At 42.6% G+C, this 996659-nt stretch overlaps 8 protein-coding genes across 28 annotated transcripts; 4 read left to right on the top strand and 4 right to left on the bottom strand.

Moving 5' to 3' along the window:
• Positions 1–22898: 22898 nt before the first annotated feature.
• On the bottom strand, positions 22899–61043 carry DRAM1 (DNA damage regulated autophagy modulator 1). 2 transcript variants are annotated; one of them, XM_073323189.1, is made up of 7 exons: positions 60334–61043; positions 50420–50487; positions 44603–44745; positions 34087–34264; positions 28608–28666; positions 25947–26039; positions 22899–24660 (listed from the first exon to the last, which is right to left on the bottom strand). In XM_073323189.1, exons 1-7 carry the CDS (start codon positions 60462–60464, stop codon positions 24616–24618), a joined length of 717 nt encoding a protein of 238 aa, XP_073179290.1. In that variant the 5' UTR covers positions 60465–61043; the 3' UTR covers positions 22899–24615. The 2 variants fall into 2 exon arrangements, with proteins under 2 accessions (XP_073179290.1, XP_073179300.1); XM_073323199.1 differs by lacking the exon at positions 60334–61043 and adding an exon at positions 60236–60283.
• Positions 61044–77010: 15967 nt separating this feature from the next.
• GNPTAB (N-acetylglucosamine-1-phosphate transferase subunits alpha and beta) lies at positions 77011–144686 on the top strand. 6 transcript variants are annotated; one of them, XM_073323090.1, is made up of 22 exons: positions 77011–77212; positions 80784–80850; positions 88721–88806; positions 100422–100541; positions 103328–103369; positions 104664–104869; positions 106974–107038; positions 107344–107478; positions 112772–112933; positions 114954–115133; positions 116022–116192; positions 120547–120670; positions 125518–125721; positions 127252–128378; positions 129447–129646; positions 130135–130354; positions 131521–131634; positions 133789–133874; positions 137065–137163; positions 140027–140194; positions 140799–140889; positions 142320–144686. In XM_073323090.1, exons 1-22 carry the CDS (start codon positions 77163–77165, stop codon positions 142395–142397), a joined length of 3795 nt encoding a protein of 1264 aa, XP_073179191.1. In that variant the 5' UTR covers positions 77011–77162; the 3' UTR covers positions 142398–144686. The 6 variants fall into 6 exon arrangements, with proteins under 6 accessions (XP_073179191.1, XP_073179172.1, XP_073179208.1 ...); XM_073323071.1 differs by having other exon boundaries at positions 77011–77279; XM_073323107.1 differs by lacking the exon at positions 80784–80850.
• Positions 144687–147208: 2522 nt separating this feature from the next.
• SYCP3 (synaptonemal complex protein 3) lies at positions 147209–167672 on the top strand. Of its 4 annotated transcripts, none has more exons than XM_073323145.1 (9): positions 147210–147433; positions 153078–153230; positions 156319–156397; positions 157618–157652; positions 159209–159326; positions 161305–161404; positions 162300–162398; positions 165916–166020; positions 166192–167671. In XM_073323145.1, exons 1-9 carry the CDS (start codon positions 147418–147420, stop codon positions 166243–166245), a joined length of 759 nt encoding a protein of 252 aa, XP_073179246.1. In that variant the 5' UTR covers positions 147210–147417; the 3' UTR covers positions 166246–167671. The 4 variants fall into 4 exon arrangements, with proteins under 4 accessions (XP_073179275.1, XP_073179246.1, XP_073179257.1 ...); XM_073323156.1 differs by lacking the exon at positions 147210–147433 and adding an exon at positions 148426–148591 and having other exon boundaries at positions 166192–167670; XM_073323164.1 differs by lacking the exon at positions 147210–147433 and adding an exon at positions 148678–148728.
• CHPT1 (choline phosphotransferase 1) lies at positions 163177–194362 on the bottom strand. 2 transcript variants are annotated; one of them, XM_073323121.1, is made up of 9 exons: positions 193978–194323; positions 179713–179860; positions 177475–177616; positions 175362–175446; positions 173424–173555; positions 172734–172892; positions 171072–171197; positions 170389–170499; positions 163177–166271 (listed from the first exon to the last, which is right to left on the bottom strand). In XM_073323121.1, the coding sequence occupies exons 1-9, from the start codon at positions 194218–194220 to the stop codon at positions 166227–166229; spliced, it is 1191 nt and encodes a 396-aa protein (XP_073179222.1). In that variant the 5' UTR covers positions 194221–194323; the 3' UTR covers positions 163177–166226. The 2 variants fall into 2 exon arrangements, with proteins under 2 accessions (XP_073179222.1, XP_073179229.1); XM_073323128.1 differs by lacking the exon at positions 173424–173555 and having other exon boundaries at positions 193978–194362.
• Positions 194363–210971: 16609 nt separating this feature from the next.
• MYBPC1 (myosin binding protein C1) lies at positions 210972–403414 on the bottom strand. The gene is made up of 32 exons (XM_073335999.1): positions 403403–403414; positions 393591–393617; positions 392851–392944; positions 289505–289558; positions 287910–287951; positions 280429–280467; positions 279044–279079; positions 276558–276662; positions 275736–275884; positions 275203–275320; positions 273580–273631; positions 270786–270842; positions 259439–259602; positions 255743–255875; positions 254155–254279; positions 252863–252968; positions 250491–250657; positions 248688–248850; positions 247176–247282; positions 246023–246156; positions 244507–244666; positions 243455–243559; positions 242597–242785; positions 240498–240632; positions 234558–234725; positions 233170–233258; positions 231845–232040; positions 230701–230840; positions 227786–227945; positions 225357–225493; positions 224172–224358; positions 210972–211072 (listed from the first exon to the last, which is right to left on the bottom strand). Exons 1-32 carry the CDS (start codon positions 403412–403414, stop codon positions 210972–210974), a joined length of 3651 nt encoding a protein of 1216 aa, XP_073192100.1.
• Positions 403415–425168: 21754 nt separating this feature from the next.
• Positions 425169–456427, top strand: PARP12 (poly(ADP-ribose) polymerase family member 12). Its single transcript, XM_073323012.1, has 12 exons — positions 425169–425689; positions 428742–428877; positions 430228–430492; positions 432644–432745; positions 437713–437836; positions 439515–439692; positions 440220–440340; positions 443985–444081; positions 448416–448491; positions 450701–450831; positions 452398–452549; positions 453840–456427. The coding sequence occupies exons 1-12, from the start codon at positions 425355–425357 to the stop codon at positions 454148–454150; spliced, it is 2028 nt and encodes a 675-aa protein (XP_073179113.1). The 5' UTR covers positions 425169–425354; the 3' UTR covers positions 454151–456427.
• Positions 456428–460051: 3624 nt separating this feature from the next.
• TBXAS1 (thromboxane A synthase 1) lies at positions 460052–776456 on the bottom strand. 5 transcript variants are annotated; one of them, XM_073323035.1, is made up of 14 exons: positions 776307–776456; positions 762702–762864; positions 699568–699661; positions 663385–663437; positions 629717–629813; positions 597625–597741; positions 586368–586456; positions 582191–582339; positions 580382–580512; positions 556239–556553; positions 473438–473526; positions 466966–467103; positions 463422–463584; positions 460052–462803 (listed from the first exon to the last, which is right to left on the bottom strand). In XM_073323035.1, the coding sequence occupies exons 2-14, from the start codon at positions 762797–762799 to the stop codon at positions 462729–462731; spliced, it is 1608 nt and encodes a 535-aa protein (XP_073179136.1). In that variant the 5' UTR covers positions 762800–762864; positions 776307–776456; the 3' UTR covers positions 460052–462728. The 5 variants fall into 5 exon arrangements, with proteins under 5 accessions (XP_073179136.1, XP_073179143.1, XP_073179151.1 ...); XM_073323042.1 differs by lacking the exon at positions 776307–776456 and adding an exon at positions 763677–763699; XM_073323050.1 differs by lacking the exons at positions 762702–762864; positions 776307–776456 and adding an exon at positions 773567–773602.
• Positions 776457–814497: 38041 nt separating this feature from the next.
• HIPK2 (homeodomain interacting protein kinase 2) lies at positions 814498–996227 on the top strand. Of its 7 annotated transcripts, XM_073322967.1 has the most exons (16): positions 814498–815017; positions 817201–817558; positions 879769–880864; positions 948728–948851; positions 950953–951072; positions 952339–952425; positions 953446–953630; positions 957456–957618; positions 959769–959988; positions 961347–961468; positions 968760–968902; positions 971164–971343; positions 977830–978111; positions 990665–990912; positions 991943–992103; positions 995232–996227. In XM_073322967.1, the coding sequence occupies exons 3-16, from the start codon at positions 879771–879773 to the stop codon at positions 995697–995699; spliced, it is 3597 nt and encodes a 1198-aa protein (XP_073179068.1). In that variant the 5' UTR covers positions 814498–815017; positions 817201–817558; positions 879769–879770; the 3' UTR covers positions 995700–996227. The 7 variants fall into 7 exon arrangements, with proteins under 7 accessions (XP_073179068.1, XP_073179062.1, XP_073179086.1 ...); XM_073322961.1 differs by lacking the exon at positions 817201–817558; XM_073322985.1 differs by lacking the exons at positions 814498–815017; positions 817201–817558 and adding an exon at positions 856794–856813.
• Positions 996228–996659: the final 432 nt, after the last annotated feature.

Genomic DNA, 996659 nt, shown 5'->3' with positions numbered 1-996659 from the left:
ACAGCAAAGTAGGATGATAGTTCTTCACAGTACTTTGTGCTAAGTTCTGTTATGACCTGTAGGCTTTCAGGGTTAAAGAAGTGGTTTGCCATCCTGCGTAGCTCCTTACGGTGGGGTTTGGCATCTGTAATGGAGGCTAAAAGGAGGCTTCCCTTGGCCTATAATATAGCTTCAGCATAGGCTTGGAGAAATTCTTTGTTTTAACTTGTCTGTTTCAGACTTCGTTTTCTGCTATTGCTGCTCAGGTTTCTGTCCCACTCTCTTCATCTGGCAAAGCGTGTTTGAAAACCAAGATCAGTGTTGGCAATAGGAAGGAAGGGACTATTTGGGGGCCAGTTTGTCAATGTTTGAGGCTAAAGCACAGTGATTGTGATTCACAAGATCCTTGGCACAATGTCCTGTGGGTGAAGAGATGCTGGCTTTTAGCAGGTTTTGGAATTTGGGCTCCAAGAGTCTTCATGGTTGAATCGGGATCAGCGGTCTTTCTTGTTGGCTCGGAGAGTTGATGATGATCATCTCTCCAAGACAATGGCTGGGATATTGACATCTAATCAAAAGACCAGGTCTGGAGCATGACCAGCTGTGTGGGTTGGACTGGAGATGATCTGGGAAAAAGCCTAGGGAGGCAAGTGAGGAAGTGACTTCTTGGGTTTTTCATCAGTGGTCTTATCAACAATAATATTGCAATCTCCCATGTTGGCAAATCTGTCTGGTATTTCACCACTATTGCCAACAAGGTATCAGGGAGCTTCTATCTAACCCTGTAGCTTTTGGTGGTCTGTAAATGAGCACAAAACTCATGTCAGCTTCGACGCTGATTTCTATTGTTAGATGAATGGATTCAACTGATCTTCTCTTACCAGAGGCACCTGTTTTAGATTTGAAGTTTGAAGAGACGATTAATGCAATGCCACATGCCTTCTGAGTCTGTGATGAGCCAAGTAGTCTCGAGGGACAGGATGGGCTAGCATGGGGCTCACAGTGTCATCCAGATGTCTCTGTGATGCTTACAAAGCTATGCCCATTGTATGGTGCAGTTGGTAGTCTCTGTTCAGGAAAAGACCATTTTTTAAAATTTTGTTTTATAGTAGTACCCAGATACTCAATCAGGGTCCATTTTGCATGTGTTCTGCAAACCTATACCAAAAGACAGTCACAGCCTCAAAAATTAGTTTAATGCCCCCATCCTACAAATGCAGGTGCTCTACTTCAGTCTCATAAGTTTTTTCAGAATAGACAAAACATGCAAGTGGGAGTAAGGAAGAGAGGCAGTTGGAGAGGAGGATAGCAGTGTCAGGAACATGCAGTTACACAGACTAACTACAAGAACAATTCACAGGGTTTAAGTAGCTAAAATACACTAGATATTAATGGTATCAGAGATCACTGCTGCAAAAAACTATATTTACCACCTAGCCTGGTTTACTCCTGGGGGAATTCTGCGCTACTACATGTGTGCATAATGAGCTGTGCATAGTTTTAATTTTTTGTGAAGAAAAAAGCTTCTGCAAATGTTGCTGCAGTTCCTCCTTTTGCCCACCAGAGGGAGCTGTGGTGATTGAACACTGCAGTAGCTCCCTGCCAGTGAGGGAAGAGAAAGAGCCTGCCCTCTTCACAGCGCCTGTCCGGCCAGGTCAGGAGACAGGGACTATGGGAGACAGACTGTGTTGGGTGCTGGGGAGTTCAGACAGTGACTCAGAAGGGTTAGTGTGGGAGGACAGACTAGGGCAGAGGTTGAATGGAAGTGGAGGCACAGGGCTACGTGGTGAGGGGAAGGGGGTACAGAGCTACATAGGGACAGGGGAGTGGCTGGGTGGGGGCACAGAGACACATGGGGACAGGGGCAGATGTGCCTGACTGAATGGGAGAGGTTAGGGGTCAGCCAGGGTCTGCACTGGGGAAGCTCTCTAACAATTCCTCCCCACCCCCCAAAGCAACCTTTTCCATACTTTTCCCACCCATACCCAACAACCCTCCAAGTTCACACTCAGGCTCCTTCTCAGCAATTTACTCCCCTCTCCCACAGTTCCTCCATTACCCCTGACTCCCTCAAGCCTTTGCACTGCTTCTGAGGGGTGCGGGAAATACAATTCTCCATTGTAGTTTAAATTAATTATTATTCAGAGTTCTGTATTAATATGCCTAATAAGGAATTTTTTGTCAAAAAACAGTTGCTGAATCTTTTGACAGATATTTTTAAATAAATGACCAAAAATAATTGAAACTGGTGTGATTGTATTGTGTTATTTTGACAAATAAAATATGCAACATTTTGCAAAATTTTAAAATACTGTGCACAGAATTTTTAATTTTTTGTTGCAGAATTTTTAATTTTTTGGTGCAGAATTCCCCCATGAGTACTGATTGTGAGAACTTGTCTTATTGTTGATGCTAAATTTTAAGCACTCTGTTGTGTCTTCTATTCCTTCTCCATAACAAAAAATCAATTTTAACAGAGTGATTGTGTTAAAAGTGCACAGTTCTTTCTGGTTCTTCATCCCCTCTCACAGCTATGGCATTATCATCCATAAGGAACTCATTAATTTGGAAGAGACTTTAAAGCTACAAGCTGTCTTTTCAGAATCCGTCTACTGATTTAGGAATGTTTTACGGTATATGCCAACTCAATAATCAAAATAATTTGGTATTGGGGATCAAACCACAGCCTCTGAAGAACAATGGAATTTACTGCTTGCTCCAACTTATTAAATAACAGCACCAGCTTTTTGAATAAAGAGGAGCCTGGTAAGACTTGATGTAATGGCAGAGTAACTAATTTTGTTCTTAAAACAATACTTGTTCTTTGAGCCCTTTAAACTTAACACAAGCAATTTCTCACTTCATAACTTTCCTTCCCATGACCTTGTTTTGGAATACAATACATGCAGATGGCCTACTTAACAGAAGAGACCAATCATATTCTGCCAATTTCCAGCTACATTTAAGTATTTATGGATGACTCAGAAACATTTCAGCCTATGGAAACAAATCTTCTCTTTCTGTGTGGAAAGACAGATGTGTTAGTGGCTGTACATTCCGCATTAAAAAAGAAATCCAACATATGGCACCTGGCCAATAGCATATGCGTGGTATTTGACTCGTGGCTTCAAATAGGGACAAAGAAATCACAAATTTTTGCACATATCTAAACAGTGTGCTTAGTATAGCATTCAGTAGCAGAGTAGTATTTTACAGTATCCTTCCAGAAAAATGACTAGACAAGTATGAATGTGAACAATAATTAAGAAGAATTAAAAGAAGCAGCAAACATGAAATAGTGACAAGGATTGAGCATTGCAAACTGTAATGGAAAGTGCAATCCAACTCAAGGGGGTTATTTACAGAAAACTCTAGTTCCCATCACCACAAGATTATAATTTAGGACAAATAGAAGTAACCAGCTAGTTCTGAAACAGCAAGAGCATAAGATAAGAGCAGATCAATCCAGCTTATTTAAGGATCTTGGTTTTCAGTTTAAATCAGAACCATCCAATAAAATTACACCAATTGCAACATTCTTTTTCTTAAGAAATAGTTTTAAAAACAAAACAAAAAACCCTACTGGAAAAAGTGACCAAAAATAGCAAGGTTCTTTTAAAGGAATTTTCATTGGAATTTTTGTTGTTCACGATGTCCCCTGTAAATTGCACCCTGTACCACTTCCTGTTTATCGTCTCCGCAGTTCATATGTAATTGTAAATAGCAGCAGCAAAGTAAGCTTTGTGTGTGTGTTTGTGTACTGTGTTGGAATGCAGGTGGTAAACAGTAAATGAGATTGAAAACAGTTTTTGTATTTATATTTTCATTACTAATGCAACAGCTTGTTTCTGCATACATTTAATATTCAGATAAAGAAAGCCCACCCAGTTTTTTGAGGAAGTTGCATGACAAAAAAGGAGCCAAAAAATAAACACTGAAAATGAGTATAACTAGATGCTGAAAAACAGACACCCCCACATGTTGGGGAAGATCCTGTATAAATCTTAAAAATAGAATTTTCAAAACATTATGAAACTTTACAACAACTTCCCCATAGGAGGTCATACATGTATACACTGAGCGCTCTGGTATCTGCAAGTATGTGGGCTACTGCCTTCTAAAGAAACTGAATCTTTGTGATCAAAAACTCCTGAGAACAAATCACAATAATCTAGCAATGACTTGAACATGAGCATTAATGAACATTCAAAACCACATACCGATCAGGAGGTCATTTTTGCAACATTTTATATGCAATGACAGGTTGTCAATATTCTAATACAGCCACTACCTGCACGCTGCACCTAGGAAATGATGATACATTCCATAGATTTGTGTGAGTGTGTTCTTGCCATGTATTCCGTTCATTCTAACACAGCCTGGTACTGCTTGGTCTGAAAAGCTGCTGCCACTTGTGCAGCCTCTGCTGTTGGAAGTTCTCCATCCTTTGGGTAACTGTGTCAAAGGGTCATCCTAGGGCCTTGTTATTCATTATCTGGCCCAGGGCCAAGTGCCTTGTGGCTCTTCCTGCCACTTGGTATTAGCAGTGGCAATTTTTGAAAACACTGAGCAGATTCTCTGTTGATCTAAATTGGTGTAAGTCCACTGAATTCAGCAGAAGTTTGTAGTTTAACCCCAGCTGAGGGTTTGGCCCATTATTGCCTTTTTTAAATTGCCAGTGAAGAATATCTGGAGTTTCTGCTTCCCTTCTAGTGGTGTCCTGTGTGAGAGACTTGCATGCACTGCTGAATCTCATCCAGGAGAGAGAATTCACTGCCTGCGAATGGAGCATCTATCACAAAACAAGACACCACTCACTATGCAGACATTGCCACCCTTTTTAGACTCTCATCCCAGGGCATGGGGAGAAAGGAGAGAGTCACTAAGAACACACGCTTCCTTCAGTGGCTCATTTGAAGGGTCCTCCATTCTCCCACTTTTTGGGGGGTGTCCCACAGGGTTCTGTCCTGGGCCCCTTTCTGTCATTTTGCGGGGAGAAAAAAACTTGAGTGGCCATATGGAATTAGACCAATGCCCTCTCTCCAACAATGGCCAGTAGTGGATGCTTAGGGGAAGGTGCAAAACCTCCATAGTGCATCAAATTGTGCAGTACTATACCACTGATGGGAGGGTTCTTCCTAACTCCAGAGGGTGAGCTCTCACTTCTATATAGCATCTGCCGTCTCATGTCTTAGGGACTGATACAAAGCTTGTTGAAGTCAGTAAAAAGACTCATTTATTTCAATAGGTTTTGGATCAAGCCCTTGTTCTCTTAAGTCATTCCTTCCCATCGTTCCTCTCTTCCCACTTGTCATCCCTACCGCTGAGCATTTTCATTGACTTTCCTTGAACCTGTTCTAGATCTATGGTTTTTGAGATGAGGTGACAAAAATAAGAATGTACCATTGATTTGTATAACTGCATCATAATGTATCTGTATTATTCTCTATGGGCCCAATCTAAATTCTCTTTGAAGTCATAGGATGGGGCACAAACCCCATTTTACCTGATCATTTAACTGCTGTAGTACATCAAGCAGACTCTTTTATGGAGCTGCCCACAGTGATTCTTAGGTTTTGAATTAACAGTAACATCTTTAAAAAAATCAATCTGTGTTCACATGGGAAAATTCAGCTCAGTTTAGGAAGTTAGTGTCAGGCCCATGCACCATTGAAGAGCTGTGTAAGCTCTCAAAACAGGCCAAAATGGGTCTTCAGCTGTGTATAAATCTTGTGCTAGCCCTCTGCGTGGGGATGGATTTAATCCAGATGGTTTAGGAACCAATCCCCTGAGGTGCTGAGAGTTTTCGTCCCTCAGGGATTCTCGGCAATCTGCAGAGCTAGGCTCTTTGTTTTGTGCATCACTTTCTATTTGGAAATATTGAATTTTATCTGCCATTGCAATGGCCAGTTTCCTAGGTTGTCTTTCTAGTGTATCCTCACAATCCTTTTTGGTATTTAACTTTGTTAAATAATTGTGTAACCAGAAAATATTTCTGGAGTGTTTAGATTGCCACGACATACTATTTTCTCTAGCAACAATGACTTCTGGCTTCCTTGGGTAAGCCGAAGATGCCGGGTAAAGTTGCAAGTTAATTTTTAAAAATCTGATTGTTACCATTCCTTTTTTGTCTAAATTCCAGGAAAGTAGCAATAGGGATTTTGTATTGCCTACGGCAAACAATAGGCATTTTTTAAATTCAGCACAAGGGGGGCGGGGGCGATGACTCTGTGATTGTAATATTAATATTCAGATTTTAAAGCCATTTGGTGAGGGGTAGTATTGAAAGAACCAGCTTCACCCTTTGAAAACATTGGCAATCTCACTTTTAATTGCTGTATGGTAAATTTTATGATTGCCCAAAATATTCAGTGTAGCCTTTGTTAAATTAAGCAGTGCTGCTGGCTGTAGCGAGGATCTCAGTTCATTGTTGTTTTGGGGAGGCAGTCAGGTCTGAGAGTGCCTGTGATTTAAAATACCTGAACTGATTTAAATCTCCCAGGCACTGGAATAAGAAGACTACAAAATGGAGGAAAGTAAGACTAATTTGCTGACTGTCATAATGAAAGATGACTCTGGAACAGGAGAATAAAAACCACATACTAATACTAACATGCTATAAGAGTTTACTTTGCCAATGCAATCTGTGTGAACTGAACATTATGTAACACAGAATGACGACAGTAGACAAAAGGAGGACTTAAAAATGGTGCCATCTGTTTATCCCCCAAACCAAAAAGAGCAAATGCCAAGGAAAGCTTGCATATTCACAAGAGAACGAAAGCTTTCTGAACCCTGGCTCTCACGTCTCCAGCTGTTTCAAAACTTCTCCTGCAGCTACTTGGGTGTCTCTCCGATCTTACTACTTTATGACAGTCTTTACACATATACATTTTATGCTGAGATGCAAACTAAATTAAGTTAGAGACCCAATAGAAATCATATTTCTTGAATCTGTGGCATTGTTATGATGCCATGTGTTTATACACTTCAGCTTTTAAGAGGACAGTCCATTTTCATGTCTTCAGGGAGAAAAGCAGTTTCATAATCAAAAGTACAACTACAGAGGCTTAGAGCTTGACCTTCCCTTACCATCTTTTCTACCCTGCTTACAAAACCATAATGTATATTTACCATTATTAATCCCTCTGAGCCAGATTCGTTTCTGGTGGAATTCCATTGACTCCAGTGCATTTCTAGGAAAGCAGGGATTTTTTCAACTTTGTGAATGTGTACATTTGGTAAGCAAAACAATTACATTAAAAATTAAAGTTGATATCCATATACAGGGCTTGTGAACTGAATTTTTGTTTGCTCAGGCTAAAATTCATCCATTTACATGAGAAAACCTTCTGTACTCTTTGAGTTTTATTTTGAGGGTGTGAGTGGTGCTGGTCCTCTGCACAAGAGGGATTTTTTTTTTTCACTTGAGAGATTAACTGAAATAATCATTTCACTTAAAATCAAAAGGTACTGTCAAAATCCATTCAAAGGAGTACAGTCAGGTGTGTTATGTACAGACCTAGTTCAGGTAACACAGGTAACAATACTATTTTCCATATTTATTTGTCTAATTATAATGAAAACAAGATTTTTTTTGACTAAACAGGGTGAAATTATTATATAATGGAAGACTACCTTTGAGAGGGACAATAGCAACCACGAAAAGGAACACTCATGCCACACTCTAAAATGTCAGTGTTTGACTTTGCCAAGGTCACCTGCATGAATGAAACCCAGTACAAAACAACAATAATAAGCAATCCTAGGTTTGCAGGATCCCGTGGTATTTTCCAGTCTTGAAATCCCAGCACTGTGACACTGAGAGACCTGGCTGCAAAACCCCATGTTTCAGGTCTTCAGATTGGAGTATGGTGAAGATTTTGAATAGCAGCAGCTTTGAGCTATTTGTGCACTGAGCCATTTTAGGGAGCAGTTTGACTTGATCCCAGAATATTTGAGATTGCAAAATTGTGCTAGAATTGCATTCTCCAGTCACCAGCAGACAAAAGGAAAATAAGAAGTGGCTCCAACTATGCACTAAAGTCTTGTCTTCACTACTGTGCTACACTTGTGCTACTGCACCAATATAGTGCGTATGGGGAAGACATGCTATGTTGACGAGAGAGCGCTCTCCCATCAATGTAATTACTCCACCTCAATGAGAGGCAGAAGCTATGTTGGCAGGAGAGCATCTCCTGCCAACATAGTGTGGTTTAAGTCGATGTAACTTACGTTGTTCAGGGGGTGGTTTTTTCACATCCTTGAGTGATGTAAATTACATTGACTTAAGCGGTAGTGTAGACAAGCCCTGAGATGTACAAATGCCACAGACAGTGTATATGCCTTATAATCAAGAGCTCAGGACCTTTTTGATCTTGCGAGTCATATTAAAATGTTTCCGCACTTTTTTGCTGCATATTGGTTTCCTAACCCTGCAGGATATCAGTAGAATAAAGTTCCATTTCTCCTTAATTGATATTAGCATCAGAATACTTACTATACACTGGTGGTCTTTCTACAGAAATCATTTGAATTCTGCCTCTAAAAACACAGGCAAGCAATGATGTTGCACACCTCCGTGGCTCCTCTTGTACTTTCTGAATGGGATAAATTCACCCTGGGAGTAATTCCATTGACATCAATGGAATTACTTAACTCTATTGATGTCAGTGGAGTTACTCCAGGGATGAATCTTGCCTTGTACTTGCAAGTAATTTTTATTTGGAAGGTAAAACATTATTAGTCAAAGTTTTTGACAACACTGTCCTTCCTTAGGGCTTTAACAAACAAATGTTCCACTTCCTGATTCTGAGGAAGAGAAGTACAGGTTTGAGGTTTTTGCTATTGTGGATAATTCTGGCACACACAGATTGCATTCTGGAATAATGTGTTGGCAGGAATAAAAATTAAAAGGGAGTGCCAAAATATTATATTTGATGATTAATGGTGCTGAGAGGCTATTGAGTAAAGGTAACTTGAACAGTGCTTTGAGGCCCTGTTCAGGTTCCCATTGATATCTGTGGAGAAACTCCTATTAACTTCAGTGGTGCAAGATCATCCATTAAGTGTTGGACTCCAAAGAGGAGGATCACCTCCCTCACTCCTCTGCCCGAGTTCTGTGGTGTTTAGCTGTTGCTTGTAATTATTAGAACTGGGAGCACTGGCTGTTGGGAGTCTGAAAGCACAGGAAACAGGAAGGATGGGGGAGGAGTTGAGAGGCTGGGAGAGAGCTACGGAGGGCGCAGCAGTAGCTTGGTAAACAGGTTTCCACTTTGAAAATAAAGTCCTGTTGAAGCTTGTTAGTACCTTGTCTGGTTGCTACAACGTTTTGGCAATGAGGATGGATCTTCTGCCTCTGAACCCACCTGTACCCTTTCTGCAAAGCCCAGGTGAGCCTCCAGTTGCTTTTACTACCTGGATTCATATGCTTGAGACTTATCTGCTTGCAATCAGTAATACAGAGATTTCTGAAGTAAGAAAACGTGATCTACTAATCCACTGCCTTGGAGCAGAAGGGTAGCATATATTTTACACTTTTCCCCTTGCAGATGATAAATATGAGACTGCACTCACTGCATTAAAGAATTTTTTTTGTGCCAAAAGTGAATGTAGTAGCTAATCGCTACAGATTTCGCCAGCATGAGCAGAAACCAGGGGGAACTATTATGCAGTATATTGCTTCCCTGAGGAGTCTGATTGTAAGTTGTGACTTTGGGAATATGGCAGATGAGATGATTAGAGACCAGCTCATTGAGAAAACAACCATGCTTCATGTAAGAGAACGCTTACTTCTAGAACTACAACTTACACTAGAAAAAGCAATAACCATTGCTACTCAGATTGAGTCAGCTACAGCTGAAGCCAAAATAATGAGCATGGGTACAGGAGGCACTGTCCAGGCTGTGACTCCTTTGCAGAAAAGTTCTCTACCACTACAGACACACAATTGCAAGAGGAAAACTAATGAAAAACCACCAAATCAGCAAATTCAAAATACAGTAAAAGCATGCTTTTGCTGTGGATCCCCACAACACCTTGCAAGCTACACAGGATGTCCGGCAAAAGTAGCTCAGTGCAATCATTGCAAAAAGATTAGACATTTTTTTAAAGTATGTCACCGTAGCCAGTTCAATCAACAGGTGTATGCAGTTACAATACCAGATGTTACTGTGCTGAGCATGGACAAAATCACTACTGCACATATTCCAGAACAGATAAAGTGCACTGTAAATGTTTCCGCCATACCCTCAGGCAAACCATACTCTAGTCAGCTAATGTTGGACACTGGCTCAGCAGTATCTATACTACCTGATTCCATCTATCTGCATTACTTTAAAGATGCGCCTCTTATTGAACCCAAACTTCGCTTGGTGTGCTATTTGAAAAACCATATTCCAGTACATGGCTGCCTGCCAGTAATAGTTACTTTTGGTGATTGCTGTGTAACTTCAGAGTTCTACATTGTCCACAAAGGCACTCCTATCCTTGGCAGAGATTTATTGGCTGCTTTAAATCTCATGGTAGTTAGTGGACGAATTGATCTTCCTCAGCAAAGCACTCTTGCGGTACACACACCAATTTCAGCTGGGACCCAACACCAGGTTGAGGAGAAACTCAGCTGTGCTTATGGGTTTCTGCATAAAGGTAAAATGCGGAATAATGTGGTGCCTATACGACAGAAGTTATGGCGCTTACCATTTTCAGAGGAAGTTAGAAAACTTGTTCAAAAGGACATTATTGAAGAGATCGACTCCTCAGAATGGATTTCACCTATAGTAGTGACTCAGAAGAAGGGTGGAGGCATTCGCCTTTGTGTGGACTTAAGGGAGCCAAATAAAGCTATTGTGATTGACAGCCATCCTCTTCCTCACATAGAAGAAGTATTTGCAGAACTCCTTGGAGCAAAGATGTTTTCTACTCTTGATTTGCAGAGCGCATGCCACCAGGTTATGTTGCATGAAGGTAGCAGAGACCTCACAGCATTTATTACACATGAGGGACTATTTTGTTTTAAACGTGTTCCATACGGTCTCAAATCTGCCCCAAGTGCCTTTCAAAAAATTGGCATTGATTCTGAAGAATCAACATGGTGTTCAGTGCTATCTGGATGATATTATCATGTTTGGAAATACTTCTGAGGAGCAGGACAATAACCTGCAGTCTGTACTAAACTGCATCAGCACAGCAGGCCTCCAGCTCAATAGGTCCAAATGCAAATTTGGGCAAACTGAACTCTCCTTTCTGGGGCATACAATTTCACAGGATGGATTAAAACCTGATCCAGATCATATCTTGGCAATTTCAAATGCTCCTCCTCCAACAGATTTGCAAAATTACAAATTCCTTCTTACATTCCTTCTTGGGTCTTACCTCCTGGTATGCAAAATTCATTCCCAGTTATGCTTCTGTCATTGAACAGTTATGGGAATTACTATGGAGAAGTTCAACCTTAGTGTGGACAACAGATGCACAAGCTAGTTTCGAAACGGTGAAAGACTTGATTGTACATAGTCCAGTACTTGCACTATTCAGTCCTGTATTGCCCACAGTTGTAACTACTGTTGCTTCTGATTATGGACTTGGGGCTGTTCTCACACAACTGCATGAGGACAACACAGAGAGGACTGTTGCATTTGCTTCAAGGACACTAAGTAATGCTGAGAGAAAATATTCTACAGTCGAAAAAGAAGCACTTGCTTGTGTCTGGGCTACTGAAAAATGGAGAACTTACCTGTGGGGCCACATGTTCAAGTTGCACACAGACCATAGCCCTTTGATGACATTGCTCACCACGAAAGGACTGGGAAGAGCAGCATACTGTATTGCTCGATGGTCTGCAAGACTACTCTCTTTCAATGAAGAACTGGAATATAAGCCTGGAAATCAAAATGTGGTCGCTGATTGCCTTTCTCGCCTGCCTTTACCTTCACCAGATGGTCCACCGGAGGATGAGGATGTAGTAGTTGTGCTTATTACAAGCACTCTCACTGCAGTTACAAGAGAATAATTTCAAGCTGCTTGTTCAGCGTGTCCAATTCAACAAAAACTATGGGAATTTCTGACAAAGAGATGGCCCAGTCACCCTAAAAACTTTGACCCAGTTTTGCTGCCTTATTTTAGAGTTCGGGATGAACTTTCTTTGTTTGATGGCTGTGTTCTGACACCGTTCCTTGTGCCAGAAGAATTAGTCAAAACTCATACACCTGGCACACGATACTCATCAAGGAATTGTCCGAACCAAACAACGACTATGGGATCTGTATTGGTGGCCAGGGATGGACTCTCAAACTGAAGCACTCATAAAATCCTATGTCACTTGCCAAATGCACGATAAGACAGCAGTGACATGTACCTCTCCATTACAGCCTGTTCCTCTTCCTGAATTTGCATGGGAAAAAGTGGAAATTGACATTTTAGGACTCTTTGATACTGCTCCTATTGACTGCCATTATGCCATCACTTTAATAGACTATTTCAGTAAATGGCCTGAGGTAGCGTTTACATCGCAAATCTCTTCTGCTACAGTAATTAAGTTCCTCTCTTCAGTTTTTAGCAGGGAAGGTAACCCCAAAGAACTGGTTTCAGATAATGGTAGTCAATTTACTTCCCTGGAGTTTGAAACTTTTCTATCACAGAAGAACATTTTACACAGAAGGTCATCCCTATATTACCCTCAAGCCAATGGGGAAATTGAATGGTTTAACAGAAGTTTGAAAGAGTTTGCAAACGGCTAAACTGGAAGGGCGATTGTGGATACCCTTCACTACTGATTTCTTGCAAGCATACCGGGATACAGGACATGCCACAATGCAAAGATCACCCGCAGAGTTACTGCATGGGAAACAAATGAATACTAAACTGAACATTGCTGGATTGTTAAAGGCACAACCTGATGCCCCAAATGAGGATGATGTGAGAAAAACAGTAGAACAGAACACAGCAAAGTCTAAGGCTTTCACAGACAAGCAGCGGGGTGCTAAGGAACCAAAGTTTGAGTGTGGTTCCTTCGTTAGAATACGAAAACCTGGCATTTTACGCAAAGGGGACCATAAATTCACAGCTCCTCTTAAAATCATAGAGAAGAAGGGACCTTACACCTATCGACTTTCTGATGGGCGGGTATGGAATGCTTCTTATCTTGCACCTGCCTATGCACCAACAGGAGATTATGCCAACACCCAGTCTTCACTGGATGACTTCACCGTAGTACCAACACAACAAGACATTGCACTGGAACCGGGGCTTGAGAGATGGCCTGTCAGATCCATATGACCACCTGTCTGGACTAGAGACTGTTATGTAGTATCTACAGTGTATTCAATGTAATATTTCTGCCAATAGTATAGTGTCTTGTTTCATATTTGTTCCTTTGGTTAGAACAATAATATTTATTTTAATTGGGAGAGTTTCTTAAGAGAGGAGGGAATGTGGTGTTTAGATGTTGCTTGTAATTATTAGGAGTGGGAGCACTGGCTGTTGGGAGTTTGAAAGGACAGGAAACAGGAAGGAGGGGGGAGGAGTTCAGAGGCTGGGTGAGAACTACAGAGGGTGCCGCAGCAGCTTGGTAAACAGGTTTCCACTTTGAAAATAAAGTCCTGTTGAAGGTTGTTAGTACCTTGCCTGGTTGATACAACAAGTTCAGAAGGGAAATTGCCACTGTTGAGTGAGTCAAGAAGTAAAGGGAAATCCCGGCTCCTAGTATTGGTTTGCTGCTTCTGCTGGCTTCAGGGAGCAAAGTTGGTGGTGTTGCTACAGCTCCCCTCTACTGGGCGGAGAACTGGATGAATGATGGTGGGGAAAATATGTCTGGTAATTTATTTGAAGATATCATGAAATTCATCAAGCTTAATTCAAATGTTTGATGTTCTGTAAGTGGAAGTGAAGATACAATCTTGCAGCAAGATCTGCCAGCTGCTAAAGTCCCCTACAAATTTAGGGCTAGAGAGAGTTGCCTGCCACCACTTCCAGAATGAAGAGGAGCGATGTTTCACTGGGTAGACCTCCTTTGATAGTTCACTCCACTTACAATGAACTTTGGGCTGATGGGGGGAGAAGTAGTACATGTATTTCACTGTAGGAAGTTCCCACTCTATTGGATATACGCTGTAGTAATAATGATATTTGTACTTAGTTTTTTACCTTGTTAAAGCACTCTGTGTAAATTCACCAATTAATCCTTACAACACCATTTTACAGATTGGAAACCAAGACCCAAAGAGGGTTAAGGCCAAAATTTTCAGAAGCATCCTCTCAATACACAAGAGTATCCATGATTCCCAATCAAAGTCAGTAACAGTCTTGGATGCTGAGCATCTCTGAATATCTGCCTATCAATCCCCCAAATTAAGCATCCAAAATTAATGGACATTTGGAAATTTTGTCCGACACAACTTGTCCAAACCACACAGTGAGTCATGCATGCCAAGTTCCTAGTACCATGCTCAGCCTAAAAGGCTATGCGGCCTCATGTGCAGTGTGGTAGAGTTAATTTTGCTGAATATAACTTTTGCATTTCTTGCTCTTTTTTTGTTCAAATTTTAAACCATAAAATATTGCTGTAACTTTCCCCTATTTAACTTCCTTGTTTGAAAGAAAGGCAAGAAGAAAAAATTAATTAGATATGATTACTATATATGACTGTAAATGACTATATCTGAAACCATTGGACTTTGAGTTCCATATTTTTAGATTTTTCTGTTAACTGAGAAAGGGCAGGGACTTAGCCAAGCACTAGGTCATGTAAGATGATAGACTACCATGATGCTGGAAGGAATGAAGGGAGAGTGAAACTGAATGACCCTGCAGCATGATTCCTGGACACAGGGAGGCGCTCTAGATACAAGGGCATGCTCCTACATACTTGTAAAAACAAGTTGGAGTGTTTTTAAATGCAAAAAAATGTGTTATTCTCAGATGCCTAATTTGAAAATGCTAAAAAGATTTTGTTCAAACTTTTAAACAAAATTCATCTTTGTGGGGAGACTAAGTATGGAAAACTCCCCAAGAGCAGGTGGTTCATAATGCAAATTGGATTGCAAGTTGAATTGCAACGTTAGGTGCATGTTTTTGCTACTGGTAAAACTATCATATGGCAAGCAGCTTCTCTGTTGCAGATAACGGAAATCAATTTAAATATTAATGTCATTTTAAAACCAGCCTTTGCAATTGTAAAGTGCACGAACTCAGATTAAAACAAAAAAGGGAAAATAAAGCAATTTAAAGTAAAGTGACACAATGAAAAGTAATACTTTTTTCTCTAGAGGTATAGGAAAAGAAACTAACTGGCCCAGTGTCCATTAAATTGAAATGGAAACTACCTACAAAAGTATTCGGGTTACAAGGATAGCTAATAATTTCTTCTTCTTGAGTGTGGGAAATGCACAGTGAGAACATGGTCTATTGGTGCCATCTATTGTGTATTTTTTGAAACCATAAATATATCAACCCTAAATGTTGTAGGATTTGACCATATTCCCCACTAAAAAGTAGAAGGGACCTTTGCACATTCCAGCACTACTTCCAAATTTTGATTGAACTTTACAGATAGACCTCTACCTCTTCCATTCCTTAGAAAACGTACATCATAGTTACTTTAATAACACCTAGCAGCAAAGGCCTTCTCATGCTAAGTGTGCGCACCTTGTGAAAGATCCTGCCCAGTAGAGTTTACAAGCTAACAGAAGCAGAGACACATAGGAAATTATATAGGCAAAGAAAGCCACATATTACAGCTAGGCTAGGCTAGGCTGTGTTCAAGTAGCAGTTGTACTCAACAGAATGTTTTTTTTTTGTTATTTGGTCACCTCATTTTTATTACAATTTACTCTTCAACTACTTTTGCTGCCTTCAGTGGTCTGTTCTGTATATTACCTATTTTATAACTTAATCTTTTTACAGAATAATATCACTAAATACTAGTGTTTACTAAGTGATTCAAAGATTCCCAAGCTTTCCAGGCAACTGTTTCAGTTCACCAATCCAAGAACTCTGCTGTACTAAATGTACCTGCTGCCTCCCATTCAGAAAGTTAAAGTACATATGTAACTGAACGTGGTGAATGGGTAAGAGACTTGTTTAGTACAGCCCCTGGTCCTCTCCTCTTTCACATCTGTTCTTAAAACACATTTCTTCCATGAAGCCTAACAGGGATAATTTGCTAAAGGAGTTTGCCAGAAGCTGGGACTGGGTGACAGGCCATGGATCACTTGGTGATAACCTGTCTGTTCATTCCCTTTGGGGCTTGCCATTGGCCACCGTCAGAGGACAGGATACTGAGCTTGATGGACCTTTGGTCTGACCCAGTATGGCCGTTCTTATGAGTGTTGATACTTTCAAAAGTAAAATAAATTAATAAATAAATTACACACCCTTTACAATCAGTAAGATATTTGGAAGCACAGATCAGAGAATAACTATAAGAGATTGTATAGGGAATACACAAAGGAAACATGCCTGCAGTTCTATAGGGGGCTACTTAAGAGTGCTAAAACTGACAGGAGTGAAATTTATATGGGTTGCCGCTTAACGTTGTGAGTGGGACTTGCAAAAGTGCTCAGCATTGGCTTAAATCTTCTTCCATTGAGGTCAATGTTAAGTCTTCCATTCAGAGTTAAACCAATGCAGTGAGTTTTTGCAAATCCCCTCCTACAGGACCCCATTGTGCTAGGTGCTGTACAAACACAGACCAAAAAAATGGTCCCTGCTCGGAAGAGTTTACAATTCAAGTAGATTACAGATCTGTGTAAGCTTTTCTATGTATTAGAACCCTTGTTTCTGGTCTCCTCAGCAGATATTATTTAGCTGCTCCCATGTCCCATAGCACTGAGCCAACAGAGTAGATTTTTATGTGGTACCATATCAAATTTTTTTTGAGGTCTAGGTAAACTATGTCCACTGTAGCGTCATCACTATTGATTCTTACTCATTTTTCTCCAAAAGATGCATTAGAGTCATGGGCATGGATCTTCTTTTGTTACTTCTTGCCACTGATGCTGATTAAATTCTCTCTCTTGTTCTATGGTCAGTGCTTCCAATGTCCTACCCACTTTCAGGACCAGATTCTCAGCACTGGCTTCAGTGGAACTGCACGTAATTGCACCAACTGAAGATCAGGCTCACGAGGTCAAGTTTGTGCGTGTGTATTTTCCAGATCATCCCTGAGTCCTCTTTTTAAATATAGTTTGTATCAGCGGTTTCTTTTGCTATTTCCCATGTTGAAATGAGCTTTTAAATATTTTGTTAGAACTTTCTTTATCAGAGTTGCGAAGTGCAGAAAAGGTCAAAGAATCCTTTGCCCCTGAGTGCCCAAGGAAGGAGGAAAGGTCCAATTCTATGAAAGGAAATATATTGCCCAAAGAATCTGGAAAAAATCCTCTCAGGATCACACCACCGTAGTTGATAAAGAAATTAGAGTTACTAGAGACTGAGACTACCAGGGCTAACTGGACTCCATCCTTGACTTTTGAAGGAGGCAAAAGACTTCTTGGGGTGAAATTCACCCCTATGCAGAAGGCCTATGTGCCATGTAACCCTAAGTGGTGCATAAACTTTGTGTCTTCCTGCATAGGGGTGAATTTCATATTTGTTACTTCTGAGGCTGTACTCTATCAGTATAGGAATACCAGCATACTATACCAGCAAAGCGCTCCTAGTGTGGACACATCTTATACTGGCAAAACTGCATTTTCATCGGTATGGTTTATTCCAGCCCCACTCCCCCCCACCGCCTGGCCAGTTAAAAAAGCTGTACTGGTAAAAGTGCAACTTTTGCCAGTATAACTTCATCTATAGTAGGGGCTTTTGCCACCACAGCTATGTGGAACTGGATCACATCTCCACATCCCAACCCACATAGCTATGCTGGCTGACATCTGTAATGTAGACATAGCCTCAGACAGCATACCAGCCCCTTCATTGATCTCTTCTGCCTCCTATTAAAAAAAAGAGAGCAAGAAAACTAAGAGAATGCATGTTGTATGTTTGTCCATCTTTCTTTCTTTACACTCTCAAAGCTTCATTCTGTAAACTTGCCAGTTCTCCCCTTTGCCTGGGTTTTTTGTGCGGCTGTTTTTATTACTGTTTGCATTTCTTTGTTTATTTAGCCTTCTTTTTAACTTATGTATTTATTGTTATATGGCCCTCATTACCTTCTTAGGTATATTTCAATTTCTTTGTGGAATCAACAGCATCTTGGAAGAGATTGTTTTAATTAGGTATTGTCCAGGATTCTATCTTTGACAGTGGCAAGTACCAACTGCTTCAGGGGAAGGTGAAAGAAACCCTAAATTTGGCAGATATGGGATAATCTGCCTCTTTTGAAAGCCATGTTCTAAACCCTAGTAATTAGAGATTTACCTGATGCATGAAGCATGCATATCTCCCAGTCTTTTTGTATTAACTTTTTTATAAATCTCTATATTTGTTATCCATATAAATGTCTTTACCATCTATAATTCTTGCTAAATTCTTGTCCTCGATGACATCCTGTGGCACTGAATTCCTACAATTGTGCATTGCATGAAAAAGTATCTCCTTTGTATAACTATTTAGGAAGTTTTAACAGATTTACAAAACACTGCCATGTAAATATTAAAAACAAAACAATCATTATAACTGTAAGTTGTTGGTTTTTTTGGTTAGACAAATATTTTGCAGTAATATAATAATCAAATCTATTTAATTGGGTGTTGTCATATTACAGAGGGATCCTTTTTCTACCATCCAGGACATGTTGTTTGTGATTAATTTTATCAAATGGAGTGAAACTACTGACTCTACTCCTAGTCATCAAATTGGCATATCTATAACATGTTAATATTCAAAAATATTGGACGGGTGGTGCTTATTTTTTTAAGATGAATGTACTTTGAGTACTGAATAAATCATAACCAAACATCATCTAAGTATTTATTTTGCCTCTATTTTGATGCATAAGTAATTGATGCATTGATTTTTTTTTTTATAAAAACAGTCTCCCCTATTTTCTAGAACTATTCCTTTAGTTTTGGACTATTTTTCTTTTGCCAGTGAGTGGCTATCAGTGTCTAGCAGTTACTAGCTAATAAGAGATTAACTTTTCATTTCTTTGAGTGTGAGCATTTCCATTTGGGAGCCCCAGGAGGACTACCAGTGGATTATTTGGTAATACATAACCAACAGTTTGTAATATTTGGCTACAAATCATACCCCAATACTTTCTAATGACTGGATATGTCCATCTATGTGTATACAATCTCCTCTTTCAAAGCAATTTCACCAATATTTATCCCCAATTATTGTTTTTTGATGACTTTCAAGAAGTCCCTTCTGGTTAATTTTCAAGTTAATCCTCAGATATCTGACCCTCCGCTTCACTTTGCTGTTGCCAGTATGTTCTCTGTCTTTTCTTTTCCTGCTCTCCTTTTCCTGGGTTTCACCATCTGCCATGATTTTTCTAGCAGTTTATCATTAGTTTCTACCTCTAGAGTATCTGCTTGTGTGTCTGAGATTTGGATTTCTATCCCAAATAACTGGAGTGTAGTTTTCCCTCGTTTTAAGTGTCTTACTGTATAATAGTTATTTGGAAGTGAATGGGAGCTTAAATGGGAATCCACATCTGTAATGGATATCTGCCTTCCTGAGTGCTGCTGTAATTTCCCCATCTCTCTTCTTTTTTTTTAAAGTTAGAGTAGAAAGCTCTTGGAAAAATTGTAGCTGAAGGTATTTGAATATGAGATCTAAATAACCTCTAGCTTCTTTCAATATTAAATCATTCTTCTGATAATCAGATCTTTGAGTCTGTTATGTTTCAGAGTAACAGCCGTGTTAGTCTGTATTCGCAAAAAGAAAAGGAGTACTTGTGGCACCTTAGAGACTAACCAATTTATTAGAGCATAAGCTTTCGTGAGCTACAGCTCACTTCCTCAGATGCATATCGTGGAAACTGCAGCAGGCTTTATATATACACAGAGAATATGAAACAATACCTATTCCCACCCCACTGTCCTGCTGGTAATTCCTCAGATGCATATCGTGGAAACTGCAGCAGGCTTTATATATACACAGAGAATATGAAACAATACCTACTCCCACCCCACTGTCCTGCTGGTAATTCCTCAGATGCATATCGTGGAAACTGCAGCAGGCTTTATATATACACAGAGAATATGAAACAATACCTACTCCCACCCCACTGTCCTGCTGGTAATAGCTATTACCAGCAGGACAGTGGGGTGGGAGTAGGTATTGTTTCATATTCTCTGTGTATATATAAAGCCTGCTGCAGTTTCCACGATATGCATCTGAGGAAATGAGCTGTAGCTCACGAAAGCTTATGCTCTAATAAATTGGTTAGTCTCTAAGGTGTCACAAGTACTCCTTTTCTTTTTGAGTCTGTTATGAAGCCCAATAGAGAGAATAGTGCCGTATGTGCTCTGGCCACTTTCACCTTTACCAGACAGTTCAGCTTTAGCAACTCCGCTATCAGAGTTTTTACGTACAAGACTGGATTTCCTTCTTCAGCATTTTCAGGCAACCCCTTAATTCTAATGTTGTTTCTACTTGCTCTAGTTTCTATTTCATCTAATTTAAGCTGCATCGCTCTTTCTCTGCTCCAGCGGTGCTCACATGCAGCTCTGCATCTGTCTCTCTCACTTGTTTCTCCTAGGCCAGGTTATAGCACAGTTACTTGAACCTCTATATCAGTAACTTCCATCTTTGCTGCTATACTTATGGACATCATGGTCTTAAGTGCAGAGATCAATTCCCTGAGGTTCATTTTGGTGGCCAGTTAATTTTCTTTAGCCTTGTCATTCCTGCCTGTTTTGGCTGCCATGTTTTCACTTAGAATCAAAAGGGCCTCTCCAGTGTGAGCCTGAAACACTCTTCTTAGTGAGGTAGATTTTTAAAACTTTGGGATTTTTTTGGAGGGTCCATTCTCTGCTACCATGTGCTTTGCTTTCTTGGAGTATTTAGTAGGTTTAAGGAGTCAATGGAGGCAGATTACTTCACTATTCCTGAATAGCGTAGGCTTCAGGCAGCCATCTTTGTTCAGCTTCCTGCTGGTCCCCAGTATTTCCTTTTATCAGATTTCAGTTGGTCTCCTTTCAATTTAATCAAATGTCCCCTTAACACTGATGCATGTCAGAAAGCATACAAGATTGTTATGGAGTGTATCAAGTGTGTGTTTTACTTATTAGGTTGTTTGCAGTGTTGTCGTAGCTGTTTCTGTTGGTGAAAGAGGCCAGCTTTTGAGGATTCACAAGCTATTACCTCATCCACCTTGTCTTACTTTATGGGCAGCTTTGTGGCCTGTCTTCATGACAGGGTGCAAGTTCCCCTTTACTCTCCTGTACAGGCTACCCACATCATGGGTCACTGTACAGGGGTGTAGAAGGGAACAGCCTTTCGGGGGCTGCTATTTTGCTACTTTCCCCTCCACCCCACACAGGTGGGCAGCACAGCTGAGCAGTATAATTCATTGGTATAAACTCGCAGTAGATTACTTTCCCTGGAGCAAAGGGGAAAACAGGGCAGGAATTGTGACTCAGTCAGTTTCCCTTCTTGGTTTGCCCTTGTGTTGTCACCGCTATGGTTTGTCCCTCACATAGGGCAGATTGTAAACTTACAATCAAGCCCTGTGTTAATTACCTGCATGTTTGTTCTCTGCTTGATTAGGAATACTTTCCAAAGAGATCCCTTGAAATGAAATTGCTTTGTTGATTAAGAAGGGCCATTGAAAATGGAATGTATTTTTACCACCATTTCAGTGGACTTAACACCCAACTAGTCAGTCCCAGAGTTGACACACCAAATACCGTCCAAGACAGTGTTGGAGAAAACTGTGTGTTAGTTGTTCCAGGGCAAGATTCTTTCACTTAAAGGATTTCAGTTCCTACATTTCATGTCTTTATGTCTCTGTCTTAGCTGTATAAGAACTGCATATTGTCAGCTGAAATTATATCCAGTCCATCACGCTAATGAATCTAGTGAGATTCCCAAGTGTAAATCTTATTTTATTGGGAATAATTATTTTGTTATACAAAGTAAAACTTTGCAATAGTTATCAGATACAGTAGGGTGTGCCATCAAGCATATCAAGGGGGAAAACATATCAATGGAATGTGTTGCCTGGGACTGTGCAGAGGACTGAGTATGTGTAACCCACACACCTTCTGGGTGTGGTGGTGCCCCCCATCTAGTGGCATGGAGACCACTTAGAGAGATAAAATGAGTCTGCTCTACAGCCTTAGCTAACAGCCAGCTGGCTTTTAGCTCATGCACTTAGCTCAGGAGGTCATCTAGTCTAACCCCCTGCTCAAAGCAGGGCCAATCACCCTCCCGCCCCCCCCGCTTGATCCTGCCCGCTGAGGACCGGAGTCTGTTGGCGTTACATATGCAGCACTCTTCTTGTTGGATGCAGCTCCTTAAGCAAGGGGAAAATTCTGGCTCAGATGTAAAAATGGGCTGGCAGAGTGGACTCTCAGGGAGACAGGGAATGTGTCTTTCGCTAGTTGCTGTTCAGCTTTCTTCTTATTTAATTTACCACATTTTTGGTTTAATGTATTATTTGTGCTGAATTTCTGTTATTTGGCCAGAATAAACTTGTGTGCATTGCCATTTAATCATGCAAGTGGTGTTTCCTCCTTATGGTTCTGTATCTTGGCTTGGCATGTGTTTGGTGCCAAGATTCTATGACTGAAAATACAGGATAAGCATCCCACATGTGGCTAACATTACTTCTGTCATGCTAATGAAATATTCTTCATTGTGCTTCATACTGAGTCTATGAATGCAAATTTCCTAACTTTTCCCAGGTTTCTAAATCCTGTTTTTCCTTTCTTTTGAAGTTCCCCTTTCCTTGAAGTTATTGTGAGTCCTACATCCTTGTGAGGTATCAAAATAAATGCTATATAACATTGTGTCTTCTTTCCCCATAGGACACACATTCTTTAATCAGCCAGGCACATCTCTTGCATTTATTGTCTGGATTAGGTTTTCAGCAGGAGGCGTCATGGTTACACTTTCAAATTTAAGGCAAACAGAACACTACAGATAGCAAAGCCGCCAGTGCTGTCAAGCAGAAAAAAGTCACACTATTTTGGCTGTGGGGAATCTTAAAAGGAAACTTTCAGGTTTTTTTCCAAGTTAATAAAAAATGGAGACTCAGCTGAATTTGGCTTTAAGTTTAATATACATATCAAAGGGTGCATTAGCAGCTGGCAAGTCTTAGACATCACTCTTCACTGATAGTGTACATGATATTTAATATAAAATTAACCCCTAATGACAATTACCAGTATTTCTGAAAATGATTGTGATATGCCCTGGAAAGTACAATTTTTGCTGAACTAGCCTGATAGCTCAGTGGTTAGTACCCTGTATGGAGTTAATGAAATTTTGTCTTTTCTCTGTAGTGCATGAAGAATATTTCTGCCTCCAGCTACTAGCAAATGCTAGGTCCTGGTTAGTTGTAATATGGCAGACTCTTCAATTATTATAGCAAACTTCCACCCCAGACTCTTCAAATGCAGTAATAGTTTCTTTAAAAAAAAAAAAGTATAAAAAGATTTATAGTAAAAAATATTTAGCAGCATGTCCCATGGCCTATCTCAATCTTAGATGCCCTCCAGTAAGGATATTCAGTTCCTTTATATAACTATAAGTGGCTCCCCTCCTCCCTCTGCAGTTCTCTTTTTGATGACTCAAGGGTAGGCTTGCATTCTGCTGTCATTGGTTAGAAAGGTATGCTGGAAGACCTTTGCCCATGCTAGTCAAACAGCATTAAGGTCTCAAAGCATCCAACTTCCCTCTGACTGTTTCTGAAAAGTAATATTTTATTATCCCTTTCCTTCCCATTACATTCTTCAGCTTTAAGCTACCTTGTAGCCACCATTAAAATAAGCTTTTAGCCTTCTACAGGGAAGAAGAAACTGATGAGCAGAAAACATTTTTTCAAGCAATATTAACAGTCCAGACTTCCATCTAGGATATTTATAATGTACCCATTAGCTTGACACTATAAGTACTGAAATCCAGTAAACCATAAAACTGTAGGCCTTGGAACAAAGTTACCCATGTCTGCTCACAACACCATCTTCCTCCCACCCAGTGTCTTGCAACTTAACAGGACATAGATCTTGACAAAAAAATATTCGGAATGTGGGAGAAAAGCACAATCTAACGTGCTAATTAAAATTAAACTGATTTAATTTTGTTCAGTTTCTTGACACTTCGCAAATAATATGCAAACCGTATTTTCCTTTTTAGTTTAAGACTACTGCCATTAATCAGACTACTATTAATGGAAAAACCATTTCTCTAAAGTGAAAAGTTGAGGAGCTTCTGTTTTACACTGTAACAGAATTTGAAAGTGCTTTTACAGGTCACCTTTTGGTACCTTTTTAAAATTATCAAACAGTATTAAAAATTATAAAATATTGCAAGGATGCAGAGTAAAGAGCCCATTCAGGGGGAAAATGCATTTAAAAATGTTAGTATTAAAAAGGTCTCCTTGGATAGGATTTTGCAGATTGCAGAGTTGATGCAGTGGCTTCATGTCATATCAGCACTGAAATCCCTTGTTTCACTGCAACATTTTCTTTAATTAAAAAAAACCCTACAATGTTCATTGATAAAAATATAATTTCTGTATTTTCAGAAGTCTTCATGCATTTCTGTTGATATCCTTAAGGTAACTCCCTATAGGAAAAATAAGATCACTTTAACATAAATTAATTACATAGTATTGTGCTGTGCAATACTAGGGACCACAGCGACTGCATTGGGATGTTTTGGCAAAAGGTAGAACATGATGAGAGCGTTTGGAATTTTGGAAGGGAAAAGATTTTTGTTTCGAGTTTGGTGTTTGAATTGTAATATACAGGTTGGTTTTCTGTCTGTGCTGGTTAAGAAGTGTCAGAGATTGGAGTCTGAAACTGCAGTGTGTGAACTGTGTGCAGTGCTGAAAGACTTACCCTTTCTCTGAGTGCCTAAATCTGACAGTTTTCATATTTTGTTCATATTCTATTGTAGGATGTAAATTAGGATAAGATATTTGCATTTTCTGTTTATTTTAATAAAACCATGTGCATATATGTTTGGTTAATTCTTTAATGCCGTAACATTTTGAGTTGTGTGTAATTTGAAGCTTGCACACAACTCAAAATGTATTACCCAGCCCTGTGTTTATTTGACTGTTCCATTGTCTGGCCATGATATGAGAGTCCTGCTGGTGGCAGAGAGAGCAAGTAGTGTGCTGTGTCTAGGAATGCATTATGCACATATGCTATTTTCAGAGAACAGATATACAGTTGGTGGTCTGGCAATAAGTATGCAAGAGGCTCAATACTAAACCATCAGCTCAGTTCTATCAATGTGCAATCTCTCCACACTAGACGGTTTTCACTTAATATTTGTAAAAGTATTTTATGTTAAAAAGGGGAAAAGAATGACAAGTACATCCTTCCACAAATTATTGGACAGTATAAATCAAAGTGAACAACTTTAAAAAAAAAGGGGGAGTCTGATTGAAATGAAGTGAATTTTTACATAAAATCCCTCTTAAAAACAAAGAATGTTTTAAAAAATAAACAAAACCCAAGTCAAAGTGAGTTACTTCACTTATTTTGGTGCCATGTTATACACGTACACCGTACTATTTACAGGGTCTGATCCTGCAAACACTTAAGCACATGAGTAAAGTTATCAATTTAGCTAATCAATTTACCAGATAATTGATAAATTTATCAATTTACCAGATCCTGGGCTCAGGATCTGGCACCAGCACTGGATTTTGAATAATTATATAATTAAAGTAAAAATGTTCCTGGTGGAAACCAGAAATGAGCTCTGTGTGTTATAAAATCTGTATGTTTGAATACCTTTAACCTTTCTAGCTTAGGTTAAAAATTATTAATTTCTATAGTACCTATCACTATATCATTGATAGTCCTTTTAAACTACTGCTTAGGCTTATAAATACCAACCTGAAAATCTCTAATGAAGGTTAAGAAGAAGATGATAAAACTAAAGGCCACTGTCCATTCGCAGATTGCACTCACAAAATGGTAAGTATAATCCTGATGGAAATGAGAAACAAAACACACTTCCATATAAAACACTAAAACAAAATTAACACGGAATGGTAGACAGAAATGGCAAATCAAACAAAAATAGAAATTCTCATTAATGTACATGTAGAGAAATATCAAACCTGTAAATGGCTGGTCTTGCTTAAGTTTTTGGAATTGCCCTTTCCTTTATGTTTGGGTAGAGAAAAACATTTAGCGTAATATTCATACATTCCACGTCTTTCCAAGGTGGATAACAGCTGCTTGGGTAAAACGTCCCTTCTACTCTTATTTGTCTAGTTGTGGTATGTAACTAGTTCTGTTTGAAAACTCTGAGGATGTCACCCGCAGCAAAAACAAACTCCTGTATTCAATGCTCAAATGTTTTTATTCTAGGATGTTTATTATTTGGACTAGGGTGCTGAATGCTTCCTGTAAGATGCTGAGAGCCCACGACACCAGTCAACTTCAGCAGGAGTTGAGGACTCTCAGAAATTTGCAGGACTAGCTCCTTTAAAAGTACTGTAAGAGTGAAGAAAGGAAAACGTATCCAATATTCTATATATCGCATGTATACATCACTTGTACCATTATGAAATAGTGAAAAGCATAACAAAACTAGTGACTTCATATGTAACACACAGCCAGTAAAAATAAACACATTTAATTGACAGTATTAAGTTTATAAATTGTGCAATAAATTATATGTTTCCAGAACATTTTAAGTTATTGCACCTTCATGAAGTGAACTTTTTTTATATAATAAAGTCACTCCATTTCCAGTGAGATCAATATCTCTCTATTTATTTAAAAACCAAAATTTAAAAATTAGCAAAGAAAAAAAATTTCTCTTCCTTCCCCGTTCCCAAACACCTATATTTCAGCAAATATCTGATCCAGACTGATTCTCAGAAGATCTGCCCAGTGCTTTGTTTCCTGAAAGCTAATACAGGTTTAAGCTTTCGCAGAGTACTAAATATCCTATACGCCAGGAGTGGCCAAACCGTGGCTTGCGAGCTGCATGCGGCTCTTTTACAGTTAAAGTGCAGCTCTTAGAGCCCCCTTTTTGCCCCCACCCCAACCCCCTGTATTCTCTATCTACCAGAGTGGGGAAGAGGGAGCTCAGGTCTCCTGTCCTGCAGGGAGGTGGGTCTTCGGGCTTCAGCCTCACAGGAGACGCCTGCCAAACTCGGGGCTTCCGCAGGACTGGGACTGAAGCCCCAAGTCCCGGCAGGCATGCCGTGCAGGGCTGAAGCCCTGAGCCCCAGCAGGCGTATTCTACAGGGCTGAAGCCACAAGCTGAATGAGGCATGCCTGGCTGTCAAACGTCTGAAGATTATCATATTTGGCTCAGAAAGTCAGTAAGTTTGGCCACCCCTGCTACAGGCTTTGCATACTCTACCATTAAATAATATGTATTGCATAATAAAGTTAATAAACTGTAGGGAAAAAATACCTCAGTAGAAGGATATAAAAATAAGTTCACTTTGGCCATAATCATTCCTGTTAAATATGATGGAGACAATGGCCCAAATTCAAGTCATTCATTCAAAGCCACAGAAGTCAGTAGAGCTAGGCCTCAAGCAAAAGCATGACATTTTAGTGATGGCCATCCTTATCACATGCACTGTGCCTGCATCCAGAGTGTTTTGTAAAAGAGGTGTGCTAGAAGCTGTCTTGTAATGGGGCACAAATAGAATGAAAGGGTTTTTTTCTGAAATATGCCAAATGTTTCAATAAAAGGACCCCATTCCATAACACAATAAACACAGGAGCTTGACATTATTAAAAATATCTAACTTGTGAAGATTCATCTTCTCAGCTGCTTTTCCACTGTTTTGTCTAAGCATGTTGCCCAGCTTACCCTTATAAACTTTAGTAACAAGATGCAGGCACTGCATTCTTTTACTTCATTTGTAGAGAAAGTACTCCCTCCTGTGGTATAGCTTGTCCACAAATCCAACTTTGAGATCCTTCCCAATCATCACCACAAGTGCTCTAAGATCCTGATCCACAAGCCATTTAAGTTAATGGAAAGACTGCTATTGACTGCAACAGGCTTTGGATCTGACCCTAAATGCTTAATCAGTGGCAAGGATTTAATTAGAGATGCTGAAAAAGTACAGTAAAATAAAGACTGGAGCTAAACAGTCATCCATAATTCAAACCAAGATATTCCTGAGGGTTGAAGATCAGATTGATTATTTTATTTATTTCATTTTTTGAGGATGTGGTTGCATAAGGAAGTAAAAGTGCTGAACAACTCACTTCTAGGGAGGTTTTATCACAAGATTTCTCACTCAATTTTGCATAATCAGATTGTCTGGAACTTTGGGCGCTTACTTAAAATGAAAATCCAACTCTTTTGAGGTTTCCCAATCACTAATTTTAGGAAGCTCAGCTGTTAACTGTTTTTTCCCTAAATAGGGAAATGCCAGAGGCTTGACAGCTTGTTTATCGTCATACACTATTTAAATTCCTTGTGCTCTTGTCCTTACATGTGCCTAAAAGTACATAGCATCGCATACCCAAGCTAATAGACTGCAGGATTAAATTGGTTACCTACTAAGGGTTTACCTTTTCACCTGGAATCCAGTCAATTTTTGTTATGGAAATTAATGATGCACATGCAATCACTGGGAAAAATGTAAAGGAAATCATAAAAATTGCTTAATGAATAATAGTGAAAATATTTCTATTTATAATGCATCCCCTGTTCCCATTCTCTAAGACTGAAGACACCAAACAACAAGTTACACTGCAGTATAAAAACAGAATATTAAAAAGCCAAGCAAACATAGTATATTCCCACAAAGCGTCTTATAGTGATCAACACAGAAGATACTCTGAATAAATAAGATTAGGGGTCTTTGCAAAGGAGGAGGGTGAGATGAGGCATTCTTATGGACAGGAGAAGAAACCAAGAGTAGACCCTGGCTGTATGGCTAAGATGTGTAATCATTTGTGTGAACGCTGCTTGTCATTTATGGTCCAATCCAAAGCCAATTGAAGTCAATAGAATGATTCTCATTGACTTCAGTGGGGTTTGGTGCAGGCCCCTAATCTGTGCAGTGACACTCTGGTTAGCCTCTAAGAAGGAAGTTCACCAAGTCTCGCAGCCGAAGAATGACCACCGAGGCCATCTAGTTCAGTATAAAAGGGAAATTGTGGGTGCCAAAATGAAGGGCTAGAGTAGGATCCTCATGACCAACCTTTGATCAACTTTTGGTTTCTAGGGCTATATGTGGCAAGAGGGAACCTAGTCCTGTGATAAGGGTGGTGTTAGCATTGTAATGAAAAAAAAATCCCCCCAAACATTTTCTAGCCTGAAGTTTAATGGTTTCACTCAGTGCTAATGAGGCCAATTCAATTAAGGTGGAAGTGGCCTATTCTCAACAGTTAACAAGAAGGCGTGAGCTTGTCACTATTGAGAATAGGCCACTGTTGAAAATAGGCCATTTCCACCTTAATTGAATTGGCCTCGTTAGCACTGACCCCCCACTTGGTAAGGCAACTCCCATCTTTTCATGTGCTGTAATATATATACTGCTTTCTGTACTTTTCACTCCATGCCTCTGAAGAAGTGGGTTTTAGCCCACGAAAGCTTATGTCCAAATAAATGTTAGTCTATAAGGTGCCACAAGGACTCCTAATTGTTTTTGCTGATACAGAGTAACATGGCTACCACTCTGAAACCTGTCAATGAGTAGTAGTCCTGTTCATTAGTTTACTCATCTGAACCAGAAGGCATCACAAAATGGGGAAGAGATGGCCAGCCCTCTGTGGAGATAGAGGTGGTTAGGGACTATTTAGAAAAGCTGGACATGCACAAGTCCATGGGGCCGGATGAGTTGCATCCGAGAGTGCTGAAGGAATTGGCGGCTGTGATTGCAGAGCCATTGGCCATTATCTTTGAAAACTCGTGGCGAACCGGGGAAGTCCCGGATGACTGGAAAAAGGCTAATGTAGTGCCAATCTTTAAAAAAGGGAAGAAGGAGGATCCTGGGAACTACAGGCCAGTCAGCCTCACCTCAGTCCCTGGAAAAATCATGGAGCAGGTCCTCAAAGAATCAATCCTGAAGCACTTGCATGAGAGGAAAGTGATCAGGAACAGCCAGCATGGATTCACCAAGGGAAGGTCATGCCTGACTAATCTAATCGCCTTTTATGATGAGATTACTGGTTCTGTGGATGAAGGGAAAGCAGTGGATGTATTGTTTCTTGACTTTAGCAAAGCTTTTGACACGGTCTCCCACAGTATTCTTGTCAGCAAGTTAAGGAAGTATGGGCTGGATGAATGCACTATAAGGTGGGTAGAAAGCTGGCTAGATTGTCGGGCTCAACGGGTAGTGATCAATGGCTCCATGTCTAGTTGGCAGCCGGTATCAATTGGAGTGCCCCAAGGGTCGGTCCTGGGGCCGGTTTTGTTCAATATCTTCATAAATGATCTGGAGGATGGTGTGGATTGCACTCTCAGCAAATTTGTGGATGATACTAAACTGGGAGGAGTGGTAGATACGCTGGAGGGGAGGGATAGGATACAGAAGGACCTAGACAAATTGGAGGATTGGGCCAAAAGAAATCTGATGAGGTTCAATAAGGATAAGTGCAGGGTCCTGCACTTAGGATGGAAGAATCTAATGCACCGCTACGGACTAGGGACCGAATGGCTAGGCAGCAGTTCTGCGGAAAAGGACCTAGGGGTGACAGTGGACGAGAAGCTGGATATGAGTCAGCAGTGTGCCCGTGTTGCCAAGAAGGCCAATGGCCTTTTGGGATGTATAAGTAGGGGCATAGCGAGCAGATCGAGGGACATGATCGTTCCCCTCTATTCGACATTGGTGAGGCCTTATCTGGAGTACTGTGTCCAGTTTTGGGCCCCACACTACAAGAAGGATGTGGATAAATTGGAGAGAGTCCAGCGAAGGGCAACAAAAATGATTAGGGATCTAGAACACATGACTGATGAGGAGAGGCTGAGGGAGCTGGGATTGTTTAGCCTGCAGAAGAGAAGAATGAGGGGGGATTTGATAGCTGCTTTCAACTACCTGAAAGGGGGTTCCAAAGAGGATGGCTCTAGACTGTTCTCAATGGTAGCAGATGACAGAACGAGGAGTAATGGTCTCAAGTTGCAGTGGGGGAGGTTTAGATTGGATATTAGGAAAAACTTTTTCACTAAGAGGGTGGTGAAACACTGGAATGCGTTACCTAGGGAGGTGGTAGAATCTCCTTCCTTAGAGGTTTTTAAGGTCAGGCTTGACAAAGCCCTGGCTGGGATGATTTAACTGGGAATTGGTCCTGCTTCGAGCAGGGGGTTGGACTAGATGACCTTCTGGGGTCCCTTCCAACCCTGATATTCTATGATTCTATGATTAAAACAATGATCAACAGAGGTGATTTCTCTTCTAGAGGCTTGGATGCTGTGACTCATATCTAGCAGCTCATAGTAACAAGTTTATACAAGAACACTGTCCTGTCAATTAGGTTGAATGCACCAATAGAGTAGTTGGCGCACAAGTGATCATAACTTTTCTTTAAGTAAAATGTAATTTGTTTTATATGTATAAAATATATATTTTATATACAAGAAAAACGTTTTTTCAACAGGAACTTCACAGCAGAGTTCCTTCTCTCACTAACACTGCAGCTGTCACAAGCCCAGCAGGATCACAAAACAGTCAGCAATTATACAGATTATGAAATAAGTGAATATTATTTGTCATCTTTGGTCTGTTTTTAGTTTCCATGTTACATGGCCAGGCAGCATAATAAAATAAACTTCCGTTTTCCCAGAGCAGGATTTCTTACCAGATTTACAAACTAGTATTTCTGACCTCTTCACATACACAAAGCTATTACAAATATTTAAAATATAAAACAGTTGAAAGAAACAGGTTGAAGCAAGAAGACAAGTACATACATATACTTGGTATTATCCAGCATAGTGATGTGGGTCAGTCATGAATTGCATTATGAACATTCACCACCATGAGTGAGAGAAGCTGCAAATTTAAGAAGTATGCTTGACAACAACCATCATATTCCTGTGTTGAGCTAACAATATTCACCATTGTGAGCTGGAGAAGCTGTGAATGTGAGCACCTTAGGTCATAGTCTGCCTTCTGAAACATTTGTATAACTTCAATTACTGCATGCTGTTGCTACTCCTGGGGGAATTCTGTGCCTCTGGGCAATGCAGAATTTTGCAGAAATTAATGTTGTGCTCACAGAATTTCCTTTCCCCCATAGAAATTGTCTGCAATGCTGCTGGCTGCTACTGGGAGCCGCTGGACCCACCAGAGCCCAGCTAGCACATAGAAGACACTGCCAGGGGGTGGGGAAGGGAACTAGAGGGTTCCCAGCAGCTGCAGTTCCCCACATGCCTTGAGGGAAGGAGACAGTGGTGTGCAGGAAACTCCACACAAGCCTGTGACCCAGCATCAGGCTGTTTCTCTCTCTGGGCTCCGAGGGTAGTGGGGGTGGGTGTCTGGGCTGGGGGAGGGGTAGAAGGATGGGTGTCTGGGCTGCGGGGGGGGGGGGGATGGCTGGGCTTTGGTGTGGTGGTGTTTGAGTATCTGGGCAAGGGGGGGCATGGCTGGGCTCTGGGGGATATCTGGGCTGGGGGGCTCCCACAGGTGGGCTCTGGGGGTAGAGTGGTTGTGGGTGTCTAGCCCCCCCAGCTAGGCTCTGGGAGGAGGAAGAGAAACAGGAACTGGGTTGTCATAGGGAGTTCTTTAACTCTCTACTCCTGGGGGAATTTTTTGTGCGTCTCTGTACTGTTACAGACATATTTGCTAACAGGTATTTTGAAATAAATTACCAAACTAATTGAAACTGGTGTGATTAGGTAGTGTTATTTTGACAAATAAAATTTGCAGAATTTTAAAGTATTCTGCACAGAATTTTTAATTTTTTGGCACATAAATTCCTCCAGGAGTAAATTATTGCACATACTCTGATGGCAAGGTGGTCTGCCTATTTCAGGGCCAGGAGGCCTGAGGCTAGCCAACCCTGTTCAATCACACCTCTGTATGCTAATTAACTATATCCTAGCCACAGGGGGCAGGATTGATTGGGGGCAGATGAAACATGTGAGCCTCATAAAGGGCAGAGAACTGTTTGGCAAAAGGGAACCAGAGGGAGTAAGTTGGCTTACTGTGGCAGGCTCTGAAGAAAGGTCTAAACAGAAGCTGAGGGCTCCAGAGAAGCAGCCTGGGAGTAAGACCCTGAGAAAGCAAGGTAGGGCCAGGACAGTAGCAGAGGGAGGTTGCATGCTGATTTCTTGGAGTCACAGAGTTGGACAAGGAAGACAGAGGTCTGTGGAAGGACTCTAGCTAAAGAGAGCTGGGAGCCCTTTATGTTGGAACTTCAAGTTGAGGATTGTTTTGTTAATAAAGGCAGATTCCAAGCAGGGAAGTTAGTGGACAGAAAGACTGTGTGGATTATTTTTGGGAACTCAATGAGTAAATTGAGACAGAAAGTGCCTACGTAATGGGAACTTATGCATTTCAGTATTTAGTTCCTCTAGCTAACACTCCAAAGATGGCTAGATAGTTTATCTAGGAGGAGACAGTACAGGCTAGAAGGATGGCTGCTTGCCTCTTCAGTCAGAGGGCCAAATATAGATAGGCTCCCACCTGCCCTCTTTGTTTCTTACAGGGTAGTTTGGCCTGTATGTAGTGTGTTGGTGGCTGGTTATTATAGGGTTAACTCTTGTACATGAGTGGTGCAGTGTGTGTTGTATTTACATTCACTAGCTGTCTCTTAGAATAGAATCCCCTTTGCTTTCTTCCCTACCGCCCAACCAAAAAAAAAAAAAAAAAAGTAGGAAACAAGGGCATAAGGCTTAAGTACGCTACTGACAACTGAGGTGTAGCTTCTAGAAATATCCAGTAATTGCCATTCATGCTTCTTACAATGCCAACTTGCTGAACATGGTGCTCCATCTGCAATATAAGCAGTAGCCTGGCATTTATCTTACTTTAGAAGTGGTTTAATGTCAGAGGAAGAACATTTGCATGTAAAGATACAACAATGTGATACACAAAAAGGATACTGGGAATGACAGCTATGCATGACACGATAGAGATGGCTATCCTTATATAACATGTACAGTGACTGTTCCATTGTGGACATGACTTGAAAGAGATGACAGACTGAATTGTAATGTAAACAACACCAGAGCCAAAAGCCACAAGAGCTCCTCCATCATGGACGCTGGGAACAGATAACTCCTGGAAAAAGAATCAGCAGAGGGATTATCTGTTATTATTCATATTACAGTAGTGCCTAGAAACTGGCTGTAAAAATTGGGCCTACAGATCTGTCCTAATTGCGAGCTCTACTGTGGTAGGTGAGGGAAAGGTTAAGGAATGTGTCAATAACCTATAAACAACAGTTGTTGAAGGGAAAAGGAGCAAAAGCGAGACAGACTGAATTTGTATGAACAAAAGATTGACTGATATAACTCAAGGACCATGTTAAAATGTTAAATAGTAAACAAGAGGAATAGAGGACCAGAAATCAATTAACCAAAACTGGTGTGTTGGAAATTAGGCCTAATTGGTGGAGAAAAAAATGAGGAGACTAGCTATTCCATCCATCACTCCCTTTTTGGGTCCTTAAAGAGACTTTGGGGAGGGAAATTTGGGTACTGAGATGAGCTTCACCATCTTGGCTGCTGCCTCACCACTTCCTGGGACATTAGGCCTTCATCATCCTGAGAAATATCTGACCTGAACCAGGCCAGAGAAAAGAACTCAGACAACACTGCCATCTCCACCAGTTCCAGCTAAATCCCAAATACCACCTGAACAATTTAGTGATTGTGAAAGATGCCAGCTTGAAGGCACTGGCAAACTGAGTGCTTTTCCCAGAAAAGAGGTACCACACAGATGATGCAAGATTGCCTATGCTATCTGCCAACATGTCTTCATTTTATATTTGAGGGACTGGTTTGAGGAGTGATAAGTTCATATTCTCTATACCTAGCCAGTCCTTAGTTTTTCTGCTGCAACTGTCAATGAAATGTTTTGGTGGTGTTTTTCCTCACTGCTGGTAAGAGACTAGAACTGGCAGGTCACTTCAAATACCCCACTCTCAGATGGTCAGTCAGACAGTGTGCAATATAAAAGCTGGGGGGAGGGTGGTGTGCAGCAGTCCAAACCAGTGACTTTGAAGTGTAAATCTCCATATCCCTCTATCAACCCCCTGAGCTCCTTCCCCTTTCCATGTCATCAGCCATCTTTATTTATGTTGTGATATCCAGGTTATTGAAGATTCTTTCACTCTGAAATATATCTGGAAGTGAAACCTACAGTAAAATAAAGTATATGGCCAGTCAAAAGAACTTCCTGGATTGTCTAAATGTATAAACCGCATATGTTAAACTATGCCAGGTCTATATCACCTCTGTGCCAGAGAAATCTTCTCATAGCTAGTTAAACCAGCTTTTAAGCTGGTTTCTGCCACCAGAGCAATGCAGCATTAATAGAACATGTCTTCCTTGCTTTTGTTATATCTTCTTTCCCTTCCTGGCATGAAGCCATCTTTCTCTCCTTTTCCTTTCCTATGATGGTGTAATTTTACTTTGTTGTTGTCTTCAACATCTGCTTCCCCCCTTTTACTTCACCCCTTCTCCCCGCCCCCCTATTGTGTTTTTTTCTGTTTAGATTTTTATACTATGTTCAGTACTGTGGTATCTAAATTTTCCTTTTCCCCACCATGCTTTCTATATATGAAAACAGAGTCTCAAAATTGAAAGTTTTGAATTGAAAAGCAAGCTTAACTACGAGTGTTGTTACCAGCACCACTGTTCTCTTCTTTTCTAACTTATTTCTTGGACCGTCTCTGCCTTTCATCGTCACCTCCATACATGCTAAAAAGGGCTCAGAAAATTTGCCTAACTCATCACGTTCTGAGGAGTTTCTCCTTTAATAGTCAGTCGCTTCTTAACACGATCCCACCAATTGTATTTCACTTCTGTATTTTAAAATAATGTATGATTAAAAATAGAGAACAAAACACCTGAATCACCTCTGTTCACCTTCACAGAAGTTCTTTTGCTTTTAGGAGACATTTCTAGTTATCTTCCGCCCACACTTTCTGGCTGTTTTGCTGAGCATTCAGGAGCAATACCATTAAAATTATAAAAAGAAAAGGAGTTCTTGTGGCACCTTAGGGACTAACAAATTTATTTATTTAAGCACACAAGAGATCCAGTTCCTGGACACTACAGTGCTAATAAGCGATGGTCACATAAACACCACCCTATACCGGAAACCTACTGACTGCTATACTTACCTACATGCCTCCAGCTTTCATCCAGACCACACCACACGATCCATTGTCTACAGCCAAGCTCTACAATACAAACGCATTTGCTCCAACCCCTCAGACAGAGACAAACATCTACAAGATCTCTATCAAGCATTCTTACAAACTACAGTACCCACCTGCTGAAGAGAAGAAACAGATTGACAGAGCCAGAAGAGTACCGAGAAGTTACCTACTACAGGACAGGCCCAACAAAGAAAATAACAGAACGCCACCAGCCATCACCTTCAGCCCCCAACTAAAACCTCTCCAACGCATCATCAAGGATCTACAACCTATCCTGAAGGACGACCCATCACTCTCACAGATCTTGGGAGACAGGCCAGTCCTTGCCTACAGACAACCCCCCAACCTGAAGCAAATACTCACCAGCAACCACACAACAAAAACACTAACCCAGGAACCTATCCTTGCAACAAAGCCTGTTGCCAACTGTGTCCACATATCTATTCAGGGGACACCATCATAGGGCCTAATCACATCAGCCACACTATCAGAGGCTCGTTCACCTGCACATCTACCAATGTGATATATGCCAACATGTGCCAGAATGCCCCTCTGCCATGTACATTGGCTAAACCAGACAGTCTCTACATAAAAGAATAAATGGACACAAATCAGACGTCAAGAATTATAACATTCAAAAACCAGTCGGAGAACATGTCAATCTCTCTGGTCACTCGATTACAGACCTAAAAGTGGCAATTCTTCAACAAAAAAAACTTCAGAAACAGACTCCAACGAGAGACTGCTGAATTGGAATTAATTTGCAAATTGGACATCATTACATTAGGCTTGAATAAAGACTGGGAGTGGATGTGTCATTACACAAAGTAAAACTATTTCCCCATGTTTATTTCCCCCCCACCCCCGACACTGTTCCTCACACATTCTTGTCAACTGCTGGAAATGGCCCACCTTGATTATCACTACAAAAGGGTTTTTTTCTCTCCTGCTGGTAATAGCTCACCTTACCTGATCACTCTCATTACAGTGTGTATGGTAACACCCATTGTTTCATGTTCTCTGTGTATATAAAATCTCCCCACTGTATTTTCCACTGCATGAATCCAATGAAGTGAGCTGTAGCTCACGAAAGCTTATGCTCAAATAAATTTGTTAGTCTCTAAGGTGCCACAAGTACTCCTTTTCTTTTTGCGGATACAGACTAACACAGCTGCTACTCTGAAACCATTAAAATTATACTTTCCACCCTGCCTTCCCCAGTACCAAAATGACCAAAAAACTTTCCTTACAACTAATTTTACTGATTAAAAATTTACAACCGAGCTCACAAGATTTGTATAGATAAAAGCAAATTATAAAATTCACAGCATGTGTGAAATTGAAGTGTTTTCACAAAACATGTAGCAACTTGTTTTGGAGAGAGAAAGAATGAAGTCCCCGCCTCCCGCCAGTCTCATTCAGCCCTACTATAGCATTTTACATGTTGCTTATTTCTCTAACTAGGGAAAAATGAGGGTTTAGAGAAAAACAAACCACCACCATACGTGAACTTTCTAAGTGAGTTAATGGTACAGTATGATCTACTGGTTAGGGAACTGCACTGGGTAGTCAAGAGAGCTGGGTTCTAATTCCAGCTTTGCGGCTGATTTTCTGACTTTAAGGAAATCACATAACCGCTCTGTGCCTCGGTTTCCCCATTAGTAAAATGGGGATGATACATATTTTCATAAAGCTTTATTAGATCTACAGATAAGTGCTATGTAAGAGCCAAGTACTATTGTTAATAATAAAAATAACTGTTCAGTTCACTTACTATACCATACAACTGTAGGACCCAAGGTATTGAGAACCCCAGTTCCCATCACCATCTATGACAGTTCAGGGTACTCAGAAATTTGAAGGATTGGGTCCTTATTTTGTCATGTCTTTCATGCAGGCTGTACCCAAAATACAATATAAATAAACAAAAGAGATAAGAAATTAAGAGTAGGACTGTCGATTAATTACAGTTAATGCATGCTATTAACGCAAAACAATTTAACTAGATCTAAAAAACAGTCGTGATTAATTGAAGTTTTAATCACAGTGTTAATAATAGAATACCAATTTAAGTTTATTATAAATATTTTTGGATGTTTTTCTACATTTTCAAATATATTGATTTCAGTTACAACTCAGAATACAAAGTTTACAGTGCTTACTTTGTATTATTTTTTATTACAAAAATTTGCACTGTAAAAAAGATAAAATAAATAGTATTTTTCAATTTACCTCATGTAAGTCCACTCAGTCCTTCTTCTTGTTCAGCCAATCACTAAGACAAACAAGTTTGTTTAATTTGCAGGAGATAATGCTGCCTGTTTCTGATTTACAAAGTCGCCTGATACTGTTACAGCCAACATTGCCAGATAGTTACATGCCAGATATGCTAAATGTTCATATGCTCCCTCATGCTTTGACTAATAGGCTCTAAAGTTTTACATTGTTTTGTTTTTGAGTGCAGTTATGTTAAAAAAAAAAATCCTACGTTTGTAAGTTGCACTTTCACAATAAAGAGATTGCACTACAGTACTTGTATCAGGTGAATTGAAAAAATACTATTTCTTTGTTTATCTTTTTCACAGTGCAAATATTTGCAATAAAAAATAATATAAAGTGAGCACTGTGCACTTTGTATTCTGTGTTGTAACTGAAATCAGTATATTTGAAAATGTAGGAAACATCCAAAAATATTTATAATATATTTAAATTGGTATTCCATTATTATTTAACAGTGCAAGTGAAACTGCAATTAATTGTGACTAATTTTTTTAATGGTTTGACAGCCCTCATTAAGAGATGAGAAGGTAAAACAGGCAAGATCAAATGAGAATCAAAATTAATGATGTGACTGGGCTCCCTCTCTGAGTTTTATGCCAAAATTGTTTTTTGTTTGCTACCGATAGAACAAATCAATAACAGGGATTATTTTTAAGATCCAAAGCATGATTTATATGATTTCATTTCTATAGCGTGTAAATCTTTTGTTACAAAATATTGCCTGAAGGTAATACTAACAGAGCTGGACACTGCACTGGAGACTTTTTAGCCTGAAACATCCAACGTTTAATACTTGCAAAACTGTATTCCTCAGTTTTTGAAACCATCCATGGATTTGCTAACTCACAGGCCTTATCTCTCTTCTCTCCTCAGCTCTCTCTGGTTGCCTATTACTGTTCTTCTCTGTTCCTTCCCTATACACAATTGTACATTGTTAGGTTACTATACACGCACAATACTGTGTACAAAACAAAATGTGCCTATATTGTGGCCTAACAATATATGACTGAGTTTGTTATCAGAAAGTCGCATAACAAACATGGCAGAACAAAAAGATGGGACTATAGCCTCTCCATTCCAACAAAAAACATGTTTCTCTCTTGGTGCCTCATTAAAATGGTTTCCTCCACTCCAAATGCGAAATCTTCTACTCTCAGTATATAAAAACCTACAGTATATGTAATCACATTAAGTAACAGGAGGAAACTGGCAAACAATGAATTATTAATGTATTCTATACACAGTAAATGGCTTGAAACAGATTAATTCTACTAAGAATGAACTTTACTATACGAGGATAGTCATAATAATAAATGAAAGTTCAAATATCCAGATTTCAGAGGTGAAATCAAAGCTGGTAACAAACTTTGCAAAATGCTGTAAATTATTTAAACATACTGTTTGGCTCTGGCTTTTGGTAAATTATTGATAAAGTACAGCAGGCTACATGACATCCCAGGGAAGATTAAAGAAATACTTCATAACATCCCACAGTTTTTTCCCCTCAAGGGACATAATCAACTGATTTTCTACTAGGTTTGCAGAAGCAGTAACACAGGAACTTTGCAATAATTGCAAAACACTTGGTTTGGATGGCCTTTTGCAACTCTAGCAGGAGTTTATACTGTGGTGTAGAATGCTTCTCTCAAGCTAGAAAGGAATTGGGAAAAATGGTGGAATATAGATGTTTTTTACGTCAGTTACTTTCAGAAGAGTTCCCATGCAATTCTGTGTATTCCTTTCCTCATCCAGCACAGAGAATGAGAGTGAGGCAATAATGAGACTTGCTCATTTGTCTCATTTTCATCTAATTAAGAAGTAACTCTCAGAGAGGTAACACAGTCTTGTGATTAAGATAGTGGCATGGGTCCCAGAAGATCAGGGTTCAATTCCCAGCACTCCAACAGATTTCCTGTGAGACCTTTGATAAAACCACTTAATATCTCTTTTCTCTTGTCTGCAAAATGGGGATGATACTTCCTTTGCCTGTCTCTTCAGACTGTAAGCTGTTTGAGGCAGGGACCTGTACCTTATTATGTGTTTGTACAGCATGAAGCACAATGGGGCCCTGACTTTAGTTGGTTTGTATTGCAGTCCAAATAGTAAAATAAGGAATGTCAGAATCAGTGAGAACTCATCTTATGCTTTCTGACAAGATCCCAAAACCTTATTAAGAATCTTTTAAAGAAAGAACAAAAAAGAGTTGGAGAGAGAAAGTTAAAATAAAAAAAGGAGATAATGGGCAGAGATCAAAATTTTTCTTTCTGATCTCTGGTCAAGGACCAGGGCTAGGAGAAGTTTATTATTGTATTTTTTTAAATAAAATATTTCTAGACCTTCTGTTTTGCAAGATTTCCAACTGCACATTCATGTCATTCTGCTTCCTATCTTACTTTTTTCTCTTCATTGCAGTATTGGGAGCTCTTGATGTTACACTGATATTGCCTATTCTGCTCCCGTAACACTTCTTTTGTCTGGTCTGGTGGTTCTTGCTCTCTGCTCTGTCTCCACAGCATGTACTGAGAGAAAGAGAAGGAGGGGACCACCAGGAGCAGACCTGGCATCTTAGGAGCATGAAGAGTGCTACCAGCAAGTGGGCAGTAGCAAAGGGAGGGACTATTTCTGGTTCAAGATACCTCAAAAATATTTGTAGTTAAAATGTTTGAGGAGTAATGGTATTGAGAGAGGTGAAGCAGGACAATACAGAAAGCAAGCATGGGATGCATATAAGGAGGTAAGAGATATTAGAACCTCAAAGTGTCCATTGGGCCCAAAATATTGCTCAGGCATGCAGGAGTGAAAATCACACTTGGAGTTGCAGCTAGCAAGGGATGTTAAGAGTAACAAGAAGGGTTTCTTCAGGTATCTTAGTAACAAGAAGGTGGTCAAGGAAAGCGTGGGCCCCTTACTGAATGAGGGAGGCAACCTAGTGACAGAGGATGTGGAAAAAGCTAATGTACTCAATGCTTTTTGTCGTCTCTGTCTTCACTAACAAGGTCAGCTCCCAGACTACTGCACTGGGTAGCACAGCATGGGGAGGAGGTGACCAGCCCTCTGTGGAGAAAGAAGTGGTTCAGGGCTATTTAGAAAAGCTGGACGAGCACAAGTCCATGGAACTGGATGCACTGCATCCGAGGGTGCTAAAGGAGTTGGCTGATGTGATAGCAGAGCCATTGGCCATTATCTTTGAAAACTCATGGCGATCGGGGGAGGTCACGGATGACTGGGAAAAGTGCCCATCTTTAAAAAAGGGAAGGAGGAGGATCTTGGGAACTATAGGCCAGTGAGCTTCACCTCAGTCCCTGGAAAAATCATGGAGCAGGTCCTCAGGTAATCAGTTCTGAAGCACTTAGAGGAGAGGAAAGTGATCAGGAACAGTCAGCATGGATTCACCAAGGGCAAGTCATGCCTGACTAACCTAATTGCCTTCTATGATGAGATAACTGGCTCTGTGGATGAGGGGAAAGCAGTGGATGTGTTATTCCTTGACTTTAGCAAAGCTTTTGATACGGTCTCCCACAGTATTCTTACCAGTAGTTAAAGAAGTATGGGCGGGATGAATGGACTATAAGGTGGATAGAAAGCTGGCTAGATCATCAGGCTCAACAGGTTGTGATCAATGGCTCCATGTCAAGCAGAGTGCCCCAAGGGTCAGTCCTGGGGCTGGTTTTATTCAATATCTTCATTACCTATCTGGAGGATGGCATGGATTGCACCCTCAGCAAATTTGCAGATGACACTAAACTGGAAGGAGTGGTAGATATGGTGGAAGGTAGGGATAGGATACAGAGGGACCTAGACAAATTAGAGGATTGGGTCAAAAGAGTTCTGATGAGGTCCAACAAGGACAAGTGCAGAGTCCTGCACTTAGGATGGAAGAATCCCATGCACTGCTACAGACTAGGGACCAAGTGGCTAGGCAGCAGTTCTGCAGAAAAGGACCTAGGGGTTACAGTGGACGAGAAGCTGGATATGAGTCAACAGTGTGCCCTTGTTGCCAAGAAGGCTAATGGCATTTTGGGCTGTATAAGTAGGAGCATTGTCAGCAGATCGAGGGACATGATCATTCCCCTCTATTCGGCATTGGTGAGGCCTCATCTAGAGTACTGTGTCCAGTTTTGGGCCCCACACTACAAGAAGGATGTGGAAAAATTGGAAAGAGTCCAGTGAAGGGCAACAAAAATTATTAGGGGGCTGGAACACATGACTTATGAGGAGAGGCTGAGGGAAGTGGGATTATTTAGTCTGCAGAAGAGAAGAATGAGGAGGGATTTGATAGCTGCTTTCAACTACCTGAAAGGGGGTTCCAAAGAGGATGGATCTAGACTGTTCTCAGTGGTACCAGATGACAGAATGAGGAGTAATGGTCTCAAGTTGCAGTGGGGGGCGGGGCAGTTTAGGTTGGATAGTAGGAAAAACTTTTTCACTAGGAGGGTGGTGAAGCCCTGGAATGGGTTATCTAGGGAGGTGGTGGAATTCTTAGAGGATTTTAAGGGCAGGCTTGACAAAGCCCTGGCTGGGATGATTTAGTTGGGGATTGGTCCTGCTTTGAGCAGGGGGTTGGACTAGATGACCTCCTGAGGTCCCTTCCAACCCTGATATTCTATGATTCCAAGTTCTCTTCGTAGAACAGCCAGTCTTCCTCCCTGCTAGTCAGCACTCCAAAAATAGGTACAGACTTTGCCCTCACCTCTACAACGTCCCCACTGTCTACCAGCCTGGAGAGCATAATAAAACCTGAGTTTGTAGCCCAAATTGGAGTCTGCTGCATCCTGCATGACATCAGTTGATGGGTAAAAAGCTGACTAGCTGAACAAAATATACTTTTACTTGGTCTCTAAATGGATGGTGTGTGTTCTGTTGCTCTATGAGAACACTAATTACCTAATGTGGTCAAGTATCTTTAAGCTCAGGAAGTGTGCTGTTTTCTTTTTAAAAGAAAGAGAAGTGGACAAAGACATAGGATTAGTAAATTATCTTAGTCATTTGCTTACAATTTTTACAGTATAAACTATAATGGCTTGGGACATAAAAACAAAATATTTCCACTCAAGTGTTCTTAGAATAAGACTTACTTTCTCAGGCAGCAGGAAGATGCAAGTTGCACGTACACACAAACACACACAAATTTCAGCCTAGCTCACAACCCACTACTTCTTACAGTTGCAAAATTTCTGTGCTCTAGGTCACATCTACCTTCACATATCCTTCTAAACTGCATGGTCTTCTATGTTCCTATGCATCCTGACTCAGCAAAGCATGTAAACACATGCTTAAGTCCATCCTCATTCAAAAAAGGAAGGTACTATCACCTGTGCTTAACTTTAAGCATATAAGGAGTCCCAGCTTTTATTGGTATATGCTGAACCTACAATAGGAGGGTTTGCCAATAAAGCTAGGGTAGAGAAGACCTAATTTGTTTTGCCCTCCACTCTAAACCTGAAAGGCTTAACAGATCACTTGTTTCACTAGAGTGATAACTTGCAGACTGGTGCTATTTACACCCTGTCTTTACCTGTGAATAAGGCCTATCCTGTACTCAAGAAGGTTTTGCCAGTATATCTAGACCAGCAAACCTACCTGGTGTAACTTATATCAGCAAAGCAGTCCTGATATTAGAATAGTAGAATAAGCTAAACAGGTAAAAGCACTTTTATGCCAGTATAACTATGTCTACACTAGAGCTTTTGAAGGAATAGAAATGTCACCAAAAAAATCACACCCTTAACCGATACTGCTACACAGGCAAAAGTTTCTAGTGTAGACGTGGCCTTAAGAGAGTTAGGAACCAAATATTTCCTTTGAAAGACTAGTGGAATGAGATGGAAGTAAAACATTGTTTTTCATGTTGTTAATTTACTGATCCATAAATACAGCATTAACCATTTAAATCTATAATTTTTATGGTTAAAACTTTTAAAATTAGATTTGTGATTAAAATTGGACCATACCTGAAAATTTGCAACAATGCCCATTCCAATACAGCCCAGCAATCCAATACATAATGTAATTAAGTTACATGAAGGATTCATAAAATGTGATGATTCGTTTTGCTTCTCTATTATTAAATATCTGATGTACATTGTAGCTGCACCTAAAAACAGAAAGAAAAAAAACACCCCAAAACATTTATTTTCATTTACCATGCAATTATATTATCCTTTTTCATTTTCTTTGGTGAAATTACACATACATTTACAAAATTCACTTAAAACCACTATGCACTGAATTACATCTTCTCTAATTCTACTGTGATGGGAGTGGGAATGGGGACTAAAAAGTAGTAAGTTCTACATGTATTATTTTCAGATGCTATTCTGAAGGGGTCGCCTCAATACTATCTTCCCCAGTTGCCCCCATAAATTACTTTGGGACAATTTAGGAAACAGGGTCATTTCAGTCCCATTACAATTTGGATTTTAGAGAGCAGAGAATGTTGACAACCATGCAGCCAGCATCAAGATTTTAGTCATGAAGAGGGGATGGAAGAGGATAAAGTATGGGCCAGATCAGACGAGGAACATTCACATAAAGAATCTGACACATCAGAAAAGGGCAGACAAATAAACAGTGACACGTTTTTAAAGTGCTTGTACACAAATGTTAGAAGTCTAAATAATAAGATGGGTGAACTAGAGTGCCTCATGTTAAAGGAGGATATAATAGGCATCACAGAAACCTGGTGGAGTGAGGACAATCAACGGGACACAATCACTCCGGGGCACAAAATATATCGGAAGGACAGAACAGGTTGTGAAGTGGGGGAGGGGGGGTGGCACTATATGTGAAAGAAAATGTAGAATCAAATGAAATAAAAATCTTAAATGAATCCACATGTTCCATAGAATCTCTATGGATAGTAATTCCATGCTCTAATAAGAATATAACAGTAGGGATCTATTATCGATCACCTGACCAGGACAGTGATAGTGACGATAAATGCTAAAGGGAGATTAGAGAGGCTATCAAAATGAAAAACTCAATAATAGTGGGGGATTTCAATTATCCCCATATTGACTGGGTACATGTCACCTCAGGACGAAATGCAGAGACAAAATTTCTCAATGCTTTAAATGACTGCTTCTTGAAGGAGCTGGTACAGGAACCCACAAGGGGAGAGAGAACCCACAACTCTCGATCTAGTCCTGAGTGCAGCGCAGGATCTGGTCCAAGAGGTAACTATAACAGGACCGCTTCGAAATAGTGACCATAATATAATAACATTTAACATTCCTGTGGTGGGAAGAACACCCCAACACTGTGGCATTTAATTTCAGAAAGGGGAACAATGCAAAAATGAGGAGGTTAGTTAAACAGAAATTAAAAGGTACAGTGACTAGAGTGAAATCCCTGCAAGCTGCATGGACACTTTTCAAAGACACCATAATAGAGGCTAAACTTAAATGTATACCCCAAATTAAAAAATACAGTAAAAGAACTAAAAAAGAGCCACCATGGCTTAACAACCATGTAAAAGAAGCAATGAGAGATAAAAAGGCATCTTTTAAAAAGTGGAAGTCAAATCCTAGTGAGGTAAATAGAAAGGAGCATAAACACTGCCAAATTAAATGTAAAAACGTAATAAGAAAAGCCAAAAAGGAGTTTGAAGAATAGCTAGCCAAAAACTCAAAAGGTAATAATAAAATGTTTTCTAAGTACATCAGAAGCAGGAAGCCTGCTAAACAACCAGTGGGGCCCCTGGATGATCGAGATACAAAAGAAGCACTTAAAGACGATAAAGTCATTGCAGAGAAACTAAATGAATTCTTTGCTTCAGTCTTCATGGCTGAGGATGTTAGGGAGATTCCCAAACCTGAGCCGTCTTTTGTAGATGACAAATCTGAGGAATTGTCCCAGATTGAAGTGTCACTAGAGGAGGTTTTGGAGTTAATTGAAAAACTTAACAGTAACAAGTCACCGGAACCAGATGGCATTCACCCAAGAGTTCTGAAAGAACTCAAATGTGAAATTGCGGAACTATTAACTATGGTTTGTAACCTGTCCTTTAAATCAGCTTCTGTACCCTATGACTGGAAGATAGCTAATGTAACGCCAGTATTTAAGAAGGGCTCTAGAGGTGATCCTGGCAATTACAGACCAGTAAGTTTAACGTCAGTACCGGGCAAATTAGTTGAAACAATAGTAAAGAATAAAATTGTCAGACACATAGAAGAACATAAATTGTTGCGCAAAAGTCAACATGGTTTCTGTAAAGGGAGATCATGTCTTACTAATCTAATAGAGTTCTTTGAAGGGGTCAACAAACATGTGGACAAGGGGGATCCAGTGGACATAGTGTACTTAGATTTCCAGAAAGCCTTTGACAAGGTCCCTCACCAAAGGCTCTTATGTAAATTAAGTTGTCATGGGATAAGAGGGAAGAGCCTTTCATGGATTGAGAACTGGTTAAAAGACAGGGAACAAAGGGTAGAAATAACTGATAAATTTTCAGAATGGAGAGGGGTAACTAGTGGTGTTCCCAAGGGTCAGTCTTAGGACCAATCCTATTCAACCTATTCATAAATGATCTGGAGAAAGGGGTAAACAGTGAGGTAGCAAAGTTTGCAGACAATACTAAACTGCTCAAGATCGTTAAGAGCAAAGCAGACTGTGAAGAACTTCAAAAAGATCTCACAAAACTAAGTGATTGGGCAACAAAACGGCAAAAGAAATGTAATGTGGATAAATGTAAAGTAATGCACATTGGAAAAAATAACCCCAACTATACATACAATATGATGGGGGCTAATTTAGCTACAACTAATCAGGAGAAAGATCTTGGAGTCATCATGGATAGTTCTCTGAAGATGTCCACGCAGTGTGCAGCGGCAGTCAAAAAAGCAAATGGGATGTTAGGAATCATTAAAAAAGGGATAGAGAATAAGATGGAGAATATCTTATTGCCCTTATATAAAGCCATGGTATGCCCACATCTTGAATACTGCATACAGATGTGGTCCCCTCACCTAAAAAAAGATATACTGGCATTAGAAAAGATTCAGAAAAGGGCAACTAAAATGATTAGGGGTTTGGAACGGGTACCATATGAGAAGAGATTAAAGAGGCTAGGACTTTTCAGCTTGGAAAAGAGGACACTAAGAGGGGATATGATAGAGGTATATAAAATCATGAGTGGTGTGGAGAAAGTGAATAAGAAGAAGTTATTTACTCGTTCCCATAATATAAGAATTAGGGGCCATTGAATGAAATTAATGGGTAGCAGGTTTAAAACAAATAAAAGGAAGTTCTTCTTCACTCAGCGCACAGTCAACCTGTGGAACTCCTTGCCTGAGGAGGTTGTGAAGGCTAGGACTATAACAGGGTTTAAAAGAGAACTGGATAAATTCATAGAGGTTAAGTCCATTAACCGCTATTAGCCAGGATGGGTAAGGAATAGTGTCCCTACCTTCTGTTTGTCAGAGGGTGGAGATGGATGGCAGGAGAGAGATCACTAGATCATTACCTGTTAAGTTCACTCCCTCTGGGGCATCTGGCATTGGCCACTGTCAGTAGACAGGATACTGGGCTGGATGGACCTTAGGTCTGACCCAGTATGGCCATTCTTATGTTCTTAAGAAAGGTTATGACAGGGAGATGAGCACTAAGTTGGAAGATGGACAGTTTATTAGACTTTAGTCTGCCCTGATAGATATCTATATTCGGGAACCACGTCTGTTAATGACCAGCATATAGTTTCTTTGTTGGATGTAACAGGAAAAAAAGTGCACCCAACTATGTCATCAGAAATTGTTCTTAACTCTTGGGGCCCAATTCTGACTAGCCCTTGCCATAAGATCCCTCCAAACTAGTGTATACAGATATTTTTTGCCAAAATATCACTATCTTTAGGCTCTTATACTCAATCTATAGGCCCTAATACTCAATTAATTCCTATCAGAGATCTATTTACATATGAAAATTGACTGCATCAGAGAATTGCATTATAACAGGAGTGGGTCAATATGTTGTAAATCGGGCTCTGAAAAGAACAGTATAACAACACAGTTCATAACTCAGGTCTTGTCTACATAGGGAAGAACAAATCATACAGTGTTATACACAATTTCCCCAACACAGTAGACTTGCCTATGCAGATAGGCACTTAGAGGTGATATAATTGGAGAAGGAGGTTGTGTATAGACACCATTTTGGGGTTGGGGAACATATATGCTTAAATATACAGGCCTAGATTCTCCACTCCATCAGATGAGAGGAGGGTGCGCAGTCAGTTGCAGTTCCTTGATTCAGGACCGCCTGGCCCCGCTGCAAGATTCCTGACGGATCGGACAGGGTGGATTGATTTAAATCAAAGCAATTTAAATCACTGATTTTGATCATGATTTTAATTAGCAAGCAGGAAACCTGGATTCAAATAATCAAATGTGTTTTGCATTTGTACTTTTTAGTTAATTTCATAAGACAGATTGATTCAAATTGGTGGTAACCACTGAAACATGTCAATTTACAACTAAATATAGCCTTTATACTAAATTGGTTCTTCTTTTTGTGCACCAGGAGGATACATTATATCTATACACGTTTAAGTAATTACATAGCTTAAACTTACATTTATTCAGATTCTTATTTTTTACATTTTTATTATGTTAGAAAATAGTTATTTACTAGATGATAACTAATTTTTACTTGTGATCTGTGTCAATCTATTTGAATGGATATTCAAATTCAATTCAAAGTACACAAAACCGGCATTTTTTAAATGTGTTGGATACATTTAAAAAGTTGATCAAAATGTTTATCAAAACATGTTTTACATTTAAAACTAACTTATTTATTAAAGGAAGTATTGCCTGCAGTTCGTGAATTGAATGTTTCTGTTCACCATGTCCTTCAAGATTTTAGAACTAGTAGAGCTCATTCTCTCACACCTGTTTTTATTCATAAATTGGAAGAGGATAAAAAGCTCTCCTGCTTTTTCAACTCCCTTTTGAATGAACTAGTCATTGAACTGAACTAGTTGAATACACTGAAATGATGAAAATATTTTCTCTGCACCTGCAGAAGAGGCTACTGCTATCAAAAGCTGGTATAGCGTATCAACAAATTCTGGTTCCAGGTGCTTAGCCAGTGACTTCAACCATTTCAGTTATTTCACTTTCTTTGAAACAGCAAATATGCAGCTTAATTTCCTTTTTGTATTTAATTTAAATTATTTTAATAGATTATAGTAAGTTTAGGCCTCAACATAGGTTGTCAATTTCAAATGTTATTTTGAATAGATTTATTTTTTTTAACTAAACCTATATTTAATTTAAATTTTTAAAAATCAGATATTTTAAAAAAAATCAAAATCACTGATTTTTATCCAACCTGTTAAGGAACCTTATGCCAGTGGAAGACCAGGCATAGCTGAGCCCACACCACTGTTCTACCACACCTCTCCTGGTTCCACACCCACCCTGGCCCCTCCTTTCCCTTATACTATGGGTTGTGGTGGGGAGCAACTGGTGCAACCAGATTTATATCAGCCGACAGTTTTCTTCCACTGGTCATTTCTAGCTGCTTTAAGGCCACTTTGCACTGATTAAGTGGTCTTAGTAGACCAGAGAATTGATCCATACCATACACTCACTGACCCCAAAGTGGCACTCTGCAGTTCCCTCTATAGTGTTCTGGAGTAGGCTCTCTGCAGTATTTTGTGGGGACTGGAATAGGGACAACCAGCACTCATCCTACTTCTAGATCCAAATTCTCTGATATTCAGACAGAATTTGGCCCTTAATATGCTCAGACCAAATACCCATACATACCTAAAAATGCTGAAATATTAATCATAAACCCAAATATGCCACTTTCTGGAGGTTTTGTTCCTGTGTCACTAAAACAAGAAGAACAAAAAAGTTAGTTCATGAAGCTTGTAAGATTCAAGTCCTCAATTATACAATTCCCTAAAAGAAATGTCATTTGTATGTAGTTTTATTTTAAGAAGACAGACATTTAAACAAGGAAATATAATGTCCTCTGTTGCCTGTCTAAGGCTTTACTGGTCGAACTGAAATCTTACAATAGAACACAGTCTCTGGGCTATATCCCTCCCGCAATTCATCACTCATACAGACCTGTGATGACCTGGAGTTACACAAAAGGTATCTATGAACAGCTAATTAGAAGCTAATTAGAAGGACATTGGTGAACTTTACGGAGGATGGCACTGTCAATGCCATTTTATATGTCAATTGCCAGCTAAGCTAGTACTGTAAATCGACAGTATGCAGGCTTGTGGGAACATATGGTTCTGTGTTGGACTGTTGGATCCTACAGATGGTTCTGCTATCAAAGGGCAGAGTTGTACTCTGATTCACACCCCAGTCCTCAGTATCCTGCTCTCCCTACATGTGTGGCTCTGCCTTTGACGATAAAAGGACGGAGCAGCTACATTAAAATGATAGAACTGAAGGGCCCCAATTCTCCTTTCATTTACATAGTAAAAATCAGGACTAACTCCACTGAAATCAGTGATATTATATGAATGTAAAACTGCTGTAAAGTGAAAGGAGAATCAAGACTACAGCACACTGTTAACATTCAAACCTGCAACTGGTTCAAAACATAAGCTCTGCAATTTTCCCTCCTTAGCTTGCTATTGTGTTTAGTAAAACAATTTTATTAGAGGCACTTTAGTAAGGTAGTTTCTGCTATATCCACACAAGTCTTCTCTTCAGGAATACATGGGTGCTGGAACTAGGCGTGTGTGCCACACTCCCTGGCTTGAAGTGGTTTCCATCATACACATGGTTCACAGTTTGGTTCAATGGCTCTCAGAACCCCGACTATAAAAATTGTTCCAGCACCCCTGCAGCAATATGGTTGTCATTTAATGGCAAAAATGTCAAGGTTCTTGCTAAAATTCCAGGAATAAATAAATGTAGATTTTACAGTATACATATAATTATAGTACACTAAACAATATACACCGTAATGATCCTTGCTGATATTGCACATTGAACAATTATCATGCACATTGTGAAGAGAGTTGTCACTTTGGATGGGCTATTACCAGCAGGAGAGTGAGTTTGTGTGTGTGTGGGGGGGGAGGGTGAGAAAACCTGGATTTGTGCTGGAAATGGCCCAACTTGATGATCACTTTAGATAAGCTATTACCAGCAGGACAGTGGGGTGGGAGGAGGCATTGAACAAGCAGTTCACTTAAGTGATGTGTACTCCCTGCTCTCCTTCCACTTTTCTTACTGGTTATCTTCTTGAAAGGAGCCACCAATTCACCTACTCAGTAATTTTGAGAAGCCTTCATTCTTGTAACCACTGATGTGACAAACAATTCCTTATTTTATTGTGATAGAAAGAAAAGGTGTCAAACGCCCAGAAAACTAATATAGAATATTGAATTGTACTTAGATTCCCTCTATTCTGCCACTTCCATTTATTTACAACCAAATTTTCAAAAATGGCCACTGACTTGGCTGCTTCAAGTTTTTGACTGCCCAACTTGGTTTAATTTTCATAAGTACTGAGCATCTGAAGTTCCCATTGACTTCAACTGAAATTGTGGGTGCTCAACACCACTCCCTCAAATCAGGCATCCTAAAAAGCCAAGGCACCCCAAGTCAGTGGCCGTTTTTAAAAAAAGTTTGGCCATCTTGTTTACTTCAAGTAGGAAGACTGGAAATAGACCTTCAAAATTAAATCGGAGAATCACAATCTCCCTCTGCCCCCAAATGATTGATGTGCATAGTCTGTCTATCACTTCCTTGAAAATTAGGCTAGCTGGTCAAGAATGGCAAGAAACTAGATGGATACATTGAAGATAGTGATGTGAGTCCTTTTCTTTGTGAAGTTGTTGTAATGAATACTGAAAACATCCATACTGACTCCCAGCACATATGGATAAAAATTCTAATAGGGTTCAGAGAGCAATAGCTTGGGAGACTTCAGCATTTAATCAGTATCTTAGAGTTTGTACAGCCTCTCAGGACAATGTTAAGATTTTCTATTCATCTTATCTTCTAGTTATTATGCTCGTTCAAGTCAAAGACTTGCTACAGCACATACTTTTTAATAATCACACATTCCTTACCTGACAGTGAACCTGGTAAAAACAATAAAGTTGCCTTAATTTCACATTTAATAGTGTAGGTGTATTTGCAATCTTTGCTTTAATTATCAAGGCCTTTTTAACCTTGAATTTTTGATATTTTCCTCATGAGCCTGGAGTAGTTTTATAAAAACGGCAGAAAACTTACTTCCAAAGTGAGCCACTTCAGACAATTCTGAAGTACTTCTGCAAATTAGAAACTGCTCTATGCAAGCCAAGTACTGAACCGTGGTTACTTCAAAGCCTTTGAAGAGCTTCAGGTGAGAAAGGAATGGAATCTGCACACGTGAAGTACGCAGTAATTTGAAATTCTGGGAACACTTCACATTTTAAGAGCAGTCCAAATAATTTTAGATTGTACTGAGCTCCACTCATTATTGAATTAAAGCTGTCTTAAATTAAATTTTATAGAGTTCTACAGTTTCAAGCAAACTCAGTGCTGTATATACTCAAATATGTACAGTATTTAAAAAGGATTGTTTTTTCATACCACAATATCATAGGCACATCTACAATGTAACCATAAGGTACAGTACTGGATTTTCAGGGACAAAATCATGTTAAATTCTATACTTTTCACCATACAGAATAAAACTAACATGAAATGAAACCTTAAAATGCATAACTGATGTTTTCAGGATCACTATTGTAGATATTTTACACAAATAATTTGCTTTAGCCTATAGTTGAGAAAGATTTAAAATGAAATTACATTCATCATATAGAAATTTTTAAATGGAAAAAAGTATATAGCGCAGATGAAACAAAACCTGCTATTAATTTAATTTACAATAACGTACAGGTAAAGGTAACCCACTGTGGATAAAATGAGGGAATTAGCGAGAAATTATAATATTAATGTTTAAGATTTCCACTCAGAACTCTGCTGAATCAAATATTATTTTGAAGTGTATGGAGGTGAAAGGGAACGAATATTTAAGATCCAAAATATTTACACTCACTGTCAGAAAATACCTTATATGCCTACTATAAAGTCAAATTCTTCTGCTTCAAAATGAAATCCCAACATTTATCATCACAAGGAATTGGCATGATATACTTCCATACTATGACATTCATTGATCCAAAAAGTACCATCTTGCAGAAAATATCCTTAGGAGTCTGACTGAGTATTTAAGCCACCAAGTTAAAAATGAGCCAGAAAATTCAACCCAGTACATCCTACTGAATGACTTCAAGCTTTTTTGTAAAGATCAGTTTAGATTCTGAGCAGCATAAAGAAAAGGACTCACCACCCATCCTACATCCACTCCCCATTTTAGGTTCTATATATGATAGACTGTGAAGTCCTGTTAGCAGTTTCCTACCGACTGTGTTTAAGCAGTTTGCTAGAAAGATATTAACATAGGTGTCCTGGCCAGTGTAGACAAGGCCTATGTCTTAACATATCTGTTACATCATAAAGAAATACAACTGAAATAGCTATGAGTGGACATATATTGGGTATTTATGAAATAAAAATGATTATAACTGAAAACTTGAATCAAACCTGTTAATATCTTGCTTTGTCTAACTGGAACTCCCCTTTCAAGAGAACTAGTTCATTTTTTAATATCCAGTAAATAAGCCAAGACTGGCATATTGCACAATTGAAATATCTTGCAACATTCTTCCCCTTTCACTTTAATTATGCTAACTTATGGCTAAATCCCCTGATTAAGCTAGTTATTAAACTAAAGGAATGAAGCAAGTACTAAACAGTGTAACAATGTGTTACAGCTGTTTAGCAAGAATCACAATATCATCCTGAAGAGCACAGAACGCTGAATCAGTCATCTATCAAAATCAGTTGAGTTCATAACTATTAAAAGATTGTATGCCAAATTTTGCTGCATGTCCTGTTCCACCAATGCAATTCTATGATGCTCTGAACTGACAGGGCAAATTTTCTGAAGGGGTTTCCTGAGTATGTATTTATTCAAAATCTTAGACATATCAAGATTATAAAGTCCTGTCTTTCCTAGTTTTATTGAAGGATCTCCTGGAAGATAGAAGGATATTTAATGTGAGACCTTAACACCTTCACTGAAGGGTAAAGGCGTTGAATCTATAACTTAGGCCTAATCTCCATACACTTCTTGTACTGATATAACTATGTCAGTTAGGAGTGTGATTTTTTTTTTAAAAACCAAAAGTTATACCAGCACAATGCCCATTGTGGATACAGTTATACCACTGTAAAAGTGGTTTAAGTTTAAATTGGTGTATCTTATTTCCCTTCCATTGGGGGGAGGGGGAAGAGCTATACTAGAATAAACACCTTTACACCAGTAATACTGTGTCCACACTAGGGGGATTGTACTGCTTTAGCTCTACTGGTATAGTTTACTCCTGGGGGAATTCTGCACCACTCTGCAATGTAGAATTTTGCAGAAATTAATGTTGTGCATGCAGAATTTCCTTTCCCCCCACAGAAATGGGCTGCAGTGCTGCTAGCCGCCACTAGGGACAACTGGATGCGGCAGAGCTGGGTTATTTGCAGCTGGGCTCTGGGGGCAAAGAGGGTGTGGGATCTGGGTTGAGGTCACCCCATGGTTGAACTCTGGGGAGCAGGGTTTTGGGTGTATTGGCTGGGGGGCCCCACAGGTGGGCTCTGGGGAGGAGGGGTTGTGGGTGTCTGCCCCCCGGATGGGCTCGGAGGGCGGGGGGAAAGGGGGCAGAGAAACAGGAACTAGGTTGTCAAAGGGGTTTCTTTAACACTCTACTCCGGGGGGGAATGTGTGTGTGTGTCTGTATTGTTACAGACATACTTGCTGACAGGTATTTTGAAATAAATTACCAAAATAATTGAAACTGTCATGATTATGTAGTGTTATTTTAACAAATAAAATTTGCAGAATTTTTAACTTCTTGGCACAGAACTTTTATTTTTTTGGTGCAGAATGGCCCCAGGAGTATATAGTTACAGCAGTACAATTTTTGCGTTTGCAAGGCCAAAGGCTTCCTGGACTCAGAATGCCATTGAAGTTAAATAGGTGTAAATAAATACACAATGTTGTTTTAAATGGAATAAATATCTCTTCCCCTCTTAATTAGTATTATGTATTATTTGAATTGCAGTTGCCTCTAGAGCAGGGGTCGGCAGGCGAGCCCGTTTTTAATGGCACGCTGCTGCCTGCCAGGTCCCAGTCGCTGGCCCCACTCAGCCCGCTGCTGAACCCAGGCTGGTACCCCGGCAGGCAGCAGCATGCCATTAAAAATCCTGCCCGCCCCGCTCTTCTCCCGCCCCGCAGGATGAAGAAGCTTGGTCCTGCCGGCTGCTGCTGCAGGGCAGGCAAGCTCCCCCCTCCCCCGCTTCTTCCCCCAGCATGCTGCGTTCCTGCCCCTCCTCCTCTCCCTCCCTGCCACCGATCAGCTGATGGCCCTTGTGTGGGAGGGGGAGAAGAGGAGCTGTTCTGGGGAGGAGGCGGAGAAGAGGTGGGGACGAGGCCTTGGGGAAGGGGGGTGGAATCAGGGCATATCCCCTCCAGCCCCCTGCCATGAGCCACTCTGGGCAGGGGGCTAGGAGCACCCCCATGACCCCAGCCCACACTCCCAGCCCCCTGCCCTGAGCCCTGCACCCCCTCATACACACCCATTCCTCTGCCCTGATCCCTGCACCCCCTCACACACACCCAGCCCCCTGCCCTGATCCCTGCACCCCCTCACACACACCCCAGCCCTCCACCCTGATCCCTGCACCCCGCTCACACATCCCCCAGCCCCCTGCCCTGATCCCTGCACCCCCTCACACACACCCCAGCCCTCCACCCTGATCCCTGCACCCCGCTCACACACACCCCAGCCCTCCGCCCTGATCCCTGCACCCCGCTCACACACACCCCAGCCCTCCGCCCTGATCCCTGCACCCTGCTCACACACACCCCAGCCCCCTGCCCTGATCCCTGCACCCCGCTCACACACACCCCAGCTCCCTGCCCTGATCCCTGCACCCCGCTCACACACACCCCAGCCCCCTGCCCTGAGCCCTGCACCCTGCTCACACACACCCCAGCCCTCATCCCTGCACCCCACACACACCCAGCCCTCTGCCCTGAGCCCTGCAACCCCCTCACACACACCTAGCCCTCTCCCCTGACTCCTGCACCCCCCACACATACCCAGCCCCCTCACACCCCCCACACATACCCAGCCCCCTCACACCCCATGTCCTAACTCTTGCATGCCCCACATTCCCATCCCCACCCCTCGCACGAAATGGGAGCTGCCCAGGTAAGCACTCCACACCCAAACCTCTTGCCCCAACCCTGAGCCCACTCCCTCATTCTAGCTCCTGGCCAGACCCTGCACTCCAACCCTTAGCTTGCTCCTTCACCCCCAGCCCTGTGCTCAGTGCACTCCCACCCTCAGCTCAGTGCAGAGAGAGGACGAGAATGGGCTAGAACCAGGAAGAAGGTAAGTAACCACTCTATGTGAGCAGGGTCAGGATCCCAGACCGGCAGTGGGCTGAGCAGGGCTGGCAGCCAGGACCCTGGCTGGCAGGACCCAGCAGACGGAACCCCAGACGGGCAGCGGGCTGAGCGGCAGCGGGCTGAGCAGCTCAGCCTGCTGCCAGTCTGGGGTCCCAGCCGCCAGCTCCGCTCAGCCTGCTGCCGGTCTGGGGTTCTGGCTGCCGGCCCCTTGCCAGCCAGGGTCCCGGCCGCAGGCCCCACTCAGCATGCTGCCAGCCTAGGTGAACGGAACCCCAGGCTGGCAATGGGCTGAGCGGGCCAGCAGCATAAGATCAGCATTTTAATTTAATTTTAAATGACGCTTCTTAAACATTTCGAAAACCTTGTTTACTTTATATTATATAACTATTGTCGTATGTATAGACTTATAGAGAGAGACCTTCTAAAAAACATTAAAATGTATTACTGGCATGCAAAACCGTAAATTAAAGTGAATAAATGAAGATTTGGCACACCACTTCTGAAAGGTTGCTGACCCCTGCTCTAGAGGCTCCGATCAGGGCCCCAATTGTGCTATGCAGGGTACATACATACATGTAATTTAAAATACCCAAGTCTCTGTCCCAAAGAGTTTACACTCTTAGAGCCTAATCCTACAAACATTTAAGCACAGAAACAATTAAAGATAAGCATGCAAATATTTACAGGAGCAGGGCCCATATATTAAGACAATAAATGGAGAAAAACTGATGAATCAGGGAGAAGAGTGGGAAGAACAAGGTAAACAGTTACATGATTGTGTTTGTTATAAGAAGCAACAGTCACTTAGCTCTGGTCTACGCTTAAAAGTTTTACTGGTATAACTATTTTAGTTAGTGATGTGGGGTTTCTTTTACCCAAACAGTTATGCCTGTAAAAGCCCTAGTGTGAACACAGTTATATTTGTAAAAAGGTGATTTAGACCTGGATAATTATTCTTCTTCCCATATGGGAATAGCTATACCATTGTAAACACCTTTATACCAACATAAGTGTGTCCACACCTCGGTGTTGTACCACTTTAACAATACAGGTATAGGTAAAGCGATACAACTTTCTCATGAACATAAGCCAATGGGACCTGATCTAAAGACCACTGAAATCCAAGTCCATGAGAAGCTCTCTATTGACTTCAGTGGGCTTTGGATGGGGGGCAAGACTTTTAAAGGTATACTGTATAGGCATCTAAAGATGCAGATAGGTATGCAGTGGCATTTTCAAAAATACCTAGACACCTAACTCCCATGAGGTTAGGAGCCTTGGAAAATCCTGCTAGGTGCCGATCTGCATCTTTAGGCACCTAAATATCTTTTAAGTTCAAGCCCAAGGCCCTTAATGAGTCATCTTTCTTGTATCAGAGGGGTAACAGTGTTAGTCTGTATCCACCAAAACAACGAGGAGTCCAATGGCACCTTAAAGACTAATAGATTTATTTGGGCATACACTTTCGTGGGTAGCTTATGCCCAAATAAATCACCTGTATCTGTAATTTTCACTCCATGCATCTGAAGAAGTGGGCTTTTTACCCACAAAAGCTTATGCCCAAATAAATCTGTTAGTCTTTAAGGTGCCACCGGATGCCTCCTTTTTCATCTTTCTTGTGTCTTTTGATGTCATCATTTATACCAACCACTTCTCCAGTTTTCACCATGGCCCCAAACTAGCAAACTCTTACACATGTGAGTAACTTTATGTGTTTACAGTAGTCTCATGAAACTACTCATGTCCACAAAGGTACATAAGTATTTTCAGGATTGGGGCCATAGTCTTCCAGCCTAAACAGGATTTGAAATATATATAAAAAAAACACAAGCAGGGGAGGGGGAAAAACTATACAACCCCTACTGCCCCACACTGCCTTTTAGATTCTATTTACACACCATAAAGGAAAAAAAGGGAACAAATGCATTTCTCCCCTTTGCCAGTCACTTTTAACCTTCTAGGAACTAAATCAAAATAATTATTCTCCAAAATATTCAGATATTAAATATGAATAAAGTCAAAACTATGAGTAATTGTATTTTACTTAACTGTACTTGAATACTGAAAGTAGAAAATAAAATATAATATTTTAAGGCATTTCACACACATGCCCTCCCATCCCTTTCTGATGTACAGTAATGACTTTTATTCCCCATCTAGTTTAATTATAAGAATGCTAAGTTATCAGGAAAAGAGAGAAACAAACATTGCCATAAAAATTGCTTCAGTCTTGGTTCAGTAACCCAACACATAAACAAAGATGACATTTAAAAGACATCCTCTAAAAGACCCAGCCATGAAAATATCAGATTCTGGGCTCTCTACACAGACTATAAATACTGCAGGACACCAGCTCTTAAATAAGGTCAGACTCTCTCTAGATCCTTGAACCACGTTGTTGCTCTTTGGGTCCAAATAGTGCTATCATGGCACAGGCAAAACTCCCAATACCCGAAAGAGTTTTACCAGGATAAGTAGGACACTGCAGGGGCTTGGGCCTAGGGGAGGCTTGTTTAACCCCTGTACTCTGCAGTCATGAAGGAAGCAGGACTCGCGAGAAGCATGACTGGTATAAGGAGAGCGGTCCTGCCTCCCCCGCGTCCAGAGGGCTCTACTCTATGCTATGGAGAACTGCCAGGTGGGGCCCTGCTGCAATACGTGGTTCCTTCCTCCCGCTGGGGGCAAGCAGCCACCCCGGGGACCAGCCTCTGCTCTAGGACGAGACCAACTTCCCTGCCTCTCTCTCCTCGGCAGGAAGAGCAGGATTCTTCTCCTTTCCGTTGAGGTGTCAGCGCAGTGGCCTTCCCTGCCCCCACCCCGCCAGCTTCTAAAACCTCAGCCCCTTCCCCCCGCTGCACCCTCCCCCTTTCCCCAGCCACCTGGGCTGCGGGCTCAACTGCTTCTCCCCACTCCAGCCCTCCGCCCACCTGGCTGCAGCCTGCTCTCCCCAGCCACCTGGGCTGCAGCCTCCACCGGTTTCCCCCCACTCCAGCCCTCCGGTCTCCTGGCAGCCTCCAATATTACGCCCCAGCTCCCAGCTCCTGATCCCCCAGATCCCAGCCCCCATTTTCGCTGCCCCTTACCCGAGGGCTGCTACCTCGGAGCCCTGCGGCTCTGCAACCCGGGGGCAAGCCCCGGCCTCTGCCCCGCCCCTCCAGCGAGCAGGGCAGGGGGCTCCCACCTGATGTAGGGGACAAGCGGCTCCACGTGCCCGCCTAGCACGGCGATCATATAGGAGATGATGAAGGCGGCCGAGGACCAGCAGACGAGCAGCGCGGGGATGAAGGCCACGCCCGGCATGAAGCACAGCATCCTGCCCCGGGGGCCCGCGGCCGCAGCCCACCCCGGCCGGGCACTGGAGGCGCCGGGCAGCGGGAGCGGCCGGGCGGGGTGGAGGAGCGGGCTTTGTTACGGAGCCAGTGAAGTCACAAAGCGGATGGGACAAGGCTCAGCGGAGGAGCCACGACCGGCTGCCAGCTCCCCGCTCTCCAGAGACACCCCGAGAGAGGGTCTCCCTGCCCCGCCAGAACTGCACGGTCTGTCCCCGCCACACACACACACCCTGGGCTGTTCCCCTTCTCTCGCTCTCGGGGCTTCTTCGCTCTTCCTCCCCACGCAGGGCTGGCCCCGTCCCCTTACACGCACACGGGGCTAGTCCCTTCTCTCCCGCGCACAGGTCTTCCCCTCCACGGGGCTAGTTCTCTTCACAGGCGCGACACACACAGGGCTGCCTCCCCCCACGGACACCCCGCGTCTCTCCCCGCACTGTCCCCTCTCACACGCAGGCACACGGGTCTAGTCAGTCTCACAGCCAGGCTTAGCTGTCTAGTCCCCCTTTGGCCCCTGGCACATTCGAAAAGTAAGCCCATTCAAGGAATTGTCTCTCTCCACCCCCTCCTGACGTGGGTCTTTCTCTCTCTCTCTCTCTCTCTTATGATTTATTGGGTAATAGTGTAAAGCAGCTAGTGCTTGCGTCCCCCGCCCCCAAGTTCACACAGAGACTTCTCCCGTGGAGTTGTTCGCAGCGCTTCACCGTGACCGCGCGCGAGGGGAAGGTCCCCTTTCGCTTTCGTTTCTGCCCTTCACGTGGATATTGCTGCTCCTCGCTTCCCCTTTTTGTTTCCTGCACGGAGGAATTCAGGGTTGGCTGGCGTGAACGCCCCAGCAAGCCCTGACTCTCCGACTGGCTGCCGCAAAGTTAGTTTTAGCATTTTTGAAGCAGACTTGCTAACTGCCCCTATCTCTAACCACCGTTATCGCCCCACTGAGAACAGAGCTGGTATAAGGAGATGAGGAGAGTAGCGAGATGATTCTTTGGGACACATCCAAATGGTAACATTTATTTTACATAAAAAGAGAGGGGAAGAGAGAGAAACACCTTAGATGTCTTCCCTCCCATCTGCCTTTCAGCTTTATGGTACAATCTTGTTATAGAATTAACTTGAGTGATCTAGTCTCCAGTTATTTCCCTTCTGTTAGCCTGTCATGATGGAGAGTAGCCACACCATCTAACAACAGGCCAGTTGCTGTAGCACCCTGGCTGGGTTAAGTAAGCGTTCCCTCAGCTGAGCCTAAGGCTAGCTAGCTCAGGCTGGGTAATGAGCCAGCTGGGCTGCAGCAGAATCACCTGTTTGGCCAGCTGCCCAACTGGCTGCAGGGAGCCAACAGGTCTCTATTTAAGAGTTGTTTCAGAGTAAGCGGTGTTCATCTGTATCTGTAAAAAGAAAAGGAGGACTTGTGGCACTTTAGAGACTAACAAATTTATTTGAGCCTAAGCTTTCGTGAGCTACAGCTCACTTCATCGGATGCATTCAGTGGAAAATACAGTGGGGAGATTTATATACATAGAGAACATGAAACAATGGGTGTTACCATACACACTGTAATGAGAGTGATCACTTAAGGTGAGCTAGTAGCAGTGGGGGGACGGGACCTTTTGTAGTGATAATCAAGGTGGGCCATTTCCAGCAGTTGACAAGAACGTCTGAGGAACGGTGGGTGGGGGAATAAACATGGGGAAATAGTTTTACTTTGTGTAATGACCCATCCACTCCCTGTCTCTATTCAAGCCTAAATTAATTGTATCCAGTTTGCAAATTAATTCCAGTTCAGCAGTCTCTCCTTGGAGTCTGTTTATGAAGTTTTTTTGTTGAAGAATTGCAACTTTTAGGCCTGTAATCGAGTGACCAAAAAGATTGAAGTGTTCTCCAGGTTTGTGGCACTGCAGTGAGCTGCACTGCCCTGAGAATGCTTTTACAAAGTATTTTGATCTGTGACCAGCTTATGTTGATTTATTTAAAAAAATATGTTTTCCAGGTTATCTTTGCAAAGAAAAGGGCTGGATATTTTGTCTAAAAATATTAAAGTTCAGATTTGTATTCTCCTTTCTAGTTCCCTACAAGAGGGAGGCCCATGTCCACAGGCTTTGTGTATTCATCCTCACCAGGAACAAAAGCTAGCTCATGTTAGCTAACACACAGTAAATTCTTAGTGAAGACAAGGCAATGTGTCATTTTAACACAAGTTTGCAGGACATGAATTCAGAACACAAATTTTTGCTGAGTGAAAACAAGGCATAAGAGGTCCAAAAGCCAGTTCTAGACACAAGGGGTATTTACATTGCAATGTAAACTCCACGTTAGTGGGACTTGAGTCATCTGACCCTGGGTTAGAGAACCCAGGGTTTAAGCATCTACACTGGTTGTTAACTCTAGGTTAAAACATTTCTAATCCAGGCTTGAATGTAGGGCTCTGGCATCCACACTGCTGCATGCAGACCCAAGTCAAACCAACCATATCCCAGACTCCCTAGTGCCATCCTGAGATGTGGCTGGAGTAGCCCTTTGACCATGGTGCAGTGTGGGAAAACTTGACCTTCCATCCTGCATGCTACAGGAAGTTTGAATAGCTGCCAACACATCCTGCCAAGCTGTCATTTTGGTTTGTGTGTTCCCAGCTACCAGCACCAGCAACATGAAAGAGGCGGCTTATAATTAACTTATTTTGCGTGTGCTTTCACTCCTGTGTCAAGAAAAAGGCAGAGCTTCCATGAGATGCTGGTTGACCTTTCCGCCGTGTATTCTGAACTATCAAAAGCACCTGACAGAGCTAATGATGGAGCAAGAGGAGGAAGACGCAGATGTGACAGACTCAAACTGGCTGATACGGCTTATGACGCTTGCTTGGTACAGCTGCTGATGCCCCCCAAGTAGACTTGTGCTTCTGGAGCAGGGCCACGAGCACAGACCTGGTGGGACCAGTTAACATTATCGTGCAAACCTGAGATGACCAGCAGTGGGTCCAGAACTTTTGCATGAAAAAAGCTACATCTCTGGAGCTCTGTGAGTAGCTTGCCGCAAGCCTCCAGCGTAAACAAAAGTGTGAGAGTGACCATTGTGATCCAGAAGCAGGTTGCTATACTGTCTGGGAGCTGGCTACCCCAGACTGCTGCAGGTACATTGCCAACCAGTTTGGTGTTGGAAATTTGACTATGGGTAAAGTAGTGGTGGAAATTTCTGAGGCAATAAGGGGTGTTGTTTACCCCAAGGTGGCGGGCATAAAAGACCAACGATACAGTGGTTTTCAAACTTGTTTTCTGGCAACCCAGTTGAAGAAAATTGTTAATGCCCGCGACCCAATGGAGCTAGGAATGAGGGGTTTGGGGTGTGGGAGGGACTCAGGGCTGGGGAAGAGGGTTTAGGTGCAGGGGTGAAAGCTGCAGGGTGGGGCTGGGAATGAGGGGTTCAGGGTGTGGGAGGGGGCTGTGGGGGGGTCAGGGCTCTGGGCTGGGGGTGCAGGCTCTGAGGTGGGGCCAGGGATGAGGGGTTTGGGGTGCAGGAAGGGGCTATGTGTTTGTGGGGGCTCAGGGCTGGGGCAGGGGATTGGGGCACAGGTTTGGGCCACTGGCTTACCTCAGGCAACTCCAGGTCAGCGGCACAGCATGGGTGCTAAGGCAGGCTTCCTGCCAGTCCTGGCACCGCGGACCTCACTGGGCCCCGGAAGCAGCCAGCAGCAAGTCCGCCTCCTAGGTGGAGGCGCACAAATGGCTCAGTGCGACTCTCGCCTGCAGGCACTGCCCAGCTCCCATTGGCCAGTTCCCAGCCAATGGGAGTGTGGAGCCGGTGCTCGGGGCAAGGGCAGAGCCCCATGGCCCCCCCACCTAGGAGCTGGACCTGCTATTGGCCGCTTCTGGGGCACAGTGTGGTGTCGGAACAGGTAGGGACTAGCCTGCCCTAGCCGGAAAGTACCGCCAATAGGATTTTTATTGGCCCAGTCGGCGGTGCTGACCAGATCCGCCGTGACCAAGTGTCTTACATTCCACAACCCAGTACTGGGTTGCGACTTGCAGTTTGAAAACCACTGCTGTAGTAATTGCTGGTTTTGAGAGAATGGAGTTTTCTAACTGTGCCATTGATGGGACTCATGTACCCATAGTTTTTCCTTCTTAAGGAGCACATGAGTACTTAAACTGCAAAGGGGACTACTCCATTGTTATGCAGGCCCTTGTGGACCACAGAGGGAAATTTATGAATGACAACATGGGTTGCACTGGGGAATTTCATGATGGCAGAGTGTTTTGCCCACCACAGTCTATATTCATGGACAGGCTCAGACTCTATTCCCACCAAATGACACGGTCATAAATCTTGGTTTTTGAAACTGTACCCTGATTTAAGAGGCCCTGGCAAAAGAAAGTTTAATTACACTCTCAGCAGATGTAGAATAGTTGTTGAATGTGCTTTTGGCAGTTTGAAATCCTGTTGGAGATGTCTACAGACCCATTTGGATTCCAGTGTCATCAATGCTGTCCGCCTTACTGTGGCTTGCTGTACTCTTCACAATCTTTGTGAAGCCAGAGGTGAGCCCCTTTCTGCTGAATGGACCCATGACCACGAGGGGCCACTGAATTGGTACATTCAGTCAGAAAGTCCACCTATCACAGCTGGAGCTAGATGCACCTGGGCTATAGAAGTCAGGGATGCTTTGTGCTCCCACATTATGGACTTGCATGGCCTAATAGAAGTGTGGGAAATAGTATCTTTATGAATGTGTTTGTGTGAGATGGAGATGGGCTTATTGATTGTAGTGGGTTTCAATACTTGGGGAGGTGGGTGTTGATTGTTATGCAATGTACTTATAAATGATATGACCACTTCTGAAAAAGGTGGATGGTGTGAATCATAGTATAGATTGATGTAGATCAGCAGTTCTCAAACTATGGGGCGGGCCTGCCAAGGGAGATGTGGGAATTTGACAAATATCACTTTCCACATTGCCAACTTTCCTTCTGTGCTTCTGCTGGCACGGTGCTGCCTTCAGAGCTGGGCGCTCAGCTGGCAGCCACTACTCTCCACTTTGCCTTTGCAGCTGGGTGGCCGTATATGTACTTGGGGAGCGTGTAAATGATTACAGATACAAAGAAGGGGGGCCTGATCAAATAAGTTTGAGAACCACTGATGTAGATAAACATATTGAGAAAGTGTTTACATACTAATTCCTAATTGTCCCTGACCATGTGTTCACTTTTATTATTTTAAATACAGATTGTATGACTTGATACAATGATAAACTTTCTTGATTAATTAAAAAAAAGTTTATTTATAAATATGTATTAGAAAAATACAACATTCAACCACTGCCAGGCAAGCCAGCTGACATTACCACACTAAAAACACCAGTAACAGTACCTTAAAAAAAACAAAACAGAAAAACAAAGTGCACGAATAAATGCAAACAGTGAAAACAGGTACAAGACAGAAACACCCTACCATTGCATGTCCCCTGCCCCCATTCTTTTTTCCTTTCTTTCCCCATTTGCTGTGCCCTTGGTGCCCAGGTTGGGATGGAGGCATCCCTAGGAGAGTGGGTCAATATGGAGGGTGGCATGGGGTAAAGTTGCTCTGCCCAGCCACTCCTGGGGTTTGATTGCATGGGCAACCCAGCCATGGAGTTTTCCAAGCTGTTTCTGGACTGCATCACATCCTACCACACGGGACTTGGATGATGCAGCAGGAGCCGACGCTCTTGCAGCCATTAGAGATATCACCCGCTCAAACAGCTCTTTCTGCTGAGCGCTGAGCTCCTCCTTTAACTGCCATTCCTGTTCCAGGAGCTGTGAATCGAGTGCCTGCTCCCGCGCTGAAACCCCATCCTCAAGGTGTGCAGCCAGCCTGAGTCTTTCCTCTTGTCTCTCCTCTAGCCGCAAGTATCTTTCTCTTTGGTACTGGACCAGCTTGTGGGCCCTGTCCAGAACTTCAACTATAAGTTCATCATGGAAATGCTTCCTCTTGGAATGGTCCATGAAGGTAAGTTGGGCCAGGCTTCCGCTGCAGTGTGGGTGAGCTGTGGAAGTACTGCAGCCAGTAGAGGTCGAGGGGCCTGGAACAGGACAAGACACAGGGGGCTACTATCTCAATTAGCTCAGTGCAGGAGCATAGAGAAAATCCGTGTGGAATGTCAAGGACAAAATGTTACTTTTCCAAATTGAACTTCAGTATATTGTGAGAAAATAACATTTGCTTTATAGTTTGTGGCTAGTAGGGAGAAGGCTCCAACCAGCAAGTAAAAGAAAGCCCTTAGAATAATAAGTCTTATTATAAGTATAAGTATTATAAGTAGTGGGGAAGGACATATGTAGGATGTAACTAATAAAATAAAGAGATGCAGTAACAAGACAAAGAAAAACTGCCTTAAAAGAAACCGGTCCAAACCTTTCCACTTGTTCTGCTGCTAAGCGGTGGGGGCTGGGGTGGGGGGGAGAAGAGAAGATCAGAGAGGAAGGAAAGTAGCAAGAATAAACTGCTTCAAACTGGGTTTTTGCTAAAGTTAGATGAAGGATAGAAAGAGAGCCATAAATCTGAATGTTCTTCATCAGACCCTTCCTGATCATGCTGGAGTACACCAGAATGAGACGGTCAGCCTAGGTCTAGCCCATTTGTACATATATTGATCGCATGCTTATGAATACTTTGTTACTGTATTGTCTGTAGTGACTGCTTATTTTTAGGCTGTTAGACATGCTTAGAGTTATTGCCTAATGTACCATTTGGCCTTTGGATTGAATAAAGGAATTTATGGTTAAACTGGTGTTGTGTGATTTCCCATATTAATAATTTTCAGTATTAGTTCCAACATGTGTTATAGATACTAATGGGTTGAGGGACCTGTTACAACACAGGAATACTCTGGTATAGTTAAATCACAGTTGCTTTCCCCAGCATTTTAAAAACTGCCATTCAGTGTTGTAAAGCTGGCATCCTCAGTCCTACAATGATATGGCAATGGTGGTGTCATCACCATGGTAACTCTACATTGCATTTTGTACATCATTGTTTGGAGGAAGGCTGGTAATAGGGCTAAACTGTTAAAAGTTTATTCAGAGGTTGTTGGCTTGAGGCCACAAATGTTGAGTTTGGCTATGAACTCCGAGGCTGGATATTCAGAGGAGAAGTAATGGATATTGCCGTTACTCACAACTGTGGAAACTCAGTCAGGTGAAAGCACTTTGTACAAGGCCTGGTTTGAAAGCCCAAGGACTGACTAATGGCTAAAAAATCCAAAATACTGAAAACACAAACATCTCTAAGTGTTGATGGACTGAAGAGAGTTTCTATTAAATCTAGACAGACTGTTTAGATAAGGTTTGCATATTTTGCTTATCTGAAATTTGTATCTATCAAATCTAGACCTTTTCTATTATGCCTATGATAGTATTTAAGCACTGGCTGGGTGAGGGGAATTTGGACCGTGTATATTGCACTAGATTTTTCAGCTGCTCCCTGCTTTCTGAGTGCAGTTGAGACAAAGTACAAAGGAACCAGTTACAGCTGCATGGATCCTGGGGCTGGCTTGATGCCAATCTTGGCCCTTTTTAAAATTAGAGCAACATAGGAACTGCTCTAAAGTACTCAAAATGGTAGCAACCCCAAGAGGCTGTCCACCATCTGGGGACTGCTAGACTACAGTGTGCTGAAGCCAAGGCCTCCTTTGCCTCTAGACTGGGGCTGGGAAAGTGGTGTATATGAACCATATATGGCTACCAGCATGATCCCCAGCTAAGGAGATCTGGTGGCTTCCATTCAGGCTCTGCCCAGGGGTTAGGTGGCAGTCAGAATCTGTCCTGTTATTTGTTTTTGGTATTGTTTATAAATACTGATGTAAAAAAATCTATTATGATTGCTGTTATTCACAAAAAGAATTGCTCATAAATAAAGGAATACAAAGGTCTTTGTTTTGCTTGTATGATATGCAAAGAAGTTCTGTAAGGGTATTTACATTAGATATATATTAACTTCTATGATTTTTGCTAGAGGCTCCCTGGAAGACTGAAGAACTAGTAGGATTATATCAGCACAGGAAATGAGAGATGGAGACCAAAACTGTTGATTGAGGATGGGAGGGATTTTAGTCAAACAGTTCATAACCTTGTGTTCTATTAATATCATTTTAAACCAAACACATGATGATGAACACCTGGAGGAAGAGCTCTTTGTTAATGATTCAGCATACCTGTCCTTTAAACGGAGGGAACGGTCTCACTCCAGTTCTCCAATCCTCTGAGTCTAAGGAGACCTCCAGCACAAACAGGGAAGTGAGGGGTTTTTTTCATTTAAAAGGCAAAAAGAAAACACCTGCTTTGGACACCTCACAGAAGTGGGGGGGGGAGACACTGTTTTTTCCTTTGCGTGTTACCTTTAAGACCCCTTCATTTTACCATGACTCTACCACCTTTAACATTCCTTTAATCAGCAATATTTTTCTAATTTAAAAAACAAGCCATGTCACCCTTAACGATTGAACGCATAAGCAGTGGAGCTTTTGCACTCAGATGTATCCTTAGTGGGTTTGTGCAGCATGTATCTTTTTGAAAACCTGTAGATCTGAGCAGTTCTATGGAAACAATGAAGTACTGAGAAGACTCTGCATCAAGTGACTTGGATCATTGTAGCCATCACCAGGTATACAATGTAGCTTTAACCATTAGCAGAAGAGGTTTTTTTAAGTTGTGTTAGGGCCAAACCTGTGAAACTGGTTATGGATCAAATGCCTCTGGCCAAAGATCCACACCCCAACCTGAGCAGAATTTCACATAGAAGCAGGATTTCATCCACATCCTCCTCTCTTCTTATCAGGTGGGAGCTGTGAGTGGAGTCTGGCAGCTGTGCCAACAAAGGGCAAGATGCCTTTCCCATTTGCTGATGTGATGAGGAGAGGGAGGTCAGTAAGGCCCCAATATAAAGACTTAAGCAATGCTTAACTTTATTAAAGCACATAACCAGTCACTATCACATTAACTTTAATGGGACTACTCCACGTTTGAAGTTGAACACATACATTAGTCTTATGTCGGATGTGGAATGAGGGCTGTCATCTATCCCTCTTCCACTCAGTTTTTAATCCTCCAGCTCTCCAACATTAGATAGGATCTAAACATCTGTAACGGAATGTCCTTTGCATTTTCTCTTAACACCATTTTAGTGTATATTATATTCTATAAGCTTCATGTACACTGAATTCCTTTTAAAATAGTTTTTGGGTCCGAATAAACTCTAATCATATACTGTTTTTCCCCTCTTTTGTTTTGAGGTATGTAGCCCATCTGAGATGTAAGGCTTTATTTCTTAAGCAGTACTTATGTTATTCTATGGACTGTAATTTCTTTTTCCTGTCAAACCATGACTGATTAATTCCAAGTTTCATGCGTAGTGATGTTTACAAAGAAACTATAGTTTTATCCTTGCAAGGATGTCAAATGCAATGATATTGTATAATCACTTACTAGCTCAAGCATGTGAATTTGTGCATTTAGGTCTAAGTCTTGTATGATGCACACCCAGCTGTTACAAAAATTTTTTATGATAGACAAGAAATTATTTCTCCAAACTACATCCTGACACTCACTTAGTTTATACGTGGTAGCTAGAAGTCATGTTGTGTTATTGATGTCAATAACTTCTCCCTGTCTAGGACGTCTCTTCCCCGCTCCCCACAACAAGAAAAACAAAAAAAAACTGGCATCTGTCACTCCTCTGTTTTTGTTGTTACCTCCCTGATTCTGTTCAGGATCTTGACTTCACTATCATGGTTTTCATAAAAAACCTTGTTAGCACATTCCCATTAGTATATTTTTATGACCTGTGATTTATAGGTATGTTTATGGTCTTCTCCACCTAGATGTTTTATTTCAGTAGAATCAGTGTAATCTCTATGTATTTTTTCTCCACCATGTTTAACTTCTTTAGATAAATATAGTATATGATGATCATATTATCCCATCATGTATCAGAATTTTCAGTTTTGTCTAGTTCCTCTCCCAGTGCCAGGCACCCAGCTCAACTGATTTTGCTTACTCAGTGCTCTTCTTCTTCAGGTCTGGGAAATGTACTCAAAGGCATGGTCGGCGGGTGGACCCACCCCTTCGGGGAGGCTAGCCTCACAGCCCGCCCCCTTCTGCACAAGGCCCTGCCCCTGGGACCACCCCCTCCGGCTGGAGAAGCCCTGGGCCAGCAGAACCCCGAGCCACACCCCCGTCCCTCACCTCCAGAGGAGCCCTGGGCCTTCCCCAGCCAGCCGACCAACCTGAGCCCCAGCCAGAGCAGTCCTGGCCACCCCAGCTGGCCCAGGGTGGCAGCCGCTTCAGCCCAGTGTCCCATGGCAGTGGCTGCAGCCCAAGAAGGCAGAGCCTTTCCTGGCCTGTTATACCTGCCGCCCATGCTTAAAGGGTATGTTTATACTGCAAATAAACACCTGTGGCTGGCATATGTCAGATGACTCTGGCTCTCTGTAAAATATCAGTGTAGATGTTCTGGCTCAGGCTGGAGCCAGGTGTCTGGGACCATCGTGCCTCTGGGACTCCGTGAGCTTGGGCACCAGCCTGTGCCTAAACATCTACAGCACAATTTTACAGCCCCACTAGCCTGAGTGTGACAGGGTTGCTCTACTCACTGCTCAGCAACACCTCCTTGTGGCTCATCTGGGGAATTAGCTCTGCTACTTAATCTGATGCTCCTTCATGTGGTTACTCAGTCTGTCAGGATGGCATAGGTCAGATATAGAGTGATCGTTTTGTGAAAAGTGTTCACCTGCAGGTGATGGGGTGTTTTTGTCTTATTTTTCTGTGTGAGTTCATTTGAGAGTGCAGTGATTCTGTCTCATCTCACCCACATAGCTGCTTTTTGGGGCATTTAATGCATGGATGAGGTATGCCACATTCTGTGATAGGCATATGTGTGACCTCCCAGTCCTCAACCTCAAATGAAACCTGCACAACACCTTCAAAAGGTGAGCCTGGGAACTTAAATTCATAACTTTGCTAGATACTAGAAATCCTGGAGTGAATAGAGACACTGGAATTATGGCTTAATACTGAAATCTATAACCCACTTAACTCCCCTTCAAGCTTTCTTCCTTTCCTTCTTATGACTGGAGAGGTGTTACGGGGCCACTTCCCCTTGAATGGTCCCTTGAAACAGAGCTCCATGTCAGCTCAAAAGTTTGTATCTCAACAACAGAAGTTGGTATGATAAAAGATATTATCTCAGCCACACTGTTTTATGTAACAGTTCCTTGTCTCTCATCTGACTCTTGGGCCAACCATTATTAAGGCTACAAATCTTTCATGGAGGTCACAGAAGTCACAGATTACATGACTTTCCGGGACCTCCATGACTTCCGCAGCGGCTGGTGCGGCTGACCACAGGGCTGCCTGAGCAGCTGGGGTGGCTCTGGGGCCAGCCGCACTGGATGCTGCTCTGGCGGGGCTAGGCAACTGGTTCCGGGTGCTGCCCTGGAACAGTGGTCCAGGAGCAGCAGCGGTGCCACAGACCTCCCTCGCCTGCAGGAGCAGCTTCAACAGTGATGGGGCCACAGGCTGTCCCCCACTCCCAAGAACAGCAGCCTCCACTGGAGCACCGCCTCCCCACCCTCAGCAGGTAAGATTTAGTAAGGGTATTTTTAGTAAAAGTCTGGCTGTGACTTTTTGGTTACTACCCATGACCGTCCATGATTTTTACTAAATACTCCACCCCAAAAATCTTCCTTAGATGCTCATTACCAGAAACATAGTTTCATTTTGAAAAAGTTGCAACCACTTCTCTGTATAATCCATTCCACAAATGCTTCATAGTAGCTAATATATCAAACTCCTCTTCTCTGTGCCATCTTCTTCATTGCATTAGGATTCTTTAATTCTATCCAATTAGCTGGCCATATGGAGCATGGTAATATTTAAAAGAAAGCAAATAAATATGGATTAGCTCTGGAAAGAGTAGTAACTCAGACAAGATTATGGTGTGGCATTGAAAAATTAGGCTAAAGCATTATGTATATCAACTTGTCTTTAAAAAAACTTTAATTTTAGTAAGACTTGTTAACTTTATATTTAATATATTTGGCAGCTAGGCAAAATGCTTTCCTTTTTTGAGACTTTCAATAAACAAAGGACACTAAAAGCAATGGATCTACTGCTGCTTTTCATAGGGCAAAGCCTTTGCTTGTGAGTCTGGCTCAGAAGGCAGGGTTCATTCTAGATTGCTCTCAGCATGGAAGCTCATTTTGCAATAATATTCTAGAATGGCTATTGCCATTTTGGGGTTCTCTGGAACATCTGTTGTCTGCTCTCTAACAGAGACATTGTTATGGTCATTCACATGTGTGCGTTTTAACTATTGTAATTTGTTCCAAATGGGGCTTCTCTAGAAACTGATTAATATGATACAACAGTTGCATAATGTGGCTGCCATTTTCTCCTTGGTATAGGAACAATGGAATCTGTGAATATCTGCCATCTACACTGGTTTCCAATAAGGAAACAGATCTAATTGAAGGTTTCGCTGACTTGTATGTAAAGCCTTTGATAATCTAGGTTTCAGGTGTTTGAGTGCTTGCCCCTCCTTCTATGCTTCTCGAAAGCATTTGGGATAGGCTGGATTTTTGCCCTATAGACTTCTTGCTGAATGAACTCTCAGTGAAACTCCATCCCTGAAGGTGTCTGCTGGAGTCATAGAATCACAGAAGATTAGGGTTGCAACGGACCTCAGGAGGTCATCTAGTCCAACCCCCTGCTCAAAGCAGGATCAACCCCAACTAAATCATCCCAGCCAGGGCTTTGTCAAGCCAGGCCTTAAAAACCTCTAAGGATGGAGATACCACCACCTCCGTAGGTAACCTATTCCAGTGCTTCACCACCCTCGTAGGGAAATAGTTTTTCCTAATATCCAACCTAGACCTCCCCCACTGCAACCTGAGACCATTGCTCCTTGTTCTGTCATCTGCCACCATTGAGAACAGCAGAGATCCATCCTCTTTGGAACGCCCCTTCAGGTAGTTGAAGGCTGCTATCAAATCCCCCCCTCAGTCTTCTGCACACTAAATAAGCCTAGTTTCCTCAACCTCTCCTCATAAGTCATGTGCCCCAACCCCCTAATCATTTTTCCACTGGACTCTCTCCAATTTGTCCATACCTTTCTATAGTAGGGGCCCCAAAACTGGATGCAATACTCCAGATGTGGCCTCACCAGTGCAGAATAGAGGGGAATAATCACTTCTGGGTAGGGATTTTCTTTGAAAATTTGCTTTCAGTATTGAATGCTCAAGCTGACTTGGTGTTCAGGCCTCCTCTGGATGCTCCACAAGTGAGATTTTCAAATCTTTATTGCTATGATCTTATGGTTTCCAGTCACAACTTTTGTTTGTTTCTAAATGCCACTGTCTTCTCCCTCTCATTTAGAGCCACAGAACACTTTTCAGCAATCCTCTGTGGCTTACTGTGTCCTCTCCAGCACCTGAATTGATACAAAAATCTCAAAAATAGGGAGAGGGAAGAATTGGTTACTGTTTATGTTATATTGAAGTAGCTTTTCTCATTCTGTGCTTAGATATTGGAGCACTGGGATATTAATCAGATAAGGTTAGTTTCTATGCACTATTACCAACATTTTCAAAACCATGAGAAGGCATAAATATCTATTAAATACCCATCTAGGGACTCAAGAGTTTTTAAAAGTTATTTAAATTTAAATTAGATTTAAAAGTTAGCGTTTGACAGCACCTAAGGGCCCAACAGGATTTTCAAAAGCACCCATGCAATTTTCCTCCATGCTCAGCTTGATTTGAAATTCCCCACTAGCTTCACATTAGCATATGTACATTAACAATTTATATTCACAGGAGACTGTAAATACCACTTGTGGATTTATAGGTACTTCATTACACCGAATATCTCTGCAGTCCAGTACCATCTAGCATAAAACTGCCATTATTTCTTTTTATTTAAGAGATAAGGTCAGTGGAATTGTTTTATCAAAAGCTAAGGTCTCAATAAATCATGAAGCAAAGATGAGTATGTATTTTCAAAGCAGGGAATGCTGGTCTTGTAACAGCGGCTTTAAATCTGCTCTATACCAAATAACTAATGTAGACTTAATTATTATATCTGATAGATTATGGTGCTATCAAATGACAAATCACTGTGTTACTACTGAATCTGACATGGTTTTGGGCCCAAGCGTACAAAGTGCTAGGTACTTCCTGTGAGAGGCTGAAGACTCCCACTGGTTTCTGAGAGCTATTAGCACCCTCCTCGCTCAGGAGACACCCAACACGTCATAGTATGAAACCCTTAGGAGCAAATCTTGAGGAGTTGACCCACTATTAATAGAACTGTTTTCATTTTTTCTTAAATGTTACTGAAAATAGGTTATTTGTATTTAATCATGACCCTGCACTGTCTACAGCTCAAATTTTGCCACATTGTGCTAATGCATGAGAACCAGAAAATGACACATTAAAAACAAAAATGAAAACTACTAATTTATTTTCAACTGAGTAAATTTAGGGTTCATCCTGCAAACCTTTATTCACATAAGTAGCTCTTACAGTAGACTCCTTATATAGCTGTATGAATAAGGATTTTCAGGATCTTAGTTTGTGAGGTATTAAACAGTCAAGGAAATGCATGATCTCATAGGATTGGAGCTATTATCAGTCCTGAAAAAAAATCAATGTAAAAACTAAATATCACTAATGATTAAGTTTAGCTTTTTGAATTTTCCATTTGAACAATCAAAGGTGCTGTTAGTAGCACAAATAATTTAAGTAGTTTAAAAGCTTAATTTCTATAATTAAAAAATGTAATATTTACCTAATTGCCTAAAACATTTGGGCCAGATCTGTAGGACTAGTCCTTCTGCCCTTTGCTCAGCTCAGGAGAGGGCATAGGTAGTTTTAAAGCCACTCTAAAACTTCCCCAGGCCTGTGGTACAAATTATAGCTGCCTTAGAACTGCTATAAATTGTGCCAGATGCTGATGGCTTCCAAGGGCCATTATGACAGCCAGCAATTAGCTGGATTTGATGGCTCCCTGGCCATGTGAGGAGAAAATGTTTTTAAAGAGTCTAATAATCAGTTTCTTCTAATCTGGGACCCTGACCATGCATTCATCCATTCATAATTGTATGGCTATTGCATGGTGTCAATACAGGGAAGAGTTAAGGCTATCTGGATGCCTTAATTGTGCACTTCTTACCTTAATATGTTTGGATTTCTTTTAAGTGCAACCTCCACTCTGGATTTATGGGATAATACTTGACCAGATACTTAGCACAATTAATATTAAACAATGGGGAAGAAACACAAGACAAAACAAGGAAAGAACAGGTTAAAGACTATTTAGATAAATTAGATGTGCAGTATTCAAGTCCATAGGGCCTGATGAAATTCCTCCTAGGGTATTTGGTTCAGCTACTTCCTTGATCTTGAAACTGTTAGCCATTTTCTTTGAGAATTTATAGAGGACAAATGAGGTCTTAGGGTGCTGGAGAAAGGTACTATGTTTTCCAATATTTTAAAAGGGGAATAAAGAGGAATTACAGGCTAGGAGAGGGCAACATGAGTTAAGGGGGGAGGAGGAGGGATAGTAAAGAGGGCACCACTTTCTCCCCATAACAATGAGTGATGAAATGTCACTACTATGGTTCTTTTAGTAGATGCACGGGTGAGATCTATGTTACATAATTTATCTCTCAGACACTGAAGTATATGAGGAAAGTGCTGTCATCACAATACTGCAGACACAGTGAGCTCAAGGTGTCTTTCCTGGCATTGTATTTTACTGTGCCCATAACCAGGCTGCTTGCCTCAGGATCTACTTTTTGTTTGACTACAGTGACACCCCCCCCCCGCCCCTGTCACAGGGGCTGGAACTAGGGGTGCTGTGGCCCCCCCCTCCCGGCTTGAAGTGGTTTCCATTATATCCAGGGTTTACAGTTAGGTTCAATGACTCTCAGCACCCCCACTATACAAATTGTTCCAGCGTCCCTGCTTCCTGTGGCAAAGGTGCTATCGGTATCACCGGGACTGACTCAATATTGACAACCCTCTGCCTTTGAAAATCACAAATCACCCCCCCCCAAAAAAAAAAACAAAACAAAACAAAAAACAACAACCATCCACCCAGGATAATTTTACAAATGACACGGGGGGTGTCCTTTTTATTGGCCTTGGAGCGGGGGGAGAGAAGAGGCGCGGGGGAGACAGGCAGGACACTCACAAGGCCGAAGAACGTCGCTGGAAGGGAAGCGGAGTCTCGTGACTCCCGGAGCTGGGGCTCGAGGAGACAACGGGCTGGGGGGGGGGGTGGGATTGCAGGACACGCGAGCGCTGTGTCTGTGGGGGCCCTGGCCCGTCGCCCGTGGGACCCCGCCTCAGTGGGAGAGGGCGGGGGTGGCCCCCGGGTGGCGGCGCCGTAGCCGGGGGCTGCCAAGCCCGGAGCCAGGCCCGGCCAGGCCGCGTGGCTGCGCGCCGGCTCCCCTAGGTGGCGCCGCCGAGTCTCGCATCGCCGCCGCGCCCTGCCCCCGCGCCCGGAAGCGGCGGCGGGGATGAGCCGGGCTGGAGGCGGAGGCAGTGGGCGGCGGCGGTGGCGGCGGCCAGTTGCTGGGACCCGGCCCCCCTCCCCGCCCCGGCGCATGGCAGCGCGGTGAGCGGGCGGCGCAGGGTGATGGTGGTCGGCGGGTCATGCTGCTGAAGCTCCTGCAGAGACAGACCTACACCTGCCTGTCCCACAGGTATGGGCCCTGCCTCTGCCTCGGGGGCCTGGTCCTCGTCCTCGTCTCCGCCCTGCAGTTCGGAGAGGTCAGTAACGGCCGGGCCGGGCCGGGCCGCTCCCCCTCCCCCACTCCGCGCGCGCGCGCGCGCTTCCTGCTCGCCTCCCCGCGCAGCGCCCACCCGGCGCGCGCGCCCTGATCCCCCCCATCGCCCACTCTGCCCGCGTGCCATGGTCCCCCCCGCCCTGCTCCCCCCTCTCCCCGCAGCACCCAGTCCGCGCCCGCGGGCCCTGCTCCCCCGTCTCCCCCGTCTCCCCGCAGCACCCAGTCCGCGAATGTGCCATGCTCCCCTGGTCCCCCCCCTCTGCTCCACAGCACCCCCCCACGCATCTTATCCCTTCCCGGCCCTCCCTCCTCCTGCAGCACCCACTCCACACGTGTGCCATGCTCCCCCTTCCCCCGCAGCACCCACTCCGTGTGCGTGCCATGTTCCCACTCCCCGCACAGCACCCACTCCGTGTGCCATGCTCCCCTGGCCCCTTCCCCTCCACAGCAACTCCCCCGCACATCTTAGCTGTTCACCCCGCCCCCTTGCTTCCCCTCCCCCGCCCCGTACGCATTTGCCCAGCCAGCCCCATCTGCGGTGCTCCTGCCTGATGCACCCACCTTGTGCATGTGCCTTGGAGCACAGCTCCCCTGAGTCCCTGCCTCCTTCCCCCTGCAGCACCATGTGCCCCTGTAGCAGCCCCCACTTCCCTTCTGAGCACCCTTGCAGCACCCACCCTGTGCATATGCCCTGAAGCACAACTGTGCCCCTCGCCTCCCCAACCTTCCCTCCTTCTTCTGCCTTTAAACACTTGCCTTAAGTATGTGAATTACTTCCCCCCACAGTACCCTCTTTCCCCCTTACTATCAAGCTCTGATGCTCCTGCAGAGCTCCCAACCCCCACCTTCTGACATTTACCATAACACAATGCCCTGTCTCCACTGTCATGCCCTGTGCTTCCTCAGCACCTACCCCAGTATGCTGGCTTCCCCATTCAGGACCCTGTGCCTACGCAGAAGCACCCACACATCCCCTCCTGTAACTTGTGTTTCCAAAATACCCATCTCCAGTGCTTCCCCTGCCCTCTGAGTACTACCACCCCATGCTCTTGCCTTTCCTCCCTATATTCCCCCATGCCCAGTGCACTGGCTACTCCACGGTATGCAGCACTTGCTCCAATGTCTCTGCGGCACCATCACAGAACCCTGTTCAGTATCCCCATGCAGTACCCATCTACAGCACTTGACCCACGGTGCTACTGCCTCCATACAACCTTGCCTTCTGCAGAAGTTTACAGCATACCAGTTCAGTGCCCCTAAGTGCCCTTGCTCCTAGGCCTTTCCTTAGCCCATCATCAACCACTACTTCTCCTGTGCCACTCCTATCCAGTGTCCCTGCTTCACACCTTGTAGCACTTCCACCCATGGATGCTCTGTTTTGATGTCTTGAATTTATCACTCTCCCAAGTGCTGTTCTTCCCTTAAGCAACTCCCACTCTCTTCTCGTGCAACATTCTTGCCTTCCTATTGCTCTCCACTGAGACAGCTGTATTTGCTGTGGGGAACTGAATGTGGAATTTTGATGTATTTGGTATATTCAGAATACAGGGATTTGTGTATAATACAAATTGGATCCTCTTCAGCTAATCACAATGCAGGGTTTTGTGGAATTGCCAATTAAACATTCAGTTCTGGGGCACTACTCAATATGGTCATATTTACCCTTATTTTTAATATCTTACTGAGCTCTTTATCAGGCCAAATTATGTTACATCTGTGCAACCTATTAAGATCACTTCACTGAAAGTGTAAGTTAAGGCCAAATTTCGTCATATATATAAAACCCCTCAAGTCAGTTAGCTGACTTCTGTTTTGGAAAGTGGATTTAGGCAACTTGATTTAAATTCTTTACTCAGCTACTAGTTTGTATGTAAGGCTATATGTTTTTAATATGCTAAGCAGAAAACTTATATCCAAGCATAACCACAGTAATTTTTGTTGTGTGTATATCAGTACTGCCTACTGGTAGCTGAGATCCTTGCACTGTTGTTGTACTAAGCACTCTACAAACACATACACCTTGTGTTCACTAGAGAGTTTTTTTTTAATGTTAGTTAACACGTGTGTAGGAGCCTAGTGTAAATAAGTCTCAGGTAAGGTTCACCTTGATCAGGTAATGTGTTAAAACTACAATATTCTAGTCTATACACAGATCTTAACGCATCTCAAAACAGCTAATATGTAAAAATACACCTCTTTTCCAGTATAGCCAGGGACATCCTTGCTCTAAGAGTTTATTTACAGTGTAAGTAGACAAGAAAGAGGAAGGGAGGGAAAGGTGACAGAGGTATAAAGGAATGAAGTATCTTGACCAAGGTGAAACAGCAGGTCAGTGAAAGGTTAGGGAATAGAACCCTGGTCTCAGAACCTTGTTAGACACTGCCTGTTTTGTAAGTAGTTTTACTTTGCTCTGAAATTACTGTTCTGATGCCAAGATAACACAAAGGAAAAGATGTATGATGATACTTTGATATTGCTGACAGTATGAAATGAATCCTCTATCTGGGTGGGGTGTGATTCTTGTTGACTCTTGAGCTTGTGAAAGGATCACAGTTTAAAAAACCCAACCCAACACATGCCAGGATTTAGATTTTCAATGTGATCAGCATTTGTTGACTCTAGCCCCAATTTGATTAGCACTCCTACATCATGAAAGCAGTTTGTATTGCAATTTAATATTTTAAGATAAAATACTCGAGATTTTTGAAAATTGAAGCAGTTTTACAATCAAGTAGCATGTACAATTTTGTTTTGCAGGAGAACACAGGGAACTAATATACTATATGTCTTTACTGAAAAATGCCATTCTTCTTTTGGTCCATTTCAGAAATATTGTATGAATTTTAAATGTCAAGAAAAGGGCCTTTCAATCTTGAATGGTCTCAGCAGGCCTGGGCAGTGAGAGACTGGGTACAATCTTCACTTTCTCAGAGGCCTTGGTTTCTTTGTTTGTATAACCTCCATCCCTCCCTCTTCAGATGATTTATCGTTATCACTTTTTTTTATCAGGGCAGGCTGATTGGAGTTCTCTTTAGAGCTATGTTAATGCCACTTGTGAATGGCCGGTTGTTACCACAGTAGGGGAACTGAGTTCTTCTTCTCCCCTGCAGCCTGGAGAGCTGAACTTGGTATTTCCAACCTCCTGCTGCTCAGCAATATCATCAGTATTTTGACTGGCCTGCTTTTATTGTTTTTAATATTTTTGTTCTGTAAATAATATGCAACTTAATTTTTTCCTAATAAATGGGCTGAACTGCCTGGAATGATTTGCATATGCACAGATACAGTAAACACTCTTAACTATATATCAGGTCAACACAATCAGAAAAGAAATAAACACAAGCTTTTGAAAATGACAACTGCAAATTTGGGGGATTGTCAAAATCAAATAGAATCAGAGGGAACACTGGCCTGCAAATGCAACATAAAAATACCCTTCAGATCTTAAAGATCCCAGTCCTCTAGCTGTTTCTCTATTTCTACCTAGATATCTATTGGGAGGATTTCTTAGGGAATTTATCCAGATTTTATCAAACAGAGAATGTTTGTGGAGGGTAAGTATGCCTTTTTGTAAAATGGATGCTAAGAGGCTGGAAGCCCATGTTTGGGGCACTGTTATTTCATTGTGCATTTAGAGCAGTATCTTACCACTAATTTTCCTGTGTTTTGAAACTGACTGGTGATTGTGCAATGTATATGTTACATTGTCCTTTGCAACTCCTGGTGATAAAATCATATCTAAAAATAAACTAAAACATATACTTGTTTGCATTGATGTGCAGATAGAAACCCCAAATCCAATGTGCACATCTGATAACGGATGAGAAATCTCCCACAAATGGTGGTCACATACCAGAGTTTTATAAGCTTGCATATGTCAATAATTATCAGTTTATAAGATGAACAGAATTAATTCTTCTGTTTAATGGAGGAATTCATCTTAGATAAAATTCCATTAGAATAAACTACATTTAGGAATGTTAAAGTTGAACAGCAATGAAAATCAGGAAATGCCAAAGACCTGGTTGGACAGGCAACTTTAACTCCACCCCCTTTGATTATGCTAAACACCGTGGGAATGAATTCACTGTGCAATGCATTTAGCCACCTATTTATGCATGACTAAGAATTTGTCTACACTGCCCCTGTGTTTGGACTATAGAGGTGTGGATAGTGGTGGGCACTGAAGTGTTGAGCTGTAATTCCCTTGCGTGGATACTGCAGGCATGAACTAAAAGGTTCCTAGTTTGCATTAATGTAATCCTGTTTGAAGAGGATTATGTTAATACGAACTAGGTACCTTTTAAATGTAGTCCTCTTCAAACAGGAGTACATCAATGTGAACTAGGAATCGCTTAGTTTGCGGCTGCAATATTCACACAGGGGAACACTTTGGTGTCCCCGCTGTTCAGATCCCCATAGTCCAGAAGGCGGGGCTCTGTAGAGAGGTCTTGAGTTTTCTTTCATTTAGAACTAGAGCCAGGGCCAGTGCAAGGATGTTTTGCGCCCTAGGCGAAACTTTCACCTTGTGCTCCCCCTTCCCTCCCCCCCGGACTCTCACACAGTTGACACAAAGTATTAGTGAAATGATGCAGCAGCAATTGCCAGAGTCTTAGATCTGAAACAACTTAAGAAAAATAGTTAGCTTCAGTCGACAACCTCCGAAAACTAGTAAACTTAGCATGATAAACAGTCTGTCAGAATGGGTAATGGCTGTGTGCGATATCATTGCCACTTTGTACCATAGTGAAGCAGTACGCTTGTCCCACCCACCCCCGACACTGTCCCTGGAACACAGCCCTCCCCAGCGCCCCTCGGCACACAACCCCTCTGCCTCCCCTCGGAGCCTGGCAAGGCATACAGTGTCGTCCCCCGGTCCCTCCCCAAACCCTGACCAGCGCACTCTGCCTCGCTCCACAGCCCCCTCCCTGGCCGGCTTGGCCCGCTGGTCCCCCACAAAGCCTAGCCCAGCACACAAAGAGTCCCCCCTTTACAGCGCCCAGCCAGACACACAGCCCCCTTCGACCTCCCTCCACCTTCTCCCCCAGCACATAGCACCTCCCCTCCGCCTTCTTCCCCCCCCAGGCCTGCTCGGCACACAGCACCCTCCCCCCGCTTTCTCTCCCTCCCCCCCCCGGCACACAGCATGCCCCCTCCCCCCCAGCCCTGCCCAGCACACGACTGAGTCCTGCTCCTGTCTCCAGAGTGTGGCACGCAGCCCCCTCCGGCCCAGCTTGCCCGTACCTCAGCCTGGCCGGCCCACGGAACCCTGCCCCCGGCTCCAGAGCTTGGCATACAGCCTCCTCCCACCCCCTCCTCCCCAGCCAGCCACGCCACGCCGTCCCTCCCCCCAGAACCTGGCACACAAGGTCCCCGGCACCAGCAAGCCCCTGCCTCCCCCCCACGGAGCAGAGCCCCCCGGGCAGCACATGGAGCCCCCTCCCCGGCAGCTCTAGCCTTCCCCCTCGCTCCGCCCCCACAGCCCGGGCGTCCAGTGCTCCCTCCCTGCCGCCTGCCTCACCTCCTGGGGTCCAGGGGAGCAGGGGTGGGGCACGGGGTTGGCACCTGCAGGGGGAAAGGCGGGGGGAGAACGATCAGTGCGGGGGGGGGCAACCCCAAGTCCGCCCCCCCTTCTGCCCGGCCGCCTCCCATCTGCGAGCCCATCGCCGCTCATACCGCCAGAGCCCTTTTTGGTGCCCCCAAATCTTGGTGCCTTAGGCGGCCACCTAGTTTGCCTAGTGGGTATACCAGCCCTGACTAGAGCTGATTGAAAAACAGAGACAAAGTGGGGGAAGTTTGAGTAAACTTTTTGCGTTTTTCATTGATATTTCGATTTGATGGCTATTGTTGGATTCTATTTAGAATACTGGTAAAACTGGCTAAATATTAGTGCAAAATATACTTCACCTGCCTGAAATGTACTTTTCACTCACTATTTGTTCAAGTCACAACAGATCTTCACAAAATCACTCAAAGGTACTGCTTATCAGTGAGGGCTGTCTCCTTGCACATTTCAGCTTGCTACCCTTCAGCCATTTAAGCACAAGAGCTGTTCAGAAACAGTCACATATATTTTAATGGTAAGAGTGTATTTTTGTCACTCTTCTCATGCTTAAAAATGACTGAATTGTGTTTGAATAAAGTTTCTAGAATAATTTGCCCATGGGCAGACACCAAGCATAAGAAGATGTTGAAAATTATGAGCTATCAGAACTGGGGTGATAGTGCTTTAGTTATAGTTATTGCTTGTGATCCAATTATAAAACAGAGAGAGACTGCTATCCTGTTGCAGAACTTAATACTGATGCCAGAGTGGCACTTGCAATTAAGCAAAATTGGGTTTGCCTGCTGTAAATCCACCGCAGTAGGCATTAGTGCTGCCAGTAAAATGGGTAGATAAGGCAAATCGTTCAAAACTGATAACATACTGGTAGCTCAATATGTGAAAGTTGGCTTGTTGGCATCAAGCCCCATCTATGAATTGAAGCTCAGTGCTATTTAAGTACAGTTCGAACTTTTTTGTATCCAGTAAGTGTTATAACCAGATTTAAATATTGCATCCCACAGTTAGGTTGGAACATGGTTGTTGAACTTCATTATGGCAGAGTTTGGTTATAGACAATTTTTGACTGAGCTTCTCTTGGTGGTTCAGCTTTGTTCAAAGCCCTGTGTAGATGGAACATGAGTGAAACGCATATTTGGATTACTAATACAATAGTTTCAGGGTAGAGACTTAGTACAGTGGGGCCCTAATCTTAGATTCCTTAGGCATTACTGTAATACAAATAACAGAATGTGGCTGCCTTCTTCATAGAAAAAGGGGTACGTCAGGAGTGACAAACATGACATTTATCTTAAAATGTGGTATTGCTGCAGTCGTTTAGTACTGTGACTAGTTCTTTAATTATAGAATATAATCCAGAATGCACAGGATGTGATTTAATGCATCTTAAATTACTGCATATATAGGCTTGGAGTGGTGATGCTCCTATTTAGCTGGTTGAATAATACATTTTGTCATTCTCTTTTATTGAGGCACGTATTATACTTATTCGTACCACCATTATGCAAGGAAACAGAAAAGAAAAAGTCCCCAAAACTTGTCCCAGTGCCTAGTCTTGCATCTTCATTGCTTTTAGCAGGTCAAAGCAGCTAGTGAAGTGGGATTCATAAATCTTTGTTTTTGTAAGGTGACACTTACGTAGGTCCTTATGGTTTAACTGATATACGTGACAAGGTATTTGCACAGTTAACCCTCTTCTTTCTCAAAAATTGTATTCATAATATGAATTGAGATTTTATTATCTCAGAATTCTAAAGTGTAGATTATGCTTGGATTCATCATTTTTAGTAATAACATCTACATTAAAAAGTACTGTTTGCCAGCTTAGTTCTGTGTTAAACTAGTTTCTGAGACTGTGAGGAGACCAGCATGTCTGCTAGAGAGAGGGGGAAGAGACTTAGATGAAAAACAGATTTTTTGCATTGTATTATTTTGAGATAAGCATTTATTTACCTTCACATTGAAATAGCAATGAGCAAGTTATGCTTATTTTGTAAATTCTGTCTCCGTGTGTGAGAAGGACGAGAATTGACAGGCATGGTTTTGGTTTCAAAGAGCCTTTTTTTGGAGACTTGGAAGGAGGTTTATATGTGCTTGTGGTAGCTCCAAATAAGTTGACACTAGACCTGATCCTGTACCCATGTAAGTCAATGTAGGAGGCTTGTTGTTGACTTCGGTGATGAATGATTCAGCTCATTGTGGAGGTGGCTTTAGAAATGTTGTATTCTGTGAATGCTAGCTTGGAGAAATGACTTATCTTGTCGTTTGATGTTCTTTTTTAATGCAAGGAAGAAGCAACCATATAAATGGCACCCAGCCTGGTGAATAATTGGTATGAAGTATTAAGAATTATTTTTAAAAAGAAGTATCATGTTGAGGGGGAGAGGAAATAATTTCCTTTTGTGGTAATTATTTAGTAAACTCTGAGAACTGGTAGGTAAAGTCCCATAGGAAGAAAATCTAAGGGAAAAAAGAGCTCAGGAGAGCTTGCAGTTTCTCAGAGAAACTATATTAAAGGCTCAACAGCAAACTGGCCTGATACGAAGGAAAGATAGGAAGACTAGAAAGAGACCAATATGGTTCTATCAGGAACTCTTGAGTGTCCTGAAAATAAAAAAAGAAACCTACAAAAAGTGGAGACATGGACAGATTGCTAAGGAGAAATACAAAAGACTATCCCAAGCCATCAGGGACAATATCAGAAAAGTGAAGGCACAAAATGAATTATACCTAGCAAGGGACAGAAAAATCAGTTAGGAGCAAAAGAAAGACAAAGTCCTCTGCTTAGTGGGTAAGGAGAGTTAATAACTGATGATAACAATAAGGCCGCTGTATTTAATGCCCATTTTGCTTCAGTCTTCCCTAAAAAGGTAAGTTGTCGCCAGATACTCAACACAGTTAATATTAACAACAAAGACGGAAGGAACACAAGCCAGACTAGCGGAAAGAATACGTTAAGGAATATTTAGATAAGTTAGGTGTATTCAGGTCGGCAGGGCCTGATGAAATTCACACTGGAGTATTTAAGGAACTAGCTGAAGCAATCTCAAAACCGTTAGCGATTGTTTTCAAGAATTCATGAAGGATGTGTTGTACCAATAAAATAAAAAACAGCAGGATCTTATTAAAAGGGAAAAAGGCAAAATACCACATTTATTGTGAATACAGGAAGAATCATAGTAAGCAGTTAGTTATAGCTATAACATTCTATTCAATCTCATATTTATTCACACATTCAGTCACATACACACACATGAGGAGGGAGCAGGGTCTTGTCAGAGGCTCATCGATATGGTCCTGGAAGTTGGTCTGCAGAATCACACCCCAAAGGTCTCACTTTCTAGAGTCTATTTTTATAGGAATTTCTTCCTATGCCAGTCTATGGGAATTGCTTCATCATGCTGTTGCTGAATCAATCAGCAGATAGCACATTCCTGACGGCTCTGTGCTGCTAGATGTTATCTTGTTCTTTGGTTCTCCCATTCTTGAGGCTGTTGGGTGGATTCCAGCCTGCCCTCCACGGGTCCTCTGGTTATTTCCACTTGATGCCTTCTTCAGCCGATGGACACTGGATTCTTAGGCTGGCACCTCCCTGATCATTCAGTTATTATCCACACCAAGCATCCATCCACATACTTCCTCTATCTCTATTTTAATCACGATTGTTAATACAACAAAGGGGCAGGGAGTCTCTGGGTGCTGTTTCTGTTGTTACAGAGTATTGCTTTGAGTCTCTCTCTCTGTGAATTGCTTTGAGAACAGACTCTGTCTCAGAATGTACTAACGCAATTAGCAGCTTGCAAGTTTCGCACATAGAGGGAGAGAAACAGTACCAAAAACCAAGAGACCTCTTAATTAGTAATACCCTGGAATTTAAACTATGGGGAATCAAACTCATTTGTGATTTTAATACAGAACTTCTTTAATATGATCCAACAATGGGTGAAGTCCCAGAGGGCTGGAGAAGGCCAAACATAGTACCTAAAGGGGAACAAAGAGGACCTGGGGAATTATAAACTAGTCAGCCTAACTTGGATACTTCAGAATACTATTAAACAATAAATTTGTAAGCACCAAGAGCAGGGGTGGGCAAACTTTTTGGCCCGAGGGCCACATCTGGGTGTGGAAATTGTATGGCGGGCCATGAACACTCATGAAATTGGGGGTTGGGGTGCGGGAGGGGGTGAGGGCTCTGGCTGGGGGTGTGGACTCTGGGGTGGGGGTGGGGATGGGGATGAGGGGATGCAGAAGGGTGCTCCAGGCTGGGATGGAGTGGTTCGGAGGGTGGGAGGGGGTTCAGGGGTGGGGCAGGGGGTTGGGGCGCTGGAGGCAGTCCAGGGTGCAGGGTCCAGACGGTGCTTACCTCAAGCAGCTCCCAGAAGCCATGGCATGTCCCGCCTCCGTCTCCTACACGGAGGCGTGGCCATGCAGCTCTACGCATTGTTCCATCTGCAGGCACCGCCCCTGTAGCTCCCATTCGTCGCGGTTCCTGGCCAATGGGATTTGCGGGGACGGCACCCTGGGAGGGGGCAGTGTGCAGAGCCCCCTGGCTGCCCCTACGTGTAGGAGCCGGAAGGGGGACATGCCGCTGCTTCCAGGAGCCATGCAGAGCGGGGCAAGCTCTGGACCCCGCTTCCGGGTGGGAGCTCAAGGGCTGGATTAAAACATCTGGAGGGCTGGATGCGGCCCCTGGGCAGTAGTTTGCCCACCCCTGACCGAGAGGATAATAAGGTTGTAAGTAATAGCCAGTGTGGATTTGTCAAGAACAAATCATGCCAAATCAACCTAATTTCCTTCTTTGACAGGGTAGTAGGTTAGTGGATGGGGGAAGCTGTAGATGTGATATATCTTGATTTTAGTAAGGCTTTTGGCACAGTCTCGCAAGACGTTCTCATAAGCAAACTAGGAAAATGTGGTGTATATGAAATTACTATAAGGTGGGTGCACAACTGGTCAAAAGACTGTGCTCAGAGGAATTGTTGATGATTCACTGTCAAACTGGGAGCACATGTCTAGTGGAGTACTATTCTATATTGTCATTAATGACTTGGATAATGGAGTGGAGAGTATGCTTATAAAATTTGCAGATGACAAACTGGGAAGGATTGAAAACACTTTGGAGGATAGGATTAGAATTCAAAACTACCTTGATAAACTGGAGAATTGGCCTGAAATCAGCAAGATGAAATTCAATAAAAGACAAGTGCTGAGTACTATACTTAGTAAGCCAGAATCAAACGCACAATTACAAAATGGGGGATAACTGGTTAGGTGGTGGTAGTGCAGAAAAGGATCTGAGGGTTATACTGGATCACAAATTGAATACAAGTCAACAATGTGATGCAGTTGTGAAAAAGGCTCATACCATTCTGGAGTGTATCAACAGGAGTGTCATATGTAAGACATGGGAGGTAATCGTCCCACTCTAGTTGGCACTGGTGAGGCCTTGTCTGGAGTACTGTGTCCAGTTCTGGGTGCCACACTTCAGGAATGATGTGGGCAAACTGGAGAGTAACAAAAATAACACTCTCAGAGCTAGGATAATGGACTAGATGGACCATTGGTCTGATCTGTTATGGCAATCCTTATGTCTCCCAGCTGAACTACAGTCTATGGGCATTCTCTTTGTGTCATTACTTAGTGTGTCCTGGGTTTCAGGTTTGATCTGTGCTTGGAGATTAAATGTGACATTTTTTCTTTGGTTAATTTCCAGTTTGTGTGTACTAACGTGCACATCAGACCTGAATTTTATTTTTATATTTATATAAAAATAAAATAGTAAAGGTTTTGAAGAGAAAGAAGTAAATTATCATTAATTCTAATTTAAAAAGAATGTGACTCCAAGTTTTCTTTCTTTATAGGTTGTCCTGGAGTGGAGTCGAGACCAGTATCATGTTTTGTTTGATTCTTATAGAGACAACATTGCTGGCAAATCATTTCAGAATCGGTAAGCTCTGGTGTAACTCTTGGGGTTGTAGTGTTGCATATTTAGCTATTTGGTGTGTTTGCCAGATGTTTAAGATGCAGTAACATACTGTATAAGTGGATGTTTTTCCTCCTACAAATTTTAAGTCTGTACTAAAGTTGTATTTGATTTTACACTTTATGTATTAAATCAGAAAATGTAAATTGGAACCAATAGTGATATGAGAACTCAGATTTTAAACTTGTTTAATAGCAATTTTTACACTACATTAGCACTTCAGTCTGGACTGAACAAAATGGTTCTTTTTAGCACTGCAGAAGGGAAAAGTGACTAATTTCGCATATTAAAGTGTGTACATTATAAATACACAAGTAAAGTTCCAACTTGGTTTATTTTTACGTATCAGGAAGCGTTGTTTTCCATATGTTGTAAGTTTTCCTTCATCTTGTATGGAGGTTGTTATTAAGTGGAAAATGTCACAAGGCATGGAGAAAGAGGCCCTTTTAAACAGAATAATTTTAAATCAGAGAAACTGGTCACATCAGAGTGAAGCCTGAGTCATATGAATAGTTATTCTTCAGTTGTGACAACTCTTGGGAGGCTTCTTAGAATCTTTTAGTTCACGTTTTGAATAATCATGGGGTCTACTGTTCAGGAAGTCAGTATGCCTGTGGGCTATAATGTGGGAGAAGCTACTTAGGGTAAGTCGTTTGGTTTCTTTTAGCCTCAGTAAACTCAGCTGGAAACTTGTCTAAAAAAGAGAACCTCACTGAAAACCAGATGCTGAATCAGAGTTAAAATGTTTTGGGTCATAGGACCATATAAATTAATTGGGTGGGGGTAAGTGGTTAGATCATGTAGTCCATCCCCCTGCTAGTACAGGATTGCTCTCTACTGTACATTTTGTTGTTGTGCGTTAGACCTCCCACTGCTTCCGCTCACCTCCCCACCCCCAAAAAGATCAGTAGATAAAGGAAAGTGGGCACTTTTGGAGCTCTTTTAGATGATAATCATTAGTTTAGAGCTGAAATGTTTCTGCAGAACTATGCAGTGGAGCTTTTTGGTCTGTCTGTCCCTATCCATATCCTTTTCTAAAATGCCTGTCACTATGGTAAACTGGGTACAGGGATTTAGATAAAACAGTGGGGTTTGTCCAAAAAGGGCATGAAAATCTCAGCACTGTTATATGGATATAGTCAGTTTTCCGTTTTGCAATGTGCAGTCTAATTCTTTTCTGCTTTGGTTCTTCAGGGAATGCTTCCTTTTAGAGGAGACTTTTGCCACTCTTGAGCTGAAGGATCAGTGAATGAGTGTAACTGGTGACTGGGCAAGTCCTAAAGTTTTCACAGTAGGCACCAGAGCTGCTGAATATTTGGAGTTCATTAGCTTGTCTTTACACTTGCTCTGTCAGGTGTGATAGGAAGGGGTCCGCAGTATTGGGAGGTTTGTCAGGAGATTTGTATACAATTAGCTATTCCATATTGCAGTTTTCCTGGAATTGGCATACCAAAAATGACTTTGGTTTAGGGGTGTATTTTTCTTGCATCTGTCAGCTACAGTAGTACAAGTCTTCCTTGTTACCTAATCCTGGGAATATGATTAACTGGATATCCTTAGCACATGAGCTGAATCAGTGTGGGGCTGGTGGAATCTTTTGGTGAGGTTTTACAGACGTGATGTTACTTTTGCTTTTTGTATAACCTGTAGATAGAGGACTTCTGATTTTGATACTTTCAATCCTGTCTGTGTTTATGCTCTGAAATGAAACTGAATGAAAAGGAGGGACCCACAACAAATTGGGCTTCAGAGAATTGTTCCCATGAAAGTAAACAAATATTTAAATGGACGGAAAGTAAAACACACCTCTTTCAGATATCAAGTGATCAAGCAGTTTACAGCAGAGAGCAGTACAGTTTTTGGGAAAATGCTAGTACAGTTTCTACTTTGTTTAGATCTCTGGTGTAGTGCCTTTTAAAAACAATAAAAGAACATCTCTGAGGGAGAGGAATTATTTACTCTCAGGACCAATGTGGACACAAGAACAAATAGATATAAACTGGTCATTGGGAAGTTTAGACTTGAAATTAAATGAAGGTTTCTAACCATCAGAGGAGTGAACTTTTGGAATAGCCTTCCAAGGGAAGCAGCGGGGGCAAAAGACCTGTCTGGCTTTAAGATTAAACTCGATAAGTTTATGGAGGAGATAGTATGATGGAATAACATGATTTTGGTAATTAATTGATCTTTAACTATTCATGGTAAATAGGCCCAATGGCCTGTGATGGGCTGTTAGATGGGGTGGGATCTGAGTTACTACAGAGACTTCTTTCCTGGGTATCTGGCTGGTGAATCTTGCCCATATGCTCAGGGTTTAGCTGATCGCCATATTTGGAGTCGGGAAGGAATTTTCCTCCAGGGCAGATTGGAAGAGGCCCTGGAGGTTTTTCGCCTTCCTCTGTAGCATGGGGCACGGGTCATTTGCTGGAGGATTCTCTGCTCTCTAAAGTCTTTAAACCACGATTTGAGGACTTCAATAGCTCAGACATAGGGGAGAGGTTTTTCGCAGGAGTGGGTGGGTGAGATTCAGTGGCCTGCATTGTGCAGGAGGTCAGACTAGATGATCATAATGGTCCCTTCTGACCTTAGTATCTATAAATTCCTCGACAAACTATTATACATTATGATGTGACTTTCTTCAATAACATCATAAAGTTAAAATTTGACTTATGTACATAGGAACACATACTTACGCTTAAAAAGAGTACAAATTTTTATTTTGTGAGTGATTTAAAAAAACTGGTGATTTTATTATTAATAATTATAAGAAATTGTACTAAGTAGTTGTAAGGACAAGGAAAATTTCTTGTTCTTGCCTTTAAGGCTCAACATTGCAGCTTTTCTTTCATCTCCAGCCTGGTCTTTTTCAGCATTCCCATGAGACACATTAGCCTCAATACCTCCTCCTTGCCTTCTCTTTGTTTTCCTTTCATGCTGTCTGTGGTATGTATATTGCTTACCCCAAAACTGTTCACCAGATCACTTTCCTCCTCTTATTAATAATCTTAAAAACTTGCTGATTCAGTCTTGCATGTGAGAATCTACATGTTAACTGTATGATTGTATGATTTTCAGCTCTGTCCTTCCTCCCCCATCTATTAACAACCCTTGCTTGTTGTGGCGTGTTGAATTTATATGTATGCCGTTCTGGGACATGACCAAATAATATTTGAGTGTTCCAAAAAGCGCTAGATACCAAACAAAGCAAGTGACGAGATAGTCCCTGCCCAGTACCATAGAGCAAACAATTAAAATCGAATGTGACACAACAAGTGAAGGCCACAAATAGGTGGGAAGGAGGGGAAGAAGATGAGTGAGGCTGGGGAGGGAAAAAGATGCAGGGGATATGGAGCCAAGAAGGAACAGAGTGGGGCTCCAGGCATCGGGAATGGAGTAGCAGAGTTGTAATCTGGGCCAAGGGAGATGGGAAGAAATTGGAAAGCTGAGGTGGGGAGGGGAAAGAGCTAGGGCTTGTAGTAGGACTGTGCCAGCAGGTGAAGGTGGTTAAGAGAGTTCTTATCTACTCTGAGCCTTACCACACAAATATAGAACCAGCTGTAGGAGGTGAGCCTGGCAGGCTCTGGATCTCCAATGGTAGAAGCAACAAATTCCTATAGCTGCAACTAAATGCCCTCTTCAGAGCTATGCGCTCCCAATTCCTGGTCAAACAAGATCTGACACCCCCAACTTCCTTGGCTGGCAACTGGGAAGTGGGGCCTTGTGAGGGAGTAGAGGAAGTATGGTAAACGTAACACTTTTTAAAAAAATAAGAGAATTGTTTTATTGACTGGAAACCTCCCAAATTTCAAAGTTTCATTTAATAGTAAATTCCACGTCAGATATGTAAAGGGATCCGCTTTATGCAGAACACCTCGTGTAGAGACTTTATACTGAGCAATTGAGGAGGAAGATGCTGAAGTAGCCTTTTTTATTCCCTTTTAAATTTAAAGCACAATAATACGATAACATGCCTTTTGAGATTTAAAAGTCTGTAAGGTTTCAGAGTAACAGCCGTGTTAGTCTGTATTCGCAAAAAGAAAAGGAGTACTTGTGGCACCTTAGAGACTAACCAATTTATTAGAGCATAAGCTTTCGTGAGCTACAGCTCACTTCCTCAGATGCATATCGTGGAAACTGCAGCAGGCTTTATATATACACAGAGTCTGTAAGTTATTTTTTGAAGAGGCAATGCAAAATTTACTAAAAACTTGAAAAAAGATTCACTAAAGAACTACAATTTTCTCCCTTAATGCTACTGAATAATCCTAGTGATAGTTAATCACTGTACTCTATTAGGTGTAACCTTTGTAAAATACTTATTTTTTATTAGTGTTTATTAGTAACCATTAATCCCACAACAATGTTAGGTTTATATGGAATCATTTTAAGAAAAAAAATATGTATAGATGAGAGTTTGGAAACAGTTTTAAAAGCAGCCTTCAGATTATGCACATACAAACAGTTAAGTGAAATTATGATGATATTTTTTCTAATCTTGTAGACACTGGTTGTTTTATATTCCCTGCTAATGGAGAACAGACTTGTCAAACCAGTATTATAACTGAGACATAATATTTTTATAACCAAATACATATAACCATAAAATGTTTCTTTCCTTAATTTTATTTACAAATTATGTGGCTGAATAGGGCAGTACTGTAATAGGCACATTTTAAATATAGTGGCTTATATTGTACTTCTAATTGATATGATATATCCATATTTAGTGTTAGTGACAGTTTAAAAATAATACATTTTAACAGTCAAAACTAGCACTAAAAATCTCCCATTATTTAAGAAAGAATTGGAATTGAGATTATTTTTCAATTCAGCTCCTCAAAATTAGAGTGAGTTAATAGGCCTTGCACTATACCCAGAAAGTCAACATACTTAGGCTTTGTTGGACTAAGGAGGGAAGCAAATTCCAGAGTCAATGCTCTTCCACTTAAAACTCGCAGGATCTAGACATACAAATCTAGAGATTGTCTGCCTGAATAATCCATCCAGTCACAACCCATAAAAAGAGCTCTTGTTACTCAGATTCTAAGCCATGATGGGTCTGATGGGTGAAAAACACCTTAAATTACACCTATTAATATATCAGAAGCCAGTGCAATCCCGTGAAGCAGAGGTGAAATAAACTCCATGTGACACACTGCAGAGTGACAGGTTTCAGAGTGGCAGCCGTGTTAATCTGTATCAGCAGAAAGAACGAGGAGGACTTGTGGCACTTTAGAGACTAACCAATGTATTTGAGCATAAGCTTTCGTGGGCTAAAGCCCACTTCATCAGTTGCATGTAGTGGAAAATACAGTAGGAAGATAGATATACAGAGAACATGAAAAAAATGGGGGTTGCCATACCAGCTCTAACGAGACCAATCGATTAAGGTGGGGTATTATCAGCAGGAGGAAAAAAAACTTTTGAAGTGATAATCAGAATGGCCCAGTTCAAACAGTTGACAAGAAGGTGTGAGTAGCAGTAGAGGGAAAATTAGCATGGGGAAATAGTTTTTAGTTAGTGTAATGACTCATCCACTCCCAGTCTTTATTCAAGCATAATTTAATGGTGTCCAGTTTGCAAATTAATTCCAGTTCTGCTGTTTCTTGTTGGAGTCTGTTTTTGAAGTTTTTTTTTGTTGAATAATTGTGACTTTTAGGTATGTAATTGAGTGTCCAGGGAGGCTGAAGTGTTCTCCAACTGGTTTTTGAATGTTCTAATTCTTGACATCTGATTTGTGTCCATTTTTTCTTTTGCGTAGAGACTGTCCGGTTTGGCCAGTGTACATGGCAGAGGGGCATTGCTGGCACATGATGGCATATATCACATTGGTAGATGTGCAGGTGAATGAGCCTCTAATAGTGTGGCTGATGTTATTAGGTCCTATGATGGTGTCCCTTGAATACATATGTGGACAGAGTTGGCAATGAGCTTTGTTGCAAGGATAGGTTCCTGGGTTAGTGTTTTTGTTGTGTGGTGTGGTTTGGTTGCTGGTGAGTGTTTGCTTCAGGTTGCAATTATTCAACAAAAAAACTTCAAAAACAGACTCCAACAAGAAACAGCAGAACTGGAATTAATCTGCAAAGGGGACACCATTAAATTAGGCTTGAATAAAGACTGGGAGTGGATGAGTTATTACAATAACTCAGAACTATTTCCCCATGCTAATTTTCCCCCTACTGTTACTCACACCTTCTTGTCAACTGTTTGAAATGGGCCATCCTGATTATCACTTCAAAAGTTTTTTTTCTCTTGCTGATAATAGCCTACCTTAATTGATTGGTCTCTTTAGAGCTGGTATGATAACCCTCATTATTTCATGTTCTCTGCGTATCTATCTACCTGTGTATCTATCTATCTCTTCCTACTGTATTTTCCACTGTATGCATCTGATGAAGTGGGCTTTAGCCACGAAAGCTTAAATTTGTTAGTCTCTAAGGTGCCTCCTTAGAACAAGTACTCCTCGTTCTTTCTACTGCAGAATGAATATCTGTAGTCCCCAGAAATAGAGCTTTCTGTGTGTTTCAGGAGTCGTCTCATGCAGAATGCATTATAGTAATCCATTCCAGAGGTGACAAAAGCACAGATAGCTGTGGTGGAATAGGAATAAAAAAGGAAACATTGCAACTTCCAAGCCAAGTGAAGATAGAAAACATTGTTGACCATCACTGCTATATTGAACACCCAGAAGTAGCTGATGATCCAAAAGGCACCTTTAGGTTGTGAACAATTGCAGAAACAGTTATTTTCTGTGATCGATTTTTTCCAGCATAACCTTTGTCTTATCTGAGTTTCAGCTAACTGAGTTTCACACCTGACCAGACGCTAGGAAAACCAATTAACTAAACTTTTATCTCCAGGTCTGGTAAAGCTGAGCTGTAGACCTGAGTTTTTCTCACATACTGCTGGGACTGCAATCCAGACAGTTTCTCAGTCTCTTCTAGCAACCTCACGTGCACGTTAAACAGGAATGACAGACTAAGGCTCTGCAGTACTGCTATGTGAGAGAGCTCTTGAGACAATGGAGCAATTATCTGCTACTGTCTGTCCTGTTGAGCAGTTCTGTTCTTTCCCCTTCAAATACCATCTATCCTTGCCAACACCACCTTGTGGTCAACAATATTAAAAGCAGTTGATAGATCAAGAGGAAATTGAGTTTGTTTTCTCAGGGCATGAGTGTCGTGTCATTCATGTGAGAACACAAATCTACCAATCTCACTAAGAAATTTATTCAAGCCTTACTGATTAAAAGTAATACAATGCTCTGAGATCATAAATAGCCTAACATTGAGTGTCAGCATTTCAAGACTTTGAATAGACATCATAAATTTGCTTAGCTAAAACTAAATTTTGTAGAGGCACTGAACCTAACACAAACTAGTCAAACCTGTTGAATCCAGATCAGTATTTGAAGTTCATTTTTATTTGGCTGGAACAAACCCTATATTTATTTAGCTAGTACTTTTTGGTGTTTGAATGTTTAACAAAAGTCTGTTATAAATTCAGACCTTGCTGACTTCTTTTTTGGCTGAAAGACTATTATGCAGGGGGGTGTTAATTTTTAAAAAAAGTTCAATCAAATTCTGAATTTTTGTACGTTCAAAAAACTCAAGTTTAGATGGAGACAGTGAAAGATAAGGACTAAATTCTGCTTCAGTGGAGTTGATTTCTGATTTCAGGGGGAATTCCATTGGGTTGTAAGTACAGGTTTTGGCTCAAGTGTATGCATATTATTAAATTATTTTATGCAGTTGACTTGGATAGAACAGGATGACTGAAAACCATTATTCTGAATCAGGTAGTTTTTTGATTAAGCCAAAGTTAAAAGCTATCATGGTGAAGACTATGGACAGTAGAAGTGTGGGGCATTTGTTTTCTCTCACAATGATGTGTGTTAGGAGAAAATTTGTGATGTTAATTGGTCATACAGTAACTCCTCACTTAATGTCCTCCTGCTTAACGTTGTTTCAAAGTTACATTGCTACTCAGTTAGGGAACATGCTCATTTAAAGTTGTGCAGTGCTCCCTTAGAATGTCGTCTGGCTGCCTGCTCTGTACACTGCATGTAAGATTTTGTGGAAGAGCAGCGACTTTACAAGGGAGCATTGCACAAGTTCCTCCTCCCGCTCCCTCCCAGCGCTTAGGACTTTCTGGGGGTGGGGAAAGAGCGGCAATGCGGGGTGCTCCGGAGAGGAGGTGGGAAAAGGTGGGCCTGGAGCGAAGCAGGGACGGGAAGAGGCGTGCCTGGAGCATCCCCCAGCAAAGTTGGCGCTTGTTCTTCTCCGGGTAAGCTGCCACTGCTGCTGCGAAGTTGCTTCCTAGCGTCCTTGCCTGCAGCGGGCTGTGCCTGTGTGGGGTAAGCCAGGGGCACTTCCCAACCACAGTACAGTACTGTACAGTATATAATGCCTTTTGTCTGCCCCCCAAAATTTCCTTGGAACCTAACCCCCCCCGCATTTACGTTAAATCTTATGGGAAAATTGGATTCGTTTAACATCGTTTCACTTAAAGTTGCATTTTTCAGGAACATAACTACAACGTTAAGTGAGGAGTTACTGTACTATAACAGGGCTGTCCAATCTTAGGGTTACAGTCTGTCACCCTGAATGTGTTTAGTAGCCTATCCATAGGACAACTACTCCACATGAGTAATGGTAACAGAATGTAGTCCTTAAAATGCAAAACCCCAAAAGGATAGTTTAAAATACTTGTTCTTCATACTAAAGTACACAGATCAACTACAGTGGGTACATCAGCCTGTTGGTAGCTTGGGGGCAGAATCAGCCCTGCCAGTCACTGACAGCAGGGGAAAGTCTTGCCTCCTGAAATTCCGTCCAGTTTGCTCTTCCCCCATGGTGACAGGCAGCTCTGCCATACCCTCATGCTGCATAGATTTTTGGAGTGAAATTCCAAAATTTATTTCAAATTTGTTGCTAAAATTCATCTTAAATAATTTTTCTGGCTAATTTCCAGCCATGTCCCAGAGCTGCATTTTTGGGAGATTTGTCCCCTCAGCTCCAACTCCTCGTCTGAGGCGTTTGCAGTGGCTGGCACCCTTGCAGATTTCAAGGGGAGAAAGCTCAGAAAACCAGAGGCTACAGTTAAGGGGTTGTCTCTCGCTCCCCCCTTTAATACTTGTCTCACTGGGGAGCTCTGCTGAGTATGTGGGGATGCAGTTTCCCTCTCAGCAGGTTAGGCAGGGTTACCTCCCTGGGTGGGAAAGGAGTTCTGATGGACAAGATGCATCCCAGGCTGGATGTGGTCACCACAGCTCCCTCCCCTGGCAGGAAGGGAAGCATGCAAGACCAGAAAAGAACTGGTTCTGGGGCAGGCAGCCCCGCCTCTCCCATCTTAACTCAGAGGAGTGAAGCCAGAAGGGGGGCACGCCAGATGGAAGATCTTGCCTATGTCCCCATAATCTACACCAGCAACCTCATCTCTGATTGTGGACCTCAGACACCTTCTTCACCTCCACTTCCCTGCAGGCCATGGGTGGAGGGCATCACACACAGCACAGACACTGCCAACACCAGAGTGTACAGTAAAGGGTCTCTGGGTTCAGCTTCATCCCCCTCCTGCCATCCCTATAGCAGCCTGGTCAAGTCTTTATCGTATAATGTTCTCAGCGTGTTCAAAAAAAGGAAGTTTTGGACAAATCCCAACATTAAATGCTTACGGCATCAACCTTATTCCCACCCTGCATAGCCATAGAGCACAACCTTGGAATTATTCTGCTCCTTACAGCACTACCCAAATCGAACCCCTGTAAGAGGTGCCATTATATTTCCTAGCCAATAGAATAGGCCTTCTGATGGCTGTTATCTTTAATCAGGTGAGCTTTTATTTGAAGTTGGGAGTTTCTTTAATAAGACCCACTGTTGTACTTTTATATCAGAATGGTAGTCCTCACAACTGTAATTTGTTCCCTAAGTAAATTCAAGAAACATTCCTTCTTTGGTTAAGTATCAGAGTCCAGTCATTAGAAGCACTGATAATCTCAGGGCATGTCTTTTGTACTGAGATCTGCTAGATGGGCATTAGCAGGAATGCTGGACAATTGGTTCAATGGCTCTAAGCACCCCCACTATACAAAACTGTAAACCCTGGATATAATGGAAACTACTTCAAGCAGCACCCCTAGTTCTAGCACCTATGATATTAGTTCACTAAATTCTACATATTGGGCATCTAGTTTTAGCTAATACCATTTCTTTTCTTTTGGCAGAGGTCTTCTCCATGCCTTAGTACCCAGGGGAAGATGGAGGTCTTATATATATATATATATAGTCTACCTCATTTTGGATGTCCATATTTAAAGCATGACCCTGCTTCCCACCCTAAAGGCACACTGCTATAAAAATCCCAGTGTAAAAGATCTGTGGACTTTGGCATGAAGAAAAATAGGGAAGTTTATCTGTGCTCATCTGAAAAATTCCTTTCTTCAAGTAATAAGCTTCACAGACCCAGTCAACCCTGGAAACAAATGGATCATCCAGAATAGAAATGAAAATTGACATCCAAGAGTTTGGATTTGTTATTAGGTTGAATTTATTATGCTCTGCAGCAGCAAAAATAATTGTAATTTTCCTGAAAGTATGTTTAGCGCAAGATGTAATTTAAGAAAGTAGATTTGAATTATCCTGGCTGTGGAAGTTATATCAATTGGAGGGCACTTCAATAGGTGGGGCATTTCCCTGTTGCCAGTATCTGTCAGTTCTGGTTCTTCCCCCAAGCTACAAGTAGGCTGAAGTACCCATTGTAACAGGTCTGAGGACCTTATTACTTGAAGAAAGGAAATTTTCAGGTAAATTTTCTTACTAATTTATTCTAAACTGCTATTGCTGCTTCTGAACCAAGTTTGCTAGAAGACCTGTAATCTCTCCAGATGCCTTATGGGAGTGCAACTCAAGATACTTGAGTTGGATCAGGGATGAATTTGTCCGCTGTTGTCTAGAGTCTATATTATAGACCCTGCTTTAGCTGTTGGTTAATTAAACTCAATGCTATTACCCAAGAGAGACTCCTGGAGTGAAATTCTGGTCTCGTTTAAGTCAATGGGACCAGAATTTCATCCCTTGTCTTGTCTTTTTTCTCTTGTTCTGTATAATTTACCAACAATAAAGGTGTGATTCAAAATAGTCTCTGTACTTCAGACTGTTTTGTCCTCATCTGAGTAGTCCATGTACTAAGAGTGTGCCTGGATCTTTACGTGGAGGATTTGAAAGACGATTATTTTAATAGGAGGTTATTCAAAGTCATTGGATAAAAAATTGGAGTGAAAGAGGAACGTGTTAAAGCATTCTCTCATTGAGTATAACTAACATTTTGACCACTAGTTAAGTTTGATGCAGATGATCACTTTGTCTATCACCTTCTCTTAGTTTTACTTCTGCAGAGTTGTGTTAAAAGCTTTTGTATAATTGGGAGGATAATACACAGACAGAGAGCAGTGTTTTACTTTGTTCAGTTTTTAACACAGAGTCCATGAGTTTCAACTGTCTTTTGTATTACAATGTAATCCATGCTACTGTCATACACTTGTAAATAGGTTATACTGCTCTTTCTTGTGGTTTATGTAGACTCTGTTTGCCCATGCCAATTGATGTGGTGTACACCTGGGTGAATGGCACAGATGTTGAGCTGATCAAAGAATTGCAACAGGTTAGAGAACAGATGGAGGAAGAACAGAAAACAATGAGGTAAGAATCTGTTCAATGGAGACATAATACAGTTGTTTCTAGCTGGCTGCAGTAATGCTTAAGGGATACTCTCCATTTTCTTTTTGCCATGTTACTCTGCATGTACAGCCAAACTAAGACTTGTCAGTTTTATTTCCTTGTTCTTATACACTTGGCCTTCATCAAAATGAACTTCTTTCAAAACTCCTTCCAGCAAGGAAGAGCTGACTATTCGGGCAACCTTTCAAATACAAAGAAAATATTAATTTATTGTGACCTTGTCATTATCTCAGCATGGATTCACCAAGGGAAGGTCATCCCTGACTAATCTAATCGCCTTCTATGATGAGATTACTGGTTCTGTGGATGAAGGGAAAGCAGTGGATGTATTGTTTCTTGACTTTAGCAAAGCTTTTGACATGGTCTCCCACAGTATTCTTGTCAGCAAGTTAAAGAAGTATGGGCTGGATGAATGCACTATAAGTGAGTAGAAAGTTGGCTAGATTGTTGGGCTCAACGGGTAGTGATCAGTGGCTCCTTGTCTAGTTGGCAGCCGGTGTCAAGTGGAGTGCTCCAGGGGTCGGTCCTGGGGCCGGTTTTGTTCAATATCTTCATAAATGATCTGGAGGATGGTGTGGCTTGCACTCTCAGCAAATTTGCGGATGATACTAAACTGGGAGGAGTGGTAGATACGCTGGAGGGCAGGGATAGGATACAGAGGGACCTAGACAAATTGGAGGATTGGGCCAAAAGAAATCTGATGAGGTTCAATAAGGATAAGTGCAGGGTCCTGCACTTAGGACGGAAGAACCCAATGCACAGCTACAGACTAGGGACCGAATGGCTAGGCAGCAGTTCTGCGGAAAAGGACCTAGGGGTGACAGTGGACGAGAAGCTGGATATGAGTCAGCAGTGTGCCCTTGTTGCCAAGAAGGCCAATGGCCTTTTGGGATGTATAAGTAGGGGCATAGCGAGCAGATCGAGGGACGTGATCGTTCCCCTCTATTCGATGTTGGTGAGGCCTCATCTGGAGTACTATGTCCAGTTTTGGGCCCCATACTACAAGAAGGATGTGGATAAATTGGAGAAAGTCCAGCGAAGGGCAACAAAAATGATTAGGGGTCTGGAACACATGACTTATGAGGAGAGGCTGAGGGAACTGGGATTGTTTAGTCTGCAGAAGAGAAGAATGAGGGGGGATTTGATAGCTGCTTTCAACTACCTGAGAGGTGGTTCCAAAGAGGATGGTTCTAGACTATTCTCAGTGGTAGAAGAGGACAGGGCAAGGAGTAATGGTCTCAAGTTGCAGTGGGGGAAGTTTAGGTTGGATATTAGGAAAACCTTCTTCACTAGGAGGGTGGTGAAACACTGAAATGCATTATCTAGGGAGGTGGTAGAATCTCCTTCCTTAGAAGTTTTTAAGGTCTGGCTTGACAAAGCCCTGGCTGGGATGATTTAATTGGGGATTGGTCCTGCTTTGAGCAGGGGGTTGGACTAGATGACCTCCTGAGGTCCCTTCCAACCCTGATATTCTATGATTCTTGTTTTTTAAGTGCCGTGCACAAAAGTGGCTCTTTGCAAATAATAACTAAATTTGGTTTGGTTTCAGAACTCTGCAAGAGAGAGTTTTTTTTTAAATAGGAGAAAAACCTTATTTATGCCAACTTTTTGAAAGCACAATGAAACATTTCTTTGTATTTGGGCTTTGTTAAAAACTTCTATTAAAACCTGTGCTCGAGTGCTCCTTTTAAAGTTCAATTTTGAGTATCATAAAAACTAAGACTGTGCAGAGAAGGATATACATCATTTGAAGATATAAAACAGATTAGTTAGCTCTACAGGGCAAGGGAACTGCGAAAATCATGCATTGCAACATTCAAGGCTTCAGTTTTTTAGGTATTAACTTGTTCTGGACACACCTATTTAAACTTGGTTGTATTATAAAATTATCCACCAAAAACTTCAAACCCTAGGCAGCCCACTATTCAGAAAACAAATGCTGCTGCTGCTGCTGCTGCAGGTTATGTTGTCCAGGAACACTTGATTCAGTTCTTGGTCAGCAACTCTTCAGGCTTTTTACCTAATCTATTCACCACCTAGAAAATCATCTCATTCTGTTACTCAAGCTGTTATAGTGTTCAGTTGTAATTAAAAACAACAACAACAAAAGTAAATAAAAGGTAATACATTCATCCATTTTTCATATGTTACGGTCTGTAGCTAGGTTGTTAACATTAATTGTCTAACTGAAAAGTGAAATTCAGTGTTCATGTGGCATTTTATTAATATTTTATTATTATTGTTTACATAGCAATACCTGTCAGAATGTGCTAGCTGCTTTCCAATATGGGCATAATCCTGGCTCTGATAACCTTACAATTTTTGCATCTCTAATCTAATCTAATCTAATCTAATCTAATCTAATCTTTCCTCGTGTTTTACAAATATTAATAAATTTAGCCTCATAATACCAATGTGAGGTAAGGAAATATTATCATCTCCATTTTATAGATGGAGAAACTGAGACACATAAATTGAATGCCTTACCAAAGCTCTCACAGGAAGGCTGGAGCAGAGTCAGATAGGTCACCTGAGTCCCTGTCGTATGCCTTATTCACAAGATCATGTGTTTCCTTCCTCTGCAAATACATTTTCCTTCATGTCCTCTGGAGTAATTATAGAAGAGTGTTCTGTTATGGAAATCATTCAGTTTCACAAGACATTCTATGCCCAGGTGTCTGAATATTCAGCCCAAATTCTTTATAATTGACTCTGTGTAATTTAATGTAACTTTATTTTTTGTTTAGGGAAATGCTTGGGAAAAATACAACAGAACCACCTAAGAAAAGGTAAACTTTTTTAGCCCTAAATAATGAAGTCAAAGAAAGCAAGAGATGGCTTACGTTTTTGTTTGAAATTAATTTCAGTTTATATGGTATGTTTGCTCTCTGGTGACCAGTGCATTCTTATCTTTTGTATCATTTCAAACAATTTAAAATCACAAATATTTGCACTGAACAAAGATAATGGGTAAATTGTGAAAATGGGTGTGCTTCTCCACAAGTGAAAGTTTGTAATGTTTAGAAATTGTGGACTTGTTGTCTCTGTTCTCACATAATTTACACTTTAAAGGTTGGCCCAATGTATATTAAACAGAGTCCTGTATAACCCAAAAGCATTAAAGATTCTCTCCTTTATACTGTGTTCACCTTTCCTTCCACCTGCATAGTGTTACAAGTAACTGCATATAATATAGAGGTGCCATGTCAGTATGTATTGCATTCTAGATATTACATTACAGCTTTTCTGTTCTAGTTGATCATAGGTCTCAGGAGCTATGTAAAGATTTCCACAATATTTCCCTGAAATGGACAAAGGGAATAAAATCTGAAATTTAATTGTACGAGCTGTTTAGAGCTTTATTCCAAATGCTTCATAATATGCTTGTGTGAAGATTTTTAGTCACTGTCTGGGCTTTCCCCAACAAGAATGGCCTTTCTGATATGAACTTGACTCAATGTTTTAAAAATATATTTAAAAATATGGGGATGGAAAGTTGTGGTACACTCTGAACAAATGATGCTTACGAAGGTCACCACTCTGGCACTCCTTCTTTCAGGATGGCAAATCTGGTTATTATAGTCCATACTGTGGGCCAGATTTCTCATAGGCTGTTTGGAAAACCTGCCTTTTTACGGTTAGCTGGTGGATGAAGGGCTATTAATGGCGCAGGGATAGTATAGATCCCCACCCCCCATTCTGCACGGCACTTTGCTTGGTTTGCTGTAGTTTGAAGATCATTTGGGTTAAACCACAGTTTTTACAAATGTTAACACAGTAAACAGGAACTTTTAAAAAATTGTTTCTGGTTTTCTTTGGAGTGGTGAGGAGATAAAGTCAGCGATAATGTGGATGAGTTAAGGTTATAGCAATAGGATTTTTTTTTTAGCAAAACAACCCTCTTTCCTTCTTCCAGAATAGTAAGCCACTTACAAATATAACAGGGGTCAGATTTTACAGAACAATGGTCAGAAGTATTCAAAGAAATGCTGCTAGCAGACTTCTATATATTGTGTCTCCCAAATGTTAACGATATGTTAATTTTCTGTTGGCATTAAATATACTTTTGATATTTTGTTCTAGTGAGAAGCACCTGGAGTGTTTACTGACACACTGCATTAAAGTGCCAATGCTTGTCCTAGACCCTGCCGTGCCTGCCAACATCACTCTGAAGGACCTGCAATCTGTTCATCCTTCTTTACAAGCTGCTAACAATATATTCTTTATAGCAAAACCAAAAAATCCTTCTACCAATGTGACAGTAGTTGTTTTTGACAGTCCTAAGGAAGGTAAGAACTGGTTTGTTGTGTTTTCAATCATCAGAGGGAAAACCAATATTTTTCTTGGTACTAGCGTTGCAAGGTGAACTTGGCCTTTATCCAAACAACTTCCTACCCCAGACCAGTCTCTAGCTTTTTTCACAGGGCCTTTCCTACACAGCCATGCCTGGGGTCCTTGTCCAGCTCTTTTGGTGAATACCCCGACGCCTGATTTTGCTTCATTACCTGCTCTTTTTAGACTGACCAAGAAGCTTGCATGGTTTGGCAGTATTCCTTCCTATCCCAGCCGCCATTCTTAGCTGAAATCAACAGCAGGCTGTGCTTGGGTCTTTGGCCTTCTTTAAAGGGTCAGCCCTTTGTTTCGTAGCATCATCTGTCTGTCCTGGTGGACTGTTCCTTTTTGTCTCTCTGGAAACCACTTACCATGTAGCGGGTGCTACAGTAAACAAATAATAGACTGCATTTAATAAAGCTAAAGAAAAAAAGGCCATGCTGACAAAGCTGACGTAACTGTATGTTTGTTGTTAACGGAGTATTTTCCTGTTGAAGTGCACATGGAATTCTTAAAAACATGCACTTTAAGGCTACTGTGACAGAAGGAGTGTACTCTCATCAATCTGTACTTCAAGGTGCTGATTTTTTTGAGTCCTGTAAGCTTTTAAGTGGAATCTTGAAGTTTTGCCCACCTGTATGTTGTTGAACGTCCATTATGCTTCCTTTGTAGGTACTCCAGTTTTCCATACCTCTTCAGACATTTATACAAATAGTTGGTTATTAAGTACACCAGTGGTTCTCAACCAGGGGTACGCATAACCCTGGGGATATGCAGAGGTCTTCCAAGGGGTACATCAATTCATATACATATTTGCTTAATTTTACAACAGGCTACATAAAAAGGACTAACAAAGTCACTACAAACTAAAATTTCATACGGACAATGACTTGTTTATACTGTTCTTTGTACTATACACTGAAATGTAAGTACAATATATATATTCCAGTTGATTTATTGTGTATGGTAAAAATGAGAAAGTAAACAATTTTTCAGTAATAGTGTGTTATGACACTTTTTTTCTATTTTTAATGTCTGATTTTGTAAGCAACTGGTTTTTAAGTGAAGTGAAACTTGGGGGTACGCAAGACCAATCAGACTCCTAAAAGGGGTACAGTATTCTGGAAAGGTAGAGAGCCACTGGTGTACACCACGCTGACCCTTACTCTGAGAAAATAAACTGTCTCCTGTAAAATATAGTCCTCTTCCTACTCCAGACGCTTGTGGATGCTTAGGAGCAGGGAAAGTTGGACCACTACATTAGAAGCATCTCCTTTATTGGCCTGCCTACCGAATACAAGGCACTAACATGGTAGAACATTATGTTAAACCTTAAATTCAAATTTATTTTTTTTAAAATAATTGTCAGACTCCAACCATTTGTTCAGGTGATGTTGTCTTGTACAGTACTGTGAATGCAGTCTCCTGTGCTCTATTTCTGTCTCTGCCATTGAATTGCTGCTTGACCTTGGCAAATCATTTTAACTCCTTTTCCTCAGTCTATCTGTCTGTAAAATGGTATTACCTCCCAGAGTTAGTTATAAAGCTTTTTGGGATTCTTTGCTGAAAAGGATTATATCACTGCTAAGATTAGTTATTATATGAATTTGACATCACAGGTAAATTGCTGTATTCGATAACATTTTCAGTATTGTACTGATAATCTTAGAAAGTTGATCTTTTAGACAGAGGAGAATAAACCCTAGAAAACCTTTTTGAATGTATTGTACTAAATACTAGATCTAATACTGTACAACAGGAAATTATATACTTGCCAAAAATTAATATTCTTTACCTTAGAACAAACAGCAGTGTCTAGGTATTTAGCATTTGTATAAAAGATTCTCAAAGCAGGTACAACTTCTTCATTTATCTTAATGTATAGCGTCAAGCAAGTTGTCACCACCTAACCAATAATTCATAAGTAATGCAAACAACTTGTGGCTCTGTAACCCATTCACATTCTTTTTTGTAAAATTTTAAGCTTTAATTTGCAAGAGATGAATTTAATTAATAGAGTGTACTAAAATGGTGACCTCTGGAACCATTTATTTATTTCAGCTGAAGATGCCCATTCTGGAATGTTAAAAGAAAGCAGCAGACAGACAGTATGGAGAGGTTATTTGGTATGTTTATTTAAGAGTTAAGTTAATTACTTAAATTTTTTAACTAAACTGTCAGATGTTGTATAAATTTAATTTTCTTTTCCTACATTTTTAAAAAGTATTTCTTTCACTGTTTGCCTAAACCTGTGTGTAATAGTGTGAGAGTGTTTTTAAAATAAAATAAAATATTCTAGTTTTGAGGTTTGGGTTAGGTGTCAAAATTAGCGCTCTTATCTGGAGAAAGGTTTGAGAGATGTGAGAGTGAATTACTGTGGGTTTTAAAAAAACAAAACAAGAACTAACTAGAAATTCTATTTTTCTTGTAGACCACAGACAAAGAAGTACCGGGTTTAGTGTTAATGCAAGATTTGGCTTTCCTTCATGGATTTTCAGCTACATTCAAAGAGACAAATCAGCTAAGAGCAAAACTACCAGAGAACTTGGCCTCTAAAATAAAACTGGTAAGAACTTGCAGGGGAGAGTAGTTTGATTACATTGTTTTGGAATTCTTTTTACAGAGAGATCCTGGCCAGTCAGATGCCAAAACTTCAGTGCATGACCTTCAAGCTTATACTATGGCTTTTGCTGATAGTCATCATCTTTCTCTCCCGTGCCCTTAAGTTTATTTTCGTCCATCTATGTTCTTGCGTCATGAAGTACATCAGGATAGTGCCTCAAGTAATTGCTTTCAAAATTGCTTCCACAATTGTGTATCTAATGGCTGTCCAAGCTGTGGAGGTTAGGTTGCTACCTTTCAGTTGTTCAAAAACTGAAGTACTGGCTGTGTCAATTTTTCCAAGACACATTCACAGCAGTCTCATCTCTGGCAGAACAGTCCCTTGGTACCTGCCTATCTAAATTTGATTGGAAGACTTGTATTGTTCATGTAAGGTCCTGGCTAGACTTCTTTTCTCTTTGCATTTGGAAGAGTTTGTACTGGTTAGAACACTAAAGTAGGAGTCAGGACTATGGTTCTGTTACTGACTCTGCCACTTACTCTTTATATGACCATCGGCAAGTTGCACAGTCTGTGCCTCAGTTTATCCATCTGTAAAATAGGGCCATGTTTTTTGGACATAGCAAAAATGAGAGGAATCATGGCAAGAGATGGCACAGACTGCCGGGGGACTACTGGTCATGAGGACCCTTTCTTCTTCCCTTCCCAGGAGTCCTGCCCCCACATTTTGAACTGTGACTAAAATGCAGTCTTCTGATTAGCTCTACCCCCCCCCTTTTTTTTTTTTTGCCTTTCTCACACTCAATCCTAAAAATCCTAAATCTCTGGTGTGGGGTGGACAGCATGGAAGGAGGAATTACAGTATGGAGTAGGGAGTAGCAAGGGGTGGGAGTGGACAGGTTGGGCCTCCAGGGCTCCTGATAAGAGGAACAGGGACAAGGGGGATGGTTGACATATAATGGAGCTAACAGGATACATACCTAATGTCACACAGTTTTCTTATATATCTAACCACCTCCTATCACCGCTCCCCTGGAGAGCTGGGTGGCTGGATCCCAATCCCAGCTGGGAGCTAGGGCGAGGAGCCCCGGGTGGCTTGAGGCCCAATGCCAGCTGGGAGCTGGGGCAAAAAGCCTGGGGCAGCTTTGGATCCTGATCCCATTTGGGAGCTGGGGCAAGAAGTCTGGGCAGCTTTGGACCTTGATCCCAGCTTGGGAGCCGACACGAGAAGGCTGGGTGGCTTTGGACCCTGATCTCTGGTGGGAGCCGGGGCAAAAAGCCAAGGAGCCCCCTGCCTGCTCCCTGCCAGGAGTGGGGCAGTCTTGTCAATTTCACAGCTCAGTGAGCCATGAAATTGACAAGCCTGCCCAGCTTCCCCCTTCACCCTGCAAATGGGGGGCCAAGAAGCCCCAGGTGACTTCCCCCCACGCCTGGTGGCGAAATGGGGGAGGAGGAGAAGCCCTGCGTGGCTTCCTCTTTCTCTTGGTAGTGAATGGGTTCAGGAGAAGCTCAGAGAGGCTTCTTCCACACCTTGCGGGGCAGGGAAGGGGGTGGGGGGGAAGCCTGCCAGGAACTCAGGAGCCTCCTGGCAGGAGCCCAGTCTTCCCCTCTTAGGTCGGTGGAAGCGCTCCTGGTGAGGACACACACCACTCACCCAAGGAGGGTAGTGTAGACATGCGGTGGCTGTAAGTCGACCTAATATAGGCCGGCTTAGTTTTGTAGTGTAGACACACCCTTCTTTGTATTGTGGAAGTGCCTAGTCAAGAGCTGGGCCTCATTGCGCTAGGCACTGCGCGCGCACACACACACACACACACACACACACACTCTAATATATAAAAACAAAAGGATGGTCTCTGACTCAAAGACCTTATGAGAGATGAGAGATGACAGGTTCATACTACAGACAGTGAAGGAGGACCTTTTACAGTGTGTATTTAAATTTGAAACAATTCTGCTATATTAACTTTTATTTTTTTATTTATATCATTTGTAAAATGCTTGGAGATATTCTGATGGAAGAAGTTAAAAGTATGTTAATAGTCACAGAATTATCGTTCCCTGGCCCTTCTGACTCTCATGCAGTTTCCCAGTCACACCCTTGCGGTGGTTATTTTACAGTGCAGTGCTGCAAGTAAGGGACTGTAAACAAATTTTGAAATCACTTCCATTAGCAAAGGTGGCTATGTATGAGGGGGGAAGGAAAGAGGGGAAGGGCATTAGAAACCAAAAAGTGAAGCTGGTGATACATTTACATACAGTGCTAATGACTCTAGTCTAATAGAATCTGTTCTTTTCTTGAGTCAACACATTTCTGCATCCGGAGACCTATAAAAATAGTTCTACCATCTGGACTGTAAAAGTCTTTTCTTGAGAGCTGTCACAAGTTTTCTGTATAGCTCGTAATAGGTGAGCTCAAACTGGAGTTGAGAAAAAGTGATGTTTACAAAGCAGTGATTGAGTAAGGGACATCTTGAAATTAAAAAGTAAATAAATAAAAAACACTGCAGAAATATGTTTGATCATTCTGTCTATAATCAGATCAGCTTGAGGGACAATGTAGGCTAGAGGACTGAGCATGATTAGGAGCCAGGAGCTTCATGAGTTCTGACCTCGCTCTGCTATCGACGCACTGTGTGGCATCAGGCAGCTTGCTTAAATTCCTTGTCGGCTTCCCTCTCTGTAAAATGGGGATAATGGTCATTTACATATCTCACAGCAACATTGTGAGGATTAATGTTCATAAAATGCTGTGAAGTTTTAAAGAGTGTTAATACAAGATGTGAATTTGCAGGGTGAAAGCACATAGATAATTACCTATGAATTTATGTATTAGTAATGTAATGAGCTTGAAGTTTATTGGTCCGCTGTTAGCTGTTAATGTGCTTACTAATCATATTTGTTTTGTGGGCTGAACACGTTCGGGTAGGTGTGCTTTAATATTTAGTCCACTGTTTGAACTCTTATTTCCACTTACAATTGAAACTGCCGTATTTAACACGAGATGGCGCTCCTGCTCTTTATCATTCAGTCTGCAGCTTTTACTCAATAACAGGGTTTCTTAATGGTGACTTGCAAAGGAAATATATTGGGCTTGGTGTTGTCTAGCCTAGAACAGACTATGGTGACGTAGGAACTAATCAAATGGACAGGAGAGTAGAGAGACTGAATTGAGTGATGGCGAGTGGGAGGGATTTTTGGTCAGACTTTAAAACTCTGGGGGGTGTTTTGCTTTGTTAGAAAACCTATCTCTGCTACCTTGTTTGCAAGAGATTGTTTTGCCATATATACTATGTAGGTATATAAATACACACTACTGTTTTTCAGCAGTGTTTTGTCTTTTCTTCAAAAGCTTTTCAGAATCTCTACATTTAAGAGAAAAATCTTAAGCTAACCTAGGTGGGCACGTACCCAAACTGAACTGCTGCCTTATCATATAGCTGTATTCCTCATCCCTTCCAACCCTGTTTGTCATCCTCATTTGGATTGTCACATGTGGAGCAGCTAGAGCGCACAAAATAATAGTGATGAAGAAAGGAAAACTATTGGTAGCAAATCCAGTCAGGAAGCCATTCCTAATACCTGACCCTGTTTTGTCGAGGTGGTAAGGTCAAGTCAAATAGAAATTAAATATTTTTAAAAACCGTTTTGGGGTGGGTGGAATGGGAATCTCAGCCGTTCATGTCATATGCAAGATATCTGATTCTCCGGGGCTGCATGACGTTGTTGTATTCCTAAAAAAAGCGCATGTCTACTAATGGCAGCTTTGCAATCTGTAGCATTTCCATATCAGTATTTTTGGAGATTGCTTGCTGAGCAGACCGTAACTATTCCTCAGCCATACAACTACAGAAGCCATCCTTTCATCAGTATGTTCAAATGATTCCCTGGAAGGTCTGCAATTTATTAGATTTTTCTAATGGCAAACCTCATAAGTCAGATTGAAAGTGATCAAATAGCATATGAGTCAAACCATTGACAGCTTTAAAATGTCACAGGCATGACAGCTGTGCTTGTTTGATTGCTAAGGGATGGGGTGCTAACACTGTGACAAGTGCTGTCTTTAAAGGGGCGGAAAAGGTCAGATTTAATCGAAAATAAAAATTAGTCCTAGGGAGTTAATAGTTACATAAAAATCTGGTGGGATGGTTCAATTGTTTTTTAACTTGATACAGTATTACTGTAAAGTACTAAATTAGTTTTACAAATCTCAGCCAACTAAAAATATATGCATTAATCGACAACTGTTTTTATTAGCGCTAACATTTTTTTTGCATAGCACCAAGGAACTGATGACATATTTGCCACTGTTAAATTTTCAGTCCAGCTTTTAAATATATACACTGTGCTTCTAGAGAACTGGAACACAATTGTGCATTTTAAACTTGTTTGAATCTTGCACACTACAATGTACAAATAAATCCTTATAACATTTAACTTGGGTGGTTTTACTTTTAGCAAAACATACCAGTCTCCTGCCCTTTGCAAGCCACATTTGCTGTCAGATATAGCATCCAGTGTAAGCCCCTTCTCATCCTGCACATTATGAAATCTGATAGCCAGAATAACTAGTGGCAAGAGATAAAAACAGCTAACAGATCAAACAGTTCCCCAGTAACGAATGACCTTAGCAGCAGATTGGCAATCATGTTTGAGGACTCCGAGAACCACCAATGGATTAGTTCTGAAGCCTTTTGTGTATCAAATTTCGAGATCATAAGTTGATCCTTCAGCCGTTCTAAAAATTTGATGTTACAGGCATAACTGAATTGCCTTTCTGTCCCCAGAAAGGTGTTACTTTAGAAAAAGGTATAGTTCCTTTAATGAAAAACTAAACTGAGGTTTCAGAAAAATATGAATTTCATTGTGGGGAGACTAAAATGCATGATTTAATGTAATAATGAAGCATTTCTAACACAAGCACAGATTTATGGCTGCTGGATTGCAGTGTAATAAGAGAAACTTGGTTGGAAACAGTAATATCAGGCACACAATGAAGTTTTATGAGTATTGTTCTATTAAAAAAAAAGAGAAAATTTCAGTTTCCCAGCATTAGGTTCTTCTTCCTGAAACATGCCATGCATTTGAGGATGTCAGTTTTCATTTACCATGTTGGTGCTCTTCATTGTTAGGTTGCTTTACAATATAGTTGATATTTTATAAGTTTTCATCATTCAGTCTTTTCTTAGTACGATCACGAGAGAAATACAACAAAAAAATGAATGAGCTTGCAAGGGAAAGATCTCTCTTGTGTGGATACATGCCAGAAATGAAAGATTGTTTCTCTGCTTGTATAGTTACAGCTTTATTCAGAAGCCAGCGTTGCCCTCTTGCAACTGAATAACCCCAAGGGTTTCCAAGAACTGAGCAAGCAAGCTAAGAAGAACATGACTATAGATGGAAAAGAATTGACACTTAATCCTGCTTATTTACTGTGGGATCTCAGTGCCATCAGTCAGGTAGGTAAATTTCACCAAGGAATGTATAGTGTCATAAGTTTCAAGGAGTATGATTAAATAAATACAGTTAAGGAACAAGTATTTCTTCCAAAATTATAGGATTGTTAGGAATCGGCTATTCCTGCCATATAAAAATAACTCTCTGATCTTGAAACCTGGAAAGAAGAGTTTGGAGGGAGAGGAGCTTAATCAAATGGTCTTTTAGGACCACTGAGTCAAAAATATTTGGCCTTCCATACACACTTTGGTAAAATTGTCTGCAAACTTGTCAGATTATTTTAATTTGACAAAAGTGTCATGTCTCAGTAGATACTTAATTTCACATATGCATTTTATTTTTCATGATGGGAAAAAGACTTAGTTAAAATAGCACATTTTGTTTGCTCCTGATGGCATTTCTTTTCCTCCCACCCCCTTTTTTTATAATAATATACATACTGTTAGTAGTGCCAAAATATTAATGGTGTCTCATCTAAAAGCTTTCAAAACAACTTTTTTGGCTCTTTTTATTTAACTAGAAGACTTCAGTAAAAGAGAACTGTCTTCTTCTGTGGAACAAATGACAAAGCCCATTTTTATCAAAAATATATTAAATGAAGTGAGGAACTTCTATTTTCAAAGAGAGATTTTTTTTTAAAAAAAAATCTTGTCAATTGCTTTCTTTCAAGGCCTTTTTATATTATAGTAAATCACATATGTATAGACAGACAAAGCAAATGCATATATTTTATTATAAAGTCTTGTCATATGCTGTAACCAATCAACAACTTAATCCTATAATTAAAATTGAATACTTCTGTGAACTTTTGCTTGGCTTATGGGAACTGTTCATATTTTCTCACTATAATGCAGAACCTTAACTCAGACTTCACTTCCTCACGGAAAAATAATGCATTATTCCATTCGCTGATGTGCGGATGTCTCAGAGGCATGTATATCTGTGTTCCTGAGGTGGGAGTTAAGATTTTGAGCTATAGTATGATTAAGGAGTATGAGGTATATATTGTGTTATTGGAGATGTATAGGACTTATTTATGTGGTTAGAGTCTGCCTTGAAAGTGGTACTCATTCAAATTAAGATCCATTAAAGAGGGGTACCTTAACTGGACATTCCTTATAAGGGTGACGTAGATGCGGATTTCCCTTAGGGAGTGTTATCTGTCTTCTAACAAAGGATTTTTTGTTTGTTTTTTAGGGGGATTAAATGTGTTGCGATAGTGACTTCACAATGTGACTTACCTAACAAATTTTAAAATGAAGTTTCAGTCTGAGAATAGTCTTTTTAACAAGAAAATACTGAAATATTTGAGTTTATTTGATAGTTGATGAGACCTGTGTGCCTCTTCTGTTCAATAAACTATTTTTGTTGGGAGTTTTTAACATAGAAGAACCCAGGATTTTTAAAGAGTAGGTTTTTATAAAATGTGTATTGCACAAGGCAATTCCAGCAAATCATTAGGATGACAAATATTTATAAATAGTATATAATACAACAGAACCAAGAGGCACAACTATTAAAAATGCCTTTTATACATTAATGTCGTGAAACATAAAATAATTGAAATATAATGTGGCTTTGAGTCAGTCCACCACATGAGGGAGTGTGAGATCAGGAAAATTATATCTAATCATAAGCCAGGAAGATAGGGTAATATCTCTCTGGGACCTTGAAGAAAGAGGAGCCAGATTACTCAAATAACTGCCTGCCCCCATTATGATCCATGGACATACTGGTGATACGTAGTAGTCAACAGTGTAAAGACAGCTGATGTCAATGTATTTTAGTGAAACCAGACAGTTTGTAAAGGAATAATGGTATTTTTTCATTATACTTACCCTTTAAGAGCCACAGCCCTCGTCCTGCATAACACTGACGTATGCATGTGCTTACTGTAAGTTATCCCATTGACTTCACTGAGACTACGTGCACTGCCTCATTTAAGCATGTATATAAACCTTTGTAGGAATGGGACCGTAACTCTCTAATTAAGTGTAAATATAGGTCTAATTCTTTTCATAGTCTAAACAGGATGAAGATATTTCAGCCAGCCGTTTTGAAGATAATGAAGAGCTGAGATATTCCCTCCGATCAATAGAGAGGCACGCCCCTTGGGTTCGACACATTTTCATCATCACTAATGGGCAGATTCCATCCTGGCTTAATCTGGATAACCCTCGGATAACTATAGTAACACATCAGGTAAAACTCTCTAAAGGATTCTATAGTGATTTTAAGATGCACCTTTTTTTCTCAGTAAACCTTGAATTTTATTGCAAAGGTAGAAGGAACCATGTTAATTTCACCTCGTTTTATTAAAACATATTGCATTTTATATTTCACTTTGTTGCTTCACAAGACAACTGAAGGTATATCAAACTTTCAACTTACTCTTTGTTTTCAAAGAGCCAGAGGCTTCAGCTAAATTGTCTGTCTCTAATACCCTTATGAAGTCTGTTTATAAAAAAAAAAGTGAGGGAAAGTAAATGCTGTTTGAATCTCAATCCGTAAAGAATTTCTTAGGGCCAGTGGAAAGCCAATAAACTTGTATTAAGACAGGATAGACTAGCATTATTGTTACTGGAAATAAGAAATACCTGAAAAGCTATATTAGTTGTCTTTTAAAACTGGCTTTAAAAAATTCCTTCAAATCTACTAAACAAATAAACAGCAACAGAAAAAATCACTGGCTTTTGGTTAAATAATTCTGGAGTTTTGGGTATCTTGGCATGCTCAAACTCTGAGCAGTATGGGAGTCTTTCCATGGGCATCAGTTGGCTTTGGATCAGGTACAAATAATGCTGGTCTGCCAGTTATGACAGAGCGAAAAGAAAACAGTTTAAGCTTGAAATTTGTATTTTTGTTAGCTATATGGAGAGACGATGGTAAAACTTACTTCTTCTCTACCATCTCCCTATTTATTTTCTCTATCCTTGTGTCTCTTTCTCCATCTCTTTGCTATTCTTGTCTAAATTCATTTTTACATTGAATAGATAAAAAGCATTGTCTGATGTACCTGATAGTTTACACGTGTGTTGAAAAAACACCTACATGATTTGTTTTTGTTTTTGTTTTTGTTTTTTTGGATAGGACATATTTCAGAATTTGAGTCACTTGCCTACCTTTAGTTCCCCAGCCATTGAAAGTCACATTCATCGTATTGCTGGCCTTTCCCAGAAGTTCATTTACCTGAATGATGATGTTATGTTTGGGAAGGATGTATGGCCTGATGATTTTTACAGTCACTCTAAGGGTCAGAAGGTAAGTCACCATGAAACAAGATTAATCAGAAATAGTGCAGAAACTTTTTCTGCACTAATGTGATATAAATTGAAGACATTCTAATATGAAAGAAAAGGCGGACTAAAAATATTTATTCTTAAAAATTAAACATTTGGTAGCAGAGATATGAAAAAAAGTGTTTTCCATACCTTAGAATGCTTGTATAATGTAGGTGTCATGCTAACAGTGCTAGCGGCACCCCTGTCCCCTTTTGGGTCTCTGAGTGCACTCCCTCAGCTATCGGATGTCATATCTTTACCTCTCCTGGGCTGGAATTCTGTAAACTCCCACTCTTAGACAGGGACCTGGGTAAAGTACCCTGTATATCAGTCGTGCTTACCCAGCAGGTCTGTCTGGGAGTCTGATACTAGTGGCATTCAGTGACATAACAGCTTCCCTAAAACCAAAGTAGTGTTTTAACAGTAGGAACAAAACATTTACAGAAAAAGGATTAAAACATCCAATGACTGCCATCCTCTGCTGATAATCAAGGCAGGACTAACTTCTTCAGACACCTCCAGCAGGTGCTTCTATCACAATCTTGTTTCCCCCAGACAACTCTCCCTCTTACTCCCCTCTAAGAGAATTCCTTTTAAAAAGCCCTGGTGTACCCTTAGAACGTCTGTGTTTAGGGGTTATCATCAAAACTAATAATTCTGGTATTTTCCTTTAATAATTCTGCATTGTTTGCTGAAGGTTGGCTTATCCAGAGCCATTTTTTCCCTTTCTGCTTGTCTTTCTTTTCAGCCCTCTATTAAACTAAACCAATATATTCATGCAGTAAGCATCCCAATAACCAGGTCAACATATAGTATTAAAATGCTGCAGAGCAGCTCCATTTCCATCACAGTAGGTACTTCTAGTATGGATTGTGAGAGGGTATCATGAATGAATTGATTCACTTCGTTAGTCCTGCTTATCCAAATAGCTGCAACCTATTTTATTTCTCTGGAATAACATGTGAGGTTGTAAAGACACCCGTCTCCCTTGTGGAAATAACGGATCACAAACAAAAGCTTTGTAACAAAGCTGATGTCAGCTACATAGGTTATTAAAGCTCAAAACTTGGAGAGGAATCTTCTGCAGTAATCATGTCACTGGGTGAAGGTGCACTGTGTGTACCTCAAGTATGGCAGTAAGGGATAATTTTTTTTCTATTGCCACTGCCATTTAACTTGCTTCCATGTTGTTTTGCCCTCTTTCACAGAAGTAAACTTTGAAAGGGGTTTTGCGGCTAACATTTTTTGCTTATTAATTCCTTATGTTTCCTGGGGAACAGTCTATTTAAGAGACAGTAGATTTAGTGGTCCCCCGATAACACTGACGCAGATGACTCCTGAATCTCCATGTTTAGGTTTGCTGCTAACCAGTTCCTCTCCAAACACCCATAACACTCTCAGTGCCTCTATGTCCAGTTACTACCCACATCATATACTACTGCTCATGAATTTATCATATTTATAGCCTGACGACATCTTAGCAACATCCATGTTTAAACATAATAGTAGCTAGAATGATTTCATCCATGGGGTACACCTACAGTAAACTTCTTGTGGGGGGAAAACTTAGTGACATTTGTTATTTATGTTTTATAGTGTTACAGTAGCATCTCGAGACCCCAACTGTGATTGGGGGTCCCATAGTGCTAGATGCTGTACAAAAACATTACAAGAGACAGCCCTGCATTGAGGACTTTGCAGTCCAAATAAGACAAAGGGTGAGCGGGAAACAGAGAAAGGTGAAATGTCTTGCCTTCACTGACACAGTAATTTAGTGGCAAAACATGATTAGAACTTGGGTCTTCTGACTTCCATCCCAGTGCTCTAGCGGTTAGACTATGATATTGCTTAGGGCTTGTCCACATGGAGGCATAGTGCATGGCAAGCCAGGGGGTGACTGTACAGCTCACTAGCTTGCTGCGCACTAACTGTCTGTCTGGATCCTGCTACCATGCACTAAAAGTTCCGTGGTGCACTTTGATCTACTGCTTGAAACAGCAATAGGTCAGAGTGCTCTATGGAACTTTTAGTGCGTGGTTACAGGCAGTGGTGAGCTGGAGCCGGTTTGCTAGAACCGGTTGTTAAATTTAGAAGCCCTTTTAGAACTGGTTCTAAAAGGGCTTCTGAATTTAACAGGCCAAAAGTGGCGCCTTAGGTGCCAACTCCATGGGTGCTCCAGCCCTGGAGCACCCAAGGGGAAAATTCGGTGGGTGCAGAGCACCCACCGGCAGCTCCCCTCCCCGCCCCACCCCTGGCCCCAGCTCACGTCCACTCTGCCTCTGCCTCCTCCCCTGAATGCGCTGTCCGGACCTGCTTCTCCGCCCCCCCCCAGGCTTCTCGCGAATCAGCTGTTTGCGCAGGAAGCTGGGGCAGGCTGAGAAGCAGGCCGCGGCTTCCCGCTCAGGCCCAGGGAGGCGGAGGTGAGCTGGGGCGGGGGGTGTGAGGAGGGCCATCCACACCGCAGCAGGCAACCCGGGGAGGGGCCGCAGGGGAACTGCTCCCCGCCCCAGCTCACCTCCGCCACCCTCAGTCTGAGCAGGAAGCCCCCGTGTGCTTCTCAGTCCTCCCAGGCTTCCTGCCTAACAGCTAATTCGCGGGAAGCTGGGACAGGGGGCGGAGAAGCAGAGCGGGGCAGCGCGTTCAGCAGAGGAGGCGGAGCGGAGGTGAGGTGATCTGGGGCCGGGCGCGGGGTGGGGAGCTGCCGGTGGGTGCTCTGCACCCATCAAATTTTCCTCGTGGGTGCTCCAGCCCCAGAGCACCCAGGGAGTCGGTGCCTAAGGCGCCATCTTCGATGTGATCGGGGGGGAGCAGTCGCTCCCCCTGCTCCCCCCCAGCTATGCTCCCCCGCCCCTAGGAGCGAGCGGGACCTTCCGGATGCTTCCTGGGAGCTGCCCCAGGTAAGCACCTCCGGGACTCCCCACCTCACCCCCCAGCAGGTGCCTCTGGCTCTTAGGGTTGGGCACCCACTATGGTAGCCCATGAGACCCTCCTGCCCAGTTCTGGGGGCAGTCAGCGGACAGGGGAGGAGGGTAGATGGGGCAGGGGTTCTGGGGGGGGTCATCAAGGAACGCGGGGGGGTTGGATGGGGCAGGAGTCCCCGGGGGGCAGGGGTGGGCAATGACCCCCTCGTGGGGTGAGGAGGGAACCCGTTAAGATTTTGGCAGCTCATCACTGGTTGCAGGGTATCTGTGGTAGGCTAGTGAGCTGTATATTCACACCATGGCTTGTCGTGCACTAAGTGTCCGTGTGGTCAAGCCCTTACACTATCATTGATGCAGCTGATAGCAATAGTAGAAGTGTTACTGTAAAGAGGGCACATGAGATATTTTTCCATTGTATATCTAATCCTGGTCAGAGCAGGTCTTTGTGAGATTGTGGTTAAAAAACACTGATGACTATTTAAATCCTGCCTTTGCTAGTGTTCCCACCATTGTACCACTGGTAGTGCTGCACCAGTAGGAGTGCTTTCTCAAAGTCTAGTGTGGATGGGCCTTACACCACCATAAAATCATAAACCTGGGCATATTTTGTGGTTAGTAAACTGGCATCAAGATATAGTGGGAATTACAGGAATTTGGGGTGATTAAAAACTGTTGCTGTTGACTAGCAGAAAATTTCAACTGCTTCAGTAGGCTTTAATAAAGGTAAATAGTCACATATTCAGCTAAGTCCTCTAATGAGAGCTGTCATCCAATTCTTCATTTTATTACTGTTTTGTCAGGTCTCATGATAACCTGGAGTCAAGTGAAGTTTTCTATCATGAAATCTGATCAGTAGTTACAACTGGGTTTAAATAGGGGGTGGGAAGGTCTGAAGAAAAAGTGCTTCATTTTTAATGCTTGTAAACTAAGCATATTTTGTTCTACATTGTGTTATGTCAGAAATTCTTGGAAACACTTAACTCATAGATTATCAGATGCTTAATGATTAGTATGTTAGTTCTACATCTGTTTGTCACATGCATGACTAATAGGCAGCCCCAGGAAACTTTTGGGTCAGCTGACAAATGAACTGAAGTCAGTTATTTTAGACTTTTTTTAATCTTTTAAACACTGTTTAACCTTTATATAAATATTGTCTGTGGGCATGAATCCAGGGCCGAGAGTCAGGCGGTCCTGTGTTCTTCTCTTGGCTCTTTAATCGATTTACTGTGTGGACCTCTGAGCCTTAATTTTGCAGACCTGTAAAAGGGGATAATACTTACCAACCTCACAGGTGTTAAGAATTAATTATTGTTCATAAAGGTCTTTGAACATGTAAAGCACTATGCATAGATAACTGCTAAGTCTGCTTATTTGACTGAAAAACTGAGATTGTAATATTATTCCTTCTAGGTTTACTTGACTTGGCCTGTGCCAAACTGTGCTGAAGGATGTCCTGGCTCATGGATTAAAGATGGTTACTGTGATAAGGCCTGTAATAATTCAGCATGTGATTGGGATGGAGGGGATTGCATTGGTAAGAGAATTCAGAAACTAATTAATTAATCTACTTTCTTACAAAAATTCTGTAACTGGTAAATTATCCTGTATATATGAACAATTCCCCTTTTAATAGAAAAAAATAAATTGGTCTTTCTTACAGATATAAAGATACATTTCATTATGTGGGAAATAACATGCTTCAAATTACAGTATTTGAGCAGTACACAGGGAAATCTTGCTCTGTGTATCGGATCTAACTAGATGAGATGGAGGGTTCTTTGAGCCTTAATGTCTATTAGCTCTGCAGCTCTGATGGTAGTAAAATGTTGGTTTTACTCATGAACAAAGCACACATCACTCAGAAGATATATAGGGAGAAGAAGTATAGCAGTAATAAGATATCAATTTCAGAATCATTCTTCTGACCAGAATCCCTCTTTAAGGGGAGATTGAGGATTAATAATGGCATTTTACATACTTTTGACAGCTGTGTATATCAGCTGTGACAGCTCTCTCATATCACGGATTCAGTATTATATAGTTTTAAATTAAAATTGGACTTTAGGTATGAATGTTTTGCCAGAGTATTTAATACAAAGTTTACTTTGTGAGATTAGTAAATTTTTAAATTTTACATGCTCTGTCATTCATTCCTTTTGCTAAGGAGATTATCCACACTCATTTCTCTGTCAGATTTTTCCTGATGTTTTAAAAACCTGTTACAGAGCATGCTCTGGCTAGAGTCTAGACCACCTCCTCAAGCCTGGTCCTTATGAATATTTGTGTTCAACACACATCCATATTTTGGGTACTTACTGTCCAGTGTGAAGCTAGCAGATGGTCATGTCTTTGACATGGTGCACCTGAGGGTCTAACTAGAACATGCTCTGTCTTGACATCCATTTCTCCACCTTTAAACACCCTAACTTTCTCCAGATGTGAACACACTGAAGAACATTATTTCCCCTTCCATTTCTCTTCCTGTCAGATACTTAGTTTTATGAGGGTGACTTTTTGTTTTTCATAGATTTATATAAGGCTAGAAAGGACCACTGTGCTCATCTAGTCTGACTTCCTGAATAAAATATAGGGTACAGAATATCACTTGTAAGTCTTGCTATGGAGGGAATTGTTCTTCTCTGCTATATAAGTGAGTACTATTAAGCACAAGAGCTTTTGGTGCATTTTCTTAAAAGGGAAATCTTGTTTTTAAGCTTTGGGATGTAAATGTATGCACAGGATTAGAATGCAGATGAATGTTTTCCCCTCTGTATTTTGAAATAATTCTAGATGCTCTTGTTGCAGAGTTTCTCAAAAGTCCTGTCAGTGTTTTTGTCTTTTAAAGTTAAATATTATTCTAAAAAATTATTCTATAAAATGGCATCTTTTCATTCTACTGACTATTTCCTGTGAATGTTCAGAGTTCTTCTTTGAGTGCTGGTCCCTATGTATATTTCCCATGTGGGTATGTGCGAGCGCCATGCTCCTGAGTCTGAAGATTCTTAATAAGCATTGTCTGTTGACTCACACATGCACAATAGCCTTCCTTGTGCTCCAGAGTGAGGATGTAAAAGGCAGTGCAGGCCCATGCCTTTCTTGATCCTTCTTACCACTACATGGCCTGAGTCGGAACCCTCTGTGTGCAGATTTCTCCAGCTTCTTTCTTATAAGCCTGTAAATAGATATTGTAGATAGTTTTTATGTTTAATAGAGTTAGAGTTTTATATAGTATAGTTAGAATAGCTTTAGGGGAATCCCTTCCCTCAGTCTGGAACTATGCCCAGAGTACCAGTGTTTAAAAATTGTCTCTCTTGCTCTCGCTCCTTCTCTGTGAGCAACAACCACCAACACTGCCTCTGCTTTTTGGGTGAGATGCATCTCTGCAAAGTGCAGCATTTGCCGCTTGTTTCCCCTGTGAACTTGTGAAGCTCATGAGCTTATGGAGAAGGTCATGAGACCTCATGCTGATCTGGGCTAGGGAGACTGACTCTCTCTCTCCTCCCCCAGAACATTGGCCCCGACTGACAAGCAGCCCAGTGAGTGTGAACTTGGGAGTGGAGCCTGGAGCTGCCAAGCGCAAGGAAACATCAGTCAGGGCTTTGCATGAGAGTAAAGGGCACTCATGGATACAAGGACAGATCCCCATGCATGTCTCTGTCTGGGTCGTGTGAGCCTCTGCACACAGATTCTAACGCTCAGGATCACTTAAGATTCCCAGGCAGGAGGGTATAGCACAGAAGAAAAAGGATTAGTCAGTCCCATTGTTGGCTCCAACTCCTAAACATAAAGACTGGCATTCTCCAGCTCCATCTCAGAATGTTGAACCTGACCCTTTGGCAGTACCTGCCCACCGTCGGGAGGACAATCCACCCTCAACATTTCGGGACATATCGGAACTGTTGTTCCCGACTGCAGGAGTGCCCTGAACATTGGGATGTGGGGACCCTTAAGTCTTTCTAGAGGATATCTTCTTCTCTTATCCTTAGCCCCCTCTCCTCTCAGGCCTGATTCTGTGAGAGACATTGCCACAGCAGAGGATGAAACTACTTTAGTAACACAGGAACCCTCTCTGCTCCAACCCTCAGGCAAGCGTGTTCATCCTCCGGTACCGACAGCCCTACCAGTAGAACAAGAACAGGTCTCTGACTTGGATGAGTCAGATGCTCTGGCCTGTTCTTCATCTCCTTGCAAAGAGATGAGTGCTGAGAGGGAGTGGAGAACATCCAAATGCCCTACTCCCAGATATGACTTTCCCAGGGACTACTGGTACCTGATGCTGTGGGGTCCTCTCAAACTGTTGATCCCTCATATTGGCCCTACTGGGGCCTGCATGGTAAATGTCCCAGGAACTGTCCATGGGCCCTACAGCACCTCTCCCACATGGCATCTGCCGGATCTGTTAGAGTAGTAGTATAGGAAACTGAGCCAGATTTACGCTACCAACAGGGATCTCATTCTCGTCTCTGGACTAAGTGATCACTCCATTTTCACTGGACAACCCTAAGGAATACCAGGAGCTACTGCAGAGGATAGCAGATGACTTTTAGATCCCACTGGAGGAGGTCCAAGTTTCCAACACTGTCTCCTTGACGTTCTGTAACCAACAGGTCCAAGCAAAGTGGCGCTCCTGGTAAATGAGGTTATCATGGAGCCAGCCACCGTGGTCTGGGATACCCTAGTCTCCTGCGCCTCCACACATAAAAGAGCTGAGAGGCACTATTTTTTCCCAGCCAAAGGAGCTGAATTTCTTTTCATGCAACCGGTGCCCAACTTGCTGGTGGTTCAGGCAGCCATGTAAAGAGCAAAGTTGCAACACCCTTTGGCTGACAAGGGCTCAAAGAGGTTGGACCTTTTGGGAAGTAAGGTATTCTCTTCTATGAGCCAGCAATTCCATATCGCTAACTATCAGTCTTTGTTAACAAAATACGATTTTAACAACTGATCTAGGCTGGTAGACTTTAAGGACAGAATTCCCCTCAAGGACAGAGCCCAGTTTCAATCCTTCATCAGAGAAGTCAAGCTAGTAGCAAAAACATCCTTACAAGCTGCAGTGGATGTGGTGGATGCAGCATTTACAGGGCTTGCTACTGGTATAGTTATGAGGTGTGAGTCTTGGCTTCACTTTTCGGGGTTCTCCAGAGAGGATTTACTGTTTGCGTCAAACTTGTTCAGCAAGAAAACTGATGAGTCTCTGCACTCACTGAAAGACTCTAGATTGACCTTCCACTTCCTGAGAATTTATACCCTGGTGCCAAAAAGAAAAAACTACAGCCAGGTGTATAGGCAGAGACCATCCTCTCAATAAACATTCTACCACAGGTGCCCAGCTGAGCCTCTCTGCAAGCAACAGGGTTCAGAGACCTCAATTTTCAGGACCCTCTACTACCACGACCTCCACCCAGTCCCACTCACCTGCTAAAGGAGGTACTTTTGATGCCTCGGTCAATAATTGCCTACTTTTATTGACGCCAACCACTTCTATTTCCCCTCCTCCCCACAAATCTTTGGGGGAAGTCTTTCACTTTTTGCCCACAATTGGGGCTCTGTCTTGACAGATAGGTGGGTTCTAGAAATTACTAACATGGTTACTCCATCGAATTTCTCTCTCTCACATGCTGTCCCCACCACCACCACAAACACCTTCCCAATCCCTCATGAAGAGATTCTTCGCCAGGACGCAGACACTTTTCCATCGCAGGGCAATAGAACGAGAACCACCTCAGTGTCAAGCGAGAGAGTTCTATTCCCCATACTTCATAGTTTACAAAAGATGTTACTAGTGATGTGTGAGAAGGAAAGAGTCTAGCTTGACTCTCAGTTCCCAGGCTGTTTGTGCAGTACTGATACTTACAAGAATTAAAAAAGTGATTACTTGTGAATTGAAGAAACTGTATCTGGAAATCCGTAATACAAAAAACATGGAACACCATAATAGCAAGCCACTTTGCAGCACAGAACTGTACTTTACTTTAAGAATATTTAGTAAATAAATTTGCTCCTGTAGAATGTACAGTGAAAACTGATCTCAAGCAACCAGCAAGGGAGTAGCAAAAATCAGTTGCCTACCACAAATTTGTCTTTAATTAAAATTTGGACAAATATATATTGGTAACCTTAGCAATATTTAAATTGGTCTTCTTAAGACCAGGGGTTTCCTATTCAAGATAGGGTTAACATAGGGTAGATTTCACAGTAGTTTATAGGGGAAGAGTTAGCAATCCGCTAATGTTAAGATTTGATGTTAGTATGTAAGAGTCTTCTTTTTTTTTTTTTTTCAAACTAATTTTAACAAATGAGGTTTAAAATAGTAGCGGAGAGTAATCCGTGTCAGAAGGAAGGGTTTTAATGGATGTTTCCCCCCACATCTCTACCCTCCTTTAGGGAACAGTGGAGGTAGTCGTTACATTGCTGGTGGTGCTGGAGGTGGTGGAGCAGGGAATGGCCCACCCTGGCAGTTTGCTGCTGGAATCAGTGGAGTTTCTTATTGTAACCAGGGCTGTGCCAATTCCTGGCTGGCAGATAAATTCTGTGACCAGGCATGCAATGTCCTCTCTTGTGGATTTGATGCTGGTGACTGTGGGCAAGGTATGTAAAATACATAATTGACAGTCTTCATGTGAGAATTCTTCAGAACTGTATGCTACTGTTTTGTAGTTATTGCTTGTGGAGTCCTGCGTTAGGACACATTGCAGAGTTGAGGGAAAAGAGCTGTGAGTGTATTGCCAGCTTGGGAAAATGCGTATGGGTGGTTGTTTCATGAACAAATTCACTCAAAAGAGTGTTTGGTGCTGATTTCATTTTTTCTTGAGCAGTTATTTATTAAGTATGGACAGTGAGTTTGGTGCTGTACAGAACACAGAGAGAGTATCAAGGTCCTTGCCTCAAGAAACTTAAGTTTTAAATTAGAAAATTCAACACAGACACACAAGCACCTAATCTCAGTGACACATTTATAGATACTTACCTCTGAACTAGTATTGAAAGGCTTCACATGATATTTCAAGGAATCATTTGGATATTTCAAGGAATCATTCGGATCTAACTAGATGAGATGGAGGGTTCTTTGAGCCTTAATGTCTATTAGCTCTGCAGCTCTGATGGTAGTAAAATGTTGGTTTTACTCATGAACAAAGCACACATCACTCAGAAGATATATAGGGAGATATATATATTTGAAGGAAGAGAAAATGTCAGGGATGCTAGGAGAGGGAGGGAGTTACAAATATAAGGGATGGCATGGAAAAGAATATGAAGATGAGAATGGGAGCAAGATACAAAAAGGCTTGGGAGGAGTGCAGGCAGTATAAAGAAATGAGAGCACAGAGATGTCGGTAGTGTGAAGTTACGCAGAGTCTTAAACGTTCATGTAAGAAATTAGAATTTGATATTGAAGACCAGAGGAAGTTAATGGACCAGTTCAAAGAGGCGAGTGACGTGGTCATAGTAGTTAAGTGGAAGATGTTAGCAGCTTTTTATGTAGGTGGGAGGGGCTGAGCTGAGATGCAAGAAGGCCAAAAAGGTTTTTGTTGTAGGAATAGAGTGGAAAGGACAAAAGCATGAGAGGTTGATGAGAGCTTGAATGTGGGGCGTGGAGAAAGTGAGAGGAGTACAGTAAGACGCCAACATAGCGTCCTAGGAGGATGACGAACTTGTCAGCAGTGGTGGAGATGATTAGGGCGGAAGGAAAAAGTTCATTTTGGCCATGTTGATTTTTGAGGTCTCTAGCCAAGATATGCTGATGTAGTATAGTTCATCTAAAGAAACATAAAAGTATCTATTAGAATGTGGTGAAAGCAAAATTTGGGGGTTTCAGTTATGATCTGTAGTTTAAAATAAATGAGGGACAGTGGTAACATGCCATAAAAATGCTGAAGCTGGAAATTGAAAGTCTGATGATCACAGCTTTAGAATCACCACTGGAATGAATGGCAAGTTTATAAATCTTAATATGTTATAAAATGGTGATCCATTATTTGGATAAATGAATGAGAAAAATTGGCAGTTACTGTAGTTACCATTTTTGAGCTCACACTCTGTTGATATTTTGATTACTGCTTAAAACGGGATTGAAGAAAAGTGACAGGGTGATAAATTATTGATTCTTTGTTTTTCCAGATCACTTTGACGAGTTGTACAAGGTGACTCTCCAGCAGAATCAAACCCAGTACATTATTCCAAAAGGTGAATATCTGCCCTATTTCAGCTTTGCTGAAATAGCCAAGAAAGGAATTGAGGGTGCCTATAGCGATAATCCAATTATACGTCATGCTTCTGTTGCCAACAAGTGGAAGACTATCCACCTGGTAATGCACAGTGGAATGAACGCAACTGTGATCTATTTTAATCTTACATTTCAAGATAAAAATGATGAAGAGTTTAAAATGCAGATAGCTGTTGAGGTTGATACCAGAGAGGAACCAAAATTGAACACATCTTCCACCCAGAAATCGGACACTTTCATTAAAATTACACCTTCAGTATCAGAAGCTGAAATGATTTTTGAGGATATTCCTGAAGAAGAACGTTTTCCAAGAGTCAGGAAACGTCCAAATAACACAAAGGAGAGTTTTCTTGAAGATGTGGTAATGCCAGCAGTAAATGTGTCTTTCCTCCCTGAAGATGTTCGGTTGGCTCTGTGGAACCTGGATTTAAAGCTAGAAAATGGTGATATCACTCATAAAGGTTATAATCTATCAAAGGCTGCTCTTCTGAGATCTTTCCAAATGTTACCTACAATGACAAAAACAAAGGAGATGCCAGGCATGGAAAGGAAAGGTATCTATGATGATGTAAAAGAACAAAAGAACCTTACCATTTGGCACAAGCCTGATAAAGATTTAATCAGTGGCAAAAGAGAAGCTGTAACAAAAAAACATGAAGCAGTTCCTTCAAAGTCAGTAGCTACAAAGAATACTGTTGTGACAATGAAGGTAAACAGGCAGTTTCCTCTAAAATCAATTTCTGAATCCATGCCTGTAATCCAGAACATGGGAAATAAAAATGGATCTCGAGAGAAAATACTGAATGCACTCATACCAAAAGAAACCCATAAGTCGAAAGATATTGGAAATGTGGAGACTGTGGAAGAGAAAAAAAAGGAAATGGAAATAAACAAGCCGCATGCCAACGTAGATACAGCAGGCAGCAAAGTGTTGCCAGGAAGGAAACTTCAATATTACACTGGAAGTGATCAAGGCTTTTTGCCATGGGAAAAAAATAAGTATTTCCAAGATCTTCTTGATGTGAGTATCCTAATGCATAACACAAAATATATCACTTCAGAAAATTTGACATCTTTGCTTTATGCATAATTTAGTGGAATACAGTTAAGGTGAAAATCACAGTGAAACATTCTTTGCTTATGTGGCAAATTCTGAAATTCTGAAAACCCCAGAGATATTTTTAAAATCTGTTTTACTTTTAGTTATTTTCACTGTTCATTTACTTTCTGCGCTTCTCCATGGGTGATGAAAGAACTGTCCAAGTTCACTTTTTCTCTCTAGTTGGGTTTTAGTCAATTTTGCAGTCTAGTTTTCATGCACTGGCACAATGCAGTTGTTAAGGTTTACAGCACTGCAAAGGAAGGTTTAAATTAGTTCTCATGTAGATTTGTATATACATACAAAATTTTATTTTTTTGTATAAATCCAGTCTTTAGAAAATTCCATCTATATTTTTGGGTCTAAAAGGTAAGTTAAGTGTCTGTTTTATTATGCCAACAAAAACTTATAGGAACCGATCAAGTGAATACAGGAGGAAATCCTTCCCAGATGTCTAGCCCAAAAAATTTGTTCTGGGAATCTCTAGAATGGAAGAAGGTAGAACACACAGAGTCATTTGACAGAGGTTGCTCCTAATTGCTTTCAACTACTAGAGGTGCTCCATTTAAAATGTAAGATATTTTAACTCCTTTAAATTTAATCTTTGATTGAAGGTTCCTTCTACATAGAATCCATACTCCAGAGACATGATTTTGTTAATTGTAGGTGCGTAGCCATCAAAGGGAATGCAATATTACATACATGTCCTGCAACAAATAGTGGCTTTTCTATTAAAATTTAATAAATTAAATGAGGTTCCATATGTCATTTCCTGTCGGTGCATGAGAGTTTTAAGGAAGGTCACATTTCAGGCCTAAACTGTCACTGTAAAAAAAAAAGAGAACTCAACTGTTTGAGCAAAAACATTTGACACGTCTTACAGTTTTACAAATATAGAAAAGCGCTTAGTACTTCATTGGAATTATCAACATACGTGTGCGTTAGGATCTCTAATAATGTAACCCTGGGTTATGCCTATCATTTTATTAGGAAGAAGAGGCATTAATTAAGGAAATGTCTTACTTTACTGATGGTAAACGAATTGGCAGGCAGTTGAAAGATACATTTGCTGATTCCCTCCGATATGTAAATAAACTTCTAAACAGCAAATTTGGATTTACATCTCGGAAAGTCCCTGCTCACATGCCTCATATGATTGACCGCATTGTTATGCAAGAACTACAAGATATGTGAGTATGCCTTTGTTTGAAATAAGGTGAAACTCCAGAGCTGTTGTAATTCTATCTTCTGTGTCTGCTCCCTTGAATTTATAGCTTTGTGTTGATGATTGACTGTCTATGGGTTAAAAGAAAAGGAGTACTTGTGGCACCTTAGAGACTAACAAATTTATTTGAGCATAAGCTTTCGTGAGCTGTAATAATGCTCAAATAAATTGGTTAGTCTCTAAGGTGCCACAAGTACTCCTTTTCTTTTTGCGAATACAGACTAACACGGCTGCTACTCTGAAACCTGTCTGTGGGTTGAGCCTGACTGCTCCTTAAACTTGTATTTGGGGCGGGGTGGGGAGAGAGAATTATTCCCTCATTAGGACAACAGTGTTAAAATAAGTAGTCTTTGGAGAACTTTTTGAACTTCAGATGAGGTACTTTTCTTCAGTAAGGAATGTTTCACTTTAAGGTGGCAAAGTAGTGAATTGATTTGTATTGTATCTGGGCAGGTTTCCTGAGGAATTTGACAAGACCTCATTTCACAAAGTGAGACACTCGGAAGATATGCAGTTTGCTTTTTCATATTTCTATTACCTCATGAGTGCAGTTCAGCCACTGAATATTTCCCAGGTTTTTGATGAAGTTGATACAGATCAGTCAGGCATTTTGTCTGACAGAGAGATTCGCACATTGGCTACAAGAATTCATGAACTGCCCTTAAGTTTGCAGGTACATTTTCTTCAGAAACCATTTTTGTTGTTACTTCAGCTGTAAAATTCAATATGATCATTATCGCAAGAGAAAACAAACACACACAGCAACATAAGGCAATTCTTAAATCTTAAACATACAATGGAAGTTTTAATATGTGCTACTTTTTTTTTTTTTTTTTAAATAACATTCAGGCAAACTATCACTAATGTTTTAGCTGTAGTAGAAGAGCAATCTGTTTTCTTCTGAGTTCAGTAAGGCATTTGGTTTGAACATAATATAAAATAAAATGTTAAATGACTTAGTATTTGTTTATATTATGGTAGTGCCTAAAGGTCCTAACCAGGATTGTGGCCCCATTGTCCTAGGCTCAGTGCATATGCATAGTAGGAGCGAGTCCCTGCCCTGAAGAACTTACAACTAAATAGACAAGGCAGGTGGAGTGGTGAGAGAAAGGAAGTAGTGTAATAGTATATATTTATAAGAAGATAGCACCCTAAGACCCCATTGTGCTGGCCACTGTACAAACAAAAAAAGACAGTCTCTGCCCTGAAGGGCTTGCATTCTAAAGACACAAACAGACAAGGTGTATTATCTCCACTGTACAGATAGGGAGCTGAGGCTCAACGCAGATAAGTGACTTGCCCCAAAGATCATGCAGGAAGTCAGTGACAGAGCTAGAGCTAGAGCCAGATCTCCTGTGTTCCAGGCCAGTGCTTTAATGAGAAGACCTTTTTCCCCTCTCTCCAATTCTTTCCTCCTCTCCTCCCCATTGTTAAATAACTTAATAAGTTATTTCAAATTTTGAAATTTACATGAAATCATCAATAGTGCAATTTTATTGATGTTCAAATGGAAAGGGCAATTCCTTTGCTTTGGTTGTGCCTCTGTGGCCCTGATTCAGCCAAGTATTTAAGTATATGCCTGACCTTACATAGGTGAGCAGCTCCAGTGACTTTAATGAGACTCGTACTTAATACCTTGCTGAATAATAGCCTATATGGGGTATATATTTGGGGTATAGCCTGTATTTGATTTTGTGCAAAAATAGTCCAATACATTTTGTAGCTAATATTTTAAAGGTACTTTTAGACATTCTGATTACAGAAGGAATATAGTATAATTATAGAACCATGTTAGTGAGAAAATATGTAATGGATTTATTTCTTTCCTCCTTCTGGCAGGATTTGACAAGTCTGGAGCAAATGCTGATAAATTGCTCTAAAGCACTTCCTTCCAACATCACTCAGATTAATGTCATTCCTCCAACTCAGGAATCTTATTATGATCCCAATCTGGTAAGAAAATATTTAGCCTAAAAGATGTACATTTTGTCTCATTTCCTGAGCTTGTATCTACTGAATTCATTGTTTTCCCTGCGCAATTTTAAGAATAATTCACAAAAAATATAGCATGTATGCAGATTTCTTATGTTAGGTATAAAACTGTTATAAACCACACTTCTAGTTGTTAAGGTCAAGAAATATTCTCCACAAAAGTAAAGAATGCAAATTTTCACATACGTGACATTTATAAGGTTGTCCTTTTTTCAAAACGTGAAATGTAGTTCAGCATGTTGAACCAGAGAGGCAATATGCACTGTCCTCATTTATCTGAGGGTTTTGATGGCACTAGGCAAGTGTTGATCTGGAATTTCTCCAATTTGGTGAAGAGATTAGCTCTGTGTGTACCTAGTCTTGAGATGCTTTCCTCATAATTCTGATACTTTTGAGTAACTCCAATTGACTTTTAATGTGGTTTAGGCTTCCAGTGCCTAAATCACTTTTGAAAATGGGACTTGGGCCATGTCTACTTGCTTTGCTGGTTAGGTGTACTAGTGTACTATAATGGCAAAGTGCTTCTAGTGTGAATTCATCTTTTGCTGGTGTTTATTCCATACCCCTTTGTTAAATGACGTATGCCAATAAAATTGTAGTTTGCCCATATAAGCTGATCTATACTAGAGGCTTTTTTTGGCACAGCTATGTAGGACAGTGATCACACCTCTTCACACCCTTGACTGACATAATGATGCTGGCAGAAGTTTTGTAGTGTAGATATGCCATTAGGTTATGAAGTCATTAGGTTGCTTTTGAAAAATGTACTCTAGTGCTTTGCTAAATTGGGCTTTATAGGTTCAAACCAATACTTTGTGGTACATTGTACTCAGAAATGAACTTGTTAGGCAGAGAAAATCATGGAGCACAGAATAATTACTTCCAATGACAGTCCTTTAAAATACATGAATTTATGTACCAAGGGGACCAGGCTGTCCTAAAGGAGCTGGTTCTTGGCAGTTGTTTCTTCAGCAAGAATCGGAATACTGATCAACCGCATCAACCTGGTCTGATGAAATGTAAATGTGTATTTGGGAAAACTCCAGATATTCAACACGTTGCAGTCCAGATTACCTCATTGTCTTTTGTGGTATTCACACCTTTGTGATCATCTGAGTGAAGTTTGCAAAACTATGCAATGGTTCAGTCTAGGTTTGTCAGTAAAGTGAAACTTTGAGGAGAGGCAATAAACTTTACTTGGGATAGAGTTAAAAGTAAGTCTGAATAGTTAGGAACAATTTTAAATTATTTTAATCTCTTTGGAGTGCTAATAAACTGTCACTAATCTAAGCACTAATCATGAGTACTAACATTATCATTTCTAAGTCCACTTCAAATAGTGACATAACAGTGTTTGTTTTTAGCACAGAGGCAGAATTTATTTTTACTTTTCTGGGTTGCAAGGGCTAAATTTGTAGGAATCAATGTAGCACTGTAGAAAACTTCCCTTGGGAATAGAGATTTGGTTCCCAGAATTGTTGTTTCCACATAGTTCAGACTAGGAATAATAAGCTTAATACCCATCAGCTGTTCTTTAGCGCTTGCCTGACCAATTTTACTAGTTGGCATTGACTGGCTTGCATCAGGAATGCCAAAATCAGCTGTCCAACCTGCTTCAACTAGTGAATATTGTATTAGAGATGGAATGCAGAAGCTAAATAGAAAGTTTTCAGAGTAGCAGCCGTGTTAGTCTGTATTCGCAAAAAGAAAAGGAGTACTTGTGGCACCTTAGAGACTAACCAATTTATTTGAGCATAAGCTTTCGTGAGCTACAGCTCACTTCATCGGATGCAACCGATGAAGCGAGCTGTAGCTCATGAAACCTTATGCTCAGATAAATTGGTTAGTCTCTAAGGTGCCACAAGTACTCCTTTTCTTTTTGTAAAAAGAAAGTATAACAAATACTAATATTAGAATGCACCAATGTCCCTTCTTTTTCTAACCAAACTGATTGTTTCTCATTTTCATCCTAGGAGCGAAGTTTTGTATAGTTCTCTGGAGATTGTAGAACTCTGTTCTTTTTATAATGCATTTCTTTCCAGGAGACTTTTAATAATATAGTTTATAGAGCAGTTATGCAAGGATGTTGTTTACCCCAGTTGTATTTTCTTACAGCCTCCAGTGACTAAAAATCTGGTAACTAACTGTAAACCTGTGACTGACAGAATTCGTAAGGCATACAAGGACAAAAACAAATATAGGTATGTTATATTATTTTTATTTTTTATAATTGTTTGTATAATATTTGTAAACACATAGTAATAAGATGAGAGGTGAAAATGCATAATTGATCATAGACTGCACTGTACATGTTAAAATAAATTTAATCCAAAGCTTCCTATTAGTGGTACTTGAACAGAAATAAAAACAGAATTAATAACTACTTATTTTTTTTCTGTTAGCTTTTTATTAAATTTTATTTCTTTATTTTTATACATACACAAATGAAACATAACAAATTATACATAAACTTCTAATAATGTGTTAACCATTTGCTACCTAACCTTTACCATACTGGAGACATTTAATTATATGTAAAAGGAATGTTTAAAATAACTAATTTATATTTGTATTACACAGTTTACAAACAGACAAAAATTGTTTATACAAATCCAAATAGTTTTAAATCTTATTTGGCCTTATCCTTATTTTATGTACAGAGAAATTGAAGAAGAAAATTTATTAGAATAAGATAAAGAACTGAAGCAAACTTCAGAGGAGGGGGAAAGAAAAGAAGAGGGAAGGAAGTGGGCAGAGGGGGAGATGGCTGGAGGGGGAGTCCGATGCATTTAATAGTATCATTTAGATACTTCCAGGAAAGCATCTGAGAATTTTTCTTGGGTATTTCTGTTACAGCATTCAACTCTTTTCCTGGTGGCCAAGGCTCCAATCTTCAAATGTTGGTTGCTTTTTAGATTTCAGTTTTTGTGGCACTAGGCTTTTAGGAATTATTAATGCGATGCTGAGATAACTACTTATGTTTTATGTTTCACCACCAAAAAGGATATGTTATTTTTTAATTTCAGTGATAATATACTTTTGGTAGCCTAAACGTTTTTCATATTGCATGTATTTCAGAGAATGATCACTATTATTTCGCCTCAATTCCTTTCCTTGGGCCAAATCCTGACCCTAGTTTATGTAACTGTAAGGAGTACAATAGCTCCAGATGGCTATGTAAATTAACTGCATGCAGCACAGACTGATACTAAGGACTGCTGGCATAAAAAGGTGCAGAAGGAATCTTCCTCTGCTTTGCCTGTGGTATATGTTAATCTGCTTGAGAGGGGATCCCAGTCTCATATTTCCTCATTCTGCTGGGGAAAGGAAAGCTACTGTAGCCCTAGCTGCCTTGTGCATTTCTTGCAAGGAAATAGGTGTGTTGAGAATGGGATTCTTCTGTTGGTTTAGGGAGGGGTCATTGTTGTCCTGCCCTGTGTGTGCTGGGAATCTGTCTAAGCTCTTGAGCTCAGAGCTCTGTCAGATCTAATAGCCAGGGAAAATGACTAGCCGCACAGCCTGTTTAGTTTCTTTGGTGGCCCTTCAGCCGAGATGGAACTCATGATCTCATTTCCACAATGCCACATATGCCAGATGGGCTCGACAATCAGACTCCTCTTCCAAGGTGGGAGAGCTGTTTGGGAGGCCACTGAAACTTGTCTCCCATTGCCTAAGTGGCTACAGAATCTAGCAGTACTGTAGAATCTAAAAGTTATGAACTGACCAGTCAACCACACACCTCATTTGGAATTGGAGGTATGCAATCAGGCAGCAGCTGAGCCACACAAAAAACAAATACAATACAGTACTGTGTTAAATTTAAACTACTAAAAAATAAAGGGAAAGTTTAAAAAGAAAATTTGACAAGGTAAGGAAACTGTTTCTGTGCTTGTTTCATTTAAATTAAGATGCTTAAAAGCAGCATTTTTCTTAGCATAGTACAGCTGTATTAAGTCAATTTTCAGTTGTAAACTTTTGAAAGAACAACCATAACGTTTTGTTCAGAGGTGTGAACATTTCAGAGTTAAGAACAACCTCCGTTCCCGAGGTGTTCATAATGCTGAGGTTCTACTGTATTATAGAACTGCTGAAGGCTTTGGGTCACAGATGCTGCTTGATCCAGGACTTGGCCATTTATTTATTTAATGACATCTCAAAGTGCCCTAAATGCTTGGCAGAGATCATAAACAGGCCACTGCCCCAAAGAGCTTACAGTCTGATTTTAGACACGGCACAACAGATGAGGTGACAAACACAATAGGGAGGGAATGAGGCAAGGAAAGATGAGGCACAATATAATTAATTATAGGTTTCAGAGTAGCAGCTGTGTTAGTCTGTATTCGCAAAAAGAAAAGGAGTACTTGTGGCACCTTAGAGACTAACAAATTTATTTGAGCATAAGCTTTTGTGAGCTACAGCTCACTTCATCGGATGCATTCAGGGGATAATACAGTGGAGAGATTTCACTTAAATTATGTTACTCAGTTTAAGGCTCATCTTGGTGGTTTTATTAATTTTTAATATAAGATACAGTGATTGTAATTGGCTTACTTGGTGTTGTGGACATTGTTAAAAGGAGGGATTTAAATGAGGAGGTGGTAGTGGCCAGGCCTGACAAAATAAGAAAAATGTTCCATACATATGGGGCAGCTTGAAAAAAGGAATGGCAACTTTTGTGGGACAGTTAAACATGGCATCAAAGGTACTTTTAGCCTATAGATTTCTTTCCGAGACTTTACACTTCATACATCTACTGCTTTGTCAATATTTGTAATTTATTGCATTTAATTGTAAGGCCCACATCTCGCAAAGACTTATGCACCTTTGTCAAGTTAAACAGATGTGTGAATCTTTTCAGGAATTGGTCGTAAGATTAGAGTTTTATCCTAATCCTAATTATAGTCCTCTCTAATTAAAATACTTCTTTTTTTTCTCTTCAGACTTTCAGAGTGGGGAGTGAAGGGGCAGGGGAGGGATTGAGAGAGATTGGTTTTAAGAATATGTGATACAAACATAATGAAGCATACTTTGTAAATAGTAGAGGCTTACATAGTTTACAGGAAGTCTCATTAACATTCTTCCTTTGAGATCACTAGTTAACCAATGTGAGTATGAGAATTCAGGTCTTAATTTTCCAACAGGTTAATAACAATTTTTTTTTAAAATGTACAGAAAAGAGATTTTGTGTAAGAGCACCAGTTGTAGTGAGTTAGCTTCGTTGAGTAAATATATTGAGAGATGAACCAAATTTTAAACAACTCTGGGCGGGGGGAAAGGATAATCAGATGTAGAGCAGTGCAGTGATAAGACATTTAATTTGTAGAATGTCATGTTCATAATGCCTGACTCATGCTGTTATGCTAATCTAAAAATTGTTTTAATAATACTAAGGTTTGAAATCATGGGAGAAGAAGAAATTGCTTTCAAAATGATCCGCACCAACGTTTCTCATGTAGTTGGCCAGCTAGATGATATAAGAAAAAATCCCAGGTACACATTAATTGTTTTCTATGTTTTGAGATTGCTTTATTTTCCCTTGAGACAGCTTCAAACATCTCATTTTATAGGGTGCTTTTACTAATATTTATTAGGTGTAAGGCAATTGTGAGTAAAAATTACTTTTTAAACATCAGGTTGCAGTCTTAATCATAAATAAACACTATTCTGTCACTAGCACTGCAACTTATTTTCACTCCCTACTTTTTCTGCCACATAATTTTCATATTTGTAATGAACTAGAAGTGTTGAATATTCTAAAAAACATGATGAAAATTGTGAAGAACTTTCATGCGGTCATGCAGAATAACTTGTGTATCTGACTTTTTCATTAACCACTGCTAAATTTTTATATTTATAAAACCAATGGAAATTTGCAGAAAACTTCAGCAGCTGCTGCTGAGAGTTTAATCTTGAATAGGATTCTACAGATCACAAACATCATATCACAGGCTTTAAAGAATTGGCCACTTTGTGATCTGTTTTGTACATATAATATTTAAATGATATATGAAACATTTGAACATTGAACATTACAGTATGTAGGCATTTGTCTAAACATTTTTGAAAGATCCTTTGTTACCAAATCAGCGTGCTGATTTACTTTGTATACAGTGTCAAATGTTCTGCCCCACCTACCTACCGTCTCAGGATATTTCTACACAGCCTGTGGCAGCGAGTCTCTGAGCCCTGGTTGACAGACTCAGGCTTGCACTATGGCGATACAAATAGCTATGTAGATGCTCCAGCTCTGGCTGGAGCTTGGACTCTGAAGCCTAGAGAGGAAGATGGGCTTCAAAGCCCAAACTCCAGCCGGAGCCGCAACGTCTACTCAGCTATTTGTAGCACCATAGCATGAGCCTTGTGAGCCAGCGCTCTGAGAGTCCCTGTTACGGGTTGCTGCTCGCTGTGTAGACGTACCTTCAATTATAGTTAACTCTGCAAGGAGTGGAAAGAAAATAGAAATGCTGAATCTTAACCTAGAGTTCCCCCTTTGCTCTTACAGTTCTGGAGTATCTTGCAGACGGCATTCTATATTAGAGTAGGATATGCAGAGTCAAAAGAATTGAGTTGTAGTCGCAGCTTGTCCACTGATTCAGTGTGGGAGCTTGGGCAACTCACTTAACTTCTCCTTGTCCTTCTTTCCTCAGGTGTAAAATGTGATAATGCTTTCCCAACTTTGTAAAGCCTTATCCAGTGCTTTTCATCTGATGACTTCAGAGTATTATTTTTTGCTTATTTACTGATCCATGTAAAAGGTTTTTACTAAGTGCTCCAAGCAAGGGAGAGCTTTGTGGTCTAGGCATCAGTTTTGGAATACCCAGAACTATTGGACCTGCCCTTTCAAATCCTGAAAGAATTGAACTAGTCTTTCCATCTTGTGAAGAAAATGAATAAAATTCCATTGTTTCCTGTCCGACAGTCTGTTGGACAAAACCTTGAAAACTGAGGTGCTTTCTGTTCTTTTTGGATATTAAAAATCCATTTGATTTACTTAATTCTACTAAGACAAAATATCTCTTCTGCACACTGTTGTGTAGAGCAATGTGTGCCAGTTGTCCTGGTTGCCACACAGATTCTAAGGTAATGGGCAGAATATAAAGATCTAGGTAGACTGTGTCCGTCACCCCAGAGAGAGTAGCATGGTGACAGTTAAGCTTTACATAGGTAGCTGGTGAACCATTTTTAGATCTTTTGGAAGGCCAGGTGCTAAATACATGCAAAATATTATTTTCTCCGCTATTTGAAAGGACACATTATACTGTACAGCAGCTGACTGAGCCCATTTCTTCACAAAGGTTAGCAGTTACCAGGCATATGTTACCAGATATGATTTCTTTCTCTGGGGAAAAAGTAAGGCTCTCTTGTCTTGCAATATAAATAGGGCACAAAACCTTGCCCATATGTAGGAAAGGACATTTTGCTGCCAAACACCACCTCAGAGTGGCCAAGGATACACAGCTGTCAGGCAGACTATATGCTGCTTCAGTTACAACAAATAGCACTACCTAGATCTCAATGTCTTTCTATTTGGACTCTATACAAGAGGCATTGTGGGGATCCTGGTTTATTGGTGATTTTCATATACATTCTAGAGACAAGGTGTGTGAGGTAATATCTTTTACTGGACCAACTTCTGTTGGTGAGAGAGATGAGATTTTGAGCTACACAGTTTACCAGTAAAAGTGTGGGAGTTTTTTCTGACTACCAAACCTTTAAGCTCAGCCTGGGGTCTGTAAGTCAAGTTATGTTCTGTCTGGCTTATGTGTCGTCATTACCAGTAAAGGTTATTCGGGCCAAATTTTGCCCTCAGTAAAACTATTACCTTCCATTGCTTCACATGAGAGCCTCTGAAAAATGCAATATAAATGGTTTAACTATTAGTATTGTGCTGCAGCACCTAATACAATGCAAATCAATCTATCATTTATAATATTGAGAAAATAACATGAATTATAAGTGACCCATGAAACTATCTTGCTAGTGTTGTAATTTGGGGCTTCTGTTCTCTGTGATCTTTATAATCAACAGAGGGCTGTGAGATGACTCACTCTTAAACATCTGCTATTAATTCCATTAGAGGGCAGTGGTGCACACAGACACATGGTACAGGACAGATGCAAATGTAATATGTGTTAGGTACAACAGATATTGGGACTTCTTGCCACCCTACGTGCTCAGTGGATGAGGAAGGCCTTGACTCCTAACACCTGGAAAATTAATCAGATAAATGCAAAGATAAGGAGTGCTGTTACCTGTATTCGAGTATATCTATGTCCACCAAAAATACAGTTTGCAAATAGCTTTGTTATCATACTAAAAGAAATATCCTAATATTGACTCTTCGTTTTTCTAGAAAATTTGTTTGCCTAAATGACAACATTGATCACAATCATAAGGATGCTCAGACAGTGAAGGCAGTGCTTCGGGATTTTTATGAATCAATGTTTCCCATACCGTCTCAGTTTGAGCTGCCAAGAGAATATCGGAACCGCTTCCTTCATATGCATGAGCTTCAGGAATGGTAAATTTTACAGATTCTCTTCCACATTCTGTGTGAGCTATTGTGTTGTATCAGCATCTAACTCAATGTATAGAGCAGCTGCTGAGGGGTGAGTGCTGGACAGGCTCTGCAGCTGCCTCCCCAGGGCCTTCCACATTGCTTCTCTCTCCCGAATTTCCCCCTCCGCAGGCCTCACATGTGACCCTTTAGCACATTCTGAGAACCCAGTGTTGAAAAACACTTGGTTTAGAGCATGATGAAATGCTGTTAGAAATCCAGTTTTAGCTACAATTGAGTTTAAACCATGTTTAAACACAGTGGCCTTACATTTGAAACTATATACTGTGGAGTGGGCCCAAGAGCTGTTCCAGCATGCTACTAAAACAGTTCACTGGAACTGAAAAGATTTGTTATGATAAATATGTGCAGACCTTATGATGTACCTTACAAATAACCATTTTGCTTTTTAAACCAAGTTATATAGGGGTAAATTGTTACACAATAGTGCATATTTTTTTCTCTTTATCTGGATATTTTTACTCAATGGAATGTTAGGAACTTTATGATATGTCAGTGCAAAGGAACAAACATTAATATATAAAACTCTGTTTCCATTTTTGTACAGGAGAGCATACAGAGACAAGCTAAAATTTTGGACTCATTGTGTGTTAGTGACATTGATTGTGTTTACAGTCATCTCATTTTTTGCTGAACAGGTAAAAGTTACAATTTCATCCAAATACACAACTTTAGTAGTATACAGTGTCGTCTCTATAAAATGAATTAATTTTTTTAGGGGTTTTGAGCAATAGCTGAAGTACTGTTTCGTGGCATATAAAACACATGTAGTAAAGAAGTTTTGGAACAATAAAGGAAGGAAGACACCTTGACCAAAATTTTCAGAAGTGATTCGTGATTATGGGGTGTCTCATTTTTCAGGTGACTTACTTGCGAGTCCTTAAAGGATCCTGACTTTCAAAGGGTGGGTGCTGAGCACCTTTTGAAAATCAGGTCCATTTAGGGTGTGTCAGTTTGGGTCCTCAAAATCACCAGTCACTTTTGAAAATCCTAGCCTGTAAATATTTCTATCAATCAAAAGCAAAGTAAGATAACACTAGGAAAAATTGATTAAATACTGATCAGCTGGTCCAGACAGTATCCAACTTAGGGCAGAAAGCATCTGATCCAAAGCCCACTGAAGAAGTCATTAGAAAGACTCCTGTTGACTTCAATGGACTTTGGACTAGGTCCCAAAAGAAAATGTCTCCAGTTCGCCAAACCCTTAGGCATGAGAATTATTTTATGCACATGGGTAGTCCCTTTGAACTCAAACATAGTCAGTGGAACTAATCACATATTTTTGTTTGCAGGATCAGGGCCTTAGATAACAAACTTATCACTGAAAATTATGTTTGCCTGTTATGTTTCCTGTTGATAAACCTTATTTCTATTGTAGTGTTTGTATTTGATGGAAAAAAATAAATGAACCATGCTGTTGTCCAATTTCTTTTCCTGTGTATCTGTTCTATGCTGCTATGTTAATCTTGTTCACTCTTTCCATGATCTGATGAGGAAAGTGTGATTTTTGAAAACTTGCCCATTATATTTTTATTTAGTCCTATTAAAAAAAAGTCACCTACAGCTCTTGTGTGTGCTGCCCCTCCCCAACTCTCCCAGTTTGCAGCTTTTTTAGCTACTGGAAACTCCTGCTGTATAAAAACTTGGCTTCGAAGGTATAATTAATTTAGTGAAAGGACTAAAGCTCTAAATTTTATATTTAAGTACAGACAGATTTGTGGTAATCCTCTTGTAATTAATTGTGCCCAGTTATTTTATTAAGCTAGTTAAAATATGCACTTTCAGATTTAGTATATTAGAAGTCTTGGAAATAATCACTCACTATTGTTCGAGTGTTCTTGACCCAGACATTGACAAATCTAATAGAGACACCTAAGCCTAATAGAAGAGAGTTTGAGTAATTGCTCCCTTCCTCTTGTGTAGTGAAAAAATTGAGGGTATAGTCTTTTATACTTGATTGCTATGAAATGGTCAAGGTTTTATGGGGTTTGTGGGAAGAAAATTTGATGACCTGTTCCCCTTTGATGTTTGGGAAAACTAAATATTAATTATTTTTTTAACCTTTCAGCTAATTGCACTTAAACGAAAGCTTTTTCCGAGGAGGAGGGTCCAAAAGGAAGTCGGTCATGAGCGAATCAAGGTGTAGAAGAGCTTTGCTTCGAAATCAGTCTACCTCAAGCTGTAATAAGCATTTAAAATTGTTACTGGAGAAGTGTCTTTATGATGTAACATTTAGCTAGTTTGACATGAAGAAAAAAAGTCAAATATCCATAATTTACAGCCTTCATGGCGCTGCATGTAACACCCAAGCTCCTGAAGTTATGAGATGGGGGGAAGTTAGAAGGAGTGGGCATTGGCAGTTCTCAACTGGTTTTACTCTATAAGCATTAGCTCACGGATACGTTATCCTTTTTATAAAAAGGGTTACTGAAACAAACCTAACTGCATTTAAAGCAGTGGACTTTGCCAACTAAGTAAAATGTTGGAAAGTTTAACTGTTCAGGATTAACTAGAAAGATATCCCTGACCTTGCATTCCAAAGCATTTTGCAAATTGCTGAATTAATCAATACATTGTGTTGATGCTGCTTTTCCAGTTTTAGAAGTAAAACAGAGGATAATTGCTTAATTTCCCAATTAGATATAGTCTACATTAGATGACATTTACATTGTTTAAATATAGCAACAATGCAACCTCAAATTGGTGGTCTCTAATGAGGAATTGGATGATACATATCCTAATGATATCATCAAGAATCAAACTACTATTATTTTAAAGATTTTATTTATCACCTAATTCATCAAACTGCCAGGAATACTGTGGTATTGTTTGTAGGCCTAATTACAAAGAGAGAGCTACAGTCAAGTAAAAGTGACTAGGATGTTATTATTTTACAAGCGTTGTAAATATACGAGCAAAAGTGCCTCACCATATGAATGAGTAATATATTGTTTTAATGTTGCATTGTATTAGAGCAATGTTTCATTTCTGAATTTGGTAATTATATTCTCATATGAAGCATTAATGTTTTAAAATTTGGACAAGCACGGGCAATCCTGTCATACTTTCAGACCAGTGTCAGGATAGCAAGATTTTTAAGGGGGAGACAATACTGAGACACTTTTTTCAAGCAGATATTTTTGACAGAGTACTTGCAATCATAGTTATTAACAGTAGTCTTCTAAAATCACTTCACTAATTATTTTATAATTGGAGCATGAAGTATACAATACATTGTGTGCTGTAAGATATTCAGTTTGTTTTAAAAGTAACTAAAGTCTTGTGATAAACAATGAAGTTATTTTGGTTTATTCTGTTTTTGCTCTAGAGGAAAAGAAAATACATCCAATTTAGTAAATTACTCGCACCTATTATTCCGGTAGACTTTGCTTGTCATTAGAAATATTCAAAGGTAACTCTAATTTGTTTTCATATTATCCAGGGCATATGCCGATTGTTAAACCAAATAGAATCTAATTTTTAAACATTTTAAAATATGAGCATTTATATTTTTCTTTTTAGAATTTCATACTAGAAGATCTCAGATGTATTTAATATGCTGTGACATACTAAAGTAAACACACAGCATATAAAATGAGCAGTTTGTATCTGCCCTACTTTCAGTTGTCAAAGTCTTCTATTTTGGCAGAAGTGTCAAGGATGGTAGAATACTTCCACAAATGAAATTACAGGAAAGCCAGGATGAAATAAAGTTTTATATTTTTAAAACTTTTTATTTCAAAAAGACACTCACTAAAAAGTAGATTAAGTCCAAAATTTGATCTACCTTAAAATTGTTTTAGTATTCTGCACTGTATTTTTTTTTAAAAGTACTTGAGTACAAGAAATGATTAAAGAAAAATAACTACAGGGCCAGTTTTTCAAAACTTTTGGCTAAGTTACATGTGCAAATCATGAATTTCCATATACAGATGGCATGTCAGTGCACGGATGTCCATTCATTTCTGCAGTTTAAGCAAACACTTTTGAAAACTAGGTTCATATTATTTTGTTTTATTGCTCCAATAGCCAGCCAGCAGACAGAGCATAAATTAACTGACAAAATTTATTTCCAGATCTGTGTCAATGTCTGTGACAGTGATATCAAAAAGAAGGAAAGGAAGCAGAGCTGAAAAAAACTGGGTGTAGGAGGAAAATATTACCCCAATATTTCATAAATTGGAAAGGACAAAACTAGTGAAGTCAAATATTTCTAATCTTCTATGAGGTTAAAGAGCAGAGAGTAGAAATCAAATGATAAATAAGTTCTTGACAATATATTTTATCTTTTTGCTCACTTTTCAGAATTTTTACGTAACTGTAATATACTTAGATAAAATAATTGGGAGAGGGGAAAACTTCATTGAGATCATATTCAGATGATGAAGCATATAGATTCATTACATGATTTGAGAGAAATAAAATCTTAAATTACTTTCTGGAATTTTCTGTTCAATATGGTTGTTACAAGCAATACGATTGTTCTGAGCCATATGATGATCGCCACTTCATAAATTAGGATATCAGAAATATGCTACCACTATAATATCTGCCAGCAGCTGATAGCTTACTCATATCATTTTTGCCCCAAAGGTCATATCTTGTCATCTTATTTAAAAAACATTTACTTTTGAAGTGACCTGTTTCAAATACAATAGATCTTAAAATCAAAGGAAAATTTTATGCTGAAATTAGCATGTGAAACAATATTAAAGTCCAGAGAGAAAGGACTTTCAAAACTTTGCTACATTTAAAGCTTTCGATCCTCTTAATTGCATCACTTTCTTCAGCAGTAAAATTAGTGAATATCACCTGTTGAGGATTACTTTTACTGTAACAAAAAAGATGGTCTCTAGCATTTGGTCCATAAGTAGTAAAATGCATGTCATAACCTTCTAGCTGAGGGGTTTTTTGGCTGTCGTCCATAACTTTGTCAGCAAGGAGTCACTTGAGGCAAAAAATAAATCTTCAGATATGAGACGTCAAACAATTTGACCATGAATATTAATGTAACATTTGCTAGTATAAAGCTAAAAAATGACTGTATAATAGGCTATTAAGGCCTCAGTCCAGCAAGGAGCTCTGTGTGGGTGAACCCTTGCATCTGTACAAATGTCCTCACAGACCTAGGATAGATACTATTTCAATATACTGAGATAGACCGTCTTTGTGAGTGCCTTTGGAACAGAGCAAGTAAATTATTAGTAAAATTGAAAAATTATCTATAAATAAATCACATTTTAAAAATATTGTTTACATTTAAAATATTTTGATGTCAGCTTTTTTCCTTATTCACCCTTAGCAAAGTATTAATACATTTAACGTTTTATTACCTAGTGTCTCAAGGGGCCCTTTTTTAGGGCCTGTTTCAAAGCCCAGTAAGTTACTGGAAGTCTTTGAATTGTCTTGTGAGCTTTGGATCAGGCTCTAAGGCCCTGATTCAGCAAGACATTTGAGCACAGGAATAATCATATTGAAGTCAAAGCGAGGGCTCATATGGTAGGCAGGTGTTTAAGTACCTTCCTAAATTGGGTCCTGTGTGTTTCCTTTAGAAACCACATTTAAGGAAGTGAGATGTTAAATAAAGTATTAAATAAGGAAGAAATATTAAATAGGTTCAGGTAGATTTTCAAATACCTTTGTAAAATCATTGTTAAATTGATTATTCTGGTTTTGAATCAGTTTGAAAACTATAGAAATACCGCTTTACAGATATCTTTTTTCCTAAGTGTTAATCCAAAAATGTGTTTTTTGCAAAGAATGCTGCTGACACTTGAGCTCTAGAAACAAGATAATCTCATTTTCTTCTTTCTTTCATGGGTTTTTAGATATTTAACATAGTCATTGTTTTAGAACCGTTAACTTGAAGATCCTGTCAGGCTTTCTAAAATATAACGTCCTTATTAGCTGTAACACCTAGTAGGACCCTAAAAGGAACTAAATTTGTGCAAGAGTACTCTCTTATTTGATGTCACCAGTAAAAAGAGTGACACTGGAACCAGGAAAATTCTTATTATTTAGTACAGGGGGTGGCCAACCTGAGCCGGAGAAGGAGCCAGAATTTACCAATGTACATTGCCAGAGAGCCACAGTAATACGTCAGCAGCCTCCCATCATCCCCCGCCCCCAGCTCCCAGTGCCTCCTGCCCACCGGCAGGCCCCCTGATCAGCGCCTCCCCACACCTCCTGATCAGCTGTTTTGTGGCATGCAGGAGGCTGGGGTGAGTGGGTGAGGGCATGGCAGGCTCAGGGGAGGGGGTGGGAAGGGGTGGAGTGGGGGCAGGGCCTGTGGCAGAGCCAGGGGTTGAGCAGTGAGCACCCCCCAGCACATTGGAAAGTTGGTGCTTGTAGCTCTAGCCCTGGAGTTGGTGCCTATACAAGGAGCCGCATGTGGTTTTGGAGCCACAGGTTGGCCACCCGATTTAGTAAATTGCAGAGCGTGTTAGAGGATGTGAACCTGTCTTGAAGAATGCATGGACTGCTGAAAGGACTGAATCTTCAGGATTTTATACACTGTGAACTTGATGGGCATAGCTATTGCACAGAATACTCTGCAGTAGCTATTCCAAAATAACTCCCAGTGTAGACAAGGTCTTAATCTTCCAAAGAATATGCATCTGTAAAAGAAAAAAATGTGAGCAGCGTTTTTGGACTTAGAGAAACTTGTGCCATGCAGCGTCCTCCACAAATGTCTGTTTTTGACAGTTCCCTTTGTAAAAATTACATCATCCTTCTTCCTGTTATTTTTACTGTGATTTCCGACTTCTCAGTTGTCTGAATAACTAAAATCCCATTTTTGCACTTGGTTGATCTTCAACTACTTACATCACATACTTATTTTTATTCATTTCTAATTCAAGCTATTACAAAATCAATTATGCATGGTTGCATTGTACAATAAAACATTTCTGGATGTTGATTAGTGTCTACTAGTGTATCGTCTTGTTCTGTATTTGCTTGGTGTGTCTTTTCTAGACCTTCAAGGAAAGGAGTCTATCTTTTCTATTAATTTACATTTACCGTTTACATTATATTTACCACTTCTGAAATTCAGGCACCTCTTAGATTGATGGTGGCAAACATCTATTGCCCAGCACAATGTACAGCAGTGGCAGAAGGCAAGTATTGGTCAGAACTTTGTTGAACACAGAAAGCAGAAACACGCCATGGAGGATAATGAAGGTGGGTTTGGTCCCCGTGTGTGAAATGTATGTGGATACATGAGAGGGTGGGTGAATACGTATGAGAGGAGAAGTGGATGAATAGGTGCCTGGAGATGAGAGCTTGTGGTGAGTGAAAGGGTCTGTGGTGTTGGGGTGGGTGGATGTAGATACCCCTGGGGAGACACACGTATTGACCAGGAGCTGGTGTACATGAATCAGACAGGATTTGGGGGCTATTCAGTCCCTTTACCCAGGTTCTTTGAGTGAGTCAATGTGCTGGAGCACACAGGGCACAGGTGGGGGGAAAAGGCCTTTTGGGGGAAGAGGGAGGAGTGACTGGCTACGGGAGACAAAACTATATTGTGCCCAGTGGGGGCTGAGGGAGACCAGGTTTCTGTGCTAGGGCAGGGAAGGCACTTACTGTTGTTTTTGTCCTGCTCCAACAGGTTTAGAGCTGAGGACTGTAGAGATGTGTGGTAAAAGAGGGAGGGGTTCAGTACTGCTTATCTGGGTGGTGGTGTGGGGAGAGGAGAAGCTGGGTTTTGAGGGGACCTGGGTGTGTGGTGGGGATTGAGAAACTGGACTGTGGGGGGATGGACAGGCTGGGCTCTGAAGGGGTCGGTGGATGGGGATGGAGAGGTTGGGCTCTGAGGGGATTAAGGTGGATGTGGGGGCGATGGAGAGACTGGGCTGTGGGGATCATGGGGGCTGGACAGGCTGGGCTCTTGAGTGGATCAGGGTGGATGTGGAGGGAGGGTGGAGAGGCTGGGCTGTGGGGGATCTGAGCGTGGGGCACATGATGAGACTGGGCTGTGATGGGATCGGGGTGGATGTGGGTGGAGGAATCGGGGGGTTGAACAGTGTGGATGTGGAGAGGCTGGGCTGTGGGAGGAGCAGGGTGGATGTGGGTGGAGAGGCTGGGCTGTGAAGGGCTCTGGCGGGGGGCTTTTCTCGCAGGGGCTCCTCCCCCTGGCGGCGGCGGCGGCGGGGGGCGGGGCTCGCTCGGGCGCAGCCGCGCGGGGCCTCGGGCTGGCTCTGTGCAGCCCGGGCGCGTTGGGGCGGGAGGCGGCGACGGCGGCGGCTGCTTTGGGTCCGTGCGGTGAAGGGCGCCGGGGAGACGCGGTCTCCGAGGCGGAGACCCCCGGGCGAAGCCGCTGAGCGGGCTGGCGAGGAGCAGGTGCCCCCACCGGAACCATTTCTGTCTTCCGGCTTCCTCCTTTGCCCCTCAGGAGCCGCCCCCCCCCCACCCGCCGACCGCCCCTGGCTGGGGCTGCTGCGGGCGGGGCCCCGCCAGGCGCTGGGTGCGGCGCTGAGGTGGAAGTGGGCGACTCCCTCGGGGGGTGGGGATCCCACACGCGGGCTTGCAAGTCTGATCTGGGCGGGGAGAGAAATATTCGCAAGAAATAAAGACCCAACTTCCCCCCCACACACACACCTTTTGGGGGGAACGTGAGACACAGGTGCCTGGATCAGTGACTGTGTGACAGGGGAGGCGGGAGGGCTGTATAAGGGGAGCGGGGTCGCTTTAGCTCAGGGATAGTCGATTATTTTTTGTCAAGGTCCAGATTTCTCATCAAGGCAAAGTCAAGATCCGCACGCCTGAGAAAATAAAATAATAATGATAATAAGTAGACAAAAAGATTTTGAGGTCTGTTCAAAAGCATATGGTGGTCCGTATTCGGCCTGCTGTCTGGCTGTGAACTACCACTGCTTTAGCTGGAGGGAGTGAGACGTTCCTGCCCCACAGAGGGGCCTTGAGCACAAAGCATTACATATCAGGGGTATGAAGCAGTTAAAAAAAATGTATGGTGATTAATGGCATGGTTAAAAGAATTAATCGCACTGTTAAACAATAATAGAATACCATTTAATTAAATATTTTGGATGTTTTCTACATTTTCAAATATATTAGTTTCAAATACAACAGGGAATACAAAGTGTACAGTGCTCACTTTATATTTATTTTTGATTACAAAATATTTGCACTGTAAAAAACAAAAGAAACAGTATATTTCAATTCACTTATAGAAAGTACTGTAGTGCAATCCATTTATAATGACAGTTGAACGTACAAATGTAGAATTATGTACAAAATGTAACTGCATTCAAAAATAAAACCATGTAAAACTTTAGAACCTACAAGTCCAGTCAGTCCTACTTCAGCCAATCATTCAGACAAACAAGTTTGGTTACAATTTGCAGGAGATAATGTTGCCCGCTTCTTGTTTACAGTGTCAACTGAAAGTGAGAACAGGCATTCGCAGGGTACTGTTGTGGCCAGCATTGCAAGATATTTGTACCAGATGTGCTAAAGATTCATATGTCCCTTCATGCTTCAACTACCATTCCAGAGGACATGCGTCCATGCTGATGACGGGTTCTGCTCGATAACAGTCCAAAGCAGAGTGGACTGACGCATGTTCATTTTCATCATCTGAGCTGGTTCCACCAGCAGAAGGTTGATTTTCTTTTTTGGTGATTTGGGTTCTGTAGTTTCCGCATCGGAGTGTTGATCTTTTAAGACACTTGAAAGTATTCTTCACACCTTGTCCCTCTCAGATTTTGGAAGGCACTTCAGATTTTTAAACCTTGGGTCAAGTGCTGTATCTATCCTTAGAAATCTCACATTAGTACCTTTTTTGTGTTTTGTCAAATCTGCTGTGAAAGTGTTCTTAAAACGAACATGTGCTGGGTCATCATCTGAGACTGCTATAACATGAAATATATAGCAGAATGTGGATAAAACAGAACAGGAGACAGACAGTTCTCCCCCAAGGAGTTCAGTCATATAAATTTAATTAATGCATTATTTTTTTTAATGAATGTCATCAGCATGGAAGCATGTCCTCTGGAATGGTGGCCGATGCATGAAGGGACGTATGAATGTTTAGCATATTTGGCACCTAAATACCTTGTAATGCCGGTATCATAAATATAAAGAGAAGGGTAAACACCTTTAAAATCTCTCCTGGCCAGAGGAAAAACCCTTTCAACTGTAAAAGGTTAAGAAGCTAGGATAACCTCGCTGGCACCTGACCAAAAGGACCAATGAGGAGACAAGATACTTTCAAAAGCTGGAGGGGGGGGGGACAAAGGCTCTCTCTGTGAGATGCTTTTGTTGGGGACAGAACAGGAATGGAGTCTTAGAACATAGTAAGTAATCTAGCTAGATATGTGTTAGATTATGATTCCTTTAAATGGCTGAGAAAATAAGCTGTGCTGAATGGGATGTAGATTCCTGTTTTTGTGTCTTTTTGTAACTTAAGGTTTTGCCTAGAGGGATTCTCTATGTTGTGAATCTGATTACCCTGTAAGGTATTTACCATCCTGATTTTACAGAGGTGATTGTTTTTACTTTTTCTTCTGTTAAAATTCTTCTTTTAAGAATCTGAATGCTTTTTCATTGTTCTTAAGCTCCAAAGGTTTGGGTCCATGTTCACCTATGCAAATTGGTGAGGATTTTTATCAAACCTTCCCCAGGAAAGGGGGTGTAAGGTTTGGGAGGATTTTGGGGGGAAAGATGTTTCCAAACGGGTCTTTCCCAATTATGTACCTGTTAGACATTTAGTAGTGGTAGCGATAAAGTCCAAGGGCAAAAGGTAAAATAGTTTGTACCTTGGGGAAGTTTAAACCTAAGCTGGTAAAAGTAAGCTTAGGAGGTTTTCATGCAGGTCCCCACATCTGTACCCTAGAGTTCAGAGTGGGGAAGGAATCTTGACAGCCGGCTACAAAAGTGCCACACGAATGCCTGATCTCACTTACAGGTAACTTTGTAAATAAGAAGTAGTCAGCAGTATCTCCTGTAAATGTAACCAAACTTGTTTGTCTTAGCAATTGGCTGAACAAGAAGTAGACTGAGTGGACTTGTAGACTCTAAAGTTTTACATTGTTTTGTTTTTGAGTGCAGTTATGTAACAAAACAAAAATCTGCATTTGTGAGTTACACTTTCACAAGAGATTGCACTACAGTACTTGTATGAGGTGAATTGAAAAATACTATTTATCATTTTTACAGTGCAAATATTTGTAATAAAAATAATAATGTAAAGTGAGCACTGTACACTTAGTATTCTGTGTTGTAATAGAAATCAATATATTTGAAAATGTAGAAAAACATCCAAAATATTTAATAAATTTCAATTGGTATTCTATCATTTAACAGTGTAATTAAGATTAATTTTTTTAATCGCAGTTAATTTTTTGAGTTAATTGCATGAGTTAACTGCAATTAATCGACAGCCCTAGTAAATATAAATCCTGATTTAGGAACCCCCACAACATCCACTGTTGCAGTCTATAAGCTGACCAGGTTTTTGGCACCAGACCCACACATCGAGAAGCCTCATTACTTGATCTGTCTGATTTTTCTTACCCGTGTCAACTTGGGCACCTGAAAGCCAAAAGACAAGTTGAGAATTTCAGATTTGTCCCAAAGTTTTCTCTCGTGTTTTAAGATGATTTCTTGGGGTCTCTTATCATGGGATAGGGCTGCCAACCCACCAGGATTGTCCTGGAATCTCCAGGCATTAAAGATTATGTCACATTCAACCAAAACGCAACCCTATCATGGGAAGTTTTAAAAAAAAATTCATACACAATATACTTTTTAAAAAAACCCATAAAACATTTTACAATATAGAAATTGAGTCATAGCACAGAAAGTTTGATCTTCAAACTTTTAAGATTCCTATAGCAGTATAATTTGGCCATGTTGCACATAGTGTCTATTTGTTTTATTGTAAAACATATTTTCAACAGGAAGTATAACAGAAGATATAAAATTAACAGCCAAAACAGAAGTAGGAAGTTCTACATGTGTGAGATATTGCTGTGGCAACCTTAACTTTTGAATCCTCAACCTTAATGTGCATGAACATATGTTTTTGAATTTAATTTCCCTTTATTTAAAAAAAGGTAATTTTCAAGGGATTTAATATATGCATTTTATTAGTATTACACTTCTGTTTCTTGCAGAACCTGTAAGTGTTGATCTTATGGGATATGCACTTGAAGCTCAAACAAACCTCTTTTGAAATCAGTGGGCGTTTGAAGTCAGCTTGATTTTTTTTTGAAGGAATTTTTAAAAGTATAGATCACCGTAACACATTTATGTATAGAAGAACCCCAAATGGTGGCTTGAAAATAATTTCTTGTGGGCTAAAATACCTCCACAGCCAGATGCTGCTCATGTAATTTAGTACAGCCATGCACTCTAACACATTTTACTATATGTGTATGTTATTTTCTTGAACAGAAAGCATTAAAAAAGATTTTTAGTGTCATTTTAGCATACACATACTTTTAACGATATTTAATAACTTTTCTTCAAAATAAGTAATTTTAAACATTCATTTTAACTATTGTACAAAGGCGCACATAAGAACTCTAATGCTTTGAGTAACTAAATGCATGTCATATATTTACAGGGGCACTATCAATATTTTAAATATATAATTGTATTACTTTATGCAAACTACACTATAAACCAAGTCTACAAAGTGTAGCTAAAAATTAAAGTAATTCAGATTATGAATATGTATGGGCTTGAGAGGTTTTTGGGTTTTTTTGTTTTTTTTCATATTTCCAGTAGGAATCACTGGAATTTTACTCTTTAAAAAAATCATGGGAAGAGGTGGTTAACAAATATAGTATATTTGTTACAGTAGAGAGAGAGCCTCTGATTATGGCACCATCTGGAAGAAAGCATGCAGGGAAAGCTGGTAAACCAATACAGGAAGATCAAGCCTTATGTGCCTATGACTTTCAGGAAGAGGAAAAGAAAAACTTGAGTGGATCAGAGGAAGATATTAGGGAAGGTGCAGTATGTTCCCTGAAATCATTTTCATCAAGTTTTATGAAGTGTGTGCATGTATATCTATAGATATATTGAGATATATATTTAAAATTACTGAAAGGTTAGTGATACAGTATAATGCTGTTTCTTGTTGACATTTATGATGGTGAATAAAAACAAGGTAGTTTCTATGTCAGAGTGATTACCTATTTAATAAGGTTTCATAATTTTGCTACTGATAGCTTGTCTTCTGAGTTAAAGATTGACTGACCATCACCTGGAGAGAACTTTTTAAAACAATGGAACAACTCCATGTAGTATGCAATTATATGTCTGAGGTTTATTGGTGCCTGTAATAGAGTAAGATTTTTTTAAACTCTCTCTTGTCCTTCAGTCTCCAAGATGGTGCTCTTGTTTTGTGGTTCACAATAGGCCATTGATGACATGGAAGCACTGCTCAGGCAAGAGCAGCATGCTCTTGTCCTCTGGTTAAGCATGACATTGTTCTCCATCTGCTCTGTCTGAGCCACATGGACAAAGAGGTGTAAGGAATGATGCACAGATCAGCTACCTGTTTACCAGGTGCCGATTGATGTACCTAGCTGTGCAAGGAAAGTGTTCTGATGTCAAAGGGTGGGATTTGGATTGTGGTGCTGGCAGTGGGAAGAAGGGAGGGACAGAGAGTGAAAAACAGTAAGAAAAATGGGCAGAAGTCTTGAGGAAGAAGGGTGAGAGGGCAAGAGGGGAGCCTGAAGAGAAGATAGATAACAAGGGAGGAAAGGGGAAAGAGAAGGAAGGAGAGATCAGCCAGCCAGTAAAGGAGTTCTTGCTTCTGTCTTGGGAAAGTGTAGTTTGTCATGAGGGACATACTTTGTTAGAAAAATACAGTGGTGGGACTTAATTTAGAATTGACCAACCAAATGATGGCAGCCCTTCAGAGTGAAATGAAAGGCTTTTGCACAGAATTAGTTTGCACAAACAGCAGATGATGTAGTTCTCTAGTCACTGGGTGGCATGCCACAAATGCTGCAATCCTCTCATGGTTTATATGCATAATTACCATTTAGCTATGGTCCCTCGCACATTTATATATCAAAACAATTATTTTGTGTAAATATATTTTTACAGAATTTTCATCAGATGCCAACAAAACTGATTTCAAAAGAGAAGTTTTGTACAGATACTGGAAATGCTCCTCTTACACAGTTGTGGTTCTACTTCTGTGTAATGTCATGTCAGAAAATGAATTGATGATAACTATATTGTAAGAAGTACTTACTCTCCTTCAGCTAGCTTTGTTAGCAGGTTAGTTGATGTCCAAAAGAGCTAACAGCAGAGTAATCTTTAAAGGTATCACACCAGGATTCCCATACTTTGATCTCAGCTTCCTACTGTGGGAGAGCTTGAAGCTCCATCGTTCAGTGATTTTCAACCTTTTTTAATTTGCAAACCCGTAAAATATTTGGAATGGAGTTGTGGACCCCTTTGGAAATTCAACCTGTGGTCCACGGACCCCTATCATAGAAGTCTTAGACTGACAGCTGACTTAAAGAATTCAACTGTAAATGTTGTGCGTGCTTGGCATAGCATTTGACACAGTAGGAGGAAGGGTGCTAAACAGTGGGCTTCTATGGTAATGACAGTGCTTCCAGATTTTCACCTGAGGTGGGAGTATTCACATACTTTTGATTTATCAGAAAAACAGAATGCCTTTTCTGGGATCAGAAACTTAATTTTCGTAATCACCTTTCGTGGACCCCTTAGACATAGTATAGGGTCCCCCAAGGAATCTGTGAACCACAGGTTGAAAACCATTGCCCAAGATTTTTTTATTTTATTTTTATTTTATTTGCCCTGAGCGTCACTGGCACTTAGGCATGAGTCCCTCCCCAATGTTTCATCCCCTCACCATGGCTCAGTTCCCTCCAGTATCATTCAGTTACTTTCTGAATACGGTCAACAAAGATTTTTTCTCCAAGAACTCTAAGCTGATTTTGTCACCTATTTTGGATGCAGTCTTTCAACAGGCACATTCTGTCCTTTATTGGTTTTTCCCTCTTCCATTGTGTCAATTAAATCTTTTAAAGTATTTGCCTGAGATAGTAAAATCTGAGGCTGCTGTCTCATACTCAGGATGGTGGGTTGCCTATGAAGGCTTTGTTTGGCTGATAACTCGGAAGACTTTCTCACATCACTCAATGGTGGACTAAACCTAAAGAAGGCATGATCACATCTGGTTTATTTTGAATACAGCACAGATCATGCTTTTAAAGAAGTGACCCTTTGTTGTTACACTTCTCAAACAATCAGAGTTCTTCTGCATATATGTACTTGAGGTGCTGCAGCTAGTGCTTGGTTTTGGCATCAAGAGAAGAGTCTCCTTTTTGTGTTTTGTGAGTCTGTTAGCAATATTTCTGAGAGGGATGCTCAAGCTCTCCCACTCCCTAGAGTTTGTTGTTCTTTGGAATGTGTAGTGACGCTTTGGACTTTGGCTCATGTTGTTTTTTAAGAAATGTGAAAACATTCATAAATACATTTTTGGCAATATATATTTCTGGTTCCAGTGTGAGATAGCCCTCAGGTTTCTTGCTATCCAGTAGTGGAAGTCCTGTGTGTTTGGAATCTTTTTAAAGAAGGGATAGTTACTGTGAAATTTGATAGTTGAAGTATTACCATTCACTCACCTCTTTTCCCCTCCAAATTTAGGTTTCCAATTTAAGGTGATTTGTTATTTTTAAGGTTTAGATTATTTCCATTTTTGAGATGATTGTCATGAGTTTTGGAAAATGTTCAGCTTTGTGAGCCATTGTTGCCTGAGCATTCAGGAACTGACTGAGGAGGTTATGGGGGAGCTAAGGCAGTGCCAGTTCAACACTGGGGTAGGATTTGTGTCCAAGATTCCAGTGCATAAGATAGCCAAAGTTCTAAGAGCTAGAGGAGTTCCAACTTGTTTCATGCTAGAGAGCTAAGACCCAAGACTGGAAATCCTATATGATGAGATCTTGTAAGAAAGTAGGATTATGCATAAGTAATTATCCCTTTAAATAAAATAATTTTCAGCAAAATATTTTGTAAGTGGTGTCTGTTTTTGTTGTTTTTAATATATAAAGGTGACACTCCAGTAATTGATAAACATGGAAAAAAAAGACCTTCAGTGACTCCTCATGCTGTAGTTGAAGAAGATGTGGGGTAATTTGCTTAAAAAACTTATTTTTATTAAGAAAAAATTTCCACATAGGTATTAATTACTGAAATTTAATATGCCTATTTTTCTCCTAGTAGATTCTAGTCAGATTTTTTTAAAGACAGTAAAATCTATTAGTAATATTTTAGTAAAGTAGACTACAGTTATGTTTAAAAAAGGGAAAACTTCTATGTTTTATATAGCAATGCCAACTTTTGAATAGCTGTAACTATCAGCTAAAAAAATTATTAATATTTGTTTTCTGGCTTCTCAAAATTCTTGCTTTCTCCCAAAGGTAGTTTGAGTTCCACCCTAGACAGTTTTATCATTTTGCTGAACCTCTTCCCCAATTCTTACTTTTCTTGAGAATGACAGTAATGCTTCAAAAATTAAATGTGTCCATTATTACCTGAAAAGATCCAATTATTTTTATAAGTAAAGTCAGCTTTTTGAGGCTTATGTTTGAAAATATACAGAGTTGGAATAAGTGTTAGTGACAGTAGATTCCAGTCTGTGAAGACTGGGGTGATTGAGATAGAGACCAGTTCTTATATGGTACAAAGAAAATTGTACCCTACAAAAAAAAAAATGCATGTAAACGAGAGATCTTCCTTTCCTGTTGCCCAGAATGTCTTGCCCTTATTTAATCTCTCTGCAATTTCCCCACTGCCACACATATCCGGTTAATCTTCTTGGTTTTTCCTTAAAAGTGCTGTGCAAATCCATCCCAGTCTACATCTTGCACCTTGTCTTGTATCATCATCCTCTGCTCTTCCAGTGATGCCAACCATGATGGCACATTTATCTCTTCTCATGTCCCTCATCATCCTTATATATAGAATTCTCCTCCCAATTTTGGTTTACCAGTTCACTCTCTTTTCCTCAAACAGATTCCCCTTACAGACTGAATTCTCCCTTGTTGTCCCCAGGAAGTTAGTTAATAGAAAACTATAACTGAAAAATCATGCAAGTCTCTCTCTGGACTTCCTGCTCCATCCTATCGTGTGCATATTTCTCTTAGCTTGTAAATTCCTCAGGACATGTACTGCTGTCATTTTCTGTCTTGTACAACAGTGACAATTTTATCAGCAGTTACAAATAATAATATAATAGATAGATGTTAAAACTAGACAGTTAAACTTTGAGGTATATACAATGGTTCTAATTCTATTGTCATTTATACAAAAATAGTCATATCAAGTTTTTGAAACACAATATTTTGTAGGGGTGAAGTACAGACTATGTTGGAACGATTTGGAGGTACGTATATTTTAAGATATTATTCATATAGTATTGAATTAAGAAATATTAATGTTTCAGTAAGAACACTGGAAGTATATAGTCTAACTCTTTTTTATAATAACAACTTTAATTAAAGTATCAAAGGTTTAATGTGAGACGCAGAGTAAAATGATCACTCTTTATAGCATTGGATACAGCCATTTTCCAGCAGAAAGTGTCAATGGACATGCATAAATGGAACAATATAAGATAAGTGCTAAAATGCAAACATAGTGAAGATGCAAGTATTCTTATAGGCTAATTATCAAAGAAGAGAGAATGGAAGGATACATGAGTAGAATTTAATACCAATCACAGTCTAAAGCAGAAAGGAAAATTTTAAAGATGAAGTATGACAAGAACTTATGTAGTTATTTGGGTGAGAGTCTTCCAGAGTGGCAGGGCAGTATGAGTGAAAAAAGCTATCCCTCTCACCTTCCCCTTTTTGTCACAGTGAAGGAGCAAACTGAAGATCAGGAATGTAGGAGGGGTGTGAGAAAACAGGGACATAAATGTATTCTATAAATTAACATATTATGTAACAAAGGGGCAAAAAGAAGTGGGAAGGAAGAGGACAGGAAAGACAGGTCATGACAATAAGATGACTCATCTACTCAACAATTGGTTGAGTAATAATTTTATTTTTATCTCATATATAAACAGATGTCTTATAGAATAAATATATTTTGTATGTGGGCCTCAAAGTAGGAGTGGATCTTATGGACCTCCCTTGTGCATTAATTAACAATTTAAAAATGCCAAAGATTTCTTGCTTTGGAGGTAAATATAAGAATGTTCTGCTAGTCAGAGCAATCTGACAGGAAGATTACTTCAGTTTTTGAATAATTAAATAATCGGAAGTTAATGCAGCCTAATGTAGGCCAAAGATAGGTAAAAGGATGAGATATGGAGTAATCAGAAAATGTGTTGAGAGAAAGAGATAATGCCATCTGCACAGAAATAATAGTTAAGAATGGAGCTAGCAATGAGACATCAGCTGAGACAAAATAGAGGGACAATAAGAGATCAGTTGATATAGTCTTGAAGTAATATATAACAGAAGGATCAAAGTGGTTGTTACAGGCATGAAATTGGGTATACCTGTAATTTGCTTAATACCCTTCCAAACAAATTTATATATGTAATAATAAAACAGCGATGTTTACTCAAACCATCCTTTTTTAGAGCTATTTAATGTGCTTGAAGAATGAGAAATTATTTACCACTTATATTCATTTAAAAGATTTTGACAGCGTTGGTGGGCCCACAGTTTTGCTACTTAAATCCAAGTAACTTTAATAAATATTTTTCCAAAACAATTTTAGTCAGTGCTTTTTGAATAAATAACATTTTAAGTGTCAGCAGCCCAAGTCATATGAGTAATTTTTCAATGATAAAACTTTGTGTGTGCTTCACTAACGCACAAGTTATATAAAAATGGTAATAGTAAAATATTTTGAAATTCCGAATAAAATGCATAGTAGGTCTGTTGTAATACATAATACAATTCCTGATTATTATTTGTCTAAATACAGCTGACATTAACAAGGCTCTCTTGGCTAAGAGGAAAAGATTAGAAATGTATACTAAGGCTTCTCTTAAAACCAGTAACCAGAAAATTGAACATGTTTGGAAAACACAGCAAGAACAGAGGTAAGAGTTACAGTTATTGCTGGAAAAAATGTGTTCAAATTTGTTTTTCTGGACGACAGAATCTGTTGTCATAGCATCAGGAATTGTGTCATATCTACTCAGACCACAAGGGACATTCTGCCCAAACATCTGGTTATGTGCATCTGCTTTGTTTAAATAAGCGTAATAGAGTAACACATCTCATTCATTTTATGAAAGAGAAATTTGACATGAAAGTTTCTGAGCAAACACAAAATTTTTATTTTTGGTCAAAATGTTGTTCCACTTTAAAACTGAAAAATTTTCAGTAGTTTTCAGTAAGATTTTATGGTTTGGTTTATAAAAAAGTCAAATGCTTTTTAAAAACTAAAAAGTATTACTCATAAGTTTTATTATGTACTGAAAACTAATCTTAGGTAACTTTTGCATTTTTTAAACTATTAATTCATTATTTTTCTTTCTCTCTGAGGCATGTTTAATTACTCAGAGAGACAGGCATTAAAGGCAAAGGGAGGTGAAAAACGGTGCTAGTAAAATATTTAAAATTCAGACACCTATAAAATATGTACCATATTCAAAATATTTAACAATATGATACGAAGGTTTTATTGGTACTCATTTGGAAGGACTAGTATAACTCACTCCTGGGGCTGGTCTACACTACTATTTAAGTCAATGTAACTTACGTCGCTCAGGGGTGTGAAAAAGATGTAAGTTACATCGACTTAAGTGCTGTACACACCGCGCGCGATGTTGGCAGGAGACACTCTCCCCCCCTGACATAGCTTCCACCTCTTTTTGAAGTGGAGAAATTATGCCGATAGGAAAGCACTCTCCTGTCAGCATAGCACATCTTCACCAGATGTGCCACAGAGGTACAGCTGCATCGATGCAGTTGCGCCGAAGTAACGTGGTAGTGTAGACTTGGCCCTGGTTTATCATCCCTGAGTAATGTAAGCATTTTAAACCTGCATTGATAAAATATTTTACATGCGCACACAATGTATTAATTTCTAATTTATTTAAATTCCTGTGAATCAGTATAAACCTACCTTCTTGTTTTTATGCCAAAGATTCCACTGTGGGAGTGGCCAATGTAATTAAGACCCTATGTGGAATAGCAGGGCAGCTTTCCTAGTGTCCATCCTCCCCTTCTCCATGTGTGGGGGTGGTTCCTGCGGACCCAGTACTCCTACCCCCTTAACAATAGACAGGACGGGAAGGAGAGGTCCCGGTTTTTGTGGGGAGATGGAGAGAGAGGTCCCAGTTTCTGTGAGGGCGGGGAGGGAGACAGAAGGATCTCGGTAATTGTAACATGCACAGAAGTACATCTAAAATGCATGGCAAGTATTCAAGGCTCTACGCCAGCCCCCTTACCTGTATTTGGCTTTGCACCTCTGGTACTTGTCGCTGGTCCAAATAACCTCCCTAATTTTTTTCATAAACATCCCTAAAAAACTCAGAACAAGTTGGATATTTCTGATAGTGTTTGCTCTGATTTGGATATTGGCCTGGTAGTTGTATTTAAATGCTCTCTGCCCAATATATAATTTTAAATGACATTAGTTTACCCATAAACATATGTCTATGTTCTCAATTTTTCAAATTGATGCATAGAATCCTTTTAGGGTTATATTTCACCATTTTAATGAGAAAAAGTAGCTTAGGTCTTTATTTTGTGCCATTCCCTACATATTGGTAGAAAAATTCTGCAAGCCCCAGGTCTTCAACTTCAAGAAAATAGAACTTCCTCTTCCCACTTCCAAACCCTCCACCCAGAGAAACTGACATTTGGTCAATTTGTCTTTTAATCCTATGTAAACACTATTATTTATAAACAGAATGTTTTAAAGTATTTCTTCTGGCATTAGTGGCTCTACAATTATAATGGCCATGCCAACTGAGACATGTTTTGCCACCTGTAAAATGGGGATGATAATATATAGCACTTTTCGTAAGTGATCAGTTAACGCTAGAAGTTATTGTGATGTATTTATAGGCAGAAGCTCAACCAGGAGTATTCCCAGCAGTTCTTGACTTTATTTCAACAATGGGATATGGACATGCAGAAAGCAGAGGAACAGGAGGAAAAACTAGCGGTTTGTTTCTAGTCTGGCAACTGTTTGATACATTTGTTTTATAATACATTCACAAGTGCTAATTATTCTTGTTAGACACCAACCTCCCACAGGCATAAACACACTTTTTAGGTGAATTTCAGACAAAACGTGGTGTGCGGGACTGACAGTGTCTTAAAAGTTTTCTTTCGTTTTTTAGGACTTCCCAAGTGTAAAATGTTTATAAATTATCAGCTGTATTGCAAACTGAAGAGGTGATAAAGAATATCTGATGTTGTAGTGTCTCTCCCTTGGCTTATCAATATAGAGGTAAATGCTCCTCATGTGCAGGAGCCATATGCTGACCCACTGCAGAGATGCAAGGTTCCCATGGAAGATCAGAGCAGATCCTAAAAGTCCTGCTATATATGGGCAAGTTTCCACCCAAATCACTAGAGACTGTGGGGTAGGGTAAGAGAGACTGGGACATTATACTTGGGATGGAAGTAGAGAAGCGATGCCAAATCTGTGTAGGGTAGGATGACATTGGGGAATTATAGCATTTACACATGATCCTGTTCGCTGGGAACAGAGAGCAAGAGCAGTTACCCTAATAATGGGGGAAGGAAGCTATATAATGGCAGAGGGGTACAATTACTCTGGGAGCACATTGCACCAGTTTAGATTACTTGGAAGAAATTGTGTTCCTCTTCAGTTTGCAAGTTGTGCTGTCCCCTGACAGCAACATAGGTCTAGAGAATGGATTTGGACAGCATTTCCCCTTTCCTTGCCATCCCCACTATCTATCAAAGATCCATGTTGTAGATTCTAGAACGTGGATTACCAGTGAAGGGGGAACTTATACTTTTGAATTTTGACAGCATCGACTTGTCTAACTACTGCTTGTCAATTAACATGATTCTTCTTTGTGTTTTAGAATATGTTTCGCCAGCAACAGAAGGTTTTTCAACAAGCAAGAATAGTTCAGAGTCAGAGACTGAAAACAATTAAACAGCTGTATGAGCAGTTCTTAAAGGTTCAGTATATATACCTTTTTTAAAGCTAGACCATGATTCTGTTAGAGGGATTCTTAATGACTCCATAGGTAAGGCTGCATTGAAATTTACAGTTAAAATAGGATTAAAATTCCCTATATTTTACAATAATTATTGAATTAAAATCCATTTAAGGATGATACTGGTAAGAGAGCCTTACACATGGTTCCTTTAATTAACCAAGAATGTTTGTGTAGTGGTATTTTGGAGCCTGCAAGGACAGTTCCATTTTCCATGAAGGTCTTGTCTAAACACCCAAGTTGTACTCCCATAACTAAAATCTGTTTTAAAAAGTGATGTAATTAAGCCAGTCAAACTCCTGTGGGGGCACACACACATCTGATTAAAACTGTTTATATCTGTTTACCTTGCATTTGTACATTTACCAGGGTAAACTAATCAGACTGAAATCAAATTAAGAGTAACCAGAACTTTAGTTCACAATGTGTCTGTGTGAAGATTAGGCCTTAGATTAATGTTATGAAAACTACTTCTTTGAAATAAAATAGTGAAATATTTCACACTATTTGAAAATAAAGCATAAGCCAAAATTTAGCATTTGTTATGCTTGTGTTATATGTAGCAGTCTCACTAAAAGTGAATGGCTACCATAGAATAGTGACCCATTGTCAGTAATCTTTTTACAAATAGCTATTTGTAGAAAGATAAAGGCGCATATTAAGTAAATTAAAATATAATTTAAATAGTTTTTATGACAAGAAGTTATGCTTCATTGGGCGAGTTTTCCAAACACAGGACAATAGGTATTACGTTTAATAAACCAATATTAAAACTGAATATGCACTCTGATGCCAGCAACAAAAGTCAGTCCAAAATAGGGGTCTTCTGTGAAAGTGGGCTCAACTGGGGCAGTTAATATTCACTTCAGTTTAACTGACTTTCTGGGGTTTTGTTGGTTCACTATGTATTTTGGTATTATATTGAAAGTGAGGTACACATTTTATAAACATACCCTTAACATAAATGGTTAATAAATGATTAACAGAAGTTAAATACATTACAGACATAAGTAATATGTATAATAGATTATGGACTCTTAACAATAGTTTATCTAAGTTATTAAAACATCACTTGTTAACCCTTCATATACAATTTATAGATGTACTCTTACTGTAAAGTGGTCACTACTTATTTTAAAATAAGATAGATCTGCTAACTTTTGAATGAAGAAGAGTCTATTTTGTATCTTTACCTTCTCCCCCATCTCAGAAGCTACATGAATATAGGTGAGATGAATAATATAAATAGTATCTCTCTAGTTTAAACCAAGTATGTGGTTTTTTAATCAAAGCTGGTTTAAGACCCCAAAATAGGTCCATCTATTTCCAAGATACTACTGTTCTACATTTCCCTGAGCTCTGGTACAGAAAACAGTTTAACTGCTACCATAGACAGAATTAAAAAAACAGTTTTCAGCAGTACTTGAGTCTTTGTTCTTGCATTTTCTGTGGTCAGCAATAGGTTAGTTTCATAGTTAGCTGGACCTGAAGAATCTGGTTATGTTAAAAAGTTACTATATAATGTATTAGTTTGAAATTAGTGTAAAAGTTAATAACCATTCTGAAAAAATTGGACATAGCTACCAAAAAAGAGAGAGAAAAAATGAAATTTAATTTGGAGTAGACCTACTCAAAGAAATAAACCAAGTTTAATTAAACTTTTTAAATTTGAAAGGTGTGGTTTTTTTGTGGGGGGTTTGTTTCATTTTTTGTTTGTTTGTAGAAAAACAAATTTCATAATGTTTTCCCCCTCTGAGTGCAGTAAAATGAATGATGTCCAGAATTCTCACCCCCCATCCCCTTTGACTTAAGTGTTAGAGTAGAAAAGGGAGTCAGGGAAAAATCCAGAAATGTTTTTTTAAAAACTAAACTGAAGTGGAAATTTGTTTTGTTAAATGACATTTTTCCCACAAAACCTCATTTTTTGGCAGGAAAACTTTTCTGTCAGTTTCAACCAAGTCTAGTTTAGAGTAGGTTTCAAATCTCAGTTAGTATGAAAACAAAACAGGTGCTCTCATACCCTATTGCTAAAACAAAAACCAAAACTAAAACCTAGTTATCTATCATCTTAATATTAGACAAACACATCTGAAATAAGAAAAGAAGTACTTGTGGCACCTTAGAGACTAACCAATTTATTTAAGCATGAGCTTTCGTGAGCTATGCTCAAATAAATTGGTTAGTCTCTAAGGTGCCACAAGTCCTCCTTTTCTTTTTGCGAATACAGACTAACACGGCTGTTACTCTGACATCTGAAATAAGCCTATTTAACCATATCTTAGTACTTTCAAACTTTCAGTTAATGTGTCATATAAAAGCAATATTAAAATTAGAAAGACAAATTACAGCTACTACTTAAGATGCAAAGTGAATGGAATAAAAGATGACTTTAGTGCTTGAACTTCCAAATAAAATCAAAACTCAAATCCTGCACACATTTACACACAAGCTTAACTTCATGCTTTTGAGTGGCCCCACTTATCTTGATGGGACAAGTGATATTTAAAGTTATGGACAATCTTAAGCATTTGCAGAATTACAGGTCCCAAATCGTATGTGAAAGGGGTGCAGTGCAGGGCATTTAAATTATGAATACAGGAGGGGGAAAAGAGGAATATACTCAGGCCTGATTATCAGAGGCACTTTACACCTGTAGCTCTCATTGGCTTCTGTTAGAATTGTTAGTGTTCAGCATGTAGTTGTTTTCTTAAAACACTACTGCTACAAGATACCCTTTTCAGCTGTTACTCAGTTTTATGCTCTACTCTCAGCAAGTCAACTTTATGCAATACCCTTGTAACCCACTACCAGACAGGTAAGATACTTTGCATGGTGTTGGCAGTCTAATCAATATTCAGTATATTGTTGTAAACTGGAAAAGTATTTCCAGTATTGCTGCATGTTTTCCAGTTGTGGGATAACTCTGGAACATGAAATTAAGATCCCTTTTCTAACTTGCTAATTATGATACAGTAGAACCTCAGAGTTACAAACACGTCAGGAATGGAGATTGTAACTCTGAAATGTTCGTAAAAACAAAACGTTATGGCTGTTCTTTCAAAAGTTTATAACTGAACATTGACTTAATACAGCTTTTTGAAAGTTTACTATGTAGAAGAAAATACTGCTTTTAACCATCTTAATTTAAGTGAAACAAGCACAGAAGCAGTTTCCTTACCTTGTCAAAAATATTTTAAACTTTCCCTTTATTTTTTTAGTAGTTTACATTTAACACAGTACGGTACTGTATTTGCCTTTTTGTGTGTGTCTGCTGCCTGATTGCATACTTTGGGCTCTAAATGAGGTGTGTGGCTGATGGGTCAGTTTGGAACTCTGTAATGACTGTGGTGTATGGTGCTCAGCGAGTTTTGTTTACTTCTGGTTTGTGAACAGGATTTGTTTGGAAATCTAGGTGGTGGTGGGGCTTAGTATAAAACTGCTAATATTTGTCAGTTTTAGTATAATTTCTATCATTTAGAGTATGGAAGAACTAGAGAAAAATCATGAAAACCTTCTAGCAGGTGCACAAAATGAACTTCGCAAAGAAATGGCTATGTTGCAAAAGAAAATCATGATGGACACTGTAAGTATTAGCATTGATTTATGGGGAAAAACAGTTAAAAATGTAAAGACAGAACTTTAAGTAGAAAAACCATTTAACATGCACTTTTAATTCTTTCAATATATCAGACTGATGTGGTATTTTTTTCCTAAATGTTGCATTTGTTCAGTGTTATCTCCTTTCTTGTAACAGCAACAGCAAGAGATGGCAACTGTTCGCAAATCTCTTCAGTCCATGTTATTCTGATGGCTCAGTGAAGAAACAACTTGCACCTAAGTAACATGATACAATTATAGCCATTAGCCATGGAAAAATAAGTCTGTTCCTTTAAAATTCCAATTTAAGAGTTCCTATTAATCAAACTGTTACATGTATTATTTCAATAATGTTACTAGTGAAATTGATAGTCATATTTTTTCATGTTCTTAATGGAAGAGATTGCAAACTGGATTCTTTCCTCAGAAACTACTACTATGTCTTTAAAATGTCTGCTCGAATCCTCCTTAATCTCTTTGCAGTGAGAGTTGCTTTTCTAACTCTAAGGCAGTGTTATAAAATGCAAGACTATAGCAGTATGGAGGTTAATAGAGGTTTACCTCTTGAAACAGGTGAATATGAATCTGTGTACGATAGGCAGCAGTAATGCAAAATGGATCACAAAATTCCACCAATAATGAACATCACAGGATTAAAAGGACACATTAAAAACTTGATGCTGTTATGCAAAAATGTACCTTTGCAACTTTATAATTGTGAACTAAAGAAACCACCAAAATAATCCTAGGTTGTGTGTGTACATCTTGCATATTTAGCAAGATAACATTCTGGAAAGTTTAGGAATTAAAAGTATGGTACACACGAATTACATTTCTTTGGTACTTTAGGTTATTAGACTACATCTTGTTGTTTACTCTTTTTCTGTTCTAGGCACTGTAATGGTTGAGGGTTTTTTTAAAGTATCATTAGTAGCCTTATTATAAGCTGTACATTGTACTTTACTGCACTAACAAGAACATATGTTTGCCAAGACTTGTTAGTCATGTTAAACCAGATATTTTGGCTTTACAGCATAGCGTGCCTAATTGGTTTAAATGAGTCACATTAAACAACAATTTACAACACAGTCTGCAGTGATTATTGATAACACTACACATCTATATACTATCAGTTCCTGTGGACCATTTTGGAAGAGATACTAAAGTAGATGCCCATCTCCAGAGCTGTAGTTAGAAGGGTAGTTCTTGCTGCTTTTTGAAAGAATTAGCAGTTTAGTGAAGATTAAGTTTTTAAAGTAAATTGTTTATATTTTGTATATCACAGTACAGTGAATTCTGATTTACTTTACAGCCAGGTTGGAGTTTTCATGCATTTGTTTTACAGAAAACCACTGTATACACATTCATTTCTTACAACTTAGGAAAGCCCTGAACTATTTTCAACATTTGGATTTAATACCAAACAAAAAAAAAAAATTTGGTCATTAGCTGCTTGACATCACTAACAAATATAACTTGGAGGAACTTACACTCAATTGTAATGACAGTTTTAGCTTTTATTCTATAAAAGAATGTATAATAAAATGCCCATAAGAAGAGGAGAGAGATTTTTCCCAGTCTTTTCTAGAATTGCCCTAAAAATGTAGTTTTCCAAAGGGTTCCAAAACCAGACTGTAGAGATTCTGTATAAAATACTTGTCCATTACTTAATATTTACATTTTGGAATTGGGTCCCCCCAGTTTTCTGACTGCTTCCCAAATACTGGAGCCTGTGTCATTTTTTAGGGAGTTATTGTTGCACTATTTTCTGGACAGGGAAGTCTGGGCCAGCTGTTCATGGTGCCAGGGCAGTTTTTCAGTCCCTGTTTAAAACTGGGATAGAGGAGGGGGAACAGTGTCCTAGAGGGGGAATTTGTGATGGCCTACTTCTCTGAGATTGAAATGTTGCATTAGTAACCACCATGCAGCTATGCTCTTCCACAACAGTTATTAGGACTCAGAGCAGATAAACACTCATTCAGTGCTAATTAGCACATGTTGGGAAGACATGTTAATGTGTGTGAATCTTTGGTGGCTACCAAGTCATGGAACTCCACTTATATTAGCTCTAAGTTGTCATTTAAATATAATCAGATAATGGTGTAAGATCTTTTCTGGTGTGATATAGTCAAACAAATGTTTTTCAGTCCAATAGAAAGTATTACCTACAACATTAATACCCACAGGCACAACTCTACCCTACATTGCAACTTGTTTTGAGAGTACAACACAAGCGTCTTAGGCCTACTGGTTACTGAAAATAAGGCTGAGCTTGTGGATGAGAAACTACCGAGTCACTGAAAATTCTTTCATTAAGCAGTTCTCGTTTACAGTATTTTTGAGCAACTGATGCATCTCACTGAGAACTGTTAAAGTTGTCATTGCTACTTTTCACTCTGTATCTTATGAACAACATACATGAAAATGAATGTTAAAAGTTCATTTGTGCATGATGCTTTTCTCCCAGTTTATTGAACAGGGTGAGGAGGATGAACTCTTAAGCCTTATCTAGATGGTCGGGGGAGTCATGTGATTCACATAAGTGCAGCACCACTGATGGCAAGCAGTAATATAATCTCAGTGATCAATGATCCTCTAATAATAAATAAGAGGTAGAGAACCTCATGCCCAGAAAGTATAACCTTTATTCAGAATGCTTGGTAAACAATGTTTTTCAAGTTTATTAGAAGCAGTAAGAAACACCACCACAGGAGTCCAGATATATCACAGGTGCATGAAGGTGAGAGCTTTCACCCACTTGAAATCTAACAGGATATTATTGCAGTAATAATGTTGGTGGGTTTCTTCACAAAAGTGAAAGTCTTTAGTATATTCCAAGCTTTGGGAATGTTGTGAACTGCATTCTTCATTGCTTAAACTGCAAGCCAGAAATTGATAAGGGGTACTTTCACATTGAAGGGCTTTTGTAACTAGTCTATTGAAACAGCTTGGAGGGGTGAAAAGTTAGGGTTGACATCTATGTTATGTTTGCTACCTAAAAATTCAATTTGGTGGAAATGTCACTAGCCCTTAGCTAAAGTAAGTCAGATCTCTTCTGCTGATTCTCATTTATTTAAACACTGGGTTTTAGATTACCGTTATTTTTGGCCAGTATTTTCAAATAGACAAATGTATCAACCCATGTATTCACATGGGATATTGCTTTATAATAATCCATGATGAAATACAGTGAAGTGTCTGATACACTGTTTTGTACTTAATCTTTTGAGATCTTTTTCTAGACAGATTTTCATACTTAATTCCTTAGAGTCTGTGTTTAAAAAAAAAGTCTTACATACAGCTTGTTATTACCATAACAAAGTAAAACTACACAGAACACATTTTGATGGCAGTTAGTCTGATGGGTTGCACAGTTGTGTTCAAAGGATCCTTGCTGATCAGATCTCTAAATATATAGGCCAAATATTTAGTCCTGCAGATTTGCACTTTCAGTTTTACTGGTGCAAATAACTAGGGCTAAAATGTATGCCATTTAGATCCATCTGATGTTGCTTGTAAATTAGATACTTGATGGAAATTCAGTATTACTTACAAATTATAATGGGTGCAAAACTAGAAGCCAGGCCTTAGAAGGAAACTCAAGCAATATATATTTTCAGTAACTGCTGAAATGGAGGCTTCACCCCTGAACCTGTTCTCAGAGATAATTGAAATTGGTAGGCAGAGTTTGGTATAAAAGATGAAGCAGGAAGAGAAAATCCAGTAGTTTTGTTTTTTTTAAACAAAAAAGCTTGGATTTGTCAGGCACTGAGCTCCATTGACTTCTCTTCACAGTGTCAAACACCATGTATTATAGTAACAGCAGTGAGTTGCTGGATGGTTAATTTTTAATCAGTCTTGATTTGAAATTTATTTTAGGCGCAGACTGGAAACCTGATTAATTTCATAGCAATTCTCAGCAGTTTGAGATTTTAGAAAAGTTTTTGTGTGAAACGAAACAGCTCTAGAATTCTAGTATTGAGTACTTTAGATTTGTAGTCAGTCTATGTACCAGAATAAAAAGTTATCTTTTCTCAGTCAAGGAGAATCTAGTGCATGGCAGAAAATCAGTTTCAGACTGATGAATCCATGATCAAAAGTAATGATTGCAATGTCTAGAATACAATGGAGGAATTTTATGCTTCATGATACAAGCATAAATCACAATAGACTCTGCACAACTTCATATTTAAGTAATCGTATTGGTTATCTGAGCAAATTACTGAGCTTTTCACTGTCTTTTCTTGAAAAGCTTTGTCTGTATTCCTGAAAAGGGGATCTACTTCATTCATTATTCCCCTAACTGCTTCTCCTCTTCTGCTTGAACTACTAGTCAGTCAGTATGGTTTTGAACCTGTTCAGGAGCTTGAAGTGATGAAATTCTGAAGACATGTATGCGAAGGTGAGCAGCAATCTGCATGCATATACCAGTGGAGTATCTCAGCAAATCAAACAAGGATATAACCTAAAAATAAACAAACAAATTAATGTTACCAAAAAAAAGCTTTGAAACCAAAAGGTCTACCCTATAGCTCAGCCCTCATGTTCATTTATTTTAAGAATATCTTTGTTAATCCCATCTATTGTTGGGTCAGTAGTTTTAAAAAGGTATTTAAGTGATTAATTTATACTCCACCATGTTAATTTATAAGTTTTTAACTTCAATTTGACTTTTTAAAACCATTATTGCAAATTAACCATGTATTTGTATTTCCACTGCTAACAAAGCTTTCAATCTGAATGAATGATTAACTTACTCTGCTAAATTAAGATTAACATCAGAGCAAAAGCCTGAATTCATGGCATGAGTGTCTAGGATTTTCTTTTGTCCTAAACTTCAGCCCCAAACCATGAATTGTAGAGAATAGCTACCACTGTATTGGGTGCCAAGAAAGGAGAAACAACTAGTTTAACTGATGGCATGGGATAAGAGGGACTGAGTTTTCAACCTGCCCCTTATATACACCTCCGTATGAACATAAGTGTTTAACACTGTTTCAGTGGATTTGTAAATTAAAGTTTAAAATAAATGCTTACCAATGCTATCCATAGAACAATATATTCGTCGATAAAACTGTTGAAGTACTGGTCCAAAAATAGAAGACCTGGCCCAATAAATGCAGTATCTTGAAGATAGATCTCGCTTTTTGTCATGTGGGCCACCTACATAAAACAAGATTTGATAAAGCTACAAAGCTTGACATTTGGCATCAATGAAAAATTTACTTTCATAACAAAGAAAGTGACATCACCATGAAGCTCATGTGACTACTAGACAACAAAACAGTGACACTGGTCAAATGTGTTAGTGCTGTCAACATGTTAGCTATAACGAAGACTTCCATTAAGTAAAACAAGCTACCTTTGGATCCAAAAGGTATGTAACAACTGCACATAGAGCTCTGTAACAACTGCACAAAGAGCTCTTCCTTCCCAAAGGCCTTCTCTCCTTCTGACTGGTAACTAGCTGTGTTTACAAGTTCTTGTACGCCTTCAAACAGTCTTACTGAGCCTTCTGGATCGAGTCCTTCCTTGTTACTCTGCTCTGTATGCACTTGTGAAGTCTAAGCAGCGAGTCTGTGCCATTCTTGCTGTAAGCCAAGTAGTTGCTTCTCAACTCAAACCTAATACTTTTCTATTTAGCTTTACAGTGAAGGTTTGTTAGACACTTGGAATAGTCAAAGCATGTACCCATACAAAACAAAGAGTCACAAGAAAAAGGTCCTCCAATATTTATATCCAGAATAATGCTAACGAGCTTGTTGATTTTGTGGTTTCCTGTCTGGGTAAGGCAGATCTCAGTCTGGTGAGTCCTGCCCTCTTACGAATGAAAAAGAAAAATAATGTAGATAAACATAACATTGTACTTTCAGTTGTCTAGAAGAACTCTGTGTATGCCTTAGTCTAAAGATTAAGAAGTTAAGGCAGGAATGCCGTAACCACTTGGCTATAGGGTATTCTTGGATGGATCTTGATGTCTCCTGTTGAAGCTGTTCCACTTTGTACAAAATATTTGACTATTGGCCTTGAATTTGAGTCTCCTGCATAACAGGTTAGTGCCCTAACCAGTGGGTTATGAAGTTGCACTCCCCCTCTTTGGCCCAATGAATAATTATTTTATAAAAGTGAAAGTTTCAACAGGCAAGACAGACACCCCCATAGCCCAGTAATTAAGGCACTCATCTGGGACACGGGAGAACCAAGTTTTGAATCAGGCAGAGTCATCATGACCTGCTCCTCAGGCTGTTTTGTGCAGACCCCAATCCAGCTGCTATGCTCTAAGGAGGGCTCTGAGCACATCTATTGGATTGGATCCCACAGCAGAGATAGTGGGTAAATATCTAGTTTGTGAACCGCACTGAAGCACGGGTGAAAGTTAGTTGCTAAGCTGCATGCTGCTGGTAGTCTCCATTTCCCCCCAGTAGAAGATCAGGAGCCTAGGGAGTTTAGGCACCTAGGATTTTGAGGATTAAATTTTGACAGTGGCCACCTCAAGTGGCAGTTAGGTCCCCTTGGTGAATTCCAGCCAGTCTCTGACAGGCCCAGGTTAGTTGTTGTAATAATAGAGGTTCTGCAATAGCCAACAGGGTATATTAGCAGAGTTGAGTAGGAGAGCTTACACAATGCCCACCTACAGCACTACTCTCAAAAGTACCAAATACACACATCCAATAAATAAAAACAAACAAGATTCCTTACCACCAATTTTTGTGTGATCTTAGCACTCACAAATCCAAATGTTAAGACATAGAGGCAAGGATGCTTTTCAAACAGCTGAGTTGTAGATTTTTTATAGATCATTATTGCCAAAGTGATAATTAGCCCTATATGGAGGCCTGGTGAAAGAACACTAGTGCCCTGAAACACACAAAGCAGAAAACATTTCTCATCATAACTTGAATCATACCATAAATTTTTGGACCCAATTTTCAGGACTGCTGACCAACCACAACTTCCACTAAAAGCCAAATGAAGTCACATGTACTCAACATGTCTGGAAGAAAAAAAAAATCAGGTCCTGAGTTGCTGTGCAGCAGGGGCACTCGCATTGACTTTTCTTTCCCATTCTATTTTATAAACTCAAACCTCATGGCAGTTTCTCTGACAATACAAGACCCCTAATCAAGGGTATACAGAAAATGTGACTTGGATTACCACTGCAGTTGAGTTATTAGCTGTCTCATTCATATATATTTAATGGCTTTACAGACAGCATTAAGGTATATCAAACAGTAGAATCAATGTATTAGATTGCTTAAATAGTCAGTAAGATGATCAGAAGTACTAAGTTTTTTGTAATGTAAGAATTTAACATACAAGCCAAACACAGTAAACCGCTTCTTCCCCACCCCAGTATTAGAATACAGTTTAAATTCTAAAACAGCTTACTGCGATTGTAGATCCATTTTTGCCAACTCCACCACCAAAGATGACATGGAAATAGTTGGAACAGGAAAATAATGCTCCACCCACTATTCCAAGAACAGGAAAAGTCTTCAATTTTAGGTCTATCAAAGGGATCTTGCAAGAAAAATGTTTTTTTAAAAAATTAAAGGACATCATTCCTTGGAAAAAGTTAAACTGCTGCTGAAATCTCCAAAAACAATTTGTATTGCTTTATTTTAACTATCCCTTTTCCTTGAAACTTATACTCAAATCAACAATTTCAGAGTACAGTCCTGTCCTTAAGATGATAGGATACCTTTTTCTGGTGGGTGGGAGGCGGGGGGGGGGGGTAGGGGAGTGGGAGAAATGTTTAAATCCTGGAGAAGTAGGTGGTTAAATTCTGCCCTTGAAATTCAGCTGTATTTTATGGTGCTTTAGAATTTGCAACACCCTTAAGCTCTTTTTATACTTTGCTAAGTATTTCAAATTCGATTGAACAGAAATCTGTGTCAGAGGAAAAAGGATAGTTCTTTCTAAATTCATTGGTCAGCACAATGGAGCACCACAGGAAATGCAAACTCCATCTGCCTGCTTTGTGATCACATTACATAGTATGCTATATGATGTATCTTTGCATTATGTATATTATCCAGATATAGATTTAACAAAATATTTACCTTTTAGAGTCAAATGCAGTTTCAAGAAAACTTCCAAGGCAGCAAAGGGTTAAAAAAGAGGAGCAATAAATTTTCTGAAACCACGGACTACATATTTTTGGAGACAGACTTGTTTTTTCTTTAACATTAAAATGTAAGGCAGAGATCTCTGCATCTCAAAACAATCCACCAATTAACACAAAAAGAATATATAGTCAATTAGCCAAGTTTGTGAAGTCTGAAGATCCCACTTATGGTTTGCATTTCAATCTTAATAGTTTCAGAAACAGAACAAAAACGATTTGGGGAGAAGAAAACCGAACTGTTTAAGAGAACATTTTCCTCTAAAAATAATTTGCCATTTCATAATTGCCAGATTGATGAATGAGTCAGATACAATAAAACATTACCAAAATAATTTAGACTGCAAAATTAACTTGATGGTATTGATATCTATTCCAATCAACTAGTACGGTGTATTATACAGATGAAACCAACACCAGGAACAGGAACTACAGTCCAATATACAGCAGGCTTCAAATTGTTTTCAATTTTTAAAAATATTTGCATTTAATCCTATATGGTCCTATTCTACATGAAACATATGAGCTGTTCCCCCTTCCCTCAAATAGGCTGGAAATATTTTTTAATATACTGATGCCAGAAGACTGCTGGGTAGACATTTTAAAGTTACAGGGCCAGATCAGCTCTTACGCCAGTGTAAATCCAGTGCAGCTCCATTAACTTTAACAGTTACTCCATATTTACATCAGCATAAAGCAAAATTTAGCCCATTGGATTTGTAGATTTTAATGGACAGTTTGTTTTACAATTGAGACAGTCTACTTTAAAAATTATAATTTTGAGCAGAAATTTATGGTACAGGAATAATTAAATATAAAAATTGGATGTAACAGAAACTTACATCTGAAAAATAGACTGTGGGTAAGATTCCTTTGAACTATAATCAAAATGTATTTTCCAGGCCTAAAGTTTATATATGGCAGATGGGGTCTTTTTCCTCTGTGTAGCTCTAAATTCATGCATAGGAAACCACACAATCACATCCATGAGATACAGTACTGAACTACATGGAAACAGGCACCCTATAGTAAATATATAAAGCAACATTTATATGTATTAAAATTAAATAAAAAAATAAGATTTAACAAATATAACATAAGCTGAATACAGAAGATTTGAAAAGCAATTACTAAACATCAATACACCTGCACATGACAGCTTCAGATACAACTGTGAAAGTCTGAATGCTTGATACACTTACCTTATAGTCCCACATAGTAGTTCCACCAAATGCAGACATCAAGAAGAGGATTATTATGGCTATCTGAACTTCAGTTACATCAACCCTAGAAAGAAAAGAGGCAGCAGGCTTAGTTCATACATCTGTTTGTTGGGGGGAGGGAATGGGAATAAATGATTAGGTAATTAAAATGTATACATTCAGGACATGCCATGTATATAAAATACCTGATTTCTGTGACCACAGAATTCTACATACCAACTAAAGCAAAAACATACTTTGCTAAATACCTGTATCATTTATAGTTATGCTCAGAAAACTTGGGAGGTTTTTTTTTTTTTTTTTAATACTGTATAGCTATTTTGGAAATTTTAACAAGCTTACAAATCACTGTTATATAAATATTAAGCAAAACGATAATTACAACAGTGAGCTTTTAACAAAAAACAAACAGTAGTATCATCATCAGATCTATCTATTTAACAAGGTTCTATTTGTTTTGTAGAGTGAGTCTTTTTATACCATCCAGGGCCTGTTTTATTAAATTGAGTGAAACTGACCATTTATCAAACAATGTGATTATCAAACATCAATATTCACTAAAATTAGACAGGTGTGGTCGGTATTTTTGCAGGCAAATGTACTTTGAGTGTTGAATAAATGGCAGCCAAATATCGAACATTTGTTTGTCACGCGCATTTTGTTAGATAGGAAATTGATGCATTGATTTTTCCATAACCTCCCTTTTTTTAAAAAACAAAACCATTCCTCTAGTTTTGAACTATTTTTCCTTTTTCTAGTGAGAGGTTAAAAAGAACATTTATAGGAGGTAATGCTGCCCACTTCTTAATTATAATGTCACCTGAAAGTTAGAACAGGCATTCCCATGCCACTGTTGTAGCCAGCGTAACAAGATATTTATGTGCCAGATGCGCTAAAGATTCGTATGCTTCTTCATGCTTCAACCACCATTCCAGGGGACATGCATCCATGGTGATGATGCTTGTTAAAAAAAATAACGTGTTAATTAAATTTGTAACTAAACTCCTTGGGGGAGAATTGTATGTCTCCTGCTCTTTTACCTGCATTCTGTCATATTTTTCATATTATAGTAGTCTCAGATGATAACCCAGCACATGTTGTTCGTTTTAAGAATACTTTCACCACAAATTTGACAAAAAGCAAAAAAGATACCAATATGGAATTTCTAAAGATAGCTACAGCACTCGACCCAAGGTTTAAGAATCTGAAGTGCCTTCCAAAATCCGAGAGGGACGAGGTGTGGAGCATCCTTTCAGAAATCTGAAAAGAGCAACAATGCAATGCGGAAACTACAGAATCCAAACCACCAAAAAAGAAAATCAACCTTCTGCTGGTGGGATCTGACTCAGATGATGAAAATGACACATGGATGCATGTCCCCTGGAATGGTGGTTGAAGCATGAAGGGACATATGGATCTTTAGTGTATCTTGCATGTAAATATCTTGGGACACTAGCTACAACAATGCCATGCAAACGTCTGTTCTCACTTTCAAGTGACATTGGAAACAAGAAGCAGGCAGCATTATCATCTGCAAACCTAAACAAACTTCTTTGTCTGAGCTGAACAAGGAGGAGGACTGAGTGGACATAGCGTGGTCCTTGTACTCTCGACTGTAAGGAATATACAAGGTTAACATCACTTCCAGGACTAGCCTCCCCAAAGTAGAAGAGCACAGGCCACGTACCCCTGGATAGGCTCAACAAAGCATAAATGCTGCACCCTCCTCAAACAGTGGAGAAGTGAGGTGAAGTGTCCACTGTGCTCTTGGAGCTCTGGGAAGTACTGTGCACCCCAATGACTAACAGTGACTTTACGAAGCCATTACTGTAAATAGAGTTTAATGTATTGCAAATCAATAGCAATTTTACAGAGGTCTCAGGGACATCTGTAAAAAGGAATGTCAGTTTTGATATGAATTTCAGGTCCCGGACCAGATATGAATTTCAGATAAAACAAGAGATTGAGGTTTTTGGGTTTTTTTGGCTGGGGGGAGAGGGAAGGATGGGTGGAAGGTAAAATGAGGTGTCAAAATTTGATGGGTCAAATGCAAAGATCAAATATGTACAATTCTGAAAAGAGTTCTACTTACTTTCCAAATTTTAACATGCCTGATACATATGTCTGCCAGTGAGCACAATAAAACATGAACATTCCCACAAAAGAACAGAAAAACAGCCAGTCAGGGTTCGTTCCCAGTCGAACAGCTATGCAGGCTCCAATGGAAACAAAAACTGAAAGGCAGAGATAAGCATGGTTAGTCATAAATAATTATACTACCTGCAATTTTAAAGACAAACACTAGACAAAGTTTGATTGCAATAGCATCAACAGTATAGTGACTTGTTGGACAGCATTTCCCAAACTTGAAGCTGAGCCCCCTTCAGGAAAGTGAAACATATGGTGCCCTTTACAGCCCCATAATGTGTTGTTAGAGGCTCAGCCATCTTAATTTATACCTTTTCAGCCCTCCCACCCCACAACCAGGGAGACATACCCACATGTTGTGTAACACGGTTATAGGGTAGTGATAGTGAGTTACAGATTACTGTAAAAAGAGGTTTTACATTTTAGAATAAACTTTTTTTTCTGAAATCTGTTTAAAAACAAAAACACATCACACCATCATCAAGTGCAGATCAAATATAGGGAATCTCATCACAAAAATCTTTAGAGAATTGGAATATTGTGAAAATGGCAAGAAAATGAACTCTTGGGTAACCTTAACTACATCACGCACAGCTAAGCACTCACTGTAGTGTTCCTTGTTTCATTAGGTTTAGGTCAGGGTTTCTCAACCTGTGGGTTGTGACCTAAAACTGGGTAACTGGAATGTTTCAAAGGATCACATGACAGTTCCAGTCCCACGAGACTGTTGTGGCCTGGTGCATGGGGTCACAGTGCCACTCAGGTTTGGCTCAGCTACTCCTCCGTCACGATGATGCGAAGGTAGCCAGCTCAAATATGAGTGAGCGGCACTGTGATGCCTGTGTGCTAGGTCATGCCACTCACACAAATCTGGCCCAGCTGGTTCCCCCCAGAGTGGGAGGAGCCAAACCTGAGTGGTGGTGTGATCCTGGAGGTGACAATGCCCAGAGTAGGGAGCTGAGCTGAGCCAGCCCCATGTAACCAGAGCTGCAGGAGCTGTCACTGCAGGGGAGGTTCTGCAAAGCCCCATCCCCTCAACACCCTATCCCCTCAGGAACAGGACCCAGTCCCTAGACTTGGGGCCATCACACATACCAAAGCCTATTTACTGGGTTAATCAAACATCTGTCATAACTTACTCGACAGAAAAACTGAAGGCTGGCCTCACTACTTATGTGGCTCGAACACAGTGATGAGGGCTGTATAAGTATCTAAGATGCTAGATACAGTATAAATACCTGCAGTTCAATTTTAATTTGATGCTAAATTGCCAAGATAAATTAAGGTTTATAGTACAAACAACAACAAAAGTGGGCTATTAATTTCAGATATTAAGCAGTAGCCAATTAAAAATTGTGACTTGGACAGCAATTCAGAAAAGCATCACTTCATGAGAGAGCAATACAAGAACTTGCATGTTTTAGTTTGTTTTGTTTTTTTGAAGCAATCTAGCCCATCATTTTGATTTCTTCCTTAAAAGGAAATGAAACCTTTTCTAATTAGAAAGATTGAGTCACGTCAACATAATCAGGAACTATGAAAGTGAAATGAGGAAAAGTGAACACACTTAAAAATTGTTAGAACTACAGTACCAGGTCAGGAGAGATTTAATTCCTTATTGTTACTTGTATTAGTCATCTTGGATCTAGCGGAAATATATACTGTAGACGCTAATGTTAAAAAAAGTCTGCAGGATGGTGTGCCTACTGCCTGGCGATACTGCACTTCTCTCCAAGGAAATCTTTGAATGTACTGCATTGCTTAGAAAAATTGGTAAGATTCAATAGAGGGAACACACTCACTTCATACTCTCAATGTACGCCTGCAAGAACTAGGTAACATGCATTATACATGTCTCAGGGCCACTTCTAAAATATTTTCCCACTCCCTAGGTTAGTAAGTAATAACCAGCTAGCTGTCATACAGAGCTTTTCATCACCAGTTCTCAAAGAGCTTTACAAATGAGGTCAGTAGACTTATTCCCATTTTACAGATGGAAAACAGAGGCACCAACAGGCAAAGTGACTTGTTCATAGTCACCCAGCAGGCCAGGAAGAGAATCCAGGACTCCAGAGTCCCAATCTAGTTTTATCCATTAGGCCAGACTGTACCTTACTCGGATTTAGTTTCTTCCAGTTACCGTGCCCCCCGCCCCCAGTTTTAAAAATGAAGAAATAGTTACCTGTGGAAATACTGTCACAGCCATGGTCAAAAAGTTCCCCTAAGGGGGAACTACTATTTGTTCTTCTGGCTTGTTTCCCATCAATAGCATCCAGGGACTGGTAAACAAAGAGTCCTAATGCACACAAGAGGAATACCCAAAACGGTGCCTGAAACAGATGCATAAATATCAATACTGTCAGTTCCAGATTACTTACTATTAGCCAAAATCTATTATACTACAGATTTTCTCTGCATGAAAATCTTTCAGAGCAGTAACGTGCTAAGAGACTACCATGGACAGGCCAAAGTCTTCTTTCAGTTTTAGCAGTGTAAATTGCAGTAAATCTGAAATGAATTACTCAGTTTACATCACTGAAACAGAATCTATGCAGCCTCACACTTGTGCTTTCATTTACAAAACTAAAAGTTTAGGTAGATACAGCTATCTAAAGTGGCATCAAGATTAATAAACTTCAGTTTTCTCACCTGAAAATTGAGACAGGTGCACATAATTAGTAGGAGTGGTTCTATCCAGGTTTATGGACACAGAACCCAACCCAAAAAGAGCTTCTTAAAAAAAAAAAAAAAAAAAGTTCAGCATTTCATTCAAATTCTCTGAAGTCAATTAGATGATTAACTTTGAATTTTATTTTCTTCCTTGGTATTTAGAGAACTGGTTATATTTGTATATCAAATTTCAGTTAATATGCAATTAAAAGTAGAAAATGCATTACGTAATTTTGTTAACAGAAGTTTTAGTTTTTAAATAGACAAAGTTGGAGATTTTCAAGGCTCAAAGGGCAGACACCTAACTTCCATTTGTGCCTTGCAGAATCTTTCCCAAGTAAATAAATGGTTCTCTCTTAAGAATGAAGAGCAACTGTCTATTGAATGTAGACTTTGATCATTTATTTAGTTCTTGTTTTAAATTGATTGTGGGTTGTTTTTGATCATTCATTACTGGGTTTTAGTTTAGCAGGACTTGCCATGGTAGTGGTCCCATCTCGGAGGGGAGATTTAGCTTTCAGAAATCAGTACGATTTTGAAACTAATTAGTACTTACTGATTACTTTTTCTCATATACCCCCAAATCTAGTTTCAGTCCAGGTCACATTTTTGCCCCCTAGTTGTTACCAATCACACTTTACACAAAAAATTATTCGGGAAGAAACAAAGTCAAAGGTTACATGCAAGATGTTTATATCAAATAGATAAAAAACCATCGGAAATCATGACAATTAATTCTCTTCTACCCCTACATAGGAACTCTGTTACATCCTGCCCTCAGTTACTCTTCTACAATCCCTCCTCACTGGGAGCTCACTGGTGTAACAGGGCAGAATTTGGCTGTACCACATACATCGTAATCAAGATAGATAATATTTCTTTTCAAAGTCTGTTTATTAAAGGTGAGTGAGTGTATCTGGATAACAAATTATACATTGTATGGATATACTGAATATTAATGAGTAGATGTGGGGCTGAAAGCCAGGAAATAACCCACTTTAAATAAATCCTCACACAACAGGTACGCATCTACATAAACCAGCCAGCGGTCTCAGTCAAACCAGAAAAGAGAAGAACTTTGACAACTGAAAATAATAAACCTTTTTTTAACTAAGTTAGGACAGGAGGTTTTCATGGAAGGGAATGTAGAAGGGGGAAAAAATGAAACCCTCTTCATTATATCCCATCATAGCACTTGTGAACCAGTTTGTTTAGAACAAATCACGCATCAGATTTAGACCCATCCCAGGAACCCACAAGACAAGACCTTCCAACGAAGACCATATTTAAGGAAGATTCCATTTTGAGCTTAAAAGCCTTGCTCATAAAGCCAGAAAAGAACAATACTTAAAGCCATGAATTTTTAAACTTAAAAAACAAAACTTAGATAACTTTCAGAAAGAAAAGATTGTCAGTCTCTCTCTACTTGGGACCCTTCCTAATCCACTTAACCCTGATACAAACTTCTAAAGAGAATCTAGTATACTTCTGACTTGGAGGCAATAGTAGCATCATCCTAGTTAAGAGCAGGCTGAGTAATCCTTATCTGGACCATTGCTAAATCTATTTTAAAATTTGTCTAGCATCATGACGGAAGAAATATAAAGTAATGAAAACTTGAGGGAAAATAAAGGATCTGAATGTCATGAGTACAGAATCAGATTAATTTCCAGAGTATGTCACACAAAGGAATCAAATAAGAAGTAAAAACAGGACCTAAAATAAACCTTAAGGAGCCCTGAGAATTCATTATATTCTAGCTAAGTTTGTAAACGGATCTCAACCTGACCCCTAAATTGCACTTGCAATGCTGCAAGTATAGGAGTTTAGTTAGATACTCATCTGATTGTAGGACTAGTGTTGGTAGTTACTGTAGGTGTCTAATTTCTACTTGTACCTGCAAACAGTTGGCACAATTTTAGAAGCTTTCTTAGAAAATACGGGCTTTCAAGATTTTTAAACACGTCCACTGTCTTTGGGTTTAAACTTCTCCAATGTGGGAGTACCTACTTATGTAGTCATAATATAAAATCTGTTATGCTCTTTAATGTTGGTATTACTTCAATTTAAAATAAGACTACCATTCTAATTCTAGTCAAATGTTTTTTTCCTATTGGTAAGTGCTCTCCTATTCCAGCTGGGTTATCTTAACTCTTCTCACTCCTTAGACAAGATTACACTTGCAATCTCTGCGATATATTTAAATATACGTTCATGATTGTTGCTACTGATTATTTGTAACAATTCGGTCAAATATATATATTCCCTTATTCAAAGAGTAGTCTCTCTCTTGGACCAGGTATGAAACCAGTGACTTTTGGACTTTCACTGTAGTTTACACAGTATTAGGGACTCTGAATACCCACCAATCTTTAGGTCAAAAATCTAGACTCACATTTTTACAAAGGCCTAAACCTAATGATTTATGAAGCAAGAGGCTCCAACAGTTCCTCCCCTCCTCCCAAATAGCATTAAGTGAGGAGAAAATTAAAAGTCTAGCATCTTAAGACTTTCAGCATTATCTTTAAATTAGATATGAAAAAGATTTAAATTCCAACTGACATGAGCATTTTGGTGGCAGGCAGAAAACAAAATAGCATTATGGTAACCCAATGGAAGATTATAAACTAGTTTCCATCCTGCTCCAATACAGGTTTAACATTAAATTTTTAAATAATTAAGTTATGTTTTTTTCTCCCATTAATCTAGTTATTAAATAGGAGGCAAAATGGTTTTATCATCTTTATAGGCAAAACACGTAAAGGGACAAAGACTTTCAAAACATGTGTAAGCTAGGAACCGGGGAAAATCCAAGCTCATCATCCATCAGGAAGACAGGCAAGTGACCATGTAGAAAGAACAGGGCCTTTTGACAAGTAGCCTCAGAATCCAGGAGTGCCCTCAACTCTGGATTAACCCTAGCACTTTTAAATCCCCTAAATTAATCTAAATTCCCATTTAAACAAAATCTCTGTTCTAGCCCTTATCCTTGCAAAGATAAAATGTAAAATAATCATTAGGATTATGTGTCAATAGTTTTTCATAAAGATCAAGTATTAGTCAATGTTCTCCCCACAGCCCTCCCCACACACATACCCTCCCTCAGATGCCCAAGACTAGCCTTTGAGGTCTATGAAATCCACGACCCTAGGCCCCTCAATTTTGGGAAGGACTTAGGACAGATTCTTGGCTGTGTTGCCCAGCCCTCTGCTACTTGAGTTGCAATAAATTCCCCTTTTCAGGCATTTGCCTACAGTGTAAAATATAGTTTTATAGTCCAGATTACCCAAAAAAGCAATTATGCATATCATACACAGAATTAAAACGGTAGGCTGTGCTAATTCTGTTAATAAGATCCTCTCAACCACTCTATTTTCCCACACTCCTCCCTTCTTCTAAAGCCACTGGATATATACAACTGCTAAACAGATTACTATTGTTAAACATCTCACTCGCAGTTGGCATTTTATTTGTTTCTGAATACATAATCTCCATATTCAATGGTCAATCATGAAGAAAACGCTATCATGTCACATTCTTCAACAGTCGCAATGCTATTTAATTCTAGTTCATTCTATGTGGTATGTTTGCTATTTATCTTGTTTAATCTTTTAAATAATTATTTCATAAAATACGATGAAGAAAGCCAGAACAATGGCTTGATACAGTAAGTAAAGACAACTGTACTTTGTCACGAAAGACAATGCTGTGACTTTCTCCCTGTACATAGACATTTTTAGTATTTCCAAATTTGGGATAATCAATCAGTCAAGCCTTTCCCGCCCCCCACTCTTTTTTTAAGGTTGCCTTTTTTCAAAGCATTGCTGGATTTGCAACCTGTATCAAGGATCTTACTTTAGAGCTTCTTTATATGAAAAGGTAACAAGCTTCAAATCACAATTCCTCAATTTGTACAGATTAAAAAAAGCTTGCACATTGTTACTGTATTCATTGTTAGCTAATGACAGCTTCAACAACCCCACCGTTATTCAGTAGAATAAACATGACAATGAAACAGTCTGATTTCGTAAATCAAACTTTGAAACAAGGATTCTTGAATTAAAGAGAACATGCTAATGTTTGCAGTCATAACTTGAGATCATATTGTCAGAAGAGAGTTTATTTAATGGAAAACAGTTCTGCTACACTCAACTTCAAACCGATGTTTGATAAAATAAATATCTTTCTCCCCCGATTAGAACGTGTACACACATGCTAGAATTCAAGTTAAAAATTTCCCCCGCCTTCTCAGTATGGGCTTTCCATTTCCTTATAAATTCCTACCATGACAGGATCCATGGAGAGTAAGGAACAAAGGGTTTTCATTCTCATCTTCCCCATAACTAGCTCCTCCATATCAGTTAACGCTACAGAACACCTGCTGAGAGGGGAAGCAGATTGCACTGAAAATGTAGCAACAGGTGTCGGCATGAATGGCTTGGGGGAATTGGAAACGGGATATGGAGCCTTTCACCTCAAGGTCACCACTTCAAAGCTAACCCAGGATGGTAGTGACCTGCATGTTGTTGGGCAGCTGACATGAAATGAGTTGCTGATCTCAATTTAACTGGTAGTAAACCGGTGTCCAAATCACAAAACCCCCCACCATACTTAGGCCTAGTTGACAGTCTCAAGTCTGCTAAAGCTATATCTATTTCATAGACATTAAGGTCAGAAGGGACCATTATGATCATCTAGTCTGACCTCCTGCACAATGCAGGCCACAGAAACTCATCCACCCACTCCTGCAATAAACCTCTCACCTATGTCTGAGGTGCTGAAGTCCTCAAATCATGGTTTAAAGACTTCAAGGTGCAGAGAATCCTCCTGCCAGCAACCCGTGCCCCATGCTACAGAGGAAGGCGAAAACCCCCAGGGCCTCTGCCAACCTGCCCTGGAGAAAAATTCCTTCCCAACCTCAAATATGGCGATCAGCTGAACCCTGAGCATGTAGGCAAGATTCACCAGCCAGATACCCAGGAAAGAATTCTCTGTAGTAACTCAGATCCCACCCCATCTAACATCCCATCACAGGCTGTTGGGCCTATTTACCATGAATTATTAAAGATCAATAAATTGCCAAAATCACGTTATCCCATCATACCATCTCCTCCATAAACTTATCGAGTTTAATCTTGAAGCCAGATAGGTTTTTTGCCCACACTGCTTCCCTTGGAAGGCTATTCCAGAACGTCATGCCTCTGATGGTTAGAAACCTTCGTCTAATTTCAAGTCTAAACTTCCCAATGGCTAGTTTATATCCATTTGTTCTTGTGTCCACATTGGTATTGAGCTTAAATAATTCCTCTCCCTCTCCAGTATTTCTCTCTCTGATATATTTATAGAGAGCAAACCATATCTCCCCTCAACCTTCTTTTGGTTAGGTTAACAAGCCAAGTTCCTTGAGTCTCTTTTCATAAGACAGGTTTTCCATTCCTCGGATCATCCTAGTAGTCCGTCTCTGTACCTGTTCAAGTTTGAATTCTTCCTTCTTAAACATGGGAGACCAGAACTGCACACAGTATTCCAGATGAGGTCTCACCAGTGCCTTGTATAATGGTACTAACACCTCCTTATCTCTACTGGAAATACCTCGCCTGATGCATCCCAAGACCGCATTAGCTTTTTTCACGGCCATATCACATTGGCGGCTCATAGTCATCCTGTGGTCAACCAATACTCCAAGGTCCTCCTCTTCCTCCGTTACTTCTAACTGATGCGTCCTCAGCTTATAACTAAGATTCTTGTTATTAATCCCTAAATGCATGACCTTATACTTCTCACTATTAAATTTCATCCTATTACTATTACTCCAGTTTACAAGGTCATCCAGATCCGGTATGATATCCCGGTCCTTCTCTAAATTGGTAATACCTTCCAGCTTTTTATTATCCGCAAACTTTATTATCACACTCCCACTTTTTGTGCCGAGGTCAGTAATAAAAAGATTAAATAAGATTGGTCCGAAAACCGATCCCTCAGGAACTCCACTGGTAACCTCCCTCCAGTCTGACAGTTCACCTTTCAGTATGACCCGCTGTAATCTCCCTTTTAACCAATTCCTTATCCACTTTTCAATTTTCATATTGATCCCCATCTTTTCCAATTTAATAATTCCCCATGTGGCACCGTATCAAATGCCATACTGAATTCTAGGTAAATTAGATCCACTGTGTTTCCTTTGTCTAAAAAAATCTGTTACTTTCTCAAAGAAGGAGTTCAGGTTGGTTTGGCACGATCTACCTTTTGTAAAACCATGTTGTATTGTGTCCCATTTACCATTGACCTCAATGTCCTTAACTACTTTCTCCTTCAAAATTTTTTTCAAGACCTTGCATACTACAGATGTCAAACTAACAGGCCTGTAGCTACCCGGATCACCTTTTTCCCCCCTTTCTTAAAAATAGGAACTATGTTAGGAATTCTCCAGTCATAGGGTACAACCTCTGAGTTTACAGATTCATTAAAAATTCTTGCTAATGGGATTGCAATTTCATGTGCCATTTCCTTTAATATTCTTGGATGAAGATTATCTGGGCCCCCCGATTTAGTCCCATTAAGCTGTTCAAGTTTCGCTTCTACCTCAGATATGGTAATATCTACCTCCATATCCTCATTCCCATTTGTCATGCTACCATTATCCCCAAGATCCTCATTAGCCTTATTAAAGACTGAGGCAAAGTATTTGTTTAGATACTGGGCCATGCCTAGATTATCCTTGACCTCCACTCCATCCTCAGTGTTTAGCGGTCCCACTTCTTTCTTTGTTTTCTTCTTATTTATATGGCTATCAAACCTTTTACTATTGGTTTTAATTCCCTTTGCAAGGTCCAACTCTATGTGACTTTTAGCCTCTCTCACTTTATCCCTACATATTCTGGCCTCAATAAGGTAGCTTTCCTTGCTGATCCCTCCCATCTCCCACTCCCTGTATGCTTTCTGCTTTTTCTTAATCACCTCTCTGAGATGCTTGCTCATCCAGCTTGGTCTACAACTCCTGCCTGTGAATTTTTTACCTTTTCTTGGGATGCAGGCTTCTGGAAGCCAAAATAGCTCAGGAGACCAGATTCTTGACCCACTCTGAAGACAAATAATTCTGCTATTTGCATCAATCCAACATTCAAATTCTGAAAATAAAGCTATGTAATGTCATGAACACAGAGGTTCCAGTGGCCTGGAAAATTAACCTAAAATAATTAAAAATTTTAAAATTAAAATTTAATGTTACTGTCTTTCTGTCCCATTGAGCAGCTTTAAATTGGCAAGCCTGAAGTAGCTTTGTTTTTTAATGAAACCTTAAGGAGTTATTTATAAACACCAGTAAAATGTTTACAAACTGAGGGATATTTTGGAAGTTCAGAGAGAGTAAATAAAGGACTCTGTTAAAATTACTGCATGCTAAATGGTAAAAAGGATCAAGATATGGTGAAAGAAAGAGATAGTGACAGAATAGCGAAAGAGTAGAAGTGTTGGACCCAGTAATTAAGTTCGCAATTATTCTTAATAATTAGATTATTCAGGAGAGTGCAGCTAAATCACATCAACTTTCTCATCGATTCACAGACGATCGCCATCTCTCATTTTGCCATCTCCCTGTAACATGAACACGTCCCATTCCCCCACTCTTAAAAAGACCCTTTTATAGATGTACATTTAAGTCCTATATTACTTTTCTTTATAGGCTGAACACATAAAGCTCTGAGATTTTTTTCCTCACAGGATAGAGCCAATTCCTTGATAAACCTTATAGGCTTCCCAAGCACTCTTTCAAGAGTTTGATGATATACTTGTTAACTCTGTGCCAAATATTTGGCACAATATTTTTTAAGGTGGTTTAAGAGCTCTCTTGACGTACAACTAAGTGACACTTGTTAGCCTTTTTGTGGCCACTGCACAACATATTCTTACCTTCAAGTCATCCTGTACTATCACATTTCCTTCCCCACATGCCCAGTTACAAAAAAAGGGCCTATTTTGAGTTGATTTTTGGAGATACACCTACAAACAAAATTTCATTATCTGCTTTTCTTCCCATTTCCTCCCATACTGCTTATACCCTCTGGAGTCTGACAATAGTCTCCTGAATATCAAAAACTATGTTTATACTTATGATAGATTTCATCACTGTGTCCCCATGACCTAGGAATCTCGTGATGCCAGGCAGAGGGCACAGGAGGTACACAGGTTTTTCAGAGCTCCCCTGTGTCAGACATATGCATTATAATTCACTAGACCGTGGCATGAGAGATTTCTACCGAGACCTGGTAGCCCACTGGTCATTGTAATCACTATGAAAAGTATGGATGGATAATATTCACAGAGTTGTGTCTCTCTACTGGAAATTATGTTCTTAAGGCAGGTAACCAGGAGCTAAGAGACTCACACTAAGGCCAGAAGGGACCATCATGATCATCTAGTCTGAATTCCTGCACGTTGCAGGCTACAGAACCTCACCCACCCACTCCTGTAATAGAGTCATAACCTCTGTCTGAGTTACTGAAGTCCTGAAATCATGATTTAAGGCTTCAAGTTATAGAGAATCCACCATTTGCTCTAGTTTAAACCTGCAGGTGACCTGTGCCCCATGCTGCAGAAGAAGGTGAAAAACCCTAAGAGTCTCTGCCAATCTGACCTGGGGTGAAATTTCTATCAAACTGTCAAAATCAATTAAAAGGCAAACATCAGTCAATGTGTTACAACAGATGACTGTTGTAGCAGCTGTTCTGAAGATGTTTATCAAGATACTGAGGTTGCATCACTGTCATGTCCTACCCATCAGAAGGAACCAGGGGTTGCATCACTTCCTTTAGTGTATGCATAGTGTTCACACATTTACTATCTCACAGTGTCTTTGTAAAGCTCCAGGATTAGGCAGGCGTATTTCCTCCACACCATCCCCATTTGGCAGTGAACAATTAACTTTGTTCTGCTGGGAAGAAAACACCTCAAAATGCTACAGTACTCTTGGTGAGAGATTGGGAGTAAGAATGGAGAGTTGTGACCTGTCACGGAGTCACAGTCTTGGTGCATCTTTCCCCTGTGCCTTTAAAACTCATATCAAGGCTTGAGGGCTCTCAATCCAGGACTTTCACAGGCACTAAATTACCGACACTTTTAAAATATATTATGAAATGTGTACTTACACTTACCTACGCTTTTTAAAAAAAGTGTTAAAATTCAGTTTCAGTAATTTAAGGTACTACTAGCAGGGGACTTTAATTATATAGAATCTTTTGTCTCTTTAATAGTCACAATTTTATAGAGGGAAATGCAGTGTTGTACTACTCCTCACAATTAAATAGTCAAGACTCTCACTCTATTATAATGGGAAAGGTTGCTTCTTGTGGCCAATTATGTAGAGTTGAGAAGTTGAAGTATACTACTGTGCTGTCAGGTTGGCCAATGATTTAATAATTCATGAAGTGTTTCATTACCACATCCACCTTGTCTCTCTAGTATCTTGGGACTGACACGGTACAACTACACTGCATAAACACAATTTGGGTATTAAGAATTAAAAAACAAATTTGCATGCTTCTCCCAGTTTGCCCAACTAAAACTTTTTTTTTTTTAATTAAAGAAACATAAGTTTGCAGGCCTTTAATCTACAGCTAGAATGCAAAAGTTTAGGGTAATTAAAAAAACAACAACACGTAGACAAGCCAAGATGCTCAAGTGTTACAATATCAAAAGATCTGTAATACACTAATCCTAACAGCTATGTTCCAATTTGTTGTGGCTAGCACAGTTTCAACCTTGGTATGGGTAAAGTTATGAACAAGCCAGATCTCTGAACAACTGCACTCCCATAAACCCTGAGGAATTTTTGTCTGTTACCACATACCAAGCTGCAACTAACTACAAGTTTGTAATTCCATCTCACTACATTATTACAATCCCAATAATGTAAATTCTTTTCTGTATGATCCACATGTATTTTTCCTGAAGTGAAAATATCTGAGGGTGATATTTAAAACAGCAGGTTAACCCATTAGTCTTTAACCTGTGAAGGCAAGAGTTCTCCTACATTTTGGGTCACAAGTGAAAACAAGTTTGGAGGTTTAATTTTAGCTCCTAACACAGGTTTCTCCACATCCCAAAAGCACAGCAGAAGTCAGATCCAGATCATGCAAGTGGATCTGCGCAGATGGGCCTTTGCAAAGCCCCATTTACATCAATGAGGTGCTGCAAGAGTCTGACTGTGTGAGTGCACTTGCAGGGCTAAGGCCATCGTTTCCACCTTGTGATAGAAAAGTCTAGGCCCTCTTCACCCCTGCCACACGTGCGGTAGTTCAGAACTGCAAGAGGGCTCCCACACTGCTCATGCTCTCTTTCTTGGAATGAAAAGATGACAGAATTTGTTTGGACAAACAGGAGTTGGATAACAGGGTGAGTTTGTGTTGTAAGGAGATGCATACATTGGTGAGAGAGAATGTTGTGATGGGAGGCATAAAACGACCCCCTAAATTAAAACAAGAACAAGAACACAGAATAAAAGGAGGCTCCTGCTTCATATTACATGTTTACAATGGATGTTGTGATGGTTGAAAGAGATTTTTAATTTAGACTGCCAGGTAAAATCTGACCCAGCATTTAGGTTTTACAAAACTCATCTTTTATAAAATTAACACCACAGAAAAAAGTGGGAAAATATCTCATTGGGCTAGTGCACTATAGTGCTATACACTAAAAACAGAAGTGCAGTCATGGCAGCATGAGGGCCTAGTCACCCCAACTATGATCCTATTCAAGGCCCCAACTATGTACTTGGAGCGGTTACCCCCTTCCTGCGCTTGCACTACCATGACTACAATTTTATTTTTAGCATGCTAGCTGAGTCAGAGCTAGTACAGGTATGTCTACCCAAGCTGGAAATTACAGCCCCAGCTCCAGTACAGACGCTATATAGCCTAAGTCTGTGGTTATCAAACTTTTTTTTTTGCAGACCACTTGAAAATTGCTGAGGGTCTCAGACTACTTAATGATTTTTCCAAACCTTGTTTGTACAGTTAGCTAACTATTGTAAAGTGCTTTAGATAAAAGCGCTATAGAAAAAAAATTATTAACTTTTTTTTGTTCTATAAATAAAAGCACAACTCATTTTAGTAACAGTAGTCTTACCTTTCTAATGTGTTGGACATGCCCTCTCTCCCCCGCTGGGGCTGGGAAGGGTTGTGTGTGGGGGGTCTCTCCCCCACCCACAGCAGCCACAGAACTGAGGCTGGGAAGGAGGGCCATCTCTCCCTGGCAGCCGCAGCCCTGGAGCTGGGAAAAGTAGCCTCTTTCTCTGGCTACTGCAAACTTACACATCCCAAATTCCCCCCACTCCCCCCTCTCACCTACCTCTATTCCCCCAAGGCTACCACCTCACCGTACATGTGCATCTTCTCCAGGGTCCAAGCACTTAATTAGTGGAACCATGCCAGCGTGGCTCCACTAATTAGGTGGGTGGCCCTTCATTTTCTTGTGTGCGGCCATCCAGGCGCGCACCTTAGAGGGAACTATCTGCGGACCACCTGAATGGAGCTTGCGGACCACTGGTGGTCCATGGATCACAGTTTGAGAACCTCTGGCTTAAGTTAACAGAGTAGCATTAGGCACTTTAAATGCCAGCAACTTCAGTCTACACTAGTGCTCCCATCTTTGGAGCCGAACTGTAGATGGGATTGGTTGGATATTGTGAGGAAAAAGAACCATTTAGTATTGCAGAAAGCCAAGATTTTCATGTAATGTCATGACTCCAGGAGCTTGGACTTAAGGACACCAATATTGTGTCTCTCATGATAAAATCATGAGTGCTGGCAATACACAAGACAAATCTTCTCTCTAGAAATGTCAAAAACAGGCTTGAAATTCATCCCCCCAAAGGCAGTTTCCTTTCCCATCCAACGATGGAGGTTTGGAGTAAGTCAAAGTATTAGAAACTATTTAGCATCAGAAGCAACCTCCCCACAGATCAGGCCGCACCAACTCAAAGTGGCACCAGACCATTCCAGAACAACCAATGCAAAACCTGCAGACACATCTCTACTGCGTCAATGATCAACACCCGCCCCCCACAACACACCTTTCAAGATCCATGGGTTCTACACATTCCTATCACAACATGTGAGCTCTCTCATCCAGTGCACTAGATGCCCCAATAAAAACTATGTGGGTGAAACCAATCACTACGATATTGAATGAACTCACACAGAAAAATGATAAAAGACAAAAACACCCTATCACTTGCGGGTGAACACTTCACAAAGCCATCACTCTGTATCTAACCTATCAGTCCTCAACCTCAAAGGAAACCTCCACAGCACTTTCAAAATATGAGCCCAGGGGGCTCAAATTCATTACTCTGTAGATATTAAAGTCATGACTGGACAGAAACACTGGATTTATGGTTTACTACAACAGCATATAACCCACTAACCCCTCTTTTTGTCCTACGACTGCAGAAGCATTATCGGGCCACTCTACCTTGCATGACCCCTTACAATATGTGCTCATTATTTATGCTAAACAATCTGTTCCACCTTGTTATGATGCTGGGAGTACTTTTCCCAGACCTGAAGAAGAGCTCTGGCGGCTTGAAAGCTTGTCTGTCTTGCCAACAGAAGTTGGTCCAATAAAAGATATTACCTCACTCACCTGGTCTCTAATATCCTGGGACCTATACCGCTAGAACTAAGCTGCATAGTGCAGACCCTGTTGGTTGGCATTATAACAGTTTGGTCTTTCCTTCGTAGACATGGTTTAGTCCCTTCTAGAAAGAGAAGGCCAAACATAGTTATAACACAGGTGGGGCACTATTGATGCAACACAGTAGGATTTACTATGTGCATAGGCTCGAAACACTATCTGAAGATATAGTGCTACAGTTGTGTGTTTTTTACAGCATCCTGGGGTTTACAGTAGGAAGGGATTAAAATGGGAGCAGGTTCTCAGTTTGTGTAGGAATTTGTTTTGCAGTGAGTGCTGTGTGTTAACACCTGGAGATTACTGTGTTTGTGTGGCTGTTATTTACACTAGAGAGAAGGTTATAAGCCCTCACACAATGAGTATATACAATGTGCACAAAAGGTGTTACAGGGAAAAATGAGGGCTGAATGCTAGAGTTGCTGGGGGAAGTTTCAGTCAGAGCAGGGACCGTGGGGGCAGAAGGTCAGTTACAACATAGGTGGATTTAGTGATTACAATGCAGGAGAGAGAGAAGTTGTTTACAGTGGAGCATATATGCAGGGAGGAGGAGAAGATGTTTGAGTGGGGGACAGGGACACGATGCAGGGGGTGAGAGCTGGCTAGAGAGGGTTATAACTGGGATTACTATGGAGCGTGCTGGGCATGGGAGGGTGGTTACTGTGGGGGAAAGGGTGGGGTAGTTTGGGGGGATGACAGTGGGTGGTTGGGGTAGAGTAGGGTGACCAATTTTGTAGGGACAGTCCCAATATTTGGGACTTTATCTTATATAGGTGCCTATTACCCCCTACTCCCATCCCAATTTTTCACACTCGCTGTCTGGTCGCTCTCGGGTAGAGGGAAGATTAGCTTGGGGGTGGGGCAGTATGGGGCAAGGGGGGGTGATTTGAGAGGGGTGGCTGGGGAAAGAGGCAGAGGTTGGGGGTTACTGCAGGCGAAGGGGACAGGCTACTGCAGGGTGAGGGGAGCAGCGACACGGCCTGGGTTAGTCTGGGCCGGGAGACTGGGGGAAGCAGAAGCTACTTGGGTCTCTGGGAGGCTGAGGGGGCCGCTGAGCGGGGCGGCAGAGGGACCCTCTGGCCGGCGGTACCTGCTCGGTGGCGCTGGGGCAGTAGGCGATGAGCAGCAGCGTGGTGAGCAGGTTGAGCAGGAGGCCGCTCAGGGTGATGGTGTTGGGGGCCAGCCAGGCCGGGATCTGCTCCACCAGCCAGGCCCAGTAGAGCTGCAGCGGCGGCTCCAGCAGCGAGCGCCCGGACGCGCTGTAGCGATGCTGCTCCAGCCGCCTCAGCTGCGCCGCGCTCAGGGGCTCGGGCGGCGCCCACAGCCCGGCCATGGCAGCTCCTCGCGGGGGGGGGCGGGCTCGCTCGGCGCCGGCGCCTGGGCCCGGGCCTGGGCCTGGCTGCTCCCGGGGCTCGGCGGGGGCGGGCGCGGCGCAAGGAGGGAGGGACGGAGGCCAGAGCGCAGCTGCCGCCCGGAGCCGATAGTTAACCCGCCGCCCCCGGGCCCTGAAGTGCGCCCGCCCCCAGCACTCCCCGCTGGGCTACGGGGAGCCAGGCAGCCCCAATCCCCGCCAGTCCCCTCGGGGGCCGGGCAGCTCCTCCCCCCACCTCCCTGTGCTCACTCCCCCCTGCCCCCCAGGGAGCCAAGCAGCTCCTCCTCCCTCCCCCATAGGGGATCTGGCAGTGGCAACCCCCCATCCCACCCTACCACACCTTTGCCCCACAGGCTGAGCCCAGCAAGCCCACACACGCCCCATGGACCCTTCTGTACTCTGTATGTAATGACTGCGAGCTAGTGGTCTCTTAGGCACTGTGATGCCTCTAAGGCAATGGGGTGCCCACCCCCTCAGCGATAACTAAATTAGGGTGACCAGATGTCCCGATTTTACAGGGACAGTCCCAATATTTTGGGTTTTTTTTAATATGGGCTCCTATTACCCTACCCCCCCCCCCCACCCCCTGTCCCGATTTTTCACACTTTCTGTCTGGTTGCATCCGATGAAGTGAGCTGTAGCTCACGAAAGCTTATGCTCAAATAAATTGGTTAGTCTCTAAGGTGCCACAAGTCCTCCTTTTCTTTTTGTCTGGTCACCCTAAACTAGATGGAGACAGGTCACCTGTGATAATCAGATCAGGTGCTACACCTGTCACATCATCCCTTGCTAAGGCCTGGTCTCCACAGATCACGCTTTCCACTAGGGTGACAACTTGCCCTGTGTTTTAAGTGACATCCCTCTCTTCCGTGCTTAATATCCTGCAACCTATATATATGTTTAGGCACTACCACTTCTTAGCCCTTATGCTACCTAAGCACAGATCTGAAAGCACTTTACAAAGGAATGTAGGTATCATTATCCCCATTTTACAGATGGGGACTGAGGCACAAAGAGGTGAAGGGTCTTGTCAATAGTCATGCAGCAGTTAAGTGGCAGAACCAGGAACAGAACCAGGTCTCTTGACTCCAAGTCAAGTGCCCGACTGCATGAAAGAAACAGTTGATCAACTAACAGTGAAAAGGATCATACTGTGGTATAAAGGTATGATTCTGTGCTGTGTGAGATTTTTGTGTCTTGTCATGTTTTATCTGACTTGGAGGTTCTCAGACTATGGTATCTGAACAATTGATGGTCCATGAAGCAGTTGCTTGTTGTCTGCTGAGAGCTAGCTGTTCACAAAGTATAGGTTTCTTCTCCTTATTTCCAGTAACTAAATTGCATTAAGAGACAGATACAAATACATTCAGTATCTTCCTAATATTTTTTCATGTAAACAATTGCCTTGCTTGCCAGAGGGCTGTTATACAATTGCAAATAGGAGGAAGTTGTCTGTTTAATTGCAAATGGGAGGGGATTCGCATTGTCATGAATAAGAGGGGAGGAGTGTCACAAGATAACCGCTGTATTAAACTGTGGTACACTGTGAAAAAGTTTGAGGCTCCCTATATTGTAAGTTCCTCAGGGCAAAGGTCTACCTTTTTTATTTGAATTCACAGTGCCATTCAGAGGGACATTGTTGTATGAATAATAATATTGTTGGGTCACCAATGTATAGAAAGGATGTAGAGAAATCGGAAAGGATCCAGAGGTGAGCAACGAAGATGATCAAAGGAATGGAATGCAAGCCATATGAGCAAAGGCTGAAGGAACTGGGTATGTTTAGTTTGGAAAAGAGGAGATTATGATAGTGATTTTCAGATACTTGAAAGGCTGCCATAAAATAAGATTGAGAAAAGTTGTTCTCTTTTGCCACAGAGGCCAGGACAAGAAACAATGGGTTCAAATTACAGCATAGATAGCAGATTTAGATAAAATCTCAGGAAAAACTTCCTAACTGTAAGAACAGTAGGACAATGGAACAGATTGCCTTGGGAGGTTGTGGAAGCTTCTTCACTGGAGGTTTTCAAAAGGAGGCTGGATAGCCATCTGTCTTGGGTGGTTTTAGACACAACAAATCTTGCATCTTGGCAGGGGGTTAGACTAGTTTCTGAGTTTCTTTTAACCCTATGATTCTATGATATTGAAAGTAACCATGGGCCCCGTGTTGCAAAACTATGTAGGCTGTGCTTGAGTCACATTACTGTAGGTAATGTAGGTTGAATCCCTGCTGTAAATTATCCTGGTCATTTTCTCACAAACTTTATTTTATCTTAATATGATTTTCCTTGTGTACATTTCCTTCTGTATAATCCCTTTGAGAGCCATAGCTGAAGCCCAGGTGATTGGCTAAGTCACTGCTTACTATGCCGTGTCAAACTTTGAGCAAATATGAAATCACACAGTACGCATACAAGTGATGCTGACTATGAAGTGTCTGGAGGAAATAGTAGTTAAGTAATGGGTGTTTCTATTGGAAAATAGCCAAGATTATGGCATCATCAGATCCTCAGTGCAGTTGGTAAATAAGAATATTTTTCAGAGTGTCTGGACATATTTTCTTACTCAGAATGGAACTTGCATGGTGTGTCCTGTAATACTTCAAAATTTTAATTATTAGAGCTGTCAAGGGATTAAAAAAATTAATTGCAATTAATCACTTGATTGATCGCACTGTTAAACAATAATAGAATATCATTTATTTAAATATTTTTGGCTGCTTTCTACATTTTCAAATATATTGATTCAATTCCAACACAGAATACAAAGTGTACAGTGCTCACTTTTGATTACAAATATTTGCACTGTAAAAAAACAAAAGAAATAGTATTTTTCAATTCACCTAATACAAGTAATGTAGTGCAATCTCTTTATCATGAATATTGAACTGACAAATGTAGAATTATGTACAAAAAAACCCCTGCATTCAAAAATAAAACAATGTAAAACTTTAAAGCCTACAAGTCCGCTTAGTCCTACTACAGCCAATCACTCAGACAAACAAGTTTGGTTACAATTTGCAGGAGATAATGTTGCCCGCTTCTTGTTTACAGTGTCACCTGAAAGTGAGAACAGGCATTCACATGGGACTGTTGTAGCCAGCATTGCAAGATATTTATGCCAGATGTGCTAAAGATTCATATGTCCCTTCATGCTTCAACTACCATTCCAGAGGACGTGTGTCCATGCTGGTGACAGGTTCTGCTCAATAACAATCCAAAGTAGTGCGGGCTGACACATGTTCATTTTCATCATCTGAGTCAGATGCCACCAGCAGAAGGTTGATTTTCTTTTTTGGTGGTTCAGGTTCTATAATTTCCGCATCTGAGTGCTACTCTTTTAAGACTTCTGAAAGCAAGCTCCACACCTCGTCCCTCTCAGATTTTGGACGGCACTTCAGATTCTTAAACCTTGGGTCCAGTGCTGTAGCTATTTTTAGAACTCTCACATTGGTACCTTCTTTGCGTTTTCTCAGATCTGCAGGGAAAGTGTTCTTAAAATGACCAACATGTGTTGGGTCATCATTCAAGACTGCTATGACATGAAATATATGGCAGAATGCGGGTAAAACAGAACAGGAGACATACAATTCTCCCCCAAGGAGTTCAGTCACAAATTTAATTAACACATTTTTTTTAACAAGCATCATCAGTATGGAAGCATGTTCTCTGGAATGGTGGCCGAAGCAAGAAGGGGCATACGAATATTTAGTATATCTGGCACGTAAATACCTTGCAACGCCGGCTACAAAAGTGCCATGCGAACACCCATTCTCACTTTCAGGTGACATTGTAAGTAAGAAGCAGGCAGCAGTATCTCCCATAAATGTATACACACTTGTTTGTCTCAATGGTTGACTGAACAAGAACTAGGACTGAGTGGACTTGTAGACGCTAAAGTTTTACATTGGTTTTGTTTTTGAGTGCAGTTATGTCACAAAAAATCTACATTTGTAAGTTACAGTTTCACGATAAAGAGATTGCACTTCAGGACTTGTATGAGGTGAATTGAAAAATACTATTTCTTTTGTTTATCATTTTTACAGTGCAAATATTTATAATCAATAATAATATAAAGTGAGCACTGTACACTTTGTATTCTGTGTTGTAATAGAAATCAATATATTTGAAAATGTAGAAAAACATCCAGAAATATTTAATAAATTTCAATGGGTATTCTATTGTTTAACAGTGCAATTAATTGCAATTAATTTTTTTGAGTTTATCGTGTGAGTTAACTGCAATTAATCAACAGCCCTACTAATTATTAATATCTTTTAGCTCTCTAAACATTTAGAATCTGAGCTTTGAAATGTGTTGTCTTTACTGAAAAATAAAGAGAAAATATTTTTCCACTAACTTCTTTGTTATATTATTAATCTTTGGTGTTAGTTGTAACTACTGTAGGTACATTTTCAGACAAAAATGTGATTGTCAAGTTCACAGTTTTCTTTTAAATGAAGTAATTTGACTAAGATCACAGAATGGCAGTGTTGGGATACAACCCATCAGTGTGGCACTCTGACCAGAAGGCCATATTTCCACAGTGTGATATTTTGGGGATCACCCAGACCAGTATGGGGTCCTGTCCCCACCTGCCCCATACCCAGGGAGTGCTTTAAAGTTGTGCTGCTCTGGCTCAGATCTCTGCCCACAAACACAAAGTCTCGCCCTGTCTTCCACCAACCTAGTTACTCCTTTCAGGGTAACGCCAACAGCCACTCCGATCCCAAGTAACCCCAAATCCATCCTTCCTAAATTTTTAACTACCAGACATTCAAACATTTCCCCTCTGGTTCATCATCCCCCAATGATGTGAAACCAGCCTTTAGTTATCAGCCCACTTTGGCGCACACACTGAATGCAGTTTGCACAACAGAGACCTATTTAGGGTAAAAATAAACAAAATACTTATTTACTAGTAAAACCACACAGATTCAAAGATGACATAGAAAGGGAAAGCAAACATATACAAGTTACACAGGAAATAAAGATGAAGACATAGTTTCAGGCTTTACACTTCTATAGTAGATAAGATCTCTTTTCTAATATAAGTTACTCATTACCTTTGAAGAATTTCCCAGTGTATCACAGGCCATGGGGGATCTAACGTTCACAGACAGCTCCTGCCTTTGAGACTGTCCCTCAAGTTCTGAATGAAAACTTCAGATTCAAACCTCCTTTTTAAAAGGCTTTTTTTCCTACTTCTTGTTCAGCCAATCGCTAAGACATATACATTTGTTTACATTTACAGGAGATACTGCTGCCTGCTTCTTATTTACAATGTCACCTGAAAGTGAGAACAGGTGTTCGCATGGCACTTTTGTAGCCGGCACTGCAAGGTATTTACGTCCCAGGTATGCAAAACATTCATGTGCCCCTCCATGCTTTGGCCACCATTCCAAAGGACATGGTTCCATGCTGATGATGATCGTTAAAAAAATAATGCATTAATTAAAATTGAGACTGAACTCCTTGGGGGAGAACTGTATGTCTCCTGTTCTGTTTTACCCGCATTCTGCCATATATTTCATATTATAGCAGTCTTGAATGATGACCCAACACATGTTGTTCATTTTAAGAACACTTTCACAGCAGATTTGACAAAACGCAAAGAAGGTTCTAATGTGAGAGTTCTAAAAATAGCTACAGCACTGGACCCAAGGTTTAAGAATCTGAAGTGCCGTCCAAAATCTGAGAGGGACGAGGTGTGGAGCTTGCTTTCAGAAGTCTTAAAAGAGCAACACTTAGATGTGGAAACTACAGAATCCAAACCACCAAAAAAAGAAAATCAACCTTCTGCTCGTGGTATCTGACTCAGATATTGAAAATGAACATGGTTCAGCCCATTCTGCTTTGGATCATTATCGAGCAGAACCCGTCATCAGCATGGACACATGTCCTCTGGAATGGTGGTTGAAGCATGAAGAGACATATGAATCTTTAGCATATCTGGCACGTAAATGTCTTGCGAAGCCAGCTACAACAGTGCCATGCAAACTCCTATTCTCACTTTCACCAACCTATGAGAAGCAGCGAGAAACTCTTCTGTTTCTTCAAAACTAATCTAGAATCATTGCTCTCATATCCTGAGCTGTATTCATATGGGCCTAGTTCCACCTCTTAATTAACAATCTCTTCCCTCATAGAATGAGGAGGAACTCATTCTATGAATGTCCGGGTCACCATTTTGGATTTCTTTCAGACATCGCTACCATTGCAGAGGGCACTCAGAAGCTGTTGAGTTTTTGATTTAAGAAAGAAAAGGAGTACTTGTGGCACCTTAGAGACTAACAAATTTATTTGAGCATAAGCATTCGTGAGCTACAGCTCACGGATGAAGTGAGCTGTAGCTCACGAAAGCTTATGCTCAAATAAATTTGTTAGTCTCTAAGGTGCCACAAGTACTCCTTTTTGCGAATACAGACTAACACGGCTGCTACTCTGAAACCTGATTAAAGAAAGAAATCAGAGAAAGAATAGGAGAGTGGTTTATTACTGGGACAAAGTAATGAATCATGTGTGGGGTTTGTTCGCTCTCACGTTTGGAAGGAAACAAAACATTTACTTTTTGGAGTTCAGTGGGATACTGGGCATTTCAGATTTGTTGCATGTTCTTCTCAGAATGTCCATTCCACCAAGTGCCCACAATTTAATGTAATACTTCATTCAGGTATGCATTAAATCAGTTTTGCCAACTCTTGTGGTTTTAGGTGTTTTTTTGTGAAGCCCGAGCTCTTGGAGTAATATGATTCTGTGAGAATCTCAACTTTCTAGGTTTTCTTTTAGAATTTATAGAATATCAGGGTTGGAAGGGACCTCAGGAGGTCATCTAGTCCAACCCCCTGCTCAAAGCAGGATCAATCCCCAATTTTTGCCCCCGATCCCTAAATGGCCCCCTCAAGGATTGAACTCACAACCCTGGGTTTAGCAGGCCAATGCTCAAACCACTGAGCTATCTCTCCCTGCCTCCCTGTTTTTTAAAGTAAATTTCTAGCCTTTATGGTTGTGAAGAAAGCTTGAAAACATGAATCCTGAAGGTTAAAAAAGCAGAAGGTAAATAAATAGAACCCTAAATTTATTATTATTTTTTAAAATCCTATTACCTTAAAGTCAGTTGTATTTGTTTGAGGCCTGGCTTACGGTTACCTAGGGTTGGCAAATCTGCCATATCCATAGAGATAGATACAGTTGCCTCTATGCTTCATAGTGCAATGTCCCTGTGGTGCGGTTTACAATTGCATTGGCTTTTTTCCCCCCTGCTGTATTGCATTACTCACTTGGTTCTGATTTGCTGTCCACTGTCACGTCTAGGTCTCTTTCAACTGTACTGCTTTTCCAGTCTTTCCGTTTGAATATCTGTTCTGGAATATTTCCATGCTAGATGTATTAGATTGCATTTTTTTCCAAGTTGGATCTCCTCCTGATTCTACTTTCCAAGTTTCTTTGTATAATTTCTTTGTCATCATTAGTATTTGCAGCTAGTATTAATTACAAATATCATTAGCATTCTGTTTACTCCCTGTTATAAAATCATTAATTAAGGCTGTTAAATTAGGCTGAGCTGAACACTAGTCCTTGCAGCATCTGACCAGATAACTGCTCCTAAATTAAAATGGTGGTGTTTATCTTTCATTACCCTTTGTTTGTGGTCCTCCAGCCAGTTTTTAATCCACTTGAAATTCCTTTCCTATCTAGTTCAATCTTATAATTCCTCTTCAAGTCAATTTCAATTAATTTTGAGACTAAAATATGAGGCCCCTGTATACATTCGCTATTCTATTACATATCTGCATAGGTAAGTACAATTAAATATAAAGCAGTAAATCTAAGCTTTTTTTCACTATTGCTGTTCCAATATTCTACTTTTCCCTTTTGAACTTTATGCACACCAGTATTCGCATTCACTTCAATGGGGTCTATTGTGTGTATAGTTAAGTACATGCTTAAGTCTTTGCAGGATCAGGGCTTGTATTGCCTGATCAATCCATGAAGGGCTGCCTATTTGGTATTGTCTACACTTGGGTTATTGGGAGTAAAAAATGTGTACTGGTCCTAACATCATGTTGGCTCTACTCCTGGTAAACAAGGCACCTGAGGCCTTCAGGTTTTTTTTGGTACCATGATGTTTATTAGATGTGCTTTGAGTATGGTCATGTTTTTATGACTGTTAATCTTCAGTGGTGCACTCTAAAATACTTGAGACGCTTCTCTGTGTTGTCTTGAGAGCCATGCTAATTTCTGTAGATGGAATCAAATGACTATTAGCTGTACGGACTATGGAGTTCCTTTATAGGGAGAGTAGGAGTCACTGTCTCCATGGACACTGGGTGAAATTTCTCTTAGCAAGATTCCTTAATGTAAGAAGATGCATCTTGTATTTTTAACTTTATTTGAGAAAATGTTAACCAGCAGGGAGACTTGTGTGAGTTGGAGAAATAGGTTTAGTTAAACAGAAATGTGGTTTGGAGTAACAGATTTTTTAAAAGAAACTAACAATAACTTTGAAGCAGCATAGGTGTGGCTAGGTCATACAAATTAAACTAGGTGCTAATATGAGCCCCAGTCATAGAATCATAGAATCATAGAATGTCAGGGTTGGAAGGGACCTCAGGAGGTCATCTAGTCCAACCCCCTGCTCAAAGCAGGACCAGTCCCCAATTAAATCATCCCAGCCAGGGCTTTGTCAAGCCTGACCTTAAAAACTTCTAGGGAAGGAGATACTACCACCTCCTTAGGTAACGCATTCCAGTGTTTTACCACCCTCCTAGTGAAAAAGTTTTTCCTAATATCCAAACTAAATCTCCCCCACTGCAACTTGAGACCATTACTCCTTGCCCTGTCCTCTTCTACCACTGAGAATAGTCTAGAACCATCCTCTTTGGAACCACCTCTCAGGTAGTTGAAAGCAGCTATCAAATCCCCCCTCATTCTTCTCTTCTGCAGACTAAACAATCCCAGTTCCCTCAGCCCCTCCTCATAAGTCATGTGTTCCAGACCGCTAATAATTTTTTTTGCCCTTCGCTGGACTCTCTCCAATTTATCCACATTCTTTTTGTAGTGTGGGGCCCAAAACTGGACACAGTACTCCAGATGAGGCCTCACCAATGTTGAATAGAAGGGAATGATCACATCCCTCGATCTGCTGGCTATGCCCCTACTTATACAACCCAAAATGCCATTGGCTTTCTTGGCAACAAGGGCACACTGCTGACTCATATCCAGCTTCTCGTCCACTGTCACCCCTAGGTCCTTTTCCGCAGAACTGCTGCCTAGCCATTCGGTTCCTAGTCTGTAACGGTGCATTGGGTTCTTCCGTCCTAAGTGCAGGACCCTGCACTTATCCGTGTTGAACCTCATCAGATTTCTTTTGGCCCAATCCTCCAATTTGTCTAGGTCCCTCTGTATCCTATCCCTGCCCTCCAGCATATCTACCACTCCTCCTAGTTTAGTATCATCCGCAAATTTGCTGAGAGTGCAATCCATACCATCCTCCAGATCATTTATGAAAATATTGAACAAAACCGGCCCCAGGACTGACCCCTGGGGCACTCCACTTGATACCGGCCGCCAACTAGACATGGAGCCATTGATCACTACCCGTTGAGCCCGACAATCTAGCCAACTTTCAACCCACCTTATAGTGCATTCATCCAGCCCATACTTCTTTAACTTGCTGACAAGAATACTGTGGGAGACCGTGTCAAAAGCTTTGCTAAAGTCAAGAAACAATACATCCACTGCTTTCCCTTCATCCACAGAACCAGTAATCTCATCATAGAAGGCGATTAGATTAGTCAGGCATGACCTTCCCTTGGTGAATCCATGCTGACTGTTCCTGATCACTTTCCTCTCGTGTAAGTGCTTCAGAATTGATTCCTTGAGGACCTGCTCCATGATTTTTCCGGGGACTGAGGTGAGGCTGACTGGCCTGTAGTTCCCAGGATCCCCCTTCTTCCCTTTTTTAAAGACTGGCACTACATTAGCCTTTTTCCAGTCATCCAGGACTTCCCCCGTTCGCCACGAGTTTTCAAAGATAATGGCCAATGGCTCTGCAATCACAGCCGCCAATTCCTTTAGCACTCTCGGATGCAACGCGTCCGGCCCCATGGACTTGTGCACGTCCAGCTTTTCTAAATAGTCCCTAACCACCTCTTTCTCCACAGAGGGCTGGCCACCTACTCCCCATGCTGTGATGCCCAGCGCAGCAGTCTGGGAGCTGACCTTGTTCGTGAAGACAGAGGCAAAAAAAGCATTGAGTACATTAGCTTTTTCCACATCCTCTGTCACTAGGTTGCCTCCCTCATTCAGTAAGGGGCCCACACTTTCCTTGGCTTTCTTCTTGTTGCCAACATACCTGAAGAAACCCTTCTTGTTACTCTTAATATCTCTTGCTATCTGCAACTCCAGGTGTGATTTGGCCTTCCTGATTTCATTCCTACATGCCCGAGAAATAATATTATACTCTTCCCTGGTCAGTTGTCCTATCTTCCACTTCTTGTAAGCTTCTTTTTTATGTTTAAGATCCACAAGGATTTCACCGTTAAGCCAAGCTGGTCACCTGACATATTTACTATTCTTTCGACACATCGGGATGGTTCGTCCCTGTAACCTCAATAGGGATTCCTTGAAATACAACCAGCTCTCCTGGACTCCTTTCCCCTTCATGTTAATCCCCCAGGGGATCCTACCCATCAATTCCCTGAGGGAGTTGAAGTCTGCTTTCCTGAAGTCCAGGGTCCGTATCCTGCTGCTTACCTTTCTTCCCTTTGTCAGGATCCTGAACTCAACCAACTCATGGTCACTGCCTCCCAAATTCCCATCCACTTTTGCTTCCCCCACTAATTCTTCCCGGTTTGTGAGCAGCAGGCCAAGAAAAGCTCCCCCCCTAGTTGGTTCCTCTAGCACTTGCACCAGGAAATTGTCCCCTACATCATCCAAAAACTTCCTGGATTGTCTATGCACCGCTGTAGTGCTCTCCCAGCAGATATCAGGAAGATTAAAGTCGCCCATGAGAACCAGGGCATGCGATCTAGTAGCTTCTGCGAGTTGCCGGTAGAAAGCCTCATCCACCTCATCCCCCTGGTCCGGTGGTCTATAGCAGACTCCCACCACTACATCACTCTTGTTGCTCACACTTCTAAACTTAATCCAGAGACACTCAGCTTTTTCTGCAGTTTCATACTGGAGCTCTGAACTCCTGCAATGAGTGCCATGTGGGTGGACGCCTCTGCCCACATGGAGCCCAATGGCTTCAAAGAGGACCATTTATGACTGTACCTCATTGATACAAATGTCAAGATTACCCAATTTACCCCTTATTTTCCATTCTTATTTCCTCCCTTCTCTTTTGCACATCTTGGTCTGTCATTGTTATGTTCTCCACTTTATTTAGGCCCCAACCCTGCAATTTATAATGCATGGGCAGATTGCTACACCCATGTGGAGTCCCACTGAAGTCAATGGGGCTTGGGGTGATCACCCATCCCTTATTTTAAGGATTGTCCCTTGACCATTCTAGACATTAAATTGAAGCTTATGCTAATTGCATTGTATACTTAAGGGCAGGAGAAATGTACACTTGAGAGAAAAATACACGATGTGCTAAGGAACATGGTGTTTCCCTAAAATGTCCCTTAAAATACAGTACTGTCCCTTATTTTTCATGTGGTTTTCTCTTTTTTCCATCCAACAAAAGGGGTCTTCCTAGTGGGGCTCCTTGGTGGGTACATTATTCCGTCCACAAGTTGTCAATTGCTGGACTAGGGCCTTGGGTTGTAAGTTCCCCAGGCCAAGGTCTCACTTGTCTGTAAAGTGTCATGTACACCAGTGGCACACTATAAATTATCTGTTTAACTGGTTCAATTTGAGCTTTATATTTAACATACTCAAGTTGGCTGGGCCTAATTCGGGGCTTCAAAGAAAGTAAAAGGTGCATCTGCATTTATCAGAAGGAACAACTGTGGTAAGAGTCTGTGGGGCTGAAGCTCAGATTCCTGAAACATGAAGAAGCAGCTCTGTGCCTCTTTGGATCTGCAAAACTGCCCTCAAGCAAGTGGATCTAGTCACCAGAGGATCCTGGTACCGTACACATTGTGTGATGGTACACATTGGTGATGTAGAGCTGGTACCTGGTACCTGGTACACATTGTGTGATGTAGAGCTGATGTAGTAGCTCCGATGCTATCTCCACGCAGTTACCAATGCAAAGAGCATAACTGGGATTTCTTTACACCCCAGCAATTTCCAGCTGCTGGAATGACTCTTTGTTGACACTTGGCATAAACAAGAGCAGGCTTCAGGAGCAGAGGGCCTAAGGCACCTCAAATTTATGCTAGTCAGTAGATTGACAAATGCATGGTCCTAGAGAAAGCATAAAGTGGGCATAAAGCTGTGCACATAAACACATGCACATCACATAGGAGGCTATGCACACAAATTCTCCCTGCCACCGAAGAGCACTGAACACTTCTAGCCACAGCTCAGAGTCTGGTCCTAATAACCAATCTATTGTTGTGTATTATATAAATGAAGACAAAGTGCTTGGTGCTGCATTAGACACAAAGATCAAGAAAGCCCCTGCCTCAAAGGCCTTAGTCTAGAAGATATAGAAAGACAAGATTAATTGGGGGAATGCAGAGGAACGAGCTATCTTTAGTGTTTTATTCCATTTCCCCCTCATTTGAATTTGATATTTTACATGGTTTTATTTGTTGAGCTCCAAGCAGAGGTGGGTCTTTTAGTGAGATCTGAAATGCAAGGTTGGTGCCTGGAGCACTAGTAGTGGGAGTGCCTGTCATGCACAGAAAGCATGAAAACGGGGGGTGGGAGGAGAAGGAAATGAAAAGGGTATCAAGACTGGGAAGCTTAGCAGAGCAAAGGGCATGAGGATATTCAAGTTGCCACAGTGAAGGAGGAAGTGGTAACTAGATGCTTAAAAAGTAGTGCAGAAACACTAGCTCAGCAGTGACTTGCCAGTGACAATAAAAATGCCTGCGGCAAAGAATGTCTTAATTATAATAGCCCATTTAGTTTCATAATTTTTATCTAATGGTTATTTTCATGTTAATGCTTCTTTCAACATCAGACAGCTGCTGTGTTGCAATTTCTGTATGTTTTCTCTATTATTGCATCAACCAGTTATTCCAACTACATGATAAACCTTTGAACAAGACTGCACTTCATAACCTAGCCTATGTATGGCGTTGGAGTAACGATCGGTAAATAAATGACAGGACAGAACATAACTGAGAACCCAGCCAAATTATTTGTTACCCCATGTTTTGTGTGTTTCACAGAGTTCAATGGAGAGCTAAAGAAAAATACCACATTCATTAAATGCCACCACCTGCTTCTCTTGGAGGTTAATGTTCTTAGTACTAAGAAATTAGTGTAACTGTTTTACCTAATCTAAAAATTTCTATACAAGTCTTATCCTTAATTTTCATCTTTCATGATGAGGAAAGAAACTCAATAGCAGTACGGTTAAGAATTACACATCTGCTGTGGTGTGTATAACAGATCAGTGAATTAGGGACAGGTTGGTGAAAAGATAAGGAGAGTTGTCACTATTCCTAGTATAATTAAAAACACTGAAAATATAAAATAGTATACATGTTCCCCCACTTTTGTATGCCCCTTGTCCTAGACTGTAAGCTCTTTGGGTCAAAGATCATGTTTTCATATGTACTTGTGCGACACCTAGCACAATGGCATCCTGGTTACCACTGGCATGTCTGCAATGTGGAAATTAAATGCTAAAAGAAAGCAAAAGAAGCAGTGAGAGACAAAAAGGCATCCTTTAAAAAGTGGAAGTTAAATCTTAGTGAGGAAAATAGAAAGAAGCATAAACCCTGGCAAATGAAGTGTAAAAATATAATTAGGAAGGCCAAAAAAAGAATTTGAAGAACAGCCTAGCCAAAGACTCAAAAAGTAATAGCAAACATTTTTTTAAGTACATCAGAAGCAGGAAACCTGCTAAACAACCAGTGGGACCATTGGATGATAAAGCTGCTAAAGGACGCACTCAAGGACGATAAGGCCATTGAAGAGAAACTAAATTAATTCTTTGCAGTAGGCTTCACGGCTGAGGATGTGAGGGAGATTCCCAAACCTAAGCCATTCGTTTTAGGTGACAAATCTGAGGAACTGTCTCAGATTGAGGTGTCATTAGAGGAGGTTTTGGAACAAATGGATAAATTAAACAGTAATAAGTCACCAGGACCAGATGGTATTCACCCAAGAATTCTGAAGGAACTCAAATGTGAAATTGCAGACCTACTAACTGTAGTTTGTGACCTATCATTTAAATCCGCTCCTGTACCAAATGACTGGAGGATAGATAATGTGATGCCAATTTTTAAAAAGGGCTCCAGAGGTGACCCCGACAATTACAGGCCGGTAAACCTGACTTCAGTACTGGGCAAACTGGTTGAAACTATAGTAAAGAACAAAATTGTCAGACACATAGATGAACATAATTTGTTGGGGAAGAGTCAACATGTTTTTTTGTAAATGGAAATCAAGCCTCACCAATCTATTAGAATTCTTTGAGGGGGTAAACAAGCATGTGGACAAGGGGGATCCAGTGGATATAGTTTACTTAGATTTCCAGAAAGCCTTTGACAAGGTCCCTCACCAAAGGCTCTGAAGCAAAATAAGCAGTCATGGGGTAAGAGGGAAAGTCCTCTCATGGTTTGGTAACTGGTTAAAAGATAAGAAACAAAAGCTAGGAATAAATGCTCAGTTTTCAGAATGGAGAAAGGTAAGTAGTGGTGTCCCCCAGGGGTCTGTACTGGGACCAGTCCTATTCAACATATTCATAAATGATCTGGAAAAAGGGGTAAATAGCGAGGTGGCAAAATTTGCAGATGATACAAAACTACGCAAGATAGTTAAGTCCCAAGCAGACTGCGAAGAGCTACAAAAGGATCTCCCAAAACTGGGTGACTGAGCAACAAAATGGCAAATTAAATTTAATGTTGATAAATGCAAAGTAATGCACACTGGAAAACATAATCCCAATATACATATAAAATGATGGGTCTAAATTAGCTGTTACCACGCAAGAAAGAGATCTTGGAGTCATTGTGGATAGTTCTCTGAAAACATCCACTCAATGTACAGCGGGAGTCAAAAAAGCTAACAGAATGTTGGGAATCATTAAGAAAGGGATAGATAATATCATATTGCCTCTATATAAATCCAAGGTATGCCCATATCTTGAGTACTGTGTGCAGATGTGGTTGCCCCATCTCAAAAAAGATATATTGGAATTGGAAAAGGTTCAGAAAAGGGCAACAAAAATGATTAGGGGTATGGAACAGCTTCCATATGAGGAGAGATTAATAAGACTGGGACTTTTCAACTTGGAAAAGAGATGACTAAGGGGGGATATGATAGAGGTGTATAAAATCATGACTGGTGTGGAGAAAGTAAATAAGGAAGTGTTATTTACTCCTTCTCATAACATAAGAACTAGGTTTCAGAGTAGCAGCCGCATTAGTCTGTATTCGCAAAAAGAAATGGAGGACTTGTGGCACCTTAGAGACTAACAAATTTATTTGAGCATAAGCTTTCGTGAGCTACAGCTCACTTCATCGAATGCATCCGATGAAGTGAGCTGTAGCTCACGAAAGCTTATGCTCAAATAAATTTGTTAGTCTCTAAGGTGCCACAAGTCCTCCTTTTCTTTATAAGAACTAGGGGTTACCAAATGAAATTAATAGGCGGCAGGTTTAAAACAAACAAAAGGAAGTATTTTTTCACACAGCACACAGTCAACCTGTGGAATTCTTTGCCAGAGGATGCTGTGAAGGCCAAGACTATAACAGGGTTCAAAAATGAACTAGATAAGTTCATGGAGGATAGATCCATCAATGGCTGTTGGCCAGGATGGGCAGGGATGGTGTCCCTAGCCTCTGTTTTCCAGAATCTGAGAATGGGTGACTTGATGATTACCTGTTCTGTTCATTCCCTCTGGGGCACCTGGCATTGGCCACTGTCAGAAGATAGGATACTGGGCAAGGTGGACCTTTGGTCTGACCCAGTATGGCCGTTCTTATGTTCTTAAATAATCACATGGTGAGATAATGTAAAATAACAATCAAACAGTATTTTGGTAGGTCTTAAACACTTCATGTTTATTGTACATTAAATAAAACACTTTAATTTCAGTTGAAAGAAACTTGATTTGTGGGTGAGTCATAAGAAATATAAATCTTCTAGATGAAGAAATATTCAACTGAAATGACCATTAAATGCACGTGTATTAAATAGTCAGTTTATAGCAAAACCGTATTCTTTTGAACTGCTGTTAGATTAATAAGATCCATTATCAAAAGAGGTATGTATGTCAAGGCCCTACTGGATTGCAACTGGTTGATCAGTCTACTTTCACTCTGACAAAAATATGCCTAACCCTACAAAGTACAAAGAAGAAGATTGTCTTCTCATGCTTATTACACAGCTTCTTCTTCTTTCTCATTAAAAAACAAACAAAACACATTATCAAACAGAAAACAATGCTGAACGTTACAAAATGTGTCTTGGCTTAAATTTCAACCCCAAAACAATCCATGCGTAACTTTTATTTTCAGCAGCAGGAAGGGGGGAAAAAAGCAGGGAGGCACACTGTTGTGATGCTATTGCAAGAATTAAAACGCTGGCTATCAGTTTCCAGTGCAGTGGCGGGAAAGCACTGTGGATGAGCTCTCACTTTCCCTCAGGGTTGCCTGCTTGCATTTCTTGCATATATGAATGAATGATATGTGGAGGCACCCCTTGCATTAAGAGTCTGAAGAATGAAAGTCCACCTATGGACAAGAAACAAGACAATCGAATGGTTAAAATTACCAAGAGAAGCAGATTTTTAAAAATATTTTTCTGGCTCTCTGTGAAAAATATTGACCCAGTTAAGTGACAGAGATCTAGTCAGTCCCTATGTTATATTTTCTCTTGACACACAGTGAAATTTACCCCTGTGCAACGGGCCAGCACAAAGGTTACTCATAATTTAAGTCCTATGTTGGCATTTTAAGTGGTGCATAGAACTTGTGCTGGCCCCTTGCAAAGGGGCGTATTTCACCTGTAATGGGCCAGAGTCGGTCATCAGTTGCACCCAGTGCAACCCCACCGATATACAATGCATAGCTTCATCCCAAACAACCCTGTTCATTTCAATGGAGTTGCACGAAGTGTATCTAAGAGTAGAATTTGACTAAGAAAGTCCAGTGCAGAGAACACTTGACAGGCAGAAAAAAGACAAGAAGTACAGATTCACATTATTAGTGCTGGATTTTATAATAAACATTTAGCAAAATATTTACTATACCTCTTGGAATTTGACTGAAGTATGTGTAACTTATTTATGTGTATGAAAGAATTGCACAAAAAGACCAGGATTCTCAAAAATAGATGCCTGAATTTAGGCTCTGAAGCCCATATTTAGGCTTGATAAGTAGCCTGATTTTCAAAAAGTTCTTTGAAAATTTGACCATAAATTCTCAAATAAATGAAGTAGAATTGGCATGAGTATTATTCCTGTTTCTATAGTAAAAAATCTCCTCTCCTAAGATTCAGCAGTGAGCTTTCATTTTAGTTTCAACACCTTCAAATGGCACTGGCCCTTATTATAGTTTGAGCACAGGAGTGGGGGCCAACAAGTCCTGAAAGAGACATCTTTTTCTGATACCGTGACCTTAAGGAAATCACTAAGGCCAGATGCTCCTCTTCTGCATTGTGTGGAGGGGAGTTAATGTGCGTGGAAAGACTGCAGGGCCAATATTTGGAGGGGAGCCATGGGTACACTGCATATGCTCCTTCCAAACTGGCAATAGGCACGCCACACAATGAATACTGTCAAATACTGCTGTCAGAGCTCATCTTTGAGAGCTGTGAAGCCTGAGGATGTGCTTCCCCCATTTCCTCACTTCCTTGATTCTGAGGAAAAACAGAATTGTCAAGACATATCTCGGTAGTTGTGGGTTGTTTTTTTAAGGTGATACATTTTGCTTTCTTGCAGAAGTTGTTCCTGACGTTATGTGGGAAGAAATTGAATATGCAGTTTGTAACATAAAGAAAGGGAGAAGTCCGGGAGTGGATGATGTTTGGCTGGGAATATCTCAAAGTAGGGGAAGATACCCTCTTCAAAGTGTTAGCGCAGCAGTTCACCATCTACATCAATAGCAAGCGTGTTCCAGATGCATGGAAAAAATCAAAAACAATACTATTGATGAAAAAACGTGATCCAGAAGAACTGAGCAACTACTGTCTGATCAAACTCCTCTCACAAGTGTATAAAGTCTTCATATGCGTCATACTCAATCAGATTAAGAAGGATCTTGAAATGCACAAAAACAAAGAACAAGCTGGTTTCTGCTTAGGGTATTTGACAATTGATCACATTCACTCAGTTCGGCAGCTCATCGAAAAATGCAAGGAATACAAAGAACCATTGTGTCTTGCATTTGTCCATGACAAAAAGGCATTCGACTCGGTAGAGGTCAATGCTGTACTCAACACACTTGGAATTGACCGGAAATACATTGACCTGCTGGAAGAAATTAACCGCAATTGCTCAACAGAGATAACATTATTCAATGTCCCCTGCATTATTACTATATGCAGAGGATTCAGACAAGGTGACACAATCTCACTGAAGCTGTTTGCAGCAGTACCGGAGTCGCTGTTCAAGAAACTGAACGGGGAAGAAGGAATCAGAATTGACGGAGAACAGTTAACGCATCTTCTCTTCGCTGATGACTGTGTAATACTGGCAAAGGACATGGCAAAACTGGAGAACAAATTGCAGAAACTGCAAACGCTTTCGCATGATATCGCATTGGAAGTGAACATGTCAAAGATGAAGTGGATATGGAACGAGCATTGTGCAGAAGAAATCGTCACTGTAAATGGGAAAGAAATCGAGGAGGTTGACAAATATATTTACCTGGGTCAGCAGCTGAGCAGAGACAACTCATTCGAAGGGGAATGCAGTAGGAGGCAAAAGGCAGGGTGGGCAAGTTTCAACAAAATAAAGACATGTCTAATGGATGATGAACTGCCCATAAAGAAAAGGAAAGAACTGTTTAACTCCACTGTTCTGCCAGCAATGATATACGGAATGGAAAGCTGGTCAATGATGAAAGCAGAGGAAGAAAAATTCGCTGTCACTCAGAGAGCAATGGAAAGGCAAATGTGTAAGATATCATTCCGTGATCACATACCGAATGAGAAAATCAGAAGGCGTACAGAGGTGACCGATGTAGTGCAAGCGATGTATGATGCAAAGCAAAGATGGGTGGGTCATGTAGTCTGCAGACAAGACAATAGGTGGACAATCCTCATCAGTGACTGGATCACCAGAGACCACAAGCGACCGCTGGCAGACCGAAAACGCGTTGGGCCAATCCCATGACAAAACTCTTTGGCCAGAAATGGAAAGAACGTGCTTGCAACAAAATAGAATGGTGTGGCATTGACTTGCATTCATGGAGGGATGGACGAGGACAAGCTGGACAAAGATGACAGGTCCCAATAAGAGCTGGGGGGGTCTCACCATGCTGTGTGTTGCTTTGTCCCTTCCAATCCTCTGGAAAGCTCTGTTTCTTGTCTCTGGGGAGTTGGGCTTGCTTTGGAACTTTGACAGGCCGTGGTGTCTACTAAATAAGCATCCTACAGCACAGTCAACAGCCACAGCCTCTCAGGCCTTCCAGGGTTTGGAAAGCATATTGCTTTGGATCTGGCACCATATGGGTAAAGAGATAGGGCCAAACCTGTTTTTAGTTACACTGGCACAATGTAAACCTGGGGCTATCATGAAGACAATGGAGTTATTCAGAATTTAGCCTGGTGTGATGGAGGGCACAGGTCGGCCTGAGACCTTTAAAATAGATTTTAATATATTTAGAAACATGAGAAAATTTTACTTTTTTCACTGTGTGCAGGACAATACCAGGTCTGTTTTAGACCCAGCTTTGCATTTTATGATTTTGTTTTGTATTGTACCACTACTCTCTCTTGTTTTTAGTTAATTCTCCTTTTTTAAATAAACCAAATCTTGTTTTGTTGTAAGTGCTCACACATACTGCGTGATTTTACAGGAGCAGTGGTTTAAGGTAAAACTAGTCAACTGGGGTACACTGCTCCTCTAAGAGCAGAGGACCTGGGATTTCTGTGAGTAGCCAATGTCAGGAGCTGGATATCACAGGAGAATGATTCAAAGGGACTTGGGGACGAGGGTGCACCTAATGATAACCTACAAGATGATGACAGCACTGGATTAGCCCAGAGGAGAGTGCCTGAGTGGCTAACAGGCTGGTGATGTTAGAGAGCTAACACTGAACCACCAGAGACAAGGCTACCTCTCATTAGAGGCAGGGGGTAAAAAGGTGTATCTCAGTCTTGGGTACCCCATGAACCGGCAGAGAGGGACAGTGGGAAAATGGCAAATATTTTGCTAAAAATATTAAAGCTCACCCCTCCTCGATAGGGAAGGTAGGTATGTGTGATAAGGAAACTGCATTACTACTGTACCTTTTATAAGTCTGCATGGATGTTCACTTCTGCAAGATGCAAACACAACCAACCCCAATAACACTTACCTTCTGAGGCATTTCTGTAGCACACCAAAAGTTTTAAAGCAAAAGTACATTTTCAAGATGAACACATCATTCTCTTTACCCGAGCAAACTGTATATTTCAGCTAGATTAAACGGACTGATCCAATATGGATATAATTTTATTCTACTTACACAATTTAGAACAAGCCAATATATCCATTAACAACATTCTCCTACTAAAGAGACATTATTTAATTGTAACTCTAAGTAAGTGAGCTACATCATTTAACCTTTTCACTCTTTCGGAGTTGTGCTTTCCCAGTCTTAGGTAAATGTTTAATACAGACAAAAAATGGCATGCTTTATAGCATTCTTTAAAACTTGTGTAATGCAAATTTTCATAAGAATCATTCATTTTTAAATAAAATTAACTGATGTAAAAATGGTCTCATTTATTTAGAAGTCTATCCTTAGATGCAAATAATTGACTGGAGATGAAAAATGCTCTTATGTTACTTGTATTTTCTCTATGGTAAGTAATTAACCTAACTCATGCTCTGTTAAATTCAGTTGAAGCATTTTCACTAGCAGAAAGTAAGTGGATGTACCACTAAAGGGAGTTACTATAACAAGCAATTATTGGAAAGATTAAGAGTTAATTGTTAGTTTAAGGATAGTGTAATATAAATTCAAATGATTAAATTATTGATTTTAAAACATTTTCATTAAATGACATAATGAAAATCATGCCATACTTGGCAGGCTTTGTATGACGTGAAAACAGACATAAGCTTCATATGCAAGAATCATATGAAAGCTTACCTTAGATGGCAATATACATTCAAAAATCCTTACTGTGCAACTAAGGGAGAGAGAGAAAGAGAAGTAAGCACTTAATTGCTAACACCAAAGTAGAGAACTTGTTGGGTGAAATTATGTTCATAATGATGACAAGATGATGTTTTAATCCTTAGTCATGTAAAATATGTAAGAAATAGAAGCACATGGAAAGTAAATGGCAGGGATCCAGTACCACTTCAAAATTATAATTAATGTGTGATGTTAATATGCACAAACAAATATGACTGGCTTCTGTCATTAGTCTAGGGTACATAGTGGAGCTAGTCAAATTGTGCAATTGACTTTTAGAATAAAAGTTTCCAAACTTAGCTTCAGAAGAAGCTAAAACATATATATATATATTTGTGTTTTTCAACACAGGGAAAAACCCACCCACATAGCATTATATATATATACATATGTTGAAACTCTAAAAGGCAAAATTATCAAGTATAGACTAGTTACGCACCAGTGCCTTATTATGTTTTATTATGTATTATTACGCACCAGTGCCTTTACACAAATACCTATTGACATTAGCTAAGGCATGCCATTTACTCTATAGGAACCATTAGTTTTAATAAAGTATTTTACGTATGTAGTGCTATGTCTGGGCACTAAACTGTAGCAGCCATTTAAAAAAAGTATTCAAAAATATCTAAAATGGTTGCAGTACATTCTAGCTTAATTGCATCACAAGAGTAAGTTTTTAAATTGCGCATCTGAAAGCCTCCAGTACTGGAAATATCAGTGTTTGGGAATTTCTGCAATTTAAAAATGGCCACCTTTATATTTTTGAATTTTGGTAATGTTAAAAACGTCATTTCTATTTAAAGGGGTAAATTCTCTGCTGGTGTAACTCAGCTGAAGCTGAATTTAAAGTCAACAGGGTTATGCTCATAGATAATTTATTTGGTTCTAAGGGTGAAATCCTGGCCCCACTGCGTGGGTATGTCTACACTGAAATTAAACAACTGCAGCTGGCCTGTGCCAGCTGACTTGGGCTTGCAGGACTGTTCAATTGCGGTGTAGACATTCGGACTTGGACTGGAGTCTGGGCTGTAGGACCCTGTGCGGTAGAAGGGTCCCAGAGCTCGAACTGCAGCTTGAGCCTGGGAGTCTACATGGCAATTAAACAGTCCCTTAGCCCAAGCCCTGCAAGCCCGAGTCAACTGCATGGGCCAGCTGTAGGTGTTTAATTGCATGTAGACATACCCACTGACATCAATGGAAAGGTCCCATTGACTTCAACAGAGTTAGTATTTCCCCCTTAGACTTTGCATGCCAAGTGTCAGCCTGTATTGAAGTTCTAAGTACCAATTCAGAATAGAAATCTAGTTTACAATAAGGTATACATTTTAAAATAAAATGGATAACACGGTGATACCTCTGTTCTTTCAATAAGTCTCCAGGTTATATCAAACTAACCTAAACCTGATCCTCTGAGATGCAGATCACCTCTTGAGAGGAATTGAGTCACCTTGACAAAGGGAGTTGCATACATTTAAGGTTTTATTTATTTATTTATTTATTTTACACATATATGCATGGTTTTATGTCTAATGAGAAAGTTTTAATTCTTGCCTCGACTTTGCATAACTCTGATGTTAGCTCCTACATTCTTGATTAATTTGGCCTTCTTTGCTCATGTGACATAGCCAATGTATGTCATGAGACACTAGCTAGTACAATCTAAAAGCAACTAAGGAATACACACTTTACATGCAAATACATTTTAATGTAAAAAGAGAGGAATGGAGTGGAAGGTAATGTCCAGTGGAATATGCTTTTTATAAACCTGTTTCTTCCCCGCCAAGAAGAATGGTTCTCCTGGGGTAATTATTCCATGATACAACACTGCAGAATTGGAATATTCGTACTGGTATTTATTCTTGTTTGAAATTGTTCCCAATTAATTTATTTAACAACTTATTTTTTTTAATATGATTAATACCAATTGCAACTTTTCTCAGAATGCATTACTATCATTGTGTTATTGAAGTGATAAGTAACCTTGGCTTCACTCTTAAGGCTGATCACTCTCTCCAAAGTAGTCAATTATTTCATGACAACAGGATTATGATTATAAAAACGTGTTGTGGACCATGAAATCTGGTCTCCCTCTGTGAAATCTGGCCTTTTGTGTGCTTTTACATTATACTATATAGATTTCACAGGGGAGACCAGCACTTGTTAAATTGGGAGTCCTGACCCAAAAGGGAGTTGCAGGGGGGGGGTCACAAGGTTATTTTAGGTGGGGGGGTCACAGTATTGCCACCCTTACTGCTGCGCTGCTGCCTTCAGAGCTGGGCAGCTGCTGACTGGGCCCAGCTCTGCAGGCAGGAGCACAAAAGTAAGGGTGGCAATACCACACCAGGCTATCCTTACTTCTGTGCTGCTGTTGGCAGTGGCTCTCTCTGCCTTCAGAGCTGGGCTCCCGGCCAGCAGCCCCCAATCTCCAGCTGCTCAGCTCTGAAGGCAGGCTGTTGCCAGCAGGTGACCTGTGGGGGAGAGGGTGAAGGGTCACATGACCCTCCCCAAACCACTGAGGGGGGCAACACCAGCAGGTGGGGAGATGAAGGGGCAGGGCCAGAGCCGGAAGGGAAAAGGCAGGGCCAGAGCCTCTCCTCTTCCGGCCTCCTCTTCTGGCCACGCTGCCTGGTGCAGCTCGCAGCTCTCTCAAGCAGGCTCCAGCAGGCAGCGTGGCCAGAGGCTGCCTGGGACAGTGCATTAGTGGCTCCACACATTCCAGGGGGACTGGAGCAGAGCCCTCACCCCCGGCCAGATAACGTGGGATGGGGAGGGGACGGGGAGAGCGCAGGGTCCCTAGGCTGGAGGCGGGGACGAGTCACATGGGGGGGTCATGTGGGGAGCAGGGCAGGGAGGAGTCGTGTGAGGGGGTCACGTTGGGGGTGGTGTCACATGCCTCCCTTTAGCTGGTGCCTCCTTTTTGTCCCTCCCACTAGTTACCAACCCCCCTCACAACTCCTCTATGGGGCAGGACCCCTAAAATTACAACACCGTGACATTTCAGATCTAAATAGCTGAAATAATGAAATTTACATTTTTAAAAAGTCTATGACTGTGAAATTGAACAAAATGGACCGTGAATTTGGTAGGGCCCTATTCATCATGAATTCTCTTAGGGCCTGATCCAAAGTCAACTGAAGTCAAAGGGAGTCTTTCTATTGATATCAATGGGTTTTGGAACAGGTTCTATCTACAAAACAAGACAATGTTTACGAATTCTTATGACAAACCAGCCACGATTAGGAATCTAGCCCAAGGAACTGTAAAAAATATTTTAAAATTTTTCTTTGGGGGAGCGGGTGTGTGAAAAATACAATAATAGTTTTAATGGCATTCTGTGTTTATATAGTTTGTCATCTTCCAAAACATAGTTCAGATAGAACTTTTTTTCTTAACTAAGATCTTTTACAAAGTGCAGCTTGAACTTTTTCAGCACCCTTGTAGACAAATAAACTTGTCATGCTATTGTAGTAAATAGCTCAACTGTTTGCCATTTTAAGTACATCTAATAGACCTGAAAAAGATTAAGCAAATGCTGTGGTTTATCAGAAATAAATAACATTTATGAACAGAAAACATTTCACTGATGGTAAAATGAAATACTTGTTATTCTATTTGTCTATTATAGTCAATAAAATGTTTAAAGAAATGAGGTAAAATTTGTAACTCCTGATAGTCTAGATTTGAAGCCTAAGGTGATATATGCAAAGTGATAAACGAATAAAATTGTAATGCACTACCGGTATACCGTGCTATTACCATAACTTTTCATTTATTTAGATACCATATAAAATATGAGTAGTACACTGTATCCATGATATTTTTGTGACATTCCTAGGAATAGGTCTACGTGTTAAAACAGAGATGACTAACAGCTCAGAAACAGATGAAAGAAATTCTGGACTATTTAGAAAGCCGAGAGTTAGTGCAACATATAGCCTAGTATAGTGTATATCTGTCTCACCTGATGTGCTACCCAGAAAGAAAAGTAGAGACACTACTGTAGCTGTTACACTCACCAACCATGTAACATCCCTTAAATTACAACTCTGACCCTGCAGTCCTTGCCCAGGGAAAATTCACTTTGAAATCAATAATGTTTTGCCTGAAAAATGACTGTAGACTCAGGCCCTAATGTTTTACTTCCTGGAGTAAAGCAGAAGTTACATTTTAAAAAAATATACACACGAAGGTCTGTTTCCATTGACTTAGAACGCCTTTCCTCCAGAGATCACTTTTCTTTGTGTGGTTGTGCTGCGCAAGCATCTGATGGCTCTTGCTGAGGTAGCAGACGGGCTGGGAAGGGTAACAGAGCGCACAACCATCATATAAGCGGATGGATGGGGGAACACTGGTAAAGTTACATTTTTACAGTCTGGCTATGTGTGATACCCACTGCGTTTGTCTCTCTTTCACATAGCAAACCCAGACTGTTTACTAATGCACAGATGCCAGAAGCTGGGACTGGACAACAAGGGATGATGGATCATTGAAAATATTGCACTGTCCTGTTCATTCCCTCTGAAGTATCCAGCCCTGGCCATGGTTGGAAGAGAGGATACTGGACTAGATGGGCCACTGGTCTGACCCAGTCTGGCCGTTCTTATGTTCAGTACAATTGCTGATTATGGGCTTGATCCTACTCCTGTTGAATGCCGTGGTTAAACTCTCCCTGACTTTAATAGCAGCAGACTGAAACCTCACAACAGATGTACTGTATTTGAGTCTAACAACATGCTTCTTTTGAAAGGTGATGAAATTAATGGCAAAATATGCTACCTGAAAGGAAGGAATATAAACAAGAGAGATGATTCGTGGTCCCTAATTGGGGATTAGGAAGGGGAAAAGGATTTGCATGCCTCATGAGTTGGGGAGGGGGGGTGCGCTGGACTGCCCAACGGTTAATATGAGTTTGGATTTAAAAAACATAACCATTTAAAACCATTTAAAAACCTGTCAATCAACAAGAGAGGTGTGACGTGGAATAACAAAAAGAGAGTGAGAACCTACAGCCCAGGATGGGACACTGACAAAACACACTATTTCTAGGACTCTTTCCAGATCTGATGCAGAAAATGGATACGTGCTTTGAACATTAAGACTTTCAGCTTTTGCATAGTCTCTAGGGTCTGTCAAGATCATTCACTTTACTTTTTTAAAGTAAATATTGAGTTCTTTAAGAAAAAAAGGAGGCATGGAAGCTATAAATAAGGATCCAACAATGATCATGCTTTAAAGCTCTTGAGGACAAAGGCAGGGGTGGGGGGGGGGAAGGTTTTGTTTAAAAGTGGGGAAGGATGGACTGAGGCACCACCATGGGGAGTGAGTTTCACACCCTTCTTCCCATCACAGCACATGCATGATTGTTTGCTAATCTAGGATGTGATACCATAGCAACTGAGGTCATTTGAGGCACTTGAGCTAGCTGTCCCCTGGCAGTATGAATAGGACAGGGCTGCTAGTTTGACATTCTTGCTGAATGATTCTTTGGCTTTGGAACTTACTTCCTGAGTTGGTCTGCTGAAAACTTGATAGTGTGACCTTCAGGACGTGCTGCAAGACCTGCTTGTTTACTGAGGATTCTCCTTGGGATGGATGATTGGGGGATGAAGAGATCTAACTGAGGGGCTGGGGCATGGGCAATGTTAGGAGCTGAGTTGTGAAGAATTTTTTCCCTTTGATATAACAAGCTGTTGAAGTAGACAGTCATGGATGGGGGTAGGTCAGTGGCAGTATTTTGGATTGTTTGCAATTTTTTGTGCAATGTCCAGCGCACCGGACTAGAGTCTTATAAATTCATTTTTTAAAAAACTAGTAAGAGGTGGGTTGTGTCAGATCAAATTCCCATCAGGGAAAGGCTCAAAGAGGTCATCTCAAATGTAGCTGGTAATTACTTTTTGCATCATAGACATTAAACTTCTACCTAGCTACATTACTGAGCATAACAGACCCATTGAAAAATGATCTAAGCCTTTTTACACTTCAAACATCAGTTTGTAAATGCCAAATGTAAAGAAACGAAAAGTAACCTGTGGCTTAGATACCAGGGAAAGCCTGAATAAAGAGGTGGGTCTTGCATCATATACTAAAAGTGGCAAGACTATAATTCATCCTGATGTCCAGTAGCAAAGAATTCCAGAGTATAGGGTTTCACACTCAACAAAAGCACCATACTGGATCTTTTCCCTTGTACAGTTATTATCAACACTCTTGTTGGGTTTACTGAAGAATGCTACACAGTCTTCGGCAACAGTAACATCTATGGATGCTTAAGACTCCTAAATTTGACAAATATTAACCAACATTGTTTCTTCTGTTTGAACATGTTTGATATGATCTATTTTAATTTAATTAAAAGCTATTCTATAGGGAAAAAGTGCCCTGTTAAGTCATTGGACACACAGAGAGACAGAGAGATCTTACAGAGAGATCCGATGAAGTGAGCTGTAGCTCACGAAAGCTTATGCTCAAATAAATTGGTTAGTCTCTAAGGTGCCACAAGTCCTCCTTTTCTTTTTGCGAATACAGACTAACACGGCTGTTGCTCTGAAAAGAGATCTTACTGTGATCATAGAATTGTGTTATTTTGACCATTTTATTATGAGCAGAACATTAAAGATTCAAAAGTTGAAGGTAACTACTGGTAAGGTATTTAGGGTTTGGGGGCTTATGAGTTATAATGAAAGATTAGTCTAACTTGGCCTCTAGATTTTAGTGATCAATGGCTGTCTTTGTTAGGCCGTATAATCTTCTGCTGTGCTGTGAAACAGGGAGCCTTGCTTGGTATTAAGAAACAGACTGTATACATCTAGAATGGAGGACATCACTTTCACCTGCCAGAATATAGTAAAAAGGTAGCAGGACAGTCAAGAAATGTGGCTTTACTACCACTCTCATTAGATGAACACACCACTTTATGAACAGACCAGTTATGTCATTACTTCCTTGCTACCATATTGGAGCTGTGTGACAAGATATATCAGAAATGAGAGACAATGTTAATCATAATCCAAAAGAAACAGAAAGCAAACAATATAGAAAAGCTAAATATATTGGCTTTCACTGCATACAAAATAATGGCTACAGAGTAAGTCTTTTATGAACTGGTAATCCTATGAAAATATGCTTTTTAGACCATTTACTGCATGTCTGATCCAAATCCCATTGACTTCAGGTGTTGGATTGGGCCTTAGGACCATTCACAATACCTGCAGTCAATACTAAAACATCTTGAATTCATAAAATATATTCATTTAATGGATTTAAAGGGATATTCTCAAGGTTGCAGAAATCTGACCAACTTTTTCCCCTTCATATCTGTTTGCAAAATCAGTATGATTCTCTATATGTATTTTACCTAAAAACAAATACAATAATAAGATCTATAAGCCAGTGAAAGATTCTCCTTAGGAAACTAGTGGACGTGCCATTACGTGAGGCATTTAAAAGTACATTGGGCAAAACACTAGGAAAATATACTGTAGGGAATAACCCTGCACTGGACAGTGGAAGAACTATCTAGATCAGTGGTGTAACAAAGCTTCAAAGTACCCTGGGGCAAGAATAGGTTAGGGATCCCTTTTCTGATTTTGAAATCTGCCCTTCTCCAGGTCCCCCACAGACCCAATCCAGCCCCCATCCCCTACCTCCTTTCCAGCCCTCCTGTCCCTCCAGACCACTAGCTCCCTCACAGCCCCAGTCGAGCCATCCCACCCCCCAGCTCCTGAAAGATTCCCTCCAGCTCCCTCGAGGCCCGCTACATGTCCTGAGTACCTGCCACAGTTCCCCCCCCCCGCCTGCGCACCCTGCTCCATTTCTGATCTGGCCCCAGCCCAGCTCTTCCTCAACCATCCTCCAGAGTCCTTCAGTTCAGCCCCCAGCTCCCCCAGTCCCTATGCAGTCACCCCCGCAGGCTCTTTTAGTTCCCCTCCTGCCTCCTATTTTCCTGATCCCACTCCAGCCCCATTTCAGGCCTGTACAAGCCCTCCCCCAGCTCTGCTCCAACCCCCTGTAACCCCCATTCTCCCATCTGTGATCCACACCCTCTGAGCTCCACCCCAAGCCCCTTCCCCCACCTTCAACAGCTCTGATCCAGCCCCCCAGTTCTACCCAGTTCTGCTCCAACCTCCTCTTCCACCTCCTTTTATTTTCTTTTGTTTAAGGCTGACAAACTTTATTGCCGTGTTTAGTTTGCCTCCTTTTGGCATCCTTTACAGATTCTCCTCCCATCCAAAACTGTTCCTTGCCTAATGCTTGTGACATGTGCTGTACATCGGAGAGTCGTGCTAAAGTTTGTCACATAAGCAGTACACCTGGTCCCTAAGGGTCATGTCCACTCACGAAACAACCCGTGAAGTCAATGGATATTTGAATAAAAATGGTGGTAGGATATACCCCCTGGCATTTGCTTACTGCACTCTTGACTCTAATATATACTGTATCTAAACAAAGAGTGGATTAGCTCTGATCTTCGAAACCTTACCTTTCACTTCCAGTTTGCATTCAACCGCTGCCTCGCCAAGCTCATTGACTGCTTTGCAGGTGTAAGTACCTCCGTCATAAGGGCTGGGTTTGCGGATCTCCAAGGTACAGACACCTTGGTTACCAAACATCCTGTATCTTGGGTCATTTAATATAGTCACTTTGTTTTTCATCCAGCTTATTTTGGGCTGTGATAAAAAGTGCACACAAATATAGGGAATTCAATGTTAATCTCTTTCTGTGGCCTTGTATCAAAGTTGAATGATAGATTAGTGGTATGCAATGAAAAAAATATTGACAAAAGGGAAGTTGTAGTCCATCCATAAAAATAAGTTTGGGCTATATCATGCCATTGTTTTTTTAAGCACAGCTCCCTGTGGCCCTTATAATTTAGCTGAATTCAATCAAGGTAATATTTTTGGGTGGGCAAAAATGTAGATCAGTTACATTACAAAGGGTGTACCGTATAATATTAAACGACTAATAATTTTCAAGATCTAAATATTCTAGGTTGGTCAATAAAGCTGTTTTTTTTTACTAGTAACCAATGCGTAGACCTTAATCAAAAACCTTGGAAGTGAATGGTGGATCAGAGAATGCTTTTAAATAAAAATTCTGAATTCTGGTTTTACTGGGTCAGTTCAATTTTCTACTCTGGAAAAATTCGTCAAAGAGAGAGATAAACTCAGTTGGACCATGTGTTTGTACAGTGCCTAGCACAATGTGACTCAGATCCTGACTGGGCCTTTGGGTGGTACTATAATATAAATATGAATATTTATAATTATAAAGAGTATTTTGTTTTAAACCAAAATCCTTATTGATGTATTGACCATGCAGCTCTTGTGAGTTACTGAAGTAGCAACCCTACATTTGCCTTATCAGTTTGGAAAAATCCACATTTTCATTAGGATAATCTGTGGATTTAGTAAATCTCATAATACTCACGCTGTAGAGGGGTAAACTGAGACAGAAGGAGATGTGATTTGTCCATTGCGGTACAACAAATCAATGGCAGAACGGAGAAGAGTACTTAGGAATCCTGACTCTTGCTCTATTCTTTAGCCCACTGATTCTCCTTAGAGCATGTGTGTGAATTATAAGAACAGGAACAGTACTAGAAAATATCAGTGTCTGATTAAACTCTCCTTTCCCTTCACTGATGTTATTAAGTGGTATGCCATACCTTTGGATTTCCTCGAACACTGCAGTTCAAAGTAGCATTGTAACCAGCTACAGCATATGTGTTAATTAAAGGTTGAGTAAACATTGGTGCTTCGGTGAAATTAAAGTCTTCATAAATTGGATTTTTGTAGATTTTACCTGTGAAATAAATACAAGACGTTCAGAGCTGTTAGAACAAAGTTAAGCATTTCATACTGTTTTCAACAGTATTCAACTGTAAAGAGTGAGTCTGCTCTAGTTTGCACTGTTTTATATACCAATGTAACTCCATTTATTGCACTCATTCTCACTAGCAGCAGTGAGCAGATTTGAGCCTGGAAAGTTACTGTAGTCCAGGGGTGGGCAAACTTTTTGGCCCGAGGGCCACATTGGGGTTGCGAAACTGTATGGAGGGCCGGGTAGGAAAGGCTGTGCCTCCCCAAACAGCCTGGCCCCCACCCCTATCTGCCCACTCCCACTTCCCGCCCCCTGACAACCTCCTTCAGAACTCCCGACCCATCCAACGCCCCCTGCTCCTTGTCCCCTGACCGTCCCCTCCTGGGATCCCCCCGCCCCTAACCACACACCCCCGGGACCCCACCCCCTATCCAACGCCCCCTGCTCCCTGTCCCCTGACTGTCCCGACCCCATCCACATCCCAGCCCCCTGACAGCCCCCCCGGAATTCCCATGCCTATCCAACTACCCCCTGCTCCCTGTCCCCTGACTGCCCTGCCCCAGAAGCTCTGCCCCATCCAACCGCCCCCTGCTCCCTGTCCCCTGACTGCCCCCCGGGATCCTCCTGCCCCTTATCCAACCCCTCCCCCACTCCCTGCCCCCTTACCATGCTGCCTAGAGCAACAGGAGCTCGCAGCCCTGCCGCAGCCAGCCACGCTGCCCGTGCAGCCCGGCAGGAGCGGTGGGCTAGAGCGCTGGTGAAACGGCACACTGAGGCTGCGGTAGAGGGGGGACAACAGGGGAGGGGCTGGGGGCTAGCCTCCCCAGCCAGGAGCTTAAAGGCCAGGCAGAACGGTCCCGCAGGCTGGATGTGGCCCACGGGCCGTAGTTTACCCATCTCTGCTGTAGTCTCTGATCATACTGTACAGAGGATTTAAAATCTTCCCTTGTTGTATAAATACATGGTATATTAAGTATAATGTATATACTCTGTGTGCACGCCTGCAATTACACACACACACTTTGTACAACGATATGAATGCTGATTAGCGGGCTGGTAAGAATGATCAGAGCAGTGACTATAAAATGTCACTTAATGCGGGCTGGTAAGAATGATCAGAGCAGTGACTATAAAATGTCACTTAATGTTCCACATTTATTCTTGTCATTGATTTCTTTTCCTAATTTGTTCCATCTACAACTAGTATTTCCTAACTGCCAGTACAGTAAACTTGGGCTGGCCCAGTCTCTGAAAAGCCAGACGTAATTCTGCTTTATACTGCACAAGCACCATCAATAAAGACAGCAGAAAATGTGTTGATTCTGTATCAAACAAAATCTAGTCGAGCTGGCTTTCTCACTGATAATGTATCTGCCCTTGTGGTGCTGACAGTAGTAAATACATTATTTTTCTCTGTTAATTACGCTGATGCATAGAATGGACATATGGGGTGAAATTCACCCAGTACCAAGGGCCAGCACCAAGGGCTACGCACCACTTACACCTTACTTAGGCTCTCCAACAGGTGTTCATAGGTGCATCGGCCTTGTGCTGGCCCTTGGCACAGGGGTGAATTTTCAGTGACAAGAAACAATTTCTACAGCCCCCTCTTCTGACCACCACCACCCCACTTTTAAATAGAAAACTATTTCAGCTCTGAGCGATCTCACGGAGAAATGCCAGCTTTGTGAACTCACTGTTTTTAGTTTTCTTAGGCAGTCCCCATTTTTGATGGGCAGAATGGAGACGCTTTTCTTTCGAGTGAGAGAACAAAGTTCTGCGTTGCCAGCAGGAATGCCATTAGCACTGGCTCATACAGCAAGCGACTGTTGTCACTCATCTCTCTAAACTTAAGCCAACTGCCTTCACTGTACGTACTGTATGGAAGAGACTGAGCATTCCTGAACTCAGGTCATGCTCACTGCCATTCTACTTTATAACAGTTAATGTACAGATTACAACAACACCTTCGTTTCTACTTTAAACTGTTTGAAAGCTCAGATACATAATTCAGAATTGAGAGGGGAACTGATGTTACCCTTTAAAATCAAGCGTCATCCTCCCCTGGTTTGTTGCTTGTCCCATAATTTGTAGTTGTGCGCAGTGAATGCCATACACTACCAAACTGGAATGGCAGCAATTTACACTCACTTTGCACTGGTGTAAGTGGCTACACCAGGTACAAACAGTGGAGACTCAAATCTTTTTGTCTCTTACTCTCTTCCCCACTCTGAAACCCACCCTTCCCCCTTCAGAACATAATGGACAGCTAACCATCCTTTGCGATCACAGCACTCTCCGTGGTCATTGTCGCGTCCTCACTGAGGCCACACATGTTTTCAGCGAAGATCCGGAAGTAATACTCATTTCCTATGATGAGTTCAGTAATGGTGGCACTGGTTCGGTGGTAGTGCTCAATTACAGTGAACCATTCCTGCAAGACACAAACACAGACTGAGTTTGCCTGCAACACACTTCATTTATCAACAGCTAGGGTTTAGAATAGCCACGGTGCATATGAAAGCATGAGAACAAATTTTAAGGAATTTATATAACCAGTAAGGCATAACACAATAACTGAGTTAATGGCAATGAATTCTAAGCCAATCACTACAGAATAACTTGGTGATGATGGAAGAGTCACAAGCAATTCACCACTGTGCTATGAAGGGTGAATGGAAAGTGAACCCTATTAAATTGTCACATACTGATGGTTAGTCAGGTGGGATAATTATAGGAAGTGCAATATTACAAAGGTCCTATTGTGCAAGAGAAGAAAGGCAGGCTCTGCCACTCAGATTTCATATTGCTGACAGAGAAAGTACTGCTGCAGATAAGAAAGCAAGTGACTGCAAAACAACAACAAAACTAACAACTAGAAGTTCTAATGTGTCAACCTCCAAGAGCCCAGTACGTCCCAGTACGAATCTGCCTCCTCTGGCACTAGGCTAAATGAACAATATGATTATGGGAAGTATGATTCCATTCCGGTGATTTCTCGTGATTTAAGAAGAGTTGATAGGGTAGGAGGAGCAGTGCATACTGCCCAAACTACAGACACTCGATCAGCACGGTGACTGGATCTTAGAGGCTCTTTTCTTTAGCAGTAGCAACAGTACAGTCTAAGGAGAGCAGTGTGTAAAGCTCACCCAGCCAGACTCATGCGACTGGAAGAGGCCAGGTCTCCCATGGCAGTAGCCACGAGGTAATTTATTTGATAAAAATATGACTTCCTATTCATTCTTGATTTAATTTTGAGAAATCATGTGTAAATAAGGGACACTGACACAGTGCAACAAACAGCTAAAAAACCCTGTTTGTTAAATTAGTTTTTGAGGCAGTTCCTGGGACAAAGTTACAGGACAGAAATAAGCATTCAATGTATGGCATGTGGGTTGTTGTTTTTTCTGTAACAAAGTCCTGTGGATGTGATTTCATCAGCTCCGAATTCCTGTGATTTCTGGCACAACACTCATCTCTTGGGCAGTATTATATACTCCAGTGCATACTGCTTCAGGCATCTATCTGCATAGCTCTCAAGAGACCCATGTTTAGATGAAAGGCATCTCTTTAAATACCAAATTTAAATTTGATCTTGGTACACAATATCCACCTAGTGAGATCAGCAAGTCTAATGCTAAAAATATTATTCACGTACAGCAGAATCTGACCATGAAAATGCTCTCTCTTTTATTTATGCCACCCCTTCCAGATGTCTTCCTTTCTCACAGTATATATTTGTGTAAGTATCTTGTGCCAGAGTTTGTACTGATATGTATTAAACCTGCAGAGCCACATTATTTTAGACTTCCCAGTAATATAGCTCATAGCGCTCAGAAAGGGTCATCCACTTGAAAGAACTTGGGACTCCCTTTCTTCAGAGGCAACTGTTTTCAGAAAATATCCCTTTGGAAACAATCATTAACTAAAATCCCACTTGGTACTATTACAGGAAAATTCTTGTCACAGACAGCGTGGAGATAACATGGAATCACTGCCCTATGAGCAAAGAGTACACTTTGGACACTAGTTATTATTTTATTTTTTATTGCAGTAGCACCTAGAAGTCTGAACTAAGATGGGCCCCCATTGTGCTGGGCACTGTGTATGGATATAATCAGAGACAGGTCCTGGCCTGAACAGCTTATGATCTAAAGAAAGATGAAGGGTGGGAGGGGGAATAAAGTCACAGGGAGGTGAACTGACTGGTAAAAGGTCACACAGCAGGTCAGGATATTAGTATTCTTCTAATGCAAACTGGTTCATATCTCTTAGATTCACAATGTCCAAACTTGCAGTATCTATTAAATGTAGAAATCCAACCACTGTCTCTTACAGAGCTATAAAACAGGGGCTTGGTTGTGATATAATTACAATAATTAGCTCTCATATAGCACTTTTCATCTGTAAATCTTAAAGCACTTTACATATTGGGTAAGTATCAGTATCCCAATCTGTAAAATAGGGTTAATGATACTTACCTAATTTGTGAAGTGTAGTACAGAGAAGTGAAGGGATTTGCCCCAGGTCACCAAGCAGGCCAGTGACAGCTGGGAATAGAACTCAGATCTCCTAACCATCTAGTGGACTACCTGCGGGGCCACACTGCCTCCAAAATGAGCATTTGGGATTTTGATTCTCTATTTCCAGAGGGAACAAAACAGAATTATTATTTCTCTGAGCTCCCTGCAAACTCTGAGGGGTTTAGACAAATGAGATTCCGAGCTACTCCCACCCGTCCCCCTCACTTGCACCATCTCTAATCTGTGCTTTGCATCATGACAGGTTTCAGAGTAGCAGCTGTGTTAGTTTGTATTCGCAAAAAGAAAAGGAGGACTTGTGGCACCTTAGAGACTAACCAATTTATTTGAGCATAAGCTGCTGTAGCTCACAGAAGCTTATGCTCAAATAAATTTGTTAGTGCCTAAGGTGCCACAAGTCCTCCTTTTCTTATCTCTAATCTGAACACAGATTTGTAAATACACGTTTTCATTTATAAACTTCGAGTACTGTGGACACTGGGATTTTCTGATGAACTTTTGAGATTTTCTGAGTAGTGGTGTGGTTCTGTAATGATCCAATGCCTCAATCATTGACATTTGTCCATGTAAATAGGGCTTTCTATATTTAAAAGAAAGAACGTGGTGACTGTTGGATTTAAACTGAGTCAAGCATATTTTATAACTTACCATGCTCTTCTTGTCCGCTTTTTGAATCGTGTACCCAGTAATGGCAGCGTTACCATCATCCTTTGGTGGCTGCCAGGCTAAAGCAACATTCTCTCCCCAAACATCCTCAATCTTTACAACATGTGGTGGGCCAGGGCGATCTGTAATGATGATATGGCACGGTCATCTTTCCATTATGCCTGCTCTCTGTTTCTCTCTCTCTCAGATATGATATATCTCTATCTCTATCTATATCTAGATAGCTGTAGATATATATCTTACACATACAAAACAATGCTAAAAGAAGACTACAAAGTCAAGCACCCAAAATTTAGGAAATGCCAGAATTTAAGTTGCCTGTGCAACCTTTAATTTGACTCCACTGTGCACATGTGTTATGATACAGTTTTCAGTTACACAATCACCTACTATTTTTGCAAAGATATAAGCAAATGAAAACTTGATCTTATAATGGGAAGTCTCAGGCAAGCTTAAGTATAGACTGTGTTACCAGCTTCACCTAAAAGATATAGATAGATAGTGTATGAGATTTCCCAGGTGTCTCTCTTTTTTCCATCATAAGGCTTTTTTGGGGGGAGAGATAGCTCAGTGGTTTGAGCATTGGCCTGCTAAACCCAGGGTTGTGAGTTCAATCCTTGAGGGGGCCATTTAGGGATCTGGGGCAAAAATTGGGGATCAGTCCTGCTTTGAGCAGGAGGTTGGACTAGATGACCTCCTGAGGTCCCTTCCAACCCTGATATTCTATGATTCTAACACTGATGGTCTCTTCCAAGTCATGTTTGTGAGAAACTAACTCTTGCTGCAACAGAGCTGTATCAGATCTGACTGAGTGCCATCTTAACAGTAAAAAGCTTCAGTTTTTCTGACAAATATGGAACATAAAAATCCATTACAAACAGTGAAGTAGTGTAGGATTCTAGGGTGGGACTGGAATGTTCAGGCTGGTACGGACGTTTTGTACAGAGGTCCCCAATTACACTATCTGAGGACCTCATTCAGAATCTCTGGCCAAGTGAGCTGAAGTAGAGATGTACCATGGTACAGAGGAGGCTGTAACTGGAAATCTCATGTTTTCCAGCACACTGGTAACAAGTTTTTGGAGTCTGCTTTGCCAAAATACATTTTCTTATTTTTTTAAACATACCAACTACTTGAATATCTATTGTAGCTTTGTCCACCAGGTTTTCTACTTTCACTTTCAGGTCGTATTTTCCAGAGTGGCTCCTCTCTGCCTTTCGGATAAAGATGATGGTATCATTTTCACTGTTGCGGATGTTAATTTGATTCTTGTCTACGGAAGCGCCATTTTTCTTCCAAGATACCTTTGGCCTTGGTCTTCCCTGTAAAAAGCCATGGAACAACTGAAGTATGCTTCTGGGAGGAGAAAGAGGTGTTAGGCTGTCGCAAAGACAAAATAAAAGTCTTCTTGAACCAGAATGGTGGAAACTCTTTAAAGAAAAAGCAGATAACTCTAAACACAAGGCAATTCAGAGGCAGTCACATGTTCATATACTTGTTTTTTTCTGAACTTAATGGGCAATATTATTTTGTTTTCAGTGGTTCTCAGAAGCAGATGCCCTAAGAGAATCACAGTGTGATATCAATAGACACTAACTTGTTGATCATGCAATGTCACTACTGGGAGTTTGCTCTTCTAGAAACGAGAATTTCAGGAGTGCTGTCCAAATATGTTAACTTCAGTCCTTTCAGAGTATTTTGGCTGAGTGTATACACCACACAGTCGTACTTTTATTTACCAGGAGTAGCATTTCCTGTAGCATATATTGTGCCCGGCATCTGTCTATGTGCACAAAGGAAGGAGAAAGCATAAGGTCTGGACACAGTAGGGGTCCTTGCACTCAGCAGAACAAAGACTCTGCAGACAAGTGTTACTGGAACAGCTAGCCTCTGCAGAGGGTGTCAGATAAGGTCAGGCTATGGCCCTGCCTCCAGCCAGCAGAGCTAACCGGCTGGAGTAGAAAGTGCATGTTGCATCCTTGAAAGTTCTGGTTCAACAACTGTGCTTCCTAGGGGCTCTATGAGGCATTGTTGCACAAAGATTCTGCTGGGTTAGTGAAACTTCACATCACCCCCAAAGCAAGACAGAGAATAAATGTCACATTTCAGCTCTAGGCACCATATCTTATAATTGTCCGCCTATTGCAACTGCTCTGTGCTGTGCTAGTGATTATCTTGTGTGTAATGGCAGGTCTACATTGGAGATTATGGGTATTCTGTGGATAACAGACAACAGATCAGCACTGTTTGCTAGTTACAAAATTCAGTTTTCAGCTGAGCACAATCTGATTTCAGAAGGCACAGAAAGAGCCATCTGGCAGGTGTCCTGGCTGTCCAGGATTTAATTCTGCTTAAATTAGCTTCATGCCCCACCACAGTTGTATAACATGCAGTTCTAACAATCACAATATAAGAAAAATAAGCATTAATAACTGTGTCTTTGTTTCTTACCTGGAAAGGAACAACAAGATTCACAGCTTCTCCAACCCTTCGAATGTAGGTTTGTTTTAAGTGTCTTGGTAGACGAATCTTTGGAGGTTCTAAAAAAAAAAAAAAAAAAGGCGTGTTTTTGTTTTTAACTGTGATATTGAATTTAACAATGTTGGTGAGCACCAACATTAGTAACATTAAAACCTATGGCCTACATTCCTCTGAAGTGAGATGTGAACTGGATGCCTCCACTTTTGGGTTCCCAACTTAAGACACCTTAAAGGGGCCCTATTTTTTAGAAAGTGCTGAGCGCACTGATAGGCTAATGGGTCGGTAGTGATGGACACCGTTAAAAATGATCAAACTATAAAAAAAGACGAAGGGCCAGACACAGCTCCTGCTAAAGCCCTTCTGTGCTACTCCAGTGGTTCAGAAGGTCTTTAAAACTGCACTACCTGGCCAGCTGAGGAGTCTCCCACCACAGGAAAGGGCCGTGGGAGTGTGTCAAATGTTCAGAGTGCTGCTACACTTTCATGATCCCTGCTTGATATATTGGCCCCATGCTAAACTGCTCTGATTTATGCTAAGACAAACCAGCCTCTGGCAGCCCCCTGGATTGGACACTTGCAAAGGCAATGTACAACTAACTACCTTTGGTCCCAGCTGGCTACAAAGATATTGGGGGGTAAATCACTTCACATGGTGCCAGGGCAGTTGTACAGATCCAATAGTGGACAACAAAGTGTGTATGAACGGACGGTCAAATTCAGCTTTATTAATAGCTCTCAAATTTCAAATCTTGCCCATGTGATCACTGGTCAGCAGCACAAGAAGGGAATGAGACTGAATGTAAGTGTAACCATGTCTTTCTGCATTACTGTTCTTTCCACTTTTTGAGGTGATGAAAAAGCAAATTGAAGTGATAGATGTGGCCTACTTTCACTACTGAGCCTGCAGCTTGTTCTATCCAGCATCAGTGTTGCCAATTCTTGCAATTTTATCAAGAGTCTCATCAGATTTGGTGTGCTATTTATTATTTTTTAAGCCCCAGCTCCTGGAGTCCTGTGAGTACATGAGAATCTCAACTTTCATTAAAAGAAAAAAGCAAACTTCTAGCCTTCTTGGCTGTAGAAAGAAGCTTAAAAACATGAAGCCTAAAGCTTCAAAAAAACGCAAACAAACCAGAAGGCAAAGAAAAACAACCCAAAATGTATTATTTCTAAGGCAATCTCATGATTTTTGAATGCTTGGAGTTTGCAGTATTGCATTGGCATGGTTTCAGCATGTGACTGTATGGCAGTGTTTCTGCAGTTTCCAACTGCAGGTGCTAGTCACAAGAAAGAGGAAGCATGAACGCTGAAAGTGTGTGTGTATTGGGGAGAGAAGAGAGAAACAGTGGTGTAGCTCACCTATCACTTCCTTGACTAGAATAGGTTGTGGGTGCAATCTAGGTTCACTGGGACCAGCAGCATTCACAGCTTTTACTCTCACGAAAATTCTGGAACCAGCTGGCAGGTCAGTGATGGTGTACCTTGTTTTGTCTGTCAGTTCGGGGTTAGCCACTAGCCATTCTTCCGCTGGGTTAGGAAAAAGAAAAAAGAGGGGGCAAAATTACAGAATTATACACATAATCACTTCTCCATCAAGAAAACTTATAGTATAGCCAAAAACTGCACAGAGACTGTTGCTGAGTAACGATTTTATTCTCTAATAATGCTATTATATGACATTGATTTGGATTAATACAGAGATAATAAGGAGGGAAATGTTTCTAAGGATACTCAGCATTATCTTTTTTAAAAAGTAAATACATGTGAACAGTAATTACAGGATGTAATTAAAGAAATCCATTAAAAGTCTGTTGATAAAAAACAAGGGCCTATAGAGTGTGGTTTTCAAAAGCACTCAGCATTGGCCTAACTCTGCTTCTGTTGAAGTCAATGAAGAATTTACCATTGACTTCAGTGGGAGCACAGTTAGACCAGCACTGAGTACTTTTTAAAATCACACCGGTCGTGTATAGAGGATAGTAGCACATAATTAGCTATTTATGAAATGTCAGTTTTCCTATGGCTATTGCTTCATTTGGGAGACAGCATGGTTCATGGACAGGGCCTAGGATTAGCAATCTGAGTTCTATCCCCCAGCTCTGCCACTGACTGGCCATAGGTAGGACACCAAAGCTCTCTGTACCTCAGTCGTCCCATTTGTAAGATGAAGTTAGTGATATTTACTTACAATTGTAGAGTGTTCTGAGGTCTAAGTATGGACAGAAATGTTTTATATGATCTAACTGCATTCTATTGTTCGCTCTAATGCTAATTAATGAAGTATTTGTTATTTAGCTGCTTTAGAATTTTAACAAATAGGGCTGCCATGAAAAACAGACTCTCTGCTTATCACTTTACGAAATAAGGACAAGACTGATCAGAGTTCTTCAAATGATTCCAGTGTTCTCAGTTTTTTCATCTTGCTGTAATACGGTCACATATAATTCGTGGATCCATTGCAAAATTACATATTTTTAGAAAAGCCCAGGTTACATATGACACAGTTTCCCTCATCCCTCCCCTCCTGCCCTCCAAATTTGGATCACTTTAAGATCCCTAGCATTTTGACTAACAAGTCAGGAGTTTAACTTTGCTTATAAAGAAAAAAACACACCACTGTGGTATTGGCCGTCAAGACAAGTAAGTGCACTATTATAAGCTTTAGTGCACTGGACAATAACTGAAGAATATTGGATACATTTTTATAAGGATGGGACCCGCTCTTAGGAAGAGATTAAACACAGTTCTGTTTAAAAGAATTTCTTCCAACTAAACACAAGAGGGTTGGAGTTAGGGATTCAGTTTCCTGATCCTTTCCCCATCATCTGAATGCTCCTAGATATTTCTGTTGGTAAGTAAAGCTGCAGGTTCTGGAGGTTCATGGCCCCCAAAGTCAGTTAGGCTCTCAGAAATCTGTCTTGGTATGCGTAAGAAAGTTTTATAACCTTCATTGAATACTGTACCTTCCAGGTCATGAGTTGCCTCCACCAATTCATCACACAGATCTGCCGATATACCTTGTGAGAGTCCATCATTAAAATTAATCAGACACCCACTTTCACACAGGAGTATTGTCAGTGGTTAGCATTCCCTGTTAGTAGTTATGCATAGAGCTGTACTGCTCCCTGAAGATTCAGAGGAGGAACCTGTAGGGTGATCAGGGAGTTTGCAGGCAAAGTGCATGTGGGGTGAGGGACAGTCACCAGAATAAAGCTTGTATAAGTAGTACTCTTCCAGGTAAGCAGAGTAGTTTAATTGGTTTTGTCCATGGTTTACTAAGGCCAAGGCTCAATCCATAATGTGAGGTTGAAGAAGAACGAACCACACCTGACCCAAATAGGATAACTCAAGGAAGTTTTCGTTGTACTATCTTCTCTCTGCATCAGGTCCCCATTCTTCTTCATACCACTGCTTTGCTGTCTTCAGCCCTATCCCCTGGCCTGGGTGCTTTGTGCCTGAATCTCTCAATGAACTGGGAAGTGCATCCAGGTATTTAAACCCATGAGCATCAGGGCATTTGCCTCACTCCATTTGAGCATCCCTACAGTAAAACCTCTAGTGGCTCCAGAATGCGTTTTGGTCCCAGTTTGTGCTCAGGTGGGAACAGAAATGAGGCCCAATCATATCTGGATAAACAACTTGTCCCTCAAACTACATGTGGCACAACAGGACCTCTTCTTTGGGCCAGTTTTAACTTTGAAGGTGCGTGGGAGCTACTATTCAGGGTGATTATGGCCCTAGAGATGGCTAATGGGGAAGAAGAGATGCTCTTGAGGTGAGACAGAAGCAATTTTTTTTTGGATTGATCAGTCATGAAAAGGGGAAAGGAAAGAGAAAAAAGGAGAGTTTGAGGAGAGAAATGCAGAAAAAAGAGAGAAGGAAATATAGTACAAAAGGAGGGAATGGCAAGAAAGAGTATTGAGAGAGGGAGGACAAAGAAAAAGGGAAGGAATGAAAAAGACGTTTGAGAGAGGACAAATTTAACTAATGGGAAGGAAAGAAAGAAGAATAGCAGAGTGCAGGAATAAAAGTTAATTTAAAGTAACCCCTAAGGTTACAGCTGTCATGGCCATAGAATCATGGGCTCTGTAATTTCCACAATTTTAAAAAATCCATTATTTTGGTTCTGGTGCATGCTGGTGGGTGGATGTGATGGCAAGAATCTGAGCCAATTCCACTGAAAACCTTGTAAGCTGCCAAATTGCTAGCTTTCAAAATAGACCCAGGTCTAAGTGGTTGTACAGGTCCTGGGCAGGCCCTTTGTACAGGGATGAATTTCACCTGTAGTCAGCAAAAGCTCATTAACTAACCCTGAGATGACACAAAGAACTAGGTCAGTCCCTATATTACTGAGGTTTAATTCCTCCAGGAATTCCTCCCCACCAAGGAATAAAGGGGGAAAAAAGACCTTCCACCCCCTTTTTAAAGAAGAATCAAGTTGGATATTAAAGACTGGCTCTGGGGTAGGATCTCCTGGATTGAAACGTATTCCCTGTTATCACAGTGCAAGCCCAGTTCTAGATATTCATCCCAATGCTCCAATTCTGCAATAGATAGATGTGGATGCAACCTTACAGCTACATGGGACCCACTGAAGCCAGTGAGTCTCTGAATGGCTACAGAGATCCATCTGTGTGGATCCAATTGCAGGATCAGGCCCTACACTTGGGAAATAAAGGTTTCTAGGGTACAAACCAATGCCTGTGACACCTGACACTTGTAATCTATATATTTCTATGATTTTCCCCCTTCTCCCTATTACCACCCTATGATTTTTTGTAAAAAATTTGATGATTAAAAATACTCTAATAATCACACATTCAAGGGCAAGAAAGAGACAACATACTATTGAAGGGATAAAGAAGCGGGCTAGAAAGGCAGAATCAGACAGATGAAAGATACAGTCATAAAGGACCCTGACATTCAAAAGAATTATTAAACATTATAGAAAAATTAGTCCGAGGGACAACAGACGCTGGAAAAGACTGAAGAGAACAGTGTAAGAAAGAAAAAGGGATACACAGTAAGTTAAATATCTATTTATTTGTATTTTCTATAAAGCTTGCTTCCTAAATGTTATGATAAAATATATACATACATAATTTTGATTGTGTATATATAAATGTATATGTATATATGTGAGGCATATATAGATATATACAAACACACACAAAAATCTATGTAAAATACATTGTAATCATTGTATTTTATCTGAGGTGGGTAACACCAAAATGACAGATTCAACAGTCATTTTGTTGTATCTTCTTATGTTTTAAACCTATCTGAAAGAAAAAAAGTAAAGAATTTGCTCTGTTCGACAGGTATACAAGGATCTTTGGTCTCCTACCACTTTAAATGTATATTTGGAAAATCCCTCTCAATACTATCCCTGGTATTATCATAAATAGTATATTTAGCCTCTTATCTGATTAGAGAAAATTCCTCGTGCTGTTCTGCAATGAGCTACATAGTACTGAGACCTTATGGCCATATTATATCCCTGATTTTTCTCTTTTTGCCCAACACTTCTATTGACTTCAGTGGGAACTATGTGTGCAGAACAAGGGCATAATGTACGGCAGCTCTTAGATTCATTAAGTCGTCAGTTGCCTTCTTAGTACAGTGTTTTCTACAGGGTTTATTAATAACATCCATGCCTGTGCATTTGAAATATCATAGGAAAATATGAATGTATCATGTATGTGCTTCATTTGGATCTAGTACTTCATGTTTCCTCTTTCCAGACCTTCTCCCATCTCCCTCCCTCCATACATGAAGGAAAACCCTTCCTACCGTTCCAGTTGTGTTTACCTTTATGTCAACTGCTCAGTACCTCTGAGCTTCTTCAATTTTCTTTCCTGCTCCTTAAGGATTTTCAGCCCACTCCTACAAGGTGCTGAGGGCTTCCTCAGAGATGCTGACAACCCTTTGCTCCCATTGACTTGACTGAGATTTAAAGGCACTCAGTACCATGCAGGATCTGGCTGATTTTCTGCTCTATTTTTTCCACTGGGGTGTTTAAATCCCAAAAAGCTTTCCTGTTGTGGGTCATATGTTCTATCCTGTACAGCTCTTGCCTTCAGGCTGAATCCTACAGACTTTCCCCATGAAAAACTCCTGTTGATTTAAATGCACAAACTGGCGTTCATTTGTAGAGAATTGTGTAATATGGTTATACTAGTCCTTAGATGTACAGCATAGATAACATCGCAAGTGGTTAAAATGAACTAAACTGCACCACTGTTCATCAAAATTTGCATTTCTCTGGCAGACTCATTCCCCTGGATGCCCCAGAAATAGTCATCTTGGACGCCCACAATGACTGGAGTTTGCTTATTCCACTGTGTCAAGTTTTGCTTACCCATTCCAGATGTCACCAGCCTTCGTTGCTTTCTGCCCCCAGATTCCATTTCTATGTCCACTCAGAAGAAAGTTTCTGCTAAGTATGTAACTGGGAAACACTGAGGTTTTGCTATTTGATCACTTTACACAGTGAAACTGCCGGTTGTATGATATATATTGTTTGCACTTCTCTGTCTCCCTTTATTTTCCTCCGCTCATTTAATTTTCTCTCCCCCTTTTCCACCTTTACATTCCTCCTATCCTCCTATATGCCTCTAAATCGGAATGAAAAATCCTGTACGTGAACTCTCCCAAATACAAGGGGCATTCAAATCCAAATCTGAATTTTGTGGCTTGGACCACTTCTATTTGATATCATACCACAGCCACAGGGCTGTCTGTCCTCTGTATGTGAAACTGGTACTCGAGGAAGCCACTATTGATTCCAAACACAGAGAAAGCCTTTTGTTAGTATTTTGAACAGATTTAAGATACCAGATGTAGACTCTCCAAGCTCCTATGTGACTGGACTTTAATCCAAAACACGTCAAAATGTGGTTCTCCAGTTTTCTCCAACTGCCAATTAGGAAGTTCATTTGTCCTGCTTTTCCTTTTCCCCCATCCATCCAAATATTTAATCTCTCTGATATAGCCAGATTTCATGTCCTCAGGGAGCAAGCTGTGGAAGCCCCTGAACAATGAACTCTTGCACATCAGCACAGTGCACTGCCCCCCAAGTCACTAGACTAACCGGATGTTGTTTTGCAATGCCAGATCAAATGTAGGAACGGATAGGTGTGCAGTAGCTAGAAAGGAGCCTGGATGAAACCCCATAGCTTGAGAATTCTGGCTGGCTAACTTTTACCTCAAAGCAACAGTCAGCTCTCATGGAGAAAACGTGGGGCAAGTCTCACCTAGTTTAAGCACTAGGAGCATGCTATAGTTGTTGTCACTTACTTCCTTCAAAGCAGTACTCTATAACATAGCCGTCTAAACCTGCTGCTCCAATGTGATCTGGTGGCCGCCATTTCATTGTAACAGTGCTATCAGTTACTCCATCAACTGCCAGGAGAGTTGGTGGACTGGTGACAGCTAAAAATAAAGAAAACATTTGTATTAGCATTAAAGTGTGCACTTATGATATACAGCAAGCGGGAATCTTCTAATTGCTGCCCAAAGTGGCAAAACAGATTCTAGGGCATAGATACTGGAGAATTTAAGGCTTTATTTCTCACCTTTATGAAAGGTGTATGTTTTATTCTGTCCCATTAGAAATTAAGAAACACCTGCTCAGTAAATAAAATACTGGCCCTCCAGTAACTGCTCCCAGAACTTCCATTTACCAGGCTCTTCAGCACTGATGTATATTTGGATAGATGAGAAGATCCTCAGACCACAGTATTGTTACTCTCAGAAGAGGAGAGGTCACTCTTTCCCTATGCTCCCTAGGACTATGAGTGTCCTCTGTAAAAGGCAGCAAAACCCTACTGACTGAGGCGGATTAAGATTTATTGGGATCCTGGGCACAAAGAACATTTGGGCCCCCCACACCCTGGGGGCCTAGGGGTGCTGGAACTGGGGAAGGGGGTCAAGGCCTTCCACTTTTAACAGTGGGAGGGCTATGCCTGCCCACCTTTTAACATGGGCATAGTAGCATTGGGCAGGCACGAAGCAGTGCTGGAAGGGGCTGTGCTTCAAGGCAGGGGAGCTGATAAGTTGATAAGTGCTCCTGCTATGATGCGCAGACCCTTCTAGTGGAGCTAGACTCTTCCCAGTGCAAGGCTGAGGTGGGCCTTAGCCCCCCCCCCCCCCTCCATAGGGCCTCCTCTTCCCCCTGGGCAGGGACAGGGACATGGACAGGGTCTGCTCTTGCCACGCTGGCCCTCACCCAGGGCAGGTGGAGGGTCTGAGGCTCCCCACTGTGTCCTGGCTCCCTGGGCAGTTCTTACCATGGCCCAGCTCTGGCTCTGGCCTGGCCAGGGGGTGGGCCCTTGGGGGGAAGTGAGGGAGCAGGGAGGAGCCACAGTTCCAGTGCCACTGGCCCCCCCATTTCTACAGAGGTTCCAGCATTCCTGCAAGGGCCCTCAAATTGGCTGGAGCCCCTGGGAATGGGCCCTGAGGGGGCCACCACTGCCTACTGACCTAGAGAATAAGGTACTGTGTGTACTACAGGGAAACTGTGTTTATCAGAATCATTTAAAAACATGTGTGTTTTCACAAAGGTGCCAGCATGGCTTTCTGGGACACTGTCCATCAGGTTTAACCAGGTTGGGGCTTACTAGGGTCGTGGTCCATGAATAGGGCTCTTAGGTGCTACAACATTACAGATAATACATAGTCGGGTATGCAAAACTATTTACAATGTGGTTAGTTTACCCTGGCTAAGAAAAGGTGTTGAAACCACGTTAGCTGTTCTGGGGAAAAGAAATGTGATTTCACTAACATGGTATGGTCAATGGAGCACAGGGCTGGAACCCAGGACCCCCTTAAGTCTGAATCCTAGCTCTGCTACCTAACTTACTGGATGATTTTGGCCAACTTAACTACTTTTCCCCAATTTTGCCATCTGTATAATGGAGTTGATACCAGTCAACTTACAATAGGTTGAGAGGATAATTTACTGTTTGCACAGGCTTTGGAAATGGCAAAGCACTACGCAAGTGCTAAGCATTATTACTAAAGGAGTAAGTGTGAAAGAAACTCAGATCTCCATATGGAGTTCATAGCACATGACACTGAGCCACTCAACGTGAAAATATTGACGTTTGATTTTTGGCCAATTTTAAAGATTAATTTCCAGGGCTTGGTTGCTTCCAGAATGGGAGATTCTTATAAGGAATACACAGAGGGACCAAGACTGTCACTGATCCTATTCTCTCATGAATTCTGTCTACTGTATGCCACTCGTGTGCTCTTCTGCGTAAAACATCCCCTTGCTTCACAAAAAGAAGACATTATAAGCAGAAAGTTAGGACTGTTGGATGTGGCTCTTTAAAATTTTATACACAAGCCAATGTTTTAAATGTGCAGATACTTCTATATTCTGGTTTACTCACCCAAGGGAACAAAAGCCTTTGAGGGCATACTTGGTTTGGAAATTCCTACTGCATTAACAGCAAATACACGGACCTCATAAGCAACACCTTCAATCATCTTCTTTGGTTCAAATGTTGTTTCTTTACACAGGTCAAAATTCAGTCTCATCCACCTGGAACTTTGTTTCTTTTTCCTTTCAATGAAATATCCTATTGAATAAACATAATTATGTAAACTTAAATAAAGGACCAGCATTTGTACAATCAGATACAAAGCCAAAATGAATGCCATCTTTTTGGCTGGCCAGTACCCTTTTCTGGCTACCACTCTACATTCCTTTCTGATCCTTGGGGTTTTGCTAACAGTTGCAAGTTAGGCTTTCTCCTCCAATTGCAACCATTTTTAAACGTAATATTATAACATCACAGTATTTAGCCCACGGTGATTAAGAGCCCAGGTCTACCAGCTTCTGAGCACCCCTGATGTCCATTTATTGTTGTATATTGGAAGCTGCTCAGCTAGACATGGATCTGTTCCCTAAGTCTGCTAACTCACAAAAAGAACAAAGTTTCAGAGTTTGGTGGTTTATGATAATACGCAAATTACTCACCCAACTCAGCCCTGTCAAAATAGTGATAATTTAATAACATTACAAGATGGTGAGGATAGTCTTCATGTCTCCAAGGATCTGTAACCCAGATATCCAAGAGAACACCTCTTATAGAGATTAACAGCCATATGATGCTTTTCCTGTGGATTTCCAAGAATTGAACTTTCCAGGACCAGAGGCTGAGCCATTTCAATTCAGGGTCCATTTCTTTGGAGTTCACTTCCCTTGACCGTACTCTGATATCACCAAACAAAAGAAAGGCACTTACCTAAAAGAGGAGACCCGCCATCAGAGGCTGGAGGTTCCCAGTTCATAAAACACCAGTCTTCACCCACCTCAGTCACGTTTGGTGCAAGAGGAGGGTCAGGAACATCTGTTGCAAACACAATAAACATATCTTAATTAGAAGAAAATGAACCTTAAAAAGTTTTTCTAAAATGAAGTAAAGGAGGACACAGAATACTGTAAAATAAACAAAATAAAAATAAAAATTCTTAAAGTGGAATCAGGCTTTTCCATGAGAGCGAGACTAAGAGCAGCTTTCAAAGACAGAATACATATGTCACAATAACCAAGTCTGGAGGTCAAGAAGGTGTAGTTACTGTGACTAGATACATGGCGGGAAGAAAACGTCAGAATATGCTGGAAATGAAATCCTGTCCTGAGCACTATAGGAATGTGGGCTTCAATGTTTAGCTCAGGCGGTCAAAAAGAGCTCCCACTTTGTGAACCCTTTTGACTAATTTGGAGCAAACCTCTTCATAGAGAGGAAGGATGATCTGGTGGCTAGGGTACTATGCTGTGGCTTCTGAGACCCCAGTTCAGTTCCCTCCTCTGCCACAGGCTTTGTGTGTGAACTTGGGTGAGTCACTTATTTCTCTGTGCCTCAGTTCCCTCTCTGTAAAATGGTGATAAAACCTCACAGGGGAGTTGTGAAGATAAATACAGCAAAGGTAGTGAGGTGTGTGCCAAAACGCTATGGAAATGGGAGCCACATAAGTACCTTAAACAGATCATGAGGGTAGACAGCCACTGGACATAAGGTACTTCAGATGTTTCTTTCACCCTACAGCTGATAAGTCTATCTATAAGGCTCCAAAAAGGGTCCCTCTAGAAGGATGGGATCTGGAATGCCAAACACTGGAGTGGGTCACAAAACAGAGGAGCCCTAGGGCACCATAAGAGATATGAAAAACTCATATGGGAAAAAGAAACTGATTCTAGGGGGGGATTTCTTTAACAAGTATTTATTGAAAGTGAAGTAGATATGATAAAATCTGCCAGTTTGGTGTTGTGGCCTAGTGCATGAGAATGACTTACCAACCACCTTGATGTTGATATTAGCTGTGTCTTCTCCAGCCTCATTCTTTAGCATTATTTTGTAGACACCTGAGTCATCCCTCTCAGCTATATCAATTACCAAACAGCTGCTATCCGGATAAGTTTCTGCCCGTATTCTGCCACCAGTCTCTGTGATCCACTAGGAATCAAAATAAGGGGAGGGGAAACGTAGCATTTTCTGACTTGAGAACCAGAATGAACAAAAATCAAAACTAAAGTACACTACAGTACATTTAAAGGAAAGAAATCTGCAAAACAACTACAGGAACCATCTTGAGCTTTAAATGTAAAGCTCAAAGTTTCAACCACTTACTATAAATAAAATGACAACACAAATAAGGGATGGGTCAATCATGACTGGATCCTTTCAGAGACTCTTAGCTTTGACAGTACCATTAAAATTTACTAAGGAATACATAAGGATTTGACCATGTGGTTCTTACAGAAGTCAATGAGAACCATAGGTCCCTACCTCTGCATGCTGCATTGAAAATATGGAGGTGATAAATTTGGCTTCTTGGAACTATGTGGCCAGAGACAGATCTATGTGAAGTTTTGCATTGCATCACCATAAGGAGTTTGCCTGGCTCGTTGTTTCACTACAAACTTGAAACTCCAATAGTTGTCAAGAGGGTCATTAACATTTGCAAACATGGGCTAAGTTATGGCTTTTTGTCAAAACCTTGCAGTTTTACATAAATTATGCAAAAACCAGGTAAAGCATTGGTGGTTTGGACTGTTATGTTTAAATTTTCCGACTGCGTGAACCCCTGTGAAGCGGATGGCTTGAATCTGTGAACCAAAACCCATCAAAATAGAAACTGAAAGCATCAGAAGAGTAGGTTAATAAGGCAACTCACTTTAGAAATGCAATTCAAGTGCTATTTAAAATGTACTGAGTAGCTGCAGTTCAGCTAGTTTACAGGAAGAACAATTTCCTCAACTGCAGGAATTTGTAGGCCTGTGTTATGCAAACTAGACAATCATAATGGTTCCTTTTAGCCTTTTCCAGGAATCTATGAGAAGAGCAGTCTACATTCCAATAATAGCACATCTGATATGTTTGGCTCAGTTCTCCAAAGGAGCATGGAGATTGGGTTTTTCTGTCCAACAGAAACATGCACTTCAGCAGAGGAGAGGATTGCGCAGGCTACTCTACGCTGTGTCCGATTCATCCCTGCCCTTTATATTGTATGTACAGCAAGACCATTTCATCCAGCTGCATGATTTTAGCTATCCAACCCTTGTTTCAAAATAACACCAAATGGAAAACAACAACAATCCATAAATATATATAAAGCTTACTCTTCTCCTTGGAATCAGAATTATGGAGATACAATGTAGTTGAGCAAGTGTCTCCTCATTATCTTTTGCCAGGGTAAGGGCCATACAACTATTAAAACAGATTGACTCACTATGCTGAAAACTATTTTTGGTGAAAAAGGCCCTTCCCCAGATTACAGAAATACGCATATAGTAGCACCAGCTGTTATACCTTATCCCCTTTACTCCACATAACTTTTGGAGTCGGCTCTCCAGAGATTGGGATCTCCAGTCGTAGTTTGTTTCCTGCTACTACTGTCACCGTGTTATTGTCACCAAGACCTTCCAGGTGGAGCCTAGGAGGATCTGAAAATTCAGACATTGCCAAATTCATTATAGTCCTGCCACATTGAGAAGCACATTTGGGTAAGTACAATGACCTGGGCATAATTGTGCAATATAATGCAGAGAAACGTGGTCCAAAACACTCTAAGTTGGGTGCTTCCCTGATATTTTTAATATAGTTGAACCATCTTTTTTTTTTGGGGGGGGGGAAGACAACCAATCCTATTACCTTTCTTACACCACCCACCTCCAAACATTCTCCAAAGGCCCACAGCAAAGCCATTGATAGGTCACTGCCATTCTCTGTTGTTCTTAGCCTGTCTCCTCTCTCTCTGATACCTGTATTTTGTTATATATGGCTCTTGTAACATAACATTATATTAAAGATGTACAGTTTGACAAAGCCACCCCTAATATTCAATGGTTACTATTAATATTAGGATTCATAACCCAGCTAATAGGGCATTATTGAGGGGACAGTCACTGTGATGTTTTACTTTTCTTTGAAAAATTGGGTTCATTAACAAACCACGTATTTAACTGATTTAACATATCTTGGTGAATAAAATTAACCATAGATTGCTTAATGCACTTGGTATGTGGGGCAAAGTGCACCTGTACCACTATTCCTGTATCAAATCAGTTGACAAAACGTGTCAGAATTCAAATGGGATTGAAAGTCAAAACTTTGAAGAACATAACGCTGCATTCTGCTGTTGTAACGCACGCTACCTAGAGGCCCAGCAGCTAGTGTTTGAAGAAAACTCTTAAAACTTGCTTATTTTTAGGCTTAGAAATTCAGCAGGGGAATCTTTCTTGTGGCTTCAATGGTCTTTGGATCAGGCCCTCAAATCATAACCAGATCATGATTTCTAACTATTTCCCTTGTATTTTGCCTAAGTAAAAACTCAGGTTTGCTAATGGGAGATTGCATTTGTGTTCTGAAGAATTTCTGACCAAAATCTTGGATCTCTCACACAGCACTCACTTTCCACAGGTCAAAGAAAACTTTATAAACTATAGATGCGTCATGCACTTACCTATGACATGTACTCTGCATGGTATGTTAATTTTATAGGCATCTGGTACAAACATGTAATCACCTTCATCATCAACAATGGAGCTTCCTATAACCAACCTGTGGATTCTGTGAAAAATTAAAAAAGAAACCCATTTAAGTTATATTTTGTAGACTTTATGCAGATAAAAGGAAGAATTATTGTTACATCTCAAGTTATAAGTTCACCAGGTCTGCTCATTTGTGTCAGATTGCTGACTCTAAAAAAATCTTTGCTACTGTATGCTAAATAGTGTTTTAGCTGATTAAACTGTTGGTGATTAGAATTTGATTTTCTTGAGAAGGGCATCAAGGAAAGTAGGAATAGTTAGGGCTCTTAATGTTTTCCGTTTGATCATGGAAATGGAAAACTACAGGGAGTGTAATCTGTTTTACTCAGGTGTGTTGAGCCACTGCCTATAGGTTGCAATTAGATCTCTATGAAAAAATTTGATGCCCCTTTCCCAGGAACTAGGCCTTATTTTTGTTGGTCCTTCCTTGTGACTCTACTGTTTCTGTCCCTGGAACAGAGTGGCAGGGGAGTAAGCAAGGCACGCTGCTCTCTATCCTATGCCTGGGTGAACTCTCCAGAAATACACAGATTTTTTTGGGCTCCTGTCTTCTGGTTCGGCTAAGCTATGCTCAGGGCAGGACCCAACTTGAGAGGTGCAGGAAAAGTGGCTTTATACCACCTTTATGGCTCCCGTACCCGAGCCCAGGGTGCCAGGGGCCACAGGTTAGAGCAACGGCAAGGCTATTCTACTGTATGCCAACATAAGGGTCTATTATGCAGCTGGGATTTGTCCCAAGGTGCTCCTTACATTGGGGTGGTGGAAGAATGAGTAGAGCCAACATGGTAGCATTATACCACCCAAGAATTCTCCTACACATGTGGAATTCCCAGATACCCGGTTTAGTATGTTGGTGCAGGGCAAAGGAAAAGTATTGTGGTCGAGGATCTGGCTCTTAGTTTTTTTTAAAATGGAGAAAATAGTAAATGAATTCCATTCTGAACATTTGACTAATTCTCCAGAGATTTTAAATGCAAAGGAACCTGATAAATGCACATAACTTGTATTGGCAGAGATGTGAATTCTGTGCGCAATACATGGAAATGGAATAGAAACAGACAGTAAAACAGAAATCTTAAAATGGAATTTCTCTATCATTTCTAATAATTGTTTTAATAATTGTTTTAATCTTGCTACTTAATGTCCCACAAGGAGTGCAATACAGAAACTTCAGGCAAAATGCATCCCTTGAATGTAGGTACATCATGAAATATTCCATTATGGCTAATCAACAGTCTGAGTAAACTGACTGAAACAGAGAAGCAGCAGTGAAGATGGTAGCTGACAAATATTGCTCTTATTGTGAGGTCAAATATCTCTGAGGGGGTTGAATGGGAGGGGTGGAAAAATATCAATGGGGCAATTCACACTCTGGCATCGCCTGAGGTCAGTCACTATTACAATTCATGTTTCAGGATGCCTACCTTCCTTTGTGATATAACTTTACATGGTCACTAGCTGAAAGAAGTTGCCCATTTTTGTACCACTTCCCTTCTATGTTCTCAGATATCTCACACTTCAGGGTGATTTCTTTCCCAAGCCTCACCGTCTGGTCTGCTAGTGGCTGCATTATCTTCAGTGGTCTCACTTCAGAAAAGAGAACCATGGAAATTAGTGCTGATATTGTATAACCATTCATGATTTTATTTGGGAGCTGCTACTAGCAGCCATAATCTGAAAATCAGATAAGCGCCCCTATGATTATTAACCAAAAAACCCTCTCATGGCTAAATACTAGTAATATATACAAATCCGATATGCATTCTTTACTTAAGCTGTGAAACATTTAGCTTTTGATTGTTTCATGTAACAGTGACTGAAGTTCTTTAATTGTGTGTATTCTTGAAAAGTGCCATATTGACTGGGTGACGGTACAAGAGACATAATTCCTTCTCTGGTCCACAAAACAGGCAAGGAATGGGCAAACACTGTGCATGCTTTCCTTAACAACGTGTCAATGAGGGACCACCTTCATAGGACAGATGGTACATCTCTTCCACTAGTAATTGTAGTGAGACCACAAATTTAAATTTATATATACCAGTGATCACTTATAAGATGGTAGTGGCTTTCTCTCACTTGCAACATGGACCAGATTCAGACTGGTGAACCAGAGATGAAAATTTGTGTATATTAATAATTTTCACAGCCAGCCATACTCCTGATAGCTATTATCTTGACCTATTGAAATAGATTAACCAAAAATGGGACATGTTCGCAAACATTGCAGGACTTAATAGGTCTAGAAGAAAGAGAATGAACTCTGCTAAATTATATTCTGTCATAAACACACACACACTTACAAAATGATTAAAAGTATGTTACAATAATTTCCAACACTTGCCCTAAAGTAAAAAAGCAGTAAACTGCAAATGTGCATATGCTTGGCTAGAAAACGTATATTCTAGCCACTTTTAAAGATATATTGCCAAAACTCCAGTGTGGGAGGTTAATTGCATGTATTTCTACGTCGTATTTTCAATATTGTTTCTATTCTTTTTTCTGATGACAAGTCTAAGGGTTGGGGATTAGGGAACTAGTTCCTAGTAGCACTACTCATACTTACAGAGCTAGTTGGAAAAGGTTTATTCTCCCCATGGAAAATGTTGACCCTTCATAAAAAAACGCTGGTTTTTTTTCTGGTTTTGGGTGAAAAAAATTGCCTTTTGGTTTTCTAATGAAAAAGTTAAAAATGTTGAGAAAAGCAGACACTTTCTGTGAAAAATTTAAGTTTGTCAAAAACCCAATTTTTCATCAAAAATGCTTTGACTGAAATTTTTCAACCAGCCCTACTTAATTGTCTGTTAACCCCCATAATAGCCAAAGGAAAAGAATGCAATGCACTGATCCTGGAGATTAGCACTAGAAAAATCACTATGAGAAAAATCAGTTGGAATCACTATCTATCATGATGAGCAATACTCATTGTATCGTTATGCTCCTCCTTGTGCCTGTTTTCAACTGTTGTCCGGTGTCTTATAATTAGATTGTAAGCACCTTGGGACAAGGACTGTCTTTTTGTTCGGTGTTTCTAAAACACACAGCACAATGGGGTCTTGGTCAAGGACTAGGACTCCTACGCACTACGGTAATACAAATAATAAATAAATAAATATGTTGGTCAGGTTTCCCAGTAGACTCGTAGAAATAGGCTAATTGCAATAGTGTACTAGTTCTGTTACAGGAGTAAAATTTCAAGCACAAATAGAAAGATGTACAGTACTTACAATCAACTGCAAGCTTAGCAGCTGACTGCCCTCCCGTTGTCATCACTGAATAGGTTGCATTGTCTGCTTTTGTAGCTTCATCTATGATCAGAATGTGTTTTTTACCATCAACCTTAAGTCGGTATCGAGATCTAGGTTCATTGGTCAGCTCCACACCATTCTTAAACCTGATAGAGGATAATAAATATTACTTCCTTAATGAAATTTACCATTGCTAATACTATATCAAGCAAGTTCTGCATGAATAAGTATCCTGAAGAGATTAAGAGAAGCTTTTGTAGAACATAGGGCAAGAGAAAAGATTTAAATGAACTAATTCATTAAAAAGAAAAGGAGTACTTGTGCACCTTAGAGACTAACAAATTTATTTGAGCATAAGCTTTCGTGGGTTACCGCCCACTTCATCGGATGCATGCAATGGAAAATACACTAGGATGATTTTATATACACAGAGAACATGAAACAGCAGATCGAGGGACGTGATCATTCCCCTCTATTCGACATTAGTGAGGCCTCATCTGGAGTACTGTGTCCAGTTTTGAGCCCCACACTACAAGAAGGATGTGGAAAAATTGGAGAGAGTCCAGCGAAGGGCAACAAAAATGATTAGGGGTCTGGAACACATGACTTATGAGGAGAGGCTGAGGGAACTGGGATTGTTTGTTCTACAGAAGAGAAGAATGAGGGGGGATTTGTTAGCTGCTTTTAACTACCTGAAAGGTGGATCCAAAGAGGATGGATCTAGACTATTCTCAGTGATAGCAGATGACAGGACAAGGAGTAATGGTCTCAAGTTGCAGTGGGGGAGATTTAGGTTGGATATTAGGAAAAACTTTTTCACTAGGAGGGTGGTGAAACACTGGAATGTGTTACCTAGGGAGGTGGTGGAATCCCCTTCCTTAGAAGTTTTTAAGGTCAGGCTTGACAAAGCCCTGGCTGGGATGATTTAGTTGGGGATTAGTCCTGCTCTGGGCAGGGGGTTGGACTAGATGACCTCCAGAGGTCCCTTCCAACCCTGATATTCTATGATTCTATGAAACAATGGGTGTTAGCATACATGCTATAATGAGAGTAATCAGTTAAGGTGAGCTATTACCAGCAGGAGAGAGGGGGAAAAAAACCCAAAAAACCTTTTGTAGTGATAATCAAGATGGGCCATTTCCAGCAGTTGATAAGAACGTGTCTTTGTTGGGCCTGTCCTGTAGTAGGTGACTTCTGGGTACTCTTCTGGCTCTGTCAATCTGTTTCTTCACTTCAGCAGGTGGGTATTGTAGTTGTAAGAATGCTTGACAGAGATCTTGTAGGTGTTTGTCTCTGTCTGAGGGGTTGGAGCAAATGCGGTTGTATCATAGAGCTTGGCTGTAGACAATGGATCGTGTGGTGTGGTCTGGATGAAAGCTGGAGGCATGTAGGTAAGTATAGCGGTCAGTAGGTTTCTGGTATAGGGTGGTGTTTATGTGACCATCACTTATTAGCACCATAGTGTCCAGGAAGTGGATCTCTTGTGTGGACTGGTCCAGGCTGAGGTTGATGGAGGGAGGGAAGTTGTTGAAATCATGGTGGAATTCCTCAATGGCTTCTTTTCCATGGGTCCAGATAATGAAGATGTCATCAGTGTAGCGCAAGTAGAGTAGGGGCATTAGGGGACGAGAGCTGAGGAAGCGTTGTTCTAAGTCAGTCATAAAAATGTTGGCATACTGTGGGGCCACGCGGGTACCCATAGCAGTGCCGCTGATTTGTCCCCAAATGTGAAATAGTTATGGGTGAGGAAAAAGTCACAAAGTTCAGCCACCAGGTTTGCCATGACATTATCGGGGATACTGTTCCTGACGGCTTGTAGTCCATCTTTGTGTGGAACGTTAGTGTAGAGGGCTTCTATATCCATAGTGGCTAGGATGGTGTTTTCAGGAAGATCACCGATGGACTGTAGTTTCCTCAGGATGTCAGTGGTGTCTAAAGATAGCGGGGAGTGCTGGTAGCGTAGGGCCTGAGGAGGGAGTCTACATAGCCAGACAATCCTGCTGTCAGGGTGCCAATGCCTGAGATGATGGGGCGTCCAGGATTTCCAGGTTTATGGATCTTGGGTAGCAGATAGAATACCCCTGTTTGGGGTTCTAGGGGTGTGTCTGTGTGGATTTGCTCTTGTGCTTTTTCAGGGAGTTTAATTCTTATTATTAGTTTAATTCATTAAGGAATTCATTAAACTAAAAACATACTATTGCTGTCACAGTATTTTTAAAAACAATATTTTCTGATCTTTTCTAGTCACATTTCACATTATATACACAGAAGATTAAATGGTCCTTAAGACACTGCACTTTCCATTCTTGGAGAAAACAGCATCTACTCTGAGGTGGATGAAAGTGGTTTACCATTTCACATTTGCATCCTCTTCAGATACTTCACAGGATAATTCTACTCTTTCACCAACATAGGTATTCAGGTCTTCCAGGGCCTTGGTCACCACCACTGGGGGCTCTATGATGAGAAAAAAATATGGTTTTATGTTTCGGAAACAGAACTAACCAAAATAGAAAAAATGTATTGTAACAGTACAGAAAATAATTATATTTTAAAAATTCTAATGTCAATCATCTTCTTAAGATATTGGCTAAGACTTCAGCTTTTTTCTACTTGAAATCAGTAAGAAGATGGCCCATGTACAAATAGCAGGTATAGTTATTGCAAGATCTGGAGTCAGTTAAAAGAAAAACCTACCTCTTAATCCATTTTACAAACAGTGTGTTAACCTAAATGGATTAAGTGCAGATCCACATTCCTACTTTCCTAGAAGCCCTCCATCCCCCAGAGTACAATGTTCTCATCATACGCTGCGATGGAAATGGCATAGTATTGAATCTTCATAGGCTAGATGCATCCCTGCTTGTTAAAACTCAAGTCAACTTAATAAGCAAGAAAGAATACATCCCTTGTACTACATTAATTTAAAAGGACACAGACAACTATTTGATAGGGTTTTTAGTCACTTTTGTTTTAAATAACTTTTTGATATATATGAAATGGCTTTTCTTTTCCTGTAATTTTTCTTCCTACAAACAGGAGTTTCCCTTCAATTTTCTAATGCAGCTTTAACCAAAAGGCTTGCCTTTTATTCAGTTCCCTGCTTGTGCACCATTAGCACCATCAGTGATTCCAATAAGAATTTTAACAGCACAAATGCAGGGAGACTTGGAGAGCCAGCCACCAATCCATGCTCTTGAGAGAAAGTAGAGTTTTCTCTGAAGGTCAGTGGCCTAAATCTACAGCTGGAAAGATTGGTTTGTGATGATTTTCAAAAGTTCAGTTGGCTTGAGTCTATTGAGTATCATCAAATCTCTGTGCTGCTAGGAAGGCTAACACTGTAGTCAGTGGATCCCCAAAATAGGTTGCAATCTACAGAGGATCACAGCTTCACAAAACTTCTATGCGCTGAAGTTACCACTAAAACACTAAGAGGTGGAGGAAAGAAGAATCAGTAAGGTTGTCAAAGAGATAGAGAGAGATCGTAGGGGATGGGGAGGATAGGACATACCGACACACCCTGGGCCAGAGCCTCACCTGATGTAAATCACCATTGTTCCAATAGATTGAGCCATGCTGATTTACAACAGTTAAGGATCTGGCCTGCTGTATTAAAACTAAAAAGCAAGATGATGTACGCTACCTCTTACAAACAGTTCTGTGGAGCATTTCTCATCACCAGTCGTCACATGATAGCGGGCGTCATCTGCCATTGTGCAGTTATTGATGAACAAAATTCGCTGGTTACCTTTGTGCTCAAAAATGTACCTGTTTGAATTTGCACAGAGCAACCCAGAGTTAGAAAAACTTGGTCTCTTTTGTTCTCCTTTTAACTACAAAACGTTCAAGGGATTATTGTGGGGGGAAAGCCTGTTTTGTGCATGGCTTTGGAGTGGGTGGCCTGACAGGTCTTCTCCAGCCTTAACAAGGATGGAGATGTGGTAGTAAATATCCAGTAGCAAGAAAAGCTATAGGTTTGTTTGGCACCTAACTCCTTTGGCTCATTTGAAAATCCCAGCCACAATTATTTGGAAAAATAATTGTAAACTGGCTCTTGAAGATAGCAGAACAAAGTGGGTATCTGAAGTCCTAGACCAGTAAAAGTAAAAATAACCAGTAACAGGAGCCTAGGCTTCATTCTGACACTCTTAACAGGTTTTTGAGGTACAATAACAGCTGAGGTGAAGAAGTTACCATTATCGGTAGGCCAGATGGCTCAGGGGAGTTGTAACAGGATATGGAGCATTTCACCTTTATGTCACTGGTTCAGATTTGCTTCACCTCAGTAATGACCAAAACTTATTAGCATTTGACAGAGGTTCTGCAGCCTGTGTGAAATGAGTTGGTGGTTTCAGTTCAGCATCTGCAGGATGGGTGTCCACAAATCAGCCTGTGGTGGAACCCTGAATTGGTCAAGGCAGATTAAGGGATTAAAGAAAAAACGCCTAGACTTTCTGCATGATGGCGGTCATTTAATACTGGGCCAAATCCTGCACCGGCTAATACTGAGAAGGGAAAGCTACTCACTGAGTCCTCTGTACAGGGGCCTTGCTGGTAAGGATGTTCTTGGCAGGCTAATGCAAGCAGTGTACTGGGATTTTGAGTGGAGTACATTTTGCTGTTCCTGGGAGCAGGGTCACCTTGACCTTATCCATTGATAGATAATAAGTGGTGCTGACCTTAGCATAAGCGATAATTGATTCAAGGAGCATTGGCCATACCTGCTCCCTCCCCTATCTTCCCAACCACCACTCCCCTAATTTATAGACTCCTCTCCACCCTCCCGGTGACATGACGCATGGTCTGGTATATAAAGCCAGCCATCTCTCCTTCAAGTCACGCTGCAGAACCGCTATAGAGTAATTCTGACCATACCATTTCCCAATCCCTTACAGATTAGAGGGCAGAGTATAGTTCAGTATGTTTTGTTGTGGGAATATATTTTACATTCCTCTCTATTCCTGGGGATGCAGAGAACACTCTATATTAATACTGAAGCATACTGTGGATTGTTCTTTGAACTGTAGTTCACTGGCACCTTTACAGCGTGCATATAACTTATATGTAGTTTGATTATGATAAACAGTCTGCAAAAGAAGTTGGTGTGAGCTTGGTCACCAAGAGGGGTAAATCTACACAAAACAAATCCAGCATTAAGGGAAGATGCAATGTGTTAGTTCAGCAAGAAAGTGTGTGGAATTTATTTAACGTGTTTAGTAAAAATCACTTACTTTGTACTTGGTCGTATTTCTTGGCCATTTTTATACCACTTGAGCTCTACCGTTGGATCTGCCAACTCCACCACAAACCTTACTTTACCTCCTTTATCCACCTGATATGCAGGATCCAGAATTTTGGAAAAAGCTGTTGCAGGGTGTATGAAAAGAAGAGGAGAAACAAATGAAAATTTGCATGTTATAAGGACATTGCATAATGCAAAACCCAACTGGGACTGATACAGTACATAACATGGAACCATTTATAATGAACTTAACTACAATGGAACTCTCTGTTGTTGTTGTTATTGCTACTTAGGCCAACCCTGAAGTCCTTACTTAGGTAAAATTCCCACTGAATTTCGTGTTGTCAGAGTGAGCACTTTGTGGTTTGCCTAAGAGTGAATGAAAGTCCCAAATTGTTTCAACGGATTGGAATATGCAAACTGCAGTTCCTTTTATAGTGGAACTGTGCAAAGCATTATAAAAATACCTGAAACCAGGCAAAAGTAGTCCAGTTTCAAATTTCATTACAAGCTCAAAACTCTAATGAGGTTTGCCAAAGGATTCATTCAGGTTTGCAAATCTGCTTAAGCAAAACCTGGTCTGAGTTATAATTTTGGGCCAATTTGTGGCTTTGTATAAAAATCATATAAAATGTATGGTTTCACTTCATTTAAACATAAGGCTAGGTAAAGCCTAGAGGTTTCAAGAGAATTTCACTTTGGGTTTTTATTTATATTCAGGCGCAGAAGTGAGACTCAGAGGAACATGTCCCCAGTGGATTGAAAGTGAAGAAAATGTTCCCACAGATAAATTGTTCATAACTAATTTCAGTGTAGTCAGTCTCGGTGTGACAGCAATTGCAACCTCATGCAGTATCTTTGGGGGGAGCAGATTGTATTAAATTTATGTATCACTGTGGGTCAGGGATTATATGTATGATTGTGTTTCTACTCCAGGAGGGAGGGTTACCACAGCTCCTTCAGGAACTAGAACTGTGTATGTATGCGGGAGGGGGTGAGTAAGGTAAATCACTCATGTTGTAAACACCTCCAGAAAGGTATCTTCCCTTGGGGAGGTTTACATATTCCAGTTCAAACTGAGTTTCTAGAGACTATGAAAACAAAGAAAACAAACATTTTGGCTTAAAAGCGGTGTGTTTAAGCTGACTCAGGACCTTCTTTTTAAGGGGGAAAGGGTGGCTTCTCCCTTGCAAAAGGATTGGAGAGACTTTGGCTTACTAGGGCCTCATAAAACTGATGGGTAACCTCTGATAAGCTTTTAGCATACGCATAGGAACTTCCATTGTTTTTTATGTTTTCTCTGTAATGCTTTTACCTTAAGAATAAATGTGCTTGCTTAGCAAGAGCTGTGTGGTAACTTGTAATTGTTTTCTATACATTGTTCATAGCCCACAGAGAGAAAAAACAATGCACAGGCACTGACTGTAAGGCAAACTGGCTTGCTGGGAATATCACAGAGTAAGGCAGGAAGTTGTGCAGCCTTAAAACCCCCTCTCAGAAGGGAGTGGCAGCAGGGTTCCTTCCCAGAGACAGGTGGCAGCTGAACACCTGAAACTTGACTGGGATCTCCTGGAGTGGACCATGGAGGTGGGGATACAGGTGCAGTTACCCTGAAACTGATACTCAGTTTATAGTGCAATTAGTGGGGGGTGAGAAGAAAGGTCTCTACAGATCTGCCAAAGCTAAAGATTTTCCCCAAGGTCTATAGGTTTTCAGACTCTCCTACAGGTCTGCAAGGAAAACCCCAGCAGCAGAAAAAACCTCATTGGTTAGGCAGCCTCTCCCCAGAGAGTGGGAGAATAGAAAAGGCAGCTAATCAGAGTTGCTGCAGGTGCTGAGGGACATCCTGGTCCTTCACCCCTTGGAGCAGTTTGTATTCCTTTCCCATTCTTCCTGCTAAAAGATTCAAATGTCCTTATGTGTAGCTGGGGTGAAGCTGTTCCTGCCAACTCTGCAGTTCCTGCTTTGATTCCCAGCACTGCTCCTGCACCAGGACTGGGAGGGGAGCTGAAGATTCTCCCTGCATGGCTCCCCCTGCCTCTCCCCCTTTAGATAGAGTTCCACCGAACAGAGGAACTGCCATAGTGGTACAGATCAAAGGCCCATTTAGTCCAATACTCTCTCCTTCAACACTGGCCAGTGCCAGATGCTTCATCAGATGAGAAACAGTACCCATAAAAGTCAATTGTGCAATAACATGGCTATGGTGATGGAGATGGGTAACTTCTCCCTGACCTCAGGAATTTGGTGGCTGACTTCTATCCAGAAGCAGAGATTTGATGTTGTATGTAAATTTTTGTGCCAGTTTAGAGCAAGTTTATTCAGACATATGCTTAATCCCTTTTTGAATCACACTAAGTTCATCACTTCAATAATATCTTTTGGCAATAAATTCTACAAATTAATTAAATGCTATTTTTAAAAAAATACCATAAGTATTTCTTTTTATTAACTGTAAATATGTTGCTCTTCATTTACATGGACTGTCCCCTTGTTTATGTTGTATGAAAAGGTAAATAGGAGTGAGAGAATGACCTTTTCTATTACATTCATTATGAGTTTGTATGTTAGAAGAGTTGAACCATATTATAGTACGAAGGGACAGTTTAAATCCAATTGCTTTTAACAGTCAAGGAAAAAAAATGGATCTCTGATTGTGTAAATGACAGTAGATAATTTTAAATTTCCAAGCAAGACTGAAGCAGCAGAACCATTTATTTTACTTCTGGTAGTACTCGACATAGTTAAATAAATGTACATTATTTCTGGATTTATTGGCCTAGAATATCTGGTGTGGCCAAACTGTGCTCAATGCAGAACCAGAGAGATTGAGCAAAGGTGGCCCTTATATCATCTTTATGGTCCCTCAATACTGTTACTGGCCAGGGGTTTCTCCAGTCTCTGGCATAAGTTAGAGCACTTTAAAGACTGCTCTAACTTACATCCATCTGCCAGTGGCCCCAGTGGACTGATCCAATAGATAGGGATCACTGGGATACAATAAGGCCTTGGCCATGCTCCCTTTTCTCTGGGAATGCTTCCTGACCTGTGTTCTGGGAGAGAGACATCTTTGACACAAGGGGAATTCTCTGAGGAACCAATGGAGCAACACAAGTATCTGGAATTAACCTGAGAAGTGCCCCGGTATACAAGCACCTGCCAGACAGTTACCTTGGACAGAATTGTGTGAATGTACATATGTTGCACTATTTGCATTACTAAGCATCTTGGGTGGGGAAGGACAGTCCTGAATCAGCCTACCCCTGCACCCAAAGGAATGTTTGCGCACTAGCCAGGATCTCAGTGAAGCTGAGCGAAGTTTCAAAATTAAGTACAAAAATAAATGACGAAGAGCAAATAAGATGTTTAGATTATTAAAGTTGAGGAATACTAAAGTGTTACTCCTAACATAGAGTCTAAATTACGCAGTCCTTAACCAAGCAAAACTCCCTTGCAAGTCAATGGGAGTTGTGCTCAATTAAGAACCGCAATTTGGCACACAGGACATTAGTGATAAATACCGAATGGTATGTGGCTTTTATGTTAAGCACTGTGAACCAAAACCTGCCTCTGGTTTACTCCCTGTACAACTTGAGTGGGGTTTCACTGTGTGTAAATCAGGTTAGAGCTTTGTCCCCATATATTTCACAGACTTTGCCTCACCCTCTCTCGCAAGAAGTCATACCTGCACTCTTCTTCTCTTCTCTGCGCATGCGTTTCAGACGTTTTAACATGCCTCTCAGATCAGTGATACCATACTGAAATGCAATCTTCTCATATTCATTGGGATTAGCATTCTTCAGGAGCTCCCACACATCTATATCTGGCTCTTCCTCTTGTTTAATCTCCCTAACAGTAGTAAAAAAATAATTTTTTTATGTAGTATAGTTAATGAGACTTCAGTGCACTAGAAAAGAAAGGGACAAGTGGGTATTAAATCTATGGTGAGATTAGAAAAGTTTTGGTTAAGATTTGAAGATTTAAATCAAAGTTTTGATTCACTTAAGGATGGACCGGAGCTGGGTTCTGGATTCAAACCTAACCTGAGGTTAGTTCTGGATTCAAACTTTTTCACAGAACATGAGGTAACTAAATCAAGGGTTCTGGTTTTGTCTCTTATAGACGGATGGCTAACTATGAAATTCAGATCCTGATCCAAACTTCTCCTGTATTTTGGAGAAGTTTGAATCCAAGGTTCTTTTTTGGGATGTCCAATATCATCAATCTGTGGGAAATTTTACATCCTAAGGAAAAAATATTTGAAAATACAGTAGTATAATAAGGCTTGATTCTGATCTCACATAAACCAGTTTCTCATACTGCTGTAACTTCATTGACTTCAGTGAAGTCACTTGTGATTTACACCTACATAACTGAGATCACAGTGTAGTGTATAAATTCTATAGTTATAAAAGAGGCCTTTATTCTTTGGATGTAGACCACAATTCTGCAATTGTTTCTGGTAGCAGGGACACACACAGAACCTCACTGAAGTCATCGGCATAAGGGCACACCTGTTGTCAGGAATTAGTGCTTGCAGCTGAGCCTGGGACAGACTAGCTTCACCTCCCTAGTGAGCAACAGAGGACTTGTAGCTGAATCACACTTGGCTTGCAAGAGAATTACCTGATTGGCCAGACTGCCTGAAGGAACCAACGGTGTGCTCTTAAACATAGGAGCAGCATTAGGCCAATGGCTGCTCAACGCATTCGCCCACAGCTGCATTAGTTCCTGCTCCTGGCTTGGCCCCAGCCCTGCTTCTGCCTTGCCTCAATTCAGGTAAGCCAGCTCTGGCCCTCAGCTCCAATTCCTGACTTTTGACTCTAGGTTCCTATTCCAGACTACTGACTCCAGGTCCTTCACTAGGCTGGACTCCTGCTCTAATTACTAGGTATGACCACCCACATTCTGGTCTCTGACAGTTTGCACAGCCCAAAACCAAAATTGGGGTAGCTTCCTCTTCCAGGATGGATGCCACAGAAACTAACATCCCTTTGTTGGTGTTGGTCGCTGCCTTGCAGAATTTACAAACCCAGATTAGCACTATGCAGGAGCAGACACTGCCTTTACATACTCAAGCCTGGCACAAGGACCTTAAAAAATTGAAGATTCATTTACCAGGCAAGTTTGATGGACACCATGGAAAGTTCTGTGACTTCCTGAACCATTGTCGGCTCCTGTTTCTATTATGCCTGCGAATTTACCCCATGGATTGGTCCAGAGTGGGGCTCATCATCAGTTTGCTGACCAGGGAGGTGCAGGTCTGGGCCTCTCCACTATGGGAAAAATACAGCCCTTTTTTGGGCCAATTCAAGAATTCTGTCTACGTCATGGAAATAATTTTGATGACTCAAATTGAACATTCATGGCACAAGCTATGCTCCAGACCCTGAGACTGGGATGCCAACCAATCAGCTACGGAGTTTCAGCACCTGGTGACGGACACCAAGTGGTACAAAGCTGCACAGTGCTACCATTTCTGGCTCCATCTGAACAACAAGATCAAAGGCAAGCTTGTGTGCGCGGAAGCTCCGACCAACTTGGATGCCTTTTTCGCATTAAGATAGACAACTGCCTGTGGGCATGCCAACAAGAAAAGAAGTGGCTCCTTGGCATCGGTCAGAAAACCTTCCATACCCACCCACAGCCTGAGTCCATGCAACTGGACACAGCCTGACTCCATCTCTCTGATGCAGAGAAAGATCAACATGGGACATCAGGGCTATGCCTCTACTGCAGAGGACCAAGACACTTTGCCTTGAGTTGTATGGCAAAGGGATGGTAGAGAAAATGCCAGGTTCCAGCACCAGTAGAGGGATCTGGGTGAGGCTAGCACTTCCCCTTTGCTCCCATTCATGGCTCCTACAGTGGTCCTCAGGCACCTTGATGGCATCTAATCAATGCTCAACACACCTTCAGCTCCTGCTCTGTCTATGACATCCCCAATGACAGAGCTCAGCCTGGAATCACTGGTGCCTCCAGGAATTTTATGGACCTAGAATTTTCCCTAAAACACAAGATTCTGACACTGCATAAGGCCATGACTGCATGGAGACCATCAACAGTTCTCCCCTACGTTTAGGCCCAGTCACACAGGAGGTCACCCTTGGAGGTCACCACCCATCAGGGTCATCATAAGTCCTTTCAGTTTGGTTTGGTACATTTCCCACACTTTCCAATCATTCTTAGCATCACATGGCTTGTGACACACAATCCCCACATCATTTGGGGATCAAGCATGGTGCATTTTAATTCCCTGTACTTCCAGCAGTCCTGCTTTCCTGAGCCCAGTTGTAGATTAGAGTTTCTCCCTCTGAGTGAGTCCAGCCCCACCCTAAAGACTTTGGAACAGGGGGACCCAGCTTGAAGGTGTCCCTGCTGGCCCCAACAGCAAGAAGGCTGATGTCCTGCCTTCTCGTTGGTGCTATGATTGTCCTATAAACCTTCAGCCCAGAGCCGAGGCTCCCTTTGGGTGTGTCTACTCTCTTGCTGAACCAGAACTACAGACACTCAGAGTCTATCTCTGAGGGAACCTGGAAAAGGGGATCATCTGTCCTTCTATGTCCCATCTTTTTTTTGTGGCCAAGAAAGATGACTCTCTGTGGTACTGTGCGGACAACTGGGAGTTGAATAAAATAACCATTCAGAATCAGTACTCCCTGTTGCTTATCAACAAATACTTTGAGCAACTTCGCTCTGCCAGGGTTTTTACCAAACTAGACCTCCATGGAGACTAAAACCTGGTTCTGGTTTTGGAAGGGGATGAGTGGAATGCTGCCTTTCACACCCAGTATGGACACTGGAATATCTGGTGATGCCCTTCATACTGTGCAATGCCCCAGTGACCTTCCAACATTTTATCAATGATATAAATATAGAGGTGCTGTATCAGTTTCTTGTTGTATAACTCAATGATAGCCTCATGTTTTCTGAAGACCAGACTCTTCATGATCAACATGCGTGCCACGTCATGGAGAGGCTTCATCTGAATCATCTCTATGAAAAATTAGAAAAGCGTGAATTTGATCAGAATATGATCGAGTTCCTAGGTAATATTATTTCCCATGGGGAACTAACCATGGCCCTGCAAGGTATCCACTATCTCTAACTGGACAGACCAAGGGACACATGGTGGGGTGCAGCAGTTCTGAGGCTTTGCCAGCCTTCACTAGAAGTACATTTGAAACTTTTCTGATAGCTCCACTGATGGCACTCTTCTGGAAAGGAGCTCAGTCCTTCTGGTCCCCAAAGGCTCAACTCATCTTTGACCACTTGAAGAGGGCTTTTACATCAGCACCCATCCTGGTCCACTCCAACTCCACCTGGTCCATTTATAGTAGAAACCAGCGCATCCAACTTTGCCATTGGAGACAAACTATCTGAGCAAAGGGGCATGTATAATCAACTTCATCCTCATGTTTTCTACTCCTGTAAACTAACCCCAGAAGAAAAGAACCACAATATCTGGGGTAGAGAACTACTAGCAATCAAGACAGCCTTTAAGGAATGGCACCATCTCCTGTAAGAAGCTGAGTTTCTGGTGTAGGTTCTTACAGACCACAAGAACTTGGAATTCCTCTGCCATGGCCAGGTGCCTTAACCAACACTAGATTTGCTGATTCCTATTCTTTTCCAGGTTCAACTTCATGGTGTTCTACTGCTCAAGGGTAAGAAATGGGAAGGTGTATGCCCTATCCTGCGAAGATGAATACCTCGTAACGGACTCAGAACCCCCTTCCATGGTCCTTAAATCATCTAATTTTATTAGTGGTATTGTGGACAGTAGCCTGATGTCCTCCATCCAATCTCTCTTGTCTCATGACCTGTTTGGCACCCACCTCTGTCAGATCTTAAATACCACTGTTTCCCCACCAACTCAGAATTTCAACTGAGGGACGGGACAGTCGGTTACAAGGAACAGGTCTATGTTCCAGAAGGACACTTTATCCTCTTAATTCTAAAATTATGTCACGATACACCACTCACCAGCTACTTTGACCAAGCTAAAACCCTGAACCTTATTTCATGAAGCTTCTTGTGGCCAGGCCTATGCATTGATGTCCAGAATTACATAAACTCCTGAACTCTTTACTCCTGGACCAAGAAGCCATGCTCCAAGCCACTCAAACTCTTCCAGCTCTTGCCCATTCTGCCACAACCCTGGTCCACTGTATCACTGAACTTTATACTAGAATTACTATGGGTGCAAGGTGATATTGGTTGTGGTTGATCTTCTAACCAAGATGGAGCATTTCATTCCTTCTCGCCCTAGCTTCTTCTTGGAAACTGTTTTCTGATTTCATGGTTTGCCCTCTGGTGTCGTGTAAGTCCAAGCTCCACAATTTTTTCCTGGTTTTCTTCAAGATCCTTGGTGTGGAGTCCCTTATATCACCCTCACCCCAATGGGCAGACAGAACATGTTAACCAGATCTTGGAAAAATGATTCCACTGATGCTTAAATTACCAACACTACGATTGTCTTCCCTTGTTACCATACACAGAGTTCGTTTATAACATTTCCACCCATGCCTCCACTCAGCAAAACCTGTTTTATGCTAGTTACAGATTCCATCCTCGCTTCCATGCCCACAGTCTCCCTGGTATCCACAGCAGTGGACCTGGTCACCCATCTGCATCAGATACAACAAGAGCTCCAAGAGCACCTAAGCACCTCTAAGGAAGCCTATAAATGCCATGCCAATGAGGGCCATCCAGACGTTCCCAACCTTGCAATAGGAGACAAGATCTGGGTGTCCATTCCAGAACCTTAAATCCATCCACCCCTCAGCTAAACTGGATCACTGATGCATAGGGCTCTTCATGATCATAGAACAGAACAACTTGGTCTCTTTCAAGCTACAGCTTACCAAGTCACTGGAAATTAATCCATGTTCCATACCTCCCTTCTCAAGCCACGCACAGAGAACCTGTTCCCTGCCTGTCCAATCCCCTGCCCACACCCATATCCATTAAGGGGCAAGATGAGTATGTAGTTCAAAAAATCCCTGACTCCAGGTGAGTTTGAGGGAAAGTCTAATACTTGGTTATTGGGAAGGTTATGGTCTGGAAGACCCATCCTGGGAACCAGAAGAGAATATCCATATGGTAGATATACTAGGAACTTTTCACTGGTCCCAGGCGAGCTGTCAGGAATTAGGGTTCGCAGCTGAACCTGGGACCAGCGAGCTACACCTCCCTACTGAGCAACAGAGGATTTGTAAATGAATCAGTTAGCTGAAGGAACCAACAGGTATGCTCTTAAGCACAGCAGCAGCATTTGTCCAATGGCTGCTCAAAGTATTTGCCCACAGCTGCATTAGCTCCTGTACCTGCTTGTTTTCAGCCCTGCTCCTGCCTTGGCCCCAGCCTTGCCCCTGCAATGCCTCACTCCAGGTCACCTGGCTCTGACCCTCTACTCCGATTCCTGACTTTGGCTCTGACCCTTGACTCTGGTTTTCTGGTCTCTGAGTCCAGCTCTGATCCTGGGCTCCTATTCCTGGCTACTGACTCCTGTTCTAACCACTAGGTTGACTCCTGCTCCAGCCAGTAGGCATGACCACCCATGTCCCCATCGCTGACATCTGTATTTATCAGACTGCAGGACTGGGGTTAAATTTGGTACAAGGCTGGTATTATGCGTCCACTGACATCTGTACTCATGACACAAATATGTTGACCTCTGTACCTACCGTGATTTTTAGTAATGGGAAGCATTTTCTTAGATCTCTAGAGTTAGTTCTGTTTGTTCAAGCTTATCAGATTTCATATTAAACAAGCTAGAGTATCATATTTATTGTAGTTAGCTTCAAAGTCTGTATTTGAGTCAACAGAGTCAGCTGATAAAAAAACTAGTTAACCATTTTGAAACTGGCAAGCATTAAATGCAGGAATAATGGGGCAGTCTGGATAAGATTATAATTTTGATGAGATCCACTGATTATCTCAGAAAAAGAAAGCTGCTAGTATAATTTAGGGGCATAGGAAAGAGAGAGCAAAGGTCTTGACCCTTCTTTTCCAGAAGCACATCCTGGCTGAGACCAATCCTGGCTGATAAAATTTGACAGGTTCTGGTGGAATCAGCACTTTTGGCAACAGAGCAAGAACACAAATGTATGGAAAAATAAAAGAAACTTCAGCTTTTATTGCCTTATGGTATAGAGAAATCATGGGATCTCTGAGAAGTCTAGCAGGGTTGGGCCAGTGACTAGGGAACAGTACTATACCGTTATATAATCCAGAAAGTTTACAAGCTTTTATAGGTTTCAGAGTAGCAGCCGTGTTAGTCTGTATTCGCAAAAAGAAAAGGAGTACTTGTGGCACCTTAGAGACTAACAAATTTATTTGAGCATAAGCTTTCGTGAGCTACAGCTCACTTCATCAGATGCATCCAATGAAGTGAGCTTTAGTTCACGAAAGCTTATGGTCAAATAAATTTGTTAGTTTCTAAAGCTTTTATAGTAGTTCAGTGGTATTTTTAAGAAATAACTAAAGATGGTTCAAAATGTTCATGGTGGGTAGTATTACTCATAAGATAATATAAAGACTGGCATTGCACGGTATTTTATATCTTAAATTTTAGTTTTGTGCTTATGATTTATGGAGGCTGACTACTTACTGAAAACAGTCGTGTTTCAATGAGATTCCTCCTGCATGAGGTCAGGTCAAACCCAGCTTGCAAACATATGTAAAAGCTGACACGCGCTAAGGGATAGAATTCTCATCTCATTGCGCTGGCCATTAGCTGTGCAACTCCTATCAATGCTAATGAGAGTTACACACACACATCCACATGAACTGAGATGATAATGTGCCCCGTTAAAATCAGGCAGTGGTTGACAATTAGGATGAGCATGTCCAGATTTTCAAATAATTAAACAATTATTCCAGCCTCTCTATTCATAACTAAGAACATAACTTGCATAACTAAGAACAAATTTTGACACTTTGAACAACCACACTCTGTTCTGAGACTATAATATTTGTACCTGTGGATAGTGGGCAAACAACATTTATTACTTTCCAGGCAGATCCATTGTAAATTATCTAGACCACAATCTCATCCAATTTCCCCCACCCGAGAGATGTGCATTTCGTTGAAAAATGTATTATAAAAAAGTATAAATGTTTGAATCTCTTTGAGATCTGGCACCTTTTGGAATTTCGTGGCATTATTGACCCATTGCTATGATGAGACATACCACCTCACACAGTATGTCAATAAGATGGCTTCCTGGTTTGACTTCCTATGAGAGTGTCACAAAATAATTTTTAAAAGCAGCATTAAGACTCTATGCATTTAGACTTTTGTTAAAATATATATTGAATTTCAGAAGCTTAAATGTGGAGGCAAAATACTGGTCTTATCAATATAAAATTTATTCTGTTTAAAAACAGGTTGGTTTGGTTTCCCCATTAACCACACAAGAGTTATACTGTTTCTATTAATATATATTTTTATCATATAAAACAATGAATTATTTATGTTAGTGACGTGATAGTCACAATTTCACATTACCACAAAAACAATGAAGCCTCCCCATATGCAATCCATATATTAGTACCCCAAGACAGTCAATCAGAATGGTCATGTTACGTGTTGTTTCAGTAGGATAGTTAAATGAACACACATCAAATTGAAGTTCCTAGTTAGGAATGAAGAGAGGATAAAAAATGGAGACCTGGTGGATATGAATCAATTCAAACAATTCTTCCACATCCTGCTTCTACTATACACTGAAAGTTGGTCCCATGGAAGCTCTGCCACTGGTTAAGCTGGAAACTGCTCTTGGTTTTATTGTGTATTTTTATTTTTCTTGTAGGACAAAGTTTAGCTATTCAGATATCTAAGTTATTTATATGGCCCCTGTTATCATACTATCTAAGACCGTCACAATCTTTAATGTATTTAATGGCATGTGTTTTTTTCTTAGTCAGAGGTGAGTGCTAGCAGAGATTAAAGAAAATTCTCCCTTCAATTATGCATGTGTAGGAAATTATGCATCCCACAGTGTAGGAAAGATGGGAAGTATGGCTTAACCAGGATATCTTCAATGATCTAAAAATCAAAAGAGTCCTACAAAAAGTGGAAACTAGGTCAAATTACAAAGGATGAATACAAACAAATAACACAAGTATGTAGGGACAAAATTAGAAAGGCCAAGGCACAAAACAAGGCACAAAACAACTAGCTAGGGAAATAAAGGGTAACAAGAAAACATTCTACAAATACATTAGATGCAAGAGGAAGACCAAGGACAGGGTAGGCCCATTACTCAATGTGGAGATGGGAATAATAACAGAAAATGTGGAAATGGCAGAGGTGCTTAATGACTTCTTTGTTTCAGTTTTCACCAAGAAGGTTGGTTGTGACTGGACATCTAATAGAGTGAATGTCAGTGAAAATGAGGTAGGATCAGAGACTGAAATAGGAAAAGAACAAGTTTAAAATGACTTAGACAAATTAGATGTCTTTAAGTCATCATAGGATGAAATGCATCCTATAATACTCAAGGAGCTGACTGAGGAGATATCTGAGCCATTAGTGATTATCTTTGAAAATTCATGGAAGATGGGAGAGATTCCAGAAGACTGGAAAAGGGCAAATATAGTGCCAATCTATAAAGAAGAAAATAAGGACAACCCAGGGAATTACAGATCAGTCAGCTTAACTTCTGTACCGGTAAAAATAATGGAGCAAATAATAAAGCAATCAATTTGCAAAGATCTAGAAGATAATAAGGTGATAAGTAACAGTCAGCATGGATTTGTCAAGAACAAATCATGTCAAACCAACCTGATAGCTTTCTTGGACAGGGTAACAAGTCTTGTGAGGAAGTGGTAGACGTGGTATATCTGGTCTTCAGTAAAGCTTTTGATACTGTCTTGCATGACCTTCTCATAAACAAACTAGGGAAATGCAACCTACATGGAGCTACTATAAGGTGGGTGCATAACTGGTTGGAAAACCGTTCCCAAAGAGTATTTATCAGTGGTTTACAGACATGCTGGAAGGGCATAATGAATGGGGTCCCGCAGGGATCAGTTCTGGGTCTGGTTCTGTTCAATATCTTCATCAATTATTTAGATAATGGTGTAGAGAGTACACTTATAAAGTTTGCGGATGATACCAAGTTGGGAGGGTTGCAAGTGCTTTGGAGGATAGGATTAAAATTCAAAATAATCTGGACAAACTGGAGAAATGGTCCGAGATAAATAGGATGAAATTCAATAAGGACAAATGCAAAGTACTCCATTTAGGAAGGAACAATCAGTTGCACACGTACAAAATGAGAAAGGAGTACTGTGGGAAGGGATCTGGGGTCATAGTGGATCACAAGCTAAATATGAGTCAACAGTGTAATGCTGTTGCAAAAAAAAAAAAGCAAACATAATTCTGGGATGTATTAGCAGGAGTGTTGTAAGCAAGACACAAGAAGTTATTCTTCCACTCTATTCTGTGCTGATTACACCTCAACTGGAGGTGTCCAGTTCTGGGCACCACATTTCGGAAAAGATGTGGACAAATTGGAGAAAGTCCACAGAAGAGCAACAAAAGATTATTAAAGGTCTAGAAAACATGACCTAAGAGCGAAGATTGAAAAAATTGATTTTGTTTAGTCTGGAGAAGAGAAGACTAAGAGGGACATAATGACAGTTTTCAAGTATGTAAATGTTACAAGGAGGAAGGAGATAAATTGTTCTTCTTAACCTCTGAGGATAGGACAAGAAGCAATGGGCTTAAATTGCAGCAAGGCAGTTTTAGGTTGGAAATTAGGAAAAACTTCCTATCTGTCAGGGTGGTTAAGCACTGGAATAAATTGCCTAGAGAGGTTGTGGAATCTCCATCATTGGAGATTTTAAGAGCAGGTTAGACAAACACCTGTCAGGGACGGTCTAGATAATACTTAGTCCTGCCATGAGTGCAAGGGACTGGACTAGATGACCTCTTGAGGTCCCTTCCAGTCCTATGATTCTATGCTCTCCTCTCATTTACATCTCTCATTGACATCAATGGAAGTTGCACTATACTATATCCAAGGGCAAAACTGGGTCCAAGGTCTAGAAACCTGGAGGGATGGGACTGTCCTATTAGCATCCAAACTTTAAATGGGGTCTTGAGGAGCAGATGCCTAATATTTTTAGCTGCCATCTCGTGAAGGAAAATCAAATTAACATTGAACACTTGTTGTTCATATACCTAAAGGTTTGGTGTGCATGTACGAACAGTTTGATGTTAGCTCCTTTTTGGGTATTAGAACTGCAAAGTCATGCTGCATATCATCTGAAAGCTAATTTTCCCTCATTTTTGTAAGAGGCTATCAAGTTTTCCTTAGGACCTCACTGTCTCAATAACATACCTGCCTGTTCTTTGAACAACCTGCTTGTTGCTCTTTGGTCAGATGATGAAAGAGCACATAATTCTGAATAAATAATAAGTTTACAGCATTCTCTAGCTGGGGCATGGAGAAGGAAAGAGCAGAAGAGTCAGTGATCATCTAAAAAAAAAATCCTTCTTCCCTGATTTGCACATCTTGAACTAGAAAACCCCTTGGAAATAACAGAAATGCCTACATTTTGAAAGTATTGTATGTAATTTCCAGTCTGAGGATATTTGCTAAAGTTAATTTAAAGTGTGCCCAAAAGGGCCAGCTTAACCCCTATAGTTTCTTACTTTCCCACCAGACTCAATTTTCCAACCTGCTCATCCCTGCATAGGAAAAAAACTCCATGCAAACACAAAGAAATAGCATGTAGACTTAATACTATTGATTTGTTCCATTAAGAAAGTGCACCACAACCTAAAATCTTTGACACCACTCATATCTGAGGCTTCTTTCCTGCCTACTATGTTTACATGATATGATTAGTTGAACTTTTGCATTTCAGACTCAAATAATAAAAGGTTAGGAATATCAGAAGAAAGTAAGATAATAAAATTCTTGAGAAATGATTAATGCTAAACCTGACTCTTTCTGTGTATGAACCTAATGGTTTCCAATCCACACCTGCTCACTTCATCACTTGGTTCTCACCTACGTTTCAGGAGACCACTAAAGTCAAGTTCTCCTGCATCCTCTTGTCCTTCACCGCTGTTGTTAATAAAAAAAAGATCAAATCTTTGTTTAATACAGAGGGACTTGGACAACACACATTGCAAACACTCTAGATGTCCTGTATATGCAATACTGTCTAGGCACACAAATAATGGTATAAAATCAACACAAACTTGTATTCGTTTCCACACAAGTTATGGTTCCATAACGAGCACTTGTGAAAAATAAACACAAAGGTTTGTATTGCTTGCTGTTATACTTTTAAGGCAAATTTTTGTAGATTGCATACATTAATTTGCTAAGATTTGTGTTATATTTTAGAACACAAATTCACTTAAGCCAATCAACACAAAGGGCTTTGTTTTTGGGTTTGAGTAATATGTATGTGTAAAAAACAAAGGGCTTGTGCTGATCTCTGTTATAAATATAAAACAAAGATTTGCATTGTTGAGTGTGCTGCATTTAACAATGCATAGCTGTGTCAGATACCAGCTAGCAAAGCATTACACTTAAGTTTAACCTCTGTGTGTCAGCAAAGGGAGAAGTCAGACAGAAAAAAAGAAAAAATACTTTGTACACTTTTAAAATGTGATTGTAGCCTTTTTAAAGATGCAGTCCCTTCTAGAAGGTCTTCTTAACACAAGAAAATTTTATTACAATATACAGTACATAGAAGAAAATGCTCTATTGTTGGGGTGATGACAGTAAACATTAGGGGCGAAATCCTGGCACTATTGAAGTCAATGGCAGTTAATTCAATGACACTTGGATTTCACCTTAGAATTTGCATACACTTTACCCTTAAAAGTTTTCAGAAGTATTTTTTTTTCTGTTCGCATTGTGGTTGCTGTTGAGTCATAGTACAATGTGCAAAAATGCACCCCTAGGAAAGAATTAACCTTGAAATTAATATCCTTCTGAGAGTGAATTTATCTCAATAGCGCATCATTTAATAAAAGTTACTACTTAAGCACAATTATAAAGGTTGTTTGCTTATTTCTTTAAGTTAACAAATGACACTGGTTTTCTGTCCACAGACTGTGTTCCCAATATTTTTATTTCTGTTCTGGTAAGAAAAATGTGTGCAGATTTAGAAAGTGTAAAGACTATATCATAACAGTGGTTTTAATGGCTAGTTTATCTCAAAATTCCAATAATCTGAGAGAAGGTTTAGGATATAATGCTGTATACTAAGACTTCTGGAATGCATATATTTCAATGTTATTATCAAGATAAATTTGGCATGCATTTTTCTTTTTATTAGAAAATAATCCTATCACATTGAAGTCAACTGGAATTTTGCCATTGATTTCAATGAGTGCAGGACTGGGGCCACAGTAACTTTCACATCATAGATGATTACTATCAGGGAGCATATAGTAGGATATTTTAATGAATCACAAAATAAAATTTTAAAAATTATTGTAAAGAAATAGATAATATTTAATGGCATCTTACAAATAAGATGGAAAATGTATTGGGAAACACACATAAAAGAGTTTAAAACACAAATTTTGTCTTATGAAGTAATGATCTTAAGTGTCAATATCAATTTTTAAAAGTTGGGATGTTTTCTGTCTCTGATGTTATCTATCCGCTGTCTGCTAAAACCTTCTTTTGCAATGTGCTGGCTAAATCCCACTTGTGTAATTATTTTCTGCCTATTTAAAGTTCCTGTCTATTTTTAAATGAATGAGAGAAACAAGGTGGGTGGGTAATACACATTTTTCATTTTCTGCCCTGAACTACTGTGTAGTGTTAGTATATGATGTTTAAAGGCACTGCTTGCAAAAAGACAGAGTCTTTGGAATCTTCACAAACTAATTGCTACATAAATGTTAGTAATTGGTGTGGTTATTTAACTCTAGAGTAGAGCTAGGTGAAATTTTCAGATGAATAGTTTATTCACCTAAAAATACCGTTCTGGTCAACCTGAAACAATTTGTGAATGTGACATGAATTCACTGAATAGTTTCAGCCAGAAAATTTTTTGGCTAGATTCACAAAATGGCTGAGGGTAGAGAAGATGATGTGGTACTCACCTGGGATGTGGGAGACACAAGTTCAAAGCCCTGCTCTACATCTGACAGAGGAGGAAACTGAATCCATGTCTCCCACATCCCAAGTACCTGTAAATCACTGGGCTAATTAGTAAAAGGGGCGCCTCCATCTCCTCCTCCTTCATCTGGTTATTATGTGACTCTAGCTCTTTTGAAATGCCTAGAAACAAAACATTTCAGGTTGAATGGCATATTTTGTTTGAACCAAAACAGACTTCTTTAATTCACCTAAATTTGGGGGAATGTTTTGATTTAGTTTGACCCGGACCAAAATTTTTTTTTCTTTTTGTTTTTAATCTGCCAGTGAACCAAAATCAATTATTTTCCCAGCTCTACTCTGGAGTTACTTAAAGGAAATGATATATAAGCTTTTATCTCTTAAAAATGGAATTTCATAAATGCAATCCTATAACTTTATTTAGCCTTTGCTGTGCTTGCTGTATGATTATCTGACTCCATCAACACTTCCCGTTATAGCAATTACACTCAACTCTCATTTTAAAGTCTATTATACTGTATATGCAGTTTCTGATGTAAGGCTACTTCATCCCACCCACTTTCAATTATCTTACATCCTACTTTTTTCATCCTTATTTGCAACACCACCTTTTTATAACACTTGATATGCTTGGCTAGGAGAGATGATATGAGGTGATTGTATGCTATATGTGTCCATTATTGAGTAACTTCACAGGATCACCAGTCAAAGTTACCTTCTTTTGAAAGCAGATCGGATGTCAATAGATGGAGCAGCCTGAGAAGATTCTATGAAAGAAAAAAAAGTTAAAGAAATATTTTTACCTTGGTGCTTTAAACTACTTCAGTTTCATTGCTAAGTGACCACCATGTATATGCCCTTCTGGCATCAAGATCTGCCAAGTGCAAGTCTCATCAGTGCAGAGGTAATCTTTCTTAGTACATTTCTCTAAACTACATTATACATTTCTGTATACAAGATTAAACGGTGTGATGTTTCTCTCACATTCCCTCCTGACCCCACACATCCTGCGTCTCTCTCACTTTTTTTCTCTCTCACGGACATCTTCCAGTTTTCAAAGTAAATTCCCTCCTGCCCAACACTTTACAGGAAAAAAGAAGTCCTGCATAATCTTATTGGGGGCCCAAATCATCATCAGTTGTTTTTTGCCACCCAGAATAGACTTTGTCTTTCTCCCGCTGTGTGGTCAGCAAGAAAGATACAAGAGCTTGGTCTGATGGAGAGTGGAAGATTCTGGGGGAAATTCATCCCTGTATCAAGGGCCAGCACAGGATCTCTGCACCACATAAACCCTATTTGGAGAGTATATGTGCGATATAACTGATGGATAGACCTCTGTACTGGGCCTTGGCACAAGGATGAATTTCCCCCTGCATGAATTAGACATCTGAATAGATGAAACAACTCTGTCCTATAGAAAGTTTATAGATGCGGATAGATGAGTCCTTCACCTAGCAGCCTAATGAATACATACAGATTCCTAGCAATCCCTGGCTGATGACCAAGCTGATGACCTTGGTAATTTGGTAGGCTTGTTTTGCTAGGATGAACAAATACTCGACTAGGCTGCTTGGAATGTTGCTGCCCTCTGGGTATTTGGAAAGCTAGACTGGATCTGCCTACCAGCTGAAATTACAGAATCAGGTGAACGTTTGCAGGTTTTAAGATTTGAACAGTAGCCTTTATGCAGCAGACAAGATTGTTCGCTCTTGTTTGCTCATTGCTTCCTATCTCTCTTTAGCTCTGCAAATATGCATGTGCTAAACTTTGTTCATGTGAGAAGTCCCATGAGTAAAGTTAAGCATGTGTGTAAGAGGGTCTTTATCATGCATAAGTTGACAAATAATTTGGCCCTGAGTCTCCACTACATTATGCAGTCATTTATACCTGGGCAAAGTAGATGTATAATGCTATCACTGACTGGGTACCATTTTACACTCTCTCTGCACAGTTGGGGATTCAGAAGCATTCCATATCAGAACCTCTCTTGGATGTAACTGCATACATAATCTCTCTCATGTGGTATCTCTTGACAGATTTATGACAGGCATTCTTTTTGTTTAGGAGAGGCCTGATCTAAATTCAATAGAAGTCTTTCTATTGACCTCCGTGGGCTCTGGCTCAAACCCATGCTTGCCAGCCACCCCCCTCTATCATATATTTCATTCCAAAAAGAAATCACAGTTGCTCAGGAGGCATTGTGTTCAAAAAGTTAACATTAAAACTTCCTTCACTGTGGCCTTGAGAATACAGTTATACCATATTTGTTGTAAAGGGGGGAAAATCTATAAATGGACTTTATTTATAAATTTATAAATCTATAAAAGGCAAATCTTACCGTGGACTTCAAGATCGAAAGAACAGCTATCGAACTTATCCTTATATGTTACTTCACAGCGGTAGTTCCCTCCGTAGTTTTCCTTAGCTTTAATGATTTGCATCTCAAATGTATAAACCTGAAATTCAAATGCAAAGTATAATAATTTTAATTTAGGATACATTTGTACAAAGAGGAAGTTAAAAGCTATGGCCTAGATGGAGAGTTTACTCTCTCCGCCTGTGTCAGGAGTGATGCAGAGCTGTGCTGCCCAGGAGAAACTCTGGACAGGAACTGTGACTCGGAGACCCCCTTTCAAAGTTATTACTCATAGGAGCTCCTGTTTTATGCCAGTGGACATGATGCATCAGATCCTTACCAGACACAACATCCTAGGGAAATGTGTGGTGCAGCCAGAAATTGAACCCAGTTCTCCTGAGTCTCTATCCAATGCCTGAACCACAATGCCCTCCATCCTTAGATGAATGACTGGTTAAGAATGGTTTTTAAGGCTTCAAGTTTTGTCTCTTTAAAAAAGAAAAATATAAGTGTACCTTGCTATGACGCTCAAATGTCTCCTTCAGCTGAAGGTGTTTGCCTGCTTTACTGGCCAGGTCCATCCATTTACCTTTGAACCACTTTACAGTTGGCTTTCGAAGAAGATCTTTGGCTTCTACTTTGGCTATAAATGTAATATTTCCTCCTTTAAAAAAGAAAAAAAATTCAGTCATTACTGAAAATGTGGTTGCCTGTCACATTTATACAAGTTTCTTTTATAGAAAGATTTGTGTGGATGGTAGAGGGGTTTGGACTCAAATCTGAGTCTGAACCGAGGTTTACAATGCAGTGTAGCTATGCTGTTAGAAGGAGACTTGACAGGGAGGTTGTATAGCAACCCCAAATGGCTGTCTGAAAGAGCAGTATTGATGGGCTTCAGAGAGGGACATGTCTAGTTCCTATTTCTCCAGTCCGTAAGTTTTGTTTATGCTCTACAGACTCCCACAAAATCCTTTCTTCTAGTTAAATACTGAGAAAGTGTAAGAGCATACGAACAACAATCTCTGAAACTCTCCCACTGTGTCAGCTGTTGTACGGCTAACAGCAGTACAGGCAATCACCTGTCCTATCCAAGTGACCAGCTTTCACCCTGACTAAATTATTAGATCTAAATTTGGTCTTGATATTAACCAGTTGAATAGTCTCTTCACAGACAGGCCAAATTCGTTCTTCAAAGAGGAGTGTGTGATTCCCATTGAAGTTAATGGGAGTTGCATGTGCCTGAGGGCAGAATTTAAATCTTATGTGAAATGCACCTCTTGTCAGACTTGATCTGTATCGTATGACCCCTCATACTTAATGTGTTTCTAGCTACTTACCAACATTCACTGAACCACCCTGTGGTTTTTCAATAAATAAAGTGGATCGCTGGGAATTGTCAAGCTTCTCTGGTTCTTCTGGCGCTCCATCTCCAAGAGACCATACTAATATGCAGAGAGAGGGAGAAATATCATTTGTCTGAGCATGGTTCACTCCCACCAAAGTTCACTTACCTGAGTTCGTTAATTTCGCTAACCCATTAGGCATCGTCAGTGGTATGCAAGTCTTCTGTTCCCTTACTCCCAGTGACACCCACTGTCAGGGATGGGGCTGTCACATGCTCTACAGTTCCTATTGAAATATCATCTTTGTGATGATGGAAAACGGAACTACTCAGGAAAGGAATTTGGGCAGATGGACGGTATAAGTGTCTTTTGTAACTTGGACTGCAATAATGTTCAGCCATGAGTGCTTTATAGGTATAGTCCATGAAAGTGCTTTGTAGAAACAGAAACCACAGATCAAAGGTCCAAAGGCACAGCCAGTCTTAGGCACAAGCAAGATAAGTGTGACCACTTGGTGCATGATTTTTGTGGATCTACCTCAATCCTGCACTCGCTCAGCAACTTATACAAACTAATCTTTCCCCTTTGCCAGTGAGACAATGATGGGAAGAGGTTCACTGTTCAATCCCAATCTCTCCCTTCCATGATAGAACCAGTGAGATAGCAACTTGCAGCCTGATTTCCAACCCCCGCCACCACTGCCACCAGCCTCTCCCTACATGTACCCTCTTGAGAGTTTGGGTCCAGCAAATCCCCAGGCCAGCCCTGTGCATAGATTGATGTTTATAGGTGAATAACTAGCCAGACACAAATGATTAAGTCACACACTCAGGTACAGATACTTCTCCTGTTGAAGTCAATGGGCATTCTGAGCCAAAAGTGGGCCGCAATGGTGAGAAAGGATGTATATACTGAGTCTCCAGACTATCTGCTCTCTGACAACTCCTTCAGAGCCCTGGCAGGAATCAAAGTTGACTCCCAGTGGAAAACCCCATGGAGAGCAATAAAGAAAACATTTGTGGGCCACAGCCTCTCCTCCTACAGACACGGTACAACGTGTCCCATATTCTGAGTTAGAATGTGTGCAGTAAAAATGATATATACTTTTCTTTAGACTGAGGAGTGTGGACTAGCACAGAGTGGGGGAAATGAATGTAGCTAGTAAACTAGGGCCACCCAGCAATATATGTCAGAAAGTACAATCTGTTCAGAAGAACATGAATACTGGTCTATCCCCACAAAAGGCCATTTCTTTGCTCTCTTTGGGTCAGAAATGCCTCCTTATTGTTCTTGAATGGAAAAAAACCATGACACTGTGATTTGGATCAGTGTGTTCAAAGGCTGTCGGTCTCTGATCTTACGATTAACAAACAGGCAAAACAAATTGCAATATAATTGATATCTTGTTATGCCTCGTTGCTAATATAAAAAGGTTCTTTTCATGTACAGTACCTGTTTTATTATTCAGTAACAGGTTTATTACAGAATGAAGACTTTTCAAATAATATGATTTAAGTTAGGGGTTTCTGCTTCCTATCTCATTAACCTAATAGAGACATAGACCCTTTTGGAACTGTTGTAAAAGTTCACACCAGATGTCAGCAGGGTTTTTACACTGTATAAAGGATTATTACAGAAGGAATCATGCTGGCTGGTGAAAGTTAACATTGCACAGATATGTAATATTAACTACATTGGCCACCGCTCATTAGCCAACTGTGGAAAAAGGTAACCAAATGTTTTTGTTTTATTAAAGGCTATAACACATTTCAGGAGGTACAGAAATACTAAATAACTCCACTTCTAGGATGGTTAAAAGAACTAGGCTTTTAGCCTTGTCTCTTAATGCACTCCATGTATGCAGTATCCAGTTCTACTGCACATGTAATTGTGTTATTGCTCACATGTAAACACACATATACACATGCACATAGCCACACAAATGTATAGGGAGAGATGTATCTATCAATATGCTGTATATATAGTATACTGGTACACATACAAAAACACAACATAAATACAAGTGGGAAAGGGTCACTAGTGAAAATTCTTCAAATGGCAGTGTCTGGTACTGGAATTTTTAGTGTGAAACCAGCTACAATCCTAATAAACCACAACGTGATCCTGAAAAAAAGTTATAAAAAATTTCTTTATGCAAGAAGATCACATAAAGTCATCATGTGTTTGGTTTTTATTAAAAAGATTCACAGATTTCGGCTATTCCAGGTAACTAACTGGGGTTGAAGTCCCATCTGCACATTTCATTTAAGAGAGATGTCTATTTCTAAATTTCCAAGTAGATTTTCCCAAGTAACCCCTTTTCTTTTACATTTAAAACCAACTGAAAAGTTAAGATTTAATGGCATATGAATGACTGTAATATAAAATAAAGGTAAATTAGAGCCAAGAAATAATTAATTAATAATAATTGCACTATGTTAGAGTTGGAATGTTTCTATTTTTTTTTCAGGAGGTCTCACCTGAATCTTTTCTCTCCACTGACCGAGTACTCCCATCTGAAAGGAAAGAGTAACCTGGATGATCCCAGTTTAGAGATCACAGGGTAATTGACCTTAGAGTTTACTGGTTTTTTAAAAAAATTGACTGTACACAAGTAGAAGAGGTAGAACAGAAAGTTAGGAGCATAATCATGTGGAGATATCTCAATACAGGAATATGAAGAGTGTATAACTGAGTCTAAACTTCAATTGTCTTTCTTCTGTTTCTGTGTTTAACACAGGAAGACGCATCTCTGTGCAAGGCTTCCTTTCCAAAGGCTCACGTTTTAGCAGGACGCCACAAGGCCAATACTTCCCTCAAAATTCAGGGTAGTTCAAGATAACAGAAGACATTTCAGTCCATTATTCATCCCAAAGGACCGTATCTCCAAGTTTAACAATATAATGACTCAGATTGAAAAAAAAATCCAGAGAAATAATGGAAAAGAAATTTTGAGGGTTCTTTTTAGAAGTGGTTAAAATAATAGTTTTCTTTTTAGAATTAAGGGCCAGATCCTCAGCTGGTACAAATCAGTGTAACTCCACTGATTTCAGCTGAGGATCTGGCCCCCGTAATATTTCATTTTCAGGGGGTTTGTGTAAGAGTTGATAATTTCTTAAGGGAATTAAAATAATTCACAGCATTTCTTACTTTAACAAGTTGACGTGCATCATTAGGCATTCCATTATTGTGTTTCATTAAGGGTTTGCACGCCTTTTAAAACAAATTAACATAAAACATGGTTGGAAAGCATGTGTGTGGGCAGGATGAGGTTTCAGCAACACCCCAAAGTTGGTGGCACTAGGACCTTATGCAGCATCTGTTACTGCTGCTTTTCATTCAGTGGTTGTGGTTTGAAGGCCTTTTATTTGTCAGCTGACTGGTGGTCAGCACTGAAAAATTCAAGCCACCTAACTTCTGATTGACTGGTAGAGCAGTGGCATCAGTAAACAGCCCAAGTAAGGTGACATCCAACCAGGTGGAGATAATTAGTTTTAAATCATAAGGATTTAGTTTAATTATAATTCTGAAATTTGGGTTCAGCTTTAACCTTAAAAATGCAGTCTGTATTCATCCAGATGAATGCATACAGAGCCTGACTTTCAGAGCAGCTGAGCATTTCACCTGCTCTGAAATAGTGACATCTCACTTAAGTCCTTAAAAGAAGATACAAGTGGGATTTCAGTGCTGTAAAAGCCTTGTACTGGCCCACTGCATGGGGAGGTGAATTTTACCTAAAGTATCTAAAGAAGTTTCTGTGTTGATGGAAATTATGCTTAAGTGCAAACTGCAGAATCAGGACCTACTTTTTTCTAGTCTAGCTTTTTCTAAGAAGGAAGAGGAAAAGCACTGTAATAATCCTAACCTGCTTGTGAAGTATTAACTGAAGCGGTGTCATCTTCATCTGTAAAAAGAAATATGAATAAAAAAAACATACAAGGAAAAAGAGTGCACTGTAGATTATCCTTTTTAGTACAAACAAACGAAAATGTGAAACCTGCAAAAAAAAAAGGGGGGAGGGGAGAGGGAAATCATGATAGTTGGAAACACTCGTAATGGAAACTTCAAACTGATGAATAAAGCGTTGAGTAATTCAGTAGCTGAAATGGTAAACCTTAATGCTCCAGGCAAGTAAAATAAATAAATAAATAAAATAATGGGATGTGAACTGTGATCTATTATTAAAATATGGATTTATATGAGAGTTTTTTAAGTGGTTCTGTTTGTTAGAGATGTAATCCACAGTGAATACAAAAGAACAAAAAATGAAATCAAGGTCAACCACATATCTGACCTTCTGAAGAGGATGTCGATTCGCTGACGTTCATGTCTGCAAGTAAAATGCGTACCACATATACATTCAACATAACTAAACCATTTCAGACACGCAAGACATACCACAGTTTAATAAACCACCACTATACACACACTCCTGCATTAGAAGATTAATCCAAAATGAAGGGATTAAGCAACTCAGGTTTTTTCCATATACAGGTAACACTTCAAGTACTGAATCATTATCAGTTCACTTGGTTTTCATTTGATAAACCCTAAATAACGGCCCCACTCTTTGGTATTAATACTTCATTTCCTAAGAATTATAATCTATTTTAGCAATTGCACTGTTATTTTAAAATGTTAATTTATATACTATGCCATGAATAAATAAATAATAATAATAAAACCTGGAAAAGTATGAAAGTGCCATTAAAATATTGATATTAAGGGCTAGTGACAATATTCATGATTGTGAGGAGACCCTAGTGGCAAGATAAAAGGCACTTTCTACAACAGTACAGTATTTTTCGTTAGCTAATAACTGTATTTGAATTTTAGTTGTTGAATAGAAGACACACAGAGCTCAGTCTCTGGTGAAAATAGACCATACGTATTAGTGTTTTAAATGGGTTTTAGTAGAAAAATATAATTTTTACCTGTGTACTTGTTGAGAGGCTATAACAAACTAGATATAATTATGGCTTCAAGATATACAGACATACAGTAGACCCTCAGAGTTATAAGCACCAGAGTTACGAACTGACCAGTCAACCACACACCTCATTTGGAACTGTAAGTACACAATCAGGCAGCAGGAGAGACCAAAAAAAAAAGACAAATACAGTACAGTACTATTTTAAATAAACTACTAAAAAAAAGAAAGCAGCATTTTTCATCTGTACAGTAAAGTTTCAAAGCTGTATTAAGTCAATATTCATTTGTAAACTTTTGAAAGAACCACTATAATGTTTTGTTCAGAGTTAACGAACATTTGAGAGTTACAAACAACCTCCATTCCCGAAGGGTTTATAACTGAGGTTCTACTGTACCCTATACATGTTAAATAAAATGTGCATCTTTAACTTTATAAAATTTTATTTAACTTTATAAAGTTAAATACAATTTGCATCTTTTTCTAAATTGGCCCAAAATAACAACCTGTTTCCTCCTCTTCAGGAACTATTATAAATGGTTTTATGGTAACTAACAGCTCATTTAACTATATAGCATGGCACTTTAATGAAGGTAGATAGATGTGACTTCTCTGTTATCGGGAAATATTGAAACTGGCTCATTTGATTTTGTAAAGAAATTCACTAAGCTAACAGAGCTACAGAAAGCAAATGATGCAATATATTTCCCAATAAAACACTAATAACTTGGATGAAAGGTTGCTGAAGTCATTAATATAATTCTTCCACAAAACAGATAATACAGGATCAACAGCAGAACAACTTCAAACATTACAAAGTGGGGGAATGAACATGAAAGGTAATAAATATTGCCTTCAGATTCAGTTTCTGACAGTATTCACATGTGAAAATGTGACCACCTTAACTTTGGCCTACAAGTCATATTCATGCATACATACTCTTTCAATGGTACACATACATTAGCAATGCCTATTTAAATATATAATCCTTGATCTTCTACAGCTAGACTGTACCTTTATGCAGAGTCCTGTGTAATGAGGTGGTCTGTAGCTGTGCAGCTCCCGGAGGAGCCCCAGAGGGCTTAGAATTGGTTCTGGGGTAAATAATTTGTTACAAGATGCATGGAGGTTGCTCAGAGGTGGGTGGATGTGGTCTTACTCTTTCCTCCTTACATCCTGTGCACACAAGAGAGGGTCTTCCACAATCTGCCCCTTAATTCTTAAGGTTTTTTTTAAAATGGTAACATTGCAGTTCTGTATTTTACTGAAAAATTATAATTATTACTTTAGCAACCTTAATGTTAAGTTAATAAAGGTTTCTGTGTTGGTATTTTCTTCTTTTTTAAAAGAAGAAATACCACATAGGGAGCTCTGAAAGTTTTAGAATTGGATAGGCACGGATAATTTTATGTGCCATATGTATTACATTTTCTATGATGCTGGGTTCCACATGGCTTCCACAGTATGCCGATGGGATAGCAGAAAAGCTGTGCAGCTCCCAAGATGTACAGGAGGGGAGTCTCATTACAGATCTCAGAACCCCCATTCTGTACACCTTAGGAGGTGTGCTTCTGGAGAAGGTGTATCCACTGAGCTATATTGGAGCACCTACCCTGCTTCTGCGGCACCTGGACCTCTACTAGGGAGCCACATCCTCTCTAACAACCTACTTTCACCTGTGCCTATCTGAAACTAGGAGTGTTTTCTTGTGTAAAATTTGTACATTAGCTCTTGACATCTAATCTTTTCTATATTAATTTTCATGACAAATAAATATATATCTCATAAAGTAGACCTATATTATTTAGAGATAAAGATAGCTATTAGCCGATTTGAGATTTTGTTTCGATCTACATCTCTAGAAAGTTTGAACTGTTACAATTTAATAATTTCTAAACAAGAATGCTTCACAAAAACAACTCTAAACTGATTTTTTAAAAGTCATTCAGTCTCCTAACTACTGAAGGAATTCATATCAGACTTCCTCCAAAATTCAACCTACACATATAGTGATTTTAGTTCTGTTCAATATAGTCTCATGTCTAACAAACAAATGTACGCTCTACTTTAACTGAAAACTGAACGCTATTTTAAATCTGGAGTCACTATTGTCACTTTTGTAAAACAGCAGAAAAGGTTAATTGAATAGAGAGCAGATACAAAACAGCACAGTTAAAATACATGATACTTTTGTTAATTGTGGGCATGGAAACATTTGACTTCTGAGTTGTGCAGGAAGTTTGGTAATGTAAGCAAATGATTTGGATATTTGCTGCTACAGATTAAGCAAGCGAAGAATAGGAATTGGAATTTGAGAAAGCTAAAGACCCATACACACAGCAGGCCTAATTTTCCTCTCAGTCATACCCATGCAACCTCAGGTACTTTTGCTTAGGTTAATGGAGAGCTATATTTTACCCAGTCTGTGATATGGAAGAAACTTTTTGACCTTACCATGATTTAAGAATAATAATATGAACAGAACTATATTTAAAGATGCTAGCTTTTACAAAAAGGGAGGGAGTAAAGCAAGATGAAATAGATGAGAATGTGCATTCTTATACTAACACAATACATGAAAATCATAAAGCATTTGGTCAATTATATATATATATATATATATATATATATATATATATATATATATATATATTGTATGTACTGATTATCTGTAACATTTAGTGGGGATAAAATAAATTATAGATCTATTCATAAATTAGAGATTATGAGGGAGTTGAGGCTATCCTTACAATTTTAGGTATCCAAATTAATGTACATAAATTAACATAAATTTACTATAAAGTCACAATGAAACTGGGCTAAATTCTCTTCTCACTTTGACCAGGATAAACCTAGAGTAACTCCAATTAAACTCACTGAATCAATCTAGATTTACACTGCTATAACTGAAAGCACAATTTAGTCCTAACAATGACCAAGGTTTTCAAAATTCTGTACCTAAAATTAAGCTTATTAAATAGATTGTTTAGCTTTTCAAAGTGCTGAGAACTCAGCAGCTCCCATTAAACTGTACAGGAACTGTTGGCTGCTCAGCACCGTGAGTACCTAAGTGAAAGAACTGAAGTTTTAGTAGACAGATGAAAGGCTTAGTGAAACCTAAAGAAAATACAGAGATGAAACATGCAGACATTTTAGTAGATGGCTGGATAGAGCCTAGAGAAAGCACATCAGTGAAATACGCAGAAGTTTATTAGTAGACACCTGAATGGCTGGATGGTACCTAAAGAAAGGTGGTACCTAAAGAAAGGAATAAGCAAACTGTTTTTAGATTGAGAAAACCGTGATAACAATACTTTGTATACAAGATGATGCTAAATTTAAAAAGAAAAAAAATGGAAAATGGGATCAGTATAAGATGACATGGCTATAAAATTGGTGGAACTTCTGCTGATTCACTTCTTGTTCTGCAAATAAAATGAATACTTAGTAGCTATATCTGAGTTCTGAATTTTCCAGTTACACAACTCAGATGTCTATGAAAGTGGCAAAATTACACAGAAGCAGGCAAATTTTCTTTTCACGGCCCTGAACTAATCATTTCCAGTGAAAAACCTAGAAAGAGAACAAAGAATTTTTCACATACTGTGACCCATTTTCTCAACTCTACTAGGCCTACTAATAACATAATAGGTAGACAAATGTTTTACCATGGACAGACAGTAACTACTAACAAGTAACAGAATAGTAGAGCAGACACACAGCTGGGTATACGTCTTCTGCCTAACTGCTGGCTCTGTGCCACAAAAATCATCTGGAATTTGTGAAGAACATGGCCTAGGTTTTCTTGCACGGCTGTAGGATTCATGCATAACCTGACCTCTCAGCAGACAGACAACTTCCTATGTACCCAGGTGGGTGGCTCATATGAATTATCATAGATATCTTAGAATTTGTTTGATCTGTCAAGCACCCATTCATTATGCTATCTAGATGTGAAACCCTTCATCATCCCACATAATTCAGAGAAGACCCAAAAACTGGCACCTGCAAAGTTATGGATGCAGTTTTTAGCTCCATACTGAACTAAGTAGTACAAAAGCCAGTTGTTGGCTGGATCCGTCCTTGTTGGTAAACAACCCTTTAAAATATATTTTTTCTAATATAACATGACTTTCAGCAAATGGGGAAGAGAGAGGCCTTTTCTTCTGATATTCAGAAACTATGCTCGTTATTATAAAGAATACCATATACAAAATTCTTCGTAACAGATGAGCATAAGAGTCTTAAAGACTCTCTTCCCTTATGCACAATGGACTCCTAGCCCTGGACTGGGGTTCACAGGAGCTGGGGTTCAGACTGCAATGTAAATAATAATAAATTTAATTAATAATATCAGCTAACTCATTCCGCATGCTCAGAGTCTTACTGACAATGATGTCTGTGCTGCTATGTAAAGGAACAGATCCACTAGACCATGAAGAATGAAAAGAGAATCTTTTCTACTTATCAGTACCACAATCCTTCTGACATTTCACTATTCAGTTTCTTATTGGAATTCTTACTTCAGCAGTCATTGCCAGTTGAAATATGATTAAAAATGGAAACAATTCAACTTTTACTTTGTGTAGTAGGATCTCAAACAGTTTTTTAAAATTTAAAAACCATTCCAAGCACTAGAAGTAAATGGCTCTTTATTCTTTATCCGCAAATCTCTTTATTCTTTGCTAGTGTGAAGCTTCAAAAACCACAAGACAGATTGTATATAAAAAAAAGAACAGTAGTGTTTGATGAGATACTTACCAAGGTGTCTTTTTAATTCAGCAAAATGTCAGCTTGTAGAGTTAGAGGGAAAGATATTATAGATGTTCAATTCAGGAGCAAAATGTTTTTCCCAGATCAAAATTCAAGCAGTCATAACAAACAACTGCTAGACTATTATGAGGCAAAAATCTTCACTTCTGTTTCTACCGATTTGGAGTGCAAAATGCTCCTGAATAGAACTGTTGCCAAGAATGACAGATTTAAGTCCTTCCCAAAATATTTTTGTGACAAAAGAGAAGCACTATTGGAAGACAGTTAGCATCATGCACTGACACTAAGTTCAGCATGTTTATTCTGCCAGTGAAGTTTGGTTCATTCATTCTCAATATTGGCATTCTGATTTTCTTGACACAAATGGCCACCCACTGCTCCATATCTTTTTCAAATTAAACTGTAAACAAGTCTTAGATGCCACATCATATCTATTCTTTAAAAAAGGCAAATCTATAAACTCCCAGCTAGGTGAGATCAAAGTCAGAGTAGATATTCAAGGCCTATTCCAAATAATGAAAAAATGTTGGATTAACTATAAACAGGTCTTAGTCTGATTGTGATTCTTTTTTTATCAGAATCAGAAACCTCATACTTGAATCAATAAACTATTCAAAGTGAACTCATGAGCTGTTCTAATTCTACTCAGGTAGAGAGTACAGAATAATGCGCAGTATGTGCCATATTTGATCTTTCTTTTCATACAAAAGGGTAGAATTTGACCCAATCCCACCAAATGTGTGTTCCTAAATGGAAGAATTGCCAGTTGAGGGCCAGATTCTAATTTCAGCTAAGTAGCAGGAATAGCTATGTATCTTGAAAATGTAGCTGTTTGTTGGATGCATATATAATATGTGTATGTTTGTGTGTGTTCACAGCAGATGATTTTTCCAGTAAGGCAGTAACACAGAACATGTATTGAGGTTTACCATTGGGCCCAAAATGAAGAAAAATTAATGAAGTGAGAAGATTCCTTTACAGAAGAACATGTGGAAGTTAGATGTCTTGGTTGATCAGATGTCTGCTGAAAATGTAAAATGTGAAATACCAAGCTTCTGAGGTAGAATAGAAACAGCCTTGGATGATAAAATGAGATTGCCCACCTCATGCAAGAGCTACTGGTATTAGGGTGACCAGACAGCAACTGTGAAAAATTGGGACAGGGAGGGTGGGGTAATAGGAGGCTATATAAGACAAAGCCCCAAATATCTGGACTGTCCCTATAAAATTGGGATATTTGGTCATGTAAGTGGCGTGCACTGATCTGAGTTTCGTTGAATTCTCTCAATGTTACCATTCATGCTCATTTGAAGAAGGCTGTTTGCTCATGCAAATAATTTGAAATCTGATCCAGGAAGATGGACCATTTTATCTAACTAATCATGGTTACTACACAGTATAGCTCAACAAAGGCTAGTGAGCTTCATACTTGTTTTATGGAACTTTTGAAGGAAACACAAACAGCATAATTTCCTTCTGCTCAATGAGTCATGCAAAAAAAAAAAAATCCAGGAAGCTTCAAACCACATTACTGTAATATAATGCACCAAAATTCTGAAAAAAGCTCAAACAATCTAGCATCAGTACAACATTTATGGATGCTCTGCCTGCTTCCAGCTTCTGGGATATGACTGTCCACTCACCTTTAGCTTGTTCGGTTCCATCCTCTTTTGGTTTCTTTTGTTCTGTGTAGGAAGTAAAAGTGCATTTTTGAGAGAATCTTAAAGTAAAAAGAAAAACTTACACAGCATTATAAAGAATATAACAAAGCTTTAGGTCATGTAAATATGTAAACCCCACTCCACCCCCGCAAAAAGGCTATTTCTTATTGGTAATTGTATAATGTGTAGCTATAATTCACCACACCAAATGTTACATATTAGAATAATATACATGCATTTTGTGTTTGATATGTTACCGGATTATGTACTATTGAAGAGGATTGTTGCGGCTTCCCTCACAGGAAGCAAAGTGACACCTTCTTTGAAAGCAACAATTGTTAGACCCTTGTTCTCTTGGGAACTGTTCTGAAGCCCATTGTAGCCAATTGAAAGACTCCAATTGATGTCAATGGGCTTTGGATCAGACATTTGATCCTGTCATATTCTGATAGTACTTAAATGCCTCAGATCTCCTGGGCTCCAGTCAATTTGTTTTTAGGTCTGTGTACAGTACAGACAGATTGTGCTGGAGATATGGTCTGACATCTCTTCCTGGGGAGGGTTTAAGATCCAATAGCCTAAAAGAATCAGTATGGCTATCTGCTTTCATTACTGTTGGCAATGAGGTTCTATTGTAGATCATAGCAGGCATAGATAGGGTCACTCCTGAGTGACTCATCTTTTCTGTCTGAGACAACCCAGAGGTTAGTTTTTGTAAATTCTTAATTGCCAAAAGGGTTCTCTATTCCAGGGTTTTACTGGATTCTATTTTGTTAACTATCTTGCTCAATTTGTTTATAGAGCCATTTGGAGGTGTTGCAAGGATGTATGGATTGTAGTGTCTTCAATAGACAGAGGACACAACTCTATTTCCCATCAAATCTGACCTCCTCACTGTGGTTGAATGATTTACGTAGTGCCCAACAGGGTATGGTGGTTGGATGAGAGTTAACTAGCTGAAGTGCAGTCCAAGATGGGACTAGAAACTAGAATTGATCCAATAATAAACCAAACAAATATATGGGGTATATAGTTATACCACTGTATGAGTGTTAATGTAGATCAGGTGAGCATGCAGATCAAACTATAAGGGCTTGGGCTTCTACGTTTCACTTTCTCACAAGAGAAAAGGGGCCAGCTATGTTCAAAGCTTCATATTTACCTGAAGCCTTATTCACTAAGGGTTTGATTCTGACAACTTTATCCACACTGAGTAGTACCTTCAATGGAAATGAATGGGACGGTTTGTTTAGAAACAATGTGAATGTGGGCAACATAATCAAGTCTCCAATTTTACTATGACTGTGTCCAGAAAGATATTTTCAGTGTCATATTTACCAGCTCTCTTCTAAACAACACCAAGCTTGAGAAATTAGCAATTCTTAGGCAAACCTATATGAATGGTAAGTGAAGACAGCACCTTACTAAATCAAGCTCACTTCCTGTTGTTCAGCAGCTGTTTATTTACAGTCAGACAATGAAAATAGACACCACAGTATTGTAGCACAGTCCAGACTCACGCAATTCTGTTCATGCTACAGACCAAATCAGGAAATGAAGGCAATTCCTTTACTAACCTGCAGGGGGCGTGGTTCCTGCAGGTGGCAAAATTTCTGCTTCAGTTTCATTCTCTGAAAATAAAGAAAGAAAAAAGATGAATTTGAAGTAAAAAAAAACCTTATTTTTCATACATTTAATTGTACAATTGTTGAAACCAGAAACATTCAGGGTTAGTTTAAGGCTTCAAACCAAACCTCAAAAATCAGCTTATATTTTGATACATAGAGCAAAACATCTTTCCTATTCCCTATGTCATTCATAATTTCTCTATACTGTGTCTTCATAATGACACCAGTTATTCTAGAGAGACTTATATTTAAATGGGTTTTATTTTTTCCAAAAAGGACAGAAATTATAACAGGGCCCATTTGCTACTACACAGAATCTCATTAGCAGTTCTATACACTTTTTCTACAACTAATACCACCAGCAGCCTTAAGAACATAAGAATGATCATGCTGGGTCAAACCAATGGTCCATCTAGCGCTGTATCCTGTCTTGTGACAATGGCCAACGTCAGGTGCTTCAGACCGAATGAACAGAACAGGCAATCACGGAGTGATCCATTGCCTGTCATCCACTTCCAGCTTCTGGCAGTCAGAGGCTAGGAACACTCAGAGCATGGGGTTACATCCCTGGCCATTTTAGCTAAAAGCCATTGATGGACCTATCTTTCATGAACTTACCTAATTCTGATAGTTTTGGCCTTCAGAACATTGCCTGGCAAAGAGTTCCACAGATTGACTGTGAGTTGTGTGAAATACTTCCCTTTGTTTTACACCTGCTGCCTATTAATTTCATTGGGTGACCCCTGGCTCTTGTGCTATGTGAAGGAGTAAATAACATTTCTTTATTCACTTTCTCTACACCATTCATAATTTTAATAGACCTCTATCATATCCTCCCATAGTTGCCTCTTTTCCAAGCTGGAAACTCCTTGTCTTTTTAATCTCTCCTTATACAGAAGCTGTTCCATACCCCTAATCATTTTTGTTGCCCTTCTCTGTACCTTTCCAATTCCAATATATCTTTTTTGAGATGTGGTGACCAGAACTGCACCCAGTAATCAAGGTGTGGGCATACCATAGTGGCATTATGAAACTTTCTGTCTTATTATTAAGGCTGCGAGTCTTTCATGGAGGTCATGGAAGTCACGGATTCTGTGACTTTCTGGGACCTCCGTGACTTCTGCAGCTGCAGCAACTGGTGCGGCTGACCCCAGGGCTGCCCAAGAAGCTGGGATGGCCTTGGGGTCAGCAGTGGTCCAGGAGCAGCAGCGGCACCCCAGGCTGCCCCTGCCTGGAGTGGAGGCGGCGGGGCCCCGGGCTTCCCCCTCCCCAGCACCTAAGATTTAGTTAAGGGTATTTATTTTTAGTAAAAGTCACAGACAAGTCACTGGCCATGATTTTTTGGTTATTGCCCATGACCTGTCTGTGACTTTTACCAAAAATACTCATGACTAAATCATAGCCTTACTGATTAACTATCCCTTTCCTAATGGTACCTAACATTCTGTTAGCTTTTTTGACTGCCTCTGCACATAGAGTGGATATTTTCAAAGAACAAGCCACAATGACTCCAAGATCTCTTTCTTGAGTGGTAACAGCTAATTTAGATCCCATAATTTTGTATATATAGCTGGGATTATGTTTTCCAATGTGCATTACTTTGCATTTATCAGCATTGAATTTCATCTGCCATTTTTTTGCTCAGTCATCTAGTTTAGTGAGATCCCTTTGTAACTCTTCACAGTCTGCTTTGGACTTAACAATCTTGAGTAATTTTGTATCGTCTGCCACCTCACTGTTTACCCCTTTTTCCAGATCATTTATGAATATGTCGAATGGCATTGGTCCCACTACAGATCCCTGGGGGATACCACTATTTACTTCTCTTCATTCTGAAAACTGACCATTTATTCTTTGTTTCCTGTCTTTTAACCAGCTACTGATCCATGAGAGGACTTTCCCTCTTATCCCATGACAGCTTACTTTGCTTAAGAACCTTTAGTGAGGGACCTCTTCAAAGGCTTTCTGAAAGTCCAGACACACTATATCCACTGGATCACCCTTGTCCACATGTTTGTTGACCTTCTCAAAGAATTCTAGTAGATTGGTGAGGCATGATTTCCCTTTACAAAAACCATATTGACTCTTCCTCCACAAATCATGTCAATCTATGTGTCTGATAATTCTGTCCTTTACTAGCCTTAAATAAATAGATTTGACCTACCGCTTTTTTAAATTCTGGATCAAAGTACACTAGTTTTTGTGGTTCGACTTCCTATCTGCATAACTCAGCATGGTAAATAAATGGTTACCACGTGCTATACTAATATTTATAACCCATTTTTTTTCAAACTAGATTTTAACTGCTTTGGGACAGGGATCATACCTACTTGTGTGTTTGTATAACACCTTGTCCAGTGGGACCCTGACTGAGGAATTTGGGCAGTACTGCAATAGAAGGGCCTTATTCAGGAAAGCAAGCCATTTCAGAACAGCAATTAAGCATGCCCCCTAGATGTCCCACTGAAGTAAAAATGCATTCTGAGGTTTGGTGTGAGTTCTTCAAGTCAATGGGACTTAAGCACACACAGTCCTGAATATGGATGCTTTCCTGAATCAGGGCCTAAACCACCACCTTCATCATGATGCTTTTGTCAGGTGCTTCCCCCCTTTTTTAATATAGCAAAGATATCTCATGTTCCAGCAAAATTTCCTTCAACTGGAGGAATACGGAGTATGAGCTTTGATAGTGAGCTGCGATCAGTATGCTAGCTGAAATACCAGAAGCACTTTAAACTGACTTAGTGGAGGAACACTCCTGGCAGCACTAGTGCCACAGTTAGTGTTATTGTTTTAGGGTGAAATTCTTCTCTCAGAGCCATGTAGTGGATCTTGATTCTGTTATGCCGTTCTCCCAACACGATCAGATTTTCCATTAGTGCTTGTGGAAGTTCTGTGCAAGTAGAACGCACAAAATATCAGAATAAAGATCCACCATCTGGATCTTAGGGGAGAAATTTGCCCTTATTCCTTTCCTGCATTGCCTAAAATAATTTTATCTTAAAGTATCCCTGTCACATATGCTGAAAACACACCTATTTCCCAACACCTTTCTGTGCCATGTGCCCACTTTGTTACACTGTTGGATGTAATGTAAGACTGCTAACTAGGCTTGACAGAATTTGACATTTAAAAAAAATAATTTTGACAGATAATATAGATGTTCATTTTAAAGCATTTTTTAAATTTATCGATTTAAACTTTCACCATTGTGGGAAATTAAGGGAGGGGGTCAGACAACAGCAGAGGTCAGACAATAATTATTTAATGACAGTAGATGTTGAGATTCAAAAAGTTAAAGCTTTATAACTATTAAAAGACAAATTATACAAACTTCACATACAAAATATACAAAGGGGAATATCCTTAAATAAAAGGCTAATAAGCTTCCAGGCATCTTTTCTTTTTCTCTTTTTAACTTTGCTTGTCTGTACATTTCTATTGTCAATGGAAATATTTTTTGTTCGTTTGTGTGTAAAAACACAAATCTAATCCTTCTACGCCTACCTATAAAATAGCTCATGTTGAGCACACAGGTGATGCTATCCCTGGTTCTTTTCCATAGTGTCTCTCCCACTACAACTCTTTCGGGTTAAAAACTGAGAGATCATTTCTACATTTTCTCCATGTTATTTAATGTTAAATCTACAGAATAAATTTTGCCCTTACCATATTTATGAGATAGCATCAAATTTTCTAACTCAATTAAGACCGATTTCGGGGATCATATATTGTCCAACCTGAACGTATTATGATGAAAGAACTTCAGGTTTGGGGTACTTTTTATTTGTTCCCTTGTCATTAGAAAACCTTTAAAGAGCTTATTATTAAAGCAGAATAAGATAACTTGTTTCCAGGCTATAATGATATTAGGATTGTATACTGGATCAAAAAGCAAAAATACTTATTGTACCTATTGTATCAAATTCTAGTTTGAATCTTTTTAACAAGAGTAAATTTAAAAGGCTGAACTCTTCTAACTGTAAAAGTAGACACTGAAGTCAATGGATATTGACCCCTGTCATGTGACAGGATATTAACCTATTAACCTTTGGAACCATGACCCTGGTGGTATCCAGGGAATAAAGTTTCAGTTTCTGACATATAGGAATGCTAGTAAGACTACTCCCCTGCCCTTAGATATAAATATAACTAGATTCATACTTACCATTCTTAATAAATTCATTTAATGTTTAAAAGAGAAAAATACTTTTAGTACACAGAAGATTTGGGATGATTCAGGAATTTTCAATCACAGAAGTGGTTTGAAGTCAGATATTAAGCTACACACTACAGTGAATCAGTGTAATGAATACATACAGATATTATGGCCACTAGTTATAGGGACAGAGTCCAGGATCATAAGCTCCCAAGTCACAGACCTCTACCATCTAACATGTCAGTACATATGCAGTATGATTACCATGATGCATGGGTTCATATCAACCTTTTTATCTGGACTTGGGTCTCACTACTTGGCTTTGCTTTGAGTTTTGGCTTTAAAAATATCCCTCAGCTGAAAGCAAAGCTTCCAAATTTTCCTGCATTTGGGTTCAAAACCACACAGTGTCGGATGGTTTTTACCTAAAGCTGTAAACTTGCCTGGGTCAGGGTTTCTCAAATATTTTCATAATGTGGATCACATCTTAATAGAGAAATTATCTCCTGGAACATCTCCCTTCCCATTCATGCAGATTCTCTCCCCTATCACTGACAATCAAATAACATCTCGGTGACAATTACAACCACAGCAATTCCTTACCCAGAAAAGTAGCATTAGGAAATTATTAAATGTATGTTTAACAGTTTAAAATATGATTTAGCAACTGGAAACAAGGAAGAGTGCCAGCTCTATGTGACCAGTCAGCTCTCCATGGGTCTTTACCAAGAACCAAACACTGATAAGCTATGGACCACAATTTGTATGTCTAGGCTAATCTTTCTAAACTCAGTCCAGGCTCAGCTGAAAGGCTCACCTTTCAATGAGCTCTGGGGTTTGCGTTTTGGATTTTGTTTGGAAAGTTCTGAATGGCTCTACCGATTAGGTGCACCTCATATTGGACTGTATTGGTTAACTGATTTTTACTCCCATTGTTTCACTTCTTGAATGTTAATGTAAAATACTTCATATTTGTGCTATTACTAATTATTAGCAAATAACTTTTTTAACCATGGCCTCTTTCAGTACAAACCCTGGAATATCTCAGGTCCTTGTTAGTGCAGAAATGGTACTGTGTCATCAGAAAAGGCCTGATGTAGAAGGCCATTACACTGAAAAATAAGTTGCAAATCCACCAGAGAAAGTTTATATGCATTATCTCACTATGGTTGAATTTTACATAAGAACGGCCAGACTGGTTCAGACCAAAGATCCATCTAGCCCAGAATCCTGTCTTCTGACAGTGGCTAATGCCAGGTGCCCCAGAGGGAATGAACAGAACAGGAAATCATCAAGTGATCCATCCCGTCACCCATTCCCAGCTTCTGGCAAAAATTTCCCCCCACCCCTTAAAGAAGGCTCTTGTCTGAAGTACAGCTCTTGTCTCCTATATAACTGTCACTCAAGGGTAATGGGCCAATGGCCTATATTCATATGGGAAACAGTTTTGATTAGTATTAATGGTTTCTTAAATGCCAGCAGTCTGCCTGATGCTGTGTAGATCTCAGAAGCAGACATAGTCCCTGCCTCAAGAAGCTTATATTATAAATAAGACATTGTCAGTCCAAACAAAATCTCCTACATTCAAATATACAAGAGATGCTGGTTGACGCCTGAATCTCTATTCAGTCAGTTTTGGTTTTTTTTTTCTTAAATACTTGTTCAAAGCTCCAAAGGTTGTTGCTGAGAGAAGTTCACAGAACTGTTCACAGAAGAAGTGAGCTTGATTAAATTAAATATAGGAGGGATTAAATATATAGAGAGGAAGGAATAGGGAGAAAGGAAGCTCCAGGCATAAGTGGTGGCAAAGAAGATGCGATTTTAAGAAAATATTTTGGCTATGTGTGACAACTTGGGAACCTATCTGTATTAATTCTGGTGATATTATGAAGTTGTTATGAAATGTTACTACGAAAACTGCTGTATCATGAATGCCTCTCTGTATATATTTTTATAAAGCTGCAAGCTCCATTTTGAATGTATGGCCATACAGTCTCTATTATTGTTTTGCTTCCATATTGGGCTAAAATTCCAAAGACTGGTGAAAAAAGAGTAACAAAAATGAGTTGTTGATGATAAGTGCTCTTCCATGAAAAGGTAGGAGCTCTAAACAACAGATTGGCTCCCATGCAGGAGAACTGATTTAGCAGGGGAGAGGTCGCCTTGGCAACGAAGTCACGTGGCAGAGGTTTCTGGTCACCTAGGGGAGGCCAAGTGGGATGTCACCTGACGAAGGGGGTGAAAAGTTACAAAAAGGGAGGAGCTGATCTATCTGGGGTCTTTGCCCATTTTGCCTCCAACTCAGAAGGAGAAAGAAGCATCCCAGCAGGGAGGGGCCCTGCCCTGCCTCCCTCCCTAAACCCAGATGGCCCTCCAAGGACTCCCACGGGAAGGGTGAGCTCATAAAGGCAATTGCGGTTAGGATATTTGTTATGTTTTATATCTTCTGTACTCTCTTGTGCTTTATAGGATTAAGTAAATGAGCAAATGTGTTAGACTTCTATGCAAAGTGTCTCTGTGTAGTATCTGCTTCACAATTACCACATGCCTCCTGGGAGCGTTCAACCATTAACGAGAAGGCTCAGTGTCTTTCGGTGGGATTTTGGGATAGGGCGTGTTTAAGTACAGAGGAGTCTGAAGGGTCAGCACTGTTCTCAGGAGAGCTAGGCAACTGGACTGATGGTTCCAATTGTCAGGATGGGATGCTCAAAGTGTCTGTGTCTCCTGCATGGGCCTAGGGACCCCAAGACTGGGGCAGTGATGAACTCTGTTCAGGCTATAGAAGCTTAAAACCCTCTGTGGGTCCAGGGACCTAAAGGCTTGGATTCCCCTCACAGCAGTCTGGTGGGTGGCCTGAAATGGGCATCTACCTGGATCTGCGACTCCATGTGTGGCCCCTTTAATGATCATACTTGACTGACAGCTTCATTCCTGAGGCCAGCCAGGAAAAAAACCATTAACAGGAGGACTCAGTAGCTTCCACTTCTCTTTCCCGGCTGATCTCAGAAACGGACTTGTTAGCTAGGAAAGAACCCAGCAAATTCAGCCAACAGCTACCATTGTGTTCTTTTCTTCATGTTCACTGGAATCCCCAAATGCCATTCTTAAGAGCCCAATTGACTTATACATCCCTCTAGGCAGGTGTTGTCAGAGACTTTACTATGGAGAAAGTGTTGGTACCAAAATGCCCAATGAGGCATTCTACAGCTACTGGAGAGAAGAAATTTTCCATTGAATCATCATGAACCTCCTGGGCTGCAGAGCACAGAAGACTGGTGAAGCTTCAGCTGAGCAGGAGTGAAGAAAGCTAATTCCAGCTGGATGGCTATGCTAAGATTTTAGTAGAAAAATACTTAATAGTAAATAAAATAATAGAAAGGTCTGTCCTGTACTTAATATAATGCCAATAAATTGCAATATAATATAATGCCAATACTTAATATAATGCCAATTAAACTACTTAATATAATGCCAATAAATTGCAATGGAGTTGTACGATGGCTACAATAGATTTGACAATCTGTCTCCTGCTAGGGCAGCTAAAGTGAGTTTTGCCTTGCTGGAGTATATGGGGCAAAACTAATGCACTGAAACTGAGAATTGAATCCCCTTTTCTGAAGCTATTTCAGCAAAGCAATTCTTACGCATCTGTAGCAGCACAGTACATGGTTGATGCGTTTCATTTGTTAATTTTGTGCTCCATAAAGAGCCTACTTTATCAGATGTGAAACACCAAGAGAAGTTGGTCCAATAAAAGATATTACCTCACCAAACTTGTCTCTCTAGTGAAACTTCTAAGACAGCTGATTGTAAATAACTATACAGGAAGAAATGGAATTAACCTAGCATTGGCTTACATAAGGCTACAAGGAAAGGATAGTATGTCAAGAAGTATAATTAGCAAATACAGTGAAAGCACAACTGTCACTTAGGCCTGGTCTACAGTACGCGGTTATTTTGGAATTAGCCAAGTTACTTCTAAAACTGATTCCGTCCACACGACCAAACCAGTTTTTTCAATTTAAAGGGCTCTTTAATCAGATTTCTGTACTCCACCTCGGCAAGTGGAATAGCGCTAAAATTGAGATTGCAGTTCCGGGTTACAGGTCCTGTGGATGCAATTCAACATTTTTGGCCTCCGGGAGCTATCCCAGAATGCTCCCTTGTGACCGCTCTGGACAACACTCTCAACTCCGATGCACTAGCCAGGTAGGCAGTAAAAGCCCCGGGAACTTTTGAATTTCCTGTTTGGTCACCATCAGCACAGGTGACCATCAGCACAGTCCACCATCACAGGCGACCATGCAGAGTCCACCATCACAAGAGACCATGCAGTCCCGGATTCGCAGATGAGCTCCAGCCTGGTCTGAATGGAAAGTACTGGATCTCATTGCATGTTGAGGAGACAAATCTGTTATGGCAGAACTACGTTCCAAAAAAAGAAATGCAAATACATACGCTAAAGTCTCCAGGGCCATGATGGAAAGAGGCTATTCTAGGGACACAGAGCAGTGTTGTACAAAAATCAAGGAGCTCAGGCAAGCATACCAAAAAGCCAGGGAGGCAAACGGGCACTCTGGGTCACAGCCCCACACATGCCGCTTCTACCGTGAGCTGCATGAAATTATGGGGGGTGATGCCACGACTACCCCACCACTGTCCGTGGACACCTGCAAGGGGGTAGTAGCACTGTCATAAATATAAAGGGAAGGGTAAACACCTTTAAATCCCTCCTGGCCAGAGGAAAAACCCTTTCACCTGTAAAGGGTTAAGAAGCTAAGATAACCTCGCTGGCACCTGACCCAAATGACCAATGAGGAGACAAGATACTTTCAAAGCTGGAGGGGGGGAGGGGAGAAACAAAGGATCCTCTCTGTCTGTGTGATGCTTTTGCCAGAACCAGAGCAGGAATGCAGGTCAGAACTCCTGTAAAGGGTTAATAAGCAATTGAGTTAGATATGCGTTAGATTCGGTTTTGTTTAAATGGCTGACAAAATAAGCTGTGCTGAATGGAATGTATATTCCTGTTTTTGTGTCTTTTTGTAACTTAAGGTTTTGCCTAGAGGGATTCTCTATGTTTTGAATCTGAATACCCTGTAAGGTATTTACCATCCTGATTTTACAGAGGTGATTCTTTTACTTTTTCTTTAATTAAAATTCTTCTTTTAAGAACCTAATTGCTTTTTCATTGTTCTTAAGATCCAAGGGTTTGGGTCTGTGTTCAGCTATGCAAATTGGTGAGGATTTTTATCAAGCCTTCCCCAGGAAAGGGGGTGTAGTGCTTGGGGGGATATTTGGGGGGGGGGGGAAGACGTTTCCAAGTGGGCACTTCCTCTGTTATTTTTGTTAGACACTTTGGTGGTGGCAGCATAAAGGTTCAAGGACAAAAGGTAAAAGTTTGTACCTTGGGGAAGTTTTAACCTAAGCTGGTAAGAATAAGCTTAGGGGGTCTTTCATGCAGGTCCCCACCTCTGTACCCTAGAGTTCAGAGTGGGGAAGGAACCTCGACAAGCACGGAGCGAGGAGGATGAGTTTTTGGAGGACGAAGAGGAGAAGGAGGAGGAGGACTGTGCAAAGGCGGAAAGTGAGGAATCCGTTTTCCCCCTAGCCAGGAACTATTCTTAACGCTAGAGCCAATAGCCTCCCCACACTCCCAAGGCATGCTCCCGGACCATGACCCTGGAGAAGGCACTTCTGGTGAGTGAGAGCTTGATCAGAGTTATGCGGTGGGGTGTGGGAGGAAAACCCAGCTGCGCTGGGCTGTTCATGTTTAGTTTAAAGGGCTCATCCCTGCTCAGAGCCTCATCAGAGCCACGTGTTGGGGGGGGGAGGGTGTTGTGTGAAGTGATCATCCCAGAGAGCCCGCAGGCCCTCCTTTTATATGGCAAACCCACCAGGCATTGCTTGCTATAGAAAAGGGGGCCCGGCAGTTTGAAAGCATTGAAATGAATGCAGAAGAAGCAGAACCCCGCGTGCCCCTGGGGCTTACCATGGCTGCCTGCAAGCTGAATGCTGTTGCCCGGCCGCACGTGATGGCTTACTCACACCAAAACGGCAGGCACTTCAGTATAAGGTATTTGTGATAAGATTATGACTGTCAACAGATGGCTTAGGCAGTGGTGCTATAAGGAGGGCTTTGGGATGTATGGCCACTGGGAGGCATTCATGGACAGAGGACAGTTCTCTCGGGATGGACTTCATCTGAGTAGGGAAGGAAATAAACTTCTAGGATAGAGGCTGACACAACTGATTAAGAGAGCTTTACACTAGGAATTTGGGGGAGATGGTTGGGAGATGTCCAGGTAATCTCCACGCCGGATTTTAGCATTGAGAGGAAAGAAAACAAAGTAAGAGAGAATACAGCTATGGGTAGGAGGAAGGGCAGTGTAGATACCAGTCTAATAGGTCATACTGGCTGTAGAATGACCGCGCCTAATAGGGTACAGAATGTGAGTGAGGCCAAACAGCAAAAATTAAGATGTTTGTACACCAATGCGAGGAGCCTAGGTAACAAAATGGAGGAACTAGAGCTACTGGTGCAGGAAGTGAAACCAGATATTATAGGGATAACAGAAACATGGTGGAATAGTAGTCATGACTGGACTACAGGTATTGAAGGGTATGTGCTGTTTAGGAAAGACCGAAATAAAGGTAAAGGTGGTGGAGTAGCACTGTATATCAATGATGAGGTAGAATGTAAAGAAATAAGAAGCGATGGAATGGAGAAGACAGAGTCTGTCTGGGTAAAAATTACATTGGGGAAGAAAACTACTAGAGCCTCCCCTGGGATAGTGCTTGGGGTGAGCTATAGACCGCCGGGATCCAATTTGGATATGGATAGAGCCCTCTTTAATGTTTTTAATGAAGTAAATACTAATGGAAATTGCGTGATCATGGGAGACTTTAACTTCCCAGATATACACTGGAGGACGAGTGCTAGTAATAATAATAGGGCTCAGATTTTCCTAGATGCGATAGCTGATGGATTCCTTCATCAAGTAGTTGCTGAACCAACTAGAGGGGATGCCATTTTAGATTTGGTTTTGGTGAGTAGTGAGGATCTCATAGAATAAATGGTTGTAGGGGACAATCTTGGTTCAAGTGATCATGAGCTAATTCAGTTCAAACTGAACGGAAGGATTAACAAAAATAAATCTGCGACTAGGGTTTTTGATTTCAAAAGAGCTGACTTTCAAAAATTAAGGAAATTAGTTAGGGAAGTGGATTGGACTGAAGAATTTATGGATCTAAAGGCAGAGGAGGCCTGGGATTACTTTAAATCAAAGCTGCAGAAGCTATTGGAAACCTGCATCCCAAGAAAGGGGGAAAAATTCATAGGCAGGAGTTGTAGACCAAGCTGGATGAGCAAGCATCTCAGAGAGGTGATTAAGAAAAAGCAGAAAGCATACAGGGAGTGGAAGAAGGGAGGGATCAGCAAGGAAAGCTACCTTATTGAGGTCAGAACATGTAGGGACAAAGTGAGACAGGCTAAAAGTCAAGTAGAGTTGGACCTTGCAAAGGGAATTAAAACCAATAGCAAAAAGGTTCGATAGCCATATAAATAAGAAGAAAACAAAGAAAGAAGAAGTGGGACCACTAAACACTGAGAATGGAGTGGAGGTCAAGGATAATCTAGGCATGGCCCAATATCTAAACAAATACTTTACCTCAGTCTTTAATAATGCTAAAGAGGATCTTAGGGATAATGGTAGCATGACCAACGGGAATGAGGATACGGAAGTAGATATTACCATATCTGAGGTAGAAGCGAAACTCGAACAGCTTAATGGGACTAAATCGGGGGGCCCAAATAATCTTCATCCAAGAATATTAAAGAAATTGGCACATGAAATTGCAAGCCCATTAGCAAGAATTTTTAGTGAATCTGTAAACTCAGGGGTTGTACCGTATGATTGGAGAATTGCTAACATAGTTCCTATTTTTAAGAAAGGGAAAAAAAGTGATCCAGGTAACTATAGGCCTGTTAGTTTGACATCTGTAGTATGCAAGGACTTGGAAAAAATTTTGAAGGAGAAAGTAGTTAAGGACATTGAGGTCAGTGGTAAATGGGACAAAATACAACATGGTTTTACAAAAGGTAGATCGTGCCAAACCAACCTGATCTCCTTCTTTGAGAAAGTAACAGATTTTTTAGACAAAGGAAATGCAGTGGATCTAATTTACCTAGATTTCAGTAAGGCGTTTGATACTGTGCCACATAGGGAATTATTAGTTAAATTGGAAAAGATGGGAATCAGTATGAAAATTGAAAGGTGGATAAAGAATTGGTTAACAGAGAGACTACAGTGGGTCCTACTGAAAGGTGAATTGTCAGGCTGGAGGGAGGTTACCAGTGGAGTTCCTCAGGGATCAGTTTTAGGACCAATCTTATTTAATCTTTTTATTACTGACCTCGGCACAAAATGTGGGAGTGTGCGGATGATAAAAAGCTGGGAGGTATTGCCAATTTAGAGAAGGACCGGGAAATCATACAGGAAGATTTGGATGACCTTGTAAACTGGAGTAATAGTAATAGGATGAAATTTAATAGTAGGAAGTGTAAGGTTATGCATTTAGGGATTAATAACAAGAATTTTAGTTATAAGCTGGGGATGCATCAATTAGAAGTAACGGAGGAGGAGAAGGACCTTGGAGTATTGGTTGATCATAGGATGACTATGAGCCGCCAATGTGATATGGCTGTGAAAAAAGCTAATGCGGTCTTGGGATGCATCAGGCGAGGTATTTCCTGTAGAGATAAGGAGGTGTTAGTACCGTTATACAAGGCACTGGTGAGACCTCACCTGGAATACTGTGTGCAGTTATGGTCTCCCATGTTTAAGAAGGATGAATTCAAACTGGAACAGGTATAGAGAAGGGCTACTAGGATGATCTGAGAAATGGAAAACCTGTCTTATGAAAGGAGACTCAAGTTGTTTAGCCTAACTAAAAGAAGGTTGAGGGGAGATATGATTGCTCTCTATAAAAATATATCAGAGGGATAAATACCGGAGAGGGAGAGGAATTATTTAAAGCTCAGTACCAATGTGGACACAAGAACAAATGAATATAAACTGGTCATTGGGAAGTTTAGACTTGAAATTAGATGAAGATTTCTAACCATCAGAGGAGTGAAGTTCTGGAATAGCCTTCCAAGGGAAGCAGTGGGGGCAAAAGACCTATCTGGCTTTAAGATTAAACTCGATAAGTTTATGGAGGAGATAGTATGATGGAATAACATGATTTTGGTAATTAATTGATCTTTAAGTATTCATGGTAAATAGGCCCAATGGCCGTGATGGAATGTTAGATGGGGTGGGATCTGAGTTAGTACAGAGAATTCTTTCCTGGGTATCTGGCTGGTGAATCTTGCCCATAAGCTCAGGATTTAGCTGATCGCCATATTTGGGGTCAGGAAGGAATTTTCCTCCAGGGCAGATTGGAAGAGACCCTGGAGGTTTTTCGCCTTCCTCTGTAACATGGGGCACGGGTCACTTGCTGGAGGATTCTCTGTTCCTTGAAGTCTTTAAACCACGATTTGAGGACTTCAATAGCTCAGACATAGGTGAGAGGTTTCTCGCAGGAGTGGGTGGGTGAGATTCAGTGGCCTGCATTGTGCAGGAGGTCAGACTAGATGATCATAATGGTCCCTTCTGACCTTAGTATCTATAAGAGGCAAAATGCGACCTTGTACAGAAAGAACATGTGCTGTGTACTATGAATTGCCTGTTTCACTGAGAAAGAGTGTCCTCTTTGTTCTCTAAAATGTATCTTTTAAAATACTACCCTCCCTTTTTCTCCTCCCGCAGGTGCAAATGTTTCAATGTGGCCCCTATCTACTCTCTCCCAGAGGCTGGTCCAGATTAGAAGGTGGAAAAAACGAACTCGGGACAACATGTTTGCCGACCTCCTCCCACACTGATATGGCCCAGCTGAATGCGTGGAGGCAAACAATTGCGGAGTCGCATAAAGTGTTACATGAATACGAAGAGAGGAGGGACGCACGCGATGAGAGCAGGCAGGATGCTATGGTCAAGCTCATGGGGGAGCAAACTGACATTCTCCACTGTATGGTGGATCTAATGCAGGAAAGGCAGCAAGACCACAGACTGCCACTGCAGTCCCTGTATAACCGCCCTCCCTCCTCCCCAAGTTCCATAGCCTCCTCACCCAGACGCCCAAGAACATGGGGGGAGAGGCTATGGGGACCCACACAGTCAACCCCAGAGGATTGTACAAGCTGCAGAAAGCTGGCATATCTGAAATTTTGATTTGGTTTCTGGACTTGTCCTTCCCTCCTCCTCCACCCCTCTAACCCAATACCCACCCCCTCCCCCCCATCTAGCTTCTGATTTCTCTCATTGTTTTGTGCAACAAATAATAAAGAACAGTTTTTAAACAATTGTGACTTTATTTCCTTTCATATATATATCTAATCTATATCTATATCTATATATATCTCTAGGGGGTGGGTAACTTTAAGAGAAACAAACACAACAATCACACCATACCCTGGCCAGTCATGAAACTGGCTTTCAAAGATTCTCTGATGTGTAGCGCCCCCTGCTGCGCTCTTCTAATCGCCCTGTTGTCTGGCTGTATGAAACTGGCTGCAAGGCGAGTTGCCTCAACCTCCCACCCTGCCATAAACGTCTTCACACTTACTCTCACAGATATTGTGGAGCACACAACAAGCAGCAATTACAATTGGAATATTGCTTGTTCTGAGATCTAATCAAGTCAGTAAACTGCACCAGCATGCTTTCAAACGTCCAAAAGTACATTCTACCACCATTCTGCATTTGCTCAGCCTATAGTTGAACTGCTCCTTACTTCTGTCCAGGGTGCCTGTGTACAGCTTCATGAGCCATGCCATTAAGGGGTAGGCTGGGTCCCCGAGGATAACTATATGCATTTCAACATCCCCAACAGTAATTTTCTGGTCTGGGAAATAAGTCCCTTCCTGCAGCTATTCAAACAGATCAGAGTTCCTGAAGGTGCAAGTATCATGCACCTTTCCTGGCCATCCCACGTGATGTCAATGAAATGTTCCTTGTGATCCACCAGTGCTTGCAGCACCATGGAAAAGTATCTCTTGCGGTTTATGTACTGGCCGCCCCGGTGTTCCAGGGCCAAGATAGGGATATGCGTTCTGTCTATCATCCCGCCGCAGTTAGGGAACCCCAGTGCATTAAAGCCATCCACAATGGTCTGCACATTTCCCAAAGTCACTACCCTTGAGAGCAGCTGGTCAATGATTGCGTTGGCTACTTGCAGCACAGCAGCCCCCACAGTAGATGTGCCCACTCCAAATTGATTCCCGACTGACCGGTAGCTGTCTGGCGTTGCAAGCTTCCACAGGGCTATGGCTGCTCGCTTCTCAACTGTGAGGGCTGCTCTCATTTTGGTGTCTTTGCGCTTCAGGGCAGGGGAAAGCAAATCACAAAGTTCCATTAAAGTGGACCTACGCATACGAAAGTTTCGCAGCCACTGGGAATCATCCCAGACCTGCAACACTATGCGGTCCCACCAGTCTGTGCTTGTTTCCCGGGCCCAGAATCGGCGTTCCACAGCATGAACCTGGCCCAACACCACCATGATCTCCCAATCGCCACATGCCGTGCTTCTAGGAACATCTGTGTCCATGTCCTCATCAGTATACTAATCGTGCTGTCATCACTTCCTCGGCTGGTTTTGCAGGTACTGCACATACTGCTGGATAATGCGCGAGGTATTTACAATGGTCAAAACTGCAGCGGAGATCTGAGCGGGCTCCATGGCTATGGCGCCTGCACGGGTAATCCTGGAAAAAGGGCGCGAAACGTAGGAGAGCAGAGTGGCAGCAGAAGAGGTGCTCTTTGGTTCACGATAGCTGAAAAAAGGTGGGAAATGGTTGTCTTCTGTAGCTTTCACAGAGGTGGGAGCCCAGGACAGACAACATGGAGAAGCTTGGTAGCGTGGCAAGAGCGGGAGAGCAGAGTTGGCTGTGGAAGCTGTGCTGCTCGGTTCACGATGGCCGAGCAGAGTTGGCAGTGGAAGCGTTCGATGAGGACGAGAAACAATAGATACTAGAGATTACATAGGAAGACGAGAGGAAATGCGAGGTGGATTCATAGTAGCAGGAGAGCAGCGGTGCACCGTCTGCTGAAAGCAGTATTGTCTGCCGTAGCTTTCACGAAGGGAGGAGCAACTGACGACACACGCCCAGAAACACCTGTGAGAATGTTTTTGCCCCATCATGCACTGGGAGCTTAACCCAGAATTCCAGTGGGTGGCGGGGACTGCAGGAACTGTGGGATAGCTACCCACAGTGCACCACTCTATATTCAATGCTAACCTCGGTACTGTGGACGCACTCTGCTGAATTCACGCGCATTAGTGGGGACACAGAAGACCGAATGTAAAAAATCGCTTCCGAAAATTCGAATAGAATAATTTTGAAATAATTTCGTACTGTAGACGTACCCTTAGATATCATCTCCGCAAATGCTTTTCATGTCTCAGTCATGTCATGAGGAGGATTACGGATCCAGTTTGGTACAAAGGCTAAGTACTGAGAGCCAAGACATTTTGATTTTCTGATTTATAATTATACACACACACCCAGCCTTGTAAAAACAGCAGGCATTGCCATTTGATTCATCACCAATGATTTTTCAATCAGCTAGCCATAATTTTTCAGTTAAAATGGGATTTTAAATCCCTTGCTCTGCATGTGATAAGTTGAAATAAATCCTATGATACTGCTCATGCTAAAGTTAGGGATGTGCTTAATAACCTTGCTAAATCCAGGCCTTCATAATTTAAAATTTCAATTTCACCTTAGGCCCTGTCTGCACTGGGATCAGAAGTGCATTATTTACAACCACTTTAAGCACTGTTGTGGCCAGAGGCTTAAATATGGTGACCAGGATTTTAAACAACGGATGCCTACAATTTGGCTCCTAAGTACATACAAAAGTACTACATAAGTGGCCTTATTTTCAAAAGGTCTTACATACATACATACAGCTTCCACTGATATCAACACCAGAGGCAGGTATAGAAGGCCCCCACAACAGTCTCATATACTTTATCCTATAATTTATATTTCATATCCCTTACCAGACTCCACAGGAGTGTACAGTAAATGTAATGAGATGTACTAGCCCCTTTAAAACAGGCCTCTGGTCCTGAACTACCCTGATCTTGGCAGCAAAGCATCCTGAGACTTGCAGTTTAAATGGATGCTTGGGAGTTGTTGGCCACCACAAGGCATGAGGGGAAAGAGGACTTGCCATGATTAATTTTTCTCTTGCTGATTCCATAGAGAGATTAGTACTTCAGGGTAGGTCTCTCCTGGCCAAAACCCCCTAAAAGGAGACTACAGGTGTCTTTAAAAGTATGGTTTTGTTTACAAAGTGTCCCCCCCCCATTGATGAAGGAAGTGACCTTGTACATTGAAACAGAACTTGCACAAAGGCATTTTCATGCTTTCAGGGATCTAGAGTTGCAATATTGAGTAGAAGGAGGAGGAGGAAAATCCCTTACACTCATTTCTCACTGCCATTAGGTGGGAGTTTGCTGGACCAGCTGGTCAAGAATTGAGCCATGTTTTGGACTTGTTACTCCAAAAGGAGATGAACTCAATTTGTTGAGAGCATTAAGCCACCTTTATCCAAAAGGGAAACCAAGGCAGTGGCTGCATCAGCACGGAATCAGGTAAGAGATGTTTGGGATGTAGCAACATATTAAAGTGAATTAATTACACATGTTAAAGAAGAAGGGAGAGGATAATGACCCTATACGCTTCCATTATTCAGTCCTGCCAAGCTGCCTCAACCTTGAAAGAATGAATTAAGCTTGTGTTTATAGCCTCTATAGGTCAGACAAATATAACTATCACATAGGCATTCCTAAAATGTTAACTTCATTAGTGAGATGAAAATAAATAATTCATTCAGGGAGAGACTGTGGCTCCTCAAACCTTATGTGGCTGTGCTGTGTAAGAATCCTCCACCCACCCCCAGAAAGAATACATTGCTCATACAAGAGGTCAGAATTGCAGCCTCTTCCCTCAAGGATGTGCAAGGTCTACTCTTGGGAGTAGCTCAACGGAGAAGGAAAAAAGGAGGAGCCAGGGCTCCACAAGCCCCTTCCACTGGCCAGCTTCAGAGGAAAGGAGTATGCTGCGTGACCTCTTTAAAGAGGTGTTGCATACTTCCCCTTGCTCCCAAGCACCCAGGAAGCATTCTAAATGCCTCCAGTGTTTCCCTTGGGACAGTGCAGGGCCATAACAGACAATGCAGTCCAGCCCTTCGCAAGCCATCAACCATAGTTTGCTTAACAGAACCATAAAGGTTACCGGAGTATACTGGACAGAAGTCACAACTGGTTTTAAATTAAATGAACTCAGAGACAGGGCTTGATCCAGAGTCCTTTGCAGTCAATAGAAACACAATCATTACCTTCAATGGGACTTAATATACAAGTTAAACGTGTTTAAGTGTTTTGCGGAATTCTGCTTCCATGTCTCAGATTTAACTTGAGTAAACTGCCAAAGCATTCAGGGTTTCCTTCCTGATGATTCTCATCTCACAGCTGTGGAGAGAAGTTGTTTTTTTTTTTTTAAATGAAAGTACAGCTCTTGTATGTAATGTCAGCAATACACTCTTGCTCCAACAACCAGCCACATAATTACCCCAATTAATTTTTTTATGTAGGTGCATAGGAATTAGAGATTAAAAAATATGAGATCAAATCACCAGGTATACCACATATATATGGTCCCCTGACTTCAGAAGCATCAGATATTAAACCAATACTGCAAATGATCTTGGCCAAAACTCCACAATTAGTGACTTCTGTGCAGTATGGACCAAAGAAACCGGACATACATTTCCATTTCCACTAAGTTTACTTCATTATCCTGGGACACTCGCTTGTTTTCTTCTCCAGTCTCACTTACTCTATTCCATAGAGGATTCCCACAGTGCCTCCTGTTCATTAGTCTTACTTCCAGCAACCTGTTGTCTCAGCTGTGAGCAATGTATCAATTAACTGCAGGTTTCCATGGGGTCCCCAGCAGTTTCCTCTTTTCTCATAAGTATTGGGCTTCCTTCTGGGAGTTAATAATCAACATATTTACTTTGATCATCAAAGATAACCTACTCAGCCCACAAAGTACCAGAATGAGTTAACTAAATTCCTCTTTCCTTCCCTTCCCCCACCCACTTTTTTTTTTTTTAAAAAAATTAGTCCATAAAGAGAGATCAGCTTGTGGGCATCAGTACTACCAGGAGAAAAAGTTATGTTCACTTTTGAACCTAGCAGATTAGAGTGGAAGTAGAGTTCTATTTGAAGTCTATAGCTGGTTGAAATTTTTCCACTGAAATCTTCCCACTGGGGGGTCTTTTATACTTTCTCCTTCCAAACTGGCTCCAGCTGGGACAAAAATAGGAGAGAGAGGGGTGGAAAACCCCGAAGTGGGAAAATGAATATTTTTGGTTTCCAAAACCAAACACAAAGTAAAAATTAAAAAATTGTTTTGAGATTTTGAAACAAAAAACTTCCGTTTTCAAACATCATTACAAAACAACTGTTTAAAATTTCCTGTGCAAAATTTGAGATTTCAATGGAAAAAGTTCAAAAGGGTATTTTTCCTACAAAATGTTCTGTAGGGAAAAATATGGGTTTTCCACCTGCTCTAGCTTCAGCTGACTGGGAACAGTAGTACAGGGAATATTGCTCTAAGACTGAGGCTTTCAAACATTTCTCTATTATGAGTCCCTCTTCACTGGCCATATACTTATGACCTGTTCTCGCATTTAATTGTAACTATAAACTACAGTGTAAATTCTTGTGTTCCCCACCTACCCATTCCCATCTCCCTGTGCTCTGAGTGGTTCTAACGAAACGCTAAGAGCTTTCGGCTACTGTTAAAACAAAACATGTGATTGGGAGAAGAGATGGGTCATGGTTAGGTAAATCCAATGATCTAGCCTTTTGCTCATCTTCCAGGCCATAAGAGTGTCTATGTTCAACTAGGTGCTCTGTTTCTATATTGTAAAAATAGAAGGTGTCCCTTAATTTTAATCTGAATTTCTAAACCCTTACCAACCCACCACAAACCACACTTTATTTTCCTTCTTAAAGGACATGATTCCTAATATAGACTTTGTCTGACACTATGAAAAAAGAATCCTCAAGATGCCTAATCTATTTGTGGTGGTTGCTCCATAAAAATCACCTGCTATATAACAGCACAGGTATGCGATCAGTGACACAGCTGCATGGCATGTAAGTGAAATGGATGGAATTCTAGCTGATGCACTCCCTGGAGCTGTAAAATAGATGATACTGTACATGATCTTCCAAGTGCAAAAGTCTAAAGACAGAACCTTCACTTAGGTTCTGTGGTTCTGTGTCAGATACACATGGATCTCTCTTGCTGTTTTCACGGGGCAAAGCTATCAAAACAAAATCCACAAACTTTCTGTAGGGAGTTACCCATATGCAGGTTTATTTTTTAAGGATTATCACAGGACTGTATCAATTCTTTTCCCTACTCCATTCTAGTCTTTTTTTTCTCCAGTGCACTAAAGTAGTGAAATTAATGAAGTCAATCATGTCTATGCTTTATGATGACTACTTTCTTCAGAGCTAGTCAATTGCTTTTAACCAGCGACAGGGAGAATTCCCACTTAAAGCTCTGCTATACTTTCTTAATGAAATTTACAATCTGTTCAACATGTTTAGGTACAAACTTCGGATAGAATTTTTTTTTGCTAAAAGGATGAGATCCAGAGCATGTTTTGAGTGAACCTGGTTCAATTTATGTTTTCAAGGAGAACTATATAAAATATCAATGGTTTGGCCGACTTACACTTTTGAGTTTGAGTTCAAACCTGCAATCCAAAGGGATTGTGAACCACATGTAAAGGTTTGCATGAACCCCAGGAAGCAAAACTGCTGAAATTCACACAGCATTGGTCCTACCCTGCTCCTTCACACAAATTAAACCTACCTCAACCTGATTCCCTTTTCTGAGCAGGTACAAACTTAATATAACTTGGATGCATAAGAATCTTATTGTAACATGAATTGCACCTACAAATAATTTCAGGTAAAATCCTGCTCAAACAGTAACTTTCACCCTCAATCTGCAGATACCAAAAGGAAGTCAAGTTTTTTAAGTTCTGGATAAATGTGTTTTTTCTTCAGCTATTCTAGCCAAGGAAGCAGGATGCCAGGACCACTGTTAGCTGGTTTCTAGTCTAGCCCAATCAAATACTATTTTAAAATAAAATGGACCTAATTCGTCTCTGGTGTTCATCTACTAATATTAATGGAGGTACCCATGACAAAAATGTGACCCACTGTCAAATGGTCGGCATGTAATGTATTTTGATCTCAGTTTACTACCTTTCCATACTATTAGCTAGTCTGTTAGAGAAATAATTTCTCTCCAAGTAAATATTTTCTTTTCAAAATTAATGGCTATTTATTGAGAAATTCATTGGAGCTGAGTGATAGCAGAAGACAGCATGTTGTACTTGTCATGTATATTGCTATATAACTTATGAAATACAAAATAAAGTAAACTTGTCCAAAAGCTGTTGGAAAGAAATCATTAGCAAGTAAAGTACTGATGTTCGGGAGCTACAGAAATTTCTTCCCCTTTCTCATATTTAACCATATATTTTCCCTTAAAACATCTTTAGTACTGATTATAAGATAAAAGAACTGCAATAAAAGTTGAACAGTTATTTATTTTAGAAAACTCTAACCAGTGAATGGACTTATCCAAACTATCACACTGGTATATCAATGCTACATGGGTATGCCCTAGTGTAGTGGTTCCCAGACTTTACTGATCCATGCATCACCTTCTTTAAAAACTGATGTTTGAAGTGCTACATGCAAATGTCTCCTTTTCCTGCACATTTATTTTACGCTTAACGTAAGTATTTCTGGACTCTATAGTAAAATAAATGCCTAAAATGTTCACTTATAGCATCCTATTAAAATATCTGATTTTTAGACAATGCATCAAAGAAGAACACTGTGAAGCAGCCATTATTATGCTATCTTTTGTGTTACTATAATGGCAAGAAGCAGATAGAGCACAGCTGAACTGCATTCAGATTTGACTTTAACTTGTCTTTTAAGTTGGAAGCTCAACAATGATCTGGATATGAACTAGCAGGAACTTCCAACTTAAAAGACAAGTTAAAGTCAAATCTGAATGCAGTTCAGCTGTGCTCAGTCTGCTTTTTGCCACTGCTAGGGGTTCTCTGCTTGGTGTCCCCCAATGGATCCCTGATTCTTCACCTCTGACCTCATCCCCGCTTCTGTTTTTTTCATTTGTTGCCTCAAGAAATCAACTGAAGCCTGGACTTAGTGGTTCCTCCCTGTGGCAGGGCAGGGGTAAACCCCTTTAAGGCCCTGCCAAAATGCTGGCTGCAGCCTGTTCTCTGGCAAAGGATAGAGACACAGGTATTCAGCAGGGAGCCCAGCTGCAAGTCCTAATGAGGGTTGGCTCAGAGGAACATGCTGAGCTAAGTGCTGACAGCTGGGCAGAGGCATGAGAGGGCGATAAAAGCCCTGGGCAAACCTCAGTTGGGAGGCTAGCCTGGGAGGAGATAGAAGGTGGTATTGCTGTCTCCTTACCAAAGAAGGAAGCCTCAAGAGCTAGGAGACTCTGGGGAGAGTCTGTGGGGTACTAGCTGTTGGGGGATCTGGGAACTACATGAACACTGTAAATAAAGACACTTGGGTGATCCAGCAAAAGAAGGTGTGGGAGAGTCTTTATTATACTAGCCTAAACACAGGGTGCAGGCTCAAGAGGGAGAATGTCACAGGGTCTCTGCAGGCTCTCCCCCTTAGCTGAGGGGAAGGGCCTTTAGTTTTGGGCAGGCCTAGACCTGTCTGTACCAGTACTTCAAATAGTATAGCTGAGCAGCCATGCCAGGAAGGGAGTGGGGCATCATGTGGGGAGGGCCAAGCTTGTGTGTGGGTTTCCTGGCAGAGGGAGCTAGATTCCTCAGTTTCAGCATAGGGTGCTGGCACTTGGCTCTGAGCAGCACCTTCTGTGAAGGCTGAAGTTAGAAAAAGGCTGGTTGTAAGAGGCTCTGCCAGGCAGGAAGGCTTGAGAACCACAACTGGGGAAGAGGAGCTGTGGCACCCAGCAGGTGAGCGGCAGAGGTGTATCCAAGTGTGGATCTTGGGGGTTCCCAAGAGGAGGAGATGCGGATGGCATGGAATAGAGAGTAGAGACCCTGCACTGGGGATCTGGATGAGGCTCGCTGGGACAGGGTGAGAGGACCAGGGGACTCCAGAAAGGATTGGGGGGGAAGGATTGTCCAGGGAAAGGGGAGGGGGGAATCCTGAGGCCCTATGTCTCGTGGTACCAGGGCCTGGAAGAAGACAAGGTGGGGTGTTGCAGGGGAGAGCCTCACCTGCATGTGGACATGTGCCTCTAGTTGGCTCATCTGAATCTGGGAGCAGGGAGAGCGAACCAGCTGGAGCAGGGAGCCAGCGCAGGAGCCACTGGTGCAGGGGGGTCAGGCTCCCTTGCTCCCCAAAAGAAGTATTTGCACCACCCGCCTGTGCCAAAAGCTAATTTTTGTCCACTGAACCTGACTACCACCCACACTTGGCAACTTCTCTGAGGAGACCAGAGGGAGTTCCCCAGGCCTCCTGCCTCTGCAGTGACCAGGCTACACCCTCTGCAGGGAAAGGAGTGCAGAGAGAGCACCTGGTCTGCAGCAGCTTCCTGTGGCATGGGGCCCTTTGATTTTGGGGCCTCCTGCAGCTGCAGATTTTGCAGCTACCCTGAACCTGCACTGTATGCATATGTCTTTTCAGACAAGAGGAGCTCTGGCAGTGTGATATGGAACGTCACAAATTCACTCCAGTAGCCTGAGCTCTGCAGCTCAGCACAAGCTGAAAGCTGGGCCTAGTAGAAAGCCAGCCAGCTATGCGCCAGATGAGGACAGCACCCATCTGCTCCGCCATAGTACGCTATGCACCATTAAATAAAACTGATACCCCTGCAAAGTTGGTGACTATTACTCATTGTTATGGCTGAAAGTGGCCAGATGATTGCAGCCAGTCCTAATTGTGGATTTTCATCAAGTTTATAAAGTTCATTTGGGCAAATGCTCTCCACTATTCAAATGTAGCTCATTTTTCTGTCTCTTCCCAAGACCAAAAGGCAGGTTTCAGTCAGCAATAGACGACTCCTTTATAGATTGAAGCAAGAATGTCGGTGAGCTGTGAAACTTAAAATCTGGCCTCTTGCGAGTAGCAGCACTCCAACAAATTCAGAACAAAGGTAATTTGGAGGAGAAGGAATTGTTCTATAATTCATTTCAGAGACATGACTTACCACTGGGAAAACTGCAGAGATTATTGTCCTAGATGGACAGCCATGTTGCTTCTACTAACTGTTGTAACTGATGCACAGCTCACTGACATTCTTGCTTCAGCCCCAAATATTCAAAAATCAGGAGACTGCCTTATATCATGAGACTTTTTTTTAAAAAAAATACATTTTGGGTTCTCCGTCCTCTGGGTTCCTTGTGTCACATATTCAAGCTTTTTCTCTGCAGTCAGGAGGGTTAGAAACTTGCTAATTATGAGAATCTCAGCCTTTTAAAAAATGTAAAGTTAATTTAAAAGAATCACTTGTGATTTTCTTTAAAGCCCATCATGAGACTTGCGATAAAATTGTAAGAGCAGGCAAAACTGAGTGAGTAAAGTGATATGTGCATTAGAAATGTATATTCTGGATACTCATAGGCTTGCCAGGGAAAGGTATTTGAAAAGCTTTTGCAAATCACAATATTAGCTAAATTTACCTGCTGTTCAGCTGAAAATAATTTGTCAGATGAGTGAAATTCTCTTTGCAAGATATGGAAATGGAAAACAAGGGCAAAGGAGAAAGGACAGAGGTCAGATTTCCTCTTTAAAAATAGGGCAAAGGAAAGCTTAGACAGAAGCTTAGTAAGACTGGAGGGAATGCCATGGAAAAAATGTCATCAGGCATCCCTGGAGTCTGCACCTGTGCAGGAATAGCAGCCACAGCCCCTATTAGTGTTCAGATTCTTGTTTGGGTCTAGTCTTGTACATTTTTTTTCCCCTGCATGCTAGGTTCTTAGAAAAATAGGGGAAAGACGCCGTAAGCCAGGTGTGCTACAGTGAGTATGTGTGTATATATAAATTACACAGAAGCCATCAATCAACAGACACCTTCTATTTACATACCACTCCTTATGTGACTATCCCTAGATCTTCCTGGTTCTAGGCATTTCCCACATCTGCAGAGCAAAACTGGATTCTGGAGTTTCCACTAGAAACAGTGAATCTTCAGTTCTAGTGGAAACATTACTGGAACTCTTGAACGAAAAACAGAAGTATGGTGCTGTATCTATTCAGTAAATGCAAAGATCTGGACTGATTCGTTCCATGTGAGGAAAAAGGTTAAAAGTTTCACCACTTTGGCACAGCCACCTCAGAAATTGCTTGTAATGACTAATGTTGGTATGGGAGCACTGATAAAACTTGTGCGGAACAGTTGGAATTGTTAGTGGGAGCTGTAATATAGTCATTCTTTCTGGGATAGAAAAATCTCCTGGGAAAAGGAGATGATGAGAACTAACCTGGAAATGTTAAATACTGATACAGGTGTAGATGACTGTAAGGTCAGAGCTCATAATGTGGGGCTCTGTGGGGCTGCCCTGAGAGTATTCCAGGGAAGGAATTGTAGCCTCTCCCAGCCTGCCCTTGCCCAAGGGCATAATAATTTAGAACTTTCTTTTGGCGTAGGCCAACAGTAAATGACTAACACTCCCTTCCAACAGCACAAACTAAGGCTTTGTCTGTGCCCCACCTATCTGGTCAAGGAGCAGGGGGTAGAGTAAGTAAGCGCCTGTGCAATATCCTTTATGTCTGTGACCACAGACCCATGTTCCAGGTAGCTGACAGAAGGGCATAAGTGTGGAGGAAGAGAGAGGAGAATCTTTCTTCCCCTTACGCCCCTGCAAGAGAGCACAGCTTGAGCTACAATCTAATCCTCGTCACTCCTGGTTTAAATGGGGAACATTTTCTGGATTCTGCCAGTGTCCTGAAGGGGTTGTGTTTTTTACAACAGCACCTCTTCCGAATGCATCATAACATTATTGAATGGCCAGACCTCCTAAAGGGATACTTTCCACCTCCATGAATTACATTAGAACAAATACAGCTTTTTGTAGCAATCACGTGATCATAACTTTTACAATTATGTGTCACACATGAGGGGGACAGCAGCTTCAATTGACCACAGACTATCCTCTACTACACAGTGCAGACAGAAGGTAGCAAACTGCACAGGACACATCTCCAAACCCACAGTGAGGATAGAGCAGTGGTTCTTTTACAGACTCCCCGAGACACTGCAGGAGATCCTCGGTGTTGCAGGTGCTCCATAATTCTGAGAAGGCAGAGTTGAGGCAGACAGGGAGAGGAGCCAGGAAGCAGCCACTCTATGCAGCATGCTGGGCTCCTCGGGTCCAGGCAGGCCTCTGAGCAGAAATCCATCTGGAAGTTACTATAACTGGAATTAACAGTAACACCTCTTCCATGTCCGCAACATGGGGAGTGGACAGGTGTGTGGGGGGGGTCTGTTTCATTGCAGCCCCTGAGAGAACTGCTTGCTCGAATGGCTTCCTTGGGCGCTATGCTGCTAAATGTGGGTTTCTGCTAGAGAAAACCTCAGAGAAGAGAGCACGGATCAAAAGAAATCTGGGGTACAGTGGAGGCCTGGGCAGAGATGTAGTTTATTCAGTCAGGTGCCCAGAGATGAGGAAAGGATTTTAAAATGGCAAAAGGAAGTGAAGCTACACTAGGGATGAATTTGGACCACTATGTGTTAAATGTTCACAGGCTGCAAGAGGGTGATCAGTTGCAGATTGACACTGAATGAAAACTAAAACCACCAGCTCAGTGTCTGGTAAGCAAATGGAATACATCATTATAGAACTAATCAAACAGCATCATAATGGTACTCTTCCAAAAGTTAAATGGGCCAAATTCATCACTGGTGGAATTCCACTGACTTTACAGAAATTTAGAACTGAGCAAAATTTTTTGATTAATTGGTTTTTAATTGAAAAATGCATTTTAAAGGCCCCAAACTATTCACTGAATTCAGGTTGAATATGATGAATAGTTTTGCTTTGAATTTTTTTCCAAAAGCGTAAAAACATTTTGTTTCAACTTTTTTGTTTAGAAATGCTTTATTTCAACTTTTCAATTCAAAAGGGCCTTTCAATTTCAACTTTGGTCAATTAAAAACGAAACAAAACACAAAAAAAGTGAAAATACCCAAAATGACCAAATAGAAATGAAAAATGTAAAAAAAAAAATTATTTTCCAGGCAATTAAAAATGTTTTGGTTTGACACAAAACAAATTGAAAATCTGGGGGAAACCCCCCCCCCCATGTTTTGCATCAATTTGAAATGTTCCAGTTGATTTAAAATGGCAATTTTTTTATTTGATGAAAAATTAAAAATCTTTTAAAATATTTCATTTTAGTTTGAAGATTTTTGTTTAATGGTGTGGCCCCCCCACATTGAAAATCACGTTATTTGGTCAGCTCAGTTAGAATTACTCCAGGCATAAATTGAGCCTGATAAGACCACTCATCATTTTGGAGACCACATTACTGGAGACTAATTGTTAAAGAACTGGTACAGAAAGTGGGTAACAATGTTGATATGGAAAAGTTGGGTGGGGAAAATGGATTTTATATTGATTAGAAAAGAAGTGAGTAAGATGGGACATAATGGAAGGGCATGGGAAGGAAAGTAGGTATATCCCAAAGCTTGGTTAAGAAGATCAAAAATAAGAGAGCACAAATTCAAGCAAAGAAAGGAACCAGCAGAAAAGATGCTGAGGAGGAAGGGAGGAGGCAGTCACACTATGGAGCTGAAACTATGCAATATTAAAAAAAACTGGAGGTGCCTAGTAGGGAAGTAAAACCGAGAATAATGCTGCTATACAGGATGGACAGGGTTATGGTACATGGACTGCAAGATGAATGATCTTCTTTCGCAGAGTTACTACACCGCCACAGTTTGCTCAGAAACTAATAGTGCAGTCACTGTAATATTCCTGTGGTTGCTAACCTGACAGAATTAATAGTGAACAAACATGGGAATTCCCATCCTTTCTTCCCCTACGCTTCAATTGAAAGAGTTGCTTAAAAAATGAGAGCTTTTGCAAAACCAATAAGAACTTCTTGGATTTAACATTAAAGTGCAACATGTTCCTATTATGATGCAGAAATAATTATTAATAACAGAAAATTAGCCTTGACTGTTACCATCTGTGGTTGCCTAACAGCAGTAACCACCCCTCTGCCCAAGAAAGCCCCTTTTCTGGACCTCTAGATGTTGATACTTCAGTGGTGCCTTGGAGTAAGGGTTGGGGTGGGAGGAGAACAATGAAAATGCTGCACGTTTCTCAGGAGCTCAACTCAATACCTTCAAGAGACTGAGGAAGTGGAGAAGTCATATAATAGGAGTTGGTGCTGCCGAAACTGGGAAAACTTTCAGATCACAGCAAAAATGGATAATCTTTCCCTCTTGCTCCTCCGCTCCATCGAACGTTCATAGGTGCAATGTAAATGCTTAGTGGTGTATAATAAATAATGCCTCTTAAGAATGCTACATAAATGTCATAGCATCGCTGACGACAGGTGAAGAGGCAGGTCTATTACTGTTCGCAGCATGGTTGAGAAACACTCTTCTGCCATCACTAAATTGTTCATTCATTTTACATTGGGATCACTACTAGGCTGGTGAAATCTGTGGAAGTTTTTCCTGAGTGAGGACCTCAAGATTTGGCCTATTCTGAGGGTACTTTCTCCATGCTCAGAATAGCTCTCTGTTCCAAGCTATATTTTGTTCTTTCAGTTCAAACAGTACTCTGGATGCCTCTCATACAACGGAATCCTTTGCATTGTACCATACACAGTTCTCTGTGGACCACTAGTTTATGCAGGGTGACTGCTACCAGTGCCTTACCAGATAGCTGTGCCATCTTGTTGCTGTTTGACCTAAGCCCCTGCCCTTCTTGTTAGGCTGGAGGCTTGAAAATAAAGGCAGTTACTTCATCCAGTTTGCTAGGGAAAGGGAGAAGGATAGTGTAGCATGTTTTTAAAAAGCTTTCTTTATGTGATATATTTAGGACTTATGAGGGGAAGGAATTGGACTGTCCTTTATTTATCTTCACAACAGGTGCAGCATGGAGAGGCATAAAGGCAGCATTTTGCAAATGACAATTCTGCCAAGTACAAAGCACCCTCTAGTGCACCAAAAAGAGAATTCCCTTTCATATGTTCCTTTCAGTTTTAGGGTTTGTTTGTTTGTTTATTTAGTGTACACCTGGTAAACGTGTCCTGTACATTGTTTTATGAGTAAGGCAGGTTGACTTTTGGACTGAAATAAGAACAGTGTCAGCCAAGGCTGATTTTGCTGTGTCAATTTATTGTTGTATCAATCGAGTTTAAAAAAAAATATTGACTGAAAATTAAAAATTGACAAATTTCAGCTTTTCAGTGGAGAGGCAACAGCTTGTGCAACTTCTCCAGTTTTCACCATAATCAAGTTTGATGTGTTTTTGTTTTCTTGCCAATGAAAACTGCTTTTCAAACAGGTTAAGGAGATTAAGATTATAAAAGCAAACATCAGAGAGATGGAGGCTGAAGGTCAAAATATAAATTCAAGAGACAGACGGATATCTTGCGAGGAAGTGTGGGAGCAACACTTGGAAATAAATTATGAGGTGGCAAAGACAGCTCAAGAGTAATTCACGCCCCAGCCTGCAACTGAATCTATGCGGGCGGACCCCTGCTCAACAGAGCTCAGCAAGGGCACAGGGGCCCACCCATGAGGCTCCAGTTACACGTTCGAGGCCTTGCTTGGAAGCCTTCCCTTTACAAAATTGTACTTAGAAGTGATGAAAAAAGAACTTATGAAGAATTGACAGGGAAAGTAAAATAGGGTTCCCCCCTTCATTCCCCACATCCATACTGTAAAGATGCAGAAAATGCTAATGCCAGTGAAAATGTGCTAGCAAAGTTCATGTATCTACAGTGTTATTTGAGTATTTGTGAATGACCTGTATGCGACTAGATTTTACATGAATCTTGCCATCGGGACTGGTACTCAAACAAATAGAACTAAAAGGTGTGCGGGGCAGAGGGAGAGACAAGTGTTAATGCCAAGTACTGCAGAAGCAAAATGGTGATGGCAGCAGCAAAATATTTGCATGTTTGCCCCATGCTTTACTGGAGCATGTGTCTACACAGAAAGAACAGCAGCAGCTGCACCTCCCATTTGGGGGCTATATTAGGATGAGTGCCCAGGCTCAGCCTTAGGGTTTGAAGAGGGACTGAAACTGAGGTCTGCTTATTAGTAAAAGTATAACTGACGAAACAGTGAAGCATCATTCTTCAGAGGCAAGACTCTGCAGTAGTTTCCCGAAGGACTAGATCTGAGTGAAATGAAAAGTAGCAGTGGTAGTAAATGATACTTGGACTCTATATTGGGTAGAGATGGTCAACATTTTTCAAATTACGATTTTTCTAATAAATTTTCTTGTCAAAAACTTGAATTTCAACCAAGCAACCCTGAACATTTGAGTAAAATGTTCATTTATTTTTGTTTTGATGTTTGAAAAATTAGGAATTGAAGAATATTCATAATTTTTAGTGTTCTTTCAATCATCTCCAATATCGAAACTAAGGTTCAAGATACTACTGAGAAGTGCAATAAGAAATCTTACAAAAGGGATTCTTAAATCTGGCTAAAATGTTGCAAAGAGTTTTTAAATGGTTTATTTGACTGTATCTGTTATCAGAACAATTCTCAGTCTGGATGTAACTAAATCTGTGTTACTAAATAATTTGACCATTCTAACTAGTGTCAAGACTTTTGAAATAGCTCATTTGATTTTACTTTTAACTATAAAACGATCAAGTGAAGAAGTAAAATCACAGGTGGGGAAACACCAACAACAGAGGAACACTCCGTTCGGACTGGGCTGAGAACCAGATCTTCACTTCTCCAAAGAAGCCTGCTGTGCAGCTCCTTTTTCCCTTCTCTCTTCCGGCAGCCGTGGTTTGCATACTGCTTTCTCCAAACATGTACATTCCTGTGCTGCTTACAGTAGCTAAATGGGGTCAGTAAAAAGCCACATAAGGCAAAACATTCTGCTTCTGTAGAGTATTTCCATTCCTTGCCAGTATGGAGGAAAAATGGAAATATTCTACATGGCCAGACCTCTGATGGTCTTTGGAGAATCTTAGAAAATAAAGCTGGCAGACAACTGACAAATGCTTTTGATTGGGACTGCGAATGATCATCTACACCAACGTTTCCCAACCTTTTTGATACCAGAGACCCGCTTGCTGCTTTCCTAACCTGTGCCAGGGTGATCCCAGGGACAAATGCTGGTCCATGGACCGGTCATTGAGAAACACTGATCTATGCCGTGACCATGGCTTATTTCTTAGATTAGGAAGAATAAACAAACACAAGTTTATGGAGCTCTTTGCCACATACTTGTTGCACCTGTCCCATAGAATGGTGTCCATAGATAGTTTGAAATAGTCTGAGAGTTGGCAGTTTTACAAAAGCATGGCCAAGTATTTGTCCATGACAGTTTTTAAGAGGGTAGCTAATTAATGACCAGACGTGTCTAACATTGGTAAAAGGAAGTCATGATGGAAAGGCAAAGGTGGGGCAGAGTGAATGTTTGTTATATTTTCTTCAGATTTATTACATGAGTTAGACTTATTTTTGTTAGGGCAGGTCTACACTACCTGTTAAGTCGACCTAACTTATGTCGCTCAGGGGTAAGAAGCTTTTCCACCGACATAGCTCACACGTCTCGCTGACGTAATTATGCCGGTGGGAGAGTGCTCTCGCATCAGCACAGCGCCTCTTCACCCGATGAGGTACAGTGGCGTTGCTGCACCAATGCAGCTGCACCACTGTAGTGCGTCTGGTGAAGATGCAGCACTGTAGTGTAGACTTGCCGTTAGTCACCAGGAAAAGTGTAAAGGACCCTAAAATCAACTGTATCACTAAAAAGTTCTTTGGGATTGCCAATCCTAATAAGATCACCTCTTGACATAAATTGGCAGGATACCCACTGATGTTCTTCTCTTGTTAATCTAATGGGTGTGAAATTTTAAACAGGCCAAAACAACTAAATTAAAATAACAGCAATAGGTCTGATCCTGCAGACCTTACTCAGGTGAAACTATAGTTGTTGTAGGGTCTGATCCAACTCCCACTGAAGTCTATGAGATTCTTTTTCTTGATTTCATCAGAGCTGGATAAAGGCCTTAATTAATTAGTTAACTATGACTTCTCTGTGCCAGAAGCCTGTCTGTACTGTGACAGATTCCACTAAATGGGTATGCTCCTACAACCTTTATTCTATCAAGTAGTCATATAAATCAGTGGGACTATTTATAGAAGTATGTACTGCAGGATTGGGCCCTAAGAAAGATCTAGTCAGGAAACTTCCCACTTTAGGGAACTAGTGACCTCAATATGGTGTATTTTAGTGGGAGTTTTCTCTACATACGATCTGGGAACCACTGCAGAACTGCCTTAAAAAAAAACAACCTAACTATACTTACAAATGATGCCTTTGAGCTGTTTATATCAATGGTATCAAAAATTCACTGCTCAGATCTTTGTAATAAGATATAGATTAAAATGTTAAATTAGTTTCTGATTCCACAAATCCTTATACATGTGAGTACTCTCATTGGCTTCACTGGGACTACTCATGTGAATAAGGAGGTGCACGATCAGCATCATCCTAGACTGATTCTTTTGGAAATATCAGGGGAAACCTATTGTTGAGATGCTACTGTGATTGCTCTCCTATTGGCCAAACGCAATGCAAAGTCCTGTGCCTGAAGCCTCTCTTTGTTCTTCCTTTTTCACTGTATTCAGCCCATTAGTTCCCGAAAGCAGAGTGTTTCCTTTCCTGAATGTGTCCTTTCAGAGGTGCCTGACAGTGTGTAGTGAGTCTTGCTAGAACAAGGGCAATCATAATTAATGAATTAATTTCAGTCGTTCACACTCTGAAAATTCCTTTGAGAACAGACATTTGCTGAACACATGGAGATCTAGAAGTACAGCTGAAGCTCTTGACCTACCAAGAAGCTTGAAGAATCAACCAAAGTCTCTTAAGGACTATGAGCTCCTTGAGGTAGATGAGTTGGGTGAGCTGATGATGTACACGATGTATGCATATTTTTTTCCAGAATTAAATAAACTCTGAACTAGAGTTCCACTTTCTTTCAAGATCCAAAAGTTCTATATTATTGCTGTCTTATGTCCCGGAACATAGGCTCATCCAAAATGCCTTGTTTGTTCCATCTCCATTACATTTTTTGTTCAAAGTCTACTGAAATTATTTTGCAGTATAACCACAGAATTCTGTTAAATTGTCTGTGCTCTAGCTTTTTCATTTAACCTGATTTAGTCTTAAAAAAAGAACACCCTCTCCACAAAAAACAAAACAAAACACCATACTCCACTCAAATGTTTTTGCCTAAACATTACATAAATGTTTCCAGTTCTGTTTCTGTCAGTAGTCTCAGAATGCATTTTGATTAAGCTGTGTTATATCTAGTCAAAAAGGACACTTAATACACACATAAATCATTCACATTACATGTAAGATACTTTAGAAGGGGCTTGGCTCTTATAAAGGATTAGGCTCTCGTATCAGTGCATGCATTTGGTGTAGCTATTTTCAGTGGGATACTTCAGCCATTATTGTCCATGGGCTCTAAGGAAAGCCAGCAAGTAAACTGATCATCACAGCCTGTCAACACTACTTGTTTAGAGGTCAATCCTGCAGAGTGCATAGCTTCACCTGTGAGGTGCTGAAACCCTTAAATCTCACAGAAAGTTGTTCAGCTCCTTGCTCTTAATGACACCAGAAAAAAAATTCAGAAAGGCTATCAAAATAATATAATTTGTACTGATATGTCAGTGTTAAAACAAACGTATAAATGGGGTTTTTCTGAGATTATTAAAGATTGATGCTAAATTCAGTTTTGTTCATATGGATGGGTGTTATAAGCAAGTGAAAAATAAAATGAAGTTCCAGTCCTGTAAGGTGCTGAGCACTTCCTACAAAGCACTGAGTGCCCATAACTCATTGGAAGTCATTGAGAATTGAAGGCTCTGGCCCTTAGGAAAAGGAAGTACATTGGGGACAAAATTCTGATCTCAGTTAAACCATTGTAAGATAAGGACTTCATCTGGGTACTCTTGGTTTACACTGATATAACTGAAATCAGAATCTAACTCTACATGTATAAAGACTTCCCTTGATTAGGTAGGCTCCATTATGAATATTACAGCTTCTGAAATTATTAGTGATTGAAAAACTATTCACCCCACATTGGGTGAGATAAACTCAGGGTCTGATCCTGCAAACCCTTACTCATGTGAGTAAGGACTCATATGAGTAAGGCTTGTAGGGTAAGCCCCTAAACTTCGCAAGAAAAGTTTTGTGTTTCATTCAGTTAATCTGAAAACTTTCTGTGGCTTACATATTGTTAGTAATTTGTCTTCAGAATCTTTCTTAATCACTGCCCAAAGAGTTTACAATCTATCTTTATTTTTGTCTCATACAACACTAAGTACACTGTCAATGCTAAGCAAATAATAAGAATAAGAATGAAAACTGTTACCTAAGAACCCCCCATTCTTCTATCCATAATTTTTTTTTAATTATGAAAGATAAGTGACGATGATGGAGTCTCACATCACTGTTGAAGTGCAAGGATTCAGCAAACACTATATAAGCAATGTACATCTGATATATGTAATACACTAGTTTTGGTTTTACTCATTGAAAGAGTTCCAAAACAGTAATAGATGCATTTTTAACAAAATCATAAGACAATAGTTATTAAACTTCTTAATCCATTCCAAAACCTCTCTCACATACAAATATGTATCTGGTTAACAAGCTATGTAACTAGGGACTTCAATGTGAGTTTTGCCTCTGAAGGGACTGCAGGAAAAATGGCATCGTTTTTCTGTCCTAAACTGTCCTCCTGAAACCAACCATAATAATGTCTCCAGTCCCGGAAAATATAATATCCTAGTTCAATTTTTATAGAATGTATTTTCTTAAGCATCACACATTCAGAATACATGTGTATCAAATTATTTAAACTGATTTATGATCATATCCTTTAACAGTCTAATATAGACCTGAGCTTTATTTTCAAGAAATGAACTCTTAAAAATCATAGCTATATACTGAATTTTGAAAACACAAATAAATCCTCATGTCCTGTTTTTCTGGTTCAAGATAATTTTATTGCCAGAAATAAATAAATCAGAAATTACACTTCAAAAATCTTACATACTTTTAAAGGAGAATGCAATACTTGCTCCACTGAGTAGCTCCTTAATGCTCTCTGATAAACTGTTTTTTTAAAATAGTTGTAGGTCAATTCAATTTTGTACTGGAGTCCTACTTTAATGTAGTCCTATTGCTTAAGTTGATATAACTATGCAATAATGTAATGCTGGTATATTGGTTAGGGCTGCTCTCAGATGTCATTAATTATTCCAATGCAAGATGGTTTAAAGGGTATCTTTTTGTGATTTGTTAAGATACATTATTTTTTTTAAAAAGGCTCTGGGGTTATGCTTACCAGCTTTCTGGGTGGGTTCCGGCATTGTTACACTGTTTATTCCCAATGAGTTTCAGTCCTTCAGATTCAACAACTAGTAGCCCCAAGTCCAGTTGAGAATATGCAGATCAGTATGACAAGCAGAGGGGGAGAAGAATTCCTCTGCTTTATATAGTGCATTGAAATATCAATCAAAATAGCACCTCCTCTCTTTTCAATGCAAACACTTTGAAAATTGGCTGTTATGGGAGCCCCTCTTACATCTGTTGTCTGCAGCCTCTGCTCTCTTGGCTTTTGGAAGGAATCTCTGTTGCATTTCATGTGGCTGATGAGAACATCTATAACTTTCTATATTCAGCACCACCACACACACACTCTCTCTCACACACACAGTCCCACACACAGAGGAATAAAAAGGCATTGCCAGGCTATCAAAGGGCTCTCCAGCATGCAGAACTGATATGAACTGTTTGTATACAATTACCTTTTTTCCATGGCATAAGAGGATCACAAATAGATACATGACTATATGCACACGGTAATCTTTAACTTTAACTTTTTTTAACTCCTCCTTTGTAAGGAAATTTGCTCAAAGTCAAGACAAAAGAACTGTGAGTTGAATACTTTGTGTTCCTATTATCTAAGGGAAGAGGATTCTTCTGTGTTCCTGTTGGAGCTATGAAACTTCATTCCCCCTCTCCCTTTTTTGGTATCTGCTACACCTGTGTGGATCTTTTCATTGCAGCCACAATCATTTTAGCATAGGTGTACAGTTTAGGGTTCCTTTCAGCACTGCTCCTTTGTCAATCAGAGAGGTCATTGCTGAGAGATGTGGTGCTTTCCCTTGCTCCCAGAGGTGAATGTGCGGCTTCTGCAGCACTCCTAGCTTCTTCCAGCCCAGGAAGCAAGACAGCAAGAATGGAAAGCCAATGCATATCATTTGTAATGACAATTCTTAGTTCTACCGCTAAACGAAGCCACTGGGCTGCCCCTTTTGTATAACTTCTACATAAAATAGGACCATTTTCTTATACAGTATAACATAACAAAAATGTTCCTCCTGTTATATTAGCTTCACTGTTTTATTTGCTACTTGGCTTTCTGAGATTTAAAGACAAATTTGCAGTAATTAGCAGAATAACTATAGGCCTGTAAGGGTTTTATATAATTAACCCTTAGGCATCTAGCTAATCAATGGCTGCCAGCTGGGAACTTGCAAATTTCCTAATGACGTGGACTTCCACCTGGCGATGCTGTGCCAAGTAGGAGGGAGGATTTCTGGCCGCTGGGAAGTGGAGCCAGGTAGGAACTCTTGCCTGGAGTTATTCTCAACTGGCTTTGCCATAACCATGCATTCTTTCTATCCTCACAATATAACATCTTTCCCCTTGCTACCAGGTCCTGATAATTTTCTTGGTCTAGGCACTGGAAGGGAAGGTGGATCATATCCATCAGACGGTCCAGATACAAGGAAAAACTGGTGCAGAACCAACACTGGGACCTGCAGGGAGGTGATACCAGCAACGCTGGTAGAGAGGTGGGAAGTGTGATGGAGCTGTGGTCTTGGCAGCGCTCAGTGGGGAGTTGTGAAAGTGGAACGTGTGATGGAATGCTAAACTGTATTCTACTGTTCAGCCATGAGGTGGCACTGTGTGTAAAATACCTTATTTAAATGAACCTCAACCATACCTAGCAGAGCATTAAAGAATTTTATGATGAACACAGCTGGTGTGTATAAGCAAGCTCTGTGACCAGTCCATATCTGACACAGAAGAACATGACATGGTATCAGGATTAAACAAAGAACAGAAACAGAAGGAATAAAGCAACAAAGATTGCAAATAGAAGAAACAGTAACAGAGGTTGCAGGAACTCATCAACATGCCACTCTTCAGTGCCCCAGAGAACTTCAGCATTGACAAAACTTCACAATGGACAGACTGGAAGCAGTATTTGAACTCAATGGAATATTTGGTGATATTGGACTCTTGAAAGTAGATTCCATACAAATAACCTTAAGAGACAATGCAGAACCATATAGTGTACATACACCTCACTGGATTCCTATCCAATTACTTCATAAAGTAAAAATTGAGTTAAAGAGAAAGGAGAAGACTGATATAATTGAGAAATTTCTGAGCTAACAGCCTGGTGTGCCCCAATCATACCAGTTATGGGGGATTCAATCATTAGAAACATAGATAGCTGGGTTTGCAATGGCCAGGAGAACTACATGGTGACTTGCCTGCCTGGTGCGAAGGTTGCAGATTTCTTGAGACAACTAGATAGACTTATGTGTAATGCTGGGGAAGAACTGGTGGTCGTGGTACATGTAGGTACCAATGGCATAGGCAAGGATAGGAGAGAGGTCCTGGAGACCAAATTTAGGCTGCTAGGTAAGAGATTGAAGTCCAGGACCTCTATGGTAGCATTCTCTGAAATTCTTCCAGTTCCATGCACAGGGTCAGTTAGACAGGCAGAACTGCAGGGTATCAATCCGTGGATGAGATGATGGTGTAGGGAGGAGGGGTTTAAATTTATGAGGAACTGGGGAAACTTTTTGGAAAGAGGGAGCCTATACAGGAAGGATGGGCTCCACTTAAACCAAAATGGAATTAGATTGCTGGCACTTAAAATTAAAAAGGTCAGAGAGCAGTTTTTAAACTAAGGGCTGGGGGAAGCCGACACGTGTGGAGGAGCACATGGGTTGGACAGAGACAACCCTTAGGGGAGGATCTATTAATGGAGATTCTCTATGTCCTAGTAAGGAGGTGAGGATGGAAGACGATAAAATACAAGTAGGATCTGATGAGAAACAGTCAAATAAAAAAGCCCATTCAATTACATCATGTAATGGCAGACAGGTAAAAAGTGACAATTTTTAAGTGCTTATATACAAATGCTAAAAGTCTAAATAATAAGATTGATGAACTAGAGTGCCTTGCATTAAATGAGGATATTGATATAACAGCCGTCACAGAAACTTGGTGGAATGAGGATAATTAAGGCTATGATTTAGTCACAGAGGTCAAGGCAGTCATGGATTCTGTGACTTTACTGGATCTCCATGACTTCTAGGACTTCAGGAGAGGAGGAGGACTGTGTGCCCCTGCCCTGCAACTGGGACTCGCTGGAACTGGGACCCTGCAGCCCCAAACCTGCGGCTTCCTCCGGGGGCTACAGCCAGGACCGTGCACCCCTGCCTGGCGGCATCCCATCCCTTCTGATATCTAAATTGATCCTCCTTCCCTAATTGAGCTTGTGACCTTGTATTTTACCTTTCTATAACAGGTTCATACCCACATTCTCCCCTATCCCCTTTAGGTTCCTCTATACCATCATAAAATCCATTCCTAGCCACCTCATTGACTAAACATGTTAAGATCCCTAAGTCTTTCCTCATCTATCCCCAAACCAATTAATCTCATTGCCCTCTTCTGGCCTCTTTCCAAAACATGGGGTATCCTTTTATAACTGTATATGGTGCCTTTGGCAATAAAGCACAATGTTTCCAGATGGGGACTAACCAGGGCTTTAGATAGTTAAATAATGATTTCATTTGCTTTTTAATTAATTCCCATGCATATATATTTGCTCTTGCAGCTGCTATGCCTGAATCCACGTCCATCATATTCACTGCTGTTCCTAGGACAGCACTCACTGGTTTACCTCATGCTCCATTCTATTAAGCTGGTGTCTAAATTTGTTACTGGAGAGAAATCCTTATCTTATCATCCAGCCAGAGAGACTGGACTCAGCTCTGGGGTTGCCTACAAAGGAATCCTCATCCCTTGAGTAGCCTCCACACACATCTACCCTTGGGAAGTCAAAAGACGGTGAGTATAAAACGTGGTGGATCCACTGCTTCCACCTTCTCCTGCCAGAAAGAACCAATGAACATGCCTGGGTAGGGAGACTGCGGAGCTAGACTCTCTGGTGCACTAGTCTCCACCCCGCACCCACAACAAGGCACATTTCTCTTACTCCCCTGCACAGAGACATGAAATCCTGTCCTCTCCTACCATGCAGCAGACCCACAGTAGTATCACTGTCTTCATGTGAGAGTACTGCCTTTGCCATTTGGGGTACATCTACACTTCGAGCTGGAGGTATAATTTCCAGTTTGAGGAGACATTTCCGCATGAGCCATGATCGATCTAGCATGCTAAAAATAGAATGTAGCCACAGTGACTCGAGCAGAGGGAGGGGCTAGCTGCCCTGACTATGTGTCTCATGTCTCAGACAGGATTGTACTTGGGGTGGCTAGCTCCTCCCACCACTCACAACTACTAATTTTAATGCCTTAGCTCAATCAGAGCTAGCACAGAGATGTCTCCTTGAGCAGGAAATTACACTCCCAGCTCAAAGTGTGGACACACCTTAATGTCCCTGTGTCAAAAAAAAAAAAAAAGACCATCAACACTTCTAAAGGTTGAATTTCTGAAATGAGCATTTTTTCAGACTTACCAATAACAAGAATAAATCTCTTGTCTAGGATACTGGTTGTCATAGTCCCTGAATAGGCTGCCCCTTCCGATTCCCCTTTTCGAATTCCCTGACTGTACCCCTTTCAAGTGACAGACTTATGCCTTTACTTCTCTTTGGGATGGGGCCCTGAGGCCCAACCACCCCCTGCCTGGGTCTCCAGATTTTACCTTCCTGGTAGGTGATGCCTAACGTGCCCTATAGACTTGGCACCTGCAAGAGTTCTCCTTTGAGAGCTTGTGGACAGTGCTAGTACGCAGTGACACAAAAACAGCTTTTCCACAACACAGTATGATATATTGTGTCCCAAAGGTACAGAGCATTTAGAGAAGCTGATTTAAAGTAACAAAGAGCACAAGCACATTGTTTTACCTACACTTGGTATTCCCTGAAGCCCCCAGGTAGATGTGACTTTGTCTTGGTGTCACGCATTCTCTTGGGGACCAAGTTGCTGCCTGCTTGCTGCAGATCCTGGTTCTCAGTGTCTGAGTAAGCCTGCAGCATGCTTTCTCTTTGTCTCTCTGGGTTAGTCTCATGCTATGCTGACACTTCCCTCGTCCCTTTCTGCCAGGGGCACCTTTAACAGATCTGTGTTTTTTGACCTCCAGATTTTCAGCCTTGGCTAACAGCTCTGTTGCCAGAGTTGGGGCTGAGGAATCCCTCTTCATGGCTATAAATGTGGCTATTGTTTGAGGAGATGGCCTTATCTGACTAGGCCATAGTTTTTCCTTTTCTGCTTGGTTCCTTGAACAACCCCTTTTGATCTAACCGTGCATTCAGGTGAGGAACATGCAGATGCACTGAGGAACATATGTTATTTATAAAAAATAATACAAGTATTTCCCAGTTCTCCTCATTGGCCAATGATAGACTAAAGTGCATTACTGAAAATCCATATATTTCTTATTTTTTGCAAGAAAGCAATCACGACACCTGACCATGGGAAAATGCTATATCACAAGATCTTGTCTATCTTTAGGTCTTGATCCTGCAATCTGATCTGTATAGACCAGTGGTCCCTAAACTGTGGGGCATGCCCCCCCAGGGGGGCACAGAGGAATGTTTGGGGGGGGCATGCGCCAGGGCCCAGTCCAGCCCCCATGGGGGGTGGGAAGGTAGTGCCACCTAGCCCAGCTCTGGCCCCAGCTGCAGCTCCACTCTGCCCCCAGCCCAGCTCTACCCTTATTCCCTCTCTGGCACCAAGCCCAGCTCCGCCTCTATCCCCAGGTTCTCCCCCATTCTCACTTCCGCCCTCAGCTCCACCTTCAGCCCAAGCTCCCCTGCTGAGCCAACTGTGCAGTAATGGAGGGGAGGCCTAGACAGATTCCATCACTGGCAAGGGGGGTGCAGCAGGAAAAGTTTGGGCACCAGTGATATAGACAGACCTTTATGCCTTACACCTGTGCTGAGTTTTATTGAAGTCAGTGGGGTGCATGAGTCTACCTGCACAGATCAGATTGCAGGATCAGAACCTTAAACTGTAAACTCCTCAGAGCAAAGGTTGTCTTTACATGTTACATCTGTCTTGTACAATACTGAGCACATTATTGAACACAGGCCCTGATGCAGCAACGCACTTAGGTGCTTTGCTGGATCAGGGCCTTAATGAATAATAGGTAATAACAGTATTTATGGTGCAGCGTCCAGGACATTTTCATTTGAAATATATTCAGCAGTTTGTATTAAGCACAAATATGTTAATGATTAGTGATGCATAAATTTTCCAAGATGTGTAGTTTCGGTTGTGAGGAACAGCCCAAACTGGATCCTTTCGGTGTCTAAAACTGTGCTGCAATACCACTGAATCAGGATCTCTCACTGTATTTCTCATACATTTTGCTTCCAGCCCCGGCCAGACCAGCAAGGACCGAAGTGCAAGAAAATGAAAAATAACGGATGAGAAAAAACAGTTACTTGAATTTTTCCAAGCCTCAAAAAAGTACTGGGACCAGATTAGCAACTTGCGTAACTCACCATACCTCATTTAAGTCACATTTGTACCAGCTGGAGATATGATCCTTGGTTTGAAAGCCAGGCAAAGGTTCAGGTCCATTCTTATTTTATCACAACCAATTTGGATAGAACGCAGTGTAACATTGGTTATGTGAGTGGTATGAGGGTGTGAAAGAAATTCTGGATTTGGGTACGTGGGGAAGTTTGTAATGTACATGAGATGTGACATTGGATAAGAGGGTTTTCTTCAAGATGAGGCCAGGTTAAACTTCGGAAGCCAGGTTGATTTTTGTTTTGTTTATTCCCCCAAGATAAATAAGCTTGGAGGCACTTCAAGGCATCTGGCTGATAGATAAACACCACTCAGCAGCTTCACCTTCTGCCTGACAGTGACACAAAGAATGACGTTACTGTATAAGCAACACATGTCCTGGAGTGTTATAGCAGTCACAGTGTTGCATTTCCAACAGTAAATTCCTGCGCTGTGAAGCGTTCAGCAGCGGTTAACAGACAGGCGTGCTACAAAGAGCACCAGGCAAAAAATAATAGGAGAAATAAACAGTGCAGTTCTCTTCTTTTTGACTGTTTTGTTAAATTAGCCATAAAAGATGAGAACAGAGATCCTGAGAAGGGAAAGGCCGAGGGAAGAGTTGGAGTGAAATCCTGGCCCCACTGAAGTCAATGGAAGTTTTGCCATTGACTTCAGTGGAGCCAGTATTTCACTCTTTATTTTTATTATGTAAGTTAGCTCAATGAAAGTTGAAAAGAGAAAGGGGAATAGTCAACTGGGAGAGGAAGAAAGAAAAATAAAAGGTTTGATTTTTGCTGTCAGGTACACCGGTGTCCATTAGGAGCAACTCCATTGGAATCAACTGAGTTATACCAGTGTAAAAGAAATCAGAATTGAGTTCATGTTTCATTACATTATAAAAGGTTGAATTTCAAATGTGCAACATAAATATAACAATAAATAAGAAGTGTTTCTTTGGCCATAATTTGATTTGCTCATAAAGCATTTGCTATTTAGTTTTACAGCTTTGCTGCATCAGATCATGCTATGGGTCCATGTAGCCTGGTATACTGACTCCAGCATGGCCAAAGATGCTTTAGATGAGGAAAACACTCCTACCACCCTTAACGCACTAAGCCAAATGTGCAACACTATGATACATCAGAAGAAATTCCTTTCTTATCCTAATAGGCGATCACTTTACATGAGCATGAGATTTATCACATGGTCATTAGATTATTGCTTTTTAAATGGAGTATCTCCGCTCCCATTATCCTTTAGATAAACATCCTGTGACCATCTCATTGCATTAAGAGAAAAAGGAACTTTAAGTAAAATTGCTACTCTTCCCACTCAATACACTTAAACGGTGAGTGAGTTTCAGAGGCTGTGATAATATAAGGTGGAATTAAAAGATCAGCCCTCTGTCTGAATGGGAAAAGTTGCAGACAACTGTTTTATCTTGTCATCACAACATAGTTTTCTCATAAACAATCATGTCTCCTAGTATCACTCGAATACATTAAAAACATTCACTTTAGTCAATTTTCTGCATTAGTCACTTTCCAAATTTCATTGTCTTTGTGAAAAATAAGATAAATTTCTGATTTTTATAGTAAACTGTGAATTCAAAACTGGCCAAATGGACTTAAAAACAAACACCCTCCAAATTTTTAAAAAATATTTATATTACTTTGTTATGTAATCATAAGTACCAACTGTGACATTCTATACCTTGGGGGAACGTACAGTAATCCCCATATTCCTCATTTTCATATAATCGTGATCTAACATATAAAGCATGCCTTGTAAGGTATCAGGGGAAAGATTATGATCTGTTGAAAGTCATTTCTCTATCCACATATGTGTATCATTAATGCATATGAAGTTATGAGAATTGTGTTGTATTGTGGTCACTAAAACATGCTATAAGTTGGGGAATCAGCCAGATATTAACTGCCCAGAGGCAACAGCAAGGAAAGTAACCAACGTCTGGGCGGGGTGTCAAACAACCATCAACAGCCCTTGTCCAGCAAGGGAACTATAATGCAATGACTCACCTGCATGAGGCCACACCAGGGGAATTGCTCAACCTTGCTTGGCTAGACTCAGCAATGCCCTCCAGACATGCCTGGACTTGTGCTCCCCAAGTACATGTACTGAGGGTATAAAACAGACAGAATGGACACATACTGGGCCCTTCTCCTGTCCCCATCTTCGCTGCGAGCAACTAAGACACTGACAAGAAGACAACAGAGGAGATTGGCCCAGGTTTAAGGAACAAGCCTGTATATTAAGGACTGCAGTATCTAGTGGGGTGAGAAAAACTGCTTAATCTAGTTGCTGCCTAGTTTAATAGGGTTGAGAGTTTAGACTGCGTACTTATATTTTATTTCTTTTGGTAACTAACTCCTGTTGTGCTTTCACTTATAATCTTATATCTTTGTAGTTAATAAATCTGTTTGTTTATTCTACCTGAAGCAGTGTGTTTGGTTTGAAGTGTGTCAGAGACTCCCCTTGGGATAACAAGCCTGGTACATATCAAGTTCCTTGTTAAACTGATGAACTCATATAAGCTTGCAGAGTCCAGCGGGCATAACTGGACACTGCAAGATGGAGGTTCCTAGTGTTGTGTCTGGGACCGGAGATATTGGCTATTGTCATTCGGTTGCACAATCCAAGGAGAAGCTTACATGCTAGAGACTGTGCGTGAACAGCCCAGGAGTGGGGGTTCTCACAGCAGAGCAGGGTAAGGCTGGCTCCCAGACTCAAGGATTGGAGTGACCTAAAAGATCACCAGTCCGGATAACACCAGGGGAATATCACACCAACATATTAAATATGTGGGAAAGTACATATTTAATATGTTGTTACTTATGATTACAGGGGGGCATGGTGGGGCCTGGGCCAGCCTGCACCAGGGGAGAGTGGGGAGGGAGCACCATCCAGCCCCACTCCGCTCCCAGCTCCTGCCACCTCTCCCCCAGCTTCCAGCCCCTGACCGTGACCCAGCTGAGGCTCTGCATCTGGCCCCAACCCCAGCCCCAGCCTTGGCCCCTGGCCACGGCCCTGCTCCCAGACCCGCTCCCGCCCCCAGACCCGCCCCCAGCTGTGGTCCCAGCTTTGACCCCCTTATTCCTGTCCGCATTCTCCCCCACCCCAAGCCACGGTCCTGCTCCTGGCCCCAGCTCCAGGGAAGCGGGGAGGTGTGGACAGGAGTAAGGGGAGCACAACCCTGAAAAGTTTGGGGACCACTCCTTTAAATCAAGATTGGATGGCTTTCTAAAAGATATACTCTAGCTCAACCAAAAGTTATGGCTTGTGTGATGCAGGAGGTCAGACTAAACCAGGGATCTCGAAGTCCCGGCCCGCGGGCCATCTGCGGCCCAAGAACCTCCCCACTGCGGCCCGCAGAGGAGAGATGCAGGTAGACACGCTGCCGGCAATGTCTGCTGGAGGCGCCGCCCCCCACAGCTCCCATTGGCTGGGGGAGGGGGACAGAGATACCATCACTGGTCACCAGGCAGAGTCAGCCATGGAGGCAACATCACTTTTTTCCACAGTGAATATAAACAAGTCAAAATACCAAACACAACTATCTGATGCCCACCTTGCTGCAATCCTGAAGGTTTCAACTGCTCAGTCACTGAGGCCAAACATCAACAAGCTGACAGAACTGAAGTGTTGCCAGGTAACTGGCAAACATTAAAAACTCTCTGGCAGGTGAAGAATAGTACAAAGTTTTATGACAGTTTTATTATTTCTAAGAAATTCCAAATAAAAAATACAATATAAACATTTTCTTTTCTGAACGCCATCTTCAGTGACATTATTGGCCCGCTGGGAGGATTTGAGGACTGGCCCTGGCCCTAAGGTAAATTGAGTTTGTGACCCCTGGACACTATGGTCCTTTCTGATCTTAAAATCTATGAATCTATAATACAAAATGACCTGCTGATATTAACTAAGCCACACAAACAACTCTGTGAAGGTAGACAATTATGATCATTTTACAGATAGGTCAAATGATTTGCCCGGTTCCACATAATAGATCAACTATAAGAAGAGAACTCAGGCGACCTGGCTCCTAGTGCTGCTCTTTGACTACCAGACCATACTTCAACTTCTCTGTGACTCCATGAACTCTGGATGAGAAATCCCACCCGAGTATGATTTTTTTCTCTTGGCTTTCAGATGCAAAACACAAAATAGACCATCCTATCCATGTATTCTGAGCTATTATGTTTGTCGGAGAGATTTATCTTTATACGCTTGTAAACATATTTGACTGGAAGTCTTTCAATCTTGTATCACCACACCTCCCAGATATACCATTTCCAGTCTATAGGTCTTAATACATGGGCTTCAAGGGCTTGATTCCAGAAAGCTTTCTTTCTCAACAGGACAGCGCTGTGCTATGCTGAGTCTTGTTAGTTTAGTCTGAGCTTTAGTGAACAGTATATCTGTTTTTAAATAAGAAAAAAATAGGCTTTTGTTGGAATCACGAGCACTATGGGAAAGATTCTTCTTCCAAAAATAAACCCTTCCTGCTCAAGTTAGAGCCTGGGGCTTAAGGTATTAGCAGTCTGGAACCATAACAATACAAATATATGATAAGCCCAAATGAGGCTGAGCAGCATTTGTGCATGATGTGGTCACTGCTTTGTTATTACAAAGTTTAACAGCCCACTTGGGATTGTGTCTGTAGGATTATTTTGAGTATTAGCTGGACAGAGAGACTGTGTGCCATCTGCTGGCAACTAAACAAGTATGTAGGACTTTTTTGAAATTTATCCACTAAACGTTCTTTAAAAATATTTCCTGGCTTGTTCCCACAAAACAAGCATTCCTGGGATTGAAAGAATCATTCATGTGATCTAAAATACCCTTTCACAGAAAACAGTTAGGGCAGACTGTGGCTGGCCCTGTGTGGGTAGACAAGGTGGGGAGAAGAGACAAGGGGCCTTCTCCCATCTTGCACTCCCCTGCAGGGACCAGCCACAATCCCAGTCATAAAGTTTCCTCCTTTCACACCAGTCAGTGAAGCACTCCTGGAAGCATTTTGGCTGAGTCAGTCAGACCGCAGCCAGCAACACCCGCCACTATTGAGCCCTCCATGCCTTCAGGGATTCTCCCTGCTACCAGCCCCCTCCACACACATCCATATGTGCTCTGACTTAACAGCCAAGACATAGCCCTTCATTGCTAAACAGACTCATTTCTGTGGTTACCATTTAGGGCCTACTTCAGTTTACATTTTTAAAAAAACATGCTTAATTTTCAGTGTCTTCAGGTATGTCTACACAGCCCAGGGCAGCGAGCCTCCCAGTTGACAGACTTGGCTAGCCGGGCTCTTGCTAGCACTCTAAAAATAGCTGTGTAGACAACGCTTTGCAGTTGTGGTTCAGGCTGGAGCTCAGATTCTGAAGCCTGGGGTGGGGAATAGGTTTTATTGTGGGGATTCTCTGAGGATGTTTGAACCTTTTTTGTTATGAAGGACTCTGCGAATTATTTGAATCTTTTCTGTTTTCAAACCAGCCCTGGATGCCGGTGCTGTTAGCCACAAGACTGAGTGTGTGGCATTCTTGAGGGGCTCGCAAGAGGGGGTTAATGAGGGGAGGGTGCCTGCAAAGCAACCCCTGGCCACAAAGGGGTGCTCAGTAAGCAGCCATTCCATGACAATGTCCTAGGCTAAGGTTATTGTGTGGTGTGTGCTTTTGCCAAGACTAGTTCAAAGAACTACAGAAATAGAATGACACACACACACAAAATATCCAAAGGAACACTCAGTAAGTTCTGTGTGTCACTATCACTTTTCCTCGTTACTAACTTGACATTTAAATATTACAAAGTATGAAGAATAATTTTTGCAAATGTCACAAGATTGGCCAAGATTTTAAAAATAGGAACCTAAAATAAGGCTCCTAAAACCATAGTTAGGCACCTGCCTCATTTTCAAAAGTGCACCTAATAGCTCCCACTGACACTTGATTGCATAGAACTTTTGAAAACAGGCATAATTGTTGCCTAAATGTAGAACTTTAGCTCTTTTATTTAAAATACGACAACTTCAGCGCCAACATTTAGGCAGGCAGTGGGAGCAGGAGACTGAGAGTCACAAATTCCAATCCCACTGCTTCCACTAGCACATGGGGCTTAAGCAAGCCACTGTGTTTCAGCCTTCCTACCTATCAAATGGGAATATTATATTATGCAGGTTCCTAGGTGTTGCTCTGAAGACTGCAGCCACCATCTGGCACTTCACTGGAACCTGTGGAGAAGAGGGCTAGTGAAGCTCCGATCCACAAAGCTCCTGACTGTGGGAGACATCCAGCCCCACCGATTGGCTGGGACACACTACTTAAGCCAGAAAGAAAAACACCAAGTTGTCTCCCAAGCTGTGTGATTGGCATGTGGTACAATGATAACAACACCAGTGTGCATGCTGCAAATAGCCACTTGAGAAGCATCTATAAATCTAAGGATGAAACTATTAGATCTAACCTTTTGAGTAAAGGTAAAAGGGAATCATGAAAATAGAAATACACAACAGATTTATGAGCATTGCTGGGAGCTTAGTAACCAAAATGATATGGATTGCCTCAGACTTCCACATACTATCAGGGTTAAAAAATGGGTAAAAGAAGAAATGTAAAAAAGAAAAATATAGAGAACTAACAATTTTTAGTCATGGGAAGTCAAATCACAGCTCGACAGTTTTTCCCCCATTTGTGGATTTTGGAATTGCATGAAAAAAAAGAAGGAAAGAAAAAAAAATTTGTAACCAATGAAATTTCTGAATTTATTTATGAAAAACAGGGCCAGCTTTGCCAAGGCTATACAGATAGCTCAAACGGTGACAGCACAGGTAGAGTGGGAACAGCCTTCTGTGTTCGTACTCTTGGAATCCAGATAACTAAAAGGCTATTGAATTATATGACTGTTGTGATGGCTGGACTAATGGGAATAATGTCGGCACTAACCTGGATAGGAGGTGTGCGACTGGCTGCAGCTGTAATTTTATCTGACTCCTTGTCAGGAATAATGACAATCAGAACAGGGACTTTGGAAAGCAAAAATGACATGAGTGAAATAATATTCAGAAATAATGCAAGCATGTATCTGTATGACAATAGCATGTATTTGTATAACAATAGCATAGATTCTGGTGCATATCAGTATACCTGGAAGTGAGATGGCTGAAAATGCAGCAAAACATGCTCAAAGAAATGAGGTGGATATTAAGAGACCCTTAAGTAGACAAGAATTCAAAAGTGTGGTCACATAGGAACTTGCGAAGGAATAGCAAGAAATATGGACTAAGGAAACAAAACGATGAAGGTTTTATGACGTATGCTCAAAAATATAAGATAATACTATAATCTGCAGTCATGATGGAAAATGTGAAGTAGTCATTTTTAGAGTGTTAACAGGTCATTGTGCCTTAACTGATGTTAAACTTATTAAAAAGAAATAAAGACGTGTGCAAAACCAAAGAAATTGTTAATCATGTTCTGTGGAATTGTGGGCAATATTCTATGGAATGAAGGTTTCTTTATGAAAAATTGAGTTATCTTGGAATTAAAGGTTTTGCCTAAAGAGACTAGTGAGACTATCAGGGAAATTGAATAAACAACAAGGTCATAGCCTTGTATGATGAGGCTGCTGCACCAAAAACAAAGACAAAGGAAGTTGTCTGAGCAACTAGATCAGAGGTTTTCAAACTGTGGGGTGCGCCCCCCAGGAATATTTGCGGAGCTGAGTGGTGACGCTTGATTTACTTCATCAGATCCCCTAGGTGAGTCAGGAGGTGGAGATAGTGCTCCCTCCCCAAGACCCGCTGTGCGGAACTGGCTTGAGCTGCCTGGCACCACCGCTTGCCCCCCCAAATGTTGCTCTGTGTCCCCCTAGGCGGGGTGCACCCCAGAGTTTGAAAACTGTTGCTAAATGGAAGGCAGAATTCCGGGGGCGGCACATGACCCCATGTGCCCCCCACCCCATCCCATGTGTTGCCTCTGCCTATCTCAGATGCTGGTATGCAGCCTAAAAGGTTTGAAAACCTCTGAAATAGGAGAATTTCTGGCTGTCTTTACTATGGACTCTGCCTACTTGCCTGACTCCTGAGCAATGTTCCCTCTAATTTTTCCCACGCATGTGCAGAATGAATTTTGTTATGGGCACCAATATGGAGATGATGTGTGACAGGTGCCCATAACAAAATTCATGTGGTGGGGGTGGGACTGAGGGGTTCAGAGTGTGGGAGCGGGGCTCAGGGCTGGGGCAGAGGATTGGGGTGCTGTATAAATCACAGATAGAGACAGTCTCTGTCCTTGTGGCCTTGCACTCTGAAGAGAGACATGTATAAGACCACATGCAATGGGGGAGGGTTCTGGGGTGGGGGGTACTGGGGCTGAGGGACTCAGGGCTGGGGCAGAGGGTTGAGGTGTGGGAGGGTGAGGGCTCCAGCTGGGGGAGCGGGCTCTGGGGTGGGGCCGGGAATGAGGGGTTTGGGGTGCAGGCTGCCTGGGGCCTATGGCAGGGAGAGAGGACTCCCCCCAGCTCTCTCTCCCTGCAGCAGTACCTGGGCTGAGGGGGGGAGAGGCATCTCTCCCTGGGCCACGGCAGGTCCATGCAGGAGCTGGGTTGGGGCCGGCGGGGAGAGGCACCTCTCCCTGCTGCAGCCCTCAGCCCCTGCACGGAGCTTAATAGGCAGCTGTGCGGCCACTCAGCCTATAGGAAACTTAGCTCCTGAGCCATGCCTTCCTGTCTGCTCCTGGTTCCTGCTTTTCTGCCTTGCTCTGAGTCCCTGCTCCTCTGCCCTGCCCATGCCCCTGATTCCAGCTTTGTCTCCTGACTCTGGCTTCAGCCCTGACACATGGCATGGCACCTGGCTCTGTCTTCAGCTCCAAACATTGGCTTGGCACCTGACTCTGACCCCAGCTCCAGTTCCAGGCTCCTGACTCCAACCCTTAGGCCTGACCACCCACATCCTGCTCCTTACAAAAGGAATGAAGGGTGTGGGTAGCTGTGGTCTCCATGGCAGCCCATATGTGGAATACTGAAGTGTAATTTACCCCTTCACATAACAAAAGAACTAGGAGTCACCCCATTAAATTAATAGGCAGCATGTTTAAAACAAACATAGGGAAGTAGTTCTGCACAAAACACAAAGTCAATATGTGGAACTTGTTGCCATAGGATGTTGTGAAGGGCAAAAGTATAACTGCGTTCAAAAAAATATTAGATAAATTCATCGAGGATAGGTCCATCATTGGCTATTATCTAAGATAATCAGAGACACAACCCTTTGCTCCTGTTGTTCCTAAATCTCCAACTGCCAGAAGCTGGGACTGGATCACAGGCAATGGATCACTCAAACCTGACCTCGTCTGTTCATTCCCTCTGAAGCCCTCTGGCACTGCCCACTGGAAGAGACAGAATATTGGGCTAGATGGACCATTGGTCTGACCCAGTATGGCCATTCTTTTGTTCTTAAAAAGAGAGGGAGTACTTGTGGCACCTTAGAGACTAACCAATTTATTTGAGCATAAGCTTTCGTGAGCTACAGCTCACTTAATGGCAGAAACACAGCCTGCTTGAAGCTGGGTGGATTTCACCCCACCACAATCATCTACAGCACGTCCTACACGCCACCCAATTAAGAGACTGTGTAGGAGGTGAGGAGTGTTTTATCTGAAATATTTGAGGAACACTTTGAAGTTGTAAAGTAGTGTGCATAGGTACTAAGTATTAACACAGGAAGAGCAATATGGCTTTATTCAGTTAAAAGGGCAACAAAGCTGATTAGAGGGATTTGTGGAGAGATTAACAATATTGTTTCAGTGCAGATTGTGTGTGTTTGAAGCTGTATAAATCACAGATAGAGACAGTCTCTGTCCTTGTGGCCTTGCACTCTGAAGAGAGACATGTATAAGACCACATGCAATGGGGTGTGGTATGGAGGTAGAATATTACCATTTTTTACCACAGTTCATGTGGCCAAGAAACCTAGAGGAAGAATTTCAATGAGAAGGTGAAAGTCTGATGCAGTGGGATTAGGAGGTAATTTTAAGCATGGGGGCGAAGGGAGTTAATGGGAGAAGATACAAAACTGGGAGTCAGAAAAGTAAATGGTGGGTGGTATCATTGGCAGAGTGATGGAAAACACATGAGAAGCAAGATTTGATAAGTAGATTAGGGCAGAGCTGTGTATGGCTGTGAAGGCATGAATAAGAAGTATACTTTGATATATAGTAGGCTAGGAGAAACCAGTGGAGGAATTAGAAATGAATTGACATGGTCAAAGAGAGGAGTGACCGTCAAAGATAATGTTAGCCACTGAATTTGGGTGGCTCTATCAGACTGAGGTGGGGATCAGGCAACCAAAATACTTAGTTTGGAGAGGAGATAAATAACTGACCCATGGAATAACTCTGGTCTGAGTAACACTGATGCAATGCAATGTCTTTGCATTAGCTATGCTGTTTCATGTAGTTTTCATAGATTTCACAACTCTATTTGCACAGTAGCTCTGCCCTTTGGGTATCTATCCCATAGTTCTCAGCACAGCTCCCCGAAGTAATGGCTTGTGGAAAATTTTGAAGGGACTTGTGGGAGATTGGGAACTGTGAGAGGAAAAGACAAAATCCCACAATTCCCTGGGGAAACTCCTTTAAGCCCCCAGATACCATTGCCATTTCCTAATTCTCTCAAAATGGCGACTAGGATGAATGCCCAGCTCTTAATCTTGCTCAGTAAGAAAGGTTTGTGTTGGAACAAATTCAGCTGGCCCTAGATCTCCCCACTTTACGAGATGTACACTAGTGCCTGAGCAGTCTCCTTATGCCTAAAGAAAGCTGCTTCCTGTGGCACCCTAGCCGCTGAAATAGAACGACGTCAATAAGGAAGTTGATCCCTGGGTCAAATAGCATGGAACTCCGCTCCACAGCATGTGCAGTGGCTTCAGGCAAACTTAAAATCTGCATAGTGGAGGACAGAAAACAGAGGGGAAGGATCACTTAAGTAGTTATCAGTGTATTGTGGGATAGCAGTGAGAAAACTATTAGTAACACTGGGGCAATAACAGTAGCAGTCTCAAGCCACATTGACACGATAGTAGTGAGACTGGTGTGGTGGTTATTAGCTTTTCTTGAAGCAAGTCGAATCCAAATGGTGCCGTGCTGCACCACTAGGAGCCTTTTTTGTGTGGACCTGTGCTACAGGTACGCTAGGGGAACGAAAAAGGGGCTAGCATGAGAAATGCCTATTGTGTTGACAAGATCTAAAAGTTGAGAAAATAGATGTCTATAAAAATGAATGAGCTAGAGTAGATCAGTTAGCCAAGTCTATGCACTTCCTTGCAATACAAAAAGAAAGGGGCCAGGAAATCAAATGGCAACAAATTTGGCATTTGATTAAAAAAATTATACAACACAGAATTTATTGTTGCAAGATAACATGCAGACAGTTTAGCAGTTTGTACACATTTTTTTTATTTCCTAGGGTCAGGAAGAAATTGTCTCCAACTGTCCATTATGAGGGTTATACACCTTCATCTGAAGCATCTCAGACTAGCAGGGTACCAAACTAAATAGACCATTGGGCTGATCTGCTATGGCAGTTTCTATGTTCCTTTAAAAAGTGTTTCTATTCCTTCCCCAGATGTATCTCCTCTTCATGCTTATGTTTTGCATGGAAAAGCTGACTGGTGGATCACCTAGTATGTTTGCTGACCTATAAATGTCAGTTGTAAATAATACTCGGTGATTTTGTTGCTCTTTATTAAACAGTGCTACTAAAAGTCAGCCCTCTAACGGTGTTATGCAATTCTTGTAGCTCAGCAATTGAGGGGAAGCAGAGAGTTTGTCTACAGTCCACTACATTTTGATACCCACTGCTGGCCCGTGCCAACTGACTCAGGCTCAAGGGCTTGGGCTCTGGGGCTGTTTAATTGTGGTGCAGAGATGTTCAGGCTCCGGCTGCAGTCTGAGGTCTGGGACCTTCCCACTCTCAGGGTCCTAGAGGCTGGGCTGCAGGCTGAGCTCAGTCATCTACACTGCAGTTAAACAGCCCTTTAGCATGAGCCCCGCGAGCCCGAGTCTGCTGGCACAGGCCAGCCACAGGGTTTTAACTGCAGTGTAGCCATACCCAGATTGTGCATGGTGGAAGTGCTACTCTTTGAGTTTAGTTTCCAAATTTTCATGGCTCTCTCTCTGGTAATATTACAGTGTGTGCTTCTGGAACAGTTATATAAATAATCTCAGATTACCACATCTATGTAGTAGGCTGTTAAGAGCTATTTATGAGTTACTAAAAGCTTACACTGTTGATAGCTAGCCAATGACTTTTCAGAAGCTAACCATTTTCTAATAAGCTCTAGCTAGCTAATGTTTTAACTTCTAGTTTTTGCTCCTTACATGCAGTTTTATTATAGTTTGAACCCATAATTTCTCCTTTCTTCATCTCCTTCCCTCTCTTTTTTCTTCATTTAAAACATTTCTTCACATTTTAATCATAATGCAGCCTTGTATTTGACCTACTACTTCAACAACCTTCATTTGTTTCTCTTTTTAGTTCATTCACAATTGTTTTTTAAAAAAGGTAATAGATACTGGGATGAAAATGCTGGAAGACACCTCTAGAGGTTGAGAAAGTGCTCCAGGCTCCCTGCACATGTAAATCTTGGCTGATACTGACAACAAAGGTGTAGAGTCAGGGCACTTTTCCAGGATGGGATTCAGGTACCTTTCTTAACATATATGTTTCCATAATAATCATTGACGAGAAACAGGTGATAGTGTTAGGGCCTAACATATGCACTGTGCCTATTAACAGGAGTTGTTCAGTGAAAGACTACTGAGATCCTGCTGGTTATAGCCACAGATAAAAAGGTTTAACTCTAGTAACTTCTCTCTAGAGCTCTAGCTCCCTTCTTGCAAGCTGGCTCTGGGGCAGATTTGGGCTCAACCTTTATGGGTACTTCCTCTTCACTCACATTTGACTTCCTCAGTGGAGGTATCACAGAGGTTATAATGTACTATCAGCATCCTCTGGCACAAAATGAGTCAGAGTCATTGCCTCGTTTCATTACAAGGCCTGCAACAGCTGCAGCTGTTGTATATTTGTGAGCTACTCTGAAATGTTATGATAAAGATATTCCTATTACTTTAATTAAAGTGCATCCTATATCCTACCAAAATACCTACAAAATTAATTTATCTAATGATATATTAAGGCCTTGATCCTGCAAAGGGTATGCACATACTTAACCTTTACTATTCTGAGTAGTCCCATAGTAGTCAATGCATTACTCACAGTGGTAAAGGTTAAATACATGTGTGTTAGCAGGATCAGGGCCTAAACAAGGAAGACAGATATAGAAATTACTACTGTACAAATGTGCAATGTAGCCCAGTTTACAACCTTAGCTTTCGCTATTTCCTGATTTAATATTATTTTAACTATGTGACCTGAATGTTGTATGAGTATAGTATTTTTGCCTTTACTTATTTCTTTCTTTTAAAGAGAATACGCAAACAAAAAAAATCATCCCCTGTGCACACTAGGAGGCACTTGTATGTTTCTTGTAAGTACCATGGGCAACATGTTCAAATGTGCCGATGTTCAATTGTCTTTCAATGAAAATTAGGCTCCTAAGTCACTTTTGCCCCATACCTGTGCCTCGAAGAAGTGCATAATCCATTCACTGCACCATTAATTAGCATTCACTTAATAGTGGGATCACTGCTGTGGTGCTGGAACAATTTTTATAGTGGGAGTGCTGAGGGCAGAAACCCTGTATTTGCGTTGTTATTACTGCTTCAAGCCAGGGGGTGTGGCAATACCCCCAGCATCTCTAGCTCCAGCACCCATGGATCACTGTGATGAAGTGAGCTGTAGCTCACGAAAGCTCATGCTCAAATAAACTGGTTAGTCTCTAAGGTGCCACAAGTCCTCCTTTTCTTTTTGTGAATACAGACTAACACGGCTGTTACTCTGAAACGAAAACAAAGTGTCCCATTCTGCAAACACATACACATGTGAGTAATTCTGCTCATATGAACAGTTCCATTGCCTTAAATGGAACAACTTACATATGTGTTTGCTGGGCCAAGGTTTAAACAACTGCCTCTGAAAAGACTTGGAAAAAGGGTGCTAGGATTTGTTTCTGACTCCACACCCAGGAATAAAAAACAAAGGGAAGGGTCTTCATTCAGAGAAAGGCTTTGTCTGCTTGAAAATCCATTTGGAAAAGTGGACACTCCCAGACCTGCACACACATGCACTGTGTCTCTTCCAAAGTGCACTCCTTCAGACTAATAAGATTATCTGCTATGCTTGCTCATGCAGTTTTCAAACTAAAATAAATTCCTGGATCATGCCCGCTTTTTCCCAAAGCCAACTCAGATTTTTCCCAAAACAATCAAAACAATCAAATTCACTATTCCTCATTGAGGAATAGTAACCAGCATATACAAAGTTTCAAATTTAATTTCAGGCACTTTTACATAACCCAGTCAAAATCGTGGTCTGGTTTTTTGAAAATAGGAATTTTTTCATCATTCTTTCATAACTCAAATCTGGATTTATTTTCGTCAAACTCCACCCCCACAACCTCCCAAATCCACCTCTGGAAAGAGAACTAGCATGGAAATTTTCATTCCCAAAGTGAAGTTTTAAGAAATTTATTGGCATGTGAAGATGGGGGTTAAAATAGAAAATGGCTTACAACAGAACTGGTTGGAAAATTCACTCCCTATAAAATGTTGACAAAAATAAAAAAGCGATTTATTGAAATTTTTAAAGGAAAATTTTGACTTTGTCAAAATACCAGAACCAAAAGTTTTCAGGTAAGAAATGCATTGGTTGAAAATTTCAAGGAAAGCAGACACTTCAGTGAAAATTTCAGTTTTTTCAAAAACTCCATTTTCTGTCAAAATATTTTGGATGGAAAATATTTGACAAGCTCCACTTACAAACTTATCCTACCCTATCTTATGACCTTATTCCTACCTTAATGACTTACCTAAAACTGAAATCAGCTAGAATTCTTGCCATTTGAATTTTGGCATTCTTTCCAAAGACAGCAGGATTGTGCCTGTATAATATCTGCTACTAAGTAAACATTATATTATAGCTTTGACTTTTTATCTGAAATTTCATTAGATGTAGTCTCAGAATTCAAGAATTTGTATTGATTTTACAATTATTTAATTATCATTTTTATCTTTTTGTATTTTGTAAATGGAAACAGGTTTTTTATTTTTCAAAGACTTAAATGTTCCATACAGTGTTTACAACCCAAATTTTACAACACTGTGTTATGCATGAAGACCTGGAAGTGAAACTGACTGGAAACAGAAAAGGAGACTGACTAGACTACTTTCATTGTCCTAGCAGTGAAATGCCAATGGTAAACAAATAGCATAAATAATTAAAAGTAAATTAGATTTTAACAGTTCTTTCAGTTCTAATACCCAAAGGTGGTATTAGTGACACCAGTAAATAAATTTAATTTTTTTAATATATGAATTTTAACCTGAAAGTGTTTCCTTCCACCAATATTGTTTTATTTCTGTGGGATATGTGCAGCCAGCCAGCTGACATTTACGTTGTGTCAAAGTAGTACATCATGAAGAAAAATGAGCATTTGTTCTTCTTGCTGATCTAAAGGTGATTGCATGATGAAATTCCTCAGACCAGCTCCAGGATCACAAGACAGGAGACTACTCACTGTCTAACAATCCTGCGTAAGGACAGCACCAAAAATAGTAACCATCGTGTTCATGCTTAAGGGTAAAGGGTGGATGGGCCAGTTCAGATAAAATGACTTGTACTGTTGCCTAAAACAAACAATATCTCTAGGGTTTTAGTAAGTTCATGTAAATGTTTGGGGTTTTTTAACTGTATTTCTTGTTCACACATCTCTGTGCTCCCCAGTTGTGACCACTGTTGGAATATTGTGGGAAGGGGTGGCCTTTGCTATTTTTCAGTCCAACTAGCAGCAAGATAGATCAGCAATCTTGTGAGAGATCTCACAAGATTTCCAGTCCAGTTTTGCAGCCTCAAGAGGCTCTGATAAGATTTGAATAAGTTTTAAAACATTGGGTACTTATTTGAACTGGACACTTTGAGATTCATTCATCATTACTTGCACTGGCTAGACTGACTCAGACTAATGTCCATGCAAGGGAGAGTACGAAACCCCTTACATCCCTATGTGGGCTGTCTGAACTGTGGATCCAGACAGATAGGAGTAAGTGGGGCCGTCTCAGAGCAAGGTGGCAGGGAGTGGAAAGGAGGCTCTCCCTCCTTCCCCAGCCACTATTTGCTGGCCAGAGTAGCTGAGCTAGCATGAGGGAGGAAAATAGTAACTTACTGTGGGTATGGGCCTGTCAAGGTTCCTCCCCCACTCTGAACTCTAGGGTACAGATGTGGGGACCTGCATGAAAAACCTCCTAAGCTTATCTTTACCAGCTTAGGTCAAAACTTCCCCAAGGTACAAAATATTACACCTTGGACAGGCCGCTACCACCACCAAACTAATACTGGTTACTGGGGAAGAGCTGTTTGGACGCGTCCTTCCCCCCAAAATACTTCCCAAAACCTTGCACCCCACTTCCTGGACAAGGTTTGGTAAAAAGCCTCACCAATTTGCATAGGTGACCACAAACCCAAACCCTTGGATCTGAGAACAATGAAAAAGCATTCAGTGTTTTACAAGAAGACTTTTAATAAAAAATAGAAGTAAATAGAAATAAAGAAATCCCCCCTGTAAAATCAGGATGGTATATATCTTACAGGGTAATTAGATTCAAAAACATAGAGAACCCCTCTAGGCAAAACCTTAAGTTACAAAAAAGATACACAGACAGAAATAGTTATTCTATTCAGCACAATTCTTTTCTCAGCCATTTAAAGAAATCATAATCTAACACATACCTAGCTAGATTACTTACTAAAAGTTCTAAGACTCCATTCCTGTTCTGTCCCCGGCCAAGACGACTACAGACAGACACACAAACCCTTTGTTTCTCTCCCTCCTCCCAGCTTTTGAAAGTATCTTGTCTCCTCATTGGTCATTTTGGTCAGGTGCCAGCGAGGTTACCTTTAGCTTCTTAACCCTTTACAGGTGAGAGGAGCTTTCCCCTGGCCAGGAGGGATTTCAAAGGGGTTTACCCTTCCCTTTATATTTATGACACGCCCCCCAAATCTCAGCTAGGGTGAAACACTGGCTGGGATTTCTTCCTGGAGCTCTAGGAAAACAGAGTTAATAAGACACATGCATCTCTAAATATACTACCAAGTACATAAAGACTAACAATATTTTCCACATCTCAAGGACGATTTTAACCAGTTGATTCTGGGAAACTTTCACGGGAGAGTGCATCAGCCACTTTGTTAGAAGCTCCTGAGATGTGTTGGATGTCGAAATCAAAATCTTGGAGAGCTAAACTCCACCGAAGAAGTTTTCTGTTAGTTTCTTTGACGGTGTGAAGCCACTTTAGTGCAGCATGGTCGGTTTGCAGGTGGAAACGCCGTCCCCAAACATATGGGCGTAGCTTTTCCAGAGCGTAGACAATGGCATAACATTCTTTTTCAGTGACTGACCAGTTGCTTTCCCTCTCAGACAGTTTTTTGCTGAGAAACACTACAGGGTGGAATTCTTGATCAGGTCCTTTCTGCATTAAAACTGCTCCCACACCACGCTCGGATGCATCTGTGGTTACTAGGAACGGTTTGTCAAAGTCTGGGGCCCTTAGTACAGGGTCAGACATGAGTGTCGCTTTAAGCTTGTTAAAGGCCTTCTGACACCTTCCGGTCCACTGAACAGCATTTGGCTGTTTCTTTTTGGTTAGGTCTGTCAGTGGGGCAGCGATTTGGCTGTAGTGCGGTACAAATCGTCTGTAATAACCGGCCAAGCCTAAGAAGGATTGAACCTGTTTCTTTGACTTTGGGACAGGCCACTTTTGGATAGCATCCACTTTGGCCTGTAGGGGGCTGATAGTTCCTTGACCCACCTGGTGTCCAAGGTAAGTCACTCTGTTTAGGCCTATTTGACACTTCTTAGCCTTAACAGTTAGTCCTGCCTCCCTTATGCGCTCAAGGACTTTTTGTAGATGTTCCAGGTGGTCTGCCCAGGAATCCGAAAATATGGCCACATCGTCAAGGTAGGCGACTGCATATTCTCCTAATCCCGCTAGGAGACCATCTACAAGTCTTTGGAAAGTGGCGGGTGCATTTCGCAGCCCGAAAGGGAGTACATTAAATTCATACAGCCCGAGATGTGTGATGAAGGCTGACCTTTCCTTGGCAGATTCATCTAGCGGTACCTGCCAGTACCCCTTGGTTAAGTCCAAGGTAGAGATGAACTGGGCCCTTCCCAGTTTCTCTAATAGTTCATCTGTGCGTGGCATGGGATAGTTGTCTGGGCGAGTTACAGCATTTAGCTTACGGTAGTCCACGCAAAAACGTATTTCCCCATCTGGTTTGGGAACTAGAACCACTGGAGATGCCCATGCACTTTCAGAGGGGCGGATTACACCCATCTGTAACATATCCTGGATCTCCCGTTCTATAGCAGTTTTAGCTTGAGGAGACACCCGGTAAGGTTGGACCCTAATTGGGTGAGCATTACCTGTGTCAATGGAGTGGTATGCCCGTTCAGTCAGTCCTGGGGTGGCTGAGAACGTTGGCGCGTAGCTAGTGCACAGCTCCTGGATCTGCTGTCGCTGCATACGCCCAAGGGTCATGGAGAGGTTCACCTCTTCCACACCACCAGCACATTTCCCTTCATAATAGACACCTTCAGGCCACTCAGCGTCGTCTCCTCCCTGGGCTGTAAACTGACAAACCTTTAATTCTCTGGAATAAAAGGGCTTTAGAGAATTAATATGATACACCTTAGGCTTTCGGTTGGAGGTGGGGAATGCTATGAGATAATTAACAGCTCCCAGGCGCTCCTGGACCACGAATGGCCCTTCCCACGATGCTTCCATTTTATGGGCCTGGAGCGCCTTTAAGACCATGACCTGGTCTCCTACTTTGAAGGAACGCTCTCTGGCATGTTTATCATACCAGGCTTTTTGCTCTTTTTGAGCATCCTGTAAGTTTTCTCTAGCAAGGGCTAAAGAGGTTCGGAGGGTGTTTTGTAGGTTGGTTACAAAGTCCAGAATGTTAGTTCCTGGAGAAGGTGTAAATCCCTCCCATTGCTGCTTCACCAACTGCAATGGCCCCTTAACCTCACGGCCATATACAAGTTCAAATGGGGAAAACCCTAAACTGGGATGTGGTACAGCTCTGTAGGCAAAGAGCAACTGCTGCAATACTAGGTCCCAATCATTGGAGTGCTCATTTACGAATTTACGTATCATGGCCCCCAAAGTTCCATTAAACTTCTCCACCATGCCATTTGTTTGATGATGGTAAGGAGTGGCAACCAAGTGATTTACCCCATGAGCTTCCCAAAGGTTTTTCATAGTTCCTGCCAGGAAATTAGTCCCTGCATCTGTGAGGATGTCGGAGGGCCAACCTACCCTGGCAAAAATGTCTGCTAGTGCCTGGCACACCCTTTTAGCCCTGGTGTTGCTTAGAGCTACTGCTTCCGGCCATCGGGTGGCAAAATCCATGAAAGTCAGTATGTACTGCTTTCCTCTGGGTGTCTTTTTCGGAAAAGGACCCAGAATATCCACAGCTACTCGCTGAAATGGAACTTCAATGATGGGGAGTGGCTGGAGAGGAGCTTTGACCTGGTCTTGGGGTTTTCCCACTCTTTGGCACACCTCACAAGACTGGACATAGGTAGAAACATCCTTGCCCATTCCCTCCCAGTGGAATGACCCCCCCAAACGGTCTTTGGTCCTGTTCACCCCAGCATGGCCACTAGGGTGATCATGGGCTAAGCTCAAGAGCTTGGCCCGGTATTTAGTTGGAACTACCAACTGTCTCTGAGGATGCCAGTCTTCCTGGTGTCCCCCAGAAAGAGTTTCCTTGTATAAAAGTCCTCTTTCTACAACAAACCTGGATCGATTAGAAGAGCTGAGAGGCGGTGGGTTGCTCCGTGCCGCCGTCCAAGCTCTCTGGAGGCTTTCATCTGCTTCTTGTTCGGTCTGGAACTGTTCCCTTGATGCTGGAGACATCAGTTCCTCATGGGATTGTGGACCTAGGCTTGGTCCCTCTGGAAGCGATATAGGGGATGGAGCTGTTTCTGTTGACTGTGAACCGCTCTCCGCTGGTGTACTATGTTGGGATTCAGGCTCCGGCTGAGCCTCTTGTGTAGGGTTATCGGCTGCTGCCAGTTCAGGTTCGGTGGGGCCCTCTGGTGTTGAGGTTGCAAGTACTGGATTCAGTGCTGACACGGGGTCTGGTGTTGGTTGTTCGGCTGGTTCCGGTTCTGGGACTGGTTCCGTCTGGGTTTCTGGGACTGGATCCACTACTGCTGTTGCAGACATTGGCCTGGGGTCCAGGTCCATCACCTCTGACTGGGTCCTGATAGAAGTTTCCGGAACAGAGCTAGGCCTCACGGCTTGTTTAGCCTGGTTGCGGGTGACCATTCCCACCCTCTTGGCCTGCTTCACATGATTGGCCAAGTCTTCCCCCAACAGCATGGGGATGGGATAATCATCATAGACTGCAAAAGTCCACATTCCTGACCAGCCCTTGTACTGGACAGGCAACTTGGCTGTAGGCAAATTGAAAGAGTTGGACTTGAAGGGTTGAATCGTCACTTGGATCTCTGGGTTGATTAAATTGGGGTCCACTAAGGAAGCATGGATAGCTGACACTTGTGCTCCGGTGTCCCTCCACGCGGTGACCTTCTTCCCGCCCACACTCACAGTTTCCCTCCGCTCCAAGGGTATCTGGGAGGTATCTGGGCCTGTGGACCTCTGGTGTGATTCCGGTGCAATGAACTGTAATCTGTTGGGGTTCTTGGGGCAGTTGGCCTTTACATGCCCCAGCTCGTTACACTTAAAACATCGTCCAGCTGACGGGTCACTGGGACGAGGAGGGTTGCTGGAGAACGGGGTGGTGGGACGATAAGGGGTCTGGAGGGTTCTTTGGGAGGTAGGTGGGGCTTTGGGCGGCCCCCGGTAATAGGGTGTGGTCTGGGGTGGTCCCTTCTGGTCTCCGCTCCAACTGCGACCAGTTTTCTTCTTCTCTGCCACCTCCACCCATCTGGCTCCAATCTCTCCTGCCTCAATTACAGTTTTGGGTTTCCCATCTAGGATGTATCTTTCTATTTCCTCAGGAACACCCTCTAAGAATTGTTTCATTTGCATTAGGAAGGGCAAATTTACTGGAGATTCAACACTTGCTCCTGATATCCAGGCATCCCAATGTTTTACAATGTGGTAGGCATGTCGGGTAAATGACATGTCTGGTTTCCACCTTAGGGCTCTGAACCTCCGACGAGACTGCTCGGGTGTTATCCCCATTCTGACTCTCGCCTTGGATTTAAACAGTTCATACTTGTTCATGTGTTCTTTAGGCATTTCAGCTGCCACCTCAGCTAAGGGTCCACTGAGCTGCGGCCTCAGCTCTACCATGTATTGGTCAGTAGAGATGTTGTACCCAAGGCAGGCCCTTTCGAAGTTTTCTAAGAAGGCCTCAGTATCATCACCTGCCTTGTAGGTGGGGAACTTTCTGGGATGGGAAGTGGTACCTGGAGAAGGATTGCTAGGGTTTGTTGGTATATTCTGCTGGGCCTTTATCCTCTCCATCTCCTCCACATGCTTCCTTGCCTCCATTTCCCTCTTGTGGGCAGCCTCCTGTACCTCCTTCTCCAGCCGCATGAGTTCTATCTGTCTTTCATGTTCCCTTTGTTTTTCCTCAGCCTGAAATTTGGCTAATTCCAGCTGTAGTCGAGCTGAGGATTTGGTCATTCTAACCTCTCTGTTTTTAACTAACTTTACACCTGAGGTTTAGAAATAAACAAACAAAACTTGGCTGTAAAATTTTGCTGTGCTGGAATAGAATACCTATTCTCTGATAGTGATTGTCAGCCTACAGAAAAAGACAATTCCCTTGTCTCTGCTCTGGGCCCAAATTAAAGCAAAAAACCTCCAACTACTTGGAAACCTGCTTACCCAGCCCAACGAAGAAAAAAAAAAAATTTCTTTTCAAACCTGTGCTCCTTGTAAAACAAAAAAAAAAAATCAAAATCCTAAAAAAAACCCTGCCACTTTTGTCTCCAGGCAAATGGGTAGAGCACACACCCCCTATTTACTTTTAGGAAGAAAAGAAAAAAAAAACAAACCTCTGGGTTGGAAGACTGTGAATTTCCCTGCAGGAGTTAAGTACCCTGCCTCCAGGCAAATGAAACCTGCAATTCACAAGAGAATCCCCTTTTGTCTCTGCTTGGCCACAAAGCAGAGAGAAACCAAGCTGCTTTCAGTTTCAAAGCTGCCTTCTGGACTTCCTAAAAATTCCTTTTTAAAATCTGTATTTCTAGTTCAAAAAATCTCAACTGGATCTCAAAATGATTTCAGGTTAATCCCACCACTGTGCCACCATGTCAAGGTTCCTCCCCCACTCTGAACTCTAGGGTACAGATGTGGGGACCTGCATGAAAAACCTCCTAAGCTTATCTTTACCAGCTTAGGTCAAAACTTCCCCAAGGTACAAAATATTACACCTTGGACAGGCCGCTACCACCACCAAACTAATACTGGTTACTGGGGAAGAGCTGTTTGGACGCGTCCTTCCCCCCAAAATACTTCCCAAAACCTTGCACCCCACTTCCTGGACAAGGTTTGGTAAAAAGCCTCACCAATTTGCATAGGTGACCACAAACCCAAACCCTTGGATCTGAGAACAATGAAAAAGCATTCAGTGTTTTACAAGAAGACTTTTAATAAAAAATAGAAGTAAATAGAAATAAAGAAATCCCCCCTGTAAAATCAGGATGGTATATATCTTACAGGGTAATTAGATTCAAAAACATAGAGAACCCCTCTAGGCAAAACCTTAAGTTACAAAAAAGATACACAGACAGAAATAGTTATTCTATTCAGCACAATTCTTTTCTCAGCCATTTAAAGAAATCATAATCTAACACATACCTAGCTAGATTACTTACTAAAAGTTCTAAGACTCCATTCCTGTTCTGTCCCCGGCCAAGACGACTACAGACAGACACACAAACCCTTTGTTTCTCTCCCTCCTCCCAGCTTTTGAAAGTATCTTGTCTCCTCATTGGTCATTTTGGTCAGGTGCCAGCGAGGTTACCTTTAGCTTCTTAACCCTTTACAGGTGAGAGGAGCTTTCCCCTGGCCAGGAGGGATTTCAAAGGGGTTTACCCTTCCCTTTATATTTATGACAGGGCCAACAACAAATTACTATCCTCTGGGAGCAAGACTGATGCAAGTAGGAACTGTGGCTCAGAGGTGTCTCTCTGACTCTGAGTCACAATGCCCTCCAAGATTACTCCAGAATTAATACAGTTTATGCACCATTCCTTCCTCAGGGCTCTACCCCAAAATCACAGTCTATCTCAGTTGGAGTAGAAAAATGGGAGGAGAAGTGATTAAATCATGTTAACTTAAAGTAGGGCTGGGAAATAGGAAAAGTTTTATGCCTATATCCAGGGCAATACAGCAAAAACAAGATAGGACAGCTGCTAAAAAGGAAACAATAATAGAGAGTTAGGAATTTCTTAACAACTAATCCTCCTAGGTATACAATAAGGATAATAAAGGCAAAAATGGTACCTAAGTCAATAAACAATTAGGGAAATAAAAAACTACTACCAATTAAACAGGTTGTAATAAATAATTATTTAAGCACACTTGACACATCTAAATCTACAGGCCTAGACCCAATGCACCTTGGAGTTCTGTGAACATTAATTCTCGGAAAATAGATGAGGCACCCCAGAACTGAAGGAAAGAATAATGAAGTTGTGATCTTTACAAAGAACCAGAAGGCATAACCTGGAAAATTCTAGCCCTGGGAGCCTAACTTCAATTCCAAGTAAAATATTAGAAAACCTAATAAGAGAATCTATTTTTAGACATATAGAGCAGAGGAACCTATTGACTTAAAGCCAAGAGAGATTTGTGAAACCGAGACAGTGCCAAAGTAATCTGAGAACTTTTTTTAATATTGTATCTGAGGGGTAGATAAGGGAAGTGCAATAGATATAAATCATCTAGATTTTAAATAAGATCTTTGCCACATGGAATTATTGAATTTTTACCCAGACATTCCTGAAGCTAAAGTGGCCAGCCAACTCTCTGCATACAAACTTTTGATTAACAGAGGATGTGAAATCATTTTGGACTGTTGAGGTTGTACCATAGTTAAGAATGGTGTGTGCATATGTTAAGTGGTCTCCCAGAGGGATAGAGTTAGAGTAAAATATTATTCATTATAGGCTTGAGCCTACTCCCATTGAAGTCAATAGTAAGGCTCCCCTTGGCTTCAGTGGAGCATGATAACCACCTGGGGGAGAATGTAAATTATAAATTGATCAAAATTTCTGATGAGGCAAAGCCAAAAAGGTAATTAGATTCATAGAAATGACCCAAAGCCAAGACAGAATAAGACCATAGTCATTACACTCTGTACAGGATGGAATTTGCTGGGAAATTTGACATGACTCTTTGTCAGAACTGAGCATTAGAACTTTTTTGTGAGTGGGAAGGGAGTGTTTACATGGACACAGTTCTTGGTTTCCTTTTCCTTATGTATAGGCTTATAATTCAAGATGAGAACCAGACATGATCCTTCTTGTGTTAGATCAGAGGATACGTGTGTTTGATTCTGTAAGCTTTATAATCCAGTAGAATGGCATGGTAGCTCTCCATCTTCTTTTTCCTTGGAAGATATTAAACCATTTTGATTTTTCTTCAGATTCTCTGAGGAGACTGTTATAAGGTGCACTATGCCAGGAAAACTAAATCTAAACAGGAAGGCTCTATCGCCAGCTGCCATCATAGTTCATCCATTGGACTGAAAATTCCTTTCCCGCTCATCAAGTGTAGCCTTAATTATTATTTGCTAAGGAATGACTTAACAACTGGTGCACAAAACAATGCAGATGCAGAGAGATCAGCAGAAGTTTATATAGCTATGACGTTTTTAAAAATACTTCTAATTCTAGATGAGTTCTCACTGGCAGAGGAAATGAAAGCAAGCTGTTTTTAAGGTAGGATTTGATTTGTATAAAGTATAGGAGGTAATTCCAGGCAGGAGAAAGCACAGACAAGTGAGGGAAGGATAATAGGAGTGGTGAGGTAAGAAGCATTCGTTCATTAGACTGTCCGGTGAATTCAGGCAATGTTAGGGTAGATAGAAGGATAGAGTGATAGTTGGATGCAACTTATGGGCCCAGGCTGGGGTGAGGGTTTGGAGCCAGGTGCAGGGAAGGTCGCAGAGCAGGAAATTGAAATGACCATTCTGTGGGAAATTCCAAAATTAAAAAAAAATCTCATTCTGAAAAGAAATGGAAAATTTGAAATTTCCCACAAAATGGAAACTTTAACTTTTTTGGGGGAAAAAGTTGAAACAGCATTTTAATTTAAATGTTTATGAAACATTTCGAAGGCTCTCCAGGCTGCCCAGAGCCTGCCAAGAGGAGACCTAAGCAGCTCGGATTGCTTGGGGTCTGGGGCTCCCAGGGCTTCCAAGCAGCTGAGGAGATGGGAGCCTGAAAGTCCTGGGAGCCCCAGCTCCAGGGAAATCTGCCTGGCAGGACTGCCCTGGAACCTGGGAGTCTGTGCTACCAAGCACTTGGGAGCCTGGAAGCCCAAGATGCCAAAGAATCAGGCAGGTGAGCAGGCAGAAAACCAGTCAGGTTTCCAGCTGCTCCAACCCTTGCCTGCTAGTGGTCAACTGGAAACCAATTTAATCAAAATTGACACATTCCCATGGAACATTTTGATTTTGTGGAATCAACATTTTCGATTGAAAAACCTTCTGTTGGAAAACATCCAACCAGTTCTAGAGGGTAGGTTGAAGTTAGGTCAGAGAAGTAGATGGGTGGAGTGGTGTAGGGTGTTGAAGGTTAAGAAGAATTATTAAGGTTCCAGGAACTCCACCTAAAATCTAGCATATAAAAGAGATATTCCTTATATTCAGCATTAACTGTGTTTCCTTATAACTGCTATGGAAAGGTTACTGGAACTGTTAGAAAATCCTAGAAGAAAATCCAACTGCTGCTGATGATTTTGTTTGTTTATAATTAGGTAATTTTATAAATATTGGCCAACCCTTTCAGTCTCTTCCACTGCCCAATATTATAATCCTCTTTGTTAAAAAAATATTAAGAATACATTTTTCAAAGGAAAAAGATATGGGTCCAAACCTGCTGCCCTTGGACAAAACTCCCAGTGATGGCAGTGTGAGTTTTGGCACCTTAAGGACGGCAAGATTAAGTCCAATATCTTCTGACACTTCTGCATTAAGTTTTAGGCTGAGTTTCAGAATGAATTATCTGGGAATGTTTTACATTTAGCGCCCTGTGTTCCAGTTCCTTCTGCATGGATACTTATTCCTTGTGCAGAATCTCATTAACATCAGTTGACTCTGCGTGGAATAAGCATGATGGCCGGAGTAATTGACGTAATTGTTTGTGGGATGATGCTCTTTAATGCAGAACAACAGGTGTGACAGGCTGTCACAGGGCTAGGGTGAAATGATATGAGAGGGAAAGTTCTCGCTAGAGGCTCTGGTGTTAACACACAATCATCCTCTCCAGGCAGGGGCTTTATTGCAGGGGGTTTGCAGTAAATTCAAATTGACACCAATCTGGCAAAAGACTCTGGCTTCTTTCCTTCCAGGCACTCTTATAAGCAGTAGACTAAAAAAATGCAAACCACACAGGTATGTGTCGTTCCCCCTGCTGAGATCTCTGTCATGGTTTCTGGTCAGCAATACTCCACACAAGTACTGAATTAGCTCCCAGCTGACAGTGCCTCCTTAAAATGCCACTGAATCCCAGCTGGGGAATCAATCCCTCCCCTCAAAACCAGGCCCTTGTCTGATTTAGCAGAGCCTCATCTTAGAGGCCCCACCCAGGTGAGGGAAGCAGGGTTTTGGTGTCCTCTAAAGGCAGCACCAATAATATCTGTACATTCGTCACACAAACCTATGATCCAAGGGCCAAATTGTTCCTTCAGTTGTACCCATTCAACCTCCCTAAAGTCCTATTTATATATTCACACAATATACCAGACCTTATATCCAACCCAAATAACTATATATATCAATAAGAAAAGGAGGACTTGTGGCACCTTAGAGACTAACCAATTTTTAGTCTCTAAGGTGCCACAAGTCCTCCTTTTCTTTTTGCGAATACAGACTAACACGGCTGCTACTCTGAAACCTATATATATCAATGAGATTGTTCAGAGGTCAGTGAGAGCAGAACTTGGCCCCTAATGTTATCCTCAGATCTTTCATTTCACTTCCCTTGGGCTGTTTTGCCACTATTGCTCCCCTCCCTACAAAAGCCAGCATTTACCTACAGCTACCACCCTGTTGGCAGCTGGGGTACCCTTTTGATTCTTGATACAGTACTCAGAATAGGAAACACTAGAGGATCTCAGTGGTGGTAGTTACTGACTTTTCAATAGCAAACATGATAACGCCAAGGAAAACATGCGGGGAAATATGAGGAAAAATAACATTCAACGTGATTTTACTTTTTCTCAATCTTTTTATGGGATGCCTTTTTTTACACAAGCAGTTTTTTTGTTTTTGTTCATGGGAGAAACTAGCTCAAAGGTTTCATAGAGGTTTAGTTTCTTTAAAGTTAATAATGGCATTGCAGATAGGTAATGATGAGTTTGGAAAAACCTTAATGAGACATGACACATAAGGAAAGCAAAAAGAACCTCCATAGTTCTTAAGTATGAGCCATGATTTGTTTTATTCATATGGAATTTTCAGCAGGGATTGTTATTACAAGGGAGACCTTGGCATGCCTAATAACAGCAAACGTTATTTTGGGCATCCATTTCACATAATACTTTAGAATGGAAGAACTGTGGCAAGTCACCATTGGGATGTGATTTGATATGAGTTACTTATCAGGCACTGACTTCAGTGCTTCTATTTTTATTACTAAAAATTGCAACACAAAGCTGTAAAAAATTCATCTTTAGCAAAAGGAAACAGATGATGTAAACATGTGGTAAAATTACTGGAAAAAGGAGCAAAATGCTATACTACAAAACACAGAACTGCACTGCTATGCTGGACAATGTTACTATACTGACCATTTATTTGTCCTGGGCAAGTGGTATGACTCATCTTTGTCTAGTCCAGTGTCTAGCATAATCTATGACCATGGAAGACTGGGAGTCAGTCAGACTGAGACCATCTGGGAGAAATACTAGAGAGGGGTTGGGCAAGCATTGGAGAAAAGGAGCTATGAAAGCACTGGAAAAGGGCAGACCACTGGAGATGATCAGAGTGTTTCAGAGAGAGGGAGAGCTGTCAAGTGTAACATTACTGATACACTGAAGACAGGGGCGGGGCGGGAAGTCTGTGGTTCCATCTACAGTACAAGTATAACTGAGTCAGGAGACCCAGTTATAACACAGTTGTCCTCTGACCCGGTTACAACACAGCACCAATTTACAGTGATGACAAGACCTTTACCATATGCATGGTTTAGAATCTCTAAACTAAGGCTTTCACCAGGCTTGAGAGCACTGTTAGTGTCCTTTCTGCCTAAAAACTGGAAGCATGTTTTTCATCAGGTCACAGGGAAACTGTATTGTAATTGAGTCCTCTGAATCAGTTGTAATTGTAGTGTAGATGGGGGGGGAGGGGTGTCTACAACTCTTTTCCTAAACAGAAAAGCAGAACAAATCTGGTATCTGGTTTAGTAAGACAATCCTTTAAAATGGTTGCTAAAGGTTGCACATAAAATATATCAGAGAAAAGCTATTGATTTCAACTTGCTCCAATCCTCAGATGTTTGTTAACCTTTCAAAAATGAAGCTTCAGCAAAAAGGATTGAAAGGGGTTTAGTGTGGAGACCTAATCGTAGCGAACTCGCCAAAATGTAATCTGAGGTCATACATTTTTTGTTCCCATCCTCAGCATGCAGAAGTTTGGATCATAAAAGTAACACATCAGTGTTGGCTGTGGGTCAAGAACAACTAAAGTCATCTGTATGTAGAGTGGTGAAGGTGACATTAGTGCTAATACCTGGCTCAGGAAAAAGTAAAAGTCTCCACAATCAGGCTGAAGAATTTAGCTTTATACGTTTCTGACGAAGACCCTGTGACTCAGACTTTATACTTTTGGCATGTGGAAATTCTCTTATATACCCATAATAAGCAATTGCTAGAGACGAATGTGTATACATTCAACACTGAGAACTGATACATACAGTGCTGTGCTCTTTGATCTCATGACTGACATTGGCAAGAGTCTGCATTGTTTCTCTCTTACCTAGTGGATATATTTGTGAGGTACTGGTATCATTACAGCACGTGGCAGTACAGGGCAAGGGAGAAAAAGACCAAACAGCAACAAAAGTCAGGAAAAATGAATTTTCAGAAATAGGCCCAAAACAAAATTCCAGATCTGAATACTCCCAAAACTTTGGGGAGGAGGGAGCTGGGAATTCAAGCGTGGTGTTTGATTCAAATTACACAGCGTGCTCCTTTCTCTACTACCAGATTTGAGCAACCTTGAGCTTTCAACATTTGAAATGGGGATCTGGATTTTGTGTCCCATGCCTTAAACTGGTAATAGCAATGGGACTAATTAAGGATATTTTGCTCTTAAATATATGGCATTTGACATGATCAAAGCACTGCATAAAGGACCTGAATGTATCCACTGAATGGCCCCAGGCTCTCACTAATGAGGGCCAGGAAGAAACTCTCACTATAGGCGGGTTATCCCCATAATTGACCATTGCAGGATTTCTTACACCTTTCTCTGAAACAGCTGGTTTTGGTCACTGTTGGAATCAAGAGACTGGATTAGATGGACCACTGGTCTAATCCAGTGTTGCAATTCCTATGTTTCTATGACCTCCATCATAAGTGCTTGTTGCAAGGCTGCATAGGAAAAAATGAATGCATACCAGTATTAATAACTCTGGGCTATGTGGCATTAATAAATAATGTACACTAAAACATACTGTAATGCCACTGAGTTCCCCTATTTATGGCACAACTCCCGAGTATTCTAGTTTTCATGTTTCAGCATGTATACATATAGCACTTATAAAAGGAAGCTACAAACATAACTAATTATGTTTTTTATGATTCCTGACATCATGCAAGACAGTTGACAGTACATGTATACTAGTAAACGGTAGTAGTTCCCAGCCAATGGGAGCTGCAGAGCCGGCGCTCGTGGCAGAGGCAGCATACAGAGTACCCCTGGCCGTCCCTGTGCCTAGGAGCCAGAGGGAGTTGTCGCTGCTTCCAGGGAGTTGCGCTGAGCGAGGCAGGGAGCCTGCCAGCCCTGCACCAACCAGATGCCTGACAACCCTACAATATCAGCACAAATGGCGTCCCGATTGTACATCGGTCAGGATATGGGACAAAGTGTTAAATATCAGGACAACCCCGATTTTATCAGGAAATCTGGTCATCCTAGTACTAGCATACTTGTTCCAAGGGTCAAAGCTTAGTGGTAAAGTGGATCCCTTGTCTTCAGTCATCTAGCTTAATATATAGACACCACAGTGTCTAGTTCCTCTGTAAAAGAACAGGTCAGGAGTGGATGTTCTTACAGCAAAGCAGTGTAAGAAGCATCACAGGTTGGAGAACTATTTAGCAGTCCAGATTGTGCCCTAGGTAATGTCACACCCTTCTCAAATCTACCAACTAAGTGCCAAGCTGCACTTGTGTTTGTCACAGCATACCTCCTCAGCCAACTTCTGACCCCATGCCGACCTCTGGAGCTGCCTCAGCCAACTTCTGTCCCCATTGTGACCCCTGGAGATTCCTCAGCCAACTTCTGTCCTCATAGTGACGCCTGGAGCGGATCATCTTTATGTAGCTCCATGTGCAATATTTGTCAATGGAGGGAAAAAGTCACTGATTTCCCCTCAGGATCCCCCAATCTGCAGGAGCTGGTGTAGGGAAGGTGGGGACCTATTCCCTGATCTGAGAGGACTAGGAGGGAACCAGGGGCAGCTGGGAAATCAGTGGTTGTTAGCATAGATGACTCATGCCTCCTGATACTGTGGGGAGAGGGGCACAATGTAAAATGGAGAACCCGTGATTGCCCCACATGTCTCCACTGGGAGATACTTCCAGCCCCACCTCCCTGGGCCAGGGCAGCCAGTCCTGCTGGCTCCTGCGGGGGCTGGGGCCACAGGAGTGGGGAGCAGATGCCTCTGGGCCCAGGCTCCTGGCGCATTCCACAGCAACCCCCACCCTGCACCCAGCCTGGGACTGCTGCGTTCTCCCCACCCCACCAGAGTTTTACCTGTGGGGGGAGCCTCTGTCCTTCTGCTCCACCTCCCCCCAGCACGTTCAGCCCCATCCCTGGCAGCTGGGCCCAGGTGTGGAGTGGGACAGACCCACTTCTCACGTGACTGAAGGTGGCTGCTCAGGGTTGCTGCTCTGTGCAGCAGGGTAACTTCCTGAGAGAACCTGGCTGGGGAGGTGGTGGCAGTGGCCCACCCTCTCCGCTTCCCACCCGGGCCTGCCTGCCAGGAACAGGGGACAAGCGTGCTGCAGGTAAGTGCAGCGGGAGAAGGACAAAGCCCCTCTCCCTCTTCCCCCAGCAGGCCAAGAAGAAATCTGGGGGGCACTTGACCCCGCATGGCCCCCCCACGATCCCCTATGGTTGTTGGGGAGGTGTTGGTGTGGGAGTGTCTAGAAGAGGGATTGTTGGTGTGAGGCAGTGGGAAGAACTTGGGTAGGGGGTTTCCAGGAGTCTGGGACCTGTAGTCTTGGGGAGCACTCTTCCTCTTGCATCCCTTCTTCTGACCCATCCTCCCATGCCACTGATCTTTTTACCTTCCTACCAGCTGCTGCTGCTGCCTCCTTCCCTTCCTTGCTGGGCCTACGCTGGCCTTCAGCCAGCAGGGGGGCAGAGAGGGAGTATGCACAGACATACCATCTGGTTTCTTGCAGCCAGACTCTGCAGAGGTCCCCAGGGGACAATGGAGCTACTGCCACTGCCGACTCCCAGCCCAAATGTGATACCAAATTGCATCTCAGGAGTGCTGTTTCAGATTGTGGGAAGGGGGTGTGTGTGTGTAATTTATAGTGTGGGCCCAGGGTCCTAAGTGGCCCCTGGACTCTCTTACATCTTATCCTTCAAAAACTCCAAAAGTCAATCTATTCCAGGAGCATTTGTTGTGATTATTTTCTATATTTTTAATATTAATTCATATACATTTACTACAACAAAATTACCAACACAAGACAAATAGGCAACTTCTAAAGTTAAGCAACCTGCACCTGTGACATGCAGAGCCAGAATCAAATAACACCTAATTTTCAAGCTTATAAAAAACAGAGCTCAGAACCCATGGGAGACAAATACAGTAAAATATTATTGATCTCCCAGCTTTGATGTATCAGTCTTTTATCCTTTACATAGGGTAGCAGTGCAGTCATACAGTATGATACATTGCTACTATTTTTAGTAGAGAAAAATCAAATAATTTACTTTTAAAAAAATCTATTGATACCCATATATGTAGCCCCCCGTTATCATGCCTGAAGGACATTTACTGCATCTGTTGTGGTCCCTATTGTTTCAAATACAAAAAATAATTCCAGCTGGTTTTCTGGTTTTCCTCATTCTAATGTAAAACATGAACTACTGATATGGTCCCACTAAATTGTTTATAAATGGAAGTTTTAGCAGCTAGTTACTCATGTTGCAAATTGAGGAGGGGGAGACTGAAACAATTCATTTATCACAGGCATAAGATTAAGATGGACAAGCTGAGAAGCTGAGGTATTTATTTTAGATGTTGGGGCTGGAACATTTTGACACAGGAAACAACTAAGTTGAAACATTTTTTGAAGTGAGGGAGCTCATGGAAGCAAAAGCTATTAGATATCAGCTATCATTAGATATCAGCTATTAGAGTGGATAACATCTTGGTCTTTCATCTTAGCAAAATAATCAATGGCCTTGTTGGCATGCAGGTGTTTTGCAGCTTTGCACTCAGAGGCTAAAGCAGCAATTTTTGTGATGCAATGTGCACCTTGGCAGCTTCAATTTCTTTACAAGACTGTGAAAATGGGTGCCTTTTGATACCTAATGAGCTGCTATTATCTTTAGCTTGTTATAATGGTAACCCATGCCTGTTTAGTGTGGCACTCTGTCCCTCTGTAGGGGCAGCTAGACCAGCTAGCTGAGCCTGCCACAAGCCTTGGGTAAAAAAACATGTATCTTGCAGTTCATGTATTTAGTTCCAGAGGTCCCAAGTTTGGTCCTGGCCACTGCCTGGGGTCGGTCAGTGGTACATAATTAAGAAAATTGTCACTCTTTGGATTATAAGCATTTAGTGCAGAAAGTGAGTTAGAGGTGATTCATCTGTCAAGCTCAGCAATAATTCTATACAGCACAGGATGGTAGAAATCAGTTTTTATATATTCTTGACCTGTCTTGGGAACATCATGTGTGGATGGCTGACCCAGAGTGCCAGAAACAAAGAACTGTGGCAGCTTGGAGGAAATTTTGTTTGCTGTTCGTGATCTTGTTGTTTTTGCATTATTGAGGTCAACTACTGGCTGACTGGGAATGGCAATCTCAAGTTCCTTGGTCATGTTTTCAGCTTCATCACAGAGCTCCTTCCATTTGCTTTCAGATGATCTCATTTGCTGAAGAGCAGCAATATTGCTTGCTGCTAATTCTAGGGCACTACATAAATTTAGGTTTTCATTTTGCAGTTCTTCTGAAGAATTGTTCAAATTCTTGAATATTTTTTTCCAAACTAAGATCCTCAGCATAAAGAAGGTCTCTCCAACAGGCCCGTTTCAGTGCTAGCTAATATTCCACCAGCTGGCTGAACTGAAATAGCTTCCAGTGTTTCCACTACAGTGCCATATCTTGCATGAAGTTCTTAGATAGAATCATATTGCCAAGACCGAGTTTCACATTACTCACCAAGCTCAAGGACTTTCAGGCCTAGCACTTGTTGAATTTTAAGAAACAGCTTATGGTGATTGTAACTACTGTTGAGGAACATGTAGAGCTTCCTGGCACTGGATGATGCTAAAACATGTCTGCAATAACGAGATTAACCCTGTGAGAATGACAGTAATTGATATCAAGCTTCAAAGCTATAGCTCTTGAATAGATCAGGTTAGAAAACAATTCAGCATTTAGGTTTTCCATGTGGAATTACCCTAGAGCTCTTTCCTGAATGATTACTTTTCAATGATAGTTCACTAGGAGACACAACTGTTCTTTTTTTGATACATCTTTAGTTTCATCAACGACAGAAAAATACTTGGCTTGTCTTCTTCAACTCTTCAACAGTGCTTTCTCCTAGGAGTTATGCAGCAAAATATATACTATATTACATATATATAATATATTATATATATTATATATATTTATTCATTCTGGTACTGGTGAGATGTATAACATCCACACAAGCTTGCTAGTCAATTGTAAAGGGAGGGTTGAACCCAGAGTTCAGCGGTGCATCTGCAGAGTTCACCTCCCACCCTGGGTGGAGCGGGGGTAAAGAGGCACTTTACTCGCTCTGCTGCTCTGGCACTTGCTTGCAACCACTCTCTGCAGGTCTCTGCTCTGGCCCTTTCCGCCAGCCCTTCTGGCTGCTTGCCGCACCTCTCCACCAGCTACCCTGCTGGCCACTCACTGCGCCTCTCCAACCACTCATTTGCCAGCTGACTGTCCGTCACCTTCTGCTGCCACCTACCTCTCTGCTCTGATCTCTTCATATCAGTCTCATAGGGCTTGTATACACTGGCATTTTACAGTGCTGCAACTTTCTCTCTCAGGGGTGTGAAAAAACACTCCCCTGAGCACAGCAAGTTTCAGCGCTGTAAAGTGCCAGTGTAGACAGTCACCAGCACTGGGAGCTGCACCCCTTGTGGAGTTGCTTTTTTAGAGCGCTGGGAGAGCTGTCTCCCAGCACTCTGCCGTGACTACATAAGCCATGTTAAAGCACTGCCATGGCAGCACTTTAACATTGCCAGTGTAGACTAATTTTCAGCTCTTTGCAGGCTGGGCAGAAACACTGCCCCATCTCAAGTGATTTCAGCTTTTACCGATTTTTAGCTCTTAGCAGGCAGGGCAGAAATACAGTCCTACCGTAACTGATTTCAGCTCTGATTGAGCATTTAAAATAACAAAGAGACTCCTGATGAAGCCTATCTAGCTCTTTCTTTGAACCGGGGAGAGGGGAACAGGTTAAACCAGTCCAGGACCCTTGGTGGAGAGGCCACACCTACTGGCTAGGATACCTGTCCCCACCCCTGTTACTTTTACAGGCTTCTGGCATTCGAGCCCCTGGCTTAACAAGGTCCTTTCAGCTGAGGGTGATCCCCCCATTTGGGACAGGTGAAGCACAGCCCTGCCTCCCTGCACCCACACAACAAAGCCCACAACATCGGCAACAGCACCCCACCACCCCTGCACTCAGCACCAAAGTGACTTGTAATCCAACACCAGCCAAAGTTGATTATTTTGAGCAGTCCTGCTCTATCTGCTGGATATCTAAGAAGAGTTGGTGTGTTCATGTAAATCAGTTTGCTCCGGAAGTCTCTCCCTCTCCTAGCTAGATGTCAGGGGAGAATTCATTCAGTTCATTTAGATCCTTACAGAAGAAAGTAATTTCTATGTGTTTCCTGTCCCCAAAAAGCAGTAGCCTGTCTTGTACAGAGGATGGATATCTTTAAATATTACCTCACCCACCTTGTCTATCTAATATCCTGGCTACAACTATACAGCATTTCAACATTCTGTAAATTTTCAGTTTTGGTAACATGACAACTGGCCATGAACATGTCTGCAACACATACTGAATTATTAGTTTCAATTTTCTCATGCTCTTGCCACTGATGCCTGGAACTGACTGCATGCTGTTTTAACACACACTGAAAACCTTTCCATTTCTTAAAGCCACACTCAGTGAATGGTCTGTTGCCAAACTATTTTCCTGGTTTAACTGTGCTTTGAGTAGCTAAGTGACAGCATGGAAAACAAAAAACCAGAATCCATTACAGCTGAGTATTCAGTGAACGGGTACATTGAAAACCAACTGTAGTTGTAACATTGACCATTAGTAAAAGGATATTAATTCTGTTTAGATTGCACAATGAAACATCTACAACTGGGAAGGTGCTATCGTTAGTCCCAGTGTGAACAGGTAACAAACTCTGCTTGCTACAACCTTTTGCTCCTGATATCAGGGCATACAGGGCTTCCTAAGGTATGCAGGTGTTGACCATTGATGTATCATCCTGTATATTTTTCCCTGTTGATGGCAGGATACGGCTACCTGCAGAAGCATTTCCACAATTCTTTTTCAAGGATGTCTCTTCACTTCCACAAATTTTCATTTTCAGAGTCCTTTTGTTTAAGAAAATGATAAAATATTTGAACCTGCAATGGCAATAAGAAGCTTTGGTGGGTGGAGAGTAACGTATCAGCCATCTTGGGGACAAATGCAGATTTCTAGCTATAGTCCCTCTAATCTCATTCTGAACCAGCTGCAATGCCAGTGCTGCCCTTTAGCCTGTACTAGGGCTATGCCACAGGACATAGTGCAAGCTATGCAACCAGACCCCACTCCACCCAAACTTTGTTTTAATAGAAGGGTTGCTCCTCCACTCCCAAAATAAATACAATATTGAATACAAAACCATCATTATTGTCTACCCACTCAATAAATTGTAGACTAAGGGCTTGTCTACACAGGAAAGTTATATTGGTGTAAGCTAAAGTGTGAATTAAAACAGATATAGTTATACTGATATAATTCCCCATGTGAACACTCTTATTCTCGTATGAGTGCCTTTTTTTTCTCTTCAGTTTACCTTACTCTTCTTGGGAAGATGGTTAAGCTAAACAGAAAAAAAATCCACCCCTACAACTGAACATGTACATAAGGGGTTAAACAGATATAACTAGTATGTTGCATATTCATTACTGCTGATGAATATACAACATATATCTTGGGGCAGAGACTGTCTTTTTATCCTGGGTTCATATGGCACCTAGCACAATGAGGTCCTGATCCATGACTGTATCTACAATACACATTATTATTATTTATTTATTATCCCAATGAGCCATTGATATTCATGGATATTCCATTAAGAATATCTGCAGAATCAGGGATGGAGGTTCAATATTGTAGAGATGTGTATTTGAATATAAATATTGCAGCCAAAGCTCCAAGTGAACATCATTTGGAACACCATGCTACTGTAGTTCTCAGTGAGGGTGAAATTGATCCTTGTGCACCTATGTTTCACTTAAGGCCCACTTAGGCTTTGTCTACACTGGCAAGTGAACGACAAAACTTTTGTCATTCAGAGGTGTTAAAAAAGCACACACACCCCCACCCCTCGAAAGATAAAAGTTTTGTTGAGGAAAAGCACTGGTGTGAACAGTGCTGCCAACAAAACTACCGCCACTCCTGGAGGGGTGGAAGATTTTGTCGTTGGCAGGAGAGCTCTCTCCTGCTGACAGACAGTGGCTACACTGCACGCCTTTTAGCACCACGGTGATAGCGGAACAGTCATGTTGCTGAAAGCTGCGTAGTGTAGACATAGCCTTAATCCCTGTTTTGAGGGTTGAAGCGGTGCATTGGCTTTCTGTAAGCTTCTTTATGAGGTGAATTTTGCCTTGCAGAATAGGATACTTCACAGTCAAGTGCCTGAAACAGAGTAACTTCCACCAGGTAGAAATCTGAGCAATTGTATAATGTAATACTGTCTCTTGAGTTTTAGTCAGGTTGCCTTGTGAATTATAGTAATTAATCCTGCATACTTTGTGCTGAAAATTTATCCCACATGCTCAACGTTATTTATAGGGACTAGCCAGAAGACAGGAATGAGCAATCTGCCAGCATACTCTAAGGTGCTACATATCAATGTACAAATTGGAATGATCTGGTTAGTAAAGTGACAAGAAATACCTCCATTCCTTATTTTTCAAAGACATATATACTTAAAACAGATTGTCTCTGTCTCTCTCAACTGGAAAGGATCCAGCAATGTGTGAGGTTGTTTGTAGTCAGAGTGAACTCTCTGAATTGTTCTTTCTTCACCTGGAGATTTAATGCTCTGAGTCAGGTTACATTGGTGTTTGATTTCTAGCACTGCCCTAGGTGGCAAAATCTTAATCTCAGCTAAATGGGAGATTGATGTGGTTTCCTATGAATCAGAAACATCTGCTAAAGCTATTAATGGTTTGGTGTCCTATCCCGCTCCCGCAGAAGTCAATATGAACTCTGCTATTGACTTCAATGGAAACTGGATCAGGCCTTCAATGACCAGGATTAACAGGAGGAAGTCTGCCATTGATGTTTCTATGTTTTGCACAACTTGTAGTAGTTCAGTGCATGTTTGCTTCCGCAGAAGTGCACATCCTGAAGCACTTACACATACAAAACTCTCATATGCCTTCGAGCTTGTCTAAATGGGAAAGTTTTACCAATTGTACAGGTTATCCTTATACTGTTATAACCCCATGTACGGCCATTCGTATTCCTGTAAGTTTAGTTTAAACCCCTTCCCAAGTGCCATAAGGTAAACTGAAAAAAGGTGTTTCTATTCTGGAATAAGTGTGTGTCCACATGGGGAGTTATACTGGCGTAACTATATTGGTTTAAACTCACACCTCATGTTATAGTGAAATAAACTTTCCCAGGCAGACAAAGCTTCAGTAAGAGCTGCAGTATTTGCCCATGAACCACAGTGGGAGTTATATGCCTATTAAATGCAAAGCAACAGCGGTAAGATGAGACGTGTCCAAGTTATAGTTGAACATGCCACCTTAACTCTTCTGTCTCATGTGTATGCATTATGATTCAGGGCTATATTGTGACATTTATGCAAGGAGTGGTGTGGAGTTCATCATAAGAAGAACACCAGACAGATTGTTCCTCTGGCAGGAGGAACAGTCTCTAGCAGACTTAGTCAGTGTGCACAGGGGTGGGGAGCTACGCTTTGTGATAATCTATAAGGCTGTAGGGGACCAGAACCCAAGCCTGCAGAGCCTTAGACAGCTGACATCCCACATTGCCACCAGGAGGGCAGGCTAAGCTATAGCCTATTAATACTGTGGACAGTGGAGGATTAGGCTTTGGGCCAATGGGGCCCATGCCCGGTGGCCCCAGAAAAATGGGTGCCCCCGCGCCTCGACCCACTCAGCCCGCCCGGCGCTCCTGCTGGGAGAGTGGAGTCGGGGCGCTGGGGCTTGCCCCGCTTTGCCTGCCCAGCGCTGCTGCTGGGGAGCAGAGTTGGGGTGCTGGGGCTTGTTTCGCTCCACCCACCCGGCGCTCCTGCCAGGGAGTGGAGTTGGGGCATGGGGGCTTGTCCCACTCTGCCAGCCGCTCCTGCACCTGGACCCCACTCCCCCCCGGCAGAAGTGCTGGGTGGGCCATGGAGGAGGGGACTGCAGGCGGAAGGGGTAGGAAGGGGCCCCACATGCTGTGGCCCAGGGGCCCACAAAACTGTAATCCACCTCTGATTGTGGAGAGTACAGGCCACAGGAAGTACTGGCCAAAATGTCCAGAGTGACAAAATCTGCAGCCCTCTGATTGGCCATGCACACTATTTAACCCTGGAAGGTTGCCCCAGGAAGTTGTCTGGGCAACCATATAGACTTCCGGCCTCCTGTGACACTCGAACACATCTTGATTTCTGATCTTCAGTCTCCAACCCCAGCCTCTCTGATCTCTGACCCTGGCCTAAATTGGACCCTGACTCTTGCTTATCAATTATGGTTCTAGTGATTACTCCAGTCCCTGCTCACTGAGTACTACTTCCTGGCTCTCCTTGACTTATGGGCACAAGCCCCAGCCATGACTGCTAGGGAAGACTGCTGTGCCCTGGTCCCTTACACCACCATTTGGCTGGTGCAGGTTGCTCCCATACAGTGTCCTGCTTTGATCCTTCTACCATTGTGGTGCGGGAGTGGAGTTTGCACTATGGTCCAACATCTTCCCTCTCCATGTTTGGGGAAATTACTGTCTGAGGGGGGAGAGAGCAAGTGGTCTCTGCACTCTACTACTAGTACTGTAGGAGGTCTTTGTTTTGCCATTCAAGTTAGGGAGGCTTCTTGGATAGCCCCATCACCCTGGAGCCATGCAAGGGCCATGCCAGTTTTTCCCGCTGTCTCCGAATGCTTTTTCTCAAGTAATACAGTATAAGGTCAGACAACTTTTTTTTTCTACAGCTTGCCCTGAATGATTGTTTCATTTATTCTTTAGAACTGCAAGTCATAAATTCTGCCTCTGAACTCTTTTTAACCAGCACATTTTCTGTTCCTAGCAAGCTCTTTACCTAAGATTGGATGGCATCAGGCAGCTGACTGGTCAGCACTCCAGTCTTTCTGCCGGGCTTTTAAAACAGGTCTTGCTATTATTTTTAAGACTCTTGAGCCTGATCCTCAGCTGGTGTAAATAACAAACTCCATTTAGTCCACTAGCCGAGGGTCAGGACTTTTGTTTCTTCAGATGATGGCTTCACTGGTCAGGCTGAGGATACCTAGCATCTTGCAGGTACCCCTTATAAGTTTGTCTAAGTGACAAAATGTTGCCATTTGAACATGACTGTGAAGAATCAGATTTAGCTGACAAGATGCTGACTGCAACTCATTGTTGACTATGGTTAGTGTTGCCAATATGCCCGATTTTACTGCAAGTCACACCATGATGTTTGAATCCTTGGGGCTGGCAGTACTGCTAGGCCACATTCATATCAGCTAATTGGGATTAAATCCTGATCCCGCAGGGGAGAATTGCTGGCCAAATCCTTATTGGGTGTAAACTGGTATAGTACAGATTACTAGTATTCCAATAGGGTTTGTTGTGTTTTCATTTCACATGCAGGGAAAAATGTTGGCATGGTTAGATTTCCGACTGGAGATATTACAGTACAAGTATTTATTAGTTATATTCAGCTGTTAAGCGCTCATTAATATTACTGTAATTAAATTGGTTCCTGTAATACTGGAAAAAGGCATTATGACTAGCTGCCAGTTGTCTTTTCTCTTATTCCATCATTATTCTTGAGCCCGTGGCTCAGGTTATGTGACTCTGGAATGTCAAGTAAAGGATTTATTTTTCCATCCGTCAGCTTATACTCTGTGTGCACTTGGATGGCATTCTGCTCATATAGCCTGGTTGCACAGTAATTCACCTTATAATCCATTTTATCAACATAGACTGTCCAATGTCCAAGCTCGTAGTAAGATGGCTGATACTTTATGTAGTGTACTGTCCTGAAAGCACACTCTTCTAAAATGCCGCCCTAGGGGCCAAGCTCTCTGGACTCAGAGCTCCTTACAATTTCAACAAGGTATTTTGCAATATCTTCTCGACCTTGAGAGAGGGAAAAAATATTCAGAAACAGTGCCTACTGCCCTCTAGCCTGCCCATATGTTCCCGAAATGCAGCACTGAGGCATGTTGCCGGGCAGAGTGAAAAAGTTTGTATTGTCTCTGCTTGTACAGGAGGATTGCATTCTCCTGAGCACCTTCAACAAACGCACTAGAATGTTTATTTATTTTGTGAAGGTGATGCACATGGAAGGGAGACTGTAGCGGAGTGGTTACCCTGCTCCGGCCCTGAAGGGGTTAAAGCAGTCCTGGAGAGGGCTGCAGCTGGGAAAAAAAGCTAGGCTGATTGGGGGATGCAGCCACAGCTGGGGCCATGCCCCAATCAGGCCACAGCTGGCCCTATAAGAGGGCTGAGGGCCAGAAGCTGGAGGAGTCTCTCTCTGGCAGTGGAGAGAGAAGGACCTGGCTGCCTGAGAGAGAAGGGTACCTGGAGTGGAACAGGGCTGGGGAAGGGCTAGAGGAGCTGGGGAGCTCCACCCTGGAAAATCCCCAGGCTGCAGGCCTTGCTAAAGGCCAGGAAAGGTACTGGGGCTACAGAGGTGTAGCCTGGGAATAGGCAGAGGCAGCTGGTCCAACCCTCTTGCTGATGATGAATGGTTTACAGACTGCAGTCTGCCCCAGTGAGCGGGGGCTAGATGCTGCCTGGCAGTAGCTACTGAGGCAAAAGCCACTGGGGATAGAGGGTTGGGGGGTTCCCCTGGGTGGGGAGATGCAGATTGTGGGCTACTGCTGGGGGCAGAACCCTGATGTAGAGAGCTACCGGGGGTCCAGGAAGGAAGAGCTAATTCCCAAGACAACCAGCAGGAGACACCGCACCGGTGAGTCGTCGCTTCGCTACAGAGACCAAGCATGTTTCTTATGCAAGGCAGTATGGCCTGGCAGATAGAGCACTGGACTGGAACTCAGGAAGCCTCTATACTATTCCCAGCTTGACCACTGGCTTGCTGGGTAATGTTGGGCAACTCACCTTACTTCCCTTTGCCCTAGTTTTCCCCTGGTATATAGTGGGGAGAATAACATCTCCTTTATAAAGCACTCCAAGCTCTACCGACTGAAAAGTGATAAGACTTATATTATAAGATTATTTATATACCTCTGCCAAATCATCTCATGGGTGACCTCCTATACTCCATTATTACAGGTATCGACCTGTCCTGAATAAACCTACCAATCCTGGGCTTGAATCATGTAGCATGAAATTCACCCTTGCACAGAGAGCCAGCACAAGCCTAAGCAGCTCTAAGGCTGTAGGTGCACAGGCCTTCTGCCCTGGGGAGTGACTGTATCTTCACCAGTCCTTAGTCAGCTACATGCCAATGGGGAATTTTGCCAGAAGAAAGATTGTTATGAGCTGCATGTAAAGAGTTTGACACAAGAAGCTATTTGTAGTGCACAAGTTTTATTGGTCCTACAAAACTCAGGAATAATGCTGCATATTCTTGAGCACCATCTACTGGCAATTTATGCATTACCCAGTTATTTACATATATACAGACAATTCTGTTTGATAGAGAACTCCTCAATAAGGATTTCTTGATTTGAGCTATGTTGAATAGGCCTAAATCATATGGCTGTCTTTACTATATGGACAACTGTCCAACTGTGGATAAGACTGAGCTCCTGTACATTTAATTTAAGTAGGGTCACCATATTTCCCTATGCTGAATATGGGACACCTGGTAAAATTACTCGTACTCAAGTGAGTTCAATGGCAATCAGTCAGAACTATGCAGTACAAACGTTCAAATTAACATCAAGTTGACTGAGCTCCTGTTAAAAAGAAATACCGTGTAGTTGGATTCTTTTTATTTACCTTCTTATCTTTAAGGCTTCAGGGTTCACACAGGGAGGGGTGACACACACACCCCTACCCCCACCCACCCACCCACAGGGAGAGGTGAGACATACACACACTCCCGTACACACCTCTCACACAGTAGGGGTGACTGACCGACCTGACTCTCCCTGACCAGTGCTCGCCACCCTCCATGCCTGGCTGGGCCCCCGGGACGGACCTGCCTCTCCTGGTACCCGGCACCATGTCTTCCTGAGGCAACATGTGTGCGGGGAACACTCAGGGTCACGTTCCCTCCATCCCAGATTTCTGCCAGGGTTCACACCAGAATGTGGCCAGCAGCAGCCTTTTGGCACTGTGCAGAAGGAAAGGGACAGGAGCTGCTTCCAGCCGCAGGGGAGGAGGAGAGGGGGAAGGGATGACCTGGTCCATGCATTTGCAGAGCTCATCTCGTCTTCTTCCCCGCCCCCCCCCTGCGCCCCCACCATGGATGGAAGCAGCTTGTTCCTTCCTGCCCACATAGTGTCGAAAGGCAGCTAACACCTCCAGGCTGCTGCTGGCCATAACCCAGCCACCTCCTGTCCCGTCCTCCACCCCCTGGCTACAGCACAGGCAGGAAGGAGTTAAGCCCAAAGGATGCATTGTGCACCAAGGCCCAGGGAACCTGACTGCAGGGGCTTCAGCGAACCCAACCAGAGAGGTAGCTCAGCAGGGGAGGATGCCTAGGGGATGGAGCAGCCTTGCAGGGCGGGGAAGGGTGTGGGGATGAAGATGGTTCTAAGCTCCTGCCCCAGGGGCTGCTGTGGAGCCTCCAGGTTTGGGGTGTGAACAGGCTGGAAATCACTCCAGGCTGGAATTCCCTCCCTCTGCCGCCCCAAGAGCTTAGCTGAGGGGCAAGAGGCTTCTCTGTGCCCATGGTGTGTGGGGCTTTGGCACATGCGGGACTCAGCTCCTCCTGCCAATGCCCGGGGCTGGAGGGTCTTGGGTTTTCCCGGGGTGCCGGCCCAGCCAGGGGCAGTGGGGAAAGGAAGGAGCCTGACAGCCAGGCTGTAGGTGAGCGGAGTGCTTCGACCAGGGGCTGGTTCTCCGCACAGCACTGGGAGAGGGATGCACCCCACCGTGGGGATATGGAGGAGCAGTGGGGCTCGGGGGCTGAAGGGGCAAAGCAGGGAGAGAACAGCGAGAGGGGGTACACGTAAAGGGCCGATGGGTGGGTAGCAGAGGTGACATGTAACTGGCTGCTGCCTGGCACCTGCCCGCACTCACTGTCTGCCACAACTCACAGCCAGTGCCACCCGGAAACCGGACAGGGGGCGGGGCCCTGCTGGCCAAGAGCCAGGATGCAGGGTGGGCTGCGCTGACGGGCCAGCAGGAGGAGCGGCCGTCCCTGTGTGCTGCAGCTTTGCCCCGCCACCAGCCTTTCACACCCACCTGCATCGTCAGCCACTGGACCCCACCACTCACCACCTGGCAAGCAGGGATCCAGCCAGCAACAGGACTCGCCAGTACCGATGGGGAGGAGACAGAAAATATGGGACAATTTGCCCATTTTTAAGAAAAAGTTGGGAAACCTGCAGGAGGGCTTAAATATGGGACTGTCCCTTTCAAAACGGAGAATCTGGTCACTCTAAATTTAAGGCAGATTTGAACTCCAGTCTCCAGTGATGAAAGGCTAATATATTAACTCATTGTATCACTTACTCACTCAAGCCTCAATCCTGCAACTGGATCCATGCATGCAGACCACTGCACTCTGCAAGAGCCTTCAGTGGGGCTCTGTATGGATGGAAGGGTCTTGCAAATCCTGTTGCAGGATTGGGGTCAAGAACTTTTTTGTCCCCTTCAAAAGCAAGTTTGTATACCAGGAACTTCCAAGCACTGACCAAACCTTGTCTTGAAACAAGCTGCCTTCAGTTCTGTGAAGATCCCAATAAATACAGGACTGAATGTACCACTGAGGCAGAGTGCTGAACTGACAATTGGTCACTCCTGTGACAATTGGTTATTTAGCTGTGGTTGTCCAGATGTTGCCAAGACTGCAGATGAAGTGCTGATTAACCCCCAATCAGTTGATACCCAGGACATATATAGGAAATGATCCAAATTTTATGGGTGGCAAGGGAGAGTGTGTGAAACTTACACTATGCAGCTAAATGTAGGGTTTTTTTGTGTATAATTATACTGGGGTGGAGACATTCCTCAGCTGCTCTAATTCACAGCAGTGATGCCAAAGCCAGGAGTTACAACAGTTTTAGGATGTTCCATAGTTGAAGCTGCTCTGATAGCAACTTCAAGAGAAGATGCTGTGGGTTCAGTCGCGGCTGCAGTCTTAAGAGTGAAGGAGAAGTTAAGTGAAAAACGAAGAGGTGCAAAAAGCAACGCTCCAAAACAATTCAGATCCATGCTCAATCAAACTGAAATACACGGTTAGATTGCCATCTAGTGGTTCCTGGAGATAGCACAACTCAAAGAAGAAGGAGGACTTGTGGCACCTCAGAGACTAACCAATTTATTTGAGCATAAGCTTTCGTGGGCTACAGCTCACTTCATCGGATGCATTCAGTGGAAAATACCACTGAATGCATCTGATGAAGTGAGCTGTAGCCCACGAAAGCTTATGCTTAAATAAATTGGTTAGTCGCTAAGGTGCCACAAGTACGCCTGTTCTTTTTGCGAGTACAGACTAACACATCTGCTACTCTGAAACAACTCAAAAGAGTTACGGTTCTCAGAACCGCAGCATAACCTTGCAGATCGCTACCAGTTTATTCTCTCTGTAATATATTACACCCTTAAATTTACAGACATAATATTTTTGGCTGAAACAGGCTCAGATGAGAATGTTTTTCACTATTGCTATCGTCCTCTTGCTACTGCTCAGTTTATTAACTAGTGGAGACACTGGCTAGGGCACAGTGACATGACCTTGTAACATACGATAAGCAAGCCTCACTACCCAAGAACTCTCATGCAGCAGCATTATTAATCAGAATATTTTACCCTCTTTTTTCAGATATTTAAACTTATTCCACACACAGTACACTATTTGGGGTACATTTCCTTACTCTTCTGATGCTTTTAGGCCCTTCAACATACTGTAGAGCACATAAATTGGGTGTGGGGGGCCAAGGAGAGAAGGGAGCTGGGACAAAAGCAAATATTTAAAACACACCTAGGGACACTTAGATTTGTCTCCAGTGATCTGAATAAAAAATATGTTTTAAAGAGAATGTGAGGTATAGACAGTAACATTGCGACCATTCTCTGTTACACTTACCCAGCAGGGTTTCTGTAGTTCCTACTAGATTGCTAATACTTTAATTTTCCTGATATCTGCTGGGAGAGCAATACAGCGGTGCATAGACAATCCAGGAAGTTTTTGGATAATGTAGGGGACAATTTCCTGGTGCAAGTGCTAGAGGAGCCAACTAGGGGGGGGGAGCTTTTCTTGACCTGCTGCTCACAAACCGGGAAGAATTAGTACGGGAAGCAAAAGTGGATGGGAATCTGGGAGGCAGTGACCATGAGTTGGTTGAGTTCAGGATCCTGACACAGGGAAGAAAGGTAAGCAGCAGGATACGGACCCTGGACTTCAGGAAAGCAGACTTTGACTCCCTCAGGGAACGGATGGGTAGGATCCCCTGGGGGACTAACATGAAGGGGAAAGGAGTCCAGGAGAGCTGGCTGTATTTCAAGGAATCCCTGTTGAGGTTACAGGGACAAACCATCCCGATGTGTCGAAAGAATAGTAAATATGGCAGGCGACCAGCTTGGCTTAACGGTGAAATCCTAGCAGATCTTAAACATAAAAAAGAAACTTACAAGAAGTAGAAGGTTGGACATATGACCAGGGAAGAGTATAAAAATATTGCTCGGGCATGTAGGAATGAAATCAGGAGGGCCAAATCACACCTGGAGCTGCAGCTAGCGAGAGATGTCAAGAAAAACAAGAAGGGCTTCTTCAGGTATGTTGGCAACAAGAAGAAAGCCAAGGAAAGTGTGGGCCCCTTACTGAATGAGGGAGGCAACCTAGTGACAGAGGATGTGGAAAAAGCTAATGTACTCAATACTTTTTTTGCCTTTGTCTTCACGAACAAGGTCAGCTCCCAGACTGCTGCGCTGGGCATCACAACATGGGGAATAGATGGCCAGCCCTCTGTGGAGAAAGAGGAGGTTAGGCACTATTTAGAAAAGCTGGACGTGCACAAATCCATGGGGCTGGACGAGTTGCATCCGAGAGTGTTAAAGGAATTGGCGGCTGTGATTGCAGAGCCATTGGCCATTATCTTTGAAAACTCGTGGCGAACGGGGGAAGTCCCGGATGACTGGAAAAAGGCTAATGTAGTGCCAATCTTTAAAAAAGGGAAGAAGGAGGATCCTGGGAATTACAGGCCAGTCAGCCTCACCTCAGTCCATGGAAAAATCATGGAGCAGGTCCTCAAAGAATCAATCCTGAAGCACTTACACGAGAGGAAAGTGATCAGGAACAGTCAGCATGGATTCACCAAGGGAAGGTCATGCCTGACTAATCTAATCGCCTTCTATGATGAGATTACTGGTTCTGTGGATGAAGGGAAAGCAGTGGATGTATTGTTTCTTGACTTTAGCAAAGCTTTTGACACGGTCTCCCACAGTATTCTTGTCAGCAAGTTAAAGAAGTATGGGCTGGATGGATGCACTATAAGGTGGGTAGAAAGTTGGCTAGATTGTTGGGCTCAACGGGTAGTGATCAATGGCTCCATGTTTAGTTGGCAGCCGGTGTCAAGCGGAGTGTCCCAGGGGTCGGTCCTGGGGCCGGTTTTGTTCAATATCTTCATAAATGATCTGGAGGATGGTGTGGTTTGCACTCTCAGCAAATTTGCGGATGATACTAAACTGGGAGGAGTGGTAGATACGCTGGAGGGCAGGGATAGGATACAGAGGGACCTAGACAAATTGGAGGATTGGGCCAAAAGAAATCTGATGAGGTTCAATAAGGATAAGTGCAGGGTCCTGCACTTAGGACGGAAGAACCCAATGCACAGCTACAGACTAGGGACCGAATGGCTAGGCAGCAGTTCTGCGGAAAAGGACCTAGGGGTGACAGTGGACGAGAAGCTGGATATGAGTCAGCAGTGTGCCCTTGTTGCCAAGAAGGCCAATGGCATTTTGGGATGTATAAGTAGGGGCATAGGAAGCAGATCAAGGGACGTGATCGTCCCCCTCTATTCGACGTTGGTGAGGCCTCATCTGGAGTACTGTGTCCAGTTTTGGGCCCCACACTACAAGAAGGGTGTGGATAAATTGGAGAGAGTCCAGTGAAGGGCAACAAAAATGATTAGGGGTCTGGAACACAGGATTTATGAGGAGAGGCTGAGGGAACTGGGATTGTTTAGTCTGCAGAAGAGAAGAATGAGGGGGGATTTGATAGCTGCTTTCAACTACCTGAGAGGTGGTTCCAGAGAGGATGGTTCTAGACTATTCTCAGTGATAGAAGAGGACAGGACAAGGAGTAATGGTCTCAAGTTGCAGTGGGGGAGGTTTAGGTTGGATATTAGGAAAAACTTTTTCACTAGGAGGGTGGTGAAACACTGGAATGTGTTACCTAGGGAGGTGGTAGAAGCTCCTTCCTTAGAAGTTTTTAAGGTCAAGCTTGACAAAGCCCTGGCTGGAATGATTTAATTGGGGATTGGTCCTGCTTTGAGCAGGGGATTAGACTAGATGACTTCCTGAGGTCCCTTCCAACCCTGATATTCTATGATTCTATGATTCTACTGGTTGTGAGGGTCATATTATATAATCAGAGAGTAACTGAAGCTACACATAGCATTGTATTGGTTACATATGACTACTTAATTCTGTGCAAATCTTTTGTCGCAGCCCTGCAGCTCTTCTCATGTACTTCCATGATACAATCATATAGATTAATAAATGTTAAGACCAGAAGGGACTATTACAATAGTCTAATTTGTTCTGTATAACACAAGCTGTAGAATTACACACAGCAATTTCTGCATCAAGCCACAACTTTTGGTTGAGCTACAACATATATTATAGGGAGTTATTCAGTTTTAACTTAAAGACTTCAAGTGTTCGAGAATCTACCATCCTTTGGTAAATTGATCCTCATTCTTAAAAATTTGCACCTTATTTCTAGTTTGAATTTGTCTAGCTTCATCTTCCAGCCATTGGATCTTTTTATGCTTCTTTTCTGCTAAAGTAAAAGACATCTATAGTCAGAAACCTTTTCAGCATACATGTACAACCTAGGGTCATCATACATATTTAGGGACACTAAATATGTAGCTACATAAATATAGTAAAAGTATCTGTTCCTAAAATCTATCCAGCTCCCTCTAGTTGTTTTGGAAGTGTTAACAGCTTTTAAAGTGACCTCTTATTCCTCTTTATCAATGTTAATTGATCCATGTAAGTACATTTGTAGTTGTAATCCAGTCATCCTTTTAAATTCACACACAATATACCCTGGCCTCACTCCATTGCCTGATCCAGTCATGAATATCCCCCGTTCCCCACCCACCCATATTCTCCCACTGAAAAAAATGAGATCTTAACTTTCTAATTGTTTGCCCTTCTTTCTAGTTCTCCTGACCTCCCTCCCCAGTCCCCACTAATTCTTCTTAAGAGCATGTGCTCTTCCCCCTTTGCCTCTACAAATTCTCTTTACACCCTCATTTCTTCTCGGTCTGAATTCCCTCCAATTCTTCTACCCCTCATAAAGTGCTTTTCTAGCAGTTCCCTACAATTCTCCTTCATCCCCATTTCTCTCCATCTACAGATATATACTCTCACCAATTAGACTAGGGCCAGTTAGACAGGCAGAACTGCAGGGTCACAATGCATGGATGAGATGATGGTATTTGGAGGAAGGATTTAGGTTTATTAGGAACTGGGGAACCTTTTGGAAAAGTAGGAGCCTATACAGGAAGGATAGGCTCCACCTAAACCAAAACAGAACCAGGCTGCTGGCATATTAAATTAGAAAGGAGGAGTTTTTAAACTAAGGGCTGTGGGAAAGCTGACAGGTGCAGAGGAGCACATGGTTTGGACAGAGACACCCCTTTGGGAAGGATTTATTAAAGAGGATACTCTATATCTTAGTAAAGAGGAGAATACAAGTTGATAAAGTACAGGTAGGAACTGAAGAGAAACAATCAAATGAAAAAGAGTCCCTGTCAATTACATCACATGAAGGCAGACAACTAAATATTGACAGATTTTATAGGTGTTTATATACAAATGCTAGAAGTCTAAATAATAAGGTGGGGGAACTTGAGCGCTTGGTATTAAATGAGGATATGATTATAACAGGCAAATTGGTTGAAACTATAGTAAAGAATAGAATTATCAGACACATGGGTGAATATGATATGTTGGAGAAGAGCCAACATGGCTTTTGTAAAGGGAAATCATGCCTCACCAATCTATTATAATTCTTTGAGGGTGTCAACAAGCTTGTGGGCAAGGGAAATCCAATGGCTATAGTGTACTTGGACTTTCAGAAAGCCTATGACAAGGTCCATCACCAAAGGGTCTTAAGCAAAGTAAGCAGTCATGGGGTAAGAGGGAAGGTCCTCTCATGGATCAGTAACTGATTAAAAGCTAGGAAACAAAGGGTATGAATAAATAGTCAGTTTTCACAGTGGAGAAAGGTCCCTCAAGGATCTGTACTGGGATCAGTGCTTTCAACATATTCATAAATGTTCTCGAAAAAGGGGTAAACAGTGAAGTGGCAAAGTTTTCAGATGGTACAAAATGACACAAGATAGTTAAGTCCAAAGCTGGCTGCAAAGAGTTACAAAGGGATCTCACTAAACTGGGTTACTGGGCAAGAAAATGGCAGATGAAATTCAGAGGTTGATAAATGCAAAGTAATGCACGTTAGAAAACATAATCCCAACTATGCATACAAAATGATGGGGTCTAATTTAGCTGTTACCATTCAAGAAAGAGATCCTGGAATCATCATGGATAGTTCTCTGATAACATCTGCTCAGTGTGCAGCAGCAGTCAAAAAAGCCAACAGAATGTTAGGAACCATTAGGAAAGGGATAGAAAATACCATAGTACCTCTCTACAAATCTATTGGATGCCCACGCTTTGAATAGTGTGTGCAGTTCTGGGTGCCCCATCTCAAAAAAGATATATTAGAATTGGAAAAGATACAGAGAAGGGCAACAAAAATGATTAGGGATATGGAACAGTTTCCATATGAGACAAGATTAAAAAGATGGGGACTGTTCATTTTAGAAAAGAGGTGACTAGGGAGGGAAGGGTGGAATATGACTGAGGTCTATAAAATCATGAATGGCGTGGAAAAAGGGCATAAGGAAGTGTTATTTACTCCCTTCACATAACACAAGAACCAGAGGTCACCCAATGAAATTAATAGGCAGCAGGTTTATAACAAACATAAGGAAGTACTCCTGCATACAATGCACAGTCAACTCATTGCCACAGGATGTTGTGAAGGTCAAAAGTATAAGTGGGTTCACAGAAGAATTTCATAAGTTCATTGACGATAGGTCCATCAATGGCTATTAGCCCACATGGTCAGGGACACAACCCCATGCTCTGGGTGTCCCCAAATCTCTGTTTGCCAGAAGCTGGGACTGAATGACAGGGGATTGGTTACTCATCAATTACCCTGTTCTGTTCTTTCCCTTTGAAGCATGGGGGCACTGGTCACTGTTGGAAGACAGGATACTGGGCTAGATGGCCCATGGGTCTGGCCCAGTATGGCTGTTCTTATGTTCACCACTGCTGTTAACTCTCCATGCTTTGTTCAGAAGATTATCAAACCAACATGCCAAAGCCTAATGTTTATATCAAAATTTTAAAAAAATAATTGTATCAATCTCAATAAGTATTTATTTTCTTGGCAAACAGCTGAGGTCAAAAGAGGCAAATCTGAACATACAATGACTGAACTAATCATGTTAGACAAAGTAGACATTTAATATGATACATGCTGTTGTAAGATTCAAGCGAATATAAAAAAAAAAGCGTGGAAGGGGAGACATAGACATAATAACTAAACTCACTCAGCTTCCTAAATAGTTTGCACACATTCAGAAAGTTCAAGTTAGTTACATTTTGTACTTGCATGTTTATTTACACAGAGAAGGAATGACAAATTAAAGAGCTTCATCTCACACTCTAACCTCGGGTAATGTTCCTGGTATGGTAGGATTGGACCCAAATGTGTAGTACCAGAGACAGTCTGCTGTCTTTTCTATTATATTAAAGTCTGTATGTTACAAGAAATGTCAACAAAAACAAAACACTGATAAACTGAATCCTGCACCCCTTAGCCAGGCAAACTCCCACTGACTTCAATAATTGGACCCATTATTGGTATAATGTTATGGCTTCACTCAAGTTTCTTGTAATACAACCTTTCTATCATTAAAAATTAACTTCAGTTAGAGTTTTGCTTGCTAGGGAATGTAGTATTGGAGCCACTATCAAAAGTGATAGCCTTACCACCCCCAATATTACTAAACAATATATAGGGCCTGATTTTGATCTTACCTACATTGGTGTAAATCAGGATTAACTATCAAAGTCAATTGATTTACTCTGGGGTAAAAATCAGTGTGAGATCAGAATCAAGCCTGTTCTTTTCATGGCCATCTAGATTATTCTAGCCTGGAGCTACTTCCTCATGATTTCATGTTAATGTCAGACAGGTCAGGTCAACATTGTTAATGCCCTTTACAAACCAGTTTTTTCTCCATACATATTTGTGTTTATAGTTACCAGGGGCAAATCAAGGCCTTGTGGGACTGGGTACAGATCCCATGGATCTGTCTGGGACAAAACCTGCAGTGACATAAATGATGGTGTAAGTTGGTCAGTGAACAGGTGTAAATGATAAAGCAATGCGACTTGCATTAACTTTGTACTGAGTGCACGTATTCTGTATCTAAATTTAATTTCCTCTACACTAATAAAGCGTGAGGCTGCTGAGTGGAGACAGAGAGTGGTATTTTAAACATGTAAATTATAACTACTTAAGAGAACGTAAAAAATACATTTGTTATTTACAACTGAATATGAAATTGCTGCCCCTTTAAAAATGCAGCTTCTAGACTTATGAGGAAAAGAACTGTAAATAAATTTTAAAAAGTTTAATCCCTGATGAACCCCTTCCTGGTATGGTAGCTCTCCCAGTGAGTGTCACTGCCAGCAATGAAATGGGTACCTGAAAATCCTGACTCTGTATATCAAGGAGTTAATTTAAATGCTTAAGGATTAGTACCTTCACTAGCATTCACAGGTCCCAGCTTCCATGTCATGTGGGCGTACAAATCCAGTATGATATTTACTTATAAAATATCACTAATGAGAAGTATTGGTTAATAAAACTAGCTCTAGCGGCAGGCGGTTGAACACCCTCCAACTTGTATTTCATGTACATCCATCTGAAAGCAAGTCTGAGTAGTGGAGTATAGGTACATATGAGCTCTGTGATTTGAAAACTCAGAGCCAAACCCTTCCATTTTTCCATGCACAGACATGCCAGTGAAGTCAATGAGAGTCACACGAGGATCAATGCCAGGATATGGCCTGTGATGTCAAACAAGCAACAGGCCAGATTCTGATCTTGGTTACAGAGGTGTGAATCTGAAGTAACTCCTGTAATTGATATAATGGAGATCAGAATCTGACCTAACAATTGCTGCTTGTACGGTCAATGAAAGTTTCTCATTCACCACAATGGGCACAAAATTAGGCCAGCACTGAACCTCTCTTTTCTGATAATCACACCCTTGGGGTGTGTGTGTGTGTATGTGTGTGTGTATTACATTTGAAAAGAAAAATATATATTGAGAGAAGAGTTGTGAGCTTTAAGATATTTCTAACTATTAAAAAGACAAATTAATGTGATACATGTCTAGCCGTTAGCATGCTGCAGCTCAGGGTCATTGTTATACATGTAATTATTATAAGTGATCCAGTCATCGGAACACTGGTATTCTTGATTGTACTGAAGATACTGACAATAAACTGTTTCTTTTCCCAGGAAGTAACATGGGGAGAGTCTTTGTAAAACAGCTGCACTGAACTGATATGTCAGCTTCCTTCGGATTTTAATGATTTCCCCTGTTCTTCCATAGTTCCTCAATGCTCTGGCCATTTTCTGGTATGTCATGACCTTGCGGTTTCCCTTTCTTTCCCCCCACAGCTCTGCAAGTTTCTCCTTATTTTTGGAAACAAACTGGAAGACACCATGGGGTTTATCCACCCACTGGATGCAGTTTGCCATATCTGGGTCACACAGAGACTCATGAAGATATTCAAACAGGCGAAGCTTTTTTCTCCCTATCAAAAAATAAAATGCAAATGGTCAGAGCATAACTCAGATCCATTTTGAAAGGTGGGCAGCTGCCCTTTCCCTGGAAGGAGACTTAAAGGTAAAGTCTAGGTCAAGGTAGTACCCAGTCACATATTAAAAGGCCAGTATAACTGGAGCAGTAGAAGACCAGCAACAGATTTAATGGGGCTATGGTTGTGAGATATAGACAGACTGTGGCAATAGGGATTTGATCATTACTAGATTGATAGTGGGGTATATGGTGACTATAAGAAACATTTGGCACTTTGGTAGCTGGCCTCAAAAGTGGCAAATCTAACAAGATATTTAGACAGTCTTCTAATGAATGCTTGGGGGAGCCCATAGTCAAGGTAATATTGGAACCAATGCCATGGAGCAATGCAGGAAAGAGGTTCTGAATGGAACCGGTCAGAATATTAGGCAAAAGGGGTTGTTGTTGTTGTTGAAATATGGTGTTTTGTCAAAGCCAAAACAATTTGGATTCCACAAATCGATTCTGACCAACTGGGAAAGTTTCTGAGGTCCAGGGTGGACTTGCTGGTCAATTCGAGAGAAAGATCTGATTCAAAACCCTGACCTTTTTGATCACAAAATGGGCATTTGACACAATTCCATTTCACAAAAATGTTTGAAAGCTTTTGTTTTCATTCCAAGGTGGAACTAAAACAAATTTTAATGCCTCAAAAGTTGTCATGAAACAGAATTGTCATCCTCCAGCCACCTCTAGTTCTGGAGACTTACGGTAGATTACTAGGAAACAGGCATAAATCCAGGGCTTTAAAGTTGCTTTTCTCTGAAGTGTTTCTAGTTCCATGCTCAGAGTCAGCTAGACAGGGGATGAGAAGCCAGTGTAAAGAAGTGGGACTTAGGGCAGGTCTACAATAAAAGCGCTACGTTGATTCAGCTGTAGCGCGTCTGGTGAAGATGCTCTCTGCTGACGGGGGAGTGCTCTCCTTCAGAGGCAGGAGCTATGTTGTTGGGAGAGTGTCTACAGCCAACATAGCACCAGCGTGGACAGCACTTAGGTTGCTGTCACTTGAGTCGCTCGGGGGTGGTGGTGTCTTTTTCACACCCCTGAGCGACATATCGACTAAAGTGGTAATGTAGATCTGGCCTTAATTTTATTGAACGCAGGGGAACAATCTGGGGAAGGGAGAGTCCTTGCAGAAGTTCCACTTTAACCAAAGTGGAAGCAGACTGCTGGCACCTAAAGCTAATATGATTTAGGGGGATTGTTTTAAACTAGGAGGGGGGAAGCTGACAATTGCCCAGAAGCACTTATTCCAGACCAAGACATCTGCTAGGGATGACAGTAACCCTGCATCTGGTAAAAAAGAATAGGACAGCTGAACTGGAGGAGGAACCACTTGAGCTCAGAGGTACTTTCCAGAAAAGTAACAGGATGTCAGACTAAGGAGTTAAATAAAAATAGGCATACAGCTATGTAGCCTATAGGACCCATATTATCTAAACAATATTATTAACCTCCCTAAAATCAGGCCACAGTGAGAAATAAATACTCTGCTACTATGATGAAAAGTTTAAAAGCAAAAATAAGTGAACTAGAATGCCTGGCAATGGAAGAGGGCCCGGGACATAATAGGCATTTCTGAAACTTGGTAGAATGACAAAAGTCAAGGGGCCCCGGCTAGAAATTATACAGGAAGTTGTAGCAGTAGCACTATAATTAACAGATTCCATATAATAAAGTTAAAAGTTCGGAGTGGAAAATCTGTATGGCTACAAATCCCAAGTCAGAAGAATACAAATATACTAGTAGGGTGTATAGTTCTGGACTCTTGAACAGCAGAAGGCCATTGAGTTCACAGGGTTGAAAGAGATCAAACAGGCAACTAAGTCTAATAAAAGAATAATAACTAAATGTATCTTCAACTAACAACATGTAAAATGGTCAAGTATTGCATTAGGATAAGTTTTAGAGAGGCAATATTTTCATATTTTTAATGTTTGCTTCTTGGAATAGTGAGCTCTAGTGCACGCAGGAGGGGAGAGGCTATTATTGACTTAGTCCCAAAGAGTTTATTCAAGAAGTAACTATAGTTGAACCCCTAGTCATAGTGACCAACGTATAATCAAGTTTAACATCAGTCAGCAAGGGAGTATAACAAAAGCTAGCACTCTGAGACTAAATATTAGAAAGGGAGATTTCAAACACAACAGAAAAGGGAAACTACTCAAGAAGACCCTCAAGTCAAAAAATGAGCATTTCATCTCAGCATGAAGGCTGCTTAAGTCTACCATAACAGAGTCACAGAAGGCATGCTTACCCCGAAACAAAAACAAGCAGAAAGGCAAGTAAAACAGAGTGGTTAAATTGCAAGATGCATGAGGTAATTCGAGCCAAACCAGATGTCCTTCAGAAAATGGAAATCCAACTCTAGTAAAGTCAATAGAATAGAATAGAAGCATAAACTATGGTAGGTAAAATTCACAATGGAATTTAGGAAAGCTAAAAGGGAATTTGAAGAGCAAAGAGACAAAGACACAAAATAAATTAAAATTTTATTTAGGTATATCAAAAGCTTACCAGGGAATTGATGAGTCTGCTGGACCACAGGGAATAAAAGAAGCAAAGAAAGCAGATAAGTGGACATTTGCAGAGAGCTAAATGATTTCTTTGCACTGGTCTTCACCACAGATGATTTACCTTTTTTCAGGTAAGGAGGGGATATTATCAGAGACTGAGACATCAAAAGATGTATCTATTCTTGGAAAATGACAATATTCTGGTGGAGTAACATTTTGATGTAGAGCATTCTATAAATCACTCAGATGGCTAGATTATTCCAGTCTTTTTGCTATCTGTCTGCAGACCTCAGATCAGAATTAAGCCCTCTGGGAGTTGTATTCCAGTAAATATTACATCAAAAGATTAATTACATTTCTCCTGATAATCGTATAGGAAAGAACTGAGGAAATAATAAAAGAAGCATGATTCACCACTTCTAAAAGAAGGATTTGGATATAACACAATGTTCACAGATAGCAGAGTTCTTTCTACACACCTTTCCCTCCTTTTTGCTGGCTAGCAGTAGTATGCATCACTTGGTTTTCTGGAATATTCGACAGACTGTGGTAAACAGTTCCTTCAGAATATAAATCTGTTGCACTATTCTTCAAGAAATTAAGACAACAAAGCGTTACTACCAGAAAACACCATGTGAGAAAAAGAAAACTTGAAAAGAACTGGCTCACTGGATAGCCTAAGGAATCCTACCATTCATCACATGACACACAGGAGATTTCCGCCCACCACTACTGTGTGTAGTACATAGTGTTAATAAAGAGAACTGTCAAACTAGGGGTTGATTACCATCCCATGGGGAAACAAGGTAAGTGAGGTAATATATTTTATTGGACCAACTTCTGTTGGTGAGAGAGACAAGCTTTCAAACCACACAGAGCTCTTTTTCAAGTCCAGGAAAGATATTCCTAGCATCATGTCTAAATAACATATTTTTATAGCAAAAGTAGTTAGCACATATTCTAAGGGACATTGAAGCTAGAGTGATCTGTTAACACCCTCTGCAGTCATAGGACAAAAAGGGTAGTTAGTGGGTTACAGATTGTTGTAATAAGCCATAAATCCAGTGTCTCTGTTCAGTCCATGATTTTTAGGCTATGTCTACACTACAGGTTATATCGGTGTAACTTACGTCACTCAGGGGGATGAATAAATCACTCCCACCCCCCACTGCACCTCATAAATTACACCAACATAGGAACTGGTGTGGGCAGCGCTAAGTCCCGCGGGCTGGAGTAGTTAAGCCAACAGGAGAGCTTAGAGTGGCTACATTAGAGAGATTTAATTACCTCTTACTGCACTGATGCAGCTGCGCTGCTGTAAACTCTCTTGTGTAGCCATGCCCTTAGTGTCTAGCAAAGTTATGAATTTAAGCTCCCAGGCTCATCGTTTGAAAGTGTTGGACAGGTTCCCTTTGAGGATGAGCTACACGTGACTCTCACCAGGGCTTCCCACTGTGGAGGGGACTTTGTGGGGAAGGCAATGCAGCCTAGGGCCTAGCAGCATGCTAAGAAGCAGACCATGGAGTAAGGGAGATGTTTTCTCTCAGTACTTGGAAGACCACTCATTAAAAAAATGGAGAATGGGTAGAGTTGTACCAAGAGCCCCCACCCTGCCCTCTGCCACCTTCCCCACTCTAAAATTAGGCTGGTGGTGAGGCAACCACATGCACAGTACTTGGCAATCTTGCTTTCCTTCTTACAAGTCAAGTCAAGAGTATAAGTCAGTCACAAGAATCATTTAAAAACATCCTAAAATGGGGAGAGACTGGACACTGGAGTTTGTTCTTCTCAGCCTGCTGTCCAAATACTATAAAGGTGACCTGTCTCCACCTTACTGGTAGTTTTGTCTGTTAGTTTGCAGAGCTCCAGTGATTCACATTAATCGATGAACCACTGTGCAAAAGACTAAGAATTACATCTCCATCAGTACCCTTTGATCTCCTCTAGCCAATGGTGTCAAATAGTTAATCTTGGTGCTAAAGTGAAACACACTGTGCAAAGATTTTCCCATGCAGCTTAATCTGAATTACTCCTGACCAGGCAGGCGCAGAGTTTCTAATCTGCCAGGGGGGTTTCCCCCAGCTCTGCCCAGGGCCCATCCTCACTCCACCCCTTCCCCCAATGCCCCATCCTCACCCTGCTTCTTCCCACCCCTACTCCGCCCCCTCCTCGCCTCTTCCCTGCCTCTTCACGCCCCTGCCTTGCCTCTTCCCGCCCAGTTCCATCCCCTCCCCCAAGCGTGCTGCGCCCTCACTCCTCCCCCGCCCTCCCAGAGCCTCCTGACACCGCGAAACATCTGATCCGTGGCAGGCAGTAGGTGCTGGAAGGGAGGGGGAGGTGCTGATTGGTGGGGCCCTCCGACAGACTGGAGGAGCTGGGGGGAGGGAGAGGCATTAATAGGAGGGATGCCGATGGGTGCTAAGCACCCACCATTTTTTTCCTGTGGGTGCTCCAGGGCTGGAGCACCCATGGAATCGGCGCCTCTGAGGCTGGATTTTTGGCAGAATGTGAAATATGAACAGCCAGCTTTCATTCTTATGGCTGCTTGCTACACTATGTGATTTACTTACTATTACATTTCTCCAATTGTATACTGGTTCCTCTGTAGGTGGTGCTGCAGAGTAGTTTGGACTTGCTCGGAGATGAGGATGGTGGTTGATTAGCGCCAGGCAATTTTTATAATCTACTTGAAAATTTGGAAAAAAGAATGAGTGATAAAAGGGAAGAAAAGGAAATAATTTTTTTTTAAATCACCTAAATCTTCCTTCCGGGTCTACCATTTTACCTTGTCCTTCTTTGTCTGCCTTCTAGGTTATAAATTCTCCAGAGCAGGGACTCTCTTCATATGGGTGGCTTATCCAGCACCAAGCATATAGTACTCATATACTAACATTAATAATAATAATAATTAATAATAATAATGTCACTAGGTTGTCGGGTTATTTAGTTTGATGGAAAACAGAATTCATGAAAAGAGGCTCATTGATCAATATAAAATAGTTTGGATAATAAAGAAAAGGCCCATGCTCACCAAATATAATGATGAAAGCAGGGAACATCATAGAAAACTAAAACAAATATTAGAATTGTTAGAAAGGAAAAGAATACTTTGTACACTTTCTATGCAGATGTCCATCAGTACAAGCAAGTGGAATGAAATAATAAATAGAATTCTGTAAGCATGATTTTAGGCAGTTCCATCCTGTTGATCTGAAAATCTTCATAATGAGGGACCTACAGAATGTTACGAATCTAAATGAAATACAGGGAAAATATTCCTGTGGTGTGAGCACCTGCAATGCCAAAAAGAATTTACACTGAAATAACTCAATTTCTCAGGATGTTTAAAGATAGCATAAGGCGGGGTGGCCAACCTGAGCCTGAGAAGGAGCCAGAATTTACCAATGTCATTGCCAGATAGCCACTGTAATATGTCAGCAGCCCCGCATTAGCTCCCCCTGCCCACCGGCCTCCTGCCCACCGGCAGCCCTGTCGATTAGCGCCTCCCCCTCCTTCCCCGCACCTCCCTATCAGCTGTTTCATGGTGTGCAGGAGGCTCTGGGATGGAGGGGGGAGGAGCGAGGGCTTGGCAGGCTCAGAGGAGGGGGCGGGAAGGGGTGGAGTGGAGTGGGGGCGGGCCTGTGGCAGAGCCAGGGGTTGAGCAGTGAGCACCCCCTGGCCAATTGGAAAGTTGGAGCCCGTAGCTAGAAACTATTGTCCAAACAAAGCAGTTTCAGATTTTTTGTGTGTAAAAAATTAAAAATGATTAAGTATAATGGAAAATAATTCTTTTTACCTGGTGAATACTGAATCTCACCATCAGAATGTTGCTGTAACACCTCCAAGGCATCTTCAAAGGCTTGACCCAATATGTCTTGGTCAGAATAATTCTGTAAGAACAATAGGTATTTTCTGCTTGAAATCAACAAAGAACAGCTTTGATCCTTCAAATTCCAGTTACTTGGAAAATCCCAAATAAATAGAACAACAGAATAGATTTTGCATAGAATAAACCATCCTGGAAGAATATACATTTTGCAGATACTGACAGCCTGATCCTGTAACCCTTATACATATGACTAGTTTCTGGTCCTTTGAGAAGTTTCTTTGAGATCAATAGGACTATTAATGTGAGTATAAAATTACTCATGAGTGCAAATGTTTCCAGTGTCTTTAATTTGCAGCAAAAGTTTACAAAATTGTTGGATTGTTTTATAGTCTTTAATAGGAAGATTTATATATGTAATATAATATGACTTATTAAAACTAAAGTTATGAAACAATAACATAGATGTGGCTTAACATGTGACACACAAGTTAGGAACTGCAGTCTACAATATTGTAAAGAAGCATATAGGAAACCACACTGTGGAATTTTACAAAACCACTTTTTGCCATTGTATGGCAGTTCGGTATTTTATTCAAAGTAGGGATAACAATAATTTTGCAAACTATGCAAACTCCTAAGTGTTTTCTATTTGTAAATTGGAAGCTGTTCTTAAATGAAAAATAAGAATAAAGGGACTGCTGACTTACCATTATTTCGATACCAAAGTTGCAATCCTGTTTAAAAGGAAACAATATTATTTTCAGGTATTTCAACATCACTAAAATTACTTCAGTAGAATTACTCCAGATTATTAACAGTGCAACTCAGAACAGAATGTGGTTAAATATTTATGTAATTTACATCATTATTGATAAAAACCTATCTATATTTAGAAAGTGCACTTTGATTGAAATTTTTAATATAATTAATATTAAATTAGTTACAACATTGATTTTAGAGATTTGTCTTGGATTTTGTATTAAAAATTCCACACAATTTCTCAATATTAAGATTTCATGGAAGCACCACGTTACTTTCATTAAAACTATTAGTTCTGACATTATTACCTCACATATCGAACCTCTATATATGAACATTTTAGAGAAATTTTAAAGTGAATATATATTGCTATTGGCATTAAATCTTGATTACCTTAACCGCTTAATTTCCCAAAGATTATTGCCCTGACTCAACTGCAGGTATTTAAGTCTTTCTGGTTTTCAGACGTCACTGAAAACAAGAATAGTTCCCCCCCCTCCATAATTTATCATATAAATATGTATGCATATACATAGCCCTCCAGAGTAATTGTCAGTCCCTCAAGCAAATTAGGTTGTTTTATAAACAGTGGTGATAGATTAATTTTTAATCAGCCGAACACAGAATATATGTGATGTGCAGTATTATGTACAGATGGTTCCTTAGCATTTCTTTTGGCACATATATGCAGTTTTATATAATTAGTTTTTGCTACCTCTCTGAAATATGCCCTGTAATTTTTTTCAGTTTTAAGTGTAATATTAAAATTATCTTAAAAATTTAATCAAGCTATATTTTACCTCATTAAAGGTTTGATCCTGCACCATTGAAAACAGTGGAAGTTTTGGCACTGACTTCAATGGAAGTAGAATTAAGCTCGATAAGAGAATCTGGATGAGGTATTTAAATATAAACAAGAAACAAATACTTTGTTCCTAACTGACCATAAAGATTTGACATGTTAAATACACTCCTGTAAACAAGTAGCAGTATATTTTAAAATATATATCAAGGTACTATCTAATTTTATAAATGTCTTTTAAACCCTTCCTGACTAAATTGTTTGTTACCATACATGTGGTTCTGAAAGTCTAAACAAAAAGAGTGAAATCCCAGCCCAACAACGTCAATGGTTGTTTTGCCATTGACTTCAGTGAGATCAGGATTTCTCCTCAATGTAACAGACACAGGACTGACCAAGTTGCTCTTTGGTATAAAGCTATTGATTTTGATTTCAGAGGTAACTGAAGACAGATTTTGGCCCAGGTATTTGTTGCATTCTGAGCTTTAGAATTTCATTTAAAGGCTTGATTCTGCATTGCTGAAATCCATCGGAGTTCATATTTAAAACCAGCATTCCTGGCATTTCAATTAACATACATTTCTTAAAATGGAGCTGTTTTATCCCACCAGAACTCCAGACTAGTAAGTGGTAAAGTTGATTACACAGCTACAGTAATTGATGGCTTACATAGCCTAACAAGGTAAAATATTGGTAACCACTGAAAGACTGTACCATTTGCAGAGCTGAAAACAGAGAAAGAGAGAAAAATAATCTGAACACTTACCTAGGATAGAAACTTCACGTACAACACAAAGAACCAGTTTATAAATAATGAAGGACTGAATTATTACAGCAATAGGCTGGCAGAAAGGTTCCATTAAATAGCTGAATTTGGGGAAGTGCTTCAACTAGGGGTTTTTGTTTTGTTTTTGAGCAAAGGTGCAGCACAGTGCCATCATAGTTTATAATTTTGTGTAGGTCAGTAGATAGAATGACTATGTGCTGCATAATGTTTTTTCCAAAATAGTAGCAATTTATTCTGGAATAAAGTGTTTAAACTATTGCTTAAAATATGCAAAATTATAAGCAAATAAAATTGATTCTGTGTGACTGTGGAACAGCCTGTAAAATTGTCATGAAAATTTCAGAGTAACAGTCGTGTTAGTCTGTATTCGCAAAAAGAAAAGGAGTACTTGTGGCACCTTAGAGACTAACCAATTTATTAGAGCATAAGCTTTCGTGAGCTACAGCCCACTTCATCAGATGCATATCGTGGAAACTGCAGCAGACTTTATAATTTATTAGAGCATAAGCTTTCGTGAGCTACAGCCCACTTCATCAGATGCATATCGTGGAAACTGCAGCAGGCTTTATATATGTATGTATATATAAAGTCTGCTGCAGTTTCCACGATATGCATCTGATGAAGTGGGCTGTAGCTCACAAAAGCTTATGCTCTAATAAATTGGTTAGTCTCTAAGGTGCCACAAGTACTCCTTTTCTTGTCATGAAAATGTTACAGCCCAAATACAAAATTTGCTTACCTTCCTTTTGCCATGATGATTGGGGTGGGGTGTTGGAGTGGAGAGAGAAGTGAATAGTGTCCCAGCCATACTGGAAGAAAGACAGGAGGCAATGGATGTGGTTTAATTAGCCCACAACCTTATTCACTTAAAATACCTGATAATAAATTATACAGCGCTGGTCATAATTTCCTTAATTGGTTCCCCCAATTTGGGATGGCTGCTCTCAGACCTCCCCCTTCCCAACCTGGTCCCAGCCAGCCCGTTGCTGGGACCTTGCTGCCATCCCCTTGTATGAGGTTTGAGGGGTCTGGAAAAGGAGGGGGGGTTGGCTCCCTGTTGTACCAGATGTTAAGAGAACTGAACCCCCTTTCCCCAGCTTCCTTAAGGGAGGCTTTTCTCTAAATCCTCATCCAATCTATTTTGTCTGATAACCTTCCGTAACTTGTACCTGTACTCGACACCTGTCACAGCAATATGCCAACAATTAGCTTGGCTGTCTCCCCCACTGTCCACCAGATTCACCAATATTTATAGATTCCTTCCCTACTATCAGACAAAAATACATCTGCTCCCCAGTCAGATGGGTTTATCCCCATCCATCCTGAATAACTGGTGCCCAAAAAGATATGTGCAAATGAGTAATTACGAGTTCCTTTGGATCACACATGAATTTATACATCTCCCAATTTATGTGCCTCCTGGCCTTATCATGAAGGCTTTGTGGCTCCATGCCATACCCTCCTCTGCCACATTTCAGACCAAATAACTGTCATAATAACCCAGAAAAAAATCCTGGATCTGCCCTGAATCCCTCTTAACTTTGATTATCAAATCAACCTGCTGACATGCTCCTAAATCATTTGTGAGGTGAAATATAATCATGCCTGGGCCCAGATCCACAAAGGTATTTAGGCTCCTAACTTCCACGGATTTCAATGGAAGTTAGGAGCCTAAATACATTTGTGGATCTAGGCCCTGGTGTCTGCAGTCATGGTAACACATTTTACTCATCCATCAATCTTCCCTGAGAGGGTGACCTTCTAGGATTTTGCTAGTAGAATTTTGGAAGGCTGTTATAGAATCAATAAACCACAGTTAATACAGGCTTCTAATATATTCTTGATTTTTCTTATTTCAGAGTACATTCATATCTAACAATTGTGCCCAACTACCTTTCCCCAACAATGGGCCAGATCCTCAGCTGGTATACATCATCATAGTTACATTGCTTTCAATGCAGTTATGCCAATTTACACCAGCTGATGATCTGGCCCAATGTATAAATTAGGAAGAAGCTTCTAAGATATAGAAAGAGCTAAATCAAAATTCTTGCTCTGTACAGTCCAGAGCTCCTTATTTTGGGGAAAGTTCCTCTTCTCACCAGGATCTAGGTAACTAACTTTTCAAAAGCAGCCCCATCTATTTTGGCATGTTTTCCAAAATGACCTCAATTGCATGCCATGCAGTGCTGTAAAATAGTATTCACACAGATGAGCCAAGCACCATCTTTAACAAGTTCAATATAAAGCTCACATAAATAGAATGACTGTCAATTAGTAATACTACACATGACTCTGAACTGTGAGTATAACTGATTTGCGGACAAAAGTACCTGTGGCTGCCAAATACAAGGGCAATTTTGCAAAACTAGGCCCTAAACCTTCAGGATATCTGACATTTTTTCCTAGAAAAATACAGTACAGTAAAAGTTCAGTGTTGGTGTTTTAAACCTAGAGTTTCATTTTACAAATGATTCTGATCTGACATGTATTTTCAAAGGAAAATGAACTGCAAGAAATGTTTGTAAAATTGTGAATCATAACTCAGGGTGTGATGCGGGACTAAAGCTGATTAAGCAACTAGTTTCCTGTTCATCTGCTCAACTTTACGAAGTAGTTACACTTACAGTTTTGCTCTGTAATGTGAGACTAAAAAAGTTCTATAGTTTACCCCTTTCTTGCAACAGAGACATAGTGACAAATCTTTTCAATTGTATCAGATTTTTAAAATAAGAATGGGCTCCAAAATATGGAGAAGAAATTTGCCATGTTTGTACGTGTTTATATAGCATTAATCCAAAATACTACAAGCAGATTCTGACCTCAGTTATAGCAGAGTAAACTCAGAAAAAATGTTTAAGTTAATGAGATTAGACTGGTGTAACTGACGTCAGAATCTGGCCCCGTGGGTGCTGGAACAATTTGTATAGTGGGGGTGCTGAGAGCCATTGAATCAAACTGTAAACCCTGGATATGATGGAAACCACTTCAAATGGGGGGGGGGTGCGGCAGAACCCCCAGCACCTCTAGTTCCAGCACTGATGCCCCAAGTTCTTGCTGTGTTCTTATCAGCTAGAAGTGCTTGTTGACAGATAGGTGATGCATTATTGCCCGAAATATCATGGCCTGCACTTGTGTCTAAGTCTGCATTCAGGTTGCCACCGGCTAGGTGGCAGGACATTGCACACAAGGACATGACCAAGCTGGGCTTAATAGAGGAACAAGCTATGGACAGGAATGAAAGGCGATGCTGTAGTGCTCTCTATATCTGTAAAGATGCTTTGGGATGAACAGATTATTGACAAAGAGCCAGCATTTCTGTGCTTCTATAACTGTCATTGTATTAGGTATAAATGCTCATGTGAATATGGTAATTGTTGTTATCCTATAATATATCTATATCTCCATTTTACATGTGCCTTCACATAGAACTTGCCTGGAGTGCACATCAGATAACTGAATGTGCTTTCAATCTTTGCAAGTCTAAGATAAGACCCTTTGAAAACAAAAACTTCTAAAATACAGGACTGGTGGGAAAATTGTAAATTCGAAGGATGACTTCTTTCTTTTGCATCACTGAGAAAATGATACTAGAACAGCCTTAGGTTTTCTAAAGTCTCTTGTTCTATGGAGGTAAATATTTAAGGCCATTATTTCAAATATAAGTGCTCAAGTTGCACTTGAAAAATATGCTTGTGTGAATACTGAGAGGTGACTAGGTGTGCAAAATATATAGTTGCACATGGAAAACAGGTACTTGCATGCACAAGATGGGAATTGCCTGCACAATGTCCTGAGTGGCAATTGAAGCGGCATATTTTGCGTGTGAAATTATCTGTTTGCACCCAGGCACGTACCCATTGTATAAACAACTTAGATGCCTATTTTTTTAAAATTAGGCCCTTAAAGCTCTCCTCAGGTTTGCTAATAACAATTAATAATAATGCTTAGCACTTGCCTAGTGCTTTTTATTACTATATCTCAATATGGTTTACAAAGGTGGGTAAATAACATTATTCCCATTTTACAGATGAGGTAAATGAGTTATATAGAGAGAAAATTAACTGCCCAAGGAAGAGCTGGGCACAGCATTCAATTATCCTGACTTCCAGTTCTAGATCCTGTCTACTGGATCACAGTGCCTCACTCTGTGCCAAATTCTCTCTCCCCTTGGTTTCTGATGGTAAAACTATCACACTGGTTATACACTGCAAAAAAAATCCATGTCAGCAAGTCTCAGAGCCTGGATCAACTGACTCAGGCTTGGGGGGCTTGCGCTACATGGTTAAAAATAGCAGTGAAGATGTTTCCACTCTGGTTGGGCTCTGAGACCTACCCCCCTCGCAGGGTTTCAGAACCTGGGCTCCAGCCTGAGCAGGAACATCTACACTGTTATGTTTAACCCTGTAGCATGAGCCCTGCAAGCCTGAGTCAGTTGATCCTGGCTTTGAGACTCGATACCACAGAGTTTCTTTGTAGACGTACCCTTTGTCTCCTAATGTTGATGGAGTTCTCCTCAGAGTGAATTGAGGGGATATGTGCAGAACTAGCTGTCTTTGTGGAGAAACAAGTATTGTTCTTTTTAGAGTTGGGATCTTGTTGTCCCCACCTCTGGCTGAGGAGATCTGGCTACCATCAGCCTCCCCAACAAATCTCTGCTATGGCTGAACCTGGCAGTACATGTCAACCACCTCGTGTATTTTGTGTACAAAGGAACTGAATGTGTCAGTTACGGTTTTTGCATCAGATGGGAAGAGTGGATTCCACTAATGAGTCTGAAAATGAGAACATGCTATTCAAATCTTAGTGTCTCAAATGACTTATGAGCCTGATATATTGCTTCAAAATTTGAATGTCAATTAGAAATAGAGACACCATAAACCTCTAGTCTTCTATTTCCTCTTTATTTTAAAAACATACTTCCAACAATAGATTCATTGTTTAGGTTTCTGAAGCCACTGTAGCCTTTGCTTGGCTGTAAAACTTAATTCATACAGGTAGTGTATAAAAAGTGTTCTTCCCCGCAATCTTTCCAAATGCTGCCTCTAACATACGTTAAATATATTATTAAATTTTTTTTGTATGACGATAGCTCTTAGAAGCTCCAGTGGAAAGGGGGCCTGACTGTGGAAATTGTTCTGTCATGGGGTGGTGGTTTGCCCCCTGTGGAATGCCCACAAACCTAGTGGCTCTTCAGGGACCTTTGAGTGGCTGAGGCCACTCACACAGAGGCCCTGTGTCTCTATCCCTGCTCTGGCCCTCAGCAGGCTCCACTATGCCAGTTTCCTGGCCATGTAGCTCCACTGAAGCTTTGCTACCAGAAATCCCATTGGTTGTAGCTGCCCTCAGGGCTCCACAGTAAAGGCAATACAATGCCTGCCTCTAGGCGGGTGAGGGATGATATGCATTTAATCTTCCTGGCCTGTTCCCAGCTTTCCAGTCTCCACCTGCTTCCACTGTGTAGAATAGATCCTGTTGCACCCTTTTCCAGGTCCAGAAGGGGCTGAGGACTTTGGAACAAGGTGTCAAATCCCTTCTCTCTATGCAAGAGGAGGGATATACACATACCCTCCTCTATATGAAGAATAGGGAATGATCTGGGCATGATTACTTAATACCAAATCAGTTTGTTATTCGAACTTTAAATTAGCAAACCCAGGAGCTCTCTCCTGTTGTCATAGTGCGGCTACACAGGAGACCTTACAGGGACACAGCTGCACCAGAACAGCTGTTCCACTGTAAAGTCTCGAGTGTAGACGGAGCCTAAAAAATGTCCAGCCTCATTGTAATCAATAAAAAAAAATAGGACCAGATTCTGAGCTGGTGTAAATAGCTTCATTGAAGCCAGTGAAGCTCTGCTGTTTTACACCAGTTGAAGTTCTGGCCCATATAATTTATGATCTAACATTACTTACAATGGGGCAAGGGAAAAAATTGCTGTACTGGCATACATTTTTGCAGATTCTTTCTTGACTTCCTGGCTTGTGTTTCTTTGGCTATACTAGAAAATATTAAAATTTTGTGATCATGGTAAAAGGTATTTTTGGTTTTAATCCTTCTCAGAACTCTATCCCAATTACTTATAGGTCAAATATTTGTTTTAAAAGGTCAGACAAACCATTTTGTTTAAATAAGGGAAAGTGAAAAGTATTTTCCATTGTTAAAGAAGGTTCAAATTTCACATCGAAATCTCTTCTAATAAGGTACATAGAGGATTAGCTCCATCAGACTCCTCATTTAAACCTTGTATATGAAAGATGGAGGCCCCAGATTTATTTTCTAGACCAGACCTTCCAATATATAGCAATGTTATTTTGGATTATAGTTCTGGAGAGGGTCCTATAAATCTGCACATTAGTTTTCATTTTTATATTGCTCTTTAAAGACAGTTAGCAATCCTTCTCTGTTTGCTTTACAAATTCTTGTAATTTCTAAATCTAAGGTAAAATGTCATCGACTTTTTGATCCATTGTTTTGATCAAGTTATGCAGTTTATTTGTATCCTGCCAAGATGTACGTAACTTTAATTGACTCATGTGTTTGAAGTTATGCATATGCTTTAGTGCTTTCATGGTTTGTGGTTTTAGAGCCCAATCCTGCAAAGATTTAACCACTTGCTTAATTTTACACGTATGAATAGTCCTATTGAAATCAATAGAACTAATCACATGCATAAAGTTAAGCATGTGCCTAAATCCTTGCAAGATATAGCCCTTAATCTGTAATTACTTCTCCTACAGAACTCATTAAACTACATCTAGCAGGTGAGGAAGAGGATAAGATCTTAGAGGGGGAACCTACATTGACTTTCTCTCCAATTCCCCTCATTGAGGTCGAACAAACTGGTCTAGTTGCCCGTGCTAGTGGGCCTTCTTGGGAGGCTTCTCCCTTGGCCCCATATAACCCAAGGGAGTGTCTTCTACTGGGAAGTCCCCACAAACCGGAAAAACAGAAACCACAGCAACAGCACAAGGAACAGCTTTAATCAAGGCAAGTGTATAGAAAAAAAATTGAGTTACACATTTTCTTTTTCTTAAAAAATGCTGACTACATGGATTAATAAATAGATTTAATAAGTGCCAGTTCTTCAAATCAACATGGGATTAGTAAATCAATTAATTAATATCTCAATTAAAAATACACCTCCCTACACAAATTTTCTCAATTCCTAAAGGGATCATGATTGACCTCTACACGAGGTGAAATTTACCTTTGTGCAGAAGACTAGCATAAGGCCTAGGCACAATTTATGTTTGACTTGAACTCTCAGAAGAGGGTTGAAGTGGTGCAGAGAGTTGCGGCTGGCCCTCTGCACATGGGTGAATTTCACCCGTATGAAGAACAAAAGGGAAATAGAACAAAGTGAATTCTGTACTTATGGGCTACTGCTAGTTAAAAATTTTCCATTGAAAAAAAATGTAATGGAAAATTGGGTTGTTCACTAACTTAAAATTTACATGAAAAGTGTACTTGAAAATTTGTCATCACAAAACCAGAAAATCAAAAATGTTTAGCCAACGCCCCAAAAATATTTAGGTTTTGGCCAATTTTCTTTCCAATTTTTGGTGGCTAAAAATCAAAATAATTTTAGTTTTTAAGCTTTCAAAACAGAGCTGAAATGTTCCACAGGGAGAAATTTTCCAAATGGCTTAGTATAAGCCCGATGTTGATCAAGGCTTGGTTCCCTGTAGACTAGGGAAAGGTTACTACAGGTCAATTGGAGCACCTGCAGTCAATTAAGGCCCAGTCAGACAAGGGAAAAAGGAGAGATGACTAGAATTTGGAGAAGTATTGCTGTGAACTGAAATTTCCAGCTGGCTCTGTTAAAGAGATTTAAGTCTTAAGTAAGTAAAAAAGTACCACCATAAACGCTATGGCTCTAATCCTGCAATTTACAGTATTCAGGCAGACTGCTGTTCCCAGTGAAGTCCAGTTGAAATGAAGACTTCCTAGCTTTTCTGAATGAGTTTTCAACACAGGGACAGATTCTGATATCCTTGCTCAAGTTGCTTAATTCCTTAGTCCAGTGGTTTTCAAACTGCAGGTCGCGACCCAGTACTGTGTCTCAGAATGTAAGGCACTGGGTCGCAGCGGCTTTGGTCAGCACCGCTGACCAGGCCATTAAAAGCCCCATTGGTAGTGCTGCCTGGTTAAGGCAGACTAGTCCTTACCTGTTCGGACATCGTGCTGTGTCCCAGAAGCAGCCAGCAGGCAGGTCCGGCTCCTAGGCGGGGGGGCCATGGGGCTCTGCATGCTGCCCCCGCCCCGAGCACCAGCTCCGCACTCCCATTGGTCACGAACTGGCAGAGCCGCTTGTGCACCTCCGTGTAGGAGCCAGATCTGCTGCTGGCCACTTCCAGGGCGCAGCTTGGTCCGTGGTGCCAGGACAGGCAGGAAGCCTGCCTTAGCACCCCCGCTGCGCCACTGACCAGGAGCTGCCCAAGGTAAGCCTGTGCCTCAACCCCACGCCCCAGCCCTGATCCCCTCAAACCTGGAGCCCCTTCCTGCACCCCAAACCCCTCATCCCTGGCCCCAGCCCAGAGCCTGCACCCCCAGCCCAGAGCTCTGATCCCCTCCCGCACCCCAACCCTCTGCCGCAGCCCAGAGCCCCTTCCCACAAGCTGAATCCCTCATTCCTGGCCCCACCCCACAGCCCTCACCCCTGGAGCCCAAACCTCTGCCCCAGCGCTGAGCCCCTCCCACATCCCAAACCCCTCATCCCCAGCTCTGTTGGATCACAGGCATCAACAATTTTCTTCAACTGCGTCACCAGAAAAAAAAGTTTGAAAACCACTGCCTTAGTCCATGAGTGGACTCATTGAAGTCAAGGAGACCATGCATAGAGTAAGTTGCTACTAAATGTGAATAAGGGTGTCATAATTTGGACCATAGAGAGAGAGGCTATTTAGTATTGTAAAAATTGGAATCTTCTAGGTTAAAAACGATTAGGAGTTTCCCAGGCCTAGTTCTTTTTAAAGAAAAGATGTATCTTCATTTTGAGTTGGGAATCATTTTAGTGTTATAGTAGTGTCTGCACATCAAAATGGAGCTGTGAGGGGGGAAAATAAATAGACGCAGTAAAATATGACAATCAAATGCTCTGTGTTAAGATAATTAAAAGAACTGAAACTACCTAAATTCAAATATCATTAGATCATATTGGACCGTTAGTTGTCTTCTTTACTTAAAAAAGAGATGCCTGTCATTACTGGGAATAGGGTGGCCACAGCAATGAGAAGTGTATGAGTGGAGGTTAGTGACAGAACTGTAGCCAAGAGTTCTGAATTTTGAGGAGGCACTGAAAAGTGCAGGAGGAGCAAAGGTAATAAAAAATATGGAGTAGGTCTATTTTACCTATCACAGGAAATACTGGGATTTAAAAAAATCTGGCACAAATAATGGGGTTTTATGCTTTGATGATACAAACATTTGTGTGGTGTGATACAGCAGGGCCAGAGTGGAGTGGGAGAGTGGTCCCGTATTTTGCCAAAGCAGGTGCCAATCCCTGATCAGTTTAACATAAGGCAAGTCGTATCAGATTCTCTAGGGTTGCTTTCAAGGTCTCCAGAAACATTGGAAGCCAGTTTGTCATCCACCATCCGATGGTCGCTTGACGATGTCATTATCATAAGCAGATGCTGCTGAAGTTTCTCCAGGGGAGGTATATAAGCTCTAGGTTGATCAAGGCTTGGTTCCCTCTAAACTAGGGAAAGGTTACTACAGGTCAATTGGAGCACCTGTAGCCAATTAAGGCCCAGTCAGACAAGGGAAAAAAGAGAGATGACTAGAGTTTGGAGGAGTATTGCTGTGAACTGAAAGACCAGAGGACTAGAGAAAGGGAGACCTTGCCCAAGCAGAGCAGGGAGACTCCCCCTAGCATTGAGGACAAAGGGTAACCCTACCCAAGGGGGAAGAGGGTAAGAAGCCTGCGGACCTGAAGAGACTGGGACTGAGTAGGGAGTGGACCCTTACCCGCTACCCTCCTCTCCTGCCTTCCCGGGGCACTAGCGGAGCTCTTGGCACCCAAGAACAGGGGCATTGGGTGGTGCCCCAACCTACCCCACCAAGGAAAAGCATGGGACCCACCACAGTAGCATCAGCTGTTTGCCACAATGGACATAAACTGCTTATGTTTTGCAAATGTTTCCCTTATCATCAGGGAAGTGCTGAGGAAGCATTTAGAGTTGGGGAATTTTTATAAACTGGTGTTAAAGAATGTTCAATTCCATATCTCAATAGTGAAGTAGGAGATGTGTCAGTAATCTCTATACTGATTTCATGTTATTCAACTATATATTTATAGTTATTTGATGGACAACTTTGATTTATGTTTTTTTTTTAATTTTATGTGAAATTATTTTCCTGGTTTGGCTTTTGCCTGGCCTCACTCACCTCAACTTCATTTTAAGGTGCAAAAAACGCCATAATCAGAAGTTCCCTCATGTAATGGTTGACTGAGAAAAAAGGAATCAGGACAAAAAACTAGGAAGTTTGGGGTGGATGAATTGCCCCCATCTCTTCACTCACCATCCACACAAGATGACATAGTCAAATATACTTTTAAAAAGTCTAATATTTCCTTAAAGAGAGGGACATAAAATTGTGTTTTTTTTTCACTGAATTAAGCTGTAATGCAAGAAAACTGGCAGTTATGCCACACCTTAGGGTTTATACAATGCAAACATTATGGAATTCCCCAACCCCCATCTAAAAACCGATCTCATAATTTCTCCTTTCACATTCCCAAGGTGGATTTGATAATGCTAGGATTTAATGCTAGGAAATAAATTTTTGACAGTAATGATGAATCAGACAAAAACAAAATAACAACTCATTAGTGAATAATATTTTTGATGTGACCACTTTAAAAGTGTACATTATTGAATATTTTAGTTTTTGTAAGAAAACAGGGAGAGAAGGAAAAATTGTTTAAAATAGGCATTTAGTCATTGTCCGTGGCTGCCCTACAAGATCTTACCAACTGTGCTATTAATCATTAACCAATTCAACTATTTCACTTTATGAAATACAAAAATCTACAGTAAAATCATGAAGTCTAAAGTGACAAAACATGGAATGCCCCAGTGATGTAAAGCCATTAAGCATGTTCATAAGCCCCTTCCTATCCAGGAAAGCACTCTTAACTTTAAATATGTGCTGAAAGTTAAGCTTATGCTTAAGTGCTTTTCTGAATCAGGACCTAATATTGCCATTCTGTAATGAATCATCCCCTTGTACAGCATTATGTATTTAATCACGTACTGTGGTGGCTAATTAGAATTATTTTTTTCAATATTCAAACACCCAAAAGGGTGCCAGGCATCTCACAGAAACAAATATAAATGAGGTCCTTGTGCCAGAGAGCTTGCAATGTAAATTTTACGTGACACAACAAGGAGAGTCATGAATAACAGGCCTGGCAGTCTCCAAACCAGACTGTATGTTTCCTTACTTTTCTCAGTTTAAACCAGACAATTCACATAATTTTGTGCAAGGTCTGTTCTGGGGCTGATCCTGAATCTCTTGTGTTGTGTGTGCAGGAGGAATGCAGGGCCCACCAAGTTAAGTGAAGCAGAACAGAACCACTAGTTTTTTTCCCAGTGCCTCTGATATGGCATTAGATATCAGTCTCCTTTTACACCGCCGCCCCATGCTTTGTCAGTGGATTATAAAATAATTAATTAACAGGCTGATGACCTGTATTTCTTGTTCCATCTCAAAAGTCAGTTTTAATAGCTGCATTATACGGATGTTAAAAAGGCTTTCCAGTGGAAATGCCAAAAGACTCTGAAATAATTGTTTGGGCAGAAATTTTCCACACTAAATGATTGTTTCAGGCTGAATAATTTTAGAAAGCTTCAGCCAAAATGGTTCAAACATTTGTAAGAATGAGATTAGGGAAAAATATGTTTTTTTGCCCATGTTAAAACAAAACAAAACGGTAGGACCATTTCATTGATTTGTCCCTTGTGTGTAGGTATTATGACACAATCTTTAATTATATGACTACATACTATATTTTCTGCAGGACCCCTGCTTTATTTGATGTACCTGCTCTGAGGATGAATCAGGATGAAGCCTGTTGTCCATAGGACCTTCTAACTCATTGGAAGGTGTGTAGTGAATGAGGCAGGTGACTGCAGATTGAGAAAGGATGGTCTCATGGGTAAGGCAGTTGAATGGAGAAATGGATTCTATCCCTGCCTCTGCCATAGAGTTTCTGTGTGATCCTGGGCAAGTCCCTGTAACCAAATTTTTCACAGGTGGCCACTGACTGTATGTTCCTCATTTTTCTGCTCAACTTGCAACCGTGGAATCTGATTTGCAGAAGTGCATAGCACTCACAGCTGCAACTGAAATCAATGGAGCTGTGCTTTGAACATGTAAAGCGTATACAATGTTGCATAGTCTGAAAAATCAGGTCAAATTAGGCACTCAAAATTAGTGGATACTCTTTACCTTAATCTCTCTGTATCTCAATTCTCCATCTGTAAAATGGGGATAATACCAGCCCTCATCTCATAAGGATGTTGCAAAGAAAAATCAATTGTGAAATTAACTAAATAAATTAAATGTTTGTGAAGCACTGAGATATTGTAGCAAAACACATAGGAAAGCCCAGGAGGAGATTAATAATTCTGCATTCAAAGCAGGGTTTGAGTAACATGCGGTAAATAAGGCTTGGGCCACACATTAAACTGGGGATAAAATAAAACATCGAAGAGCTGCTCAGTAAAATGAGCACTGTCCATCCTGTGCACTGAATGAGGTGGAGTCCTGTGGAACAAATAGTATGTGATGTAATTAAAGATAGTATCATAATACATAAGCACAAGGAGCCAAGTTAAGATTGCGTAGGCAACCTTACTTTTGGCATGTCCTATCTTTTGATTGATTCACTTTGCAAACTTAATGTTCTTTTAGCCTCATTTTTCATGTTTAAATTATGTGTAAAGAAGGCATGAAAGGTTGATGTTTTGGGGGGAGAGTTGATAGAGGGAAGATGGAGTTGTTTTGTTTTAAAGGTTCCTTTCCACTTGTTTTTGACCTTAGAAATACATTGTGATTAAAGAAAAGGAGTACTTGTGGCACTTTAGAGACGTAACAAAAAGAACTTTTCTCTCTCATGTTTGTTAAGAATAATACGTGTATTAATCAAAACAAACATTAACAAAAATGTCAATAGTTTAATTAAAAATTCCTTCACCTCTCAATTTCTCAGTTTCCCAACTCTTGTCTCTCTTAATTTCATAATTTCACACATTCTCTAATTTCACACATAAAGGGAAAATAAATTAAAAGGGAAATTAAATAGATTAAAAGGGAAAATAAATTAAAAATAAATTTCACTCATTCTCTAGTTTTACTCATGCTCTAGTTTCACACATAAAAGCATAAAGAAAAAATAAATTAAAACAAATGTCATCAACTTTGAGTGAAAATCACCCTTATTGCAACATGCATTTCCCATGAGAATGCTAGAAAACCATTGTAAATATACTTTTGGACGACCTATTTGACTCAGCAAAGTGTTTATTAATAAAGCAAGTTCTTCTTTTTCAATAGGACTTGAAACTTGCTAACATGTAGTACTACTATTTTCACATGCCAAAAGCACCATTGTCACGCCCCACATTTTACAAGGCTGGTCCTCTTTTTATTTTTATTTAAAGATTGTTTTAGAGCAAAAATAAATAAAACCAATTGTACAAAAATATATAATGAATCCTGGACTAAAGATTAGCTCCTGGAAAGAATTCTGAGCCTAGATTGTCCAGTGATTTGTTCCAAATAAACAATCATATATGGGACTAGCAAGCACACCTACCTAGTTGTACTGGGGACAAGGCCACTTCCCTCCCCTTGCCTGAGAACTCATCTTTAGCAACAGGTTGTATGAAACAACATGCTGTTCCCTTTTGCACTGATAGCAGGGTGCATTATACAGTGTGCTCCCTCTGATCCACATACAACATTCTGCCTTAGTACTACTCCCACTACACGAAGATTGTCTGTAAGCGTATCTCCGCTTGGCTGCTACTACTCCAGTCATAGATGAATTAAACTACACATTCAAATATTATTATTCCTATTTATTATAATATCTATACTGTTTGACCTTTAGTTAAGGCCTCCTTTTCTAGGCAACTATTTTTGCTTGGTCCCATAGGTAGCTGTTTGAGATACCATGTGTGCAGGGGCGGCTTTAGGGGCAGGAGATCCATGTGACATCCTTGGGTACTGGGCTTGTGGGGCGCTGGGCTCAGGGTGCTATTTTTGTTAGTGACAAAAAGGAAAATAGAATGTTTGAAGTAAAATATTTCAGGTATTCCATATGTGGATTCATTTTTCACTAACCTCCTAGAATGTTCTGGACCTTTGTAGAATCTCATGGAATCTTCCAGACTTTGTGAGAATTAAATTTTCCTTGAACCTCCTAAAATGTTGTCAACCATGCACTCGTGGGCATATAAGAGGCGGGGCATCACCAGTCAGTCGGTGAGATATAGGAATGAAGTGAAGTGAGAGCCCAGCTGCAATATTGTGCATCATGTTTTATTGTGTAATTGTGAAAGTGTACTTGTGTTTTAAGATTTGAAGAGTGCAAGTAGCAACAATAAAGGACATTTTTAATGAGATGCCAGAGATATTTATCAAACCCCTGTCTACGCAACAATATAAAAGAAATACCATTACTTTTTTGCCGTGCTTAGCACTTAAATGTTTGATGACTTTCTAAGACTGCGGAACACAAGACTTTTGCTCTGCCTAATACTTTCTGTTTTCCCCCATAGAAAATAAAAGATACCCCTGAAGAAGCCTTCAGAAGCTTATTATAGGAAGTGAAAAGCTCATTTCCAATCTAGTTTGCAGCAAGGGGCAAATCTGATGGGAAAATATCTGAAACAGAACAACATAGACCTGGCCTTAGGCAGTAGCAAGCGTCCCAGTGCAGAAGAAATTGAGGAACAAGGCATAAATGATGGAAGTTCAATTACTAAGGAATTAGCAGATTTACCTGAAGATAAGGAATGGGAAATGTGAGGAAAGTGATGGAGAATTATCTAGTTTTCCTGGTGGTGTAAAGGAGAGTGATGATAAAGAAGAATGTAGCTCACATGAAAAGGAGAATAAAGACAAAAAAATCTGGTTTATGTTAAAAGGAGAGAAATGAAAAGAAGAATTAACCTCTCATGAGGACAGAAACAGCACTGAGAAAAACTGCACACCACAAATTGCTACGTCAGATCCTGCCTTATGGCCGGTGGTCCTAAACTCTGACAATATTTATCATACAATTTTGAACAGGCCAGGCAAAACTGAGGATCTGACATTTCCAGTAAATGAGCAGAAACAACACTTCTCAAAGTCACACCATGAAAGGGTGCTCGAGAACGGTGAGAAACTGAATCGGCATTAGCTAGTTTACTCAAAATTAACTGACAAAGTGATCTGTTTTTGTTGCAAAATATTTGAAAAGAATGCAAAGTCGTTGCTTGTGCTTTCCAGGTACAATTACTGGCATAATTTAGCTGATGCTCTGAAGCAACATGAAAAATCACCTGGCCATTTTACGGCCTACTTCAAATGGATGGCGCTTGAGTCCAGGCTCAAGTTGAATAAATGCATAGATGCAGAAAGCCAGTGCATTACTAATGTAGAAACCAAGCATTGGAGGGACATGCCTGAGCTTTTGATCTCAATCTCCCTCTTCCTTGCAAAGAATAATTTGGCTTTCCAGAGCTTGTTGGATAAGTTTTTCACTGAATATAATGGTAATTTCCTCAGTTTGGTAGAACTCCTTGGGAAATACGACAATGTCATGTGTGAGCACCTACCTTGAGTAGTTCGTAAAAAAGCTATGGACCATTACTGCAGCAAAACAATTCAAAATGAATTGATTGACCTTACAACAAGGAAGGTGCTTGATAACATATTGATGCAGCTCGGCAAAGCAAGTACTACATGGTAATAATGGACTGCACTCTCGACATTAGTCACAGTGAAAAGATGTCATTTACTGTAAGATTTGTTGACGACGAGGATGGCAGTATCCAAGTGGCACATCATCAGGGTGTTTTTTCTTTTTTTAACATTTTATTAGAAGAGCTATTTGAAAGCAAACCAAGGTCTTTTGTTTCTGAAGAGTTCATTTGCCCCTGCTGCTTATTTGCCTGAAGCCATAAGCTGTTGTTTATGATCTCAAAATCATTTCCACAGCAACCACTTTTGATACTCCAAATGGAGAATTATGACTTCAAGTGAGGAACAAACAGCAGGAGTAAATTAATTCTTGGAAACCAAGGGCCTATGTCCTGCACTGAAATACAGTTACTGACACCAGTGGGAGTTACTTGAATCCTGTGGCTGGAGAATAAGGCCCCAAACTTCTGTTTTCATGCTGATGAAGCTCTTCAGGTTTGTCTGGCATTTCAAATGTACAATTAGCTGATATCTCCAAGTGCATTTGGATAAAAACACTGCAAAATCTACCAATTTCATATGAAATCAGAGGCTTTTGCTATTCCCTCCCCACAACAAACATGTTTGATGAGATTCCCTTATCCGTTATGATGATGTTATGTCTTGGTGGTGGGTCAGGAGGCAAGGTATTAGTGTCTGGTGGCAACTTCTATACTGTGCAAAATGTCACCACGCCATGAAACAAAAGTGATTCAAATGTCTCGCAAGCACTGCTTGTCAGATATGAGACTGTCCTGTTAAAATCAGGATGATTGTAGAAAATCCAACTCTGTCCTTTGATATCTTCAGTAGCCAGCATGGTAGGCCAGTTCCCCAAAGGCCCATTCCTACCTTCCCATCATTCAGAATGTGATTAATGTTGCCTGCTTTCTTTGTTACTTCAGGAGCTGCAGGCAGCCCCTCTCCCCGCCATAATGAGATAAAAAATATCTCCTGCTCTCCTTGTGTCCTTTAAGATATCCATTTCTCCCCCACTGAGTGATAGACTCCAAGAGCTCAATTTATTTAGCTTAATAAAGAGAATGTTAAGGGGTAACTTGATTATAGTCTATAAGTATGTACATGGGGAACAAACATTTAATAATGGGCTCTTCTATCTAGCAGAAAAAGGTCTAACATGATACAGTGGCTGGAAATTGAAGCTAGACAAATTCAGACTGAAAATAAGGTGTAAATATTTGGCAGTAAGGGTGATTAACGATTGGAAGAATTTACCAACAGGTGTCCATCATTGACAATTTTAAAAACAAGATTGGATGTTTTTTAGAAAATCTTCTCTAGGAATTATTTTTGGGAAGCTCTACGGCCTGAGTTATATGGAGGTCAGACTAGACCAGTGGTTCTCAAACTTCATTGCACTGCGACAATAAAAATTACTATATGACCCCAGGAGTGGGGACTGAAGCCTGAGCCTGCCCAAGCCCCACTGCCTTGTGGGAGGGGGGGCAAAGCCCGAGCCCCATCACCCCAGGTGGAGTGGGGCAAAGCCCAAGCTCAAGAGCTTCTGCCCCAGGCTTAGTCTAAACCAGCCCTGGTGACACCATTAAAATGGGGTTGCAACCTACTTTGGGGTCCCGACCCACAGTTTGAGAATCGCTGGACTAGATGATCACAATGGTCCCGTCTGGCCTTGGAATCTATGAGTCAATTCATCTGAAGACAAGAGAATATAGCATGAAATGGATTTCCTTCCTGTATTGTGGCACTTACCATTTTGATTCTTTGTCAGAGGTATAACAGTTTTTCTCATGTTATTCACACTCTTTTGGATTCAGTCCTGACTGGGAACCAGAAGTGAAATAAAAGGTATATGAAAATTACAAAACCTCAGAAAAGGTTTGGGTTGAATTTGGCACTAACAAGAGTTGAAGCCGTGAGTATGGGTGGCAGTGGATTTTTTACAGTATCTAAGTCAGTTCGCTGATCCCTGATTAGCACAGCTATTGTTCGTGATGTAGAGTTTACATAACATACAAATAAAAAGGCACAGTTTTCTGGAACTGACGTGTCTAAACACAATTGGTTATTAATGAGGATAGCAGGATCTTTCTTCCCCTTCTCATAAATATACCCGTTCACACTGTCATCGGGGAAGTTGGAAGGAAATACTATTTAGATGGAAATTTGTATTTTGTTTGACACAGGATAAAACATAATGTGATCAGACCAACTTCTTGATTATTGTAGACAGTGGAACAAAATTAAAATGAACTTTTAGAATTCAATTACTGTATTTATATATTTGACAAAACTCATCTTTTGGTCTTAAGTAGTTCTGCAAGTTGATAAACTTTGCAAAAATAATACAAAAGTTAAAGCTGCTATATAAGCTCCTTACTACTTGAATTGTGTTAATTGACCATTTAAGGGTGTGTAAGGCAAATGGTGCTATATGAAAGATGGTTCTCTGGTAATTTGTGTGTTAAAGAAAACAGAACTGTCATTGACAAATTATCAGCAGGGAGGCAGATGCCATCAGAAGATGGAGGCTTAGCCAATTCATGAAAATGTATATTCTGGGTCAACATACATGCGAGCAGTTGAGTGATTTGGTGATAAATGAAAACAGGGTTGAATAGAACTGTCTTGAGCCGGCAGAGCTGTTCAAAACTTGGGATCTTGATTTGCAGTTGTTTCAACAAACTTGTTATTCCAATTTGCTTCCTATTGTTTTGCATCCCGTCCTCCCAAATGTCACCGTGAATTTTGACTTCAAATGAAGAGATACCGAAGTGGTAGAGAAGCTCAGCTGAGACTGCTGTATTTTGTTTGGTTTTTCACCACAATCATGAATTCCTCCTATGGGGAAGGAGGACTGGCTCAGTCCAGGTCTGCTCAAAAAGTTTGTGAACCTCAGTAAACTTGGACTGAGCTGTAATGAAATTGTTTGCTGGGAAAATTTTGTGTTGTTGTAGCAACACATGCTACCAGCCAGGTAAGCTTTTCATGAGTTGACTTAAAACCCTTTTGGGACCAATTCCTGCTTCTCTGTGGACACGTCCACACTTAAAAATTAGATTGACCTAGCTGTGAAAAAGTTCATGCCCTGTGTGATGTAGTTAGGTCGGCCTAACCCCCTATGTAGACGCAGCTAGGTTGAAGGAAGAATTCTTCTGTTGACCTACCTACTGCATCTCAGAGAGGTGGTTTAAGTACATCAGTGGAAAAAACCCTTTTGTCAGCGTAGACTACTGCCCTACAGTTGCACGGCTGCAGAGCCCTAGCTGTGTTATTGTAGCAACTGTAAACTAGACATACCCTGAGGGTCAGTGTATCCATCATCCTGTAGTCATTAGTTCCATGAGCCTCTGGGACAGAGACATGGCCAGAGATATGCCTCAAAATAGAGCTGCGTGAATAACTGATTTTTTTGGTTTGGTGGCCAAACCAAAAACATTTTTAAAAAAATTGTTTCAGGTCAACCTGAAACAACATTTTTTTGAATTGCTCAGCAAAATGAAAAAGTCAGAAATGTTTTGTGTCTGGGTGAACAAAATGTTTTGACTCAAAATGTTTCATTTTGGTTTTGAGATTTTTTTTAACCTTTTTAAAAATAAAATAAAATGGATGTAAAATTCAAAAGGAAATGACGGTTTGAAAATGACAAAATGAAGCATTTTGACTTTTTGGGAATTTTTTTCTTTTTTCTTTCAGCAAAACAATTCAGCAAATTCAACATAAATTTGCAAAATGTTCAATTCAACCTGAATATGCATTTTTCAATGCAAAAAAAGTTTTGTCGGACAGATTTTGCCCAGCTTTACCCTAGAGTCCATATGTTCAGCAAATGCACATAAGGGTTTCTGGGGAATGTCTTCTTGTCATCACAATAACAGAACTGGCGGAGATAGCTCTGTGTTGCTCATTTAATGTATAAGGTGTGACTCCTCAGGCATAGGCTTGAGGGAGCAGCCATGCAAGATGCTCCTAGAAAACATTAAGAGTGGGAGCCTGATCCAAAGCCCATGGAAGTCAATGGAAAGACTCCCATTGATGCTAATGGATTTTGGATCATGCCACAGGAGAGAAGTGAAGGGAGCTGTCCCTATGAAAGACATCCAAAGTAAGTGAAGCAAGTTGGGATGGAAAGAATCTACTCTTGAGGGGATTGTAGGCCCGGAATGGTGCTTGTTTTTGAGGATGGGAGAGTCCGGGGGACAAGTGTCATGGGTCTGTATGGGAAGAAGACCTCTATGTGGATATGAGGATGAGTAGGGGGAAGAGAGAAGGCCTGATTGTCTCCTCCCATGCACCTTGTGTGGTTATTTACATCTGTGCAAAATGACTGTAACAATTCTCCAAAATCAGAATGGAACTATATTGATGACAGTTTAAATTACATTAGTAACTACATTATGAGCCACTTACTTCTGAAATTTTTTTTTAGTAGCAAACCCAGTTGTGATTTATGCCAGTGATCAGTGCAAACTGCAGGTATTGATTTTTTTGCATATATGTTGAGTTCATACAGAATCATTATTGCAAAATAAATAATTTTTGAAAGAACGTTCTGGCCTATGTTCTGACACAGTTTATGCTCTGAATTTCTGAAAATGAGTTAAATACGGATGCAGCCTTAGCTAATGTAGCGAACATACTATTATCAAGGTATAAGAGGCTGCAAGACCACTGGAAAAGCCAACAGCCCCACAGTCTGGCTCCTCTCAAGTACTGCATCTAATCTCAGGCTGATGCTCTTAACTTCCTCTTTCAGACTGTGTGCTTTAAAAACAATAAAGGTGTACCACTGTGAAATTCTTTTAAAATGGTAGGTGGCCTTTTTATATATGGAGGTGCATCTACTAGAGTACACAGAGCTCTGTGTAGCTCAAAAGCTTGTCTCTTTTACCAATAGAAGTTGGTCCAGTAAAAGATATTATTACCTCACCCATCTTGTTTCTCTCATATCCTTTGCAAAAATCTTCAACATCGATACTCATAAGAATCCATTCTATATCTGTTACTAATTATAGATATTCTGTTTAGGGGAACTTCAAACTTCCATCTAGAAGTAGGGCTAAAAATGTGGGGGAGGGGATGTTGGCACCTTTATTATACTACAATGATGGATGCTTTAAAGATGCATATAAATACTTCAGCTGAAAAAACATTTAGTTGTCACACTTTTAAGGTGGATAAACTCAAGTGAAGATTAAATAGATTAAGTAATAAAGTTTCTGCAATTAAAATTAATGTCACTATTCATAAGTTTATTATTTGTAATGCATAAATATGAATATAGTGATTCAGACCCAAAAATATGTTAAAGATCATTTTTATGGTGCCACATTTCAGTTCTGGAATAAGATGTTAGCAAAGAGTTGCTGATTGAAACTGCTGTAACTAAGGCCCTGATCCTGTTATAAATTCCACGTGGATTGACCACTGCCATCTATACAGAAATCCATGGGGGCTAGTTGAATGGACCTCACTGCAGGGTCAGCTCACAAAGTGGTAATTTATCATGGGTGTAATAAATAAAATGTAATTATGTCACAATTAACTTTAATGAAACATGTATGTATCCTTATTTTTAATTGGGAGATTTAATTGGGGAGAAGGAGTTAGCTGCTTTTTTTCCTCCTTCAACTGGCATATATGCTGAAGAGATTTGATTTTGTAAACAAAAAGAAATTTACTTTCCCTTTCATACAAAATACTCCTAAAGAAGAGAAAAATATAATTTTGTTTATAGATAATTCATAGCTGGGGAAGTTGTATCAAATCTGTCTTCCTGAGGAACGTGATGCTAAACAAACAAATAAAACTTCACGTGACCAATTTTATTATAACAGGAACATACTCCGGTTTACTTTTCGTATGAGTATACGGGGAGAAAAAAAAGGCTGCTTCCATTTAAGTGCAACTCTGAAAACTAGAAATCTTCTCTATGCAAAGCTGTATCAATGTTGGTTTATTTTGTGATTTAATTTTAGTGCCTGTGAAGAGTGCCAGATTGACAGCGCTGCTCCTAGAGATGCCCGAGAGCTGGGTCAGCACCCACAGCTGCAGTACAAACTTTCCTCAGCTGCAGTACAAACATGCTCCTGGGACCACCTGTTGTGGTAAGATGACAATTCAGTTTCAGTATTCATTCAAATCCTGATTTTTATGCTGAGTTTTCTGACAAGGGTGCCAGTTTTAATCAAAAATGGCAGTGTTTTGGTGTTGTGGAGATCTGTCCACCAGCACTTTCTCACAGCACAACGAGACAAGGTGCTTGTCCAGATTAGGGAAATTTGCACTGATTTAACTACATTGATTTAATTACACCAGTGAAATGCCCTAAACTAGACACATTACACTGGTACAATGAACGTTGGCAATTTACTAAAGTAAGTCGCAACGGTACAAATCTCATCTGATGCCTGGACCGTGCATCTGCACCTGACATTTGCACTGGTGTAGCTACATCTGGAAAACCTGGGGATGAAAAAAGCATATGTGTGCAAAATGTGTGTTTTGTGGGGGGAAGATGCATACTGAGTGCTTCCTTTGTAACCTTAATAGTGTTCTTTTAACATCATTTTTGTGTGTGTAAGTATTATAGCAGAGCAAGAGCTCTGCTACAGTTAAGGTTAAGACCAGCTTTCTGTTTAAAGCTCTAATATTCTGTGTGTTCTAAAATCTACATGGTTTCTTGGATTGCCTTGAAATTTGGTGTGTCTCACTGGGGCATAGGTTTCTGTTGGAGAGCCAATTTGGGGGCTATTAGACCAGAGGGTTCCCAAGATACAGCCCTCAAAATAAATCCAGCTTTTCTAGAAGTTGAGAGATTTTGGCACCCTTTCTTTGCTCACAGATAGAGGTCAACTCAGGGCTCAGACCATCGCACCAGGGTCTCCAATACTTGAGGGTTATCCTCACAGAGTGCATGTCACCCATCAATCAGCCCTTTGGGGGAAATCAAATTAAAACTTTTTTTAAAAAATTGCTTCTCCAGTTAGGTTCCTTACGTGCCTCATGCTTATTTGTGCATCTAATGGATTATACTGAGCATATGTAAACAGAAGAGTTAACATGATTGTTAGCCTTCAAAGTTTTACAGCAGCTGTAGCTCCAGGGGATTAAATAATAGCCTTTGAACCTGACCCAGCCAGCCAACCTCAGTCTGAGTCTTATCATGGGCAGAGATCTGGGGAAGGTTGGATGGCATGTTGCTTAAAAATCTGTCTTTGTCATGGCTTTGCTTTTTTAAAATTTTTGGGTGAATGTAATCAAAGTATTTTTGTTAAAAAAAATATGTGAATACTTGCTGGCAGGGGAGAGGCATTTTTGGGAGTGGAGGAGGGGAGGATAGGGATAAGAGGGGTTTGGGGCTGTATTGAGGGGAAGAAGGATAAATAGGGATGGGTGGTAGAGGAGGTAAGATGGGTTGTGGGGCTCAGGTGAGGGACGCATGGGGGTGAGTGGCAGCAGAGGTGCTCGGGGAGAGTAGGGGCAGGAGCACCTTTCAGCTTCACGTTCTCCCCTTCTGAGTGTGCCAAGAGCTGGGGTGGTCTGAGCCCCACTCCTTACCTCCCTACTTTTGAGCTGGAATGTGGGGGTCCCTGAGTGTGCCTGAGCCCTGCTCCTGGGCTTACTGTGTATATATGCCAGGATCTGGGGCCCTCCGCCCCTTGAGGGGAGTCTGATCCCTCTCCATGTGCCTTCTTAGATGAGCCAGGATCTGGGGGCTTGGGGTGGAGGGAAGCCTGGACAAAATAGCATGGTAGGGGTTGGCCGGCTGGCCTGGAATGAACAGGACTGGTTGGTGGGGCTGAGTGGAGGAAGGGAGAAAGCTATAGAAACATAGAATAGAATAATAGAATATCAGGGTTGGAAGGGACCTCAGGAGGTCATCTAGTCCAACCCCCTGCTCAAAGCAGGACCTAATATAGGGCCAGGATGACTAGTTCACTTGGCTCACAACTGCACCAATGACCACTAATTCTTACCAAGCCTTCTTTCTGTTAAAAATAACTAGAAAATTAGATGGATCCCCCCCCCCCAAAGTTAACACAGAATTAAGGTTCCTTAGTGACTGCTCTTGTCTGTCCACAATGGTGAGTTCAGCAAACCTCAGACTTCAGAAAACCAGGAGGAGCAAGGGTGCAGCAGACTCAGGGGAAGGGGCAGGGGCCTTGGGGGAAGGAGTGGAGTGGGACTGGGGCCTGGGGCAGAACCAGAGGTTGAGCAGTGAGCACCCTTTAGCACATTGGAAAGTTGGCGCTCATAGCTCCAGCCCCAGAGTTGGCACCTATGCAAGGAGCCACATATTTACCTCTGAAGAGCTGCATGTGGCTCCGAAGCCACAGATTGGCCATCCCTGCTATTGTCCCTCTGCAAATTTGTGTACACAGTCAATCCCTTTCCTCTCTCTAAAAGTGCAAAGTTTCAAAAAGTTCGATTAATAGAAGATTATTGGGAGTGGAATAGATCTGGACAAGGAGAAGAAGTCTGGACATAAATGTGAGAAGGGAGGGACGGCAGTGGAAACCAAAGTGAAACTGTTTGAGCAACAAATTCCAGAAGTCTTGAGGTCTTTCTGAGTGTAGCCTTCATTGATTTGACATCTACCATACCATTCTCTCACTAGAAGGGAAAACCTATAATGGCAGCAGGCCGTAAATGGAACCCAGTTTGGGAATATTTTAATGAAGTTCCCCTACCTGTGGGTAAGACAGGCATGTGTGCAAAATGCAAACAGTGCAACAAAGAAATGCAAGGCATGGTTGCCTGAATGAAACAACATCATGAGAAGTGTTCCTTCTCAGGAGGAAGCTGCATTGAAGATGATGAAAGAAACATGTCTGAACATGCAGGATCTTCAGGTTGGTAAACTTTTTTATTTCATACTTCTTCCTTAAGAACTGCCTGTCTTCCTTCTAGACTATTCCTGAATTCTCATGTTTGAGCAAAATATATAGTTGTTACTCTATGGTACTATCATTTTAGATGCAATTGTGATAAAAAATGAATAGCTGAAATAGGCAGATCTTCCTTTTACAATTTCACCTTTAAAGTAGTACTGATTGTCAGTGAATGCAATGAGTAATACTAAATAAGCAGTATGGTAATAATAATTAAATAACTGCATTGATTTATTTTGTTTAGGAGAATCCATCCTCAATATACAGGATTCTGAAGACTATCCACCCTCAAGAACACCATCATTTTCTATAGTTTCAGAGTTATCTGCCAATGATAGTATTTCAGTCACATCATATATGTCACATAGCCACAGTATATCACCTGTAGCAAAAAGAAAAAAAAATCTCCATCATCCAGAAACAACCATAGATAAGTTTGTGATAAGAACCAGCAGATTACAAAAAGAGGTAATTGATGAAAAAATTGCCCAGTTTGTTTATGCAGCAAACTCTGCTTTCCGTATAATTGAGAACCCACACTTCATTAACATGGTTCAGTCTTAAGACCAGGATACAGTCCACCCAACAGAGCAGATGTCGCAGGCAAACTGCTGGATAAAGCGTATGAAAGAGAAATTGAGCAGTGTGCAAAAGGTCTAGAGGGTAAAATTGTTAACCTGAGTTTTGATGTGTGGAACAATGTCCACAATGATCCTGTTGTATGTGCTTGTGCGACAACAGAAGAAGGGATTGCTTTTCTTACAGAAACAATAGATAAATCAGGAAATGCACACACCGCAGAATACTTACAAGAAGTAGCAGTAAAAGCTATAACAAACTGTGAAAAAAAATTCAAATGTCTAGTATGCAGCTTGGTCACAGACAATGTTGCAAATGTATCCAAGATGAGAAGAAATTATTTAGAAGAGAGTCCCAAGCTAACAACATATGGTTGCGGTGCTCATTTGACGCACCTCCTAGCCAAAGACTTCAGTGTCCAGAAATAAAGGCTAATGTTGTTGAAATTGCAAAATACTTCTGTAACAACAACTTTGCAGCAGCTGCTCTGAAAAAAGTGGGAGGAACCAAGCTAACTCTCCCACACGACATGCGATGGAACTCAGTAGTGGACTGTTTTGAGCACTATATCAAGAACTGGCCTAATCTGGTGAAAGTTTGTGAACAAACTTGTGAAAAAATAGATGGCATTGTCACAGCCAAAGTTCTCAACACTGGGCTTAAGAGAAATGTTGAACACATGCTGAGTACCCTGAAGCCTATTTCTGTAGCCTTGAACAAAATGCAGGGAAATAGCTGTTTTATTGCTGATGCTGTTGAAATTTGGAAGTTAAAACTGAGTGAGATCTTAAAAAGAGAAATATGCAATGACAGAATTAAATTAGAAACATTAAAAAATGAGTGGGACAAGCACTGACTCCAGCTCATTTTCTTGCAAATATTCTCAATATTTGGTACCAGGGTCAAACCTTAATTGCTGAAGAAAAGGAGTTGGCTATGACATGGCTATGACATCCAGCAATCATCCCTCCATAATGCCAGCTATAATAAACTTCAGAGCTAAGGGTGAACCATTCAAGAAATATATGTTTGCTGATGATGCTTTAAAGCAGGGGTCTCAAACTCAATTTACCTTAGGTCCAGTGCCTCAAATCCTCCCAGCGGGCCAATAATGTCACTGACGATGGCGTTCAGAAAAGAAAATGTTTATATTGTATTTTTTATTTGGAATTTCTTAGAAATAATAAAACTGTCATAAAACTTTGTACAATTCTTCACCTGCCAGAGAGTTTTTAATGTTTGCCAGTTACCTGGCAACACTTCAGTTCTGTCAGCTTGTTGATGTTTGGCCTCAGTGACTGAGCAGTTGAAACCTTCAGGATTGCAGCAAGGTGGGCATCAGATAGTTGTGTTCGGTATTTTGACTTGTTTATATTCACTGTGGAAAAAAGTGATGTTGCCTCCATGGCTGACTCTGCCTGGTGACCAGTGATGGTATCTCTGTCCCCCTCCCCCAGCCAATGGGAGCTGTGGGGGGGCGGCGCCTCCAGCAGACATTGCCGGCAGCGTGTCTACCTGCATCTCTCCTCTGCGGGCCGCAGTGGGGAGGTTCTTGGGCCGCAGATGGCCTGCGGGCCGGGACTTCGAGATCCCTGCTTTAAAGAAAGTCACACCAGTGAACTGGTGGAAGTCACTTAAGCACTTGGATAATCTCACTTTTAACAGCAGTAGCTTCTTCCGCCGGTGTAGAAAGAATATTTTCTGCCTTTGAACTAATTCATTCCAAATTGAGAAATCGTTTGGGACCTGAAAAAGCAGGAAAGCTTATTTTTCTTTTCCAGATTATGAACAAACAGGAAATTGAAGGTGAAGACGACCGAGTTAGCTGCTGAAGCCAATATTTTAAGTTTCTCATGTTGACCTGGCTGACACAGTCAATTTAATTTTTTTTTTAAAATATTTCATTAACTATTTTAGTTAAAACATTTTTAATAAAAACAAACTTGATTTTAAAAGTCTTGAATGTTTAACTAAATTCAAAAATTCATATGCTTGTTTTGTTAAAATATTATACGTTTGCTGTTGAAGAAAAAAAATTCAGAATACATAACGTTGTTTTAGTTGAATAAAACAATTTAAATGTCTGTTTGGTGATGTTCTCCTCCTAATACAGCATGACAAGAAAATCCTCCAAATATTAATGGTTAACCTGTTGAATTGGAGATAGTTCACCTCCCAATGACTTCATAAATATCTGCTTCAATTACCTGTGGTAAATGAAATAACCAAACAATCATTAATTTTCTGATATAGCTGTAAAACTAATCTGAAAAGTTTTCAAAATAAATCACTTAAAAATGTATAGTGTGTACCTTCTAAAAATGAAACCTACATCTATCTCTGAGTTGTGAAGAATATGTATTAAGGTTTATAACAACCGACAAGAATGCACTTTTATGTAGAAATCCATGATTAAACTGAGTCTTCCTGGCTAGTGATTTAAATCATGATTTGATTTAAATCATATCCACCTTGACCCTAACTCCGCATTTCCTGGTTTTCTGAAATTTTGTTGAACTCTACATTCTGGAAGGACATGAGCAGTCACTGGGAAACCCTAATTTTTCATAAACAAAGATTTTTTTTTGCCATGCATTTATATTATTTGTATTGCAGTAGTGCTAGAACAGTGTTTCTCAAACTTTTACACTGGTGACCCCTTTCACATGGCAACCCTGCTTATAAATTAAAACAACTTTTTAATATATTTAACACTATTATAAATGCTGGAGGCAGAGCAGGGTTTGGGATGGAGGCTGACAGCTCGTGACCCCTCATGTAATAACCTCGCAACTGCCTGAGGGGTCCCGACCCCCAGTTTGAGAACTCCTGGCCTAGAAGCCCCCATTAAAGACCAGAGACCCATTGTACTACACACTGTGTACGCACATAATAAAAAGGTGATCTCTGCCCCAATAAGAGTTTACAAGCCATGTGTGTCACAATGTTGTGCCATGCTTTCATTGCAGTGCAATGAAATGGCATTGACCAACACAGGGGTGAGCAAACTATGGCCCATGGGCCGTATCCAGTCCCTCAGAACTTTGGATCCAGCCCTCCCATTGGCCAGGAATGGGAAACTGCGGCCAATGGGAGCTTTGGGGAATACCTGGAGGCGCAGCAAGGGCAGCGAGCAGAACCCTCTGCCCCCTCTCTCCCAGCGACCGCAGGAACATGGTGCCAGCCACTTCCGGGAGCAGCGTGGGGACAGGGCAGGTTCCCTGCCTGCTTGCCCTGGGCTTGGTGCGCGCCGCTGCCACCCCAGAGCTGCTCCAGGTAAGTGGCACTGGGCTGGAGCCCGAACCCCTCCTGCACCCCGCACCCCAACTCTCTGCTCAGAGCCCCCTGCCACACCCTGCACCCCAACCCTCTGAGCTCCCTGCCGCACCCCTCCTGCACCCCAACTCCTTGCCCTGAGCCCCAGTCGCAACCCCCCTGCACCCCAACCCCCTGCCCTGAGCCCCTGCCACACCCCGCAGCCCTCCTGCACCCCAACCCCCTGCCCTGAGCTCCCTGCTGCACCTTGCACCCCTCCTGCACACCAACCCCCTGCCCTGAGCCCCCTCCCGCATTCCACACCCCTCCCTGAACCCCTACCCTGAGCCCCCTCCTGTACACCACACCCCTCCTCTGCCCCAACCCCTTGCCCTGAGCCCCTTCCTGCACACCACACTCCCTCCTGCACCCCAACCCCCTGCCCTGGCCCTGCATGCAATTTCCCCATCCAGATGTGGCCCTCCAGCCAAAAAGTTTGCCCACCCCTGGACTAACAAGTAATAAATCTTAGCTCTTATATAGCAGTTTTCATCAGTAGATCATAAGGAGCTGTATAAAGGAGGGAAGTGTCCCCCTTTACAGATAGGGGAAACTGAGGGACAGAGAGGGGCTGTGATGTAAAAAACTTGATATCACACACGGAAGCCCGTCCTGTGGGTGGGGCAATCATGTAATTTAGGTGACCTGGATTTCAACCTCACCACCAGGAAAAACCGGACAAACTCTTTGCACCTGGGTACATGCTAAGGACACGACTTATTCCATTTAGAGGTGGCTAATCTTTGAGAGCTGCTGTAAACGTCTTGAAGAAGAGCTAAACATCGAGGGCTGTGTGCACGACATGGCTGCAGTCAGCATCTCTGCTGGGTTTGTAGGCACGCCCCAGCTTGGGGGGGCGGAAAGGGAGCCAGGCCGCGAGGGATGGGTGAGGCTGGAGAAGCAGCATCAGGAGAGCTGGTGTGATACCCGTGTGGAGGGCAAAGTCAGTGGCAGCCGCGGACTTAGCGCGGGCCGCTGAGGGAGCCTGAGGCCAAGGCGTCAAGATGCTGTTTACGGCGCAGCGTGCTCGCCACCCCCCGGCTGCAGCGGCCCGGGAGGGCAGGCAGGTCCGTGCATTGGCCACCGGGCTGATCTGCAGCGGAACTTCCTGGAGGGGCGACTCCGCCTCCCCGACCCGCGGCGGCAGCTAATACAGCGGTGCCGGGTCACGGGTGCTACATGGGGACGCCCTCAGGCCGGGGGCGGCTCGGGCTCCCGCGGGGGGGCGGGTAGGGTAGGGTAGCTGCGCGAAGATCCGCTTTCAGTTTCGTTTCTCTGCGGGAGGCTCACAACAATAAAGAGGCTGCAGGGAGCGCCGGGGCGGAGCTGCACTAAGTGGTCGGGGAGAGGGCACCCGGCGGCGGCGGCGGCGGGGGGTTCGGAGCTGCCCGGGATGGCCCGGCCCGCGCTGCCCAGCCAGGCGCTGCGGGCGCTCTGCTCCGCCGGCGGCTCCCTGGAGCAGGGCGAGCTGTCGCGGCGGCTCCCGGCCCTGAGTCCCAGCCTGGACAACCTGTTGCTGGCGGAGCCGGAGCGGTTCACGCTGGTGACCCGGCCGGGGCCCGGCTCGCCCGGCGGCCCGCCCCAGGAGCAGCAGGTGGTGGTGGCCACGAGCGCGGTGCGGCTGTGCCCGGAGCACGGCGGGCCGGGACCCGGCTGCGGGGGCCAGTGCGGCCAGCTCCACATCTGCCGGTACTTCCTGTACGGCAACTGCCGCTACCAGCGCACCAGGTGAGCCGGGGTCACCCCCGGGGTTCTGGGGACCCCCCCCGGCCATTCCCCTCCCCTGGGGGAGCCTGGATCCACCCCCTCTGGCCATTCCCCCACACCCCTCCCGTGGGGGATGGGCCCCCTGCCTAGGCTGGGCCCACTACATCCACTTCCATTGTCAGTGAGTGCCACCCAAACTGTTCAAGGGGGCGCCCCCTCTTTTGTGGGACAGACCCTCAGGGCTGCTGGGTCAGGACCACACACCCAGTGTCTGCTCAGGAGTTGGTGTTCATTTCCTCTCCCCTTCCCACTTGATATATTTCAGTGCAAGATGTGGATGGGGGGGGGGGAGGGGGGTTTACACCTCAAAGGGAAGAGTGCAAGGGGGTGTGCAACTGGTTTTGTTTTTCTGATTATGGGCCTTGACTTTCAAAAGTTTAGAAAACCAGGAATTGATCATTGTTACTCACCGGGGGATAGATTGTTCCATGGTATGAGGAAATCTTTGCTATTTTTCTTCTGGGATATATGTTTTTTTCTTCCATGTGAAAGACATGCCATTAGTTGTTAGAGCATTTAGTGCACTGGATGAGGTACACCATATATTGTGATAGGCATGTGTAGAACCCATGCATCTTGAAAGGTGTGTCGTGGGGGGCACTGATCATCATAGTAGTGTGTCTGTCTGCAGGGTTTGCATCTGTTGTTCTGAAGAGAGAAAGTGGATTTATGGCTTATTACAACAATCTGTAACCCGCTAAACCCCTCATCCCCAGCTGCCATTTTCCCTCCTTCTGTCCTTGTCCTTCCTATAACTGGAGGGATGTTAATGGGCCACTTCACCTTGAATGGTGCCTTGAAATATCTGTTAACTACTTATGCTAAAAACAATCTCTTCCACGTTGTATTTAGCTGTGATGCTCTGAGGAGATTCTCAGACTTAAGCCCTGTGTACACCAGCAAGTTTCTGTGCAGTAAAGCAGCTTTCTGTGCTGTAACTCCCGAGGTGTACACGCTGCCAAGCCACCTAGTGCACAGAAACTGTGCAGTTGTATTGCTCTAAAAAAACCAGAGATGTACAGCTTTGTGTGTTGTGGTGCCAGTGTAGACACGGTGGCGATTACAGCGCTGCAATTGGCCTCCAGGAGGTGTCCCACAATGCCTGTTCCCACCTCTCTCTCGGGTCATCAGTTTGAACTCTACTGCCCTGCCCTCAGGTGACCAACCGTGAGCCCCACCCTGTACATTCCTTCCTGTTTGCTCGGTGATGCATGTAGTGGTCTCAGCGCATCTGTCATAAATATAAAGGGAAGGGTAAACCCCTTTGAAATCCCTGCTGGCCAGGGGAAAGCTCCTCTCACCTGCTCCAGTTTTTAAAATAAGCATGTTTCCTCCTCTACATGTGTGTTCTTGCAGAGACCTGATGTCTTATACCCCTTTGAAGAGGTGTGCCTCTCTCGCCCCTTTCCGTCTCTTCTTCTCAGTTGTGTTCAGCCTAAATTGTTGCCCATTTTCCTACATGTTGAAGAGAGCGAAGAAGTGATGTAGGACTCTAGGTAGGGCCCTAGAGAGAGTAAGGTTATAAGGGGACAAGATGTGTGGGAAGGGCATGAGCGTTGATTAAGTTTGGGGGGAGAAGACCTCCTCTCAGTCATATACACCCATCCTTAAATTTGTCTCTGATGAGTTAGACTGTGGTCAGAATGGCACCCCCATTTGCAAATGGCTTATGGCTAAGGAAGCTGTGGAGCTGGAAACTCTGCTCATTATACTTCCCCTATGGCAATTGCAGTGCTAGTTGTACTTCTGGCCCCTCTGTGTCTGTGAGTGCATCTACCTCAGGTGTCCAGCCTCATGCCTTTACCGCTCGTGGGGTGGAATTTTGCAGTTCTCTCACTCCTAGTCTGGTCCCTGGCTACAGTATCCTGTGTATCAGTGGTGCTGGGTTTAGCCCCTGTCAGGGCCGTCCCTAGCAATTCTGGGGCCCTATGCATGAGCAGAGGGGGCTGGCCCCAGGCCTCCGCAGGGGTGGGGGGCTGGCTAGGGGGGCAGAGAGGAACCACCCACCAGCGGCGCGGCTGGGGGCGGGGTCACTGCACTTCCCGCCGCCAGTGAGTGCAGGCCTAGCCCTGCTGAACTCCTCAGGGGAGTGGGGGCAGGGCGGGGGCAGGAAGAGCTAGAGCAGGGGCGGGAGCAGCACGCAGCTGCCCAGGGCACCAGGAAATTTGGTGCCCCAAATTTCCTGGTGCTCTACGCAGCTGCGTACGGGTGAGGACGGCCCTGGCCCCTGTGCGTCGTCTTTCTTTTTTTTATCATGAGCCATTGTGTCCTTCCTGCTTGTTTTTCCATATTGCTTAGTATAAAAGGGAGGCTCTATGTTCATACAGTAAACATCCCAATAACCCAGGTCAACATACAGTATTACAGAGCAGTTCCATTTTTTCCCACACACCCTTCTGGTAGGAGGTCACTTTTAAAGGCTTGTGCTTACAGCTCCTAGATACTAGCTCACAAATAATTTACCCCAGAGTGATTCAGGCTGACTTTTTGTTTAACCCTGAGAATTCGAGATCTGTCTGCAACCTTACCTAAAGACCCTGATGGTTGCAGCATATGTGTGTGTATGCAGAATGCATTTCAGTCTATTAAGGAAGAACAAATGTTACTAACACAGTAAAATTGTCTACTACAGACAAGACCTCTGTTCAAATTTGAAGACTTTCTTTGCGACCACGAGGATTAGAGGGTTGATTTAAATGGGGGAAAAGTGGGGGACACAAGCACAAACATGCAGGAATTTAAAAGTAATCTTCAATTATGTGATTACATAGTTCACAAGATCCCTTATAGGCAGACTACTTAGAATCATGGAGATCCACAAAGACTAATGCATCATACAAATAATCACTTATATACTGATTGTGAATATTTTATGCTGCTCAAGTTTAGTAGTGTACTTGTGATAGGAGAGCTAGAAATATAAACCCTTATTCCTGCTTTTTCATCCTGGAGTGTAACTACCATGTAATCTGGTTACGTATCCTCCTTTATGTCTGGTTTTCTTAACCTGTAGGAAAGAGTGCAAGTTTGTTCATAACTTTCAGTCAGAGCATAACCTCCGTGTCCTAAAAATACATGGGCTTCAAAACTTAAATGATGATGAGTTGCGCCAGCTCTTGCTTCAAAATGATTCTTCGCTCTTGCCTGAGGTGAGTGCAATATATTATGCCCTTTGCAACTAGTATCATGAAAAGAAAGAATAATGGCACTGGCACACACTGTGATGGTGAGGTGTGTAGGCCCTGATCCTGCAACATTTGTAATTGTAGTTAACTTTATTACTGAGAGTAATTTTACTGAAGTAAAATCAACCATGTGCGGAAGCATTTGCAGGATCAGTGTCTTGTTTTTTACATATTTCCTTCATGGCTCAGGCGCGGTACCTCATTACTGACCTGCAACACCCCTGCTGTTCTAATTTTTTTTTTTAATGGATATTGCAGATCAGATTGAAGTGTATTGACCGAGCTTTATCAGAAATTGAGTCTGGAATATCAGAAGTGTTATGATTTAAGACTGAAGTGCATTAGCAGAGCTAGATGGTAGAAACTAGCTTTTCATGAGACCCAGGTTCATTCAGAATAAAAAATAAATCCCAAACACACAGGACTAATGGCTTTCAAGAAACTAGACATGCTAATTTAATAGCTCTTTTATCTTTTAAAAATGTTCTAATGTAATTTATACAATGATTTTTTGTATTGACTTTCTATAAATCTTTCTGTTCTTTAGTATTTAATCATCCATAATATAAATCTGTAGTACTGGGTGTTACCTGTTCAGAAAGGATTAACAAAAGAGAAACTCAAATGGTCTCAACTTGCATGACTAGAATTTACAAGGAAATTTAAATTCAAAACCTATCTTCTTAAAACACTAAAGATGAGAAATCAAACACAGCAAAATTAGCAACCTAAAGAGTTGACGTTCTTACAGAAAGAGCAACTCAACCATGCCAAATGTGTACGAGTTAGAGTAAAATTCAATTTGCCATCATCGAAGTGGGCCTAAATGAGTTTGTTGCAGATGTTTGAGTCTGCCCAAAAGCCCATTCTAAACCAGGGGTACCCAACCAGAGCATTTCATAAGGCCTGTGGCCTGCTTCAACACAATATACTAATAGCCAATTCATTAGTATTTTGTCATCATGTTTACATCATTTTAGTTTACACAAGGGTGTAGAATGTATCTATGTACAGTATTGTCTATTTATCTAAATACATACAAAACAAGCTGAATTTAAAATATAAATCAATACAGGCGACTTTAAATCTTATTAAAATATGTAGAATCTGTTTGGCCCACACAAGGTTATACTTAGTTTACGTGGCCCTCCTGTGTAATAAGTTGGGCCCCACTGTTCTAAACAGTAGCCGTGGTGCAGAAAAACCCTTATACATTTCTTCATGGCTTTTTGTTTTTGTTTTGAGTGTGTATGAGCAAGAAAGTGGCCAAAATCTACTACTTGCCCTCGAGTTGTTGTTTTTTCTCTTTCCCAGGTATGCATGCATTATAACAAAGGTGATGGACTCTATGGGTCTTGTACCTTCAAGAAGATCTGCACCAAACTCCATATATGCCAGTACTACTTGCAAGGAGAGTGCAGATTTGGCAGTAGTTGCAAGCGATCACATGACATTTTAAATCTGGAGTGTTATGAAAAACTGGAGAGGCGGGGAATGAGCCCGAACCTGATTGCCAAACTGCCTTCTATCTTCAGGAACATGTATGACATCAAAAATGGCGCTTCTTCACCATGCAAAGGTAAAACACTTAATTCTTTTTAAAACATAAGGGAAGGAGATGACAGTGAGCCTAGCATTAGCACAGATCTCTGCTAGATAGGGGAAACTGAAATTGAGACTTAGCTCTAGTTCTTATTAGGGGTTGCCAATTTGGTTGGACGTATTCCTGGAGGTTTCATCACATGACATAACCTTGAATTCCTGGAGACTCCAGGACAATCCTGGAGGGTTGGCAACCCTGCTACCAGGTGAGGGACCTTCTCTCTCTTTATAAACATCCCCCTTGTCAAATTCTTCTCTAGGAAGTAAGGACCATCACAAACCTCACCACTTTCCACTCCAAGTACAAGGTGAAGTTCTTTGACCTTTCCTTCTCTAACATAAACACAGAGTAACAGGTATATGTATATATTAAACAAAAAAGAAAACGTCACACAGTGCCAAAACAAGAAACTCCATTGCATGTGCTTCTCTCTTTGGGGAGAGGATGAGAGGACAAACATGTGACAGAAGTGTAGTCACATTGCTTTATGGTCAGCGTTCAGATACTGTGGTGATGAGTGTGGTATTAAAAACTTCTATAGAACAGAAGAGTAGGACTGGAAATGGGAAGAAAGGGATTCTTTATTATAGTTCTGGTGGAAGTGGGTTAAGCAGAGAGAGAACGCATTAAAGGAAGGGCAGGCTTTTTGTGTGTGTGTGTGTGAGATTTTATATACTTCTCCACCTTTCTCTTATCTAGGTTGTCTAGCATGAGAAGCCATGGAAAGCAGTGTCCTAATTGCTTCTAATAGCTTTAATGTTTTCTATTCCTTTTCCGCTTACATTTTTAAACTATGCTAAATTAATTAAAGGACTGCACAGTAGAAAAACAGAATGTGTAACTGCCATCTGATCACTCAGCTCTCTTGTGTACCTTTGGAACCACGGCAGTTCTAAATTGTAGACTCTGTGTTAAAAGGTGGCAAGGTGAATAGGTGTCTGGGATACCTACATAACTTGTGTGTTTTGAAACAATAAGGCTGTTACTCCACTGGTTGGGGTGATGTAGATATCTTTCTTAGTAAGCCAAGCAAGTCTGATTCATGATATTCTGTAACTGATCTGACTAAGTCTGGAGAAGGGGACTAGGAGGCAAGCTTTCTGGGTTCTGTTTCCAGATGTGCCATTGACTGTCTGTGTAACCTTGGTCAAGTCATTTAACATCTCTCTGCCTTCATTTCACTGTCTGTTTGATTCTGTTCTTGTATTGTATTGTTACAATACACCTAAAAACTGAATTCAAGAAACTAAATAGAGACCCAGAAGTCAAATTCAGAGGTGATGGGAAGGCTAAGTTATAGGCAATAAATAAAAATTCATAGTCCGTGACCTGTTCATGACTTTTACCAAAAATACCCCTGACTAAATCTCTACTTCTGAGGCCCTGCTGCTCCGGGCTCTCCCCTGGACTACTGCTTCGGCAGTCTGTGGGACCAGCTGCACCGGCAGTCCCTGGGGCCTCCCGAGCAGTGGCTGGCCCCAGGGACTGTTGGAGCAGGTGGCCCTGGGTCACTCCAGCAGCAGCTGGTGCGGCTGGCCCTGGGGACCACCGGAACAGGTGGCCCCAGGGCCAGCTGCTTGGGTGGCCCTGAAGTCAGCTGCACCAGCTGTTGCAGAAGTCCCGGGGGTCGTGGAAAGTCACGGAATCCGTGACCTCCATGAAAGAATTGCAGCCTTAGTGATGAGTAAAGGTATCTAAGTTACATCTGTAAGGGAATCTAAGTTAGGTATCATTTACATGCTCAGGATCTAAAAATGTAAGTTGGACCAAATTAGGGACTGTCTATATTACAAAACAAAGAACAGGCTTATGTAATTGGACTAATGGCTTGGACAAAATGACAAAGGCTTTAGTTTTGTTATGGAACATAGTTAAACCCCATCTATGCTGTAAAATGTAAGTATGTTATGACTTTTTGTTATATGTAGTAACTATGTGCCTGAATCTATTTTTGTTGTGGGGAGGCTTCACCTTCAGTCTTCTTGGAATTGGATCAGAGTCGTGTAGTTACAAAGTCTCTTCATGTGTGTCTTCTCTAAACATAAGTGCATTTTTTTGGGAGAACTTGTTGAAACTAAGCATACAAGAGCTATTTATAAATGACACCTCTTGTTTCTTCCTTTGTAGCAAGAAGAGACAGTCTTAGTCAGGTATCCCTGAATACAAAGAGTAATGAAGAATTAGACGAGATCTGCTTGTACTACATAAGGAAAAGTTGTAGCTTTCAAGGTAAGTCGTCATGATACTAGCAAGTCGCATTAATTTTTCCTTTATCTTAGAATGTGTGTGGGTCGGTTTTTTGTTTTGTTTTTAATTAGTTACCAAATAGTCCTATGGTATAGCCTGTATAATGATTTTACTCAGTAAAAATGACTGGAAGCTGGTCTTCACTTCCAAATAAGACCTTTTTCCTTTCTCCCCACCGTCCCTAGGCTGTACACTTTGCCACAAGGCCATTGTTGCTAGTCTCTTCCTCCATCTACGAAGGCTGAAACAGCACTGCTCCATGAAGTCGTGACCCTTCTTCCTTTACCATCTATGCAGCCCTCATTTTGTTTCTAGTATTGGTCTTTTTTTCCCCCTTTACTTCTGCTTGACACAGAAAGAATCTCTTGAGAACATCAGTTTGGGGCAAACCCACGCGGATTCTCTTTCCAGATCCCTAAGGTTGCCCTTGATTCTGTTGACTCTCCCTTCATTTACGTCACTGTTACAACAATGTGGAGTCTCTGTGACAGTTCCACCACCTGCTGCCATGTATCCTTTCTCTTGTCGTATTGCGTGTTCTGGTAACCAGAAAACACCAGACAGTACTTCTTATCACAGATGGTGTTGGCAACAGGCTTAACATAGTAGATTTTAGATTTAGTAGTAATCAGACCTGTCTAGTATGTACCCAAGAGTTCTGAAGGCCCTTAAGTATGAAGTATAGTCTCATTTTCTAAAAAGCTACTGTTCCAGAGGACTGAAAGGTAGCAAATGTTGTATCTGTATTTCAGAGAAGATGCTAGGGGTGATATGTGGAATTCCAGGCCAATAAATCTTACATCTGTACCCAGCTAACTGGTTGAAATGATAATTTTAAAACAGGTGACTCAAACACCTGGAGGATCATTACATGATGATCTGTTTTCTGCAAAGGAAAATGGTATCTCACTAATCTAATAGAATTCTTTGAATGTGTCAAACTACACCTATATCCAGTAGCTGGCAATTTTTTTAGCTGTTCAAAAGGCCTTTGACAAGGTCCCTCACAAAACACTACTAAAGAAGCAAAATCGTCATGGGGTGAGAGGCAAAGTATTGCCATGGATCAAAAACTAGCTAGGAGTTAGAAAACCGAGTATGATTAAATAGTCAGCTTTCATCCTGGCAAAAGGTTAACACTGAGATACCTCAAGGCTATGTACCGGGTACAGAATTTAATATATTTATGAATGCTCTGGAAAAGGGAGCAAAGTAGCAGAATTTGCATATGACACAAGTTGTTTAGGCCTGGTCTACACTACATGGTTAGGTCAATGTAAGCTGCCATGCGTCAACCTAAGGGTGGAAGTGTCTACACTTAAATTTGGCTCCCGCTGATATAAGTGCCTCTCTACGCCGATTTAGTAACACCTCCACAATGGCGTAGAACCACGGTTAGTGTAATTAGGTCGACGCAGTGTCAGTTTAGACACTGTTGCTTATGTTGACTGTTGTTGGCTTTCAGAAGCCGTCCCACAATGCCCCACACTGACAGTACAATCAATACAAGCGCTCCTAGTGTGGACACGTACCACCAATACAAGGAGCCACGTGCACGTGAACACAAGCAATATAATAACTGGTGGCTGTATGCTGGCATAAGTTAGGTCAAAATAATTGTGTAGTGTTAGACATGGCCTTAGATTAGTCAAGACCAGGAGGGATTGAGGAACTTCGGAAAGACCTAACTAAGCTAGGTCAATGGACGATGAGGTGGCAATTAAAGTTGAGTGTCAATAAATGAAAGTTAACGCACATTGGAGGGAAAACTTTTAAACTACTAGCATACTTTTCAAGGTTCTGAATTAACTGTATTAGCTCCGGGTAGGAACCTGGGTCTCACTGTAGACAGCTCACTGTAGATCTCTGATTGATGCACAGCTGCCATCAGAAAACAAACACTGTTAGGATGGAATGGAGAATAACACGGGAACATTATAATGCCTCATATCAATTGTGTGGCCTCATCTGGAATACTGGGTATGGTACTGGCCATCCCATCTTAAAAAAAGATACGGGAAAGTCAAAGGGAGTTCTGAAAAAGGCAACAAGAATGATCAAGGGCATGGGAAAACTTTCATGAAGAGTAACTGAAAAGATTGAATTGCCTTTTCTTAAAGAGGTGACATGATAAAATTAGCAAACAGTATAGACTAGGGTTAGTATGGTCTAGAGAAGGTAGATTGGGAGCTTGTGTTCTCCTGTTGCATAACACAAGAACAAAGAGATTTTTAATTAAATTAAAAAGTGGCAAAACTGATAAAAGAAATATTTTTCCACAGTGTGTACTTTACACTGTGAAACCTGTTGCTACAGAAAGTCATTGAGACTAGGAGCTTAGCAAGATTCAAAAAGGGATTGGACATTTATACGGATAACAAGAGTATCAAGAGTTGTCATGATTATTGCTAATACATTTTGGAAGGGATATTAAACCTCAAGTTTCAGGGCTTATGCAGTCTCTAATTATATCTCATTCCTATATCTAATGTGGTGACGTGGGGATGAAGCATATTATCCCATATCTGCCTACAGCAGGGTTCTTACACCTTCCTCTGAAGCAGTGGCACTGTCAGAGGCTGGATACTAGATTAGATGGAATGTAGGAATTGCTGTACTGATCAGATCTAGTGTCTTAGGGACACAGGATAGTCTTGCTCCCTTTCAGTACTTGAGCTTGTCTACACACTGGCACTTTACAGCGCTGCAACTTTCTTGCTCAGGGGGTGTGAATTCCCCCCCCCCCCCCACAGTGCTGTAAAGTGCCAGTGTAGACAGTGCACCAGCATTGGGAGCTACGCCTCTCATGGAGGTGTTTGTTGTTTTTTTAATAGTGCAGGGAGAGCTCTCTCCCAGGGCTGGTGCTGCAACTACACAGCCACGTTAAAGTGCTGCCAGTGAAGACATGCCCCTTGTCTCTTTAAGGCTGTTTGAACTGTTATCTGACCTCAGCCTCCTCTCATTCCGAGCATCCTCCAACTTGTCAGGGTGAAGTAGCTGTTGCTGCTGTCTGTGTGTGGTTGCATGTCTCCTTCTCTGTTTCTATTCCTCGTTGCCATGTTCACCTTTCATCCTTTTCCCTGCTCATGGTCTCAGCCTGCTGCCTCTCTGCTGATGGTGCCTCTTTTTTCATAATTTTGTGCAGTGTGGTTTCTTTGACTTCAGCTGCTGTTCAAGGTCCTCTGCCTGTTGCTCTAGAATGAAAAACAGCTTGAACTTCGTGCATACAAACTTTTTTTTGGTCTTTACTCTTCCTGGTGAGGAGTTTTATGTTAACTCAGTAGCTGTGCATATCTACACTTCTTAGTATGAGCCCTGTCTCAGTCACAAAATGCCTATATTGTCAAGAGGGACAGTGGTAGCTGTCCTGCAGTGGCTTGAATGTGAGTGCAGTCTGGGGCAGACTGTGCAGAAGCAGGGCACAAACCACAAACTAGTTGTGAGTTCTATACTTAGATTTCACCAACCAATTATCAAGTGTGAACTCCTCAGGCACTAAAACAGCGTTAACATAGAGTCGCAGACTGTCTCCTTGGGTACTCCAATCTGTCTTGCCACCCAGGTGAGTTTATCTTTGTGATAGCTCGTCCCTTTGAGGATACAGACTAACACGGCTGCTACTCTGAAACAATATTCAGGTTACTCCCAGTCCAAAAGGACTAGTCACTTACTCCAGGGTCAGTTTCATTAGAGAACTCAAACCAGTGACGCTTGTAGCTAATCTATAATAATTTATCTAAAGACTTATTAACTAGGAAGAGGAAATAAGAGAGTAATTTACAAGGTTAAAGCAGGTAAATGTAAGTACACAAATGGATTACAATCTTAGGTTCCAAAAGATGATAGAAGCTGTTTCTAATATTCAAGCTCTGTATGTCATTTAGTGCTTCCCCAAGCTAAGCAGCTGGGGATCCCTTGCTTATGCTTAGAAATCTTGCCCTCCTAAAATCCAAATAACATAGTTACTGTTTCTTCTTGTTAGGGACTTCCTCCCCCCCAGAGTTCAAACTGATGGGATGAGTACACACTTGGATCTCCTCTTCATTTGGTGGGGGGAGGAATGCAATTAACAGAGTCTTTGATGTTTCACAATGGCTCATTTGGTTTCAGTGGGCCTTCTTGACAGCAGGTTCTAATACCTTCTGTAGAAAGCCAGAATTTTACATTAATTAATGTTTCTTTTCTGTTTGATAACTGACTGACTTACACAATTAAGTATTTGCATCGCAATCCTCTGTAATATCACCTTATAACATGGGGTGCAGATGTTGTCAGTGACATTAATACATACAAGCATTTCATAAAGTCTAAACACTAAACACATTTTTATAAATCTAATACCTATTTTAAGAATATTAACACACAGGTTCCAGCATGGTATTTGTTGGTGTTCAGTTGAGAGTTAGTGGTTTTGGCAGGAGCTGGCACCTGGTCTGCCAGCATCACAGTGGAAAGAGGACTGGACTGTTCGAACAGCATCAGCTTGGGGAGCGACAGATATTAACTCCGGGAATCTAACTGGGTCTCCCACTCTCATTGTCAACAAGGTCACCAGTGTAATCTATTTGGTTGGAAAAAATATTTATTTAATCCATTGAGGGGATTTTAGTTCATAGTAACATATGACCTTATAGATTTAAAGCAAACACACACCCATCACCGCCACCGCAATTCCATCCTTAATAGTATTTTTTCAACACAAGCAAAGAATGCGGTGGGACTACAGCAGGGGGTCCCTCCTGGTCACAACTGAATCACTTTTGTTGGCCAGTGTATGGAAGCTTGCATTGAGATGTCTGTGCTGTACCTATTCAGTAGGTGGACGCTTTCTAGTGCTGTGTACCTGGAACCTTCACAAGCATTAGATTCCAATACACAGACCCAGAAAAATCATCTTGTGTTAGGCCATAGAACTAATACAGCTTCATTTCATTTTTACCTTTTTTTAGATAAGTGTATCAGAGTTCATTTTCATTTGCCATATAGATGGCAGATCTTGGAAGGTGCCCTGTGGAAGGACTTGAAGGATATGGAGAAAATTGAAAAGGCATATTGTGACCCCAGTAATAACAGGTATAAACTGTTAGTAATTTACTAATGTTTATGGTTTTCCTTCTAAAAGTGAAATACTGATCTAGATCCTTAGCTGGCATAAATTGACACAGCTCCATTAAAGCTGATACCTAAACTGCTTCATTTTATTTAGTGAATCAATGGGATTTAGCTGATTTACACCAGCTGACAGATCTAACTCCCTGGTTGTTTGTTGTAGCCTGGGATCCATCTTGGGCGTTTATGGGTTATGCTATAGATCTGAGTGGCTAGCTCACTTGTTTGTTGTTCTGCACTATTGCAAAAAGGGATTATTTACAATGGAGATTATGGGAAAACTTTTGAAGAAAATAATTTAGACTAAAATATTCTTGAAAATTTGTCCTGTTTTGACTAGCTGTTGTCCTGATTCATCCCTGCCTTTATGACAGAGTGCTTCTCCTTTACCATTGTAGTATCATATTGAGGTAGTGCATGACTCTTCTCTCATTCCAGCAAGGAGTCCTTGCAGGTAGGAGATGTGGGAGGATTAGAGCTGAGAGAGAGAGACAGCTGAGGGGCATAAGTAGCAATTGCAAAGGTGGGAATAACTTCAGAAAGCTTTAGAATTGCTATGGTAGTGCAAAGAAGATATTGGAGGAGACTCATACTAGGGATGTAAATATCATTTAAAAAGCTAAATGGTTAACCAAGGTCCCTCCGGCCGGCGCGGGGCGGCCGGGGCTGGGGTCCCTCCAGTTGGCGCGGGGCGGCCGGGGCTGAGGTCGCTCCGGCTGGCATGGGGCGGCCAGGGCTGGGAGTTAATGGTTGCGGTCAGTTAACAGTAAGCCTAATGCTAACCGGTTAACCTTTTACATCCCCAACTCATGCCAATATATGGTATAATGTACTGGAATATGTATATGGGCCACTTACTTAAAAAGGTCTCACATTCTACCTGGTCTCGGCTTCTAATGTCTCATGGCCTGAAAAAAGAACAGCACTACTGCTGCTACTAACAGCCAAGAGAGTCTCTGGCGTCTGTAGTGATGATGAGCTTTTGGAAGAAACTGTTGAAGTTCTGTTTCCCAAGTTGCATGTCTGTGGCTAGTGGCCACTATGCACTGGAAATAATAACGAGAGGATTGGAGCAGCTGATGAACATATCTGTTGATTAGCCCATGCTTATGTTGGATCAAAGCCTATTCAAAGCCTGACTTAAGCTATAAGTGAAATTGAGTTTTGAGGGTCTTATCCATTAATTCATATCACAAAATCACTGCAATATCCGCAGTCTTCTGTTCCTGCTTTAGGGGGATCAAAAGACAAGAGGTGTTCCAGGTCAGAATATAAGGAATTAGCAGAAGTGTGTGTGACGTTTACACATGCACATTTTATGTCTGACTCAAGAACCACTATATCATGACTCTGATCTCTATAAGATATGATTTCATATAGATTTACAATATTGTGTCTTAAACTTTGGCACCATATACAATACAAAATAATACGCATGTATGGGCGGTGTAAGGGGTGAATAGTGATTGTTGTAGGAATCATAACTTTACACTTCACCCTGGGGGGCACTTACATTACTTTGACACTGGGCATAATATTTTGCATTATGTTTATGGATCTATGACTCAGAAGTTACAAGTAGGCTCAACTGACTGATGCTAACTTTTTCTTTCTTTTTAAACCCTTTGGCCCTCTCACACAGGTTTTCATACAGTGGCTTGCAGTATATATATTTTCAGAATATGACCTGTGGCTCTGCCAAAGTTAGGCGCCTCTCCACAGCATCATCCGTGACCAAACCCCCTCACTTCATTCTTACAACAGATTGGCTCTGGTACTGGAAGGATGAATATGGTGTGTGGCGTGAATATGGAACAGAAGTAAGTGTGTAGATGAAAGGCAGCTCCCCAACCTGATTGCATTAAATCTGTGGAAACTATCGGAAGCTCTATGGGCTGTCTTTTTTATTTTAATAGTCTTTTGATCAAATTTGGGCTCAGAGGATTAATAATGGGATATGGAGACTTTAACTTTTAGGTTCAATGGCCCAGATACAGAGCAGTCAGAAGCGACGAAGTCATGACTGACTGACGTCTGTTCAGTGCGTTGTCTGAAATAGGTGCCAGGTATTTCCACCTGTTTTCATTGCTTGAAATGTAACCTTCTCTTTCCTTCAGTGTTTCTTGACATTCCAGATTAAGCAGCACACTCTCCCGCTCCCCATTCCCATCTCCATCTTGGGAGTTGGGGAAGGTTTCTCTGTCTACCTGTTGGTGGATGGCCCTTATTTTAAAGGGCAGTAGCACACAGGCCTGTAAGACCACAGCCGCCACAGAACAGATACTTATACTTTCTCATTTTGAGAAGATTAAGAAAAATCTTTCTTCTTTTGGTTCTGACCTGACAGGATGATGATCATGATGCTTCCACAGTATACAGCAGTGACCTGGAGCACGCTTATCTAGCAAAAGAACTTCCAACATTGCAGTTCAAAGCTGGGAGACATGAATATGAACTCAACTTTAAAGGTACGTTGTGGTTTTTTTTCTTTTTCTTCCTTTCAGATATGTTGTGTAAACTATGTTAATAGAGGAGAAGTTAAGATATTAATCTTACTTTGTGGTGGTCAAAGGAAAAGGGAATCCATTAAAGCTCTCAATACAAGAGCTAGGTTTCAGAGTAGCAGCCGTGTTAGTCTGTATTCGCAAAAAGAAAAGGTGTACTTGTGGCACCTTAGAGACTAACACATTTATTTGAGCATAAGCTTTCGTGAGCTACAGCTCATTTAATCGAATGCATTCAAGAGCTAGACACCCTGAATAAACTGATGTGCCTATTTGGACTGAATTTTTTTTTTAAATTAAAAAGCCTCCACTGCAAGATTCAGCTGATTTGTGAAAAGTTGCATTGTTTTTTGACACTAAGAGTGTGAAAGAATCATAGAAGAATCTGTAAACCAGCTTCCAACTTCCTTTTAAAAACAGGTTAACAGCTAGAAGAGGAATACTTAAGCAAAGCTTACTTTTCTTTAGCCACGAGTAAAGAAGCCTGAAAACTAGCTTAGTCTTTTCTCATGGATTTCTCATTCTGGTTATGGAAAGTAATGAGCCCTAAGGAATAGACTGCAAACCAGTTTCCAGGTTCTCTCACTACTGGTTTAAGGAGAAGAAAGCCTTTGCTTTTTTTAGTTTATAAATCTTAAACGTTATTTACATATTGCTCCCACCGCTGTTAAATCACTATTAGGCAGGCTGGGCACTTCTTAATCTCTTCCATGTGGCTCTTTCTCTGTTAATGCCACAAATGTCCTTTTAGAGCCAGCCAGCCACCCCCCAGAACTGGGCTTAAAATAAGATGAATGTTTTTTTGTCTTTGTTTTAAATCATGCATCCATTTCCTAGTTGAAGATAGGTTTGGCATAGAGTCCAGACAGTCGTTACTTAGTGTTTTACCAGGAGGTTATTGTGGAACCATTGCCACAAATAATAAACTTCCCCCTCTGCTGCTTTCTCCAGGAATCTAGTTTCAGGTGTGAAGTTTTATACACCTGAATCTCTCTTGCAGGGCAAAGGACAGAAGCCCTGACTTCATGCTGATTCTGGCCTGTTCCAGAGGCTAGCATGACATCCAGTATAAATTAGAGCAGTCTTAAGGCCTACCCTAACTTAAAGTAGCTTTCCCACAGCCACCAACGGGCTGCTCTGTAATCCCGAAGAGCTGGAGTGTAGGTTGCTAGCAAGCAGAGTGGCCAGACTATGGCTCTGTCTGCCTGGGAAAGATGAAGTAGCGGGTTAACCATGTCAGAACTTAAAGCAGTGCTTCAAAGGTGACCAGATACTCAAACTTGAAGCTAAGACCACTAATTATCCCCTCTTATGAGAATTTACTCCCCTTCTCACCTCTTCCCCAGACCTGCTATCCATACCCTTGGAGAAGCACAAACCACCTGGACTGGTCATCTGGCTCCACTCAGACTCGCTAGTACTAGTGTATGCTTGACTCTCTGCTACTGTTGCCTTCTACCCAGAAAAAGAGGCAAAAGGGAAACATGAACTTCCTACTGGAAGTTATGCTGGAACTCAGTCTATACACCTGTAAGTAGCATGGAGTTCCCATCCTGCTCTGAAGAGAGTATAAAACTCCTACCTAAACTACTTTCTGGTAACTTAATACAATGTAAACTTCACTCTGAGCTTACTCCCCAAGCTTAGCAATTCTAGGGGTTTTCCCTGCGGAGCCTCTTTTTCTCTCTCTCTCTCTCTCTTTCCCTGAAAGAGAGACCCCATCCTTTTTTAAAATCTGGTTGGGGATGATAGTATCCATTTGGTGGTATGACTTGACAACAGTTGCAGTACATGGTCAGGTAGCGTACAAGCCCTGGATAAGAGGATGACTCTGAAAAACCATGTATCCTTATGCAGGCACCAGAAGGAAAGTTTATCACTGTGCTGGCCCTGGACCAGCATGTGGACAAAGGGGAGGTGACTTACAGCTCCCTGTATTAGGGACAGCCAGGGCTTGGTTTGGCCCCAGGCATGGTCTAGGGTAGACCTCTGGCCTGTTCTAATTTGTGTCCCTCTGCTAATGTGGTGAGCAGAATTGCTGGATTAAAAATTCCACAGCCGCATTACCTCTTCCCTGACGTACCTCCTTTCTCTTCCTGGATTGTCTCCTGCACTCCAAAGGTGTGGGGAGGGAATTTGCGGTGTTGTCATAAAGCTTTGGTAGTTCTGGGTCTTGCATCATTAGACACTTCTTCATTCAGGAAGTGGAGGCTGAGAACTGAAAGCCAAAAAATAAAAGTTTGATCAGGATGGGAAACGCAACTGAAACTTTCTACTTTAAAGAAAGAAATAGAGAGAGAAAGAAAGAAATAGAATAAAAAATTGGGAACTATGACCACCCTTTTAAAAAGTCACTTTATTGTTCGTAAGCATGATGCAGAATGGGTGCAGTTTTCCTTTAAGACCATTTATTAGAAAGCATCCTCATTCTTCCAAGTATCATGAGCAAGTTACTTAGCTTGTAGAGGCCATATCTGTGTATTTTTAGTGTGCTAAGAGCATCAGATGAAAGCCAGTTACCTCTGCAAGAAATTAAGCTATTGTAGGTCAGTTCCTTAGAAATACTCGAGTAACCAGTGGGGATTGTTCCTTCAATCCAGCTCTTTATTTTTGTGAACAAATACAGACATCTTTGCCTGGACAGCCCAAATGGTATAACATTCTGGCTTGTTTTCCAAAAATAAGGTTTCTGTTTTTATTTATATTTAAAAATCTAGGAGCCTGGATTTTTTTGGGTTTTGTTTAGGGACAGTAAATGCGATACAAAGGCCTTGTAGACACACACACAGTTTAGGTCAATGCAGCTGCATTGCTCAGGGTCTGAAAAATCCACATACCTGAGAGTCATAACTGTGCTGACTTAACCCCAAGTGTAGATGCAGCTAGATTGACAGAAGAATGTTACTGTCACTCAAGGAGGTTAAGTTCCTGCAGCAATGGGGGAAAAGCCCCTTCCATCTGAGCTGTGGGGTTATGCCAGCATAACTGTGCTGTTAGAGTCCCTGTAGTGAAGTCTTTCATTCCTGGGTCATTGGTTCAAATCCAGGCTACCATGTGTTGCCAGTCAATGAAAGTTGGTGGCCTGTGACGGCTGTTTGGTACCCTATTTGAAGAGTTAATGGTCCAAGTATAGCTGTAAGGGGAGAGAGGTGTCCACACACATTGTGGCCTTTGTTGACAGCGTTTAGGGAGAGGCTGAAACCTGAGTGTGAAGAATGCAGCTACCCATTCTATAGAGGTGGTTCTTCCAGGTGAAGGTTGAAGCACACGATCAGAACAGTGTGGGGACACTTCCACAACTGCTACCTATGATACATCCATTCTCTCCATAGCCCTAGAAAGTGAAGTGAAGTATCTGTCATTTCCTCTAGATTTCAGAGCAAACCTATTTTAAAAAAAAAAATTTGAGTCAGAATTCTCCTATTTGATCTACATAGTAGACCTTGGCTCCTGTAGTCTGTGACGCAAATGGGAGTTTGCTGCATGTAGTAAGAGTGGGACATTGGCATCGTTAGGTGGCAGTCTTGGCAGAGTGTCTTAATGGAGAATTTTGCCCCAAACGTGAAGATTGTTGAAAGAGAAATTTGCTGTCTGTGCTGTGTTTTCAGCCATGAATCAGAGAAACCTTCGCTATAAGACACAGAGAGAGGTTTGCAGGAGACCCAAATTCATCTCCCCGCAAGATGTGGAAAAACGGAGAACCAGGTAAACTACAGCTACTCTACTCTGAGGTGGTGGCTACATTTGTATTCATGCAGTACTATGCAGTGTCTTGCAGAGAGAGTGTGAGTACTAAGCAAAAGTAAAAAGAGTGTTTTTAAGACAATTTGTAAGAGGAATTGATACTCTTGGAGGGAAAGCGAGGAGTGTATGTGAAGTGGAAAGAGTTTTAGATATGGCTGTACCTATGGGTCCCGAACACCCTACCTGACTGAGAAGAGGCTGGATCAAGATGAAAAAGGTTGCATAAGCAGATGGGAGAGAGGTCAGTTCTTTGGGGGCAGGGTCTTTTGTTGAATATGGCTGTAAAGGAGCTGGCACAATGGGGCCGTGAAATGTCTGAGACATCTAGGCACTACTGCACTATAAATGTTAATTATAATAATAGTGAGGTAGGATGGAATGTGTCTGAAAACTGAGAGCAATTTCAGATAGAATTCAACAAATGTGAAGGTAAGCAAGGATTAATTTCTGTATGTAATAGCCCACATGAGTTGGTTGAGTTCAGGATACTGACACAGGGAAGAAAGGTAAGCAGCAGGATATGGACCCTGGACTTCAGGAAAGCAGACTTCGACTCCCTCAGGGAATGGATGGGTAGGATCCCCTGGGGGACTAACATGAAGGGGAAAGGAGTCCAGGAGAGCTGGCTGTATTTCAAGGAATCCCTGTTGAGGTTACAGGGACAAACCATCCCGATGAGTTGAAAGAATAGTAAATATGGCAGGCGACCAGCTTGGCTTAACGGTGAAATCCTAGCGGATCTTAAACATAAAAAAAAACTTACAAGAAGTGGAAGGTTGGACATATGACCAGGGAAGAGTATAAAAATATTGCTTGGGCATGTAGGAATGAAATCAGGAGGGCCAAATTGCACCTGGAGCTGCAGCTAGCAAGAGATGTCAAGAGTAACAAGAAGGGTTTCTTCAGGTATGTTGGCAACAAGAAGAAAGCCAAGGAAAGTGTGGGCCCCTTACTGAATGAGGGAGGCAACCTAGTGACAGAGGATGTGGAAAAAGCTAATGTGCTCAATGCTTTTTTTGCCTCTGTCTTCACTAACAAGGACAGCTCCCAGACTGCTGCGCTGGGCATCACAACATGGGGAGTAGATGGCCAGCCCTCTGTGGAGAAAGAGGTGGTTAGGGACTATTTAGAAAAGCTGGACGTGCACAAGTCCATGGGGCCGGACGAGTTGCATCCGAGAGTGCTGAAGGAATTGGCGGCTGTGATTGCAGAGCCATTGGCCATTATCTTTGAAAACTCGTGGCGAACGGGGGAAGTCCCGGATGACTGGAAAAAGGCTAATGTAGTGCCAATCTTTAAAAAGGGGAAGAAGGAGGATCCTGGGAACTACAGGCCAGTCAGCCTCACCTCAGTCCCCGGAAAAATCATGGAGCAGGTCCTCAAAGAATCAATCCTGAAGCACTTACACGAGAGGAAAGTGATCAGGAACAGTCAGCATGGATTCACCAAGGGAAGGTCATGCCTGACTAATCTAATCGCCTTCTATGATGAGATTACTGGTTCTGTGGATGAAGGGAAAGCAGTGGATGTATTGTTTCTTGACTTTAGCAAAGCTTTTGACACGGTCTCCCACAGTATTCTTGTCAGCAAGTTAAAGAAGTATGGGCTGGATGAATGCACTATAAGGTGGGTAGAAAGTTGGCTAGATTGTCGGGCTCAACGGGTAGTGATCAATGGCTCCATGTCTAGATGGCAGCCGGTGTCAAGTGGAGTGTCCCAGGGGTCGGTCCTGGGGCCGGTTTTGTTCAATATCTTCATAAATGATCTGGAGGATGGTGTGGATTGCACTCTCAGCAAATTTGCGGATGATACTAAACTGGGAGGAGTGGTAGATACGCTGGAGGACAGGGATAGGATACAGAGGGACCTAGACAAATTGGAGGTTTGGGCCAAAAGAAATCTGATGAGGTTCAATAAGGATAAGTGCAGGGTCCTGCACTTAGGACGGAAGAACCCAATGCACAGCTACAGACTAGGGACCGAATGGCTAGGCAGCAGTTCTGCGGAAAAGGACCTAGGGGTGACAGTGGACGAGAAGCTGGATATGAGTCAGCAGTGTGCCCTTGTTGCCAAGAAGGCCAATGGCATTTTGGGATGTATAAGTAGGGGCATAGCGAGCAGATCGAGGGACATGATCGTTCCCCTCTATTCGACATTGGTGAGGCCTCATCTGGAGTACTGTGTCCAGTTTTGGGCCCCACACCACAAGAAGGATGTGGATAAATTGGAGAGAGTCCAGCGAAGGGCAACAAAAATGATTAGGGGTCTGGAACACATGACTTATGAGGAGAGGCTGAGGGAACTGGGATTGTTTAGTCTGCAGAAGAGAAGAATGAGGGGGGATTTGATAGCTGCTTTCAGCTACCTGAGAGGTGGTTCCAGAGAGGATGGTTCTAGACTATTCTCAGTGATAGAAGAGGACAGGACAAGGAGTAATGGTCTCAAGTTGCAGTGGGGGAGGTTTAGGTTGGATATTAGGAAAAACTTTTTCACTAGGAGGGTGGTGAAACACTGGAATGCGTTACCTAGGGAGGTGGTAGAATCTCTTTCCTTAGAAGTTTTTAAGGTCAGGCTTGACAAAGCCCTGGCTGGAATGATTTAATTGGGGATTGGTCCTGCTTTGAGCAGGGGGTTGGATTAGATGACCTCCTGAGGTCCCTTCCAACCCTGATATTCTATGATTCTATGATTTCTTTAGATCTCTCTCTCTCTCTCTATATATATAGTACTTGGTGCCTATAAAACACACAAAATAAACCTTTGAGTCGTTGGTAACAGAAACAGCCTTTCTCACTGTTACTTAAGTATCTGTGTCCAGTCCCAACTAAAACTAGTATGGCAGTGTTTTAAAGCTACAGCTATGGGGGGGAAATAATTATCCAGTTGAGTGGGTGGTTTTTTGTTCACACCTTCTAGTTAGACTCTAAATGGAGTCATTCATTGCTGGAGTCAATTGATAATCTGGCAAGCATAGGCCACAAGGAGCTGGTAGGAAGGGGCAGAGCCCATCAGCAGGATTCAGGTCAGTGACTTGATGGGAAGTAATAATGGAGTATAGTATTTGGGAGGATTAGGAAATGGTGCAAAAATGATGATGGGCATTTGTACCTCCTAAGGTAAAATAGTGTAGTAACTTAGCTAAACATGTTCTTTTGGGTAAATGAGTTTATGATGGTGATATATGGTTTAGTTTTTTGTAAATGAGAACTAAAGCACAATGCATTTGTGATGCTGAAATGTTTCCTAACCACTGTGATGCATACATAATAGGTGCCCCAATCATGCTTTTGTTGCTATCGGCTTCAAGCAGGATTTGAAGACAAACTTGATATTGTGGCTGTTAGGGACTAGAAAATAACGTTTTGGTATTCTGAAGCAGTACAGGAGTTCATGTCGGGGGAAGCTTATATGCTCATTATTTCAGTCTTTTCACATAATGCTCTGATATCAGTATGAAACCCCTATCTCTAACCTGTTATGTTTGGCATTCTATATATGATATTTCCAGAGTTGGAAGGGACCTCAGGAGGTCATCTAGTCCAACCCCCTGCTCAAAGCAGGACCAATCCCCAATTTTTGCCCCAGATCCCAAGTGGCCCCCTCAAGGATGGAACTCACAACCCTGGGTTTAGCAGGCCAATGCTCAAACCACTGAGCTATCCCTCCCCCAAATGGTTGAGTCCTGATTAGGCAGGTGGAATTGGATGTGTAATGGCAGATTGTTTATACTCAGTAGGAGGGAAACCATAAAAGCTCACCTAGTGGAGACTGGGACTCAAAACTGCAGAAGGCCCAAGCAAAGTGAGCTTAATGGTAACAAAAGAGACTTAACCCCTAAATATTGGCTTTGTGTGAGAACTGATGACCTACACCAGAACTATTGGTAGTTTGAGCTCAGTTTGGAGATGCAACTCATACCAACAATTGACACTGAGTGCTTTTCTGTCATTTTATGTGCTCAGGTCCCAGTTCAGCAAAGCACTTAGGCGCATACCCAACTCTAAGCATGGAAATAGTTCCCATTGAAATCAATAGGGCTCCTCTCATGCTTAAAGTCAGATATGTACCAAAGTGCTTTGATGACTTGGGGCCTCCATTCCTAATTAACTGACATGAGGTTTGGAACACTTTTTTGACAGGATATGTTACGCATGCTGAACTGAAGATAGTTTTGAAATGTTTAGATATATTGCGTTACCTTTTATTTATTCTAAATTAGGCAAAACTCTTTCTAATGTAATACCCTTAAATATGATTTTAAAAAACAACAACTCCTCCTCTCTTGTAATATACAGTGATGCTGAGCATTCGCAGGAAGAATCCATTCCAGCTCACTGGGACAAATCAGCTTTACCAGAATTGGGATACCAGGTACGGAGCTCTTAAGTTTTTCTGTCTGACCACATACAGCTTTCTTAAAAGGTAGGCTCTTCTTCGAGAGACTCGGCATATTCCCGCTTATGGGATATCGCATCACTGTATGGTGATTTCTGATAGAACTTCTTCTACCGGTATCAGCTAGAGTGTTCTCATGCCCCTCCCCTCGGCGTTGTCACATTCTGAGGGTGAGGCTTTATAAGGGGCAGAGTGCCCTCACCACCTCATTTCCTTCCAACTGCGGGCCTGGACAATGTGAACCTCTTTAGAACCGAAGCTTCTGTTGTGTTAGTGTTAGTGGCCAGTTTAGTGCGTGATCTTATTTGATTCTGTGTTATGGTGGAATTGAGGAAACAAAAGAAGCTGTGATTTAAGAGGTGCGCTTCCTGCTTGGCTGTCTTCATGGCATCTGATGACTGCGTGTGGTGCCTAGAAGAAGAACATTCACCTTTTGGGTGGATCTTAACTCCCAGAGCATGTGAGGATAGGGCGATTCACCTGCATCTCCTTGTCCTGAAAGAAGCCCTCAAGGCCAGACCCTCTGGATCCAATCCCTCCAATCTGAGATCCATAAGGCTAGTCTTGGCACCCGTGGTTCCCAGCAGCAAAAGACTGAAGGGTTCCAAGAAGCCGCATCCTCTGTCGGGGCCGTATCTGGTCCCTGCAGCTCCTGTAAGGCTGTATAGGGCTGGACCGAGGGTCGCATGGTCGGATACCACTGCCCCAGTTCTCATGGAAAGAATGAGCGACAGTTCGGTTACTCTTCCCAGTTCCGTACCTTGTGCCATACTGCTTTCCAGCTGTTTCAGAACTCTGCAACTGCAGGAATGGAGTTGGCTTCAATGTCCACTACCGGTTCCAGGAAGATGAATTTCATCAGTGTGTCATAACTGGAGTCGTCAGTGCCTTCAATTACAGCCGTTGTGACACCAAAGGAAATGAGGCACAAGAGCAAAGCAGCCACTGTTAGCAGTGCTGATTTCTATGCATCAGAGCTGTCTGAATCTGATGGATCAGTCAAAGGTTCTGTGTCCGTGATACTGATAGGGGGGTGCTGTAAAAGTGCTCTAGCTGACGCTGCTAGAAGAAGGTTCTACTGCAAGGCACCATGTGGTGGTGCATTATTTCATGTGTGTGAATATGCAGAGCCATCTTGAGCTCCTGTTACAGGTAACCAACCTTCATTTCAGTGTTGCATGTTCCCTTGTAGATGACCATCCCTTACATGATGTACTTACTATATTAGTAATTGCAATCTTGTGCCTGCTATCACACTGACATGGGGAAAGTGGATCTTTGTACCTGCAAGAGCTTTGCTGAAGACAGCGGGGCTTGATAGGCGTGCAAGGGCTCACTTGTACGTCCCTTATTGCTCAGGGCTTTGGCCTAATCAAGAAGCAGTGACTATATTAACCTAGAGACAACAGCTGGTTAACGTCCCGCAATCAAAGAGGGGAGGCAGACCCACAAGGCTTTTCAGTGCCTTTATTTTATTTTGGTTCTGCTGTCTTCTTTTTCCGTTTGGTTGTGGTCCAAGGGCTCATGCATTCTTGGGCACTAGCACTAAATTCAGCAATACAAGATAGCTTTGGGTGGTGAGGCAAACTTATTTTACTTCTGTTCTCGGGTGGAGCAGGTGAGAGTGCAGCATTTTGTTTTCACCGTAGGGTGTACTGGCAGGCGGTGATAGGCACGTTGTTCCTAAGGCAGGACATTAAAGATGATCTAAAGAGGGGGGGAAGGTTGGGCTTTTTGTTCCTGATTATGAAGCCAAGCAATGGAGAGGAGGAGGTAGTTTCTTAAATTGTGTAGGGGTTTTTGTCTTGCTTTTTAAACATCTATTTAGTAGAGGGAAATTTTTCACATTTCAAAAATTTGAAATAAAAAAGGAAAAATGTTGACAAATGTTTTGTGACTTCCTCCTCCCCCAGCTCTATTTGGCTACTGTGATTGACATATTGGAGAAAGAAAGTTTTTTGTTGAATCTTCAACTCACAATATTCCCCCACTCAACAAACCCTCAACAAATCTTCCAATAAAAGTAGGAAGGCTCAAGCTGATTTCATGGTGTTTCTAAGGTAAAATACAAGCAGGAACCACTCTCCCCCTGACCCACATTCAGGACTTGAGCAGTAATAATGTGGTGGTTTATGATGGCTCTGTAAAAGATAGGAGATTGGTTTATATATATTTTCTTTTACAGCTGATCAAACTTCTCAGCTCGTCTGACGAATACAAGAAGGTCCAGGCTGACTTTCAGCGCACAATGCCCAAAACAGTCATTCAAGAGATTCAGAGAATTCAGAACCCGACTCTTTGGAAAGTGTATCAGTGGTACGTGTAAAATGTTGCTCTGGTATATTTTCATGGTGTTAGTACGTGCTGCTATTGATTATGTTCAGAATCCTGTGTGAGAAGCCAGTATGCAGCCATGTAAACTGCTGCACAGCTGCTTTTTAGAACTTGCTTGACCACTGCTTAGCTGAGATCTGCAGCTGGCTGAGGCAGAACTCAGGCAAGATGGCGGTTACTCGGCTATTCAGAGCCCTCTGTGGGAGTAGCCCATCTCCCTGAGATACTGCTTGCAGATGGGGAGAGGCATTATCTCCCATGAGTAGCATTTCACAAGAACTGAGGTTTGGCAGCCAGTGAAGGAGATCTGCAAGTGCAAATGACAAGAGTGTGACGGGAGGCACTATTTGTCGAGCTGGGCCACCCCTTTGGCCCAGGGCAGGGCTGGTACACCCCATCACCCAGTTGTCGAGTTTCCCTGTTAGATAAGGTAATTGCAGTGTGGTGGGCTCTGGACCCTGGGCAGGGCTGAGCGAGCAAACAGTCAGTAGCCCGTGAGACTCCTGGCTGGGGTAGGCAGTTGCAGGTGGGATTCTGACCCTCTGGGCAGGGCAGAACAGCAATCAGCCTGCAGCCCCTGGGCGGGACAGGACAGAGTCGTAGTCCCTGAGCCTCTGGACTGGGACCGAGAGCAAACAGCAGCCACGCCTACTGGTCTGTGGGGTGTGGTAGGGGACCTCAGTCCCTCCCACTCCACCAGGTTCTGACCCAGGGCCCTATGAAGCTGGGGACTTCCCCGCTAAGGGTTTTGGCATCAGCTTCTACTACATCCCCTGGGTCACTTCCTACCACAAATTGCATCCCAGGCATCTCCTCAGCTGGTGGCGGCTTGGCATCCCCATCAACCTCCACAGTTGGCAAGTTGCCCGCAGCATAATCTGGGTCCATGGGCTCTGCAGCTTGGACCGTCACTGGCCCCTCTGGAGGAGCCTGCAGTACACATCCCTCTTCCTCCACAGCCAGCGCTGACTGAGCTGGGCTGCCTCCTGTTATCTGGCTCTTCCACTTGCAGCATGTGCAGCAGGGGAAAGAGGGCGTGGCCTCCTGGGCCCACAGTGATTGGTCCGTCCCAGTTGGCCCAGTGCAGGGTTGGTACACCCCGTCATACAGAACTTCCACAGTTCTAGTTTAGGGAATTTCTGCAAGTGTTCAGAATGACTTCAAACTCCCCTCTGACTAGGCTTTCCGTCAGTAAGGTGTACATGGGATATTCCACCTCCAACCCCCCCCACAAGATATTTATCCAACTAGCTGGGAAGGAAGACTAATGTTTCTATTCTTGGCTACAGTTAGAGCCTTATAAATTCTTACACAGGTATATTTGAGTACATGGTGCATCTCGCTTCTGTTTCTGTTTAAAGCAGGCCTTTTTAAAAGCATACTTTTGTGCAATTACTCAAATTTAAAAAAGTATTAAAATATTTTGCAAAATCTGAGCACTCTGTAACACTCATCACAAATAATCTGAGTGCCTACCTCATTGGAACCTGTTTGGCTAAAATAATCTGGCTCTGCACTGTGGAATTTTGACGATGCTTTTTATTACAGGCAGAAAGAGCAAATGCTGAAGACTAATGGAGGAAAAGATGTGTGTGAAAGACTCTTATTTCATGGGACCAGTAAAAAGCATATCGATGCCATCTGCCAGCAGAACTTTGACTGGAGAATCTGTGGTCTTCATGGGACAGCTTATGGCAAAGGTAGTTCTCGAGCTTGTGCTCTGCTAACCTTGATTTAGAGAGAACTTTCTCTAGCCCAGCAGTAGTTGGAACTGGAGAATGGCAGAGGGAAGAGGCATTCACCTGAGCTAGGTATTACCTGTATGCTTAAGTGGGTAGTGTTAATGTTAACCACTTCATGTGGCAATGTAACAAACACACTCAGCTGGAGCTCAGGCACTTCTGCAGACCTTGGCCTATGTGCTCCACACAGCCGTGTAAACCCACTTGTTTGTGTGGAAAGAAGAGGGGACAGGAATGCTTCCAGTCAACACGTCACCCACCCAAATTTAAGGTATGAATTTTTAACAGTGAGCGTCATTAATTATTGGAACAACTTCCCTAGGGGTTTGATGGAGTCTCCATCACTGGCAATGTTTAAATCAAGATTGGATGTGTTTTTTCTAAAAGATCTGCTTTAGGAATTATTGTGGGGAAGTTCTATGCCCTATGTCATACGTGAGGTCAGACTAGACCAGAGGTCTGCAAACTGTGGTGGGGGGGGGAGGGGCGCCCCACAAGGGCGGGTGCAGAGTAATGTTTGGGGGGGTGCGTCTGGGTGTGGGCCAGCCCCCACAGGGGGAAGGGGGTGCCAGCCAGCTCTATTCCTGGCTCTGGCAGCCAGCCCCAGCTGGGGTGCCACTCTTGGCCCCCTTACGCCTGTCTGTGTTCCTCCCCCCTGGAGCTGCGGCTTGTCTTCTCTGAACCCCAAGAGGAAGTGGTATTTAGTTGGTCTCTGATGCCATGCAAGTAAACTACACTCTGCTTCAGTATTCCTTCCATCCCTGGAAAATGATACAGTCCCTGCCACTGCCCTGCTTACAGCAAAGGATCCACATATCAAGTGAAACAGAATGGGCTTTAATTTTTTAAACATTTAATCTATCGTTCCAGAGTTTATTCACCCAGTGGTTGCTTATGATGATTAGAACATTTTGGAAGGAAAGATACTTCAATTTCAAGCTTCCAAAAACTTACTATAAGCTTTGTGTGTATGTATGGTGGGATGGGTTTGGGGGCAAATAGCATACTCTCAGAAAGAGAAATTAGAAAATAAAAAAACACTAGTAATATCTAACATGTTTTGTGAAAAATCAAATTGTGGTAATACCTAACGATAAATTATGCTGGAAAGGATGCCTAACACGCATGAAATTATTTACAAATCTCTCACCAGCTTCTGATTGATTCTCTCAGTAAAGATTAGGGTTGTTTTCTCGATGTATTCCAGGAAGCCAGCAATCTTACCAACTTTATCTTTGTCTACTGCAGGAAGCTACTTTGCAAGGGATGCCTCGTACTCTGATAACTATAGCAAGACGGCCTCAAACATCAAGACCATGTTTCTGGCTCGGGTCTTGGTGGGGGACTTTACCCTTGGTAGCTCTTCCTATCTTCGTCCTCCCGCCAAGGACAGCGGAAACAATTTCTATGACAGCTGCGTGAATAGCCTTTCGAATCCGTCTATCTTCGTCATCTTTGAGAAACATCAGATTTATCCTGAGTATCTGATCGAATACATGGACCAGGCGGTGGCAGCTGCTCTGTCAAGGGCTTCACATGCTGCTTATTTTCGGAATTGACTTAACTGAGGAGAGTTTTTTGTGTACATTTTCTACACATGTAGACTCTCTACCCTCTCCTTGTAACAGTAAGCAGGGCTGAGTATCTTAAGAAATTTTAGAAAAGACATAGTATTTTTATGAGTTTCTAAAATCCAGTCTTTATTCCTAAGTTTCTCTAGTACGGCTAACTTGTTTTTCCCATTGTTAGTCTGTTCTGGGGGATTTAATAAATCCAGTAGATGTTCATATCATTCTTGCACTGTGAGATGAAGTAATAGAAAAGCAGGTGGTTGCGATGTCATATGAAATGCTTAAAAAAGGAATTATGTCTTCATTAGTTCTCCCCTAGTGAAGTTAGCTGTGAAACTAGTTTGCCAGGACAGAATCTGCACAAGGCTTCTTGTGGGCAAGCAATTTTTGTAATAGTTCCCTGGGGACTGTTGCACACATGGCCCTCCTGTGGATCACTGCTACCACATCAGGGTGACCTACATCCCTCTGCTTGCCAAGGGTTTCTCCTCCTCATACCTCAGGCCTGCTAAGCCCCAAATGTGGGTTACAAAAAAAATAACGCAGGAAGCTTTAAATCTGTGAAGTTACATGAGTTTGACTCAGGCTTTGTGGTGATTTGGTTGGAACAGCGGCAAGCTTAGGTGTGTAAGATGGGACACCGGAGCAGTTGCTGTGTGTTCTTTCTCCTCTCCAGCAGAACTGCTTCAGGCAAAAGATCTAAGAACTTCTCTTTTTCTTACGCTTTTCTCTTTTAGACTTGCCTGTAGGATTGATGTTTTTCTGACATGGTGTGAGAGATGTGGCAGCTACAGCTTTCTGTTCTTATCTGTTCCTAGTTGTCAGAGGTGGTATATAGATACACATTTGCATTTTTTTTAAAAGCATGATTCTTCTTTAAGAATCAGTGTGGGGATCATGTTTATTGTCTCTGTAGCTCCAGGTTAAAAGAGTTTTTACAAGGCTGTTTTTCCTTGTTGTCAGCCCTGCAAACTCAGCTTGGGGATCTAAGCATTGAGTGAGGTTCTTTCCTCCTCCTCCTCCATCAATGCCAGTAATGAAGGTTCCATAGGTCATGTCGTTTGCCTTCAGTGACATCTGTGCAAACCCACTATATTCTGTGGGGGCTATACAGGTTTAAGTGATTGGTCCTGTAATTGGAATATAGAAAACAATTCTGTTGATGTATCCGAAAGGATAGAATCTAGTTCGCTATTTATCTTGGCTCTGTTCATTCCTGTATGTTAACAAGAGTCAAAAGCAATCAAAACTCTGACACTGAAATCAGCTTTCTAGTTCTTATAGATGCAAGGAACAGATAGACTGAGTAAATGTGCCATTTCACGTACAGTAGTTGCATTTCAGAATAGAACTGCACTTCTGAGCTTTCCTCGCTTCTGGGAAGCTTTCCCCTTCCACCTGTTAACTAACGTGTGAATGAAAAGTTAAGCCTAGATTTTTAATACGTTCCCTTCCAGGGTGTATTTCTGGGCAGGGTAAAGCTCTGTCCAAAAGCCTGCTGCAATATGGGAGAGCAGAAGAAACTTCAAAATCCTAATAATGCCTCTGATTATCACTAGTTACTTACACTGCCTGGATCTCTTCTGACTTCTCTACCTATCTTCTGGTAAAGATTGGAAGCAAGTGCTAAAGCTGGAAGCATAGCAAGGACTGATTTAAAGGTTGCCCATCCTTGAACGTCAATAAGACTGTCCATATGTACACAAAATAAACTATAGTGCCTAATGCCCTGCTGTGAACAGCTGAGCTACTTAGTTATGTAATGACGCTGCTGCAACTAACACATGAATGCTTTAACTAGAGAGCTGTGACAATTCTGGATGAACCACTAAAGCTTTCACTGTCCGTACATGTTTGTCCTGGTAGGGGAGGGTATAATATGACTTTTATTGGTACCTTGAAACATAAGCAGCTGTATATTTCTCATTTACAATCATGATATTGGTGACTGAAGCTTAACATTTGCGTTGCTTGGAGAGAGGAGACTACTACTCAGGATCCTCGCTCTCCTTTGTAATGGCTGGGAATGGTGGGCTTACAGCAGCTGTCTTTCAGTTACAGTGAACGTATTGGCTAGTCATATATTCTAAGTGCCTATGAGGAACAAATGTCTAACTGGAAGCAATCGGTAGCCCTATTTCTCGATGTTTTTAATGTTTGAAATTGAATCTTCTTCTTCCCAGCTGTATGTATGCTACCTTCTGTGGCAATATGCATGGCTCCTCTTTTTTAATACAAATTAAAATATTTTGAACCGAAAACTGATTAAGGTTTGAGTCAAATAGTGGCCTCTTTGTATCCTCTAACCCTCTTTAATGTTTCTACCTAGGTGGATCCTTGTTTCTTACTGTGGTAAGTAGCAACAAAAGATTCACACTGAATGTCTTTCATGCAAAGCAGAGCAGTTTTTATTGTAAGTTTTCAAAGGCTGAGGAAGCTTCTCCCTCCACCCTGGGGAAAAACAGGCTTTGTTGCTTTTTTCATCTTGGGTACTGCAAATAGCAGCATGAATTGCACTTTTGGGTTCTAGTGAACTTTCATGTTCAAGTTCTTACAAACTAAGGGAGTCTGTAGTGTTCTCTGTTTACAGTGCAGTTGGAAATCATTGGCTTTTAAAAAAAGGTACCTCGTATGAAACCTAAATTATATGCAAACTTATGTTGACTGTCTCAAGCGATAGCCATAGCTCTTGAGTGTCTGGAACATGCGTGAGTGGTGTTCTAGAGTGGGATAATAGAGAGGTTGGGTTACATGGATTTCTGCCACCAGCCCTGTCCTGTGAAGGCATATGGAGGGTGGGCTGAAAGGAAAACTGGCTTGACAGTAATGCAGTCTGCAGCACAGTAGGGTACCTCAGCATTTTATGACCAACCTGTTGTCTATACTATGGAAACTGAGTCTACCAGTTGACTTAGTATTTCAGGCTTGCAGTGATATTCAGCTTCTGCCTTGATTTATAGGGCTTTGATAACAGCCATATCTTAGCAGTAAGCGAAGAATCATGTGGGGAGTGACAGGAGAGGCGTGAGCATTTTATCTTATGTTATTGCCAAGTCTGATACCTGCAGCCAGGGCCTGATCTGAGGGCTGAGTGGAGGCCAGGTCTGTTTATACATGAGAGGGAGGCAGCTCTGTCTGTGTGGTGTAGAGTTTTGTGAATATTTGGATTAGAAGGGGGGACTTTTAAGAAAAGATTTCCAGAGGAGGCGGTCAAACTCTCACGCAAGGCAGGACCTAGAAGCATGGACACATGGCCACCTTAAGGAGAGGACATCAGCAATCGTGAAAGTGGAGGTAACGGGAGACCTCTGTGGCTCAAGTTAAAGTACTTTATTTTGGGAGGAAGGTCAGGGAAATTTGGAGGTTAGTCAGCTGTTAGGGGGTAGTTAATTAACCATTGGATCAGTGCATGTCATAGAAAATGAACAGTAAATAGGTCAGGCCTCTTGTTCAAAAGTGCCTTGAATGATTTCCAGATGCCTTCTCCACTTTTAAGTGAGTATTGCTGTGGGAGTCAGCTCAGTTTTAAAGATAACTAACAATTGAGGAAATCCTGCGAACTGCTTGAATAGAGGTGGCAAACTGCAGCTAGGCAGAGAGCAAGCATCTCTGAGATCCAACTTGATGTCTGTCTAAAAAAAATTAGCTTGTTTCCTGTTGCCTGCTGCATAACTTTCCTCAATAACAAGGGATGAGAGATTCAGCTTTATGAGTTGACCTCTAACCCTTCCAATACAGGTGCTATTATTAAGGCCCAGGGAACAATAAATATATGCTAAACAAATCAGCATCTATGGTAAAGTTCAGGTGGAAATTCCATTTTACTCATAGAATAGAAAGCAGAAAATGTATATAAAATATTTATTTTGTGAAGTGACTTTCTACTATGCTGCAGAATTTTCCTTAAAATTTCACATGTAATCCAGAGTAAGAGTAATTCCCCCTCCTAAAAAGTGCTTTGTGAACTACTACGTTGGCAAGGTTCTCTATCCCAATACAGTTATATAAAAATACACTTTTAAAGTGACAGCTTTTAGCATTGATTGCAAAATGTGAATTCCCTGAAGATGTTTCATTGTTAGTCTTTGCTTTCTGTCATCTGTCTGCAAGTGACTAGGACCTGTTCTAAAGTAGTCTCATGTAATTTTAAAACAAACCTGCAGCCTATCAGATGTGTTAATCTAGTCCTCGAGCTTCAACCGGAGACCGGGGTCGAGGTCTTGCCCCGCTCCATGCATGATGTGGCTCCACGCGGCTCCTGGAAGCAGTGGTATGTCCCCACTCTGGCTCCTACCTGTAGGGGCAGCCAGGGGGCTCCACACGCTGCTCCTGTCCCAAGTGCTGCCCCCACAGCTCCTATTGGCCAGGAACCACTGCCAAGGGAAGCTGTGGGTGTGGTGCCTGCGGACAGGGCAGCACGCAGAGCCGCCTGGCTGCGCCTCCCTGTTGGAGCCAGAGCGGTGGACATGCCGCTGCTTCCTGAAGCTGCTTGAGGTAAGCGCTGCTCGGAGCCTGCTCCCTGACCACCTCCTGCACTCCAGCCCTGATTCCCCCTCCCACCCTCCAAGCTCCTCATCCCCAGCCAGAACCCGCACCCCAACTTCATGAGCATTCATGGGCCACCGTCCAAAACGTTTGCCTACCCCTGCTCTAGCAGCATGGGAAGCCCCTGCCTCCTGAAGTTCTATCTGCTTCCACAGCAGCAGCTGGGGGGCTTCTCTGTTGTGGCACCGTGAGGAAAAGTTCCAAACTACTTCAAATTTCTAACAAATCAGCTCAACAACATGTCCAATTCCAGTTATGTCCCAGCAACGGGTGCACCTGCAGGCTTTGGCAGCCAAGAAGCTGTTTCTCTGCTTCTCCTCCTCTTATCGTGTGTCTTGATAGGAAGCTCAGCTTTAGGGGCAGGCTGCTGTTTTCCCCTCATCCCCTTTTCCAGAAAAGTGGCAGACGGGATTGGAAAAGCTGCCTTGAGGGAATGACAGCTTCCTGTATCTCATCTCTGTGAGGAGAGGGAGCAACATCAGAAGGGCAGCTTGCAGTGTCGTTTATTATCCCTTTTCAGACCCTCAGGGCATAGTTTGATGGCAAAGATGAGTTCATCTCCCCACCCTGTTTCATCAGTTATGATGCAGAACTCTACAAGGACAGCGGTGGAGTGAGGCTCATTAAGTGCTGTTGTATAACGAAGTTAGGGGTTGGCAGGCCAGCAACTACCATTTAAAAGGAAGCAGTGGGGTGCAGGACTCTTCATTTGTCCTGAGGCATCCTCTCTTCCTCTTAACCTTCTGGTTGCCATACTAGTCCAAAGCCACTGACTGCCTCCAAGCAGAATTAACAAAACGGTGGCTAACTTTCAGATTCAGAATTCTGGCTTAACCTGCACCTGTGGGGAAAACTGGCTACCTCAAAATGGACAAGTCACTACAGTTGGCACTTACTTCCTTTGCAATCAGCCCTGTATTCAGGGATGGGCAAGCTGGTATTAACATAGTAGCTGAAAAGTCTTGCAAGACAGTCACTGTATTGTTAGTTAAGCCACGAACCTGCATTGGAGTGGCAATATACATGTCAGTTATAAGTTTCTGACTACTCAAGTCCCTTCAGTGATGCCTGTTTCCATGCCTTAGAACCCCATGCACCATATCAGTTATGCTGATCTGTTTTCTTACAATAATTTTTAAATTCCAGTGGACATGTTGTGGTAGCTCCAATTCCTTGGATAAATAGGGCAATAAATAGACTTTGAGGGTTTAGGCTCTAAAGTGTGTGTTTTAAAATGAAGAAAGGGAGGACCTGCAGGTTGGGGGGAGGAGGGGAAGCAGGAGAACACTGTTGGAAGAGAACTGGGAGGCTGACTTTCTGATGGAGATCGCCAGAACACAGTAAAGGACAAACACTTTTTTTCTTTAAGACAAATGGATGGGAAAAACCTTTAATGAGACTACCCTATACTATTCCAGTTTACAGGTATAATTTAGAATCACAACCACAAATAATATACTATTGAAAAAATTGAGGCAAAATTGTGTATAGCGGTGCATGCTGCACCTTTTTAGATTACACCATTAATTCAACAGCTCATTTCATAGGCACATTGAGTCATTTAAACTCCAGCATGGCAAGGCCGGAGTATGGATGGAGCATTAACTCTCAGGCCTATAATCCACAGTTACTATGCTAGAACTCAAGCGAGAAGAAAATCTCATCACAGAACTAAACACAAGCCTTGGTAAGGAAGATGAGAGCATGACTTTTAAAAGTGTGGTCACAATGACCAGCAAGAGGTGAAAGCAGCATGCGCCAATCCCACCACTCTCAACGTGCCACATGCAAGCAAGAAACTGTAGATGGGAATCATGGAGCAGCAGCAGTCTTCTAATCGAGCGCCTTTACTCGATATGATTTGTACCGCAGCTGCAAAGAAATATATTGCAGCTGGTTTTGTGTGTGCCATGCACAAGTGCTGGTGTTTCCTGTAGCATAGCTTTAGGAAAGAAGTGTGACTGGTTGGGCTGAGGCCCACAGAGCACCAGGCTGGCTCTCCCGCCCTCCCTCCCAACTAGCAACCGATGTTCTTTTTTTTAAAGGGTAGTCTGAAGTTACGTTTTATCAAAAGCTCACTGGGCTTTTTTAAAGTACTCATGAGTGCTCAGCTGGCTGGAACGTCAGGAAAATTTAATTTCACAGTGGAGGAAATAACCTATTTTTGGCAAAATGAATAAACTTCACCAACCTCCTCCTTTCTTCTTGTTCATGATCTCAGCCTGCAGTGGAAACTAAAGTAGGGCCCTATGTTTAAAAAAAATAATATACATCTCCCCTGAACACTTGGAAGGCTGCCTCTTACCACCCCACTCTCCAACTGAGACCTACCTTCTTCAGTGGATAGAACTTCCTCTAGTGATCCGTAATGTCCTCGGTGCTGCTACTCTGCCTGGGAAGGGACCAGTGCCCACATCCTCAAAGGTGTTTAGGCTCGTTGACTTCCATTGAAATCAGTGGCATATCTCTGAGGATCTGGGCCACAGTTCCTTGAGGCTTAAGAAGCAGTAGAGGCTGCTGGGAATTCTAAACATGCTGCAGCTGTAATGGTCAGTGTCTTAGTGTGAAGGATGCTCAGTGACACTCCACTAGCCCACATAGGACCCAGGGGCCTGCAACAGGGACACACACAAAAACTTGGGCCTATGACAACTTTCTTCCTTTTTCTTAATTTTCCACCTAGGGTTGGGTATGGAGTAAACTCTCTGCTTCTATCTAGGTATCATGCAGCCCCCAAAACTGTACTTTGAGCCACTGCTGGGGTGGGCCAGGATGCAGCAGAAGAGACCGTTTGCTCCATGTGTGCAAATATGGAAAAATTCCAAACATGGAAAAATTTGCTTTTAGCTACTGCAGATGCTGTGGGCAAACGGTCCTGAAGAATCAAATAAGTGCTGTTGTGACTGTGAAGACATGCAGGCAGCCGCTGGGCCTAGCATTCACCCACATTCTTTCCCTATGTGGGTTGAGTGAGGCACAAGTTGGTGAAGTGACTTGCTGCTCGGTCGCCTAATGAGTTAGTGTAGCTATTGGAACTGATTTTCCTGGCTCCCAATCCTTGACTTTAAGCACTAGTGCATGCAGCCTCCTTCATTTCCTCTGCTAAAGTATAGTGCCAACTGAAATGCATAGAAAGGAAAAGTGTCATGCCATGCTGGGAAAACTCCTGCTGTGCCACCATCTTCAGGTCAACCCTAAAATTCCCCGAGTTCTCCTAAACACTTCAAACTTGTATATTCCAAGGTTCTCTAAATACTATTCGGTAACAGACAAAACTTAATAGCAGTCTACAACATTTTTTGGTCTGGTCCTGTTTATAGGATCTTAAGTGCTGTACAGACATTTACCATTATTTTAAAATCCATTGTAACAAAAGTTAGAGGATAATACGAGCACATTTCATCCAAATGTCTCAGAGTGCTTTACAAAAGGTGAGTAAGCATTATCTTCATTTGACATGAGGTTAGGCTGTCTGCTCAAGATCAGTCAACTGCAGGGTTTGGAGTAGGATCCAGGTGTCCTGATTCCTAGTCCTTGCTGTTACCACCACACATGTTGGCTTTCAGAGTTTGAGACTCAGATTTAAAGGTCTGTTAAAACGTGTTAGCTAACAAGTGATTGTTCAACATCTTATAAAAATCTACCGAAGGTGAGGAGTGCAGACTGCTAAGATTGGAGCCTGGACAAACTCCCATGTAGATAAGTAAAATGAAGTGGGCCCTGTTACGACCACTAAGGCTGATGAAAAGTGGTAGGCTTTTTCAGAGACTATTCATAGTCATGGGCTTGGGTAAAACCTTCCAAAGTACTTAAGTCCCATTTTCAAAAGTGACTTAAGAGCCTGAGTCTCATTGAAAATCAGCAGGATTTTGGCCCACCCATTTAAAGTCCAATTGACTTTCAATGAGATTTAGGCTCCCAAGTCACTTAAGTACTTTTGAAAATGGTACCCCCCAATCTATCAGCGAGCCACTGAACAATGGATCACCTCCTTGGAGGCTTTCAGAATGGGGTTTTTGCTCTATCGAGGTACTATCTTAACATAGACTCCGTTTTTTGGTGCTAATGACGATACAGATGTCAACTGCAAAGGAATCTGAAAAAGAGAAAATAAATTACATATTTTATACGCTTACTCTCTTTCACACAGTGTATGGCGCGGTGCATACGTGTAAAAGCTTCACAAGTACAAACTGATGTTTTCAGTTTCCTTTATGAGATTAACTCATACAGACGTCATGGAAGTTGTAAAGTGTCCATTTTATAGCCAGTTGTTGGCAGTATAATGGTAAAAATAATTAATTTTTTTTTTTAGGTTAGGCAGTGGATGCTCAGGTATCTTACAAATCTAAATAAAATAAACTGCCATAAGCTCTGGAGCTGCTAAATATACAGTAGGTACAAAAACAGAAGTACCAACGTACTCTGATAAACACACTGGTGTAAATTGACATAGACTATTTACGCCAGCAGAGGATCTGGGCTGTAGGCTCTATGGCTTATAGAAGTTTGTTTTATTTACTAAATGACAAATCCAGTTATATTTTGATTAAAGTAATGTGATTCAGCACTGCTGCCACTTTTATTATACGCATATGCCTGTTAGTTTTTTTGCATGACTGTACTATGACACATCACCGGCCACCTATAGAACAGTCTGTCAGTTCCCAAGAGAGTTGACAGGTGTCGTCCATAAGTTTCCACATATACAAACCTGGGTCTCGGGACTGGTTTCAAATTTGAACTTCTGCAAGATCCGCAGCAGGGTCATCTTTATCTCCAGCAAAGCCATCCTCATGCCAATGCAGCTGCGAGGTCCTGCTCCAAATGGGAGGTATGTGAAGGGATGCTGCTGTAGTTTGGCCTCTGCTGTGAACCTGCAAGGTGGGCAAATTGGAAACCAGCTCAAGAAACGGTTTTCATACTGATGTGATTTTTCTGCTCACATCTTGAGAAAGCTGGATTTAAATTGGTCTCAGTAAACCATTCTCAAGGGGACCGTTAGCAAATTCTGCTCTAAACTAAAACGTCCTTTGTCAATGAGTAGTTCTCCCGGCAGGACAAACAGACTTTTTGTCATTTTAAAAAGGATGTCTTTAATGAACTGCCCTCACTAAACACTCATTATCTGAGGAAACTACGGAACACTAATTCGGGCGTTATAGCAACCCAGACCCTATGCATAAACTAACGGCGAAATTACTGCCTGCATATGCCAAGAGCAAACTAATGAACTCTGATCTAGAATGAGCAAGAATGCTGCCCCTGCATTGCAAAAGCAATGTAAATTGGTAGAGCCTGCCTGGGATTCTCTTCAGGATGGACGATGAGAAAAACAGGAATATGAAAGCAGGGATCTGATTGGCTGGGGAAGAAGGCTCTTATTGCACAGATGTATCCCACTGTTTTATGTGTGCTCCATCCATAGAGGAAGTAGGGGATTTAGGTTTTTAGCTCAAACTGAAGGCATGCATGCTCTTAATTCTGGAGGTGCCCAGCTCAATTACTAGTGAGGACTAAGGTGGCAGTCATCCAGAAGAGGCCAGGGTAGCTAATTCTTTCAAAATACCTAATAAAAACATTAGAAATACACATTAGAAAAAAGGCACAATTTTTTAACAGCAAGGCAGAGTAACCTTTGGAACAAACTACCAAGGGATGTGGTGGAAACTCTATCCCTTGCAGCCTTACCTTCCAGAAAAGCAGCCAGTCTGGATTTGGAGTTTTAGCCAGACCAGGGATTGGGCTCAGTGCACCCAGCAATCCATCTGAAATCTAGGGCCTTCTGCCCTTCAAAGCTATGAACACTCTAGAAAAGCAACAACATGTCAAGAGGTGCCATTGTACTAGATATCTGCTCTTACTGGGCTAGGCCCTCCCTTACCGTAGGGAGCCAAGGGCTGATGCGCCAGTACAGAACTGCCCTAATGCCAGCTGAGCCATCCACATACCTTTAAGGGCACTTGTGCTGGGAGGGGGGCAATGAGCCTCCCCTCCACGTGCACCTCGCGAGTGCAAGGACCAGCCAGAGTTGCAGCTCCTGCCCTGGGGTCTGGAAAGGCCCCAGAGAGAGGCAATGAACACAGCAGGACTTAAATACGATGAGAGCTTTTGAAGGCTATTTCAAGACTGAGATTACCTCGCCTGGAAAGGAAAAAATCATCATGTGCGGGTTGTATTAATGGTAGCACCTAAAGGCCTCAAAGAGAGAGTGGGACCCCAGAGAGTGTCTTAAGAACTGTACAAACATATAGTGAGAGACACCTCCTGCCTCAGGACTTGGTCGAGGTATTCAGCATTATGGCATGCGTAGTGAAAAAATGTGTCTCCCCATTTTGGTATGTCCCAAAATACAAGAACAATGGGACTAAAGGTCAGTAAACTTACAGATAACCAATTCTTCTTCATGCAACATAATCAATCTGAGGATGGTTCACCAACAGAAGGCCAGAGAGAAAAATACCGGGGATGATTTTTTTTTTTTTTTTTAAAGAGAAAGATGCCTAATCTTATGACCGCTAACAATACTGGCAAACTATGCAAGCTAAGGTGAGTCTATGGGTAATTGTACCTCCTGCTTCAGGAAGAGGTGAAGAAAGACATTTGCCTCGGCTTCACCACGCACAGCACTGCACATCTGGTCAAGTGCATTATAGTTCCCATCCCCCAAACACTTTCCTTTAAAGCACTGCTTACTGAACACTTCCAGAAGCTGGAGTAGATGATGAGGTCCAGTGGTCAACAGAAGACCCAGACATGACATCTGTCACTAGAAAGATCATTGCCAGACCTCTCATCTGAACCTGAGAATACAATACAAATGCTCCTTTCTCCTAAAAAGAGGTTTAATGGGCAGCAGGTTTAAAACAAAAGAAAGTATTTCTTCACACAATCCACAGTCAACCTGTGGAACTCTTTGCCAGAGGATGCTGTGAAGGCCAAAACTATAACAGGGTTCAAAAAAGAACTAAATAAATTCATGGAAGATAGGTCCATCAATGGCTATTAGTCAGCAAAGGCATGGGATGGTGTCCCTAGCCTCTTTTTGCCAGAAGCTGGGAATGGGTGACAAGGGATGGATCACTTGATGATCACCTGTTCTGTTCATTCCATCTGGAACACCTGGCATTGGCCAGTGTCGGAAGACAGGATACTGGGCTGGATGGACCTTTGGTGTGACCCAGTATGGCCATTCTTATGTTCTGACCCTGGTGCTGCCCCTCTTTATGGGCTAAGACAGAGAAAACAGACAACTAGTATACAGGATGGACTGTTCCAAGAGGATTCCTCTTTACAAACCCACTTACATGTGTAGTTACATTAGTCCTTCAGAGCTATTCTTAGAAAGTCTGCATCACACCCAGTGTGTTTGAGAGGCTAGCATTTTGTACTAGAACTTTCACAAGATGGCAACTTGAGATGCAGGTCTTATCAGCAGTGTCCACTAAGCAAACCTGTGCTTCTACATAGTATTGGATCTGCAATAATTCCAAGAACACTTTTTGTCTGCTAACCTCTGCAGCTGCAGGATAGTCTCTTCTCCATGCAGTTGTTATACAAACAGAACTCCGTTAAGACCCAGTTTGAAAGTGAGAAAAGCTTTACATGAAAGTCTGTCCTGCAAGCAGAATGAAGAACTTGGACCCTATCCTGCTCCCACTGAAGACAAAACTCCCACTGGCTTCAGGTACAGGAGTAAGCCCCTAGCAGCACACCCAGACTGTTCCAGGATCTCAGACAGAAAGGCTGCTCTGAAACAGCCATGCACTGGAGGAGAATTCTGGGTAATTACATGCAAATGAATACAATGGGTAGCCTATTTTTATTCCGAATTTCTATATCCAGGAGTGGCCAAAGTAGCAGCATTTGACCAGGGACAGGTTATACCCATGCCAGGTGAGCAACCACAGACATGGCATTGGTTCCTATTTAAGACTCATCTACCAGTAGCCAACTACTTTGGTGGAGGTGATGCTGGATACGGTGTCTACCTGCTCCACGTTAACAGCTGATTGCTGGGGCTGTGTTGGGTTCAGGAATTATGCAGCAAAGGGGGTTGCCTGGTGTATTCATTTGAATATCCATATACTGAATGCATTTCTAGTGCATGGGATTGGCATCCTGGGAACAAACTGCTTACACACAGAGCACTCTTTTTTTATTAGCCACACAGGAAACAGCAGTTAAGGCAGGACTTTGTTCTAAATGGTCTAAATAAGGACAATGGTACAAGAGATGTTGAGCAGTATCCCACATACCTCTCAGGGACGAATTTCTCAGGTTCTGGCCAGAGCTCAGGGTTATAATGTAGAGGTCCAACTGCAATTTCTATTATGGCGCCAGCTGGAATACGCTGTCCCATCACTACGCAGTCCTTTGATGTCTCCCGAGTGAACCTGCAATAGTTAAATGTCACCGACCCCAGATGAGTAAGTAGAAAAGTACAAAGGCAGGGTGTTGAAAGCAGCCATTGAATAAGTCATCTGTGTTGGTTTTACAATGATTGGGGAAGCAAGATGGTGATCACTGGTAGATAAGCAGAACAGCAGTTGCTTGCCGCACAAAGGGCATCTTCACCATAAAAATAGAGAGCATGGACTTTTCAGGGAACCGCAAATGAAATATGGATCCTTGCAGCACGAGACTAGGAGTTAGAATTCATCCCAAATTGGTAACTGTTGCTGCTAGATGAGGCTCTGGTAGCGCTATTATTAAGGTTGCCTGACATGTCCCATTATTAGACCGTTTTCCTTTGCTTATAACTTTGTCAAACCTTCCATTTGGACTCTGATTTCCCATGCCAGGCGTCTGCCTCAAGCTGAAATGTTTGAAAATTTCAGCCAAAATAGTTCCGTTGTTTCTGAGAACGAGGCTAAGGGGAAAATGTATCGTTTTGCCCATATTAAAAAATTCTGGAGACATTTTCTTTGGGAAGTGCTAGCATCTCCATGCTCTTGAGCAGGGACTGACATTTGGGAGAGGTTGTCCTTTGTATCAGGGATGTACTGTTGCTGTCTTTGTGAAAATTTGGCCAAGTTATAAGCCTCTGAAAAATTGCAGTTTGCATATGCTCAGTAGAGACTTGCTAGAGTTTAAGAGCTAAAGATCTCCAAAGATTGTCTGCACTGGGCATGCTACAGCCCAGGCCTGAGCAGGACTTTTTCTGCAATTGTAGCTCTGCGCTGCTGCAGGCTAGCTCCAGACACTGTAATTGAGAACAGGGAGCACGTCTCTCTGGTGCTTTCAATGCCCCCCTGTTGTACTCAGGCAATGAGGGGGAGGAAGCATCCTGATTTGAAAGCAGAGGGGATAAAAACTAGACCAGGGGAAGGGATGCAAAGGTGAGGGGAGCAAATTGAGACAAGGAGCCTGGAGGGGTGGGGATGACTGGTACTGGAGGTTGGTGGACAGGAAAGAGGGCGATGGAAACTTGAACTAGGGGTAGAGAGATAGGGACTGGGAACTGGCTGGGAAAGCAGACTGGTACTGGCAGCAAAATGGGGAAGACAGATCAAATGAAGATTTAGGGACAGAGCTTGGGACTGGCTGTGCAAGGAGCCTGGGAATCAGTGGGTTGAAGGGGACAGATCTGATGAGGAGCCAAGATGTGGGGGAAAGAGACTGGGATAAGGAGCTGGTGATGGGACAATGGGACTGGACAAGGATCCTGAGAACACAGACTGAGAACCAGTGGGGATGGCAAATGTGGTTGAAGGGAGAGGGTAGGAATTGGAGGCCAAGGGGGGGCGGTCAGAGACCGAGCAGATGAGGAGGTAGTGAACTGGTACTGGCTGGGCAAGAAGACTGGGGACTAGGAGATGGGAAGCATGGGGGGAAGTGGGAATGACTGGGCAAGGAGACTGGAAGGGTGGGGTGGTGGGCGAGTGGGATCGGGACTCTCCAGGGGAAAACTATGATTGGTCGGGCAAGGAGAGTGGGATTTGGATAAGAAACCTGAACTGGCTAGGTAAGGAGAATGGAATTGGGATGAGGAGTCAGGAATGGGGAAGAGAGAGGACTGGGGAGGGAACAGGGCAGAAGGGATCAAGTTTTGGGGGAAATGGGCAGAATAGTCTGTCCCCACGAGAACACACTGCCCTCCAGAGCTTGGGATGGAGCCGAAGATTCCCATTCTGAGCCTCACCATTTCTCTGTTGTCAGCAAAAATCTATGAAACCAACCGGCAAAGTGTCTCACTCTGATCCACAGACAGAATGGCAACCTACTACTGCTATCAACCATTTACTCAGCTCAGGAGGCAGAGGTCTGAGCAGCGGATAGGGTTGCCAACCCTCCCGGTTTTGCCAGGAGTCTCCTGGAATCAGGCCCTATCTCCCAGAGGCTACTGAAGCCAAACCAGGAGATTTTAGGTGCTAAAAGTCCAGTGGCGCAGCAGGGCTAAGGCAGGTTCCCTGCCTACCCTAGCCCCACGCTGCTCCCAGTGGGGGCAGGGGCCTCTGTGCACCCCGAGCACCGACTTCACAGCTCCCAGGGGCCCCAGGGACTTGTTAGCCACTTCTGGGAGCAGTGCAGGGCCAGGGCAGGCAGCCACCCTTAGCCCTGCTGCACCGCTGACCACGAGCCATCCCAGGTAAGCGCCTCCCAGCTGGAGCCTGCACCCCGCACCCTCTCCTGCACCCCAACCCCCTGCCCCAGGCTTAGGCCAGAGCCCCCTCCCACACTCCGAACCCCTTGGGCCCCATCCCAGAGCCTGCACCCCCTCCCGCACCCCAACCCCCTGCCCTAGCCCGGTGAAAGTGAGGGGGTGGGGGAAGGTGAGCAACAGAGGGAGGGGGGATAGAATGAGTGGGGTGGGGCCTCAGAGAAGGGGTGGGGCAGGGGGGTAAGGGTGTTTGGGTTTGTGTGATTAGACAGTTGGCAACCCTAGCAGGGGATCCAAAGGTTCCAGCAATGCTGATGGCCCATGTGGGTATCAGTATGATGCTACATTATGGAATGTCTAGGTTTTCTTTTTCAGTTTGCTTTTTTATAAACATAGGAAATTACTCACAGAAAAAATTAATGGTGCAAAATCAGAAGTCAGGAAATCCAGCATTAAGGTGCCTGTGCAACCTTAATTCTGCCTCCTTATGCATATGAATTATGATATAGCCTATAGGGGCTGGGACTAGGGGTGTGGAGGGTGCTGCTGCACCCCCTGACTTCAAGTGGTTTCCATCATATTCAGGGTTTACAGTTTGGTTCAATGGCTCTTAGCACCCCCACTATACAAATTGTTCCAACGCCCATGATACAGCCTTACATTAATGACGCCATAGTACTTTTGTCACAGGTCCCTCGCCCTCATTCACTGCACAGGATGGACCTTCTCTGGAAATGAATTGGGGTTGTGTGAAGGAGGCTGTTCTCTGTAGGATGCCTCCTTCATTTGTTGCAGTAGCTAGAAGATGTGTAGTGAATGAGACAAAGGATTGCAGGAAGAGAAAGGATGATCTTATGGGTAAGGCAGTTGAATGATGCTCTGGAGAACTGGCTTCTCTCCCTGCCTCTGCCACAGAGTTCCTTCCTGATTCCGGACAAGTCCCGTATACCAAACTTTTCAGAGTTGGTCACTAATTGCTGTGTTCCTTATTTTCTGGGTCCCCAACCTGATACCCTGGGGTCTGATGTCCAGAAGTGCTGAGCGCTCAGCTGTGATGGCAGTCAATAGGAGCTGGGCTTGGACACAAAGTGCTGTGTAATTCTAAGCATGCTGAAAAATCACGTGCTAGGCCCTTTCACTCAGGCATCCCAAATTAATGGACACTTTTGAGCTTAATCTATTTATGTTTCAGCTCCCCATCTGGAAAATGGAGACAGTACCACTCCCTCACCTCACAGGGGTGTGCGAACATAAATTAATTAATGTCTGTGACTCTCTCAGCTCTGTAGTGATGAGCTCACAGAAAAACCCACGAGGGAATTAATAATTCTGTTTTCAGAGCACAGTTTGAATAGTGTGCAGTAAATGAGACCTGGGGCCACACACTGAACAATGCAGATGAAAGAAAAGATTGAATAGCTGCTCACTAAGTGAGCACTGTCCATCCTGTGCACCAAATGAGGCGGGGTCCTGTGGAAAAAATAGCCATGTGGTCATGTCAGTAGAGACTATCATAATGCATACACGTAAGGGGGCCAGATTAAAGGTTAGCTTTATTCTGTCATTTCCTAACTTCTGAGAGCTTGACTTTGCAACCCTTCATAATGTTCTTTTAAGGGAGGTTTTTATGAGTAATTTCATGTTTCTATTACCATAGCAACTAGAGGCCCCAGCTCCTATTGTGCATTGTTATCTCCTGATGGCTGTTTGGTATCCTACATGTTAAATTAGTTTGATGGTCTCCTCTCATTAGCCACTGAAAATCACAGAAACTGCTACCAGAACTGGCTCCCTTCTTAGAGAGAAAGGATGGTCTTTTAGTTAAAGCGCTAGCCTAGCACTAGAGATCTGGGTTTAATTCCCGGTTTTGTTACAAACTTCTTGCATGACCTTGCACAAGACACTTAGGTGCTTTAGAAATTTTTACCCTAAGTGACTTAGATGCCTAAATCCAATTGAATTTCAAGCAATAAAAGATGAAGGGTAAAAAATTCAAAAGCACCTAGGTGCCTAAATCACGTGTGAAAATGAGACTTAGGTGCTTTTGAAAAATTTATCCTTCATCTTTCAGTGCCTCAATTTCCCAACTGTAAAATGGGGATAATACTTCTTTTCTCTCATCCTTCGTCTGTTTTGTCCACTTAGTGTGTAGGCTTTTCAAATTAAAGACTCTTTCTTACTATATGTGTGAATGGTTTCAAGCAAAATAGGGCCCTGATCTTGATTGGGGCCTGTAAGTGGTACAGTAATACAAATAATAATATATGAACAGTCTCAGCAGAAACCAAAGACTGCATGAACCCTGGAGGCCAAACTGTTATCTCATCCCTAAAAAGTGCTTCCTCCAGATCTGCAGTGACCTCATGACTGGGGTACTATGTATGATTACTGGTGCCTGCCCTGTACCTATTTAGTGAATAAATAGAAGATTTCAGTCTCTAGGACTGCCACTTTGGCACTATTCACAGCATAATGTTCTCACTCACACAAAATTAAATAAAAATAGATAACTATGAACCAAAGCCTGGAGAAAAATATTGACAAGTCCTCCCTTTTGCTGAAAAGTGAATAGGATGTTGGTGAAAGGTACTGGACCACCAGCTCTGCAGAGTGAAGTTCTCTATTTATTCAGATTGTTTTTAAATATCTCTCACTCATGGTAGTAAAATTATTTTGTTTGCTATTGAATTTTCACTATTTCTTTAAAAAGGAAAGGAGGACTTGTGGCACCTTAGAGACTAACAAATTTATTTGAGCATAAGCTTTCGTGAGCTGCAGCTCACTTCATCGGATGGATTCAGAAGTGAGCTGTAGCTCACGAAAGCTTATGTTCAAATACATTTGTTAGTCGCTAAGGTGCCACAAGTACTCCTTTTCTTTTTGCGGATACAGACTAACATGGCTGCTACTCTGAAACCTGTCACTATTTCTTTGTATTCTGGAATACAGCACTATTCTTGTCTTATGTATCTGGCATCTTTGCAATGCACTGGGCCTTAGATAGAGATCAGGAACAACCACAAATGACATCAATGGAAGCTTCAAAATAACTTCCTTCTCTTCTAATTCTGTTTCCCATCTGACAAACATTGATTGTTTCCCAGTGTTTCAGACAGAGTTGAAATTCAAATGTCCCTGATGCTTAACAGGCACAGGAACTTCCATTTATATACCATGGATTTCAGAGTAAAATGTTGTCGTTTATGAGCAAGCATAATTAACCCTTATAACCCTGTGCAACTCCACAGAAAATCTTGGAAGATCCTGCCCTCAGGTCTTGGGGGTAAGTAAAAGAGGGGTTAATTTTCAGCTATTTTATTTTAAGGTACTTGTTACCATAGAGTGGGATTTTCCAAAGTGCTCAGCATTGGCCTAACTCTACTCCTACTGAAATCAAGGGGAGCTCTACCATTGACTTTAATAGAAACAGAGTTAGGTTAATGCTGGTTTGCTTTTGGAAATCCCACCCCGAGACCTGAGATTTGTGTTCTGTTACAGTTTTGTGATCTTACACGGTTTGCTAATTTCCCCTCCACTTTTTTGAAATAAACACTTCTAAGCTCCCTGGGAAATTATTTTAATATCAGTTAAGGAAAATTTCGAATAACCACTGGATGGAGGCACTAGAGTTAGCTATAATGGTATAGTACAGTATTAGGGCAGAATGTTATACTACAGAATGAGCTATATCTAGCACATAGTACAATTCATGGTTTTGAATACAGCAAGGGACATGCACAAACTTCAGAAGATCAGGGGTTTAATGGGGTGACTGGCCTACTCAGCCAGTAGGCTACGTAAATTCTATACTCTGATCTCTGAAGTGGAGCAAAGAAGAACCATCTGACTTCCTAAGGCTAGTCTGCTAAAAAAGATACTGCTTCCCCTGGGCTTGGGGGACCCGAAGAACAGTGAAAAGAGACTCCTGACCAGCTGGCTTTGAAAAGGGTGCATTAAGCAGAGCTGCCTTAGCCAGTCTTCTTCATTCATTTGGCCCCACTGTATCTCTCAAGTGCACGAGCAGTACTGATAGCTACATGGAGGCCAAGAGCATGGGGCTTCCAAACAGATTGCCACTGTATTTATCTAATGATGTACTCTCTAGGCGCTAGAGGGAAAAGGTATACCTGAATGCAGGTGGGTACATGCGCAATGTCTCTGCAATCACCATATCCAGGTAAGGGAGCTCTTGAACATTTTGGTAGTCAGGAACATCCTGGGAGAAAGGAAGAAAGAGATAATTAAGTGCAGGAAACTGCTGGAGCTGCAGGCTGTGGAGGAGCTACCTTGGAGACTACTGACCAATGCACCCTGGAATGGTGTGCTGTGGTGAGTTTCTCCATGGCAAGGTCATGGCATTTGAGGGTGGGCCCACAGTGTGCCCAGTGGGACCTTTATTACAAAATTCCTCACAGTGGCAACAACTTGTGCTATTCCAATGGACCACAGTAGTGGATAGGGGAGGGGATAATTCTGTTTCCTCCCATGGTGATCTCTTGTCCAAACCCAGTTTATTTGCTCTTTGTGTAGCAGATCTTGATTTGGGCCTAATTTACATAACCCTGAAAGTATACATGCAATTGATAGAAAGCATCATATAAACAAACACAACTCTGGCTCCAATGAATTTACATTCTAAAAAGGAGCCAACAGGGACAATAACAGAACAAACAAATAACAAAGCTCCAGCCCTACAACAGAGAGAGAGAGAACATTTCTCTCACCGTTTCTTGTCTTGGAAAACTCACAGAGATCGTACATGTCATTATTCAGTTCTGTCAGCAGAGGGCAGAGAAAGTACATCTGAAAAGATCCCCAGTAAAGCTGAGTACGGTTTAAATTAAAGGATCTTGTCTCTTCTAAAATCTGACATGGAGCATATTAGGAAGAGACACTTACGCCAGGCTAGACTAAAACTGTGAAGATTTGGGGCCTCTGAGGTTCACACAACAGGGACTGGATTCTGTCCATTCTTCATTTACTACATCAGCTTTCATACATAATGCATATTTTATTGAATTTTCATGTGAAAATGTATGTTACATACTAAAAATACTAAGCAGAGAACAATTCCAGATGGTATGCAGACAATACGTACAATAAAATGAGAATGCCTGGCCAGGTTAGAACATCCCCTTTATTCAGAGCTAAGACAGCATGTGCCACTTCAGATTTTCCAAGGGCTGTACAAACTCTGACAGATCCTTCTATAAGGTAGATAAGTTCTATTACACTCATTTTTAAGAAGGAAAATATAGGCAGAGAGGCTACGTCAGTTATTCAAATCCACACCGGGCCCAAATAGGGCTACCACTCTTCTCTTATGTTAAAGGATGTCTCATCTCTAGTCAACACAATATGCATTTTGTCCCTTACTTCAGCAATAATCATTTATTGTTGTTATTTCTATTACTATAGTGCCTACAGCCTCGAAACAAGACTGGGGCCCCATTGTGCTAGGTGCTGTGCGAACAGACAGTAAGGCCTTGTCTACACTACGAAATGAGGTCGAATTTATAGAAGTCAGTTTTGTAGAAAGCATTTTTATACAGTCGATTGTGTGTGTCCCCATGCAAATGCTCTAAGTGCATGTAGTCGGCGGAGTGTGTCCACAGTACCGAGGCAACCGTCGACTTCCGGAGCATTGCACTGTGGGTAGCTATCCCACAGTTTCTGCAGTCTCCGCTGCCCATTTGAATTCTGGGTAGAAATCTCAGTGCCTGATGGGGCTAAAACATTGTCAAGGGTGGTTCTGGGTACATATCGTCAGGTCCCCCTTCCCTCCCTCCATCCGTGAAAGCAAGGGCAGACAATCGTTTTGCGCCTTTTTTCTTGAGTTACCTGTGCAGATGCCATACCACGGCAAGCATGGAGCCCGCTCAGCTAACCGTCACCATATGTCTCCTGGGTGCTGGCAGACGTGGTACTGCATTGCTGCACAGCAACAGTTTATTGCCTTTTGGCAGCAGACCAGGCAGTATGACTGGTATCTGTCATCGACATAGTCCTGGGTGCTTTTTTAACTAAACTCGATGAGGTCAGGGGCACCTGGGCAAACATGGGAGTGACTCAGCCAGGTCATTTCCCTTTTAAGTTTCGTCTCATGGCGATTCAGTCCTACTGGCAGTGCACTGTCTTTTAATCAGCAGCCAGGAGAAGACGATGGCCAGCAGTCATACTGCACCGTCTTCTGCCGAGCACCCAGGAGATGACGATGGCTAGCAGTTGTACTGCACAGTCTGCTGCCAGCAACATGTATAAAGATAGATGAAGTGGATCAAAACAAGAAATAGACCAGATTTGTTTTGTATTCATTTTCTACTCCCTCCCTCTGTGAAATCAACGGCCTGCTAAACCCAGTCAGAGCAACGGCAAACCATCGTTTCGCGCTCTTTTCCCTGGATTGCCCGACCAGGAGCAGACGCCATAGCACAGCAAGCATGGAGTCCGTTCAGCTCACCACAGCAGTTATGACCATTGTAAACACCTCACGCATTATCGTGCAGTTTATGGAGAACCAGCACCTGAAAAACCAGGCAAGGAGGCGACGGAATCACGATGATGAGGACATGAACACACTTTTCTCTAAAACCGCATTCCCCCCCAATTTGGATATCACAATGTTAATGGGGCAGACTCATGCAGTGGAATGCCGATTCTGGGCCCAGGAAACAAGCACAGAGTGGTGGGACCGCATAGTGTTGCAGGTCTGGGATGATTCCCAGTGGCTGCGAAACTTTCGCATGCGTAAGGGCACTTTCATGGAACTTTGTGACTTGCTTTCCCCTGCCCTGAAGCGCAAGAATACCAAGATGAGAGCAGCCCTCACAGTTCACAAGTGAGTGGCAATAGCCCTGTGGAAGCTTGCAACGCCAGACAGCTACTGGTCAGTCAGTAATCAATTTGGAGTGGGCAAATCTACTGTGGGGGTTGCTGTGATGCAAATAGCCAACGCAATCATTGAGCTGCTGCTATCAAAGGTAGTGACTCTGGGAAATGTGCAGGTCATACTAGATGGCTTTGTTGCAATTGGATTCCCTAACTGTGGGGCTATAGACGGAATGCATATCCCTAACTTGGGACCGGACCACCAGGGCAGCCAGTACATAAACCGCAAGGGGTACTTTTCAATGGTGCTGCAAGCACTGGTGGATCACAAGGGAAGTTTCAGGAACATCAACATGGGATGGCCGGGAAAGGTTCATGACACTCACATCTTCAGGAACTCTAGTCTGTTTAAATGGCTGCAGGAAGGGATCTACTTCCCAGACCAGAAAATAACTGTTGGGGATGTTGAAATGCCTATAGTTATCCTTGGGGACCCAGCCTACCCCTTAATGCCCTGGCTCATGAAGCCGTACACAGGCACCCTGGACAGTAGTCAGGAGCTGTTCAACTATCGGCTGAGCAAGTGCAGAATGGTGGTAGAATGTGCATTTGGATGTTTAAAGGGTTGCTGGTGCAGTTTGCTGACTCGCTCAGACCTCAGCGAAACCAATATTCCCATGGTTATTGCTGCTTGCTGTGTGCTCCACAATCTCTGTGAGAGTAAGGGGGAGATGTTTATGGTGGGGTGGGAGGTTGATACAAATTGCCTGGCTGCTGAATACGCGCAGCCAGACACCAGGGTGGTTAGAAGAGCACAGCAGGAAGCACTGAGCATCAGAGAAGCTTTGAAAACCAGTTTCATGACTGGCCAGGGTACTGTGTGACACTTCTGTTTGTTTCTCCTTGATGAAAACCCTCCCTCTTGGTTGCCTCTAAATTCCCTGTATGCCACCTGCCCTCCCACCTTCGATCACAGCTTGCTTGCAAAGGAAATAAAGTCACTGTCATTTAAAAAACATGTATTCTTTATTAAGTGATTATAAAAATAGTGAGATAAGTCACAAGATAGTCCGGGTGGGGTGTGGGAGGAGGGTAGGAGGGAAGGAAAAGGCCACTTTAAAACTTCTTGAATGCCAGCCTTCTGTTGCTTGGGCTGTCCACTGGGGTGGAGTGATTGGGTGCTCATAGCCTCCCCTTCCGCGTTCTTGGGCATCTGGGTGAGGAGTCTATGGAACTTGGGGAGGAGGGAAGGCGGTTAAACATGGGCTGCAGCGGCAGTCTGTAATCCTGCTGCCATTCATGAACCTCCACCAGATGCCGGAGCATGTCCATTTGATCCTGCAGTAGCCCCAGCGTTTCCTCATGCCTCCTCTGATCTTCCTGCCGCCACCTCTCCTCACGTTCATCAGCCACCGTCCTGTACTCTGCTATTGTGTCCCTCCACACAGCTCTGTCAGTGCCGGACGACTGCATGAGCTCAGAGAACATGTCATCACGCGTGCGTTTTTTTCGCCGTCTTATCTGATATAGCCTTTGGGATGGAGGAGGGAGGCTTGAAACATTTGCAGCTGCTGGAGGAAAAAAAGGGAGTGAAGTATTTAAAAAGATACATTTTACAGAACAATGGCTATACTCTTTCACGGTGAACAACGCTATTCACATTACATAGCACATGTGATTTTGGTACAAGGTCGCATTTTGCATCTTATATTGAGTGCCTGTGGCTTTGGTGTTAGAGATCACACAAGCAGGGCCGGGCAACAGAATTCAGTTTGCAGGCGGCCATGGTAAGCCATAGTCTTTCGGCTTCTGCAAACTTCATAACAGCAGCCCCCTCCTTTCTCATACCAAGCAAAGCCCGTTGAGTTGGCCATTTAGTGCTGCAGTTTTCTTGTTAATGTGCAGCAGCAGAAACCATACTAACCCCCTCCCCCAATCCAATTCTCTGGGATGATCGCTTTTCCCCTCCCCGCACCGCCTGGCTGATAACAGGGAAGATCCCTGCTAGCCAAAACAGCTCAGCGCCAATGCCCTCCACCCCCCACCACGTGGCTAACTGCAGGGAGGATTTCTTTTCAGGTGCAGGCAAACAGCCAAGTAGGCACGGCCACCTCTGAATGTCCCCTTAATTAAATTCCCCTATTTCACCCAGGTTACCATGAACGATATCACTCTCCTGAGGATAACACAGAGAGATAAAGAACGGATGTTGCTTGAATGCCAGCAAACACCAGAACCATACGCTGCCAGGCTTTGTCGTGCAATGATACCAGATTACTTGCTACTAGCATGGCGTGGTAAAGTGTCCTACCATGGAGGATGGAATAAGGCTGCTCTCCCCAGAAACCTTCTGCAAAGGCTTTTAGAGTACCTCCAGGAGAGCTTCATGGAGATGTCCCTGGAAGATTTCCGCTCCATCCCCAGATACGTTAACAGACTTTTCCAGTAGCAGTACTGGCCACGAATGCATCCCAAGTCCTCAGGGCTACTTAATCATTAAAAAACACTTGCTTTTATAACATGTATTATATTTTAAAAGGTACACTCACCAGAGGCCCCTTCTCCAGCTTCGTTGGGTTAGGAGGGTATTTCAGTCAGGGTGATAAAAAGATCCTCGCTGTCGGGGAGAACAGTTTGCTGTGTGCTCTCCCTAAGCTCATTCTCCTCCTCCTCATCTTCCCCATCTGCAAAATCCTCAGGCATGGTGGAGAGAACCCCATCAGCGGAGTCCACGGATAGGGGTGCGGTACTGGTGGCGGCCCCCCCTAGAATTGCATGTAGCTCAGCGTAGAAGCGGCATGTCTGGGGCTCTGTCCCGGAGCGTCCGTTTGATTCTTTGGTTTTCTGGTACGCTTGTCTGAGCTCCTTAAGTTTCATGCGGCACTGTGTTGCGTCCCTGATGTAGCCTCTGTCCCTCATGGCCTCTGAGATTTTTTGAAACGCTTTGGATTTCATCTTTTGGAACATAGTTCTGATAGCACAGATTCCTCTTCCCATACAGCGATCAGATCCAATACCTCCCGTTTGGTCCATGCTGGAGCTCTTTTTCGATTCTGGGACTGCATGGTCACCTGTGCTGATGAGCTCACCTGGCCAAACAGGAAATGAGATTCAAAAGTTCCCAGGGCTTTTCCTGTACACCTGGCCAGTGCATCCGAGTTCAGAGTGCTGTCCAGAGCGGTCACAATGGTGCACTGTGGGATAGCTCCCGGAGGCCAATACCTTCGAATTGTGTCCACACTAACCGTAATTCGAAACGGCGATGTCGATTTCAGCGCTAATCCCCTCATTGGGGAGGAGTACAGAAATCAGTTTTAAGAGCTCTTTATGTCAAAAAAATGGCTTCGTTGTGTGGACGGGTACAGGGTTAATTCGGATTTAACGCTGCTAAATCCGACATAAACTCGTAGTGTAGACCAGGCCTAAGTGCTGACAGTTTAAATGGACAAGAGAAACAAAGGATGGGCAGGAAGGAATATTATTAGCCCCATTTTGCAGACAAATAATTGAGGCACAAAGAGATTAAGTGATTTGCCCAAGGTCACACAGGAAGTCTGTGGCAGAGCCTGGAAATGAACTCAGATCTCCTGAGTCCAAATTCAGTGCCTTCCCCGTAATAGCATCCTTCCTCTCTGTGACTATTCAAATAATTCTACACTTTGATACACATATATTTAAGGCCCTTTGTTTTTATTTTTTTTAACCAATTTTTACTGAGAAATTCCCAGGTTTTACAAAAGCTAATATTTGGTTTTTACAGATTATTTCCCGAATTTTGGATGTGGCTCAGTAACCTGGACAGACCCTGGGCTCCCCACTGCAGAAGGAGAGATGGTGGCTTGATAACCTGAGCGACCCAGGTAACCAAGCTGTCGTCTCTCCTTCTGGAGTGGGCCCAGAAGGATAAGCGGTGGAGGAGGCAGCATGAGTAGATGGTGTCTTCATAGCATTAAACCACAGCATTAAACTGCTTTTACTTTCAATACTCTTTTCTCTATTTGTTGTTTTTTTCCCACTGTCCTCCTGTTCCCTGATATTGACCCTGCTATTGACCCAAAAACTGTAAAGTTAATTTCAGCTGTTTTTTAATTTTTGTAATAAACTCTGATAAATTCCAGGGAATTTTTAAACAAAATAAAAACCAAAAACAAAGGGTATTGAATATATTACGTAATGTGTACGATTTTGTGTCTCTGCCCCTTAAAACTAACCTTTCCCCTGTATTTTCCACATAATTCTCTTTTTTTTTTTAATTGTAGGTAAGCACACTGGCCCTTTTCCTGTGTTGCTTGTGCACTTAAATTTCCCATTGATTTCAATAGATGTTTTGGGTGAGCAAGGAATTTAGGATCAGGCCCAAAGTGAATAAGTGGCAGAGCTGAGAACAGAATTCAGTTGGTTCTGACTTGTAGAGCCACGCTCAGTCCATGGTGTCCCTCCTGTGAGTGCCTTGCTTACTTCTGTAGTCGCTAATTAACATAATTATAAGGTAATCTGATATAATAAGTAAGTTTTAATCCAAACTTTACATAAAGAAATAGTATTAAATGATGGAAAACTTTTTTTTGCTATTTCAAATAGCCTCAGTTCCTTTAGGGAATTAGCAGTTTAGAAAGCAAAATAAAGATACACAAACAGATGATTTTCCATGGAAGAAAATTGGTTTTGTTTACGTCAGAAAAAAGAGCCAGGCCAATAGCAGTAGAGTGTGAGCTCAACTTTCACTTGCACCTCAGTGAATTCATATGTCAGATGCTACATAATTGTTGGCATTTCCATGCTTCTAACTTTAAAGTAGCTGAACTTACTTCAGCAGCTGTGCACACGGTCTGATCCTGGACTGGGTGTCGTCCCCAAAGCCAAACATCCCTATTTAGGAGGGACATTCCTGATATATTTTTAACAAAATAATTTCCATTTGTTTTTCGACTCCCTTTCTCAAAAAACTCTTTTAGCCCACTGTATTTCAAAGGCGTTGAAATTTGCTTTTCTCTCCAAATATCCTTAATTGCAGCTTTCAAATATTGGCAGGTATGCCTGAGAGGTCTGCAGGTTATCATGCTAAGATGCCACTTGAAGACCCTGTGTAGCCCATCTATACATTGAATGTCACTCAGTGCTGGGTATGTTTTAGTGCAGAAATAGATTCCTTTTTGGAGAAAGCAGGAATAAAGGAGGCACCACTCTGCATGTAATAAAACACCAGACATTTTAACGTTGTGACCATTGCCTTACACAAAGATTTACCTTACCTTATAAGTCAATAGTTTTCACAGTGGTTTTATCTCTTTTCCTTACTAATTTAGGAATATAATCCATTGAGGTATTTTGGGGCATATTTCACTGGCTTATTTTTCAGGTTTATGGGCAACACATTCCTCCATCATCTATCTCTCCCTTTGTTTTTTCAACCCTTTTTCTGTGACCAGAAAGTGCCTAACTCGCCAGATACTGAAGAAGTAAGCAAGATGGTCTTCTGGATAGGGTAGCAGATTAGGCTCAAGAGATCTTAGTGCAGCTTCAGTCTTGGCCACAAGCTTCCTGTATGACCTCAGGACCTCAGGCAAGTCATTTCATTGACATTGTCCTTCAGTTCCCCATGAGTAAAGTGGGGATGGTTCTTCCCTACCTTACAGCGCTATTGTGAGGATAAAGTTCATGAATGACTGCAAAGTGCTCAGACAATACAGTGCTGAGGGCCATGTAAATAGATAACACATTTTGGGCACTAATGCAATCTAAGCTCCAGATGCTGAAAGCTGTTCCACTCACGCAGACTCCTGCATGGAGCTCCACTCTCTGCACCTTCAGTGGAGCTCCATATGGGCACAGGAGTCTGCATGTGCAGATCAGCTTGTGGATCGAGGGTCTTTACCAGCCAAGGACTTATCCCCATAACCTCAGTCTGACTTTAGATAGTAAGATCCTCAGGGTAGGGCTTGAATCTTATTTCTTTTTGGAAAGCATACTGAGTGCTACTTGAAAAAAGTAAATTCTTCCTAATGGCAATGCAAACATGCAGTAAGCATAGCGGTAGGATTCCTAAATACTAGTGAAAACAAATAGACTCCTTACACATAAATCAGCAGTTCTAGTCCATGGACAAATGGATACAATGCAACCAATAGGATTTGGAAAAAAACAAAATGAAAGGGAATTTAGCACTGGTTTAAGAAACTGGATTAACAGCAGTGGAAACTTAAGTCTTCTCTTTGTCTACAGGAGCACAGCAGATGCAGTACAAATTTTTGTCATACTGCCCTACCAATGTGTGTCCATCATGACTTGGAAGGACCTCTCTAGCAGTAAGAGGGTAATTCAGCCACCAGGATTCATTCAGTATTTGTCCTCTTTGTTGAGATGGCTAATAAGGGGCCAGTCCGTGCCTACTGGGTTTTGATGAGATATATCCATTAGGAACTGCTGGCTAGATCTGTAGCTCATGTAATCACTGTAGCTCCATGACTTACTACATTTGTGTGCACACGCACACCAAATCGCTTTACCATCCCCCCAAAAAATGGTGGTCAGGAGGGTGACAGAAATTTGGGTACGTAAGCAATACACCCGCATTAACCTCAAGGACCTCTCAGAAAAGAAAGAGCAAAATTGCTGAAGAGCTACCCTACCCACCGCAGCCAAGGTCCACAAATAATGAGGAACATTTTTTGATCGTATGGCTCAAAGACTGTTAATTGATCAAAGAATCAGCCTGGGCACTTGATCTGGCAGACAGATGATTCTGGTGGTGCTGTGGGATTATCTGCTCCTAGCAGTGAGCAAATAATCCCGCAACACCATCAGAATCATCTGTCTGCCATACCCAGACTGACAGGAGCCAAAGAAACCTGAGAACACCAGATAATGTTAGAGCTGCCCCTCTACAACCTTTTTAATAACCTTATCAAGACAGGCATGACTAGAGATGAGATGGCACTTAGTGTGCATATCAATGAACAAAGATAGCTTCTTGAGCCTAAGCCTAACAACTGCTTGCTTGAAGGAAGCAGCTTTCCCTTTGCTAGATTTTACTAGCGACACTGAAATACTTGAATGTCCTTTAAGTTCTACACCCAAGGCCGGTGCAACCACTAGGCGAACTAGGCGGTCGCCTAGGGCGCCAAGTGGTTGGGGGCGGCCAAAAGCGTGCTCCGGGGAGGCAGTGGAGCGGAGGTGAGCTGGGGCAGAGGGGCGCAGGGAGGGCCACCTGCAGCAAGTAACGGGGGGGGAGGGGTGGCGCACAGGGGAACCGTTCCCTGCCCCAGCTCACCTCTGCTCTGCCTTCTCCTCTGAGCGCGCTGCCCCGCTCTGCTTCTCTCCCTCCCAGGCTTGCGTGCCAAACAGCTGATTGGTGCTGCAAGCCTGGGAGGTGGAGAAGTGGCAGCGGCAGCATGCTCGGGGAGGAAGCGGAGCAGAGGTGAGCTGGGGCGGGGAGTTGCCGCATGGCTCCCCAGGCCAAGGGGAGAGGGGAGTTGCCACACGGCTCCCCAAGGGGGCGGCGGGGAGCCTCAGGGCGGGGGGCTGCCGCAGGGGGGGTAGCGGGGGGCTGCCCCGGGGGGGCACCTCAGGGCGGAGGGGGGGTGCAAGGTGGAAGTTTCGCCTAGAGTGCAAAACATCCTTGCAACAGCCCTGTCTACACCAAAGCCCTTCTACAACATTCAGTGTCTCAGGGAGTGAAACTGGGGATGACTTGACCAGGGAAGACTGCAAACTCAGATCTGCCATCTTGGAGTTGGCCCGTACAGAAAGAATTCAATCAATAGTGTTGGCTACAGGCAACAGAAACTTCCTCATAGCAAGAGATGTTTGATTTTGTTTCCCAGCAGATACAGTCTGGATTCAACATGCTGTCACCTATCCGGAAAAACTCAGCAGCTCTACATGGATACTATTGTGGGAGGAGAAAAAACAAATCATTTGCCTTCATTACAGTTACAGCATAGGATTAAAAATCTCTATGCAGTAGCCAAAGTGATTCAGAGTGTAATGATTGCCGCAAGTATTCTTGCCTCCATCCAATACATTTAATCTGTCAGAGGACATATAATTTCAGGCTGGACTTCTGATTTATGCTATGATTTAGACACAGAGGTGTTAAAGTCAAAATCAGTCACAACAAAATACAAAGCATTAAAAAAATGAATGAGGACATAAGAATGGCTATACTTGATCAGAGCAATGGTCCATACAGACCAGTATCCTGTCTTCCAACACTGGCCAGTGCCAGATGCTTCAGAGGGAGTGAACAGGCAGTTATCAAGTGATCCATCCCCTGTCATCCAGTCCCAGCTTCTAGCTTTTACCTTTATACATACTTAGACCGTCCTATAGTCAATTATACCTCAGTAAGGGGGTAAGTGTGAGCTGGTGTAATTTACATTCCAAGGAGCCTAGAAGAAGGTTTAAAAAGGTGTAGATGAAAGTAAGCTGTAGCCTACTGTAACTCACACCTTCTTACACTCTTGTTTTAGTTGCTTTCCTTGCTATGGCCCTCTCTTCTTGTTCATTGTCACACAAGTTACATTGACATAGGCCTACTCAGGTGCAGATTCAGTGGACCAAATTCAGAAGTGATGTGTATGGTTGACATATAAGTTACACACTGACAAGTGAGTAGGTGTCTAAGAGCCAAATTCTCTCAGCTACACAGGTATAAATCCACTGAAGCCCTGCAGTTGCATTGGTATAAGTGTAAGGAAAAACTGGCCCTAAGTAAGTGTTCATATGACGGTACAGTGGGAGTCTCAGTTGGTGTGACAATCCTGAAAAAGAAGCCAGAAGAAGGTGTAAATTTACAGCAGCTTTGACTCCATCTGAAGTCAATTAGGCCTTCCTCAGACTCAAAAACTCCAGTTCTTGATGGAGGATGGACAAGTGTTACCTACAGCAGGCTGCCTTTGTACTGTAAGAAAAGGTCATCACAGCCTGATAGTTCAAAAAGAAATATTCAATGAGATACAGAGATTTTTCTGTCACAGAAAAACAAACACATATGCATGCATCCTTAACCAAAACAGGCAGAAATTCATAAACACCTAGTTTACCATCAATACCTATGGGTGAATGAACGGAGAATAAAGTACAATCTAAAGTAAGCAGGAGAGAGAAGATCCAAAGGCAGATCTAAAGTAAGCAGAAGAGAGAGTCCTTAGGCTGGTTTATTCTACTGCAGGTCAGGGGCAGGTTACAAACCAAAAGAGGAGAAAGAAATTCTATAAACCAGTTCTGGCTTCAACCACACACAAACTCTGGTTTGAAGGACAGATTTTCTTGAGCTTAAGTACTCCCCATATACTAAGCCAGAATAACCAAACGTTGAGAGGGAGAGATAAAGGAAAGTTCTGCTGTTTCTGGATTCTTCCACAGCCATGGAGGAGGTGGCAGGATTTGGCCCTTGTTGTATAAGGACCTTCTTATAAATGGAGAGTGCCCAATCAGGTGGGTTTTAGAATTTGTCCTCTGTCCACTGGCATTTTTTTAATTTAGGGCTTGGGGAGGGAGAATAGTTCTTTTCCATAAACTGTTTCCTTTACTCCTAGAATTCCAGCTAGCTGAACATTTGAGACAATCATTGGCAATTACGTTTGTAGTGGGTCAGAGTGACAGAGTACAGGGATAGCCTATTTCTGGCATCCTTAAAACATTCTCCCATAACCTGGGAAGTCACTTCAATTTTCTCCCTAGGCTTGCCTCAGTCTGCAGAGATTAAGAGTCTCTCGCTAAGCTTGTCTGACACTATCAAAATTTCTACTTGGGTGGCAGAAATTCTGAATGGTGCAGTATCCCAGCAGGAGGGAGGCAGGGAGGAAATAAAACAGGAGAAAGGACTGCCAGAGGTCCAAAAGTCTCAGTGAGAGAATTATAAAACTGGAGTAGTCTGTCCAAAGGGCATGTCACTAGTCCAAAGCACATTAAGTACATGCAGGACTTAATCTTTCCTGCCATGGAAGTGTTCCTCGGTGGTTACTAGAATAAAGAGGAGGGTTTTTCTTCCCTTCTCTCAGCAGACATTCACGGCGTCACATAAGAGCCAGATGATTAAATTAAATAATTCCTCCTTCAGCTGCTATTTTCTGTATGGAGGTGACTGTGCTTTAAATTGGGGTCCTGGATGTAAAAGGCCTGTATGTTTAGTTTAATCAAATGTTCATTTCCTCACATTTATGTTTATGTTAAAAGGGATCAGTGTGACTTTCCATGCTACAAATAGAGATCATCACGTGGGTTGGTCCTCCCCAATTTTTCCTCATATTTGTGGCTTTGCATGCTATGCAGCCCTAAGGACTGAAAGATAACATTGGCCCATGAATGCAGCATGATGAAACGTGCCATAGAGTGAACAGTCCAACTTTTAAGGAGAACTGAAATGCTTTTTTTTTTTTAAATAAAAAAACACTGGTAAATCACCCTACTGTAGATTCCAAATTATGGGCCTGACCCAGTGACTTCCATGGGAGTCTTTCCATTGCTGCATCAGACTTTTGTGAATTAGTAGGTAGGAAAACACAGTAAAAAACTATTGTAAGGTTCCCCATCACTCAGTGTAATTATGACTCACGCTAACAAAGCTAGGGCAGTTTTCATGCTATGTCACAGGTATGTAGTGCCCGATGCCTCCAAAGCCCCTTACAACCATTAAGTGAGGTACAATAACAAATGTCAAATAGTAACATTTGAAAACCACAGGTGGAAGATATTACAGATATTACACAGTGTTTAACAAACATTAATTAGTTAATAATCCTCCCTCATTTGTTTGAGGTTCTGCAGCTAAAATCCCCATGTACAGATGGGAAAAAAGTGGGATGCAATAAATTTGAGGCTAATATTTTCCAACTTGACTGTCTAAGTCCATATCTAGACACCTAAATAAGTGGCCTGACTTTCAAAGGCATTAAGCAGCCAGAGCTCCCATTGACTTCAAAGACCTACTTTGTGTGACTAAAGCAGGCAGAACTTGGCCATGAATGTGTAGCCTTTAAATGATATAAAATAATAATAGTGCTCAGCACTTACATACATCTGAAATGCAAACAGAAAAGGTCTTTGTTTGTTTTTTAGCTGCAAAGATGCTAAGTCAGGGCTTTGTGTTTGTCTTTCCAGAGGTCTTGATGCCACAAATACCTAGGGCAACGCAGGGAGCTGCATGCTTTTCAGCATTTCAGGCATCTCTTGGTACAGACCCTGAACCCTGTGCCTAGCAGGAATGTTAGGACTTGATCCTGCTCCCATTGAAGTCAATGGAAAAATTCCCAGTAACTTCTACAGTGCAGTGTCAGGGCCCCAAAGAGGAAATGATTTTCAAATATATTGTTTTAAAACACATAATAAATTCAATTACTATTGAGATGTGCACATACCAGAACTGAGTAGTGTATAACCCTTGTCCTTCCTCTTTCCCCTCGCACTGGCCTTAATGCAAGAAAGGGTTCCTATTCAAGTAAGCACTCGTTTGTACTTTCCCGAATAAGGGTAATTTTTAATTACTCTCATTTGTTGCATCATTTCTTAAATGGGACTATTTAGATTTTCAGGGAATGGAACATGTCAGACCTAGAGCTCATCAAAAACTTTTAGACGAAAACAAATTTTTGACAAAATGTGAGAAAATGTCCATTTCTGCTGAAATTTTTCAGGGTTTCATTGAAAATCTGAAAAATCCAATTTTTTTTTTTAAGTTTGAATGTAGTAAATAAAATTCATTTCCTAATCAGCTCTAGTCAGATCTTTCATTTGCTCTAGAAAGCACCTGCTGTATGTCATATCAATAATAAAACAATTTAGGATTTATCAATATTGACTACAATTTGACTGTACTTAAAGAACTTTTGCATCCTCTTCCTCCATCCCAGAGAGGATCCTTTACACTAATGGTTAACCAGTCCAAAAACCACCCCCAAGTCCCACTCAGAATTCAGTCACACGGTTTGGTGTGACAAGCCCTGCTAGATACTTGTATAAACATGGCTACAGTGCAGCCCAGCAGAGATCTGCTTGAGGAGTTCTTCTCTTTTCCCCCTGCACTGTCTCAGACGCATATGGGTATGGAGAAAGCACTATGATTTCCCTAATCCTCTTCACACTTGGATTTAGTGAGGCCCTAATGGTGCCACATTCAGCGCTTCTTGTGTCTGCGCTTTCCTCAGACCTGCTCCTTGTTTTCTCTTTCTGTAGAAACATCAAATGGCTGTCCCTCTGTTTATGATTTAACCTGCCCAATATGCCTGTCTGTCCCAACTGCACATCTTACCGATCCATAAGAGGGGAGAAAAGTTGAGAATTGTGTCTTTCTGGAACATACATACATACATAAAAGTGTAGAAAAAGAGATTTTAAAAGATTCAACTAATGGAGCCAGATTCTCAGATGATGTAAATTGGCACAGTGTCACTGAAGTCAATGGAGCAACATCCGACTTATGCCAGCTGAGTATCTGGGGTACTAAGTTCCAGAGTAACAGCCGTGTTAGTCTATATTCGCAAAAAGAAAAAGAGTACTTGTGGCACCTTAGAGACTAACCAATTTATTTGAGCATAAGCTTTCATGAGCTACAGCTCACTTCATCGGACGCATACTGTGGAAAGTGTAGAAGATCTTTTTATACACACAAAGCATGAAAAAATACCTCCCCCCACCCCACTCTCCTGCTGGTAATAGCTTATCTAAAGTGACCACTCTCCTTACAATGTGTATGATAATCAAGGTGGGCCATTTTCAGCACAAATCCAGGGTTTAACAAGAACATCGGGGGGGGGGGGAGTAGGAAAAAACAAGGGGAAATAGGTTACCTTGCATAATGACTTAGCCACTCCCAGTCTCTATTCAAGCCTAAGTTAATTGTATCCAATTTGCAAATGAATTCCAATTCAGCAGTCTCTTGCTGGATTTGAAGTTTTTTTGTTGTAATATTGCAACTTTCATGTCTGTAATCATGTGACCAGAGAGATTGAAGTGTTCTCCGACTGGTTTATGAATGTTATAATTCTTGACATCTGATTTGTGTCCATTTATTCTTTTACGTGGAGACTGTCCAGTTTGACCAATGTACATGGCAGAGGGGCATTGCTGGCACATGACGGCATATATCACTTTGGTGGATGTGCAGGTGAACGAGCCTCTGATAATGTGGCTGATGTTATTAGGCCCTGTGATGGTGTCCCCTGAATAGATATGTGGGCACAGTTGGCAACGGGCTTTGTTGCAAGGATAGGTTCCTGGGTTAGTGGTTCTGTTGTGTGGTATGTGGTTGCTGGTGAGTATTTGCTTCAGACTGGGGGGCTGTCTGTAGGCAAGGACTGGCCTGTCTCCCAAGATTTGTGAGAGTGTTGGGTCATCCTTCAGGATAGGTTGTAGATCCTTAATAATGCGTTGGAGGGGTTTTAGTTGGGGCCTGAAGGTGACGGCTAGTGGCGTTCTGTTATTTTCTTTGTTAGGCCTGTCCTGTAGAGGTGACTTCTGGGAACTCTTCTGGCTCTATCAATCTGTTTCTTCACTTCCGCAGGTGGGTATTGTAGTTGTAAGAATGCTTGATAGAGATCTTGTAGGTGTTTGTCTCTGTCTGAGGGGTTGGAGCAAATGCGGTTGTATCGCAGAGCTTGGCTGTAGACAATGGATCGTGTGGTGTGGTCAGAGTGAAAGCTGGAGGCATGTAGGTAGGAATAGCAGTAGGTAGGTTTCCGGTATAGGGTGGTGTTTATGTGACCATCATTTATTAGCACTGTAGTGTCCAGGAAGTGGATCTCTTGTGTGGACTGGACCAGGCTGAGGTTGATGGTGGGATGGAAATTGTTGAAATCATGGTGGAATTCCTCAAGGGCTTCTTTTCCATGGGTCCAGATGATGAAGATGTCATCAATATAGCGCGAGTAGGGGCGTTAGGGGACAAGAGCTGAGGAAGCGTTGTTCTAAGTCAGCCATAAAAATGTTGGCATACTGTGGGGCCATGCGGGTACCCATAGCAGTGCCACTGATTTGAAGGTATACATTGTCCCCAAATGTAAAATAGTTATGGCTAAGGACAAAGTCACAAAGTTCAGCCACCAGGTTAGCCGTGACATTATCGGGGATAGTGTTCTTGACGGCTTGTAGTCCATCTTTGTGTGGAATGTTGGTGTAGAGGGCTTCTACATCCATAGTGGCCAGGATGGTGTTATCAGGAAGATCACCGATGGACTGTAGTTTCCTCAGGATGTCAGTGGTGTCCCGAAGGTAGCTGGGAGTGCTGGGCCTGAGGAGGGAGTCTACATAGCCAGACAATCCTGCTGTCAGGGTGCCAATGCCTGAGATGATAGGGCGCCCAGGATTTCCAGGTTTATGGATCTTGGGTAGTAGATAGAATATCCCAGGTCGGGGTTCCAGGGGTGTGTCTGTGCGGATTTGATCTTGTGCTTTTTCAGGGAGTTTCTTGAGCAAATGCTGTAGTTTCTTTTGGTGACTCTCAGTGGGATCATAGGGTAATGGCTTGTAGAAAGTGGTGTTGGAGAGCTGCCGAGCAGCCTCTTGTTCATATTCCGACCTATTCATGATGACAACAGCACCTCCTTTGTCAGCCTTTTTGATTATGATGTCAGAGTTGTTTCTGAGGCTGTGGATGGCATTGTGTTCTGCACGGCTGAGGTTATGGGGCAAGTGATGCTGCCTTTCCACAATTTCAGCCCGTGCACGTCGGCGGAAGCACTCTATGTAGAAGTCCAGTCTGCTGTCTCGACCTTCAGGAGGAGTCCACCTAGAATCCTTCTTTTTGTAGTGTTGGTAGGGAGGTCTCTGTGGATTAGTATGTTGTCCAGAGGTATGTTGGAAATATTCCTTGAGTCAGAGACGTCAAAAATAGGATTCTAGGTCACCACAGAACTGTATCATGTTCGTGGGGGTGGAAGGGCAGAAGGAGAGGCCCCAAGATAGGACAGCTGCTTCTGCTGGGCTAAGAGTATAGTTGGATAGGTTAACAATATTGCTGGGTCGGTTGAGGGAACCATTGCTGTGGCCCCTTGTGGCATGTAGTAGTTTAGAAAGTTTAATGTCCTTTTTCTTTTGTAGAGAAGCAAAGTGTGTGTTGTAAATGGCTTGTCTAGTTTTAGTAAAGTCCAGCCACGAGAAAGTTTGTGTGTAAGGTTGGTTTTTTATGAGAGTATCCATTTTTGAGAGCTCATTCTTTATCTTTCCCTGTTTGCTGTAGAGGATGTTGATCAGGTGGTTCCGCAGTTTCTTTGAGATTGTGTGGCACAAGCTGTCAGCATAGTCTGTGTGATATGTAGATTGTAATGGATTTTTTACCTTCAGTCCTTTTGGTACGATGTCCATCTGTTTGCATTTGGAAAGGAAGATGATGTTTGTCTGAAAACTTCAAATCCAGACTCCAGGGAGAGACTGCTGAATTGGATTCATTTGCAAATTGGATCCAATTAACTTAGGCTTGAATAGAGACTGGGAGTGGCTAAGTCATTATGCAAGGTAACCTATTTCCCCTTGTTTTTTCCTACTCCCCCCCCCCCCCCCCGACGTTCTTGTTAAACCCTGGATTTGTGCTGGAAATGGCCCACCTTGATTATCATACACATTGTAAGGAGAGTGGTCACTTTAGATAAGCTATTACCAACAGGAGAGTGGGTTTGTGTATGTGGGGTGTGGGGGGGGAGAGAAAACCTGGATTTGTGCTGGAAATGGCCCAACTTGATTATCATACACATTGTAAGGAGAGTGATCATTTTAGATAAGCTATTACCAGCAGGAGAGTGGGGTGGGAGGAGGTATTTTTTCATGCTTTGTGTGTATAAAAAGTTCTTCTACACTTTCCACAGTATGCGTCCGATGAAGTGAGCTGTAGCTCACGAAAGCTTATGCTCAAATAAATTGGTTAGTCTCTAAGGTGCCACAAGTACTCCTTTTCTTTTTGGAGTACAAAGTGCAGTTCTAATTGAGAAAGTGAGTATGGAAATGGAACCTTTTTACTCAGCAGTTGTTCAATTCAGTCACGGCTGCCGACGAGTTACTAAGAATGAGGTTGCTTTCTTTTTTTTGTTTTTTATCCATATAAGTCCAGCAGAGCTAACAAAATTGCAGGAGAGTGAGCTAGATTATATTCTGGCTCATGCATCATGCTAACTAGGTTCCAATTGCAGAGCTGCATTTTGGCCCAAGTTACACCTGTGCAAGCCCACCGAAGACAATGGGACGGCACAGGTGTAACAGAGGACAGAATTTGGCACAGGGAATCTTTTTTTTTTTTTTTTTTTACCGGTAACTGTGCAGAAGCAGGAAAGAATTCATCTTAACTCTCAGATCTTAGGGTGGGTTTATATGGCTAGCAGTTAGAAAATATGTAATTTACTTGCACACTGAGCAGGGTCATTTCTAACAGCCTTTGGAATTAGGGACACAGGGTGGGAGGAGACCGCATAGGAAGGCAGAGAGAAAATTTTGAACCTTTACCGCATGGATCCCAAATCATCCAGGCTTGGACAACGGTTTGCAGCTCCTCCTGCTTTACAAGGAGGCCTCTTTCGCTAGTCTCTGGCCCTGTCTTGCCACTTAATGTTACTTGCTGCTTCCTGTCCCTGACCTTTCCCTTTTCCTCCCACAGTCTGTCTCTGTATCTCTCCTCTACCTTTCCAGTGCTACCTGCTTCCACCACTCTCTGTAGCCTATGTCTGCTACTGTCCTATTACCCTCCCCACCAGATTGTCCCTGCACCCAACATTTTGTTCTTTTTCCTTCTTTTTTAAAGTTCTATCCAGCACATAGCTTTAACAGTAAGCTCTGGGACAGAATGGGACACACAATAATGGAGAGGCCTTGAGTGACTCTGTAGTGTTGCCCAGATGTATTTGAACCAGCCCTGAAATGGAGCACATTTGATCTGCAAGCCACTGGGACCCAAACATGGCACCACCCAATGCGATTTTTACCAAGTGATTCTTCAGAGTAAAACTTCACTTTTGGCTATAAACAGGTGCCCAAACTATGCCCACTGGCAACTTGCTCCAAACCCATTATTTTCCAAACCCATTGCACTCAGTGTCCGCTGTAATAGTGGACGTGATGTGCAGAGCGTACAGCTCTAATAATGAATGCTCTATCATGATCTGAGGGGTTTTCGGTGAGGAACAAGATGGAGCACCGCATATTGAGACGGTGTAGTTTCTCTGTACAAAGTCTGTGCAGTAAAGACAAAGGCAGCTACCAATATTTACAGTTCTACCAACCCCAGTTGTTCAAACATCATGAGTCAGGTCCCAAATTTAATGAGACTGCCTTTAAAGTCACAAGATTTTAAAACAATAATTCTGAGTGCTTTCTAGTTCCCTCCTGGCTTTTGAGCCAGCGTTCATGTTTTCAAGTTTATCTCTGCGATCATGACGGCTAGAATTTTTTTTTTTTTAATGAAAGGGGGGGATTCTGGTGTATTAACCAGAGCTTATGGGTTTAAGAAAAAACACCAAATATCACAAGACTTATGATAAAATTGCAAGAGATGGCAACACTAGGGTCACATTTGGTCTTCCCTTTGGCCATCTGGTTCTGAAACAGTCAGATAGCATCACATGGGCCTTTTACAATGTGTGAGGGACCTGGAACTTAAAATGAATGACAACAACTACAAAAGTTGATCCCTCATCCTACCCCATCCCTCAAAATAGAGAATGTTTTGTACAACACATTTGGGCTGGGATTTTCAAAGGAGCCCATGGGAGTTAGATGCCAGCTGAGCACCTAGACAAAGTAATTGAGCTGGGGGAAGGAGGTGGGGGATTCTGCTGAGTCTAAAAAGCATATTGCTTCTTCTGGATATGAAAAAAGAAAAGTGAATCCTGGCTGCTGCTATTATACACAGAGCCACTTATCTACGGCTGAAGCCCAGACAGCTGTGTGCCTGTAAGTGAGGAAATTAAATTAAAGAGTCAAAAATGTAAACCAACAAAGGAAAAAACCCCACCCGATGATGTATAAATAGAGCTTATCTGACCGATGAAGGGTGCTTATTATTTCCTTTACTTTCACGTGTCTGGATAAAGGTAGGTTTCTCTTCCATAAGCAAGCAGGATAATCATTTGCCCCGTGCAGGACTATTGCAGAGAGCTGCATAGTATTTTTCGGTTTGGGCTTGTTTTCAAAATGAGGCCAGTGGCACAGTGACATCATGAGACAGCTACTGCCCTTATTTAAATATTGAGATAAATCACACAATATTCTATAGCAATGCTCCAAAACATTGCAACTTACAGTAGGGTAAAGGCCCTCAAGCTGTGGGGCCTGGCTAGCCCCCATGGGGGTGGGGAGGTAGCGCCACCCAGCCCCTTCCCTCTGCTCCAGTTCCACCTCCAGCTGCATTCCCTGCCCTGTGCCAGCCCCCAGCCTCGGCCACTGGCTGTGGCTCCATTCCCAGCCCGCGGCCAAGGCAGGGGATGGGGCTGGGATCAGAGCCACACCTGGCTGTGCGAGTCTGGCTGCTGGCCCCCACTGCAGCCCGGCCGTGGCTCTGCTCCGGGCCTCAACCCCAGCTTTGGCCACTGGCCATGGCCCCGCTCCCAGACCCACACCCAGCTGTGGTCCCAGCCTCGGCCCCCTTATCCCTGTCCATGCCCTTCCACAGGAGCTGTGGCTCTGGGGGGCGGGAATGGGTTTGGGAGGGTGCGATCCTCAAAAGTTTGGGGACTGCTGCCGTAGGGGGTTGATCCAGTCTATAGAATACTGTCATAATTTGCAACAAGTACGGTCTATTGAGTTTGGGGTGGTAAAGTATCAAGGAAAAGAAGAAACTTGGGACCATATTCTCTGTTTTTCCTGAGCTCTCCCTGATACAGGAAGAAAGTCAGTAGAGTAGCAAAAGTGGATTTAAGTAACTTTTTCACCACCTGTATTCCTGGCCCTGCCCACTCCAGCATTACAGGAGCCTCAGGTCTTCTCTGATTTAGGCCCACTAAAGGCTGTTCCACAACTTAGACTAGCCTGAGCACAGCATGCGCCAGTCGCACCCACTGCTCCCTGGACACATCCTGGCATACCCTCTATCCTAAGGGGGCAGCGATGGAGGCTGGCATTCAGCCATTCTGGCATCTCTACAGTCTTATGCAGCAGAATTCCCCAGGGGAAATTACCAGGCTTATACAGTGTAAAGGGATCAAAGAGGAATGGTGGATGAGGATATTATTATTTAATATTTGTATTTACTGTAGCATCGACAAGCCCTAGTCTGAATCAGGCCCTCCCATTGCACCAGGTGCTATACAAGCACAGAACAAAAAACACAGGCTGTGTCAGTGACTCTGGGTGCTAAAGAGCCAGGGAGGGCTACAGCTTCCCGCCTGTGTCCAGTGGCCTCAATAAAAAAAATTCCCTTTGCGCCCATTATAGCTGAGACCTGTCTTTTCTCTACCACAATAGACTCTAAAGCAACTATATTACAAAAAACACACCGTCACAAAGCGTGCGTGTGCGCAAGGTGCTTCTCGGCCTCTGTGCCATATCACTGCTGTGTCTCCTTTAAGCTACAAGAAAAAGGAGTCTTAAAAACACTAGGCAAATTAACAGAGCACACTAGTAGAAATTACAGTAAAGAACAGAATGATCAGTCACATTGATGAATGTGATATGTTGCGGAAGAGTCAACACAGCATTTGTAAAGGGAAGTAATCCTTCTATCAGAATTCTCTGAGGTAGTGAACAGGCATATGGACAAGGGTGATCCAGTTAATATAGTGTATTTGGATTTTCGAAAAGCCTAGGTTCCACACCACAGGCTCTTAAGGAAACTAAATACCCATGGGATAAAGAGGGAAGGCCCTCTCATGGATCAGTGACTGGCTGAAAGATAGGAAACAAGGGGTAGGAATAAATGGTCACTTTTTCACAATGAAGAGAGGTGAACAGAGGGGTCCTCCAAGGACCTGTTCTAGGACCTGTGCTTTTCAATGTATTCATTAATGATCTAGAAAACATTGTGAACAGTGAAGTGGAAAAGTTTTCAGAAGTCCAAAGCAGGCTGTGAGGCGTTACAGAGGGATCTTACAAAACTGGGTGATTGGGCAACAAAATGGCAGATGAAATTCAATGCTGATAAGTGCAAAGTAATGCACATTGGAAAAAATAATACCAACTATACATATACAGTGATGAATTCTAAAGTGGCTGTTATCAACCAAGAAAGAGATCTTGGAATCATCATGGATAGTTCTCTGAAAAACATCAGGTCAATGCGCAGTAGTTGTCAAAAAGGCTAACAGAATATTAGGAACTATTAGCAAAGGGATAGAAAATAAAACAGAAAATATCATGTTGGCACTATATAAATCCCTGCTGCTCCCACACTTTGAATACTGTGACCAGTTCTGATCACCCCAACTCAAAAAAAGGTATGGTGGAACTGGAAAAGATTCTGAGAAGGGCAACAAAGATGATCAACTATCAATGATGGACTATAAGGCGGACAGGAAGCTGGCTAGATCGCCGGGCTCAACAGGTAGTGATCAATGGCTCCATGTCTAGTTGGCAGCCGGTATCAAGAGGAGTGCCCCAAGGGTTGGTCCTGGGTCGGTTTTCTTCAATATCTTCATTAATGATCTGGAGGATGGCGTGGACTGCACCCTCAACAAGTTTGCAGATGACACTAAACTGGGAGGAGTGGTAGATATGCTGGAGGGTAGGGATAGGATACAGAGGGACCTAGACAAATTAGAGGATTGGGCCAAAAGAAATCTGATGAGGTTCAACAAGGACAAGTGCAGAGTCCTGCACTTAGGATGGAAGAATCCCATGCACTGCTACAGACTAGGGACTGAATGGCTAGGCAGCAGTTCTGCAGAAAAGGACCTAGGGGTGACAGTGGATGAGAAGCTGGATATGAGTCCACAGTGTGCCCTTGTTGCCAAGAAGGCTAACAGCATTTTGGGCTGTATAAGTAGGGGCACTGCCAGTAGATCAAGGGACGTGATCGTTCCCCTCTGTTCGACATTGGTGAGGCCTCATCTGGAGTACTGTGTCCAGTTTTGGGCCCCAAACTACAAGAAGGATGTGGAAAAATTGGAAAGAGTCCAGCGGAGGGCAACAAAAATGATTAGGGGGCTGGAGCACATAACTTATGATGAGAGGCTGATGGAACTGGGATTGTTTAGTCTGCAGAAGAGAAGAATGAAGGGGGATTTGATAGCTGCTTTCAACTACCTGAAAGGGGGTTCCAAAGAGGATGGATCTAGACTGTTCTCAGTGGTAGCAGATGACAGAACAAGCAGTAATGGTCTCAAGTTGCAGTGGGGGAGGTTTAGGTTGGATATTAGGAAAAAAATTTTTACTAGGAGGGTGGTGAAGCACTGGAATGCGTTACCTAGGGAGGTGGCGGAATCTGCTTCCTTAGAGGTTTTCAAGGTCAGGCTTGACAAAGCCCTGGCTGGGATAATTTAATTGGGGATTGGTCCTGCTTTGAGCAGGGGGTTGGACTAGATGACCTCCTGAGGACCCTTCCAACCCTGATATTCTATGATTCTATGATCAAAGGTATGGAATGGTTTCCATACAAGGAAAAACTAAAAAGACTTAGGGCTGTTCAGCTTAGAAAAGAGATGACAAAGGGGGAAGATGACAGGTCTATAAAATCATGAGTGGTATGGAAAAAAAGTGTTATTTACCTTTCACACAGTACAAAAGCCCAGTGTCCCCTGATGAAATTAAGAGGCAGCAGGTTTAATGCAACAAGAGGAAGTACTTTTTTCACACAACTACTACTTATCTGTGGAACTCATTACCATGGGATGTTGTGATGGCCAAAAGAATAACTGGGTTCCTGGAGAATAGGTCCATTAATGGCTATTAGCCAAGATGGTCAGAAATGCAACCCCATGCTGGGCGCAACCCTACACTTTGACTGCCAGAAGCCAGGAGTGGAAGACAAGAGTGGATCACTCCAAAATTGCCCTGTTCTGTACATTTCCCTTGAAGCTCTGGTACGGGCCACTGTCAGAGAAAGGGTCTGATCCAGTGTGGCAGCTCTTATATTCTTAAAGAACTTAATTTATCACCAGCAGTTACTAACGTGACATCAGAAATGTGAGGTCAGATTCTGTTCATGTGTATGTATAAGTTCATACATGTATGATGGCCTTGCAGCTATGGCATGGAGCTAAAAGGCATTTGATCTGGGTTCAATTCTTGGCACAGCCTGAGTGACTTTAATTTCTTTGTGCTTCATTTTCCCCACCTGTAAAATGGGGATAATAATACTTTTTCCTTCTTAATTCTGAAATTTAGTTAATTTCTTAGTGGTCCCAAAATGCTTCGAGGAACTCAGCTGGGAGGCACTATAAAAATTCAGAGTATTATTATAAAGGATTACTGTTAATTCCACTGACTTCCTTTTTTAAATCGCCAGTAAAATATCTATTAACAGCCAGTATTAATATTGAACTGAAGGAAGATTGAGAGGAAAGCTAAATCTTGAAAGGGCTCCAAGATTGTCAGCAGGTTGTTGATGAAGAACTGGTACAGGTTTTCCATATTTATTTTTTAAAAATGAGTAAATTTACCCCCTTCCCAGAGCTTTACTTCATGAGGCTCAGTCGCTGGAAAGAAAACAAGTAACATGGAGACACAAACTCAAGCTATTTCCTGCATCTGCATGAAGAGAATAGTTGTAATTGGAAGTTTAAGGGATCTGCTTTGATCACTTATTATTTATTTTGGACTCCATAGTTCCAAAATAGGATTAGGGATTGTGGGGAGGAAGGTGGATAGGGACTGACTCCAGCCCTACACCTCTAAATTACAAAGATTGAGTACATGAGGGGGCATTTTTGCTGCGGCTGTTGCTGTGCTATCTTTCAGGGTGGACACAAACAGGGTGCTTTAGATCTCTGAAGCTGTTCCTTCCCCCCTAAAACACCACAATCCCCTCTTCAGATTGTGCTAGGACGGTCATATTCTTCCTCCAGCTGACAAGGCAAACTCAGTTCTTTTTCCCTTTTAGCCAACACTGCTCTCAGGTCAGGTGACAGGAAACACTACTGGGGGCAAGTATAGGTCTGCTGTCCTTTCCTCTTCATAGTCCAGGCACATCACTCCATCACTCCCTATAAGCGCGAGATAGGAGGATGCTGCCTAGAATGGAGGTCTGCTTCACTGCAACTCACAGTGTTACTAGCAAATATCTGCACCAGTCTGGACAATGCTTTTTTTCCTACCACGTGTTTCTTATTTCATTAAAGGGGAGTTATTAATCAGCTGATACAAGCACTGAACAGGCTTGCAATGAGCCCCGTGTTACCACAGTAACGGATGGAAGCCCAGTGTTCTTTATCAGTGGTGACATACTTGCTACTTGCTCAAACTGAAAGATGGCTTGTATTCACAGACTGCTATGTGAGACCAGGCTCCAGAGAGTACACAGCATGCTCAGCTTAATGGGAAATGAAAGGAATAGAGACTTCTTTGTCTGATCTACTTGGTCTTAACATTTAAATATCAGAGGGTTACTAAATTAGAAAGCACAGGAATCTAGCACAAAGGCCTTTGTCTAAAATTATCTGGGTTTACTGAAGTGAGACAACAGAAGAAAATAAAAGAACTAGAGTAAAAACAACCACCACCACTAAGGTATTATTCTTTTCACTAAATCCATAAGCTGAACTTACACAGAAGGCAGCATTTCCTGTCTGTCTCTCTCTGACAATTCAATATGAGGGTATGAATACAGGTCAGTGTCCTTGGTGATATGGTAAACAAAGATAAGAGTTTTAAGTAATGGAATATTTTTTAACCCTCTATACGTCTCGCAGAATAAATACAATTGTGGAGTGCTGTATTGCTTACTAAAATCTACCCAAAACACTTCCTTCGGAATACAACCTTCTTCCTATTCCTAGTCACAGAACATGAAACATGCATTTTAGCTAAAAGCCCCAGGTAGACATGGTCCGTGCATTTGTTACTTGCTCACAGAACAGCATGCATATACTCTAAGACATCCCGATAAAATATCGAATCTCTAACACTAGTCCAGCTCTGTTCTGGGTTAGGAACTTTAAACAGGCGTCTTCAATGGGCGACCATTACTATAAAAATATTTAGCCAAAACACCAACAGAAAACAATGTCTTCCTTTCTTCTCACAAGATGTCTATTACAGAATAAGACACAGTAGGTGAGGTAATATCTTTTATTGGACCAACTTAGAGCTTTATAGAGCTCTTTTTCAGGAGCTTTCACCACCAGAAGTTACCCAATAAAAGATATTACCTCACCTACTGTTTCACTCTTGTATTCTGGGACCAACAAGGTTACAACAACACTACATCTGACAGAGTGTAACAGAAGTGAAAAATATCTGCTTATCATCCGAGGTTTTTATTAAAAGAGGGGCCAGTCGAAGGCCACAATTAGTAAGTTTTTTTCCCCCTCTCCAATATAAAAGCCCACTGCCAGGAATGCATTGCTCACTTGTAGCTCTAACACAGAGGAACAAGGGTCTTGTGGCTTCAATGGCACTACTCAGTTAACCCCATGCTTAAGTGCTTTGCTGAATCAGGACTTAAGGCATTTGACTGTGACTCAGGACATCTGAGTTCAACTCCTGATTCTGCTACAGACTTGGGCAAACCATTCATATCCTCTGTGCCCCAGTTCCTCATCTGGAAAATGAGCATGATAATATTTCCTTTCTCTCAGATGCTGTCCGGGATCTCTTTGCAGCACTGATTTACAAGCCATTATTTTGTGGACTCCAATTCACCTCAGATTTATCTGTAAGAACTACCAGTCTAGAAACACTAACTTCCATATGAACACAATGTCAGGACAGGTGGCAGATCAAAGGCATTTCTTGATCCACTCTACTTTCCCTCCTCGTGTCAGCAGACGATCACCAGCAGCTTGTTTCACCATAGAGAAGGTGGGGGAGTCTTCTCTGGGGGAGGGCTTTGCAGGCTATGACTAGGTTTAAAAAGTCAGAGTTTAAGGCCAGAAGGTACTACCATATCATCTAGTCTGACCCCTGTATATAACAGCCCACTAAACACCACCAGCCACTCCATACCAAACCCAACATCCAGAATTAGATCATAGTATTACAGATACCTCCAGAGACTAAACTGTTGTGTGCCACATACAGAGAACAGGAGGGACTGAGGTGCATCAATGCCAGAGGCCCCTGCAATGTTGCAATTTTTAAAGTACACTTGATGGTGGCAGCTCAGCTCAAAAGAGTTGCCAGGTCCAGATTTCCCATGACCTTGGGCTGTGTTGTGAAGCTAATGATGCATTTGTTTTTTTAAAGAGAGCAGTAACTTGGGAGGTTACTATGGTTTCACACAGCATTCTTAACAGATTGTAAACAGGTCATTTGAAATCGTTTCTGTGACCTGATCTTGCCCCCGGAAGCCTGGATTACAGTTCCAATTAGACTACTTTCTGTTTATTTTTCTGAGCAAATAAGAACGCCCATTGGCTTCCAGGGCCCTGAAATACTTGTAGGACATGCATATGCTTACTTCCTTTACACATGGATGTCACATCTCCTCCTCCCCTTCTCCCTGGTTGCCAGTTATTACATAGGTTGGATCAGGCGACTATTTGATGCCCACTCTTTTAAGTGTTTTTACAGCCTTTCTTTGGCAGGTTTCTTGCCAGAGAATCTGACAACACAGATCCTGCTGCCTGTCAAAAATAAATCAAGTTTTCCCAGGGGCACCCACTGACACCAAGAGCAGTGATGGAATCTCTTACGAAGGTCAATACATACTTTGTTGGGATGCCAGCCATTCTTATTCATAGGTTGAGTTCAGTGTAGACATGACTAATATAAATATTAGAATTGCACATTCCCACATTGTAGAGTGGTTATGCCAGAAGCAAGTTAGAACTGGATTTTTTGTGGGGGGCAAGAGTATTGTATTAAAGTGGTATTAAATGGTATTAAAGTGAACACATACCACACCTGTGTTAGCAGAGGTGGGTCTGTACTATATGATCTGTAACAATATATGAGAGAAGTGTTTCTGTTAATGGCTCCCCCTTCCCTCCCCCCGGGAATGCTTTGGAGGGATCAACCATTGTCTCCCACTTGTCACTTCATCTGTTAATATTAAACAAAGGATTTTTGAGCACAAGTACCTATCTGATGTTTGATTGGTTTGGTGCTGGAATGATGCTAGGGCTGAGCTTTTGTTGTATAACGGAAGGAGAGATTAAGGCCTAATCCACATGAGGAAAGGTTTGCCAATATAACTACACTAGTATAACTCTATTGGCAAACCCACCTAGTGGAGATGCAGCTTATACCAGCAAAAGAGTGCTGGTATAGCTTATACCAGTTACCAAACAAAATAAGCTATCCTGGCAAAAGCACATTTTTGTCAATATAACTGTGTCTACACCACAGGCTTTGCCTATGTAGAAATATCATTAAACGGAAAAAAAAATCAACCTCCTGACTGCTACTGCTACATTGGAAAAAGTTTCTAGTGTGGACCTGGCTTAAGTGAAAGTGTGGCTCCTAGATATGGCAGCTGATTCCCAGCTCTGGATGGCTATAGTATAGACAAACACGTAGGGTCAGATCATTAGCTGTTGTCCATGGGTGTAGCTCCAAGGAAGTAAATGAAGCCAGGCTGACTGACATCAGCTGGGGGTTTGGCCCATGATTTCTACGCAGCTCTTTAAAGATAACCTGCAAAGGAATTTTTAAAAATGCACATGTGCTCAAGGTGCCTCAGAAGCAGTATAGGGCCCCATGCCTTTGAAAGATTCCTGAAGGTTCATAGGTTCTGAAAACAGAACCCAGCTGTTCAGGGTGAGCGGGGGTGGGCAAGAGGTGCTGGGAGGGGTGGGGGGAGCTGATAAGGGAGCTGCTCAACACCCACTATATTTTCCCTGTGGTTGTGCCAGCCACAGTGCACCCACAGAGTTGGCACCTATGACTAGCATAGTTTTTGGGGATTGCACAAAGCTAGCTGGGGCATAGAAGTCAGCCCCCTGACTACATGAAGTGGAAGGAGGTGTTCTTCTGGGGTGAGACCTCAATCTCCTTCCTTGAAAGGGGGGCTTCTAAAATCTTATCACTGCCTCTATCAACACTGAAGATGACCAGTTAGACTCTCTTTCTCTGACTCTCTCTCTCTCTCTTTCACACAAACACACACGGAAAAATTCCCCAAGCCATGGAATCTATAATTCCTGTGTCAGAAACACAGCCCTAATCAGCTGAGATCATAGCTGACTCTTGGCTGGCTTAGTAAACTGCATTATTTAGAAATGGTAAACATGATGAATTACTAACATCATGTAACTTCTTGTCTCTAAAGTTATATTTTCACTCTCTGCTCCAGACAATTTAGGTTTTATTCTTTTTGCTCTCGCTTCTAGGGCAGGTTAAGGCATTGATTTCCCATGCATCTTTGGGACAAAAATTAAACTGGCTTGGGAAAGATTAGAATCCCTCCAAAGCCACCACCCATTTATTGTAGAACTAAACAAGAACCACCCCACATTTTGAAGTTCTGCAAAGGTTTGCATACTTTTTTATTTCCAGATTCTGGCTGGGATCAGAATTGGGAGTGCTGGAAATCTCATAAGAAAACCTGGTATTGTCAGATGTCAAAACCTAATTTTTCCAGACTCTGGAGTTTCACAGAATATCTCAATCCATTAAATCTCTTGAGGTTTCTCCCATCACAGATCATTGGGTCTTATTGTGACCTTAGTCAATGTAGCTAGAAAACTGAATAAAAACTCACTGAAAAACCCAGATGTTGCATTTGAGCTGAGCAAACATGGATTAATAAATTACAAAAACAACCCATAACCAGACAACCCCCTCCCCCCAAAAAAAACCTGAATAGATTCCCCCATTTGTGTTTGATGCCAGAGAGAACATGTGGGGAAGAACTTTTGCAGGTGACTGTACGGAAGAGTGGTTCTTACACTGGCTTTGCGAATATCTCAGAGTAAAAAAGATCACTATCTTTCACGTGGACAGGCTGTGTTTCTTGTTCAGCAGGGAAGTAATCAGGTCTGGTAATTATGGCATTGTTGCTGGACCTGTGATACAATGGACATGAATGATGCTTGGGAATAAACCATTTGGTATGGCAACACTGAAAGAGAATCATTGACATTTGCTTGGGGTTACATGCCATACAGTTTAAGTGGGATCAGGCATTTACATCTCCCACAGGGATACACAGCACTCCCCAATGATACTGGTACTGTACCTATAAGAAAAAAAGCTCAGCAGCATTAGAAAGGAGGCCTGGCTTTCAAGGCAAATTTGCTTAAAGCGTAAATAAGTGTCTGTGGGGAAACTGCTGCAGTGAAAATTAATAACCATACATCCTTCATGGTATGTAAATGCATTGCGTATTGTGATGAAGATGTGGCCCATAGGAAAGCAAGAAAGGAGAAAAAAAGTTTTTTCTGCTTCACTTTATCCATTCAACATCACATTATGAGCTACAGGAGGTCCACTTTCTGATGCCAACAAGCCATCTACATTTGGAGGAATGGTTCAGCTGGATACCACTGGGGTAGTGCTGAAGGGAATGGTGGACATAACACCCACAATATGCTGCAGCAACAGCCATGTCGATTTGCTAGCAGGCCATTTAAATTTGTCACAATCTAGAGACAGAGCTGGTCTTTGGAGAAAAAGCTGATATTTCTCTCTCTCACCCCTCTGTCCAACATATATATCTTCAGACATGATTTTTGAACCCCTTAAATCTTTGCCCAAGAAGCTGAAGTCCTCTGTCCACTGAATAAGTACAGAATGGGCTCCAGCCATGCAAGCTTCCCCACAACGTCCTGCCAATATACGTGCTTCATGACCTGACAGGATCGTCTGGCAATGAGGAGAAGATAAATTAGATAGGAACTTCAGTGTCTGGTGGATATGAAGACTGAACTATATACTGAGATATTGAAAGAAAGCCCCATACTAGTTTCTCTAGTCTATCATGTTCCCAGTGCCAAATTATCCCTTAAAGGACATTTTCCAGTGTTTTGTGCAGCTTAATTTGAAAGACCTCTCTACTGACGTTGCCAACACTGGTGATTTGTTTGATGTGGACACTTGTCCATAAAGAACAGGTCTGAGACTACTAATTCAGTTCATCCCTGTCACCGAATATCATGAGCTACCTAGTTCTTATACTGCTCCATTACTGTGGTACCTCAGCATTTAATGTTTGTTAAAGTGGACACAAGAAGATCTCTGTCTCGCACTCTCCTTACACCACTGTGCAGGGAGTGAGCTGTTTTTTAAGTATGTGTAGAAGTGGTAATCGTAGGAAAGCTAGGTTGAAGGAATGGGTTATTTATTTCATTCTGAAGATTCATAATTACTCTGATGTCTTCTGGAAATGAGATCCACAATTGTAGGTCAGTTACTGAGAACGTCTCAACTCCTGCACACACAAGCCTCAACTCTGGATGTTAATAATCCCATGGTAGCTGTCACATGGTCACATTATGAGGTGGTCTCTCAGGTAACTTGGACCAGTCTCAGGGATGGCTTTGAAGAGGAGGACCAAACCCTTGAATCTGGCCCAGTATTATATAAGAATCAGTGAGGAGCAATGAGCTAATATGTCTTGGATGTCTGTGTTGCTGAATAAGTGACTGCTGTGTTTTGAACTGGATGGGCTTTAAGCCTCATGGTTTTATTCCTAGATATGGTGCAGTACTCCAATCAAGCCTGGAGATCACTATTGTGTGGACTGCTATGGCAAAAATATATACAGTTCAGACTGAAGTGGTGTGTTTCAAGTTACCACAGGCTTCAAGCTCCTAAAGTCTGTGGTTATATTTGGTCAAACCACTATAAACAGGGCCAAGTAAACAAAATAAATATTACAAGATATTTTATATTTAAGAGAAAAAAATGCATTGCAAATAAAGTGTTGAATGCCTCTAACATTTCAGTATAAAAATAACAGGCTTAGATTGTAAGCACTTGGGTGCAGGGACCATCTTTTTCTTCTGTGTTTGTAAAGTGCCTCGCACAATGACTAGGGAAAGACTGTTTTACAAAATCATGGCAGAAATAATGACATACATTTTCAGATGTTGATGCTTAAAGTCAGGTACCAAACTGAGGCACCTGCGATAAGTAAGTGGCCTGATATTGGGCTCCTATTTGCTTAAATGGGAATTGCGTGTGCTCATAACCATTGGAAATTAGGCTGCTTTTTGGTGCTTAAATATGGATGTAGGTGCCTAACTTGGGGTACCTGAATCTGAAAATGTAAAAAAAATCATTCTTTTATACTATTGCTGTATCCTGATGCTGGAGTATTGTTTTCAACTTTCCAAAATGCAAAGAAAAGAAAATGAGACATTGAATAAAATTATAATCCAGCTACGTTCTACTCAGTGGCCTTCAACTGAGAATCTCCAATTTCTCTACAATCAATTAATGAAGCCTCAATGCACCTCCGTGAGCTAGGTGGAAATTAGTTTGCTTATCTGCCATGTGGGTAAACTGAGGCACAGAGAGACAGCAGTCAGCAGCAGAGCCAGGAACAGAAACAAGAAGTCCTGACTTCAGGCCCGCTTCTTTTATCACTAGACAGCATTCCCTCTGTAAATAATAAACACCTGCCTCTCTGTCTTTATTCAGAGGAGAACGCATGGTGAGGAGGGTGATACTACTTTGTCTGAAGCATGGGTTCCCACTTGCCAATGCACAGTTAACCTTTTGAGAAGACCAACAGGATGAAAGCTGTCATATATCAACTATTTTTAAATTATGATGCATACATACATAGTAGTCAAAGTTTAATAAAAAACGAATGAGATTTACAGACGAGAGCAAACTGTTGCTCCTAAAAATGTAAATGGCATAATTTTGTCACTGATTTTGTCCTTCTTAAAACAGCCATAGCATCCAGCACTTTATTTTGCCTAGAAGGATGGTCAGACACATACCTCTGCAGAGGATGTGGATGCCAACCCTAGTTCTGAGCCAGCTGGCACTGGGTATGGAGGGGCAATGATGCATGAAGAGGTTGGCCCTCTTCTTTCCCTGAGTCTGAAAATGTCGTTATCTCTGTCACCCACTCAAACTCCCCTGTCCTATGACTAAGACTTGGGATCCTAGGTCCAGTCTTTGACTTCCCATTCCGCAATGCAGTCATGCCACTCTACGGGATTAACTGTTCAGTATCTCACAGTGTATGGTTATCGGGATTAATTTGTTTCAAATTTTCAAAAATAATTAAACTGTACTTATGTGAGCCGAATAAACAAAACCTTGTTGTTCCTTGAGATACCACCAGTATTGGAGAAATATGTGTTCTCATGTGCTGTTAGGGAACAGAGCTATTGAATGCCTCACGAATTAGTAACTTTACATCTCCATTTACAAGATCTCCTCCTTGCTTCAGAAATTTGAGATCCAGGTCCTTTTCTGGGGCTGCGGGAGTCAGTTTGGCCCCCTACACAAGCTAAGGAAGCCCCAAGGTTCAGCCCTGTGTCAGCGGCCCCTAGGGACCATTGCAGGAGTGTCAAGGTGCATGGCCACCCTTGCTCCACCTCTTCCTCCCCCAGCCCAACACACTCCGGAACACCTCCTGTGGCTATTTCCTGCTGAGCCGGCACCAAGCTGGCAGAGCTGGCTCTGCGCCTGGCGTAAGGACCCCGTGCACTGTAGCTGTTTGAGATGGAGTTTATGAGGTCACAGGCACATTCCAAAGAGGGCTACATGTGATGGGGGACTCCTTTCAGGGGTCATCCAGGCTGCTCACAGGTCAGTCAGAAGGGTCACTGAGGAGCTACATGAGGAGCCCCTCCCCCATAGCAAAGCATTTGTACTGCCTCCACAGCAACATAGCCCCTGCTAGTGCAGGGATTGACAGGCTGGGCCCATGGATTAAATCCAGAGGGGCTAAGGGCTTTGTTTTTGGTTTTTATTTTGTTTAAAATTTCCTGGGACTTTGTATTTATTATAAAAATAGGCAAAAAAACAGCGCAAAAATTTAACTTCACAGTTTTGAGGTAAATATCGGGGTTAATACTGAGTGATGAGAGGACAAAAAAAAAAGAAAAGAAAAATAGAGAAAAGAGCACTGAATGGAAAAGCAGTTTAACACTGTGAATCATAGAATCAAAGAACTGGAAGGGATCTTGAGAGGTCATCTAGTCCAGTCCCCTGCACTCAAGGCAGGACTAAGTATTATCGAGACTATCTCTTCATGCTGCCTCTTCCACTTCTTCTGCTTCTTAGCCCTCTCCGGAAGGAGAGATGGTGGCTCGGTTACCTTGGCCACTCCAGTTCCCAAGACACCATCTCTCCTTCTGGAGCAGGCAGACAGGTCTGGGGGGGAGTGGGGTGTCCTCCTGCTAGGTTCCCTTGGGGTCTGTCCAGGTTCCAGCCAGGCAAAAAATTGGCACAAATCAAATAGCTTTTGTAAAACTGGGAAAATTTTGGTGAAAGTTGGTCAAACTGAAAACAAAGAGTCTTACCTATGTGGTAGCGTACAGGGCGACCTGGATTAATCAGCCAAAAATTCAGTATTAGGCCAGGTGCATTCCATCCTAACCCTGTATAATGGAACTGGAGTCTGAATCAAATTCAGACAGAGATACAAACTGTTAGCAGCCTGATGACTGACTGAAGCTGAAGGAAGGATCTCAAACAACACACAGAGGATGCCAGAATCCTAAATAGGTACCTAAATAATGTGTCACCTCGATTAAGTCAATAGCAGCTGGGATGAACACATGCCAGTAAAACAGTAAATACATGTCACAGAAATGGTTAACTCCATTCACAGCAGAACGAATGCTGGCTGTTTAAAATACTGATGTTATGAAAGAAAGAGACAAAAGACCACTCTGCCTTTCCTCCAACTCTTCCTCAGTATTTACCCTGTCACACAATGGCCCTGCTTCTCCTTTGTATAAAATGGAGGATTTTGAATTCTATAATCCCTGCATGTACCCTGAGCAGGACAGAGAACATGCTGCAAAGAGGCACTGCATGGTTCTTCAGGACTACAGAGCTACTGCACATCAGCCTGCTGGATGCATTTAAAATGTGGCAGTTCTGGGTGACAAGGGATTGTGGCGACAAAAGGATTAGTCTAAACTGAAGCATCTCCCCCCTGCCATCTCCAAAACTGTGTATTAAAGTCTCACACACACTGCTCAGTGACAATATGCTGCAGCGAAAAGCCTGAATCAAACAGAGAACCTCTTGGAATTTGTTTTAATAAAACAAATAGCTTGCCTTGCTGAAGCAGCAAAGTGCAGTGTTCAGTGGAATGTCTTCTTTCATTTCACAAAGGAATTAAAAGATCATTGGCACCAGCCTTTGAACAGGCAACTGACTTCTTGTCTACACTGCTGAGACTGGTACTTTGTGGTGCCAGCTGCTTTTCCTTTCACCTCCTGCTCCCACCACTGTGTTTCTAAAGATTCCTTTTTAGGACCTCAATTTGGGACTATGATCACTTGATCCTAATGCCTGGGTCACTTGAACTCCTCCCCACAAACCATGAAGTATTAATAGTCTGGTGAGAATGTGTGCTTTTACTCACTCATACATTAATAAGGGAAGCGTCATAAAGGGCTTGGTTCTCAATTGAGCTTTTCAAGGGTTGAGCTGTTAATAAAGGTATTACTATCCAAGATAACATCTACAACCACACATTTTGTTTTTCAGATGTCTGTAATTACCAACGTGCTGACTACATACCAGCTGTCCCTTCAAAGGACCTGTTCCAAACCTCCACAAACAGGCCTAACCCTGACATAGATTCCCCTCCCCCTGATGTAATTTTAGCCATTTTAATTGGAAAGAAGGTGGACACTAAGAGAGTGACCTATTTGCTGTACTTCAGTATCTGTCAATATATTTTGATTTAATTTAAGGGTTATTGAGTATGCATTTTTATTATGCCCTGACCATTTAATGACTCTTGCAATAACATGTTCTTGTCGATGATGGAAAAACAATAATTAGTTTAATGATTAATTGATATTTGTTGAAAACAACATGATCTTTAATATAAATTAACAATTGGTTATTGAGGAAAAAGTTGTGATTATTAATCCTAGATCACCTGGCTGAGGTGGGTTCATCAATTAACTATTAATTATTTTATTAATAGTGAAGAGATAAATAAGAGGAAATGTGTAATTGTTTAATCTTACAACTCCAGCTATAAGATTATCAATAACAGGTAACTGACTTAAAGAATGATCAATAGCATTAAAGCCAATGTGCTAATTTATACCAGCGGAGAAGCTGGCCCTTTGTCTGTTGTCTAGTTTTCTTCTTAGACTGTGAGCTCTCTGGGGCATCTTCAGTTGGCATAAATCAGCATAACTCCTTTGAAGACAGCTGAGGTTCTGGCCCACTATGTGTGATTGGTGCCTAGCATAACAGGGTGCTACCATGATACAAATCGTAAGGAATAGTGAAGGATCTCTGTAGATCACCCAGATATTTAATTTTGTAAGGGGCTTAGGACCACAGTGGTGGGGTTGGTATAAAAACCTAGAAAGATATTTAAAGATAAATGAATAATCAATCAATTATAGTTTGCAGAGGCATGAGTCATTTGACATCACATGGGCAGGGCTTTTGTCTTGACTATGTTAATGACAATCATGAGGTATATAAGGAAATGAATGGGCTTATTTGTTTACACCCTAAAGAAGGTAGATGTCGCTAAACACAGATCAGGCTTCAGTCCTGCTGATTTCATTAAAACTGCTCAAAAAAGGAGAGTGAAGAGAGACTGATGCCTGCTAAAGAAGTTATTAAGAAATATTTTTCAGGCTTTCAGATGTTGGCTGCACTTTTCTTTCCTTTGTGGATTTGTTCCCTCAGCTCTGTGTGAAAATCAAAAAGAAAAGGAGTACTTGTGGCACCTCAGAGACTAACCAATTTATTTGAGCATAAGCTTTCGTGAGCTACAGCTCACTTACCTTTGATAAGCTCATAGATCAGGGTGTATATTTCCAGATTAGGGGAAACATTCATCACCACACAATTTCTACCATTTACAGAAGAGCACTTCTGATTTGGGGAAAGGAGGGAGGTGGAACTAATAATTTTTCTACGAGCACCAACAGTTTACGTGGCACTATAAAAAAACAGTCAATAAAATAATCCTTCCCAAAATGTAAGAAAGCGCAACTAGACAGAAAATACAGGGACAAATCCTGAGGTTTTCCAGGAGCACTTAACTTGCCAGACAGAAATAATCCCGAAGCAGCTGATCCAAGGTCCCTCATAAAAGTCTTTTGTTTTGCATCCTTTTGCTGAACACTTTCCCCTCAAAAGGTCTGCATTGCTTCCCTAAGCTAATTGGAAAGGCTTCTATGGCATTCCTTTTGTATTTTTTCCAGCAGTCCCAATTCAAAGACCCATCTTGCTTTTTTTTCTTTCTTTTTTTAGCCAGGGGAGCCTAATAAAAAAAATGTAATTTACAAGGTGGAAGTAATATAACAGATGATGCCTTATGGGAAACCCCTTTGCTCTAATAAAGAGCCACTGGAGTCTTGGGACCATTCCTGGCTGGGGAGGGTTAATGGAAGCCCTGCTTTTTTGGATCACTGTGTTAATCTTGACATTTTTAAAGCAGATAACACTCTCAGTTAAAACATAAAAGGCTTTGCCTGCAGCACTGCCTGTATCACTTCTGTTACTCCATAAAGCTGAGGCATGGGAAGCTATAAACCACCCTGCAGTCACCCACAAGCACATAAAGGGCCTTCTCTAGAGAAAGCAGGCAATGGTAGCAAGAGTTAAAACCAGTTAAGATTATATAGCGCAATCCATTTTCCCAAAACATCCCTTTCATTCTATTTCTCCTCCCCCCCCACCCCAAATCAATTTCAATCCACTCATCTGAAAGAGCCATAATAATAATAATAATAATAAATAATAATAAGGAAAGCATAGTCTAGCTGTGATGTGCTTTATTCCCATCTGAAAACCTTGGAGGTCAAGGCTGCATTGAAAAACCAACAACATTGCTAATATAGCATGGCAGCCTTGAGAAGTTAAACACGAGTTTTTTGCAGCAGCCATCAACAGGAATCCAAAAACAAACCATACAAAAATTGATTGCTTTGGGAAAATACCCCATGCTTATCTATAGGCAAGTTTCACATTTGCCTTGTAGGAACACAATGAAAAATTCATTTCTCAAAGAAATTGGCACTGTGTAGCAGAATGGACACCCACTCAGGCCGAGAGGGGTTTAAGACAGCCCTGGGAGAGGGCTGGCGCAGAGCAGCCGCAGCTGGGGGCCAAGCCCCAAACAGACCCAGTAGGCCTTATAAAAGCCAGGGAAGCCAGGAGCAGAGAGCTAGCTCTCTTACTCTGAGAGAGAGGGACCTGGCTGCAGAGACCTGAATAGAGGATCTATCTTCTGCCTAGGATTACTTCAAGTCAAAGCTGCAGAAGCTATTGGAAGCCTGCATCCCAAGAAAGGGGGAAAAATTCATAGGCAGGAGTTGTAGACCAAGTTGGATGAGCAAGCATCTCAGAGAGGTGATTAAGAAAAAGCAGAAAGCATACAGGGAGTGGGAGATGGGAGGGATCAAGGAAAGCTACCTTATTGAGGACAGAACATGTAGGGATAAAGTGAGACAGGCTAAAAGTCAAGCAGAGTTGGACCTTGTAAAGGGAATTAAAACCAATAGTAAAAGGTTCTATAGCCATATACATAAGAAGAAAACAAAGAAAGAAGAAGTGGGACTGCAAAACACTGAGGATGGAGTGGAGGTTAAGGATAATCTAGGCATAGCCCAATATCTAAACAAATACTTTGCCTCAGTCTTTAATAAGGCTAATGAGGATCTTAGGGAAAATGGTAGGATGACAAATGGGAATGAGGATATGGAGGTAGATATTACCATATATGAGGTAGAAGCAAAACTCTAACAGCTTAATGGGACTAAACTTGGGGGTGGGGGCAGATAATCTTCATCCAAGAACATTAAAGGAATTGGCACATGAAATTGCAAGCCCATTAGCAAGAATTTTAATGAATCTGTAAACTCAGGGGTTTACCGTATGATTGGAGAATTGTTAACATAGTTCCTATTTTTAAGAAAGGAAAAAAAAAAAGTGGTCCAGGTAACTACAGGCCTGTTAGTTTGACATCTGTAGTATGCAAGGTCTTGGAAAAAATTTTGAAGGAGAAAGTAGTTAAGGACATTGAAGTCAATGGTAAATGGGACAAAATACAACATGGTTTTACAAAAGGTAGATCGTGCCAAACCAACCTGATCTCCTTCTTTGAGAAAGTAACAGATTTTTTAGACAAAGGAAACGCAGTGATCCAATTTACCTGGAGGCTGGAGGGAGGTTACCAGTGGAGTTCCTCAGGGATCAGTTTTGGGACCAATCTTATTTAATCTTTTTATTACTGACCTCGGCACAAAAAGTGGAAGTGTGATAATAAAGTTTGTGGATGATACTAACCTGGGAGGTATTGCCAATTTAGAGAAGGACCGGAATATCATAAAGGAGGATCTGGATGACCTTGTAAACTGGAGTAATTTAGGATGAAATTTAATAGTGAGAAGTGTAAGGTCATATATTTAGGGATTAATAACAAGAATTTTAGTTATAAGCTAGGGACGCATCAATTAGATGTAACAGAGAAGGAGAAGGACCTTGGAGTATTGGTTGACCACAAGATGACTATGAGCCTCCAATGTGATATGGCCGTGAAAAAAGCTAATGAGGTCTTGGGATGCATCAGGCGAGGTATTTCCAGTAGAGATAAGGTGGTGTTAGTACCATTATACAAGGCACTGGTGAGACCTCACCTGGAATACTGTGTGCAGTTCTGGTCTCCCATGTTTAAGAAGGGAGTTTAAGAATTCTCCCATGAATTCAAAAGAACAGGTACAGAGAAGGGCCACTATGATGATCTGAGGAATGGAAAACCTGTCTTATGAAAGGAGACTCAAGGAGCTTGGCTTGTTTAGCCTAACTAAAAGAAGGTTGAGGGGAGATATGATTGTTCTCTATAAATATATCAGAGGGATAAATACCAGAGAGGGAGAGGAATTATTTAAGATCAGTACCAATGTGGACACAAGAACAAATGGATATAAACTGGCCATCGGGAAGTTTAGACTTGAAATTAGACGAAGGTTTCTAATCATCAGAGGAGTGAAGTTCTGGAATAGCCTTCCAAGGGAAGCAGTGGAGGCAAAAGACCTATCTGGCTTCAAGATTAAACTCGATAAGTTTATGGAAGAGATGGTATGATGGGATAACATGAGTTTGCAATTAATTGATCTTTAACTATTCATGGTAAATAGGCCCAGTGGCCTGTGATGGGATGTTAGATGGGGTGGGATCTGAGTTACTACAGAGACTTCTTTCCTGGGTATCTGGCTGGTGAATCTTGCCCATATGCTCAGGGTTCAGCTGCTCGCCATATTTGGGGTTGGGAAGGAATTTTCCTCCAGGGCAGACTGGAAGAGGCCCTGGGGGGGTTTCGCCTTCCTCTGTAGCCTGGGGCATGGGTCGCTTGCTGGAGGATTCTCTGCACCTTGAAGTCTTTAAACCATGATTTAAGGACTTCAGTAAGCTTAGACATAGGTGAGAAGTTTATTGCAGGAGTGGGTGGGTAAGATTCTGTGGCCTGCATTGTGCAGGAGGTCAGACTAGATGATCATAATGGTCCCTTCTGACCTTAATATCTGTGAATTTAGTTTGGAGAAGGGCTGGGGAAAGGCCAAGGGAGCTGGGGAGCTCTGGCATAGGAAAGCCCCAGGCTGTGATCTTGGGAAAACACTTAGGCCCTGACCCTGCTTGAAGAATAGTGTGAGTGGACCCCTGCACCTACATGGAGCCCCATTGAATTCAGTGGGGTTCCACATGGGTGCAGTGATCTACCCACATGGCTATTAGTGGAGGATTGGGACCTCAGCCTTTTTACACTTCACTATCCCATTTGTAAAATGGGGACAATAATATTTCCTTTCCCCCACTCTTTATCTGTCTTGTCTATTTAGATTACTGTCAGCTTTTCAGGGCAGGTGCTTCCTCTTACTGTATTTTTGTACAGTCCCTTCTTCAACAGAGCCCTGATCTTGGTTGGGGACTCACACTGTTGTGACATTATAGGGTTGCCAACCCTCCTGGCAGTGCTGGGGGCATGGGCAACCCAAACACAGGGACATGCCAGCTGCTTCTGGAAGCAGCGCAAGGCCCTGCTGCACTGCCAACCAGGAGCCGCCTTAGGAAAGTGTTGCTCGGTCGGAGCCTGCACCCTGCACCCCCACCCCAGCCCGGAGCCCCCTCCTGGAGCCAGCACCCCAAACCCCCTCCTGCACCCCAACCCTCTGCCCCAGGCCTGAGCCCCCTCCCACACCCCAAACTCCCTCCCGGAGCCTACACCTCTCACCCCCTACTGCATCCTAACCCCCTGTCCCAGACCTGGGCCTCCTCCAGTACCCAAAATCCCTCCCAGAGCTTGCACCCCACACCCCCTCCTACACCCCAAACCCCTGCTCCAGCCTGGTGAAAGTGACGGAGGGTGGGGGAAAGCCAGCGACAGAGGGAGGGGGAATGAAGTGAGTGGGACGGGGCCTCAGAGAAGGGGTGGGGTAGGCGTAGAGCCTCAGGAAGGGGCAGGCAGGGGGCGGGGCAAGGGTGTTTGGGTTTGTGTGATGAGACAGTTGGCAACCCTATGTGACAATAATAATTCCATCATCAACATGAGTAAGGACTGCAGTGCCATTTTCCCAGAAAAACCTGATTCACTTTCTGTTCCCATGTACGAGCACAATACTACTGTGTTCCAACACTACAAAGGAATGATTAAGTTATGACTCCCTTCATGTGGAAAAAATAACACAGTGAAAATATATTTAACCATATTAGTTTGTTTTTTTGTTTAATGAAAACTAACTTTTGGGGCCAACACTACCAAGAAGGGCCCCTTTAATTTATCCATGAAGCAGCTAACAATGCAAGTGGAATTTGCACACAGTATAATTACTCTGAAAGTCAGTTTTTTATATTTTTAGGTGACATTAGAAACATATGTGGTCTAACCAGGTGACTGTGATGTTCAAGTTGTAGGACAATGGTTAGCTATTGCAGTAATTTACAACCCCTTTGATCATTTACTAACTGAAAACTCTTTTGACTTAAGCAGTTCATTTTAGTTGAAAGAAACAAAAAAAACACAAAATTTTTCAGATATACATTTCTCTGGTCATACTGACACACCAGAGAAAAACAAGGAATTACATTCAAACATGCATACACATTCAATGAGGTTCAGGACTGCGTGGGCTTGCCTTACAAGGCTAATGCTGTGTGACATGGTGAGCGAGTCAAATAAAAGCAAACCAAGAAGTGGAAGTAAATGCTGTGGGAGAATTATGTTTAATCTGAGGAGACAGAACAAAGCTTGAAAGGCTACACTGCAGCCTTGAAAATAATATAAGACAGAAGGGATTGTGTGTGGAAGAAAAAATCTGCTAGTGGCTGCAACACTATGCACTTGAATAGCTACATGGAGAAACCAGGGGCCAAATCCTCAGCTGGGATTAACTGTCATAGCTCTGAATGGGGCCAGAATTCAGTGAGCTAGCTCAAGCCCTTGGAGTGTGAGGTTTCCACCCTTTTAAAACACCCTCTTTCCGCTTTAAAGCTTACTTCTTCAGTGAAGCCGGCCAATATCCATCTAACAAACAAGAGGAGTGTTGTACTACTTATTGACAAAAGGTAGTAAAAATTCTCCCACTACTGGTCCATATTTCAAAAATTGACATAAACAACCAGGAAATCTGTGAAAAACTCCAGAAACATCACAGCCGATTGTCAGAGAGTATGAAGTTGTGGGAAATCACCCCTTTAAATGTTTTTTAAAGAGTCATGATAAAGATAATTCTGGCTGCCATCTCACAGCACTGTACGGAACAGTAAACTGCATAAACCTGCCATAAACACAGACAGGGATATAATATTACTGTAAATACCATTACAGCTCATAGAGTGCAAAATTACAATGACAGCCACACTTGTCTGTTGCAGTTTACAATTGTGTAAAATAGGGGTGTGGGTGTGATATGCTAACAAACAACAGGTATATATTTCAAAAAAGTGCACAGAAGAAACCTATTATTTGTAAGAGAGATGCAGGCATGAGAACTGCTGGGAAGGTATTTCAATGTAGTCTCAAATTTCTGAGTTTAGCTCATATCATGGTAAATCAAATACTTTTGTCCCATTTTCCACGATCATATTTGCTTATTAGCCGTTAAAAAGAAAGGCAAATAAGACAGTGATTGAAGCTAATTTTGCACATACAAACAGAGAGTCAAAGCATCCCAGGGGACCTTATCAGTTTAACACAATAACCATCAGGCTGTTTCCTGTATGTAGCAGCTTAAGGTCTGCGGAAGTTTATTAGAGGCAGATGGGAAAGGAAACACAGTATCTTTGACTGACATGGTGTAGATATCTGAAAAGTGCTATTTATGCTTTCAACTTCAGTAGCAGCCAGAAAGAATCACTGTTGTCTTACACTTAATATTTCAATTAGCACTCTTGGAATGTTGTGCACCAATGCCAAAAATTTCATCTTTTTTCTATTATTCTTTACAATAAACATGAAAAACTATTACAAATGTTCAATGGACTTCACTCCCTCATCACTCTCCACTAGTGGCTATTAAAGGTTGCCTGGATTCAGTCAAGTTAAGTCACTCCCCACATCTCAAGACTTTTAAATTATTACTATTTGTTAAGCATTTGTATCATGCTCAGTGGAATTCCAGACGGGGCTTCAGGCCACGCTGTATACAGCTGTTTGATATTCTAGAGACATAGGCATTTCTCTGTTCTAATTCTTCTCCTTTCTGATTTGGCCTCCCTGGAAGCTCGGCAATGACAAAACGAGGTGGGTGGATCATCACACCATTTTGGTCTAATCACCCTAGTACATTACTAAATTAGGGGTTCTGGGAGAACTTGCGTGGGGGAGGGAGTAGCCTTTTTGTTTAACTGTAACCCTACCTACCAGATGATTAAGGGACAGTATTTCCAGGCTCAGCAAAGGAGTCTCTGTCCATTTGTTCTTAGCTGGGTGGTTAGTAGCTGTGATGCAGAACCTTAAGGTGAGGGTGAGGTACCAAAATGGAGAAATTGGGAAACATTCTGAGTTCTAACAGGGATATGGAGGACATCTTCTCCACAGGAGGAAACAAAGATTAAGTTAGCATTGATACGCCAACATGAATTTCTAGAGATGATCCACAGGGCTCAAGTAATCTGATTTAACTCTTCTTTTCTGAAGCCTGAGCACTGTTATCTGCACAACATCAAGACTTGGGACATGCAGCGGCACACACACTGTGATCTGTGTTTCATGGGTAAATCAAGCAGATAGAGAAGCACCTTAGGAAAATGAGACAGCGTGGCTAGTGTTTAGTGCAAAGGAGACTACAGTTCTGCTGCACAATGAGTTGCTGTCTTATCTCCTGGTCAGTTCGCTTCATTACCTTTTTTTGTATCACCTTGAAAACCAGCTTGAAGCCACTTTTAAATAGAAACCACTTTTTACTTTAAGGGAAATGAAGCTGTGTGAATACCCTGAGTAACCACATGCTTCTTCACCCGACTCCAGTATTAGACAATGAGCTCCTTATGATACAAACATGACTTACTTGCTCTGTAGAGCATCTAGCACATTTCTGAGTGCCATATAAAAACAACCAATCCACTTGGGCTCGCTATATGCCTGTGCAGCAGGAGGGGAGAAGATAAGGAGCCCCCTTCTTGCATGGCCCTCAGAAAGGGCAGGACAGAAATCCAGTCTCTGAGCTCAAACACACACAGGAGCTACTTCCTCCCAATACCCCTGGGGACACTCAGGGTACGTCTACACTGCAATTAAACACCCATGGCTGGCCTGTGACAGCTGACTCGACTTGCAAGGCTCAGGCTATAAGGCTGTAAAATTGCACTGTAGATGCTTGGGCTCAGGCTGAAGCCCAGGCTCTGGGACCCTCCCCCCTTGTGGGGTCCTGGAGCTTGGGCTCTAACCCGAGCCCAAACATATACACCACAATTTTACAGTCCCATAGCCCAGGCCCTGTAAGCTCAAGTCAGCTGACATGGTGTGACACTCTGTACTGCAAAATAACACCCTGGAACCCCCATATTCACCACTGTGATATGATGACGATATGTTTTGTACAAAGTATACCTTGGGAAGTATCATTTAAAAATTTTGATCTGTAGAACATTAATATCCTGTTGGATTGTATGTACTATCATTGTATGTGAAGCTCTGAAGTATTGCTATATGTGCTACTGAAATATGTTATGGGGTTAGGAGATGCCCACAGCTGGCCGTTCCTTACAACAAAGGAGCAGCTATCACTGGCCAGACAGGCGTTGATGGCCCATCAAGAAGAATCCACTATGCCAGAGAATCCTCAGAGAGAACACATACGCAATGAGGGCGGCCTAACCCCCATGTCACAGCAAGGATCTTTCTAGCAGCTGGAAGAAAGTATAAAAGAGGGACAGTGACATCATCACTTGGCCTCTCTCTTCCCCATCTCAATACCAAGAAGATCATCTGGAAGACACAGACTGTGAACTGGGGAGATTGGTCCCAGGCTGGAAGGGAATCCAGCCTGTGAATTAGGAACTGGTGAGCTGCTGTAACATCTATTAGGGTAAGAGACTGCTTGATTGAAATCTGGCTTAGTCTGTTAAAGTTAAAATTGAGACTGCGTGTCTAGTTTTATTTCTTAGGTAACCAATTTTGAACTCTATGCCTGCTACTTATAAATCACTTAAAATCTGTCTTGCTGTAGTTAATACATCTGTTTTATATTTTACCTAAAACAGTGTGGTTTTGGTTGAAGTGCTTGGGGAATCTCCGCTCAGGCTAACAAAGGCAGTTGCACATCCACTACTCTTTTATCGGAGTGGCAAACTAATTAATGAGCTTGCACTGTCCAAGGCCGTCTTGAGCAGCGTAAGATGGTATATTTCTGGGGTGCAAGGCTGGTGCCTCTCACAGTATGAGTCATGAGAGGCTCAGGGAGCATTCATGCAATTTAGCAGGATGTGGATCTCCACATGCTAATGGCTGAGTGATCGGAGTGCCTGGATGGGCTGGCTGTTTGTCACTGGCATAGCTTTGTGAGAGAATGCACAGATTGGAGAGGTAAGGGGGCACAGTGGTCCCACAGTTCCAGGTTGCACACAGGGGATCCCATCACAGTGGCGCAGCGAGCAGGGTGAAATGCACAACTTGTTGTTCTGAGTGAGATTTTCACTTCATACACAGATGTAGAGATTTTAAGTCTGCTGGCTGAGAACAGTCAAAGAGAAGGTTGCAAGTTTGTTATTTTCTGTTTGCTTATTTCAGGAAAGGGAAATAGGAGCAGAAAGGTATAAAAATGAGTGAGAGTGATGCCGTTGCAAAGTTAGAGCTGTACAGACTGCAAGTAGCAGAAAAAGAGAGAGACTATGAGCGTCAGTTGAGAATGAAAGGCCTGGAGATGCAGGAGAAAGAGAAAGAGGCTGCCAGAGAGGAGACAGCACATCAGTGGGCCCTAGAGCTGAAAACCCAGTGAGGCTGAGTGATCACAGCACCTGGAGGGGTTTGCTGCTTGTCACTGACATAGCTTTGTGAGAGACAGTCCAGACTGGAGAGTTAAGAGGGTACAGTGGTCCCACAGTTCCAGGTTTTACGTCAGGGATCCCATCACATCTGGGCCAGGTGCAGGTGTTTAACTGCAGTGTAGACATACCCACAGTGGTTCAAGAGAGAGGCAGAGGGGAGGTGGAGCTACAGCTCTGTGCCCTGCCATGGCTTGTCCAGCAGAGCTGGTAGGCAGAGTGGAGGCAGAAGGGAAGGGGAGTGTGCTACTATAAAGGGGCTGTAGCAGTGTGCAGATGTGATGGACACAATCTTGGCCAACACACTGGGGACGGAACTGGGTGGGACCTCCAGAGTGAAAAGCATGATTTGCTACAGCTTGAGCTAAAACTCCCTAGCTAGCTGGGGCTGTAACAGTCTCATATCGTCTGCAGATCAGCAACAGGAGTGCCTGTAACACATGCTCACCCGTGGGTTATGCACACATTTCCCCTGTGCACCAGGGTACGCCTATGCTCCCACTGGGGTAGTGCAGCTACACACCACCCTTACCACAGTCTATGTGCAATTTGTACAGACCTAGCCCTAATTAAATAAATCAACATGGAAAACAAGACGCCTCCCTCAGAAAACAGCTGCTGGACACAAACTGAGCTTTCCCAAGTGCACGCACGCATGCAAACACACATTTTTAATCCCCTCCCCCCAAATATTTAAAATAAAAACCTCTCATTAACACTGCCAGTACATTGAATCAAGCAGAATCCTACATGCCTCAAAATAAATACATCCAGTCTACTTAAGGAGGTTAAACATTATTATTACAGCTTGTTTTAATATTGAACACAAGCCGTACTTGGAAGTCAATTTTCAGAAGGGCCCCCACACCCACAGTGGGCTAGAATTTCCAGGGCTTACAAAGGTGCCTCCTATACAGGCAGCACAGAAGAGTGGCCAGATCTTCAACAGAGCTCAGTATGCTCCATACCATAATGAGAGCTTCTGTTTGCAAAGGACTTTTGAAAATCTGTCCCTTATTCAGCTGCCTAAATGGGAATCAGAGGGGAAGATTTTCAAAGGTACAAATGGCAATTAGGTGCCTAACTTAGACTGGACTGCACTAGGAGCTAGAGAAGTCCGTGGCATAAAATAGACATCCCTGGAGCCTGTCTAAGTTAAAAAAAGAACTAGATAAGTTCATGGAGGATAGGTCCATCAATGGCTATTAGCCAGGATGGCCAGGGATGGTGTCCCTAGCCTCTGTTTGCCAGAAGCTGGGAATGGGTGATAGGGGATGGATCATTGGATGATTACCTGTTCTGTTCATTCCCTCTGGGGCATCTGACATTGGCCACTGTCAGAAGACAGGATATTGGGCTAGATGGACCTTTGGTCTGACCCAGTATGGCTGTTCTTATGTTCTAGGTTACAGCAGCTTTCCCCAGGCTGCCCTGGAGGCAGCAGCACCAGCCAGAATCCCCTCTTCACTGCAATCTGTGGCCTCACTTCAAACCCAGCCACCAAAAAGTCCCTCTTGCTCAGCCCCTTCAACAGGGCTTGTGAGAGAGTCATTGGAGGACAACTTGTGGCTGTGTTCCACAGCTCCTGCACCTCAGAAATTCTCTAGGAATTAAGGGGCCTAACTGCCATTTGCACCTCTGAAAATCTCCCCTAAACTTTCTTGAAAATCTGGCCCAAGTTATGCTGAGCATTTGAATATCTGGCCTTGAGCTGAGTGCCCACTGCTGTTCCCACTGACCTCAGTGGCATAGGATGAGGCCTTAAATTACTGGTTAAATTTCAACCTCATGGCCACAGTCTCCCAAGTGGGGAAGAGGAGATGTGTTGCTATAGTGATACATAGACCTCTGAGTTAGGAGTGGTAGAAAATAAGCCAATCCCTCTGCACTTCAATAACATCATTGCACATCTGCCACGCCCTGTCCCGGAACAACCACAGTAGCTACTTTAAAAAACTGGGATGAAATGGGCTGAAATAGTTAAGGCGGGGGGAACACAATGTGAATCACATGGCTAACAAAAGGTGGTATGACACACACATACCCCCCTTTAAGAGGTAAGTGAGGGAAGACAGGTGTCTTGTGAATTATGAGTCAAGTGGGACAATTTAGGGAAAGTTTTAACTTTCAGAAAAAGAGACCAAAACCCATTAGATACATAACCTTGCAGTCTAATATGGCCATAAATTAACAACTGCACTATATTATGTAAATTTATGTTAAATTATTCACTATCTGTCACCATATCCCCATAAAAAATCTACATATGACATTTACGAAAAGTGACATCTTCTGATAATAGTTTTGCTATGTATTTCAATGGCTGCAAGTGCCTTTTAACCATCTTGACGGCTGCTGAGGCAAACACTGTACTTAACCAGAGGCACTTCTGGAGGTTTAATTAATTCATTACTATCCATGGATTCCTTCTCCAGGAGCTCATAGTCCATCTAAGCTAGTGTCCTTAGAGCAGTGTCTTCTAATTTCAGTACCTGTTGGAGAGCAGCAAAGGACTGTACTAGTGTAAGGGCTAGACAGGCTGCTCTTTCACTCCAGATGAGGGTTGAAATTCCATAAAAATGTGAAGGCCTTGCCTATACACCGGAACAGCCCTGATTCAGCAATTGCTGCAGCTTCATCAGTGCTGACGGCTAAATGCAGACAAGGACATACAAGGGTGGCTCAATCAGTGCAAACCCCAGCTCGCCCTTGACTGCATTTAGGGGACAAGGGCAGCTACCCCAGTTGTCGGCTATTGATTGCTGAATCAGGGCTCATCTTGAGTATAGACTAGGCCAAACCATATGCACACACCACATTTGGCGAGAAATCCGAGGCTCTAAGACATCATCTACAATGAGCGTTTCCTTAAAATTTCCAGCCCTGTGCCTCCACTGACGTAGCCCTGTGAGCGATAATGATAAGAAAGCAGCTCCATGGGATCTCTAGAGTAGGCAGGGCACCAGCAGCCACCATCTTTTTACCACCACACCATTTGCATTTGTTCTGAACAGGATTACTGACATGGTGGTTAAGATGCTGGTACTTTGTCTATGAGAGTCTCTCATGGCTGCTATACCAGTAGTAGCGCAAAAGGGGAAATTTGTAAGACACCCAGTGTAGACCTGGACTAAGGTTTTCTAGCAACGTGGAGACAAAACCTTGTCCCCTCTTTCATGGCCACAGAAGGAATGGAAATGGTGGGAATGGTTCTTCTGTGCAGAGGGAGCAGGGCTGTGAGGAGCCTAAATAAGGGGGTACAAAAGCCCGCATCCTGTGGAGACTCCATCTGTACAGTGGGCACTGTGCTTGCAGGATGAGGAAGAAATGGGGACAGTGGTGATGGATCCATCCTCTACCTGGATTCACCAGCTGCTGCTCCCCTGGAAGCTGGGAGCACAGCAACTTCAGGGGCTGTTGAAGCCTCAGGGTATATTAGGGTTTTCTGTAGCACAGGAGCACCTAAAGTTGAGAATTTCAAAAGTGCCTAAGAGAGTTAGGGACCCAGCTCGCACTGGTAGTTAATAGGAGATGGGGCACTGGCTCCCTTAGAATGAGATTTTCAAAAAGCCCCCAAGTGTAGTAGCATTTGCAGAGTGGCTGCTCTGCCACTGTGCAGTGTGTCAAAGGGACAACGCTATCCTTCTCAGCCAGGATCCCCCTTGAGATGAGCCAGGCTACCTGGGTTTGACACAGCATGAGAGAGAGGGTGGCATTGATCTCATGGCTGCAGTCTCTAAAAATCAAGGATGTCTGGGCGCTGACCTAAAGTCCACTGAAAAGTCAATGGAAAGACTCCTGTTGACTACAATGGGCTTTGGATTAAGCCTCTGGAGAGGAGAAGCAAAGCTTTATGGCTCACCAAGAAATGGGAAGGAAGCCCTATTTGTCTAGATCTTTCCTGATAAATGACTATAAAGAGATGGGGGAGGGACGAAGGACAAACAGATACAAAGAAAATGCAGATGTGTTTGCATTAATCTAAAAAACAGACAATAAACTCATAAAAATTATAATAGCAGTAATAATACTCAGGGCTGAGTGTCCCTAAATTTGACCTTGCAGTTATGCTTGGAATCATTAAGCTAACATTTCAGAGAAAGGAAAGGGGGAGATTATACATATATATATAAATAAAAGAGCAAAGGAATAAACAAGGTTTTGCAACAGCAGGAAGCTCCCTCTTAATTCTGAGATAATGAAATGCTTCTAACCAGACCCGACTGCTGAATATTACAAGAGCCATTATCTCGTGTGGCTTGCATGCAGCTTTATTTTCTGCTCCCCTGCATGCACTGAATATGATTCACAGCACAGTCACAGGAAACAGTCATTACTATTTATTTGGAGAGAGATGAGTGACTGTCCTAAATAGCATCCAACTGCACCTGCAATAGCGCAGAGTATCTTCTTTTATTAAACACATCCCATCACTCCCTCTGTGCAATATTCTCTCCCCAAGACCATTTGTTACTGTGCTGGTAGCATAGTTCAACAGGACAAAAAGAGAGATTTACAGAGGTCATTATAGCAGACCTAAAAACTGGGTAGTGAAATGCAGGCGTCAGTGACCCCTCCCCCCACCACATACAAAATTATTTGACAGAAATGTCAACTATCTGGCTTAGGGTGAGCATTCCCCTCCCCTCCCTTCACCTCCCCAATTCTTACTCTACCTCCACTCTTTTTATTGTGGACTGGGACATACCGGTACACACTGAATCCACTCAGCTCCAGGCAACAAAAGCCTGCTCCCCACTTCTATCCCTGTCCCAAATGCTTTTGCAGATCAGTTTCTCCATTCTCTTTTCAAGAAGCTACTTAGAATATCACTGCAGCAATTAATCTTTGGCTAGATGGAGAGGCGAGCAGCTTGCTCCAAAGCTCACTGCAGCCCCTTCTCTGTCTGCCGTTCAGCAGCCTGCGCTGAAGTAGTGAAGCATCATGCCCTGTGAAACACTGCAGTTACCACCAATGCCTTCTCTATGATATGTCTGGGCCTCAACTAATCCCGCCCCCCCAATCTTTGCTGCTGAAGTTCCATGTTTAGAACAGCAGAATTTGTTTGCGTTACATACATATTTGCAATGATAGAAAATTCAGAATAAATATTTCTATACTGTATACAGAAAATCTCTGTAAACTAAAATGCACTTTAATGCCTGCATATACTTCCCTTCCACACTTGCAGAAATAATCTCACTAGGATGCCCTCTTGGAATAGAACAATATAAGGCTTGCTTTTGAAAACAGAATATCCTAAAGGAAAATACACACGTAGGACTGGGGTGGCTTTTCTATAGTGAACCTGGGGTCAGCTGGGCTCATCCTTGTAATTATTTGGCATCTTGTTTAAGCAGGACACAACTGTTATGAGAACTCATTTTCACCTATTTGTTTTGACTCCAAATACGAGGCCAACTAATGCAAAGTAAGCTCCCCTAAAAAGCAGGGAATGGTCCAGAATGTATAATGAAGAGGATGAAGAAGAAAGAGAATAAGAGGAAGTAGGAGTGATGGGGTATGGGAGAGATGGGGGGGAAACAAGCAAACAGCATGGAGAGGCACTGAGTGACAGTCTCTTTGGACAATTTTTAGCGTTGCCTATAATTTGTATATTTGGCACTTAGATCCCACAGTGACTCGCACAGTAAAAACACCACAGATAAACAGCTTCAACAGTGCGAACAAACTAACAAGGTTAATGCACATGATAGTAGCAAGTTCAGTTTCAATCCTGAAAATCACAATTAACAAAAAGGAGATATGAATGATCAGAGCTTTGAATTCTACTTTGACTTTTTTTCCTAATTGGATCCCCCTACATTTCCCCTAGCACCACCACTCTTGAAAAGACCCATATCAAGGCACCTTCCTTTCATGTGAAGTTGGGTTGGATACACTTTGGAGCTTAGCAAGTCCAGTCAACAGCCCAGAGAGGGTGGGGATACTTGAAAGCAACAACAGACACTTCTTCCCCATGGGACTGAGCATGCTACCTCCATAATATTCCAGACCTTGGTGTCCCAGAGAACAAAGAAACTAACTATGCAGCAACTTCATTTCATTTTGCTAAAATATGGTCGAAACGGAAGTTTTCAGGAGTGCCTAAGGGATATAGGGGCCTTATCCAAAGTCTCCAGCAGTTATTGGTAACAATATCTTGGCCAGATTCTGTTCTCAGTTACAGCAATGTGCCTCCAGAATTTACAAAGGTAGTCTATACTTACTCCATTGGAACTGAGAACAGGCCCACATAATTTTACTATCTAATGGCTGCTGGTAGGCTATGTGGAATGTGGGAGTAGTCCTGGGTTAGCTCTAAGAGGGATGGTGTTTACAGCACAACATGAAAAATTTGCACAACCTGCATCCCTATTGGCAGTCTCAGCCATGAGGACAGGGACTGACTGAGCACGGAGAACAAATTACAGTATCATATCCCTATGGGTTGACCTGCCAGGTCACACAGTTGAGGGACATGGCCACACAGCACGGCAGAAGCTTGAAATGCCATTGCCCATTCTGTACCTGTTCTGTGTGTAAGACATGCCAGCCTTCGTGGCTATCCACCTATCACGGTCCCCCAGCACTAAATTCTCTTTTGAAAAAACAAAAGTCGATTTTCATTTCAAATATACCTGACAGCTTATATACGGTGAAGGTGCTTCCTAACATGTGAACGCTCAGAGACTCTGAGCGGAGCAAGAACGGGTGCAAATTGCTTTTCTCCTCCCCCTTCCTCCCCCAAGTGTTTAAATGGCTAATTAACAGTTTCTGGAAACCAATTCTCTAAAGGAAGAGAGGGTACATTTTCAAAGCTACCAGCCTGTAAATGGAGCAGATCTGATTTTCTGGCAACTCTTCTAACAAGGTTTCTTTTTCACAGTATTTGTTTTATGCTTCCTAAAGAGCTGTCCCTAGCCTAAGTCCCAGCAGGGAGAGATGCCAGTGGAGTTTAATTACTTTCCACCTATAGGGAACATTCAAGCAACAGGGCTGCGAAAAAACTATATAATCTGATTAAAACAAATTATATGCATGTGCTACATTTTCCTAAGCAGTAGTTTAAAATGTTCCTTTCTTACAGGTCTCTTCAAGACTCAGGGCTAAATCTCCGCTGGTGTAAACTGGCCCCACTCCATTGGGACTTCAGTGAAGCTGCACCAATGTACACCAACACAAATTCTTGCCTACAATCAAAATAGGTAAATATGAGTGGTGGATATTTTAAAATGTTGGTTTCTACAAATTGGATACACCACAGTGCATGCTGGAAATAGGACTTATGCAGTTTCAACATGGGCATGGGCCCATGTTAATGCTGCAAAAGCAGGGTTAATATGGGGTTTGTGTTCCGGTGGTGTTCCCAGGTATTTGTAAATTCCACATGAACAGCAGCCTATGCCTCTGTAGATTATTTATGTCAGGCGCATGACTGAGTCGATCAGAGGAGGGTGTGCAAGGGGGTTAAGGTGGTCCATGTTAAATGCAAGAATGAGAAGGGAGATCCTCAGAACTACAGTTACAGCAGAGGAATACACTGCCAACATCATCAGCTAGGCGGAGGAGAAGAAAGACTATCTGTGTAGAAAGAAAAGGAGTACTTGAGGCACCTTAGAGACTAACCAATTTATTTGAGCATGAGCTTTCGTGAGCTACAGCTCACTTCATCGGATGCATACCGTGGAAACTGCAGAAGACATAATATACACACAGAGACCATGAAACAATACCTCCTCCCACCCCACTGTCCTGCTGGTAATAGCTTATCTAAAGTGATCATCAAGTTGGGCCATTTCCAGCACAAATCCAGGTTTTCTCACCCTCCGCCCCCCCACCCCCCCACACAAACTCACTCTCCTGCTGGTAATAGCCCATCCAAAGTGACCACTCTCTTCACAATGTGTATGATAATCAAGGTGGGCCATTTCCTGCACAAATCCAGGTTCTCTCACTCCCTCACCCCCCTCCAAAAACCACACACACAAACTCACTCTCCTGCTGGTAATAGCTCATCCGAAGTGACCACTCTCCCTACAATGTGCATGGTAATCAAGGTGGGCCATTTCCAGCACAAATCCAGGCTCTCTCACCCCCCCCGCCCTCTGGGAACACACACACACACACACACACACACACAAACTCACTCTCCTGCTGGCAATAGCTCATCCAAACTGACCACTCTCCAAGTTTAAATCCAAGTTTAACCAGAACGTCTGGGGGCGGGGGGTAGGAAAAAACAAGGGGAAATAGGCTACCTTGCATAATGACTTAGCCACTCCAGTCTCTATTTAAGCCTAAATTAATAGTATCCAATTTGCAAATGAATTCCAATTCAGCAGTTTCTCGCTGGAGTCTGGATTTGAAGTTTTTTTGTTGTAAGATAGCGACCTTCATGTCTGTGATTGCGTGACCAGAGAGATTGAAGTGTTCTCTGACTGGTTTATGAATGTTATAATTCTTGACATCTGATTTGTGTCCATTTATTCTTTTACGTAGAGACTGTCCAGTTTGACCAATGTAAATGGCAGAGCGCCACTAGCCGTCACCTTCAGCCCCCAACTAAAACCCCTCCAACGCATTATTAAGGATCTACAACCTATCCTGAAGGATGACCCAACACTCTCACAAATCTTGGGAGACAGGCCAGTCCTTGCCTACAGACAGCCCCGCAACCTGAAGCAAATACTCACCAGCAACAACCACATACCACACAACAGAACCACTAACCCAGGAACCTATCCTTGCAACAAAGCCCGTTGCCAACTGTGCCCACATATCTATTCAGGGGACACCATCACAGGGCCTAATAACATCAGCCTCACTATCAGAGACTCTATCACCTGCACATCCACCAATGTGATATATGCCATCATGTGCCAGCAATGCCCCTCTGCCATTTACATTGGTCAAACTGGACAGTCTCTACGTAAAAGAATAAATGGACACAAATCAGATATCAAGAATTATAACATTCATAAACCAGTCGGAGAACACTTCAATCTCTCTGGTCACGCAATCACAGACATGAAGGTCGCTATCTTACAACAAAAAAACTTCAAATCCAGACTCCAGCGAGAAACTGCTGAATTGGAATTCATTTGCAAATTGGATACTATTAATTTAGGCTTAAATAGAGACTGGGAGTGGCTAAGTCATTATGCAAGGTAGCCTATTTCCCCTTGTTTTTTCCTACCCCCCCCCCCAGACGTTCTGGTTAAACTTGGATTTAAACTTGGAGAGTGGTCAGTTTGGATGAGCTATTGCCAGCAGGAGAGTGAGTTTGAGTGTGTGTGTGTTCCCGGGGGGGAGGAGGGGGGAGAAAGCCTGGATTTGTGCTGGAAATGGCCCACCTTGATTACCATGCACATTGTAGGGAGAGTGGTCACTTTGGATGAGCTATTACCAGCAGGAGAGTGAGTTTGTGTGTGTGGTTTTTGGAGGGGAGTGAAGGGGTGAGAGAACCTGGATTTGTGCAGGAAATGGCCCACCTTGATTATCATACACATTGTGAAGAGAGTGGTCACTTTGGATGGGCTATTACCAGCAGGAGAGTAAGTTTGTTTGTGGGGGTGCGAAGGGTGAGAAAACCTGGATTTGTGCTGGAAATGGCCCAACTTGATGATCACTTTAGATAAGCTATTACCAGCAGGAGAGTGAGTTTGTGTGTGTATGGGCGTGGGGGGGGGGGGTGAGAAAACCTGGATTTGTGCTGGAAATGGCCCACCTAGATTATCATGCACATTGTAGGGAGAGTGGTCACTTTGGATAAGATATTACCAGCAGGAGAGTGAGTTTGTGTGTGTGGTTTTTGGAGGGGGGTGAGGGAGTGAGAGAACCTGGATTTATGCAGGAAATGGCCCACCTTGATTATCATACACATTGTTAAGAGAGTGGTCACTTTGGATGGGCCATTACCAGCAGGAGAGTGAGTTTGTGTGTGTGTGTGGGGGGGGGCGGGTGCGGAGGGTGAGAAAACCTGGATTTGTGCTGGAAATGATCACTTTAGATAAGCTATTACCAGCAGGACAGTGGTGTGGGAGGAGGTATTGTTTCATGGTCTCTGTGTGTATATATTGTCTTCTGCAGTTTCCACGGTATGCATCCGATGAAGTGAGCTGTAGCTCACAAAAGCTCATGCTCAAATAAATTGATTAGTCTCTAAGGTGCCACAAGTACAGACTAACACGGCTGTTACTCTGAAACCTATCTGTGTAGAAAGAATCCCAGAAACATTCCTCTTCGGAAATAATTATTTAAATCTGAAAAAGCTATCCATTTGATACAGTACACCTTTTCCCCAATGGTTCCCCATAGGGATGAGAGGGCCCCAAATAATGTGACTCCCATGCATTTGAAACAGGCATCTTAAAGTTGGATGTGACATTGGAGGGGGAAATCACTAATGTTTTGAAAGCTGAGATGAAAAAGACGCCTTTTCTCCACCTCCCCTTCAGGTGCTCCATCTTCAGATCTCCACCTTTGCACGCCAAGATGCTGCATCAACAGTCATTAATAGCTACAAGTTAACTAGCCAGAGAATGAAAAAGAAGTTGTGCACGTGAGCACTCTGCCAACTGGTTCAATCTTGATTGGTAGATGGCATTATATCCTGCATAATTACCTGCTGTATACCACAGAGATAGCCTTCCTACTAAATGAACACTGATATATTTAATAACTTGAAATATTCAAGTGTGACAAAATTATCAACACAACTAATTAAATATCTTGGAATAATAAATTCTGATGACAAAATGTTCCACTCCAACACCTGCCATCAGACATTCAGGTTTTATAATACATAATAAATAATAACAATATTGGCCACTTATGCAACTTTTATCCCAAAGGATCTCTAAGCACTTTAGAAATATAGGTGCTGACCCTGCAAATACTTATGCATGTGAGGAACTTTGCACAGCTGAATAACTGGAACTACTCTTATGGATAAGAGTTGCAGGATCAAACCCTTAAGGCCCAACCCAGCAAACTTTTACACATATGAGTAAATCTTACTCAGATGATTAATCACATAGATTTCAAAGGGACTACTCACATGAGTAAGGGTATGAAGCATCGGGCTCTCAAGCTGATAGACAAAACATGCATGGAGATAATGTCATCCACATTTGAAATGCAGCCAATCCTCCAGCGTACAGTAACAACAGTTTAGGGCATAAGATATTCTTCATTTCCTGCAACTGATACTACAGATGGAATTATAAGCTGCCAGCATGTAGCTGCAATTTGGTCAAGACACCACCGCTAACACCTTATTTTTGTGAAAAGTGCCATGTTTAGCTGCTACAGGAGAAATGTTGCCTTTCTGCCTGCTAGAAACAAGTGTCTTAAAGGAAGGAACTCCTGGGGGAATTCTGCATCACTACACATGCGCATAATTCATCTGCCTTGCATATTTTTATTTTTTTCTGCAGAAAATATTTTCTGCCAGAAAGTTGCTGCAGTTCCGCCTTTTGCCCACCAGATGGCACTGTGGTGCTAGAACAGAGCAGCCGCTTCTGGCAGCCACAGCTACCATATGGAAGAGAAAGATCCTGCCTTCTTCACACCGCCTGTCTGGCCAGGACAGAAGACAGGGGATGTGGGGAGACAGAGTGGGGCACATGGGACTGCTGGGGGGTCACAGGGTTCATAAGGGCTAGTGGGGGAGGACAGGGGCTGAATGGGAGTGGAGGCGCAGTGCCACAAGGGGAGGGGGCGCAGGGCCACATCGGGAAAGGGGGGTAGCTGAGTGGGGACACAGAGACACATGGGGACGGGGGGAGGGGTGCAAGGACACATGGGAACAGGGGGGAATGGGTGTCTGAGTGGGGGTGGAGGGACACATGGGGACAGGGGGTGCAAGGACAAATGGGGGTGCAGGGACACATGGGGACAGGGCAGACTGAACTGAATGTGAGAGGCTAGGGGTCAGCCAGGGTCTGCATGGGGGAATCTCCCTAAAAATCCTCCCCCACCCCGCCCCCCAAAAACCTATTTCATACTTTTCTTACCCATGCCCAACAACCTTCCAATTTCACACCCAGGCTCCTTCTCAGCAATTACTTCCCTCTCCCTCAGTTCCTCCATTTCCCTTGACTCCCCCCCCCCCAACTTTGCACTGCATCTGAGAGGTGTTGGAAATATAGTTCTGTATTGAGGTTAAATGAATTATTACTCAGATCTGTATTAATATGCCTAGTAAGGAATCTATTTGTCAAAAAATATTTCCTGAATTTTTGTTGTTGTCTGTATTGTTACAGACATACTTGCTGACAGGTATTTTGAAATAAATTACCAAAACAATTGAAACTGGTTTGATGATCATGTCTTATTTTGAAAAATAAAATATGCAGAATTTTGCAGAATTTTAAAATATTGTGTGCAGAATTTTTAATTTTTTGGCACAGAATATGGTAGGGTTTCCCCAACAGCTGAAAGCTGTTCAAGGTGATTGAATATTTACCTACCCAGCTTCATCTGCAAGTTTCTATAGCAGGCAGACTAAGGTTCCAACTATTTGCACCTGTCTCAGATCACATCTCTGGGCTCACTGTTTAAGCACTGCTTGATTTTTATTTTATTCCTGAACTGAATTCTCCATGCCAGCTTCTAAGCAAGGAAAACTGCAGGCCTCTCTGAGTCACCAATGTGGCTCTTTATGAGCTGCCCACGAGACAGGTACTGCTAATCTGAAATGATGCCTGGTAAGTGCAACATGTAATTTCAGACTCAAGGCACCAATTTCCCAGTCAGTTTGTAGCTACACTATGTTACTGTAACAGGTTCTCAGTACAATTATCACAACATTTAGTAAGCTATTCATTTCGGAGGGAGCAGAGAGATGTTGTAAATGACTTTCATTTTGAGAGAATGAGGCATCTTTTCCCCTGGAAGAAATGAAAGATTGGGGAGCCCTTTTTGTTTACTTTCCACTGTTTTTCAAATAATATGATTCCATTTTTTGTTTTTAAAATATTTTACTTCTTAAAATCACTTAACAGGCAATGTTCTAAATGTAGGTGTGTTCCTTTTTGCAGCAATAGCATATGCTAGGCACAGACAGTTTGAATATTTTATATTTCATTAGATTTTTTTAAATAATTAACTAGTTTTAACTAGCGATACTCTAATTCTGCCTATGCAGCACATTTAACTGTAGATTATTGGACCGAGTATATCCTGTGCAGTTTTCTCTTCTCTGGTGACCCTAACCCTGGATTTGTTACTTCAACAAACCCCACTGGATTCTCTTTGGCTTCAGGCTACACAAAGCCTAAATCATAATGGAGAACAGTGCAAGCTCATTCCCACCCTGGTGCATTTGACATTCTGTATTAAACAGCCATCTCCATTTAACATCTGGCGTGTTCATCAGATGGACTGAGAGACAAGGGGAGTGGGATAGTATCTTCTACTGGACCAACTTCTGTTGGTGAGAGAGAGAATCTTTCAAGCTTACACACAGCTCTTGATGGACTAGCTGTTAAGTCAGTAAGATTTCTCTACTTTTAAGAGCAACCATCTAATTTCATTTGACATTCTGACAACATTGGCTCGATTATGATATCCCCATAGAAGAGGTTAAGTTTCACACCAGGACTTGGCTTATATGCATTACTGACACTAGTATAGAACTGGATAAGTAGGTGGGATGTACTGCCCTTTTAGAGGTACCATCCTTTGGATGATGCATTAAAATTAGACCCCTCATCCACCACCAAGATGGAAATTAAAGTTCCCCAACACTCTTTTAGAAAAGTATCCATTACCTGAGTGTCCTGGCCCATACTTATTCTCTCAGCAGGTTCCAATATTCAAAGATGTTTGATAACTGAGGGCCGGATTTTTAAAGGTATTTAGGTGCCTACAGATAAGCAACTAGTGAGATTTTCCAAAGCACCTATCTACATCTTTAGGCACCTAAATACTTTTAAAAATCTGGCCCTGAGTGCATAACAGCTGCTGCACTAGCCTACATAGTCACTGTGTTACTCAAATCTAACTCATTACTGCTTCAATCTGAAACAGCACAAGCACAAAAGGCAATATACAAAACCCATTTCTAATTAGGTGGTTAGTTTCAGCTATTAAATTTTGGCTTGGTGAGATTTAAGAGACTGAAAACATCATGCTCCTGCCAGTGGGGCAAAGAAATGTGTTATTTGTCAGTACTCCCTACCTCACTGCAGCTGCTCCACTTACAGAGCTGTGCTGGCAAAGACAAGAAAAGAATACTGTGGCAAAAAGGGCTAACAAGGTTTGGTTGTATTAACAGGGGAACTTTGAGCGGGAGTAGGGCAATGGTATTACGTCTTGTGACGAAGTTCCTGCTCTACCTTGGTGGGTCTGGCACTTATTGGCAAATTTGCTTGCCTTGGAGCTTCACGGCAGCCCTCAGCTTGGCTGTTTTTCTGAATTCACAGTCCAGGTCGACTCCTCCTGTGTCTGACCAGGAGTTGGGAGGATTTGGGGGGAACCAGGAGTTGGGAGGATTTGGGGGTTCCAGCCCAGGGCCCTGTGGAAAGCAGCTGTCTAGAGTGCATACTCAAACAGCCGTGCGACAGCTACAACTCCCATGGCTCCTCTCAACACCTTCTTTATCCTCACCATAGGACCTTCCTCCTGGTGTCTGATAATGCTTGTACACCTCAGTCATCCAACAGTCTGCATTCTCACTCTAAGCTCCTAGTGCCTCTTGCTCCCAGCTCCTCATATGCACACCACAAACTGAAGTGAGCTCCTTTTTAAAACCCAGGTGTCCTGATTAGCCTACCTTAATTGATTCTAGCAGCTTCTTGATTGGCTGCAGGTGTTCTAATCAGCCTGTCTTAATTGTCTCCAGAAGGTTCCTGATTGTTCTGGAATCTTCCCTGTTACATTACTCAGGGAAAATGGACCTACTTAGCCTGGGGCTAACATATCTGCCTTCTATAACTCTCCTGTAGCCATCTGGCCCGACCCTGTCACACTCTGTATTTATCATTGGTGAGACCACTACTGGAATAGTGTGTCCAGTTATAGTGTCCACACTCCAAAACAGATGTTGAAAATTGGTGACTCTTCAGAGAAGAGGCACACAAATGATTCAAGTTCAAGAAAAGATGCCTGACAGTGAGAGACTTAAAGAGCTCAGTCTATTTATCTTACCAAAGAGAAGGGTATGGAATAACTAGATTGCAGGCTATAATTACCTCCATAGGGAGAAGATACCTAATGCTAAAGGGCTCTTTAACCTAGCAATCACAGGAATTACAAGATCCACTAACTGGAAGTTGAAACCAGCACAGTTCTAAGTGGAAACAAAATGCAATTATTATTTTTTTTTTTTACAATGAAGCTAATTAACCTTTGGACCAGATTATCAAAGAATGTGGTAAATTCTCCATCACTTGGGAGTTTTAAATCAAGACTGGATGTGTTTCTAAAGATATGCCCTAATTCAACCACAAGTTGTTTGGCTTGATGCAGTAGACATCATTGGATGGAATTCTCTGCCCTGTATTATGCAGGTGGTCAGACTAGATAATCACAATGGTCCCTGCTGGCTTTAAAATCTATGAAACTTGGCAGCACCAGCTAATATATAAAAACAAGATGGTGAAGAAATTGTTTCCTTGTCCCTAGAGATGGGGACCAAACCAGAACCCAGATTTGAATGCTGCTAAACTTGGGACAATTTCACACCTTTATGGTTCAGACCCATCTATAGTTCTCTCATAATGAGAGATTGGAAGAATTCAGGATGTTCATTCCATATTGATCTCTTTGCAGCCTTGACTTATTCTCCATTCCAAACACAGTACTAGGACTCTTGGTGATGAATGCCAAAGGAGGAATAAAAGGTTTATTTAAATAAGCAGCCTGTGAACCTGAACACCACCGTATCTGGCCATATCACATCTCCATATCAGTGGGCTTTGCAACTGATCACTAGAGATCCCCTCACTGGCAGCACATATCTTCATCACTGCCCTACAAGTGGTCCAACACAAACTTTCTTCCTGTAGGCTTCAAGTTTTTAACAAGCAATTTGTTTATGCATGTCAGGGCTCTAGCTTCTGTCTGTGTAAGAATATAAAAGGGGGAAATGGAATCAGGGAAGAATATGGGACTTTTTAAATGCCATTTTAACCCATATACAAGGTGTCTTGTTCTGTGTAGGCTGTACTCCTTACATCAGAAACGGTGCATGTTGTTACAAAAAATATCTGTGCATTTGTCCCACATATAAAGCAGGAAGATCTACTAGAATATGTAACGCTTTGTCTTTAACGTGGCTTCTCTTTTCCGTATGTGTTTTCTGAATTATTTGTTTGCCTGGAGTTGCATGCCAGATTTTTCTATGAATATTGCTCTCCTTAAAATAGTTGTATTGTAAAGCACTAGACATATATCCTTTAGACCTGGATCTTATTTACACTAAGGTCCCTTTACACTTTTACGGCTGTGTAGAGACCCTTGAAGTGTATGTAAATGTAAAGAATATCAAGCAAGAGTAGGGTGGTGATATTACCTCTGTATATGGCATTTTGGTATGGTATGGTATGGTATGGTAAATTCCACCCAACCTAAAGAATGCCAATATTGTGACCATTTTTAAGAAAGAGGACAAGTCATGTGCAGGAATTACTAAATCATTGCCCTCCTCTCCATTGTCCAGAAGATCCTTGCTCTCATCCTTTCGAGCCATCTTCTCCCTCTTGCCAAAGATGTCCTTCCAGAATCCCATCTGGTTTCAGACCATTTCAGAGCACCACCAACATGATTTTTGTTGCACGACAGATCTAAGAGAAGTGTCATTATTTATGACATTTACTGACCTAATTAAGGCCTTTGATTCCATCAGTCATGAAGCATTATGGAAGGTGCTGTCTAGGTTTGGCTGTCCATTGAAGTTCATTCACTTTCTCAGGCTACTTCATGATGGGATGACCGCCACCATTCTCTGTAATGGATTGGAAAGGGACCTGTTCACCATCCATACTGGTGTTAAGCAGGGCTGTGTTATTGCCCCAACCCTTTTTTCCATCTATCTTGCCATGATCTTGATTCTTTTTCATGACTGCCTTTCTTCTGGAATTGGGACTGAGCATTGCATGGATGGCTAGATCTTCAACCTGCAGACTCTTCATTCTAAAACTAAGGTCACCAGGACTGTTATTATTGACCTTCAGTCTGCTGACGACTGTGCTACCCTTGCACACACGGAGGCTGACTTGCAGTCCCCCCTAGATCTTTTCTCAGGTGCATATCGTAGCCTGGGACTTTCCCTCAACATTGGGAAGACTAAGGTGCTCCACCAGCCTGCCCCAGCACAAGTTGCCCCCCCTTCTCCCAGAAATTGTCATAGAAAATTCCTGGAAAACATTGAGCATTTCTTTTACCAGGGTAGCCACCTTTCCCAGACAGCTAATCTTCATGTAGAGATTGAACATAGGATCCATTGTGCCAGCACATCCTTTGGCATGTTGCTTCATCGTGTCATTATTGATAGAGATCTGCAGATGGAAACTAAGACCCTGGTCTATAATGCAGTAGTTATCCCCACTCTTCTTTATGGGTGCGAGACATGGGTGACGTACTGAAGCCATCCTAAGCATTTGGAGTGATACCAACTGTGCTGCCTTAGGAAGATTCTTCATATCACCTGAGAAGATCACCACACCAGTGCCAGCGTTCTCTCTGCAGCTAACAACACCAGTGTTGAGGCGAAGATTATGAAACATTAACTTCACTGGGCTGGCTATTGTGTGCTGATGGCTGATACTTGTCTTCTGAAGCAAGTCCTCTTTTCTCAACTTAGTCATGGTAAGAGGACCCACGGGGGACAGAGGAAATGCTACAAGGACATCCTGAAAGTAAATCTTAAGAAGGGAGGCATTGACCCCACGAATTGGGAAGAGCTAGCTGGCAATAAACTGCAATGGCATTGCATCATATACCAAGCCTCAGCTTGGAGGAGGAAAGAAAGTGTACAGCATCCTGGCCAACAGTTTTGCTTTCTCCAAGCAACCACCTGTCATGTATGTGGAAAAACCTGTAGAGCATGAATTGGACTCCTCAGCCATCTTAAGTCTCACCAATGACTTTTTTCCCCTGGCAGACATCATCCTCGAATTTAGGGATAACCACTGCCACCGCCGAATATGTCAGACATAAATTTGCACCCACTGTAGGCCCATTCCCACTACCAGAGCAATGTAAAGAGGCATTAGTGAAAATGAGAATCGGGTGCTTGAATTGCAGGTACCCTGTGCACAGTATATATAATTTACAAAATTGAATTTTAAAATAATGAATGCAAAAATCTACAGACAGTTCAACAATCTTATCAATTTAAAAAGCAATATATTAAAGGCGGTTTGGCCAACATTAAGGATTTCTGGAGTAATAGAAAACTGGCAAAAACTTAATAAGTATTTAGAAAGTTAGCAAAGCAGATTTTTTTGTTTTCCTTAGAATATTTTATCTTCAATCATTAATTAATTTTCAAAATTCCACTCAGCATAACCCACAAGGTTGGGAAAGCCATCTTACGCCATTCAATTTTTCTTAGAAAAGATTTTTAAATTTTTTTAAACCTTTTTCGGTGCAGCAAGGGACATAGGGAAGGAAGAATGCTTTTGAGAGAGTAGGCCAGGAGACTGGAAAAGAGGACTCCTAGGGTATAGTCCCAGCTCTGTCACAGATTTATGCTGCAATCCTTCAAACACTTATGTGTGTGCTTAATTCATGCACCTGAATAGTTCTACTGAACTCAACAGGTCAGATCTTTGGCAGGCATAAGTCAGCATAGTTCCATTAAAGTCTATGGACCTATGCCAATTTACACCAACCAAAGATCTCACATGATTAAAGTTAAGTATGTGTGTAAGTCTTTGCAGGATCAGGACTTCACTCTGTAACATTGGCCAAAATATTTAATCTGTCCTCACCTTTAAAATGGGGATAATTTTACTTACAAGCCTCATAGAGATGTTATAAGGCTTAATATTTATAAGCACTTTGAGGTTACGGGATGAAGCACACTCATAGAAAGAAAAAAGTATTTTAAAAAAGATATTAGCCTTCGCCATTCACAGCCTTTCACTTCCTTGGGCAGGTGTTAGGAGGGATGAAATGGCAGAGCACTTAACACAAAGGGAAGGAAATACCTTGCATTACTCAATAGCCAGCCAATCATGGTGTGGCATCGACTAGCTCAAATGGAGGCTACATCTAGTCTGCTTTGGTCAAAAGGTTGGGAATTGCATGATGAGGTAAGTGTCAAGGGTGAGGGTGTAAAGCAGGAAACATGATGAAATTTTGACAGGGATGCAGAGGGATATCTGCCCTGATCTCTGCCTTGGAAAACAAAGAGAATATTTCCCTTTGAAGGATTGAATTTAGGGGCACTTGAAATGCATAGGGCTACAAGGATTACCAGAGTGAAGGGGCAGCCATGTCTGCCAATGAATAATGAACTTGTTTGTATCTTATAAAATAATAACTGCTCACCTCTGTCCCCTTAATATCTAAACAATATCTACCTGCTGGTGGTGCCTTCATGCTTATGTTTTTCATTCTCAAGGTGAGCTTACATAGGGTGACCATATTTTCCTATGCTGAATATGGGACACCTGGTAAAATTACTGGTATTCAAGTAAGTTCAACAGCAATCAATCAGAACTATGCAATACAAACATTCAAATTAACTGAGCCCTGTTAAGAAATACTGTGTAGCTGAATTCTTTTTATTTACTTTCTTATCTTTAAGGCTTTAGGGTTCACACGGGGAGGGGTGACACACACACCCCTTCCCTCCCTTCCCCGCCCACACAGGGAGAGTTGACACACAAACTCCCATACACCTCTTTCACACAGGGGGGTGACCGACCAACTTGACACCCCTCATCCCCGGCCCGGGGCTCTCCACCCTCCATGCCTGGCTGGGCCTCCAGCACAGACCTGCCTCCCCTGGTACCTGGTGCTGCATCTTCCCAAGGCAACATATGGGGGTCGGGGGGGAACGCAGGGTCATATGTCCCCCCTCCCCAGATTTCTGCCAGGGTTCACACCAGAATGTGGCCAACAGCAGTCTTTCGGCACTGTGTGGGAGGGAAGGGACGGGAGCTGCTTCCAGCCACGCGAGCGGGAAGGGATGACCTGGCCCATGTCTTTGCAGAGTTCATCTCTTCTGCCTCCCCGCTTCTCCTCCCCACCCCCGTGTGGCTGGAAGCCGCCTGTCCTTTCCTAGTGTTGACAGGCAGCTAACACCTCCAGGCTGTTGCATAACCAACATAACCCAGCTGTCTGGCTACAGCACAGGCAGGAAGGGGTTAAGCCCTAAGGATGCATTGTGCACCAGGGCCCAGGGAAGACAGGAAATATGGGACAATTTGCTGGTTTTTAAGAAAAAGTCAGGACACCTGCAGCAGGGCTTAAATATGGGACTGTCCCTTTAAAAACGGGACATCTGGTCACTCTACACTTACACTGCAATTAATAACCCGCGGCTGGCCTGAGTCATCTGGCTGGGGCTCACAGGAGCTGTTTCACTGCAGTTAGGGGCTCAGGCTGCAGTCCGAGCTCTGGGAATGTTCCACCTCGCAGGATCCTAGAGCCCAGGCTACAGCCTAAGGCCGGAAGTCTACACAGGAATGAAACAGCCCCACAGCCTGAGCCCCACAACCCCAAGTCAGCTGGCTTTGGCCAGCCATGGGTTTTTAATTGCAGTGTAGATATATGCTCAGAGGCACAGTTTTGGACCTCCTGTTCCCTATGTCAACATGCCCGGGAAACTGACATAATGTCTCAATTAGCTACCAGTGCGACTAAGATGTGCTTCCATTTGGCAATCTTTCCTCTGAAACAAAGTGAAAACTTTAATTTGTTAAGTGAAAATCACCTGGTGGAGGAAAAAATTAAAATCCAGCAACCCACCCCTCCCATCTTGACTCTACATTGGGTGCTTTAATCTTGGCTTGGGGTCTAAGAAGCTCAATGATGACTCTGAAGATCAGTGAAGTGAAAAAAATGACTGGTAAAAAGCTTGCTCTTTAAACTGAGAGACCCTGGTATAATGCATACTGGAAAAAGCACAAAAGTATTGCCCAATCAATGCAACTGCATTTTCACACCCAGTTAGAAGAAATGGAAACCTGTACTAAACAATGCTGCTTTGCATAAGTCCAATTACCCTCAATGATAAATTGCCTAATTATTTCAGCTCTGCAGTCTTTTCCACATACTTTATCCCTTTCTTCATAGTCACCGTCTGCAGAGCAAGAACATTTGACTTTTACTAATTAGTGAGACGGAAAGATGCAAGACATTTAAAGGAAAGTGAATTTACTAAATGTATCTTATAGTTATTCTTTTCCCATCAAGGAAAAAAAAATCTTAATCATTTATTTAAAAGCCGCTCTGCTGGAAGCAAATTTTCTCCCTGAACACTCCATAACATCAAAATATTTACCTTTTGTTTTTCCATTCCCTGGGCAACTAACGGATTAAAACACAAGGTTAGATTAACACCTTGACATTAGCTGTAAGGTTCTCTATTTCTCAGGCTATTAAATCTTGGCTCCTGACTGCATAAAACCTTCATCATATTGTACCTTCAATGCATACAAAATTGATGCATAAAAAAATGGAGCTACTGAGAGGTTTCTTTTTAATATCCCTTCCACACCCCTCCCCCTGTGGTTTATTGAAATCAAGAGCAATGAGGGGCGAGAGATAATGGACCTACAGCTCTGAACTTTTTTGATGATACACAATTTGTCTTTTTTGGACTGCAAACATGTCTAACACAAAGAAAGGTGTTAAGCTCATTCAATTCCTGTTCCCAAAGTGATATGTGTGTCAATATCATTTTAACTTCTTCCTTTTTTGACCTAAGGGAATGTTACACATTACTGGAAAATATTACCTTTGTACCTTTTTTTCTATTCATTAACAAAAGTACCCTTGAAATTCAATTTCTCTCTCATTTTCATGTAAACCCAGAAAGTTTTACCTAGAACACAATCTCATTGTTTTCTAGGATATTAAAATGTGAATTTGGTGCTGGTGAAAAGTGCTGGTTCGACAGCCCTGAAGAATTAATTATTCTGTTCACGGAACGCATTCCACATGTGCAGAGACAGCATAAGCTTCCCTTCCCTGTCCTTGTCATATACCTCCATGGTAGCCAGGAGGGATAACCTATAGGAGCGAAATAGAAACCTAACTCCAAGTGCATTCAATCTGTGGCTCCCCTAACAACATTGCCAGTCCTGGTACCAGTTTTAAAATGGATTCAGACACTTGTCCATACATGAAGAGAGACAAACAGCTTGACACATAGCATCGCACCAGAGACGTTGAATAGTAACTACCCTCAATCTCTATTGACCTAGGCCCTTAGGCCCTCTCTCAGCTGCTGATATAGAGGTGATAGTCTTCATATCCTATTAACAATCATCCAAATCACACAGACACATTTTCGGAAAGTGGTCTGAATTTTCAAAAAATAACTAATCTCAGAGTCTCAATTTTTGGTTGCCCAATCTGAGACACCATAAAAGGGCCTAATTTTCTGCCCTCCAAAAATTAGGCCTCTGTTAGGTCTCTCAAATTTGGCCCCCATTAAATCAAGGCATCCAATATCACTAGTCCCTTTTTGCAAAAAGAAAAGGAGTACTTGTGGCACCTTAGAGACTAACCAATTTATTTGAGCATAAGCTTTCGTGAGCTACAGCTCACTTCATCGGATGAAAGCTTATGCTCAAATAAATTGGTTAGTCTCTAAGGTGCCACAAGTACTCCTTTTCTTTTTGCGAATACAGACTAACACGGCTGTTACTCTGAAACCAGTCACTTTTTGGCAATTTATGCCATTAATTTTTTTTGTTAGTAACCCTAGTGAAAATCCAATGTTCTTCAATTCTTTGTTCTCATAAACTATTAATCAGCGTGAAACAAAATAGTATTAAACAGCATGCACGCTGAGGGCTTTTTTTCATTTCCCTGACTTCCTCCCAACACCATTCCCTTTTGTCCCATTTTAATGGAGATATGTTTAGCCATATCACAGGAAGAACCCTAAACAGAAGAAAAGAAAATCCTAAACACTGAATCACAATTGTTTCTCTAATCCAACATTAAAAAGGCATCTTAGGATGGAACACACAATAACAAAGCTTCCTGCTGTGTAGCATTATTGCATGAGTAAACTGTTAGAAATTGAAAATTAGGGTGGGGGCAGGGAGGGCAACATGGGAAGGTCACAGGAAGTTCACCCCATTAAGGTACTGCTTTACATAATCATGAAATGCAAACTAGTTTCCATTCCTTCTGGCAGCCGGTCAGTAGGCCTTCACTTTGTACACGTATTGACAAATAAATGGTCTGGTTGTTTTCTGTTAATACTACCTAATTTATGTACATACCTGGAGGAAAAATTCCACTTTGACCTAACACTCAAACCAGCTAGGATCATTTTTTAAGTTGCTAACACATTAGGAGTTTAATTCCATCATGGTATGCTTCTGGGGATTTAATATTTCTTAACAAAATATCATCATCAGCCCAGCTTTTAGACTCTGGAAGTATAAAATAGGTAATTTAGGATTCTGTGCTGGACTTTTAGATTACAGAGTTCTCCTTTTCTTCCCTATAGCTCATTCACATACAGACACATATTGATTATTTACTGGTTAAATGTGTTACTTGAATTCTCCCCTTCCACTAGGAGAGCCCTTACTGAGAGAAGAGGTACCTGTTTCTCTGGAGTCTCAAAAACCCAAGGTTGTCTTGGTCAGGAAAGGAGCGACTTGTATCAAGATCTCCTCTTAATTTTAATTGCTGAGGCTTGAAGACATCTCAGGATAAGAAGGATTGATGGTAATGCATAAAGCAGACTACAATGCTACACCTGAAGCACTATTGATCCCCTGAGAAATCTTGTGGCTAATTTGGGGAAGAGGAAAGGATGCTGTTGTTCCAAGTGGAAGCAAATTAACATCTAAATTGAGAAGTTACATTTTTGCTGCTATTGTTTAGTTTGGTTACTGCTCCCCAGGAGATATGTGCTATCCTGATGAATTCTATTTCCAGTTAATGTTGAGCTTTTGGGATACAGTCTGGGTTCCATACAAAGAGAGGTATCATACAAAGCTCTTCCTCTCTTGTTGTTTTTGAATACCGCGAGGCCAGATGTTCCAGATTTCTTTGACTTCCTACATTCTAGTTTCTGTAGGTAATAAGTATGGCTGAGCCACTGTTCTTTTGGGTCAGGGCCCTACCCTTTCACCCCAATTTACTTACTTTGCATCACAACTCACATGACCTGCATTGCAGCGTTGAACCTAGTTACTACGCATAGGACCTCATGCTTCTGGAAAGACTGCTGTTGGGAGACACTCTGCACCCAGATAAGATAATCCCATTCTATAGGCATCATACAATATGGACAAAACTACATCTCATCACATATGGCTTCCCTGGCAGGGCTAGTACCTTACAACCATTCCAAGGCCTATGAAAGATGTAGGCGGCACAGTCAGCCAGCCAAGGAAATTTATTGTGGCTCCAGCTTGTCTCCTCATCTCTCTATGGCCCACCTGTCAAGTGAAACTCTGAGCATCCACCTGCCCTGCTCCTTTCCAAATCCTAGTTTATCTGTTCTCAATCTCCCCTGGGCATCAGTGTGGACAAGGGTTTCACTCCAGTCAGGCTCTCCCCTTACTCCACCTGCTGTGATGTCTGCTCTGCAAATAATCTGGTCTATCAGCAGATACAAAAGAGAAACAAAACACTGATATTGTTGTAGGTTTGGCTTACTCAGCCTATGATGGAAGTATATTGATTACCATATATTACCAAAATGGTGGACAAAAGAAATGGGGATCGAGAGTCCAACTCTCGCTTGATGAAACTAATTTTCTTGAGAGAAAAATACGTCAATTTTCACTCCTCCAAGAAAAAGTCTGAAGTGGGGGAGGATTCCTTCAGTTCCTTCCCTTTTCAGCTAATCTAGGTAATCAAACTTATGAATTCCTAGGGTGTCCATCATCCTAGAGGTTGCATGATTGCAACTGAGCCCATTCTGTCTAAATTCCATGTCACTGGAATAATTTATTATTTAACATCAACGTTGTAGTGATGCTGGTTAACTATTCTGATGTCAAAATGCCAGGAAAATCAAGGGGTCAAAAATTAATCTCTCAACAGCATATATTATCCAAGGCCCTCTTTAGTATACCAAGTCACATGTAGAATTGCAAGCAACAGATAAGATTAGATTTCATAGGAAAGAGACGGATGAGTCTGTGTTAATTAGCTTGGCAAAGAATATACACATTTATTAGAAAAAAATTATAGTCTCAAAAGCCTCTGGCCAATAATATAACCTTGAAAAATGAGGGCAATGGTCATGTCAATAGTTTCACTCCAGACCACCCTGCCTATTCATGGTGCTGCCCCAGTGGTCAAGTGAATTTCTCATATGCAGGCTGTCTTTCCTGTAAGGTTCCTAGAACAGTCAAAGAGACAAAAGAATGCATGGCTCCTGCTGGGGATTTAAGGTACTGACTATGTTTATATAAACTAATAATATACTCTTAAAAAACACTTTATGGTCCAGGAGTACTTATCTGGAGTGCAGGTTTGGAGGAAGGTGGTAACTACTGACACCTGCCTGTCAAAAATCATTTCATACATGTAACTCCTAACAGAATACATCGTATCTATCTAGGGTACTTATCAGGCCCTCATTACTGTAGTATCTGAGCACCTCGGAAGGTTTTTTAAATTGTATTTATCCTCACAACAGCCTTGTGATGTAGGAAAGTATTATTATCATCATCCTCATTTTACAGATGGGGAACTAAGGCACAGAAAGACTAAGTGATTTGCCCAAGGTCACACTGGTAAGTGAACCTGGATTTCCCCAAAATCCTTCCTCTCTAGAAGCTGACTGTGACAGCAAGTCCACACTCTACACACTGTTGCAATAATCTTTGTACACAGTATGCCTTGTGAGATTTCATCTGAAAACTCATAATATATTGGTCAATATAGTCCTGGTAAAATGTGTGTGGCAATGTTGTATGTGAAGTTAGAAGATTTCCTTGTATGTTATTAACACATGTTCCAAACCACAGCAGACGTTGGCAAACAGATCTGTCTCAAACAAAGGAATGTGTGCTCTGCTTAATTTGCATTTAAGCAGTAAACAGAGTCCTCAAGCAGGAAGGATTGACAAAGAAATCTCAGACAGGTGAGGAAAAAGCACCAGGGTACATCCTTCTCCTTAGACTTTTTGTCTCCAGAATCTCAGCTGGAAATTTTTTCCAAGAGGGGGGCTGATACTATAAAAAGAGGGACAAACACCCCAAGGCATCCCTCTTCCCTCCCCCTCTCTGTCCATCAATTCATTGCACCAGAAGGGACGAAGGTAGCAGCCACTGAGCTGGAGAAGGGGTCCTGGCCTAAGAAGTTTGATCAGTAAGATTGCTAATAGCATACAGTGAGAGAAATTGCTTGAATTTGAAATAGTTTGTTAAGTTAGGCACCAGTACCATTTTAACTTTATTTTCTTGTAACCATTTCTAACTTTTATGCCTCATAACTTGTACACACTTAAAATCTCTCTCGTTGTCGTTAATAAACTTGTTTTTATCTAATCCAGTGTGTTTAAATTGAAGTGTCTGGGAAACTCCATTTGGGGTACCAAGATGTGTGCATATTATTTCTGTTAATAAAACAATCTTTATATAAGCTTGCATTGTCCAGGAGGGGACTGGCCAGTATAGGAAATACATTTTTGTGAAAGATCTTGGATTGTGGGGGGGTGTTGAGGTCACCCTGCAATATAACCAAGCTGCTGAGAGCCAAGATATGACTGGCTGGCTGCAGGACACACACTGTAGGTAAAGTAGGTAGGAGTGCTTGCATGCTGGAGGCTGTCTGTAAGCAGTCGAAACTGGAGACTACAGCAGCAACGCAGCGTAAAGGGAACCCCAGGTTTAGAGGGCAGGGGTGACACAGCTACTCATTAGCCTGGATTGCCCTGGGTATATCACACTGACAGAGTGTAGAAACAGCAAGGAAAGATGTATTTTCTTCCCCTGCTCTGGCAATCATCATACAGCAAATATAAAAGTATCTAGAGACACAGATTAACATTTAATTATCCAGTGACCTTACCAGGAATGCAGAAATAGGCTCTTGTTTATTGTGGTCTAAGGATTTTACTGGGTTTTTGTTTTTAAGTAACAAAGCTGCTTACTGGCACCTGATGCTCACGTGAACGAGGTGCTGCTCTGAAACATCCTCTCCTTGCACAAATAACAAAATCAAAGTGGGCCTTTTCTTTGACAAAGTTGACAGCAAAATGATTCTTGCTGGTTGTGCTTATTTTGTGTGCGTTTGTGTATAAAATAGTGTCCCTCATCTGTGGAATTCTTCTTCCAAAGCCTATTTACGATACAGGCTCTCTTGACAAACGCAAGTCTTCACCCTCAGCATATTTGCTCAGCAAAGCTTAGTCTCTGTAGTTGCAAGTTTCGGAGTGTAAAGTGCCTTGAGATACAGTATGAAAGGCACCAGATACATGCAAATTGTTGTGGGTAATTCCCTGACAGTGGCATTTCTGTGACTTTCACCTCTTGTTTTTGCTAATACTCGGAGAAAGCAGCCTGTCTACTAAAGAGATTCACTGAATAAACAGCTTAAAATATAAAGTATTTCATTAGCAAAATGACACCATAATAAATACTTTTTCCTCTCACTGCTCCCTGGAAACTTTATGGAAGGGAAGAATTTTAAGTTGGTAAAGACGCCTTTATAACAAGACAAAAATATAATATCAAGCAGTATTTAGTTACATTACTACAATAGTAGGAAGGGAGTTCAAGGCAAAGGGCACAATCAGCTGGTGCCTATCAGCTTAGCTCCAGTTAAGTCAATGGAGCTATGCTGATTTACACGAGATAAGGATCTGGCCCCAAAGTTTGCAAGTTAAGCAATAAAAGAAAGCCTAGCTTGTGTCCAAATTATTTCATGAATTACTATAGCAAGTTCATGACCTGCAAAGGAGTGGCTATGTATCAATCCAGTCCAGCTCCTGGCTAATTTGCAACTCACCATTCAAAGCAGATTTATAACAACAATTAAGCAGTACCATTTTATAAATGAAATGATGATGTGTAATAATGTAGAGTAGGCACAAATCAATGCCAATGAAAAGCAATAAATGCAATTTAAACATAGGAAAGGCCAACATTTCTTTGTTTGATGTGCCAGAGCAACAGAATAGCAAATGTTTATGGGACAGAGTTTTTTCCTTTAAAAACATTCCTCCAAACTGCCTTTAAGCAGCAAGCTAAAATCCCAAGACCTTGAGTTTCTTTAAGATTTATGGGGTTACAACAGAAATAAATGACTGTTTTGTAGTTAAGACATTGGACTGTGAGTCAGGAGATGTAGATTCAGTTCCTGGCTCTTCTTGTGGGACTCCGGGCAAGTCACTGAAGGTATGTCTACACTGCAGTGAAAAACCCGTGGCTGGCTTGATCCAGTTGACTCGGGCTGACAGCAGGGCTTGGGCTAAGGGGCTGTTTAATAGTGATAGACTCTGGGCCCAGGCTGGAGCCTGGGATCTAGGGCCCTGCGATGTGGGAAGGTCCCAGAGCTTGAGCTGCAGCCTGAGCCCAAACTCCTACACAGCAATAAAACAGCCTTGCAGCCCGAGACAGCTGGCACAGGCCAACCGCAGGTGTGTAACTGCAGTTTAGACATACCCACAGTCTCTCTACTTTTCATCCTTAAAATGGGCATATTTCCTTTCTTCCTCCCTTTGTCTGTCTTACCTATTACATTCAAACTATAAGCATTTTGGGGGCAAGGACTGTCTCTTATTATGTGTAAGTACATGCTTAGTGCAATGGGGCCCTAGTTTTGGTTGGGGTTTCTAGGTATGTAAATACATAATAGTAATATACTGTATATTATTTAAAAACTAGAATGGAAGACCCCCAAGGGCTCTGTTTCCATATTTAATATTTTCCATTAATATTTGCTCTTCATTTTTAAAACACATTTACATTTGCTTCCTTGTTCCTCCCAACCTCCTGTTCTCCCTTGCGTTTGCCTGGCCCTAACAATCTTCACAGGCAACCAGCGACAAGAATGAATGAGCTGTTATTCAGGTGGAGCTTCACCATAGCTCTCCTAGCTAGTATCAGCCCACTGAGGACTTAATCATTAATACAGTATTCGATTTTTTTCAAATTATTTCAGCATGGTTCCAGGATCAGCATCAGGTCCTTACTTACACTAGCCATACACAGTGCTTTATGTCATCAAAAATGCATACCAACATGCGTCAGTTGATCTCCATAAGAGCTCTGTGAGGCAGGTTGGTACATAATTCTTGTCCATATTTTACATGTTAAACTGAGAATCAGAAAGGTGAAGTGTTTTGGCTGAGGCTGCACAGTGAGACATTTTTTCAACCAGGATCAGAACTCAGAAGGCTTCTTGCTCCCAGTTCCAGCCCCAATCCACTAGATTATGCTTTCTCCCTAAGATTAAGGTATGGGCACAAAAATACATTCCTAGCACCTCTTCTGGCTCTCTTCACCCTCTGAAGGGTGAACTGTCCAGACTCCAGCTCCTACCCTTCCCCCCGCCCCCAAGTTAGATTAATCACCTGATGATCTGGGTTGGATTTAAAGACTAAAGGGTGAACTGACATTGCTCATTTAAGAAATGTCTTTTGTCTTTTCTACAGATGACTTTATCTGGAGAGGGACAAATGGGAAGTGAAATGAAAGGCAGTAGCAAAACTGCACCTGTACCCCTCTCCCTCAGCTCTTTCCCTCATGTCTTCCTAGACTGTAAGGTCTTCAAGACAGAACTGGCAAAGGATTCTGAATGGCTGACAGGAATGGTTACAGAGCACATGTACAAACCCAGAAGGGGCCCGAGTGTAGCAAAAGAGAAAGAATAGAGTATGCAGCGGAGAGGAGTGGAGGTGAAGGAGGAATTGTTACTCCGACCCACTACATGCACTGTTTTCTGAGGGAAACTGACAGAGCAGCCCCATCCTAAGGCTGTCTTCCCTGGCAAGCTGCTCCGCAAGGCTTACTACAGCCCAGGTTAGTGGTAGCGTCTGCATTCACTGTGCAAGGGGGATAGACAAAGGGCCTACACAGGGGATAGGGAGCTCATGGCACTCTTCAGGTCTGAACCCAGGAGCCAACAAGGAACTGCTCTGTTCCCCAATTTGTACCAGTCTCATTCTCATTAGCCTAGGTCAGGCTGGCATAAAGCCCCTGAGTGTGGGGGTAAGGGATGTGGGTGCCTCTTACTCCCGGGTCAGAAGGAACAGGATTGAAAGGGCTATATAGGACAGGCCCACTCAGCTGGATCCCACAATGCTCTAGAAACACTAGTAAATGACTGTATTAACTACTCCTATCTATGCATAAATCACGTTGTTCACCACTGAAGTGCAGCCATCTCTGGGATGTAATGCAGCAGGTGTTTTAAGATCATACTGCAACTCTACACCACAGTTTAGGGCAATAAAAATATAACTGTACAATGCAACTGAAATTGCTGGGGGAATTGAGTAGGCATACTGCAATTACCTGACTATAAATTTGGCTGGACAGGACACAGCGTAACTGTTTAACATGTGTGCATCTATGAATAAGTACAGTCTTCTATTTATGTACTGGTCAGATACAACCTGGCCAGCTGCACCCATCTTGCCTGTTCTGTCCCACTGATGTTCTTCTATCATGATCTTTAAATTGCAAAACACTTGGATTAAAGGTAAGAGCTAAGCTGAAATGTTGAGCATCATTCAACTGCTATAACCTCTTCAGGTTTCTTAGTGACTTTGAGATCAGCGAGCCTTTGGGTCACATACTCCTTCCCCCTTCCCCCCCCCCAACACGATACATTAATACATTCCCAGTTCTAAAACAGTTTCTTCCCCCATAACTTTTCAAATAATCTGTGAGGGTTTTATTTTTTAGGCTAAATGTGGTTAATTACAGTGCTAATAGGATTGAACTGCTATACCCTCTTCCTGACCCTGAAGTGAATTCCTGGATCAGGGATCCTCTAACACATTAAAAAGATAAATTGTAGTTAATGTTGGTAGTAATAGGAAACCTTATGACAGGGGGCCATGCAGACTGGAAGCATGAACTTCTTGTTATTGAAGAGGACAGCTGAATGACTACAGTTCTGTTCCTCTTCTCCATTGTCATACAGCCATATATATGTTATCGGTAGCTAAAACTGAACATCAGTGAGGTAACAGGGGAAATGCTCTGCAAGGGGGTACTGACAACTGTGCATGTATTGCCTTGGTATCCAGACTGATGTCCACTATGAAATAAAGATAAGGCCATCAATCCTATTACGCGTATGACTGTATATTGAACCAACCATTTATTATGCTGTTAAACCACCCAGTTAATCTGTGTGCCGACCATTCCCATCTCCTTCTTTATATTCTACTCTGCCATTAAAGCCCTAGTGACAGAGCTTTCTCCAAATACCACAAAAGATAGAGCTATTGTGAAAATAAATTTGTAATAGGAACAAAAGTCAAGCATTACTCCTTTGAACCTAACAATAATAGAAGCTCAGAGAACACAGAAAGACAGAAGTGAATCACACACTGTGTCACAATGCCTACATCTACTTACAATTATGTAGAAAAATATAATGCATTTGTGTATGTAGATGTGTATGTGTGAGGAGAGAGAGAGAGAGAGTATATGTATACACACACACTCTTACTTGTATATATTTCATTGGATCCTTTTGGATGTCACTTATTTTCTTAGACTGTTAGTTCCTTGGGAGGGCACAGACTATATTTTCTTATGTGTTAATATAATATCTAGCACAAATAGATTGTAATCCTGAAGTGCTCTGACTGCAACATAAACCAATAAATCATACCCACTGTAGGCCAAAGGGTGCCCTCAGTCACAACTTTGCAACTCCCTAGTGTCATCAATGAAGTAAAATGGTTCTGAGGGCAGAATTTTCCCCTTGTACCTGAGTGAAAGGAGTAAGATGCTCCACTTGGAGTGCAACAGTAGTAATAATAATCTAGAATTATAAACCGAGTCTTATAATTAGAACATAAGATGCCAGTGGCCTCTCACTGGAGTAGCTCAGCTTATATGCATGAAATGCTTGATTTTGCTGAGGAGAAAGCCTTATGGATCAGGTTGATGAATGTTTGTATTTCACTGCTATCACTTATATATACAGCCTTACAGCAAAAGGAATCTTTCAAAAACTTGGGAAGGTACTGCTTAGAGGTAGAATTGCCACTCAAAGAATGTTTTGCATACAGGAAAGATGGAGGCAAATTTTCAAAGTATTCTGAGACTGGCCTTTACTTTTGCACAACCAGAGCTGGGTAAAATTGGTAAATTTTAATCATGTACATTTTTGCATATTCTAAAACTTGGATTTGCATGTAAATAAGCTGCTCAGACATCTAATTACTCAATTTGCATGCACAAATGGTGCAAAGGTGAGTTTTGGGGTGCATAAGAAGTAAGCAACCCAAAATTGCATGACCAAAGATTTGAGCATGCAAATTCATCAGCTGAAATGAAGAAGGCTGTATCTAGTGTTATTTTTGTCCCACCAAATTCCTGACTCATTAAAAAGCTCATGAAAAACAATGACGAAGACAAATACAGACACTAGATACTGCACACTATCTTATTAACAACTAGAGCAGAGAATTCAAGAGATCAAAATTTCTGGCGCACTGTGTTTCCATTGACTGTAGCCAAGGAAAAGTGGACTTTGGACTTGGCTTTGCAGGTACTGGAAGTGAAGAAGGTATCGATATAAAATGTTTGGTTTTAAAATAAACAGGTATTTGTAATTTTTAAGTCTATACATAGATTCTCTTACCAATTTGGGATGAATTCAACTTATTAATATTTTAACAAAAGCTTTAAAGATCATTATTGAGGACAAAAATTTTGCTTATGAAAATTCAGAAAATAAAAATCTGCCATAACACTGACAAAACAAAACTGTAGGTGTGGGGAGGGAAGAAAACTTAAACTGTATAATTTTAGTGTCTGGCCACATTTGGGGGCTGGGGGACATTGTACAATATTCTGCAAATTTTAAGTGTTCATTAAGAAAAAAGAGTTTGGGGCCAGATCCTCAGCTGGTGTAAACTGGAGCAGTTCCAATGGAACCACATCAATTTACATCAGCTGAGAATCTGCCTCTTTCTAGCTATCTTTTTTGGCTGCAAAAATTTATGCTGTAAACAGCTGCTGCTGCCCTGTAAACTCATTTGTCAGACAAATGTCTCTGGACAAACAACAAAATCAGCAAAGGTGGGACATTACTCCCTTCAAAAAGTTACTGGGCCCATATCACTGCTAAAATTATTAAGCACACAGGCAGTTTCTCTCTCATCTTCTTAAAAAAAAAGAAAAGAAAAGAAAACCAAGGTTATGGCATGCAAACAACTATATTAAGGTGTAGCGGGGTGGTCACCCGCTCTGGGCCTGAAATGGTTACGGCCAGCCCTGGGAGAGGGCAGGGGTGGTGAGCCAAAGGCTAGGCTGATGGGGAAGGCAGCCTCAGCTGGGGCCATGCCCCAGTCAGGCCACAGCTGGCCCTATAAAAGACTATGAGCCAGGGGCTCAGGCAGTCTCTCTCTAGCTGTGGAGTGAGACGGGCCTGGCTGCTTGGGAGCTGAGTAAGGAACCTAGAGTGGAGCAGGGCTAGGGGAAGGCTAGAGGAGCTGGGGGAGCTCCAGCCTGGAAACCCCGCAGGCTGCAGGCCTTGTTAAAGGCTGGGAATGGTACTGGGGTTGCAGAGGTGCAGCCCAGGGTAGGCAGAGGCATCAGGTCCAACCCCCCCTTTGCCAATGATGAATGGCTTGTACACTGCCGTCTGCCCCAGTGAGTGGGGGCTAGATGGTGACTGGCAGTAGCCATAGACTGAGGTGAGGTGGGGATAGAGGGTTGGGGGTTCCCCTGGGTGGGGAGACCCAGAGAGAGGGTGTACTGCCAGGGGGCAGCACCCAAGATAAAGGGGCACTGGGGTCTGTGAGGGAAACGGGGGCCTGAGGCAAGTGGGACACTGGCCTGCAGAGGGCACTCCGGAGGCCGGAGAGCTAATTCCCAGGACGACTAGCGGGAGGGGCTGTGCTGGTGCGTCCCACCTTGCTACATAAGGTTTCACAGTTAAAACCACACACACACACACACACAAAAAAAAAAGAATCAGGAACTTCTGATTCTTGCCCAGTAGCAACTTTAACTCATCCACACTGGATATATTTGGTGTGATAGAATGGGATATGTCTGTGTCACATTCTGAACATTTTATATTGTAATCTCATTTTGTGTCAGGACCTACATCCATTTTGTTATGTGCTGAACACATGTCCAATCTCACCCAAGGCAAGGTTATTGAAATGCATTCCAGATAGCTGCCCCGTCCAGGAAAAGTATTTGACACTGCTGAAGGATCATCACTGAGAAGCAGTCACAGAGCGATCGGGAGCCATCCACTTTGATTGTCTCTCAACTACTGGTCCAAACTCATGGAACAATGGATTTTCTACATAGGGGCACCAGCACAGCCGGTAGGTCTGCAGTTCCTCAGCCAGGGCACATGGCAAAAGGAAAGAGTCTATATTTACGAAGAGCTGCTGCTTTGAAGTACAGAGGTGCACCACTGCTACATGTAAGCCAGATGTGAAGGAGAGAGAGAAAGCAGGAGGGAATATGCCCAGCATGAATGCTGACAAACTTTGATTCACAAATGGGGTAACATGAGACTGGGTGGAGGGTATGCCTCAAGCCTGTTTCTTGTTTTCAAAGATCTATAATTCACTAATGTTTTCTAGAGTAAAATGACTGTGGTTAAGAAATTCCTAGGCTAAGCCTGTGCTCCTTGCTTGCCTGAGGTCTCAGCCTGATAGTGTACCATAGGGATTCAGAGCTAGAAACAGTGAGTGGACGCTACCTAGTCCCAGTGGGTTTAGAAGCATGTAGGACCCAGTGGTTGGGTTCAGTCGCAACAGTCTGGCATCCATGTCATGTGTTTCGGGCCAGGTGGTGACATTTAACATTTTGTTTTTATTTTTCTTGTTAAATAAGTAACTGAATATAACTAAAACCCAGGAAATGCATACAGGACTGGGGCCGACAAAACTACCACCTGCATTAGAGGCTACAGTGGGAGGATACATTCACAGTGGATTAATAAAGAGAACATGGTTCATTTAAATGTTACTCTTGGGATCTTAATTTTTGCACTCCCTGACTTTTTTATTTTAATGGTGCAATATTCATGTTGCATTAATGTAGCTTTGTGCATGTAATTTACATTTTTAATATCTGCCTCATGTGTCCAGGTCCATATTTCAAGGCAGGCACTCTGCTCACACTACTTATGTTATGCAAAGAAGTCAATGAATCTACTCACATGTTTTCCAGAGAACTCATCTATCTCCTGCAGCAGTTTCTCCTGGCACTCTGGGTTGGTGGCTAATAAGTAGGTGGCGAAGGAGAGGGCATTGGTAGTGGTCTCATACCCACCAATGAGGAAGATGAAGGCTTGGCCTACAATCTCATCCTCAGACAATGTCTTCTGAACCTTTTTAGGCAGGGCCTTGTCAGCAGGAGGCTTATGGTCCTGAATGGAAACATCAGCTTGGTTGACTATGTCAAAGTGCTCCACACCAATGCAGTTAGTAGAGCTGCGAGCATCGAGTATCAACTGGAGGAAGTCTCTGCGCCTCTGTGAAATGCAAGATAAAAACATACGCTCAGAATGAATCAAAATAATAAACTATGCACATGTGTTCAAAATGATTGTGCGTGACCACGTCAGACACATTACAAGGACCTAATTTCCAGAGGGTGGGTATTTAGCACTTTCTGGTCGTACCTATAATGGCATGTCCCAGCCGACGCACACCGGCACAGCTGTATTGCCAGTGCGTGTGCATGTGGGGGGTAGGGACGGGGGGATGGAGGCATACTCTCTGCCCATTCCCCACCTACCTACTCTGAGAAGGGAGTAAGCAGGCATGTTGTTCTACTTATTCACATATGCCCAAACCTAAGGTCCAGATAGCCACGCTAGGCATGTACAGGGGAGTTAGCTTATGCAGCCACTCAAGAGCACACGAAGCCACAATCTAGGTCTCAGGGCAGATCTATCCACAGTTTTTGTATCAATTTAACTATGCTGGTTGTGCAGCCCTCTAGGGTGGACTCCATTTTATTGGTATAAAAGTGCTTATATTAGTATAACTTTGGTAATAAGTTGCACCACTATAAGCATCTCTCTACGATATAGTTACATCAGAACAAAACATGTATGTATGTCTTGTTCATGCAAAATGCTTGTTGAACCATCCTCCTTTTACTAAAGCTACTTGCTTATGTCAGTTTGAGCCAGAAAAATGCCACAGGAACAGAACTATGCACAAGAGCAGGTTGACTCCAAGCCAGTTTGGATTGACTTTTGAGAGCAGGATATAATACTGCTGTGCTGAATCTAAGCCATGAGGCCAGGAGATTCATTTGTCAATTCCTCAAATACCAACATAATGTATCATAGCACAGAAAGAACCCAGGGGTGACTGCAGTGCCAGGATCTGACATGCTGCAGCTTGAAAAGGAAAAGCAGGGATCAAGTGTTTCTTCAAAAGGATTAAATCGGCATTTATTTATTAATTAAAGAATAAACAAAAATATTTTGAATTATTTTCTTGCATCAGATGATACAGATAAAGAAGAAACCAGAGAAAGGACAGGCTAGTGAGATAAGGGTAAGGAAGGAGCAATTAATTATATATATCAACAGACTTAATCAGATAATATTTTTACATGACATGGGAACAAGAAGCAGCGAGAGCCAAGAGGAGAAATATTTTATATCCTGTGCTCTAGCTCTGCTGCCAGCAAACTGCAGAGAGAAACTGAAATTCAGAGCGTTTGGGTAAGGCAAGGGGGTAGCACGGAACCGCTCTAAGTTCTCCTGTGAATCTCAGTCCATCAAATGAAAGCTTGTAATTACACATGTGAATTTGGTGCCCCTGAAAGCAAGAGGCTGGATTATAAAGGCCAGTGCCAGTTATGGTATACACAAGAGCTGTGCGTACTGGCCGAGCTGATCTGCATTACACCCAGTGCCCTGCATGCATGGATTTCCCAGGGTGATGAAGCATGCAAAGCCATATTACTGTATATTGCACTCAGAAATGTGTCCCATCATTTACAACACCATCCTATGCCTAAATTTAGAAATGTGTTCTGCAGTCAAAATGAATGTACTGCTAGCAAAAAGCCTCTCATGTCTAACACATGAAGAAATAAAAGAGCTGTGACTGTATTGTAACTGTTACTGGGTAATATACGTTCTTTCCCAGCCGTCCCTGTGAACCAAAGAATCCATATTTCTGCATACTTTAACTCTTTATGGCTAAAGACTGCATTTAACTGCCCTAGGAAGACTTCATTCACGTGAAAAGAAAAGGAGTACTTGTGGCACCTTAGAGACTAACCAATTTATTTGAGCATAAGCTTTCGCGAGCTACAGCTCACTTCGCGGCTGCTACTCTGAAACCGTTCATTCACGTGCTCATTCAACATTTGTTCTGGTAGTCAATGCATTGTGCAATAAACAGTCCAGCTCTTGGTCCTGGTCTACACTTGAAATTTTTTCCTGTATACCTATTTCAATTAGGTGTGTGATACTGGTAAATGCCCTACCGTGTATGCAGTTGTAGCTGTATAAAGGTGATTTACACCAGTATAGTTAAATCCCTTTCTTGCACAGGAATAGCTAGTTATATGGTATAAATCACCTTTATACCAATATGTCAACATTAGAGGGGTTGTACTGCTGTGACTCTACCAGTAAATTTAAAGTGGTACAATTTTTCTAGTGTAGACAAGCCCTTAGTTTGAACCAGAGATAGGCAAATATGGTCAAAGATATATTTGTGTGTAGTTTTGCAAAGCAACCCACTGGCTCCTGTTGCCTAGGAATTGTACTTACTTGTGAAGTCTGGACCTCAAATTTAGATTGTAAGTTCTTTGGGGCAGAAATTGTCCCTTACAATATGCTTGCCCACCATTTAGCCATATGAGGCCCTGATCTTGTTTGAGGCCTCTAGGCACTGCCAGAATAGTTGAAGTAATAATAATCATAATAAATAATAGAACAGGGTGAGCAAAGTTTAGTTCACAAGAACATTCGTGCAAAACAAAATGAATTCTAGCACAAGTTAAATATTCACTAGTGTATTGTACTAAAACACTGCCATCACAATTTTGACCTTTTTGCATATAATATGGAAAAGAGACACATCTTCCTGTTTATGAACTGTAGGTCATCCAATCAGAGAGGAGAAGCAAATAACTTCTAACTTATTTATACCATGTGATTGGCCCCGTAACGCACAGGGACTATTAAAAGCCACCGGTTAGTGAACAATCCATAAAAAACTTAAGTTTATTTGCACACACTATTTGAATAAATGTGAAGAATGAATAACACTGAAAAATCACAACTTGTTCATCGATAATTCACAAAGAGAATAAAGCGGTACATTTTAACAAATCCTCCGCAGTACACAGTTCATCCAGCTCTACTTTACACATCAATACAGAATGCAACATTAACAATCATCAGCCCAGCAAAGAAAAGAGATTTCAATTTGGCAGGCTGGTTATTACCTATCACAGTGAGACATGCTTTTTTTTCTGGGATCACAAAGGTAGTAAAATCATCCTTCCCCAAAAAGCACAGTATGGTGACTGGGAAAAAACATTGGCATAGAAACAAAAAAAGTTGGATTATTTGTCAGTTGCTGGAGGTGAGAAGAGGGAGTCTCTCAGGTACATTCACAGGAAAGAAAATGCACATTTTTCAGTTTGACAACAGATCTGATATTGGTAGCATCACCACATGAAAACATTCTCTGGGCATCATATTTAGCTGCTGGCTTACTCTTCCCAATGGGAAGTTTCTTTGATTTTCCTGACAGACAGCAGAAGCCAACAGAACCTTCTATATTATATTCAATCTTTCTTAGTTACGTTATTCCTGAGTAAGAGGGAGCTGCAATTGCCAGCAGCAAAACAAAGTCACGTCAATGAGATGGACTTCCATTTTTTATTTTTTTCCACACAAGGAAGCATCTATCATTAAACCAATGAAAGCTTCAGATTTAGTTACTGCTTCAAAGACTATAATTTGGATGTGGTTTGCAGGAGAGTAAATGTTCAACTTTGTGGATGATATAGTTACCCCCTTTGAAATATATACTAGGACAAGTCCTGCTTTCAGTCTCTCAGAGAAAGATACTTTATTATATGCTTCCTAACACCACTGATCTGGGCCATATCATCCCTCTCATTAGTCTCCTTAAACATCACCTGGCCATGCAGAAAAATCACTCTGCATGGAACTAACCAGCTTTGTGCTACAGATGTGTAGCAGAAGAACAGATGGGTCCTGTTCTGGGGAAGGCACATCCAGCAGTATTTATCATTCTTTCTTCAGTACTCACTTTTAAGCTTCACAGCTGTCAAAAGAACATAGAAGTCTGTCCCTTGTGCATGCAATGCATCATAATTCTTCTCCTCACAAGAATCAAGGGTCTTGGGCAGGGTCTCAAGCTCACTCAGCCTTGAACTGGGAAACTGCACTTTTGCATAACTTTTAAGTTAAGCCTATAGAACGACCTTTTAACTACTGAACCCTGGCTTTTGGGACCCAAATGGACCTCTTGGGTTACAGTTTTAGAAGGTGAAAGGGAAAGCTCACAGACAGCGCTATCAGAAACATTTCCCGTGGAATCTTCATTCAGAAGGATGCTTTCAACTGCAAGGATTTCTACAATTTTTTCTCACACCTGTAATTCAATTTGGGTTTCAGGTTTGAATGAACTAAATAATACCAAAGCAAATTACACATGAAACAGGCAGCCAGACTGGAAAATATAATTGATGAAACTCTCCCAAGCTCCTCTCATCAAAGCTCTTGCCAACCCAAGCTCCACACACTCATGATGCCAAAATGAAATGCCACTAACAATAGACTGCACCAGACCTTCACAGTATGATCATACCTCCTCTTTCCTGCATGCTTTGATTGGCAGTGAAATAACAAAATAGGTTGACAGTAAAATCTCATTAGGATTCAAAATTAACCCACTCATAAAATGAAGCAGTTTACACCTCTTTCAGGGATTGTTTCAGGCTTTCTGCAGACTCAGACACACATAACTATATTAGTCTGCATCCAGTTCACATTTTGAAAGCTAAATTTGGGACCTTGAGGGCCAGCATCTTGGGGCCAGACCTTTGTCTGGAATAGCTTCACTGGTATCAGTAAAGAAGCGGAGAATAAAACTCTTGATTTTTTTTTTTAATTGAAAGCTTTACTATGGAGCACAAAATGAAGCCCTCAAGGAAGAGTATCTGTCAAATTAAAACAGGATGGTCAAATCCAACTTCTGATTAAAAACACTAAGTTTCACATCAAAAACATGCAAACTCCAGCCCTCTGGGAAAAAAAATCCATCACCCCAATAAATCAGAGATTCTCTTCTTTCTATATGTTTTAAACCAGAGATTGGAATTAATTGGGATGCTTGAGTTGACAGGTCCTAGATTTGCCCATCTGGGGGTTGAGGGCAGGGCACTCTCAGCGGAGGGCTCCCAACTCTGGAATTTAGTCCCCCTCTCAGTCCAAAAGAACCAGAGTTTGTTGAACTTCAAGTCAATTGCAAAGTTTATCTTTTAACACAGGCCATCCTTAAAGGTATTGTTTGAGGGTGGTAGGGAAACTAGTTTGTTTGCATTCACTAACACTGGCTGGATGGCTTATTGTGGTGTTTTTATTGTAAACAAGTTGAGAGATTGATGATAGGCACATCTTATAAAGGAATAAAGCTCCTACTTTTATGAGGTTTTTAATGCAAAAGGATAAATATCGGCCCAGGTTTATTTGAAAGATTCAAGAACATTTTGTCAAACCTGGTCTGAGCATAGTGTTTGTCATGAAACTCCAGAGCAGTGAAGTTTTGTGTTATTTTGCACTTGGTTCAGATAATTTCATACAGCTCAAAATAAAAAGAGTTTAGTCAATTTCCCTGGCTCCAGAAATGTCATACTGATTATGCTCATTGTACTTAGAGAGTGGTCAAACTAACTATGAATGTCCTTGTTTGTGGAGGGAGAATCCAGACTGATTCCCTTTTCTCTACAGAAAACAGATGCATCATTATGATAACTTGATCAGGATGTTACATTACCCTGAAGTCACAGCTACAGAACACACTGGAAGAAACAGTTAGTGAACAGACAAGACTGTCAAATTCTTGGAGTCACCTGCAGACTTAGAGTCAGAGATGGAATCTCCTTTGCAAGGATGATGACTCTTGCCTTTTTACAAATAAATAAATCAAGTATTAAGCTAATGCCTACTAAGATGCTATTTCATTGGCTGGATTAACCACCCACAAACAACTAGAGAGAGGAGCTATGTTATAGTAGATAGCATTTACCCCATTGTGAGCAAGGACACTTGGGTTCTATTCCAATCTCTGTCTTTGAACTACAATTAGCTTCCGTTCCCCCACTGTAAAAGGGATATAATAATATACAATATATATTTACAGGGTATTGTGACGCTTAAGTTAACTGAGATTTATAAAAACACTTTAAAAACCTCACATGAAGGGGGAGAGAGAGAGATATATTAGATGGAGTTTAAGGCCATAATGGATCATTAGATCATCTAGTCTGACCTCCTGCATATCACAGACCATGGAATTTCACACAGTTATCCCTGTACTGAGCCCAACAACTTGTGTTTGACTACAGCATAACTTGGGTTTTTAACATCCTATATAGACACAGAGAGAGAGAATATACTATTTCTGTGCATCTGGCCATGGAGTCACCCAATAACAGGAAAATCAGGCTGTTGAAAAATACGAAGCAATTTCCCTCTGCTGGGTTCCACTTAAAGACAAAAGAACGGTTCAGAGGGAAGGCGACAGAGAAGAGTGCTCAGGTTTCCCCTCTTCACCTTCTGAAGAACTCTGGATGGATGGGGATCTCTCTTTCCATACAGAGAAATTAAAATACACCTTGTGGTCCACATTGTAAAAGTCCAATGTTTGAAGTTGGGGAAGGAGGGGAGGGGACAGGGAAGGGAAATGGTGCTACTATACTCCCAACACTCACTCACCATGTCCAATCCCAGAAAGTTCCTCACTTGGTTAACGATCCAGAGATTATTTAGCTGCTCACTTATCGAGCACAGCAGTGAAGCAAAATAAAATATAGAAACATCAGTACAGTATACAGGCAAGTGCCAGCCTGTATTAGAGGTATTAAGAGTCTACAGAGAAAATCATGTCATTCCCAAGATCTTCCACACAGTTCAGAGATGAAAATAAATTTGAATTTTAGATTCAGTTGCTAATGAATGAAGACAATTTAGAGAGCTATTTCAAGCTGAGACAAGTTTAAAACAGGTCCTTCTAGTTCTTCCAGGATGAGCTGTTGCGTATGAACCACAAAGCTCCTAGTTACAGGCTTGTTTGAGGCAACACGTAGAATAAAGAAACAGGACAATTCTCGCTACTGAATTCTGCTCAATACCATGTTTTTTTATTTCTCAATGAAGCTACTCCACAGTTTTCTAAAGTGTAACCTTAGGTTTAAATTTCTTGACTTTGAGACTTTTTTTTTTAAAACTGCAACATTCTTTATTTCTCTGCACCACCATCACCACTTAAGTTCTTGATACATATTTACAACCATAATGCACTTAAGCAAGGTTATTTTTTCTGGAAGTCATAAAATGCTCATACTTGCTGTCTGGGCAATTCCAAGAACAGCTCATGCTACAGTTTATGATCTATGGCATCAGGTGGACATCCCAAAAGAGCACTTTATAATTCCAGAAAGGGACAAGCAGGGGAATCCATATAAAAACAGTATAATGGGGAGTAACAAAATATCACAATAGAACTCCCTGTGAATAAATTAGCTACACCCAGGGCTCATCTACACACTACGGCAAAGCACGCCAGAGGGGTGTGATTTGTAAAGCACTCTAACATGTTGGACTCTAACTGCACCATGTAAACTCTGCTGGCACACTCTAAAAGGTCCTTACTTGGTGTAAACAGTCTACTTGGAGCTTGTCTACACTGTGTCGTCTACATTAACGCTAACTAGACAACTTTTAGAGCTAGTGTTCTACAAATCACACCCCTCTAATGCACTTTGCCAGCACAGTGTAGACAAAACTGAAGTAGCCTACAGTTGGCTAAAGCCACTGTGCTAATCCCTTCTGCAGTTACACAAAGTATTCACTTACAAGAAGGATATTTTTACTTCTTTGGATACACTAACTGCCAGCTAAATACACAGGGAAGGGGAAGAAATAATTTTTAAAGAAGAGATGGTGTCTTATCTTTTGTAACAGTGCCACTTTGAATATATGTTGATAAGTACATGGGTACTGTGGAATAGATAACACCTCTTTTTTGCATCATTAGCTATATATGCGCCAATAGAGATGGCTCTAATGTGTATCCAAAGCTGTAATTCACTCTTGAGGCTTTTTTGTTATCATAAAACCAAGAAAGTGACAGCAGTTTGAGCAGTTTATGAACAGTAGCAAATCCCCAAAAAGGAATTCAGTCACACATTTTCTCTTTGAATACTGAACTGAACAGGAAGGATGTACTGGATGGCTAGGAGGACTGGTAACAGAACATGAAACCTCCCATCTCCAGGTCATCAGATGAAACTCAGCCTGGTAACCAAAAGTCTTCTACTTTCTGACAGCTGGTTGGTGATTTATCAGTGCTGAGCTGGTGGTCCCAATCCAAAGCATAATGAAATGATGTAAACATCACAATTCCTTTCCCAACACACACAATTAAGACCATTATTGGCAGCGTCAGAAGATAGGCCAAGAATGTAATGAGGAGAGAGACTATGCTACTCTCCCACATCAACCGTTATTCTCTCCAAGTCAGGAATGAGGCACATTGGCTGTAACTGATGTGTCAGGGCAGGGACCACCTCTCTGTTCTGTGTTTGTACAATGCTCTGATCCCTGACTAAATCCCCTGGGCACTACCATAATAAAAATAATAAATAACAGTAAGAATAATTTTGGGGAAAGCTTGAGCTGTTGTTGCCCATACCCCGTCTGTGTATAAAGGGCCTTATCTGGTTTCCGTTGACTTCAGTCAGCTTTCAGAAACCCCCACCCAAATCAACATACAGTACCAAACACATACTGTATTAGTAGGTATAAGATGTCTCCCCTCCCGCCCCCCTCCCCCATACATACACACAGAATTCTGAAGCTTATTTTGCCTCCCAAATCATTATCTGACATTCTTCCCCTCCTTTTCTCACAGCGTTGTATGTGTGTGCAGGAAGGACGTTGGTATCCGAAGCAGAATCACTGACTGACGCGCCAGTTACCGAACACAAGACTAATGATTTGGGTTGCTGTTGCAAGAGCTCAATGCCCCATTTTTTCTCCTTGAGAGATTATAATGGTATTAGCTTAGACTGAATAGTTCTATTTACAGTGTTGGCCTGACATTCAACACCAATGTACATGAATGTACTGTAAGTACTTACTGCCTTGAGGATTGTGAGAGCCACCCCAACATTGCTTTTATTCACCCTTTTTAAAAATGCCTTACAAGTGCCTCAGTCTCCTTTTACTCTCCTCCACATGCTTAGCACACCCTCCCCAAACCTGTCTGCCAATCCACCTCCATTGCCTAGTGGAGCCACCTACATACATGCCTTACTGGGTTACCATGTGATTGTACTACTGGCACCCTTTCTCCTTGGTCTAAGACCCTCTTGTGTCACATTGAGATCATGCACACTTTGGGGCAGGGAAGATGGCATTACTTGGGTATGTGAGATGCCTAACTCATTTTGGGGGTGCTCAAAATTAATAACTGTCAAGTATTACAGCTATTGTCATTATTTATATTAATAATAAAAAGCATAGTTATACCATTTATTATTATAATTATTGCTATATGTTAATAAATAATAACAACTGGTATTACTATTTCTTCTTTGAACAACCATGTCTCTTCAGCTGAGGCTCTGTCATGCTACTGGGCTAGTCACCAAACAGGCCCTAGCTCTAAGTTAGGACTTATTCCACATTTTTAGGTCACATTAAACTAACCTCTAACTAAAACACATTAGTAGCTTGCGGAGGGGGGGGGGGTGAGGGGAGGTATATATGCACAAGGGAGGTAGCTGTTGCCAGGGTTGGGATGGTGGGTAAAACTGGTATTGGGAGGGAAAGATACATTGAACATGCAGAGGATAACCAATGATGAATTGTGTTGTTATCTGAGGTTTCCTGAATGTTCAGTTCAGTTATGGTTTTTATCCAGTAGAGGACTCCTTAGTAGCAATAAGCATTCTCCCTTTTCCATTAGAGAGTTTCAATCTGACTTACTAGTATTTACACATCCATTATATTGCAAACACAGGCATTTTGCACACACTGATAAACACATACAAAAATTATGCATGTGTGAGTTGAGAGAGAGAGACACACACACACAGAAAGAAAGAAAAATAAGAGGACTTTGTGTATCTTGCTATGCCCTTTCCACAAAACACAAGAATGCATGAAGAATGGTAGTCTGACATCTCTATTATCTGGAATGTTCTCAAAACTCAAGTCTTCAACTCAACAGCAGAAATACACCAACACTTGAGTTGAAAGTATACAGAATACAAATTGCCTGCCTCCTCAACAATACCTTAATATGTCCTACTTCTTGCAGAGACCCTGACTGATCAATACTCACGAGTTATAGCCAGCATTGTTTAACATACCAATTAAAAATATTTTTCTGAAAAATCATATTGTATGGTAACTATTGACTTGCCAGCCCAGGAGGACTCTACGCATTCCATATACACGTTTATACAATGTGCAAATTAAGCATTCTAATGAGTAATACTATAATTCATGTGGTGAGCAGATCTGGGCATTCTTTTGCTATTCAACAACTTTTATTTTCCAGAACAAAATGTAATGACATGTTTCAACTTTGTTAATTATTATTCTGTCAACTGTGTAAATGTAAATAATATATGTCTAATATATGTAATTCCTCCTAACTAGAGCAGTGGTTCTCAGCCTTTTTGTACTGGGATCCTCCCTCTCATCTAGCTAGGATCAAGCCAGGACCTTCTCCCCATTCAGCAGTATTTAAAGGACAGTGTGGTCGTGACCCCCTGACATCTGTTTGTAATCCCCCTTGAGATTGCAACAACCATGGTGAAAATGGAAGAAAACAGCATGTGCAGCAAATGTATTAAATGTTTCTCTAAGAAACTGGACCATAACTGTTTAAATTCCAGCTGCTTAAACTCTGACAGGACCCTATCAAATCAAGCAGATCTGTCAACCCCGTATACCCTTCTGTAACATCTAAAGTTCTCAAAGTTCCTACTGCAATATAAAACTTTTAGATATTGTTTGTTTTGAAAAGAAAAATGGCCTGAGTTTTACGACAGTTAAATCTTTCAGACCCCTAATGTTAATAAATTTGGATCCATAATACTGACTGTGCTCACAATCAGATTAATTCTCACTGATATTTTCATCACATTTCAAAGTTTAATACTGCAAATAAAAGCTTTTTAAAAATTCATTTGAAAAATAGCATTTTAAACCAATCAATACTTTGTTTAATCCATACTAAAATCATGCTTAGGTCAGATCCTGGCAAGTTCTACAGCCCTTTTGCAGCACCCTGGTGGCACAAAAGAGCCATGAAGCTGGCACGACTGGTTCACAGAGGATTCCTCCGGCATACGGAATGTACTGAGGATGTGGCCAAGAGAAAAGTAACAGAGTGCTACTGTGCTCTGGTGAGCCCTCACCTGGCCCTTTTGGGGACCAAAACCACCTGTCATACTGTAAAGCAGTATGATTTCTCTAAATTGTGCTGGGAGCAGTATTGACCCCCTAACTGATCCTAAGATCAGAGGAGCACAAAGGCAGTATTAAAACCACTGTTGTTTCCCTCCCTCTTCAGGACCTGCACCAAGCACAGCTTGGCCAGACTCGAGGATCAGCGCCCCTTGTATGCAGAGTTTCACTCTAAGTTTTTTTTTAAACAGCCGAGTTATAAACCATTCCACAACCCCCAGTCACCAAAGGGGGATTGTAACTGAAACACTGACAACAGCTTTTGCTATAGAACAGTTTTAATAGGCCATTGTAGTATTCATTAAGTTGTTAATAATGGATTGTGGCACAAACCAATTTATCAAGGTTCCATTGTAATTAAAATCACTGAATATTTGGGCAATCACAAAACACAGACCTAGCCCTTTGTGCTTCTGAAATTTTACATTTTGATATGAATTCTGACTCTCTCTCCCTGGAGACCAGCAAAGAGTGGGTTGTAGTTGATAGATTTTTAATTGCCATTACATGACTAAAAGGTGTATATTTCAGTTAAAATAAAAAACGGGACACTCAGCAATCCTCCTTGTCCCTTTATTATTCAATGGAAGGTTTTGCTTTTTAATGCTTTTAAACATAGCTGCGTTATTATTGTTAAAAGGATTGCTGAAGAAGGCGTACTATGAAGAAAGTAGCTACAAACAAGATTTCACAGAATCTGGTGTCACCAGGTTCATAGTCAGAGTCCACATAAAAGTTGATAGTTTTGCCACTGACTTCAGTGGAGCCAGGATTTCACTCACAGATTTTAAGGCCAGAAGGGACCATTATGATTATCCAGTCCAATGGGTCCCCATTTTTTTTTTTACTAAGGCAACTGCATTTTCTCTTTCCTGGGGACTCCCCATTACCCCATCTCCCCATGCTATCAAAAAATCTTTTTGCCTAGGTTTTTGGTAACCATAAAATTTTGATAACCATTTCTGTAAGTTGAAATAAAATTTATAAAAAAGCAGCTAAACTTTTTGACATTGTCAACAACTGCGGGTGAAAAAAAGGCAATTTTTTGATCAAGGAACAAAAAAAGTTTTTGTTTGAAAAATTTCCAGTGGCTCTGGATTTAAAATAACCCACATCCTTTGGTACTGATTGGGAAAGTGGAGCCAGCACTGAGGTCGCAAAACGCACAAAACCTACAAGTGGAGATGTGTAAGCTCTTTTCCAGGGAGCTCCTCTCCTTCCAGCATTGCTGAAGGTATCTGCTTTCCCCTTTAATACAAAAAGCAAAGGAGTACTTGTGGCACCTTAGAGACTAACCAATTTATTTGAGCATAAGCTTTCATGAGCTACAGCTCACTTCATTGGATGCATACTGTGGAAAGTGTAGAAGATCTTTTTATATACACACAAAGCATGAAAAAATACCTCCTCCCACCCCACTCTCCTGCTGCTAATAGCTTATCTAAAGTGATCACTCTCCTTATAATGTGTATGATAATCAAGTTGGGCCATTTCCAGCACAGTGTGTGGGGTGGGGGGGGTGAGAAAACCTGGATTTGTGCTGGAAATGGCCCAACTTGATTATCATACACATTATAAGGAGAGTGATCACTTTAGATAAGCTATTAGCAGCAGGAGAGTGGGGTGGGAGGAGGTATTTTTTCATGCTTTGTGTGTATATAAAAAGATCTTCATCGGATGCATACTGTGGAAAGTGTAGAAGTGAGCTGTAGCTCACGAAAGCTTATGCTCAAATAAATTGGTTAGTCTCTAAGGTGCCACAAGTACTCCTTTTCTTTTTGTGAATACAGACTAACATGGCTGTTACTCTGAACCCTTTAATATAGAGGCAGTCAGAAGCCTTCATTGACAATTTGCTAAGGGTGAGTACAAAAAAATAGCATAAGCAGGTAGAGACAAAATCAGGGAGGATAAGGCACAAAATGAGTTACACATAGCAAGGGACATAAAGGTAATAATAAGAAGTTCTATAAATATATGTGGAGCAAGTGAAAGACATAGGAAAATGTACGTCTGCTATTTAGTGGGAAATGAGAGCTAATAATGGATGATATCAAGAAGGCTGAGGTGTTTAATAGCTAGTTTGCTTCAATCGTCTCTAAAAAAGTTAGTTGTGACCAGGTACTTAACATGATTAATATTAACAATGCGGGGGAAGGAATAGAAGCCAAAATAGGGGAAAATCAGATTAAAGAATATTTAGATTAATTAGATGTATTCAAATTGGTAGGGCCTGATGAAATTCATCCTGGGGTACTTAAGGAACTAACTGAAGCAATCTCGGAATCTTTGTTAATTATCTTCAAGAATTCATGGAGAATGGAGGAGATCCCACAGGACTGGAGAAGGGCAAACATAGTACCTATCTTTAAAAATGGGAACAAAGAAGACACGGGGAATTATAATCCAGTCACCCTAACTTCAATGCCTAGAAAGATACTGGAACAAGTAAGCACCTAGAAGATAACAAGGTAATAAGTAATAGCCAACATGAATTTGTCAAGAACAAATCACACCAAACCAATCTAATTTCCTTCTTTGTCAGATTTACTGGCCTAGTGGTTGGAGGGAAGCAGTATTCATGATATATCTTGATTGTAGTAAGGCTTTTGACACAATCACACATGACATTCTCATAAGCAAACTAGGGAAATGTGGTCTAGATGAAATTGCTAGGAGGTGGGTGCACAACTGGTTGAAAGAGCACACTAGAAGAGTACTTATCAATGGTTCGCTGTCAAACTGGGCGGATATATCTAGTGGGGTCTAATAGGGGTCCATCACTATTCCATACTTGCATTAATGACTTGAATAATGGAGAGGAGAGTAAACTTATAACATTTACAAATGACACTAAGCCGGGAAGCGCAAACACTTCGGAGGACAAGATTAGAATTCAAAACGACCTTGACAAATTGGAGAACTGGTCTGAAATCAACAAGATGAAATTAAATAAAGACAAGTGGAAAGCATGACACTTAGGAAGGAAAAATCAAATGCACAACTACAAAATGGGGAATAAATGGTTAGGCAGTACTACTGCTGAAAGGGATCTAGGGGGTTATCATGGATCACAAACTGAATATGAGTCGTCAACGTGATGCAGTTGTGAAAAGGGCTATTATTCTGGTGTGTATTAACAGGAGTGCCATCTGTAAGACATGGGAGCTTAATCCACAGCCAAAGAGATTTAGGTTAGATATTAGCAAAAACCTTCAAATTATAAAGGTAGTTAAGTTCTGGAATAGAATTCCAAGGGAGGTTGTGGAATCTCTGTTATTGGTGGTTTTTAAGAACAGGTTAGACAAATACCTGTCTGGGATGATTTGGGTTTACTTGGTCCTGCCTCAGCCTAGGGTGATGAATTAGATCAGTGTTTCTCAACGACCAGTCCGTGGACTGGCGCCGGTCCCTGAGAACTCTCTGACACAGTTTAGGAAGGCAGCAAGCCGGTACCTGGTTTCAAAATGATTGAGAAACACTGTACTAGATGACCTCTGGAAGTCCCTTCTAGCCCTACATTTCTGTTATTGTAATGCCTCCTGCCACTGTTGCTGGTGAGGCATCTTTCCAAACCAAGCCCTAATGTACCACAAACTGGTAAAGCTACAATATAGACTTCTGTTTTCACCAAGGCTGAAGACAAGATGTCCTCTGATGTAGCCACATTCAATTCCATTGTAACTTGGACTTTTGGATGAGCTTCAGTCCACTCTGCATGGACATTTACAATGTCATGGCACTTTCCATAAGATAGAGGTCTGCTCAGGTTGGGAGGGGGACACTCAAAAACTGAGGCTTCTCAAAAAACTATGGAAAATCTGGCATCTTAGTGTTGTTTCAGTCCTTCCGCCTGCCCATGCAAATACACACATGCTAACTAAGTATGTGAGCAATCCTACAGAGCGCAATGGTGAGAGTATACATATCTAATAGCAAACAACCCGAATAACTGTTTGCGGCCAGTGGGTAGCTGAGCAGAGATCATTTTTCTGTGAGCACAGTCCTCATGAAAAATGATGGACTGGCAGCAGTGGAGATAGAAGCCTTCTGACCTCAGGACAGATTTGGTGGCAATGCAAACTTCTCCTGACTGCTCCACCAATGTGCCTCTAGGGCACAGTGGGTGGGTGAGAAAGTAGTTCATTCTCCACACCTATTTTATCCTGGATTTCTTATGAGACCACCATCTAGTATCAATCACGGAAGTATTTTTCATTGTATCTCAGTACTTGGATCTGGCCTGACACCACCAAACTCATTTCTCACACACCAACAATCAACCCTCATCTGGTTACAATTTTGGTCACTACTGACCTAAGGGTGGATTCAAAGCTGTCCTCTCTGAAATCTCCAGCAATTATGGAAATTGACGAAGTCTTCCAAAAACCACGAGGACTTCACTAAAAGTTAAAAAAGAACGTTGCATATGCTAAAGTAAGCACTACTGGCTTGATTCTGAGAGATACTGAGCACCTATAACTGCCAGTAATATTGAATGTGATCTTTTGTGCCATCGGATGCATCCTCTGTAGGGGCATTATATATTGCTCATGCATGAGGATCAATCTGATAATCTAAAATGTCTTTATCATCTTCAAGAGGAAAGATGGTCTTGTTGTTCAGGCAGTCGATGAATATACAGGTTCAATTCCCAGACCTGGCACACACTTCCTGTGTAACTTTGAGCAAGTCACTTAACTTTTCTATGTCCCAGCTCTTCAGCTGAAAAATAGGGATAATTATATTTCCCTACACCATAGGCATGTTGCAAGGATAATTCATGAATGATGATGACGTGCTCAGATACTATGGTATGGGGACCATGTAAGTAGATAGAACTGTTATGATCCTATATGTTTAAAAAGCAAAAAAGTCAGCCAATAATTCATCAATAAATGTGGATTATCTATTATTTCCTTGTAACAAGTTTGCCTAGTGTACACCATCCCCCCATCTAATATAAACAAGTTCATAGGTGTCTACTCCTTCCATCTGCTATCTCCTAAGAACAATATTTACTTTTTAACATCTGCACTGCATTTTCCACAGTTCACACAGATATGGCTCCTGGAATGTACACAGAATTTAGCAAATTTTTAACTAAGTTTTCTTAGTAACCATATAGTTTTCCCCTGACAAGGATGGGATCAGACTTTTTCAGTAGGATTTCCTCTGCTCAACTAATTTCAAGCAGCTCTTGAAGCAAATAGTTCATTAGGTCATAAAAAAGAAAAGCTCATGGGAATTGGTGCAGGAGGGCAAGAAGAAATGAATGTGTGCACAGTAATTAGATTTTCAGATGGTCCCTCTCCCCCAGTGCACATGCGCAACCCCCCCCCCCAAACACACACATACACCCACACATCTTATCCTTAGTAAACCATTCAGTGGAGCTCTGAGTATTGTTCTCTAAGAATCAGTGTTCCAGAGATTAAAGATGTAATCAGGTCATGATTTCCACAGAAATATATTAAATGATGCCTGTTTTCTTACAGTGCATTATTATACTTTTAAGGCACTGAAAACTGACATAGAGAGCAATATACTCCTCTGCAAGCTTTTAAACATTTAGTGCCAATTTTCCTCAAAATTCAGTTCTCAATGCCACAGGTTTCACCTGATCTCTCTCTGCTGTTCTGTGGTTGGGGGTGAAAAGCTGGTGGATCTCCACACTTGGGAATTCCCCCTGCTTGAAGGAATCCTTGGGTGGCAGAGACACAGCATAGCCAACTGCGGGGCTGTCTCCTACGCAGCACCTAGCGTAAGGTGTGTTGCATTTGGTTGCGGGGGGACGGGGAATGGACTTGGTTGCAGCATCATTGTACCCTGGCAATTCCCGGATGATGACTAGCCCCTTGTGGGATAGAGCTAGCACAGTGCTCAGCCATAGGGCTGCTCTAACTTATAGTAAGGGCCACACCATCCCTATTACTGACAGCTGAAAATGGCTTCTTTGTGGCACCTCATCCTGGAGACTGCCATCCTCCTTTTATACCCAGAACATGTACAACATAAGTAGAAGTTGTATAAGCTTCCACTATACTTCGATACATCTCCACCCTGGCCTTCAGTTATGGACAATGCATTCAGCATACCTAGTAAGTCCTCGGCCCTCAGCCAGATTGAGACTCAACCACCCAACAAGGGTGCTAAGAAACAAATTCCGGTGATGATTTTGTTACCTGTTCATTAGGACCTGGATTGAGAAGACCACAAGACCCATCAGACAGTAATGACGTTTGGTCACTATCTACCAGGCATGGATTTGACAACCATGAATTATTAATTTTACATTACACTATGCTGCTAGAAAAGTAGGAGACATTTGGAGAAATGGTAAGAGATGTGCATGGCTCTCATGGGCGGCTTCAATCATCCTGATACTGCTGGGAGAGCAATACAGCGGTGCACAGACAATCCAGGAAGTTTTTGGAAACTGTCGGGGACAATTTCCTGGTGCAAGTGCTGGAGGAACAAACTAGGGGCGGAGCTCTTCTTGACCTGCTGCTCACAAACTGGGAAGAATTAGTAGGGGAAGCAAAAGTGGATGGGAACCTGGGAGGCAGTGACCATGAGATGGTCGAGTTCAGGATCCTGACACAAGGAAGAAAGGAAAGCAGCAGAATACTGACCCTGGACTTCAGAAAAGCAGACTTTGACTCCCTCAGGGAACTGATGGGCAGGATCCCCAGGGAGAATAACATGAGGGGGAAAGGAGTCCAGGAGAGCTGGCTGTATTTTAAAGAATCCTTATTGTGGTTACAGGGACAAACCATCCCGATGCATAGAAAGAACAGCAAATATGGCAGGCGACCAGCTTGGCTCAACAGTGAAATCCTTGCTGATCTTAAACACAAAAAAGAGGCTTACAAGAAGTGGAAGATTGGACAAGTGCCCAGGGATGAGTATATAAATATTGCTCGGGCATGTAGGAATGAAATCAGGAAGGCTAAATCACACATGGAGTTGCAGCTAGCGAAGGATGTTAAGAGTAACAAGAAGGGTTTCTTCAGGTATGTTGGCAACAAGAAGAAAGCCAAGGAAAGTGTGGGCCCCTTACTGGATGATGGAGGCAACCTATTGACAGAGGTTGTGGAAAAAGCTAACGTAATCAATGCTTTTTTTGCCTCTGTCTTCACGAACAAGGTCAGCTCCCAGACTACTGCACTGGGCAGCACAGCATGGGGAGGAGGTGGCCAGCCCTCTGTGAAGGAAGAAGTGGTTCGGGACTATTTAGAAAAACTGGATGTGCACAAGTCCATGGGGCCGGATGCGTTGCATCCGAGAGTGCTAAAGGAATTGGTGGATGTGATTGCAGAGCCATTGGTCATTATCTTTGAAAACTCATAGTGATCCGGGGAAGTCCCGGATGACTGGAAAAAGGCTAATGTAGTGCCAATCTTTAAAAAAGGGAAGAAGAAGGATCCTGGGAACTACAGGCCAGTCAGCCTCACCTCAGTCCCCGGAAAAATCATGGAGCATGTCCTCAAGGAATCAATTCTGAAGCACTCAGAGGAGAGGAAAGTGATCAGGAACAGTCAGCATGGATTCACCAACGGAAAGTCATGCCTTACTAACCTAATTGCCTTCTATGATGAGATAACTAGTTCTGTGGATGAAGGGAAAGCAGTGGACGTGTTATTCCTCGACTTTAGCAAAGCTTTTGACACGGTCTCCCACAGCATTCTTGTCAGCAAGTTAAAGAAGTATGGGCTGGATGGATGCACTACAATGTGGGTAGAAAGTTGGCTAGATTGTCGGGCTCAACGGGTAGTGATCAATGGATCCATGTTTAGCTGGCAGCCGGTATCTAGCGGAGTGCCCCAAGGGTCGGTCCTGGGGCCGGTTTTGTTCAATATCTTCATTAATGATCTGGAGGATGGTGTGGATTGCACCCTCAGCAAGTTTGCGGATGACACTAAACTGGGAGGAGTGGTAGATACGCTGGAGGGTAGGGATAGGATACAGAGGGACCTAGACAAATTGGAGGATTGGGCCAAAAGAAATCTTATGAAGTTCAACAAGGACAAGTGCAGAGTCCTGCACTTAGGAAGGAAGAATCCCATGCACCGCTACAGACTAGGGACCGAATGGCTAGGCAGCAGTTCTGCAGAGAAGGACCTAGCGGTGACAGTGGACGAGAAGCTGGATATCAGTCAACAGTGTGCCCTTGTTGCCAAGAAGGCCAATGGCATTTTGGGGTGCATAAGTAGGGGCATTGCCAGCAGATCGAGGGACGTGATCGTTCCCCTTTATTCGACATTGGTGAGGCCTCATCTGGAGTACTGTGTCCAGTTTTGGGCTCCACGCTACAAGAAGGATGTGGAGAAATTGGAGAGAGTCCAGCGAAGGTCAACAAAAATGATTAGGGGTCTGGAACACATGATTTATGAGGAGAGGCTGAGGGAACTGGGATTGTTTAGTCTACGGAAAAGAAGAATGACGGGGGATTTGATAGCTGCTGTTAACTACCTGAAAGGTGGATCCAAAGAGGATGGATCCAGACTATTCTCAGTGATAGCAGATGACAGGACAAGGAGTAATGGTCTCAAGTTGCAGTGGGGGAGATTTAGGTTGGATATTAGGAAAAACTTTTTCACTAGGAGGGTGGTGAAACACTGGAATGCGTTACCTAGAGAGGTGGTGGAATCCCTTTCCTTAGAAGTTTTTAAGGTCAGGCTTGACAAAGCCCTGGCTGGGATGATTTAGTTGGGATTGGTCCTGCTCTGGGCAGGGGGTTGGACTAGATGACCTCCAGAGGTCCCTTCCAACTCTGATATTCTATGATTTTAGAAATTCATTTCTTCTGACAGGTTTACTTTTGGTTGTAGCTTCTAAGAAACACTCATTTTCAGTTTAAGGCAGTCCTTGTTTCAAAGGCTGATAATCTTTTAAATTTCTCTGTTGTGAGGATTAACTAGTTAATGTTCATAAATCCTTCAGAAACTTAACATTGTTACATATGAGCTAAGTTTCAGAGTTGTTGTTATTACTAGGGATTATGAGTGAAATGCTTGCCTCACTGAAGTCAATGGGAGCTTTGCCCTTGACTTGACTAAGACTTAGATTTCACCTAGATTGTATTTTAAAAGGGAGTCTCATTTTTGAGGACAGGGAAAGGCATATTTTAGACCTCTCAGCTTGATATCCTCTTAAAATAACAGTTTCCCCCCTCTCTCTCTGTATGAATTTCTATTAGTTCATCTTTTAGACCTTTCCACCAATATCCATCTAGAGTTTTACAATTACACTGCAGAAGTAAAGGACTGGGATACATTTCTTGGAAGGCAAATTGTAATGTGGATATGGATAAGCAGTATCAAAACACTAAATGAAAAACCATCATGTATTGAGACACCCCACCTACCAAGTCTCTGGATATATATATATATATCTTGTTATAAGGATGATATTCACCCCTGTGCAAAGGGCCAGTGCAAGGCAGATATACCACTAGAATCCCTCTTAAGTTCTCAAAACAGGTCATAAGGGTCCATAGGTCTTGTGCTGGTCCTTCTACACAAGGATGAATTTCTTCTGACGTAAATATAAGGAAGCAAGTTTCTTATAATAATTTGCATCCTTGCATGATTTAATGTATTGTAATTAAAATTCCCAACATGTGACCCTAAAATGTTTCTATACACAAGCCAATGAGTATGACCATCCAGGACTGAAATTATTTTACTGACCATGGAAAAATAGTATGTAATTAAAATGACATCTGCAGTACTACCTGATGGGATAAGAAAAAGTGACATCCCAGATCTCATATAAATGGCAAACATATTATTAGATCTAAACCTGGCTGTAAAATTACTATCTACCCAGTGCGATTATCTTCAAACATTGTTTCATTTACTGATATAGCACTAGTGAGAACAGGCTGACTTTGCTCATCACGTTATTTTTTAAGTCTTCCTTTCCTTTCCCATTTATTCTTCCTGCATGTTAGTTGCAGGTGGAAGGAAGACGTGTTCCAGCTGAATCACTTTTTGGGGGCACTTAGTTGTTTTACAGTTTGTTCCAAATGATGTTTTTCAGCAAAAATTAAATAAACAAAATTTTAAAATGGAGATGAAGAGGATAAAGACAATGCAACATCTAAGAATGGGGCGATCTAAAGGTTACTCACTGGACAAATGCAGCACCGTGAGTTCTATAACATGGTTCATGGCTATCATCCTTAATACAGAGATGCAAACCAGAGACTACAGGTAAAAACCTGGCCTCACTGACGTCAATGGCAAAACTCCCATTGAATTCAATGGGGCCAGGATTTCATGACAAGTCTTAATATTCAGTGTTCCAGCTGTAGTCTTTGTAGGTCATATTTCCATATTGACATGAAGGGCAGCTACATTCTTCTCCATTTTCTATACAAATTAGCATGAGGCTTTTTGGTTCCTGGAAAGTTATGAATGTTGCCTGTATCTGGCAAAATTTCGTGGCAATCTATTCACAAGTGCCAACATTTTCAGAAGTGCCTAATGATTTTGGGTATGTCTGTTTTTTGGATGACCACTCTGAGACACTTAAAAGGCATTGAGGCACCAAACTCCAGAGTCACTTTTCAAAGTCTTGGCCAAGTTCTTGAACAATAAGAACACGGTTACCAACATTTGTAAAAGTTACCATAGGACAATTTTTCAAAGTTGGCAAGAGCCTGGATGGCGGTAGAACTACAGCCAGCTGCAGGTTGTGTGTACAAATAAATAAATAAATAACCACTTCCTTCTAGGTTTCAGAGTAGCAGTCGTGTTAGTCTGTATTCGCAAAAAGAAAAGGAGGACTTGTGGCACCTTAGAGACTAACCCATTTATTTGAGCATAAGTTTTGTGAGCTACAGCTCACTTCATTGGATGCATTCAGTTTTTCACTTCCTTCTAGACCTTCCAGAATTTGCAAATATACCCTGTCCTGCTATCCCTATAAGCTCCCAACTCTGCTCCAGCCCTGCCCTGCTCCCCAACCTCCCGCCCTGCTCCACGAATGAGACTCCGAGCCACTAACACAATACAAATAAATAAATAACCACCTTTCACCTTGCTACTAAACCTTCCAGAATTTGCAAATATACCCTGTCCTGCTATCCCTATAAGCTTGCCGCCGTGCATAAATCTTTGAGCCAACCCTCATCATATCTACAGTTAGATCAATACAGAGTCAGAGAGTCACTCAGGCTGTGGTCTGTGCTGGAAGTGGTGACTCTATAGGCAGATCAGCCACACCGCCTGTAAGCAAAAGCACCTATGTGACAGCCTGAGCCAGCAGCCATGTGCCTCATCAGCATGAACCAGACATGGACACTTGATTGTGGTAGGGCACACCTGAGGATAGAGCAGAGTGAAAACAAAGGATGTGGGGTGGGGCGGGAGAGAGAGAGGCATGCAGAGACAGAGATGGACAGGAGGCTGATAGCTAGGGAGAGAAGAGGGAGAAAGAGGAAGAATGGCCAGAGGAGAAAATAAGGAAAAGGAAAATAAGACAAAAGCATACCAAATATAAGAATATAAGACAGAGTGGGAGCGATAGAGTCAAAAGGAACAGAGCACAAACCAAAATAGAAAATAGCAATATCTCTGAACACTGATCCGTGTTTTAAATGCATCTCTGATATACTGCTGAGTAGGCTGAAATCCATTATTTTCTCAAAGGTGGCATTGCAGATGTGGGGTTAGGCTGTCTGAGAGGGATGATTGGGAGGGCCTGTTGTTCTTGCATATGTCATAATCCCAAGAGTGGGGTAATGGGTCTCAGTGTGATTTGTTTTCCTCCTATTCAATTGATGTCAAACCTGGATACTGGATAGGGCACCTCCTATACTTCACCATTAACAGCTGGCTGGCATGCATGCTCTATCAAACCTTACAGCCAAATCAAGCTATACGGGAATAAGAAGTCTGTTTCCTCTAAAATAGAAATTTTGTTTACATTCCTCATTTCTGTCTATAAATCTAGAATTAAGGGGTCAATGTATTTGTGAGCCTAAAATGGAGAGCCCATGTTAAAGAACAGTCCAAAAGGAAGAAAGCCTGAAGGGCTGTTACATCAGGGACTTTAAGTGCATGTCTATGTTCCAAATGTTTTGCAGATTGAGAACTGAGCTGTTCCTTTATTATAATGCCCAGTGTCTACAGATACTCTACAATGCCATAGTATTAGATAATTAGAATAGTCCCTTGTCTAGGTGAAAAAGGAACAGTCTGCAAAGTGATGGGTGATAGCTGATTTGTGTGAAATAATAAATACCTCTTGGGTCTAGAAGCTGGACTGGAAATCTCCTGAGATCAGGCTCCTTATGAGTAATTTTGTACTTCATTGTTTTAAAGAGGGCAGAAATACAAATCTGCTTTTCCTGTAGTATTTTAGTAGTTCTTCTCTTCTCCCCACCACCCCCTCTGCCATACACACATACAAAGAGGGGCAGAAGCATGTAAAAGTTAGACAAAAAACATCACCAATATTATTTTGAACATTAAAATCAGGTTGAGTTTGTATTTTAGACCAAGGGGTGTGTGAGTTCTGATTTTATCCAAATACACTTGCCCATCCTTACATTTATTACAGAGATGCCTTACCTCATTTGCATCTTGGTGATCTCTCAAGGCAATCATACTTTTAATGGCTTTGATAAAAAATCCATTCATCTCATCACGACTCTTGTTTGGCAAAATCCGGGACAGTGGGATCATTATGAATGGAAATGCAACTGTAAAAGATTATTAAAGAGAACATCGAAGTTGGGTGTAGGAACACTTATCTCCCCCACCCCAACTTTATTTGGGCCCCCATTTAGTAGGCTGTTTTAATTTTATACCACTTATTTCTCTGATTTTATCCCTCTATTACAGACTGATATTGCTTAGCCTCCAACCTATTTTGACATGACTAGGAATCTCTTGTTAGTCACATGCCCTCTAAAGTTTGCCCCAATTTGCAGTTTTGTCCCACAGTACAAAAATTCAGTGCAACTTCATAATGCTGGAGCATCATGGTGAAAGAAAGAGATTTCTTTTCTCCCCTTTCCCCCTCCCCCTCCTCGATAATTAAATCTGAGATTTTTAATCCTACAAGCTAGCCTGGCAGGGTATGGAGTGGACCCATGAAACTCTAGATGGATGGTAACCTCTCTCTCATTTCTTGCTTCCTGTCCATGTATAGGAAACTGGTTGCCTACTTTACTCTTTCTACTACACAACCTTTTACAGAAGAGACCAAGGCAGAGGGAACCTGGAAGCAGGATGTCACTAAAATGTAACCAGGGCCCAAGTGTGCACTCCTTCCCCTTAGTGTTTATAATCAGTGACAAGAAATCTGAAGTATTGCACTTCAGTACAACTAAGCTGGCAGGTGAACCCACTAGGCTATCAAACAGCTCCCTGTTTAGCTATCAAAACAGTGCACCATGAGCATCTTCAAGCAGCTTTACCAACACTAACTAATTAACTGTCATAACACTCCTGTGAGATCAGCATGTAAGCCAATAAGCTGTTGTGAATCAAATTGTGTGATGCACTAGTGGCAAGGATAATGCTGAAGACCAGCCTTCTCCATGCAGACACCCCACACGATGCAGAAACTTACTTTCTTTAATGGAGGTCTTGGCTCACTAAGGCCTTATTGATACCTGGCCCACCGAAGTCTATGTAAAAACTTCCATCAAGTTCCTAATTATCTAAGTATAGACAAGGCCTTAGTCACATTCAGCCTCAGCTGGACTAGAATTTATGACATAAGGCTTTATATTCCATTACCAGTCCCATAACGCAGTCCCTATTTTTTCACCTCAAAATAAATACATTCTTTTATTGGCCTCCTATACCAGCATTTATCATCTTCATCCTTTACAGACACCAACCAGACAGCTCCTGTTTAAATGATAATTTTAAGGACTTACGATATCAGGACACACTTATCCCCTCACCTCATCCCCTTTCTGTACGATTTTGTTTAGGGGTGGGCTCTTTACTCCTACCAAGTAAGCACAGGGCATCCAAACTGCTCAAGCATGGGGCTTATTAAGAATCTGTCAGCAGTCTATGGGCCACACTTAATTCACATAACATGGATTACATTGCAGTGACTCAGTTTTACTATGAAAGTGAAACCCACAGAGACTACAGGTCCTAGAAGACTTCCATTCACATCAAGGTGAAGCATTGCCTTATGGGATATGTAGTTAGTCAGGAAATATGTTCATAATGAAGATGGGGGTGGATGTGGGCCACATTGTAGAAATCTACTGGGTATATTTGGTGTGTGGGCTGCAGTGTGAATACCTCTAAAACAAAGCCTTCCTGCCTTCCTCTTCACAAGGTTTTGTGACTCAAGAATAATTTTAAAAAAACATATATATAAATAAATAGACAAAGATGGGCTATACTTACTTATTAGAATTAGGATGGGCCTAAGCACTGAAAATTCAAAGAACTTTTTGCAGTTCTTAACAAAGGTATCATCAGGATTCTTCTGAGAATCCACGTGGGTACCGAAAGCCACACTAGCAACGACATCCAAGGTGAAGCAGCCGTAACTCCTGCATTGAATTTAAGAACATGACCTCATTAGCTGCTTGTTTGCATCTCCATAGAATCATAGAAATGTAAGACTGGAATGGACCTCCGTAGGTCATCTAGTCAAGTCCCCTGCACTGAGGAAGAACTAAGTACTATCTAGACCAGGGATTGGCAACCTTTGGCACGTGCCCCATCAGGGAAAGTCCCTGGCGGGCTGGGCCGGTTTGTTTACCTGCCGTGTCCGTAGGTTCAGCTGATCACAGCTCCCACTGGCGGCGGTTCGCCGTCCCAGGCCAATGGGGGCTGCGGGAAGAGTGGCCAGCACATCCCTCGGCCCGCACTGCTTCCCGCAGCCCCCATTGGCGTGGAGCAGCGAACCACGGCCAGTGGGAGCTGCGATCAGCCAAACCTGAGGATGCAGCAGGTAAACAAACTGGCCCAGCCTGCCAGGGGCTTACCCTGACGGGCCGCATGCCAAAGGCTGCTGATCCTTGATCTAGACCATCTCTCACAGGTGTTTGTCTAATCTGTTCTTAAAAACCTCCAATGACAGAGATTCCACAGCTTCCCTGGGCAATTTGATTCAGTGTTTAACTACCCTTAAAGTTAGAAAGTTTTCCTAATGTCTAACCTAAATCTCCCATACTACAATTTAAGCCCATTTCTTCTTGTCCTATCTCAGTAGATAAGGAGAACAATTTATCATCCTTTTCTTTATAACAATCTTTTTGGTATTTGAACACTGTTATCATGTTCCCCCCTCAGTCTTCTCTTCTCCAGACTAAACAAAATCAATTTTTTAAATCTTTCCTTGCAGGTCAGATTTTCTAAACCTTTAATCATTTTTATTGCTCTCCTCTGGACTTTCTCCAGTTTATCCACATCTTTCCCAGAGTATGGTGAGCAGAACTAGACACAGAGCTCCTGCTGAGGCCTTATCAGTGCTGAGTAGAGTGGAAGAATTCCTTCTTGAGTCTTGGTTACAACCCTCCTGCTACTACAGCCCATAACGATGTTCGCTTTTTTTCCCCAACAGTATTATACTGTTGATTCATATTTAGTTTAAGGTGCACTATGACCCCCAGATCCTTTTCTGCAGTACTCCTTCCTAGGCAGTCATTTCCCATGTTACATTTGTGCAGCTGATTACTCCTTTCTAAGTATTATACTTTCCATTTGTCCTTATTGAATTTTATCCTATTTATTTCAGACCATTTCTCCAGTTTGTCAAGATTATTTTTAATTATAACCTTGTCCTCCATAGCACTTGCAACCCCTCCCAATTTGGTATTGTCTACGGACTTTATAAGTCTACTCTCTGTGCCATTATCCAAATTATTTGTGAAGATATTGACTAGGACCTGACCCAGGGCAGTTCCCTGCAGGACCCCGCTCAATATGACCTTCCATCTTGACTGTGAACCGTAACTATTCTCTGAGTATGGTTTTCCTACCATTTCTGCACCCAGTTTACAGCAGGTTTGTCTGGGCTACATTTCCCTAGTTTGTTTATGAGAAGGTCATGTTAGCATCAAAAGCCTTACTAAAGTCAAGATATATCATATCTACTGTTTCCTTCCTACCCACAAGGCTTGTTACCCCATGTCAAAGAAGAATATTACGTTGATTTGACGTGATTTGTTCTTGATAAATCCATGCCAACTATTACTTATCACCTTATTATAGTCTAGGGGCTTACAAAATTTATTGTTTGAATATTTGCACCATTATCTTTCTGGGTACTGAAGTCAAGTCAGCTGGTCTATAATTCTGTGGGTTGCCCGTATTCCCCTTCGTATAGATAGGTACTATATTTGCCCTTGTCCAGTTTTCTGGGATCTCTCCCGTCCTCCAGGAGTTCTCAAAGATAATCATTAATGGCTCAGAGATCCCTTCAGACAGTTCCTTAAGTATTCTAGGATTTACTTCATCAAGCCCTGCCAACCTGAAGACATCTAACTTGTCTAAGTAATTCTTAACTTGTTCTCTCAATATCTGCTTCACAAATATTACATTATACCTTTTTCCCTTTGTTTTTTAGATTTGGATCAATTTTCATTAGCTTTGAGTTTCACCTCCAGCAAAGTTTTTCCTTATTCTTCTAACAACAAACAACAAAGGCTAACTGCTATTAATAATAGCAGCCTCCAGCCTCCTCTAAAGTTCATGTGAGAAATTTTAATATTGTTTATATAACCCTTTTGGCCAGGAACTGTACTTCTAAATTATAAAAAGAAAAAAAAGTCTCTTTATAAATGGTTATAAATCAAATGCAATATGTCAGGGGTTCGCAAACAACTATCAAATTATCCACGGTCACAGCCCCCATGTCATCTTATGAAAGACTAGTTTGATTCTGGATATCAGATTCTCTGGTGCTTTGACCATGAAAAAGCTGCCTCTTTAGCTCAAAAAGAGATCCCTATCTGTGAGAATGTTTCTTATAACCCTGCCAATAATTTCTATCCATATATTGTACAGCAGCATTTCTCAAACTGTGGTCAATGGACCACTGGTGGTTTGCACATCAAGAGGGACTGAAGGGAGCCACAAAGGAACACAAGGACATTGCTGAGAAACTAAATTATTTCTTTGCATCAGTCTTCACTGCAGAGAATATTCCGAAGATACCTACCCTGGACCTGCTCTTCCCTGCTAATAAAGATGAGGTAATATCAGAGATTAAGGTGTCAGAAGAAGAGGTACTGGAACAAAATGATAATTTAAAAAGCAACAGATGGTATACCTCCAAGGATTCTGAAGTTCATCTAAAAAATGACAGTGCAGAATTAAAGGGGGTTCAGAGGAGAGGGATGAGAATAATTATGGGCATGGAAAAACTATCATATGAAGAGAGTCTGCAGAGACTGGGATAATTTACCTTAGAGAGGAGATAAGAGAGGATATGATACAAGTATACAAAATAACTATATACTTGTATATGAAATAGTCTAGAGAAGGCAGATTGGGAGCTTCTCTTCTCCCTCTCTCATAAGAACAATGGGACATTCAATTTAATTAAAAGCTGGCAAATTCAAAACTGATAAAAGGAAATATTTTTTCACTTAATTAGACTGTGGAACTCATTGCTACAGGAAGTTATTGAGGCCAATAATTTTGCAAGATGCAAAAAGGAATTGGACATTAATATGGATAACAAGAATAACCAGAGTTATAATAGTTAATGCCAACAAAAATTTTGAAAGGGATATTCAACCTCATACTTCAGGGTTTATGCCAATCTCTGACTATTTAGCGATGAGGATGAGAACTAAAATTTGAGACAAATTATCCTACAACTGCCTATCTTGGGGTTTGTTGCCAGCTTTTGGTGCTGGCACTGTTGGAGACAGGATACTGGACTAGATGGGTCTGATCCAGTATTGCAGTTCCTGCGTTCACATGTTTCTAGTGGACTACAGGGAGTTGACTGGACACAGGCTGATGTATCTCTCCTTTTTGTTTCCAGCTGTTATACTTCATTAAAAGATAGCTACAAATACCTTAGATACTTTCCTAAAATTACTTTTCCAAATAAGCAATTGCTGCCACAGGGATGTTAGGGTATGTCTACACTGCAAAGAAAAACCCCTGGCTCTGCGTCTCGGAGACCAGGTCAATTGACTTGGGCTTCTGAGGTTCGGTTGCAGGGCTAAAAATAGCAGTGTATTTGTTCCTGCTTGGGTTGGAGACCGGGCTCCAAGACCATCAGCCCTCACCAGGTTTCAGAACCAGGGCGCCAGCCCAAGCGGGAACATCTCTGCTGCTATTATTAGCCCTGCAGCTGGAGACCTGTGAGCCCAAGCCTGATTGACCCTGGTTCTGAGACTCAGCACAGTGGTGTTTGATTTGCAGCATAGACATACCTTTAGAGTGAGAATGACTGCAAAGGAGAGGTGTCTCATCAGACACACCCAGCATTAAGCTGTGATCCACCCTTGGAAAAAGACCGAGAACTCCTTTTGTAAAGTAAGTGTGTATTTAGGGGAAGCGTGACTATTCAAGGATTTTGAAAAGGTGATTCTCATTTGTAGTGTGGTGAATGTACCTTTGGATATCAAAAGCCTTGCCAGAATCTGCATACACCTTCAAGTTACTCAGCAGGACATCACATGCTTGGTTTATTAGTGGAGTCATCTGAAAAGGAACACACATGGCATAATAAAAAAACCAATAATTTCCTCTATATTAGTTACATACAGTAGATGGTACAGTGCTCACAAGATCTTCTGTATCAGTGGATGAGTAATTTTTTCTGAGGCAGAAGGAAGCTTGGAGGAAGGGGCAGACAGACACCTCTTGTTTCTCAGGGCTAGTCTACACACTAGAAGTGCTACCGCTGCACCAATGCCGCGCGTCTAGTGAAGATGTTCTATGTCGACAAGAGAGAGCTCTCCCATGAGTATAATAAAACCACCTCCACAAGAGGCGGTAGATATGTCAGTGGGAGAAACTCTCCCGCCAACATCGCTGTCCACACCAGTGCTAAGATCGGTGTGTCATAAAAATAAAGGGAAGGGCAACCACCTTTCTGTATACAGTGCTATAAAATCCCTCCTGGCCAGAGGCAAAACCCTTTCACCTGTAAAGGGTTAAGAAGCGAAGATAACCTCACTGGCACCTGACCAAAATGACCAATGAGGAGACAAGATACTTTCAAAGCTGGAGGGGGGGAAACAAAGGGTCTGTCTGTCTGTGCGATGCTTTTGCCGGGAACAGATCAGGAATGCAGTCTCAGAAACTCTGTTCAGTTAGTAAGTAATCTAGCTAGAAATGCATTATATTTCCTTTTGTTTAATGGCTGGTAAAATACGCTGTGCTGAATGGAATGTATATTCCTGTTTTTGTGTCTTTTTGTAACTTAAGGTTTTGCCTAGATGGATTCTCTATGTTTTGACTCTGATTACCCTGTAAAGTATTTACCATCCTGATTTTACAGAGGTGATTATTTTACCTTTTCTTTAATTAAAATTCTTCTTTTAAGAACCTGATTGATTTTTCATTGTTCTTAAGAGCCAAGGGTTTGGGTCTGTATTCACCTGTACAAATTGATGAGGATTTTTTATCAAGCCTTCCCCAGGAAAGGGGTTGTAGGGCTTGGGGCGATATTTTGGGGGAAGACGTCTCCAAGTGGGCTCTTTCCCTGTTCTTTGTTTAACATGCTTGGTGGCGGCAGCATACGGTTCAAGGACAAGGCAAAGTTTGTACCTTGGGGAAGTTTTTAACCTAAGCTGGTAAGAATAAGCTTAGGGGGTCTTTCATGCAGGTCCCCACATCTGTACCCTAGAGCTCAGGGTGGGGAAGGAACCTTGACACAGTGTAACTGACGTCACTCTGGGGGTGGCTTATTCACACCCTGGAGTGACCTAAGTTATACTGTCATAAGTGGTAGTGCGTACAAGCTCTCCGTTCTGACCACAAACAGTGTGCCAGCTCCACCAACTGGCTGCTGGAACAGCAGTTGCCACTGCCTGGATATACACATAGTTAATGCCCATCAAATACTCTGCTAAGAGTCCTTCGCAGGTGCCGACACATGATGGTCAAGAGAGGATCTAACCATGACAGGGGTGTGGTTAACAGAGGAGTAATCCATCTTTGTTGACTCCTACAAGTCAGGGCAAAAGCAGAGCAATGATCAAAACCCCATTTGGTATTGGTCTATGTACCGCCACACATAAAAAGGGCATCAGTGGGCAGTCATGCCTCTTGGTCAGAGCAGGAGTCAGGCCTAGTGGTCAAAGCAGGCACTGGGAAGTGTCTCCAATCCAAGGGTCAAGGCTGCAGACAGGAATCACTAGCCACAACAGGAGTCAGAGCTGGAGTCAAGAACCAGGGTCAGGGTAAGGAAGTCAGAACTAGGAGCAAACTGAGGTAGCAAGGACTGAGTAGGAGCGCGGCTGAGAAACAAGGCAGGAACAGGACTAGGAGCAGTGCTGGAGCAGGACAGGGTAAAAAAGCGAGGAGCAGCAGGCACATGGAGGATTGCAGCTACAGGAGTGAATGCACTGAGCAGCCAGAGAGCTGCCACTGCTGCTCGGCTGAGAGTCATCCAGCTGCCCTTCCTGACTGATCGGGTGGTGCAGTCAATCAGGTAGCCTGCTGCAGACCAGCTGCACTTGTTGGGCTGCCAGGAGACTAACTCTGCTGAGAGCCCTGATCCCTGATAATTAGACACCAAACACAATTATGTTCCACGAGTGAGTTGACTACTTTGGGTTAGCGCACAGCCTGTGATCTGAGTGTATCCCGTGGCAGCACTGTCTGCTATGTCCTTTTCTTCACAGGGACTGTGAATTGTACTTCTCTATAATCCATGATTTGATACCTCGTATCCCCAGTGACTATTATACACACCCATTGGAAGACAAGCTGCCTACATTGGCAGCCACATACACCCGCAAGCTTCATACCCTCCTTGCCTTCTTATCCAGGTATTCTGCACGGATGTGAACCAGCATGATAAGAGCAAACAGGCTTGTGCTACTCCTGTGACACTCTTACCAAAAAATGACTTACTGCATCCTCTTGCTACATCAACAGAGCAATGTAGGCTGCCCATCCAAGTCCATGGTTGCTTGGCACCTCTGCCTTCGTGAAATTGGCATAACACTTTGTACACAGGCACAGAGCCATCTGAACACATGGTCTGTAGTACAAACTGCCAAGAGATCTGTGGATGAGCAACCAGTATGTTTACTGAAGGCAACATTCCGAGTTAGGAATATTGTTAGTCACATGAGCTTCCATGCTTATAGTCAAAGGAACAGGACATTACTATTTCAGCTCAAAATTGGATTGTTTTGGGCCTCATACTAGAAATCTCAGAATGTGAATTCTGATGAAGCCAGATTGATATTCTGCAAAAGTAGCTGAGAGAGTAGGGGAGTTATAATGCAATCTCCTTTCCGCTTTGGCTTCCCCCTGAAAGTCCCCTGCAAAGAGGTTCTTCTCAAATGGTTCGATGAAATTAACAGAAATCTGTTAAACGGGTTGAAATGGTGTGAAATGTTGTTTTGTAACTGCTGGGTTAAACCCTTCCACGTAACAGAATCATTTAAGGAGAACAAAACAAAAATCAGTATTTTAAACAGGTATGATTATTAAACATATGGTGATCATTATATATTTTCTTTTTATTGCCTTATTTTCTCCCTCATTCTTCATCACCAGACATGCAGCCACGCAGCCAGTTGTTATAGCTTTCCAACAGCTGATGGGGTGGGGTGAGGGGTAGAGCGGGTTACTCTTGTGGTGGACAGGGCAGCTCACTCTATTGCTCAGAATTTCTATACTCTGCCAGCCCTTGAAATCTCTGAATATTGTTGCACTTTATTTCTACCCCTATGATTTTTTTGTTGGCAAATCTACCCAGGGAAATGGAAGTGAACAAGGATTTGATTTGTTGTGAAGGTGTGCAGGCATTGTTAAAGGGTAAGGACACTGACAAGACAATTATTTGCATAAGAAGACTGTGCAGGATATATATTTAAGCTTTTTTTCTTGCGGGGGGAGGGGCATAAATAACTTAATGATAAATAAATAAAAAGACCACAGGCTGACACATTTATTGATTCATGAGCAATTTAAGCCCTTTGTTTAATCATTGAGAAAAATAAAATAGTGGTGGTGGGGGAAAAGAAATGACAGAAAACTTTAAAAAATACAGTACAGCTCTGGAGACCACTACCTTACTATACATTGTCATTTGCCAATCAGAATACAAGAGCTCCACAATTTTCTGTTAAGTAAATAAACTCCAGCTGCTGTACATTCCGATTGGCTGGTAGTAACATAATGGAGTAAAATTGAAACAATATGTTCCTTGTAAATATTTGATCTGCCAGTATTTCAGTGTCCAGATTTATTTTTATCTGCCAAAGAAGAGTGCTTGGGGTTGGGTTTTTCTTGTTGCCAGGGGCTTCCTTGCGTAATCTTGCCAATATATGGCTTGGCACAGAACAATTAGTTTCTGGCACTATGTATACACTGTACACAGGGGTGTTTACTTTGCTCAGTGGCATCATAGTCACACTCCTCTGATTAACCACATTTCTGAGTATTTAATTTTATCTGCCTTAATATTAGCCCCCACAATATGCCATAGAAAGACATGTTCCCTGACACACAGAACTTACACTCAAAAGAGTCATGAGAGATGAACAACATATGAGCAAAATGTTCAAGGTAATATTGTTTCCGTATCAGATTATTTTTTTAAACAGTGTTTGATTTTCCCCAACCCCCCTTTACCAACCATCTCTCCCCTCTCTCTTTCCCAACCTGCTCCGCTGGTGCTGCCCCACTGTTCTCTCCTTTCAAACTGCTCATTCTACGGCATAGAGTCAGGCTCAGAATGAGAATCTGGCGGGTGGAACAAAACCAATCACCCAGTCTAATGGTGCCCATTTTAATGGGAGTGTCTGGAGATCATATGCTGGTGTTCTCTAGGGGCACAGCGAAGGGTTTGCATGGTATGCTTCCCTTTTGCAATCATTGGCAGCTCCTGCTGCTTACTCTTGCTCGCTACCACAGAGGTTGGTTGATGGAGGCTGGCGGTTCCTTCCTCAAGAGGATAGGCAAACACAGTCTTAAACAGGGTTAGGGAGTACTAAACTCCTGTCTTGATGCATGGGGATGATCTACAGGACTCACTGAACATCCTTTCCACCCTAAGCGATTATTATTTTCTAACTATATCATGACATATTAACAATTTTCCATAATAACTATCTCACCGTTCAGCAAAACTGGTTAACCAATTATCCGGTGCTATAGCATGAAAACCTTGCCTTTATATATTAAAAATAGTAATTAAAATATCAATAAGATTGTGTACAATCATCAGTAATAATCATTTAGATTTTCATACTGTATTGCACAAGAGCAGGGATCACTATCATATGGCACTGTGACAGTATGATATGGGCTGGAGAAAAGTAATTTGTGGATTATAAAACCAGAAATGACCACTGCAATTATCTAGTCCGACTTCCTGCAAAACAGGTCATAGGACTTCCCTGAATAAATTCCTGTTTGAACTAGACCATATCTAGATCCTGGGTAACCTTAATTTAGCCCCCTTCTGCTTATGCATTATGATACAGTCTTTAATTGTATGATCATATGCTGTTTTTTTCACAGGAGATTTTAGGTGCAAAGCCCTAGAAAGTCTCTACTGAGCACATGCAAACTGTGGTTTTTTTCAAAGGCTTGTAACTCAGCCAAATTTGAGTGGATTTTCACAGGGACAGAAAAAGGCACATCTCTGAAACAAAGGCCACCCCTTTTTAAATGTCAAGCCCTGCTTCAAAGCATGGAGGCACCATAGAATCTCAAAAAATGTTGCCAGAATTTTTAACATGGGAAAAACCACCTTCAAGAACACAGACATCTGTGCTGAAGTTTTCTTAAAAAGAAATAAATAACTGAACTGAGGCAAACACCAAGCATATAAAATTTCATCCTGAATGGTTAAAATTTGGGAAAGTTATAAGCAACTGAAATCAGGGCCTTTAAATGGGAAGTTTGGGGCATCCTTAATAATAAATGGTGCTACCAGCTCGCCTGTAAGTAATGGCCATTTGCTAGATGGCACAATGTGCCCAATACATACACACACAAATACTACACCAAAAATACTGTGTTGAAAGAATGTTACTAAGGTTGCAAAGCCAAGCATTCAAAAGTAGGAAATGCCAGAATTAAGGCCTGTGCAACTTTAATTCTACCTCACTGTGCATATGAATTATGACACAGTGTTTAATTAAATTATCACATACCATTTGTTCTACAGATTTCCTGCCTCATTCAATGCACAGGGTGAACCGTGCGCAGTCAATCAGACAGCTGTTAATATTTCTTTTTATCCTCATTATTCATGTGCTGATATAGCAAAGCACATAAGCAGGTGTTTAAGTACTTCGTTGGATTGGGGCCACAATGCGTGACCCCATGCCTTAATCTCTCTCTCTCTCTCTCTCATACAAACACACTTTATATATTCAATGGAGGGGGAAGTGCAGGACTAAACCCAGCGATTATGCCCTGCTGACACTTTTTTGTTGGCCTGACATCCAGTTTGTCTAACTTGCTAGGCAGGGTCCCTGCCCTGGTACTGGTGGTCTCACGGAACAGGAGAACATTTGGCACCACCTAGGGACTAAGGGCTTAATCCAAAATCCACTGAAGTAAATGGGACACTTTCTATTAACTTTGAAGGGCATTGGATCAGACCCACAGTGAGAAGCCCTGTGTGAGGAGGGGGAGAAGAGAACTACAAGCTCATGAAGAACTGGTGCTGGAACATAAGCAGCAGGTAGATAAGGCAGCTGTTGCACCAGTAATAGAGAACCCACTCTGGGGACTCCATCTCCCAATCCTGGTGGCAAGTAGACAGGATAGGAAGAACCCCCGCCAGTCCAGATGACTGAAAAAACAGGAGTTTATCAGAGGCAAGGGAAAAAAGAAGGAAGAGAAATTGTGGGTGACAGCATATAAGAGTCAAGAAAGATCATTTGTGGGGTGGGGGCTCTTGCCAGTGTTCATTACCTCCATACTCAAGCACTAGGGAAGACAAAAAGAAACTGCATCTCTTCATTTGCAGTTAACTGATCAGATCCCAGTGAAGGGTCTAACATTGGGGGCACAAGGGACATTGAGGGTCCCACCCCACAAATGATCTTCTTTGACTCATATATGCAGTCACCCAAAATTTCTCTCCTTTCTTTTAACCTGCCTTTATCGCAATTCTCTGGGTCATTCACACAACAGTGAATGACCCAGAGAATTGTACAACATCACCACAAGTTCTGCTTTGCAACCCTCTTCAGGTAGAAAAATGGCATTAACACAAGCTCCATTTCACAGATTGTTTAGGACAATGCTACACTGCGTTGCACACTTGCACTTTTTGTTTGAACGGGTGGCAGTGGCCTAGAGGATTGCAGGTATACTGATAGGATACGGCAAGAGCACTGCAGCACAATCAGAATAAATAAAAATCAATAGAATTCTGCTGGTGTGGGCAGTAACAGAGAGAAGAATTATTTATCAAGTCTGACAAGGGGTTCAGAACAGCAGGATCATCAGAAGTGCATTCTTTACTTTTATCAAGAAATGCTAAATAGGGCACCAACATCATTACAGCTTGGACAAACATCCTAACATCTTTTCTTGCTTTATTATATCATACCTGGAGGGAACTTTAAAAGAATCTTGGTGTAGCTATGATACTTCTAACACATCTTTTATCCAAGGACCTCAAAGCATGTGACTGACATCATTAATGAAGTAAGTCTTACAACAACCTCGTGAAGCAGGTATTATCATCCCCATTTTACAGAACAGGAGACTGAGGCACAGAGCGCTCAAGTGCCTCTCTCAAGGTCATGCAGGAAGTCACTGGCAGAGCTGGGAAGAGAACCCAGATCTCTTGACTCCCAGTCTTGTGCTGTCTCTCCTAGTCTGATTATTTATTGCTCCTATTGTAATAGCGCCCAGAGGTCTCAATGACAGGCTACATTGGCTATCCACTGGACAATCATAAAGGAAGATATGTGCCTCGCCCCAAAGCATTTATAATCTAAGGCCTATCCTGCAATCAGATTTGCTAGTGACTCCAATGGAGCTCCACATGAGTGCAGAGGTCCATGCAACAAATCTGATTGCAGGATCGAGGCCTGAGAATCAATGTTCTTATACTGCACTCATCATTAAGATTCCTGAATGCTTCACACTAACAAGCATTAAAACCTCCTCCAATGAGATTGAGCTGTTTTACTAGTTTTACTAGCCTTTTTGTGTTCATTAGAAAAAGAAAAAGAAAAGGGAGAAAAGACAGCCTATGGAACTCCATCAAAACAATGTTTGAATAGCATTCAACTTTTAATGCAAACAAGTTAGGAGATTCAGGGTGAATGAGTTGTGGAAGCCACATAGAAAATTTTGAAACACATTAGAAAAACAATTCTCCTAATATAGGCAGCACTGGTATGGTCACCTAACAATTAACAATGCTCAGCTTTGTTGAAATTTTCCATATTTGGTGTCTGCCTCTGGTTGACTTTTTTCAGAATACCACAGAGTCAGGTGAAAATCCTCAGGTTTGTTTAATGAATTTCTCAATCACACCACTCCCCAGCTTTGTGGAAAAACAAGGTGAGGTGAGGGCCTTGTAGGTCTGTCAGCCCAGGTCTCCCATCCAGACACAGAAAAACTGCCCCTATCATAACGTACTAGCTTTCTGTATGTGATGCTGCCCCCTAGTGACTAGCCCACCGGGTGAATAAGGAGCCTACTGTTACTACCAGCTCTGAAGATGTAGCTCAAGTAGTAGAGGCCAGTGTTTTTAAAACTGAAGGACTAGGGTTCCTAGACCCAGTTCTCCAGGTGTGTATGTAATTTATCTGGCAGCTATGTTGGTTGTCTTCAGCACACAGGTTCACTAGAATATTGCCCTATTGCAGGCCTCAATCTCCCTGTTATCCTATAGCATTCAGGTAGACAATGGTTTGCTCAGAATGGAGCGGTAACCTACATTGCTCATGCGCAACTCCCAGCACTCGCTGAGGATTTTTGCAGCCTCTGTAAATGCTGTGGAAGAGCCTGTTAGTGCCCCAGGGAATCAGGGCATAGCAGAACACCAGGGGACATGCCGAGGCAAGTGCTCCAGAAAAAACTGTGAAAGGGGTGCATTTTCTTACTGCCAGGTAGGCCTGTGCTAAGGCCCTAATGATCTGAGAGAGGAGATGGGCAGATTCCTGGAAAGAAGAACTATTAATTAAGCAGCTGGCCATTTCCTGCCACTCCCACTCTTGGGATAGGATTGCAGATGACAGACCCTGCTGGTAAAGCATCGTAACTTGACAACGACATGGTGCAAACACCATTAAAATGCGATACCACACTGAAGTGTTAGAGACTAATGAACTCCAATCTACGATGTCTGGATTGAGCATGGTAGAAATGAAAAAAGGTGCAGGAGGGAAAAAAATACAAGCAATTAACCAAGACTCTTAGATGCCAAATTTTACACCAAGCAACTGATTTGTAATTTCTTGGAAAACAGGTTTTATAATGGAAACACTAATAGGATTAATATTATAGAAACGGTCTGAGCACCAGGCCTTGCTGTAACATGGCCAAGACTAAAAACTAGTATTTCTGTCATTGCAGTACTTCTGAGGCTCTGTAGGAACTACTAAAGGTGGGAGGCTTCAGAAAAGGAGAGATGGATACCAATGAATGAGTACTGATTTCCTCTGAGAAATTCTAGTATGACTTCTAAATTAAGCTGCGGAGAGGAACGTGTGTGAGTGAGGAGTTAAATCATGTTAAACTGAAATCCTAGGACAGAATACCACTTTTGATTTAAAATGATATACAAGGATGAGGCGCATATACATTCAAAAGAGGTTACTTAATTGCACATAGAATCATCTAAAATAACCAAGAACACCCCTACCATGAAAGAACTGTACCCAGATGTATCATTTTCTGATGGAAAAAAACAAGCACAGTGGCAGACAGAAACAGAATAGGTCTGGAACAATGCTGCTGAAGCAACTGAAAAAAAAATGATTTATGTTACTTGTGGGGATCCCCTAAACTGGAGATAACATTTCTCAACGAAGGGGAGTGGGGCATTCCAGACACACAGAGGAACAGAGATAGCATTGTTTGAAGGAAGCTCTTCCCTGACTGTTTAGACTTGAATACTCCCCTCGTCACCTTGTACAACAGAGTAGGAAAAGTCTCCTTTTTCTAATAACTAACAGCGTGTTAACAGTCTCAGCATACACCATTTGGAACAGGGAGCAAAAGGTGGAAGAAGGCGGAAATATAAATGTTGCAGTATGCACATATGAGCTTGCTGTTAGACATTAAGTCAGTACAGGGCTTAACCCTCTAGCTTTAATCTCCCTTGGTGTTGTTCCTTCGCAACCAAGCAGAATGAGATGTAAGTGTGGATTCTTCTTCTCCCACATTAAAAAATTAACTCTGCAAACATGCATCATCACCACAAAGCACAATGTCCAAAGAACCTTTTTTCCCCTAAAGTATACCTGACTGATGCCAGCAGGGGTTGCCCTGTACAAACCAGGTGGTGATCGGTTTCATCTTTTGTTAGTTTAAACAGCAAAAAGCTGAAGCCCTAAACTGCTCTGTGCTGAAGATGTGCAGTAAGAGAGATTAATTTTAGCTCAGGAAATGCAAAAAACTCTCCTCTTCAGCCACACCATTACTGAATAATCATTTGAGTATTTAAAAATCCCGTCTATGAAATTTGCTATCAAGCCAGTGGCAGAGTCAGTGTCTAGATGCATAACCAATGATATTGTCAGTTCTGATTAATCAACGGTCCTTACCAGGCTTATGGCCAATTAGAATTTACCATAATAAGGAGGTGACAGCTGATGTTGCTAAGCAACTGCTGTCTATAGAGCTAAAGAAGCCAGACACATTTAGATGTTACTGTGGATTTCGACAGCAACATGTCAAAATAACACACGCTTCTGCCCAGTGGAAAATTTTACAAACAAGAACTGGGCACCAGAGTGAGGAATGTGTTTCCTTTTCAGCATAAATGCAAAAAAGGAAGATTTGTTTTAAAGCAGAGTTTAACCAGTCAATTATTACTCTGCATTTAATTAAGAGATATAGTGTCAATGGAATATAACTTTGTCGTAGGATAATGGTCTCCCACTGTAGATAAATGCTGAGAAATTTACAGAAAATTAGCAGAAAAATATTTATTTTCAATCAGTAGTATTTATCTTGCAACTACATTCTATTCCAGTGAGCCATTTCTATTATATCCCAGAATTAAAGAATAAAGGGGGAAGGGGGATGAAGAGAGACTGACAGAGGTTCGTGCATTAAAGTGAGAGCTGCTAATTCTGCAAATACTGAAAAGCTGTGTTCTGATGGGTAGACAGCATTAACCTTTTTTGTACTTTAGTCCATCAGAGCAGCTTATTTTTAAAAGTTTGTTTATTTATTACATCTACTACATTTTTATGAGCAAGCTGATTTCTTATTGGAGAAAGTTATGAGGCCAGATGCTCATCTGATACAGAACAGCACAGCTGTACTGAAGTCAATAGAGTTACGTTGATTTACACTAGCTGAGGCTCTGACCCACATTGTGTCGATATACACACAACAATGGGGCCTGAACAGTTTGACAATGACATGTTGACAGTCCTTTAAATATCCCTGAAGTGCAGCATACAAGGAAAGTGCTTACAGAAGTCAAAACATCAGCTTCTTTGGATAAAGCGGTGGCACTTACTGTATCTTACCTCTTTCATTTTTGCAGCGCTGAAGGCCGGGGTCAGTATGCTCCGAACTTCTTTCCACCTCTGATCCCGCAGACAGAGAATGCTGTCAATTACTGGCTTGGTAACCAAGCCTGGTGTCTGAATCAAAATAAACGCAAACAGGGGTTAAAACACATGACACTAGAACCATTTTAGTATCCCAAAAAATTACAAGGGACAGATTCTGATACATATTGAACAGTATCTTACTCTACAAATCATCCCACTCAAGTCCATATCAAAACGAGGGAGGAGTATTAGAATGCAGCCCTAAACATATTACACTGAAAGACAGGACAAGGCCCAATCCCAGTCTGTTCAACACAAGGCCCAATTCAACACAAAAAACTACTCGTTGGGTATCTCTCACTGATAGTTCTATCTGAGTAAGAAGCTGAAGATTGGGACCACTACTGATCAAACATAATATTAGTTTTAAATGGTCCTTTTCCCTTTGTTAAGTCCCACAGTGTCCAGCCCCACTCCGATTATGGGCTTTTGCACCACGAAGACATCCAGCATCCACTAAACTTGTAATACCACACCAGCTATGGAATCCCTCTAAAGAAAGTAGTGCCAGCCAAAGTGTTGTTTAGGTAATGGAGGGGATGTTTGGAAGGAGGCTTCTTACACTTAACATATTTTACAAAACTACACAGTGCATTTTATCTTGCAAAATGTCTAAAGTTCTACTTTAAAAATATTTGGTAACACCACACAGCATAGTAAACTAATGGCACTAATCTGATACTGCACAGACAGCTCTGAGCAATAGTGGGTTGACTGCCAGAAAAAGAGTGCATAGTGGGACACTGTATCAAAAGGGGAGGCTGCAATCCACGTAGGAATGAATGTCATAAGACAAAACAGAATGGACATGTGGACCATTCTTTTCATGTGGCAATAGGGGGCATTCAGTACATAGTAAATACTGAGGAAGATTTGGCAGTTCCCTTCAAATCATCTTTAAAGTAATTCTTTAAGAGAACATTATTAAGGTTGCAAAGTCAAGCACTCAGAAGTTAGGAAATGCCAAAATTCAGGCTGGCTTGCAACCTTAATTCAGCCCCCTTGTGTGCATGCATTATGATACAGTCTTAACAACATGAACACATGCTATTTTTTCCACAAGACCCCTGCCTCATTCAGCACACAGGATGGACCCACTCTGGGGATGAAACAAGGCTGTGTAGTGAAATAAACTTGGCTGTAGAATGCCTGGTTTGTATGTTGCAGACGTTAAACGATGAGTAGTGAATGAGGCGGGGGACTGCAGGAAGAGAAAGGCTGATCTCGTGGTTAAGGCAGTTGACTGCTCCTGTGGAGAACTGGATTCTATGCCCCACCAGTGCCACAGAGTCACTTTCTAATGTTAAGCGAGTCCCTTAAATCAAACTTTTCATGCCTTGTCACTAATCGTGTGTTTCTCATTTCCTGGGTGCCTGACTTGAGACCCTTGTGCCTGATTTGCAGAAGTGCTGAACACTCACAGAGGCAACTGAAGTCAATGGGAACTGTGCTCTGAACATATAGAGCACTCTCTAATGCTAACTACTCTGAAAAAGTCAGGTCCTAGTTGTCTCAAACTGGGTACCTAAAATTAGTGGACATTTTTCAGCTTAATCTCTCTGTGCCTCAGCTCCCCATCTGTACAATGGTATAATAATACCACCCCCTCACCTCACAGGGTTTTGTGAAGAAAAATGAATTAATATTTGTAAAGCACTCAGATACAATAGTGACAAGCACCACAGAAACCCCATGAGAAAAGTAAGAATTCTGTCTTCAGAGTATGGCTTGCATGGTGTGCAGTAAATAAGGCCTGGGGCCACACATTGAACAATGAGGATAAGACAAAATATTGAATTGCTGCTTACTGAGTGAGCTCCATCCATTCTATGCACTGAACGAGGTAGGGCCCTTGTGGGAAAAATGGCATATGATCATGTAATTAAAGACTGTATCATAATGCACAAGGGGACTGAATTTAGGTTGCACAGGCAAGCTTAATTCTGACATTTCCAACTTTTGAGCACTTGACTTTGCCACCTTAGTAATGTTCCTTTAATATAGTCATGTGTGTGTATATATATATATATATATATATATATATAAATCACATATACACTGAGGCGCTTTGAATAAGGAAGGTCAAATTTGGGGCTCAAATTATTTGACATTGTCTTTAAATTGGGTACTATAGCATGCTCTGTTTAGCAAAGCAGCAGCAGAACTGATACCCTAGAGAGTACTTCATTTGTCAAGTTTTCCTTATCATTCCTGCAAACACTTTCCTGCTAATTGCATAACCTGTTTTACAGCTTCACATAGCAGGAATGAAAATGAGTTTGGTATGACAATGAGCCTGAAGCATCTTGGTGAAGGATGAAGTGTCTTCTCTCTCAAAATGGAAATAGTAGAAGCTGCAACTGAGAATTTTTTATCATATGCAAATCACTACAAATTATTAGACAAAGCTGCTGTAACATTCTCTGGTTTTTGCTTTCCAGTCAAATGCAATCAGACTAATATTGCATCTGTTACAACCTAAAGATTCAGCAACTGTTCTCTACTTTCTTTTCCTAAGTAGTCAATCTTTTCTGACTGTGATACAGTAATACTCTAGAGTGGAAGGAAGACTGTAACTGAAATTCAGAAATGGGTTTTGTGTGGGACGGGGCAAAGGGGAAGCTATGGTAATCTGCTGTGGCAGCATACACAAAATGCCACTATCTTCAATCACGCTTGTGACATTGGGCACGGCCAGAGAGAATGTGAGTGATCTTTTCTTCCAAATAAAGAGATCTCTGCCTTAGCCCCAGGGCTTAAAAAATGTGCTTTAGCATATGGGCATGCAATATCTTTTGGAATGTGTGCAGAAACTTCCTACCTAATACTCTGCAACTCATGCTGCCCTTAAAGAAAAAACCGCTGGCTCCTTCATCTCTGTGTCAATGTTCACCAAGTCTTTTGCTCCTGCTTTCAATCAATTATTAGTGGGCCAGGCTGTACCCCTACCGGGCGGTAACATCAACACAGAACAGGGGGAGGAAAATTCTAGGAAGGTCTCCTCTCAGAGCATCCTCTATGTTCCTCATTCGGGGGGGGGGGGGTGCTAGAGAGAGCAAGAAGGGGATTGGATTTTTACACCCAGCAGAAAAAAGAGAGTCTGACCCATACCCCCTCACATCTGCAGGGTTCTTGTGAAACTGGAAAGCACTTGGGGGCCACATACACAGAAACAATCTCTGGTGTGGACCTCAGAGAGATCTCTGCTGGGATACAGGAGATGCTACATGTCCCCCCAAACCCTACCCCCACTCCCTCTTTGACCCTTCCACTACCCATCCTTTCCATACATGCAGATCCCTAGGCCTGTGGTGAACCCTATACGGAGCTGAGGAAATGTGTGTGTCAAGCGAGGGGGATTCTGCTGTGGAGGTAGCTGACCTTCCCTTCCATACCAGAAGGGGGAGCTCTGTACACAGGTCAAAAAGGCATGGTATTAGTTGTGTAGGGGCCATAATATTCTAGGGGTTTTATAGACATGTAAAAAACACGAATCTAATGAAATTACAATCTAGGCAGACAACATACAAGCATAGCGAAGAGAACAGGAGGCCACATAAAATAGGATGAGCAAGAGGCAGAATCTGGCACACACCTTGTAGTGTATCAGTATGTATTTGCAAAAAGAACAAGGAGTACTATTTGGTGGACTTATTATTTTTAAAAGGGGCCTGCATTCCCCTTGATGTGATGGCAGGTGTATGACTAAGTTTCGTAGCATTGTTTGAAGAAGTGCATCACAAGGAGGAACTTAAAGGAGGATAGGCTGAAGGTACATATCCTGACAGAGGGTAGTTCTCTACACTCCTCTCTGAAGCATGAACTATGCTAAAGGCCTGTGAGAAGTTACAGGTTAAGTCCAGCTTGTCCCAGTTAGACCAAAGGGCAGTTCCATTAGCTCAGCCAACAGGGAACCAATATGTACATAAACCAATTTGACAATATTTCACCCAGTAGAGGGCAGTGGTACGACATCCACAAATTAGTGCACCATTTCCACATTAAAAAAAAAAGCTGACAGATCACATATGCGTATTGTTCTTCCTCTCTGACTCTTGACTAAATGGGATATCAATGAAGTATTACAAGTGATATTTAAATGTATTAGAAACCTGTACCCTTAATTGTTAATAAAGCATATTATCCCCCTACTTCCCCAGCATCTTGTGATAAGTGAAACATCATTCACAATTCTCCCCAACCTGAGTGCCTTACGTTCACAGAGAGCTTATGTAGTGGCTTCTGACTGAGCAGAGTACCACCTCAATGTTACAAACTGTTTTCAAAATACGCGGTCTTTTAGATACACTCTACAGTATAGTACTTCTGCCTTCACACCAAAGTCACTGACAGGCTCTCGCTTAGGCAGCAGGACACTATCGGTACATCTCTGCAAACTCTCTGTACCATTTTTTCATGGGGAATCAGGATTTTTGAGATTTGAAACAAGACTTGGGAGCCACGCTCCTTATCTAAGAATCACAGCCCTGGTATTAGTGCAAAGTCCTAACACCCATCAGCATTTCCAATCTTTCAACTCTGCTCCTGTATTCTGCTGTGGTAGGGAGAAGCACCTTGTCCATAGAACAACCTAATTACAAACTTCCGCATTTCCAGTTATTTCTTTCAAGTTTGTTCCCAAAATAAATCCCTCTCTTGCCTATTTGCTTTCCAAAAACAACAACTCCTCTCCAGCTGCCCAAGTTCTGCCAGGCCATTCAAGCAAGGGATTTCCTTCCCCTTGCTTGATATGGGAATGACTATGCCAATCCCTATTGCTCATTAAAACATAACATGGGTTGCTGATTTCTTCAAACATACAAAAAAATCTTTTGAATTGCTGATGAGCCTGAGCGGAAACAACCAGGAATACTTTTTCCTAAGCAAGTTTGTTTAAATGAAGTTGAAGAATTTCTCTGACAGAAGATGATCTCTGAATTAGAGGTTTCCTTATGGCTGTAGTTTCCACCCAGCTGCCAACTAGTTTCCACCCAGCTGCCAACTCCAACAAGCTTTTGCACTTGACTATTTCACACCTTGCTACTAAAGGTTTCTAGCTTACATTAAAACCACCAACATTCACAAATACAATCCAGTTGTTCAATTAACGGTCATCTCTTCTATTACCTTTCAGGTTTCCATCCCAGTCACAGAGGGTATGTCTACACTGAAATTAAACACCCACAGCCATGTCTGCTGACTTGGACTCACGGGACTCAGGCTACGGGGCTGTAACATTGTGGTATAGATGTTTGGACTCGGGCTGGAGCCCAAGCTCTGGGACCCAGTGGGAGGGGAGGGTCCCAGAGCCTGGGCTCCAGGCCAAGCCCAAATATCTACACCGCAATTTTACAGCCCTGCAGCCGAGGTTCAAGTCAGCTGACATGGGCCAGCCACAGGTGTTAAATTGCTGTGTAGACATACCTTAAGTGACTTGGAAAAATGCTACCAAGTAAGATTTGTTATGGTGATTACAGCAATTGTATTCCAGTCTACGGTATAGATTGTACTACACAAAGAGGCAGTTATAAGCTTATTCCCTTCTTGTCAAGTCAGGATTTTAAACTACTCACTAATAGCTACTAGTCATCATTATTCATTGGCAAAATGGAACAGCCAACACCAGCTTACAAGTAAACACTAGATTATTTATTTAGTTGGGGTTTTTTTTGCTATGGCAAGCTGCCTGGAAACATCTGTTCTTGTCATCACAAACATTTTCTTAAGTCATGATTTTGTCAATAGAAACCAAATCAAGACACAGCTATGAGATAAATACAACCATTCTTAAATGCTAAAATAAACATACAGGGCCTCCTGCAGCTCTGACTTAGAATGGTGCACATCAGCAATGACTCCACATAGTTAGACTGGTGTAAGTGAGATCACAAGCCCATACCTTTTATGAATACACTGTTTAGAATCCACTTTCCATTTTACACACAGGGGTATAAAACAATCAGGCAACAGAGATAATTATTTGCTGATAATTTGGTTTCAGAAACAACACTTTCGCACTGTCAGTTTGTGCTACAGAAACTGGATCCCACCACACACTATTTCTGCCAGTGTTTAAAACTGGTTTTCAGCTGACACAGTTGTATTGCCCAGTGTTGGTTAAGGCCATAATGTTGTTAAAAGCACATCTATTTATGCATGCTTTTCCTATGGAATGGTTTAGGAGAGGAAGATTCCCTTTGTGTGTGGGGGGGGAGGGGGGAAGGAAAGGAAAATAGTTCTTGATCTTTTTTGACAATTTAGATTTATTCATGTGGTTTAAATTGTTTGTAAGAACGTGTGGAAATGGTAATCTGTGCATAATATGAATTTGATGCACAAAACACTGTTCTTCACATTTTATAACATGGCAAGCAACATAGAGCAGAAGGGATATAGTCTGCTTGTTCAAGGAAAGTTTAACAAATGTTTGCTACACATCAGAGATATTGTGATTATTTCCTGTTATTGAGATCCCTGGATTTAACTAGTTTAAAGGGAGATTGACACGTTGTTTAGGTGAAAATATAGGTTTTATATCAAGGAATTTTTTTATAACATAATAGATAGAGATAATTCAAGATTTGTAATTTTTCAAAATTTCCAATTGAATTTTAGATTTAATCTCTTTTGCTCAGATACTCTGCTATGGAAATAAGTGCCATAAAAATAAAATGATAAACAGGCCAGTCTAGCTTAAAATGTCTAAACTTTGTTGAAATGCAAAAAGTAAACAAGCTGGTTAAATGTTGAATTAGAAATGAGGACCAAGATTTTAAAAAACAACTGTCTTAGCCTCCTAAGTTCATATCTGGGCACTTAAAAACGTTATCTGCTTTCCCAAAGTGTTCAGCGCCTAGTAGCTCACAACAAATTCAGTGGGAGCCAGAGCACTCAGTACCTTACAGGACTGAGCCTTTAGTGCCCTTGGAAAGTGATGAACATTAAGTTCTGGAGATGAAGTCCTCTGTTTATCCAAAGAAGAGGTACAGTACAACAGTGGAAAGTTCATGCTCCCCCCCTCTACTGTCCTAGTAAGGTTGAAAGTCTCCATGCCAAGTCAATCGTTCACTTCTCTGCTGAGATTGCCAAGATTTGTTGCCAATTGTAATGGACTTACAAATATAGGAAAGTTATTTCAACATTCAAATGTATTTTCCCCTTGTGGTCTATTGCTTTATGGGAGTTGTTGTTTGGGATCCTGATATCCCCAGTCTCCCCAGTGGGTCAGGTTCCCTACCTTGAGTACAATTCCCATGATGCACCCAGTTTTATGTATCACTTCCATGATCCACCATGAAGTGCTTGGTCGAAGGAAATCCTTACTTCATTGTGGGAGCTCTAAAGAGCTCAGTCAACAGGAGAGGGCTCAAACTACAACTCTCGAAAGGCAAAGTGCTGATAAAGAAGCCCATTTTAATGTTTTATTGAACTGATTTAAAATTAAATGTTTTGAGTCAGTTCAACAAAACTAAGTACTCTCATTCAAGACAAACTGACCTGAAACAAAATATTTAATTTTGCTTCTCATAACAGAAAAATTGATTTTTTTAACAAAATCTAGATTTTCCCAAGGACAAATTGATTTTGCAGAAACTGTATTTTCTGTCAGAAAATCATTCCAAGAGAAAATTCCCAATAAGCGCTTATGGCAACATGACCCAATAGCAATGTTAAATTCATAGTATCAGACTAACTGAAGATTTCAAGTTCCCAGACTGCTATTCCGCAAAATTTTGTGATCACATATATACTCTTACACATTAAAGAAAACTCAAAGGTCTTGTTTTAAGAATATAGTCTATTCTATCCATTGAAAACCTACACCATTTGCCTGATAGCAGTAGTTTTTATTTCCCTATTTATTTTCACCTCATACAAAGTATCCAATTCACAATGGATAGTAAAATTGGGCTGTAAATCCTGTGAAAACAATTTGATTTTTGTTTTCGGGTACCTTTTGCTTTCAATCAAGTTGAAAATATGGGCTCTGATTTATCAAAACATGTAAGCATATGCTTAAGAACATAAGAATGGCCAGACTGGGTCAGACCCATGATCCATCTAGCCCAGTATCCTGTCTTCCAACAGCGGCCAGTCCAGATGCTTCAGAGGGAGTGAACACAACAGTGCAATTTATCAAGTGATCCATCCCTTGTTGTCCAGCCCCAGCTTCTAGAGTCAGAGGTTTAGGGACACTTAGAGCATGTTGTTGCGTCTGTGACCATCTTGGCTAATAGCTATTGATGGACATATCCTCCATGAACTCATCTAATTCTTTTTTGAACCAAGTTACATTTTTGGCATTCACAACATCTCCTGGCAATGAGTTCCACAGGCTGACTGTGCATTGTGTGAAGAAGTACTTTCTTTTGTTCATTTTAAACCTGCCGCCTATTAATATCATTGGGTGACCCCTGCTTCATATGTTATGGGAAAGGGTAAATAATACTTCCTTATTCACTTTCTACACAACATTCATGATTTTATAGATCTCTGTCATATCCCTCCTCAGTTGTCTCTTCTCCAAGCTGAACAGTCTCAGAGGACCTTCCCTCTTATCCCATGACTCCTTACTTTGCTTCCAAGCCTTTAGTGAGGGACCTTCTGATAGGCTGATAGTTCTAGTACACTGTATTTACTGGATCACCCTTGTCCACATTTGTTGACCCCCTCAAAGAATGCTGATAGATTGGTTAGGCATGATTTCCCTTTACAACAGCTGTGGTGACTCTTCCCCAACATACTGTGTTCATCTATGTGTCTGATAATTCTGTTCTTTACTATAGATTTTTTGGCCTGCCTAATTATACTTTTACACCTGACTTTCCAGAGTTTATGCTCCTTTCTATCTTCCTCATTAGGATTTGACTTCCAATTTTTAAAGGATGTCTTTTTGTCTCTAACCACCTCTTCTTCTCTGTTGTTTAGCCATGGGGGCGTTTTTTTGTGTGGGGGGGGGGGAGCGGTCTTCTTGCTGTTTTTTTTAAATTATTTGGGACATACATATAATTTGAGCCTCCATTATGGTGGTTTTAAAAAGTTTCCATGAATCTTGCTGGCATTTCACTTGTGACTGTTCCTTTTAATTTCCATTTAACTAGCCTCCTCATTTTTGTGTAGTTCCCCTTTTTGAAATTAAATGCTACTGTGGTGGGTTTCTTTGGTATTTCCCTCCCCCCAACACACAGGGATGTTAAATATAATTACATTATGGTCGCTATTACCAACTGCTAAGGAAACTGACTAAGGATCCCAATACAATAAAGCATTAAAAACTATTCTTAACTTTAAATGCAGAAACTTTAAATGTCCACTTTAAATGTCCACTGACTTCAATGGACAAATTTATGAGTGTGATTTTATGATGGGGTTGCTTGGATGGTAGGGGACAGAGCTCAGCAGCCCTGGGGCTCTCTTCTGCTTTATGTCTTATGTTCTCAAAAGTTCATGCTTTAGGGTTTCAGCCAGCCACCTGCAGCAGTCAGGAAGGGATTTATCAACCCCTCTTCCCCAAATACATTCGGGGAATGATCTTCCTCTGAAGCTGCAGGGATGGCCACAGCTGGAGACGGAACACTGGGTTAGGTGGGTCAGGGCTCTGAGGTGGCACCGAGCATTCTCTCTTTCTCTCAGGTGCTGGCTGGCTGGTTCTTGCTCACATGCTCAGGGTTTAATTGATTGCAATATGTGGGGTCAGGAAGGAATTTTCCCCAGGTCAGACTGGCAGTGATCTTGGGGGTTTCTGCCTTCCTCTGCAGCATGTGGGGTGCATCACTTGCTTGGATCATCTGTGTACACCTCACTTAATCATTTCCCTGCCATTGTGGGGGCCTCAGGCACTGGTGCACCTGGAACCCTCCAATTCTCTGCCTGTGGCACATATTAATCTAGTCTCCTGTGGACTGTGATACTTTGGTCTAATTATGGTTGTTGAGTTTAGTGTGTAGGTCCTGGGTGGCAGTGGTGGCCTCTGATATACAGGAGGTCAGGCAAGGTGATCCATGTTGTCCCTTCTGGCCTTAAAGGTCTGTGATTCTGGATCAGGCCCTGACTACACAGGGGAAATAGTGGCAGTAACTACAAAGGGACTGTCAAATACATAAATGGAAGAAATTAAACATTTCTGCCTATACGAGTACCTATAACTGTGTGTGTGGATAAAATAAAAAGATTTCCCCCTTCTCATTTCTTCGTTATAGCAAGTTCCTTGTAATAACAACAGATAAAAAATGTTCCGACGAATGTGCTTTTCAAGATGGCAGTGACCCTTTATGTATATGAGAAATGGTGAGTAAAAACAATATTTGGAATTTAGGGTTTTTTTGTGCTTAACTCAGGCCTGGCTTGTCTTTAACACTTCACACATGTCATGAACTTAGTCCTAAAGGCAGTTATCTTCACTGGACATCTTGGAAATGGGCATACCAGCCTACAGTTCATTCATTTGAATCTTACACGCACTGATCTGAATGCTCGAACAATCAAAGGATTTTTGTTTGTTTGTTTGTTTGTTTGTTTTAAGCAAGGAAATTCATTGTTAAAAGTGATTATGGCTGAAGCTATAAACAAGCTAAAAAAACAAGAAATTAAAAATTATGGTTTCCACAGTACTAGCACCCCGTTGCATACAGACGGCATGTTCCCTTTGGCCCCTCCTTTACCTCAACAGTCTCAGTGCACAAACAACCAGTAACCAAGCTACTGGTGACATCAGTTTTACTGGACTCCTTCAGGATGCTCCTCAGAAGTACCAGGAAATACCTTGTTTAAATAAATTAACCATATCATCCACTGTTAGTTTCTTGAACATAGTCGCCCTTTAATAGCAAGTATTGTGGAATACAAGGGCCAAAACACAGTCGTATATTTTATTATTTTAAGCATTCTTGAAAAGATATAAACACAAATTAGGTGGATCACAGATGGGATCCCACACAACAACTCATTGGTTCTATTCTTACAAAACAGGATTCCTTTAGATTATATAGCATTCTGAGGGCTCATTTTACCACGGCTTTACTTCAGTTTTATGGCATTGATTTAAATGACGTGAAACAGGAGTAACATGGTGGTAAGTCAGGCCCTGAATCCACATTGTCTAATGCTTGCCTAATTGCTAATTCCTGCAAAAATAATGCTACATCTAGTGTAGCAGGCTGTCACAATAATAAATATACGGCATAAAAGTTATGGACAAACTGACACCAAGTTTTGAGCCCAACAAAAATACAGTAAGACTGAGAGATATTTGGAATTTTGGTTCCCATCTACTGAGATCCCAGATAAGGAATGTTCGCCAGCCATTAAAATGAAACACCTGCAGTCTTTTATTTGAGTATTAATCCCTGAACAGTCTGATATATAAATAATACAATGGGTAACTTGAGAGGAGGTTGTCCTTGCTGTTCTCACAACAAAGGGCTTTCCCAGGATAATGGATCACTTCCTGCATGAATCAGAAAAAAGGAATGAATTTGTCTAGACTGCTACTGTAAATCTTTGTGAGACTGCTGGGCCTTCCACATAATAAATATACACACTGCATTTACTGTATGTGTTTGTAACTCCTGCTTTTTATCAGCATCTAGCATATATTGAATTACACCTTCTGTTAAAGAAAAGAAAAGGATGGTAAAATTATAAACACAACTCTCAGCATCCTGTCTAGAGGTCTGATGATGCTATTCTGTTACCTCAGGGATGACTTATGAACCCTGGAACATGGAGCTATGCAGCCCAAGTGGACTCTGGCACAGGTGAAGCCCTGCAGGAGCTAACCTGAGTGGAAAGGAGCCATTCTGCCCTTCCCCAAGCACCAGTTAAGCATTGTCTGAGGAAACTACAGGAACTTCTACACTGTGATAGAAGACCTGCCATATGGTTGTGGCTGGCCTGCATCAACAGGCTCGAGCTACGGGGCTATAAAATTGCAGTGTAGATGTTCAGGCTTGGGCTGCAGTCTAAGCTCTGAAACCCCATGGGAGGTAAGGAGGGGAGGTCCCAAAGCCCGGGCTCCTTCAGCCCCAACAGCTACACTGCAATTTTTAGACCCGCAGCCTGAGTCCCACAAGTCTGAGTCAACTGAGCCAAGCTCTGGGAATTGGTGCCATGGGTTTTTTACCATAGTTTATACATACCATGTGAGTGAACAAGGTAATGTAGAGAAAACAGGAGGGATGACTTGGGCAGAAAGAGAGAATTTGAGGGTATAGGAGCCTGTGGGAGGAAAGGGAGGGAAAATATGGAACAGGAGACTGTAAGCGTGCACAGAAGGGAAAGTGGGAGAGGGGCATCGGACAGTAAGGAGGGCATGGATGGCAGCAGAAGGCAAGAGACTCATAGGGGAGGGAAAGAATGATGGCTGCCCCACTCCACTAGTGGAGAAAGGAAATGGGTGGCTGTGTCACTTAGCAGCCAGCAGAAAGGCTTTCATTTTGTGTGCATGGAAGGTTGAATTTTTAACCTGAAATGATTACATGCACACTGGGGGAGGGTGCTTTCAGCCAGAGCAACTAGTCAAAGTTGGAGGCCCTGTGAGCTGAAATTGGTGGCAGTCAGGTATTTCACTGGTGCAACTTTGTTTACTTACAAAGAATGTACAAAGTCCTGTGTCTCTGAACCCAGAAGGAATCAAATAGCAGGTAGCAGCTTATTCTGCTCACACTACCAAAAGCACCCTTTTCAGCCTGCCAGTTTGACCCAAAACCTCTCCTCAGCTATTCCTTCAGGCTCTCTCTCTCTCACTCTGCCTATTCTTGTCTCACCTCAGTTTCTGTGCAATCGCTCTTCTCCTCTCCCCCAATGCAATACTCAGCTAAAAGCTCCCGGGCTGGTTCAAACACATGTTTAGTTTTAGACGGAGTTATGCTTAGTTATGTTAACTGAAGGGTGAGTTCGCACCTCAGTGGGGTTTTAACTCAACCCTTAACAAGGTTTCACCCTGCTCATAACTGAGGCAACATAAAGGCCAGTTTTGATTTATTATTGTTACTGTTAATCTTACAATTTTAAAACCAAATCTATGTCTGAAGGTCTTATTCATGACTTTTGAATCCTTGGTATCAGCAATACACCATACACCTATATTTCTTCCCATTACAGCTAAATAAAATAAAATAAAAGAAGCAGGACCCCATAAATGCTACGTTAAAAGAATATTAAAGTTGCAAAGTCAATGACTCAAAAGTCAGGAAATGCCTGTATTAAGGCAATGCCTTTGGACCTCTTGTGCATATACATCAGGGGTCTCAAACACGTGGCCCAGGGAGTTATTTCCTGCAGCCTGCCACTGGCACCGACTCCACTGGCAGCCAAGCTACCCCACCCTGCTCTCCCATGTGCCCCCCCGAGCGCACCACGTCCTGGCTCCTCCGCCTACCTCCCATTGCTTCCCGCCACCAAACAACTGTTTGGCAGTGCTTAGGACTTTCCAGGAGGGAGGGGGAGGAATGGGGATGCGGCATGCTCAGGGGAGGAGACGGAAAAGAGGCGGGGCCGGGGCAGGGATTTGGTAGGGGTTGGAATAGGGGCAGGAAGGGGGCAGAGTTGGGGTGGGGATTTTGGGGAAGGGGTTGGAATGGGGGCGGGCAATGGATGGGAAGAGGCGGAGCAGGGGCGGGACCTCATGGAAGTGTTGGAGTGGGGGTGGGGCCGGGAGCAGTGTGGGGGCTTTTGTATCTTTGTATGAAAAGGTTTCAGTGATGCGGCCCTCAGGCCAATGTACTAGTCCTCATATGGCCCGCATGGTGAGTTGAGTTTGAGATCTCTGAAACACATGATCACATGCTACTTTTCCCATAGGACTTCTTCTTGACTTTGCAACTTTAACGTTCCTTTCACATCGTTTTTAAATGTAATTTCTTAGATTTTTAAAATAACTTTTCAAAATAGTCACCATATGAAACCACACTGATCTCCTACATGGGTCATCAGCAGAGTCAGGACCTTTAGATCCAGCGTACAGTCCTCTATTACAGTGATTCCCAAACTTCTTACTAAGGTGAGCCACCACCTGCATTTTGTCTTCTTTTACGATCCACCATTTACAAATATGTACCCTCTGCGCCAGCACAACATCCTAATTCCAGCCCCATGCAGAGGGGAGGCCTGGGGGAGAGGGAGGGCAGTTTTGGAGAGCGAGCCGGCACTCACCACGCAGTAGTGGCTCCTGTGACTGTCTCATGAGGCTGGGCCCAGCTCCCAGCTCCCAGCTCCATGTGTTGCAGTCTGGTGCACAGCACCACTCAGGTCTGGCCCTGCCATGGAGAGCTGGTAGGAACATATGTTTGCTGAGGCTAAGGCCCACAGATGGGTTAATCTGGCCCTGGACATGGCAACTCATGTAGAACCTTCCTGCGACCCACTGGTGGGTCGGGATGTTCCATTTGTGAAACACTGCTCTATCACTTGAGCTAATGGAATAAATGGTAGCAGTAAGAGGCTGTTATCTTCTATGTGGACCTGTGACTAGAGGGAGACGGAGATACACACTTCACCAGTGGGTTTCACAGCTATTTGCTAGATAGCAGAAGAATGGTGAGAATCAGGAATAGTGCATTCAATTCCACATTCCAGAGAGGAGTGTGCTCTAATGATCATAGACGCTTCTGCCTCATCCCCAACACCAGCCTCTCCCTGTCCCCTTCTGCTCCTTCCCTCCCTTCTCAACTCCAGGCTCTTTCCCCTCCTCTGACCTTAACCTCCCCAGCTCCTACTCCCCGCTGCCTGGCCCCTGCCCTCTGCCCTGTCCCCAGCTCCTGCCTTCTCTTCTTTGGCTCCTATTCTCTCCCATCCCAAGCTCCTGCCCCTGTTACCTCCATTTTCTGTTCCCAGTGCTGCCAACTCTCATGATTTTTTCATGAGTCTCATGATAATTATTATTTTCTTTAAAGCCCCAGCTCCTGGAGTCAAGTGGATATGTGATGATTTCAGGCTTCATTCTTAAAGAAAAAGTAAGTTTCTAGCCCTTGTGGCTGTGGAGAAAGCTTCAAAATGTGACCCCAGAGCACCCTAAAGGCTCGAAAAGCAGAGGGCAAATAGAAGGAACACCAAATCTATCATTTTTTACATAATCCTACTGACTCATGATTTTTGAACATCTGGGGTTGCCAATACTGTGTTCTCCAGTGCTCCAGCCTCCATCATCCCTTCTCTCTATACATGTTCTTCCCTCCTCGGCATTTATGAACTAAGATTTTTCAAAGGTTTAGAATTTGGGCAAATTTTCATTGCGATGGCAAAAGGCACATCCCCAATAGCACAGTGACACCTCCCCCCGACCCCGCCATCAAAGTTCAAGCCTCTGCTCCAAAGTATAGGGGCACCAGAAGCTATTCAAAGAAAGGTCCCTAGAATTTGTTTCACATGGGCAAAACAATGTATTTTTACCAAGCCTTTCTCTTGGAAATGGGTGAACTGTTTTAGCTGAAACTTCCCACACAAATTCAGCCTGAGACAGACACCTGGCATGCAAAATTTCAGCCTGAACATTTAAAGTTTGGCAAAGACACCAGCAACTGAAAACCTGGTCTTATAATGAAAAGTGTTAGCAATCTTAACTATAGGCATTGCTACCAGCTCTACTTTCAATGAAGGGGAGTTCTGATGAAACAATTCTGGGGACAGGTCTAGAGTAACGTAAAGGAAGAGCTTCTACTGGTTAAACTGGGATTTTTCTGAGCCACTGTCAAATTATTCAGAATTATTTTAGGAAAGCTGCACTAAAGTGCCAGAGTGCAGTTTTAGCTTCATCTAAATGCGCATACTGAAAATGGAAAAAGGAAGTGGTGAAACTGGCCTTTGCAATTGCCTGGGAAAGAAAGAAAAATAGTCTCCTGTATCTTAAATCTACGATTAATCTACCAGACCACAACAGTGTGAGACACTTCTTGTCTTGACTGCTTATGGCCCCAAGTCCTTTTTCAAATGAGGGGAAGAGGGAGAGAAACAGACCCTGGTTCTATAGAAAGCATATTTATTTTAGAATGGATAATACTTGCTGCAGTCATTTCTGTTGCCATAGATTGGCAGGAGTAAATAATTAATATCGATCAACATCCTTTTTTTTGTGTCCAGGATCAGCTGTTTCCAATCTGTGTGTATCTGTTTCTGCGTGTGTGTGTGCGCATGTTTGAAAACCCGAACGGTAGCAATGCAGAGCTGTCAATGAGCTTTCAGAAACAGATGCATCAAAGTGGAAATGAGCAGCGATCAGCAGTGCTCAAAGACCAACAGAAACAGAAGTAAGGGGCACTCGTTTAACACCGCAGAGGAGGGAACAAATGATGGAATATAAAGTGGCAGGTTAAAGAGAGTAGAAGGAGTTCTGGCACAGCACAGGATGTCTGAGGGGATTATGGAATAAGTCTCTTTCAAAGTGTCAGGAATTTAGTGCTCATCAAAGGGCAGGACTGATACCTCGGGGTATTCCACAGCACCAGCAAGTTCTCTGCAACCTTTCTCAGTTCTGACGAGCAGCTCTACCTAACCCTATTCCAAGTCCTGGATCCTCATGCACAGCTCTATTGTTCCAGCTCTAGTGTCCCTTGATCCAAAATGACTTGCATGTCAAATGGCGTCACACCGTATATGGTTGCTTTGTAACAAATTTCCATCAGGAACTAGAATAATGCTCTAAGCCCGCCTCTCTATCGAGCCTATACTTCTATGAAATTAATGTATGAACACAGACAAATATATGGCAATGGCACAATTTTTCACCTGGGCCAGAAGCCATTCTCTGAGCCAATCGTTAGTCACATGATTATCTAATTACTCATTCTTATGTGGAGACAAGAAGCAGCAGTGCCAGTTTCAGGATTTCATTTATACCATACTGTACAGCATCCGTGCTGCTAAGTGAGGATGGGTTAACTGGTTCAGGTGAACAGAAAGTGACTAGAATTTTTGTCCAAAGTTGTACAGAACCACTTTTCAGATTCCAAAAATGTTCATTTAACTTATTTTTTTCTGACGTTCTTGTACTGTTTCAGTTCCCAGTTCTGGCTGAACCATGAAGTGGAAGCAGAAGTGGTAAAATCTCCTGAAAGAAAGACTACTGGCCTGTTGTTACAGAGTTGCCAGCCAAGCTGTGCAGACCACAGAGGTATGGGTAGCTTTAGAAAAGATTTTGATAGGATCTCAGTAAATCTCAGTATGGACAGAACGTGTAACACACATTGAACAATCTACCCCAGGTAATTGTACTTATAGGTCCTAAGCAGAATCTAATATAGTGGTTCCAAATGTTTTCAGGCAACTGTACCAGTTTACAGACCCAGTCTGATATCTCTCATTCAACTATGTGTTCTTGCTCTTTTCCATACTGCAGCACCAACCTCCTGGGGCTAGAGCACAAACAATTAAATGAAAATTTAGCCAGCAGCAGTGCCCTGAGGATCGGCACAGAGACTTATGATTAACATGTGAAGAAGGTGTCTGGAGTACCAGTCATGAAAGTCTGAAATCCACAGATAGCATGAGTAGTACTGATATCCATTGGTTGGGAAGCACTGATTGAATACACTGCAACTAACTGCTCAAAAAATTGCATCTTAAGAGCTTGCTGTCATCACCTCTGCAAATTTAAAAAATAAGGCAACCAAGACTCCTATTTACAGGCTATACTGTAGATCAAACCTACACTCAGAATGTGTGGTTGACCTTCACACAATTCTCAGTGGAGAAAGAGGCAAAGAAATAAACTTGACACACTGTCACACAAGCACCAGTTTGAAAAGTTTCTTGTGGCTGCATCATACACACCAGTTCTTCAGCAAAAACCATGTGCTCATCTGCATACCTAAAACTTAGAACATTCTTCCAGTCCAAACTACACAAACTGTGGGGTGTGAGGTTCTAGGCTGCACTCTATGCACACAGAGATCAGCTCTCCGTACTTTGAAATATCACTGAAAGAAGTTCAGTGCGTTCATCTCTGGCGGGGGTTTCACAGGGTTCTGTGTAGCTGTTCGATCATTAAGAAAGAACTTCAAATGTAGAAATGTGCCTGCACAAAACTCTGCATCCAAACACTTCCTGTCTTAGGATATTCACAATGCAGGTCAGATTTTTGAATCCATCTTAATTAAAGTATCACCTGCCACACCAAGAACTATTGCAAATTCAAGCTCAAGTCAAGAAGACCTCTCTTCTAGGAGGAATGCACCAAGAAAGGCAAGAGTAAAAGGACATGACATAGTGTATGGTGTGGCATGAGTGGAAAAGAGGGTGAAAAAAATCATAAACAAATTAACCAAACTGCTATTCACAAAGAATATTTTCAGAAGTCAGTAACTGTGTGGAGTCATGTGTGGAAACAAAGTTTTGCATTTTACTGCAAGTTATTTAGTCTAGTGGGAAGGAGGAGTTATAAATCTTCCCTGAGAAGAAATGAGGCAGTGGAAGAATCTCCAAATGTATATGGTACTGTGTTGGAGAAAATCCAGCTCCCTCCTCTTGCATTTTAATTTTTTATCACTCAGCAGAAAAATAAATAAAAACAAAACCCCTAAAAGCAATATTCACAAAAGAGAAGCCTGGCCCCAAATAAGCAGGGCAAGGTGGACCTCTTTCCAAAAAGCAATAGAAATCAAAGGCTAATGACAGAAAACCCATAACTGCTACATATCGCACTACCACCACACAGCACTGCCACTTCTAACACAGCTAGACAAAATAAGATTATATATCAGATAAGGAAGCAGTTCCGAATTTAAAACAGAAAAAAATATGATCTTATCGCAGCTTAAGATTTCACATGTTTACTCAGCAATAAAATGTTCTCTTGAAATAAGGAACAGAGACCTGGGAAGAGACAGCTCCTTCCTGTTTGGAACCCTGATTTGTCTTTAGAGCTGAAAGAGAATTATAAACATAAGAATAAAAAAAATCAATTGCCACAGAAATAATAAATAAACAGCCGATGTGAATTTGATGAAAGATTGGCTCAGAAGACTGCTTTTGGCCTGAATAGAAAGATATGCTTTCATCCTGTTTTGACTATACTCATACATTTACCTAACATAATTGGATGTAGTTAATATTGCAGAAGCCTCCAAGCAGTGCACATTTCTATCATTAGCTAGTTTAAAGCCTTAATGATATCTCTTGTGTTGCAGAAAAGCTAAATATGGGCTTGAAAAGTGATTGGCAAGTTTTCAACAGGAGGCAAAACTGGGAAAAGGAGGAGGAGGCCTAATAAAAATCTGATCTTGCTTTTCTTACCCATTTAAAAATAAAATACCATAGGATCAAAAGAAACGCCAGGAAAAAATCTGTAGATAAAGAATAGCCCAAAAATTAATCCCAGATTGAAAGATAAATGAAGGGAAGAAAGAAATAGGGAGACAGTGAAAGGAGAGAGTCGCTCCCTTCCATTCCCTTTCCCCTTCACATTTTGTGAGTGCGTGCCCAAATTAGTGTCTTCCTACACCTGCAGTGCAGTAAAACCACCTTTCTGAACTTTATTGTGCTATGCTCTCTCTTTTTTCCCCTCTCATCTAAGCAGCATTGTGTCACAATACACTATTAATTAGGTAAATATGAAGGTGTGGGTTTGCTGTTGTCATTGTTGTCATTTTTTTAAATTGACTAATTTAGACCATTTTCCAGGAACAGAAGTTTCACAGGTTGGTTTAGTTTCAAAAGTAGTGTAATTGCGTACAGCTGCATTCAGCTTTCCTAAATTGCCTTGTACAACCTCTGAGAGGGAGATTTACACTAATTGTCAGCCACTATCGTTAGTGCTGGACAGTATGTAATCCAGTTGGTGTTCCCATATTTACTTAGGATCAGGTATTGACCCAGCGACAGCTGAGTTATAATAGCCTAAAAGAAAGCGCTTTATCTTTTAAAATAAAAAACAAACCCTAATGATTTCTTGGTACCTCATTGTATTTATATTCTTGTTTCCTTTAGTTTTTTCATATAGGTTTTACACACACACACACACACGTACGTGAAGGGCAAAGAATTTATACTTTATCTAATTTCTACTTCAGCTTTATAATCTTTACAGAGGAAGAGATGTCCAGATACCAAGCTGATGAGAGTAGTATAAGAACTTGAATAAAGCAGAAAAAGATTTAGGGCCAGATTCTAATACCCTTACTCATGTTGAAAAGTAACTTACTCCATGACTGGCCCTACTGAACTCAAAGAGATCTCTCACATTTTATGGTGCTACTCAACATGAGTCAAGGCATCAAAGTCTGGCCCATAGAGTCTACCCTATTGTCTTTGATATGGGGACTCAAAAATAAAGGCCTATAAATCATCCAGTCCCCTTACAGTCAACCATAAAAAAAGAAAAAAGGGTCCCATATTGGTGACGCTACCACACATGTAATCTAAAACTTGTCAGCTTCTGGATCTCTGAGCACTGCCCATTTTCATTCTGTAGAAGGCACACAACCTAGAAAAATGAAATGGGCTCCTTCTTGCATTCCATCATATCCCACATCCACCAGTTTCCTCATGCTCTGGAAACTGATGCTATCCCATTAGTTCTGCTTCACAGAAGATGAATGAGTTGTTCTTGTTTAGCCATTTGTAAATGGCACCCAGTGCTGTAACAAATATTGGCCTCCTCCTTCATAAGAAATTAAAAAATCTTAAGCAAACATATCCACAGGATCTGCCTTGACAATAAAAGAGCACCCAATTAAAAGCCTCTTCAAAGAGGTGTGCCTTATATCATGCCAAACCATAGCTGTGCCTGTGGCAGACTGTTGAAAGTAGTAGGTTCCATGTGTGAGGGTGAGGCACAGAAAGTCTGAGGCTCCAATTCAGGAAAGCATCCCTATTCAAGGAGGATGCTTAAGCACATGCTTAACTAGGCATGTGTTAAAGTTCCATCAAAGTCAATAGAATTTAAGGGCATGCTTAATGTTAAGTGTGCACTTAAGTGCTTTCATGAATAGCAATGGACTTAAGCACACGCTTAAATGCTTTAATGCGACTAAGTGTTTCCTAAATAACTTCCCCAAGGGTACACAGAAAGTTGGTGGCAGAGCCAAAAACTGAACCCAGATATCCTAAGTCCCAATCTAGTGCCTTAATCGCAAGTCAACCATTCATTTCACTGGGGTACAGAACTCCAGTTGACCCCCATGACACCATCCGGTGTGTTGTGATGCAGCTGATATGTCAAGAATTTCTATAAGGGCTATCCCAAGCCAAAGGCCAATCTATTTTACAGCCAAGAGCAGCAATCATTTGACAGCTTTAGTTAAATACCCTAAACTGAAGTAGAGGGGAAAAGCAGGTAACTATTTACTGTGAGTGCATGAAGTGACATCCAATCTGAGAGAAAAATTAATAGTTATTTTATTATTAAATTAATATCACATTTAATATTTATTTTATTATTTTCTAAAGTGCCCATTGCAAACATTTGGCATGAAGTACAATTTCAAAGCAGTTAAACCAAACTGAATTTAACAGCCCAAAAAACTCTGTCAAAAACTTATCAAAGCAAAATCGGCAAAGAAAAAAGTAACCAAAAAATTAAGTTATTTGAAAAAGGGAGGTGGAAAAATAGTCAAGAATTAACTGACCCAACTAGAAAGGCCTTGTAATTTGCCTAGAAAATAGCCACAAAGTGATTCAGGTTACAGACTCTAAGAGAAAGTAGTTTCAACAATGAGGTTCCTGAAAAAAAAAAGGTCCTGTCCCCAGCCCCATCTGGTTACAGGCTTGAGACGCAAAGCCAGGACAAACCTAGTTCACCTGCCTTGAAGGGATATAGGCAAAACTCCTCAAATACCAGATTATTTGACGGGGGTTTCTGAATGCTATTACACAATTGACCCAAATTCTCTGCTGGCATAACTCCACTGATTTCAATGGAGTTAGGTCAGCAAGAGATTTGAAACCCAACATTTTAGGATGACATATGATCTAGTGGGGGTAGCAAATAGTTGGGCGCAAGGTAAATCTTGATAAATTCAAAGCTAAAATGCTTTTTTCACTCAATCCTACAAAGTGGTAAGCAATTTCTGGAGGCACTGAGCACCCCATCTCAACTCACAACTCAGCACTTTGCAAGACTGATCACTACTTTACATGCAGTAGAGTTCCTACTTATTTAAATTTGCCCCCAACAAAGCACAATAATCCCACAGTTACTCTGCATCACAAATGGCTGCAGTTTCAAGCCATCACGTGCTGTCAATAGTGATGAAGTTGTCTCAGGTTGAGATGCAGCATCACCACATACTGACATCATGATGAGAATGTGCATATTTTGTGAAATTGGCATGGTGCTGTGAGGTAGCCATGGTCTAGGGAAAAATCTGGGGGAACAATCTGGATCTTCAGTTTTTCTACAAAATAGGTAGCACAGATCTATTAAAAATCACGGCTGCCCAGCTAATTTTGAGACACAAATCAACCCATAACTTCATGAGAGTCACTCAAGCTCCTTGTGTCTGAATTAACACAAAGGAAAATTGGATAAAGAAAAAGAAAAGCAAGAACCGAACTAACAAAAAACATTATGATAAATAAGTCTAAAAATATCCTCTAAACCTGTGTGTAGGACTGTAAATTAATTATATGAATACACTCAGGAATGTGGCTGTTACAGTTTATGTAAACATCCACCCTGCTGAAGGGTGGTAGGTGACAGAAATGGTGTTCTCACTGGTTGAACAAAAAGTGTTTTGTTCTGCAATGATTTAATCCTTTGAATCATTTTCCAAATACTGTATTAGCCATCTTCAAAATATTTGTGACTAGTGTTTCCAAGCCCTAGTGCGTGTGTGCATCAGTCTTTCACACAGTACACAAGTCATCCATTTATAAACTAGGGTTATTATATTTTGCAAAAATAACAACCTGGGAACAAACTCAGAACAAACTCGGAATGTGATGGATGATGAAGCTGACCCAACAGGAAGTGCAAGTCCTAATCATTATGTACAACCACAATGAAGGAAAAATTTGTAAACAGAAAGGGAAGGGGTTAGAGATTAGGCAGCGTGTGCTACATAGTTTTTTCTGGCAACTTGATTAACAGTCTAATTTAGTAAAGAATGTCTCTTCCTCACACAGACAGTGTTGAATCAGGTCCTACATGTTGTACTATGGAGCTCCCTGTTTGTTGATGAAACTGAATCGAATCCAGCCAAGACTTTCAATATGCTGTATGTCCCGGAAATTTAGCACTGTCAGAAGCCAGTTAAATTCATTTTCCAGTTAATATTACCGAGTGGTACAAATCCATTTAATTATTCCTCTCATTGTTGTGGTGAAACACTTTCTTTTTTGTCTGGCACTTAATGAGTCCCACCCCACAACTACAGACAACAACATTTAATTTCTTAATTTTTAAAATCACAAGCCTCCACAAAGATATTTTAATTATTTTGTTTTTCAAAGCATAAACAACTGTGCTTGATAGAGATGGGCTAGGGAAGCAGAACTTAAACCTGGATTTGGGTTAAGGCTACAGGTATATTATACCTGGCATAAACCAGTGTAGCTCTAGGGAAGTTAAGGGAACTATATTGATTTACACCAGGCAAGGTTCTTGCACAAAATTGGTACTTGAGACTCAACCTGAGCTAGTTTGAAAGTACTGAACTTGCAAAAGCTGCTCCTGTGATGTTTTGTCCCCATACGGCCAAAAAGCCACTAGATCAGCTGATCCTGTAAGACTTCTACAGTCTTGGCCCACAGCTGAACATGATGCAGAAAATTGGGCCCTTGTGGTTTATTGATTATATATTATTTACATAGTGCCATGGGTGGGCTTGCAGCTTTACAGAGTAAAGAATAAAGATGAGACCAATACAAAGATATTACAATCTAATTTATATAGACAAAATGAGTAAATCAAATCCCTCAACACATGGAAGAGTGGGGGGAATAAACAAATACAAAATGAAGCAATTGGGGAAACTATTGGGTGGGTGGGATGAGGCTGTAAGTTGCTTGTATTGCCATGTTATATGAACTTCTTGGAGGGAAGAGGATCATTGTTCTTGCTTTTTCATTGTCAGCAACCATAATGGAAAGGGAAAGGCATCTGAATGGAAATGTTATAGCTCAAACTCAGAACCAAAGCTATAAGAGTAGATTTGGATTCATGGACTTCAATTGTAACCTTCCCCAAATTTGTAGGGATTCAGATTTGAGGTTCTGGATTGGACCTATCATTAGTTTTACCATTTGGTAACAGCATTAATCCTTTCAGAATGTTTGCTCCAACAGTCAGATAAACATAGATTATCCAGTATTTACCCTTGCTGTAGGGCATACCAATCTGCATTCTCTCTAACTGATCTGGTCTGCAGTACCTTGGATACAATTTGTCATTCAAATTATAGACCAGGTAACCTCTGGATCTCTCTTTTAACAGCTAACTACGAACAACCTGATCATCCTTTATAAAACTTACACTTTAATGATTTGCAAATATTAATTCCTAAGAAAAGTTTCAATGTGGAAACCGAAAACAATTTCCAAACGCATTATGCATCATTATCCTGCCTAAAATGATTCAACAGACATTATAACCCCATTTCCCAGAGAACACAGTAATGCTGTGCAGCTATAAAGGTTCAAGTACCATGTTAGTGCTCTTATAAGGAAAACTCAATCCAAGCGATTACTTGTAATGGTTGTGAGAAGAAGGTGTCATTTACAACAGCAGAGTCCCCAGCTACAATTCTTACTGAGGTTTCATGAAAAAAAACTAAATTAAAATCAATTTCTTACTTTTTTAGCACAAGTTCTATGCACTAATTCTCACTTTTTCCTCTCCTGCTGTAGCTATAAATGTAGGGAAAAGACTGTGTATTTCAAGGAGGAAGACTGTATTCATTAACAGTACAAAATTAAGAAAAAAAAAAAGGTCAAAGCACTCATAGTAATCAAGTCTATGTGGAAAAATATGAGGTCATTACCGCCTGCCTGGTGATTACATGGATAAGAATAAAAAGTACCCCAGCCCTGCAGGAAAATAATGTGTAGTTTGTTTACGCTGTTGCCTGTTATAAAGTGGATGCTGACAGTGAGCTTCAATGCAGTTTGAAGCCACAGTCACTCTAGGCTTCTTCAACAAATATAGCATAAAATTACCAATCAGCAATTCAAAAACACCCATGAAGAGGGCAAGAGGAAAGGCAGGGGGCGGGAGGGGGGACACCTAAAATGCTCCTTTCAACAACATTCAAAAGAGATTTCCTTGAAGATGCATATATCATCAAAGGGAAACTCAAGCACTCAAAATAAATATTGCTCGCCTTCAGTTCATGTAGGGTGAAACCCACTTTGCTTGCATACACACTAAGTAATCAGGATTGATGTGACAGAAGTGTAGGTGAACTCAGAAGATAAAATCTACCCATTGACCTGGGCACAGGGCATGGGTCTGTACTGCAGCCTTGTCTACAGCTATTAGTCCAGCCTTTAGCTCATGTGGAGTACGAGGGTGATGGGGTGGTGGAAATGCAGCTCCAGGGGCTCTACCCTAGCCTTGGCTCAAGAACTAAGCCTATGCCCAAAGACTTTGGGCCTTTGTCATCCTAACCCTGAGAGATGTTCTGACCAAATCAGGCCAGAGATAGCCAGAGATGACATCACCACCTCGATCTACCAGCTTCAACTGAATCCCAAATGCCACCTGAGATGAAACAGGATCTTACTTTAACAAAACAGCTGTAACAACAACAGCTCCAGTCCATTTCAAATAACTTCTCTTTTCCTCAAAGGACAGTTATTGCCATCTTTGATACCACCTAAGAAACTGTCAAACAAAGGGTTTTTTTTCCCTTCTAAAACTCTCTCCAGGTAAAGGGAAAGGGAACAAGGGATGTTGTTAAAAAGAACTCCTTACTTAATACTTCACATTTTAATTGTTTTTCCTTATTTTCAGTATCTTTAATAAAACGTTAAAAATGTAATGGTGTGTTTGCTGTGGTACTAAACAGGCTAAGGCCTTGTATACCACATTCTGGACCTTGTTTAATGCCGTTTAATGTTGGTCAGTGACTGGGTTATATTAACACCTTTGACCCATATAGTCCATCTAAATTAATACAACAGGGGCACCAACTGCTTCAATAATACCAATAATAATAATAAAATATATCACATTAAACTACTTAAATCCATTGCCAGTGCCCCTAAAAAATGATGAGATCTGTCCTCAAAACACCCTTGTCATTCCAATGAATAACTCCAGCCCAGCCAACACCAAAGAAAAGAAGAATAAGCTTTGCATTGTACCAGGAAGGATAACAAAGCCAGGCTGTGTCAAACCAAGGGGAGAACCACACCAAGAGGCCCTTCTGTACTGAGGGAAATACAACCTAGCAAATACTGACTTCATGTGCATAATCTTAAACAACACTTTGGCCTTTTTTATAGTGGCATCAGTGTTATATGTGGCTACATGCTACTATATGCTGCAGTGAAAGGCAGGCTGCATCCACACTCACTGCAGCATGTAGCTACACATGGCAGTGAAAGGCTCTGGCGGGGGAAGGCAGTAGGGAAAGGTTCTGGCAGCAAGGAGCTGTTGGAGCCTTTCCCCACTGCTGGAGTCTTTCACTAGTTCTGGCAGCTCCCTGAGGCAGGGAAAGGTTCTGAAAGCTCCCTGCAGTGGGGAAAGGCTCTGGCAGTGGGGAGCTGCCGCATCTACACTGCTATTTTTAAGCAGCGTATATGTCCTGCTCCCAGAGCCTTTCCCTCTGCAGTGAAAGACTGGCAGCAGGGAAAGGCTCAGGTGGAGGAAGGCAGCAGGGGAAGGCTCTGTCAGCTCCCCACTGCCAGAGCCTTTCACTGCTGCTACCCGGCTGCTGCTGGAGCTGTTCACTGGCATGGGTAAAGCTACATGCTGCAGTGAGCGTGAGCGTAGCCTACCTTTCACTGCAGTGTTTTGCTAGACTTATCCTACATGCCGCTGCAATTATAGACAAGGTCTTACAGAGAGGTTTTGTTAACATGTCATAGCCACCACTGCCTCTGTGGTATGCTGGGTTAATGTACTAAGATTTTGCCTGTGTTGGACTTGCCTCCTGGTTTTGGTGACGTGTGAAAAAAATGCTTGGTGATTTTGTCCTACTTTCCGTTCAAGTGCATCAGAAAACCACTACAAGACTCACAGCCTCAGCTCAAGAGACTGGAACAGCAGGAATGTTCTATGTCAGGACTGAGCTGGCATTAGCAAAGCTTTGTGCATAGTGCTTACTCAAAAGCCAATGCTTTAGTCTCTAAATTTCATCAGCATAACATTTAGGGGGAAAATAACCCAGAGTAATATTATTTTTGCATTTTAAATTCTACACTAGCAAGTAGAAATTGTTAATAAAGTAGAGAAGGACCTTGCTTTCAGTAATTTTCTAAAGTATAAACAGAAGCACTCCCTTAAAAGCTTTAAAATAACCTCTGTGCAGGCAACGAGAAAAAGGCTTTTATTACTTGGAAAGTGCTTTTGTCCCTCTGCAACCATTATTCACACATACAAAATCACATTTGAATAAACTCAAATGACCTGTCTTACATACAATTCAATACTATTTATTTTTTATATAGAATCCTTAATACACAGCATCACAAAACACTTCACTGAGAGAATCAAGTGTGAGCTAAAGAGGAAAGGAAGCTTTCTGGGTGAAATTCCACGAAAAGAAATAGGTAAGACAGAAACAACCAGTTTCAGATAGATGTGGATGAGTAAAGTGTTTGTTTACATGGGGACATGCAGGAAAATTAATCCCAATTAACTAAAGGTCTGAATTTGAAACAGATTAGCTAAACTGCATTAAATTCCTGTATGGATGCTTTGGAAGTGAATTAAGCCAAACAAAATTAAGATCACTTTCATTGTGAATGAGGGTATTCACACAGAGGTTTAATGTGGTTTAAATATCTGCTTCAAATTCACTCCTTTAGTTAATTTGGATTAATTTTCCTGGATGTCCCTGTGTAGCCATGTCCTCAGTAGAAGGCTGACCATCCTACATTGTGAGGAATGATAGATGGAAGAAGGTGGACAGCAGACAAAGTGAAGGGTGGGAGATAGAAACCTCCAAGATTAGAAATGCATGAGCAAGCAGGAGAACAGGTAGATAAAAAGCTCAGAAGTAAATGAAGCAAGCCCAAGGAAGAGTATTTCCAATTCGATTCAGTCATCCAACAAACCAGCGATAATGACAAAGGGTAGAGGAAGCATGGTCTTTTGGGCAAGATACTGGAATTTAGGAGACCTGCGTTCTTTCCCTCCTCTGCCATATGCTTCCTGTGTGAGCTTGAGTAAATCACTTCATCTGTGCCTCAATTCCCCATCTGCAGAATGGAAATAGTGATACGTTGGGGTATTGTGAGACTAAATCCATAAATACTTAGGAGATTGCTCAGACACTATAGCAATGGGAGCTATATGTGTACCTAGCCAGACAGGGAACAGCATGGTCCTAAGAGCATAGGCGCCCACTCTGTGGCTGCTCTGGGGGTGGAGCACCCACAGGGAAAAAATGGTGGGTGCTGAACCACCACAACCAGTCCCCATATCAGCTCCCGCACAGGCCCCTCAGCGCCTCCTGCCCGCCAGTGCGCCCCATCTATCAGTGCCTATTCCTCCCTCCCCACACCTCCTGCCAGCCTCTAATAGCTGTTTTGCAACGTGCAGGAAGCTGGGGGAGGGTGGGGGGAGGAGTGAGGAAGTGCCGCACTTTGGAGAGGGGGTGGAACAGGAGCAGGAAGAGATGGGGTGGGGTGGAGCGGAGGCAGGAAGAGGCAGGGCAGGGTGGCGTCTTGGAGGAAGGGGTGGAGTGGGTGCAGGGCCTGGGGCACAGCTGGGGGTTGAGCGCCCCCCCGGCACTTTGGAAAGTCAGCGCCTGTTCCTAAGAGAGTAAATTTACAGTGTTCTGAACCTCCATAAGTTTAGAGAGTTCCACAGATGTTTACAGAGACCATGAAAAGGGGAAATGCAAACTGGAGAGAACTAAAGAATTAATAAGAATTTCTACAGAGATGAGTTTAAAGACAAATTCTGCCAATGTTGGAGAAGTGGCGATAGAAAGACAGACAAGTAAGCTGAGAGAGGGGAGGGAAGTTTACGATTCAAATATCAAGGATGACTAATTAGAAAGGTTTCAGAGTAGCAGCCGTGTTAGTCTATATTTGCAAAAAGCGAAGGAGTACTTGTGGCACCTTAGAGACTAACAAATTTATTTGAGCATAAGCTTTCATGAGCTACAGCTCACTTCATCAGATGCATTCGAAACACAATTAATTAGAAACACAATTAATATCTGTATGAAACCTTCCTGATTTCCAGGTAATCATCAACGGGGAACTGGCTGCATACTGAAAATGGGGTAGAATCTAATTATTGTCAGTTGTCTGGAACTAATATGGGGAAGGGAAGTTGTAGGCAGGAAGAGACAGGTCACTTGTTGTGGGAGAAATAGCAGCGGGTTTCTCAGATAAAAATACAGTGTGGGGAGAACTTTTTACCCACAAGGAGAACTTCAGCCTTTGAAACATTCAGCAGCAGGAGCTTCTAGTGTAGCCAAGAGTTACAGGCAGACACGGAGTAGATAGGAAAATCAGAAAATAAGTTACAGGAGATATAGAAGAGTAAAATATTAGGGTGTCCACAGGTGAACCTAGCAGTATACATGGGCAATGATTAAAACATGCAGATTAGAGAAGAAGAGTGAGCAGTGGGGAGTTGAGATGGATAGTAGATCAGAGATGGAATTTCACCCTTGAGAACATACAGTCCTCCTGAATATCTAACACAGGCATGGCCAAACCGTGGCTTGTGAGCCACATGTGGCTCTTTAACGGTTAAAGTGCGGCTTCTGGAGCCCTCCATGCCCCCTATTTTCCACCTACCAGACTGCGGGGGAGAAGCTTGGGGCTTCTGCCCTGTGGAGGGCGGAGGGGTGTCTCCTGGCCTTAGCCCGGCAGGAGGGTATTGGGGCACAAGACTGTACCCCAGCAGGTGCTGCCCTGCAGAGCAGGTTGTGCATGTCTTGCGGCTCTCTAACTTCTGAAGATTATCTTATGCTGTTCGAAGGGTCATTAATTATGACCACCCATCATGTAACATATTTCAACAGGCTTGAGCAGACTTGGTTCAGGCTTATAGTACTTGTGAATGTGTAGGAAGAAGAAGGGAACAGGTTAAGCCAAAAAACAAGTGTGGCCATATTTTCCTGTAAAATGTCTACTGGATACCAGAAATGTTTGCTATCCCTTTGTAGCTTCCTTTTTATTATTTGTTCTAAACAATCCTTAAGAAGAGCATTTTAAAATATTTTAAAAAAATATTTAGAACTGGATCTGAAACAAATAATTAAACATTCCATACAAAGATGTCTTTGTTAAACATATCCTTATTCTTTGTTGTTTGATATTATGGTAGTGCCCAACTGCGATCAGAGCCCCACTGTGCTAAGACCTGAACAGACACATCTTAAGTGACAGCCCTTGTCCCAAAGAATTCAAATTTAAATAGACAAGGCAGACAGACAAAGGGTGTGGTAAAGGAGGTTGTGACACCATGTACCTCATATGATACCCTGTACCCCACATTCACCACTTTTGTAACAATATGATATATTTTGTATGAAGTATGCCTTGTGAGATATCATTTGAAAACTCGTAATCTGCAGATTATTATTACCCAGTTGAAATGTGTGTGACAACACTGCATGTAAAATTATGAGATTTTGCTATATGATTGTTACTGAAACACATTGTAGTTCTGGGCAATGCCCAAAAACCAATATCTCAGAGACAAAGATACCCTAGCATGCCAGCAAAGTGCTAAAGAGCCATTACTGGCTTAATTGGACATTCTCCAGTGGGGGAGAGTTGGAAACAAGAAATTTACAGTTCATCTGAAGGACAGTTTGGAGCTCATGTATGCAATGAAACTGCCTGCCCCATGACCCAGCAAGGATTTTCATGGCACAAAGAACTGGGGTATAAGAAGTGGGGGAAAATGTTCGTAGCCACCTTTCTGCTCCTTCCATCTCTCTGCTCATGAGAGCAATGACTCTCAAAGAACTGAATAAAGAGGTGAAGTGGTCGGAGGCTGGAAAGGGACGCAGCCTGTGAAATGTATTGCAGCTCATGGTGAGACAAACCTTTTGCTTTTAAGCCGATTAGCCTTGGTAGGGTTTCGGAGTTAGCTTGTATGTTTATGCTTTAATTTCTTTTGTAACCAGTCCTGACTTATTTGCATCTATCACTTAAAATCTATCTTTCTCTAGTTAATAAACTTGTTTGATCTAAACCAGTGTGTTTTGGTTGAAGCTCTTGGGAATCTCTACTTAAGTCAACAAGCCTGGTGCAGATTCATTGCCCATTGTTGGAATGATGGACTATCTATGAGTTTATACTGTCCAGGAGGGTCCTGAACAGTATAAGACCCACATTTCTGGGAACCAAGGCTGGAACCAAGGCTGAGGGATATGCGGGTGTCACCCTGTATGGATGGCTGGGCATAACATGCGTGTATTCATCTGGGAGTGACTTTACATGCTAGTGGTTGTGAATGAGCAGAGCTTAGAGGGGTTTGCTGTTCACAAGCAAAGCAGTGTAAAAAGCATCCCAGGTTGGAGAGCTAAGGGACACAGCAGTCCAGCAGTTCAGGTTGCACCCTGGGGAATGCCACAATAGTATTATTCCCATTTATAAGACACAGAGAGATTAAGTGACTGGACACAAGAAGTCAGTGGCAGAGTGGGAATTTAACCAGCTCTCCTGAGTCTCAGTCCAGTGCTTTTCCCAAAAAACAATTATTTCTCTCTTTAACATGTGTGGTCAAATTTGCATTCCTTTAGTTTTATTCAGCAGTTCATCCATCCTTCTCTCTAAAGCTGGTTTTCCTGAAACACTCAGTGCCAGATCTGAAGCTTCTTTTTCAGGAAAACCCCATCAAAATCTATGTGAGCTTTGGCCTGCCTGAGGACTGCAGGATGTGGCCTCCCATGTGTTGAATTTACAGTATGAGGTAGAGTCTTTCTACCAAACTTACCATTCTGTTGGTGAAGTTGCTGAAGTCCTTCACTAAGATATGTTTTATCATCTCTGGTTTGGACACCAACACGTACATTCGCCGACCGATGTAGTATCTACAAAGGAGGTGGAAAACCATTTTAGCAGCCATAGCCAGCCGGAGAACAGCCACCTTCCCTAAGATGCCTCTGTTAGCTAAAATACATTTTTTGTAAATAACTCATATCAGGTTTCCATTCTGTTTGGCAGTTCAGTATCTCTCCACCCCTCTGAAATATTTAAAAAGATTAAGCTGTCAAGTTCTTTGGTATTTAAAGGAACCAATTAAAAACATTTTATCCATTGTCATCACCAATTAAAACACTTGCTAAGAACTAATTAAAGAACCAGTCCATCATCTACTTACGCACAGCTGCTTGTTATATACTGTACTCAATGCATAACATAACATAACACAATATGTTATCCCTAAAGACAGACTGTAAAAGAATGGGAAGAAAACACTGATTAAAAAAAAGAAAAAAATGCACCCAACCAAACAAGAAAGAATTACGAGAAACTCTGTCCAGTCTAAATCTAATGCCTTTCCACCACTAGGCTGTATCTGCATTGAACATTTCTACCCTAAACATGTTCAGAAACATGTTCAGTCACTGTTGACTGGGCAACAGTGCAGTTCCACTGCTGCTAATAACAATGGCACTGCTGATGTAGACCACCTCAGAGGTGTTTTTATCATTACCACAAACAAATGACAGAGGAAGGGTGGGGTGGGGTGGGAAAAGGACAGTATTGCCTCTAAGTAAGAATAAGACCACACTGTCTTCTCTTTACTCTGGATAGCTTTGGGGAGGGAGCTATCGTTTCCTGAATCTGATGCAATGGCTCCTTCTGGCTTCTCAGGCAATGAAGTGAGATTCTTTATCTGCTTCAGATGTAGAAAAAATATAGGCCTGTTTCTACATCATCTGCATCAGTCTAACCAGATACCACAGAATAAGTATGTTTGTTAACACTCACACTTTTCTTCTGAGCCCTGGCATTTGCATTTACAAAGAATGCTTGTGGCCTCACTTGGTACAGCGTTTCAGACCACGCTTCAGCTAGGAAGTACTGAAAATCTCATGATGAAAGACTGATCTCACGATGATAAAACCCTCAGAGGTACAAACAATTGTCTGAATTCTTATCCATGACAAAACTATGAATTTCTCCACTTCTGCCCACCACTAGTCTGAAGTCTCTGGAGACACACCAAAGAACAAATGGCCATGAAAACTTTCATTCCTTCCTAGACATGATTTTCTCCAGATAAAAGGTTAGGCACATTGGCAAGGTAGTAGGGGTAGCTGGCGATTCTGTTGCCTGTACTGTTTAGTAGAGAGGTCCCCTGAGATGCAATTCTAGTATTTTTCACAAAGCTCAAATTTACTTTAACACATAACAAACTTGAATCATAATATGTTTATTTGAACCTAATGTATCTGCACTGGATATAAATGCTTGTAATAGAGTCCCTGTTTCTGGGGCAGTACTCTTCAACTGACTCATTATTTGAAATCACAGCTGTCATTAGCATCTGGCAATGAAGTTTCCAGACATTCTCTCTTATTGTTTGTAACGATTAATCCAGTTACAAAGAAGGGAGGGGCATAGGAGGGAATGGATGGAAAAAATCCATTGATGTACCCAGGGATTAAAAATACTAAAAGGCTAAAATTGCTTTTATGCAAAGTTCAGAGCTGCCTTTGTGCTCTCAACCGGTTTTCAAGAACAATGGTTGTAAGGGAGGATCAGTGTATCATTGCTTTCTTTCACCCCAAAACATAACTGTTCCCCTGATGTCTCCTTTCTGTTTCCCCAATCTGTATGTTTATTAGAAGGTTATTCCTAACTTTTTCTGGGAACTAAAAAAGTGGGAATATGGGAAAGCACTTTGGGAAAACTCAGGTCCAAGAGTCACAGTAATAATCTGCTAACTCTCATCCTCTATGTTTCAAAAGAAAAGAAAAGAAAAGAAAAGGGATGAGGGGACCTGAAGGTCAAGGAAGATCGCATGAGCTTTCCTGCTTTACACACGTGGATCCTGATCCTGCAAAAACACAGGCACATGCTTAACGTTAAGGATGAGAGTTAAAATCAAGAATGAGCATAAGTCTCTATAGGATCAGGGCTTTGTTCTCAAAACCAAGAGGATATTTCCCTACCTGTATTTGTTCTTAAATACCCTATTAAGTTAAAAAAACTTCTGAACAATAATCCATTATTTCCAAATAAATAACCGTTTAACCTCTGCCATATAGCTTTATATTCATCTAATATTATTATACAGCAATAGTTAGTTTAGGATTATTATTGGGAAAAAATGCATATTCTTGTCATATTTTACAAAACACTTTGAGAGAAAAGAAACTCATGGATTCACGGTTAATTGAGGATACTCCCTTTTATTAAGTTTCTCCAGGTTAACCTTACTCTTGTGTGGTATTTCTATTTATTTGCCACATTCAGCTTTTCATAATCTCTTCTGTTTAAATGGGAGCCTCCCAACATAAGTAAAACCCGCACATTTTTAGGCCAGCAATTTAAAGACAAAGATCTATTACTTGTCATGGTAGGGAGGTCAAGTATCCTAATTTACCATAGCTTGTGACAGGACTGTGCTTCTCCCATGGGAGAAATGGTACCGTTTCTATAGGAAGCGCAGGGATGTGAGTTATACTGCCCTCTGAGGAGTACTACTGTAAGAAGTTATCCAACAGCTGTTCAACAGAGAACACAGACTTACTTACAAGAATTACAGAAAAGCCAGGCAACCTTTCACTGTCTCCCCCAAACAGTGTGCAGCTCAAGGGGAGTGAAACGATGATATATTAAGAAAAAGAAGTTAATCTGTATCCAGAGCATTTTAATAACTAAAGAGGCTCCCACAGACACATGCAAGCATAAAAACTCATTTATGACTCTCATTTCTTGCTGCAGTTTGGTCTGTAAGAATGAATGAACAAACACATTGCAGTTAATGTAGTACACGGATTATTTTGCCTGTCGTTCAAATTCAACTCTAGATGGTCGAGTCTAGCCAGTTTACAACCAATAATTTATTCAGCAAACTGAGCTCTTCTTTTCTCCTCAGGAATTATCTGCACACAAACAGTTTGGAATTTTTACAGTTTTGCTTGCAACTCCTCCCTGTTTACTCCAGTGCTAGGGCCTAAGCTGTCTCACAGACTGCCCTCTAGTCTCCCTAGTGTGATAATGAAGTAGGCTTCAGTGAGAGGGCCGCAGATGTGGCAGCAGAGTGGAGTCAAGCCCAGCAAGCATAGAAGCAGTTGGGTCCAGTTTTCAACCCAGGTAGGGATGGTGAGTTGAAGGGTGTGAATAGAAGATGGAAAGCAACATCGAGGGCGTATTAATGCGGTGGGGGGAGTAGGGAAGGGAGGAAAGGTGGAGGAGTGAATAGCTATCCCTGCCCTATCCCACCCTTACACAAGATACACTTTTATGTAAATGCTAAGTACTATCATTAATATATAACATCTATCATAAGAGGCACCTTATTGGTTCAAAGTATTTACAAAGAGCTGAATAATGATTCCTAGTTTTTAGATGGGGAAACTGAGGCACAAGGATTAAAGTACATACTCCAGGTCACTCAGCGAATCAGCATCAGAGTGGAGAATAGGGCCCAGGGGTCCTGATTGCCAGTCCCCCATTCTAGCTATTAGATCAATGCTACTTATTGGGGGAACAATTTGGCCCTCCCTCTCACCTTTTAATCGCACAAGACCAAAATCCTTCCAACTACAGCACCATGCCAACGAGGAGCTCCTCCTCCATAGGTTTCCAGAACCCTAGCTGCGCCTACCCTCCACCTCCATCTCTCCCGCACTGTCAAAAAAGTTGCCAGTTACTGGCAATCCCTGTTCAGTAGCCTATATGTAACAAGTTGGTGATATCAGTCCAACTCCTAGCGAACAGATATCTACACACCATTAAAACCACCATCCCATTTGCCTTCCCTTTGAGAGCAGTCTCAGAATAGAGAGCAAGGACTGAATGAGCATGGAATGGAGCCTCAGCGACCTTCTCACCAGAGAAGGGTCCTACGGATCACAGCTGATGAAGGGAATGGGGTTGGGTAAATTTTTAACTACTCTTCTCTGTGCTACACTTGCTCTATAAATAAAGGATTTCAATTACCCAGGCTGTCAATCCAGTACCTTTCCACAGCAGGAAAGGGCTGATCATGGATCCTTCTGGAGCACTATTATGATCATCAACCAGATGGAGGTCCCTTCTGAATCACCTTGCCATGCCATCACCTCTTCTCTGCTGACTTCACAATGATCCCGCATCTGCCAGGTACTGATTTTAGAAGCCAAATTTGGATTTTCACACTACATCATGGCACACCCAACTGACCTTAAAACCTCAGTCTTAGGGCACATTGGAGGACAAATACTGATCACACCTAGTGCCATCAGTACTGCATTCAAAGTGACACAGACAGTGATCATTCTAGTTCTATTGGACCATCTCCTAGTGTCCCTTATAGCCTCATATTAACTAATAGGTCCTATGCCATTAGAAAACACACACTCTTTTAGCAAGATGGCCACCATTCAAAGTTGCCTTACTTCACAGGACGAGTGGAACGTGTGCATGGTGTATCATGGCTAAAAAGGCACTTTCTGCACATCTGTGTGGGAAACACCTGCAGTCCAATCACCCTGATTATAGCTGGGCCATCAACTCTCAGAAGCCTTTGATCTCTCTATCTGTTATCAGGCCCATGCACTTCAGACGCATTACATTTCTCATTAAGAAAAATAATGCTGCTGGGCAATAAACAACAAGGCTCTGTTTTCTAGGCTGTGGTCTCGTAAACCAGGTGAAGATCATCTGGAGAGCCAAACTAAACAAGAAAATACTATGTCTCTCCTTCCCTTGGGGAGAACAAAGAACACGCTAAGGAGAACAAATAGAAAGAGGAGGAGAAGTAGCAAGCATACAGAAGGAAAGTGTATTTTCTTAGATCATTCCTAGATCATTCCTCCTCTATTATTTTTAGAGAGGCTCATTCACAACAAGCTGAGAAATATGGGAAAGAAAAATATGTGCGTTCATTTAAAAATAAGGTCGATACTGCTGGCTTAATTATTTCAGAGGTCAGCAAATTGATTTGCCATGAGTCCTGCCCTCATCCAACTCCTGTGAGAAGCCCACAGTCTATGGGACTGAATGTGATGTGCCTAACGGCCGCACAACCCAGATGCAATCTTCACAAAGATGGCTGCTACTCTGGACTGAGAGGAAAAGAAAGGAGGGGAAGAGCGAGAGACCCTGCTGATTTGTCTCATCATTTGTAGCATACTAGCACCAAGAGGCCTCAAAAGAGAGTGGGGTCTTACCAATGTGCTAGTAAGCATAGTACATAAGCATAGTAAGAGACTATCCCTGTGCAGAAGAATTTACAATCTAAATAGACAAGACAGACAAAAGGGTGGGGGAAGGGTTAGTATTATCTATTGTGCACATGGGGAATCCAGGCACACACAAAGGGGGAGACTTTCAGAAGTATAAATAGCAAAGCACCTCAATTCTATTGACTTTCAATGGGATTTAGGTACCTAATGACCATTTTTGTCTTTGAAAATCTCCACCTAAGTGACTTGCCCAAGATCACAAAGGAAGTCTGTGGTAGAGTCAGGAATTGAACCCAAGTCTCCCGAGTCCCAGCCTAGGGCTTTAACCTTTGTTCTCTTCTGTTAACAAAGTTCTGAACTCGAGGCAAACAGCTCAGAAGCCAAGATTCCTTAGATTAGAGAGTTCACAAATGCATATTACTTCTTAGGATAGTAGTACTAAGTAGTACTCTACACTGCACACTCCTTACAGTGGCATGTAGAGTACATATACTGTTCTCCCCCCTAGCATATGTACAATAGCTGTGTAGATGGTGAGGCACTGCTCAGGTGAGTAAAGTCACACCTAAACCCGGTGAGTATGTACCCTACATGGGTCTCTACATGCCCACGCAAAGCCTCCCCTGTCTACACTGCTATTTTTAGCAGTGTAGTGCCAGCAGCAGGGAAAGGCTCTGGCAGGGGGACACAGCAGGGAAAGGCTCCAGCAGTGGGGAGTCAGAGCCTTTCACTGCTATGTAGAGCTACACATCAAAGTTTGGACACAGCCTACTTTTCACTGTGGCATGTAGCTACACCTACCCTGCATGGCATCGCCAGTGGTAAGCAGTGTAGATGTAGCCTTAAAAAATAGACTTACTAAAAACAGGTGAACTTACTGAATGAGGCATCAAGAGCACTGGTTAGCATCAGGCACAGGGAAAGGAAGCTTCCAACACAGCTCTGCCAATGCACCCACGTCTTGGCCTACACACTAGCTTCGACTGTCTCTTTCCCCTTTCCTCCATGTATTCCCTCCCCAGTCATCCAGTTACACAAAGGTCTCCCAACCCCAAGAAGAAATCCAAGCTACTATGAAGTTGTAAGAGGAGACACGGTCACCATGACTTCTATATAAGATTAAATTGTTCATAAACTCCTTTTTATGAGGAGCTACATTTCTTTTCAGAAAGAGGTTTTAAGTTCTCCTCCCACCCCCGAAAAAAAACCCTGCAAATTTCACTTCTCACTAGTTAAATTTCACGTAGTGAGAGGTATGCACTGTTGTTGTAGACATTTTGGTTCCAGGATATTAGCGAGACAAGCTGAGTGAGGTAATATCTTTTATTGGACCAACTTCTGTTGGTGAAAGAGACAAGCTTTTGAGCTATAACAAGTCTTCTTCGGATCTGGGAAAGGTACTAAGAGTGTTACAGCTAAATACCAAGATCGAACAGATAGAATATGTGTTAACTACTGATGCTAAAACATGGGACCATTCAAGGTGAAGTGGCCCCTTAAAACCCCTGCAGTCATAGAGTGGGTTATGGGGGGTTAGTGGCTTACACATTGTTCTAATAAGCCATAAATCCAGTATCTCTGTTCAGTATATGATTTTTAGTGTCTAGCAAAGTCTTTTGAAAGGTTCCCTTTGAGGATGAGGACTGAGAGATCAGCTATAGAGTGAGCACTTTGTGGAAAAAAATTGAGCAACCACAGGTGATAGGGTGTTTTTGTCTTTTATGATTTTTCCTATGTGAGTTCATTCGAGAGCATAGTGATTGTTTGGTTTCACCACATAATTGTTAGTGGGGCATTTATTGCACTGGATGAGGTTATCTTGCACTGAGGGGGGAGTTGATAACAGCCTTCAACTACCTGAAGGGGGATTCCAAAGAGGATGGAGCTCAGCTATTCTCAGTGGTGGCAGATGACAGAACAAGGAGCAGTGGTCTCAAGTTGCAGTGGAAGAGGTCTAGGTTGGATATAGGGAAAACGATTTCACTAGGAGGGTGGTGAAGCACTGGAATGGGTTACCTAGGGAGGTTGTGGAATCCCCATCCTTAGAGGTTTTTAAGGCCCGGCTTGACAAAGCCCTGGCTGGGATGATTTGGTCCTGCTTTGAGCAGGGGGTTGGACTAGATGACCTCCTGAGGTCTCTTCCAAGCCTAATCTTCTATGATTCTTTGTACTCCTCTTAAAGTAGCACCAGTCTTGTCAGGTCCCAGTATAGGGTTCTTGTGCTTTAACAGTAAGATTTCCATGGGTAATAGTAGGGAGAGAAAGAGGCTTGTTGGGAGCATTCTGTGGGGGAGGGCATGGTGGTACCCTTCAGAGATCTTATGCCAGAGGTTTAAATTAGAGATACTCCGATGCACCTCTACAGCGGGCTGGGTCTTAGCAGCTCAGAATAAAGGCCACACCTGCTTCCTAGTGCTGCTCCCCACATGTCCACTGTATTCAAGCATGTGCTCGGACAAACTGGAGAACTGGACCTTCCATGACTATGTTAACTCATCTGTAAAATGAGATTAACAACATTTACCTACATACAGGGGAGCTGAGAGGATTAATTTATTTAATGGATGAAAAGTGCAATGGAGAAGAAAAGTATGGTTATGTATTATGACTGCATATGACTGCATTATATGATGGGTATTTGGTGGCCTATGCAAAATTAGTTGCAGTGTCAGTCCAAGTGGAGAGAAGTTCTATAAATACCAACAAAACTGACACCATAGTTGTCAGTCTCAAGAGAGAGGCTCAGAAGTGAATGGGCATGGAGACTGGACTATTTCTTTCCCAGTTGCAGAGGTGGGTCAGCATCATATACGGAAGTATGCAGTTCTGATACTGAACTTGTTCTGCAGTTGGAGGACTTCAGTTTCCCAAAGGTGTTTTAGTTTATTTTTATACTGTCTAATGGGCTAAAATGATTATCACTACTACATCTCTGTGTGTGCGCGTGTGCGTGTACCACTACTGTTTATTAGCTGTATCAGTATTCTATTTCGTTAATGCAAAACGAAAGCTGTTCATAGGATTGTGCTTTACATTATATTACTGAAAATGAATGGCAATATGACTAACAAGATACGAGCTCACCTCCCTTGCTTCAGAATACACTGCTTCTGCTGGGTAAAACCGAAAATGCTTGTAGTACTTTAACCTGGCAAGATTGGCAGAAGAAAATTTCTAAAATATTTTCCCGTCATGTTTCCCACCAAGCTTCGTTGTATTTGTCTGTGTCTTATTATTCACATGTGGACTGCAACATTTTCACTGAGTTGGGATGAAGTTTGTTTTGTCTGCACTTGTTAAACAGTATGTTTGACTGACCTCCATGTGATGACGTGGCAGATGTTTCCCCGTGTGTTTCAGCACACAACTCAGGAACCAGCTTTCCTGTGACATTGTGACGGACAGAGTGCGAATGGCCTTATTCAAATCTGACCTCCTTGCACATAGTCTAAACCCAAAATATTCCATTTCCATGTGCTGGTGGAAAAACAAAATGTTAGGTAACTATTCTCAAGACATACTGGAAGAAAGCCACAACTGGTAGATTTCAAGGTTTCTTCAAATTTGTTTGACTGCCATTCAGACTTTGTTCATTTGTCTGGATTTGTAGAAGTGTTTTTGATATTTGACAATGTTATCTATTGTTATCAGTGAAGTTAAGAAAGGTGCAAGATGGCTTGGGGAGATAACACAATAATGTTATCCAGGATAAACATAGGCAGCTTTTTCTTCCTTGTTGAAGTGGGGGGGAAAGGATCTGCTTAGGTGTATCATTATTACTAGTCTGAAGCTATGAACAGCTGGACTTGAAAGACAAGTAGGCAATTTCAGTGAAAAAGTAAAAAGCAAGACAGATTTCAGTGACAGGGCTATAGCCATTTAATACGGGATAAATGGAAGCAAGCAATGTAACATCAACAAAAAGAAAATTGTTGTTAATGGGATGCCAAAGCGAGAAAGGGTGGCTGTGCACAAAGCTGAGATGCTCTGCATGTTTTCTGTTCTAGAGCATTCTCTTCAAATAGGCCAGAACGAAAAGCAGTAGAGTTAGGAACGTTTCTCTGTGGTCCAGAATGCATGAGAGTGACAGTGTGTGGGCATGCATTCAGGCTAGAGGGGAAGGTCGGAGCGAAAAAGCAGATAGTCTAGTAGTGTGAAGTTATTCTGGGGCAAAAGTGAAGACTGCAAATGCCAGAACAGGATTACTAGAACTGCCAGAAAGGAAAATCTAATGTTTGTAAACAAGTAGGGAAAATGTTATTGGGCAAAGTTCAGAAGATTCAAATAGCAGTAGGTAATGCTCTGTCATGGAAATATATACCAAACATATGCAAACAGGTGGAATATAATAAAACTATGAGCGTAATAAATAGTTACATCCCCATCATTAAAATAAAATAACACTTCATGATGTCAGATTATATAGGAAATGCTCATGTAGCTTTGGCCGTCTGCCTCACAGTGCAGAACTGCACATCTGGTCATTTGTTATTGTTTTACCAAGACAAAATACCAAGGGATAATAAAAGCTATCAGTAACTCATGTGATTTCTAGAACTATTATACACAATCACATGTGCCACTGTATATATCATGGCTTAGGCTGCATGCCTGTCATGGAGGTCATGGCTTCTGTGACTTTCCATGACCTCCGAGACTTCTGCTGAGGCTGGTACTGACTCAGGGGCTGCCCGAGTTGGGCAGCCCCTGGGCCAGCAGCAGCAGTAGTAGTTTGGGTGTGTGGGAGGGGGCTCAGGGCTGGGGCAGAGGTTGGGGTGTGAGGTGGCGCTTACCTGGAGGTGGGACGGGGGGCTCCGTGGCTCCCACCAGCATGTCCCTTGCAGCTCCTAGATGGAGGGGCCAGAGGAAGGCACTCCCCCCGCCCGGCAGTTCCCATCGGCTGTGGTTCCTAGCCAATGGAAGCTGCGAAGCAGGCGCTTGTGGCGGGAGAAGCACACAGAGCCTCTCTGGCTGCCCCTCCTCCTAGGAGCTTCAGGAACATGCCAGCTGGAGCCAGGTAAGGAACCTGTCAGCCCCACCAACGCTCCTCCCCCCCCCAGAGCACCAGCAGCGGTCCTGAGCCACACGCTCTGGCCCGTGCCCCCCCCCCCCCCGGCCAGCACCAGCAGGGGTCCTGGGCTGTGCACCGCCGTCCCCCTCCCCAGTATGGGTCCCAGGGTCGCACGCTGCTGTGCACTCGCCCCCCTCCCCAGCACCAGCAGGGGTCCCGGCCCACGTACTGCCACCCCTCTGCCCAGCACAGGTCCTGAGTCGCACCCCGCCTCCTGACGTCCCGCCCCAGTACAGATCCCGGGTCGCACATCGCTGCACCCCAGCACCAGCAGGGGTCCTGGACCACACACACCCCCAGCACCACCGGCCCACCCCCGACTCCCCTCGAGCATCCCCGGCCCAAGTTTTAGTTAGTGGTATATAGTAAAAGTCATGGACAGGTCATGGGCCATGAATTTTTGTTTACTGTCTGTGACCTGCCCATGACTTTTACTAAAAATACTTGTTACTAAAATGTAGCCTTAATCATGGCCAACCCTTCCAAAAGTGACTAGTGATTTTGAGCGCCTCAATTTTGGGGTGCCTAACTTGAGATACCATAAAGTGGCATGGTTTTCAGAATATTCTGAGCACCCACCCTCTGAAAAGTGGGCCCCCTTTAAAGCGTTTTAAAATAAGCATCCAAAAATGAGGTACTCAAAAATCACTAGTTTTTTTTAAATCTTGGCGTAGATCTTCCATTGCTTTGGAGACAGCTCATCTGAAACATGTAAATTATCAGCAAAGGTGGGCAGTGCAACATTTTACTTTTACTGTATCTGGGAGTAACACATACATATCTTCCTTTCACTCTACCACTTTCTTGTTATGCATTGATATTAACTCAAAACAATGAGACCATTTACAGTACAGCTCACACCATCATCAATTTTATACACAGAAGTTTTGTTTGCCTTTGCTTATGCTATGTTGGTGTAGCACTGTGCACTTCTGGACCACTTCTTTCTATTTTTCATCATTAGCCTATTTTAATCATTAGAAACATAACAATGCATGGGATGTAACCACGTTATTTGTTATTTCAGTGGAGTAAGCATGTAGGGCTGAAGTCAATACCAAAGAAAATACACATATCCTGTTTTGTTAAATAAAAAATATGACTCTATCATGGCTACTATTCTGAAGACATTTAGATATAAGCAGCTGAACGCAGGGTCTTATAACAGACAACCTTAACTATAGGCCACACTTCTAGCTCCACCTATAATAGACAGATCTAGGGCCTGAGTTTGTAAAGCGTCACTCAGGTGAGTTATCCTATTCACATGAGTAATTCCCCAGTGTATATCTTCGAGGTGGACTCTTGGTCACACTAAAATGAATGGGAGTTTTGCCATTAACTTCAATGGAATCAGGATTTCGTCCCCTATGTAGATCTCTCAAGATGTAAGAGGAACAACAAAGATGCTTTTTTTCTTTTTTGCCTTAGATTATCCATTCCCTTTAGATGTGTTCTTCTAATTAGATTCCTGCAATTCCCACCCCCTATGTCCTCAATGCCACAACACTCTCAGGGCTCACTTTCTTTTTCTCAACTCTAATATATATATCTCTCAAGGTAGAAAAAGTATACCAAGCACGTACCATGTTCCTGGGAACAATCTGGATCCCACAGGATACAAAATGAATCACAGGAAAAATGCAGTTTCCAAAAATCCTTAATGGCTATGATAATGTATATTTTCCCTATGTATTTATATTATACACACACACACATGCATAAACAATCATTTAGTTTTGTTAATGCATTATTAAACATGCACCAAGCCAAATAAGAGAGTCATATCCTAATAGTTTAGATAATCATTCATCATGAAACCACCAGCAGAACTCTTTATAATGAAAATGTTAGATGCATACATGATTAAATTATCTAGAGAAGTGGCTAATGTTCGACCATGTGGGTACATTAAGAAAGCAGGGCTACAACACAGACTCAGAAGAAAAACCATTAAGAACATTTCTATCTCAGAGAAATTGTAAAAGCTAAAAATAATATTTTTAATAATAAAAAGCTGCAGTATATGGTTCCAGGAAATTGTATTGAATCAATCCAATCTGTGCTGTGCTGCACTTTAAAGCCCTATATAAAAGAAAACAAACAAAAACACACAACTATGAAAGAGTCTCTCCAATGCATCAGACAGAAGACAAAGGAAACTGAAATTCAGCTGTGTGTGTCTGATAGAAGAGAATGAAAAGATTGCAAGATTACATATGAGCGGTCACATCCTCACTAATAACAATGGGTAAAATCTTTGACAAAAAGCATGACAGAAACAGAAACGATAAGCTAACAATGGCACAACGAAACAATGACTGTCAGGAATATCTGGTTTTACCAATGCATAACACAAAATAGTTGAGTCACTAGTTTCTTAATAAGAGAGACTATGTGTTAATCTAGAAAAGAGAACTGAATAGTGCTGAAAACCAAAACTTCCAAATCTGCAAGGATTTGGGTAGATATGGGAGTTGCTAACTACAGGGGGGCAAATTCTCAACCAATAGCTTCCCTGAAATCAGTAGACATACACCAGTTTAGATCACTTGAGGGGTTGCCCTAGTAATTTTATGTACTGTCAAAAGAAAACATAAGGTAGGTTTGGAAAAGTAATGTTTGAAGGAGCACTGTTGAGAGTGACCTATTTTTTCATAGAATGTACTGCTTCAGTGTAATTCTTTGTGTGACCGCACGCTCTTTAGGGTCTCAGACAGACCACAGGGAAGGTTGGAGTATGGTGCAAGAAGTTCACAGAGTTTGAGGCAGCTTTCCACACGCATTTAAGGCAGAGGTTCCCTGAAACTATCTTTGTAGGCCCCCTTCAGGTCCCTCCCAGGCAGCCCAACCTGGGCCAATACTCCTTTTATAAACAAGCAAAGAAAAATGGTCCCAAAACAAACTCAGCAGTCCTGAGACAGGCCTACCTTTCTCTGATGGGGCTCTGGTACTCTGCAGTCTCTGAAGAGATCCTGGGCTAGTCCTTTCCCTCAAGGAGCAAAGGATAGAAGATCTGCTCTCTACCCTGGTCAGCCAGGAACTGGGCTGTCCTTACCTCCCTTTTTAACTATCTCTTCATTACCAGACAGCCAGTGAAGGCACAGCAGGGTGGGATTGAGTGGGCCCACAGCAGCTCATTAACCCTTGTTAGCTCAGTGTGGGGTTGGTACACCCCATCACACTGTATACCATTTGTAAGAGAATGCTTCATTGCTCTATTTTCTTTACAATCTATAGAATAAGATTCCAGGATTGTTACCTGTCTGTGTGTCACTGGAAGCCTATTATATGTGTTGAGTCAGTGTGAAGCAATGGAAACAGCTACAAACATGTTTGTGGGCTTTTTTTTTGTTTAAAATATCACTACGTTCAAACATCACTGGAATTGCAGCCTGTTATTGTCTAATTTTTAAGTTCTCAGCCATTTTGACTTTATGAATTACACTCATACAGTAGCAAGATATGTAGCTATGCTATGCCAAAAGTTCTAGATCTCAGAGGTAATTCAACCAATCACCACCCTTACTCTACAGCTAATCTACATGCAACAATTTCATTGGTTGTAGGAGAGAGACTGCACACGTGGATTACTTGGCCTAACTGCCCAAGTTCTTCAAAAGCACCCACAAAACAACCAGAACATGCAATAACCCCAAACATACAAAGTCCCTCACCTTAGCTCACCCCCTTCATTTGCCACCCACACAAATCAACACAAACATCTCCCAGCACAACACACACACACACTTGCCTGCCCTCCCTCATACTTACCATAAAACGATAACTTGAGCAGCAAAGCCATGGGTCATCACTAATTTTATAATAAATATTACATATATACCCTCATCCTTGGGCATCCCTGGGTCCCAGAGGGTGGTGAAGTCCACTCATTCTCCTCCATCAGTGGCTCTGTGACACCCACCTTCCCCCGGACCAATGAGCTCTGGGTTCTTTATATACCTTCTTTCCTTCCCTTGGACGGCAACAGAGATGCTGCATCTCCTACAGCTGCTGGAGCTGACTCCCTGCAGCTAACTCTCTTCCCTAGAATACTGCCTATCCTGGCTCAGCGCATGTGTCTGGGCAGACCCAGCCATGTTAAAGCTATCCTGGGCCTGCATTTTTGTCACTCAAGCATGATTGAGAGTCTCTTGGCCGAGAAATTACTTCCCCTTTTCCTTGGCCCAGGCCCATCCGGTGGGGTCCATGTCTAAGGCACCTGAGTTAGTCAGAATAATGGAGTTCTGGAGGTCAGTCTCCTTTCTGAAGCCTGCTGACAGACTCCCTGCTCCGTGTTGCCAGACAAACGTACTTCATTAATTTTCCCAGTCGCTGCTTATCTAGCTCCTATGTGAGCTATAGCTTGAACATGGCTCAGGACTACACACCTAAAATTCCAGCAGCCCAGAACTCAGGGAACTCCCCTCCCCTGCGCGCACGTACACACACACTCACACACACACACACACGTTGGATGTCACAGGGAGAACATTTCTATCAGGCAACAGTTGCCTTTTGGAGCTTCCAAGATGTTCCTCTAAACCAGAGGTGGGCAAACTACGGCCTGCGGGCCCGTCCTGCCCGGCCCTTGAGCTCCCGGTCAGGGAGGCTAGCCCCTGGCCCCTCCCCTGCTGTCCCCCCACCCCCGCAGCCTCAGCTCACCGTGCCGCCCCCGCTCTGGATGGTGTGGCTGTGAACTCCTGCCGGGCAGTGTGGCGGTGCGGCTGGCTTTGGCCGGGCGGCGCAGCTGCCAGTCCTGTTAAGGGGGCGGGGAACAGGGGGGTTGGATAGAGGGCAGGAGGGTCCGGGGGGCAGTCAGGGAACAGGGAGCGGTTGGATGGGGCAGAGGTACTGAGGGTGGGGCGGTCAGAGGACAGGGAACGGGGGGGTTGGATAGGTGTGGGAGTCCCGGGGGGCCTGTCAGGGGGTGGGGGGGGGTGGATAGGGGGTCAGAGAAGTCAGGGTACAGGGAGCAGGGAGGGTTAGGTAGGGGGTGGGGTCGGGGGCGGTTAGGGATGAGGGGTCCCAGGAGGGGGCAGTCAGGGGACAAGGACCAGGGGGGGTTCTGAGGGAGTCAGTCAGGGGGCAGGAAGTGGGAGGGGGCGGATAGGGGGCAGGGGCCAGGCTGTTTGTGGAGGTAGAGCCTTCCCTACCTGGCCCTCCATACGGTTTCGGAACCCCAATGTGGCCCTCAGGCCAACAAGTTTGCCCACCCCTGCTCTAAACAGTGAGAAAAAGACTGATTTTAAAAACCTATGGAAAATGTTCCAGATTCCTTTTAAATATATGAGAAAAAAGTACTGGGACAAGTTCTTCCCTGACAGAACTCCACTGAAGTCAATGGAATGACACCAGAATTTCATTTGGCCCACTGTGTCTATACAAAAAACTCAACAACCGGAGGATGAACAAGGAGTCGCTGAAGTAAATATACTGATCTATCAAGAAGGATCAAAGACAGAAAATAAAAGGGTTATAAATGCTTAGAAGAGGCAGAAAGCAAAAGTAATACCAAGAAAACCCACTCCAAATTCACAGGGGAAAAAAGACAATGGCATGATAAAACACAGCCACAGTGCCTGTCTCCCTTTGATAACCGCTAGGCACTAGCCAGGAGAATGGAGCAATGCTACCATAAACAGGGGAGATGAAAAACTGAATGGGGGAAAAATCATATCTGGGGGTATGTCTACACAAGGTGCTAGGAGTGATATTCCCCAGCTCCCTCAGACATACACTAGTGCGCTAAAAATAGCAGTGTCACCAGGACAGCGACAAGCAGCAACATGGGCTAGCTGTACCAAGTTTGTACCCACGGGGTTTGGGAGGGTTTGCCTGTGCCGCTGCTCCCTGTGCTACCTCATTTTCTGGCCTGGGCATGGGTTACAATGGCACAGGGAAACAAAGCAGGAGGAGGTGTCATTTTTCAGACACAGGCAATTATCCGTCACGCTGATCTCACTTGGGATCTCCTCAGCTGATAGGGACTTTGCAATTACACAGACAGCTTGAACCTGACAGTACAGTTTGTAGCACGAGACATCAGCACAATCAGCTGGGTTCCACTTCTTCTACAACTGGAAGTAGGTAGGAGCAGCATGAAGATATTGGGTCCGGGGATTGGAATGAATCATCTGAATGACCCTCCTTAAAAATCCACAGGCAGATCATGTGCACAGTGGTTCAATCAAAAGGAGAAGCTAAGAGGTTGTGAAATACATTCAACAGCTCTGCACACATGGCATGATGGTGGGGTGAGGAGTCACGAAGGCTACCAAAAGGCTTACATGGATATACATATACCAATGTTTTTCCTGGGGAGCAATGATTGAGTATGAGAGAGACCATGAGGCTCACAGATTAGATTACCCACTCTGAACATCTGGCCCAATATTTTGACTTCAACAGAGCTACGCCAATTTGCACCAGCTGAGGATCTGGTCCATTATCTTCCGGGCTGGTTTAGATAGGGAAGTTATACTGGTATAAAGTAGTATGTGAATTTAAAGCACTATAGTTAAATGCCTTGTGGCCTATTCAAAGGCCAACCTGCCTCAGTGATGGCAGCTCACAGTTCATTCCTCACTTCTCAAACCAGCCAAGCTCAGAGAATTACAATAGCAGTGCACATAGCCATGCAGGCACCAACCATCTGATCCAATGCCTGGAATGTTTTTGTCTTGTCCCAGGCCAAACTGCACCCAGCCCTTAGAGGGAGGTTTGCCATAATGTAGAACCGTTGATTTGGAGGGGTGAGAAGAGAGGTAGTGAGCTGCAGAAATGGGGTAATCTTGAAGATGGTCTCAAACCCACAAAGAAAAAGGAGTCGTTCTTTCCCCCTTCCTACTAAATAAAATGTAGTAGAATAAAATTGATCCCAGGACTAATAAGGTAGAGGAAAAAATTAACTTATATATGACAAAACAATACAAAAGCAATGAAGCGATTTGTTGAAGTGTATAAAAACCTTGGGATGGCATTAAAAAACATGGATAAAAACTGAGCGCAGGAATAAAAATTGAAGAGGATAAAACACAAAGTGAGAGCAGATGCTAGGGAAGCAATTTTTTTCACTGTAAGAAACAGAAACATGAAGAACAGCCCGCACCATCGCAAGATTGTCGACGCAAGAGCGTGTAACCTTTTGAGACCGATGGCACAAACGGGAAAGTGTTACATGCACAAAAGGAAAGCTCCTCTCCTAAATACTATGCATCCAGCAATGGCATCCAGCTTTTTCACCCTCAGAGTGGAACATGTTATCTCCCAAAGGTTAAGAGACCACAGTCAATCATTAGGGGTGGATTCTCAGCACTGTTCTGTTCCCTTCATGGCACCCAGGTGGCACTAAGGGAGCAGAACCACCCACAGGCAAGCACTCCCCACCCCCCGCATGCTTGAAGTTGGCATAGCTAATTCCTGTACTTTCCCGCCAAAGCCACTGACACAAGGTATGTGTCAGAGATGAGGAATGGCTGGAGCATGCGCTAAACTGTACTGGGGCTGGGGTAGAGAATCAGGGGGAGCAGTAACTGGTTGTGGGTTCTCATAGGTTTATAGAATCCAAGGCCAGAAGGGACCATTGTGATCATCTGACCCATCAGATTCTCTCCTCTTCCCCTGCCCCCCTCTCCTGGTTGGCTGTTTGTGGGGGCATCCTTTGCTGGGTGTTTCCCTAGGCTCATAGTGCAACCTCCCTATCTGTGATGCAGCAGGCAGCCAGTGGGGGAGCTGGTGAGCAGCTGGAGCAGGGATGGGACAACAGCAGCTCAAACCACAGCCAGCTCCTAGCAGAGCTGATCTTGCAGCCGCAGAGGAAAAAGGGGGAAGCGGTAGGGGACGCAGTGCCTCTACCTCATCCCTATAGTGAAGGGGATGATTCAAGCACTTCATTTGAAAACTGCTGCTGTGCACAGCTAAGGGAAACACATTTTCCATTCATAACAAAAAACACATTTGGGAAGGTTCGAGATCAATGATATTCACTCTATGTACATTTATATAATTCATTACACACTGTATGTGCCTTACCTGGATTTATAATAAAGTTTCCATCAATGTCTCTGGGTGCTAGAGTATAAGAGCAATTAAAACATACCATGTCAGTAACACAAATCTACATAATGAAGTGCCTTACAACTCATATAGCACTTGCCTGCTAAAATCATCATCACCACCATACACTGTAACCATCTAAAAACCCTCAGTGCACTTCCTCCCCAAAGGCTCAAAGAGAAAAGATGGACTTACAGCTTGTTAAGAAAATTAACAGATTCAGTCTTTGGTGGATCAAACTGCAGATTTGAGGGCCCCTTTTAGAAAATGCCCTCCTGGGAATCTCTGTCATTTAAACTCTGAAGTCTCCAGCTTGAACGGACCTGCTGCTTGCAACTGCAGTGGTACGACCCAATGAGAAGAGGCAATTTTCTCACGTAACCAGAATCCAAATCACTGAGGGTCTTATAAGTCAAAAGCATCATCTGAAATAATGCACAGGCAGCCAGCGCAGACCATGGAGCACTGATTGGCATTATAGGTGCTCTAGGCATGACACTCCACTGAACAAGCAGTCTCAGCAGTTTAGCCTTGTGGCAATAAAGACATGGAACCACATAGCCAAGCGAATCTCTCACAATGTACAGATGGTAAGAAAAGTGTTCCTGGCCACAGCTGCTACCTGAGCATCCCAGATCTAGCTAGGTTCCTAAACTGCTAACCAATGTTGCAAATTGCAGCCTCACTCCCTCAGTCAAGGGCACTGGTACAATTCTCACCAACTCTCCTGGGTGCTTCCCTCAAACTAACAGTATTACAGACACCTCAGCCATGACCTAGTCAGCCAGCCCCCGATCTTCTGCAAATACTAAGTCACTGATGCTGCAGCAAGAGTCAGGCCACAGAAGACAGAAACGTAGAGATGGGCATCAAGAGCATTCTGCAGACACCACAGACCCCAGGCCCTGTTCTCCATGATCTTGCACCTTGCATATCCATTCACACCTTTGCAAAGCGAGTGCACAATGCCATCATTTGGATTTGGTAGCATTTTATACTCACTTTGCACAGGTGCAAAAGACTGCATCAGATCCAAGGCAGTGGAATATTGGGCCTTGTGTCATCAGTTTAGTAGCTCTCCCAGAGCTCTGAAATACATATTGAATAAGAGGGAAGACAGGACAAAAAACCCATTGTACTCCTCTGACACAGAGGCCCCTTGGCAAAGGGTTCCCTGTCCTTTGCAAACAACTCTCATGTCAGGCCTGACAAACTCATTATACCAAACACATGTCTGGAAGGATATTTATCCAGAAGGGATAACATGTATTGTAAAGTATCTACAGAAAGCTCATCTCTTATCAAGACTCAATCATTGTGAGATTCATCTACAGGTAATATTTAAGGAAAAGCATAGCTATATTGAAAGTATGCTTTAAGGTCTGTGACAAAGTTCCTCCTCTGCCTTGGTGGGTTCCTGCACTTATTGGCGGATTTGCTTGCCTCAGAGATTCACAGCAGCCCTCAGTTTGGCCACTTTTGCTAGTGGCTCAAACCTGCCATTCACTCAGCTAACCTCATCACTGGCCAGCATGGGGAAAAGGAAGGAGAACAATCCCCTCAGTCTCTGCTGATCCACCTAGTGGGTGGGGGACAGGCCAGGGACCTTCCCCTCTGGTGGGACCCACAGTCCAGGTCAACTCCTCCTGTATCCAATTGGGAGTTCGGGGGATGGGGGAACCCGGGCCCACCCTCTACTCTGGGTTCCAGCCCAGGGCCCTGTGGATCACAGATGTCTATAGTGTTTTGTGTAACACCTGTGTAACAGCTACAACTCCCTGGGCTACTTCCCCACGGCCTCCTCCCAACCAGGGGCGGCTCTACCAATTTTGCCATCCCAAGCAGTCGCCGCCGAATTGCCGCCACCACAACAGCAGCGGAGCTGCTGCTGAATTGCTGCCACGGGACGCGGACTGCTGCCCCATTCTAATTGCCACCCCAAGCACCTGCTTGGAAAGCTGGTGCCTGGAGCCGGCCCTGCTCCCAATACCTTCTGTATCCTCACCACAGGACCTTCCTCCTGATGGCAGATAGCGTTTGTACTATTCAGTCCTCCAGCACCACGCCCTCTCACTCTCAGCTCCTTGTGCGCCCCTCACTGACTGAAGTGAGGTCCTTTTTAAACCAGATGCCCTGATTAGCCTGCCTTAATTGATTCTAGAAGCTTCTTAATTGGCTCCAGGTGTCCTAATTAGCCTGTCTGCCTTAATTGGTTCCAGCAAATTCCTGATTGTTCTGGAACTGCCCCTGTTACCTTACCCAGGGAAAAGGGACCAGCTTAACCTGGGGCTAATATATCTGCCTTCTATCACTCTCCTGTAGCCATCTGGCCCGACCCTGTCACAGGTCTTAGAGTAAAAGTTAGTCTCCAGGGGCTAATGTCTTGGAGATGGCCCATTGAAGCAGGAGGGACTTGTCACCCTTGCTGCTTATGCGATGCAAGGCTCAGTTGTCTAGCCTTGCTCCATCCCAATACTATCAATGAAAAACCATCGGAGACAACTGCAAACAATTGAAGCCACTTGGAAGTAAAAAGGAACATTACAACAGATGGGGAATCACCCTGTCTTTGAACAAAAACAAGACTGTTTCAGTATAACATGGAGGAGGGAAAGGCACTCTGGATCATTTGCTGAGGCGATATATTGTGGAGTGGGGGAAGGAGTGTTTTCATGAACATTTGGATCAAGGTTTCTGCAAACCAGCCAGACTGAACAGACTGAACTTTGGGGGGAAAACCTACTTTATTAAATAGGAAAGGTAACTAATATGTGTAGGCCCTAGTTTGCATTTTATGATTTTGTATTGTACTGTAACCATTTGTTTCCATCACTCTATCTTGTTTCTAATTGAATCTCTAGTCTTCCTTAAATAAACCTTCTTTTGTTTTATTACAAGTGCTGTTTGTTGTACGGGAGTGGTGGTTTAAGGTAGAACTAGTAAACTGCGGTACACTGCTTCTTTAAAGGCACAAGAGCTGGGATTTCTGTGAGTAGGGTGACCAGATGTCCCATTTTTGGGGACTTTTTCTTATATAGGCGCCTATTATCCCCCACCCTGTCCTGTTTTTCCACAGTTACTATCTGGTCACCCTATCTGTGAGTAGCCAGCATCAGGGGCTGGGTATCACAGAGCACACTGCAAAGGGACTTGCAACTAGAGCTTACCTATTGCTAACCTGCAAGGCAAAGACAGGACTGGCCTAGCCCGGAGGAGAGAGCTTGGCTAACAGGCTTTAGGGGGCTAACATCCAGCCACCACGGGCAAGGCTTCCTCTCACTAGAGGCAGGAGGAAACAAGGTGACTCACATTGGTGGATAACCCAAGAATCACCACTACCCCACCATAGAGAGTGTTCATGGAATACGAGCAATTGCACAAAGTTGCCCTCTGAAAACCTCCCACAAAGAAAGGAAAGGAGCCACTCATGTCACGTCATGACCAAAAAAGGCAGTTGATAAATTTAAAGGATCAGCATATCTTCAACCCAGGTTTCATATACCACTCTAAACACTTTGGTATTTGAGCCCTTTACAAGAAAATTAGCACAACGTTTTGCAATGGAGGAGAAGGCTATCTGGGTTTTTGCAGAGGGATAGGTTGCTTTTGTGTGGAGATGAGTTTTGCATTTGCACCTGACAGCTATGAACAATTCATAAAAGTTGTTTCAGGAATAGTTTGATTAAGCCATTAAAAGTAACAATGATTGAATCTAATTAACTTTGATATCCTGGCTCTGTGTAGAGAATCATACCACAAGGTAGCATTGTTCTGTGACATCAAACTTTTTAGGCTGGAATACTGTTATTTAAAAATGGAAAGACATAATGTTATATTGATTTTTTTAACTGACTGATTTTAACAAATTCCAGTTTCTGATAAAGCTTCTTTACATAGTCATGTCCTGAAAGTTTATATTGTTTTCAACATAGAAAAGATAAATTATTGATGTTTTTCTGTTGCTTGGATGATATTTGTAAGGATTTTTTTTAACCATAGAAGAAATTGGCTAATAGACTACAAAGGGCAACAGTCAAGCTGTCTATGCACAAAGTATTGTCAACTGGGGGAAAAAGAGAAATATATTTTTCATCCTATCAATTTCTTTCAGTTGCACTAGGTGTTTACTTGTAGCTGTAGGAGTTACACATTTTTCAGACAGAAAAGCAATTGTTAAGTTGTCCCTTTGATGGCCCTGATTCAGCCAGATACTTAAAGCATATGCCTAACTCAAAGCATGTGAGTTGCCCCATTGACTTTAGTGGGATTACTCAGGTGCTTCAGGTTAGACACGTCTTCAAGTACTTTGCTGAATAGGGCCCAAAGTTAGCAACTGTTTAAAGGGAAAAGTTAGATCTTTGCAATCCACAGAAGTAGGTCTAGGACTGATTAAGAACACTATAGGCTTGGTCTACACCTACAACTCAGGTCGACCTAGCTACATTGCTCAGGGTTATGACAAATTTCACACCCTGTGCGATGTAGTTAGGTTGACCCAACCCACACTGTAGGTGCAGCTAGGTCAACAGAAGAATTCTTCAATCAACCTGATTTACTACCTCTTGGGTGGGTGTATTTACTCTAGAGATGAAAGAGCCCCTTCTGCCGCTGTAGTGTCTACACTGCAGTGCTGCCATAGAGCGTGCAGTGTACATACTTGTAGAGTCAAAGGATCTTATCACAATGCGAGACGGAAGCAACAAAACAGAGCAAAAAAGAGGCAGAATGGTAAAAGATTTTATTCAGGCCAAAAAGCATATAATCCTTTTTAAAACATGGAAATCCAGCCCAAGGGAAACTAGCAAAACAAACCTTAATAGGGAAAATGTGAACCAGAGATTAAGAAGGCTGTATATCAAAAACAGAAAGGCTGATTTTTCCCCCCTCTCCATTCCTGCCCAGGCATGTCTTTCTCTAGATGAAATATGGAAAATGACTTGTTTAAAAAATAATAGGAGGCCTACATGGAGTCCATTAAAACCACCAGCAGAAAAGGAGAAAAAAATTACACAAGATAAGGTTATTTCAGAAAATTGTGATTTTTTTGCATTGATTATCAGAAATAATGATGAAACACCTACTTTGGGATTACCCTTTCCAGGTGAGGAAGAATAAGGCATTGTCAGAGAAACAGGTATAAAAATAATCTTGTAAAATTAAATGACAATAAATACACTATTTCTGCGGGTAAACTAACTACATGATGAGGCCTAAAACTGTTCACTGGGTTGAAATCTTGGCCTTTTTGACTTGACTGGGACCAAAATTTTATTGTGGTATTCTGGGGAAGGGGTAGGGAAGGATAATTTCTGTGCACAGTTCCAGATCGACAGCCCTGAAAACGTATATCCCCTGTTTATCCACAGAATAGGTATAGCATAAGCAGTAGCCACACAAGCCTTCATCACAATGAGTCACCAGCATACCTCATCCCTGATGCAGAGGGACCACAAGCTGGAATGAGAATTCAGTGTCTACAACAATTTGATCCTTGGTCTATCTACAAAAATGGCTAACAAAGTCAACTAGTGCCATTTGCAATGGCATGTTTGGTGTGGACAGCCACTAAGAAAGCATTAATTCATTCTGCTTAGACTGCTGAAAAGCTCTTAGCTGGCTGTATAAAGTACAATCATATGCAGCGTTAGCCACATTTCAGCTTACTGACTGACTCCATATTCTACTGCTAATTCTTTGAGCCATCCAGCCCCCTAAATGACAAGATATGAATGATGTCTTTTTTTAGACAGATCAGATGTCATGTATTAAGAACATCCAGCCTGTTGTTTTACTTCCCAGACATTTCATTAAAATTTGTATAAGTTACTAATTATAAACTAATTATGTTTTATAAGAAAATGTAGCTCCGTTCACATCAAAGATACGACCCAGTTGCTTCTAGTATCCATGCAGATACCCCTAGCTTTCTTCCATACCCTGGGAACTCATTTTGTAGTACTGTGCTGACACCAAAAGGCTTATGTCCTAGGCTCAGCAGAGTTTGCTGCAGCTGCTTTGCTGAAGATGGATAACTTGCTCATAAGAAGTTTATAACAAACAACAAAACGGGATTATGAACAACACTGTGTTGCACATCACATCATTGGTGCTAAAGCTCTTGATTCTTTATACAGAGCCAGAAGTGTTCAGCAGGAGCCTAAAAACGAACTAAAATGTGCTAAACAAAGAACAAAAGCCCTGCCCCAAAGAGCTCACAATGTCATAGCACACAAGGGTGTGAGCAAAGAAGGATATATAGTTGCTAGGCTTCACAGAGCAGGCAGGTGTTCAGAATTTTATTGACGGAGAAGGAATTGGGGGCCTACACTAACTGGGAGCAGTTCCATGCTCTAGGCATATCAAGAAAGAACACTGCAACCACGAATTACAGTGCAGTCTGCTGCAAAAATGCTTTAGAACCTTCATGGTAAGTCCTTCATTCTGACTGGACCCTTGTGCCCACATGGAGTTTACTGTAGGTTCAAGCCCTAGTAGGTGACTCATGCCAGTTGTATCTACCACCTGTCATTCTAATATTGTACTGTATTTTTCTGTAATTCTCCACGCTATGTTCTTCAGGACAGGAAATCTATTACTTATTTTGACACAGCTCTTCTACTATGCACCATCAATGTGCACCTATGGTGCCATATAAATAATGATAATGCAATCACAATGTCCAATCAAATGCACATGGAGCGTATATGTAAAATAGGATTAAGTCATAGCCTCTAAAAACCTGGTAACATTCTACTAGACCGGAGGTTTTCAAACTGTGGGGTGCACCCCCCAGGGGAGTGGGCGACGAGGACCATTCAGGGGGGGCAAGGGGTGATGCCAGGTAGCTCAGACCTCAGCCCCCCAGGGTGGAACTCTGAAAAGGAGCACCACCTCCATCCCAACTCACCTCTTTTTGTCTGGGTTGGGGGCGGGGGAGGTGAGGCACAACCAAAAATTGTAAAATCAAAGGGGGGGGCTCAGCTAAAATACGTTTGAAAAACCACTGTTCTAGACACATTTCTGATTCTGTGTAATATTTTCCCCATACTTCTCTTCATCCACTAAGGCTGAAGTTTCGTGCCACCTCTTTCCCACCAGAAGGCATATCCTTGAATTGAAATGGGACAATCGGATGCAAGGAAAATAAGTAGAAGACTTAGAAATTGGGGGCTCATCTGAGGAATAAGCTACAGAACACAATAAATCCCACAGAAACCAAGATCCTATTTCGCTAGTAAGAAGAAGGGGAACAACAACATAAATAATGTTATTTCTAAATAGAATGTTTGTCGTCGTTTTTGCATGAAAAATCAGCACATTTATTATAAGCATCTTTGTAGGTGGTATTTCAGGATAAAACTGAGTTATATACACATGAACAGCCACTTTATTTGGTGATCCTAGCTCTTGAAAACTGAAGTGGGCAGCATGAATCCATTCATTTCAATGGAATTAGAACATTGCATCTCTCCTTGTGTATTGAACCCAAGAGTAGTTTGTTTTCCCTTTGGTGCCCATTCTGGACCCTCCCTATATGAAAATAGACAGGAGTTTCACATCACACATTCACTGCTGGAGGTTATTTGCATTGTCTCTCTCTGTAAAGGAACAATGACATCACCTCTCCTTTGGTTCTACACACAGGAGCAAAAAAAAAAAAAAAAAAGGTATTGTGACCTAGAAAACCTTGCTTGAAACAATTCCCTACGACTTGAGGTCGTTTGGAATGGAAGGGATATATTGTTTTGACTTGATTAAAGCTGAAAAGTTGATTTGACGTCCTGTTGTCAAGGAAACCAATTCACATACGAAAGAAAACAGTTGTGATGGTATCATTCAGACAATTCAAGTGACCTTAGGAGGGGGGCAGGGGAGAATAACGGCTTCCATTCCAAAGATCTGTATTAAACACACTTCACCACTGTGAAAATACATATCATTGCTCTTCATGCTTATTGGGAAGCTGTTTTCAATCTGAAAACAGCAAAATGTCAGATCTCCTCCAAGGCCATCAGGTCAAATGCCTTGATTCTGGTCATACATGCACACCTGCCACATAACGTTTGTTACCTTTATTCACAAGAACTGTAAGACTCAAACAGAAGAAGTTGTGGGAATGAGGAAGGAGTTTCATGCATTGGGTAGATCATAATAATACACGTGTGTGCACATACACACACACACAGGCAGCCACTAGAGGCCCAAACATTTTCCGAGAACCACTAATTGACCACTTACATCAAGCATGGTAACAGTTGCATCGGATGAAGTGAGCTGTAGCTCACGAAAGCTTATGCTCAAATAAATTTGTTAGTCTCTAAGGTGCCACAAGTCCTCCTTTTCTTTTTGCAGATACAGACCAACAGGGCTGCTACTCTGAAAAGTGTCCCAAAGATTCCTTTTCCTGGAAGATTTCAAGAGTAGCATTTATTCCCTGCCAATCTCCTGGATCCCTGACAAATCAGGTTTCTCTCTAGGACACTGCCCAGAAACTGTCCTGGTATTGAACAACCTTCTCTTGGCCTTGTACAGTGTGACCCAAGAACCTCTTAATGACAACTGGCAAGGGAGTCTCAGGAATGTCCTGATTCTGGAATGTGCATTCTGATTCACCAAAGAATCATAGAATCATAGGTTTAGAAGGGACCACAAGGGTCATCTAGTCAAGCCCCCGCCATGATGCAGGATTTGTTGTGTCTAAACCATCCAAGACAGATGGCTATCCAGACTCCTTTTGAAAACCTCCAGCAAAGAAGCTTCCACAATCTTCCTAGGAGGTCTGTTCCACTGTCCTACTGTTCTTACAGTTAGGAAGTTCTTCCACATTCTATATTTATGTATTTCGGTTTTTTTCCCTAAGTGTTGCACCTTACATTTGTCTTTGCTGAATTTAATTGAATGTCATGTGAGATCTTAAGTGAAAGCCGGGCCACACTGGTCCTTAATATTGTTGTCAAATGTATGTACAGATACTTTGTAAAAAATTATATATATATACACACTGAAAATATGTTCTTAGATGGAGAAACAGGTCTTCTGTCACACAAGAAGTGTTTGTTCACCTGTCTCTCTGTTGGGATGTTAAGTAAACATTGTAAGCTAACCTAATGGATACCATTTACATTTGAAGTTATTGAAGAGATGTGAAGTCAACAAGGCAGCTGCACACAGGAAAAACAAACCAAAGATGGTTATACTGACTCTGGGTACAGATAATGAATTTTGAGGCTATAAGCAGAAGGCAAAGAAAACACTGCCTTATACTACATCCACGAAGTAAATGGACAGTGCATTTACATTCATGAAAACAGGATCTCAGCCAACCTTGGTTGAAATGCTGCAGAGGACTATGGAGGTAAGATAAACTTCTTTAGACAGGAGATTAACCTATTAGTTAAATGTAGCACCTAGAAAGCGTTTTATCATTTTGTTTGATATGTAACCATTTGTTTCCAATATTCTCACTCATCATCACTTGACTCTTGAATCTCTGTTAATAAACTTATTCTGGTTTGCACTGTAAATGTATCTCAGTGCTGTGATACTAGGCAAGGTGCTGATCCTGAGTTCAGTCATTCAAGCAGGTGTGTACATTCTTCCTTTGGAGACAGCAGACCTGGTATTTCTGTGAGTATTCAGTGGATAAGGGGCTGAACACTACAGGGGAATGCTTCAAAGGGACTCCAGGACTGGGGCACACTTATTGTTAACCTGCAAGGCAAAGTAAGGGCTGGCATAGCCCAGAGAAGAGTGCTTAGGTGGCTAATAGGTTGGTGGTGTCAGGGAGCTGGCACCAGTTAAGCGCAAGCAAGATTCCTTCATGCTGGAGATTGCGGGGGGGGGGGCGGGGAAGAGGAGTTGGTAACAAGGTGACTCACAGTCCTGGATATCCCGCAAACCATCACATCCAGGAAAGAAACCTCTGTGCTGCTAGTGCTAGATGTCTCTGCAGCCTTCAGCACCATTAGTGAGACAGAGCTGAAGATACCTTTACAAGACCTTGCAGGAGTAAACAGCGCAGCAGTGTGCTGGATCCACTCATTCCTATCGGCCAGACCCCAGAGAGACAGGATATATACCTATGTATCATCTTATGTGCAATCTAACAAGGCTTAGTGCTTTCTCTCATCCTCCAACATCTACAAGAGACCACTCGGAGACAGTGTGACTCATATGCTACCAGTTCATTGTTCTACTGACACTGCCCTGCCATCACCAATGCCTGAAGGAATGGGTAAGCAGAGGAGTGAAAACCAGAGAGCTCTAGATCAACTTAGAAAAAACAGATGTGATACTAATTAGAATGCGGAAAACATACTGAGGAACTAATGCCAGTGCTCTATCATCACCATTGTTTAAGGGCACAAGACTACAGATCTTTGGAATAATATGAAGCCTCAGAGTCATGCTCAGTCCATTACTACCCCAGACAAATCCAAAGTGCCACAGTGGTGATGAACATCTTTTTCTATTTCTCACCGGCCAGGACACTATATCATTTCCTCTCAGTCGAGGATCTAGCCACTGACAGCCATGATATCATTACCTCTTGGTTTTATCTCTGCAAGACACTTTCCCTAGAGTTGAATGTGACTGCCAGAAGAAGGATGCAATTGGTACAGCAAATACCTCAGACAACAAGGCTGACACAATATTACACCACTGCTCTGCGAATTGCATTCTCCTCCCATTCAATTCAGAGCGTGAGTTTTAAGTCCTGGCCTAGTCTACAAAGCCCTATGGACTATCTTATATTGGTAGGGGAAGTAGAAGTGGGTGGCAACCTGGGCAGCAGTGACCATGAGATGGTTGAGTTCAGAATCCTCACAAAAGGAAGAAAGGAGAGTAGCAAAATACGGACCATGGAATTCAGAAAAGCGGACTTTGACTCCCTTAGGGAAATGATGGGTAGGAACCCCTGGGAGGCTAATATGAGGGGGAAAGGAGTCCAAGAGAGCTGGCTGTATTTTAAAGAAGCCTTACTGAAGGCACAGGAACAAGCCATCCTGATGTGCAGAAAGAATAGCAAATAAGGCAGGTGACCAGCTTGGCTTAACAGTGAAATATTCGGTGGGCTTAAACACAAAAAGGAAGCTTCCACAAGAAGTAGAAACTTGGACAGATGACTAGGGAGGAGTATAAAAATATTGCTCGAGCATGCAGAGGTGTAAGCAGGAAGGCCAAAACACAAGTGGAGTTGCAGCAAGCAAGGGATGTGAAGGGTAACAAGAAGGGTTTCTACAGGTATGTTAGCAACAAGAAAAAGGTCAGGGAAAGTGTGGGACCTTTAATGAATGGGGGAGGTAACCTAGCGACAGATGATGTGGAAAAAGCTGAAGTACTCAATGCTTTTTTGGCCTCAGTCTTCACAGACAAGGTCAGCTCCCGCACTCCTGTCCTGGGCAACACAGTATGGGGAGGAGGTGAGCAGCCCTCAGTGGTGAAAGAACAAGTTAAGGATTATTTAGAAAAGCTGGACATGCACAAGTCCATGGGTCCAGATCTAATGCATCCGAGGGTGCTGAGGGAATTAGCTGATGTGATTGCAGAGCCATTGGCCATTATCTTTGAAAACTCGTGGCAACTGGGGGAGGTCCCAGACAATTGGAAAAAGGCAAATACAGTGGGAAGAAGGAGAACCTGGGGAACTACAAACCGGTCAGCCTCACCTCAGTCCTGGAAAAATCACGGAGTAGGTCCTCAAGAAAACCATTTTGAAGCCCTTGAAGGAGAGGAAGGTGATCAGGAAGAGTCAACACGGATTCATCAAGGGCAAGTCACGCCTGACCAACCTGATTGCCTTCTATGATGAGATAACTGGCCCTGTGGATATGGGGAAAGCAGTGGATGTGATAAATCTTTACTTTAGCAAAGATTTTGATACAGTCTCCCACAGTATTCTTGCCAGCAAGTTAAAAAAGTATAGATTGGATGAATGGACTATAAGGTGGATAGAAAGCTGAATAGACTGTCGGGCTCAATGGGTAGTGATCAACGGCTCGATGTCTAGTTGGCAGCCGGTCTCAAGCGGAGCTCCCCAGGGGTTGGTTTTGTTCAACATCTTTATTAATGATCTGGATGATGGGATGGATTGCACCCTCAGCAAGTTCGCAGATGACACTAAGCTGGGGGGAGAGGCAGATATGCTGGAGGGTAGGGATAGGGTCCAAAGTGACCTAGACAAATTGGAGGATTGGGTCAAAAGAAATCTGATGAGGTTCAACAAGGATAAATGCAGAGTCCTGCACTTAAGACGGAAGAATCCCATGCACTGCTACAGGCTGGGGACCGACTGGCTAAGCAGCAGTTCTGCAGAAAAGGACCTGGGGATTACAAGAAGGCTAACAGCATATTGGGCTGCATTAGCAGGAGCATTGCCAGCAGGTTGAGGGAAGTGATTATTCCCCTCTATTTGGCACTGGTGAGGCCACATCTGGAGTACTGCTTCCAGTTTTGGGCCCCTCACTACAGAAAGGATGTGGACAAATTGGACAGAGTCCAGCGGAGGGCAACAGAAATGATCAGAGGGCTGGGGCACATGGCTTATGAGGAGAGGCTGAGGGAACTGGGCTTATTTAGTCTGCAGAAGAGAAGAGTGGGGGGGATTTGACAGCAGCCGTCAACTACCTGAAGGGGGGTTCCAAAGAGGATGGAGCTCGGCTATTCTCAGCGGTGGCAGATGACAGAACAAGGAGCAATGGTCTCAAGTTGCAGTGCGGGAGGTCTAGGTTGGATATTAGGAAACACTATTTCACTAGGAGGGTGGTGAAGCACTGGAATGGGTTACCTAAGGAGGTGGTAGAATCTCCATCCTTAGAAGTTTTTAAGGCCCGGCATGACAAAGCCCTGGCTGGGATGATTTAGTTGGTGTTGGTCCTGCCTTGAGCAGGGGGTTGGATTAGATGACCTCCTGAGGTCTCTTCCAATCCTAATTTTCTATGACTTTATGATTCTATGATTTTGCAAACCACCTCATCCTCTGCTATCTGCACACATAGTTGTGGGATGACACAGCTGCAGAGACCCTGGTTTAGATTGTCAGAAATAGGGAGTGGAGTATTTTTTTAGCAGTGAGAACTCCATTAGGTCTGAACCTCAACTTGCCTGTCTTCAGATTAATTATAAAACACTGCTCTTTGATAAAGCTTTGCTGCAGGAACAACATCCAAAACATATTTATAATCTACACACACTCACACGCATCTCTGAACTTCTGTGGAACAGGGAAGAAAAAAAACCTTTCAGGACTATTTATGCTTTCTTTGTTTGCACTGTTGTTATAGCCACATTAATTCCAGGATATGAGGGAGATAAGGTGGGTGAGGTAATATCTTTTATTGGACCAATATCTGCTGGTGAGAGAGACAAGTTTTCAATCTCCACAGAGCTCTTCATCAGGTCTCAGAAAGGTAATCAGAGCATCACAGCTACATACAAGGTGAAACAGATTGTTAAGCATAAGAAGTTAAAACATGTTGCAAGAAACCATTCAAAATGAAGTAGGCAACTGAGACTTCAGCAGTCAGAGGACAAAAGGGAATTAGTGGGTTACAGATTGTTGTAAGGAGACATAAAAACAGTGTCTCCATTGAGTCTATGCTTTCTTTGTAATTATTGGTCTGTATTTATATATCAAAGTAATAAGCACATTGGAAATACCAAGGATAGAGAGAATCTGGAAGTCATTATTTCCACTTAGGATAGAAAAGAATGGAAGTAAAAGTGCAGTTCCAGCACTATTATAACAATGCAAAACTTGTACTACCAATGAGGGATTCAAAGAAACGGGAAATATTTGACTTTAGGGGAGTCCCTGTGTATTCTTCCTGAGGTGTAGTCCCTCCTCAGCACTAGTAAGTGGTTAACTACAGCTGGAGGACAGGGGAAAGAGGTGTGCAATTTTTACTTTTTACTTCATGATATTTTTTAAATGGATATTTTTGTACAGATATGGAGTGAGAGATTTGAACTCAAATCCACAGTATTTTGCAAAAGTGATTTTTTCTTAAATTAAATTAAATTTTGGTGAATGTTTCATTGTCTCATAGTGAAAACTCAGAATCACATAGGTGACAGGCATGTAAACCAAAGCAACTTTAAAGGCACTTCCTCCCCTCATCAATTCAATGTTCACATGAGAGAAGAGATATATTTTCCTTTGTGCAACGGCTACCAACACCCTTATTTTACCAAGGTGGTAGCTCTGTAAAGGCCTGAGAAAGACTGAGGGCTTGGCTACACTTGTGAGTTAGAGCGCATTAAAGCAGCCCAGTGCGCTCTAACTCACGATGCGTCCACACTGGCAAGGCACGTAGAGCGCTCTGACTCCGCAGCTAGAGCGCTCCTGGTAATCCACTTCGGCGAGTGGAATAACGTTTGATGCGCCCCCGCTGGAGCACCGCGGCAGCAGTGTGGACCCCCTGGTCTGTTAATGCACTCTGATCGGCCTCCAGAAGTGTCCCACAATGCCCGTTCTAGCCACTCTGGTCATCACTTTGAACTCTACTGCCCTGCCCTCAGGTGACCAATCATCAGACCTATCTTTAAATTCTCTGGGAATTTTGAAAATCCCCCTCCTGTTTGCTTAGCCAGGCGTGGAGTGCTCTCAGTGAATCTTTCCAAGTGACCACGCCTCCCCGCGCCAGGCTATCCCCAGTATGGAGCAATGGTGAGGTGCTGGACCTCATCAGCACCAGAATGGGAAGAGGTGCTCTGTGGGATAGCTGCCCACAATGCACTGCTCCCAATGCCGCTGCAAGTGCTGCAAATGTGGACACGTCAGTGCGCTTGCAGCTGTCGGTGTTGACAGACTGCAGCGCTTTCCCTGCTGCGCTCTACGAAGGCTGGTTTAACTCAAAGCGCTCTATATTTGCAAGTGTAGCCATGCCCTTAAGTCTAAGCAGAATTGTCTGTATGTTCAATGTTAGGACTTTTTTATATGGAGACACTCAAGAAAGGGAAGGCAAATCAATTAAAGGCGTGAAGTCTATGCACATCAGTGTGTTAACTTCCATCTGGATGCTTTTATTCAGGAGTAAAGTGGCATTAGTTCACTGTCACTAAGTTGCAAACCAACAAGAAAACAGCAGCAACAATGAACAAAGTAAAGAAAGAGTATTGCTAGCTTACCCACAAACAGGTCCATACTCCTTGATCAGTTTTGTATGGTTTTCCCAAAATCCCTGAGTAAAGAGAAAGAGAGTTACCACAGTATTATCATTGACTATATATGGCATTACCAGAACATTTGAGATCCTAGAATGCAGGGTTACCAACACTCGTGATATCTGGTGTTTTTCTTAAATCCCAGCTCCTGGAGTAATGTTACTATATGAGAACCTCAGCTTTCATTTAAGAAAAAACAACATCACCACAACTTTCTGGTTCTCCAGGTTGCAGAAAGACACTTGAAAATGTGAGCTCTAAAGGCTCAAAATGCAAATACAAGGCCAAAGAAAATTTTTTAAAAAAATTTTAAGCCAATCTTATGATTTTGGGGCCTGACTCATAATCTTTGTATGTTTGTGCTTCGAAATGCACAAAATGGAGAAACTAATAGAGAGTAGGAATATGACTTACTCATTGCACACAAGAGAAATAAAGGGAAAAAAAGTAAAAAAACCCGCACCAATAAAACATTATCTCACAAATAAAAAAACCCTGCTTGGTTCGAGTTTAATGCTAAGTAGTCACTGGGGATAAACAGAAAAAATAAACAGCTTTATTTTAACAGACTTATTTTGAATTTTTACTTTTTGTGTTTCACTCTCGTACTTGAAGAAAACTGGTATCCATTTAGATAAGGAAATTTATTACTATACTAAATTGTTACCTACCACATAAATACAATTTGAGTAGCAGGAGGGGAGGTATAAAGTGCTTCCCCAAAAGTGAATAAACATGATTAAGACAAAACTATAGTATTCAGAAAATCATATGGTATTGTATTTATCACTTAGATAGGGAAAGTAACTGCAGTATGACCTTGCTAATCTGCATTTCTATAATCCATGGGCTATCTCCATTCTCACTAGCAAAATGAGTCATTAGCAAAATGGTGCATTGAGGTCGCAGATGAAGACTTTACTCCTTTTACAACATACTATGGAATATTGGCTAAAGCAGTATGAAATATAAATAATTAAAATTAAATCATAGTCCATATAAATGTATGAAACACATTGTAATGCAGTATCTGTGCTTTTGTTGTTGTTGCTTTTTGCACTGAAATAATTCAAAAAATCTGGCAGTTGACAAGGGCTCCCCCATTTAACAGAGCAAATTAAAAATATTTTTTCTACTTTAGATAAAATTAAATACAATTCTTTTTTAATAGGCAGTTGTATAGGGTTTTTTGAATTCTTAAAGTAAATCCACGTTGAACTTTTAATTTTTTTAATCGCAGGGTTTTTAACATGTGATTTGTTCCATGGAACTGAGTTACCACCAGTTTCGTAATCGTGTGTTTATTTGTGTTCTAATTATATAACAGAAAGATAGAGTAAAAATATCAGCGAGCATAATGACTTTAGATTTTAGAAAACATAATGATGAGAGGAGATGAAATTTTAAAAGGAACAATTTAGGCTGAATGTCAGGAAAATCTTTCTGAGACACAAGATGAGTGAGGTAATCTTTTTTATTGGACCAACTTCTGTTGGTGAGAAAGACAAGCTTTCAAACCACACAGAAAGAAAAGGAGTACTTGTGGCACCTTAGAGACTAACCAATTTATTTGAGCATAAGCTTTCCTGAGCTACAACTCACTTCTTCTACAGGACTGGGGAAAGAATTTCCAGCCTTACAGCAAAATGCAAAGTGAAACAGATTGTTTAGCATAAGTACTTAGCACATATTGTAAGAGACCATTCAGGATAGAGTTGCTTGAATGTTTGTCTCTCTCATAGCCAGCAGAAGTTGGTCCAATAAAAGCTATTACCTCACCCACCTTGTCTGTCTAATATCCTGGGACCAACACTGCCACAACTATACTACATAGAACAATGGAAGATATAGGAAGGTCTAGAGTTCTATTACCCTGTCAGCTTGTAGTGATTCAGTCTTCACTGGCAGGGCTCCAATAAACACTAAAGCTTACGTCCCCTGGCATAACTCCCAACAAAGGGGTGTGGTGGAAACACCACCTTGTCCTTCCCCTTAAGTGAATCCTGCCTGAAGCGCAGCAAGCCTTGCAGGTTAAGGGAGGTGCATTTGCAACTTCTTTGCACCGGTTGAGGTGCATTTGGCCCTATGAGGTATTATTGTAGGGTAGCCCCGGATTGTAACTGCAATAATAGTCTGCACATATACCGTGATTGAGGATCTACAAACCATTGAGCAGCTGTTTTACAAAGAAACTGAGGCAGAGAGCTTTAATTGACTTGCTAAATGCCACACACTGTATCAGTGGCAGAGCTAAAATTAGAATTTAGGAGCTCTACCTCCTAGTCACGTACTCAGTGCATTATCTACTGCTACAGCTTAAGAACAACAGGGGTGGTGGTGGTGATGGAGTGGAGGAAGTGAAATAATTTGTTAGTCTCTAAGGTACCACAAGTAAGCCTTTTCTTTCTGCGAATACAGACTAACACGGCTGCTACTCTGAAACCTATAGTTTTTCAGGAATCAGGAGGAAAATGTAGCATAGACTATGCCATCTGTAATGATACCTAAGTGCATGAGTGTTGACCTTGAATTTACCACTTTAACTAATGTGTCACAATCTCTAATTGTAAAAAAGTGGGCAGTTATGCTGTTCCAAGTTAGAAAAATCACTTCTCCTTTCTCGTTTTCTGAAAGGCTACAGAATGTGACTGATCACAAACACCACCTCAGGAAAAGGTTTTTAAATTGCACTTGGCCCTCACAATTAGCTGCCATCCTGCTGATGGGCCATTATCAAAGAGATAACACATGCATGCAAGCTGAAGGATTCCTTTCCTGAGGAAGGCATATTTAGCAGCAACTGGTACACCATGGAAACAGCAGCTGAAGTGGTTTAACTGCCTGAAACCCAGAAAGCTTTTTCTTTACATAGTTTGTGCCAGCTTCCTCACAGGATGTTTGCATTCTCTCCTCTCTTTGATTGATTGTAAGTTATCAAATGTATCTGTGTACAGAACAACGCATAGGGCCAAATTCTGCTCTCAGACACACACAGCCCAGGTAGAACTCCTGCTGAAGGAAATGAGAATTACAGCTGTCAGGGAGAGTAGAATTTGGCCACTAGAAACTACCTTAAGCAATTTCATGTTAAGATTTCAGGCTGTGCAGCACATAAATCAGGGAAATCAGAAAAGACAATGTGGACTCAAGTCTCCATTTTTAAAAGTGGATTCTCCCAGAGAAGGATTCCCTCTCCCCCCCCCCCCACAACACACACACTACTGCATTCACCAGGTTACTTCTCCAGACTCTCAAAAGACCTGTGTTGCAGAGACCTTCCCCTCCAGTTGAGAATGGACAGAGGCATCTCTGTCCGGAGTCACTGTATCCAATGTTTTCAGAAATGGCCACTAGTTTTGTATCTCTCAATTTTTGGATGCTAAGCATGGGACATCATGGACCTGTTCTTCTGAGGTGCTGAGCACCTTCAGTTCTCACAGACTTCAAGTGGAGTCCTGAGGACTCGGCACTTCTAAAAGATAGGGCTCAAGGTGATTCAAGCTGATTACCAGAAAAATGGAAGCATCAAAATTCTGCGGCCACTTTGGAAAATGTTGGGGCTCTGCAATTTGACAACAGATCATATGACTTGTGAAATTAACTAGGGTCCTTGCTGGGATCACAAGAGGCAGGGTACAATGGTTTTAATGAGAGCACATGCGCTGGGATGCAATACAGGTCTGTCGTTGCCCACAGCTCAAGAATTTAGTCAACAAAATAATTTCTACAGGAAAAACTTCTTCTAGAACATAGGGTAGCCCAAGGTACTTAAATGGGAACACAAGTGGTATTGGACCACATGGTAATGGAGATATGTCACTCAAGCACCACTGAATGAGCAGCATTCTAATTTAAGAATAACAGAGAACAGATTTATTTTATTACGTGTTTATGACAAGTATCACCTTGACAGACCTGGAGACAGCATTCCTCTCACCACAGAACAAATGAAGCATGAGCAACAGCATTTCCCTCACCACAGAACACATGAAGCATGAGCAACAGCAGTGCAAGCTTCCTTGCATTGCCCAGTAAAAAAATGCCTCAACTCTGGCCTGAAATGAACATCTCTGCGGTTTCATGCCCATTCAAATGTTGGCTTGAGAATATCAGTTGTGGTGTTATCTGATGCCAACACCTGTTCATGAGGGACTGGACAGACACCAAGTCTCTTCACCTAGGCCACTCAAAGGTCACTACCAAGATAGTCGGGATTCAAACCTGTAACCTAGAAACCAAAGGCTCCATATCCCATTACTAAACCCATGTGCTGTTCGGTCCCTCAGTCATATGTTGTATTTTGTGTCATGAAGATATTCTTAACTGGAGCATCACTATTTAAATATCCATATCAAATAAAGAGAAAAAATCCATATAGCTATCCACTTACATCAGGTAACAGAAACTAATAGCATTTAGGGCTGGGACTTTTAAAAGGAGCCCAAGGCAACTAGGTACCAATTCCCATTGAAATCCAATGGGTTTTGTGTGCCTACCACCCAAATGATCATATATATTTCAAAACATGAGCTAGCAACACTTGAATTATAATAAGGCCAGAGCTCACTTTTAAGGAATGACTCCCTGGATGGTTCAATCTCCTCAGTAATAATCATAGAGGAAACACTAGGAGGCCAGCAGACAGCAAGGAAGAGAACCAGAGTGAATTTCTATCCAGCACTATTCTAAACCATGTACATAGTTTGTTTCCTTTGATCATCATTCCTAATAGCTGTCCTTTGTGTGTAATTTGGTTTAATTTATGTGTGTGCCATTTCAGATTTTAAAAAACATATATAAGCCTTCCAAATTTATTAAAAACAGCCTTCCTACCCTTTATAGTTATTAAGAGAGGTTAGTGTTATGTAATTATGTTAATCCTCATTTGTAAAGGCTAATTAACTGAATGCTAATTGAATCTGCATATGAAAATTAGGACAATGTGTTCTCATTGTACAATTATAAAAAATTACCTGAACTAAATACCAAGAAAACTGTAAATTATTTTTTACCTTTATTCGCTATAATACTATCTATTAACAATGGCCTTTGCTTTGCAAAGAACTGGCTAGACACAACCCTGAGTTGCTTCTACAAGCCTTTCATTTTGAAATGACTATTTTCCCCCTTTGATGCTCTCTCTCTTAACCAACGCTTTATAGACATGACTCCTTTCCCGGTGCAGAAGCTGTGTTTGTATCTTTCTCTAGGGTCCAAGCCAATGCCACCCAATGTACTAGATGGCATGAGATGATTCAGTCAATAGCTAATACCTTGCCCCAAAAGCTCAAACCCATCACCTCTGCAATACAGCATACACAAGGCTAGATAACAGATTATCACTGCACTAGCCTTTCACCCCAGGAGACATGGGGTCAAATTCTCATTCAAGTCACAAGGAGAAATGAATCCTGTCTTATTCTAGTCTCTCTATGTGTCTGTTACAAAACAAAGACAGTTAGCAACAACTATCAGCCTTTGCTCCAAAGAGCCAGAGACTGTAATATCAAGAGCTACAAGAGGGAATTAACAAAATCCCATCACACTTACTAGTATTAGTTGAATCTCCCCATTAACCAGGTTAAGACATTCATTCAGAGCATTAGTAATTATAACCTCACTTTCTCCTACCTCCACTTTCAGACATGCACATTATCTTCTGTCTCAAGGTCTTGTTGCACTTTACAAACATTAGGTTAGCCTCACAACACCCCAGAGATAGGTAAGTGTAAAGCCTATTTCACAGATGGGGAAACTGAGGTTCAAGATTAAGTAATTTGCCAAATGTCACACAGAAAGTCAATGGCGGAGCTGGGAACAGGACACAAATTTCTGTTTCCAAGCTCTGTGTCTTACAAGACCATTCTTTCTCCTCCATCTTTCATAGGAACACAGGACACTATACCAGACTGAACCATCAACAGCCCTTCAGGTTTGATGTTTTCTGCCTATGGCTATGTCCTATGTCTGAAACTTAAAAGGAAGTCAGAGTCAAAACCCATATATCCAACCAACTGTGCATTATTTTACATAGAGGGAGATTTCTTTCTGACCCCTGTGTTCAGCACCAGATTCAACTACCCTTATCTTAATATACATGACCAAAAATGTAATTAGTCATAAAATTATCCAGACCTTTTAAAAAAATCCAGCTCACTGATTTCCTGCAGTGGTGAATTCTCCAGGCAGACTATACTGTGTGAACTTTTATTTGTTTGGAAGTTAACTGCCATTAACTTAGATCTTGTTCTTATCTGATGTGTGGTTGTAACTGCAATTTCCCTGTTTATTATTTATATCTGTGGTTCCCAAATTTGTTCATACTGCAACTCCCTGACAAATATTTTAAAACAGGGTGGCTCCCCACAACCAAATACTGGGTTTCTGGGGAGGGGTTTTGTTTTGTTTTAACAACTCAGCACCCTAGACTCAAGAGCACTAGAGTTAGGACAGCTTTACAGTTTTATTCAACTGTATAGTTTGTTTAATGATATTATCTGATCAAATCTGGGTTTTTAAAACTATAATTTGAAAATATGGATTTATTGGCATGTTCAGACATAGCTGAAGTATGATTTGAGTGAGAATAATGGGCCTACTTCAAACTGCACAGTGTTTGGTTGAATCTCTGACTGATTTATGTCTGGCACTTTCTCCAAGTTTAAATTTCTATGTTTAGTTTTCACAGAAATCCTTGTTGAAAACTCAGATTTACAGAGATCACGGGACGCAAATGGAAGCAACACTTCCACAGCTTCATCATGGAGTTGCTCATACTCTCCTTCAACAGAAATCCAGAATTTGTGAGATTTGAAAATTTGGTCTTCAGTATGTGATCACCTGACAATTCTAAGATATTTTCTTGAGCCAAGATAAGGTTGGAACGGAGACAAGTATTACGAAAAGCAGATTTTTAATCCAATCGGTATCATCTTCTTCAGCCGCACGTTTGCTACCTGCAGGCTGAGCACTTGGTAAAAACTGTTCCATTATACAGACGCAACTTTTTCTCCTTCAGCCCCCTTCCCCTAGGAAATCTCTCAGCTGAAAGCCACCTGCTGGAGTGGAGGACAAAGAAAGTGCCAGCAGCACAAGACAAAGACCCACAGATAAAATGCAGGATTTCCAGGTTTATGGATCTTGGGTGGCAGATAGAACACGCCTGGTCGGGATTCTTGGGGTGTGTCTGTGCAGATTGGTGCCTGTGCTTTTTCAGGGAGTTTCTTGAGCAAATGGTGTAGTTTCTTTTGGTAACCCTCAGTGGGATCAGAGGGTAATGGCCTGTAGAATGTGGTGTTAGAGAACTAGGACCCTGGTGCTATTCACATTTTTTCTTATCATGCAAAACTTGGGGTAGGGTACAGGCTCATCTAACCCTATACGTGAACCAGCACCAGGCCTGGTCATTGCTTGGATGGGAGGCCTCAAAAGAAAACTCAAGCACTGCAGGAAGTGGTGTTATTTATTTAGTAGGGGGTAGTCTCTGGGACTTTTTTGAAGCAATTCCCCAGCATTTTGCTAGGAAACGCTGTGTTGGTGAAATGGGAGACTTAAAATCAAAGCCACTCTATTACCTGTGGTCACTGAAAAGCCCATGTCCAAGACTGTGGAACAAATTCCCCCAGAAACTAAACATCATTACAAACCTCACTACCTTCCGCTCCAAGTGCAAGGGCACTTCTTTGACCTCATCTTCTCTTGCACACACATAGTGCGTACACTTAAGCCTGGTCTACACTACAAAATTTGGTGACAAAAGTGTGGAGGTGTACACACTGAAATGCTCCTCTTGCTGAATCAGAACTTCTTTTCCACTCTGGAAAGGTCTAGCCAGTCCCAGCACTCCGGCTCTGCCGTTCAGGATGCAGGAGAGGGGAGCTCCAGTAAGTGATCATTTTGCTTTGATACTGCACAGTGACAGGAGATTGAGCTCTCATGCATTTCCTTATATGGCAGAGGAGGGATAAGGGACAGAAACTAACAACAGAATCTGTCCATCTATGCAGTGGGGCCACAGTGGAAAAGTTTGTTAAGGTCCATGGGGATGTCTCTGGAATCCTCCATAGAGATCTCCAGGAAGCTTTCCTGTAGGTATTCTGCAAACCTCTGCCGAAGGTTCCTTATCAGAGCTGCTTTGTTTCTCCCCCCACTGTAGGAAACTTTGCCGTGACACACGGCAATTATCCCTGCAGAGACCAGAACGGCACACAGGTGAGCAGCATATGGAGCCAGTCTGAAACCACCACACATGCAGAAGATGTATCCCTGCATTCTGGGTTACCATTAGGAATAAAATATTTGGCTCAGTTACCCTAGCCTGTGGAAAAGGATACCAATATTCAGAATAGGCTCCCTAGCCGCTTATAGTAACCCCCTTTGCAAATCACCCTTTGTCCCTTCTTGCCCTTTCCCCCTTGCCCATCCTCTCTCCGCAGTGAACTCCCCATAATTGGGGCTCGCGGTGACCTGTGTGCTAGCCAAGGGACAGTGAGAAAGAGGTGTGTGTAACTTTTGTGATTCATGGCTGCGAGCACACTCACAATACTGTCTCTGTTCATTGTTTCTTTGCCTTCTGCAGATGTGGCCTTGAGAACACACTCCTCCACACCAGTGGAGCGCCTCTATCAGACCCAGGAGGAGTAAGGAGGATATGTTTCACAAAATGCTGCAGTCAACAGATGCAGCACAGAATGAAACAAGAGCATGGAGGGAGACAATAAATGAAAGACTGAAGCTGGATAGCCAGGAGAGGACATAGGAGCAGGAGCGGATGAAAAAGCTCCAGATATGTTGAAGTCCTCATTAGCCTGCAAGCAGAGCAAATCCACACCCAACTCCCCTTCCAGCCACTACAGAACTTCGATCCACGCCCTCCCCAAAATCCCCCACCGTACTCATCATGTGTTCCTGGTCCCTCACAGTGCCCCATGCACTCCATGCCTGGGGACTGGTTTTCCAATGAAAACTGGAATTACACCCAGCTGTGAGAGCCCTTACCTCGAGGCTGTTCCTTATTTTCATGTCCCCTGTTTGTCCAAAATTTTGTGTTTTATCCTGTTATTAAACATGAGTCTTTGAAATAAAATGAATCTTTATTTGTGACATATATACATACATCGCTCAGAGCTAACATTGAAACACATTGGCTGTACATAGGAATATTTGCTCCTTGCAATTAATGTTCGAGAAGCAAGCACTATAGGGGTAATTCATGGCAGCAAGTAAACATTGCTTTGCCGAATGCATCACATACTGACACATTACTGGGAATCATTGTCAAAATGTTCCTTCAAAGCCTCTTTGATTTGAATAGCCTCCTGCTGCGCCCCTCTAATTGCCCTTGTATCTGGCTGCTCAAAATCAACAGCCAGCCGATCAATCTCAGTGGCTCACCCCTGGGAAAACCTTTCCCCATTTGATTCATAAATATTATGCAGAGTACAGCAGGCTGCAATAACTATCAGAATATTTTCCTCTCTGAAGGCTAAACGGCCAAAAAGATAGCACCAGCGACCTTTTAATTGGCCAAAGGCACATTCAATGCTCATTCGGCACCTGCTGAGCCTGTTGTTGAAGCGTTCTCTGCTGCTGTCTAGGTTCCTGGTGTAAAGTTTCATAAGCCACAGAAGCAAGGGGTATCTGGGGTCTCCAAGGATCACTATGGGCATTTGCACATCCCCCATTGGAATCTTCTGGTCTAGAAAGAAAGTCCCAGTGTGCAGCTTTCCATTGAGTCCAGTGTTCCAAAAGATGTGTGCATCATACACCTTCCCTGACTACCTGCACTGACGTCAGTGAAACGGCCAAGGTGATCTACCAGCACCTGCAAGACCATGAAGAAGTAGCCCTTTCAGTTGACGTACTCCAACCAAAGATGGTTGGGGACCAAAATTGCGATATACGTTCCATCTACCACCCCACCGCAGTTAGGGAATCCCATCACCTCAAAGCCATCAATTTTTTCCTATACACTACCAAGAGTCACAGTCCTTTGTTGCAGGAGGCGATCAATGGCCCTGCACACTTGCAACACCACAGCTCCCAAGGTGGACTTTCCAACTCCAAACTGATTTGTGACTGACCAATAGCTGTCGAGAGTTGCCAGCTTCCACACAGCAATCGCCAGTCACTTTTTCACAGTGAGGGCAGCTCTCATTCTGGTATCCTTGCACCGCAGCTCCACACACAGTTCCAGAAAGATGGCTTTGCGCGTCCGTAAATTCTGCAGTCACTGCTTGTCATTCCATACGTGCATCACAATACAATTCCACCACTCAGCGCTTGTTTTCCAAGCTGAGTACTGTTATTCCACTGTGGTAAGGTGTCCCGTGAATGCCAACAGAAATCTTGAACTATTTGTTTCCATGGCAGACAGCAGGGCAGGCATCACTGATTCACTTTCTGTTTCTCAGCTCATGAAATACTGCAGGACCAGCTGTGTTGTGTTCACAATGCTCATAGCCACTCTGGTCAGCAGTTCAGGATCCACACTGCTAGGTAGAGATGGCAGGTGCACAGTTTATAAGGGCTGTTGAAAAACAGCGTGAAACGAAGTAGAAAGCCCATGGAATGATGGGATGGAAAGAACTGCATCATGGGATGGCAAGCACGTCCCCATGACGCACTGCAATCTGTTCCCAGAGCTCTCAGCAGCAGAGGGTGGTGAGTTGTACAGTGGGATAGCTACCCACAATGAAACACTCTCTCTGTCAATGTAAGAGCAACAACTGTGGGCGCACTCAACTGAAACAAGGAACCTTGTGTGGAAGGGCTCCACCAATGTTATTAAATTGACTTATGATCATCAACAAAACTTAAGTCAGCTTAACTCTGTAGTGTAGACATGACCTTAGTAAATAACTCTCCCCCCAAAAAAACAAAGTACTACCCTGCACCCACAATTCTTCCACTGGCAAGAGGCTGAGAGACAAGTTACTGGAAGCTGATCATATACTACAGTGACGTGAGTGAGGTATAAGAACCTGTGTAGAATAGAACAGATATATTACTTTTTGCAACAAGAGTGTTGGTCCACCATCCTGGTCAAACTTCGACTGGTTAAGTACACTTTTTCAGCTATGAAAAAAAAAAACAACCCTGTAGTTTCAGTGGGATAAGTTACTCTTTATGTTCTGTTCTGAACTGCAAGGCAGTGTAATAAGGCTGCTATTTTCCACTCCGTAGGTGGTTCATATGATCCATATATATAAAAAACACACAGTCATGTATAAACTAAGACATTCATGCCAAAATTTTAACTCACTAACTATGGACTAGAGAAAGAAAATGCTGAATTATACTCTGAAAGGTCTAATGGAACAGCTACAGTATCCCAATTACCACACTGATATTTGAGCAGGATCAAGAGAGAGTTGATAAGAATTGCCAGAAAGAGTTGGAAAAGCATAGGGAGACTGGGAAGAAGGCCACTGAGGTACAAGACAACACTGAGGACTGGAGAAATTACAGGCCACCAGCCAAACTGAAGTTTGGAAAGCACCAAGAAACAACATAGTGGCAACAATGATTAGTGAGAGGGGTATGGGACAAGCTTCTAAGGGGCAAGGAGCTGGGTCTAGAATTGAACTGGCTCATACATCAATCACTCATTTTTGTTTGTTTCTAGATCACCAGTTAGGGCCAACTTCTAGAATACTATAGGGGACTACCTTGTAAATCAGTTTTAGCGCTTCATGACCTTTGATGAAAGTACTAGGGTTGCCAACCCTCCAGGATTGTCTTGGAGTCTCCAGGAATGAAAGATTAATTTTTAATTAAAGATTATGCCATGGGATGAAACCTCTGGGAATATACTCAACCAAAATTGGCAACCCTACTATGTACCTGCAACATTTGTCAGGGGCTGATGGATGAGGCACACTTTCAGCTGAGTTCATCTGCCCCATGAGAGGGTGGCTTGGAGACTATGTTCAGTACAAATGCTGCACAGAATATGATGCCTGGGCACAATGCATGTAGTCAAGAGGAACTGCTGCTCCCTCGAATTAATGAGATTACTAGGAAATCAGATGTATTACAGAAAGCAACCACTGCCTAGGACAAAACGCTGAACCCACTGATCTTTCCAAACACATAACCTATGGGGCTATAAGAGGGGGAACAGCAGCAGGTAAGCACAGCTCATTAAAATCCCCAGTTATTATTGCTATATAATTATTACACATAAAAACTACATTTAATGAATATTCTCCAAGTTGCCAAGTCAAACACATCTATGTTAGGAAACGCCAGAATTCAAACGATAGCCTTTGGAACCTTGGACAAGACAAGGAGTAATGGTCTCAAGTTGCAGTGGGGGCGGTTTAGGTTGGATATTAGGAAAAACTTTTTCACTAGGAGGGTGGTGAAACACTGGAATGCGTTACCTAGGGAGGTGGTAGAATCTCCTTCCTTAGAAGTTTTTAAGGTCAGGCTTGACAAAGCCCTGGCTGGGATGATTTAATTGGGGATTGGTCCTGCTTTGAGCAGGGGGTTGGACTAGATGACCTCCTGAGGTCCCTTCCAACCCTGATATTCTATGATTCTATGATTCTATATGCATTATGGGACAGTCTTTAATTACATGATCACATGCTATTTTTCCACAGGACTCCTACCTCATTCAGTGAACAGGATGGACGGAGCTCACTTAATGAGCAGATATTCAATATTGTGTTTTGCCCTTGTTGTTCAATGTGTGGCCCCAGGCTTTATTTACTGCAGCTATTCAAACCCTGCTCTGACATCTGAATTATTAATTTCCTCATGAATTTTTCTTTGGTGCTCATCACTGTATCAGAGTGTTTCACAAGCAATTTATTTTCACAACACACCTGTGAGATAACAGGGTAGTATCATCTCCATTTTACAAAAGAGGAGCTGAGACACAGATATTTAACCTCAAAAGTTTCCACTAATTTGGGATGCCCAATCTGGACACCTAAGACCAATTTTTTCAGACTACTTAGCATTATATAGCAATGTATATGTTCAAAGCACACCTCCATTGAGACTGTCCTCTCTCTTCCAGCAAGCCCCTGCTTCATTCACTAAACACCTTCCAACTTTTGCAACAAATGAAGTGAGGTCCTACAGACAACAGTTCTTTTAATGTGACCCTGATTCAATCCCAGAGCAGGGTCCATCCTGTGTACTGAATGCGGCAGGGGTCATGTGGAAAAAATGGAATGTTATTGTGTCATTAAAGACTACGTCATAATGCACATACACAAGGAGGACAAATAAAAGTTGCACAGCTCTTGATACCGGACGAACTATTGTGGGATGTTGCAACTGGAATTTCCCCACATACCAACAAAAGGACAAACAATTTTTGCGGTTCTGCCCTCTTCCCCATGAAGATAATCATACAAGTGGATTCTTCCCATCAGCTGAGTTTGCAGCTCAGAGAACATGGCAGGAGGAAGATAAAACCCTTAACAAGAAGGAAGTGATTATCTCTAAGCTGCTTGGACTCCAGGGGGCAAGGATTTCTAGGCATAAGCAAAAGATTACCCCGGGGGGCATTCTGCACCAAAAAAATTAAAACTTCTGCACCAAAAAGTTCAAAATTATGCAAATTTAATTGTCAAAATAACACTACATAATCACGCCAGTTTCAATTATTTTCGTAATTTATTTCAAAATACCTGTCAGCAAGTATGTCTGTAACAATACAGACACACACAAAAATTCCCACAGGAGTAGAGAGTTAAATAAACCCCTATGACAACCCAGTTCCTGTTTCTCTGCTCCCTTTCCCCTGCCCCAGAGCCCAGCCAGGGGGCCAGACACTCACAACCTCCCACACCCCGCCCCGAGCCCACCTGCAGGGTCCCCCCCAACCAATACACTCCCCCCCCCCCCAAGAGCCCAGCCGCAGGTACCCCCGGTCCAGATACCTGCAGGCCTCCCTGGCACCAGCTACCCGCACCCCGATACCCAGAGCCCAGCTGCGGGGCCCTCCCTTCCCCAGACACCCATCCCCCTTCCCCCGCATCCCAAGCCCAGGGATCCGGAGGGAGAAACAGCCTGATGCTCAGTCCCAGGCTTGCACGGAGTTTCCTGCACACCACCTCCTTCCTTCATGGCACGCTGGGAACTGCAGCTGCCAGGAACCCTCTAGCTCCCTCTCCCTCCCCCCAGCAGTGTCTTCTAAGTGCAAGCTGGCTCTGCCGAGTCCAGTTGCCCTTAATGGCGGCTAGCAGCACTGCAGTCCATTTCACAGAATCATAGGACTGGAACGGACCTCAAGAGGTCATCAAGTCCAGTCTCCTGCTCTCAAGGCAGGACTAAGTATTATCTAGACCGTCCCGGACAGGTGTTTGTCTAACCTGTGGGGGAAGGAAAATTCTTATTAAGTTTATACTTGATAATTGGTTGGTGAAATCTAGGTACAGCACTCACAACTAATTGGGGGTTTGTGCCCTGCTTACTGACATTCTAGCCTGCGGTACAGACTCATGCTCTTCAGTCACTGCAGGCAGTGTTACATTCCTCTACATTTGAACGAGACAAATTCCTCCTCCACGCTATCTGGGTGCCCGGCGTGGGGGGAGAGGAGGCGGAGGGCGGTCATTGAGAGCACAGGAGACACAGACTTTCTGCTCTGAATTCTGGTGTCTGGCCGTATCCCAACCCACAGCAGCCATTACAGGGAAAGGCTGGCTCTGATCCTGTAGCCATGGGCTGGTGGGAGCATGTCCAGTCACTCTGTAGGAATAGTGCATGCACAGTCCAGTCATACCTATAAGCTGTGAGGGAATGCAACACACTCAATCGCTCTGTGAGGATGGCACTTGAGCTCTTTGGTCACCACTAGGAGCTGTGAGGGACCTACGTGAGCATGCTCAGTGTGCCAGAGAATCTGGAGATTTTAGCTGCTAAAATTGAAGACGTTTTTACTGAGCATGTGCAAACCATGATTTTTATAACTTGAACAAATTTGAACAGATTTTCCTGGGAACAGCAAAAGGCACATCCCTGACACGACCCACCCCCCTTCTCCAAAGCATGAAAGAGCTCGAGAGTATTTCAAAGAAAAGGTCACCAGAAGTTTTTAACATGGGCAAAACAACATATTTTCTCTGGTCTCATACTCAGAAACAGCTGACCATTTTGGCTCATAGTTTCCAAAAAAAGTCAGCCTGAGGCAGACACCTACTGTGGGCAATTTCTACCCAAACAGTTTAAGTTTGGCAAAATAATAAACAACTGAAAAAGGGATCTTATTATGGGAAGTCCTGAGCAACCTCAATAATAGGTGGTGCTATCCCCTTATAATAATATATATTATTATAATAATATATCCCCTTATACACTAAATATGCAAAGCTTAGTTGAGACTCTTGAGTGGTGAACAAATGAATAAAAATAGGAAATTTGATCTGAAAACAATGTGATTCTATTCTTTCAAACCTTTATCACACTCAGTGTCTAGACAGAGTGAGTGTGTAGGCTGCGTGGCAGAGGGCATGAGACTGGGCTCTGTTATTTTAGAGATGGGTTCTATTCTCAGCTTTGGCAGAAGAGACCTTTTGCAGGTTTTCAGTTATCTCATCTGTGAAACAGATGAATGATATAGCCATCCCTCAAAGGCTGCAGTACAAGACCCTGGCACAAGGGCTGTGACCAGAAAGATTAACAGCAGTCAGTAGAAGAGCTGGGCATGGAACTCGTGCTCTCTGGCTTGTAGTTTAGCTAACCTTCCGCTAGACTACAGAGCACTGTATGGAGGAGGTCACTCTGTCTGTCTCTCTGATTTTACTTCCCCAAGATCATGTGACAAATTGAATAAGAAATGACTGCCTACCGCAGGGCCCAAAAATCATATTACTCTCAATAAAATTGCACCAGTTGGCAGCACTGCACTTTCTTTGTGATTTTTTTTTAACATTAGCAGTATAAAACCCTTAGTATGCATTTCTTACAGAGTGGTAGGCATGGGAAGTTCAAATTAGGAACTCTGTATCTGGGAGTAAGACAAAATAATATGATCCCATGCCAAGAAATGTTGGATAACCAACAACAACAGGGCCTAAACCACTCTAATGGTGTAAATTTCCATTCCTAGCTTGCATTGTTGAGCAGAGAGAAGGGGGAACAACAAAGCTGAGCTGAGAAAGGCTCAGATCCTGACCCCAGCTCTGGCAGAACAAAGAAATCATAAAGCTGGCCTACCTGGGAAGTTGCGGATTCTGCCAACATAAGGGACTCTCCAGTTGCTGTAGATCTAGCTCTGCCCCACCCACTCTCTAAGCCCCAACCCTGTATTTGGGCTACGTCAGGGGGAGAGGAAGGGGACATGGCTGGAGGGCTGTTGCACTTGTGATCCATTACTAGGAGATATAATTTAGGTCAGTGGTTCTCAACCTTTCCAGACTATTGTACCCCATGTAGGAGTCTGATTTGTCTTGTGTACCCCCACGTTTCACCTTACTTAAAAACTACTCGCTTACAAAATCAGACATAAAAATACAAGTGTGTCACAGAACACTACTACTGACAAATGTCTTATTTTCTAATTTTTACCATATAATTATAAAAATAAATCAACTGGAATATTATTATTGTACTTACATTTCAGTGCACAGTACACAGAGTAGCATAAACAAGTCATTGTCTTGTACTGACTTCTCTAGTGCTTTTTATGTAGCCTGTTGTAAAACTAGGCAAATATCTAGATGAGTTGATGTACCCCCTGGAAGACCTCTGTGTACCCCTAGGGGTACAAGTACTCATGGTTGAGAACCACTGATTTAGGGCATCCGTGAGGCTCCTTTAACTTCTCCTTGGTGGAATGAATTGGTCCCTGGCAATCCTAGAAACCAGAGGAGCACAAAGGTGGCAGGACAGCCACGTTTTACCCATGATCCTCATTACTAGTCACAGCCCAGAGGATTGGGCTAATATTTCCTCTTTTAGTTCAAGATCAAAAAAAGAAGACTGATCCTTATGTTATTGCCTATAGTAACATCAAAAGCAAGTACAAGATGAAGAGGGGCAGACAAACAACTTTCTAACCGTTGTTAAAATTAGAAAATATATATATACATTTGTAAATTAATCGCTTAACATCCCATAGTTGATCAGATCATCCAGAATGCAGCCAGATTTCTCAGGTCTCCTCTGAAATAAGAGAAGTTAGTTCTACAGGACAATAGGTTGGATCCAGAAAAAGAGACTGCCTTGAAACATTTGTTTTGAAGCATCTTCACCCCCCAAATTCCTATCTTTTTGGTTTTCAACTTCCATAACAGACCAATTGAACATTTATTTTGTGCTAGATGCTAAAATCTCTTCATGCCTTCTAAAGAAAGGAGCAGGAGAAATAATTTTTAGCTTGCTCTTTTTACAGTAGCATAGTCAAGGGGGAAAAAACAAACAATTGCTAATCTGTGCTCTTGACCATTTAAAAATAATCCCAAAATAGTCTGCTAAATTGTTTCACCCTGAGCAAAATTACTCATAGATGCATACGCATGCACACAAAAACAGCATCTACTGATGCGGTGCTGTTGGTGACTGCAATCAAGGAAGCAATGTCATTACATTACACATTGTGAAAAGACCACAAAGTTGTAATTATTCTTTGAGATTTCCACAAAGCACAATTATTAAGCTAACATTATCCCAATATTGTTGCAATGGAGATAACATGATCAATATATTTCCTGGATTGACTTTTTTACAAAAAAATATTACTAGCACATTTCACAATGTAACAAGATTTAGACAAATGCATTAACCAATTTTAGTCCATGATCAGCAAAGTCTTGAGGCAATAGATTGCAATCCATCTCATGTTTATTATTGTATCGAGACACTAAATGTCAAAATATTTGCTGCAAAAGTACATTTTCCTTGTTGAAAGTCAAGAGAAATTGTAATCATTCTTTGGAGAAGGATTTGACTCTGTTTAGTCACATTTTTCTGATACTTTTAAGACAAACAGCAACATAATAACCAAACTGATTGAGGGAGAGGTGGTGGGTTAGTAGCTTTGTATTTGAACTTTGCATTTTTTTTTGTTTGTTTATTCCAGTGGAGATGCTATGGCTATTCATATTTCCTATATACGCACACTCCCTGCAACAACAGGAGAGAGTGAAAGGCAAGCAAGTCTTGTGATTAAAGCAGTGAACTGGAATATCTGCTCTATGGGTTCAGTTTTCAGTTTTGCCACAGATTTTCTGTCAGCTTTAGCATGCCATTTACTATCCGATCTTGTGTCCACTAAAGTGAATGGGGAGCTTTGCCATTGATTTCAATAGGCTCAGGATCAGAACTTTAAATCTTTTGTGCCTCAGTTTCCCCATCTGTAAAATGGAAATAATGCTTCCTTTCTCCAACCATGTGTCTGTCTTGTCTATTTAAATTGTAAGATATTGGGGGCAGAAACTATGATATTGTGTGTTTGTGCAATGCCTAGCACAATAGAGCTCCAATTTTGGTTAAGCTTTTAGGTGCTACTGTATTAACAAACATCAGGTTCAAATTCTGGTATCGCTGTTTCAGTCCTTCATCCTCCTCAGGAAGACTCCAGGCTGTTTACTGTGCAAAGTCTCTTGGGGGAGCCTTAGGGTCCTTGCTCATAGAATTTTCCCTTTCAGGGTATTGTGCTGTGATTGGCTGCCATCCACCCAATCCCAGAGGTGGTGGCATTTGGTTGATGTTGTTTGTATTTCAGCCAGAAGTTTCAAATGTGGGTGCCTGAAGTTAGATGACTAAATCAGTGGCTTGATTTTCAAGGGGGCTGAAAATCAAGAGCACCCATTAACTTCAATGGAATCTGCAGGTGCTCAGTACCTCTGAAAAGACGGCCACAAGCTTAGGTGCCTAAATATGGATTTACCTGCGTAGGATTAGGCACCAATATTTTGTTCACAGTTTGTAAAGCACTTTATATAAAAATTATTATTTGTTCCACCCCTCTCCCGCCTAAAGGCCTCCCACTGGTCAGTTCTGTCTCTTTCCATGATACAGGCAGGAGCCTTGGATTGGCTGGAGGAGATCCATCAAGAATGATCCATCAAGGATTAAAAATGTTGCCTGCATAACAGATCCAGCCCTTTTGGCCCAAGGGGTGAGTGACGGAGTTAAGAAGTCAAACTCGAAACCCCAGCACACAGTAGTTCTGCTGACACTACTGTGCACCCTACAGCATCCAAGAGCCCAGGCTCCAGCCTGAACCTGGAAGTCTACACAGCAGTGAAACAGCCCAGCAGCCCAAGCCCCGCGAGCCCGAGTCGTCTTGCATAGGCCAGCCAGGGGTGTTTCTTTGCTGTGTAGACGTCCCCTGAGAGACTAGGGACTCATTTGTGCCACTGAGGGACAGCCCAGGGGCACACTGCCCCTGGAGGAACCCAGTCAAATTCTACCCCAATGAAACAGAACTCCTCCCTGAACTCCCCACCATGTAGGGGGAGCGTACTGGCTGCTACACCTCTCTGGGCAGTGCAGCTTACACCTGCCACTATACCCAGACCACTCTGAAGGCTGCTGTGAAGGGGGAGAGGAACCATGGCCTTGCCTTCTCGCCTCTCCCTTTGGGAGTAGCCCCTATAGTTCCCTGAGCAAAAAGACTGCAATTGTTTGTAGTCCTTATGTGGGTCACACAAGAGTGGTTGCAAAGGTTTTTGTGTACTCACTCCACTGCACACCCACATGGGATGGGCACTTAGCAATTTGCCCATGGCCACAAGGAAATCTGGAGCAGAGACAGTAATAGAACCTAAGCTTGCACCCCTGTGCTGTAACCACAACATAATCTTTGCAGTCACAGTTACAGTGCTATGGAGACAGGGTAGTACGGGCTGAAAGCACTGCAGAGAACAGAGCCAACATCCAGCATAAAGGATGAAAAGGGACTTTAATGCTACAGGAATTTAAATAAATAGGGTGAAGAGAAAATTAAAGGGGAAGTCTAAAAAGCATACTTTATATAAGAACCTTGCACCAAACTAACTATATCCTAACTAGAGCTATGTATTCTGGCTGTGTAGGAACCCAAAGATCTCAGTGTATTCTTCTTTTGCCTTAGGGAGCCATTATAATTCAAGGTTTGGTCTTCTCACGGTACGTTCTCCATTCAGGAAATGAAATAGCATTAGACAGTGAGATATTGTATTTTGAGGCCTCCTATATGGCTCTGTGGGGCATTAAAAGTATGGAAGTAAAAATGTAAACACAAATATAAATACGAGATCCTGCATACTCCAGGTTTCAGAGTAACAGCCGTGTTAGTCTGTATTCGCAAAAAGAAAAGGAGTACTTGTGGCACCTTAGAGACTAACCAATTTATCTGAGCATGAGCTTTCATGAGCCACAGCTCACTTCATCGGATGCATACTGTGGAAACTGCAGAAGACATTATATACACACAGACCATGAAACAATACCTCCTCCCACCCCACTCTCCTGCTGGTAATAGCTTAACTAAAGTGATCATCAAGTTGGGCCATTTCCAGCACAAATCCAGGTTTTCTCACCCTCCGCCCCCCCTCCAACTCACTCTCCTGCTGGTAATAGCCCATCCAAAGTGACCACTCTCTTTAAAATGTGTATGAAAATCAAGGTGGGCCATTTGAGACAGGCCAGTCCTTGCCTACAGACAGCCCCCCAACCTGAAGCAAATACTCACCAACAACCACATACCACACAACAGAACCACTAACCCAGGAACCTATCCTTGCAACAAAGCCCGTTGCCAACTGTGCCCACATATCTATTCAGGGGACACCATCAAAGGGCCTAATAACATCAGCCACACTATCAGAGGCTCGTTCACCTGCACATCCACCAATGTGATATATGCCATCATGTGCCAGCAATGCCCCTCTGCCATGTACATTGGTCAAACTGGACAGTCTCTATGTAAAAGAATAAATGGACACAAATCAGATGTCAAGAATTATAACATTCATAAACCAGTCGGAAAACACTTCAATCTCTCTGGTCACGCAATCACAGACATGAAGGTCTCTATCTTACAACAAAAAAACTTCAAATCCAGACTCCAGCGAGAAACTGCTGAATTGGAATTCATTTGCAAATTGGATACTATTAATTTAGGCTTAAATAGAGACTGGGAGTGGCTAAGTCATTATGCAAGGTAGCCTATTTCCCCTTGTTTTTTTCTTACCCCCCCACCCCCCGACGTTCTGGTTAAACTTGGATTTATGCTGGAAATGGCCCACCTTGATTATCATGCACATTGTAAGGAGAGTGGTCAGTTTGGATGAGCTATTACCAGCAGGAGAGTGAGTTTGTGTGTGTGGGTGGGGGGGTGAGAAAACCTGGATTTGTGCTGGAAATGGTCTACCTTGATTATCATGCACATTGTAGGGAGAGTGGTTGCTTTGGATAAGTTATTACCAGCAGGAGAGTGAGTTTTTGTGTGTGTGTTTTTTTTTAAAAAGGGGGTGGGGGGGTGAGAAAACCTGTATTTGTGCTGGAAATGGCCCACCTTGATTTTCATACACATTTTAAAGAGAGTGGTCACTTTGGATGGGCTATTGCCAGCAGGAGAGTGAGTTGGGGGGGGAGGGGGGCGGAGGGTGAGAAAACCTGGATTTGTGCTGGAAATGGCCCAACTTGATGATCACTTTAGATAAGCTATTACCAGCAGGAGAGTGGGGTGGGAGGAGGTATTGTTTCATGGTCTCTGTGTATATAATGTATTCTGCAGTTTCCACAGTATGCATCCAATGAAGTGAGCTGTGGCTCACGAAAGCTCATGCTCAAATAAATTGGTTAGTCTCTAAGGTGCCACAAGTACTCTTTTTCTTCCTGCATACTCCCTAATTCTATCTGACATGAACTCTGCAAGGCTCTTTATTAAAATGGTGGTCTCCGATATAAGGTCATTTACTGGGAAATAGGCTACAGTTAACTCCATCATGAACAACTTTTCCCTCTTTTTAGTTATGAAGAGTCCTTTCCAATGAACTTTTTCTATAATGCACATCAAGTCTAAGGACGTCTGCAAATCTGGGAAACAGCTGAAAGATAGCCTGGTGACCCTTCTGGTATATTTTCTGACCTGATCAGGTGTGTTCATCCTTTTTCAAGTGGTAAACCTTGTGAACACTAATAGATGAATCACCAGCTTTTTGGTCATTTCCCATTATGTCCTGTTCAGTCAGGTGCCTCGTCAAGCACCAAGGGGCCTTTTGGCAGGTCACAACCTGTCCTGGCCTTAATTCAATGAAACACTCCTCCTTTCCTTGCAAGCAACGTATATTGGATAATAGTAAATGTGCCCTGAATCCATCAAAACTTTGGGACTCCCCTCTAATCTTTTATTCTGACTGCTTCCTTCCCTCTCCTCCCCCCTTCCCCCCCCCCCCCCCATAGACTCTTCCTCCCAGTCCCCATCTTTTCGTAAGACCTTTTCCCCTTTCTTTCAATGGAGTCTTTAATCTTCCCTTCCCCAGGCCCACAAACCCTCCTAGACAATTCATTGCTGCCATCAGGCTTCCATGCCATCAAGCCCAAATATCAGGTACACAAGGATCCTGCCGTCATCTTACCTAAGAAATGTTTTCACCTTTGGCTATTCCACAAATTGACTAAGAACCACCAGATACAGTGTGTAAGAAGCAGAGCTAGTCAAAAGATGGGAAAGATGATTTTAATGGGAAAAAAAATCTAATTATTCCCATTTTGCAGGATTCAATCTAGAACAATTTTCTTTGTGTTTTGTGGATTTTTTTTTCAAAATTTCAAATGTTCACTTACCTCCCTTTTCTGTTTCTCTTCCCCACCCTCTTTTTGTCACTGAGTGCAACAGAACGAATAATGTCCAGTGGTGAGGAGGATTGTTAATTTTGTTTCCTTTCTCCTTTTTCCACTCTAACTTTTCAAAACTATTTCATCTTGGAAAGTTGTACAGTGACAAAGTTACAGTGGTTTGTTTTTTCTTTAGCAATCCTGTAACTTTTCCAAAGTTGAGGAAGTTTCAAAAAGTTGCTGAGTGGAAAAAGGAAAAATGGAATAAAACCAAAAGCAAAACGTGTGAGGGGAAAATCCCTAGATGATATTATTAATTCTATTGCCTTCGATGATGAAAAAAGAAAAGAAACAAATCAGAAGTTTAAAAAAAATTGTTTTCAGAAACCAAACCAAAATGAAAATTCCAGTTGCAATAACAAATTTTGTTTTGCTTTTGTTTAGAAATTTTCCATTGAAAAATTGACAATTCCCAAAAAAATAATTGCTTTTGATTAAACCCTGTTTTTGGTTGAAAAATTTCAAATGAGCTCTATTAAAATGAGGTCTTCACCTACAAAAGCCCACCAGCACTTGGAATTGCAGTTTTTTGCCTGAGGATTTAAAGAAGTATTTTTATTATTATTATTATTTTAATACAAGTCAGACAAGTCAGTCCTTCCTTATTCTTCTGTTTGTCTAGTTAAGTTTCACTTTTGCTACAAAAAGTATAAATAAAAATATTGGCCTCCCAGAATATGTATTTCCACCCACATCGGTGCGATGGCAGCTTTACTCCTATGCAATTTATGCAGCCACACAGGGCCCTACACCACGTCACATGCCCAGAATACTATCCTTAATACCTCCTCTGTTGTCCCATCTGACTCAGTGAGCCATGTCAAAGATTCATTTCCCCACCTGCATTACCCAGCTGCTCCCCTTGTGGAAAACTGCACTTTGTCTTCACTTCCTGACTCATACGGAGTGAGTCATGGAGGCCAAGCAGCCTCATAAACTCATGTTCCTATGGTGGCTAACAAGATCTGAGGTGTGTTACAGATGAGGGTGGAATGTCAAGGATATGAGGGTACATGGTTGGAGAGGGAGCTGTACAGAGCCCTCCACTTGTTATTTAGCATAAGGACCTGCAAAACCGGGACCAGCTAGCTGAGAGACTTCCAACCTATACACGGCTACACTTTCCTGCTTCTCATTATCACTCACTCTCCAATCTTTCCAGGCCAAGCTGATGATTGTAGCCCAGCCTTTTATTTTAAGAAACGGCTCATGCTGTAAACATTTTTGATGGAGTTAGGGCTATGCAGCACTTCTAACAAAACGCTAATGAAAATAAATCGGTATGTATTTACCATATGCTGAAGAGCACATGGCTAATGCATTTAGACACTACTAATAAAAGAAAAGGAGTACTTGTGGCACCTTAGAGACTAACCAATTTATTTGAGCATAAGCTTCATCGGATCCGATGAAGTGAGCTATAACTCACGAAAGCTTATGCTCAAATAAATTGGTTAGTCTCTAAGGTGCCACAAGTACTCCTTTTCTTTTTGCGAATACAGACTAACACGGCTGTTACTCTAAAACTGCTAATAAAGTTAAGATTCAGCTAAATGTGCTGGCTCATGGAAAATGCCTGTTATCAGCAACCATTCTGGGTTATCTATAATACCAGCACTATAACTGATACCTGGCCATTATTATAAGTAGTTGTATTCATTTGGATGGGGAGTTCTTTGCATTCTAATAAAGGCGGGGAAACAGAGTCTGGACTCACTAAGTTCTAACTTTAAAGCGGGAGGGAATGAATGCAACTTAATTGATGTCAATGGAGATGCACCTATTTAATATAGCAGTGATTCTTTTATGTTCTGTATTAAGTTAAGAATCCAAGAGACTTTTCTTGGCCAATACACATTCTCCCCAGGCCAATAACTCACCAACATGACGACAGCATATATTTAACAGATTGCCATTATTCTATTCAGATTATTTCTCCCTTCTTAAGTGTCTGTGTACAAGGTGTTGGATTCAGAGCCATGGATTCTGAAGTCCTTTATTCATGACGTTGTGTCATTCTTCAAATGAGACACACGGCGAAGGTGCTGACTCCTTACAGTCACCAGACAGAGGAGTTGTTACCCTGGAGTTCAGGCTAAAGTGTAATTTGGGTGGTTACATTTTGCCTACCTACAGCCCCCTAAAATTACACTTGGATATACTTCACTTGCTGACTTAAACTGTTGTTTAGTGTTGCTGTAAATAACTGCTGCATTTCACCCCAAAGATAGTTGCATTTCAGTGGTACGTGAAGTAATTCCTGCGTACAGGATAGCCTTTGTGATTCTTGGGGATGAAAGAGGCTATGTAAATGTGAGGTATTCTTAGAAAAGTTATAACTAAGGCTACATTTATGTCATGGAGATCTGTGACTTCCAGAGACCTCCCTGACATTCTCTGCTTCAGCCCCAGGGGCTGCAGGACTCTGGAGCTGACGGACCGTGGGGCCCTGGCAGGGTTCCAGTGACAGGTGACAAGGGGCCCCGTGCAAGGTTCCAGCAACAGGTGACAGACTCCTAAGGGGGCCCTCCTCAGGGTTCCAGCGATGGGCAACAGCCTCGCAGAAGGGGTGGGGGCGGACGCCTCAGGCGACCCGCTGTCGATGTCCCATTTTCTCTTCGGGAAATATGGTCACTCTGGAGCCCCCAGCCGCCGTAGGCAGAGGGTACCCCCCTGCAGCTTCCAGCTGCTGAGGGTAAAGAGAGAACCCCACAGCTCCCAGCCCCCATGATGAAACCATGGAGCCACAGCAGCAAAAGTCACAGACAGGTCATGGCTTCCGTGAATTTTTGTTTATTGCCCATGACCAGTCCATGACTTTTACTAAAAATAACCATGACAAAATCTTAGCCTTAGTTATAGCTCATGGCAACCTCCCATATATCACTGTCCCAGTAATGTATCTCAACCACAGTACCCATCAATACAGGGTAGATTAATCTCCACATCTATGAAATCTTTAGCCTCTTTGATGAAACTGCTAACAAGAGAGCCAGTTGTGATGGAAACTTTGTGTGATGCATACCTCTTTCCAATGGAAATTGGATGGAGATAATCATTTCACATAAGCCACCAAACAGCTGTTGAATAGCAATGTTTTTTGGCCACTTCTGATCTAGACTGGATTGGAACTGATAAAATATTGTTTATTGCTATTATTACTAATGTAATACTCTTCAATTGTATGTCATCTTTTATCAGAGGATAATTTGTTTTACAAACACAAGATGGGAGACCTGGGTTCTATTCCTGCTCTGCCATTGGCCTAATGGGTGAGCTTGATCAAGTCACCTCACCAAGCCTCAGTTTCCTGCATCTGTAACATGGGGATAATGATACTGATCCCTCCTTAGAAAAGTGTTTTGAGTTCTACAAAGAGCTAGGTCATATTATTATTAGAGAATTCTCATCACGCTCCCCTAAGTAAGTATTAATATATTGTATCAGTTATACAGATGGGTAAACCAAGGCACAGAACAGGTAAACCCATGATTCTCAAAGACACCAAGGAGACTTGGATACCCAGTTCCCATTAGTTTTATTGGAAACTGAAAATCTCAGCATAGGTGACTTGCCCTAAGCCACACAGGGAGTTAATGGCAAAGCTGGGAGTACAGAGTGCTGGAAATGGCCCAACTTGATTATCACTTTAGATAAGCTATTACCAGCAGGAGAGTGGGGTGGGAGGAGGTATTGTTTCATGGTCTCTGTGTATATAATGTCTTCTGCAGTTTCCACAGTATGCATCCGATGAAGTGAGCTGTAGCTCACGAAATCTCATGCTCAAATAAATTGGTTAGTCTCTAAGGTGCCACAAGTACTCCTTTTCTTTTTGCGAATACAGACTAACAAGGCTGTTACTCTGAAAAGAGTCCCAATTCTCATTCACCAGTGCTACCACTTAACAAGCTTCTTCCTTCCATTGTAGAGGTGAAGTCCTTCACATCCTATTAGCAATCGCCTGAAGCACCACTCCCCACAGCATTTAATAAGGTAAGCTTCTATAGTTACACAAAACCAGCTTGCCAATAAGAGCAGCTAAGGAAAGCATTACACAGCTCACCAGCAAAACTGTGACCACTTTTACATAGCTGTTCTCTGGCGCCAAAGGGAGTCCCCATCCAGTCGTTTTTGACCGGGGGTTATTTCTAGGCTGAAAAAACAAGTGTGTTTTTAGCTCAGGTTAGCTAACATGGGGTAAAATAGCAGGGAAGATAAGACAATTCGGCTTTGAAGTTGGGTTAGTAGCTCAAGTTAAAGCTTATAGGAGAGCCTGGAGTTGAATTCAAGCTGCTAACCTGAGTTAAAAGCCAAGTTTCCATGTATTCACTGCTATTTTAACCCAGAAGATATGGCAACTTGGCTTTTAACTCGGGTTAGCAGTTTGAATTCAACCCCAGGCTCTCCTGTAGACTTTAACTCGAGCTGCTAATGCAAATTCAAAGTGAGCTGTCTCACCTTCACTGATATTTTCATATGAATTAAGAAGAGTCCCCTTTTTGTTTTTTGCAGCATAAACATACACAGAGCATTTGATAGGGTGACAGAGGCTGGGCCAATTGTTAGCAAAATGGCAAACAATGGGGATTTTCTAAGATGCTGGAAGGGATGGCAGAGATGTCCTCCTCCTCCCCTAGAGAGGAAAACCTGTTATTTGGAGAAGCAAGAAAGCATGTAATAATAAAACTGCCCAACCAGCTTCAAAACTTGAATCTCTAGCAGCTTCCATTCTCATGATATAGTCACATGTGAGCTGGTCCCATTTGCTTATTGCTTTGTATGTTTTATTTACAGTTTCTAGCTTCTTGCAAGACTGTTATTTTAAAAAGAGAGGGTTCTGGTTTTCATCCAGCATGCCACCGAGCGCTGCTAACAGAAACGCAGGGCGCCTCAGCACTCAGCATTTCCATAGAAAGGCTTCCACAGAGTGCAGAGAAATATACGCATGCCTCAGCAGTATGAGCATGTCTCTGAACTGAGTACAAGTTAATAAGCTCAAAGGGGATAGATGGATGGAGCTAAGGCATTGGTGCTTAAAACCAATCAAGTGAACCCAAATGATGTTCCTAGGGTGATCACCCATCCTGAATGGGGCGGGACAGTCCCAAAATGCAGAAGTCAAGTCCCAGTCCTGGGCTGAACGACTCCAGGACAGCATTGGTCCCAATTCCCTGCGGCACTGCTCTGCGCCTGTCTAAGGCTCCAGGGCAGCGCCAGCCTCTTCCTGGTGTGTGTGTGTGGGGCGGGGGGAGCTGAAGTGGGCCTGAGGCCCCCCTTGCCATGAGGCCCCGCCCTCTTCTCCTCCCCAAGGTCCTGCCCCATGGCCAGGCCAGAAGCTGGAGCCGGGCAGTAGTAACGGAGCCCAGGCCACTGTGGAGAGCCCCAGACCCTCCACCTGCCCGGGCGACATGCCCCAGAGGGCGGGGACCAATGTTCCCTCTAATTTTTCCCACCCATGTGTGGAATGAATTTTGTTATGTGCACCAATATGGAGGTGATGTGTGGTGGGGGTGGAGCTGAGGGGTTTGTCGTGTGGGAGGGGGCTCAGGGCTGGGGCAGAGAGTAGGGGTGTGAGGGCTCCGACTAGGGGTGTGGGCTCTGGGGTGTGGCCAAGGATGAGGAGCTCAGGGCTGGGGCAGAAGGTTGGGGTGGGGGGTGAGAGCTTCGGCTGTGGGTGCGGGCTTGGGGGTGGAGCCAGGGATGAGGGGTTTGGGGTGCAGTCTGCCCCTGGGCTATGGCATGGAGAGAGGACTCCCCCCAGCTCTCTCTCCCCGCAGCAGCACCTGGGCGGGAGAGGGGAGGGAGAGGTGCCTCTCCCTGTTGCACCAGCTCCGGGGCTGGGGCCGCGGGATAGGCACCTCTCCCCCGGCCGCAAGAGGCCCAGGGCTGGGTTGGGGCCGGGGAGGGGCGCCCCAGCCACAGCAGGTCCGGGCCAGGGCTGGATTGGTGTCAGGAGAGGGACGCCCCAGCTGCGGCAGGTCCGGGGCTGAGTTGGGGCCGGGGGAGGGGCGCCACTTCCCCGGCTGTGGCAGGTGCCAGGCAGGTTTCATGACCACCTGTGCGGCGCTTAATAGGCTGCTGCGCACCCGCGCAGCTTACAGGGAACTTCGGTGGGGACATGGGCCAGGGGCTGCTCTCGATCTTCCTGGCCCCCCCACCCAGGGCAGGTGGAGGGTCTGGGGTTCCCCAAGCAACTTGGTGGCTCTTACCACAGCCCAGCTCTTGGCTTCCGGCCTAGCCGGGGGGTGGGGCCTTGGGGGAGGAAGAGGAGGAGCAGCAGGGGTGGGGCCATGGAGGGGGCGAGGCTCCTGCACGTGTCTCACTTTTGCCTTTTGAAAAGGCGGTCACACTAGATGTGCCCTGTGGCTATATTTATGGTCTCTGCTTACTCTTGTTGCCAGTTAGGGACAGTATCTTACTTGAGTGTGTTAAAGAGCTGCATTTAATAGAAAGTGCGAAGAGAGACTAGTCAGTGACACAGAAATACTTCCAAAGGTGCCCATGAAACATCACCTCTCGCTGACAGCTGTTGAATGCCTTTATGATGAATATTGGAGACACTGTTTTTTTCCTGGCCCAGCAGCTTTCATAGGGTGACCAGATGAAATGGACAAAATATCGGGAGACATGGGGGAAGCAAAAAAAAAAAAAAAGCAGTGTTGCCGAAGCAAGGGGAAAAAAAAAAAAGCTGCCGGAACAGCCAAACCTCAATATCGGGACAAATGGCATCCCGACCGTGCATCGGTCAGGACGCGGGACAAAGAACTAAAAATCGGGACGTCTGCTCACCCTAAGCTTTCAGCTCACTTCCCTCAGATTTCTTCACCTTATTGGATTGTGAGTAACAAAATACTATGCTCAGCATCTTTACTTGGGCCTCATTGATGCTCTCGCAATTCTATCACCAACTCCTAAAATCAGGGGACTCTCAAGGTTTTGTGCTACAAGAAAAAGAATAAAACCACTCCAAATTCTGGACCTAAAATCATCAACAAAGTTCCCTTCAAGTTTTCCACATGTATTCTTCAAAAAGGAGCATCTCTAAATACAATGGAGCAGGCCCCAAAGATTTCCCTTTTTATATACATTCTCTTGTCATTGATGTACACACACTCATACTAAAGTGTTCTCATGTATGAGAAAGGTATATCAAAGTATATGTGAGTGTGAGAATTTGATGATGGCTAGCCTGAGAACAATAAAGTCCTCTATCTACACAAAATATTTTATTTTTATTTCATTTCTCTGCAACCTATCATGAAGCACCTCCCAAAACTTAATACTCATAATTCAAAAATCTAACATTCAATACAATTTCTTGATTCATCAATATATCACAGGCAGCAGCAATGCAAACTTTCCCACAATGCCCCATCAACATGCTTCAATCCCAACCTGAATAGGCCACCTCTAGGATTTAGAGGGTGATTCAGTCTCCACTGCCAACCAGGGTACCACTTTGTGCCAGCTGTGGGGGCATTTCTTTTTATTTCGGTCATGTGTGTATCTATCCAGTAGGAACTAGACTGAGACCACCAAACTCATTTCACTTAGGCCACCAAGCAAGCTGTGGTAACAACTTTCATTACCAGCTGGATCTGGATTTAAACCAGACCACAATCTAGAGTTGAAAAGCAGTATATTACCAAACCTGTGAGATAACTTTTTAAAGTAACCAGAGATGGATGTTACGTTACATTTCACACCTTTCTGCACTGTATTAAGTCAAAAATAAAGAAACTTAACAAAACCTTGAATTCTTTCTGATGTACAAGGGCATTTGCTAATTCCCTTTCCCTTAAATGGAAATTTACTAATACCATACTGATTCTTAGAAAGTCAAAGCCAGACTAACATCACTGAGAATTGTGAAATAACCTATTTTTATAAAGTCTACTATCTCAAATAGATCTATCTTACTAAGACTGCTGAAACATATAGGTTGCACAAAGGGTTATCAACATACTAGCCATTCTTCCCTTGGAGACCAGAGTTCAAATTGATATTTAAAGTCACATGTGAAAATTAGGTGGGTCTAAACCTAAACCATTTGTGCGCAGTACAACATTAATACACATTTGAGCACAATTCTGTTCAAGTGAAGCCCAGAACTGTAATAGCAGTTCAACAGATCAGCACTGGAGCACTGCGTAAGGAAGACACACAGAGCTCCTTCTTGGCTCTTACATTCCTATTAGCCTATATTTGTATTAGAACTTACAGCCCCTTAGTTTCAGGAGCGCTAGGGTTGTATAAAAACAGATTTAAAAATTAAACCTATTAGACCATGTGCAGAACCAAATTGACTGGGTCCTGTACAAGGGAGGCAGTATCAAGTGCAAATCAAAATAAAGGAGATTGACGAAGCTAAGGAGAGAGAATGCATACACAGATATATGCACATCCATACCACGAATCAAAGCCCAGTACAATACAGCACTCTGTGCAGTGGGTAGAGTTGTATTTGTAATGCATGCATGTGTTTCATTCAGTAGAAATATATAAACAGGCCTCTAATGTGAGAAGAATTTTCCCAATGCATTAGAGATGATTAAAACCACCCAGTACATTTTTACAGGATACAGTGTCAGCCCGCAATACATGTCCAAGACCAAATGGGAAAGATAATGAGATATCTGTTCATTATGCCAAGGCCCTGTTTTCCAGTTCCCACTTAAATATCAATCAACTGGCAAACAAACACTCCCCATTCCATTCCTCTCTTCTTGTTTATCTCTACCAAACAACACAAAACCATATGCAAGCTTTTACTGTCAGTGCAAGCTATATTACTCCTGCAATTAACACAGGCCAATAGATTAGTTGTGAGCTCCCTCTTTTTTCCCTCCCATTCTCCTCACCATTTGTCTCTCTAAAACCTTGCTTTGGTTTACGTGCTGTGTCATTAAATTCCTGAACAGTCAATGCTGCAGCTTCTATATCCAAACACTGATGTGCTGCTTTCTAGTTCAAAAATTAGACAGGAATTAATTTCATTATGGCAAGGGCCCTGCATTTTGTTTGACTTGCATATCAAAGGATGCTTTTGGCAGATAAGTAGTGGGAAAGAATCACATTTGATCTCTTGTTTCTCCCCACACCCTTCACTCCATTAAACTGCTCAGCCCAGCCCAATCCAACACTGAAGGAGACAAAGCATCCATACAGTGCCCATTTTCCATTCAGCAGAAGAGGGCTGCTCAGGGGAAGCCCAGGAACGACAAGTAGCCCAATCAGGAATAAACAGAGCAAACAAAGAGCATCTTGTCCATGCCAAGAAAGGGGCTAAAAGAGCGATGTCGTTCATTAAAATGCAAGGCAGGGAGGCAGCACACAACCAGTCACAAGCATGATTGAAGCTTTGAATGAATAATGGGAGAAACTAAAATATAAACATGCCAATATACGGACCCAAAGCAGCTCACCCAACAGTCTAGAAGGTGCAACTGGTTATAAAAGTCCCTCCCACCAAAAAACCCCAAGACCATGACATTTTTCAGCTCAGCAAAGATCAACAGCAAGTTGAATAGTACATAGTGCCCACAGGTAAAGTACCCGATCACTCGAACCATTAAAATATCAAGATAATGACATTTTAAAACAGCAGAACTGATACCTGCTTTCTTAGGAAAGGTCGAGGTACAGGGGGAGGGGATTCAACACTGTAAGAGCAACAGGTCAAGTGTTCTCTCTGGTTCTTGGGGGAAGGGCCGTGTTATATATGTTAGGTTTTGAACTCATTTGTCACATAATAAAACCATTAGCTTGTGAATTAAGAGGTGATTTTTGTTCAGTTTTTAAATAGTCTGTGGCTCTAATGCCCTGTTTTGTTTGCGTGCTCTGTGTACGCTTTGTATATCCGGTTATGCTTCCAAGAGGGGAGGAAACCCCATTGGTTTTCCCACAGATTTGTAAGAAAAATGCAAGATTGTTGCAGGGAGGATGAGAAACACTCAAGTGTTCCTGGTGAAATTGCATTTCTGTCTGCTGCAAATCTCCTGCTCAATTACTGGGAAAATTAAACACAATGTTTTTACAGCATAATCACTTTTACTCCTGCAGCAGATGTTACCCACTGCAAATGGTTCTAATGTAATCGAAGTATTTTTAATCTAATATCTTGGACTCTGAGGTAATTTCCCAGCTGCAGGACTGCAAAAATTCCATATCTTCTTTTCTTTAGCCGATTAACTTGGGTATGTTTTAATTTCAGGGTGTGATTGTCGCTCTCTCCTGTTCTTAAAAGAGAAGTGGGACCTTACGAGTAATGGAACAACTTGCTGTTTACCTTTTTATTCATTTCCCTGCACCTCCCCACAAATTTCTCCCCCCACCATCGCCACTCACCATCTTCCAGCTCTCAAACGACACTTCATAGCAGTGACCCTCATTCCAGCCAACAACCAGAGATTTCACAAACACTACATTTACTTTTTCAAACTAAACAATACTTACTCTTCAATAAAGCGTTTTTGTTTAAACAGAAGAGATATAGAAAAACATGTTTGAGTTTTGTAACAGAAATTTGATTTGTAGGTTTACAATAAAAAAGAAGCACTCTGGGCAAAATCCTACTCACATTAGTAATATTTCCCCCTCATTTCAAGGCAATCTGAGAAAGGGAGATAGGGCCCGATACTCCTCTCACTTATATGATGAAATAAAACTGGCATTAACCCCATTAACTTTACTAGAGCTACACCTGATGATTTACATGATTTATGTGAGAAAAGAATCAGGTCCATAGATTTTATTCAGCTATATAAGTAAGCATAAGTGTTATCAATTCTTACAATTTTATTGTGAGTCTTGTGGTATTTGGTGTTTTTCTTAAAACTCCAGTTCCTGGATTTATGAGATTATGTGAGAATTTCAGTGTTCATTTTTAAAAGTTTCTAGCCTTCATGGCTGCAGAGAAAAGCTTGAAAATGTGACCTGAGTACAGTCAAAACCCAGAAAGCAAATGGAAAAACCTTAAAATATATATTTTTAAAATCTAATGATTTTTAAACCATTTATGATTTTGGGAGGCCTGCCATGATTTTTGAATGCTGGGGGTTGGCAATGCTGAGTACAGGAGAAGGATTCGGCCTTTCGAAGAGGCTTGGAAGAAAGGCTGTTTACAAGATCGCTTATATACAATCACATTATTGCATCTGATATGTAAGTGCAAAGAGTTCTTACTGTTCTATACATGATGACGGGATGTACAAGCATTTTACTTCTTGCATCTGAGCTGTCCTTAAAAACTAACCCAGCCACCAAACTGCTGCTGTGCCCTCACAACTAGGTCCATAAAATCCAGCCTAGTTCCCAGTAAGATGACATATTGCCTCTGTTTATCTCTTACTGGGAGAGGAGGAGATGTCCTTTTTTGAGTTCAGTACAGTACATGTGTATGTGAAAATGTTACCATTAGAAAACAGCCTGCAGCACAAACATGGTCTTCCTGTTACCAGTGTGTTGCTATGGGCACTATTTCTGAGAAAACAATCAAAGAAACAGAACAGGAAAATACAGAAGAACCTATCAGGGGAGAAAAACAAATTACAAAGAGCCTGGACTAAATACAGCATGTGCCTAGCTCCTACTGACAGCGATAGAACTAATAATGCCCACCCACAATAGAACAGAAGCATTTTCAAAAGAACCTAAATGATTTAGGACTGCAAATCCATGGGACTTGTGCTGTTAAGAACTTAAGCACTGTTTAAATCCCATCCAGAATTCTTATTTCTAAGTACTCATGCATGAATATAAAGCTGTAATTGCACATCAGTTTTACATTGTTTTATTTTTAAAAAACCCTGTAAAATAGCATGTGTTTTCTCTTCATTATATTGTTTATGTTAATTTAGTGCATATAAAAGAAACCAGTTTCACTAAAGTTGTCTAAGTATAAGCACAGGTAACAGCAGCGAAAACTTCCCCACATTACTCTCACCAGTGCCTCAACCCTGTTCAAGAGCAACTCCCTCTAGGGGTAAGAGGGTGACTCAGTTCTCTGTCAGCCGGTTGCTGAAAAAGTGCCAGGACAGGGATCAATTGTGCTTTGTCATCAAAGAGACACAAGATTAGTTACTTTCAGTCTCCAGGCTGGTTTCAAGTCGCAGTGCTAAAGCTGACCAGCTCCGTGTCTCATTACTGCCTTCCAGTCCTTGTTAAGGTGATTCAGCCTTTTAAATTATCTCCTGGTTGAAACTGGGTGCACATGTGAAAACGACTATTTAAATTAGTTTCACCATAGAATTGAATCTGGATTTAGGTATTGTTTCATATTCTCTGTGTATATATAAAGTCTGCTGCAGTTTCCACGGTATGCATCCGATGAAGTGAGCTGTAGCTCACGAAAGCTTATGCTCAAATAAATTGGTTAGTCTCTAAAGTGCCACAAGTACTCCTTTTCTTTTTGCGAATACAGACTAACACGGCTGTTACTCTGAAACCTGGATTTACATTAATACTCCAGGTACCTCAAAATGCCTTACCAAACAATGAATCAGATACTGGGAGTGTAACCACTTTGACAGCAAAAAGAACTATACTCATTAACATTTCTCAGACAATCTTGGACATTAAGCCTTTTGGGGGGGAATATGGCCTGAACACTGGAGTTATTCCAGATTCCTTTCACAAAGTGCTTTGGAATCTTGAAAACCAACATGGAAAGCCACCAATGTGAATGGGAGAGACTAACGCTCCATACCTGAAAAATGACGGTGCTCCACTGTAAACTCAGATTGAGAGACTGGGTCCTTGGCCTTTATTGAAATCAGACCATAAAACAAAAGTTTCTCTCAATGAAACAGTTCTGTTGTTGTACATGAGCAAAAAAACCCAAAACTAAACAAAACTCCCCTCCCTCAAAAAAGACCTTAAAGCTGGGGGCAGGGAGCAGTATTAGTTAATGATATCTAACTTCATTTACTTGATTGGGAGTAGACAAAGTTACATGCTTTGAAATAAACATGTACAATCAGCAACAGAGGGCTGTATAAACTGAAGCAGCTCAGAACAAACCAGTCAGAGCTAGTTAATATAATCTGTTCTATTCACATAGCCAAGCTTACTCCACCAAGGTCATGAACTTTCCTGGAAAAGCTCAAATAATTTGCTTCAGAAACACCCTTTCTTTCCGTCTGGTTCATTTTGTCCTTAAATCAGTGCCTCTTGTAGGTAGCTGCTTGCTATGTTTCTTCTGGTCACAAAGGTGAGTTGTGCTTGTTATTTCCACAGGAAGATCCTCAAAGAGCAGTAATCAGTAGCTACAAGATCACTCTCTCCTGTCCCCTCCTCCCCATCTCCCCTGCTCTTTTAAAACATTTTTGGATAGATACCAACTCAAAGCCTTCTTACCTGGCGAAAGAACAGCAGGTTTCCGATGAAAGGCAAAGGTGCAGGATGCCTGATACCCACCTTCTCCAGCCTGGAAAACGAAGAGGTGGAGTACCTAGGAAAGGGGTTAAATAGACAAGAAGTTAATTTTGGATGTAGTCACGATGTGGCTTTCCAGAGGAATTAGATCAAGTAGAATTCCTGGAGTAAGAGTGGGAGGAGATGCTTTCTGCAATCAGTCAAATGGCACAATCAACACAGAGGCATTGCTCTGTAGCTCCATTTATTAGGCACACTTGCAAAAGCTAGTGGACTGATTCCCCAGGAGCAAGTGGTAGAGAAAAGAGATACCTCAACACAGCATATCTAGGCCTGGAAACTTTTGGGGCACCTGAGTCTGCTCTCAGATACACCAGGGTAAATCAGAAGAAACCCCTGAAGTCAATGAAGGTACACTGCCATAACATAAGTGAGATTAGAACACACATTTCATTTCTGACTGGTGGCACAGGGGAAGGGAGCAAAAGGGAGTGGTCAATTCCCTTCCCCACTACCCATTTAGACCATTGGTGCAAGAACTCAAGCTGGAATTAGCAGTACCAGAGACAAGATACTGTCAGTATCTCAGGGAGACGTAGCTACTGTGCCAGATGTACTGGCTAACTGATTTGCCAGCTACTAGTCAGCAACTTAAAACATGATAAAATAGGAAGAACCAAAAACCAACGGAAAAACTCCCAGGTACACCTACAGTCAAATGCCGTGGCTGCACATCATCAGACACAACAATTGAAACCTTTATGCCAAAATCAATTTTAAATAGGAGTGGTGTTTTTAGGTACTGAAGTCTGCCAGGGATAAGCATGAACAACAACTGTAGTTAGCCAGATACCCAATAAAGTTTTAACTGAATAGTAACACTACAGGGACAAAGCACACTGAAGTCAATAGAACAACTCCCACTAATTCCAATGAGTTCTGACCCCCTGGACCCCAGCTCTCAGTTTAAGGAGCCTCTGTGGAAGAGTCTGATAGTCACACAACCTTCACACATTCCACTTGAAAAGCCCTAGGTGATATATAGATGCTTTGCTCTGCTCCTAACTAAAGGACAGAAGGTGCGTGCTTCCCCTTCACAAAAAAAAAAGATAAAAGGGAGAATAGTTGGACTCTGAAATGACTTGTCAAAGGAAACCATCTTTTGTGTCACATCTGGATTTTTTTTCTCCCAGTCTCAAAGAATTCTGGGTGCTGAAATATTCCATAACTAGAAATGTGAATAGAGAGTTGGATCTCCTGTGACCAGCAAAACAAAGTGAGACTAAGGTATCTAGTTAGTGGTATTTTGTACTTTTTTTATCCCCAAATGATGTCTTATAATAGATCAACTTCTGCTGATTTTCCTCTGTGACGATATTTAAAAAGAAATTATTATAACAGAGTACATGTCTGATCATTTTTAGATAGCAACATTTTTTAGATGACAAGACAAACCTGTGGGAGCACAAATTCTGAATAGAAACAAACTATCTTTGGTTCATGCAAGCGCACAATTTCAATGTGACAGGGAATTGTGGAGAAAGAAAAGGGGGGAAGGCATAAAAGTCCACATTTACTATATGTTTTATGTATGGGGGGGCTAATTTATGTATTATTTATTTAGTATTTATTATTTATTTATTCACTGATTAGTTATTATTAAATGATTATTTATGTTTTATTTATTTACGGATTATTTTTATTTTATTTTTAGGTTTGCCTAAACTGTGGTTTTCATTTTGGGGACTTTGATATCCTCAGTGTATAAAGTAAGGGGCAAAAACATTTTTTTATAGACTAGTGTACTTACTTGTATTTTATTGTTGATGTTTTAATTTGAAAATATAAATAGAATGATCATTAAAACACATACAATGCATCAGATTTTGGTACTCATAGCTATCCAATCGACAATACAATGCATTTTCTCTCAATGGTACCAAAACCACAGATCTTCATGTATTGCAAAATGAAATAAAACTGAGTACACTGCATGAAGGAGATGATGTGATCAACTAATACTTAATAAAAAAAAAGAGCTAAATAGCACAAACGGTGTTCAAAGTTTAGCACTGATTCTCATGAGAGCACAGGAAAGAAAATATACTGCAAGTGTGGAGACCATTCACCCCTTCATTAGCATCTCATCATTGTCAGCCTCAGAATGTTCTGGCAGCTCCACATAATGGCCTTTTTTTCAGGGATGCAGCCGTCTTCTGATGCTCTTTGTTCCAGTTACATTTGAAGTAGATTTTCAAAAGGCATAAAAACATGATTTACAACGAGATGGTAAGCAGAGCACTAACATAGCCATGCTGAGCGCTGGCACACAATGACTCAGAAGGCAGGGGAAAAAATAGTGCCATGTTTGAGCACACATTCCGACACCCTACAATTGTGGGGTATTTCTGCTATTTTAGCTGCTTTTCCTCAGTTTTGTGGGGAAAAAACCCACTGTATGTGATTGTTGTTTTCAAACAACCTGGGAAATTACATGGCAAAAAAAAGCTGTATTAAAATAGCATTAAGGTTGCAAAGCCAAGCACTGGAAAGCTAGGAAATCCCGGCATTAAGATGGCCAGGGTCCCCAAGCAGAGTCAGTGTTAGATTCTCTGGCGCCCAGGGCAGAAAGCCAAAGCCACGTCTTGCGGGGCTGAAACCCAGGGCCCTGAACCCCGCTACCCAGGGCTCAAGTGAAGCCTGAGCAATTTAACTTTGTGGGGCCCTAGGCAGTTGCCCTGCTTTCTACCCCCTAATGCCAGCCCTCGTTTTTATATGCAGAAAAACAGTTGTTGTGGCACTGGTGGGCCATGGAATTTTTACAGCATGTTGCGGGGGGGAGGGAGAGGGCCTCAGAAAGAAAAAGGTTGAGAACCCCTGACCTACTGGATGGGAATGTGATACATTTTGCCAGTGATTTACACAGCTCTTTGAGTGACATATTGGAAATCAGGATCCCTGGGTTCTGTTGCTGGCTCTGGGAGGGAAGAGTGGGTTAGTGGTTAGAGCAGTGGTCACAGACAGGATAGCCCAAGCGCATAGAATCATCATAGAATAATCGAATCTCAGGGTTGGAAGGGACCTCAGGAGGTCATCTAGTCCAACCCCCTGCACAAAGCAGGACCAATCCCCAACTAAATCATGCCAGCCAGGGCTTTGTCAAGTTTCCCTCCACAGATCAGAGTGCAAAAGAACAATAGGGAGAACAAAAGATGCATACACAGCAAAGACAAAGAGGAAAATAAATAATAATGATTAATAATAAGTATGATAATTCTTCTGGCCTTTAAGAGATAATAAATTAATAAACAACAGAGGTGGCAATGCCCCATCAACCCCCCACTAAGTGAGTACTTACAATACATCTTCTATCATTTAGTGTAAACAGTTTACATCAGAAGATACCGTTCAAGAGTCAATATGAAATCATCACGGACTCATGTACCATTGAAATTATCCCACATTTCTCTCTCATTCTTTCTGTGTCTGATCTCCTTCAAAGATGCAATGCATACTTGACAACATCTGAGAGCTATAAATAGAGATGTTTAGAGAGAAAAATTGTGGTACACTTTTTAACTTCACTGAAACTTGGAACTAGAAAAGACTTTTTTGGAAGGCTGGGTGGGAAAACAGAAAATACTTTGCTGAAATAGGGCTTATCCCTGGTAAACAGGTAAGTGTTATGATATGTCCCCCAGTTTATTTTACACACACAGAGATATCAATACACACACACATACACCCCAACAAAGGTATCAGTAGCAACTCCATAGTTAGGGTTTTTGCACATAAAACAGGGATTCAAACTCTTTGTTATATATGAAAAACAAATTGTGTGCTCCCCAAAATTACAGCATCTACTCTTGAGTACAGAATGAACTGTCTGAGTATTTACATGTAAATCTCTTAATATGTTTAGGAATTAAAATGAATTAAAATGGGTCATTTATGAAATTTAGCACCTCGTGTCAGACTTTTTTTTTCCTTTGGCATGTAATAACTTCAGTAGAAGACCAAGAGACTCCTCAGACTTCCCATATAGTTGAATCTCACTAAAATCTTATTTATAGGCTACATTTGAATAAGTTTTTAGAATTAATGGTTATTTTACATACATAGTTATTTTTCATAACTGAAGATATCTACTACAGCAAAGACTGAAGGATACAATGTTCTTCTGAAACAAAGAATTTAGGGTGACCAAATAGCAAGTATGAAAAATCAGGACGGGGGTAATAGACCTCTATATGAGAAAAAGCCCCAAATATCGGGACATCTGGTCACCCTAAGAGAATTCCACAAAGAACTATCTTCCAAAATGGTTGCCCTCTCCCATTATTTAAAGGGACGGAAGCACACTTGCCCTCTGTTGGTGGCCATTTGAGAACGGGTCTCTCATTTTTCCCAGTTAGATTGTGTTCTGCCTCCTCACAGCACAGAGGGCCTTGTGGTTTTAGACTCATTGAGAACAGTTCCATTTAAAAGAGGGCAGATCTTCATGACAAATAAACTTTAATAAAAAATGGCAAAAAGTGACCTTTAATCCTAAATTTATTTTCAAAAAACTACCAGATCTAGTCAAGGGTTAAGCCAGGAACAAGAGGAAACTAGGGTGTATGCGTGTGTGTGCACAAGGGAATGTAGAGGGTGAAGGAGGGAGAAGTAGGGGTGTGTGCATGCAGGGTAACGTAGAGAGGTGCAAGAAGCTAGGGAATTTGGAGGACAGGAAGGGGGTGGAAACTGTGATATACACTGACTGTTCTGCTTTGCACTGACAAACCAGAGCAGCTGTAAACTCAGTTTAACTGGCTTGTATGCTCTGGCCACTTTGAATTGTTCCAGAAATGGATAAAGCAGCCAAAGTGTACCAGCGAATCTGGCCATAAAACTCTGCCATATAGTGTGACAAAGTGAGGGGTGGAAAAGATTTTTTAAAATGTATTGTGTCTTTAAGAATCAGTCAAATCTCATCTGGGTCCACAAACACTAAAATAACACTTTATCTAACCTGTATGGTTATCACATCATGCCCCTGCATGACAGAATTAATGTTTCTGATAAAGGAGGTACTTTCAATTATAAAGCACAGTAAGGAAAAATAATCAGTAATCCCTCCAAATATGTATTTGAATATACCTTTTGCACAAGATTTCAGTGAGTTTTTTATTATACAGGAAATTTTTTAAGAGTCAGTGAAAGGGCAGACTCAGAAGGCTGTTTGGGTGCCCTAACTCTATATTTCCATATCTGAATAAGCATGGATTTCTTTCAAATGGTTTTTATCTATGAACATATGGGGTTATAAACACTTGATTTGGGGATAATTACAGCATCCCTTTAATGTATCTAAATTCTAAATTAGGATATGTACTCTTAACCTTAACTCCATTTTAACATAGTTTCATGTCAGAATAGGATAGACAGTCAGACAGACATACACACACACACACACAGACACAATCTACCAGTTTTAGGGACAAAAGTATTTTCCAGCTACAAAGTTTACGTGACCATAGTGTTCCTATTCCAGATGAAATACCTAGTGTTTTAATGATATACAAGGAAGGCAAGGGCAAATTTATATACATTTATACCTCCAATATCTGGCAGCAATCATCTTTTAATCCACACTGTTCTGGTCTACTGAACAATTCTTTTAACGCATGTTGTCATGAGGGAGCTGGTGGCTCAAGAGATAGGTAATAATAAAACCGCAGGTTTGTTATAGTAATTTTTTTAATATCACTGATGAGTCGCATCCAATTAAAAAAAGAAAGCCAATAACACTTGCACAGACAATCAACAGGCATTATGCTCCAGAGAGAAGCCCCATGGGAGACTGCAGGCCTGTATGGCAGACCCATACAATATTTCATCACTACTCTCGGAGGCCGGGTACTCAGAGTGCAGCCTCTTCCAACAGGGCTATGACTTTTTCAAAACAAATGCTAAAATTCATGCCTGTGATCATTCTACAGTTTTAATAATGGGCTTTCGAGCCTTTCACCAGCGTCATCTCAATGGGCAAATGTGATCCAGTTCTGAAGCAACCAAAAGCCATTGCCGTCTTGTGGCTGTTTGGTATCTTTGCAAAATGAGTTGGTGGCCTCAGTCCAGTTCCTAGGAGACAGGTGCCCTTAGAACCCCTGATAGCCATCTCAGCAGATGAGGCAATGGAAACAAGGCACAAAGAGTTCAAGTGACTTGCTCAGGGCCATACAGCAAGTCTGTGTCAGAGCTATGAACTGCACCAGGCTCTCTGGAGGCTCAGTGTAGCAACTTAACCACAAGACCACCCTACCTCTCACTCTCTAGGACGGTTAACATGGCACCTTTCACATGCACTAATCTCCTTTTCTTTCTTTCTTTTTTGTATACTCATTTGTGCCCGCCTATTGCAGGGCTTACGGCAGAGCACGTTACCGTCGGGGCTCGAACACCCCAGCTTTAGTCAGGAAAGTTGATATTTGTATAAACTGAGGCTTCTTTTAAAAAACATGATTTCCAGTGAGCAGGATAACATTTCATAAAGTTTTGTCGCCCCATAATTACATGTCTTCATTTTGTAATTAGACATCTTAATGGCATAATTAAAAGGACATGAAGTTTCAGCTTAATTAGACATTCTAATTGTTATGCAAATTCATATCCTAGTGATGCAACTCCATTTGCAAATGCACGACATGTGTTTCCACGTACATCTCAACCCTTTCTAAATACCAATAAGAATAAACCTAGATTGGACTGGCTGCAGATGCAACGAGTTTAAATGGAGAAGTGGGCCCTGCCCAGGGGCCTAGTGATTGTATCTACGCACGGCCATGAAGCAAGTGAGTTTGATTCCCAGGCCTGTGGTCTATTATTCCTTGGGGACAGCAAGGATTTCCAATGCTGCAGAGGAACAGGGTTAAAGTTCTTGTACTAAATTCCTCAACAACCCCGACCATGCATACAGCCACTTAAGGACAGATGATGCCAGTAAGGCCATGGTCTAATGCTGGGAGGCAGGGTGGTCTCATATCACACCAGTGGGAGCTCCAGGAGGAGCAAAATTGCCTCAAGTGCCTCACATACCTTCAAAGTTCAGCAAGGGTTCCCTCTCTGCGGTCTGCTAGTTTTGGTGGCTGGAGCACAGGCAGGGAATGGAGCCACTGGCCCCAGCTCCCCCCTCCCAAATTTTTGGGAGCATGGGCAAGGAGCGGTCTCTGTACATAGGAGAGCACAGGAACTGCAATTGTGGCTGGCCCCTGCATAGGCGCCATAAGGGGTAGTGCAGCGAGCCTCCTTGCATCACCCTTGGTTGTACACTTAGCACCAGGGCCAGTACTGACAGATTTGGGCAAGAGCCCAGTTATCATTGGACAGACAAAAATGACGCATGTAGGAAGGATGGTCTCAGAGTTTTACACGGCTCCAAACTGCCTCCCCTTCTGATCCTCCTGCCACAGGTACAGGTGCAGAAGGGAGGTTGTTTCTTCCTTTCATCCCACCGCCAGCAGGAGACCCAGGGCTGACCCATGAGTTGCAGATCTCGCACAGGGCATGGGGCTCCAAGTAACTACTTGTTTAGCTTTTGGTGCTCATTGCTATAGTATCTGAGTGCTTCACAAACACTCATTAATATATTTTGACAAAATGTCTGTGAGGTGAGGGGATGGTGTTTTTGTTTTTTTTACATACAGATGGAGAACTGAGGTATTATCCCTTCTTTACAGATTAAGATCAAAAGTACTTACTGTTTTTAGGTCCCCAATTTGAGATGACTAGATTTTTCAGAGTACTTATCACTGTATAGCACTTTATATGTTCAAAGCACCACTCCCATTGACTGCAGTTGCACCTGTGAAATCATTTCTGCAATTCAGACCCCAGGGTCTCAAGTTGGGCACCTCGAAAATGAGGAGCACACAATTTAGTGGCCACCTGTGAAAAGTCTGCTTAAATTGACTTGTCCAGAATCACACAGGAACTCTGTGGCAGAGGCAAGGATAGAATCCAATTCCCCAGGGCAGCACTCAACTGCCTGAACTGTGAGACCACATTTTCCTCTTCCTGCAATTCCCTCTCTTTCATTATGCATCTTCCAACTTCTGCAACTAATGAAGGAGGGGTCCTACAGACTACAGCCTCCTTTATTACACAACCCTGATTCAGCTCCAGGGAAGGTCCATCCTGTGTACCCAATGAGGCAGGGGTCCTGTGAAAAAAATGGCATGTGATCACAGAACTAGACACTGTATTATAATGCATATGCACAATGACAAATTAAGATCGCACTGGCAAGCTTAATTCTGCAATTGCCTAACTTTTGCATGCTTGGTTTTACAACTTTAATATAATGTTCTTTTAACATAGTTGTGTGCATGTGTGACCCTGACAGATAGACTCACACTAGCTCAGCTTAAGCTGTAAGTAGATAGCGCACACCCAGCGAAACAGAATTTTCAGAGATTTTAGCAGTTTAAAATCAAAGTCTCTACTGAGCATGTGAGAAATGATTTTTTCCAAGGTTTATAACTTGGCCATGGGGACCACAAAAGGCACATCCCTGACACAAAGGCCACTCCCTGCCAAACTTCAAGTTCCTGCTCCAGAGCATGGGGGCGCAAAGTCATTTCCAAGAAAAGATCTCAAGAATTTGTTAATATAGGCAAAACAGCATATTTTCCCTAGCTTTGTTGTGAGAACTGAACTATTTTAATGGATTTTTTTTAACTCAGCCTGAGACAGACATCTGGCATGGAAAATTTCAGCCCAACTGGTTAAAATTTGGCAAGTAAAAACGGGGTCTTATAATCGGAAGTGTTGTGCAACCTTAATCATAGGTGGTGCTACCAGCCCCACCTACAATAAAATACTTCTGGGTAAAAAAAACACCACTTTTGTCTCCTAGGCTGAGAACTTGTATGTCTAATTTCAGCCCATAGCTAAATTATTATATCTGAGTTATAATCTATTATAATAGGGGGTGACGATGGCAACACTGAGACCCTTAATTATAGGAATGCTACCATAATACCATACATACCAGACAGCATATCATAGCCTGAAATCAGCACTGAAGAGCTCTGCGGTTCCCAGAGCTTGAAAGCTGCCGTGAGGCTTCAGAGACTCCTCTTCATTCCACCCCCACCCCTCAATTCCTCATTCCATGGCTTACTTTGCACTCCAAGTTTTCTCTTTTCAAACTATTAAAATACAGAGACCTATTTCCCATAAACAGTCACTCTCCTGGCTCGGCCTTATGTCACAGAGATTGCAATGGAGGCACTAATCCTCCTGGAAGAGTGATGCCACACGCTGGTGGGCTGTTGAACCAACAGTAATGGCATGGGAAGAAGGAAAGAATCTGTAAGAGCTGCCACCAGTGTATAGCATGCAGAGTTGTTGTAGCTGTGTTGGTCCCGGGATACCAGACAGACCAGGTGGGTGAAGGAATATCTTTTATTGCAGCAACTTCTGCTGGTGAAAGAGACAAGCTTTCGAGCTTACACAGAGCTCTTCTCGGATGCAGCAACGTTCTCTGAAGCAATCTGCAGTAGCAAAAAAAAAATATAGCACCATCTGGTGGCCGGCTTGGGGGCCCACAGGGATAAGCTGCCAAACATAAAATTAAAGTTCCAGTCCAGGATGCTGTGGTTTGCTGTGCAGGTTAACATACACTGGGAGCAGGCTGCAACCAGGGGGTCCTAAGCTCCAATAGTGAATACAGCAAAGCATGCTGGGTAATGAGGGAAAACATTAGAAGAGACTGGTAGGGAGGGCAGTTTAGCACTGCCACCTACAGGACTTCTATAGTGATAGGTACCCATGGAGGGAGAGTGGGTGGCTGGAGAGGGGAATGGACACAAAGCTGGTGAGAAGATGCAGATTAAACCCAGCTCCCTTGTTTCCTATGCCCAGTATTCATGATTTGATCTGGTATCCTCTGGCTAAGAAGGGCTAAGTCTGTAGGGAGGAGCAGTAGTGTTGGACAGGGATCCTCAAATTTTGTCATGCTGTGGATCACTGTAGATACAGAGATTGCTTCATGGGCCATCTCCTCTCCCATTTGCAGTAACATGGACCGCCTCCTCTCCCTATGCAATTCCTTAAATGGAAAAGGAAGTTCAAGAAAGTATTCTTATCATCGTTTAATGCGATTTAGCAGCAGAAACAAAGAGGAGGAGCCATCATCATGTGACCAGCCAGCTCTCTGTGGACCACTAATAAAGGACCTCTAGTGACAAGAAGTTTGAGAACCACTGCCAAAGAGAACAGAGCTGAACAGCTGCTACATGAGGTGGGGGGGGGGGGGAACTAGAATTTGTGAAGGATTGGGCCAAAGAATAACAGCAAACAAATTAAACTTTAAGGAGATGGCATTAACCTGAAATATAGACAAAATGAGTTAAAAATACTTTCAAGTGCTGCTGAATCCCTGTGCCAGATTTCTTACTATTTTACGATCCAATTTCCCTATTTCTAAAAAAAAAAAAAAAAAACCAGTTTTTGCTTTCCTGCTGCTGTGTGAAAGATTCACTCAAAACAACAGGGAAAATGACTGACTATACAAAAGTACAAATGGGAATCAATGAAACTGAATAGATGTATAAAGTGTCAGACTTCACAGGAAACTATTGAAAAGTAGAGACTCCCCTCCTCCCCCTTTAATCGCTATAAATTACGGTAATATTAGGCATCACTTGCAAAAGGTTAAAAGTGTTCAAACAGAAGCATAAGTTTTAAGTTGATGTGTCCCTTTAATAGCCTCTCTCTTGACTGACTGTTATAAAAAGATGCCTGCAGCACTGGACCAACATATCTCATTTATCAGCTGCGCTGAAGACCATTATGGTCTTTCCTCCAGTGCACAGAAAAAATCCATCCGTTAATTTAAAAAAAATCTTTTTAAAGAAACTCTTGTTCGAGACAGATAGTCACCATGTACAGGCTGACATGGAAACAGCTTTCCTGTAACAGAGTCTATTTTGCATTATTCTATGTCATATCACATGACAGTTTCCTCTTCAGATCATTCATCTGGATGTTCCATACTATACACAGCAACCGTCCCCTTTTTCTGTGAAATGGTTTTGCACATGACAGGAAAAGCTAATTTTAATGAAGCAGCTCCACTCTTGCCTCTGTCTTGTTCCTTCTTGCGCTGTTGATAGGCTATTGAATGTCGTTTATAATGCATTGCTCTCTAATTATACAAGAAAGTCAATCATCGCTGTCTGTCCCTTTGGCACCAGTTTTTCTCCACATTAGATGTGCAGTTCTGCACTTAATGTATTGTACATATGTGACGGGGACCCCGGGGTACAACCTGGAACTGCGGGACCACTGTGCCTCCTTTAATTCTGTAGCCTGGCCTGTCTCTCACAAAGCTGTGCCAGTGACAGGCAGTAACACCCCTCTGGGCGCTGTGATCACTCAGCCATCAACAGGTGGGCCCCACACCCAGCTGTATTACGTGAATGCTCCCTGAGTCACTCATGAATCATACCAAGAAAGGCACCAGTCAATCACCCCAACCCCCAGACTTGCATCCCCATAATGTACCATCTTACACTGCTCAAGACCCCTTGGGCAATGCAAGCTCATTAATAAGTTCACCACTTCTTCATAGGAAAGTGGACATGCACCAGCCTTTGTAATCTGACCTGAGATTTCCCCAGCACTTCAACTAAAACCACAGTTTTAGGTAAAATATAAAACAGATTTATTAAGTACAGAAAGATAGATTTTAAGTGATTATAAATAGCAGACATAGAGATCAAAATTGGTTACTTAAGAAATAAGAATAGAAATGCAGTCTAAATTCTAACTTTGATTCAAATCTTGCTTGGTCTGTTAAACAGTCTCTCATCCTAACAGATGTTACAGGCACAGTTCCTCAATAGACAGACTGGACTCTCTTCTGGCCTGGGACCAATCTCACTAGTTAAGTCTTTGTTTCCAGATAATCTTCCAGGTGTGGAGATGGGGGGCAGGGTGTGTGTGAAGGGGAAAGAGGCCCAGTGGTGATGTCACTGCCACCCATTTATACTTTCTTCCGGCAGCTAGGCCCCCATGGTGAACATGCCTTCTCTGAGAAGTCTCTGGGATAGTGGATTCTTGTAGATGAGCCATTAACACCTGTCTAGCCAGTGATGGGTGCTCATTTGTCCCTACTAAAAGGCCAGCTAGGGGCATCTCCCAACTTCACAGCATATTTCAGTAGCACATATAGCAATACTCCATAGTGTCACATACAATCCAACAGGATAGTAAGGTTCAACAGATCAAGACTTTTTAAATGATACCTCACAAGGCATGCATTGTACCAAACATATCATCATCACAAAATCATAGGACTGGAAGGGGCCTTGAGAGGTTATCTAGTCCATTCCTCTGCATTCATGGCAGGACTAAGTATTATCGAGACCATCCCTGACAGGTGTTTGTCTAACCTGCTCTTAAAAATCTCCAGTGATGGAGATTCCACAACTTCCCTAGGCAATTTATTCTAGTGCTTAACCACCCTGACAATTAGGAAGTTTTTCCTAATGTCCAACCCAAACTTCCCTTGCTGCAATTTAATCCCATTGCTTCTTGTCCTATCCATAGAGGTTAAGAAGAACAATTTTTCTCCCTCTTCATTGTAACAACCTTTTATGTACTTGAAAACTGTTATCATATCCCCTCTCAGTCTTCTCTTTTCCAGACTAAACAAACCCAATTTTTTCAATCTTCCCTCATGGGTCACGTTTTCTAGACCTTTAATCATTTTTGTTGCTCTTCTCTGGACTTTCTCCAATTTGTCCACATCTTTCTGAAATGTGGCACCCAGAACTGGACACAATACTCCAGTTGAGGCTGTATCAGCGTGGAGTAGAGCAGAAGAATTACTTCTCGTGTCTTGCTTGCAACACTCCTGCTAATACATCCCAGAATGATGTTCGCTTTTTTTGTAACAGCATTACACTGTTGACTCATACTTAGCTTGTGGTCCTCTATGACCCCCAGATCCCTTTCCACAGTACTCCTTCCTAGGCAGGCATTTCCCATTTTGTATGTGTGCAACTGATTGTTCCTTCCTAAATGGAGTACTTTGCATTTGTCTTTATTGAATTTCATCCTATTTACTTCAGATCATTTCTCCAGTTTGTCCAGATCATTTTGAATTTTAATACTATCCTCCAAAGCACTTGCAACCCCTCCCAGCTTTGTATCATCCACAAACTTTATAAGTGAACTCTCTATGCCATTATCTAAACCACTGATGAAGATATTGAACAGAACCGGACTGCAGAACTGATCCCTGCGGGACTCCACTCGTTATGCCCTTCCAGCATGACTGTGAACCACAGATAACTACTCTCTGGGAACGGTTTTCCAACCAGTTATGTACCCACCTTATAGTAGTTCCATCTAGGTTGCATTTACCTAGTTTGTTTATGAGAAGGTCACGTGAGACAGTATCAAAAGCTTTACTAAAGTCAAGATATAACCACGTCTATCACTTCCCCCCATCCATAAGGCTTGTTACCCTGTCAAAGAAAGCTATCAGGTTGGTTTGACATGATTTGTTCTCGACAAATCCATGCTGACTGTTACTTATCACCTTATTATCCTCTAGATGTTTGCAACTTGATTGCTTAATTATTTGCTCCGTTATCTTTCCGGGTACAGAAGTTAAGCTGACTGGTCTGTAATTCCCCGGGTTGTCCTTATTTCCTTTTTTTAGATTGGCAGTATATTTGCCCTTTTCCAGTCTTCTGGACTCTTTCCTGTCTTCCATGACTTTTCAAAGATAATCGCTAATGGCTCAGATATCTCCTATGTCAACTCCTTGAGCATTCTAGGATGCATTTCATCAGGCCCTGGTGACTTGAAGATATCTAACTTTTCTAAGTAATTTTTAACTTGTTCTTTCCCTATTTTAGCCTCTGATCCTACCTCATTTTCAGTGGCATCCACTATGTTAGACATCCAATCACTACCAACCTTCTTGGTGAAAACCGAAACAAAGAAGTCATTAAGCACTTCTGCCATTTCCACATTTTCTGTTACTGTTTTTCTCCCCTCATTGAGTAATGGGCCTACCCTGTCCTTGACCTTCCTCTTGCTTCTAATGTATTTGTAGAATGTTTTCTTGTTACCCTTTATGTCTCTAGCTAGTTTGATCTCATTTTGTGCCTTGACCTTTCTAATTTTGTCCCTGCATACCTGTGTTATTTCTTTATATTCATCCTTTGTAATTTGATCTTCTTTCCACTTTTTGATTTTTCATTCATTGAAGTTTCCTGGTTAAGTCAGGGTGGTCTCTTGCCATAATTCCTATCTTTCCTACGCAGTGGGATAGTTTGCTCTTGTGCCCTTACTAATGTCTCTGAAACACTGCCAACTGTCTTCAATTGTGGGATCTTACCTACCAACTCCCTGAGTTTGCTAAAGTCTGCCTTCTTGAAATCCACTGTCTTTCTTTTGCTGTTCTCCCTACTACCATTCCTTAGAATCATTAACTCTACCATTTCATGATCACTTTCATCAAAGCTGCCTTCCACTTTTAAATTCTCAACCAGTTCCTCCCTGTTTGTCAAAATCAAATCTAGAACAGCCTCTCCCCTAGTAGCTATCATAGTGGTGAATATGTGGGGTCCAGGGTGCTATTTTGTGCTACAAGAGAAAGATCCCACTGGTAGTATTTATAAAAGTGTCTCGTGATAGCTCCTTTGTCCTACACCAGCCTCCCTCTCGCAGTGAAACAGTCTAACATTCTTTGCTGTGCATGAACAAAAAGTTTCACCACTTAAATTGCAAGCTCTTTGGAACAGGGACCATCTTTCTGTATTGCATGTACAGCACCTAGCACAGTGGGGCCCAGATCCTTGAGTGGGACCCCTAGGTGCTACTGCAATTCAAATAATAAATAACTAATCCATCAGCATCAGATCTCACATGACCTAGCATAACTGCACTCAGAAAAGTTTGTATGCATTCATGGCTGCCATACTGGACTCACTCAAAGTAAGGGAGAGAGTCCCCTACTGTCACCTTCCAAGCATTAAGAGCACTGGTTTTAATTTTAAAATGTCTCAAGTGTAAGCAAAACGGTGGCAGTGATGTGAAGTGTCTGGAAAGACACTGAATTCCCTCAGCAGCCCTAGCACACTTTTCAAGTGATTTTTGAGTGCCTAATGGCTGCTCCATTTACCTATCCAGTCACTGCACTAACAATAGCTTGCTCCTTGTAAAGCACTTTCAGATTCTTCAAATACGTAAACTTAAAGGCACCATGTTTTAACAAAAACACCCCCCCCCTCCAAAAAAAAACAACCAACCTTGTTGTATTCCCCATGAATACAACAACCAAATCCTGCTGTATTCCCCATGAAACAAAATGAATATTTGTTTTACAATGTAATTTATTTTGGTAGCAGCACGGTTATCACAAGGGTTTCTGTACACCACATTTTTATTCATCTTGTGCACTTATCTTTCACTCGTATCTATCCCTTGGGGGGTGTATTAGCAGCAGAGGTGAGTTAGTGCCAAACCGAGCAACTGAACATTCACACTGCCACCCTTCAAAAGGGCCATTTTCTTGCCCTCTCTGAAGCTATCCTGCTGAGCGATGCACAGAGTTAATGCTTGATGCAGCAGAGCAGAAGATTTTCTATACTTTAATCCTACTGACTTCAGATAGTGTTGATCCTTCCCATTCTCTGACTTTAAGGTCCAGTTCCCCCACCCCCCCTCAGATCCTTTTGTCCCTGATCAGTGCAAAGGAGCCAGAATCTGGCCATCAGCTGAGAATTCCCAGTGTAGGGATTTTTATTTGGTGCAAAGGCATGGGCAGAGTAGCTGGCCCCTGTGCCAATTTCTCTACCTCAGTGTAGTGGGTGTGTCTGTGTGAGCAGGTGATTAAATGGTTCCCTGCCTTGAAATGGGACCTGTAGGCACTTTAATAAATGGACTGGAAGGTTCTTTGATTCCACTTTAGTTTCTGTAGGTACCTGTTAGCTTCCAAAATGCTGTTTTGGGACTTCCAATAAGTTATGCTTTCGAATGAAACATCATAGCATATAAAAAATATAACAATGAGTGGGAGAGGGACTATTTTTCGCTCCTTCACCAAGAGTGGATATGCACCACTGACACAAAACTGTAAAGAGTCAGGGAACTGGCCCTTTCTACTCCAGTACCAACAGGTCATGCAGATAAAGGTAAATGAAAAAAAAAGGGGGGTTTATTAGAGGTTTCCCATTGCACATCAGCAAAACGGAATCTGATCTTAGGTAGTGGGCCTGTAACAACAGAAAAGTGAGTCCGAATATATTTAGATTATTCAATACACCAAGGTGTGTGTGGATCCACTACTTGGATTTTATTGGAATACCTTACACTATTTCACTATTTCATAAACACTTTTCATAGCACTGAGTGACACAAAAGAACTTGCAATTAAAAAGCCTTATCCATAACTCAAAAGGTATCTGTGAGAGTAGCTGTTCCTTGAATGAAGAAATCACCATTGTACTATTGGAAGTGGAGATGCAACTCTGAAAGTAAACAATCCCAAGCCAATACTATAGTCACCAGTCAAGAGTCAACAGTTACAGTAGTACTTCTGATAGCACTGTGGGGTATCTCCGAATGCTTAGTCAGGGGAGTATTACTGTGTGGTAATAGCTGGTAAAGAATGTCTTAAAAGTTTATAGCCACTGTCAAGATACACAAAAAAACAGTGTGGGATATACTACTTCACAGAAGGTACAACCAAACATATACCCAATTAAGTATGGTTACCCTGTAATGAGATGTCCCTTCAAAGGGACCTCTATTCTCTTGTCTGCCCTTCAACATAAACTGGTAACTCCACTAATCAATCAACTCCCTAGATGCATGATCTCATAGGGTCCATTCTAACCTCAGAACAAGCACATCACTTTTCATAAGTGACCATGTTCTGTTTTTCAGATCTGCAAAGTGAATGATCGCCTCGAGTGATGCTATTGCTATGGTATGAAGAGCCAAAGAGGCTCTGGACATGATAGTCTTGAGAATTAAAATGAATTATTACTCTCCTATCCTCCTCACTCTACACACCAGGACCAGAAGAACAGTCTGGCTTATAAGAAAGAACGAGGAGTACTTGTGGCTCCTTAGAGACAAACAAATGTATAAATTTGTTAGTCTCTAAGGTGCCACAAGTCCTCCTCCTTCTTTCTGCTGATACGGACTAACACGGCTACGACCCTGAAGTCTGGCTTATGACTCTGCAACAGGCCTACATAAAGGGGTTGTATTTCCAAACAGAGCAGAAACCTTCTTTGTGGGCAAGGTTTGGATCCTGTTCCTTGACCACTGGCTCAGCCTGAATGCACAGACTATCGTAGCTTTCATCCCTATGGAGAAGAGTGGTGAAAGATTGTACTGTGATCTTCAAACTGTAGAATTTGTGGGAGAGGGAAAGTTTAAGAAGTGTTTATTTCTCTGAGGGGAGAAATAAGTCAGGGATCAGGCTATCTGAAAAACTCGCTATTGAGATTAGACAAAAATGGTTTTACAGTTACAGCTGTGGGCACGCTGGCAAAAGTGAAGCTGAGCCATCTCTTGCTTAACTGCATGTGGTAAATGCAGCAGTGCAACCAACAGAATGAAGATGATTGCCAGGGGCCCTTATGAAACATCCAGGGCTCCCTCATCTGAACCTGCAGCTGTTCCTGTTGTTCCATTAACAAATTGCAGCTGGTGATAAAGATAGGTTATATGCCTTTAAAACAGTAAAAGTGATGTGTGTTTTATTCAACAATTAAGCTATGAAAGCAGTTAAGAGTGTGAGCATGGGAGACTGAGGTTCCCACTGACTAGGTACAGCACAGACATCAGCACTTCAAGCTTCCTCACCCTGCCAAGACAGCATGCCTCAGTCCTCTCTCTACCTTCTCTAAGTATAAGAACAGCCATACTGGGTCAGTGGCCGACAGTGGCCAATGCCAGAGGCTTCAGACAGAATGAACAGAGCGGGGCAATTATCTAGTGATCCACCACCTTCCTGTCGTCCAGGCCCCGTTTATGGCAGTCACATATTTAGGCACACCCAGAGCATGGGCATACATCCTTGACCATCTTGGTTGATAGCCATTGATGGGCCTATCCTCCATGAACTTTCCTAATTCTTTTTTGAACCCACTTATACTTTTGGCCTTCACAATATACCATGGCAATGAGTTCCACAGGGTGACTGTGCATTGTGTGAAGAAGTACTTCCTTTTGTTTGTTTTAAACCTGCTGCCTATTAATTTCATTGGATAACCCCTAGTTCTTGTATTATGTGAAGGGGTAAATAACACTTTCCTATTCACTTTCTTCAGACCAGTCATGATTTTACAGACCTCTATCATATCCCCCCTTTGTCATCTCTTTTCTAGATGAACAATCCACATCTTTTTGATCTCCCTTCATATGGAAGCTGTTCAATACTCCTAATCATTTTCTCTGTACCTTTTCCAATATTAATACATCTTTTTCTAGATGGGGCGACCAGAACTGTGCTCCGTATTCAAGGTGTGGATGTACCATGGATTTATATAGTGGCATTCTGATGTTTTCGGTCTTATCTATCCCTTTCCTAATGGTCCCTAATATTCTGTTAGCTTTTTTGACTATCACTGCACATTGCATGGATGTTTTCATAGCACTATCATGATGACTCCAAGATCTCTTTCTTGAGTGGTAAATCCCATAATTTCCTAGTTGGAATAGTTGGAATAATTTTTTCCAGTGTGCTTTACTTTGCATTTATCAACACTGAATTTCATCTGCCATTTTGTTGCCCAGTCGCCCAGTTTTGTGAGATCCCTTTGTAACTCTTCGCAGTCTGCTTTGGGCTGAACTATTGTGGGTCATTTAGTATTCTGTACAAACTTTGCCACCTTCCTGTGTATTCCCTTTTCCAGATCATTTATGAATATGTTGAACAGCACAGGTCCCAGTACAGATTGTTGGGGGGACCCTGCTATTTACCTATCTCCGCTGTAAAAGAAAGGCGAAAGGGTTATTCTACATTGAAACTGGTACTTTATAACCAGGAGACCATACCTAACAATTTTAAAAAGGAGTCCAATTTTGCTTGAACCAACCCCACCCCTGGGCATGATTAAAACCAGAAACCAAGAGGTACAATATTCCTCATCACAACAACAATTCGCTGACTGGGTTTTTAATAAAGGAAACTTATTTGCACCTAAAAGGGAAGGACAGCATATATTCGCCTTGCTGACCGCAGCCACAGTTTTCAAACCCAGATGACAAGAGCTAGGCTCCTAAATCCATATTTAGGCACCTGAATATAAATGGCTTCATCTTCAGACATGACTCTAAAGGGATTTGTGGGCAATTGGCAACAGGAGCTGAACGTGCTCACCCCTTTGAAAATCAGGCTACTATATTTAAGCCCCTAAATATTAGATTTAGGAGCCCAAGCAGGTGGTGGGAGGGGAGAATTGGCCACCTCATGCTAGGCATTGTGGGAGGGGTGGACAATAGGAGAGAGGTATACAATCAGGTAAGATAAGGTGGACAATAAGGGTATACTGAAATTTAGTTTTGTTCTGTGCATATCTTAAAAGAGAGGACAAGGATTTGAAAGAAGAGGGAACAAACTGCCCTTTCTCTCCTACCGGTCAGCACTGAGACACTCAGCAGTCTGTAAAGAGCAAACTGACTCTGCTGTCAGTTTTGCTGTTCCTTCCTACTCAGTGGAAAAAAAGAAGAGTTCAGTTTTCAGCAACTGTAACTTGAAGGGCAAGGACCCAGCTTCCATACAGACTAGGCACACAACTGCGTCTGCCCTTTTACCATGACTGTTCACACACAAACCTCTAACAGAATGCATTGCAGCATATAACTGCTCAGTCTGAATATGCAATGGTGGTAAACAAGTGACCATAAAGCACACATTTCGTACATTCATTTGCCACCCTACGCTATGACAATTATGCTCAAACGCCCAAGTGACACACTCAGGAAGCCTTACAGATCCTATCTTCATGTAGAGACAAAAAAAAAAAAAAAGAGTTCTAATTTAAAAGTGATTTACCACAGGAACTTAAATTAAATCAGAAAATCCTTTTCCACAGTGACTAATTAAGTTCTTTTTAAAAATCATTGGATGCAGCACTCCTGTAACCTGTACTAATAACAGAGAGGTTTCCGTTTGTTATTGCAGACTGCAGTGATCAATTTAAAAAGAACCCGGCACGGACGTTAGACAGCAGTTCCAGTACACACCTTTTAAGATAAGTGAAATGTACAGTGGGATTAGCGTGAAAATGGACAGTGTGTCAGGAGTATAAGTGTGCAAATGGGAAAGAGGGGAGAAGTATCACTACAAACAGAGACCTGTTTAAACAGTTCTTCACTACACTTGAGCTGCATATCTGCAAAAGTCTGGAACTGCTCAAATCCCAGATTTGGCACACAAAGCAGGGTTAGTTTAACCCAAGCATGGAAGAGGTAACTAAACACACAATAACCAGACCTCATTCATCCCCTACTATGGACCTGGGTTTTGGAAAGATTTAAGTGTTAATGGCTGTACTATTGACTTGTTAACCTTACGGGTTTTTCTTTTAAATCAGAATAAAAATAAATCTTGCAAAATCTATTCTTCAGATTAACCACATCTGACTGTAACTGCTTCACCCAAAGAGTCATAATTTTATCAGCGCAGCCCTGGTTTACATTAGACAATATGGTTCCTTCTGTGCCTTTGTCCTTCACTCAATACACATGTAGCTGGGATTTATACATTTCTCTCGCTGGAAAAAGATTGTTGGTTTAACTCAGTAAAATCCACCAGGCGGTGGGGGGGGGGGAGCAGCGAGAGGAGGGGAAGAGAAGCTTCAGAGCCTGATTCTGCCATCCTTATTCACATCAAGTAGTTCCTTACTCTGGCTCAGTCTAATCAAAAGTCCATTGAAGCCAGTGGGAGTCTTACCATTGACGTCACTGGGTGCTTGATCTGACCCTCTGCAAGTAGTTCCCCATGTACATTATGGATTTTAAGGGGAACACTCAAGAAGTAAAGTATTACACAACATAAGTAAGGCTGGCAGGATCTGACCCATAGAAAGCAACAATGTGATTAGTGACCCTGGGGCCAATTCCTCCCTGCCTTGCGCTAGGGTGATCAGATAGCAAATGTGAAAAATTGGGATGGGGGTGGGGCGGTAATAGGAGCCTATATAAGAAAAAGACTCAAAAATCGGAACTGCCCCTATAAAATCGGGACATCTGGTCACCCTACCTTGCGCAGTCATTGATACCTGTATGAAGGAAGTGAAAACGCTACCATTCCAATATGTTAGCCATACTGGGCCACATCTGGAACTGGCATAAATCAGTTCTATCCCACTTTGTACAGATGAAAGTGACTATGCAAGGTGCACGGCAGTGGAGAATAGGGCCCACTGTTTTAACCAGACCTTATAAAGTGCACTGCCAATTTCATGCACATAACTGATTTCATTACCCTGTTTGCTTAATTTTGTTTTAAGGACCCAGTGGAGGCTTGAAAACGAATTTTTTTCATTCAGTGACATATGGAAAACTTGATTTCACATACACACACACACACTGGTTTGATCTTGGACCAGCAGGCTGCTTGCAAGTGCTGGGCTTCACACACTGGTTGCAGAATGGAAGCTTGCTTTGAAGAAATCAAGTTCCGATTTCTTGTCTTTGCTTTCCAGGCCATAAATCAAGCAAACCCTGCCTACCTTTCTGACCTGGGCTTTTTTTTTCCCCATGTTCCTCCCCTCTGCTCTGCCAGTGACAACAGTCTTGACATATTTTATCTCTTCAAGCCTTCTACCATACTGTGTGAAAGACCTCCCCAAACCTGATCACCAAGCCACCTCCTTTGCCTCACTCAAATTACTCCTAAAAATTCACCATCAGAGGTAGCAAGAGAAGAGCATGCTTTACTGAGTTGCCACATCATCCTATTAATGTTACCCTCTTCTTTCTCCTCCACAACTTTTTCCTGCTTATCACTCTTTATTACTGGGTCATGTTGCATTTAGATTGTGAACAATCTGGCCCAGGAAGCATGCTTTTGCTTGTTTTGCAAGGCGGCTCGAACATTTCTGGGTTCCACAGATAATAAATACGGAAGGCTAAATTTGGAGCATCATGCAGATTACAGTTTCATTTCAAAGCTAAGCTCTCCATTTCTACACTTGTTTTCACACTTATTTCTTCCTCATAAATCAGCCCCTTATGAAAGTCAATTTCAAATTAAGTTCAACAGATGAAATTCACTTTTCTACTACTTAAGCCCATCAAAACAGGGATTAATTGGACCCTAAGTAGGACTTGTGCTGGCCCTCTGCATGGGGGTGAATTTTATCTTTTGTGAGTAGTTCGTCTCTGATTGAGTTGCACCCAGTACAAACGCTAACACTTTGAAAATGCACGTGAGCACTTAGACACTACACTAATGGGTGTGGTGAAAACACACCAGAGAGAGTAGATAGGATAATTGCCAACTGATTATGAAGCAACACTATTTTAATGAGGTGTCTACAATCCATTGGCAGAGGGGCATCATATTGGAAAACAACCTGAGATCAGCCAAGAAGATCCAGTTTTGGGGCCCCCGGCGTTTAACCACTTGACCTCTTAAAATTTGTCCCCCACTGACTTGTATTCAGTCAGTCAAGGAAATACTTGTCTCCATGTTAGGTCATTGGGAACTCACTGAGTTCTTTATCCCCTGACATCATTCTCAAGCATCGTCCACTATTTCCCTCCCTATACTGTTCATGTGTGTTCCTAGTCTCCGTATGGACCACGACACAAGCCCTCCAAATGAATAAGGCCTTTTATAAAATGCACAGTTGCCCCTACGTGTAATAAATATGGCAGTTGTCCAGGAGTTCCAATTTATCATATAAGTCTTCGATGCAGTTAGAAAGGGCGGGAATCCTGCAGCGGCTAACAGCGTCATTGACGGTAACACTACCATAAAACATCACTGAAAATAAAGTTCATTTTGTAAAAACACTTGTGAAGACACACATACACCCACACCTGGGGAGAGAACGCACAGAAGGCTTCTGGATCCTTTCAGCACATAATGTGCTGGACGAGCTTTGACGCTACGGATGGAATGCAAGAAGCTGCAATGCAAGAGCAATTGCACAAAGAGAATATTGCAAAGCAGAACAGTCATGACAGGGATGAGGATAAAGACAGAACTAAGCCATTTCAAATATGTTTTAAAACCACTGAGGATGTTCATGCTGCGGGAATGGATAAAACCATTGAGGTAATTAATGCTGCAGGAAAGGAGTCTTATATTTTGGGGAGGGGAAGTCCATTAAACAAAACTCCAGTGTTCTTTTTTAAAAAGGTGATCTTGTGAAAGTGGACAGTCCCGGAAGGTAAACACTTACCCTTCCCCCCTTTAAAATAATTACATGTTGTTTTTAAATGTCCTCTCGTTGTGTGGGTGGGAGCGGAGGAACACCCAGCAGCCCCAGCAAAGTGAGAGGTGAAGCTGGGTTCAAAGCCCAACTGCCAGTTGTACTACCCACCAACTTTGCACCCAGAGCACTGAGGAGCAGATTTGTTCCTGTGCATGGACTACTTTGTGCTTCTCCTATTTTGTGGCTGCAGGACTCAATTTGGTCCCCAGCACAGGCTAAGGAAGTCCCGAGGTTTAGCCCTGCATCAGCAGCCCCCATAGGCACCGACTCCAAGGGTGCTTTGGAGCTCAAGCACCCATGGAGAAAAAAGGGGGGGTGCTCAGCACCCATGAACTGTGGACCCACCCACGCTGCACCCTGAGGTCCTGCCCCCACTCAGCCTTTTCCCCCATGGCTCCACCCGTGCGGTGTCTCTTCCCGCCCCTGCTCCGCCTCTTCCACCAAGGCCCCTGCCACTCCCTCCTCTCTGTTCCCTTCCCCCATCACTTGCCCTTAAGGGAGGAAGGGGCAGAAAGGAGCGAACGGTGGGGGAGGCGCTTGGGGGCAGAGAGGAGCAAGCGGCGGGCCAGGGAGAGAGCCTCAGGGCAGGGGAGGAGCAGGGGTGGAAAGAGGCAGGGTGGAGGCAGGGCCTCAAGAGAAGAGACCAAGCGGGAGCATGGCCTTGGAGTGGGGTAAATCACCCACCAGCAAAAGCAAAAAAGTCAGCACCTGTGGCGTCCCCTAGGGACTACTGCAGAATCACCAAGGTGCATGGCCACCCTGGCTACACCCTTGATCCACCTCTTCCTTCTCCAGCCCAACACACTCCAGAACACCTTCTGTGGCTATTCCTGGTGAGCCGGCACCAAGCCGGCAGAGAGAGCTCTGCACCTGGAAAAAGGGCCCCTGCACCAGGAGAGTTTCCCGGTGGAACAGTAACCATAGGGCAACAATGAATAAGGCTCAGAGCCTGTTTGTGATCATAGACACCATGCACACAAGACCGTTCTTGTGACCCAGAGGAGTAGTGAAATATAAAAGAACCCTGACCTGTGAAATATGGGGATGCTTTTCCCCAAGAAAGTGCTTTAGCAACTGGCCTGATGACATCAGTTCACAACTTAAAAGACAGCCACAAAGTGGATAATGACCCTCACTTGTGATCAACCTGTGCCTGACCCAAACCAGTGATCTAGAGAGGAAAGGCTCCGCACCCATTCCTATTGCTCATCCCCTGAGCCATCTTGTCTCTTTGCATTCTATATATATTATAGAGCCAACAAAAATGTCACCAGGAAACACCTGCTTTCATACCCAACTGGACAAACCACCAGGTCTCATTAGGTAAGCAGTTGTGTACCCAGTTTACCCCCCAAAATCCCAAACCAAATTCTGGTGCAGGCCAGCCAGCACAATGGACTCGTGGTAGTACAAGGGCTACACAAAATCACATTCTATATTCTATAAGGCTTTAAATTATGATCTCCTGTCTGTTGCATCATCAAGTCAACCTCCCCGCCTGAACAGGATTAGAAAGCCATCAGACGCTATGAGCTGTCATACGCAACTGGCGTAAGCTGGATTTGAGCCAGTGAACAAGAGATAGAAGCTCTGCTTCCCATTGCCAACCTCTGAGCCACATAGTCCACTTAGGAGACCAAACAAGGGATCAAAGTTAGAAGGACTCCAGCTCAGGCCTTCACAGTCTAGGGCAATCAAGGCTGCGAGCTCATGAGTCTGCACTCCAACACTGACAGGATGTGGCAACAGCAGTCTGCCCCACTCCCGCAATCATCGGTTGCTGAACAATTAAAAGGGCCCTCAAGTTTACTACAGATTCTTTCATGCACCATCATGACACAATAATTCTGCACCTACTTGTAGCGAGGAGGCAGCATCATAGTGTTTAACCAGAATAATACTAATCTGTTGCACATCAAACCGCCTGATTTGAAGACACAAACATTGCAATACTGCTGCTGCAGTACAGCTTGAGCATTTTGTACCTCAGAACAAAACACACAATGGCTACAGTCCAAGGCCAGTTTCTGGAAAGCACAAAGTGCCAGTGCTCTTTAGAATCTCTCTCTAGTGAGCTCAGCGTCCTTAATGGGCTCTTGAAGGCATCCACACCCATCCTAGTCAAGCATGTGAATGGCTAGATCTTTGTGGGTGGGACTAGTGAAAGGTAAATATTTAGGAAGAAGGAAGAGATGCTGGGAGACTTAGGAGGATAACTACCTCCGCAGGTCTGAAAACAAGGAGGAGAGAAAGAATCAGGTATCGTGGTTAAAGCACAGAAATGGAGACAAAAAATCTGGGATCTAGACGGGTTCTGACACAGGCTTGTGTGATTTTGGCCACTCTCTTTTTCTTCTCTGTCCTCAAGTTTCCCCATCTGTAAAACAGGGATAACACCACCTTCCTCACATGGGTGTTGAGGATTCGTTGACTGAATGGTTGAGATCCTCAGATGGAAAGTGCTGTACAACCAAAGTACTACTATTGTTTACATACAAAGCCATTGTTAACAACATTGCACTGGATTACTACTCTATAGATCAGAGCTATTCTATAAGGCTTTAAATTATGACCAGTGATAAGGCTTTAATCCTAATCAGGTTTTCAGAACCAATAAGCCAGAAGCCACTCAGTGTATGGAAATGGTTAGACCTCTTAAACGCATATCCTATGGGCATGTCTCTTAAATGCTTGTTGCATCACCAGATGTTTCCATTGATCAAACATTCCTTCCAGCAGAGGCTTTCCTAAATTTAGCCTTGTGATTAAACAGCACAGTTACTATCAAACAAGTCTAATTTTTTGCCCATATACAATAGATTGGTTGGATTTGGGGCTGATGGAGGTTTGTTAATATTTTAAAATATACTCTGAAGCACACTGGGTCCCCATCTTGACCAAGCAAGTCCATTTATCAAAAGCATATGCCACACGTCAACACAGCAAATAGTTCAGTTCCTTGAAAGCAGTATGGCCAAATCTGGATTGATTATGAAGTCACAGGTTGGCAGACTAGATTAAAACACCATGGGAACTTAATCTACCCTTTGGGGTAGGGAGGGGAAGAGAGGTGACTCTGACACCCCTTTTAAAAACTCCTTCTATTAATAAATAGGATTTCCATTCACTGAACTGATTCCCTCCTAAACCAGGTTTTTAACAAGGTATTATTCAAAAATGTCATGGGCACAGATGTCTAGCTTCTATGTTTATTCTTTTAGTAGGAATATGTTTAAGTGAGCACCTCTTTCATAACATAGCTTGATTTACGCATACCTTTCCCCCGTGAGGAAGAGCATGCGTGATCTTTCCAGAGAATAGGATGAGTTCATGTTTAAAACACAACAACATTTTCAGTCTTGCCAGGCAATGCACAAGGGACCACATTTTGCCCGCAGTTATGGGCTGCAACCCAGAATTTGTTTCACTCTGTTTACGAGACTCAGTGCACTAGAATCCTATTACAAATTCTCATTCCATGTCCCCTGAATTCAAGAATTATCACCATGATCAACACAAAATTTCTTGGGGCCAATCTCAAACACCCCCCACCTCCTACTTGTGGGGCACAGAAGGCCCTGACAACAGCAGAATCAATGGGATGACTCCATTGCGGTGGGAATGGGAAGAAAGAGGAGGCACGGATCCTTTGTTTACTCCTGTGAGAGCGGTAAGCACAGCTCCATGGGCACTCCCTGTGCCCCTTTGCAGAGGATGAGTTTGGGGGCAGGGGTAGAAAAGGGGGATGAGGAGGAGCAGGGCTAGTAGATATCACTTTGTGAAGGGCATCCAAAACTATTTTGGGGAGGGCATAACATTCAAAGATATAGGTATTTGCAGTCATTAGTAGAGCAGAAGTGTGTGGCTGCAGTGGTAATTTTAGAACAGCCTCACACACTGGGAGAGTGAATTTTTCCCATCTCTCTCAGCATACAACACAGTTAGGGCTACGTGCCAAGATAAGGGTTTGGCCCTTGATGCTTAGCAGCAGTCAGAGTTTCTCAAGTCAAAACTGCAGTGTGTCATCTGTCTGTCTGGGCTACACTGTACAGCGTGGCGTCTGCTTGATCCTTCTCAGACTGAAGAAACACTAGAGATAAAAGTATGTGCAAATAAAAATAGTAGTTTGAAAAAGAATGCTGGAGATAATGCTTGGGTAATACCTTGTTGGTTCATGCTTCCAAACATTCTTAAAGAGCAGCTAATGCCTTGCTGAGAAGTTGGGAAAACATTCCATTTAGAAAAACAACAAACCCTCCACTGTTCTCTTCCCAAACTCTGTATTACAGAAGAGATATTGGCATGTAAACAGGATGGTACTTTTAAAGGGCTCTTCAGTTCTTGCCAGATCCTGATCCCAAGGACTTCAGTGTCCCTTAATTCTCTATTGACAAACAGATCTTGGGTGAGGGGAGGAAGGGTAAACGGAGGAAGGGGCTATCGCAATTGGCTGTAGTCAAGATGATTGTAAGGTCACAGAGGGTTCTGAATTCAGGTAGGGGAAATGAACAGGATGTGATTGACAAAAAACAATATGTCCTATATCAGTACAAAATAAAGAGCACAAAACTAAACCCTAAAAGTGCAGTCAGACCCAAACTGCAGGAACAGGCAAAGATCGCACTGCATCAGATGCAACACATGTCTTTTCTGTGCACCTACCGCGGGCAGAAGGGGGAAAGGAACAGGTGAAAAATCATCCTACTGATATGCCTAAGTAGAATCTTAATTTTTTTAAAAGCCCTCCCCCCCTCAAAAAAAAAAAGAGAGCAACCCAGGCTGCTCAAAAGCAATAAAAAAATAAATGTATATAAAGAAAGTGTGTCATGCAGCACCCTGAGATCTTGTGCTTTTCTAAAGATAATCCTAGACACTTATTCTGCCACCTGGCTCAGCAAGCTGAATCAGATTGCATTACAGCGGTATAGTCACGTTACAGGATAATAAGGATCACAAGCCAGATTTTCAGCTGGCATAAGTCAGCACAGCCCCCCTGAAGTCAAAGCAGCTACACCAAATGACAGTAGGTGAGGATTGGGCCTCACAGTTCTGTGACATACGCTGCTCAGGAACAAGGCAACCAATATAGTTAAGGTTGAAACGGCAACATTCATTATCATTATAACCCTGCTTTTTCCAGCTGCTCACAACTTTTTATAGCCCATTTGGGCTGGAATTTTCTATGTTTGTTGTCAGGGGAGTGGTTAATTTATTTTGAAAAGTTTCAGCAAAATCTGTTCACATGGTGTTGAGCTCTACAAATGTAAACAAAAAAAATCCAGTATCAGGAGCCACTGAGGCAACTGGAGGAACGAAGAGAGCCCCAACCAGCCCAGGGAGAACACAAAGCACAGAACAGGAAAGGGGGCAAGGGAAAGCTGCATGAGATGTTATATAAGCCACTTTCTCCCATATACCTTTAAATGAGCTCCCTTGAGAGGCGCATAGGAGCAGACATGTCATTGAAAGCCATTGCTTTGTTACCTCAGTGGCCCCTAATGTGGCTGGCTGCGGGAGCAGCTCAGGAAGAAGCCCTCTAGCTGAAGTTTTCCTTCTCTATTACTGCGGCACTCAGCCCAGCCACAAAAAGCATACAAGACCTGTTCCTGGTGGGCTGTGGACTGATGAGTCCATCCCGCTCCAGGCAGCACATAGCCCTCTTTTGAGAAGGCAAGGGGTAGGACAAAATAAACAAATAAATAAGAGGAAAACTCAGAAATTCACTGTAAAAGAACACACACACACGAGAGCAACGGAGAGACTGATGAATGAAAGGAATCAAAAAAAGAGTGTGGCAATTGTGCTAGGCCATAATTGTGAGGGTACGTGGGGGTGACACTCATCTGTCAGCCCACCAAAAGGAGTGCTCCAGTAAGGAGTGGTTGGGAACTGCTCTACCAAGACATTATGGAGAGCAGGTGTAACCCACACACCTCCTGGTTGTGGTGTTCAGTCCCATCCAGTGGCACCGAGAGCACTGAGAGAGAGAGAGAGAGAGAGAAACTGAATCTGCTCTACAGCCTCACCTAACAAGCATGTGGCTTTTAGCTCATGCAGTAGAGGCTCATGCACTAAGCTCCAGAGGTTTGATCCTGCCTGCTGATGACTGGAGTCTGTTGGCATTACACAAGCTTCATAAATGGGTGAACTAGAACAGCATTATCTGTCTCCTGCCTGCCCCTCCATACAAAGGGGTTGAAGCCCTGTCCCTTCAGCGGTGGGCAAACTACCCAAAGGGGGTGGGGGCAGGATCTCAGTCTGATTTAAAGTTAATGGGGAAAAAGCCCATTGATTTAAGTGAATGCAGGAATGAGTTCAAAACAGTCAAGACCTTAATAACAAAGCATCTAGAGTTGTTGGTGCACAGGCTGTCCCCTGAACTGTCATCTGAGAAAATTAGGGTTCGTTCTGTCTGTGGCCACTGAGGAGGGAACAACGTTGGAATCAATGACTGAAGAAGTTCTGGCCGAGGCTCTGGTACCAAGTCAAATGGAATTGGTCCAACATTTCATCAAATACATTGGAAGACGCATTATCCATGGGAACAGAGGGGAGAGGAGAAGCCTGCAGTTAGGGCTCAAGATGGCTGAACAACAGACTTTTCTTATTGCTGTACTTGGTTTTTATTTTAGCTAGAGGGGGCATCTTGATAGATTCAGGAGGGGCTTGTACCTCAATCAATGGCTTGACAGTGCAGAGGAAAAGCAGAGGCAGAGGCAGTGCCTAAAATGGTAAAAATAATTCTAAATTCATTGGGACTCTGTCTGTTTACTGTGCAGTGCAAACCAATCATGACTATGTGTGGACTGGCCTGAAGCAGACAACGCAGATGACTTTGTTATTTTGCTGTGCAACCCTATCAGTCCTGCCCCAAGCATGAGTGACAACGTCATGGTACCCAGTATCATTGTAAACCTCACATACATGACCAGTGTTGAACTTATGCCCAACCTAAGCCCTGGTCATTCAGAAAGATAGCCAGTACCCAAAGACTTGTCTATAACACTTTTAAGCAGCCGTGCTAATGGCTGCAGAATTAGTCAGCCTCTCTTCCCAGATGCTGTATAGTCTCTTAAATTGTGTCAGAGTGGAGCTCTGCTCTGGCACAATTCAGCAACTCCACACATCAGCCTAAGCTAGTAAAGAGCAGAGCTCTCACCCCACACAGCTATGAGTCTCACATGACAATGCCCTTCCCCTCCTGCTCAGCTCCTCAACTGCACGGCTGTTGTGCACTTTGCCTGGAAAGCAGCGATGAAGACAGAGCCCTGTCTCCTGCTCTCATAAGTTTCACCATTCCAGTTAACAGCATTATTGTTCCTCAGAAACACAGCTGTCATGGGAAGGGATCAGCATGTCGAAAGAGGTGGTCTCTGCAGTATCTTCGGCCAATTCCATAGGCATCACTGAACATTAGAACTGAGAAATTGGATTTAACCTGGTGTTCCATGGGAAGACAGTGTACTAAACAGCACACTGCGCGGGCGGGGGGGGGAGAGGTACTCTCAGAGGCTGGCACTGCTAAGGGGGCGGACTGCACCATTCTGTCTACAAAGTTTCATTTAGTTCAGAGTGGTCACACCTACGTATCAGGCAATGAAGCAATCCAACCTAGAGGGCACAAAGGTAGGGATCACCGTGTAAGTGGATTCTAAGCCCAGTTCTCCATGGTCTTAAGCAAGTCACCACCTCTCTGCTTCAATTTCCCCAGCTACGTAATGAGATAATAAGACTCACCTACCTCACAGTGAAGTTGTAGTAATTAGTTAACTATTTTTAAAGCACTTTGAATTTAAAAACAGTTTCTGCTACTATTTTTAGTAACGCACTGTATTTAGTAAAGGTATTACTATTGTTCTCCACAGTTATTCATCGCCCAATGCTGCAGCAGACATTGCCATCTCTACATGTGCCCCCGTACGAATGTAGTGCCATATACAGTGCATGCATGCAGTCTTTAGACCCATCACAAGATCCAAATAGAGTTAAAAAAACTCAAGGTAATAGTTAATGCCAGAAAGTTAATTGACATCCTAAGTAAAAGTTATACAATGTTACAGGAAAGAGAAAAGCTAGCTATTTAAGGGCCTTTACATAATGCTTTTTATCTAGAACAGAGGCTATGTGCACTCCCTTCAAGACACTGCCCTTTGTCTTTATTTTGATAGTTTGAAATGTTTATTCAGGTTCTCTGTCCTAGATGATTGTGCATTGAGAGTGCAACCCAGCAGAAAGCAATGCAAAATTAACAAGAACCTCCTCCCCCTCCTGCCCAAAAAAACAAACCCATGCACATTAATTACATAAACCCTGACAAAGTCACATTCCACATTAGGAATCATGCAATCTGAATACAAGCTGTACAACTACTTTGCTAATGCTCAGCTGATTCCTTACTGATATCAGCAGTACAACAGCTAGTTTGCAACTGTCGCCTCAAGACAAATTTGTATTGTGTTTGGCAATCTTGCTTTGGTATGTGATGGGAAGCCACCGCAAAACACAAATGAAAAAAAGCAAAGAAGAAAAAAAAATCCAAAGCATTTCAATGAGTTAATTCTGTTGGAAAATATTTAAGCTGAAAAATGCATACACTAAAAACCCCAGTTTGTGAGCAGAGGCAAGATGCCCTTGCAAGGGGCAATTTATTTTTCGCAGTTAGGGAACATGTGCTGATGGTGGTGAAGGAATTCCTACCATCTACCCACTTCTCTTTCAGGACCTTAGCAGCACTCTCTAAAAAGTCAACAGTACTCAAAGTGATGGTGCTTATTCCTTACTTTGATCCATGCATAACGCAAAATACTAGACATAGAAACTGTAGGACAGCATTTCATTAAATACCAGATGACATAAAAAAAGGCTATTTGGAAAGATTTTTTTTTTTAATTTTACAGGGAGGTGGTAGTTTTTAAAATAGTCGGGACTGGTACTTTATCACTATGTTGCAGTCATGAACAAGAAAAAACAACAATGGACCAATTTAATCTCTGGTATATTGTATCAGACTAAGTCCTTCAAGGCATTCTGTGTTTTACAGCACCGAGCATGAGGGGCCCTGACATGTGACTGGGGCTCCTAGATGAAGTCACACTACAAATGTCCACGGAAGCTATGGACAGTCAACCGAGGATGAATTTGGCCCATTATCAGCTTGTAAGGTGCTGAGCAACCCCTGAGGGTTGGCATTCCAGGTTTCTTAGGGTCTCTCTCTCTCTCTGGAGACACTTAGAACTCTATTACAGATCCAATCCCACAAGGTGTCTGATGAATATTTTATATTCTGTGCATTAGAACAGCTCTGTTTGCAAAGGACATAGGGATCCTCAAATGAAAGGCCAAGGGCTGTTGTACTGCTAGGCAAACTCATTACGCTGTACCTTCAAAAACATTTTGATGCATCAGAGTATAAGTGAAAAACCAAGAAGATACAATAACTAACACCCTATGTACTCTGCGTCAAGCTGGACCAAAACTCTGTGACCAAGCCCTTAGATTCTGCAATGTAACTCTGATAGCTCACTATTACCCTCCCCACTTATTTCAGGTCATATCCTTACAACAATTGTGCTTACTTGGTTAAAACTAGCAGCACGAAGCAGCTGCTCTCTACTGCATGATCCCATGGGGGTCCGCATCATGGGTATCCATGCAGGAGACAATACTGCTCTGAGCAGTCTGCTCCATGCCTGTATCTGCCTGTCGGCCCAGGGAAATATTGTAGAAGCTCCGGCAGAAGAGAGCTGATGATAGCATAGCTCTGGAGGGAACCGTGATGTTATAGGGATGTGGAGACTGGTCAACCCTTCACTGTGGCTAGGGCTATTTTAAGAGTAAGCTCAGCAGGGCAGGGACTGTCTATAATCTGTGGGTATGTCTATGTTTCAAACTTCTGCTGACGCAAGTTATGTTGACATAAAGCCGCAGCAGTTAGTATATTGCTTGAGCACGTGCATAGTTTGCTTTTGTCGGCTCTGTACATACTCACCAGGACTGCTTGCTTTGATGCACAGTGCAGTGCACCTTGGGTAGGTATCCCAGTGTGCAACTTGCCACCGTCCAGCGCATTGTCTTTTAGGAAGTTTTGGCAGTGCATGATGGGGCAGAACGGAGTTGTGTAGGGATGACTGGGACAGTGGGGTCAAGTCCCTATCATGCAATTTTCGCCACCCCATAATGCCATCTCTATGCCATAATTTTCATTCCTATTTTGAAAATCCCATGAACCTGCATGGGACTCACCACAGTCCGCCATCTCTGACAGAAGCACGGAGCCTGCACAGCTCTGCACTATTATTATGAACGTTGCACGCATAGGATGCATGATCCTCTAGTAGCTACAGAGCCACGGGGAATATGATGATTTCCTGGAGAGCAGACTGCTGTGGGACATAGCAAAAACCAGGTCAAGGTTCTTGGTGACATTCGTGGAGCAGCTGCAAAATGGTGGAGTGCTGTTTCTGGTCCTGAGAAACAAGCATTGACTGGTGGGATCTCATTGAAATCCAGACTTGGGATGATGAACAGTGGCACAAGGCCACATTCTGGGATCTATCTGCTGAGTTTACCCCAGCCCTCCAGCACAAGGACATCAAAATGAGAACTGCACTTACAGTGGAGAAGTGAGTGGCAATTTCACTATGAGAACTTGTGATGCTGGATTGCTACTGGTCAGTGGGTAATCATTTTTTGGAGCTGGCAAATCCACCATGAGGGCCATTGTCATGCAAGTATGCAGGACCATTAATCGTCTCCTGCTATGCAGAACTGTGACTCTCGGCAATGTGCAGGACATAATGGATGGATTTGCAGCCATAGGGCTCCTGAACTGCAGTGGAGCGATAGACTGCATGCATAGCTCTATTTGTCACCAGATCACCTTGCCACAAACTACATCAACAGAAAAGGCTATTTTTCTATGGTTATGGAAACACTGGTGGATCACTAGGGATGCTTCACCAACATCAGCGATGGCTGGTCAGGGAAGGTGCATGACATTCACATCTTTACGAATACCGGACTGCTCAGAAAGCCACAAGCAGGGACTTCCTTTCTTGACCAGACGTTGGCGATGTTGAAATGCCGATCGTGATCGTGGACAACCCAGCCTGCCTCGCACTCCCCTGGCTCATGAAGCTGTACACCGGCCATCTCGACAGCACGAAGGAAAGGTTCAACTACTGGCTTAGCAGGTGCAGAATGACAGTCAAATGCGCTTTTGCCAGATTGAAGGTGCGCTGGCGTTGTTACTCACAAGATTGTATCTCAGTGAGAAAAACATCCCAATGGTTAGAGCTGCCTGCTGTGTCCTGAAGAATATCTGTGAAGCAAAGGAGGAAAAGGTGCAGCCATGGGGAAGGTGGAGCAGCTTTCTGCTGAGTTTGGGCAAACAGACACAAGGATCATCAAAACAGAGCTATGCAGCTGAGTGGGGCTTTGAAAGAGCACTTATACAGCAAGTCACAGTAATGTGTTATGGTATCCTGTACTCTACCCGGTCCTGCAGTTTGGGGCACCTGTTAGGAATTGTGCGGTGCTTGGTGCACATCTATGAATGTAACACTGGCAATCCATCTGTTAATTCTGTGGTGGTTGCTGTACATTTCTGATTATTACACTGTGTTTATCACTGATCCTACGAGTTGTGTCACAGTGTCCAACACGTAAGTGGGAGCTGTCATTACCGCCAGTCATTCTGCAGCATATGTTGGACACTAATAAAAACAAAATTATTTTCCAAACAATAGAGTTTTATTGAGTAACAAAAACACTTCAAAACAAATTCTGTGCAAGTTAAAAACAAATATATTAAGACCTTAATAAATCTATGGAACAGCACTTAAAGAAGGGGAAAGTAACATTCATATCCATTTTAGCTACACGTACATTAGCCATGGCTCTCCCAGGCCAGTGTATATGAAGCTGTGGTTGTCTTTAACATCCCCTGGTGTGGAGGTGGAGGGATGCAGTCCCTGATACCACATGGAACGCTGAAGGGGTGGAAATGCACTTCTCCATGGACTGAAAAGGGAAGCGAGCTCATGATTGTTGATCCTCAAGCCCCATTATGTCCTGGTGCATCTCCCTCTCTTTCTGGGACTCCTGGGCCTCTCTCCTGTCCACTCCTTCCTTCTCCAGGCTGTCTGCAATATTCATCCTCCAGGCCCTCTGCTCCCAGTGTGATACAGCCCTGGCTTGCAGGACCTCGTTAAACATGGCATCTCGAGTCCTCTTCTTTCACCTTCTTATCTGGCTCGGGCATTCCACAGGTATGGAGGGGGAACCCCTCAACATTGCAACGGCAGCAGCTGCCTATTAAACACAGAGGTAGAATTGTCAGGATAGTCACAATTGAAAGTGAAACTTAAGATTCAGAACTTCCTTCCTTTGCTCCCTTAAAGTTTTAAACAAGACACGCTTATTGACACTTCTGCTTTGGAGTGCTTGTTCGTGGCACCACTCACAGCACCAGCCATGGTGAGTATGGCCCACCAGGGGTGAGGAAAATTAGGAGGGAATTGCTTGTGTGCATGAAACTATGAGAATAGGGCACTGGCACTGAATACTGGCACCATTTTCCCCAGGCTATGGGGACTTTAGCGGGTATCTCACTCCTGAGGGTAACAAAGGCAAAGACAGCACAGCTGCTGGTGGTGTCCCAAAGCTGCCCAGGCCAGTATGTCACTAGCCTGTTTACTACAATGGTGCCTGCTGAAGTTATCACTGACTGGTGTGGGAAAGTGTCCTACTGCAGGAGAAGAAATAAGGCTGCCCCCTCCCTAGAAACTTTCTGGAGAGGATTGCAGAGTACCCATGAAAGCTCCACCAAGATCTCGCAGGAGGATTCACTGGACATCTCTGTGTACACAAACAAACTATGCTACCCCCCACACCTCTACAGGGGAATGAAAAGCAGATAATTCTAGCTCTCATTGTTGTACGGCTGCATCCTGCTAAGTTGGTGGGCACCATCACTGTAATGGGAATTACATTTACACACTTACCCAACATTCCTTCCCTTGCATCGGGCTCTCCCATGCTTGATTGCCAGGACGGCAGTGGAGTCTCAATCAGGTCCTGGCTCGTGGCACAGCTGAACCTCCCAGTCGCACGTCCCCCAGCCTCCTCCTCCTCCGCCTCCTCCTTGTTCCCGTCTGACTCCTCAGAGATATCCACAGTGGCGTCCAGAGTGGTGGTTGGTGGGGTCTCCACCAAACATGGTGTGCAGCTCTTTGAGTCTGGAGTGTGTAGTTGACATGGTCAGCTGGGCAGTTGCAAACAGTTTAAAAAAAAAATGTGGGCTTTAAGGAGGTGCTTCTAGTCTTCATAACCGCAAGCCAATGGAGTTCACAATTGTGACCAGAGAGGTCAATGCCAGGCATTGTGGGACAGCTGGAGGACTGTTAGGATTGACATAGGTAACGCAGTGTCTACATTTGTGCTGTGTTGACCTCAGTACATTGACCGCGGCTCAATGCCGCTCAGGGACATGGCATTACTATGTCACCGTAATGGAGAGATGGGTGACAAATTACATTGATGGGAGACAAATTTTAAGTGTAGACACATGCACAACTAGGTCAACTCAAGGTGGTTTACGTCGACCTAACCTTGTAGTGTAGCCTGCATTTGTACAGTGCCTGGCGCAATGGGGGCCTCATTCTTGGTTGGCCTGTAGATACTCCCATAATAAACATGAACAAACAACAAGAGGGCTTTCTTTCCCCACTAGGTCCCTAGCAATTTGTGAGGATTGCAGACCATGTTCGCAGCCACCTTTCCAGCATCCCCTGTCCAAACCTCCTGCTCTGAGGCAGTGAGTCAGCAACTCTGTAAGGGACCTCTTGCAGAGCCTATGTGGTCCTCTTCTCCTCTCTCAGGTTATAGGTCAGGAGAGTACAACAAGGCCGCAAGTAACATAGAAGATCGGCCAGGTGGGTGAGTGCTTATTTTTATATTTATTACTCTCGTGTTCAAATACATTTAAATGCCACAAAAGTCAACCTAATGATTAAAGTTGGATACTCATGTACCATCAAGTAAGTAGCAGTGTGGTCAAACGTTTAGAGCAGAGCTCTGAACCAGGAAGAACATTGTTTTCAAAGTGTCTGAATCACTGAGTCAATGTGTGGCACTGGGCCAATCACGAGACCTCCTTATTAAGTTCAGGCTAACACTAAAATCCAGATGCTGCTTTGCAGCCAAACTTTCCCAAGTCAATATTTTAGAAGTGATCCAAGTCCTAGAGTATACTGGGAACCTGCCAGAATTGTTTAGGTAATGACAGCAAGACTTCAGAAGAAAGGAAAAGGCAAGTGACCTTTATACCAGCAGCACTTCTCAATAGCCCTAAAAAGGTTACTGTAAGCCCACCAGAGAGGCAGGAGCAAGTTTAATGTTCAGTTGCATGGGAGTCTTTTTCGCAAAACATTTTGGAGACTCCAAATATACAGGGGCTTATTTTTAGAGTTACAGAAATCCGATTAATGCAGCCTTTATTACATTTCTCCAGCCAGTTTGCCGAGAGAACTTACAGTTTCTCTTTCACAATCCTTCGAGAGATGGGTGGGAGTAAGTTCTGGTCCCGAAAGTTTCTTTTCACTTTCCCCTCTGTGAATGGGTGTGTGATGGTACTGTAGTGCAAATCACAGCTGATTGACAGCTACACTTTGATTACAGGAACGGACAGCATTGCTTGGGAGTTATCACCACATCATCTTTATACATAAATGTAGGTCCATAAATTAGAGCTCTCTGCTAGCAGCATCAGCCGTATCATTCTTCGGGCATGGCTACACTTGCAGATGTAGAGCGCTGTGAGTTAAACCAGCCCTCGGAGACCGCAGCAGGAAAGTACTGCCATGTGTTCACGCTGTCAGCTGCAAGTGCAATGGCATGTCCACATTTGTGGCACTTGCAGCGGCACTGGGAGCGGTGCATTATGGGCAGCTATCTCGCAGAGCACTTCTTCCCATTCTAGCACTGTGGCTTGTGGGAAGGGGGTGGGGGAAGGGGGCGCATGGCATCCTGGGTCCTGTCCCAACGCCCCATGATGCATCGCTTTGCATCCCAGCAATTCCTGTGCTTCCATCCGCATTTGGCACCATCTTTCAAAGGTTTTTATACTGCGCGCTCTGTCTTCCCTTTTGGTCTGTGGAAATGGATCCCAAACTTGTGAGGAATATGCTGATTGGTCTCACCAGCATGTCACAAATTGCAGTCACGTTACTCCTTAAGCTACAGAGTGACAGTGAGGAGTCCGACAATGATGTCAACTGGCATAATGCTTATGACACAAGATTGCTTGTGGCATTCATGGACACGCTCACCACAGTGGAACGCTGCTTTTGGGCTTAGGAAACAAGCACTGAGTGGTGGGATCACATCGTCATGCAAGTCTGGGATGACGAGCAGTGGCTGCAGAACTTTCAGATGAGGAACGTCACTTTCATGGGACTGTGTGCTGAGCTTGCCCCCACGCTGCGAAGCAAGGACACGAGATTGAGAGCCGCCCTGCCGGTGGAGAAGTGTGTGGCTATAGCAATCTAGAAGCTGGAAACTCCAGACAGCTACCGATCGGTTGCTAACCAGTTCGGAGTGGGAAAGTCAAGCGTTGGAATCGTGTTGATGCAAGTTCGCAGGGCCATTAATCGCATCCTGTTCAGAAGAACCGTGACTCTGGGCAATGTGCGTGACATTGTTGCTGGCTTTGCACAAGTGGAATTCCCTAACTAACTGTGGAGGGGCGACAGATGGGACGCATATTCCAATTCTGGCACTAAACCACCTAGCCTCCGAGTACATAAATCGGAAGGAGTATTTATCAATGGTTCTCCGGACACTTGTGGATCACCGTAGGCGTTTCATGGACATTAACGCAGGCTGGTTCGGAAAGGCGCATGATGCATCCATCTTTTGGAACACAGGCCTGTTCAGGAAGCTGCAAGCTGGGACTTTCTTCCCCAGACCAGAAGATCACCGTAGGGGAAGTTGAAATGCCAATTGTGATCCTTGGAGACCCCGCTTACCCCTTAATGCCATGGCTCATGAAACCATACACAAGGAGCCTTGACAGCAGCAAGGAGCGGTTCAACAACAGGCTGAATTGGTGCAAAATCACTGTTGAGTGTGCTTTTGACTGTTTAAAGAGCCGCTGGCGCTGTCTGTATGGGAAGCTGGACCTGGCTGATGACAACATCCCTACAGTTATAGCTGTGTGCTGTACCCTCCATAACATTTGTGAAGGGAATGGTGAAAGCTTCACTCAGGCATGGACCACAGATGTTCAACACCTGGAGGCTGAATTTGAACAGCCAGAGAGCAGGGCTATTAGAGGAGCTCAGCATGGGGCTGTAAGGATTAGGGATGCCTTGAGGGAGCAATTCGATGCTGAAAGCCACCAGTAATGTTTGGTGCCCTCCCTGGGAGTGAAATGCAGTGGTTCCAGTGCTAGTAGGCATCTGTGTTTGCTACATATGATGTACTGACTTGCAGTGCCTGTTGCTTTCCTGGGCTACGCTATCTTTTACTTAATGAAATAAAGAATGTTTGCAAAGCCAAAAAATTCATTTATTGAAAAGAAACACAACTGCTAGGGAAACACACATGGCATGACACAGCTGTGCCCTGTGAGAGGAGGGAAGGGGGTGGGGAACAGGACAATCACAGATTTGCGTATGTCCTGTTATCATATTCAGCCTTCATGTCTGGAGCGCTGTGCAATGAGCACTGCACTTCAGGCTGACTAAAATGCATGGTGATGGAGGTTGAGTGCAGTGAGTAAGGGTCGTAGTATGCAGTGCTGGGTGGTGAAGCTACAGGTGTTGGAGGCAGCTGATGGCAATAAGAAACTGGATGTTGGGGAGAGTGGGTTGGCGGTGGCATGGGGGCATAAGGGAAAGAGTTTTGGGACAAGGGTTGCAGAGGAAGGGGCGGGCGTGGATCTGCTCTGTCTGGAGTGCTACGAGCGCCTGCATAGAGTCCGCTTGGCGCTTCCTAATGCTTAGAAGCCGCTCCGTGCTTTGGTGCCGGCAATCCGTATTCTGCTGGCGGAGCCTCCTTTTTGTCTCCCGCCACTCCTGTACTTTTTGATTTTCAGTAAGGGATTGCTGCATGACTTCATGCAGAAGGTCCTCCTTGCTTCTTCATGGACGCTTCCTGATTCTTTGCAGCCTTTCAGCCATTGATAACAAGGATGGCGGGATCTCAAGGTTGCATCTGTAAAGCCAAAATGCAACACTTAACACAGGCAGCATTGTTCACACTAGACAGAGCAATGATTTGGCCGCACTTGAAGCAAGCACAGTGCGCACAATAGTGGAAAGTGCCCGTCCCAAAGCGAGTGCACATAACTCACAAGAACCCTGAAATTGTGAGTAAGCACGGGGCAAGGGGGACTGATTGTTTCACGGCCGTTCTGTCCTCTGGAGTTCTGTGCCTTGGGGAGAGCCAACAGCTGCAGGAGGCCCCTATACTGAACACTGTCCCCACATTTTCCACAGGATGAGTTCATCCTGGAAGATATCTCGCTGCTGAGGGTGACCTGGGAAGCAAGAGAGGATCTTCTACTACAATGGGGCTTCTGCTGTGGCCCTTATGCTGCTTGGCTGTGTGCAGCAATGGTCCCAGCACCCCTCACAGCACAGTGGCATGGACATGTTAGCCTGACTGGGACAAGGAGCACAGTAGCTCTGCCAAGGAACCTGCGCAAGCGGATTGCCCAGCTTCTGCATAAGACCTTCAATGAGATCACTGAGGCGATTACCACGATGTGAGAGAGCACATCAATGCCCTATTCCGCATCTAGGCATGCACGCAGCCCTAACCCTTCTTTCTGCAACCCTCCTTGCCCCAGGAGCCCACACCGAAGAACTCCCTTCCCAAAATGGGTGCTTACCAGGCACCTCCGCTGCTGTTTGTTCTTCCACAAGCACCATCCGCTGTGACTGGCTACCTTCCTCCTGGTTTGAAAACCACTCCTGGCTGCATGCATCTAGGGATGCCGGGCTGTCCTCTGGCTCTGGGCCCCCCTCCTCCTTAGCACCCTCACTCCCACTTTCCTCCTCCTGCCTTGTTGAACTCTGGGCTGCTATGGCCTCTGAAGTGTCCATGGTGCTCTTCGGAGTGGAGGTGGGGTCGCCCCCAAGTATCTTGTCCAGCTCTTTGTAGAAATGGCAGGTCGTGGGTGCAGCACCAGAGCGACAGTTTGCCTCTCACACTTTGTGGTAGGCATTCTGCAGCTCCTTCACTTTAACCCTGCACTGCACTGTATCCCGGTCATGGCCCCTTTCTATCATGGCCCTTGATATCTACCCATAGGTATCATAATTCATATGGCTGGAGCGCAGCTGGGACAGGACAGCTTCCTCCCCCCAAACACTGATGAGGTCCAGCAGCTCACCATTGCTCCATACTGGGATTCCCTGGCGCGTAGAGGCATGGTCACCTGGAAAGATGCACTGAGAGCACTACATGCTTTGCTGAGCAAACAGGAAGGGGGATTTCAAAATTCCCAGAGAATTTAAAGGGCAGGTCTGCCGGTTGGTCACCTGAGGGCAGGGCAGTAGAGTTCCAAATGATGACCAGAGTGGCTGGAACAGGCATTGTGGGACACTTCTGGAGGCCGATCAGAGCGAAATAACAGACCAGGGAGTTCACACTGGCACCACGGCACTCCAGCCAGGGCGCAGCAAGCTTTATGCGTCTCGCGGAGGTGGATTATCAGGGGCGCTCCACCTGCGGAGTCCGGGCGCTCTATGTGCCTTGCCAGTGTGGACACCTCAGGAGATAGTGTGCCTGGGGCTGATTTAATGCGCTCCAACTCGCAAGTGAAGCCAAGGCCTTAGTTATCACACATACAGGGTTTCACAGAAGCCACACCACTGGCATAATGCTTGGGTACTAAATGGAAGGATTAAATAAAAAGGAGGACATAAATTAAACTATACACATCAAGTATAGTTTCACTAGGAGGGTGGTGAAACACTGGAATGCGTTACCTAGGGTGGTGGTGGAATCTCCTTCCTTAGACGTCTTTAAGGTCAGGCTTGACAAAGCCCTGGCTGGGATGATTTAGTTGGGAATTGGTCCTGTTTTGAGCAGGGGGCTGGACTAGATGACCTCCTGAGGTCCCTTCGAACCCTGATATTCTACGATTCTATGAAGTAGCAGCAACCTAAGCTACACCTCTTCCTTACATGTACAGACCGAGTGGTGGGTCACACAGGCAGTATCTCAAACATATCATACTGGTGCTGTAGAATATTCTTGTGGTTAATGCACTGGATTGGGGCTTTGGAGATCATAGTTCTGTTTCTAGCTCTGCTGTGGATTTCATATGTGACTTTGGGTAAGTCACTTAATCTCTCAGCCTGATCCAAAAATCTATTGAAGTCAACGGTAATGAGCTTTGGACCAGGCACCGAAAGAGAAGAGGTAGACATTCTAGAAGTCCTAACATTTCCCAGGCCTGCTCATCTCCTGCTCAATCTCCACCACCTCAAGGTGTTCCTCTTTCTTAAAAGCCCACCAGTGGTCCAATGATTTCTTTAGGTACCCCTACTGTCTATAATGGTTAGGTCATACGATCAGAGAACACAAACGATACCATGTGATTTAGGTTTCCCATCCCTGCATTCTAACAACAAGTTCTGAATAGAAGGTACTAAAAAGGAGAATTTTCTTCAGACAATTCACGAACAAGTCCTGGGCCCAAATCTGTTGACAAAAGCTTTTCCTTCAATAAGGAATATATTTATAAAGATCTTGATTTGTTTTTGGAGAACAGAGGCAAGGGATGTAAGCAATTAACATAATTGTTATGCATAACTAATTCAACCAGTTCTACTCAGGAGATGTTCTTTGACCTGGTTTGTCTCAGAGGTTGCGTGTGAGTTGCTGAAACGGAGCACGCCCTGCATCAACAAAGGGTTATTTAGAAGCTGACAACCTTAACGAAATTTAGACACGCTCTCTTCAAACAAGTGAAGAGATGTAATCTTCTTTCCTCTCAACATGAATCTTCCAGTTCTGTGTTTGCAGGGAGGTATGGGTGCAGAGGAAGCAGGGCTCTTTTGTAGCCTGTACACTGACACTGAGATGGTTTGTTTTCCACGCACCTGACACCTGTTCATCAGCTTCCGGGTCACTGACAATATAGCTGCAAACCCCACATTGGCCTAAAACAAATGCAACTGATTTGCATCTCTATGCTTATATTATTTCTGTTATTAATTAAAACCAAACCTTTCATGTTTCATTGAAAAAAGTGCCCCTTTCTTTAAAATGTGATCAAGCTCCTTAAAGTTTTATTATTCTACATCACAAGAGTATATAAGAAGTGTGTACTCTCAGCATTGCCAATTCTCACAATATTATCATAATATTTGGTATTTTCTTAAAGCGCCAGCTCCTGGAGTCAGGTGATCACATGAGAATCTCAGGGGGGGGGTTTCTACCCCATTTAAAAAAAAATGCATCTAGCAGTCAGTGCTAAACAGTACAGAGGGCAAAAGACTCTGAAATTAGACTGTTCTAGTGCTTTGGCTGTTGTAGTAGTATTCCCTGGAAGAGCAGGGACATTTTGCAGTAAGATATTCCTTCCAGGGAGTTTAAATAAAACTAAGACCTGAAATGGTGGTGTGTCTTGGTATGTGCACTGCAAAGCTGGCTTGACACTATTCACCCCATTGGAGCTGCCACAAAGATCTTCTCTCTCTAGAATATGCAAAGCAAATGTGCCTTGGTATATATAGGGGCTGATGTTGAAATTCAGACCTATCCCATGGACCTCAGCAGAGTTGCTCTGGATTTATAGCAGTGTAAAAGAGATAATAATCCCACTTTTAATGTACCTGAATAGTTTTCAGCAAAGCCAATTTTAAAAAGGCGAATTCTTCCCCTTATTTCAAGGCAGCGTATATATAATTTAACAATTAAACATGGTAGGGGACCATTCCTCCTGATGTGGTTGTCCAGTTCCTGGCAGAATAGGCCCCGCCTCTGACTGAAGCCTTCGGGTGCTGCCACAGAATAGTCTCCATCTAGCGGGGTGGCAAGTTAACTTTAAAGCTTCTATTTCTTCTTCACAGAGCAGCTGGCAAAGAGTTAAAGGTATTTTTAAGAAATTGATGATGCCTCACAGAAGACTCTGGAATGTTTTGTTTAGAAACAATTCTGCTGACATAGCATAAATGGTATGGGTTTATTTTTTAATTCCTTTGTTACTATCCTCACTAAGGGCATCTGAGCAGAAACAGGCGGTTTTAAGAGTTCATCCACCTCGGTTGCTTTTTTGTCATGTCTTTGCAACGGCTGGAAGTAGAACTACTCTTACGCTCTCAAACATGGCTTCTCATCTACTGCCATGCTAAGCACTATTTTCTACAAGGGGTTCTTCACCCTACTCAAGAAAAAAAATCCATCAAAAAAATCATACTCTTCAGCTTGCGGCCTCATAAATTTGTCTCTGAAGAGTGTGCGGTCAAAGGAAGTTGAACTACGAATGGGGAATAAACAGGGCCAGAGGAATGCACGAGCCAGCAAGGAACATCCTCTTTTCAGTCAAGTGTCCTTGGCCCTGCGAGGGTGGAGGCTGTCCTCTACACCACATGGGGTTAGCCCGAGCTACAGCAGTCAGATGATCATTTGCCAGTATGCCACTCTGAATTTCTGGGTAAGGCCCTGTCTACATGGGACTTTTTTCATTGATGTAAATACAACTTCACAAGCCCCCAGAGCAGATGAGCTGGACCGGTGTAGCATGTCTACATTAGGGGTCTGCACTGGTGGAACTACAGCAACATAGTTACCCTACTGCAAAATTTTTTAAGCAACATATAAGCAAGAATATACCTGCCAAGCTAAAAACATGCTACAGAAGAGTGGCTGGCTCCTTTCTCTCTCCTTCCCCATCAGACTCTTAGCCTTTGAAGACATCAGAAAGCGAGTGACTGTGGGTAGTTTGTTAGAAAGCTGCTGCTCCATATGTTTCCTCAACCTAGTGTGAGGGAGTGCCTAAGTAGTAAAATGAAATTTTATTACAAAACAAGTATCTTCATTATGAAATGAAAGCTTCATATAGGAAACAAATTGCATTTCTACAATGAGCAAATAGAATGAAGTACAAGATGCCTAATGATATATGGCTGCTGGATTGAGGAAATTGTCGACAGCATTTGTTTAATCACCTAGTTCTACCTGTAAACCAGATGTAAAGTTAGTGCCAAGTTGGGAGCTTGTGTTTAGATAAATGTTCAGATCAGTTCAATGGCCCAACCCTAAAGCTTCAGGTTGGGGCCAGTTTGTGGGCCTTGACTAGCATTAGAGTTGGACCCTACTTGTAAGTCCCATCTAAATTTTGGACTAGTTCATGAGCCTCAGTTAAGGTTAGAGGTGTCTTCAATTCAGGGAATGAGGTGATAAGCTGACGTGGGAGCTGGGACTTTGGTTCAGGATTATCCTAATTTATTTTCCCCTACTTTGCATAGTCACAGACTGGCTTGTTACTGAAGGGCTCCTCCCCCCTCGCTGGACCTCTGCCATACTGTGGAGTAGAGAGAAGAGCCCTGAAGCTTTTGTTTAGACAAAGGGTTATAAGAAGTCTGCACGCAGGAAATACGACCAAAATCCTGCTGCTAACAGGAAACCTCCCAACTTCCCTCTAATTATCTTTGTCATGCCATTTCACATCAAGAAAGTCTGGGATTCACAACAAAAACAAAGAGAATCGGGTACTGTGCAATACTTGGCTACCATTCCAAGACACCAAGTAACTTCCTGAATGTGGCCCTTTCAACTTCGATCACATTCCTCAGAGAAAGAGAGGCTAAACATGTACAGGGAAATGAATCTGACCCAATGTCAGTGGAGTAACAATGATGGATGTGATCTTTGGTCTTCAGGTTCCATTAATGGTAGCCAGTACTTCAGTGTAATAAACACAAAACAGCCTTATGTGTCATGCCTTTCAATTGGCTTAGAGCACTCAGAACATTGACTACAGTCCACATCACCAGCTGGTGTAAATTGACATAGGGCTCTTGAGAGCTGTTCTTGTGACTTTAATTGTACTTATGTGACCCGAAGTTAGACATTAAGTGAAGTGCTTTGGTTAGGTAAAAAAAGAATGCAGCACAATTCTTACCTCGTCCCTGTTGTCATTTCAGGCAGAATATCAGGACATTAGCTCCATTTATCAAGGATCAAAGTATTATCACCCAACTGAAGGGTGCCTTTCCCAGGTTGTAAGTTTATTTGCATTTACCGCAATGAGCCAATACTGAGCTGTGCACTTGTAATGTTTAAATTTAAAGGACATCTTGTCCAAGTGACTAGCTCCAGTTCTACCTGAGACAATGGTGACATCAAGTTGTTACTATTTTACAACTGTTTTGATTATCTGTTTGAAATGAGTGGATGATCTCAGTCCACTGTTTAACGGTCAGTCGTGGTTTAGTTTGGCTCACTTGGCAGAAATGCCAAAAATTGAAGGATGATGTACATGGAATTACCCATTCACCTCCCGGCGTGATCTCTCCAGAGCTAGTTTGAGGCACACTCAGTGATAGAGTGGGGAAATTGCACTGATCAGGACTTCCAAATATCTATTAATATCTAACCTATAGGAATTCTGTAACATTTTAAGGCTCCTGTTTGAATTTGGTGCAACAGGTCTCAGCATTGTGTTTTTAGCAAAAAGTATATATACACACACTTCATGCTTACTTGCTTTATTTAAAGTACAAATCAGAAATAGTTGTGTTAGACAAATTCTAAAGTATTGTACCTTCACAGCTGCCAAACAGCACATTGCAAAATAGAACAAGGAGAGCTATAATTTCCCTGCCTCATTTTATTATTTGGCCTTCACTTCTTCATTGTCCTTGCGCTAAATATAGTCTTTTCAGTGTTATTTATATCTTTAACCCAAAGTTAGGTTTGTGTGTCAAGGGACTAGTGTGTCATAATGTTGTTCCAAGTTGTTTTTAACAGATTTTTTTTAAATTGAAAAAAATGTGGCTTTAAAAAAAAATCATTGTCAGTTCATTAGGATTCCACAAACTTCTACCAAATCTCTTGTGTTTTATAACACAATTTGCTCGTAGCCCACAAAGATGAAGATTCTAACTTTCTGAAAGACAGGTTTCAGAGTAGCAGCCATGTTAGTCTGTATTCGCAAAAAGAAAAAGGAGGACTTGTGACACCTTAGAGACTAACCAATTTATTGGAGCATAAGCTTTCGTGACAACACTGAACTGCCCAACCCCTGCAAAAAGCTGTAATGTTTGTGCAATGATGACGACTTTGCATTCATATATAGCTGGAGGCCAATGTAATTTACAAATATCAGATATATATGAATCAATTCACTCATCACTGAAGTGGAACATGGCAACTGTCAAACAGCATACAGTAATGTCACAGAACAGCTTGGAATGGGACATGAAGATAGCTGCATTCCACTGAAACAACAATATAGTTTAACATAGTCATTCCTCCCAAATTGGCCAACACACTTTCCAGTCAATCAAAAGCCCTTGTATTTCCAGGCAAAGACAAATGCAGGTGCACTTCTTCTTAGCATGTGCGCAACGTGCCACAGGTGACATGTGACCAGGATTCATCACTGAATTTGTTCCGCCGGTTGGATCATTACCTTCCCTGGCTTGGGCCAGGTACTGACAGGGAGTAAGACATGAATGCTGATCCATGCACTAAATAAACACTATCGTGATCCTAAAGTATTTGGGAGCAGATCTTCAGCTGGTGTAAACTGTCATAGGCCCACTGAAGTCCATGGATCAAAATTACACCAAATTACACCATTTAAGGATCTATCCAAAAAGGGGAAAGGGTGGACAGCTAGATGGCCACATACAGCCAGTACTCCTCACACAAGAGTGATTTTTGAGTAAGCACATCAATTCTGCAAACAGCCAAAATACCAGGGGCCTCTTATTTACATAACTGGTGCAAAGCACCTCAGAGAAAGAGAGATTTATGGTGCATCTTCTCTATGGATTTACCTCTTATCACACCAATATTATGTTTAAGCACATTTTTTCACAGGAAAAGGTCTGTGTCAAACTGGAGGAGTGAGTGGGGGTGGGGATTTCAAAAGCACTCAGACATAAAACAGCTCGTGTTTTGTTTATCACTGATCTAAACATACTGGGCCAAATTAATCCTCGTGATTTTTAATGGCATTACAACAGAGGTGAATTTGTTCCCCCAATGTTATTATCTTTTTGATAAACCTGACTAGAGCAGGTTGAAACTGAAATTTTTCAATGAAAAATAGGGATACATTTTCCAGGAAAACTTCCTCTAAAGTTTCTCATCCTCCCAACCAGCTATACAACTGACACAAAAAATCTCAAAGAAAACCAACCATTCTAAACAACACTTAACCAAGATTTCCATGTGTTCAACACCCGTAACGGAAGCCACGTCTTTTAAGACAGTTCAGTCCCCAGCATGCTGAGCTCTTTTGAAAAATCTTGACCTTAATGTTTGTGTGTTGACACTCTAATCTCTCTCCTCTAGTCTACATAGACTGGAATTTGAATTCCAAGAGTGGCACAGGACTAGTCTACACTAAGATCTTGACACACTTAATGTAGGTGTTAGCAAACACAGTAAGAGACAAGTTTTCAGCCACAATTTGGGAGGGACCCATTGTTGGCAATGGCCATTGGCAACAGGTCAATTACATAACATAGACAGACCTTTAAAGGTTTGCTGAGTCTGGTGAGTTTCATCCTAATCCTTACTGGAATTCTGTTGATATCACAAAGCTGATGTACCTTGCAGCAGTTTTTATACACAGTGCCACACAAGAAGACTCAGAATTAAGCTACACACGGCAAAACCAAGATGGTGACAAATGCAGGTATAATTTGAGAACACTACAGTTGGGGTTCCTATTAAAGGAGTTCTAGATGTTTCACTCACCAGACGCTAGTTACGAGGAATTATATGGCAAGCCCTTTGTGCAGTGGGTTTGCCTTAAGGATCCAGTGAGTCTAGATTAGAGCAGAAAGCTCTGACCAGCTCTGTTCTTCCCTCTTTATAAAACTGGCCATTCATAGCAATGTAGTGCAGAAATAAATAGAAATGTATAAGGAGCTTTTTAGGGTCACTGACTGATGTAGCAAGATTTTTCCCCCTCTATTAATAAAGCCAGTGCCAAGTTTGAGAGACCTTCAGATTAACTGTTTGAGACCCCTTAAATCCCTGAGATTTCATACTAATGCAGAGGGCCAGGGTATATTAATAGAGGGGAAGCATCTAGTGAGAGGGAGCGACATTTAGAGAACTCAGCAGATTTGAACCCAGTCTCACAACTATCACTTTATGCTTGCTGCGGTCACCATCTTGGTTTTGTCTTAAGGAGCCTCATTCTGAGGTGAACCCGACAGTGCGGTGAATAAAGAGAATTCTAGATTGCTGGAGTCCCAGGTCTGAGTGGAATCATCAAGTCCCTACTGAAGAAACTGGCAGACCTGCAAGTGTGGGTAAGGGAAGCATATCCAGCAACCACCCACAGGGTAGCTAGCTTTTAGTGAGAGAGCTTGGTCCCCACTTCAGTTAAAATGCACCCCAATATTTGCCACCCTCACCCATCCCCATGTATAACCCAAACTATTCACAGTGAAGACAGAGTGCCTGTGATTGCAGTGCTCTTGTTGTCTCTCATTGCTAAACAATAGGCTATTAAATAACCAAACATCTCAGCTCTATTAGTAATCTTATTATTACAGCACTGTAAAAATCAGTGTTTATGATGGAGCCGCAGCGGCTGCTGTCTGGAGGAAACCTGCGTTCCATGCACGCTGGCAGGCACATGCATATTTCATATGGTGCATTGCAAACTGCATGGAATAGAAAGCAGCTGGAGGAAAATGGCTACAGAGAAATGGTTCTCTGGGGCACCATCCCTTGATTTGTTTTGTTTATAGAAGGAAAGATTTTTATCTCTGCTCAAAATATAAAATGCTGCCATGGCACAGAGCTCACTGCTTGGTGATGCTCTCACTTAGGAATGTGAACAAAAAGGGGGTGGGGGGGGGGAAGAGGTGGCTGTGTAGAATCCCTAAAAATGTCAAAATTAAATAGAGAAGGGTCCTTCAGAGGAAACAGTTTATTAACAAGCCCCTTAAGGAGTTCTCCATTTCCTTAATAGTCAGGGACCCTGTTCTGGTTACAAACCCATCACTAAACACTGAGGAGATAGTTTAGTGGACAAAGCATGGGGTTTGAAATATCACAAACTCCTAGCCCCTCAGGTTTGAATCCCAACAACAGGATCAACTTAGACCTTAATGTTTCCATGGTAAATATGCAAATCTCCATACAGCTTTTTGGTTGTAGGTGCTATGGTGCACTGGATTATTTGACTATCTTGTGCACACAATATATCCCTGAGATTCCTCTATGGCACTGCTCCAGGAGAAGACCACAGCCTTCTCCCTCCTTTGTGACTCTCATACAGGATCTCACCTTCTCCCTCTCTGCAGGGGGAAGAGTTCTGTTTTATTTGAGAGCATCAGCCAATCATTTCCCCAGATGCCAGTCAACACCAGTTCTATTTAGATTGAGCAAAAGCATTATGTATTAGAAACAAATAGGAGAGAAAGAAGAAATAATGAAAACATCTACATTAAATACCTGGAAAAGGAGACATCTGAACAACACTTGAAACTAGCCCCCTCCCCATTTAGTTTCAGAATAGCTGTATGTTTTTTCCTGAATTACTAAGTGTTTACTCTCCCACAGCTGTGCCTCTGTCTCTCAGCCAGAGCTCTGGGTCCAACATGCCTCTTGAGAAAATGTTTGGTTCAGTTATAGTACCCCAAGACTTTCACAGAAAGGTGTAACAATCCAGAAAAAACTGTATCCCACTGGTCTTTTCAAAATCCACCAGTACACAAAAAAAGTTTCAATTTTTCCTAATACAAAACGTATACTGTGATCCGATTAGCAAAGATTCCTTTACCTAAGCAAAAAGAAAAGGAGTACTTGTGGCACCTTAGAGACTAACAAAATTTATTTGAGCATAAGCAAGTTCCTGACAATTTGTCACTTTCCTTTTCTTTGAATGCCTCTGGCCAGCTGAATAAACAAAACAAATAGTGTCTTTACAGTGCTCTGACTGTAGATAGATATGAGGTTGCAAGTTACCCTTGGTGTATGCATTTGGACTGAGATTTGTCAAAGGAACCTAAGAAAGTTAGGCACACAAATTCTTTTGAAATTCAATGGGAGTTGGGTATCTAACTCAGATGCCTTAGAGTTAAAAACTGCGATTTTCATTCTGCTTTCCATTGCTAATTATTCTAGTTCACTGGCACTTCCATTAACATGAAAGTATAGAGGTCACAAGCACAGCTGACCCTTCTAGGATACATAATAAAAAACCATAAATGCAGATATATTGTGTAAAACTCAATGTGGACTCATTTGTCACAGCTTGACACAAACCTTTCATGCCAAACTGAAGTCCCGTTTGCTCTCTGTAAACTTTAAAGATCACATGAAGTTCTTCCCCCAAGAACAGGAGGAAGGCACCACCATCCTTGGCCACAGTTCTTCCTGTCAACCACTGTCATGCAGCATGCTATTGGCCCCCACTGGCTGCTGCTTCTCCATCCCTCCCTGAGGTGGCTGCATTGCAATTTCTCTCTCACATTCCACACGGTAAATCTCTAGGTAAAGATCGATATCTTGTTACATCTCTATCAATCAAGAGAGTATTTACAAAAAGCTCTTTTGGGATAAGAAGCATCACATGTGTGGACTATATCGGATTGCAGCCACTCCCAGCTGCCCAGTGCTTCCTCCACAACCAGCCACATGACTCATTCCTCCATCCTCAATCAGCATCTTCCCTCGGCTTCTCCTCCCCCCACAGCCTTTTGACTTTTTCCCAAATGATCAATGTCCACACTGCTCTTCCTCCCCAGCCATCTACCTCCTCACCCCATTCAAGAACAATCACCCCATCATTACCAAGCCAACATTTTTAGCCCCAATAACCCTCTTTGTACCCTTCCTGCCTACTGATCATTTCCAAACCTATCCCTTACATTCCTGAATTTTCCAGGGAACTGAGAGAAAGGGGGGACATCAGGGACGGGGAGGTAGTTACCATAGTTATGACCAATGTGGGTACAGTCCACCCGCAAATACCAATGCCTTGGTTCGCCATTGTCCTGCACCCTGTATAGTCATTTACATCCACAGAAAGTGGGTGTAAAATGCTACCAGATCAGAACAGAAACTGTTCTGATGTAAATGATGACAGAAAGTGCATGGCCCTGGAGAACTGGACTCTAAATATCTATTCTTTAAATCTGCTCTGTTCCTAGGAAAGTTAAAAAGAATTTCACTTTATTTTTGTTTTTAAATATGACCTACAAAATAAAATTACTTTGCACTCCTTCTGCTGCCTGTTCATCTGTGGTTATCATACACTAGAGATCCTCAAAACATGTATTCTGTTTTCTGTCAAAAACCTAGAGGAAAGCAAAACATTTCCATTTTCAAAGTTTTTCAGGTTTTCATTTGTTTTCTGTTGTTAAAAAAAAATTTTTTTTCAATAAACATACCCCAAGATTTTTGACAAAAATGAAAATTCTCACTAACATTTCAGTTTTGTCTAAATAGCCATTTTTTTGCACCTCCAAGGAAGTTTTCACCAGTAATTTTCAAGCAGGTCTATCAAATACTGCACAATTACCTACTTCCACTTCTCTCTGAGAGGGGGACCCAGGCCTGTGGAAAGCATTAGCTAACTACAGTTGAGCCAGCAGAGAAAACAAAAGATAATGAAACATTATTTATGAGGGTCCATAGGTGGATTTTTAAAAAGTTTGAGAGAGCGGAGGGGAAAATAAAAGTTGCCCTTGTTAAAACACTATGGAATATATGTGAGGCGAGGACATGGCACAGGGAGAATTTTTATGTTTACCGTTCAACTTCTCAGAAAGTCTGGTCAGTCAAGGCCCGATTGCCTGCTGGATTAAATCCATTTAAAATCAGCGGAGTTAGGCCAGAGGAGAGCTTGGCCCAGAGCATTTCAAATAATTTAAATTGCAAATCTATACCCCTTGAATCAGGGCAACTGAACCAGGGGAAGGGAGGTATTTATCCCAGGGGAGGTAGGGGAGGCAGTGGTGTTGCCAATATCATCCCTTTGGCAGGGGCACCAGAACAATTTTTAGAGTGGTGGAGCAGAAAGCCCTTGAACAAAACTGTAAAGCATTTGGTTGCTATTATTACTTCAAGCTAGGGAGTGCTCTGCACTCCTTCCCACCACCAGAGCCCCTTCCCCCCATGGGGGGGTCAGCCAGCGGAAAGCAGCATCTTTAAAACGGCTTATTAGTTGCACTGCAGTAGTGTGTAAAGGCCCCAACCCAGACTCTCTTTATGTTAGGCACTATACAGACACAGACATAGACAGTCCCTGCCCCCAAAATCCCAAATACACAACACAGACAGAGGGCAAACAGGCAAAGAGAGGCAAGTCATTTGCCCAAAGCCACACAGCAAGCCAGGGGCAGAGACAGGAACAGAATCCAGGTCTCCCTACTCCCAGTGCAATTTGGCTTCTCTGGAGCCCCACTAGCAGAAGCTTCCTGAAAAAGGAATTGAGTCAACTTGTCTCTTGCAAAATCTGGCCCTTCCAAAGCTAGACCAGCCCAAATCCAAGCCCACAGTGGAGCAATGGCTGTGGGCAGCTTCTGCAGTCACATCCCTACTCACCAGAAATGAAGGCCAGCAGCCTAGCCGCTGTCAGCTTGTGCCAGGGGTGATCTAACAATTGTGAACTTTTTGTTTGATTTAACTAACTTTACAGCATTGGAGGGCTATTTCCCACCTGGGTTCTAAAAGTTTTCCAGTGGAGTCTCAAGATCTAACATATTCTGCAGGACGACCTCAGTGCACCATTAGAACCAATCTCCCTACTCTAAATCAAACTTTATGCCAGAATAATTTAAGAGTCCTTTTTATTTACATAGGAATAAACAACCCAAGCATGGATCCCTTGACCTGACACTAATATGGTGCAATTCATTCCTATGCAGCAAATTAACTCAAGGCCTATGTGCTACTTAAGCCCTATTTTGAGGGCTTAAAATGGGGCCTAGGCTTTGTGCTGTTCCTCTGAATGTCACCCTTAAGGAGAGAAATAAGGGTATCAATGTTATACCGCGCTCAAGGAGCACACAGTTTTATCAGAAATAAAAGGGCCTTTATAGTTTATCCTATGAAGATACTAAAAGTATTTTGCTCTGAAGCTACAAAAATGATTTCAAGGAACTCCTTTCCATCTCACCCAAAAATAAAGAGACCTTTGTTTTCAGAAAGAAAACAGTACAAATCAATATTGTGATGGAACTTCATACCAGATATTCAGATCTTCCTTGTTTTCAGAACGAAAGATATTTAGTCATTAGTGTCCTGGCACTCTTCCAAATCAGAATTCATTAGCTTACTCTGCTCCTTTTCAGGCAAAGCTTGGTCTGGCCCACCCAGAGCCAACTGGTTTTCTCAGAGGGGGAAATCACACATTGCACAATTCCAATGTCATATTATATTTGACATTTTAGTGGAAACCCCAGATTTGCTTGATGTAAGACTGTATGACGGAAGGAATGAGGAGTTGGAAGATTTTCTGTCATCAGTGGGAATTTGCCCATATTTCCTGTTCAGTCAGATCCTTGCAACCTCACGTGGTGGAACTTTTGAACTAGGCAAAGCATTTCCTCCAGCTTAAGGGCCATTCTCTGAAAAGCAGCCAACAGGGCCAGCTGAGGATACAATGAAGGGTTTCCCACCCAGCCACCACCTGTCAACCTGATTACTAGTATGGGGGTAACCACACTCTCTGAGGCTGCCAAATTATAAAACATGGGTCACTCAGCCCATTAGTAAAAGTAATGGAGAACTGCAGAAAGGATCAGAGTTTTGGGGCCCCAATCCCACAAGGTGCTCAACATCTTCTGTAGTGGGCTAGAAGCGGAGGTCATTCATTGTGAAGCTGGTCATTCATGAATGGAACTGGAGAAAGAGGGTCAGATTTCATAAGAGACATAATTTAGTGAGGGACCAGAATGCAAATTGGGCTCAGGCTGCTACTTCACAAACACGAGGGCCTCAACATGTTACATTAGCCTCTTGGCATATTAAATAGACTTCTGTTTCCTGTTGTATCACCTATTACTAGTGAAAACCACTTCCCAGTAGCCCTAAGTTTGGATGCTTAACTGAATGTCTTGAATCTGTGAAGCTGGGCTGGAAGTCTTGAAAAAGCATGCTCTCATAAGGCTACCAGTTAGCCTGCAAATATTGCAGAAGCTGCTTTCAACACATGTGGTTCAAACAGGAACAAAGAAGCGCAGGGTTATGTCGGGGGGGGGGGGGTGGAGGAAATTACTTGAAAGGGGGAAAAGTCAAAAGTCTTTTGATCTTTGGATAAAAAGCCTGATTTACACAAATTCTTGTTTTATCAAAACTAGTTTTCCCACCCCTACTGATATGAATGGCCAGTAGAACTCTTACTGCTTTGAAGGTTTCAGAGCCAACCCCTTGCCCTAACATCTGATTTGATAAATTTCAGAAAATAATTTTAGTACTTTTTATTTAAGTTGACATAAAGTCACATTTGGCTCATACTTTCAAGAACTTTACCTTGAAACAAACATGCATTTCGAAAACAAAACTTTAGCAACATCTGAAAGAGAAGCTGTACACCACCATTGCCTCCAAAGAAGATTAACTAAGGAGGAAGCAAACCACCACTAAAACAGTGTAATTATTTTCCCCTTTTATACCATTATGGAAGATGAATTTATTTAGAAGTAAGCAAAATTTATTTTTATCTGGGTTTTTAGTACCTTTAGTAATGCATAGGGTTTGTTGTATTCAAAGACAAACAGACCGCACAAGTCACTAGATCCTAATTTCATACCATCTGCAAACCAAAATCACACACACACACACACAGAGACATCCTTTTAAAATCAGACAAGAAACAGTTTCCTCCCATTAGCATTTTTTTCCTCTCTCCCAGGAATGAAGATTTTTATTTTTAGGCGGAAAATTAAAGTAAGATTTTAATTTCTCTTTTCTCTCTTCTTTTCCTTTGGTTGATCATATTTTCTTGACTTTGTCCAATTCCTACAGCAACTTTCTCTGGGAAGTGTATCATCTTCAAAGTTTCCACGCCCTCTCCCAGTCAGCTATCCATGAGGCAGCTCCCTTATCAAGGACAGTAATTTCACTAGGTCATTAACAGGGACAATTCATACTTTGACTTTTAAACTGAACATAATGCACCCAGATACTACAGGTCACAAACACTGTATGAATACCTTAGCTCACAAAGAGACAGCACACACACCAGCAATATTACTGAAGGTATACTAGAGGACTTTTTTCGCCCTTCTGGGATACAGCACTGCTGTAACAAAAAAAATGAAACAGGGAATCTCAATACAATTCCTGTGGAAATGGGTGCACATCTCAAAACCATCACATTCAACATTCCTGGCAGTCTCAGCAGAGTAGTTAATCTCCATGCCCATTCAGATCTTAAGGGCTAAACAGTTCAGAGATCGGCCTTTCAGCTAACGAGGACTGATGTAGTGAGGAGAAGCTGGCACTGCCCACACAACATCTGCATCCAGTGGGTAAGTATAGTGTAGTACTGTACCCCAGTTTCTAGTCCTCTTGATCTGGTACCTTTCACAAGGCACTACAGTTTTAAAATCAAAGTTATGATACAATTCATTTTTACCCAGCTTTTAGATTACACATGATTGGAGATGGGTGAGAAGATACAGACAATTTTGGTTTAAGTTTTGGAAAGTTTTGTCATCTGGGTTTTGGTTTTGCAAAACTAGGGCTTGGATTTGAGCCTTTTTTTTTTTTTAATCTGTATTCTCTGGGACCTCACAAAACCCCAGATCTAAACATTCCCAACATTAAGTGGTTGAAATATCTGAAACCAAGCTGTCCCAAAGTCTGAGTGTTCTAAATCGGTCAGCTAGAGATGGGTTTCAGCTGTGAACTCTGATTCAAATACAGACCAAGGTTTAGTTGCTGATCCATCTCTCAACTTTATCCAAACTCCTAAAATTCAGGGGCGGAAAGGGTTTAAAAGAACTGTTCTAGTTCCAATTCTTCTCTAATTTATACAAACTGTAAGCTCTTTGGGGAAGGGATTGTCTTTTTATTACATGTGTGGACATTACCAAGACCAGATCTCTGATCAGCGCCTCTAGGTATCATGCAAGCAATAAACAATTTTAAATGTAAAACTGATGCCTTTTGAATGATTTGGCTTTGCAGCACCAGGCAAGGACATCATAAGTGCCTGTTTCACAATGGGTAAAAGCTAAGCGTGCAATGAGAAATGCGTGTGTGTCTGTCTCTCTCACACACACAAACACACCTCCCCTTCACCTTCCAATTTTCTAAAAAAATCAGGTTTGTTTAGACAAGCAGTTGAAAATCTAGTTTGAACACATGCGTCAGAGAGCTGTGACAGTGTCTTCATAATGTAAAGCTTATGGTACATTAAACTTTCAAAGAAAAAGGAGTTCCTGCTTTCCTTTTATCAACAGTTTCACAGACAGCAAAAGGAAAGCCACAAAATAATGTTTGCACCCACAGCCAAGCATGGGAGACCCAACTCAGCATCTAGTTAAAATGAAAATGAATAATACTACTTTGCACAGCTATAATATAGCATCTTTCACTGTAGCATATCAAAGAGCTCTACAGATACTAATTAAACCTTTGAGATATTATTATCCCCATTTTGAAGATGAGGAAACTCAGCCACAGGAAGGTTAAGTGAATAGACTGCTAGTTTCCACATTGGGAGTTGGAAGAGGAAAGTCTGCTTAGGAGGAACTTTTCTGATAAATTACTAGGATTAATTATTTGAGCCTTTGTCTTAGATCAGGACCCTATTGTGCTAGATGTTGTGCAAACACAGAACAAAAAAAGACAATAATGCACCAGAGTATTCATTTTGGTTATCAGAGAAATGGAGGGGGAAGATGAGGACAGATTTTTCAAGAGTGCTCAACACCCAGCAGCATTCCGTGACATTTGGCCAGGTTTTCAACAGAATTCAGCACCCAACTTGCTGAATAAACACTGAAAATGTGGCCAAACTAGTCCTTTTTGTATTTTGTAAAACTGTAAAGATTTAATCAGTTTAAAAAGACAGGTTTCTAAATGAAGGACAAAAATAGTAACAGATGATAGCCACTATAAATGTTATCCACTTAATTTAAAAAAAAAAAAAGCAAAGTACTTTCATAATGAGATAAAGGTTTTACATTGGACCTGTGCATTTTGGGACTCTTCTGTTTAAAAAGGGTGGGGGGGAGAGATATGTACCATGTATGGGTAGAGTGTGATTTTCAAAGGGTCATAACTCGGTGAAACCTAAAACAATTTTCTTCAGAAGACTCAAGGCAGTTCCCTTCATTTAGGGTTACTTCCATGCAGCAGCTGTTACAGCAAGGACCACCAGGCACTGGTGAGGTCATCAATCCTTTATTCTAGACAGTCACCCCCATGTGCTGACTGGCTGCTTGCTCCAATCCCTCCTGGCCCTACCTCCCTCACAGTCACTCCACTTCTGCCTGACTCTGCCTGCCCTCCATCCTTTCCTAATAATTTTTCCCCAGTCTCTTCTCCCCTCCCCAGCTGCCTGTTTACTTAGTCCCCTAACAAACCTCCAAAAAGGATTTTTAAAAAGTTGTAGAATGAACATGACATTTGCCAGCATCACATTATTCATTCTACTCATATCCCTTTGCCACACCGGTGCTGACTTTTGTTTTTGCTGGTGGGTGCGCCTCTCTGCCCCCGCCCCCACCCCCACCCCCGATGCAAGCAGGGGGCGGAGCCAAGCGGGGGCAAGGGCCTTGGGGGGCAGGGACACGGTCCAGGATCCAGGGCCCGCAAAAGATTAATTAGGCCCAGAGAGTGCTCGGCACCCCCCCCTTTTTTTTTTTCAGTGGATGCTTGAGCCCCTCGGAGTTGACAGCTATGCTTTGCCTGCCTCTCCTCCCCACCTTCTCTTTATCTTGTTTATTTAGATTTAAGCTCTTGGAGGCCAGGATTGTCTCTTAGGCCTGGTCTACATTTAAAAGTTAGGTCGACAGGGGTCAGGGGTATAAAATGTTGATCAGTGGTATGAAACAAACCACCCCCCGACTGACATAGTTACGTTGACCTAACCGCCAGGGTAAATGCAGCTATACTGATGGGAGAGTGCTTCCATCAACATAGCTGCTGTCACTCGGGGAGGTGGTGTTCTTACAGGAATGGCACAGCCTACTCCAATGGAAGGGAATTTTCTACATTATGGGGCTATGCCAGCATAACTTCAGTGACGCTGCTATGCCAGAACAGACATACTCTAACCCTCTCTTTGTATAGTGCCTAGCACAATGGGCCCTGATCTTGGCTGGTCTCTAGGCATTACTATAACATAAATCATACATTTCTGCTGAAGAGGTGTTTGAGATACATTGCAATAATTTCCTACTCCTTACATGCAAAATGGCTGAACAATTTTCACTCAAAATTAAACAAACAAATAAATAAAAAGCAACCTTCAGGCAGAGGCCAGGCCTGAAAAATGAAAATTTCAGAAAGTTACAAGCAAATGAAAATAGGGGGTTAGAATGGAAACATTCATGGCATCTTAACTACTTAATTGCTCGTGCCATCAGAGCCATGTGCAGGGACACTACAAAGGAGCTGCACAATGGCATATGCTACATGAATATAGCAAGTAAATGCTCTCTAGAATTATGGACACATTTTTATTAGCAACCATATGCGTATTATTTTCAATAATTCCCTGCTTGCAAGATTTCAGCCCTGAAGGAGTATTTATAACACACAGCAGACCTAACAACTCCTTATAAATAGCAGCTAGGTTGGAAAAGGTTGATAGGCTTCTAACACCAGCAGAAGCCACTTCTCTTCTTACGACTGCAGACGGATTTCAAGCCACTAATGACACAGCTTGAATCATGACATTTTACTGGAATAAACAACAAATGGATGGTGAAAAGATTATATCCGCAAGGTGAACTCTCACAGGACAGCTCAGATAGGTTTGATAGCTCAAACATTCTACGGGAAGTTTGCGAAACACACTGTCTTTTCATTGAAACAATGGTCCCTAGGCATCTGTATCCTTTAATTATCTCAACTTGTATTAATATATCTCCACAGATCAGCAGCAAGAGTTATAATTGCAACTGGTAGTGAATCCTTTTTCTGCTTCAAACAATTCTAACTACACTCTTTTGAGCAAATCTATGCCCAAAAGAAATGAAGCTTGAAAGCTGAAGTTCAGCACAGGCTGGGGGTCAAAGCCATGACTGACAAAACAGGAAACAATTCTATTGACTTCATTAAGTCAATAGAGTTCTGTGGCTACTGATGCCAACAATTAATTTTGCCCAGGACATAGGCCTTGTCTACACTACGGGGGAAATTCGATCTAAGCTACGCAATTTGAGTTACGTGAATAGCGTAACTCAAATAGAAATAGCTTAGACCTACTTACCACAGGGTCCACACTACATGATGTCAATGGGAGACGCTCTCCCATCGACTCCTCCTACTCTTCTCGATCCAGTGGAGTACAGGAGTCGACGGGAGAGCGATCTGCGGTCCGTTTAGCGGGTCTTCACTAGAACCACTAAATCAATCACTGATGCATCAATCGCCGCTTGTCAATCCCCCAAGAAGTGTATTCAAGCCCTTAGTGTCTTCACTTAATCTGAACAAAATGATTGCTTTTGATTTAACAGAGAGTTATGGACTCCTGAAAAGCACACACCTGACTGGGTCTGCATGTGGATTTATTATATTAAGAAATGCACACCTGATGGCAGATGCATGCACTGCTCAGAACTGTGCACTTTTGGAAGCTTGTTAAGAAGCAGTAATTGTGGCTTTGCCTGCAACCTCCCACCGCAATGGGGCTCTCCAGCCCCTTTTCTAGCTCCTGAAATTGTAGGGGGTGGGGGTTCCCCTCCTTGCAGCTGAAAGCGATCTATGGTCTAAACAGCATGAACTAATCTGTGGGCCCGATCCTGGACTCCTGACTCAGGCAAAGATCCCCATTGACGTCAAAGGGAGTTTTGCTTTAGTAATGATTATGGGCCAGATCATGGCTTTTAAACCACAATCCACACTGGACATTGGGTGTGCTGCAGCAAGAATCCTCAGTGTGATTTATCCGGATCTCAAAAAACAGACCACAAAACAGATGGGTTGGACTGTAACTTTTCAGAGGTGGTTTGGGTCAATTATTATTTTAAACCAAACTGGATCACCAACATATCTATTCAATACATTCTGCCAAACCACCTATGGTCCAACCTCACTCCCTTTGAAGTCAGCAGGAGTTCCCCGCCCCCCGGCCCCTTGACTTAAATGGAAATGGATGAGGCCTTAAGAGACTGAAGAATCAGAGCACATGCAGGCGAGCATCTCTCATTGACACACCTATGGTGTTATTACTGTGTTTTATCTTGATCTTTGCAGGTGGTCTAAAGACTGCATTTAGTTTAGATTTCCTAACATTTTCCAGTAATCTCTTCCTTGGACACACAGAAACAAAGAACAATGGCTGTTGATGGGGTGAGTGGGGAGGATTTGAGGCACAGCTGTAGTAAAAACAGAGATGGCAGGTAAACTATTGCTAATTTGCCTAATAGATAATCAGCACACATAGGCAAGGTTCTCTGTCCACTGTAATCCAGTTCTTTCCTACTTTATAAGCCTCCCTCCCCATCCCCTACTATCAGTCTACTATGTACCCAATGTGAGAAATAAAAAAAAAAAAAAGCAAGGGAACTCAAGAAGCGTTTACGGTGTTGGTAGGGTTGAGTTTAAAAGCCAAACAAAGGGTGTGGGTAAGATCAAGAGAGAGAAAGGTCCAAGACTCTGCAAGCGACACTATACTTCAGTGATTCTCAAACTTTTGTACTGGTGACCCCTTTCACATAGCAAGCCTCTGAGTGCAACCCCGCCTAATAAATTAAAAACACTTTTTTATATATTTAACACCATTATAAATGCTGGAGGCAAAGCGGGGCTTAGGTTTGGAGCGGGGTTTGAAGGCTGCCAGCTCGCAACCCCCCCATGTAATAACCTTGTGATCCCCCCGTTTGAGAACCCCTGCTATACTTCTTTCCTTTTAAAATCTGACCACCTTCAACATCTCTCACATGGAAACTTAATGGGGATAAAACCAGGAGGTATTAAATGAAATTTGATAGGGTTCCACAGAAATTACTCCAAATACTAAAGACTTTAATAGGGAAATTTTAAAAAACAAAAATAAAAAAAACCCCTATAGAAAAGACAAAATTCTCACAAATTTGACAAGACTTTCTAATAAGTGTCTATTTTATTATTTTAATCTCAGTATCTGCCTCCACTCCAGTCTCTTAAAATGAAACACTAAGACATTTTGATTGAGGGGATACACTGGTGCTGAATTCCTGCTGGGAGAATCTACTCCTGGCGCAAATTTTTTGGCTGGCTTTCAGTGTTACATAGATCTCATATTAGTCTGAATACACTTACCAACAGAGTAACATTAGGAGGATCACCAGCAGAGCCACTGTTACTGTTGTTCCATTGATTTCCATGACGGGAAATTTCAAGAGATCTGCAAGCTCCATTTTCCTTCACTACACAATGCTGGCCTTGAGGTTGATGGGGAAGTCTCCTCAATAACAGATAAAACCTGCCAGTTACATGAATGACAGTCTGTAGTGAAACAGGAACCAAGGGAGCAAAGTCTGTCAAACCAGCTCTAATTGTGAACTTTTCCTGTTCTCACTGACGGCACCCTCAGAGAGAGGCAGAAGTTAAGGGTTTCCTGTGTAATGGAATTAAGCAACTTTTTCCCCCCCTTGATGACTGTCGCATTAATAAATATTTACATAGCTGCTGCTTGAGACATCAGAGTTGGCCCACAGGTTTGCATGAGGAGGGGGAAAAAAGATAAAAGAGGAAATATATCACGTGTATGTGGAATAGATTTGAAAAAAAAAAAACCACCTCAATGTAGCCACTGTGCTCTGTAAATAGAAATAAAAATAGAAAAGTTTCTTTAAAATGTGAACAATCTGGCAACATACTGCTGATGCACGGGAAAGTTGCTCAGTAGGTAGCCCTGGAAATAGGCTGTCCATAGGAGAGGTGCAACAACAGCGCAAACATCCTCTAGTGTCCCTCTAACACGACTCTCCCCCGACTCGAACGACCATCTCAAGAAGCAAAAGGGTAATTCTGCTTCCCTGCCAGTTCAGTCCTTGGTATCTCAGATTAGACAGCAAGCAGAGTTGAAACTAGGGTGTTATACCAATAAAATAAAAACCAGCAGGATCTTATTAAAGGGGAAAAGGCAAAATACTACATTTATTGTGAATACAGAAAGAATCATAGTAAGCAGTTAGTTATAGCTATAACATTCCATTCAATCTCATATTTATTCACACATTCATTCATACAAACACACACATACAGGTTCTGCAAGGTTGTTATCATAGTTACCAGCCTTAGAATTGCTCATGCCAAGCCACTGGCCAGGTGGCCTGGACAGGAGGAGGGAGCAGGGCCTTGTCAGATGCACATCTGAGGCTCCTGGAAGTTGGTTTGCAGAATCAGACCCCAAAGTTCTCACTTTCTAGAGTCCATTTTTATAGGAATTTCTTCCTATGCCAGTCTATGGGAATTGCTTCATCATGCTGTTGCTGAATCAATCAACAGATAACTTCTGGCAGCACGGAGCCGTCAGGAATGTGCTATCTTGTTCTTTGGTTCTCCCATTGTTGAGGCTATTGGGTGGATTCCAGTCTGCCCTCTGGGGGTCCTCTGGTTATTTCCACTTGACGCCTTCTTCAGCCAATGGACACTGTATTCTTAGGCTGGCACCTCCCTGACCATTATTATCCACATACATCCTCTATCTCTATTTTAATCACAATTGTTAATACAACAAAAGGGAGGGGAGTCTCTGGGTGTGGTTTCTGTTGTTACAGAGTATTGCTTTGAGTCTCTCTCTGTGTGAATTGCTTTGAGAACAGACTCTGTCTTAGAATGTACTAACGCAATTAGCAGCTTGCAAGTTTCACACATAGAGGGAGAGAAACAGTACCAAAAACCAAGAGACCTCTAAATTAGTAATACCCTGGAATTTAAACTATGGGGAATCAAACTCATTTGTGATTTTAATACAGAACTTCTTTAATATGATCCAACAAGGGGGCCTCTCTATGATGGGCACACAGCTACTTATATATAAAGCTATCAAATGCTAGTGAATTTCAAATCACAAATGGTTTGAGCCATAGTTAAAAGTGACTTTCAAGTGAGATACATCCTCCACCACCCATGAAATTCCTGGTTGCTAGGGCCATCCAACATAGTTTGTTGTTATTTAAAGAAAAAAATAGATATTGCACACAACCTATTTGAAAGTTATGCAAATTAAACTATTCCCAAAGAGAACTAGGTTTATAAATATCTAGTAACCTTAAGAATTAGACATTCTGCTCATCGGATCCCCATAACATATAAGATGAAAAGTAGTTTCTTCTTATTCAGCCCCCTGAGATAACAGCTTAGATGTAATGTGCGAGGCTTCTCCAATATCACTGTATTACATTTCCCTCTCTTATCAGAGAGGTTAATAATATAGGTATCAAAAAAGTAAAAATCTCTAACACAATAGAGTTTAATTTTAAGAAGATTTGGCTCGACTATAACTGAATCACTGCTATTTTAGTTCTCGGTGCTTCACAAGTACATTCATTCCTTTCCAGCGCTGGAGCCTCACAAAATAAGTAAAAGGTGTTAACCAGCTCATCAGCTCCACAGAGTAGCACAGTAATTCACAGAAAACTTTGCTTATTGTATTAATAATGCCATTGCTTCCAGATGCTACTCTGGGTCAATAGCAGCTCTGCTGGTTTGCTGTTGCCAAGTTGTCCAAGAACAGTTGCATCACAATTCAAGACTGGCGACATAAAGGATTAATCACTGGGCACATACTGATCCCAAATAGCACTGATCTCGCTGGACCTTAGTTTATATGGAATATTTCTTAAAAGCTTCTTGAAAAGGGAGGACGATTAGTCACAAATCTTGAGAGTGAGACATTAGATATTTTGACTTTGACTTCTTTGTTAAAGAGAGCATACAGTTGCCCAGAGTAGGCCTGATGCTTCTCCCACTGAAGGCAACAGCAAAACTCATGTTGAGTTCAGTCAATACAGAGTTGGACCCAGATCTTGCTTGATTATTTTTAGAAGCTCAATGGAACTTTCCAGGATCATGCTGGAGAAGGATAGGATGTACAGGTCTTAAACACACACATAATGAAGGAAAATGGATTTTCAAATCAGCATCCCATTTGGAACAGAGTGAATAAACGAGTAGTTTGACTGTTGTTGGGCACCGCATTTTTACACCTCTGCACCCGTTTCTTGCTAAAGTTTTTAACTTGGCATCTTCACCCAGATAGAGGGGAAATCATACAACAATAATCCCAACACTCACCTGGAACATGCCTCACGTGCCCATTCGCTACGAGGTATTTACAGTGATACCACAGTCAAGTGCCTAATTTCCCAAAAGAGACTTTGTCTCAAAGATCCAGCTGATGCCTTGTGGAAAACTTTGAGAAACATTCTATTTATTGGGCCTGTTTTCAGTATTTCTCTTCCCTCAACTCTTCATTACAAGAGTCACTTGCATGAGAAACATCATCTTTATTGGAGAGTTAATAGGAGACGTTTTTTCCCCCCATCTCTACTCCCAATCCTCTGCTGAGACACACCACATCTGGTTGGTATGAAAAGTACTATGATGTCAGTCAGGAGTATGTGACTTCATAGAGGGGCAAGTTCCATTCCTCTCAGTCAAATGCCTGAGAAGGCTGAGGGGAAGTAGAAGGGGGAAGGAATCCTCTGCACTGAGGGAGCAGAGCTACTCAGGGGCTGCTTATTGCAAGGTCAGGGCACTATAGGGCTCCACTCAGGTTGCAGTTCCTGTATTCAGGGACAGGCAGGGGAAGTAGACCCACAAGGATCACAATCCATTGACATTTATACTGTGCTCATCACTAAGGCATCTTCTTCCATCCCACATTCCCCTCCACAGCAGGGAGAACCCACAGAGCTCAGATCCGTTCCAAACAAACCTATGCTTGAGTGCTTCATATCCAGACCCTTCTCACTCTCAACGTGCAGCAGAATCGCTTGTGGAGACAAGAATTGGATACAGAACTCCAGCTGAGGTCTCACCAGTGCCAAGTAGAACAGGACAGTTACCTCCTGTGTCTTACATACAGCACCCCGGTTAATATACTCCAGAATTTTATTAGCCTTTTTTGCAAGTATATCACATTGATGACTCATATTCAATTTGTGATCCACTATAACCCCAGATCCTTTTCAGCAGTACTACCACCTAGCCAGCTATTTCCCCATTTTGCCTTGTGCATTGGATTTTTCCTTATTAAGCGTTGTACTTTTTGTGTGTCTTTGGTTTGAAATCAACAACATGAAATTCAACAATTTTGAATTATAATCCATTCCTCCAAAGTGCTTGCAACCCCTCCCTGCTTGGTGTCATACACAAATTTTATAATCATACTCTCTACTCCATTATCCAAGTCCATAATAAAAAATATTGACTAGTACTGTATCCAAGACAAATCTGTGCAGGACCCCACTAGTTATGTCCTCCCAGTTTGACTTCAATCATAACTACTCTTTGATTATGGTTTTTCAGTCAGTTGAACATCCACCTTATAGTAATTTCATCAGGATCACACTTCCCTAGTTTGTTTATAAGAATGTCATGTGGGACTGCGTCAAAAGCCTTACTAAAATTAAGATACATCACATCACATCTACTGCTCCTCCTCTGTCCCCTAGGCTAATAACCCTGTCAAAGAAGGAAGTTAGGCAGGTTTGGCATGATTTGTTCTTGACAAATCCATGTTGGCTTTTACTTATAACCCTATTATCCTCTAAGTACTTACAAACTGATTGTTTAATAGAGTCATAGATATTAAGGTCAGAAGGGACCATTATGATCATCTAGTCCGACCTCCTGCACAATGCAGGCCACAGAATCTCATCCACCCACTCCTGCGATAAACCTCTCACCTATGTCTGAGCTATTGAGGTCCTCAAATCATGGTTTAAAGACTTCAAGAAGCAGAGAATCCTCCAGCAAGTAACCCGTGCCCCATGCTGTTCCAGTATGTTATTAGGTACCGAAGTTAGGTTAACTGATCTATAATGATCTGGGTCCTCTTTGTTCCCCTTTTTAAATGTAGGTGCTATGTTTGCCCTTCTCCAGTCCTCTGGGACCTCACCCGTCCTCCATGAGCTCTCAAAGATAATCACTAACAGTTCTGAGATTGCTTCAGCTAACTCCTCAAGTACCCTAGGATTAATTTCATCAGGCCCTGCCAAATGGAATACATCTAAATATTCTTTACCCTGGTGTTTCCCTGTTCTGGCTTACATTCCTTCCTTCCTTGATGTTAATATTAATTGTGTTCAATATCTGTTCACAATTAACCTTTTTAGTAAAGACGGAAACAAAATAAGCATTCAACACCTCACTTCTTGATGTCATGTGTTAGCAGGGACAGAGAGCTAATAAGTAGTGGACCTAAACTTTCCCTTTGTCTTTCTCATGCTCCTAGTGTATTTACAGAATCTCTTCTTATGCCTTTTTACGTCCCTTGCTCGGTGTAACTCATTTTTGTACTTTAGCTTTTCTGATTTTGTCCCTACATGCTTGTGCTATTCTTTTGTACTCAACTCACTCTTTCCTGTTGAAGCTGTTCCACTTTGGATAAATACTTAAAGACTCACCGGGCCAGAGAAAGAGAGAATGAAAGATTCTATAGCCTGGAAGAAGACCCAGGATCCAGATCCCTTTCTGCAGTGACTATTTATACACCATGGAACAGCTTCAACAGGAGAGATTGGATGAATACAAACTATTCCCCAGCTCAGCGATTACAGCACTCTTCTGAGAGGTGTGATAGACTCCATTCAAATCCTCTCCCTCTCAGGCAGAGCAGGGGATTGAATTTGGGTCTCCCACATATCAGGTAAGTGGTCTAACCAGAGCTAAAAGTTAGAAGATGGGCAGTACCATCACTACCTCCTCCTAAGGCCAGATTTTGAATAGGATCTCAGCTGGTTGGTGACCCCCCCCCCCCCGAGCATGCCTACTGGATCAGGCTTGACAGGCACTCTTCCACTTATTTCCCCCCACTTCATGGATCACTCTAGGATTTAGGTTTCCAGGCAGCTAGAGGGAGGCTGAAGTGTGCATGCCCAGAGGCAGAAACATAGACACTTAGGAAACTTTCATCCTGAAAACTTAGGCACCAAGCGAGCTGAGGCCCCTACAGTGTTCAACAGCAGCTGAGTGGGGGTTTTGTGGATCACAGTGGAGACTAGGAATGGGACTTAGGTGCTTAAACCCCAGTTTTAGGTGCCTAAATACCTTTGTGGATCCAGGCTTAAGGTACATGAGTAAGGCTGGCCCTGAGTTTAAGACATCTCCTACTGGTTGTCCAACAGTTCTGCAGCCAGTGACCAGGGAGCTATAGTGCCCTAGTTGTTTTTTTCCCCAAATGATTAGCAATACTTAGAGACCTATCTCATATTTATAGTGACATGATCCCTCCCTTAACTCTCTAGATTACAATTAAAAAACTGACCATCTTCCCCTGTATCAAACAGAAGGGACTCCATTAGAGAGCAACTGCAGACAGCCTACTTAAAAGTAGGACAGTGGGTTCAGAGAGAATTAACCAATAATGATCGCTACTCCACAGACGAAGTACCTGTGTTTTTTGAGTTTGCCAGCAATAGAAATCTAAACTCTTATACAGTTCAGTGCCCCCAACAAAAACAGTTCCATGTACCTCAACTAAAGGAGTCACAGGAGCGAATAAAAGGGGCGGGGCAAGAGGAATAGATGAGGAAAATCGGATTAGAACAGATTGTCACAGGGCACTGATAGGAGGAAATTTATGTTAGCATCACAATGTGCAGTCATCTGCAAGCAGTTTCTACTTGTGGGGGGGGGAAAATTGATCAGACCTTGAACTGAAGAACACAATTGCTTATTAGCCCATTGAAAAGAGGAAGAGATTGCAGGTACTGGCCTCATGCAGCCTGACACTGACATCCTGGAAATGGGCTGTATCACCAAGGCCTAGGGCAACCAGAAAGTTATTAATAATTGGGAAATAAAAGTGCAGTTACAAAGTACCTGGAAACAGCAAACACACCAACAAAAAACCTCAGTAGCCTATAACTCTGCAAAACACAGAATGAAAAGGAGGGCAGGGAGTCTGGGGCCTTTGATGAATACAAGGACCATTCTTTGGCCCAGTTCTGTCACCCTTCCTTACATCATGTAGTACATACTCACACAAGAAGTTCCATTGATATATATGGGTCTGCTCACATGAGTATTATTATTCAATGTGAATAAGGGCAGCAGAACTGGCCCAAGAATCTAACCCCAGTGATTCCAACAGCCACAACCAGAGGTAAAGCATAAGTGAAGTGGGGAAAGAATGTATGATTGGCTACATAATGCAAACATGCTGCTATTCACCAGCCAAAGAGGGGGAATGACAACTCTAGAACTTCCATCCAACCAGCACACGCTAAAATGGGTGAGTGGATTGGCAGAGAAAAGAGCAACAGAGAAAGCATCTAACAAAGTCATTGGTCTAATACTATTGCTGCAGGAACTTTTTAAAGATCAAGAAGCATGTAAACCACAGTGGCATGCTGTTATGCTATTATCCCACATGTATATGTTTAAAGGAAATGCTATTGCAAAAAGATTACATTCAACTGTAAAGTGTAATCAGGAAGCTGTCAATTACTGTTCTTTTTTTAAGCCTTGTTAACAATAGCCAGTTAGAGTCTATAGGAGGCCACAAAAGTCACTCCTTATTGCATTAAAAAGTTCTACTGGTGAATAAAAAAAAATATGGGGAGATTTTCAAAGGCAAAGTAGCAGATAGGGACCTAACTCTCCTCAGAAATCAAGGGAAATTAGGCACCTAACTGCTAGTTGTGCCTTTGAAAATCTCCCACACAGTATATACTTCAAAAACAATGAGTGCAATGTGTAGACATCCCAAGCTTTTACACATGCATATACAATACAGAATAGTCACCACGTTCTGTATTAGAATGGATATAGTTGCCATAAGAAGGGGATAGGGAATAAGTTCCTTCATACAGAGGTAACGCATAAAAGTACCGTAACTTGGGATGCCCTTACTTAGGCCCTGGTCCTGCCATACTTATCCCTGTGCTTAACTCGATGAACCTCATACATGTCATGAACATAGAGTTAAGCATTAAGTATTGGCTGGGTGGGACTTAAGACTCCCTGAGGCCTATGGAAACCCGCTTACCAATATGTAATGGAGTCTCAGGTGTGATAGCTTAAACAGTGAGGAGCAGAAGATGTCAAATAAAGTCGGGGTGGCCTACTTTAGCTTATTTGACATACTTTTCTTGCTATAGTCCATTTTTCTGGCTCCTTGGCATGCCAGCTACACCGAAATAGAACTCCCTTCAGCTCCCTCGCGCTCATTCTAAGTAGACCCAATTCAGAGGCAACGTGCGTGAGTAAGGGACGGGAGGGGGTGGGGGACATGCCAAAAAGAGAAGAAAATGTAAATTACACAGTAGTAAATGCAGCATTTCCAACTCTCGGGCTTTTATGGTGAGTCTTGTGATATCTGGGTGGGTTCTTCCTGAAGCCCCAGCTCCTTGACTCATGTAATTATGGGAGACTCTCACTTTTAGTGCACTAGCGCTATCAGAACGAGCACAGGTACGTCTACTTGAGCTGGAAATCACACCTACCAGTTCCATTGTGGACATGCCCAGAGAGTCCTAACCCAGCCCTGCTTCCCAGCAAACAGAAGTCATCCTTCCTCCTGGTGCAGTAGCCATTAGGGATGGGATCCATGAAGGTACTTAGGCACTTGGACCCCCCAGATTTAGGCACCTAAGTCTCAGTTTTGGCTCCACTACAATCCACAAAACTCCCGCCAAACCTTGCAGGTGCCTACACTCACTCAGCACCTAAGAATTCAGAATAAAAGTTCAATAGACCCTTTATTTCTGCCTCTGGGCATGCACACCACTGCCTCCCTCCAGGCACCCACATGCCTATCTCCCACCTACACCCCAGAGCAAATCACGAATCAGGGAAGACAGACGTTCGGCCACCTTAGTCACATGCAGGACCCAACGTGGTAGGCATGCTTAGAAGCTTCCTACCAGATTGGGCCCTAGTCAGAATCCAGGAGGAGGACATGGTGGTGGTAATACTGTTGCTGCCCACCTTATAACTTTTAGCCCAGAGGTTAGAGCATTCACCTTGGATGTGGGAGACAGGTTCAATTCCCCCGCCCCTTAGGGTGGGGAATTTAACCTGGGTCTCCTACATCCCTGGTGAGTACTCTAACCTCTGGGATAACAGTTATAAAGGTATGGACCACTACCTGCTCCTCCTGATGTTTTGTGTGGGGCCAGGCAGGCATTTAACTCACTCCTTAGGTGCATAAGCCACTTGACTCCAGGCAGTGGGTTCCCATTCATGGATTGCTAGCGGAAATAGGCACCTTCCTGTAGCCCAGACTTAGGCACCTATCTCAGACAGAGGGGAAAGGCTTAGGGCACACCCCTCTGGTCAGCATCTCCCACTGGCTAGCTTAGACAGTGAGCCACTTAACATGCTGGCTTTTGTGAACCACATTTGTAGACTGCTATCTCTTCCCATTCATTGTACAGGGAGCCGAGGTTTTTCACTCAGCTTTTTGGAATGCAACATTACTCCTATGATTTTCTAGGTGCCTGAAAGTTAGGCACTGTGATGCTCAGCATTGCAACACCTAAATCCTTTGGTGGATCCCACCTTACCAGCTTCCCTAGTTGCTTCAAAGAGTACTGTTTATTGGTGGTGACCCTTTGCACAGATTTCTGTATTTAGAACCATCCTGGAGACCATCTTCTGGCCAGCCTGAGTCAGGGATTTACCCATGTTCTTTTATTTACATATGAATATAATCAAAGGTAAAGAAAAGTGGAAAAGAAACATTAGCGGCAAAGGAGCTCCCAGATATAAAAAGAGGAGTGGAACCAGAGAAAGACAGGTTTCAGAAGGGGCATATATTAGTGAGAGACCTGAGGCTCAGGGGTGTAACCAGACGGGCTGCAGCCACATAGAGAGAAAGAGCAGAGCTGGAGTATGGAACACCAGTCTCATGGTATGTTTAATAAAGCCTGTCTCTTTCAGCTCTGCCGCATCAATTATTGCTAACAAAACACTAGGCTCTTCTGCCCCAGTTAAGATGTAGCTGAATTAATGGTGAATAGTTCTTGGGAGTGGCAATGCGTCTAATGGCTACAGCAAGCGACTGCAAGTATAATTTGCGCTGAGCTCTATTCCTAACTGCCACCAGTTTCCTGGTTGATCCAAGGCTAATTATTTAATATCTCTGGGCCAGATTTCCAAAGGTATTTAGTCACCTATTTGTGCCTTAGCTCTGTCAACTGTAAATGGGGCGGGGAGTGGGGGCGGGAAATACCACCACCCACCTTTGTAATGCTCTTTCAGATCTCTGACAGAGGAGCATCATTTCAAGTGTAAAATGCCATTGTCCCCTTAATATGTAAAATGCTAGTTAATTTTATTGGAGCATGTTTGTACACTGAGATTACTCCCCTTCATATGCAGTTACAACTGTTTTCTAAATGCAACACTGTATGTTCTCTGTTAGGATATAAGATTAATGAACTCTTTGTTTTAAAGACAGTTATACACCTCAGAAAACATGGGCTTATAATGGAAATACTGAGACAGTTAACTATAGCAGCACTAGCGGAAAGGGAAAAGAACTATAAATTCAGCTTGTTTTCCAGTGTATACATTGACAAGGTATGAATAATACATCTCTCTACACTTCCAACATACAGATGTATACATTACTCTTTCCTGTGAGGGTTACACTGAGCAAAGTCTTTAAACCAACCATTCCAAATGAGGGAAGGAAAGGGTTCAGAGAGAAACGAGTAACCCTTTGTCTTGTCTCTTACATTACAATCAGGACATAAACAGTGGTTGAAATTTACTAGTGTATGTGTTTGTGCTTAATTTTAAACACACAGGAGGGTGTGGGGAGGGTTGAGGAAGAGGGCTGGTATTTTCATGATCAACAGAAGGCAAGAAGTTATCCTTTATCCTCTTCTTTTATCATAAGAATTAGCTATTTGGATACAATTCAAGCCCTTCACTTAAAAATGTAATTCAAGTTGCATTAAAAAAATAAATTTAAGCAGATATACACAATAAAATCAACTCACCAGTCACAGCAAACATATTGATCCTCTTGCATATCAGACCTGGTCTCTAGCTACTAACCACCCCCACCCAGGCTTCTGAACACAGCTTTGTTAACCAATTACTGTAGTTGCTAAAGCATGTTAATGACAAACAGGCTCCAATCCATTTGTCAAGTGAAAGACAAGCAAGCTAATATATTATCAATTGAACTGTGACAGTGGGACATTTCTCTAGGTAGTAAGAGCAACCCAATACCGGTTTACATAATAAAGTTATCCACATGTTTTATGATTTTTACATGCATTGGCAAAAACATACAGCTGCCTTTTCAGACAAGTATTTTGAGACACTGGGTAACAGAAAACCTGTGTCATTTCAAAAGTTCAGGATTTGCTTAATAATGAGGTGGTGGGGAGAGGACCTAAAGAAGACTGGGTAGCGGCTGATTTAAGCCTTCTCTGCTGCAGTAGGAGACCTAGCCATTGTAGATAATAGGAGTCAACCACAAGTACAGCTAACATGGTTTGTCCTGATCTATACACCCCAATTAAGCCATGTTTTGCTCCAGTTCAGCAACAGGTGATTTTTTTTTAAAGTATAGACAAAGCTTGAGAATTAGATCCTGCTCTCCTTACCCAAGTAAGGTTCTCACTGGCTTCAGTTTTACTTGAGTAAGGACCGTAGGACCAGGCTCCAAGTTTGTCTGAAGGGCATGTAGTGAAATTTAGTACTCCCAGATGAAAATTTGTTCATGTTCAAGCTATCCAGTTTTTCCGGGAAAAGAGCTTGTTTTAAATCACTGTGACACACGCAAAAGCCTTGCAAGCATGAATAGCTTTTTCCTGGCACCTTAAAAAGGTGCAATAATGAGGGTAAAGGGACTCAGCAAAGTAAGTATCAAAGGAATGCTCTGGCTGCCTCACTATCTTATTTTGGTGTGTAGCCTGCTGAGCATAGCAGAGCTTCAGGAATTGAAATGGTTTAGCCTTAAAACTGCCATTGATTGGGTGGATGGAATTGGCATACATAGTGTTTGACAATGTACAAGCAGTGAAACACCCAAAACACTGACTTTGTAGACAAACATTACCCATGTATTTTATTATTAGTGTTGCTTACCTTGGCAATATTTCTTTAATGTATATGAGGCACTTAAAACTCAATCTTACTTACTTCCCACGCCAACCTTATGCTACTTTGCTGTTTAATACAGAAAATAATTTAAGACATCAGAAATGTCAAGACTATGATGTGTACAAAGGACTCTGAACATGAGAAGTACCTCACAAATTCTAAGCATTGGTGTGGCTTCTTTTCGGGTCATGGATTACTTTACACACAGGGAATTAATTTAATCTCACATCATTTTCTATTGACACCTCTGCCATTTGTCCCTCATTTTAGGTCTGTCAGAGTTTTGCTGGGTCAGAGGGAGAGGCTGGTGTTGGTTCTTTTATTCATGTTGCAGTAATTCAAAGTTCATGAGTGGTGACAGTCCTGAACCCTTGTGCCTTCTGCTTTCTCACAAGACATCTTTGGTAACTGTGTCAAGTATACAAGTCCCAGCCACATGTGCCTCAATGATCTAGAGGCTCCAATTCTTGGATTGTAATTCATTGTCAAAGCCCCGCCAGTATTTGGCACCTCTCTGGAGATTAAGAATGAAGCTGCTTTATCACCCAGTTTAAAAGGATGATAGATAGTTCTTAGGTCTACCAAGGTCAAAATATCTGTGTATTCTTTACTAATAACCTTTACTAATAATCAGAGCCTGTCTTCTCTGCAAGGACATTAATGATCCCATACTATTTTTCACAGAAGTAGGGATTTGCCCCACTAACCCTAGCCAAATCTTCCCTTTTAACCACACTGTTCTGCATAGTTCTGTGTGCCCATTGATTGCTGTCCTTCACCCCAAAGGTGGCTGCACTACAGTGGTGCTGCACTTATGCCTTGTGTAAAGCAATTTGTGATCCTTGAGCATAAACTGTTAACTATGATCAAAGCGTGAAAAATTTCCTAGACACCAACTAGTCAGAGGACTAAGGCCAACATTTTCAGGAACATTCACTAACTGTTCATGCCTCAGTCACTGAGCACCCAGCACCATCCTTTGTCCTCTCTCCATTGACTGCCTCTGCTGCTACCGCTCAGCCTTCCCAAGCAGCATCTGCATAAAACTGACGTGTTTCTGGGGAGTTTCGCTGCCGCCCACAGGATTCTGAACTGCAGCAGTATCGAAGAGCCCTGACAATTTATCTTGGCTACTGCTCAAACTTATCAGAGACCGCGGCAGCACTGGAACCATCAATAGACATAGGCAGACGCTGCTGCATCACTCTACTCCAAGTTCACATTTGGATGTTTCTAGTTCTTATGGTTGGGGCGATAAAGGCTTTTTTAAAAAACAAACACAAAAGCTTAAATTCAGCAAGAGTTCATGGGATCGATCCCTGACACACCACAGCAAGCTTTGCCATCACAATAGGGAGTAGACTTTTCCCTTCAAATTCTTATTTTATGACTGTCAACCTCTAGGCATATGAGGTACCATGCTACACACCTAACCAGAGCCACAAGGCAGGTGACTCCCCTGGTCCACAGGTGACCTAGCTGCTACGTCTGCAGGAATTTTCCCACCCCAGCAAAATAAGATGATTGCCCAAACTGAATGAAATGTCACAGGCTCTTAGCCAGAAAACACAATACAAAACCCACCAAAGAGAGCTACAACCCCAGCAAAGCCTAGCATGACCTTACCTTTAAATCTCTCCCATGTAGCTCTCATCAATTCCTGTTTGGCTTGTTATCAAGCAACTGCATTGTGACAATCTCGAAGGGAGTGGTGGAGAATGTAGTTCAGCTTCCCTGCAAAGGGACAGGTGCTTGTAAATCTGCCCTCAGCTGAGGACTAAGGGAAGCAGCAATAGAACTACCATTCCCAGAACCCCTGCGGGGGACCACATTCCTCCCCTTTTCTCTGTTCCTTGCACAAATGGATTGTGGGGATTGTAGTTCCCACGCTACAGGCAGCTCTCGTCCGGGTCAGTAAAAGGGCCAGGGGCCGTGACATCTCAGGATTGATTCTAATGCACCTGGAGAGCGGGGTGTCATGGTTTGCTTTGTGGAAGAAATCGAAACATGTTGCAACGTGTTGAATTGGAACTGAAGCCCCCCAATGTATAAAAACTATAAGACTACAAAATAATTTCACCCTTAAATTCATTGCAGGAAAATGTTGACATCTTTTTGTGGTTTTTTTTCTTTAAATGTAAACAGGTATTGCAAAAAATTTTAAAAAGACAACTGCATCTTTAATGTTCGCATGCATTAATGAGTTAAGTGGTGTCTTAATTATGCTATCAGGCCCCAGTCAAGGAAACACAGGTCCAACTTTAATCTCCCACAAAAATCAATGGGTCTACTGCTCAGCTGTTTAAAATTAGCATGTGCAATAGTGGCAGCCCCATGCATCCAAAAATCATGAGTGAGGATTTCCAAAAATCACAAGATTAGCTTTAAAATCATCATAAAAAATTCTGGGCTGTTATTATTTGCCTTCTGGCTTTTGTGCCTTTAACGATCACATGTTGAAGCTACTTGTCTGCAACCATGGGTCTAAAAACTTCCTTTCTTTGAAAAATAAAAGCTGAGATTCTTATGTGACCAGGTGACTCAGAAGCTCAGCCATCAACAAAAATACCAAATAGCATGAGACTCATGATAAAATTGCAAGAGCTAGTAATGCTGCATGGAAGAGGCTGCACTGTTGGGGACTAAATTCTTGCTTTTTTAAACACATGGGGATAGATTATGCAGAGCAGATCATTCTGTTCTCTTCAGACATCAAGCATTGCTTCCTAGCATTATGCACAATTGAGGGCTAAAACTCTCCACACAATAATTAGTAATTACAGGCAGGTCATTTTAATGATACAACCTGGTGACTAATCTAAAATTTAGCTTCTGTTCACAGTATACTGAAAGCTCTAAAGTTTTTCCCAGGTTTGGCTGCTTGCATACCTGCCAAAAAATGTGAACAATGAAATAAGCGTACAACCAGTCAGACAAATTCCCTTCTACACCAGTAGGCATTGAAGATTATGATGTATGTCACTTCCAAGGTAAATTTCCCTACATTTGCTAGAAAGTCTCAGTTTTGACCTAGGACTTTTCTGCTAAAATATATCAACAATCTGTGTACAACTAATAAAACTCAGGAGTGTGTTCTTTTGGAAAATTACTAGAATTTTAATAATTTACAAAGATTTCTTCAATCAGCACAAGATACATTTCTCTCTAAAATATAATTTAAACTGAAAATACTGTTTTTCCTCCTTGCACCTGGAGCTCCAGGATCGTTGGACTGGATCATTGGACTTGCTGTAAGCATGGGAGAAGTTGTTTTTAAATATAAATGTTTTATTTTGTTTTTTGTTGCTACAGTTCAGTAGCATTTGATGACGGACAAAGCAATGTCTTTTATAAAAAATGTAAGAAGGGGTTTTGTGGACATGGTGGATTATCACTTAGGCTCAGATCCACAAAGCTATTTACGGTCCTAACTTTCGCTTACTTCAAGTTAGAAGCTGAACTAAATTTGTGGATCTGGGCCTGACTCTTTTATGTATTACATTACGCCCTCGTCCTAGAAAGACTTACACACATGCTTAACTTTTATGCCCTTTAAGCAGTCCTACTGAAGTCAGTGGGGCTACTCACAGTGCAACATGGGGGCCTTATTCTCATGATCTCTTCTTCCTCTTGCTGTTTCCCCAAATAAAATAGTCTTGGTCATCGCCCCACAGCCAGGGACAAACCTGCAGAAACAGGCTCTGGTGGAGGAAATCTGTGTATGGCTCCCCTTAGCAGAACTCTTCCCTTATTGTTCCACTGCTGTAGGGGGTCTATAGGAGGTGAGAGCCATCCACACGGAGACCCTGTCACTACACACTGGTTCTCACCCATGGTGCTCTCCTCCCAGCCCCCTAACACCGTAGTTGACTCCAGGGCACCTTGGACCATCTCATTTACATCATTTCCTCTTGCACAGACACCATAACACCCAAATGCCTTCGGTGAGGACTGGAGGGGGGGAGAAAATGGCGCTGAGAAGGCAGTTGACCCCCACCTTGCACACAGAAAGGAGAAGGGAGATCCATAGTAGAGGCTTTGGAGGTGAAACAACTTAGTGCTAAGTATGCCAGAGCTAAAACCACATCATGCCTTTCACATGGGTGCCTTCTCACCTCTCACGCACAATACAGTGTGACAGGTTTCAGAGTAGCAGCCGTGTTAGTCTGTATCTGCAAAAAGAAAAGGAGTACTTGTGGCACCTTAGAGACTAACAAATACAGTATGGGTCCCTACAGCAGGGAGTCAGGCTGATTAAATGTGATATTCAACCGGGTACATTGTGAAAGCCAGGCCCTGGTACTTCGTTTCCCATTTCTGAAGGGGGAAGGCTCACTCAGATGGCTCCTTTAAAATCCTGGCAGGCAGAAAAAAAATCATGGAAGATAAAGGCAAAACAATGACCTTACAAACTGCTCCACTTCCTGGTGGAGAGTATTTGTGTGAGTGCTCAGACTTTCTTAAACATGCTGTGGCCCCAAAAGACGCCACTGACTGAGGTAGCACCTAATTCTGCTAGCCTTCCTCACCTTTAATAGTACCCTACTCTCCCAACCAGCCTTATGGATTTCAAGGGGATCACTGATCCAAGGTTCTACTCACCAGGAATGAGGGGAGCCTAAACAGATCTATAATTAGCAGAGCACCTTGGAAGGTAGATACATGAACATTTGATCCTTTTCCACCCGGCCACCTTATCAGGGGCTAAAGTTCGGGGGGGCTTGTGGGAGGACAGCTCCTCCTCCTCTGCCTAAAGGGATAATTCCCTCCCCTGACCTTGGGGAAGCTCAGCTCCTTCTCCTGGCTCTTACTGAGGGGCAGAAGGAAGGCTCAGCCAGTAGGCAGGAGAGTCAGAAGTGGAAATAGCAAGAGGAGGCTTCAAACCTTTCCTAGCAGTAGGTGGAGCAGCACTGGCGCTTGATGGGGAGTCTCCTGTCTACATCTACTTCTGCTGTTCTATACACAGAGGGTTCCCTTCCCTTCTAGGAAGGCAGAGGGGCAAAGGGGTGCAGTGGAGTCCATTTCATCTCACTCTCTCTCTTCAGGATAAAAGGGGAAACCTACTACAGGCTTTGTTTCCTTTAGCAGAATCCAGGGGAAACACATGTACCCTCCCAATAATGGTGGGTGTGGATGGGAACAGGGTGGGGAGGATGCATGCGAGCTCAAGGGTTGACTCTCTCTACACAACTCTATACTCTGTGCCTGCATAGAGACACAAACACACTCTCCCTTTATTTGGCAGGGTATGGGTCTACTTGCAGACAGTTATGTTCATTTCCCTTGACCCCATTCCCACCATGACATGTCCCTTCACACAAGATGAGGCAATGTCCCCACCCATGATGACATATTGCCACCAGACTTGGTGAGCTTACCCTCACCTTAGTTAGATCTGCTTTAACCATTGGTGCTTAGCCAACATCCTCACAGACATGGGTGCTTTCACATCCGTTGGGCAAGTTAGTGCTGCCGAACCTTGGCTGACCAGATTTCCAAAAAGAAAAACCAGGACAACCACATGACAGTGGGGAGGGAGCAAGGTAAGAAGAAGCAATCTTTCTCTATTAAGTGTCTTGGACATAGTAACAGTTGATGGAGAAAAAAAACCCCAAAACAAATAACCCCCAAACCTTCAACCCTCCCCACAGCTACTACCCTGGCTCCCTCCGTCCAGTACTGATTCTGACTATCCCAAGCCTTGATACATTAGCTTCTCTGCTAGTCTGTTCCACATAGGTTCTTAAACCACCCTCATCACCATAGCATGTGAGAGCCTTTCAGTGGCCATTAAGTGACTAATATCTGTCACCTGTGGTTTGTTCCCTCGCTAAGCCTCTCCCTGGGGGAGAATCCCATGTGCAAGCACAGGTGGTGGGTGTGCCTCCCCAAACAGCCTGGTGTGGCTCCGCCCATGCTCCACCCCCCAGGTTCCTTTCTACAGTTCCCTGTGCTCTGCCTTGGCCCAGGGTGGTTGGGGCTGGCTGGCTTGCCTGCCGCAGGGACTTAAGGTGACCAGTGCTGGGACTATGCTGCTCGGTGCACTGGAGCTGGGGACGCTACAGCTGTGCTGCTGGCTGGGGTGGGGGTGCTCGGGCTCCTGTGGAGGAAGGGGGGGTGGAGCCTTGGGCACAAGGGGAGGGGCTAGGGGCTAGCCTCTCCCAACAGCCAGGTCACTGGCCGCCTATGTGTGCAAGTTAGTGTTTTGATTTGGGGTTGGGGTTTTTCTTAATGTGTTTATGTTAGAGTAGGCCAGGCTGAACTTGCTCTTGGAGCAGATGGTGTTGTGGTTTTTGATGGTCTTTCATTTCAAGCAGTATTTGTTCCACAGTCTTCATCTGCACTCCCTCCCAAGGAAGTTCTGTCTCCTGCACAGAGGAACTTTGCCCTGGGGGTAGAGAGTTGCATTGTGTCTGCTGAGCAGAGCTGTTAGCCACAGCCCCCATCCTAGAACTTTAGGCAATCTTTCAAATGTGCTGTGCCCAAGCCATGGAGTGCCTTAAAGTTATGGACTGAGTCTAGAACTTTACTCCGTATTCTATAGAAGGCCAGTGTAGACAGCTCTGATGTGCTCATGAGAGCCCACTACCTCCCTCCTTATGCCTTGACCCTCCCTACTTAAGTTTGAGGTTGAAACTCAACCTTATCTATAGAAGACTTTTAACTGTCGCAGCCCTTAGTCTGGTATAATATTACCCAGCAGACTTCAGCAGTCCTTGAGTGTATAGCTAGGAGGAAGGGGTTCTTTAACCTTACAGGTGGGATGTTCAGAAATGTTTACGTGACATAAGAACCCAACTCCCATTGACTTTCAATAGGGATTGTGTTCCTAAGTCACATGAATGCCTTTTGCAAATCTCAGCCCCATGAATAATGTATGCTTCACAAGTTAAGGGTCTATCCTCTCCTGGATAGCATGTCCCAAACCCATTGTGTAATTCCCACAATGGGAGTGCCAAGGGCACATCTAGATGGACAGGGAATGAGGGTGGGGAGAGAACAGATCCTGTGGTCTGTTTGAGGTTGGATATATCTGATCCACCTACAACGTGACCTTTCTCTGGGTGAGATTCTGCTGCCCTTATTCCTGTGGAGTAGCTTGGCTGTTTTCAGTCAGCCGACTAAGGCACTACCCGGCATAAGTAAGAGTCTGGGCCTCTATGTAGGCATTGTTCCCCGCATGCAGTAGCATTTTTCGCAGAGGAAACCAGTGCTGGGGTTTACAGTCAACCAGAATGTGGTGCAAATACAGTGCTAATTTGTGCCTGGCTTGGAGCAATTGTGAAGACTGACAGAATCAAATACTGTTGCAGCCTCCTTTGCTGTGGGAAGTTTGCAGGTCACTTCAGTATTTATGCCCTCTTCTTTCCCAATTGTTTTCAAGTTGGCTTATGTTATTCTGCCCTTTGGAAAAAGTGCATTAGTTTTTCCCAAAAGAGTGGGATTATTTTCATCTTTTCCCTTAAAAAAACAAACAACCCCCCTGCAAACAGTTCTTTTGTTTGTCAGAAATGTGACTGTCACCATCATTATTTACAGCTCACTTCATCGGATGTAGCTCACGAAAGCTTATGCTCAAATAAATTGGTTAGTCTCTAAGGTGTCACAAGTACTCCTTTTCTTTTTGCGGATACAGACTAAGATGGCTGCTACTCTGAAACCCATCATTATTTAAGACATCACCCTGTGTTATGGCCACAGGGGTGAATGCAAGCTTTTTAAATGGAAAAGTGCACCACTGTCTCATTTGCTTAATAATGGTCAACACATTTAAAATCAAAATCTAGTTAAGCAGCTCTTTTATGTTCTCAGACTGCTGCACTGGTGTCACTTTCTTTTGTTGTTGAAAAATCAGAGATATAGAAAATCTTAAATGTCATATCTGAAAAAGAGCAGCAAGAAATTGACACACGACTTACACAGCATCTTTTCCTTTTGTGGGAGAGAGAGAGGCCCTGCAACAAAAAATTGGCATTTGACTGACTTGTCTGACCCATCTGCTAGGTAGGCAGTAAGCAATAGCATTTTACTGGCTTTTTATGGGATATTAAAAATCTAAAGAAGCCAAGTTTTCTCAGGGATAAAGTAAAATATTAAAGGGCTAGAACAGAGACACTGTCCGCATTGAAGTGACCCCACATTAATTGACAGTGTGTGTGTGAGAGAGAGACATTTTTTATTTTAGTTCCATTACAATTCTTTTAAATATTTATTTCTGGAATGTAAATTCTGCTGAAAACTGAGGACTTTGCTCTGGAAAACGCATACAATTACCTACCACTGGTGCCATTGCTTAGTGAATAGCCAAGTCCCTTTTGCAAAAACAAAAGGATTCAGTTCTATAAACAAATCCCTGTGTTGAAATATATATATTTTTTAAAAACCTGGTGACTCCTGGTTGAACTACTGCTCTGCTATGTGTGAGCTGACGTTCTGCAGAACTGGTGAGAAGCAGAAGCACTGGTAAAATTGGTTACAAACAGTGGAAATAGTCTAGCAGTCACATACAGAAATATGTGGCATTAGGTATGACTTTGTTTTCAGATCAGTTTGTTCTCATTTATCTTTATTTTCAATGTAAACCATTAATAAGCTCCTTAACAAGATTGGAGGGGGAAAAAAAACATTGGTTGATCGCCTTAATCCCAAGAAAATAGAAAAAGTTCTCAAATTGCTGAATGAAATAACAAACACGAATCAGTTTATACTTTTTACATAGCTATGAGAGCTTTTCTTCTTGATTATTTCCAGACAGCAGAAGGTTATTAAATTCCACCAAGAAAAAAAATTCCAGATTTATGGGTTTTATTGAAATGAAATGTATTTTTGGTCCTCAGTACGTTACCAGTATTATAAAAAGTATTGTTGGTCAAGGAGGATGTACCGGAGCCACACAGCCTATCCCCCTGTCATATTGAAAGGGAGTTATCATGCAATCGGTTTGAGGAAACTGCATTCTTGGAGTGTTAAAATGTATGTAGAACAGCATGTATATTTCTAGAGCCCAAATGCAGATACTTGTGTCACTTTAAACTCTATTGTCATTTCAAGGCTATAAATAGGCTTGGCAGGATTAGATTATTGGAAAGATTAGATTAGGATCAGTGTCAGTAGTCATCTGTTCCATCCCCTCGCAAACCAATGTCCAGAGAGAAAGTTTTTTAAATGTTATAAAATGTTGCACAAGATGTTAACAAGAATATAATATAAATAAAGCTCAGGGCTTGGGGAGGATAAATACTGCAGACCTAGATTCACAAAGGTACTTAGGCACCTAACTCCCACTATAGTCAAGGAGAGTTAGGCGCCTAAGTACCTTTGCGAATCTGTGCCTTTGTGCCAGCAGGTTTAAGGGCACTGTCACAAGGCTGATTCAGTGCCCTATGCCTCATGGACTATATCTCCCCCTTTCTCTTCTAGGGTCATTTAGGTAAGAAGGAACAGGAGTCAGGAAAGGGTTAATAAAATTGAAAGGGTCTGAATTAGAACTGCCTTGCAACACAAGGGAAAGAGGCGTGTCTGGTCTTAATTGGGATTGCTTTGGTACACCTGAAAAAGGGATGTGCCTGCAAAGGCTGGTCTGAAAAGAAGGAAGCTGTCGGAGTACACAGAGGAGCTAGATGTGGTGAAGTATGCCTCTGGTGGCAGGAGGCTGGGTCACCTGGCATAGCAGCAAACCAGGGAGCCCAGGGCAATAACGGAAGGCTGAGCCCAAAAGAGAGCTAGCAAGAAACTGAGAGACTCTTTGTGTAGGGAGCCTGAAACAGGGCTCTGCAAGGGCCCAGCTCCTTAAAGGAATTTTGATGCCTAAATCTAGGGTTTAGGCACTACTGCGATCCACAAAACTCCCACTCAGCTGTCACCTAACCTCACTCTGTGCCTAAATTGCCACTGTAGGAGTTCCCTCAGTGCCTAAGTGTCTGCCTCTGGGTACCATCTGCACAGTGCTGTCTCACTCTCGGGGGTTCTCGAGACAAAGCATTTGACCTCAGAGCGCGGCCACCAACTTGTGCTGGTGGCCACGCTCACGCTTTTACCTAAAATACTTCATTAGCTTTAGGAAAAACAAATAACTATGCACAGCTACATGTCCAAAGCATTGTAATTTATTTAGTGCTAGCTAGTCAGTCTGTTGCGAAAAATAATATTAACAAACATACAAGGATCACTTTTCACAGCAGGCTTACTCAGCCTCTGCGAGTCCAGGGACAAATTAAGCCCTGGCTGGGAGTTAGGGGGAGGTAGCGAAGATCAGGGGTGACGGGGGGGGGGGGGAATGGCTGGGGGAGGCAGCAAGGGGCCAGAGCCTGAAGCCCCACTGCTGGGAGAAGAAGCCCAAAGCCGCGCGGCTGGAGCCTGAGCCCGGGGCTGGAGTCCAAAGCACCGCAGCCGGAGCCAGCTGCCCTGCCACCCCAGAGCTAAAGCCCAAAGCCCGAGCCCCACTGCCTCTGGGAAGGTGGGGAACTCACTGGCTGCCTGCTCCTCCAGCATTGTGCCCCAGGTGTCTCCAGACTGGGGCAGGGCCAAACCCTTGCTGGCAGCCCCAGCAATCAACACCAAGGTAGTGCATCCACGAGCAATAGGCAGGGAGTGTGGCTGCTGCTTCCCTCTCTGCACCCCCCCCCCATCACAGCCCAGGCTGCAAGAAAAGCCCCAGGTGGCCACATGCTGCCACGGTGGTTGTATTTGAGAAACGTTGCAGCACCTGCAAAAAGAAAAGGAGGACTTGTGGCACCTTAGAGACTAACCAATTTATTTGAGCACCTGGACACTTATCCCCTACCTAATGCCTAGCGCAATCCAAGAATGGGGAGAAGATAGGGGTTTGTCCACCTGTAGGAATACAGGCCCACCTTAGACCTGAGTGAATTCTGGGTTTAAATTGAGTTTAGACGTCACCATGAGCAATGAGCCTCAAGCACGTGACCAAAAACAATGAAATCATGGGAAGCAAGGATTGTTTGTGTTTAACATGCAGTGACCCTTGACATGCCAGTTTTCTCTTATTTAAGGTTTGAGTTGAGAAAACATGGATTATTGGATGCCAAGTACCGTATATGATCGGCTCTGGTAGCCCTTTTGTTGCCCTCTCTCATACATCTGAATAAATGAGTTTTCTTCTACTTTCCTCTATTGAAAGAAAAGGAGGACTTGTGGCACCTTAGAGACTAACAAATTTATTTGAGCATAAGCTTTCATGAGCTACAGCTCACTTCACTGGATGTAGCTCATGAAAGCTTATGCTCAAATAAATTTGTTAGTCTCTAAGATGCCACAAGCACTCCTTTTCTTTTTGCGGATACAGACTAACACAGCTGTTACTCTGAAACCTTTCCTCTATTGCATTTTACTTCATCAGGAAGCATCTGAAATGGCCCAGGTTTATAGCACAGAATGCAACAGCCTGCTTACTGAGTGGCACTTCTGACACATCACACCTGTGATCTATGTTGACTTCTGGAAGAAGTTTAAGTAGGGTGACCGTATTTTCCAAAGAGAAAACTGGACACCCCCAGCCGCTCGACCGAGGGGCTCCCCTGCATGCTGTTGCCCTGTCGCTGGGCCCCTGCTGGGGCCCCCTCACATGAGGCTGTTCCCTCCTTGTTGGAATCCTGCGGGGGAGGGGAGCTCTCAGGAAGCTGCAGCCTGGTTGCTGGAACCCAGGCGGGGGCACATGTTGGAACGCTGCTTCTCCTCCCCCCGTCCTGCCTCTCCCCTGCGGGGGGTTGGCATCTCCATTCACCCCCTCCGCATTGCATCCCACTTTTTTGACAAAAGTTGGCATTTGTCCCGGTTGCTCTTGCCAGCTGAGCAAGTCAGCAAGAGCAACCGGGACAAATGCCTCCTTTTGGGGAAAAAAAAAGTTGGGATGGCCAGGAGGACAGGGCTTAAAAAAGGGACTGTCCTGGCCAAAACGGGATGCATGGTCACCCTAAATTTAACGGTTTGGGTTTTGACTTAAAAAGCCCTAAATGGTTTTGATCCTGGCTATGTGAAAAGCCACCTCTCTCCTCACCTAATACAGTGAGAGCTGCTATGGGGCAGTACTTGTGCCTCCAGCCTCCTGGATAAAATGGGAAGGAAACAGTTACAGGGGTTTTTCAGGGAGGGACTCTGAAACCTCCACTGGACTCTGATCTGACACAGCCTGCATTTGTTGGCTTTCAGGCCTATCCATTTCCCCAGGCTTTCCTGAATGGGGTAGAACTGGGGTGAGGGGGAATCTTAATTGCAGTGGGTGGGGAGGATTTTCCTCTTTGTGGCTATCAGATCCAGCTAAGTTTAGAATGTGTTTACAGTCATGCAGGGTGCCTGGAGTTTAGCTAGGAGCTTTTATCCCATTTAACTTAATACTCTTGGCCATAGGCTAGCCTTGAAAAGAGAGGAATGCCCTATATACTGAATCCAGTAAGCTTGTTTGTAGTAACTTCTTCACCAACGCTCCCCACTGACTGGAGTAAAAAATAACAAGGACAAACAATTCCCAGCACTTTCCTTGGGTGTTTTCCAAAGTTTACTTTCGCTCCGCAGCTGAAGAGAGCTTTCGTACACATATAAGAAAGCAATGCTTATATTTTTGTCCTCACGTCTCCGTTTCCTTTGGGACATTTTTTTGTATTTCTCCCTCACAGACTTTTCTTTTCTTTAAAAAAATGTCTCTAGGTTTGCCCTGGTTTTCAGATGCAAGGTTCAGCTCCTCTTGTCCGTAGCTTTGGCTCAGACACCTTCCCCTTCCTCCTCTCCTTCAGTGCTGTTCACTCCTTCCCTCTTGCTGCTCCTCACTTAACGAGTTATTTGCAATTATTTCTCTCTTTATGTGGACGAGTATTTTCCCTTGGAAGCCGCTGCCTGCTCCTTTGGAGTCAGTGTAATCTGATTCCAGCCCCTGTGCAAACCCACTGGCGTCACGCAGCTTGGCGGCTGCAGCCCTGAGCAATCAACTAGTAGAATCATCGGGCCAGCTGAGCCCTGAGCGCTGACTAACTCCGCCGGCTGTGCGCGGGGCAGCTGGACGTCCACAGAAGTTGGTCCGCTAAAGGCTGTTACCTCACCCACCTTGTCTCTCTAACTCCACTTGCTGTCTGCCCCGTGTAGCAACAGTTAAAAGCCACCTGGGGATGCACCTGCCCCGGGCAATTATACAGAAGTTCTTATTTGGCAACGGGCAATTCTTCTCCTCTTTGACCTTATGAGAATGATTGGCCCTTCCAAAATAGTTAGCAAATACAGGCTGAGAGTAGAAAGCCAAATGTTTCAAAAGCACAAAGAGTACAGCCTATTAGTTAGTGCAAGGGTAGGGAGCCCAGGACTCCTGGGTTCTATTCCCAGCTTTGCCATTCATTTGATGTATGGCTCTGGGCAAGTCATTTAATTCCTCTGAGCCTCTGTTTCTCTATCTGTAAAATGGAGCTAACGCCACTTACAGAATCAAGTTCAAAAGGGTGTTGTGAGGCAAATCATTAGTATTTGTAAAGTACTTTGAAATCCTTGGCTGCGTGGTGTTACATAAAGGCAAAGTATTAGTGAAAATGCTGATAAAATGTACTTAATGCTTTTCCTTTCTGGAAAATTTGAGGATAACAAAATAGCTTTAAAGATAAGCAAGGAGATAAGCCGACATTCACAGCACACTCCTTAGCTATGTATTTTCATACTGTGTCTAACACAGCTGCTGTCATATAAGCAATACCTATCTGTAATTACAACTGGAGATGTCCAGGCCAATCAGGATCATTAGCTTCCACATCTCCAAAGACAGCACTAGGTCACATATGTTGGTGACTCCTTTCCGCCACATTTTTTTCGTTTTTCTACCATTTCTCCACCCCCTTTGTTTTTGTAAATTCAAAATTTGAAAAGTTTCAACCAATTATAGAACGAGTCAAAAAAAACAGGAGAAAACTTTCACAAGCCTTTTGTCTTAAATTTTCCCTGGTTTTTTTTTTAATTTCAAAATTAAATTAAAAATAATATATTCCCCTCAGCTCTCAGTTGAGGCTCTGATTGGATTCCCTCCTACTTCTCAATAGCCAAGTGGTGACCATAGCAGCTCAGGCCTTCTTCTACCTCCAGTTTGCAGAAGGTTACACACATTTCTTTCAGAGGAGAACCTAGCTACTGCCATGAGCTTCATTTTGTCCTCAAGGTTAGACTCCTCTAACTCTCTCTCTTTCCTGACTGTTGGTCAAGGTCAGTCAGAGGATCTAGTTTGTACGTGTGGCAAATTGCTGTTTCATGGGAGTAGCCTCCAAAAGCTTATCACACTTGTCTTATCTGCACCCTCCACTGGCTCCTTATTCACTTACAGGGCCAGTGCAAGGCTCTGGTTCTAATTGTTAAGCCCTGCAATGGTCTGAGACCAGAACACATTTGGGACGTCATAGGAGGCCTGGGATTTGTGCCAGATTAAATGTTGACTGTGTCATTAGTCTTTTGGGTTTCAAAAAGCATCTCTGCCGCTTCATATTTTTAAAATTGAATTATTTTGCAGTAGGGCTGTGGATTAATTGCAGTTAACTCATGTGATTAACTTGAGTGAACTCCCTGGGGGAGATTTTTATGTCCCCTGCTCTGTTTTACCCACATTCTGCCATATATTTCATGTTATAGCAGTCTCAGATGATGACCCAACACATGTTCGTTTTAAGAACACTTTCACAGCAGATTTGACAAAACGCAAAGAAGGTACCAATGTGAGATTTCTAAAGATAGCTACAGCACTCAACCCAAAGTTTAAGAATCTTAAAAAGTGCCTTCCAAAATCTGAGAGGGACAACATGTGGAGCATGCTTTCAGAAGTCTTAAAAGAGCAACACTCTGAAGTGGAAACTACAGAACCTGAACCACGAAAAACGAAAATCAATCTTCTGCTGGTGGTATCTGACTAAGATAATGAAAATGAACATGAATTGGTTTGCACTGCTTTGGATTGTTATCGAGCAGAATCTGTCATCAGCATGGATGCATGTCCCTTGGAATGGTGGTTGAAGCATGAAGGGACATACGAATCTTTAGTGCATCTGGCACATAAATATCTTGCAATGCTGGCTACAACGGTGCCATGGGAACACCTGTTCTCACTTTCAGGTGACATTGTAAACAAAAAGCGGGCAGCATTATCTCCTGCAAATGTTTGTCTGAGCGATTGGCTGAACAAGAAGTAGGACTGAGTGGACTTGCAAGCTCTAAAGATTTAAATTGTTTTATTTTTGACATAATTTTTTTTAACATAATTCTACATCTGTAAGTTCAACTTTCATGAAAAAGAGATTGCATGACAGTACTTGTAGTAGGTGAATTGAAAAATATTATTTCTTTTGTTTTACAGTGCAAATACTTGTAATAAAAAATACATATAGAGTGAGCACTGTACACTTTGTATTCTGTGTTGTAATTGAAATCAATATATTTGAAAATGTAGAAAACATCCAAAAATATTTAAATAAATATTATTAACAGTGCGATTAATCGTGATTAATTTTTTAATCGTGCAATTAATCGCAATTAATTTTTTTAATCGCTTGACAGCCCTAGTTTGCAGCAAACCAACCCCTAAAGGTCTCAGGGCCTTCCCCAAGTTCTATTCCCAGTGTTTAATGAAAATAATAACCATGGCAAAATGAGAACACAAGCCCCTGGCCTTTGAGTCACCCAGCCAGGTGAGTATTTTCCCCATGTTTCAGAGTAACAGCCGTGTTAGTCTGTATTATGCAAGATAACCTATTTCCCCTTGTCCCCCCCCCCCCGCCCGACGTTCTTGTTAAACCCTGGATTTGTGCTGGAAATGGCCCACCTTGATTATCATACACATTGTAAGGAGAGTGATCACTTTAGATAAGCTATTACCAGCAGGAGAGTGGGGTGGGAGAAGGTATTTTTTCATGCTTTGTGTGTATATAAAAAGATCTTCTACACTTTCCACAGTATGCATCCGATGAAGTGAGCTGTAGCTCACGAAAGCTTATGCTCAAATAAATTGGTTAGTCTCCAAGGTGCCACAAGTACTCCTTTTTTTTAATTTTTCCCATGTCTCTCTTCAACCCCTTCTACTCCCCAGTAGAGACACTTTCATTTGGGAAATAAGATCCAACTGCTGTTAGTGCGTTTTGCATTTGCCACAACTACTCTCCTTCCTCTCGCAATCATTGCAGATGGAGGAAAGTAGCTATTTCGGATAATCCCTGCGGACTACTTCCTATTTTCCACTGGGAATGTGGTCCTTAAAAGACCACTTCTCTGTGAGTAACCGAATTAGGCAACTGTGGTCATTGAGGATCAGAGGCCGACTCTGCCTATGGTGAAGCTTTTGGGCCCAGAAGCTGTTGCACTGGGGCCTAGACTGGCATGCCCTGCTGAAAGAGATCACAAGCCTGACTGTTCTGAGAGCACAGTGCAAACAGCACCTTTTCCTCAAAGCCTAGCAACTGTGACAAAGGGTGGCAAATGAAGGTGAAGGGGAGAGAGGAAGAGAAGAAAAAAAATATCCAAGTATAAGGGGCCAAATCCTAGAATGAGAAGAGCAGAGTCCATGTTGAATAACTTTTATGCTTATCTTAATATTGTACCTGGCACCTGGATACTCTAGTAATTGGCACCCCATAAATACCGTAGACAGATAGTGATTGGCACTCCATAAATACTATAAACAGGCAAGTTTGCCTGTAGGAACCATTATGTTTCTCATAATGAACTGGCCAAGCAAGTTTGAAGGTGACAATAACAAGCAGATAGAAAACATATGATTTGGAAAACAGAGTCTTTGCACTTGACACAAACTCATAATGGCAATAAGGCCTAATATAGCAGTCCTGTATTAGCTTTAGGGGCCTAAATACCTGCCCCTGCCAGTCCATATTGGACTGATAAAAGGCAAGCTTATTGACTAATTGCAGGTAAAGGCCTGCCTTGTAGGAATGCAATGGTGTTTCGTTCTCTCCTGGGACTCTTTGACCACTGGCCTGAGGCTGAAAAAAGGGGGCCAATTATGAAGTTTCCTTGGAATCAAACCAAGACCCTTTCACATAGTCCACCAGGCAACCATTATCAAATCCTCAAGCGTGTCCTGGACTCCAAACAGAGGTATAGAACTGAACAAAAAAAATCATAATTTGAAATTTTTATGGAAAAAAAAGGAGGAGGGATTTTTATGAACATTATTGTTGAGATTTTTGCCCCATTTTTGATAGTTCTGCTGAGATGTCTCCCTCCAAATGAGAGACCGCACAGGGGAATGTATACATTTATCCAAGAGTCAGAGTAGAATTACTCTGGACATGAGTGACCCGTCCTTCTACCATACAACAAAAGGCACTGCCTGAACACTGAGAGGCAAATTATCCCTCCCACATACCTCCCAAGGGAGGGGTAGTAGTGCTCCTGAAAGCGTGGATCAGCCTGTGGGGTTATTTCTGTATTCTCCTCTGAAGGCTGCACAGAACTAAAGGATCCAAGGGCAATGTGATCCCAACCCATTGGATCACAGTGAAGCTGCATGGAGAGCTTGCACATCCACGCTTCTCAGTTTTCAGAGGAGCCGCCGTGTTAGTCTGTATCCACAAAAAGAAAAGGAGGACTTGTGGCACCTTGCAGACTAACAAATTTATTTGAGCATAAGCTTCCATGAGTTACAGCTCACTTCATCGGCATCTGATGAAGTGAGCTGTAGCTCATGAAAGCTTATGCTCAAATAAATTTGTTAGTCTCTAAAGTGCCACAAGTACTCCTTTTATTTATGCTTCTCAGTTGTTTCCCTTCCCCTGGTAGCCTGGCTCACTCAGGAATCACATGGCCACTTTCCCTCTGTTGTGTCTGTGTTGCCAATCCCACTGGGACCAACAGCAAGTTTAAACCCAGGACTTTCAGCACTAAAAGCACGAGTCTCTACCAACTGAGCTAAGGTACTATGAACTCTCTAGTTAGAAGCAGTAGCAGACTCACAAATCTCTGTAGATCAACCCCCTAGTGGGGGCCATGATACCTACATCTTCCTCCAAAGGGGATATAAGAGGAGAGTTAAACAAATAACGGATATTTTTCGTTAAGGGGCTAACCTGAAAAATCCAGAAAAAAATTCAGTTTGATACAAACCAAAACAATTTTTTAAATTGGAAAACTCAAGAAAAGAAAAATTGTTCTGAAGTGACCAATATGTTTCAAGTCAAATGCCAAAATATTTCCTTCAGGTTATTTTTTATTCATTTTATGTTGGATGAACTATTTCAATCAATGCAAAGCAATTTTTTTTGAATTGTTCATTTTGATCTTGGCCATTTTGTGTGTGTGTGTGTTTAAAAAATAACTGCCCAGATTTAAAATTGAAATGCTGATTCAAATTGGAAAGTCAAAACAAAATGTTTCTAAGTGGTTGAAAACAAAACATTTTAACTCTTTTGACTTTTTTTGCCAACCAAAACTATTTTCCAAATTTGGCAATTACTTTTGAACCTTCAAAAATGCACTGTTGACAAAAAAAAAACATCAAAAAAGTTACCCAGCTCGTCATAAGACACATAGCGGAAATGATTGCTGCTATTTGCAGTGTTAATTCCATTGGCTTTCACAGCAGTATTTCGTCCAGGTTCATAGGGAGGCATACAATATGCAGCATCTGCTTCCTAGCTTCACTCCCTTCATCCATACCCTCAAATGGTAGAGTTGTGTACAATTACAGTGTGTTTACAAGGAGGATCTTTTTTGGGTTGGGAGCTGTCTGCCAGGCAGGCCGTCCTTCCCTTCCACAAGCTTCAGGTCCTTTCTGCCTCGAATTCTGCTCCTGTGCTCCCATCCATGCCACACACTAAATGAGAGCATCTGGTCCTAAATTATTAGCACTTGGAACTTCATGAAGCCAGACCTGTTACCAAGAATTTGCTGGAGGGTGAGGTGATTACACATAAAGGGTCCTGGTCAACAGAGACTTAATGTGGGAACTGGGAATGCAATCCGGACAGCTGGCAAGCTCTTTGGCAAAGCAAGTCATGTAAACTTACTAGACAGGAAAGTTGCTTCAGTGCAACACAAATAATCTCCTCTGTAATAATGGAGAAAGGTGGGAAGAATGTGCGATCTTCAGCTATATTTACCTGGCTGTTGTGAAAAATACAAAAAACATGGTTAGCAAAGTAGGAGATTTCAGCATTAATGCATGCTTCTTGGGTCCAAAATCATCAAGGTTACTTCAGTACATGCAGTCCTAGCTCTGCTGAAAGCTTTATGGATCTCCACTGACTTAATTAGCGCGGAATGCATGAGCTGGAGTCATTCTAACCTGCTTTGCAGTGACATGAACATATGTAAGCCCTATCCAGCTGACAGGAGTGTCCAGATTTTGCATCTGCACCTTTGAAAACAAAGCTGTGTTTGAAGTAGAAAAAAATGCAACAAGTTGCCCAGCTGATACAGCTAAAACAAATGGAAACAGCCACTAAAACTTTCACTGCCTCCAACCCTCCCAATAGTCTCATTACTGTGAACAATGCAGCACTTATTTGAAAAGTCCATTTCACAAAGCAGGATGGATTCTGATAGAAGGTAATACAAGTGGCGCTAAAGGACTCCACTTCCAAATTCTGAACTGAGTAGCTTGTGCCAATGCAACCCTTGTCAGTGTTTGGAGCGGCTTTCAAATAATGGATATAATAATAATTAATAATAGAAAGCATAATAGAAAACTGTAGCATAACAGAACAGATATTCTGATAATTACATCTAAGTATGAAGAAAAGGAACCCAATTTAAGGAAGTTTAGTACCTTAAATATATATATTTTTTAAAACAATCCTCAACCAGGAAACTGCCAACATAACAGTCTGTGTTAGAGCAGGAATCGGTCTCAATATTTGAATGTATGGGAAACCAGAGACCTTCAAAGACATTGTAATGAAAATTGTAGTGTTTAAAATAAGGCCTGGATCTTGCCATCATTTGTGCATGTGAGTAACTTTACAAATGGGAGTAATCCCTTTAAGATCAATGATACTAATCGCTTGTGTAAAATTACATACTGGCATAAGTGCAGGCAGGGTTGGTTTGGCTAATTTAAAAGTTAATTTAATCACTGTTAAATTACAAAGAAAATTCAAATTTTATTTATTTTTAGAGCTGGCCAAAAGTTGGAATTTTCCTTACAAAGGAAATTCCAAGTTTGAAAAATAATTAAATTTTGTTTTGGAATAAAAAGAAGCAATTTGGAAATTTCCTGTTGAAGGGAAATCATTTTAAAGAAAAAGTCTCAAAACAATAGAAAAGCTTTGTTTTGAAAATTTTGAAATGAATTCCACCTGGGTGCACTAGCTCCGAGGCTCCCAACTCAGTCACAGCTTCCAGGCTCCTTGTGCCGTGGCAGGAAGGCTCAAAGGTCTGGTAGCACCCCAGTCTGCCAAGCTGCTGGCTCTGTGGCAGGGAAGTCCTGGGGTCCCTGACTCTGAAGCAATCTGCCAGGCAGGATGCTGAGGAGCTGGGCAGGAGAACTGTCAGGATACCAGATAAGTTGCTAAGCAGGTGATGGCAGTAACACTGTTTGCCCAACCTGGGTAGGAGAGGGCACACATGTCCAAGATAACCCAGGTAGGTGTCATTTATATATCCCAGCACCAGCAACATTGGCTTCTACTCTGCATGATCAATCTCAGTCCCTCACTGGGAAATATCATTAAAATGTCAGCCAGCAATGAAAGACAACACAGCATCACTCACAGCTGGGTTGCTCCTGACAGTGATGGGTTTTTCTAATAAACTGCTTTGACAATCAGTTTACATATATTCTTATTTCAATTAGATGAATTAGTAAACAGTGGTAAAGCCTTTTGCAGAGGGGAATGCTTAAGTGTTATTATCAGAAGCAATAAATATTTATGGAGCTCTCTAGAGAGGGGTGGTGTTGATGGGACTCAAGACAAGGCCCCACCAGAACAATTATCAAAGTTGTGGTCGCAGACTATGACTAAGTTGGGAAGCCAAGCTGTGCAGGACAGGGAACATTACTGGGGAACACCAGCACTGCTTCCTGTGGCAGGTTAGCTATTATTATTTGTATGACATTAGTACCTAGAAGCCATAACTGAGATCTAGGCTCCATTGTACTTGGCCCTGCATGATCACAGTAAGACACAGTCTCTGCCCCAAGATGAGAGGGAAAAGGTGAGAGAAGAAACAGAAGGGAAGTAACTTGCGCAAAGTCACATGGCAGGTCAGTGGTCAAGTTTGAAATAGAACCCATAACTCCTAGTCCTGTGCCCGATCAATTAAGGCTCATGTAACCCTTCTGCCCGTCAGAGTTGGCAGCAACAAGGGCTGGGTTCAATATCTAGGGGATTCATTCCAATAACACAATGCAAACCGGCTCGAGCCCCCAGCCAGTGACCTGGGACAAATATATACCACCCCCGCTGGGCGCCTCCAAGAGGCAATACTTCCCCTCTCGCAAGCACATAGTCTGAGTGTGGCAAAAAGCCTTTTAATAACAGAGAGAAACAATGTGGCATTATGTTGGGGAAACACCACCAACAGGATTCGTAACACAACCTATGAGCAAAAAAACCCACCCCAAGCAAATTGGGGCATGCCCTTTTCCCTTTGGTTCTTGAGTCCAGCATCCCCAAATCACCCAAAGTCCCAAAAGTCCAATGACCCAAAAGTCTCTGTCCCAGAGTTCAAAAGTTTATCTGCAGAGCTTTACCTCCCAACCTGGGTGGAGATTGGGGGGCGGAGGGGGAGAGAGGTAAGGGGCACCTTACATGATCTGAAGCTGACCGCCCCACAGCTCCATAGGCCTTCACTCCACCAGCCGCCCCACGAACTGCTTCGCTCGGCTCTGCTCCGCGGCCCACAAGCAGCTCCCACCATCCCACAAACTGCTCCACCAGCCGGTCCACGAACTGCTCCACTCCACGTCCCACAAGCAGTTCCCGCCGTCCTATGAACTGCTCCACCAGCCTGTCCCCAGGACACTCCAGCCATCCCACAAACTGCTCCACAATATATCTTCAGGATCCCCCACTACTTAACACAACGCTCAGTGATTTCAGCTGTTAGTCAGCTAAGCTCTTTTGTGAATTCAGCTTGTAGTAGGGAAGCCTCAGTGCTGGTGCACCATTAGCCCAAAGTGAGCTTAGCAGCCTGTAACTAGACTCCTAATAGAATCAAAATTAGCTCTGATATTCCACAGTGGAGAGAAGAGGAAGTGCCATTAGCATGTAAGGCCCTTACCCAGGGGCCTATACCACCAAGTATTAATACTTATCCCCAGCCTCTCTCAATTCACAGTTTTGGAACCCATGACCCTTGCCTAGCAAGTGCTACTTAGTTGATGGTGAGTCCCTCCATCATAACAAAAGGCCAAGTACAGTTCCAAGCACAGTTCCCATAATCAGGGTAATAACAATTTATTCTTCCTGCCCCAATAACAGAGAGCCAAAGTGACCATTTGGGCAGCTATGGCCTCATTCAAGGCGGGGTGGGTGTGCCTATGCAAATGAGATCGGCCCCTGAAGTTCTTTTCCACAACTTGCCACACCTCACCACCAGATGTCAGGGTGGAGCTCATCTTGACACTGCTTACATCCATGTATCTCAACTGGTGGGTCATGACGGAGGGGGTCATGAAAAGCAATAGGGCAGAGAGAAGTTTGCAAGGCAGTAAAAAGTTATTACACTCTAAAGCACAAAAAAAAATCTCCCTTTCCTATGCTTGCTAGTGTCGCACTATCTCCAGTGGGTACAGTGCTAGCCTGGGCTGTGGAAGACCTGGGTTCAATTCCTGCTCTGCAATAGACTTCCTGTGTAACCTCGGGCAAGTCATTTGGTCTCTGTGCCTATGTTCCCTTTCTATAACCACAGAATAATACCACTTCCCTGCTTCACAGAGCATTTGTGAGGATAAATACATTAGTAATTGTGATAATATGTTGATGGAGACCATCCAAGTATGATAGATAGACCCTTTAAAATCAAGTATTCTCTGTCAACCTCTTGAAAAGTAAATTATATGTTTTTATAATTCATATATAAATGATATGTTTTACTCTTGCTTTTACAGTAAAAAGTCATGCTAATTTTTGACTCTGAAGAAGGGGGCTGTCATCCCGAAAAGCTGGACAAACACTGGTCTAGGTGATACCATCTAGGAGTCACAAGGTTCATGTAACCTCATCATTTGGATGCAGAAGTGGGGCCTGTTCCTGGAAAGAACTGGGTGGCTCAGGTCCAGTACCTAAGGTTTGATAACTAATCATTGCAGTTTTCTTTAGCCAGCATTTTGCCTCAACCTGTATCAGGCTCTTTGTCTTCATCATGGCTTCCACTATAACAAAAATAATGAACATTACCTTTTAAGTCACTTTCTTTGACCAGGCTGTTTCACAGGCTGCCATGTTGAGAGAGATCCCTTCAGCTATTACAGAAGGAAAGCCATGACTGGAATGAAACACAGTAGCCATTCTGTGCCAATGAAACCGCATAGTGGGGCTCTTAAGATGGGAAGTGAAGACTCGAACAGAATTATGTGCGGGGCAGGCTAATGGGCCAGAGCATAGCTGCCCAGCTGAAATTTGGCTAACACTCCTTGTGAAAAGCCCTATGGAATCATTAATGATTACAAGTGGTCTGGACCTCCTGTAACACCACATCAGAAAGAGGGTGTATCCAGCCGCACAATTGCTCCCCTAGTCACATGTATGTTACATTTTGCCTTATTGTGCTTTTAATTACAGACTGCTTTGTGTGTCACATTTTTAATTATGTAGCCCTTTTGATCTGAATGGCACTATATTAATCTGTCTCCTTTCTTCACTTAGATTGACTCGCAAGGATAGAATTTAGGAATGGAAGTTAAATCCAGAAATTCAGTTCCAGAAAAGCAGGGGGTAGAGAGCACCTTCCCTTTCTTCCTTATATGCTGCAGGAATTGTTGGAGAAGATATTGATTAAAAATGCTGGGTCAAATTGTACTTTTGGGTGGATATACTTATGAAAGAGCCCAAGCCTTGTCTGTACCTGGGGCTAGATCCTCTCTGCTATGTATCCCTGGGTCCAGATCTAATGCATCCGAGAGTGCTGAGGGAGTTGGCTGATGTGATTGCAGAGCCATTGGACATTATCTTTGAAAACTCATGGCCATCGGGTGAGGTCCTGGATGATTTGGAAAAGGCAAATATAGTGCCCATCTTTAAAAAAGGGAAGAAGGACAATCCAGGGAACTACTGGGGACCAACTGGCTAAGCAGCAGTTCTGCAGAAAAGGACCTGGGGATTACAGTGGACAAGAAGCTGGATATGAGTCAACAGTATCCCCTTGTTGCCAAGAAGACTACGGGCATATTGGGCTGCATTAGTAGGAGCATTGCCAGCAGATTGAGGGAAGTGATTATTCCCCTCTATTCGGCACTGATGAGGCCACACCTAGAGTACTGCATCCAGTTTTGGGCCCACCACTACAGAAAGGATGTGGACAAATTGGAGAGAGTCCAGAGGAGGGCAATGAAAATGTTTAGGGGGCTGGGGCATATGACTAATGAGGAGAGGCTGAGGGAACTGGGCTTATTTAATCTGCAGAAGAGAAGGGTGATGTAGGATTTGATAGCAGCCTTCAACTACCTGAAGGGGGTTCCAAAGAGGATGGAGCTCAGCTGTTCTCAGTGGTGGCAGATGACAGAACAAGGAGCAATGGTCTCAAGTTGCAGTGGGGGAGGTCTAGGTTGGGTATTAGGAAACAGTATTTCACTAGGAGGGTGGTGAAGCACTGGAATGTATTACCTAGGGAGGTGGTAGAATCTCCATCCTTAGAGGTTTTTAAGGCCCAGCATGACAAAGCCCTGGCTGGGATGATTTAGTTGGGATTGGTCCTGCTTTGAGCCGGGGGTTGGACTAGATGACCTCCTGAGGTCTCTTCCAACCCTGATCTTTTATGATTCTATGTAAATTGTCACAGCTCCATTGAAGTCATAGAGCTATTGCCTTCAATGGAGCTATGACAATTTTTCCCAGCTGAAGTTCTGGCCCCTGGGATTCTGCAGTCAGAATCCAACAACCACTGTAGCTGTACCATTGCAAAACTCATTTATAGTCAAGGATGGCGGCAATTTGTACTGGTTGGTCTTATTCCGATTACCAGAATGTGTGTAGTGTGGAGTTTATGAATGTGTGCAGTGTAGCAGTTCAGCTAGAGGAACCCAAAGAATTGTAAAGGAAAAACAGGTTGAAATTTCAAAAGGAAGCATTTTGAAATGTTTCCTCTGCAAAGGTTAGTAAAATATTGTTCTCCAAAAAATTGCATAGAACATTCAGTTGTCCTCCAGAGAGTTTTTCTGAGTATGGAGACTGAATTCAATCCTTAACATGTGGAACACAGGGATTTTTTTTGTGTGTGTGTGTCCTGCTTTAAGTGTAAATCTTAATGTAAGCTTAACTATGGAGTTACATTTTGACATAATAAAGCCATCGTTCTCATGAGCTAAGAACTGCCTTACCTTTCCCCCCTGTTACATAGATGGGAGGTTTTCATTAAGTTTTGAGAAATAGAAATCCCTCAGGAATCTCTCTGTTTGGGTACAAAAACCACACAACTGGGTGCTATTAGCCACCTTTACCCAGAGAATTTTCTGAATTCCCCCTCCCCCAACCAAGGACAAACCTCTGACACTAGCTCACATTATTGTTAGAAGACAGATTAAAATCTTGTGATTCTGACTTCATTTTGTTTTTAATTTCCACACTGTAAACGTCAGGGAAAAAAATACCCTATAATTATACTTCAGAAAAGACTATAATTACTTCCAATTAAATCAGGGCCCTGGATGTTTGAAAGATTTGACCACAGCTAGAATTTCATTAACTGATAACCAATTTTCTTATTTCAAAGTTTCATTGAGAAAGAAAGAAAGAAAGAAAGAAAGAAAGAAAGAAAGAAAGAAAGAAAGAAAGAAAGAAAGAAAGAAAGAAAATAATGCTTGAATTGACTGCATAAACTAGAAGATAGGAAATTGTGTTTAAGCCTCAAATAGAGGGACCACATCAGTTTTAGGCTATTTATTTCAGTGATACTGCTAGTAGGAAAGTGAGGTTGAGAAATCTGATCATATATGGCTGTGCACATGTATGAATTGATCTGATCCCTGGCTTCCCTTGGGTGATAATACTTTGCACTTGCATGGATTTCAAAGCATTTTACAAACAATAAGCCTGATTCTTCACTGCCTTACTCCAGATTTATGCTGGGGTAGTGAGTGTAATGTGATGGAGAATCAGTCGTATTAATGTCAATTAAGCCTAATCAATCCTGTATTGCTAGACCTGTGAGTCACATATGTGCTGCCTCACAACTTGAAAACATTAGAAATCCACTTCTTATCCGTAAAGGGAGCAGTTTGCATCAAATTTTCTTCAATGCAGAGATATTAATGAAGTTCAGAGTGATGATAATTTTGACAATTATAATAGTAATAATTATTTACACTACCTGATTCCTGGGATAATTGTGCTGAGGGTTTTAAGGGTTTCTAAACTTTTCATCATTTTTGTTGCTCTCCTGTGGACTTTCTCCAATTTTTTCCACATCTTTCCTAGAATGTGGCACCCAGAATTGGACATGATGCTCCAAATGAGGCCTCACCAGTGTCAAGTAGAGCAGAACAACTACATCCTGTGTCTTACCTATGACACTCCAGTTAATACACTCCCAGAATGATATCCGCCTTTTTCGCAACTGCATCACATTGTTGACTCATATTCAATTTATGATCCACTATGACCCTAAATCCTTTTCAGCAGTACTACCACCTAGCCAGTTATTCCCCATTTTGTATTCATGCCTTTGAATTTTTCACAAGTGAAGTACTTTGGACTTATCTTTATTGATTTCAGACCAATTCTCCAATTTGTTAAGATCATTTTGAATTCTAATCCTGTCCTTCAAAGTGTTTGCAACACCTTCCAGCTTGATGTCATCTGCAGATTTTATAATCAGTGAAATGCCGGCAAACTGCACGGAAACTTTTAAAAAACACCATAATAGAGGCTCAAATTAAATGTATACCCCAAATTAAAAAACATAGTTAGAGGACCAAAAAAGTGCCTCCCTGGTTTAACAACAAAGTAAATGAAACGGTTAGAGGCAAAAAGGCATCCTTTAAAAGTTGGAAATCAAATTCTACTGAGGAAAATATAAAGGAGCATAAACTCTTACAAGTCAAGTGTAAAAGCATAATTAGGCAGGCCAAAAAAGAATTTGAAGAACAACTAGCCAAAGACTCAAAAACTAAAAGCAAATTTTGTTAAGTACATCAGAAGCAGGAAGCCCACTAAACAATCAGTGGGGCCACTGGATGATCGAGGTGCTCAAGGAAGATAAGATCACTGAGAAGCTAAATGAATTCTTTGCATCCGTCTTCATTTCAGGATGTGAGGGAGATTCCCACACCTGAACCATTCTTTTTAGGTGACAAATCTGAGCAACTGTCCAAGATTGAGGTGTCAGTAGAGGAGGTTTTGGAACTAACTGATAAATTAAACAATAATAAGTCACTCCAAGAATTCTGAAGGAACTCCAATATTAAATTGCAGAACTACTAACTGTAATATGTAACCTATTATTTAAATCAGCTTCTGTAGCAGATGACTGTATGATAGCTAATGTGATGCCAATTTTTTTTAAAAAAAGGCTCCAGAAGCAATCCTGCCAATTACAGGCCAGTAAGCCTAACTTCAGTACCAGGCAAATTGGTTGAAACTATAATAAAGAACAGAACTATCAGGCACATAGATGAATTTACTGCGGAAGAGTCAACATATGGCTTTTGTAAAGGGAAATCATGTCTCAACAATCTAGTAAAATACTTCTAGGGAGGGTCAACAAACATGTGGACAAGGGTGATCCAGTGGATATAGTGTACTTAGACTTTCAGAAAGCCTTTGACAAGGTCTCTCACCGAAGGCTCTTAAACAAAGTAAGCAGTCTTGGGATAAGAGGGAAGGTCCTCTCATGGATCAGTAACTGGTTAAAAGATAGGAAACAAAGGGTCGGAATAAATGGTCAGTTTTCAGAATGGAGAGAGGTAAATAGTGATGTCCCCCTGTGGTCTGTAGTGGGATTGGTACTGTTCAATGTATTCATCAATGATCTGGAAAAAAGGGTAAACAGTGAGTGCAAAATTTGCAGATCATACAAAATTACTTGACTGTTAAGTCCAAAGCAGACTGTGAAGAGTTACAAAGGGATCTCACAAAACTGGCTGACTGGACAACAAAATGGCAGATGAAATTCAATGTTGATAAATGCAAAGTAATGCACATTGGAAAATATAATGCCAATTATACATGCAAAATGATGGAATCTAAATTAGCTGTTACCACTCAAGAAAGAGATCTTGGAGTCATTGTGGATAGTTCTCTGAAAACATCCACTCAGTGTGCAGCGGTTGTCAAAAAAACTAACAGAATGTTGGGAATTATTAGGAGAGTGATAGATAATAAGACAGAAAATATCATAATGCCTCTCTATATATCTGTGGTACACCCACAACTTGAATACTGCGTGCAGATCTGGTCACCCCATTTCAAAAAAGATATATTAGAATTGGCAAAGATACAGAGAAGGGCAACAAAAATGATTAGGGGTATGGAACAGCTTCCGTATGAGGAGAGATTAAAAAGACTGGGACTTTTCAGCTTGGAAAAAAGACAACTAAGAGGGGATATGATAGAGGGTTATAAAATCTTGACTGGTGTGGAGAAAGTGAATAAGGAAATTATTTATTCCTTCACGTAACACAAGAACTAGGGGTCACCAAATGAAATGAATAAGAAGCATGTTTAAAACAAACAAAAAGAAGTACTTCTTCACACAATGCACAGTCAACTTGTGGAATTCATTGCCAGGGGATGTTGTGAAGGCTAAAACTATAACAGGGTTCAAAAAAGAATTAGATAAGTTCTTGTAGGATAAGTCCATCAATGGCTATTACCCAGGATGGTCAGGTATGCAACCCCATGCTCTGAGCATCCCTAGCCTCTGTTTACCAGAAACTGGGAGTGGATGGTGGGGGATGGATCACTCGATGATGGCCTGTTCTGTTCATTCCCTCTGAAGCACCTGGTTTTGGTTATTGTTGGAAGACAGCATACTGGGTTAGATGGACCATTGGTCTGACCCAGTATGGCTGTTCTGATGTTATGTAAGCATAATCTCCAGTCCATTATCCGAGTCATTAATGAAAATATTGAATGGTACTGGAGCCAGGACTGACCCCTCTGTGATCTCACTAGATATGCCCTCCCACTGGTAACTACTGTGAGCATGACCTTTCAATCAGCTGTGCACATACCTTACAGTATTTCATCTAGACCCCATTTCCCAAGTTTGCTTATGAAAATGTCATGTGGGACTGTGTCAAAAGCCTCACTAAAATCAAGATATATCATGTCTACAGTTTCCCCCCTATTCCTTAAGCCAGTAATCCTCTAAGGGTATGTCTTCACTACGAAATTAGGTCGAATTTATAGAAGTCGTTTTTTTTAGAAATCGGTTTTATATATTCAAGTGTGTGTGTCCCCACACAAAATGCTCTAAGTGCATTAAGTGCATTAACTCGACGGAGTGCTTCCACAGTACCGAGGCAAGCATTGACTTCCGGAGTGTTGCACTGTGAGTAGCTATACCACAGTTCCCACAGTCTCCACTGCCCATTGAAATTCTGGGTTGAGATCCCAATGCCTGATGGGGCAAAAAACATTGTCGCGGGTGGTTCTGGGTACATGTCATCAGTCCCTCCCTCCCTCTGTGAAAGCAACAGCAGACAATTGTTTCGCACCTTTTTTCCTGAGTTACCTGTGTAGACGCCATACCATGGCAAGCATGCAGCCCGCTCAGCTCACTGTCACCGTATGTCTCCTGGATGTTGGCAGACGCGGTACTGCATTGCTACACAGCAGCAGCAACCTATTGCCTTGTGGCAGCAGATGGTACAATAGGCCTGAAAACCATCCTCATCATGTCCGAGGTGCTCCTGGCTGCCTCGGTAAAGTCAGTCAGGAGCGCCTGGGCAGACATGGGTGCAGAGACTACATTAGGAGTGACCTGACCAGGTCATTCTCTTTAGTCCTGCAGGCAGTCCTATTGTACCATCTTATGGTCAGCAGGCAGAAGATGTGGATGGCTGGCAGTCCTATTGCACCATCTTCTGCCGAGCAGCCAGGAGATATGGATGGCTTGCAGTCCTTCTGCACCATCTGCTGCCAGCCAAAGATGTAAAAGATAGATGAGTGGATCAAAACAAGAAATAGACCAGATTTGTTTTGTATTCATTTGCTCCCCCCTCCCTCCCTCCGTCCATGAAGTCCTGCCTGAAATACCAGAGGGAGGGATAGCTTAGTGGGTTGAGCATTGGCCTGCTAAACCCAGGGTTTTGAGCTCAATCCTTGAGGGGGCCATTCTGTGTAACAGTTGTTTTTGTTTCTCTTTGATGTAAAGCCACCCCCTTTGTTGATTTTAATTCCCTGTAAGCCAACCCTGTAAGCCATGTCGTCAGTCACCCCTCCCTCCGTCAGAGGAACGGCAGACAATCGTTCCACACCTTTTTTCTGTGCAGACGCCATACCACGGCAAGCATGGAGCCCGCTCAGATCACTTTGGCAATTAGGAGCACATTAAACACCACATGCATTATCCAGCAGTATATGCAGCACCAGAACCTGGCAAAGCGAAACCGGGCGAGTAGGTGACGTCAGCGCGGTGACGAGAGTGATGAGGACATGGACACAGACTTCTCTCAAAGCATGGTCCCTGGCAATGCAGGCATCATGGTGCTAATGGGGCAGGTTCATGCAATGGAATGCCAATTCTGGGCCCGAGAAACAAGCACAGACTGGTGGGACCGCATAGTGTTCCAGGTCTGGGATGATTCCCAGTGGCTGCGAAACTTTCACATGCATAAGGGCACTTTCATGGAACTTTGTGACTTGCTTTCCCCTGCCCTGAAGCTCATGAATACCAAGATGAGAGCAACCCTCACAGTTGAGAAGCGAGTGGCAATAGCCCTGTGGAAGCTTGCAACACCAGACAGCTACCGGTCAGTCAGGAATCAATTTGGAGTGGGCAAATCTACTGTGGGGGCTGCTGTGATGCAGTAGCCAATGCAATCAAAGATCTGCTGATATCAAGGGTAGTGACCCTGGGAAATGTGCAGGTCATAGTGGATGGCTTTGCTGCAATGGGATTCCCTAACTGTGGTGGGGCGATAGACGGAACCCATATCCCTATCTTGGCACCGGAGCACCAAGGCGGCGAGTACATAAACTGCAAGGGATACTTTTCAATCGTGCTGCAAGCTCTGGTGGATCACAAGGGAAGTTTCACCAACATCAACATGGGATGGCCAAGAAAGGTACATGACGCTTGCATCTTCAGGAACTCTGGTCTGTTTCAAAAGCTGCAGGAAGGGACTTTATTCCCAGACCAGAAAATAACCATTGGGGATGTTGAAATGCCTGTAGTTATCCTTGGGGACCCAGCCTACCCCTTAATTCCATGGCTCATGAAGCCATACACAGGCAGCCTGGACAGCAGTCAGGAGCTGTTCAACTATAGGCTGAGCAGGTGCAGAATGGTGGTAGAATGTGCTTTTGGACATTTAAAAGCACGCTGGCGCAGTTTACTGACTCGGTTAGACCTCAGCAAAACCAATATTCCCACTGTTATTACTGTTTGCTGTGCGCGCCACAAAATCTGTGAGAGTAAGGGAGAGACGTTTATGGCGGGATGGGAGGTTGAGGCAAATCACCTGTCTGCTGGTTACGCGCAGCCAGACACCAGGGTGGTTAGAAGAGCACAGGAGGGCACGGTGCGCATCAGAGAAGCTTTGAAAACCAGTTTCATGACTGGCCAGGCTACGGTGTGAAAGTTCTGTTTGTTTCTCCTTAATGAAACCCCCCGCCCCTTGGGTCACTCTACTTTCCTGTAAGCTAACCAGCCTCCCCTCCTCCCTTCGATCACCACTTGCAGAGGCAATAAAGTCATTGTTGCTTCACATTCATGCATTCTTTATTAATTCATCACACAAATAGGGGGATAACTGCCAAGGTAGCCCGGGAGGGGTGGTGGAGGAAAGAAGCACCAGGAGGGGTGGTGGAGGAGGGAAGGACAAGGCCACACAGCACTTTAGAAGTTTAAAACTTTAAAACTTATTGAATGCCAGCCTTCTGTTGCTTGGGCAGTCCTCTGGGGTGGAGTGGCTGGGTGGCGGGAGGCCCCCCCACCACGTTCTTGGGCATCTGGGTGTGGAGGCTATGGAACTTGGGGAGGAGGGCGGTTGGTTACACAGGGGCTGTAGCGGCGGTCTGTGCTCCAGCTGCCTTTCCTGCAGCTCAACCATATGCTGGAGCATATTAGTTTGATCCTCCAGCAGCCTCACCATTGAATCCTGCCTCCTCTCATCACGCTGCCGCCACCTTTCAGCTTCAGCCCTCTCTTCAGCCCACCACTTACTTACCTCAGCCTGCCACCTCTCCTCCCGGTCATTTTGTGCTTTCCTGCACTCTGACATTGTCTGCCTCCATGCATTCATCTGTGCTCTGTCAGTGTGAGAGGACAGCATGAGCTCAGAGAACATTTCATCATGAGTGCTTTTTTTTTTCGCCTTCTAATCTTCACTAGCCTCTGGGAAGGAGAAGATCCTGTGATCCTTGAAATACATGCAGCTGGTGGAGAGAAAAAAAGGGACAGTGGTATTTAAAAAGACACATTTTATAGAACAATGGGTACTCTTTCACAGTAAACCTTGCTCTTAACATTACATACATAGCACATGTGCTTTTGTTCCAAGGTCGCATTTTGCCTCCCCCCCACCACATGGCTAGCCCCTCCCCCCTTCCTCCATGGTGGATGGAATAAGGCTGCCCTCCCCAGAAACCTTTTGCAAAGGCTTTGGGAGTACATCCAGGAGAGCCACAAATGCCAGGACAAATTAATCATTAAACATGCTTGCTTTTAAACCATGTATAGTATTTTAAAAGGTACACTCATCAGAGGTCCCTTCTCCACCTGGCAGGTCCGGGAGGCAGCCTTGGGTGGGTTCGGGGGGTACTGGCTCCAGGTCCAGGGTGAGAAACAGTTCCTGGCATCGGGAAAACCGGTTTCTCCGCTTGTTTGCTGTGAGCTATCTACAACTTCATCATCATCATCTTCCTCATCCCCAAAACCTGCTTCTGTGTTGCCTCCATCTCCATTGAAGGAGTCAAACAACACGGCTGGGGTAGTGGTGGCTGAACCCCCTAAAATGGCATGCAGCTCATCATAGAAGCGGCATGTTTGGGGCTCTGACCTGGAGCGGCCGTTTGCCTCTCTGGTTTTCTAGTAGGCTTGCCTCAGCTCCTTAAGTTTCACGTGGCACTGCTTCGGGTCCCTGTTATGGCCTCTGTCCTTCATGCCCTGGGAGATTTTGACAAATGTTTTGGCATTTCGAAAACTGGAACGGAGTTCTGATAGCACGGATTCCTCTCCCCATACAGCGATCAGATCCCGTACCTCCCGTTCGGTCCATGCTGGAGCTCTTTTGCGATTCTGGGACTCCATCATGGTCACCTCTGCTGATGAGCTCTGCACTCACCTGCAGCTTGCCACACTGGCCAAACAGGAAATTGACATTCAAAAGTTCGCAGGCCTTTTCCTGTCTACCTGGCCAGTGCATCTGAGTTGAGAGTGCTGTCCAGAATGGTCACAATGGAGCATTGTGGGATAGTTCCCAGAGGCCAATACCGTCTAATTGCATCCACAGTACCCCAGATTCGACCCAGCAAGGCCGATTTCAGCACTAATCCCCTTGTCGGGGATGGAGTAAGGAAATCAATTTTAAGAGCCCTTTAAGTAAAAAAAAAGGGCTTCGTCCTGTGGACGGGTGCAGGGTTAAATCGATTTAACGCTGCTAAATTCGACCTCAACTCCTAGTGTAGACCAGGGCTGAAAGAAGGAAATTAGGTTGGTTTGGCATGAGTTGTTCTTGACAAACCCATGCTGGCTATTCCTTATAACCCTGTTATCCACTAGGTGCTTACAAATTGATTGTTTACAAATTTGTTCCAGTATCTTTACAGGTATTGAAGTTAGGCTGACTGGTCTATAATTCCCCAGGTCCTTTTTGTTCCCCTTTTAAAAGATGGGCTCCCAATCCTGCAAGGACTTAAGCCTGTGCTCTACTTTTTCAGCATGCCAGTTGTTTGGTAATGCTCAGCAGATCGTAAGTGCAAGGTATTGATGTGCAACAGCTGGGCATGTTGGCACTCACCATCCACCTGAAGAGTAGACATCTTTCTACACATGGAAAAATTACCCTCAGTACATTCCAGGTGGCCATAGCTCTTCTGTAAGCCGATAGCATTGGGAGGGAAAACATTTAAAACTGCATTTGATTCACTTTTAAAAAATATGTGACTGTACATCGCAAGTAAAGTAGATTCCCTCAGCACTTACTTAATATTATTTGTAATTAAATTGTCCATTCCCTTACTGGTTTTCAGTTAGAAAGAAAACATCTGTATGTATTTCACAGGAAAACCTTGCCTCATCATTTACAAAATGATTCTGCTTTGTTTAATGCTAAATATTTGGGGCCCAAATCCCATTTACTCTTAGATCCCTTTACACTGCTTTCAGTTCACTTTGCACAGACAGAGCCGTGTAAAAGGTTCTTAGTCCAAGGATATAGCTATACTGCAAAAGAAGGTGTGTACTTAACCAGGGTCAGCTCATACAGCAGTGAAGACACAGCAACTCAGCCATTAACTTGGTTTCGCAGGTTGAATTCAACCCTTGGCTGCTGGAGTAGCTAATGTAACACAGACATTCCCTAGTTGTCAGGGGGCAGGATTGAATCTAGGACCTCAGTGTATGAGCCTCTCCCACATGAGCTGAAAGCCAACTGGCTGTTAGCTAATGCTGTAGAGCAGACTCATTTGATCTCTTTCTCTCTCTCTCTCTAAGTGGTCTCAGTGCCACTAGATGGGACAGAACACCACACCCAGGAGGTGTGTGGGTTACACTAACCTGAGTTGCCACTTCACTGCTATTTGAACTTCAGTTAGGAAATGTGAGTTAAGAACTCACCTTTTTTTCAGTGTAGACGTATCCTAAATGAGAATCAGATCCTTTTGCTTAAAGCACCTGTCTCATATTATTATTTTACATTGTTTCCATTCCAACAATGGAATGCTTTTTAAAAACTGCAACTTTCCAAAGGAAATAAGAAAATGCCCTGAATGAACTTTGCCCTGGTGGTGAGCAGAGAAAGTCAGACCCATTAATGAACGTAAGAATGGCCGTACTGGGTCAGACCAAATGTCCACCTAGCCCAGTATCCTGTCTTCTGACAGTGGCCAGTGCCAAGTGCCCCAGAGGGAACGGACAGAACATATAATCATCAAGTGATCCATTCCCTCTCACCCATTCCCAGTTTCTGGTAAACAGAGGCTAGGGACACCATCCCCGCCCATCCTGGCTAATAGCCATTGATGGACCTATCCTCCATGAATTTATCTAGTTCTTTTTTGAACCCTGTTATAGTCCTGGCCTTCACAACATCCTCTGGCAAGGAGTTCCACAGGTTGACTCTACGTTGTGTGAAAAAATACTTCCTTTTGTATGTTTTAAACCTGCTGCCTATTCATTTCATTTGGTGGCTCTTAGTTTTTGTGTTATGAGAAGAAGTAAATAACACTTCCTTATTTTCTTTCTCTACACCAGTCATGAATTTATAGACCTCTATCATATCCCCCCTTAGTCATCTCTTTTCCAAGCTGCAAAGTCCCAGTCTTATTAATCTCTACTTGTACGGCAGCCGTTCCTTACCCCTAATATTTTTTGTTGCCCTTTTCTGAACCTTTTCCAATTCCAGTATATCTTTTTTGAGATGGGGCGACCACATCTGCACACAGTATTCAAGATGTGGGTGTACCATGGATTTATATAGAGGCAATATGATATTTTCTGTCTTATTATCTATCCCTTTCTTAATGATTCCCAGCATTCTGTTTGCTTTTTTGGCTGCCACTGCACACTGAATGGATGTTTTCAGAGAACTAGCCACAATGACTCCAAGATCTCTTTCTTGAGTGGTTACAGCTAATGTAGACCCCATGGTTGCAGTGCCACAGCCTGAATGAGGGGCAAAGGAAGAGCAGCCCACACCACAGCAGCATTAATGTTTGAAAGGGGTAGAAGAGGGCCCCATGTCCACTTGAGCAACACTCCCCTGAGCCGCTGCTCAGAGGCCCTCTAGTTATCCATGTCTGCAGACAATACTCAGTTACTGAACTAGGTAAATTACACACGCACATGTGGAGCCAGGACTAGCACCCTGTTCCTCCAGCTCCAAAAACACAGGCTTCTCCCATAACTCCTCTAGCTAGCAGGTCCCATATCCTCACTCTGGACAGCCCTTAGAGGGCATAAACACTCTCCTTGTCTGACATGGCCCTTCTGCACTTTGTGACAAGCCTCTCCCACTTGACTATGGTCCTCTCTTCATGGCCAAGGAGCCAGTGATGGTAACAGACAGATCTCTGTTGTACCTGAAACAACACATATCCCAGCCAGCAGTGAGCTTCCACAGTTGCTAGCCCTACTTCTCCTTTGTCACAGGTTGGCACTCACAGTTGTCCTCCTGCCAGGGAGCGTCACTCAACCCGGTGCACACCCTGAGATGAGCTTTGGCGGTGTTTCTCAGATGGCTCCAGACAGCTGAGATCATACCCCAGTAGGAACAGATTATTGCTGACCACTCCTCCATACACCTTACCAGGGGCCTATTCGTGGTCACCACCTGGCCCCACCAGGAAGTGAGCCCAGAACGCAAAGTGGTGTTGTCTGCCGCCCAGCTACAACACAAACGGCTGCATCCTGCTCTTATTTTACTGCTATGTTTGTGCTATTAGCCTCATCCAAGGGCCATTAAAGTCAGTGAGAATCTTTCCATTGACGTGACCAGGCTTTGCCTCATGCCATGTACCATGTTCTGACCCCATGTATGTGAATGAAACCCTACAACCATGTTTAAAAATGATTATCCCGCCAAAACAACAGACATGTTACAGTAGCTTTTTTGCCATTTCTGGGCAGAAAAACACATTGTATCCATACTTTAGACTAGGAACCTATTATTATTTGTACAATTGTAGTACTCAGAGGCTCCAAGCAGTGCAAAGGCAGAGGAAGAGACAGTCCCTGTTCCTAAGGGCTTACAGTTGAAATAGATAAGTCACATAAATATGATTATCCCCAATACTGGGAAACTTGAGGCATAGAGAGAGATGGAGTGATTTGCCCAAGGTCACCCAGAATTTGCATGGTAGAGCCAGAAACAGAAACAGATCTTCTGAGTCACAGTCCAGTGCCCTAACAAGACCATCTCCCAGACTAAGTATCTCCTGCTATTGCCTGTGAGTCATGCTGGACAAAACTGATGATGCTATTGTCTGGGCAGTTCATGAGGGTCTATGTATATACTATATTTTATTTGTATTATCCATTTGTAAAAGTATCCAGAGCACAGGGGTGCTTAGGATAAATTCAAAGCAATCAACAAATGAAAATACGTAATACAACAAATTCAGATGTGCTTTCCTAACACACACTAGATTTCTGCCTCCTGTGGAAGACCTCTGGGAAGGGGCTAAAGAGGAGAAATACACTAGGAGGGTCCTCTCTGGTGGGTAGGGTTCAGGGCCTGCAAATATGAGTGGCAGGACCCCTTCCCAAGCCCATGAATCTCAGGCATCCGCAGGGAAGGGCAAACTTTTCCATACAGAGCCTGGAACCATCCCGCAGGGGCGACTGAAGCCACAGTGGCTAGGTCCCTCTGTGGTGTACCCAGTTTGGAAGGAACCCAGAGGGAGGTAAAACAGGTGTGAGCTCTGCTGTCTCCTAAGGGGAGAGCAGGGGAACAATGCAGAAAAGAGTGTTGTGCTCTAGCCCGTCTTGCCCCTGGAAACCACAGAGACACTTCCAGAGGGGGTTCTGTGTGAGGTGGGGAAGGAGATCAATGTTACTACAGGGGTGGCCTACATGTGGTGGGGGACTTTTACAGATGTGGGATAATCTGTATCCCAGGATGGTCTTGTCCTATACCTCAATAGTCAGAAATTGATTTAAGCCTTGAAGCAAGAGGTTTTAAATGCCTGTGTATGCATTTAATATCCACGTCTGCATAGCTGAAACTCTCCATACCTAGCTAGTGACACACAAAGGGAAAGCCCTGAAGATGGCTGCTCTGCTACATCCAGTCAAAATGAAATCCACTTCATAATTTTGAAAAAAAATTGAGCAAAATTCTCCTGAGTTTTCAAGTTCATGTGTCATTTTGGCTTTGGCAAAATTAAAATTCATGCGGAAATCAAGGGCCACAATATAGCTCAAAATGAAAAAAGGGAAAACATCATTTCCACATTCACACAGCACTGACTATTATCCCCTTTTTACAGCTGTGAAAACTGAGGCACAGACTGAGGTGACTTACCTGAGGTCACACAGCAAGGCAGATGCAGAGCCAGAAAAAGAACCCATCCCCACTTAACCCCTACTCTTTTCCCTTCCCTCTGTCCTCTGCTACTCTCCAGAAGCTACGTTTGCTTCAGCAGCCCTGAAATGCACCCCACTAGCTGGTGTTCTAGTCAGGAAGCAGGATGCAGAAACAAGTTTACGTAATAAATATTAGTGAGCTAGACAGACAAGTGACCTCCAATTATAACAAGAGAATTATGGGATTAAGAAGACGGGAACCATGATTTAGGAAATGAGGATGATGACAATCTGTAATTAAGGGGAAATTGTGTCCAGGGCCTAGAGTAGGAGACTGCTCGTCAGAAGACTAAGGACCAGATAGTCAAAAGAATTCAACTCCCAGTTAGGCACCTAAATGAAGTCGTTGGGTTCTTAGCACTTATAAAATTCTGGCCACTTCATTTAGGTGCCTAAATGGGAACTGTTGAGCGCTTGTGAAGATCTGGTCCTAGGCCCTGATCTTGCAAAGAGCTCTGTGTGGGCAGACCCATGTGGAGGTTATTGGACGACCGGGGTCCTAGTTTTTGGTTCCACCTTTGCAATAGAATTTGCTGTCACTTAACCTTTCTTTACCTCAGTTTCCCCATTGGTATAATAGGCATATGGTTATTTGCCTTTCTTTGTGAAGTACTGAGGAACCACTGGATGAAAGATGCTTAGAAAATAAAGGCTTTACCTACAGCATATGTCAATGTGCTGATAATAAATGATTTTGAGGACTGGCATTTCCCCAGCAATAACTGGGGGAAAGAGATGGATCTGTTAAAATGAAAACAGGAGGAGGGTCATAAGCTGTCAGTCTCCATAAGTAAACACTTACCTGATGTGGTTCTTTAAAAAGAATAATTCTGAAAGCAACAAAGTATGTTTGTTTTAAATGCACCCTCTAAATATTTACACTGCAAAAACTGGATTTAAATGGGAAGAATGGACTTAAAAATCCCTGGAACTTTTGTCAGAGAAACAGATTGTGAAATGCCTAGAGGGAATAGAAGATTTTTTTTGGGGGGGGGAGGAGGGAGAGTAGGAATTTTCCATGCTATTGTAAAACATCAGCTCAAATTATATGATCCCCACAGCCAGTGAATTGCAAAGCTTCAATCAGCTGCCTTTTTTTTTTCTTTTCTGTAAAGAGAGAGGGAGACAGAACTGTTTCACCAACTTCTGTTGACTGTTCCTTTTTTCTCGTGATTGAAATGTGTTGTTAAACAAGATCCCACATAATCTCAGTAGAGGGTTTCTCTCTCTCTCTCCTTCTGGGAAACTGCGATCAGTGCCATCGGTATTTGATTATTTGCAAACTCCCTTTGCTTTTTTTTCCCCGTCTCCCCCTCTCTGTCTCTGTCTCGCTCTCGCTCTCGCCTCCAATGCAACTTTTGCAGAAACCCCCAACACACACAGACATGTTGAGCTGAGAGCTAGGGGGATCGGCTGAGTCCCCCCTCCCCGACCCCAAGTCCCAAATCTGGGGGGGGGCCTCTAATCACCTCTCCCCCCACCCTTGACCTGTCCACTGTGCATCGACCCTCCCCACACCTCTTCCACTCCCTGCTCCTTTTTTTGGTGGTGTTTTTGTTAGATGGACAGGATCAAGGGTGGATTTTTCTGTCTCCCCCCTGATGAAGTGAGGCGGTGATGCAGGAGGCTGGCAGCTTCGACTGTACGGAGAGACACAGGCTCAAGATGGCAGATTTGTATTGAGTTTGGGGGGCTGAGATCTCGCTTCATTTTTTAAATGTTTTAATATATTTTTTTTTGCCATGAATAACACATTCTTGCACCGATGGCCCCTATGTACGAAGGTAAGGCAGCTCTGGGTCTTTTATTTCCTTCCACCCCTCCCCATCCCTGTCCTTTGGCTATCTCTGGGCACCAGGCACCCCTCACCTCCCACCAAAAAAGAGAAAGAAAATGACCACAGATCTGAAATCAACATTATAGCATAGCTCATTGTCGCTGCTGTGAGGTTCAATGTATGGCTCTGCCTTTTAAAAAATTAGTATTCTTAGTATTTGAATGGAGGTTGGTTTTAATTTGCTTTCCATTTCTTCCTTCTGTCCACCCATGATTGTCTGTAAAATTCCTCACCCCCTCTTTATTTTATTTTATTTTATTTTATTTTGATTATTTCGGTCCGTGGTCACGAAGGAAATGGGTGGAAAAGTCCATTTCAGTGCCGAGCCGAACAATGAAATTGACTAAGATTGCCCTGTAATTGCTCTCTCTCTCTCTCTCTCTCTCTCTCTGTATGAAATGTAGTTTAAATTCAAGGGCTGAACACCCTATTGCTTTAGCCTGTACTCCAGAAAGCATTTGCTTTGGGATTTTGCTGATCAACTATATTTTTAGGTTAAAAAAATAATAGCGTATCTAGGCATATATGTCAGGAAAAAATTCTAGCAGCAGACTGTCAGTTCTTTCAGTTTCTAGTTAAATCCAACCGGCGATTGCAGTGAAAATTGAAAGTGAACTTAGTTTTTTTTTTTCAGTTTTTAAATCTCTCTCTCTCTCTCTCTCTCTCTTTTTAGGACTCTTGTTTAAAAATAAATCCGGCTTAATTTATATCACCTACCGTTGTATTTATGTCCTTCCTTTCTGTCCCTGTCCCCGTCCCCGTCTCCCCTTTTCTGGTTGAGAATTGGTTAGAGAGCATTTATGTAAACTGGATAGAAATCCTCAGTTTATTTTATTTTATTCAGAAATGTCTTGACGATCGATTTATAGCAAGGGAGATTTTAATGTCTGGCAGGGGAAAAGGCATGCGGGAAGCAATACTTTATCTGTAGTGCGTCTGATAAAACTTATCTGAGAAGAAAATCGAGTATTAGTTGGAGTGTTCTAAAGGAACCAGTTTTTCTGACGGTGTAAAGTTACCGATGTTTTTATTGATGGCTAGGATGCTTCAGGGTGGTTTACAATTGTGGGGCCTGTAAATAGTCTGAACTCTAAAATAAACAAAGGGGATTGTTTGAAGGCAACACAAATAAGTATTATTCCAGTTCTTTCTTCCCTGATCCTGAAGAGCATAGGTTTAATGTAGCCATTATTTTTTTCTGCAGTGTGACTAATGAAAGGCAAATGCAAGAGATCTGCTGAAAAAAGAGAGTGTGCAAAACAATGAGGGACATTTATTATTAAACTGTATCTGTAAAAAGGGGCTACAGTCAGTGCTGGAACTGTCTGGGGTGTTGAAATGAAATGAAATAATGTTTCTCTTTAAACACCTCCTGAACTCGCCCTCTGCTGGACGGTTAAGGTCTGGTTTAGAAAAGAAACTTGCCACTGAATGAAGAACTGTTAGGAGCAGGCTTTGCCCTTTCAAGGGAAAAGAAGTGTCTCTATTTGGAAAGCCTTTCTTTTGCAATGCTCATGGTCATGGTTGGATGTGAGGCTTGTGGCAGCGAGATGCTAACAGAAATTGCTAGAGGCAAGTAGGTGCCCACCCTGCTCTGACATTGCACCTCCATCCTGACCTGCTGTTCCTGTCCTGGGCTCCATACTTCCCAGCTGCGTAAGGGCATCCGAATCTTTACCTGCCTCACTTCCCTGCTAGTCTAGATTTGGGGCCCCACAGATGGTAACACTGCCAATGCATTTTAATCCTGACCAAATCAGTTCCCTGCTATTGCAGCGCTGGACTCCTTACACAGCTAGTCCAGTGCACTTTAGGCCTGTCCTACATCACAGTGCCTGCTGTCCCCGTCCTGAGCTTCTCTGCAACAGAGTCTACTAATCAGGTTGGATTATGCAGTGATTTTGTGAAGTGGACTAAAATCCACTGTGGGGTAGGATGAATCTTCCAAGATCATGTTCATTTATGATGTCCCCCAGGTCTCCAGAAGAGGGACATTTAGCTTACTGTCACACTCACCCCCTTGATCTGAGGAGAGAATAATTAACGGTGTCTATAGGGCAGTGTGAACATGATTTTTACCTTATCTCCTTTGTGGAAAACTGAGCTCATTTCTGTAAATGTTTCATTAAGCCTTCTTTCTGCAAAAGTGCATGGCACCATCTCCAATTGAAATATTACAGGAAGATTGAGTCTAATGGACATCAGCCTGGTGGGAGCCAGCATACTGGATTCTTCTCTAGATTCATGGTGACGCATTGAGGCTTTTAGCCGGAGTTTAACAGTTACTGCACTCTCACGTCAGCTGCTTCAAGGCACTTGGGTGATTGAAAAAAAACCCAACAACCTATAAAGAAGGCCTGTTTGGAGCCATCTATAACAGTCTTGCAGCAGGGAAGGTCCCACAGCAAAACTTTGCAGCCTATTAAAACATCCCAATCCTTAAAGCTGGAAAATCTGCAATATCCCAACTCTCAAGAGTCCACATAAGGTACAAGGGGGGTTGAATTTTGCATTAAAATAGGTTTGTGGGTTGGACTGTTTTTTTTGGGGAGGGGGGGCGGGGGTTTCATGGCTATGCTGTCCTCCCTGATAGTCATGAGAGTTCTTCAGAGTTCCCTGACACGTTATAGGGCAAGGATGGAAACTTGCACTTACTTGCATGTAGAATATGAATCTAATCGTAAAAGGAGAGTGTGTGGTTCTGGTCTTTCCTTCCCGAAATGATAGTCTGCATATCACAGGCTCTCTTGAGCCTTCCTCCCGAGCATCAGGTACATTTAAGCCACTGATGGAAGCATAATTGTAGAGGTGCTGGCTCAGTGCTGTAGTACGTAACAGCTCCTCTGTTCCTATTGTTTGACTCTTGCGCTGTCAATGGATTACTATTGTAACACACATACCCCCCCTACACCCACCACCACCACCAAAACGGACGATGGAATATGTGAGAAGATATCTTTCCCAGCGGTACGGGTTTGAAAGCACAGAGCTCTTTTACAAAAACATGTTGTTAGAAAATGTGACACATTAAAAGATTTATTAAATGATTCCAATACATCTCTGTTTAAGTGAGCTATGTACAAAGACCTTTCTGAATACTTCGGTGCGTGCTCTGCGTGACGATACTAAACTGCTGGCCCAAGTAGCAGCTCTTGTGAGCCAGACCGTGCATAATAAGTAAATACATAGGATGAAATCCTGGCCCCGGTGACATCGAGGAGAGTTTTGTCATTGACTTCAGTAGAGTCAGGATTTCACCTGCCACATGCCTGTTCTCCAGCCTTTCCTGTTCTTTTTCCTTTTTAGAACTGAAAGGGTAAAATGAAGGAAATAAAATAGACCGAGCAGAATAAAAATAGAAAGGCAACTAAAACTAACGTTCAGCACCTGGGTGGATTTGAGTCGCTTTAATCTTAATGGAGAGTGGAGAACTTATTGGGCTAAATGCAGGAATCACTGAGTGAGGTTCTATGGCCTGTGTTATGCAGGAGGTCAGACTAGATGAGCATAACTGTCCTCACTGGCATTAAAAATAAGTTGTCCAGTTTCGGAGTTGGCGTTAGCTGATGAAGTTCCCCTGGCTGCAGCAGAGCTATCCTGAGTCACACCAGTGGAGCACCTGGTCCCATGACTCTGAGAGAGGATGGCGCCTCACCCTGTATCGACCTTTCTGCTCAAATCAGTTGTGATACTTTTGCTGGGTGAAATTCTGCCCTGTGCAGAGGTCAAGCAAAAAGCCTATGCACCACTGAAGTCCCACTCAAGCCCTATTTTAAGGGTGCATAAGCTGGACTTAAGTGGTGCACAGACTTTGTGCAGCCTTCTGCATAGAAGTGAATTTCACCTGCCCTTTCCTGGGTGGCTCACCAGCACCTGAGATTGGCAGCCTTCAGAGCACAGCATAAAGGGGTGTTAGTTTGCTTTAACCTTTATTTTTAGAATGATTATTACCTCTTGTTTTGGTGTGATGCTGTTGTGCTTTGCTTATTACTTATCTTTGACAACTTTGTTGCAATTTACAGTCTATTATTAGCAGCAGCGTCAGTAGTTTTATGTGTGGGTGGCTTATAGAATTAATATCTGTATTTTCTGTAAATTCTACCTAGCCACTACAGGGACATTGATGGGGCTTCATGGTGGCAGAAAGGTTTGCCCCCAGGGAGCTCTTCGCAGGATCAGGTTGTTGGAGGCATGAAATTCTGACCCTGAACATGTCTAAGGTCAGATCCTATTTAACTGGCTAGTGTTTTCCCAGAGCTTCTGGGACAGGCACTTTACAGAGGCAACATGTGATCATTTTAATGGATTAACCTTTGGCACTTTGTGAAGGGCTTTGCCCCAAAACTCTGTGAGCTGGGATAATAACTGAATGGAGCTTCCTGTTTATGAGGTAATAACCATCACCTGAGCTAAATCAGTGCTGGGACCAAAGGCACAGGTTTTTATTAGCTCAAGAGGTGGTTGTTTCCAAGATAACAGAAAATCCCCTCCAGTTATAATTATTATTGTTATCATACTGAAATGTCTAATGATTAAATATTATTGAGATGAAATGGGTGAGAGATGTTGTTTTATTTTCTGAAATGGAAGAAACCCTGTAAGGGCTAGGATAGTGCGGGCAGATAGACAATGTGTTCTGAGGGGAACAGCCACTCAGAATGCAGGAATATGCATACTGGCCACACTTCAGGCTTGGGCTGGCTCCTGCATGGGCTTACACATCGGCTTAAGTTAACACAAGTGACAAACCCCATTGACTTCAGTTGGATTCCTCACCGTGCATGTAGAGAGTTAAGCACATCCATAAGTGTATGCAGCATCAGGCCCAAATTTGAAAATCATGGTCAGTTTGCAGAATAGGGGCTTAGGTGCCTAAAAGTTTAACTTGGGCAAGTCACCGTCCCTCCCAGTGCCTCAGTTTCCCCATCTTTAAAATGGGGATAAAGATAGTGACCTCCTTTGTAAAGCTCTTTGAGAGCATGAATAAAAAATACTATATAAGAGCTGAGTAGTATTATTATTCATTATTTTAGGCATCTCAATGATTGCCCTGATTTTCAGAGGTGGTGAGTATCCACAACCCTAATTAACTTCCATGGGTATTTTGAACACTCATCACCTCTGCAAATCAGGCCACTTGGAGACTAGGCTTGGATCTAGGTGCCTGCTTTTAGTTACCCCAGTTTATAAGTTTGGGCCACCACACAATGTTGGTTTTCAACCGTTGGCATATGGTAGCTTTGGAGAACCTCTCTGGTGATCTCCAGAGTGAAGGTTTTTGAGAGCCAAGCCATTATAGGATTGGGGTGTTGGGACTGGAGGTGAGTCCTTGAGAGGGTCCCTGTGTCTCACAAAGTGGTCCCCCACGTGAGAAATTTGCAGAGCCCTCCATTCTTACAATTACTGAAAACTGTAGTTCAGATGTGAGTACAGCATCCCTGTGTTCAGACTGGCAGAGACTATTTCACTTCAGGATGGTGTAGCACAGACCAGTGGTAAGAGCAGGTGTCTGGGGAGCTGGTTTGGTGCGTGACTTTGGACCTGACTGTTAGAGTAGGATTTTCCAAAAGCACTCGGTGTTGGCCTTACTCTGGTCCTATTGAAATCAATAGGTTTCTGTGCAGTAGAGTTAGGCCAAGACTGTGTGTTTTGAAAATCCCACCCTTAATCTATGGCCTTAATTCAGGAAAGTACTTACATATGTGTCACGCTTTAAGCACATGAACAGTCCCATTGACCTAGACTCTGTGCCTTAGTTAGTCCATTTGTAAATGGACTACTCACCCTCACTCGGGAATTTGTATTCTGTAAGTTCAGTGTATTACTATTATCATTGCTGTCTTTTATTTGTTGCTCTAGTGGAAGATTTATTTACTTTATCCACCTCTTTATTAAGGACCAGTCCAGCTACAAACATTGCTGCATAACCAAAAGAGAGATGTAAACCCTAATTAGAAAAAAGGGTCTCTTACTTATTTATATACCTAAATATGGATTTAGGAGCCTAACTTTAGGCATCCTCTTTTGGAACTGTTGGCCTAAAAATTATTTCACTTTTTTAACCGTTCTAAAAATCTACATTCAGACCCAAATGATAACGTTCCTCCAAGTCAGCAGCTGCTCAGTTTGTGTGTATATAGCATAAAAAAAGCAAAGTCACTTTATTTCCTGTGAACATTTACAGCTGACCGGTGGAGAGAGTGAGCCCGATTCTCCTCTCACACCAGGGTAAGGCTCCGATTCATGAACGCTCTTGAGCATGGGGTTAAGCGCCATTCCTGAATACGGATGCTTTTCTGAACGGGGACCTGAACTAAGAGTAATTCCATTCACGCTAGTGGAGTCACACTGAAGTAAATGAGCTCCCCATGTTCCCATAGCATGGTGTGAGGGACATTTCCGGATTCACACGTATAACCTTAGAGAATCAAAAGTCAGGGTTAAAAAGAATAAATAAACCCTACTGTCTATTGGTATAATAATAATAATTAATAATAAATTCCCACCGTGCACTTGTGTAGTTCTTTGCATGTTCAAAGTATTTTATAAACTGGCTGACGAATCCAGGTGAATTTCAAGCCAGTGGAGGAATGTCAGCCCTGGAGAATGAAGTCCTCTACTTATCTACAATGTGGGTACAAAATGAGCAGCAGCACTGTGAACTTCCCCATGCCCAAGCTTCTCTAGCCAGTTCTTGGCTTGATTCTGGTCAGCAGTAATGCCACTTAAACTAATGGAGCCACACAGGTATAACACTGCTGTAAGTGAGTTTAGAATCAGGCTCCATAGACTGAATTCTGAAGACAGTGGGAGTTTTGCTGAGTTGCGGACTACAGAATGTACTACAGTATTTTTAAGGTCTCCCCAGCAGTTTGATAATGTAGCAGTGTCTGTCAGGTTCCACTGAACGGGCTATTTGATTAGAAAAGTTGAGCACTGCTTTTAATCACGCCCCTTTCTCTTCCCTGCTCAGTTTCCAGTGTCTGCATTGACAACTACCTCTAGAAGAAGAAAGGGTAAAGAGATCACTTAAGGCTGCCACATTTAAAATGTGATAAAATAGTCACACCACAAGGTGATGATGTTCTGTCAGACCCAATGATATTCCAGGAAGCTTGGCAATCCCAGAAAACTCAGGAGGGCAGCAATGTTTCCTGTTCATTACAGTCTTTACACTTAAGGGGATTAGCAAGGCTTGGTCATCTGGAATAACATTTCCACAATGCATAGCTCCTCACTGAACTCCTCTAAAGACTGACAACTTCATAGGGACACAGTGGCTCATGCCCAAATTTCACCCCCCATCAAAATATCAGCTTTGTTTCCCACTGTGCTCTCCTGATCCTGGAAAACAAGGGAAAGGCAAATAGGTTAATGTAAAATAGGAGCCAAACCTTGGTCCAAAACTTGAACAAAGTTCATTTAGCAACTTCCCTGTTCCGTTATTTTTCATCTTTGTACTTCCAGGCACTTCCTGGCTCTAGCTGGGAATGGAAGCAAAAGGGATGCTATTGCCTGAGAAATTCCATTCACGGGAGATTCCCAGTCCAATTCCACATGATTAAGAAGTTCATATAATCTGGGTAAACTCTGGTGAAGTATTAGAATTTTTGGAGGTTTAATTGATCTGATTCCTAACACTGAAATTCTTGGGGTTCCCCCATCACCATTATCAGCCACTCCAAATCGAGGGCTCAAACACAGAAGCAATTCAAATAGACCCACCGGAAGACCCCTACAATCCCTGAGTGCTGAAATTTTCTGCAATTTTATGTCTGCGCATAATGCGGCATGTGGCTGTCACATAATCTCTCCTTTCCATCTGTCTGCCCCATTCTCACGATCAGGCCAGGTGATTGAAATGTATAAAAATCTAAAGGTGCATCCAGTGTGTGTGTGACTTAGTAAATAGGTGTGCCTGGCATGAAAGCTGGATGGCTTGACAGCATTGGTCCCAACGTTCTCTTTTCTCTAACATCAGATCAGCTGTACCAATGTATTTGCCATTGTATCAATGAGGCTTTGCTTTTATGCTTGCCTAGGAGGACAGGAAAGAGTCCTTCTTGCTTATCATTTTAGGTTAGTGAGTTTATTGCTATTGGATGTAATCCACTTGTTTTTTTCATAGATTCCAACGCTAGAAGTAACCACTCTATTCATCTAGTCTGATTTCCTGTAAAACACAGGCCATGGAATTTCCTCAAAATAATTCCTAGAGCAGATCTTTTAGAAAAAAACATCCAATCTTGGTTTAAAAATGGTTAGTGATGGAAAATCCACCACATCCCTTGGTAAATTGTTCCAATGGTTAATTGCTCCCATTGTTAAAAACTTATGCCTTATTTCCAGTCTGAATTTGTCTAGCTTCAACTTCCAGCCATTGGATCATGTTACACATTTCTCTATTAGATTGAAGAGCTCATTATTAAATATTTGTTCCCCATGTAGATACTTATAGACTGTAATCAAATTATCCCTTAACCTTTTCTTTGCTAAACTAAATAAATTGCGCTCCTTGAGTAGATCATTCCGAGGCATGTTTTCTAATCCTTTAATCCAGTGATACTCAGAGTGAGGCTTGCAAGCCACAAGTGGCTCTTAAATGTGTCCCCTGCGGCTCTTTGCAGCACATGATATTAAAACACTGTGTGATTTAATTATTAACCAATCTAAGTTATTAACCAATCAGATGCTTTTACTATGTTATTAACCAATTGCAGTTGATAAAATAATAATACTTGGTCAGTCATTTTGTCAGTCATTTTGCTGTGAGAATAATATATTTCCCCTCTCATACTGTTGAAATGTGAATATATAGTACTATAGTAAACAAAACAATGCATTCACACTACTGTGGCTCTTTTGGATAATGTTGATTGCTAATTTGGCTCCTGAACGACTGAAGTCTGAGTATCACTGCTGTAATCATTTTTGTGGCTCTTCTCTGAACCGTCTCCAATTTCTCAACATCCTTCTTGAATTGTGGGCACCAGAACTGGACACAGTATTCCAGCAGCGGTCGCACCGTGCCAACTATAGAGGTGAAATAACCCCTTTACTTGTATTCAAGATTCTCCTGTTTATGTATCCAAGAATTGCATTTACCCTTTTGGCCATCACACGGGGAGCTCATGCTCAGCTTATTGTCCCTCATGATCCCCAGATCTTTTTGAGAGTCACAGCTTCCCAGGATAGAGCCCCCATATCCTTTAGTATGACCTACATTCTTTGTTCCTCGATATACACATTTACATTTGACCATAGAAAAATACATATTGTTAGATTGCATCCAGCTTGCTCCAAGCAATTCAGATTGCTCTGTATCCCCAGTCATCTTCATTATTTATCACTCCCCCAGTTTTTGTGTCATCTGTAAACTTTATCAGTGATGATTTCATGTTTTCTTCCTGGTCATTAATGAAAATGTTAAATAGCACAGGGCCAAGAACCGATCCCTGCAGCATCCCAGTAAAAACACACTTGTTTGATGATGATTCCTCATTTACAGTTACATTTTGAGACCAATCATTTAGCCAGCTTTTAATCCATGTAATGTGATCCATGTTAATTTTATACCTTTCTAGCTTTTCAGTCAAAATGTCATGTGGTACCAAGTCAAATGCCTTACAGACATCCAAGTCTATTACATCAACACCATACCATTATCAATCAAACTTGTAATCTCATCAACAAAAAGATATCAAGTTAGTTTGACAGGATCTATTTTCCATAAACCCATGTTGATTTGCATTAATTATATTACCCTCCTTTAATTCTTTATTAATCAAGTCCCAGCCGCTCCATTATCTTTCCCAGGATCAATGTCAGACTGACAGGTCTATAATTATCTGGTCGTTCCATTTACACTTTTTAAATACTGGCACAATGTTAGCTTTCTTCCAGTCTTCTGGAACTTCCCTGGTGCTTCGAGACTTATTGAAAATCAACGTTAATGGTCCAGCGAGCTCCTCAGACAGCTTTTTAAAAACAACTTATCTGGACCTGCTGACTTAAAAATGTCCTACTTTAGTAGCTGCTGTTTAAAATCCTCCTGAGATACTAGTAGACTGGAAAGAGTGTTAGCATATAATATGAGTACATCCCTTGTTTCTCCCCCCAAAATACAGAACATAAATATTTATTGAACACTTGTGCCTTTTTGGCATTATTATTGGTAATTCTGCCATTTCTATGTATAGTAAAGGACCAATACCACTGTTAGGATTCTTTTTGTTCCTAGTATATTTTAAAAACTTCTTATTGTCCTTAACACTGCTGGACATAGATTTCTTCTTGTGTCCTTTTTCTTCCCTTATCAATTTTCTATAATTCCTAGCTTCTTATTTATATTCATTACTATCAACTTCCTATTTCTTGTTTGTTGTATATATAAATATTTTATTTTTTTACAGCTGCCTTCACTTGCCCACTAAACCATGTTGGTTTTTTAACCAATATGGCTTTCTTCCTCAATTGTGGCTTTTTGGGCATCTAGTAAAGTAAAGTTCTTAAACAAGTCCCGATTATCATTTACATTTTTTTTCTGTTAAAAATCTTCCTGCCAGATGATTGGCTCATCGTTGTTTTCAGCTGAGTGAAATTGGCCCTTTTAAAGCACCAAGGATATATATCCCTGGTCTGAACTATATTCTGCTTGCACAAGTCAAGGTCATTGGTTGGTTTGAACTAGAATAAATGGTGGATTCTTTGGAATTTGAAGTCTTTAAATCAAGATTTGAGGACTTCAGTAACTCAACAAGAGGTTTTGGGCCTACTACAGGGGTGGGTGGGTGGGTGAGGTTCTGTGGCCTGCAATGTGCAGAAAGTAAGACTAGATTACCATGATGGTCCCTTCTTGTCTTAAGTCTATGAGTCACTTGTACCTAAATTACTATTAATTTCTAGTTCTGTGACCAGTTCCTCTTTATCTGTCAAGACAAGGTCTAATATGGAATTCCCCTGTATTGGCTGCAACACTTTTTGAGTTAGGAAATTCTCCTCTATAATGTTCAGAAAGGATGTTTTAGTACTGGGTGCATGAGATCTCCAGGATATGTCACTCATATTGAAGTCCCTCAGGGTAGCACGTTTTTCCCTACACATTATAGATAGGTGTCAAAGGAGCTGGTCATCCTGTTCCCTAGTGTGATTTAGCAGTTGGTAGCAGACACCAACTAACACCCCACCTTGTGCTTTATCTGTTAGGACATTGACCCATAGGTATTTAAGAGCATTTTCTTCTGAGTCATCAGTGACTTGGAAACAAGTTCGGAGCTTCTCTATTTATTTCTGATTAAAGATCAAAAGGACCCATAAGATGGCAGCCAACCAACAAGATCCCTACTGATCAGCCATATTGTTACAGGTGCATTATGCCAGCACTTTTGATGGGAGTTCTGGAACACACACAGTGTAGTGATGTGAGGGAGACCCAGCCTCAATCAGTGAGTCTGAGAGAATATCCTCCACAAGGAAACTTGCAAAGAATTTCTGAGAAAAACTAAGTTTTGAAAATGCTTAAACAGCTTTGCACAGATGCTTTTTGCTTCTTGGGGTAAAAACTGTAAACACCTTTTTATTTTGAAAATGATGGCCCAAATTCTATTCCCAGTTACAGCGACATCAATGCCACTTGTTTGTTTATTTTCCTTTTCACATTTGCTGTTCCTGGAATGTCTCCTACTCAGCAGCTATTTGTAGGTGTCTTTTTCTCTCCCATTATAATGTACCTTTTCTTCCTGTTCAAGACATCTATAATCCTCTCTTTGTGACATCATAGTTGTTTCCGTAGCAACAGATTATGATACTAGAACAGAGGATAATGTCAAACAGGAGGAGGAAGAGATAAATTATGGTGTGTGTGTGTGAGAGAGAGAGAGAGAGCATGATTATATATTCCTACATATATTCCAAGGATGCTGTCTGTCTGATTTCTTTTCTGTCTTACTTTCCTTTGAAAGGTAGAAACCCCCCGCCCCCCCAGTGGGTAGCACAATATGTGCACATTTATGGGTCAGCTCAGATCTGGTTTGCTGTGCTTTATTCTTGATACCAGCGATAGCCTCTCCTGTGTGTCTCCTGAAGGTGCATCTACACTATGAAAAAATGGAAGCATAATTCACCACTGATGCAGCTTCACAATTATTATTACTATTTGTTATGTGTATTACAATAGCAGCTAAGGACGTAAATCAAAGGTAATTGGGCTAGGTAACGTACACAAAGAAGGCAAGTATCTTTCCCAAATAGCTCATAATGTCACATCAGAAAGGACATATCGGGTGGCCACATCAGACAAATAGACTGTGTGTGGTTGGAAGGATAAGGCAACACAATGAACAGTGTTAGCAGAAATATAGACATCTCACAGGTGGTAGAAATGTTTCAGTGTAGACAGGGCTCAGATATTTTTACCACCAGCACTTTTGGTCTAACCCACTAGGGCAACAACAGTGGTAAATATGTCTTAGATCTGTCTGTACGTTAGCTTTCACCCGTACTATTGCTGATGGAGTTGCACTGGTGGTGAATTAGGTACCTGATTTTTGGCAGTATAGATAACTTTTGGTGGCTCAAGAACATAACCTCAGACATCTTCTGGCCTTGCCCACAATGTGATTGAAACTACTGTAGTAATGTCTGTGGTGTTCTCTACTTCCATGGATAGAAGGGATGGTCATGTGTTTAAGGCTTGACGCTGGGAGTGAAGGGCATTTAGCCAGGTGCATTATGGCCTTTTTTTTTAACCTTCCTGTGAAGCATTTTGCACTGATGGATTCCAAATACAGAATGCTGGCAGAGAAGGTCTTAATATTTTGAAGCAGGCCTGCAAAATGATTTGCCTTCTCCCTCTAAGTGCAGTCAACTGCTAGCCACCATTATCAACCCCACTATGCAAAAGACTGGCCTCAGAAGTTGGGGGGAAAGTTGGTAAGAAGATTCTTGGGACATGTCCCTAGCTTATTAGAAACATTTTACATTGAAAGTGTGTATGTGATCTTTAGAGTCCCCTCCTCTCAGTCTAACAGCCAGCTCTGGGTGCTGAAATAGCCAGACCAGTGGTCTGATTGGACATGGCAAGCCCTATGTGACACTCTCATTTTCCAAGCAATGGTGTATAGCAGGGATGGCCTAACTGTGGTCTAACTGCAAGCCACATGTGGCTCTTTTACCATTAAAGTGAGGCTCACAAGTGCCCCCCCCCGCCACCCCATTCTCCGCCTACCAGACTGGGTGGGTGGGGCAGGGAGAGCTTGGGACCTCTGCCTTGCACTGTGGAGCAGGGGGATAGGAGCTTCTGTCCAGTGGGAAGGAGGGCTCGGGGCTTCAGCCCTGCAGGGTTCACCTGCCAGGGCTTGGAGCTTCAACGGGAGTGGGGCTGAAGCCCCAAGCCCCGGCTCCTGGCACGTGTGCTCTGGCTCTCAAACTTCTGAAGATTGTTGTATGCGGTTCAGAGGGCCAATAAGTTTGGCCACCCCTGGTGTATAGGCTCCGTAGGCCAACATGTAGGCAGTCAGATAACACAGCGATTAGTGGAATATAAGAGCCTGAATAGGATAGAATGTGGCGACCACTGCTGCATTGCCATTCTTAATCTCTCTCATGTAAACTGAATCGTTTGGGAGGAAATGGGATTCTTTTCATCTTCAGGCTCTCTGTGTGCACCTCAGGAGCATGACTGTAACACAATTTACTTAATATTGCAGTCGCCTTTTACAAACCATAATTAACTAATCCTCACAACACCTTGATGAGGTAGGTCAGTGGGTAGTATTATTATTTATTTCTATTTTACAGAGACTTTAAGTGATGTTCCCAAGGCCTCATAATAAGACAGTGGCAGCGCTGGGTTTAGAATTCTGGTATGCCTGGTCCTCAGCCCTGTGCTCACTCTACTAGACTACACCATATCTCTGTGACTTCTGGACTTTGGGTCAGGGATCTGGGATGCCCATAACATCTGGGAAGGACAGATTTTGCTTCCATATTGAATGATGGGTTTTACTGAGCCGTTAGGGTGGGGAGGACGGACAGGGAATTGAAGTGTCTCAGTCTGTGTGAAGTGTAGTCAGGGGTTAAAGTAGTTTGGAGTGTACCTGAGCACAGAGCACCTGCCTGGGAATCAGTGGGGAGGACACCTGCCTGGGTCACAGAGAACACAGGTTTACATTGCCAAGTCCCGAAATTGTGAGACCCCGCATTTGTGGGCTTCTCCTCATGGGTGGTATTTTAGACCAGTAGGGCTGGTGCTGAATGACTGTGGAGGTTGATTTTTTTTAATTCCAATTTTGATGAAAGCAAGTAAACAAATTGGCCTAGTGGTGTCAGGGGGCATCAATACATGGGGTTCAAATTTGGGGATGAAACATGGTCCTTTCCTTCCTGGTGAAGAAGACAAGGCGGGGAGTGTGGTGGAAGCAGCACCTCATGTCACTCTCAGGCAGCCCCCTCTGATTGAGGTGGCTGATGAGAGCGGTTGACAAGCCCTGGAGGGAGCTCTGTTTCTGTAAATCTCCACTGAAGTACTTCCTATGCTACGAGTGCCTATCCCATAGATTTAAATATGCAATACAATAGAATGTGAAGGGCTGCCCATGCATAAATCAGTAACTGCCAAACCCTACTGACTCCCAGCCCCTAACCTCAAAGCCCAAGAAAAACCACAGCCTTTTCTTCATGCCCAGTAGGTTAGGAAGACCAGGCTCTGGCAGACCAAGAGGGGAGTTCCAAGCTCCAGGACCTCTCACGGAGAACACCCTGCTAGAAACCCCCTCTGTTTATAGTGAGAGAGCTCTGGCTGGAGCCCCTTTACTGGACTTATTTCAGCTGTGTCAGTAGGACCAGGTGCCAAGCAATATTGGTTAAAACAAACATGTTGAATTCTACTTATTGCTTATTGACCAGCTTACTAATTTAATTGCTCCCACCGTGTGCAACTCCATTTAATAAGCAGGCTATGTTGTGCTGCACTAACCTCCATGTCTCGGTAGTCTCAAGATGTGGTTGCCTGTAGAATACATGACACCAATCAAATGTCCAAGCGGTGACAACCGTGGCAACATCCTTGCATAGGAGGAAAGGTTGCACCTTTCTCGCCAGACTTAGCAGAAAACGAGCACTCCTGGCCACAATCACTACATAGGCACCCAGGAGCAGCCCAGGATCTAACAACACACCAGAGTCACGTATTGTGTGACAAATGGGGTGTCGGGCTCAGTCAGGCAGGGGGGAAAATCTATGTTCCATCCACTTTTCTGGCTGCTTCACCAACCAGAAACCTGCATCCCCATAAAACTTTGGCTGCTTCACGCACCAGAAACTTGCATCCCCATAAAACTCACTCTCTGCCAACATCAGACTGTGTTTGTGCTCTGCAAAGGGGATTCAGTCGTCTTATACACCTGCTGTAAAGTAGCTATGCAACATGACGGAGAAGTTTGTACCCCAGACTTGAGACGATCCCATTGGTGGTGACCATTTTTTTTCTTGCACTGTCATTTTCTCATTGACTGGAAAGGGAAGGATGTGAGTTCCTGGAGGATGAAGGCTGGCAGTTTCTTATAGCCTGAATGCTGGAGTAATCGCAAAGCACATATGAGTATGAAGAGGAAGGAGAGGATGCTCTGTGTGTGTGCAAGCACAAGTGACAGGACATATGTAAGGCTGTGGCAGGGAGTGTGGGGCACGGGGCATGGAAGGGTCTATCAGCTTTGTATAGGGAGGGCAACGTGTGCCTGATTCTCATTAGGATCTCTTTATACTGCACTGTCAGTAAACTACATTTGAATCCACATTAAAAAGTGCTAGAAAAGGAAGTGCCAGAATGCAGGGTACCAGGAGGCCTGGCAGGGGAGCAGGGGGAGCTGGGAAGAAGATAGGGGAAGCTGGGGGAGGCGCAGGGGAGAAGAGGCTGACTCCCCGCAGAGCCTGTCCTGTCCCTACCACCTCATTAACTGTGCCCATCTCCTGCTTTTCACGGGGGGGCTCCCATATTCCCCTCTACAGTTCTTCCTGCAGCATCCCCAGCTCCTTCCTCACTGACCCACCACTGAGCGATGCCCCTGGGTCCAGTACCGGCACCTGCTGGGTCAGGGGACCCTCTGCAGCTGGGGAGGGAAAAGAGCCGCTTGGCCCTGACCCAGCAAAGGTATTGGAACGCTGTTCTGGCCGCCCAAAAAGGTGTCGTCATGGCATTCCTGAGCGTTCCAGCATGACTCAAGCACTCACGTGAAGGCCCCCTTAGGCTGTCAGCGTGGTGCAAAAAAGTCTGAGTGTAAATGTGAATCAGGCCCTCAGTGTGTGTACATGAGGCTCTGTCAGGATGGGAATTTGTGTCAGTGTGTTTGGTGACTGTATCAATGGGTGCACCAGACGTGTGAGGTTGCTTCAGAGTTTCTGTGTGTTGGGAGTGAGGTTAGTGTGTTTATGTAGAGGGGTGTTGTGACAGCGTGTGTGAGAATGGCTGAGTGTGTCTTGCCAGTGAGAGCCTTCTTCAGGAGTGATCTGTAATCCTGGATCTGCCAGTTCACCTGGCCTGCAACTTCCACAGCCATAGGACCCCGCCCACTGCTCTGCTGATGCATATCAGCTTTCACCATTGGCATCCCTGTGATTCCAGTTCTGGGGTTCTTCTACAGCTCTGCTAATGCACCCTTCACTATTTCAATCCCAGAACAAATCATGCCAATCATACCGAGTGCAAAGATAGTTCAGCGATATAGACAAATGCAGTATCAGTTAGGGGATCAGTATTTATCTATCCATGCATCTACCCATACCATGCCAGGCCCTGCCACACCGTCCCATACCATACCAGTCACCATGGTAGCTGAAGTAAACCCATTCCAATAGAGGAGCTGTGTCTTTTCCAGAACACTCCTTAGGCCTCTGAGCCATCATTACGTTCCAGTTCCAATGTGGATGGTCGCATTGCATGGACAGTGTGTCCTGTCTCTGGAGTTGCCCCCTTTAGGATTGAGTTTGGCCTTCTACTCGATCCGATTTAAACATTTTTCCTCTTCTTCTGAAATCATTCCAGTTTCCCAGAGGAGCACATGACTCATTATCAAGTCCTGCATTTCCTCTAAGCTATGAAAGTCTGAAGGGATTTCAGGCAAAGGATGCTTTACAGGGGGATGTCTGCTTTTTCCTGCTGTTTTCCATCAGACACACAGCCTGGGCTGTCCTTGCCAAAGAGGCCCTGAACTTTGAAAACAGTGTGGGGAGAGCAAGGGAGGAGATGATGGCGTATGAGTGAATGGCAGGGTAGGGCAGGTTTTCAGGTGAGATCCCTGTGACTTTTGATATTGGGAGCAATAAAACAGATGTTTGTGGTTGCACTGGGGGTGAGTGGGGGAAAATGTGTGTATGTCATTTGGCATTGCTGGAACAAGTTACAGGTCATCGATTTTCAGTTGCGTTTAATTATGTCCCCACAGCAGCAGTCAACAGCTGGAAAGTTCCCTCGAATGCTTTGCAGATGCAGTCAGTAGTCCTGTCCACCTCACTCTCTGTCATTGCATTTGTTTGAAAAGTGGCCTGATCTTTTCCTTTCCTTTATTCCCATCATATGTTTTGCAATGTTCTGTGGCTCATTAGCACAATATTCTCTCACTCTCTCTTAGGGTATGTCTGTGATGCGATAAAAAACCTGCAGCACCGAGTATCAGAAACCAGGTCAGCTGACTCAGGCCTGTGGGTTCAGACAGCAGGGTTGAAAATTGCCATGTAGACATTCAGGGTATGTCTACACTGCAATTAAACACCCGCGGCTGGCCCGTGTCAGCTGACTCAGGCTTGTAGGGCTTGGGCTACTGGGCTGTAAAATTGCAGTGTAGACATTTGGGCTCAGACTGGAGTCTGGGTCTGAGACCTCACAATAGGGCAGAATCCCAGAGCCTGGACTTCAGCCCAAGCCTGAATGTCTAAACTGCAATTTTGCAGCCCCACAGCCCGAGCCTCGTGAGTCCTAGTCAACTGACACATGCCAGCCGCGGGTGTTTAATTGCAGTATAGACATACCCTCAGGTGTGGGCTGGAGCCTGGTCTCTGAGACCCTTCCCCTTTGCAGGCTCTCAGACTTTGGGCTCCAGCCCAAGCCTGAACATCTACCCTGCAATTTTATAGTCCTGCAGCTTGAGCCCTGCGAACCCAAGTCAGCTGACCCGGGCCAGCCACAGCCATGCTATGGGTCTTTTATTGCAGGGTAGACATAGCTTTTCTCTGCTAGCTTGGTTGAATGCCACTGGCAGCCAGTCACTGTAAAGTACATCAGGCGGTGGGAGGAGACAGGAGGAAAGGGGAAGCCTTGTGTCTGGAGATAGGGGAGTGTTAGGGGGTGACATTCTTGTTCCCCAGTGCACGAGCCATTAAAGCAATAGCTGAGAGTTGCCCTGTGCTCAGCATGTGTGTGCATTTGTAGGTATGGTACATTGCACAGCAGCTCCGGTGGGGAGGGTCTGCCAGAGCCTTCTCTGTTACTAAACCCCAACTCAAACAGGCCTTTTCAAGTCCCAGCCCGGAAGACACCATTTAAAAAAAGTTGCTAAAACTAAAGTAGCCCATTATTATTATTTTATTTATCTGTTTATTTATTAATTAATTGATTTATTAAATCACAGCAGAATACGCATTCTCAACCAATTCTCCTCCTTCAACCCCACATTCAGCCATTCATGACCGCTGCTCTTCAGGTGCACCCTGTGACAGTTTCTATAGAGCTGTATAACTGGGACAGTGCCTTACTGGGAGTTTCTGGAATCTGTGGTTGGTTGTAGATGGCTGAGCAAATCTACCCCAGCAGAAGACTTGACACAGAGAAAGCAAACAAGCTCCCAACCCCCATGGACAGCCAACTGGAGATGCACAGCCCACAGCTTGGGAAGCAGTGAGGTAGATATGAGGGCCACGCCATTCTTCCCCATTGCTCCAGAAGCCACTGGGATTACTGGGGTTTATTTATGATTTTATTTGATTGCAGAACCAGGGTTTTGCAGACAGAAAATGTCTCATCCCACCCTCAGGGGTTTTCAATGTAAGTGATAAGACATTGCCAAAGCATTTTAACACATCAAGAGAGAGCTTCTAAACATCCAGGCATAGATTTCTAGCCCATCTAGGGTTTTCATGGCAATGAACTGTGGAAATGCATTCACCAAGGACATAAAGGACTCAGACTTTCTAAATCCACTGATTTTCAATTGGAGTTGGGCACCCAACTCCCATAGGCTCCTGAAAAAAAATCAGCCTGTATGTATAGAATTGAGTGTGTGTATGTGTGTGTGTGTGTGTAAATTTACTGGAAGACTCTAAAGGTTCAGGGGAGAGCCTGGGAATGTAATCACTTGGTAAACTGGGCACAAGCAAACAATATGTATTTTAATATGGCTAAACGAAAATATTTATATCTAGGAACAAAGAATGTATGCCATATTTAGGGAGACCAGTTGTCCTGATTTGATAGGGACAATACCAATATTCAGGGCTTTTTCTTACATAGATGCCTATTAACCCCTGTCCCTGGTCCCAATTTTTCACACATGCTATCTGGTCACCCTAGCCATACTTACAGGATGGGGGGCCCTGTCCTGGGTAGCCATGACTCTGAAAAAGATTTGGTGGATAATCGGCTGAATATGAGTTCCCAGTGTGAAGCTGTGGCTAAAAGGGCTAATGTAATCCTTGGATACATAAACAGAGGAATCTAGAGTAGGAGCAGAGAACTTACTTTACCTCTGTATCTAGCTAGCATTGATGTGACCACTGCTGAAACACCTTGTGTGGTGCCCACAAATTCAAGAAGGATGTTGATAAATTGGAGAGGGTTCAGAGAAGAGCCACGAGAATGATTAAACGGTTAGAAAACATGCCTTATAGTGATAAACTCAAGGAGCTCAATTATTTAGCTTAGTAAAGGAAAGGTTAAGGGGTGACTTGATCACAGTCTGTAAGTACCTACACAGGGAACAAATATTTAATAATGGGCCCTTCAATCTAGCAGACAAAAGTATAACATGATCCAATGGCTGGAAGTTGAAGCTAGACAAATTCAAACTGGTGTAAGTGATTATCAGTGAGAGTAATTAAGCATTGGACCAACTTAACAAAGGGTGTGGTGGATTCTACATAACTGACAATTTTTAAATCATGGTCTGTTATGAAGAAAACTGTACTCATTTGTTCTCCATGTGCACTGGAGGAATGACAAGAAATAATGGGTTTAATCTGCAGGAAGGGATATTTAGGTCAGATTTTTAGGAAATTCTGTCAGGGTAGTTAAACTCTGGAATAGGCTTCCAAGGGAGGTTGTGGAACAGGTTGGACAAACTCCTGTCAGGGATGGTCTCAGTTTACTTGGTCCTGACTAACTGCAGGTGGCTGGATTTGATGACCTCTCAAGGTCCCTTCCAGACCAACATTTCTATGATTCTATGACTAGCCAATTAGATCACTCCTATTATCCAGCCCATCTGCATAGATTTAGCTATGTATGTTACTATATTTATCTACACAGTGAACCTCTCTCTCTCTCTCTCTGTCTCCCCATCCCAATTGCTTCTCTCTGCTGGCATTAGCAATGGACACAGCTAGTTGGTGGTAGCAAATAACACCCCCTGCAGATTCCCTCCCTGCAAGGAAGCCAGCCTTCTACAGGCAGCTTTGCCGTTGCAAGGGTGCTCAGACAGAAGCAGCTCCTCACTCCCCTCTCCTGCCCACCTCCTCTTTCCTCCCCCCGCCCCCCACAGCTGCTCTTTACACAGTCACCCCCTTCATCTGGCACCCATGCAGCCACAGCTCCTGACCCTGGCTGTGGTGCCAGGGGCCGGAGTTGCTTGTCTGTGAGAATACAAGGCTCAGTCCGTTGCTGGCACCAAGTGCTCTTCGGCTTATTGATAATCACCCCGGTCTTGGGCTTGTAACTTGTCTCTTTTCATTCTTATTTATTTATTTATTTATTTGTAATGACTGTTCTTTGAATTTTTCAGCAAAGGAATTTTATAGACAGCAAAGAAAGAACCTTGCTGCAGAATTTAGGCCACACCCTTAGGTCTGGGCCCCAGTGAGTTCAGCACCTTTTCCCACCAGCTGAGGGTCTGGCTTCTTCTGTTCATCTCATTTCCCAGGACTTTTGGGGCCTGTAGAGGTCAATTTATTTTACTTTAAAGGCTCTTCATTTATAGACACTTGTGCTGTTGCTTTAGGAGAAACATATGGAAGAGAAACTAGGCAGGTCTAGCTTTGGAGAATGGAGGCAGGATGTGTGCTGAATTACTGGTGAGTTGCTTCAGAGGCTGACTTGTAGTTTTAGGAATGTGTGTGATGTGGTAGTGCGTGTATAAGTGCCTGTGTGTATTTGGACTAGGGTGACCAACTAGCAAGTATGAAAAATCGGGACGGGGTGGGGGGTAATAGGTGCTTATATAAAACAAAGCCCTGAATATTGGGACTGTCCCTATAAAATCGGGACATCTGGTCACCCTACTTTGGACAGGTGTAGCGGGAGGAGCCTGTAGGCTGCTGAGAGCCTCCTGTGACATCCTGAATCCCCTCAAATCTCATCAAAGTCTGTGGGAATTGAGAGCCATCAGCATCTTCTCAGGATTTTTGTACTATGTGTCTAGAACTGGAGAAGGGATCATAGGTGACTATTCACCTTTGTAGGAAGACAGATGGTTTATTAACCAAGACTAAGAGAAAAACACAAACTGATGGCTAGGAGATGGATGTAAATCCTGAATCCTGTTTGTGTAAGTGCATTTTGTTTCAGTGTTAAGGAGACTTCTCCTTTCCCCAACTATGCACTGACTTCACAAAAGTGAGAATTTAGTTTGGATTCATTTGGATATAATTTTGCAGTTTGGTCAAGGGAGGCTTTCAGTTTCTATTTTGCACATTATTTTGGGAGTGAAGATGAAGACTTTGGAACCTCCTGGAACTAGAGATCTATGGATATTTTGTCTTTCACATGTTATCGGAAGAAAAAAGCAGAGGGGACTAGTTGTCTCAGGGGAGTGAGAATATGGAGTCTAGGCCCTGGTCTACACTACGAGTTTAGGTCGAATTTAGCAGTGTTAGATCGATTTAACCCTGCACCCGTCCACATAACGAAGCCATTTTTGTCGACTTAATGTGCTCTTAAAATCGATTTCTGTACTCCTCCCCAGTGAGGGGATTAGTGCTGAAATCAACATTGCCAGGTTGAATTTGGGTTAGTGTGGACGCAATTCGACGGTATTGACCTCCAGTTGCTATCCCACAGTGCTCCATTGTGACCGCTCTGGACAGCACTCTTAACTCGGATGCACTGGCCAGGTAGACAGGAAAAGCCCTGCGAAATTTTGAATTTCATTTCCTGTTTGGCCAGTGTGGCGAGCTCATCAGCAGAGGTGATCATGGAGTCCCAGAATTGCAAAAGAGCTCCAGCATGGACCGAAAGGGAGGTACGGGATCTGATCGCTGTATGGCGAGATGAATCCGTGCTCTCAGAACTCTGTTCCAAAAGATGAAATGCCAGAATATTTGAAAAAATCTCCAAGGGCATGAAGGACAGAGGCTATCACAGGGACCCGCAGCAGTGCCGTGTGAAACTTAAGGAGCTTAGGCAAGCCTACCAAAAACCCCAAGAGGCAAACGCCTGCTTGGGGTCAGAGCCCCAGACATGCTGCTTCTATGATGAGCTGCATGCAATTCTAGGGGGTGCCCCTATCACTGCCCCACCCCTGTACATGGACTCCTGCAAGGGAGGAGTCTCACGGAACAGGGATGAGGATTTTGGGGATGAGGAAGATCATGGGGAGGGGGAGGTTGAAGATAGCACACACCAGGCAACTGGAGAAACCATTCTCCCCGACAGCCAGGAACTGTTTATCACCCTGGATCCAATACCCTCCCAACCTGGGCTCCCGGACCTTGAAGGCGGAGAAGGCAGCTCTGGTGAGTGTATCTTTGTAAATATAATACGCGGTTTAAAAGCAAGCGTGTTTAATGATTAATTTGCCCTGAAGATTTGGGATGCATTCACGGCCAGTACAGCTACTAGAAAAGTCTGTTAACGTGTCTGGGGATGGGGCGGAAATCCTCCAGGGACATCTCAATGAAGCTGTCCTGGAGGTACTCCCAAAGCCTTTGCAAAAGGTTTCTGGGGAGGGCAGCCTTATTGCATCCTCCATGATAAGACACTTTACCACAGCAGGCAAGTAGCACGTAGTCTGGAATCCTTGCATAAGAAAGCATGGCAGCGTGTGGTCCCGGTGTTTGCTGGCATTCAAGCAACATCCGTTCTTTATCTCTCTGTGTTATCCTCAAGAGAGTGATATCATTCATGGTCACCTGGTTGAAATAGGGAAATTTTATTAAGGGGACATCAGAGGTGGCAGTTCCTGCTGGGCTGTTTGCCTGTGGCTGAAAAGAAATATCCCTGCTGTTAGCCATGCGGTAGGGGGTGGGGTGAAGCGATCATCCCAGAGAATTGGGTGTGTGTGTGGGGGGGAGGGGTTAGTTGGGTTAGTGCTGCACGTTAACCCGAAAACATCAGCCCCTCCTTTTAAATGGCCAATGTGTCTTTTTCAATTTTAATCTCCCTTTTTTCCTCCAACAGCTGCAAATGTTTCAACGCTGCAACTAGCATCTCCGTCCCAGAGTCTAACGCAGATAAGAAGGCGAAAAAAATGCACTCACGATGAAGTGTTCTCTGAGCTCATGCAGTCCACCCAAACTGAAAGAGCCCAGCAGAATGCGTGGAGGCAGACAATGGCAGAGTCCAGGAAAGCACAAAACGAACGCAAGGACTGGAGGGACGTGTGAGAGGATAGATGGCTGAAGCAACAGGAGAAGTGGCCGCAGCGTGATGAGAGGAGGCAGGATACAATGCTGAGGCTACTGGAGGATCAAACTAGTATGCTCCAGTGTATGGTTGAGGTGCAGGAAAGGCACAGACCACCACTGCAGCCCCTGTATAACTAACTGCCCTCCTCCCGAAGTTCCATAGCCTCCTCACCCAGATGCCCAAGAAAGCGGGGGGGGGGGGGGTGGGACGGGGAGCTCTGGGCACCCAACCACTCCACCCCAGAGGATTGCCCAAGCAACAGAAGGCTGGTATTCAATAAGTTTTGAAATACAGTGTGGCCTTGTCCTTCCCTCCTCCCCTCATCCACAACCCCACCTGGTGCTTAGAATCATAGAATCATAGAATATCAGGGTTGGAAGGGACCCCAGAAGGTCATCTAGTCCAACCCTCTGCTCGAAGCAGGACCAATTCCCAGTTAAATCATCCCAGCCAGGGCTTTGTCAAGCCTAACCTTAAAAACCTCTAAGGAAGGAGATTCTACCACCTCCCTAGGTAACGCATTCCAGTATTTCACCACCCTCTTAGTGAAAAAGTTTTTCCTAATATCCAATCTAAACCTCCCCCACTGCAACTTGAGACCATTACTCCTTGTTCTGTCATCTGCTACCATTGAGAACAGTCTAGAGCCATCCTCTTTGGAACCCCCTTTCAGGTAGTTGAAAGCAGCTATCAAATCCCCCCTCATTCTTCTCTTCTGCAGGCTAAACAATCCCAGCTCCCTCAGCCTCTCCTCATAACTCATGTGTTCCAGTCCCCTAATCATTTTTGTTGCCCTTCGCTGGACTCTCTCCAATTTATCCACATCCTTCTTGAAGTGTGAGGCCCAAAACTGGACACAGTACTCCAGATGAGGCCTCACCAATGTCGAATAGAGGGGAACGATCACGTCCCTCGATCTGCTCGCTATGCCCCTACTTATACATCCCAAAATGCCATTGGCCTTCTTGGCAACAAGGGCACACTGCTGACTCATATCCAGCTTCTCGTCCACTGTCACCCCTAGGTCCTTTTCCGCAGAACTGCTGCCTAGCCATTCGGTCCCTAGTCTGTAGCTGTGCATTGGGTTCTTCCGTCCTAAGTGCAGGACCCTGCACTTATCCTTATTGAACCTCATCAGATTTCTTTTGGCCCAATCCTCCAATTTGTCTAGGTCCTTCTGTATCCTATCCCTCCCCTCCAGCGTATCTACCACTCCTCCCAGTTTAGTATCATCCGCAAATTTGCTGAGAGTGCAATCCACACCATCCTCCAGATCATTTATGAAGATATTGAACAAAACCGGCCCCAGGACCGACCCCTGGGGCACTCCACTTGACACCGGCTGCCAACTAGACATGGAGCCATTGATCACTACCCGTTGAGCCCGACAATCTAGCCAGCTTTCTACCCACCTTATAGTGCATTCATCCAGCCCATACTTCCTTAACTTGCTGACAAGAATACTGTGGGAGACCGTGTCAAAAGCTTTGCTAAAGTCTAGAAACAATACATCCACTGCTTTCCCTTCATCCACAGAACCAGTAATCTCATCATAAAAGGCGATTAGATTAGTCAGGCATGACCTTCCCTTGGTGAATCCATGCTGGCTGTTCCTGATCACTTTCCTCTCATGCAAGTGCTTCAGGATTGATTCTTTGAGGACCTGCTCCATGATTTTTCCAGGGACTGAGGTGAGGCTGACTGGTCTGTAGTTCCCAGGATCCTCCTTCTTCCCTTTTTTAAAGATTGGCACTACATTAGCCTTTTTCCAGTCATCCGGGACTTCCCCGGTTCGCCACGAGTTTTCAAAGATAATGGCCAATGGCTCTGCAATCACAGCCGCCAATTCCTTCAGCACTCTCGGATGCAACTCGTCCGGCCCCATGGACTTGTGCACATCCAGCTTTTCTAAATAGTCCCTAACCACCTCTATCTCCACAGAGGGCTGGCCATCTCTTCCCCATTTTGTGATGCCCAGCGCAGCAGTCTGGGAGCTGACCTTGTTAGTGAAGACAGAGGCAAAAAAAGCATTGAGTACATTAGCTTTTTCCACATTCTCTGTCACTAGGTTGCCTCCCTCATTCAGTAAGGGGCCCACACTTTCCTTGGCTTTCTTCTTGTTGCCAACATACCTGAAGAAACCCTTCTTGTTATTCTTGACATCTCTGGCTAGCTGCAGCTCCAGGTGCGATTTGGCCCTTCTGATATCATTCCTACATGCCCGAGCAATATTTTTATACTCTTCCCTGGTCATAAGTCCAACCTTCCACTTCTTGTAAGCTTCTTTTTTATGTTTAAGATCCGCTAGGATTTCACCATTAAGCCAAGCTGGTCGCCTGCCATATTTACTATTCTTTCGACTCATTGGGATGGTTTGTCCCTGTAACCTCAACAGGGATTCCTTGAAATACAGCCAGCTCTCCTGGACTCCTTTCCCCTTCAAGTTAGTCCCCCAGGGGATCCTGGCCATCCGTTCCCTGAGGGAGTCGAAGTCTGCTTTCCTGAAGTCCAGGGTCCGTATCCTGCTGCTTACCTTTCTTCCCTGCGTCAGGATCCTGAACTCAACCAACTCATGGTCACTGCCTCCCAGATTCCCATCCACTTTTGCTTCCCCCACTAATTCTACCCAGTTTGTGAGCAGCAGGTCAAGAAAAGCGCCCCCCCTAGTTGGCTCCTCTAGCACTTGCGCCAGGAAATTGTCCCCTACGCTTTCCAAAAACTTCCTGGATTGTCTATGCACCGCTTTATTGCTCTCCCAGCAGATATCAGGAAAATTAAAGTCACCCATGAGAATCAGGGCATGCGATCTAGTAGCTTCCGTGAGCTTCCGGAAGAAAGCCTCATCTACCTCATCCCCCTGGTCCGGTGGTCTATAGCAGACTCCTACCACTACATCACTCTTGTTGCACACACTTCTAAACTTAATCCAGAGACACTCAGGTTTTTCTGCAGTTTCGTACCGGAGCTCTGAGCAGTCATACTGCTCCCTTACATACAGCGCTACTCCCCCACCTTTTCTGCCCTGCCTGTCCTTCCTGAACAGTTTATAACCATCCATGACAGTACTCCAGTCATGTGAGTTATCCCACCAAGTCTCTGTTATTCCGATCACGTCATACTTCCTTGACATCACCAGGACCTCCAGTTCTCCCTGCTTGTTTCCAAGGCTTTGTGCATTTGTATATAAGCACTTGAGATAACCTGTTGATCGCCCCTCATTCCCAGTATGAGGCAGGAGCCCTCCCCTCACAGACATTCCTGCCTGTGCTTCCTCCCGGTATCCCGCTTTCCCACTTACCTCAGGGCTTTGGTCTCCTTCCCCCGGTGAACCTAGTTTAAAGCCCTCCTCACTAGGTTAGCCAGCCTGCTGGCAAAGATGCTCTTCCCTCTCTTCGTAAGATGGAGCCCGTCTCTGCCCAGCACTCCTCCTTCATGGAACACGATCCCATGGTCAAAGAAGCCAAAGCCTTCTCTCCGACACCACCTGCGTAGCCATTCGTTGACTTCCACGATTCGACAGTCCCTACCTAGGCCTTTTCCTTCCACGGGGAGGATGGACGAGAACACCACTTGTGCCTCCAACTCCTTTATCCTTCTTCCTAGAGCCACATAGTCTGCAGTGATCCGCTCAAGGTCATTCTTGGCAGTATCATTGGTGCCCACGTGGAGAAGCAGGAAGGGGTAGCGATCCGAGGGCTTGATGAGTCTCGGCAGTCTCTCCGTCACATCACGAATCTTAGCCCCTGGCAAGCAGCAGACTTCTCAGTTTTCCCGGTCAGGGCGGCAGATAGATGACTCAGTCCCCCGGAGGAGAGAGTCCCCGACCACCACCACCCGCCTTCTCCTCTTGGGAGTGGTGGTCGTGGAACCCCCAACCTCAGGACATAGCATCTCATGCCTTCCAACCAGCGGAGTCTCCTTCTGCTTTCTCACCCCAGACATATCATCTGGTCCACTCTCCGCAACGATACCTGTGGAGAGAACATGAAAGCGGTTAGTTACCTGTGTCTGTGTTACTGGAACCCGGACATTCCACTTACCTCTTCTGGAGGTCACATGTTGCCAAGCTTCTTCACTGGCCTCTTGGCTCCTCTGTGCAACCTGCTCTATATCTGTAGAGCTTTGTGCCCCTAGAAGCCTATCCTGAGTTTTGTCCAGAAAATCCTCAGTTTCTCGTATGCAACGCAGGGTTGTTATCTGTTGCTCCAGACCTTCAATCTTCTCTTCCAATATGGAGACCAGCTTGCACTTTGTACAGACAAAGTCGCTTCTGTCCTGTGGAAGAAAGACAAACATGGCACATCCAGTGCAGGTCACAACAGCTGAACCCCCCCCTTCCATATCACCTTCCTACTATGAGCTTCCTCAGAGCAGTTTGCAAGACGTAAGCCTCACTGGGCTCACTCCAGGCGAACTCCCAGGCAAACTCCTGCTGTGAGCTGCTCTGCTGTCCCTGCTGCTCAGCTGGTCCGCCGCCGCTCAGCTGGTTCGTGAAGCTCTGGCTATTTTTAAACAGCCAGGCTTCCCTGTCGCAAACAAACAGACACCCTACTGCCCGCCCCCTGCAGGCTAGCAGCCAATCAGACACTCACTCAGGCTCTCACACTGCCCCCCCAACAAACACACGCTCGGATACTTCCTCAGGAAGCAAACAAACACACACTCGGATACTTACCAGTCCCAGGCAAACTCCTGCTTCCCTCCTCCCATACCCCTGCCAGGCTACTTTGGCAGTTATCCCCCTATTTGTGTGATGAATTAATAAAGAATGCATGAATTTGAAACAACAATGACTTTATTGCCTCTGCAAGCGGTGATCGAAGGGGGGAGGGGAGGTCGGTTGGCTTACAGGGAAGTAGAGTGAGCCAAGGGGGCGGATTTTCATCAAGGAGAAACAAACAACTGTCACACCATAGCCTGGTCAGCCATGAAACTGGTTTTCAAAGCTTCTCTGATGCGCAGCGTGCCATGCTGTGCTCTTCTAACTGCCCTGGTGTCTGGCTGCGCGTAATCAGCGGCCAGGCGATTTGCCTCAACTTCCCACCCCGCCATAAACGTCTCCCCCTTACTCTCACAGATATTGTGGGGCACACAGCAAGCAGTAATAACAGTGGGAATATTGCTTTCGCTGAGGTCTAAGCGAGTCAGTAAACTGCGCCAGCGCGCCTCTAAACATCCAAATGCACATTCTACCACCATTCTGCACTTGCTCAGCCTGTAGTTGAACAGCTCCTGACTACTGTCCAGGCTGCCTGTGTACGGCTTCATGAGCCATGGCATTAAGGGGTAGGCTGGGTCCCCAAGGATAACTACAGGCATTTCAACATCCCCAACGGTTATTTTCTGGTCTGGAAAGTAAGTCCCTTGCTGCAGCTGTTCATACAGACCAGTGTTCCTGAAGATGCGAGCGTCATGTACCTTTCCCAGCCATCCCACGCTGATGTTGGTGAAACATCCCTTGTGATCCACCAGGGCTTGCAGCACCATTGAAAAGTACCCCTTGCGGTTTATGTACTGGCTGCCTTGGTGCTCCGGTCCCAAGATAGCGATATGAGTTCCATCTGTCGCCTCGCCACAGTTAGGGAATCCCTTTGCAGCAAAGCCATCCACTATGACCTGCACATTTCCCAGGGTCACTACCCTTGATAGCAGCAGCTCAGTGATTGTATTGGCTACTTGGATCACAGCAACCCCCACAGTAGATTTGCCTACTCCAAATTGATTCCCGACTGACCGGTAGCTGTCTGGCGTTGCAAGCTTCCACAGGGCTACTGCCACTCGCTTGTGAACTGTGAGAGCTGCTCTCATCTTGGTATTCTTGCGCTTCACGGCAGGGGAAAGCAAATCACAAAGTTCCATGAAAGTGCCCTTACGCACATGAAAGTTTCGCAGCCACTGGGACTCATCCCAGACCTGCAACACTATGCGGTCCCACCAGTCTGTGCTTGTTTCCCAGGTGCAGAATTGGCGTTCCACAGCATGAGCCTGCCCCATTGCCACCAGGATGGCCAAATTGCCGGCGCCTGTGCTTTGAGAGAAGTCTGTGTCCATGTCCTCATCAATCTCGTCACTGCTCTGCCATCGTCTCCTCACCTGCTTTTGCAGGTTCTGGGTCTGCATGTACTGCATGATAATGCGTGAGGTGTTTACAATGCTCATAACTGCCGCGGTGATCTGAGGGGGCTCCATGCTTGCTGTGGTATGGCGTCTGCAGGAGAGCAGGGTTGCAGGGGAAGCGGTGGTTGGATGACCAATTTTGCAGACCTACTGCACCGTCTGCTGCCAGGACACGACAGCTGAGCGGGCTGCACATTTGCCGTGGTATGGCAAGACAAGAGCAGCCGAGCAGAGTTGCAGCGGAAGCGGCCCTGCGAGACCACAAGGAGAGCAGGAGAGCAGAGTGCCAGCGGAAGTGGTGGATGACGACGGTCATATAGAGGACCTGCGAGGTGGATTCGTAGCATCAGGAGAGCAGAGTGGAAGCGGAAGCGGTGGATGATGACGATGACGACGGTTAGCAGTCCTACTGCATTGTCTGCTGAAAGCAGTGTGGCGCCCGCATGGAAAAAAAGCGCGAAATGATTGTCTGCTGTTGCTTCCACGGAGGGAGGGGCGACTGATGACATGTACCCAAAACCACCCGTGACAATGTTTTTGCCCATCAGGCATTGGGAGCTTAACCCAGAATTCCAATGGGCGGCGGAGACTGCGGGGACTGTGGGATAGCTACCCACAGTGCAACGCTCCAGAAGTCGATGCTAGCCTCGGTACTATGGACACACTCCGACGACTTAATGTGCTTAGTGCATTAGTGTGGGGACATACACAATTGACTGTATAAAATCGCTTTTTAAAAAATCTACTTCTATAAAAGAAAAGGAGTACTTGTGGCACCTTAGAGACTAACCAATTTATTTGAGCATGAGCTTTCGTGAGCTACAGCTCACTTCATCAGATGTTTACCGTGGAAACTGCAGCAGACTTTATATACACACAGAAATCATGAAACAATACCTCCTCCCACCCCACTGTCCTGCTGGTAATAGCTTATCTAAAGTGATCAACAGGTGGGCCATTTCCAGCACAAATCCAGGTTTGTGCTGGAAATGGCCCACCTGTTGATCACTTTAGATAAGCTATTACCAGCAGGACAGTGGGGTGGGAGGAGGTATTGTTTCATGATTTCTGTGTGTATATAAAGTCTGCTGCAGTTTCCACGGTAAACATCTGATGAAGTGAGCTGTAGCTCACGAAAGCTCATGCTCAAATAAATTGGTTAGTCTCTAAGGTGCCACAAGTACTCCTTTTCTTTTTGCGAATACAGACTAACACGGCTGTTCCTCTGAAACCTGTCATTATGCAAGGTACTTCTATAAATTCGACCTAATTTCTTAGTGTAGACATTCCCTAGGTCTACAGTTCAAATTCATCCCAGCCTGGTAGTAACCAAAAATGATTACCGTTTGGCGGCCTATGTGTAATGAGTTTTGTGGCCTCACCCACATGCTGGTGGACAGGAGTCTGTATCACAATCCCTGCAGAGATATCTAGGACTGAAGATCCCTTTCACTTCTGAAAGGAGTCCCTCCAGAATGTAACTGCAATGCATTGGCAATGGGGTGTGGAGGAAACTTGCACTGCCCCTGCCTATGCTTTATCTGTTTTGGGAGGAGAGGACTTTCTCCCCAGGGCTGTCAATCATGAATCTTTTATCTGCACTGATTCACTTGAAAACATTACAACTTAAAAACCAGGGCAAAATCACATTTGTTATTTTTCATCTCGTTGTCCCAGCATCGCACCCCTCCCCCAGATGCTGTGTACAAAGGGGAGGGGGGAGGGGGCGGGAAAGGAAAAGTCACGTGGTAGATTTATCTCAGCTCCAGTTTTGCAGCCAGTGTGCTTGTGATGATTGGGGCTGTGACTTCCTGCCATGCTCTCTTGCCACACTGGTGGCTTTCTTGACACCACTTTTAGCACCTGGGGCTGGGTGTAAAGAGATGAGAGGATGGAGGAGATGGTATCAACTAATACAAGACCCAGTCGGAGGCAGTGACAGCCAGTGTTATTTCAATAGGTTGAGTCAAAACTTTCTCTCCCTGGCTCAGTCTGTCTCTCTTCAAATTGCATCTTTTAGTATCACTAGAATTGGAAAGGAGGAATTTGGGAGTTGTTGTTCATCATCCAATCATTGGTAATGAATATGCTGTTTGGTGTCATAATTCATAGCCCAGCTACAAAGTAATTCACTCCGCATTTGCAGGGATGACATGGATGCCGTAAGAATTCCACTGTTAGCATTAGTCAAGCATTAGAGAGAGGATATGAAAATAAATGGTGAGTTGTAGTTTTTTATGATTCATTCCAGGCACTTCGTGCCTTTGCCTTTTTTTCCCCCCCGTTGGGGAAGGAGGGGCCTCTACATTCCTTTCACTTTCACAGCCCTTAGATTTCTTCTGCTTTCAGCCCCACATGAATGTACAACTGTCCTCTCCCCACAACTTCCATATCTCACACCTTGACCACCAACTTCTTGGCTGAAGATGCTTGGCTGGGGCTGACACTGGAGCCCTGTCAAGGCTGCTCTTTAAGCGGCTGCAGGAGGTCATTGCTGAGTGACATGGTGCCAGAGCTGGCCTGAGCCTTTTGTGGTGGGCCTACAAAACAATTTTTTGTCCCCATCCCTCACAAAAAGTAACCAACTCCTGTGCACCGTGATCTCACTGCTAGGCACAGGGTGATTCTTTGGGACACTTCTGGACTTTCAGTGATTCACATTACATAAGAAAGGGAGAAGGATATTCAGACTGTCACCAGTCTTGTGCTGCAGGAGCTGAACAGAACGGAGCTGCTCGTGCTTGGGCCTGTTCATAGTTGCCAACATTAAAAAAAAAATTTCAAGAGGTTCTGTGGGCCACTTGGTCCATAACTGTTAGAGTAGGGTGACCAGGTGTTTGGTTTTTGACCGGAACACGTCAAAAAGGGATCCTGGCAGCTCTGGTCAGCACAGCTGACCGGGCCATTAACTGTCAGTTGGCGGCACTGTGGAGTGGGGCTGGCAGGCTCCCTGCTAGCCTCCGCTTCACACTTCTCCCAGGAAGGGGCTCGACCCTACCACTAGAGCCCTGCAAATCCGCGGGTATCCGCTTTATATCCGTGGACCATATCTGCGGATAGCAGCGCGTATGCAGATACAAATTTTGTATCCACGCAGGGCTCTGATGATAAGAGCAGGCAGGCGGCTGTGGGGAGCCGCGGCGGATCCTCCACCTGCCCTGGGCAGAGGGCCTGGCGGGCAGGGACAAGGGCTGGGGGGTGCTTGGACCCGACCCCTTCTCCTCTCCCCTATTTACTGGGTCACGACAGGCCATCAACATTTACAAATGTGTCCATCCAGAGTCCCAAAAGGTTGAGAACCACTGTACCAGACCATGCTGTTGAGCTGCCCCCTGAGTCCTCCGTCCCTTGTAGCTATAGGCCACACTGGCTGCTCAGCAGAAGAGTTGGCTCAGCTGCTGCAGATGGCTGGGAAGGAGCTTGTGGTGACCCTGCTGCCATTAAAGACACACTTCCCCTCAGCACTGCAGACCGGTCTGAGGTCCCCTTAAACATCAAGAGACCCATTTCCCAACTCCCACAGGCCAGCCCTGGGTGATTGTAACAGGGGTCATGAATACCCAATATCTGAGGGGAAAAGGCATGGTGACAGACTTTGAAGCACTAGCCACCAGTTATACTCTCAAGGTTCTCTTTGTGCAAGAAGTAGCCGTGGCCTTTGTGGGCCCAGAAAGTCAGCTGTGCATGAGACACGCCCATCCTGGATGGGCTGTGTGAAGGCCATTTCTTTTTTTTTTACTGTTTTCCTTGCTCCTTACCCCAAATGGGGATTAATCTAAAATGTATGTAGGAAAAAGGAGCTGTCTTATTTTTCAGTTCATTGGCATTGTGAAATCAAAAGGCTTTGTATTCCACCACCTCCCCCAATGTGTGCGCTATGCGACCCTCTCCACACAGCAGGACTAATGCACCTCAGTGGGGAATGACCTATAGCATTTCCTGCCTTTCGAAGTCTGCCCCCGCTCCAGTTCTACCTGTGTTGCTCAGTCCTAACTTGACCTGCATCACTCCCTGCTATTCTAATGCTGATCACGTAACCAGCTCTCATCAATACACTTCATCGCTGTCCTGCAACTCTCAGTGCCGCTCTAGGAAATGGGAACCCTACGTTGCTCTGCCAAAGCACTTCAGTCCTGAGATGAAGCCCTGGTCCTTGCTGGGCTTTCGGGCGTGGGCATCTCTTGAGCCACAGACTGATGGCTGGCTGCTGTGGGTTGTGCTGTGATTTTGCAAAATGCACAAATGGGGGATGACACCATCCAGCTCAGTTTTTCTTGTGATCCAAGATGGGTTTTTAATTCAGACCTCAAAGGGCAAGCTGTGTGATTTACCATGATGTTACTAATAGAGGCATATGACCTCATGGTATGAATAAGCAAGAGGAGATTAGCAAGGGAGAAGTAAGCATCTACTGAACATAAATGTCCACAGAAGAAATGACTTAACAGGATTTAGCAGTCTGTGTAAAAGAAAGCTGGAAAAAGTGACTGACGTACTCCTTTATCTTACTTTTATTCTTCCAATTGGATTCCAATTACTCATTTTTGATCCAGGTTTCTCTCCGTCTTGCCTTGGCTCTATCTGTTCTTTCAGGGAGAGAGAGGGAAGGAGAGAGAGGGAGGGCTGAGCAACGTAAGAGTTAATAGGATGTTTAGTGGGGATTATAAAACAGCCAGGCACTGGGAGATGTTTAAGAAAAGAGAAAGGGCTCTGCCAGGAGGGAGTGTGGAAGTGGAACTGGTGGTTTCTTTTTATGTCTCCCTACCCGGCGCTGCAGAAGGTACTCCTAGAATGGGTAACAAGGTGAGTAACTAAGAGGTAATGGGGCAGATGGGAGGATGGGGGCTTTAAAAGTGGAATGGGGAATGGACTCCCCAGTATTCCTGCACCCTTTCAACAAAAGTCTCACTGATTCCTTAGTGGTGTACTCCCTCTGGATGTGTGTCATTCCCATCAGCCGTGCTAGGAATTAGGGCCCACAGTGAGAGGGGATACTCGTATCCTGAGGATGAGATATACTCTTGCGTATTCAATACAAGAGGCAGGGCAGTGTCCCACTGTTGTCACTAAGCTGTGTTTTGGAAAGGTGTGTGTAGTGAAATCAGTGCTTGCGAGAGTACAGAATGGGTAGCAGTGGCTTATGCCAGGCAAAATGCAGGCAGGTCCAGGAAACCTGAGTAAGGGTTGTATCATGAGAAGTGAGTGGTGCTAATGGTTGTCTTTTGTGAGTCTGCCTGGTTGCAGAAATGTTCCGGCATGATCTAATGACATTGTCACATGCTGCTATGACATTGCATTGACTCACACGGTTATTATTTTTATTTATATTACATTAGTGCCTAGATACTGGGCACTGAGATTGGGGTCCTGCTACCTTAGGCACTAAACATGGACATAGTGAGAGACAGTCTCTGCCCTGAACAGCTTGCTGTGTAAAGAGACAAGACAGACAAAGGGTGAAGGGGGTAACACAAACTCACAGAGGTGAAGTGACTTGCTCAAGGTCACAGAGCAGGTCAGTTGCAAAGCCAAGCGTAAAATCCAGGTCTCCTGAGTCCCAGTCTTGTGCACTATCCCCAGGACCATGCTGTTGGTGACATTTCACTGCTTCCAAATGTAGTGGCACAATCTTGTGACCTAATGCCATGCCTCTGCTCAGGTGCTTTAACATCCTAAGAGCAAGTCATATGGCTTGCACTGTGATAAGTGGGGCTACCCCACAAAATCTAGGCTCAGCCTTCACCCTGTTCTTCACTCCTACCACATTGTCACAGGTCTTGAACATTGCACTGGTATTGTGGAATGACTGGATGCCCCATGCACATTCCCCTGTAATCTAGTTGAATGTAGCTGGAGTGCGTGTCTGCAATCATCCATATATTGCAAACAGAATCATTTTCCGCAGGGGTGAACCAGATGCAGTGTGAAGGGAGGCGGGTCACTCGCTTTACAAATGTCAGGGATTCTGAGGAAACAGCAGGAATTTGCTGGCTAACATGTGTAACTTAGTTCAGCATATCATGGGACTGTGAAAGATAAATACAGATGTAAAACTCCTTCTTTGATTTCTCAATTAAAACAAAATGTTAAGAAGAGAAAGGAAGGCGTGGGGAATCGCTAATCAGCCCCCTCCCCCCATAGTCTTTGTCCCACAGCCGGGTCATTTCTCGTGAGCCAGCATCCCTAAATTAAATGTTAATATGAAAGAGTGGCCTTTCACCTCTAGGTTACCAGCTCATGCTGGTGAGGGCCCCTCACTCTTTTAGCCCTGACATCAGTGTCCTAGCTTCAATTTGGAGTGTTTTGCATGGCGGGTAACCTTCCCCCCCTCCCCTCCCACTCCTTGTCTTCTTGAGGTGATCAGATGGCTAGTGCCCCCCCACACACACACATTCAGAGGAGCCCGCTACAGCAAATCTGCAAGTGGCAAGAGCCAACGAGCCAGAGTAGGGAACTGGGCCCAGGCCCAGCCCACAGGCCAAGAGCCATTGCTGTGGGGTGAGGGTGGAGCAGGATCTCTCTCCAGCCTACTCCCCTGTGCCTCTCCTTTGCACCAGGCCAGGATAGAGACAGTGACCCCCCCACACACACTCCCCCCCCCCCTTGTCCACACACACACACACACTGGAGAGCGAAGCCTGACAGGTTTACTCAGTCCCGCTCCACCACCAAGAATATTTCCTGTGCCAATGAAGGAGCTAATCCTTGAGGTTCCAATAGCGGGGGGAAAGGGAGGTGGGACCCAGCACTCAAAGGACCATGTTTAGTGCATCTGGATAATATTTATCAGTTTCCTCCCCTCTTCTTTTTTTATGGGGGGAGAGAATACTTATTTTAATGGACTGGCTACTGACCTGCTGTTTGACTTTGGGTAAGTCTTTTTATGTTACTGTACCTCAGTTTATGCATCTGTAAAATGGTATAATGAGACTTACCTTTCTTTGGAAAGAGCTTTGAGATCTCTGGATAAAAGATCCTAGATACAAGCTCAGGTTTAAATGTGACTAGTGATTTGGAGTGCCTTAATTTTGGGTGCCCAACTTGAAACCCTTTGAAAGGACCCGATTCACAGAGAGTGTCGTGCTCAGCTCTTTCTAAAAATCCGGTTCCTCGAAAGTGTCTCAAGTTGGGCACCCAAAAATTGAGGCTGACAATATCACGAGCCACTTTTGAAAATTTAGGCCTAAGTATATTATGTAACCTGTTCTATGATCCTTCAAAGCCTGGCTCCGTGACCTGTTTACCAGGACAGCTCAAGTACCACATTCTTCCATCATAAATACATTCCACGAACCTGAACAGGACAGAAGCTGGAGGGAACAGGCTCTCTCAGCATGGGCTGCTGCTTTCCCAATAGTAGCATGTCTCATGCGGCTTGAAAAACTAGGTTATATAGCAGCTTTGATAGGGCTTTTTCCAGACACTGATTGACCTGATTCCTCAGACCAGCTGTTTTATTTATTAAGCAAAATAGGAAAAAAAAATTGTCTCTAACAGAAATTTGCTTTATGGGTTTGTTTCTTTGTGGGGAATAGGGAAGATTTGCATCTTGGTTTAATCCCATTTCTAGAGAGAGATTTATCTAATGTGCAGTGTTATTTGTGTAATGTGCAACTCTGTATGTAGTGGATACCCAGATCCAGCAGAAACAGCGGGTATTTAGGCACTGCTCTAAATCCTCCTGTAATTAAAAATAATACATTAGTCTATGTTAGCAGAGCCAGGAGTCTTGACTGTAGCTGTGAGGCAGGAATATGGAGTGAGGTCTCAGAACAGGACACAGAAACTGAGCATGTGTTTGTCTAGGGGGTGTGTGTGTGTGTGGTATGAGTTGTTGGGGTGGGGGAGCAGCATATTACGTCATTCACCAGGAATATAACTTGGGTGGCAAGAAGAATCATCAGGAATTATTCAAGGGATAGACTTTGCTTATTCATGAAGTGAATTGGCTCCTCCGCCAATTCCCTTGCTAGCACTCTTATCATTTCACTTCATCTCTGAGTCTTACACACACTTGATGGACAGTTGCAAGGCTGGATTTTATGCTTCTAATAAAGTAGTACTAAAAGTAATTTATTGTTCTGAAGAATGCTGGCACCTGGGGTCTGTCTTTCTTTCTTTCTTTCTTTCTTTCTTTCTTTCTTTCTTTCTTTCTTTCTTTCTTTCTTTCTTTCTTTCTTTCTTTCTTTCTTTCTTTCTTTCTTTCTCATCACCATGGTATCCAAAATGTTTTTTATTTAACTTCCTTTCTCTTACAAACAGAACACGAGGCTAGACAGAGTTAATACTGTAAGCAGAAGCTGCTGTTCAGAATTGAGTAACAAGACTTTGTTACTGTGCATTAAGATTAGAAATAAATGATTCCTGTTTATCTGAACAGAACCAGGAAATAAAATAGAGCTTTATCTGCAATTTGCATCTCAGTTGGGCTTCATTGTGTCTGTGTAACATCTGGCATATGTGGTTTCTTCTGTCACTGGATAACACAGTATATGAAGGAAACTTTTACATGTCTGTTTATATTATTTATAGACAGGGCTGGTAATGCCACTTTTTATTAAGGTTGCCCAACACTCCCCATTATAAAACCTTATTTTCAGATGCTTATAACTTTGCCAGACTGTAATCATTTGGGCTCAGATTTTACATGCTGAGTGTCTGCCGCAGGCTGATTTTTCTGGGGAGAGTTCAACGAAAATAATTCAACTGTTTCAGAGAACGAGGCTAGAGAAAAATAAGTTTTTCCCCTCATGTTAAAAAATTCTGGCAACCTTTTCTTTGAGAAGCTCCAGTGCCTCCATACTTTGGAGCCAGGACTTGAAATAAGGCAGGAGGGTAGCTTTTATGCCAGGGATTTTCCTTTTGCAGTCCCCATGAAAATCCATCCAAATTTGGCCAAGTTATAAGCCTGAAAATTTTTGCAGAATGAGCATGCTCAATAGAGACGTCTTAAACTTTAGCAGCTAAATTCCCCCAAAGATTCCATCCCCACAGAGCATGCTCCAGCTTGGGGAAGAGCCAGACTTTCCCTGCAATTGCAGTTCTGGGCTGCTGCTTACCATACTGGGTCTGGATCCAGGCACCTGAACTGAAAGAAGGAAGCCTGTCTGTCCTGTTCCCTCAGTGATCCTCCTGCTGGCATCCAGGGGAAATCTGTCTTCTTCAAATACAGAAGGGACAAGAGCCAGACTTTCAAGGGTGGTAAGGGAAGTAGACTGGGACAAGAAGTCAGGTGAGGAAGAGAGCCTGTGACTGGAGGTCGGTGGGAGTGGGAGATGGAGAGAGGGTAACTGGGCCTGGAAAACTGAGTAGGGAGGAGACTGGGACTAGCTAGGCAAGGAGACTGGGAGTCTGGAGGACTGTGATTAGCTGGACAAAGAGACTTAGGATTGGGAGATGAGGAAGGGAAATAAGGGTGAGGGGGGAATGAGATCAGATGAGGACCCAGGGGAAGACTGGGACTGGCTGGCCAAGGAAATTGGAACTGAGAACCAGTGGGGCAGGGAGAAGTAGATGAGAGGGGATAGGAGACAGATCTGACAAGGAGCCAGGGTGCAGGGGAGAACTGAGACTGCCTGGGCAAAGAGACTGGGAGAAGGAGCTGGGGAGGCAGACACTCAATTTGGCCAAGGAGTCTGGGGAAGAAGTAGCCGGTGTGAGGTGGTACTGGAGGCCAGGGTAGAGAAACAGATTGGATGAGGATACTGGGGGTCCTGGGACTGCATGGGTAAGGAGACAGGAGAAAAGGAGCTGGGAGGTTGGGAGGGGAACTGGAAATAGCAGGGTAAGGAGACTGGGACTGGGGAGGACAGGCACGGGGATGCGGAGTTGAGAGTGTGAGACTTGGACTTGCTGGACAAGGAGACTAGAACTGGGATGAGTCGCCTGAGGAGTGGAGACTGGGACTGGCTGGGGAGGAGAATGGGACTGGTATGAGGAGCCACAAGTGGGGAAAAGACAGGATCAGGGCAGGAACAAATTGCAGGGGATGGGGCAGAATAGGACAAGTTTGCTGGGGATGGGAAGAAGAGTCTGTGCCCACTACAGCACACTCCCCTCCAGAGGCTGGAAAGGAAGGCAGGATTCCTGAGTCTCATCATTCCTCTGCTGTCAGCCAATGTTCTTCAAACCCCACTGGCAAAATGTCCCGTCCTCCTCTCGTGCTTGTCCACACAGAGTATGACAACCTACTACTGCTATTAATTACTTCCTTAGCTCAAGTGGCAGAGGTCTCTGTCGTGGAACTAAAGGTTCCAACAGTGCTGACAACCGATGTGGGTGTCAGTAGGAAGCCACATGTTTTTTTTTTCAATTCGCTTTTTTTAAATCCAAGCAAATTCCACACAAAAACATTAAAAGGACATTATTGGAGTTGCAAAGTCAAGCACTCACATGTCAGAAATGCCAGAATTAAGGTTGCCTGTGCAGTGACCTACTGGTTTTTCCACAGGTCCCCTACCTTATTCAGTGCCTAACATGGACCTGCTCTGTGGATGAGTCAGGGTTTAGTGAAGGAAACTGTTGTCTATAGGACCTATGACTCATTTGTTGCAGAAGTTGGAGGGTGGGTAGAGAATACAGCAGGGGCCTGCAGGAAGAGAAAGGAGATTCTCATGTGATCATGTCATTAAAGACTGTATCATAATGCATATGTGCAAGGGGACTGAATTCAGGTTAGACAGGACACCTTAGTTCTGGCATTTCCTAACACGAGTGCTTGACTTTCAATCTTAATAATATTCCTTTAATGTAATTTTTGTGTGTAATAAATATACAGATGTAACATGTACACAAGAATGAGTAAACAGGGTGTCACGTTTGGATCAGGAAACAAAAGGGCCATGCTAGGCCTTCAGCCTCTACAGCAAAATCTTCTTGGTGAAGCTTCTGCACCAGGGAGATTAAGATTTTGAACACAGATGTGCCAAAAAATGGGGCAAGTTAGAGAACAGAATAAAAAAAAGGGTTGCTTTTTTTTCCTTTTGGGGGCTGTTTAGTTTGTGCTGGCTTTCCAAACCTGTTCAACAGCAGTGTGCAGGAGTGCCCCAGATCACCACATTTGATCATTATGTTAAATCAGGGTAAGATCAGAAATGTAGCTATTTGGTATGGTTGTTATAGGAATGAAATCTTGAGTTTTATACAGGGAGTACAGAATTCTGGTTTCTTTCCTCAGATCCTTCCCTCGTGGAGGCCTGAATGGCGCATGAATTAGTGTACTAGCCTCTAAACCCTAGAGGTTTTAGCTCAAATTATGCTCATGTCACTGATGAAAAGTTAGATGGCTTGATCATACTCTTTGCCCGTGTCACAAAAGCGCCACAAAGGCTGGTAAATTTGGCTGTGTCTTCTTTGTTGGCTCAGTAGTGGAATAGCAGGTCATTATAAAACTCCGTGCCAGACTAGGAGTGGAAGAGCAGGGGATGCTACAGGTCAAGATTTAGATGCATTGCTACAGTTGTATGGATACCCATGCCTTCAAGTGCTGCAGTTCAAGACCAAGGTGCATTGCAGAGCTGTTTGTGTACAAGAAGGTTGCATAACCTCTGCCTACGTTATGAGTCAAACTGGGATTTTTTAGTTCCTCACATCTATAATCCCTAAAATCCATTCACTGTTTAAAAACTAAACTCAAATAACTACCAGGGCCTCTTCTCATTGTAGTCATCTGGTTATGCCACAGTCACTTTTTCCCATGGAGTTTCTACATAAACTACATTTCTGTTTACTTGTTACCACTGCAGTTTTCAGAGAGCAAAATCACTCAAACTCCATTCTTTTTCAGAAGAAAACACCATCCAGGTAATTTGTATATTTTTCTCTCTCTCGTTTGTAATACCAGCTTGTAAATGAAATCGGTTTCCCTACAGAAACCTTTCCTTCTTCCTTTCCATGTGAATTCACACACAGGTTTGTCATGGTAGTTGTGGGGCTGCAAACAATGGTTTGTTATTGTAGGGTTACTCATGAGTATTAGGCTACTGGCTTGGATGTTGCCCTTCAGCCAACAATACCAGTATTTTTTAATGGGAACCCCTGTGCACATCCCCACCCTCGCACACACTAATAGAATGATATGGAATTTGCAAACATCTAAGGGGATAAAAGCAGGCATAGTTTTTATTTAATTGACCGTGAGAATGTCCCATTGTGGCTTCTGAACGTCACTTGATATGTAACTTGTTCTGGCAATTGGAAGGAAGGCCCTTTACTAGTGGAATAACAAACTATGGACCCTGTTTTTCACAGGCCTCTGACAATTTCTCACTGTATTGGGAACTTCCCATTGACCTGGATATTTAGCGAGAACACTGAGACACTGCATCACAATACCTCACTCCCCGTTCAGGGCCTATCACTGAGCCCCATGCATGCGTTGGCAGTCAGGGGACTACTTTAATGGATGGTTTCAGCCTGTGGCCAGAGTGGAAGTCGGGGTGCAGTGCCACAGTGTTTGGTCCCACCAAGAAACAAAATGAATGGTGATTGGTATTGGAAGGACTATGCGGTAGTGGAAGCTGGTTGTCTAGCGTCCCACTTCAAGAGAACTCTGGTTGTTCTTCTCTAACAGTGCCCCATCCCTCCCCAACCTTTTGGCTCACAGAAGAGATCTGGGACCGTTTCTCAGCATCGTACAACCACTGGAGATGAAGAAAAGGGGAGAAGATGTCTGTTAGAATCTTTCTTACCAGAGAAAGGGTTGACCATGGGTCAGCTCCATGACAAGAGACAGTGAGTGGGTTTGTGTGTCTGTGTACTGCTGCCCTCTGCTGGAATGAAACTAGCTTCAGTATCTATCACTTCCATTGACCACCTAAAGTAGCAGAACTGCTTCTTTAGCTCACCAGGTGGAAGCTCAGGTTTTTCTGGTGTCGAAACGTGGTGAATTCTACTCCCCAAGCTTCCAGGTAGTTGGTTGGTGACTCTTGTGTGAATGAATCACTCTAAATGCCTGATCTCTCTTTGTCTGGGAGAGGAAAACCCAAGGTCATTCTTAAACTTGTTCCTGTTGCAGAGTTAAAGATGCAACACTATGCTGGATTTTTGGGTTAAGGCTGTTGAAGCAAGCCCATCAGCCTGAAGAACTCAGATTTAGAAACAGAGGCCCAGATCCTCAAAGGTGTTTAAGCATTCAACTCTCATTGATTTAAATGGGAATTAATCTTCCAAAGCTCTTTGTGGATCTGGGTCAGAGTCTATAATAGCAGCCCCTGGAGTCAGTAAGGTATTATCAGTCCTTCATTGTAACAGTCCTGTGTATCACACCATTACTACAGGGTCACCATTAGCTTATTGTAAACAGTTCAGTCCTAAGGGGTGTTGGGCATCATAAGTGCAGAAGGTGTTTTCCTCCTTTCCTATTTCCTTCTGAAGAGCTAATAAAATTCCAGAGGCTGAAGGCAGAAGTTGGAAGGCAGGTAGGGAGCTTGCCCCATTTGAGGATCCAAGTCCTAATGCTATATGTTACCTCTCTAGGACTTGGCCTTATCTAGGAGATATAATTTCATTACTGCCTCTTTGAAAATGTCTTGTGAACATCCACTCTGACATATCTTAGTGTGCTAGTCAGGTGCATTGTCTGTCAGATCAAAGCTCATGGGTAGGGCTGCAATGGATCTGCTTCCTGTCCTTTTCATAAACATCCAACAGGCTGGCAACAGTACTTCTTTAGTTTAATTCTGGTTATGGTTATAACCTCTGCTTTTCAGTACATGTCTGGATGGGGGTCGAGATGGAGGGGGTTGGTTTTTTTAAAAAGTTACATTAATAAGTGACTTAAATGAAAAATTTCTTGTAGAAACATGGGCAGCATTTCCAGCTGCTTGTGGATTTATGAAGTATTTGGAAACACACAGTACGTTATTTCCTGAGAGCTGTTTCTTTTGCACAGCAACAGTGTTTGCTCACTCTGGAACAAGGACAAGACACAGAGGTCTTAAAAACCAAATGAAAAAAGGGTAGTAAATACATATTCCAAAGGCTGATGAAGCCAGTTTGCTTTCTTAACACAGTGGAAACAAAATGAAAGATACTTCAGTGTCTCTTGTAGAACTTTTAAAAACATTCTGTGTAGCAAAAACTCTGTTTATCATATATTTTCTGTATTTCTCTTCACATAACTTTTTTTTTTAATTTTTTTTTGCTACTGTGAGGGTTATTTACATCAAAACAGGATCTTTGTTTCTGAAGAGTTCATCTGGTCCTGCTGCTTATTTTCCAGTTGAAGTCACAATGGTCTGTCTGTGATATCACAATTGACTGCAGTGGAAACGATGTGTCATAAAGAGAGGATTTTGACACCAGGTGGGGAATATGCAGCAGGAGCAGATGAACTTTTCAGAAATCAAAGACTATGTTTTATACACATCACAGAAGATAAAGAGTGAGGGGAGGGAAAAATAATATCAGAAAATTCAGGGTAAAGGGCCCGATCCTGCATTTTTTACTCAAGAAAAACTACCTGCTGAGTCATTGGGAGTTTTGCCTGAGTAACAAGTGCAGAATTTGCAGCATTTCTATAGACAAAGCATTTCAAAGTTTTCCAGAATAAATCAATGGCTCTTTGACAGCTTTAGAGGATCACGTGTTTTACTGTGCATACACAGTCTCTTTCCTCTGTTCCTTAAAGAGGACATTTATCAACTTGAAAACTATTCAATTTCAAAAAGGGAGTTAAAGTTGTTTCAAATGCTACTCCTGTTCGTGAGCCCCACCTGCCAGTTTTTGTGGTAAATGTTTTTCTCTCTCCTGTTGCTGTGTGAAAGACCCACGCACACAACAGGGGAAGCTGACTAATGCCCTGATCCTGCAAACACTTATGCATGTGGTTAACTCTGAGCGTCCTATTGAAGTCAGTAAGACAACTTGTGCTTAAAGTTAAACACATGCGTAAGTGTTTGCAGTTTGACTATACAAGAGAAAGAGACAAACTTAGGATATACAAAATCCTGCCAAATACAAGCACAGTCCCTGACCTGCAGCATTTGCTGTCTAAGGCCCCAGTCCCGCGAATACTTACCTTTTTCCCTTACCCTTGGTCTGTTGGCTCGTTTAATTTCCTACAATTACTGCAATTACTGTGCTGTGCTGTACTGTTGGGCGTGTCTGTGAGTGTTTGCAGGATTGTGGCCTATGAGATTTTGCAAATTTTTAAAAGAAGAGAAATATACAACTGTCTCCAGTTGCCCCTCCAGCTGTCTATTATTAGTTGACTAATTTCTTGTAGGTATCATCAGAGAAGTGGATCTTCTGGAGGGATCTGTGTGTGGATAGGGTGGCGGTCTTATGGAACAGCTCAAAAAGGTTGTGGGGGACAGCATGGAAGCCATTTAAACTGCTATTGCCATGCTGGCTGGCTGAGCCTCACAGCTGCATGAGCATGTGTGAGAACATAGAATCATAGAATATCAGGGCTGGAAGGGACCTCAGGAGGTCATCTAGTCCTGACCCTCTGCTCAAAGCAGGACCAATCCCCAATTTTTGCCCCAGATCCCAAATGGCCCCCTCAAGGATTGAGCTCACAACCCTAGGTTTAGCAGGCCAATGCTCAAACCACTGAGCTATCCCTCCCCCTGTCCCCCATGTGATTAGGAGAAGGTCAGTGCTGCTTCTGCAGTGCTACTTTCCTGCCTCAGCCTCCACAAATTCAGCAGGAGGAGCAGCACTGGGCAGACACCTCTTAAACAGCTAAATAAGCTCCAAGATGTGTTCCGTAGACACCCCCAAGCAATCCCATGATCCTCTGTGACAAAAGAGTAGCCCAACACATGAATGTTCCATCTCTCACAAGCCCCTATGCAGCCCAGGTTTTAACTTGGCAAGTCTTAAGGTTTTCAGTGGGATGAGGTCAGCTCTTATCCTTACCCCACTCAGCCACTTGGAAAAGTCTCCAAGTGTCAAAAGCCAGGGATATATATAAAACATGTCATTGATAAAACATCTGACTCCTGTGATAGCCGTGGCAAAAACGCAGCCCAATGGATGGGATGTTGACATTAGTTTGTTGTTGCAGGGCTGGCCGTGAGCATGAGGTTGCACACGCTGGTTTGTTGTTGTAGCAATACACACGAGTTAGAGGTTGCACAGTCTGTTATGCTATTGTAAGGTTGCTTTTGAGCAGTGAGCTGCATGCTCTGGTTTGCTATTGTAGTTATGATGAGCAAACTCCATGGTCTGGTGTGTTATTGTAGGGTTGCTCATGAGAGCTGGGATTTGGATATTCATTCGTGGTAGGGCTGCTATGAAAATGAGATGCCACCACTGACTTTTTAAAATAGAAAGAGCTTTGAAGCATTGGTTTAGAAATTTTAAAAAAATAACACAGAGAATGATGTGTATCTTGGAACCAATGGACAAAAGAGAGAAACCACCAATTTTGGGGCATGCTGATCTTGCCAGGATCCATTTCATATTTATTTACAACGTGGAGGAATAAAGTATAAAATCTGGAGGCTTCAGGGTCAGGCTACTTTCCCTGTCAGGTTTTCACCTCCAGCGTCTTGCTTTGAAATGTTGTGTTTGGTGTCAGGATGGAGGTGGGATCTGTCACTACAGGAACCGGGCAGATATTGTTATTTTATGTTAACAACTTAAAGACTTTCCTCCACCAAGCCTTTAAAAGTCTAGCTGTCCAGTCACACCTGCTCCTTTTTGACATCCAACTTCCCTAAGGCCTAAACACCATCTTGACAGGTTGGGTCCTTTAGTCACTGAGATGTCTGTGTTTCTTTCTCTCAGACATATTCCTTCTTGTAAATAAAACAAGTTTGTCAGGGCATCAGGGAACAAGACGGTACACTGCAGCACACCCTGTTTCTTTCTGCTGTTGCAGAGAGAGCAGATTGCAGATGGCTGGGCACAGAGAGCCGGTGAGAGGGATGCATCACAGTTCAACTGAAATCTGGAGGTGGGCTTGAGAGAGGGACCCTCTGAAGTTCCAGAGGGAAGCTGTCAGGGAACTAATGACTGGTAAATATAGAACAAATCAAAGGAAATACAGTTCTGCTTCATACCACATACAGTCACCTGTGGGGTTTGCTAGTGTGGGATATCACTGAGTCCATCATATATTGTGGGGGGCTGTTTTTAAAAGGGATAAATGATCTTGTGTTTCAGATTTAAGATGGTCACATGTGGAGGTCAGAAAGGGCTCCGCCCGATCCCTTCACTTGTAGCTGGCCAGTTACATTATGGGGTACTATCTTTCAAGTATTGCCCACTACAGGATGCAGAATACCAATCTAAACTTAATAAACTAATGGTCTGGCCTGGCATGGCAGATTCTTTATTCCTCCTTTCCTAAATTGGGAAGTGGCAACAGTTTTCAGAAAAGACTGTGAAAAGAAGAGATTTTAAATCCCTCAGATCAATCATTTAATGCCACATAAAACAAAGACCCTAGAAATGAAACTGTTATATTAACAGAGACTGTTAGAATCACCAGAAGTGTAAACTGCACACTTGAAGCAATAGATATGCTTGGGACTGAGGCAGAGCGGTTTAGTGCTCTGAAGTCTACTGAAGACGGATGAGAAATTTCACTTTTTTGGAAACAAGTGAAAATGTCTTTGGAGATTAGGACTTGCCATAACAGATCTGATCAGTTCTCCTAGTTCAGTATCCTGTCTGTGACAGCGGCCAGCACTAGATGCTTCACAGGAAGAAACCCTGCAGTGGGCAGTTATGGGTTAAACTTACCCCCATGGACTGTGTCTTCCTAACCCTCAACAGTTAGATGTTAGTTTATGTCATGAAGCTTGAGGGTTTATATCACTTTCAAAACTTGTTTATTTTTTAATATTTATTACAATATGGGATATTTCATTATCCATATAAATGTCCACTCCTTTTTTGAAGTCTCCTGAGCTCTTGGTCTCAATGATATCTTGTGGCAATGAGTTCCACAGGCCAATTGTGTGTTATATGAAAAAATATTTCCTTTTATTAGTTTTGAATTTTTCTTCAACTGAATATCCCCCAATTCTTTTGTTATGACACAGAGAGAACAGACATTCTCTAGAGAGGTACCTTCTCTAAGCATCCATTATTTTGTATAGTTTCAGCTTGTCTCCTATTATTTGCCTCCTCTACAAGGTAAACAGTCGCAATCATTTCAATCTCTTCATATGAGAGATTATCCATGCCTCTAAATCATTCTCATCGCCTATCTTTGAATCCCCTCTATTTTTGCTATAAATTCCATGAAGGTAAGGAATTCTTTACAAAACATGGATAAAGACAAGATCTGTGTCCTGAGGAGCTTACTGTCTAAACCCCAGATTCTGCAAGCACTTATATATGTTTTTAACTTTACACAGATAAGTAAAGATAACCATGTGAATAAGTGTTTACAGGATCAATGCCTAACCCAAATCAATAAAATATTTTCATCTTAGTCCATTCAAACCCATTATAGAATATGTCACATAGTGTGTCATGACTGGCAGCCTCTGCTCCTAAGGGTGGTGTAGCAGGTCAGGATCGTGATAGTGTGTTCAGAACAGAAGTGCATTGTCAGATGTATGTGTGGGGTGGACGGAAGCTTGCACAGCATCTGCTCCCAACATGCCCAACTCAAGCTAGTTCTAGTCATCACCCTTTTTCATGAGCACTACACTCGCTCACAAAACTTTTAAAATAATCATAAAAGAGTCTGTAAGACAAATAATCTTCTGTGCACTAAAGTAATTGTTCCTGTTCACTTTTGTTCTGAAAACAATAGACTTCTAAATTAAACACAGACCTGTGCTTTCAAAAAGGTGACAATTACTCTGTACTCAGGGAGGTTGTATTTTGAACTTGAAACCGATTTCATAAAGATTTGATGGCAGTCTGGAGAAATGGAATTAATTGGTGCTTTGTCTGTAAAAGTGTGAAGAAAGGGTTAGCAGTTGCCAGAGAGCTGGTGGACAGAAGAGGAGACCATTTGTGGGGTCGGGAGCTGTTCTGACTGGTGTGGGGAGACGAGGTGGAAAAGGGCCTTTTGTCAGCTGCAGACTAGGTGGCCAGTGCTTGTTATCTATCCTGTTGGTTTCTTCTGAGCTCATAGAGTCATAGAGTTTAAGACCAGAAGGGACCACAAGATCAGGTCCTACCTCAGCAGGATGAAGTAATGGCTAGCAGTGATGCCAACCTTCAGCTCCTCCCGGTTAATGCATGACTGGTTGCTAAGAAGACTGACATCATCCACATTCTAATCATGTGGATATTTCCAAGCCTTGGCTGTATGACTCTGCTGGTCCTGTCATGACTCATCTCAGTCCAGTGTGGCTGTTCTGCCCAAACCCAAGGAGTGTGTCCATCCTGGAATAAAATGAATTTGGGATTTTGACTGTGTGCAGACCTCAGCTCAGTGGAATGCCTTCCTAATTTGCTGAGTTCTTGTTGGACCTGGTTGCTTAGTTCATCTTGATCTGTGTCCACCTGGATTCTCACGTCTGGGGAGAGAATTTCAAAAGCACGCATGGGTTTTGACTGTACAAATCTTGTTGAAAGTCAATGAGATTTTAGCTCCCAAATCCCTAAGGGCTCTTTTGAAAATCTCCGTCTTTGTGCATTTACTTGGGTTCTCATGCTCACCATAGCAACAAACATGGGACTACCCCTGATGGTTTCTCTCGCATGTCATTCTTGTGGTAGGCAAAGGTAGGACGTCCAAGATTTTATTAGATCTCTCAGTAGCTTTTGATATATGAAGTGTTGTTAACTTGTCTGCAGGATCTTGTGGGAGTGGATGATGTGGCTTTTCAGTGGGTTTGTTCTTCCTTGTCAGAAAAATCCTAAAGAGTGGTGCTGGGCAATGGCTGGTCCTCCCAAAAGGCTTCCAAAAGATGGGAGTGGGATTCTGTGGGGTTCAGTCTTGTCACCCTTCCTGTTTAATGTTTATATGAAGCCATTGGGTTAGACTGTGGGACAATTTGGGTGCAGTGTCACTAATATGCTGATTATATTTAGCTCTGTGTCTGTTGTTCATCAAGCCTAGATAGTACAACTTCATTATTCTTCCAATGTCTGAAAGAGAGAGGGGTTCTGGATGAAAGGGGGATGGCTGCCACTCAAGTAGGATAATACTGAAGTGACGCTTGTTGAAAGGGATAAGCATTAGAGGAATGGGTGGTAGTAAGTGTCTGCCCCATCTACCGATAGTGTATGCCCACTTGTTGTTTAAAGGGGTCAAGTTGGATCCATCACTGCTCCTGGTTTCTCAGATGAGAGTGGTGACCTGTTGTGCCTTTCATCATCTGCAGCTGGCCAGGGGACTATGGCTAATCCTTTCTAACATGGATTTCGCAGGAGTCGGTCGTCAATGCTTTCATTATAGCCTGTGTTGTCAGGCAGTCAGACTAGATGATCACAGTGGTTTCTTCTGGCCTTATAATCTATGAATCTCTAGGCTTGAGTGCTGTACTTTGTCTCTACCCATGAACACCACATAGAAACTAGTAAAGAATGCAGTTGCCCATTGCTTGAGTAGTGCACAGGTCCCTGCACTGGGTTCTTGTTCCATTCTAAGTGCAGTTCGAGGTGTTGGTGTTGAAGCCCTGATTTTTGGGGCTTGTTTATTTGAGAGGTGGTCTCTCACACTACACCCCATTGAGGCTGTTAAAACGCTTGCTATTGGTCCATAAAGTATGAATACCCCATGTCTGCCAGCAAGGCTTTCTCAGCTGGGGGCCTTGCTTTTGGGAATTCACTCCCCTTGGTAGCCCATCAGAGCCTGAGTTTTGTAACCTTCAAGGCAAGCTGTAAAAGGTCAGTATTTTGCATAGCACTTGATTTTCTGCTTTTGCTTTCTTCCTTTTATTTTGTGTAATAGTTTCTATAATGGAAGTGGTCTAGCTGCCATGGCATTAAGCAGAATAGAAATGAGGAAATAAATATGTCAACAAATATAAACTGCATGAAAGAGAAACCTGGTGTGCAGATTGATGGCAGCCAGAGAGTTCAGGTGAAGGATTTTACTATTTTCTTTCTCTTAATGACTTCCCTTCCTCTGCTTTCTTTTCCTTCAGAGATTTGAGTGGTAGTACTTACTAGTCTCCCTGAACAGCTTTTACTGAGCTGCTTCATCACACTCAAGGGTCTTATATCCTTTCTCCGCAAGTCAGTTATCCTTTCGTGACCTTCTGGATGTTTCCTCTTCACAGCCATGAAATCCGTCCTTTAGTTCATCCCCAGCCCCAACTCGGGTTTTCTTTTAGGGCTAGAAATCTAGGGCTTCCTGGATCATCCAGTTCATCCCCCTCAGTTAGACAGGATTGTCCTCCACACTGAACCCGAAGTGACGGATGCCCTACAGTATCTTATTTCAAACAGAGCAGTGGTGAAGATATTTGGAAACCCATCAGTACATATCAAAGGATACAGGTCCAGTTTCACTAGGAGTATAGAGTAGGGTGGGTGTAGAGGGCTTGTATTTGCTTGTGACTAGAAGTTAATCTGATGGGATTGCTCTGTTTGGCTGAAGAGTCTGTCATTTCTTTCTGGAAAAGAGATGTCACTGCATGCAGTGGCACATCCCATGGCTCTGCAAGTATATGGGCGAGAGAGAGAGAGAGAGAGAGAGAGCTTACATTACCTAAAAGAAAATAAACAATTGGGATGGCCTGTATCGCATATTAATAGGGGCACCCAAAGATGTTCTCTTTGCCTATAGCAGTGTGTAATGTTCTCACTTAGAGTGTTTCACCTCACCATCCTTCCAGTCTCCCTTAAACTGTTCAACACACTCTGATGGGAGAAGGAATTCTGGGGATCGTTTAGTTACGTGGAATCTTCCGGTAGGGCCCCCTTTTCAGCTGTGTTTTAAGGAGAAAAGTACCTGAATCAAAATCCTGGATCCTAAGCCCCCAGAATGTTGGGGATGTTTGGATCTGGCCTGACTCTGAATTTTGTTGTTCAGCCCCAGCTCTAGTTCTGAGTTCTCCAGGCCCTCTCCCTTCTCATCTCCAACCCTTTTGGGCCTGACAGTCTTGCAACAGTCACCTTAAAAGACAAATAAAAACAAAGGAGATTGCTGAGGATTTGTCCATAATTTTCACTGCACAGGGTTTTTTTTGTTTTTGTTTTTTGTGTAGGATAAAGGCTAAGAAAATGGAAGGAGAGGGAGAAAATCGTAGTTTAGACAGGTGTTTCCCTGTGGAGCCAAAGGGCTGTTTTGTGTGCGTGTACATTTATAGCATTCTTTTTTTATTACTTAAAATGAGAGCAAATTGACTAACCTGATGGGTTCTCATCCTTAGCTTCCCAAAGTATCCTGTATTTAGCTGGAGATTCTTTGTGAGGGATTGTAGTAAGGCTTGTATTTAGCAGCTCTTATTTAGCCGTGAGGTGTTGATACAATTAAGTTAACCCTGATCATGTGACAGTTAAAAGTCTCTCTTTCTCTCAGAATCGTCTGAGATATGTGTAGCAGGCTTGAAGCAGTGTTTTCCTCTGTTTCCCTGCAGAGTAATCCATGCCCCTGCAGCCAGGTTCCTGTTTATCGTACTAACCTTATCCAGAGGCTTGTCTCTCTCCACCAGGTCTATTTCCTGATGGAAACAAACTGAAGGGAGGGACTCGCAAATCGGCAAACTGACCTTTTCAGCCCAGCTAGTGGCTGATATGAGGTTCAGATCTCATAAAAAATGAAGCGCTGACTGTCACGCAATGGCCTCTTTGCAAATGAAACACTTAAAACTCCTGAGCATAAGCGGCTCAGACAGGGACTGCAGAAAACTGCCCACATCTTGCTTTAAGCAAGGGTTCCTGCTGTTGACAGTGGCACACGGGAAGTGCTGTGGTTTCACTACTGGTAGGGGCGGGCTTTACAGGTGGAAAGTCACCAGGTGAGGAGGCTGTGGTGGGGAAAGTAGCCATAACATCCCTTCCAGTGAGGACTCCAGAAGCACAAAAATGTGTCAGAGCTAGGCAAGGGAGGGGGCATGGGCAGGACAGAAGAGGGATGCACTGATGCAGTTCATCCCCTGTGTAGACTCTTCTGGAGCTCCTGATGGAAACCAAAGGCACTCTTTCCTCCGGATCAATCTCCTCTCATGGGCCAAGAGGGGGACCAGCTGGTGCAATTTGTATGAATCTAGACCATAAAATAATTAAGGATCATAACCTCCCAGTGAGATAGGTTAGTACTGTTAACCCTGTTTTGAAGATGGGAAACTGAGGCAGACAGGTTAAGTGACTTGTTCAAGGCTACACAGAAAGCCAGTGCTATGCAAGGATTCTTCTGTAGGGAATACTGCACTCCTAACCCTATGTACAGGACATATCTTGTCTTCAGGATATCAGCAGATTAAAACTGCCAATCCATCCCCCGGCTGGGTAATGTTTAAGCTTCCATGCTCTGCCTTGTCTTCTCATTATGAAACTGAAAGCTGAAACTCTTGAACAAAACACCCTCATTGAGACTTTTATCAGTGCACTCCAAGAGATATGACAATAAAGCTTCAAAACAGAGTTTCTGTCTGTCACAATTACGAGTCTGTTTGGATCGGCAATATTCCCCCTTCCCACACTATCTGTGCTAAGGGGAGTCTCTCGTCTCCCCCTTAGGACCTTGGAAATCCCAATGTTTGGTGGCAGCACTGGTTCCTGACTTCACTGAGATATGCTTTTCTAAAATGTCTTTGCACTAAGCTGTTTGTGTGGGGCTCTCCACACCCCTTTGTAGATCTTGATTACTTTCTGCGGCTGTTGTCCCCTCATTCTTTACCGTGCTTCATCTTCACCTGATCCTGGGATTCTGCTAAGTGCCTAGCTCCGGAAGTCATCACAAGAGCCGGTGGCTTCCTACCCTGGCTCTAGAGGTTTTTGCTCAGCAAGATAAATATGGCAAGACTTTTTCACTGTTAAGTCATCGAGACCTTCCTCAGGCACAGTGGACTCCCAGATATCTTCTATTTGTCTGAAGAGCACTTTGATGACTTGGTGGATTTCCACAGAATTTTCAGGATTTCCTCAGAGGTGATGGTCTTGCTGCCATTCTTGACAGGTCTGCTGAAGAGGACTGGCTTGCCAGAATCTAGCTCCATTTTGTCAATGGCATAACCTATCTGATTTATGCACTTGCCACCATCTTTTACTTCACTTTCGATAATATTTAAGGCAGACTGAGGAAAGGAAGGTGAGATGGCTTCTTATAATTTTCCATTATCCACACTGCCAAGCTCCTGTCCCTAAGATGGTATCTAAATAGTTAAGGTATGTCCTGGGAGTGCATCTCTGAATGTTAGGCCCTTGTCAGTTTTCCCACACCAAGAGCTAGAAGTCTCTGGAAGGTCAAATGGTTGGAGAGTCTGCAGAGAAGTAATTAGGTAGCAGAGACTCTGGTGAGGCATCTGATTTAACCGTCATCCTCAGGTTTTACATTACTAATTAAATAACATGTGAAACAGAAACATGGCCCCATAATTTACTTAAGAAATATATAAGATTTGTTTCCATTGCAACAATTCAAATATGAAGCGGGAAAACCCCCAAGAAATTCTCAAAACACAATCCTTTGCTAAGTTATAGTTAAGTTTCCAAATATAAATATATTGATCTGCCCCTGGGATTCTGTGTTAAGTGCCTAGATCAAGAAGATGTCAAAAGAGCTTGGCCTTAATACTTTGGATCTTGGGTACCTGGACCACATCAGGAGGATGAATACAAATAGTGATTTTCTAGTGTATATAGAGGGTAGATAGGATAGTTTGGGCTTTGTGGCTTGGAGTGTATTGTTTGTGAATTGTAATTAGATGATAGGATGTGACAAATGTGGTCTCTTGACTCTAGAGGAAAGGTTTGCTATGGTAGGGACAGATTTTTGGCATATGTATGGAAAGAAAAATGTGAAACAGTGTAGATGAGGCGGACGAATGGTGAACTGGAGGCGTGTCTGTGGTTGGGTGGGTGGCTTATAATTAGTAGTTACAGGTAAGTATTTAGCAGTAGTTACACCAAAGGTGGATGTTTCATACATTAGTAAGCAGAGTGTGGGACAGTTTGGGGGTGTATATTGCTCATACTGTAAATGCAGGAGAAGTCCGGTGTATGGGTGTAAGTATGTCACTGATATATAGGTGTAGGTCAAAGGCAGTAGGAAGGGGGCAGGGTTACGGTTGTTTTTGGAATCATAACAGCATTTCCTGACTTTCCTAACTGCAGCATCTTAGTGAGATTATTTTTGTTCTGGTACAGTATGTGTGTGTGTGTGTATCTGTGTGTGCAAGTTAGATATATTCATGTCATTAGGGCCTGATGAAATTCATCCTAGGTACTCTGAAGCAATCTCAGATTCCTTAACGATTATCTGTGAGAACTCATGGAGAACAAGTGAGGTCCCATAGGACTGGAGAAGGGCAAACATAGTACCTATCTTTAGAAAAGGGAACAAAGAGGACCCAGGGAATTATAGACCAACCAGCTTGACTTCAATACCTGGAAAGGTACTGGAACAATCTGTTACTAAACAATCAGTTTGTAAACACTAGAGGATAACAGGATAATAAATAATAGCCAACATGGATTTATCAAGATTGACAAACTAACCTAATTTCCTTCTTTGACAGGGTTACTGGCCTAATGAATGGGGGGAAGCTGTAGATGTGATATAGCTTGATGTCAGTAAGGCTTCTGACACAGTCCCACATGACATTCTCATAAGCAAACTTGGGAAATGTGGTCTAGATGAAATTACTGTGAGGTAGGTGCAAATTACTATAAGTAGGGCCCTACCAAATTCACTGCTGTGAAAATGTGTCATCTGGTCTTCTGTGTACTTTTACCCTATACTACACAGATTTCATGGGGGAGACCAGCGTTTCTCAAACTGGAGGTCCCAACCCAAAAGCAGGTGGTGGGGGGATTGTAAGGTTATCGTAGGAGGGATGCAGATTTGCTGCCCTGCTTCTGTGCTGCGTTCAGAGCTGGGTGGCTGGAGAGCCGCAGCTGCTTGCTAGGAGCCCAGCTCTGAAGGCAACGCCCCGCCAACAGCAGCACAGAAGTAAGGGTGGCAATACTGTGACCCCCCTTCAATAACCTTGTGACCTCCACACATTCTCCTTTTGGGTCAGAAACCCTATAGTTACAACCCTGTGAAATTTCAGATTTAAATATCTGAAATAATGATGTTTATGATTTTAAAAATCCTATAACAGTGAAATTGACCAAAATGGACCGTGAATTTGGTAGGGCCCTAACTATAAGATGGGCACAACTGGCTGAAAAACATAGTCAAAGAGTAGTTATCAATGCTTCCCTGTCAAACTGGGAGGCTGTATTTAGTAGGGTCCTGCTGGGGTCTGTCTTGGCTCCAGAACTATTCAATATTTTCATTAATGATTTGGTAATGAAGTGTAGAGTGTGCTTATAAAATTTTCAGAGGACACCAGGCTGTGAGGGGTTGTGAGAACTTTGGAGGACAGGATTAGAATTCAAATGACCTTGACAAATTTGAGATTTGTTCTGAAATCAATAAGATGAAAGTCAATAAAGACAAGTGCAAAGTACTACACTTAGCAAGGAAAAATCAAATGCAACTACAAAATGGGTAATAATTGGCTAAGCAGTAGGACTGCTGAAAAGGATCTGGGGGTTATAGCGGATCACAAATTGAATGCAGTTGCCAAAAAGGCTAATATTATTCTGGGGTGTATTAACAGGAGTGTTGTAGAGAAGACACGGGGGGTAATTGTACTGCTCTATTCAGCACTGGAAAGATGTGTGGACAAATTGGAGAGAGTTCAGAAGAGACCAGCAAAAATAATAAAAGGTTCAGAAAACCTGACCTATGAGGAAAGGTTAAAAAACCTGGGCATAATTAGTTCTGAGAAGAGAAGACTGAGGGGGAACCTGATAACAGTCTCCAAATATGTGAAGGGCTGTCATAAAGAGGATGTTGATCAATTGCTCTCCATGTCCACTGAAGATAGGACAAGAAGTAAAGGGCTTAATTTGCAGCAAGGGAGATTTAGGTTAGATATTAGGAAAAAATTTCTAGCTATCAGGGTAGTTCAGCTCTGGAACAGGCTTCCCAGGGAGGTTTTGGAATCCAGGTCACTGGAGGTTTTTAAGAACAGGTTCATAGATTCATAGATATTTAGGTCAGAAGGGACCATTATGATCATCTAGTCTGACCTCCTGTACAACGCAGGCCACAGAATTTCACCCACCACTCCTGCAAAAAACCTCTCACCTATGTCTGAGCTATTGAAGTCCTCAAATCGTGGTTTAAAGACTTCAAGGAGCAGAGAATCCTCCAGCAAGTGACCCGAGCCCCATGCTACAGAGGAAGGCGAAAAACAAATGCCTGTTGGACAAATGCCTGTCAGGTCTAGGTTTACTTGGTCCTGCCTCAGTGCAGGAGGCTGGATTATGTGATCTGTCAAGGTCCCTTCCAGCCCTACATTTCTGTGATTCCATGAGTCTATATAGCTATTTCTGTGTCTGTACGGTCTGGATCAGATACACGATCCTAGAACTGTGCAACAGCTTATCTGGGAATATAACTGTGTGATGGTGCAGCTTATAGACTCTATAGGGTAAATAAACTCTTCTAAAAATGATCTAAACACTAAGAAAACTACCACTACTGTTGCTAACTACTGTTGATGACACAGGAAAGCATGATCTAAAAAAACAAATGAAGGATGTGGATGTGGAGTGAAGGTCCTGACCCCCTCATCTAGCCAGGGAGAAGGAGCTGAGACAGCTGAGAACCACACTGCCTTTTGTGTTTGGCTCCAAACATTCATTGCTTCAGGGCAGGGCGCTCATATGGCCTCATTATGGACAGGTGGTTTTCAAAGCTTAGCAGCACCAGGAGACATGTCTCACAAATAAGACCATGCAGAGGCAGGCCACCTTAAAGAAGAACACAGCAGAGTCTCCATACCCTGCAGTTCCTTCCTTCTCTGCCTTCTTAACTGAGGTGCAGAAAGGAGTATTTTAGCTCCTGCTTCCATGGGGAAACTGGAAGATATTTATTTTCAAGTGTGTCTTGGGTGCATCAGTGATATGCTATACACAAGCCATGCACTTTCAACAGTATTTTTCAAATAGACACGGTTGTTCTCTCTGCAGTCAGCAGCCTCTGGTTTCAGTGAGTCAACAGCTCTGCAGGTATTGCAGAAGGTCTTATTGCCTGGTTAATACAGGGCAGGGTCTTAGTCTCTTGCCACCCCTAAGGTCCTCATTATACATAAGCAGTCAGTACAACAAATAGAGAGGAAAAACAGCAGTGTCTTTCAAATTGTTCCTTGTTTAACTACCAGCTGTAATTCTTGCAATTTGGGGAGAGGTTTGGGGAGGAGGAGCTGTGATCTTTCCTCTGTTTGCTTCTCTGGAACTTATTGGATTTGATATGAACTATACAGAGGCAGGTCTATGATTTGTGTATGTATGAAGGAAAATGCTGTCTGAATTAGAAATTACTATTTAGTGAAGGCTGGGTAAGGAGGGGTGGTTGAGACTCAAATCTTTCAACTAAAGCCCTTTAATTAGTTTTAGAATTGTCCCCTCAGTGCACTCTACATACGTTAACTCCTATTAATGCTAGGGGGAGTTACACGACTCATATCAAGGACAGAGCAGTCCCCATTAAATCCAGTTACTATCTATTGCGTGAGGGCCTTAAATGACTACACTAAAACTCATTATTAAAGGAAAGAACTATCAGCTTTATTTAATGCATCCTATCTGACCTCATTTCTGCATACGACTAACTAAAACTATCACAGTCGTGACCCAATATGCACAAGTGAAACCAGATATTGATTTTCCAGGGGTTGTTTTTATATTCCAGAGTCCTGGCTACCTCTTGACCATGTAAATGGAGTGACGGAGTTACCCTGCATCTATGCTTGGAAAAAGGCCACATTTAGGTCAGGCTTAGTTTGTGTGTGTTAGGTAAGCCCAACCTAAAGCGATCACTTTTCCTAGTCAAGACAAAGCTTCTGCGAACACAGGTGGAGCTCCTGAGGCTAACCTCAAGGTAGCCAGAAAGCCCTGTAAACATGGCTGCCAATTCTGTGCTGTGGGAGAAAAAGGCTGCTTCTTAACTCTTCCCTTTCCTGTTCCTGACTAGAAAGTGTGAGAAAGGCTGGTCCCCAGCTGCATCCTAAATCCCCTTCAGCAATTAGAGGTGGCACCATATTGGCAGGATCCTTGTCTGAAGTGAATTTAGAGGAGAGACACAAAGGCAATTATAGTGGTGCAGCTACTCTCAGGAAGTCTTTGCAAGTCTATGGGCTGCAGTTTGAGAACTCATGTTCTAAGAAGTATAATATCCTATTTCCCTATTTCCACAGTTTATAGCCTTTCAGTCTCTTGATGACCCATGGAATGATGACATTTCTCCAGCAGAGAAAGGTTGTGTGGGATGTTCAGAGCACATCAATGTCATATGTAGATTGAGCTGGGCTGGGGGTGCGGTCATCACATAGCAGCATAGGTTTGTTGCTTCCTTTACATACTTCTAGCTTTTGTCATCCTAAGGAACTAAGATGTTGGAACTGTGAATCATAATCCGGTCTCTAACATGGAACTAGAGAGCAATAACCACAGGGCCTTCCCCTATTCATGTTTTGTATTTTTAATACTATAATTGAGCAGAGATCTTAAGGAAACACCCACCATCATCACCACAGTTTTTTAGCATCTGCCAAACATTTTGGGTTTGCATTTCTCTCAAATTAGACATGCAGACAGCATTGCAATAAAAATTACTTTGCTGCAGAAACTCTCTTTCCCACCCGTGGGCTGTCAGTCAGACTATAATTTCTTGGCACCAGCTACATTGAGCAGCTACTCAAGCCGTTCTCCTTATGCCATGTGCCCCCAAAATATCAGCTGTGAAAAAAATGATCTCAGCAAAGGGAGGGAGTTTTAATATTTCTTTTAAAAGAAAAACTCTTCTAGTGCAGTGGTTCTCAATCAGGGGTACGCAGAGGTCTTCCAAGGGATACAGCAACTCATCTAGATATTTGCCTAATTTTACAAGTTACATAAAAGCACTAGCGAAGTCAGTACAAACTAAAATTTCATACAGTGACTTGTTCATACTGCTCTATATACTATGCACTGAAATGTAAGTACAATATTTATATTCCAGTTGATTTATTTAATAATTATGTGGTAAAAAAGAGAAAGTAAGCAATTTGTCAGTAATAGTGTGCTGTGACACTTCTGTATTTTTATGTCTGATTTTGCAAGCAAGTAGTTATTAAGTGAGGTGAAACTTGGGAGTATGCAAGACAAATAAGACTCCTGAAAGGGGTACAGTAGTCTCTCAAGCCACTGTTCCAGTGAATGTTGTGCCTCATGGAGAGTGAAAGGTGCTGGACTGACAATGCTAGAGTTCAAAGCCCTCTATTTAGCCAGAAGGCAAGTACAGTGTAGGCAGCCACAGTTCTTTGTCCACAGCCTTTATCAGAGGGATGTGTTCTTGTGGTGACAGGATAGTTCAGTCTTTATGCTCATTCTGTGTTTGTTCTCTCTGTAGAGACTACAAAGAAGGGTGTCTGGTGCAGAGGGATTTTTAAATGTGGATCTGTCTCCAGGAAAACTGGACTGAGATCACCAACTTATTTCACTAAGGGGCATAGACAGTGATCTGACATCAGCAATTTTTCAGTGACCGCTAATCCTGGTTGGTATCAGGACAGATCCTCAGAGGATGTAAAATGGCATATGCCAATTTACACTAACTGGGGATCCGGCCCTTAATGATGGCTATTAATTACAGTAGCACCTAGATCAGGGTTTCTGAACCCATGGGTCACAACCCAGAATTGGCTCACCAGAATTTGTCAAAGGGTTCCATGGGAGTCCTGGGGGTGGGGTGTCAGTAGAGTGACCAGATAGCAAGTGTGAAAAATTGAGACAGAGGGTGGGGGGTAATAGACATCTATGTAAGAAAAAGCCCCAAATATCTGGACTGTCCCTATAAAATCGGGACATCTGGTCACCCTAGGTGTCGGGTCCTGCCCTGGGAGAGGGGAGGCCTATGCGGCTTATAGAACACACCCCACACTACTCCTGCAGCTCCAGTCTCTTGGGGCTGGTTGGGCTCAGCTCCCTGCTTCAGGTGTTGCAACCTGGTGCAGAGGGTCACAGTGCTGCTCAGTTTGGCCCAGCTGTCCCTCCATCATGATGATGGCAGTGGCGTAGCAAGGTGGAAAAAACAGGGGGAGCGGAAATAAAAAAAGGCTCACCTGGAGGCGCTCTGGGTCTCCAGCAGCCCTTCGGCGTCGGGTCCTTCACTCGCTACGCAGGGGTAGGGGGGAAGGTCCAAATTGGAGTGAGTAGCTCTGTGCCCCATGTGGCAGGGCAGGTCACAGCACCACTCACATAAATTTGGCCTGGGGACTCCTCATCCACCAGGCCAAACCTGAGTGGCACTGTGACCCTAGAGGTTGCAATGTTTGGAGCAGGGAGCTGAGCCCAGACAGCCCTGCAGGATAGGGATAGGAGATGCCACTATAGTACACACGGTGTACTTATTTAGCATTTATTACATCAATGTGTATATTATTTATCGTGGGTAAGAAATAGTTAGTAAGCAAAATGTTTTTTTGCACTAAAGCTATTCACTGGGTTATGAGAGGCCCCAATGGTTCCTGAGCCCAAAAAGGTTAAGAACCACTGACCTAGATAATTACAGCTGTTGTGCTGTGTATCGGTGGCTTTAATTTTGGGGTGACTAGATCATTTAAAGTTATTTTTAGAGCTATCTCTTATGGCTCTCTCCCCTTTTTTGTGTCAGGTTTTTTAACCTTAGGGATGGTAAGCAAGCAAACTGGAATGAAAGCCATAAAGCTATAAATTACACCTCTACTAGATCCACAATATGTTACCAATTACCTCTGCTTCATTATTCATGTCCCGGGGGAAAACATGCATCCAACCACCCCACAACCCCAGAAAGGTCAGTACTAGAATGAACACTGTGACGCTTTTTAATTAGTGGAAAAACAAACATCGCCTCTGCCTCACATATGATATTGGTGTCCAGGATGACAAGTTGAGTAATTTTGCTGCAGTTCTCTGAGCTCATTGCGTACCACAGGCTAAGTCATTCATAGCAACATTGTCACCCTCTGGAAAGTAGGGAGGAAAGCAGGCGCTGTGGGAGAAGGGTTGAAAGATCCCAGGAGACTGAGTAACAGGGACCTTGGAGGTTGTTTTTTTTATACAAGTGTCAGCAAACAGTGTAGAAAATCACATTAAAGCTAGGGGTCACATCGGTAGACTACAGCAATCTGTACTGCTTCATCGCTGGAGGTTACAGGAGCTTTACACAGCAGGTTTTGGTGTTGGGGTGGGTGTTCCCCTTGTCCTGATTACGTTTCTTTGACTCTGCTCTATCTTTAAAAGCTGCTTGGGGCAGCAGGGCTGAATAGAGGGATTCTGGAGCAAAGTGGAGTGCTCAGCCTGCTAGCAGGGGTGGAAGTGACTTAAAAGTCTTACTAGTACGGGGGCCTGGCCCTGGGCCTCAGAAGGGGCAGGGCCTTGGGCCGAAGGGGCAGGGCCTCGGGCAGAAGGGACAGGTCTGTGGGTCAGCCTCCCCCAGCCAACCCTTTGGGAGGGCAGGGGGCCTTATCGTTGGCTGTATACAGGCCTGTACCGGCAGCCACTTCTTACTGGTACACCGTACCAGCCCACTTTCACCTCTGCGTGCTGGTGATTTACATGCAATTACACCGAATGCACTTTCAGCTCACCTCAGCTATTTCATAAGAGGTTCCTGGTTTCTGGCTCCTGGGAATTAACTGAAAGATTTGTGTATGTGTTTGCTTAACTGCGTTCTTTTCTCTGTGCTAATCAGCTTTGAAACTAGGAAGTAACTATATATGTAGCTACATATATATATATATATATATATATACACACACAAACATAAAAGTATTTTAGAACATAGCAACACACCTGGGAATGGGCTAGAAGAGAGCTGGTTTCTCTCAGCAATTATGAGGAGAAAAAGCTGAGCTTTGTGCACTCTTAATTCCCCCCTGCCTGGGAGGATGCTTCAGGTCATCTGTGTATGTGTTGATTTTGTTGTATTTTTGTAAATGAAACATTCAGCCTTCAAATATTTTCCTTTTAAATTTAAAACAAGTCAAGGTATGTTTTCTCTTAAAAATTCAGTGATGGTGGAAGATCAGAATACTATTTTTTTCCCCCTCCACTGTCAGTCTTGGGGTTTATTACAAAACAAAGATTTGCAACGCTTGCTGAGAAAGGGCATGGCTTTCTGCCTTAACTCACTCCTAGTGTCGGGCTTCTTAAATACAAATCCACACTCAGCTTTGTGCGATTCACTAATTCTTCTTGCCAGCCCTATAGTCTCTACACTGGAGGAGAAACCTGGGAGAAGTTCTGTACTTGGTCTTCCACCTTCTATGGATCTCTGGTGGGTTCCCACATTTGTGCCTTTCTAACCACAAGGTTTTGCTTGGATTTTTTAAGTACCTGGGTAATTAGTTCTGTTTTGTTGTTTGTATAAATATCTACAGACTGTTAAGAATTTTTAGATTCAAAGAAAAAGATTGCAGGAAAATAATTTATGTCTTTTTTAAAATTTTGCATTAATTTAGAGCTAGATTCTGCTGCTCTCTTACTCATGCCAAATGTTACCTTATTCCAAGAATTGTCCTTTTAACTTTCAGCAGGATCTACTTTCCAGCTATGGTACTACTCACTATGAATGTGAATGGAAAAATGTGGCCCATTGTGATTTATGAAACCAAGGGAACTGACAGCAGGAGCTAAGGCTAATCTTTGCATAATACCTGTTTTCACTATCCATAAATGCTGACAAGCATTATGCAAGATTCCCACATACAGTTCTGGCAAGGGACTTCAATTATGACTTGAAACATCACCAGCTATTCCAGTTCTGGGTCCACAAACTTCTCTGTCAGCACACCTCAATTCTGACTTTCAACACCTCTTCCTATTCCCATCCTGGACTTCTGCTGAGCAGAAAACATGAACTGTACGGTGGTTTTATGTGTACAGAAAGAGGACTTGAATGAGACCCCACCCAAACGATGTCATGTATGACATACATCAGGGATTGGACTTTGGTCCGCAGAGGTAAAAGACTATTTCAGTATCCCACTACACCATCTCTCCATCAATGTCAAGGCCTTGTCTATACTACGGGGGGCGGGGAAGAGATTGATCTAAGTTACACAACTTCAGCTACATGAATAATGTAGCTGAAGTCAACATACTTAGATCTACTTACCACGGGGTCCACACTATGCTATGTCGACAGGAGATGCTCTCCCGTCAACTCCCCTTGTGCTTCTCGTTCAGGTGGAGTACAGGAATCGATGGGAGAGTAATCTGTCGTTGATTTAGCGGGTCTTCACTAGACCCGCTAAATCAACTGCTGATGCATTGATTGCCGTGTATCATCCCCCGGTAAGTGTAGACAAGCCCTAAGTTGTTGCTGGAGACAATGGGACCAGAAGGATGTTTAGTCGCAAAAGGTAAACCTAATCCTTAGATTACTGATATTAAAAAAATAGAGAGGGAGACTAATGGTCACTATTAATATATATGATTCAGTTAGTGCTGACTCTTTGTTTTACTGTACTGCACTTTATTTGCAATGGATACGTCTCTCGGTCTGTAAGAGCCTGGTCATTCTCCAGCTGTTCCTGAGGTTTCCCTCCCCATCATTCCATTTTCCCTTATTGCAACTGAAATGAATAAAAAGCTGGGGAAGAAATCTTGACACTGTTGTTTCTTTAAATGTTATCTTGCAGGTATGGCCTCGCATGTGCAAGTTTTCTCCCCTCACACCCTTCAGTCAAGTGCCTTCTGTAGTGTGAAGAAACTGAAAGTGGAACCGAGTTCTAACTGGGATATGACTGGGTACGGCACACATAGCAAAGTCTACAGCCAGACCAAGAACGTGCAGTCCTCCCAAGCAGCAGCAGCAGCAGTCAACGCCTCCCTCCAGATTCCCAACCCCAGTATCCCTTACGAACAGACCATCATCTTTCCAGCAAGCACGGGGCACATCGTGGTGACATCTGCCAGCAGCACTTCTGGTGTCGTTGCAGTGTCTGGGCAAGCATTGGGTGGACCTCACAACCTGATGCGTCGAAGCACTGTGAGCCTTCTGGACACCTACCAAAAATGTGGACTTAAGCGCAAGAGCGAGGAAATTGAGAACACAAGCAGTGTGCAGATAATTGAAGAGCATCCACCAATGATTCAGAACAATGCCAGTGGGGCCACAGTAGCTACTGCCACTACATCCACTGCCACATCCAAAAACAGTGGCTCCAACAGCGAAGGGGATTACCAGCTGGTACAACATGAAGTGCTGTGTTCTATGACCAACACATATGAAGTATTAGAATTTCTTGGCCGGGGAACCTTTGGGCAAGTGGTCAAATGCTGGAAACGTGGCACTAATGAGATTGTAGCTATCAAGATCCTGAAGAACCATCCTTCCTATGCCCGACAAGGTCAGATTGAAGTGAGCATCCTGGCCCGGTTGAGTACGGAAAGTGCAGATGACTACAACTTTGTCCGAGCCTATGAGTGCTTCCAGCACAAAAATCACACTTGCTTGGTCTTTGAAATGTTGGAGCAGAACCTCTATGATTTTCTAAAGCAAAACAAATTCAGTCCTTTGCCCCTTAAGTATATCCGGCCAATCCTCCAGCAGGTAGCAACAGCCCTAATGAAGCTGAAAAGCTTGGGACTGATTCACGCAGATCTCAAGCCAGAGAACATCATGTTGGTAGACCCATCCCGACAACCATACAGGGTCAAGGTCATAGACTTTGGTTCAGCTAGTCACGTGTCTAAGGCTGTGTGTTCAACCTACCTTCAATCCAGATATTACAGGTAAGAGAGTTGTGTCAAATAATGTCAAGGAAGATGTTTTTTTCTGGAAGATCCTATAAAAACCTCTATGGTCAGCTGTTTTTTCTTGCCATCTTTTGTATCTGTACTGAATGCTGAATTGTGATGGCTAGACTCTCATGATGGGTTGTATGTCCATTGCCAAAATGAAAGAAAAGTAATTTAACATCTTGGGGTGATGTCCATTAAAAGCCATTGTTAATTTGCAAATAACCTTCAAAAATTGACTGATTAAAAAAGGAGTTTGTCAATTAAAACTGACAAGATAATTTAGAAAAGCATCCCTTCTCCCTCCCCCCCGACTCCTGAGTCTGATTCCACAGTGTGAGCTAGATCCTCGGAGTTGTTGAGTTGGTGCATTTTCCTGCAAAGTCAATGCAAGCTTCAGCGACTTGAATTTTAAAAGTTTTTTTTATCCGTAAACAATGAATTAACATTTTAAATATAAATAACCAGATTTACAGGCTTCTTTGTATGGCTGAAATGATGGACTTTATAAAAATGATGTGCAACCATATAAAGAAGTTGTACAAATCTAACAGTTGCCTTGAAATAGTAGTTTTCCAGGCTGTGGGCCTGATGCAAAACCCATTGGAGTCCACAGTCAGAGTCACATTGACTGCAGTGGGCTGTGGGTCAGGCCGTACCGGAACACATTTTAGTATATAACTTTGTTTTAATGGTAATTTATTTTCAGTGTTTGAAATTTACTCAGTGTGACAATCTGTACACTTATGTTCACCCCTTTTACAAGACTATGATACATTTTGTACAGAGTATGCCTTGTGAGGTATCATTTGAAAACTCATAATTTGCTGATCATTATTGTCCTGATAAAATATTTGTGGCAACATTGTATGTAAAGTTATAAAATTCTACTACAGAACGTTACTGAGATGTTCCGATTTTAGAAAAGCAGGCACAGACCAGTTCCTCAAAGACCAAAGGCAAACTGATGCCTCAGCCAGGTGTCAACAAAATCAAATAGACTATCATCCAGTTAAGAGGCCACTCTTCAGCAGGAAAAAGGGTGTGAGTGAGAAATTTACATTTTGGAAAAGAAACTGCTAGAAGTTCTTGTCCCCACAGACTTTCTCTTTCTTGAGCCCCAGGCTGGAGAATGATGGGACACAGCAGTTCATCTGTCCAGATTGTACCCTGGGTAATGTCACAGCCAAGTAGGAAGGATGAATGAGTATTGTCCATATTTCTGGGTGGGGTTGAGACTGGCATCCTGGCTAAGGTTTATTGTTCTCCATTCATTGTACTTTTTACCCTTTAACCACAGGCAGGTGCTGTCTTAGGGTGAAATTCAGAATTGTACAGAGGGCACACCCAAGTTGCATGTACCATTTAAGTTCTGCTTAAGTCTGTAATATAGGGCTTTGGTAGTACCTAATCCTTGTGCATAGAGAGGAAAGAGGGTTAGGGCACTAGCCTCGCACTTGGGAGACCAGGATTCAATTCCTTGTTCCAGAACAGACTGCCTGTTTGCCCTTTAGCCTTTTTGTCCCTCAGTTCCCCAATCTGTAAAAATTTAGGATAATAGTTTTCAGAGTAGCAGCTGTGTTAGTCTGTATTCGCAAAAAGAAAAGGAGTACTTGTGGCACCTTAGAGACTAACAAATTTATTTGAGCATATATATAAATTTGTTAGTCTCTAAGGTGCCACAAGTACTCCTTTTCTTTTTAGGATAATAGTATTTCCCTACCTGACAAGGGGGTTAGGAGGATAAAGATTGCTAAAGATTGTGAAGTGCTGTGAGATATATGGATAAAAAGTGCTACATAAGAGGTAGGTATTATTTGTGCAGCCCCATTGGGGTGAATTTCATCCTTGGAGTGTGTCTTAACTCAAGGATGCAAAGCTTCCTGTGCAGATATATTCTCTCTCAAGAACCTTCCTATTGTCCCAGCCGCTTAGACCCAGAGCATTCCAAGGCTTTAGAACTGTGGCACCTCTGCTCGAAACAAAGAGAGAATTAGTTTACAGATGACAGCTGCATTTAGACATTTTCGGGAATTGTCTCTGTTGTCATAAGTCTCTGAAACAGCAGCGGTACAGTGGTATGGTGACTTCTTGAAATGATGATGACTTCCGTGAAATGATAACTTGTTGATAACTGATTTGATCAAAATCTGGCATGGCAGCATGCCTGGCTCATGGGTTAGATGCAATAGCTGTTTCTTGTGTAAAAGCAGATTAGTTGCTCCACTTCTAAAGAGGATGTTTATCTTTTACAACAGGAGGGCTTTTCAAACCCCTTCTCCCCCAAATAACTCAGCTTTCAGACACTACAGGCAAAGCCCAGCAGAGCTGGGAGGTGGGGAAGAGTTAATTTTCACAGTACCAGGAATTTTGACAGCTGTAACACTGCAGCAGCTGATTGTTATCTCTTTGTCCTTTCCTCTGAAGGAGGCCAAAAAAAGAGGGAAAAAAAGCCAGTTTATACCTCAGAAGAGGCTTAGTAAATGAAATATTCCACCTGATGACAGTCCCATCTTCCAGGGGAGACATGTTTCTGCTATAAATATGCAAAAGGTTTTAGGGTTGCAGTTACCTTGCTGGGTGGATGAAGAAAAATTATAATGATAATTCGGGCATTTTGTTGTCGAGTTATCTGCACTGGTGGCCCAGGTCCCAAGCTGAAAGACAGAAGGGACAGCTGGAATGAAATGTGAGATACAAAACAGAAATGAAAGAGAAAAATGGTTGGTTCTCAGTGACAGTCACAAAGTGCTTTTGTGACAGTCTCTGGGGAAGAAAAAAGCTTAATAACATTCTCTTATTATGCTTTGAAATTTTATTCCTGCCCAGACTGAAGCTGCAACTTGTTAGATAATAATTTCTACTCAACTAATTCCTCTCCTGATTTCCATTCCTGATGCGAGGGGGAAAGGACAGTAGTTCATTAAAAAAAAAGTATTTGGGATGAATTACATCGGCAGGGGGCTGCTGATGAAGCTAAATTCAAATAATGGACAAAATTCATATTATTCTTCCTTATGTTCTTATTGGGGCGGGGGGATAGCAGAAAATAAAGGCCTGCTTTATTCCAAAGAGAGGCATTTTCGTACTGGGGTATACATGTTGAATAATAAATCCATTTAATTGATTTTCTTGCCATGGCTATATAAGAAGTGATGGAATGACAAGCCAGGTGCTTGGCTGGCTGGTTCTTGCTCACATGCTCAGGGCCTAACTGTTTGCTATAGGAAAGGAATTCTCCTCCAGGACAGATTGGCAGTGATCTCCAGGGTTTTCCGCCTTCTTCTGCAGCATGTGGGTGCGGGTCTCTTGCCACGATTTTCTGGGTATCTCTCACTTAATCATTTTCCTGCCTTTGTGAGGGCCTTGAGCATTGGTGCATCTTGGTCCCCCCTATTCTCTGCTTGGGTTGTCTGCAGGAGCCTCCCCAAGCACCGGCTCTGCAGCTCCCATTGGCTGGAAACACTGCCAAGGAGCCAAAGGGACATGAAAGAAAGAAAGAAAGAAAGAAAGAAAGAAAGAAAGAAAGAAAGAAAGAAAGAAAGAAAGAAAGAAAGAAAGAAAGAAAGAAAGAAAGAAAGAAAGAAAGAAAGAAAGAGGCAAGATGTCCGCTGTCTCCCCCTCAACCCCCCCATCCTGTGTGCTGGAAGCTATATCTAAGCGGTTGACACTACCGGTTCATTAGTATAAGCCCAGACACCTGATGGTTTCATAGCCAAAGAGCAGTTACACTTGTATCCTTTTTTTTCCCCCTAAATCACTGATCAGCCATTCAGGGACAATCCCACTTAGTTCTAATTTAGTTGTAAGCCTTTTACAGTAGCCTTTTCACCCCAGGCAGAGATTCTGTCAGTGTTGTGGTCAAAGATATAAGTGAAAAGGGGAATGCAGTGTGGTGAGGAGGAGACTTTTTTCTCCCCCACTTCTTCACTGCGATATAAATCATGCCCATTTCAATCAGAGCAATACGCATCCTGTATCACTCCTACCCTGCCTGATGCCTAAATGGTATATAAAATGGCACCTGTGGATGTGACTGGGTGCTGCTTTAACTTTCTAATAGAAATAGTTCCTAACCTGCATCCCAATAACCAGGGGCTCTGTTCTTGCCAAGTATCGCAAGCTAAGGAGGTTTGGGTCTGACCAATGAATGTTCAAAGAGAAGGTTAAGTGATGACTTGATCCTAATCTATAAGTACCTACGGTGGGAACAGAAATATGACCAGAGAAAGCTCTGTAGTCTAGCCGACAAAGGTATAACAAGACCCAATGGCTGAAGCTGAATCTAGACAAATTCAGACTAGAAATAAGGTGCACATTTTTAGCAGTGAGGGTAATTGATCACTGGAACAACTTTTCACTGCAGAGGTGGCTATATTTCACTTGTGGGGGAAATAATCACTTTATGAAGTATATATACATATATATAATATATATATATATAAAATGCATAACATGCTTTGCAATCATTTAGGAGGCAGAATACTACAAATGTAAGATTATGACTATCACTCTGCCCTACAAACAAATAAAAATAATTGGAATGCTTTGTTTTAAAAGCATTCAGAATGTACTGTAAGTGGCCAGGGCGTTGGATGCTTATGTTGGAGGTAAGTGGGAAATCCTGAAATATCCAGGCTGTTGAGAATGAGATTTGTGAGCACTTTGGAAAGATGGTTTCATTGTTGCCACTATTTCAGATGCTGCAGAGAAATGTATAGATATTGCGTGCAAAGCTTTCCTGCCGTGTCTGGTAATACTAGCGATTTGATACTACACACTTATTGGCTGACAAATTTCTAGACTATTTTAGTGGGTAAATGACTCTCTGGCTATTTTACAAGTTTCTTTTGCCTGAATTTGTTAGATTAGCCAGGTAAACGTTAGTATTTGTGATGGCGAGAACTGGACATAGTGTTTCCTGACCCTTAGTTCTGTTAAAGCCCCTTATTCCTGTCCTGCCACAACTTGTGCTCCTCCAATCTCCTCAAATGGCAAAGCTAATGCACTTAACTTGTAAAACCTTCTGCAATTCTGAGCTTCCACACTTCTCTCCAAACATACCTCCAATTTAGATCTGATGCACCTTCTGCTTTTCCATCAGCGGAATCCACATAGCTCTCTCCCAGTGTGCTTCAATCCTTCTCTGCTTTGCCTGTCAGGTATGTCTCTGAGGTCCAGACTGTCAATTGTGCAAGATTACCTGATGGTTTTGAGAGGATGTTCCCTCTCTGGACTAGAATGAAACCACCAAGTTCATCACTGGTAATCTAAGGTCACAAAGCCTCCCTGAACTAAATGCACAGTGCATAAACTCACTACCTACAGGGCACACTTCCTACTCCTCCACTAAGGTGCCCGTCTCACTGCTGCGTCATTGAATTTTCTTTGTGAGCATTTGTTTTCAGGTCCTCACTTTAAAAAGTGAGAAGCCTGAAGAGCCATTTATCCAGCTCTGAAGGGATTAGGAAGGCCATACATTCTGTACCCTTTGGCTAGCTCCAGGGGCTCATTTCAGAGCCGGCCAGCCTGCTTTCCTGCTTTTCAGAGCTGGACAGCCTGGCCTTTTTAATTTTTGTTGAACTTGTGAGTATGAAGTGAAGGGCCGTCGAAGTTCTTCCATGAAAATCATTTCCATAATCCCATTTACCAGCATTTTATTGCAAGCTGATGGGCACACTGGCATGCAGATGTGCTCCTAGATACAGGACTGTAGACATCTTCCTTTCTGTATTGACATGAATGGTCCCCTCATCTTTCCATGCTGGTCTCTAACACTCCCTAGTCTCCATCCCAGTGGGTTGGTTGTGATATAAAGGTACTTTGGATTATAGAGTGTAGCAGAGACAATACAGACCAATACTGGATTTTATAAAGGGCAGTGCAAGACTGGAGTTCCTATTCGCGGTTGGTAAAGTCTGGTCTATTTAATTTCTCCTCCCATTTCAGGGATACAGAAATGTCAGGTTTCATGCAGTGACTTTTGGGTGCCACAGTATTGCAGAACAGCGGGTACATTTTAGAAGACTTGTGGGGTGGAGAGGGAACAAATATCCCATTTGAAACAATTCTGCATCGATACCAGACACGTACCAAGGAGGCTGGAGTTTGGATTTGCTTTTGCAGAACAAAAGCTCAGCTGAGGAAGTTTTGCAAAACCAATACCAAGGTTAGCTTAATCTTGGTTCCATTTTATCTAAACCACCAAAGTTGGGAGGGAAATTGAGGTTCCAGCTTGAAAGCTTTTGGCTTTTTCACAACACTTGATGGCCAAGCCAGGATGGCTTTGGTTTTGCAAAACCAAAGCAGGAGTGGTTCTAAGCCAGGTTCCATTTTATCTAGATGACCACAAAATGGGGATGAAAAGTCAGTGGAGCTCCCACAGAGCTCTGAACAGAGGTTATGTACTGTGTATATGCTAAATTTACCCTCTTCCTGGGATTTGGTTTTATTTAGAATAACAAAACTTAGACCTCACCCTAAGCTTTCTCATCAAGCCTGGCTGTCCCTAGGGTTTTCCCTGCAAAACCTCCTCTGTTACACTCCTAGTTCCCTCCACTGAGAGAGAGACATTCCAGGTCCTCTTTTGTCCTGTTGAAGTTAACAAGTGACCCCTTTCTGTATGACTGAGAAGTAATTACACTGCATCTCTCAGTCTGGGGCAGGCTCCTGACGTCAGGATGCCTTGACTAAGAAGCCTGGCATCCATCCTTATGCAGCGTCTTAAAGGCTGCTGTTCGGTTCCAGGGAAGTTCAAGAAAAGGTAGTTTATGTATTTATTAACTAAATGTATAAAATATGTCCAGTTATGCATATCACAAGATACACAATATTAATAATAATAAAACACACTATTGTGTAGAAGAAAACAGAGGGGCACTTCTCAGAACACTGCTGATCCAAATAGAGATACTTCTCATCCAAACATCCCAACCCAAGCCCCTAAAGCCTGAGGAAAGAGAGTAGTCTTGTGCTTTGCCCTAAAGGTTAATCCAGGCTTATTTCTGAGCTGAAGAAGAAATGAATTCCAGAACTGAGGGCCCTCTACTTAGAATGCTGTATCTAATGGTCCCTAAGGCAATGGATACACAGAGGTCTTCCAAGGGGTACATCAACTCATCTAGATATTTGCCTTGTTTTACAACAGGCTATAAAAAAAGCTCTAGCGAAGTCAGTACAAACTAAAATTTCATACAATGACTTGTTTATACTGCTCTATGTACTATACACTGAAATGGAAGTACAATATTTATATTCCAATTGGTTTATTTTATAATTATATGGTAAAAATTAGAAAGTCAGCACTTTTTCAGTAATAGTGTGCTGTGACACTTCTGTATTTTTATGTCTGATTTTGTAAGCAGGTAGTTTTTAAGTGAAGTGAAACGTGGGGGTAGGCAAGACAAATCAGACTCCTGAAAGGGGTACAGTAGTCTGGAAAGGTTGAGAGCCACTGTTCTAGGTGACTAAATCTGGGGCCTCTTAGATAAAACACCCCAGCACATCTCGGCTTTCTGGCAGCTCATGGAGAGAGAGCCAGACCCCAGAGCAAAGTCAAAAGCTTGAATTGTACCAAGAAACAAACAAAAAGACAGCATAGTGGTTAGAAGACAGGTCTACTATGTTCCCAATGGCTAATACTGCTGTTGAGGTGAGCAGGCTCATTCTACAGCGGCTGTAGATTCCAAACATTGCAATAATCCAAGGAGGCACAAAGGCATGGTTCACAGATCCAAGAGGAAAGGTTGCAGACATCCCATTGCACACTCAGATGAAAAAAGATTTTTGCCACCAAAGTCACCAGAGGAGGAACCAGAGACCCAAAAGCACTGTATAGTCTGGGCTTTAGCCCATCTGTTATCTATACCTTGTATTTTCTGTATTTCTTTCCCATTGTTCTTCACTGCTAGGGTTATTTGCATTAAAAAGGATGTTTGTTTCTGAAGAGTTCATAATTTCCAGCTGCTTCTCTCCCTGACCTGAAGTCATAATCCCTGCAAGTTAGGGGCATCACAATTGGTTAATATGGAAATGGACAGAATTTCCAGAGTGACAAACAGAGGTGGATTATGACTTCAGGTGTTGGAATAAGCAGCAGGAGCAGAGGAATTTCTAAGCAAAGATCCTGTTTTTATGAAAATGGCCATTGTACAAAAGAACAATCAAAATACAGAAAATAAGAGAAATGCAAATTTGTTTCTAAAAAAAGGAATGTTTTCCCAAAGCATCAGCAGCTCTTCAAGTGTGCCAGTGATTCGCCATTATAGCAGGTGCAAAGCTTTAAAACAAGCAGTGCCTTCTGAAATATACCTTCCCACAGCTTTCAAATGTATCTATGTATGGCTCCTTTAAATGGTCAGATGTTTTTGTGGTTCAGGCAGTGGACTGGGCCTCAGAATTCAGTTCCCAGCTCTGACTTAGATTGCCCGAGGGACCTTGGGCAAGTCACTTCATCTCTCTGTGCCACAGATCCACAATTGTAAAATGCTGGATAATAACATTTCCATTCTCCCACCCTTTGTCTGTCTTGTCTACTTAGATTTTAAACTCTCTGGGCAGGAACTTTCTCTTTCTGTGTGTTTGTACAGTGCCTAGCACAATGGGGCCCCAACCCTGGGCAGGACACTACCATTACACAAATAAATGTAGGGATTATTGGGTGATATAGGGAGATTCTGTGCCTGGATCAGGGTGATTAATGCAGCAGCCTCTGGTAATGGTATCATTTCAGAGCAGAGGTACTTATCCTGGCAAACCTACATGGCCACCTTTGTATTCAGTGGCGTTGCAGAGCCCCAAAATAATTACAGAGTAACATCTTGCCATTATATTATGACATCTGCATCACTGTGATACAGCGCCATATTCTGAGCTGCTGCCATGCTACCTTGTAACATCAGGACATAGCATCACAATTGTTTTGTGCATTGGCATGAGGCAGGGTGAGGATCCACCCTTGTGAATGGCATCTTTGCTGACTGCCAGACCTGGGGAAAAACAGTAAACAAAAAGCCCCATGCATCCCAGTTTTGAAACAAAATACTTTGGCAGTGTCTACGCACCTCTGGTATCCACTTTCCACAGATATCCTAGCAAATGAGTTTCCTGGCAGGAATGATTCCAGATTTTAAGGTCTGTTGAGGAGGAACCACAGAAAGCCAGTGCTGACTATGTAGACAATTTTGCATTGGAAATGTGATTGTAAATTACACTTACCCAGTCAGGGAATAGGATTGTACTGTAGGGTATCACATCAAAACTAAGCAAGAGCTGACGTTTCAAAAATCCACAAGTATTATTCGCCAAAATGCGTTGGTGAATAATTTCAAACACCACATAAGTCGAGGAAAATTGTGATCTGATCAGATATCTTGTGAAAAGAAAAGAAGACAACCGTCAAATAAGCTTTGTTAGCAGTTTGCCCAGCTCCACTTACAGAAACCCAGGAGCTGGAGCACAAAGTGAATTACTCAGTGAATTATTCACCCAGGGTTGCATCGTAGTGCAAAACCTAGCATCCCTGCTTTTGCTGCCAAACTAGTTTTGGTAATGTGAGGAATGATCAGGATTTCAAGGTTACATACATTAGACTGAGCCACATTCCTTTCTGATATTCTGTCTCTGATATTACCACAAGAACAAGCAAGTCACGGGATTTCCTGCCTTCTGTTTTCTTCTTTCAAGCTCTGTAAGCACAAGTCTCTTCCTGGGTTGCAGCCTGATAAGGTGATATAAAATTCAAGGTCACTGTGCTATTTACTGTACCAGGGCAGGCCCTGAAATGGCTATAAAGAGTTTGTTTTATTTAGCAGCAGCTGTTTAAATAAAAAAGAAAAGGAAAGAAATCCAAACCATCCTGTTTCAGCCCTTGGCTGTGGTACTTTAGGTTATGTCTACACTACGTTGTAAACAGACTTGGGCTTGTGGAGTTGGTGTTTCCAAACCCATGCTCAAGCATTCACATTTCATTATAAACCTGGGCTTACAATTGCTAGACCAGGTCTCACAGGCATGCTGACGCATCCATACTGCACTACTCAGGCCTTCTGACTTGGATCTGCGGCTTGAGCTGCATCCTCATTGCAAAATGACAGGGCTTGGATCTGAGTCAAAGCAGGACTTAGGCTCTGACCCTTGCCCCTAGAAGGGTCCTAGGACCCAGGTTCTGAGTGCTTGCTGGCCCAAGTCAGACTGATTTGTATATGGACAGAAGGGAGGCTTGGGCTCAGACCTGAGTCAGAACCTGGCTTAGTATGCAGTGTAGACATACCCTTAAATTAGGGTTGCCAACTTCCTGATTGCAGAAAGCTGAACACCCTTGCCCCACCCCCTACCCCGTTGCCTCATCCCTGCTCTGCCCCTTCTGTGAGACCCCACCCCCTGTCACTCCAGGCCCTCTCCCTCCATTGCTTGCTGTCCCCCATCCTTGCTCACTTGCTGATTTTCGTTGGGCTGGCACAGGTGTTGGGGTGTGGGAAGGGGTACAGGCTCTGGGCTGGGGCCAGAAATGTGGGGTTCAGGGTGTAGTAGGGGGCTCTGGCTGAGGCAGGTGTTTGGGATGTGGGAGGAGCTTTGGGGTGAAGGCTCTGGGAGGGAGTTTGGTGCGGGAGGAGCTGGGGCCAAAGTGTTGGGGTACAGGAGGGGGTTCTGGGTGCAGGCTCTGAGCGGGTCCTGGAAGCAGCCAGCATGTTTCTCCAGCTCCTATGCAGAGGCGCGGACAGGCGGCTCTGTGTGCTGCCCCCATCCACAGGCACTGCCCCCACAGCTTCCATTGGCTGTGGTTCCCAGCCAATGGAAGCTGCAGAGCTGGTGCTCGGGGCGGGGACAGTGTGCGGAGACCCCGTGGCTGCCGCTGTGCATAGGAGCTGGAGGGATATGCCGGCTGCTTCCAGGAGCCACGTGGAACTGAGTAGGGAGCCTGCCAGCTCTGCGCCAACCAGACTTTTAATGACCTGGAGCTGCCAGGGTCTCTTTTCGACCAGGCATTCCGGTCGAAAACGGGACACCTGGCAACCCTACCTTAGCTTGCTGGTCCCTACTGGTGAGAGGTGTACTGCATGGTAGTAAAGATACTCATAAACCTCTGGTGGATTGGGAAGGAACACATTAAAATACACTGCAAGGTACTTTCTTATTCATTGTCATTTCCAAGTCACAGCACAATTAGCAGGGCCTAAACAGGAGCTGAGGTACGAGTTAGCTCTAAACTGACATGTGAGAGAACTTGAGTTTGATTTTCTCTCTTGGTCCCTCAGGCCCAGATCCTGAAAAGTATTTAGGTGCCTAACTCTTATTGAAATCAGTGGGAGTTAGAGGCCTAAATACCTTTCCATGGCTAGAAGCACTACAGTTTTCCATCTCCTCCCTGTCAGGTCACTCCTTTAGCATGGAAAAGGGGGAGAACGGAGAAAGGACTCATTTTCTCAGGCATTGTAACAGCGTGGTGGCAGCTGTTCTTTAGGAACAGCAGAGCATGGCAACCCACAAGCACTGCTCCAGGAAGAGGTGGCTGATGAAGGAGAAAGTGCAAAAATAACATGTCATTTCATGATTTTGTGTGTCATTTGCCACTTATTTCAACACTTGTGCCAGGTCATTGTGCTCACTGGCGATTGGCCACCGAGAACCACAATGAGCTGACGAACCATTGGCACTAGATCAGCACCCGAAGTGTGAAAATGAGATTAGTTACTAGGGAGACTCATCATCCATGCCTATTGAATAAAAAAGGCAGCACTAAGGACACCATTTACACAGGACTTCAATGGGTGTTTTGCCCAAATTGGGATTTGGTACCAAATGTTTAAATACATCAACCTGCACCTTAAGTGCCCCCTTTCCCTGCAACATTGCTCTCAGTAATCAAGAGCTGCATGTGTTATACAGAGGCAGGTGTATTAGACAAATCAGTACTTTGGTGAGGTCCATGTGTCCCCAGCACAGTGCAGTCGGGAACTAAATTACACTGGCCTTATGATAAAGAGCATCTGGAGTTGTGGATAGTATCTCCCACCTTACTGCTTAATAGGGGTGTTGCTAGGTAAGTGATTCGAGTTGGTTTATAAAAGGATTCAACAGAACAAGTAGAGGTAAATTACCGGAAGAGAACTTGGTCAATACATATATATAAAGAGGGTTAAAGAGTCACACCCTTCAGACTCCATCCAGACTGACTTTGGTGCCTAAAGTTTCTGCCTCAGTGCCTGCAAACTATTGCTGCACCTGTGATGCTTTAAATTGGTCCCAGCTGGAGGTAAAGGCAGCTGCCTGTCAGGAAGTAGCTAACAGCTGCAGTGTCTTTCTCCACGTCAAGCTGGAGGAAAAGAACATTCTCTATCAGGTGAGAGTTTCTACCTTGGCTGGGTCATACCTGTCTCTCTGCTTGATGTTAGTTGAGCTGTAGCTACTTAGTTAATTGTTTAAATTGGGAAATAGGGACAAAAAGTTTGCTGTTCCTTTTGGGGAAGGGTTGTGAGGAGTGAACTCTGTAGTGCTGTAAAAGAAAAAGGACACACAGGTACCCTATGATAAACATTCAGTGCAGACAGGGAATTAGAAATCAAAGAGGGATGTCTCTAGGGTCCTGGAGTGGGGAAGACACTTAGCAAGCAATTTTCCCCCTAGTATGTGGGTTCCTGAGAGCCTATCTTCCCTGGGTAAAAAGAAGTGTGGGGAGGAATTTAAGGCCAAATTTTACCACTCTTTTTCACTGTGAGTGGTTCATCACTCTGTGAATCATTTCAGTGGACTTACTTGTTAGATTTACCAGAACTCCTGGGTAAAGGACAGTGTGTAGTTGTTCTGTGACCAGATCAGGGAACAACTTGGGATGGGAGCTAGGCGAAATACTTTTAAATAGTAAATTTGTTTTAAAAAAAGCAATTGGGGGGCACTGAAACTATTCATGAATATGGGTTGAATTTGGCTAGTAGTTTTGTTGCTCCTCACACTCTTTCCCCCTCCCGCCCTGAAGTTTGAGAGCATTGAAATGTTTTGTTTAAACATTTTCAACACAAACTTTCAATATTTCTTTTTTGAATCAATATCTGAAGCATTTTGTTTGTCCTGAATAACATTTTTTTTTCATCTTGGTGAAGCTGCCCTGAAAAAAATCAGTTTGTGTTTGAAGCTGGTAATTATTTTTTCAGAGTTTTTTTGATGCAGACATCAAAGTGAAAAATCACCTATTCACTCAGCTCTACGTGGGACTCTCTTAGTTACGAATTGGTCCTTGGTCCAGTCGCTCTAGGGCAGAAGTAATCTGCATCAGACGCTTACTTGGCACAGCTTTCGGACCCATTTATGCCAGCTTGGTGATCCTGGCTGGTGTGTGGAGGGTTGAAGTCAATGTTCTGCCACTTCCCATTCCTGTGTGCCCTGCATCCAGTTCCAGGAGAGGGGGAGTAAAAGCTTTCTATGCATTGCTCCATCACATAAAACCCTTCACACCCTCAGAGCTGTTTCTCAAAGCAATTTTGTGGGGAGGATAGGAGCGGTCTTGATGTCTGAGAATTTACCTGAATCTTACTGAAGCAAACCTGAACCAAAAATTGTATGGTTCACATAGTCAGGTTAGTTCTTTCTCTTTATTCTGCCTTTTCACACATCTCTGCAATTCCTAGTTCTGAGTGGAAGCAGAAGTTCCAAAGTACAAGAAGGAATTTTTTTGTGCTGCTTCTAGCCTGAAGATCAGAGGTTCTCAGCAGATTCAGATGAATATCTAAAATGTGGAGTGCTCATCAGAACCCAAGCTCAGGCAGTTGGCTCACAAGGCACAGTGGGGGTTTTTTTGTTGTTTTTTTTTCTTGCTCTATTTAGAAAATAGGGAGAACGGGTGTGTGCTCCTGTAATTGATTCTAATGATAGTGCAGCTTTTGAGAACAAAAATCAGTAATGTTCCAGCTAAGTTTGATGGTGATCTTGTAATGAGCTGGCTGCTTGTGTTTTAACTCTTAGCTTGTCAATGGACTAAGCATAATTATTTTCTTTTCTTGATATACAACTCGTGCTTCTGTTAATAACATTTCCACATCTCTCTCACACACTATTTTTTTAAACTTGAGAAACTGTGATAGACTAGGATTGCCAAGTTTGTAATATCTAAAAACTGGACACTCCATCATGAATGCCAGAACCTCCCCTTCCCTGCTCCTTCCCCCACCCCAAGGATTCGCGCCTGGTTTGCCCCTTCTCCACTGCGGCCCTGACCCCCCCCCATTTGCTCCTCTTTTTTCCCTCTCCCTTCCTGCTCACTGCTTTTGCCCTTTTCCACCCCTCCCTGCATGGGTCAGGAGGGACTCACCTGCAGAGCCAGGGCTGGGAGCTGCAGCTGCCCAATGCAGGTAGGAGGTGGCCCCGGCTGAGTAGGGGCTAGCGCAGGTGATGACTTCGCCTTCCTCTGTAGCGTGGGGTACGGGTCACTTGCTGGAGGATTCTCTGCTCCTTGAAGTCTTTAAACTACAATTTGAGGACTTCAGTAGCACAGATATACGTGTGAGGTTTTTTGCAGGAGTGGTAGGTGAAATTCTATGGCCTGCGTTGTGCAGGAGGTCAGACTAGATGATCAGAATGGTCCCTTCTGACCTAAATATCTATGACTCTATCTATGAATCTATGACTCAGCGCCTTCCCCACCCACAGTAACCAGACTTTGGGTATCTGGTCAGTAGATCTGACCGGACATCATCAGGTCCCCTTTTTGACTGGACTTTCCCATCAAAAACCAGACACCTGGCAACCCTATGATGGACAAGTGAAGGTGGCCTCTCTTCATTTAGGGCAATCAAGGGACTGTCACAGCTATTTGTAAACTGTTGCTCCATTAGGAAAAAGTTATATATTTGTGTCTTTTTCCTCTTGACACAACAATAAACAGCATGAAGAAACCACATATATAGTTGTTTTTATTAACTGTGTTTATTAAATATACTATACACAAACATGGCAGGCCTAGCTGCATACATACTGCTGCTCTGACTGGTTTCTAGCAGCTTGTAAACACAGAACACTGAGTACCATCAGAGTGCTCACAAACTCTTTAAAGGGAGTTTACCCTGTTCCTATTCGCTACAACATTCTCTGTGACAAACTGTCTGGCGTGAGGCTCTGTGTCTGGGAGGGAGAGGAAGGGGTGAATAGAACTGGAGTGGAGTTGTGTGAATATATCTGATGGTGTTTACGTATGTGATTGTGAGGACTGGCGTGTACTTTTCTGTGTGAAAACTGTTACGGATGGTCTTTTAATCATGTTTAACAGGGTAAGCATTCAAATTTAAACTAGGTTTCAGAGTAACAGCCGTGTTAGTCTGTATTCGCAAAAAGAAAAGGAGTACTTGTGGCACCTTAGAGACTAACCAATTTATTTGAGCATAAGCTTTCGTGAGCTACAGCTCACTTCATCGGATGCATACCGTGGAAACTGCAGCAGACTTTATATATACACAGAGAATATGAAACAATACCTCCTCCCACCCCACTGTCCTGCTGGTAATAGCTTATCTAAAGTGATCATCAGGTGGGCCATTTCCAGCACAAATCCAGGTTTTCTCACCCTCCACCCCCCCACACAAATTCACTCTCCTGCTGGTGATAGCATTTAAATTTAAACTAGTTGCTGCTATTTACAACACTGAAGGCTATGGACACAGAGAAAACTTCTGGTGGAAAAGGAGAGTATTTGGTCTCTTAGACACAATAAATGACACTTTTTAAAAAGAGTATTTTGACTGCCCCTGGGGGACTAAAAAACATGGAATCCTCCGTCAAGAAGAAAATGGAGTGTTTCATTTTGAGTGTCACAAATGCTATTAAGAAAGACAGATTGGCTGATTTTTTCCAAGCCACCACACTAAGATGTGGATGATGAAATATTACAAGTTGATTTCAGCAGGCAAGAGGCTGGGGGGCGAAGTCCTCTATTAAAAATAAAAATATTCCCCATGAGATATAGTCCCCCTAGTTGCCAGAAAATAGCTGCTCTTGTTTGTTAGTACTGTCGATCAGTGAACCAGATTCATGGGATTGCGGGGGTACAAACAAAAGCAGAATTTGGCCATAGAGCAGTTTTACGAAGGTCTCCTGGAGACTCATTTGATACCCGATCTCTTCTTCGCAGATGCAGGAACGCGGGTCAAACAGTAATCTCAGTTACACTGACGTACCTCTGGAGAATCTCACTGAAGTCAATAGAGTTACTCCCAGTTTACTCCTCCTGTAAGTGGGGTCAGAAGCTGGTCCCATGTATATAATAATGAAGGAAGATAAAGAAAGATAATAAAACTGCATTCAGGACACATAATGTTATTAGTGCTGATATCATTTTCAGCAAACAATTGCTGTAATTACAGGTATCTTCCTTCCCCGCCTCCCCACCCCCCACCTTTTGTTTAACTTGTCTTCTCAGTTTTCTTATGGCCACAAAGGGACATAATATATATCACCGTGGGTTGTAACCCAGAACTGGGTCGTGGAATGGAAGGGACTGAGTCGCAGCAGCTCTGGTCAGCACCACTGACCAGGCTGTTAAAAGTCCCGTTGGCGGTGCTGCCCGGCTAAGGCAGGCTAGTCCCTACCTGTTCCGACACTGCGCTGCGCCCTGGAAGCGGCCAGCAGCAGGTCCAGTTCCTAGGTGGGGGGCCCACAGGACTCCATGCGCCGCCCCTGCCCTGAGCACTGCCTCCACACTCCCATTGGCCAGTTCCCGGCCAATGGGAGCTGGGGGGGCAGTGCCTGCAGGTGGGAGCCGCTTGTGTACCTCCGTCTAGGAGCCGGATCTGCTGCTGGCTGCTTCCGGGGGCAGCGCGATCCGCGGTGCCGGGAGAACAGGAAGCCTGCCGCTGCGCCACTTATGGGAACCACCAGAGGTAAGCCTGCACTCCAATCCCCTGCCCCAGGCCTGAGCCCCCTCCTGTATCCCAAACCCCTCATCCCCAGCCCAGAGCCTGCACCCAGAGTCCAGAGCCCTGACCCCCTCCCACACCCCAACCCACTGCCACAGCTCTGAGCCCCCCCAAACCCTGAATCCCTCATTCCCAGCCCCACCCCGCAGCTCTCACATCCGCACCCCAACCCTCTGTGCCAGGCCCTCCCAAACCCCTCATCCCCAGCTCTGTTGGGTTGCTGGCATCAACAATTCTCTTCAATTGTGTCGCCAGAAAAAAAAGTTTGAAAACCACTGATATATATGGACTAGCACCAAATTAGGTTTGCTGTATCATTTAGAAAAAGGTTTGTAGTCATGTTTTTGGCCGTTGGCAAAATTATAAGGGCTGTTCTTGAGAGTCTAAAAACAAAAAAAGCAAAAACCAAAAGAAAATGCAGCTTTTTTGACTGGCATAATCAGTAACCCTTCGAGTCTGATCTGTGTTGTTGGAAGTAAGGAGACACAATATCGGTACTAGAAAAGCCATAAAATGTCTGTGCATTTTTTGCAAAGTAATCAAAATCTTTCACTTATTATCTATATATTTATGTTCATATAAATACACAGTGGGTATGCTTAAAAAGTAATTCTGGTTTTAAAGCATTCCTGGTTCCCGCAATCTTCCCAGGTCTTAAAGGCCCCGATCCAGTGCAGCATTTACACACGTGCTTAACTTTAAGCATGCGAGTAACCCCGTTGGCTTCAAGAGCTGTGAATTAAAATTAAAGTATGTGCTTAAGTGCTATGTTGGGTGGGGGCCAAAATGAGGAATCCTGGTAATACATCTGAAATGTGTTCACTCTACGTATGTATACTGGATGTGCATATCTGTGTGCACGTAGATGGGTATTATCTTAAATAAAAACCTGTTTATTATGTTGTTTTTGCCAACTGGTGCCCAGACATAGTGCACAATCTTCCTGTCTGCTGTGCAAACACCCTGAGTATGTACTGCAGCAGAGTCTAGAACCTGCCTAGTGCATGGAAGCCCCTCTGACAAGGGAACTGACTGCAAGCTTCGCCCTGGTTCAGCTGACAGAAGCCGTGCAAAGCTGGTCCCAGCTATACATTGCATTTTGCACATGTTCCTATTTCTCAGTGTGATTTTCGTAGAGAGGCTGTTTTCTGGGAGGTCTGACACGGTGGTCAGGCTCTTTGAAGGGCAGATTTTTCCCTTAAACCAAAACAGAAGTTTGAGAGAGAAGCAGCAGGGGTACGGTGGGGAAGTGATAGGTCAGAGCAGAGGGAAACTGTAGAATGGCCATGCCCAGAGTTGCTGCTGATACGCCTACCAAGAATGCAGTATTCACAGCCCAGTTCTATGGGGTTGTCTTCTATCCGGGTTTCTGGAGAGAGTCACATCCATTTTAAGGGGTGTGATATTTATCAACCCTGGAGCTCTAGCATCTTCTAGACATATCTACAACTTTTACATTAGCCTTGGGCTACTGAATCTAGCATTCCCAGAAATGGATCACTGACCTAGAAATGGTTATTTTAAGTTGTGTAAGGACCCTAAACACCGAGAATAATTGCAATCCTTAATTCTGTGAAGGACAACAGTCTGGCAATTGGATGGGAGGGGGAGACTGGAGAGGGAGCTGCTTATTTTACTGCAGAAACCCCATCTGATTTTATCTGTTTGTCTCACTCAGGTGTATCAAAATAAATGGCTATCAGGGGCTAGTAGCATTGAGGGGTGGCTGGCTGGGGTCTTCTGGCCTGTGGGGCCATTTGTCATTCCCAGGTGACTTTTCTGGATGCCCACTTCTATTTCATTTCCCCTACTCCCATTTCAGATCCAGGCAGGTGTCATGTGTGTCTCCCTGTGGATGGATCAGAATTGTCATGCATTCCTTCATCACTTTGAGAGTAATGTGTGTTTTATCCTATTGGTTTATGTGGATTTAAATGTGTGCAGGACATACAGGATCATCATACTACTTGTTCCGGCTCTTCTCCCAACAGCAGACATAAGCTTTTTGTGATGGCATGGCTGGGCTGGGGTTAGATCACTTCATGCTTTGTAATGGCTAAAAGCCCTTATTACCAACAAGGAAAGGATGTGCATGTGTTTATGGGAGAAGAACCACAATGGAGTGGAAAGGACAGGGCAAGGGTTGCTGTGGCTTCTCAAGGGACCGCTAGATACATTGGGAATAATGGTGGCACAATGATTGCTGGGAAGGTGATGACACTGGGTCTGATCCTGCGGTCAGTGAAGTCAGCAGGCGTTTTACCATTGGTTTTGGTGGGAGCAGGATTCGGTCCTTACCCTGTAAATAACTTCTTGTTTCTCCTGCAGGCCAGTGACACTTCATCAACAACAGTGATAAAGACATTCATTGGGGATCAGGGAATATTTGATGGAATTTAGGGGGCGGGGGGAGACCTGTAATGTAGTTGTTCAGTCACAATAAGTATCTGAAATACTGCATTGGAACCTGATTATAAAATCCTTACTCACATCGGTGAGCAGTTACACACCTAAATAGTCCCATAGAATTCAGTGAGACTGATCATAAGAGTGATCGCTCTGCAGTGCATGTACAAGTTCACAATCTGATCCTCTGTATTTAACTGAGATACTCTAACAGTTGTATCAAATGTTATGTGTGTATCTTAGATACCTAATCTGCCAGGGTCCATGGTAAAATGTTGCTTTAATTAAGTATCCCCATGAATTGTTAGCCAGTATATGAAGATTGTGTGTGTATATAAAACAACTAACGTAACATAAACCAAAAGATCAAATGGTACTGCCTGAAAGAAAAAACACTGAATTGCTATCCAAAAGGTGCAGCCATTAGAGAATAATATTTTTTGTTTGCAATGCAGCTGGGTCTACAGATGCAGAAGGAAAGACCTCAGTGATCTGTGCAATGGCTTAGTTTGTTTAATTTGCTAAAACGAAGAGCTGAAAAGCAGACAGGGTCTTCGCAAATATTCAGAATGATTCTCTCTGCCTGTGTGTGTGTCTGTCTCTCTCTCTCTCTCTCTCTCTCTCTCTCTCTGTCTGTCTGCATGTGTACATGCTTCAAATGCAACTAATCTTAATTAAATGCTCCTGAATGCCTTCCGTTCCGCATCTCTTGTCTAAATGCTGGAGCACTCCTCTGCCACGGAGTTACTATTTGGATCTGGAAAATAAACCAGTAATTTAAAGTCAAACAGCTACATTTTATAGTGGATTTTTTTAGCTTTTCATCCTTTGTAACGAGCTCTTAGTAGCTTGAAAATGAGATTACTTTCCTTACTGACCTTAGTGTTTTTCTATCTACTTAGCAAATATTGCAGTTTGCTATGTTTCTAATGGTCAGAAGCCAATGTGACTTTTTAAAATTGGATTCTTTGTGTCTGCACAAGAAAATCAATGGTGTTATCTGGCATGTGCACAGAGCTGTGAATAGTGCGGAACCAGCAGGGGTTGCTTTCACAGAGGGGTGTGGGGAAAGTCATACCAAAATGATTGCTTTTTATTTTTACATTTAGTGACAAATGAGAGAGCATCTTGCTACTTTTAAATTTAAGGTTCAGGAAGCATTCTTCATCCAGATATAAATATTTTTAAACTGGTTAAAATTTGGGCCTAGAAATGGGCTAAACACAGAGCCATTTATCCTGCCACCCAGAACTTCAGGGATTCAAATAAATTGGGATCTGAATCATCCTCTGGCTTTGTATAACTCTAAAATTATAGTGTTTGCCCCACTTCACCCCATTCTCACTGTGGGCCCCTTAAAAGACATAGAAATAGATATCAGATCTAGGCACAGCAGCTGGTAAAAGGTTTCCTACTCTCATAAAGCTGAGTGTTTGTATGCAAACAAGTGAGCTGTGAACTTATCTGCCTGTGTTTATCTTTTGTGGGGGAGTGAACTTACTACTGCAGAACCATCATGGGAAATTATACTGCAGAAATTATTCTGTGGTATGGGGGGGAAAAAAACCTTGTTGAGTGTTCCAGCACTAATCTATAGCTCCGGGGAGAACAGAATTTTATTGAATGGAATGGGAGGAATTGACTCTTTCAGCATCTTTTCTTCAGGACATCAGGGGTAGAGTCATTTAATTAAGTGAATGTTGGTGCTGGCCTGATAGCAGGAGAGACTGGTCTCCTCTATTTATCCTCGAAGCAGATCCACCACATGCAGTGCATGCTTTCCCTGCTGCACTGCCAACATGTCCTCACCTGTTCTGGGGGACCAACTCTAATGCTGCAATGGAAGTTCAGCATCCATTCCAGTCTGTCCTTGGCCCTCTGTCCAAACTACTAAATGTGACATAGACACCTGTCCACGAAGAGCTAAAATGATACGTCCATCTCATAGTAGGCCATCAAACAACCCTCTGTTTACAACCACTTTCAGCCACTACCAGTCTGGATCAGATTCAAACTAGGGACATTCTTTCCAAATGAAAGACTCCATAGCTAGAGTTGTGTAAAGAACTGTTGTTTGTTTGTTTTTTTCAGTCCACTGGCAATTTCGAAAACTGAGTCAAGTGGACCCAAAAATAACTTTAAAAAAAAATTTCAGCGAATTGAAAAAACAAATTAATTTGGGATCGAACTAAATACTTTGTTCAAATTTCAAGCATTTTAAAACATTGTTTAATTTTTTAAAATTAAAACCAGAGGAAATTTCAAAACAAAAGGTCGTTTTGATCAAAACTTTGAAAAATTTCATTTAAAATATCAAAACAAAATGTTAAGAATTTTTTTGGATTTTGTTCTGTTTTCTCCCCAACGTAAGCAATTAGGCAAAATGGTCAATAATTTGCAAAATGTTTCTATACTGCCGAATCTGCATTTTTGTCTAACAGTTTTGGACAAAATTATTTGCTCAGCTCTATCCAATCTACTTTCTGTCACCTTACACAAAAGCATGTGTGAAGGAAGTGAAATCAACCTTCTGAATGAGAACAGTCAACTTTCCTGCTAACCTGCAGACAACAAGCAAGCCTTGAGGAGCAGGAATGTCATGAAATGAAGGCTTTTGTCCAGCAATTAGTTTCACAAAATGACGTACTTCTGCTTTGTGGTGTTCTGCCTTTCAGTTGCACAATAAAGTTAGTATGTCAGTATATTTGGCCCTCAGTATGAATTACAGACAGATGGAAAGAGAGAGATGTATTCTAGCAGTCTTAGAACGGGACTGATAGCCAGGAACTCTTGAGTTGTACTCCCGAACCTGACAATTACTTCCTCTGGTGTTGGTCAAGTGACTTAGAAGACAGTTTTGAAAATTGGCACTAATTTTTGTTTTCAATGTCCAACTTTAGACGCCCAGGTTCTTATTTTCAGAGGCGCTTAGCACCCACATCTGCCACTGACTTCAGATGGAGCTGTGGATCCTTGGTCCCTCTGAAAATAAGGCCCGAAAATGGGCATCCAAAGACTGAGAGACCCAAAATTAGAGGCCACTTTCAAAATGTGGGCCTTAATCTCTCTGTCTTGTCTGTAAAATAGGAATTTTGAGCCCTATTCTCAGCTACCGTAATTGGGCATAGCTCCAAAGACTGGCTCATAATATGTACCTGTTTCACAGGGGCATAATGAGGATTAGTTAGTTCATATTTGTAAAATGCTTTGATGACTAAGAAGACCTAAGTGTTGCTAGTGGTAGTTAAGGCTGCAAAACTGCTTCCATGATATTCCTCTGTTTTTACTTGCACACAACTTTTTAAAAATTTCATGCGTTTGACTGAAATTTTCCATGCCTGGTCTCTGCCCCCAAGGTGAATTTACGTATTGACTTTTCAAGTTGGAGCAGAGATCTTTTGGCTGTTTTTTGTGTTGGGTGATGGTGATTGTTGTGCCCAAAATGGTGTTTAGCAGAATCTAACGGTGTCCATAACGTATAGACAAACATGCACACACACTGTGAGTTTACTCTGCAGCATGTACAGTACCTATAAATGATATAGGCAAAATTCTTCTACTTGCTGACCGTTTAAAATAGTATAAATATTTTTTTTTCATTCTGTCCATTCAAAAAGCCCATGTAATCAAGTGCATTTCAGTAGGGACTGAACAATATGTCTTCATTCTTCCCCGCCACACCATGCACAAAGAATTTATTTATTAATTTGCTTTCCAAATTTCCTGGCACCGTGGGTTTTTCTTCTACTTACAATTCATGTAAGAAGCTGCTTTTAGTACAAATATGTCCAGTTAAGGGTTCACCTAATAGCAGTTTTAATAACCATTTAATTTTCATGTGCAATGCAGTTTCTAATCAATTTAGTGCTGTTTGAAATGTGCCAAAGCGACAGCCTTGGAGACTTATGTACTGCAAAGAACAGGTACATAATAGGCAGGCGCAATGTAGCCTTCCCTCAGACTGCTTTAATAAGTTCCCAAGATGGATCCGTCATTTCCTGGGGAGACCTCCTTTAAGGATGGGGGCAGAAATGTTTCCATGCTGCTGTGATATTAGGTCTCTGTGCTCAGGCTGTCAACAAGCTGGTCTATTGTGAATGCTGGCTCATGAGGTGTTCAACAGGAGCAAGAATGAAAAACCTCCAGCTCTCTAAACAGCAGTATTGTGGTGGGTTGTTTTTTTTTGTTTTGTGTTTTTTTTTTTTTTAAATCACAAGTTAAGCCCCCCAAAATCATGAGACTGGCTTAAAAATCATGAGAGTTTAAAAACAATAAACAATAGGTTCTTTGTATTTGCCGTCTGTTTTCTCAGCCTTTAAGGTTCATGTTTTCAAGATATTTGCCATAGCCACAAAGGCTAGAAGCTAACTTTACGTAAGCTCTCCATTTTTGAAAATCACATGACTTCAGGAACGGAGGGTTTAAAAAACACCTGATAAAATCAGGAAAGCTGACAATACAGGAACGGACATCAGGGGGACATTTGGGGGCTTACTGACCTTTGCTAGATGTAGATTAGTGACCTAGAGGTCAAAGGTTCCATTTAGAGCTAGCTGGGAAATGACTTTTATTTTCCCCGTGTAAAATTTTGCCAAAAATAAAATGTTTTTGTTGACAATTTGTTACCAAAATTTTTTTGGGTTTTCATGGGAAAAAATGAAAACTGAAAAGTTGTTGAAAAATTGAAATTTTCTGGTTTCGGGGTTATGAATGAAAACAAATACTTTATCAAAAATGAAAAAAAATTGATGAAATCCTATTTCTGAGGGGGGAGAAGTTTTTTTTTTTTTTTAAACAGAGAGAGAGAGAGAATTCAACCAGCTCTGATTCCATATCCTGTTACCAAAGTCAGCTCCTTCACTCCCCTCCCAATTTGTTAATGAAATAGACATAAAGGTGAAGCTTGGGATACAATCGGATCGCTTTTCAGCTTTCCAAAACAGTGAAGGAAAAAGGGAAAAATAGTGAGATTTAAAAATCAGCCACTTTGTTGTCTTGGGATATGCAACACTGTACTTTTTTCAGCAAAAATTGGATTGCAGCATTATAAAAACAGACTGGGAATCAGGTTTACAGTAAGAGAAACAGAATTCATACCAAGCAAAGGATGTGGGAAATCAGTATCACTGTGATGACTGCTAAAACAACCAGACAAGCAAAACCCAAACAGATTAAGTAGGGGTTTTCCACCGTGCAGAGTAATTGCTGAAAATGACTAAAATCCATTTGTTCTGGGACCATGTAGTCCATCAAAGGGTTAAAAGTTTGGAAATAGCAGATGCAGAGCAAAGACCCTGCCACACTTATAAGACTCAGTTATCGGGAGTGCAGCACTGCTTACTTATTACATTTGCAAGAAAATTAAAAGAAAGCAAATTAGCTGGGAGCTTTTCAGAACTCTTCCTCCTTTTGCTGATGTTAATGAGATTTTCCCCATACCAAAGCAGCCCTAATAACTTCCGCCAAGTGGCTTCTGTAAGCCAGTGGTTATAAAATGAAACAAACTTGGTGTGACAGCACCTAAGTGAATGCCAAGGGGGAGGGGTAGAAAAAATAAGGGGGAGGAGAGAGTGAAAGGATCATTAGAGTATTTTGCAGTAGGATCTTACTTACGCACTCACATGCTAGTCAAATAGACTCACGCTCATGTGAAGATACATGTGCAAATTCTGTATGTGCATTATATGACACAGTCCTTTCATGCACATAACACCCCCCCTGCCCCCGAACATTTTATACTCTGTGGAGGCGTTGATTAGGATGATTCAGGAAGTAAAAGGTTTGCACACAACTGAAAAAAACTATCACAAACTATTCCCAGGCGTGGATTCAGCCACGGCGCTGTGGAGACTTCCAGGAAGATGAATTTCCTAAACTGGGGTGAAGGTCGGATGAGAAGGGAAGAAGGGCCTGCATGAACTCAGCTTCCTTAACAAGAATTCCTACGTTAAGTAAGAATCTGATGCTTTCCAGGAAACCGAGCCTTTCAACATCCACCCAAGCGGAAGCAATCCTTCAGAGAAAGGAGAGGGGTGGAGAATAGGAGTGAAATGATCCATGTGTTGGGAGGCCCCTTGGTGGGGAACTGCAGAGCTGCCAGGTCACACTGAGCAAAAGCCAGGGGATCTATGGGCTGCCACAGATGGGAATGGCCAGAGCTCCTGTGCTGAAAGTGTCTCTTTAGAAGTGATGAAAGTCTATATGGGTTTGGATTCCAGAGTGCTGCAAAGGTGGTTGAGCAAAAGCCATTGGAATTCCAAGACATTGTCACTCGCTTCTGTTTTTAGTGTAATAATTCCTCTGAATAGATGGACAGATCTGTGCCTGTCTGAGAATGGGGGGGAGGAAACACACCTTTGCTTCCCTTAAAAGGAGTGCGCTAAAATGCATGCAGTGGGCATTTATACAGCATCTATAGCTATATGCACACAAATACAATATGCTGTGTGGTAATATTATATTTGAATTTCTGAGGCCTGTGTCCATGAAGTTCCATAAAATATAACCGAAAGCAAAATCACCATGACCTAATAAATAATAGATATGTAGTTTGTGTCTCTACTATAAAACTAAATTTCTGTGTATTTTGCACTTCCTGGTAATTATTGCCAGTTTAATTTCATGTTAATATTCTTATGCTGAGAATGTTCGGTTACATTTCACTGAATTCAGAAAATTGTTCTAAAATTATTTTTAGAACTAATAGTACAATGCACAAATATAGCAAAGCTAAATAGCAATTCTAACTGATTTCCTGGTAAATGATACCTATATGTGCAGTGACAATGGGGCTGTTTCCCTCAGCTGTTTTTTCTAGGCAAAGAAACCTCCCTGTTGTTGTTCTAATGGTGACCTCACAACTTTCAAATTATTAAAAGTTGAGTAGGATTCAGAACATTCTATTCCAACAAATTCTGAACACTCTAAATATTTCATACCTGTCATCTAAAGCAGTTTCAGCTCTTCAAAACAGCAGGAGAAAAAATTATGCATTGTATATGTATAATACATGATGGCTGATCTCTTCTGACATTTATCTTCATTCTAGAGGAGAGACAGGATAACTCACTTGTGGCTATGAAGATAAATGTCATACCAAGATCCCATTATGTATTCTATTTATTAACCCCTTGGATTATTTTTCTTACCAATTACATTGGTTTAACAAGCAGTCATATGACCAAAATTAGATTTGCACTATTGTCCTCCCAGTTGGAGCCATAAGATTCTCGCTAGGGATCAGGACAGAAATGTGGAGCCGCCATGGGATTGATGTCAAACACTGAGGCTGCTGAAGGATGGGTGAGAATACCAAGTTACCCATCCAGGAAACTAGTACCCCACTCACTGAGGTCAGATACAGTGTTGCCAGCTCTTGAGATTTTTATCATGAATCTCATATTTAGTGGAATTTTTTTCCTTAAAGTCTCAGCTCCTGCAGTCCTGGGATTATGGAGGAATCTCATATTTCACTTTTTAAAAAGAAAAAGTATGTTTCTAGCCCTTGATTATGGAGAAAAGCTTCAAAACATGACTCCTACGGGCTAAAACACAGATGATCAATTAAGACCCCAAATGTATAATGATTTTCAGATGTCAGGAGTTTTGGGGGCTTGACTAATGGTTATTGAATGGTTAGGGTTTTGCAATATTGGAAGAGGATATGCCTAGCCAGGTGACTTGTCCCCAGATTGTCCTTGTCCTCATCCTCCTCGCAAAGCCTGCTTGCTTATTGTCATTCTGCCATTCTTGTTTACTGTTCTGAGTGCAGAATCCTGCACTTGCTGCCAGTGATGGGAAAAGACTGGCGTTCCCTCACCTTCCTCCAGTCTTGATTGGTTTGATAGGAGAGAGCTTTGGCTTTCCCTTCTACTTCCTAACTTCCCCTACAGAAAGTCACACAGATTTTGGACACCAGGGGAAGAAAGGATTAATTAATAATAATTAATACCATAATATAAAAATAATCCATTCAAGCCTCAAAACACAGAGCAGCATTTCATCCCCTGGAAGTCTGTAGATGTTTTGATCCAGTGGTTTCCCTCAGCCCATTATAAGGACAAAAGCCATTTTCAAAATCCAGATGTGGATCAGGGAACCCTTGCAAAGCTTGTGAGCTAGTGGCCAGCCTAGTCTAGGGTTTTGGTTTGGACCTTTCCCTACTAACAATGTAATTTATTAAGTGCCTCCTTGCTTAGGGATGTGGACATACAACATACTTTATCCATGGTATAATACAACATAGTAAACTAGCCACATTTTAAAAAAAACTAACAAAGTCAGTCAGGAATTGGGGAAATGGATAGCCAAATATAAGATATCAGCTCAAATCATCGCGTCCTATGGGAAAACCTGTGGGAGGGGATTCTGGGTGAGGAAATATCTGTGAGGATCTCTGGCATTAAGTTAAACTCAGACCTGATTCTCCTCTCAGTTAAACCAGTGCAGCTCCATTGACTTCCATGGAGTTGGTCCTGATTTACACTGGTGTAAGTGCAAAGAGGTCTAACTCATAGAGTTATTGGTCCTCCAGTTCCCAGGTAGGTTAAGGTTGTGTTGTACCCCCCTTATTATTATTAATATACAAAGGGACTTCTAGATTGGAGATCCTAAAAAAGCACAGGGGTGTGTTTCTGCTCACAAAACAATCCCCTCATGGAGATCTCCTTCATGCATTATTGCCTTGTATGTGGTAGGAGGGTGGGGCAGTGTTTGTCCCCCAAGGAGAAGCTGAGGGTACCCATGCCAAACCTGGGAATCTCAAGTATCTACAGGAGGCCAGAGTTATACTCTGAAGTCCCTGTGCCTTTGCACTGCCCTCTGGCAGGGTCTAACTCCCTGGCAGTGCAGCTAGGGTTGCCAACTTTCCACTCGCACAAAACTGAACACTCTTGGCCCACCTCCTGCCCCTTCTCCGAGGCCCCACCCCTGCTCACTCCATCCCCCCTCCCTCTGTTGCTTGGTCTCCCCACCCTCACTCACTCTCTCATTTTCACCGGGCTGGCTCAGAGGGTTGGGATGCGGGAGGTGGTGAGGGCTCCGGGGTGGGGTCGGGGATGAGGGAGGGGCCTCTGGGTTGTGGGTGTAGCGGAGGGGTTCCAAGTATGGGAGGGGACTGAGGCAGAGGTTTGAGATGTGGGAGGGGGTATGGGCTCTGGGCTGGGGGTATGGGCTCTGGGGTGGGGCCAGGGATGAGGGGTTTGGAGTGCAGAAGGGGGCTCCAGGCTGGGGGGTGGAGATGAGGGGTTTGGAATATAGGAGGGGGCTCCGCGCTTGGGCTGGGGGTGCAGGCTCCGGGGTGGGGCTGGGGTTGAGGGGTTTGGGGTGCAGGAGGGTGCTCCAGGTTGGGATTGAGGGGTTCAGAGGGCAGGAGGGGGATCAGAGCTGGGGAAGGGGGTTGGGGCATGGGAGGGGGTCAGGGGTGCAGGCTCCGGGCAGTGCTTACCTTAAGTAGCTCCCGGAAGCAGTGGCACGTTCCTCCTCCAGCTCTTATGCGGACATGTGGATGGGCAGCTCTGCAACGCTGCCCCGTCTGCAGGTGCTGGCCCAGCAGCTCCCATTGGCTGCAGTTTCTGGCCAATGGGAGCTGCAGAGCCAGCACTTGTGGCAGGGACAGCGTGCGGAGCCTCCTGGCTGCCCCTACACATAGGAGCTGGAGGGAGGACATGCTGCTGCTGCTTCTGGGAGCCATGCGGAGCCACGGCAGGGAGGGAGCCTCTCTTAGCCCTGCTGCACTGCCAACTGGACTTTTAATGGCCTGGTCAGTGGTGCTGACCGGAGCCGCCAAGATTCCTTTTCAACTGGGCATTCCAGTAGAAAACTGGACACTTGGCAACTCTAAGTGTAGCTCCACTGGAGCTGTGTCACCATAGCCTTCCCCAGCCATGATGGCCCCTACTCTTCCTGGTGTGGCTGTATGGAAAGCCTTGGCTGTGTTGTTGTTTTTGGGGTTTTTTTGGTCTGATTTACACAGGGCAGACCCCCTCCTCCCCAGGCTAACCCAGTCTCTACCTCTTTCCTCAGCACAGGCACTGTGTGGTACAGAGAGGCCTCCATGAGGTATGCCATGGATTTGGCTTTAGCCCTTAGAACTTTCCTCTCAGAAACAGGGAAGTCCGCACATGGATGGTCCTCTCCATGCGCAGATCCAGGCAGCACTTTCTGGCCCCTTAAGGTTAGGAACAAACTTTTCAGGAAGTAAACCAATGAAGAAACAAAGGGTGCACATAATGGTCATGGAGGCGTAACTGGCAAAGTGGCCAAGGGTCAATGCAAAAAGGAGGTGAGGACCAGGAAGGAAGGGAATGATGGCCATTGGATTTGAAAACAAGGAGGATAGAAAGGAAGTCACAAAGTCCAAGAAAAGGACACCACATGTTTTGTTACAAACGTTTTTATAAGGAAAGATTGTGTAAGAGATCAAAGGCAGAAAATCCAGAACTTGCCAATAACCACTGAGAGGGGCAGAGACAGGAGCGCTGATAGCAAGCCCATCTGAAAGGAAGGATTTTGATCAATTACAGCTTTATTTCATCACCAAACTGGCCGGTGTCAGACAGCACATTGTTTAAAACTGAGAGGAGAAACAGAAAATGCACTGTAACTAACTGCTTTGTGATCTGTCTTCTACCTGTAGGCAGCTGCAACTAGCTCATGAAAGCATCTGAAGGGGACAGGTTGAAAATATCAAACTAATCAATAATCAAACTAATCAATAGTCAAATTTGTAGGAAGCTTTTTCTAGTGGTTACAGGAGATCTGGAATGGGATCTGTTCTCTACCTACGAAGTGATGAAATCTGGCAGCCATCTACTGGCTTATTAAGGCTTTATAAAACTGCATGTTCTAGGCTGAAGCTTCTCAGACATCTCTACATACATTTTTAACAGGGTACTGGTGGTGGTTTAAACCCAGAATGCATGCCACCTTATAACCGTTATTGGCTAGTTTACATCCTTCGAATTCTAAATATGTATTAATGTTTTTTTTTTAAAAATCCACTATTTTGCATCCTTAGACGATTTGGGTTTTAAAAATTTTAGGACTTAAACAAAAATAATGTTTTATCCCCTTGGTTTCCTGTGTGATGGCAGTTAAATAATAAATAGTGTTTTCACAGAGCTGTTAAAGAAAGAAATGAAAAAGCCATGTTAATTTCAAACTTCAGTAGAAGAGGGAGGAATTAATGTTTGCCAAATGAAGAAGGGCTGAGCTGGTAGGAAGAGAAATTTTATTTTCAGGATTTTGAGAGGGTGTTACAGACAATGAAGGGTGAGGAGGGGTGTTTAAATCACAGCAGATTTGTACCCAACAGCAGGTCAGATTTTGCACTGATTTATGTTCATGAAATCCCACTGAAGTCAATGGAATTTCGTGAGGCATAAATCAGTACAGAATTTGAACCAGTGACCTTATGGATGTAGGGACATTTCTGCTCTCAATTACACCATTGCAAATCTGAAGTCACTCCCATGTAGTCAACTGAGTTATGGTGTAACTTACAGAAGAATTTGTCCCACACTTTATCCTTGTGACTTTTCAATTCACATTCCTGATTCATCAACCCAGAGAGAAACGCAGACTGGCCATGTGCTTTGAGAGAGATTTCAACCCAAACTGACCGATGATGCAGGACGTAGGAAACTGGCCCCCATCCATTGAATATGTGTCTCTTCTGGATCTGTAGGCTTCATAGCCTGTTCTTTCATTTTAGTCTTCAATATACATTATACTTGACATGATTTGAAGTCCCTAGGACCCGATCCTGGAGTCCTAACACAGGCTGGACTCAAAGTGGAGTTCACTGAAGTTCTGCTGGTGCTCAGAGTGCAGGATCGGGCGCCTGGAGACGTTTGGCAGTGGGCTAGGTAGTCTGAGGTGATCCCTGGGGAGTCATGATCATGTCTGGAGGTGTTGCCACCACCTTCCTTTCCTTTATAGCAAGATGGAATGAGGTCCCAAAACTTTTCTCAGTTAAAATATGTTGTTAGAGTATGGAAAATATTGAAACCCAAAGATCTAGAGCTGTAAGAACCCTTCTCACCACAGGTATAACTGGTAGCATGTGGGTATTTGCTGCCCCATGCTTATTTAGCCCTGGGTCTCTCACTCTAAATTAGCCTACCAACGGCAATTCTTCATTCCTCCAAGACCTGGGATGCACTGAGGAAGGACATTTGTACTTGGCACTGTGGATACATGCTGCACGTGTGCCTCTGCTGTACTGAAGGTAATGGGTTCCGCCTTTAAAAGACTAGAAGGCCTGACATGCAAGTGGCCATGGGAACGTCTGGAGGCCTGACACTCAAACGGTTAAACTTTCCTAAGTGCTTTTTCCAGTGGAAGTGAAAGGCCTGAAACTCCCAAGCCTCCTGCCTCTCTGGGATTCAGAGATGAAAAGACAGAGACAGCCCTCTGAAGCTATTGAGTAATGAGCCTCAGTTATGCTTAAATTAGCAGAATACCAGGCTGGGCAGCTAAAATATCAGAGATAAAATGAAACACCTTTATTGACTCCTGGTGTATCATTAGGAGGATACAAGGAGTCTTTAAAGGGTCAGTTCTGTGAAATACCTCTTTCTGGGTGGGACAGCTCACGGAAACATCACCAACGGGTCTGTTGGCACAGCTGCTTTGCGAAACTCTTCAGACCAGGCCTCCCGCAGGCTTTGCGGGAGATCTGCAGCTCCCCAGACCCTGGGCAAGAGCTGCTTACAGGTCAGAGTATTAGGCTGAACTCTGCTTCAATCTTTTTCCTCGGAGGAGAGGGAGCCAGGCCTGTCTTGGTGGTGGTGTGAGGCAGAAGAGTAGTACTGATGCTTGCGGAAGATGCAGTGATTGGAACAGCACTACAAGTTGGCTTGGAGGACGTCAGCCTGGAAGGTGTCCTGCCTTGGTCTGCAATAGCTCCCCCGTAAGCTGGACGGGCTTTCTAGCCCTCAGTGGACAGGCCAGTCAGTGCTCAATCCCCATTCCCCATACGACACTGCCATTGAGTGCAAGGGAAATGTAAGCCCAGAGTCAGTATCATCGGGCTTAGTGGAGCTATACTGAATGGGGAAGAGAAAGGGAGCTCTATTTCTAGGGCAAGGTTTGGAAATCACCTTTTTGCCCACCATTGGCATTCAGTGATGGCCAGCAATACAGGGAGGCTTCGCTCTGGTGCTAGGCTTGAGCTCTTAAAGAGAGGAGAGCAATTTACCATGCTTTATCGCTGGGCTTTGAGGTGCTCACTGAGCAGAGAACACCGAACTTGTTTCACATGGTGCTGAGGGGGGTGGGGAGAGGATGGAGAAACAAGTGAATACTGCATGAAATAATCCAAGTATATATTGTACTGTGGAAGGACGTACTGAAATCTGCCCCTGACTGTTATCCATTAGAGGAAAGCGGGGAATAAAGCCGGCACTGCAATTATAAAAGCTAATGGAGTCTGATTTACATTTCAGAATTTATTTAATTTTTAATTGGGAAATAATTTGAATTGCAAGTGAAATAATTAGATTAAAGAAAGCCACTCAGCAATTTACTACTCGTATTCTCCAGAACTGGACTCTGGATTCATTGAGTAATTGTTAATATTTTGTGAGCTGTGCCTGAGTTTCCCCTACTCCCTTTGCCCTCTTTTCCTAATGAATTGCTTTCTAGAGGTAAAGGCATGTCTTCATTAACATTTGTATTTTGAATCAGGGCTTCCAGGGGGAGCGGGGATCACAAACGACAGTTTGGCAGTTTATTTTTTTTTTTTTGAGCTATGAAATTCATGAGAACCTGTCATGGAGGGGTTGGGGAAGGTGTAGTGGATTTCTCCAAGCCATTAAATCTGTTCCAGAGCTATACTCTAGAGGGGAAAGAATGTTCATGTTGGCCTTGGCATTGGGTCTTGGCAAGCAGTCAGAGGGATTCCAGGGTTGTTGAAATGAGGGAAAATCTGACCTAGGGCTTTAATAAAAAGAAAAGGAAATAAAGGACCAGATTCACCAAATGGAGGAGGAGATGCTCAGTAACCCACTGGTTAGGACATTACTTGGTATGTGAGAGCCCCACTCTGAAACAAGGACTTGAGTCCAAGTCTTCCCTCTCCTTGATAAGCACCCGAACCCCCAGGCTATAGGCTGTTTTGGACCAGGTCTCGATCTTGCCATGGTGGGCCATTGGCCTCGTGAGAGAGAGAGAGAGAGAGAGAGAATGTGTGTCCCTTCAGCCAGGTGTTAGGGCACACGCCAGGAAGGAAGGGCAACTGGGTTTTAGTCCCTGTTCCACGGAATATTTAATTAAGTGGAACAGGAGAGATTGAGAGCGACATGGCCCAGAACAGCCTACAGCCTGGGGGTTAGCGTGCTTATCGAGGAGGGGGGTGACCTGGACTCAAGTCCTTGCTCTAGAACAGGGATTCAAAGCTGGGCCTCCCACAGCCCAGTATGTCCTAACCACAGGGCTATTGGTATGTCCTAACCACAGGGCCAGCACCACCCTCCCCCTTGATTTTGCGAATGGTGCTTAAGTCTCCATGTGAATCTAGCCCAGAAAATTGGAATGGCTCATTGCTGATTTATTTGTTTGACCGATACAGTTTGCCAAAATTGCCATGAGTTTGCTAAATGTTCTGGTCCACACAACTTTGCAATTCCGCCCCCCCCCCCCCGCCCCCAAAAGAGTTTCAATCGAACAATGTCCCCCACCTCTGTTTGTAGGGTCACATCCTACCTACCACCCCTCTCTCTATATCTCTCTCTCTCTTATTATATGTATATAATATGGAAGAGATTCTTTCTGATTTGGGGAGTTACCTAGCAGTGCTCAGGGTTATTAATGTTATAAATCACTGTTTACTGGTTCATAAAAACAATCTATCATACATTATAGATCTCAAAAAGACAGTATCTTACAGAGCTCATCCAGAAACCAATCCATTTACTGTTTACTGTCTTCTTTCTCATTGAGCTAGTAGACTGCTGATTATTTTTCGATTACTTCTCCATTGTACGCCATCAGCATGTGGCCATACTGGGTCCTGTGACTTCTTTGCCCCTACTCAGATAGGAATCCAGTATTGCCCAGAAGAATAACTGAAAATTGAACTCATTGTTCTTTGGCTTGAAGACTAATCAGGTGCATTTTGAAAAATAATCTATTACTGTAATCCATCATATTTAGCCACACTAGGAGCAGAAAGTAGCCCCTTACCTTTTTAAGGCAGGGTAGAGTTTGCTAATCTTTGATAACAAATACGGTTGTTTTTCCAATATAAAGACCCCTTTTTCATATCGCCTCTTTTCCAGCTTCCTCGAGTTTCCTTAATGACTGAAGCAAAAGCAGATATTGTTAGATATGCAGCTATAAATGATTCTGACAGCTTTGCATAAAGCATGTGATAAATTCTGAGGCCGGTGTTTTGTGCCAGGGTAGTCATCCCAGCCAAAATATTGGTGCCAAACTAGGGTGATCAGAGAGCAAGTGTGAAAAGTCGGGACAGGGGTGGGGGTAATAGGAGTCTATATAAGAAAAAGACCCCAAAATTGGGACTGTCCCTATAAAATCAGGACATCTGATCACCCTATGCCAAACTAACAGGGAAAAGCGTATTCCAGAAACTCATAAGAGAATTACCACTTCAGGCACTGGTTCCCAGCCTTAACCTGGTGGGGCTCCCCCTTGTGGGTGTTAGTGAACACTCACCCATCCTATGTACCCTAGTCCAGTGGTTCTCAACCAGGGATCCTGAGCCTCTGGGGGGCCCACGAGCAGATTTCAGGGCGTCCTTCAAGCATGACCGGCATTAGACTCGCTAGGGCCCAGGGCAGAAAGCCGAAGCCCCACCATGCAGGACTGCAGCCTGGGACCCCGAGCCCATCACCCAGGGCCAAAGCCTGAGCAACTTCGCTTCATGGGGTTCCCTGTGGTGTTATCTTTTATTTTTAGATGGAAACATTTGAAAGGCACATAGGGATGAGCTAACCATGTAAGTAATTAGGCTGGGAGTGTAAGCAGAGGGGGCCATCCACACTCATTATTTAAGAGCCAGCTTCCTTATTTTTGCTGCTTGGATGGTTAGCTTAGCATTGATGACATTTAAAGGGACTCTGCCTTGTAGACTAGAAATACCTGGCCAGGTTCCTTTCAGAAGGGAGTTCAGAGATTGGACATGACTCTCAGGGAAATTAAAATATAATATTTTGTATTTACCTAGCACTTTTCAATGCTAAAGATCCCACAGGATTTACAAACCACACAATCTATACAGGAATCCCTTCATCTGTCACTGAAATGCAGCCACCTCTGGGGTCAAATATGGGAGCTGTTTAACTGCACATGGTAATTTACCCTGATATTTTAGGGCAGGAACTGAAGAATATTGTATCTATCTGAAACTACAGGAGGAATGTAAGGCCCAAATGAGCTCAATTTTGCAAGGCACTATCAAACTTCACGCATACAGTCCTTGCTCTGAAGAGCTGACAACCTAATGTCTGTCTTCGATATAAGTATTAACTATATCTGACCCTGCTTAGCTATTAGATGTGATGCGATCACAGTCCAAGGTGGACCAAAATATATTGGCTATCCCTGCTTTTCTTCTTCATGCCTAGGGTTATATTTTTTGGTGCACTGTTGGGACTTATCCCAATACCCTAAAATGAGGAACCATATTACTGTATCGCAGTTCCCTTGTACTTCCTAGCCACATGCTCTTCCTTACTGTGTATCACCCTCCCCTGCTGCCTATTGCGTACACTTTGGCTCTGGCCCTGCAAGCAGCTCCGTGTGAGCAGACCCTTACACTTGCATGGAGCCCCATTGCAATGAGTGGGGCAGCACACAGGCTCAGGGATCTGCCCGCACATTGCAGTTTGAAGGCTCAGGGCCTCAGATCATGAACCATTGAGGACAGGAGTGCCTGGCATGCTTCTAAGCATGATATAATAATAATTAATAATCCTGTCTGATCTCCATTTCTGAGCATTGGTGCTATTTTATTGGAGCACTTCTCCTGCCATCTAAAATTACCCAGAAAAATTAAAAGGCTCAGCAGCCACCTTGTCGGTGGGGGACCGGTTGGTTCTTCAGCAAATGACAGTGAATTAACTGAACCATACGTATCTCCAGGCTGCAGATGAAACGGTCTCACCTTGTATGTTCTTTGTTTCCTGGCTACTCTGGCCTTTAGAGCAAACTTGTGCTGAGCTCAGGAGAATTAATTGCGGCGGCTGCCACCCTTGCGTGCAGTGCTGCTTTGTTGCCATGTCAACTGTGCATGTCATTTGTTTACATTTGATTTGGCAGAACATTCCATGATAAGAACCAAGGTCTCCAGTGACTTTGAACTGCGGGGTGGTTGGCAGGGGATCTAAAGGATGGGGAAGGAGGAAGAGGGTATGTGTCTTCTACCCCTACGTTTCGTTCTGTGGCTACTTGGCCCCTTCACTCACTAGCTCATTTCCTGGGAGGTGGGAGTGTGGGAAGCAAATGCTAATGCAACATGGTTAACCCAAGAGGTAAAGTTTTTCATGGTTGACCCCAGAGGCTATACGGCTGTTTCACCTTCAATTTCCATACCTATTTTATACCAAATTTTTCCCAGAGTCCTCATCATTTTCAGTACCAAACCTGGTTAGTTTGGAATTTTTTAAGTATACTATTGTAACTGGAGCAGCTAAAGACAGTGGGCCAAATTCTGATGTCATGGCTCCTACCAACTTCAGTGAGAACTTGACGTGAGTAAGAAGAACATCAGGAGCAAAAAGATTTTCAAAATCGCTGCTGAATTGTTTTTTGCAAGCCTTGTTTCTAAACAGAGAGCTAGCTGGGAAAAGGTTGGTAAGAGGTAAGAAAATAGTCCAATGTCCTCTTAGCTGTTTGACAGAGACTTTTTTCCCCTATATTCATTGTCCCACGGGAGGTAATAATATCTCCATTTTCTTTTCCATACTGTTCCCCGCCATCCTGACCCTATATGCTGTACTTCTAGGGTCAGCGGGCAATATATGCAAAACTCAAATGCAGGGGGAATGAGAGAAATGGTGATTTCCCCTCCATTACATTAATCTCTTTGATTTCAAGGAACATATGTTGATGGGGGAGGGGAGCTCCCATAGTAAATGCTCCCTATTCACACTCTGAGTATGGTGTGTATGCAGGGGTGAAAGTAACTTAAAGGACTTACCGGTATGCCAGAGTCCTGAGCAGGGATGGGGCCTTGACCGGAAGGGGCGGGGCCTCGACCGGAAGGGGCAGGGCCTTTAGAGCCCCAGGCCCTTTAAATCGCCACTGGAGCCCAGCTGCTGGAGCCATCGGCGATTTAAAGGGACCCGGGCTCTGCTGCGGTAGCGGTGGCTGGAGCCCGGGGCCCTTTAAATCGCCGCCCAAGCCCCGCTGCCAGAGCCCCTGGAGTAGCGGCAGCGGCCAGGGTCTCCGGTGGTGATTTAGAGGGCCTGGGGCTCCGCTGTGGTAGCGGTGGCTGGGAGTCCCTGGTCCTTTAAATTGCCAACGGAGCCCTGGGGCTCCCTTTCACCTCTGCTTATATGTACATTCTCCTATAAGAGGGGCATCCCTTTGTCAGCCCTTCATCAGAGTGCTGAGTGAGACCCACGAAAAATGTTGGATTTTTTTTTAGTATTAGTGAAAATACCCTTCCTGTATGATTAATGGCCAAAACGATCAGTACCAATTAGAAACACCGGGCTAAGGGAAAGTGGTGGGGAGAGAGAGTTTTTGGGTGCCAGTTGGATCTCAGTCTCTCTTTTCATTGCATAGTGTGGCTTTAAACATTTGCATTTGACAACTTGACCCTGTGTCCATTGGGTCAGATTCAGCTCTGTGACACTGGTGTGAGTCTCGGGTTTTAAGGCTAGATAGGGCCACCAAGGCATCTGGTCTGACTTCAGGTATATATCACAGGCCACTAACCCCATCAAGCCCCCTCTTGTATCTTTGTTGCCTTCGATGGTGATGTAACTGAGAACAGAATTTGGTCCATTGTGTTCACTTTGGGGGAAATTCTCTTAGGAGATGTACACAGTGGTACCCAATTCCAAGATTGTGCTCTCCTTAGATGTAGGATCTCCCACTGACCTCAACAGCAGTTTGGCACATGTTGGAGAGCTGGGTATAGAAGATGGGCATTACTGTGAGGTTCTGATGAGAGAATTTTGCCCTTTATTCATATGTGGGTGAAGTTTCCTTTGTACTTTTCAATTTTTCATGACCCAGACAGACCACATCTCTAGTTGGAGTGTATCAGTCTCAAGACCTATTCAGTTTTTAACCTCTCTAAGACTGTCAGACATGGTGCCAATTTCTACCAAATGTATTTGCTGCTGTAAAGCACCTGTCTCCCAAGAGGCTGAATTGCAGCCATCAATGCATTTCACATAAGTTACCAAACAGCCATTAGAGAGAAACAACTTTTGCATACTACAGACCTGGGTAGGATTTAAACTGGCAATCTAAAAGTGAAAGATTCCATAGTTCATTAATAATCCATCTGGCATTACCTAGTTCCTCCTTGTCAAAATTCCACTTAATGAAAAAGTTAGGTGCTTTCCTAAGGACATAAGATTTTTTTTTCCAGACACTGGGTTTGCCAGATCTGCTATGGGAACTAGGTGTCCCCCATGTTTTTTGGAAAGTTCTTTCGTTCTTCTGCACTGGAAATCAGCTCTTCTTTTCTATGTGGAATACCTTTGCAACTTGCAGAGCTCAGGTGGAGTAGAGAGAGAAGGGAAAGAGGGGTAAAAGAGTGGGTGACACTTAAAAACAAAATAGCAAAGAAAGCTGCTTGAGCTTCAGAAGAGGATGTGTGCGGGTGGGTAACACCCACAGTGCCACTTAGAAATAACTGTAGGTATATGTTTCCCAAATAAACAAGACATTGCCAGTGAACAGACATGAACCTATAGAGCTGGCTGCAATAATAATAATAATAATAATAATTAATAAACAGCCTATCAGATAATGGTGCAGTGTGTGATTCATAAAAAAGCAGTGCATCTTGGGCCTGATCCAAAGATAATTGACGTCAATGGCAGTTGCTCCATTGATTGTGCAGCCTTTGGTCCAGACCCCTTATAAAGACATCAACTGTGCAAGGATTTCAGTTGTTCTCTTGTTTCTCAGGCCCTTTTTTAAAAGAGCTATTTGAAGAAAGCTTCAAACACAATGGGTGGAGGAAGCACATGGAGGTAGCCTATTTGTCCCAGCAGTCCTCTAGGAGGACAGAGATAAGTTCTTTATATTCATTTTTCCATGGCTGCTTTGTCCCAAAGGACTCCTCATTTGCCTCCACTTCTGTGCTTGAGTCTCTGCGTAACATTCCCCACCATCCTTCCATCTGACAGGTGATGCCCCTTTGAAGTCTTGCCAACCCTGCTGCTTAATCATCTAGAAGAGTCACTGCTGAGTGATGCAAGGTGCTCCTTCTTTCCTAAGGGCTTGAATTCTCTCCTAAAATCCAGCTCTCTGGAGGTGTGTGCTACCCAGCGCAGTAACAGGGACACTTTGCTTTTGTGTTTTATTGTAGGGTTCCCAACTTTCCAATTCTGGAAAACCGGACCCCCTGCTCTGCCTTCCTCCCCCGCACAGCCCTGCCCTCCATTCACTCCTCTCCCATCCCGCCCGCCGTTGCTTCCTGCTCTCCCCCATCCCTTTTCTTGTTGCTCGATCCTCATCACCTCCTTCTGTTCCAGGGATGGGATGGGAGCTGCAGCCTGATGCAGTGCCTGCTTCCTGCCTGCCTGCCCATGTGATGCAGGGAGGAGGCAGCCCTGACTGAGCAGGGATTGGTGTGGGTTAATGACCTGGCGCTTCTCCCCACCCACGGTAACTGGACTTCTGGTGTTGGGTTAGTACATCTGACCGGACACTGCCAGGTCCCCTTTTCGACCGCACTTTCTGGTCGAAAACCAGACACCTGGCAACCCTAGTTTATTGGTCAAGGACATGCCCTGATTCCCTTGTCGCTTTCAGCAGATGAGCTTTCTAGGTGGGAGCCTGGCTTCCAAACAGTTCTTCACCAAAGGTGACACATCTTAAACTGTTTGTTCTCAGGAAGTACTCGATTATAACCTTAAAAATTGCAGTCTTTCTTTAGAGTATCATATTTCTGAATGTGATGTTACAAAATGCAATGATAGCTATTACCTAATAAAACTTAGCTCTTATATAGCATTTTTATCTAGGAGTGGTTTTGGGGTTGAGGCACAAGGCTGGGAATCAGGTGATCTGGATTCTATTCCTGTTTGTGCCACACATTTCCTGGGTGACTTTGACTAAGTCACTTAACCTATACATTCCTAACTTTCCCATCTATAAATTGGGGATAATATTTACCTACTTCACAGGGCTGTTGCCAGTTTACATTTGTTAATGTTTATAAAGAGCATCAACCTTATGGATGGAAGATGCTACAGAAATGTAAAGCATTAGTATCTTCATAGTGCTTCTCAAATATTAACCTCACAACACAGCCATCCTCACAACACATATCTAAACAAAGCCAATTAATGAAGGCAATTGGCTGCAACCATAATCAGTATATTTAGCAAATACCCACAGTCAAATTCTGCCCTGGTTTATACCCAGTGCAATGCTATCAACTTCAAAGGGGCTGTGCAGAGTGCAAGTAAGGGCAGAATTTGAGCTCCATTAGCTATCTTTAGCTATGCCTAGCTAGATACTTATCTGGCCCTTTGCTGTCATATCTAAGTACTCTTGAAACCGCACTGATGACCAGTAGCATAAGTGTGGGTAGAGTTTGGCCTGCAGAGTCTTTATTACTGGTGATGATGCATGAGAACAAAAGAAACTGGTTGGCTCTCAGATCCCTGGTTGTATTTGCAGGACTAACTAGCACGTGGGGAAAAAACAAAACAAAGAAATATAACCTTTTGTCTGGAAACTGAGCAAATCTGATATGGAATCAGTGAGACAGTATAAACATAGAACCCCATGATTCCACTTTTACAGAGTCACTTTGCAGAACAGAACCATTTCAGTTAGTTTCACAAGACGGAGCCTTAGAGAGGCAAACGCAGGGTGCAGTTCTCACACAGCAGCATTGCAACCTGTCATTTTAAAGGATTAACTGAAATGTCTTTTGATCACAGCACTTTCCATGATACAATTTATTGCCTCATTGTGATGCCAAAAAGCCTCCCTCTTTCATGGTGAACTTCAGTACCTTCGGCCCTAGCACATGCATGCACATGTGTGCATACGCGCACACATATTTCTCCCTATAAACTGAAGCTCTTCAAGACATGTTTTCTCCCTCATCCATATGATTTTTTCTCTAGCTGTTCCCCTGGAGTTACACTAATGTGCTAAAATAAGATCTACTGTCTTTGCTCTGAGCCTTATTTGCATATTTGTTTATGCCCAGTGTACAATATTAGATGGAGAAGGTGGAAGGGGGGAGTGGCATGTTAGGATTTCAGTGCTGTCTAAGCACAGAAATGCAATGAATTTCTTTTTATGGAAAAATTAATAGGCAATGTGTTAACTCTCCTCAAACTGTCATTTTGCTTGCCCCAGAATGTCAGGATTGGGGCAGTACCTCCTGGTTTGTTTTTCATGTCATATTACATACAATAGAGCCTGCCCTCTTTACACCTTGAGCCATGTTAGCAACAACCGGGCACTGCCAAAATTGTGCCTGACAACTGTTTCCTAGCTCTGTTGTTGCTAACACAGTTGTAGCACAGCTTCCCTGTAGACAAGGATTTTTTTGAATAACCATAGAATGTGGGTGAGGTAACCATGAGGCCACGTTTCCAACTTGCCATGAAGACCGTGGGAGCTGCGTGGCTGCAAGTACAGGAGCATCTGTCCCCATGATGAGTGTGGGCATACATCATGCTACAGCTATGTCCAGCTGTAACTGTGTCTAGAAATGATTTCAGCCCTGATGACAGGTCAGAGCGTGGAAAAGGATCAGAGGGAGGCAAAGACAAAGGAGTCAAAAAATCCCGAAAGAAATCTGAGGGAAAAGATAAGGGGAAGAACGCAAGCTCTCTACCCAAGCCACAGCCCTCAACTTGGACCTGAACTGCGCTTACCTGAAAGAACGCTTCTTTACCAAAGTATTCAGTGAGCACTAATCACCCCCAGGGGGTGTCAGGCTGAAAAGTGCTGTTACCTACCTTAATTCAGAGTGGCAGGGGTGGTTAAAATTCAGATCACTGCTTATCCTAGGCATTAGCCCGCCTGTACATCTGTTTTGTGTCGTGTGTAGAATTCAGCGGCAGCATATGCTAATCAAGCTAATGTTATCACATTATCTTAGGCAGCTATCTGGGGGCTTATCTACTAAATGTGTGACTTTGGGAGGTGGTGGCGAGGGAGGCAGGATGATAGATTGGTCACTGGGCAGGTGGATTACTGGAGGCTGGGAGATAGGCAGGCATGGTGACTTTGGAGCAAGAATGGGATGGGGGTGGGAGGACCTTTCAGAAGGAGGCTGGCCATCTTGCACATAGTTAGCTGTTAGCAACTGTAATCTGGTTACTAGATCCTAGGAGCTGAAATAGTATGGTTAATGTGGTGGGAGCAGATTATCATGACCCTGGGAAAGGGACTGTCTTTACTCTAAGGAATAAATCAGCCGCTCCTGAATTCATCCTGAGAACAGTGGCTGGTTCATGTGCACAGGGCTAAGTGCCAACGGCAGGTTAACCGGCAGAAAGGGGAACTTTTGTAACTGGCTCACCTGCTACCCATTAAAGGCAGACCTGAAATGGCTGTGAAAGCAGAGGCAGCTACTTGCATTTACTTCCTGGGTTGTTCTACCACTGATATTAGAGGGAAGAAGGGAGAGAGGGAATCCCTCCATTAGAAAAACTGTGTGATTTATCCCTTGCAATGTTTGCATTTGGCCATCATTGTGAACACTTTACTTGCAATGTTGCTTTACTGGTAGGCCAGAAATCCATCAAGCTTGGTCTCCCCATTCACGCAAATGGCTCTTGTACTAACTCTGAGGCCTCAACTTTCCCCAGAGTGCCACATAGCTGAACTGAACTCCTCTTTGCAAAGTCTCTGTTTGCACAGGTGCTTCCACCCATCATGAAAGAACAAGCATGTGGTATCTAATATCCGGTCTGCATTCTAGGCTCAGCCATGTAAGGGTCTTGGTTAAAACATGGTAATCCCAGAACATGGCTAAAAACCAGTTTGGTCTCGCAGTGTGGATGGGACCAAGTTATATGTGGACCATGTTCCTGATCTCTGTGGCAGCATCATTTGGCAACACAGTTGTTATAACATGGTTTGCTTCTGTCTGCACTGCAAGCCCATGTGGTGGGACTACTGTGTTTGAACTGAATCCTCCTGCCCCTTCCCTGTATTGTTGAATTTATAGAGTGGGCAGAACCTAGCAGCTGTGGAATTCCAGTGCTGTGTTGAAAGCTGTGAGGTGAAACAAGGCTTATAGGTCAAAGGCCCAATGTAGAAACCACTAGCCTTAGTCAGTGGGGAGGTGTGTCTGAAGTTGGGCATTCATTACTATTAATACAAATAAAATATTTAGGTTACAGTAGCACCCAACAGTTCAACTTGGATCTAGTGTGCTGTATCTTTACCAAAAAAAAAAGTGAGTGAACTTCATTGTGAAAATGTGATAAAAGTACTGGTGTGAGGAAGGTATAATGTAGCAGACCAGGCAAACTTCCCTGCCCTTTCCTTCCACTGCCAGCACGCTTCAGTCCTGACCTGTGACTGCCCCCCTGCTATTCCTGTCCAAACATAGCTCTGCTAATACATTTCAATCCTGAGCTGTCTTCCTTTGCTAGTCCAGTCCTTTTAGGGCAGGGTCATGCCCGGCACATAAAGGATCCACCTGTAAACTTTGTTTTTTCCACTGAAGTTGCCAAAGAATTATTGCGCGGCACTGTAATACCACATGTATCTTTTTGTGTTATGGCCTGTTTGAGTGGAACTCTGGTCCAGCATTCGGCCACTCCTGTGACACAGAGTGTATGGGAGGGAAACCAAGACCATGTAACGAAAGGGAATATACTGAAATATCCGCAATTAGATGCCAAGTGCTTAACAAAAACCCACTTCTGTAATTTCCCACAAGAATGGGAAAACCATCCCCTGCCTCTGAAGAATTCAAGGCTCCACATTCATATTAAAACTGCTTTTTTAAAATAGGGGTTTTGCTCTTGACGTTATTGAGGAATTTTGAAAATGAAAATAATATTTAGCATTTTCCATTTTCCAAGGGCTTTACAAACATTAACTAATTACTCCTCCTTGTAGAGGGGAGCTAGATGATATGAGCAATGTCAAAGCAAGGATTTCTTAAATGTAAGTAAAATGAGTTCCCAAATTGCCTGTCTGAATCCTGAGCACTGTGCCTCTCCTGCTCTTAACCACATCATACTGCTTTGTATGGTTTGGTTGGTTTTGTTCTTGTTTTGCAGGGAAGTTTAAAAAAAGAAAAAGATTTCTAGTTTTGAAAATTAAGATACTTCCTTCCCCCAGCACACACTTTGCAGCTTAAAGGGACACTGTGTACTTGATTTTTTTTAAGTTGACTAATTAGACAATACATTCTGATAGAGCTGCCTTTAAATATTGTGTCCTCAATTTTATGAAAAGTTCCTTTTCAAAAATAAGTGTTTTTCTGCTCCTTTCTTGATTTTTTGAAAGGGTCTTTTGGGTGTCCCAAAGAGCAGCACCATCAAACCTATTCAGGCTCAACTTTCCATCTTCCCTTGGACCCTGTGCACCCTGCCGCCTGCTCAGTTTCAGCTTTGTTGCTGATGTTAAATACTCTTTTGTAGATCCTGGAGAAGGGCATGCACTGACAACAGAGCAATGACCCAGCCTTCACACAAAGTGATGTCAAATGCATAAAAGTAAACACACTGGAAACAATTCAAAAGAATCTTTGGGGGATACTAGTAACAGCAGTAGGTATAATGTTTTCAGATGGAAATTTGGGGCCAACTCCTCTGCAGGTGTCAGTAGGTGTTGCTCCATTGACTTTAATTGAGCAATAGTTGTTTACACCAGCTGGGGATCTGGACTGTGATTTGAGGGTACAGGGTCTGTTTAGCATATAGAAACGCTCAGTACTCTTGACACCACTTTTAGCTATCAAGAACCTCCACAACAAAGGAAGGGCATGTGATGATGTCAACAAAAAAGGTCATGCTCAAAAAAGAGTTGTGTAGGGTTTTCTTTTAAAAAAAAAACAACTGGAAACAAATCCAAATCGGAGCCTCCAGTAGGTTTTGCTTTTGATCTTGGCTGGTTGGCAGACCTGACAGACATATGAGGATCACCATTAATCAGCAGTGGTCTCTGTAGAACAAATAGAAGTTTTAATAATGGGATCCTCCACTGAGTAAATCAGGGAGCTGCAAAGGTTGTGTGGGGAGGGTCTGATATGGAGATGCCCCTGGTAAGTACTTTATTGCCACAGTCAGCATGAAAGACCAGAGGTAGCTCTTGTACCTACTCCTGCCGTTCTTACATCTTTAATGCATTTTCAGCTAAAGGCAATCTTCCCTCTTTGTATGTTTCATGTGAATTGTATGTTTCATGCTGTAGAACTGTACATGCAGTTATAAAAAAAAAGCCTTGGGAAAGAAGGAATTTGGTCAATGAAGGCTTAGGATTTTTCAGGAGGTTGGGAAGGGGGAGATTTTCAAATTTACCAACTGATTTAGGAACCCAAGCCCCATGGATTTCCAATGGGACTTGTGCTCTTAAATCCCTTAGGCACATTTGAAATTCTGTCCCCAGACAGACTTCTTGGACAATTTGTTGCAAAAACATAATAAAACAAAGCAATACAATAATGCCCTAGTATACTTTAGGCATGCAGTCACACCTGCTACGACTGGGGAGTTTGGGAGGAGAGGCAGAAGATATTTGGATTACAGAATCCTAGCGATTAGAACTGGGTAAAAGCTGTATTTATTCCCATGCCAGTGCAGGACTGTTCCCTGCTCTACACTCTCTAGTGCTTTATTTGGACTAGTTCTAAATTTTTTCCAGGGATGGGGTTCTAGGGCTTTGTGTGGGAGGTTGCTCCACAATCCAGAGGATCAAGACAGTTTTCCTGATGTTCAGTCTATTTTTTTTTCTCTTTTCTTAACTTTACACTATTAGTCTTGATAACAACCATGCCAGACAGTTCCAAACTCTCCATGGGGTTTACACCCTTTAAGTATTTGTAGGCAGTTCCGTCTCCCATCATTTATGCAAAGGCTCAGATATTTAGATATTTGAATCTTCCTTTATAAGTCAGTCCTTCCAGGCCATTAATCATTTCTGTTTGCTGTGTTCTGAATTCCCTCCAATTGCTCTTCATCGTTCTGGAATGGAGCAGTGCTTTAAATTAAGTGTGTGATTTCAGGGATTGCACACATCTGAAGCTTCCTAGGCAAAGAAAGGAAAATGGGGACGGGAGAATGGGCACAGAATGGTAGCGGGAACAAACATAATTTAAAGAGGAGAGCGAATATATATAGGAAAGGTCAGTTGTGCATAGTGTAATCTCTCTCTCTCTCTCAAATCCAAAGGATGGAAGGTTGTCTATAAAGAGAGAATGCAGTACTTGGAAAAGGTTGTTTCATTTTCTTTTGTGTTTCTGGTTCAGTTATACTTTTCATAATGATTTTCCACAAGCATCGCCTTTTTATGGCTTAACATTTGGCAGTGTATAAGTAATATGCCACTCACTGTGCTTTCTATGTTAAACTTCTATAGGCATTGGTTTGAGAAGAGGAATAACTGTTGTTTGAAAGCAGGGTAATCCCGTTTGAGGCCAAAGAGGCTGTCTGATTAGCCTATGTACATTGGAAGATTTATGTACTATTGTAAGATTCCCCTTTTTCTGTTCCCTTAGATGCAAATTTGTGGCATTTTGTATTCCTGCATATTGTATGTGGTCAAGGGGTTCACTCCACTCAACCACTGGGACACCTCCTTGCCTCTTTTCTAAGGATTACCTCACAACTGGTTTGATGCCTCCGCTTGTGGTTTCTCAGCCCCTTGTCCTAATCTCTCACTGTGCAGCCTCTCATGCCCCATGAGCTGCACGGCTTCTTTGGGGCTTGGCCCTCTGGCCAGCTCCCTATAGTTTCCATGCCACTTTTGGGGTATCAAACAAACTGCCTCAAACAGTTTTCAAAGTCCACTGCCCTGTACATGCCACTCTCCCAGTGGCTGGTAGGGGAACCCAGGCCTGCCCTCTACACTAGGAGCCGGTCTAGGGACCGTACAATCAGCATCTAAGGTCCATGCTGTCTCACCCTTGCTGCTGTTTTCCCTAGACTTCTTCCTACTCCTTTCTCTCAAACCTGTGAGTGATTGCTGACTCTGTCCCCCAAGCAGTCCCTTTCTGCATGCCTTTCCCTGACATAAGAACGTAGGAACGGCCATACTAGGTCATACCAATGGTCCATCTAGCCCAGTATCCTGCTTTCCGACAGCAGCCAAAGCCAGGTGCTTCAAAGGGAATGAACAGAACAGGCCGTCATCGAGTGATCCATCCCGTCATCCACTCCCAGTTTCTGGCAAACAGAGGCTAGGGACACACACAGCATGAGGTTGCATTCCTAACCATCTTGACTGACTTCATACAAGCCCCTCCTCTTCCTGCCCAGCTGGGCTTCAGGTTCAGTTAGGGCTGTATATCCAGCCTACACCTCACCAGGTGCAGCACAACCAATCAAGTAGCTCCTTCTGAGCCATTTTAGCCCCTTTGGGGGTGGTGTGGGCTGAGCACCACATCATAGTGATCATGTAATGAAAGGTGCTGTTGTAACACATGGGAGGAAAGGGGGCAGAGCTAAGGTTACATTTGGAATCTTAATTCTGAATTTCTTGACTTTTTTGTGCAATTAAAATTTTTAAATTTAACTTTGCATTAATGTAGAGTTTGCTACATAAATATATGTATTAAAATTAGAACATACTAATGATCCTACATTTAACGCTGTTGGAGAATTAATTGAATGCTTTTTTTTCCCTCTGATGGGATAGAAAAAGGGGCAGGTTAGGAAAATAGTTTCAAGGTGGTAGAGTGCATACCCAGTGTTTCTGTGCATCAGTTTATTTGAAAGATAGAGGAGCTTGAAGTATGTTTGTGTCACTGCTGCACAAGGAAGTTTTTTCTTATTTTAGACACAAATTTACCTCTGCCCCACTGCAGCAGGGGTGGGAAATTTTTTGGCCCGAGGGTCACATCAGCATTGCGAAACTGTATGGAGGGCTGGGTAGGGAAGGCCGTGCCTCCCCAAACAGCCTGGCCTCTGCCCCCTCCCACTTCCCACCCTCTGACTGTCCCCCTCAGAACTCCCAACCCATCCAATCCCCCCCTGCTCCTTGTCCTGGGACCTCAACCCCTATCCAACCCCCCCTGCTCCCTGTCCCGACTCCTATCCACACCCCCGCCCCCTGACAGGCCCCTTGGGACCCCACCTCCTATCCAACCCCCCCCGTCCCCTGACTGCCCCCAGGACCCCCTGCCCCTTATCCAACCCTGGCTCCCCCTCCTCCCCCCGCCGTTAATATGCTGCTCAGAGCAGCAGGAGCTCGCAGCCCCGCCGCCCAGCCAGAGCCAGCCATGCCGCCAACGCTGCCCGGCAGGAGCGGCTGGCCAAAGTGCTGGCGGTGCGGTGTGCTGAGGCTGCAGGGGAGCGGGGGCAGCAGGGGAGGGGTCGGGGGCTAGCCTCCCTGGCCAGGAGCTCAGGGGCCAGGCAGGACAGTCCCACGGGCCGTAGTTTGCCCACTTCTGCACCATAGGGAATGTTGGATCCAGAAATACTGCATCATAGAGATAAAAATAAAGTATAGATTCTTAAAATAGGTTATTGTGAACCTTTCCAAAGCAACGGGAAAAATCCTAGGCTTCTTATATCAGAAACACTGAACCATACTTCGAAACAGAAATGTACTGAGTCCCCTCCAACATCACTGTCATTGAATTATGCCTTGAGTTTTACTTGTCTATCTCCATATAACATTATGTTGCACAGGCCTGAGAACATAATTTAGCCTGAATAAAGTTTATTCCTAGTTGAGAATGTGTGAGAAGAAATGAGCCCATCTTGAGTTCAGAGCCCATCTTGAGTTTGCAGTACTGGCCCTGAGAAAAATCATCTTTTTCTTTGTAATCTGATTAAATCTGTTCTGGTATCAGTGAGGGACATGGTGCCATTTTCAGGTGGGCGCTGTTCAGACTCAAAGTGTACTTTCAGAGGCTGCTGTATATTCAGCAGCGGTCACAGTGATTTCATCTGGATGAAAATCTGTAGATAACTCTCGAACTTCCAGAAAGGAATTGTCTTTCCCTCTCACATCTTGATTTGCCCTTTTACATTGCATTACAAACATCAAACTCTGTTCTTATGCCATCTGTATCCCATATATTCCCACACTGGCCTTTCTGAGTGTTTTGAACCTCCAGTACTGCATGCTAGAGGGGGGAAAAAAAATCAGACCCCTTTCCACATGTCCCTCTGGAATTAGCAGGAGTTGTGTTGTTTAATCCTTCAGCCACTGGGCCATGTTGCGGGGCAGTAGCAGCAAGTGTAAACAAAATGCATAATTAATAAAGAAGTGGTGGGTTGTATTCAATTCTTGGCAGGGGGTAGGATGTTGGGGAGAGGAGGGTGGAATGAGACTGCGAGGTAATTACAGATTTGAAAAATGAATTTGGAACTCACAGTAACCTTTCTAGGTTAGCCGTCTCTGTGATCGATGGCCTGCATTGTTTTCTCTCTGACCTTTTCATGAACTTCCCCTTAGACTGAGAGGGGAAATATAGTTATTCCCTTCCCAGTATTGTTTGTGAGTAATGCGCTCAGGTACAGCCTTATTTTTGTGCTCTGAACACTGCTGTTTGTGGGTAGCAAATCATATTGCAGGGAAATAGAAATTATGCCTTTTGAAGAGTCCTTATAGTTGTACTCCGCCCCATGCAAGGAAAGAGTTTATGGTACTAGATTGTTTGCCCATTCAGGTAATGATAGCCAACTCTGCTGAAAATGATAGTGACCGGGCGGGGTTGCTGTTAAACGAAATGGAACAATCTGTAGAACTGAAGTAGACACAGGCAGGGGGGGATTTGAACAGAAATGGAGTCGGGCGTTATACAGTGAGAAAGGTGATGACACCTAAACTGTGCACTAAGATTAGTGGTTCAGGACAGTGACGTTGCCTAGGCTAAGGTGCAGAGGTGACTAACGTATGTGCCGAAGATTTACGTCCTGGGCCTAGAAAAAGATACTGTCACGGGGAAATGATGCTCCAGTAGTTTTACCTGCTGCTTGAACTTGCCACCACTTGATCTTCCCAGTCTAGAGGGTGTCACTTTCTCTGTCTAACCGATTTGAACCACAGCCCCCAAGCAATCCGCCTGGTGAGGGTCACCATGATGTTTTTAATCTCTGAACGCTTTGTAACCACATGGACGCTTCAAACCAGCATCCATAAGTTAAAAACAATGAGTTCGGTTCAGGCACATTAGAGTGAGGAGTTTGTGACTGCCAAGCAAAGCTTCCAACGTGCCAAAATTCTCCAAATACGCAGTGGGTTTGGAAGAAGGGTGTGCAGATACTTGTCTGGCGTGCAATCATAGTAATTGCATGACCCAAATGCACACACAAGTGGGTCTCTATCTTATAGAAAGGATGGGCCTTTGTTTCCATGTCTTGGAAAGTTCCTTTGATTGTAGCATTTGTATCCCTGAAGTAACTATGGAATTCCCATCAGCCAAAAGAATTTCTGTTAAAAGGGGAATTTCTTCACCATTTACAAGGACTGCATTGGCTATTTGAAAAACAGTCAAATTTTAAAAACAACATCCTTATTGCAGCAAGAGCCAAATGTAAGCGGGGTAATAGTCCTGCTATTGTGGGGAACTTTCCTGGCTTCTGTACTACCCCGGTGAAGTGGGCTAGCGAAAGGATCTGAGTCCTCACTCCCACTTCCTTTACCTAGTGGCCTCCCTGCCCTTCAGGACTCCCCTTCCACTCTCCTGTCTGGCAGAGTCCTCGTAACCCCAACAAGGCTGGGCCCAGAATTCCTGGGGGGCTCGACTCCCAACCCTGCTGCAGTCACCTAGGACGGGGCTAGGGTCTCCCCACTCCGGGGTACTCTCTCTGCACTGGGCACTTCTCTGACCCACTGACCATTACATACAAGTTAAAGCAAATGCAAGTTATTTAATCAACAATTAATTTTAAAAAGAATAAGGAAAAATGGGAAAGGTGAAAGGAAACACATCAACCCGCTCTGTGGCGGGGAACATCACAAACAGTGTCTCTGAAATGTCCGGGCAGTTCACAGTCTCCTCCTTGTAAGTCCCCGGCCGCCTTCTCCGGCCCTGGCTGTGCTGCAGGGATGCTATGGGTTGGACACTTGCTCTGGTGGTGGCCACACGCTCTCAGGCTCTAAGTGGTAGGACCCTTCTTCCCAGTGTCGCCCCCGCCGCGTCGGGGTTACGATCCAAGCCTGGCCTGCAGAGCCTCTTGGCTGAGGTGTCTCCCTGTGCTGGGCCCGCTGCCAGGGTCCCCCTCACTCTTCCCACCAAGCTCACCGCACCCAGCCCCGGACTGCTCCAGCCCCAGCTGCACCACTCTGTCTCTGCACTGCTGCTGCTGCTCTGCCTCCAGCTCCCTGGGCTGCTTCTCTGGCCCCTCTGGCTCGGGTTGCTGCAGCTCTGCTCCCAAGACAGGTCTGCTCTGCAGGCTGCTTCTGTGACTCTGCTCCCAGCACTGACCTGCTTCCTGGGCTGCTTTTCTGGCCCCTCTGGCTCTGGTTGCTGCAGCTCTCCTCCCAGGACAAGTCTGCTCTCTCTGGGCTGTGCCTCTGACTTTGGGGCTGCAGCTCTGCTCCCAGGACAGGGTCTGCTCCCTCTGGATCTGGCACAGCTCTGCTCCCCAGCTCAGCTTGGGCCCCTGCTTTCTTAGCTCGGCCCCACTCTGTCTGACCCAGGCAAATCCAGCTCACATGGAGGATGGGACCTCCCTGGACTCCTGTCTCTCTGATTAGCCTGCCCACCCTGTCATTCAGGCTGACCTCGAGCATTGGTCTCTCCCCATTGTTCCTGGGGACTGTCAGTCTCAGGGTCCTGATTCCCCATCCACCCTTCCCCCTTTTTAGTACTGGGAGCTACCAACTAAAACACCCCCACTGAATGTTAGTAAGGGGGCAACAGTCCCCTTACACAAAGACCGATTAGAAGTTAAAGTCAGATGGGAATCTTTCCAAACTTTACCATTGGCTGGTTAAGAAAAAGAAAAGTTTAACTTGTGTGAAAAAAACTACCAAGTTTAATCTCTCCAGTGATTCTGAATCATAGTCACCTAAGATTTTAATATGCAGAAAATGTTTATATTTTTTACATCATCAAAGTAAGTTCAAAAATTTGTTTTGGCAAGAAAAAAGGAACCTGGAAAAGGAGACACTTGAAGAGTCCCAGAAACTAATATATGACTATGTGTTGACATGTTATGAAGGTGTTGGTAGCAACTCCATAGTTAAGATTGTGTTAAAATTTGCACTTAAAGCAGACTTAAATCCCTCTGTTTCACACTTGAATGATTGAATTTAGCCTACAGATTTGGCACAGTATCTTTTTGGAGGACAACTGAATTTTCTGTGTAATTATTGTGCTTAAAATATTACCTAACTTTTTCAGAGAAAACATTTAAGAATGCTTTCTTTTTGAAATTTTGTCCTGTTTCTCTCACATTTCTTTGGGTTTGAAAAGAAGCCACAGGCTCTACAAACTATATGCACACAAACTGGTTTTGAACTGACAAAGGTTGTTCTCGAACTTTAGAAATGAAATACATTCCCCTTTTTCCTCACAACCAACTTTGCCCCCAAGCCAGTAGAACTGCTCTGATCCTTCTGCTCTGTCCGTTCTTAACAACAACAAAAGTGAGAATTTTCAAAAACGTTCTTTTCCATGCTTATCAATATTTTCTGACAAAGTGTAGAGCAAATGGGGGGGGGGGGAGTTCATGAAGAATGTTGCTCTGATTGATAATGTTCTACTTGCACTATCTCTGACTTCCCAACTGTGCTCTGTGCACACTGGGGAGTGAGGGAGGCAGGCTGGGCATTGGAAGACATAGGGACGGGCTCTGGGGGAGACGGTAAGCGGATGAGCAGTGATGTGGAAGGGGGCCAAGCAGAGTGAACAGGGACATGAGGAGTAAAGCCGGGATTTAGGGAGATGGGGTGGGGGAGAGAAGGGGGAGGCCTTTGGTGCAGGAGACCTGATGGAGGATGGGCAGTAGTTATGCATAGGGTCTGCAGTGGAAAGAGGGAGCCCCGCGTCTCTGCATTTGAGGCTTTGGCTGTTCGAGGGTTCCCCCAGAACCTCACCTCTCCAGTGTCATTGGTGCTGTTAGGCACTGTGTGCAGAAAAGATGGTAGATAATAGTTTTCCATACTTCATTGCAAATTCCAAACACTGGATTCTAAACTGAAGCATATTGGAAGCAGGTTTGTGTGCTGTCTTATTCTGGGCAGCTGTATGCTATCAGCAGCCTGAGATTCCAGAGGGGACCCTTGATCTCTTCTGGAGATTTGCCTACCCCTCATTTTATTATTTGTGTTAATTACTGACTGTGGAATGTTAGTTGTCTACATAAGACCTATTTGGGACTATTCAGTGGGACATAAAGTCACTAGTTCCAGCGTATTTGTAGGACCCAGGCTTTAGATTGTAAGCTCATTGGGGCAGGGACTGCATCTGCTATGTCATGTAAAGTCTGACTACATAGTCAGTGCTTAGCAAATAATAATACTTGGTACAGGTAGATTCCATTTACCCAAGTGAGTGGGATTTTATAATTAGATGGTAAGCTCTTGCCTACAGGGACTTTTTCTTATGTATTTCTACAGTACGTAGCACAATAGATGGGGGGTGGCAGGTGCTACTGCAATACAAATAAACAATAATAATGAAATAAAGAGGTGATTCATAATTAATGTGTTCATTTAATTCTGTAAAGGAGAATAATTTTTCTCAGCACTCTGCCCAGCAATTTGTACTGAGAGCTTTTGTCTGTTTGCTATTCTGCTTTGTGGTATAATTTCATCCTAGTTGGGCATGATTGAAATTCAGGATATTTAGGTGTTTATTAATGCTATTATTAAAATTTAAAGTTTAAAAAAAAATCCTGTTGGCTAGGTCTTAGTGTTTGTAGACCATCATAAATGGGTCTAGTGTGGAGATCATACCCCGCCTTCTTTGTGTTTGTTGAAGTTTACTCTCCCCACCCCCCAGGTGCCCAGCAGTTGCCACTCTCCGGCCACCCAGCTCTGAAGGCGGAGCGGAAAGCAGCAGCTGCTGGCCGAGCACCCAGCTCTGAAGGGAGCGCCGTTGCCAGCAGCAGCACAGAAGTAAGGTGGCGTGGCGTGGCATGGCATGGTATCGCCACCCTTACTTTTGTGCTGCTGCTGGCAACGGCGCTCCCTTCAGAGCTGGGTGCCCGGCCGGCAGTTCTCGCTCTCCAGCCACCCAACTCTAAATGTGCACAGTAAGGTTTTTCCCCTCCTAAAGCTTCTCACACCCCCCTCCCCTCCCCTCCCAGAATACATCCTGCGTGTCCCCCAGTTTGAGAACCTCTGGGGTAGAGGACTGGAAGTCAGGAAAGCTGGATGCTGTTCTTGGCTTTGCCACTGACCTGCTGTGTGATCTTTGGCAAATCCCTTCACCTTTCTGTGACTTTGTTTCACCTTGCACCATATTTCTATTTAGAAAGTAAACCCTTTGGGACAGAGGCTGTCCCCCCCCCCCCAATCTATGTTGGTTCAGTACCTGGCACAATGGGGCCGTAATCTTAGTTGGGGCCTGGGTGTGTCTCACTAATATAAATAACATTAATATTAAATATGCATAGCTTTCAACAGACGAATACATAATGGCAATGTCCCTGCTCTGAAGAGCTTGTAGTATAAGAATTTTACTTTTTTTTTTAACTTTCAAAAAACAAGCACACATAGATAAATGGAAAAAATTAGAAAAACCTGAAATAATTTGACATTTTTAGGTCCACACCCTGCCAACTGGCTTTGCTTGAGCACGAGGGGGCGGGAGTCTGCCTGTGTTGGGTGAGTCACAGGATCGTGGCCTGAGTCAACTTTTTATAAATGTTTCCAAGGTAGAAAGCCTCTGGATTCTCTTTCTATTGGCGATCACCTTGATAGTCAGTGTAATCCCAGGTTGCCCAGATCATAAAACCACCACAGCCTGGTGTGTCTGGCAGTGTCTGCTCAGGGTGGGAACAGCACTGAGAGCTACAAGTCCGAACTGAGAAGGTTTGTTGGGCTGATCACTGCAGGGGCCCAGGACTGGAATAACAAGGGGCTGGGGCTAGCTGCCTTCTCAGAGCTGGGAATGGAAGATAGGGAGGGTGTAAGCAACAAGATGTCAGCTCCAGTGACTGAATCTGTTTTTTTTTTTTAAATTAAATTTCCTGTCTGAAGAAAAGAAAAGTCTTAAATATTTAACAGTGAAAACAATAGATGAAAAAGGGGGCGGGGCAGTTAGAGTCAAAGCTTGGCACTGGTGGGTGTTTGGCTCTGAGAGAAGCGAGAGCGGCTCAGATTTGCATAAATTGCATAGTGCGGTCAGAAAGTGGAATCAGAATTGTGCTTTCATTGCAGTGGCATGAATGGAAGCACATAATTGACATTCTTCCCCTTCTGATCATATGTCTCCTCAAGGGGAGCTCACCACCCAGTACATTGTGGCTCATCCATTCAGGGCCGGGCTTGGACAGGGCTTTTGTTTTCAAATTATTATTTTTCTATTATGTGATTTCTTCTATCACCTGGGAAAAACCCTGGCATGGCCTGTTCCCCTACTCTGTGCCCCCACCCTTTGTGTCACACAACAAGAGATCGCATTGTATTGAGTAGAGCTGCTGTTTCACATCTTTCTACATTTCTGGATCATCATGCAGCTGAACATGCATTACGGGTAACAGCAGAGGTGCTTTCCATTGTGTGTCTCCTCATGATCAACTGGATGAGGTTTTCCTGAGAGATGCACAGGGAAACTCCCAGCTGAGAAAAACTTAGCACAGTTCCTAGCTCAGCCAAGGTACAGGTTTCTTTTGGCTCACCTGACAGAATTACTTCCTGTGCATCACAAGGTTCACAGTTCAAGTGTGAGGAGGACATGCCCATTGACTCCAATTCACGAAGCATTTAACATTTAACCATGTACTTAAATCCTAATGGGGCGTAAGTACTTGCTTATAGTTAAGCATGTGCTGAAGTGCTTTGTTGAATCGGGGCCACAGCCGGTCCAGATAGGAATACACCTCTACCCCGATATAACACGGATTCGGATATAACGCGGTAAAGCAGTGCTCCCGGGGGGCAGGGCTGCGCACTCCAGTGGATCAAAGCAAGTTCAATATAAGGCAGTTTCACCTATAACGCGGTAAGATTTTTTGGCTCCTGAGGGCAGCGTTATATCGGGGTAGAGGTGTATTACTAAGGACTGGTCTACACTACAAATTTACATCGGTGCAGCTGTACCACTGTAGTGCATCAGGTGAGGAAGTAACCAGAGCTGGTGGGCATGGGACAGAGCCAAAGCTTGTGTCGAAGGGGGAACAGAGCAGAGGCCGGGACTGGGAGCCAGAGAGACTGCATGCACTGGGTCACAGAGCCACTCAATGGCCCAAACACCTGTCTACACTCATACGGGGGTGGGGCTCCATCCCACGCCACCCAAGTCTGGGTGCCTGTCTGCCAATGGGGAAGCAGTAACTACAGTTGGGTGGTGCAATGGCAGAGCACCTTCCCTGCTGGCAGGGAGGGGTGGCTGGGCCAAATTTGAGTGGCATTGCAACCTGGTGCACAGGGTCCTGCTGCTGCTAGTCTCTGCCTCTGCTCTGCTCCCCCATAGACACAGGCTTCGCAGAGCCCAGGACTGCAGGCAGGAGCTCACGCGCCAGGTCACAATGCCAGTGAAATTTGGTCCAGCTGCCCCTCCATCATGCCAATAGGGAAGGGACTCTGCTGTTACACCACCCAGCCCTGGTTACTGCCTCTCCATTGGCAGAGATGTGCCACAACCCGCCCATGGTTGGCCACAGTCAGATATGCAGTAACATATAATATGTAACATAAATAATTTGCTGTGATATCAAACCTTTGGTCATTGCTTGTCCACCATAAGCTGGGGTCCACCCGAATTTCTACTTCTAGCTATGCCGCAGGCCGCCAGGCAACAGACATTACAGCTTGCATCCTTTCAGGTCTGGATCTCAGATTTTCCTCCATCCTGCCTTTTCAGCCCCATGGGCCCTGTTACCAACCACAATGCTTTCTCCCCATGTCCAGCCACTGGAATTGCATCAGAACCCTTTGCTGTTCCCGATCCCCTCAGACACCTAGAGTGCAACTGAACTATGCCTTGCCGTGTGGGACAGGCAAGGGGGAATCTGTGGCCACCAATGCATGAGCCCTGTCGTTCATGGTATTTACAGAGGCTCCCTTAACTCCGTGGCCCCCAGAAGATCAGGACAATGATGATGATTTTCATATTCACAGGAGTCGCTTCGAACTTCCAGAGTCTTGGTCTTCCCATAAAACACACACACACACACTGTAACTTGCTGGCGAGATCTCTCATTTCTAAGGCACAGGGAAAAATCAGAGTGATGTTTATGAAGTATAAACCAGGTGAATTTTGATTTCCCCTCTGGCTCTAGAGGAGGGGAGCAGCTGGTGGAGAGTGGATGAAAAATGCTTTATCTGTTGTATTTTGGTGACCAGGAGTTGAGTGATTGGTTTAATAATTGATAGAGCAATTTAGTAGTGGTCCGTAATCCTGAAAGAAGCCCTTGCTCCCCGCCCCCCCCCCCCCCCCCCCCGAGACTGACAGGCTGCTCTCAGTGGCTTTGCCTGCAAAATTTCAGTCCTTGGTTTCAGTAAACAACATGGTTGGGGGGGGGGCGGGGGGCGAAAGCAACTGTTCTGAACCTTTTGTCTTGTTTCTGTGAACAGCTGTGCTGTTTTCTCCAGCTCAAAGCTTCCACTGTTTGTTTGCGTGCTCTTTCTCTGTCTCTTGTTCAAAGTGAGCAGGAGGTTTCCTTTCGGGCCCTCTCTCCATTAAAGGCAATTCCCTGGTGTACATATGGATGTAGGTATACCCCTGCAAAACCCCTAATAGAGATGTCAGGACTTACACCCTTGCAGCTTGCTTGGCTAAATTACAGGGTTAACCAGGGCCAATTTCCTTAATGTAAAGAGACTCTCTTTTAACTCTGGTTCAGCTGTTTTCAGGCCGTGAGGATCCCAGTTTAGGTCATATTTTTAGTCAGCCCCTGACTTGTGTGTCCGCTTGTGGTGCCTGTAAGTGACTGCACCTGCAAAAGTGGATGTGCCCAATCTGCACTTGCACAGCCCACTGCTTTAGTAGCACATCCATGGTTCCACTTTTGTACATATTTTTTCTGCATGCATAGGATGGTGTACACCCTCTTTACGTGTTTATAATATATAATAATATTTCCTAGCCCTGTGTGTTTAAGAGGATGCACACATGGTGGTTGCGGGGGGAGCGGGGAAGTTAGAAAAGAGACTTGGAGGGAGAAGAGGGACAGTTTGGAGGCACCGAAGATATAGAGGAGGAGGCAGAGAAGACAAATACAGGAAAAGAGAGAGAGAAAGCGAGATAAGGAGCTAGAAGGAGAAAGATAAGGTAACAAAGAAACAGTCACTGAGGACCAACAGGAAAAGAGTTGTCATGCTCTTTTATAAGGAAAGGAAAAAAATGTGGAGTGAAGCCAAGTAGGGAAAATGAGTACAAATAAAGGCCTAATAAAGACACAATAGTAAGTTACACTTTTCCACATGTATTATATAGATATTGGATTGACAATATGTCACAAGTAAGCACAGTATGCAATAGGCAATACTTGACTCTTCTATTCCGTTTAATTGCAGAGGGCCGATGTCCAATAAACTATGTAGCTGATAGAATTGGTGGCATCCCTATGTTGTGTCCTTCCCTGCCACTTCACTGTCCCCTGGCCTGACTGAAATCTGTCTAGTGCTGACTATTGATCATTTTAAAAATGCAACAGTTTTCTGGCCTAGTAGCCTAGTGCTTGTGGTAGTGCTCTGTTTTGCTGTGTGAGAGACTCCGGTCCATGGCAGATCTCTTGTGACCGGAGCTAGGCAACTACAGGGATAGGGTGCTAAGTAGAGCTGGGCACCAATACCAGTTTTTGGTGAAAAATGCTGATTCAGTGGCACCAAATTTGCGTCGGTTTTGTCAGATTGTTTCAAAACAAAACAAATCTTAAAAAAAAATCCCTGAAAAAATCAAAATGTTTTGTTTTGATGTTTCCAACATGAAACGTTTTAATTTTGAATTAAAAATGGCTTTCAATTTTAGTAAAAAAGCCCAAACCAAACCAAAAAGAAAAAACATGTCAGAGATGTTAAATGCTCAACATTGAGATGAAATGTTTTTTATATGTTAATTACGAATTGAAAAAAATCTGTTATTCACCTAGTTAGTGTCAAGCCCTGTTAGGTCATAAGGAATTTCTGCTATTTTATAGGGATTCCTCTGGCTGAGTAAGGAGCTGCTTAAACAGACTCTGAAGCCAGCCCCTCCAGAGCTCACTTCAGTGAGTCTATATCATGAGAGGGGGCATTCCCCCGGTTAAATGTTTATTCCTCAGACTCTGCAGCTTCCACTCTGAACTACAGTTCACCTTGCTATGACCTGCAAAATCTTACAGTGGAAACTTGGACAAAGAAACAGAGTTATCTGGCTAGTAAAGAATCAAAACAATTGCCAACTCACCAAAGAGAATGTCGACTGCCTTTGATGTGCAGGCTGTGAATAGCTGCTATGCTTCATAGTTTGTCTTTTCTAGAGGCCACTGAAAGATATGAGATGCACAGCCCTGGATACCGAAGTACTTTATTCATCCACAGAATGGGAAACATCAGTGAAAGTTCTCCCTTGCTTCCCACAACCTTCTTCTAAAATGACCCCCATTGGGGATGAGAGGGTAGCATAGTCTGGTGAGGATGCCAGTCAGTGTCAAGGATGCGGTGATGGTTCTGTGTGATGTGGGTAGTTGTACGCTAGAAATTGGACTGAGACAACCAACTTCGTGTTCATGTCGGCCACCAAGAGTGGTAAATAATGTCTGCCAGGTTTGGCAAGTGTGGAGTGAGCTGTGTGATGGGTTGTTAGTAAGTTCCACCTTCAGTTCTATCTATTGGCTTGGTATTTTTGCATGTTATCATGCCAATGTATTATGACCCCCACCCCCTCCTGTCCAGGATCTGGTATAAAGGTGTATGGGACCTAAACAGCGCCCACATTTCAAAGGGGGCATCCCAGGAAGACAAGAGTGACTCTCTGAGTCTTCCTGATGCGTCTCTTCCCCCCGCACCCAGGTCAGTTTCCCTTTTGGGGTAACAAAGCAGCAAATATATCAGCATGTTCCTCTGTACACAGGCTTCCCTGGAAGGACCCTCACTGGGATCCCCCACTCTGAGGAGCCAGCTGCCCTGCCCAGCCCTGCATTAGGGATCTATTTGCTGAGACTTGCAACATGGGCTCCATCTGTCCCCTTCCCACCCCCACCCCCAGTTGGGCTCTGCCTGGTGTCAATCTGAAGAGCACCATAGGGTGCAGGAGGAGCTGCCCCAGACCAGAGGGGATATTCCTGACATGAAGAGGGAGGGACATACCATACGTGGGTGGAACAATGTCGGGGATAATACAGGTGGGCTGGAGTCTGGACACAGGTTGGGGATGGAGGTCAGGACATGGGAGACAGATCAGGTAGGGTCCAGGATGCAGTGGGGGACAAATAGGATGGCAGGAACAAGGACATGCAGGGCAGGTGGTTGGGGAGAGGCTAGAAAAACAGGGAACAGATTACAGGGCACATGGGCTGGGGGGATGGGATACAGGGGCAGGTGGGGCAGGACACTAGAGAAGGGGGCTGATGGCATGGGGGGCAAGACCTTGCTGGGTAGGAGGACTGGAGATGGGGGAGGCCCTGAGGAGCCGATGGGCAGATGTGGGGGCAGGACCCTGGGTGGGAGATAGGCTAGGACAGAGAGGGGTGATGGTGGAGTGGAGGGTTTAGGACACAGTGGAAAATGGAGGGCAGGTGGGTCGCGATAGGACACAGGGGGCAGGGCAGGACCCCAGGGACAGCTGAGATGGGAGGGGACATGGGGAGATGGGGGCAGAGGTGGCCACTGCATGTCCTAGTCCCTGCCATCCCATTTGTCCCCCCTGGTTCCCACCTGTCCTGGGAAGCCATTTGTGCTGGAGCTAGTCCAGGGAGAGACCACCAGGGGCCACGCAGGGCTGTGGGCCCTCCCAGGCTGGGCTTGATCTGTGCAGAGGCCTCTATGTGTATGTTAAGGATGACATCCCATTGCTGAGAGGACTAAATCAAAGCTTGTTAAGAAACCATTAATACTAGTCAGGGTGCACGTAGTTAGTCCACACTGTGGCAGACTCATGGGGTAGAGCACATCCCAGCTTCCTGCAAATCTGCTGCCCTAGCCAGCTGCCTAGTTTGCCTATGCCTAAAGTGTCTCTGTGCATAATGTGCTTGAAAAGGTACCACACATACACGTAAAGAACCCCAGGGAGTGTGGTCACCTCAGGCCCCTGTTAGCTCCACCACTGATCTGAGGGTGGGCACCCTACGGGGCAGTTTTAAAATTTCAGAAGGAGCCCAACTGTCAAAATCCAACTCTGGGGAAACGAAACTCCTTGGCAGTCGCTTTCGACATCCTGTGATGGGTGGATGAAAAAGCCAGTGAGCGAGACTGGTAATTAATTTTCCTGACAGAAACACCAGACAATGAAATTACCCTGCCGCAGAGCAGGGTCACTGAAGTAAATATTCTGCCAGAGGCAGGCCTAAAAGCGGCATAGGGTCACGTGGCAGGAGAGAGCAAACAAAAGAAGCAGCATTTCTTCATTTGGGGAATTGTGGGCATCACAAGCAGGTTTAGGATGCTGGCATCCCTGTTGGGTGGACAGAGTGAGGGTCAAGTTCTCATGCCAGCGAAAACAGCTGTCTAGCAGATGCAGTTCTGCTGTAGTTCAACTCCAAGAGGAGAGAGGGAATGGAAGGAAGCAACACTGAGTTCCCACTAACATTACAGACACTTTAATCCAGTTCACCTGGTGCAGTAATTAAGTTGGGAAGGGGATGAGAGTGCTAAGAGGTGAAGGCAGGGTTGGCTGTTGTTATCTCAGAGGCTTAAATGCTTTTGGCTGCCTTTGACCTCCTCCAGGTTGGCTGCAGATGGCTTTTACTTTCTATCCCCTAGTCACGCTATTGAGATTTTGTGTCCTTTAAACCTGGTTCATTCCTGTGGGTAGGGAGCAGAGGGAGGTGTCTTGCTGGAAAGAAGTTTGAGGAGGTTTGTGGAAGAGGAGGGCAGGGAGTGTTTTTTCCCACGTAGCTAATGACTAATGCTGGAGCCACAGATTGTACTGCAGCAGGGCTTTAAATACACAGTCGTGCTTTGCCAGGGCAGAGATTATAAACTTGGGACGTTCCTGCACATGCTGGGGTGTCCAGTGAGCTCACCTTGTTACCTCATTAGCTCCTGAATCTCTCCTTTCCTACAGGCCCTCAGCTCTAATGCACTTTTCTGAAGAGTGGGATGTTATTGGCAACAAAAGCTTGAAGCTGGTTTTGGTTTTACTTTTCCAAAATACAAAGTTTGCTTTCTCTCTTTTTCCCAACTCTCCCGTGCCCCCGCCCCCGGCCCCTTAGGTCCTGGGATAGAAAAGTGTGAGTCACCTGGACCAGGTTTTGTGCTTTTAGACAGGGATAGCAGAGAGAGGTGGGAGGGGATTAGGGCTGGCGTCTGTGGAGAGGGGTGTCCGGTGGAGGAGGGGAGAGTAGGGATGGATGTGGGAGGTGCATTTGTATAATCCTGAAAAAGGAGGAGCTCCAGTTAACCTCACTGCAAAGGTGGCTTCAGAAACTCTGCTGGGCCTAGTGTTGGCTGCTTTTGGTGTGCGATTTGCTACCCATTATCTTCTATTTGTCTCTGCTGGGCCTTCCTGTGGCATTGAAGAACTTCCCCTTTTCCTTATAAACTCCTGACTGTGGGAGGAGGTTGAAATACTCCGTCAACAGAGGTTCTAGGTCCTCGTTGCCTTAGGCAGGCTGGGAGATACTTCTCCTCACAACATTTCTCACCACTGGCAAGCCTAGAGCAGCAGTCCCTGCTTAGGAAGTCAGGGAACCACAGTGATGTTGGAGCACAGCATCCTCCATGCACACAGCAGATACCACACAAACCTTACCCTGCTGCACTAGCCTGCACTTTAACTAGGTCCCCCTGCAACACTGGTTCAACACAACCTCACCCAGACTTACTCTGAGCAGGTTGAATTGACTCTGTGCTGAAAATGGCTGGTAGAATGGTAGAGTCATCTGTGCAAGAGCTCCTAATGTTGCTAGACTCTGGTGCAGCTGAAATGGTGTTTTAAGATATGACAAACTTTTCCTTCCTTTGGAATAAAGTTATGCCACTCTTTGAGTATCTGAGCCGAATTTGAATGATCTAAGAATGAAAGTATAAACAAAGGGGTGACTCAAGGTCTCATACTAGAACCGGAATTTATTTCATATATTTATTCACAATCTGGAAAAAGTAGGGAACCATAGGGTGCTAAAATTTGCAGATGCCACAGAATTGTGAAGGTGAGTCAAGATTACCAAAGACAGTGAAGAACTGCTCAGGCACTTAACCTGGGAATAGGCAGAATGGTGGCAGATGAAATTCAGTGTTAACAAATATAAGGTAGCTCACATTGAAAGGAAAAAAATTGAACTACTCCTTGATATTGTTGAGTTATAAATTAATTGTAACCACTCAGGAGAAAGACCTGTGTGGTGGTGTTCAGGCTAAACATCTGCTGAAATGCACAGCATTGGTCCAAAAGCAAACAAAATGGTAGGATCGGGAAGGAATGGGATGTAAAATAATTCTGCAGCTCTTCTAATACCATTATGTAAATTGATGGTACGTCCCCACTTTGAATACTGTATTCACTTCTGATCATCCCATCTCTAAAAAGTTATAGCAAAAATAGAAGGAGTTTAGAATCGGGTACCAAACATGACTGGAGGCATGGAAGGACATTCTCATGACGGAAAACTGAAAAAGATTAGAACTGTTTAGTTTAGAGAGACCCACAAATAAGAGGGAAATGAGAGAGGTATAAAAATAATGAATGGCATAGGAGAAGATGAATCCAGTGCTCCCTTTTAACCTTTTGCCCGTTATAGTAACACGGGGATGTGAAGTGAAAGGCAACAAACTTATCCTATAAAACCAAATACACTTTAACACAACACATAGCCTGTGAAACTCATTGCCACAATTTATCTTTAAGGTCAACGGCTTAGTAAGATTTAAAAAATTATTATGCCCCTATAGATGGATAAGGAGAGTATCCCTTGTTATGTTAAATTAGATAAAAATTCATAAAGCAAACATATGCCCATACTTCAAGACATAAACCAATGTCTGACAGACAGTGGTTTGGAAGAAATTTCTATGGGCAGGTTATTTCTTTACAAGGTTTCTGGCCCCCTCCTCTGAAGTAGTTGATATTGACCGCTGTGCGAGAGAGGCTACTTGACCAGATGGATCAAGACCTGATCCAGTTTGGCAATTCCTATGCTCCCAAAAATAGATATGAATTTTAGTCCTGTAAAATACAGAGGAGGTATCCAATGGCAGATAATCTGGAAGCACATGTGGAAGCTTGTTCTTTGGGGAAACAGAGGACTGCAGTGTCCAGGGCTGTCAATCTAGCTCCTTACAGGAACAGTAAATAAATAAATAAGAATGGTCGAGATGGGGAAGTTGTTGTGGATAGTGGAAGGGTGATACCTGTATTTGGCAGCGGTGGAGATGATTTTTCATGGGTGGGGAGGCTTCTGGATAACATTCTATGTCTTCCCTGATGTGGGGAGTTAGTGGATGGGATTTCAAGTTCAGACAGTGCGAGATTGAACTCTCATTAGTGACCAGGGAGGCTTCATTCATAACATGCAGGCAGACAGGGAGAGGCAGATGGCTTTGAATGCAGGATTTACATAGTAATGAGATTCAGGTCATCCTAGCTGTCTTCTTTCTCTCTCTCTGCATTTTTGTCTGGGTGTCATCCACTGTGGAAGGAATGAAGAAGCGGACAAGGAAGGGAGGGGAATATAGATGAAGATCTGGAAATTAACCCTTTGCCATTCTCCTGACTGGCGCTGTAATACTGGAATAAAAAGTTGGCAGTGACAGGCATACTAATGCAAAGAATGGTGGGTATAAAAGCTTATAGCAATCACAAAAGAAAATAGGAGCGCTGATGCGGGATGATTGTTGTTTTTTTTTTTTTAACTCAGACCTATAGTGTACTCTGTGTGGGGATGGCAGAATCAGCCCAGGCTTAAGGTGCCTTAATTTTCAGATTCTGGGTTGCTGGGTTTGGAGCCAAGTTTTTGTTTTTATTGCTGCAAGTCAGCCCAGTGTTGAAGAGGGTTTTGTGCTGAGATTGGGGTATGGGCTCTCATTGGTGTGTCTTTGCTTGTTTCTTAAATAAAGAAAACCTCCCCCGTTTTGCACAGCTCCTCTCTGACGTTATGTCTCTTCATGAGTAAGCAGTGGTGTTTGCTGGAAAACAATATGTTTTCAATTGCAATTAGCAGGTCTGAATCTCCTGCTGGCATTGGTTGCTATCTCAATGAAAAATGACATGCTTCAGGAGACAGTATGGTGGTTGAAGAAGGGGTTTGGGAGTCAGGACTCCTGGATTCTAATTCTCACTCTAATATGGACTGAGGCAATTGATCAATATTGCCAACACAAGCATTTGAAAACCGTGGGTCAGTCCCCTACCCCCCCATTATGAGATTAGTTTAAAAATCATGAGACTTTAAAAATAATACATTTGGGGAGCTTTATTTTTCTGATGGTGTTTGAGCCTTTAGGGTTCATGTTTTCAAGCTTTTCTCTGCAGGAAAGGAAAGTTGAGAATCTAATATAATCACCTGACTCCAGAAGCTGGGGCTTTAAGGAAAACATCAAGTAGTGTGATACTCAGGATAAAATTGTGAGACTCACAATAAAAATCACAAGAGTTGACAACACTATGTCTGTTCCTCAGTTTCCCCATCTGTAAATGGGGATAATGATATTTATCTACTTCACAGGGGTACTGAGGCATCATAGGGGTGATGAGTTTTCATTGTTTATAAAGGGTTTTGAAGCTCTTGGACTAAAGTTGCTAGGAAAATGAAAGTATTTTTGGGACACTAGTGTTCTGTGGAAGCACAATCTAAGTTTTTAAAATGGTCTCAATTTTAATGCTGGAAGTCTGTGTTTTAAAAACGGGAAGAAAAGCATTTCCCCTGTTGTATGGGTGTTTCTGCTAGTGGTGACCTGAATGGACCAAAGCTTTGCAGATAGTAGAGGGCTTTTGTTCTTAAGCACTTCATTAAGTTAATCATTAAATACATGCATCCAATGAAGTGAGCGGTAGCTCAGGAAAGCTTATGCTCAAATAAATTGGTCAGTCTCTAAGGTGCCACAAGTACTCCTTTTCTTTTTGCGAATACAGACTAACACGGCTGTTACTCTGAAACCGTACAGTATCAAGCAGGCTCAGGTAAGAGACTTCAGTGCCTCCTTTACGTTTCCTAAGCAGAGCTAATGCTAAAATGTACTGCTCAGAAGTCTGCTTTGCTTCAGCTGGCGTCTATTGAAACAAACCAGTCATATTTGGAGAGACAGATAAGGGGACCCTAAATATCCCCCTTCTCCCTTCCCTAGCTGAAAGCAGATGGAAAATGTGGCCTGTGCCTACAACACAACCTTGGGAGCCAGGATTCCTGTGTTCTTTTCCTGGCGTTGCCTATAACTCCATGTAGCCATGGTGGTGTTGTGTTATTTCTCTGTTCTACAGTACATTCATCTGTAAAATAAGAGCAACAATGCTTTTGTACCTTACAGGACTGTTGTAAAGCTTAATTAAATATGAATATTTATAAATCACTTTGAGTTTTATACATGGACTGCCGTATGTAAAAGAGAATCAGCATTATGCCATGACGAGGGCACTGGACCAGGCATTGGGAGACCTGGGTTCTATTCCCAGCTGCAGCACCTTGGGCGAGTCACTTCACCACTGTGCCTCAATGTCCCATCTGTAAAATGGGGATAGTGATACTTATCTCTTTTGTTAAGAAAATTCACATCTATAGATGAAAAGTGAAATATAAGAGCTCAGTATATGGTGTTATAGGAGTGTCCTATAAAGGTGATGTCTATATGTGTGTTAGGAGTTGGTTAACAGATAAGGTGCCAGAAGACAGCACTCTCGAATATATACCATGGTTCCTGGGCTTTATGGGACCAATAAAACTTGTTGTTCACTGCAAATAGCTTCTTGAGGGTTGCTGATTACATGGAATTCTAAACAAATGACAGTGTGTGTTTTACAATGGTTAATGCTTTCTCATCTGTTCTTTTGCAGAGCCCCTGAAATCATCCTTGGTTTACCATTCTGTGAAGCAATTGACATGTGGTCTCTGGGATGTGTTATTGCAGAGCTGTTCTTGGGCTGGCCTTTATACCCAGGAGCTTCAGAGTACGATCAGGTTGGTATGGATGCTGCACTTGCTGTTAACAGAAACACAGAAACTTTCTTCTTTCTTGTGTCAGAAGGGACAGACTGTTAACTTTCTATTCTTTGCTGATGGAAGATATGTGTGTTTGATTTTTAATATCCTAAGACTACTTTTTCATCCACCTGTAGCGTTCTAGGTAACCAATAAGATATTTAGTACTGTGCCTTTAAGAACTGACTGCCTAAGTGAACTGTCAATCAAGAGTATAAGATCCTGTTGACTAGAAAGCTCTGTAGATGATCTCTAATCACTGAACAGAGCTGCCATCCTTACTCTGCTTAACAGCAAGTATTAAATGAAGATTTATTTGTTATAAGAAATTGTATGAACTCAGCTGCTTTTTATAATCCCTTAATGAGGACGTATATTAAAATCAATGAAAAGAAAGAGAATGGTCTTTGGGGCAGATCCTCAGCTGCTGTCAACTGTCATAGCTCCATTGAATTCAACTGAGCTGTGATAATTAAAGCTAACTGAAGATCAGCCCCATAGACTTTAATGTTCCTCTCCTATCTCTGTAACAGGAGATGCAGCAACCTCTACAGTTCAGGTTAGATAACAGTTTCTGTTCTAACCACCTTTTTTCAGTTGCTCATTCCTTTCTGAAACCGGGGGCTTGGGCTCTGTCTGAAAGTGATCTTTTTGGGGAAAGCCTAAGGGAAAAGGAGAGTGATGAAAAGAAATATAGTACACTTTTTCCATTATGAGAACATTCCTGAGAGTTTTCTTTTTTAATAGTATTTCAGCCACGGCTTTAAAAGTGAAATCTGGCATGGAAATAGCCCTCACTGAGATTCAGTGCCTTTAGCTGTTCCAGCGGAAATCGGTTTTGTGCCTTTGAAAATCACATACTGAGCATGAGCAGTAGACTCCCCTCCAGAGATAAACTGAGAAAGTGCACAGTTGAGGAAGGACTCCTCACACGCCTGTATACGGTTGACTTATAGTAGTTCAAAGTCTGCTCTAGTCAAGTATATTGTGGGCTCCTGTGGAGCTTGTCCAATGGGCCGGCACAGAAACTGAGTCTTTGCCTCAGGCTATGTGGATTTGTAAGGTTGGTAGTGGGCTGAAGAGGGGCTATTGAAGTTTGTAAAGTGTGCAGGAGGGAGCCTTGCTTGGATGTACCGAAGGAGCTCCACAGCAAGGGCGGGCACTTCGTATGGGCGAGGGCCAGCAGCGTTTTGAGGTCCTCAAGACTGAAGCTGCTTCTTATGATTTTTTTTCATTTCTTTCCATCTTTTCTTTGAAAAATACCGAGCGTTTTGTCTGTGGCATTTCCTGCATTAGAAGGACATTAAGTTTTCAAAGTGAAGCAATCAAGAAGTCAGGAAATGCTGAAGTTAAGGGTTCATATGCCATCCTATGTCAACATTATGTCAGCCTTTAATTACATGCTCACATACTTTTCCTCTACTAAATGAAAAAAAGCATTCTCCGCTCTTAGACACGTATGTGTAACGTCCGTGGTTCTGTGTATGCCAGCTAGGCAGAGTCCGTGAAAGTCATTGACATGACAAATGCAGTAAGCAATATATACACTGTAGATTTAGTACACGACACAGAATGATGGTGTACATTTGCTTCAATACATAGGCTGCTTCGGTTCACCGATATTGGCTTCATCTGCTTTATCCTCTGAGCTGCTCCAAAAAAATAAAAGAAGTCCCAAGTTATTGAAATTACATACCTTATAGAGACGAGAACTTACCATGAAAAGCTCTAAGTCAATAAAAACACACCATTAAAATGTGTGGTCATTCTCTTTTACCTTTAAAGTCTGAAGATAAAGGGAGAAATTCCCACAGACTTTAGAAGCTAAAGGAAGAATGTTTTATAGACTTCCAGGGTAAATGCCCTGAGACATTAATGATAAAGGTGGAAATGCCATTAAAGTTTATGGGAATTCTCTTTCTTTCATTCCTTTTAGTATATCCTTGATAAAGCCCAACTAGACACCACCCTTTTCTCTCTTTCTTTGTTCCATTGTTTTAAATGCCTCCTGCCCTCCTGAAAGGAAGACCACCACATATCTTCACCAGATGAACAGTGACCTCTCATCCTTCTCTTACAGATTCGCTATATTTCACAGACACAGGGCTTGCCAGCAGAGTATTTGTTAAGTTCAGGGACAAAGACAACAAGATTTTTCAACAGGGATACAGATTCACCGTATCCATTGTGGAGGCTAAAGGTAGGAAGATATTTCCTTGTTTCCTTCATCTTGCAATCGTAGACTGGAAGTAAGGCGACATTCTGTTAAGTCCGAGTGTGGGTCTCATCTCTTTGCAATGCATTGAGATGCTTCCCAAACCTGAGATGTTGGGATGGGTATGAGCTGAGGTAAAACTGTTGTAACTAAAAGTAGGCAGCCCTTGGCTGGCCAATGGCTTTGCAATTAGTGCCTGGCACTGCATTGTAGAAGCTTAAAGTCCAAAGTGAACCTTAAAATCTCTCCAATCAGGAGCTGCCCAACCTGGGGATATTGCGGATGGGACTATTTTAGTTTAACTAAGGGCATATCTGCACTGCAAAGTAAAAACCCACAGCAGCAAGTCTCAAATGATGGGTCCACTGACTTGGGCTTATGCTCTGGGGCTAAAAATACCAGTGTAGATGTTCCCACTTGGACTGGAGACCAGGCTCTGAAACCCGGTGAAGGGGGAGGGTCTCAGAACCTGGGTGCACGAGCGCGAACATTTACGCTGCTATTTTTAGCCCGGTAGCGCAAACCCCATGAGTCCGAGTCAGCTAACCCAGGCTCTGAGGCTCATTGCCTCAGGTGCTTTTTATTGCAGTGTAGACTTACCCTTAGAGAGAGAAGTACTAGCCTATCAATTTAGGGTTGTTGTTTATATCTTCCCTATCTATGGCTGATAGTTGTAGTTGATGAAGTGATGTTTAATTTAACCTGCCCCTGGGTGGAATTTGTTTTTAATACCTGTCTAGTTAACACACACATTTCCATTTTAACAATTAAAATAGATGATGGTACAAAAAATTGTTCCTGGATCCGTGATAGCAACATGTTCGGCTGCACTGTGTCTGGTGTTGTCAACAGTGAGCCCTTTAGCTTAACAATGATTGGAACTATCTTAGTCAGGAAAGCACTCTGGGATTCTTTATGCATGAGAGGTGCTATATAAATGTGTTTGGCTACTATTTTGGTTACTAGTTTGGGGAAGAGACAGGTGGCTTTGTCCATGGTGTAGTTTGGGGAGGGGGGCCTGGGGAGCGTTGCCCCCCAAAACTGCAAGCCTCGGGTAGGCATGGAACTTTCCCCCCATGTGCAGCCTCATTGGCCTGACTGGAGCTGCCCCCTTCCCCCAAAATACAGAAGTCAAACCATGCCTATGGCTTTGTATAGAGATGGACTTTGAGGTATCCATCGGAGCTGGCATATTACCCTACATAGATGCAAGGGCCACTCAGGTAACTGCCTTTCCCCTGTCTTGAGCAGACACCAGATGATCATGAGGCAGAGACGGGGATTAAGTCGAAGGAAGCAAGGAAGTACATTTTCAACTGTTTGGATGATATGGCACAGGTAAGAATGTTGGTGAGTAACTAGCGAGATCTCTCCTTGTGCTTCTGAGCAAGGCAAACAAATGGGGCGCGACATCACTTCTGCATATATGCTGCTTTGGGCAAACCCCTGAGAAACACCAGGTCTACACCAATCCAGCCAACCCCCAGTTATCATGTGTTGGATCCCTCTAGAAAAGACCAGATATATAGTCATAAAAGTGACATAAAGCAGAGTGGTTGAGTAACTAGGAGTTTCACACGTACAAGGGTCTATTCCTAGCTCTGCCACTAACTTCCTACGTGACCTCGGGTGAGTCACTTAACTTCTCTATGCCTCAGGTTCCCCAGTCTGTAAAATAAGGATGTTTACCCACTTTGTAAAGCACTTTGCTACCTGTAAAGGAAAAGTGTTTATTACTATTATCTATTTGTTTTGTTATTGTAATAGTGAACTTGGTATGAGGCTACTAAAGTTAATGCTAACAAAATGACCCATGACATTTTTGATCCAGAGTTTGTGTAAGATCATTCTTGATATTTTAGCTTCATTAGCTAAAGTGTAGAAAGAGAGGCTTGGGATCAGGAAAGATTTTAATATGAAGGCTTTTCCTGGTATCTGATATATAAATAGTGATGTTCCCCATAAACTTACCAAGATCTTTTTTGTTTGTGGTTTTTTGTTGTTGTTGTCATTGCAGGACACACAATTAAATAGTCTAATTGTATAGTGCTTTATTTGATACATAATGATTGTCAGAGCTTGTCTATTACCACACAGAAGCAGTTCAAAAGCTGCAAAGGGTGACTAAGATCTTCAGTAGCCATTGACCCAAATAAGCTAGATACTTAACAGCCTGTGTAGAGATTTGTCTTGCACTAGCCTGATGGTGATTTGATTTGCCAGTTCAGATTCTTCCTTGTGACCTCAACAGCTACTCTTCCAGAGACAGAAACCTGGTGGAGTCAGGAGAGAGAAAATAATCTGCTGGAGACCTGACTGTCTGCTTCTCCCTTCTAACTGTTGTCCCTTCTCTTCCAGGTGAATATGACAACAGATTTAGAAGGAAGCGATATGTTGGTGGAAAAGGCAGACCGGCGGGAGTTTATAGATCTGTTAAAGAAGATGTTGACTATAGATGCGGATAAGAGGATAACTCCGATCGAAACTCTGAACCACCCCTTTGTCACCATGACGCACTTGCTTGATTTCCCCCATAGCACACAGTACGCTTCCTTCTCTCTGCCTTGGGCTGGGTTTTCAGAGAGAAAAAGCAGATGAAGAGGATGGGAGGGGAGACTGGGCTGTAGGGTGGACATTTGGGTTGATAAAAGGGCTTGGCAACGGTATTTTAAAGGCACACCATTAAGGAGTTTAGGCCCAAAGATTTTAATTTTTGTTTAAAAAACAAAACAAAAACAAAAAACCTAATATGAATAAGAAATGTGTTGCTGATGCACGGCATTCAAAAGACTGCAGAATGTATTACGTTCATTGTGTAAATATTCAATAATTACACACATTCATATTAAAATACAGAAAAAAATATATGCAAGTAGTATCAACTCAACTTATGCATGTGGCAGAGGAAGCATAGTCCAGGGGTTGGTGCTGTGGTTCTCAACATTATCCACAGTGGACTCCACCCCCTCCTCCCAGAAACCCTTTCCCATCCAGCTGGAGTCTGGTCGGGACTATTCTCTGTTTAACAGTCTGGAAAGAGGGCAGAGTGGTCATAACCCCAACACTCGTTTTCAGCCCCCTTGTTGAGGATTCCTGACTTAGAGCAAGAAACTGGAAACAAGAAATCTCAGTTCTGCGCCCAGCTCTCTCTCAGACTTGCTATGTGACCTTGAACAAGTCACTTGAACCTCAGTTTCCACATCTGTAGAATAGAGAAATACTCCCTGGCCTGACGGGGATGTTGTAAGGCATGGTTCATTAGGGCCTGATTCTCATTAGAATAAGGCCTGAACAGCACTATACACTAGCCTGGGACTTTGGAGACCTGGGTGCAGTTCCCTGCACCACTATCGACTTCCTGTGTGACCCTGGACAAATCACTTAGGACCAAATTTTTAAAGATATTTAGATGAAGATAGGTGTGCAGTGGGATTTTTAAAAGTGTCTAGCTGCCTAACTCATTGATTTCAAAGTGAGTTAGGCACCCAGTTTTGAAAACCCCAGTAGGTGCATATCTGCATCAGCACGTACCTACAAACCTTTAATAATCTAGCTCTTAGACTGTCTGAGCCTCAGCTCCTCATCTGTGACTGAGGGATAATAGCACTGCCATAACTCACAGGGCTGGTGTGAGGACGAATACATTAGAAATTGTGAGGTGCTCAGACACTGTGGGCCATATAAGTTCCATAGATAGATAAATAGATACTGAGGTGATGAATGCAATATGAACACAAGATAATTGCTGTAAACAGAGAGAAAATAAACTCTACTTTCGTTTAAAGCTGTTCATAAATAAGTCAGTGTTTTATGAAAATATTGAAATAATATACAAAAATCTACTTTTATATTTGTAATCACATGCTCTCATTTGCGACAATTCTTTCTACATGTGCAGTAACTGCTTAAAATTTTAGAGACTCAGGGCCCAGTCCATTGCCATTCGGAATCGTTCCATGGATCAGGGCCTCATTTCTGAAGTTCTTACCCTTGCCCTCCTTGGGCAAACTTCCTAGCAGTTCTTATTCAGGAATAACTCAGTGGAAATTTTTGTATGAGTTAGATCTTCAGGATCGGGCCTCTAGATGCTAAACATCCTGCCAGCTCAGTGTGCAACCTCATTCTTCCTCAGTTGGAAATGTTGATTGGTCAGAACTGCAACAAGCTCTAAACAATGTGGGTTGGCTGATTTGAAGTCCGGCCTGTGATTGTCCTGAGAATAGGAACTTCAAAGCCTCCAGGATTGCTGGGGACTGTAATTGCTCTTGAAAGTAAATCAGGAAACAGATGCAAATGTAGAGAAGACATAGTTGCTGGAAGCAGTTTTACTATGACATGCTTCAGAGAAAGACTACAAGTCTCAAGAACCCTTGAGGCTTTGTACTTGTTAGTCCCAAAGCAGCAGCAAAGTGAGTCCAGTGTCCAGCTTTGCATCTTCTGATTGCATGGATATTAAACTGTGGGAAAGGCCAGTCTTTCTGACTTGTTTGGTCACCTTTCCATGCATGTTTTTGCATACACAGTATATTATTGCACTAACTTACAGGGAGCAGGTTATATTTTTGTAGTACTCTTTTGTAACGTGCAATAGTAGTATCATGTGAAGTATAAGTATGCTGTTTTCAGTGTTTTACTATAAAGTTTTTTGAAAAATAGTTGTTAATTGCTAAAACCTACAAAAAAAAAATCCATGCAATAGCATTCTACATTTGCCACATAGATATTTTGACTTTTACACAGATTTCTAAATATTTTACAGATTACTTGTATTTCATAGATTTTAAAAATATGTACATAATGAAAGTATATACATATTCTCTTACATCTGATTCAACATTGAGTAATTATTGAACAGATATAATCATAGCCAAATAGCTATTGAGCTTTTGAGAGGAAGCAAAGTCTCTTCATTAAGGGACAGGACTGGGTGGTCAAGAGTTTGGGAGTCTATTCCTGACTATTCCTGTGTGGTCACGGGCACGTTTCTTTAAATGGACACTATCATCTTAAAAATAAAGTATCGTCTTTATCTGTGTTACTGATAACAGCTGAGATTGTTGAAAGTGAAATAATTTTACAAATTCAAGCCTGATGCGCATTACTTAGTTAAAAAAATTTCTCTCCATTTAGCAAATGAAAATCAAGGAAATGAGTTTCATTTTTGTTTTCTTTATAGTCAGTCTCACTGTCAGGTTCTTAGTTTCAGGTTTGGGTATAAAACACTGGGAGAAATATTGGATGAAAAATAACCATTTGAATTGGATTTTAAAACAATATTGAAAAGTACCTGATTATGGACAATGTTTAGCTGGTTGGTAAGAGTCATGGTCAGGTCGGTACATTTTGCCCATACTTAAATTGATAGTGTCCCTTTAACCTCTCTGTGCCTTCGTTTCCACAGCTGTAACAATGAAATAATAATAGTACTTACCTACCTCATAAGGACTGTGCTGTAGTAGGGCAGCAGTGTTTTATATACTATATTGCGCGGTCAGTATATTGCTGCATTCTGAGGATACAAAATATTTTTCAATACTTCCATTGCCATGTAATATATATGTGTGTGTATATTTAATAAGTAGGGTTTTTTTGGTAGTGTGGAGGGATTGTGGGGGAGAGGATTTAAACATTCCCCCACTGTTGGTTCGCAGGCTGGGACAACCTCAAGGCCCGATCATGCAAGGTGTTGAGCATTCTAGCCCTGATTCAGTAAAGTCCTTAAGCCATATAACTTCAAAGGGACTGCTCATATGCTTAAAGTTAAGCACATGCGTAGGTGCTATACTGGAGTGGGGCCAATGTGTTGAGCATCTTGCAGGATTGAGCTCAAATGACCAACATTTTTTAAAGTGCTGAGCAAGATTTCAGATGTCTCATTGACCACACACAGCAAAATCTTCCTCCTAAGAGGGAAAGACTTTTAAAACTGCCTTAAAGAGCATCCCAAATGAGCCAAGACTATCTGGCCCTTCTCCCCATTCTCTGTCACGTTACAAAAGACGACCCACTATTTCTTGGTTTGATTTTTCTTCCCCTCCTGTCTGACTGCTGACAGCTTTGGCTGCTGACTATGACTTACGCTGCAGGACTGAGGCTGTGTGGTACACTCAAGAATCCTAAGCCAAAGCAGTCTTCTATTGAATGCCAGCTAGTTCCCTTTCATTACAAACAGTGCGAACCTTGGCTGTGGGGAGAAGGGGACTTTCAAACACTGATTAATCTAACAAGTGCCAAGCATGGTCTGATCACTTGTCTCAGCCATCAAAGAAATGCTGACCTGAAGCTAGGCTTCTATAGCTGACTGTTAACTATGCTCACTGGGGTTTTTTTCCTCTCTTTCTCACCCTCTCATTCCTTTTTCTAAACAGTGTCAAGTCCTGTTTCCAGAATATGGAGATCTGCAAGCGGCGGGTGAATATGTATGACACGGTAAACCAGAGCAAGACCCCATTCATCACCCATGTGGCCCCGAGCACATCGACCAACCTGACCATGACCTTTAACAACCAGCTGAACACTGTCCACAACCAGGTATGGGAATTGGCAGCAGCCGGGGCCTGAAAGCTAGAGAGCTCTAGAAAATGGAGAGCAGACATAGTGCTCCTCTCAGCACACACCCAATAAGATGGTTCCTTTCTGCCTTGTGACTAGAACATGCCACCCTCCTCCTTGAGCCCTGTCTAGTTGCGTGGTGTTTGATACAATTAGTTCCATGGCACTTGTGTGACTGTAAAATATTGGCTTCTTAGTCTATCTTGTTGGAGATGATTCGACCTGCCTCCCTGGAAAGTTGGTATGAAAAAAAAATCTGATGGCAGTGTCCTTCTATGCAACAAGTAGGATTGCACTCAGTGATAATCAGGCAGACATGAGTGATTTATTCATATTATTGCTGAGGTAAAACTAAATCCTCATATCACAGACACAATACTCTGCAGTACCAACAAAATGAAGTGCTCTCACTTCTTGTCTTAGCATTTGGTGGTGGTATTTCGCCTTGTGTATTCTTTGTCTTTACAGTAGTACCTACGGGCCCTAATTGAGATGGGGACCCCATTGTGCTAGGCACTGTATGTACGCGCAATAAGATACAGTCCCGACCCCGAAGGGCTTGCAGTTGAAGTTGGTAGATTCATATCTACTGCCTACACTTTGGTCTCCTGTATCATAATAGGAGGGTTTTTAAAGATTTTAAAAGAGGGTGCGTGTGCATGAGAGTGGGACTATCACATGATCTTGATATGTACAGTGTTGGTGTATTTTAAACAAACAGTAGCTTAAATTGTTTCCCTTGGAATTGTGTTACAGTAATTAAAGGGAAGGGGAGGTATTCTTGGATAGGACAGTAAAAGACTGAAGTATGGTGAGGTTGCCATCCTTAGGGATTTGTAGAGCTCTTTGGTGTGGGAGCCGCCTTGTTTTGATGTTATAACAAGAAGATTTAAGGGTGATGAATATAACTGTGGCATGAGGGACTGGTGCCACAGGAATAGAAGCTCCAAAAGAGTCTGATTTGCAAAGTGATCCCATGTATCTTATAAATCCAGATTTCATGCTGGCTCAATTTTTGGGCATTTATGGTAAGAAAAGGCTTCTTTACATTATTCATAAAGCTGTGGGCACCACAATTGTACGCAGTGATAGATCATTAGTGTGTCATGGTTAAATGTAGTGGGTTGTCAGTTTAAAAATACAGGTATCCTTGCTTGCTTGCTTTTGGAATTCAGACTGGAGAGTCAGACTGCTTACAAACTCCCCAAATTCCTGCTGCTTAACCTCTCCCAAGCACCAATTGGCACCATTTACTATAACCAAACACCATCACCACTACTGGAAGGGCCAGACTCTGTCACCTTTACTCACACTGAGTAGTTACTTACTCCACCAAAAGTTCCTTCCAATGAGACTGTTAGCGCTGCTTAGCCTGAATACGGGTGGAAGAATCTGTCCCTGCGTGTCAAACAGTAGCAAAGATTTGGGTGAGGCTCTGCCAGTATCAGGAAGTTCCAACATTCTTACTGTAAGTCAAAAACCAGACTTATGGGCCATTTCTCCTGTTTCATCTCCCATCCATAGGTTAGGTTTCCAACTATCTCTTGTGTTTCCATCATCTAACGCCTGGTTTTTTTTTGTTTTGTTTTTTTAAGTGGGGGTGGAGGGAAGGGAAGAGCTGCCTTGGGTTTTCTCAGCAAAAGAAATGTGTAGTTGTGATGGGCAGATGAGTGGGAATTTCCAAATTCTCCTAACAAGTTTGTGTTGGGGGCAGAACTGATCTTGCCAGGTTTCCCACAGGAAGTGCCAGAAGCATTTACAGAGCAGCTTGACTTTGTGTGACCAGTTCCTTTTGAGCCCCTTTCTTTCCTGTCTCCTCCCTATTGGCCCAAATCAAATCCATCCTCAGGAGACGTGCTCCATTCTGGAGACTCCTTGGACAACAAACTGGGATGTGGGGTGGTTGGAAGCAGCCCCAGTTGATAGAAGGCCTCACTGGTCATGCTCAGTGTGCTCCTTTTGCCCATGTCACCCACCCTTGCCTCTGCACTCCTCAGTTTTCTGTTTTGCTCCTCCTTTATCTTTTGTTTGCTGGTTTTATTTAGGTTCATTTATTTTTAGATTTGCTTCTTCCAACATACCATCTCCCTCATTTTTTTTGTTTTGTTTAATTCCCATCATTCCTTTAGGCCACCAACCTGGCTCCCACCTCCACCAGTGCCACTATTTCCTTAGCCAACCCTGAAGTCTCCATACTAAACTACCAATCTGCACTCTACCAGCCTTCAGCAGCATCCATGGCCGCAGTGGCCCAGCGAAGCATGCCCCTGCAGACGGGAACGGCGCAGATCTGTGCCCGGCCTGACCCCTTCCAGCAAGCCCTCATTGTATGCCCTCCAGGCTTCCAAGGTAAGAAACAGGCCTTCCCCCTCACAGCCAGTCCCTCTGCTGTTTGATTGGGTTCTCTTTTGAAAACTCCCTCCAGCAAATCTTTCTGAAGGAAAAAAATCTGGAAGTGAGGAGAACCTTTGGAGCAGTTGGGTTGTGGCTGATGACTCGGGGGTGGAGGGAGGGAGGTGAGATTGTGATGCTCATTGTTCATTACCCTGATCAGGGTATTTTCAAGAACCTCCGTCTTGTTTTGGCAAACCTGAAAAGAATGGAATATTTTACTGACCAGTTCCCAGGTTGCTCAGTGATCCAGTTTCCACAGGGTGACTCAGCAGGTTAATGAGCTAGAAAGTAAGATGTCTAGCCTGGAAATTCACCCCAATTATGGGCATCAGTGGCCAGTCATCAGTACAGCTGCACCACTGCAACTAGTATAGACAGGCATAGCTGCTGTTTGGCCCTGTGGACAATACTCCTGCTTGAAACCAGGGTAAGCAGCACTGGGGCACACAGCAGCTTTGCCTGTCTATGATAGGGGCTGCTCCTGCATAGTTACACCAATAGCTATATCAGAGGCAAATCCCCAGGCTAGACAAAAGCTGAGATTTGGTCCTGGTAGGGCAGAATCTCTCAACAATAATACTTGGCAATACTCTAACCTCTTTTATACAAGGATCTTGCAGTGTTAACTTTCACACCAGTTGAAGCCTAGAGTCCCCCAAAGTAGACAGGGCATTACTGACACTATAGCTTCAGAATGTGTTGAACTAATTCGTTCTGGTGATGTGCCTTTAAATCCTAGCCAAGTCCAGAGTTACAAAGGGAGTCAGTGCAGAGTGGAGTGTAGAACCCTGTATTTTTGATTCCCAATCTCCCACTTTCATCAGCAGGCAGTACTCTCACCCTGGAGTCTATTTTCCTAGCCATCTATGGTGGTTGTCTCCAGCCAGACTAGAGAATAACAGGCTTAATTTGAAAAACAAAACAAAACATTAACTTGTGCCTTCTTCCTGTAGAATTGCCTCCAGATGTAGGTTATGTTATGATGTCTTCTACTACATTTAAGACATTCTAAAAGCATGCACAAGGTTTAAAGAGGGGTAATCTACTGGTGTCCTTGGAAAAGTCTTGTCTTCGGCCTCGTGCGTGTGTCGTGTCTGCCAAAAGTTGGTAGATCTCCTTGGGCTGGGTGTAATACATTTGGGTGGATGTAATAAGTGGGAATCGAGGGCCTGATTTTTCAGAGGTGCTGAGCACCTGCCGTTCCCATTGACTTCAGTTAGAGTTGTGGCAGCAGAACACCTCTGAAAATCAGGCTCCTCTTCTGGCCGGTGCTGCTGCTGATTAACTCTGTCCCTTCTCTGTTCATGGAACAGGATTACAAGCCTCCCCTTCAAAGCATGCTGGGTATTCTGTACGGATGGAGAATGCTGTTCCGATTGTCACTCAGGCTCCTGGGGCCCAGTCTCTTCAGATCCAGCCAGGTCTCCTCGCACAGGTAATTTCCTTAGTCTGGGTAAATGTGGATTGGGCAAGTATAGGTGACATTTGAATAGTCCTATACAGAGCAAGTCTTTTTCATTTAGTTTAACTTTTACGTGGTGTGGGGGAAAGGGTGAAGTGGTTTTTTTCCCCAGCCCCTCTGTGGCTCAGTTTTAGAATGGGACACCCAAGTGAGCATCTCCAGCTTTCCATGGAGCATCCATCTTTCCTCAATCTCCCTTTCATCTTGCAGGCCAATTTTGATTTCTGAAAGGCTCTAACAATATAAGGGTTAATAGCTCCACTCTCTTTCTCAGTCCTCCTCTTCACAAGGCCTGATGCAACTCCAATTGAAATTAATGGAAGTTGTGTCAGACCGATGGTGAGAATGAATCATTAATACTTTTCTAAATCCTACTAAGCTCTTGGCCCTATGGCATCTTGTGGCAATGAGTTCCACCGGTAAATTGTGTATTGTTTAAAAAATGTTTTGCTTATTTTAGTTTTAAATTTGTTTCCTTTCAGTTTTATTGAATGCTGCCTTGTTCTTGAGTAGTGGGAAAGGGTAAATAGGCAGACGGGAGGGCCAGGGCAACTGAGTCAGTGAATCTCTGCAGCAGCCTCTATTGGCCAAGTTCTTGGGGGGGACTCTACTGGGAGATAAATGACTCCCCAACCATGGAAACTCAGGGTGGGGGCTGGCACTGGCAACAGTGCCTATTCTCCTTCAAGGTGAATCCCCAGCCTTCTGGCAAGGGAGGTGCAACTTATACCTCCTTGTGCCAGCTTCAGTGAATCTGGCCAACTTTACTTTTTTTAAATGGTCTGAGACTTATTGGTTCTGTTGGTATCAGGAATGTCTTTGATGGAGAACAAATATACTTAACATAAGACACATAGAGCTTCACAATACCTCCTGGAAAAAGTGATCCGGAGGTAAAATACATGCCTACTGTGCACTGATTAATGCCAGAATGTTCATTTGCATTCAGATCTCAACAGACTTTAAAATCATGCCCAAGCACTGGATTCCCTGGGTTACCTGTGCCATCGTGTGTTGTTGGGATTACTTTCCTTTGCCAGCTGCCAGCTGAGCTTATCTGGTGAAGACAGAATGAAACACTACCTAAAGCCTGTGTGTTTTTTCACTAGCTATGTGCACCACCCATTCCTAATAAAAGAGTCTTTGTTACAGAGCTGACTCTTGGCGTAAGTCTGCCGCAAAATGGAATCCATCTTTGCTGATGACTGTCATAACCTTCAGCCTGGCAAGGTTGGGCCTTGTATCCCATTCAGTACAAAGCAGGTGTCTAAGAAGCAGAGCAGTGGAAACGAAAAGTCAGATTTTCAAAGTTATGAGCAGGAAGATGTGCACACTGGAATTAGGCACCTGCAATTGCATTTGCACAAATGCCTACCCCTTGCAAGAACCGTTCCTTGATGCAGTGAGAGGCTCCAGCAGCGGGGAACTGCCAGACCCTTTCCCCACCACCTCCCACCTGCTAGAGCCTTTCATAGCTGCAGGGAGCTACACACCATAGTGAGAAGTGTGAACGCAGCCTGCCTTTACTGCAGCATGTAGCACATGCAATTGTGGTTGCACAAATGCCTCCCCCTGCCAGAACCTTTCATCAGTGCAGTGAAAGGTCATGGTAGTGGGGAACTGCCAAATCTTTTTCTGGCTGCCTCCTGTAGCTACACATGTACTGCCTGTATTCTACAGGCTGCTGTGAGTGTGGACAATGCATACATCATAAAGTCTCTGAGAGCAGCCATTGGGGCTCATCCCCGCATCAATATACTCCAGCACTGGTAGTGGCTGAATGCCAAAATTGGACCCTTACCATTTATTCTCTATATACTTTCAAATCCAGGAAACAGGGCCCTGCAAATGATTGCAAGTCCCTCATCCTGAGGCCCTTGGATAAGCTCTGCCATCACGGTGGTGATGGATAGGGGTGTATTTTGTATATTGTCTCTGTAAGCTGATTCTTGCAGAAATGAAAAGTTAGACCTAACCACTGCCTGCAATCTGCAAAGCGGGTGGTGAAAATAACCCTTACACCCGACCTTACCGGGTCCATTTTCACCCACGTGAGCAAGTATACCTGTGTGTGGAGGGGAGACAGGTGAAAGAAGGCTGATTCCAGTCTTTAACAGTGCAGTAGCTTCACATCTTAAAGGGGCGGGCGCCATGTATTTCAGGGGTGTTTTTGTCCAACCTGAAATTGATGTTGTCATGCATTGAAAAGCCTGATACAGTGCTTGTCCCTTCCTTCCCTTCTCCCTCAGGAGTGTTCTGCATTCCTGCATTTTCTCACTTTCACTCCTTCCCAACAGCACTCCTAGGCAGGAAACCCTGCTTGGCTGCCACCGGCCCCTTCTGAATAAATAGGGCCACATCCATTTGTGCTACTTTCTGATGCAGCTCACTCCCACTTTCCTCATCTGGACCTAGGATTGAGACACCAGGGGCCAAAGTGTGCTCTCAGTCACACCTGTGCAATCTTACTCAAAGCAGTGGACATGGCAGCACTGTCCCAGTGGACCAGCCCAAGCAATCTTTTCCTGCTGATGAAATGATTCCAAGGTCCTTACCTGATAAGTAGAGAGTTTGTGCCGGGGACCTCACCGTGGATCTAGATTCACGCCCTAAAAGAGGCGGAGAGCTGAACAAATCCAGGCTCCCTCCCCAAACAAGGAGGAAGTGGCTTTAGCATGTAAACTCAGGTAATCTCTTGCAGGGGAGCAACAACAGTTTATTTACCTTTTTTAAACCACAGCTGTAAAAACAAAAATATCCCCACCCCTCATCCACCTGCCTGCTGGTGCTAGTCCTTTGTTACAGCACAGTGTTGTGAACAGCTCTCCAGAGTCCTGTGACTGAGTATCCTTTCCAGCCCTGGTTCTGCAGATGTGGTCGAGACAGAAAGAGGCCCACCATAGCAGCCCTTTCATCTGACTCAGAAAGGCAGAAAATCCCAAGACACTCAACATTTGGAGCTGGGCTGGAAAGTGTGGGAGTTTTGGGGGGGGGGTTTTTGGGGGGGGAGCTGGAGGGGCTACAGGATGGGGAGAGGTTTAGGGTTTTTGTGTAAATCAATCTCTGAATCTGGCTTAGGAAGGAAGAGGGTGAAATACCTTCAAGCAGAGACTCTGTTTACAGTGTAGCCCCCTCAGTGCTGTGTGGCTACACAATGTGAATCCAGCACAGTGGCACCGATATGACCCTAGAGAGGGATGTAGCTGATGCCCTTGAATTCCATGGCTCAGTCTCTGAGCACGCACGCTCTCTATGCCAGCACTCGAGAGATCCTGCTGTCATGTTGGTGGCATCTGAATATGACCAGGTTGTAATAGATTATATGATTCCTAAATTAAGTCATCAGAGCAAGATGACCCTGGGAAATCTTTGTAATAGTGTGCCTGGACGGATACGTACACAGGGATGTGATTGCTGAGCTTGCAGGGGAGAGTGTCTAGCTCTGGCACTAAGGGGCACCAGTTTAGAAAATACCAGGGAGGGTACTGAGAGGACAAATGTAATTCGCAGACTTGTTTGTTAGACTGAAATACTCTTATTTTTTGTTCATATGGAATGGATTTTGGTGTTAAGCAGCGTCTGTCATGCTGCAGCCAATCCCAAAGCAGTGACATGGGATGCTGTGCCGGGCAGTGGCTAGAGGCAAGCGCACGAGCCACTCGGCCTGATTCTGCCTTCAGACGCACCCGTGCAACTCCTCCATTGAAATTGATGGGTGATCTGCATACATATTTGAGGGAAGAATCTAACCCATTATGCTTTAAATACTAGCTCCTACACAGCTTTGGACACTAAGGCTGGGTTTTCAAAGGAGCCCAAAGGAGAATTAGAATAGGATAGTCTAATAGTATAGAATGGAAGAGAATTTCTGTGGAATTTCGGCATCTAACTCCCCTAAGGCTCCAATGCCAGTCAAAAACATGTCTGATTAAGAGGAGGAGTCTGAGCTAGGAAAAATGGCAGGGATTGGTTCACTCGCAGCTCGCCTTTAGATTCTCTTCTGAAGTACTGATCAGAAACTGAGACAGAAGGAGGCAGCACAGAAGAAGAAAACGGCACAATCAGCTGCCCAGTAAATGCCCCACGTGGAAGGCCTCCTGCTATGGAAAGTGTCTCCTTGGGGACTGGATGGCTTAGCTAACTGAGCTGGGGAACATTTTTATCCCTGTCCCCGTTTTGAATTCAGCCCAAGTCAGTAATCACTGAAAGTTTGTTCCTACCGGGAGCTGTTAAATGATCTGTGTGAAATGGGATAACGGTCTCAGTCCAGTTCCCAGCAGTCAAATGTTCATGTTGCAGAAACCACCATCCCAATAGACATCAGCTGCCACCCTTTAGAGGCCTCAACAAAGAAGCTAGGTAAGGAATGTTCCAAAGACGTCCCTAGGGGTGATGGCTCCAGGTCCGGCTGGAGAAACATTAGAGGGTCAGGATGGGGGGAGCTTGCAGTAGCACTGCCTGTGCTATACAGTACCTGTTATGTGGCTAACCGGAGGAGTTCACTCCCCAGGGAGGTCAGCCCAATGCTAAATTCACTTAACGTTTTGTAAGGGTCATTCAAGGAGGTAAGAAGTGATTTTGTCTGTCTTCGAACCCTTGCCCCTATAACTTCATCTGCCATTTGTTCTCACTTGGTGCCCATTAGGTCTTGATTCAAAAATATAGTGTTGTTCGGACAGGGCAGGCTCATAATAGACTGACAGCCCCATTCATGTAGGGGTAGGTGATTAAAGAGTAGGACTGACAAGGCTCTGGTATACTGTGCACCATTGTGTTAAGGCTGTTCTCCGTTCAGTTCGTGACTCGTGTGCAACTTTAGGAAGGAAGGATGAACATTAAAGGGGGCATAAGCAGAAACTATTAGGTTTTAACAAATAAATGATATTGCTTTTATCTACTTTTGTATGTTAATGACTAGCACTAGTGATAATGGCCAATTTCCTCTGCTTATAGAAAGCAGCCCTTCATGAATACCAAGCAGATACCACTGTGACCTCTGTTCTTCAACCATAGGAATTGAGTGATTATCAATAAAAATTGAAATTAGAAATAAATTTGCAATGGGAAGGCAATTACACAAAAAATCTATTGTGTGCTGTGATCTCCTCGAGATCTCACAAGCTAAGTAGGGTTGGACTGGGCCACTGTGGATACGTCTACACTGCAGTTAAAGACCTGCAGCTGCTCTGTGTCAGCTAATTTGGGCTCACAGGACTGTAAAATTGCTATGCAGATATGGCTCAGGCTCTAGCCTGAGCTCTGGGAGCCCACGAGGAGGGAGGGGCCCAGACTCCAGCACGAGCCCAAACATCTACACTGCAATTTCACAAACCCGCAGCCTGAGCCCAAGTCAGCTGACACCGGCCAGCTTCAGTGTTTATTTAATTGCAGTGTAGACAGACTAGGTGTGGATGGGAGTCCCAGGTGCTGAAGAAAATTGATGTTGGTGATCTACTAGATGTTACTTTTCCCTCTGAGTTACTGTTGAACCAATGTTGGAGGGACACTGATTCTGGAAGTGTCACCTTTCAGATGAGTTAAAACCAAGATCTTCACAACTTCCAGTCCTTAAAGATTTCAGAGAACTTTTTAAAGAAAAGATTTGTTAATGCATTTGCTCTGGGCAAATATTAACTTAATAATGCTCACTGAATAATACTTTCCCCCACAAATATTCCGACTGGTTTCAGTGGAACTGCTTGTGGAGTAAAATACAAATATGTATTTGTAGCCTTCCCCCACTCTCCAACCCCGCTCTCCCCGCTCCAGGCTAGACATATCCACTGACTGTCCAGATTGGAGCACCAAAGCCTGCTAGCTGGCAGAACTGTGCTTCCGAACAATTTTCCAGCAAGGTGGCGACTGTCATGCTTTGTATTTCAGCACAGACGGAGTCCTAGCATATTTCTCATTCTCAGATCCCTCAACTCTCCTTTACTGCCTGAGCAAGTCAGTGAAAGTGGGCATTAGTGCTCAGAATCCGCTGTTTTTCAGTCAGTGTGAAAACATGACACTCACACCTTTCATGCATCAGAAATTGTTATTTGTGTAAAGTAACCAGCTGCTTTACACCTGAGTGACTTGCACATACTAAAGCTCCTTTAGCTGAAGTGAATTCAGGGCCAGATTTTGATACTCTTACTCGGGGCTGAATAGCACTTTACTCCATGGAAAGTTCCATTGACGTCAATGAGACAATTTGGAGAATAAAGTAGTACCCATGTCAGTAAGAGGATCACAATCTGGCCCTTAGTCATCAAAAATTTGTTAGGATTAGGCATAAGGAATTGACTCTCTTTTGCCTCTGGTAATATCTGTTTTGAATTTAGTTTTTAAATCTCACATTTTTCCGCCTGTGCTTTAGATGTGAGCTAACTGGAACTAGTGAAGTAGATTTTGTGTGAATAAGCCTATCTGAATCTCATGAAATATCCATTTTTCTACCAGACCTGTTCCACATCACATTCCCTCTTTCCAGTTCAACTAGATCCTTCCTTCATTCTTCTCTGATCCCATCCTCCCGCTCCCCTTACTCTCAGTTCCTTCCCTCCAGCTATCCCTTTTCTTTCTCTCTCCTTCTCTACTGTAAGACTCCTAATACACAACTCCCTCTTTGACCTTTAAATCCCTTTCACTTCTCCCACCAATCCTCCTAGCCCATCCTTTCCCTTTCCTGATCCTCTTGACTCTATATTCTGTTCAGTTCTGTTTGGGGTGGCAAGGAAGAAAATATTTCTGATCTGGCACACACTCTGTTGGCCTTTAGCCAGCTGTTTTGTTTCAGTTTTAGTAGCCTAGGGTGTCCCTAGCTCAGAGGTGACCTAGGTTTTATTAACTAACCCTTAGGAAGCCTGGGAACTAATGAGATTTGAAGACAGCATCCAGCCCAGGAAAATATGCCAGGCCTGCTGAGACCCCAAGATGCATTTCCGCAAAGGCAGAAGGCCTGATAAGGGGAGAGGGAGTGAGTGTGGTGGGGCCTCTGAGCCAAACTGATCTGAAGAACAGAAACAAAAAATTCTGGTTCTAGTTGAAGTTTGGGTTGAGATTCGGGCCAGTTCTCATTTTCCTGTTCCTAACTGTGACTCAGCTGCTGCCTTAAAATATATTAACAGGGATTTCTCTACTCCTTTGTGTGCTCTGTACTGAAAACTATTTTACTGTAGTTTCCTGAAGGCATTAAAACCTCCCTCCTAGGATGGGCTGGCACCAAACCAATGAGTGGTGATGCTTTTTAACCACCAATTTCTCTTCTGTTCAACAGCAGGCCTGGCCCAGCGGGACCCAGCAGATCCTGCTCCCTCCAGCCTGGCAGCAATTGACTGGAGTAGCCGCCCACACCTCAGTCCAGCACGCAACTGTCATACCAGAGACCATGGCAGGGACCCAGCCGCTGGCAGACTGGAGGTAAACCTGGAGTATTGTGTGTATATCTGTGAGACACCCACTATATGTGAATGTCTGTCTGACAGCCTCTGTGTCTGAGTAGTTTCTAATATCCCAGGGTGTCCTTCTGGGCTAACACTGAATGCACAGTGGGCGCAGTCTTTGCCCACACAGTCACTGGACTCCCAGCATCTGACTTGGTTTGGATATTTTGAGTATGAAGGGAACCATCCATCATAAAACCAAATTCAGGTCTAGCCTCTCTTAAGCTGCTCCTTACAGGTCTGTCCTTGTGACACGATAACATCTTACAAGAAAAAAGACATATGCTCCATTCTTGATCCCAGCATCTTCTCCCCGACCATCCGCATCCGTCGTGGCTTGTTTAAAAAGCCAAATAGCCCTATTGTTTTGTGCTGTGTTGTATCCCAGATTCAGTTTGCAGCACTTTTTGCGCTGGTGAAAACTTCCTGAGAGGCAGGATAATTCTGTGGGGGGCGACATCTGTGGAGAGTTATGCAGGAGAGCTTTGGCCTTTGGCAGTCTCGGTGCAGGCCTGGAAAGTGGGTCTTTGGCGTTTTCAGGCAGAGTGGGAATGGAATTCTGGCCGGGTCCTGTCTGTGCTACAGTTGTTTGTGAAATCCTGACCCCTGTCAAAGGATTAGGGATGGAGAGGCACTTCTCAGGCCAATTACTTTGAACCCGTTCATCATGGTGGGCCCTTCCCGAAATTGTTCCATTAATGGTTTATTTCATCTCTCCTGGAACGAGGGATGTAAAAGGTTAACCGGTAAGCGTTAGACTAACCCTTAACTGTTAACCCCAGTGGCCCCGCACCAACCGGAGGGACTCCAGCCAGGTGGCTTTTTTAACCGATATTTACATCCCTACCTGGAACATCTCCAATGATGCTGTGTCTACCTTTGATAGTCTTTCCACTGCCAAGTTGCTCTTGCTACTTCAGAGGTCAGTGTGAGTAGGCACTGAGAGGAGGCAGTAGTGAGGATGGGAGCTGCAATGCAAGGCCTTGAAAGTAAGAGGATTAAAGTGGTGGGTAAATGGGGTATCCTTCAAGGCTCTCGTAAGGCCAAATCCTTTGCCCCTGAAGCAAATTCATATGAGATGTCAGACTGGCAAATCCCCTTGTCATTTTCACCCTTTATACTTTATGAAAACGGGCACTAAAGAGGCGCTAACTCTGCTCTTGTAGTCTCCGAGACAGTCAGTCACAAGCACAGCATAGTTAAGGAGTTTGAAATCTGTCCATCCCCAAAGGAACCTGGTCAGATTGTCACTTGCTCCATTGCTGTGGTTTATTCCACAAATAAGACATCACTACTGTGTCAAAACATCAGTTGCTTTCCCGGATGGTTTCTCAGTGAACAGTTGGTGGGTGGAAGATTTTTGTTTCAGCAGGCTGTCTCCTCTCCTTTTGCCTGTGGGCTGTGCAGATCATCTCTACTTTGAACCTTAGTTGGAAGAGTGCCATACCCAGGTGGTCCAACAGCACTGGTGGGAGATTGCTACTCCACTGTGAGTTGGCATCTCACTCCAAAGTCCTTGTTATACCGCGACCTTAGGGAGTGTCAGCTACCGTTGGGACTCGGAGACTTCTTCTGGCTTCCCTGATAGCCTGATGTGACATCTGAGTTGTGGGGAATTGCTTTTGTGTGTCGCATCTGAAGGAGCTGGAGAAGGTCTTCCTGAAGGACAGAGAGGGGATTGGAGCATGTAGGTGGATACGGTAGGCAGAACAACAAGCTATAGAGAAAAAGCTACCCACGTGGTCAAAGTATGAATGTGTGTGTGTGTTGTTTTTAAGCCTTAGCCACAGGCATACTATTATAGTCGGGTGATAGGATGTATCCTGCCGCAGAGACGGTTTGGTTTGGGACTGAGCTGAGTCCCTTGTTCCTCAGGCAGAGGTGGGGATCGGAGAACTGCAGAGGCAGTGAGGTCAGCACTAGGGGAAAGGGTGACGTGCATCCCTCTCACCTGCCCTCTGATGCCAACACAGGCAATGGCCCTGAGTGGCTCCAGTGGGGGTATGTGTTCTGAATATAAACTAAGGGTTTGCCGCCCCCATCCCTGCGAGAGAATGAAGCAAAGGCCTCTGAAAAACAAAGGGAAGAAAGGGAGAAAAACACCAACCCAAGCTTGATGCCAGGACTGGCATGCCCAAGGTCACATTTAGCTGGAGGCATTTCTGAGGCTAATGAAAGCCTTTTAAGAACTGATACACATTTAAAATGCATTTATCTCCAATTTCCCTCCTCTTGCAGAAACACACATGCTCACGGCAGCCATTATAATCCCATCATGCAACAGCCTGCGCTTTTAGCTAGTCACGTGACTCTTCCTGCAGCTCAGCCCTTGAATGTGGGTGTGGCTCATGTCATGAGGCAACAGCCGACCAGCACCACTTCCTCCAGGAAGAACAAGCAGCACCAGTCATCTACGAGGTAAGTGGCAGGGAGCATAGCGGAAGCCTAAGGACTCCGAGGGCCAAATTCACTCCTGAAGTTGACGGAGCTGCATGCACTGAGGCTAATGGCAATTTTGGTGGAAATAAAGAGAGGGGAGGAAATGCCTTTTTCCCAACAGACACCCTGATTCTTCTCTCATGTGCACCATGTGTAAATCAGGAGGAACTAGTTGTAAGTGAGAGAAGGATCAGGCCCATAGTATTCTGATTCTCCGTATATGTACTGTAGTAGGGTTCTGCTCAGCTTTCCAAGAGAGAGGAGAAGTCATTCAAACAGAAGGGCATGCAACTGTACCTATTTAAATCCATTAAATTGATGTCTTGGCAGAATTAGTGGATATTGAACCACTTAAAAGCCCCGTTGCTTCCACTTCAGTGAATATATATAGAACAGTAGTTATAAATATAGACTGCATGATGAAGTGAGGTGTCATACAATTTTAATGCCCTGTGTTGGGGATGACCACATCACTGTGAGCAGCAGAGCCACAAGTCAATTGTATAAGTCTCCGCAAATTAATGCCAGTCAAAATTCTTATTACCTACCTACCTCCCCCGACAAAAAATTATCTGTATTCTGTTTATGCAATTCAGATGTGCTGATTCAGAATGCCCCAATCCCAACATATCCGCAGACAAAAGGTGTAACCGTCTCCCTCTGTCTGATCTCAATGACACTCCTAAAAGTGGCCACATTTCCTCAACATTGTCATCCCCTCAAAAGGCCACATTTTCAGAAACAATGGACCTACGGCGTGCACCTAGAATATGTCCATTCAAGAGCAAATGGATGATTGCCTATATGCAGGGATAGATCCACTGGTTCAGCTGTGATGCATTCGACACAAAGTGAAGGGCAAAGATAGCCCTAAGCCGCCTGTACTCTTCCCTCATTCTAGACGTGGGCCACTCCCTGGCATACATTAGAGCAGTCTTCTGGCTGCCCTAGCTTATGCTCGTCTACAATGGCCCCAAAGGAATCATGGGGGCGTAAGAACATCTCCTGCGCCAAGGTCTGGGACGGGAGGTGGCATAGGGGCCACTGCAGGAGTTCTGTGCCACCCAAGGATTCTCCTACACAGGGGAATTTGGGGGGGCTGGAGCCATCAGTTTTATGGATGTTTTGTCCTGCAGGAGTGGGGCCAGGTTCTGGCCCATAGCATGCAGTTGCATGAACAAAATGCAAGAATGCATGTGCAATCACCCTCTCGCTCCTGTGGTAATCCGTGTGGGTGGGGCACATTGGCAGGGTGCGTATGTCAAAAGTATACTTTGCTGCCGCTTGTGCTGTAGCTGGTCTGTGGACAGAGAGCTGAGGTCTTTAGGACTGTTAAACCAGCACCTTTAATTAGCACTGATTTTTTCTAAGAAAGAGCAAGAAAGAGAGAGAGATCCAGAAATGGCGTGCTCTTACAGGGTATGTCTACACAGCAAAAAAACACCCGCAACAGCGAGTTTCAGTGCCACCTCAACTGACTCAGACTCTTGCTACTTGGCTAAAAATAGCAATGTAAACGATCCCACTGAGGCTAGACCCTGGGCTCTGAAACCCTGCAATGGGGGAGGGTCTCAGATCCCAGGCTCCAGCCCAAGCAGGAACATCTAAACTGCTATTTTTAGCCCCATGGCACAAGCCTTGTGAAACCAAGTCAGTTGATCTGGGCTCTGAGACTCGCTGCTGCAGGGTTTATTTGATTGTGTAGCTGGACCTACAGAAGGGGAAAAACAAAGGAGCTCACAGCTCTTAGGTGACCAGATTGGGGCCAGAGAAACTACTGAATTCACAACCAGTTCCACTGTACATAAGATGCCAGTATTCAAATCCTTCCTGTTTGTCTGCTCTCTAATGTGTAATGTTTCATTTACTTTGAGAGGATTCCAGCCGTCTTACACCATTCGTAATACAGAACAGAGCCAGTTAAGACCCAGCAAGCCAGTAAAACAGGAAATAGATCACAATACATCTGGACATACAAAGTGTCTCCCCGGGCCCCAGTAATCTGCCACCAGGGCACAAGGCATCTGCATTAGGAAGGAGTCCGACACTCTCAGAGCAGCTGCTTTCCACGGTCCTCTATTTTACGTTATTTGTGATGCTTTTGTATCCAAATGAGGGATATGCTCTTTTCGAGAAGAGGATACTCCATGTTTCTCATTGGTATTCAAAAGGCACTGCAAATGCTACTGTGCAGTCATTTGTTATGCAAAGGAACCTGTATAAGTCAGTGCAGTGTGATATGTCCATAATTTCTTCCCTTTGATACATGCCACCTATTCCTTTTGTTAGCTTTCAGGCCAAACCAAAAACACAGTCAAAAACTGTCTGTAAAATGGAACCAGAACTTTTCTTCTTTGAGTGCTTGCTCATGTCCATATTAAGTGTGTGCTCGCCACATGCATCAGTGCTGGAAGCTTTTCCCTCAGCAGTATCTATAGGGGAACCAGCTCTGGTGCCCTCTGGAGTGGCGCCCGCATGTCGCAGTATAAGGGGCGCTGCCGGCTCCCCGCACCCTCAGTTCCTTCTTGCCGCCAGTGACAGTGCTGGAATGTCTGCTGCTTAGGCTAGCATTGATTCCTTCTCTGTTCTTGTGAGCTTTGAAATCCTGTAAAATGATTTCCCTGGCTTCTATTATCCCCTCCCTGGATCCGGGAGACTGGTATGCTCCCCTCGACTTGAAGGACACATACTTCCACATAGTGATCTTTCAAGGGCACAGACGCTTCCTCCTGTTTATGGTGGGGCCCCAGCACTACCAGTTTGTGGTCCTCTCATTCGGCCTGGCAACAGCACCGAGAGTGTTTAACAAGTGGATGTCGGTGGCAGCGACTTACCTCAGGTGCGGGGGTATTCAGATCTACCCATACCTCAATGACTGTCTCATCAAGGGCAGCTCCAGGTCTCAAGTCCAACGGGATGTTGTGGTGCTTCAGGCCATGTGCCGCTCTCTGGGCCTACTGGTAAACAACAAAAAGTCGACGTTCGTGCCAGTGCAGAGGAGAGAGTTCGTTGGAGTGGTCCTTGACTTGACCAGCGCCAGAGCGTTCCTGCCGCTGGAAAGGTTCCACACGTTGACGAACCTCATCGCATAAGTCTCCACGTGCCCTCTGACTACAGCCAGGGTCTGTCTGCGCCTCCTGGGTCACATGGTAGCATTCACTTACGTGGTCTGCCATGCCAGGCATCGAAAGGGGCCCCCTGCAATAATGGCTGGGGGTGGTCTATTTTCAGTCCAGAGACCCCCTGGAAAAGATCGTTACCATTCCCCAGGTGATACTTACCTCGCTGCAATGGTGGACTGGTGGCAGAACAGTCCTGGAAGGGGTTCCGTTCAACAACCCCCTTCATTCCATCAAGTTGGTGTCGGACGCCTTGGACCTCAGCTGGGATGCACATCTTGGCAACCTCCAGACACAGGGGATGTGGTCCCTGAAGGAGGCAAAGTTGCACGTAAACATCAGAGTGCTCCAAGCAGTCCGGCCAGCGTGCGGAGTTTTCCTGCCCCACCTGTCAGGCAAGGTGGTATGAGTTCTGATGGACAACACAGCCTCTATGTTCTACATCAACAGGCAAAGGGGACCACACTCGTCGGCTCTCTATCAAGAGGCACTCTGCCTATGGGACTTCTGCATCAGCACGAAATCCACTTGGAAGCTTGTCACCTTCCTGGTGTCAAGAATACGCTGGCGGACCAGCTCACCAGGGATTTCTTCTCTCACCACAAGTGGTCGTTCCATCCAGAGGTATCCTGCATTATCTTCCAAAGGTGGGGAACTCCCCAAGTGGACCTGTTCGCCACCAGACAGAACAGGAAATGCCACTGGTTTTGCTCTTGGCAAGGTCTGAGCAAAGGCTCCCTCTCTGATGCCTTCCTCCTGTCATGGTTGTGGGGCCTGATGTACGCATTCCCTCCGATTCCACTCATCAGCAGGGTCCTGGCAAAAATCAAGAGACACAAAACACGGGTCATAATGATCGCCCTGGTGTGGCCTCGCCAACATTGGTTAGGCATGCTCATGAGCTTGTCAGCAGCCCCTCCCTGGCCCCTGCCCAACCTCCCGGACCTGCTGTCACAGGACCCCGGCCAGCTCCTACACCCCAACCTTGAGTCTCTCCACCTTTCGGTATGGATGCTGCGTGGCTGAACCCGGAGGAGTGGACCTGTTCGGAAGGAGTCCAACAGGTCCTCCTGGGGAGTAGGAAGCCCTCAACCAGACTGACTTACCTGGCCAAGTGGACGAGGTTTTCCCGCTGGGCGTCTGAGCGTGGCATCTCTCCTTCGCGTTCTTCTGTACAGGCTGTTCTGGACTACCTGTTCCATTTGAGGAACCAGGGCCTGGCACACTCTTCCATTAGAGTGCATCTAGCAGCCATCTCCACTTTTCACCCGCCGATCCAAGGACAGATGGTGTTTTCCCATGACATGACGGACATATTGTTGAGAGAGCTCGAGAGACTCTTCCCGCAGGTATGGACTCCTGTCCCACAGTGGGATCTTAACTTGGTCCTCTCTAGGCTCACCGGCCCACCCTTTGAGCTGTTGGGTTCCTGCTCCCTTTCCCACCTGTCATGGAAGGTTGCGTTGCTGGTGACAGTGACGTTGGTGAGACAGGTCTCTGAAATTAAAGCCTTGACCTCAGAACCTCTGTACATGGTATTCTTCAAAGATAAGGTTCAGTTGTGGCCCCACCCGGCCTTCCTGCCAAAGGTGGTCTCCACCTTGCATATGAACCAGGACATCTTCCTCCCAGTGTTCTGTCCCAAACCGCACAAGACCAGTGAGGAGAGGCATCTTCATGTCCTGGACATCTGGAGGGCCTTGGCTTTCTACTTAGAACGTACCAAGCCTTTCCAAAAATCGACTCAACTCTTCATTGCTACAGCGGATAGGATGAAGGGTCACCTGGTGTCCTCACAGAGGATTTCCAATTCGATTACCTCATGCATAAAGATCTGTTACAACCTGGTGGGGTTCCGCCACCGCCGATTGTCAGAGCCCCCTCGATGAGAGCACTGGTGTCTTTGGTGGCGTTCCTGGTGCACATCCCTATCCAGGACATCTGTAGAGCTGCAACGTGGTCCTCTGTTCACACGTTTACCACTTATGCCAGCACTCAGCAGGCCAGGGACAATGCTGGGTTCGGCAGAGCTGTGCTGCAATTGACACATCTGTGAACTGCTACGCACCTCCAGGGGTATTGCTTTGGAGTCACCTAATATGGAATGGACATGAACAAGCACTCAAAGAAAAGACAGTTACCTTTTCCGTAAATGGTATTCTTTGAGATGTGTTGCTCATGTCCATTCCATGACCCACTCCCCTTCCCCACTGTCACAGTTTCTGGCAAGAAGGAACAGAGGATGGGGAGAGCCTCAAGCGCCCCTTATACTGCGCCATGCAGGCACCACTCCGGAAGGCGCCAGAGCCGGTCCCCAATGGATACTGCTAAAGGAAAAACTTCCAGCACCGATGCATGTGGCGAGCGCACATACCTAATATGGAATGGACGTGAGCAACGCATCTCGAATAACACCAGTTATGGAAAAGGTAACTGTCTTTTTTTCCTTTGACTCTGAAAATGTTGTGCTGGGGGGAGGGGAAAAAAGGCTTTAGAGAATAATGATGTGGATACTAGAGAATATGCATTCCTTCTTCATTCAAGGTCTTTTTGTTGCCTCCACTCTTTGCCTCCACTGTGTTTAGGGTCCTGATGCAAATGAACCCCCATTTTCCTTATTTACTTTTAGTGCAGGGGATTGAACTAGGAAGATAGAAAGGAGGGAGTTGAGAATATTTCCCCACTAGTGAAGAAAAAACTATTTACTTCTTCCACCCTGCACCCACTGCCTTTGCCACCTCACATCAGAGCCAAATGAAACTGAGAAGGCTGGGCAAAAATTTTCTGTCAAAACTTTTTTTTCTTTTTTTTGGACAGGAAATTGGATTTTCAACTAAACAACAGCTTTTTGTGAAAAATGTCTGCTTTCCATGGGAAAACTTCCAATTTTGGGGGGTTGAAAAACTGAAATATTTTGGATGAAAAACCAAATATTTTGATTTAGAAATGCAGCAGTGGTGCCTCATGTGCCCATTCCCTTCAGTGTGCTGGGATGCTTGTCTGGACTACATCTCCCAGGATGCACCATGGCCAGGCATTCCCATGAGGCAGCATTTCCAAATTGAACTATTTTGGTGTTCAGACTGAATTTTTTTTTAAATTTTTGCCAAAAAAAATCCAACTTTTCCACAGGAAAGAAACCCAAACATTTTTCAGCCAGCTCTAGTGGTGAGTGATGTGAAGCGCTCCCTTCCTCCCTCCCTTGAAGAGGCGAGTACACCAGTTCTGTAGTGTGCCCAGCCCTCACCAACAAAAGAATGTGAGAGAGGTTGACACCAGGACTCTAAAGCCAGTAATACCTGAGCAATCCAAGCTTTGACCAACTGATCGTTTTTGTCATTTTCAGAAACGTGTCCACATATGAGGTTTCGTCCTCTCAGGCCATCAGCTCCCCTCAGCGATCGAAACGCGTGAAGGAGAACACGCCCCCTCGCTGTGCCATGGTGCACAACAGCCCGGCCTGCAGCACTTCTGTCACGTGTGGGTGGGGAGACGTGGCTTCCAGCACCACGCGGGAGCGACAGCGGCAGACGATAATCATTCCTGACACACCCAGCCCTGCAGTCAGTGTCATCACTATCAGCAGTGACACAGATGAAGAAGAAGAACAGAAACATGCACCCACCAGGTGAGCAGTGATTCTGTACCCCATCGGGAAACTCCACAGAGTCTTAGGAAATAGGCTTGGAATTCAAAGACCACCTAGACAATCTAGTCCATTGGTACACAATCTGTGCTGTGTGGGCCAACAATGGCATGGAAAGCAATTCCTGGCAGTCGCCCTAAAGAAACACTCTGACAGGAAAGTTAGCAGGGTCCAGTGGTGAGAGTGCTAACCTGGGGCTCAGGCGAGCGGGGTTCAATTCCCTGCTCTGCCATAGACTTCCTGTGTGACCGTGGGCAATTTACGTGATCCTTTGTGCCTCAGTTACTCCATCCATAAAATGGAGATAATACTTCCTTACCTCACAGGGATGTTGTGAGAAGAAATATATTAAAGCCTGTGAGGTGCTCAGATATTAAGGTAATAGGGGCTATATAAATATCTAAGATAGGTTCATAGAACAAAGCAGTGAGGAATTGGGGTTGGGAGAGCAGATAGTTCAAGATCAGATCTCTCTTTTTAGGTTATCCATAGAATGAAAAGGTCAGAGAATATCCTATCTAGTCCAGTCCTCAGCCTCTGTCAAGAAGGCTACCACACTATTACTTCCATGTACAGTGCTTCTCCTAACTTAGTGTTGAAAAACTCGAATGATTATGTCATGAATACCTCATTAGGTGAAATAAATTGTGAGAAGTATCTGTCCAATTCTCATTAGTGGTCATATCACAAAAAATATCACCACTTTTAGAACAAATTGGCACCTGTAGCGAAGAGAAACTCACCAGCGCGGCGCCTCCTGCTGGTCATCCTGGGAATTAGCTCTTTTCCAGCATCAGAGCGCCCTCTGCTGGCTGGTGGCTCGCCTGCCTCAGGCCCCGTGTCCCTTTAACTCAGGGTTCTGCCCCCAGCAACACCCCCTTACTCTGGGACTCCCCTCTCAGGGGAACCCCCAATCCTCTATCCCCACCTTGCCTCACTGGGTACTCCCAGTCATCATCTAGCCCCCACTCACTGGGGAAAACTCTACAGTCTGTCATGGCCACTCATCATTGGCAAGGAGGTTAGGACCTGCTGCCTTTGCCTATCCCCAGGCTGCCCCTCTGCAGCCCCAGTACCTTTTGTAGGCCTTCATCAAGGCCTGCAGTCTCGGGGTTTACCCAGCACTGCTCCACTTCAGGTACCTCACTCTCAGGCAGCTACCCCTTCCCACTCCAGGACTTGAATGAGACTCCTAGAGCTCCTGGCCCTCAGCCCTTTTATAGGGCCAGCTGTGGCCTGACTGGGGAGTGGCCCCAGCTGTGGCTGCTTCCCCTAAGCAGCCTAGCTTTTGCCAGCCACAGCCCTCTCTGGGGCCGCTTTTACTATTGGCTCCCCCAGGCGCCGTCTCCCAGGGCTGTTTTAACTCCTTCAGGGCCGGAGCGGGGTGACCATCCCGCTACAGCACCCATTGGTTGCCTCAGCAAGGAGACAAAAAACAAGTGGACCGTGAAGACTGAACTTCCCTCTTCTCATAGAATTGGTCAACCCAGTCACAGCAGATGCAGTGGTACAGGGAAACTGCCTTTGCTGTTCTTGTTCCATGGATAAAGAGAGGACTTCTTTATCCAAGGCTCTCATTTCAGGACCTTTCCTCACATGCGCACAGTGAAAGCCTGAGCACTCTAAGCTTTCCCATCCTACATCAGTCACAAAATGTCAGTCTGTTTTAGGAACTGCAGAGAACTAGCCTTGCAAATAGCTGAATAATTACAGAATCTTTGTGCTACTAACTCAGCTGCGAATTTGCTAACCTTATCCCTTCAATAATAAAAGATAAAATTACAGCATCTTTATTTAGAACCTGCTCCACGGCAGATTGGCCTTCAATCATTTGAGATATCTATATCTCTGAATCTCAATACTGTGATGATTATTAGTAGTGCACTGAAAATGTGTACAGAACAAATGAGATGGTGCCTACCTCCGTGAATTTACAACCTTGTATAGAGAAACCAGGCGTCACAGGGCTTTATTTTCAGAGGTTCTGAGCACTCATATGATCTCAGTTGGGGTGGTGGAAGCTCAGCACCTCTCAAAATCAGGCCTGTCATGTACCAGATGACTGGAAAGATGGAGAGATCACAAAGCAGAGCTGGATATTTTACAATGTTTTTTGTAAATAATTATTATAACAGTTCTTTGGTCAGTTGGTTTCACAGAAGAAGTGTATTTCAGGAAAGAATTTGGAAGAGAGGGTGGAAGCCAGGTGCAGTAAGAGAAAGGTATTCCAACCATTGGCGATATCATGGTAGAAGGTACAAAGATGAGAGTGGGAGAGGGATACAAAGGGAAGCTGAGAGGCCTGGCCGGGGGAAGAGAGGAGATTGGAGAGGTAAAGAGGTGTGGATTTCTGCAGGGCCTAAAAGTTTAGAACAAGAAGCCCTGAAGGGATGGTTAAGAGGACAGCGATCCACAGAATGAAAAATCTGAGAGAACCCCTCGCCTAGTCCAGTCCCCCAGAATCTATCTAGAAGAATGCTACAGTCTTCCAGGATTATTGGAATGGCAGACCAGAAAGATTATCTGGATTGGAAGGGAACAAGTTGGAAGCTGGAGGATGAGGGGGAGAGGCAGTTGCAGTAGTCCAGATGAGAGATGACCAAGGCCTGGATAAGGAGTGGAAAGGATGGATTTTAGAGATGGTGCTAGATTCTGCCAGGTTTTTTCTTTGGGAACAGCCAATACTGTAGGGACAAGGAAAGAGAAAAGTTGAAAACTAATGTTGTGAGGCTTAGTGAACAAGAAGGTGGTGGGACCGTCAAGGATGGAAAATGGAGAACTCAGGAGAAAGAATGGGGATGGAGTTTTCATCATGTTACATTTTGAACTGGAAGCACAGTATCCATGCTAGTGTGTGAGGGAGACAGAGGAGAGGCTGGATGAGAAAAGCAAAGGTCCAGGGAGAAGAGACAGTGTTAGGAGATGCCAGCATGGAAGAGTATATGAAGTTTCCAAGGGATAACTTGTAAAGGGAAAATAGGAGTGGGCTGAGGACGGAGGCCTCAAGGGCACTGGCAGAGAGCAGGCAGAGGAGAAGCTCCAAACTAGGGCTAGGTGAATAATCAATTTTTCTGTTTGGCCATTGAACCAAATAATAATAATAATTTTAAAAAAGGTTTTGGATTGGACTGCAACATTTTTGTTTGTTTTTCTCTAGGAAATGAAAAATTGGAAAAACTACATTTCAGATCAAACTAAACATTTTGTTCTACCCAAAATTTGTTTTTGTTTCATTTTGGTTTTAGGGTTTTAAATATTTTTAATTTTTTTTAATTAAATTGAGGGAAATTCTGAAACAAAATGTCTTTCTCAAATGAAAAATCAAAACATTTCATTTTTGAAATGCTGAAACAAAATGTATGGATGTTTCTGATTCAACCTGAATCTGCATTTTTTGTTGAAAAAACTATTCACATAAAAAAATTCACCAGCTCTACTCAGAGCAGAATGATTGGAGAGGCAGGGAAGGGCCAGAGTCACAGAAGCAGAGGGAGAAGAGAGTCCAGGATGAGGGAGTTATCTTCTGTGAAAGCATCAGAGAGATTGAAGTCAAGTTGCTTGGGACCCTTTGGCATGGCCAAATCTAGGGCTAGATCCTCAGCTAGTGTAAAACAGAGTAGTTTTATTTGAGTCAAGTGAGCTCTGCACCAGCTGAGGATCTAATCTGTAGTGTGCTGTCTGAAGTTTGTTACCTTTAGCTAAGTTTCTCCTCCTCATCTTTCTTGTGTCTCTCAAAGAAAGATGGGAATTCAAATTAAATATATGTGTTTGATGGGAGAGAATGGCCAATTATACAGGACTGTACAATAGGGGCTGCAAATTGGCCTAAAATAAAATTGTAACACTTGGAAATCCTGCAAAGGCTTTACTGGACTCGTATGTATTTGTGGAAATTTTAGCGCAACGATGAGTGCTGGTAGCATGAAAGCCAAGGGGATAACTTGGCACACGTTATTTGGCAATGTCCTAATATTAGACACTTTTGGTCAAATGTTACAGAATTAGTATGAGATCATAATTTGCTAATTGAGTCAGAACTAACGGTCTGTCCCAAAGCTCATTGATGTCAGTGAAGTCTTTCCATTGTCTTCCCTGATTTTGGATTAAGCCCTAAATTTATTACATGATTTTCCTTGAGACCCTGGGACTAGAAAGTTGTCTTCTCCCCCCCACCCCCACCCCAAAATTTAAATAAATAATTTTTCAGGTGTCCATGGTTGTGCAAAGAGGTTGATCCTTAGCAGATAAAAAAGTTCTTATGTCCCCATTTTAAAAGACCGGTAATATTGACATGGACAAAATTGTCCCACCTGCATATATTGGGCCTGATTCTCAGTTATGCTGAGGCCCCTTCACCGTGCTCTGGCAGAATAAAGGAGTCTCAAAGTGAGAGTTTACTCCTACTTTAAGGCGCTTCTGCAATGCTAGGGCCGTACAAAGTGGCTTTCTAATAAAGGAGGGTCAGACCCTTTATTTGTAAGAATAAGGAGAATTCCACATGTTATGGGAAGAATTTCTTTCCTATCTAATGAAAAACACAGGTGTGCAAGTGAAAGTTTTGAGATGTCGCCAAGGCGGTGTAACAGGCAATCCAGGACTTTGTTTAATTCTTTTCTTCTGTGTATTTTACATTGTTGATAGGTATAGCTTTGTATAATGATCTAAAAATCAATAGATATTTTAAAAAATTGTTAATCCCCCCGTTCTCAGAAGCAGCAGGGAGCTATAAAGTTTCCATGGGAAGTCCTATGGGTCTTTGGAAGCATGTGGCTTCCAATGTAGTATTACAAAAGAGTGCCACCTACTGGAGACTGGTATTAACGTCCTTGCCATAAATTACAAGGTGCCACAAGTACTCCTTTTCTAAAGAGAAGAAGACAGGTTTCAGAGTAGCAGCCCTGTTAGTCAGTATCCGCAAAAAGAAAAGGAGGACTTGTGGCACCTTAGAGACTAAGGTATGCTCAAACAAATTGGTTAGTCTCTAAGGTGCCACAAGTCCTCCTTTTCTTTTTAAAGGGGAGAAGAGTTAAGCTTGTACAAGATCTTTACCACCAAGAGATCTCTAGACGGCATTCTCAGTTCATTGTCTTTTCCAAAGCAACTTCCCTGAGCTCAGCATGCTTAGGTGGGAAAAGATGAGCTGTGCTGTGCTGTGCTAAAGAACAGCAGTTCTGTGAGTTATTTCTCTGGAGAGAGAAGTTTAGGTCCCACTGGTTTCTCTGGAGGCATGAGGAAGTTCAAAACAGAATTTAGATTTTACAGATTTCTTATGAATTGAGAGACTTAGCATTTTTGTAAGTTTCTGTAATAAAGTCCTCCAATTCTATGGCAATGGAAGGCAGCCAGCCAGATTGACAGCTAGCATTCCTCACTCACAGTCGCCTGAGCTGTGTAGCCCCTCCATAACTTTTCATTTTGTAGGTTCTTTTTTTAGGTGTACATACTCAGCTGATTAAATACTTCTGAAGTTAACAGGGGAAAAATAAAACAGCTTAAATATAGAACAAAAGCACAAATGCATCTTGGGACGAATAAATTATGGATATAAGCGAGAGAGAGAATGTGTGCGCTGCTCATGAATGAATGACACACAGGACGAGGCCAGCGGTAATAGCAGCAGGAGGTATAATTTCACATGCCGCTAACTCTAGCGTAGCAGAGCATGGCAGGAAGAAGTGATTGAAAGGAGGGCAGTGAGGAGGTGCCCTTCGTGACTTTATAACAACAAAAACAACCACCCTCACAACAATTTTCTAAAAAGAAAACACTGATGATTCCTTGGCTTAGAAGGGGACTATTTAAAAGAGAAAAGAAGCAGCGGTTGTACCCACAAGGAAGCATGAGATCCTTTCACCTCCCAGTTGTCATCCAGGCCAATGGGGGCTGCGGGAAGTGGCATGGGCCGAGGGATGTTGCCGATCCCTGGTATAAAGCATAAAGCAAAAAAAGTACTGTCTAATTTATATACACATCAGCACTTGGGATGAAATCATGTCCCCATTAAAGTCAAGGGCAAAACTCTTATTGACTTTAATGGGGATACGATTTCACCCTTAGTATTTAATATATAATGGTATTATTATTAATGCTGTTATACATAGTCATCACATTGACTAATCACAATCATCAGAGAACAAAGTTAGAATTCGTATCCTTTCTCTAAAACAAGTAAATAAATAAACCATCCCAGGCAGCTAATGCTTGAAATAACAGCCAGCAGAAGCTCTCTCACCAGGCCTGCAGTAGCAGAACCATTACACACTGCTAAATGCTTTAGCAAGTCTAACCAATTTATTTGAGCATAAGCTTTCGTGAGCTACAGCTCACTTCATCCGATGAAGTGACCTGTAGCTCACGAAAGCTTATGCTCAAATAAATTGGTTAGTCTCTAAGGTGCCACAAGTCCTCCTTTTCTTTTTGCGAATACAGACTAACACGGCTGCTACTCTGAAACTTAGCAAGTCTGACTCCCTCCAGTAGAGGGGAGTGATGAACACACATACAGCTCATTGTGTACCAAGTTCAAGTGCCGGGTTAGGTCTCAGACAAGTGAAGACAGATCCAGTAGGCTCAACATCATTTCTAATGAATATTTCTCATTTCCACAAGCACGGACTGTGCAGTTCTGCGTGATGCACCAAGAGAGGTGAAACGAGAATAGCAGGACATGTCAGAGGTCCGGCAGCCACGTAGCCAGGTGGAGGGAACGGGGGGAGCGATCCAAAAGAAAGGCTCCACCCACTGCGGTGCTTTTACTCACCCGGCGGCGCTCCGGCGGCAGGCCCTCACTCGCTCCGGGTGTCTTTGGCGGCACTGCAGCTTCCGCTGCCGAGGTGCCGCCGAAGACCCGGAGCGAGTGAAGGTCTTGCCACCGAAGTGCCGCCGAAGACCCGGCGTGCCGCCGGGTGAGTAAAAGCGCCACAGCAGGTGGTGCCTTTTTTTTTTTTTTTGGATCGCTCCCCCTGTTCCCTCAACGGGAAAATTCAGAAGGCGCCAAGACACTGACAAGGCGCCACTTGTGCTCAGTGGGGAAGCGGCTGCTGCCCCGCTCCCCCGCTAGCTACGCTACTGAGGTCAGGTGAGGAGGTGGAATGGCAAAGATACATAAGGTCCCAGCACTGAAATAAGTGGCAAGTCATGTTTCAGTGTTAGGGGATTTCAGCCTTGGGCGTGGGAGTTCCTTAGTTTTTGTGGGTTTATGTGGATAAACTTTCTTTGCATAGGGATTATTGTGGTTCATTCTGAAGTGGCAACAATTCAGAAAACTGCAAGTTATTGGGCCTTCAGAGCCATAGAAGAGAGCTGTTGTAGGCTTAGCCCAGTTCTGTGCATTGGGCCATGTCAGAATGTACCATGATGTGGTTTCTGGAGAGGTAAGGTGGTATGGTGTAAATGCCCATGAACCAAAAGGTCTGTTTGTGCAATGACTGCCATTTTTGTCAGCCCTAGGGCCTGAACCAGGGAGCCTCCACAGCTGGAAGCATGAGTTGCTACAGTTTGAGCTAAGGAGCCAGACTCTCAATCTGAGAGCTGTAACAGGCCCTGACACATACTGACCAACGTGTTACATTTGCATCTTCTGGGACTTGATATTCTCAGTTAGGAAAAGAAGATCTTGGTCATGAAAAACTGTCAGTCCTAAAAGACTTAGGGCCCGATCTTCAGTGGGTAGAACTCTGCTTCTCTGGAGCAATGTTGATTTACACAGGCTGCAGTGCCAGCCCTTAGTACTGTGGTCCCCAAACTGGGGGGGCACGCCCCCCTTGCGGGGGAGTGGAGGAACATTCAGGGAATAGCATGGCAGGGCCAGGGAGAGCCTCCATGGGAGATAGGGAGGGAGTGCTCCAACCCTGGCCTCACTCTTCCCCCAACCCCAGTCAGCCCCCAGTCCTGCTCTGTCTCCAGACCCATGCCAGCCCCCATGGGGGGGCGGGTAGGGAGCGCCACACTTCCAGCCCTGTGCCGCCCTGCCCCAGATCAGCTCCACCCCCAAACCCATTCAGCCCCCAGTCCTGCACTGCCTCCAGGCCCACTCCACCCCAACCTTGCTTTGCCCCCAAACCCCGCTCTACCCCCAGCAACAGCTCCACTCCGCCCCCTGCTCCATCCTCATTCCCTCTCCACCCCCAGCACATCCCAGCTTCACCTCTAGCCCCAGCTCCTTCCTCCCGCATCCCCCGTGCTGCCCACAGCTCCGCCTTCAGCCCAGGTTCCACTGCTGAGGGAGCCTTGGCAGTGCAGTACTGGGGGGGCGGGGGCAGTGCAGACAGATTCTGTTACTGGGAATGTTTGCACATCACTGCCCCTGGGGCAGATCACAACACCATTTGGCCAGGCTGCCCCCCACGCCCCATCTGCCTTCATACCTTCTCCCAGTGCACCAAGCATCTTCCCTTTCCTCCTTCAAATCCCTTCTGAAACCCCACAAGCCTTGCTATGCTGATCTCCTCTTGGAAAAGGGGCCTGGTTCTTTCTCTCAGCTGCACCCAGGCCATTTTGATGGAAGTCACTGGAAGCTGTCCATGCATGTTTGAGAGCACAGACATGCTCAGGGTCTCCATACCTCTTGGACGTGAACTGTTCTGTGGTCTGAGTTTGATCTCAAGCTCTGTAGGGCAGAGCACTTGTCTTTCTATGCACCTGGTAAAAACACTAGGCGTACATATAGGGATTTATAATTAATAAAGAATAGTCATCTTAAAAGGCAATTTTTGCAGGTGCTACAGTAAGAGCAGCATGACCGTGCAGAATGGAGTCCTGGCTGCAGAATGGATATTTTGTTAATCTGTGAGGGTGGACTGCCACCCCTCTCAAGACTGCATGCCTGGGCTACTGTGACTGCAGCAGGGAGAGCTGCTGTCCAGGCAGCAGCCATGAATATACACAGGTGTAATAAGAAGGGTGCAGGGCAAATCAATGTTTTTAACTGTGTTTCTGAATAACCTGGAACTTCCACAGAAAGCTGCAGTTGTGCTATAGAAATACAGAAAGCCTGCCAAGTAGGCTACCTTACTGGCGTGTGACAGGGTGCAGAGGCCCTCTGATTTTCAGTGAGCCAGGAATTAACACCCCTTCCCAGATTCATGTAGGTCTGCCAGGTCTAGTCCTGTAACACAGCAGATCATGGACTAAATGCCCATATCTGACTCTCATGAGAAATCAGAAGGGAGAATAACCACTTGCTAGTTGGAAGGCTTTGAGAAGGGAGAGCTCCTGTGTGGCCTCAGTTTCAGGGTGGGATTTTCAAAAGGCCTGTTGAAATAGGTGCCTGACTTTAAATCTGAGAGTAGTCCCACTGAAATCAATTTATTTTCAGTGTAAGTTGGGCGGCTAACTCATTTAGATGCTTTTGAAAATCCCATCCTGAATCTCTTTGACCCCACTTCAGAACGGTACTTAAGCAGGTACCTAGTTGTAAATATATGAGTAGTCCCATTTGGCTTTTCTGTGTTCTCTAGGGAGAGATGTATGGGCTCTAACAGTGATTATAGTTATTAACTTTTATCAAGCAAATCAACTTGGATTTTCAGTGGGACTACTCATTTTCTTAAAGTTAGGTACCTTACTGAATGGTTAGGCCATGATCCTGCAAACATTTACGTATGTGCTTAACATTACTACCTGGAGTCATCCCATTGACTTCATTGGCACTACTTATAGTGGTAAAGTTAAGCAGATGCATAAGCGTTCGCAGGATTGGAGCTTTAGTCTCGCTCAGTTCCCCGTCTGTAAAATGAAGATCATAATACTCCTCCCTCTCTTTAGAGGGCTGGGGTTTTGTTCATTTTATATGTTTGATTTCTAGTGCACTTGATTTTCTTATTGTAATCAATGCACCTCGAGGAGGAAAACTTTGCTGATGGAAACACAGTTCTTTCCTTGATGATGCCAGCTTACATCCTGTAGCAAAAGAAAATAACTAAACACTGTCGTTATTGTTGTTATTTGTAATAGGAAGAGGCTGGTGGCCCCAGCCTTGTTCCGCTAGGCAACGTACCAACATCTAACAACAAGATGACTCTGCCTTCAAGATCTCTCAATCAAAATGGCATAAAATATGAAAATTCTAGAATAATAAAACACAGAGATTTCATGTCTAGGAAAAAGTGCACTTCCATTCCCACAGCTGAGCCCCTTGCATACCAAGTATCAGCCAGGAGCAAATGTTTATAGCTCAGCCACTAAGTCCCATATGTAAGGAAGGAGCTATAAAAGAAATGCAGTCAGAACCTTATCAGTTGTCAGAGCACAGTTCAGTGACTTGATTTTTCTTTATAAAATGTAATAACACTCAGTGTTGGAGAACAAACGTCTCTCTTTCACAGGCAGCAGAGGGCAGTTGCAAAGGGCAAATATTACAGATACTCGTAAATGTGAAATTACAGCATTTCTATTAGGCAGATGGAATATTGATGACAGAGTCATTTTTATCAGCTTAATGTTCTTTCTCGCAGCACCATATCAAAACTGTTACATCTTCCTTCAAATAAGTCAGTTGTCATTCTAAGTCACGCCATTATTCTCTCCATTTCAAACACAGCACCCTGTCCGTCTCTTGATGGAAGAGGGGATTAAATTGACAGTCTGTTACTGCAAGCCCTTTAAAAGAAGTCCTTTACTCGTGGGAGGAGTGGATTCAATTCTGTGCTCTACCCCAGGCTTCCTTTGTGATCACTTAATCTCACTGAGCCTCAGTTCCCCATCTGTACAATGGAGTCACCATTCCTCCCGCCCTTTATCTGTCTTGTCTATTTAAATTGTAAGTGCAGAACGGGGACTGTCACTATGTGTTTTCTACAGTGCCTAGAACAATGAGGCTCTAATCTAGGTCTGGGCTTCCTAGGTGCTCCTTTAATCATCATAAAGCCTTTGAAATCTGTGTGGAGCTCCCTGAGTAAGGATTACTCGCCTGAGAAAGCATTGCAGAATCAGGCACTGGAAAATTTGGTTTTTAAAGCAGCACATTAGTGGACATTTCACTTGAAGGACAAAAAATGAAATAAAAGCTTTTCAAACCCAAGAAGCAAAGGGAAAGCTGGGCAGTTGCCACCCAGGAAGGCTGCTGGAAAGGCTCTTTATCAGTGAAATGTGGTGAAATCAATAATGCTGCTGAAGAGGCGTAGCTCACTTTTTCTTGCACTGTTAAATAAATAAATAAATACATGCACAAATAAATAAAAATTGCCTGCAATGCAAGCTGGTCTGGAGGTCTGCAGCATTTGCCTACAGTAACTGGGATAGCTAGTAATGCTGAGACAAGAGGGCAAAATGCCCACCTGTGGCTGAATCCAGAATAATCAGATCCTCTCTTGAGTTAACAACATGTCAGAGAAGGGATTGAACTGAGCCTCAATGGGGAAGGGAATAAAGTGGAAAAAAGAGTTGTGCTCAAGAGGTTAAGAGATGTACTGTTATTTCTATATGGTGTTTTTGTTCCTGTTGGGACTGTTTCCACTACTGAGTCTAATTACTTAGCTCTTTATGCGCTATCCATTTCTTTTCATCATTTTAAAAACTTCAGTTGCCATAACAACATAATGCAATCAGTGAAACATAGCAGCTATTTTCTGTAGTCAAGGTCTGTGCGCTGTCAAGGATATGAGCCATTTAAGCAAATCTTCTCCCTCTCTCCCATCCCCCACCTCGCTCTCTTTTTTCTCTAAACAAGCTCATAATGGGAAGGATAAACCATCAGGAATAATTAGACACAGTAGTGGAGCGAATCCCAACAGCGCGGGTGCAGTCTAGCCTAATGAACTTCTAGCAATAATCCTGGAAATGTTGATGTTGATGTTCCTTTTTAATCACTTCTTTGATGCTGTAGATAGATTAGGTGCAGCAGGACCTCAGTAATTCGCATTAATGTCAGGAGACCTGTTGTGAATTACTGAATGTTGCAAATTAACAAGTAAGAGAATAAAACCCAAGGATTCTGCATAGCAAAATATATATTGTTCATTTTCTTCAGCTGTCCTTTCGTTTCAAGTATGTATGAATATATATGCTGTATAGTGCATTAGTAAATATAAAGTTGTATATTTTGTAAAAATGGAATTTTAATCATATGAAACCTCACTGTAACATCTATTATTAAATTTTTGCTGTGGGAGGGAGGGAGACACTGCATTTCTGTGTGAGTGGTAAGAAATGCAACTTAGTGTAGTGTGATCTACTGAGCTTCTCCTGCTGAGAGGTAGTAAATAGCTTGGAAATAAGTCTAGCAGGCTGTGTGAGCTCTATTCTAAGGTGTGCATGTAAGCTCAATTATAAGATCCAGACTCAGGATTTTACTCAGTCCTTGCTCAGACAAAACTCACGTGACTTCAGTGGAGGTTTGCCTGAATAGTAAGAAGTGAGTTCAGGAGCACAGGATTTGGCTTAGGTGGCCCTGATCTGGCAAAGCACTGAAGCACATGCTTCACTTTAAGCCTGTGAGCACCCCGGTTGTTAAAGGAGCAGGCTGAGGATGGAATGGAATGTTGGTATTCAGACAATTCTTGCCTATTCACTATCTTCCATGTTGTTTGATTTTCAGCACCCTATCCAAGCAAAGAAAAAACGTCATCAGCTGTGTCACAGTGCACGATTCACCCTACTCCGATTCCTCCAGCAACAACAGCCCCTATTCAGTGCAACACCGTGGGGCACACAATAATGGGAACACCTATGATACAAAAGGGGTACCAGAGACCCACTACAATGGGAACCCCCGAACTATAATCGTGCCACCACTGAAAACCCAAGCCAGTGAGGTGTTGGTGGAATGCGATAGCCTGGTACCAGGTAAATTGCACTTCTTCCCTCAAGAAAATAATAACAAGAAATAAACAACAATCTTGGAAGAATCTCACTCTTCGGGTTCTTTAAAAAATAGATGCTATGCACCTTCTCTCCCCCAACACGCCTGGCACAGCTGTTCTTGGGAGGCGTGGAGCATTATTAACATGTTGCACGGAGGCACTTCAGTGTAGCTGGGAGTCATAAGGGCTACGTTTTTTCTCGGTTACATCAGCGATTGTCGGAGAGCAGAATTTGGCCCCTAGTGCAGACATTGATATCGAGGGCCCTTACACCAGCTTGAGCCAGGCTTGCCATGTAAGGTTATATATTTATTCAAAAATGGGCAAGAGTTCCTTAGATTGAAAGCTTTTTTTTTCATCCAAACCTGCTAACGTTTCTGGGGGAACAGGCTCCCCTGGACTGGGTGTGTCAGGTTCGCTCACCCACCTTCAGAGCCTCCGCTGTTCTGGAAAACACGCCGGATCAAAAAGGGCTTTCTTCTGTGGTTCCTGCCTCCTGGCGCCGTGTTCGGAGCTGTGTGATTGTCCTTTTGTTTCATACATTGCAGTTGCGAGACTGTGCACCAAGGTGCAGAGCGTGGGCTCTCCCTTGTTCTCCCTCCCTATTCACAGTGAGGCTGGCCAGGTTAAGGGTTTTCCTTGCTCTGCATTCCAGGCCTCTATCTTTTCCTTTCTCTCCTTAGCATCTGCCCACTCGCCTCCTGCCAGTCCCCAAGCAGAACACTTTCTGGCACTCCTGTGGGTTCTGTAAACCAGCCTCCAGACCCAGTTAGAGATTCACATAGTGGAGTTTGTATTGTTGCCTTGGGGGCAACTGGCAGGCCCATGTTTGTGAGCTCCCAGAGGTACTGTTAGGTAAGTACCTTCCTATAGCTAGGAGGAGCCATTTTCAATGCACCCTTTCTTATGCGCCTCTTTCCACAGGCCACCCAGAGACGATTCAGTGAGGGAAGGGTTGGTTAGATGATGTAAGACATTATTTAAGAACAAATGTGTTTTCTTTGCTGTCACAGTCACCACCAGTCATCATTCATCCTCCTACAAGTCCAAGTCCTCCAACATCGTGACCTCCACCAGCGGTCACTCTTCAGGGAGCTCGTCTGGAGCCATTGCCTATAGGCAGCAGCGGCCAGGACCACATTTCCAGCAGCAGCAGCCTCTTAATCTCAGCCAGGTAAGGAACCTGGGAAGGAGGCAGCAAGTAGGCCCCACAAAAATGTGCCATCTAATGTGTATTTTGACATAGTATCTTCCTTATGTAACCCACACCCACTCAGTGTAGTACTCTTTTGCCCTCTAGTGGTGTGTAGGACAGAGTTACGTCTTTCAGCACAGAGAAGAGGGGCTCATGCTTTTAGAACCAGAAGTCCCCAGTTCAATTCCCACTGCTAACAATCCACACAGGGTTGCACATACATTGAACATACAAATTATCTGAAAAGTCAAAACGTTTAACCTTGAGAGAAAAGAGAAGTAACATTGACAGGCAGGTCTGTGTGCTGATTATAGGGGAGAATGGAGGGGGAGGGTATACGAAAGGGGTGGGGATTCATCTCAATTATAGTCAGATGTCAAGACAAAACCTTTCGAGTGAGGTTTGAAGGGAGGGTGTGACTGGCTGTTGGGGTGGAAGACATTTCCATTCAGAGGTGACAAGTGGAGTGGGCATACAAATTGTGGCCAGCCAGAGATGTAGTGTAGTCAGAAGTCCATTTCAAGATCACTTAATCTGGGCCAAGATTTAGGCAGTCCCTGGTGGGTGACAGCAGGCTGTACCAGATGTGTCTCTGAGTCAGAGCCGGAGAAGCCCGGTGCTGCCCAGCAGTCTCAGTAAGAATATTCTTTGAGTTTACTACATCTGAGACCCATCTTGTCTCTATTGCGAGGTAATGGCAGTCAGGAGGGGACAGCAAAGATGCCAAGATTTCAGGAGTGGGAAGCTCTGAGAACTCAGAGGGCAGTGTTGACTTTGATACAGAGCTGAATAAAAGAGAAGCTGTTCAAAAAATGATAACATTTTCTGGCAAAACCCGTGTTTCAAAATTTAGCTGAAAATTTGAAAAAAATTGACTAGCTCTAAATTAAAAGTGAGTGAAACTGGTGAAAAGTGGAGATGATGGGATCCTGTTTACAAGAATGAGAGTGTAGTTTGGCTGCAGCATTCTGGACCCTAAAGATTACACAGGAATGATTTAGGAAAATGATAAAGGAGAATTGGAAAATAGAAGTAAGAAAGATGGGACAGTGTCATTCTTGTTTGGCAATTGTTTTCTAATTCCTGTTTTCTTGGTTATTTAATACTTTGACTGCCAGATTGCACAATAGTCATAACTGACTGAGGAAGCGCTTTGGCACCATCATGCAATGTAAGGAACCAGCTTAGAAAATTCCTAGTGTTTGGGAAGAACATATCTTCTCTCCTAAGGCAAGAACAGCAGTTACCTTTGTTCAAGAAGTTACAGCTGATTACATAAGAGTTCTGAGAGAGGAAAGTCTTCAGGATTTGTTGGGGCTCAGGGTTGCTGGGGGTGTATGTTAGGCTTCCAACCAAGGAAATGAAAGCAGCAAAGACCACCGTTATTAAATCAATACATAAATCAATACAACTGCCTCTGCCCATGCTGGACTCCAGGGCTTGCAGTTCAGCAGCTTTCATCAGTGTTAAATTCACTGTCAAATTTTAAAAAGATTTGTCTGAATCTAGCCATGGATCTCATAGTAGAAATTCTTACTGCATCACTGCGATGCAAGGTTGTGGGAGTCTTACTGGTAGCTGCCCTTCCAGGCAATGGGGAGTGCGGTCTTATAATATTCTCTGGAGAACTGCTGTGGTGGACCGATGGAACATAGGTTTTGGAGGGACCCTGTGCAACCCTGCTACTTCCAAGGGAAGTTTACTGTGACATTGAGAATTTGAGGAGGAGGGGAAAAACACATGAGAAATTGTGACCCCAAAACCCCTCAGAATCTCCTGATCCTGGTGTGTCCATTCTGGCTTGTCAAAGAATGTCATGTGAGGTCTTAAAAGAAAGCCAGGATCATGATGGTCATTAATAGCATTGTGAAATGTATGTACAGACACTGTGTAAGGAGTTATGTCCGTATACTGGAAATATGTTCTGAAATCTGTATCAAGGCAGAGTTGACAGACAGGTTTTCTGTCAGACAAAAGATGTTTATTGACTTATCTCTCTGTCTGCATGTAAATTAAGCATTGTAAGCCAACACAAAGGAAGCCCTATTTACATATGAAATCAGTGGGTGACGCACTGGAGAATAAGTCACAGGGCTTTATCCTGCCTCTGGGTACAGACAATGAACTTTGGGAGAGATAAGGAGAAGGCTAGAAAGGCAGCCCTTTATCTGCACCTAGGAAATAATTAGGCAGTGTGATTGTATTCCTGAAAATGGGATCACAACTAAACTTGATTGGTTGAAATGCTGCAAGGGTCATGTGAGGGGAGGTTAAATTCTTTAGACAGAAGGTTAGCCTGTTAAGTTTAGTCTCTAGAAACCTGGTAGCCCTTTTGTTTCCATTATCCTTACTGTCTCTCACTCTCAAATCTTTGATGATAACCTTATTGTTATTTTCTATACACATATCTCAGTGCTGTGGTATTATACCTGATCCTGAGTTTAGGGTTCAAAAAAGAAGTAGCTAAGTTCATGGAGGATAGGTCCGTCAATGGCTAGTAGCCAGGATGGCAGGGATGGTGTCCCTAGCCTCTGTTTTGCCAGAAGCTGGGAATGGGCGACAGGGAATAGATAACTTGCTGATATCCTGTTCTGTTCATCCCCTCTGAAGAACCTGGCATTGGCCACCGTTGGAAGACAGAATACTGGGCTAGATGGGCCTTTGGTCTAACCCAGTGTGGCCGTTCTTATGAGTGGAATCATTCAAGCTGGTGTGCACTCTGTTCTCTTGGGGACAGCAGACCTGGTATTTCTGTGGGTGTTCAGTGGAGAAAGAGCTGAACTCTACAGGGGAACGCTTCAAAGGGGTTCAGAGTCTGGGGTGCCCCTATTGTTAACCTTCAAGGAAAAAAGGAAGGGCTGGCATAACCCAGAGGCGAGTGCTTGGATTGTGAACAGGCTGGAGGTGTCAGGGAGCAGACTCCCACTCAAGCATAAGCAGGTCTTCCCCCTGGAGGCAGGGAGCTAACAAGGTGACTTGTACTCCTGGGTGCCTCGAGAACCATCACAGAAATCACCTTGGCTCTGGAAGGAGCTCACTCCAGGGCCTAGAGGAAAAGAACAACCTGTTGTCCTCTAACTGTCCTGTATTGTGCTCTCTTTGTGCAGGCCCAGCAGCACATCACGACTGATCGCGCAGGGAGTCACCGGCGACAGCAAGCCTACATCACTCCAACAATAGCTCAGGCTCCGTACTCCTTCCCACACAATAGTCCCAGCCATGGTACGGTCCACCCCCACCTGGCTGCGGCGGCAGCGGCTCACCTTCCCACCCAGCCCCACCTCTACACGTACACCGCCCCTGCTGCTCTGGGTTCCACAGGCACCGTTGCTCACCTGGTGGCCTCCCAAGGGTCTGCTCGTCATGCTGTGCAACACACCACTTACCCGGCCAGCATTGTCCACCAGGTTCCTGTCAGCATGGGCCCTCGGGTTCTGCCATCACCCACCATCCACCCAAGTCAGTACCAGGCTCAGTTTGCCCATCAGACCTATATCAGTGCTTCTCCCGCTTCCACAGTCTACACTGGATACCCACTGAGCCCCACCAAGGTCAACCAGTACCCTTACATCTAAACACTGGAATGAGAGAGAGAGAGAGAGAGAGACCCGCAAAGAGGGAGTGAGGTGGCTGTTTTTATACTGAAGAACATGACAAACAATGCAATGGGAGGCTCACTTGAAACTTGAACGAAGGAGACTTTAAGGGAGAAATGAGAAAGGAAAGAAGGAAAGAACTAATTCTACACTTTTTATTTAAAAAAAAAAAGAAAAAGGAAAAAAAAAAAAAGAGTGAGAAAAATAAAACAAATACAAAACCATTCTGCACCAAACTAGAGGGGGGGAAACAGATGGACCCAAAGTGGGTCCTGTTTTTGGAGAACTTCACCAATAGACTTTTAAAGATTATTTTAATCTGATAATGAGCTACATTTAGGAATTTGTTGTCCAGAACACCTAAAACAAAATACATTAGATTTTTAACCCAATAAATCTACGGATTAGGGATTTATCCAGAATTTCAAAGGGATAATGCCCCATTTTTGCACTGGTCTCTGTAACCCAAAGGTGTGTGAAGTGTTTTCCATGGGGAAGGTAAAGGGAGGGGAGTGGACAGGGGTAGAGGGGGGGAAGGGAAGGATTGTTCCATCACTCTAAATTTCAGACCTAGCACTGATACGCTTAAAACGTTTACACACAAACAAGAATACGCACCATTTGTCAAGATCAGAAGCATTTGGAGCTATTTTTCCCTTTCTGTGAGCACCCTGGATAAATCCCTGAGAAATGTTATTCTTAAAAAATGTCTCTAATAGTGTATGTTAGATTTCAGTTTCTTTATTTTATTTTATTTGGAAATTTTCTTTTTAATCCCCAGCTCTTTTAGTGTAGGAGTAGAAAATTTCGCTGGCCCCTTGGTAGAATGTAGCACTATACAGTACGTACACCCTTTTTACTATATTGTGTTGAACTTCAATGATACCAATAGACTATTCCTCAATGTGATTGCACAAAAACAAAAACAAAAAAAAAACA

Source organism: Lepidochelys kempii, chromosome 1 (assembly GCF_965140265.1).
Source record: "Lepidochelys kempii isolate rLepKem1 chromosome 1, rLepKem1.hap2, whole genome shotgun sequence".
Classification (NCBI taxonomy): Eukaryota; Metazoa; Chordata; order Testudines; family Cheloniidae; genus Lepidochelys; species Lepidochelys kempii.
Note: the sequence above shows the minus strand (reverse complement) of the source record. Positions and strands in the feature narration are given on the sequence as shown.

Coding starts and splice junctions, on each gene's coding strand:
- DRAM1 (XM_073323189.1), bottom strand. CDS start 60,464: ATGCTGTGCTTCATGCCGGGCGTGGCCTTCATCCCCGCGCTGCTCGTC. Junction 44,746..50,419: donor TAATATTTCAGCATTTTTAG/GTATGTATGGGT, acceptor TTCTGTTTTTAG/GTGCAGCTACAATGTACATC. Junction 24,661..25,946: donor CCTTCATTAGAGATTTTCAG/GTTGGTATTTAT, acceptor TTTTTCCTATAG/GGAGTTACCTTAAGGATATC.
- GNPTAB (XM_073323071.1), top strand. CDS start 77,215: ATGGGCCCTGCCTCTGCCTCGGGGGCCTGGTCCTCGTCCTCGTCTCCG. Junction 77,280..80,783: donor CCGCCCTGCAGTTCGGAGAG/GTCAGTAACGGC, acceptor ATTTCTACCTAG/ATATCTATTGGGAGGATTTC. Junction 130,355..131,520: donor AACTGCCCTTAAGTTTGCAG/GTACATTTTCTT, acceptor TCCTTCTGGCAG/GATTTGACAAGTCTGGAGCA.
- SYCP3 (XM_073323145.1), top strand. Junction 157,653..159,208: donor TATGTTGGAACGATTTGGAG/GTACGTATATTT, acceptor GTCTAAATACAG/CTGACATTAACAAGGCTCTC. Junction 159,327..161,304: donor AAAACACAGCAAGAACAGAG/GTAAGAGTTACA, acceptor ATGTATTTATAG/GCAGAAGCTCAACCAGGAGT.
- CHPT1 (XM_073323121.1), bottom strand. CDS start 194,220: ATGGCCGGGCTGTGGGCGCCGCCCGAGCCCCTGAGCGCGGCGCAGCTG. Junction 177,617..179,712: donor CTGTGACAGTATTTCCACAG/GTAACTATTTCT, acceptor TCTGCCTTTCAG/TTTTTGTTTCCATTGGAGCC. Junction 171,198..172,733: donor AGATCACACAAAAATTGGTG/GTAAGGAATCTT, acceptor TGTTTTATGTAG/GTGGCCCACATGACAAAAAG.
- MYBPC1 (XM_073335999.1), bottom strand. Junction 244,667..246,022: donor TGTGGAGTAAAGGGGATAAG/GTATAACAGCTG, acceptor TTTGATTCCTAG/TGGATCACAGAGACTGGTGG. Junction 232,041..233,169: donor ATCTTGTTGTTCCTTTCCAG/GTAAGAAACAAA, acceptor GGCTTTTTACAG/GGAAGACCAAGGCCAAAGGT.
- PARP12 (XM_073323012.1), top strand. CDS start 425,355: ATGGCCCGGCCCGCGCTGCCCAGCCAGGCGCTGCGGGCGCTCTGCTCC. Junction 428,878..430,227: donor ATTCTTCGCTCTTGCCTGAG/GTGAGTGCAATA, acceptor TCTCTTTCCCAG/GTATGCATGCATTATAACAA. Junction 440,341..443,984: donor ATATGAACTCAACTTTAAAG/GTACGTTGTGGT, acceptor CTGTGTTTTCAG/CCATGAATCAGAGAAACCTT.
- TBXAS1 (XM_073323035.1), bottom strand. CDS start 762,799: ATGGAGCTTGCAGATCTCTTGAAATTTCCCGTCATGGAAATCAATGGA. Junction 699,662..762,701: donor CTCCTAATGTTACTCTGTTG/GTAAGTGTATTC, acceptor CCCCTTTCCTAG/GTACTCCACCTCTTCGTTTT. Junction 586,457..597,624: donor GCGCTGCAAAAATGAAAGAG/GTAAGATACAGT, acceptor GTTCCTTTTCAG/ATGACTCCACTAATAAACCA.
- HIPK2 (XM_073322953.1), top strand. CDS start 879,043: ATGTCATGTATGACATACATCAGGGATTGGACTTTGGTCCGCAGAG. Junction 948,852..950,952: donor GAGCTTCAGAGTACGATCAG/GTTGGTATGGAT, acceptor CTTCTCTTACAG/ATTCGCTATATTTCACAGAC. Junction 992,104..995,231: donor AGCCTCTTAATCTCAGCCAG/GTAAGGAACCTG, acceptor CTCTTTGTGCAG/GCCCAGCAGCACATCACGAC.